Source organism: Strix aluco, chromosome 3 (genome assembly GCF_031877795.1).
Source record: "Strix aluco isolate bStrAlu1 chromosome 3, bStrAlu1.hap1, whole genome shotgun sequence".
Lineage (NCBI taxonomy): Eukaryota > Metazoa > Chordata > Aves > Strigiformes > Strigidae > Strix > Strix aluco.
This window is the reverse complement of record NC_133933.1, coordinates 43011116-44107791: the sequence shown is the minus strand read 5'-3', so window position 1 is coordinate 44107791 and position 1096676 is coordinate 43011116. Positions and strand designations below refer to the sequence as shown.

Here is a 1096676-nt window from a genome sequence, read left to right as displayed (position 1 = left end):
GGAACAACCAAAGCCACTATGTTAAAAACATTATTTTAGACACTGTATACACATCTCATATAAGCAGATTGATTTAAATTGTGTAAAATAGTTTTATTCAATAGCAACCTTTTTAATGATAATTTAAAGTAATATGTAATTTATTATTTTTGTAGAACAGAACCACTCTCCATAAGTGAAAGCCAGGTAAATTTAAGTTTGAATGTGTTCATTGGCCTTATGTCTTATTTTAGCTCTTCTCCATTTTTTTTTTCTCATTTTTAGGGAAAGCAATTTTGACACAAATTCAGGCTGATTGATGGCAGATGTTGGCAGACCAACCTATTATTCATTTCTTTGAATTTATGTACTTGTTTGAGATTTTTAAAATGTGTGTGGCATACAATGAATCTGATTAAACATTCCATTGGTAAACTAATATCATCTTGTTTAGAAAATTCCTTATTTCATAGCATCTGTGAAATTTAATATAAAGAGATGATAACATAAATTATTTCCTACCTCACCCCCTCTTTGACTGTGACAGATTGTGATCATTTGGGGAAATATGAAAACTTTAAATAATAAAAAAGTGTCCTTGCTAACAAACTGAATTCATAAGTAGTTTGCAGTCTGCTAAAAATGACTGAACTTCACAGCTGTGGAAGCAAGCCTCTATTCTCCCTGTGCAAGTTCTCCTACTCAGCCACCTCTGAGCAAGCAGCTGTATGATTACTCAGCTTGCCCTATTCTAAGGACGGATTGCAAGACTTGTCATTTTGATGTGAGTAGATGAATAGGAAACTGCAGGATGCGAACTGTAGGATGTAAACTTGCAGCATGTCAGCTGTTTTATGATAACTGCCTCTCTGAACATCCTTACACCGCTATACTTTGTGGTAAAGGTGGTGAGTCTGCCTCACTGAATGATTATTCCCCTTGCCTGTACCATGAGAGGGAAATACCAGGTGTTTGCCTTCTTCCTGACTGAAAGAGCAGCGTGTCAGCGATGTGCCAGTCATGGAAGCATACATGATGCACATTTAAATAACACCTTTGTAACATTTCCTTGACAAGAAACAAGTTCTGTTTTGTTTCTGCGGTGAGTAACTACTCTTCCTTTGCTGCAGCAGAACAGGCTGTATATAGCTGCGTAGCCCACAGGAACGGAGGAGGCTCCATTCAGAAGGCTGAGGAAGGGCTTCTGAGGGAAGTATGATGGCATCAGAGGACACAAAATTCTTCTGCATAAATTCTTACTCTTTCCCCCTTTATTTCTGAGAAAGGAGGTGCTGCTTCCCTCAATTGTCCGTTCACATCAAAAAGAGAGTACAAGACTAGCTTGTAGCATATGTGTTTCCTAAGTTAATATTGTTACGTTATCTTATGTGTTGTCACAAGAAGAAATACTATCACAGTGATAGAATATCAGTTTGTTAAAAAACTATCAACTTGTGTCTCTTTTTAACTTGCTAGAAGTTAATTCTGTAGATCTATGATGCTGAAAGTGCAGATGCTTTCGAACTGAACCACACTGCAATTATTCCACCACAAGTACATTTAAATTGTGTCACTTAAGAAAAAAGTTAAAATGCATGTCTTGCGAAAATTTACCATTTGAAAGTGAAAATTGAAATATACTGCCTGCCTACATCTTTATTTCCTTTTACTGTGTTAGGAAAAATAATATTGCAAGGTTTTCTCTTCTGTTAATGCTGCAGCAGTAACATGGGTATAGTGAGTAAGGTGAAAGCTACTGTCCATTTCATAGAGATAGAATAATTAGCAAGTTTTAGTGATTCAGTCAAATTTTAGTCTTTGTGAAAATTATATTCAGAAATTGTAACTGGCAGTAACGTGTGACAGTTAAACAGAAGTCTCTTTTCAGATATCCTCATGCACCTTCATAGCAAACTGCTGGAAGAAGATTAAAGCAAAAGCATTGTGGAAGTCATAATCTGTGATAAACAGGGATGTCAATTTATTGGTTTAATTTAGACCTAAAATGTGACAACCTATTGAACAAGCTGATCTACACAGATAGATCTCTGGACTGAATGGAGGTTCATTTAAGAAATTATCCCACATAGATTGGTGGTAGGGATTAATATGTACAATAAATTTTGTTAGGAATGGGTTTCTGACCTAAACAAATGGCAGAAATTAATAAGTCTTTGGTATAGTGTCCAACACAGGGTATGCATACATGCATGGCACCCCAATTTAATTTAGGGTTTTTTTATTATTATTTTAAGTTGCCATCATTATATCTTTTTTTTTAACATTTGTTACTATCTTCAAAATTAAAATGAAACAGAAGAAAAAGTTAGCAATCTTAATTGTATTGTGAAGGCATTTTTGTTGTTAGATAACTAGATGTTAGGAAAGTGGTTTTGGTTTGTGTCTGCTGCTATGGAAAGAATGCAGAGAAAACTGAACTTGGCTCTGAGTGTTGTGTATTCTGAAATGAATAGATTGAATAAATACGATTTTGATGGTATGTCATTGTTTGAAAATTTATTTTATAATATCAAAGCTTATTCCAACTTCAAAATTTCAAAAGGGAAGTGTTGTAATAACAGCCTTATACTAGCTGGACAAAAATATAATTAATAACAACTTTTATTTTACCTAAACAGAGTTCTCAGATGCTCTGCAGGCTGTTTTGGAATTTGGCACAGGAACCTGTTGTTCATACCTGTTTGAAAAAAGAAAAGTACTATTCTCAGGAGCATCCAAAATTAGGGTATAAGGTTGTTTGGTTTGGTTTGATACGGTTTTTTTGTGGAATGCTATTTAAAATTTTTACACTTGCAGCTCTGCAAACAGCTGTTGATGAGTAGGCCCATGGTGAGAGTTGATGTCTGGGCCTGGTTTTTCTACTTTGAGGTAACTGTGCTTCAGTAATAATTTTGCCATTTTTCCTTTTCTTTGAAGACAGCTTGTCATCTACAAGTTTAGCTGCCCTTTGTTTCATTCACTATAGTACTTAAACTTACATAGGCCTTTTTCTCAGTCCTAAAAAACTCACTGCATGTAATTGTTCTACTTCATATGTATAGAAGCTCATGGAGTAGAAAGCGAGATAAAAAAATCACCTAAAATTTTTACTGTAATGAATGGTCTTTGAGTCTTGCTTGTCAAGTTGTAGGTATCAGCTCAAAGTTCAACATATCCCCCCATTCAGGTATGCCATTCATGGAAGTTCAGGACATGTGTGAGGTGTTGTGTCAAACACCTCAACATTTAGAAAAAAATCTTGAACAGATACTCTTTGTCACCCTTCTCTAGACTTCTAAGTGGGGGATTGATTGCACATTTATTTTTTATGTGCTGATAATTCAGGCACAATTTCAAAAAGGAAGTAAGGTAGCTCAGGCAGAATATCATTCGGGTGCAATTAAACTGCTTCCAGTGTCTCAGTTAGCTTGTTTAGGATAAAGTTCAGGTATTTGTGCAAAGTACCACATCTTAGACATTTTCTTTTACCAGTTGCTGAAGGATTCAGCATTTTCTGTGAATCAACAGTTAAGTATACCCTTGATGAGCAGTAGTAGAGCAATGGCAGTAGTAATACAGTTCTAAACATATGTGGTAAAATAATACCGAAAGCATTAATCCTTCTTATAATGCTTGCTTATATTACAGTCATGCTTTGACTGGGGGTTTGCATGTTCTGTATAGGAAATAGGATAGCAAGGAAATGGTTGGAAGGTGAGGGAAAAGTGAAAGATCCCAGAGCCTCCTTGTTCTATAGCATCCACCATCAGGTGACGTTTGTAGGAGGTTTTTTTCTTAGAAACATCATAGGATTCCAAAGGATAAATGAGTTTCTTTTTTTCACAAGCAAAGATTGTAAATTTTCTAAGAAATAAAGGGATTGTGATAAGATTTTGGTGAGTCTGGACAGTCACAAAAAGCCAATTCATGTATCCAGACAAACCTGGAGCTCTTCCCTAGGCAGTGCCATCTCCTTCAATTCCTATTTCTTCTGTGCTTGGAGGCCCTGGCTCTTCTGCACTGTAATTTCTAGTATTTTGGACCAAAAATACTAGAAATAATATAAGGACTCTCATACTGTCAGTTGCTCTACTTTTATCACTGCTTACTGCATTTTAGGGCAATTACTTCCTTTCCTCTCTCAGTATGTAGTATTCACCATATTTTGCAGCGTGCCGTGAAAACACAACAGGTCATCAGCAACAAAAACTCACAGTTTTATTTGATTGTGAGTTCATGAGAAAACAGAACAAACCAGTAAATAATAGTGATGTGAACATACCAGGAGTTATGTGTGGAAAAGGTATTTGTCACAAGTTTTGTGATCTGTAAAATTTTATCCTATGTAGGCCTTCAGTGAAGCTAATCCAAATACTTCAGAGCTAAATTTTGTCATGGGGTAGTGAGAATGACACTGGGTTTACCTTTTACAAGGGCTTCTCAACTGCAGATGTTTCCTGCAGCATATTTGCCATCTGACCCCTACCCATTTTACACGCTCTCCTAATACAAATTATAAGAAGTTCACTACTATTTTGTGACTTTACCTTTTTCTTTAAAGAGTTTACTCTCAGCATGTAATTAATGATATGTATTATACTACAAGAAACGAGTATGAGTGTTAATGGGATAGGTAGTACTGTTTATGTAGGTTTGGTTTGCCCTCCCTTGGTCGTTATCTATTGTACCTTTCTATTTTATCACTAGATGGCAACATAGCAACACTCCATATCAAAAGTTGCTATAACCAGGGATGGGCTTTTTCTATCGCATTTTTCACAGCAGAGCTTAAATAATTTGCTCCACCCCCCGAAATGGGAACATAGGCGTTCTGGCAGTTTCAGTAAATTGTTTCTTAATGGTGTGAGTTCTGGTATTACTTTTTTCTATCTTATTAATTGCTGCTTTTTTAGACAACTGAAGTGCAGAATAAAGTAACAGAAAATAAAATTGCTTTATAAATAAACAGTCTTTTTTTTTTCCAAATAAGGAAGAGGGTCTATTGATTCATCTGAATCATCTCACGTATGCTTTGTTATTTTGTGGAAACACCTTTTATTGAAGCCAGTGGCACTTATGTTCACATCTACGAGAACAGAATTTGCATAATTTTTGCCTTTCCAAATATTTCATTTACTGAGGTAAGTCTGGAAGTTAATACATCTGTTGATAGAAAAACACTGAAGTAAGTTTGGGGTGAAGCAACTTGTGTCCAATAATTCTAGTCAGACTAGGACAGAATGATTATCTCTAGACAAGGTATAAAAACTGAAATTTCAAACTCAGTTTCTCAGGAGACATATTTTCCAGTGAAATGAGATAAAGAGAACCAAGACCAATCTTAACTTATCTACCAGCTTCTTTTGCTTTCGGAACCTTGGACAGACTCAACAGTTTTGTACAGTATTTGTTAAACAGTCAGTGAGAGGCTCTTAGGCTTCCTAAGTCTCCTCTGAAACTCAGCAGCAGCTTCTCAGGAAACTCAAAACAGTCTTGTAAGAACAGGAACAGGTTTTGTCCTGCATCACATTTTCTCCAGAAGCCAAAGCTCAAAAGTGTATACTCGTCACAGGTCTGCTTTATACTGAGCTGAATTTTTCAATTTTTAAGTTTTTGTCAGCCCTGCTGTATCCCAATGTAGTGAAACAGAACTGTTTGGTCCTTGATATTTGAACAAGTCATTTTCTTCAGAGGTGCTGGCCTTTTGCACCCTGTCAGATCCATTATTATCCTGTGTGTTTAATGAACAAGTTGTATTATGCCAATGGAAGTTAAGGAAGGAATACTGGAAAACTGTGCAGCTACTATTAAAGTAACAAAAATAATTTGTCTGTCTTGATTAATTTGCATTATCCACACACTCTGTTTCCTGGGAATGTTCATCAAGGAAACCTCTTAAGTTTCAAACTCACTCCAGACTTGATGTATTGGAGCTACTAGAGCTGTGTTCATATCAATGTATATCTTAACGAAGTGACAGTATGCTATGTACCTCTAACTGAAAGGACCACACAGAGTGTTGATCTCTATAAGGAACCCATCAATGAATGGATTAGTAGAATTCATTAATAAATCTATGGAATACACTGAGGATGGGCAAGTGAAGCATATAAGCATAAGGATATCGAATTACATCATGTGATTTGTTATTTTTTATAGGATTCTCTAAGTTACTTGGTTACCAGGCATACTAACATTTTCTGCTTTCAGCGCTTAGAATATCTGCATTAGGGATGCATGTGTAACGTCAGTGTGATGCGCACACACACACACACACACACACACACACACACTGAGTGTGTAAGAAACTAAGAATTCTTCTCCTGGAAGACTTAGAAATTCCCAAGATTCATGACTATTTCTGTTGTCAGGTTTGCTAGTCTGCATGATTTACAATAAGCCTATTCCTACATGTAGGTTATCTCTTTTAAGCCCCATTTTCTCTTATGGTTTATCAGCACAACTCTTGCTGAATTATCAGTGGCCCTGACCATCAATCTGCAACATGGCTTGGTATTGGTTCTTGTTAATCTGTTTTCTTCTACACACTCCAAGTAGCTCAAAGGAGGTTGTGGGAAAGGTAGGGAGAAGGTGTCCTCAGTAATAGTAAAAGCTGAATTATTCCATGGAGTTGTAATGTGAAACCCACTAATTTTTAACTCCAGATATTATCTTCTCAGCCAGATCTTTCAGTCATGTACAGTTCTTGGAGAGCACTGAGATAGGAATATGCCTGGTTTGGTAAGTTTAGAAGTTAAAGTCCAACAGCAGGCAAATTTTGATCTTTTTCTCCCTGATTTTTCTTCATCATCTATCTTCTGGAATTAGAACACAATTTGGAAATAATTTTGTAGCACTGAAAGTACAGTTTTTCTAAGAATGTGACATTAATCATGTAGCTGAATTTCTTTCAGTCAGTTCAGCTGACTGAAGTTTTCATCTTTCAAGCTTCTCTGTTGTTTCTTCCATTTCCAAATTATGGACAGTCAATGTACCTGCAATACCAGATCACATTCTAGCAAAAATGCATAGAAAACCAACAGTATTTCAGGAATGTTTTGTTCTAGATACTCCTTTTATAATTCCAAGGCCCAAACAATCATTTCCTGGCAAGAAAGATTGCATCTCACTCTGTTCCCCACAAAATAGTGACCTCTCCATTAAATCGCCTACATGTTTTACATCAACAGCAGTTTTATTATCAAATTTTGGAACTTTCTATACAAATGATGGATTCCAAACTTAGATAGAAAAAGAAGTTTCCTCAGATGCTTTGACCCAAGGCCTAAATAACAATATAACTGATGTGGCTCTAATAGATTATGGAATAATATATTTAATAAATTGTACTTTTTATAAATGAAAAACTAATATTTTTTTAAATCTTGGAGTGGAACATAAGCTTCCTGAAAGTGAAATAACTGGAACACATTCAAGATGTGTTCATGTGTCCATCCAGTGCAGGTAGGTTATCTGTAATGCTCATTTGACATTTAAGATATGGATGGTCTTCATTAAATGTCTGGATGAATCTATTTTAGATCTACTTTTCATTGATGTAATGCTAGGTTTGGAATTAGAATTGACCACACAGCAACAAGTTTATTTAAAGAACATTTTGAAATAAAGTCTGCACACTGTCTGTGGCTCTCACTGCATGAGCTCATGCAGCCATATGAAATCATTTTTAGGATAGCAACTTAAATTTGTAAATGCATTTCCATGAAGCTCTCCTAATTACATTAGCTGAAAATTTATCCCAAAACATCTTGATTTCTTAATGTACATCCCTGATATAAAGTTTAAGAGAAGTTACTATTTACCTAATCACCGTGTCATTTTTTTTAACAGAGTGGAAAACAATTAAGTACTTTCAGCAGTATGGACATCCTCTGAGGTTTATCTTGGATATAATGAAACATTTAATAAAATAGGAAATACAGAAAACTTAGTGAAGTTCTTAAATTTTTCAAATGTTGATTTTTTATCTGTAGAGGCTGTTAGCTATGACTCTGTCCCATCTGAAATTATGTTGTTGCTGATCTGCAGTGGCTGCAGCTCCTCCAGGCTTTTTTTTCTGGCAGGTTATAATGAAGACAGACACTTTTGAGGCTTAAGAGATTTTTATTGTCCTGTTCCTCGTAGCTCTGTTATGAGGATGATATACATAAATGCAGCGTTATCATCTGGGCTGCTGCAGGATGATGTGAGCATTTACTACACTTACAAAAACAACACAGCTAATGGATGTTTTCAAGTATCTGGATCAAAACTTTCTCTATTAGAAATGTCTTATGGGACCACTATTCACTAGATTATTCTTGGTTAAGTAGATTAAAGTACTTATTCAGTTTTTTTAATTAAGTGGTAAAGTAAAAAAAAATTCAAGAGATTATTGAAGCTACCTTTTTGTAAATAACACTAGTAGAATAGTACTATTCATTTCATTGGTCTGTTAAGACTGAAAAATATTATTTTTAGATGGACAGACATACCAAGAAGAGACTTAGCAAACTAGAGTTATTTATTCTTCAGGTATTGTTAACTTGCATCCGTATGTGTATGATTCTAACCTACACCCCCTATTCAGTATGATTCTAATAAGAAAACTCTGGCTTTCAGCCTTAGCATGTTACAGGAAGATAACTTGATTATTTTTGTCCAGTTCTGCTTGACTAGAAGTTTAATGGCATGATAGCTCTGATTTTTCTCAAGAGAAGGTGACTGAAATGGCATGACAACTTTTTCAGTATGTCAAAAAGAGATTTGTTGCAATTTTCTGACTTTTTAAGGCATTCACTTTCAGATTATAATCACAGCATCATATTGAAAATACCTGGAATTCCCAAGTAGAGCACAACTGTTATTAAGAAAAATTCTTTTATTCATTATTCCAGCCTCAGGAAGCCCCATCAAGTCATTTCCCAAAGTAGTTGCTCATCTTCAGTTGGCTGTTAAAGGAAAATTGAACTAAGCAGCTGCCATTCACTCTACAGACAATGATATGTCATCTTGACTACTTGAGTCACCTGGTAACTGTACAAAAGTCCAATCTGAGTCCCTCTCTATGAAGTTCAGAGTTCGGTGAAGCAGTGCTGGACACTACCGCAGCCATGTCCTACAAAATTGTTCATGAAACTTGAGAGATCTTATTCTACGTTTTTGAGCTGTTGTTCCAATCAAAAACCTTTCTGAGAGTGCAGGATCATAAGGAAAAGCTCTCTCAGGCAAAATTAGCCAGCTCCAAAGGCCACAATGAACATTAATTGGGATGAGGCTTGCAAGATGAAGCTATCAGGCTTACTGGACCCTCAGTCTTACCTACTGATGCATATGTGACATAGAGGATGGATCCTAACAAGATAGCTTGAGAGCCAAGCTTATCATTGCAAATACAGCAGCAGCTAAGAGTCTACTTACAAAGAACAAGAAGCAGCTAGGCAGAGTATGGCAGAACTGCCAGCCCAAATACTGCACAGTGCAGGCAGCCAGGCCAAGGGTACTCGCAAGAACATTTCTAAATAGGACTTGATAAATATTTCTGCTAAAAATAATAACCTCAAGATACCATAAAAAAGCATACTGACAGTGCCATGAGAGGAGATCAAGTGACAGTACTGAAGCCGTTTTCTTGGTGGTCCTTTTGAAAGAGAAGTCAGGCTCATGAAGGCTCACAGAAGACTATACCCGAGTACCATTTCCATACTCACTCAGCAAGGAGAAGCACTAGAAGGAAACCCATTAATTTATCTTCTAGTGCTCTTTGTTGAGAGAGAGTTTCTGCTTCATAGTCACTGCAACTTCCCTAGCCTGGCTAGAGCTGATCCACAAAAGTCTTGCGTTACTACTCCGACATAGACAAGAGACAACTCTGTCCAAATAGGAAGACAGGGTGAGCCTCTGGCCTTTTTCTCTTGGGGGACTGTAGGATGTTGTGAGAGACTGAAATCTGTCTCATATGACTGTCTCAAAGCTTGCTTGTGTCTGTGCAAACCTCCAAGAGAAGCTGCTGCGGCCTGTGAATTGGTCTGGGGGATGTCGCCCAGAGAAGCGGGAGTGTATTGAAGGATGCACCCCCCCACTTCCTTGCGGTTGCATTCTCTGGACTCTTAGACAAGCCTCAGAGGGGCAGAGGTGTGCTGAGCTGGCCCCATCCTGTAGCCATTTGTGGCTCTATTGTGTAGGCCAGACCCCATGCATGCATTGCTAATGAACTGACAGAGGCAAGCGTTCCTGCCCTGAAGCCAGATGCAACAAAACCTGTGGGACCAGAGAAAAAAAACCTAAAGGTGGACAGATATGCTAATCAGCAGATACGATGAACTTAAAAAGGCAGCAGAAAATTTTGCTCAGTGTGCATCCACCCTCGAAGCCAGATCCGTGTGCACCCACCACCAAAGAACTGAAGACTGAGGACCAAGGGGACGCCCTTGGATCCATGGTGGTGACTATTCTTGCAGTCCTATCCCTCATCCTTGCTTTATTTCTGTCTTTTCCTTCCATTCTGTCCTATCACTACCCCTCTTCACTTTTTTAATAATAAAACCCTGTTTTGGGTATACGGCATTTGACCTCGTTTGTGTCTTAATCTTGCTTTTGGGATCATATTGAAACCTCCCCCGACGCTGGATCGGGACAGATGTTTACTATAGTAGCTTACTTTAATGTACTGTAGTTATAAACAGATCTGCATGACTCAAAGTCAGGCTCAGCAACATATCCTATGTGAGATAATGATTGAGCTCAAATGGTAAACCAAAGTGTATAGGAGATGGAAGCAGAGACAAGCTACCAAGGACATGCAGGGAACTGGGAAAACACCAGTTTGGCTGGAATTGAAACTAGCAAGGGATATGAAGGGTGGCAAGAAAGGCTTCTGTAGGTGCATCAACAACATAAGGAAGAAAAAGGTGGGCCCACTGCTGCATCAGGCTGGAGATCTACTAAAGGTAAAGAGAAGGCTGAAGTATTCAGTGTCTACCTCTTTCTGACTTTATTGACAAATTCTGTTTTCAGTCTTACCAGGTCGCCATTCACATTAGTAAATTTTGTGGGAGTGAGTTACTACATCGATACTCAGTATCAGTGGATCTAATTAGGGACTACTTAGATAAGCTGAACATGCACAGTCCACAGGGTCAGACAGGATACCTTTAAGACTGCTGAGAAAGGTGGCAGATGTCATTGCAAGGCCACTCTTCATCATCTTTGAATAGTTGTGGTGATCAGGGGGAAAAGGCAAATATCTCAGCTATCTGAAGAAGGAGAGAAGGACGACAAGGGAGAACTATGGGCCAATTAGCCTAAACTCAGTCCTTAGGAGTATTATTGATCAAATCATCCTGGAAGGCATTTCCAGTACGGAAAGAATGAGGAAGTGATTGGAAACAGTCAGCATGGTTTTACCAAGAAAAAATCATGCTTGACCAACCTGATAATTTTCAGTGAGAAGATGACTGACTCGGTGGACAAGGGCATTAACAGTAGATGTCATTTACCTTGACCTTAGCAAAGCATTTGATATAAAATGAATGACTGGTGTGCAAGGTGGGTGGCAGACCCTGAGGGTCAACAGTTCAAAGTTTAACTGGCAGAGGAGCGCTGATGTTTAACATCTCCATCAGTGAGAAGAAATGCACCCTCAGCAAATTCATGAATTATACAAAACTGGGGGCAGCAGCTGATAACGTGGAGAAGTGGAGATACTTCCCCATGAATTTGAAACAAGCTAGTCTATTTTCACCATCCCTTTCAGATTATACCAGATTAAGAGACCACAGCTAATTTTCAGAAAGGAATAGACCATAACATAAAAAACAGTACCCAATATAGGGCCTGGAAAATGCATATATATCTGTGCTAGAAACATAATCAATGAAAATAAATACACCATTAGTGGATTTGAATAGTGTTTGAGCCATGTGGTTAGGGACAAGAAGATAAAAGGTGAGTGAGGCTGTATTCAACCATGAATCAAAATAATAGTAACAACAGATCGTCACTATTTATTATTTTCTGCTACAATTCCTATTTTGTTTGCTCAGTCATTGGCCTTCACCAGAGGTGTCCTGCCAAGAAAAGATGAGCTGAGAAACCCTCAACAGATTTTTGGAGTATTCAAGGAAGTACATAGCAAACATCTGATTCTTGTGAGGAATTGATACTAGAAACTGTTGCCTCCACGATAAAAATTGGAGCAGTATTGTCTCAAGAGGCTGACTGACAGAAGGGCAGTCTTCAATACCTGAGTCAGAGAAGGCTTACTCAACTTCATGGCTCTGATGTTCATTCAGAGTTGGGGTAAGAGCTTCCCTCTGTCAGAAGAGACCGTTCTCCAATAGGAGTTACACTTGCTGCTCACAACTTTGGTAAACTGGACATTTGAGCTTCTGGTGATTTGGTTTGCTCATTTACCTCTGTATAAAGGTGGTCATCTGCACCAGGGTGAAAAAATAAAGATCAAGGCACTAATGGTTGCTTTTGTTCCATGTGGACTGGTCTGAAACTCACTCAAACTTTCAATCATATCTGAATTTCATTAGAATAAGGAAATTAATTAATCTATGCTCTTTCCTAAACTCTCTGTAGTTTCAGGGCTGAGTTGGACAGCAGACAGATCTTTATCTGAATAGAACCAAATTATTTAGACAAACTCCTCTTTCATTCTTTCTGTAGCCAGAGGAATGAAAAGCACAACAAACTCCTTACAAAGCCTGTTCATCTGAATAGCTCCTCTAAGTGAAAGTGCTTTCAGAGATCAAGGTATACAAATCAGAACTGAAAAATGTCAGACATCCACAAGCAGCCACTTGGAGTTCCACCTACAGTGCCATTGTAAAAGCATCTATGAATGATAGTGTTTCTTAGAGAATCTTTTTCTTAACATATGCTAACTCCATATTAGCTTTGGATGTGAAGGGGATGCTTCTGGTTATCACCATTACTATGGTGGTTTATGCATACAGTCAAAGAAAAATTAAAGGATTACTTACCATTAATGAAAGTTCTTTGACATGTGTACACCACATGACTATTCATTTTCTATCTCTGGAAGAGGTCATCATAGAGCTGTTTAGATCTAGAATTATGCAGTTGAGAGAACTACAGAATATATGGTGAGGTGTCCTTTATGTCCCTATGTGCAAAAAGGTGAAGCATGTGCATGCTTCATGAATACTGCTCAAGCCGTATGGCTTCAAGTACTAACAGCACATGCATCCAGAGTGGCAGTGTGCCTATGGGGAGTATATCTTCAAAAACTCCAGCTTGTGCTGAGTAGTTTCCTATTTTCTCAGAAACAGTCCCGTACCTGAAATGTATATAATTACCACTAGGCATTTCATTATTACATAAAACAGTGTGAAGTATGTAAGTATTTTAGAGTAGTTGATCACTCGGCAAACTAGTTTGTTCAGTCACTGTTTTATTAAAGACACTGGTATCCCCCTTCCTCATATGAGATTGCACACTAGAGTCAATGGATTGAAATTTATACAGTCATTAAAAGCCAATTAAGGAGTTTGCCTTCCTTCTTCAAAATATGCTCCGTATATCTTATACAAAGGCCCATCTTCTATCCCCATGACATCCAGATTCTTAAGCAAAAGAATTCTGATTGACAAGGAAATGATCCTGAAAGACCCGCGTTTTTTTCTTTTTTTTTTTTTTTTTTTTTTAAAGTGGGAGTGAGATTGAGAGGGCAAAAGATATGTCTGTCAGTGTTTGAGCGGTTTGAGCCCAGAGGGCAACAGAGCACCACGCAGCAGTTCACTCACCCCGTCCCCCCCAGCGCTGGGAAGGAGAGAAATGAATCAAAAGGCTCAGGAATTAAGATAAGGACAGAGAGGGGTCACTCAGCCATTTAATAGTCACAGGCAAAAGACAGGCTCATTAGGAGAAGAAAACTTTAATTCAAACACTAACAAAACCAACACTTAAACAGAATAGGACTGTGAGAAGCATTGCCACATCTTAAAAACACCTCCCCCCACCCCTTCCTTCTGCCCAGGCTCAGTTTTGTTCCCAATATCTCTACCTCCTTCCCCAGCAGCACAGGGGCAGGGGATAGGGGGTGCAGTCAGTCCGCTGCTTCCTCCTCCAAGTTGGAGGGGAAACGCTCTTTTGCATTCCTCTCCTGCTCCACATGGCGTCCCTCTCACAGGACACAGTCCTCCACAAACTTTCTCTGCCATGAGTCCTTCCCACAGGATATATTCTTCTTGAGATGCTCTGGCGTGGGTCACCCCCATGTGTTGCAGTCCTCCCAGCACCGAACTACAACAGCGGGGGCCTCTTCTTCCCACAGAGTCCTGGGGGTCCTCCATGGGCTGCAGGTGAATCTCTGCTCCTCCCGTGACCTCCATGGGGGGCAGGGGGGCTGCCTTGCTGTCTCACCATGGGATAGAGGGGGGCTCTCTGCTCTGGTGCACCTCACCCCTTCCTCCACCTTCCTTCCACTGACCTCAGTGTTCGCATAGGTGTCCTTCTGGTAACTCCTCCTCAAAGTTCCCACCGCCTCTCAGGTTCCCCTTCTTAAATATGTTATCGCAGAGGTACAGCCACCATCACTAATTGGCTTGGCCTTGGCCAGAGGGGGGTCTGAGTTGGAGCCGGGGGAGCTTTTGAGAAACTTCTCATAGGGGGCCACCACTGTAGCCCCCTCCCCTGCTACCAAAAACCCCGCCACTTAAACCCAGCCACTAGACATAGCTTGTCAAAAGATTTCTCTTTAACTTGGGGATGTATATGAATGAAGTACTTGTAGATATCATATGAGAAAGATAACAACTATAAGAAAAATTAATTTGAAATAAATACAGCCATCATCTTTTGTAAATTTAAATTACACAAATGTATATTCTTTCTGCTTTTCTTCTTACAGACTACTTTGGGAATTGATAAAAATGAAAAATAACATCTTATTTGCTGGGAGAACTGCCTTAAGAGAATTCATATAGCTTCTTGTGTGAATAAGTGAAAAGAAAAACATTGTCCTTTATTGAATCCAGCTGCTAATGTATACATGTTATTAATTGATGGTTCTAGAATATACTGCCAGACCTATCCTTTGGAAATTGAAATATTTAGTTCTACATTTAGCTCTGAGGATTCTTGCTCAATTGTAGCTTTTCAACACAGCATGGATTTGAATGTCTACTATGTGGACATGGGAGATGAAGTGACATTTTGGTCTCTGATAGCTTTTGAGGAGAAGGTGGCTGTAAGTACATCTCTGGAAGTCTACAGACCAGACCTACTGCAACTAGAAAAAAGCAGCAGTTATGAAGTTGCTCATAGAATCTGTGTTAAAAATGAGATAAGGCTGTGGGGTTTGTTTTAAGTTTCTTTCAAATATATGGTTTTTTCTCCTATATTTTGCTATAGAGTTTTATTTTCTGCTGTATTTGGCCAATATTTGGGATAGTCCTTATGTGTATGTAGAAGGAGCAGAGAAAGGCTTCTTTCCACATGCATTCACTGTCATTAAGACTGCGGTGGAGTTTACGTTCACACAGGTCCATGCAGATTAACTTTCTACCGATATAGTTATTATTTCGGTGTATTTCTTCAAAACTCTAAATTAAAATAGCGTATTAACTAAGGTCAGCACTGTAAATTTGTAAATTAACTACAAAATTCTGCGATATTAAGAAGGCAGATTTCTTAAGAAACATGAACCGTAAGTCACATAAGCTGGAGATCGTCTACAAAAATTTAGGCATATGGAACACACTTAAATATCTCTTAAGTGTTTGTCTGCATTTCATCTTGTTTATTTGCCCCCTTCCATTCTGCTGCTATGTTTCATTTGGATGTCTAATGATCCATACATATAAAAAGTGTCTCTCTTGTGCTTGAAAAACCAGCTAATTTAGATGCCTACACCATAATCATAAAATGTTGTGAAGCAACTGCTGTTTTGTAGAAGTTTTAAGTCCTGTTGCTCTCTACAAGCTCACCCCGTCCTAAATATCTCAGAAACAAGGCTCCTTTATCAAGCCCGTAAATGAGGCACAACCACTAGTATAAAAACACTGACCTAAGCACAATTGTTTTGGCAAGGCTTAGGACAAGTCCTGGACTAAAGAGCTAGGAAATACCAAAAGTAGATGGTGTAGAGGACAGGTTATATGGCACACACCTCATCCTCCTCCTGGATGAGACAGAGTGGGTAGAGTGTTTCCAGGTCTATCTCAATGCCACAATGTATCTTTGCAACCTTCTTTGAGACAGATTAATTTCCAGTCATGTCACAGACATCAATGTTTTCCTCTAATATATGTGAGCATGCCTGGTCATGGAGTGCAGAATGTGTTCTTATTGTGTGTGGGAATGTTGATGAAGGAAAATTCTTGTGGTGGTTTTAGGTGCTATTTTGTTCCTTGTGCCTATGAAGAAGAGAGAGTTGAGGATTTAGATAGCTATATAATTCTGCTGTCCAGTGACCCTGGCTCTTTGATCTTCTTTTTCTCTCCTTTGTCTTCCTCCTTCTCCAGCTCCCACCCTCTCTCAGGGAATTCTAATCCTCCTCTCTGTGCTTCTTCCCCATGGAAGGCTTCAAATGGGGAACTGACCATGGTGACTGAGTGTGGGAGTGTTTGAAAGAGTGACTGATCAGAAAAAAAGGATTTCTTTTTTCTTCTGAAGCTGTCTGGGATGGGATTGGCATTCTGGCAGAGGTGACCAAGCAGCTACCATGCATATGGTCACACCCCCTTAAAGACACCAAGTTGTTTCACTACAGCAGCGTCTGCAGTAGAAGCTAGTCACTTCTCTTCTGTGACATGAAGATCTTCGAAGGAAAGTGGAATGTGTGATTCCAAAATGAAATTATGCCAAATCACTGAGTGTGTCTGTGTGAAGCAAAGAAAAGACAGGGGCTAGGAACAAGGCTGCTGAATTGTGCAGTCATTGCAAGCACACTGCAAGCATGACAGTGCTTTTATTTTCGAATGTTTCAAGAAGGAGCTGCGTTGCTTAGGATGAGAGTAGATCTCTCGGGTGCCTTTTCCACAGGAATCTGAAGAGTGTAAAACTGCTGAGAGGTACAAAGAGCACAGGCTTGGTCTTTTGTGCCAGGGCATTTGTCTCAATTAAATGAAGGTTCTTGGTTTATGGGATATATCGATGTATAGTTCAGATATCTAATGTAGGGCAGATGAATCCCAGAACCACTGTTTGGGCAACCTAGAACCAGATGAGTAGAGAAAATATTCAGCCTCTCACTTAACATAGGCACTGTGGAAGACCCATACAAAGTAAGTTCCAGAAGTAGAATTGGACTTTTTTTTCCAGTTCCCCAGACATGATGAAGATATCCTTTATCTCACTAAAAGCATCACTGTGGTTTAAAGATTTTTATTCATTATTGTTATTTTTTATTCTCTTTTAGACATTTACATTTCACCACCAAACTGACTATAATTTAGAAGTCAATTATACAAAGGCATTGTGATTAACAGAAAATTTATACAGTAGATGTTGAGCTGATAATGTAGTTTTGATAAATAGGAATTAAAAGTTTCATCAGTACTACACTAACTACCTTGACAGTTATTACATAGATTAAATAATATTGTTAGTATTTTTAAAGGGAAAATACTGCTTGTTGCTGTAATACCTCAAGAAGGGCTATATGCAGCCCACAGTGGACATGAGTCACATCAGGAAAAGCAAATAAAAAATTTATAAAATATAAAATAGATAATCCTGTTACAAGGGATTTATAAGGGTCCTATTGACAGAAAAACCATGCACATTTTACCTAATACATAGATTAATTCCAAAGTTTGTTTTCACTCTACATTCCAGCTCACAGGCTTTTCAGCATTTATACTTTCCTGAGTGAAGATACAGCTGCTGAACAAACCTACATCCCAAGGTTATATGCACTGATGACAATCCGGGGTTGGAGATAAATCCTAACTCTCTTATCCTCACTTTTGTTTCAGATTTGCATACAGGTTTATTTAAATCTTCTCTCTACCTCTGAAGGTGTTATTGATACTTAGGTTACTCAGGAGACAGTTCTGACCTTTGTCCATACTATTAACCACCTTTTCTCAGAAATGCAGATGTCCCTTTGACAAGCAAGATGCTGGTGTCTTTTGTGGAAGAGTGAATTAATAATGAATTGATAGCCTGATGCAGGCTAGAAAATTGTCTTCTCTCATTTGGTGAGCCTTTTTGCAAATATCATCGTAGAGCCTTTGGAGAATCTGAACCTTATATTCTGTATATAAACTAAGAACTAGTCTTCCTAGAAAGATATACAGGAGATTACTATGTGTGGCACATGACTGCGCCACCTCATTCTTTGAAGGAGATGTCTTCAGCTACTGTTAAAATAAGCACCTCAACATGTAGCCTTAGTACAGTGCTCTGGCAAAGGACCAAATGGGGTTTTTGTACATATAAGAGCTAAGAAGATCAGTTTGCTTTGCTGTGTAGTGTTGATAGAGCTGAGACTTATATATTTGTTTCCAGTTCTAATATCCCTTGTTCAAAAGGAATGTAAAAATAACCGAGAAGGCTTTAAGATCACAAAAATGATCTGGTTAAGTGAAGGAAGTTCTGAAGTGTGATGCCTAAGAAATCAATTTGTTTCATGTTTCATAAAAGAAAGCAGCCATCGTCTTGAACATTTTCATGATGCTTTTAACTCTGCACGACAGAATGAATGTAATTTAATGTCAGGCTTAAGTGTTCCATCAGGTATGCTGTAGGAATTAGAAAGGTATGGTTTTCCCAGTACACAATGGCCAAATTACTCTCAGTGAGGTGAAGGTGTGTTTGTTTTCACATCAGTTTGAGCACAGATGAATATGATATCAGATAGACTAGTTGGGAGAGTGTTATGCCACAGATGCATGGGTTGTTGGCCTCATTCTTATGTTTAAAATTAACTACAATTCCCTATTATTTCAGAGGCTTCAAACCTTGTGACCAAAGTAGTCACCTAAGAACTGAAATGCTTTAGTTAACTAAATTTACTGTGCTTTATTCAAAAGAGTCTGGATGTAATTAAAATGTCCTGAGATACTCAGAAAGCAAAAGTAGATGCCTAACAGTCCTAACTGCTGTGATTTGTAAGCTTTACTATCAGCTTTCCTTTATTTGTTCCCATAATTACACTCATATTTTATAAGTTATTTTACCAGTCTCATGTGTCCCCTTAAATTGGTCTGACAACTGGTAATGAGCTCAGGCTCTGTGTTGTGTTTTGGTTTGAATAGCTTCTTTTGCTTTCCATCCAGGACAAGATTTTTACATTTTCAGTTAGGTGAAGTAGCTGGCCAAAGATCTTGGCAAATAATCCATGAAGAAGGAAACACCCCAAATGGCTGTTCTTCTTTGACTTCATCTTTGAATCAGCAGCACTGCAACCCACGTTAAAATCACTGGCACTGGAGCCAGGATTCATTCCTTTCTTTTCATCCAGATATTCACAGAATCACAGAATCATCTAGCTTGGAAAAGACCTTGAAGATCATCTAGTTCAACAATTAACCTAACATTGACAGTTCTCAACTACACCATATCCCTAAGCACTAAGTCAACTTTACTCTTAAACACCTCCAGGGATGGGGACTCCACCACCTCCCTGGGCAGCCCATTCCAATGCTTAACGACCTGTTCTGAAAAGAAATGATTCCTAATATCCAGTCTAAACCTTCCCTGATGCAACTTGAGGCCATTACCTCTTGTCCTATCGCTTGTTACTTGGTTAAAGAGACTCATCCCCAGCTCTCTGCAACCTCCTTTCAGGTAGTTGTAGAGGGCGATGAGGTCTCCCCTCAGCCTCCTCTTCTCCAGACTAAACAACCCCAGTTCCCTCAGCCGCTCCTCGTACGACATGTGCTCCAGACCCTTCACCAGCTTCGTGGCCCTTCTTTGGACACGCTCGAGTAATTCAATGTCCTTTTTGTAGTGAGGGGCCCAAAACTGAACACAGTCATCGAGGTGCAGCCTCACCAGTGCTGAGTACAGGGGTAAGATCACTTCCCTGTCCCTGCTGGCCACGCTATTTCTGATACAGGCCAGGATACTACTGGCCTTCTTGGCCACCTGGGCACACTGCTGGCTCATGTTCAGCCGGCTGTCAATCAACACCCCCAGGTCCCTCTCTGACTGGCAGCTCTCCAGCCACTCCTCCCCAAGCCTGTAGCGCTGCTGGGGGTTGTTGTGGCCCAAGTGCAGCACCCGGCATTTGGCCTTATTGAAACTCCTACAGTTGGCCTTAGCCCATCGCTCCAGCCTGTCCAGGTCTCTCTGCAGAGCCTCCCTACCCTCGAGCAGATCAACACTCCCACCCAACTTGGTGTCATCTGCAAACTTACTGAGGGTGCACTCGATCCCCTCGTCTATGTCATCAATAAAGATGTTAAACAGGAGTGGCCCCAAAACCGAGCCCTGGGGGACACCACTTGTGACCAGCCACCAACTGGATTTAACTCCGTTCACCACAACTCTTTGGGCCCGGCCATCCAGCCAGTTTTTTACCCAGCAAAGCGTGTGCCCATCCAAGTGTCGAGCAGCCAGTTTTGCCAGGAGAATGCTGTGGGAAACAGTGTCAAAGGCCTTACTAAAGTCAAGGTAGACAACATCCACAGTCTCTCCCTCATCCAATAAGCAGGTTGCCCTGTCGTAGAAGGAGATCAGGTTTGTCAAGCAGGACCTGCCTTTCCTAAACCCATGCTGACTGGGCCTGATCATCTGGTTGTCCCGCATGTGTTGTGTGATGGTACTCAGGATGAGCTGCTCCATCAGCTTCCCAGGCACCGAAGTCAAGCTGACAGGCCTGTGATTTCCCAGATCATCTTTCCGACTCTTCTTATATATGGGCATCACACTGGCCAATTTCCAATCTGTCGGGACCTCCCCGGTCAGCCAGGACTGCTGGTAAATGATGGAAAGTGGCTTGGCGAGCACCCCAGCCAGCTCCTTCAGCACCCTTGGGTGTATCCCATCCGGTCCCATAGACTTGTGTGTGTCTATGTGATGCAGTAGGTCACTGACTATCTCCTCCTGGAATACAGGGGGGTTGTTCTCCCAGTCTCTGTCCTGTGGCTGAGGAGGCTGGATTCCCTCAATAAAACTGGTCTTGTTATTAAAGACTGAGGCAAAGAAGGCATTAAGCACTTCAGCCTTTTCCTCATCACTCGTTACCATGTTTCCTCCTGCATCTAGCAGGGGATGGAGGCTCTCTCTGGTCTTTCTTTTGCTGTTGATGTACCTATAGACACATTTCTTGTTGTCCTTGATTGCTGAAGCCAGATTAATTTCCAGCTGGGCTTTAGACCTCCTGATTTCCGCCCTGCATAGCCTCACAGCTGCTTTGTAATCACTGTGAGTGGCAAGCCCCTTCTTCCAAAGGCCGTAAACTCTCCTTTTCTCCCTGAGTTGCAGCCAAAGCTCCCTGTTCAGCCAGGGTGGTCTTCTCTGTCACCGGCTTCTCTTACAGCACCTGGGGACAGCCTGCCTCTGTGCCATTAAGTCTTCCTTCTTAAAGAGTGCCCAGCCTTCCTGGACCCCTATACCCTTCAGGATCATCTCCCAAGGGATTCTGTCAAGCAGGTGCCTAAACAAGTCAGTCAGCCCTTTGGAAGTCCAGGATGTCAGTTCTGCTGCACCCTCTGTTGGCCTCTCTAAGAATAGAGAACTCTATTATTTCATGATCGCTGTGCCCTAGTCGGCCTCCAACCACCACATCATCCACCAGTCCTTCTCTGTTCACAAAGAGGAGGTCCAGCAGGGCACCTTCTCTGGCTGGTTCACTCACCAGCGGTGTCAGGAAGTTATCTCCCACACATTCCAGGAATCTCCGGGACTGGTCCTGCTCTGCTGTGTTGTATTTCCAGCAGATGTCTGGGAATTTAATTCATTCCTTTACCAGGAACCATCAGACATTGGTAATGCCTCCTTCATTTTATTGAGGAACCCACCATTGTTTTAGGATATGAGATGATTTTAAAACCTTCTTCAACAATTAGCACAGACTTTATACTTTGGTAATCTGTCCTGTAGTCTTCTGGATTCTTCTACCAACTATCACCCAGGAGGATCTCTGCTAATGAATGAAACAATCTTAAATCTATCAGTAAATCTATCACTGGCAGGGCCCTACATCTTGCACTCCCATCTCCAAACAAACCAAGGCTTATCAGAGAATACCATATTCCTCTTTAGCTACAATGGTAACCACCTATGCCATAGTAGTAGCAGTGATGCATAAAAAAGCAAACACATATTTTCAGTTTGCTCTGTGCACTTGGGGAGAAGGACTGTAAGGGACTGGATGCCCAGAATTAGTACAAGTATTCCTCTACCTCCTTTTAACTCAGATTAGCAAATTTATCAAGCCTACTTTATGAGCAGAAATTACTTGTGGTTTCTGAGAATTCTGCTTGTGTTTTGCTCAAGCACCCCCATGCAGTCAAATCTGGTTGTTTTCAGGCAGGTAACTTCCCTAGTCACTTCTGTGATATGAATCCATCTTTGACCCCTTCATGTGTGATTATTTCAGACTTCCTCATCCCTGCTCCCTTCCCTCTGCATGCTGTTCAGTTTTTCTTTCCATATCAGCTCATACCTGTAATGGTGGCAGGATCCTCAAAATGTCTGTGTGGATATGCCATTTCACCCTTTTTTCCCTCCATCCAAATCAGTCAAAATGGATTGCTTCTTGGCAAGTTACAGAATTCATGCAGCTGATTTTAGCCCAGGATTCCAGGACAAAGGTCTTTATGTTAATATACTGAAGTACAGAGCCATAAAAACCCCTATGCACTTCTGATGATATCATCACTATGCTCTGCATCAAAGGACAAAGTTGCCTGATTATTCTTTTGTCAGAAATGGTTGATTTTTAAAAGTTTTGAATCAAGCTTCCAATTCAACTCTAATATTCTCCTTCAAGGAGTGCTAAAAATGCTAGTGAACAAACCTTGCCATTTCAGAATGTTAGATCACAGATGGGAAATACAATCAGCTGTCTTCAGTACTGTTTCCAAGGACCAATGATTTTGTGACATTGATTTCTTTATGGAAAACTACAATAGGAGCAACCAGCTAAGTATTCTGTTTTAGGGCTGCCTGAATCAACAGTCTCTGACTGATAGATTTCACCTTCAGTGCAACAGTAAGTTGTCTTATGCCTTTCATCTTATCTCAACACAAGCCAGAGTTCTGCAAAAAGTTAATTCAGAGAGGATGTCAGTAATTTCGCTTATTCCTATCTTCCTAAATCCAGATTCTAGTGCACCTGTTAATGGGCTCAATAATAAGCCCAAATCTCCCACAACAGTGATCAGCCTCCCACCCAAATTTGACTTTTCTGCATTCCACAATGTGGTTTGTCTGCAAACTAAAAAAAAATCTTTAATCTATTCACATTTTCTAAGCTGTCTTCACTATCTCGCTTTAATTGGACTCATGTTTATCTATAAAGACCCATTTCACAGCAATCATTAATCCATCCTCCGAAAGCAAAATTTATTCTAACATTCCAAGAGAACTAGTCCTGAAACTAACATTGAAAAATATAGTCTGTCCTTGGATAGCTTCTGCATTATTAAAACAGGAACCAGGAAATCTAATAAAGTCGAACTTGTTTCTCTGGAATCAGTAATCATTTAAAAATCAGACTGACAGGACTGACTCTCATAGTCCCTCAAACATCCACCTGTAGTACCACAATTCCTGTATTAGTACAGTAGAAGTAAAATGGGACACTGACATTGTAGGTGATGTAATAATAAAATAAGAAATAATAAGTAATAATATAGGTGCCTCTTGCCTCCAAATGAAATGACCTTGATATTGCTGCATTTCATTTATTTGGTGTTACTGATTTATTTCAAAATAAATTCTAACACAAATTCTTGTTTTGGGTTGGGGATTCTTTTGTAGAGAATTAACCAGCAGTGTTATGTCAGCTGAACTGCAACCTAGCATCTTTGAAAATGCATGTAAATTACAGCATCAGGTAGGCACTGTAGCTTGATAAGGTAATTTGAAAAAAAAAATACAGTAACAATGCTTCTCAAACTCTTCTGAGCAAATCCTGACCCACTGCCAGGAGGATTTCACTCCAATTCATATCCTTGCAATTAACTAACATCATCTAAAATAACATAAACACTGTGTAACTATAAATGCAGAAGAGAGGAAGTTCACAGTAGAAGCTTGATGAAAAAGTGTCCAAGATGAGTAGGACATGAAACAGTTTGTGGACAAGAAGGGAGCCATAGTACTGAAACAGCATGCAGAATTGGTGCAATAGCCATTATTCCCATTAGTAGTGACCAGAGTCCTCAAAGCACATGTACGAGATTAATTTCTGGAAGATTTCCTGGGTAAACTAAAGTCTGTGTTTTTTTCAAGTATCTTACTTTTATGTTGACTGCTCTCCAGGAAGGCATTTTGTTGTTGACAGGGTGGAATAAAGTTCATATGACAATACTGCATTGGTCTAACCATAAAATGATCTAAACGGATCACTTTCTGCTGAAAATACATTATCAGCATTGTTAGTTATTATATTGCAAGAAAGACAAAGGCATCACTTAGTACTCAGTAATGCATTCTTTGTGGTCAACAACAGGAATAATTGAAACTCTTATAATATAGAAGAGTGGAACACAAAGAAGAGTGCTAGACAGGAAGCCAGAGTGGGATTATAAAAATTCCTCAAATGCAAACACACACCAGGAAGCTGTCAGAAGAAGAGTGGGTTCAAGCCAGTGTAAACAGAATAAGCAACAAAAGTTGTGTTCATCCTTCCTAAAAAATAAAGGCAAAGAATGAGTTATTTCTTGCACAGAAGGCTGGAGTATCTGGCTTGAAATTCCTGCAAAATCACTGTGTTGTTCAGAGAGACAGAAATTTGTCTGAAATGCTCTCCACATCAAATCCAGAGAGAGTTTTGTTACCAATGACTGTTTGGAAAGGATTCCATTTGGATATCCTGTTTATCAGTAGTTTCCTTGGCATTTAGGTCAACTTCATAGCATTTACCTCCCATCTAAACAAAATTGTTTCACTGAACCCCAAATTTGGGCTTTTGCTCAAAGGGGCAATAATATCATTACAATTGAGTAAGCATTTTTCGTAGTCTATCTGTGGTCTTGATACTAGAAACATAGCTATAGTTAAATTTAGGGTGAAATCTATTTCATCATTACAGTTACATCTGTCTGTTTAAAATACTTCTACCATTAGAATATACTTCTAATAAAACCAATGCTGCTTTGATGTATCAATTCATATTTAAGAAGCCTGACCTATTTGTACCCTTCTTGTTGCTAGAATCTAATCTTATTCACAAATACAACTTTGGATAAATTTAAATATCTCTGTAAAACAGTTTTAAATTGTAAAATCATAGATCAGTCTAGGTTGGAAGGAACCTTGAAACATCATCTCATCCAACCTGGGAAAGGCAGCCTAGATGAGATTATCTAGTACCGTGTCCAGTCACACCTTGAAAACCTCCAGTAATGGGGACTCAACCACGTCCCTGGGGAGGTTGTTCCAGTGGATGATTGTTCTCACTGTAAAACAGTTCTTTCTTAGATCGAGATGAAACCTCTCCCGGTGCAACTTGTAGCCATTGCCCATTGTCTTCTCCACGTGGCTCCTCGTGAAGAGAGCTCTTTTTGCTCAGTATTGCTCTTTTTGCTTTATGTATCAATAATATTATTGATATTATGCTCTAAGGGAGGGTTGGCTTTCAGGTCAGCATCAGACTCACTCCCGATCATATGGTTAGAAGAGCTGATGTACACATTTCCCACAGTTTCCTGCCTTTCATAGGAGATTGTCTAGGTAAGGTAGGATGAAGACCAAGTGGGTTTGCTGGCTTTCAGCAGTCTAACTTCCCCTCAGCAACTTTGGCTTCAGGATCTTCTGAGACTTTCAGTCCAGAACACCAGGACATTATTATTATACCAACTTGTAATATATTTTTCCACTTAAATCCTTTTCATCTAACTGTTTGGATGTGGATGCTAGTGGGGTTAATATAACCTTGCTCTTACCAGTGAGGAACATTCTTGTAAACAGGAGAAAGGAATCCAGAAGATCTATTGAGACAGGCAAGTTGAAAAGGCTTTCATCTCACTATTCATGAAGATCATATTCTCTATTATAAGCTCTTCTCCAAGCAGCAATTCTTTACTATCTATTCAAATTGAAGAATTTTGGTCTCTCTGTTAGCTCTGCTAGAGCTCTGATAGCTCTGACAGCTCATTTCATGCCATGTTTTAGCCTTGCACAATTAGGTTAAAGATTATTCTATGTGAAGATTAATCTGCTTTTCCCACCCTCTTGATGGTAGACTTCTGAAGAAGCAAAGCAGACTCAAGACTCCCGCTAGCACACTGTTCTCTTAATGGAACCTTAATTAAATTTCTGCAGCTTTTAATGAGAAAATCCTTTGAGTAAGGGACTACAAACCTCTTTTAAACTTGTCCACTAAGATAACCTCTTCAATCACCATTACCTTGGCCTATTAGAGTAGGTGAGAGTCTCACGGCTGACCCTTTTTCTAGTTTTCTATGAAGATAACATGACTTTTAGAACACACATCAAACTCTTACCCAAGACTTTTTTAACTTTTATTTAGTCAAGGAAATGCCTGCATGCATCTTTTTTTCCTAAAATGTATTCTTTGGCAGAAGCAACCCTTCACTTCTTATGTTAGTGTTCCTTCTCTTTATATTAACAGGCCAATTTTCTGACTAACAGAGCTTACACACACATACTGATGGTACAAATGTAGACATGTATATACAGACAATACATCTTGAGAAACACACAGGAAGTAACCTCTTTTTATTTTTGCTGTTTGATTTATCAGATTCCCATTGGAAGCCATACCAGGAACCCACAAGTGTTATGAGGTTCAAAGAATGGGAAGAGAACGTATGAACCATGACATCTAAGGTTTTTACCTTCAAGCAGCCAAGCTGGCTGGGAAAAAACAGAATATGTTCTGTAATATCCACAGAACTAATGCTTTGTCTTGTCCAGGACTTCCTTGTCCAGGACTTCTTTGTCCAGGACTTTAGCCGTAATTATGAAGCATCTTCATGCCCCTTTCGGATTGAGGAAAATATTTCCTGAAGATTTTCAGAAATAAATTCTGAAGCATCTTCCAAGTTATCCATCTATTTTATATCCTGTCTCTTCTGTTTAGTAGTAGCCTTGAGATCTGTACAATAGAGACTGAATATGATAAGCTGAATATGGACTGACTTAAAGCTGTAAGATCAGAGAGTTCTCTAAGATGATGTCTTTAGAAGAAATACAGTTACTGTAAGGACTGATAAATGTGTTTGGTAAATTATTGGCAGTTTCTTAATAGCTCTGTTAAGGGACTGAATTATATAATTTATGTTCTGTGGACATTTAATTTATGCTCAATTGAACATTACGTAGCAGAATCTATTAATAATTTTCAGACACTATTTGCACATAAAAAACCCACCACACCAAATCTGTGTTTGTGTTTAGTTGCTTTTCAAAGCTAGTTCAAAAATAAGTAACTCTCTTGTTGTTTCTGTTCAGAATCACACATCCTGTTTGTGTTTCATCAGAACAGTGCAAATGAAGGACTGCATGAGCAATATCAGATTTTAAACAGCACTTCAAACAATTAGATTGTTTGGGCTACTAGTCATAGTGCCATTTATGTGTTCAGAGTGAGGATAATAGATCAAAACTAGAGGTTATTGTCCTTTTTTAATGTGATAAATGTAATGATGTGGGGTGAGAATGGGTATGATGCCTGCCACTGATATTTTTTAAGTATTTTTGCTCAGGATTTCCTTTGGCTTTGGGTGCTACCAATATTTTCATTTCTGCCTGGCTCTAGAGGGTGTAATTTCTCAGAGTCCTTGACTTTTCAATTTTTCTGACTAATCCACAGCATATATACTGAGTACATAATCTGAAAGCAATGAGGCATTTACAAACAAAGAACCATACTATTTGTGAATAAACTTAGGTTATCTGATCTTTGAAAATGTCCTACCTTATGTTTTACAGGAATTTAGGAGAGTATCGCTTCTATTCAAGAACACTTGTCTTCCCTTTACTTCAGATTAACAATTTCATATTGCAACTTTTTCATCCACTCCAAATTTTTGAAAATAAACTGATCTGTATAATATTCAGCATACTACCCCACATCCCATATATTTTGGGAACATAGATAAATTCCAATAAGAAGTCAACAAAATAAACTGGTATGTTAACATTTCCTGGTGGCTTACTTCTAGCCAACCTTACACTTGAAGCCAACAACTGTAAGGATTCACAACCTGAAGAAAGGTCCTGGCACAGAAGGGAGTTCTGACTTCTCCCCTTCTTTCAAGTATGCTTGCTTGAACCACCAGCACAGATATCAGATGGAAAACAGTGAGAACTGGTTCATGCACTGCAGTTTCTGCAATGTTCCCTGCTTATACTAAGCCTACATTAAAGAGAACAGTTTTCAAACTTTTTCTAACCCATCTCAAAGCCATAAATGTTCCCTCATATCCTGATCTTTGCAGAGACACGTTACCTCCTGTTTAAACCTCCACAAGCCCTGCTGATACTGCTGGGATGGCTCTTGCAGAAAGTGATTTTTCCAAGGCAAAGGACACGTAGAAACGTGTCTCTGCATGCCTGAATGCTCACAAAAGTTGACTTTACTGCAGAAAAAATAATCGTAACTGCAAATAAATTAAAAATTGACTACATACTTCATTTTGAGTGTTACTTATAACTTTAGCAGGTTTTGAATAATGTTACTAATTTAATAATTCTAATCTGCTTATCAAGAACTTAAATATTTCATGAAATGTATAAGGCTGGATGATCCTAGGCACTGGGCAACTTATTTGACGAGGTGAAAAGTGTTTAGAGATATTACTCAGATCCCAACCTGCAGGCCTCAGCCTCGTAAACCAGTGGTTACTACCTGCTTCTCACTCCAACTTCTGTGGTATTTTATTTTCTGTGTTCTGTACAAAAGATACCTGGAGTAGCAAAGCTTTTTAAATCAAATGAACTTCTAAGGACCCCAGTACAGTCACCTCTTACTAGGAAAAGGCTTTATTCTTGCTCCCTAATGAAAGGAATTGCCATTGACTGAAAAAGCAAATTTTTTAGGTATTCCTATTGGATTCTGAATTGTTATGACCATATAGATTAAAAGAAATCCCTAATAATTAACCAAATAAATAGTCATGAGTTACTGTACCAAGTGAATGTACTGCTAGTATGAAATCCAATATATTCCTGACCAATTAAGGCAGGAATCTAAAAAGTAATGGTATTTTAATCCTATTTTGTTTGCATTTCAGGTCAGATGCACCTGGAATTATGCTATATTCAGTCATCACGCTCTTCATCTTTTTGGTCGTCCTCATCATCAGCTACAAATACACTACTACAAACATTACACAGTTTTCAAGAGAACTAGAGCAAGACTTAAAGACCAGTATCTTACTATCTGTCATACTAACAACAACCCATAAAATAAGTTGTCAAAATATGGTGTTATTTTTGACAGCTAAAATACTGTTTATTAATGCTTTTACAAGCACTTTTTGTATCTCTATAATATCATTTAATGTATTTAGTTTCAAATATAAAGGACATGCTATTGAATACACCTTTAATTGATTTGTGAGTACAGGTCAGTGGTGGTTAATAGCTTTTAACAGATGCCTTTCAAGCCGAACTAAGTTAAGCTACAGTTGTGAGCCTCAGGCTTGGGTTAGCCTCACCTTCTTACTGCTTTCGCTGACTTACCTAAGCTATTAGCATATCTTTTCAGTGTGAAATCTGACAGAAAAATGCATACAAAGTTTCCACTCTATCCAAGGGGCAGCAGCCAGTTCAGTTCCCATAAGAAGCAGCACAGTCCATGCAGGGAATATTGTATGTTGTTCAAGGTGTTTTTTGATACTATATATTTTACTTCTTGTTTACCAGATGCTAATTCTATCTTTAAAGTACATATTTGGATTATATATCCTCTCAAGCTTATTCTCTTACATAAATAAATGTAAGGGTTACAATACTTGTTGTAATAGTTAATTTGAATCTATTTTTGCACTTCTAGCTAGAATTTTCTTATTGGCAAGTTAAGATACCCTGTAAAGCTTGTACTGTTAATGGCAATTGTTCAGTTTGTCCTAAAATAAATTTAATAAAACTTCATAGGTAAATAAATGGTTGAACTTCTCATAATCACTTTATTTGATATTCACAAATTTATGAACATTCTCACACAGATTATAAAGGTTGTAGAAATCTAGCAAAGAATCCATGACCATTTTTAATAATTTGTTACTGATTCATTTTGCATGATTCATAGCCCATCTATTTCAGTACAGTTTGTACCAAGACAGAATCAGAAAAAAATCAGAGATCAACTTTGAAATTTCACCTCCAGTGAAAACAGTCTGTTCCTACTGAACATTAAGTCAGTCCTCCCTTAAGAGAGGATGGTCCCATGGGCTGAAGCATAGGTGAAAGCCCTCCGGCTCCTTCTGGAGCATCTGCACATCTGTGTTCCACCTTAGCTGCACATATGCCAAATGCAGGAGACACACAGGAGGTGTGCAGCAACATCTGCACGGGGTGCTCTGCATCTCTCTGTGAATCTAAGGTGCCTTAGTCTTCTCTCAGTTCTCTTTTATGGCTGAAAATGGATGCTCCTCTAATCTTGACTATTCCTACACCTTTGAAAACTAAACAGACAATGGCATGTTCCACAGAGGCAAGAAACAAGACTGCTCTTCAAGTGTATCTCTCCCACACAAGGATAGGAATATGTGGCTGGGGGTAACGAATGCCTCTGTAGAGATAAGAGTTTTTAGCACTGTGTCAGTAACGTTTTTTTTCTAGACCAGAATTTGTGAGCAGTTTTGGTATGACTGCAACTTGACAGAAATAAAGGAATTGCTCCAGCTTGATTTGCAGTCCTATGAGCTCACCTTCCCTCCCTTCTGGGTAATCTTTCTGTGACACCTACAGCATAAAGTAAATGTAGTACAGATTGGTAGGCAATGATTTTGGTTTGTGTTCTTCTCTGAGGAGATTTTCTGTGTTCCTGTGAAGCGCTCAAGCAGCTTGGCTTTCAGTTTTACAAGGCAGAAGTCCCTGGGTTCTCACATTATACTTCTTTTGTGGTAACAGTGCCCACTACTGATCTATGCCCCGTTACCAAATTGCCAAACTGATCTTAGTGAGTATCTTGGAGTATCACCGTGCCATACCTTTTCACTCTTCAAACTACTCAGATAAACGTAAACTGGTATAAAACATACCATGTAAGGCACAAATTTCTGCTGTATTCATGCATGCTTAACATTGCTTCTGACACCTAGCTAATCAGTGTCTTCTTGCTCAAAAGGATTTTCCTGTCTTTTGCAGATAACTGCATGAAAGGATAAACTGCATCACTGAGGAAGTCAGAGCTGTAGTACTGTGTTACTACTCTATGTAGTAAGTCTAATATTTAAATGCCAAAATTCAATTTTTAAGTGAAATAAATGACACTTGTAGGCTTTATTCTTCAGCTTTATTCATATAATATGAATTTTATATCTCTCTCCTGTCACTACAGGCTAGGAATTACATTTTCCTCTCCTTTTTCTTCACAGTGCATGTTGTAGACAGGCAATGAACAGGAGAGAAAGAAAACTAAGTGATTCACTAGAAGTCATTTCAGCACTCTGTATTTCTCTCTTCTAGTTAATGCATACATAGTTGGAAATGGAGTCCCTGCCTTTTCAGATAAGGTTTTTTACCACTGCAATTTCTAAGATACAATCACATTTTCCTCAGAATACCCTGATATAGAAGCAGCTTTTCTCCCACAAAACTTTTTGGTTTAATAACTACCAGCTTGTTTCCCAGCTGCCAGACAAAGAAGCAGATGAAGAATGCAACCCAAGGCAGTTACAGACATCCTGTCCACAGGTTTACTCTTCCACTGGCCAAGTTAAGGCATTACTGCCAACAGTCCTCACATGGCTAAGGTGAACCACAGGTTCGTACACCAGTCTGTCAGGCGTTTGAATTTCATATTCTGACAACCAGTAGCTAAACCTCTGGTAGTTTTTGCAATTGGCCTAGTTTCCTCTAACCAAAGATCACTCCCCAAAGTAGGAAATAAATTGATGCTTTTTCAACTGTCTGCATCAGTTGTACAGTAGTACTGGAGGGACAGAGCTGTTCTGCACGCAAAGTGGAGCCCAGGGTGCAGAGCTCAGCAGCTAAGAGGAGTTTTAGCTGAGAAAGAGGGGCTGAACATCTAACAGCTAAACATCTGCTGCCAGGAGTGACAGTGGAAGCCAGAATAGCCCTGGGGTTATACATCCTCTTTCTTGCAGCACCTTCATCTCAAGGGCGTATCCAGAGTCTGTTGTGAACTGCCTTTCTTAAAGTACTATAAAGGGGCAATAGCTGTCTTTATAAAATTGAATCTGCTGGAAGAGAAAAAGCATCTTTTCTCCTGCTGATGCTTTTACTATCTGGGATTTTGTTTTGCTGTTCCTTGATAGGGTTATATGTAAGGTTAGCTTACCATGTTACACGGTAAGGTTACTATCGAAGGCATTTGCAGCCTTAGAAGTGGCCACGCATTAACCAGTATCCACATGTGGGTTGTCTGCGGATCCAAAGGGCTCAAACGCTGCCCTGTAAAGGTAGCTCGAATTCCTATTCTTCACTGAACAGAACCTTAAAATGGCGGTGCTGGAGGATGCTCCCCACACGGCCCGAACACTGATCTTCCCGCCACCGGAAACTAAGCGCCTTAACCTACGTGTGTGTTACGTTCGACATGAAACAGGGCAGCCTGCCGGAGCCCAGCAGGAGGGAAAGCGCGGCGGTGTCCGCTCCGCCGCGGGTCTGCCGGGCCTGCGTTGAGGGTCCGGGCCCAGCCCCGCGAGGGGTGCACAGCGCCCGCCCAAGGGGCCCGGCCGCCGGATGGGCAGCTCCCACCGGGCCCCTCCGGCCCCCTCTCCCGCCCCTGGCACCTCCGCGGGCCGGAGTCGGTGAAAGGCCCTGCCAGGCAGCGCGGGGGGCACGCCCGCCCCGCCCCCTTCCGCGCCGTGGCCCCGCCCTCCGCTGGGCATGCCGGGAGCTGTAGTCTTCCGCGCCGCGGCGCGCGCCGGGAGCTGTAGTTCCCGCCGGCCCGCGCCTCGCGGGCGGTGGGGGCGGGCTCGAGCGGCTCCATTTTGCGCCCATTGGCGGGGCTGCCCGGCCGGCCCGCGGCCCCGCCGCCTGCGCCAGGCTCCGCGCGAGCCGCTGCCCGCGCCTCGCCCCCGCCCGCGCCCCCACCGCCGCGCCTTCCTCCCTCCTCCCCCTCTCTCCCTCTCCTCTCCCCTCCCCTCCCGCCGCCACCGGCACCGCCATTGCCACCGGGGTGGGGCCCGCGCCCGCTCCCCCCCGCGCCGCCCGGCCCCCGCCGCCGGCCGCGGGCTGAGCGCGTCTGCCGGGGGCGAGGCCCCGTCCCTCCGCGGCGGCGGCTCCATGGTGCCCGCCGCCCCCCCCCGCCCCGCAGCAACAGGCAGGACGAGAAGGAAGCGGCCCCCGGGGGTCCCCACCGCCCCGCCGCCGGCCTGAGCAGCGCCGCCGCAGCGGGAGCGACCGAGCGGGCGGGGGGCGCCCGCGGGCCGCCGGCGATGGCGAACCAGCTGGTGATCCTCAACGTCTACGACATGGTGAGCGCCCGGCCCGGCGCCGGGGGCCCGTCGCGGCGGCCAGGCCCGGCCCGCGGCCGGTGGAGGCAGCGCGGCCCCGCGGCGGTGGGCGCGGGCGGGGGTCTCGGACCCCTCCCGCGAGGGCCGCGGGGCCTGCGGAGCGGAGCATGCGGGGGGCGAGGGCAGCGGGGAAACTTTTCCTGCCCTTCCCCTGCCGGTCCCCGCGGGAGTTGGCTCCGTGGGCTCCCGCCCGTGGGGGCGGTGGAGCAGGGGCAATAACGAACCGGGGCGGGGGGGGGGGGGGGGATAATTTAGGAGCTTCGTCAGTTTCCGCAGATATTCTGTGACCTGCGACAGAAGTTTGCGGTGGCGCCGGGCCGGATCTGCCCGTGGCAGGTAGATCCGCTCCCTGTGGTCGGGGAAACTCTTCCCCTGTCCCGGCTGTGAGTGAGTAGAGAAAAGTGAACGTCCCCAAGATGTTCTTCCTCCTCTGTTATTGCCCCTGGGATCAGCAGGGGGGAGGCCCTGCCTTTCCTGCTCCTGGAAACCATAAAAGCGGCAGATTTTCCAGCAGGATAGTGGTTGGGGGTAACGACTGCCTCTGTAGAGATGAGTTTTTAGCGCTGTGTCTGTAACGTTTTTTTTCTAGACCAGAATTTGTGAGCAGTTTTGGTATGACTGCAACTTGACAGAAATAAAGGAATTGCTCCAGCTTGATTTGCAGTCCTATGAGCTCACCTTCCCTCCCTTCTGGGTAATCTTTCTGTGACACCTACAGCAACTGTTTTCTTATGTTCAGCTGGAAGCTGCTCAAATGCCATGGTAACAAATGAGGTGTAAGTACCTGCATAGAACAGGAGGTGCGGATAAGTAACATTAAGAAAATATTATCCGTTAATGCGTTTCAATCGCTGGAAATTAGAACAGGTAGCACTGGTTCTCTGACCATGTTTTGAGTCTACTGATAGAGGGACAGTAAGATTCGCAAGTAGCTTCAGATAACTGTGTTTGCGTTACTTAGCTTATTTTGGATAGGCTTTCCTACCACCACCATTTTAGAGGGAACTTTTGGTGTCCTGAAAGGGTGAAGGTGTGTAGCGTAGAGTCACTGACTGCTGGCAGAGAGAAAAATGCAACTTGTTTGCTTGGGAATACTCAGGCTCAAATGCTAGAATATTTAATAGCAATCAATAGGGATTTATCTCTCTTAAAATTATATGAGATTAAATGAGCTAGGCCGATCCTTGTCATTATTTTCTTTCACCCCAATACTTGTCATCGAAATCAATGTCCCTGTCAAAGGATTTCTTTTTTTTTTTTTTTTCCCCCCTTTCCCCCCTCTTGTGTCAGAGTTCTGTCTCCAGCAAATATAACCTGTTACTTCTACTTTGTTTTTCCTTCGTTGTAGAGAATGAGGGGAGACTGGAGATGGGAGTAGTCTATTCACTGATTTTTCTGAGAGAGGGTAAAAAAAAAAATGGGGTCTTTGCTCACTTGGTTGAGCTCATATGTGATGCTGATATGACAAAAAGTCTGTGCTGTATTTCTGCTAGACTTGAGGGAAGGATGCTCTGTCGCGTGCATGCGTGTGACTTCTCTGGACTACAGTTCAAAAATATACAGTGGAGAAGCTCTTTTAACATGAAAAGAGATGGGTTTACATATATTAAGTACAAATATTCGTACAGAGAAAGAAGTAGGACTTCAGTTTCAGGACTCTTACACAGATAGTATCTTTGAAGTCAAGGCTCGATGCACTTCTGACTCACTAAGATGAAAGACCCAGTGTTCTCACGAAGACTTGCTTAGCTGTGCAAAGTGTCGCCGGGGCCGAGTTCACAGGCAGGCTGTGAAAACTTAACAGAATGGACTGTCTCCTGTGTAAGTGCCTGCCTGGAAAGTAATGCCATGGCCTCTGTGAGAAACTCCGTTCTTGCTGTGATGATAGCATTGGTGGGGTGTGCCTTCAGCATGCCTTCTCTCTTTCTTTTGTGATAGTCTACTCTTTCATTCACATAGTTCTCCTTCATCTCTTACTTCTTAGATTTCTTTGCTGCAACCCATATCCTCCTTTCTCTTTCCTCCAGAGTTGAATTGCTGTGTCCAGTTTTACTCCAGCCTTCCTAGGAAGGCTGACAGTTGACAGGAGGGAGGGTGAAAGAAAGGCAACAGGAAGGTTGTGCTCATAAAAGCTAGTGTCATGCTCTTCCTTAGGACATGTTGGCGACTGATGGTTGTCCTGTTGTGATTAGTGGGACCCTGCCTACATTGGGAAGTAGCATAGACTAAAGCCACTATCTGTGGAAGGAACTTATTCTCCAGAAGAAGAAAGCGAGCACGTTTATTTGCAGATGTTTGATCATGTGTAGGGGTGGCTTTTTGTGCATTGGTCTGCAGTTGTATTTGTTGAAGCTGTACATCACCACAAATTATATAGAGAGTAGGCTGAGACTACTAAGCAGCATATTTCTATATACTACTTCAACTGTGTTTGTTGTTTTATAACGATGTCTGTTATTTGACCATCAGAGACACAGATTTCCTTTAAACTGGAAAGAAAAACTGAGGTTCCCACGGTGTCTGAAAGACTGTACATCCTGCCTTGAACTCTTTTGCTAAACGATGTCTCAGTCTGCTTTAAAAGTGTTCGAAGCAGGAGCTTAAACTAAAGCCTTGCTTTCATGTTGTATAGCAGGTACGATGCTGCATGTAGACAGCCTGCTGAAATCAATGATACTGCGGGGGGGGGGGTGAAGAGTCTTTCCTAATAGCTATTTGGAAGTTCTGTTTATTCATCAAATCCTGCCAAGTGTGTATTGAAGCACTAGCAGGTTTACTGTTTGCTTCTCACATTTTGTGTCCCTTGAAGGTGAGTTTGGGATTTTTTTTAGTTTGGATTTGGGTTTTTCTTGTTTCTCTTTTGGAACAAGAGACCACTGTCAGTCACCTGGTTGACAGAATTGACACTGCTATAATTGCAACAGTCCTATGAACAGCTTTATTTTAACCTGAGTGCTAGCTGTAGCTTCATTTCCCTGACAGCTGCTGAGGTATGCAGGGGAATACGAGGTGACCTTGCTACTGTTGAAACTCCTTCCAGGACTGCGTCGGCTGGTTTTGGAGCATATACCCTTCCATTGTCCTTAGTGCTTGAAAAAGCAAGAATCTTTGATGAAACCAAAGGGCGAGGAGGGGTGCATGTGTTGTACAAGAAAGTGGACTTTCAAGTACTGGTAACTTTACGGAGGGAAAGAAGCTTAAGGGCATATTTACGTGCTGCAGTTCATGCCTTTGAAAATCTTTTATGATCATTAAAGAGTAGGGTGAAGACGTTGATACACTGTGTTTTGAGAACCGGAGTACTTTATAGTTTCATTTTAACTGCTATTTTTAGGAGTCTAGCTTTTTTGCGCCCAAAGTAGCATCGTATTTTTCCCTTGTCAAATAAGGCTATAACAATCTAAAGTATTAACATAAATGAAAGCTCTGAAGAAGGTAATTAAGATATATTTTTTAAGCATGGGGTTAGTGTTTTTCTTTCATATCAGTGGCACGACTTTATTGTGCTCATAGAAAAATAATTCTCTAATATTTTCATTCTGATAGTTGCATTAAGCATGAATTCCTGTTTTACAAGACTAACTTATTGCAAAATACTGAGGATATGGGATTCTGCTGCTTCTATACATTCTACTATGGCAAAATTCATATCAAGACTAAATTAAGGGAATCCAGTTTGTGTAATGGAAGCAAGGATGGAGCGTTTGGGATTCCAGAATTTACAGCACATTACTGAACCAGCAAGCTATATAAATGTAATTGAATTTACAATCTTTGTTTTGTAAGTCGTATATAATCTTTTCAGCAGCAGCCAAATTCAGCATACTTTAAGTTGCATTTGTCCTGCATTTCTTTCTTCAGGGAGGTAACGCATTTTGTTCAATGAGAAAATGTGACCAACCTTCCAATAGCTGATCCAGATTAAGTAATAATTAGATATAATTACTGTTCCTAGGGGGAAAGTAATTCTGCCTTATTGAAATTCTTTTATCTTCAATTAACCTACTCTGTTCTTACTGAAAGTATTAAGTGAAGTGCCACCTTGCTCTAGGCACTTCTTCCAAATCTGCTAACATTTATTTAATTTGCCACCACTGCTCAGTTTTTGCAGTCTAGTGAGCCCCGTGTGTGTAGGTGGCACCAGTAAGGAGGAGTGCGTACTTGAATAGCACTGGACTTGCTGAACACCTTGTTAGAGCAACCTTCCATCCTGTTCATCTGCTTCTGTACGGATCGATGAGGGGGGTTGGTGACACACTTTTCTGTCCTCTCCCTATATCTTGCATTAGATTTCACAGGGTTGTGGGAGAGGAGGAGTGTTAATAATTTCTTTCTCTTTTTCTGCCTAGTAACGAACTAGGTTTTATTACTTCTGCTGCTTATGGGATCTCTTGTGTAACTTTTGTTCCATTTTCAGAGAGCAATGATAACCTTGCTTGGCATTAACAGATCCGATGCATATGTGATGTGCAGATTATTTGGAATTCAGAGGTCAGACCCAGAGTTTACTGGCAGAATAGGTGTCCAGCAGAGGAAAGACTAGAGCACGAGGGACCCTGTCTAGCCCAGTTCTAGATTAGGTTTGTTTGGATACACCTTCTCATTAGGCAAACATACTTCTTCCTGTGCTGGCAAACTGTATGTTGAATGTGCCTACAGTTTTGACTACAAGTATAAACCTAAAACTATTTTGAAATGGTCAGCTGGTAAAGTGTGGGATAGAACTGGCTTCAGAACTGAAACAGGTTTATGTTGAAGTAGTTCTTCCATTTTTCTGGGGACTCTGATTTCATTTCAGTGAACAGAATCTGATTTTTTATGCTTACAAACCCATTAAGTTAGTTGGGTAGTCAACATCATTCTCCTTCCTTCCCCTCTTCCTGTTTTCTCCTTGTTCTGTATTATTCTGTACAGAGTAAATCTAACCCAGTATATTTCTGGATGTAGCTTGATCATACAGGCTAGCACTCTGCTGTCTTCTGGGGGGAGGAAGCGAAGAACTGTTAAGCCCTTTAAATAGACTAAGGTGATAATTTAGTATAGTCATCCATACCCTGCTAGCTAACATAGCAATGCATTGACAAAGCCAAAAATTAAAGCAAAGGGTAAAGTTTAGTCTTAAGCCAAATTTATCCACAGATCTCAATGAGCCTTAACCTTAAGTAAATATAAGGAGCAAAATCTGTCTTCTGTTAATTCATGTTGACAAAATTTCCCACAACTGGCTTGTCTGTAGAAGAGAACATCAAATCCTCAGCATCTTATTATCCAGATAGTCATTTGTGTCCTGTGCCTGCTAGCACAATTGTGAATTTTAGGCTGGAAAAATCATGTGCAGATGTTTGGCAACTGCTGGTAACTGAATTTGGGGGACCATTTATTTTAGGTTTGATGATACTTAGAATAAGGATGACTGTAAAAGCCAAATGCATCCATATCTTAGGCCTGAAAATTTGTAACTTTTGGCCTGACTTGTTCTTTTTGCCATTTAGCTTGTCTTGATTTTCATTAGTAGCTTCTCAGTCCGAAGTTTAGTGTGTCATTTTTATTGAGAGAAAACTAGCTTTCAGAAATGCATGTTATACGCCCCGTAAATTAAGCACTAACTCCAGCTAGCACATCTTAACAAAGTGTGACACTGGCAACCTTTTACATTTTTATCATCAGTTGTGCTGTTTTAATAGTGACTTCACATCAGAAAGTGCTTACTATGTCAACAGGTTGTTTAAGGAAGATAGCTTCTTTTTCCTCCTATTTGCTGTAATACCTCAGTCTGTATCTTGCCTGCCAGCTGACTTTTTGAAGTCTGCATTGTAGAAGTTCACAGTGGTGCCCTTTGGGACCAGATGACCTGGGAGGAAATAGCCCACTACTGGGGTAATTGACAAAGTAATATTTTCCTTGTATTTTTGAGAGGTTTTTTTGCTAGCCAATTTCAGTTTTAAGGACACAACTGAGGCTTTTTTTTTTTTTAGACCTTTTTTGAGGTTCCTTTTTAAATTACGTGTCACTTGAAAATTTTTATTGCTTGGACACTGATATTTTGAGTGTGGTGATGTAGCCAAGGAAAGAAATAATTTTGAGGTTTTCCCTTTCCAGAACTCTGTCCATCTTTAAGGTCTTGAGGGTAATAGTTAGCTCCTGATAGGCGCTCGCTGCTGCTGCTTTTGAAAACAAAAAGAGAAAGCACTAAGGGAAGGTTTTTTCTTCTTTCCCCCTTTTTTTTTTTTAATTATCACTTCCTGGTTTTCTTTTGAAATGCAGCTATTATCTGTTGGCTACAATAGAAGTGATATATTGGAAACAGATGTTAGACCTATGCAAAAGACTTAAACCTGATGCATGGACACACATCCATCAGGAGCCTGGAGAGAGCTTAGTCTCTTGTATGGTGACCACCAATTGAGTATTCAAAGACAAAATATACTAAGGTAATTTCAGTCCATCTTACATCTCTTGAGTGTGTCTGATACTCATCTGCTCATAATAAGCAAAAGCGTGGTCATTCCTATAAATGACAGTTGGCATGTTTATATTACAGTCCTATGTTCTGATATTATTTTTTTAAAAAGTGCTCCTGCAAAATTACTGCAGTTGATTCTAGAATGTATTCCACCTAATGGAAGACTTTACAACCTGTAACTTGTTGACGAATCGAAAGTTGACCTGAATTTCTCCCAGGTGCCGTCTCCTTGGTTGACAGACATTGACAGCACTAAAACATTGGAGTAGAACCTAATGGAATTAATTCACTGTGTACAGTTGGGGAATTTTAACAGCTTGTTCTGTTCCCATAAAATGGGTTGTGCAGTTTCGCTCTGTGATAGTGTTTTATGCTTTTAATGTGGGAGACAAATACATGTCAGTCTGCTATCAGAAGACAAATCTGTATTGGAAACTAACTAGAGTCTTTTTGTTCTTTCCTTTTAGTACTGGATGAATGAATATACTTCTTCCCTTGGAATTGGAGTGTTCCATTCAGGTATAGAGGTGTATGGCCGAGGTATGTACAAGAAAAACATAACTTGCTCTTTGTTCCATTAATGCTGTTATTTAAAAATCATTTTCTAGGTAGTGGAGGAAGTCTGGCTCTTGAAACCTGTTCATCAGTTTTCTCTTAAAGTTCTCATCTCTTCTGCCTCTGGAAATTATTATTCTTGGATACAGATAATCTGGTAGTCATCTTACATTCTTGTATAAAGCTATGCAACTATGAAAAAGGGTGCAATTTATTCAGCTAGGCATAGAAATCTTTATTTTAGGTTTTGAAATACCTATTGTTAAAACAAATGTATCCTTCATGTAAGCATGGTTGAGTCATGTTGTATTCTACCAGCACTTAGTGCAGGGAGTTAATTTTTAACTGCAGAAACAATAGTCTGTTGCAGGTGGGCACTTAAAAGTGCAGGATGCTCAGGAAAAACTGTCTATTCAGTATTGGCAGGTTGGTTTCTTTTAGAGAGACAGTTTCTTTAAAAGACATCTCCTACATACTGTTTACAAAACATACACTTGTGAGAAATACAGCAATACAGTACAATTTTGCTGAATAGGTTGTACTTTGGGGATGCAGCTTCCTGATCTGCTCAGGCCACTCTGAATCCCCACTGCAGCCAGAAGGTGTTCCTGAGCAGGCTGCAGCGCAGGCTCACATCTGAGGTGTTCCTGCCCACCAGTATAACGATGCTCTGAGATGACGGTGTTCCTAAAAGTAGTCCGTTTAAATAAGAAAAATTTCTTTTTTTGGAACGTGTTTGGAGGTGAGGCGAAGCAGCAAAAGGTGTGGCATGCGATCCAAAGACCGCATTGCACAAAGTTATCTTAAACTATAAATGTTTTAGCTACTATAACAGTCACATTGTAACTGAGTTTGCAAGTGTTATCAAAGCAACAAATTGACAAAATACAATGCTTATTGTTAAAACTTTTTTGGATTTCTTTTAGTTCAAACCAGAAAGACCTGACTCTTGATAGTGCTGTGCCTGAAACCTAGTTCTTGAGCTGTGCCAAATACATGTGCCTCCCTTCCTGTTCAGATTATAACAGCTTTCTCGTATAGCAGGTCATACCCCTGCTAGAACAATGATTTGCATTTTTCAAAGTACATCAAACTTTATTTATTAACCTGTTGTAAAAAAGATTATCCACAAAACTGAATGCTAGACTTGGATAATATGTTATGAGTTTTGAGGAAAGGAAGCGTGAAGTCATGCCTAAAGCTTTTTATTGCACTCTGGGTGTGGCATGCTGTGTTATCTTACAGACACAGAAGGAAGCTGAAGCACACCATGATATTTTCATGTACTGTAAATGCTTATGCCAGCAGATGCTACGTGCAGACTTCAGATACATGCACTGGTTTACTTTCTTGTTATAGTAAAGAACTCAGAACAGTTGAACTCTTGCAAATCAAGAAATTAAAAAAGCCTACTAGGCCAGTACTCGCTGCCACACTTTTAGCTGTAGTGCACACTGAATAGAAGCGAGATCAGACCTTTGAGGATGCAGTACTTTGAATTCCTAACCTGTAAACATGTAAGTGGACCTTTAAAGACAAGTGTGTATAAAGAGCATTGGTAGTTAAATTGTAAATCCTCACTTACACACCAAAAACAATATATGCTTACTGTAAAGTTATTCAAGTTAAACCTGTACACTGCTGTAGGAAATTTCCTGTTAGTTTTTACTTAGGTTGACTAGTAACTAACAAAGCCATTCATTCCCAGCTCCTTGCATTTGTTACCCATGTAAAAAAGATGTCTGGTTTCTAGCTTTAGATCCTTGTGAAGTGATCTTCCAGTCAGAGGTCTGCTGGTTTTTACTGTCATTGCATGCCGTTTTTGTTAAATCTGAGCTTTCTCTTTCAGAATTTGCCTATGGTGGTCATCCGTACCCTTTTTCTGGAATATTTGAAATTTCACCAGGAAATGCTTCTGAGCTAGGAGAAACATTTAAATTTAAGTAAGAAAGATACCTATTTTCTTGCTTTTGAGAAGGCATATTAAAAAGACAACTTGTTGCATTTATTTTTGAGGATAGATGTGTTGAATGATACTACAGGATTTCTGACTTTCTGAGAAATTAGTGTGTTTACTGAGAAATGAAAGATGAACAGAGGTGATGAGACAGTGAAGTGTCTACAGCAAAGAACATTATTTTTAGCATACATTAAATTCCTCAAGCATGTACAAATTATGTGGACTTGTGGCTAGCTTTTGTTATTCATTCGGTATATCCAATGGGGTAACTTTTTCAAGGTAGTGAAATTTTTATTCAAGAGGAAAAGCTGAAAACTGTTCTTCTTTAATGTTTCCCCATGTGTGTCTCCCACTTTCTCAGTGTGATTGCCTTGACCCTTCCCTGCATTACAAGCTCTTGCCTGTTCTCAGCTGTCTCTTAGAAACAATATCCTTTGGTGAGGGGGGAAAACTGCATCCAGTGTTTGTCAGAGTTAAGTTGCAAAGAACTTAAGTGAAGTACACGTGAAAAATTGGCAAGGAATAATCTCTCATGATAAAGATGAAAGTGGTGCTGTAGAAAGAATCCATGTTATTCTAGGAGGGCAGAAGGATCTCGCCACCCACAGCGGAGTGATTTTTGAGCAATGTATGAACAATAACCCACCTATATCATGGAAGCCTGATCACCTTCTACTCTCTGTTTCTCTTCTAGAGAGGCTGTGGTTCTAGGCAGTACTGACTTTATGGAAGATGACGTAGAAAAAATAGTAGAAGAGCTTGGAAAAGAATTCAAAGGAAATGCTTATCACCTAATGCACAAAAACTGCAATCACTTTTCTTCAGCTTTATCTGAGGTAAACAAACATGAAGGTCTATAGAAAGGGTCTTCCCAGGTGGCTACAGAGCATCATCTCCTTCCCGTCCTTTGGAATGTTTGGCCTAGTTTCCAGCTTCCTATCTGTGTTACCTTGGGCAAATGTCACCATTTTTCAGGTTTATTTGTGCTTATGTCCAAAGCACAAGATTTTGCTCCAAAAATGCTAAATATTGTTGTCATACATAGTTTGTGTTTGAGCAGGGGTGCGTTCCTAACTGAGACCTAGTAAATAAAGCATTAACAGGATTTCAAAATCATTTCAGGTGCTTCAGAGATCACTACTGAAGATAGAAGCATGTGTTATTTTTATCAGTATTTCCCCACAGAGCCATCACACTGAAAATAATTTCTAAAGTTATGACCTACTGTTAAAGAATAACAAAGGCATTAAAGTTTCACAGACAGCATTAATCTTCTGCTTGAGAGGCTTTTGTCAAGTTACTGCTCTGCCTGCACCTGCATCCTAGTCGTCTAGATACCTGAGTGGTCGTGCAAAGTAGCTGACTGGAGTTGAATGGGCTTTGCTTTTTCCCCTCAGCTTTATTTTAACATGGTTGGTTTGCCAATATGATTGAATGCCTTACCACTCGCATGTGTATCAACACAAGGGAAAGGGTCAGGAACAGGGTCAGGAACCCAGGACAAAGAGGGGAATGGCAGTTGTGATTTTTATCGGTAGTTGGGAATCTGTGCTTCTCAGAATTTTTTCTAACGTTTCGTTGAAGCACTCCAAAAAAAGGGATGGCTATTTTTTCCATGGTGAACTTCCATAAAATTTAATTGTTCTTTTTTTTAAAAAAAGTAGTTAATGGCACACTTACTGTATAGCTTGTGTTTTCTGTAAACTGTTTGATCTTCCAGTGGTATTGGAAAATTTTATTGAGGTGATTCATGTGCAGTGGTGGTACAAGTAGGGTAAGACACTGACAATGTTGCAGTTGGCATGAAATCTGGCCTGTATGGCCAGGTATTTGCCATACTCTTCAACCGCATGGTCGTGTTGTTTCTATTTTATGTCTTGTCCTATTTAGTGTTCAAATCGACTATAGAAACAGAGATCTAATTACAAGTTAAATGCTGCTCAGTTACAGCAGAGTAATGCTCCCACTAGCTATGATTTTCTCCAGATTTGCACCGGAGTAAGGAAGTGAACATGGAGGTAGTTAAGTAAAATAGCTCACCCCTTGAATAGTGACAGCAAAACCATTTAATGACTGATGTACAGTAAAAACAAGTATTTAATGCAGCTTTATATATTTTTGAGGAGTTGAACCCAGCTTTGCATTGAATAGCTTCTCTTGTTCCAGTGACTCTAAGTGTGTGTGTGCTTGGCCTGTGTGCTGTAAGATCGTGATGTCCTGTGCAAAGTCATCAGAGACCATCACAGTGAATAGCCTCAGCTGTATGCATAACTCCACACAACTGCAGTATTGACACTGTCTTTTCAACCACTTGATTTCAGGATGCTTTTTTGTAATAGTAAGATTTCTCCTGCAATTTCTGTTTCTGAGTAATCAGGGGTAAATAGAAATCATACCTTAACTCATTTCTGTGCCTTTTATAGAAGTTGTTAAAAAAGAGTGAGGTGGTTATGCTTTTCAGGACTTCTAAAAAAAGTGTAGAACCATGTGTCAAACTCTCACAGTGGAAACAAGTCTCCTTGTGTGACTTAGGATGCTGCTTTTACTGATGGAGAATGTTGTCTTAGTGCAGCTAACTTGAGTGCTTCTTGACTGCCACCTGTGATACGTAAATCATAAGGCTGCTGCAGCCTTTGCTTTTTATTTACAGTACTGTAGTTTTGTTACTGCTGAATCCAGAAGACAAATTAATCCTTTCTTTTTGCTTCCCCCTTAGATTCTGTGTGGAAAAGAGATTCCACGATGGGTGAATCGCCTTGCCTACTTCAGCTCTTGTATACCATTTCTCCAGAGCTGTCTGCCAAAGGAGTGGCTAACTCCTGCAGCCCTCCAGTCTAGTGTTAGCCAGGAGCTACACGATGAGCTGGAGGAAGCTGAGGATGCAGCAGCATCAGCTTCCTTGGCAAGCTCAGCATCTGGGTCTAGAACTGGACGCCACACCAAATTATAAGTCCTCCTCCAAAGTAACAAATGGTTTGAAATACTTCAGTTTAATCTCTCCAGCAGTTGACTTCCTGACAGAACACGAGAGCTGACTCTAGAACATTGTTTTTATATGCAAAAAAGGCTCTCATCAACCCCTGTTTCAGCTCAGGATTATTTATGTAGTGAAAAGAATTGCTGGGAGAAAAGGGAAGGAATTTGTGTGAAGCCACCCTTTTCATTTTCACCTGTTTGGTAGACCTGGGTTAACTTAACATCTTGTATAAAGCAGAATTTAAATTATTTGTTTACAGTATTGTGTACTGCTGTTTACAAGTCCTGTAAGGACTCCTGCCACCATGGAAGAAGAGAGAATTTTGAGTTTGATTTAACTGTTGGTATAACTCAAAAGCAATGCTATCATGCCCTGGATGAACTCTCCCCTTTTTGTTTTCAAGATTTAAGGCAGGTGAACATTAAATTTCTGAGAAATGCCAGAAACTGCTGAATACTATAGATGTGAACAGGGTACTGTGCGCTTGAAGTGGCTGATGTAAGCAGGTAGATTCCAGGATGTAGGGAGACTGGTTTTGTCTAAGATCTGTTACTAGAAGTATGACCTCTACATTAATGAAACTGTGGATTTTTGCACATATGAAGGGAAATTTCTATCTCATTACAATGCACATTGATCCCTTTTTTTAACTCAGCCATGTAGTTTGCATCCTATCTTCTGTCTGTATTTACAGTCTACTTCAACCAGGATTTAGACATGTGAATATCATCTGTTAGAAGCATCAACGAATTTTTCACTGTTTGCTTTACTTGATTTCAAACTTGTGTATACAAGTTAGTACTTGTATTCTATTTTTTTGTTTCATATAGTTTGGAATAGTGTAATACGAGCCATTTATGGTTGAGGAATGGCCTTGCTTTCTGCTGCCGATTTTGCTTCATTTGAGTTTGTAAACATTTGTGTCCTCTTTTTTTAGCTATAAATTACTGCCCAGTTGTGCATATCCGCACAAATTATAGAGAAATCCTAATTTATTTTCCCACAGTCTCTGTCTGTGGCACTAACTTTCTTGTCAGATGTAATGAAGAAAAACCTGAAAATTGCTTATGCACCTGCGTGTTTACACAGCAGAACCCACTAATCTGCACACATAATTATATCTGAAGGTAAGAGATATTATTTTCGAAAACACAGAAGTATGTTTGCTGGTAGATTATAATTAGAGCTAAATTATAATTAGTGATCAGAATATATAATGGAATGCCTTATTCTTGTTCACTTACCAAGAGAATTAATGGTTCTTCCAGTCATTAGTGTAAATTAGTGAGGTTCTATTGTGCACATAAGGATACAGTAGCACAAACATGAGGGAGGTGAGCTTGTGTATTTTGTAAGACTTGCTGCCTTAAACTAACAAAACCCATACCATCCGTGAACTGATCAGCTCACAAAGTGTGCATTACTAGAAGTATAAATGATTCTTACAAGCTTTATTTTCAGTCTGTTGCTGGGTTTGGTTTTTCCATTAAGTGAAATACTGACTCTACAGTTTCTGCTGTTTAAAAGGAAAAAGTCCTCTTGGGAGGCAGGAATGCTTCATGTTATGAATGCTCCTAGCCATGGGTAGTCGGTGCCATTGAACCCTACAGGAAGGTGCAGTAGGTTGTATCGTAGTAAGAATTCTTATGATCACTAACTCCGACTCATGTTGGAAACGAGCGGAAGTTTTTGTGCTAGCAGTTGGGTTGAATCCTTTGTCAGACAGTCTTTAATTTTTTTACTCATCTTCTGGGATGCAGTATAGGTACAGAGAGACACTCAGTTCTGGGGAAAAAAAATCAAGTGAGACTCTTTCTAGAAAGAGTGAGTTAATAGTAGAAGTCTCTTTGACTGTAGTTTGGTATGTGTTTTAATCATTTCTTCTACCAAGTGGGAAATTCTTAAGACTGACAAGTCTACCACTAACTACGTTCTCTGTTTAGTCTCCAGAAGCTGGACATACTGACTCCCTGTTGAGTGCTTTTTCTCTTGAATCACTGAGTTTGAGTTCTCCTTTCTTTTTTTTCCTGTAGTGAAAATGAATATGGTGGTCTTCAGTCAACTCTCAAGCATTACAGAACTGAATCTCACACTACTTACAGCTAAGACAAGGCTGGAGACAGGTTATTTTGTCTCTGCTGTGCAGCTGTGTGGTAGTCATGTGACTTAAGTCTCTTGGCCGAGGCAGGTCCTTTATTTCAGCTCAGGGTTGAGGCCACTGATCTAGCAATGTACTGTAGCTTTTCCTAGGTTTTAGGAAAAATAAATAGAATGAATTTTCATTGCTACCTAACTTTTATGTACCAAAATCAGCTTTTTAGGCTTCTGATACATCCAGAGCGCTAGGTCACAAATCTCTACACCTTCATTAATACACACAATTACAGCATGTACAATGCAAGAACGTGACAGATCACAGCACAGTTTTTATTTAGAAGTAAAACTAAGACTATTTTTTATAAAGCAGACTGAAAAGTTTGTAACAAAAACATTCATTTTATTGGTAGCTGTACAGGTGAAAATACTGTCTTACGCTCCTTTTTTGTTTTGTTTCAAAATCATCAATTTGTAAATCCTGTGAGGAAACTGACACCCGAACCCTGAAAGCTGTTGAGTATTGTATGAAAGCAAGTGGTACTGTAACTTCAGTTGCATGCTGTCAACTCAGCCTCCACTGGATGCCTCCAAGAAGTTGCCCTGCCAGTGGTTACTCCGATTTGTTAGCAATAGAGCAAGTTACCTTTCACCAGCATCACTGCCAAGCAGGGATTACTTTAGCCTACTAATGACCACACTGTGCTAGGACTAGAACACTCCCAAAATGCTGTGAGGAAGCTGGACACCTGTGGAGTCTTTTCCATCAAAACGGGTAGAAAAATATCACTACTTCAGGGTTCTGCTCTGTTTACTTTCTCATTCTTGTTTAATTTTCTGTAAGATAGTACTTTTGATACATATTATATTCTTTAACTCGAAGTCATTTTATTTAAATGCCATTTTCTGTTCAGCAAGCCAAAAAAATCCAATGTACTGTCAGTGTGCACCAGTAACTTCAGAGTGGCTTGGTAAAAACATAGTTGCATTACTTCTAAAATTTGCAATGCAATTCTGATCACTATTGATACATGGTAATTTTCACTGTTGGAAGTTGGTTACAAGCTGAATATTCACTGATGCATTTTTTGTAAACTTGTATTCAAGTTTACTGTACTACATAGTATTTGTATAAAATTCAAAGAATTTTGACTTTTGTTACCTGTACATGGCAACAAGTTGTCTAGCATCTGAAACTTAAATCCATCAGTTTATTAAAAATACTTTTATAAAAAAAGACAGTTGGCTGTGTATGTTATTACCCTGGTACCTATAGCTTGTTTTGTCAGCATCACCCAAGATGATCTTTGGTTTTGAAAGATACTTTCAAAGGATAGTAAAACTATCCAAGGGTTTCCTGCAGTTAAACTATAGGCTATATTCTGACATGGGCATCAGGAGCTGCAGTTTGGTTTGTCTGAGGCCTTATTAAGAGCCATTAGTTTTTAATAGACTAAATTCAAAGTGTGTTCAGATTTGGTGAGCTGACTACAGCTATTGGGGCATAAAACACTTAGGATATGCCTGGGATACGTTCAGACATGTGCCATATTCTACAAATTAGCTCGAAAGCCCAGATCTGTAGTCTGGATGTGCTCTAGACTAAGCAGCCACAAGGCACACGGGGTCCGCAGTGCCTGTGCCTTGCCAATTCCTTTGAGCAGAGCGCAAGGACCCAGATTACGGTAATGTGCCCGCTCCTGCAGCAGCAGTGCTGCTGACTCAGACTGGAGAAACTCCCCTGGCTCTCCAATTAAAAAGCTGCCAACCTATTTCCTGGAGAGGGCAGCTCAGCACCCCTGCACAGTTCTGTGGGGCAGTAGCACCTCTGCTTGAAGCTGTGGTTGCTGTGGGCAGCAGAGCTGGCTGCTCCTCACAGCCCCCCTGGCTGTGGGGTGCTGTGGGGCAGCTGCACGGTGAGCCAGCTGGCAAAGCGAGTTCCCCAGACATCCCCGAGCTCGGGCACAGAGCTGGCAGCAGTCCCTGAGGATGGGCTCTGCCAGCACCCAGTGGTTGGTTGCTCTGGACTTTGCAAAACACAGATGAGTGCATGTGTTTTAACAGGACAGATACTTCTCTGCACATTCAGGGCAGGGATAAATTGGAGCACTCTACTGCGGCTGTCAGAGCTGTTGCTGCCCTGCCCTTCTTGCCCCACGGCCAGGAAGGGGATGTGTTTTGCCCTGCTTTGTGTGCCGACCGGGGCATCTCTGTGCACTGCTAATTAAGACTGGCTAGCATGTGACTTGCCGGAGAAGCTGCCAAGGCAGAGGTGTGTTCCCTTTTCTACGGGACCCTCATCACTAGCAAAGCTGCAAGAGAGTTTGAGGAACTCATCCCATTGGAAGGAAACTTGACAACTTTGACAGAGGTCATCAGTTAAAACTCTGAATTCCAGATAAATTCACTTGTGGTATCCGATGGCCAAGAGTGCCTATCTGCTTCTAGGAAGGCAATCAATACACAAAAAATATATATTGCATTCTTTGTTAATGGGTGAGTAGCTGAGTTTAACTGAACTGTTCTTGAAGAAAATAAAAATGTTTCAAATGAAATTTCTAAAACAGTTTCTTCAGGCTTCAGGGTTTATGTTGCGAATTTGTCATCAGAACAGCTTCTCAATAGGCAAAGCTTTTTTATGGCTAAAGGCACCTTAGTCATATCACTCCCCCTAAATAAATATTTTCTTTCACAGTGCTTCATATAATGCAATGAAAATGGCTATTGGACAGTTCCTGACTTTCTCTGATACCCTTGGTTTGATCGAAATCAGATCATAAAAAACAACAAACTTTTCAATCTAACAACTTGTCAGGGAAGCCCATGGCATTGCTTTGGGAAAGTAGCTGTGCTCCACCAGTAACTGATTCCTAGAATAGGAATCCTGTGTTTCTCACATGATCTGGTCCACTAAAATTAGCATATCTCAAACTAAACCAGGTTCTAGCCATGAAGAAATGCAAAATTCCTGCACTTGGTGCAGTTCTAGCTTGTTTTGGGGATGGTCGAGGGCTATGTGTATTTCCAGGCCTCCTTAGAGAGGGATGTTACACAAGACCAGCTCTCCATCTCTGAGCAGCAGCCCAGGACAAGCAGAGCTAAGGTAACACTGCTCCTCCCTCGGGTGGAAGATGGGTGGCCAGCGGTTCTTGTATTCTTTCCGAAGTGGAGTGTCACTCCTGCAATCTTCAAAGCAGAAAACCTGCTGCACTTGGTGATTACCTGCTGTGCTGCTTCTAGCCCTGTGGTTGTGTGAAAGGAGAGAAATCACTGTTGGGGTCTTCTGAATGAAGCCAACGAAGCTGAGAGGGGCTTCACATGTGCCCCATGGGGGCTGCTCAAACTAAGATGGTTTTCAACTCAAGATCTCCTTTTAGGAAGCCTTTTTTTCTCTATCCCCTTTCACCTTTATAGAGCCTTAAAACAAGGCACCCAAATACTGGACTTCAAGAAGCCATGACTGTGTTGCTGAACCGTTCCTGCTGGGGCTCACCATAGCTTGGTGGGAGGGTTAGGAAGGGGTTCAAGCCATCTCAGACAAGAAAAGCCTTTCCCACAGCCATCATGCAGGCCTTGTCTTCTGCCCCAGGCAACTGTGGGGCAGCAGTGTGGGGTTTTCAAACGCACCTTTTGTGAGGTTCAGGTCTCGTCCCAGCATAGCTGATGGTCGATACGAGTCTTCCTTTACAGTGAGATAAATGACATGAATCGGACACCCCCTGCCAAACAGGGCACAGGCAGGTTTTTATCAGGCTCCAGCAAAATGTGGCCAACCTCCAGTACCAGGAAGGAACGGGGAGAGGAGGAGACCCTCTGTTCCCAGTGAGCACTTGAGTGACACAGCGAATGCAGTTTCGGCTGGCTCCCTCACGTTTCCCAGGTCTGAACGGTCATTACTGTTAGCTCAAGCAAAGCCAGGGCTTCCCTCCCAGAATAAGAATAAAGCCCCATTAAACCCACCTAATGACAACACAAATCATGTTGAACAGAAAATGGCTTGTGTTCCCTACTCGGGCTTCTGAGGCTTGTGGGTTTTGTTCTGGTTTTCCCATTCCTAATTTGCCTGTGGGAAACGCTGCCTCCCCCCAGCCCTCTTAACACAGGCACACAATAGCTGCTTGTTTTTCGCCTGGAAGGAATTGCTGAGCCTTTAAATAGCTGGAATTGAATTTATTTTTCTTCTGTATTTCAGCTCATTCATTACTCCAGTCATAGCATCCTAAAAGTGAAGATTTCCAAGAGCATTGAAATTTCCCTTCTTTTTTTCCAAAAGAATGCTCTGCACCTTAAATTTCATGCACCAGCCCCATGTTAGAGTCACTAACTGATCCTGCAGCAAAGTGTCATCTTCCAACAAATTAATTCACAGGCCATTAAGCAAATACCATCAGAGTAGTGAGGACTAGCAAGAGCTGATGGCAATGTAGCCAGCTCAAATGCAACTGTAAAGTTCAATTCTTTTTTATGTCGGAGAGACTCGTAAAGTTTAGTAAAAGCACTGAACGAGTCAGGGTGACCAGCTGGGCAGAGACTGCTCAGGCTGGCTCTTACCCCCAGCACTCTGGAGTCGAGGGCAGAGAACGCCTCAGGGAGTTCCCCAGCTTTTGAGGATGGTCTCACCTCTTCAATTGTTTTCTTTAAGCTGCTTTGCCCTTCCAGGAGCCTTACAGCGTCTGTGTGAGTTAAGAGGTTTAAAGGAAGGACAGTCTCTGTGGCCCAGACTGCTCCCTGCACAAACGCTCCTCCAGTGAAACGGCCACACCACGGCACGCACACAGGGATGCCACGCTCATCTCATGCTTTTGGAGTCAATACCTGGTTGTCTTGGGCAAGCAACAAAGAAATAAGTAGCCTGGCTTTTATACTTTGTGAGGAAAGTAAGGGATTTACTAATGCAGTATTTTCTTCAACGCAATATTCCCATTTAAACAAGAAGCCAGGGTTCTGCTTGTCTCACCACAATTACATGAGGTTTGGAACAAGAGTAAAGGTGGAAGCTGCTTCTTCTGTGGTAAACTGGCTGTGGGGATGGGACAGCTCAACAGTCATCATGGGGCTGAAGAACAGACTGGAGTCACTCCTCCCTCCTGTGGGCACAGGGATTGGGCTCAGGAGAATGCAGGCATGCTGAGGCACATTTAGTTCTGGTAGCCAGGCAAAGGGCAGACAGGCTGAGACAGTGGGGGTGGCTGCTCTGCCCTGAGGCACAGGGAGGGCCCAGCCACCAAGGCCAGCCAAAATGGTCGCTGCTCTTTGCTGACTGGCAGAGCTTACCTTCAAGGATAGTTAAGTCCAAAAAAATACCCAGATAAAGAGCATCTCATCAACACCTGGTTGCTGAGTTCAAGGAAGTCCACAAGCCAATTAAAAAAATATTGCCCGGTGCTAGGTGCTAATTCTCCTGATACAAGTCATAGTCTTGATTATGGAAATGCTTCAAGTCATCCCATGGCTGGACCCAAGCAAGCATCCACCCAGCACCACCACGTTTCATGCCAGAGTAACAGTGCCAGGACACCTCAGGCATCACCCCCACGAGACAACAGCTCTCTGCTCCCTCTTCTTGCCGATCCCTTCACAGTCTGTGGCTGGAAAGAGCACCTTCCAGACAGGACAATTCAGTGAGGACATAGCACAGGCATAGACTGATGCTAACACTGCTTGTACAGCTTTGCTCATCAAAGTTGGCCTCAAAAGGCACAACAGTGTGTTTGCACCTAATGCCCTTCAGCCATTTAAAGGAAAGTAGGTAACATAACCTTAACCACAAATCCTCCCGTCTCTGCTGGGGCCTGGGAATGCTACAGTGGTGGGAGGGGGACAAAGACATCTTGAGACCCTTCCTCCCTCTGGCCTTCTCTCCTGGCTGCAGACAAGCTGCCCAGAGGCAGGATGAGGGGAGATGAGGAGGACGGATGGGAGCTGGGAGAGGCACTGGACTCAGGCTGCTGCTGGTGGAACAAGCTGAAGCCTTTGAGCCTGGGCTTGTCCACCTCACAGCAATGAGCAATGCCTGTGCTTGTGCAAGTGGAGGGATGCCCAGCGGCACAGGCAGGGGAAGGACAAGCAGGTCAGCGGTCTTCTTTTCTGTACTTGCTGTGAGTCATTTCTTGGTTTCCATGGAAACCAGCTGCTGCAGAAATGATGCTATGAAAAAGACTTCCAAGATTAAAGCTAACAGATTTGCTTTGCTCTAACAAGAGTAGCAGGACTTGTCACTTTATTGCCCTGCATGTGGCATAAAAAACATTTCCGAGAAGTTGTGGGTACTGTTCATGTGGCAAGATCTCCAAGTGGCTGCAAGGAGACTATCCTGCAGCACATGGAGTGGAACAGGAAAAGGCAGCAATGGCAGGTTAGAGACAAGTGCAGATATTGCAAGGCTGTCTGTTCCTCCTACACAAATATTGAACTGGGGACAGCTTTATTCAGTGTCTGCTTTGATATCTAACAAGGCCATCAAGCGGTCAAAAATCAGTCTTGTATGAAGACAAAGTTTGGGCAGGCCAACTCACATGCAAGTTGTTCTCAGAAAGGTATTCTTGAATTCTCATGCCTCTCAGAGAAGCTCCGTAGCAACAAAGTGAGCTGGTCTGTGATAGAATAATTGACAGGAAAACATGCAAAACTTAAAAAGCTTAACTCCCCCTACGTCTTATTAATTAATTACTGGATCAAGTTTCATTTGGAAAGAGTCCATGAAAATACAAAGAGGCTTTTAGCCTAAGAAGAGAAGTGCCACAGCCCAGGTTAGGTAGCATGGCACAGGCCTGTGGTGAGTGCTCAGAACCAGTGGTGTGAAGCCAAGCTGTGCTCACCATGACAGCAGCGACATGCATCTCCTCTGAAAGGCAGCAGAACGGCCAGGGGGACTGCACCCTGCGCGTGTTCAACTTAACGCAGTGCTAGCACCTGCAGGTAATCACTTCAGTGGAAAAACAGCCTTCCCAGTGGATAATAATCAGGCAAATCAGAAAAAACATCCGGAAACAGATGTTAGCAGGGTGGAATTCATTTTTAGCGTGAGTTCTGGTATGTTTCTAGAAGTTGCTCCCACATTTAGTCAAGAATACAGAAATGCTGAAGACAGCCGAATCAGACATCAAATATTTTTGTTCAAGTCCTGCAAATGACAGCTGATCATGGCACTAACAAACAAGTGTTCATTACTGAAAAGTCCCTGTGTTCCTCGGTGCAGTGAAAGCTACATGATCTTGGAAGCTTCCCGTGAATATTTTTCTGCATCTCTGCTGTGAAATCCACTCAGAATGACTATACCGGATTATCCATGACCCCATTTCTGGAGAGACTCCCACAGCAAGGCTCTACAAAACTTGAGGATGTAAAATTAGAAATCCTAGGAGCTCAATTCGTGCTCTGTTGTGGAGTGTTTCATCTCCTTATGCAGTGTTAAAGTGCTGCTATGCAGGCCTTGGGAATATAAACACTAATTACTGTAGCCATGTAACTGAAGTGATAAAGAACTTTTACAGTACGACTAATAAGCAATTAGATGCTAAATTAAGAAGCAGAACGTGATGGTCTATAGTCCATCAAAGGAGGAACAAAGCCCCTCAGAAGACAGATATGGTATTTTATGGAAGAAACGTGCAGCTCAGAAGTCTGTGGTATTTGAAGATACACAGTTTTGAACAGACACATGGTGCTGCCAATGACTTGACATTACATGTATGCTTAGCCTATCAGTGAAGTGATTAATTAGCCAAAAAGAACATGATGGTCACTCCATAGATGAGGACAGCAAAAGAAGAATGCATTCTACAACATATAAAGCAGTGATTAAATATACAGAGAGGGGAGCTGTGGCTCATCAGCCTCAAGCTGCCAGACAGTCAGGGCATGACTCAGTTGCCTACACGCTGCCACTGGGTCCCTCTTGGTTTAGCCACCCAAACACAAGCTACTTTTCCAGCTGATTTAGTATCGTCATGGGAGTAATGAAACTCACACATACTTGAAAGGAACTTTTTTGGCATGGACAGGATTTGCAGGATTGCCTAAGCTCTCTATTGTGTAGCCTTTCCCAGATTTCCTTCTGAATCTTCCTCCCAGCTCACATCAGAAGAGGCTAAGCAGCTCTTTGGAGCCTTGCCAGGGAAAGTAGAGGCTGATGTAAGGGAATCAGCTTTCCAGCCCACTACCTTTCTTCCTGGATAAGCAATTTGTCTCAAAGTACTCCACCTCCTCTGAAACCCTCTCACCCACATGGGTGGCTTTCCCTGAGGGGACAGCTCAGTCACTCTGCTGATGAGCTTGAAAAGTGCACGGCTTTGTGCTCCAGCAGGTCCAGCCATGGCCTAGCACTTAGGAGCTTCAAGGAGGTACACAGTGCCGGGGTGTTGTCTAAATGGTTAGGCCCAGAACAGAGCCAGGAGATGGGTCCCATAGTAAGTAAAGGTCTTGGACAGCAATCAGAGAAGCCAGGTTTTGCATCAAACCAAGGATTTAGGGAGGAAGCTTGGTTGGAAGTTAAGCTGATGTTGAGAAGACAAAGCAGGAGCCTGGACAGATGAGAGGGACTCAAGGAAACGGCAGAGGAAAGGTTATCTGCCTTGTAAGGACCCACTAAGTAAAGGATAGATTTGTTTTCAAAATCTTTATTCTGTCTTACAATGTAGTTTAGAGACTTGTGTTGTCAGACTTAATCTCTTTTCTATTCTAATAAAACAGCCTTGGACAGCTATGTGAGGAAAAGTGGAGAATAGCAGCATATGGTCAGCTCAGCACAGTGGGTGACCCGTCCCAGCAGAGGCAGCAATACTGGCTGCTCAGGGATGCGAGTCCTTACATTCCCCTTTGTTGTCAGAGCTTCTATTTGCTCCTGAGACAGTCAAACCCTCAGATCAGGATATGAACGCTCATGTCTGACTCCCAGTTTGTTCAGCTGGTCTTTCTAACCTCTGTTCAGCCAAACACATCAACTTCCAAAACAATTTTCAGTCTAGAATTTGCTTGACCCACAGTTTCTATGGGAGTGGAGACAGTGAGTTTCAGAATTGGTTCCCAGTGTTTCTTTCCAATAGCAGCACACAAGGTACAGGAAAATCACCCATCAGCCTTGTAAAGAGCATCTTGTGCAACTTGTTAACTGATAATTGCCTGAGACATTGACAAATCCAATTTGATCATGATAACTGAACTCTATCCTGAATCACAATAAGAGGACCTTCTGATAGTGTCACCGAACATCTTCTCTGTAGCTTTCTCTTGCAACACCAAGGTGTTCTTTCAGTTCACTGATGCTGCTGTGTAGCTGCTGTCCTGTAGCAGTAAGACTAGGGTATCCTCAGCAATGTGAGAAGAAACTGGGGCTGGCAGATATACACCCAGAATTGCTGCAGGCGAGTTGAGCAAATGACACATATAAAAACCATGGATCCTGATGAGTGATACAACAATAGAGGCTTTTGTTTAAAAAAAAATCTGACTCATGCATTCACTTCCTCCATCTGAGGGCAACATGTAGGTGAGAACAACTTCACTTCCAGTAACTGGAATAATTTTCCCCCCAGATGGAACTTCCTTGGTCAGTAACTGCTGGCACGCAGTCTGAGGAATTTCTAATACAGTTTTAAAATAAGTTCTGAAGCAGGAAGGGACCTTCAAAAAGGCAGTGAAATTGAATATTTCTGAACTGATCAACTAAGCCTGGACTAAGTGTGTTACCTTCTAACCATGGAAGAGCAATTATGAGATTTGTAGGAGGGGCTCAGCACTGCTGGGATGCAGTGAGAACGGTATGGTGTTACCAAGAAGTCTTCATGGTGTTTGGACACTTTTGCTGACTCACTTCTGTAACTACATGTCTGATCTTTGCCTAGAGCTGCACACTTTCCTAGTATTTCTATTCTCTGGCGGACCTAGAAGGGGGCAGAGAACATGGTCCAAGGGTTGCTGATGGCCTCCCCTGACCCTGGATGAATAGCTCTCCAAAACCTTTCTGTGGAAGACAGAGGTGAAGATATCTGCACACCTCAATGCTTCTTCCTGCAGGAGGCAAAGTTTCTGAGCCAAAAGAGGTCTGCCCCTCAGGACCCTACTGGGGAGGGAGCATGGGCATGTATGGTCATGAAGCTGACAGTGGAAGGATAGGTGATCTCTTCTGAGAGGTGAAATGGGGCAAAGAGAAAAAGTTTTTGATCATTGAGTGGGAAGAGGAAGTTTCCTTGCTGAGAAGGTTCTTTCAAACCACCCAGGGCAGGAGCCACCAGCTCCACCTCTGACCTCTCCAACCTTTATCAAGTTTCCCATCTGTGGCTGTTGCTTGCAGAGGCTTTATCCAGTTTCCCTCCAACCACCCCGTTTTCCACCAACTCCTTTTAAAGGAGTAAGCAAACCATGGACCAGTTCCTTCCCCTTTCCTGTCAGCTCTTCACAAAGCAGCATAAAAGCAGTCTTCCACCACTGCTTTCTACAGTGTGGAATACACAAGTCATCATGGCTATGAAACGAAGAAATTCACTCAACAGTCAGAATCCAATATAACTGCTAAGCAGGTATTCTTTATTAGCAGTGCTGGGGTTGCCCTGGGGATTCTCCAACATAAGGGCTCCCACCAACTAGCAAGGGACATCAGTTTACATACACACAAACCATACATATTCATTAGATTTCCTGGAAAGGGGTGTGTTATGATAATGAGTTCCTGGAATTCATTTACATAGTCCCAGCACGCGTAGTAAAAATAGAGTGAGGGTCTTCGGTGGTTGAGGGAAGAAGTACATGGTGGTCTTCTTCACCGTGACCGCTGTCTGCTCTTTCCAGAGCATGCCTGTGAGGTAAAGTCCAGGTGTCTTCTTCCTAAGTCGGCGAGATCACCCTCCCTAGATGGTATCTCTGTGTCCTTTTGTTCGAGTTCCCCTTATCTTAGTTTGCCCAAGTGCCCATTGAAGGCTTTGAGTCTGCTATCAGTGAGTTATATAGGGAGCATTTTACTTTTGTCTAGACAGACAAAGAGGCCTAGGGAAAACACTTGAGGAGTCATTGGGAAACAAACACAAGCAAAACTTTCATGCATCACAGTTTAGTCTTAATCAGAAATTCATTGGTTTGAGCCCTTTCAGCTACCTCCAACAGGCAGTTGCCTCTAACAGGCTAGCAACTCAAGACTAGTGAGGGCAGGTGAGAGCTCTGGAGAAACATGGGATGCTTCCTCAGGGTTCTCAAGATGGTTGTCAAAGCCCCCAGCCAGGTGGTGATGCAAAAAGTCAAAAAGCACGGAGACAGCCAGTGAGAATGGGACAGTGGGTCGCAAGGCCAACTGGACAAGTGTCTTGCTTCCTTACCAAGGTCGTGCAGGGCACAGCAATCACTGGCAATTCAGAGGCTGTCAGGAAGACTGGCACCCTGCTTGTTGTCCAGGGTCCACCCTTTTGTAGGGACACAGCTAAATACATGTTCAGCTTCCACACTGCATGTGGTAAGGCCAGAGGTAAATGCAGTGTAGGCAGCCACAGCTCCTCTAGCACAGCACAATGATCCCCCAGGAATAAGCAAAACTGTAACAAACACTGGGCTTGGAAGGTGGAGGGGAGACCAACAAAGCAGCCAGAAGCAGCTCCCCTGAGAGAAGGGAACACAGTTACAGCTGCTCTTCTGTGTATCTAAAAACCAAAAGAGACCTCACTTCCTGGGGCTCCTCCAGCTACCCTGCTTGGGCTGCTCAGGTTCCCGCTCCATGTGGGCAGCCCTGACCAGCCTGACTCTCAACAGAAGACGTACAAGGTATGGTACCTGTCTCTCCAAATCACAGCTTTCCCAGATGTCTGATTTACTCCGATCAGACGTATTAGCTGGACATAAAAGCAGACTGCACCAACAGGATAATATATTGGTACTAAAAATTAAATAAATGAAAATTAATGTTTCCTTCACACCAGTATTTTGTGGAAGCATTCATCTGTAATGATGGCCTGAAGGTGTACAAACGCAAGGGGGGTGCTAGAGGCAGAAAGGATTTGTATGGGGTTTTTGTCTAGTCCATACTTCCTACACAATTTTGGAAAAAATGACTTCTTGGGATCCCTTCCAGTCCTATTCTGAGTTTACAGTGCCATTAAATATGGTAACTTAGTTGTTATTGGGATAGAGGCCCAATAACAATTTTGTATCTTTCTGGACAAGAAAACAGGTTTTATTGTTTTATTTAATGATGTTATTCTTCACTGATTACATGATGTTTGAGCACTTGTCAAAATTCAGCATCTGTACTCTGACCTTTATTTTTTCCCAAAAAAATCATACTAATAACCTCGATAAATTTGAAGTTATCAGTAAGCTTTAAGGATTTGGGGAGCTTAGTCTTTTGGTAAAATATCAGTGTATGTGTGTTAAAATGGATTCTAGAAACTGTCCAGAAACTGAGATGTATTAATTATGAAAAAATTAGGTTTAACCAGCATTTATATAAATTTGCAGATTCTGGACAGTTTGTAGCTCATACACCTTTACAAATGAGCTAAAATCAGCCCGTATGTCATTCTTCATAACTGTAGATTGAAATTGTATAAGAACGTGAAATTAACTGAAAAAGCAGCACTCTTGTGGATAATGATAATATCAAAAATTAGCACTTTTCTCACTGAAGTCTGCATGATTTCATTAATTACCTATCTTAGCTTTGGATCTGAAATCACAGTCGCTTAAAAGCCGGGTGACAGGTGACAGACTGTTGTTAGCAGACTCACCCCTAGTAACTAAGGAGCTGATGGTTACTGAGATTTAAATAAAATCAAAATGCTTAAATTCTACTCCTCCCTTTTTACAAGGAGTCACATGGAAAAGACAAGGGGTACTGGGTATAAGTTACTCCTGAGGAGATTCCGACTAGACACAGGAGGTAAATTTTTCACAATGAGATCAATCAGCCATTGGAATGATCTCCCCAGAGAAGTGGTGGATTCCCCAATACTGGATGCTTTTAAGATTCAGTTGGACAGGGTGCTGGGCCATCTTGTCTGGACCGTGCTTCTGCCAAGGAAGGTTGGACCCTGAGGTCCCTTCCAACCTGGTGTTCTATGATTCTGTGATTCCTCTGAGTGCGTAGCAGCTCTGCATTGTTTTGGAGAAAGACCTAATAAATGAAATGGTGAGGGTTTGGGGACTGTTCCATGATTGGACTGAAAAATAACAGTGTAATGCCTAAAGTTCTTCTCAGGGTCTTTCACCACAACTCGTCTGAGCAGATAACTATGCCAGTTATACATAAGATTTTAAAGAGACTTCTAGTATTTTCCAAATAAATCTGAGGCTTGCTTGTAGTTAGGTTGGGGAAAAAAAAAAAAAAACAAACAGAACTTTGAACAGCATTAGTTTTTTAATACTCATTACAAGTATTTGAAAAAGATGGGGGATTTAAGACAAACTGCTGTATTGCAATGATCATCTTGATCGACGAGTTTAAAGTACCCTCACAGGAAGTAAACAAATATAAAAAGGAAACCATAAAATACAGGAACATATGTATCACTCCCAAGCGTGAGGACAAGGTGGGAATCAGAGGGAACCAACACCATTCTTGAGAATTATACTATTGCAAGCCCAAGTTAGAACTCTGAAGGACCATTCATCAAAATAAACACTGCTTTCCCTCCCTCACCCTAGAAATGATCTCTCTGTGAAGCACCGGGTTTGGTGAAGCTTGTTGTTGAAGATTTCTGCCAACACAGACTTCCTCAGGGCTGGGAGAATAACTCACCAGCTACCTCTGGCTGGTGTTAGGCTATTTTAGCTTTAGCAGACCAGAAAAACTAATCTATTAGACATTGATTATACCCAGCTCTCTAAGAATTTTAAACAGTTTGTAAGTGAGGTAATTAAGCACATGTAAAGTTTTTGCTCTTGTTCCTACAGAGGTACTGAGAAGGTACAAGTCTGACATGCTGGGAAAATAAAACTACCAGCGTAAATAAAGAAATGTTTCTGCATAGATCAGTGGCCACTGAATAGATGCCAATGCTTAGGAGGTCTGAATATGAATTTAGGGAGCAGCTAGCCATCTCACTGGTGAGGGTAACAGCACTGGGCCCTACACTAAGGGAGACTCCTGAAGACTTCCCCAGCAGTACCACTGTGCCATGGAGGGGGACCACAACGAACAGTTCAGTGCAGAGGGTGCACAGAAATCCCCCTGATCCACCTGGCAACAATTCTGCCAGCAACCCAGAGAGCTCCAGGTGCCCTACTGTTCTCCAGAACCTCAGAACACAGCTTCTGCCCCCAACCAAATTCTGCTGGCTGTCTTGCATCAGGTGCTCTGTAGAGTTAATTAGTAGATCTAAGTGACTTTAGCCCAACACCAGATGCTTTAGGCAGGAAACTAGGATCCTCCAAAATCAAAATCCGACAGAAGGTTGTAGCCCTCGGTAGCCAGTCACCAACAGACTGACCTGGCCTTCAGGCCAGATCACAGTGTGGCATCAGGAAAAGAGCAAAAAATACTGGATCCAAACCCACTAGCAACAAGATACGAAGTATTTTTAATCTCTGATCCTTCTCAGAAAGCAGCAGAAACCACACCAGGTACAGAAATATTTATATGCTAAATTAACACTCTCAGTGTGCAAGACATGAAGTCATTCCTGTTACAAATGAGAAAAACCTTGAATTCTTGCCAGGGAATCTGGACACCATAGCGGGACACCTGAGGTGCCTGCAAATCTGGAACAACTGTTTGAAAATAATATGCTGTGTTTGACTTTGATCTGTCAAATCTCGGCCTTGCAGACTGGCTGTTTCTCATAAGATCCTTCTGAAGTCATGAGCTTTCTTTCCTTTGCCCCTTGCCAAAGGTGTGTTATTTTGTACAGGAGACCCTGCCCTAGCATACTGAAACCAGCCTTTGCGACATGATGAAAAAACATACTCTGACTTCTCTGAATCTTTCCATGTATTTTGGATGGCAGCTGCCTTAGGAGTATACTGTTGCTTCCAGTGGAATGAAACACCTTGCATCTGGCAGGGTACTAGCGGACAGTCATGTCTCCAGACAAGGTGGGGTGGGGTCAAGTCAGTGCAACCTACTCTAAAATGCTTGGTACTTGATTGCAAAATTAAAATAAAAAACCCAAACCCCTTACATTCCCCCCCCCCCCCCCCCGAAAAAAAAAGAAAAAAAGAAAAAAAAAACCAAACAAACAAAAAAAACAAGATATGATGAGATCTACCTGATACACCTTTTTTTTTTTTTTTTTTTCTAGTTGATACATGGCATCATTTCTAAACATCTTCTCCAGTTGTCTGATTTGAGTGTCTACTTTGGCATGCTCTGCTCCTTGAATGTGACTCCTCTTTCCCCGTATGCTGCTAATTATACATCTACTTTAACGGCACATTGCATGCAAAACACATCATCAAAGTGGCTCCCGCCACACCACTTCTCTCCTCTCCTACCCTTCAGTTCAGTGACACCATTATATTATATCAGTGTCTGTGTTAAAAATGAACCAGTTGTCCAGACTATAGTACATTAAAGCAATAAGAAGGTTCTTTCCCTTCCCTGGGCTTTAGCCTTATCTTGGCAAAAATGCAAGAGCCACAGTGAGTAATGCAAAAAGTTAATTTAGCTAGTGTTGGATATATAGGGAAAAGTGTAAGGACAGGAGAAGCACACCATGACACTTCCTCAGAATACCCCTGCAGCTTCCAGTGACTTGTGATGAGGGAATTCTTATGCCTGAGAGGGTGCCTGAGCATTTAATAGCTTTCAACAGATGATTCCCCGCCATGAATTTTCTAGTTCTGTTGTGCTGTTTAAACAGCTTATTTCTAAACAAATTTCTTACTGGCACAACCCTCTTCAGTTTGTTATGAATTCTCAGAAACCACATCCCAAAAGAAACAATTACCATACAAATATCTTATTAGTTCTAGTCTCCAGTTTTCCCTCAGGAATTAATGAAGATTAAGCCTGACACATTCATATGACAGTCGCGGAACATGAGGCTCAGTTCATAATAACCCCCCTCCACTGTTCCTGATAGAAACCTCAGGACAGCTACTGCGTTTTGAAAAATTACGATGTGAAATGGAAGTCGAAGTTTTAAAAGAAAGTTCGATAAACTTGTTAAGAATTAAAGAGGCCTACGTAAAGTAGCTCCGAGGCAAGAGTTCCCTTCCACACTCCTGTTTCTACAACCCTATGATTACTAAGTCATTATTATTCAGATTTGTTCCGGAAATAGCCTGTATCTCCTAACATCTTCAGTTTCAGAAAACAAGTTCTGCACCTTACAAAGTTGCAACTTAAAAAAATGGACCAAAAAATGGCAGAAATAAATACCACCATCATCTGCTTGAAATGGATTACAATGATGTACAAGAAAGCTTAGCGTCTGTCAGTATTTGCCACTAATATGTTTAAGACCTGCTTTATGAAAAACTTTGGTTAACTAAGAAAAACTCTGTTCTGTTTTTAGTCAGAAGCATCCTTAAGTTCAATTGCTACTAGTAAGTCAGGGAATTCTAAATGTAGCTCTAAATCTAACACTACAGCTGCAATTATAACCGTTATGTTTTATGTAAGCCTTGTTTTTTAATATTAACTCCTGTTTCTTTTTGAAACAAGAGCCTCAATAAGATAAACAGATTAAAAGATCCGGCAGAAGAAATAAAGCCATTAGAAGCTTGCCTTTGTTTCCTTGGCTTTTAGAGGAGTACGTTGAATTAACATCTCTTACGTGTTGCAGCTGAAAAAAATCATGTGTACAGGCAGTTGGGAATAAGTTAGGCAAAGTCAACCTACAGAAACCATCCGTGAAGCCAATCCAGAATAAAACTGTCTTGCAGTTGAAATTTAATTTGCATTAGCATTAATGCGTGGGGGAAAAAAGTATTTTTTTAATTCAGTTGTGCAAGCGTGGTTGCTGGCTGCCTTGACAACAGCAGCCTGCACACACTCTTTGTGCCTGCCCTGTCCCCACAAGGGTGGTTACTCTGACATAACCTACTGCACAGGATCTCTACAGCCATCATAACCATTTACCACCAAAACTATCAAAATACATAACTCCTACACACTTGTATCCAGTAACGTAGTGTCCTCCTCCTGAAGGACCAACACCCTCATGACAACTGAGGACATGGGTAGAATGACCATCCTCTTCCTGACTTCTGGCAATTCTGAGTACCCCTTGCTTTCATGGCTTAAGAAAAGGTGCACGGTCACCACAAGCAATTGCTTGACTGCTATTTAAGCAGCTTCAGGCTGACCATAAAACAGATTAAAAAGTCCCACTGGACATCTCCAAAATTTGTCTTGAGGCATGCCTCAACTACTAGCCCAGGAACCTGACGACCTGCTACCTACCAAACAACATCTGCAACAGAGCAACTTCTTGAGGCACTTGATCTGAATCTGCACTGCTCTCAAAAGATCAGCATGTTTCTCCCCTTACAATGGCCTGGCCAGGAAACAGCTTTTTGTGTAGTGTTAATTTTCAGCTGCATCAGGTGGCAGAGCTGGTGGTACAAAGAAGGCAGGATTGCACAGAAAGGAGGAATGCCTGGACCACGTCTGGTGTCAGCAGCCCACCCTGGAACAGTTTAATCTACATGTGGAGCTGAAAGGCAAAGCTGAGAGTGGTTTGATACCAACTGACAGAGCAGCCCCCACTCGCCAGTAACAACTGCTACAGACAGACCAGGGGGAGAGCCTTCACAGACTACCTGGACCTGTGCAAACTACCTGGGCAGAGCATGCAGCCCTTCTGGAGATGCTGAATTCATCTCACTGAAGGTTAGTTATCTGAAAGGTCTATAGTAGCCATCAACCTAAAATTACCATCCATACCGCCTAATAAGGGTATTTCTTAGGACAGGCTGTCACATCTTTTGCAGGTGCTTGCTCCCCAAAAGGCTACATAAACAGCTTATAGTACAGGAATAACTTAAACGACCAAGAGGTGCTAAAGTTGGAAGTTCCACATTTGTGTGATGGCTTCCTCCTTCTAGGGAGCACAGCCCAAACTGTTTCAGAAGTGACAAGATCCTCCTATGTAGGGTCAGACCCCTCAAGAAAGTGCTCTGTGTGATGAAGGAAATAAGCACTGGAGAAGTCAGTGAGCCAGGTTCCTGCGTGCACTGTTGTGATATGAGAACCTTTTGTTCACTGCCCCACATCCTGTACATGGTGGTCTCTTTCCCACTGCTGGACTGACAAGAGTTTTGCCTGGCCTGACCTTTAAACACAGAGGTGAAGGGTGACAGGACAGAACAAGGATTGCTGCCAAAACCCAATTCAAACCATTCCCAAACTGGCAATTTCAGGATGGAGTGAACAGGCATGCAGCTTCACAGCAAAGGATGCTACACAAATAAAAATAAGGACTGCATCAATATAGGAAAAGTTCAAACTGCTGAGAGTGAGTGTCAGTCAGCATGCTATGAGGGATAAAATTGAGCATGCACATGCAGCTTCTGCCAAGGGTCTCCAGCTCCAGATAATGTCATTAAGGAAAGAAGTATCTTTCTGTATCAGTCATGATACAGAAAACCACGATACAGAAAACTTTCTGACTTTAGGGTCAGAAAACCAAGGCAGCAACTCCAAACGTATATACAAGGTGTCTGGCTTCATAAATGGCGCAGTGTCTCTGTCAATGGAGGAAGGCATGTAGGCCAGGCCTCTTGCTCAAGCACCCTCCCTGTAGGACACTCTGGCAGGATACAACGAGAGATACTCTGGGATGTGCCTCTGCTGGGCCAGCTGTACCACAGGTTTAATCAAAGGTTGGTCCAGCCCTTGCAGAAAATCACATGGCAAGGCAGCGGGCACATTTCAGCAGCTCTCACATTCCCTGTACTATCACCTTCATAAACGTAACAGCACTGCATGCCTGCACAGCCTCATCCTGCTTTATCAACTAACAGGCTAAAACCTGCGTTTTAGCTAGCTAGAGCTAGATTTCCGCATTTCTATTTGAATCCAGGATGTGAAAAAGAACATCCTACTTTCAGAGCCTTCAAAACACATCAGGACAAAAGCAGCAGAAGTACGAGGCGTGTGCCTCAAGAGCTAGAGGACATCACCCTGTGCCCCATACACCCCGTCTTGGGTCCCTCCGGGACACGAGGGAAAGCCAGCTGCATGCTTCAGGCTGTCCCACAGTGCTGTGCCAGCGGCCCCTCTGCTTTTAAGCTGAGGATGCTCCAGCCCCAGTGTCTTCACTGATCCCGAGCACTGCCAAGCAGCCCTCTGTGTACTTCTAATTCCACAAAGGGCAATAGTCATTAATTTTTAAGCAACTTCTAAAACAGATGAAGCAGTAAAGCAGATGAATGACTGAGTACCAAAGAGAGGGGAAAAAAATTAGAATGTTATGTTCACTGCCAATGCATATTTCAGTGTAATTTGTGTGACTTGGGTACTTGGAAAAGGGATAAATGCCATGTAGGGAAATGCATGTGCTTCTCCTTAGCCTGTTCTTGACTATCAGACAGAAGATGCTCCACTTGTGTACACTGCTCTCCAGCGCCTTCATTCTAAAACCAATTTCCTGTTTCAAAGCAGAAAAGGTCCTTCCATTCTTCCCCTCCAAAATAGGAACTTCTGCAAGCCAGGCCACCTCATAAGCAGTAAAAGCAGTGTCTCTTTTTCACCACTGTGGCCTTGTTAATCTCCAACATATTAGCATGCTTTTGGGATTTCTTACTATATTCCTCAACGTTTGTCATTGCTCAATAAAATGCAATTACATTTTTTAAACCAACTAAGATAAAAACAGACATTACAAACTTTTCCAAGGAGAGATTATGCCAATAATTTTGTTTTTCACATATTATAGCTAATGTCCGATGTTTGCAGCAGTACATACATAACATACATTAGCTTTAAACAGGCTAAACTACTCACAATTCAAGAAATGTTTACTGATCTTTTTAAAACGGGTAATAAATGTATTGAATTGGTGTGTTGCATGAATTCGGAGCATTGCCTGCAAAGTCTACAAAGATGAAAAAATAGTGATAGATTTGGACTGTTGGGAAGGATTGAGACTTGTTTCTAATCCATCAGAGTTTTAAAATAGCTTATGCCAACGTACAGTAGCACTTTTCAACTAGTGATACGTGAAAATTGATTATGTGTAAAAGTACAGTTTCCAAAATCCTCAAAACACATAACAGAAAACTCAAATTGGCTTAAATTTCAGTGTGTGAAAAACTGTATTTAGCATAAGATTAAAAAAACACATACAAAAATATTTAACAAGGTCTGAAGATATCTCATTCCTCCTAGGAAAGTAATGTGTTTCAAGACACGCTATTTTTTAAATCAAAGAGCAATACTACACATCTCTCATCCTTATTATACTTCATTGCTAACATGGAAAATTGAACCTACCCTGTAATTCACTACTTAGCAAGTAGAGACTTGTTTTCTTGCAGCAAAGTATGTTTTTACAGTATCTTGCAGAACTATAACTCTGTCCTCCGTCACTTAGCACGATTTACCTGTTCAGATATTACTACAGGTACAATTTTGTATCTAAGGGACCATTTCCAGTATGTCCACTTGATTTAGCACAGGACTTAAACCTACTGAACCCACTAGTGTTTTGTCTAATTTAGTTGTAAATGTCCCACACTAGATCATTTTCAAGAGCACTTCCTTTGAAACAATTCTTCCTAAAAGAAACTGTTCTTCCTCCACCTCCTTCCCCCTGTCACCAGGGTACCCTTCTACCAGTTGCACATCATCTTTTCCTCAGCCCATTCCAGCACTCTGGGCCGTATCCTGTGGACACCGAAAATAACCTCTCCTCCTATCCATGGGGTCTGTATTGTTCGGGCCATCTACACCCCGTGAAAGCTCCCATAACCTCCTTCTCCCACTAGGTGCTACTCAGCCTCTTTATGTTTCCTAGTCCTGTTATTACTCTTTCTAGCTTTCCGTAACTCAGCTCAGACCAGCTGGGGCCTACGCCGTCAGGCCGCCAGACTGAGGCAGGGCCTCTCTTCGAGGATTTATGGTAGGGCAGTGAGCAGGGAGCCGGCTTCAAACCGTGCTCAACACCTCCTTCTGCGGCAAGGGGCAAAAAGCGACAGGGAGGCCTGCGGAGGGCTCCTGTCGCTCTCCCCACACACGAAGGGCCGAGGACACGAGCGACACAGCACCGGCCTGTGCGGGTGCCCGAGCCGCCTCTCTCAAACCGGCAAACCCAACGCCCCGGCGGCGGGCGGCACAGCCGGGGAGGGGCCGGCCCGCCCTGGCCCACCGCCCGCGTTCCGCCGGGCCCTCGGGGCGCCGCCGACAGCCGCTGCGTACGGCGGCGGGCCCCGGGCGGCCGCCGCGGCCGGGCCACGCGCGGAGCGCGGGGGGGGGTGCGGGCCAGACACCGGCGAGGGGCCGCCGCGCGCCACAACTGCCGCCGCCCGCGCCCGGCGGAGGCGCGCGCCCGGAGCGGGAGAGGGGGTGGGGCGGACTGAGCGCCAGCGCCGCGCGCGCGCGCCCGCTCCCTCCCCCCCCCGCCCCGCGTGCGTGCGTGCGCGCGCCCTGCGCCGTGACCCATTTCACTGAACAAAGGATTTTGCTGGAATCTCAGCGCTAGACCTAAAATGGCGCCGGCGCGCTCGCCCGCCCCCGCCCCCCCGCGGGCACCATAGAGATGGGGCGGGCCGGGGAGGATAGAGCGGCCCCTCTTCGTGCCTTCTCTACGCGGCCGTAGTCCGGCCTCGCTGGTGCGCGGCGGGGGAGGGGGCGCGGGCCGGGGATAGGCGCTGTCACGTCATGGCGGACGAGGGCGACTCTGAGCCGAGGAAGGTAATGGAGGATGGGCATGGGGAGGGGGAGGGCGGACGGCGGCCAGGGCCCTTCCCGCCCTGCACGCGGCCGTAGCCCTCCCCCCTCACCGGAGCGCGCGGGGCGCTGCCTCCCCTCTCCGCCCCGCGGCCTGGCTTGAGGCGGGCGGCGGAGGGAGCCGAACCCGCACGGTCCCGCCTCGCCTGGGCGGCGGAGGGGCGTCCCCGGTGCGTGGCAGGGCCGGGCCGGGCCCGTGATCCGCACAGACAGAGGAGGCCGGCGGTGCGCGGAGCCTTTCACGCGTTTTAAGGTTTCCCCGCCCGCCTCCCTGAAGCACAGCCGGGCGCTGAGAGGAGGAGGAGGAGGAGGAGGAGGAGCCGGAGCTGTGCGGCCACCCGGTTCCCCGCGCCCACGCGCGTCAGGGCCCGCGAAAGCGGAGGGGGAGCCCTGCGCTGGGAACAGGAGAGGTTGCGCAGACCAGTTGTGAACCCCCGCTGGTTTTGCTGCAGGGGAAGTAATTAGGGAACAATACACGGAAACCCCTGGAAGAACTGAGGCTCTGTAGGGCCGAGTGGCGTGGGGGTTTTGTGTTTGTTTTTCCACGGGTCCCTCTACGGGGCTTTCTCTCTTGGGTGAAACACTGTGATGACACTTGAGCCTTTGTAATGCCAGCAGTTAGCCGTGGTTAGAGTCATAACAAGTGATTTTAAGTAGAGCAACAGGTGAAATACTATTTTTAAAGGATGCATCATGCTGCATGGATGTAGCAGGAATACCTTCTTAGCCAACAACAGCAACGTATCAAGTGACTTCTTCCATATGAGAGTACTTGAAATTACTCATTAGGAGATTAGACCAACATAGACCAAATCCTTTTTGTCTCACTTGTACACAGGGATTATGTGGAAACAGCTGATGGTTGTCTGTAGGGAGCAGAGAGAAAATTATTGATGGGGATTTCCATACTTGCATACAAATCCAGCTGTTGTCAGATGTTTGCCATCCCTGTTACCACAGTCAGACGTGTTTCACAATGACTTCACAGAGTTGTCAGCCCTCCACAAATAGTTGACTGTAGTACTCCGTCTTCAAAATCTACTTCGTCCAAGTAGAATAGCTTTACAAAAAAATAAAATCATTTAAAAATCATCTTTTGAGATTTTAGTTGATACAACTGCGCGTGTGGTCTAAGGATTTGAACACAATAGAATTCTCACACCATCCCTAACAAAAGAATTAATTGCAGAAAGATGTGCAGATGTTACAACAGCCAGCAACCTTAACCCTGACCTATGTCATCTTGAGGCCTTTTTGTAGGTAGTTTCTCACTCCTTGTGCTGACGTGCGTTTGCAAGGATGTTTGTCAGGTGGGAAATAAGGGTTGTATTCAAGTTAGACTTGGATTATGCAGAAGCCAGTGTACGTAGGCAACTCTGAAATGAAAAACATATTTGTCAGTTCACAGTTGGTTTTATGAATGCCATGAGTAATTACCATTTGAAAATGAAATAGAAAACTGATAGATATAAGCTAGGGTAGGTTATAGGTGTGAGACGGGGTATGAAATAGTTTGAATATTTTTTACTAGTAGGTTAATTTAAAAATTTATGTGTTGTATATAGGAGAATTTCTGTGAGCAGCCCCTGGCTATACATAGGGTTAATTTAAACAAAGGATTAGGTGTATATAAGTTTTATTCAGTGTTCAGTATAAGGTTCTTTACTACATGTGCATTCTTCGGTAATTTCACTTTTTAAGAACATTTGCCTTTTCGGATATTAAAATTACGTGGCATAACTAACTGCGTAATTCATTGTGACCTTACCTGTTGGTTGTGATGTATGGTTTTTTTGAACAAAGATGCTGGATTCTTAAGGGTTTTCTCCCCTCCTTTTCTGGGGAATGTAAAGGAAAAAATGAAGCAGTTCTTTTATAATGTTCAGTAGAAAGGATGGATCAACAGGTTTGTGCAAAATGATGTTGCCTAAATCAATAGTTAACTCTTCTGAAACCATTCCTGATACAGCTGTGCATGTTCGCTTTTGCTCAGATATAACCCTGGAAGTAGGAAATCCTCAAGTGGTTATTTTTGACTGCTGAGATAACAAGTCAGTTTTACGATGGAGTTGGCATCATAGACTTCTACAAAGATAATTTTTTAAATTAATGGTGTGGGTTTTCTTCTTACAGTCCTTTAAACTCCTAGGATTTCTTGATGTTAAAAGTGTCCCATGTGCACGAGAATCAGTGCTGTATGGCTCCGTGGGATCTTTAGTTGTGGGTCTTGGACATTTTCTAGCAACTAGTAAGTACTTATTCCTTCTGTTTTTTATATACTTATTTGCAAGGAAAAAAAAATTCCTATTTGCCATTAGGTTTTATTAATAACAGGAAGTCATCCAGGGTTTTTTCTCTTAACTTTTTGGAGGATTTTTGGTTTTCTTTCAGGTAGAGTTAGAAGATCTTGTGACTTTGCAGTTGGTGGCTTTATTTGCACAATGTTAGGATACTGGTATGTAAAACGCTTCTTGAATTTTGACAAACCTAAGTTGGCTGCTTTATACAACATGATCCCCATGTGACCTTTCACACTGTTTGTGAAACTCCATAAAAAACTTGCCTAGCAAAGCGTCCTCTTCCTTCTCCCCAAAATATTTATTTTTTAAAGGAAAAGAGTTCAGTGCCTTTGAATTTTTATGTTAATATTTTTTTTGAAACTTGCAATTGTTCCTTGAATCCTAAGAGGTCAAACCACCCAGTTATTTCCATCTTTAATTCTTTCTTTTTCCCATTACATATACCATCGTTCTGTCCTAATTATAAAGGCAGCATACTAAATGGTCATTAAATTAAAATCCAAATTACAGAAATTAGCATTTTTCATTGGACTTGTATGTCAGACTCCTCGGTGGCTGCATAATGTTTGCCTCAAAGAAATAGCAGTTGCCCTAGTATTTTCATTATGCATCATTTCATAATGACTTTTACTGGCATTATTATACGTGGTTTCAACTTTTCAACTGGATGAATAACTCTGATTTGATACTGTCGCTCATGTAAAGCAGGGAATCGTGTTTTCTTTTCATCCCCTCCTCTAGGTTTTACTGCAGGTACAATTTGGCCCAACAGAGGATCCGGCAAAGAATGCTTAAAGAAGGAATGAGAAACAGAATTTTATTTGAAGGCAGTTCTCTTGATCCAGAAAGAAAACTGACTGGCAATGAAAGAAGCGATTCATAGTCTGCTGTAGAGGAATCTGTGGTCTAATACAGCTTTGGGAGAAGGTGGTCCAAGAGTGGCAGTCTTCCCTGCCAATGTGTGAGGTGTCTGAAACTGATAAATCACGCTGTTTTTCCTAGCAAATCCAAGCAAGAAATTCATAGCGAATCCGTTAAGTCAGTATACAAGCCTTTCTTTGTTTCATGTATGTATGTACACGACTATGTACACAGATAGGAATGACCTCTTGTTAAACATCTAGGAACTGATGTGTCCTGTTACAGGGTCTCAGAGGATTAATGACGGGTTTTGGGAATGCTTTAACTTCCATTATAAACAGAATGGTTCATTTTAGCAAAGTTGTAATTACCTCTCATTTAAATGCAGGAAAATATTTTCACCAGCTGTTCTCTTGAGTAAATGTATCCTTCAGTGCTACTGTTAATTGTGCTGTTTGTAAAACAGGAATATTTAAACAGCAGGTGAACGCTTTGCTTGTGCAAGATGGGTGATACCAGTAGCCTTTGTAAGATTTCAGCTGCAGAATAACTTCAGATAATTTATATACACTGTGAAGTTGAAGGATTTCCATTTTTGTTCTGTCTGTGCGAAACTAGGAATAAAATCACACTTCAAAAGCAGTCTAAGCTATGTAAGTAATCTTTTTACTTGATTAAAAATGTTGCTCTTCTGATTAAGGCATTTCCTTACAACTGATGGAATAATAATTTACATTATTTGAAAGTAGCAGTGGTCAGTAGGTTTTTTTTTTTTTAAAAAAGGCATGTTTTACTTGTGTATTTCACTATACATTTTCAGTTACAAGAAATATTTCTATGTAATTTCAAGGAAACCATCTTACTTGGAAATACAGTGTTAGGTCTAATTGCATATTGGTAAAAAGATGAGTGATGGTATAATATTCCTTGCTTGCTTCCGTCTGCACCAATGACACAATGTATTTATTTTTTTCACAAAATGATTTATAGTGTATTATGCTATAAGCACTTTTTGGTCTAAAGGCATTGGCTGAGCAAAAATAGTCCTTTCCCCCCACCCTATAGTTAGTCTGAGAGAGTTTGCCATCTGTTGTTAACTCAGGTTGGTGTGGGGAGGTTTGGGAATCCAGATGTAAACAGCAGCATTGCTCTACTTATTTAGTTTGAAAATATACTTGAGAGCACTAAGCAAACATGCTATTTACACTAAGATAATTAAACTTTTACCCTCTGTGGATTAGCTTCTTAGAAGAAGAAAACAAACCTGTGTACTCTTGTTTCCTTTTTTTCCTCTGTTACTCCTGTTTCTTCTGGAGGAAACACTAAAGATAAATTTTTTTAATAAATTATTTTATAAATTTTATAAAGTTTTATATAAAAAGTCTCCAGAAAACTTGAGTTAATGCAATGAAACATTTTCTGTCCTCACTGCAAAATCTAAACTCAGAAGTTAACTGGTAGCTAACTAATTCAGAAAAGAAAAAAACGTTTCCCCTGGTTCTGTGCTCCTTCCCTTTAGATGGGGTAGGAGGTGTTGCCTCGGAAAGCCCTTGGAGCAGCAGTGGGAAACTGAGCGAGCCATAAACCAGGAATTAGCCAACTCCTATTTTAACACATGGTTGAGTTCTTTCCTATCTGACCTAAGAAAAGGAACTGCAACCTAAGCAGGGGGCCTTTTGACTGCGAGGTCATAGTTCAGCTGGGGAGTTTAGGAAACAAAAGCACACAGATGAAAATTTACTCTTTGGCAAAGAGCAGTTGTAGACAAATGTGGTGGGTTGACCCTGGCTGGGCTCCAGGTGCCCACCAGAGCTTATCTATCACTCCTCTCCTCAGCTGGACAGGGGAGAGGGAATATAGCAAAAGGCTCGTGGGTGGAGATAAGGAAAGGGGAAAGGTCACTCACCAATTACCTTCAGGGGCAAAACAGACTCAATGTGGGAAAAAACAATTTATTGCAAACCAAGTCGGAGTAGGGTAATGAGAAATAAAAACCACCTTCCCCCTCACCCCTCCCTTCTGGGAAAAGCTGCAGCATTAGATCTTCTCCAGTGTTAATTAGTGTTGATTTAAGCTACTGCATTTAAGGATATTAGCTCAATAGCAACTACAGTATTAACAGTTCTGGCCAAATTCTGACCATAAAATTCTAGATGTCTCTGCATGGTGTAAATAACTGATGTAATACTTCTGCCTCACTGTGCAAAATGTAAAATGAGTATGCCAGATGTTAACAGAGAAATGGGGAAAGAGGCAACACACAGGCAGTCTGGCTGACACGTTTGAGCTTCGTTATCTAGTAAAACTTGAGGTGGAGTTGATCTAACCAAAAGGCAGAGTCTTTGCTGAATGGGGCCGGGGTGGGTAAGACAAGGAAGCTGGGAGCAGGACTGGGCTGGTGTGAAAGGGGAGGGCCTGCAATAGCAGAGGGAAGAATGCTCATGGTTAAACATACAGGGGAGAAAGTCTGGCATAATTCCTCGAGGCGCCAGCTACAGCTGCTTCTGCGCCAGCTATGGAGAGTGGATTGAAAGTGACTAATGGGTTACAAACCCCTGTTGAAAGGGTGAGGGACAGGACAGAACCCAAAAATCCCAAAGCTATTAGTTGTCATAAATTGGGGTACGTTCACAAGAAAATAAAACTTGTAGTAACTCAACAGAAGTAATTTTAACATTTGAAAACAATTTCCTAACTATTTTTTAAATTAGTGAGCCATATCTCTGTTAGCGCTTATTTTTTTAATCTAAGTCATTGGTGGAAACACAGACCGTGCATCTGTGTTTTGTTAGCGAACTTGATATCTTTTAAGTATTGCTGCTAGTGACAGATGTGATAGTTCTTGCTTCACTGAGGTTCAAAATATTCCTCAAAACTTAGGGGTAGTTACTGGAAAGGAAGAGAAATAGTAATTGTGAAGATTGTTGGTTTTCAACCCTCTGAATGAGCCTTACAAAGGAGAGAACGAAGTATAGCAACTTTAAGCTATAAAGTTGCTAAAATGCTGTTTAGTGTACTGACAGGTGCATTACTTGGTCACTGAACAGTGACTGACAAGCACTTAGTTTTTATCCCTGAAGTTAATAAAATCCTCCCTTAAAGCAATCTAAAACACCACCAAAATAAATAGACAGGTTTATGGCCCCCTCTGCTCCTCCAGACCTTGCTCTTCCCGCTCCCCACAGTAGCGATGCTTTTGGGAAAAGGTGTTGCCAGCACACACGGGGCTCCCAACAGACCAGAGCGCAGCGCGCAAGGATGCGCGTCCTCCAGGCCTTCCAGGAAGGAAAGCCACTGTCAAGGCCACAGGCTGAAACGCTGCAATCTGAGGTTAATGTCAACACCGTTATTAGAGGTGCGTGTGATCAGATGGCCTCTGCTCTGCAGTGCCTTTCGCTAAAGCAAACGTAATGCTTCAGCCATTGACAATTACAACAGGCTCAAAGCCCAGGAAGTTTTTTGAAGTTGACAGCAGAGGCAGTTACAACCATTGTCCCAAACTCACCCACCCCAAGTCCTTGAGTGCTGCAAAGGAAGGGTCACCTCCTGTCGTAACAGTGAGTCTGGCTTTCGGTAGGATGATTTTTTAGGCGGAGGGGGAAGTATGTTTGTTGTTTCTGGTGCAAGCAACCCAGGTAACAATGAAGTACTTGTGTGAACTCAGTTGTAATGAGCTCCCAAGTGAAAGATTTTCCACAGTTTAGTAGATTAATTCTCATACTTCTCTCATTCCCATATCCAGGCATTTAGCTCAAGAGCTCGGTGGTTACCAGTGAAAGTTGTTTGGGTTGCTCCTTTTAAAGTTTGAAACAAATAGGTTGTTATTGCCTTGGAAGACTGATCAAAACAACAAAGGTTTTACAGTATGTTCAGATGATCAGGATAATGATCCTTTGATGATTTTTTTATTTTAAATTGAAAAACCAAGAATTAATTAAATGTCAGAAGTGGAGATGAGTTTTAGTTAACGTGACTCAAGGCCTTGGAACGTATATCCTTCTTACGCTTGGAATGAAAATATTACATTAAGCAAGCGTGACTGCTAAACCTTCAGATGGGGGCAGGGGAGCGGGCAGATGAAGAGAAGGTAGAGCCTTGGATGAGACAATTTGAGGAAAAGGCAGACTTTTATTCATGGCTAGCAGCACCCTAAGACTGATAGTAGGCCCCCACATTTTTACATGCTCTCTATTTTTTTCTGCACAGGCTGATAGTTTGCCTGAGGGCCATCCAGCAGCAGGTCTGCCTGTTCCTGTGGGAATAGGTCACAGCGTCCCTGTATCTGCTTGTTTTAAAGATTAAGAGCAGTTCAGTTCTGAGGAGGAGATTTTAATCCTTCCAGTTTCTGTCATCATCTGTCATGAGCAAGACTGCATCAGAGCCCTCAACTTCCCCGAACATGCCAGGAGCCCACTGGCAGCACCTAAAATGTGCTGTGGGAGCAGACAGTTACCACTGCAGGGCTCTTTCTCTTTGGACTGGTCACAGCTCCAAAAATACCCAGCCTGTACATTGTGGTGATGTATTTAACAGAACCAAAGATTCCCCCTCTCTGTCTTCATGCTCTGAAGAGAATGAAACACATGCTTTGCTTATTTTTTAAACTCCTTGTTTATTTTGTCAAATGTTGTCACAAAGAGCAGCAGATGCACTCTCAGCCAACTTTGCTTCTCTCCCTGGACAACAGATCCTCATCTCTCCTATTGATGGCAAATGGCTTGTGATTAACTCTGGTGACCACAGTGTGCATTTATCCATGAGATGTCGTGGCCTTCAAGCCTGCATATACCTGCGTGACAGGATTTTGGAGTTCACCTACAAGCTTTACAACTCTGGCTGATAGCCATGCTTTCCATCATCTAGGTCAAGAGTTCTTACCACCTTTACCTTTGCCAGGTGGCCAGACCAAGTGAGACAGATCTTTCTCTACCACCTACCTCATCACTCTGACACTGCACAGATGCTGTGGAAACGGGATAAGAGATCCACCCAGCCCATTTTGCCCATGGCTTGTTCTTCTGAGCACATTCGCAGTGAGGGTGCCCACGATCCCCTCCCGACAGAACATTCAGGATATGTTACTTAAGTGATTAACGGGAAGCTGACATCCCCTTTCCTGTCAAGAAACATTCAGGCTCTGAGGTAATAGCAACATCGGTGAAGATGAAAAGCCAGTAACTGATTTATTATTGGGCAGATACATTATCACAAAAGGCTGTTGCAGGAGTCCTTCATAAAGCAAATACAGAGCAAAAAAATTTCCAACGGCTTGTTCCTCAAAATAGAGGGGATGATACTCTGTTCAGGCCCCCCAAAGAAATCTGGAACTACCAGTAATTATCACGTGCTGTGCTTATAATGCTTTCATCCAACATCTAAAGCCCTCGAGGGTCACCCTGAGGCAGCACTGGGAGACTGTGACAGAACTTGTTTGACTGGGTGTCTTGGCTCTCATAGTATTCACGTGCCACATTCTTCAGTAACTGCCTACTCAGACTCCCAGATGGATAAAAAGAGCTCAGGCCTTTCTTCCTAAACCTCACAAAGTCCCCTTGAACCACCACGGCAGAGGGATTCTTACCCCCACTAACAAGCACGACGGTCCTCTGCATCCCAAAAGCCAGTCACCATTCATTTCTACTCACCATTTTCTGTATCCCCATTCATCCTTCCACTGGGGACACCATACCTCAGTTTGTAACTCAGTTTGTAACCCACATCTGCACTCTCAAGATCATCTAAGAGATGCATCCTGAGAGCATCTAAGTGGGTCACAGAGTGACAACCCACCACCCAGCCAGCAAGCTGCTCCCTCACAATAAGGCTCAGTTCAAGCAGAGCGAAGGATGCCCCCGCACGCGCATCCCCATGCTCCCCACACTTCAGGAGTGCTCTGAGAACCGCAAGGCTGTGACCCACCACAAACCACAGCCCTGTATTAAATCGCATACTCCTGATAAAATTCAGAGGAGTTCAGCAACACCATCCATCTACTGGTGACCTCCAGTGGGATCCACACCAATTGGAACACTTCCACCATTCAAGGAGGAGCTCATGCACTCCCTCCCTTCCCCCACCAGTCATTCAGTTGCTTGCAGCAGTGTAATTTTCACTGGTTTGTTCCGGAACTAGAGAAGGATACTTATACTTGGTACTTGCTGGATAATACACCTTTCAAGGCAGTAGGTATCTACAAAAGCAAGATCATTCCTGAAAACTTCTCTCTTAATTTTCTGTGCTAGGATCTGCTGAAAGAAGCCATTTGAGTCTCTCGTTTCCCTTCCGTGGGTGTTTCCTTAAAGGAAAAAATAAAAAAGGACTGGCTGGCTGCCAAGCTGTGGAGGCACATAAATATCCCAGGGCTGTGCCAACGCGGCTGCCGAAGCAGTAGCAGCAGCCCCCTCCTGAGAATGTCCAGGAGCCACCAGGGAGATGTTGGTTTTTTGGAAGTGCCTCCCAGCTTCCACCTTCCTTCTCCACCGCTGAGCAGACTGCAGAGTTTCCTCACCACTGAGCAGGGCTGGGCTCAGCATGCTGCCCTGCGGACCGGGGCGCTGGATCACAGCGATTCCTTCCACCTCCTCCTTTCTTTCAGAGAAAGCAGCTCCTACTGCAGCCGCGTATGGGAGCCAGCCCCTTGGCTTGACCACCGGCAGCTGGCATGGCACTCGGTGGCCCCTGCGCCATGCAGAAGGTACTTCTCTTTGTAAAAAAGGGGCAGGCAAGTTCATACAAAAGGTGCGACTGAAGGAACGTCCTAGGTCTGGAAACCAAATGCGTTTTGTGACATTTAAGTGTTGCGTTCTCTGATAATGTAAGTACTGAAATAGTTCTTATTGCACTATCAATCACAGCTGTTGTCTCCGAGGTCTCTCAGAGCAAACAGGGAGAGTACACAAGACATCTAGTTTGCACAAGTAATTTACATCTGATGTTTCATTTTGCTGTGCTTGGCTTACTATTTAACAATTTAATAAATTATCTTTTAAAAATAATTATTATTATTACAGGGTAGCTGCTTGCATAATAGAGCGTACACTAGAGGCTGGGAAGCAGCTAGCTGCATAGCCACCCTGCTGAAAAGCATAGGACTTACAGTGGACGCCAAGTTGAACATGAGCCAAGAGAGTGTTCTCATTGCAAATAAGGCAAACCACAATCTGGGCTCCATCAGGAAGTATGTGGCCAACAAATCAAGGGACACACTTATGCCCTGGTATGTGATGCTGCTGAGGCAGCACGTCCAGTATTGCTGTCCAGCTCTGAGCCTCTCAGTCCACAAGGATGTTGAAAAACTGTAGAGGCTCTAGTGAAGGGCTCCGAAGGTGTTCGGGGAGCTCAGGTGCATGACCTCTGGAAAAATGGTGGAAGAAGTTGGACTTAGTCTGAGGAGGAGCAGGCTGTGGGGTGACCTAATAACCACCTCATATTATCTGCAGGACAGTTACAAAGATGGAGCCAAACGCATCTTGATAGCTGCAGGTGATGTGGCAGGGGCAATGGCCACAAACTCTAGCTTGGGAGCTTCAGGCCAGGCAGCAGGACAGACTGCTTCACTGCGAGGGCAACACAGTGCTGGAATGGGTTGCCTGGAGAAGTTAAATGTAATTTCCACCCTTGCAGGTTTTCAAGCTTCAGCTAGAGAAAGACCCGCTGACCAGAGTACTAGCACCAGTCCTGCTGCAAGCGGGAGGAGGGACTGCATCTCCAGAGGGCCTTGCAAACAGCATTTCTGCGAGTCTGCGAACTACTGAGGGATGGAGAATCTGCAAAACCCAAGGCAGAAAAAGCTCCATGCGGTGCAGAGGGCCGCCCACACAATGTCCTGTTTTGCTTTCAGGAATTCGTTCCCTCTGACGCAGTGCTGCCAGGCTGGGCTGGGGGCCCCCCAGCACCCCAGGTGCTCCGACAGCAGCAGGGAGCCATGAAGCAAAGAAGACAAAGTGTGCACAGTGTGGTGACAGGTTTTGGGTACTGTCCTGGTTTCAGCTGGGATCGAGCTAATTTTTTCTTCTTAGTAGCCAGAATAGTGCTGTGTTTTGGATTCAATATGGGATTTGGTATGAGAACGTTGATAACGCACCAATGTTTTCAGTTGTTGCTAAGAAATCAAGGACTCTTCAGCTTCCCATGTCCTGCTAGTGCGCAGGTACACAAGAAACTGGGAGGGAGCATGGCCAGAGCAACGGACCCAAACTGGCCAATGGAATATTCCATATTCTGCAACTCAGTGTATAGATGAGGGTTGACCGGGAAGCTCGTTTTCGCTTCCGGGATCACTAGCTGGGAATGGGTTGGGCATCAGTCAGTGGGTGGTCAGCAATCACATTGTGCATTACTCATTTGTATTTTCTACTATTACTATGATCATTATTAATTTTATTTTACTTCAATTATGAAATTTTTTTTTCCTCAACCTATGAGTCTCCTTACCTTTACCCCTCCAGTTCTCTCCCCCATTCCCCAGATGGGGGAGGGTGAGCGAGCAGCTGCGTGGTGTTTGGCTGCCAGACGGGTTTAAACCACAACAGGTACACAGCTCTGCTGCTCACAACCTGTACGCGATGCTGCCTGTGGATTTGCCTCTGCTAGCTCAGCTATTTCCAAATCTTGTTTCTCAGCATGATGTGAGCAAACCCCAAGTGTCATTTCTTTCAGAAAAAAAAAAAAATTACAGTAAATCCTTCCAACAAGGCTTACTCATTTCCTCTGCCCCATCTCTTACTACTTTCTTACTACAAAGACAAAAGTCCTTTTATAGTGCAAGGGCTTATCTTACCTACTTGCTCAACAGCCCCACGGAGTTGCAAGTTCATCAGTGACTAAAAAAAAAAAGAATTGAGCCTTTCCTATGTCTCTTACCTTGTAAACAATCACTGGTATTTTAAGCATGCACTTATGGCCAGGGAGATCTTCAGTACTATTCTGGGCCTTTTTATTTCACAAGTCTCATGGGCATCAGCACCATTTCAGCACTCCATTCAAAAGTGTTCCATCAGTGCTCCTTGCCAGCACAGATCTCTCCATTTTTAAGGCAAACAAGTGTTTATTAGAACTTGGGGAAAAAGCTCCAGAGCAGAGTGGCAAAAGAGTTAACGTAGGGCTAATGTGATATAAACAAAGGCCACACTCAGACCAGAAACCACATACTTGCATTTTTATGCCACATTAGTTATCAGAGGTGTCCTAGTAAGCAGCCATCTGATCCTAGCTAAGGGAGAATTAACATTGAAACAAGTCCCCTTTCAATCCTGGTGTGCTAACCAGGCAGCAGATCCCCGAATCATTAGTGTAAATTGCATCTGCCCTTGACTGCCAAGTCATAAAAATTTTTTTGAACGTGAAAAAGTTTGAAGGAAAAATCGGCTGAGCTGTCTTACCCATAGTTTTGATTTCAGTAACTTCTAGGATCAAAATTATTCTGCAGATCAAAGATTGTCTACTAAACCAGAAAAGAGAACAAAAAACTTGCTCTGAAGTAACACTTGCATATCAAGTCACCCACGTGAATAATTATGTTACTGGGTTTTTTTACATTTGCCTTTGTTTCTTCTCTTTTGATGTTGACAATGTGTTACGCATTTAGCATCTTTAAGCCACAGCTGAGTTTACGTAGCAACTGATTCATTGCTGCATTGCTGAATCTTCCTGCCGCTCCCAGTACTGGCAGAAAGACAGGCTAAGGCAGCAGCCTCATCCAGATTAACTACTGGCCAAGTCGGGGTTTCAGCCGATTCCCGGCAATGACTAGCTCTAGAGAGGCCTGCTGCACTGCAGGAGAGAGTGCGTGCCTCCGTCACCAGGCCAGGGGAGAAAAGCTGCACAAAACTAATCGCTAATCTGATATTAAAATAAAGAGAGGCCTCCTTGCCCCCGCCACCTACACGGGGTGGCTTTGTGTAGGATGAACTGTGCACGACAGAGAGAGGCGCTGCCCTAGCTTCACCACAGCCGTTTGTTAACACTGGAGTTACAAAGCCGGTCTCTGAATTTCCGCTTTCCTCTCAGTGGCTTTTTCTGACATCCTGAAGCTCTCCCCACCCTCCACGGTGCTTCAGGCTGAGACGGCTCCAGCTGTACTTACTCCTACCTCACTAGTTCACAACTACAGTATATGCACACTTCTTCACTTGGGAGAGTCCAACCCCTGACAGTTAAATATCTACAGAAGTATTAAAGTACCTCACATCTCTCTAACTCAGTTTTATTTCTTGTGGCTTAGCCTGAGGTTGCACTGAGAAAGCACTGGCCTAGTGTTCCAAAAGGTCATGAACGAGGAAACCTCTGAATCTTAAAAGACATCATCATATTTCTATTAAAAACATTGGTCAAGAGTGTTGCAAGAGATTAAAAAAAAAAACAAACTAGGGGTTTACACCATGAAGATGACTTTTTTTTTTTTTTTTTTTTTGATGCAGGTGGCATGGACTGATATATGGCATTGCCACAACGCTGGTTTAATTCATTCTGCTATCAGAAATATCGGGCAGAATTTCTAAAAACTTCTTTGCCAATCAAGAATTATTCTGCAATAGGCACAGAAAGGAACTTGTGTACAGGTGCCACTTAAACTGCTCCTACACACAAATGGCAGCATTGCTGAGTACTTTCCATGCAGGGCAGGAGCAGCGCAGCACGCCAGGAGGGCCAGCTCCTGCCAGCAAAGCTGGGGTCTGGGCAGGGGTCTCGTAAGGCACCCCAGAACAAAAGCCAGGCCCTGGTGTCCCAAGGTAAGAGCACTCGGGACACAGCCCCTTGCCAATACCACGGTGTGTCAGGGAAGCACCTCCATTTACACTGTGTGTATCCTAGCTATTCCTAGCAAAGGCAGAAATACAGCTGAGTACTTTTTTGTTTTTAAATAGGAACTTCCTCCTGAGCTACCCAGCACAGACCCGCCTTCAGCCTGTAGCTAAGCACACGTGGCCCCATCATGCAATGCAGGGTGGCTGCAACCTGTTGTAAGTGGAGAGGTGTCAGCAGCTCCAGCAGACAGGGCTGCAAGGAGAGTCCCACCAGCAGCAGCTACTGTTACTACTGCTAATAGCAGCACGAACATCACAGGCCTCCTTCCTACTGCTACTGAACCAGCCCAAGGCTCTCCAGGTCCGTACTCCATCAGAAAACCCGACAAACATGCCCCCCAGCCCCGCATTGTAGGGCCCTGGTGCCCGCACCGCCCTGGCCAGCAGCGGGGCTGCCACAGTACGGGTGCTTCTCCCCATGTAAACAAGTCCTTATAAGCTGCGGTAAGTTACTCAACGTGACAGATGGCTCACCCCTCGCCTGTTGGTAACATACAGCTGCGCCCTCCTCGCCTTTCTGTAGCCATCAGCAAAATCAGCAGAGCCAAGATCAATGGTGCGAGTCTCTCTCCTTCGTGGGGGGCCCCGGGCTGCACCAACATCCAGCCTGACCCGGGACCGTCTGGGCTCTGCTGGGGCAGCAAGCAGGGAGGCGGTGAGCCCCTCCTACCCCCTTTCTGCTCTACACCTGCCTCTGTGGTGCTCAGGGTGAAGCTTTTTTGAACTCTGTACCTCAGAACACAGGCAGCACACGGATTGGTTGCTGAACTGATCAAACCAGCTTTTTTCATATAGGAGTATTTTTTGTAGAAACAGATACTCCTCTTTCACATGTAAGATAGTTGTGTGGCTTTTTTTTTGTTTTAAAACACCATACAGTGAAGAATTGAGAACAAAACATCCCAGACTCTTGAATTAAAATACAAGCTTTACAACCACGTAGTAAGTGTAGGCTCTTATATTTCAGTTTAAGACTATATAATTTTATAGAGTACCAAAATAAGCAAAGGATCAGCACTCCATACAAAGTGTTAGTTCCTGTGAGGAGGGTAATAGGGAGATTACACTGAACTTTTTTTGCAAGACTAAAGAAAATTCCATTGCAGCAAAACAGAATTGGGTTGATTCCCCACATTTCTGGTTCATCGACTAGTGTTTCTTTAAAGACAATTTACATTTTTCTCATTCAAAGTAAAGGGATGATTTAAAGCAATATTAACAAGGAGGTGGTGCTGTTAATGTTTAATGTCAGTATGCAATGTCATCTGCTATAAAGGCTAGAAGAGCAACACAACTTTACCTTTACTTCTGAAGACTATTAGAGATCAACTAACACTTGAGAAGTTTCAAGCACGCTAGGCCGACTCTAGGTCGAGGCTGCTGCTGGTTAAGCCTCTGCTAGTCTGTGCACTGCCGTGAGGAAGGCAGGAGGCAACTCCCAACACCCCGATGCTGGCAGGGACATGTGTTCCCACATATGTACCACCACCAGTAGACTTAAGACGGTTATGTCTCTCCCCTGTCTTACAGCACTAAAATGCAAGGAAATTAGCTGCTAACATAGCCACTACAATTTTACAAAAGCGTAAATCTGAACAAAATAGCAGTTAAAACAAATCGAAGCTCTCCATCAACTCCAGGATTCATTCTCCATGACAAGCCTCCTTCTGTCCTACTCCCTGTCCAGTTTCTTCCCCCACTCCTTCCCTAACGTCTATTTTACAATAAATAGGTTAAGTGGATTTACATGATGCAAGCACAACTCAGACTTCTGCCCTGTACACAGAACCAGGTTAAAATTGTGAGATTATACATGTGATATATCTCTAACAGAGCAACCACCAGTTTAGATTTTTAAAGAAACACAAGTATTTCAGCATGTACACAGTAATGAGTTTAAAACTGTCCAACATCATTGCTTTCATACATTCTCTTCCTCTTTATAGCCTTAAAGGGATTTTAGACCTTGATGGCGACAATCCCAAAACAAGAGTAAAATGAATTTATTTTATTGCAAACAAACGTCTAGAGTTAAATTTCTCCACCCACTTTCTTTAGAGAGAAGGAATCAGCAGGCTAAGGAGATACACCCATTTGAGAATTGACATGATTAAAAATTAGATATAAAATGGGTGACTCACAGTTTCATTAGCTTACAAAATGGTGGAGTAACTACTACAAGCACACTAGGTATACAGTATTTTGTGGGGAAAGAGTTATACAGACACACAGCTAACTTCATATAGATCCCATTAGACAACTGGATTTACAACAAGTTTTGTTTAATAAGAAATGGGCAAAGCCAGCTTCTTTTCAGAATCAAAATGCAGAACAAATGGAAAAGAAATTATGGTGTTGTACCTTCACAAGTTTGAGCCTCCACAAATAATGCAACCAAGTTTTACAGCTTTAAGAGCTTCTACATACACTCCACCTTCACTATTTAGCCCCAGGCTTCCTCTTTGCCCCCAATGTCTTATTGAGTTCCAAATGTTACAAAAAAGTCCTAGTTATTGCCAGAAACTTTTACCTCTCCCTCCTCCCCTCCCCACCCAGAAGCTTCATAGAGAGGATGGAGTGTAATATGGAGCTTTACATAGTCTCATGGTATTCATGAGGGCTACCAAGGAGCCTCCGTACGAATCTGGTTGCTAACATTTCTATCGTATTGTGACATGACTCACGACTGTTTCTTAGAAATTGGGGGATGGGGAAAAAGGAGAAAATTCTTTAATAAAAAGACACCAGGTACAAAGCAACGTTTTACTTTTGTTGTGGTAAAAAAAAAGTCACATTTTACAGATAAAATGTAGAACCCTGAAATACTGACACATTCTCTTATCGTGCACAATGCTGAGGTTCTCTTACGAATCACTTTAAAACTGCAATTAAAAATGTACAAAAAAAGAAAAGAAAAAAATCAACCCACAAAGCTTCTAAAAAAGGAACCCGCAGGCACTTCCTCTTGTGGAATGTTTAAAAAGTTAGCCTACTAAAGAAAACAGTCGACTTCTTGTGAAGGTTTTGGAGAAATATGTATCAGTTCATTTATTTGGGTATTCAATAATATCCTTGGTGATAATGCTGACTCCATGGCTTCTGACCCCAGAATTGCTGCAATAAATGGATAAATAGTTAATTTTAACCTGTCATCACATAATGGTTACATTTCTTACAGAAGAGAAGTGTTTAACAAACATCTAGTTCTTCTGGAACTCGAGAAGATTAAAGTCCTCTCAAATAGCAGCAAGTTCCTAAACAACCGAAGGCAGTTGAGAGTTCACTTCACAGTAGTAATGTGAAGCCAAATACTACATACCATTAAGACCGATAAGCCATAGCTGATATTTGATATACCAAGACCATTAAGTTTTGCACAGAAAACTATTTATAGTCCTATTACCTAGCATGAAAAGATTTTGCTATCCAGTTTTGATTGCACAAATAATTATTTCAGACAGCATTTTGAAATAGTCAAGTTAACAATCAGTGAAAAGGTAGTTATGACTACTTACACCCTGCTGCCACTGGTTGTAGCCCTGAGATTGGTTTTTGTAGCCACGATTATTTCCCCTTCCTCTGAAGTTCTGCAAGAGGACAACAGTTTTTAACTACTTCATTTACACAGATTTTTCAGAAGCGTACTATTACCACCAAAGCATCACATACCATATAGAATCTTTATGAGGCACCAAGGCCTATGTCAAAAAAAATAAACCACGCCAAAAACCTTCCTGAAAACCACTAGAATACCAAAAGCTGCTCCCCCCTCCCCCGGAACTGCTTCTTAAACATGAGGCAAGGACCTCAGAATTAATAAGCCAGCTCAAACTGGTGGTGGTGGTGGTCTGGAAAGCTGGCTAATCCAGTTTTGACTCACCCTATTTCCAGCTGCTAAAGTGCACCAGGACAACTAAAAATACAAGAGCTTGCCTATTTTTAGTTAGGAAAGGCTGTAGTTGCTGCAAGGATGTGTTATCTGATCGGACAAAAGGATATGGATCATACAACTGAAAATAGAAGAGCTAGTCCACAAAACTTCAAATAAAAGTTACGGTATTAAAAAGGGACATTGATACGACTAGGTTAAATATTGCATTTCCCCTGTTTGTCAGTGTTAGACAAACCTGAGCCATGTTTACTAGCTTGGGCTCCATCTGCTGGTTTTTCCGTAATCCAAATTATGTTTTCACATACTTCCAATGATATTCCATTAGTTAAGACCTAGGTTAGTATGTCTCTACTAGTTGCATTTGATACCGGACACCAAAACAAAGACTTTCTCCAGAGTTATTTCCAGAAAGTTCCCCAAATCCTGGATAAAGATACACCTTGACCTTAAGGCCAAACAACGGTTACTTACTATTTGGAGACAAAATAAAGATAAAAAACCCCAAAACACAAGCCTTCACACACAAGCCCTAAAAATTCTCATCTTGAAGAGGACAGAGATACAGTCTTAATATGGAACCCTCGCAGCAGCATCAGAACTTCTCAGGCAACATTGAGAGCTCCGGGCACATACACTAAACTGGAAACCCAGGCCTTTTAGTGTGGGATTAGTGTAGTACCACAACCAAGCCTGTGGTTATTCACAGCCACGAAACCTTCCAAACAACATTACCCAGAGTACTGTAGTTCAACTAATAAACCCCTCCCAAAGCATCACCTGGTTGTAGTTTCCCCTGTTGGGCATTCCACCTCTGTTATAGTTTCCTCTGTTTGAGTAGCCACCTCTGCTTGGAAAGACAGGGCCACGAGGATATGGGTAGCCAATTGCACCGCTGCTGCCACCGCCACCACCGCCACCTCCACCACCTCGCTGAGGCATGTTGCCTCCCCTCCTGTTGTATCCACCACGATTGCCGGGGACTGCAGGGAGAGAGTTACTTCAGTCAAGTAACTGTTAGGTCTTAAGTATTTCTTACGTGAAGATTATTGTTCAAAATAATGATGGTACAGAAATCAGATGTCCACATCCAGTGCAAAAATTTTGGTGCAAAGGTTAAGTCATCTGGTCATAGTGAAAAATGGTAATTTAACCATGCACTGCCCTGCCCAATACAGTCTGGTGTACAAGCGAACACCAAGCCCAACATAAAACCTCCAAGCTGTGACTCAAACCACAGGAACAGTGTAATCCAGGATTTTGACAATCCTCACTTTTAAAGTTGGACAATTAACTTTGTACTAATACATTAAACTTCATTAAGTTGAAATCGAGGTTCCCACTACATAATTATCACAACGCAAGTACTACAACCTTTTTCCCCCACAGCAGCAGCAACCTCCAAGGTTTACAGGCTTATTTCTAGGCTCACCTCCTCCTCTGAAGTTGCCCCGCATGTTGAATCCTCCACGTCCTCTCTGACCCCTATTAAATTGATTTTTATTGCTCTTCTTGTTCTTCTTTGAGCCAGTGTTCTGCTTCTTTTCTGGCGGAAGAGATTTCTTACTTTCTTCTTTATATTGTTCCAAAAGCTTCTGAGCTTCTTCTTTTTGCAACTCTACATAGATTATTTCATCAAAACATTCTGCTACCTCTGGCAGTGTGAAGTTCCCTATAATTGCAAAAACACTGAGTATTCAGCATCTACATTCAGCTACAATCAAAGCTGTAATTTAACCACCTTTCTCCCATTCTTCCTCCCACCCCCTGCATTCCCTCAGCATAGGGACAAAATTACATAATTTGAGCATTTAATAAGTGTAACAGTGACAAAGGAAATAAACAGGTCTTCATGGAGTTGCCAGTACTGTTCCAAACCTTGAAAACATTCTGCCTATATCTTTTTTTTCTTTTATAAGCCTCCATTCAGAATACCAGTTTCTGCCAAATATGTCACTTATATAGGGCACTTTATGCCAAGACAGCTTTGTGCATCTGCATGAAGCATATCAGCATAACTGAGTAGTGTTAAGGACTGCAGCAGAGGGAACACAATATAGTGTTGTCCTACAAGTTACAATAGTCTTCCAGTTTTGTTTAAAGTACAACTGTTTAAGATAAAGTGATTTTTTAGACTTCACGTTTACTTAATCCTTTAAACAGATACTCAGCATCCTAAAACACAGTATAGGATTATGTTCCATGCCTTTCATTTTGAGAACTGCATGCTCTGGAAGATCTTTTCCCTCCACCTCTGCCTTCTTTTGTGTTCTTTGCTTGTAGTCTTCATCTTTTGGGCAAACAACAACTGCTTTGCGCTGGAAGCCTGCAAACAGGCACATTTTTCTCCTCTGCGCAGCTGCAGACACATTTGTCTGAAAAAAATGCAGTAACTTACTACACGTAGCTGTCATTGTAAGAGTTAAGGAAGTCAACTTATGGTGTATAGACTTCACCTCTACAAGAGCTTGCAATGAAGTTTACAAATAACTGGACATAAAGATGCTGCATAATGCAAAGTTACGAGCTCATATCCACGTGTTAACACACTATTCCTCCCACATCCCATAAATCCAGAGAAGTTCAGACAAGCATTTGTAGTAATATCTCAACTTTGTGTCCCCTGAATGAGTAGTAAGTCAGTAAGTGAAACATTACAACATAACTTTAATCCCATTTAATTACTGCACTATAGCCTATAACAAATTTCCTTAACCATTTTTCACTGAAGCTTCTACCTGATCTAAAATGAAATTCCGCTTCTTACGAGCTGCAATCTCAATGAACTTCCCAAGACACTGTGGAGCTCTCTGCAACAGTGTGTTAAGTTTTCCAGTGTCTGCCATCTGTCGCTTAAAACCTGCAACCTACAGAGAGATTTCAGAGTTAGAGCAGCCCTCATACATGCGGCTGACATTTTCCTTTGCTAAATACTTTTCATGTCGCTTCAAGGATTGTTCAATTCAAGGCCATGGCTACAAACTCATGCCTGGAGTTCCCAAAGCCTCCATAAGACATAAAGCTTTTATAATCAAAGTATCTATGTGAATCAATACAGCTCAATCTAAGGTATATTCATCACATTACTAATTCAAAGCTAAATGTTCTATTCTGATGGCAGTGCTATACAGAGGAACAGTAATACTTGGTCAACAACAGTTGACTATCTCTTATATAGTACCCCAAAAAGCTTCAGAATCCTGACGTGCCATATAGGAGCTGCAGCTCAGCAAGACAATAATCTTTAACGGTCACTAGCTAACCAGTAGCCAGTTCCTTAAATCTGATACAAAAGTACCCCGTGGCAGCCACAGACCTTGGATTTACAGCAAGTCTTTAACTTATCAACAAATGTTGTATTATCACTTACCATCATTTTGTCCATAATAGTATTTGTTCCAAGAATGTTGTATTTCCCAGGATTTGCTGCTGCATGTTTGGTAACCCATGTAGTCTTGCCAGCTCCAGGCAAGCCAATCATCATCACCACCTATGACAACAGGTTCTATACTTGAGATACGAGTTCGAAGATTTCCTTTAATATGCAGCTTAGACGAGCAAGGCTAATGGAAACTGCGTGGGGGGTGTGGGGGCAGGGGTTGAAGCGTCACGGGATACCAAGTATTAAAGCCCCCAAACAAAAAGGTCAGAGAATTGTATGATCGTCCACTTAAACTACACTACTTCTGTTCATTTATCTCATTAACTTTGATATTATCAACAAGAAACTTACCTCACAATCTTTCTTTTGCTCAGGTCCCTTTGGTCCTCGGACCCTATCCTCCAGGGGGACCTTCTGGATGAAGGTATACTCTTCAGGTACAGGAAAGTAAGGTTCTTCCTTCTGACCAAAGTTGAACTCAACTGCACAGTTATGGCAGAGAACATGTGGGAAGAGTGGCCGCCCATCAAGAACTTCCTTACTTATTTTGAATGCAACACCAAGCTCTTGTCCGTTCTTGGAATATGAGAGTTCCACTTCATCACCATCAAAATTCTGGTTTTCAGACAAAGCATTAGTTTGGATAAAATTACTCATCTCATTCTATAAAGTTATATTAGTCATTTCACTATATTGGCTATATTCACTCAGCTTCTGTAACACTTATATCGTAAAGGAACTACTTAAAAGTTTTCTCTTAAAATGAACTACTGTCAATGACCATCTCATTTAAGATCAGATTTTTTTCAAAAGGCTTTAAGGACATTTGTCTGTGAATAAAATCTTAACATGTTAACAGCAGTCACTTGATAATACCTGCTATTTCTACCTCCTCCCTGTGTTAAACAACTTGCCTTGCTCCAAGTTTTTCTGTATTTGGTTTACTGCTTCTCACATCAAAGCAGTCTAAAAATTCAAGGATATTTTTCCTCAAAAGAAAATATAAGTGAAAACTTACAGCAAAACATCCAATCACATCATTTTCATCAAACTTCTCACCAAAGTCTTCAGTCTCACAATTGCATGTCTTTATTCCTTTTAGGGAATACCCGTAAGAAAATTCTTCTTCACCTGAAGAAATAATTTAAACTTATTAAAAAATAAGCATTTTCACCTAATCTTTTAGAAATACAATCACTTTACAGCTACTTAAGTAAGCTGCTTTCAGAATGTTTTTATTAATGTCAAGACAAACTACGACCCCCAAACAGCTACAGCTTGTTCTTGTATTCAAGAATACTCTGACTTGAGATGGAACAGCAGTGTCTCCCCCATCCCAGTTTTAAAAGACTTATGCTGCTGGTTCCAGATTCATGTTGACATAAAGACGTGAGCAAGTATTTTTAAATACTGAAGACCTGATTATGCACCGGTATACCTGTAATGTAGTTAGTCAGAAAGGCTTTCTGAATTTAGTCTCCAGTAGCACTTACCCCTCCCCATTTTAAAGGGAGTTTAGCAGACATTCAGCCTATGCGACAGCTGAGGATGAAGCTGCAAGGAACAAGCTAACAGGAAGCGTCAAACACAAGGACTCAGGTGGAACTTAAGTACTTAACTAGAAAGCTGCTGCTGATGCTAGAACATACCGATTCCTATACATTTCCCACAAAGATGCATCTCAGCAGCAGGTAATAGTTATAAATACCATTAAGATTGGTTCCCATATATCTAATGAAGCTGTACTTCTTTCTTCCTAGCTACTCTCAGAAATGAGCATTCTCCCCCCAAGCCAAAAGAATGATAGTTATCCAGAAATTTTTCTTCACTGGTTATATCATATACCACACTCCAAAACAAACAAAGTAACAACAGGGCAAAAAAACCCCTTCTTATTTATGACACTACACAAAAAGGAGAACTCCTTAATCTTGTCAGGTCTTTAAGAATGTTCTCCACAACCCATACATGATGACTGAAAGAACTAACTCTCAAATCACGTACTCCTTACAGGCCTGAATACTTAACAACTTTATTTGGTCCCAATAATAAACTTTCTCGCACCATGTCCAGTGAATGATTCAGGTTAGGAGCACTTTTCAGAATACACGTGGACTACAGTCACTAAGCTCTTCCCATCTGCTTAAGAAAAGATGACTTAAAACTTCAACCACGTACACAACAAATAATACAGAAGTAATCAAATGCTTAAATCTTACCAAGCAACATTCCACTTGTGTTGAGGGACCAGCCAACTCGCACTTCATGTATGTCAATGTCTTTTGTGTACAGGTGTTTAACAGGAATCTTTTCCGTAACCTATTTTTAAATTACTCATTAAAAGGTATGCAGTATTTATTAAACACAAACAAGATGGAAACACAAAGGTAACATCTGGAACCTTTACTCTTTGGTCAAATCTTTGCTAAGTCTGAGTAATCACCTTCTGCAAAAATAAAACATGCTTAAGTATGTGAAACCACAAGCCAATGACTAAACAGTTACATCTCCCGACTGAGCAATGAAGATGCAAGATACCATGTACCTTCAAAGCACTTAGTCACAGCAGTTCCTCTCAGTGGCCAAAAGCCTTAATCCTTTTGATACTGTATTCAAATCACAGACAAGATGTATAGGTATTTTTAAAAAAATAAATCGCCATGAAGTTAGGATTAAATTACTTTACCAATAAAGTGTGGTAATGGATAAAAAAAATTGCTTCACATAGACTGGGGAAAATATTACACTCATCCCTTTCCACAGTAAGCAGACTTCCTGGGCAAGTTGCCAGCTTCCAAACAACATAACCAGATTCAAAAAAACCCACCTAACAGCACTAGAATCTGTAGGCAACCAGCTATTTTTTAACTGCCTTTACAAACTTCACCAAACTAAAGTGAGAAACTGATCAACATCCCACCAGTTTACACAACTATTGGAGTCAGGTGACAGAGGTGAAACTGATTTGAAAGTGAACAGGGCAATAAGTATGACATCAATTTCGCTTCATTGGGCTTCGAAAGTTACAGCTACCAACAGACACAGAAAGCACTCCGTGCAAGAGCATGGAGAATGGGATTGCTGCCCACCCCTCATGGTAGTAGTTAGATTTGAAAGTACTAGAAGAGAAAAGGGTAAGCATTTATATACACAGGCACATCATGTACAAAGAAGCCTTTAAGTCCAGAAAAAAGAATAAAACTCAGGCTTTGTGCCTCCTGTTATTCTTTCATCAACCAGTTGGAGAAATCCGTTTATTATTACAAGGCTGATTGCTCTTTGCCATTCTTAGCCTTTAGGAGAACTCTTGCTCTCAAAATTCAAGTACCAGCTACGCACTCACATCCACTGTGTACACAGGTCAGAATTATTGAGGTTGGAAGGGACCCTGGAGGTCATCTAGCCCAAATCCCTGCTTAGAGCAGGTCAAATTCAAAGAGTAAGTAGGAAAAGAAAAAAGGACTGCTGGGATAATTTATATCCCTTTTTTTAAAAAAAAGCCAAGCTTCCTGTAATCTTCACAAAGTACAAGGAAACTTCTGACTAGTGAGTATCAAAATTCTTCAAGTGTGGGTGCATGAGGTGCCAAATAAAACTATTCGTTCAAAAATAAGACCAGAATTTTACACATTCAGGGCAAATGGAAGCGGATTTTTTTTTTGTTAAATTGAAGTTATTATAAAAGAAGAAGCAGTTTTGCAAATTGAGCCATTTTTTATCAAGAACCATTTCATGGGCTCCTAAGAGAAGGCCTTCTGAAAGCCCTGTTCACCTGAATTAGTTTCAACTAAGTCAAAAAACTGACAAGTATGAACAATATTATATTTAAGCATGCAAAACAACCTCCCATAAAACATCAGTTTAACTCACCTTCATCTCAAAGCAGACTTTGCCTTTAGAAACTCCATAGGATGCTCTCCCTCCAGCCCAAAGGAAAGCAAAGCTTTCCATGGTCAGAGAGGAAGCGCTAAACCGGTCTCTTGAGATTTTAAAATGCAGGTCACAGTTATCTGTTAACATAAAAATAATTCTGCTTACTCTTATTATTACAAAATAAAGTACAGCTGTTCAATTTTATGCATTAAAGGCGATTTCAGCTTTCAAAGGTGATTTTTGAGACAAACTGCCACCAAGTGCTCAGTATCTCTCAGGAGACCAACTGAACACATGCCTAGATGGAGCTGCAGGCTGAAGCTCAGCCAAAAATCTTAGTAAAAGCCAGCTGACAAGAATAATTTTCAAGGTGCCACCTTCACTTCTGTCACCAAATTCCCTGTTTTTTCCATCTGCTTAAAAACCAAAATTTCGTCTCATCTATTTGAAGCTTTTCTGTCAGTTACCTGAGGTATTTCCATCAACACAGAGCAAAGGAAACTGCATCGTGCTCTTTGCGTTATTTGCTAGACACCTTTTTTTTTTTTTTTTAAGTCTTCTTACCCCTCATGCCCAAACCTAAGGGCAGCTGATAAGTAAATAGGAACACAAGTATTTTTGTTTAAGTACTGAAAGCAGTACTGTCTTTGGTTAATATAGTCATTTAGCAAGTCCAATTAGATTAAGCCAATTAAAATAAAGTCAGTTAAGTCAAGTGCAGATAGGTTAAGCACGCAGCATGTGGTAAGAGAACCTACTTCACCTAAGAAACACAATCTGCACTATGAATTCACCTACCACTCTAAGAACTTAAGTGAAACTTTTGTTTTACAGACATCTTCAGAGCTGCACACTATGAAATTTCAAATTAATCCTCCAGTAGGCTTCAAAAAGACAATGCAAAATGGTAACATGAGGTGCAGGATACAGCACTTGAATTCCCCAGAGCAAGGAATCCATAGAAGAAACTCCAAACTAAAATGCAGTCTTCCCTGTATTACTGGTAACTCCCATGCATGAGATCTTGTTTTGTTTGCATACAGCCATCCCACAGTTGCAACTACAGTATCTGTGATCCAAGTGTTCTCATTACTACTTTGATTTGTTGCATGAAAACCAGACAAAAAACATACAGACCAAACCCACCTGTGTAGGCTACTTTTAGAACAGATAAGAACAGAATTTCAAGTTACAGCTTCCATTTAAGACATAGGTAATAAAAAGCACTTAAGAGTGCTAAACCTCTTATATGTCTGGATCATTATGGTCCAGAAAAGACAGTGCCAGGTTGTTACACAATTCAGTCTTAAAGCTATGTTTGATGCTGATCTCCATGCAGTCTGTCAACACTTTAAATCAAACCACAAACTTTTTCCAGTAACAAGACTTTTTACTATAATAATAATAATAATAATGAAAACTGGCTACTACTCAGTTATTGGGAAAAATCAGAAGCTCCCACAAAGGTGGCCACTCACCAGGTTAGTAGCTAGAAACTTGACATTTAGTTATCAAAATGTCAAGAATGGCATTTTCAGCAATTTACATGGCTGTAAACTCATACCTCCTTCCATTTCAGAACATTTATTGGGGAAAAAAACACTTGGGACTACTAGCAAATATGCCAGATAATGCCAAAATTTAAGCTTTCCTTCCATGGCACTTCAACAGTAACATTTATAATCTGCCTCAAAACACCCCCACTGTTTGTAGGTACTTGTCAATTTCTGTGCCTTTCCCTCAAAGTGTCTGTGCCATCCCATTTACACAAATCACCCCCCCACCTCTTAAAATTCCCAGGTTGCATGAATGGGTCACTTTTCAGGAGGCCTTACCTGATTTTTTGGTGAAGTTTAATCAGAAAACATGAAAAAATACTTCAGTGGTTGGTATGTAAGTAGGGCCTCAGCAAGCTATGCAGGAAGCTCACTTCACGTATTTTACTACTGTAACCACCTACACTATAGATGACTCTCGGAACTTTCTGAAGTGAAAAACTTGTGTGCTATATAATTAGTTTCTCAAGCTGTTTCCAGGGTGCTCTATGCTCACTTTACACTTGACCAAATTAGTTTCCATACTAGATTAGTGTTTTGGCTAAAATTTCTTCAGCAAACTGTGTATCACAGACTTCATGGGAAAACCAAGCTCATTACTGCTAATGTAAAGATCCATTTTTATATATCTTTTGTATATTGAAAATGGGCGGAAACATTTCTAATTGTTTTTTTTTTTTAAAATTACTTGGTAATGATGGTCAAGGAATGTGTTCACCCCACACTTCAGAAAGTGTGGTTTTAAGATTAAAAGCATAACATCACATCTTTCCAGAGTAAAGGAAAGCATGTTTACTCACAAGTATCAAGACAAACCACTGTGTCATCAAAGTGTTCATCTTCTTCTTCAACAGGTGGTTGAGGGGACTTTGCCCTGAACAAAACAAAAACAAACAAAATAAAGCTACATGTATTTTCAGGCTGTTAAAATAAGCATTTCTGTAGTTTTCTCCTCAGTCACAAAACGCTGCCCAGCATCAAGTTTATTTACCTGCTGTACTTATTTTCCTCAATGTATTCAAAATATCCACGGCCATGGTCTTCACGTGGCCTCTTCACTCCCCTCTTTTTCTCACCAGGTTTTTGTTCCGTTTTAGCATCTCCTGCAATAGAATGAATTATATATTTTAATTACACAAAGCAACTCTTTCGTTGGGAATAAAAGCCGGTTCCAACTTTGGAAACTGTAAGAACCTACAGCATGAGAAAAGCTATAGTATCCTAAAGAAGAATTTTGTTTTGTACCGAGAGATAAATACGAATCTCGAATTTTCTCAGAGAACTCAAAACCTGTCTGCTAAATAATTTCTGATCCACGACAGAAATGGCCCGTACACCACGCAGCAGCTGGCAGTCCTCGCTGCTAAGATCCCCACAGAAAAGCCAGACCGCTCCCAAGCAGGGGGGGGGGGGGGGGGGGAGAAAAGAAAAAAAAAAAAAAAAGAAATCGGACAAAAAAACCCTCCCCCCGCCCCCCTCCGCCGCAGGACATTCCCGGCCGCCCGCAAGGACACCGAGCGATCCGCACGACGGCGCCTCCTCCCGGCAGCGCGGGCGCGGCGGCCCGGGCGGGAGCCCCGCGCGGGGCCGCCCGGCTGCCTGCAGGGAAGGGATTCCGCCTCCTCCCGCCTCCATTGTACCCGGCCTTCCCAACGCCATCCCGTGCGGCGCCCAGGCCGGAAGTGACGTCACGCCGCCCAGCGCTCCTCAGCACAATACAGCGCGCCCCAGCGGCCCCTCCGCCGCCACCTCTTCCCCCCCCACCCCCCGGCGGCCCCTTCCCCGCACCTCCTCCCTCCCCCCCGGCCCCTCCTCCTCCGGCCCCGCGAAACGGCCCCTCACGGGACCCCCGCCCCCCGCGCGGGGCCCGGCGCAGCGCCTAGATGGGACCACGCGGTGCCGCGCGGGGGGCGGCGGAACACCCCAACCCCCCCTCACCCCCCCGCGGGGGAGGCGCCGCCGTCGCGCCCGCTCTCGCGCCGGCCGCGAACACCACCCCGCGCGCGCCCCGGAAACCGCCCTCCTGGTTGTTGCCCCCCCCACCCCCACCCCCCCCCCCCCCGAGGGGTTGCCGGCGGGGGGGGATTAACGGCCTCCCGCCCCCCCTTCCCGCCGCGCATACTCACCCCCGGTGGCCTGAGCCCCGGGGCGGCCGCCGCCACCGCCACCTTCCGCTTTCTTCTGCTGCTGCTGCTGCTGCTTGGCGGGGCCCGCCTGGCCGGAGGGGGCCGCCGCCGCCGGGGCCCCCGAGGCGCCGCCAGCGCTTTTACCGGGGGCTTCCTTGGCGGCGCCGCGCGGCTGGAGGAGCGGCGGGGGCTGCTGCTGCTGCTGCTGGGGCTGGGGCTGCGGCGGCTGCTGCTCCCCGTGCCCGTTGGCGTCCCCGGCCGCGGCCTCCTCCTCGTCGGCGAGCTCGTCCTCCCCCTCTTGGAAACCCTGGTCGTCTCCGTTCTCGTCCTCCTCCTCCTCCTCTTCCTCCTCCTCGCCGCCCGCCTCCTCTTCCATGGGGCCGCCCCCGGCCCCCGCCCGCTCGCCGTTCTCCTCGCCCAGCTCCATGGCGTCGCCATCGGCGGCCTCCAGCCCTTCCTCGTCGTCGTCCTCCGCGGTGGAGGCCGCGGCCTGGTCGGGGCCTCCTCCTTGGTGGAGCTGCGAGGCGCCCCCGCCGCTCTCGGCTGCCTCCCCCTCCATGCTGCCGTTGCCAGGCTCAACTGCGCTGCTGGCGGGGCCTCCCCCGCCGGCCTCCTCCTGGTCTAGCGCGGCCTGGAGCCGCTCCATGAGCTCGGCCTTGAGGCCCTTGTCGGAGAGGCGCCGCTTTTTCAGCTCCTCCTTCAGCTCCGACACCTTCAGCTTCTTCACGTTCACGGGCGAGCAGCTCATGGCGGCGGCGGCTCGATCCCTGGGCGGTGCGCGGGCGACTCGGGGCTGGGGCGGACGGCGGCGGCGGCTCTGGGTCGAGGCCCCGGCGGGAGGCGGTGGGTGGGTGGCGCGGCTGGTTCGTGCGGCTGCGGCAGCTGCAGAGCGGACCCGCCTGGCGCCAAATCCTTTCACCGAGCTCGCGAGGGAGACGCGCCTCGCGGGGCCGAGCACGCAGCACTGCCCGCCCCGCCCCCGCGCACGTCGTCCCTCCCCCCCTGCGCCCCCCTCCCCCGCCCCGCTACCGTAACGGCGCCCGCGCGCGCCCGGACCGTAAATACCCGCCCGAGCGCAGCGGCTCCGCGCGCGGACCCCGCGCCGCCCTCACGCGCGGGGGTGCCGGGCGCGGGGCTCCCGCCGGGCCGTGGGGCGAGGGGGACGGGGCAGCCCTCCCCGCCGGAACGCCTCGCTCCGCGCCCGCGGCGGGACCTGCGCCATGTTGGGCAGGCGGCCGCGGGCACCGCTGTGTCCCCTCTCTGATACACCCCTTCGGCAAAATAATCCACTCGGGACTGGAAATCAGTCACCGTGTCACCCGAGCGGGCCTCCGGCCGGCCTCCTGGCGTGGATTAAACCCGAATAAGGCTCCAGCCCAACTCCACAGCCCGCCCCGGCCCTGTTTTCAGGCCACAGCCTCGCAGGCAGGGCAGCTCCCCTCCCTCCCCTCGCTCCCGGGCGCCCGTCTCGGGCCTAGTCCGCGCAGTTTATTGCATAAAGGGTTTGAAAACGAACGCTGCTACTCAAAATAGTTACCCTGATAGTACCTTGTTAACACAGTTACATAAGGACAAAAGTAGAGCTATATACCCGTTTCTTCACCGGCTGCAGCACTGAGGCATGCACAGACCTGATCTTTTAACTAGACCAGGCTGGGGCTAACAAAGCCACAGGGCTAACAAAGGTTTTTTCAAGTGCATTAGCTCCACCGGCCAAGAAGTACTAGTCTGGAGCTCTGCACAGAGCTGATCAGCTAACCAGAACTGCTCCATTTCTCCTCTTTTTCCCCTCTGCACAGTGTTAATTTGGGGGTCCCCTCAGCCACTGAGTTGTACAATGGTTGAATTTTTCCAGTTTGGTCAAAAGTTACTTGAAAACAAACAGCAGAGAGGGTTGCACGTGAACAGAAAGGCACCTCTGATCTGCAAGTCTGCTTCCTTAGAGAGCCTGGATAAAAAGCTAATTTTCACTTGCAGAAAAAGAAGAGCAAGTCAAACAACTAGAAAACCAGTACGAAGTGCAAAAGTGGGGAAGGTGTGTTTGGCATGAAGTTGCCTTGTGTTGGTACAGGTCACATGGCCTTCTCAACCAGAACAAATTATGTTTACCTGCACCAAGAGGAAGGGAAGAGAGACAAGGAAGTCACTGCACAAGGAAGGGGCTCTTCCAGGCACACACACACTGCTCTGTTCTCTGTCAGGCTGAAAATTTGAAGGAAACGAGTCAATCGGCAAGGTTAGCTCAACCTATCACTACACAGTGGTTTGTTGGAAGAGAGACAGACAGAGCTCCCTCATGCAGTATGTACAGAAGAGAAAAAGGTTGCCAGAACCTTTGCCTTACTATAAATGCAAGTTAGTAGATTTTATCTCAGTCTAGTAGGTCAGAGTCATCTCAGTAGAGGAAGAAAAGGATAAGAGTGCATCAGTGCTAGGGAGAGGTCAGTGCGTGATCAAGCTGCACCGATATAATTCATTACCTTTGTCCATTGCTTCATGAAAGAGCTAGCTTAGCTAGTCTGATGTACTCTTGATATATACTGTTCTGCCAAGGTGGGAACAAAAGTAAACAGGGTTCACCTAGTTAATATTGCAAGACTACTGACCAGTTTACAGATAACTCTGCATTAATTCAGATGTCATCTGCCTGCAGTGTTCTTTTTTTGAATGTAAAAAAAATTGAAACAGAAGATGCATCATTAAGTCTTTATAACTTGTTCTATATCTGAACCTCAGACAGAGCCCTACATTTAGACCCTGATCTGGCACAGGCCTCTTCACATGTTGAGCCATGTTTCTGGAAGATCTTCATCAACCTGATGTCTGATAATCCCTCCCACCACTGCAAACTTTTAGGCCAGTTTTGAATCCCTAAGCCTTGCCTTAAATTAGCACATCTGCACACATTCACAGCACCTCTGTGTTAGAAAATGCCCTCATTCAGAATCACCCTAGAGCTGCAGTCCTCACATGTAATCCCATTCCTAAACAATGTCATGTCTGCCTACTTCAGTAACATGCTCATACTGCTTTATACTCCTGTTACCATGGAGAAACAAAACAGCTAACAGCTTTGAAGCACATCAAGAGCTTACTTACCCTAAAGCATTCAAGCCTGTATATAAAGGCACAAGTATATAAAGAATCATATCTTTCCCCCCCAGAAATTTAACACCTCCAACCTGAGAATTTTTTTTTTTAAAGTTACTAAGGCTATCTCTTTATTAAACCACTTAAAAAAAAAAGTTCAGCCTTCTTTTTAAGGAGATTAATTCATACCATAGTAGTAAGGGTACTCACTATCTAACCACAAAATTACCCTACCAAACAAATGTAGTAGGACTGTGTTTTCAGACTACAGTTGTTACCTATTATTAGAGAAGTGAGAAATCCCAGTTGATTTCAGATGTCAGGTGATCCAATTGTGGCAAGAACAGCATTTCTTATAAAGCTAAGTACATAAAATACACACATAACTGAAATAGACATGTAACCTTAATGACTGCCTCCCAGTGTAAAAAAAATAAATTAATTTTTTTGATGTTTAAGTTAAATACATATTTCTTACACATTTGCCTCTGGGAAAAACTCTCTAACATAGCTCCACTGTCCTCTTCAAGTCCTGCATTTCAGGAGTTTGCCTCTTCCCTATTCATACTTTGAAGGGGAAAAATAAGTTAAGGGGATCTGCTCTCCTCATTGCTGTACCCTCTCAATTCAGATGGTAGATCCTTCAACTCAGCTTTTCCTAGATCATGCAGATACATACCAGCTGTATCATAAAAATGAGTGTTTGGTAATGCGAACTTCTGAAAGAAGAAAGTGCTAGAGGAAAGCACTTTGGCTTTAATTTGCAGAGCTGCTACTTGTATAATAATGATGGTCATATGAAAAACAAACCATCATTGCTGATAACAAGTACTCCTCCACTAAAATTGCCTTTTATTTGGTCTCAAAAAAAAAATCTTCCTTTCCATGTAAATAGAAAGTGACATCTACCCATACTTAACATGCAATTCTAGGTCCTTTATTTATCCATCATATAACATTCTCCTCCTAACTTTGTTACTTTCTAGCTAAAGAGAATGTTTTTCTCTCCAAACCAGTCTGCCCTCTCAAAAGTAATTTGGGATCCTCCCTCTGGGACTTGGCCCTTTGACAGATCAGTTACTCCAGTTTCCCTCATTTCTGCTTGTGCTCTTTAGACTTTAATTACTTGCTTTCTTCACCCCTAATGTTCTTTCATTATTTACCCTTAGTCCTTCCAAATCCCTCTTCTCCTCCTTTTTACCAAAAGCAGTGACAAAGGGGTGACAAAAAAAAGAGCAGGCTTTCAGGAAGGGACTGGATAATCTCAGGAGTACCATCTCACCTGGGCTTTGAATGGTTTTTGAACCTTTCTGTACACCTTCAGTGATGCAGGAAGACCCAGGCATTTATCTTTTCCTAGTTCTGCTCTTACAGCCTTGTCCGTCCTTCTCATGCTTTACCCTACATTTGACCATCACAATATGCTCCTGGTCTCTTCTGTATGTCCTTAACCCATCTACCCTCAATTAATATTGCCTTCAGAGTTCCACATTCAACACACCATTACTTTAAAAAAGAATATCATTCTTGAAATACTCTGCTGCCTTTTATGATAGCAGGCAGCATGTGGAGCGAGTCTCTTTCTTTCCCCCTTTTCATCTCGCCTCATGAAATCCTCATTAATCATTATTAGAGCCAGTCAGAAATTTTCAGACATTTTTAAAGTGCTAATTTGTCACAAATGAGGTTACATGACAAAGGGTCAGTTCTGATGATTTCTTAGCCCAAAGAACCCCCTATCGATATCTATATAACTCTATAGGTAGGCTCTACCTGTAGAGACTCTGCCAGGAGGCTGAGAGTTTGTTTGGGAGAAATACCACTACTCTTGCCCTGTGCTCCTCTCTTTCCCTGACATGAACTACCAGAGCTGGGATGCTGAACTAGATTGACCTTGCCTTGTACTATCTATAATCTCTCCATGATATTTTAATATCAAATGACGTCTAATTCATCTCAGAAACGAGGCAGTCACTTGCCATAATAAGGCCCATTATTTGCACAGGAACTAGATCTGTTAGGTCCTAAGGATGGTTTCAGACCTAAGGATTACAAGTAGAGCTAACAGTATTCAAGGGACTGAAATCCAGGTTTCTGGCACTGGCTTGGCTAGCCTCAGTAGCATCTTTCTCTTATTACAGTTCTGCATAGCATTCCCCTTTCCCCTTTCTGCCATAGTACCCTTTGTGCCTCCAGGTGGGTTGTCAGTCAAGGGTCAGTACACAAGTCCTTTTTAAGAACCTAATGCTATTTTGCTTTTCCTGTGTTCGATAAAGATTAGGTACTTCAGCAAACCCACCAAGCAGAAGGAAGAGCTGCAAAGCTACACTGACATCACAAATCAGCCATAACGCATGTTTGTCACCATTTAAAGGGCAAGCACCCACTGACCTTGTAGTGACAAGAATCTCCCTTTCCCCATTTTCAAGAAGTAGCTTTTCTTGCTTAAAAACGCCAAAAAACAAAACCATGAGTTTCTGAGAAACAGTTTCTTATTTCAGAGCATTCAAAGACTCACACAGCTTCCAAGCCTGGCCTTGGAAAAAAGGCTGCATCCTCCAGCATTAAAACCAGGATTCAGTTTGGCTTTATTCAGAGTCACTCAGAAGTCTACTGACCCCACACTTATCAAGTGTTACATGTGAACTTGTTAATGAGAAGATACACTGTTCTGGAAATTAGATATCTGCAGTTTCTTGAGATTTTTCTTGTAACCTGTCACATATATGCTTTAACTAGAATGGAACTGTGAACTCAGGAGAATTAGACTAAACCCCTCTGAACAGCAGTCAGTCTGTGAAAGAGGAGGTGGCATTGTAAGTCAACTTCCAAAAAATGTTGTTTTCCTGCAAGAAGACATTGTGAAACAGCCATTTCAAGAGAGTATCAATTAATCTCTCTAAGGGACTATTAAGACAGTCATAAGTAGGTTTTAAAGTTGAGCGTCTGCTCCAGTGTACCTTCCTGCTCAAACACCAGAAGAAACATACCGGTCAATATATGTAACTAAAACCAACTGATCTCAGAAGACAAATGCAAGAAGTGTGGGTGGCAAGACAATTCACAACTGGCAGCCAACAGATCAGCTCTTGCCTAATGCAACTCTTCTGTTCAACCTGACTTTAAAAAAACCAACCCCAAAACCCAAACAAAAAACCCGAAGAAAAACACCACCTCCCCCCCACTCTTAATGTCCAGATAACCACCTTCTTGGGTTGTATTTCCCTCCTGTTCTGATGCTCTGCACTCTCTACAGTACACACTGTACACTCCTGTCATCGTTTTACTCTTTGAGCCTCTTTAATACAACTTTCTTCTTCCCCTCTTGAGATGCTTTGGTCAGAAAAGGGAAGCAGCCACATACCTTTTGTGGCACCAGAGTGCTGCCAGCTCTTAGGCTATCTCCTCTGTCCCCTCTCCTCAGTTCACAAAGAACGGCTTCTAGAGATTGGGAAAGCCTTGCGAAACAAAACCACATAAACACCCTAAAATTTAAGAGAATACTGTGTGCTAACAAAAGATACTACCATGGTCCAACCGCATACCTTAGATCTGTGATGGGCAAAGCTGAGTAAGCAAACTATTTTTGAATAGTCATTAATCCATGTTAGCATGCTTTCAAGATGGCCATTTTTGTAACAAGAGCATGTCACACAGCTGAAGCCCAGAGCATTCAGAAATATACATATCCCAGCAATAGGATGCTTATTTTTTCATTCCTGAAGCTGTCGGCTTATTTAAGTTCTACAGCCTCAGGAGAGTTACATGAAGACAGAGGCAGTACCTCAAACTTCTCCCCAGCACTACTTTCCACATAGGAAACATGTCCAGTAAATTAAAAAGAAAGGGGGGGGGCGGGGGGGAAAGCGCCAGATAGCTTTCCCTGTCTAGGCATTGCTCTGGCAATCCTACAAGGCTGTTGGTACAAAATCCTGAAGTCTGCTAAGGTAGCTCAAGGCGACACCAAAGCATCAGAAATCAACTTAGTGCAAAACTGCTTTCCATCCCCCCCCCAGTCTTGGTCTCAGATCTCTTCACTCTTACCTTTGTATGCAGCAGCCCAAAGTCTAGCTACTTTTCCTGTTAGGTCCCAGAGTAAGTCAGCACAGAAAAGGAAAACCCCTCCACATAGTCGGTGAGAGAATGAAACTGCCTTTTCCTTTCTGCCCTCTTGCCTCCCATCACACATACATGGGCTCAAAAAGCTACAGAAAAAATACGTGCTAGCAAACCACGCACAAGCAACACAATGCTAAGACTATACACTACACCATCTTTAAATCAAAAAATACAGAAAGACTAGGTAAAGAAACGAGGTCAGAGGTTTGTTAAGTTGGTGTGTTCAGGAAACTGCATTTTTTCCAATTAAGCTTACCTCACTGTAGAATGCTCCCAGGAAAGAAAGCCATCTTATCATAGACTGCTCTTTAACCCACTCTGCCAGAGCAAAGCTGCCCAGTCTTTCTTTATTTTCAAGATGAGGAAAACGAGCATAATTTTGTATTACAGATTTAGCAGCAACAGAAACTCTTCTGGCAACACAATAAAGTAACTGCTAGCAAATGTTTACAGGTGATTTTCTAGGGAAACATCCAAAAACTCAGTAAGCCACCTACTAACTCTCTGAGAACAATTATTTGACAAAAAGTATCAGAAGAAAACCACTGTCACTTAACCTTGCTGCTCCACATCCATAGTCTGAGGACACTCCCAGGAGCACACTCTTGCCAGAAGGTAGGCAGCCCTTCCACCAGGTATTATAAACCACCTCCAGCTATCCCATCAGGTCACGCTGCTTTAAAGGAACAGTGCCAGCAGAACCCGCAGTGAGGGGGGGCAAAAGTTTTCTAGGGGTGGGTTGTTGTAAGAGAGTTAATCCAAGAGTTAACAAGCTCCTGAGCTATCCAGCTAAAATTTTCTGATAGCTAACATAAAGCAAACTATCCTTTTAAGTAATGTCAGGCCAACATGTTTTGTGCAGCACACTGAATTACCAGTATTTACAATCCAAGGCTCTCTATCCTATAGCTTTTCCTGTGTCCTGAGACCCCTGTGACACTGCTGAGTTCATCACAGGGTCAGGGCCTCAGTGAGATACTGGATTTTATGAGTTCTTTTTCATACAAAGGAAAACAGAACTGGCTGGTAGTTCCTCTATGAGATGAGGCATCTGCACTTGTTTCTCCTGCTGCCTCCCACACCAGTAAGGTAAGAGATCCCCAACAGCAAAAATGAACACAAGTAAGAAGCAAGGTGAGCACAGCATGCTTGTCATAAGAAGGAACTGTTTTAACAATCCCATTATTGTATACAGGACAGTGTTTCTGAAATAAAAGCTGGTCACTAAGTGACAATAGTGGTTTGTCTATAGTTTACAAACTCAAGAACTTAAAACCAAAAGTATTGTTAAAAAGGAGTGAAAAAAGACATGCACTCCAAGCACAAATCTCACACCTTCAGAACAGAGAAGAATCAGATTGTCCACAATATCTAGAAAAAGGTTTTTTTTCACCAGCATATTTTACATGGGGAAGGCTCAGATACTTTAGTTATGGATAGCACTGTGAAATTCTAATATACTGACACACAAAAGGCAATTAAACGTAAAAACAACCCCATAAAACACTTGAAAAAGAAGCAATTATGTGAGAAAATAATGTTATAACTGATCAGCTTTAAAGGAAATGAATGCAGAGCATTCAGATGGCAAATCTTTAAATGAATGCTTAAAACCAGCTTTTTTCCTCTATCCTCTATTTCTTCACTGAAGCTGGTCTCATCACAAAAGGCAACAGTTTTTTTTAACTCTGTAGTAACTAACTCTAGCACTCCTTGTCCAAGTTCTTAGGCTTGACAATATGAGAGTCTGTACCTAATGCCATGCTTTAGCAACCAGTGATAAATCAGAAACAAGCTTTAGGTCCACTGTTTATTTGAAGCACCCTTATTATGAGGAAATATTTCTGGTAATATTTCCTTTTGTTCCTTTGTACTTCTCACTTATTGGTTTATAGCTTTCCCTGTATTGTCTCCCCCATTTGTATGTATTTCAAATGCTTTCACATACTTGAAATACTTCATCATAATGATGCAGAACTTCACTTTGCTGGAACATTGAAATGTCTGGCTTGAACCTGACCTACACTGGCAGTGGATCGCAGCTTGCAGCAGCCCACATGAAATGAGTTGAAGATCTCCGTCTGCTTCCAAGTGAACAAGGGCTGCTTTGGAGCACGCTACCCCAGATAACCCCCAAACTGACAGCCTGGGAGGGAAGTGAATGAACATGGGTGCTGAGTCACTTTTCACTTTCACTGCTGTGAACAGGTAACAAATCCACAGAAGCCAATTTGGATACTCAGCAGTGAAACTTGTATAAGGGTGAAAATACTCCTCCTTCTCTCATGCCTTCCTCCTTCCCCCCCATGCAAACTGTTACTGGTGTGATGGGGACCACACTGGAAACTTGCACTTGCGGAGTCATGGACAGAGCACTTCCCTTTGCAAGACAGGTAACTGAAACCCTTCAGGAGCTGAGGGCTGGTACGCACTCATCACCCATAGCTAGCAGTGCCTTGGGCCCAATCTGCTGGGGAACAAGCACCTGAAGGCCAAAGATAGCTCTGAGTCAAAGTTGGAAAAAGTCTGCAGCCTGGTGCAAGAGGAAAGAATTTGGTTGGGACAAGTGCTATGGCCTTACAGGGGGGCTGTGGCTTGCAGGCAGAAGGCAGGAAAAAAGAACGTGAAGCTCAAGAGATGGAGCAGCCCACCCTGCGCGGGCTGAAGCAGAAAGGCTGGTGGAGCAGCGAGGAGCCTTGCCTGCCTGAACAAGGGTGGGCTGTCAGCAGCCTCATGCTGCGATGCTACAGGGTGCTTTCTTGGGTGATATCCAGAACTGGTTTGAATAAAGCAAAATTTAAAAAAACATGGAATAAATACCAGTGGTAAACACTGCGCTCTTCCAGAGTGTGTTCTGGATTTTAAGCAGTTTTGTTGAAATGTGAAGTTTACTTTGCTTCTTTGTTCAAGTTTATTAAACTAATTTATTACTGCTTCTCTTGGAATCACTTTGAAGATTCTGTTAATTCAAGAGAATATCAAAAATGAGAAAACTCCTTATAATTAAGAAGAGGAAATTTATGAAACACAGTATTTTAATTAGCAATAAAGTTGCTTGTTGCAGGGCACCAAGATCTCTTAAAATCCTAACAGCCTATATTTTAAAATAAAAGCATTTAAAACTGGGCAACAGTATGTTAATTTTCCCCTCTCTGCCCTTTAGGTATATTTGGAACTGCATTTGTAAGGATAAAGGAGAAGTATTTTCTTTCAGTATTTTTAACAGTCTGATGTTTTATCTGAATTGGAAATTGCATTTGATTTCTGTCTTCTTTTTTTTCCAGTCTTTACTGTGGCTGCATCTGCTGAAACTGGGGGTGTAGGAGAGGGAGAAGTGTGATTTACACTGATGGAGCTTACTGCTGAACTCACTGGTGTTACTTGTGTGAGGTAAAGCTAAGCATACATATATGCCTCATGATTAGGATAGAGTATGAGTATATGCCTCAAGACTGGGATTTTCCATTAGCCATTTAGATCTGCTGATATTTTGGATCACTAGATCCTCCTCTCTTTCAATTTTTTTTCAAAACTTAAAGATCTTTTATATGTCATTCTGACAAATGCAACTGTTCTATCTAATTATCTATAGCCAGTTTTTCTTTCATTCTTTTGTTTTCTGATGCTTCTGTTTCAAGAATTTGACTGTGTTTTCTCACTTCTGTTCTTAATTTTTGTTCTATTTTGAAATCCTCTCATTTAGGTTTCATTCTAATTCTTCTTCCAACACTAATACCTCACAGATCTCTTCTCTCCTCAGTGCATATTATCTGTCTTTCTCAGTAGATAACACATATGCTCTCTCTCCAGCTTCCAGATATTAGGACTTTTATTTTTGATTTCCAAGTGGCAATTGTAAGTGATTAATTCCATACAATTATTTGTGGTCACAAAATTGACAAAGAAGAGCTCTTACAAGCTAGGTTTGTCTGTGAAACCTTATGCTTAATATAAAATCAACTTTTATTTGCTGCAATCCACCAGGCTATTGAAGGATGTTGGGAGGATGGACAAAAGAATTTGGTGATGGCTCTCTTAAAAGCAGAAGACATCTTCCCAACATCAACCATTCTGTTGCTGCTAATGGCACTGGCTCCTTCATAACCAGCCACACCTTATGCAGATCCAAATGCCAGGCCTGGAGCTTTGAGTGGTCTGTGAATTTATGGAACCTTTTTTTCCCCCTCCTTTGTAAGTCTGATATTACTGAAGATTGTCCCTACTGAGAAAAAGAGATGGGTATTTACTTCTTTCAAAGTCTCAAATCAGAGATTCTCCTCTGTGTTTCTCATTTCTCAAATCTATAGGGAAGCCAATAGCTCTAGGCTGATAACTTTATGCATTCATATTTTATGGCAATGAATATAGGTTGGAAAGTGCTAAAAACAGAGCTCTAAAAATCAGTTTCTTCCTTCTACTATTGAATCAAATTAACCCCACAAAGACAGAAAACCTCTTTTAGTCCTTTCTGGGACTGTGTCATATTTACCAAGGAGGTCTTCAGTCACTCTGGAAACCGGACTTCCGAAAATATGCTGAAAATTTTGGCTGCTAGAGTTGTTTAGGAGAACAAGAGATTCTCAGACTTCTGAAATTTTAGATCAGAAGAATCATGTGTATCTCCATGGCTACCAGATCAGTTTGTGAGCATACTGGCAGATTTCTGGTAGCCATTTTGGAAGGTTTCATAGATAAACTGCTTAGTGAAAAGACTACTGAGCCATGCAAGCTTGTTGGTGAGACCAAGTCTCTATATATTTGACCACCAGTCAGAAGGGAGGACATATTACTGCACCACCTTGCTATTTGACCTTGTTAAACTTGCTGGTGTCAGGGCTACAGATCAACAAAGTGGCCCATTTAGTGTCTTGGGATCTGGCGATCATGGGCCTGTCTACATCTCTCTGAAATCTGGACTTCTAGCATGCAATTATTTCGCTATGGGAAGAGGAGAAGTGGTGGTGCCACTGACGGGAAGGCTTCAAGGATGTGTCTGCTTCCAGGAGCACCTTTGGATGTTTATAGAGACACCCAGGACACAAAAGGAGGACCTTTTCAAAAGGCTCAGCACTTGGATATGCCATCTACCCTAGGTCCCACATTCTTTGCACATGCCTCCCATCTTGCTATGTGCTCTACCTTTTCTTATTCTACATTTTCTTATTTCTACATATTAACCTCATCTTTACCTCTTTAATACTAAATTTTAGTTCTCTCTTCAATTACATATCTTCAATGCGTCTTGGATGCTCCACACTACACCTAAGAGGCAAACTACTTGCAAAGAAATACTTTCTTAAAGATATTCTATCCTATCTTAAAGATATCCTAAAATATACAACACTAACACTCAGCCCACATGCAGTAGATATATGATAAAGCATCACTTTTCAGGTAAGGCATTCTGAGCTTTTGGAGGTTTGTTCTTAATCCTGTAAATAACTACAGATGGAAAATCGCTTACATGTGTTAGTGTTTGAAAAATGGGGGTTAAAAGACTTATCCAGGGTCATAGCTGAGGTCTGGTAACAGAGAAACAACACTTAATTTCAATGGCAGATTCTGTCTTGTTTAGGTACAGTGGTTTAAGATCTTACTGTCCCAACAGCTGTACTGCTTAAGAAGTGACAAAATAGGATGTGTGATCACTCTCTGGGCCACAGCTTTGTTTATCAATTTAAAGTATTAAATACGCTGTGCTGTGTTGAACAGCCAGGGTGAGGTGAAAGGAGGTGGAAGGAGATGTACTGGGGCATCCACACCCATTGCCATCTGATTTTTCTGTTACAGAGAGGAAGATGCCAGCTGGCAGTGGAAGGTAAGGTCACCAAGAGACAACAGTATTGCCTCAAATCACTGCAGCAAGGTTTTGTCTTCAGGCTTCCAGATCTTGCGGTTTAGTTAAAAACTACCCTCCTTCTTGGACTCTGTGTTTGGTTGAGTTAATGTAAACTGGCAGTAACTATAACTCTCAAGGTGACGACGATGTATATAGCAATGTCAATAAATACTGCTGTATCATGAAAGTATATATAAAACAGACAAAAGATGTGTTCTGTTTTAATGATATACTTCAATAAGCAGTTATAAGAAAATAAGTATCTCACAGTGTAAGTCATACCACTTTTAGGTTTATTTACACAGCTATCCAATTACTGATGGTAAATCATGGTGCCAGTGACACAGAACTGGGAAGAGGTTACTTATCTAGGGTTTACTAATCTTCAGTTTCAGATGAATTATTAAACTTGTATTTCCACTTTGTAAAGTTCTGTTAGCAGCTCAAAATTTATGCATATATTAAGCAGTCCATTTTCACTGTTCTGCATAATCTTAGCCATAACTTCCTTAAGTGAACAGGTAATTGATCACAGCATTCCTTATGCTGCAAATCTTTACATGTTGGAGTAATCTTACACAATGATCTGTGTGTGATCGGTGTGTCTGATCAGCAACTGTCTGATCAGCAACCGTGGCTTAAGCAGTTGTCACTCCCTACATTATGCTGTGCAAGTATTTATGTGGCTATTCAGCAAATGAGGACTCATCTCATGGAGAAATAACCTATTAGTACTTTGTTGCCTATTTGGTTTTCCTGTGTTATTTTTCAGGTCGTTTGTCATTTCCCTGGTGTGGTTCATTGCACAGCTTCATGAACGCTTAAGTGGTACAGCTTTGAATGTCCAACCCTAAGACAATTTAAACGGCTTTATCAGGATATTTAAGTGCCTCTTCCTGTTAGGTCTCCTTTATCTATTAGAATCAGTTTAGCATGTTGCAGTTTTCCCCACTCCTTTGTTTGCAGTTTGCAGTTTGATAACTGCTTTGTCTTTCTGTCCTACAAGGCTAATGCCCTTATCATGTCTTCCTTTGCCAAACATTCACCTCTACCTTGGAGGTACCAATTAGCCATTTTACTCCAATAGTCTGAATGATGTAACATAATAAAGCTAAATTAGTTTGACAACGATGGCCACTGTACTCTGTTGAACGGATGGAACTTCTATTTCAGAGCTGAAAAAGGGATCGTATGTCCAAAACTGATCTTTTTCTTTTTTTTTTTTTTTCTTCTTTTTTCCCCAGCTCTGTCAGCTAGTCTAATAAATTATGATGCTTCTCTTTTCAAGCCCTGCTTTTGCTTCCTCGGTGAGCCTCCATGTGAACAGAGCATGAGTGGAAGCTAGTTCAGGATGATGGCAGGCTGTACCTCAGATGGTACAGAGTTGGGAGAAGGCAAGCCAGCGGTGGACCAAAAGTCCCTTCCACCCACTGATGGAGGACTGTGCTCAAGTCTCAGGCTGCTGCTTGGTGGCCCGTCTGTGTTTCCTCGGCTCCAGCCAGCTGTTCTTACACTGTCCTTTCTGCTGCTAGCCCAGCTCACAACCTGGTAATCACAACAACAAAAGAGTATTTTTTAGCTGAATCAGTTTCCTACTCAGATCCTTTCATGGCTGTGCCCTGGGGCATGGCAGAGAAGGTGATACAAAAGCAGGTGATGTTGCTGCTTGCCCTGGCACAGTGCCACTGAAAACTCTACCAATCCAAAGTATTTGTTTCTTCTCTTAGTTTGAGTTACTGTGTCTAAATGGCTCAGCAGACAAACGCTTCCTATTTCTAGATTTATGACATATCTAAATAGTTACACTGGCAAAATTTACAAGTGGAGGAGCAGTTTTGATGGCTTATTTTTCCTGTTCCCTACAGTGAAGAATACAGCAAAATGTCAACTCTTGCTGGTAAAATTGGCTGAACTTCAGCTTTTGACAGTGTAACAGTCTATTGTGGTATGAGTATTTTACATTCATAGCCAACATGCAAAGTCTCTGAGCACAGATTAGATTTTCATTAATACAGTTATCTCTCCTCTGGCCACAGTGCATCAAAGTCCCCTATCCCTCATGAGGGAATCAAACAGGAGTTCAATTTCTTTCTTATTCTAAAGGTAAAGAAAATATTCCTGGGACGTGTCTTAGTTCTGTTCCTTTTTCCCCCTCTTAAAGTAACAAAACATATTTTTATTTCAAAGCAACTTTCATTTTACAATAGTAAATCTATATAGGAAAATTTATGAAACATACTCTGTACAGTATCTCAAGTTAGATCAGAGTTAACATTTAAATATGGAAATTAATTTAATCTCTGCAAAGTTAAAGCTTATATGTAAGTAATAAGAAAATGTCTCGAACCTGGAAAAACAAGCTAGCCATGCAATTAGCCCTTGGAATAAAAAAACACTGAGGTGAATGAGAATTGAGGTGATGCTTATGCTATAACACTAGTCTTAATCCTGTGCCATTTGTGTCAGTGAAGTTGAATAAATTGTGAATCAAATTAAGATTAGTCCCACAGACCTTAACCTTATTCCCATGGAAATTGTGAAGTTAACATGAGCAGGTAGTGGGGTCAGACTTGTAAAGTGAAATCCTGAACACATTAAGTTAATGGGACTTGTTATAGAATATGATTTTCTCCCTTACTGTCCTACTGTAGATTTAAAAGGATAATGCTACATAAATTCTCCAAACATTATCTTCATAAGCAGATGGTCTAGATTTTTTTTTTAATAAATGAAAACTTGCATTTTGAAGAAAACAGAAAAATCTTAAGTGCTTAAATTGATGGGTTTTCTTATACCCAGGTTCATTTTGGTTTTGATTATCATTAACCTAGCGAGTACAGCAACATCTCCATGCCCAAACAATCTTGACAGATGATTTAAACGAAAGTAGTTTTGCTACTCATGAGCTAGGATGATTTTCCTAAGTATTAAAAAGTACTATATCATTCCTAATGTAAACTGATTAAGTGCCATATATGATCATTCAGATGTGTAACCTTAGTTCCTTCTCTCATTCCAAAGCTAACTACTCCTGTGTTGCATCTGACAGCTTTGTAAAATGTACTGTGGGCCAATTCACCTACACTATGGCCTTTATACCTTTAAATTGCATGTTATCATATAACAAAAATGAAATAAGAGCTTTTTAAAAGGCTACCTTCACAATATTGGTAACATAAACATAATTCCAGTGTTCAACATTCCCATTCAATTGTGATTGCTCAAATGTCAGTCCGAAATCTATGATTCTGTGTTTTTCTCATATATCTCTATTTTTACACAGTTTCTAGATAGCTCCATTATTAGAGGGCCTCCCTTAAATATTAAGCAATGATCAAAGAGTCCTTCACTTTTTTAAGAACACCAAACTGAGCTTCCTGGGTTTGAGTATCCTTTCTTCTAGTGAGGCCTAAAGCAGGTGCTCAGTGGAGAACCGGGCAAATGGATATCTTGAATACTATCTCTCTCAGCCTCCTACAAATGATTTGTGATTCGAGGACTTCCTGAGCTAGGGGCATTAAAGAGTATTTCCATGTATTCCATACCATTCAAAGGTCTTTCTTCTTTTCTTCCTAAATGCATAAATTCAGTGATTTGATAATATGTTATTTGGGGATTTTTTGGTATGGTATTGAAACATGTGCAAATAACTTTTTCAAAAGAAACAGAGAAGGGAAGAATGGAGTTTGCATTCATGTTGCCAATGCAATTGCTCTTGTCTCTTGCAAGAGCAGTTCCACTGACAACATCTTGCTGCTCCAGGAGTCCCTCACTCCTGAATTCAGGCTGCTGGCTGTTGCCTTCTAGGCTCCAGAGGAATACAGGTGTCTTGGATATGGAAACCAAGGTCTTCATTCGAGGAAGCAGGCTTTCTTTACCAGTATGGGGCCCCTGAACTTGGCTCGGTGTTCAGTGGCGAGCCCCCGCTGCCTGTGGAGCACTGGGAGAAGTACTCATGGCAACCCGTGTTGCTAGGCAGATGGATGATTGTGTTTTGTTCCTGCCACCGTGTTCTCGGGGATCCTGGCTTCACTTCTAGATATAATTAATGGTAATAAAGTCTGAAGGTTAAAATATGTGGATCTCTAGGGCCATTTCTATGCCTGGGTGGGATGGGGAACAGCATCCTGGCACTTACATATAAAAGCCTGAGCTTTTTTCTCCTGTAGCTTTTTAGGCATAGTCCCAGAGGCTGAGCACTGCCAGTAGCTCCTTGACATTGAGGAATATTGCTGAGGGAAAGAAATGCTTCCTTTTTCCTAGTAACTCATTTTTAATGCACATTCAGTTACTTTTCCTCAAATGCAGCTTTGTTGAGGCTCGACAGGAGCAGCTAAAGATCCATAGGGTTATAGCTGTGTATGAGCAGCGAGAGATATTTGCCAGGACAGTTCCAAAGCCATCCTGTGGACTGAGAAGGATTTGAGATGCTGCTATTATAAGCGGCCTTCAAACTTATTTTTTCCCCTTCCTTCTTTCTGAGTTTTACTTGCAGACTCAGCCAACCACTGAGCCTTCTCCCTCTAAAAGAACATCTTACCCTTTCTGCCTTCCTCCCTGTTTCTCCCTCACGTCTAATTGCATGGTCCAACTTCCTGGCTGTGCTGATTCAGATGCTTGTCAGACCCTTTACCAAATTTCTTCATATGGCAGAAAACTATTCACTTTGTGATGGATTTTTATTTTACTGCTTCAGTGACTCATACCTGCTCTCAATGAATGGCAGAGCCAGCACAAGGTAGGAGGGTGTGCAGCCAGCAGTAGAAAGGAAGGGCAAGACTTGAAGAAAGAGTTGGATCCTCCTCTTTTAGCGTCGGTGAACTCCACATGTCTCAAGGAATCATACCCTGACATTTTATTTAGGATAGCGGACTTCGGGCTTCTAGATTTATTACCTGTATGAACAATAAAGGAACTCCCTTGCCAATTTATGTGCTTTTTGCTGTTCTGTAGGTCAGAGCAGGAAGACTCATTTTTCAAAAAGAAAACAAAATGATGACAGATAAGGTTAATATGAAAATACCAGCAGCCTGAAAGAGGTCAATGGTAGAGCAAATAATGGTGGGCATGTCTATTTGTCTGTCTCTACCCACTCTGTTAGGCTTCTCTTTAGCTGGTCTGAGCATAGGATCAAAGCCTGCGGTAACAGAACAAGCCAGAAGAGAAGCTCTCTTCCCTCCCACACATCAAAGAACGAGATAGCTGCTCTCAGTGTAATTTACCCAAAATCTGAAGGGAAAGATACAGCATAGACAAGGAATGATAGAGTCTTTTTCTCATTTTTATCTGGTTGCTGTGTATCATTTGGGTGAAAAGATAATCTTTAGATAATACTCTGTTTTGAAGAAGCTGTTTCAGAGTCACTCAGATCAGCTGCTGATCCCAGAGGAAGAGTGGACTGAAGATGCCAAATGCACTTGGGTCATTTGTGTTATATTGGTGAACAAGGGTACTGCAACATAGAAACACCTCTCGAGTGGTAGGGCTCTACCCATTTAGCTGCAGAGGGGTTATAGGTAGACTCCTGTCACAGAACCGTAGCTATTCATTTTCTTTCTCCGTGAAGGACAAATGTGCCTTCAGTTATATGGTTCCCAAGGACTCACAGAGGGAGTTCTATAGTGAAGGTCTTCAGCAAGTGTTTGGAGCAAAGATGTGTCCAAACGCTGCAACCCTGAAGCCATGGTGGGACGCTGCTTTGTAGGACATCATTATACCTCCTTGAACTGCTTTATCTTTTACATCACTTCTCCCATTTTAGAGCTGGTTTTTACTGCTGAACAAAATTTCTGAACATATGCATGAAAAATAGACAAAATGTGTTATAGGACCCTGATAGCTGAGAGGAATATATGTGATGAAATTAGGTGCAGAGGCAAGGGTACCTTACATCTATTAGACTTCAGTGGATTCAGGCTTTATATCAACAATGCTGGTTTCTTCCATATTTTCGCTGAGATATTTTCTGACATTTTTTAAATGAAAAATTACAAGTTTAAAAGGGTATGTTCTCTTCAGAGGAGCTCTTTAAAGATCTTGCATGCAGCAGCTGATATTTCAAGCTGTTGAATTAGTAGTTCTGGGTTTCCTTTTGTACTTGTCTGTGCCAAAATGCGATTAGTTGTTTCAGCCCACTCATACCCTTGGTTTGAGATGTCTGTGCATTAAGTTAGAAGGGAAACAGTCATGTGGTTCAGGTCCAATATTTGATCTGCATTATAATTGTTAACATTTTTTTCCTACATAGATTTTTCAAGATATGTTGCCAGGAAATTTTAAAGCAGCGAGTTCTCGTGTTGAAGTGCTTTCTCATTCCATATTTTGTTCTGCTCCTGGAGACAGGCAAGACACCAAAGCCCTGTGTGTCAGGAATTGGGGAAAGAAGGGGAGACAGGTGCTGGCACTTGGCTGCAAGCTACTGAAAGCAAAAGGAAACTCCAGGCTGGAGAAAACGATGCAAATGAAGCACTTCGATTTACAGTAATTGTCCTGAGTGGAACCTCAACAACATGGGCAGGACAGTACAAAATACTGTTTGCTGAAATTAGTATTAGCTGTAAGTCACAGAATATTCTGCAGCTAGGCTAAAGGTATCAAACTTAACAAGTACAAACAACTAGGATTTGACCAATCCTTTTATATACTCAGAAAAATGTTCTCCTCAAGGAACTATTGTAGCAGCTCCTGAGGGCCGGAGTCAGCTGCTACAATGGGACATAGACATTGTGGCATACACAATGTGTCATAGATGTTGTGTACTTCATGATTTCCCCTTTCTTGATCGGCTTTTACTCACTGCTTTTGTTACCATCCCTCTTGGAGGAAACAAAGACAAGTGTGTATCTAATAGGAAAGGGTGGTGAGGAAAGCCAAGTGCAAGCCCTGGTGAAATTGGTGGGAAGGTGTTAAAGGTAGTGGCCTGAGTGGAGTTACTCTCTTATCATGTCACATTTGCAGTGACTCATTTCAGTTCAAAGGCTACCACAAGAATCTCAATAAATTTGCACAATAGGCAATATTTGTATCTATTTTAAAGCTGAATGTTGTTCATGTTTTGAGTATGGATTTGGCATGAAAACCTGAGGGTTTTTTAAAGCTTTTATTAGGGAAATGTGGTAAACACTGTGAGTTAGTGTCACATTTGTAGAAGAGCTGTAAATGTCCTATGATTAATCAGGTAATCTGGAAAATGACGTAGGAAATCTAATGCTGGGCACAATATTCAAGAACATGAAATTCCACATTTGGGGTAGGGGAGGGAAGAAAAAAGAAAGCTCTGTCATTGCCAAAACAATGTATTTTGCACTTTTCTTCAGTTTCAAACATGTGACTGATCCACCATCATAGATCTACAACCAGGAAAGACAAAAGGTTTTCTGTGTGGAGGGGCTGAGGGAATAAGAAACAGGAGCCCTGTAAGACTGAAAGATAAGGGCCTTTCCTGCTGCTGCTGCTCCATCCTCTAACTTTGTCTGCCATGCTCTTCTCACCACAACTTCTGTTATCAGTTTGAGAGGAAACAAACCTGTGCTACTACTGTAGTCAATCAGGTAATTTGAAATATTTAGTTACTTTAATAAACTGTTCAAGTCTGTAGAAAACCTTTCAGAGGGATCAGCTTTGTTAGCATAATCAGACGTTTTCCCAACAGAGTAAAGGATGTATTCTCCTGGGTATCTATTATACCATCCCTACTTTGAGCCACATTCAATAAAAACACAGAAATAAGTGGCTGGAAGGCAAACAGCAAATGTTAAAACATTATGAAAAAGCGATTCTTTTATAGGGTTCAGTGTGTTTTTTGAATTTCAGGCTTCCATGAATACTGAGCACATCGTAACTGTTTGAGAGGTGGAGATGAGCGTGTGAGGACGAGTCATCCACACGGGCTTTGCAAAAATTTAACATCTGACAAACAAGCACCTGCTGTGGTGAGGACAAGGTTTTAGTTCTAGGAATTTCATAAATATTTATTTTCTATGAATACATGGTTGCATCTTGCCAGAATATTAATATTTATATTTTCTCTACTTTCACAGTTGTTTTAGAGTCAGAAGAACCAAGCATCGCAAGCGAGTCTGCTAAAACACACGGCTAAATTTAAACTGCAGTGTTTTATTTAATATCGCTAAGACAGAATATTTTAGCTGTTTCGGTGTGGTGATATTTAGAATAAAATGTTCTTTCACTTTCTAAAGCTCAGATACACGGAAATCTCTGCAATTGCTGGGAAAACTCTATTTTTAGGAGAAACGGAGTACGGCGAAGCGGCCGGTGGAAGGGGCCGCCGGGGCCCTGGCTGCAGGCGGGCAGTGTGGGCGCCATGCCGTGCCGGCCCCACCTCACAGGCCAGAGGCGCGTTTGGGTCACCTAAAAATGGGCATCTCAGCAGCACGACGGGGAGCGATGCCCACACCCCCGGCGTGGAGTGGCGCGGGGCCCCGGGGCCCGGACCTCCGCGCTGGGATCCAAATTTGGGGCTTGATCGGCGTTTCGGGGGGACGGCGGCCGTGGCTCCCTGCCGGGCGCAGTACTGGCGGCCGGCACGCAGGGCCTCCCGCGGCCTGCTGCCATCCTCCATCCTCTTGCACTGGCGTGGCATGTTAGCAGCCTGCGAGGGCCGCAAGCGAAGAGCTCTCCGGGGCGAAGGGAAGGTGGCTGCGTCTGCCGGCTCGGCCCGGCCCGCTGGGCAGACCGCCGGCAGCCGGCCTCGCCGCGCCCGGCCGCGGGGCCCCGCGGGGCTGCCAGGAGCGGCGGCGGCGGCGGGAGGAGAGCGAGGGCCCGGCGGGGCCCGCGTCGCCATGGTGACGGCGCGGGGCTGCTGCCATGGCGGAGAAGGAGGGGAACGGCGAGGGTAAGGCCGGGCCGCGGCCGGGGCCGGGCCGGGGCCTCTCGCCTGGCGGGGTGTGCGGGAGGGCTGGCGGTGGGGGCCGGGCCGCGGCCTGGGGCGGCGGGAGAGGCGGCGGCGGCGGCGGCGGCGGCGGGGCCTGCCCTGCCTGGGGCTGGTGCCAGGAGGGCTGGCGGACACACCGAGGGCACGGACGTACTTATATGTGTGTGCGTGTGCATGTACGTATGTGTGTATGACTGCAGGCACAGGTACGTATTTACACACACCCCCCGCCCCCCCATCCCGTTCAAGGTGGCCACACCACTGCCTCCACCTCAGGCCTGCCCCAGCACCCCCTGTCACCGGGGATGCCACCAGCCCCCGCTGCAATGCCACCCGCGGGCCACGGCCACGGGTGCTGCCAGCCTTAGGGTTGCGTTACCGCCACGCAGGGCGCACCCGGAGTGGATGGCAGCGGTGGCGACCGGCTCGTCACGGCGTGGGGTGGCTTCCAGGGCAGCCGGGACCGCGGCACCGGCTGCTGGAGCCGGTTGGTCATGGCCCCTTGCAATCGTTTCTGGATGCGTCGGGCGCTCTCTGCCAGGAAAAAGTGATCTGTGCTGCTGATAGCATCGGGGCTTATTTTTAGAGGCAAGCGTGTGCTACTTTAGGGAGTGTTGCCAGAAATTATATTCTACAGGCTAAAGGTAATGCCTCCTGCAAGGATGTTCAAGTATTGTTTCAAGGGAAACGTTCTTTCTTAAAACTCACAATGTTGTGACTTCTAAAATCTGGCCTTTTCCATAAGTAAACCTCTATGTGTTGTAATAGTTTGCAAATTCTGAACATTGTATTTAAAATAATCTAAATAATGGATTATTTTGTATTATTTAGAAAAAACCCTAACATATTCCACAGAAAAGTCCTGTATAAATAATTGCTGTGGATAGTGCTGAATGAGTAATTTGGTTTCGGTAGAAGTATTTCTAGCATGCACTTTGAAGTATAGAGATCTTGTAAAAATTAAAAAAATAAGACTGATGTAGTTTCAGTGAGGACTGTTCTAAAAGTGTTTTCTATTTTATATTGTTTTTCACTTTTGTTTAGTCTTGTGAAAGCACGATTTTTTGCATCTTTCCAGTTTCGCAGATGAAACTGAGGCACAGTGCTGGCAGAGGTGGATAGAAATCATAGGATAACAGCCTAGAAGTCTGCTGAACCATCTGAGAAGAGGGGATCTGGTGTTCTGGCAGGATAACAGTAATATTGGGAAGTTCTGGCCTCATATACTTTGGGTACCCATATGTATGATATTGAGATTTTGCCCCATTTTGTCAATCTACACGCAGAAACTCTTGGAGAAGGAAGGTCATAGGTTTTCGATTGCTTGATTAATGGCTTTTAATGCTGGTTTTGTAGTTTCAAAGTAAGAATACTTTGTAAGAAGTTTAATTACTGTATTACTGAAGGCAGACTCTTGGTTTGGTTTTTTTTTTTTTTACACTTCATGTTTTTTAACATCCTGTAAAACACCATTCCCAGTAGAGTATCAAATGTCATCTTCTAGAAGAAAATTGTGCTGTCATCTTAAATGACCTTGACCCATAAAGTCCATTCCTGGCCCTACCAGACTGATAGATCCTGGAAAGTGACATACTGGGCTTTGGTTTCCTATCTGTAGAATGAGGACAATAAGCTGTATCACATGGACAAGGCATCGACTTAACCTGCTGTCACTCATGAGACTCATAGTCTGTTATTAGGCACACCAGTTGCTTATTGCCCTATAAAGATGTCTCATTATTATAAACACGGTTGAGGTAAGCTAACAGTCAGTGTCTCATTAAACTGCAGAAGCAATCCCGTAAGAATATGTCGCTTACACCCATTTCAGAGTTGCTATTAGACTTCTTGCAGATAGTAGCTACAGGGATAATTACAATTCTCCGATTCTGGATTCATGCATCGATCACGCTTTCAGCATTCCACCTCTACGCAAACTGCAACTTTTACTTTCTTATGCTTCAAACAGAACAGTAACATTAGTTGTATTGTCAAATAATTAGTCTTTGGGGTATTCCTCTTGGTTCTTTGTGGAACTGCAGTTCCACCAGCTTTCATGGTAAAGGTTTCCCTTAGGTCCTATTATTTTCAGGTTTTGTGTTCTTCAAAGTTAAAATGCCTGCTTAAATGTTTTACAGATGTACACGATGTACACAAGGAAAAATGGTGAAAGGCCAAATCCTGCAACCTCTGGTACATCATGTTACTCACATGAGTATTACCCTCTAACTTAAGCAATTCTTGTGAATAAAATCTTGTATGTGCATGTGTTAATGGGATCATGCCCATACTATCTGTAGGTACATGTTTTATGTATGAATTTATATCCCTACATTTGTGCTTTCAACATTGTTCAGTGTTTTTTCTTCATACCCATCTGATTACGCTAGACTGTTTTCTTAATCGTTCTCTTCTGCATATTTGTCTGTATCTTCCTATCATCCTGTTTCTTTCCCTTTTTCTGCTACTTAATTCAGTCTGTTCTTCCATTTGCTCTCAGATATTTCTTTGTAATTTGACATAACGTGTCAGATTTTCTAAGTTTTAATATCTCTGATCTCAATACTGATGTTACTAGAACCTGAAAGCAAAATGTCAGACCAGTCGTGCCTGAAGTAGAACTAGACAGAAAACAAGACATATTTTTCTCCAGCTGGGATTTAAGAAATCACATGAAAGTACATAAAGGAGAGAACGCTCAGTGTGCCTATATCATTATGGTAATGTTATGTAATTGAACAGTATTAGAGTTCTTCTAAGACCATATTCTTTGTGCCAGTTAGCGCATATTTAAAATGCAGCTAATAAGTCATGAATTTTAATCCAAAAGGAAGTATATTAAATAGTCTGAGCTCCTGTTTCACCCACTTACGCCCATATGAAACTGAATAACTAGTTCTGGATAACAGATGTCCTCCAGAAAGATACCTGATTCTGATGAGAAGACCTACGGAGATGGAGCGTAACCATTCTGTGATGATGATTTTCTCTGGTAAATAATTGGTAGTTGTTTAGATAGTTAGAGTTACAGCTGCAATATGTAATCAGGCCTCACAGATCCTCTTCCCCACTTGTGAAACAGTCATGTGGAGGTTGTTAGTGGAGATGGGAAAGAGTTTTCACCCCAATTTTAGTGCTTTATGTAAATACAGTAACAGTGTGTTCAATCATACTTACATATCTGCTCTTTAACTGCCCCGGTTTGCTGCCTGACATGCTGGTGAAATCAGAGATTTACTGGAGTTTACATTTGATAAGAAGTAGCTACATATCCCATTCAACTACTACCTTCTTGCAAAGAAGCAGAATTGCCCCTACTTTACCTGCCCTGTCAAATCCTCCCACGTTCCTTCTCCGTATCACCTGTCTCTGCCTGGATTCTGTATCACTAGAGATACTGAAAATGTGCTATCGCTGCTCATTCTGTTTTAATAAAGTTGCAAGTCCAAGCTTAGAGAGCCTAGTAGCTGCCATGAGCGCTGTAGGCAGTCATAACTATTAATTCTTCTCGGAGCACACTTAATTAACATGAGAGTTTCAAACCTGACACAGAAAAGCGCGTAAGCTGTATATGGCTTTGGGGAATCCCGCTGAATGGGATAATAAGATGCACATGATGCTTAAGCACATGAGTACATTTAAGGTCTTGGTATATTGAGGATTTTAAAACATATTTTTGAGGGTTTCACAAATAAGCATCAGCATTTGAAAGGTACAAAAGCTGTGGATTAAACACTCGTACTAAACCTTCAGGCTAAAGTAGTCCATCAGACAAATTATCTCTAATTTAAAAAGTGGCAGTGTTTCATTTATGGCAAAAATACAAAATTAGTGTGAGTTGTTAAAAATAAGTAGCTTTCATAGGCTCAAGCAAGCAGTATTTCAGCTCTAGAAGAAAATCTGAATATATGAGATCACTTAGGGTGTCAGTGTGCAGTTTTATCGCAGTGGAATTTACAGATGAACACTATGAATTTTTTTAGGTCCTCTTGTTGACATTGCTGTGAGAAATTACATGAAGAGAAGAGTTTATAGCTTTTATTAGACTGTAATGCAGTTTAACATGCACCTTGACATCAATCTGAGTTATGTTTTAATATCTGTACTTATCAGAGAATGAAACAAAAAATAAATTATGTCCATCTCCCCTGGACAAACACAGGCAGTATATCCGATCCTCTCGGCTATACTCCTGCAGTAAAATTTGATCTCAAATGGATGTAGAATAGGTAATTGTAGATTGACAGGTTTCTTGTTTCCATGGTGCATAAAATGGCAGAAGTTTTTCAGTTTGGCTCTACTTCTAGCTGACTTATTGAATTAAAAAATTGGCTGGTGTGCAGAAAGGCTTCAAAGTTTTTTGTCTTTTAAACAATGCCAACCAGCAGATACGCAGTGCTGACAGGGAGCTCAAGAACTCCCACAAATTATCTTTCCAACAATAGTTAACATGTTATTAAGAATTTCCATGTCTACATACTAATTATTCTGAGATCTGAGGGGTTGGGTGGGTTTTTTGCAATTTAGGAGTACCTTTATTTTGTGTGAACGGATACCGCTTCATTGCTGTTGGCACAGGTTATGGAAGGGAAATGGTCTTTCGGGTGATGAAGGTCCAACATGAACCTGTTGCCGAACATGCTCAACATTTAGCCCCCCAGGTGGGAGGTGGCCATGTAGACAGGGCTGCTGGTCACACCACTGCTCTGCCCTGGCCAAATCCTGCCATGGGGTCCGGCTGCCACTGCTGCTGTTTCTGTCATGGGGGTACGGTTGAGGTGGGGAGCAGAAGCTGAAAATAGCTTCCACAAATCCTGCAAGGTACCGGCAGTGGTGTCCCGGCCCAGCCTGTGTGGAGGAGGGCCTTGTGCCCAGTGCGACAGCAACATTGGGAAGGGCATGGGAGAGTCAGAGATGGGGCTAGGGGTGCTGCAGGAGGTGGCCGGAGAAGTGGGGAGCTCCCTGCAGGGAGCTTGCAGGTACCTGGTGCGGGGGTAAAAGCGGTTGGCATGGTAAGGAGCAGGAGGTCCCAAAACCTGCCTCTGGCCCCCACAGGTTTTGAGGATTACGTGCTACCTGACAGGTCTAGGGAGATATTTTTATAAACAGTCTCTTAATTGTAAATGTCCATCTGTAAGAAAATACAGACTCCCAACTTTTTTGAAATGTGACATCCTTACTGTTTAGTGTTATATAGGTGTAGGTAGTATGTGAAAGCCGCATGAACATAAGATTGGAAGGGATTTCCTTGAGTCCAGCCTGGGGTTGTATACAGCCATAACTTTCAAAAGCTTACCAAGCTTCATCTTAAAAATGGTAAGGATTATTGTGTCACTGGTGTAAGGTCACAGGAGGTTCTGGCCTGTTACTGCCGATGGTCAGCTTGAAAATTAGACATGAATTCTGAAATTTATCCATGAACAGCTTGTATCCTTTTTTCACCTGTTTGCCAACTTTCTGCTTTAGTTTAACCTGCCTCAAATAGTTAGAGAAATGTCTTATTCCCCATTGATGATAAATGTAAATGTCGTAAATCTGTCACCTGAAACACTGTTCAAATTCAGGATATTACTCTTAGGCAAACAAAACTGGACATTAGGAAAAAATTTTTCACAGAAAGAGTGGTCAGACAGTGGAATAGGCTGCCCAGGGAGGTGGTGGAGTCACCATCCCTGGATGTGTTTAAGGGTCATTTAGATGAGATGCTGGGGGATGTGGTGTAGGGGAGAACTTTGTAGAGTAGGGCTGATGGTTGGACTCGATGATCCCAAGGGTCTTTTCCAACCTGAATGATTCTATGATTCTATGAAAAAGAAAATTGGAGGTTCGTATTCATTCACGTTATGTAAAGAAAGCGATTAAGCAATACTTTCAACACAGCTCCCTTAAAAAATGAGCAGCTGCTGCAAACCCCTGTAATCCCTTGCCACTTTGTTTCACTGTGAAGGTCTTCCTTTAGCTTGGTCAAAGCCCTCATGCCAGAGTAGTGCAGATAGAATTGCAACCAGTCTTGAAACTATTTTTTTTAACCCATTTGAGACCCTGTCAGGTAAATTGAAAGGCTTGTGGTATGTTACATAATAACAGCATGTATTAAAAGTCATACTTAAAAACCATCATTCGCCCATTATATTGTAGACAATTACAGTTCCTTCAAAAGAAGAAAGTTTACAAACTGCTGTATTCTAGCAGTACTACTGTGGTGCTGTAGTTAAACTTTATAATGGCTTATGTTTAAAATAAATTAATTCTCAGGGCACAAATGTCCCCTTGATTCTGGTCCCTGACCACTTGAGCAATCAGTGTGCAGAGGCAGCTTCGTAGGCATATTCAATTTAGGAGCTGTTAGGTGCTGCCACACATGCAGTCAGATGTGTGGGCACGCTGGTGGTGACAGGTTATGCAGTGCCCTGTTGGGGCTGCCCCACGTCATTGGCAGAGTGAGCTGCTGTTGTGGGGCGCACAGCAGCGTGTGCATTACTGCATTTTGGTGGAGCTTGGTGTGGTGCATGTGTGTTGTGGGCTGTGGGTGTCGGAGCTGTCCTTTGTTGCTCTGCCATACGCTTCTGGGGCCAGCACTGTGGAGAGTCCAGGAAAAATGGAGACAAATGCCTTCTGTGACCACACAGCATAGCAGCACGGGTTGTGTTCTGCTGGTGTCGCAGCCGATACAAGCTCTTCCTTTTCAGCAGCAGCTGGAGGTGTAGCGAGACTCTCAGCATCACCAGGAGAGCTATATATCCTTGCAGGGCAGTTTGCTGTTGGTGATGAAAGAGAATATAAGTATGGGCTAGACATAACTCTCATTATATCCCAGGTGTGGCTGAGATGAAAGATACGGAACAAATTGCAACAGTGGAGATTACTGTTTTTGCCAGCTCTGAGCTGCAACAGGAGTGCTGACTGGTACAACTGCCAGAGTTGGGTTTTCAGGGATGTGCAAGACATCCCTAATGGAGATTTATGCTCAGTTTATCTCTGCTTTATGAAAAGGGAGACTGCATGCAGCCGGTATTGACTTTAAAAAAAGTGTCACAATTATTTTTTTGCAGGCTAACAAACATCAAGCGCTGGCATTTCTTTTTCACTTCACTTCACTTCACTTCACTGTAGGAAGGATAACATCATGACTTTCCTCAAGAAAAGTGTAAGATATTAACTGTATATTATATGTGAATCACAGACATACAGGAGGCAATCCAGATCTATGCATAGATCCTTTCTTTGGATGACTGGAGGCATATCTCCACATCCTCTGCTCAGAAGAGAAGATCTTTATATCAAAAGGAAAGGATTTTCCCCCATCATTCTGCAAGTTAGTGTGACAAAGCATGTTGTTTCACTGCCTTCAGTGTCGGTTGCATGCAACGGCAAGTATTTGGCAGCTTATCTGTGGACACCAGCTAGCAGAAGGAGAGCTTTGCTGTCAGAGCTGGACCTCTGCAAATGATTAAGGTGAGTGATACTACTCAGAGCTTGCTGCTTTGGCTCATGAAGTGCCAGGCTTTGTGAAGTCAGATTCAGCCACCACTTGAGTAGCTGCAAAATGATGATGTGCTTGTCTGGCTGAAATCTAGGTCATAATTGAGAACTGTTAGGTCCAATTTGGATACATATTTCCTCCTGAGAGTCCTTATTGAATGCTGCCTCCAAAGTAACAATCTGCAACAGTTGTAAGGCCTGTGGAACTAGAGCAGCATGGCTATGGCCAGCTGCTTGCGAAGACAGGCAGGACCAAATCCTGAGAGCTGTAGTTGAACATTTCATGCTGTCCTGATTGTTGCTAAAAATGTTACAGCTACTCCTGATATAAAATGTTTGATAGCTTATTAAATGAAAAAATGCATTGCTATGATCCAGGACTCAATAGCTTTTTTTGTCTTGTAAGGCCACTGTAACTGTCCCATCCCAGAGTCTCGAGGCCTGTCTCATCCAACTCTTCCCTCCAAGAAGTGCAAAAAGGCAAAATGGATTTGAGGAAAAAAAAAAGTTTCAACACATGACCAAATATTAGGAAAAAAAAAAGAAACTTTTTTTGCAAGGACTCAGCAACAACAAATTCACAAAGTGTGGGCAAACAGACTTGTGTGAAGTCTGTTTGTATTTTGAAAAATGTTTTTTTGAAAAGTGCTGTTGTATTTTGAAAAAAGCTCAGGAGGACTGCCAAGAGTTTCTGCTGTAAGTAACAATAACTCCAGATTCTTTCAAGCTCTTAGAGATTATCCCTACTTTTTATCTGAGCTTTGGGCATACACAGGGCACACCATGCATGCATTCCTTCTGTTTCCCAGTACTATGTATTCTCCAGAGGATATAGGCAATAAGCTGTATGTTACTGTTCACAGGATGACCCTGCACTATTTAATACGGGCATGACAGTGGGTTAGGATACAAGGAGTAACACTCTTAAGAAGGTCGAGTCAGGGCATTAGCTCTCACTATTGACTGTTTCAGAGCTCAGAGAGACTTTGTACTCAGGGTGAAAAGAATCTGTAAGCTGTAGCTATAGGGAAAGGTGCAAGACAGAGCTATGAACTTGTGCAGCAAGGTGCTTGTCACTGGGTGCTAACGGAGTACCCCCAGCAGCCAGGGGCACAGTGGGAGCTGGCAGGAGGAGCTCAGGGCTGTGGCTAGCTGGAGCTGCATGCAGTCCTTCCAGCAGCAGCAGCAGAGAAGTAAGTTGGAGCTGGAGGAGGGCTGGGTGCCAAGTTATCTGCTTGTGCACTTCCCTGCTACTTACAGGTAGTAATCCTCCTGCACAGTATCATCCTGGCTGGTCAAAACAGAGAGAAAACCTGCCTGTGCTGCTGTGTGTCTGGAAATCCAACTTGCATTGCCATTTCCTGATGGAAGGACTTCTGCCTACTACTGCCAGTGAAGCAGTGGATGACGGCCTCCACTGGACCGTGCAGATGTAAAAGGAATGCTGTAGCATGGCTTACAAATTACTCAATAGAAAATGTGTCAGAATGTCTTGCAATTTTAACCTGAATTAGGCCAACTTCTAGTTTTCTTTTCTGACATTTTTTTTCTGGGCATGCTGCTAGGTCCAGAACGCTTAACCAGCAGGAGGAACTAGTGCTGTAGCCAAGTCCTGGCCCTAGCCTGCACACTTCCATTTCCAAAGCCTGGACTAGCATGTCTCAGCTAGGTGCTGCTATGGGCCACTGCCTGGGCTTGTGGCAGCTCAGGAATCCCTGCCAGAGTCTGTCTCATCTTAATTGCTTTGACCTGGAACATAGTGCCTTCTACATCCCAGGTGCATGGTCATACCAACCAGCCAGCCACTGCGCCTCCATTTCCCCTCTTTGGCAGACCAAATCACAAATTCATTCTGTGCAGTGAAAGTAGGAAGGAGTCCTTCCATACCATCCCACCAAAAAAAAAAAAGAAAAATTGATCACTCCTCAAACCTCAGATAGTGCTTCAGGTTTGAGAAAATTGTACTCTAGCAGAGTATAGCTAGCTAGGTAGTATTCCTTGACCATTTTCCAGGATTTCAGGTTTCTCTGCTGATGCTGATGAAGACTGGTGCTTCAGTATATATATATATATATTTGTAGATGTAGCATATCTACATGGATTGTGTACAGTAAAAACATCAGGGCATATTTTGTTGCGTTTTTCCTGAGATGCATGAAGTGCTGTCACTGACATGAATTGATATGTACTTGCGTTGCATCACTCAGACTAACTGCCTATGAGGGAATGGATTTTTCCCTAGCAAACCATATGATTGTAACATCCTTCCCCAGTATGTCCCAGGATTGTTTAGGCTGAGCTTGCCCTCACCAACAGGGTGCTCAGGAACTCTTTGAGCAGCAGGAAGGAAGGGTTTTCTTGCCTGTAGGGCAGGGGAGAGACTAATCACACACAGCCCATGAAGAGATGCGAAGTTGATGATGACAGAAGCACAGAGCTGGGAAACGACGTTCAGCAGAGCAAATGGGTGCTATTCCGGAGGGAACAGAACAGTGCTGCAGGGCAAAGCAAGCAGAGTGGACCGGTGGTGTCAGCCACCTCTGCCTGTGGGCATTTTTGTGTAAGGCGCTCAGCCAGGCAATAGGAAGTGCAGAGTCGTATCCCTTACCACATCTTCAGCACGTGCTGCTGCTTTTTTTTGTCAATGGCACTAAACTTGCAGTCTTCCATATGCCTTCCTCATGAGAAAATCTGCCACATGTCCAGCCCTGAAGAGCATTTAGCGGAGTTTTACGAACTGTAAGAAGTACTGTATGACATTAGCAGGATTCCTGCTGGGACGCAGTCCTGCTCAGCCACTCTAACATTTAACGTTCTCTGCCCCTCTTCCCTTCGCTTGCAAGTTCTGCTTGGTTATAAACAGTTTCAGTAAGTTTAGAGTAAGTTTGGTTTGCATTTTGTGTGTAGGAAGTCCTTACACCTTTTATTTCTTTGACAAACAAATTGCAATCCTCCATTCTGGGGACCTCCAGAAAGAATTGGGGTGGCACCAGGGAAATTAATGCTGCTGTTCAGAAGCCTGGGCACAGGGAGGCTGTCAGGGTTGTAGTATAGGAAGTGATGCAGAAAATAGTGGTTTATTGGTCCCCTCCAACATATGGACAATTTTGTGTTACAGGAAGCATCTGTCAAGGAATTTGCAGAGGTAGCAAGGGTATCCCTCGTAATTTGCCCTTCTCCATTCCCATAGGCAAATGCATTATCTGCAGCAAGCTCAGGCAGTGGTTGTAGTTCCACTGGGGCTTCATGCTGACATACTTTGCCATCTGCATCCCCTGGCTTTAAGAAATGCAGTGCAAGCTCTGGACAGAGCAAGCAAACAGGATCCTGGTAAGGACGTGGGAGTCAGGTTTAATACAGCAGCTGTTCAAGCTGTTATATCATTATGACTCAGGACAGATAGGTATGAGTTATCAAGTACTGAGGATACAGAGTGATCTCTGTGGACTGCTGTGGGGGCTGTTTGCCCAGCACAGACCAGGCAAAACAATGGCATCTTGCAAGAGCAACCAGAAGTGACAGCATTAAAATGGGTTTGATGACCTACAAGGATGTGTACCCCAAGGGGAAGAAATATTTTTTCCATTGATGATAGACAAGATTGACCATAACTCCAGCACCTCTGGGGAGACATAACTGGGACAAGAACTTTGTGAATGGTGGATATTCCCTTTCATCAATGACGCTCTAATATGAACTGTGTTTTGGAGGCGGTGTGAACTGTCGATTTAACACCTTTGGACATACTAGGTGATGAAAGGCATTGACTATTTATGGCTTCTTTTCCAGCTTGACGTGGCATCCTCCATGGCCTGTTTTGTTTTATGTTATAGTATCAGATTGAGAATTTTATAAGCAACTAGAAGCTTGACTGCTTATCAAGGCAGCAGTGGTTTCTGTACTTACTTTGTTTCTCAACAGTTGAATTAGTTTGTTAATTGCCCCATTAGTTTTGTTAGTTTTGGTTCCCACATGTATTAAAACGTCTGAATCTATGGTAAATTAGAATGCCATGGCATTTAAAATACCGTCTGCTAAACAATCAAAACCTAGGATAATATTCAGCATATCTTGTTTCATCAGGTAAAGTTACTGGCAGCCTGTAGCTCCATTTAGTTGCCACCAACTGACTATCACAAACTGGATATATTTTGCATATTGGTATATTACTGCATTTTTCAACTTTGAGATTGAAATGCCCAGTCATTATATATTTTTTTAAAGTCTTTAATGAATTTGTCAACCTCTAATTGAAATAACCAAAATATTACCATTGTGATTGATCTGAACTCTGTTTACTTTTTTATTACTAGCATAATTCTATGAAATAATCTCATTTCCATAGCCAAAGCTGGAGTCAAGATAGTGCTTCATTTTTTACATCACTTTATTATTTATTTTGCCCATGTTACAATTGTCTTATGTAAAGAAGACAAAAAGAAAAATTGTGTTTAATATTTTTTGTCAGAATTTGAAGTAGCTTTTGCAGTTAACTTTGCCACAGCCTTCATCAAACTGACAGCCTGTGTTTTATTATCAGACATCAAATTAATTACCTGATTTTTCTAAAACTCTATTTGTTGCTGGAGGTTTTGTTCTCATGGTTATTCACACCACATGCCATGGGGCTGTGCAAAGATTGTTCTGATTGCTCCACTCTGAGAGCTCCATTCTATGTATCTATTTTTAAATATAGTCCCTTTATTTTTATTCTCTATTAGTTTTCCATAAAGCAGTTACTGTGATGAAAACAACCAGGTAGTTTTTCAGCTCTCACATGTACTACCATTAGGAAAAGAGATATGACAATAGGCTGAGGTTAAGCTCTTAGTCCAAGGTTGCTCACTTACATGATGATGAGTGTAGCGTTTTGGTTTTGTTGACTCACGCTGATGATGGGGTTTGCTTGTTTGTCTAGATACCAAATGGTGTAGGTTGCTACAAACATAAGCAATAAGGAGCAATAATGTGGCTAGTTCCCAACAAATCTGAAAAACATGAAAGAAAAAGCTTTTGCTGTTCTTGAGACTTCATTTTTGCTTCTTTGAGAATGCTTGAAAATGACCTCTGCAGAAACCAGTTAAGCTTTTTTATTCTTCTGCAGGAAACAAACTAAGGTTCAGATTGCCTAAGTATCATCTGTGATAACATGGGATGCTTCTTACCCAGGAGAGAAAGCATTATCCTTTCCTGAGGCTGCAGGCCATAGCTTGGATCCCCAAATTGGAATAGGTACGACGTCAGTGAAGAACTTAGCCTGGTCATTTGTTGGGAACTGGCGTATACCAAATTTCATGAAGCTGCATCTTTTATCTCCTTCATTCAATCTGAATGGCTAAACTCAGGTGACATATTTCCCAGTGATGCCATCAATATTTTGTGTCAAGCTGTTCTCTTCAGATTGCAGTTCAGGAATGGGTATATCCCTTCTTGGGAGGAATCAAGCTGCTTTATAAGCCTCTTGTTTTTCTTCAAAATCTGCTTGATTTGTCTTTCCAGAATGAAGACTCTTTGATGAGCATGTATCTTAAATTATTTCATTATGTATCACAAGACACAAAGAAAGAACATTGCATATTCAGCCAGCTTACAGCTTAATCATATTGTTCCTTTCTTTTCTGGTATCTAATGTATAAATATCATACATGCTATAGGAGGTACAGAGTACAGAAGAAAATATTTCTCTTGCCTCAATATTTTTAGAACACAGCATACAATTACTGTTTCAGCATATTAGGCTGACTGTACATTAAGTTTCCCCTGGAATTAGGAAGGTCACTAGAAAAAATCAAATGTATGCCTTTTCTTCTATGGAGAAGAAAGTTCTTGCCAATAAGTCAGATTCAAATGGCCTCAAGATTGTTTTCTCCCTGTGTTCCTTTTACTGAGTAAGTTTCTTAAAATAGAATTAGTTAAATGCTGTAAGGTTTTCTTCTTTGGGGTGGGGCAAGGTTTCTGAATTATTTTTAAGTCATTCAAACTCCCCACACTTAACATGAAGGCAACACAAACATTTGTGGCAGAATAATTTAGGGAGTTGTATACATCGCTTTGGAGTTAGGAAAGAGCAGCAGCAGCATGGGAACACCTTGTGCTGATGTCATCACTAAGAATTCATCTTATGACACCGCACTGGCTTTCCCTTTTTGTTCTGGAAGCACAATGTCTTCATAAAACTGATGAGCTTATTTGAGAGTGTTTGAGAGTTCACCTGTGCTGGTGATGCTGAGTATTGTGACCGCTTTTTGATATCTTGACCTACGTGATGGTCCAATTAAAACTGGCTTAAAAGCCTGATTAGATTTCATAAGAGCTGATTGATAACCTCCTCAGAGTTGCAATTGTGAAGTCTTTTATTGTTTTTTTGCTTCATATGTAAGCAAATATACATTGTGAATTTCTTCTCATTAGAACTACAGACAGATTTGGAGTTTTTTCCCCAATTCTGATGCTTTTATTTCCATTTGTGATTTTGTGAAGGATTTTGGAAGAAGTCAGATGAAACAGTGGCTGCAAACATCAAAGACAAATCTCTTTTGCTTTTTAGTTCATCTCTTTCATCCATTTGCCCTGTATACCTAGATAATAAATTTGGAATCGCCCTTAAAGGAAACATAGTATTCTTCAGGACTAGCACTAGTCTCCCTCCTTACTGGGGAACTGTTCCTGCATCTTGACACACTTATAGGATTTTAACTCCATATTAAAGCTGTAAGGAGTAAGATCTGTTTAGCTATTTCTGCTTGTTGGTCACACCTTTTTTTTTGACCGTGCAGTAGGTTCACTTTTTAAGAAGGGACTTCACACTTACTTTTTTGTACATTTTCCACCTCTGGCTGGCTCAGATATTCCCCATAGCTCAACCACCTTCTCACCTTGCGTTTTTGATTGGCATTGTACGGCAAGACAGAGTGTTACCTGTGATTTTGGACATGGTGAGAAGAGCTAAAGTTTGCAAAGGGTGATCACAGGGACCTTATTGAAGAGTGTTGGAGCAGTGTGGAGAGGGTGGTTAAATACTATAGCTTGGATCCGTGAACAGAAAGATAAAGTTCACTGAAGTCAAGTGGAGATTGCAGGGGGCTTTAAGACTCACATTTTCTCATGTGTCTGCCTCCACAGTCGTGTCCCCTGTCATGTCCATTGCCTTCTTAAAAATGTTCCTTTTTCTTCATGGCAGTCTTTGCAACCCATTCCCAGTTTTCCAACTGACAGGACCAAGCATGCTGCCTGCTTTTTTGGTTGAAATAATAGCTAGTGGGAAAGAGAAGAAATGGTGCTGGGGTATGTAGGCGCTGGTACAGTTCTGTACTTCCTGCTGGTAAGCCCTGGTTAATGGATGGGGAAATCTACAAAAGAGCTATTGATAACACCACTTTTAAATAAAAACCGAACAACAACATTTAAATGACTCTAAAACTGTCTGTCACTGAGTTGGGGTTACCCAGTTGTGTCCCTTGTCATTTCAAACTGACTAGTTCAGCAAGGCAGCCCCATGTAAGAAAGGGTTCCTGTCACCAGAGACCTCAGGGGTTTCCTCACACCTGCTTGTAACCATAACATAGTATCGTGAAGAGAGGATGGAGTAATTAATGAGGTATCCACATGCATATAGGAGTTTAAACATAGAATTGACTGTATTTATTAAAATATACCTAGATTGATGTTTATAAAGATTAATGTTTCAGGTGTGTTGAGCAGTAACACGAACTAATAAAATCAAATCCACTGGTGTTTCTACAAATCAGCCCTTAATTTGACTCGTTACATAGCACAAAAAGAGTTTCAGAGTGTCACATTGTGTAAATAGGTTCATGAAGCTGCATTGGGACTAAATCTTTTCCTGTGAGCAGCTGACAGATGCTGCTCCCCAGCATTTTAGGTGCTTGTTTAATGTTGGCCTACCTGTTCTTTTGATACCTCTTTTTTCTGCACATAATTTCTCTTCAGTGAAAGGAAGGGTTGGCTTTTTGAACCATCAGAGCAACTGGCCTTGAGGAAGAAAAGAAAGCAAGCTCGTACAGTTAAACGAATGGTAGAATCTAGCAAATTGTATCAACTAGAAACCATTTTTTAAAATGCTCATTACTCAAGAGTCTGGCAGAGCCACATCTATTTAATTGCTTCTGTTCCCTACAAAGACTGAAGCTGTGGTCTTTGAAGAAGAAATGTCACAACTGAGGCAGGTGTGCTGCTTGGGGGCTGGCTTCAAATAGGCCTCAGAGTGCCGGGGAACAGTCTGGACAATCTGAAGAGGAACAATTCAGTCTGAAAGAACCAGCAGAATTAATTTGGGACTCCCAGCTCCCTGCCAGTCTTACTTAACTGGCAGCGTCTAGAGCTTTATCTAGTTCAAACTAAACAAACTGGGAAAATAGCAAAGGATAGTACAGGAAAGGAAACTGATAATGAATACATTTTTTAGTTAATGTATCTGAGGAATGGATTTTAAGACATTTTGTCTTCTTATTGCTTATGTGTTAGGAAAATAAATGAGAATGAGAAAATGAGAAAAAAACGACAAGTATCTGAAGCATTTTAACAGCATAAAAATGGAAATCATCCTTACAGGAAGCGTTTGAGGGAATAAGTAGTTATAGGTATTGACATGATATGTTTCAATATTTATTTATTTCAGCCATTAGAAGTAATCAAATAATTTTATCTTTGATATTATGTATTGTTTTTCTAGTTAGTAGAATAAGTGAGTGAAATCTTTTATTCAATCAGAGTGTAGGTATTTCTGTTCTGAAAACTGCTAAAAAATTGCTCCACAGGGCAACATGAAGCTTTCATTGATCTACCCATGGAGCCGAGTATCCTTGTGCAGAAAGATTTCAGTACATTAGAGCATCACATCTGCTGAGTTAACTGCATGTCTGATCTTTTGATGCCCTTATTGAAGGGATCATTTTAAGCCTTTATCCATTACTTATCCTAGAGCTGGAATCCATCTTTTTCTCCCTCCCAAAGAAAGGTTTAGAGTGAATCATAGCAGTCTTCACATAACTAGCTTTGCCGTTCTGAACTATGTTGAACATCTTGGCTTTCATCCTTAGAGAGATAAGAGATTTAGGCAATAGATTATTAGGTGTTCGTTCATCTCACAGAGAGTCTTTCAGAGGACTACAGTATATTATTTTTTCTTCCATGGATATGGTTCTTAATTGCAACTTCCTCTCTGTTCTTGGAAGAAATATAGATTATCTGGTACCTAGATTGAACCAAGTTCATTTCATTTCAGGATCTTTGCCAGGCCTCTTGAAACAGGTAAGATTAATGTATACTATTTTAATGGAAGGCAAAGCTTGAAAAGGCTGGATGGCTACATTAGTTCCAGTACTGGAATGTTTCCCTGCCTTCCCCTGGTTAAATTTTTTTCTACAGAAGGCTCACTCTTCAAGCCAAGAATATACAGCTATAAATATTCATTCAGCATTTCTCTGTTGGAAGACATAGTACAACTGAAGTGCCTGATCTCAAGAACTAAACAACAGTCTACACTGGAGGCTGGGTCCAGAACTCTGAAGTTGCTGAAGAAACTCCCATCAAATGTAGTACTTTGAGAGTAAGTCTTTAGGGCATCTTCTACAAGGAATCAGGTCCACTTAGATTTAACGATGCTTTTTGGAAAGGAATTAAATGTGGTTTGTATCGCTTAGGCACATAAAAGGCAGGGATTATCGTTAAACTACGAAAAAAACCACAGCTTGTCCTATATGTGGGGACTCAGCAGGGCTCTTCCTCAGTGAGCTCCAGTCTCCAATCCATTGTGCACCTTTACCTTTATAAGGGGGTGCATCTCTCTTCTATATGAAAAAGAGCTTCCTTATACCTGGGTCAATCCACGACTGTATTAGAGTGCTTGCAGCCTGTGCTGGGTTGACCTTGGGCAGCTGCCAGGCACCTACCCAGCCACTCTCTGCCTTTCTCAGCAGCACAAGGGGAGAAAGTACGATGAAAAGTCTCATGGGTCAAGATAGAAACGGGGACCTCACAAGGCCAATGTATCTTTTGGCTAAGTTCAATTCTGATACCCTTTGCCAGGAAACAGACATTTCTGTCATGTGAGGAAGAGGGCAAATGGCAAAAATGGTTGTAGACTGCAGCCCTGGAGATTCTAAAAATACTGGGATTGTAGGAAACTAGGTATGGATTTATAATGACAGTGGAAACAGTGCCCAGTGGTTTAGTGCTGGTCAGAGCTGCTCAACAACACTTTTAACACCAGATGAGCTTAAAGAAGAAAATAAATCTTTTCTGATAGAAAAGAGTTAGGTTTTCATCATTATGTTGAGAATGCAGTAGAGACAATCATGTTCTGGCTGTCACTCAGATGTTCCCTTTGGAGGCCTGTGTGAAGGCTGTGGGGCTAGCTCACAAAATGCTACCTCCTGAGTTTGCCAGCTGAAGTTTGGGGCTGTGTTTAGCAACAGGAACCAAAAGGTCAACTCCATATCACTTTGCTTTCTATGTTCTGTCTTTTTGAATTCAAACTATGACACTAATAAATGATCTAGCCAGTTCACTCTGTTTACCCTGGTTGCCTTGCCAGGGTGCTTTTTTTTGAGTCGGACTCTTTCCTCTCTTTACATTTTTCTCTTCAGAATTTATTTCCTGGTACTTCCCTTACCCCAAGAATGCAATTTTTGGCTTTAGACGAGATATAACTGTGATAATGTGTAGTTCTTCTTTCCCCATTCTTTGAGATTGAGATACAAAAAGCAAATGCAGCGAATTGCTCCTTCCCCTTCCCTGAGATTGTCTTCCTTTCCAAACTGTTACAATAAATTATTTACCATGAGACATATTCACTCTGCATGTATCTTAACTGTCTCTTTATTCCTGGTTCTCAGCTTCTCATACACGATGGCTACCTTAGTGGACATGAGAGCACTTTTGATTCCTTGGGTGCAGGAACCTGGATGAACCCGGAGCAAGCCTGGGACCAGGTTTGCCTTGCTCCTTCCCCTGGCACCATGGCGTCCAGGAAGGGCTCAGGCCCATGGTCCAGGAGGAGCTGTGGCACACTCTGAGCAGGGTCCACACCCGGACATGGTGATCATGCAGCTGAGACGCAACATTACCACCAGACTTGATGTAGCTGCAGAGCCATTGCAAAGCCATATTACTGATATAAATGACATTCTGCATTTAGAGTGGGGTTTTTTTCAGAATAATTTCTGCTTTTTCAAAATACCTTTTCTGTCTGCCCCTTTATCAGTTTTGGTGCTTTTGCTGTCACATTTCTCAAACTGGAAATAAATTAGTTGCAACAGCTCAGTGAATCTTTCTTTTTCTTTTCTTATGTTTCTTTTTGCAGATGGCGCAGTAGCTGAAATTGAGAAAAAGATTATAGAGGCTTTTGAGGTGTTTGACCATGAATGCAATAAAACTGTGGATGTCAGGTTTGTAAATACCTTCACACAGAAATATTACAGGATTTATTATAGAGATAAATAACTCCCTAAACCTGCATCTCCTTTTTCAGAAAATGTAATTGAAAGAGTTCTTTTGGCCCTGATTGGACAATTATGTCTTTGCTTGTTTAATACACATTTTGTGGAGTTCAGTGGTTGAGACTGAAACTGGCTTGATAGAGGGATGCTGGAACTGGTGGAATAAAGAGGCAAGAGGAAACTGCAGCTAGACAAGAAGTCTGAGGCTACAATTATTACTAGGAAATCTCTGCTCTGATAGCTCACTTGGCACTACAGGTCCTACATCCCATATGGATCCCCTTGTTTTCAGGATAGTCCCAGCATGTCAAGAGGTGTCCCTGCCGGTGTGTGTCATGGTTACCTGCTCTCAGTAGGTGTCTCCAACTGCAACGTCCCTCTTCCTTTGGGGTAATGTGGGAAGTGGATATCAGTCTGACAGTGAGATGTTTTTAGGAGACTCGGAAGAAGCTTGTATATAGTTTGATTATGTAACTTTAATACTACTACTGCTACTACTACTACTACTAACATCATAATGAACATAAAGTTGATCATACTTGATTGCACCAAAAGTCCATTTAGCCCAGTACCCTCATCTGAGCTACTAGTAGTTACTTGGGGGAGGAATATAAGGAATTGAGCAAATATGCAGTATTTCTTGGTTTTTGTACATCTGCAACATTATGATTTGTCGTGCCTTTTTGGGTTTTTTGTGTGTCTTATGATAAATAGCAAACAAATGTTCTCTATTAAATCTTCTTGACACTATTAATGATTTCATAGCTGTCTGTCACATCTGTCCTTCATCACAGTAGTCTAAAGCTGAAGAGTCTGGATGTGTTTAATCTCTTAGGAGATGCTGTTCCATAGCTCTGGCCATTCTTTTTTGTGCTCCTTCTTGTTCAGCTTTCTCATTTTTGAAATGGAATGACCAGAGCTGGGAGGCATGGAATGCACAAATGGGAGTCAGGAGGGAGAACATGCGCTATACCTTTAACATGCAATGTTATGGAAATACAAACAAAATATCTGTCTGAGGGAGTAAGAAAAAGTTCAGTGGAAGATAAAAACATGGACTGTTAGACTGATCAGGGCATAACTAGCTGCAAGATACAGAACTAAAGGAATTAAAATTTAAATTTTCCTAAATAACCTTAATTCTGGTATTTTTAAAGTTTGAATATTTGACAGTGCAACTTTAACTTCATTTTAACATAAATATCCATACACATAACAATATGGCTTTTGTTATAAAATACATAAAACACATGTTCATGTCTCACTGATCAGGTTCTGAAGTTGTTATGAGCTGTTGTCATTAAAGTTTACTGAAGTAATTTTTCATAAGTCCAATTTCTATTTTCATAAGAATATCACCAGAGCTTTTAATTATAAATCAATTATTGAGTATCAACACTACAAAGGGGTGTGAGAACTGGTGAAATTGTTGTCATTATACATTCTTCACAAAGTCAGATTAGAAGACATCTTTAAATGTTGCAAACATCTTTTCTACATTATGAAACAGAGGTGGGGGAGGTGGAAAACATTTATGTGATGGTTTTAGCAATGCATGCTTACGAGTGTCTCTAAATTTAAGAAATTATGGGTGCTTCATAGAAGTGAAATGACTTTTCAGTTACACTAGATGAGGAGAGTTTCAAGGTACATCTCCGCACTCAGTACAATTGCTGTTCCCTCACCCATAGGGCTCTCTGGAAGAGTGCTCACTTGAATCTCTTGGCCCGTCCCCAGGGAGGTGCCGGATTCCCGGGGCTGGGGCTGCCCCGGTGCCCCCTGGCTGCCCCTCTCCTGGCTGGGTGGTGGGGCGGGCCCTGGCTGCCCCCCCCGCCCTGCCCCCCCCCAAAGGGGAGCCCTGCCACTACCCCAGCCCTGGTGAGCCCCTAGCCCTCACTGCACCATGATATTAATTGCTTATTTATGTGTCATTTACATCTGCAGTCCTGGTAAATAGCTGTAAAATTTGCTACATTCCTCCCTCCATTATAGAATGGATACAGAGCTTGAGAAAATGTTACAACAATGAAATTATACAAATAGTCTTTTTAAAAAATTTATTCATTCAGCCAGTAAATCACAACGTGAGAGGGGACATTCAAAAGTCTATTTAACATAGTAAATGCACAATTTCACATTAATTTTTATCATAGTACAGTTACTGACAAAGAACAACAATTTATTGTCTCATTATTCCTAGGTTCATATTGCAGGGCTGTATCACAATAATGGGATTATTAATGGCTGATTATCTTGTATCAGAAGGTGGCAGTACAGCACAATTCTTAACCACAATTGTAGAAATATGAATGTTATTGCCTGAAATATCAGATTCCTGTGAAGAATATGGAAAATTACTCTGGCTTGACAGGCCAGCATTGGTATTGCATGACTCCTAATGCAAATACAAGTTAGTAAGAAAATAAGCATGAGGAAGATGGTGTTGTTTCACGCTGCTTACAACACACCCTGAGTCAAGGGCTTTCATAATTTTGCAAATCTTGTCACTGAAATTGTTACATGTAGGATGAAAACTATGGCCCAAAATTTTATTGCGTCTGTATTATAAAACCTGTATGAACACAAACTCATTTTAACCATCTTTTTTGTATGCTAGAAACTACACAGCAGAAACTGCAGCTGCTGAACTAAGTGAGAGGAAGTGGCTGGGAATAAAATACAATTTGCTATCTATCTGGGTCCTTTAAATACCATGTTATTACCAAATGTGACATGACTTTTTTGACCACAGACACTTCAAACAACATCCTCAAGTTGGCACATGCATAGACTGTCAGAAACAGCAGCCAGCAGTGCCAGAATTTGCAAATTCTTTCAGGGCCTGGCTTACCTTAGTCACATTGCAGTTTTGCTGAGTGTGAGGTGAGGCAGGAGATGATGGCAACCTTCCCATCTCTGGCAGTCTGTAAGAGTAGAAATAGTGTGCGATATCAGGGAGGCATGATTTGGGTTGGATGTTTCTCTGGGGGAGGCAGAGAATATTTACAAGTATCTTTTAGCTGGAAAAGATGAGGGAGTGCAGGAGTGAGAGCATCAAATACAGTATATCCATACTAGAAATAGGATGCATGGGACAAGGATTATAAAAAATAGGACTAAATGTCTGACCTCATTGAGGCCAATGACCAAACTTCCATTCATGTCCATGGGGCACAAGGTTTCACTGAGTCATTTGAGCAGATGGCTTCATTTCATAACAACTGTATGTGTGGGACTGGGTTTTGTTTTGTAGCTATTTTTGTGCAGCCAGCCTTCTCCTCTCTTTTGTCTATTGTAGTGCTTCTCACATGTTTTCAATTAGAATGGGAGCTCCTCAGGACCTGTCTGAGGAGGCCAGAGACTGACCTGTCTAATTTTATGTATACTTGGTGTGCCACATTTGGGGCCTTACTGTTGTAAGATAATTTTGCAAAGGTCATTGCTTCTTATATCTGCCATTTTTATTAGGCAATCTAATTTTTCTACCAGATGGACTGGTGAAGATGAAGAAACCACAGAGGTTTGAATCATGGGAACCACCAGCACTGTGGATACTTATTCAAATGTGCTTGAATTTCTGTGTTGTAGAATCAGACTGAAAATCACAAGCAATATTGATGCTTCTGTTGTTTTGTTTTCAGTCATACCGTAAGTCTCATTAGTACTTTTTTACAGCTTTACAGTACTTCTGTTTCTAGTCTGTGATGTTGTTCATCTTAAATTTTTTTGAGGCATTGCCAGTTTGGTCAGGATTTTATTTAGAGCCTCAGAACAACTGCATCAGGTTCAGCAGTAAATTCAAGCTATGAAGATAATTTGCAGCATAAACAGGGTGGTGATAAGCCACTCTGTTGGTCTGTTTGACTCTTTTAGAGCACATCAGGGGCATAGCAGGGCTGCCTCCTTCCTGACCTTTTGTAATTGTTCCTTACTGCAGTTAGAATTTGTCTTTATAGCATTTAATGTAAACATATATTTTATTTGTTACCTTTCATCTCAGTAGGTTTCCAAGTGTTTTATTAACTATGTAAATGTAGAATTCACTGAAATTAAGCTTAACAATTAGAGGACAGCAGTTGAAAAGTAACCTGCACACAGTTCACTGTAACACAGTAGTAAAGAAGAATTTTTGAGGAAAGTCACAAGAACAGTTATACTCTTCCAAAAAGCTCCAGAATATTTAATGTCTGTAAAAATAGACATTGCTTACTAAGATATCATCTTAGAAGTCCACATACATACGCTTGTGTGTGTTTGCATGCTTGTACATGCACACTCCTGTACTCCCAGCTTCTTGTGTACCTGAGCACTAGCAGGACATGGGAAGTTGAAAAGTCCTTGATTTCTTAGCAACAACTAAAGCCATCAGTGCATCATCAACATTCTTCTCATACCAAATCCCATACTGAATTCAAACCACAGCACTATTCTAGCTACTAAGAAGAAAAAATTGGCTCTGTCACAGCCAAAACCAGGACAGTGTCCATCTCTGAACTGATTTAGACTGCACTGGAAAAGAGTGAAGCTCTGGAATGCTTGCAGTACATTGATGATGTCATTGTATGGGGCAACAGAGCAGAAGAAGTTTTTGAGAAAAGGAAAAAAATAATCCCGATCCTTCTGAAAGCCAGTTTTGCTGTAAAACAAAGTAAGGTTAAGGGACCTGCACAGGAGAACCAGTTTTTAGGAATAAAATAGCAAATTGGACATCATCAGATCCCAATGGATGTGATCAACAAAATAGCAGCTATGTCTCCTCCAACTAGCAAAAAGGAAACACAGACTTTCTTAGGCATTGTGGGTTTTTGGAGAATGCGTATCCCAAATTACAGTTTGATTGTAAGCCCTCTCTATCAAGTGACCTGGAAGAAGAATGATTTTAAATGGGGCCCTGAGCAACAAGTATTTGAGTAGATTAAATGGGAAATTGTTCATGCAGTAGCCCTTGGGCCGGTCCGGCAAGGACAAGATGTTAGAAATGTACTTTACACTGCAGCCGGGGAGAATGGCCTTACCTGGAGTCTCTGGCAAAAAGCATCAAGGGACACTCAAGGTCAACCCCTGGGGTTTTGGAGTCAGGAATATGGAAGATCTGAAGCCCGCTATACTCCAACTGAAAAAGAGATATTGGCAGCATATGAAGGAGTTCGAGCTGCTTCAGAAGTGGTTGGTATGGAAGCACAGCTCCTCCTGGCACCTCGGCTGCTGGTGCTGTGCTGGATGTTCAAAGGCAGGGTCCCCTCCACACACCACGCAACTGATGCCACGTGGAGCTGTGGTGATTTAGGCCCTGCTGGGGTTCGAGACCACGCGGCCGCTGCCCCTCCCCCACAAAGGGAGTGAAATACAAAGCCCTGGGGCTGAGATAAGGAGAGGTTTAATACAGCAGTGCAACAGCAACACAACAAACAACAGCAATAATAATAACAGTAATAACAATGAACAGAGCAAGATATCTACCGATACAGCAGTGAGAGCAGAGAGGTCGCATAACACACGCGTTCACCAATTCTCCCACGCTCCTGCGCTTCGGTGCACGGAGGTGACGTCAGCATGGTATGGAATAACCCGGCTAGAGCTTCCCCCCACTGCTGAGGAAACTTAGCCCTATCCTAGCTAAACCAGGACAGGAGTAAATGGGTCACACTGATCACACAACAGGCTCGCCTAGGAAACCCCAGTCACCCAGGAAAATTGGAAGTAATCACAAATTGGCCAGAAGGCAAAGATGTTGGAATGTCACCAGAGGAAGAGGTGGCGCATGCTGAAGAGGCTCCACTGTATAATAAACTATCAGATAATGAGAATCAATGTGCCCTGTTTACTGATGAGTCCTGTCGTACTGTAGGAAAACATCGAAGGTGGAAGGCAGCTGTGTGGAGCCCCACATGATGAGTCACAGAAGCTGTTGAAGGAGAAGGTGAATGGAATCAGTTTGCAGAGATGAAAGCCGTCCAGCTGGCCTTAGATATCGCTGAGTGAGAAAGGTGGCCAGTGTTCTACCTCTATACTGACTCATGGATGGTGGCAGATGCGCTGTGGGGGTGGTTACAGCAGTGGAAATGGAGCAACTGGCAGCACAGAGGAAAACCATCTGGGCTGCTGAATTATGGCAAGATATTGCTGTTCAGGTAGAGAACCTGGCTGTGAAAGTACGCCATGTAGATGCTCATGTACCCAAGAGTCGGGCCATGGAAGGACATCAAAACAACCAACAGGTAGATCAAGCTGCTAAGATTGAAGTGGCTCAAGTGGATCTGGACTGGCAACATAAGGGTGAACAATTTATGGCTCACTGGGCCCATGACTCCTCAGGCCATCAAGGAAAGGATGCAACATATAGATGGGCTTGTGATCGAGGGGTGGAGTTAACCATGGATGTTATTGCACAGGTAATCCATGAATGTGAAACATGCACTGCGATCAGGCAAGCCAAACATTTAAAACCTCTTTGGTATGGAAGACAATGGTTAATATATAGATATAGGGAGGCCTGACAGATCGATTATATCACACTCCCACAAACCAGGCATGGCAAACACTATGTACGTGCTCACAGTGGTGGAAGCAACCACCGGATGGCTGGAAACATATCCTGTGCCCCATGCCACCACCTGGAACACTGTTCTGGGCCTTGAAAAGCAAGTGTCGTGGCAACATGGCATTGAGTGGATATATCACATCCCCTGTCATGCACCAGCCTCTGGGAAAATGGAGCGGCACAATGGGTTGTTAAAAACTACACTGAGAGCAATGTGTGGTGGAACTTTCAAACATTGGGATACACATTTAGAGAAAGTCACCTGGTTAGTCAACACTAGGGGATCTGCCAATCAAACTGTCCCTGCCCAAACCTTCTGTGTACTGTAGATGGGGATAAAGTCCCTATAACGCACATTAAAAATATGCTGGGGATGGGTTATTCCTGCCTTGGGTAAAGGCAAAACCATTTGTGGGATTACTTTTGCCCAAGGACCCGTTGTATGCCTCAAGGGGATTTGATTTTGGGTGAAAATAGCCAGTGAATTGTATTGCATGATGTTAATTGCTAAATAACCCTGTCATTGCATATCATCATTGCTATGATTGATATATATTATACTAATGGCATCATATTAGTAATCACCCAGGTTAATGAAAAAGGAACTTTGATGAAGTCAGGACTAGTTTCAGCAACTGGCACCCAGCAACTTCCCCAAGATTGACATCTTCAACACGCAGACCATGAACATGGACTGTGCCAGATACACCAGCTACAAGCTCCAAATGTAGCATACAGCAGAGACTACACACCATCCTCTTGCTGCGTCCAGTGACACCCACTCCACCAACTGAACGAACTCCACCTCATCCCTCCTGCTTTGAAAGACTGTCATGACAGATGGAACCCAAAGTTACAGACTAAATGAACTCACTACACATTTTGGAGGGATGGCCCATAGACGAAGAGAGTGATATGTGTGTTTATATCAAAAAACAGGACAAGTGATGGTGATCAATTAGAATGTATTGGAAAACATGGATCCTCAGCATAACGTAAATGGTATGGAATAAGGGGTGGATACTGTCCTGGTTTCAGCTGTGATAGAGCCAATTTTTTCTTCTTAGTAGCCAGAATAGTGCTGTGGTTTGGATTCAGTATAGGATTTGGTATGAGAAGAATGTTGATAGTGCACTGATGTTTGTAGTTGTTGCTAAGAAATCAAGGACTTTTCAACTTCCCATGTCCTGCTAGTGCGCAGGTACACAAGAAGCTGGGAGGGAGCATGACCAGAGCAACAGACCCAAACTGGCCAATGGAATATTCCATATTATACAACATCATGTTCAGTATATAGATGAGGGTTGACTGGGAAATGCACTCTCGCTTCCAGGATTGTGGGTTTTGGGATTCTCTCTTCTTTGGGATTGCTAGCCAGGAATGGGCTGGGCATTGGTCAGTGGGTGGTGAGCAATCGCATTGTGCATTACGCGTTTGTAGTTTCTATAATTACTATTATCATCATTATTATTATTTTAATTTTATTTTACTTAAATTGTTTTTTTCTCAACCTATGAATCTCCTTACCTTTACCCCTCCAGTTCTCTCCCCCATTCCCTGGGGTGGGGGAGGGTGAGCAAGCAACTGCATGGTTTTTGGCTGCCGGCCGGGTTTAAACCACAACAGCAAGCTCTGTATTGGTATCTGGATTCTCCAGAGACACTCTTGAGTTGCAGGTTTACTGACAAAGATCTTTTTCTTTTCAGAGAGATTGGTTCAATTGTCAGGTCACTGGGTTGCTTCCCAACCGAGGCAGAACTACATGAACTGCTTGCAAAGGTAAATGTTTAGATCTTTTGTATCTTTTTCAGTCTTAAACTTGCACAAGTTTGGCCCTTCTGCCTTGCTGTGTGGGAAACCTAAGCTCTTTCCCCAGAGTTTGGAAGTGTCATGGAAGTGATTCAGCAGGAAGGTAGTCTCTTGGGTTGCCCTGAAGCAACTTTAGACTGATGAAGTAACAACATTGATGGGTTAAAATAAGGAGCCTTTGGCTCTCTTTTACCCCAGAAGGTCACTGTAACACTGTGCCAAGGTGGAGAGGCATTTATGGAAAATGGAGGAAAAATTGATTTTCACTGATGAAAAAGAATGTCCTAAACCTCAGTTGGGTTAGGATATCCAAACTCTAACCATTTTGCTCTTCTGGACATGCCAGGGACACACACTGGATAATTAGGTAATAAAAATCAGTTCCTGACCAGGTGTTAAAATTGTGCATCAAATTCCAAAAATACACAGAGGGAACACATAGTTTTTTCACTGGGTCCTGTTATTCCTATCTCATAGCCAGACTTCTCAACTTTCTGTCCTTCATGAGGTCTTTCCCAGCCTTGAGATTTCTCACTTCTAGGTAAGTAATCTTTTCCTACTTGATTACTTAAGCCTGTGAGTCAGAATTCAGATATAAAACCTCGCATGACCTAGCAGTCCTCCCGTTCTCCCAGTGATATGCAGGGGTAAGAAACTTTGATGACATTTCTTCACAGTTTTTTCCTACACTAATTTTTGTCTCCTTACCTCATGCTTGTAATAGAAAGGTTGGTGTGCTGGTGCCTTGGCAGGGTATGGTTAATAAGTGGGACAAAGAAGTGGGAAAAGGATTTCACATTCTTTTTGCAAACTGGTATGCTGCCTTAAGGAATGGAAGTTGCTGGGGCTGAGAGGTAGGTGAAAGATTTTTCTCTTTTGCATGTATAGGTCATTATGCTGGGAATTGATCTCTCTTTTCTTCCTGTCCCCAACAAAAATTCGGATGGTTGCAGTAGCAATCTTTCCTCAGTAAGCTTGTCTGGTCTCTTGTAGATCAGAACTTAGTGTGAGAAATCTTGTGCTAAGTCTTGTGAAAATGACGCAGCTGCTTCAGACAAGGAAGCGCAAAGAACCATCAGAGGAGAAGGATCTTTTAACATGATACTGCAATCTGTCTGCTCTGGTTCTGTACTCTCAGTACCAGATTGTCCCAGCTCCCGCTGACAAACAAGACAAAATGGAAAGAGAAATTATGGTGCTTAATATAGATGATATTTTTAGTGGCCCACAGAGATTTTTGTCTGCAGCAAATGAACAGTGCATCTGACTCAAGATACAGAACAGAAAAGGAAGGGAATGCTTTGACCTCCCCCTGCCTCCAAGTCCAGGGGAACCAGGAGAGTTTAAGGCCTGCCTACCCCTCCCAAAGAGATTGGACTTCCTATTGTCTGGATTTTTTTTCAATTTTCAGCATTACAGAAAATTTGAGATAAGTAATACATAACAAAGTACAATGCAATGCACCTATGAGACGGAAGACTCTTGAGATACAACAATATAACATATATACAGTAGCTGATTAGAAGGATGAAATTAAAGTACAAAAATTAAAGTACAAATACTGCAGGAAGAAAGAATACATTCAAGAGTAATGGTTAACTTTAAAGAACACTGAACTGGAAGTCCAATCTCAAAGAAGGTTTCATGGTGTCTGTAAATGAAACATAACATATATTGGCATAGGTTTAGTACCAGAAGAACACCGTCATCTTGTATAACCTTTAATATATTATGTTAATCACAAATATATCTTAATTTATATAAGACAGCATTAAAATTGTCTAGATAAAGTGAAAATTGTCTCTGTTGGCCAGTTTGTAACCAGGCTATTTCTCCAGTATTTTTGCCCATTGTAAGCTGCAGTTCATTTCTGTTTCTCACTACTTGTGTCTCTCAGTCATTTCATCTTCCTGTTAGCCTTGTTGTAGCTAAACTGGCATATGTTGCCTTCAAGTTATTCATATCTGCCAAATCAGCATTCATGTAGTTATTTTATCTCTAAAAATTATCATATATGTTTTCCTATATTGCCTTATGCTAAATGCTATAGTTAATATCATATATTTAGGCCTACTTACAAAGTTAAGATTAATGATAAGCCTAGAGATGGTGAAAGCTAATCCGAGGCTTACTACAATGCCTGGAGTTTGAAAGCCCAGGTACTGTGCACTGCTTCACCACAGATCTCCCGGATAACTCTGGAAGATGGTTTATTTCTTTGTGACTCAAGTCCCCAAATGTTATGTGGACAATAATAGTATGGCTGTGAGAATAGAGGTATAAAACAGAATGGGTGCTACAATACAGTTCTTATGGGAGCTGTGGATGTACCCAAAGGAAAGAAATAGAGCAAAACTCACAGAGTTTGAACAAGCAAATACTGTTATTGTCACAGTCACTGCATGAAGGGGAGGAATTGTGGAAAAAGGAAAATGTCAATGGGAAATGAGGTGTAGAACAGAAGTGAGTGTGAGGAAGAGTAAGACAATACATATACCTGCAAATCTGCATACTTACTGACTTAGGTGAGGTTAATATATTCAATTTATTCTCTCATCTATCCAGTGTTAGAAATAGGATTAATTTTAACAGTTCAAGATACTGCTGGGCCTGTAGAGTCACTGAAATGGAAGCTGTTCCATCACCTCCCAGGACTAGGTCCATTGTCAGGAAGGACATGTTTCTTCCACAGATTGCTTTCTGAAGGCAAAATACAAATAGCACACCAACAAAGGGAGACAAATCTGTGTGATATTTGTCAGTGAGGGCGGACACTTTCACAGGTATTTGTTACGTTGAGCTCTGAAGTGGTCATTGCTGGTGAGTTCTCGTATGAAATTTAGGATGACCTTCAACTGTTTGGATGAGCAGTTCTAAAGTTTCTTGACTCTTAGACACCATTTATATAACTTACCATCTTCATGGATGTTTTGTTTGGGTCCTTGCTTTTGGTTGTTCTGCTTAATATAAGACACATCTATCTTATGTCCAATAAATAGCAACCATATTTCTTTTCCCATCTCTGTGGCCTTCTGACCTAATACTAGTTGAAGTACAGATGTTCCCTAAAACATGCTGTGTACTTCTACATCTCAATATTTGTGATGCATGGAATAGTTCAGTGTATTGGCTAACTGTTATGTCACTGGAAAGAAGTTAAGTTTTGCCAGGTATTTTGTTACATCTTTTCAGTCAATCAGTAAAACAAATGATTCTGTAATGGTAAAAGGTACCATTTGATTTAGCATGAAGCATGCAACAGCTTCATTTCCTTGCTAAAGATCCCTTCTGCTAGGTTCACCAAACAGAAAAGTGCTTTCTCAAGCCAATTTCGACTCTAAAGCAGCAAGAGGTGATGGCTGCCTGCTTTTAGCAACCAAAGCCCTTCAACAGCACTGGAAAAGAGCATGCAGCAGCAGTTGCAACTCTCTATTTAAGCAACTGGATCTATCAGGCATCACCACTAGCTCTGACCCAGCCCTCAAGAGGAAGATTTCTTACTTCATCTTTTCCTGTCTCAGTTAGGAGTTTTCAAATCAGTGCCTATTTGAGCTTTCTTTCAATCTGAGCTGTGTCTGTGGAGAGCCTAGCAAGGTATCGCTGCGGCCATGTGAGACCACAAAGCATGCATCTAGTTTCAACACAGATAGGAGCAGGCTAACTCTGTTAAGAGGGCTCCTTTTGGGAGTAAAACTTGAAATTTTCAGGGAAGGGACACACTGGTATGATAGGGAGCATTTTTTACCACGTTGCTCATCCCCTGTGGAAGTATAGGGAATGCAGTGAGAATGTTGCTAGAAGTCACGGATGTTTTGGGACTAATCTGTTAATTTATCTGGGAAGCAAAGGAAAGCTTTTCTTTGTGTGGTGTTTTATAGGCTGCCTTATGACTGTTTCAGACTGCCCTGACTGTCTGCCCACCTTTCTGGTCCTTCCCCTGACGACTCTCTCTGGCTACAAAACATGTGGAGGCAACAAATTCCATCCTTGAGATGTACTAGACCGGGGCTATGTCCAAACTAGCATATTAAATATGCCCAGAAACATCCTTGGGTGTTGAAGCCAGCTGGCACAGAGCAGCTCATGTCTACTCTGGTAAATGTTTTACGTGGAGTGGCTGCACAAAGCAGCCTGCTGGGGAAAAGTCCCTAAGGTCCTAGCCAGGCCTGGTGACTGCTGGGGTGAGTGTTAGGTGGCCCAGGCCAAAATCATGCCAGGGAACGTGCTAATGGTTTTCTGTTATGGGTGGTCACATTACACCGCTTGGGAATGTTCCAGGTTCTGCTAGACTTTACTAGTATGAATGCAGTCTGAATGTTTAAACCTCTGCTGCGTTATTGTGGGAGATAAGATCAGTTACTAGGCATTCAGTTCCTTTGCGTGAATGGTTTATAAGCACAAGAGGGCAATATTGAGTTGTTGAAAGTGTCTGTAATTTCAGGCCTGTATTTTGGCTGGGCTATTATTTCTTCCTCGAATTTCTTTCTATTTGATCACAAGCATTTCACTCAGATGTTATGGTGCCATGTGATATTAAAAACCTGATATAAATATTCAAAGTCTAACTGTAATTTTAATGCAGGAACCACCCCAATTTTCTGGTTTTTGTATTAGTTTGCTAATGAGTCATATAACCTGCCATACTTAAGTTTTATTTTTAGGTAGAAGAAGAAGAACCGACTGGATACATTAATCTGGAAAAATTTCTTCCAGTGATGACAAAAGTACTACTCGACAGAAGGTAATGGAAAGTGGATTTTCTGTGTCTCTAGTTTATTCCAGATTGACAGGGTTGATTCTGAATAAATGTATCTACAGTAATTTTATGTAACTGGAAGGAGTACAGATTTTTTTTTTTGTGTGTTATTTAAACTCAGTTTACATTACTTTGATAGATTTTGTTTCAAAATTACTTTGTCTACATAAAATTATGTTGTATGGATGATATAAATAATACCAGTTTATAATCATGAATTGTGATAATGGGTAGCTTTTGTATTTTTAATGTGAATCAGAATTAACTTGCTATTCAACATGTTTTGTGCATCTCTGAAATATTTTGTATGCAAATTAAGGTCATAACCATTACTTTCTCTGAACATGAGTTACAGTTACTGAGAAGTACAGTCTGTTACAGTGTATTTTTAATAAGCTGTATAAATCAGCTTCATATTCATGTCTCAACGTGACTGCCAGGTACAGTTGAATGTACACAACTAGCACTGTAAAAGACTGTCAATCTAAAAGTCTAGAACAAAACCACTGTTCATTATAAAAGGGTACATAGAAATCTTTGCATATACACAGGAACTTGTGCTATTTTGATATTTTGCACTAAAAGCAAGATTACTTATAGGGAATTTATCCTTCTTTTTAAAGATGGTAGCCAAAGGTTTTGAGATACTCAGTCTTGTCCAATACTGAGAAGTTATTTTACACACAGAGGGACTTTGGTCGTAGGGTGTTCTACACATGAAATAGCTATAGGTTTTCCCAAAACTGTATCACAGCATCAAGAGGCAGCAGGGTCCATCTTGGGGCTGTGTTTGAGAGTCTTTGTGCCTGTTCCTGGACATGGACCAGCCAGCTGTGTTTGGGTCCCGTTGTGCCAGCACAGGGGCATTGCTTTCCCAGGTTCCTGTGCCTTTGCCTTCTCTGGCCTTCGTGGCACATTTCTGGCTCCACAGTGATGTCCACCGTTTCACAGAATGGTACCTTGCTGCTCTGGGCTCTCTTCTCCTTCACACCCCCTCCACACAAACATACACGCACACAAAAAAACCCCCACACACTTTCCCCAGGCTAGTACAGGCTTGTCAGGACCCATTTCATCTTTTGGGGCACTATGTCCATAGTTCACTTACCCAAGGGCACATGAGATTTGGATCACAAAAAACAAGGCCTCTTCTTAGTGCATTTGATTTTTAGATAGTAAAAGAGCGAGGTGGGTCTGGATGAAACAATCAAGCAGTTAGAATCTCCCTGGCTTCAACACCTTCTCTGTAGTATTCTTGGGGGTTGGTGAGAGTCTGCTGGGGTATGGAAGGTCTCCATTGCTGCACAGGGCTTCCTTTCCATCTCTGAAATCAGGCACACATACGCACGCACACACGTGCCCAGTTCTCCTGTCTCTCTGAAATAGTTAGTGACAGACCTTTTCTTTTATAGCTACCAGCCTCCTTTGCTCATCATCAGCTCATTAGACTGTCAAAATCCCACTAGGTGATCTGTTGCCTAGCTACCAGCTTACCTGGACAAAAGTTTATTTTCGTGGTTTGGCCATCTTCTGTTCAGTGCATTGACTACATGGAATGATTCAACTATTATTGATTCCTACTAACCCACTCAGCCAGCCCAGACATGCAGAAGCCGTTCATCTGGCTCCTTAGCACAAGGAAAATTAAACAGGAGTTAAATGTTTGATAGGCAAATTTAGTAAATTCTCAAAGAAAATAAGTTTTCCGTTTCCTTTAGTACTCACATTGTATTCTTTCAGAATAGTACAGCAGCCTGGTAAACAGTGACTTAACTTTTCTGATTCAATGGTTTCAGCTACCAGCCTATTCCAGAAGATGTTCTTCTACATGCATTTGAGGTCTGTAACTAAATATTCAAGTACCTAATTGCTGGAAAGAAGTTGCTGATTCTTGATTCAATATGTTTAAAACCACAAGTTTCATTCTTCTTCTTTAAAGGCTTTGGATGAGAATAAATGTGGATATATTACTAAAGAGGAGCTGGTCAAATATTTGACTGAAGAAGGTAACATGACTTTTGTAATATCGGTGTTTAAGTAAATAAACATTACATGTGTATATGGCACCTTGAGGTCCTCATTCTGCATGCCAAAACTTGCAGGAGTAGGTACATTGTCTTCAAACAATACTGTTGCTATGATGAGTGGCTGCAGACTAGAACATTTCACTGGTGAATAATGCAGGGAAAGAATATTTATCTGCTTGCTTGCAGACATTATAAGATAGAGATTATCATTATTAAGAGTCATAATTCAATCTTGTGTGGATATTTTATGATTCTGTGCACGTCTGTGCTTCTTAAGGATGTGACTCTTTCTGTCCTCCTGTAAAATTGTAGTTTAGATTTCCAGATGTTTCAGGTAGTTTCAGTGCTCATTCATTCCTGCATTATCTTGATCCTAATTCTAGTGCCGCATGCAAAGAAAGAGATTCAAAGACCAGATTTAAGTTGTATATCATGTAATCCTCAATATCCCTTGAAGAGCCTGCTTTTCTTGCATGGCTGACTCATGCCTGCGGGCCTCAAGTACAAAATGATGTGCAGGCTTTGCGCAAGACCTATCCTCAGATGGGAACCTTGTTCTCAGAGAGGGATGAAGTAGGCCATCAGCAGCTTTGAAGCTCCTAAAAGAGAAAAACCAGAAGCCTTTCATGATGTAAATACAAGTGCAAGGATAGCCAAATGAGAGATAATAATTCTAATGTACACATTAGAAGAATTCATTCTGACAAAAATGGTTGTTTCGAAATCCCTGTGGCAGAGAGGAACAGGCTGTTTTGGAGTCTGTGAGCTAGAAGGAGATCAGAAGATCCAGGCCTTCTGTCTCCTTTCCATTAGACCAACTTGCTTGGTGTGCAGGACTTACATTGACAAAAGTGAAGAAATCAGATCCTTAGTATTGCTCCTTTTCTCCTCTGTGTGAGGACCAAGAGAAGATCCTTGCAAGAGAAAAGTGGTGTAATTTGAGAGCCCTGAAAAGAATATTTATCAAGACAAAGTGTCTCTGCTGTCTTTCAGGTGAGCCCTTTACTCAGGAAGAAATGGAAGACATGCTCTCCACTGCTCTAGATCCAGAAACCAATACTGTTCGCTACAGAGACTACATTTCAATGATGATAGTAGATGAAACTTAAGATCTTCCCCTTTAGTGTTTGAGATCCCTTTTGGTAACAGCAGTGTAGCTTGGCAGTTAGTTGAAGTATGTATTTTAAAGTATAACAAAGCTCAGCTTGTGACTTTGTGCTTATAATTAAAATAAAATCTGTGTAGTTATATTTTCTTGGGTTCTGTATACATATTGAAATGTATTCACACCTGGAAAAAAGAGCTCTTGACAGAAATACTGTATAAGGTCTGGAAAAGAAATCATGGAATTTGGTTTGGAAATAACAGGAAAAATAATGTTAATGGAATCAAGAAATGACTTTACAATTGCTTCTGAAAAACTAATGGAAAATGAGACCTGTGAAAGTGGGTAATAAGTAGGTGAGTACCTTAAAAGGACTAAAATTGTGAAGGCATGCTACTAAGATAAAGCTTTTATATTTAAATGTAATCCCTGTTTGTGTTTAACTAATAAGGCATCAGGTAGGTTACTCCTTCTGAAATAATATAATAGATCAAATAAACTCTCTACATTTTCTAGTTTTTGTGAAATATTTGTGTTTTGTTTACCATAGGCAGTTAAACCGGACCAGTTAGTTCCATTTTATGTTACTGATCCACTGGCACGTGGTATTTTGCTTCCATTTTAAACATGCAGGTGGCATTCAAACCATTGCTATAGTCAAATTTACAAAGTAATCCTTGACAACATTTCTGTTTCTATAGGTAATAAACAGTTCCCCTTTCATAACCAATTTGAAAGTCAGGACCTTAAACTATTCAAAACTTAGGATCATAGGACTGGAATTTGATTTTCATAAACTGATGAAGCACCATTTTTTGTAAGATGTTAGTGTAGAATATGTGTCTCAACTATCCTTGCTAGAAGACCACCACAGACCTCACTGCTCTTCTCATTTCTAGCTTAATCATTTTCTTGACTGTTACTGTACTGTTGTCCTTTAACTTGAGTTGAAATTCTTTGCCCTCGAGTTCTTGCCTTGTACATCATCTTCTAAAAAGTGACCAGCAGTTCTCAACTGATGAGGTCTCAGCTTGTAGGAAAAGATTCTGTGGTCTGGTCCTCAAGGGAACCATCTTGCACTTTGTGCTCCACACCTTCCACCCCATTTCTGTTTTTCTACTCTCTATCAAGTTTGGTTTCCTCCTGTACAGTGCCCTACCACTCCTCTGTCTTAACTGCGTATCCCAGCTCTGTGTCATCAACAGACTTCATCAGGTGATGAAATCTGGGGAAGAGTGACACACAGAGGCATTGAATGCCTTACCCCCCTGTCATGCCCTTGTAGTGGCAGAGCTGAGAACAGAGTGCAGGGCTTCTTATGTCAGGTCTTTTGCTCTACCCGTTTGTTTCACTTGAGCTGAAAGCTCAGAGGAGCTGTTTTTATACATAGCTGCAAGGGAGCTGCTATGCTTCACAGAGAAGAGATTAGCACAATCTAAATGTGCTGATGGAAGCAATCTGAAAGAGACCATTTTTTAAATTCTCTTTTTACTTCTCTAACCCAAGTTGTCTTTCACTGATACTTTCTTAAACAGTAAGGCAACAAAGAGTTAATTCAGGTAAACAACATTGCTTAATTCTAAGCTAGGTTTCCATCTGGGAACCACTGTTGCATTGGTCCTAAGACTCTGCAATGCACTCTTGTTAACACATTTACCATGTATTTGGATTTCTTTGTCAATAAGAATGAAAACCCAAGGTAATCATTAGTGTTATGTGCGAAGGTACAGGTTTCTGAAGATTAAAGCAAGAGCAATAAAGGCCCATTAAGAAAATATATTTTTATTAGTCTTCTTCAGTCTCTCTTTGGAAGCTGAACTTATTTTCCCTAGATGAATCCTTCTTCTGTTTGATATGCAGTGTGTTGTACTGGATTTCTAGCCCAGCTAGCATGAATATAAGTTTCATTTATATTCTGCAGTCTTGGAGCCACTGTCAGCCTCATCTTGGATGTCAGCAGGAAGATGCTTATTTCAGGAAATCATTTCATAGCTCACAGTGCTCCAGAGAGAGCACAATTTGTTTCTAGTGGTGCTACCCTAGAGGCCACCTCAACTACTGCTGTGTCAAATCAGGATGCACATGTACAACATGGTTACAATTCATAGTGCAGATAGGATCTTAACATATATCCTTTGATGATGTATATCATTTTTTGTTCTATAGTCCTCAAATGCAAGGAAAGAGGATATTCTGGCAAGTAAAAAGCAGGATTGTGTCTGAATTTAAAACACAGGAACTCCTCCATCCCCATCTTCTTATACCTGTCCCCAAGAAAGATATGTGCAAATAGAACAGATAAAAACCAAGTTGCAGTCTTCACTTCGGGCATAAGCAACAAAATGCCTGGAGAGTTTCCAAATTGGGGGTGCAGGAAGTGTCAAGAACCAATCTCAGACTCTGTAGGATCCTAAAGACTGAGTGCCTCCTGCCAGCTAGGATCACATAGCAGTGATCTGACCAGCTTGTGAAGGAGCTGCCCCATGGGTCGCCCCAGAAGCGGCTGAGCAGTGCTGCACATGACTGTTCACTTGACCTTGTCTTTCATGACTTGCCAGCCCATGCCGTGCTCGCCCATCTCCCCATGGTGGTGGTGGTGGGCTGCCTAAGGGGACTCTTTGATGCAACCTGGGATGGGCTCTCTGAGTGCCTTGCATCTCTGTGCTCCCTGGGGATGAGCAGAGTCCGATACCCTAGGGGGAGGAGAGGAGGCTTAGGGAACCATTTTGCTGTAACTAAAAAACCCTCTTTCTTCCTAAATTTGAAGGGAAAAATACATTACTTTGTCCTCATCTTTGAGATGGACAAACTGAACTGCTGAGTGGTCTTGAGCTGTCTCTTGCTACATGCCTCTCCTTGCTGGCTGTTTTGCCTCTTCCCTCAAGATCAGGAACCAAGATAAGGGGGTGGATTGCATGGGAAGCCTCTAGGGAGGAACTAGCCTAGCACCTGGACTAAATCCACACAGGGAAGCAGAGCCAAGGCTTTGAAGAAACTGGGAAAGTCAGGGGGGTTTTGACCTAGTTGAAGGAGGGAGAGGGAAGGGAACTCATTACCCAGATGTAAAAAAGAAAACGAGAAGAAAAAGAAGAAATCAAAGAAACAAACCTTGGAAACTATCTACAAATACAACTGAATCAGCAGGCTGTTTACATCACTGCTGCAAGTCGTAGGCAGGACAAGACTTTACTTGTTTTAAAATTTAAGTAGGTTCAGCTGTGTCAGGGCATATCTGGTATATGGTGGAGACCTTCTCCCCAGTCTTACTGATACTGTGGAGAAATTCTTCCAGCTGCTGAACTTGTGTTTGGGAATCCCAGTGCTCGTATTCCAGGTAAAACATTGCTTTTTATGTTTTCCTCATCAGCTTTGGAGTTGCTTCTCCAAAACACTTTTCTATCGGCCAGTGACAGTCCCATTTATATTCACACCTGAAGGTTTCAACATTTTCCCATTGCAGTGCATACCAACACGGTATTTACAGTTCTTTTAGACTCTCTGCTGACTGTGGGCAGAAACAGAAGTTGCAGGACTTACTCCACCAAAACACCTAAGGGCCAGCATCAGACCTGGGACTTCAGGGAAGGAACTGGGCTGTTCACCTGTGCACGCGTTTTCACAGAGGTAAGAGCCTGCAAAATGTTCAGGCAACAAGAATTTGCAGTATTTTTCCTTATTTCTCTTGTTTTAGTCTATCTTTTCCCTTGGTTCTCTTATACCTCATTTCATTAATTTAGTTGCATGATAACCTGTGAGGGTTGAAAATGCAAGAGAGTGTTGCTGTGCCCCACACTGCTGATGCCCTTCTGCTTGCTCTGACAGCTGCCTGTATCAGGGTGTCATTTATCACCAGATCTAGACTTGCTGCCACTGCAATCAGCACTGGCAGGACTCCCATCACAGGTAACGGGAAGAACCTAGGCCTTCGGTTTCGGGGGGGAAAGTGGCTGGGGATGCTGGAGTTCAGCCAAGGCTGGGATGGGGACAGGAAACTATGATTTTTTAAGTCCTGTAATATACCGTTATCATTGTGTAAAAGGGGGAGCGTAGTCTCGACAGTAAGGCACCAGGTTGGCAGCCAGGTTTCATTCTAGACTTTGTGAGAGGTATTGGGTAAGTCACATAATCTCTCCCTGGCTGAACTTTCCATCTATAAAGTCAGAGTAATTACAAGGAATAGGAGACAGGGAGTATCTGTCTTGCCTACCCGGACTGTCGACTTTTTGTATTGCTAACTCTGATGTTTCCACAGTGTCTGGTACTATGATGTTCTGATCAAAATCAGTGCCTACAGACCTCCCTGTCACATAATTAATAAAGTTCTCAGCCTTCAAGTCTTTTGTTCCAGACTGTACGTTCAGGTCGCAACTTCTAAACAAGTCAGCCTACAGCAAGCATGTTTGCTTTTCATTGAACACAACTCTTGTTTCATAGTGTCTCGTGCCATGATAGGTGTGACTGTAAAACTGACTATTGAGACATCTGGTCTTATTGTTGGAGGGTTTTTTCAGCCAGGTCACTACTAGGCATGGGGACTACACTGATTTAAAAGCTAAATAAAGATGTAGTTTGAAACAAAGCAGATTCTCCTGTTTAACCCATTTTGAATCCCTGAGGCTAGTATTTGGCTTAGTATAGTTCTGGAAGCCAAGAAAATGTTATTCATTATGCTCAAAAGATTGATCACAGCATTTATATCCTGAGGCCCAAATCCTGAAGTCCTCATTCAGACAGAACTCCCATTGACTTCAAAGGCAGTTCTGTCTGCAGAGGAGCTTCAGAAATAGTGATGTACTGGCTCACAAGGCACTGTAAAAACCTTTTAGTCTCTTTAAATGAAGCCTCATCTGTGCAAGGTCTAACAGAGATGTACAGCCAGCATGCAAGTTGTGTCATTGAAATGACCAAAACCGTAAAACCATGGGAGTAGGTAGTTAATTCTTGTCTACAATAATGCAAGCAAGCAAGATTCAGCAAGAGTCAGCAGACAGAACTTTTCCATATTGTTCAGAGTACAAAAAATAAAATCTAGGGATGCTACTGCACGGAGGCTTAAAATTACCTCTTCCTGCTGTTATCCTGGAAACACTGAAGCCTTAAAGACACACACATGTTGCTTCTGTGATTTCATATACTGAAACAATTCCTTTTATCCTGGACTCTAACCATTCCTTTTAGAAGCCCTTTTAGAACAGGCTTCCCTGTTGCAAATACCTGCCTAAATGATAGCGTAAAAGGAAACAGTTTGAAATAAGATGCTTCACGTAGAAGAAAGCCTTTGCATATTTGCTGCCAAAAGTAATCTCTTTCCTGCCAAAGATAACAGCATCCTTCAGTGCAGAACAGGTCCTAACCTTTGCTTTATGGTATGCAGCCATGTCTTCCCCTAGACACCAGCCTAGTGATTAAAATGACCAGAGTGGAATTCTCAGGTTTCCTAGAGATGTGATTTTGGAGCTGATAATGCAAGAATGTGAAGCTATCTGAGGTCTTCCACAGGTGCAAGTTATCCAGGTTTTATGTATTACAATAGTTTGGGTTTTGCAGTGATGGAGAACTAAAGATGTGGTATGGTCCAGATGGAAACTGATAGCAAAGACTGAAATTTAGCTTCATTTTAATTTATAGTAACACAGCCAAGAAAAACTCAGTAGTTCAACTTTAAAGACAACTTTGTTGAAATACCCATTTTCATGGTGAAGCTGCACTCAATATTGCAGGGACAAAACTAAAAAAACCCCCACTGTAGCCACTTTTCATATGGTGTTAAGTTGTTGCCTTGAGAAGCAATGCCATTCTTCAGAGCTCCCCCAAACGCAGCGGTGCATTCAAATTCAACTCAAATTTGATGGAAAACTCAGAACCTGTCTCTAGTTCTTTGGGCTTCATCAAAGTTGCAGAAATAGGTTGTTAAGCTAAATATAACATTTTACCATCAACTGTTGGGATCAGTAGGGGAGAACTTCCTGAAGAAGTCACTTCCCACTAGGAGTGGGAAGACCATTCTAAATACAGGCCCCTTGACTCAACCCAGTCTTAGAAAGAAAGAAATAAAGAGAAAAAGAAAGAAGAGCTCCATTGCTCCACCAGAGCCACAGTTTGTTGACCTTCAGGATATGTTATAAGACATGTCTGTTTGCTCAAGGTAGCTATTATTCAGTTTACAGTGGCTGGCCTGAGTCTGAGGTTCAGCTGTTTTGAATGTGGTTTGTTTTCATTGGTAGTTTTCTCTGGTGCCTCCTCATCTGGAGGCACAATGCAGTGCTGCTGTGTCATTCACCTTTTTATTACAGTAGCTCTACGAAGCTCAAATTTGGAATAGTTTGTGTTCTAAAAAAACCCAAGTGTCTAACCTAAGAGCATCTATGATGAAATGCAGGGGGCACACACAATAAAACCAGTTACGTACTCTTTTAATAGTTATTTTATTTAATTACAGTGTTTTACAATTTATATAAACAAGCTATGAGTTTCCTCTGTTGCTCCTTTGCCAAGACAGGTTTCTTTTTGATGTCACACCAAAGTACATATCCTGAAAGCATCTGTAAAAATGCACTGGAAACAGAGGTAAAAGGAACTGTTGAAAGCATGTAAGCACTGGTTTTACACTGATGTGAAGAAAGAGGTTTTTCCTCTTCATTTCCTATTGGCAATGTGCTGTTGGGCTTTCAAGAAGGTGTTCTCACAGAAATCTCGTGGCTCCATGGGGTAGAACTGAGTCACCATGAAGAAAGGGGGCATGTGGAAATATGTCCTTTAGATTTTCTCATATAAACGACGAAACTTTTTTTTTCTCCACAAAGGGATGCAATGTCTTTTGGCAAAGTAGTATAATACAAGATGTACTTGTTGGTGAAGTCTGTTTTCCTCTTCAAAAATGTGCCACCTCTCCAGCATAAAACAGTGGATTAGTTGGGGTAGGGGGATCTTTCCCAGGAATTTGCTCTTTAAAACAGGTAAATGAACACCAGGGACAGTAGCAGACACTGCAGAGCTAAAAAAAAAAAGTAAGAGACAAATCTTTTCATATGGATATTTCTAATTGCCAAGGGCATGTTCTCCCTGGCAGAGATCATTTAGCAATACCCATTGAGAGGATGAGCTCCAGCAGGCAGAGGGGAGTAATGATAACTCTTCTCTTGGATGAGATGGCAGGATTTTAACAAGGGATTCCCGCAAGCCCCATAAGCTCTCTCTGTAGCATCCTTTTTTCTGAACCTGACCACTTGTTATTGAGGGGAAAGGACCATTTAGGTGTTCTGAGAATGGTCTATACCCACAGACATTAGTCCCTAACTGTGCAAGAACATAGCCACTCTGTGAGACATGCTAGCTAGCCTTTGATAGCCAGAAACCATTGCTCCCATAGGAGGCAATGTCAGCTGGAAGCATAAAACTGTAAAATGAAGAGAAAGATTGTTCTTCTGTTTTCTCAGGATAACACAGAAGTTGAACATCATTGCTCACTCCCTGCCCATTCTCACTGGTGAAGCAAAGGCTTTACAGCGATACAGTCACAAGAGGAAATGATGAATGATAAACTGCAGACATTTGGGACAAACATAGAATTAGAAAAATTGACCTACAAGTAGACATGTTGAACCCATACACCTTTTACGTGCAAAGTTCACACCCAAGATGGCTAATGTCAATCCTGCTCTGTACTATGATACGCTTACCAAAAAAGTAAGCTCAGGAAAAACATTTAATTTCAGAGAAGAAATTCTTCATACAGATATCAAGATGGGAAGTTAAGTCCAATTCAGTGACCAGGACTTGCCAAATAGGGTCTCTACAAAATGGGAAGAACCAACACCTGCATTCAGAGACTGGGACACACAGAAAAACAGTGGCTGCCTGGGCTAATATGACAACTTCAAGAGATCAATAACTGTGGAAACCTCAGTAAAAGGAATGCATCTTCAAGGAAATTCAGAGGAGAGGAAGAAATGATAACTGGAGAACCCTTTAGAGGCAAAAATACATGTATTCCCCTCCAGAGTTGCTTGTAGTATGAACAGGTTTTATTTTTAAACAAAATATGTTCTCACTGGCATCTGTGAGAAACTATTCGGTGCAAAGGGTTTGCAATATCTCTTTTATAGAGTTGTCACATTTCTGCATTTGTGAAGGCCTTGGTTGTAGAACCTTATGGTCAAACTCACAGTTTTCATTTAAAGAAGAAATAGGAAAGTCTGCCTTGCTCTGCCTTCTGGCAATCACTTCAAAAATAATAACAATCTGAAAGTAAGTAGCTCTGGAAGACTACAGCATGCCTCTCTAACTTGTATTTAATGTGTGTTGTACTGTCCTTTGTTGGAAGCCAAATTCTGATTAATGCTGTTCAAATATGATTCTTATTTCTATAATCAGTGAGGTCTATGAGATACACTGTCAGAAACTACAGGTAAATAATGGTGTGAAAAGGACAAGAACATTCTTACACACACACAGAAAACTTGCCAGGCCTTTCAAACAGCTGGCTGAGAACCAGATCTCTGCATCAGCTAATGAATGTATCTCACGGAGCAAGAGAAGAAACAATGCATTCATCACTGCTAAAATTTAACTTTGTAACTTACCTTTCGGCAATGAAAATTCATAACAAGGATAAAAAAATGGCAACAGAGGAACATTCTTCCCCTTTCTCTATTAGAATTACCTGCTGTTTGTCCAGCACTCATGTGCACCCAGCTGAGACCAGCAAGTTCACTTTCTTTTTGTTATGCTCTGAACCGGAGATAAACTGCAAGGTAAAACTCTTTGCACTAAACTTCTGCTCTACTGATGAAATCTTTAAGCCTTACAATATTTGTTTAAGAACAGCAGATAAGATTCTGTTTGCAGGGCATTTTTCAGATAGTAGGTGTATTAAATGAATTGGTTCAGAAATGGCCATCTTCAGCCCCTGCTAATCAGTGAGTGTTCCTCTGAACAGTGGTGTTTACAGACCATCTCTGTTCCCCACCTGGGGAGAAAGCCTTGCTCTGTCCCCCTTACAGCCCCACTACAGCTGCCCCAGCAGACTCCCACTGGTGAAAGCAGCCCCAAACTTTCATACTGCCCCTGCTGCTTCACTGATGATGGAAACATGAACTATGTCAAAGAAATGATCAAATTAATGACAGGCCAGGTTGAGGAAAGTCACACTCCTCTCACTCAGGATTGTAAAAATAATATAAACTCTCCATATTCATTACTACCTTCATGTTATCAATAACATCATTAATCTACTACAACACTCCATATGGGCCCAGCTTTACTGTCCATTGTGTCCATCTCACAGGGACAGTACAGTGCTTTTCATCATCCTTTACCCTCACACTGAGGGTATGTGCCTCATACAGATGTACAGAGGTACCTCTGGAGATGCCAGGGAGGGGTCTCAAAATTTCCATCTCATAGGTCTTTGTCAGAGGGGCTGACAAGTAACACAATTATATTCAGCAAGCTCTGTGTCTTCTGTGTTCCCATCATAGATTATATTTTCATATAAATCTGAAGTCAACTGTTTATGTCCTCATATGGTGGCCTACTCAGCAATCATGTTGAGAAGAAATTGGTCTCTTTGAAAACTGTGTATAGCTGAGCTACATGTACAGACTATGATTTGTACAAGTAAGTACTTTCTGGCCCATTCAATACCAGTAGTGTTGAATGCAGAATTCAGCTGTTGCTGAAGGGACCTGTACGTTATGGAATAGAGGAAGAGTACCTATACCATTTTGGTGGTTGTATCTCTAACCAACACTAATGTGCACGAGTGCAAATTACAGGAATCACAAGAAACTTAGTTTGGAGCCTAATCTAATGGGTTGCTATAAAGTCTGTGCCCTGCTAGAACAGTTTACTGGAGACAAAAGCTGTACCAGAGGCAAACTAGGGGAACATGGTTAACCTACCCAATTTCATGGTATTGTGTAGATCTCTCTCTCATTGCTCTAAAAACTGCAGCCCTTAGTTCTTCCTTTAAGTTCTCTTTGACTATCTTGATACCTGGAATGTGCCAGACACATGCTGTTAGGGAACCAACAGTGCCAAACTGTTCTCTCATCTTCCTCTACCTGTCCTCACACTGATGCATCCAAAGGACATCATTATTTCCTACAATGAAAGTTCAGGGTGCAAGCTGTGTCTTCTTCAGCAGTACTTGGGTGGTCAAAAGTTCATATGCAAGAGCATACTCTGCCTGCCATCTTCCTCCTCCTGGAGAGAATGCCTCATTCTGCAGGGGTTCTGGTGGCGTCAACAGCATATTTTGGATGCCTGCTAATGACAGAAATCTGTAGATCGGCCACGCACTGCTACACTCACAGATTAGAAATGGTTTCCATTTTTGCAGATCAGTCCTTCAATTACTCATTAATTGGGGCTCCATGTTCCACTTTCCTGCATGGTCTGTGCTCGCCAATCTAGTTCATGGGTCAAAGGAAGTTATTTCCTTGTAGGCAGAGTTTGTTAAGACACATTCTTCATATTTATTCCCCTTACTGACATCTTCATGACCTTAAAAAGAAGTTGGGATTGCGAAGGAAGAGAGGTAGTCTGGGCCCTTTCTTGCAAGAGATATGATGTCAAAGTGCACCAGCAAACAAGTCTCATTAAGACTTGCACCGACTGCTTGCCAGGTATCATGAATGAGAAAATGCAAACCCTGTTTAAAAGTAAGGAACTTCTTACCTGCTTGAAGAAGGCATGCAGAAGAATTTCAGGATTAGTCTTGTGTTCCACGAAAAAAAAGAAAAAAGTTTGTGGTCGTGATATATGCAAGTTATCCTCATTTATCAAGACAAGAGCTTTAAGATTCTTGAGTTTTAAGGATTGCTGTTATCAGTATTCCATGTGGCTAAAGTTTGGAGAGCCATCTTGAATATACAGGATGTTGTGTTTAGTTAGGAAACTAACTTTATTTATGTAATCCATTAAAAAACACGTCCTTGACCTGTTTGCTCAAAGGAATGTGAATTGACCATTATTCAAGGCTGGTTTACAGAACAATTACTGGTAATGCTTATGAGACATGTAAAATAACTATCTATAGATAAGTATCTATAATGATTTCTTGTTTCACTTCTTAAAGTTTTAATATCTCCTTAGGAAGTCTGAATACAACTCTGATGCCTAATTAACCCCAGTTTCGTTTCATTAGTATGCTATAAACAAAAAGAGCAACAGGTGTCTAGGAAGGTAGGTAGCCTTTATAGTAAACAGTCTTAGGGGAGACATACGTGTTTTTCTTTCAGCACAGAAAATGGTAAAGACAGAGCCACACAAAGAAACACACCTAGCCTTTGCTAGCCTCCTGAGTGTCATTAGGACTGTCTCCTGACAAAACCTACAAGCTTGTAGCCTTCATTTTATTGTTACTTGTATGGCAATTTAGTAATTATGAAGTTGCCATGTGGCCCTAGCTAGCTGCCCATTCTTTTTCCAGATTGACTTATATGTAGCAATTTTTCTTCCTAGTTTGTCAGACCAATTCAACAAAGCCTCTGCAACTCACATGCCCCCCCCCCCCCCCCCCCCCCCCGATTACTTAGCATCTGATTAGCTTCCTGAAACACTTCCTTAAAAGGTTACAACCTTCTTTTTGAAGTCTAAGAAAATTTGTTTCAGTCAGCATGTGAAAGAATGTGAAGAACTGGACAAACCTGACATGCACAGGAGAAAAAGATAAGTCAATCACCTGTATTTGTCAGCCAAAGATGTTTGCTTTCCAGGTGATTCTGAGAACAACCTTCTTGAGACATCAACCTTTGCAAGTGGGAACAGGGTGGCTGTCTGACAGGAGAGGCTGTATCTCCATACAGGTTTTCGGAATGCAACTTCACAGCTGTGTGTCATGCAATAGGACAGTTTCAACTTTAGAAATTTTGGTAATACTCTTCCCAGTCTCTCTGGAGCTTTCTCCATACATTTTAGCAATGAAAATACTTTCTCTGTGATAAATACATCAGCTTGAAGCCCAAATAAGATGAAGATTCTCTGAATGATACAAACTTACATGCGTTCATCTTTAGAAGGTGATCCTTATATCAACTCTCATCACCACCCTGAGGCAGACTGCAGCTTTTCCTAGAAAAAAAAAAAGTCAGAATCACTACACTCTTCTGTTTTAAGCAGGCCTAGCATGCTACAGAAACACTCCATTTCTCTCGAGATCTTCCACTCAGTGGTACTGGTTTGTTTATTTATTTGTATGCAAACAACCTTAAAAGAACACGCCTCCCAGGCTTGCAGTATCTCCTCCACCTAGTGAAGACACCATCGTCATACAGACTAAAGTGTAAATAACATGGGAGCAAACGCCAACCTCCCACACCAACACGAACACAGATCATCCAAAAGGCATCCTGTCCTCAGGCTGCCTCCCCAGCCCCACTCTGTTCCTGTTAGTGAATAATGAAGCCCGGCTGCTCCCAGCAGTGTGGGATGGCATCCTCTACACATTCACAAACACAGAGATTTGCCAGCTCCAGGGCACTGATTCCCACTCTTTTGAACCACAGGCCTGTTTCAGTTTGCAGTCTCATTAGAGTAGTAACTGTGTGAACATACCGGCACTCAAGGCTTCCCAGTAAACATTAAAATTATTAACAAGTGCCCTCACCTAGCAATGTTCATCCCAGAATATCGATCCATACTTTCAGATGGGACCAGCCTCAGCTGTCACTGCAGCACACCCCATTTTCATGGTGAATACCTGACTGTTGTCCAAAACTCCTTGGTCACAGAGTGGCGGTATGACTCCCCTACAGCAGCAGCCACTTTTCAGACTCTCACCCTGCCTGTGCTAGGAGATTTAGACCAAATTAATTATTATAAATTGATGTCATTGCATCATTGCAGATCAGACATCGTGCAATGAATACAGTGGTGAGGCTAGCACTGGTTAAAATGCTCAATAAGGCTAATTGCATGGGTGAACATTTCTTTAATATGAACAAGGCTGAACAACCAAATTAAAATGTAGGCAATTATAAATACTCTGAAGCCCTGTCTATGCATAAAGAGACATCCTGATGGGTCTGAAGAGAGGGAAACCTCTGGGAAAGAGGCAGTGAGGAGCAGTGGGGCAGATTAAGAGTGCTAACCTCCTCCTCCACCAGCACAGTTGTTTGCAAAGTATTCATCTTTCTACAGTGCAGTTATGGCTGTGTGCTGGATTTGGCTGGGGTAGAGTTAATTTTCTTCACTATGGGGCTATGTGTTGGATTTGTGCTGGAAACAGTGTTGATAATTCAGGGATGTTTTCATTATTGCTGAGCAGTGCTTACACAGAGTCAAGGCCTTTTCTGCTCCTCCCTGCCAGTGAGGAGGCTGGGGGTGCACAAGAAGTTGAGAGGGAACACAGCCGGGACAGCTGACCCCAGCTGACCAAAGGGATATTCCATACCGTATGACATCATGCTCAGCAATAAAACTAGAGGGAAGGTTGGCGGGGGGTGCCACTGCTCGGGGACTGGCTGAGCATCAGTCGGTTGGTGGTGAGCAATTGTTTTCATTTGCATCACTTGTCTTTCTTGGGTTTTATTTCTCTTTGTTATTTTCCTTTCATTGCTATTATTATTAATTTCAATTATTATTATTATTTCAATTATTGAACTGTTCCTATCTCAACCGATGAATTTTCTCACTTTTACCCTTCCAATTCTCTTCCCCCATCTCACTGGAAGGGAAGTGCGCAAGCAGCTGTGAGTGCTTAGTTGTCGGCTGGGGTTAAACCACAACAGGCTGTTATGTCAAATTGGCTTTGCCAAACGAATGCAGCTTTATGTCTGAACATTGCTATCAGCTGAAAGCTGGCTCTCTCTGGTCCAACTTGCACCTGCTCACATGGGTACAAGATAAATGGGTGTAACCAGTAAAAGAAGCTTTAAATCCAAACAACCATCCAAGAAGGTCAGGAGAATTTCATAAAGGCAATTTCAACTTCCATTTATATTAAACTGGTAAAACTTTCACAAGCAGACAAGCCCTCTCTAAAGAATAGAAGAACCCAGTTCTGCTGAACTTGGTAACGTGGGGTAATGCATTCCACTCTGCCAAAGCTCTCCAGCAGTAGGAAGAAATGCCCATCAGTTGCTGCCAGCCCACCTCTGAAACTGTGCTTGTGTTGCTAGCTGCCAAGGTATGGGATTGTTTTCTCTCTGTCACGACGTTTGACAGAATAGTTATGGTTCAGAAAAGAGCTACATCATTAAGGCAGTGGGTGGGGACATGCTGCTGAGCACAGCTGCCCCTTGCTTGTGTTGCTTCCAGGGACAGAGCACAGCTTGAGGGGACAGACGGAGACTTTCCTAAAGCTGTGAGTATGCCTGCTCTGAAACCATGCAGCAGTACTTTACCCAAGCCTGCCTGGGCACACAGACAGGCTGTTTGAGTCATCTCCCCCACGCTGACTTCTGTGCTCAGTGACAAGACTGCTCATTTATTTAAACCTGAAAGAAGCTCTCGTGCACAGCAGATGCTCACCCGGAGCACTGGCCTCACGGTGTCCCTCTGAGAACAGGTATGCCTTACTCATCCCCTGCTCTGAGCACTCCAGAGCTGTGCTGCCAAGTCTGAATGTCCCTTGATGGGCAGACACGAAAACTGCAGTCAGCTGGGTCTAGTCATGAATCCTCCTGGACTCCCCTGATGGGGTTATTCAGTTAGTCAGAGCAGGAGAGCATGAATAAGCAAGAGGAAAACTCATTGTGGTAGACAGGGAAGGGCAAAGAGAGCAGCTCTATACCTTCCCTGGCCACTGACCTGCATCCACAGGAGGTGCCGTGTCTAGCCATGGCTCTGCCTCCCCAGCTGCCAGCGAGTTGATGAAGAGAGGGATATAGGGACCAGACTGTGTCTTTCAAGGCAATGACAAACTAGAGGCAGATAACAAAGAGGTGTGAGGGAAACGGCAGGCAGATAAGCCACTCATCAGCCCTCTGCAGTTGCTTCATAAAGAATATAATTAGCATGGAATGATGTACAGCACAGAGAAAAATGGCACATTATAATCTTGGAAATCTGCATGCCGTAAGGTTCACTTTTAACCCTAAACTTTGTGATAAAAGAAACGTATGAAATGTTTGAAAAGGAGTTGAAAAAGGGTTTCAGATGAAGCAGATGCTCATAGAACTGGAGTGCCTACTGTTACAAAAATCTCAGGAACATACTGGGGTGAGACCTCTGACATAGCTTATCATGAATGTAATTCTCTGTTGTTTGAGCACTGAGTTGAATTAGTTCACCCCAGGTGAGCTGAGGGGCAGAAAAGAAATGCCTGCTGCCTTTTATATAGTGTTTCATTTAGGGCATTTACACATTCAAGACTATGATAGACGAGTGCCTGTGATGCCAGCTCTGTTGTTGATCTGTACTGCTATAAATTACTCCTGCAACAAGAAAGGATGCAGCATAAAAATGTGATGATATAAACGCTTCACTGTTTGTTTCTCAGGGCTGCCTGTTCACTTCACTCTGTTATCTCCACTTACCCCCTTCCATGCCATCTGCACTGCTTGCCTGAGTCCCTGGTTCCTAGGGTGAAGCCGACATGCACACTGGCTTTGAGCTTGCTACCCTCCAGCAGCCACTTTGCCTGTTTTCTAACTTTGGCACAAGCTGGCCTATATTCCTCCTGTTAATGCTGTTATTTGTTAATACCATTAATACCACCTTCTCCCCTCTTTAACCCAAAGGAGATTATGAGAATAATTATTTTGGAAGACACGTTTTTCCTTGGCCCCTGAGGTAGTTAGAAGAGTCTTTGAACATTGTTTAAAAGGAGCCCTTTGCCCTCTAATATCTCCAGCTGGTGTCCCTGCGCTTGGGGATAATCGCTAGCAGCGTGCCAGAGCGAGGTCCTAGCAGCTCAGGCTGACCATGGGCCCCCTCAGTGTGGCTCCACTGGCCGAGGCAGCCAGCAGATGCTTTCACTGGGGCTTCCGTTACAACCCCGCAGATGCCGAGTGCTGCTGCAGCATTACTCTGGATGTGGCTCCACCAAGCTCGGCCCAGCAAGCAGTCGATGGCTTTTCCACGTGCCCACAGAGGCAAGCAGCGTTTCTAGACAAGAAGAATCTCACATCTTTCTCCTTTAGAGACTGTGACTGGCTGTTGTTACTCCAATAGTTTCTTGCTCTGTTGGTGTTCTGTGTAAGACCTGCATTGCTAGAGCTTGGTGCTTTGGGATTCACAGGTGATCCCCTGTTGTTCCATTTTTCAGGCTTGTCTTTAGTTCTGGAGTTGCAGTGAAAGCTTATTGTGCCTGAGTAACAGAAAATGGGATTCTGTCAAATTTCAGTATTTGAATTTATGAACTTAACCAAAATTGGCTGCAGACTTGTCATTGCAATGCATCCCACTGCATAAAATGATTGTAAACTTCTCCATGAACCCTGCTCTGTGAATATATGTGTTGCATGACACCGCATCCTTTATTACTTATGAAGCACATATCAATATTGTATTAATAAGTAGGCATTGATTTTTACTGAGGACATAAAGATTTATGAAAGTAGGCAGTGCTGTGTGGCAGAAACTATGAAAGCATTTTCTAGAAAATCTATGAAACATTTTACATTTGAGATATAGAAAAATTTTCCGTTCAAAATAAATCCAAATAGACATCCCTTCATGGAAAATAGATTGCTTTTGGTATTGGGCAAGGGCAAGATTTAAAGGCAACTGGTTTGCAACAGAATGAGACTCTGTCCAAATTTGAACACACAAATGGCTTCCGTTTATATTACGGAGAGATTCAAGGAGGCTCTCAGTGGAGCAAGGAAAGTACAGGCTAAACACCCGCACAATGGCCCCGAGGCAAAAGGACCATGCTAAGCAAACAGGGAGACATACCCCTGTCAGCTGACAGTAAAACTTCACTGTTGCTTGGAGCAGGAAAAAGTATATTTAAAGTGTACCGATGCAGATCTGCTGGTAAGAGCAGGAAGTAGAAGCTGTAGTAAGGACCACTTTAGAGAGTTCCCTGTCCATGTCACAACACCAAGAACTAGGGATTGTAGCCGTGCGTGAGAAGTACGCATTTTCCAGTGTCAGTCTTTATGCCAACACACAAGGTAAATCTTGGACTGATTTAGAAACTGTGCTACAGCAAACACTGCAGCAGCCAGCTCATACAGAGGAAATGCCCAGTCTTAATTCTCTATGATATCATACTCAACAATCGTCAAGAGCAAGTAGAAAAACACACTCCAGAAGTATAGTATTGTCCTGGTTTAGCTAGGATAGGGTTAAGTTTCCCCAGCAGTGGGGGGGAACCTCTAGCCTGGTTATTCAACACCATGCTGACGTCACCTCCGGGTGCCCGAGCGGGAGTAGCGGGAGCGCGGGACAGTCGGTTATCGCGTGTGTTATGCCATCTCTCTGTTCTCACTGCTGTATCGGTAGATATCTTGCTCTGTTCATTGTTATTACTGTTACTGTTATTGTTGTTGTTTGTTGTGTTGCTGTTGCACTGTTGTATTAAACCTCTCCTTATCTCAGCCCCGGGGCTTTGTATTTCACTCCCTTTGTGGGGGAGGGGCAGCGGCCGCGTGGTCTCAGACCCTGGCAGAGCCTAAACCACCACAACTTTATGCCAAATAGTAGAGAAGGAGCATTACTTACATCAGAAGTACAAATGCCGTCTATACAGCTGATTTCCTCCTGTACTGCATGAATTCCTAAATCCTGCAGAACACTCGGGCTGTGGATATGTGTGTTTCTGCCGATGTGTGTGCTTTACAAAGGGGTAAGGGACTTAATGCGCTAGAGCTTTTTGCTGAAATGATCCTATACTTTGTCAAGGGGATGAGAACAAGAAGTGGAATGGTTTTAAAGAAATATATCAAACTGGGAAAGTTCCGGTGGTTTTATTTGTAGGCCTTTATAATTAGCTCTTTCTATCTTTACAATTAATTCTTTGTCACTATTACTACAAATGCCTTCAATTTCCTCCCTGTCCCCCAACGGACTCCAGCTTATTAATATGCAGCTTTAAGCAAGTATCGGAGCTGTCATGCATTTCAAATCTCCCCAAGGAAGCTTTTTAAAATTGTAAGTAAGACCCGATACTGAGACTTATTAGCACCAAACTTGGAAACAAAGCTTCTGTGCAGGCAGTGATGACTCTTCAAGTTACAGTTGCTGTCACCTTTTTTATCCTGAGATTTATTATAAATGTGAATACCTCAAAGGATTTCTTTGATGCAACCAACATTTCCAGCTCTCATAAACTGCTGTTTATTGATAGAACTGGGCTTGTGCCAGCATCTCGGATTTGAGTGATGAAGCTGAACTTCTAGGTCAGATTTAATTGCACCCACACAGAGATATATACTCAGAAGAAATCCACTGAAAGCAGCAGGGTGGTAGTACACCACCGCAAACGCACTGCTGTGTGATGGAGAAACTGGAAGTTCGGATACTAGCTAAAAGACAGGTCACAACAATCCATAGAGGTGCAACATCTAGATTGAGATCAAAGTCCATCCTCAATGCTTTGAGGCCAGCTTTTGCTCGAACCTCTGATACTTCAGCCTGAATCCAAGGCTTTGGCTCCTGTCCTCTTACTTACAAATGTCTGAACAGCCCCCTTTTTTTCAGCTTTGTCTGGAATTAAGAACAGCAATTATTCTAACTTCTGAACTGCTAGCACAAATTATTTGCTAAGACTAAGGTTAAGATAGATTCCCATGACTGCCAGTTACAATAACAGAAGAAATGTGTAAACCTGAAATCAAGAGGTAGCTGTGGAGCTGTCAGTCATTGGTATGTTGGTGATTCTGCTAACCAATCATCTTTACTTAGTGACACACGGAGCAAGAGGGGTGTAAGTGGAAACCTTATCAACTTCCACACAAGGGAGCCTAAAGAGAGGAAGAAAGCTACACCTCAGTGCTTCTCAGAGAGAAAGGAGTTAACCCAGAGAAAGGGTTCCCAGCTGAGCTTCTTGCTGGAGTGATACCATAGTGTCCTATACTTTGGCCAGCACAAAATAGCAAGAACTGGAAAGACTTTAGCAGCAAAATACCTCAAACCGGAGAATTTGGAATATCTCAGCTTCCAAAAAAAATTTTCACAGTTCAATAAAGCTTTTCTTGAATGACCCAAAATGTCAGTGAATACTGGCACCTGTCAGGTGGGAGAGCTGATCCAAAGCAACACAGCCATTGCCCAGCCTTGGCCGATGAAGTCATGCAAGACTGCAAGCTACAAGGGGAACTCTGTCAATGCCGCCTTCTTAACAGTTCCCCCAAACTCGAGAGGTGAGACAATGAAAATTTGTTACTGAGACTCTTCAAGCTCAAACAGCAATTTCACCGTGTCCCGAGTTCCCAGCTTCCAGCCTGGAGGTGTCCTTCCTCCTCACATGTCATGACCCTACTTCACCTCGAACCCAACCTGGCCATCAGCTGGGGACTGAGAAAGCCGCGGACACCCTCCTCAAGATCCTGCCACGCGGAACGGATCCGATTTTTTTCCGCGGGGCTACTCCAGCTGCTCCGGTGTCCCCCGCCGCCGCGCTGCCGGCAGGCACCCGGGCTGCCGCTGCCCCCCGAAGCCCCGGGCAGGAACCCCGCCGGCGCGGGCTGCCGCCGGAGCGCCCCCGGTCGGGCAGCGGCGGGGCCGCGGGGCAGCGCTGCCAGGGGGGCGGGGGCTGGCTGCGGGCGGGAGCCCCCGCGCTCGGGGCGGGCCCGGCACAGCCCGGCACGCCGCGGGGACCTGCCCCCGCGGGAGCAGTGGGGCGGAGGAGCCGCGTTACCGCGCCCTGCCAGGGAGGCGAGATCTGTCCTAAAACCCGAGGAGAAGGTCAACCCTGGAAAAGGGCACGCTGCCACCGCCCTCGGCTGCCGCCCCGCAGGAGCCCCATCCCCCGGCCCCGGGCACGGCGGGCATTTCCCTGAAGGGGGGCGGGCGGGCGGGGGGACACAGCGCTGCTCGCCGCCGGCGCCCAGTTACGGGTCCCGTGCCCCGGCGAGCGGGGCCGGGGGAGCGGTGGCCGCCCCCTTCTTCCCCGCTCCCCCCGCCCGCCGCCGCCGCCCAATCGCCGGCAGAGGGCGCTCGCCGCCCGCCAACGCCGCCGGGCTGCGGGCCCCGCCCCGCCCCGCCCGGCCGCGCCCACCGCCGCCCCTCAGCACGGCCCTGACCCCCCTCCCGCCCAGGTTGTCCGGTAAATTGGCGGGCTAGCGGCCAGCCCCGCTGCTCGCCCCACGGCGGGGACCGGCTGTGGCGCGGCGGTGGCGGCACGCCTTGGGGACTCGGCGGGCGGCACCGGCCGCGGGAGCCGGGGAGGAGCGCGGTCACGCACCCAGCCCGCCTCGCCTCCCGCGGGCCGGTTCCTGCCCTCCGCTCCCCCCCGTCAGGCTGCCGGGAACCGCGCAGCCCTCACACGCCGGTTTGTTCCTCGTCCTCCGCCAGCCCGCTGTAAGGCGCTGCCGCCCTGGCCCTGCCCGCGCCCTCGGGGGCTCCGCGCACCGCCCCGGGCCGGCGGAGGACGGGGGGCCGGCGGGGGCCGGGGGGCCGGCGGAGGGCGGCCTCCCGGTCCCAACCGGGCCCCGGCCCGCGGTCGGGAGGTTGCCAGCCCGCTCCCTATCTGCTGCCCCTCGCCCACGGGCTAGCCCTCGCCTCCTGAGGCCGGCGTGCGGAGCAGATGTGGTTGGGCCGGCGTAGCTGGCAGCTTGGTAGTTAAAGGGCTGCTGAAAAACAAAGCAAATCTGCCGGTTCGCCACCAGAATCGCTGAGCCCAGAAAACGCGCAGTGACAAAACGAGCAGTGAGTGACACACCGTGGTGCATCGGCACGTGGCCGGTTACAGCCGGTGTCCCGGGGCCTATGGGGCGATCATGCCCTGGGCGGCTGGCCGCTTGCCCCGCGTTCCCCGGCCTTCCCTCGCCGTCCCTGCGACATCTGGTACCCACCCGGCATCTCCCCGCGCGGGTTTATGTGAAACCCATTCAGAGGCGGTGGGAGCTGGGGCACGCACCGCCTTTGTTTGCCCCTTTGGTCAGCTTTTTGGGGGCACCTATGTGAATGTGTAAGGCAACTACTGATGCAGCCTGGCCACCCTGGGCGGTGTGGCTCGTGTCAGCTTTAGGCTAAAGCTTTCTTAACCAGTGGCTGTTCCTCTCTAAGGGTGATAACCTGGTGAAGTTAAAACACGGCAGAGCGTTTTACACATCTTTACTACCGGCAGAGTATCCGTGCAAACCAGAAAAGCACTGGGAGATTCCTTGCTCAGTGATGCAGTGGGCTGGTTTTGTTTCCTCGCGGCTGCTGCAGCCCAGGTACATTAGGGATGCTGGAAGGATGCATTTCTATGGAAGTAACAATAGGAGGTTGGAAAGGTGGATGCAAGTCCCCTGGGTGTTCTGCCCTCTCAATTGCATCAACCCATCCATGTTATGACCCTATCAGGGGATCTGGCATTTAGCTCTTTATGGCATCCATTTCTGAGAAAATCAGCAACTTGTTTGGGAGAGGAAGATTTACTAGAGATGATTGTGCTATCTGCAGGATTTGAAAGAAAAAAGGGTATGTAACCAGATACACATGACCCGCAAAAAGAAATCATAATTAGAAGGCAAAGATTAATAGGGACACAAGTCTGTAGAATTTCATTGTGAAGAGATCAATTTATTACGTCCCTGACTGCAAGTTAAATTAATACACGTAAAATTACAACACGGAAAAGAGATGCCAGTGACTGTCATAAATCCAGCTTGCCTTTATTTCCTAGTTATTTAGGGAGGATCGGGAACACTCGTGAAATAATGCTCATTAAAGCCCTGAAAAGAGGCAACTCACCAATAGCTGCGGAGGAAGCAACAAGGTTCCCCCCCCCGCCCCCTTTTCAAGAAGAGGGGGGAAAATCACAGACGTCAATCAGGAAATACTGCAAAATAAAATGGACCCTCCTGGCAGGCGAGGCACGGCGCAGACCCGCGGCGGGGCTCCGGCAGCCCCCTCGCCGGCTCCGGCCCTGCGGCTCCAGCGCTGAGCGGGGCGCGCACCGGGCGCTGCAGCCCGCGGCTCCCCTCCCGTCCCTGCCTTCCCTCCCTTCCCTTACAAAACTGTCAGGCCCAAATGGGCAGGAGGATATTGGCCGCAAGGAACGCGGAGGCTCCTCCCAGAGCCTGGATCCCGATATTTTTGGAGGATTTCTTTCAACTCAGTTACAAACCTCGGTGAAAGAAACAAGTTGCGGCTGTAGCGGAGGCAGGAGGCGGCTCTGCGCGGGCGAGCGCGGCTCCCGCTCCCCCTTTCACCTTCCTAAAGCTCCCTTGGATGCTTCGCCTCACTTGCGGGGAGAGCCGTGCTGCCTGCCGGGGGGAACGCTCCTACTCTGGATGTTGCCGTTCGTGTGAAAACAAGGGTTGTAAGGGAACGAGAGGGAAGACAATGCGGAAAAACCGACCGGGAGCAAACCCCAGCCCCAAGCGTTTTCCCGAGAACTGACGGCGCTTCGGGGCTGAGCGATCCCGGCGGAGGGAGCAGCCTGCCCGCCCCGCGGCGGACTTCCCGGGACCGGCTATTCCCTTCGGATGCGGACTGGGAACCCTGTCGGAAATTCTCCCGCCTCGCTGCGAAGCCACCATGAATTCAGTGGCTGGAAATAAGGAGAGGATCGCGGTCACAGCGCGGAGCAGAAAATACGGGGTAAGTTGGCGGCGGAGGGGCGGCTCGGAGCGGTGACCGCCGCCGTGCCGGGGCTCCCGTGCCCCTCGCCCCGTGGTTACCGGCGCCGCCGGCTGTCGCCCGACCCCGCTCAACTTCCGCGGCGAGGGGTGGCGGCGGCGGCGGCTGCGGGCGCCGCGGGGGGGCGGGCAAGGCGCGGGGGCCGCCGCGGGCGCGGAGCGTCCGAGCGAAACTTGCCGGCGCCGCCGGGCCTCCCTGCCTGACCCGCTGCTCCTTCTCCCGCTCCAGGTGACCGACCCCTGCTCCCCCACCAAGCCCGCCGCCCCCTTCTCCCCCGAGAGCTGGTACCGGAAGGCGTACGAGGAGTCCCGGGCGGGGAGTCGCCCGGCGCCGGAGGGAGCTGGCTCTGCCCTGGGCTCCTCCGGCACCCCGTCCCCCGGCTCCGGCACCTCCTCGCCGGGCTCCTTCACCGGCTCGCCGGGACCCGCCTCGCCCGGCATCGGCACCAGCTCGCCCGGCTCGCTGGGCGGCTCGCCTGGCTTCGGCACCGGCTCGCCGGGCTCCGGCAGCGGCGGCGGCTCCTCGCCGGGCTCCGACCGCGGCGTGTGGTGCGAGCACTGCAACGCCCGCCTGGCGGAGCTGAAGAGGCAGGCGCTGAAGCTCCTCATCCCCGGGCCCGTCAGCAGCAAGGTGAGCGAGGGGCCGGGGCGGGGAGGGCGGAGCGGAGCGGGGGCACCCCCGTGCCGATGGGGCTGCCGGCCGACCCCCCGTTGGGGCGTCCGACCCCGCGCTGGGGCCGCCGGCCACCTCGGCTCCCCTCTGCCGGTGTCACGGCTGAGGGTTTTGGCGTTTATTTGGGTTCCCACCTTCTTGATCTTGTTCCCTTTTCCCATCCCTTCCTCCTGTTTCATGGGGAGCGGGGTGCCTCTGTCTCCGGAGGGCTGCCGGGCTTCGGGGGGCATCAGTGACAGTCAGATGGGTCATTGGTCCCTTCCCCGTTCGCTGTCTCTGATCCCCACAGGATGGAGTTACAAAATATCCTGAGACTTGGCAGCCAGCTTAGTGGTAAGGTGCGTAAGGTCTGGTGCCCGTGGGTTGTACTTCCATTGCGGGGCCAGGTGTAGAAAAGACCCTCCTGTAGCTCCAAGTTCAGGCGAGGCAGTAGAATGCTGTGTGAGCCCAAAGGTCACCCAGGGAGGCTGTGGCAGACCATGGCATCGAACCCAGCTCTCCTGGGTGTCATTAACATAAGGACGACTTGGTGATGCTTCTCTCTTACAGAGAAGTGCCAGATTTTTAAATTTTTTTTTTAATAAGAAGACGTAAAAATACTTGAAGCTGCTGGACCCTGAGTGTTAGGTTGAATAATCCTGTGCCTGAAGAGCACACAAGCATCTCTGAAACCTGGCCTCAGGTTTTAAGAGCTGACTGATCATGGGTAGAGTTGGAAGTCTGCTTTCTGACTCTGTTGGGGAATCTGGTACCTCCAAAGGCATTCTGGAATTCCTTGGTTTTGTTTTCTTTGGTGTTGTTTTTTACTTTCCTTGTTTGCTGTACATATAAAGGTTAAGGCTAACAGCCCTTGGCTGACCTCGTGCTACCAAAATAGTAAGTGTTGGGTTCCTCCATAGCAACCAGTGAGCATTGTATTGTGAATGGGTCTACAGCTCCCAGGATGTCATACAATGCAATTTTGTTTGCCCTGTTGGGTCCAGGTACTATCAAATGATAATATTTACTCTTCCACTTCAAAGAGTTTTCATTAGTGGCTACGATAAAGAGGTATCATGGAAAAGACCTGACTGCTGAGAAAGGGTCCCTGGTATTGCTGTTGTGTTGTACTCTCCATTAGTTATTTATGTGCCTTTGAGAGGGAGTTGGTGCTCTCTTGAACAAAAGACTCAAGGGCTGGTTGTTACCTTGTCTCAACAGCTGGCTTAACTGAATTATTCATGGAAAGGGAAAGGTGGAACCACCAAAATTAATAGTCAGTTTAACCATATTAATACATGGTTGATTCCCTGGAAAGTGGCCCTGTAGCAAAATCTTCACAAACTTCAGGCAGTGTGGTTTGGTAGCGATTACCAGCTGTGAGCATAGGTGGGAAATTACTGGTACAGATATGGGAGCCATCAGAATAACTGAGATTGGGGGTGGAGGGAGGATAAACCGTAAGAGTCAAGGCTTTGTATCCCTCACAGAGTGTTAAATAGAAATTGACAGATTTTACGGTCATGTAAAGATTTGTGCAGGCTTCTCTTATGGTAATAGTGGTGGTCATTGCCCACCCTAGCCTTCCTGAGATGTTACCCTCATGTTACTATGGCTGTTTGTTCTTTTCTGTTGTTCACATGGTTTAGCTGATGGTGTTTTACAGACCAACCTTTATTCATGTCAGTAGTAAGCCTTACTTCTCTGTTTTTAGCCCCCTTACCTTTGTTCTTTCTTCTTACACCTGCTTTCCAAACCTTCCAGTTCTGTGGGAGTGCCACTTACAAAACCGTTGCTATCCCATGTGTGCATTTTGGGGGGAGGAGGGAGGCACAAGTAAGGTGGTCTTTGCGGGCTAAGGTGACCCTCTGCTTTATTTGCTAAGCTTAATAGTCCCTGCAGACTCAATCCTGTCGAGGTACTCCAGCCTTTTGCACACCGTTCCCTTCTGCGGGTGGGTGCTACCTGGCTGTGACTATTTGCAGAAGCATCCCTTTCTCTCATCCTTTCTGGTTTATTTACCCCCATTAAGAACTTCCTGGGCTTGCGATTTCTGCCTTCACAAACACTGCCCAGCATAGTGAGGCTTTGGTCTAGGCAATACAGGATACAAGTATCATGGCTACTGCCATTGACTTCTTCGAACCGGGTATGCTCTGCCGGTCTTGCAAATTTGTTTTTGCTGGCATCCATGGGCTAGCCCTATCAGTGTCTGCTCAGGGGAAAACAAGGCATTGGCGTGGGCTCTGCCAGCTCAGCCAGGGCCTGTGAGCTACCCTTGCAGGTGTGTGCCACAGTACCGCGCTGGGGGTGCCCTCTGAGGGCAGGATCTTGATGTACAAGATCTCTTGCAAGAATGTGGAAACCTCTCATGTGTCTGGGGAAAACTTACGTTGGTTTGGGTTGAGGCTGGAGTCTACCATGCCATGTTAACGTAGCCAGCATTCTTCTGGGTCCTCTGAGGTCTGCTCTTGACTGCTGCTGTGGGAATAGGTTTTTTTGGGGGTAGAATTGATCCTGTCACTGAGTTCAGTGGAATAAGGAACAGATCACATTCCTGGTTCTGGGTATTCCCTTCAGACCTTGCAAAGCATCTTATAACTCAAGACTGCCCAGTAGGACACAGCTAATTGGCGACATGCCTTTATTAGAACAATTAAATGGAGCGTTTAAAATGTATCCATCATCTTCTAGTCAGCCAGATCTAGCTGACTTGCACAATTTTTGTTGGTGCTGTTGAAGACAGGCTAGAGATTTCATTAGCATTATAAATATAGTCTGTGGCACCTGTTTCACATTTATACTGTATTTAGAAATGCATATAACCTGAGGTATTGTGTTGCAGAACAAGCAGAATATGAGGGTATCTGTGTTTTGACACGTATCTAGTAGCAGATAGTGGAATCTGCAGTAACCTATCCAAATGTGAACCTATATTGATGTTTTCTACAGTGTGCAATCATGTAAAGGTTTGTGTATATCTGCAAAGTGTAATAGTATACTTAATTGTTGCATAAACAGACGAGGCTTTATGCACGAAACTATGTACTGAAGCTTTTCATTTGATACAGAAAAAGCCACACTTAACCTAGAGCAAACTGCTTCTGACTAGCTCATTGTTAGTGTTGAGGTGTTGAGCTTTCAGTTTTAAATAGAAGCATTCTCTCCTAATATGTCAACAGGGTGAAAACTTGGAATTTTTTTTTTTTTTTGAGGCTCAAGCGTGAGGAATATATAATTATACTTGCGCTACTTTGTATTAACCATTTAAAATGCCAAAGTTCCCTGCCAATTACAAAAAGAAAAATGCTAAAAGCTTGTTGTTTCTCTTTCCCCCTCTTGTGATACAGATGTGACTTAATGGCATACAGCAATTATGTGCATACAAGGGGTTATATTTTATGAGAATTAAATCTTATTGTAACCCCCACGCGAAGCACGCCTGTGGGAAATGATTAGCACAGGTGGTTGTTATAGTTGCACATTGCAGTTTGTAACTGAGAGGATCTTAGAGCATTTGGTTGGCAATTGTTTGTGGAGTTTTTGTTATAGCATCAGACACTTGCATGATGATAAGGATTGTCTCAAAAATCACTAATATTGACTTTTTTTTTTTTAACTTTAAGCTTTTTCTTAGGCTGTATTTTCAGAAGGGCATCAGACAAAGTTCTAGCGTAGAAGTTTATGGCATCATACTCCCTCCCTGTTTATCAGAATTTGTGTGAAATCTGGCTGCCTTGAGTTCAAGACTGTGGTATCTTCTGGCTTCAATGGGACACTAACCTCGCAGATATCTGACAAAAAACGATCGTTAAGTTTAATTGAAGAGTTGCTATATTTATGAGTATCAATTTATATTGTGTGTGAATAATCAACTGAATGCTAATAGCTATAGTCTCAAGCTGGCGATTATAGATTTGTTAGTATGGGATTTCAAAAATTCTGAATAGAGCCTTTAAACCAAGAGGTAATTTGAATGTGTAGACATGAATAGCTGCTTGGGCATGTTGTGAATGGGTCAGGAAGTAAGGATACTATTTTAAATGCTGGAGATGGATAGCACTGATGTTGTTAGGTGGTTTATATTCTGGACTGTCCCCTAGCTAAAAAGTCTGTGCTTCTGAGTATAAGGAATTGATAAATTCTGGTTTAGCACAGTGTGTTTATGAAGAGGGAAGGAAAGGACTTGCATTCAGAGTACAGTTTTGTTTTCTTTTTTCCCCACAAATTTCCTGAGACTCTATGTCATTTTTTGCTTGCATAATGTTGAATTAGCCTTTTTTATTTCCGAGGTATTCAGTAGTCAAAGACTTGACTAATAATTATTAATAATGAAGAAAGCCCTGAAACTGGTCTAGTGAAAACTAGGTTCCTGTTAGCTTGTAGCTACTTTAGAAACATTCCCAGTAGAGACAGGACAGTAATGAACCCTTCCTCAAAGCTTAGCAAGTGGCAGAATAATGGAATTTCATTTCCGTCCAGACCTTTAATTTGTGAACAAGCACGGCCAGTCTGTATGGTGACTTAATTCACTGTGCAAAAAATCTCAGGCACCTAATCATTTCATCCCAACTCATTGTAATGCAGATAGGATTATTGCATTAGAAATGTGATTTTAAATGGCCTGAGGCAGTAATTTGTCAGCATTTGGAAGGATTAACTCCATTAAAGTTTAGGCAACAACAACCATTCTTTTGTGTTGCATCACAGGTCACAATACCAAACATTTAGCATAACTCATTCTTACAATTGTATGTTTCCTGGCAAATTGGGAAACCACAAGCTACTTCGCTTGCCCTGGAATTACAGCTGCTTACAGAGGTCCAGAGGAGACAAATGGATATGCCTTCACCTCTGACGAATTAATGTAAACCCTTTTTTAGAAGCAGCTGGAAGTCTTGCTCTCTTGCTGCTGCAATCCACAGTGTCAACATGTGAACTGATATAAATATTTCTTTCAAGCTTGCAAATGTCTTCGAGGTAAGGATGAAGATACTGTATACTAAAGACTGCTTTTTAGGAGGCTGTCAAAACTGTTAGCTCTGTAGCTTTCTCCATGGATTAAAAGGCTCGCCATTACTGAGTGCCCTGGAAATTAGGAACAGGCCTATGATTATACTTAGTGAATTGAGACTGTGGTGTTTTTCCTATCAGAAAAGAAAATACTTTTAGACTGTAGCCAGAGCTGTTGGGGTGGGGTGGGGTGGGGTGTGGGAGGGGGAAGTACTGACATTTTATCTGAAGTAAATCTCTAGGGAGGAGCAAAATTTTGATCAAATTGTTTGGTGGTTCTTTTTGTGTGTTTGTTTGTTTTTTTTTGTTTGTTTGTTTTTTTGACAGAGACTTGGCTGTTCATTCAGAAATACACAGTCAATGCTTAGTCTGTAGCTGGCCTTTTCATGCCAGGCTATTAAGTGACAAAGTCCCTTCAAGGTGCTTTATATGGGCCATGCCATTAATGCTGCACCGATCTCTAAAACCACCTCATATCTTTAGATAGTCTTATTATTTTTTTAGTAGTAAATGTTGCAACATCCGTAGCAATCTTGTATAACAAGCTTAGGATTCTGGCGTATAATTTTGGAAGGGGAGGAGGATGAAAGGTAGTCCATGCTGAATTTCCCAGACAGTGTTAGAAAATATGTCCCATGTTACCAGTATGGGCCATCGGCATGTAATGGGATTCACGCCTGCATCAGCAGATTATTAGAACGTTGCAGTGCTGTGTACGTAGGGTTGAAAGACACTGCAGTTTTGCCACATCAGCAGCACATAGCCTTTGACATCATATAATTGGGGTGCTTCCAAGCACTGAACTTGCAGCCCGCCACCGCAATAAACTTGACTGTCATGCTCTACATAATGATGTAGTAGGAACTGCAGTGTTTTGTGACATGTGGTCTGCATGTCAAAAGTGTGAGAGATGTTCTAAGTTAAATTGCTTAAATTGCTAGCTTAGATCTTAGGAAAGTGTCATGTTGTAGCTTGAAAGGCATGTATATTAATAAAATGTGAGGAATACAAGCATATGGGCTTTCCCCTGCCACTGGATAAATAATTCCTAGTCCACATTATTTGTTGCTGAAGCTGCAATTCAAGAACTTTGCAGAAAAGGAGATTGCCCATTTACTTTGAATTAAGCAAGCTGTAGTATGTAATAACACCCTGATAAAGTAGTATCCTAAGAGTGGAAAGTTCTAGAAGTATCTTTCACAGCCTTTCCCATTATTGGACCAAATTTTAGTTGCATTGTGAACCTGATGGAAGTCACAACAATTAAGGTATTGCTCTTCTAGAAAGCAGTGCTAAAGTAATAACTGCAAGCAGTCTGCTGCAGTCGCACATTGAAATGCTGCTTTTCTTTGGAAGCTTCAGCTTGCACGTTTGAAAGACATGACAATGTTTCATTGAACAGCTTCTGTTAACATGGGGTGGTAATTGGAGCAACGTTCTTTTAGATGATCACACTGTGGCTGCATCCGTATTCGTAGGTTTACGGAACTCAAATCCCCAATGACTTATGTTGTCCAAATTTATTTTCAATTGTCTTCTGTGCAACCTTCCTCCATTAATCCAGGGTTTAAAAAAAAATAAATAATGAAGCTACTGAGAACTGTGTTTAGATCTCTGGTTTTGAAATCTGAAATATATAATCGGACACCTTCTTGGTACAGTTGTAATATCTTGTAGCAACTACAACCAGAATATGCAAATACTTATGCTTCTTTTCTCTCCACTCCCCTCTTCAGATGATATTACAGTATAGCTTATCATGTTTTGATGAGAATGTTTCTGAGGTTTCTCCAAGTAGAAGCATAGACCAACACAAGATACTTAATAGGGCAGGGGAATGTTAACTGGACCGTTCTGAGTTTGGGATGGAGGCTGTTGAAAAGATCCTGCAAGAAATGTCAAATACTGAAAACTCCTTTCCTTGTATAACATGAACTGTTGCTGGTTACTTATGAAAACAGCAAAGAAGTCAGGAGGGGGAGAGAGAAGAGTCCGGACCTGAACGTTCTCAGTCTGAGAACACGAAATTGGCCCTAGTGAGGGGATTCTGACTTCAGTGAAAGCATCAGGATTTCATCTGGGCCACAGCTCTACCTATCATAGATCTCTAACCAGGGAATACTTGCATGCATTTAAAGCAGCAGTTAGACATGCTGTTCGGGCTGAGCAGGGCTAAGACATCCTGGCCCCTTGAAGGTCGTAAGTGAGCATCCCTGCAGGTCTCCGCTGTGAATACATGGTGGTTGCTCCCTGCCTTAGTTCTTATCAAAATGATAGATAGTTCAAACACTTTCAATTGTGCTGCTTTCTAAACTCAGATCCTTTTGATTGAAAGGTCAGGGAGTGACGAGATGTGCTATTACAACAGCAGATGCGAGGAGCCAGTGATCTCTGATGAGAAAGGTACTGATGAGAGCAGCACAATGCATCCAACCGTAACCTCAGCTGTAACTAGTACAGAATATAGGGATTACTTTTTAATTACTTTATGAAAGAGAAAGTAAAGGAAAATACGATACCAGCTATACAAAAGAATCAGTTTTAAGAAATTGGTATGTTCAATTACAGCTCAGATTTATTGTTATGGTATCAGAATTCAATATATTTTATTTGAAATAATACAGTGCAGTAGAGCTGTTAAAATCTACTTGCCATTCCAGCATTGGTGTGCTGCTTAAAATTTATTTTCATCTTCAACTATATTCAGTTTTAGTTGTCACTAAGACCTGCTATTCTGTTCAATCTGTACTATTAAATCATATAGTCTATGGTTGCATTTCTTATATATTGTAAAATATTCTGTTTTCTGGGAGGGAAGAAAGAAGATTTCAGTCTGAAGAAACCTTCAGACTGGTTTCCTTTTCTCAGCTTTCCTCTGAAACTGTATTTGGCAGTAGTCTTTGTGCAAAAAAAAAAAAAAAAATTAAAAAAAAGATTGCCAAGGAATTTCTGTTTGAGAGACCTGAGGGAACTGATGGGGTATTAAGTTGGACTTGGTCTACAATTCATGATGAACACTAAAGAATTCCCTCTCCTCTGAAGGAACTGGACACTTCTAGATTCACGTAAGTAAATCCTGTGTTGGTATAAGATTTTTGTATTGCATATTTAAACTTGTCCTGCCTTCCCATTAAAAAAAGTAGAGCTGAGTCCGCTCACTTTGTTGCCCTACGAGTAGGAGAACTTAACTTGCAGGCCGTATGGTGTCTGCTTTGTTAGTGGCTGGTTAATGATCTTATTCAATGGATTTGGTGATTCAGGAAAAGAGCATCAAATGCCTTTTAAAAATTATTTTATTCTAGTAAAAAAATACTGCAAGCCAATGTGAGTGTGGCTCTGGAAAACATTTTAAATTTCTTGCTGGTGGTGTGTGTCAGAGGAACTGTGTATGCTGGAGATAGGGTATCTGTATCCAGTGCAATTTGACTGTAAAGCATCCATCCAGCTCTAGTGTCTGAGGAAAATCTTAAATTGGGAATACAGTCTAAGTGTTTTGGCTTCCAAATAACCTTCAAATGGAACTTGCTTTATATGTATTTGTTTTTCACAAATGTGTTTTGACCTGCAGATTTTCTGTGATCAATTAATAACAAACCTCTACTCTAACATATTTCACCATGCCCCCTAAATCATAAATACTTTGATGTGATTGTTTATTTGCACCTGAGTATTCATAACAGCTTCTCTATTCCATGGACTTGCATGGGAACAAAATTCTACTCACATGAATGTTTGGGGAAAAGCAAATGAAAAGAGACTTTGACATCCACCACAGTAAATATTTTCTTTTTCTGAAGAAAAAGTGAAAAGTCAGTAGTTTGGGGGTTTCAACTTTGTTCAAAACTGTCTGAGCAGACCCACCTCAGCAGTGGAATTAATTTTCCCCAAGTTGTGTGTATTTCATTCACTCTTTCTCTCCCACCCTCATAATTAACTTAAGATAAATGAGTATTCAGGAATACAGTCCCTCAATTTCTGTGGGCCGCTCTGTGGTTCTGTTGGGAATTGCCCATTCCTTTTGTCATAGGCGTACTTGAAGATATGAAAGAGATTCCTACAGTGCTGAAGAAGATGGTTGCTCTGGAGTCCTTTGCTAAAAGTGGGGCAGAACTTGGCCTTGGCATGTTTCTCTTCTGGCTTCTGTAAGTGTCACTTGGGCAATCTCCTGTTTTACCAAAGCCAAACTTGGACTTGATTATGCTGAAGTTATTCAGGAGAGTGGGCTTCTGCCTTCTAACCGATAGCCTGAATGATTGTATGCTACTAATTCGATTGGACAGTTTTATTTTTCTGTGCCTCTTAGCTAAATAAACCTCTGACCTGCTGAAAGAATTACCCGTTTACTCCATCCACCTGATGGACTCCAGCAGAAAGCCTAGTGGGCAATAAGGTAGGCTTGGCTTTAAGCAGGCGCTGAACAGCAAGAATAGAAGTCATTACTCTTCATTTCTCTATTAGTTTCACTGCTCATTTAATAGTGCCAGGCAAAGAAAAACATTAATATCCTATTCAGCAGCCAAATGCACCAAATTGGGAGTTGTGACTCGTGTGTTTTCCTCTCTTCTAATGGTATCATTAAAATTTAACAAGTCCTCTAAATCATGTTAGTATTCCCAGGGTTAATATTGCTGAAATTGCTGGCAGTGTTCCCACAGGAAGAGTTAACAGTGGCTGAGGCTGTGCGGCTGGCATTTGTTGCTCGGAGGGAGGTGTGGGGACTGGAGAAGCCCTGGCACCAGCAAGGCACAATGAAGTCTTTGGTGACAGGGGGCATTTGCAATACACATACATATTCTTCCCTATTCACCTCTCCCTTTTCACTCCCTCCCCCCTTTTTGCTCCCCACTAGTCCTAAAACTGTCATTTCAGCTCATACTCGTTAGAGTTCTAATGGAAATTCTTGACAATAAGCCTGCATACATGTGAAACTAGCAGGAAGGCATACAAGTGTGCTAGTGTGCTAGTCGGTGCGAGTGTCAGATTTAAAAGATTGTTAGACTGTAGATGGCTTTTACTGGAGGTCGAGAAGGCTAACAAAGTGGGAGATGCAATTAAAATGGTATTTGTAAGAAAGGAATAGCTAGCTGTCTGGGCAGACTGAACGTGGGGAAATGATGGGTAGCTGGAAGGCCATTAGTGATGGCTTTGTAAGCAGTTCTGCAGCATGGGTGGTAAGCCTAAATCCAGAGCTGCTCTTTTAGCATGCCTAATAAGACTTCCTTTTTTACTCTGTGTCAAATCCATTTTTGAATAATGGATTTGACAAAAATTCTGTGGATTTTGGTATAGATTTAGAGGTGGCAGAAGTTGTGGTGGGTGGTGTGGGTCAGAGAAGAAACTGGCTTAAAGGAGCTTTTGGGTACACTATCCCATCACCATGAAAACAAGGCTCTGCAAGATTTTGCAGAGTTAGTTTTTGTAAAGTCATTGATTCAGTGTTCCTGCAAAGAGGCTGTTTGAAGAATATGAGATGGGGCAGGCAGTTCATTGAAATGCGTTCACATTTTAAATGAACAGATGGGATCTGGTTCTTGTAAGTTCTTGATGAGAGTTCTGATATTAAAAAATAAATAAATCTTTTCAGAATTGCCTTCCCCACTGCAATCATCTTTAATTGTTAGAGGTATTTGATCACATCTCTCACTTATCCTTTTCTTGGCCGGTGAACTCTTGGGTGTTTGCCTTCAACATCACCGTTAACAATTTTTAAAGTTGCAAGGGCTGAGGGTAGGCACTTACAGCAGATTGGCCAGTACATTTTGGTGTCCAAAAAGACATAAGCTGCTGTGAAAATAGGAAAGACCTACTACAAGGAGAAGTACAGGGCTTTGAGAGGAAGACAGACAATGGAGACAGAAATGAAGTGGGGGATGAAGTGTGCTTTGGCTGGTCCAGGCAGCAAAGGAACAGTGCTTCTATGGGAAAGGTGGCACACTGGGGAAACAGGGAGAAGAAGCGCGTGATAAACCAGAGTCCTTTAAAAGGCTGAGCTCGCTGCTGATGTCTTTAAAGCTTTACAGAAATAATTTATATGAAGGCTGTGTTTTGTTTTGGGTTGGTTTTTTTGTTGTTCTTTTTAAAAAACCATCCCTATAATTTTTTATCTGTCGATCTCTCTCAAAACAGAAACCAGCAAGCAGCTGGAAGAGTAGAAGGCAGTGAAAGCAAAATTGCCTTTGGTTTAATGCACCTCAGCATTTATCATTCTGAAATGAGGTTTTCCGAAGACTAAGGTACTGGTGCACCCTGCGATCTAAGGGTGTAACTAGATTTTCTTTCTTACATCCAATTTGTTTCTCTTTTGTTTACCAGTCACAAAGACCTGTATGTTCCATACTTGAGACTTGGTGTAAAATAGGGACTCAACACATTGCACTAACAGTTTCAGCCAACATAGCAAATACATGACATACATTTTAGTGCTTCAGCAATAGTTATGAATTCAGCTTGGCTTCTCCTTTCCCTGTGCCTGTCTGTGAAGGAAAAAAATGTTTGATTTCCAGATTATTTTGAATTCTTATAGTGTTGAGCTTACTAATTCTGTAGTATTATAATACTGGACACTCTAAGGGTGTGCTATTAAATAGTAGTACTTGTTCCTAATACTTTAAAAAGAGAATAGAAAAGACTTAAGGTGTGAGAGGAGAGCTAAAGGTGGAGGGGTATATATGAAGGCTGAATGTACTGGCACTGATGGCTCTAAATGAAGCACTTCACAGATTGAAGTACTTTAAATTGCCAACCTTCTTTGTCAGTCCTAGTTACTTAGTTCTTTCTAGCTTGGTCTGCCACTGTCTTGCCTGTTTAATATTCCACTTAAGTATAACAAGAGATGAAACATCCAAGATGCCCGTATCCTCCAGGAATCAGCTCTGCTGATGTTAATACTTGTGTTAGCTGTTTATAAGCAATGAGCTAAACAGGCGTATAAAGAGGAGGGGGAGAAGAGGAAGGAAAACTGTTGTGACTTCTCTTAATTTGCTGTTCTTCTCAGCAGCAAAGGAAATAAATTTGGTCCCTTTCCTACTCCAAATGCGTGCACTTTAGATAATAGGAATCGTTTCAATAAGCACACACTGCTAAGGCCCAGATAAGGGCTATTTCTGTGCCTGAAATATCAAGGACCAGGGTGTGCTATGTGGGAAGCTGGTGTGGAATCATGCTGCTGAGGAAGCAGTGTGTAGTAATGCGCATGGGTGACACTGATAAATGGCTTCTCTAAGCAAGCATCTGCAGCAAATTGTCAGACTGAGACTTCCCAGCGTACCCTAGACCTCTGCATGAATGAAATCTCTGTTGTGCCATTATTTACCCACCTCCATATGAAATGAGAGGATAGGATTCATTGCTTCAGTGCAGCTTTTATATGAATTTGCCCTCTTTGTGTACACATATATGTGTATGTGTGTATATACTTCTTTTTCTGCACTGCTTTCTGCAGCAATGGCTGCAGAACTCCCAGTGTCCTCTCACTGATTAGCCATACAGCTTTTTGAAATTGGACAAAATGGCTTTCAGGGTAAAGGACAGGTCTTTTACTTCTGGAAGCCTAAAACGAAATGTGTTCTATGTATTCTGTTCTTTGGCCAGACACATGTATAATTAGGGTAAGTAATCAGCATGGTTTGGTTTTAGTTGTTTTATTTTGTTGTGGTGGTTTTAGTAAAGGTTGTGGTGGCTGGGAAAGAAAAGGGAAAGGTCTTGGATTCTTTCTTTTCCTTTTTGAAGAATCATGATTACTGTCTTCAAAAGGCAGCGAGACAGCCTGAAAATCTATTTTGCACTGAAGTAAAGCCTCTCATCTTTTCCTTGTTACCACTGGACATCACTGATTCATGGAATGAATTGGATTTGCTCTTTGCCTTTCTTCAATATGTATTTTTTTGACTACTTTGAGGCGATGTTCATTGAAACTGAAACTCTGGTAACTTAAGCTTTGATGGAAAGGTCTCTTGAGATCAGGGTAGAATTTCTGGCCAACCTCAAAAAAACCCAATGTTTGGTAGTTAGCGTATACTCCCAGTACATAAAGATCTGGATAAATTCCCTACTCTTCTTAATTCCAGCCAATACATTAGACTTCAGGGCTCTGAGAAATGAACTTCTGTGGGTTTAGCTGCAAGGCTATAAAGTGGTAACCTATGACAGAGTAGCAGAATGGTAACACTGTGTATCAGGGCAGAAGGATTTACCATGCACGCATAATTTAGCTACCAGATTACACTAACAAGCACCCTAGCTGAAGTTTGCCTTCACTGGCAATGTAAATAAATCCGATAGGGAGTTTGGGTGCAGCTGAGGTGAGGATATATGTCCTGTTGCACCACCCTGCTGTGGTGTTGATGGCTGTGCACAGCTGTCTGCTCCACCCTGCTGCTGCACCTCTCTTGAATTGTTCCTTGACTACTGGAGCACTGGTCTTCTTGCTATTTTACCCTTTGCCCTCAGGCTATTTCTGTCTGTCTTGCTGGCTTTTTGTAAAAAGCTTTAATATTTGCTTGTGATGTGGAATGGGACTTTCCCCACAGAAGTTTCCATAGGAAAAGACCTTTTTTAATCACTCAGTGGAAGAGGACAGATGCTCCTAGAGGTAGAATCGAGTGGTTTGTAACACTTAGATGCCGCTTCAAGTCACAGGACTTCACACAGTTGCAAATATTCACATTAATGTGCCCATTACTGGAGTACATGCATGGATCTCATCTCAGTAAAATGTCTGCTGCTTCTGCTTTTACAGCTGAGGAGAGGAGATACAGGATAACTTGGTGAACTAATTAGTTGCATAAAATGGAGTCCAAGTTTCTTACGTGCTTGTGCTCTTGACTAATGGGCTTTTCCCTTTCTTGCTAATGTTGCCCATCTCATTCTGCAGCAGCTTTTATATGCTGGCTCAGCACTGGCTCTTCTGACTCTGTGCAGAGAGGAAGAAGGGAGTTGTGGTTTGCATTTCAAAGCTGTCGGCCTTAAAGGGATTGGAATATGGCAGTTGAATATACGGTAACTAATTACCCAGTTATGACAAAAAGTCTTTTAGAAAGACCTTGACTTCTGATTCTCTGATTGGTACCAGAAGCTGGCTGTTAGTTTAACCAAAAAAGAAAGAAAAAAAAAAAAAGCTGATGGGGTTGGGTGTTTTTTGTAATTTTCTTTCAAGAGAGTGTTTATTAATTCTCTTTCTTTTCTCCTCCTACCTTGGACAGTTCATATCTATGAATAATTTAATTGTCCTTGGCTGTCTGCTGTTGTGAATGGCATGCTGTTAGGCATTCTGGATTCATGTGGTATTTGTTAATGTTTGTTTTGTATTCTGTCTGCCTTTCCAGAGATCAAATGGATGATGCAAGGCCTGACAACATATAAATGCTATTAAACTGTATCTGAAAGAACAGAAAGGGGGCCTTCGTCATTTCATTAGTTAGAACATTAATTGCAATAGATTGTTCAGTGTTTTTCTTGCCTGAGGAGAATAAATGTTTATGTGAAAGCATTTTTCTACTTTTTGAAAAGTTTGTCTTGAAAATATGTCTAGAATTTATAAGTAACAATTTGTACTGGCTTACACGATATCTTAAATGTGTTCCCTCTCTTTCCTATCCCCAGACATTCTTTGTTACTGTGATTATTCACAAGGTTTAAACTGCAGAAATACCAGTTTTCAGATTTTAATTGTCTTCCTCTTCATTAAGGATTGTATTGCTTTCACTGCTGTTGTCATGATGCTTGTCAAGCAAAGAAAATAACTTTTTTCTGTTTACATTCTTTCTGATCCAAACATAAGCATCATTATTAGTATTTACAAACACCTATTTAGAATCCTGTCTGTAATCCTCATGAGGTTGAGACCCAGAGAACAGTAGGCAGAAAGTGCACCCCAAGCTAGTCTGTTGTCTGCAGTTTTACCAGGTGAATGGGAAACCAGGCTAATGCTTCACTGCAGTTCCATAGAGTGATCTCAGGGGTGAAAGTCCTTTCTGAGAAAACTTCATCTTTCAGAAAAACCATGCTAAGAACAAGAAATAATAACATTTGCTATCATGGATAAATCACTTAATGCCTGCTTTCCTGCCGGCTGTTACATTAATAGTAACTTTTTAAGGTAACATTGAAATTTTTCAGCATCCACAATTTGAGTATATGCTACTGCTCTAACAGCCTCCACTTCTGTAGATATTTTGGCCAAGTTCCTCAAAGCTATTTGTCTTCTTGTGTTTCTTGTGATGCCTACCAGAGTCCCGTACATGTTGCTAGGCTTCATAAAAAGTGTTGCATAGCTCTGTAGGTACCAGAGGGCCTCTTGAAGTGCTTCTGATGCTGGGTGCACCTAATGCAGAGGAGTAACTTTCTGTAAGGGTGTCCCCACTGTTGCTGGATTGCAGGTATGTGCTTGCTTTGCTTGGCCAATGCCTTGAGAGTCCAGTCCTTTAGCTCTTGTTCCTGGATGTCAGCCAAGTGGCTGTGGATTCTGAGAGTGGGCATCAGTGCTGCAATGTCTCTTGAGGCAGGCATGTTTGGAGACACTGTTCTCATTTTGGGCAGTGCTGGATGTGCTGCCTCTTTGTCTGTGGAATGACTTGTTAGTCTGCCTTTAATTTGAACCATCTGTGGTAACCTGCATGCCCTGTTATAATACTGTTTTTATGTCAGACCTCCAGCAGCATGCTGTGAGTGAGCTGGAGGCCAGCATGAGAATTAAGGTAGAAAATCCACTGGAAACATATTGCAGTGCATGTACAATTAACTGCAAAATAATTATGTTCACTATAAACTGTACATCCTGCACCAGATTCCATTCTTGTTTTTATTCTGGCAACTGTAGTGACTCCAGTGAAATTACAGGGTGTAAAACAAGGGTGCAATGTATCTGTAGGTGTTCCAGTATTTGTTAGAGGCCTCCCCTGTGTTGGGTGAAGCAATATTGGAGTTTGTGCTTCCCTTCATCATTGCCTGTTGAAGGATCCTGTCAGGCAGTCTGAGGCTTGTTAGCGCGACCAAAACATGGAGTTGCTAATTGGCTACAGCCCTATGCTTGCTTTATATATTGCTGTTTCTCTTCCTGTAACCAGCAAACGCACTGTACACCTCTTTCCCTTAAAAAACTTCTATGCTGTTTTAACCTCTCTACCCCATTTTCTGCTCTCCTTTGATAATTTTCTTTTCCCTAACTAATGACTCACCTGGATAGGATTGCCGCTGGCTCTGTGATTATAGCAATTAACTCTAACCCTAAGGAAGCTCTGTTGCCTGGTAGCCAGGGTCTACAGGAGCTGGTAAACCAGAACGGATCAGACTTTTCTTTTCCTTCATTTTAATCTTGTTATTGATTAGGAAGGAGAGAAAACTTACTGTGAAGGATCATGTCAATTTTCAGGTTGGCTAAGTTATTCCAAATTCTGTTGACTTGATTTTTCAGAGTTGCTGTGAATTCCTTACAACTTATAGCAAACCGCAAAGGCTTTGGTGGTTCTGTAAACAGGGCTTCTTAAGCCTGGCCTAAAGGAGCTGAGAACTACAACTGGAATCACTGTCATAAGAAATTTTAATTCCACATGCTAGACCTGATTTTTTTTATAGTGGTGTTTAGCCAAGCCTCGGTATTGTCTTTCATTTGGTGGTAGAGAATCATGAAAATACAGTTTTAAGTGAAGTTAGGGCCTTTGGAATACATTATTGTCTTTAGCAAGCTTGCTCGCACATTAATGACTAAAAGCAGATGTGTAAGCAAGAGTTTTGAATATTGAACAAAATGGGAGTGAGCAGTGTGTATGCAGGTATCTCAAAGCAGGCCTCACTCTGGGTGCCAGGTGTTATCAAAGAGCACCTCTCAACCAACATCGGAGGTGATAATGTGAACAAGCCGTCTGAATTGGAGTGACATTGCACAATTAAATCTTTATAAGGCTAACCACAGCCTGCTGAATTGACTGCATGAAAGTAAATGTAGATCTACCTACAAATAAACACAGGGCTAATAAAGCTACAATTTGTTTTTGTACCCTCATCACCCCTTTTAATCATCCTTTTACCAAATGTCATCACAGATGGAAAATTCAAACTGAGTTCACCAATCCAATTCTGTGGAAGTGGAAAGGTGCATGATATGCCAGTGTAGCTCCCCTGAGCTGGAGTGCTGCCAGGCTTGGTGGTAGATGTTTTAGGTTGGAAGGAACTCCTGGAAGTTACCTAGTCCAGCCTCCTCTTCAAATCTGGGTGGACTTCAGTGTTGGCCCAGCTTGTTCTGGGGCTCGTGCAATGAGCACCTCCAAGGCCAGAGGTTCTACAGCCTCTCTGGGCCCCTGTTGCCTTGCTTCTGCAGTCCTACCCTCTCAAGTGCACATTCTTGCCCTGTCTCTTGTGCCAGCACTTACTTTCCTGACCTTGTGTTGAGCTTGTTAGGGAGCTAACCTGGCAAAACCAACCCCTCTCCCAAACCCCTGGTACTAGCAATGCCTGAAATGTTACTCAGTAAATCAGACCTTGTTTCACCTGTGTTCTTCAGTCTGGAGTTATTTGTGTTTTCTAGAGCCAAATATCTACACCCAGCTGAGTAATTAAGACATGAACTGCTCATCTGACATCAGAATATTTGTAAACATTATGACTACGTATAGCCACAGGCAAATGACTTTTTCCCCCCACAGTTCATGACTGCATGATGAAAAAATGTACTTGTAACTAGAGGGGAAAAAGCCAGCCTTTTCATATACTGCAGTCTTAGTTATTACACTTCTGTTAGCATTCCTCATATTTTTTTTGGTAGGTGACAGAAAAATGGGCAGAGATGCCAATTTATTTAAGAGAATGCCTACCCTTAGAACTAGTCTGAGGGCAGTGAATTTAGTATGACAATGCAAGCAGAGAGACAAGTACAGTATTGACAGTAGTAACAGTCTAAATGTAGTGTTTCATGCTCTGCTTATGTGTGGCCATGAGTGACCACTTGCAGTGAAAAATAGTGGATTAAATACCATCTAATTGAAGAAGGTTGGTAACAACAGGAAAGGTGCTTGAAAACCGTAAATGCATCTTACAGACACATTTGTGTTCCCCCTGCACAGACTGAAAAGATATGATTTAACCCTGCTGAGACTGAGGTGTTTGTACTGGGCTGCCCTGCTGTCTGTCTCCTTAACGCTCAGTCCAATGTGGAAGGTTTCTGCAGCTGTACAACATGGAGAACTTCTACCTTGAGCTGTTTTTAAGTGACGAAACATATACTGCAGGGCTCTCTGCATTTGGAGGGAGTGTGGCAGCAAGGGCATGGGGCTCTTCTTGGCCCTGTATTTCTGGTCAGCACAGGCCATGAGCTGTTAAGCTCCTCTGAGACATGTGCCTTAGGTGTTCAGTATTCTCCTTCACCCCTGCCATGCTGCCTATGAGCAGAGAGGAATATCTACTTAATGAATCAAACACTGTATCTGCATTGCAACATAACAAATTTATATTTGACTGAGCGCTTGCAATTATAACAGAAATTCAGCATCAATTCTTAATCTGCAGTCACTGAAAGTTTCTGCCGTATCCCTTTGGTGTTCAGCAAGGCTGAAAACTGTGAGGTCTGGATTGCTAACTGGAAAGTTTCAGTGGCTCAGCAATTTATGTTCAAAATATGGATGGACATGTATTGTGAAAGATGGGGACTTTTGCTAAAGCAAGATGGAATTTAACTCATCTGCATTTTAATTATAAGGAGGTTACTGAAAAAACAACTTATTAGCCACAAAATAACACATCCTGGTAATACCAGTTTCTCCCTAGTTTGTGAGTTTATTGTGGGATACCACTGTACTTCTCAAAATTATATCCTGGGCACTTTACTGTGCTTCAAACCTTAATTTTGTTATAGCTGTCCAGTAGCCACAGACCTTAAAGCCAATCTTGTGGTCCTGTAGGCTAAGATTTCTCTACTGAAGCTCATGGTGTGGGAGCAGATAGGAAGAGAAACTGGATTTCCGTCCTTTTGTGGCTGTTGTGCTGTTAATTCACTTTTTTTCCACCACAGCTGAATGAAGAGAAAGAACTCATTGCAGGTTCCCTGGCTGTGACTACTGATCATACTTCGGGGTTTAATACAAATACAGGGCTGATTCTACCTGTTACAGGTATTTCAACAAGTTCAAGGAATCCTAGGAGTAGAGTAAACATTGCTTGATTTCTCTTGCGTCATCCACTGCCCTTTTGTTAATACTTCTGCCCCATATACCCAGTGTCTCTGTCTCATGTCTCAGTCCTTTTTGGAATTGTAGCTATTTTGACAAGCTTACAAAAAACCCCACAAGTTCCTTTGCAGAAGCTTCTTGGTAAAAATAAATCTATACCTCTAATTGTCAAATTTTAAAGAGATGGTGGGACTAATCTCAGACCCAGGTGCCAGACCCCAAGCAAGTGTGCTTTTGAATTCACGTGGTTCTGAGCTTGCTCTACCCTCTCCATTCCAAGGAGCAAATCTGAGAGCTCACTTATTGTAACTATCTCTTGGGTCAAAATAGTAACTATGGACTGACAAGGGAGAAATGAACCCAAACAATGTCTTTTCCTCTCTAATTGGAGATGGATGTGCCTGCAGTGGTGGGAGCACTGATGTGGTAGAGGAATATGGGTGCTAGATACCTGTTTTCTACCTGGGCATATCCTCTAGAGGCTGGTTGCCTGGGTTTGCTGGCAGAATTGACTAGTGGTGTGCTGGTTCCACAGGTAGCTGCTGTCCTGCACTGTGGGAGCTTGTCAAGCTTGAGGGATGGGAAGAGAAAAGGCCAGGGAAGAGGGGAGGGGGGAAAAAACCACACAATTTTTTTTCATTGCTGTCAGTTTCTAACGTCCTCTGAGCTGCCTACTTGTACCGATGAGAATCATACTCAATAGGAACCTTCCCATGTTCAGACAGTTTAACTATTCAAATTGCATTAAGACTTTTTTTAAATATCTGGACTTAGTTCTAGTAATAAATAATTAGTTCAGTTTTAAAATTGCACTCAATTCACAAATATTAATGAATTATCCTCCAGCTTTTTGTCTGCCCTGGGGGATATATGACTGGAGATCAAAGGTACAGAGGAGTGAAATGACTTGTTGCAGTCACAGGGAGCCTAATGGTTCGATTCCCAGGACCTGTGTTTTAATGACAGAAAGCAATGTGGCACAGTGAATAGTTGCTAACTTTCTATGTAGAAGCTGTAACTCTCTTTCAGTAGCATAGACAAATCATATGGCCTTAAACAAACTGTGCTACCTACAAGTTATTTTTACCATTGTTTATTTGCCTTCTTTGCTCTGACTCCTTTCTCTCTCTACTAAGACTGTAAATTCTCATTGGGAAAAAGATGTCTGTCTTTGTACAGTGCATGGCATAAGGGAACTTGATTTTTTTTTTTAGTTGTTTTTTTAGCTGTTGCCTCAAAGTACTACCAGCCTGTGAAACATAAAACAATAAATGCAGAAACAGATTTTCTATGTGTTACATTCTTTCAGGTTTTACTTTCTTTAATGCATTTTTGCATTTCTACTTTAGCTCCGTGGATGTCCGTAGTGCCCTAGACTGCCATAAAACTTTATATTCTACATACCTGCATACAAAATTACTTTCTCCAGTTTAGTTGCTGCTGTTTTACAAATGAAATGCTCAAACAGCAGCCTCTTCCACCCTCTCTTGCTTACCTTCCTCATATTTTGGATTACAGAACAAGGTAGATTCTGTTTTGCTAGTCATGGTCTGTGTTTGTTTCTTTTCTTTTTATATACTGCATGTAAATACATGGCAAATTTGAATTAACCTCAACTGTAATTTACTGTTGGACCAGGACTGACTTCATCCTACTGTATCTTTTAAGAAAGAAGTATGTGTTAATGTCACAGACACATCTTCCCTCTAAAGGCTCTGTAGTTTTAAGCAGCCTGGTTGCCTGTGTAATGCTTGCTGACACTCAGAACTCTGTCTTCTAATTGTAGCAGGGGAAAATATAACCCCTGTCAGAGTCAGTGGTGGGTCAATGGAGAACAAAGGCAGTAATCAATCCAAGGCCTAATTAAAGGCAGTGGTGCCAGGAAATGATAGGGAATTCAACAGCCTGACACTCAAACTTCCCTAATTGGGCTAGCATTCGTTATAACTGCCCTGTGCCCCACTCCATATTGCCCCATCTATAATAGCAGTATCTCACTCTGTTTAGTGTTTTGTTTTGCTCTCGAGTTCAAGGCAGAGATGGATAGAGGGATCCATTAGCAGTGATTGGTGTAGCTTTATACTCCTTCACTTTTATTTTTTTTGTAAAAGCTCAGTTGCTGCATGATGTTTATAAGCAAGTTGATACTCTCATAAAAATAGATGGTATGGCTAAGAGAGGAACACGCTGAGGCTGCTGCTGTTCTCATGTTCTTCAAAGGACAGAGCAAATAAGGGAAATAGTACTTTTGGATAGAGAGGATGACTTTGGTTCATTAACAATTTCATTTGAAGTGTTGGGGTTTCTACTTCTTCATGAGATTAAAAGGAACTCCCTCTGAAGAACTTCAGGGCAGAAGAGGCGCTTAAACAGCAAGTTGTGACCAAGAAACAAAACTGTTGTAACTGTATGATAAAGTGTAGCAGTTGCCACAGCAATCTGAGAAAAATCCTACAAAGCAGTTAAGAGTTCTCTATAAGTGTAAATACAATAAATATCTGTTAGCTTAAGCTGTGCAATACATTCTAGTTAAATAACATTTAACTAAAGTTCTGTCACTTCTGCAGGAAAGGATTCTGCAGAGTATCTTAAGCGTAGAAAAGAAATCCTGATGGATTCTTCAGTAGCTTTGCAGAGAAATGTGTTTTGAGCATCAGAATAATTTGTTGTACTTCTGTGGAAACTTCCCCTCCCACACTTGATATTTTCCTGTCTATTGGAGATTTCTGTACAATAGTGGGAAATAGTTAATTCTTTCTGAATTTGATGATGAGAAAAAACTGCTTGGGAATGAAGTGGAATGGGTGTCTGGAAAAAGAATGGCAAGATCTAACCTTTTTCTCTTGTTTTTTGGACATGAAGATCTACAGCTGGGGACAAGGAGAAGAGAAAATTGTGGGTGCTGAACTGCAGCATGACAATGAGCTGATGTACAGTTGATAGCACCATGCAGGATTTGATTCTGAAATTTTGCAACTGTATCACTTTTGTCATTCTGTCCTCAGCTATATAATAAGATGTCATAGTACAAGCTAGTCAACAATAATTAATTGCATGGACTTCAATGGAATGTTGCCCATGTAACATATACCAACATATTTTTGAAGGGCTGGGCCGTAGGCTGGTCTGTGGCATTAGTGTGTGCCTGGTAGCAGGGTGGCGAGACATCAGCCTCCCTGTGTGCCAGCTGCCCATCAGTATCAGTGAAACATATGCCTGTTCAGGTTGCTTAGTAATGTTGAATGCCATGTATAGTGGAGACAGATATGTTTCCCTGTAAACATAATGAGTTGAGATATTTTTGTTTTCTTTTCAGAGAAATTGCAGGAATATAACCACATCTATCTAGTTAGTCACTGACATAGTTGAGTGAGCTACCCTATGACTCTTATTCCCAGGTATTTTTTAATTGAGAGTTGGATGTCACTAACTAAAGGGATTCTTCACTGTGAAGTGGAAAGACCATTATAAAACAGTATTTAAAATACAGAGAAATGCAAGCTACACTATTTGTGTTAATAGCACTTTTAAAATCTCAGAGCCATATAAATGTTTCAAGAAGAATTTAATTTTGTATGTAGGTGAAACATATCTGAGAGAACTAGATAGTCTCTGGACACAAATGAAGTCAGGTCTCTATAGTCTTTTTGCCATGTCCACTGCACCTGGCTGCAGAATGAACTCTGTAGATGAAAGAGTATTGAAGGAAGCACTGAATAACTTTTTTTGTTTTGTGGTAGCAACTAGCGTTGATGACACTTCTAAACACTTTTAAATTATGCAAATCTTAAAGCAACAGAGCAATTCTCACCTTTACCAACAAATTTGAGCAGAGTTGTTCTCTAGTACCTAATCACAATAATGAAAATTAATCCAAGTTTGAACTTCAAACCATTTGAATAATAACCAATAAACACAAATAATGAGCGAGCTTTCTGTATATATTGGAAACAGTGTTTCTTTGTATGTTACTTTAAAAACTTGGAAATGTGTCTGTTGCCTGTTATAAGAGGTGTGGAAAATTCTCCACAGACTTGCCTGTCTCCTAAGCTGCCCAGCCTTCTGCAAATTATGTACCTTGCAAAGAAGCATTATTAATTCCAGTGGGCTAGCCTGTGGCACAGTTCAAATCTGTTTATAATCTTTCAGCACTCTGATATTGCCTACACCCCTAACAAGAAGGATCAGAGGCATGCAGACAGGGAGAGATAGACCCACATTTCAGTGTGATAAGTATTTTGAAAAAAGAACAGCAACTGCTTCCTGTTGAACTTCTGTTGTTTAACTCAGTCTAGTGGTATAGGAGTTCTATAATTTTTCACAAGTAAAAAAATGTGAATAAACAGATCTACCCAACCAGCCAGTTCTTAAGAGATGGGATTGCAGGTGTTTTTGAATCTACAGGATATTCTGATTCACTAAGTTCTTCGTCAGATCCTTTTCACTAAAGAAGAGTAAAGAATTTTTTAGGGGGGAACCAACCCCAAAATGTAGTGAAATCATATAAGTTGTATCCCAGGCTGTCAAAGGCTGGTACATCGGTGTTTATCTTAGACTGATGAGTTCATTAGTATCTTTTTGTGTACTCTAATAGGTTGCCATGTATTAGGACTAAATAGTGTATTTGTGCTGCCAACAAGATATTTAACCACAGATCTAGCTGAGTAGCAAGTTTCTTTGAGCAGAAGGACCAGCTAAATTCAGGACTCTTTCTAGCTGGCAGGTCAATAATACAGCTCTGCTTCTATCTGGCAAGATAAGTTCTCCCAGCCTCATTCCATTTTTCCTTAGTGCAGTGTGTAGCGATGGATTTGAATCACAAGGCTGGCTGATGTACCATATAGAATGCAGCACAAGATACCTGTCTGTTTAAATTCTCCTAAAGTTGGTGCAGAGAATAGCGCTGACTGGAGGAAAACAGGATGAGTAGTTCTTGGATAGACTTTAGAGGGCTTGTCAATGGCAAATGGAGAATTTTCTCTGGCTTTTGAGTGGATAGAGTACTTCTTCAATTGCAGCTGAGTTTCTCCAATGCAGTGGTTCAAAGGCATCCATATTATGATTAGTGCTTGTTATGATTTACAATCTCTACATGTGAATTAAATCAGAAAGCATTCTGATGGAGTGTGGCATTAAGAAGACCTGCTGTTGCAAAGAGACCATGTTGCTTTCTGCTGTTGCAAAGTCACCAATTGCACTTCAAATCGCACTTTAAGTATTTATGTGAATGGCTTGGGTCGTAACTGAATTTTCCATGGGCTAGTGGCTGTTTACCCCCCTTCTGCCCTGAGCGAAAGTGGTCAAGTGAGAAGCTTTCAGTGGCAGAATGTGTCAAGTGAAGCTCAGCACAGGACTGAGGCCTTTGCATGCCAGGACTTGACCTCATGCTGGACTTACATGTTGGAATGACATTCACACAGGGCTATTAACTTATGCCTACCTTCTTCTGAAATGTTCTTTTTGAGCTGGCATAACTGACAAAATTGGTATCTTCTTTCTCATGTGTATTCAGATTTTCACTACATGCCTCCTAACACATAGCCATCACTGAGCTTTCAAGCTCAGCTGATCTGATTCCAATAATATTTTTTTCCTTTCATTTGTTTGCCATTAAAAATCAGTATTTGCTGACACCTAACCAACATTCAAAGCTGAATTTCGCTGGTGTGAGCTATGCAGACTTGCTGCCTGTCAGACACAGTAGGCATTAATTAAAGGGAAATGACAGACTCCTTAACAATGTTGTTATATTTTCAAGGCCAAGCTTAATGTTATCTAGCGTGTTACATCAGATTATGTCATATTCATAATAGGTCAGGTTAGGAATAGAAAAAATACAGCTCATTGAAATTGTTTACAGAAGTTTGTACACAATGTCATGTTCTTTCTTGCTTCATTAGTACTAGTTGAGTTGTATCCTGCTTTCTTTTACCTTTTCATGCCTCTCAGACAGACTCCATCATGTTAGCTGTTGGATTTCATTATTTGCATCTCACACTAAATGCTAAATATCTGCAGAAAACAGAGTCCTATTATGGTGTACACCATGCACACACAAAAGAAAGGACCACTCTCTGCTCTTAAACAATAACAACATTTAAACAAAGCAGAAAGTCTGAGGGTGTCGCTCTGAGTATTTATTCTCTTGCTTGTGACATGGGAATACTGATTAACCATGTTACATCAGTAGTCATTCACCTAGAGAGCTTTCTGTTCTGGAAGATTAGGATTATAGTTCTAACACTTCTAAATGCTGCATAGCCCTAGAAAAGGGGTTACCAAACCCAGGACATGGTGTCTCCCTATGTTTCCAGAGCATACAAGAAGACCTGTAGAAGGATTTTAGGACTGAGGCCATGAGATAGAGATGGAAGTTTCACAGACTTGCCATGTAACTCTCTGCAAATTCCAATGCCTGAGTTTCACTGTCTGAAATACTACAAGCAAAGGACCCATTATACAAGGGTCACAAGAAACTTTAGCAGTTTTATGTTTTCTACAGAAATCTTAAGGTGAAAGGTGTTGTAAAACTTCAATGGGCTGTGGTTAAACAGTATTATTACTCTAATTTATCACCACAATTGTAACAACGTAAATGGATTTGATGATAAGTCACTGTGAATAATATGACATGGTAATAAAAAAACCCCTCTAAGTGGCAAACTGTAAACACAGCTGTTTATTCTACTCTTATTGTGGAAGCAAATGAGACAGAAAATGCCATTATTTTGATACAAACTTTCCTCCAAGTCTCTGACTTTCAATGGGGTAAGGTATTGGAGGGAAAGCAAATGTTTCCTCAAACATCTCCACTCCTTTTTCTCTTCCTCTAGGCAGCTGTTTTTATGACCATAGGGAAATTTTACCCTGCAAGGGTTATTCAACACCTGGGTCATTATAGCACTGACTTTTAGGATGTTTCTACCCAAAGGCAAAAGGAGGTAACTTTGGTAAATGACCTATAATTCTAGGTCTTGCATCTTTGCTCTGTGCTTAGTGCTCTCCTCTGTAGACATGAGTAGGAAGAAGCCCTTAGACTCAGAAATCAAAAGTGGTGAAATGCTCTCACAGGTTGTTACCTTGTTTTCAGATTGAAGTGGCAACACAATCAAACCCTTGTGTTTATATTGTGACAACCTTTTTTGGAGGCTTGTTCTTCAGTAAATAGTGTATATGGCTATAGCTCTGATCCTGCAAGCGACTGAACTGGCAGCTCTTGCCAATGTGTCTGTAAAGGTCAGTAGTAGTTTCTGGGTGTAGGTAAGTGGTTCTCATGCTGCAAGTGTGACTGGCAGCTTGACATGCCAGCAAGTGTTTTATCTGGCCTTCCCTCTTCCTTGCTGCAGTGCCTGGAGCTTACACAAGCGCAGTGTGCTTCTCTTGTCTTGCTGGCTCTGGGTCAGCTGTAATGTACGGGCTTCCCCATGAAGCACTGGGGGACTAGTTGCATCTGTTTTGTTGTTTGGTACCTCAGTAAGCTACATGGTGTATGGGATATTCATATGACACTAATGCACAAGCCCCCTCTGCTGCTTCTTGCTTTTGTGTGAACCAGTACATGGCATTTCAGCTAAATTCTGTGGTCATAGGAGCATGACTCTCTTCAAGAGTCATTTAAAATCCATGGTAGGATGACTGCTTGAGGAAACCCTGGATTTGTGAATAAGAACAGTTTGTTCTTACACAGGCACAGCTTGGTTCTTAATTCTCTGTGGTCACTTGACCTAGAGCAAAATAAGTGCAAAAGGGTGGAAATCATTATTCCATGTTTTGTTTGACACAGCCTGGTCCTAGTGAAAATCTGTAATGTGCAAGGCAACAGGGAGCACAGGATGCTCTCACCTTAACCTGATTCTGTCATCAGTGGTGTCGTGTAATTACGTCAGATTTTAATATTCAGACCTGCTGGATTTTCCATGTTATTTTCTGTCAAATATCTACAAAACAGGTGGGTTTTTTTGCCTGAAATCAGCACTGTCCTGAGCTTAATGCCTAGACTGCTGTTCAAATATGTTCACATGATATTTGAAAAAATTCTTAGGGCTTCAAAATAAGCTTTGCTTGGATGAGTATATCAGCATTTATTCTGGTGGATATACCTACAAAAGAAATAATTTGGAGGAAAGGACATGTGAGAAGGGGATGAGTTGCCTTTGCCTGTGCTGTTTAAAAGACTTTCAGATGAAATACGTTATCTATGTTGAAAACAGCATTAAGTGCTTTATTGCTGTTATGGTGTAGGCAGTAGTAGAAAGAAATCACACAGACTGGTAGAAGTGAGTTTTGACTTGACTTGCTGTGAATCACTAATCAGCTCTTTAGTGTGGACTAAATATTAACACCTTTCAGGACACTAAGCATTTATAAACTCTGCCTTAAATTCTTGTAAAAGGTACTTGGCATGGAGAAGGCAGAAGCAATCTGTTATCAGGGTAAGCATGCCTTTGAAAGGGTTTGTTGGTTTGAGAGGCAATTCCTAGTCAGACCCAATGGTGAGCTAAATTTCTAGTTCAAATGCAACTGTATGTCAGTAATACTGAACAAATGCTGTTTTCTGGATGTTTGAAAGGAGTAGGTGATCAAATTGAACATGCCCCCCGTTTCTAATCTTCCCTGACCAGAACTGCCACCTAGCAAGCCCCTCAGTGGTGGGCTGACCCCAGCTGGAAGGTAAGCCCCCAACCACTTGCTTGCCCCCCTCCAGCAGAGTGGGGATGAGAATTGAAGGGCAAAAGCAAGGGGAAAACCCTCATGAGTTGATATAAAGACAGTTTAAGTGAAGAAAAAATGACCCCTCCCCCTCACCTCCACCCTGAAAACCAAGTGATACAAAAACACTCACCCACCACCAGCAGACCAATGCCCAACCAATCTCTAAGCAACAGCTACTTTAGAAAACCTCCCTCCCCCAGTTTTACTGCTGAGCATGATGTTATATGATCTGGAACATCCCTTTGGTCAGTTGGGGTCAGCTGTCCTGGGGCTGTGTCCCTTCCCAACTTCTTGTCCACCCCCAGCCTGCTCACTGGGATGGCAGAGTGAGAAACAGACAAAAGCCCTGGTGCTGCACAGCAATAGCTAAAATGTTGGTGAGTTATCAACACTGTTTTGGTCAGCCATCTAAAACACCTACAGGCTGCTGTGAACAAAATTTTATCCACCCCAGCTAAATCCAATACACCCTTCCAGTCAACAGGTTGAACACTGGGTTTCAGAGTGCAGCAACCTAATGGCTTAGCTGAAACCTATCTTGGGAAGAAGAAAAAAACTTTAACAGTCAAGATTGCCAGCCTGTCTAAAGCAATGCACTATTAAGAACCCAATTCCCCCTTTTCTGTTTGTATGACTGTTTGTTTCACTTAAATTAGCAAAACAGAGGAAATTATGTACCAAATGCCTAAACAGATGTAGGAGATGGAGAGGAAAGAACACAAGGCTCTATGTTGTATGTTTGGTTTTTTTTTTTTTCCCTTGTGGTGTGTTTTATTTGAGGTTGCTTGTGGGTACAGATTGTAAAGTACCTGGTTTGTACAGAAAGTAAAGGCAGAAAGCACATCTCCCATCTCTTTCTCATCTCCCCTTTCAAATATTAGTTTGTGATTTAGCCTTTACTTCTTCCTTAAGTTTTGTAATTCAAGTAGCTCCCATCATGCTTCTAACCCTCACTGTTGAATGGCAACTGAAGAACTTGGCGCAGACAGGTATCTCGATTTGTCCATCTGCTCAGTTACCACTACTTGTGGGAAAAATAAGGCATATGAACACCTATGTTTGGAGGCACAATTTTATTTTATTGCTAAAACTATGTGAACAAGTAGAAGTGAAAAAACAAGGTCGATGTCCACACCCAGTTAACCTACTTATTCCAAGCTGCTTAAAGCATCTCTTTTTGGTGATGTTCTAGACCCACTCTCACTTTAGTCCTAAGTTTGAAAAATGTGTGAATAACAAAACTGTAATTGCCATTCTTCCTGATAAGAGAACTAGCTGCAATTGCACAGAAAATACTGAGTGTGCTTGTGGGCTTTCTCAACATGCAAAATAATCCTAAACTATAGTCTGCCTTTAAAAACATCAAATGCTGCTACTGGAGAGCCTATATTCTTTAGAATAAGCAAGAGGGCATAGGAAAGGAAGAAAAGGGTCAAATTGCCTACAGCAAGTCTTGTGCTTTAGGTAGTGATGGACTGGCAGGTTGTCAAAACACAGACAGACGCTTCTGTAATGTATGAACAACATGGCATCAGAATGAATGAACAGTGTTCTGCTGCTCCAGCCTCCTTCCACCCCCGTTGTGTTATTAGCTGCATTGCATAATTTGTGTGTGTGAAACATTTTATAAAGTCAGTATGGTGCTTGTCAAACTACCTGTCATTATCCCCCTTGTAAGGCAGTTATTCTGTCTGCTCCTGCTTTGGTCTGTTCTCTTCCCCTAGGGAGATACATCACAGCTAACTTGGATTTCAGTTTCAACTGCTGCCTAAGATTGTCCCTTCTGAAAAGCATTGATTGACTTTTCGTGGGAGCATCACTTGTAAAGCTGGAGGTAGATCTACTGATAAGCAAAACTTAGGTGCTTTTGGACCTGTGACAGAATGCTGGTCACATTTTCTTCTTCATCTGAATGAGTCTAACTTCTTTGAGTTAGAGTGGTGACAGGAGAGATGAATCCCTCCCTTGATTTCATATGTCCCCTTTAATTTTGTTGTTTATTTTTATATCTTTAATTTTTTTCAGTTATAAAAGTACTACACATTTTTGTTTAAAAACATGTACTTTTAGGTTTTTGGTCTTCTTATTAGGAAATCCTGTTGAATGTGTTTGGTTTGCTTGAAAGTAATTAAACTCATAGGAAAATTTGTTAGCAAAGACAAATTTTCATCACTCTTAAAATTTATAAGACCATATTTTAGTCTCGCAAAATTAGCAAGTGGCAGTTGAGGAAAACTCCCCACATTCTTTCATGTGTCAGGCTATGTGGAGGGAATGGATGGCAAAGGCTGGGAAGTTTTACTGCTGATGAAAGAGTGAGATGCAGAAGGTGAGTTTTCAGGTAATGTTTTCTGAGTGTTCTAGGACCTCACTTAAAAACTTGAGGGCGTTCAGTTGCAAATGTATTTCATGCATCTATTTCCCTATAAATTACACGTATCATCTAAAAAGCAAAATATTTTTACTTTCCCCTGAAAGTAACATGGAGCTGTTTAATTCAGGGTGGCCTGAAGCTGCAGTTCTGAACTGCACAGAGATGGGCAGATTGTACTGTGAAGAATAAAAGATACAGCAAGACACACACACACAAATTGTAGGCAAAATTAGGTCCCAAATAAACGTTCATCAAATTTGCCAGGCCTAGTTACCTCCATCTTTCCATTCTGACACGTTTCAGGTGGCCCACATTGTCGCAAGCACTCTAGAGTAGCTTCTGTCAGTGATGTGGGCAAGCCTCTCCGTGTGTCCATGCATGTGCAGGAGGTGAAGAAGTAGCCAGCTGTTCTCATTTCAGTTAATGCTTATTTCTACTGTTGCTATTTCTGCCTAGGTGGGCATGACTCCCTGCAAAAAAAGGGTTGGAAGTGTTTTCCAACTGAGGAGATTCTGACATTGCAGTGTATTAAAATCACAGCAATAACTGGGCTGTCACTAACTCTTGTGCCTGTAAGACAGATGCGTGCCAGCAACAGGCAAGGAGGAGGTGGGATGTGAGGTTGTGTGTAAGGCCAAGGGGAAAGATAGCCTATGAGAATTTTCAGGGAGGCTGAAGGGACTGATGGGGTTATGCTGCAGGTTGCCTAGAAGCGTGAAGTGAAGCATATGGCTAGGGCTTGTGTGGAAAAACATAGGGTTTGGATGCAGGGTATGGGGAGAGGAGATGGGGACATCCAAGAGCTATAGGGAATTTTAACCTGCAGGTTTGATATGCTGGCTTCTGCCCAGATTTTTTGTCCCAGGCTAAGCTTTGGCTCTGTTTGCTGTAGGTAAAAATAGACAAGCACTACCTGTGGCACAGTCTCCATAGTAATCAAGGAAATAGTGTTTGATTTTGTTGGGTAACTAGGTGTACTATGTTGCAGGAGACCTGATTGTTGCTTATGTCCCTCCAAACATGCTGTTACAGGGACTGAGCAGTTGGGGCTAGTTATTCCCTCATGCTGTGGCAGAACTAGTGTTTTACTCACCTGTTGCAGAGTAGCTTGTCAAAGTAATTCACAAATGGGTGTGCAGTGCTCAGTATTATGAACCAAACTGGAAGATTGAAGTTTTGGTACAGGTGTTCTTGAGAGTAAAACCCAGCTACAATAAACCTCTCAAGTGAAAACAAGGCTGGAAGATGCTTTTCTAGACCTGCTAAAATCAGTTTATGAAAGTGGCCTGTTGCTCTGTTTATAAATTCTTCCCCTGGTCTTTCAAGAACGTTTACTAGCCTTCTCTAGCAGCAAGTTAAATTCCGAACTATCATTTTCTTTTGCTAGTGTGTGACATTTCTGTGTTAGTGTGGTACAGTTCCAATTCTCTCCTATAGACAGGATGATTTTCTTGGCAATCTGTGATACAATTATATGTTGAAGCATGCAGTGAGGGACTATTTTTGGCCAGTGATAAAATGACAATGATTGCACATAATTGCTGAAAACAATTTTGAATTTTATTAATGAGATACTCCAAACAACATCTTGTAGACTATTGTCTCACTTAACAGCCAATTCGTAAGAGTTAAGTGTTGTGTAATTTGCATTTATTTCCCCTATTTATATTGAAATGACACTTGCTGTCCATAATTACCCATCCTCCAGATACAAGTTGTTGCTTTTTATTTGCTGTTTCCCTTAAAAGAAGTGGAAATAAACACACAATTTAGAGTTGTATTGATTAGCCTCATTCAGGGTATAAGTAGAGTTTTTACTATGCATCTGTTTCTCTACATTTTGGGAAGACTAGCTGCAGGCACTGAGAACAATTCTAATAAAGATTTAAAAAGTGCTGAGGCTGATCACAGGGAAGTGGTTTTTAAATAGCATTAAATGGTGGTAGGGAACTCTCTGGTCCTGATCCAGCAAAGATTTACATATTTAACGTTCTATATTATGCTATCATTGGGACTATTTAGAGTAAAGAAAAATGAGTAAAGAATGTGTAGTAAAGAAAATGAAAGGAACAAATCTTAGCAGAGGAAAATTCTAAATTGTCATGTCGATTTAGAGTGTGGTTTGACTCATGGGAAGGACAAGCATGTGTGAGTGACTGTTACAATTAGGGTGTTGTGGGAGTTTTTAATCTGGTTGCTTGTATAGGTAAAGTCAAGAACATCTAACTCTCACAAAGCTGTCAAGGAATAAAAATTTTAATTGCATGTCCTGCATATAATGAATCATTTCTCCCCAAACTTGTAATGACCTTACTGTTTACTTTCAGGGTGTGGCAGAGGGGTAACTGCAGCTGATTCTTTGCATGTGTCCTGATTTCAGGTGGGCGGTGCTGATAAGCCCTACTACCCCTCTCCCCCCACCCCCTTCTGCCTTCCTTGCAGTGAAGGTATGGTTGTACTCTCGTTAGGGTGGCTTTGTCCAAACTGGTATGAGAAATTTTCTGCAGCGATAAGGAAATCAGCTCAGCTGAGTGTACTCCTATCATCTGGCCCTGCTTTGGGAAGGAGGTTGGATCTGGGACTTCCTGAGGTCCCTTTCAGTCTGAGGGGTTCTGTGATCCTATTCTGTGATTAATGCATGCTTTACCCCCATGTTCTAGTGATGGTAAATCTGATCTGAGGGACAGAAATTACTCTGCCAGGTTGTATGTAATGCTTTCCTTTTTATGTAGCATTGCTTTAGGAAGTTTACTTTAGGTTGAAGTTCTAGTAGTCATCAGGGATCAAAACACTAGGAAAAACAGTTCTCCTCCAGCAGATCAATAGAGGAGGCTTCTGTGTGCATAATTTCGTTCCATAAATATTTCAAAATATTAGACGTGTGAGGAAACATAGTGTATTGCAGAAAAATGGAAGGAAGATGAACATTTCCATTCTTTTTTGTTTTGTTCATCAATACTCTTTGTTTCAGGAGAGAGAAAACACTGAGGTAAATTTACCATTTTGGGCTAACCCCCTGCCCAGTTGTTACAGATTTAATAGAAATGCATATAACTGAGAGATTTCTAGTTTGGTTTTGTCCCTCTTCTCATCAAATTGCTTATCTACTTGGGGAGGTATTACTGCCAGTTTCCTGTAGGTGGTGTTAAGTGTTGTATAATGACTTACCTGACTGCAGGGGAGAATGAAGAGAAATTTCAATTAAGCAATTAATTTTTTCTGTTGTGAAATCCTAATGCTAACACATACCTATCCAGTGCTAAAGGAACTCCATCCTCAGCCTTGATATCACCCTCTACAGGGAAAGAGCATGCAGGAAACTTCTGGCACAGATCAGTCTCAATTACTGGGCTTTCTTCAGATTTCTGTGTCTCTTGGTAACTGAAGTTTGTGTGCACTTCTACAAATCATATGTGTCTAAATAGTACCATAAGGAGTAGTTTATGGAATAATCCAACTATTTACTTAATCAAATAAGTGACGATATTCAAAGATTTTTTTTTTTTTTTTTTTTTTTTCCAGAGGAAATGCTGTAATCTTCTGATAACCCTAAACTTTGCAGGAGGAGCTGATACCTTAGCTGCTGTGGAATTCATAAACTGGGCAGTATAGGCTGAGGAAAAAGAAATGAAGACAGTCTTTCTCACTTTCTTCAATGAGGTGCAAATAGGATGTGTCACTGTGCAGTTCTGGTGAACAGCTATGTAGACAGTTGAATTTCTTGCTTATCTGATGAATTACAGGAATGTTTCCACAGATGCTACCCAGTGCAATTAGATATGGAAGGTACATATCTCTCTCCCCTTTCTTTCCACTCTTCATTTGCTGTTGCTAGCTTTGCCTTTGTGCTGACCTGCTCAGGAGGAGCAGAAATATGGGATTCAGAAAGACATTGCTCAAAATAAGTGTTCCATGTAGTTGTTACATCTTTGAAGCTGATGATAAAAGATTTGTTGTGAATTTTTTTTGTTTGTGAATGTATGAATAAATTTGTTGATGAATTTCTTGTTTGTGATGTCTCCCAACAGTGAGTTTAACAGCTCTTGGCCCTTCCCCTCTCCTTTAAACCAGGACCTCAAGAGCAAGAAGATCTTGAATGAGCAAAAATGTAGCTTGTGTAGGAGGCTGAACTGGTGGAAAGAATGGACACAAAAAGCTTGCAACTTTGACAATAGGGATCAGTTGATCAAACGTTGAATTTACTAATTTAAACATAGTTTCAGCTTTTCCAGAAGGCTGTAGTAATCATAAAAATGAAGGATTTCTTTCAACTTTGCAGGTAGCAACACTGGAAACACTTTAGTTTGTTGGGTCAGCTTTGAAGAAACAATGCTATTAAACAGGCCTGTAATCAAACAGACCTGCAAATAGTAATCACTGGGTAAGAAATTATGGTCTCTTGCAGGCACAGGGAATATCTAATTAATCCCTGAAGCTATGGGTGGGCTAGAACACACCTGCCGTGATGTCTGGAAGATGACACCTTAGGTGTAAAGGGGCACTTAAAAAAAACTAAAACAAAAGAAACCCCAAACAAAATACAAGCCAAAGTATTTATTTTTTCTCCAAGTTTACTGTTGAATTCTCATTCATTTTTCTTTTGTAAAGGTCTCTCTGTAAAGGTCTGCTTCTGTCAGTTGTTGAGGAGACAATCGGACCTAGGTGTTAACATTCACAGCATAAATATCTGTCTATTGAGCAGGCCTTGGATTATTTTTATTAATAGATGTTAAAGGCTATACATAGTAAGCACACAGTTATTGGTACTTGCATTTATCTTAGTGTGAAGTGTGGGTTGGAGGCTTTTAATCTGTGGACTAGTTTCGACTCCTAAACAGACCAACATGCGTATGCTTGCCTTTTTTTTTTTTTTTCTTCTTTTTTACCCCAAGTCTTTGTTATGAGTATCCTCAGGAGGTCTGCAGGTACCAAAACGGCTTGTGTCAAACAGGAGTTAACTAATGTGTAAAATGTGAGTCTGCCTTTTCATAGAAAACCTTACTTTTTCTGTTTCCAAGCGTAACACTCTTGGTCATCTGTTGTAATGTCTTCTTAAAGTTGAAAAGTATTTCACTATTAAAGACAGAACTATCTTCTTATTTGCAAGACGATTTCAGCTGTACTTGTGGTTGGATGTGAATGCAAGAAATCAGAAATACGGAGGAATTTAATTCCTTTTGGGCAGGTAGGCCCTATTTGTTCTGTGCTACACACTTTTTTTGTGTCTGTAGTGTTTAAAACAGTTCCTCGGATGCTTGGGTTTTTAAGTTAAGCCATTACCAGACATGACATGAATTTGGAGTGAAGTAGGAAAGTGATTAGGGGAACTGGGGTTCAGGGGAGTATATTCTACTTAGTCTTTGTACTGTCTCACACATACACTTTTGAAAAGCAAGATTTTTCTCCCAGGTAATCCCCTGTACTGTTTTGTTTGGGAGAAAATTGATGGCTTGTTTACAAGTATTAGTGGGCTGATATTTCTTTTAATTTTGCAATAGTTACATGCTCTATAAAGTTTAAAAAGGTTGGCACTGACTAGGAGGTACAGCATCTGAAAACAAAGCAACAGCCCTGGATAGAAGCCCTTTGTAAGTCTGCTATTCAAAAAACGGACTGGTCCCAAGAACCACAGAAGTTGTAGGATGAGTGATAAGACATCTACTGTGCCATCTTTGGCCTGCTGCTGCAGGTTACCATATCTGAGCAGTATAAAATAATAGAGTTTAATTTCAAAAGCTTTAGTCACACTTTTTTTGCAATGTCTATGTTTTTTTCCTTATTTTATAGATTAAACTACTGTCGTCTTGTGTGTGGTTTTTCTCAAACTGCAGGTTTTGCAAAGGCTTGGATTACTATCATGAAGTAAGTGTCCCCTAAAATCTTGAATCACAAATCTTCAAGAGCCTAAATCTTTAGTGGAATTGACAGTTTTTAAATCGGTTTTCTCTTCACTTACTGAAATAGTATTACCTATTTGTTCTTGTAGCCATGAGGTTGCATACAGAATATGTTTTGCTCCCTTCTTCCTCTGCTTTATTTGCTGCCCCAAGGGAGACATGGTATCTTGAAAAAGAGGATTTGATTGCATGAGTGAAGGACAACCTGACCTTCAGATGTTACTTCATAACCGGGGGAGGGGAGATAATGGTTTAAGCATATACTTGTTGGAAGAGAGATGTGCAAATCTTGCTTAGGGAGGCAAAACTCTTGTGCTCAATTACCGTTTTACCTGAAAGAACCTTGATGGTTTTGTCCCTGCTGTTTCATTTCAGGAACAGTAACTGATGTGGCAGACAGAGTAATAGAAAAGAAATCCTTACAAAAGCTTTCCAGAAGCCGACATTTCATTCTGGGCTTTTTTTGTCTGGTAGCAACTGATTGCCAGCTTGCAATCTTGAGCTCTGGGTGTTGCAGGAACCTTCTTCTTTCCGAAACCCATCCTTTTATTCTACCTCATCTCTAGCCAGTGATGTGTTTCTTGAGGTACAGCGGTGCTTACAGTTGCTGCTAATGGCTGAGAAGTGAGACGTTTCCTGGCTGCTAACTGTTATCTAGACACAGTTGATGCTTGAAATGAAACTTTGTGACGTCAGCCCCAAGTGGTCATTAATCTCTATGAGGTAATCTTCTTTGCCCCAGGTCACCACTGTTTATGTGAAAATGAGCACATGAAAGATGGTTTTGCAAGTGTACTTTTATGTGCCTTTCAGAGCTGTTTTGATGTCAGTTTCAACCACTTCATGACACTTGATGTCCAGATGTCTCTGGAGGCTTGAAACCCTCATGGTTTCAAAAGTGTGATGGAACTATTTGAGTATTTCTGTTCAGCCTCCTAGCAGCTCTCTTAACATGTGTTTGGGCCTAGGCAGGTGATCTATTTGTCATTACAAGGATCAGCTATTATTAACTTTCTGAAATTTATATGCTCAAACTTTTATAATAAACCGTGACTCAGTACTTAGGTTATTGTTACTGTTGTCTGACAGAATGATTTCTGAACTTGAGCCAATCAAACATCCTGCTTCTCAGAGACAGCAGCTTGAACAGCATCAAACCAGACGGATGAGAGTGCTAGAAAGTGTTAAACTCTTTCTTCTCTAAATACTGCAAGGCTACTGCTCAAGCATTTGTACCTCTCTTGAACGTGAGGGTTTTCTTCTTGCATTTACTGGATCAATCACTTTTAGTTGAAGAAATAATGAAATGTCTTTTTTTTGGAAATGGAGAAATGGGTGTTGCATGTTAGCCTTGTCATTTAAGGTGCCTGTAATCCTTCTCCTGGACTGGTAAGTTCCACAAAATCTGCAAGTGCGCTCAGTCTTTCATCACTGTTAAAAAATATTGCATAGTACTGGACCCTGAGTAAACCCTTGTAGGGCCATGCTCTACACTTTCCTAGCTTGATAGTGAATTACTAAGAACGATTGATCAAGAATGTATTTTCAGCCAGCTGTGCTTCTTTAGCTGTAATTTGATTATATAAACCATACTTCCTTAGTCTATTAATGAAGTATCGTGGTATAGCTCAATTATATTCAGGCAGTTAAGTTGCACATTACTACTTTTCTGCCACCTTTTAAGTTATATATTGACTTGATGTTATTTGATCTCTGACTCTTGTTATTACCTATGTGATTCTAAGACAAGTTTTCTTTTTTCATTTCAGTATTTTTATGGGTATCAAAGCTATACTGACCATGCCTTCTCATTGTTTCCTTTCTACAGCTAGTAATTTGGTTTGTCCTTTTGGGATTCTACCTATCCTGTATGAATTCTTAACAACTACTTTATTCTTTAAGTGTTCTTGGTACATCTCATTAAACCATGCCAGCCTAAATATATTCTGTATACCTGTCTATATTATTTTATCTTTTTTTTTTTTCTATTTTTTTCCAATTTTACAATTCCTAGTTCTTAATTCTGATTAAAAATAATGTGAAGCTAAGGTAAAAGTAATTCAGTCTGTGCTGTACCATTGGGTATTTCTCTACATTCTCTGTTGGTTAACAAAAGACTTTCCTACAGTAATGGATCTGTCTATTCTGCATCCTTTCACTTCTAGTTATTAATCTAACTTCCTTATTGTCATTTTTTATTTCCCTTGGTAGTTGTGACTCATAGTGTGCCTGTGCCTTAGCCTTTCTGACTTTTGTCTCTCTCTGCTTGTACAAGTCTCTTTATACTCACCCTTATCAATGTATCTTTGTTTGCATTTTTGTACCACTCCTTTTTTGACTTTTAAGATCCTGAAAGAGCTCTTGATGAAACCGTATTGAGCTCCTGTTATATATCTTGACTTTCATCCCCAGAAAAACATTTTGCTGTTGGGCCTTTTAAAGCTACCCTCCTATAGAAAAGAGCAGCTTTTCATTTTTCCCTTCTGAGTTGCTTCCTATGGGATCACAAACTCCCTTGCCTCCTTTTTTGCCTCCTTTTCGTACTCATTGTTACAGGATCACTTCCATCTAAAATGCCTTTTATGCTTAGAGTCTGGTAACTAGAGGCATTTGTTGCAAAGGTGATCACTAATTTTGATATAATTGACAAACTAGGATGACTAGCGACTGAAGGAAACTTGAGCCCGGAAGGGCTCATGTTACTCAAAATCAGATTAAATATCTAGAAGGGGAGAAACTCTCATGCATCAGGGCACAAACGAACCCCTAAATGAGTGTGTATAGAAGAGATGGATGGACCATTACTGTGATCAGATACAGCTATTTCTGTGCTTTGCTGATAACCTGAGGGGTGGCAGATTGGTACATGGTCTGTTGGAAGGAGGGGAGAAAACTGCTTCATCCACTGTCTGTCAATATGTGTGTATTTTGGGGATAGGATTAAATAATCATAATAAACATTAGTGTTGCTCCTGGCCGTTGTAGGGAATTATTTCATTTGGGTATGTGTGAGCTGCATATGGAATCAGAATCCAGTATCTCTAATGGTGGTGATTTCTGTTTGATTTCCTTACTGATTAACAAAATGGTTTTCCTGTTTTTTAAGGACATTGCTGTGGATGGAGTGTTACGCTTCTTAAGCATGGTCTACTGTGAGGCAGATAGACCACCCATTTTCAAAATGTTCCAGAGAACAAAAGATGCTCATACTGACAGATCATATGTTCTGTCATTGTAACACCTAACTATTATGTAAAACTGTCCATCCCTCAAGGCAAAGCATTTCATTTATTTTCTTTGAATAACTTGTTTATTAAGATGTACTAAGTGGCTAAATCCAGATTGTTGCAGGCAAGGAAAATTGATTTATCACAGCTCTTTGGTATTGGATGTTTTATGTTTAGTGAAATTATCTTTAGTTTTAGATTAAGGAGAATATTTTGATAGGAGCAGTTGGATGAAGTACCAAGTCCTGGTCTAGAATATACAATGTGTTGTTTTTAAACTTTTACTCAAGAAGTTGTGGTGGTGACTGATGAGAGATTCCAACAATGGATGCTTGCAGGAGTCAGCAAGGCACATGAGCAGCATGTGCATACCTGTCCTCATCAGAGCTCTTACACCAAGTAAGGAAAAAACTTGGAGTTCTTACACAGACGCTGGATCTTCTTTTGGGGAATGAAGACAGATGTGGTCATGCTGAACTCTGCTTTATGTACGCTCAGTAGGGGTCATCTGGTCAACATGGACTGTCACTAGAAGACATGACATTACTTTTCTTGGACTGATATTAGTTGTTTCACTGAGAGGTCAGAAGAGAGCGGGGGGGAAGGGTGAACTGAAGAAGGGAAGGAAAGGAAGTCTGCATAAGGCATGGAAATGTTTGAGAAATTATGTGCTTGTGAGTGATTGTGGAGGTGGGAGGCAAAAATGTTCTCTGTGTCTGCATTTATGTCTGTCCATGGGATCTTGATCTGGCAGAAGAAGGGACTTGAAGCTCAGGGAGACAGTGGGCACACAAGAATTAGTGGTAACAGTTAAAAATCAAAAGAAAGTAAAAACCTAGCACCAGATGGTCTAACCTTGTGCAGTGTTACTCAGTCATCTCATGGGGACACATGGTGCTGATTAAGCTTAAAACTGCAAATAATGATATAAATTAGCTGGCTAGTGGTAGACTGTTTATGATCCCTAGCTTTGCAAGATTTTGTTACCTCATCTGAAAAACATCAACTCAGACAATCATGTCTAAAGCTTTCGGGAAAGGGTTTAAGGAAAGCCAGCAGTAACATTGCTAATGATGATTTGTCCTCCCCACCCCCAGACCCTTTATCTCTTTCCTTTAATTCTCCTCTGTTACTCACTTTTAAATGTACTGTAGCTCTTGACACACTGGAACTGCTCTTGGGTTTTCATTCCATCTGTGGACTCGGGCTCTGTCCCCTAGAATTCTTAAGTTTGGTTTGAGCATGTCTTTGAGCTGTGTCACTGAGATTCAGCAGTAAAACCTTCTCTGACAGGCTGTGAAGCTGAGAAAGCCAGTGATGCTCAACCTCATTTTCTCCATCTGTGAAAAGCTGAAAAAAAAGGGTGGAATGAAGTATTACCTGTCTTATTTCACATGGATTGCAAGCTGCCCAAGGAAGGGGTAGTCTTCAGCTGAGCACTTGAACAGCACGTAGCACATGTGTCTCTGATTTTAGCTGATTTCTCCAAATCATGATGCCACTGTTGATAATAGTTTGCATCCCTTGATTCTAGTATAGCAACAAGGATTATCTAGGGAGGGATGAGATTTAGAAGTCCCTATTTTCAGACAGCTAATACAGCCACCTCAACTGTTGTAAGCTCTTTCAAAAACTTGGACCAAAGTTGACGCCCTAGTTGTGCTGCATGCTATATATTGGAGCCTGTTACTTCTGACCTGTATGTGCTGGGTATCTTGCTATGTCTTTCCCCCAGATACTTGAGCAAACAGAGATAAATGCCGAATCATCTGACTAACAAGGAATATGTCCACAGCAATTGTGTAGAGATCAGGAACACACTCATTAGTGAATACTAGTAGGCTACAGCTTAGCTTCACATTCAAGACATTTCTCATGTAGCCCACATGTATTTTATCTTTCTCATTTGTTCCTTTGGTGGAGGAGAGGAAAGCGATAAGCTACAGAGCCTTCTGAATCCTTTTTTTTCTTCTCTTCCCCTTTTGAAAGTCTTATTCCCCCAGTTGATGCAGACACAGCCGTGTGGTCTAACTACAGAATAGATTGCAGTAAATTCTGCCATCTGCTGATGATCTCTTCTGGCTGCTTGCCAGTATGCTTGTAACATGTGGCTAAATCCAAATCAGTTGAAGACATTAGTAGGATTTGGCCCATGCTATAGGTAAAGAGAGGCAAATGTGGCCTGGCTTTTGGTAAAGCAGTTGTTTTTGTGCTACTAAATTCTTCTTCCTGTTCTAAATCAGGATTCACAGGCAAGAACTGTGTGTGTTCCTGTTACAGCTTTATTAATTAGGTTATATTAATCCCTTAATTACTGATGTTTGCAAAAAATGGAAACTGGCTAGTGTTTTGAATCAGAATGTCCTATGTTGCTAAGGAATACAGGCAGTAAGAGAGGATTTAATTTGTAAGGGAGTTAAACCTTGCCTGTATTGGTCTTAGGACATACCAAACTCGCTTCTATTGCAGTTTATGTACAGCTAAAATTTTAGCAATGTGTTATTTGTGTGCAGATGATTTGGTGACAGGGTCTTCCAGAAACAGGGGATCTTGCAGTATTTTTGTGGGGAAAAAGTAAAGAATAGAGTGGAACTGTATCTAGCTGTTGATTTGTATCTGCATTCCTAGTCCTTGCCTTGCCCTGGATCCACAGTGCTTTTCTGAATGTATCCCAGCACCAAAAGCTACCTCTTGGGCCAATCTCCCAAACCATTGAACCATGAAGGAGACAAAAATCAGAGGAAACCTACAATGAGCCTGCAGTAGATGACTTATGGAACATGCTGTAAAGATAAAATACTGAAACAATCTTTGAAGATACACCTCCTTTTTTTCTAGTTTTGATATTCATTTTTCATATAAAAGAAACTGTTACTATGGCTGCAGTAGTCAGGATGGAAATGTTGTCAGATCAGCTATGGGATGTCAGTAATTTTTTAGGACTGGCTGGTCACTAGAGGAGGAAGGAGGGGAAAAAGTGACTTCTGGTATATTGTGCATCAGGCTGTATTTTAAGGGTTCTGCATCTTAGTCGAGAAGGGTCAGCTGGTTAGGGCAGAAGTTCTAGCAGGGCCATGTTTCTGGTGTAGCATTTCTTACATTTCTAATGCTATATTTTATCTCCTTTTCAGTGGCTGAATGTGCGTAGAACATAGAGTAAACAAAGGAATGTCCACTGGAGTATTTAAAACATATGCATGCTGGTGAGTAGGGTGTGAGAAGGATTTCAAAGAAATGGGGAGTACAGTGATATTTTAATAAAAAACTATACTCAAGCAACATGCTTATTGAGGATTCTATCCATGAGATCTGCTTAGAAAGTGATATCTTTTAGTCTTGAATTCCTATATCTTGTCTTTCTTGCTGCCGTGTTATTCTTTAAAGTACCACCAATAACTGCAGGTAACTCCTGCCTTTGGAGAGTTGAGGCTAAGATTAGAGGTGCTCCTTGATGCTTTTTCTGTCCTTCTTACACACTGCAGTTTTCCAGCAGAGGCACCTGGAAACTCAACAGGCCTGGCAGATTTTTTTTCCTCTGGATACCTCTGAGTTGTACTGTGACTAGGCTTCAATTTCTACCAAGCATGCCTTAGGTAAAGCTACCAAAGGTTAGTGTAAAAGTAGAAGGAAGGCTAGAGAAAGATCTGAGTAGGCATCAGATAATGACAAAATAATTAGAAATTTTAGGCTCCAATTCTGGAAGTACTTAAGCATGTGCTTTATTTTATGCACCATGACTAACTGTAAGAAAAGCAGCGGTACTCCAGAGACCCTGATGCAGTGCAAGGGAGAGATATTACACAGCTTCGATCTGCAATATGATTTTGATCTGTTAAATGGCACAACTTTGCAAGAAGGTTTTCCACCTTCTTGCATCACACTATGCTGATCCCTCTGTGTTTTAACTGAAATTTAAAGAGAACCTGGAATTTGAGGAAGTACAAAGAGCGAGAGTGTTTCTCCCAAACTGTGGCTTTCCAAGTACACTTTGTGCTTACTGTTTTCTAGATCTAGATACTTCCCCTCTTCCCCCTTCTTGACTGGAGAAGCAGAAAGTTACTAATTTATTAACAACAGTTCACATTCCTAATGAAAAGACCAGCTATAAGTTGGGATGAGGGAAGAGAGGGAAGACAGTGAGTGGGTATGAACTGAAGAGGTTCTTGGGCTCTGCGCTAATTCAAGCTGTCTTGGATTACTGCCAGCCATTGGGGGTTACAGTACTGTGGGAGGAGAAAAGGGGTAGGTATACAGATTTATTTAGCTGTTAATTCAAGTGGTTTGTAAGCTTTTGAATGGTGAGCAATCAGCCCAGTAGGGGAGCTCTTCCACTGTGTCTTGTGATGCAAGCTTTCTATTAAGTGTTTATAACAGAACGAAAACATGTTGTGTTAAAACACTGTGTACTTAACAAGCAGCATGCCTCTTAGATTAGCTAACAGACATCCTGTGTTTGGTCAGAGAAGTATAAGAGGTCAGCATGATGATTTTTCTTTTAATAATGTTGTTTAAATTTTTGTTGACCTCCATCCTCTTATGAAATAACTGAAAAGTTAAACCCACAAATTCAGCAGCTTTTCTTAAAGCCTTAAGTGGTTCACCAACACAGACACCGAGAAAGAGGGCATCAGTGTCTCCTTACCATGCCTGAACACCAGCTAGTATGCATAGCTTTTTATTTGAACAAACTTCTCAACTTGCACCTTTTCATTATTATTTATTTATAAGTTTGCCCTATTTTCTTCAGTGTCCGTACTCTTGGGTTGTGTCAGGAATATCAGGCTTATGAGCTGTCTTATCAAAGCCAAGCTTGGGAGTGTATGATCTGGGGTGGCAACAGGACATATTAACTGAAGGTATTAAATCTTAACCAAAGATGCATTATCTAAAATTTTAGTTGTACAGTTTTGTTAAATGAATGTAAATAAAATAGAATGTCTTCTAAAGTAGTCTGACCTGAAACATCTTTCTTTCTTGACAGATGTCTATGACTGTCAGGATAGGTGGTGGCAAGAAGCGTATTTTGGATACAGGAGAGATGCAGAGTGTGTTATGAAGTATTTTAGTGGCAAAGTGAGTAGGTGAGGTGCTATATAATAGTACATCCCTAAAGTTGGTTGATTATAAGTTCAGAGACACAGGGTAACAACAAGAGTCTTCTAACTAAGAACTTAAAAGGTACAGCACTAGATGTGATTAAAGAGGTAGAAATAGTAATTGGATTTTTGCTGGTTTGTCTGTTTTGTCCTGATACACCTTGTGGGCTCCTTCTTGCTATAAGCAAGCTGTACAATGGAAAGAATAGTGGTCAGCCCACACTTTACATCTCCTGTGCTCAGATGGGGAGTTTCAAACTATTTTTCTAGCCTTTCTTTCTGTTGGCTGCAGGTACAAAGCAATTCTTTAGCTATAAGAGCTAAAGGGGCTGAGTTTCTGGGAAAAGGAGAGACCTGTTTCTGCAGAGGAATTGTCCCAGTGGAAGCTGGTCTTCAGCTGTACAGCTGCCAGGACTTGCGTGTGTTTTGAGGGAGGAAAGAGAGGCTGACTTCTCCTGACTCAGGATAGCTGGTTTGTGCTTTGATGTGGCAGCTGGCTGGCAGGTCCCGAAAAAGTGCAAGTCTGTGCCCAGAGGGGCACTCTCATTTCTGGCACCATGGCTGCAGCAGAGTCTCTGTCACCTGGTGCAGTTAAGAATTATATTTGACCCAGATCTTTGGAAAGCACTACTCTTACTTCAGTGTGAAATCTGCTTTGCTTTAGATCAGATATACAAGAGAAAGGCTTTTCTCTTGGAATCCTTCATTTTGTTCCCCATGCAGCAAATATTATGTTCCTACTAAATGCTAACAGCTATTGATAATACAGGTATCAAGGCTTCCACAGGTTCCCGTGTAATGTGAAGGTATGTTCAATGCTGCCACACCAAGTACCAACCATATAGTAAAATATTTACTCCTTCCAGCTGTGTTTTTTTAAAGAAGTATCTACTTTTGCCTTCAGAATCTCTGTTTCCATCATCCTGAATTGAATGTTTCATAGAATTAAAAAAAAAAAAAAAAAAAGAAAAAGCTGTTTCAATACAGCTTTCCAAACAGTAGGTACCAAGCCCACTCCTCGTTCTTTTATCCGTACTACTGAAATACCTTCTACAAGTCATTGGTGCCAGTCATGTCTTTGCACTCTTTAACCTCTGGAGAGGTTATTATTAACAGTCTTTTCAGTAGACATGGCAGCAGCTGTTAAAGTATGTTTTTCTTACAGGTAAATGAATGTTTACCTGCAAGAAAGTCAGCCCAGCATTTCTGAGCCAGAAGAGTCTTGGGTGTTAATAGCAAGTTGTGAAATATGCACCCAATCTCTGAAATAATTCCAGATCAAGGCTGAACATATTGAACACTGTATGTAAACAACAGTATTTGTGTTGGAACTGGATCAAAGCCCTCTTTTTCTTCTTTTTTAAATGGCTAAAGAATGAACAGGTTAGTGACTAGAGATTAACATTCATTTCGGTCATTTCAGGTCTGCTTGATTAGCAGTGGGTCTCTTTCCAGGCCTCACCTGTTTCATACGGGGCTACCAAACTGGAGGGCCTGCAGGTTCTGCAACTGAGTTTTCAGGATAGCAAAAGACAGTCTCCAGCAAATATGATTCTAGGGATTCACTTGCAGGAAAATATACTTTAAAATAAGCCAACATACCTCTTCAAATCTTACAGCTGATCTTTTTCCGCACTGAAGGACTGATGGCTCCTTTTCTGCTTGCTTTTTGTCTCTTGGCTCATTGGTGATCCAAGATATTTTACTACTTACTGATTTAGTTTCCTTAATAGCCTTTACTAGGAAACTTTCCTGACAGTGTTTTTAGCAATAGAAATAAATGAGGAATTGCTTGCTATTCATTCACTATTTACACGCTGAAGAACTTGAATAGATGACAATAATAGGCCTTGCATGGTCTGTATTGTCTAGCGTGTTATGCTGCGTGGCTTTTCTTGTAGTCTTCCCCCTGCTACAGAATAAATGCTAATGGCATACACTTGAGTCCAGCAAACCAGTGAGAAGGGCTTTGCTACGTGAGTGGAGACCTGCACATTTGATGCTGCTAGCAGAACGTATTCTCATGTTTGTTATCTGCCTTGATCGGAAGTATTTATGCAGAGCAGATGTGCAGTGCACTCTCCTATTGCTGAGGCTCAGGATGAGCCTGTTGGTAGAATGGAAGCTGTGAAAGTCACGTAGAATCTATGGCACACTTGTGGATAATGCCATGCGGAGTTAGGATGAAAACCAGGACTAGAACCAAGGGTAAAGTTTGAAATCTGCAGTGGTCCCCGAGGTAGAGCTTTGTGCACTGACTTTTGTTTCCCTGAATGGAAATAGGATGTGATAGATTAAACTGCACACAGTAACTCCATTGTAGAGTTCCTTCTAGACTAGATATTGGCTTTATCTGGGCTTTCTACTTCCTAAATCATTCTGGCATTGGCTCCCTCTTCAGAGAGAGATTGCTCTCCTTCAGTCAAACCCTGGAACCACCATAGCACCAATTCACAGATCTGGTGGGGTTTTTTTGTTTTTTTGTTTTTTTCCTTTATTAAAGTTATAAAAGGAGAAAACCAAACTATGCTAAACAACAACAAAAAATTAAAGCAAACCACAGTTGGGTTTGCTGGTCCTTTTTCTGAAGCAAATGTGGCATGCCTTCTACCTTTGAGAAATCTACATGTCATGCAGAAGTCTAGGTTATAGATTTTTTTTTTTTTTTTAAATCAGCAAGATTTGCTGTGGTATTGTAACCTGTTGGTGCTAAATATAGATCCTAATGATCAGTTGATCATTGATTATATAAGAAAAGATTTAGTCCCTCCTGCATTAGGAACACTGGTATTGACTACTAAGCAGAAATATTATTTTGTGATGATTTTATTTAAAAAAAAAACCTGAACCAAGCCAGTCTCTGTCCTTAAGCCATCCTCTGTTACTAGATATAGCACTGGGGAGCATCAGGAACTAGTTAGTATCCCAAGGACTTGACTGCTGGCATTTCAAAAAGCAAACCACTCTGCAGTTGTTATCATACATCTAGATCCCCTTTTTCTAAAGTAAGAAAGATGGTTTGGCTTTCATTAGCAGATATAGAGAAAGGTCATAATGGAAGTGATAAAGTCACGGTTTTTAGTGGGGTTTCTTTCACCGATATGGTTCTACACAGGTTTTTAGAAAAGAGAGAAGAGGAATGCTGTAAGTCAGCTGTAACTACCAGCTTGTATTTCGGTGGGAAATGCCACTGATGGATCTTTTTCCTTACACACATACTCTATACTTGGAACAAATCCCAAAGATAAATTTGGCTTCCTGAAGGGAAGTGTAAAGATCCGAGGGCCGATTTACAGGGCAGCCATAAAACACTTGAGCTTGTGGGATTTTAAGTTGTTCAGAGATATCTACCAGGTGGTGGCAATGTCTTACATGGAAAACAACTAGCCAATTAAAAATGTGACTTGTGGCAGTCCATAAGATATTCATATTTGTTTAGAAGAGTTGCTGTTCATAAGCTTTCAAAGAAGAGATCAGGAGAAGGTAGTAAAAGAAAATATGTTGAAGGTCTGATGTTTCATCTAAGTTGTGCCTGTGAGTTTTATGTATATTTTTAAAATCAGAGAGCACACTGAAGGTATTATGTTGTTTACAGACAATATAAATGCCCACTTGCATGGAGCTTTCCGTTAGATCTGTTTGATAATTAGGTACAGTTTTGCACTTGTCAGTACTGACTCTTCTCAACGTAACTGCTGGGATGTGAGAAACAGGATAATGAAAAGTTGTTTTGAAGTTGGTATGTTTCCTTTCATAAGGCTCAAGAGTTTAGAGCATTCTTGAGATAAGTTTAATACAAGTAAGATACACTGTACATAAATGTGCTGTTATAATGCTGTACCAATTATTGTAAGTAACGAGCTGGATCAGAAGAAGAGATAGCAAGTAGCACGGAAAACATCCTTTATGTATTCAAAGGAAATTTATGAGAAGTTCTGGTCACAAGGTGTAAAAGGATGTATTTCTACTGGATGTTTCTTTCAAGATACTATTCATTTGTAGCACTTACTTTCACCTCTACAGAAGAGGCATCTTTTTCCTCATAGAAAGAGAGGGATTCTGATGGAGCATGTTGTCTCCACCAAGGGAGAAACTCTTATGTAATGAATGGAGCGTGTGCAAGGGTCTCCTCTAGTTGAAATGCTAAGTCTGCTCAAGCTTGTTATAATAGATTCAGAAAGGTATTTAGGCATATAACTCTCTGAAAACTGGTGGATCTCGGGTGTCAGTATGCTGGTAGTTTTAACAAGGAATCTGTATTGGAGGATTGAGCAGAGTTTGGGTTTGAAACCCACCCTTGTGGCTTGTTCTCTTCTCATTGGAGGTAACCAGCAAGGAACTGCCAGCACCAACATGGTGAGAAGGGGTGGTGTAGGTTCTCTAAAGATCATGTACAAGAAAGGACATCTTTTAGTAATTTTTTATCACTCAGCTGTTCTGGATCTTTGCTTTTAACTCTGGATACCATCTCTTACTATAGTAAAACCTTCATTTGAGGAGAAGAAGTAGAAACCTCCAGACTAGTAAGATGTTTTCTGCTTAGAAATAAGATTTCTTCTACATTATGGTTTGATTGATCACACAATAGGTCATGTGAACACTTTGTGCAGGAGAAAACTATACCCTACATGAAACCTCAATTTTATGAGTTAAGATTCCTTGCTTTTTCTTGTAGAAAGCCTTCAGTCCTTTCAGTTCCATATCTTAATACTAGTAACCCCAGTCACCAAAGTCTTTGGCACATTAGTAAGTTACAACATGTGCAAAATCACTACAGAGCAGGTGACATGTTCTTACCAATGCGTTGGTCTTGTGAGAAGTGCAGGTAGGGGATGAGTTAAACCCGGTACTGTGAGATGATCACAGTACTCCCATGAAGAGAGACTGCAGAAGAGCTGCTTTGTGGTCACTTTAGGCCTACTCTGTAGCAGCTTTCCCTCCTTCTCCAGTAATTTGTGATAATATGTCATCTTGTGTGGGGCTAGAAATAACGAAGCATTAAATCTGACAAAAAGTTACTTAACTGGTGGTTTTAGGGTCTCTTTGGGAGTTTTTTAATCATAGATGGAAAAGTTTGGCAACATTGTGTCTCTCATTCCTCCTTTAGTGGCTCAAAGTCTTTGAACTGTTTATTGGTGTTTTCTTCTCCCAAACAGGATGGTCCAAAAGTGACTATTGCAGGGACCCACAGTGTTCTCTGGCTTGTGCCTTCCCAGGTTGCTGTGACTTCTGCTTCCAAGCTCTGAATCCCTGTTTTGTGTGTACCAGGCGAGTTCCATTTTGAGCTTTTGTTTGAATCTTAACCTTTCACTCAACATTCATGTGGGCAGCTTGACTGGGTCTCCAAACTGATTTTTGGGAGTGGAGTTCCATAGGAAATAGGTTGGACCGACTAGGATGTGTTTGAAGTCTCCTGGTTGGGATAGCAAGCCTGGCGGAGGGCACCCTACCATGAGAATCCAGCCAAAATCATTCTTAGCAGAAGGACCCTGTAGACACGCTCTGTGTGCATGGTAGAAAAAAATACTAAAACTTCAGCAAAGGATTCTACTGAGTTGTTATTATAATGGCTTTGGTAGATTTAACCTTGAAATTTTGTGTCTGAGAATGTAAGGCTAATTTGTAGGATTGAGAGAGACTTCAATGACCCCTATCTTAACTCAGCTGTCAAAAAGACAAATTAACCCCTTTCCAAAATCTTTCTTATCATTCATCACTTCTGGTTCAGTCTGAGAGCTGAGCTACTCACTTTCAGTTGCCTACAAACACACTGCCTGTGTATGATAAAGAGGCATTTGCTAAATAATTTTAGGAAATGAATGCTAGAGAGATGTTAATTTTGGTAACCTTTTGGTTAGTTTTACAACCAAGAGTCTTTTTTTATTCCCAAAATTACAAGTTGCTTACAATACACTGGTTTACTTAAAAAGTTACTGTAGTTCTTAATGTGAATGAAATATATGTCAAACTAAATTAAATTTACTTCTTGGATATTGCAAGTCCATACCTATTCCTTCAGAGCCTAAGTCTAGTGATAGCTCTAGGAGTAGAAATAACTTTTAAAGTTCCGTAGCTGGTTGAGCATCAAGCATTGGTCACTACAGGCTCTTGTTGATTAGTTGTTTGTGTCTGAAGTGGGGAAAAATAATTCCATTGTGTGTAACTTTTTCCACTTCCTCTGTTTCTCCCTTATTGGGAATGAGCTGCCTTCAAGAACAGTTACATACCGCTTAGGTTTCTCATGGAGCAGAAGCAGGTGGAGGTGGGTGTTTTGGGTTTTTTGGGGTTTTTGTTCAGTTTTTGTTTTTTTCTGATTTTTTTTTTTAACTATGAGACATTTTTTAGTACTGCATAAATTTACTTTTTCAGATTAATTTCTAGCAGAGTATTAGATGTTAGTTTAGATCTCCCTGTTACTACGGGCTGCTGCTTAGTCTTTTTGCATTTTAATAGTGTATATGAAGGTATAGTTCTACTTCCTTGCTCCTCTCGTAAGAAGGCAAGCTGGGAGTTGCTTTGTTATTTGCTGTAGTCTTTGGCTATTTCTGAGCTAATAGACAAGGAGGCTGGAAGCAACAAAGTTTTAAGTATGTGGAGGGTTTTATCACATTAAAACCAGCATAAGAAGACAAAGTCTCAGAAGCTTAGCATGTGAGTATATTTGTTTCTAACTTGAGTGATAAGAGTGTGGCTTGCGCAAATTACTTTCTATGATCATGCATTGCTCTTTTGAGGCATCGGAACAGAAGCTCAGGAAGACAGTTTAGGAGAAAAGTCAGATTATTCAAGTTTGAAAAGAAAGGTGGTGTCAGGAAAAATTATTCTAAGAGCAGTTCAAGGAAAAAAATTACTAAAGAATGGAATATTACAGAATTATATTGCTGTAGTTTTTTAACCAACTGCCACAGACTGCATTTCAGTCTTTGTGCATAGATTTTAGTGCAGCACTCTGCATAGCATTTATGCAGACAACTTTTCCGCCACCCAAGTTGATTTCATTATCATGGGATAACATTCTCGGTTTATTCCATTCACTCTCAAATACTCCTTTTCAAAGTTCCACTTAGCCTTACAGGTAAACACCAAACTGTATGTTTCATGATATCTCTTGCATGCTTCACGCTACGCTGATTTTATTGAACCTGGTTGCACAGATAAGTACTTGGCTGTTCAGGAGCTGCTGTAGGTAAGCCCAGAGCATTCAGCACTTCAGACCTCAGACTTCCTCTGACGTACTTATTTGGACATGAAATGAAGTTTTGAAGTCAATAAGCATTTTGGATGTGGTTTAAAAAAAACCCAAACCAAAACCAGTGAAGACTCCTGCTCTTAAGTTTGAGAACATTTTAGAAAAAACCCTGAGCTGCCCTATTTTAGAGGGCATGATGTGTTCTAAGAGACTATTGGCACAGTAAAGATGCAAAGCTCAAACTCCTGTCTTCAGAGATAGACAGGAGCCAATGTCTGAAAATGGACAACCAACAGTCTGCATGGGACAAAACTTCTTTTCTGACTCTGTTATTGAAGGTCATAGGTTGTTGTTTGATCACTTTTGCACAGTGTCGTACCTTGTAACATGAATGAGAGAACAAATAATGTCACGAGCTGCTGCACTGTTGACTTATTTCCTTCTCCATAGTTCCAAACGGTTGGTTTTGGGTTTGTTTCTATTTTTCATTGTTTCCCTTCTTTAGTATTTGAATACATGAGCTTGTTCTGTTTATAAACTCTTGAATTTGGAAAATATCCTATGACATAATTCAGAGTCCCTAACTTGTAGCTGACAGGAATTTAAGAGTAGAGGAGAAATAATTTCTTTGGTTTTGCAATAAGATAAATATTCTGGGCTATTACTGATGAAGGCTTATCTCAGGAAATTGTTACTGGAAGAAGTTTTAAAGTAGACAAAATCTTTCCACAGTTTGATGTCATGAAGACAAGTACAAAAGCCGCCAAATCCTCAAAAATCAAAAGGCTGACACCATGAATACCTACATCCATAATATGACACTTTAATTTTTAAAAATATCTTTTCAATTTTGCTGTTTATCAGTGTCTGTGTGAGAAAGGGAGCTGGGGATAGTGTTTAGCTCTTCTAGAAGTTTGGTACAGTGAGTCTGAAATAGCTCTTAGCACCTCCTCCTAGTGTCACCACGTTAGCCCCACAGAAGCGCTAACAAATGCTGTTCTCCACTGCAGCCTCCCTGCTGCCTTCCCAGAGCTTGCTTGAACAGTGAGATGATTCATTAATAGGTAGGTAGGTTAGAGAGTCAGAAAGCTACTAGGGAAATGGGCAAGGACCTGAAGAATACCAAGACAAGTCTTTGCTTATTAACATCAGGTGAGAGAAAGAGAAATCAGTTTATGAAACAGCAGTTCCTTGTCAGGTACTAGGTTTGGTTTTGCCTCTTACTCACTGGAGATTATAATTGACCCAGTCTTAAAAGGACAGAAGTCATCAGATCTAGCAGGCAGATGGGTTTCATATGAGTGTGGACACTTCGTTCTAGGTGGATGGGTCAGAATCTCTCTCCTGGGAACTAGTGGAAATCTCTATTGCATGGTTGGGCCATCTCCCCTGTTGCCCCATGGTTTCTTTAGTGCCTGAATAAATCTGGCGCTTTAGGGTGTTGCAAGACAATTGAACATCAGTAGTCTGTTCAGAGTCCAGCCCACACAGAGAATTTGAAGGAACAAGAGAAATCAAAATAACCACACTTCCCTTGGGATATAAATTCTGAACCTTAATTTCTCACTAGCTCCTAAGCATTGGTGTGGTATGTGTACATACTGTGTGTCTTTGTGTATATGTGTGTTTATAAAATTATCAAATGGATAAGCACAACAAGAATAATATACTTTTAGTCTGAGCAGAGTTACCTACAAATGGAAGATCTGGGGATTTTTTTCCTTTTTGTTTGCCATTAATGGGTGTTTTCAAGAAAATACTGTGTTCTACTGAAAACCTAGCAGTTGTTTTTTCATATGCATACACATAATCCACTCAAGCTATTCCCTATTCACCTCATCTGACTCTGTTCCCTCCTTCCATTTAGGAAATTCAGTGTTCTCTAAAGCCCAGATAGGGGTTATCAATCATGTTCAATATTAGGTTACTTGCAGAAGAGAGTCATTACCTTTAATGTGTAATAACTGCGCCATGAAGATAATACAATAAAATCCAAGAAATGTAATTTAGAAAGGCTTCCTGCTCAAGTTTAAAAAAAAACAATGTTATAATCTCATCCTTAGGGTCACAGAAAATCTTGTTTATTTTATTCCTTCTACTTTGTTTGTGCCTTTTGGGGCTTCTTGCAGAGTAATACATCATCTGCCTGGGATGGTTCTCAGTGTGGGTCTGCTGCATTCAGCTATTTCTGTAGAAACACCCAAGAACAGTTTCTGTTGTAGTATAGCTGCTGTGCTAAGGGCTGCTGCAGCACAGAGAGCAACTATTGTGTTGGATTGCGATTGAAATGGTCCTGCTAAAAATCTTATGATTTGATGAATTACTGGGAATAGGACTACACTGTACTTTTGACATAGGTGTGAATGGTGCCCAAATGGACATACTGGAAACTTGGAAAAATAATAAAACTTTTTGTGTTCAGATGTGTCCTCAGGGGAGCAAATGGCTGGTTTTTTGAGTGACTTCAGTGGGAGGGAAGGTCAGGGTGTGGAGCTGCTGTTACTGCATTTGTATCTTTTCCTTTGGCTTTGTTCTCCAGTACTGACACACTGTGTGCCTGCCTGTCCCACCAGAAGGAAGCAAGATGGTGTCAGCTTTAGAAGGTGGAAGAGTAATAAGGAGATATGTAGCGAAGGAGATGTCTCTATCTTAGGAAGGGCAGTGTAGCCCAGTCACTTCAACTAGTCTTTTTTGAGAGATTCCCAGCTCTGACTGGATTTCTCAGGAACAGTTTAATGCAGTGGTTAATTCTTTTTTTTTTTTTTTTTTTTAAATAAAGCAACAGTGGCAATGGCAGATCCTAGCTCTGTGGTTTTAGACTTTTAACAGTGTTTCTCACTCCTACAGATATGGCTGGTAGGTTTCCTTGACTGAGGGGATTATTCCTTTTTTTCCTTAGTGTCTTGGAAATAATATTATGACTCAGCTGCCAGAATTCTTCTCCCTTCATTTACTTGGCAAATGTTTACCTTTTCAAAATGTTTGATAAATAGTTCATTTTAATTTCATTAATTTTATTTCACTATTTCTCCCTCATTTGGGTACCTCCCCACTAGGCTATATGCCGTTCTAATTACTATAATCCAAATTTGAGCAATTTGATAAATTCAGTTTTCCATGGGGGCGTTTTCAATAGGGATAGGGCTTCCATGAACTATTCTGTCTAGAATTAAAGACTGTAGTCTCCAATTAGTGTGAGTGTCTTTGCTGTGGTGTATTTTGATGTTAAGCTTTTAATGAGGATCCTACTCTTCTGTTGGAATAGGTTTCCTCCTGCTGTTGTCTCCGGTTGTACGTATCTTGGAGAGCAAAGCAGCCTTGTTAGGTGAAGGACCTTCTTTGGACTTATTCCTTCATTCCCTTTAGGTGCATACTTATATGTAAGTGAGCAGCCATGTAAAGTAATAAAATCAGTCAACTGAAGTCAAGTCCTTTTAAATCTAAAATTATCACTAAACAGTCAATGAAGTTTACAGTATTGGTCCTCTGTATTACTATCAGAGAATGGTCAAAGTTTGAGAGGGAAATCTAAAAAAGAACTGGAGTACTACTGGGAAAACTTCATTGAGGATTTTACTCCAGAGGAGGACAACAGAGAAAGCATGACAGCTAACCAAGCTTCTGATTCATTCCTACACGAAGGTTTTAGTCAGTTTGTGTGGTATCAAGAGGCCTGAGGTAGGTCTCACTGGGAAGGAGTAGACTGGTGGTAAAGCTTCTAACAGTGTTTTGCCACTTCAGCTCACTTTATATTTGACCCTGAAACTTGACGTTTCAGCCGACAATATTAGGAATTCTGCTTCTTTAACAGTCTTACTTCAGCACAGTGGTATGAGTTTGTAGTTTCACTGGATACTTCTTTATGTAAATAGTTTGAAAGAAAACTGAAAGAATTTGGATTTTTTCTCTCTGGGAAATGTCTCTTTCCCCCAGAGCTCTGAAAAAATAGATATCAGTTAAAAAGAGAGGCAGATGAATATACAGAAATCTGCCTTCTTCCTTAGTTGTATTTCTTCTCACATGTGCAGCCAAAACTTGAAATGAACTTGCTCTTGACTACTGTCATGATATTGATGTTGTATTGTCTCGGGACACTGAAATAATCCAGTAAATGTGCTCTCTGCTTTAGTGCAATTTTAATTTGAAAATCACATCCATAGCAGTTCTCAGAAATCCTATTTCAAATTACTAAGCATGATTGCTCATGCTGGAAATGCTTTAAAAATCAGTCCAGACAGACACCAGAAGCTATTTCAAGTGACTTTTCTAGTCAATCTTTGTTACCCAGCACGGGTCAGAATTAGAGTCTCTCTGCACATCAAATATAATCACAGTGTGTTGACTATTCTGTGGAGTAAGAATCCTGACAAAGCACTGTGGAATAAATTCTAAAAGAAAATAATAGGTGATATACCCTAGAAAAATGTGAAGTAGATTTATCAGATTATAGCTGTTGTGAATAGTTGTCTTGGCTTGAATTAAGAGAAGAAATTTATCTAGAGACTATTATCTGGATGAAATTTGTTGATGCAATGTCATATTTGATCTATAAATATCTCTTTGCTAATACTGCACCTATTGCTAGTCAGCACTAGTTAGAAGTTTCTTATTTTTCTAGGCTAAAAAAAATTTCTCTGAAACTACAAGGTCCAAACTTTGCTTCTCACTGTAATAAAATAAATGTTGCATAAATGAGAGAGAGTAAATCTGCTGCCTATGTATACCAGAGTGGTTGGCTATCAGGTTTTGCTTAACTGGAAACTGCATCTGAGTAAGATAACTAGTGTTTGGAAAGATGTTGCTGTGTGGTGAATCCTGATCCAGTACTAGGAGACGGAAGTGTGTGTGTGTGTACAGACAAATCAAGATAGTTCTATTTTGCAGCAAACTGAACAGGTCTGTGACGAAGTCTGTATTTGCTTTAGATATTCTGAAACTTGTCTTAACTGCTTGTTTATATCCACTGCTCGCTCTTGCCATGAAACCAAGTCACCATAGCCACAAATAATTTTTTTGTCTTGGGCTTTGCCTGTATGCAAGTCAGAGAAGGAGCCATCCAGTGTACCCTGTAGGTGTTTGGACTAGCATTGATTTAGCAGCTGTTTTCATGCCCCATCTTTAAGATTTCTTATCTTTCATATTAAGTTGTCAACCAGCTGAGATAGCTCATCTGTCTCAGAATAAGTCTCTGCTGAACTGGTTGGGAGATCCCAGTATTTAGATGGGTGGCTGGTACTCAGGCCCCCAACAGTCAGCTTGAATGGGAAGCAAAAAGCCTTCAGCGAAGCTACAAGTTGTTAGGAGGTGATGTGAAAAAGTTTGAGTAAATCATGCAGCCAAGTATGTAACTTTCTGCATCTTGATTTCTGACTCATAGCATCTTTCTCTGGAAGTATTCTATAAGCTGTGAGTTCTCCAAGGGAACTGAACATAATCACAGACACCAAATGATTATTACCACTGTAATTTAGGAGTAACGTCTCTCACTTCAGTACTCCTCTTTTGAGAGAATGAAGTTCTAAAGTGAGATACGCTGTCAGAATACCCTTGAATTGTAGTGGTAACTGGAGATCCTTGCTCTACTGACACCCGTTTTAGCTCTGACTTTAATTAGGGCTAGGAAAGACAATGGATGTAACCAGTTTAAATCTTAAATCGTTAATAAGAAAAATGAGATTAGCTGTACTTTGTTAAAGAATGTCAGTCTGGAGGCTTGTCATTTTATGTGTTGGAGAATTTGCTCACTCTAGTTTGAAAATTAGTTTGCTGTGTTTTTCATTTTTAAAATTAAAATAGCTTGATACAAAAATAATTTTTAAGGCAAACCTTGTAAATAATTTTCCTTAGAAGACTATGTCTCTTGTTTCCTTTAGGTTGCTGCCTAGCACTTTAAAACTGCATAGTAGTGGATAATGTGCCTTTCAGTTTATTTTTTGTGGGATTTTACCTACTGTGTATAAATCCACAGAACAAAACTAAGACATGTAAAACTAGATACTCCTTGTGTTCATCTATGTGTGTCTATGAGGTTTTGTGGTTTCCTCTGAAATGGAAACTGGATGTGGAAGTGTATGCTCTACTTCTGTAACTTTGGCAGCAGGGTGTCAGGCAGGAGAGCCTGTGAAACTGGGAAATAAAATTCTTCACTGAAGGAAGAGTAGCTCTAGGGTTCCTGCTTAGTTGTTTTAATAGCATTCTGCTTTTGTTTTGCTTTAAGAAAATGATTCTGTGGTCTGTTTACTGTGGCCAGAATTTCAAGCAAGGAGAAATGGAGGACTGATAAAATGTCCACTTTGTGATAAAAGTAAAATGACACTAAAACTCTAACTCTTAAAAGTACACTTACTCAAAGAGGATGGCGTTTACTTTGGACTCTTACTGGAACTGCAATGGCTTGAGCAAAACTGGTTTAGTTCCATACTTTAATCTTGTCTCTACACCTTACAGTTTCTTTTAGCTTTGGGTTTTGTTGCAATAGTTTTGCAGAGTACTGGTTAAGATCTGCACTGGGGATAATGGGAATGGAGGTATCATTGTCAGGAGATGTGGGCACAACATGATCTAAGATAGCCACAGAAATGTTAAACTGAGCTGGTTGCCTGATTCTTATGTTGTTAGATATCTGTGGCTAGACTTCTGTCAAATATATACACACACAAAGTGGTTCTGCTAAGCTGAGTTTATTATTTTTATGCAGGTCTATGTAATGTATTAGTTCACTGTCTTAAGATTACAGGAGATCTTAAACATATGGAGCGTTCTTAGTATGACAGGGTAGTGTTAACAAATTCTTCTTTTCTTTTGCTTTTGTTAGGTTTAAATTTGACAGTTGTTCCTGAGCTGTGGCTCACAGCATACTTGTTAGTGGTTAGAGTGGTGTGGTACAGTTCTGTGGCACTGACTATCTCCAGCTGCCATTCACATTAAGAGAAAGCAACACACATGATGTGCTTGCCTAACATCAATCTGTGGTCTCATCATCTCCGGGCTGTTTCAGAATTATGGCTTGGAGAGATATAGACTTTGTGTAATAGGAACTGGTAGGGAATACGTCTTCAGGATCCTTCTGGTAAGCGATGGACTGTCCAGTGAAAGCCTTTTGGAAGCCTTGAACTGCTGCATTTTATGTTTCTTATGATACGGAATTTAAAAAAAAAAAAAAAAAAATCCTGTGAGTTTCACCACAAGATTTATTTGAGCCGTTAACTGCTGTGATGAAGGTGATCCCTGAAGTCTTCAGCACAGGCTTTGTAACAGATGACTTTGTCAGGACGGTATATTGGATCTGTTATAAGCAAATGATATATGACTTGAACAGATCAGGTTTGTCTTGGATTTTTGTTCTCTTGTAGTGGAAATTTTGTTGCACAGTCCTTCACCTGATTATTTAATGAGAACAGATACACTGGAAGTGTGTGCAAGACATCCATTAGCATGCAACAAACATTAAAGGCTTAAATTTTTATAATTTAAATCTAGATTTTCATTTAAATGACAGAGGAGTCTTGACTGGGAGACAGAAAAAGACTTGTCGTGCAGTTGATACTGCTTTTAGTAAAGCCCTGTGGTCCCATTGGGCCAATTGATTCATTTCTTTCAAAGAATAGGACATGAAATAGGCCTGGGCTCCTTCCTTTCTATTTCTCAGTGGTGTCTGTCTTGTATTTCTCATTGAAGGGAGCTGGGGTGTTGGAGGGGGAACTGCTTTGGCTCTTTGTTACGTTAAAAAGTATGGTAAAACAAGAAAGAAATAACAAATTTGTATTCCTCTTAGAAAAGTGTTTTCTTTGTTCGTGTGGATAGTCTAAGGGAAAACATCAGGACAGTGTTTGTAAGCCAGGCAAATAGGATTTGTTCTTTGAATTTGTAACAGAAATACTTATAGCTTGAGCAAAACCAATTAAAGTATCTGATCTGCTCATGGATTCATCTTTTTTTTTTTTTTCTCTCCTTACTTGATGAAGTTTGCTTGGAGCAAACAGATGTAAGGTATCATGGGAACTGGAATGAATATAGCTTTTGGTAGGAACCAAAATGTGATTTGACCTAGTAGCCTTTCTTTTCTATTATTTTAATTTTCAGTACTGCATTCAGGGAACAAAATGAGTCTTCCTGTGGGTTATTCATCACCTGTAATTTTCCATAAGTGCTTCTCAAAGTCTCCTGGAGTAACTGTTTTTGTTTCACATATCAAAGGAAGTGAGATCAAATCCTGTTATGGTGTTCTTTTCCATCAGGTTGGCTGAGTTTTCTCATTTTAGAATAAACTTGGGGGGGATGGGTAAAAAAATAAAGTAATATCCAATCAGCAATTGTCCGCATCTTAAATATTCAAAATATAATTGCATCTTGCTAAGATGGAAGAAGAGAAATCTTAGAGAAGATTAGATATGAAAGACGTCCCACAAATATTATGTGTGAATAAATGTGCTCCAGGGGAACTTTGCCAGTAGTGGGCTCAAGCAAAGAACCATGCCTGTGCAATATTGTGTAGGTCCTCACTCTAGCCCTTAAATTGTCTATTATAGAAGAAACTATTGTTTCTGTAGCCATGAGAGATCAAACTGCTCATGCACAACCTGTCTGGGCCCTGACTGCCTGGGGACTGCTGATTTCCTTCCCCCCATCCTCGTACAGTCAGAAGTGTCAAGTGATTTTTTTTTTTTTTTTTTTTTTTGCGCAAACTTTTTGTGAGATACTGCCACTGTCAGAGCAAACTTGCTGTGAGAAGTGTTTGTCCAGCCCCCATAGGGAAGATGTTTTCCTGGAGTCTGAGGTGCAACATCTGAGGAAAATGAGAGGAGATCCTAGAGAATGAAACATGTTGTCAGGGTATTCAGGTAAGTATGTTCATAACAAACATAGGTTCAAGACCTAGTCTGAGCATGGCAGAGTGCCCTCCACCAGTCTTAGGAGAAAGTTTGCTGTTTTAGAGCCATTTTGTATGAGGAGATAAAACTTTTCCTTTCCCTGAGCAAGTGAGCAACGGTGTGTATTGCTTGGTGGTTCAGACAGTGGTACTTTGCACTAAGAGTATGATGGTAGGAAACAGCATCTCTGTTACTTATGCCTTATACAAGCACCCAGACTATTGGGACTGGGGGACATAGACAGAGAAGCTGAAAGTTGTCTTTCATATGTCACTTAAAGAAAATAATCTAACATTCTTTTCAAATTCTGCAGAGATATTCTAATTTCATCCAATTAGCAGTGGCACAAAGGCATTCTCTAGACTAGCAGGCCAGAGTTTAGTGTCTGAAACTTTGTAGTGTTGGCAATAACATTCACTGTAGAACCTGCTGCTCTGTAACTGGGGTTGCAAGCTCTGCTCTTCTGCATTTGTCCTCCAAGTGCATGCCTTGCATGGAAAAATGTTGGGTAGGCTTTTTTGCTGGATGCCTTATAGATATTGATTGTAGAAGCTCACTATCAGCAGGAAGCCATGGAAGAAGAGATTTCAGAAAGGGTGTGTATTGCATCAGAAGACAAGTAAGGTGAGAATTTCACTGCTGACTGAACCCTTTGGTCGTTGGCATCAATGTGAATTTTATTGCTGTCTTGGATTTGCTGTGTCCTCTTGGAAGTCCCATTCTTAAGGGAGAAGCACAGCAGCCTAGATTTGTCTCTGGCTCTGGTCACTTTTGTACTGTTCTTGTGACACATAGCTATGAGCCCAGTTTTAACTGACTGGTAAAACTGAGTTTACAGCTGTATTCTTGAGTGGGTGATGTGCTAGCAAGAATGCCTAAAATATAGTCAAACTCACTCCTTTTCTTCTACAGTCTGTTCAGAGACTCAGTGTTTGAGAAATATTTGGTGAAGAACTGGAGGGCACATGACAAAGCAGTGTTGTACCTGTTTCCTTCAAAGCTCCTCCTTTTTCCCCCTTGACTCTGATCTGTCCTAGTATTTTGTGCAACAAAAGGAAGGCATTTCTTTGTGAATCAGAATTTTGCTTCTCATGAGATTTTTCTCTTTAAATTTTAATCTGATGAGTGCATCCTAAGAAAAACCAGTCTGATACCCAGTTGAATTCTGGCCTGCACATCATAAGCTGGCTGTTACAGTTCTACATTGGGGCAACAGTGACTCCCAGATACTTATGGTTTTGAGAGAAGTCAAAGGGCCAGACCAGAACATGCGAAATAGAAATGTAGGCACAATTTTAAAGGAGCTATGACTGAATACTGAGATATATGCAGAATGGTGCTGGTGGGGATGAAATCGCAGCTTAACTAACTTTGGGAATCTTGTTGACTTTTTCCAATGATTTGACAGCTGCCTGTTGTCTCAGACCTGGGCCAACATCCCCTGCCTCCTGAGGCCGAGGCACATTCACAGGTGGCTGGCCTGTGTTCTGCATGTGGTAGAAAACAGATTCTGTGAACTATTGGTGCTGCTTGCAAAGTACCTACTTACCTCAAAGTTGACGGTTATTCCCCACTGTTTCTTAAAGTGGAAGTATTTTGCCAGTTAAGTTTACAAGAAGAAACCTTGGAGACTGGCTTTCAGTTAAATCCCCCACAAACCCCCACCATTTTACAGCTAATCTTCCTGTTTGAGGGGCATGTTTCTGTACCCATTCTTTCTCCCACTTGAGAGACAGTCAGTAGCTGCCAGATGCTAATAAAATTGTAAGGGATGGAGATGCTGAAATGGCTTCCCGTTGGTACAACTAGCGCATTCCAGGGGCAGCCATAAACGCTATCTATCAGAGGCAGGGAGCCATTTCACACTAGCACAGATGGTTTAGTGTAGCTGTAAGAGAGGGGGGAGAATAAACCCCACCTGAGGGCTGACAGGGGAATTGTGCACATTGCAGCCTTGCAGTTGTGATATAGGATAGGGCAACATCAGAGAGATGTGACCTGCCAAAAATAATGCAGCTAGACTTTAGGTGGGATTTACAGCTCTGTATTTGTCTGCCTGGGTATATGATGTTCAATGTAAATAGTAACACATTGTCTCCTGCAGTTCAATAAGCTGTTTGGCTGTGCTGCTTGCTCAGTTTTCATAGAAAAAGAAAAAAAAACCCAACCAACTCAAAAAACCTACCACCACCACCAAGAAACTCCTCTTTTTGACCATGTGTCACGCATAACAACCAGGCATGAAAGCAGCTTGGGACCAAGGACTGAGGGTTTTTAGTCCCCCCTCAACCTGTGCATTTTGAGGTTTCTTACTATAATGTCTTTTATACTCTGTAAGATAATTACTATGCTAACTTTGTTAAGAATGAAACAAAACAAAAAAGGGAAATTGACACAGTGACTCCTTTTAACAGGATTATAAGGAGCAAGAACAATTGTGCCTGAAAACACTCTTTACTGCCTGAAAACACTTTTTTTTTCAGCCTGCTTCTCTGCCCAAACTAAAGAACATCTTTACCAGGCTCCTTGCACCCTTCCCAGATCTAATTCCTGACACCTCTCTGGTGACCTCCTGTGAAGCCCTTCCCTGCTGAGAGGGAGACTGATTGCTCTTCAGAAATTGCTTTGTGCTTCCAAAGTCAGGTGCTAAGTCTCCACCACTGCGGGAGAAGCCAACATAGAAACAAATGAATTTTTAGTGATTCATGATAGAGACCAGGCTGATGGGTTTCCATTTTTATCCCTACTTCCCTCTCACCTTTTTCCCAAATTTTTGCTGTTGTTATTGCCACATCAAGCTGGAATTTGAAAAATTTTACTTACTCTCAGCCCACTGTGGTAGGTATTGCTGAAGCCAAGAGGAATGACTTAAGAAGAGGTGCAATAAGAGGAGAGGTTGGTTTGCGTAGAGGTATTTGTCCAGCGGGAACTATTTCTCCTCTGCTTCTTTCTTGTGCTCTCTTCCATACTTCTTATTTTTGGCACCTATATGTCTTTAAAGCCACATACAAACATGGACAGCCACTCTACTCCAGTAGCAATTCATCAAAACTCTCTTCATAGTGCTTTTTACAATTCTGTAGATAAACCTTCTCAATTAATTTTCCATTTCCATTTCAGAATTTCAATTGAGCTGCAGCTGGGTACAGAAGTAGAGGCCTACTTCTCAACACTTTTCCTTCATCCTCTTATATAACAGAGCCAGTCTATCTTCATTTAATTTTTGCCATGTTTTATTTAGACTGCAACCTAACCCTGCAAATCTCATAAAACAGGCATATCTTCTTATCCTTGTGTATTTCAGCTAGTGATAACTATGTGGTAAAAAAAAGGGCAGTGGAACAACTTGATGAGAGTATTGGGTAAGTTCACAGACAGGATGGACACATGGGTTGGTTGAAAGAGTATATTCTTATTATTTAATTTTAACTTTTTATAAGTGTGTGGGGCTGTGTATCAAGTACTCAACTAGCAAAGCTACCATTATGGCCAAACTCAACTAACTTCTCAAGCTAAGAGCTGGAAGGTTCATTGTATTCAGCTGTAGAAGTGCTGTGCCTCCTGACCACCATCCTCTGCTTTTTGGGGTAGCTGAACTCTTCTGGGGAAAGGCCCAGGGTTGCAGGTGTCGTGCTGCTCAGTAATAGAGGGGAGCTCTGCAAGTAAGCATGGGGGATGTGAGACCTTGAGCTGCTGAGCTGACAGTAAAACTGTCCCTTAGGAATGTGGTGCAGGTTGCTTCTTTCTGACTCGTAGTACCTCTTCTTTACCCTTCTCAGCACCATTCAGGTTTCCCTGGTGCCACATCTGAAGAAACGTGGGGGGATAGCACTTTTAACTTCTTGCCTTTTCTGACCATGTCACCTGTCCATAAAGACCTGAAGTTGAGAGGAAGCTTGATTCTTAATGTTGCTATGGGTTATCCTTCTTCTCCTTAATGCTGCTCTTCCTGCTCTAGTGTGGCAAAGATGATAGGCTTAGGTTGTAACATGTCTGAGTGTGCAGTGCTAATCTCCCTATAGCTAAATATGCCATTGCACACAGACAGTTTCAGTTTTAATTTGTGTTAAATCAGGTGTTCAGTGGTGGCCCAATATTCAGTAGCATGTGTGGTTGTATGGTGTTTTTTTTTTTTTTTTTTTCCCAGTATACCTTGGTTTCCCAGGTTATTTCCCATCCAAGTATCAGCTAGGCCTGCTCTGTTTCTAAAATCAGATAAGTTGGTGTAACTTGCCCAGCTGTAGGCAGCACTGGGTTGTAAGCTCTACATAAAGTTGCTTATTAAATGCCATTTTTACCATTTCCAAATGTATTCCACTGTGAAGTTGAATTATTGAAGAGCTGCATATAGTCTGAGAAATTACACCAAAATGGTAGAAACAAAATATATACGAGATGTAGGCCAGACTTCAGTAGTACAGCATTTTTAATATGAGGATATTGTGTTACTGTAAAAAGACTGAGTGGCTATTCCTTTCAGTTAATATCAGCCTCATATTAGGAGATTGTTACTGGTGTAATGCTGTCTGTTCTTCAGAAGGTGTCTAGTCAGAAATGTATTAGCTGGGAGCTCTACATGCTGATTGAAAGAATCTGACTTGGTCCTGCAGAACGCACATGCATGTTTTCATAATGGAGGGCTGAGTGGGTCCTCAGAATTGCTTTGGAATATGGGAAAGCTGGTTTGCTTTACATCTCTGTGGGGCAGGTCAATTAAAACTGAGTTTTAATTGAAGCTGTACCAGCTTACCCAGGCAGGACCTTCCCCTGCTGCCCCATACTTACAATAAAAATGGTGTTTGACTGTTTTACGTCATGTGCAATTACCAGTATCTATATCAGATTTGCACCAAAGGATGGCAGTGTTTCTAAATTGGAGTAGGAACATGGTAAATCTGCTTTGTTTGTCAGTACAAAGGTTCAGAGAGACAGTAAAAAGCCTAATGTCATCCAAAAAGTGTTTTATGTATTCAGAAGCTGATAAAGATGATGTCATAAATGGACACCTACTGAGCAGAAACTGGGAAATGCCAGTGTCAGCCAAAAATGTGGTGCCAGACAGGAGCATGGATGAGTTTTTAGACCTAGTTATTTACCTCTCTTCTCTCATTCCCTTGATGTTAAATTGAGGCTTGGTCTTAGCCTGATCTCTCCTGTCATGTGGATTCCTACTCTGGCATCCTGTATTTTGAGAGTGGGCGGAGGCCAATTGTATGAGATTCAATAAGGCCAAGTGCCGGGTCCTGCACTTGGGTCACAGCACCCTCATGCAACGCTACAGGCTTGGGGAACAGTGGCTGGAAAACGTCCTGGCAGAAAAGGACCTGGGGGTGTTGGTCAAGGGCCGGCTGAATATGAGGTGACAGTGTGCCCAGGTGGCCAAGAAGCTCAAGAGCATCCTGGCTTGTATCAGAAATAACGTGGCCAGCAGGGACAGGGAAGTGATCTCACCCCTGTACTTGGCACTGGTGAGGCCGCACCTCGATTACTGTGTTCAGTTTTGGGCCCCTCACTACAAAAAGGACATTGAATTACTCCAGCGTGTCCAGAGAAGGGCAACGAAGCTGGTGAAGGCTCTGGAGAGCAAGTCTTGTGAGGAGCAGCTGAGGGAACGGGGGTTGTTCAGCCTGGAGAAAAGGAGGCTGAGGGGGGACCTTATCACTCTCTACAACTACCTGAAAGGAGGCTCTAGTGAGCTGGGGGTCGTTCTCTTCTCCCAGATGACAAGTGCTAGGATGAGAACAAATGGCCTAAAGTTGTGTCAGAGGAGGTTTAGATTGGATATTAGGAAAAATTTCTTCACCAAAAGGGTTGTCAAGGATTGGAACAGGCTGCCCAGGGAAGCGGTTGAATCACCATCCCTGGAGTTATTTAAAAGAAGTGTAGATGTGGTGCTTAGGCCCATGGTTTAGTGGTGTACTTGGCAGTGTTAGGTTAACGTTGGACTCGATCTTAAAGGTCTTTTCCAACCTAAATGATTCTATGATTCTAAACTTTCCTCTAATCTGTATCAGCATTGTAGCTGTCAGAAACGTGTGGATGCCTATCTTTTAGAAAGCTTTTGAGATTAGGATCCAAGCTTCTGGTCTGAAGCACATCAGCACTTAGCGGTATCTCTGCTGCACAGGGACAGGAGTGCTGGCATCTGCCTGTGTGATTCATGGACAATGTGGCTCCCAGCCACACTTGTAGGTTCAGTGACCACACAGAGCAGGGAGTGATGTGCAGTAACACAGAGAGGGACAGGCTGGCTGCACCTTCAGCTTTTTTCTCTGCCTCTGGGTATTACTTAAACTTCAACAAGGGACAAAATGTATTAGGCTAAGCTAAGTCTGTGGCTGTACAGTGGAAAAAAGTGTAGCTGTATCAGAAATGGTGTACCTGCATTGGCTTTGAGCTAGCTAGTCTGGAAAATGGTAACCAAGACGTAATAATGAGGACTTCAGAGAAAACTGCCCAAAGATGTGGGGGATCCCAGTACATGCTTAGCCTCATAACCCTGATTAAACACTGCAGGTCTATTAATCATGTTAATTTGAGGTCCATAACTGAATTCTGTGCCTGCATTAGTACAGTCTTTTTACTGGCTTTATACAGTCAGTAAGGAAGAGCATGTCTGTTGAATAACTGAGTTTAGTGACTTAAATCTCCTGAAAATGATTCAGAAGACCTCACACCACTGTGGGCAGTATTTGACAGGATGAACTTTAACTGAAGTTTGTGCTGCTCCATCTTGTCACAGTGAAGGCCAGTGCTGTTAGCATCGGGGCAACAAATACCTCATCTTCGTTGCTATAAGTCACTGTGAATTGCAAGTGGGATATATATGTTATGAAACAGAGCTGCCTACGTTCTTACCAAGTGTTTTATGAGCGCCTTCACTTTTTATAACTGGGACAGGAAATTAGAGGTAGCTGCTGAATTTGTGTTTGCAGGTTTGGTGAGGACAAGCAGGTGATTAGTGAATTTCAGTTCACTCTTTTTTTCTGTAAATTGCTGCTGAAGTCCCAACATATGTAAGGGCCCATCCTGTGAAGGATGCTAAAGCTGAAGCCATTTCATTGTGCTGAAGAACCATGACAAATTGTTAATCCACTGCTCTTGAGGACAGGAGCAAAAGAGAGACCCATTCAGGAAGACATATTGCTTTCAAGGATAAGCCCAAAGAAAATCAATCCACAGCCAGCAGAAAAGACCACTTCCATGTTGGTTGGAACTGTGTTTATCCTGGAAGCTTTAGTCACACTGATCTGTAAATTGCTGTAAGTTTTTCAGTTTTACGGTGACATTTTTTTATACACTACTGCTGTTGGCTTTACTGTTTTTTATTATTGTGAGGGTTTTTGTTCTATGGGAGTGTGTGTGAGGGGTGTGTGTATTTTGTGGGGTTTTTTTTGTTTGCCTTTTTTTTTTCTTCTTCTTCTATGCTCCTGTGTTACATCTATGTTACTTGGTATTGCACTTCCACATCCCAGGGAACCATCAACACTTCACCTATCAGATTTGCTGTGAGACCTGTTAATTTCAGAATTCAGAAATCTATAGTTTTAAGGTATTTACTGTTTTTGCAGTAATTACTTCCTTTTAGTAAATTAAATGGTGTTAATGTTAATGAACAACAAATTAAGAGAGGACAAAGAACAGAAACACTCAATTTACTGGTGGTTCACTATTAACAGAATAATCTTGAAGACATCCTCCTAGATTGGCTGAAGACAATTAATGACCTTTTATAGGATTTGGAATATATGGATTTGATTCCTGACTCTGCACAGGCTTAGTCTGTCTGTGATCTCTAGATGTTTCTTGGATATAAGTAAGGCTGCCACAGCAGTGATGGGTTCATCCTCTCATGACAGAGCCTGTGTTCCTGCTCCTGTACCTGTCGCTACTTATTTGGACCAGAGGAGCAGGGATGCCTGACTGTACTTCATTTTCTAATCTTTTACCAATGGGAAGTCCAAGGTTGATATTCAATCTGTCTCCTGTGAGAGGGGACCCATGCTGGAGCAGGGAAAGAATTCAAGGAGTTCCCCCCCACCCGCAGGAAGGAAGAAGAGGTAGAACTGACTGCACCCCCCCATCCCTTGTCCCCTGCATCACTGCAGGGGAGGAGGTAGTGAAATTGGGAGCAAAGTTGAATGTGGGAAGAAGGGAGGAGTGGGGGGAGGTGTTTTTAATAGGTGGTAATGCTTCTCATGGTCCTACTCTCTCTGTTAAGTGGTGGTGTTGTTAGTGTCTGAATTAAATTTATGTTCTTTATTCTTCCCATAGAGTCTGTCTTTTGCCCATGACCATAATGGGTGAGCCATCCCTTTCTGTCCTTATCTCAATTCCTGAGCCTTTTGCTTTATTTTCTGCTTCCCAGTCCTGAGGGGGAAGGGGGGAGTGAGTGGCTGAGTGGTACTCAGTTGCCCTCTGAGCTTAAACCACAATAGTGGAGTTGTACTTTAATGCCTAAGCTGATTGAAAGGATGAGAGCTAATAGATAGAAATCATATTTCTTTTGTACATGAGCTAAGAGTAAGTTGCCTCTGTGATTTGCATTTCACAGTACTGTATGATTCTTCAGAACATAAACATGTGTTTAGTGTAGTGATCTCAAGAGCCCCTTTATCTTGGTAATGTTTTTCAAAGTGAAAAAATGGTCTGAGAATTGCAAGGTAAGAGTCTGAACTGAAATAAATTGGCATAGTCTATAGACTTTCTTGTGCTAGACTGATACAAAGTTTTATCCATGCTCTTTTTAAAATCACATGTGGAAGAAAAGGGTATGCTGTTTCTTCTATACTGTATTGTTTTGTGAAGTTTTCTCCTGTGAAATAAAGTAAGTGCATTTTTTCTTTTTCCTTGTATTATCTTTAACCTTGCCTCTGCATTGGTGCCCTAGGAAGTCATATGGAGTGTCCCTACTTCTGGGAAAATGTAAGCAGAGCTGGTCAAGTCAAGGTCTTTGTCTTTCCTTTCCTTGTGCTTAAGGAATTCCAGGCTGGGGGTTTGCATTAGGAATTCATGCAAATAAACCACCAGCAACAATTTTCCTTTTATGTGGAGAAAATTACTTAGAATATTTTTCAGTATTTTCACCATATTATGCAGAAATTTACTTGCAGTATTATGTTCATTCAAACCATTTAGGATGGTTTTAGGGTATTTTTATAGTTACTGGAGAAAGGCACAGTCCTCCAAAGGTGACTTTATAAACTCAGACGCTCTTAAAAGTGACCTTTCTCCTCTGACTGTAATTGTGGGCTTAGGCTCAGTTAGAGTATCCCCTTTTCTTATGGCTTTGCACAGCACCATAGATATGAACTGAATTAAAAGCTTTTGAGTCATATTGGCTCTTTGAATGCAAATTGTACAAATTCTTGGTTATGCTGCTGTGTCACCGAGGAACCTCTAATACTATTAGTTGTGTCTTTTTTGAGGATATATGTAGTTGTCAGCCTTTCATGAGAGGTGAAAACTGTGGTAATGGAACTATGAAAGTCACAAAATCAATTCAACTTGACTTGTGACTGTGCCCCAAAGCCTGCTAACGTGTGGACGGCTCTGATTTAAAGATACAGTTCTCAGCCTTGGTGTTGATTCCTTAGATGAAAAGTGTGTTTGCGGCAGTAGAAACCAGTCCCAGGTATTTATCTTTTAGTAGCACTAATAAAATCATATCTACAAAGTAGATGGACTTGTCATTGAGGGATCCCTAAATGAAGGAGCTTATCACAGGTTTCAGGTCAGGAAGGCTAATGCTTTCTATGTTGAACTTTTTATGTAACGAATGAGCTTTCCTTGGTCAATAAAGTTTCACCTTGCTGACTGTTTTAATTTTCTTTTCCATTTACTTCAACTTCCTGCATCAATTCCATTCACACTCGCTTATTGTTTTCCCCTCACCATGTTGAGTTTCTGGTCTTATATTAACAGCTTGCTTCATAAGAGTATAAATCTTACTTTGGATGAAGAAAAGTGGATATCTCATCAGTTCACTGAGGGAGTCTTGGCAGGGGAAAAAAAATGTACTCACTCCACACACATAAGTGCTAGTTGATTTGCCAGCTGGGCAAGATCTGGCTTTCAAGTGAGATATAATTGCTTCTACCTTCTAGTTTCGTGTTTAGTATGGTCTCCCTCTGTTTCCTGGTGTCTGGGCGTTGGTCACTTGTCAAACGCAGTGATGATCTGTATGGTAACAGGAGAAAGAAGAACTTGCACAGTACCCTTGCTAGTCTGGGGGTTTGTGAGACACAACTTTGTGAGATCAAAGCAGAGAACTAAAACTTTTTTTTTTTTAATGATGCATACTAATCCAGTAGAGGAAATAGCAGAATTTGAGGGGTGTCTGTTAGCTAGTCTGTACTTGGGAGGCATAAATTTGTATCTTCCAGCTTTTATATACATCTTAAAGACTTAAGCTAGGCTTAATTTTCTTCAGATTAAAAGGTGAAATGGATATGCATAGTAAAGTGCACAATGCACAAAGCCTTCAGTGTGATGTATTTCTACTATTGCAGAAGCATTTCTGCTACTGCTGAAGCATAGCTCCTTGGCAGTGCAACATGTCCTCCCTCTCTGCAATAACTTCTGATGAAATACAGTGTCAAACCTGGAATGCTCAGTTCATGGGTTTAGAATAACTAAAATGTTAATTAAAACTCTGGAATAAAAACTGAAGATCCAAGACTACTTTTCAGAGTAAAATGACAAAAAGTGCTTATTTTTGATGCAGATATAGCCCTCATTCATCCAACTTGAGGATGTCTCAGTAAAATTCATTACGAGTCTCCCTGCAGCCTGTTCCACAAACAAAGTAATTTCTTTGACTTGGTTTTCTCTAATGAGTATATTGTGATTTGTGTGGTTGACATCTGTTGGTATAAATACCTGGTATAACAATAGAAGTGTTCATACTCTATTTCATGTGCTTCTCCATCTGGAGAGATGATGAAAGCTAACAGTTTAATTTACAGCTGAAAGATGCTTGCATAATGCTCTGGTGAGTGTGGTAGAACTTAGGCGGAACAAAATGTCCAAATATCTACTTTCATAATGTCTGTTCACTAGTGTTTGTGTTTCACTTAGATCAAACACCTTTCATCGATTAATGCCTCTATAATGTTTCTATGACATCTATAATATTTCTGTGACATACCTAAAAAGATAATTATCTGCTAAAATCATTATGCACACAGCTGAGCTGGCAGGATGTTGGTTAGAAGCTCTGTTGGTAAAAATTAAAATCTTGAGCAGCAGCGCTTCCAAAGTTATGGAGCTTTTCAAACTATGCCCCAGTTAAGGGGTTGATATTCATGAGCTGTTTTGAAGAAGTGGACGCTGAGGAAACAAATAACTAACAAGATGGTATTAATTTGCTCAGATATTTGATCAAAGGTTGCTTATGTAAGAACAACCTGGTAAAAGAGAGGGTCCCAGGAATTTGCTTTTCTGTTTGTTCCTTTTGGAAGGGGAAAATAAAACGCGCCAAGAACCTAACTTTTCCTAATTTAAACTTCTCTAATTTTAAATGAGAACATTATTTTCTTAATTTTACAGAGAAAGTGGAAAAGGGAGTTAATTCTCAGCATGCAGCGATCTTCTAGCATTTCCTTAGTGGTAACTGTTGTGTGCTACATTCAGTGATAATAGTTTGAAGTGCGACATACAAAGCAATCCGATGTTTCATGGGAGGTTTTTCTTTAATTCACAAAAGGCTAGACAAAAGTAAAGTTGTTGCATATTTGTGCAGTACTTACAGAAGATTGGAGGAGTAAAGAAAAACTTGGGAACTTTGTAAGGGGAAAAATGGGAAGAGATACAGTCCAGGAATTTGGTCCTAAAGGAATTAGTGTGAGCAAGACCAGGCCCTGAACACTTAAAAGGATATAGAGCACTTTAAAGACCTAAAGACCTGCTCTTGTTGTCTGACTGCAATGCAAGTTGTTTATAGTTAGAGGCAAAAAATTGGATTCTTTTTTACTCTTGCAAGATTTAGTTTATTTCGGTTAGTATTTTACATTAAAAAAGCCTAATGTGTTTCAAATTAGGGTAATTTGAGGTTTTGGATAGGAGCTCTCTAATAAACATAATCAAGAAAAGATGTTCCATGGAGTAAGTGGCATAATAACTGCATTTGTTACTGTACTTTTCTTCCCTGTCTCCCCCATCCAACCAATATGAGAATAGTCTACAGTTATTTTTAGCTTTATAGGGTTTCTATTTTATTTTAATTTTTTTAGCCACTTACATATTGCAGTGGTATCTTGACTTCTGAAAAGGTTCTGGTAGCTGGAAACCCTGGGGAGCTCGGAGGGGCAGTGAAGCTGGGGAGTGGCTCAGCACCCACAGCTGTTTGTCCACATGGTGCCTCTGTGCTCTCTGAGAGCAGAATTGAGAGAATGGCGTATCAAATATCTTTTGAAAACTGAGTTTTGTACTGGTGTCAAGGCTCAGTGGTCCAAGTCAGGGAGCTCCACAGCTGTGAACAGGATGCCGTGGGTCTGCAGTGTGGGTACTCAGGCACCATGTTTGTTGGCCAAGCCTTTCTACAGATCAGTGGTAGGTATATAACAACCATTTCCCTTCCATGGGATTTTCCGTATGCAGGACTGCTGTGACACCACTTAAAATTATCATTTTAGCAGTTTCTTATACTGTGTACTTCTGTTTCCACAGACTTGTTTTAATATGAAAGGAATAGGCCTTTGCAGAAGACAAAGGGACAAAATTTCTGTAGGTTACTGCACATTATGAGCAATGAGAGCTAAAATATGTCCCTCCCTGTGGAAGTGCTTTACAGCCTTGTATGGCTACGTGAGGAATCACTGGATTGTGCAGACTACTTGCTTTACCCTAAAAAATCCTCTGTTTTAGACATTGCATGTAATGGCCTAGGCAACTTGTTTCTTGGATATATCTCACCAATGATGTGCTAAAAGCTGCAAATGAAACATGATATAAGAATTACTTTCTGGAGATGAGACCTGAAAGGCATTTTAATGCATTGAATCAAGAATAGGCTTAACACTTAAGGCAGTGTCCCAAATCCAGTGGGATCTGTCAGCAGGATGATGGCTGCTTCCCATCCAGGAAGAGTATTTGCCAAATGGCTGCACTGCACTAGTTTGCACATTTGCTCCTATTTTGGAGTGTGCCACAATGTATTGACAGTAGACATAACTATATGTTTTCTGAGCCCAGTTTGTACATGTACAGTGGGTAATCTTTGCTCTGTCACTGTAAAGGAAGCCCGAGGATTTCCTCTTCTGGGGAAGTAAGGGAGAATGACTTTTTGTAGTGGTGGCTGCTGTGATGAGTCTTTACATTGTCCTCCCAGGTGCCAGCACAGTGTGTATGCCTAAAGATGGAGAATTTTTAGGAATTGTGTCCCAAATGGTGGTTGGAACTCTGGATGGGTTTTGTACCTTGCTCAGTTTCCTGTATTTGTTCTGCCAGGTACCATAGCCCGCACAGAGATCTGAATTGCTCCAAAAGAAATGTGAAAAAGTGTTAGGGGCTTCCAACTGAACATCAGTAAACACTTACACTGTGCAGGTGACTTAGCACTAGCACAGGTTGCCCAGAGAGGTTGTGAAGTCTCCTGCTTTGGAGGTACTCAGAAGCCGTCTGGTCATGGTCCTGGGCAGACTGCTCTAGGTGACCCTGCTTGAGCAGGGGGTTGGACAAGATGACTTCCAGAGGTCCCTGCCAACCTCGACTGTTCTGCAATTCTGTTGCTTTGCTTCCTTCACTCAAATTCTACCACGCACTCTTGGCTCATCCAGAACTGGAGACTTGGGCAAGGAGAGTATAGGAAGTCCATGTTTTTGCGTTTTCTGTTTGGGGCTGATGTCAGAAAGGAATAAAAATTATTTATTCATTGAACTGCAAATTCCCTTCTTGAAGTTAAAACACTTCTAAATGTGATTAAGAGGAATAACTTGTACAGTCTTCAAACCTTTGCAATTTGCTTTTGTATTGTCCTCTGAAACCTGACTTTATATGTTATTAAGTATCAAAGGAGAGGTTCTGTGTCATTTTTTTAAATCCTAATATGAACACAAGGAAACTAACCATAACAGAGTTCAGGACAGAGGCATTTCAGTGCTTATTTGTGTGTAAGAGTGCTGGGAACCCTACGCATCTGACATGGCTGATGTTGCTGCCAAGAATAAATGTGAAAACAACTGTGTACAAAGCCTGGCTGGGAATAGGGGCAGGAGGTGGGGTGGGGAATCAGACATTCACATCTGTTATGGAAGATGGTGTAAAATGTTCTAGCTGTGCAGGTATAACTCTCCCGAGAAATAAAATGACCTTAATATGCAGTAGTGTATTCAATGTTTAAATAAAAGAAGACACAAAAACTCTGAACGTATATACACACATCAAACTTTGTTACAGTTTTATTTGCACTGGATACCAAGTGATGTCTCTGTAATCCTTCTCTTTCCGTGTCCCTTAAGTTTCACATGATAAATTCACAAAATGCTATAGAAGTGGATGCCAAAAAAGGTCTCTGGTGGAATTTTGTGAGCATGCCAGAAAACATTCTGTGGATGGTAGCATGGGAGAGTGAGTTAAATTACAATTCTAAATACAGGATTTAGTTGAGAACACCAAAAGCATTTAAAACTGGGGGAGAAGGGAGGGGAGGGGGAGTTGGACTTCTCAGTGACTCCAACCTGCCAGTCCCTATGGTAATCAGTGGAGTACTCAATGCAGTCCTCTGTAAACATTAATAAAACAAAAAGATCCCAGTGTTCTAGTATTGCTTCTGGAAAAGCCTTGAAGACCTTATATGTAGCTTGTATACTGTTGATAAAATATGTGAAATTTCAGAGACACTGGGCTAGAGCCACAGTTCTGGTTATTAATATCAAACTATACAAATGGTTTCAAAAATAGCTAAAATGCTTGTAATTAAAACTATATCGAGCAATTTGATTGTGCAACTATATTTCCACCTGTAATCTTGAAGTATGGGTAACAAAAAATCTCTCCACTTTAAACATACTAAGTGGGGCCACTGTATGCTTCTAAAATGCTCTGTTGGCATATAGGAATTGGGTCCTTACATACAGCTCCCAGTTTGCAACTGCATTTTGTTTTTCCCATGGGACATACCTAGTATTCTCACTAGTTTGATTAGTTCAGTGTCTTAGGGCTCTTGTGCCTGTGTTACTCTGCTCATAAGAAAAAGTAAATGCAAAGTAATCAGTGGATTATTGTAGGGAAGTCTTTATCCTTTGCCCAGGCCCTGAGCAGAAGGGCTGACAGTGAAGACTTCTGTTCAATTTTTTTAGTATTTTGATTACTTGGTGGCAGCTTTTCTTTCTTTCTTTCTTTCTTTCTTTCTTTCTTTCTTTCTTTCTTTCTTTCTTTCTTTCTTTCTTTCTTTCTTTCTTTCTTTCTTTCTTTCTTTCTTTCTTTCTTTCTTTCTTTCTTTCTTTCTTTCTTTCTTTCTTTCTTTCTTTCTTTCTTTCTTTCTTTCTTTCTCTTTTTTAAATCTTCTGTCTTTTTTCTTTTTTTTTTCCACCCCCTCTGTTTTTTTCTCTCTGCAATGTAATAAAGCCCATGTGATCTGTGAGGAGAATTTGTCTCTTCTAACTTAACACATGGAATATCTAAAGCTAGGCCTCAAGTTCAGAGGTAGTGGCAGTGAATTTCAAGAAGCTGTTGTTGTGGTTTGACCTTGGCTAAATGCCAGGTACCCACCAAGTCGCTCTATCACTTCCCCCCCCCCTTCCCCTTTTTTTCTCAACAGGGCAAAGAGGGGAAAGAAAATAAGATAGGAAAAAAACCAACCCTTGTGGGTAAAACAAAAACAGGTTTAATACAAGCAAAGCGAAGCAAAGGTCCGTGCGCAGAAACAAAAGAAAAGAAAACAGATTGATTCTCTACTTCCCATGAACAGGCGATGTCGGGCCTTCTCAGGAAGCAGGGCTCCAATACACGTAGTGGTTGCCTCGGAGGACCAAGGGTGACCCCACCCCCTTCCTCCTTTCTCCCAGCTTTATACTGAGCAGACGTCATAGGGTATGGAATATCCCTTTGGTCAGTTCGGGTCAGCTGTCCTGGTTGTGTCCCCTCCCAAGATCTTGCCTACCCCGTCCCACTGTGGGGAGGGAAATGTCAGAAAGAGCCTTGGTGCTGTGTAAGCACTACTCAGCAGTAGCCACAACACCAGTGTGCTATCAACACCCTGCCAGCTCCCAACATAAAACACAGCACCATGAGGGCTGCTACAGGGGAAAACCAATTCTGGCTCAGCCAGACCCAGTACAGCTGTATAAGGTGGTGATCTCTGATTTGTAAGTCTGGTCTTGAATGTATTAAATTAGGTCAGTTGAATTTGGGGGACTTGTCTTTGGTTGTGTTGATGCCCTATGATGATTGTTCATTGCCCATGCAAGATTAGTCGTATTCAGAGGTGCATGGCAAGAGCCAAGGAAATGACACTCCTGTGCCAAAAGGAGGACTTGTCCTTCTGACTAGTGGTGCTGCTGTACTAAGCAGCCTTGGCATAAAACAGCCTATACATGATGGTGTCCAGCAAGGTCTGGAGAACCTCATGTTCCCTGCTCAGACCACTGCCCTCAGCAATTAAGATGAGTTTCAACCAGACAAGTGGATTAAGGGCACAACATCAAGGCATGAAGAGGGTGATTTCTCTCACCAGCTCCAAGCTCAGCATCCTTCCCCCACCTTTTCTGTTGCAGCCTCCATACTTCTCTTGCTCCTTGGGAGCTGCCTAACCTCAGCTGCGTGGAGAAGGAAAGGTGGTGGCAGTACTGACTTCACCTGACCCAAAACTCCTCCATGCCCACATCTGCTTGTGGTGAGCTGGACTTTGGGCCCACAAGTAACACAGTGATGGCCGCTCAACAGTGCACCTTCTGCAAGAAGAATAGATAGTATGACTTGTCTTGCCATGCCTGAAGGTAGACAGTGCAGCTCTTGAGGAGATGGAGGCTTTAAACCCCAGAGGGCTGCTCTACCAAGTGCTATTGGCTTAAAGGGGTGCAGCCTTACTGCTGTGTGGAGAGGTACAGCTGCCTTAGCAGTTAGGGAGGATCCAATGAGTAAATCCTGGTAGAACACAGCTCTGGGGGTTTATAATCACAAGATACAACCTCATGTTTGGCAGCTTTTCTTTGCAGGGTTATGTGGGTCCCCTGCCAGGTGTCACTGCTCAAGTGTCCATGTTGCTCCTTATGGCTTATCTAAGGGCTGTAGGCACCAAGGTCCATGTTCCAGACACTGCTATGGGAGCTGGCTGCAAAGGACAAGCACAATGCTTCATACTGCCATGCTTTGTGAATCTAGTGGAAAGCCACAGTGGCACCTTTAATCACTGTTCATCTGCTCAGACACCTTCTGTCCTCCCACTCTCACTCTGTGCTCCTTAGCCCATGCCCCATCTGCTTCAGAGAACAAAGCAACCTCTGAAGGAGCGGTCCAGATCTGTGTGAATCAGGAGGAGTAGAGAGATACATGAGAGGTAAATAGAGACTAATACTAAATTTAAGTTAATGACACCCAGACTCTGGAAATGAAACTACGGAAATAAGGAAAGGCAGTGGTAGGAGAGCTTTCTATCTCACAACTAAAGTTGGATTTCTTCACTCTTTTCTTTCTGGATATGTAGCTTTCAGCTATTCAGACAAAAATAAATTTAAGCCAGTACAATAGCAACTCCTTCCCTGCACTGTTTTCCTTGAAGCATCTTTGCAGGATGATTATGACACAATTCTCTTTTTAAAATCTAAATCCAGATGTCAGCTTGTCTGTCAATAAATAATAAAAAGTAGATTTTTTTTTTCAGATTGCATGAATTATGCAGGTATGTAGATTTTATAATATTTACTTTAACCAGTGGTTGCCGAAATTCTTACAAGGTGTTTTAAGAGGCCACTGATGATAAATAATTCTTGTTTGAGGAGGTATGTCTAAGTTTTCTTAAACTGGGTTTGATTTCTGAATCTATAGAACTGAATCAGTAGCAGAGAACCTGGAGCCTGAGTTTACAGGGGTTTGCTCTCTAGATTAATTGCAGGAGGTGCCCTTTAGTATAGGGAGAGGGTGGGTAGCCTTATGCGGTGTCTTTCAAAAGCAGTGCCATAGTGGTAGTGGCTACCTGTAGAACCAATAGCTTCATCCTTTCAGATGTCTATTGATCCCTATTGATTATGCTGTGACTGGGTACACAAGAAGCCCTGTATTAGGCTGAGGTCATAATCAGTGTCTTTAATCTTTATGAAGGTTGGAAATCCATTCTCCTCCCTACTGGTTAGGGAGCTTTTCAGCTGACACTGTAACCTGAGGAACATTGTATTTTGGTTTGAGGCTGACTAATGTTACCAGGCTCTACTGGAAGCTTTTTCTTCCCCCTCCTTCTTTTCTTTTCTTTTCCTCTTTTTTTTTTTTTTTTTTTTCGCATGGCTCACTTGGGGACTATTTGGAAAAAGATTTGTAATCTTAGCCTTCATCAGACCACACAAGTCAAGAGGCTGATCCCCTCTTGGGCTTGTCAGCCATCAGCTTATTCAGGACAGAACGTGAGCTGTGGTGAGAGTGGGGGAGGCGTGTTTTTAGCCCACACTTGTAGATCGGTGTCATGGGGGGCTGGTAACATGGTGCTGTTTGGCAGCGAGGGCTCATTATGTGCCTGTCCCCTGTGGTCCCACAGCAAGGGCTTGAGGCTTCTGTTTGCGGTGAATGGATGTGGGGAGGGGAGTGCTTGGCCTCCTTCAGCTCTGAATGCTTTCATTGAGACCTCAGTGAGAATGCATTCTAACTGAGCCCTGTCGCATCCTCCACCATTTGAATTGCTTGGGATTTTGTGAGGGTGTGGAGGATGGGATACAGGCTGCAGAGGCAGTGACAGCCTGGGGTTGCACAGTGTGAGTACTTTTGAACAAACCCAATAGTTCTGAACAGAAACCATGCCTACTTTCTGAGTTTGGGATGTTCCTTTTTTAATAGGTGACAACAAAAGAGGCTATTAGCTGTACTCCAAAGCTCCCCTAATGTCACAAACCCCCGCCACTCACTCAAACCAGGACAGTATTGAAATGGAGCGTTTACCAGCTTGGACAAGTGCAGTGGTAAATTGTTAGACCATGTTGCTTGCTCCTGGCTGTAAGTGTTCAGAAGTAGCAGTGTTCACAGGGGGCTGACCAAGGCCCACAGAATTGTATGGTGCTCTATACCAACTTCTGTTGGTTTCAGATCCATGAAGATTTCTGCTATACCTACATCACCAGGTGACTGGCAGCCAAGTGACCCATCAGCCTCTGGACCCAAGCCAGTACCTTCCCTCAGAGCAGCCTTGCATCATGCAGCTGTGTCAGCTTGAGTCAGTGCTGGTATGGTAGGTGCCTTCTGGATCACCTTGCGAGGAAGCAGACAAAAGCAGGTCCTTTGGCATCTGCATAAACCACAGTGAGTGGAGTTGGAGCTCTCTTCTTCTCATGTAAAGCCACGCTTAGCAGCCTGACAGCTTCCATACCGACCACAGGTTCTTATCTTCCCCACGCATCTTTCTGCACTCACCAGCCCCTCAAACTCAGTCTCTGTCACCTACCCTTGGCACAAAACACCAAATCCCGTGCAATCCCTGCCTCAGCAGATGCAGACAGAGTCTGCTGAATTGGAGCTGAAGCATATGCTGAAGTATACAGGTTAGTTTATAGTTTGTGTAGAAAGTCACACACAGCTACAGTTTAATGAACTTTAGCAGGTACGTTTGCAGCAGACTCAAGAGAAAAAGGCTGTGTGTAATGGGCTTCTCATAACACACATTCTACCGCTTGAGCTGTGTTGGCATAGTTAAACAGTGCAACTGCCCCAAGGCTGGAGAACAGAGCTTTGCTTGGTGAAAAAGTGTCCCGTGCACTGCAGTTTATCCTCGTACTGTATGTGAGACAGTTGTGACAGTGTAATTCTGTTCCCACTGAGAGCTGACAGATTCTTGTTACTTTCATTATTTTTTTGGGGATCTTGTTTTCTCTTCTTCCTTCCCTTGGCATACCCCAAATATTTATACCGTGCTAACCAAACATAAGTAGATCTTGCAACTGGAGTGGAAACCTGCAAACAACTTTGCTCTTGAAATTATTCCCAGCTGAAAAGCGGAGGTATGCTCCTGCTTCCTGCCCTGTATACTAGATGGAATAAATGTTCTTTCATGGCTGTTCTAATGCTCTTAAGATTTTGACTGCATGGAGGCAGGGGCACTCAGCACCCTTTAAGATAAAGATTTTAACTTTTGTCGTGCATTTTTGTTTGTTTTGAGATGTCTGTAATATTTTTGTACAAGCACAAAAATGGTATCAATATATCTAAACTATTGTACATGAGAAATGTGTAGAATATGGGGGCATCAGAAGTGATAAAATTCTTGAGAGAAGTATATTTATGTATACAGATTTCACTTCCAAAGAAAAGATTTTGATATGTTACATCTCATTTTAGGGGTTCCAGGGATCACAGGCAATAATTACAAGTGATTCCATCTGCACAAAAGAAATTTAAGCAAAACCATAATTAGACAATTTGATAATTAAATCACTAACAAGCTGTTAATATAACTGTGTTAATGGAAAGAGCTATAAATACAAAACTATATCTGGTTACCGTCTGTATTACATCAAGGCTGAGGAGCTTTCACAAGCGAACATAACCCACCCTGAGATAATGTAAAACTGTTAGAATAAAATTTCAATGGGTTGCACTGGGATTTTTCTTTTCTCAGTTCATATTATTAATAAAAACAAACCCAAGTGCTAATACAAATAATGAATAATGTCATGTGCATCCAGAGTGGTAAGTATGGCATCAATTAACCTGAAGCTGGGATTAGTGCACAGGGTGAGGTGGGGCGTCACGGCTAAGGGGCAGGAGAAGGGTCAAAGGGTATTTGCTGGGTTTGGGATCTGTGCACCTGATAAGCCTGCTGAGCCTGAGGCTGGACTGCAAAAGGCTGCGCGGAGGAAGGCAGGGAGCATGGGCATTGTATTGCAGGTAGGAAAGGAACAGAATGGTGGTGCTTTTCCCTCTCTGAGGGGAAAAAAAGGGGATTTCCAAGAGCCTGAGTCACTGAAAAGCAGTTTGATCTTGGACATGATGGGAGTTTGAAGAATCCTGAGGCAGGAGCAAGCAGAGCAGCCCTTTCGTGGGTGAATGGCTTGGAGTGAGAAGGAGGTGGTAAAAGATAACAGGCCAAATGTTACTGAGGGGGAAAGATTTAGGAGATCAAAGTGAGACTGAGAGCCTGTATGGCTAGACAGCAGGGGACATTAGCTGCCTGTGGAGCAAGTGGCTGTCAGTACCTGGTATGTGGCTACTATTTAAAGCAGCAGCCCGCTGTAGGCCTGGTATGTGTCAAGGAGGATGTTTCAGACAGGTGCTGTCAAACTTCAGAGCTGCTCACAGGATGCTCTTATGCAACTTCAGTCCACTGAAAACACAGAATAAAGTCTTTTGAGAAATCAGGGTGGTATACTACATATTAATAGAGATGTTATCATCTTCCTTCTAGGTCAGCCATTCTGTATCTTTGCTGACCCCGTAGGTAGACCTTCAAATTACCTGTATCAGAAATTAGTTGGAAAAAAAAAAATTCATTCATAGATCATTGCCTTGATTTCTTCTCTTCCTTGCCTTTGTTCCACACCCCCCCCCCCCCCTTCATATCATCAGCTTCAAGTAGGTATCTTATATCCCCCTGCAACCTCAAGGGTTGCACAGTGATCTGGGACTGTTCTCTACTGTGTTAAGTAACAATTAAGTAATGATGTGAAATGGAAACACAGAGAAGAGGCAAATACATTTCAATTTTTCATGTGCCTCTGACTGTGAATGTGCATGAGAGAGAGCCACTGTGAAGTGGCTGCTGTCTTTGTGGTATGCTTTCACAGTGGCTAGGAGCAAAATTCATACTCTGTTTCCTAGATGGCATTCAGATAAGCTCCATCTGATCTGAATAAAGTGGTCAGGATTTTACTTGTAGTTTTGCTAAGATTAAGATTACTTGGGTTGCCTGGTGTTTTCATATTCAAGAACATGAAAGTAAGTCAAAGTGTGAATTTCAAATGGCTTTGTTAAACTGCAGTAGAAGTCTTCAGTTTTTAACTGACCATAATTAGTGCTGTACTAAGGCTTGCAATACTCTAACTCTATCCTCTCAATCCATATCCTTGACCTTCCCTACTCCTCTCCAGTTGAGAAGGGTGGAAATCTGGCAGAAAAGAAACTAGAGAAGAGACCCAGAATGAGTGTTGCCTGAGGAGAGCATATCCAAGATGAACGGAAGGTAGCTCTGCTGAACCAGGTTGGAACCTCAGTGTGAAGCTGAGAAATTGATAAAATTGTTTCCAAAAGCTGAGTGAATTAAAACCCCCAAATAACCAAAAGGAAGAACAGACATGCCAAGAAAAGCTCTTTACCCATTGAAAAAGGCACCAATAACCTGTATCAATCTATTGATTTTTTTTCCCTTTTTTTCCCCTCTAAACCAGCAATCTTGCATGCAATTTAAAGATACTGATGTTTCTTAGAGTGGAGAGAAAAGCGTAAGTGTGCGCATGCAGACATACGTTTAAAGAAAGGATACAAAACCAAGCTGAATAGGACAGAAGATTTTTGATTCTCTGATGCACGTCAGTGTTAGGTTAATGGTTGGACCAGATGATCTTTGAGGTCTTTTCCAACCTTGATGATTCTGTCATTCTGTAATTGTAGATGTGCTGAAACTGAACAGATTTGATAAAAATGTTATATACTGAATAGCTCTTTTGAGGATGCTAAGTTATGAAATTAAAGACATAATAATTTCTCTAATGATTGTTTGCCTAAAATAAAAGGGGTATGATTCTCATGTTTGAAAAGCAGTTGCAAGAGATTTCAGCTTGCTACAAACCCCTTTAAGTCAGGAGAACAGAAGTATATAGGTGTCACAAATACCGTCCTGACCTTCACACTTGTGATGTTTAGTTACCATTCTTCAGGTATGACAGCTGTTTGAGAAACCACTGGTTACAGTGTCAGTAGTATCTCAGTGCTGGCATTCATCAAAGAACTGTAATGCTCTTCTCACAGGAAAAGTAAGCTAAACTTTGAAAATGTAGAGGTGTGTCAGAACAGTAATTGCTACTGTAGCCTGGTTATTCAAAGAGGTTCAAGTGATCTGTTGATCTGATGTTTATCAAAGCTTGGAATAATGGGGAAGTTTGAAAGGATCAAAGAAAAACTAATGTTATTCCAGTATTTTAACAGGTCTGGCCCGTGTAATCATAGGTCAGTCGTGCTTCATTCTTATCCCAGATGGATTTGAAAGGGTGGGTAGCAGGATATCAACAATAAAGAGCAATGTCTTTGTGAATGACAATCAGAAGGATTTTATGAAAAAAGGTATCCCATTTGCCACTATGGTGAGGAATGAGACTAAACATTTGGTTGATAAAGCTAACAGTTCATAAACTCTTGAAAGCATCTAATTCTAACAATAGCTAGGTCAAATTTGTAGCCAGCCCCCAGTTGAGTGAAGAGGCAGCAATAGCAACTGCGTTCTGTGGGGTGACTGGAAACCTGAGCAAAAATGGATCTGTGATATATCTGGGTTGCGTGCATGACACAAGACTGCTTATAGCAATAATGCAGAAAAGTAGTAGGGGGTCAAGGTGAATAATCAGTTGAACACAAGCTCATAGTGTGCTCTGGTGGCTAAGAAAGCAAATGCAATCCGTCAACATTCAGGCAGGAAAACACAAAGCAAGGAGGAGAGAATGGAGCTGCTGCTTTTTCCAGCACAAGTGACGAAGCTTCTGCAATTCTGAGTTTGTTTCTATTCTTTGTGCTATAAAAAGGGTCCTGACACATTCTGCCCCTTCGGCAACAGCTGAGTTTGTCTGCCACGTATCTGTAGAAGAAGCTTCCCTCCAGGATACCCTGTGCATGCTGTGGCCACAGATTCAGTCTGGGCTGCAGAGCTCTAGACAACTGCGTAGCAGAGCTCATTGGGCAAGGCTTGGATTTGCACCACTGAATGTATATTTAGATTTTCCTGCTGCTATTTCATCTCTTCTTCCCAACCCAATTAAAAATCTGGCTGCTGTCTAGCTATCAAATGCTAACACAAACACCTGTGTGCCAGATGTGTACAGCTGTAAGTCCGTCAGTACTGATCCATCATCGGAGCCATAAGCCGGTTCATGGAGCAATTAGAAAACACTTTGTTTTTCCCCTTCTGTCCCTCCTCCAGATTTTTAATCCTCCTCTTTTTCCAGTGTTTTTTCTCTTCTGCTGCAAGTTTGTAAGGTGAGCCTTGCTCAGACTTTCTGTCTCTTTCAGATAAGAAAACAGAGAGCCTAAACCAAAGAAGCACATTTTTCTGGCTGCAGAGTGGCTAGTTTATACTGACAAATGTTAAGTTATAAAAGTCCAAATGTCAGTAGTATGTGCTAGCTCAAGAAAACCACCTTGAAAATAGTAATGTTGTGAGGGCTACACCAGACAGGATTAAGAACAGGATTAAGATTTGATTGCACGCTCCCCCCGCCCCAAACATCCCCCAGATGTGTTCTGGAGATACTGACTGTAGGACAGGGAGCATGCTCATGGCCTTTTTGAAAGTGAAGGCTCAAGTCAGCAGCAGAAAGCAGTTCTTCAAGTTTGAGAAATGAAAATCATACTAGTTTAAAAAGGTGGGATATGATAACAGTGCAGAGGTTCTTACTGCAGTTGGTAAGACAGTCTTTTTACAAGGGCTTGCTGGAAACAGACTAATGTAAGAAGCCTCTTTCTTATTCCACTGTGCTTTCCTCATGACCTCTGTCTTTCCTTTTGCCCAAGTTCCCTACTTACAGCTTTCTAGGATTGCCTCTTCTCTCCTTTCCCCAACATGTGCTTATGGGGGGATGTTCATTCTGGGGAAAGGAGACAGTTTCAGAAGGACAAGAGGGAAATGCATTTTCCTTTTCTAGCAAAGGAGATGAGATGGTTTCATTTGCTCAGCTGGGAGTGGTAATGTATGGCTTATATGAAGAAAACACGGTGAGCATGAGGGAAGTCTTCTGTGACAGGTAAGGAAGGCAGTGTGGTCACACTCAGAGAAGGTGTTGGTTGCCATGTACAGAGCAATAGAAAAATGGAGGCCACCTCACTGTCCCCTTGGTCTTGCTCATCTGCTACTTCAGCTTTTACTTATCAAAACACTGCTTGTGCTAGCCGACATCCTGCCACCTTAGTTGATTCAGTCTTTACTTAGCAAAGCTAACTGACTCTTATCCAGGGCTTCCTAGCTCAGTTTGATGGTACAGTGCTACTAATTTATAGTCATAACGTGTATCCCGTCATGCTTTTTTGAGGAATAACTCCCATTGACTTCAGTTTATTTGAACATACCTTTGCTTTAACAGAAGTGGTGCCATTGTAAGAGTGAAGAGCTCTCTTTCAACTGTTGGGGCTCTGGAATGCTGAAAACAACAACTCTCAGAAATGTGGCCTAGAAGATGATAGGATATGTTTAAGTTAGAGTGCAGAGTCACTTGGAAAATAGCCCAAGTGCCTCTGGAAAGTAAATTTACAAGTATAATCTCTTTATTGGTCTGGAAAGTACACTCTCAAGAGAGAAAGGAGAACAGAGGAGATTTTTTTGGTTTTTTTTTTTTCCTAAATAGAGACCAACCATGGACTAACAGGGTTCTGTTTAGAGCAGAGATGTTTGCACAGTCATGGAAAAACATGTGTTTTTTATCAGGGTTAAGGCTTCCCTCCTACTAATGTTTCTTAATTAGTTCTTTTACTTCCCGCCTGTGGAGAGTGAGAGTCTGGAAAACACACTTCTTCCTGGGCAGAACTTTTGATCATTGCTTTCCTCTACTTCTCCCCTCACCTTGGATGATGGATTACATACCAGCAGTCATTGTTGCATGGACACTTTCAGAAAAACAAGAACTCCATGAGTCTTCTGTAAGAATCTTCAAGTGGAAGCTGACCTCTGTGATTTAGTTAGTATTGACCACTTTATTTTTCCCTGAAGAGCAATGAATAATATTGGTGTTGAAAAACACAATTTGATAAGAAGGGCTTGAGATCCATTTTATAGTTGAGTTTTCTCAGGTGGAGTAATGACATAGGGTTACAACATCTAACTTGCTTAGGCTATAGTTGACCAAATCAAATACAGTTGTGCACAAGATCTTAGAGAGTGTGTCCAATATTAGTGACTACCTGTTATATGTTTGTAAGAAAGTATTATGCATATGAATTATTTGTACATGAATCTATGATCAGCTAGGTTCCATGTGATATGTAAAAGTGCAAATTGCTCATCCTCTTTCTTGCCATCCTCTCTGTCTACTTTCATCATGTCTCCTTGTGAGTTTTGTGTAAATGTATGTGTGAAACAGACTGTGCTTCATGCTGGAAGTGTGGTCTGCTTCCTCTGTTGAGGAAGATGGGCACCAAGCTGGGTAGCAGGAAGGAAAGGATTATTCTCTTTGTGCTCTGCTTTCTTAGTGATGCAGTTAAAATGTCATGAAAACTATACAGCAAGATACAGATTTATGAAGGGAGACGAAAGAGAGGAGGATGCTTCTGCATTATCTTACATGATCATATAGTAGTGCCATTCTTCCTCCTCCATGAGGTCAGGACTGCATTTACAGTCTGTTTCTATACTTCAGGATTTCTTAACTACTGTCAGTTCACTGGGTACATTTTCACTGGGTAAAGCCAAAATTCCTCAGCATACCTATCTATGATGAATCTCCAAAAAGCCAAATTTCCTTCCCTCTTCTGTCTTTCCCATGTGGGTTTTTAGTTCAGGACCAAAGATGAGGGATTAATTACTAGCTGGTTACAGTGGAGAAGATGAACAACTAAACATGGCTGGAATTGGTGTTTACTTGAGCTTGAAAACTCAAAGGTAATGTGAAAAGGCTCCTTACCACAAAGCTCAGTGTGCGCTCTGTTTAGTTCACTGCTTGCCTTGTGCATTTATGCTATGGTCTGTGTTGTGACTGATCTCCTGAGGCTTTCAGACCTCTTACACGCCTTCATTTGTTTATTATAGGAATAGGAGTTTATAGTAATGCTGTTTATACTAAAGATGGTGAACCATTACAGCAATAAGAGAAACCATCATGAACCTTTGCCCTCAACTCAAACCAAACTCCTTTGTGATTTTTAAAGTTCTGTTTCAGTTTTCAGTGTCACTGTACTTTGTTCTGTCAGGATTGAAAATGAGTGCCAAAATATAAATGGTATTTCCAGTGTCAACCTCAGATTTCACAAGCAAATCTGCTCTCATGCCAGGGAGTGTGGAGTTTCTTAGACCTCACAAGTTTCAGTAGTGAGTATAACCTTTCCAACTCCTGCTTAGTGCAGCTAGCTCAAAGTGCTTATCCAGTGAGGCTTACCCATCACTCTTTCATATGGGACATGATACTGTTGTATGCCTATGGGCCAAGATGCTGTTTATTAAACTAATAAGCATTCCTAGGGGAATGTGTGAAGACAATTGCTTGCAGATGAAATACTGAAACAAAGTGCCATGTAGCTGCATTTCCCTGCTGTTCATGCAAGGGTGTAGTGACTGTCCAGGCTTTGGCCTATTTCCTGCTAAATGTGTCATGAGCCTGTCAGCCGATTCTTCTGTGAAATTATAGTGGAGTTGTCCAGTGAAGAATAAGAAAGTAAACTCTCTTTTAAGCTCTATCAGTTTTGTTTTGAGAATAAAATGTGACTAATGTGTTTCTGGAACCTGAGTTTCTCCAAATTTATTTGCTGTCCTGTAGGCTTTTCTGTTTCATGTTCCAGACTTGCATCCAGTGTTGAGCTATCCATCTAGTAGAGTCTGATAGATTAGCAGGGCCAGTCTTGGGAGTAATCAATTTAGGTTGTGCCTGTTTTCCTCCTTTCTGGTCCTGAGGAGGGAACAGTCATTCTTCTTCCCTCCCTCTCTTTCTCTGTTTATTGTTGTATCAGAGAATGATCTGATGTTTGTTTTAACACTGAGATGAAGCTGAATTCACTGCTGTCCAGCACTCTTTAAAGTTGGTGTGCTACTTGAATATTTATATCATGCTGACATTTGCTTACTTTAGAGAAGGCTTTATTTCCTTAGAATATTTATCATAGTATCCAGGAATTTCCATGTTGAACTGCTGCTGGATCTGAATGTTGTATATAATTACCTGGGTTCAAGCCCAGTTGCCTAAGGGAACTTCCAAAGAACAACAACTAGCTCTGTGGCACTAGTTAGCTGAAGGAAGAGCTGGCAAGGATTTTTCCTGGACAGTTGTGGAGGAGCCTGGAAAGAAGGCTCACACCTCACTTCAGCTGTGTAGGTAGCTTTGTCTAGCCCATTATAGGAAAAGTAGAGAGTCCTTTCCTTGCATACCTGGCATCATGGACAGGGTGCCTATATCTGATGTGATCTGTTGACCTAGTTATGGTCTGGGATGGAAAATAAGATTTGACGTCTTTTGCATCCTGTTTCCCCCTGATTTCCACCAGTCCCCTTCCCGAAGATAAAGGGGGGAGGGTTGGTGCAGAATCCAGTTCCTGCCTTCCTGACACACTTTGATGCTCTGACCCCCTTTGTGCATAGAATAAAAATGACCAGCTTGAGGCTTGATCAGATCTCAGCCTCCTGTTGTTTCCCATCAGCTTATATGACTCTCTTGGGCTTCTGGGGCTAGAACTGCTCTTTTGCTGCTGTGCATAAGGAGGCACCATGATTTATGAATCAATTAATCACTGCATGCTGAGGAGCTGTTCACGGTAGTTAAACAGTGAAAATAAAACGCTTGAGTATATAATAAAGACGGATCATAATGAATATGACCCTCTACCAATGAACTCTCTTCCTCCCTATATTATACCCCCTACCCATTCTTTCCCAGCACAACCAAGCTATCCAGACATGAAATTTGTCTATCTTGGATAGCATGGGGTTCATCAAATTACTTGATAAGTATTTCTGTGATTCCACCCCCCCCGCCCCCCCCCCTCCCCGTGCAGTCTTCCAGTCTGATTTCAGTTTGCTGATAAAGCCACAAAGGTGCAGAGGAAAAAAAAGAGGTTCTGATACTACTGATTATATATCTTTTTGAGTAGTCATAAGAAAATCTACCAATAAGTCTCTAGAACTTAAGGTAAGGAGGGGAAGGTGAAGTCTGCCTTGCCTGGTCTGTAAAACCACAAAAATGTGGTGTGAAATTTCCAAGAAATACTTCCATCACATAACTGCACAAGAAATGCTTCCATCACATAACTGTCATTGTTTGCTCTGCGTAACACACACATTATTGCTGTGTATTTCTAAAACTGCACGATGCTGTAAGAACTGGACAAGTTTAGTGATAAGCCCCTGCTGAGACTGCTGTTTGGCTCCACACCTTACAGAAGCACTTTGCAATTTAAGCCAGCATTCAGTGGCTGTAGTCAGATCAGGGTGGCATATTGCTCTGGAGAGCACCACTGACATTCAAAGATCTAGCCGTGAGGTGAGGATATGAGGCAAGAGGTTTTAAACCCGATCACATGGTTTTGCACCAAAACTGTGCTTTCCAAGAATAAAATTATTCTTTACAAATTATTGACCCTATACATGTTCAAGAAAATTACTGTTTTATTTTATATTATATTATCAGCAGATACCCAAAATAGTGGTAGAACATTTAATTAACGAAAAAGTTGTGGGGTTTTTTTTCCTGGCTGAAAAGTGTATTCTTGGTAAATGAAATGCTGAAAAGCTCTTAAACTTTATCAAATATCCATCTGTTTTGAATTCTGAAAAGGATTTTGGGAGAGTGATGATACTTCTGTTTTTTTCATTTTTTCTTTACAGGTAGGCTTTGAAATTTTACATTTTCGTGGCAGAATATCTTCTGGATTTTCTGAGTACCAAAAGCTGACATTGATGGGTAGCTGGATTTGTGAACCTTGCTACGAGCCCACTGGTTTTAGTGGAGTTGCTCTTGATCTCACCTGTCTGACTAAGAGTAGATAGATTTCATTCAAGCCAGAAATTAGGTGCAGTGATGTGAAGCGGGTTAATTCATTCTCTCTGCCATGCATTGAAGCTTGCAGTGGAATTATAATATTTGCCACTTATCAGTAAAAGTAAAAGAATTTTTTTCTTTCCAACACAATCTAGTTTCTCATTTTTGTTCAGCTCTGCTGCTGGCATATGTTGACTGTATCTAATGGCCTTTGTTTGCATTCTAAGCTTATCTCATAAATTGGCTTTTGAAATGCACAATCAGCAGTAATAATGTTTCACTGTGGTGACCATGGTTAAACATTTCTCTCCTGTCCCCCCGCTCCCTTCTCTGTTTGATTTTTTTTTAGGACCCAGGTTTTTCTTCTGTGATTCATGACAAGCTCCAAGTTCCTAATACCATTCGTAAGGCATGGAATGAGAAGGACAACAGATGTGATGTTTGTGCCACACACCTGAACCAGTTGAAGCAAGAGGCCATTCAGATGGTGCTGACCTTAGAGCAAGCTGCCAACTCAGAACATTACGATGCCTCACCAGGCTCTCCCCCACCTCTCTCCAATATCCCCACATTAGTGAGTCCCCGGCACATGGGCAGCCTGCAGCCCAGGGACTGGGCATACATGCCTGCTCCTTATGCTACATCTAATTATACAGGCTTTGTTGCCAACAAACACAGTGGAAAACCCAACAGTCTAGGAATTGTCAATGGGGTGGAGAAGAAAAATGGCTCTCCTGGACACCAAGCCAAGGTCAGCTTTCAAATGGCCACCAGCCCCAGCAATGGTAACGTTCTCAACTCTGTGGCTATTCAGGCTCATCAGTACCTTGACGGTACCTGGTCTTTGTCAAGAACGAATGGTGTCACTCTGTATCCCTACCAAGTAAGTATTTTAACATAACAAACTTGTTTGTTTTCTTGCCATTGAAGCTTGCATGGGCATGCTAGCACTGTCTGCTCCTGTGGGGTAGAAGTAGAGCCATTCATATAGTGAGCACCAGAACAAGAAGTGCTATAAATTCCCATTTACCCGATAGGGGATTGAGTTGGAGGAGACACAGATCACAACCAGTATTATTTAGAACACCTTTTGATAATTCAGCTGTTATTAATAATAGAACTAAGCTGTTGTTTTTAATAGCAGATAACTATTCATACAGTATATGCAATTATTCCCTCACACAGTTCTCACTCTCACTCATAATACTTGGTCGGAGCAACAGCTGTGAGCCAACCACAGTTGTTTACTCACAAGTGGAAAGTGGCACTAGTGCATCAGTGACTTCTGGGTTGGTATTCAGGAAGTACCCAGAAGGTCTTTTGGTTCATCACGTATGCATATGATCAAATAGTCTTTGTCTACATATAGCAGGCACTACCTTCGTTGATGTGTTCTAAGTTACATACGTTCTTATTGATGCTAGTGTGTGCTGGTGGCCTTCTGCAGATTCAACTGATTCTTGGTGTTTTGATTTTTATGAGTTCTCATGTATTCAACATCTCCATCAGTCTCTAGAGCTTAGCAGTTCTGGGGAGATTTTAATGTACTTCTCAGCATGGTCTTTTCCTTCTCTTTGACTTGCTGTTTTCTGGTACACCACACTCATAAGTACCTGTAGAACCGATCCACACTAGCTGGCACAGAAGGGGCTTTTATGACAGGAAGTAGGCTTTCTGATGCACTTAGCTGAAGTGGTGGGATTTTCAGAGTGCCCACGCACTTGCAGATTGCAACATAAGCCTATTCTTTGTGTTCCTCTGGCCATCCCTGTTGGCTTCCTTAGGCACATAAATATCTTTGGAAGTTAGTCTTTCTACTAAGTTAAGAACAGATTGCAAGACAGATCCCTAAATTAATATTTAACTTTTATCAGTATGAGTGATATTGCAGCCAGAAAAAAGTGATGGTATTCATAAACATTAAGATACTGTCATGCACCAAAGAAGACTTGGTAAAACCAGAAGTGAACTACAGTTATTTTATCTGGAAAATACGTGACTTTATAGTTTTGTGGATTTATGCTCTAGTGAACCTGAATCACATTTGGTCAGGTCAATATGTGATTGTAGTTTGTTCTGAGAAAAAAAAAATCTGATCTAAGTTTGATCTAAGAAAAAAACCTGAACAAAGAATGCACATTAAGAAAACTGAATAATTAGGAAAATCAGTTCAGTCTTATTGCATTCACAATCTTTTAGATTCATGTTCTACGAAAACATGGGTTTTGTTTACTTTTTAATAATGTTTATGGTTCCTAGATAGTTCATTTTGTCTTAAAAATATTTACTGAGGAGAATCTAATATTCAAAACTTTACAGACTGATCCTGTAGTTTGGCTACAGTTGGATTAAGGACTGCTCCCTACCATTTCCCTTTCCTTTCAATAACCTTGAAATAGAAAAAACACCCTACCCCCCCCCCCCCCCCCAATAAACAAAAAAACAAATCAAAAAACCCAGACAAACTGGAAAAAACCCAAACAAACATAGCAATGTTGGTCTGTAATGCACTGTGTTGATAGTAAGTTTTATATTCTCTTTAAGATTCCACCTTCAAATGTTAAAATTCTCACTAGTGTCACAATTAATTGTTCGGTCATGGAATAATAATGATAGCTTTTGTCTTTAAACACATTGAAAGGATTTTAGTGTTTGATTATGTAGTATCTGTATCAGACTGGGAATTAGCCAAGTAAGAAGAAAAACTTTGAAAAGTAATTTATTTGTCATTTGAAGTAGTAGGAAGATGCAAGCTTTGCTTTTTCTGCTTTTGTTAGCTACCCATTTTCAGAACGTTTTAGATCTCTCTCCCATATAAATATATTTTTTGTTATGCAGTTACAGTTACAAAACTGCTGGGGAAGAGCGCTGGGAAGATGAATCTCTTATCTTGATTTGAAGGTGAATTAAAAGAGGCACTAGCTACTTACTTGCTAATGTCTATATATTAATTAAATGTTCTTGTTTTCCCTTAAGAATAGTGATTAGAAAAACCTCACTGTGCATTATCTAAAAGGAATAGCAAATAATTTCTTGTAATAAAAGGCCTTACACTTCACACAGAGAGCTACAGTGCCCTTCTATATCATAATCTTGTTAAATTGATGTCCAGGGAGAAGTCAGTCTCATGGCTCTAGACTTAATGGCGCCTGTTGTAGACACCTCCCATTGTAAATTAGCTTTTGTTAGACAGTCTAGATAACTTGACAGAAATTGTTGAGTACCTTGAAAATTGACCATGTTTTTTTCCTTGAAGTATCACCAAAAAGAGAAAACATTAGTTTGGAAGTGATATTCTCTGGTTCAGAATTGACTCATGGCAATTTTAGGCATCAAAAGGTATTCCCACTGTTGTAAGTTCTAGGATGTTACTCCCTTCTTAGGATCTTCCCCTTCAGACTGCCTAAAATAAGAACCTTGTTATGGGGAATAAATTACAACTTTTGTTTGAGTTCAGGTAGGAAAAAAACAATGTAAAAAAAAATGGAGTGTTGTGATATTGTAGGGCTCAGCTGCTGCAGTAGTGTAGGGCAAGTCTTAAATGACATGCCACTATTCAATTACTTTTGCAGAAAGAGTAATTGCTATCAGGAGTAAGTAAAGCAAATGTGAAATTACACACTGACAGATTTAATATTGTATTATATGCTTAAAGTCTGAAAAATAGAAGAAGTAATACTGTCTTTAACTGGAGATGCATGTCAGATGTAAAAGAAACTTTCTAATAATTTCATGGAGGCATTATGGGAACTCATCAATGGAGTCTCCTAAGAATAAGTCAGAGAAATAGCTGTTAAGAATTGTTTAGGCAAAACTGGTCCCACCTGGAGATTAGGAGATGGTTTAGATGACCCCATCAGTCCCCACCTGCCCTGTTTTATGTGATTCCATATTTAGCCACCCCTTGACTAGACAGAAATGAAGATTTGGTTCCAAAAACCTGTGATGTCCCCTAGGCCTGGCTCACAAATGAACAGGTGATGCTGTTTTCTGTAAGGGGCTAAATGAAATTTTGCTGGTAAGCGGTCCTCTTATAAAACAGGGAATCGGAGGCAGGGAAAGGGAACTGACAAAAAGCATGGCCTGTTAAAACCCTTTTACGAACACAGGAATGCTGAAATGGTTACCTAGTCAGGGTAAAAGTGACCCCTTTCTGTTGAATACATGTAGGAAAATATCAGTCAAAATTGAATAGAATTTGATCCAGAGTCTGAAAAACTTGCTCTTTCAGTCATTAGCTGGTAACATTTGTATACCCTGGCGATCAGACTGTTTTAACACTTGTAAAGGCTTCTGTTGATCTCCCTATCACGCAAAGGGATTTAGGTCCTTCCATGCTCAGAGAAAACTAATTTAAACTGGTGAAGTTTTACCTGAGAAGGGCTGTAACTATTTGTGCAGCTGCTAATGTTAATTACAGGATACCACAGTGTTAAGTACATTTCTGCTGTTTACCAGTTATTACATAACATTTCTTAAGAAAAAGAAACCTTTGGGCCTGGGGTACTAGTGTAGGAGCCAAAAGTCCAAATACCTTGCTAAAATGATTGCTTCTAGTAATTTTTAGAGAATGTGATTCTAAATTGGATGCATAACATTTTTATTACTTAGCTGCTAAAGTAGCTAAAACAAAACCACCACATTAAAGAATAAGATAGATTTGGGTCCTTAGTAGTTCAGACTGATTTAGTGTTTGCTTTCAAAGGGAAGGGAGTTGAAAACAGTGACTAGATTAAGCTGGTTACACTAAAACACTTTTTCTGGAGTAAAACTGCTCCATTATTTAGAAGTAGTTGTTGTCCTTTAGAATGGGCACCCTTTTTAAACCTAAATTAACTTCATGGTTCGTGCATGTTGGTGTGCCTCTAAACCAGAAGCATAGCATTAGCTGCATTGTGGTGTGAGCTGCAGAACATAAAATGGTAGGCATTTCATTGGTGCTCTAGTTACCTTCTTGGATCTGCATAAGAATCTTTGTATGTCTTTTAAGTAGATTATTTTAAAAGGCAAACCAAAAAAAAAAAAAAAAAAAATTAGCACCATGTGTTTGGTTGATTTGGATGACAGGAAGGTAAGAAAAAACCAGTGAACTGGAAAAGGCCAACTGTTCCAGGAACAATGTGGGCCATGAAAGGGAAGGATGGGTAACAACTGTGGCTGTTGATGTGGGTAAGCATCTCCTGCTCCAGACCTTGAGGTTGGGAAGTTTGATTTTGGTAAGGAAAAAGGTAGTGCGTGTAAGAATTTGACTAGGGGTACTGTGAACATAATGATATCCAAGGAAAAAGTGGGTTTTTTTCTCCACTGCACTTAAAAAGACCCTTTTGACCAAAAGTTTGGAAAATGAGATCTTAAACTACTGAGAGCCTCTTGGCCCCAGGCGTAATGATCTCAAGCCTATTCAGAGAGTTATCAAAGGCTTTGTTTGTGTACAATTGATGAAAGCCTACAGTATGTGCTTTCTGTTTCCTCTTTATGTATAATGTGTGTTTAGAAGAACACTGTGCTCTGAGAAAGTACCAGCTTGTTCTGGAAGTTTTGCAGTGATGAATGATTTGTTTGGAGTTTACTTAGGTCATGGCTGTCTCATAACACATCAGTTCTTTCAGGCACAGGCTTTTAAAAAGAAACTGGTAATGATTAGAGTTGGGCACAAGATGGAGAGTTCAGATACAGAGCCAATGCCTGTGTGTGGGGTATTCCCATCCAGGATTTTGATTCCACGATTTTTTTCCAAGTCTCTGCTGCTTCTGTCACTTCTTAGTGTTCAGCAGGATAAAGCTGAAATGTTAATGATTGCTACAGCAGTGCCAGGGAAATTTAAGGAGTTTCTAAACCATATAATGCAAGGTACAGAAATCAAGTTACTTGCTCCATCTGTAGACTAACAGGTGTCTTCTATAATCATTCCATGCTTCCTAGAGCCAGACCTATTTTGCCAAAGCATCTTAGCAACAAAAGAAGAGGAAATTTTTATACTGGCTCTTATAGTACCGTGTTTTTATGTGACTCCACAATTCAGTATGAGATACCTAACACAGGAGGTATTTTGCCTTTGTGCAGTTAGGTTTTGGTCCAGAATTTTTTAGATGGCTTATGTTTCAATAGCAGTTCAGTCACTGAACATATGAGATCCACATTTGAGTGTGATGGCTCCCTGAACATAGTAGAAAACTTTGTTTCTATTACTGCAAGCTCATGAATGACGTTGCTGAACAAATGTGTGCAAACTCTTGCACTGATTTTTTTTTTGATTCTGTGACCTGGACTGTAACGACAAAGTAACTATGTAGTGAGACTGTGGACTAAAAGTGCAGGAAATTTATATTGAAAGATTGTTTGACTGGGCCAAGAAACAGATTGTCAAACGAATTCATTGGCACTGAAATTATATCCCTGCTTAATTATCTCTGTTCCCCCATGCATTAGTTGTTATCTCTGAAGTAGCTTTCCTCTGACTAAAAGCCTTTTTAAACCACATCACTAATAATTAGCTATGACCCTACTAGAGTCAGTGTATGTCATCAGCTGACATTTTGCCATGATTGTTTGATCATTCAATTTGTGTATTACAGGAGTTGGCTATTTGTATTTCATTTCTCTTGTCCACTCCTCAACTAGCAGCCCAGTTGTATACTGGTTCTTCAGTATCATCAAGAGCGGAAACTGAAGTCTATGTGAACTGTAGGAGGCGTTTCTTTTTTGCATTACTCTGGTGTGATTTGATCTCTTATGGCATTTTTATGCATGGCTTAACAACCTTAGAATCATTACTTTTCCCCTTCATGATACTGGGGTGACCAAGGGAAGAAAGAGGTAAAGGGTATCCCATGGACTGAAAAGAGCTAAGTAGGCTTATCCTATGAGTATGAAAACCCCATGACTCAACTGTGATGCGAGTAAGAAATCGGTGGACTATTAGAGGAGTGAGTTAATCCTGTAAATTGGCAAAAGCCAGAGATCACAATTAGTGAGGATTTGGAGTCTTGGTTTCCTCCCCTGCTCTGTAGTTTAAGGATTTTGTCCACATGTGAGACTAGTTTCTTTTCTGAAATAATAGCTGTGCTGATTGCTTGTATCATTGAACAAAAGTATAAACTGAGAGGAGGGGAGGTGTTTTAACAGTGAGAAAAATGGTGTAGAGATGGGATGGAGAGAGGGAGAAGATAAACTGATACATCAACACAAAATGTCCCTTTGTTTCCCATGCTGTAAATAAGGTGGTACAAAATCAGAGAGAAAAATGGTTAGCTTCTGCTTTATTTCATAGTTCAAGAACAGAGAGTTAAAAGACAGCCAATTTGGAAGTGAGAAGAGGAAATATGCTTTTCATGCAATGTACAGTTCTGTGGAACTTACTGCCGTGGAAATAGTATTGAGGCCAAGAGCTTAGGAAAATTCATAAAAGGATTATGTGTTTATGTGGGCAATAAAAAAATCCATTCTTTCTGATATTAGGATAAAAAAAAGTAAGAGATACGTTTCCATATAGCATGAGGCAATTGGTACCTTATATTCTATGGAGAAGGCTTCCTTTAAATAGTTCAATATATAGCTAAGGACTAGAATTCCTGAAACTACCACTGAAGCTTTCCAGCACAGGTGTAACTGGGCTGACTGGGAGAAGGATACTGATGTACTTAGTCATCTTTTAGACTCTTTGTCTGTCTGTTCTGAAAGTGGCCCTTGAGTGGCAGCTGGAGAGGGAGCTTAAATTAGAGCCTGAACCTGGTGAAGGATAAACACCAGATGACTGGTGCTGTGTTTTGGATGGAGGCCTGTGATAAACAGATTAGTGAAGAGTGCATTTCCAACAGTTTCAACAACATTGCCAGAGTTCAAGGTAAGTGTTGTACATTTCAGAAATCTCTATTTTTTATTTTTTTTTTTTTTTAAATTTCTTACTCAAGTGTGTGAAGATTCATGGCTTCTAAAAACTCTCTTGGGTCAAATCATTCATATGAGCAACATGTTGGTTTTTAATGCTGCATAAAGTTTCAATCCTGTGGCTGATATTTCTCCTGTACTTGCTGTTCCAACATCTGTTGCAAGAAGAGAGAAAATAGAAATATATAAAACCAAAGGTAGCTCACTCTGAGATGGGAAGGAGAAGATGACAAAAGAATTAGAAAGGAAATTTTTAGGAGTTTCCCTTTAGATTGCCAAGGGATACCACTCAAGACACAAATCAACGTATTGTCTCCTTGACCAAGACATTTGTTTCTCATGTTGTTTTACATAAATGGGACATAGAGATAAGATTAGATTTAGGAACATCATCATAAATATTTCTTTTGTTTGTTTGTTTGTTTTGCTTGTTGTAAAATCCTGTTCTAACCTTTGGTTTTGCTTACAAAAAGATTTGGGCTTTTAAATGTGAAGAATTGTATTACTGTGCAAAAAATAACTTGACAAAGCCTTTTTCTTTGCTATGTTGTGCTTTTGGGAAGTAAGGAATAAATAGCTAGAGGCTGATGTAACTCTGAAATGTAATTCCACACAGCTATCATGTAAAACCATTGTTTTCTCTAAAGTGTTTCTGAAATGGTGTCAGAAATGGAACATCGAATTCTCTGGTGGGACAGCTCTCTTTAATTCAGTGGACTTGAGTTAAAGTGGTTGGTTGTTCCCTTATATTCCAGAGCACTGCAAACTTGAGAGGTGGGTGTTGTCAGATAAAATACATTCAGGGCCAGACTCTCTTTTGTCTCACTCCAGGATAATTGCTTTGCAGTTGACATGGCTACATCAGTGTAATACAGATAAGAATGAGATCAATGTCAACCTTATAAGATCTCATCAGCCAGACTGTGAGGACAGCTGTGGTGATGGGAGTGAATATGGTGTCTTGCACTCTAAGTGGGCTCAACTTCCCTTTGGGCTGGTGGACAGGAAAGTTTTCTTTTTCCATATACCTCTGGTGTGACCGAACGCTGAAGAGTCTGTTGGAACTACTTCTCGTGACAAATGAAAGCAGAAGGCGGATTGTCCAGCAGCTTTTGAACCTTGAATGTGCCTAGCTGTATTTTATGAAGAATAAGGAAGGATTACATCTGTACAGGGGTGAGAAAAAGCCCCTCTCAGCTAATGAAACCATCTTTTAAATCTACAAAACCGCTCTGAGGAGAATGAAATTGCACTTCATCTTTCACTCCCACCTAACCTCTCTAGTTGAATTCAGAACTGCTCCAAGGCTGAAGGGGAAACGAAGATAATGAGCTCTCATCTTCCAAGGGGTTGCTTGGTGCTCATTGTCCTTAATGTCACTAGCACATCTCAGCAGGAGCATCTGTAGCTCTTCCTTGTATGCACAAGAGTCACCATCACTCATGTCATCTGAGGACTTTGGTTTTATAAACCAAGAGTCTTAGGTCTGACTGGTAGATGTGAACGTCAAGCGATTAAGCTGCAACCAGTGCAAGGTAATAGTTGTATGGATGGAAGTGCAAGTGAAGTGTTTCTGTTGTGACAGCTCTTTGAATCAAATACATTCATCTGTCATGCTTTACTTCAAATGGTTTGATTTTATTTGAATTTGTGAAAGTGGCATATATATGTGTTTAATAAATAGCTGGCTAAATTTGTACACAGGGTTTTGGCTAATGGGAAAAGCAGAAAAAGAATTAAAGGTTGGAACTACACTTGATAAAATCACTTCTGCTTCCCTAACTTCATTGTGACTGCACTGATCTACAATGAGTGCAGCTTGATGTCACTGATTAATTATAAAACACACCTGTAATACGAATTCTGCAATTTCTTTACACCTTTTACTCTATATATTACTCTGCAAGAAAGTCAAGGCTATTACTAAAAGCAGAGTTTAGGCCTAGTTTTGAAAAAGATTCCTATTTTAAAGCATATAGAGTGATATTTTCTTTCCTGTAAGAGACAGATAGCTGATAGGATTTATTATTCCTTTTCTTCCTGACAGGTTTTAGGCTGATGGTGCTAGGCGGTGTTGCTGGATTTAAACACAGATCATAAGCACAATCTTCTCTGTGTTTTATTCCTGTATATTTTCTCAGTTACTGCAGTGCAACATAGAAGATGGAAAATTAACTCAAGTATTATTAAAGAAATTATACAGAACACATCAGAAGAAAATGTATAGTAATGAGATATCATCAGTTCTTAATTGATCAGTCTCTCTGATCCCTGAAGATTTTGTGTGAAGTTCATTGCCAATGTGCAGGAGGTAAAAATGGATGTGACACGATTCTCAATTGTACCATACAGGTATATCATGGCAGTGATCACAGACAGGACTGACAGGGAAAATGCGCTCAGAAAGCTTTGTCTGCATTTGGACCAGCTTCTATGAAAGTCATCATGAAGAGTTTTGCAATGTTAGGTAGGTTTAACTGAGGCTTAGTCTGCAAGCTTGTGGAAGGTTTTTGATTTTTTTGCTTTGAAATAATGTAAACCAAAACTATAATTGTTTGTCTTGTTCAGCAAATAATACAACCAGCTACTATTCAGGTGACTTAGGAGAACAGGTCAGGGAGCCCTGGTGGCCTGAAACAAATTACAAGAGCATCAGAGGGTGTCCTAAAGCTTATCTATTTTATTTTATATTTAGGTGTAAATGCTAAATAAATGATCAAGTTGTTTTCATGTAAATAAGTGCTTTGGAGGGAAAAAACTGCTTCTTATGTTACCAGCTTTTTATTATTCTCTGCCCTAGACAGTCAGCACAAGGGTCTTTGCCTCCATAATACTAAATGCCTGGAAGTGCCATTTGCAGCCAGGATTTAGTAATGTCGCTGATTATCTCCTGAGTGTTGTCTTGCACTTCAGAGCCTTTGTAAAGATCCTTTTAAACATGGCCAGAGACCAGCTTATCAAGATTTATTCCTATTTATATAAAAGTAGGTGAAATGCAGACACTTGGCCTGATGATAGCTAGGGCTAGATCAAGATTTCTGGAAAGGGTCTTGAGACAGGGGTTATGTATGTGCAGGTTATGAGATTTTTTCCAAGCTCTGTGATGTGGATTTCTTTGCTTCCTTTTCCATTAACTGCTCAATGACTTTAATCGTATATTGTGAGTATTTGCCTCTTCTGCCTGCCCCCTCAATGCTTTGTCTCTGAGGCAGAGACAGTCAGCACTGGTGCAAGGGGCCGTTAGTTCTGGGGCCTCTAGGCATTTTGTGATATAATGAATAATAGAGCACCTTATTCCTCGTATGTTCTCCAGTGAAGGTGGTTTCAAGTGTGGCAGTGGAGGCTTATTATGGCTTGGTTTCCTTTTGAATGTGAGAGTATGGGAGGGCGTCTATTAGTTACAAATGCTTAACAGACATACTGGAAAACAACTGATTGCTCCTGGACAATTTTATATCATTAGTGAGAAAAAAAAGAATTTCGTTAATGCTATTGCTGCTAATATTCTTGTGTCCAGTTTGAATACACTGAGTAGAAATGCCTCTTCATAATTTCTTGGAGAATCCATGGATGGTACCACATAAAGCCAAAGGGACCTGTCAGTAGCCACCACTCTACTAGAACAAGAGAATGGTTTGTGCTTAAGTGATTAGAGAATTTGCTCCCAAGACTTTTAAATGTTGCACGGAAGGAAAAATTAAATTCTACCAGGAAACATTTAATGTAAACTCAGCTGAAAGAGAACTGAAGTGTTAACTGTATAATATTTTGCAGACTTTAAAGTCCATTCCTGTAAAAGGACCCAAAATACTTTGAACATCAAGATTAAACCTTGGCAATACATTTGAAGGAAACAAACTTTATTGTCCCACTCTTTATGTGTTAAGAAGCAGATGTACAGGAAAGTGGAAGGATATGCTTGACATGGGTGCTACATCTTTTGCAAAGAGTTGTGAAAATAACCTTTTCTTCTGTTACACTCAGGACAAAAAGGGGCATCTTGTCATTTCATATGTGGAAGTTAGATTTTTCTGTGCCTGCCTGGAGGAATCAATAGCAGAGTGGATTATGAAACAGAGAAATTACAAGGGTTCACAGCAGTTTGGAAAAACTTTGGAAACAAGAGACTGACTAAAAATATCTTGCTGGTTGATTGTTTTTTATCTTCAAATATGGCTTGAACTGGGATTTTTGTCAGTTGGGCAGAGTTCATACACTTTACCATTTGCAACAAGCTCCTACTGTGCTTTCTGAAAAGAAAAAACTTGAAAACAAGGGCTTTGCTTTAAATGGATTCACTTGAAAGCATGCCCTTGGGAAAGAACAAGGCTATAGAAGTTTTCAATTGACCTCTGAAGTTTTTCAGGTTTTAGAATCATTGGAACATATTCTTTAAAAAAGCTTGAGTCCAGGATATATTTTCCTTGTTTACTCTGCCTTAATTCCTAATAAAAGTAGTTCCAGCAAATACTAAGACCCTGTCATCCTCTTACAATGCTATGTTTCCTCCTAGGGAACCTTCCGTAATGCTATTCAGCTGGAAAATTGAACTTTGAAACTGTAAACTTTTTTTCTTGAACCTTCATAATCATGTATTTCTCCTGGATAGGACTGAACCCTGTGTCTGTAGGGGACACTATTCAGGATTGGGTATTTTGAAGTTCTAGTCCTCTGGGTTCGTCACAGGGCTAATCTGCACCTGTTTTACATGGCTTCTGTCACTGCGGCCATTGTGAGCAGAGGACCGTAGTGGTGGGAAGTATTTGGAGAATTATCCCTGAATTTTTTGGTTTAGTGCATAAACAGTATGGAGAATGTAATGTTTTGATGCATAAATATATTCATTCCACTTCTAATTTTTTGGGGCATCCTTGGTCTGTTTTCTTTACTTGTACATGCATGTATTTATGTATATACACACACAAATATACCTTTTTCTTCCACTTCATTTTCTCTAGGAAAGACTCTTGTGCTGCTTTTCCAAAAGAAATTGCTGATAAACTTCAGGATATATTGTGATCTGAACTCAAGTTCACTCCACTGGTGACAGAGCATCATCATGTTTTTTCCTTTTAGTAACTGTATGCCATTCTGCTGATATTCAGAAAATCAGAGAATCAGAGTATACCCAGTTCTGAAAGTTAATGTTGTAGAAGGGGAAGTGTTTCAGCCCCTCTTAAGAATACACACTAAGCAGCAGTTCTAGAACTGTGTCAGACTTGGTTCTTTATTATCCTACATACGGAATAGTGCTTTATATTTTGGAGCTAGTTCGTGCTCATCTTGTATTCCCTTTGTCCTAGTGTAAGTGACAGTGCAAGATGACTTAGTAAATGCCTAAAGTTTACCTTGTGAAGAGACATGTGAAACCTTTTTCTTCCGTTACACATATTACAACACTGCGCTTCCACTGACCTGCAGTCAGTGATCCTTCTTTTGGCATGCCACTGTGGAACAGAAAATCAGCCCATGATGCTTACTAAAAATTAATTAAAATAGAATAAATGCTTCCTTTGATTTAAAAATAACTTCTGAAACTTTTACGTTACAAACTCATAAGCAAGTTGAAGGGGAGAAATCCAAAACATTTCATGTACAAATAAAAATTCTCTGTGGAGTGCTGAAAGCCAAAATGAAAACTGAAGATAACCATGAGACATTTATTACAGTTCAGAATGGTTTACTAGAGTTTAGGCATCATTTCAGATGATGAGCTTGTTTGTTGTTTTTATATTTGGACTTCATTAAATGCATTTAATTAAATCTATTGTAAATCTGTTTTATTCCCAAGGGGCTGGTTAATGTAATCTTCCTGTTTGCTTATAAAAAATATCAACCAATAGTTCCTGCACTAGTTTTAATCACTGTTTATTTTTAGCCCTAGTAAAGTGCATTTTGTCCGTTTAGTTTATTGTGCAAACTCCTTAGGGCGATGGTTCTTCGTCTTTGTGTCCTATGTAGAAGAAACTGTATATTCATTATTGCTGTGTTTTTTTTAAATTTAAAAAAAAAAAAAAGCTGCTTGAAGGTTAGTTAGGCTGACCTTCATGAGGAAGAAATAAATGTAGCTGTAAGACTTGACTGTATACTTTCAGATGATTTTCTTACAGTGATATTCTCTCTTAACCTTCTGACTTTTGACTGTTAAGATCTTTTAAGTTTTCCAAGTAGTTTGTTTTTTTGATCTCTCCTGTCTCTTAGGCTACCAATGGTAAAAGTGATCAGGGTATGTAAAGGAACGAGGATAAAAATTTGCAACTGTTAGTGGTAAAAATTAGGAAATTATAAGCCTACAAGGAGGCAGAAATTAAGAAAATGACAAGGGCCTTAGATGATTAAAAAATATAAGTCTACCTGAGATTAATGTTTTGCAGAGATAGGCAGTAATTTATAACAAAAACTGGAAGAACATGCTGTGTATGTACTGTGAACGAATTTTGCTGTGAAAGTATACACAAAGTGTACCTATAAGTAAAGACTAAATAATTGGCAGTATTTACTGTGCACACTGCATTCCAAAGTTAAACACATTAGGTAGTAAGATGCATAAGACTTTGCATGCGAATGTCATTTATTTGTCTTTTACAGCCCTTCTAGACAAGAAATGGCTGATATGAGATCATTAAAGCTGTATGGAGTCTACCCTAGGTTTGATCCGAGTTGTGTTTTACTGGAAAATAATCCTTGATGAATCAAGTAGTTATCTGTCCACCCAAAATTCTCATGATAGGTTGTACTGATAGAATTTGAAAGAATATTGCCTTTTGGGGAATGGTTCCTGTTTGTTAGTGCTGCAGGTTAAGGATGTTCGATTGTTCCCTCTCCTGCCTTTTCAGAAAGGGCTGTAGAGCACAGACTAGAGCCAGTGCCCCTTCCTCTTTACTGTTCACTTTTCAGAACTGTGCAATTTTGAAAATATGCATGTCTGTAGTTCATATCTTCCAAACTGATCATTGATTTTTTTTTTTTAATGCCATCTGAGAAAAGTAAAGGAGTTGTGTCTCAGCATTGTCTAAAAAGAAGAATCATCTAAAATCAGTGGGGATTAGAAAATATTGTTCATCATCTGACCTTATTTAGCTGTTCAGTGGACATGGGGATTGGTACTAATTACTCAGTCTGCAAGTGTATGTGCACTAAATTGCAGCTGAGAATAGGCAGTCAGCATGCTTAAAGTTCTTAGTGTACAAGGGCCCTAAGGGGAAACGTGGGAATGTGATCTTCATACTGTAAAGCTGTCATAGCGAAGAAGGATTAGGATGGTTCCTGCAGACCAAAATGCAGATTACAGGTACTGGGGAAAGATCATTGTGATGCTAGGTCAGCTTCAGCTAGTGTAATGTTGAGCCAGAGCCTGGAAAAGTGTGTTCAGCTTGACTTACAAATTAAAAATGGCCAACTGAAACAATTTTGATGGAAAACATGATAGAAGTTGCAGCAAATAAGAGAAGGCAAAAACACGATTAGTTTGGAAAGTAGAAGTAGACTAGGATTATATGTAAAAAGCTGAGAATATTTGGTGCTGTGTAAGAAAGATGCATCCCATTCAGCAGAGTACCACAATGAGTGCGTAGCCTCATGCTAACAAGTTGACCTCTGTGCCATGGAAAGGAGACCAGAACAGAGAGAGGCCCAGTTTCTAATGATTTACAGTATGAACCAACAGAGCTCAATTTAATGTTCAGTTGAGGATGTGCTGCTCCTCTTTTTTGCTTTCATTAGCTATGAGGACAGTAAATCTAGAGCAAACAGAAGACAACACAGCATAGCTTGGCACTTAGTCAACCTATAGAATTCACCCCAGGAAGCAGCCTCCAAGTCAAATGCTTACAGCTAAGTGATTTTTATGACTACTAATAACAGTTGTAGCTATGCAAACTAAGTTAATAAGGCAACCAAATCTATACCTTAAGGCATTCACCTTCAGGGTCAGGAAGGAACTGTTTCTGTCCAGCTACTGGTCTCATTTGAAGACTGTTCTGGCACCTTAAGAATTCTTTTCATGTATTCCTGATAAAAAATGATGGTTGTTGCTGTCATAAAATAATTTTAAAACCTCAGCAGGACATTTTTATTATTAACATGAAAGTAAGACAGGTGTTCATGTATTGTGACAGAGGTTAGAAAGACCAACCTTGTTAAATTTATAGAGAGGTCACTCCTGCTGATGCATAGCTTATGCAGAGCTGCCTGGGATTGTTTTTTCCTTTAAAAACTGCATACTGACTCCTCTGGAAATGAGACAATTTCATGGCAGCTCCCATTAGCACTGATAAGTGTCAAATTAGCTATAGCCCCATCTCCATGTTGTTACCACGAAAAAGGAACACCTGCAAGGGGCTATTAATAGTAGGGACAGAAAAGGGGAAGGCAGCTACACAAAGCCAAAGGGCAATGCAATTCAGCATGACTGTTACATTGTGAGATGGTGGATTAGGCCATGGTTTTTGCAATTCACTGCCAAGGTGGAAGTTTTCAGTATGGAAGTTGAGGCTAAATGCTGTTTAGCTGTGGGAAAAGAGGAACATGATATTGTTATGCTTTTTGACTTGAGATGTTGACTGGTGCCAAGGTCTTGCAAGGTACTTGCATTGAAAGGATATGCTGTTGACTTCTGAAGAATGTATCAACATCTCTGCTTGTGGGAATGAAATAAGAGCGTTTCCTAGGCAGGTGCAAAGCTTGCAGTTCTGAGCCTTTTCCAGATGAAATTCAGCCCCCTAAAAGTGCTTTTCTTGCAACAACACTCTGTTGGTACTTCTCTTGTTTTCACTTCTGTACATCTTTAGTACATTTTTGTACTAAGTAATAACCAATCGCGTTTACATTTAGCCCCACTGAACCCTTCTGAGCATACAGTGTAACTTTTGAGCAGCTCTGCATTCAACCTCACGTAATGGCTCCTATTCTGGCTTTCCTAGCCTAATCTAAGTCTTAGGACTCAGATACGTGATCAGCTTGATAACTTTTTAGCAAGCTTACTAATACATGGTAACTATGAATGCATGTTCATAGTTTACAGCAAATTCAAGATAATTTAATTTGGTTTCTTTGACTTAGTTCTAGAAAAGTGATTGTAAGATAAATCGCGATTACTTTGCATTTGCCACAGGTTAAGTGTGTGGATGTGGACAGCTGTTATGACTCCACACAGCAATTTCTTTCTGTGCTTGAGCCCTTATAACCTCATACAATGTCAGTCAGAATTCAGAAAGAAAACTGGCTCCTAGACAGCATTCCAAATGATGAGTTGAATGCTTCACCTGAGTATGTGCAACTTCAATGATTTTTAATTTCACTGTGAGCATTTAAGCTGATAACAACATTTTAAGAACAAAATTTCATGCAGAAGACTGGGTACTTTGCAGTCCTAAATGCTTCCAGTGGAATCGAGCCCAAACAGAGAAAGCAGAAAAGATGCTTTTTTCTTCAGGCATGAGACAAATTGCTGTTTTGAAGATGAGAGGTCTTACTAGAATGCAGGTAATACACTGGAAGATGTGTTGTAGCACTGGTTAAGCTAAACTGAAATGGTGGGAAGGAATGCATCATTTTAATGACTAGACACTGAGGTCTAAACACAGTATTTTTTTTTCAAAGCTTTCTTTGCTGCCTGCAGGATTCAGTGGATTTTCAGAAGAGCTGAGAGTACTTGGAGCCTTAGACCTGTCGAGAGATGCAAATTTAACAAAGCATTCAAATGCACACCTTAAGTTTTATTCCGCTAAGGATGGATCAGGATATACAAGAGTCTCCTCAGAGTCTTTTCAGATGATGAGTTTTTAATATTTCATGGAGACAGCAAAAGAGAAAGCTGTGTAAGAAATATTAACAATCATTGGTGTCAGAGGTTAACTTGATTAATCAGTTTTTAAAAATGTAGTTCTATGTGAAGGTGATTTAGGAAAGCATATGGAAAAGGATACTACAGAATAAATCTTCAAACTTAGAATATTTGATGAGTTGAGAAAGATTTCTCAGTCATTCTCAAATTTCCCAGGCTTTTGTGTTACTTGGTCCAAAATGTGACTGTGAAAATGTGCCTGGCTTCTAAAAGAGTTGACTCTACTCTCCAAGCAGCTCTTCTGTATTTGTTCAAAAGTTCATGCCTCATGCAAGATTCAAGTCCTCTGGTTCCTTCCTTTATAAGGTACATTACTGACAGTCTTATGACCCAACACACAGAGAAAACAATTTGTATTGTGGTATCTGCCAGCACTAATATGATTAAACTTTTGACAGCAGTTTATAGAAGAGCTGATATTCATAATTTCTTTCTGTTGGGGGAACCACTGGAATAGTACCCCTTTCTAAATAGATTCAAGGCATTTGTTAGATCCCTGGGGATCAACCTCATGCACCTTTCCATGAGCAGCCAGGTAAGAGACCCGTCAGATGTGTACTGATCTTACGCCCCAAAAAGGTCAGATCTTGAGGTGATTACATGTGTGGGCTGAATTTGCGTTATGCCATGTTCTTATGCATAATCATTGCAGGAATCTCTAAGCCTGTCAGATTTTTTTCATACTGGAAATGAAGTAGTTCTCTCTCCTCATGTTTTCATGGTGAAACCCGATCATATGTCTTTTTAAATAAAGGCTAATGATCCGGTTCATACACCTATGTGTGGAAAAACTAATGGTGTTTTTTATTGCTTAGTCTCTTGCTAGCTGTAGAAGGAGGTTGCTTTCTGGGTCAATAATGCCATTTAAGTTAAGCCCACATGCTGACACACTCTGGTAGCTTCTAGAGCTCTTCTTGTCAACTGACAAGTGAAAGGTCAATGGCTTACAGATTGCTGTTTGTGATAGGGAAACAGCTACAGTAAGATTTGAACTTCTTATGATGTCTTGACGTTGCTGGCAGGTTAGTAACTGATCAGAGAAATGAAAGTTTGTTTTCATAACAAATATATTACTCCTGCACACAGTGAACTAGAGAGAATTGTGCCTCAGCTTCAAAAGTGCAGTCATTCATTTAGCTGCTGCCCTGCTCATCTTTCATAGTCTGCACACACTCTTCATTGCGGTACTAGTTATTTTAGCACAATTAGCCTGGCTGCTGAGGCCTTGAAAGGTAGCTGATGCAACAAGGGATTACAGTGTGGTAGCTGAATCTGGATGTATGAAATCAACTGGTACTGAGCCACACAAAAGAAAGGCCTTTTCTCTTGCAAAATGGTACTAATCTGATAGCAAAAAAAAGTTACAGTAGAAAAAGATCCAATTAATTTCCATCTGCGCAGCTTTATAATGCAGCAGCAAAATATACAGGTAATTAAGAGAATTAACAACTTTGTAAGAGTAGATTTTAAAAAAACTTCTGAAAGCTAGAGGCAGCCTTAGCTTTTCCAGATTGCCATGTTATTGTCGTCTTCACAAGAAAGGAAGCAGTTTTATTGTGTTGCTGCACAGTATCTTTTTGCATTGATGAAATGCCTGGAGACACAAAATTGAGACCAGAACCCTCTTTGCTAGCTGCTGTTCCTATTTTTCATTTGCAGAGCAAGTATGGGAATATACTGACCGGGAAACCTTACATTGCTCTTTTCTCTGCAGAGACTTGGCTTGTGGAGCTTCATGAATGAGAGACGTATTTGGGTCTAGCTGATGGTGCTTTGCTGCTTTACTCACAAAGAGTAGCTCACAGCCTTGTAGGAGTCTGCCCATGGAGAGTCTGTTTCACTGAGGGAGGGTGGGATATGGAAGGGTGAGCAGATTTATGTTCCAGGATGGCTATCCTGCATGTGGCTTCCTTGAGGAGGAATAGGAGAGGCTGGCATGATCCTGAATGGACATCAGAAAACATTGAGGGTGTTGGGGAAGGCGAATTATGATATCTGTTGTGTTTTTGTAACAAGGTAGAGGCATTATCTTTCAGAAAATAGTTTGATAATGAAGTAGTAGCTAATGAATAACACTTGCAGACTATGTCACTCAGACTAAAGGAGACTTCAGACTAGAACCTGCAACTTCTCTACAGGGTTCACTTGAGGTAGGCATTTGCTGTGCTGAATGCTTCAGATCGTGTAATTTCCCTCCCTCTAAAACTTTTTTCCTCTGCTTAATAAACATATAGGTACATAGTGAGCGAGCAAGAAGCAGGCTTGGTCAATACTATTTCAGACTCAATATAATGATTCCTTTTGATGTAGATAGAGTACTAACTATTCTTTCCATGGATTACTTCAGGAGGGAACCGGCAAACAGAAAAGTGAATTTATTGCTAAGCCAGATCAAAATGAGTCTATAACCCTTACATCTCAGTGGTGGAGGTTGCTTGGGAATGTGCATCAACTTATATTTACCAAGTTATGGTCTGTATGGGAATTTGCTGATCTGGCGAATGACCATTGTCATAGGCTTAATAGAGCAGATTTCCTGTTTTATAATAAAGCTTTCATTGTTGCCAATGCAATTCTTGTTTGATATTGTCTTTGAGGAGAGCGCACTCAAGAAGTAACTCACAGAATTTCAGGCAGTCCTGTTGCACTATGGTCTTGGTTTTGTTTGTTTTGCTTTGGTTTTCAGATCAAAAGCTAGGGCAAGAATGTGTGCTGAGTGAGTGAAAGCAAGAGGGAAAATACTGGATGTCTGTGAAAATATTGTCATTATTTACAATGGAAAATAAAGCATAAATAAAAAAATTCAAAAATACTCTTTTGTAAGGCAGAACTCTTAAGAGGAAGAATCAGAGGAAAACATCTTACAGTAGAGAAATCATCATTATTTGGATGTTTAAGTAGCTGATCTTAAGACATTGTACTGGGTCTGGCTGAGCCGGAATTGGTTTTCCCCTGTAGCAGCCCTCACGGTGCTGTGTTTTATGTTGGGAGCTGGCAGGGTGTTGATAGCACACTGGTGTTGTGGCTACTGCTGAGTAGTGCTTACACAGCACCAAGGCTCTTTCTGACATTTCCCCCCCACAGTGGGACGGAGTGGGCAAGATCTTGGGAGGGGACACAACCAGGACAGCTGACCCGAACTGACCAAAGGGATATTCCATACCCTATGACGTCTGCTCAGTATAAAGCTGGGAGAAAGGAGGAAGGGGGTGGGGTCACCCTTGGTCCTCCGAGGCAACCACTACGCGTATCGGAGCCCTGCTTCCTGAGAAGGCCCGACATCGCCTGTTCATGGGAAGTAGAGAATAAATCTGTTTTCTTTTTTTTTGTTTCTGCGCACGGACCTTTGCTTCGCTTTGCTTGTATTAAACCTGCTTTTGTTTTACCCACAAGGGTTGGGGTTTTTTTCTATCTTATTTTCTTTCCCCTCTTTGCCCTGTTGAGAAAAAAAAGGGGAAGGGGAGGGAAGTGATAGAGCGACTTGGTGGGTACCTGGCATTTAGCCAAGGTCAAACCACCACAGTCTTTTTTGGCGCCCAACGTGGGGTGGGACAACGGCAGTTTTATATTAATTGTGCTATAGCTATAGCAGTTATTAAGCGACAAGCTCTTGTGCTGGTCACGGGTTTGTTTATTGCTCTGCTTATCTTTATTTTGCTAAGCTCAGGAACATGCTGGAAGAAATTGGGAACATCATGAGCGGTTTTATTCTGCAGGCTCCCGAAGTACTTATTAATCCTTATGTTAGCTCTTTGATACTGTTCATTAATGCTATTCGCCTATTGTGGGCTGTGTGGAGCTTGGTAGGTTTTTGGTGTAAGAGAAGGCAAATCTGGGGTGAGAGAATACCAAAATGTGCCCTGAGGCGGCCTGTCCCTGGGTGGCAGTGGGAGTGGAAGGATTTGGGCAGATTCCTAGGGCGGTTATCACCTCCTGTAGCCTGGGATCTTACCTCTGAACAGGCAAGCAACCCCGCAAAATTGACACAACAGCTGATAGAAGGGTGCCTTGCCTATCCCAATGAAAATCAGCAACTCCTAGCGCTGTACTGGGGCCTGGCCTGTGCTTATCAAGCTGCAGTTCAGTGCTCTCAAAGGACTGTGGTGGAGATGGGAACTCAAACAAAAACAACAACAGCAGAGATTGCCCCAGTAGTAAAAAAGAAACAGTGGACAAGGAGAACAACAGGCCCATACCCTCGATTAATAAGGGAGGAGAAAGAAGAGGAAGAAGCTGGTCCTTCAGCAAAGGTGTCAGAAGAGGGAATAACAGAACTCAAACAGGAGGCAGAAACTACCCGGTCCCTGACATCATCAGAACTGCGAGATCTGCGGAAAGACTATAGCCGCCAGCCAGGTGAGCGGATTGCTGCCTGGCTGCTTCGATGCTGGGATAATGGGGCTGATGCTCAACAGCTGGAAGGTAAGGAAGCCCAACAGCTAGGTTCCCTTGCTAGAGATCGAGGAATTGAAAGGGGAATTGGAAAAGAAACAGGAATTTGCAGTCTGTGGAGACAGCTCCTTTCAAGTGTTAAAACAAGATATCCTTTCAAGGAAGATCTTATGGACAACTCCCCAGGGAAGTGGACTACTGCAGATGAAGGTGTCCAGTACCTGAGAGAATTAGCAGTGCTGGAAGTCATCTATAGTGATCCAGATAATGATGAAGCCCCTAAAAATCCAGAGGATGTCCTGTGCACACGGGCCATGTGGAGGAAGCTGATTAAAGGTGCACCATCCTCCTATTCTGCCGGCTTGGCTGCGATGTACTATCCAGAAATGGATGTGGGAGAAGGACCAAGATGTACACCAACTGTGGAGGCAGTCTCTTCCTGGCTTCAGAACTTTGAAGAGAGTCTTGGTACCTCCTCATCTCTACGGGCGAGTGCCTTAGATGTCAGGAGCACCCCAAGAAATCAGTTCTCTTCCACCCCAGTCAGAAGGAAAGGGAAACCTAGGCGCATGACACGTGGCGAACTTTGGTTCTTCCTGGGTGACCAGGGGGAGGACATGAGGAAGTGGGATGGTCAACCCACCTTCAAGTTGGAAGCTCGTGTACATGAATTGCGAGGAAAGACCCCTGCCAAGAAGAAGACATCCAAGAAGGTTGTTAATGTAGCTGGTGTGAAACCACAAGAAAGTAATCAGCGATCTCCCAGATACAGGAAGGCTGAGATCACCTCCCTTGGCCCTGATGAAGGAGTCTTCGGCCTGGCACGGCAAGGGTCAGACAGTGAATACTCTGACCAAGAACAGGAATAGAGGGCCCCTGCCTCCAGCCAGGAGGAGGAAAGGGATGATTGGGTGTATTGGACAGTGTGGATTTGATGGCCTGGCACATCAAATCCGCAGAAGTACCAGGCTTTAATCGACACCGGGGTACAGTGTACATTAATGCCATCAAGTTATAGAGGGGCAGAACCTATCTGGATCTCAGGAGTGACAGGGGGATGTCAAGAACTGTCAGTACTGGAGGCCGAGGTTAGCTTGACCGGGGACAAGTGGGAAAAACATCCCATTGTAACTGGCCCAGAAGCCCCTTGTATCTTGGGCATTGACTACCTCAAGAGGGGGTATTTCAAAGACCCAAAAGGATACCGATGGGCTTTTGGTGTGGCCAGTGTGAACACAGAGAAGGTCAAGCAGTTGTCTAATCTGCCTGGCCTCTCGGAAGATCCTTTTGTTGTAGGCCTGTTGCGAGTTGAAGAACAACAGGTGCCAATTGCTACGAGGACCGTGCACCGACAGCAGTATCGCACAAACCGAGACTCTCTGGCTCCCATCCAAGAACTGATTCGTCAACTGGAGAGCCAAGGTGTCATCAGTAAGACACATTCGCCTTTTAATAGCCCAATATGGCCAGTGCGAAAGTCTGACAGAAGGTGGAGATTAACAGTAGACTATTGTGGCCTGAACGAAGTGACTCCACCACTGACTGCTGCTGTACTAGATATGTTAGAGCTCCAATATGAACTGAGTCAAAGGCAGCCAAGTGGTATGCCACAATCGACATTGCCAATGCATTTTTTTCAGTTCCTTTGGCAGAAGAGTGCAGGCCACAGTTTGCTTTCATGTGGAGGGGTGTTCAGTATACCTGGAATTGACTGCCCCAGGGGTGGAAGCACAGCCCCACTATTTGTCATGGACTAATTCAAACTGCACTGGAAAAGGGTGATGCCCCTGAACATCTACAGTACATCGATGACATCATTGTGTGGGGCAACAAGGCAGAAGTAGTGTTCAAGAAGGGACAAAAAGTAATTGAGATTCTTCTGAAAGCTGGGTTTGCCATAAAGAAAAGCAAGGTCAAGGGACCAGCACAGGAGATTCAGTTCTTGGGAATAAAATGGCAAGATGGATGCCGTCATGTGCCTATGGATGTTGTCAACAAGATAGCAACTATGTCTCCACCGACCAACAAGAAGGAAACGCAAGCTTTCTTAGGACTTGTGGGATTTTGGAGGATGCATATTCCAGGTTACAGTCAGCTGGTGAGCCCTCTCTATCAAGTAACCTGAAAGAAGAACAATTTTGAGTGGGGTCTTGAGCAACAACAAGCCTTTGAGCACATCAAACAGGAGATAGCTCGGGCGGTAGCTCTTGGGCCTGTTTGGACAGGACCAGCTGTGCAAAATGTACTTTACACTTCAACTGGGGAGCATGGCCTCACATGGAGCCTCTGGCAGAAGATACCAGGTGAAACTCGGGGTCGACCATTGGGATTTTGGAGCCAGGGATATTGAGGATCAGAAGCCCAGTACACTCCGACTGAAAAGGAGATACTAGCAGCATATGAGGGGATTCAAGCCGCTTGAGAAGTTGTTGGTACAGAAGCACAGCTCCTCTTGGCACCGCGATTGCCTGTATTACATTGGATGTTCAAAGCAACCAGTGCTACTTGGAGTAAATGGGTAGCGTTAATCACGCAACGAGCTCGACTGGGAAAACCCAACCGTCCAGGAATTCTGGAAGAGATCATGGACTGGCCAGAAGGTAGAGATTTTGGAGCACTGCCTGAGGAGGTGGCTCGTGCCCAAGAGGCACCGCCATATAACGAGTTACCAGAAGATGAAAGGCGGTATGCTCTGTTTACTGATGGATCATGTCGTGTGGTAGGAAACCATCGAAAGTGGAAAGCTGCTGTGTGGAGTCCCACAAGACAAGTCATTGAGGCCACTGAAGGAGAGGGCGAGTCAAGTCAGTTTGCAGAAGTAAAAGTGATCCAACTAGCCCTAAAGATTGCTGAACGAGAAAAGTGGCCAGTACTGTATCTCTACACTGACTCCTGGATGGTGGCTAACACCCTGTGGGGGTGGCTACAGGAGTGGAAGAAGACCAATTGGCAGTGCAGAGGTAAACCCATCTGAGCTGCTGCACTGTGGCAGGACATCGCTGCCCGAGTGGAAAACGTGGCTCTAAAGGTACGTCATGTAGATGCTCATGTGCCCAAAAGCCGTGCCACCGAAGAACATCAAAACAATGAGCAAGTAGACAAGGCTGCCAAAATTGAAGTAGCTTGGCTGGACCTGGACTAGGAGTGCAAGGGTGAGCTATTTGTAGCTCGATGGGCCCATGAAACATCCGTGCACCTCGGGAGAGATGCAACGTACAGATGGGCTTGTGATCGAGGGGTGGACCTGACCATGGAGGCCATCTCACAGGTCACTCACGAATGTGAAACATGTGCTGCAATCAAGCGAGCCACACGAGTAAAGTCTCCCTGGAACAGAGGGCGATGGCTGAGTTTTCAATATGGTGAGGCCTGGCAAATTGACTATATTGGACCATTGCCACGAACACGCCAAGGCAAGCGCTATATACTCAGCATGGTGGAAGCAACTAGTGGTTGGCTTGAGACGTACCCTGTAAATCATGCCACTGCCCGAAATACCATCTTAGGTCTTGAAAGGCAAATTTTATGGCGACATGGTACTCCTGAAAGAATCAAATCAGACAATGGGACCCATTTTCGAAATAATCTTATAAACTCCTGGGCAAAGAAACACGGCATTGAGTGGGTTTATCACATCCCTTATTACCCACAAGTGTCTGGAAAGACTGAAAGATACAATGAACTGTTCAAGACTATGTCGAGAGCACTGGACAATGGGGGATGGAAGCACTGGGATATAAATTTAGCAGAAGCCACTTGGCTAATTAACACCAGAGGATCTGTTAACCGTCCTGGTCCTGCCCAAACAAAACCCCTTCATATGGTGGGAGGAGATAGGGTCCCTGTAGTACACACAGGGAAATGGCTGGGGAAGGCAGTGTGGATTGCTCCTCCTTTGGGAAAAGGCAAGCCCACTCGTGGGATTGTTTTTGCTCAGGGACCTGGATGTACTTGGTGGATAATGCGGGAGGATGGGGCTACTCAGTGTGTGCCTCAAGGAGATTTAACCTTGGGGGGAAAATAATCTGTGGGCTGAGTTGTATGTTGCAGGAAGTGATGGAGGAAGTAGGAACGACGAAGAGTGAAAGGGATATTCCATACCATATGACGTCTGCTCAGTATAAAGCTGGGAGAAAGGAGGAAGGGGGCGGGGTCACCCTTGGTCCTCCGAGGCAACCACTACGCGTATCAGAGCCCTGCTTCCTGAGAAGGCCCGACATCGCCTGTTCATGGGAAGTAGAGAATCAATCTGTTTTCTTTTTTTTGCTTCCACGCACGGACCTTTGCTTCGCTTTGCTTGTATTAAACCTGCTTTTGTTTTACCCACAAGGGTTGTTTTTTTTCCTATCTTATTTTCTTTCCCCTCTTTGCCCTGTTGAGAAAAAAAAGGGGAAGGGGAGGGAAGTGATAGAGCGACTTGGTGGGTACCTGGCATTTAGCCAAGGTCAAACCACCACAGACATTCAGTGATTTGTAAAATATTTCATTTAATGTTATAGTCTCTTTTATACACTTCTATACACTAAAGAAAGTGGAAGAATTCTGTTAGTTTTCAAAATTAATTTGTAAGTTAGAGTTCTTGCCTCAACCTGTAAGAATTGATAAGAGTAGGTCAAGCTCAGGAAAAATGAGGTTGCTTATTTCCTGGGAAAGATTTGGTATTCTATACATGTGTCAGAAGACACACACATGTGAATGATGGACTGTGAGAGTGTGAGATGGAACTAACTGTATCATATCAGTTTTGATGGGAGGATGTGCGCATGTCTACAAATTGGGATTTCATCTGTGCTGAGGACTGCACTGGATCTGTATTAAATAGCTGTCTTGTTTATGGAGGAACAGGGGAGGTGGCTGCATCAGTCAAAGGTCATCTTTCTTTTGGACACTGGGAAGCTGGAGGTTACAATTAAGCTCTAGGTGCTGTCATGGTAACTAAGTAATGTTTAAGTAAAAGTAGTTTATGCTAAATACAGTCTGGCTCTTCCTTGTTAAATGCAAAGCATAATCAGCATTCCTGCCATCCTAGTGATTCCCCCTTTGAAAAACCTCACTCTAAGGTTCACTGTTTTGTGTTTAGACACAAAATCTGTGCCATTATGGTAGCCCCTTTTGCTAGATCTATATTTCAGATTTTGTGTGCAAATCCGAATAAAGCAGGAGCAAAGCATGCCCCAGGACCTTTCCTAAAGTTTCAGTATTCACAGTGAATAGTGAATTGCCTTTGCTAAGCAGTATTAGGTAAATCTACATCTAAGAAAAGAGACTGAATGCAGCAGACTTACATGTCCTTTTTCTGCCTGTTCCTCATAGAACACATTCTTTTGACAGGAAAGGACTATCAGGAATTGCTGTCTTGCTCTTGGCTCACAAAGTGTCTGTATCAGGGGTTGCAGTGATCTTGAGCTATAACAGCTTAGTACTCTGCTATGAGAGAAAAAGGTCATAATCAAATGGCAAGATGTTGTAAGACTATACCAGTGCCCTTAGCTACAGGAACTTGCTACTGTTTCAAAATTATTTTTTCTAAAGGTGGATTTTGTCCTGAATAATTCCTTAAATGTCACCTCTGTTGTAGTGAGTGATTTGTGACAGATGCAGAGTACGTCCTTGGTACTCCGTGGTATATTAAAGATGACTGACTTAGCAAATCCCCACCACTTTCAAGTTGCTCTGATTGAATAGTGTAATTGTTCCTTTTTGCCCTATGAAGGATGTGTTAAAATTTATTTGATAGTTGTGTGGGCAGCACAAGATTCCTCTTTCCCTCTACCCCTCTGCTCTTAAAACCCCACTTCAGTTTACTTGTAGTTCAGTAAACCCTCCACCAGATTTACTTCAAAACATTTGAAGCTGTACTTAATGATATTTGAAACTGACTCTTAAGTGTTTCCCTTTCCTAATTTCACATGATAATGTCTCCTAACAACACTTTAAAATTATGAAAATGAAATATAGTAAATGTCAAATTATCCACTTTTTTTTGGGGAGGGGGGGGGGGCATTGAGCCTAGTGGATCCCAGCTGTCACCTTGTCCTTTGAATGCAACCATACAGAAATTTATGCTGCACTTTTTTATTACTGCACAGGACTTAATGCGGGACTTCCGTGTTAGGCAAAAAGGATGAAGTCAGTACTTCCAGAGGGGCTCAGATAAAATAGCCAAATTGTAGGAAGAGGGCCTACAATTTACTGATACATTCCATTGTTGAGAGATGCCTCTTCTGCATGAAGTAGAACTCTAATATTTCCTTCGTTAACCTCCCTTCTGCTGAAGAGACTGAAGAAGTGTCAGGTCTTGCTCCATTTGTTTTCTGATGCTGCTTTCTATAGGGAAGTTACTGTAATTCCACTGAAATCTGTAGTGGCTGCGAAGCTGGTGGCTTACTGTAGACTTAAGATTTTTATCTTGTTCCGCAATCCACCACACTGTCACATCAGACAATGAACTTTCATACTCTAAAGAAAGTGGAAGAATTCTGTTCGTTTTCAACATTAATTTGTAAGTTAGAGTTCTTGCCTCAATCTGTAAGAATTGATAGGAGTAGGTTAAGCTCAGAAAAAATGAGGTTGCTTATTTCCTGGGAAAGATTTGGTATTCTATACATGTGTCAGAAGAAAGACACATGTGAATGATGGACTGTGAGATGCCTCTCCCAGTGTTTGTTTCATCACTCCCATAGACCAGAAACCAGGCTCCTTGAGCCAAACAGGAAGAATAACTTTATCTTGTTATGACTGAGAATAAACTGTGATGAGCCAAAAGGAGTTGGACAGAAGGTAAAGATTAATATTTTAGAAGACCTGGAACACCTGATTGTGCATAATGGAAAACTTGAAATTAAGCTGCTAAGCTTGTGTTCCACGCGGGTTTATAAGAATTTATGATGTTATTAGTGCGTTAAAGCTTTGAGAGAGGTATCCTTTAGAGCTTCCCTCAACTCATCTTTTAAAGATCATCTTTTTAAGAAGAACCTTTTCATTGGTTAATGTAGACATTTATTGTCTAAAATAAGTCAGGAAGTAATTTCATCAGTATTTATTGGGTGGAAAATTCAGTGCTGCTCTGAATCAAGAGTGGATTGCCAAAGAAGTAATTCATGAGTGTGTGTGTGTTTATGAAACAGAGCTTTCTATGTTCAGTTTCTTTTTGCTAGTGAGCTTCTCTCCTGAGATTAGGATTTCTGGACACTGAGGACTGCTTTATAGTGAATTTGAACCCAGATTTGTATCTTGAATTTGGCTTCAGTCATGGATACGTTTCTGTGCATCCAGTTCATTTGTCAGTCATTGACGTTAACTAGATTTTGGGGATGCTCCTGAATGCTTCACTACCTCCAGAGCAAAGGATGTTTCACATCTTTCATAAATGCTAACTTCCATTTGTACAGTTATTTCAGTTAGGAGTCCTCAGTTACAAGCTTTAGAAACATCAGTGAGCTTGGCTGTAAAAAGCCCTTATGTAAATATAACCTTGTACTCTATGGTGGCAAGTCTTATGCACAGAGTGACTCTTAACTGGAACAGGAAAAGAATCTAACCTGGCTGACACCTGTGGTTTAGTTGCAGAGCATCTTTTTCCTATGAAGTAGAGAACTGAAATCATGACTTATCTCCAGCTCTTGCTGTATACTGTCAGAAAACAGTGAAAGAGGAGGTTAATGGATGCCTTGCTTTTATGAGACAGGAGAAAAAAATGGGGCCTTGGGAGGGACATCTGTCTTGTTCTATGTGCACTTAAAAGGTTTTTATTGAGGCATGAAGGGTTGCGTTGTTCCATGCTTTGTCTTTCTGTTGCTTATCCAGGCAGTGATGTGCTGCCAACAATTCAGTGAAGGAATTTCTTGAAATATATCCTATTAACCAATCTTAAACCTCATGTATGTGCTATGTGGGTACTCACAGAAGAGAACAGAAAGGGAATTGAGGAACCCATTCTTCTTTTCCCCCTTAAATCCAGAAACAATATCTAATGAGAGAGACAGTGACACCGAAGATACAGATTTACATGAACTGTACTTGTCAGGCATATGTTATTGGGGAGAAAAAAAAAGGCATAAAAAAAAGAACCTGAGTTTGTTAATGTTCAAAGTGTAATTTTGCCTGTGTCTTTTGAACTGGGATGGGGGAAAAAAAATATATTCTCTAAGAGCTTTAGAAATTTCTGTGCTATGAGTATTTTTCCTTAAATTCTTGCTATATCCTGGGTGCATTTACTCAAGTTTGTGTATGAATGGACTTCAGCGAGCAATGTCAGAGGAGAAAGGGATAATTTGATACTGTGACTGGAGGACAGAATAAATGAGATGGTAAGATTACCTCCAAAGCCCACTCTTCAGTTTGGTATAATAGTTTAAATTATTTCTATACTCTCCAATCTATGAGGCAAAAGAAAGAAATGCAATAGAACTGTCTCTAAGTCAGTAATCTCTGGATATATGAATTATCTGAACTTCTTTCTGCCCACTACTTTATGTATATGTATTGAACTCTGGGAATAAATGAGGATTTATTAGTCAAATATTGTGGGCATGTGTCTAGTGAGGTACTCAGCCTGTGGATTAACCCAGATGTACAAATCTGTGCAGTATAAACAATACTTTGATAAGTACTGGGCACAAAAGGGGTTCTCAGCCTGGCCCAGAATTTGGCATAGCACTGTCTTTGCACTTCATCTCCACTGGCTGCATGACCAAAGGGATAATTGCATAATTAAATCTCAAGTTCCACTTTGTTATCTGGTTCTTGCTTTGATGTAAGGAAAAGATAGCAACAGAGTGACTTGTGGAACTTGTTCAAGCAAAATTTGATGTTCTGCTTGAGGTTGTAAGTGTTGCAGCATCACAAGGTACTTTTGTGGGCTTTTACCTGTATAATATCAAGTGGTGTTGCAGGCTTCCCAGAAAAGTATTGTAGAATGTTTGAAATTCAGGGAAATATTTCAGCTTTCATTGCTTCTGGAGACATTTCACTGTTGAAAAGTCCCACACTGGCAAAGTAAGCAAGTGTTAAAACTGGAAACCATTCCTAGATTAGGAGATCCTGGACTGCGTCTTAAGCCAGTTCTTATTTTGTCTTAGTTTGTCTGTCTTGTGTTAGGTAAAATAAGGTATGTTCCCATTTTGGTATCCTTGTAATGCACTGTCAAATAAGAAGTGTCCCTGCTGAGGCAAGCAGTAAATCAATGGAGCGCAAGGACAGGCAGTATGAGAGAGTTCCCACAGAGAAACGGATTTTTGTCCAGGAAGTGTGCCAGCATAGGTAAGGAAACCAGGTGGTGGTGCTGGACCCTCAGTATCAAGAGGGTGCTTAACAAGCCCAACATGCCCCATTGTGAGTGTCCATCCAGGGCAACTGGGAGGGCTTTCCAACATGGCTGCTTACACTGGAATGCTGCTTTTCACAAATAATACATGAATATCAATGTCAACAGTAACCTCCTGTTTCCTGCAACAAAGCAAGCTGTGTGAATGAAGAGGAAGCAGAGCTGCTGCCTCTCCAGTCGGCTCTGGTGGTCAGTACCATACAGATGTTTCGCAGCTTGCAGTATGAGCAGCTGACCATCCCTGTAGTAATTGGACTGTTGTGTAGGACACGCGGCAAAATAGCAATACTACTGAAAAGCCTACATTTATACAGAAACAACCCCATTCTGGATCTGTCCATAGGATATGCAGTTCCTAAAATGAGTATTATTTATCTCTCCTCTCTCTGTACTACGGATAGTGTGGTACTCCACAAATGCAGACTTTGTAAATATATTTGATTTCCAGCTTCTTCTTCAGTTCCTTTGCATTTTATTGTAAGAAAATGTGACCTAAATACAGGCTTTATAAGATCTTCATCCCCATTTATTAAAAAGCATTAACATTCCATTTGCTGACTAATACCTATTTCTCTCTGTGTGCATAGGTGAGGGGGAATGGTTTATACTTATATCTTTCTAAAAGAATCTCATGTTTCTTTGGGAAGTGACTATTTGATTATTTTGGAGTGCTTTTATTTAAGAACTAGTTACTCAAAAACTCATGAACCAAGCATCTAATCGGCATTTGAGGAAGCTTGAGAGTAATACCTTTCAGGCAATGTCCACAATCAGTTTGAGGCATTTTATTGCTCTGTTTGCTCTCTGCTGTTCACATTAACGGGACTTGTGGATATGGACATGGATCACCTGAAAGTCTCTATAATCACAGAAACCATTTAGTTACTATGTTTATACCCATGTCATGATGGATGATTTCTGGGTGTCCCAAACACCAACACACACAAATCCTTTCCTCTTTTGCAGTTGGCTGAAATGCCTCTCTCAAGCTTTCACCATCTTGTAACTTCGGGGAATCTTCTGACACAATAGAAATGTGCTGCACTGGCCATGGAAATTCATATTTGGAGCTGCGAATCTTTATTTGGCAGAAGATGGGGAGATTATGATTGCAATTGAGATTACAGTTGAGATAGGTCAACTCATCAACTTCTTAACTGCTGTCAGGTTGTCATGGAAGTGAGTGGCACTTCCTGGAGACACTGTCAGAAACAACAATGGATTAATGATGATCCATCCCTGATTTCCATATATGAATTGGATCGACTAAGATGAGGTTAGGTTTATATTGTGTACTCTGCTCTGAAGGGAGAGCTTTTTAAATCTGTCTGTTTAGCAGTTCCCTACATGGTGGATGATGAAACTGTTTTCAGAATAATTTGAGGGGATAGGGCAGAATCTTGTGCTAGTACATTGCAAATATAAATAGCTTAGCAAAAATTACGGAAAATTTGGGGATTTATTTTTTAGTGAATTCAAATGTATTGGATGCCCCAAGTGGACATACATAGGTTAGCAGAACACTGAAGAACAAATGTCTGTTTGCCTGCATGCTGGAAATAGAGGGAGGTATCCTGGCAGCCAGCCTAAATTCCTGTGTTTTAACAGTAGTCTGAGATGATTTAAGTCCAGGATTTCAGCTATAGCCTTCTGAGAGCACTGCTCATTCAGTGTAGTGAATCAGTAAATTAGAACGGCTTGGTGTGTGACTAATATGATAGGGGCTCTTTCAGCAATTTTACTGGTTCCTCATAAAATAGTGGCAAGTTTAGCATTCCTGTTCTTGAAGTATTACAGTTGATTGGCCTAAAAATATGTAAAATAAGATAAACTCTTAGATTATCTTCTTAACCATAGTAGAATGGGTAAAAATTCTCTATAAAAGAAACAGAGGTGGCTTGATAGTTGGTCTAAAAAATGCTGCCATACCACATGTCTTTTCCCCTCCCAAGTACAAATCACAGTTCTTCAACTTTGCCTTTAACTGAAGCGTTTAACGGCTGAAATAAAACAAACCTAAGCGAGAAAGAACTACAGGACGATCTCAAGTACTTTTCTTGATGTGGCTCAGAAAGGTGTTCTGTTGTTATTGTGGTGATAACAATAGGCATGAGAACTGAAAGTGAACAGGTGAGAGACTGGTTCTTGCAGACTTTCTGCAGGGAGAAGGAAGCTGTGCCTTGGACGATTGCTAGCAGTAATTTGGGAGGGTTCTTTTTAGGCATATGTTGCGATTTTGTGACATGCATTGGTGAACAAAAGCTATTTGTGGTTGAAATGAAGGAAGGAGCAAAAGGAAGCTGTTAGGAATTGCATGTAGTACAATAGATGACATCACACCATGGTAAATTCATGCAGAAGTAATAGTCAAGAAACTGAAATCAAAGTTTTGAGGAGGTGCTTCAATAGGGCTGACCCAGCTTTCTCTGAAGTCAATACAGATCTTGCAGTTAATTTGAGGAGAGCTGGGTCACATCTGGTTGAACTCTGTTTCTTTTCCCAGACAATGAAAGGCTGAGATGTGGCTTCCTAACAGGAGAAAAAATGTTAAATGGACCATCAGAAGAATTAAATCACGGGATGTTTAAAACCTTTTAAGAAAGCCAGTGAAAATGATTGGTAATGATCCCAGTTTTCCAGAGAGATGATAAATAGTCTAAGATCCCAAGGGACTCCTTTGTATGCTGTGTGCTGGCTTTTCTAGAGAAAGGTCAACAAAAATACTGAATGCACTAGTGCTGTGTTATTTTACAAAGGCAAACAAGTGTATATTTTTTTTTCCCCTGAAGTAAAATATAAATATCTTACACATATCTAAGGTGTGTGTCTTGTACCCTGAGGGAAAACAGAGCAAGGATTATGGTTTACTCTTTCTTTTCCATATGGATGGAAAGTCATAGACATTATTGACATTTCTAGTGATGGGATGAATTTATCCCATTAGTTTTAATGCAGACAGGGTTAGAGATGAGCCAAGGTACTGTGGATTAGCATGACAGAAGCAATAAACTTGTTCATGGAGCAGCAAAGATGTAGTGAATGAAATGCCTCTCTTACTCCATCTGCAACCCAGAGGCACTTCTGGATGAGGAGGGGTCAGCTAGTGAGCTTTAGCTGATGACACTTTTGTTTTTTTCTGTCTTCAGATATCTCAGCTTATGACAGAGACTAGTCGAGAGGCCCTGACTGAAGCAGCATTGAACCGCTACAATGCAGATAAACCCTCCTTGTACAGCTTCCCTGCTTCCCAGAGCACGTATGTTGCCAGTGAAGTATCCACAGGCACCTCGGTGGCAGCATCATTTTTTGCCAGGTAAGAGAGATTTCTCAGATTTTCCTTCTCTGGAAACATAATTTCTTTCAAAGGAGATGATGATTCTGTAGTGAAGAAGTGAGGTTGACAGGCTACAGCACACATGTCAAAACATGGCTATAGATACAGATTCTATTACAAACTTGGGGGAATTACCATGAAAATGTTATTTAATCCGCCTGTATGCAGTTGTCTGTAAGATGGGGATGGTACTTCTACATTCTTCTGTAAAATATCTCTTTAATTCTTGATTTGGTTTAAAATGTGATTGCGCTACTTGTTTTGGTGACGTTTTTAGAGGGGTGTATCCCTGAATGAGAAGGGCCTATCCAAGTAATTTTCTGAGATAGGCAATTAATTATAGAGCTAACTGGAGATGGATATTTCTGTTTGGTGGGTAACCTTCAGGCTTCGTTATTGAATTTTACTTCCATCTAGGGAAATTATCAAGATTTCCACTTTCAGACTGAAAAGTCAAGGTTTCTGATTTCAGTTTCTGTCCCTGTCATGCTGTTGAATTGACCTGAGGGTTAAACTCAGCCTCAGTACACCCTTTCTGTTGAATATTCAGCCAATGTTCCAAAAAATCTCAATGAGAGAAAGTTTAATTAAAAAATCTCATAGCTATCTTAATTAATTTGTTAATAAAAATGGTTTGTTAAAAGGGCGTAGCAGCTAATAAGTGAAATGTCCGCTATCAACAACAGAAATATTTTTCTGTGCAGAAATATGCTCTTTGCAGAACATAATCTTTTTAGCCCAGTTGAATCCTTATGTAACTGAAGAAATTGAAATAATCCTTGTCTTTTAATGCTTTTCAATAATTAGAAGATTGACTTGGGAAGAGTTGTGGAAGTAATGAAATAACAAGAGAATAAACTATTTTTACAGCACTTCCAATCCAATCTAGTGAGAGATCTGAATTTCAAAACATGGAGTGAACTTTTGAGTGAATGCCTCAGGCATATTCAAATTAATTTACTACCCTTTAGAGAGCCAACTATTAGTAATTCCACATGATTCTATTTTATTCTAAAGGTAAATGGAAAACTTACAAAGTCATTGGACTTTGTAAATCTGGAAAGAAGATTTTCCTCTCCTATCTTTCCTCACAAACATGAGGACTGCATATGTTCAATCAGTGTCACACAACAAGCGAATCATGTAAAAGGATTAAGAGTAGCATTTTAGAAGACCCAGTGAACATTGTTTGGGGCAGCTCTGCCATTTTTTCTTTACAGCAAATTTTCTTTATAGCAAATGTGAATGATGCCAGTGCTCTCGATTTGCTGCCCTTTTCTGTTTAACTGCAGGAAGTTTAAATTAAAATTGCTGAATGTACTTGTAAGGTAATATCTAACTGGAGTACAGATTAGGATTAGCACATATTTTAGCCTGAACTGATTTATGAAGATGGCTTAACTCATTTGTTCTTCATTGTTTCACTGTTTTATGCTGGGAGAATTCATTTGCTCTTAATATACTCTGCTGAAATGTAGGAAACTATTAAATTTACTCAAAACTCCTAGTGTAAATTAAATTTACTCAAAACTCCTAGTGTAAATCACAGCATTTTAAGTATAACTGTTAGTTTCTAGCTGGTGGTGTGAATTCTGGGTACGCTTGGACCAGCAGAGGTCTCATGTTTAGACTCTTTATTTTTAAAATAGACTTAGCAAGACAGAAATGCCTAGTTTAGTTTGGGGTATTGCATAATTAGATTAATATCACTTATATAAATCAGTTTTGTTCTGGACTTCAAGTTATATCATCTGCTGACAGTTCAAGCAGTTTGTTGCTGCTTGACCTTCTAACAAGAAAATCCACAACTTGTTTTCAAAATGTAGATCTCATTAATTTCTGTTTTGCACCTTACGTGTCTATTTGCATTTTTGTAAAGTTGGGGTAAGAAGCGTAAATAATTGTGTATTATAAAATATGAAGTAGAAAGCAGTGGTTGTCAAACTCATTAACATGGTGCACTGTTTACAATATGAAACAGCCATTCATACAAGGCATGTGAATTCTAAACTTTTGCCTTTTCTGATTGTAAGTGGCACATGGAGTAGTGACTACCAACCATGCCTAGGTTTTTTTGAATGTACGTCCCGTACGATGTTTTCGTGGTCAGTAAGTAAGAAATTATTACCCAGACAGGGAATTTTGCTAATGTGAAGCTGAAGCAAAAAAGCAAAAAATATTATTTTGAAATTTGAATAATATCCCACAGTACTTCACTCTTAAGTTCCCTAACAAGCAAAGCAAACCTCATATGGTGCTCAGATATAAAAGCCATCCATCATCAGGAAAAAAACTCAATTAACTAAAATGCTATAGTATGGAGGAAATGTCAAGGCATCAGCGGGAACTTTTGGTTGTAATTACTTGAGAAATATCAGGAGTGGAATACTGGGAGCTCATAATTTTTCTATTCTCAGACACTACTATTCCAACAATGATACTCACTTGACTGGCCTACAGCTGGCACTGAGTCATGGAGAAGTGTCTGAAGGCCACAGTGACTTTCTTTTGAAAAGCCAGGACACTTATCAGTTGTCTCAATAATGGACTCTTCTGTTTTGTGATCTATAGCTGACAGGTTTCCAAGCCAGCTAAAAGGGCTGCAACTTCTGTGAACTGTAATTTATCGGGATATCACTGCAAGAGAACTTATGGTATGTCAGGATTCCCACGGGACAGTATGTGAATGTTTTAAAGGAACAAACATTGAAAACTGTCCAAAGTGCTCTGCTGGTAGGCTTATGAATATTAGGTGATACAGGTATGAATAATGAATTTCTAGTGGTGATTCTGACACAGAAACTGAATTCAATCGATTGCACTTTTAATGACAAGCACCAAATTTGCCTTTCTGTTGTTCAGGGCTATCACTCATTTTTGTCTCAGATATCCTCCAATCCATGCTAATTTAGCATCATCTTGCTTCTTACTAGTACACATCTGTGATGAAAATAATTCATTTAGTGAATGTGAAATAGTGGTAGGATTCTTTACGCAAAAAGAATCAATCGCAGAGCATTTTAGTATTTTTACAAGTTAACTTTTGCCTCCAGTTTGGATCTTTGTCATAAGAAGCACTGCATTTTTGGGCCATTGCAGTCTAGAGGTGTACTAGCCTCCTGCTTTGTGTCCTCCAAGCACAATGTAGGAGTCTGCCACCTCCAGTTAAGGGAGAAGTATATGCTGGTGCTGATGCTGCCAAAGAACTGAGCGAAGGACTTTCTGTCACTTGTGTCCCTGGTGTCTCTGTGATGCTCTAGCAGGTCAAGAGGCATTGTACTGAACTTTGTTCCTATCTATGCTGGTTTCTACATGGAGAAAATTTCTGTGACTGTGTCTTCAGCTTTGGTCTGAATACTGTGTAAATAAACCTGCCCTTCTGAGTAAAACTTCTCTGTTGTGACTAGGCTGTAGAGTTTCAATAGTCTCTCAAAGGGTGCTGGCATGGTTCAGGAACTAAAAGTCAAAACTGGACCAGAGCCCTTGAGTTGTCCTTACAGTACCTAGAGGTTCTTGAGATCTCGGTACTGTTCCTTGTTTGCCCTTTCACAGTAAGCTTGCTTTCTTGGAGAGGAAAATTTTATTGTATCAGGCTAATGGAGAAACATAAAAGACCATTTCATTTTGGACCTCAAAAAAGGTAAAAATTTTTGAGAAGGAGATATTTTTTGGTAGTCTTAAAGTTGTTTCCTGTTGCTGGTCAGGAAGTGCAACAGTGTGTCTTGAATAAAAGCCCACCTCAGTCTGAAATCTGATATAGTCATATTTGAATTAATTGAGCCTAATGGGAATGTAGATAATCTTGAAAGTAGCCTGAAAAGTCTGTTCTAGGGATCATTTTCCATGTCTCTATACAGGTTAAACACTAAGCAAAGCCACACAATGCTACTGTTGTAGATGTAGCAAGGCATGTTTTTCAAACAAAATGCAGAAATGTCTGGATTTTTAAAAAACTTCGTAATCTGAGACAAAATGAGAATAGAAAACCTTAGCTTCATGTATAACTGACATGCAGCTACTCATCATGGGATAAACTGTAGTTACAGTTACCTCCATTCTTGGAAAAACTTCTGGTGACCCCTTCCACACTCATTCCCTGTCCCTGTGTGGTTTGGCAGCTGGGGGAGGAGGAAGTGAGGCAGTGCCTTGCTGCTGAGGGGTATTGTGAATGTTGTGGTCAAAATGCTGCTGAATGCTCCACAGATTTCCCTTCCACTCCTGAGAATCCTTTTTGAGTCTTTTTAAAAATTCTGGTACATACTGCATGAACTACAAAGCTTATATGAGGACACTACTTGTGGGACCCTCTTGTTAAAGCTGCTGTGCTGTTTTGATGACTTATTGTTCCAGAGACCCTAGAATCTCATGTCTTGCTGTTTTTTGCACACACATGATAAACTATCAGCTTATCACATAACTTTTGATGTTTGCTGTTTTTCATTATAGGTGCAATGTTATGTGACTTTTGTTGAAACTTAAAGTAAGGAGCAAGTCTGTGCAATCTTTCTGCTTATAGGGAAAATTTTTAAAGCCCAAAGGCTTAGAATCCAGGAACACCAGGACTTTTCCTTAAAGACTGTGTATTGTTTTAAATTAATCATACTATTTTAATGTCCTGGCTTGATTTTTTCAGAGGTCTGGGGGAAGTTCACAAAAATGAACTTTTTCTGGCATTGCAGCAGAGGGTTTGTCAGAACATATACAGCAAACCAGGTAGGAAACAGAGATAGCAGCTAGTAGAGAAGGAAATGGGCTGGAGTGGGTATTCCTGTACTGCAGAGCCCAGCTTTGGCTTGGAATCTCCACAGGAGAAACATTTGATTTGTGTCAGTAGTCCGGTTGTAACTGGTGTAGCTGAAGTGTTGTGCTAGCAGATGTGGAGCCGAGTCAGGAATCTCCTCTTGATACTCGTGTAACTTGTGCAGGTACACAGCTGGCTATGCAGGCATACCCAGGGCATTGGTGCTGCCAAGGCCTGAGACACCTCTCAGGAAGAAGCCCATGAATATTGTCAGGGGGCAAAAACTGCTTGTGCCATGCTCTGTGCCTTTCTGAAAGAAGTTCGGTTGAAGTTTTGAATGTTTTTAAATGGTCTGAAGTACAGATGACTCAGATGACAGTTTCTTCATGCTGAAGAGTGGTGGACCCAACTGTTCTTGCAAGCCGTGCACTGGTTCCCTGGTTTAGGCACTGCTTGAGAAGTCCTCAATGTCAAATAATGGTGACCTCAACATCCCTAAGAGAAAATTATTTTCTGAGACTTAGGTGAAAACATATTTTGATTTCTTGCTGTCTAAACTATGCTGAACCTAACGGGATTTTCTTTCATTAGCTGAACAAACTAAATTTAATGGTTAAATTGTGGTCAGTCTCTCAGACATTTTGAATAACTGTTTATTAACAACTCTGATCAGAATTTCTACTCTTTTCCCTCATCCTCATCATATACTGCATAAGAAATATGTAAAAAGAAGAATGTTAAGATAAAAGATCCATAGACTGTCTTTCAGTAGGAATGCTGGCAGCAATTTTTAAAACATCTGTAAATCATTTTCACAAATAATTCTACCTTCAAAGCCTGTCTTGGGGCCGACTAGTAGGGGGAATTTCAATCACAATGATCTCAGCTTGAAAGACCATGAAACAAGTATTTAAAAGTGGCACCTAGGTTTGAATGTACAACTTCAGGGGCTGATTTTTCATACTTGCTCGACATTCATCAGAAATGTAGAAGATTTATGTTCATAGTCGCTGCTTTTCTGTGCTCCCCATTGCTGTGAGAGCCCTAACTAGCAAGCTGTTTCTACTTCCTGTTATTGGTGTTATTTCATGTCTATAAAGTAAATGCCAATCAAAAGGGAATCTTGACTACCCTGAAGCCCAAGGCGGCTGGCAGTTGGGACATAAAGAATACTCTTTTTGTATGGTTCAAAAGAAAAAATGTCCTGGCAGGAAAGACTGTGTGAACTACATGCAAGAATAGCCAGTGCCTAGTAGTGGAGGCAATGATCTGAAACACCCTAAAAAAATAAGGATTTAAGTGACACATCTGGAAGAGGGAAAGCAAAGGTATTTGAATGATCTTTAATTTTGCATGGTAGTTCTATCTTGGGTCCCAAACAATTTCTAGTGGTGGCTTTTTTTCAAAGCTGACACATTTCTTATGGCACTTTTGTTTGGATCAGTTCATATCTTTTGACTGAAAAAAAAAAAAGATTATCAACAAGACTCCAGACTAGGTCCATTTCTAACAGGATGTTTGTAGGGTAAATGTCTGAAACCATCGTGCCTGAATCTTCTGATACTTGCATGCTACTGTTATTTAAACAAAAACTTAAGAAAATGTATGCACTTTTAGACCTGGGTTGGAAATCTAGTTGTGGTATGTTTAATTTGGCATTGGGCTGTAAACAGAAATAATTTGAACCTTCATGCCAGTTAGATCCACTATATCTTGGCTGCAGATTAGTAGCTTTCATTCACAGCTTAAAATACAGATAATGGACCTTGATTTTTTTTTAAACAGAATTTTGGGAGTGATCCATGGAGCTATAAAAAGAAATAAGCTAAAATTACCCTTAGATTATCATAGAATACTATACTTGCAGGGGCGTGCCATCTGCTTAGCCTCAAAGCACATAAATGATAAAAAGGATGTAAATCCTCCTCATGTTCCTAATATCAAAGTAATCCACTTCAGATGTATGGGGCATTTACCTTAACAAATACATTTTCTGGACTAAGCATGTTTAAAAAATTATTATTTAGAACAATCTAAAGTAAAAGATTAGTATCCAGGAACAATTTACTGACCATTGAGCAGAGAAATTAAAATTCCAATCTACAAAAGGTATGTTACTTTGATGTTATGTCTATATTGAACTATGTTACACCTGCTTCTGCGCACTGCACAAGGTGTTTCCTGATCTGCACTTGCCCCACATACGGTATGTTTTGTATTGATGGTAATGGTAATCATTGAATAATGTTGTTATTGAAAGACATTAAGATTTGGAGTTTGTTGTGTAACTAGTCTTTCACAGTCTTGAGAAATCTTGATAATTTTCTAAGTAAAGCTCCCCTTTCCTCCCTTTTTCTTTGGAAAGTTTTGAGCTATTATGATGTTTCTCTGTGATGCAATCCCCAATTCCATTTTATGAATATCTGGTTCTGTAAAGCAAAGGACACATAGTATGAAAGTTTTTCTGCTGAAGATGTTATTTTAAAATGGATGTCTTGTCTCCCAAGTATAATTCATTATATTAATTGTTTCTAATATATATTGCCTGAAAATAAGAATCTTAGAATTTTTCAATTCCTGTAACAATCTGTGGTGTTTGGTTACAACTTTTTGTTTCTGTAATTATGTGACTGCTTTGCATAATTTTCAGTTTAACTTTTTTTGTACATACAGGTTTGTGAACTTGCATCTAGAATTCATTTGTCCTATTAATTTTTATATGATCAACTTTTAAGTTGAAAAAAGTAATCTGGGAATACAATACATTTATATGTGCTTTTCTCTTCTTTTTTCTGTCTGCTTATTTTCTCATGTACAACTCCATGAAAATTTATGGTAACCAGGGACTCCATTAGCTAGTAGGCAAACACTGTCCATCTCTCTCAGATCCTAGAGTCAATAACTGGTTATATTACAATGAAAAGGGCCAGTAATGCAAACACCTACTTAATCTACTTCATGCAATGTAAATGCTTTGTAGAAGCTCTGTGTTACGTAGCCTCTGTCGAGGCAGAAGGAGGTAACCAAGACACTTCCTGTCTTCAGTAGTTAGCAGTGGCCTTTGGCTGATGTTTCTGAGATGTTACCTTAACTTAAAGTTTGCTTTCTCTATTTGTACCTCACTGATTGCTGCTGTTACAGATAAGAAGCTTTAGACCTGTAAATGACTGTGCTGGCCCCATTCTTGCTGGCATTCTCATGTGTTAGATGTTGTGTACTGATAAATGCTTTGCATTGCTGGGAAGAATATTGGATGCTGATGATATAGCACTGAAACACTGATTATTTTAGTGGTTTGCTAAGGAAGGAGGCAACTTTTCATGGATTTGTTTTCCTAATTCTTCTAGATGATTTCAAGCATTCAGTACAAAAGTACTTAGTTGTATGGAAGCTGAACTCCTGCTGCTCTCCATACACTATGCTAAAACAGAGGTAACTTCTTTTCTACTTCTTGCCACATCCTGTGATTTCCTGCTGATTTCAATAGATCACAAAGGGGGAGGCTAAGGATAGGTTTGGCCTTCTAATTTCTAAGAGGGATTTTTGGGGTGCCAGAGTACTTGCTACATGAACGCCTGCTCCCTGCTGATTTAGGAAAACTTAAAAGTAACTGAGGCTATTTCTTTCCCTTGGCACTGCATTTCCCTGCATCTGACATGTACATTGAGAAAAATTGCTAGCAGCATATGCAGTAATCCCTCAGCACCTGCTACCAGAGACTCCTGGTGTTTAATCTTGCCTTTTACTCTTAGGGCAGTGGAAATAAAAATGGTCAGCATTAATCTTCTGACTTCTAGTATAGTTGTGACTGTCAAGTATAGTATAGGCAACCTCATGTTGATTTACTGTTTTGCATATTTCTTGCTTCCCTTAAACCTTGACATAAGAGTTCTGATTTATAGTGTCTTTATCTTGGCTTGTGGAGAGAGAAAGATGAATTGATGTAGTTGCACCGTCTATAGCAGGAAATTATATGCACCACCAGTTGTTTTTTCCCTCTAACACCATCAAACTAACCCTTCACTGAAAGAGATAATAAATCCATAGTAACAAGACTTTTTCCTAAACACCTGGAAGTTCTGTGGCAAACTTTTTATTCTGATTACTACTTTCCTGTTATAAGAAGTACTGTTACAGTGCTGCACCAGCGGTCTTGAAATTCCAGCTGTGATTTACCCTGTCTGTAGAGTTGTCCACTGCCAGTCAGTGTTTTCTTAACCTTGAGAGCAATCTACTCAGCCACTGAATGGCTTTTCCTTACAGTTACTGGTGAATACAGACCATTTTAGTTTTCCTTGCTCATAGAATAAAAACTCCAAGAAGAAAACAGGTTGAAATGTTGAAGTATTTGTTTCTTGCCAAATAATTTAACATTTGGTAGACAACTGCCAGTTGGGCTTGTATATATGCGTCCCTGTGATGTGGCTATAAAATATGGTAAGACCACAGTACATCTATATACATGACTAGGTGGATTGTAGCAAACAGAGACTTTGAACCTCACATCTTTGCTCAGCTGTAGATTGAACATAATGTCCCTCTTACAGTTGCTGTCCATTGCCATGTTTCAGTCAAACTATTGGGTTAGTGTCTTCTGAGTAACTCAAGTTCAGATTACATGCATGCATTGCACGCAGGATGGGCCCCAGAGCTTTCTACCATGCATCTTGATTTTACACTACTAGTTGCCTTTCAAGAGACAGACCTGTTAAAGGATAAAACAAGAAATTAATGTGCATGTTTAGGAAATAAGTAATTACAGGAACATTACAGCTAACAGAGACAATTTTACTTGTGAATACATTTCTTGAGATTTCATGACTTTGGGGTACAGCTTTAGAGGTTTTCTTATGATTGGGGAATTCTAGGGGCTTTTTCCTCAAGTGTATTTTCTGCTGTTTAATAAAGAATTGGCAGCAATTTCTTCAGTCAAATTGTTGACAGGGTTTGCCTCTTCTATTCAGCTATCTATTTCCAGGAAATAGAGACAATTTCTTTAACATCTCTATTCTTCTGGTTAAAATTGGTCAATGGATTCAAATGTCCTTTTAGGGTATTGTCAGAGAGATTCACGTAGATTGTGTATTAGTCATCCTAATTTCTTTGAATAATCAAGCTAAAACTGATGATAACTAGTGAGGCAATCTTGGGTTTTATTATCCCAAGTCATGAGAGAAAGAAACCAAGCTAGTTACTCTGTTGTGAGAATTACGGCAATAATCTATTTGAATCTAAGAAAGAATGCTGAATAAGTGAAAACTGTGGAAATGTAGGCAAAGACAAAAAAGACAGTATTAGCAGAAATTATTTCACAGAATGGTTTGGGTTGGAAGGGACCTTAAAGATCATCTAGTTCCAACCCCACTGCCATGAGCAGGGACACCTTCCACTAGACCAGGTTGCTCAAAGCCCCATCCAACCCGGCCTTGAACACTTCCAGGGAGGGGGCAGCCACAGCTTCTCTGGGCAACCTGTTCCAGTGTCTCACCACCCTCACAGTAAAGAATTTCTTCCTTATATCTAATCTAAATCTACCCTCTTTCAGTTTAAAACCATTACCCCTCATCCTATCACTATCACTCCCTGATAAAGAGTCCCTTCCCACCTTTCCTGTAGCCCCCTTTAAGTACTGGGAGGCTGCTATAAGGTCTCCCTGGAGCCTTCTCTTCTCCAGGCTGAACAACCCCAACTCTCTCAGCCTGTCTTCACAGGGGAGGTGCTCCAGCCCTCTGATCATCTCTGTGGCCTCCTCTGGACGTGCTCGAGCAGGTCCATGTCCTTCTTACGTTGAGGGCCCCAGAACTGGACACAGCACTGCAGGTGGGGTCTCACAAGGACAGAGTAGAGGGGAGAATCACCTCCCTTGACCTGCTGCCTACACTTCTCTTGATGCAGCTCAGGATACAGCTGGCTTTCTGGGCTGTGAGTGCACATTGCTGGCTCATAGTCAGTTTTCCATCCACTACTACTCCGAAGTTCTTCTCCACAAGGCTGCTCTCAATCCACTCTCTGCTATTTCTGTTTCTTTTCTGAATACCTCTTTGTATGCAAATACAGGGAGAAATCAGTCAGCCTTTCATTAGAAAGGAAAAAATACATAGGAATTGGACAGCACTATGCCTCTTGTTCAAGCCATCTGTAAGCAAGCTGAGTCACGAACCTGTCTGGGATAGACCATATTAACACTGTGTGAAAGTTCAAAGGTGCCTATTTCTGCTTTTGTTTTTTATCTCTTTTTCTTACTGAAAGAGAAACAAATTAATGTGAATCTAAACTTTCTCATTGCAATAGCTATTTCTTTTCCAGCTCTATTCTTCCACCATGTTTGTCCTCTCCCACAGCATTATCAACCTTTTATTAAGACAGAACTACTTAATTCAGTTATGTGATGTTGTGGAAATATCTGACTAGTTGTGTAAGGTGAAAGACAACTGAGTTATGTCCAACTATGTATTTCTAAAATGTGCAAGATGGCACTGTTCAGAGATTTCCAAGGGCCCCATGGCCTTCAGTTCAGGTCAGTTAATTAGCCTTAACTTCCTTTTTGAACCTTACTTATTCTGATTTATTTTGGCTCTCTCTGTAGGACACCACACAATAGGGTGCGTGCTCCAAAGCTGGCATTTCTTTCAGCCCCAGCTATTACCTGTCATGAGTGAGACACAAACTATCATGAGATAAAGCAAAAGACAATGAAGATAATTTCTTGGATCTTTGAGTTGTAAGAGTCTTTAGGTTTCACATATTCAGGTTCTTGGTTCTTTTTTTTGTGGTGTTGTTTTTGGTTTTTTTCCTCTCTGCATGCATGAAGGTCAGAAGTGGACTTGCATAATGAAAACTGAGAAAAATAATCCTACAATTCCACAAGTTGAAGAGAAAGATTTTGTATTGCAGAACTCATGAAATAATGTTGACAACCAATAGGAATGAGGAATACATCTGAATCACGCTATGCATGGGAATGGGACTAGAAGGAAGGAAAACAAAATAAAACTCTGAAAAGGAAGTAGTAGTATTTCACTAAATCCTGAAATTCTGGGAGCACCAGTGAGTTAATATGCCACTATTTAAGGGTTTAGTGGAACAATCCAGGTCTCCAGGAAGAATACTAGACATGACATAGATTCAGAGCAAACAGGAAAATACCTGCGATGGGATACAATTTTTTTTTTTTTTTTTTTTTAAAAGACACTAAAATATTGCCAGTGGTTTAGGATTATGGAAAACAGCTGTTGGTCATACTGGCTTGAAATGTTTTTCCTGAGGTGATTACGTGTTTAGTTAATAAAGTACAACTGATACAGCACAATCTATGTGGATTTCATTGAACTATTTGTGTTAACACCCTGTGAATTCTTGATTAATACTTTACAGCAACATGAAACAAATTGGGAACATATTAAAGAGACTAAACTAGGTGAAATTATGTGTTATGTCAAATGACTCTACTGTTGGGAATCTGTAGAGATACAGAATGCCATAGGGAACTAACTGGAAAAATATTGTTAAACCTTTCAGATGGTGTTGGGAAGGTTGTTAGCAACAGATTGCTTAGTCATCTGGGCCAACAATAGGTGTTACATTGATGTCAAATGTAATATCAGAAATCCAGTAGTAAAGAATGTAGACCATGCTTGCAGAATAGGGGCCTACGTACTGAGAAGTGCTTCCTGGAAAGAATCTGTGTGTCATGGTTAATTAGTTGTATATGAGCACACAGGGGGATACAGTGGCCAGGAGGGCTAATGTAACTCTTGAATATCTGTAAGAATAAGAACATATGAAGAGAGAAGGGGAAGTTACTTTAACTCTGCATTAGGAATAGATATAGCCACTGCTGGAATACTGTCTGGTTCTGATGTCCACAGTCAAGAAGGATGGTGAAAAAATGGACAAACCTCAGAGAAGAGACACTAAGATGATTAAAACATGCCTTCCAACAGCTTGACTTTAGTTTATCAAACAGATTTAGAGAGAGATGTGTTGACAGTGTGCAGGGAACAGAAACGTGATACTAGAGGACTCCAGTCTAGCAGACAAAAGCACGTCAAGATGTAATGGCAGGAAGCTGAATCTAGACAAACTCAGAATTGTAATGAAATGTGCATGTTCAGGAAAGGGCAATGATCTGCTGAAATGAACAAGAGTAGCAGAGAGTTCTCTTTTAGTGGCTGGTTTTTAAATTAAAATTGATATTTGAACAAAAAAGTCTGTAGTTAACCACAGTTTGGGGGACTTTAAGAGTTTTAATGTAGGGAAGATCCATTGCTTTTGCTATGCGGGAAGTTACATTAGAGAGTCATAATAGTCTAATTTAACAATCTGGGAAGACATACTCGTGTGTAAAGGTGCAGCAGCAAGGAATAGTATTTCTGCTCCTCTGTCAGACAGCAATGCTGTAACAAAGCACAAGAAAAAATTGCCATAAAGGAAAGGAGTAAACTCTTTATTTTCTTAATTGAGTTAGGAGTGATTTAACATGTAAGTCTTTTAATTGATGTGATTTTTTTGTAGATGAATTTCAGAGGTGTGTTTTGGGTTTTGGGTGGTTTGTTTGTTAAACTGCCAGTATCTAGAATTTTCATTTTTGCCTTTTTATGCAACTAGATGTGGGAATCTTTGTGTTTTTCATAGCTTCTCTGGGCACACATCTGCTTTACTGGTGCATTGTTTTCCTGTTCTTTTGAAATTCCATCCATTTCTTGTCTATTTCAGAAAGTACATCAGTATAGATCATTTAAAAAGGAAAAGCCTTCCTAAAGTTATAAGTGCTTTACTTCTTCCTTTGCCTCCTGGGTTGAGTATGTCAGTCAGCAAAGGTGATGGGCGTTCATTGCTGACACAAGTAGATCATTAAAAATCATATCAGTTGGAAAAGAACATCCTAATATTTTGACATATAAATTAAGACAAGAATTTAGCAGCAAAAGCTGAAATAAAAAACATATTCTGTCTGAAGGCAAAGGCTTTGGGGCAAATGTCTGTGCTTTAAAATTACTGAATTGATGAAACCAATGCAAAAAAAAAAGTCAAACCCCCAAAATCCCAGCTGTTCCACTTGATGGCTCATAAAGTCTGAATAAAGTCCTTCAAGGGCTTTTTTATAGGGAGAGACTATTTTTTGTATGCATAGTTATGGTAGCATCTGGTTCCCATCTCTGGGAATTCAGAGAATCCACAGGCACCAACATGCTGTCTGCTGCAGAGAAGCTCTACAACACAGATAAATGCTTCAGACAAGTGTGCAATACATAATGTAATTGTCTGCAAGCTGGAAAGATGTCAGGGTTTGCTGGGATGAGGCAAAATCTGTATCAGTAAAGTTTGATTAACATAAGCAATAGAAGCAGCCCTTGCATACAATTTCCTTTGTTCACTTGTGAAGAGTGGACTGATAAGCTAGCAACACCTGAGTCAATAGGATTAATCAGTCAGAGAAGGTAAGCAAGGCATACCTAAGGCAAGAGCAATCGGTGGGTTTTCACAGAGGCTATGTCCTTCACGGAGCGTTCAAACAATGGGATCGGTAAACTAATTGTCAGCAAAATTGAGCAGGAAATATAAAGGGCCTTTTATGAATAATCACACTAGATTTAGTAACTGTGAATAAGAAAGGAAAGCAAAATTTGTCTCAGTTATTTCTGGCTCACCACATTTGTCATTCTAATGCCTTATCCTGTCTATAAACAGGATTTGTGTGTAAGAAGTTATTGTTATCTTATGTGAAATTATATTACATCATGTAAGAGTTTGTTACACATTATTGACATCTGGTATCACAGAAAACAAAATCTTCAGGATGCCTTGAACGTGGGCACAGACACAGTGCTGATTTTTTGGATTATATTATGCTCAGCACATTGTTTTTGCTTAACAAGTAGTATGATATAGCAAATAGAGAGGACGTGTAAAATTTTACTTCTCTTATGGTGGGGTATGGGCTCAACCACATAAGAGTCAAAACCGAAATGCATTTACGTCTGTGCTTGAATGAAGCTTACCTTCATGCCAGGACGCCTGCTTATGCACATATATATACAGAAGAGGTGATAGCAGATATCCTTTGTGCCTCAGGGAACCACCATTGTACTGTGTGAATATGCCTGACTTTTGTATAGTAACCTAGAGGTTAGTCCATTTCTCCAGGAAACTGGAGAACTGGGTTCTAGGCATCCCTGAATGCAAAAGGAACATGCAACCCGAAGGAATGTCTTTAAATAATACATGAGGGTAAAATAGATCCTCACTCCAATAATGTCAGCTGAGAATGCTCCACTGTGCAGGGAGGAGTGTGGGATCCACAGGGCCACTGGCAGCAAGTGAGAGTGAGCAAGCCCTTCCCTAGACCTGGAAAGCAGGGCTGGGGAGGTGCTGTAGCCGTTATTGTCTTCCTTCAGCAGCCACATCTCAAATAAAAAAGAGAGGCCAGCTACTATGTGTGACTTTGTGACTACACCCAGAAAGAAATTGCTACGAAAGTGCTGTGGTCTAGGAAAGAGATGTTATTTCAGAAATGTCTGTCTTCAGCACTTCCTATGGGTCAGCTTATATATTTGCAGCATGCCAAGCTGGGGTGATGTTGAGCCAACTGTCTCAATCTTCCTATACTCTGTGTATAGAAATTAGGTACCTAACCTGAGGTTTTGACTTTCCCATTAATAGGGTTGCTAAGAAATTGCCATGCGTAAGGATGGCATGGATCTAGGCTGAAGTTTACACCTGAATCTGAAGAGTATGCTCAGACGAAAAGTTTCAGGTTTCATTTGCATAAAAATAACAAGTATGTTGTGAAGACAAGAACCATATATTCCTAGAATAAAAAATTCAAAATTGCTGAAGACATCAGGTTTCCAAGAGCACTGAGATGGGAATGGTTCAGGAGCCTAGGTCCTATTTTCAAAAAATATTGAAGTGCTTATGAGCTTAAATAACAGTGACTACTACTGGAATCTACGCACATCTAGGTAACTTCTGAAATTGTACCTGTGAAGTGATTACAACTTTTTCAGTGCTTCCAGGAGGCAGATTTTATAGCTGTGTTCTGATTCAGATTTATCTCTGGTTCTGCCAAAAAGGACTATTCTTGAATTTTGAAAATTATGTTTATATTTAATTCCTAACAAATAACTACACTTAAACCCCAAACACATTATACAATATGTTAGCTCCAAGGGACAATATCCTACATGAAAACAGATCCTTTTCTTTTTCTTCATGCCAGTTCTTTGTTTAGCAGTGTGGCAATTGCACACACATATCCCAGATGTTCATGGAAACAAAATTCCTCTTTAATTTATAGCAGAATCCGGTTTTACCCCTTGCTGGTTTTGTATTTGTCAAACACACAAATGTTTAAAGCCTTATACTCAAATATGCTACAGGAGTATTTTGCATGCCTCTTAAAAGCTAATGTTTGTAAAATCACAGAATAATTCAGATTGGAAGAAACACCTGGAGGTCATCTAGTCCAACTTTCTGCTCAGAGCAGATCCAGTTACATCAGGTTGCTCAGAGCTGTGTCTCATGGAGCTTTGAATATCTTTGGATGGAGCATCTGTAACTTCTGAGTCCTGGTTCCAGTGGTTGGCCATGTTCATGGTGGGAAAAAAAATTATTTATAATTTGAATTTCCCACGTTGCAGTTTCTGTCTTTTGCCTCTTCTTCTGTCCCTATGCATCTCCAAGAGTGAGTCTGGCCCCATCTTCTCTAAACCCTCTCGTCAGTTGTAGACAGCACTAAGCGGTCCCCTTCACCTACTCAAGGCTATGTAAATCCAGTTGTCTCAGCATCTCCTCATACCTTACATGCTCCAACCCCTGACCAACCTGGGTGTTCATCTCAGTGGAGAAAGAGGTCATTGTCTCATCGGCGAGAAGATCATGGAGATATGCCTTTGGTGAGATACTGTTCTAGAAATATAAACTGCTTGTATAGGAAATCTGACTATTGTGAAATCCAGCTTTTGCTGGGACTGGTCCTAAGTACACGCTCAAAATCTGAACTTTAAGATTCAGATTTTAATCTCTGATGATGACTGTATTTTCTATTGCTTTTACCTATTGCAATACATAGTCGGGAGGGACTGAGCTGATTATATATTTGATAAGAAGATGTGTGTTTCCAGATTTTAGATGTAGTAGTTCCTGTAGCTAATGGTTTTTCTGCTCTTCTCGTAGTGAATATAAGTAATACTGTGGAACACCCATGATAGTTCATTCATATTTGTTTTGCAAAGTCTTTGGCTGGGAGTCAAACAGTATTGACAGCCCAAGCCTCTGTTTCACATGCTCAGGAACTATTAAATATTGATGTTTCATGGAAAAAGCCATCATCGCAGATTGTGCCAGTTTGGGCACCAGATGATTGTGTAGGACGCAAAAGGATTTCTCCTTGGAGAAGTTTTTCATATGGGCTGCTGCTGTGGACAAAGGGGGATGAAGGCTCAGCCAATGCCAAGGTCTTGTCAGGTGCTGCAGGGCTGGGGGGCTCCCCATGGTGGGGGGGCAGGGAAGGGGCAGGCAGACAGGGCCTGTCCCACCACCCAGCCAGCGGTACCAAGGCAGCCCTGTGTATTGGTCTCCTCCCTGGGAACAGGCTGAGGCCAAGCTGGGATGTGGTCCCAGCTCAGCGGGGCCCGTGGCAGGACAGGGCTGTGGAGAGCTGGAGACTGGCCCTGCTGTGGCACCACTGGGGCAAGGACTGGTGTCCCCGGGAGCTGATGTGGGCTCCTGGGCCGGCGGCAGGTGGGGGAACTCCAAGGACCTCTAAGGCCTGTGGGTGCCCTCAGAGCCCTGACAGATCTAGAGTTGGGGCTGGGATTAGAAGGGCAAAGCCTGGACCTGCAGTGGGTGTGAGGCCGGAAAAAGGGGTGCAAAATAACAGTGCAAGCCGTGAAAAAGTTTCTCCCCTGTGAACTTGCTCATCTGGGCTACAGCACTGGGGGAGCTAAAGCTTAGCCAAGGCATAGGATTAGGGTCAGAAGGTGAAAGCCCAGAGCTGCGTCTGGCATGGAGCTGAAAAGGGGCTGCAAAATCACAGAGCAGCCTGCAAAGTGATTTCTCCCTCAGTGATTTGCAGAGAAATTTGGCTGAGGCTCTGATTAATGCAGGGGAGGAATTGCTGCATTGCATGCAAAAATTACCTGACTGTTAGCATCTATCAGATTCTCAGAGCACATCCCAATCCTGTGTCAGTAGCATATGAGAAGCAGGCCAATAATTAGACCTGCCTGCACTGTACTTTTGGACTGCCCAGTTTGTTCAGCATTCTTTATTTTTACAGTGGAACTGGTACAATGTCAAACTACTTTGACTTCCACTATGGAGGGTCAGAAGAAATGAATACAGGAGTGACATTCATGTCCATAAACTTTACTGCACTGGCAACTAACTAGTACCGCCCTAGTTTTCTTATTTCTTCAGCTACTAGTGAAAGGGGGAATACAGAAGAGTCAGGAAATTCAGCCCAGGCACAATTCATTTTGCATACAAGCCACAGAAAAACAGCAGCAAGTGCTAATTATGGTTTTTAAGTTGAGCATTTCCTCTTTATGTGTCTGTTTGCAAACAGCAAATTCCCTCCACACCCACATAGTTGAAGACATGAAGATGATGCTGGAGCATGCAAACACATACTTGTCTATAAACTGACTTCAGACTTTCCTCCTTAGTATGGGTATCAGAATAGGAGATTATGTAATTTGCTCAGCGAGTCTCTCTTGGCTAGCTGGATCTGCCTAGTTTTACCCCACATCATCTGGCCTGGCAAGCACAGAAAAATAAATGCAAAGTGGTACAGTGCTCACAGAGCATCCCTGTTCACCCTCAATTATCCTCTTCCCTACTTTGGGGAGGCTGCTGACTTCTGGCACTTGCATTTACATCTTTAGGCAGTGCCCCACCTTGAGCTGGAATTTTATTCTGGACAACAGTGGGGATAATGTTATTTAGAATTTCTCTGTGAAGAGAAGAATTCCTTTTCTCTTTCTTCAGTCTGTTGCTTCAAAGTCGATGTTGCAGCACCTGGTAAATCATACTTGTGCCCATGAGACCTGGCTGGTACCATCTCCTTCCTATGCCCTGGTTTCTCAGGAAGAAGTGAAGGAACACAGAGTGCTCCTGCCAGGCCCCTGGTCTGGATGCCAGCACAAAGGGCTGAGACAGCTGGAGAGGTGAACTGCTGGGTTAGGGAGAACTACCTGGCTTGGTGGTCAGGTGAATCAGCAGAGGAGCTGTGTGAGGACTAGAGTCCGGTATCCTGTAATGCATAGATTCTCTGAAAAGGAGCAGGGGATGTTCTTATTCCACCAGGAAGGATACAGCTCCTGAGAAATTGTAGTCTTCTGGCCAGGTATTCCCTGTATTATACTGAAAAGTCTGATAGAAGTATAAAGCATGGTCAAGTAAAGGAGAGCTTTAAAAATCCTTAGGAGCAAACAGAGAATGTGGTATTTTGTGTTCCTCTATATGAGCTTGGTCTTGTGGACTCAAGGGCAGAAGAACCCTTTAGTCTCCATCTCCTTCCTCTGTGCTTTGATAGACAGAGAATGATTTTTTTCCTTGGTGCTTCAGCACCACTTTCAGTACATTGACTTGAAGTTCATAGTGATATGGCCAATGGTATTTCATTACAGCCCAATACAGATGTCTGTTTGATCTTTTCTGATTCATATGATACTCACATTACGTAAATCTTCCTCCTCTGAGAGGATTTCCTACCTCTGAAGATTTCCTATGGCCTGTGGGGATTCTTCAACCTTTTGTGGCTCCCCAGTCATCTCCCCCAACTCATCTTACTGTTTGCTCCTGCTCTCCTGTTACCACTCCTTGCCTCCTTCTCCTTCAAATTGGCATTTGCTTCCATATGGCTCTTAGTTCATTAACTTTAGGACATTGAGAATAAATTTTTGTTGTGTAGTCAAGTTAAGAAATTCCTATCCCTCATCTTCCCCAGATGCTTACTCTTGCCCTGGTTTGGCTCTACACCTTCCCTTTGAATGTGTTGATGAAACCATGGGCCGGCCCAGCATGTCACACTATTGAATGATGAACTTTAAGAATAGCCCTCCAGCAACGTTAAGATTTTTTTTTAACCTGAATCATCCAGGGATTTTGTTTACACCACTATACTACAAATGGTTGTTTCAGCACAGCTGAAAGGGGCAAGAGGTTGTGGTGGGGGCTAAAATGAGAACCTTGTAGGACACAACAAGGGGTGTTATCTCTAACTTCATTCTGAGTTATACTGTTACATCTACTAAAGCATGAAGATGGAGAGGTACTACATGCCAAAGCATATATTATTTCATGAAAGCAACAAAAACATTTGGGTGGGTATTTGTATGTCTCTAAACATAAATGCTACTTGTTTAGGTACTAAAATGTAACAAAAAAAACTATTTGGTTGTTAAATTGTTGATGCAGGCTGCAGCAGAAAGGGTGTTAGCCAATTGTCAACCTCCATTTTAAGATTTGGGTTTGTCTAGATCATGAAGTAGCTGAGATTTGAATCCCACAATACCTGCTAATTTATATATCTGTACAGAAAGGCTGTCTTGGCTCTGTTTGTTCAAAAGAATTTGTAAACCATTGTAAACAATAAAAGCTTGAGAACTGGTGCTTTCAGTCATATGTAAATCCTCGTAGGCTTGTTAAAATTTATGGTTTCTAAATATGTGCAAATTATGATTAGCAAACAAGTCTCTAAATGATGGCTGGTGAGAGAGAAAAGTGAGCTAGTACTTTCATATAAACGTTCATAGAGCTTATTGAATTTGTCATTATAACTTGTATACATGTCAAATGTTGAGTTTTCTAATTCATCAGTAAAGACAGTGTAACCCTGATTGTTGCTTAAAAAGCAGTATTTTAAATGATTCCTGTGATATGCCTAGGTAGCCACAGGAGGTGTTCAGAATGGCACCGAGTGTTCTGTGGGATCAATTTTCCTATCATTTAGCACCAGAAATTAGTCTTTGTTTCTGTTTTGTTTTTGTTTTGGGTTTTTGTTTGTTTGTTTGTTTGTTGTTGTTTTTTTCCCCCTCCTCCTCCAATTCAGTGAGGTACTACTTAACAATAGTGAAGCCTGCTAAAAAGGTGGGGATGACCATGTATATGTCAATGGAGTCCTTCAGGTCAAATTGTGCATGTGCTCAGTATTCTGATGAAGTTTCTTCTGCAGGGATGTGACTCTGGGTCCTCAGGGACATCAGTTTACTTCAGGCATTCTGCAGGCTGGTGGCGATTCTCCCCCTTGCTTTGGTGAGGGACACTTGCCTGTTCCTCATGTGCCATGAGGCTTCTCACTCCTGTTTTGTATCTTTCCCCCAGCAGCCATTTCTGCAAGAAGCTCTCTACTCTGCCAGGTGGGTTTGAGTTGCTTTGTCAGGACTGAACTGAGCTTAAAGGTGGATGATGTTTGGTTTTGACCTGCAGCGTCTACAATGCAGTTCTTTGCTGTTTTCTTTCAAACTTCTCTACCATTTTGAAAGAACACTGTTGCTCATGGAGATCCAGTTATACACCCTGTAAAAGAGCAGCATATTGAAATTAATAAAGATTAATTAATAAAGAATTAAAAGAAGGCAATATAATTAATGCCAATCAACATGAATTTATGGAAAATAGCTCTTGTCAAAATAACTTGTAATCTCATCAGAAAGAAATATCAAATAGAGTTGATTATATTTAATTACATTGATGTGAAATTTGGTAGTTGAGCACTCTTAAGTCTACTAGGTGTGTAAAGAGAGGCAATGGCTAGGAAATAAAGGAAGGCTCAGAGTTGAAATTAGGTCTTTACTATGAGGACAGTTAACCATTGCAGATTGAAGACTGGTAAAAGCTTATTAATGGTGATTTCTATAAGTGTGCAATGCAGATCTGTGGCCTGGTTTTTGTAAGAGAGCAACTGCAGGGATCACGATACTCTCTTCTGGGTGTATAAACCAGCAGATCTCAAAATGGGAAGGTGCTGAATGTAGGCTGGGGGAGGGTCAGAGCATGGTGGGCGTGTCTTGCAGAAGCAGCAAGGAAGTTGTAGCTGTGAGTCAGGGATAGCACCAGGAGAAAGAGCTGAGCTGAGAAGCCGTGCACTCTGAGGAACAGTAGAGCAGTGTACGTGCTTTTCAGTGAATAGGCATTTATGTTAAAATTTATGAAATATTCAGTTTGCAAAAATGTTTTTCTAAATGCTTCTTAATTGCACAGATTCTCAGTTGTAACATTATGGATCTCACTCTTCTACCTATTGTCGTGATGCACAGTGCTTGATATTTGATCATTTGACTTTTCTTTTTGAGTGATACTATTTGTATAGAAAGTTTCTGCTGAACATGAACAAAGGACATACCAGTTGCATTAAAAATAGAAAAAATCATATATCTAAATATTTGGTTACTGTTGCTTTCTGTTTACATTAAATAGTACCTTCTACTACCAGTGCACCATTTAAGTCTGGAAAGATGTTGGTCTGAGTAAGACATGGTATTCAAGCTTCATCACTTTGAGAACAGCTACAAGAAGTGTTTTGCCTTAGGATAAACTTGAGTGAAATTGAGCTTGGGAGAGCTATGGAGATTCCTTTAGGGTACAATTCCTTCCTTTCCACTCCCTTATTCTAGGTCATATTTAGAAGCTTGTAATTTACTTCTGACTAACATCCAACATCATGTTTTAATATCCCTTAAGCATTTCAGTTGCACCGACTAACACAAAGGGGATAAGTAGCCATGGAAATAATCCCTTTCTTCCACCTTCGTATCTAGTCCTTGCCTACCTGCTCTGGTGCAAAAGGGTGCGTTCTGATGAAAATAATTTCTTTTAAAAAAACTTTCACACAGAAGTCATCTCCTGTACTGAATCCTGACTTTGTAACAGTGTGAAGCTAGTTAGATGACTGGGAACTATACAAATTGCAGACTGTCTTAGAGTGGCAAGAGGGATCTGAAACACAAACTGTAGTGTTTACAAATGCAAATTGATAGGCTTGCTGCATTGTTTTGCTCCATGTGATTGCCTTTTATTAAAAGGTTCTGAGGAAGAGGAGTCAGACAGGTGTGCTCTCTGCTATGCACTCCATTTTTTAGCAAGCTCAGCACCTCAGTGCCACACCACTCAGGGTGGTGAAGGGATATTTTTTGTTTGTGTTTTTTTTTCCCCACTGTGATGATAAATATGGCTCTTACTCATCTGTATATGAGCAACCTCCTTCAAAGGTTCAGAAAGAAAAAATATATTTACTTGTGAAACAGTTTAAGTCAGTTTCAAACCTAGAAATGGTGCAAAGCCTTTCTTCATTTCAATTTTTAATAAATCTAATGGACTGAAGCACCTCAGAAGTATCAAGCCTATCTTTAGCAAGGCTCTTATGCTCCTCTCATGTTTCCAAATGTCTCCCACTTTGCCTCCCTCTGGTCCCTGCCTGCATTACCCAGTTGGTAGAGTGCCTTCCACAAGGACCTTGGCAGAAGTGCAAGAGGGTATTACTGGGCCTGTGTGAGAACATCAGAGCTATCCTCATTTCCTACTGTGTGTAGTATGTGGAGTAGAGGGCAATGGAGATGTCAATTATAAATTATTAGTAACAATAATTAGCAGATAAAATCTTACCCTATTTTGATATTGATGGGAGTTTTGCCATCAGCTTCACTGGTCAAGTTTTAGCCTAACAAGAGCGCAAACCTGTTTGCCTGTTGTTTCTTAATCCATAAACAGCAATACCAATGGTTACAAAGGGTACTGTGGCCAAACAAGGTGTCTAATGCCGCTGGCATCTAGTAGTGAAAAGGCGATGTAAAATGCAGTTTATCACTGTGGCTCATTCACCATGCTGTGGGCTCTGCCACTGGTATCAATGAGGAGTCAATGAAGCGATTAAGTCCTTTATACTGGTCTTGTGTTATTGCCATCATTGTCCTCCTATTAATAGTTCATGATTCAGAAGACCTCCTAAAGACAGGTTTTCTGACTTAAAAGGGTGTGGAACATGCAAGTTAGTCAAACCAGTTCTGAGACGTTTTCGATTATTTTGCCAGCTCCCCAGTTGCCTATATAATATCTGTCCCTTCTTTTGCAACTGAATGAATTAAAAATAATCAGTAATCAGCTCAAAATTAATCTTTTTTTAGTCATCATAAATCTTCATTCTTGGTGTTTCCCAAGTAAAATCAAGAAAACTAATACTTGTGGTAAAAGGCTTTTTTCTTTCAAATATAGCCGTGGACAAAATTGTACTTATGGAATAAATGTACAGTTTGTCCAGTGGTATTCCATACTTGTCTCCAAAAGAAAGGAGCAGAAATGTTCCATCTGGGCTCTGCATTTCGAGTTGTAATAAAAATCTGTATTAGTCTAACCTCAACCTGAGAAAGTAAATATGCCATGTAGCCATTCTAAAGCTATTTCTTTTAATCTCTTGGTAGCAGACGCATATAGAGATATTCCTGACAGCTGTATCAGGTGCACTCCTTCAAAAAATATGAAAATACTGAGTTTTTTTAAAAAAAATGCACATTGTCGTTAATTTTCATAAATAACTGTTTAGTATGGGAATGTTTTCTTTATAGGAAAAAAGATATTACTGAATTTACTATTTCCGTTTGATTATTTTGGGGGTTTTTTGAAGGTTTTTGAACCATTTCAAGAATGTGGCTCTAGACATCTGATATCAGGATAATTAAAAAACTAGGACAAAATTGAACCAAATTTCATTTCTCTCTACATGGTATACTGGTGCAAGCACAGACATTATTAGATATGAATTATCATAAGGATGAAGAGACTGATTCAGCCATCTTTGAAACTCACAGTTTGTAAATGGCAGAATATCCTATAGTGTGGCAGCCCACCCAGTGTGTTTCAGGCATTACTTCTGGTACTTGACCTGGATAACACCACCTCAGAAGTACCTTTTACATGAAACTTTCAGCAATAAAATATGCTTGGGTTTACATATTGGTATATGTGCTTATGCTGGGGGTGTGGGTGTGAACTGGAAAGTGAGTAAATGTTGGTTTACTTATTAGAGTAAATCCAGAACTTTTAATTAAACAAATACCACAGATTATTTTTGGCAGTACATGGACAAGTATTACAAAGGGATCCAGTTCCCACTGAAACGAATAGAAGTCTTTAATATGGTGGAAGCTCGGTCAAGTTCTTTGTAAGGTGTCTGATAGCTGTTAGGTGATATTTATCACTTTTAAAGTAACATCAACAGATATTGCACTGCTTTGGATAAGGTAACCTCTTAGCTCAGGGCTTCATCTTCTTTCTGTTTTAACGTACGTGGAATAAGTCTGTATTTACTTGCAGAGAAAGAAGGCTTTAACTTTACAGAAACTTTGTAAAAGAAACATCTCTGTTGAGACTATAGCTGATAATTAACTGGATACCAGACAAGGTAGTTCAGATGATAACATAAGAAGAATTCATACTCAGTAACTCCATATTCCTATTAAAATCAAATTTATTTTCTCTCCCTCTTTCTTTTTGACACTTGGATTATAAATTATACACAATGTCATGGGCCACTGGACAGTCATCTGAGTGCAACTTCCTCTGAGTAAATGATGCTGAACAGCATTAGGCAAACCTCGTTCCTTTACAGAGATAATTTTAATTAAATTTCAATTGACCTAAAAAAGGAAAGAAACTAATTAAAATTATTAAGAGGTATTTCAGTTGACGTAATCTGTCAGTAAGAAAGAAAGCAAATCAATCTGCCATAGAGTTTTCTGGCACCATTTGTACTCAAAGCCTTTTCGTTATGATCTTTATTGACAACTGGAGGGGAAAGAGTTACCTAATCAGTAGTATCAAATCAATACTTTTGCACGCAAAGCAGTTCTGTATTAGCGGAGTGCTTTTCTCTGTTAAATAAATGTTAGCTCAGTGTTTTCTTAATGCATGATTTTCATCACGTATATTTAATGCTGTTGACACAGTTCTCTTTACTGTTCTGCTCCTCCTAAATGTCCCTAAACCAGTGGCCATGGTAACCCTCACTCACTGTACGTTAGGTTACCTCCAATGCTGCCTTACTAGGGCTGGTTGTTAATGAGCATCATTTGCTGGTTCACTTGTACAAGGTTATTCTTAAATTCCTTCTGGCTTTATTATCAGCTCAGCATTGAAGAATCTCAGCCCTAATATCCCTAGGGTGGTTTTTTTTGTCTGGGAAAAAAAAAGGAATATGTATGTATTTAAATATAAATAGTACTTTGTTTAACATTTTGCTGATGTATCATCAGTTTGCTATTTATTTATTCATCTTTTTATTTCTGAAATATGAAAATTTACCAATTCATGGCTCTGCACTGCATGTCTGCGTCTCCCTGTATACATTCTAGTCCTGCAGATAAGATCTGAAAAATGCTATGAATTTATTGCTGTCTGTCTGTGGGCTAGTGTATTGTAAATGGAGTGCTATTTGCATATGATTATATAGTTCTGCCCTTATTAATACGTTAAATGTGCATCATCGTTCTACTAACTGACAGACCCCTAGCTGACATCTACAACTCTTTCTGCAGGCTGATCTAGGCAGTATGTACCTGTATCAGCATGGATTTCAGCAGAGCCTCCCTTGCAGCTGGGAGGTGATTTACTGAGCAGCAAGAAACCATGGCCAGAACTGCTGAATAGTTGGACATTGTTTGCTTTTCAAAAATGTAGTATCTTGGAACTAAGACTAAAACTATTAACAGTATTCTGCTGCACTGGCAACTCAATTTCAGTTTTGTAGGCAAGGCTCTTGCTGTTTAGTCAGCTGAAATGGAAATTACTGTAAAGCATGATAATTTGGGCAAAGACCTTGTTACTTTAAGGGTTGTTTTTCTTCCTACAATCAACAGATTTGCAAGTCGCCAAACAAGGGATCACCGTAGAAAAAGCCTGTTTGGCTCTTTTCTATCAGTTTACAAATGTACAATATTTTTTTGTACTTGTGGAGCCTGCAGTTTTTGATGGTCTTAAAAGATTGTAACTTACACCAAATGACAAATTTCAGATTTGCTCAGCAATTGTGACAGAGGGTACTATTGTTTGCCATATGCGATAGTCACTTATTTTTGAAGTCATGATCAATGTATTTATCATGTTAAGTAACAAGAGGCTGATTTGCTATCCCACACAAATAAAGTAGACTGTGTTTTACATTAACAAAATCTATTATTGCTGAACTTCACATCCTTCTCTTTATTGGTGTTTGCTCTTTGTGCGTATTCCAAATTAGAGCCATTAGCTGTAAAAGAAGAAATATATTTCTACAACTTTTAAGTCCCATTAGCATTGCAGAACCCATAAAGCCATGGGAGAGAGAGTTTCTTTGGCCCCCACACTCCTGTTTCCCTTCAGGAAGCAGAGCTGTGTGTGCATCCTTTATATGAAGGCAGGAGGCACAAAGCGGCTCACCTACACCAGAACTCCCCTTGGCACTGAACAAGTGAGACAGAAAGGACCCAGTTTTCTTTCAGTTTGAGAATTTTGGGTGGCAAAAAGAGAATAAAAATCTCGTGAATTTGAAAGCAGAGTTAATTTGCTCAGGATAATTGAAAGACAGTGAAAAAGGAACCTCATGCTGCCTCTTTTAGCAATGTTTCAGAGTAGAAACAGCTGGAGGATTCAGGGCTTACGGGTCTGAATGATACGCAAAGAAATTAAATGGTGCTTGAAACACCTTGGGTAGCTTGTCCTTTTGTTGTACAGGATATTTGTTTGGAGGTTATTTACTGGGCTTCCTTCTCCAGCCATTTCAGTCCCAACTCCAAAATTACTTATGTAACCATTTCTTAAAGGGAATAAGAAATCACTTTTGGAAATTAAATTCCTAAACAGTGTTGCAAATAGTTGGGTGAGACTTACCAAGTCCTTTAGTTTTGACTGGGTCATGAAACTAATTAATACTTCTGTTGCAAATGACATGTCAGCTAGAGAAAACAGCTAGAGAAGCTAGTTACAGGTTAAATATTTCTTATCCCTAAACATCATGGCAAACCTGCAGTAACATGAAGTAATCAGGCTGGGTTGTCACTAGTTTGTGAGAAATAGAAATGTGGTTTCTGGAGCGAAGAAGAGAAAGACAGACAAAGGGTAATGTTTAGACCTGTTTTTATTGCATCTGAGAAAGCTGCAATTATACCTTAAAAAGTCAAAATTTTCGCTTTAATTAACAGCAGAAACTGATTCATGCTTCTTTGCATGTCCCGTGGTGGTGTGTATACCATGTGCAGTCATGATAGTTTTTAGTCAGTGACCTTTGATCTTTAAAACTAAAATGACTAAGTACAAGATAGTGAAACCTGACTGGTTTGTGAAGTCACTTTGCAGAAAAGTGGCTAATTCTCTTGACAAAGAAAGGTACATGTTTCAGTGTATATATAATGTCTTCTAAAAAAAAAAAAAAAAAGAGAGACTGAAAAACATGTCATATTTGTAAGGATGAACAGTGTCTGGAATGGAATGCCTGAAGTAGTGATCCAAGTTTTTAAAGAATAGGCATGGAAAAAATGGAAAAAAAAATTCCAGCATGCTGCTCCTTTGTGCTGTTTTCTATCCATAGATGGTGATGGAATACTTCCACAACATACCAGTGTTGGCACAGCAGCGTATACCTCCCCATTTCAACCACCATCAAAATAAGCATTTGATTCGGTGTCAAATGATGGTTTGGAAAGAATCTTCTCTGTGTCCAGAGGGTGTCCAAAAACTAGTTTTAAATGCCTGCAGAAAACCCACAAATTTATGAAGGGACAAGCCATAAATAATAAAAACTGTATTTGTTTCAGGGTAATGAGTCTTTTAAAGACAGAAGGAAATCACAGAATAGTTGCTTGGAAGTAAGTACAAAGTGCTGTGTTCATTCCTCTTTGTAATGACTTTGTAATGACTTAGCATTGAGCTGCATTAGCAGAAAATTACTGATTCGGTTAAGTTAGGTCTGCTGGTGAGTGTGAGTTGAACAATCACCAAAGTCAGTGCTAGAGAAGAGGAGGAACTGCAGAGCTGAGTCAGGGGAAGGAAGAAGGGAAATGGGTCAAGGCAGTCCCGTGCACAAATACAGGTTGGGCAAAGAGCGAATTGAGAGCAGGCCTGCAGAGAAGGTCTTGGGAGTAGTAGGGGGTGGAAAACTGACTATGAGCCAGCAATGTGCACTCACAGCCCAGAAAGCCAACTGTATCCTGAGCTGCATCAAGAGAAGTGTGGGCAGCAGGTCAAGGGAGGTGATTCTCCCCTCTACTCTGTCCTTGTGAGACCCCACCTGCAGTGCTGTGTCCAGTTCTGGGGCCCTCAACATAAGAAGGACATGGACCTGCTCGAGCGCGTCCAGAGGAGGCCACAGAGATGATCAGGGGGCTGGAGCACCTCCCCTGTGAAGACAGGCTGAGAGAGTTGGGGTTGTTCAGCCTGGAGAAGAGAAGGCTCCAGGGAGACCTCCCAGTACTTAAAGGGGGCTACAGGAAAGGTGGGAAGGGACTCTTTATCAGGGAGTGATAGTGATAGGATGAGGGGTAATGGTTTTAAACTGAAAGAGGGTAGATTTAGATTAGATATAAGGAAGAAATTCTTTACTGTGAGGGTGGTGAGACACTGGAACAGTTTGCCCAGAGAAGTTGTGGCTGCCCTCTCCCTGGAAGTGTTCAAGGCCAGGTTGGATGGGGCTTTGAGCAACCTGGTCTAGTGGAAGGTGTCCCTGCTCATGGCAGTGGGGTTGGAACTAGATGATCTTTAAGGTCCTTTCTAACCCAAACCATTCTATGATTCTATGAAGAAAATAATACTTAAAATCTCCAGTGAGAGGTGCTGAAGGTAGTTGTCTGTCATGAAATCCTCAGTGTCAGGTGATTTGTAAGCATGGTGACAAACATGGCATCATTAACCTGTGTCCAGATGGGATCCTATGGTTCAACCCTGCCTAGGGGTGCTCCTTAGATTGAGGCCTAGCTGTTGCTGCCTGTGATAGAGGGACATCTTGATTGTATTAGACACCAGAGAAGCACATCTGGGAGCATAGGTTGCCTGTGACCCAAAATATCCATTAAAAACAAATAGATTGTTCATTCACTCAGAGATAAATACCAAGAAAGGAGATAAAACAGCAAAAGACTTCTGTGTTCTTACTGAGATCTTTTCCTTTCCTTTCCTTTCCTTGCAAATCTTTTAAAGTTAGCAGCTTATCCTCATACTCATAAGACACAGTCCAAGCTGCTGCACTGTTCACGTGATGGTACTAGGATCTTGCTCAGGCAGCTGCTGCCATTTGTCTCTAGCTCTCTCTGTAGCCCTCTCTCTAGTTTGAGGGCTTTCATGCATTGGCCTCCCCTGCATCCTACATTCTGGGTTTGCTGAGGAAAAGAACCTGCATCTGAGGAGACAGACATTTCTTCAGTAGTTAGCTCCTCTTTTCTCTTGTTCTACTGAAGACCCTGATGTTCTTTCTGATAGCACCTTACCTCTGTTTTGTTTCCCGCTTCTTGTGTCTTACAGCTTCCCCTGATTTAATTCTGTAGGGTCAGACAAATTGCTGTCTTGACCTACCTTCAGTTTAAAACTGATATGCGTAAAATTAATAGTGATCTGATCACCCTTGTTCTCTGCAAGACAGCTGTGAAGAGAAATGTTTCCTATAATAACACACTCTGTACAAAACAGAATGTGGCTTTAGAGACTGCCCCAAGTATTATGAACAGAGGGGTCTCGATAGCTGAAGTTTGAACTCTTGTGTTGCCCTACTGGGTTCTTTAACCAGATAACTAATTTTAATGTAGTTTTTTTAAAAACGAAATATGCTGTACTGTATATTTGCTACCTCTCTCAATGACAGCTGTCAGATTCCCAAGACAATTCAACAGAGACGATAAATCGTTCTTGAACGTGGTGCCTTTGGATCTGTGTGTGTTGCTGGAATTATACTTGAACTTCTGTCTGTGTGAGCTCATGTTTTTAGTTTCCACTCAACAGATGAAACCAGGGGTATGTACTGCCTCTCCAGTTGTTTTATCTTCGCTCTGTAACAGTATCTGTGTTCCTGGTGTTTCCGTTCTCTACTTAACATAAGCATCTATGAGAGGTAGAGGAATAAAAGCCAGTTGCTTTTATAGTATTTTCTTAGTGAAGCAGACTCTGCAGGACTCAGTAAGGCACTAATTTTTTATACCTCAGGCTACTAAGGCATGGACTTACATTAAGCACTTGTTGGAGTTCATAGTTGGACTTCAAAATGTTGAGCATGTATCAGTGATTTCTGAACTGGGATCTTTCAATATCAAAAGTGTTTTTTTCAGGGGGGAGCACCAAGTGAAAAAGCAGCAGGCAATGGTTTCACAAATTGGTAAGTTTGTTTAAAGGCCACTCAGAACCAGATGAAAACCACCAGATAAGTGGTGCACATCAGTGAAATGACATCAAGCCATGCTGCCATTCCATGTTTGCTTAAGGTATGTGAAGGGCTAATTTGCCCTCGTAGCTGTTTTCAACTAGATTGAGTATAATCTGTCCTCCCAGCATTTGCAGAAATGCCAGCATGAACACTCTATCTAGTGATTTAGCTAGGTCAAGAGAAATACAATTGTATGCTTTTCTTCCAGCTAGATCAAATTGTACTGCTGGGTAAACTGGGAATATGCAAACATGATATTAATGGTTGTAGAACCATGGCTACAATCTTTGAAGATTAGAGTAAGAAAATATGGAGGTTCAATTATGATGTATGTTGTAGAAAAAAAAATAACTTGATGAACTGACTCAAACTTCTGTGTTGTTCACCCATTCCCAGTTGGGACTGCATGCTGTCCTGGTGGTACACACCTACACAAGATGCTGGATTTGTATCAAAGCCTGGGCTAATAAATCTGCTGGGCTTATTAGCATAGGCTCTACAGTGGTGCCACAGGAGGCAGCAGGAGGGATGCAGGGGTAAAAGGATGCTGATGAATCAGCAACATGACTCTTGTGGGATGAAGAAACATCTGTGAAGCTTTTCTGAAAAAAAGGTGAGAAAACCAATACCGTCATGGATATTTGCTGACATTATGAACTTTCACACACCATTTTGTTTTTTCTTTGGTGTGGGTCATGGTCTGCTGCTATCACAGTAGGGGTGTTTAAGAAGTCCTAGTAAAAGAACTGTGCTTGTGGAAGCTGCTGTGCAGATTTGATAGGACGTTAGGATGGAGAGGCAGAACAATCAATATGCTCTGACATACCGTTAGGCAAAAACAAAGTGAAGATAAATATATTTTTTCTCTTTGATACAGAGTGAACCCTTGTACTGAGGAGCTCAGCTGTTAAATGGCTTGCATTTTACTTCCAGGATAATGTTTACTTTTGACCATGATGGTTTCAGAACAATCTCTCTAATACACTGTAAGACACAGTGGCTGCAAAGGCAGTGCAAAGGAATTGGTAATCCTCTCTGAATTGCAGTCCTACTGTGTTAGTGGTTAGCACAGTGCTCTTGCTTTAATTTTTTTCCTTTGTAATATATGCTTCACTGGAGTTTTAAAAATGCAGCAAAAGCTTTAAAGATGGGCAACACAATTCCTTTTTCACAACACCACAAGCCTGCATTGTGAATGCAAGAGGCAATGAAGTATTCAAGCAGGAAGCATGTTTAATGGATAAATGGGCAAGAGATCTGTTCAAATGTATTTCTAAGAATTGTCTAGAAGAAGGAGGATGATAATGTCATAGTACTGAGATTTTTATTGCTGTCAGACCCTATTCTATGGGGTCCTCTACTTCTGGTTGTTCACAGTGGCTGTTTGACTCGGCAGCCTCATGATAGGCCAAATTACTTCTGAATTAGACTATGAGAAAGTGCCTGTACTGCCACATAGATTTTTCTGATACTCAGCCTTGTGAGTTCAGCATAGACAGCTTGTGTGGGCTAGGCCAGAACCTCACAGAGAGGCTGCTGAAGGTTGGGTTTGCAGTTTCAAATGCCAGAACCAAAACTGTCAGATGCGATTTTTTCTAGTACTGTCAAATGCAATTTCTTCTATTACAAGGCTATAGTAATGTTATTCACAGTTTATTTTAAACATAACTTAAAGACTGCAGTTTGATTTCCAAAGTCAGAGACTAAAATGAGAATGCTTGATCATTTTGTCAATTTACATGAACACGTCAATTATTAATATACATGAAACAGAGATGTAGACATAGAAAAATATACTTGTACACTAACTGAGTTATTCCCTTCTGAGTTCTCTTTGGTGGAAAATTATACAAGATGTAATGAATTCTTGGAGTGGAAATCAAAGAAATATCACCCTGTATGATTTGGTGTAATGGCACCAAGGGAGCCTGAAAGTATTGTCTCAATTTGTCATTTCCAAGACAAGTGCCTTCCATTTTTAAATGAAGCAAGAAAGGCTTCACAATTGTTCTTTCAAACAGCTCCACTTCGGCATTTCTTATTTTCATAGAATATTGGAATTCTTGGCTTTTAAAATATCCTTTTGGTTGCACTGACTCACTGCTGGTCAATCATATTTTTCCAGCTAAAAAAGGAAACTAGAAATTCCCTTCCTTGTTCCCTTCTACTCTCCACCAAATAAAAACCGCTGAACAAAAATGTTGATTCTTCCTTAAGAGTTTTGTCTGATTGTGACTCATAGAAAAGGGTCAGCATGAATGCCTCTTTTTTTGCCAGCTCAGTATTTTCTTATGCTAATATGCCTCATATCTCATGGTGTCCCCCTTTTCACTGGTAGTTTTCCATCCTGTGGTCCATTATAATATTTTAAATTATTCACTGATTTACTTTGTAGTTCATAATTTCCAATCAGCTACTAAGGTGAAAAAAGTGAGTTTTCATGAGTGTCTTTTCCCCTGCTTCCATCCTGCCTTGACTTGCACTGTTCTTTATAAAAACCTACTAAAATATGAAACTAAAATGAGTTATTTTTCTGAAAACTTTCCACTGCTCTTGTGCACATTCTCCTCTTAAATTGCTCCTGGGGAGAGGTGAGGTATTTGTTTCACTGATTTAAAAAGTCCTGTAGAATTTGGTGGAGGGCTATCCCCTATTCATAGACTTCTTTAAGCAGCCTGTGGGATTTAAAAGGGTAATGCGTCTCTGCTATAGAATTCACTTAGTTACATAAATATTGTTTTGAACTCTCCTATGACCCATATGTTGTTTAGACTAATTTCTATAGAGTTTGTTTAATTTCTTTCAAAGTTTTATTGGTTTCATCCTTATTGTATTTGATGGGAATTTCCCATGAGAAGAGGATAAAAAAACCCAATGAAGTATGACTTGAAAAAAATACCCTCTAGTTGTATACATTCCTTGTAGAAGAAATGTAGAACTGTGTCCTTAATTGGTAACATAATAAATTGATGTATCTGCCTGCACCCTCTTAGGCTTATACTGTATTTGGGAAAAAATGTGAAATCACAAATGTTTTTCAAATTATAGAAACCTTACCAAAAGATTGAGTAAAAACTTTTCTTAAACCAAAAAATCCATAATGTAACACTGAGGTGCCTGCACTATTTTTCTCTACTTCCTGAGCTTCAGATTTACATCATGATATTAAATATGCTACAGTATAATACGATAAAGCATTGCATCAAAGCAAAAGGCAGGATAACAATACAGACTGTAGCACTGTATCATTAATATCACTTATTGTTTCCTATATGCTTCAATATAAATAGAAAGTATATATATATACACACTTCTGAAAGTAGTGAATTTTGTTGTCTGTTGCACTTCTCTCTGAAATTCTGAAAGCATGGCATACAGTGTCCTATCCAGTTTGAAGCTATTACTGGATTTTTAAATTTAGTGAGAGCTTTGGATTGCAGATGGGAGCACAAAGGAAATCTTTATCTGATTTCCTTTCCTGATACAAATACACTCTGTCTTCTGTACTGGTAGCTTATATTGCGCCTTTGTTGTACATTCAAGCAATAGATGACCAAGCTACATCTCTGGAGCTGGAAGTGCAGTGTTTTCTGTTAAAATATTTCATATATATTTGTGCATTCCAGCCAGTGATCTCTGTAATGCAATAGTTAGGCTTTTTGTTGATCTAGGATATGATATAATGTTTTAGATACTATTAATATAAAAGCATAATTTGTTTGGCTTTGCTTTCTTTTTACAAGAACTAATTTAGGGTTGCTGTAACTTTCTTTGCATCTTGGACATTGTGCAAAGCCAGCCACCTGACCTTGCACGTGGACTGAAGTAGAGTTCAGTATGCGCATAGTGACTGGTTTGAACCATAAGTACAGCTTTCGTGCATCAGGTTTAGAATTTCCAAGGCAAACCTGAGTACTGAGGTCCAACGACTCAAGACTCAGAGTCTTTTTATACAACTCATAGGTGGTGTTTTCACATAATTTACAGTCCCTTCAAGTAATAAGGTTGTACTTCATGGCCAATTAATCTGGGAGGGAAATGAAGAGATTTACAGAATATTTAATATGATAAAACTTTACAAAATCTACAAGTGTAGTAGAACATTAAGATTTAAGAACATATAAGGTACTAATTCAATAAAAATATAGAGGACAGTTTTCTATACACCCTATATGGAACAACCAAGCACAGAAAGATCAGCAATTCAATTGACCCACCTTCTCTAATGGAAAAGAAAGCCTTGGAGCAAAGAGTGGATTGCAAGCCTACCAATACTTTATCATGGGTCAAATGGAAGGCTAAAATGAAAATCTGCCTCTCTCTGCTGCTTGAAGTTCTTTCGTCTTGGGCTTTCTGCTTTGACAGGATTTATTTTTTCAGCCACCTACAGCTTACTCTCAGTACTGCAGTACCGCTGAAGATGTGTGTCGTATTGCACCACGTCCATTTTCAATGTCATTATTCTTGTGTGATTGAAGAAGCTAGAAATTGAATTGGAAACCTGAAGGGCCTCTAAAGTGAAAAGTCATGCAGAGATGCTAAGGTTATCACCATCAGCTCTGTATGCTTAATTAGAAGTTCAGTAGTAGATTATCATTTACTTTGCCAGTGTCAAAACCCTCATTAGAAATGAAACTGTGATGGAGAGGAGCGTGTGCTAAACAGAGTCTGTGAACCATAACTAAGGCCTGTTTATCTGGGGGAACCATTGGAGAGAATGAGAGGAGTGAAATGCTAGGGCTGGCATTACACTGCATGAATGAAATAATGAATTTAAGTTGGTACTTCTGTGGAGCTGTTGAAATGAGCCTTTTAGGGGGTAAGGGTAGGGACGAGGGAATGGTTTTCAAGACATTATGCTTTTCAGTTGCTGCCATTTCCTTTTTCATTAAACCAAAGAATTTTAAGCAATCCAATGTAGAGCCAGTGCCCTGATACAAACAGTGGGATCAAGGTGAAGAATGTTCCATATCTGTGGACTGTGGATGGAATTGGGTGATTTTCCTCACTACAGGGATGCTATGTCACTTTGGAGCCTTTGTTTTAAAACCCAGCTTCCCAGACCTCCAACACCATATCTGTAGCTGGCAGCTAGTGAGCTCCATCTTACCTGTTCAGATATGTCCATATTACCCTAAAAAAACCCCATCCTGAGCTTTAATTGTGAGAATGAAGGAGTAGAGTGAGTTGGGGCTGGACGTGACAGAGCCTTCCCAAGCCTCAGTGAGCAAACATCCCAATGTACATGCAAAGGCTTGCAGACAGGCTGGCTCTGTTAGCTCTGATAACCACAGCATTTGCATTTTCACCCTCAACTGCTGATTTACTCCAGTGCTTTTACATCAGATAACTTATTTAAATAATGCTAACAGACAGGTGAGGAGCAGTCACTAAGAAAGCTGTAACGGTTTAGGTGGGCAGAGGGAGATTTGTGGGTAAAGATATTTAAGGAAAGCAGATTTCAGTTAAAATAGTTAACCACTGGATGCAAAAGAGGTGTACTGCCAGACAGTTTTCATTGTGATTTTTAGTGTCTCTTCTATCTATGTTAGGTCTCTGGTATATGTTAGCAACAGCAGGAGATTCCCATTTTCCCTTAGCATAGACTGCTACATAGTGAAGCAATTCTGAACAACAGGAAATGCCTTTTCAAAATCGTGAGTGGCAAGAATTGGGTATGTGCTCTGGATTTCAATTCTGCTCCTAATGCTAACACTGCTACGAGCTTTAGCAGGAGCATTTTAATATAGACCAAAATAGAGGAGATGTTTCTTCATCCGAATGGAGCAGTGCAGGTGGACGAAAGTCTTGTGGCAGTGTTCTGTAAGCAGATGTTGTGTAATTACATTAGGCAGTGTGAATGTGTGATGGCCTTACTCCTTCTCATTGCTGCTTGTTCTCAAAAATCAGCCTTTCACCTGAGTACTACCAAGGTTACTATTAAGAAATGTTGCCCCAAATAAGCAAGTGTGTGTTATCCAGCCCTGTTTGGGGATTGCTTTTAGTTATCCCCAAGGTGAAGTGAATTATCCTTGGAGCTGTGGAGATCTAAACTTACTATTTTTTTCCCACTAATTGATTTAAGCAAGCAAATTTACTAGATTAATTAAGTCCTTCTCTGTATGCTTCTGTTCCCAAAGAAGGCTTTGGCTGCAAACGTATCAAGAATATTAGATGAATCCTGTTGACTTGGAGAGAGATTTGCGTGTTCCTTTTGCTTGTACCAGAATGAGGAAGTCTGAGAAGAGCAGACTATGATATCCAAGGAGGCAAAAGCCTGTATCCAAAAGCTATCGTGTCTTGATGGTGCCTGGATAGCAGTGCTGCTAATTCTTTTTTGCAGGTACCTGTGGCTGGATGTGTAGTGTCTCCCCTCACATGACTGAACATATTTCCAACCCAAGATCAGCCTGTAGGTTGCAACCTGTGTCTTATTCATGTAATGAATGTGCACCAGGCCATGTGACAGGGAGAGGCAGCAGAGCCCTTGGGGAAGAGAGTGGCCAGGAGTTGGCTGATGATGCCAGAACAATTCATCTTCCTACAGCCCACTCCCTGCCCCTGGCTGAAGGCCCTGCAAGAAAACAAGGGTGTCAGGAAATCATCTGTAGGCGGATGAATTGTCTTGACAGCTTGGCCCTTGCCTGCGGTCTGTAGGTGTGGTATATGCTGATCCCCTGGGGATCGCTCCTTTCTTAGGCTTTTTGAACTTTCTGGATCGGTGGCAGTGGTGTGATGATGACAATGCTGATGATGCCAGTGAGGGGAAGAGTATTTTTTGCTGTCCTCCTAAGAGTATCAAAGATGAGTCCAACAGAAGTAATATGAATAACATCTGGTCTACTACCTGTTAACATATTGAATGCCTAGAGCATGTTGGCAGTGCTTTTGGTATTATTGCCAGCAGCTTGTCAAAACTGACCTGATTTTCTTTTAGAACCCTCAGAAAAATATCAAGGAGTACCTTGTGGCTTATGTCATCCTCAAACTCCGTCACAGTAGAGACAGGCTCCTGCCCAGCTCAGGGATAATGCTGAATTAGAAAAGCTAAGTTACATTCTCAAGCATCTGTGAGCTCATGAAGGTGTATTAAGATGCTCTAGCCCCAAGTGATAGAGTAGATAATTGCTTCATGCTTTATAAGTGTGTCGAGTGGATGCCAAGGATGTCAGCATTGCTGGCATGCCTCTTCCTTCCTTTGTTTGTTTGTTTATTAATTTTTTTGTTGCTGCATGCTGTATAATGTGTACACAGCTGGGACTACTAGCCATTTTCCTTAGTCTTAGCTGTGAAAGCAAGCTCTTTAATGAAACTTTAAATTAAATTCTTCCCTTTCCATTGGCAAGTTTTTCAATTTTTCCATTTAATGAAAAGGGATCCCATATGTGGAGAGAAAAGCATTCTCCACACAAATGTGTTCAGTATGTTTTGCTATGGACCATAACAAAATTTTTTTTGGACATACTTTGTTGTTAAAATTATGAATTTTTATCATAAAATATCTTAGGCAAGTATTTGAACATCTTTAAATGCATGTATAGTGCATTTTATGGTTCATGCCCAGTAAAATTGGGTTTTGCAGTCATCTTCTGTATTGCATTAGATAGTACTTGTGCTTGTTGTGTCATATGTGACTGATTTGGGTTTCATGCATATTAATTAGCTCCCTGGTAACATATGTATTCCATCAATCCCATCATGAGGCTTAGAGCTGTCAGCCTCTAAGACGAGAAGAGTCTTCTGCAGTGGATGATTTTTTTTTTCCTCTAATGTATTTAAACAATACATGATATCTCAACAGAAGGCGTGGGCTCATATGAATACTCGCTGAGTGAGTTTGTGGCCTGTGTTATACAGTAGGTCAGACAGGATTACAGAATGATGCTTTTGACTTTAATACCAAAAAATCTCTTCTATAATATAGCTTCTTCATAAATGTACTCAAGTCTTCCCTTCTCTTTTGCAGAATTTCACAAATTAGGCTTGTATTATTGCATCCCGCTGTTTTCATACAAGCTTTAAAAAGGCAGATTCAAGCACAGACTGTGCTTTGAAAGGAGTGTTTGCATGCTTTTTATACATTTGGCAGTTGCCATGGTTAGTTATTGTCAGTATAACTCAGTTTACAATATAATGAGCTATTCTTGAGAAAATTCATTTGCTGCAGAGCATGAATAGGTGCATATGAGTTTGTGCACACACATGCACGCTAGCATATGCTGGCATACAGCCATTTACACCCGTATGTGCTCCTGTCTGAAACATCCAGTTTTAATGATAAATTCAGTGAACCGGCCTGTTACTTTATGCATATATGTTTTGAAAGGAATGACATTGCTTGCTGTATTTGGAAACTGTCTCTATCTTATAGCAAGAGGTATTATGTGGCTCATGACTGCTTCTACCAGCATTTAATATAATTCTGTGTTATAGTTGTTTCTCCATTACACAAGGTAAGAGGGGAACTGAAACACCTTGAAAAATCCGGATAATGCAGTACTAAGGGGAGACAGCTGAGTGACCATTATGCACAGTTGACTCATCCACAATTTGGATAGCTTTGTGCTGGAGCTACTTATCCAATTCTGACTTCTGCGGAGCAGTTAAGAAGTCAGGGTTATTTGCTCAGCCAGAGCATCCATCCATGCTGATCTTCACTCCAGCTAAGATGATTTCCAAGAATCTAGAGATCTAGGAAGCATTGCCTGAGTGGCTCATGTGGAGGCATGTCAGCTTGGGGCTGGCTCATCTTGTTAGCTCCAGGTATCCTTCTGCAACTGGGTCCAGCAGGAGCTAATATCTTGTACTGTTCTTCGAGGGCATTCATGGTTGGTATTATGTGTTTAATGGAGCACTGGGGCTTGTAGCCCAGATGGGCCTGGGATGGCAGGGCAGAAAGTCACTTTGGGAGTCTCTGCATCTGTGCTACTGTTGATCTGAGATGGTTAAATTGTCCTGAAACATTGCAAGATTAACTGAACTTAGAGTGGTGACTAAGCACTAGCAGTTTTGAACTCAGAAAGCCCGTTTTGTTACTTGAGCTAAAGGAATTAGTCCATTACAGAATCACAGAATCATTCAGGTTAGAAAAGACCCTTGGGATCATCGGGTCCAACCATCAGCCCTACTCTACATAAAGTTCTTCCCTACACCATATCCCCCAACATCTCATCTAAATGACCCTTAAACACATCCAGGGATGGTGACTCCACCACCTCCCTGGGCAGCCTATTCCACTGTCTGACCACTCTTTCTGTGAAAAATTTTTTCCTAATGTCCAGTCTGAACCTCCCCTGTTGGAGTTTAAAGCCATTCCCTCTTGTTCTGTCACTAGTTACCTCTGAGAAGAGACCAGCACCAACCTCTCTACAATGTCCTTTCAGGTAGTTGTAGAGAGTGATGAGGTCTCCCCTCAGCCTTCTCTTCCTCAAACTGAACAGTCCCAGCTCCTTCAATCACTCCTCATAGGATTTGTTCTCCAGGCCCTTCACCAGCTTCGTTGCCCTCCTCTGCACTTGCTCCAGCACCTCGATATCTCTCTTGTATTGAGGTGCCCAAAACTGGACACAGTACTCCAGGTGTGGCCTCACCAGTGCAGAGTACAGGCGGACTATCACCTCCCTACTTCTGCTGGTCACACTATTTCTAATAGAAGCCAGGATGCTGTCGGCTTTCTTGGCCACCTGGGCACACTGCTGGGTCATGTTCAGTTGCTTGTCAGTTAGAACCCCCAGATCCTTCTCTTCCAGACATCTCTCCAGCCACACCTCCCCAAGCCTGTAGCGATGCATGGGGTGGTTGTGGCCCAAGTGCAGGACCTGGCACTTGGCCTTGTTGAAGCTCATCCCGTGAACGTTGGCCTACCGATCCAATCTATCCAAGTCTCTCTGTAGAGCCTCCCTATCCTCATGCAGATCGACACTCCCACTTACCTTGGTGTCATCTGCGAATTTACTGATGATACACTCTATGTCCTTATCAAGATCATCAATAAAGATGTTGAACAGAAATGGTCCCAACACCGAGCCCTGAGGAACACCACTTGTGACCGGCCGCCATCTGGATTTAGCTCCATTGACCACCACTCTCTGGGACCGTCCATCCAGCCAGTGCTTGATCCAGCAGACCGTTCGCTCATCTAGGCCATGGGCAGCCAGTTTTTCTATGAGAATTCTATGGGGAACTGTGTCGAATGCTTTGCGAAAATCCAGGTAGACAATATCCACAGCTTTTCCCTTGTCCAATAGTTGGGTCATTTTGTCATAGAAGGAGATCAGGTTTGTCAGGCAGGACCAGCCTTTCAAAAACCCATGTTGACTAGGCCTGATCCCCTGGTTGTCCATTATATGACTTTTAATGGCACTCGAGATGACCTGCTCCATGACCTTCCCTGGCACTGAGGTCAGACTGACAGGTCTATAGTTTCCTGGATTCTCCTTTCTGCCTTTCTTGTAGATGGGTGTCACATCTGCCACCCTCCAGTCCAGTGGGACCTCCCCAGTTAGCCATGACTTCAGGTAGATCATGGAAAGCAGCTTGATGAGCACATCTGCCAACTCTTTCAGCACCCTTGGGTATAACCCATCCGGTCCCACAGACTTGTGTGCATCCAAGTGGTGTAGCAGGTCTCTGACCACTTCCTCTTTAATTGTACTGACCTCATTCTGCTTCCCCTCCCTATCTCCCAGGTCATGAGACTGGGTGTCCAGGGAACAGCCAGTTCCACTGCTAAAGACTGAGGCAAAGTAGGCGTTGAACACCTCAGCCTTTTCCTCATCCTTAGTTACTATGTTTCCCTCTGCATCCAATAAAGGAGGGAGATTTTCCCTAATCCTCCTTTTGTTGTTAATGAATTTATAGAAACATTTTTTATTATCTTTAACAGCTGTAGCCAGGTTGAGCTCTAGCTGTGCTTTGGCTCTCCTAATGTTCTCCCTACATAGCTTCACTACATCTTTATAGTCTTCATGAGAGACCTGCCCCCTCTTCCAAAGGTCATAGATTCTCCTTTTGTTCTTGAGATCCAGCCAAAGGTCCCTGTTTAGCCAGACCGGTCTCCTTTCCCGTCTGCTTGTTTTTTGGCACATGGGAACAGCCTGCTCCTGTGCCGTTAAGACTTCTCTCTTATGTCCAGCCTTCCTGGACTCCCCTATCCTCCAAGGCAGCCTCCCAAGGGATTTTGTTAATCAGTCTTTTGAACAGGTCAAAGTTAGCCCTCCGGAAGTCTAAGGTGGCAGCTTTACTAACCCCTCTCTTTGTTTCTCCTAGGATCAAAAACTCAATCATCTCATGATCACTGCACCCTAGATGGCCTCCAACCTTTACTTCCCCCACAAGCTCTTCCCTGTTCACAAGAAGCAGGTCCAGGAGGGCACCTTCCCTGGTTGGCTCACTCACCAGCTGTGTGAGGAAGTTATCCTCCACACATTCCAGGAACCTCCTGGATTGTTCCCTCTCTGCTGTGTTGTGATCCCAGCAGATACCCGGGAGGTTAAAGTCCCCCACAAGAACAACGGCAAGTGACCGCGAGATTACTCCCAACTGTATATAGAAAGCTTCATCCACCTCACTGCTTTGGTCAGGAGGTCTATAGCAGACTCCCACAGCAAGATCTGCTTTATTGGCCCTTAACCTAATCCAAACACTCTCAACCCTGTTATCACTATATTTGATTTCTGAGCTCTCATAGCATTCTCTAACATACAGGGCCACTCCACCACCTCTCCTTCCCTGTCTGTCCCTCCTGAAGAGCTTGTAGCTATCGATTGCAGCACTCCAGTTGTGTGAGGCATCCCACCATGTTTCTGTTATAGCTACTATGTCATAGTTCTCGTGCTGCATCATGGCTTCAAGCTCCCCCTGTTTGTTGCTCATACTGCGTGCATTGGTGTAGATGCACTTGAGATGAGCTAATGAATCCAACACCTTTTTGTGGGTGTGGGCCCCATTCCCTACAAGACCCTTCTCAGGTGCTTCCATGGTTTCTAAACATCTATCCCTTCTCTCAAATGAAATGGCAGAGGGAGACCCCTCACCAGTACTCCATCCTTCAAGCCTTGGCATGCTTCCCTTGAGCTTATTCCTAACAGGCCCAGTTATTTCCCCCTAACTGTGTATAAGTAGTAGGTTTTAATACTTTTTAAATTTCGCCACTGGAAGGAGAGATGTGATCTTGTGCATTAAAGCAAGTATAGTACATAAGAGATTGTACTTTGGACTTTTTGTAGCATGCCTTTATTTCCAGAGCAGCTGTGAACTGGGCTTCTCTGAAAAACAATGTGTGTAGATGTTTTTGATGAAAATGTAGGACATTTTATTGCTGTCTAAATTTTATATTAGATTTTATATTTAGTTTTTTTAAAGAAGAAGTAACCTTTAAAAAAAAAAGATTAGGGTCAAAAAATTGATGCTGGAAACGAATTGGAACTTTAGTTGCCTTATCAGAATTGTGATTTCTTCCTTAATCTTTTATGTGGGCTAAGTTCTCTACCTGGACTAGGTATTATTGATGGTACAATGCTGTCTGTGCCTTCTGTTAAGGGAAGATGTCCAGTAAAAGACCCCAAACATTTACATTTCCTTAAAATAAAATTTTGTGTTAGATCTTTTCCACGAGAATTGTTTTTGACCAGCCATGCTTATAAAAGACATGGAAAAAAATTTAGGTCCTCCCAGGAAGAATTTCTCAGGTATTTCCTGACTGCAAGGAAAGCTGAAGGCATTGTACCAAATAGTGCACAACTGCAGGAAAGGGGTAAAAAGCCCTATTTTTAGGCTCTCTCAAGCACTTCAGAGGCTTGTAGGTGTTACGTCCTTGACAGTCCTCGACCCTTTAGATATTCCCGGCACACACAGGCTCTTCTGGAGAGCACCCACTCAGTGATAACTTCTGAGGAGCCTAGAAGTATTGTTCAGTGCAACAAGGTTACAATTTGATCTGAAATGAAATTTAAGGTAATTTCTCCATATGCATGTTATGGATCATTCTACTGTATTGGTTAATTGTGGTCTAGTGATGTAACTGGAATTCTGGAAATATAAATTAGTGTCATCCTCAAAAAGAACCAGAGCAAAGTGACATGTTTTATTGGTTATTCCATTTAGATGTAATGTAATTTCAGATACTTGTAGGATTATAACATTGAGGCTTAGTATGATAGATTCTCTAAGTGGCTAGATTGGGTGCTTGATAAAAATTAATACTGAGGCAGGCCTTTCTTATTATTTTGATCTGAGGCAGGAAAGATCCTCTCAGACTTATGTGTGAAGATTCCCCAAAATACTGGTATTACTACTTCACCAATCATTTAAACACAAATCAAACAGTATTTTAAAATTTGAAAAATTGAAAGAGTAATATAAACAGCTTAATTAAATGTGCATTTAGCCTGTGAGCTCTTTATGTCCACTGGAACAGACACCTATGTAGTTAACATAAGAAATAGAAGCTGTCAATCCTGCTTCAGATTCCAACTCAAGTTAAAAAAACATAATTATTTAAAGAAAATTATATAAGAGAAGTGAACAAGTAGATGATGTGCATCCCTCCAATTAGTTTGTTTAGTTCACTTTCGAAAGTACTTTTGATTGCACTGTCCATCAAGCATGATATGAGAAGAATAATTGGAAACAAGAGAAGAGGAGACCTGGGAGCACTGCATGTGAAGGTGATTGGGACAGCCAAGGTCAGGGAAGTGAGTTCAGTATTTTCTTTGTGTGGTTTCTGTCAAGCGGAGTTCTGCTTAGCACGCTGCCATGCTCCTGACAGCTCCCAGGATTCTGCTCATTCTCATCCTAAATTGGTTTCTGCAGTTACAAATCCAAGAGGAAAAGTAAAGCTACTAATTGAATGTAAAGGCTTTCTGACTTGGCTTACAACTTACTCCAGGGCTGCTGAGTGTCTACTTGCAGACTATAAGTAGGAATGAGCTTTCTGTTTACAAACAGTGCTTTTGGCTTGGCTGAGATTGCCCATTTAAAAAAAAAAAAAAAAGTTGAAAAGGTAGTGTCATGACTTATTCAAAATGTTAAATGGTATGTAACCTATGAAGGCAACACTGAGATTTTACCACAGAATATTATGCTGCAGTCTAAACTCACCATGCTTGCTTCATAGGCACATTATCAAGGGAAAAGATGCAGCACTGTTTTTAATCGTAAGAACAGCAACTGTTTTCTGCTTCTAAGATTTACTGTCTTGAAGCCCTGAACAGTGCAGGTAGTATTTCCAGAGTTAAAACAGCTGGCTTGAAAGAATAAGATGACACTCCAGAAGTGGGAGTAAGAAGGGAAACAAAGAAAAAAAATAACAATGAAAAAATGAGGCATCATTTTGCTTAGTTTCACACAAAGTATAAGGTCTGATTATAGGTTTTAAGACTCCCTCTTCCCTTCATTGAAGCTCCTCTGGCAGTCAGTTGCTGAGCCCTGTGTCCTTCTGCAGGGACAGGGGACTGGTGGGTGCTGGTGGTGAGTGACTTTGTAGGGCAGCTGCCCCTGCCCCCTTCTTCCCTGTCCTTTCCTAACCCTTCTAGTAGAAGCCACTTTCTTCCTGCTTTTTGGGCAAAAAGAGGTGGTGTTCAGTGCTGAGGCATGTGTTCCCTATCTGCCAGGTTGAATTATCTCTCTGGACAACCAGCTGGGGTCACGCTGAATTGATCTGAATGGAAAAAAGGGATATTTTCACATGCTTACAAACTTTTTCCTTCTTTCTATTTTCAGGCATACATTACCAAATTCTTAAAAACTCCTGTCACCCCCATCTCCCACATTCTCCTGTTTCCTTATGGACCTCCTGACTGTAGCATGGATAGGCACAGGCCTGAGCAGTGACACACAATTCCTTGTGCTGTTTACATGGGTTTTGGCACTCTCTGAGAAGGCCTCGGCATAGTTCACAGGTTAGCATAGACCAGAGATCATCCCCAGTGGCTGTTTTTAGATACAGGCACCCTGTTTTAAGGGCTGAGAGCATTTAGCTGATTGCTGTACCTTCTGATCTTGAGGCCAAAATACAATTCCTTGCCCATTTTATGTACAAGTGTAGGCACAGCAGTGGGTTTCGGTTACCTAAGTGGCAGGTGACACTCTAAGACTGCGGTGATGCACCTTATGCTGCAGGAGAGGACTTTTGCTCTGGTCCTGGCCTGATTTGGCTCTGACTGAAGTCTCTGGTGAAATTCCCTTTATCTTTGTTGAGGAAGCAAAGTTGTACCACAACCAAAAGCTTAAAACAAAATAGCACCCTCATCTGCTGTGTTTGTTACTAGGACATAGGTTGTTTTGTCTTTTTTTTTTTTTTTTTTTTTTAAATTTCAAAGGATTGTCAGGGTGTTCTTCAAATGTGGGATAAGCATGCTGAGTGGTAGTGAATGCTGATGCTCAGCAAAACATCTGAAACTTTCTTTTGTCTGAAAGAATCCTTCACTTAAAAGATAAGGACTGGGTTTATAAAGGTTTGGTTTTAAGTACTTAAAGCAGCAGATTAAAAGGGCATACAACTGTGTCTTAAGCACTTTTGAAAAAAACTCACCACTTCCATATTTAATGCCAACCACTTTTTACCTCTTGTGAATCTGAAGATGAGGGCTGTGTTTTCTTTCTGTGTGTTTACAGTGAAGTGGGGTCCACAATAGGTCAATAGAAAAAAATCAGTAGTTACAACCAAACATTTGGCTAAGGTGAGAGCTGTCATGTGTCTGGCCTCTTTGCTTCCAGCAAGAGGTGGACAAATTGGGAAGAGGACAGAGGAGAGTGGTGAGAAAGATCATGTCTAGAAAATAAAATCTCCAAGAATACACTGAAAGAAACGGCTATTTAAAGAGGAGGAATTCAATAATGGTCTAAAAAAGTAGAAGGTAATATTTCCATCATGTTTGTGATGAATGGCACAATGGCACAAATTTAGCAAGGATGTTTCAGATTGGACGTTTAGAAAACTTCCTATATAGTAAGGATAATGGAGCACTGGGGTAGATGGCCTAGGAAAGTTGTGGAGTTGCCATCATAGGATGTCTTTAAGAGTTGAGTGAGCAAGCTCTGTCAAAAATGGCATAGGTACAGTCAACTGTGGTTGGAAAACTTGGATCTGGAAGATTATAACTTTTTGAGCCAGGTTTTCACAATGTGAAACAAATAAATAGGTTCTATCCACTGAAACTGTTACTCATGTAAAGAAGTGACTGGAATATGAAGATATAAGTGAGGGTAACTTGTGCTTAAAAATAATGTTATTGCAGTTTTTATTTGGCTTTGAATGGTTTTACACTGTGGTTGTCTACAAAGAATGATTTAGATGATGCAGATAATTGCAAATGGAATTTTCTGCAAACTTTTGGCAAATGTGTTCATTGACCATGAGTGTATTTTGCTGCTGAAAGGTTTTTCCATGTGCAAAAGGAGTTTATGATGACAGATTTCTGTGTGAAGGAGTTTCTGCAGAGGGGCTGCTCTGTTTTTCTGTTTTGGGAAAGCTCTGCACAGAAAGTGTCTTCTGACAGTGAATTGACTGTGGATGCAATATGCATTAGAATTTCAGCAGATAAATCATTCTGGATCAGGCAGGTAATGTCAGCTCCAGTGGAGAGCAGGGTCCTCAATGACGAATTGCATTTTGACACACTTTCAGTGCTCCTTCATGATTTCTTTTTCAGTCAGTTGCCTCTATTTACCTCTACTGTGATTTATAATTCACATCACTACGCTTGTTACCCGTATTCTCTTCCCATGTTGTTGTCGTCTCCTTGCTTTTGTTCCTTTCCCATGTCCCCAGGCTCTGTGTCACTGGTGTACCAGATGCCATGATGTCCCCCTCTCCCTACATTTCCTCTGAATACTCCTTGATTCCAGAGCTAGCACCTGTAATCCAAACCTCAACAGGACTGGACCAGGCTGTGGAAAACCATGTACTAGGTGAAGAAGACCTCTATAGTTAGTTCTGATGTTTTGAAGTTATAGAGGGCTGACTTGAAAGTTCGTTGGTTAGCTGTCAGTGGCTCAGGAATGGAAGTACTAACTAGGATAAAAATCAGTGATTATATATGTTCCTGTTCCTGGTGGGTGTGCTTATGAATAAATGTTTGTCTAATCGTGAAAACTAAATATTTTACTTCTTGAGATGTGGGCATACATTTGATTAAGGAGCCAATATGAAAGAAAAAATTCATTTTGAGTCAGAAAAAGAAAACAGATTTCTTGGAAGACATGTTTTGGAAAAATGATTATAAAGGGCAGCAAATACTTAGAGGTGCTTCTGAAGTTGAAGATGTGGAGAAAACCTGCATGTGCAACTAAGAACAGAAGTGACAACCTTGTGATTTTCTACAAGTCTCTGGAGGAGGCCATATCAGTTGTATATTGTAGTATTAGACTAATTTGTATGTAATGAAGGACATTCTTGCAGAACAAGCTGCTGAAATTCTCAGTCTATGGAGAAGTTGAACTCCATGGAGAAGCGTAACTCCTACAGGCATCAGCTTAGAGTAGGAACCCAATGTAGATGCTCTTGATATCTTTTAGAAGACTCTATCTCTCCACAGACTGTATAGAAGCTACAGATACTATTAGTCTGGACAGCTAAATCAGTTTAATGTCGCTCAACATTATGTATATATCTAATTGTTTTCTGTGCACTTCCCCTCACTGGAGGTGACATAAATGTGAATTTATGGGTAGATCTGGGTGGAGAAAAGAAAGTTACTGATTCAGCATTTGGCACTGTAATTATTTATTGTTGCTGTCAGAACTACACCTCTAAAGGGAGCCTAATTGTGACTTTTGCTCTTGGGCTTCTTTCTGGGTTAGAACATGTCTATGCTGCCTGAGGGATGCCTCAGACCCCTCCTCTAGTTATTTATAAAGCCTTTGCCCAAACAGCACTTTTACCCTTTTAAACTCAGACAGTATAGTGAATTGTGTGGGTCTGGTGAATTCACTAATAGACCAAACAACATACAAGTTAGACCCAACCTAGTCATACAGTGTAGCTGCTGTTTCAAACCTGAGGCATTCCCAAATGAAAATGTTATCAATTTTAATGAAAACTCTTAAATAATGTTCTCCACAGATTGTAGTTAGAAAAGTTGCCTCTAAACAGTGTCTCCACTGATTGCTGCTATGTTACTCATTGTAAGATTACTTTCTTTTCCTACATTCTTTTCAGAATGCAAATTAATTTAGAATATTATAATCATTTGCCTCAGATCCTGCCAATTTAAAAAAGAAGAAAGTTGGAATAGAAGTATTGTTTTGCAAGTGACAATTAGATATCTTGCACTGCCTTAGGTTGCATTTCTGTTTGTTTTCCTAATTTCCTTTGAATACAGTTTCATGTTTCTCTTTCTTTTCACCTCTTTTATCTTTCAGGGGGATTGTCAGCAGAAAATTCTAATCTAATTATTCGTGGATCATGTTCTTCCCATGGAATGCCTTTCTTGCCACAAAGCCCTTTGATAGGCTCCCCGTGGTATTTCTGACTGGCATCTTCCTAGCCCGGGAGTTTTCCTATCCACATCCTGGTCATGTTATTGAGGAGAAAGTGTAAAACAATCTCTTTCACTAAAAGACCTTCAAGATCCATACATGTTAGCTTTTATGTGACTTGCATATATGCATGCAATACAAAATGTCATAGGTCTGCTATGGACTGCGGCTTAGAACAGCATGTCTGAGTAGCCAGATGGTGGTCACACTGTTACAGTGCTGTCATGACTTACTAGGTATTGCTGTGGTCATTTCTGTCAAATCAGAGCAGTGCTCTTATGAAGCAAAAACTGCATCAGCTAATGAAGCAAAGGATGCATCACTGCAGTAGGCAGAGCCAAAGTAGTATCAAATGTTAAGAGTTCCTGCAGAACAGGATGTATGCCAGCATGTCACCAAATGGTGGTGAGTTGGTGTGTTAAGCAGCAGTTGATGCAGAACAGAAATAACTTCTGGATCAAGTTCACACTTGTTTAGTCCTCTGTCCTCTATAATGAGCTGCTTGCCACTTCTGAGGAAATGCAAGAAATTCTCTGGGGGCCCAGCATAAACACATCTTCTGGCTGCTAGTACAGCACTGTGTGCTTCATTTGATCTAGGACTATTGAGTAAGTAGCAATCTGCATCATCAGCTTGGCCAGTCAAGTGGTTCACAGTGTCTTCCTGACTGAGACTAGTGGCTGCACACTGTGACTGTTCCCTAATGGACCAGGGCAAGGAAAGAAATACCCTGCAGAAATGAAGGAAACATTGTGCAGGCAGGTCCTCAGCTAGGTTGGAATGGCCTTTCTTCAACAGGCTGGATTTAGTGCCAAGGTTTGTCATTTTAGTAACTCAACTGTAGAGATCACGGTAAGCCATCAACAGCACTTAACTGCCTTTCTAGTTGTTTCTTAAGGTTTAACCTTCATTATTTAATATTGTAGTTCACAATAGATCTTCCACAAACAAATTACTCAAAATTTTGATAGAAATGTTCAAAAAAAGGTTGTAAATATTAGATGGAAAAAAAAAATCTTAATTTTGGAAAGAAACTTTTTTTTTTTTAAACAACAACAAAGCCCAGATCCCTTTGTCAAAAGGACTTCTGCAACTTAGCCAGCTGCAATAGAACAATTGCTGGAATATATCAACATTATATGTTACAGTTTGCCACCTCATACTTGCAGACAACTCCAGTCAAATTGGAGAAAAATTTTCTATACCTGGAAGGTAGGATCTAAAAAAACCTTAGGGGATTTTTTTTTTTTTTTTTTTACAGAGAATAGCATGTGAAAGATAAAATGTGGCATGTATCTGCGGGTAAGTCAGAGGTTAGTGACAGTGAGCACAGGATATGTCGCTAACATTTGGACTTCATAATATAAATGGCCAGAACAGTCAGGTTTCTGCTAGAGAAATAAATGTTATGCCAGCAGAAGAGAATATTTGGTTGATCTTTTGAGCCACTGTTAAATAGTGATTAAAAAGTTCAGGGTGTCAGTGGAAAACAGTCCTTCAGCGATGGAGTAGTCAAGGCTCCTCTAAACTTTATCATCTTTCTGGCATACTCTGATGTTGTAGCACCTGGGACAGAATCTGTTGACCTGTCAGTTAAATTTGGATCCAATAAATTTATCCTTAGGTAGTGCTTCATCATTTAATCCTTGTCAGAGACTGTTATTTTAGTAGCTATGGACACCTGTGGACAAGATACAGCTCCCGTACTGTCAGCCAGAGCTGCTTTGTAAGAGTGGGGGTTGTTTTTCTGATAAATGTTTTCCATTAACCACAAGGGCTGCTCAGCAGATGAGTATTTATGCCACTATCTCTTGTCTTGCCAGGCTTGTGATTTTCCTTCTCTTGCCACTTATGTTGCAGAGGTCTCTGCCTAAGCTTTATTTATGTAGGTGTGCACTGAGGCTGTGGGAGGAATGGGACAGGATGCTCCTTTGCCTTCACACACTGGAAGGAGAGAAGTCAATTCACATTGCCTGCTCCTTCTTTACCTCTTCAAGGTTACAAAGCATCCCAATGGGTGGAGAAAAGGCTATGTTCTTCACTCACTCTCTCAACATATGCTGTAGTCACTGAGAAGGATTGATTCTGTGGGAGGTAAGATGTACCCCATAAATATGTGCTCCCCAGTCCTTGCCTCTATACCCATCTCCTGAGCCAGTGTGATTCAGAGCCACCTCCTTAGCATTTCAGAGTTTTAATGGTATGAGCCAGAGCCACTGATACCAGCAGTGAATCCTTGTTGTTTCAGTGAGTCACTGAATACTCAAAATGAGTATTTTATTAAATACTAGCTGATTATTAAGAGCATTAGTTGCAGCAGGGCACTGCTGTTATTTTATAAAAGTCAGGGTTTTTTTACAGCCAACACTTACAGAAAGCACCCATGGTGACAGAACTGTTGCATTTCTAAAAATAAAGTAGGGCAGTAGTGAGACATAATTATGCCTACCTTGTTATTGGAACTAAAGTATACAGCACTGAAAACACCATACTTGGAAAGAAAATTGATTCCTAAATATCAGCCTCTGCATTGTCTCAAACGTATTGGCTTGAGCACAATGTATTGTTCATAGTATTTAAGCCAGATTTTGGGTATTTAGATGCTTAACATTCACTAGCTTTAGCTACTACTGAAACCATGTAGAAGCCACTCAAAATTGGACCATTTTATTACTGTGAAAGTGAACATTGTACTAAACCTTGAAGGAGAGAGAGATGAATTAAAAAAAAAGAGACTAAGAGAAATGAACACAGTTTCAGATGGAAGAGAAAGCCAGCTCTTAATCCTGTTTGTGGGCTTTGCTCCAGTTGGGCTAGCCATGTGGGTAAGGAAAGCAGGATTTGGCACTGGGAAGCAATAACGCCAAAGAAGACATAGGGACAGACAGATGCAGTATGCAACAGCTAAACTATATTCTATATTTCCAGAAACACTGGGATGCAGAAAGGAGAGTTCCTCTCTCCAGTGTTATGATGCAGGAACATGGGGAATACTGGATGCAGTGTTGTGAGAGAGATTGAGAAATCGGGGAGTTCAGAAGAGGGGATTAAGAATAATTATCGAGTGCTAACAAAAAGTACTAAATGTGCATAGTTTGGCTAAATGGTGACTAATGGGGCCCGAGGGATAAAACAGACCACAAATATTTGAGGGAAGTAACTCCCCCCAAAGAGGGAGAAAAGAGTAATTACTGAGCATAAAGGATGAGTTGTAGCTATAAGTAAATGGAGGAAACTAAACAAAGAAAAACTTAATCTGAATATTGGGAACAATTTCCTGAATGAGAGTTCAGTTATTACCCCCTGGAATAATCATCCCAATGTAGTGTGGGAGCTTGACTTTTCCCTGTATTAAACACTTGACTGGAAAAATACCACACACACACAACTGGAGCGATCTTAATCTTAGTGTGAGAGAAGAGAGGAGGTCTAGGGGTCCACCACCCCTAGGGTCTCTGAAGGAATAATGTATTCCTGGACCTCTTTTTCTTTCCTGATGTTGGGTTTTTTGGTTTTGTTTTTTTATTTTGGTTGTTTGGTTGTTTTTTTTTTTTTTTTCTCTGAGAAATCAGTTCAAATTTCACAGTATATCAGCAGATACACCTGTATAGATGTAACTGCCCTGGTCAGGATGAAGCCCTTGTGTCACAGCAGGCCAGGCCCTGGCTTCCTGGGGAGCAGCTCTGCAGTAGAGGACTTGGAGTCCTGCTGGGCAGCAAGCAGGCATGGCCAGCAGTGTGTCCTGGCAGCGAGGGAGGGCACCAGCATCCAGGGCTGTACTGAAAGGAGTGGAGCTGCAGGGCAAGGGAAGTGATTATCCTTCTTGGCTCAGCACTCATTAGACTGTGTCTAGGCACTGTGTCCAGCTTGGGGCCTCCCAGTGCAAGAGAGCTGAACAAGCTGGAATGAGCTCAGTGGGGAACACCAAGACCCTGGTTTGAGCAGGGGGATGGGCTAGAGACCACCCTTCCAACCTGAATTATCCTGTGATCCTATGCAGTATCAGTCTGGTTTTGCTAGAGACAGTGATGCGTATCAGACAAATCTTAGAAGTTTACTCTTAGAAGAGTCTTTTAGTCTTACAAGAACACTTTATTCTGGTTTGTTTTACAGGAAAGTATGAGATGATTCTACAAGCTTAGGAAAAGGATGATGTATGTTTTGTGTTTGTGGGTTTTTTTTAAAAAATGTGTCACCAGCATCTTGCACACCTAATAATAGGTATGGTAATAATGTCTTTTTTTTCTGTTGATTAGGTCTTCACATTTTTACTTTGAACAAAACCTGTGCTATTGGGCTACACTGATATATTTTTTCCTGGGAAAGAAGGGAACCTCAGAGAAATTGTAAACAGCACCGAATCCTTGAGACAGTTCTGCCTGTCTAAACCACAGTTGTGTCTGAGGAGTGTGTGGCTTCCCTACTGTCCTGGTGCTCCCTTAGTGATATATTCCAGATTCTGCTTTCAGTCGCATCCCCTTTGTGCTGGTGATGCCACTGGCAATGCCTTTCTTCTGAGCGTTCTGTGGTGTGTTCACTGTACACACTGTATGCAATGTGATGCTACTGGGAGCTTATGCAAATGCCATCACTCGAGGTTCTTGCAGCTGTAGGGAGTTGCTCAGTCTTTCTTTGTCGCTAGAAGGGTATACTTTGCTTGCTCTGACATTCTGCCTCTTGTGCAAACACTTATACCTAGGCCAACTGAGTTTAAAATGCTTTAACATCTGAATTTTATGCAGGTGTAAACAATTAATGAGTTTGCAAAGTAGTGAAAAATCAGGCCTCAGGTCCTCAAGCCTGCATGGTATATCATCAACCCTGAGCAGGCTTCATCGTTATGTGGATAAGGAGACATTCAACAGTAATTCTAAAATCTCAGGAGAGTTTTTGCAAACATGCTTAAATCAAACTAGTTAGAGAAATGAAACTGAAAGTCTCATTATGACAACAGCTGGGAGAACATTAGTGGGGGCTGGGGGGAAGATAAAACAAAAGGACCATGGTGGCACAAAAAAGAGAGGGGACATGGAATCACTCCTCATCACACCCCTGGCTACACCTTGATTTCATGCCACAGTATGCTGACTCCTCTTCCCCTTCCTTTCCCTTGTGCCAACATAACTCTTTGTGGATCTGTGTTGTAAATTAGATCACTGGTAGTCTTGAAAAGGCAGCTCTTCAGGGGTGTGCTTGCTCTCCCGACATGACAAGCTATGACCAGCAGGGCAGCAGAGGTAAATGCAGTTGATCTTGGCTGTTACATGTGAGCCTTGGCTTTTGCACTGCAGTAATTGGACTTGCCCTTTCCATCAGCCATTCCAACAGCCAAGGTTTGCATGTACATAAGAGAAATATGTGCTACAGCTATTTATGTTTATGTACATGTTGCTATGTAAATTATATTTAGCTTATTTCATTACAGAGGTAAAAATTACATTCTGTGCATGTGTGTATAGAAAACCAGTGTACATTTTAAAGGCTTAACCTCTTCAGCTCTCTGCAAGAGAAAGCTTGAGTTACAGGTTAAATGGAGTCCCAACAGGTGTTTGAATCCCTCTCTGCCTCTCCTAGTTACACACATGCTGTGCATCTCACTCTTTCACAGATGCATTCGCATGTTGGATAGCATGGAAGAGAGAAATGGATGCAGTTTCTTTCAGAAAGCTGCAGGGAGACGTTTGTAACATGCTATTGAAAACCTCCTATAAACAAGAAACATATTGGTAGAGCAGGTACTGTGTGGGGTGGGAAGTTACCGTGAAATTCAGTTGAGACACCTTCTCAGATGAAATCTGTTTGGCAGTGATAGTGTGTGCCCAGAGAGTTGTGACTCTTCCATTCCTTCCGGCTTCTCACTGTCCCTTTGGATTTGGGGATCTTGATGGCTCTTTCTTCACCTCCATACTGTTGCACTTCCATGAGGGAAGCTGCAGCTCTAACCAGGAACATCTGAGCAAAACCTTTTATTATCAGACATGAAGAAAAGTTTCTTGCATTTGATTATCTAGCCATAATGTAGTAATGATAATGATGAATTGGAAGGCAATGTAAGTAATGTGATTATAGTTATTTGGATGGTGAATCGGAGGAGTTTTATTACCTTCTTTGCTTCTTTTAGAACTTTCAATATGCCCATTTTAAAAGTATAATCAAAACAATATGTTTCCTTGGTTTATAGATTAGTCACTATGAAAAGTTCCTAGTATTGAGATTTGCAGATGTTTTTTCACGAAGGGAGAGCTTAATATTACATGTGAAAGACGTGCCTAAATGAGTCTTTCTCTTTTTGAATCAGCATATCAAGAACTAAATGGATAAAAATCAGTAAAGCATTACATTAAGCTTTAGTAATATTCAGTTATTGTAATTTGCTATATTTATTTATATTTTTATTTCATCCTTTCATGTTTTTTCTCCTATTTTAAGAGTCATTTATGGATTAGGAGGCTTTTAGTTTTGTATCTAATTGGGATAAAGAGTGGGACAAATTTCAAGCTCTCTATTGAACCAGCTGCTATGAAATCATACAAAAGTATGTGGAATGACACTAACTTTGACTTCCTGAAAATTTGCCCCAGATTTATTATGCACAGTTATATGTTAGTGCCTAAATTATGGGTTTTTTTCCTTGAGGTTTGCAAAGTTTCTCTGTGGCATTGCATTTTTGGATATGTACTACTTCTGATCTATACACCTGAGCAACCTTGGGAGAAACAGGCAGTGGTTGGTTGGGGTAAAGCTCCACAAACCTGGGTAGTGTCCATGCAACTCCTCCTTTCCCATTGGGTTAGTAACTAAAGCTGTATGAACAATTGTTTTTTGGTTTGGCATCGGAAATGAAAGCAACAAAATTCTGGTTTGAGTTAGACACAACATTCTTTTTAATCTGATACAGACAATTTTATTTCTCTTTCCATGTATGCTAAAGCTTAAAAAAATTATGCACATGTGGTTTTAAGGCACTGACATCTTTCACTAGTCTTTTCAAAATTCTAGTACATCCATTTATCCTAAACACTGTTTGTGACTGAAGCTATTAGCCAAATTCTAACCCCATGAAACCTAAGAAACCTAAGAAACTGAGGACTGCATCCTGCTCTGTGTTACATGTCTGTGCTAGTAGAGAGAAATGGTAGCGTGAGCGTGTTGGCGCTCTGCACCAGCAGCTCTGGGCGGTACTGTAGCACTTGCAGGCTAAGCTGGGGTAGTGGCTAATGAGCCAGCTGGTATACCACAACCTCGAGGGACCCTTCTAGGATTCCAGCTAAATTGTACATAGATAGCTGATGCTTCACTCGTTAGCTTTTAGACAGAAAAGTGCTCCTTTGCCAAGGAGCAGCCACATATTCCCTGCTTCCCTGAAAATGTATATTCCTGCCCTGAAGAATTCAGACCAATGTTAGTGGCTAGTGCCTGTAAATACCACACACTGACTGTCGCCCTCATCTCTGAGCTTGCCATTTGCAGGGAAAGACCTATTTTCCCCTTAGTTTTTGAATTACTTAGACGTTATGTAGTCTTAATCTCCACGGCACTTTCTTCCTCTAACTCAACCTGAAAGGATTTATGTAACCAACATTATACAGACTAATTAAAACTAACAGTCCTCAAATGCTCACACATACTTCTTTATACTTCCTTTGCTTGTGGCGATGTGACAGACGGTGTTCAAGCATCCAGAATAACTCTGCTTGCTTCCTGTTATATAAGATGATTCCTTAAAATAGACTCTTGAGATACATTTTTTGTGTTCCTGCTTTACAATATCACAGCACTGTCCTCATATAAACCAGTGTGACTGCCCGTCTGCTTCTGATGTAATCTTATTTAATCTTGGTGGAAAAAATTGTGAGAATAAGCTTTGTTTTTGTCATTCCACTTTTTCCTGTGGCATCAGATAGAGAAGGGGAGATGGCATGGTCACATGCCCTATATTTATACTCATTTAATTACCAAATGTATTGTTCTTGAAGTTCTCGTGATAGTGAGTTTATCTGCAGTAATGGCAGCCAGCTTCTCTGTGCTTGTGAGCCATTTTTACTCCCAGCCAGGTGTTCAAGGGCTGATGCAATTCAATCATGCTTGAAAAAATTCTGCATCTCGCTTGGTAAATAATGATGGTGTAATCATGTCTTGCCCTCCTAACACACACCGTGGTAACCCCAGTTTGGCTGATTGCCCACCAGCCCACTTTCCTGAGAGCCTCCTAACAGCCGTATTGACAAGCTCTGTTCACAAGCTGTTGTCTTCTGTTCTAACATTAGGGCTTCCTGTAATCTCCTCATTCAAGAGAATGAGTATTTTCTGCTTCTGCTTCCTTCAGCAGCAATACATCATGGTGTGGGATCAGGTCCACAGACAGGAATCCCTTTAATAACTTGGAAAATGCCTGTTCCTGAAATTTCCAGCCCCTTAAGGTCCCATTAGTTTCAGTAGGAGCTAAAGGCATGCAGCACATATCACAGGAAGTGCTTAGGTCCTTGTAAAACTGAACTTGCACAGCAAATTTATCATATGTTCAGAAACAAGTGACTAAGATTGGCCTCCATGAGCTTCACAGCACAATTTTATCTCCTGAGATTCATTGAAACGGCCCCTAACATTGATTTGCATTTAATGTGATCAGAGTGTGTCTCCGTGCAGTGTTAGAGATGTGAAATATAACCATGCAAAAAAGACCCTGCAGATACACTTTCTCCTGGTACAAAATGCTAATTCTGTGTCATGTAGTCCATGGGTCTTCTTTTCATATCTTAATTTTCAGCAGTAGATACCTAGAACAGAAAATAAATCCAAAGGGGAGTATTAATGAGCTCTAGCCCAGGAAACAGAATGGCAAATGAAAGTCTTAACAACACAGTGGGCAGGAGCTAATAATAGAGTAAGGACTGTAACATCACCCCTGAATGGGCATCAGCGTGTTAGTGATGAGCTGAGTGCATTTCATCCGCCTGCTGTGTTGCCAATATTATTTGATTAAACAAATCGATGGGGCAGTAACCAGGCAAAGCAAAAAATAGGTAACATGACATATATGTAAAATAACTACAAGAGCACATAACGAAATGAAAGAAAAAAGAAGTCAGTGGTATTGATGACTGAAGAAGAGATATCTGTGGGCCAGTAGCTTTGTCTGGCGCAGAGTTGTGCTGTCCCAGCTCGGGTGTGAAGCAGTGTCATGACGTTTGCCCAAGCTAACAAAGCCCTGAACTGACTCCCTGTCCTGTGCTCCACAGCGCAGGTGTTCTTTGGTTTGTGAATGCAGGGCTAGTGTGAGTGTTGAATTGTACAGGGGAAAGTGAACTGGCTATATTGCATGTGTGTGTTCACATATATATAAAGCAGCCATATTTATTGTGGGGCATATTTCTTCTTGCCAAAATAATTATATCAGTACAGATGTTCTTGTGTAATTGCAATTTTATCATTAGGTGGTACTTTACATTATATTCCCTTATTCCCCTTGCTGTTTGGAAATAAGCTGTACCAGGATAAATACCTGCACACTAAGAAGGTTATTTGCTATAACTATACTGCTGAAATTACAGTGGGATAACTTATGTTTAGACAGGGACAAAAAAATATGTATTTATATGGCATAAGATAAGGCTTGTCTGTATCAGCTTTACAATGTTTTTGCAATGTGGACACACAGTGTACATCTATTGTTTACCCACTGAAGCACCATATCAGGGAGAATAATAAAATTTTAATTTAGGGATTTAATGAAATATTTCTTGTGATGTAAAAAGGTTGTGTTATCAGCTACTTTAAGCTAAAGTACTCCTTCTGAGTTATAACATTCATTTTTGAGTGAGGCTACTTCAGTGATGCCCACAGTTTACAGTGATGCTGCAAGTGAACAAAACAGAAGATTCACTAAAAATAACCTCAGTTCTGAGAGCATGGGAGGCCGTGAGGCTGTGTGCCAAGCTGTGCGGAGGAGTCCCCGGATAGAGCAGCCACTCTATCAGCCTCACTCTTCACTGTGAGTCTGATGGGTCCTGTTAAAGCCAAAGGATTGGTTTTAAACTGTGTGACTCAGAGAGAGGGTGCAGGGTTGTTTTGGTTATGAGAAAGGAAAGTGCTATGATATGCTGTGATCTGCAAGCAGCCTTTAGAGAGAGCTGATTGTAATCTACTTTTGCTGGGTATTAGGACACAGAAGAGTCAGGGTGGGAGGATGAAGGGAGAGACTGCCTGAGGCTCCTCAGAGTACTGCACAGTTTTGTTTTGAGCCCAGGAGGCCTGAACTGATAAACCTAGACAGCTTAAATAAGTCTCAAATGGATCAATACCTTACAGATAGAATGAAGTTTTCATTTTGATCTGAAGCTTCAACAGGAGAACGTTTTACTCTGGAGGAGCTGGAGAATTCTTTAATACAAGGAGGTGTCCCCAGACGTGCCAGATCAGTTGGGCAACTTCATTTTAGCTACACTACCCACTCAGTAAGGTTTCCATCCTCTCTTGTTTAAATCGGGTAAAAGCATTTCAAGTGAGAGCAGAGTCCTGTGACACTGAAAACTAAATTCCAGCTTTTATTTTCTGGCTAGCCATTGCGTTAAGGGGTTTATTGTTATTTTAAATGCCCAATATATTGGATGTGGCAGGACAATCACATTTTCAGAATGGAAAACAAGGGCTTCTCTTGCTGCAAACACAGGGTGAGGGATCACTTGCACTGCTTGTGCTTTGCTGCAGGTAGCTGTAGTAGGCCAAAAGGAACAAATTAATCTCTGTTATCTTCTGGTCTGGAAAGCGGAGTATACTCAATTTTTTCTGTATGCAGGATGTGCTTTTCCACATAACCAATGACCCAGACTACAGGGCATCAACATACACAAGTGTTTTTCTCAAAAAAAAAAAAGTGAAAAGCTGCACTGCTTTAATTCTCATATCAGCTGATAGGTTTTGGGGTCCTTCCCCAAGGCTAAACTGATTCCCTGTAGTACTCTAGGCAGTATATACTCTAGGTTTTCTTCTGTAAAGCCCTTATTCTGAAAAAATGTCCCAAAAGTGTGAGCCAGCATTCTTGAGAGGAACCACAGTGAAAGAAATTTGACTATAAAGCTCTATCCCTGGAAATATGAGGCAACCTGAGCTTAGAAGATGGACAATTCTGGAAGAAGATTGCATCCATCTGCTCCTTGCAAGTAGAAAGAAAGAGAATGCTTCTGTTTTAAAGGTCAACAGTAACATAAATTATGCACAACTGGATTGATTTTTTGAGATAGCTGTATAAAACCATTTAAGATATTTGAACCATAACCTCTTTGGTGGTGGGTTTCTCAAGAATATGTTGCAACATCATCCACCCTATAATGGGATGCATAAAAAGTCTTTGATTAGTAAACAGCTTCTTCATCCAACTCCATAAAAAGTTGGATGTATAATCCTCTGTGATATGGAAGCACAGTAAGTGATAGGGTGACTTTCCCTTGGATACCATCTACGGTCCATAGGAACTGCTGTGATGCATAAACTATTTGCTGACCTCCTCTTACGTTTCTCTAATCTGAGGTAGTCCATATTGTTCCTGGTATCACCAAGGTTTTGCTTTGAATGTGTTGCAGTAGTGCACAAAGACATTTGTGAAATTTGGAGTTGTGTGTCATTCTATTACACAGCACTTGATAAGTGTCAAGTCAAGTTACAGTATTTGATCAAGGGCCTTTAATGGGGTGCCTAGCCAATGTCTAGCTGTGTGCTCATTAAGAGAAGAAGCCACAGCACGTGATTAATTTCCAGAAACTCAGCTCAAGTGTTTTAATCTTTGATACTACAGAGATACTGTTTTCTGCACCTTTATAAGTGATCTCTCTCTCTTTCCACTTTTCCTGCCTGTGCATTTTCATCTTCAGTTTCAGGAGCTGACTTCTACAAAATGCATTGTTGTAGAGGGCATTCATTGCAGAGGACTTGATTTACCAGCCCTGAATTTCAGGCTTCTGTTGATGTATTCCTTTCAAAGCAGTAGAGATTTACCATCCAAAACTAGAGTATTGCAGTGCTGAGTTTGTCCCGGGTCCTGTCTTTCTCCAGTTCTCCTATCCTCTGTCTGGTATAAAAGAAATGTAGTAAGAAATACAATTTTTGTCTTTTTCTTAGGGTGCTATATGACAGGGGCTAAATTGCAGCTGTTTGTTACAGAGAAGAGAGATGGTAGGATCTGGCTGCAGGCAGTCCTGAATCTTCCTGTGTTCGTAAGCTTTTTCTGTATAGCAAATGGGAGAGCAGGATAAAATGTATCATAGAACCATTCAGGTGTACTTTGGCAACTATAGGAATTTCTGAGGTAGGTGTGTAGAGAAAGAAGTACTGGAAATGTTTTCCAAGTCCAACAGAAAACTGTCCATAAGATTCCTAGCTTGATGTTCTGATTTCCTGACTGTGGGATATTGATTATAAAGGAGGTAGATGAACCAATTTTCCAGACCTTGTCATCCAAGAAAGAACTTCACAGAGAAGTGATTCTGCTCTCATGAAGGCAATGCAGTGCCCTGATCTTTTGTGTCAGGGAGCTGACATCTCTGGGAAAGCTTCAGGTATTTATTGAGCGTGATTTGTCTTATGAAAGACAAGGAACAGAAAGTTTATCATGCTCCTAACCATTGACTAGAGAATGGTGAAGAAAGACAATAGGATGGCAAGAGGAGAGCTCAGAGTTATGGCTGAATCTCCCTGTTTGGGAAATGAGCTTTCATTCTGACTGGACCAAGTGAAATATTCATGCCTAGCTCTCATTAAACAGCAATATTCTGGCCTGAAGATGATAAAAATATATCACAACAGCAAGGTCTGTATCCAAACAGGAGGGTTAGTTTTCTATACATTTTAAGAGGGGATTTTTTTTTTTTTTTTTTTTCTGGCTAATATTGCTGCTTGTATTTGTCATACCTAACACGGGCCCATGAGACTGAGAGACTGCAGTCCCTTTGGTGATCTGGAAGAGCAGACAAGACCCTTGCTAATTCCTCTGATTTCCTTCCCTGCACACACCCATCAGTCTCAGCTGTATTTTATCAATATTGAACATGAGTTACTGGCACTTTATTCAGGTGGAACAGAGGTGCAAATATAGGTATTATCAACAAATCACAGAAGAAGTTGAGATCCAAGTGAAGTGAAACAGCAAATACATTTCTCTGTCTTCTTTATATGTGACAGGATGCATTTAGAGAAATGCTTTTGGCATAAAATTTTGAACCATTGTAAATTCCTTATTTTTTCATTTTTAGAGGTATTTTCAAAAATTTAGTTTTGCTAAGAAACAAAAATACATGTGAAATACTTGTTCAGTTTAGCAGTAAGCCCAACTGAGAAGTGCCCTCAGAACTGAAAATTAATTGGCTTTCACTGAAATTTGTACAGGTAATAAGCAAAAAGCTGCAGATTAAAGGCTTTACATCTCTTATAAATTCTGCTTGTTGGTGCCTGTGTCACACATCTGTACAGTTCACTTCTTTCTGGCAATGTCTTACTACTTTGTGTGGTGTATTTAATTTCATGCTGTTTTTTTATTTCACTTTACTGGAAATAGAAAAACAAGAACAAAAAGTTTGTTTAAAAAATAACAGTAATTGCCAACAGTAATAGTGTTTTCCAGTTTCATAATTTTTTGTAATAATTCATTCTGCAGCATGATTAAAGTAGGTTAAATATTAAGGTCAGCTCCCAAAGGAGGTGGGGTCTGAGCTAGCAGAATGCTGAGCATTCCTGCAAGAGGCTGGGTGCACAGGACTTCCCCTGCAAATGGTAGGACATGAGGACAATCAGTGTTGTGTATAATTATTTCCCGAATCTTCAGTAGATAGAGATAGAAGGTCTTATAACAAAACATTGAGGGTGACTTGGGTGAAATTTTTGTTAATTTTTTTCCCCCAGCAAGAAATCTGGATTTCATTTGAATTAAATTACTTCATCAGCTTCTGCTGATTTAGCTTAAATCCTCCCAGAAAGTGAACATGAATCAAGAAATTTTTTAGCGTGTTTTGGTTACACCCTTGCAAAAAGTAGTTGTTATTAACTTTTTCAGTTTGAAATAGAAATTTGACATTTGCTTCAATTATATTTAAATTAATATTCTAAAAATGAAAACTTTAATTTTGGATTGAATAAATTGCTGACACTGATGCTAAGTGATTTTGTTGAAACTTTTCAGAGAAAAGATTTTGAAAGAAAAAATAAAGTCTAATATTCTATTGCTTTCAGAATTGTAGTAACATTTCTTTCATAGCATCACTGGATCAGAGAGGCTGGAAGGGACCTCAGAATGTTTCTAATCCAACCCCCTGCTCAAAGCAGGCTCAGCTCTGAGGTCAGACACGTTGCCCAGGACTTTATCCATTTGGGTCTTAAACCTCCCCAAGGACAAGACTGAACAGTCTGACTTGCCTGTTCACAGGGTGAAAAGCTTTTCCTTATACCCTGTCCAAACTCTCTAGTTTCAACATATGCCCATTAGCTGTTGTTCTCCTCCCATGCCCTGGTTTGAAGAGCCTGACTGCATCATCTTGGTACCTTCCTCATAGGTACTGGGGGGAAGCTTTTAGGCACCTCCAAAACCACTGTAACTATTTGTGTGAATCTGCTGAGGAGATCTGGATTAAATTACTATTTTCTACCGTTTGTGAATTTCTTTTTGCTTCAGCATATCTCCATGAAGGTGGGATCACAAAATTTCTTTCTTTTGTTTTGTCTGTTTTGCTTATAAGCTGTTGGGCCTGGACTAATTTTAGCATGTGTGCAGTCTGTTAAGAGGAGGACCTCAGTCTTGGACCTTAGCATATGATACATAGTAATGGTGATAGTTTCCAGTAGTTGAAAACAACTTGTCTCAAAGAATTATCACTATCTCATGGTGGTGACTTAAATAAGTACAAGACAAGACTAACAGGAACTCTTAGAGGAAATATTTTTTACTAGGACAGGAGATTACTTGTCAGAGCTGGTTTTAAGTGCATTGAATTTCAGTGCATCTGTGTTGTCAGAATAGTTTACCATTTGTATGCTGGTGTTATTTTAAATGTGCTGGCCTCCAAAATATTGATGAGGCAAAAAACCCTGTAAAGCTTACCTGCCTTTTGGCCTTTTTCTGTGTCTGTTTAATTGTTCTGCCAGCCGGAAAGTTAAACAATGACAAAATGGACTGTGAATCTGTGTGCTGACTGCTTTTCCTCCTGGTGTTATGAGAGGTTTTTGCTGAATGGGACAGAGATGAAGCAAAATAGCATTCCACACAGTGTGTGGTCAGGTTTTAGCATCCAAGGTAATAGAATAACTGTAATTGTATAAGCTCCATAAAACTTACAGTTAAAGAAATTGCTTTATGTGATTTTAAGGACTGTTATTAAATGGCCAGCGGTTTGTGGGCCTCTCATTGCAAAGCTTCTGTTAGTCATGCCTTTGAGTTGTCATTACTGTCATTACTTCTTGCTCATGAGCAGAGTCAACTAGGGGCTGGCTAAGCAGGAGTCCTGTCCCATGGTTTGAAGTTTGCTAGGTTGCTCAGACACGGGGAAAAACTGTGTGCCAGCCTTCCCTGCTTGTACTTTCAGGAGAAGATAGTGTAACTGTACATCTATACCCCTAATATTTTTCAGCTAATACTTGAAGATTGACAGATCTGCATATATTTCTTGTTTTCCACAATAACAGTACAAATATAAAACAGTGCACATCTCCTTTCTTATTACTTAGTAGCAATGCCAGCACCTTATGATCTAAATATTTAGGCAATACTTCTTAATGCCCAAAGTTGAGCTGGACAGAGCTTGTTTCTGACCTTTCCTTGAAAGATGCTAGTGCTCTTGCCCTCAGCTCTATGCGACTGAAATTAAAGCTACTCTGGTCTGTGGTTGTCAGTCTCCTGCCTATGCAGTTTTCCCATGTGACTTGAAGATGCATTGCCAAGTAACCATGGCAGTAATTGGTAAGTGCTTACATTTGTATTAATTTGAGTTATAGTAAACGTAGCTGGTTTTCTTCCCATATTAAACTAGTGCTAAACATCTGATTTTATTTTATCCAAGTATAATGGTTCAGCTTGCTTCATGCATTAAGCATGCAGTGACACATATCCAACTCATCCTCAGAGCTTTCCAGGAACGGAATAATGCTGTGAGCACTGTCATCTGTCTGACTACTATTTTTTATAAAAGCATTTTTCTGAGAGAAAAATAAGCTAAATTAATAACAAAAACAACCTCTACCCACTCTAAAAAAATTGACTAGTGATTTGTCTTCTGCATTTGAGTGTTGAACATGGAAAGAAAGGAAAGAAAGCAGAAATGATCTTTCTCTAGCTAAATGTGTCAAGCTATTAAGTCAAGGTGTAGTTTTCTTGATGGGTACTATTGGACAAGGGTATGATTTCTTGTAGAAATTCCAAATGTCATAGTTCATTTGATTTGTTACTTTTTTGGTCAACATTGCCTCTATGCATGAGAGCTATTTAATGATGGTGTTGCCAAAGACAGAAGGACATCTGTCACTAAATCAGGGGGTTTTGAGAACTTTTAGGTTAGGTAAAAAGATCTTTACTGGAATACAGTGATACCTGGTGAAGAGAATCTTATTGATCAAACAGTAATGACATGAGAAATGGTTTGTTTCATATCTTGTCGTACCCTTCCCTAAAACTGAGAGCTTCACCCAAATAACAGCTGTGTAGAATATGAGTCCTCTGTCCTGCAATATGTACTTGTGTAGGACTTAGAGCTTCTCCTTAAGCCATTGGTCTTCAAGCATATTCATCATCTTTATTTTGGTGTAACCTAGGAGCAGCTCTGTTGCCAGTGAATTTACACAAATTTTAACTTCATGTAAGATCAGGTCTGAGCTGTTAATTTCACTAAGATTGCCTGTGTGCAACAAGCCTCAGATTTTTTAAGACTTGTCCTGGATAAAGTTTGAAGCCCTATTTGGACTCTGTTAGAATTAAATAAGTTAAAAATTATGATTTTCTGGACAGTTACTATATAGTTCCAGGGGAGAGCACAGTCACTAAGGCACTGTGGCCAAAACATCTGAATTAACCACCCAAGAAGCGAAAGATTGCAGCCTGGGACAGCTTTATTGTTGCTATGAAATTGAATGCATGCATAAAATAAAGAGAACAATAAGGGGCAAGTGTTTACTGGGCATTAGAGGGATGTTTATTATACCTTCTACAGCACAAGCAGAAAGCTCAAATTATCTCCAGATTTTAAAGGCATTGTAAAATAATTAAACACAAATACTAAGAATCTTACTGGAACTACAAATCCAGGAAATGTTCCTCTGAGGATTCTTATTTCATTCTTTACATGTCTTACTAGGCTGTAACACCACAGCCCTGGGTAAGGCCACACAGAGAATTAAAGTGGAGTAAAGTTGCCTTGATTCTTGTTCGTAGCTCATAAGTCCTGTTGGAAGGCAGGGAAGGGATATGGCAAGCCAACTGCAAGATTTGTTGCTCTGTCCTTTTGCTTTCAGTCTGGGTGAAGAAAAGCTGTTCCATGTAGAGATACGAGAAAAAGCCCTTGGAGGTTGTTCTCGCTCTGCCATGGAACATGCTTCTCAGGTGGTATCGCCGATTTGCAGCAGCTGGTGGAGAGGCAACCTGGCCCCTTGCAGCAGAGCACAGCTGTTCGCTTGTTGGTTAAACATCCTGTAAAGCAGCTCTGTTCTCTTTGCTTTAGAAGATGCAAAGGAAGGCATGGCACAAAGGAAGCCATGGCTCCTGGCCAAATCATTTCCCTCCAGACAGGCAGATGAGATTTTGCACGAGACCACATTTAGTACCATGTGCCTCAGATTTTAAGGTCGGGGAAGTGCTTGACATGGTAATTCAGGCATATTAGCCATGTCAAATAAGTATGATTTAGCACACTTTTTGGCACAAGCCAGTTCAGGAGGTTAAAGCAGTAGCAGCCAAGCCAAAGTAAATTTGAGGAAAAAAGCAAGGGAGGGTATGGAGCCTCCGCTTTTGGTGAGAGTACTCAGGTCAACTTGGCTGTAATGTCACCTTAGTGAGCCCGCATCACCTATACAGGTTATTGGGAGAAACAGAATCACTTCTGGTGATGATTCATAGATGCTAGGTTAGATCCCTATAATTAGAAAATGTGAACATCCCATTCAGTGCCTTGTGTCCAGTTTGTATAGGCAACATACTGACATAATTCAGTAACTAAAGATCCTGGAGAATAAGCAACTGTTTAGTGACCCTGTGTAACCGAAAATCAAGAGTGGCTTTTCTCATAGAAAAAAAGCCTGCATGGTTGTAATTTTGCTGTACATGAAGACCTATAAGATATGATGACTCACTTTATATAACCATATTTACCCAAAACGGAAAATACACCATGAACCCATGTTTGCAAACATTTGAGTTGGAAATAATCAAAACTAATGGCAGGCTTCCAGTATATTTTTGTTTGACTTTCCATCAGTTAACTAAAATACTACGCAGACTACATTTTACTTAGTAGGTGACGGTCAAGAATTTCTAATTTTTCTATAGGAAGAATTATGGCTGGGGTTTAAAAAAATAAATTAAATTGGTAGGGCTTTTGTTTTGAAGGTGAGTCTGGGTAATGGTGTCTTTCACTTTTAGGTGCCCAACCTGAGACAAAGGATATGAGTGTTTCATGATGGATAACCAACACTGTTGGTCATAAGTGTAGATGTATTTTATAACTAGTGATGTATCTGCACAAATATGCTTAGACAGTTTGTTCAGGAGACTGATCTACAAACTAAACTTCCATCTGTTTTCTAACCCAGCAGGTAAGGCAGTTTTGGATAAGTAAAGATAGTGTTTTAATTACTAAGGAAGATCATTAATCTCCCTTGGGCTTGTCAAACTAGCACATCTTCTGGTAAGCCATCCCTTGCATGTATAAAATTCATACCTTACTCCTTGGAAAATGCACCTAGGGGAGAGTATTTGTTTTATAAAATACTCGGACAATGCACCTAGGGGAGAGTATTTGTTTTATAAAATGAATAATCCCTCCAAACAAAGAAGAAAAATGGATTTTTGGTTTTAATGATAATTGCAAATGTTTGCATTAAAGTTTGCTTGTACATGACTGTTTTGCATCTATTGACTTGAGAGCCATTTTCTCTTTTGAAAATATGATATGAAAGTGAGCATATTTTCAATTTTTATTTTGACACAAACTGATATGCTAACTCACTGGCCCCTATGATCTGGAATTCTGTTTCCAAGGGTGATAAGTACTGGATGCATCATAGTGTAATATGAAACTCCAGTAATGAATAATTATACAGAGAGATGCACCTAAGGAAATTTCCTCAGGTGTCAGTGGTGAAGGGGCATGTCAGATACCGAAGTGTGAGAGTCAGTGTTACTTATCAATGACGATCTTTGCTGGCACAAGTGTGAATAATATTTTAAATATCACTTAAATGTCTAATCTCCTTCTGAATCTAATGCACCTGCTGACCTTACTGACCTCTACTTTGACAGTGAGTCCTAAAGTTTTAATTTTGCCTTGGGTGATGTTGGTGAAAAAATAATTTCTTTTATTAAGCTAAATAAGTATCCCTTGGATTTTATTAGCAGTGTCTGTTTTCTTACTTAAATGAGAGGAAGCAAATATGCCATGAGTTGGCATAGCCAGGCTGACTGAAGTTCATGACCTTACATGAATTTATGCCAAAAGAGATCCCAGTCCACTCTGAGCTGGAGGCATGCGAGCATTATGTACTGCAGGGAGACTTTATTTATTGTTCTTTTCTTTAAGTGCTGTATCATATTGTTTTGTTTTGTGTTTTTTTCTCCCTGACTGTTGCTTAATAACAAGTGGATGTATGGATTTGAGGTTTTTGAGTTTGCTTTTTGTGAGCAGCCAAAGTTAATTTAGAAACCATGAATTTTCAAACTGTTCCTTATGTATGTTATACTGTAACCATCACCCAGTGACTTCTCTAAGCAAGGTATTTACAGAGCTTTCCATAATACCTTTTATTTTGTCTAAGGAGTTTCATTAACTTCATTCTTGTATTGCTTATAAGTAGTGTGAATAAATTTCTTAGCAGAGATCTTTGCATCACCCCTAGCAGTGCCTTTGTTCTGTGTTAAAAATGGATTATTTAATCCATTTCTGGTCATTCATCTCTCTAGAAATATTTCCAAAGAGCATACTTTGCCCCCTCACATCTCAGAATTACCTCTAAGCTGATTTACTCCCATTTCTTCAATTAATCCCACAGAGGATCTTCAGCTTTCAGAAAGTTCGTGTCAGTCATGAATTGGCTTCCAGTGTAGGGGAGTTAACTCTACAATGAATGTGTTTGAAAATCCCAGCCTGCCCATGGAGTTTTAAGGGAAAAAATATACCACCGTTTCTGCATAGGTGGGAGGTGAAAAGTGTTCTTACTGCCCAAAGATATACCTTATTAAACTTGTATTTTAAAAACCAGAAAGCAGAGAATGTTCTTTCAAGAAATTACTTCAGTCTTTGCTATGGATTGGGTGGGCATTTAAGGCAGTTCCCCTTTCCTGCCAGCAATCCATCAGTTTTATTTGGATTGAACTTTAATCAGCTTTCTAATGCCCCTCCTGCAATGTCAAATCTTGATCTTGTGATTGTTTCCTCTGCCACAAATCTTGTAAGCTTTCAATAAGTCTTCAGCCGCTTGTTTACATAAGAACTCTCAGGAAAAAACAATCCAAATTAACCAAAGGTGTGAATCCAAATACATTAGCTAAACTGGATTAAATCTTCATTATGTTTTGGAAGCTAATTCATTAAAATGATATTAAAGACAGCTCTGTTGTGAATGAGTGTGTCCACACAGTGGCCTAATACAGTTTAAATTATGCACTTTGAAAATTTAATTTGGATCAAGTTCCTTCTCTAATTCTGTGGACACAATCCCTACCACAGCCATGCCGTGCACAGTGGGGAAGTGGTTTGCGTTGCACTGGAGCCCACTGTGCACCCCTGCGTAGTTCATATCCGATATCACTTGGCTCAAGTGGGATTCAATGTAACTTGGAGTATGAGCAGCTTATTGTCAATATGTAAAACCATGCTGCCATCATTGTCATTACCATTACTGCAGTAGTATGCATAGTCTCAAGGGGAAATCAGAGTCCTATTATGCTAGATAGTAAATGAAAATAAATTAGCTGGCTCCTGTACAAAGAGCAGAGTCTAAACACCTGCTGGCTGCGCTGGGCAAGCTGTGAGCTGCAGCGGCATCAGATCTCCCAAGGTCCAGCCTGGTGCTTTGTGTGAGAAGTCTGGTGGTTGAGAGAGTCTCTGTGGGAGAGCCATGCCTCTGACTTGCCTTGAAAAGTAAAACGTGAAAATTTCTAACCTCCTGTGCTAGATCACAGGGCCAAATCACCATCAGCTGGCATGACCAACTGTGTTCAGAGCAATGCTAACCACCCAAGCTGAATGATTTTACTCATGTAAATGCGCTCACAAGAAAGCCACACTGTACATGTTTGTGCCATATTGCAGCCTACATCTGGTTAAAATATCCTTCTCTTCCCAGTTAAATGCTCTGTGAACTACCTGAGGCTTATTGCCTTTTTGATCCCCTTCAAAATTCAGTCAAATCTGATAGGGCTTGTAAATGATTTTCTAGCCTGCCATGCATTGTTTTTTTCTCTCCTTGGGGAAAAACAGAGAACCCCATGAAGTTGTGAGAAATAATTCATTGCTTTTTCATGCATTTTACCAGTTGCAGGTCAAAAATATAAAGGAAAATGCAGGTTCTTCCATTTGAATGAAATCTCAAAGGTTGTAACTGTCAAACTAGAATATAGTTTCAAGGTTTTGAAAAGGCCAGGTACCTCCAACTATGTTTTTTCTTTAAGAAAATGCCAGCTATGGGCTTGGTTGGGTCAAGAAGTAGTTTGTATTACACTGTCAGCTTTGTAAAAGGAACAGAAAATGCTGGAGAAGCATTTAATGGCAAGAGGGATAATGGCTCTGTCATTCAACTTAGAAAATGGTTTTTAAGAAATGTATTTTCACCTGAGGTGAGTCAATGAGACCAAATGTATGACCAGAGTGGGTGGAGCCACTGCCTGTATTTAAGATTGGACTACTGAGCTTGACCACAGGAGTAAATTTTTCAGTGTGTTTGGCCAATATTTGTATTTTCAATTGTTGCACGTAGTACAGGATTTTGCTTAAAATAATTTTATAGTGATGCTAAGATGTACAGAAAAATCTTGATTCAGCACGGACAACTTCATAAAAGCATTAGTGATGGACAGCATGGCAGCTGAAATCATTGAATCCTCTCTAACCATTGAAATGTCGCTGGAAAAGAAAAAAATCGTGCTTTTTGCTTTCATTTTGACCAACACATTTTGATTATGTTTCCTATGAAAAAGAAAGCAGACTCTTAAAAGGGCCAGCTTACGAACTGCAGTCTTTAGTTCAGAAGGAAGGACAAGGACAAGGAGATGGTGCAGAAACTTCTGAGTTGTAATTCTGTGTCAGGTCAATGAAAATCTCCTAATGTTTTTCTTTTATTAAAAACTAATCTATCTGGAACTGCTTTGCACTTGCCATAGGCTGAAAGAATACATGCTGGCAGTGCACACAGTGTGCACATGATCAGCTGACATATGGCAACTGCATGCCCAGCAGTAATTTGTTCATGTGTCTGAGATAGCCAATACAAACACAAGGTACTTGCATACTGAAATGAGTGTGTGTGTGTATATATATGTTCAATCTCTTTTCTCTGACTCCTTGGGATAAAATAATGTAACTGCTTTTGTAAGTTCAGTGTTAGATAGTATATACTGATACCAGTGTAATGGAGCTAAAGCTTCTTAAAATTTAGGAGGATTTAGAATTCTTGGTCTTGACTGTCACACTTCAGCAAAGTAAGAAGAGGTACTGTCAGCACAAACTACTTGTATACCTATCTTAAGTCACAATTTGTCTGTCAAAGTGAACAACATGGAAGTAGCCTCATGAATTGTTATATCCATCTCTCCTTTGAGATAGTGCTCCATTTGACCTGGTCTGTTTAAAGTGCTCGTTTTACAAAAAGGAAACTGTTGAACAGCATGGTTAGTATTAACATTGTCCCTGGGCAGTGCAGAACACACATGTGTTGGAACAAAACAGCTGCAACAAAAGCTGAATGTTGAATTGTCTCTCAAAATAAAACATTTTGCAAAACAAAAGTACTGAATATTTCTGTTCCAGCAAAACTTAGCTTTTTAATCAAAGTCTATACAAACTTCAGCATTCTTACCTAATAATACCACAGTTTTAAAAACAGTCTTCACTGTTTTCCCTGCTTGCTGGTTAATACAGCTGTAGTTGGTATGAACATCTCCATCTCATTGCAAACAACAATATTTTCATTGGACACTGTTTGTTCATTTTTTAGACTGGCTTATGTTTTAAGAGGTGATAAAAATTTAAAACAGCTAGTGCAAGGCTTCTTACACCTCAGCAAATTCACCTGAGCATTTAATACTAATTAACAGTGGCTGCTTACATCCAAACATTGCACAAGTATTCATTTTCTAATCAGAGGCTTATGAATGAGATACAATTCTGTGTGAACCATTTGGTGACTGAATTTAATTTTAGAATAGAAATTGCCATATAGCTCATTGATTTAATTAGAGGTTTTGGAGCTTTCTTGCAAGCTGAATTGTTTCAACAGATGACCTAGTGACAGAGGCCTGATTGTGACCCTACTTAATGCAGACTGTAAATTTGGAGCAACTTTGTGAAGTTAGTAGCATTCAACTAGTAATAATGAGTGAAGAACAAGAATTATAAAACCGTTGGGATCAGTGAGGTAAAAACTGAGATCCTAGATAAATAGTAACCTGATATTTATTCTTGGCTGCTGTGTTGATGAGTTTGGGGTTGTTTTAGCTTACTCTTGTCATTTTTCCCACAGAGCCGCTCAGAAATTGAACCTGTCTTCCAAAAAGAAGAAGCACAGGCCTTCTGCATCATCTGTTCCTGAATCTCCTCTTTTCTCTACCAGCTTCAGCAGTATCCTTCAGACTTCCCCACCCCCTGCACCACCATGTTTGTTGAGGGCAGTCAGCAAAGTGAAAGACACCCCTGGTTTGGGCAAGGTAGGCCTTGCGAGTATCACTAAAATACTTGTTTTCTTTGGGAGAAGGATATATCCTCATGCAAAATATTAAGGGAATTGGAAGATCATGTCCTTTCTTGGTTGGCTTTACTGCAATTGGTCCCTGAACACGTGTACAAAGGCCTAACAATTTAAGTTACTTGATGCAAGTGAACTTCTAATGAAGTTAACATGAACACAACCAGACCTAATTGTGCAGCATTAATACATTTCAAGGCCCAGCTGCACTAAAAGCACCTGCATTGGGACCACAGTGCTACTTGGTGGTGATAATGTCCATTCTTCTAGGGTTTCTGGAGCAGCTGGCTTCTGTGGCTGTGTTTAAACTGCATAGCAGTTGCTTGCTGTGGCATGTTCTGGGTTCCTGATCCTCTTACTGTCCAGACTGGTGTCTTGCCTGGACACACTGTTATTTGCTTCTGGCTCATGTTTCCTGGCTTTCTTCCAGTACAGTCAGGACAAGGCTGGGCCATGTACCTGAACAAAGCCTATGCTGATAATGATGAATTGCTCCTTTTTCCTTCTGTCGTGTTATTTCCTCCCATTCTCCATAATCATGCTCTCTTAAAATGCTGTTTAGGTACATACTTATAATGGAAAATGGTTGAGGCAATGGAGGAGGTGGCTATATAGTTTGCTGTTGCTTGGTTTGTCTGAGTGGCCCTTCCTTTTTTTCCTGTCACAAATGGAGAGCCTGGCATATTACATCTGGGAATACATGTGTGCAGTTGCCGAGGACAGCAGTTTGCTTTGATCAAGGTAGTTTATTATGCAAGCATCTGTGTGCATGGATTTTCCATAATCATTGAATACTAAGCAGTAACAATGAATTTGGTGAAAACCTTTATGTTTAGAAGAGAAATTGTAATGTATGATCTAGAAATGATGAGCATAGGATGGGCTTCAGAATTTTCATTACTGATTTTGGAGACTCACTTTTTTATATTGTGCAGTTCCAGGTTTTTTTTCCCAAAGAACAGTGGTATTACTTTCATGGGTAGTTTAAGGCCTGTTTGAAAAGGGATTCATTACACATAGGGCTCCCTTCCTTTCCTCTGGCCTGGTAGGTGGGAAGAAATGTACAAATCTGTCATGATCTCGTAAAAGTTAGTAGTGATGCATACTCTGACTTTAGTGGGAGGAGTAAACTTGAACCTGTTCATTGTTGTAAGAAGCTGCTATGGCAAATATTTACAATAGAAGCCATCCTCTCAGGATTCTTACTCTTCTGTGCTTAGGACAGGTTATATCTGAATAAAAATAAAAATTCCATTGAGGAATAATTAAGGGTATGTTCATGAAAACAAGGGACTAATCTCCCTTCTTGAACTGTGAGAGCACTTTTGCTGACTATTGGTTTTCATCCTTCCCAAGAAAAGGGTCTGCACCCACAGAGACACAAACATAGCTCTGTCAAAACACTACAAGCTTGATCCAAACCTTTCTTGCTCCTCTAATCATTGGTTTCCAGTGAATAGGGCTTGGGAAACAGTTCTGCAGTATGCCCAAACAGACCTATGATTTGCTTTTTCAACACCATGTACGAGAATGGGCTCCAGGCTTCCCAAATGTGTAAGTAAAACTGAAATTTTGCAGTCCAGCTGATGGAGAATATTTCTTTTCAGTTTAGACTTACCATCCTGTAGCTATCAGAGTATGTGAGAAATAGTTAAGAGGTTTTAAAAAATGTTTTAATACATGTTTGTCCTAAGTAGTAAACTAAATTAGATTAATTCATATAATCATAATAGAGAAAATTATTTTCTTTCCACATTTCTGTTAGCAAAAACATGTCTAACCCGCAGTTTCTGGAATTCAGTTTCATTTTTCACCTCTTTGGTTTCTTCTAGGAGTCATCCTATAATTATGACCTGAAGCTTGTATAATTCCATCAAAGTTTCCAATCAGTTTAACTCTGTAGCATGATTTTCATTTTAATATGTCAGAAATAGGTGCGAGGCATATAAGTAAATAACTGCAGGATAACAGTGTAATTTATCTGCCAGACTGGGAGAACTTCAAATGAGGTAATGGAATTTCCAGCTTGTTTGCTTTTAGTTTTACTGTTGTTATTGACACATGTTCTGTTCAGTTTGGTTGGCATATGTTTTGATAGGAGCATGCAAAAAACTGTGTTACTTCTCTCAGCATTTTTTCTAGTATAGTGTTTTCTGTAAGGGTATAAATTTATAAAATGTGTACCCATGTGGAGAAAGCGGGTTCAAGGAAGCTAAACATTATTTTCAGTCGTGTAAGGTTTTTTCTGGTTTGTGTGTAAATAGCATTTTATCAGCAACCCCAGTGTGATAAAACTGTTTCACTTTGGGTTTGAGTGGGCTGGGCAATTTCTAACATGACAGTTTGTTACTGGAAAGTCTGGTTGGCCAGAACTGGAAGGCTGGCCGTTGCCAGCAATTCTGGTTTCTGAAACTGGCCCAGGACAGGCTTCCTGGAAGGCAGGCTGTTTGCTGTAGGGCTGGGAGCCCCGGCACAGACACTGGGTTTTGCTGGCTTGGTGTCAGCTTGAGACCTGTCAGTTTGCCAGGGTAGGTGGGTATCTGAGACGCTGCAGGATAGGAAGTCAGGTACTTCAGAGCTAAGACTTTGAGGTTAAATTTCATGTCATGGTTTTCTAAAGTGAACTTGCCACCAAACAGTTGCCATTTTTTATTTTCACTTCCACCAGAAATTTCAATGATTCTACTTTGCAAAATTGGTGGACAATGATTTATTTTAAATTGTAGTTTCTCAGCTGTCATGTGCAGGCATATAATTTTTGTGAGTTAACCTAGGAAGATTTTCTTACCAGCAACATATTTAAAACTTACTTAGCAGCTCAGTTAGTAGAGATATGGGTACAACTGAAGAGCCTAAACCAAGGAAGAGAATTAGAGAGTATCTATTGAGGTTGCATGCTTCACACCTCTTCTTACAAAAGACCTTGCAAATCAACCATACCAGTCTGGAATTTGGAAGTATTATTTGAAAGCTAAATTTCAGCTTCACAGAAGGAGGAAGATGATATTAATAATGAAATGTTGGGACTGCATAATCACCATTTTACTTCAATGTTAGATAACGCCATTGAGCCTAGCAGAAATACAGCAGTGTCAAAATGTAATAAAGGGGTAGAGGAGCAGATTCTTTGTTGCACTAATTTCCAAAAAGCTCTCCCTGAAGTCAAATAAAAGGTTTATGACCATGTTGTAAATATATTAACAGTGGTGCTCGTATGGGTCCTAACACACACATGTGCTTTGGGTTTGCATTTGCTGGCAGAGGGAGCTGATCCTGGGTGGTAGTGTGGTATCCCCACAGTTGTTTCCTGAGAGGAGAGAGTTTTGTTTTGGGCTGAGCGACAGTCCTGCTCCATAAACTGCCACAGCTTGAGCATCACTTCTCCTTCTCTCTCTGCTGTCTTTGAATCATCATATTCTGAGAGTGATGGATTGCTTTCGCAGGGTTTACACACAGTGAGTGTGCCACTGTCCTGGATGACTGTATGTGCAGTTTCTCCAAGTCCCAACATTTTCTGGAGGATAAAGTCTGTTCTGTCCTTTCTGACAATGAGCCAAGAAACAGAGCAAAAAGACTTTCCATGCAGAAATAATGAATTATTCCATGCTTGCACTCAGTTTAACTACTGTAAGGGCATTCTAACAAGGTTTTCTTAGACTTGCTCCCCTATCTGATTCCTTCCTTCTTACCTCTACCCCTCCCCTTCCATTTTCTGTCAAACAAAATCAAAACTAAACCAATACTTTTGCTGAAAATCTGAAATGTTCTTTCTGTGAAAGATGTTGTTTTGCTGAATCCCACATTATGCTTGAAAACCAGCTTGAATGAAAAATTTTCTGCCAGCCTTAATAAATAGGTTGTTTTCAGGTGGTGCAGGGTGAATGGATGTGGTCTCTGTGTTTTCCTTCATTTATTATTTTTCTGTGTGTAGTCTTATAAAACTCTGTCACTGAGAGGCATTTGTTATGTTTGGGCAGAGATTAGTTTACTTTTCCTTATATATTATTTTTGGTGTGAATTGTTGTTTGTTGGTACTTGTTAGTCTCAAAATAAAATAGCAAAGACATTACATTGTACATTAAAATAATCCCTGTGTAAAAGGTTTCTACCAGGAAGAACCAAAAAATCATTGTTGAACCTTTTTTGAGTAATCATTTCAACCTGTTAGGAAAATGGACTGTAATTTGTGATACTGTGTTTACTTTTTATTTTTCTGTTTCCAGAGCCTATCCCCATTTTGCTAAATTTTTTATAAATTAAGATTAAAAAAATCTGTTTCTGTCCCAGAGCACTTATGATCTCAGTGTAGTGAGGAAGACCAGACAGACAGACGGGAAGCAAAAAGAAACAATGAAGTATTATCGGTCATCTTGATAGCGGTGTCCTCAACCCATCAGCAGTCTAATATTAGATACCCCTTGTCAAGAATTGGTAGGTGTTGTAGAAGAGGAGATTATTAAAATCTTTGAAGGGGGAATAATAGGTTACACTGCAGATTCTCCTGAGGAGCCCTTTCCAAGTGTGTAGGGCAGGGTAGGAAGCAGCACAGAGAGGGGTTTCTGAGAGTCTAGTAAGTGAGTAAGAGATGTAGGAGCTGGTCTTCTGACAGGGGCTGAGTGCAGAGCCTGGCTGGGAAGGGCCATGAATGGGAGTCAAGCCATGGCCAAATGCCAGGAATGCCCACAAAGTGCTGGTAGGAGATTTGCGCTGTGATAGACACCCCTGAGTCATACACCTTTCTCCTAAAGATCTGTGTCATATACTAAAGAAGGTTCAGTTAAAAATAATTTTTCAGTGCCTAGCTATAAGAATTTAATTTTCCATTAAAGCACAATATTTCACTGAAATAAGCCTAAAACCTACTATTCATTTTACATTAGTCTGCAGCTTACCTGTTCCTCACATTGATTTGCATAAAACTCTATCGGGAAACTTCAGAAAGATTTTGTCTGACCTGAAAGTGTCTCCACCAAAATAGCAGAGGATTTTTCAGAGGCTCTCAGCTGTGTCTTTCCTTTAACTTTTTCTGAATGTCACTGGGAGCTGGTATCCACTTCCCTGAGCCCCACCTAAGGTTCCCATCATAAAGACTATCTGGTGAGAATTTGGTTTGGTGTAGGGAGAAATGTGATACCCCTTGTCACTTTGGAGGCAGGAGGTCCACAAAGGCAGAATACCACTGATGATTAATGGGGCAGAGTCTTATGTCTTTGGCCTAAAAAAGGCAGTAGTAGTATCATTGTTAAAAATCAAAAGATGGTCTTATACCATCCCACTTTGTATATTGATCATATAACATGATATACACATAACTTTATATCCAAGTGGCTAGTCAAGATGCACTGCTTTGCAGGTTTTTTTACAGATAGGGAAAAACATTACGAATGGAATGAATCAGGTATGTTAGTGCAATTCAGTTCCTCTACAAGGAAATACAAAATCTGGAATGCCAACAGAGAGAAGCAGCTAAAGGCAATTTTCCTTCTTACTACACCAGGTCCTTTCAGCTAGAACTTCAGTGTCTCATTCCTTCCTCAGTTTAAGGGCATTTCTTTGTCCTACAGTGCCAATGTTTGTTCACGTTTTTCTTCTCCCTGTTCTTTCTGTCCCTGCTTCTCCACTTGTGCTGTTTCTTGTTTTTATGTACCCCTGCCAAAAATAACAATGAAGAAAACCCTACTGCCCAAGCAGTTCAGGTTTCTGAAAATAGATTCAGGACTGTCTTTTTGTGAGGAGAGAAGTATATGCCAATGCTTTGGGTTACCAAAATGCTGGTATTTCAGATATCCACTGCTTTAAAATAGTTTCTTGGACTTCTCACTAATTAGGGCAACAATTATTGCACTGGCCTTGACATGCTTTAATCCAAGCTATAACAGTGCAATACGTGTGTTAACAATGAATAAGTATTCTGTTGGCTATAGTCATGATTTGAATAGTCTTTGTCAAAAGGTGTTTTCAGTAGCTGCGTCAACTCTTTGTATCAGTGCAGTGGAAAGTAAAGACACATTCTTAGACTTGCATGATTTGCAAAGTTGATTTGAAGGGAACAGAATTGATGCATATCTTGATTAAATCCAAAACCTATAGGAAACCTCCTTTTCTACTATCAGTGTTTGCGTTTTGACTGGCTGATTTGTGGATGTGAGGATTTTTTTAGGCAACATGATGGTATACATTAAGCAGGTGTTTATGAAAACCTGTGTTAAAGCAGCAAAAGCACAACTTGCAAAATATGTTCTGTATTTCACTTCACTGCCATCCATCTTGAAGGTTTTTCAGAGACAATCATCAGAGGTTCTCTTTCCTTTGTAAAGCAGAGGTTCTCTCTCCTTCATCACTCAGGTGTATAGGGGGAAAAAGTTAATGGTTAGATGACAAATGCAATTTTAAACCCTTTATCACAGAAAACAATTTCTGAGGTGAAAGCTGGTTTTGCCCAAAGTTACCATGGTTACTGAAATGGGGGAAAAAAAAAAGGAACAGTCCCTTGAGGCATTTAAAGGAGGCATATGTGTTCATCTTTGTTGTCAACATGATTGTTGTACAAATTAAATGCTTAGTTCCACTTGGAATGAAATCCAGGTGGCCTTTTGCCCTCCAGACAGAGTTGCTCAGAACTGAGATTTTCCTCACCAAATGTACTGTTTGGACCGGGCAGAGGCTTTCATGCTCTTTGGCTAGATTCCTACTAGGTGGGATTTTCTGAGAGGAGTTTTAATACCTCAAGCTGCTTTAAGAAAAAAGTAAAATTAATAGTAGTTGGAAGAATTACTATAAACAATAATCTCTTACTTCCCTCACTCATATTTTCTATGCACGCACAGTTTGTCTTTCTCTAAATTAAAACTTATCCTGGATGCCAGCAATTTGTCAGGTTGCATTTTGGTAGCTGTGAGGTTTAAAGAAAGATGTATTTTAAAGAAAATTCTATGCAGTCATGTTTCAACAATTTAGAGAACAGCCATAATTGCTGTTCCTTCCCCAGAGAGAGGAGCTCGTGGCAACTGAATGCTAGTGTAATAGTTTCCTGGAGCATTGCAGATGCAGGCAGGTAAATGCACGTGGACACCAAGGAATAGGCTTAAATCTGAAATGGGAAGATTGAAGGCAGAATAACGTTGCTGTCCTTACATCTGACTCAAAAAAATGGAGCAGTTCTGTTGTATGGCGTTAGGAGTGACCCACTGATCTGGGCACCATGTAGTCAAGTGTGATATTAAGGTACCTTTCTCTTCTGTTAATTCCTTTGCCTCTGCTGATTTTCCATAAAATAAAGCCATCTCTCAAACTAGTAGACATCTCCCTTTTCACTGGGGGCAGAGGGAGGGGTGTGTGTGTGTGAGAACAGCAACACAGAAAGTGAGGTTTTCCTAGAGTAACTTACAGTCCTTAAATGATACTCCTGGCTTAGGGAAAAAAATATCTCTTTCCATATGTAATAGAGGAAGACTTGTACCTAATCTGAGCACCAATTATTGGTGAGAGCAAATATAGATAAGAAACTGCTGTTCAGTAAATTTCTTTTTTGCCTCAAAGAATACCAAAAATGGTGTTCCTTCCCTTAGTGATGTCTTCCTATGTGTATTCAGAAACTGTACTAATGAGCGAGCTTGTAAGCATGAGAGGTGGGATGGAGGGGTTTTCCATGTGGAATTGAACTGGACAGAAAAAATATGAAAAAGGCTGTACCTCACTTTGATAACATTTCTTATTTCTGTGTTAGAAGAATCAATCCTTTCTGTGACATTTATAGTACATTTCACCCAGGGAAAGAGCTGTAAAGCCTAGTTTTGTATTGTTTACCTTGATCTGTTTTGATGAATTTTCCTGTAAAAATTGGAGATCAAAAGAAAATTAGCTTGCTCAAATTGTTTCAGGCTGGTGCTACTAGGTTTTGTACATTCCTAAGTGACTTTTTTTATCCAGCGCCCTCTGCATTGTCAAAGCCATGTGATTTTATGCCCAGCAATCTATAACTTTTAGGTTAGTTGACTTTTTTCTTGATTGAAGTCATTTATTGGCATGAATAACCATAATTTGTAGACATCTAGTTGGCTATGACTCTTATATACAATAACCACATGGGTCAATTAATTTGACTGTTTCAATGTTGTCAACCTAATGAAGCTACAGAAATCTTTAATATTGGTCACCTAGTAAGTATGCTTTAAATATATTCTTGTGTTGAAATAGTATGACAGTACAGTGGCCACATTTTAAAATCTCTTAAATATTGAAGGTTATGCTATTTCAGTGAAAATTACTGGATTCTTCTACAACATAAAAACTCATTGTTTTTAACACTTTGATTTCGTCAAAGTTTTTCTGACCTATTGTATTTTTATCTCCTTTGCTTTTCTAAGTTGTACTGTTGGTTGATATATTGGGGCATTATGATAGTTCTAGTTAATCACTTCCACTTCGTTTCTAAGACTTTCAGTAGTACTTTTTGAAATGTCCCTTTCTTCCCTGCCCTCCCCACACCTCTCATCCTATTAAATTAATTTTTAAATCCATGAAGAAGAGGTTAATATAAATCAGGAAAGTCAAGATGAAACAGAAAATTACAAGGCTGTTTCTCACACAATGGTGAGGGAGGAATTTAAATGCTGAATAGTTTGCTAAACCTGGGATCATGGTAAGTTATCTGACATCTTATGCAAATTACAGGCACTGTACTTTAAGCACTCAGCTGTAGGCCTTATTACAATTTTTTTTCTTTAAAACTTCCTAAAGATCTTCTCCTCCCAGCCTTTTCCTTTTGTGCTTGACTCCTCTCAGCATGTGTCCAAGAGCAGTGCTCAGTGGTGCAGGAGATGGTGACACTGCAGGAGGCTCCACTATAGCACTGCTGTAACATCATGGGCTAATGATTCGTCTGAGCCTTCTGATCCAGCTGCAAGGTTATTCTGCTTTCCATTATCCTAAAGGTCTGGGCTTTACCTCATTTCTCTGGTACAATATTGACTTAAATAGATAACCAGCTCAGCTGAGGAAGAGCCTAGCGTGAACTGTATTTTAATACTGAGAATACCATTAGATATATCTCTTCTCATTCACCGTCTCCCCCTTTTTTCCCTTTTCCTTTAGGAATCAAACCCATTTTGGGGAATATCTCTCCGGAGACATTTATCTCTTATTTGTGCTTTTATGAGAAGCCTTGTATCCCTGTGCTCCAAGTCATTATCTCCCTATCTTTTTCCTCACTCTTTAGTGAGTGCGTTATTGCACTCCGTTAGTCTGCAATTCATGTTGCTAGCTTAAGTGAATGATCACTATCCTTCTGATCTAGGCTGGTCATACAAATTCCTCCCATGAAGGAATGAAGTGCTACCTATATTAGGATGGGCTGACTTGCCTACCAGATGTTCCTTTCTTTTTCAGCTGATTACAGAGGCAACCTAGACAGCTGCCTTAAAATGAGATATCTGTGTTTTGCCTAGCTCAAGTAAGGTGAAATGAATCTCTCCCTGAGCAGGAACACAATCTCTTCTTGTGTTCTTCTCTGAACCTTTAACTTCAATAGAAAACCAGCTACTGGGAGATATAGTAACAAGATGCTTGCAGAAAGTTCTAGATACTTGTCCATCCTCCAGATGGATGTCTGCTGCTTTTCAGTCTAAGAAACATCAGAGGCTCACTATACGGCACCCAGGTCTGGTTGAGTAGGCCCGAATGCAACTGAACAGATTGCATAAAGCAGCCAGACCTTCAAGCAAAAGGACCAAGGAGGCTTTTGCACATCTGACCTTATACAAACCAAAGGAAAGCTGAACAGATTTTTATTGATTTTAAGGACTGGAGATGCTCAGCTGTACTTCTGAATGGATCTGTAAATCTGGTCACAATGTGCACACCCATTAGATTCGAGCCTCTGGCCCTCAGATGCCCAGATTCTCATTGCTCTGCAATGTGACCTGTAAATTGCTTCCAGTGAGGACTCCTTCCCAGAAGGGTAGGCAGTATGTCTTGGGGTTTGGAAACATTTGATTAGTGGATCTGGATTCCTGATACCCAAATGCTGTTTCATTTTTCAAATGTAAATAGACTTTTTCTTCAGTATTGTTGCTAAAGTGATTAGTAGTTAAAAGATCTTTCATTGGATAGTGAGATATGAAGTGCCATGTATGAAAAGCAATACTTTAATGATCCCATTTTTCTTTATGAAAGAATCTTTCTATATAGTAAAGGTAAAAGCAAAGTTTGAAGTCATTGACCTGTTTGATCTTAAAAAATCAGGAGGTAGGTTAATATATTTTTAAGGCCCGTGACCCTCAAAACCTCTCCTGTAGCACTCAGAAGTGAGAAATGCAGTGTGTGCACCGGCAGTGGGTGGATGGGTAGGTATATGTGTAATTCATGCCATACATATGGTGTGTACATTTGTATCTAGAAAGTTATACAGGTGCATATATATGTGTATAAATGTATTTGTTTCCACCTCTCCACCAGTACAGTGGGAATATATAGGAAAAAGTGTTATATGGAGTTTCCGAGCAAGTTATCTGAAAAAAACTGGGAGGCTAACTAGCTATAAACTTGCTTTTATTTATAAACTAGCAGACTTTTTTTTTTTTTTTAGGAGAGAGAACTCAACATTCCCTTAAGACATTCTCAGTAACCTCTCATGGATTTTAATCAAGAATAATATCCTTCTTCTTGCTTAGCTCAGTCTCCCTAGATATTGCATGATCTTTTTTCTCTTATGAGGTGATTGAAAATGCTCATACAAATAGCAACATTTTATATTAAATCCTCTAGATATCTGTAAGACTCTATTGCATTTCTGTAGATCCCAGTTGCTCTCATCCATATTAATTGCTGCTACATTTTTCCACAGATCTGCTCAGTTTACAATGTTTGTACTGAAGGGGAGATGCTTAGTTAGAAAAAGATGTGGTGTCAAAATATGGTGTGTATCAAAATGCTAGGAGGAAGGGTGTACGGTAACCTTTACAGCATCACATACTCCATTACAGAAACAGATGTGGGAAAACTTAAAAACTGTTGATCCTTTCTTCCCTGCCTCCTTTTCTCACAGAAAATATGACATGTATTTGAAACTGAAGAGTGTGAGCATAATTATCTTTGCTTTAATGGCTTGCCCCCTTCATTCCACCATTCGGTATTGCTGGAGGTTTATCCAAATACAAATCTTGATTTGCAATAGAAATCTGTTCTTGACTTGCTCTGTTGTATCACCTGATCCCAGATTCTGGAAGCAGTGTGGCTAGAAAAGCTGCTCTCCCTTCCCCACCTGCCCCCAAGAAAATACCTTAAACATTGCTTTTTTGTCAGCTATGAGGAGCAGTGCTAAGGTATGTGCTGGCATGAGATCTGACAGAGGCACCAGGGATGTGTATCTCCTGGTCACACAGAAGGAGAAGGCATGCACCCTGATTGATAACAGCGTGTGCAGATGTGATAAACACAAGGAGGCCCAGGCTGCTTTTGGGAAATGGAATAGCAATGCAGAGGAGGAAGCGGGATTCCCCCAGGGCCTTGTACTCTGTGAGTGGTGAGAATCATGAATCTCCTCAGATGGGAGGGAGTTATTCATCATAAAGGCTATTATGCTGAAACAGAACACCACCAAGCTATTTCCTATCTTATCAGGGTGTATTAATAATGCAGCACTAATAATAGAAGTACAAATTAAAAAAATAACTGGATGGTCAGATAAGCAGAGTTCTTGAGATTAAGGGGATCGGGAATTGCTTCAAAAAGTTAATTGCAGAGCAGCACATAGGAGGAAATTTGCCTTTGCTGTTTTGCCTTTATTATTTTCTTATTCTTCATCTTATTTCTGTAAGCATTATTTCTAGGGCTTTTACATAGACACTAATAGGCACAATATTTCCTCAAGATCTCAAACTGTTCTTTTTTATCTCCAGAGACATGAAGTATCTTTTGCTGATCCATCTAATTCAGTAGGGACTAATAATGCTGAATAAGAAGAGTATTCTGATTATTAGCCTTCCTCTACATAAACCTCTTATCATTTTCCCCTCCCACTCCTAGCCCACAACATAAAGGCAGACAAGACATTACAAGTGTCAAATATTTAGACTTCAGGATGAATTGATGCAGACTGTTCTCTGGAGGTTTGTAAGCGCCTTATGGATTGCAGTGGCATGAAATCCCCAGAGTCCCTGAGTCTCTTGATGTGTAATAGCTGGACTGGGCAAAGCGAAATGTGAGTATCTGGTTCTGTGGCACCGGGTCATTGTGCTCCCTCCAGTGCCTTCTTGCACAGCCTATGTCTGTCAGTCACTGACCTGGCAGAGCTTTACCTGATTTGGGGCCTCTGCATGGTTCCTTTCAACAGAATTAAAATAATGACTCAGAACTACTCTTTGGTCCCCTGCTGAGTACCAAAATGTGCCTTACTTAGGGCATAAGACTGCTGTCACTTTGATTTCAAGTCGTATTTGCTAAGCAATTTTCAGGACACTCAAATTCTGCTCTCAATGAAATAGGTATTGGAGCTAGTGCAATGTGCAGCCATTTCACACAGCTCCGTTCAAGCAACACTGGCCCACTGAGAGATAAGGCTATCAAGGAAGGCCCATTTGATTGAATGCCTGATACACTGATGGAGCAGAAGCTTAACAAAGAACTGCAGCACGACTATTACTCCACTGTTTTTCTGGAAAGAAACATCATTTGTGAAACTAGCAATATGGGAGCTCAGTGTCAAAGACTGTAAATCATATGTCATCCTGCTTTTAACATGGTTTTAGTAGTCCAAAAGCTTCTCCATGTAATATTGTTATTACTGAAGAATTCAATCTACTGTACAGAATAGTTCATCACAGTTAGTTGCCACAGGAATATCCTCCATGATTTGTCAGATTAAATGGGTGGAGAAAACTTTTACTTAAATATTGGTTTCTTCAGTAACAGAAGAAGAAAGCCCTTTGGAGGGGAGAGGATGAGAAAGAACTTGGAGGGAGGGAGGGTCAAGGACAAACCATCTGCACACTGATCCTGAACTTTCTGTGCATGCCAGTAGTATTTTAAGCGTTCAGTACAGTATGATGGTTAACTTCTGAAACAGTGGTACACTGTTGACTGGTCACTCTTCATTCAGGTTGTACCTTCACTAGTGTAAATGGTGTAAATTAGAGCATCAGGGATAAACATAGTAGTAGGTGAATTCACCAGCTTTGTGCTCAAGGTGAAGCAGTGAAAGTAGGTAAACTACTCTGGCCAAATGAGAAGTGGGCGGACTCCATTTACCTGTGCTTACTCTTGACAAAAGCAGCGTGTGGAACTTTTTCATCTTGTGAACTAGATGACTGAAACACTCTGAGTACATGAATCCATGTGGATGGTGAAACTTTCAGGTTTCATAGGCTTTTTTACAGAACTTGCCAACAAGTTGAGTATCCACGAGACTGATTACTCATGATAATAACTGCTGTCGTGCTATTAAGCCTGTCAGTCCAAATCCAGATTCTCTTCCTTTTCTTTCTTCCTGAGAAATGATTTACAAATGTTTTCCATTTACCATCTATCCATGTCTCTAATGTGCATCTTATTGTCCCTAACTGCCACTGATGTCTCTTGTTTATCTCAGTTTTGCTGTTGCACCTCCATTAGCTGGGATGCTCTTGTCATCATCACTGCACCCTCAGGTCACCTCTGTCCTGAACTGCGATCCTTCTAACTGTGCCTGTTCCAGTCTGAGCACTGCATCTTAAATGTCAAAATTTCTTCCTGTTCAATAAGGCTTTTTTTTTTTTTCCCCCTGATGTAATTTACATATGCATCAGTAAATGGTTTGCTTTATGTTGCATCTAAAGGGAGATAAAGGGGAAAAAGGAAAGACATGCAATTGGTTACCAAAAACTAGAAAATTGAAACTGCCTTTTCTCATATGTTTGGGTCTCCACTAAATTCTCAGGCAGTAATCACAAAAGAACGATTAATGAGCCAATCCTTGTTTCAAGGCATTGTTGGAATCCACTGTCTCTCAGGACTAGACTGTGGAGATTTAGTCAGGGAACTAAACAGATCTGGAAAGAATACCACAGAAGCAGGCTATTAATATTTTCTTACAGATTTCTCAGTTACTGTCTAGACAGAAAATACACAAGGCTTGCCCTGCATTTATTTTTTTTCCCCTCACTTTTTCAAGGAAGGTTTGTAAGAGCTGAAGACACCAACTAGGCTTTACGAGTTTTCATAAGAAGCCTTTTGCATCTCAGCAGGTTTTTTGTGATTTTTCTGGATTTGGCTTTTTGTGTGTGTGTGTTACGCAATGATTTGTATCAACCAGTCTCTCCTACAGAGTAGTCCTAGAGCATATGGAAACATGGATAGAAAGGATATGTTCTAGCTGGCAAGTGAGTCTAAAATACCAGCCTCTGGACAAAGCCCAGCTTTCCTTTCTCTGCAAGTTACACTTATCTTTACCTCTATCAACCACCCTTCCACTTCTGTTTAACTTGCTCCCTCATAGACCAATTCTTTTTTTCCTTTATTTTTGGGTTCTTTCACTACTGTGAGATAGAAGAGTATTCACCAAATTCTCTGGAATTCTTGGAAATCTTAAAAATACAGTGCTAAGTAAACATGTCCATTACTTAGTCCAGAATCAAATGACCTGACAAGACAGATAAAGCAAAGCTGTGGCAACATGCTCTCTCCCTCCCTTGTTGCCAACACCTTAATCCTACAGCACTGCCTCCCACCCATACCCCTTGATCGTCTCCTTGGAGGAGTGTTAGCATCTTCCTCCTAACTGGCAGGGACAAAATGCACACAGCCTTACATTGCAACATGCATACTCATTTTGAAGTAAACGATTCAAGTCTAAATTTGTAATGATTGTTCAAAGTCCAGCTGATAAGAAACTCAACCTGTGAATAGTTAAAGGCTGATAATTGATTTTGATACTTTCTGGAGACTGACCTTTCATACCTCATACTGACTTATGTTTTAGCAAATTGTGGAAATACAAAAATAACAAAGATCTGAATCAGAAGCTGGATTGAGTATTTGTCATGTGAATGTTACCATCTGAAGTGAATTTCTTTAGAACTAGGTATCAAAACAGGCTTCTGAATGGAAGGCAAAAGGTTGTAAGCTCTGTAAGAATGACTGCTTTCTGAAACAATATGAACCAAATTCAGCTACGACTCTTACAAGCAGAAGGCAAATACTGAATTAAAATGATTATTTCATAAACACAGTTTCCTGCTGCTGGGATTTTAAGAATGGAAAGATAAATTGTACCTTGCTTTTGCCTGGCTGTGCAAGCCTAGGGGGAGGTTTGCAGATCTGCTGCTCTTGTACCCACCCAGTAACACCACACATAACAGCAACATGTGCGGTAACTGGAGTTCAAGGATTATTTAGGACAGCAGTCACCCCACAGTGGGCAGGGGGCCCTCCAGCAACTGCCTTTTCCTGTGTGGAGATGTGCAGGACTTCTGTTCTTTGGATTCTCATGAAGGTGTTATGTTGAAGAAATAAATTTTTCAAGGACACCATAGGATCCTGTTTCATTTTAATAGTTTGTATTATATCCCAAAATTGAAGTGGAATGGAGAGATACTTTCCTAAAAGGAGAGTTTTAGGACCTGATATTTTCAAAATCCAGACAGCTAGAGATTCAGATCCATGGAGGGAAAGCTGTTGGTGGTGAATAGACAAATAGATCAGGAAAACCAGTATGTGAATTAGCAGTCCTGACTGAGAGCCCAAGATTAAACAGGCGCAGACACTAAACAATCCTCTTGCCCCTTGACGTGGCGCTAGTCAAATAGAGCTGTGGTATGTTAATAAGTAAACTGATCTGGATAGCATTTGTGCAGTACCTGGTCTGTTTAGTGAACAAAATTGTCAACATGACATCTTCTGTAGTTTTTAATTCACTTCATTAAAAAAAAAAATTACAAAAATCTTGATTTATGCATGGTGGGCAGGCTGTCCCAGCAATCATGCCTTCAGTTCACATCCTAGCCTGTGCACGCGGAAGTCAAACAAAATGACCTCTGTCGTGCAGTGGTTCCTTTTAATTTACACAAACCAAATAGCTGCCAGAGACCATATCAAGTCTAAGAGTACAGGGGAGGAGGAGGAAGGATGAGGAGGATTATAGATAGCAAGAAGAGGATCGTATTAAGTGAGATGTTAATTTGCATTTGCTGATACTTAGCTGAGCATGAAAGTAAACGCTGTTGCAACCCCATAGTATAAAAATACTTTTGCTTGTGCTTTTTTCCTCCATTGAGAAGGCAATTTGTCTGTGTTTGACTGATCTTGGAGATAAGACAGATAAGGAAAGAAGTGAACCTTCCTTTCAATTCAGACTGAAAAAAACCCCAGTGTTACTCCTAGCTCCATCTAGACATGCCTTTGTCATCATGGTGCAGATCTGGTTCCTTTGAAGAATTTCTTTTGAGTAGATGCTAAAAATGTCACAAAAGAATGAAGGAAGGAAAATAAGAATGAACTGGAAATTCTTAGACCTTGCCTGGCTCAGAACTTTGCCTTCACAGAAAGCACACAAGGTGGTAGATAAATCATTATCTCAGATTAAGCAGTAATTTTTATGTTGTTGTGTAAATTGCTTTATTTTATCAGTTATGCTCATCCGACCCTTATACTTGTAGATCTGTAAGAATGTCACTTGCAATTCATGGGTTTTCTTTCCTTTGAATTACCAGGGAGTACAAGCAGATCAGACAATACTAAAAAACTTAGGTGATAATAGAAGGTAGTGTAGTTTAGTATAAATCAGATACAGAATACAGTTCAGAGATTAAAGCAGTGTATGGTGATTATGAAGAGTACCTTGGAAATAATTCTTCCTTTTCTTTTGACCATGTGGGTTTTTTTCCTCTTTAAAAACAATTGCAGTTAATACAGCTGATGACGTGCAGAGGGAATACAGGGTAAATGAGGGAGACTGACAGGAGTGGTATCAAAAATATAAATGGAGGTGCACGAGGACCAGTGTGCTGTGCTCATCTTCTTTCTTTTGTTGTTGTTTTCAGCTACTCTGTATCACAAATACCCTTTTTTTTTTTTTTTTTTGGTCATAAAGAGGTTACAAGGATGCTTCTGATGTATTTGCATTGATTCTGCTTTAAGCCACTGAATATTGTTCTCAGAGGACATTCATTTCTATGTGCTTCTGACAGACAAAGAGAAATAATTTCCAACTGAGAAATTAGGTGCTTCTGAGGACTAGCCTTTTAGAATAGTGTCTGCAGTCAGAAAGGCTAATCGTCCAAATGATAGACATGCATGGTTGACTTTCCTCTTTATGCAGCCTTGATTGAGACACTATGAACATGCTGCTGGCCTTTGCAGTGGATAATTTTGTTAGAACAATGTCCTCCGGGAAAGGCTTTTATACAGCAAGGATGACAAGTGTGGCAAATTGCTTACAAACCCCAGACCTAAAGTCTTCTCTTTCTGAAAGCTGCCAGCCCACAGTACAGCAGCGCTGCAAAGCTGGAATTCAATAGCTGTTTCTGCTGCTGTAAAAAGTGTCACTTTTTTCCTAAACCCTGCTTATTTTCTCAGAAGGCTTGTTTTCACAGGACCAACAGGTTTGGGAGGCTCAGAATATATGAAAACAGAACAGAACCAAATGTTCACAGTGTGGACTACTTGTTATAGCAATAAGAAGAGAAGCGATCACCTTCTGATGAAGTGAAGTAGGGAAATATCTTCCTTCCATTCTATTTCTGATAAAGAAATTTTGTCTGTGGCAACTGCAGCCTCTTGCCCTCTAGTTTTCTTACTATTTATCTTTCCTATTTCTGTTGTTAACTGACAGCAGCTGCCAAAAACATTGCATTTCTTACATACTTTTTAGTATCAGCACCACAAGCATATAGTTTGTGATGTGCTGGTCTGCTCTGTGTATCTTCTGATATATTTCATGGTGGTGAGGGCTCTTGTTCTAATTGCTTACAGTCCCATAAGCAGAAATAGTCTCTGCAGTGAAATGAAGAGCCAGGGCATCATTACCACAATGGGTGACAGATCCAAAAGGATTTATAATCTAATTTCAGTTCATTAATGACTGTGATATTTAACTCTTCCAGCCTGCCCTTTTACTAGCTGTGGCTAGTTTTCTGGATTGCAATGCCACTCTTACTCTGCAGAATACAGCCCCTGACTACAGCTTGCCCCTCGTTGCCTTATGTCCTTGCTTCCAGGAGTATGGTCCATCCACATTGTCTTCCTTAGTGCCACTTTTTCATCCTCCCATGTTCATCTCAGGGCTGCCTTCTGTGTTGTCTCCCTTTTTTGGAATCTGTCTTTTCCTCTTACACCAGTCTGTGTCTTCACTCCCATCCAGCTTCCCCCAGCTGTCCTGCTGACCTTACTCTGTTATAAAAGGGGAGGAAGATGCCTGAGCTGCAGCAGAAGACAAATGATTGAGAGGATCAGGGCAGAGCTTTGTGAGAGCAGTTCTGCTGATTGGTGCTTATTTACATCTGCTAAAGATCTGGTGCCTAAAATCTTAGGAACTTTCACCTAACTCATCATATCCTATTTTCTTTATAGATAGAAGTAGTAGACAAGTACTTGGTTTCACTCTGGTTATGTGAAAAGAGGCGTACAAAAGAACTGTAATTGGTCCAGATGCCATTACTGCAATATCAAATGTCTGTATTAGCTGATATTTGAGATATTACGTGCTAGAAACAGCATTTTAACAGACTTACCAGAGACAGAAGCTTCACATTCTCTTCCCTCCTGCCCAGCTAATGCTGCTGCTCACTCTGTGTGGGCCAGAGTGGGGCTACCAGCTCCCCCTTACCCTCCCTTCCTGACCTCTCTCTGTTGCCTTCTAACATGAGGATCTGCTACTATTTTTCCCATAATGCTTTTTATTTCTGCTGATGCCATGAGCTTTATTGTACCTTTAGGAAGTATTTATATGTTACGAATTATATTTTACTCCCACACTGGTTTCTCTTTTCATAAACAAGCCTTACAAAAATCTCTGAGTTTGGCAGTTACATATAAATTTGATCCTTTTGTTTTGTTCACAGAGAGGATAAGGTAAATGATGGATTGCATTAATAAAAAAAATGTGTATTGCTGTATGTAAACTGGTCCCTTATGGTATAATATACCTCTCTTCAGCCTGTATCAACAATGTGTTGAATAAGGCATTCATTTAGAAACGGGGAAAAATATCACCTAGCCTGAAAGTTCAAGCATAGAGTTAGTACAACGTGAGGGTTAGCAAAGCATACAGACACTTCTTTGTCTAAACAGTGTGCCAAGGAGAAAAAGGCCAGAAATGACCCACCTGGAATGTGGAAACTCTGGGACCATAAATGAAGAACCCCATTTTCACTTTAACAAAGAGTGTGTTTGGAGGTATGCTCATTATTTATTAGTATGTTCACCCAGAAAGCAACACAAAAGCTGAATAGGCTGGTTCTGGCTTATGCACACAGTGGAACATGACAGAGTTCTCATGCTTTTCTGTTGAACATAACTGTAGATGTTGTGTCAGAATGCATGCTAGTAATCCTAGAGAATAATCCAGGCAAATCCTGGCCTCTCCCAGACCACCCCTTCGTCAAGAGAACTGTTGTCATGTGGAATTAAAGTACCCCTGAAATGATTTACCATGGCTGTTACATCATGTTCCTATTTGCAACTCTCTGGAGGTTATCAGCACAGTTTATTCATGTGTCATGATATTCTTGAAGTTAACATCACAAATCAAAGATATTTATAATATTGGTTTAGAAGTCAGGTAGTTAGAAATGTGTACATATTAAAAAAAGAAAAACCTCATCATTCAGCCAAAAAAGTAACACTGGATTTTCTGTCATTAAACTGACAGGATGTTATAGCTGCTGTAAACAATAGCTGCTGCTAAAATCTTTTGGCCTCCCCAGTGTACAAATCAACCAAACATGGATTAACTAGTTTCCTCTGATGTGGTTTGCCCTAATCCAATATCCTCTGCTGACAGGAGGCGGCCTTTAATTAGAACATTTTGGTTTCTCTTCTGTGTATGCTGTGGCTTCTCAGAAAACACCCTTTAGCTTTATGAAGCTCAAAGTCAAGTAAACTTTAAAAATCTGTTACCTGAATGATGCCTGGGGACATCTGTGCAAGGCTTTTGCTGGGACACTGAGGCTGGATGCACGTGCCTTGTGGCTTGGATGAGAAGTAGTTTGGACATTACCAGAAACAAGATGGACAGATTGCTCCTTCCCTTTCCTTAGACTGGAAAGTCTGCAGATGAGTGGTACTGTGCCACATTCTCAGTCTCCCATGCGCTTCGCTTCATGCACGAAAGATGTGAGGGATAACAGAAGCTCTAGGTGGCTCCTGACCTTCCTTGTGTGTTTGCATTATCTTTTGTTCTCAGTTACAAGAGCTGCTCTTGTACGCTTTCAGTGGCCCTGCCGGCAGTCATTGCTTTTGCCTGAGAGTTTTTTGGAATGGTGCATGCTCCTGCAGCGTTTCCTTTGCTCATGGCATGCCTTTGTCACACTGATCCAGTGGGAATGCAGATTTCCCAGATATGCTGCTCTACCTTGGGAGTCCCTTACGTTGTAGGTTTTGCATGAATATTGGATTCGCAGCTCAGTGCCTTTGTCATGCCACTGCAGAGGAATACAGAAACCAAATTGCTCTCCGAGGCTGACAGGCAGACAGAGCGGCAGCAGCCATCTGAATTGAATGGTTTCATTTTCATGTTTTAACAAAAAACAAGATGAAAGTTATTAAAGGTGACAGTAGTAGAAGACAGGTTCTTTATCAGTCTCTGCACTTTCACCCTTCCCTAGATGTCATTATGTTCTTCAACCAGTAACCACTTTACTTTCTGGTAAAGTCATCTTTGCTCTCTTCTGCCCCTTTTGGTCATCAAATTTATAGCAAAATGATTAGGGTTGGAGGGAAAGAGATGGGAAGAGAGAGGAGAGGCTGAACAAGAGAAGCTGTATTAAATTACCAGAATACAGGCAGGCTGGTGGCTGAATAGCTTCACTGAAATTTGATTGTAACAAAGCAGAAAACTGCCCATCAATATGGATGCCTGAAATATCTCTGAGTTCTTATTGAGGATGGGGAAATATTTAGCATCTAATAGCTAATATATTCTCAAGAACCTCAGAAGATGACTCTTATGTAGCTTGTGTTTGGGTTTGTTAGGATTTTCAGTGTGTGTGATTAGCCAAACCCTTCAAAGGTTGGTGTTCTTCCCAGAAAACCAGGCTTGCTCCTATTTAGCAATTCTGTAGACTTTGCCCGCTTTGGGCTAATCAACAGCATGTCAAGGAGTATCTTAACATGGTTGCAGTGGCAGAGATATACCAAACAGTTTTAATGGGGTTTAAGATTTAAGCAAGTCTCATGTGATGCATATGAGACTGACTGCAGCTGAACCTCATCTCAAACTCCCCTATGGCCAAGACTGCATCTCCTAGTTTTGAAGTCTGGTGAAGCCTCCTTCCCGCTTTCTGACCTGCTGACTGATTGCTAACTAGCTGTGCCTGGTGTGTTGGGCCAAGGAGTTGGAGAGGTGTGGCTGGAGCAATACATGTTTTGCAGACTAACTCTAGGGCTCTTGCACCATGTGAGTGGGCGTGCAGCTGTCCCATGCATACAATGTGCTGGTATGTGTCTCGGCACATGGAGTTTCATGCACTGGAAGAGGAGAATGTTGAATCTAACTGGACATCTGTTTTTGACTCCCTCAACAGACATTTTACACCCTCAAAAGGTATATTATACCCATGTGGGTTTACTCTTGACTACCTCAGCATGCACTTACAGTCCTTCACCGCATAAACCAGTCTTCCACGTCAGTTGTGAATTTGGCTCTGTTGAACAGAAATGATTTGAGCAGCTGGAAATCAGAGAAATGAGGAAGGGTGAGGAGAGAAAAGGAAGCTACATCCCTGTCCTAATGAACACGGACATTTTTAAAGACTTTACTGGGAAGAAAAATATTTATTCGATACACAGTAATTTTGCAGTGTAAATGATCATCCCAGATGAACTCATCCTAAAAAATAACCTCTCCATTTCTTCCTTTTTTCTTCTTCTTCTTTAAATATATTTGGAACCTTTTGAGACGGCTGTGTACAAAAGTACTGAAACTCGCAGCTTGAGGGAGAGAACATTGATTTTATCAGTTTGTGTAGACACATACATGCACAGACAGAAGCCAAGTCACTGAAATAGTCTGTAACAAATGGATCTGATCCAGAAAAGTCTATGTAATTAGATTAACCTTTGACCTGGCAAACACTTCATAAAGTTCCGTTAATACAATGTGAGAGAGCTAGTAAAATAAAGAGGAATTTATCATGGGCTGAAATTGAAAAAAACCCCAACCCTATTCTTTTTTAATTTCATGGCAATGAATCCACTGGATAAATACATTTATCGGTTGGTCACAATAAGGGTGTTAAACTAGGAATGCTCAACCAACTATCTCCATATTTTTTAGAGCAGTATTTTAAAAATCTTTACAGATCTAAATAAGACAGATTTCCCTTCCATCATGCACTGAAAAAATGATCTTTAGTGGCAGTTATTGTTGTTGTTTTTATCTTTGCCATCAGTTTGGTCAGTGTTGTTTCAATGATATTCTCTTCTAAATCAGACTGGAAAAACAGATGACATATAGGACCAGGTTATGGACCAGGTCCAAATGACTGGAGGGAAACAGTCTGAGCTATGGCATAACACATGGGTGAGAAAGCAGAAGCTTTGGCAGAGCACAGCAAGAGCCCACCTCTGTTCCTATTCCTCTAAAGGCAACAGGAATTTTATCACTGGCTTCGGTGGCAGCCTAATTAGGTCTCTGAAGGCTTTTGAAAAATCCCCATTGACATCTGATGGCTGTTCCCTGTGGTGTCAGTGGAAAAGTATGCATCTTCTGTCAGCGCAAAGGATGGCTCCACATGCAACTTTTTTTTTTTTTTACTACAAATTAATATTATAGCACTTCTTTTGTCACCATGTGGCTGAAGACAAGTGCAGCCTTGTCCATGAAATAGAGCATGCATTTGTTATGAATGCAGACAAATGGCACGGTAGGTTAATGCAATAGTCTATCTCTAGACATCTGGGTTCACACCCTTGCTCAGACCTTGTGTAAAAATGAGTTTGCAGTCCCAGAGGACTCTTTAGCACACCTCATTCACAGTACTCCTACATGTTTTGGCAGGTTTCCATCTCTGACCAGAAGAGGCTTAGGACTGGAATAGCAGTAGAACTTTTCCAGGTGAGAAATGAAGAGTGCTGATAGAGAACTGCAAGGAAATTGTTCAGACTGTGTCTATGGTGGATGAATAGAAATACCACCAATCATATGCAGCATTTTTGGTGCTTGTTTGGACACTTAACACAGTGCCATTTGTTCCAGGCATTTACAGTTCTGTGCCTTTATGCCTTCCCTGTGTGCCTGAATGATACTATAAGGAAGGTGAGATCCTGCAAGTTTTGCGACTACTTAACACTTAGTCTCTCAGTACTTTAAGGAGTAATTCTGAAATTTGAGGCTATGTTGAGCAATGCCTTACTTTTAAAAAATTCATTCCATAGAATTTATCAGGAGAGAGTAGTATTTACCCTGATTAATTGTTGGATTCATCGACTGTCAGATGCTGAGGGCAAAGAGATGATCTTTTCTCCTCAAGATACTACAGTATCTTGCAAAGTAATAGTATATACCTAGGGAGTCACAATAGTAAGGCCCAGAGAATTGAGTTGTATATGAATGTATAACGGAATCAAGGGAAGCAGGAGGGATCCTGCTCTTGAAGGCATTGAGCATAGGTGGTGATGCAAGGATGACAAATAAATCCATACAAGCTCATGAACATGCCTACAAGTATTTGGCAAAGATTAGGTCATTGGTCTATGCAGTCCAATCTCCTGCTGCCTCTATCAAAGGGCATTCCCTGGTGATTTAAAGGACATCTTAAACTAACTTGCAAACTGCAGCAACATTGACTGGGGAAAATAAGAGGAAGATTCTTTCCTAACACCTGTGGACAATTAGGTGACACGGTGTGGTAGGAGGTATGACTATTCAAAGCATCCCTTTGGAACTATAACTGCAGAAAAAAATCCTCTTAAGGTCACACCATCATCCAGACACCAAAAAAAAAAAAAAAAAAAATCCAGTTACAGTGTTTACTTTAATAGCCTTATGTAGTATTGAGGACTGCATATTGAAGTGAAATGCTTAGTAATCATTCCTACAGTTACTTTCCCTGCTTGAGAATTCAAAGTGAATTTTTTATTTAAGCATTTAGAAGGGGATGTTAAAACTGGAAAAGCCAGCTTCATCTTCCTGTTACTTATAAACCTTTCCCTTCTATATATACTTATAACCTTTCCCTCCTACTATAGTCCCCAGTATTTCAACTGCAAAGTTCCCAACGTACAGAGGGTAGCTGAACCTCAACATGAGGACGATTTGGGGAAATTATATTACTGGCTGTACAGATGCAGAAAATGTTTCAAGTGTTTGGCTGTGCACAGGCTTGCTTTATTCTCTTCACCAAGGACATCAGCAGGTTAAAGTAATTGGCTGTGTTCAAGCCCTAGGGGAGATACTCAGCCCTTGGGGCAATGGTGGTCTCCAGCCAGACCTTCTCTTTCTCTTCTGAGGAAAAAGGTGGTGGATGAGGTGGAGGAGACTTGAAGGCTAAGTCCAGGCTCCGATCCCCAGCCTCAGACACTCTCCTGTTTCCAAAGAGTTTGACTATTGTTCTTAATAGTTTCCTCTGTTGTGAGGGACCCGCTTTTTGGGGTTACTCTGACCATGATCTCCCTTTCTTTCTTTTGTTCATTCCTTCTAGTGAAACCTTTTCCTTCCAGCCTGAAAAGATCCTGTTCATCTTCAAGAGTTGAATTGACTTAAAGAAGTTGAGGTCCTATGATTAGCTAATCTGTCTGAAAGATAGTTTGTGGATAAAGTCAGTGGGCCAGGATTTCATCTTGTATATTTTGGCTTGTCTGTGCATAATATTCACAAATATTTTAAAAACATGTTAAATATCTACCCATTATTTTTCTTTAGAGCATTTCTGTACACTCTTCCTCTACATTTTTATTCTTCTGCAGGAACTATTTGCAAAGGGTTTATGATACAGATTTCTACATGTTTTTCTAGGTTTATGCATGAAAATCATTCCTGCTTTTCCTTTGCAGACTCTCTGGAAAATGTAGATTCAGGATAGTATGCCATGTATGCCTACGGAAACTTCAAAGTTTTCTGCACAAAAAAGTGTTGGCTTTCAGGCTAGATTTTGGGGATATCCTTTTTTTTAAACTCATTTCATATTAATATAATTAATTGTTTTTATTAATGGGAAAATGTGGTGAATACATGTAGACTTTGCTCTGAGTGTGCATCTCTAGAGAGGGTAATGAACTGTAGATTAGCTCTACAAAATACATGTTACACTAATTCAAAAAGATAATTGTGTGATTAGAACTTTATAGATATCAATTTGTTCAGTCTTATTTTCCTCAACTTTATGGAGTCTAATGTAAAGGTTTTAAAAAATATTTTTTCTTTCTACTGGGATTTTCTTAACTCTTTCAGTACTTAAGTGTTTAACACATGCCCAGGTAGTAGATCTAGTTCTACTAAAGTAACAATTAATTATCTAATGTCATTTTTTGCATTAGTAGCTATATCTTAGGATAACTGCTCCCTATCAAGTCATGCTAGATCCCAATATTCATCTAATCAGATCATTTAAAAATTGATGGAATTGATTGAAAGTTGAACTAGCAGCTGAGCTAAAGATAGCTGAAAACTTTTCAATCGGTTTTTGTGTGGTTAGTTTTTTGTTTGTTTTGGTTTTTGTTTATGTGTAGGGTTTTTTCCTCAAAAATCAAATTTGGGTTGACATTACTCCATAGGTATTTCATAATTACTTTTTCATAATTTTCATAATTACTTTTTGTTTATATAATGCATTATATAAACTACATTTTAAAAGTATTTTCAAAGTCAGAGGAAAACGCTTTCTTCTACCAACACAGACTTTTAAAATTAGTCCAAAATAATTTCAGCATTTCTCAGAAAATTTCAGTCTTGCAGATTTTTATTTCTATTCAGAAGAAAAATCATATTTTGAAATATCAAAGTTTCTGTCCTGACGAAATAGAAATGGTGAGTGTTGGATCTTTAAAGTTGTTAAGTTAGAATGTATTTGTGATTTCTTGTAACCAAAAGAGCTTCAACTGTATATGTTGCAACAAGATACCAATTTTCAATTTAGATACGTGTGAGAGTCCTTCTCTTACCAAGGGAAAAAGAAGGTATTTTGCAAAATATGCTGGCTGATCTGAGTTTGGAATTTTAACTTCAAGGAAATAAATGCTGTGTTGAAGACGTTCAGCAAAACAGGCTTTGAGTTCATCCCTGCCCTTTGGAGGAGAGGGGACTACATTTTAATGACTTTTGTAGATATTTGCAACATTGAGTGTCAATTGCCAGAACTGAGTGGCTTGATCCAGTTGCATGTGTATTGTCTATAGGGGCTGAGCTCCACAGGATCCAGAATGACTTCTTCACATATAGTGTCTAAGATTTCTTATCTGATAAGCTGAGGTTTGCTCCAGTCTTCAGAGGTAATACAAGGTGATTAAAATATATCCAGATAAGAAGTTTTGGGTTCAAGTGGCTTTTTGAGGCTCATGTTAATATACCCATCTAGATGTAATCTGATAGGTATTAGAAATCTCTCCTGTGTTAGGGCTATGGAGAATAATGGCATCCTGAAACAGCAAATAAACCACCTTTTTTAATGGAAATCGCTGGAGAGGCAAGGTAGCTGATGCATAAAGTAGATTCCATGTAACATATTCAGGTGTTGGTGTACCTTCTTAATGGTAGAACATTTTCTGCCAGGTGACCTAGTAGGAGGGATTCTGAGTTACTCTTATCTGGAAGTCATTATAGATTAATGACATTTTCTTCCTCATCCCTTTGTCCGTCTGGTCACTTGCAATTATTTGAAAATACATTTCAGAGGATGCTGCAGTCTGTGGATGTTCATGCAGTAAGAGACATAGTAAATTAGACTTACTGTGCATGTCAGTGAGCTATACAGAAAAGATCTGAACCATAGACCAGAATAGTTTGGAAAGAGTTATTATGATCTGTCAAGTCAATAATTCACATTTTAGAAAAGCCCTCGGTTCTAAATTTACAGTTTGGATTCATTTTACAACCTATCAAGCCATTAATCAGGGCTTTGTAAGGTCCCGTAATGCACTTTTATATAATCTGTATTTTTATGTTTTGACATGATGGACTGTAACATCTTAATTAAAATAATATTAAGAGGTTTACTGAATCCCACACTATCCAAGGACATCCAGAGATAGTCACTCCATTGAAAATGTACCCTGTTCTATCTTGTTATTACACAGAGAATGGGATATGTCCTGAAGCATCTTGACAGAGGCCACATTTCTTGCAACATCTATGCAAATTGGTAGAAATTAATGACAGAATTAATTTCCTTTACTTTGGCAAGTTCATATGCAATATTTACCTTACCAAAACTTGTATTGAATATTAGCTAATGTGCATTCACATGCAGTCAGGTAAGATGTGCAGCATTGAACAGAAATACAGTAAGAACAGTGGTGTAGACAAAGTTGTATGTGAACCATGACATATTACCACTTATTAAACTTTACATTATTGAATAATCTGAACCAAAATCCAGAGGTAAATATACCCAAAATTGACATGCACACTGTCCAAAGATCTGTATCCCAATATTTTCTTTGTATAGCAAAAATACTATGTAAGAATGAAAGATACTTGGCTATTAAAGAGGTAAGCACAGAGCTGCATGGTTTGCAGCACTCACAGATGAGTGTTGCTGTGAAGACAGTGAAGAATGAAGGGCTAATGTACAGCTGTAGTACTGGACAACAAGTGATAAAGGCAGTTTTAGAAGTGCAATTAAAAACCTGCATTTTTATTTTTCACCATAATACTTGTCATAATGCCTGTGACTGTACCTGAGGCTTCTCAGCCAGACAGATTTGTGGTCCATTATGTTTAAACATGGTACTGTCAATTCCAGGAACTATTTGGAAGGATTTTATACATTGAAAGAACTGAGGAAAAACCAAGTTGATCCAAGTTAGGGCTTTGGCTCCACCAGTGAAAATCTGAATATTGTTGTGGTTGGCATGACTCTCATTTGGATTCTGGCCCAGCCCTGGCCACACTCACTTTCTGTGCTTCTCACATTTCATACTGATGCATATGATCAGTCTGTACTCAAGCAGTCCCACTTACTTCAAGACATACCTTTTTCAGGTTTTGTGGTATAAAACCATCCTTCACCAGACAGACAGGCAGTAGATCTGTCTGCTTCCCTACCACACAGTGCTGATTTAGGCTCACATTTAGATTTGAAGTTTGAATATTTCATCAAGCTTCATTCTGTGCTGCACATTAAAAATGACTCTGTAAGTGTTATTTGTTGTGGTGTCTTCTCCCTTTTATCATTCTGATATATTTTACCTTGCTTATTTGTTCTGCCTGTGCTCTAATCTGCTGTGGGAAGATGCTTCTTAAAAAAAACAACTCACACCCTCTTTTCTTTTTCTTCATTAATCTCTCTGTTTTGTGATGAGTGACAAGACGTTACAAGGCATCAAAGATCATTTCTTCCCTGATACTAAGCTACAGCAGTGACAAGCATGGGGGATGAATTATCTTAAAATGAAAGATCCCTTTATTGCTTAAGAGAAGGCTAGTTGCTTAAATCATTTGTGAAACCTGTACACTGCCTGCTACTTTCACAGCCATTGTCTGGCATGCAGTGCCACCAATGATAAATAGCAGTGTTACCACAGAAATTTTCATAGTAGGTGGAAAAACACTGTTTAAAGAGATGGATTTAAAAACAGATTCATTGGTGTAATACCTAGGATATCTCCAGTAGTGTCAACAGAGATGCAGTGTCTCTGCAGGAATTGTTACCCACCAAAGGCACCAAGGCATTTTGAGAATGGTGCATCTCATTGTTGACTCATGGTGACATCATTGCGACCAAAATGGAAATCATAGGATTTTAGAGGAGATGAAGCAACTAGCTCTGTCACCTACCTCTGAGAGAGACAAGATGAAGCTGCAGAATTGTTGCCTGCCCAGCCTCATCAAGGTCCTCCACTTGTTCTTATCCACCATGAGATCACTCTTTCTGCCTGCATCAGAAAAGAGAGAAATCAAATTGTCAGCATAGTTCAGGCTAGCTAAAGGTAAAGCCTTCTTGAGCAGCTCCTAAGTGATCAAGAGCTTGATCTTTAGAAAGTAAGCTTACATGGCTGATGCAGTCCCCATCCCGGTGGCAGGTGCAATGGAAGGAGCCTTGCTTGGATATGTAGAGTCCCAAATGAGATTATTCTTAGCTATTTAAATAACATGCCTAGAAAACTGATCACACTAGACTTAGGATTTGACAAGGAGGGGTCACTTTGGCACTTACAATGAAGCTTTTTAAGCCATGAGGGACTAAAGCAAACTTCATTAAACCTCTGTTTTCATCATCTTGCTCATATTTGTCAATGGTGATTATAGCCCTTAATTATTGCTACTCTGTTTACCACTGGATGCAAATTATCAGCAAATGAGCTTGAGTTGCCCTGTGCTTCTCTGTTAGATCATTTATTAAGAAACATAAAAGCTTTCCAAAACAGTTAAAACGACTTGCTCCTTTGATATATGCTTCACCTAGATATCAGGAAAAGGTAAAGTGCTTACCATTGTCTTGGTTTGTAATGTTTGTCCATTTGCCTTGTTGAGCTGAGGTTTTGAAACCCAAACACAAATGCATTTTTGCATCTGTATTAAGCAGCTCAGCCTGTCTAGAGTTACAATGAGTATTGTTTTAAAGGTGCACCTGGAAACCAAGATAAAATAATCCTGTATAACCAGCAGTTTAGGGACAAAGTACTATTACGGCAAAGTTTTACTTTAAAAAAGCTTTGGTAATGACCATTGCATTCATACTCAATAAGTCCTTATTTTGTGTTTTGGTCATGGAAAAATCTAATTATACTCAATACAAAAAAACATATTTGCAGGATTCAGCAAAGTTCATTTTTATAGTTCTTGTGGACAACAGCTGCAGGCTATCAGCCTGGACCCTTGATAAATGGTTTTGACATTTCCTACAGACACCCCTCATGAAAAAGGCTTTTTATTTATTCTCAAATGTTGAATTCTGCATTATTGATCAGGTGCCATTCATTAAAGGCTGCTACTTGCTAGAGGAATTACACAGTCCCTAAGCTACACACAACATAATGAATTATTCCATTGACGAATAGCAACGTTAAAGGAATGTTAAGGTTGGATGGTTAAGCGCTCAAAAGTCAGGAAAATGGCAGTTGAGGTTGAAGATTATGGGAATTTTGCCTGAATTAAGATTGCAGAATTACAGCTAAGGGCATGTACAAAGACTACTGACAAGCACTGGATATTTGTTCTAGGGTAAGTGGTCTATTCACAAACATTGCCATTATTTATTGAAGCGTTTAACAAGGTAGCAAACAGTGGATGAAATCATTAGTGGTAGGGGTCACTAGGCAGATGGGCATTTTGTTGGCTGTTTCTCATTGTTATAGAGTTGCATTAGTCAAGGAAGTAGGAATGTTATGCTGTATACTGCAGCTGAGGGTAAAAGAAGTTAGCGGCTCCCTGTGACACAAAAGGCAAGTTTCATTTGGCAAAGTACTGTTTCCATTTAGTTCTCACCTGGGGGCTCCTGTTTACTTTTCTTTCTGTCGTTTTTGTCTGACTGTTTCTCTGATTTGGTATAACTTTTCTTCTGTTATTTAGCTAGTTTTGTTCAATACAAAAAACACAGGAAAGAATTACAGTCCTAGTATCTTGGTTCTGTGATCAGACAGACCAGGATCAGTGCTAAGCATACCGTACCACCCCCCTTGCTTGCATACCTGGATTTCTTCCCATGGGAACACAGGATGCAGTGGAGATGAGCTGCACTGTACCTGGAGTCAGATGCTGCCCAGGAACAAACACCAAAGAGAACAACACGCAGATCATTTGCACTAGCAGCACACACTTAGCTAATATGTCTTTGGATTTTTTCAAGTAAGAGCATCCTTGTAGCACCAGGGGCTGTGTTTGCTGATCCCCAGCTTTTAGGAACAAATTTGCTCAGACACAAGACTTCCTTGGATTTACTTTCTTTCAGGGGTAAGATTCACGTTGTAGTGCCTCCTAGAGGCTGCTGAAAATCCCAACACAACATTCACTACTGGTCAGAAAGCAATTGAATGTTAGGACTGAGAAAAGCATTAAAAAAACCCAAACCAAACCAACCCCCCAAAAATCGGAGTAAGGACAAGCAACCAGAGCCTCAGCGACAGGTTCTGGAAGAGCTGAAAGAGGCAGCTTCATGTACTGTATATATCCAGGGGAGATCTTTCTGGGGCACTCCTTTCCCCACCCCCAAAAGGAGGGACAACATCCCACAAATGACACTATGAACATGCCCAAGCCCAGTAATGTCCCCAGTGGGCTGTAGATTTGATTGAGACTACAACCTAGCTCATCATCAACCTGTGGCTCTCTCCTGATAGTGTAAGTTCCCTGCAGTTTGTGTCTTGGTAGGATGCAAGTGGCACATGAACCATGCAGGTATTGGCAAAGCACAGCTCAGGGGGGACCAGTGGGATGCCAGTGCAAACCACTGCAGTGGGAGGCTCACAGGGCAGACTGTTGGGTCACTGTTGGAAATGGGATATTATAGACTTATGTGAACCTTTAGATGCATCTTGTATGGTCTTGTCTTCTCTTGTCCCAGGTACAATAAATAATCCTGTTTGTTTCAGAGGCATACGGAATCAGGCCCACCATAAAAATCTGTCCACGGATTTCTGTTAAGGCTCAACAAATGCATTTTTAGTTAGATATATTATATAGCATTACAAATGGATCTCACTAATTTTAAGTGACTGGCTGCTTGGGCTCTGTAGTTATTGTGTCTCCTTGTACCACTGCCAAAGATAGAAGCATGCAGGTAGTATTAAATACTATACAACATGAAAGAAAAAGTAAATTTAATATCATGTTTATGCCCTTGTAAACATTATAGCCTGCAGTTATGAGATAAGAAAAGAAAGAACTAGCGTTCGGGTAGTGTGTTTAGGTAAAGCAAGTCTTTCCTGGCATCTTAGGTGTGATTCATTCTTATGCTTTATTTCTGCAGTTGAAAAATGAGCATAACTGTAAATATATGTCTTAATCCTGTCAGAAACATTTGCAAAACCCTGTAGGATCTTCAGGTGAAAGGTTCACTAACAATATCAATCATATAATTACTTAGATTCATGTTTTATCGTTTCCTCCTTTTTTCAGTTTCATTTTATTGATGGTTGTTCCTAACTAAAGTAAAATTCTCATCTCATATACTTGCAGGTAAATAAGGAATTATTGCTGAATTCAATGGCATTATAATGTATTAAATTTATCACTAAGGCATCTAGCTCTAATCCTTGAAGTTTCTGGTGATTGTTTCATGCAACATATGGCACCGGAGGCTGGTTATACTCCCCTTCTGGAGACTGGATTTCTCCTCTGAATAGTGAAGCATTTATTAGATATCTCACCTATATTGCCTAATATGATAATTGTACCTCCTTCCATTTATATAGCCTCTCTTTAGCAATGCAGCCCCTTGCTTTCTTTGGGATTCTTTTCCTCCCCATGAATTCCCAAATCTTTTTCTTAGTCAGTAGCATGAACCTTCCTTTTTATTTACTGGCTGTCATTACCAACTGCCACTCCAAAGCTTTACACCTTTTTTTTTTTGTGTGTTTTTTTCCACACTTATCTGCATTAAACTGCAATTTGTCACTTATTCTGGCTTGGCTTAAATAATGTAAATCCTTCTTATCTGATTGCATCGCTACTCATTATTTATGGTGGTATGCCATAGACTGTTATATGCAGACTGGGGAATCTTCTTTCGTATGTAGTCATGGGGATCATCTTTATAAATAATGGAGAAGCTTACAATTGTGATTATACATCTTCTGTGCAATACCTATATATCCTTTGTTTCTCTAGCACTGAAAAGACATCTAAAAGACGTGCATAAGGGAAACTTTGTATTTTATCTGCATTCTTTCCATAGAAATTCTTGTTTCCTTAGACAAAAAACCAGAGAGCCTTGTTCATCTGGGAATTCCTGTTCTCCTGAGAATGTATAATGCAAAGCCCTCAGTGCCATCCTTTCCCTAATTAGGGATGAGATGACCTGCCTGCTTAAACTTAGCAAGACACATCCTATGCACCTTTCTCACAACTTCACAAAAAGGGAAACTGGGACTTTTTGAAATAATATAGAAGACATAATTATCAATGTACATGCTTGAGATATTGCTACTGTTGATATTGCTACTGCTTCTATCAACATCAGTCCTTGTGGCAGCTGAAGCAGTACAGTCATGTTTTGCTGGAAGGGCAGATTTTTAAGAGGAAACTTTAATGAGTGAAGCAAAGCTCTCTTCAGTGTTTCTTCACTGCAGCAGAATATGAGCATGGCCTATGAGAAAGAGCCAAGAGACTCCCCACTGCTGGCTCCCTCCTCCCCTGGGGGCTGATGGCAACCCCATGTAGGCAACAAGAATGACAGGAGCTTTGTCATCAATCATGAGAGCAGAGAAGTTCCTTGCCTCACTGGTGCTGTGAATGTGTTTGATGGGTTTGGCTGATCTGTCTGTAGGATCTGTAGCTATCAAGCCAGGTCAGAATAGAACAGAGCAACATATGGCACATCACACGCTTGGGAGGCCACTACTGCACCACCTGAGTTTCTTGTATTTAACTTAAAGGATGGAAAACATGGATAAGCTGTGCAATGTTCTGTGGCTGGGACTATGTTGTGGTTTAACCCTGGTAGGCAGCTCAGCCCCACAGAGCCACTCGCTCACTCCCTCTCAGTGCGATGTGCAAGAGAATCGGAAGGGTAAAAGTGAAAACTTGTGGATTGAGATAAAGCCAGTTTACTAGAAAGAGCAAAAGCTGCATGCACAAGCAAGCAAAACGATGAATTCATTCACTACTTCCCACCAGCAGGCAGGTGTTCAGCCATCTCCAGGAAAGCAGGGCTCCATCATGTGTAACAGTTACTTGGGAAGACAAACGCCATCGCTTTATGTCCCCCCCTCTTCCTCCTTCTTTTCCCAGCTTTTATTGCTGAGCATAATGTCATATGGTATGGAATATCCCTTTAGTCAGCTGGGGCCAACTGTCCCAGCTATGTCCCCTCACAGTTTCTTGTGCACCCCTAGCCTGCTCGCTGGCAGGGTGGGGTGAGAAGCAGAAAAGGCCTTGATGCTCTGTAAGCACTGCTCAGCATCCCTATGTCATCAACACTGTTTTCATTACAAATCCAAAACATAGCACTATAGAAACTATGAAGAAAATTAACTGTCCCAGCAAAACCCAGTACAGACTATAAAGTAAATTAAACAGGAGCAGGAAATGTTTCTGGGCACTAGCCCTCAATCATCCATACTCCTGCATTATTAACAAGGTCCCTGGCATGGTGTTGGGCCACTAGACTGCTCTCCCAAACAAATCCAGGCATGCTTTTTAAATTAGCATGGGCAAGGAACCAGCTTGGCAGACCATTGGATATGGCCACACCATAGTAGAAGATGAGAATTACAGGAAAGGATGCTGGCCATTTTGTGCCAGGGAACAGTTTTTGCCTTGTTTAATTTACTTTCTATCTAAAGACCCTTTTGAAAAAATTGTATTCGGAAGAAAAAAGGAAGGGAGGAAACCCTGTGCTCTAAAAGGTCACTGAAATGAAGCAAGATATCTGCTTGATTTTGAAAGGTAGAGATCTGACACCAAGGAAATGAGGAGATCTTGAAATTCATGGCAGTCAACTGTAGTTGCTACTCAGCATAGGGAAATAAATCTCACTTATCAGAGTGAGAGAACCAGAGCAAATTTTTGCAGTAGTGTGCTAGAGGCTTAAGTAAGGCATCTGCTGACTGTACCAGTAGGTGCATGCTTACATGTCCGCAGATCCACTGCAGGGAAGACAAGATTTGCCTGCTGATTCCACGTTGTTCATGCTGGGATTGTTGAAGGCTGTTTTGGTTTGTTCAGTTCTTATGAAAATGCCACTAACAGTGATGTTTAAAGATATTCCCCAAAAAAAGAGCTGAAATTTCATCCGCACACATGAGTTGAGTTAGGCTGTTGTTGACCCCATCGTAGATGCAGGTAAACCTCTGTGGATCCATGTGTAGGTATATGGAGAGTGTCAGAAGCTTGGAAAAAAATCCTCCTCCTGCTTGAGACAACATGCAAACTGCTCCAGCTATGCAGGTCTGAAATGCAGACTTCACTCAAAGCGATCAGAAGGAAGCAAAAGGAGACCCAGGAACACACAGTCTGTTTGCTGCATGTGGGGAAGCTTAGGGAAAGATTGTTTCCATGACAGGATGATCCTCATACTTTTGTTTTTTATATTTTTAAAGAGCAGAAGAAAGTTGCAGTGCTCTGTGTTAATCTAGTAAATGCTGAAGTAGCAATGTGACAGCTGAGTGGCTGGGCTGATGTACATGCTGGTTTCAGACAGTGTTGGTGCTCAGCACTGTCTTTCAACTGTACGAAACTACAGTGACAGAACTCAAAGCCACTGCTGACACAAACAAGCCAAGAGGTCACTGAGCCATGCCCTGTGACCTGAGCATATTTCACACCAGATTTTACTGAATTTATTAATAAAGTTACATCATCCAACTGAAAAAGGTTACAGTCCTGATAAGGGCAAGTGTCTCAAAGCATATGATTGGTGTTTGTGGGTACAGCACACTCATGCTACTTCCCATTATTGCTACAAGCACAAATTAGTTTAACTGCTGTACAGGATGGGGTTGATAAGCCAGTAAAGTTTTAGCAATTACACAAGAAAGAAACAGAGGGACAGTCATAAAAAAGAGGAGACCTGCAAGCCCTAATGACATTGCTTTTCCAATTGTTTTCACTGCTTTTCCAAAACAGCAGGAGCAGTAACAACCATTTCCACAAAGAACAAGAGTGATCAGGCCCTGAGTATTTTCTAATTTGTGCTAAAGTGAAGCACTGAAGCCTATAAGAGATACCTTTGTGAAAATAGAGAAGACAATGAGGCCTGTTTATTCATGCTTCCTGACCAGTTTACACTGGCATAACTTACCCAGTTTGTCTTTTCTTTTTTTTTTTTTTTTTTTTTCCCTAGATGTGACCAGGAGACTTCCATTAAAGCAGTGTCCACTCATGCAATTCTGTATTTGTCTCATTCTAGCTCAGTCTGTTTATCTTGACCTCCTAGATTTCATGTTAGCATGATCAGTTAATTGTCTCATGATCTGTAAGAAAAATCCTTTAAAATGTTTAACAGACTGTTTCCATATTCTCTGGGCACTATAGAAAGGCTTCTAGCTTTATATGCATTGTGCAAAAGCAAGTATGTGCATAAGCATTTGGGATGTCATAGATTTTCTTGTGCTGTAGTATTTTGTGGCTGGCTACAGCAAAAATGCATGCCTGCCATCATTATTTACAACTGTAACAGTGAGAAATTACAAAACCCACTCTTCATTAACCTCCAATAAGGCTGTTCCTGCAGCCAGTGATTGCCATTACATTGATGGAGTGCTAATACAGCTCAGTAGCCCCGGCTGGCCCGTCTCGCCTATGACTGCACCGCAGCTCCTGCCTCCCACCACTACCCACCACACGTCCATCAGAAGCTGCTCAAATGATTGATGAGAAAAGCAGCTCATAAAGGCAAGCACAGTGCCCAAAGCAACAGCTGTCTAGCCCTGTCCCTGCAGTAATTAGATAAATGAACCCCAAATGAAATCTTACAGGCAAGAGTAGAAGGAAGTGATAATATGCCCAATGTCAATCTCTGATTGCTTGTGTTGCCTCATTCCAGCCTCTGTTTGTAGTTATTTGTGTTTGATACAGATTTGACACAGTTCACCTCTCCCAACTTCCATGCTCATTTCACTGCCAGTCCTCCAGACAGACCCCTGTGGGCACAGGAGACATAGGAGTGTCAATGGCTGGGGCTGGACTCTCTTTTCTTTTTTTTCTCTATGGCACCAGTTCTACCTTCAGAGTGTGCTCAACCTTTGTCCCTCTCCACAGAGTAAGAATGTAACAAAAAGTCCATGGTGGGTCACAAATTGAGTTTAGCTGCGGAAAATCCTGCAATTAGCAAATTCCCTCTTCAAGAAATAGTTGATGTGTATATATAGATAAAAAAGGAGAAGGCAAAGGAACGTGGGTCAGGCAGCTGAAATTGTAATAGAGCTCATTAAAAGGTCTGTGCTTATTTTTACAGTACAGAAGCATAGTGATATTACAGCAATTCCCCTGTATCTTCTTCCCATGATGCTACTGAATGGTACCCATGAAAGAACTCTTCAGTGCCAATAATTACCATTTAGAGATAAATCTATAAAAAAATGTATATATAAGTTTTTTATATATATTCAGAAAATATATATGCTTTTTTAAAAAAGTAGTGTATACAATTTAAATACACACATATGTGTAAAATAAATATATATACAAAAAACCCGAAGAAACCATGTTGAGGGAACCTAAACAGTAGAGTTCTGATTCTGCTTTCATTTGTGGCATTGCACATTGGGAGTAATGTTGTGGAATGCAATGACTGTAGAATGTGTTCAAGCACAGAACAAATCTTTGTAGGCAGGAAGTGAAATCCAGAGAAGTAAACACCGGTCCTGTTGGATTTAATAGTTGTCAAATGAAATCCTGTGAACTCAGGAGAAAACGCATTAAAAAATGTTTCTAGCTTGAGCAGAATTACGAGGTGAAGTTATATCCTAGAAAAAGGCACAATAATGATGCAGAGCAAGTGACCTTTTCTTTTATTCTCTCTCTCCACTCTTAAACTAGAGTAGTTCTTGCTGAGTTCAGCCAGATTTGCATGAGTGTAAAATTAGATCAAAATTAGGCCCAGGTTGTTTGTTTTACCGATAGCTCATGTCTCAAGAGACTGCTTTCATGTTTCCCTGTAGAAACAGTCAGAGGTGCGTCTAAGGCTGGGCGCTGCCAAGACCTGATCACTGGGATTCAAATAAGAATTTCTGGCAGACTGAGTGGTCCCATTAATCGCAAGTGGTATCTCTTAAACCCTTCAATTACAAGAGATTAGTGGGAAACTGTAGCGTTGGACTAAAGGAGTAATGACACATAGGAAGTGAAGCAGAAAACCCGCTTTCTTCTTTTTAAGGAGAAGTTCAATTTACAGTTTATTTAAATATAAATTGCAAGCATAAAGTGTTAGAGTTCTTAAACTTCACTGTTCAGTTAGTTTCAAATTAACTGTACTATATTTCTGCCTTCCCCAGAGCAGCACTGTGATCTTCAGCCTGTCTGTTCCTTAAATTGAACTGAAGTCTTTTAAGTCCATTAAGTTCCTGTGCTATCCCCATAGCTGGGTGAGTTACGTTCGCTTGTCCTCGTGCTGCCTCCCCCATGGCGTAGATTGCTGGGGCCAGCACAGACTCTGAGCCCCTCCACACTACCCCCAGCTATAAACTGCATGAAGGACTGAAATGGCAGAGCATGAGGTTGTGGTCTCCCATCGTTTCTACTGCTGTAGCTTAGTTGATTTACTCTTGTCATAACCACTATTGGGAAATGCTTTGCATGAATCCTTGGGTTTAGGTTACATGCATAATAATGTTTAATAATGGAGTGCCTACCTAATGGCAGCCGCCAGTCCTTTGAGGCCCGGTAATGAGTGAGTGTATCAGTATGACTTGCAGTGAAATAAGCTGTGCCTCAGCCCGTTGTACAGGTGGAGAGTGTGAAACAGAGATTGCATCACTAGCTCACAATCATACTGCATCTGAGGCACAGCTGTTAGGAGGTGTCCTAGCTCCCCAATCTCAGCCTGATTCGCAGACCACAAGCCTGCCTGTCTTCTAAGAAGATACATCAGATGTTTCAAAATCTGTTTTGGTCTGCCTAGCTTACTGTGTTGCAGTTATGTATGCAGTTCTGAATCGCAATATGTGTTTCTCAGGACTGAAGTTTGCCTGTATCTTGTCTGCTTGTTGGTTTTTTGCTGTAGTCACAGCTTCCATGGCATATAGTGGACATGTGTTTTGCACAGCCAGGATCTAATTGTCTTGTCAATGTAATGTAAGTCAGGAGTAATTTGAAAGAGTTACACTGGTATGAAACTGGCTTGGAAGAATACTCTAGGATCTACAAATTACCAGATGAGTTCAGATAATCTAGTGCTGCTACTTGTGTTCAGTGTCCATCATACTCATGTGCCCATCTTTATTTTTGCTAGCATGTGATTTTTGCTGAAGACTGTCACACAGAGTTGTGTGTCCTACTGTATTTAGGCCAGGGACTATGCTGCCCAGGATAAGCATTTTTATGCTTACAGCAAAAAGAATAACTTTAGACAGCCTACAAGTTAGGCACCTACATCTCAGGTAACTATTTAAGATGCCTGTGGTGGTATAGAGAAAGCAAGAAGCATTTGTGGAGTGCAACTCATCTTATCTGGAAAGCAGGTCTGTAACACAGACCACATGAATTAAGTGCTAGAAGTGCCTGTTTCTCTCTGTTGTCTACAAAGGGGTCAGACAACCGGCTTGGATGGAAACAGCTCCTGCAGGCTGGTCTAAATGGAGGTGAGAGAAATTACCCATGATAAGCTGTGCCAAGGTGCACAGACATCCTCATGCTAGCTGCAAACAAACTAGCTTCAGAGTAAGAAGTGGTCCAGCTATCCAGATACCTACATGTAATCAATATGATATTCCTCTGCCCTAACACACATGAACATGGTCTTTTCCAACCTAAATGATTCTATGATTCTGTGTAGGTGTGACACTTAGGGACACGGTTTAGTGGTGGACTTGGCAATATCAGGTTAACAGTTGGACTCAATGATCTTATGGGTCTTTTCTAACCTAAGTGATTCTATGATTCTGTGAACCATTAAATCTCAAAACAAAAATCCCCAATGCACAGGAAATACAAAGGTTCATGGCAATAGCAGTATTTTTCTTGCAAAACGTCTATATTTGCCAGAGTTAAGGAGCCAAATGGTCAGAAACTGTATGCTGTTAGGCAACTCCTGGGACTTCTGAGTTGAGCTCTTTTTTATATAGAATCATATAATACCAGATTGGAAGGGACCTCAAGGATCATCTGGTCCAACCTTCCTTGGCAAAAGTACAGTCTAGACCAAATGGCCCAGCACCCTGTCCAGCTGAATCCTAAAAGTGTCCTATGTTGGGAAATCCACCACTTCCCTGGTGAGATTATTCCAGTGGCTGATTGTTCTCATTGTGAAAAACTTTCCTCCTTTTATAGTGGTTCATTCAGTTTATCTGATGCTAGTAAATTTTTTGGATTTCAGTTAAATTAGTGTTTTACTCCAGGGAAAGAGACACCTGATCCCTCAGTTTCACTCAGCATCACTGTAGCTGTTGGAAGTTAGGAGGATTTGCAGTATTACTTCAGTAAGAAGTGACAGGAATTAATCTGATTTTTTGTGAACAGGTTTAGATCAGGACCCAAGCCAGTGATATACTGTCACTAAACTGGTGTAGCTGAAGTTAAAACTGAGTGCCCATAGAGTTTGAGGCCAGAAAGAACTCTTAGACTGCCTGTATGTGAAGGGTTGTTAAATTTCATGCAGTATTCATTCTCCAAAAGCCAAAGAAACTTAGCCCCAGGGTATTTGGTTAACTCTCCTTTACACACAGGGATCAAGATCTGGAGGACATGGATTCATAGCAGCCAGAAATACACATAAACTTATAGGGAAATAGTTTTCTAAAGCACAGCAAGTGTTTTATTTAAAGTAGTTGAAGAATAGCATTTATTTTGGTTTCCAGCAGATCAGTCTAATGCTCTTGATACTGGCATCTATTTAAAAATGTGGGACACAGTACAAAAAGCCAAAGGCATCCAAAGTTGAAAATAGGAAAACAGATCAAGACTGATACCGCTCTTTGTTTTCTTGCTCCTCTAGATTCACAGTGTTGTACTCCGTCCCTTCCCTGCTAACTTCACTAGTGCCTCCCTTCTGAGCTGCCAGAGACCCAGGGCTGGAATAAACATTCAGGCCTTGTCCAGTTCATGTGGACTGACCGGGGGTGTTGGCTGTCTTTGTCTCAGTAGAAATCAGCTCTGCTTAGGGTTGGGTTTAGAAGAATGCCTTTGGCAAAATATTGGAAATGGCTTTTTTCAGTTAGAGGTTAGGTTTCATAAGCAGCTCAGCTGAGCAGTTGAGAAGAGAACCCATTCACACCCAAGTAGTATTTTTCTTCTTTCCCTCAACTAATTATGTAAAACTGAAATCATGTGCACAGATTTGTGACCATTTCACCATCTAATGACAATTTGTATTCCCAGGTTAAAATACAGGGAGTCAAATTACCACTTTGACTCACAGACATATAGAGAACACATCAGAAAAATACTGAATAATCCCAATTAATTGCTGATCTCATTCCATTGTATTCAAAGGAGTTGTGTCAAAAATGAATTTGCCCAGATTTTACCTCTCAAAGCAGCTGATTTACTTCCATGTGGTATCAGTTTAGGCCAGCATGATATGAGATCTACGTACAAAGAGCACTAGTCTCAGTTAAGGCCAACAGGAGCTGCAGCCTTGTCTAACTTTTAGGACTACAGCCTCCTCCCAGGGTACTTCTGCCATTTCAACAACAGATGTGCTCCCACCCTGCGCTGAGGTGACCCTTTGTGGTCACTGCATGCCAAGCGTTAGGTGGGTTTGATGCAAGTGGCATACAATTAAAGAGCATTAAGGTAAAAGTTCTGTCTGGTTGGTGTGAAAGTCAGTCTGCTCTAGGACAAAGTGCATGCAGGTGTGGCTAGAGCTGGCAGAAAGGTGATGTTTGCCCTATAAAGTTCAGGAACTTATGTGTCTGCAGGTGGTGAATTTATGGGGAGAACCAAAGCCAGACCGATTGTCATCAGTTTTACTTACATCTAAATTCCTTACCAACTGGTAAGGATGCAGTATAACCTCATTAAATCCATGAAGATGTATTTTTGTCTTAGGAATAATGTCTTATTATGTAGCCATTTAATGACTTGTGAGCTAACATGTTTTAACAAATCTTTTATCGCTTATTACATTCCACTCCCTTGACGATAATTTCAAAATCTGACCATTAAAACAGGGCTCTTTTCACAACTCTTTGATGATGACACTTAGAACTGAGCACTTCATCTTTTTGCATTTGGTTCAGAATCGGAAAGGTGTAAATTACAGATCTGGCTTTTATGTGCTTTTATTGATCAGACCGCTTCGTAGAAACCACAGCAGTTCTGATAGTTTAACAGTCTAGATTACCTTTCAACTTTCTTAATTGGGGCACTGGGGTACAGTTAATTTTCAATTTATATTGAGAGTAAGACAAGGTGATGTAATACCTCATCATTGTACTTGAGTAACATCGACACTAAAATACCAAGATGTACCTCGTAATTCTAAATACACAAGTTGCTTGTTGAAGGAAATGGAGATGAGTTCTGGCTTTATTCACTGAGTATTTTAGGCCAAATTCTGCCTATAATAATTCCTGTGTCTTTACTGACTTCCACCGAGACACTAGCTACAGCAAGCAAGTATGATTTGGTCGAGTGTAATTGGAAAGTTGATTCAACATACCAGTCTAGAGCATCCAACAGACTAATCACATGAGGTCATCTTTTTGTGTGTTTGCTGACAGGTCAAAGTCATGGTGCGCATTTCTTCCACGCTTGCCAGAGACACGTCTGAGTCCAGCTCTTTCTTAAAAGTTGACCCTCGTAAGAAGCAAATCACGTTGTATGATCCATTGGCCTGTGGAGGTCAGAATGCTTTCCAGAAAAGGGGCAACCAGGTTCCACCCAAGATGTTTGCTTTCGATGCAGTTTTCCCCCAAGATGCATCACAGGTAGGCAATGTATGATCAGAATAATCTAAACAATAGCTTGCACCAGAGCCAAATTTGTTTCTGCTGCAACAGTGGTACTTTCAGCAGAGTTAGGCTGGGGCTGAATTTGGTCCACCAGTGTCATCAATAATGAAATCAGTTTATTAAATTGTATCTTGATAATTGAGTGCTTTATTTTTTATTGTAAATAGTTGCTCCTAAAATTATACATGGTGCCTAGTAGGCAAATCCTCAATATCAACAAGTTATTGCATATTATAAAATCTTATTATTTGGTGTTGTGGTGGTTTGACCTTGGCTAAATGCCAGGTACCCACCAAGTCGCTCTATCACTTCCCTCCCCTTCCCCTTTTTTTTCTCAACAGGGCAAAGAGGGGAAAGAAAATAAGATAGGAAAAAAAACAACCCTTGTGGGTAAAACAAAAGCAGGTTTAATATAAGCAAAGCGAAGCAAAGGTCCACATGCGGAAGCAAAAAAAACCCCCAGATTGATTCTCTACTTCCCATGAACAGGCGATGTTGGGCCTTCTCAGGAAGCAGGGCTCCAATACGCATAGTGGTTGCCTCGGAGGACCAAGGGTGTCCCCACCCCCTTCCTCCTTTTTCCCAGCTTTATACTTGAGCAGACGTCATATGGTATGGAATATCCCTTTGGTCAGTTCGGGTCAGCTGTCCTGGTTGTGTCCCCTCCCAAGATCTTGCCCACCCCGTCCCACTGGAGGGCGGGCGGGGGGGGAGGGGGGGGAATGTCAGAAAGAGCCTTGGTGCTGTGTAAGCACTACTCAGTAGTAGCCACAACACCAGTGTGCTATCAACACCCTGCCAGCTCCCAACATAAAACACAGCACCATGAGGGCTGCTATAGGGGAAAACCAATTCCAGCTCAGCCAGACCCAGTACAGTCTCCACCCCTTATTCCATACCATTTACGTCATGCCCAGGTCCCACGTAACACTCATTTATCCATTCCATAAGCTTTCTTCACTCCTCCAGATGTTCAGTGACTTTGCTCCCATCTGTCAAGATGGATGTTCAGGACAGGAGCAGTATGTTTGACTGTTGGACTCCAGCAGCAGCTAGATTTGGGTCATCATTGCACGTATCTGGTTCACTCTTCGTCGTTCCTACTTCCTCCATCACTTCCTGCAACATACAACTCACCCCACAGATTATTTTCCCCCCAAGGTTAAATGTCCTTGAAACACGGCATTGAGTGGGTGTATCACATCCCTTATTACCCACAAGCATCTGGAAAGATTGAAAGATACAGTGGACTGATGAAGACTATGTTGAGAGCATTGGACAATGGGAGATGGAAGCACTGGAATATAAATTTAACAGAAGCCACTTGGCTAATTAACACCAGAGGATCTGTTAACCGTCCTGGTCCTGCCCAAACAAAACTCCTTCATACTGTGGGAGGCGATAAGGTCCCTGTAGTACACACAGGGAAATGGCTGGGGAAGGCAGTGTGGATTGCTCCTCCCTTGGGAAAAGGCAAGCCCACTCGTGGGATTGTTTTTGCTCAGGGACCTGGATGTACTTGGTAGGTAATGCGGGAGGATGGGGCTACTCAGTGTGTATACAGCTATCTGATCAGAACTGCAGTTCTCTAATGCAGTTCTCTTCATTAAGAAGTCAAGGATTATTTATACAGAGTTCTATTGTATAGTTTACAATAGGAGGATGGAGATTTTAGCCCACAAAGCTTTATTCATATGTATATATTCAGATTTCTTATTTTTATTAGACTTCTTTGGTTTGATGAACATGTTACCCAAATGTCATGAGGAGCATAGTAGAAGAGTAAAGTAACACTGCAACGTATAATTAGAAAATAGTACTCTAAGGCTGTTTACTCATAAACTAAACAGATCTAGGACACAGGGCCAGCTAAAGTACTGTCATATGATGGTATCATTAGGTCAATCCCTGACCTAGTTCTGGTTCATGCAGCTAGCACCTCCTAGACTAATGCCAGGATGCAGTTCAAGGGTTGGTCTGTGAAAAGGCCCTTTCTTGGCCTCTTACTATTATAGCAATTGACTAGAAATACCCATGAACTGGGTGAATTTACATTATTTACTATCAAATGCAAAGTGCTTCACATAAAAGCCTGAACGGTGAATTCTGATTTAGTTTCGCCCGCTATTGATAGACAGTTCTTGCAGCAGTGCTGTAGACCATTCAGCCTGCTTGAACCTTAAATCTAAGAATGCCCAGGGTAAATCTGTGTGTTGTACTTCTTAAAAGTACTACTTCAGTCTTCAGGATGGAAACTACTTCTGCTAAAAGCTAAGAAGCTATTGTAGAGAAAAATTAAGAAATGTCATCTAGCTAATACCAAAGAGGCTGTTTGCTCCCCTTACATTCCTACCCACCTGCTAGTGGAACTGAACTCGGTCCATAATTAGGCAAATAATAGAGTCTGTAAAAATTCCTTAGTATTTGATTGGTTTTTATTCAAAAATGTATTTTTAAACTCCCCTCAATAGGCAGTTCTAACAAACCAACCACATCCCTTTTACGGTATGTGTATTTTGTTTAACTTTGTTTAACCCCACAAAGGATATTGATGCTTCAGCAAATGAAACTTACTTGACACAGAGAAAAATTCCTGCTTCATGTGCTTACACAAGTAATGTCATTCCCATCAACAGCATAGGTCACGTGAATGAGACAAGCAGGATCAGACTTTTTGATGCTTCAACATGCTATGTGGAGCACTGATGACATCATGGCCATTTTTCAGTGAAAATACTCTATTGATTTTCCTTATTATTGTTAATGGTTTTCTTTTTTTTCTTTTTTTCTTTTTTTTTAAATACCTGTGACAGGCTGAAGTATGTGCTGGGACTGTGGCTGAGGTGATCCAGTCTGTGGTCAATGGGGCAGATGGCTGCGTGTTCTGCTTTGGCCATGCCAAGCTTGGTTGGTATTGTTAGATTTCCCTACTCAAGCAGCAAAGTGAATATTTTTAACCCATGATTGCTAGTACATTAGATTGGGGAAAACAAACTTTCATTTGTCTGTGCATAGTAATTGTATTTGAAAGTGGTACACTGTGCATGACCTTGTACTACACCTTCACCTCTCGCTTACACATCTATTCACTTAGCAAACTGTCTAAATGTTGAACAACATGCTCTTTGAAACAGAAGTTATCTCTGAGTTGTTGCTTCATTCTGTCCCCTGAGTACTATAGCAATTTTTAGCACTGTCTTCAATTGTTAATGAATGATCCAACAGTGAATTGTTAATGATGATCCACCAGGGATCTGCAGTTTTACAAATGTGCTTGGTATTGGAGACTGTTTGCCAAAATACTGCTTTTATCAAGCTGTGTAAAGGCTGTGAGTATCCACTCAAGTACTTGGTGTTTGTGATGGTGCTATTCAAGTGCTGTGGCTGGGCACTCAAATAGTTTGATTTATACTGTGTTCCCTGATTAAACATTTCCCTCGTTACTAACCTCTTCCTGTTCTGTCTCCAACAAATCCTATTCTAATAGTTATCTGAATGTTACCAATGGATCAAAACTTGCTCCTTGCAAACGCATCAACAGCATTTCAAGTATTCATGGAAAGACAGTAAAAAGGAGAATCATCATCATTAACACACTATTCCTTCGCAATAACTGGATTTCAAGAGTAATCATACATTTTGGTCATGCTTATCTAGTAGTATTTTGAAAATACCATCTCTTTAATGAAGAGGGTTGTATTGTATCTATGCAATGATCTTCATTCTTTACTGTCTCAAAGAAACACAGATGTACATGTAAAACTTAAAAAGATAGTTCAGTTTTTCAAGCGATAAAGAAGATCAAGCTGTATCAGGCCATGATTATCTCAAATTATAGGCAACAAAAACTGGAGAATACTAAATGCTGTAATGCCACCAGCTCTGGTACAATGAATGGAACAGAGCCACTGGTCCAACTATCCACAAGGCCCCTCTTGGCCAGGCAGGAGACATGTGCATAGAAATATTTTCTTCACTGATCATTTTCCACATAGATTCAATGTAACAAATGAAACAAGGTAAAGAAGCCACAAGACCTTGCCTGAAAAAATGTATACCTTTATCATTTGGCTTATAAATTTAGGAGCTTTAGGAGACTTGTCTAAAAGCATTATATGTAGTGACACCTAAGATAGTACTCTGTGTCTGTTCTTAATCTGCAAACTTCTATAGCAGAGACAAGCCAGAGCTATAATTGCAGAGTCAAATAATAGCTAACCAGGAGAAGATTTTGACCCAGATAAAGTATTTCTTGTTGTGGACACACTTATGCACCAAATTACCACGTGTACCTGTGTTGATTTTTTTTCTGTCTGAAGTTACATCTTGGTCCTGGGACCAGATTTATGTCAATCCCAACCCCAATGTATAAAGCATAATATAGTAAACTTTGAAGAAAAATGGTATTCAAGGAATACCAGTCACAGTATCTAAAGCAGGGATTTTTAGAGACCATGGCACTCCTGCTCTGCTCATTTCTTCCCACTGTTCACCCACATCAGAGGCTGCAGTGTTGAGTAGTAGAGACCTGCAGCACCCTGCCTGGGGGATGTTAGGAGAATGCATGAGGTAATGATTTTTGAAAGCAGCTCAAGATTTCATCTGTCGGTTTTAAATGCTCCCTATTTTCCATGTATTATTTGTCTGCCTACCTATCTTTCTCCCTTGCTGACTGTCCTTATTGTAGCGAAGAAATTGTTTTCATGAGGCTGTGCAGGATAATTTCTCTTGGCAGAAGGCTGTGAAGGTCCTGGGAATGATGTTATCTTTTCTCCATCCCCCCATTCCTGACAGGGAAGTCATACACCATGATCGGGAAGGATGATTCCATGCAAAACCTTGGTATAATCCCTTGTGCCATCTCCTGGCTCTTCAAGTTGATTAATGAACGCAAAGAGAAGACAGGAGCCCGCTTCTCAGTCCGAATTTCTGCAGTGGAAGTGTGGGGAAAAGAAGAAAATCTGAGAGACCTGTTGTCAGAAGTGGCTACAGGCAGCCTGCAAGATGGCCAGTCCCCAGGTGTCTACCTTTGTGAAGACCCCATTTGTGGCATGCAGGTGAATCCAAGGTTCATTTTACACTGAAGCAAGCAATGTGCCCTTTTTTTTTTTTTAGCTATTGAGATGGTTCAAATTCAGGAACTACCCAGAGCATAAAGTTTAGAGACTTGAAAGTGTTTACTTTAAAACATGCAAGAACTTTATGACCTGCAGCTGCAGGGCCATCTGCTCTCCTGGCCTAAATATTTGTACCTCTGATATAACTGATGTTGAGCAGGACTTGTGTTTGCAATAAAATGTGAAAACATTCAGTGCAAACAAAAATGCACCAATTCTTAAAAAAAAAAAAAGTGTGATTTCTCTTCTGTAAAACAGCAAGCTAAAATATTTACAGTACTGCACAAATAGCTGGAGTCCATTAATATGGCTGTTTATCTCTTTATAAACTACATTATTTATAGCACTTGCATTAGCAATGTTGCAGGAAGCATTAATCGCTACTTATTAATTGCTGCCAAGAAATAAATTCCTGAGCTGGGCAAGCCAAGAATAACTCAAAGTCTTCTCAGGTTTGGAGGTTTAGCAAGAATAAGTAACTGGCTCATGTATTTCCTGGGTAACCACTGTAAAGTCTCAGCAGCCCTATTTTTCTTTCCCCTCTTGGTTTAAGGGGAAAAAAGGCCTGTTCTTTCATTTTGCTGTCTGTAAGAGAGTAAATCTGATTTTTGTGTGAGTAGATGAAGAGGGAACAAACCAGCATGATGGAGTTTGAATACATTCTTTCAACCTTAAAGGCAAAGGCTGCTTCCATCGAGAACCTGCAGTGCACTGCCTATCCAAGGATGGGGAATGGAGAGAGGAGGGAACAGATGTACAGGGTCATGTACCCTATTTACAGCTTTAAGCATCTAGAAATCATGATTCACATCCACAAAAGTCATGAATCATGAGATTTTAAAGAACAAGTAATAAATTTTGTGGTTTATCTCTTTGTGGTTTAAGCCTTTTAGAAATACTTATATATTCCATTCTTTTCCATTCTAACCAAGGACTGCAAAATTGTGTCTTAATTTTAAATAACAAAATAACAATCTCATTCTCACTTGACTCCTGGCTTTAGTGCTTTATGAAATATTTAGAGTATCACAAGAGGTCTCACTCTCTGGTATCCAGTAATGGGTGCAGTCTGGTAAATATAAGATGGGAGACTTGAGTCTTCACATTTCCCAGTTAGGGTGGTAGATGAGTCAGTTAAGATCTGAATTAGCATACATATGTTACACAACTGTGTAACAACTAGTCTCTCCTTAGAGCTTAATTCTTTACTAAGTTATCTAAGCACATAAGCGATAATAGTAAATATCCCATTATTGTTGCTTATTTTCATACAGATACAGACAGAACAGCTATATACAAAACTATTTTAGATCAGTGAAGAAAAGGTAGCTCCATGTGACACCTATGTATCTCTGCAGTGTAAAATATTGAATTAAATTGCAAGAAAAAAAGCCTTTTTATGTGTGTTTACAAGCCATAGTGACATTGTGGAGTCATGTGTCCTATACCTGAATTCTCAAAATCCTCAGATGAAGGGAGGATATTATACTATAGCCATACAGATATGCAAAATCAGCAGTGTGTATAGCAAATGAGTAATCAGCATATGTCACACTGTCTGTCATTGGGCCTTTCCAAGTATGCACATTTTCTTGTTGCTTACATTAGTGAGATCAGCCCACAGACTGGTCTGCCTTCTGCTTGCCTTGTTAACTCCTTCCTGCCCCCCTCCCTATTTCTAGAGAGAGCTTAGCCTTCAACTGTGTCACCCCATCCCATACACTGCCTCGGCTTTATCCCTTCTCAGGCTGATTAATGGTCACAAAGAGAAGACAGGAGTACTGTCTTCTTTAGGAGAACATAACCTCTAGCTGTATTACATGGCAGGGGAACAAACCCTGAGAACGGGAGTTCCTCGCTGGTTTTATGCCAAACAAAACAAGTCTATCCTATGGGCTGTGAGCCAGCTCTGCGTACTGCCAAAACTAATGCCATCAGATTGCACAGTCACATGTCCCTTCCTCAGACAAACTAATCTTAGGTGACATGAAGCATGCATGCATTCGTAATGTTGTGGGGGGTTAATAATATCTGCCCTCCTACGCTGTCTATAACTTTGGAGAGATAAGAGCAGGCTGGTGACTGAGATTGAGGTTCAGCAAATGTGAATGTATGTACATTACCTGCCTTGTTCCATTTAATGGATTGCCCTGGCTCGTGAGCAGGTGCATAAGCTTCTGGTATGAAGGGTCAAGAAAAACACTGCTCTTCTGTGCTGTCCCCCACATGCTATGGGTCTGAACACAAGCTCCATCCTGTTATTTCCCAGATTTACCAGTGGACTGCTCCCTTCTAACACTTTCTGAAGGGTAACACGTAGTCCTGCCCCTACTAGTCTCCACCAACTATTGAGTTTGGGATCAACAATTTGTTTTCCACAGTTTTTGTTTCTACTTCCAACCATCAGAAGGATGCAGTGATTGCCAGAGCTAGCAATGCAGAGAAAAAAAGGCAGTAAAAATAGTGAATAATTAATAAGCATAAATAGTTTAAAATTCTGGGAAAGTGAAGGATCAAATTTATGCATCTGTCCAGCCCATAGGACAGCTTCCAGTTGCTGGGGTTTATGTATAACAACTGCCGCCAGAGGTACCCCAAGTGAGAACCATCAAAAGCCTGGATTCAGTTGTGGGGCTCCTGAAGGGCACGGTATTGCCACTGCCAGTGTCAGGAGAGTCTCATTCCATCGGGCACCTCCTCCTTTTCTCTGCTGTCAGAAGCCAGTATGTCCACAGTGTGTGTTAACTGTGGGAAGTTGTCTGGCAGTGTTGACTTCTGTGGAAGTTTCTAGGTCATTTCTCCCTTGTGTTAACTGCAGCTTCAGAATCAGAGTGAGCTCCGCGCCCCTACGGCAGAGAAGGCTGCCTTCTTCCTTGATGCCGCCATTGCCTCACGTCGCAGCAGCCAGCGGGACTGCGACGAGGAGGATCACCGGAACTCCCACATGCTCTTCACTCTGCACATCTACCAGTACCGCATGGAGAAGAGCGGCAAAGGCGGAAGTAAGCTGTCCTCTTGCTCCCTTCTGTCTCCTTCAAGCCTGCCTGGAAACTGGCTTTAAACAGGCCTTTAAACAATATTCTTTAGTGGTGAAAATCAGCAAAATTCTCCATTCAGCATGAGGTGGGGCCATTCATACCAGCAGTCTGTTCACTTGCCTGGTAAAGACCCACCCAAGGCCATTAAAGGCCACTGGGGATTATTACCATCACTTGTCAGTTTAGTTGCCATTGTGGAGACACTGACAGTCCTCAGCACTGTGCAGGCCTCTGTATCTAAAAAAAGAGTGCTTTTCAAATTGACTTTAATATTGTGGTGATGGGAATTCCTTGCCAGCCTTAAGTTAGCTGTTCCTCTTCAGCACCCAAATAAGACGGTGTGTGTAAGCTGATGTTGGCAATCCATAAACTGTACCTTTTCTTGGAGATACATGATATTTTAGTTGCTGGCCCAACTACATGTGCACAAAGGACACTTGGGGTTCTTTGTAAAGGCTCTGGGCTTTTCAGATTGGCTTCCTTCCTCTCTTTGCCATAGATGCTTTCACTGTCTGTGTCTTTACTTCCGTCTCCCGCTTCTAAATGAGGAAAAGATGCTTCCATGTCTATTTTTAAGTTTCTGTAATGTTCAAAGGTTTCATTTGACTTGCACCATTTATATTTATTTATTATATTTATCTCCTGTTTCAAGTCTCTCAAACTGTTTGTAACTGGAGATACACAGAGGGTTTTTTTTTTAGTAAGTTCCAGTGATAAAAAATTTGTATGATATAAGAAGCACCCCCACCAAAAAAGAAAACTTTCACATTAAAATTATTTTTTTTAAATAAACAGTTTTTACAGGGAAAAATATTTGTTTGAAAGACACCAGAGACTTCTGCTTCTTTAAATTTGTGGACTTAAGCAATTCTGCAGAAATAGCATATTTCAGCTCCTGGCTCTGCATAGGTTAGTTGTAATAAGGAAGAGATTGCAAGCTATGATGTGTGGTGGGTGAACACCACTGTAGTATTAATGTTTAATGTTTGAATGCAGAAAATTTACATTGACTGTACTTATAAGAGAGAAAAACAGAAAGTTGCTCTAAATGGAGATGCAGTTTGCATGTGTTTAAGTAATAAACCCTGTGGAACTGGCAGGCAGAAATCTCAATTAACTAAAAGTTTATTAATTAACCACCCTGCGGTGAAAAGGAAGACTCTGAATGTTCAAATGGACTGGTTCATAGGAATAAAGATATCTGATTTTGAGGGAATTATTATCACAATTATTTAATTCTCCATGCTTTTTACTGCACGCAAGTACATGTGCACACAGTCCTTTTCTACTATTTTCAACTGCAATAATAAAAGGGGAAAAAATTATTTTCCTGTGGCTATAATGACTCATTTTCAAAAAAGAAGACATGATCCTGTTGGATTATAATGTGGCATGCTTTGCCCACTGCCTTTAGTTATATCTTTGTCTTGTGGCCATACCACCTCCTGTCTTCAAGTTCCCATATTTGAGTGGCCTCACAAGCCAGGCAGGGTCAGATCTCACTGATAATTGAACGAGGGGGGAATTCCAGCTGCTCAGAAAGGGCGCCTAGTGATTATCACTGTCTTCTGCTGTAATGAAGGACTTTTCTGAAAAAAACACGAAGATAGTAGAGATATATAGATTCCAGTAACAGGATTAAAAAAGGATAGGAAAAAGGAAAAAAAAAAAAAAAAAAGAAACCCAGCTTCTAAAGAATAAGAGATTAAAGGGCTGGCTAACGTATGATTTTGGTAAAAAATGACTGTTAGAATAATGCTTTGGTACTGTACTTACCTCCTTGTTAGATTCCTTACCAGGAATGTCATGAAGCAGGCTTAGCACCATTGAAATAAATGGCATTGGGGCAGAACTGGCACAGTCATTTTTCAGCTGTCAGCTCTGAAAAGCCTCTGTGGCCATAGACAAAAACAAGTGTTAGGATGTTCCACTTCTTTTCTTTGTAGTTGTCAGGCACATTAGTGGAGAACTTGCCTAAAAAATAACTTCATTTTCAGATCAAGCAAGTGGATCTGCCATCCTAAAAATGTCTTACTTTGACTTTTAAATTACATAAGAAGGAAAGGTTGGTAATTTCTCTTATTCTGGGTTTCTTCAGCCTGTGCAGTAGTAGTATGTGTGGAAAAAACATGACTGAAATTTTGAAGGGTAGTGATTTCTTTCATTTCCTTTTGTTTCCCCAATGTCCAGTAATCTTATCAACAGAAATATTTATTATATGTAATTCAGTAAAGTCACCTGCAGTCATTTTCAGTAGCAACTAAACATATTTCTTTGTTTTTCTAAGGAAATCATTGGGAGATACTCCAAAAAGGTGATTTCAGCCTTCTGAGGGTAGCAGTCTTAGGGGTCTCAGGGACTTAGACTAGAAGTCTAAGAGTTTTAAGGACTCTTAGAGGGGAGGCAAAGGTCCATGAGCAGTTCAGAAGAGGTAAAGGTGCAGCTACCTGGAGGGTTCCCCAGGGAAGCCTGAATTTCCACAGTGAGTGCAGGAGCCCATAGTGCGTGTGGACACTTACCCATGAGAAGTATCCCACCACTGAGAGCACAGTGGTGAAACTTCCACGGACAGATTTAATGGGTTGTCATATAATCTAGGGACTTACAACATTTTGAATGTCTAGCCACAAACATTGGGTTTAATCTTTTCTTCTCTTTGGTGATACTCAGCATGACTTAACCAATATTGCAGTATAACTTAATACATGGAAGTCCTGTGTTGCCTAATACCTGATGTAGCTGAAGCACTAACAGGATTTAAAAGAAGCAGAAGTTACTGTATTTTAACGATTTTTGACATAGATGCTGGCTACATTTTTGGAATATTATTCTCAAGTTCCATAGCGTAAACAACTTTCACATAAAAAGTCTTCCCTCATCTTTCTTCTTCTCTCTTTCTTGTTTCTCCCTTCTTTTTTCTCTCTGTTTTTCTTTTCTTTTTGTATCTTCTCTTCTTCTTTCTTTTATTCATGTTTCTTTTTCTTTTATCTTAAAAATCTACTTGTAGTTTTAGTGTTGTTCATTTTAATTAGCTAGCACCTACAACTGAAACAGAATTATAGAATTATATATGTTACATTCTACAGACGTGTTTTCTATTTTTATAGAAAATTTTGTGTCATGCAAGATACCAGGTAGTAGCAATAAGCAGTGAGCCCTCTGTTTTGCAGTGCTTGCAAAATGAAATATCTCTCATTTTTTCAGTGTAGGTTAACATGTTTTAAGTTAGAGCTAATAGTTTTATATACCTTTAGTAGCTGTATGTTTTCTATATTTATACACAATTTTCATAGTAGACATCTGCAAAATTATATGATCGTGTATCACCTTTTTGTCAATAGGTAGAAGTTTTACAAGTGTCTTCTTCACATATCTATGTAAACTTATTTCCTTCTACCTCCTATGGTACCTACATGCCTGTATGTCCCACAGGTCCCACAGCTACTGAATGCAGGGTCATTGAAAAACCGTGCTTGTGGTTGATAAGACATTTCAAAAGCTATGAAATGTATCTGGAAGCTTCTTTTCTAAGGTCCCTATCATGTAGTTCCTCCCTTCGCCATCTTTGTGAACTGGTCTCGCTCACTGCTAACACTTTTTTTTACCAGATGCGTAAGTTGAGGTGCTGTGTCAAAATGGCTGTGAATTTATTTGCATAGAGGTAAACTCAGATATGAAAGTATTTCCACTCCTGTTTAAGTTATGTTTGTGTCCTTAAATAGTGTTCTTAACTTTTCAGTTAAGATCCTAGAAATAAAACTGCCTTTTCCTACAGATTGCTTCTAAATTAACTCTTGAGAATAGGGAGGAGTGGTCAAAGATCAGATGCAAAAAAATACAGCTAGGAAATTGTCTTGAGATAAACGAGAATTAGAAACACTTCTGTAAAGTCTACATAGTCTTCATCCTGGGTTCCTAAGGAACCGAATGTTTTTAAAGAGAGAAAATGTCTTTTAATCTTGGTGTTTCAATGATAGCATCTTTTCACTTTAAATGCAGTGTGTTGATAGAGTAAACAAGAAAAAAACCCATAGGGATCCACCACCAGTTTTACAGAAACCATTTTCAGAACAGAGCAGCTTGTCCACTATCCATTACCCATGGCATCGCAAAACTTCTCTTAGCCCAAATGATAATGTAAAAATATATAGACTTAAAGGAAAGTTGAATGTCCCAGAGATGCCACAGGTTCTTCTGAAGATCCAGGATTCAATATAAGAAAGATAAGAGAAGCTACCACAGGATGACTGCTCACCAAGCAGCAATTCCCAGCCTGTAGTTTTCTGGACAGAGGATCTGTAATGACAGAGACAAAACCAGAGCCAACTCAGGTACAGACAAATAGAGATGTAGTTAAAAAAAACCCCAAACCACAATGGTGACTCCCACAGAGTTAAACCTGCAGGAGTGGGTGAGTACTGAAAGCCTTGGCAATTTTTAAGCAAGTCCAGAGTGGACAGCAATGTACAGCAATAAAGGCCGACAGTGAGTTAACAGGACCCGTACAGTCTGTTGCTGCTAACATGAATCAGGAAAGGTTTCTGGATTGTTTCCTCTTCGCAAGTTGTGGTGAGACTTTTGCTTTCCTGGGAGGTTGCTTTTGGAGGCATATGCTAACTGTTTGCTTGCTTTGTTTTTGGCAGTGTCTGGAGGTCGCAGCCGCTTGCACCTTATTGACCTGGGTAGCTGCGTGAAAGTGCTCAGCAAAAACCGGGAGGGAAGTTCTGGCCTCTGTCTCTCATTGTCAGCACTGGGCAATGTCATCCTCGCCCTCGTCAATGGAAGCAAACACATCCCATACAAGTAAGTGGTATCCTATGTTACACGTAATGAGAGGATGCTTGCAGGCAGTTTGCTTGTCTGGGCCTGAGGCAGACATGGGGTGAGCAGCGAGAGTCTGCTGAGGTCAGTGCAGCCCTCCTGAGGTACAGCAAAACCTGCCTAAGGTTCAGTGACACCTGATCTAACCTTACATCTGGTAGCTACGCTGTATTTAACATTCAGGTTTGAAAGGAAGAAGCCTGCTGAAATAGGACCCAGGTGTCTTAAAGATCTTAAGGCTTGAATTTCAGCACATTAGGATTTTGTTTTCTAGTATTGTTCAAAGATTTTTTTTAATATTTCAAAGCATCTGAGAGCCAGTTTCATATTTACTTCACAGAGACAAATGTTGCTGCTGTAATGTGGCACTACAGAGAAAATTATTTTGCTGTCCATTGTGTGGAATTTAGTTTCCTGAAAATTTATGTCACAATGAGCATGCATTTTTGTCATGAGATTCTTTCTGGGATCCAAGGTTACTTTGCATTTTATTTTTGTATGGTTTGAATCTCAGTGTCAGCCTTTCACTTGCAAAAAAGAAGTAGGCCCTATTTGTCACACTAGACAAGTGGCCTTTGCTACTGCAGGTAGCTTCCAGGAAATTAGAGGAATTTCTCACCTAGTGGGTATGTTTTGTACTCATTTCACTTCAATGTTTCTCACCCCATTTGTCATGTGTGCAGGTCTGAAAGCAAATTTGGATTCATTAACCAACCCAGACAGTTTTACAGCCTTCCTGTTGAGAAGTTTCTTATTTTGTCGACAGTATTGCTTTTCTCTAGCCTAAAGCCTAGGGAGTAGCAACTAGCATCACAGGAACGGCTTACTGTAGCATCTTGTAATTGAAGTGCTAATGAATGCCACTATTCATGAAGGACATGTATATGAGATCTGGAGTTAGGAACAACAGGATGACATGAAAATTGAACCAAGTCATTCACAGAACATTTTTCAGTCCATACGTTTTACCCTTTTAATCATGTTAAAGGCTACAAACATGATTATTTTTTCATGTTCATTCAAGATTGCAAGGTATTGACAAGTTTTACTTCTTTGGTTTTGTCTTCATTTTAGAAAATAAAGATGAATTCAGTTATAATTTTAGTTTTCTTCTAACATTTATTTTCCAAAATTATTTGGCAGTCCAGGCTTAAAACATGATATCTGGAAAGTTTCCTGTTCCTGGAATTCAGTCAGACTGGAATTCAGTTAAGGGCCAATTAAATGTGTACATATAAACATTCAGGAAATGTTTTATGGATCAAGTACCTAGTTGTAGTGTGAAAATAGCTTGAACTCTGCACTTCATAAAGTGTAGCTCAAACTATGCTTATCAAAAGCCTGTCTTCCTTCCTGTTAGTTTTTATGGACTGAAGGGAAGGCAAACTGTAGGAATAGAAAAATGATGTTGGTGATGCTCCCTAGGCTAGAACTAAACATACAAGGAATAGTTACCAAATACAACAGCTGTCTTTCCTGGCAATGCCTGACTGGGAGAAAAACATGATCAAACATGTCTTCTACTTGCTGAGCTACCAGTCCTTCTTCTGTGATTCCCTGCTGTCGCACTTCTGAGTTTACACAGCCAGAGGTGCCAGTGCACTTGCTCATCAATGATTCTGTATTGCTGAAAGAAGATAAAAGCTCTCTTCAGGCCAGCACCTCCTCCTGAATTCACTTCTATAAGAGCAGATAGTATAGACAAGTGGTTGGTCATCTGTAGATCACAGGCAATGTCTCTGTTTCTAAGGAGGACTTTTAAAATGTAATTTGAAAAACATATTGGCATATTTTGGAGCAAATTTTGTCTACTTTTTGCTGAGAGGAGTGCAGAAAATCTATGAGTCCTAGTGGCTGGGTGAGCGCAAACACTATTTGCTCAGTCATCCGGCAGTACAGGTGTGTGCTGCTCCTTGTGGAGAAGAGAGGAAGGAGGGGAGGGTGTGTGTGCTGCATTGTAGAGGAGGCCGAGCATCCCATAGACTGATGTGATATGTGTTCAGCAGTGCCTCTTGTTTAGAGCAGTGGCTAGCCTATATAGCTGAGATAATTTCCTTTTCTTTAGGGGTGTTCTCTTTCATTGTTAAGGATGAAATTAAAATTTTGTTAACTGCCTTTTTTGAGTGGGACCAAAGGAAAACAACAGAAGTGTTTTCTTATGTGACATCACTGCACATTGCGTGTGTGGTCTCAGCAAATTTCCATAGAGAAGCAGACAAAATGGAGCATCTTTTCTTTATCTGAGCTATTAAACAGCCATTAAGTATTTTATGGCAGCCTGTCAGTAGGCACTGCATGTCTTCCTGGAAGCCTGGAAACTCACAATTTCATAAACATCAGGTTTTCTCTTACTGCAGAAATTTAGTTCTCTAAACTCTGAGAGGCTGCAGGCTCTTAAATTCCCTTCAGTGCTGTATCCAGCTTTATCTCCGCAGGTAGTAGTTGTAGGGAAAGGCTTGTTCAGATTCATGGCTGGTATAAGCAGATGCTACTGCATTGCCTTCAGTGGACTGTATGTTTATGCCAGGGATGAATTTGCCTCTCTGCCTGCAGTCTCTATGAAAAACACATGCTGCAGTTCAGCACATTGTGCATATTGTTTTTTTTTTTTTTTTTTCTTATCCATAAGGCTAAGCCTTGGAAGCCATTACATTGGAATCTTTCTCCCTTAGGAACATCCCCCCACCCCCCCACATTTTGGAAATGGTAACACAGATTGACACTAGTTTTAGGAGGAACTTGTCTCCTAAAGTTGTAAGAAAGTAATGTAGAAATTCTCTGACATCAAACAATACAGGTTGATATGGTTTGGGATCTTTTCCTGCATTCAAGTTAAATTCCACATGGGTCTGAAGAATGGGAAAGAATCCCTATAATGGACAACTACATGCAGCTAATGAGTGAACAGGCTGTGATTTCTGGGAGTTTGTATCTTTCATATATGTACTTATAATCTCTCTCTGATATCTCAGTGGGTTATCTCTTTGTCACTGCTAATGTCCAGACCTATTTTGAACCTTACTAAGCACATCATTCTCTCATGGTATGAACCATTGGGTTCTTCCAGATCGGTATGATATATAAAAATAGAATTTTTAATCTGATTTAAATACATTGCCATTTAATGTCACCAGTTTCTTTTGCTCTTGAGTTACGAGCAAATCCCTCAAGAGACTGGGCAAGAATTATTTTCTCTGCAGGAATGTCAAACATCATCATAAAAATTAGAAAAGGATACTTGCAAGCCCAAGAAAGAGCAAGGGAGTCAGCTCCTGCCCTGACCAAGTTTGTCAGGGCTCAGATCTGCTACAGGAGGAGGGTTTTGCTAAGCTGCAGTAATTGTTAGTGCCATTTTATTTTTTTAAGAGCATTTCAGCTTTACATTAGTGCTATATTATCTGCCTCTGATTTTCAAGATGAATGTGTTTTAAATCCTCAAATGAATACCCATTTGCACAAACTCCAGATACTGGTTTATATAGCTCACTATTCAAAAATTACTCCAGTTGCTAGGCAACAGGGGTGGTGATAATTCATGGTAATGCTGTTTTGGAAATAATCATTTTTATACATTTTAATGACTATGAGAATGTAAGAAAACTGTTTAGAAAAGTGCAAGGCTGTATGAATTTCTCTTTCAGAATTTGTTGCTTGTTTTATTTAATAGGCTTTTCTCTTAATGTGCTATCCCAATGTGTTAGTGTTTCTGGAGGCATCCTATATTTTGAACTACATGCTTATGCTTATCCAAGGAGGGAATCTTGTCTGTAAAATAGATGGGCGTGAGTTAAAAGCATGAATTTTATTCTTGGCACTTCTGCTTCTCTGTCATATGGTTGCAATTCCTCCCAGATCTTACATGCTAGTATTATTTTTTTTTTTTAATCCAATCTGTAGAAAATAAAATTATGTTAAGTGACTGGTGCAAGGTTGTACAAGATGCTTAGTGGCAGAGCCACCATGTTTTAAAATCTAATCTGATGCTTAAACCATGAGCTAATCCATTCTTCCTTTCTGTGTGACCTTTGGAAAATAATTTATTTATGTATTTGTTTATTTATTCCCATTTATAAAACCGAGCTAGAAGAAATTCAAGTAGGACTTTGTAAAGGGCATTCAGACTTGGCAAAAAGCACTGCTTATATTTTAACTGTTGCTAGGTCTCTGTTACCTTATTTTTTCACTTTTTTTAGAGTTAAGGACTCACATAGATGGTCCTAATGGGATGCAAAACCTGTTTTTTTTCGGCCAAGGGTAGACTATTATTGCTTTTAAGTGAAAAGGAGAAAAGCAAGAGTTGGATTATAGTATTGTGGTATAAAAGATGAGCCTAAAGAATATGCTCTATATCAGATATTTTCTTTAAATTGTTAGTTAATTATTGGTGTAAAAATGAAAATGAGGTTTGGATGGATCCACTAATTCAGATTCTTTTCTTGGTTAAATGGTGTATTTATCTGCAGTTGTTTATCTGTGTAAAAAAAATGTGTATGAAGAGAACTGGGATCCCAGGTATCTTTTGTTTATACTTCTTGCCCTGAGTTAGATTCTTTTTCTCAGAAGAAATGTCAGTGAAAACTTTTCAGGAAGAGATAAGGAAAGCTAAAACCCAGTTCTTGTACAATAACTAGTATTACTATTGGAGATTTTATCCTTATTTATGAGCTTGTACTAAGCCTTAGATTTTTGGGATTCACACAGTCATGTCTGCTAACTAGGCCCAAGAATTTAGTGCTGAAATTGAACTATATGCCCAATGAGCAACCTGTTTAATTGTTACTTCATCAGCACCTAAACAAAACTAATTTGTTTTAATTGAGAGATTTCAGTCGCTTTTGCTTTCCACTGCTACATCTACTAGTCTTCTGTTCCTTGCTTTTGCTTCTCCTCAATGAGAACATGGTACAAAGACCACAGAAACTCTCATAAAAAAATCTGGTGCTGCCTCTGGAATCTACAATCTTTCTGTGTTAATTTAGTATTGAATATATTAGAAGTGGATGAAGAACTGTTTTGCTGTTTTACTTGTGGAAATGTGAAAGCAGAAGGGGAAATAAAGAATGAAAATAAGGACACGAGTGACAGCTGAAACAGAATCACAGGACTGGGAAATGACCCAGAATGAATGGGAGAGCTCTGAGAGACACTGAGATAACATGTAGAGGAGACAACAATTCACAGAGAAGAACTGGAAAGCAAAAGAGAAAAACAAATGAGCCCATTCAAAATGAGAAATAAGCCTAAGAAATATCCCTGAATGATCCAATTGTAGGCAAGCGGTCAATAGAGATTTTGTTGAATGTGAAATAGTTTCTAATTAGCTATCAAAAACACGAGCTGCTCAGGAACAAAGGAATTTCTCCATGATGTTGGCAGCCAGGTCGTATGGATCAGAGCCTTGGCTAACAGACACTGAAGCAATGCCATACTATACCAGCTGAGGACCTGGCCTTAGGTGCATGCTCTTTGACACTAGCCAGAGTGCTTTGGCAACATGGAAGAGCAATGCAGTTGCCAGCAAGAGGTAAGCACTGAAACACTGGCAGTGCGGATGTAATGAGGACTTGAAGCATCTGGCAATTACTTTCACCTTTGGGGTTTTTCTGTAGCTGACCATTTTACTAGGTTGATTTCTGACAATTTTCTTCTTTATTCCTGAGAACTACATAAAATAGATGGAATCGGAGATGCACAGTCTGTGAATGTAGGAAAATTTCTTGCATTTTATTAGAGTAATTTAATCTGCAACTCAGGAGCATGAGGATAACAGATTTTGCATGCTCCAGCAATCGCTGTTGTAGTGTTCATCAACAATGCACTTTATTGTAGGACAGTTTGTACATCTGATAGTGCAGATTTGAGCTTTATCTGCATATGTCTTACAGTACTGTGTTTCATCATCAAGTTAATGAGAGATAGTAGACAAAATCCTCAAGGAAAGCTTCAGCGGAGCTGCCATTCCCCCCAGCTTTGGCTTTTCAAGTCAGTCCTGCTAGACTGGCAATGTGATAATTATTGGAGCAGAGGTGTCTGCATGCATGTGTAGTGGATGTAAGCTGGTGTGCTGCATTCACTGAGCCTGATCCTGTTACACCAGTTTTAGAAAACACCTCAAGTTGAAATGGCTAGATTCTGCACAGGTGTTCAAGTGGGAAGAATCAGGCCTGATGAGCTATCTCTTTCAATATACTCTTTGAACCACTCGATGAATTACCACTTTACAAATACTGTAACAAGCAAATAATGATGGACTTCAAAATGAAATGAGAAGGGAAGTGCTTGTGGTTTATAGTCAGATTTAATAGCAATTACTAATTGCATTTAAATAGCCATTCCTATCAGCAGCAGATAGCTGCATCATGGAAGGACACTACTTTGGTCATGGGCCAGCACAGACATGACTGGTAATGAACAATCAATCCAGAAGCGTGCAGTTTTGCCTGAAATATAACTTGAGTGGGACCCAAATAGGCTGTTGTGGTGATTTCATATACAAAGGAATCTGTATTTAATTCATTAAAATGCCATTTTGAACCTTCAGTCAGGGTATCCAGCAGTTTATTCTCACCTGTTCCACCACTGGTTCAGGCTCATTTGAACATTAATACATTTTCTCTTGTGGAAATGTGGTGATAATTCATTTCATGTGTAACTGAACAATTTTTAAATAGTCATATTCTTGGAATAACTAGCTCTTGTGCAATGCAGCAAATGTTCAAAAAGCATGTAGTAATATTTATTAACCTTACTTCATGTTTTTGATTATCTCCAATTTCTTGAGTAGTTGAATATGGATATGATCTGTGAAATTAACTTTCATTTCCCTACTGATCCTTCTTTCCCTGCACAAAGCCGGTGTGACTCAGGGCAAGAGAGCAGAGACATCCCACTGCAGATGACCAAAGAAAATAGCTTTTCTTTGTATAGTGCCAGTATGTGGCCCCTTGTGGGTAGTTGGGCATCTCATTGCTAAGAAGAGGTTACAGTCTGGAGAAAATTTAAAAGAGAAGCAAGAAGAATTATGACTGCTCTGAGATGAAAGGGTTACTCACCTGGAAGAACACTGAACAGAAATAAAGCTTCATAGCTGGCAGGGAAAAGGAGACCTCTGAGAAGGGAGATGACAGCTGCTCTGTAGTATTTCAAGGATGTGAATACATATAGGAGGAGAGAATTGTGGCAGAATGTTTTCTTATCCTTAAGTAGTGAGACAGAGGAATACGAACTTGAAAGCATGCTAACAGTGATTCCTGTTAGTCAATGGAATAACTTCCCAAGAGCTGAAGTGAACACTTCATTGGTAGGATGATTTAAAAGCAAAATAAACATGTAACTAACAATATTAATTAAGAGTTATATAATAAACAGTTCCAGATTGCTTAGGGGTTAGGCTTATGTCATTTCAGTGCAGAGTCCTGGAGTCAAATTTTTAACCATTTTGAACAGCTGTACTTCCATTTTGATAATTTATCTTCATCCTTGTTTGGAAGGTGTTTGCACATAGCAGGCAGTTATACAAATAAACAATAAAACATGTTCTAGTGTGTCTGCTAGACTCTTCTCTGCTTTTAGGAGTCTGAAAACTAGCAGCCAGCTGGATTGTTACACTTCCATGGCATCAAAGAAATCCAGAAAGTCTCAGTGCTGTCTTTATCGAGACTCTACCCTTGCAGGGATATGGGATGTCCAGTCCATTTCTGTGCCAGATGATTTAACTCAGTTAATTGCTTTTCTTCCTTCTTCATTTAGTTACACTTTTTTTTTAGGGTCTCTTTCTCTTTGAATTACAAAATCAAGTTCTCCCAGTGCTTGATCCAAAACTCGGTATAAGTCAATGAAATCTTTTTATTGGGCTTTGGCTTAAACCCACAGATTAGAAAACATGCTTATATCTAATTAGATGAGATAATCCTCAAATCCTTGCTAAGGGATATTGTATACCATAGTTCATGTTCAGTATTTGATGATTAACAGCTTATTTGTTGAAAGAGGTAGTTATGTTAAGTGTTACCTAGTGTTGAGTTTGGGATTGCAAGGGACGTGATTGATGGAATTGGTGAATGTGAAAACTGGAAATGTACAGTCATCTATTGACTGGTTGCAAATGGGTCTGTAACCATGAATTTGGAGCTCAGGAAGGTTATACAGAAACTTGCCACATAAATAGGGGTTTGTGACTACTGAAGTGGCACAAGCAGGACTATTTGATTTTCCTCTTCAATTTATACAAATAGTATGTGCAACCTTAATTTAAAAATAAACAAAAACTTGGTTTACATTTTCTGAGCAGATACTTGAACAATTTTTCTTAATACTCTTTATTTTCCTGGCCTCTATTTAACACCACCCCTTCAATGGAGCGACAGGCCCTAGAAGTTTGTAAGAGAATTGCATAGTTGTAAATGGAGAATATTTCAGCCAGTTTGTCTTATTGCTTCAAGAGCATTTGAATAGCATTGTAACTGCAAGATGTTTTTTTCCATACAAACTTTTACTGAAGTTCTTATTTTCATGACATGTTTGAGAGGAAAGCAATGAAGACAATCCTCTTGTGCTCTTCAGATACCAGCTAGCTTCTGCTGAATGATCAAAGTTTTCTGGCTAGTGGTTGCCTCCAGGCCTATACACAAAGAACAGATGTGAAGTAATTTTTTTAAAATATGCATTGACTCTTTAGAGTTTAGCAGGCTGATTAGAACTGTCTTCTGGAATATTAAAATTAGAGCTCTCTCCTGCTGCAGAACAAACTTGTTAGATTATTTTAATTTTTAAAATTTTGTTTCTTTATAAATATCATCAGGTGACATGTTTTCTAGCAATATATGACAAGATTCAGTAAAATTAATTTCAGACAACAGGTTTAACTGTTTTGGCTGTATTTTGTCTCATCACCCCATCAGCAAAACTGTCCTACTTGCCATATTTAAAATTATTTTCCAATGGGTTATTTTTGAGGGATAGGGGAGTTACTAAATTGTTTCTCTCACTGTTCCTTAGTTTGTGTTCTTGGGCAAAAATAAAGCTTCATTCATTTTGAAAATCAATGACAAAACATATGTCCATATTGTCAGAAATATCAGCCCTTCTGGCTCCCTTTGGTATGGCTGGTGCTGAAGAGCAGAGAGCTGGGTAGCATAATGATGGCGGTGGCTTTTTTGAGTGCTGTTACAAACCTGGGAGCTATGGAGATACAGTCTTCAGTCTCTATAAATAGAAAAAAAGGAGAAAGTTGGGAGCTGTCATAGACGTGAAGGGATTTTGGGGCTTGGAAAAGGGCGCACAATGCATTCCACTCTTTGCAGGAGTGGGTGCTCTCACTGATTGAAGTCTCTCTCGTACTGCCCTCGCCGTAGGCAGCTTGCACAGCCTGCAGCGGGAGCTCCAGAGGACAGGGGTCTTGCATAGCTCCCGTGTCCTGTGTGCCAGTCCCTTCGGGCAGCTCAGACTGCACTAGGCACCTGCACCACTCGCCTCGGAGACAGCCGGAGAACAAATGAGGGGAGCCACTGACAAGGTGAGCTGTTAAAAGCACCTCATCATCTTTGTGCAAGTGGGACCTGAATCTTCTTGGAGCACTTTTGAGGATTGAACACAATTTTCATGTCTCCCTCAAGCTATAAACAGAGTAGAAGAATCTTTTGTGCTCCTGGACTGCGTTTCCTCTCTCTTGCAAAGAACTGTTTTCACAGGCTCCATGTGATGTTCTTTGAAGTTACACACCCATGCAAGAGAACGGGAATTAGATGCGGTATCCAGATCTGCTACCTAGTTGGCATGTACTGCATAACAAAAAAAGTATGTTTCCAAAGGTATGGTGTTAGAGAAATAGCTGCTCTTTTTCATAGGGGGAGAGAATATTATAGGAGCTCTATGTACTCAGTCAGAACATGCCGACATGTGCCTCCTGAATCCTGCTCATCTCTCTCATGTGCGGATGTTGCTCAAGTAATGGAGGGATAGTTCTTCTCACGTCAAAGGAAACTGAGGACACCTGCTGTAGTTGCAATAGTTTACACCGATGTGAAAGAAGGGCTGATGGAGGACCAAAGCTGAGTAAGATTTGACTCTGAAAATACATGTCTGTGAAAGAGAACCAGTTGTCACCCTACCACATTGTGCTCCAGTGAGATTTGTGAAATGTCCTATGTTTTTTTCAGCCAAGGGTTGAGGCTGCTTACTGAGGAGTGTGTTTTACAGAAAAAGTGAGGGTGCTCTTTGGTAACCTTTAGGATCTTTGCATCATACAGAATAAAAAATAAGCCTGTTAAGCTGGTAACAGATTTTCTTTTCTCTTGTTAGGTGACTACTGCCATTTTGAATGGTGATGTGCTGTGTAATGGCATTATAATCAGTGGCTTTTGTTGGTTTTGAGCTATGCTTGATTGCAGTCCTCTGTGTGCTCTTTTGCCTGGAATAATTTATGTGTGTGTCAGACATAAACATCAAGTAGGTTACACAACTGGCGAAGTTGTGTGCATGCAGCTGCCATGTCCATTCCCCTCACGCTCATCTCAGCCCAGCGAGCCCCATGGCCGTGAGGGTGTTGTGTGGGGGAAGGTTCTGGCTGCTGTGAATCTGAATGTACATGCTCCCAGGGGCTGTCACCTGTCTTCCCAGCAGGGTCAGGGCTTGTCCAGGCAGGGACATGCTGCTTCTGTGTCATTGTAGCAGAACTCCCCTGGTCTCTACTGGCATCACAATCCGATCTGTTAGGTGTACTCTGAAAACTGAAATGGGTTTTTTCATCTTCCCAAGAAAATTCATAGTTTTGCTTAAACTTTTCTACCAAACATTTTTTTTTCAAGGAGCGATAAGGCAATGAAAGCAAATACAAGCAAGTCAGTACGTATATTTGACAATAAACAGGCTATTGGAAACAGATACCACAATAAGGTTTTCTTTACAAATGGGCTCATTTGATTAGAGAAGAATTTACGTTGTTTAATACGTAAGATCTAAAATTTTCTCTGATAACGCTATTATATCACACCCATCCAAAAGATAGTATAACCCTTAAGAATACATTTTTAATTCTATTGGCCAGGTTCCATCCATGGTGGTTCTCTGTGGAGCAATACCTGATTCTTTTAAGGAATCTCAGCTTCACACTACTGTTCAGATGCCTAATCAGAGAGCAAACTCTGCTGTTGCTGAAGGTATCCCTCTCGCTGAAGATCAGAGAACAATAGGTAACTGAGTAGAGTAACAACAAAACACCACATCTTTTCAACAGGGAACATCTAGTTGTGGGCTACGAATAAAGAATGTTGCAGGCTGTGTATGAAATTATAGAAAGGTAGTATTCAACTCTAGGAATAATAGTGTGGGTATATGAGGGTCATTTTGACTAGCAATTACACATCTATTTTATGCATTAAACAGCTATGTTATCTATTGAAATTAACCTTAAGTTCAGAACACAAATAACTTTTTATATTATGTTCATATCCATAAAGATGTAAAATCAATGCTTCATGATAAATATTACCAGTGTGTTGCTTCACCTTAATTAATCTCCCAGAAATATAAAAATCCAAATGTTTCCTACTAATATCTAATCTGTAATCCATATTAAACCTAATTAATTCTGTATTCTTCTCTGTGTATTATCCATTAATTGTGTCAGTAACTGGAGCTTTATGTAAGTTCATTTTTAAGACTGCACAATTTGGAAGTACAATGCTATTGTGCTAGAAGCCAACTAATAAAATTTACAATGATTATTGTCTTAAATACAAAGGAACAGAATTAAGTGTTCTATACTGACATTAAAAATTATATGCTGCCTATATGACCTTTCACTGCATTTTGCAGTACCTGAATGCAGGAGAAAGTTCTCCTTGGTTAATCTTATAATATGCAATAGGAATACGTACGGTGCTTTTTCCTTCTGGCTCCTTTCTCATAGTAAATTAACATCTCCCAGCCCTATGGTCTGATTACGTTCATATTGAAACATTTCTGGCAGTTAAATCTGCAAACCTTTGCATATTTAAGTAGAGAACATTCTTTTGGGAGATGTAGAAAGATGAGCAGAGGGCAGCAAATCTTCACTCCTGTTGCTCTGCAGGTTTCAAGAATGGGAGTCCTGAGGGATTCTCGCTTCTTTCGTCCATCATAGGAAGAAAAATTCTCTACCACCATATTTAGGAAAAAGGCCAGCTTCTTTCAGATCAAAGGCCATGCACTTAGTTTTAAGGTCAGGGCTGGATGAGTGTTGAGAACTAGCTCAGCATACTGTGCTCTGCCATTATCCAAGTTTTGAATTGCACAGCCAGCAATGGATGTGTTTGAGTGCTTGATTTAGAAACACAATTTGTTTTTTGAGGCATTAATGTGCATTTTGACAATCTCTGTTTTTGACTCATTCAGAGTAGGAACCAGTAAACACAGGGCGCAATAGTGGTATTGTTGGGTGAATCTTGTAGTCTTCAGAAAAGCAACTCCAGCACCGTTAGATTGTAGGAAATGAGATGGACCCTAAATGTGATCTTGTGCTGTTTCTCAAACATTTCTGTCATTGCTCTCAATCTGTTTATATTAATTATTAAATGTAGGACTTCTATATCCCATTTATAGCCCTTAATTTACACAAGCTTTACAGAATGTGGATCAGATACATTTTTCTACCTGTTCCTACCTACATCTTACCACCATCTTTAATCCTTTGCACTCATTAAAAAGTGGTGACATTATGAAACATCCTGTTCTTTTCCTTTTTTGTCCCCAATATATTTCAGAAGTAATTTTTATTTATCATATAGTTCTGACAAATAACTGTGAAGCACTCATTGTCACTGCTGCAGTATCTTTAGTCCATGGTTATTCAGAATCTGAATTCTGGATGCAGTTTCTCAAATGCTTTCATAGTCTTGGGCAGCTAGGGGAGAAGGAGGCAGACAAAACTGGAAGCCACATTTCTGATTCTGCGGCATTCCAGGGACCCAGCGCCCCATGTTAAGCCTTCTGGAGGCTTAACTGGCAGCAGGGCCACCTTGCTGCCTGATGTCTCCACAGGACACAGTGTACAATGCTGTGGCCCTGTCTCTGACACATCCCCTCTATTAGCAGCAGTCACATCCCTGTCAATTCCCTATGGTAGACTTGTAGGAGTCCCACAGGAAATAGTGTCTTTGCTGTCGCAGTAACTGTGCTCCTAAACATTCTCTGATACTATATATGATGCTCTTTTACGTGGTGGAGAAGGTCTAGATCCTTTTCTGTTTTCTTTTATATTTGCCAGGTCTGAAATGGAATGATATATTCTGCTGTGCTAATTGATTAAATGGCATCTATCATGACATAAAGAGATCAAACAGAATTATTTTTTCTCCCATGTTACCATTTAAAGCTCTCAATTCTGCTCAGATCATTAGCGTATAATTTTCAGATGAGCTAGCCAGAAGGTCCCTAAATAAAAATTAGTAGAAAAGATTAGCTAGGAAAGCTAGACTGGTAATGAGCTGTTGCACTATGGTAATGTGCTAGGTTTATAGTTCATATCTAGCCCTAATCAGTGATAAGTGCAAGTTGTCAGCATTTGATAGCTAATTGGTGTTTCTTGGAATTACACTGTAACAGAAATACTGAAATGAAAATAAAGCTTTTCTTTATATCTGACAAGTTATGAGTTAATTATAAATGCTTGGGTCAAAAACACCTCTTAGCTACACTATATGCAGATCTGCTGCACTGAGGGAAGATTCATGGGTTGTCAAAACTTCTTTGGTCCCTCTTGGGTCATTATGACTTTTTTTGAAACTGGTATAGTAGTAGCTTTGAAAACAAAACAGGACCTTTAAACCATTTGCTATGTATTTAATATGTCATACATCACAGAAAAAATAACTAAACCTGAACTACTGGAAAATATTAACAATGCAATAATGACTTGAACTCTTATAACAGCCCATTTGTTATTGATTGTATTTACTCTGTGTTCATTTAAGAAGTGCTGTCCTCCCACAGAATTAATTGGACATAAAATCATGACATGGATCTGAAAATTATAAAACAGGAATAATCTAAACCACAGGACATGAAAGACTTAAAAGCCTGGCTAACTTGACATCTGTGAGCTGAGATTTTTGTCATTGTACAGCTATAATTAGGTGGCTCTAATCACTTTCATAATGCTAATATGGGAAATGTCCTGTGTATCTTCAGTAGCTGATGGTGGGAATGACTGCTATGCACAATGTTGTGCTTCAAAGCTGTGAAGCCTGACAAGCTCTGCAAGCAGGACTGGCACTGACATGCATGCTCCAAGAGATTTTTAGCCACCTCCTGAGAGGCTGAAGCATACATGATCACACAATCTCATTGCTCATCATCTGAATACATTTTTTAATTGGACGTTTAATTGACCATTTCCAATTGGATTTAAGGCAGGGACAAGCCTTCAGATATCTGAAGTCTGTGCAAGACTCCTGGGACTGGGAGAGGAACGGGGCAGAAGCAGGCTGGGCCTCGGAGGTGTGAAGCCAGCAGCTACCAGCTCCATCGTCTGCTGGCTCACCAGCTAGCTGAGCCCAATGCCAGCCAGCCAGCACATACAAGCCAACAAGGAGAGAGGGAGGAGCTGCAGCTGGAGGAGATGAGTTAGGTGGGATGTGGCAAGGTGAGGTCATAGGGACTATGCAGTAGACAGGACAGCAGAAGTGTAGGAAATGGAGGAACACAGGACAGAAACCCACAGGAAACTAGTCTTCATTAATTCCTCTATTCATAGAACAGCTCGTTCATTTATTCAGATCCTCACCATTTGAAATGCAATTAGATGAATGTATTTTCCTGCTGAGTAAAATTCATACAGTCAGCAGACAAACACCTCTCTTAAATGATTTGTTCATCAGCGTGTATGGAGGAGGAGGGAGAGATGGAGAGAAGAGAAGAGCTTGAATGAGTTCACTGCCAGTTTGTGTGAATTAAGTGATCAATTTTTGTTACTGCAATAGCTGCAAAAGTTAACATGGAGACGTTAAGAAAGTCCCACTACAATAAAAATTCAGTATTAACATTCAGATGTGAGAGGAACAAAATCTGAAGGCCTGAGTTAAAACTCACTTCAGAGTAAATCCAGGCAACAGGTATTGTTTTCTCAGAGGGTGAGCCTTGAACTATTTTAGCTGTTCCCAAGACAGGGAGTCTGGAACAGCTGTGTGTTTAAATTGAACACTCCTCTCAAACTGGGGATACATTTGGATACAATGCTCTGCATACAACCCTCATGCAGACATGATACCTAAGGTCTGAATTTCTAGATGAAAGACCAGTGGAAAATATAATCTGTCTAGACCCAAGTAAATAACTAAATTGGTGTCACCAGAGAAATTATCAGTTCAACTGAAGAAGACAAAGAACTGTAAGATGCATCAGGTAGTGAAGACTGATGAGACAGCAGTAGCTAGCATTGAAGTGGGAGCCGAGTAGAGGGAAAGCCACCAGGGAAATTCTTCAAGGACCAGTTTTGGGAGAGATTTTATTTAGTGTTATTATCAGCAGCCTTGGCACGCAAAGCAGGTGCACACTAATCATAGTGGCTGGTTACACAAAGCTGACAGCCATTACCTGTACAAAGGAAGATCAGAACATCAGATGGGAGCAGCTGTGGGGCCTCGACGGCTACAGTACTAGAAATGACACTAATGCAAGGGCTTGCCCTGATAGACTGCTAAAAATTTCTACTGAAATCTGGGAGCTCATCAGCTAGAAAGGGGTCGAGGTGTGTGTGCTGATTTAGGCATATTGGTTAATGATCACAGGTGTCCACAGCTGATGTAACAGTGAGAAGGTAGTGAAGTCTGAGGAGGCATTAGGAATGATAGCAGAAAAATAGCAATACCCTTATGCAAGGGGCTAGCAATTCCTCTCCTGGATGCAGTTCTGGTCACCCATATAGATGGAGGATGAATTCAGACTGAGGCAAGTACAAGAAAGACTGGCAAGGAGAGCAGGATAGCTTTTCATGTGAGAGAATATGAAATCGATTTGGCTTGCATACCCAAATAGAGTTAGGGAATACAGAGAGCATGAGAAGGAGTATAAGTGGTGTCTGCACATGCAGCAGGAGCATTCCCATCACCAGGGAGTGAAAGCAATGGAAACCAAAGAGCATGGGCAAATAGGGGAGTAGATGGCTTCCAGCATGCCAGTCTGTGATGGAAGTGTGTGCAGGCAATGCTAGGAAGCCCTAATGTTTTTAAGGATGGGTTTTCTAAATGCTTAATGAAGATTATATGATTCTCTGAACTGGGTAGGGGCAGGAGCTAATAATTCAGTTTCTTCTCACCCCAAGCATTCCCTTTGCTTTGGTGAAGTACCACAGGGATCAGGCTCACAGGACCAACACTTTTTCCTATTAGGAGATAAAAGCAGGCATGCAGAGGAGATGCAGGAAGGAGGCTGCAGAGACTTGCTGTAAACCACTATAACCTAACACTAAGAATGTAAGAATCATAGAATGTTGGGTTGGAAGTGACCTTAAAGATCATCTAGTTCCAACCCCCCTGCCACGGGCAGGGACACCTTCCACTAGACCAGGTTGCTCAAAGCCCCGTCCAACCTGGCCTAGAACACTTCCAGGGAGGGGGCAGCCACAACCTCTCTGGGAAACCTGTTCCAGTGCCTCACCACCCTCACAGTGAGGAACTTACGGCCATACTGATTCAGGACAAATGTCCTTCTAGTATCCTGTCTCTCTCTAAATTCAACAGCAGATGCTAAGGAGAGAAAGACTAGAATGAGCACTTTGCCAAAATATTCTTGCAGTCTCAACTATTTTCAGCTCCAGGAATTCCTGAGTTTCAGCAGTGGCTTCATAAACAGAAATGGGACCTTCCAGGCACATTGTAAATGAGTCCAGTTTGATGCTTTTTGAAGACAGTTGAAGGTTGAAGGGTGCTTTTTATGAAAGACTGGCTCAGCTTGTCTTTGAAATTTCATTTTAGTCCTTCTGAGATTTTGAACAGCTAAGTCTTTAATAGATATCTTTTTGTCATTTAAAACTAAGTACATACAAACATTAGTAGTTGTATATTGCTTTCTGGCACTCACAACTGTTCTGACTACCCATCTTGTGGAGAGGCAGCTATTAACATGGAAATACGCAAATTTACATTTGATTTTCTGCGCATAATAGATACCTATCGCACTTTAAAGCATGTTCTGGTTACCTCAGGTAAAACTGTAAGCTATGTAACAATTACTAAATGGCAAGTTTAAAAGAGTTCCTTTCCTTTGCTGTCACAGGCTATTAGGAGATCTCTGAAGTGTTGGAGATAAAAGAGCCTACTGAGGAGCTTGTGTAATTAATGGTATTAGTGGGCAAAATAAATAGAAGAATCCATTTAAAGGGGGAGTGAAACTTCAGATAACATGAAAAATGCATGTGCATCATTAATATTTTAAATTGCTGCATAGATGAAGATAAATGTATTTGATACAGCCTATCTCCAAGTGGTTTAAATAGCAAATATATATACATTAAAAATCTTTATATATTGATTTGGCCACTTTTACTTACAATACACAGTTCTTGCATGGAGACTGGGGTCCCTCGGGTTTTATTTGGAGTCCTTTGTGAATAAAGTATGATGGAGTGTGAGAGGGCTAAAAGAACAAAACATTTAGTTTTCTTGTGCCTGTGTTTATAGATGACAAAATTCCCGGTGCCCTGCAGCAGCTGCTAGATTTGGCCTTACGCTGCCAAAAATGTCCTCATAAAACTGCCTGTGGTTGCACAGTTTAACTTCAATGCCATGTATTTGACTTCAGAAGGGACTATTTTATTCATTATCTCATGTACCCCATCACTAAATCTGTAAAAACCCAATTCAGACCCTGCTGAAGCTTATGGGAGCCTTTCTGTAGATGTGAGTGACAGCTGGGTTTGGACCACAGTGCCACAGTTTTCAGTTAATAAAATCTCAATTTTGGGGCTTGTTTTCAGACATCACCGAAACCAGGCACAGGTAGAGAATGCTTCAGCTATGATCTTTAATTGCCATGCGAGATCAACATCATCACTGTTGTTGCTCAGTCTGTCTCATCACATCTCTTAAATCAGCCCATTGTGTGAGTAGCTCAGCTCAACTGTGGATGAAGGCTGTTGCTGTCTGATGGCCATTCATTTTTATGTGAAAGAAGTTCTTGGTCTCTCTCCAGTTCCCAGCAAGCTCACCCCGTCCCTATTGACTGTTGGCAGTACAAATATAGAGGCCAAGGACTTGCAAGCCAGAGAATGTTGTGTTCATCAGATTCTGAAAACATCATTGCAGGTGTCTAAGAAACTTATTTTTACCCTGACACTATATATTGAATAGTAAAGCAAATGGAATCTGTGAAGTGAAACCAGCTTTCTAGTCCATTTTGCTTTTTAAAGAAGATAGGTGTAAAGGAGAAGCTCAGCATTCTTAGTCTTCTCAAAAGAGAAAGCATGTGTAAAGTTAGACGGCTAAGTCTGTACTTAGCCACCTTATTACTTACCCAGATTTTTGGAAGCAGATGGGCATGCACATTGTCTAGGATCTGTACATATTCCCTGTACATGCCAGTATAGCATTCCTAAATAACAGTCATGTTTTCTTAATTCCGGGATGGTTTGGAGGCGAGAAACTGAGGCTACTGTGTCCCCAGCTGGTAAATGAGAGATGACACATAAAAAATTCCCCTATTTTGTAACTTGCTTCACTTGCTTGATTCCCATCCTGGGTTAGCAGATCACTTGGCTGCTGCAAAGTCCATCTTCCTTGCCAACGGATAGGCATAGCTTCTTTTAGCAGCCTTTAGCACTTTCATAATTCCTTGTGAAGCAGAGTTTGGAGCTGTATGTGAAGAGGAACTTTAAAAGGTAATAAATTGATTACCAGAGATGGAAACATGACTTGAGGCTTCTGACTGTTTATTTTGCTTTAATGCTGTTAGTTTAATATTTTCACTGCTTTACTCGGTGTTTTGACAGCTCATAGTCAGGACCCACTTTCATATGAGTGCATATTTTTTCATCTGTTGATCTAAATGAATACTTCTGAGAGCACCAGCATTGAGAAAATAATATTTCTAACAATTTGTCTCTTAATTTTGACATCCAAAATGGTGTAAATACTGGCTGAAAGTTCCCCTGTGGTTGGGAATTTCTCTTGTCTGTGTGATTTCTCTGGTGTGTCCAGGAGTGGAGTTTAAGGAGTTTCAGTTTTGTTTCTGTGGGAGCACAAATGAGTTTTCTCTCCATCCACCCAGCCATCAGTTCTCGCAGCATTTACAGAGACAATATCTTTGAGGCTTTTATACTATTTTCTCACAGTTTTCAAATTGGTCAACAGGCTACAAGTTCATTGTTGGAGGTGATGAGGCAAGCTTGCATGCAGGTGCATAGGCAGGATGAACTCTTAAGCCTAACTTTCTTTGGGAGTACTTCTAGTGAGTGGCATAGATGAATTGTGTAATTTTCATAGGAGTAATAACAGCCAAAGTCTGCCTTCTTTTTTCTTTTCCTTTCTTTCTGCCCAGGAGTGTGTGCCCTTTCACTGCCCTCCGCTATAATGCTGTGGGCTGAAGGCTCTAGGAGGTCGGCATATAAAATCTTACTTATCAAAATGCCAAGTATTTTGCTGAGTGACCTTCCCAGTTTCCTGGAGATGTCAGTCATCTGTTTACGCTAGTGGCAGTGCCAAGTGGAGTGGTTTCTAAAACTGAACAGCAGTGAATTTATTTTCAGGTACCACTCCATTTGGGATTGCAATTAGGATAACTAGAGCTGCTCTCCAGCACAGGAAACTGGGAAGGTCACGCTGCCAAATTGTTGGCATCTTGATGAAGGAGTGTAAACTACTGCTGTCACTACTGCAGATCAAATGAGCCTAACCAGAATGGAGTAATTATGAAATCCTCCCAAAAGATCATGAATATTCATGGATCAATTACAAGCATTTGAAGTTAATATTCGTTTGAGGAAATAACCCTGGTATTCTACTCTTGGTACATATGAATCATAGCACTCCTTGCAAGCAAAGGGCAAAGAGCTGTTGCTTGCTGCGTGGGCTCACGGGTAGCGCTGTGTGCGTAGCAGCGGCTGCCTCCAGCCAGGCAGTGTGGGAGTGCTCGACGCGGCAGCGAGAAGCCTTTCAGTGCCCCCTCCAAGTTGCCACGGTATATTCACTGAGGCAGCAGCCAAAATGGTCACCTCGCTGCCTGGGTGTGTGGGTATTGCAAGAGTTGCACCAGTCTGGTAGGCAGGTGCTTGTCTGTGCTGAGAGTGGAGTTGAGGTGGCCGCTGCCCTGCCCTCTCTGCAGGGGCTGTCACTGATGGTGGCTCTTCAGCACGTGTGACCCCAGCCGATGACACTGGCAGCAGCTGAGCTGCAGGGATCTGAGGTCTTCTGAAGAGCAACCCCTCTGCTTAGCCTCTTGAATGCAGAGTGAAGAGTCTTGCTCTAATCGCCCTACTGCTTGACCCCGTGAAGGCGGTGGGAGCTGGGGGCAGCAGCGTTGTAAGCAAAGGTGCTGAGCAACAGGTGGGGGTCCTGCTCTTCATGCTGACAGAGGGGTATTGGAAATGCCCTCGCTGGGGCTCTCTTTGCTGTGCTCCTGCCAATATTAGCTGTCAGAGGGGCTGGTGTGAAGGTTGTTTCTAGGTCCTCAGCAGATTGTCAGGGGATGTTTCCTCATGCTTCTTTCTTGCTATGTGTTTTACCCTGTCGCTGCCCTATAGGCACGGGCGCTGGCCAGCCACTCTCCACCGCTTCCCTTCCCAGTCCTTCCGCTGTGCTGCCAGGGCACAGGCAGCCCCTGGGAAGAGGCAGGCAGGCTCCAAGGCAGCTCCAGTTGCTATTCAGCAGCAGACACGACTGTTGCCTTCTCATATAAAGCAACCAAATGGCTTCATAGAGATAAACTGAGCCAAACATGTGGTTGCCGTAATGCTACCAAGTAAGGGAGTCAAACAAGGAGGGAATGGGGTGTGGGAAGGCTTTTTCCTTCCCTTTCTCAGTGTATCTTGGTAGAAGTTAGCACAGAGCCTGGCCACATGCAGAGTCCTTAAATTATTTAAAATCTGGATCATTATTGATTTTAAGTGGGAGGATTTTTTTTTCTCCTGTAAATCATAGTCTATTTACTGCTCAGGTTTTCTTAACCAGTGGCATTGCTGATTTTGGGGAACCTGGCTTTAACTCCAACATATAGTTGCTGAGCCTAATTAGCTCCCTGGATTAATTGAGCTTCTGTTTTTCAGCTAGAATTTATTAGGAGCTGGCACTGTAATGAGACAGACCACTGAGATCCTTTTCCTTTTTGATTATCTTTGAGCTTTGTTTGTGTATTTTTAATGGTTGCTTGTGAATGATGTTTGGCTGTGTGCTGGGAGTTGGAGTACAGAGAGGGGAGTGATCATTTTGTTCCTTTTCAGTGCAGTTCTCTCTGAAACCATCATTGGTCTCCAGCAGAGCTGCCTTCCCACCCCTACCAACCACCTCCTCCCTCCCACCCCAAAACTTGCTCTTGCTGTGACTTCAAAGTACATCTGGATCTCTGAGCTCTCACTTGCATAACACGTTGACCTACAAATAATGGTTTATGTCTTAATTTTGATATCTCATATTGCAAAGTGCACCTGAACCAAACCATGTAAATTCATGTAGCTGGGACAAAGACTGCAAAGAGCTTTTTTCTCTCCTTGGTTGAATTATTTAAAGGAAGCCCATGCTGCTTTAGCTCCACTGGTGGCACAAGGTGGAAATTAGAAGATGGAAGGGTCATCTTTCTCTGTGCTTCCCCAGGACTAGCGTTGTGTAGCTCAGATGTGGACTGGCAATGTCAGAAACCATGCGCTCTTTAATACATACGTAAAAGTGGAGCTGGGGTGTGATAGGGGCTGCTTTATTGTGAGATAGTTCTACTATGGATAAGCTTGAATTAGTAAGATTGGTCAGTGGGACCTCCAAAGAGTGGAGCATTTTATGTCAGTTTTAAATAACATACTCCTTGGCTGTTTTGTAGACTATTTAAGTTTCATCAGCTTTGGGAGCCACTTTTATACAAAAGCTACAGCTCTTGACTCAGCCCCTTCTATGGTGAGAGGGACAGTCTGTTTCAAGGAGTCAGAGTAGCTGGAGCTGTTGGGACTCTGTCCTTCTGTCATTAAATTTCTTTTCTGTCTTTAGTGAAAAGAAACAGAAGATGCTATTTTGTGCCTCTGCCACATGCTCATGTGTTGTCACAGGCACAAGGATTGTTCTGCAATATGAAATTTGCATAGTTAGGTCTTAAAAGACAAGAATTATAGGGGGGAATTGCCTACATTTTATATACATTTCATAATACTAGAATTCAAGTATAAGTCCATGTTATCCCATACTTGGCTGCAACTTTCTCCTGCTTGACTGCTTCAGTGTCACATCCCTTCCAGATGTGGTTGTGATTTTCCTAGTATATGAACCCGAGCACAGCATCCCCTCAGTGTAGTCCTTTCAGCTGGCTCCCCCTTTCCTTGTGCAGTGAGCACAGCTTTCTGGGTTCTGCTAGTGTACCTCATACAAGATAACTAACTGCAGTGGCAGTGGAGATCTCCACTTTGCTTAATTTTTCCTTTAAGGCTAGTCAGCTTCCACCTGGAACAAGTTCATTATTTCCCCAATGCCTCATTTCACCAGGTGAAGGATTCCCCAGGTTAAAGGTCCAACACGTTACCCATCTTTCTTCAACTGCCTTGCTTCATTCTGCTAACAAAGCCAGGCTTACATGGCTGAACCACCAAGGGCTTTATCACTCCACCTGGCCTCATTTTGCCTGTGCCTACACACATTGCTCCCATTTCCTCTCTCCCTCTAGCAAAATTATTAACAGAAAGGAAAGACATAGCTAAACAAACTATACTGATTCATCATGAACTCAGCTGTTACACACCTGTAACATCCGCTATTGAGTTTGTGCTTTTAAAGCTATAAACTGCCCTCTGTAGAGATTATTTCAGTGCAATAAGAGCCAAAACCAAATAGAGTACTTATGTGGTTCCTTTGTTATGCAAGCATTTATTACTATGAATAAAACAGTGCATCAGCACAAGGGAGCAGAGTTAAGACTTCATGATCAAAAATAACTGCCATAGTTACTGAGATTTTTCCTTTGACATACCTCTATAAATAATTAGATTACAAGACACCTGAGGGCATACATCATCTGATCCTGTAACAATAACACCTTGAGGGAGTTGACAACTTTCTCCTTTTGGCCAAGTGCCTAGGAAGGCACAAAGGTATATGATTAATAGAGAGCACAAACACATACCCTTGCACGTCCTAAAGCTTGGTTATAATACTGTATTGTATCCCTCGTGGACTGTTCTATTCCTGATGGTGCTGCTGTTGTCACTGAATAGCCAAAATCCTCATAGCAGTGGGGTGAGAGGAAAGGGAAGACAAAGAAAATATTTATTATTTAGATGGCGGAAAAAACCTCAAAACAAAGCACATAATAGAATTGGTTAAATAATTTCACAGAAAAATAATTATTCCAAGACTTTAGCTGGATCTTCCTCTCCAATATTCCCTCCTTTTGTGGAACAGTCCTGTGTTTGCCTCTCCCATATAAAGAATGAGATGCTGGGTAATGAAAACTCCTGCAAATTTCCTGAGCATAATATTGACTCTTTTTGCTTCATTTTCTATTCATGAATTCTATTTTGCAGCCCTAAACAAAAGCAATTACCATTTGCCTCTTTTCTGTGTAGCTCACTTCAAACACATTGCTTGCACGGATAAAGCTGAAGGACCTGACACAGGAAGATCCAGGAAGGTGTTGCCCATGCTGTGCCCCTTCGCCCTGGCCTGTGCCTCACCTGGCCAGCATGATGCACTCAGCCATGCCAAATTATGGCAGGGTTATGGGGTTCCTCTTCTGGGTATCAGTGAGCAGTTGGGGGGACTCGAGCGGGGAGAGGACGTGACAAGCTCTGATGGACTGTTTAGGTGAGAAGCTGGAGGCGCAGATCATGGTATGGGAATGAGAACAAGTAAGAAGGTTGGATGAGGAAAGCCCAGGATGGACACTGATAGAAGAGAACAGGATTATCTGATGAGAGAAGAGCAGGGCAGAAAGCATGTGAACACAGGAGAGCACAGAACCCCTACAGCACAGCAAAGGATTGTGATGTTCCTGAGTCTCACTCTTTTTCTACAGGAAGCAAATACTAGCAAAACCTCATGGTAAATTGTGAGTCATGTCCTCTTTTTCTACTGCTTGTCTGTACAAAAGGTGGCAGCCAGCTGCTGCTGCCAGCTAGTCGGCTAGTTCAGCATCTGAGGCTTTTTAATACATAGGAAGGTTCCAGGCTTACTGATGTCTCAATGAAGTGTAAACACAATAACAGATTAAGTTACATAAAATATATATAATAAGAGCATTCAGATTGTGAAATCAATCACTACAGGGGCAGGAAATGTCAAAATTAAGTTTGTGCTGGCAAACTTATTTTGGCCTCATAGGCTGTATATTGTGTTGTCTTTCCAGGATTCTCCCCCCACTGCAGTTATCGTCTTTTTCAAGGCAGATAAAGGACGTGCTTTAGAGATGAATCAGGACTGTACAGTGATGTGGTCATTGTCAATAAATTGCTTTCCCTATATATAACAGAATTTGGAAGGCATATGGAAAATGGTACCGAGGGCTGTGGAGGAGAAGGGAGAGATTCTGAGGGGAGCTGGTACCATTTTCAGAACTGGCTCTGCGAATACATTCCTAAAATTTTTAGATGGGTACCCAAATTGAGATGCAACTGCCCCATATTCTTTGAAAGAGAAGTCAAAGTTAGCTGTACTTTGAATATAAAAGACTAATGCTCAGCACTCTGATAGATCAGTGCTTCACACCAAACACCTGTACTTACTGAAATCTTCAATGCTGCAGGTATTATCAGAGGATTATATACCTCACCTCAGAGGCAGTCATCAGATACTGCATTGATAAGCTCTACAGAAGGAAAAAAACCCACAAACCTTTGAAGAAATCAGTCATTCTGGATTCAGAGCTGAATTCGTATAGTCCTAACAGTAGATAAGGCTCAAGTCCGCACATTAAAAGGCAAGGATTAAATGAAAGACTGAATAACTTCTTGTTCAGTGAGCACTGTTTATCCTGTGTGGTAATTGAGGCAGGGGTCTAGTGGAAAAATAGTATCCAGTCATGAAATTAAAGACTTTGACTTAATGCATGTAGGCAAGTGGGATTTATGCAATATCCAAGGAAATGCATCATGATCTTGAGTACTTCATTTTCAGTGTAAGATTCTGTATTGTTTGCATCTCAGTATAATTCATGAGGAGGAAAATACAGATATGTATGAGGAGCATGAAGATGTACATTTTTCCTTCTTACTGAACAAGGGAAAGGACTCACTTACACTGATCCCAGTTTGCATGGTGAAGTCCCAGAAGAGAAGAAATAGAGAAAACTGTGCTCACTGCAGCACTGCCACATCTCTCTTTTGGGGAGGTTTAATACCTGCTAGGGTTCCTTATGGTAGCTATTGAGGGATTCAGAAAATAGTACTGTAAGTCCTCCAGTAGCTGCTGTAATGTGAGAGGGTGGAAATATGGAGGAGGTAAGGGAGCAGCAGGAAGAAGAGAGAGCTCCTCTCCACATGGAGGGCGGCTATTCCGTGGAGTGAACTGGAACTTTCTGACTGGCAATCTGCACAGTTCTTCCTTTCTGGATCCTCTGTACTGTACCTGCTGACATACTTCCTAGAGACATCTGAGTTTGGTTTCCTGCACCCAGGGCTCCTGCCTCTGGACTTTTCCAGAGATAGAGCTTTGCATACTTTATTTTGGGGTTTTACCTCTGTGGGATGTATGAATAGTATTTAGTAGTATTTTGCTGTAGCCATGATGATCTAATGAGTTAGGCAAGAAAAGGTTTACAAGTAAGGGTAATATGTTTTATTAGATCAAGTGATGCACTTAGAAAAATGAGATAACTTTTAAGTACTGAAAAGGCTGCAGAACTGATTACTGATATACAGGTTTGGAGTCTGAAGTGTGGTATCCTGACCCCACCTTCATTGTTCTCTGTGTATTATATCCCCATATTCATGATGTCCAAAACTATAAAAACATTAGCTGATGGGATAGAAATACATTTAAGATGAAGGCAGGTATATAAAATGGGGTCATTGTGCTACTCTGGCATTTTATTTTATTGCTTTTGGAGCAGAATAGGAATGTACCATTAGCATTCCTGAAGATGTCCCATTTGGTATAAGGACATTGTTGCCTTTCACTATACTGGTATGAGAAATCTGGGACCTTCTGCAAGCCAGCCTCTGCTTAATACAGTGAGCAACATGCACCCAGGAGCAGCAGCCCTTCTGTGAGCTTCTTCAAAATTTACTGTGTCTTAGTTTAGTCTGCACAGTCAGAAGATCAACAAAGGTCTTCCTTCTCAAAGCCCTTCCAGTGCAGAAGTGCCGACCTTCTCTTTGTAAAAATTCTGCTTTCAAAGGAAATTTTGCTTTTGCAAACACCAGCTCATGAACCACCTAATGAAACAATTCAGAGCCTTTCTTTTTTTACAGGCAGAAATGCCATGTCAGCATTCAGAAGAACAAAGCATCTACTTTGTGTCTCACTGTCTGTCAAGCAAATTTCAGTAAGATATCCAAAATATTTTACCAATATTTTACTTGATGAGGATAGGGTGAGTTAAAAATTAAGCCACACATTTTTGTGTTATGTTCTCTTTGATTTTCTTTCTTTCCTTTAGGAGTTAGTAGGTGCTATTGTGAGAGATCAGTCAACCTTGAACAGGTGAACTTGTCTTATGACAATATCCAGAACTGATAAAAATCTGCGTTTAGCAAAATTCTTCCTCTTTATTTTATTTTTCAGAGTATAATAGTGACATGAGGCTGGTTATTTTGTCTGGGTGTAAAGTGAAGTTGATAGTCAAGATGCAGACTGTGCTGCATGAGCAAACTCTGAAATTAGAAATCAGTGTTGGCTGGGCTTTTTTGCTGCTAGGTTTCAGGCTTTAATCCTAATCAAATCTGCCCTTTAGTTCCTGTCTCATATATGTCAGAAGATCATTTGAATTATAGAATAGGTATTTCCTCTGTATCGTCATTCTTCTTGCAAGTGTCTATTTCAGTACAAGGCAGATGGCACAATTATTTTATATTCATAATGCATATACCTCTAGGAGAGCTACACCGCAGTGTGCTGATGCTGGCTGCATGGGTTATGTATTCTCAGGAGACCAACATGTTCAGACTGTAGTCTTTTGCCCTTTCCCCTGTCGTCTCATGTTTTGCTATGATAGAAGCACTAACAAATGAAAGGCTTGTTATTGATTTCTGTGCAGATGTTAATAATTTCTGTGTAACTCTGCATTGGAGTGGCAGTAACTGATGTACAAAATTTGACATCTTAATTATTCCTTGATGGAAACGAGGGCCACTAACCTGAGATACAGCAGCCTATTAACTCTGGATCTGTGGATTCAAAGCAGCCTTAGGTCACAAGTGAAATGAGTGAGGCTGTCTTAGTATAGTCTTTATGGATGTTTGTTTGCTTCTCAGAAACACCAGACTGTCTTCAGTGTGTCTGGAGCAGATGGAAGCAGAAATCCTGAAACAAAAAATGTTTTACTTCCAGTATTGCTAGCCTAACTGAAATCACAAGAACTGGAAATCTCAGGAGAAACACAATTTATGAGCTCCACAGACTTATTGCTAGATGCATCAAAATATGCATCCCAAATGCTGTTGTTTACTCAGTCAAAAAGAGAGGTTCAAGAATTTCAATGTTTGTCAGTCCCATCCAGTAAGCATAGCTTCAGTTCCCAGCAGTTGCAGCTTTATGCAGAATTCCCGTGAGCTGGAAATGTTAAGCAGATGACCAAGGGCACACATGCACCACAGGTCATTAGTAGATATTGGAGCGTGAGCCCCCAAAAATCTGATCCCCAGCCAGTGAAGGTATTGCTATCATTACAACAGTGAAAGCAATTCCTTTAGCAATAGGTAAATATCAGGCTGTTGTTGTCTTTGCTTTCAGCCATAGGTAGCTATCATCCACAACTTTTAGTGTAGGAGAGGCTCTCTTCAAGAGGATGCCATTTCCCAACTATTATCCTGTTGACCTGTATACCTTGTAGCTAAAGCTCTCTTAAAAAATTATATAATGCATTTCTGACTACAGGATTAGATGACCACCACAGAAGCATTACATATGCATCATTGTGCTGTTAAAATCCATATTCTTAGTCCAGTCACAGACAGCCCCACAATAAGGCATCAGTGTTTCAAAAGCTATCCTATGCTGAACAATAGAGTAAATGGCAAGAACAGAAAATTTGATTTCTGCCTCAGTGGAAGAAAAGATCTAATATGAAAGAACAATTGTGCAAAGTCTTAAGGCTTGATTGTTTTGTATTTCACCAGCATCATCCAAAATTAATTTCGGTGATTTAACTATTATTATTATTGAGTTACACAGTGCCCTAGAAGGCAAGAAAAAATTTGAGTTCTCTAATCTAATCCACTACCCTCTTGTCCTCCAGACCTGGGCCAGAGTTTGTTTGCCCACTGTGCGCTGGAAAGGGCAGCAGTTTGGTGTTTGCTGCAGCAGCTCCTTAACAGAGTCGCCAATGCTGGTCTGCATCTCTGAATTGGCAGTGGTAACACTGCAGAAGGACTGAGGCCAGAAGAAGACAGAAAGGGGGAACTGGGAAGGGGAAAGAAGTTTAAATTGTAGTCCAGGGTCTTTCAGCCTGCTCAGCTGCAGACACAACATAGTGCAAACCTGAAGAAGGAAACTAATTAGGATTCCATTAAAAAGAGGAGAAAAAATCTTCCTGAGACCCAAGACACATCACGATGGTCAAAGTGAAACCTTGCTCGCTAATGTAGCCTTAATTCATTTTATTTTGCAGAGACAGCAAGCTCACCATGTTGCTTCGGGAATCCTTGGGGAATATGAACTGCCGCACCACAATGATAGCTCACATTTCAGCCGCTGCGGGGAACTACGCAGAGACACTGTCCACTATCCAGATTGCATCTAGGGTCCTCAGGATGAAGAAAAAGAAAACTAAGGTAAGACAATATGTAACTTCCTTCTGGTAATGGTGGAGGAGGGAGGAAGAAGGACGCTGAAGGATCCTTAATAGGGTAGAGCAGCACGTAACAAAATCAGTAATCAATTCCAAAGTGCGTGGGTTGTGTGTGCCCTGTCCTAGGCAAGTGGCTTAGAGTACGTGAGCAGAGGCTAGGGGGGTTAACGCTTCAGCTTCAGATACAGAAGAGTAAGTTCAGACATATCTCCTATAGCAGGGTTGTAAGCTGGACTCATTTAATGACATAGCTGTCAGACAGCATTTATTTTCAGTTATGCTCTTAGTGCTAATGATATAATAAGGAATGAAACTGCTGTAGAGTTAAAGAAAATTGGGATTAATGAAGAATTAGATCCTTGGTGCTTCCCAGACAGAGCAGGAGCAAAACAAATGCAAAGCAGTGTGCCCATTGCCAGCATTGATGCCCCTTTTATTCCCACTGCTTCTAAATATGGGTGACAGATTTTCCAAGAAGTAGAGTGAAGATGGGCTGTAACAACTTCCATGTTTTAGAGTCCTGGTTCCTTCTGTACAACTTATGGTGTGAACTGGGAACAATGAGTGAATTTTGTGCATTTCATTTAAATTGACAGCCTGTGGATTGACAAAACGTTTTTTGTCAATGGATTGAAGAGAGGCAAGTGAAGGGATTCAGTTCACACACCATCACAGCAGTGTGTCTCCAGAGAACTCTGAGTGCCCGTTATACAATTCCACACACTGGTAGTATGACCAAATGGGGATTGTCTTTATTTTCTGTGTGTTATTTGTGTAATGAGTTTTCATGTTCTCTTCACATACATGCACACACACACAAACACACACACAGAAAATCAGCAAAGCCTTTGCCAAATATCTGATTTCTTTGTCCAGGCTCAATTAAGAGAGGGATCCTAATCCATTTGTTCTGTAATTTTTTTTTGAAGTCTCATGATTTTGAGCGGGACACAGAGTTGGGGCATTGGGTTCTCCATTGAACACTGTTGTGTCTTTGCTGTAGGACTGTGGATAAGAAGCTTCAGAGCTCTGTGCCTTAGTTTAGAGATTTCCCAGTTTAGATGTGACTGTGACCTTTTTGTGTATGCGCTTTGTGCAAGGAGCTGTTTGCGATGTTGAAATGTCATGATCTCTCTCTCTCTCTCATATTGCAGTACACATCGAGTTCTTCTGGAGGAGAGAGCTCTTGTGAGGAGGGCAGGATGCGGAGGCCAACCCAGCTGAGGCCTTTCCATTCTAGAAACACAGTGGACCCAGACTTCCCTATTTTGCATTTATCAAGTGATCCTGATTATTCGTCCAGCAGTGAGCAGTCATGTGACACAGTGATTTACGTTGGCCCCAATGGCACTGCCCTTTCTGATAAGGAACTGACAGATAATGAGGGTCCCCCTGACTTTGTTCCCATAGTTCCTGCTCTGCAAAAGACCAAAACCGAGGGCAGGTTGGAGGAAGTTAGTGAATCGGGGCCCAGCACATCTGAAAGAGACTGCCTGAAGTGCAACACCTTTGCAGAGCTCCAGGAGAGGCTGGATTGCATAGATGGCAGTGAAGAGACCGACAAATTTCCCTTTGAAGAGATGCCTGCTCAGTTTAGCTCAGACCAGATGTCTAAGTGCTCTGTCTCAAGCCAGCTGGCAGAGCTTAGCCACTTATCAGAGTCAGATAAGGAAGATATGATGCCAGAATGTCAGCATCCTGATAGAGAAGCCAAGGAAAATATAAATGCAACACCCAGCAAAACTAAGAGAAATCACTCCCCTGTTCCATCTGGAGCTCTTACTAATGTTTCAACTCCTTCTTCTCCCAGGAGTGTAACAGGCAGCTCTAGTAAAGAGCTTAGCTCTTGTCAGTTAGCACACAGCACGAGCTTGCAGAGCAGCAGAGAAGGTCTCAACACCTGCGGATTTGTGGAAGGCAAACCTCGGCCAATGGGTTCTCCCCGGCTTGGCATTGCGAGCCTCTCGAAGACATCTGAATACAAGCCACCAACTTCTCCTTCCCAGAGGTGCAAGGTCTATACACAGAAAGGAGTCCTGCCCAGCTCCGCTCCCCCACCAGCTCCCCTGAGTAAGGATACTGGAATGACATCTAGTGAATCTTTATTGCAGCCAGAAATCCGGACCCCACCTGTAGGCATGAGCCCTCAGATCATGAAGAAGTCTACGTCCTCCAGGAATGGGGATTTTGAAGAGACTATTCTTGATGAAGATCGGCAACAAAGCATTTCTCCAGAATCCAAGAAGGAGATTCTGAGCACCACCATGGTGACTGTGCAGCAGCCGTTAGAGCTGAATGGAGAGGACGAGCTCGTGTTCACCCTTGTAGAAGAGCTAACCATTAGCGGGGTCCTTGACAATGGGCGCCCAACCAGTATTATCAGTTTTAACAGTGACTGCTCTGTGCAGGCTTTGGCCTCTGGATCTAGGCCAGTCAGTATTATCAGCAGCATATCTGAAGATCTTGAATGTTACTCCAGTGCAGCTCCTGTGTCTGAAGTCAGCATCACACAATTCCTTCCACTTCCAAAGTTGGGCCTGGATGACAAATCCCAGGATGATGACAGCAGGCGCTCATCCATCAGTTCTTGGTTGAGTGAAATGAGCACAGGGAGTGATGGTGAACAGTCGTGCCACAGTTTCATAGCCCAGGCATGCTACGGGCATGGGGAAGCAATGGCAGAACCCCCTGTCTCAGAGTTTGCAAGCACCATACAAAGTGCCAGCATGATCTGTGTAAGTGACAAACAGAAGCCAGTGACTGACAACATGCTTATACTGTCGGAAATGGGGGAGGAAACTTTCGGCAAAGTGCCACCCATCAAAGGCTGTAAAATATCAGCTCTAGGGAAAACTACTGTCACAATCAAAAACACTGCAAGCCTCAGCAGCTGTGAAGGCTACATCCCAATGAAGACAAACATTACAGTGTATCCATGTATTGCCGTTAATCCCTTCAAAGCACAAGACACTGATGATGCTGTACCAACAGTAGCTGCAGACACAAAGGTTGCTCATCCCCATGACGAGAAGGAATCCAGTGCTAAGAAGGACATCAAATTTGAAGACCCTTGGCTGAAGAGAGAAGAAGATGGAAAAAAGGACAACTCTGGAAGCAGTGATGTGCCAAGGCCTGACATGACCACAGTTTCAGCCAAGCCTGAGCACAGCACAAAGCAGTCCTCAGCAGACAGGTTTAGCAGCAGTAGCAGCAGTGGGGACACCTCTATCTCCCCAGGATCTGACAGTCTAAAGAGGATTGTGGATGGGTGTGAAGTGGCAGCGTCCAGCTGTGCAACCCAAAGCCCTGTTCATTCCAGTGATGGCTTGAAGAATGGCAGCCTCCCTCGAGGGCTCCCGAAGGCAAGCAAGCCGGAAGAGCCTGACAGTCACCTCCATCCTACTGCCACTGACAGCGCTGGAGTCGGGTCTCCTGCACTACCCCAGTTTTCTAAGGCTAGCCTTGACAAGAAAATGGCCTCTCCCAAACACTGTGTCCTCACTCGTCCCAAAGGGACACCTCCTCTGCCACCAGTGAGAAAATCAAGCTTGGATCAGAAGAACAGAGCCAGCCCCCAGCACAGTGCAGCCAGCAGCACCACAAGCAGTCCCTCCAGCCAGCCTGGGTCCTTCCTGGCCAGCTTTCCTGAGGAGCTGAATGCCAAACAGAAGGGCCCTGGCATCGACAGCAGCAGCAACAACAACAGCAGCAGCAAGCTCTTCAGTGCCAAACTGGAGCAGCTCGCCAGCAGGACCAACTCCCTCGGGAGGTCCACGGGAAGCCACTATGAGTGTTTGTCACTGGAAAGAGCAGAAAGCCTGTCCTCTGTGAGCTCCAAAATGAGCCCTGGCAAAGACACCACCATGCCTAGGGCTGGAAGGAGCCTCAGTCGCAGTGTCATGTCCTCACCCACTAACTCAGGCCTCTCCCAGTCGGCAGGTGCCTCCCCGAAAGCCAGCCAGTCGAAGATCTCTGCAGTCAGCAAGCTCCTGCTGGCAAGTCCCAAGGCCCGCAGCCTGTCTGCCTCTGCCACCAAAACGCTTAGCTTCTCGACCAAGTCTCTGCCTCAGTCTGTAGGCCAGAGCTCCAGTTTGCCTCCAAGTGGGAAGAACATGTCCTGGTCAACGCAGTCACTCAGCAGAAACCGAGGCTCCAGCCTTGCTTCTAAATTGCCCCTTCGGGCTGTCAATGGGCGGATTTCGGAGCTGCTCCAAGGGAGCACCAGTGCCAGAGGCTTACAGCTGCGGGGAAGCTCAGAGGCAGACGAGCGTGGGGGCCTTCCCGGAGATGAGAAGCCAGCTGTTCACATACTGCCTTCACCTTACAGCAAGATCACACCTCCTCGGAAACCTCACCGCTGCAGCAGTGGTCACGGGAGCGACAACAGCAGTGTCCTGAGCGGGGAGCTGCCCCCCGCCATGGGGAAAACAGCCCTCTTCTACCACAGTGGGGGGAGCAGCGGCTACGAGAGCATGATGAGAGACAGCGAGGCAACAGGGAGCGCCTCTTCAGCACAAGACTCCATGAGCGAGAACAGCAGCTCTGCGAGCGGCAGGTGCCGAAGTCTCAAAAATCCAAAGAAACGATCAAATGCAGGTAAGCTTGCAGTAGAGTGAAGGAGGGATGCAGATCAAAGCAGATAACTAGTACATGGTGGGCAGGCTAGCCCTAAAGGTTAGCTAAATCAGTACCAGCTGTATCTCTTGGCAGAAAAGTGAGGCCAGGGTCTGAGTTTCTTCATTTTGCAACATGCACAAATCCTTTGTGTGGTTGCATTGCCTTTGCAGTGGAGTCTCTCCCACACCCTTTTCACTTAGGTTTAGTTCACATGAACAGAAGGACATTTATCCCCAAAACTGGTTAGTATTGCCAAGGACAACCACATTCAGGTATTTATTTATACAAATATTCTTCTAATTTGATTCCAGAAAGATGCCTTTGTGAGGTGGTGAAATGGAAGTGTTATTCTTAAGCACTTTGGGCACAGACTTCCCTCTTGGTATGCACATGTTTCAGCAGCACAAGACCACTAAGTTCCTTCTTCCCACCTAGAGGATGGAACAAAGTTGTGCCCATGCCACTTGAAGGGTCTTATCCTGCCTCTGAGACTTGTTTTTTAACTTTTGAGTCCTTTTTTTCCCAGTAATTTATTGATAACAAATAATACATTATGTTAATAATAATATATGGAAAACTGCACTGAAGCACTTGCAAATCTGAAACCTTTTTAGCAATCATAGAAAGGATCAGAAATAATTCATCTTTGTTCAAATATAATCCCCAGTAGCTTTCACACTACATTGGGACTTTTTAATTAGACAACAAGACCCTTCTGGGTCATACCAAGAGTCTCTGCAGTTGCAACTGGTACATCTTCCCACCAGAACGAGTTTCAGAAAATTGCAGGACAGCAATGAGGAGTATCCATCAGCTAGTCACCTCACCTTTTTCCTGGGTACTGTCTTCCCAACCTGAAGTGCGAACCCTGCCTAACCTACTTTTGAAAAAAATGCACATTGGCTTTGGAACTGGTGTGCACAGGTATGTGAAATACCAGTGACTACTTATCCTACAGTAGTGCTGGCTGTCCAAAATGTGTTATTCTCATAGAGTTCCTAATTCACCAGTCATTCCACTTGCTGTGATACTCACCTCTGGGATTTATTTGCAGTGAACAAACTGAGTAATGCATAACTCTCCCTTTCTTTATGCTCTTGACTGTGGTAGCAGGAAGAACATGTGCAGCACAGATGTGAATACAATAGATACTGCTATTAAAACCATATCCATGGCTGATTGTACTTGTTCAGAGGATGCATCTGAAAGTGATCACTCTACACAGTGCAAGCACAGACCGAGTGACGAAATAATCTTTCTGAAGTTAACTTTGCATTCTGTAAGAAAGCCTCTTTCCTATCCCTTCAGTTTACATGGTAATAAATTGATTTTCCTCTTTCTGAGGAGCTGTTCCTCTAATAGCTCCTTTCAAATATAAACTTTTTACTAGTAACTTGCAAAAAAAAGATTTGTGTGTTGTGAAAAGGAAGACAAAGCTGTCCACAGAGATGGCATTTGTGAAAACTGGATTGTGTCTTGTGGAGAAGATGCCTATATAATATGGACTTTTTCCATGGGACATTTAGATCCAAAAATTTATCAAGTTCTGTGAAAACAGGAAGCTGTGCAGATGAGGGAACAGAGAGAAAATGGCAATGTAGATTTATCCTTATTAGACACTAGAAAGCATCCCCACTTTCCTAGGGGAGATACTTTAAAAAAATACTAGGAGAAAATCTTCAGGCAGAGCCTGCATATTCTTTAGACTCCAGAGTTCATCCCAAACCTAAATCAGTAGAAGACCAGGATTTGTTTACTCTGATACTCATAAAGCTAGTTGTTTCATTTCACTTCTCTCTGCTGTGATAGCACATTGGAGGCTGGACAAGGCTGGAGATATGAGTGAGAAAAATGTCTTTGTGCTGTAATGACAAAAGAGCTTCAGATCTGTGTGCTGTAATTTATACTAGGGTTATATTTTGACTCACAACTCTGGCTTTCAATAGCCCCTGTGCCGGACTGAACATTGTGTCAGTGGCCATGAAAAGGGAGTTATGAAGAGAGAACTGTTTGAGACTCAGGTTTCAGGTTGCTCTTGTAGCAGTCTAGAAGACACACCTGAAGAGAAGAGACTTTTCCATGGTCTAGCCTGCCTTGAGCCTACCTGGCAGAGTAGTGACACTGGTTTGTCATGCTGTGCAGGTATGCAAAGGCTAAAAAGGTATGCAAAAGTGAGGGGGTGAGCAGGAACCTTTCCTTCATGGGGAACATGGGGAGTCTAAGCTTTGCTGCCATCTTACTGCTGTGTAACATCTGACCTTTTTCACCAAATACACCTTTTTTGGCTGGTCAACATTAATCTCTTTGTTCTAATCTCTTGTGTGGGTTAGTTCCTCTCTCCTTGGTCAGCAATGTTGCAGATATATACCTGTTGCTGGACTTGAATCTCTGGGGTGGAGGGTTTTCAGTGGAGGGCCTGTGTCCCCGGAAGTTGCCTGACCCATTGGGCTTGGCATAGGCCAGCACATTGACCTGCCTCAGAGTAATTTACAAAGCTTGTCTCTTAATTCAGCCTGTCACCTGATGTGGAGAGATTCTGAGTGTATCATCTCTAATACTTTACTTTTGAGAGTGATTCCCTATATCAGCAAGTAATTCCTGTATTGTTTTGAATGACTTGTATTTGTGTATAAATACAACCAGGAGTTTTATGCAAATTAAAAAAAATTAAAAATCTTTACTACCTTCCATATCTCTAGCAGCAAGCCACTGGCCAGAAATTAATAAAGCTTCACTATCTTATAACCCAGCTCCTGTTTGCATTTGGTCCTGCAGGAGTGAAATCATAATTCTGTTTTGATGTGTTTGATAATAGTATAATTTTTCACATGTCAGCAGATTTATGATGGCATAAAACCAGGATTATGACTTCAGTGCAGGAGAACATGAAGGAGGAGCTGAGATATAAGGGAGAATAGAGCTGTTCACAAATATATTTTTCTTATATAATAAACAAACAAAAAAAAAAAGTAAAGGTTTGCAATCTTTCATCCTCTGTAATATCTCCTTTCTATAGGTCTGTTCTAGTGTGAATGTTCTCTCTTAAGGAACACTTTCTAATGAAAAAAATAGCAAACAAAGGTTCTGAGCTCTTAAAAGACAGATATTATTTTAATACATAGTGTCAAGAGCATTGGACCTTTCCTGATTTGCGGTCACAGATCCACTGTGCTGTAATGGATATGGCACTATAGATATGCTCATTTCAGGTCAGGCAACCTTGTCTACTTTATTTATGATTATTATTAACAGAAATGCTAGCTGCCAGACACAATCAACATGAATCAGCCCAAGGCCCCTGTAAGAGGAGCTATAAAGAGTCTTTAAGAGAATCACCAGCAGCCCTGTCAGATCTCACAATTACTTTTGAAGTTCTGACACATTGGAGAGACACCATTTTTTTCTTGAGATTAAGATCTTGTCTTTCAATGCTCTTAAGTGCGTTATATGTATGTGTAGGTGCTTCTGCCCTGGATGTCATACATGAAGCATCAGACCTACACTGACAGCTTTTGAAAGATAAAGCTAGCTCATATCCTTCAATGTTACCCTCAGGTTAAATTTTGGGCTCTGCCTGGGTACCTGTACAGTTCACAGACAGACCAATATGGTGTGTACAAAATTAAAAGAAAATTAAAAAAAAAAAAAATGCCTCTTGCATTCTGCTACCTATTGAAAAATCATGTGTTTACATCATGAAGCTCATAAGCCTTTCCCCTGAAGCTAACCTATCCATTTAATAAACATTCCCATCTTTCTAGCGTTTAATATTGGTCCTATAACATCATGTCAGCATATATTGCCCCAAAGTGACTGCTTATGGCAGAAACAGAGCTATTTAGCCCTGATCTATGGCTGTGCATTTCAAAGCTTTGTACAGCTGCTCTTTAATCCACCCTGTGGTGTAAGCATTATTCCAGACCCCATTTTACAGATGGAGAAATGAAGGCAGAGAACTTTGCTGACTTGCCCGATGCCTACAACTAAGTGAGAGCCAGATCCAGGGTTAAATTACAGGCACCCTTGACTCCTAACCTCAACCCCAAGTGACTTGGCTGCACATCCTCCCCCACCCTTGCTGAGCAGAGGAGAGGAGGGTTTCATTTGTTACTTTCTTTTTGCATCAGGCCCTTCCTCCTTCTCCGCCCACAAGCATCTCTGCAACTGTGTTTTCTCGGATTTCTTCACTCACTTCATTAGCCTTTCCCCTGTAAGAAACAATTGACATCTCAGCCATATTTTTGGCTCAGACTCTAGTCTCCTCTCTCTTGGGTAGGCAGTGCTGTCTTGAGCAGGGCACTGAAGTGTTAGGGCATGGTTTGTACAGTCATCGCTAACACCAATTATATACTGTTTTTTAAAACCTCCAAAACATCAAGTGCTATGTCCAGTGCTGCTCCATGGAAAGGCAATGATAAGGGTGCTTTTATAGTACATACTCCTGTATGTGATCAGGAAATGCATTCCAGCTGAATTTTGTTTTACCAGAGCCATATCTGTATCCTGGGAACACAGCAGGTATGAGAGGGATGCAGGTGGGGTGGCAGATTAGGACTTCCAAGATCTATGTTGTATTCTCTGGTGTGCTGCTGGTTTGCTGTATTGCCTTGGGCAACTTGTGTAATTTCTGTGTTCTCTGGTCACCAGCTCATAAAGCTAGATAATGGTGTTGTGGAAAAAGTAACAGTAGGGTCCTTAGATCAGAAGTGTTACCTCCCTGCTTTTTGCTCTTCTTTGGTTTTTAGCATCTTTTCCCTAGTTTAGTTTGGATGTACGTGGGCATTACTTTAAAGTAATTCTCAATGCAAAACATCACTGGATGATTTCAGAGATACAGCTTTGGTGTTATCTCCAGGTCCTGCCCACTGTGAGCTAACAGCAAAGCAAGAAAGAGCCCAGGCTCTAATGAGGTTTACACAGTAAAGCCAGGTCCTGTTTGCATGCTCATGTAATGTGCACGAATGCCTTGTTTCTGCCTTTTACCACCCTTTCCTACTGATGTTATTTACCAGTTCCTGTCCCCTACAGTGTTTCACATCTGCCCTGGGGACAGCAGAACAGGAGGGGCTCTGAGACGTTTCATCATAGACGAGGCTTTTCATGGAGACCACAGAGATCTTCCTGAGGCTGTTTTCTTTCCTGTTCCCTTTGGGAATAGGGTTGGGTGCCTTAAGAGAGTCCCCATCCCATGTGACATTGTTAGACCTAAGGGTTGCAGTCTATCACTGCTTGCAGCGCTCTGCTGAGATGAGACACACCTCTGCCAAGGAGTGTGTCTCCTTTGATTTCTCTAGTTGAGGTTTTTTGGAGCTGAGTCTGAGCCTGGAGCTTTACTGGTGCTGGGGCTGGTGCCAGCAGGGTGAAACTCTCAGGGCTGCACTTAGTGGCCCAGGCAGGCTTTGGGGAGCAGCAAGTGTGCAGCATTCGTAAGGCACTGGTGGGGCCCGCTGCCTGTTGGCTGGTATGCAAAGACCCACTCACAGGGGCAGAGACCCAGGACTCGGGCATAAGAGGAGGATGTGGGAAGGAAGGAGACAGTTGAAGAGGTGAGGCATAGGAGAGAAAGTCCTTACCTGTAAAGTGCTTTCAAGTTGGGTCAGTCTGGGCCAGTTCAGCCTTCCTGAATGTTGAGTAACAGTGAGAATCAGAAAACAAAAATCTACAGGATGCTATTGAAAGTAAGGCCAAGTAGAAATGAGATTGGGGGAAAACTAAGGTTTCCAAATGCTGAATTCCTGAAGTTTAAACCTGTGCCCTGAGTTGGAGTTGTGTGTATCAGCATTTGCAGGATCCTGCTCTTGTCAGTCCAGGATAGGATTGGCATGCGTGTATGTGTGTGTGTGTGTGTTTGTGCACATGCTTTAATCTTCTTTGCACGGGGAACCTGTCAGACTACAGATAATTAAAGATTCCAGCAACAGCATTTTATGGGTTTTGCAGTAAAGTTTCATGACTCCTTACGGCTCTTTCTCAGTACTAAGTTTCACCACCAAAGCAGAGCAAATTGCTACATGATTTTAAACACTTTAATAAAAAGACAGACTGCTAAAACATGACAATAATTATCTATAATTAGAATCCGTTTTTCTCTTACTTGTGTGCTCTGGCTTTCACTGGTGGGATGGTTTTAAAGATGGAGATTTAGAGGTTCTTGGAAAGCCCTGAAAACTCTATATTCGAACATAGTCACTCTCTGGAAGCACTTAGCCCTGCCTACAAAAGCAACAGAAAAAGCCAGCGGCTGAATCCGCAGGCTGTAAATTATGAAAGTCCATCTCCAACCAATATTGCAAAGCATCACATTTTGAAACGTGGCCAAAATGATAATGGTGAAACAAAACACCAACAAAAAGAGTCTGAGCTTTTCTTGTTGAATCCAAGTGAAAAGGAATTTGGTTCATGTTTAGATTGCCTAAGGCACAGTGTGGGGAGCTGAAAATTGCCCTTTGTATCACAAAGCCGTAGGGCATCTCCAGCATTTCTACTTTAACTTGCTTACAAGTGATGGTAGCTAATTGATACCCTGCATTATACCTTTACTATAACAAAGGATGTTTAGAATTATACAGGCAAAAGCTGTTTGCATACAGGTGACCACTTTGTGCATGTGACTGCTGGCTGGACAGCCCTGGGGGGGAGCAGAGGGAGGAGAAGTGCAGGCTTCAGCTCCAATTTTTTTTTGTTCATTAAAACAACAGCATTGATTTTCCCAGGTCAAAGCCAGGCCATTTCATGCAGCAAATCTGTGTTGAAAGGGATCAGAGTAATCATTTTTTACACGCTTGACTACTGCATGCCAGCACTGAGCTTTCAGCCACATGAACATAGGAATGATTTAATAGAGGAAATGGCAGCAGGCTATTGTGAACGGTGAAGGCTCCATGTAACATGCATGACTGAGTCGCACACCATTAGGCTGAGTGTAAATAAAACCTGCTCCTGACACTGCCACAGAATTAGCTCACTGGAATGCCTCTGCCACTGTCCTGTTGCGAGCTAATGCTCTGGCTGCAGAGCCCCTTCCCCCTCCAGCCTCTGCCTTTGCTGCCCAAGCGACTGGGCAGCTATTTAGTGTGATACTGTAGTGATACTGTAGTATTTAACCAGTTCCTTAAATAGTAGCACAATGCTGACAAATACCTGTGAAACCAAAATCCAGTTCGAAGTGAGATAAATATTTAGAAGAGACTGGGGTTTTTTTGCTAGGGATTGTGGGTGCTGAAAAGTCGCCCTCCTCCCCCCCCCACCCCGTGATGGGCATCTGCATCTTCCCTGGAGTGTCTCCCAGATTACTTGTCACAGCAACCCAAGGAGGGTGCTTCCTGATCTGATTTCAGCAGTGCTCATTCACCAGCTCTAAACTGCCCTGAAAAGCTCCTTTTAAAATGAGACAGTAAATCAGGAAGCAAAGTTAAGAAATGATCTGGGCAGGTAGAAAAAATAGGAGTAGGCTCTACGTCAGCATGTTCTTTATACCAGTACAGAAGCAACATATCTAACATAGGTATGGATGGAAGATTATAAACAAGGCTTGCTTTATTCCCATGTACAGAAAGCAGTGATTTCTAGCCTTAAGTGTCCTTGTACTTCAACAGCAGGACTGCACATAAGTCAACACAGAATATGGCCTGAATTATTTCAGAGTGAGGTGGACATAGATGATTTTCTTCTGAATGATGGATCCGGTCGGTGTTTCCTATTCCAGGTGTTCAGGTGCAACATGGTCCTTCCTATGTAATCTGAGATGCTAGGATGAGTGAATGCTGTTTGGATTTTCTGGCAATAAATGCCTGAATTCTTTCGTGTTTGTAGTACTGACCTGAAGATGGGCACCCTAAACACTTCTGGTGAAGTCTCCACACCATCAGAGGGGCCTTCCACTTGAAAGCATTGGCAATGTCTTCATTAATCGTGAGGGGAAATGTGCAAAATGTATGAAAAGCCAAGGACTGAATAGTTACGTGCTTTGCACTGGGGAAAGTGCACTATAAAATAAACTAGGAGAAAGGAGGTCAAAGGAATGGGGAGGAGTTGGTTCTGTCATGGACAATTGCCCATGAGGGCAGATCCCATTAGGAAATGGGAGTGAGAGAAGAAATCAGCAATGCATTTGCAACTCAAACAAAGCAGGAGCCCTGTTGTCAGACAGTGAGGAGCAGCAGGGAGAATAGGACAGATAATCTTTGCTAGTAAGCAAACAGTTGGATGCTACATTTGAGGTTAATTCTATTGCTACTGGAAGCACGATATTTCTTGGAAATGAAGCCACAGAAGGAACGGTGAGAGATTAGGGGCACTGCTTTACTTAGCCAGGATGGTTTTTTGTAATCACCTTGAGTTTGGATGGACTGTCTAGTGAGAAAAAAACCAAAATACTGAACAAAAGGTTCTGTGCAGAAAGGTAATTTTACCTCTCATAACGTTAAGTGCAGTGGGAAATAGCTTTGACTCCACATCCTGCCTTTGAGCACACACTATAAACTTCTGAAATTATGATATATCAAGTTACAGTTTCATTTTCTGTTTGAAACACCTTGAAATTTCATAGAATCATGGAATGGTTTGGGTTGGAAGGTACCTTAAAGATCATCTAGTTCCAACCCCCCTGCCATGGGCAGGGACACCTTCCACTAGACCAGGTTTCTAGGACTGCAGTTGTTTTGCATCCCATTCAGATGTATCCTGCTTTGAAGAGATATGCATCAGGCTTCTTTTCATGAAGATTTTGCATTTATACTTTTTGCCTTTACCTTTTTCACAGAAAAGATGCTCAGTCTGGAATGTGTGCTTGGAAAGCAATCTAAGGGGAACACTCCAAAATATACAGTACTTAAGCAAAACCAGACCTCTTAGAGTTTCTGCCCTGGTCAACACATACGTTTATGAGCACACATCCTTCTGCAGTTGGTCAATTTTGCTGAGATCAGTGAGTCTTCTTATCCTTAAAGTTACCCTTAGGTACCTAGCTGTCTTGGTCTGTGTTTCTCTGGGCTTATCCTTGCTGAAGTATGTTGTAGCTTCAGTGCCACTCTTCCGTCAGATCTGCTTTCACTCTGCACACCTTCACTGCTGTGTTACTTCCTTTATCTTAATTTTAACCTGGCCAAACGTTAACCTGTATCTCAAGGTAGAGCAACAGATCTGTTGCGAAAGCAAATATTGTATTCTGTGCACTTTCAGGGCTATGTCATAGTCTGATTGTTCATACTCCAGGTGGGCTCAAGAGGCATTATTCTGGGTGTGGATAAATTCAAACTAAGTGAAAAACATATCCTCCAAGACATTGTTTTACATGCTGTGTGGTCATAAATGAAAGTGTCATTATGCTGTCCTGGGTTCAGTTTACAGAGTTTCTTTCAGATCAATTTTTGGTATAAATTTCTTTTTTTAATGGAAGGATTAATCCCATTTCTGTGGTGGGAGGGCCAGCTGGTTTGCTGAGCTGCTGGGCAGGTCCCAGCCAGTGGGTCAGACGTGGGAGGGACCTGCCAAGAGCTGCTCCTGCTGAGCTCCTGGGCTGATCGCTGCCTTCATGCAGGGGAGTAGAGGAGTGATGTGTTGTGATTCCTACAAAGCATTTTATTTATTATACAGTCAAGATTTATGAGATCCTAACCCCATCAAGTGATCCCAATAAATTTGGGACTTCAAATGGGTATTTTCTATGTAAATGGAAAACTGTATTCATTTTAACAATTTAACTGTTGTGTCTGCATATGGATACGGATGAGCAAGCTGTCAGCTGCTTTGTGACACTCACCCTGAAGCTCTGCTTTGGCTGTATCTCCTTACTGATCCCAATTAAAGTGAAATCAGAAAAAACAGAGGCTAAATGGAGAGGTCAGTGGCAGGAGTCTCCTGTCAAAAGACACCATTATTTTCTGTATCTGGGCTAATAAGCAGCCTATTAATCAGTGCATGTTTAGAATAAAAAGGATTCAGTTTTGCCTCACTGCAGAGATGCAGATCTTTCATTTCATTTCTCCCCAAAGCCCTCTAAACCTCACATAAATCATCCTGAGTCAGCATTCAAGGCTCAGATAATAAGACATCCCTCTTTCTCTTTCTTCTCTGCCTCACATGTGGACATACGCCCCATGATGGAGCAGGGACACCTGCGCGGGCAGCCTCTGCATCCCGAAGGAGCCCTTGGGTGGGCGGCAGCAGCGAGTCACCAGGCCTCAGGCAGCTTTGCCCTGCCCCATGGCCCCAGCGTGCAGAGAGCTGGCAGCCTCACTTTGTTGTGATAGCCCACAGGCTGTCCAGGCACTTCTCTGGCTAGAAAACACTAATGAGCTCATGTTAGCATACCTCCTGCTACTACTGTAGTCTCTGCTGCCTCTTCTCCGAGGGATAAGCCCTATTAGCCAGAGCATCAGGTTGGAGCCCTCCTTCTAGAGCACAGGTTTCTGTTTCTCATTGAGCCAAATGGATATGAACGGGAACTAAATGTAAAAACATTTATCATCATCCCTGCTATTCATGCCCCCATGACATCTGTTTTGATTTGCTCCAAATAAGAGCCTCATGCTGTTCTCATGGCAAGGTGAATCGGAGGCATCCCCCTTCATTCCCAGAGTGTCTCAGACCTGGGCTTTGGCTCTGGTCAGAGAGGCAGTTCTTCCAGCAGGGATGGTTTAAAAGTGTCCCACTGCACAAGAAGGTAGTGTTAACAGCCACAGTGGGGAAAAAAGAAAGAGGGAAGAAAAAAGGAAGAAGATCAAACATCCCAGAAGAAGGCACTACCTTAGTCACAGTGCAGCCATGCGTGGGAGAGCTGGACAGAGGAATTTCCAGTCTGCTCAGTGGCTTCCTTGAAATGCTAGAGCTAGTCCATAGGCATGGCATGAAAGGAGATGTGATCACCAATGTGGGGCACAAAGTAAAAAGAATTAGCAGCACTTGGCTGCATTACAGAGGAGGTCAGATCTGATGCTTATAAATGTTGGCTCTGAAAGTTGATGAGCAGCAAAGATAGGAAACAGATTACTTTTACACTCAGACAAAATTTGAAAGACTGCTCCTGTGAGACACCATGGCCAAAAGCCTAAAAAGTATTTAAAAAAATATTTAATGCTTAAACCCTTTGGTCTTGAGTGACACGAGGGATTACTCAGTGCCCTTCACATCTAAGCAAGTGGAGGGCTCATTTCCCATGAGGGGCTGAGCCCATTGCAGGGTCTCTCCCTGCATGTAACAACATTTAATAGTCCACCACCCTGTCTCACCTCCCTTCAAGTATGCAGCTGCCTTTCTCTAGCATTGCTCACAAGAGTCACCCTTAGCATTGCAGTTCGTTGGGGTCTTCCCAAACTGTGTCTCTTGCTGTTGTCACTTTTTAGCTATGGTAATGGGTCAGGTCTTGCTTTTCCTTTTATCAACATCTGATTCTTCTCTTGATCGGGCAGTTTAATCTAGAGATTAGCTGAAATGCATTCAAGGTACGTGAATGCTGACATTGACTTCCAGTGACTGGTACCACAGCTCTAAAATAACTCCTTCTTGCTGGTATTTGTAAGGCTTCATTTGTTCTGGAATGGGCTTTTTTGCTGGGCTGCCGTTTGAGTAGTAAACACAACTGTGATGGGTGTCACAGGATGGGCTGTCCAGATCTCAGACTATTTGGTATACAGGGGCCTCGTAGAGCTCCCCGTCTATTCACCTCGGCTGTGCTCTCCTTTTCTTGCATAGAGTGGTCTCAGATGTATTCAAATAAAAGCTCTGTAACTAGGCTTTCCAGATAGACAGCAAGATAGGCTGTTCTCATCCATTTTAGAGCTAGCATTTACAGGTTAATTACTGGTTACTAACTGCTGGTTTCTAGCACAGACTGCTGCACTCAGAAATCAATGGGATAAGATGTGATAGTTTGCAAAGTCAGCAGAGAAACAGGCTCCCATGAATGAAACTAAACGATGCTTTGTTACTTGCAAATCCAAAAACTAGGCAATCAACAGATATTTTTGGCTTTGGGGGGGTTTTTTGGCTTTCATTGAAGCACCAAGTTGGCAGACATGTTGAAGCTATTTACATTCAAGTTTCAATAAACGTAGTGCTGGAGATTCCTCTAAATGATTTTATCTTGTTTTTAAAATAAAATCTGCATGATCATTCTGCATCCCTTCCCTGCTGGCATCAGTTTTGTTCTTGCAGCCAAAAGAGTCAGTTAATAGTTTAATTCAAACTTGCTGGCTCTGGCTTTTGTTTTTTGTTTCTCCCATTCCTTCTATCCCTGCTGTCTCCTAGGGGAGACACTGCAGGAGTTGTCAGATCCAGAACTTTTTTTTTGGAAAAAAACAGCCATTGCTCTGATTGTACTAAACAAAGCAAGGAAATGTAACCAGTTGTTTTTCTTTTTTGTGTGTGTCTGTTCTTTCTCCCAACAAACCAGATGCTCAACTTCCTTATGGCTGCCATCAGGCCAGTGACATACTTTTTCTCCCTTGTCTTACCTTAGTCCTTGGCTCACATGGCAGATGCTTTCCATATAGCATAGGCTTTATCAACCATATTACATTTTCAGCTATTGCAGTGCTCCCATCCACTGTGCTGGTGTTATAAAGCAGGGTGGGTGTGCATGAGTGCTGGTATTGAAGCAGACACAGTGACTAACCCTTCTGCCAGACCATCGTTCTTGAGGCTTTCTTGCCCATCACCAGTGCTGCAGTAAGTCCATAAATGGGAAATGTTTTAGAAGAATATTCTACTGAGCAGAGACAAGGCTAATGCAACTCTGATGGCAACCACCAAGCTCGGGTGTACTTGCTGCAGGCTTTTTGTCCTCTCTAGTGTTTTTACTGCTCTAGCAGCCAGTCTACAGTGGTGTTATGCAAAGGACTAGGTGGTGGTATACTGGCACTCAGCTCCAGCATAGTAAAAGAACTTGGGTATCAAAGTGCTTTTTGTGCTCTCATTAAAAAAACCCAAGCACACCTTCCCTGGAGATGGTCTGTGTAGAGGCTGTCTGAAGCTTGTCCTTAGGCTGTAAGAGCCAGTACCAGTAAAGAGATAGGAAAGCAAAGCTAGACCAGTTCTAACCTGCTGCTCTGGTCCTTCACTGACATACCTATACACACCGAGACCTGAGCAAAGGAAAGCAGGCACAAGCTCTGGAAGGTACATATGCCCTCTGAGGATCAAATCCTGGAGTCAGGCACCAAGGAACAGGCGAGGATCTGACTTGTGGTGAGTGGGTACAGCACATCACAGCTACAGCTCACCCCAGCTTCCATGGCCTCCCTGGATTTTTGCTCCATTTTCTTCTGTGTGTAAGAAGGCTGAATATGTATAGTTTGCAGACATCTCTGCAGATGGAGCAGAAAGGAGAGACAATAACCGTGCTAACATGAAGTGGCACTTTTTGCACTTGCAGGTTCACAGAGACGGAGGCTTATTCCAGCTTTGTCACTTGACACCGCTTCCCCAGCCAGGAAGCCTGCTAACAGCCCCGGGGTGCGCTGGGTGGATGGGCCCCTGCGAAGCGGGCAGCGGGGGCTGGGGGAGCCCTTTGAAATCAAAGTCTATGAGATAGATGATGTGGAGAGGCTCCAGCGGCGACGAGGTGGGGAAAGCAAGGTGAGTGCAATCCATGTAATTTGTCTCCAGCCTCCTGAAGGGTGTAAGAGGGGGAATTCAGATTATGCAGTCAGAAATGTGTAGTATCATATATGGTTAATTCAACTGGCAGCAAAACCTCTTATCATATTTAAGAGCAGTTGTGACTCAATTTATGCCTTCTGTAGCAGCTAACAGACATTGGTACCTTTCATTTTTGCCCCTTGCTTATAGTTTTGGTGGTTCCTGTGCTCCAGCATCTTGTCACACCTGTCTTTCAAGGCAGCAGTGGTACCTCAACTGCTTTGATGGTATTGTTTTCAGGATAGCTAATGTCTTCTCTCTAACAAAGTTGTTCCTGCCAACCTCAGACCTCCAAATTTACAAAAAGATCAGAGAATTGTAAAGGTCAGCTCTTGAGATGTATGACTGGGAAGACTATCTGCAGTTAGTGGAATAACACCAATTTTAGAGTAACTGTGGATATAGACTATTATTTTAAGGCTCTTTTTCTTCCTAGTCCCTGTCACTTGGTTAGGCTGTTTGTGATGTTGTTTGATACGATTTTGTATGGAGAAAAACATCACTTGTTGGGGTGGTATTTCCACTGCACTTCACCCACACAGCAGATTTATCTACAGAGTAGATGGCAGAATAGGGTTGAGACCTTCACACAGGCTTGGAGGAGGATAGTTCTGGTATTGGGAATGCTCCCATGCTAGCAAGGGTAGCACAGCCCTCACCATGGGGGCACTTACTGCATTTCTTGATGGCTGCCACCCCGCAGAAGTCATGCCAGGCCAGGCTGGGTGCCTCCAGACAGCACTGCACCCTGTGCTGTTATCGTGCCCCATATCTTTACAGAAAATATATCTTCTTTATTAATGATTGTGAATTGCTAGAGCTTTTCATAACATATTCCCTTTGTTTAAGGATGTTTTAAATTTGGTATTGCTACCAGTTCTCTTATTTTATGACTACTGCATTTCTTTTGCACCAAGCACAGAGATGTATTTAGGATTTTAATATAGCAAGCAGTGGATTTCCTTCTCCCAAGAGCTTAGATTTTCTTAGCCAAACTTGTGGTGACAAAAACCAGAAATGTTTTGCTACAGTTAATCCGATTTCAAGATGCTGCCTGTTATTAATTATTATGGTTTATTATTAACTATCATTGCAAAGTCTCCAAAGCTCACTGATGGAAAACATCAAAACCAAACAAAAGCAATAAAAATAAAACAGATGATGGATGATTTCATGCAGTGATTCATACACTTCTACAGTAAATGGCTCATTGTCAGTATTATTGATTGGAAGATCATTTAACTGAATGGATCTGGGTATTTCTTCTCTTCTCCACCTATTCCTTCCCTGCTCCTTTTTCCTGGTTGGCAGGAGGTGATATGTTTCAATGCCAAGCTGAAAATCCTGGAGCATCGCCAGCAGAGAATTGCTGAGGTCAAGGCCAAGTACGAGTGGTTAATGAGAGAACTGGAGGTGACCAAACAGTACCTGATGCTGGATCCTAATAAATGGCTCAGTGAATGTAAGGACGTTATTTTATTGCCTAGACTCATAGGTGTCCTTTGGTTTATTTAACGGTGGGGACAGAGGGGAGCGGAAGTGTTTGCTAAGAGTGAGATGTGGGCTACTGTGTTTGTAAACTAAAATGAACCAACATATGGCCTAAGGGCAAGTTTTAGATTGGCTGTATTTCTAGAACTAGTCCCTATAATTCTTATTAAATGTTGACAGTAGAACTGAACAATCCTTTTTGCCTGAGAGCTGAATGTTGAAATGGTACAGCATTGTAGTGGTGAATATTGCCATTGGTAGATTAACGTTCACGCGTTTCAGTCCGCAGCTCCTGAAAATGAGATTTTTTTTTTGGCCTCAGATCACTCAGACATATGAGCAATACTATAAATCTGTTCTTCTACCACAAAATAACACTGTGGAGCAAACCTGTCCCTTGGCACCAGTGGGCTTACATGAAAAATGAATTTGGCCCATTTTTTATAACTATAGATGTGTAAAGTTCAGAGAGCTTAAAGGGCATTCACATTCAAATGAAGAAGGATGTCAACACCTCAAAGCAAAAAAGATAAAGACTACTGCAGTAATTGTACAACAATTTTTAATATTAGCAAGCAGACAAGTTCATATCAAAGATTTCTAGAAAAAAAACCCTCCATTTATTTAGAATAATTGCAGATGGCAAAAGGAGGTTGGCTGGTGTGTTCTCTTAAAGCATCCTAACTCTTCCTTTCACAGCTGCCATAAGTTAACACTAGATTGGTACATCCTGCAAACAACCACAGTATATGTTTCAGGAACACTATTAAAGAAGAGAGATAAAAAGGACAGATTTAAAGGGAGCAGAGAATTTGCCATACATTGCAGTCTGCTTACTTTTTGATGTCTTTGCTTTCAATTCCAGTGTGATAAATGCAGAAGGCCTCAAGGATGGCACAGACCTCAGGGACCAGATAAGATGGGAAGTGCTGGCTCAGACAACGTGTGTCACACTCGGCTTCCATGGAAGCCACTGCCAGCAGGTCTCTGGCAGCATACAGGCACCTATGTTGGAGTGATTGATGATTGCCTTCCCTTGCCACTCTTGAGTGGTCTAGTGAGAATCACATGTAATAGGGAGAGATGTGAGAAGCAAGGAGGTTGGTTTCTAACTCTGACTTCTCAATTCAGCAAAGGACTTGTCCTCCCAGGGCAGAGCACCTATTTAAGTCTCTTTCTGGTCAGCAGAATGTGTGAGAGAGTCAGTACATGCTTAGCACTCAACATTTGCTTAAGGGTGTTGGAGTGCAACAAAAGGCACCTGCAGTTCCAAAGAGGATGGCAGAGAGTATTGTTTAAGAAAGCATCCAGTGCAATTTTACCAGTATTTTTCACTATCAGCAAGCCGCTGTACCATTTCAATAGCCATTAAACAGAAAAGGCAAGTTTTAATGACAGTGGCAAGCCAGAGATAATGTATACAGAACTGATGGGTTTGAAGACTTGAATTAGCTGTCTCTCGCACCAACCAGCACTGGGTTTTGTCTGCTTTTCCTATCTGTGTATTTTCTTTCCCATAGTTGATCTGGAGCAGGTATTTGAGCTGGATTCTCTGGAATACCTGGAGGCCCTGGAATGTGTGACTGAGCGTTTGGAAAACCGTGTCAACTTCTGCAAGGCCCATCTCATGATGATCACCTGTTTTGACATCACCTCTAGACGCCGATAAAGTATGAACCTCAAGAGAATTTCAATGTGCATCTCTGCCATCCTCCTTTTCCCTTCTGAATAGCATCCCAAAGACAACAGAATGAGGATGAAGGTTGGAGTCAAGTCTCAACTGTGTGTATGAGAGATTTGCTATACTATACAGAAGAGTAGTATTAAAAAAAACAGGACAAGCATGAAAAATGGAGATATAAGGTTGTTGATTCTCTTAGCCTAAAAGAGCACTTTGAGGAACCTTTAAGGACATGTCTGTAAATAAGAACTGCTGGCAGAAGACACTTCTTTCCCCGCATTAGCTGAGGGAGGAGGAAAGGTGGTTGTAGGACTTCCATTGAGAGGTTCATTAAAAGAAAACCTATCCAGAAAAACTGTTTAAGTGCCTTGCAAATCTTTATTATCCAAACATTTATGTTCATACTTTATTGTGTACAGATGGTGCTAGTCAAGAAAAGAAAAAGGAAAAAAACACACTTTTGAAATGTATTTACAGCTTGTTTTTCTCTTGGTGTTTTCTCCTATTTCAGACTTGCTGTTTCTAAGTAACTTGTGTTTGTAGAGATATTTCCTAATCAGTACAACATATGAATAAATGTTAACTGTCTTTTCTTGTTACCAGAGTAAGGCCACTCAAAGAGAAATTCAACTTTGCCAGATGACACAAAAAATATTTCTAGCAGTGAGTAAGGTTTGCCTATATGTTCTTCTGTACTATCTTATATACTGGAGGATACACTAATTTTCCCAGTCTGTAGGTTCTGCAGTGTATGAGAAAGGAGAGGTGACATTATCATAAAGTAAATATCTTTTCCATTTGATCCAACCCCCATCATTTGTTTTCTTTTTAATGTATCTTTAGCTTTATACTGGCTGTTATGGATGAGTTATGGATGAGGAGGCACTTTTATCCTAACCCCTTTTTCTGGTGCTAATAACTTGCTGGAAAATTACTCTTCAGGCTGAGGGCTCCCATGTTTATCAGTCAAAAAAATGAGTGATTTATTCTGTCTTTCTTAAGACTATAACTGATAAAATTTAGCTTCTCTTCTTCTCGACATATAACACTGCAAAACATGTTTTGGCAGCTTTTGGTCTCTGGCCCAGTCTGTCCATAGTCACAGATGTACCTGAGAAGTGCAGGCTCTGCTCAGCTCAGTGCGTCTGGAAATAAATGGAGTTGTGAATCAGTGGATATAGCATTTCAGGCATGTTGGCTATGGCATTTTCCTTATCAACCCTCCAGTACCAAAGCCATGGCAAAATTCACATTGACATCAAAAGGACAAGGGTCTGTGCCTCAATGCACATTCAAAGGAACATCATTTGTGTTTCTTAAAGAAATGTGAAAAATCTGCATTTTAATTACATATGAGCATGAAGAATTATTTTGTTGAATTAGGTTTCTTCTTCTTCTATATTGAAATAAGTGCATTCACAAAAAATCCTCTCTCATATACACTTGTGCTACCCTCCTGTTGCCTATGAGAAAATAAGAGCATCATTTAACATATACTCAACATGCATCAATTTACTGCTGTACTTAAATGTAACTCTTCTTTTACCTGCACCATAATATTAATGCCATCTTACAACATCCCAAGCAGCAAGTCCCAATGGAAAAATAACCCTACAAAAATACTGATAGCTTTTCTAGTGGATAGCTGAAATAAAATCTTTAAAAAAATAAACAACATAGAAATGACATTTATATAGTTTTCTTTTAATACTCTACAATTTGTAATAGCAAATCTTATTCATTCTGTTAGCCTTGTCACTGGATTTTGTAGCAGATCCTTCTTACATTCTATAGGATTATTTGGAGGTAAAAAAGGTCCTATATGAAAGTCACTTTCTAGTCTGTTCTAGAGCATTTTCCTATCATGAAACTCATATTCCAAGTAAGTATTAAAGACATAGGTCTGATCCTGCTCCCCTTCTCTCTCAAGGCAAAAAAAACTCTGGGAAAAAAAAAAATCCAGACAATGTGATTTATCTAGCTTTGTTTCTCTTTGTAATGATTTCAGTAGCACTTGTTATGTGTTGGTTCTGTTGAGGCCATCTCTTCTTCGCAGAGCCACGTGAACTCAGTGCAGCTCCACAGAGCCATGGGAATTGCCCCTGCAGTTTTGTGCTGGAAGAAGACCTAGCACCCTTGGGGTATGGAATGCATCTCTCTTTATGGGCTTAGTCCTGCAGAGCCCCAGCTACATGGTGCCAGGTCACATACACACAGGAGAGCTCCCATCTCTCACTCACCTGCGTCCCCAGGTAGGCCTGCACTGCTCTCACCTGTGACACCACTCAGCCTGTCTCTCAGGCCATGCCCCCACATTCAAGAAAGAACCCCCACACACCCCCCAAGTTGTGCATATGAAATTGAATGGTGCCTTCTTTAAGCTTAAGCATTTCTGAAAATGTGTTTGCTGGAAGGTGGTCATTGGGAAATTGGGACTCATTGTCCTTCCTCTGCTGAAAACAAACAGCCCAAAATGGGCATGCTGGGCACTCTGGGGACCTGCAGTGAGATGGTAAATGGCAAGTGGTACAGTAAAAGTAAACACACACTTGACAGAAAGAAAGTGAAATCCTAGCAAATGGTGCATGCACAGAATGCATTATTAACAAGAGATGCCCTCTCACATAGTCTGGGACTTAGACAGAAGTGATGATGTTTCTATAAATCAAGTGGACACATTTCAGAGCTACTGTAAAATATCTATTACGTGTAATATTCCTCAGCATCATTAACTCAATTATTCATTGTCTCTAGATTTGTACCTCTGTAGATTAGGAAGCATAGCAAAAAGCGCTTCTATCTAGCCATTCTTTTAAACAGTAAGAGTATATGTTTGCTCTGTTTATCACGATGGACCAAAATTGATTCCTGAAATCAAACAGACTATGCCAAGGATTAATTTGGCATACTGAAAATTGTGTGCTAACTGAGCAGAATCACAGTCCTTACAAATATGTTATTTCTGAGGATTTAATTAGAGTAGCCATTAACACTGCCATCATTTACTAGTATTCATATCCTAAAATCCGCACTTATCTTTTCTTTTTTGACTTTCTGTTAGTGCATTTCAGAATTTGCCACTATATTTTGAGGAATTTTGGTGGCTTAATGGATAAAATGGAATGGAAATTTGTGGAGATTTGACATCTATGAAATGTTTTCTTGTTGAGAATAGCTTTTTACTTCAGAATTTATATCATTATACTTCAAATATCTGCAAAACAGGTAATTAAAAGCATCAGGACCTTATTATGAAATTGATCTTAGTCTACAGCAGCCAGCATTTTGCAGAAGACCCATATACTTCTGTACGTCATCCAGGAAATCCCATTCTTTAAGCAATTGCTAGCGTAATGCTGGTTTTATGCTGACTTTTTAAAAGGCATCAAATTGCTCAAAATAAACAAGAACAATGTGATTGTAATGCTTAATCGTCTGCATGTTCAGAAATCAATCTTATTTCCCTGGGACAGCTTTAGTAGGAAACAGCAATGTTAACATAATTAGGTTTGAAGGTTAATTCTTTGTTCGCATGTGTAACAGGAGATCACAGTTCTTCATTGTGGGGTTGTGTAATGGCTGCAGAACACCAGCGCAGCTCCACGTCCCCACCGCTGTGCTCGGGCGTGGACAGCTGGGGGCAGTTTGGGCCTCCTTCTGAGAACTGCTTGTAAGGGACAGAACTTGCTTTATGGCCACAGATTCAAGTGAAACCATAGACTGGAGAGTTTGGCTGTGATCTGGATTCAGACATCCTGCTAGTCTGTGTGAGCCCTCGCAGCAGGCAGAAAGCCATGGGTCGCACACCCACCAACTCACTTCGTATCCTAGAGGGTGTGAGAGATCCCTAATTCCTGATGCATTTGTCATAACAAAACGCTCTTTTCTCTTGCCATACATGCCTTGTATTTGCCTCAAAAGGATTCCTTGTCAATTCATTCAGATCTAAGCAATAAGAAGTATTTTTTCACAGAAAGGCAAGGAAGCAGACTGATATTCACGGTTTTCTTTTCTTAGGTCTTTACTGGGCCTGTTCTCATCTCGCCTGTGGTGGTATAACTGAGGCACAATTGCGTTAAGTCAGGAGAGTTGTAGCAGTGTAAACCCACTTGTGAGGAAAATGAAAATTCATCCACCTGCCATTTCTTTGGGTATTTACTGTGCTGCTAGTTATATAGTTGAAGACTATGCTCCTCTTACCTATTTGATACTCCCTCATTTTGCATGAGGGCCATGCACAGAGCTATCACTGAACATATGCTGGCTTCAATCCAGTCTTGGAAGACTCCTGCTGCCATACAATGTAACTTCTGAAACTTGCAGCTACATAAAAGAGTAACCAGTAAAGGGCAATGGCATGATCCTCTGACACGAAGCAAGCTAAGTGAGAGCTGCAGATAATGTACAGAAAAGGATGAAAGATATACACTGGTATTTTTTTCTTTCATGTCTGAACATGGCAATTATAGAGGCAAAAACCTGGGAGTGATGCTGGGAGTATGCACATCAAGGCCCAAGCTTGCTCACAGAATAGACTCAGTCCATCTTGAAGTGATTTTTTTTTCTTTTATTCATTTATCTCGATAATATGGTTTGTCTTAAAATAGCAACTATTACCTGTGGTATGGAATTCAAATTTTATGACAGTTTAAGGATGTAGACTCTTTTACAAACATTGCCTTTTACAGATGTTTGTGATTTTGTTGCATCTTTTATTCTGAGATAAAAATAATCATAAAAATAAGCATACAGACATACAGATAAATGTATATGTACACAGCCCGAGACAGACAGTCCCTTCACACATTATTGTGGGGAGGTGGCATGACTGTTCACAAATGGCAACAGCGATCACTCCCTCTTCCTTCTCCAAGGAGTACCTATAAAACTTTTCTCCTTGCACTCACCAGGATGAAGCTGATTTATCCCACACTATAGGGAAAACTTATGCTTGAAATGATTTTGAATGCTTCTTTTAAAGGTCCTTTCTTCCCCATGTTCTTCAGCCTACAAAGCCAAGTTGCTGCAGTTCTCATGTAGAGGCTGTCATTGAAACGTTAAAGCCTACTCTGTGTTTCAGGGTGTCATGAATTTAAGGCAAGATATTTTGCGATCACAGCTGTTAAATACAACAATTTCTGCATATGCATGAGGCATACAGCATAGTTACATCAATTGAAAGCCTGGGCTCTCAGCTGTCTATAAGATAAAGCTTTCTGTCTAGTCCTAATTGCTTTAAAATTCTAACTTGAAGCTTCTGCATTGCAGAAGCAAATACAATTCTCATAAACCGGAGGTTGAGTGACCCTTTGATACCAGTTCATATGGGAGGGGTGGTTGCTCAGCCTCAGGGATGCAGCATCTCACTGCAGAGATCAAAGCATTTGTATCACTGAATACTGATAGGAGTGGATGACAACCATACAGAGAGGTGCTATTTCTCAAATCCACTGATGGGTGACATACCTTGCTTAACCCTGATGTCCTCACGGTTGTTTTGCTTAACCCTGATGTCCTCACAGTTGTTTTGTTACTCCATACAGGCTTTTGCATTGGCGACACCCAGCAGTTTTTGGAGACACAAGTCTGGCTGTTGCCAGCTATCGCACGATTTGAAACAGGTGTCCAAATAACTATGGCAAACAAAACTGTGAATGATTTGTCAGTGCAAAGTTAATAATCTCTATCTCTTGCATTTATTGTGCGCTCATCCCAGGGTTATCTGAGCTTCCATACCTGCTCTTGGAAATAATAAACCATTTTATTATTGTCTTTATCTTTTCTTCTTTCTCATTCTCAAGCAAGCTTTCAAAAAACAAAAAAGAAAAATCAGTTTCCCTTGAAAATGTAGCACCCTTATCCTAACTCCATTGAAGTCAATACAGATTTTGCCACCAGCTTCACAGACAACAGACTTGTGCTCACTTATGCAACATTTTGAAGCTCACAAAGGGCATGATGATTTTGCAAAGAATGGAGGTGCTGAAAGTGAAATAGTAGCATTCATCTATAATATTTCAAACCACCTTCAAAACCTTCCTGGACGGGAAATAAAACACAACCCAACCCATCTTACTTTGAGTGGTCCTACTTAAATATTGAGCAAACTTTATAATAATGGTAATAAATTGGTGCTTGAGGCAGTTTCAGCTATATTACATATTCTCTATATACTCTAGATATGGATGTATTCACCCTCTATATTGTATATGTATGTGTGTGAGTATTTACATATAACACACATACATATATGTTTTATGTATGCATATATACTAACTTTTCTAAGTTTTCCTTCTTTCCCTCCCATAGCTGAAACTGCTGGTTACTAACATCCACATCATATTCTATGTATGAAGGATATAATTTATTTGTAAACTCAGGATGTTCTTGTTTTATAGAGTTGCTTGTATTTTATAATTTATTTACACATCATGGTTGGAAATGCTTATCTAAGTGCTATGCATTGAAGTGTATGTTTGCTAAATCCATTTCACTCTGTCCGTGGCTATGTTCTTTCTCATTATAACAGTGGTATAAAATAGGGCTAAGGAGGAGACAAACTGATGGATATAGAACTTATGCTGGTCCCACCGGTGGGTAATTCCAAAAGAGGATGTATCAGTACTAGATATATATATTTTATCAACTAAATTTTATGGGGAAAAAAAAAAAGAAAAAGAAAGAACAGCATGAGGACAAGTTCAAAATGTGGAAAGTCACAGCCATTTCCAAGTTGGTCAACAAATGCATCGAGCCTTTTGCCATTAAAATTGTAAAGTTTATTGTTTGCTGGCTAAAAAATATCCCTTTTGTGGTATCTGAGGTGTGAAACATTGTCAAAAATATGATGTCTGGAAAAAAAAATCAAACTATAGTGGCATTAAATGTTTACTTTTATCTTACCAATATATCTGCCTCCTCCTCCTCCTGACTATTTCACTTTGGATGAGAGCATTTATGAAATGGCAGAGAAGAAGGTGCTTTTGACGCACAAGAGGATGTGTTACTATAATAGTGAGAGTGAGCAAGATCAAGCCTGAAAATAAAACATCTGAAGGGGTTCTACCAAGCAAGTATCTCTGAGAAGGAAATTTGCCAGAAAACAATAAGGAATTGCAGGGTTTGAGAGCAATGACAGAAATGTTACAACCAAGCACAGCACCATTAACTTCTCCCCTACTGTTGTCCAGAAACAGAAATAAAACACAGTAATGGGGCCTGAACTGGTCAGGCTTTTACATAAGCTGGTTATGCATACATGCCTCCCTGTATTAGCAGGGATTGCTCCATCTGCATCTGTGAGCAAGGGAAAAATCTTGAGGCCAAACAAATGATAAAAATGTGTTCATAGGTATAATTTTTTGTCATCTGTAACAATAGTGTCAGATTTCCCTTGGCCACCATGCAGGTATATGACACAATGTAAGAGTAATAAAAAGGGTTTGTATCCATTACTCAAAACATGCTTCTCTCTCCGAGGGGCACTGGTGGCAGGTTCAGCTGACCCCTGAGCTTCTCCTGAGGTGTGTGCAATAGCTGCTTGCCTTTTGCTCACATTTGTGGTGTTCCCTGTTGATAATTAAAAGAGCACCTTGCTTGCAGGGCAAAATGTGAATCAGCTCTCTGGGCAAATCTCAAATGCCCCTTGACACTTGGGGAAGCCTCAATAAGGATACTGTGCCTTTCCCATTGGGGAAGGGGAAAAAGGAAACGATTTAAAAATCTCCTTTAAGACATGTCATGTGCTGGCAGATTATTCCCTCATATGGCCTACTTTAGGAGGGACACATTAGTGTGCTAGGTGTCTAAATATTTGATTGAGTTTAGTGTGCATTTAAAATAGTCCTTTCTTTTTCCTTGTTATTATACCAGCTCGGTCGCAGATCTCGCAATCACAGTGGCAGGGGATGCAGTCATCTACCATGCCCAGCTCTTCCAAACGAAAAATATCAAGGTGGCTATAGAGGCAAAGGCTGGCACATAATGAGATGGTGTGGCAGAGGGGAGGAGGGAGTTTCTCCTCATTTATCCTCATCCAGCAGCAAGCCCTACCTTAGCTGTTGCCCCTGGGCCAGTGAATTTGCATGCTGGTGCCTCTCCACAGTAGCTGTAAATGAAGATAAATGGCCATTTATTTCGTCTGTGGGCTGTTCAGAATAGCTCTGATTTTCTCTAAAGAGCTAAAAGGCTTATTGCCTATTTTTCAAGTAATTTATCTTCATTGCTGTTATCATGCAGCCACATCAGTATTAAAGAGCCTGAAGTGCCTTACAGTGACAAAAACAGAGAAAAATGGGTTAGCACAAGTCCTAGACTTTGTCTAAGGCAGAACTGATGGTGAGGAGCTCTATATGAGCTGAAAACAAAATCAATTCACTCTTTGTCAGTTCCAAAGCCTTACAGACCTTCAATACTACACACCTCCAGTTTGGGGCAAGACTTCCAGGAAAGATTTCGGGCACAGAGCAAGAGCAGGGGCTCACACCTAGCAAAAAGCTGGTGTCCTTATGAGGCCTGCTTCAAATTGCTGGCACCTCTAATGCCCTAGCCATGACCAAGTCTTAACTTGTCTTTAAAACCAATAACTTGCCAGACTAAAAATCAAGGGAAGGTATAGTGTGGAAACCTGACAGGTCCCATCTCCTTACAGGGTCCTGAACAAGCTCCCCAACTACTGGCAAACCAAGAGAAGGGAAAGTAGTTGCTAAAGCTGGTTCCTCTCCCACATCTGCCTGCAAAACACTGGGGCTCCCAGGACCTCATCTTCATTTTGGCTGGCAGGACTAGCTGCCTGGAAGCTGCTGAGGAGGGAACAAGAAAATTCAGCTCCCAGTCTCTCAGATGAACACAAAATTAATGTTTAGTTCCTCTAGAAAAAAGCCATCTGTGAGTGGATTTTACATTTTAGGATATCTGTTAGTATTCTTGATAGCTGCCAATCTGGCAGATTTGGAGGCTGACATCTGCTATTTAACCACCGAGCAACGCTATATTGGCTGTGACCACACAAATGCTCTATATTGCTCTAAGACCACTTTCATAATCTCCAAAAACAACTAGGTGGCTTGGAGGTCCTATCCACTCTTCCTTCAAGAACAACCCTGGCAAGTGCTGACCTGGTAAAAACTCTAAGACAGCCAAAAATGGTCCATTCCCAATGGATGCTTGTCTAGGGAAAAGACTTGCATCAACTTTCATACAAGTTTATGTGTGTCTCTTCCATGGGTGCTTATTGCACAGGTTTGTCTGCCATGCTTTGCATCAGGTTGCCAATCAACTGGCAGCCAAATGTATGCAGCTGTGTGTTTGGTGCACATCCGTATTTCCATTTCTATCTCCTGCATCAAGTGGACTCACCCAAGTGCAGCCGGATGCATGGGTCCGGTGTGCGGGACTTGGGGCTTGCTGTGGAGAGGAAGTCTCACACTTCCAGCAACAGAGGACCTTTGTCACTCACTTCAAAAGGAGTAAGGACTGTCCTTGTCCCTGTGTCATCCCTGCTCAGCTTCATTCTCTGAATGATGAGAAACCAGGGAGATGGAAGAAAACTTGACATTTTCTTATATTTAGTTTGTCAAAAGATGAATTGTTCATGTAGTTACAATAAAGCAGAGGAGGGGAACACACAAGCTACCCTGGCCACTGGGCTGTGCTCTGCTGCTCAGCATGAGCCCTTGCAAACTGCCCCGTGGAGCTTGCAAGGAGTAGCCCGATGGTGCTGAAGGAGTAGCAGTGCTTTTACGCACCTTGTCTTTCAGTGCCCGTCCGTGCATAGTGACCCAGTTCACTCCCAGCTCTGTGCTGTAGCTGGATGCCCAGGGACACAACTTTGAAGAGAGGCATGGCAGCTGTGGGAAGATACATAACCCTGCTTTTATTAAAGAGCAAGCTGTCTGCTCCTAAACCATATTTGATGAAAACCTCACAATGCCCAGCAAGCAACACCACAGGAGCCAAGCAAGACACTGTAAACATAATTTTCTCTTAATTTCCAAGGACAATGGAAGGCATGGCAATTACACGAATAATGAGAAAGATAACAGTTTGGCTCCTTGCCCTGCGGCTGGTGACTTGCTCTGCCCCTGGGGGCTGGCATAGCTGGGACTCATGCCTGCCCTGAGTTTCCAGAGGCTCAAAGAACATTTCTGAAGGTTATATGTAAAGCCATGAAGATGCTGTGAAATCCACAGAAAGGGTTCTGGACAGCTTCTAAGCCTTGGCATTGTAGATCTTACATCCCTCAGACTCTATTCTTTCTGCTGGCAAGGCTGGAACAATGGGAGCACCAATCTTAGTCTGCTTGACAATTAGGATTGCAGTGGCCTGAAGTGGTCTGCAGAGCGGGTCAGTCACAGGAACAAACACTATATGCATGCTAAATAAACCCCTAGCCTAGCAAGAGAGCTTCTCACCTGAAATCTTTGATGGGAATGCAGTTAGTGTGAGTGTACTGGGGCACTGAAATAATTCAACAGTGAAAAAATTGTTCTGGGATGATTTCTCCACCCAGTAACATCACCTCAGCACTCATGACTCATTCTATGAAATATTTATTTATTGCCCCTCTGAACAATTCCTGGCTTGCTTTTATGTCCTGTTAATAGTGTGCTTTCCAAATTTTTCCATATGTTTGCAACACACACTGTCCCAAAAGGCAGGTTTCCCAGGTCTCTGTGGCAGGTTAGTGTAGACATCAAAGTCAAGGCATGTGAGCCTCCCTAGGAGGTCATTGCAAAGCTATCCCTAGTTTCTTACGCTTTTATGCTGGCCACTTTCACCACTGTATATCACACAGACACTAGGACAGTGATGTTGCCTGTGCACAGCCTCCATGACGTGTCCCGGTGCAATGTGGTTACAGCCTTGTTCTCCAGTCTGTAACTGAGGTCAGTGCTAATGGAGCGGGGACAAGGCAGCACTACGCCGCAGAGAGGTAGGGCCGAGGGGAGACAAAGGGGATGGCAGAACCAGTCCAGGTTCATGAGGGCAGGTGGACATTCATAGACTTGTCAGCAATTTGAGAACAGATCTATACCAGGTGAGTTACAGAGAGGATGAACTTCATGGTGCCTCACTCGCCCCTACAAAGCCAGAGGACACACAGTGGCACCACCTGGCCAGAGGCCTGCGACAGACACACCGTCTTGTTTTGGGACTCATTTCATTGTCACACTGGAAGCAGAAAACCCACTGGGCCTAGAGGAAAAAAACCAAACAACCCAAACCCCTATAGTCTAATAGTTATGTCAAAGCTAGCTATGAAGATGGATGTTTCTTGCTATTCCTCAAACAGGAACTTTGAGTAAAATCAACCCTCATGCTAAGCCATTTTGACTTCTTTATAAGCTAGCACCATAAAGTGTGGAGGCTGTTATACTGCCTTATCTTACTGAGATTGTAAACCTTTGAGCTTTAAATTCCCTCTATGACCCTAGAAATTCTTCCCATGCAAGACAGAGTAGAACTTTTTTTTTTTTTTTTAAAGCACACAGTGACGTAACTTGTAATTAAATCCAAAATAATCAGTGTTTCAGATGGGAAAGCTGTAAACCCATTTCACTAAGAAATCATACACCTGACCACATCCTAGAAGCTTTGCTTGGTTGCAAGGCCACGCTGGCTGGCCAGGAGCTGGCCCACTCGTCAGCTGCTTCATGCAGTGAGATTTTGCTGCGAGAAAGTTCATACGGCACCTGAGGTGTATGGCTGGGCTGGGTGAAGGCTAGCACAGAGGCACTGGTGCCAAACCTGGGCTTCTCTGCATGGGACCATCTGCTGGCCTGAGGCAATTCAGGGGTTCCACCATTTTCATCTGGCAGACTGCATAAGCTTTTTCATAGGAGTTGCAGATGGTAGAGGGAATTCAAGCCTATTGACAACTCAATTCACTTTCCTCAGGTGTCTTGCAAACCCCCCCTCTGTGGGGGGTGTCCCCAGGCTCCACAAAATGTCAGTGACAGCTGAGCCCAGCTGACTGCAACCCCCACTGCAGGGCTTTCAGGGAAGGCAGATGGCACCAGAGCTGGCCTGGCTCAGCCTGTACTGGGGGGACGCGGGCACAAAAAACTTGCCATGATCCAAAGCCAACACAGTAGTTGAGGACTTGGCCCTGCTTAACTGTTGTTCTCTGACACTCACTAAGAGTGGAGCAGCAAGCTAAACATTTCCATGCCACTTCAGAAATTATTATATTGGGGGGGGCAGGGTTGTAGAGCTTTTTGCTCTCTGTTCCCTCCCTCCTCCCCCCCTCAATGGAAGCTGGACACTTGACAACTTTTTACAAGGGTAAAACCTCACCAGCCTCAAGAGCAATGGTCCCTGGTGAGAGGCTGCATCACCAGCAGAGCAGGACATAAAGGGGACAGTGAGGAAGGCACCAGTTTTCCTGTGGTGCAGAGTGGGGAAGCAGGAAGCTCCCTGCAGGTCACGAAACGCTCACTGCAGCATGAAGTGGAGGGCCTCAAAAAGTGCCCCAAGGCACCTTTGTCACGTACTGTGAAAAATGCAATATGCTCAAGAGTTGGCTTTGGCATACCGATGCATTCCCCACACATAAAGTAAAGGTGTTTGCTGAAGGCATCACATCAGGCAGGAACAAAATCCTTGCCTTTGCCTCGGTTCTTCATTTGCCTCTGGTCTGAATTGAGATGCCTGACTGGCTAAGTGACTGTTTGACAGGGCTCAGTCAAGAGTAAAGAGGCCCACGTTAAAGCCTGTCTGGGTCATGGTCTAGATTTGAGTAAGTCTGTAGGTCTGCAGAGCTCTAAACCTATGTCACTTCTTCAGCTCTGCAAACACCAACCAGGGGCTTGTCAGCAAACAGGCCTTTTTCCACCTCACAAGCAGCACCAGCTCCTCATTCCCATCACCCAATAACCACCCTTTCTTGTGACTTAGCAGCAGATTTTGAAGGGCTGTTACACAGCAGAAAAGATGTTGGTCTCTTCATGAACTTCTTCATCGCCTTGGAAGGACATGTTTTGCCAAGACTTTAGATTTGAATGGTAAAATGAACAGCTTTGTGGCCTGGATGTATCACAGTCACATTACATGGATTGGAGAAAGAACTTTGGGGCTCTGATGAAATGAACTTGGACAATGCCCATATGAAGGATTTTTATCCATCTTCCCATCTGCCAGCCATAAAGCAAGGCCTGGTGGCTGGCGGATTGCCCCATCCCAGACTTGGGATAGCATTCCTCTGGTCTTTGCAGAAAACATAAAATCATGGTTTGTCTATTTTTCACAAATTATCGAACAGTCCCCACAGAAAACATTTGATAAAGGTGAAAAATAATGTCTTTGTATATGCTCATTACATTGACCTTTTAAAACACTGTTATATAGTGGTACCTTCAGCCACAGATGTTCAGAAATTAATGTTCCCAACTTGTGATAAATTGCCCTCATCCAGCATTCCTGTTAGCATGGTGGGCAACATCACTCCCTAGTAATGGTATTTTGATCACAGCTGTATATAGGGTATAAACTGGGTACAAGATGTTAATGACATTAAAGAGAACAGAAATCCAGACATTGCCAGTACCTCACCGAAGACTTTCTCCCCAGAGCATGACATGACTTTGAAAAGGAGACTGAAGTACAACAAAGGCCCTTGCATCCAAATGGGAGAATGGGATTGCCCAGGAGAAGCAGAAGAAAATCCCCAGCAGCAACTGCTCCCTTTCATGAAGTCCCCATCATCTCTGCCACTCCAGTTCCCAGACTACCAGCTGCCTCTCAGCTGTATGGCTACTGCTATAGGTATGGAGACTTATTCCTCCCTGCAGTGGTGTGAAGCCTGTGATGCTCTCCAAAGACCACAACAGCCTTTCCATCCTTCACTGTGGGCTCCTGCAGCGTTCATGACTTTGCAACACATCACTTGGGTGTCCCCAGTTTGCAACGGATAGCAGAAGAAGGGTCAGGCCAAACCTCTCCTCTACCTGTTTCATCACAGGGTGCTCAGCACCACAGCTGGTGCCTACCACAACAGGAAGGCAACATTAAAAAGGCTTCATTAAAAGGAGTTTCATTAAAAGTAAACAGGCAAGTACAGCACGGGGCCTGGGGGAGGGGAAGAGTGGAGTTTGCTAATTTTCTCATCAGACGCCCTTCTCTATTACTGTCTCCTGGCTCCTGCTCTGAAAGTCAAGTGGAATTGTCAAGAGGAATCACCTGTGATTTAAAGTGCAGTTTTCCTCCAAGAGGTATAAAAAATTGCCACCTTCCTATCTGGAGCCTCTGGGGACTGGGAATCAGAGTTGCTGAATTGGAGGGGCGGAGGGAGAAAACATTTTGCTCTTTCCTTCAGTCTCCTCAGCCCCACTAGACCAGCACTTAGCTGAAACAGAGACAGGGGGAGCAGGCTCCTTAGCTCCAGGTAAGGAGACCAGCAAGTTCTGCCTGCCCAAGCCCAGGAGATGGAGGGGAACTTCAAGCAAAGAAGAGGCTGCGTGATTATCCCCTTCCTCCTGTCCTGAGGGCAAAGAAATCAGAAGAGATTGTGCTCTGTCCTGATTTGGTCATCTTTGGAGTTAAAAGGGACTCAGGCAGGATGCTTCAGCCCTGCTCGCTTGCTGTGAGCCCCATCAGAATATGGTTAACAACGAGCTGGAGCATTTGAGACTACTGAAAAGCTTGTGTGTGTGTTCGTTTCTGTGCATGCCTGTCTCTGTAGCTATATAGAGATATATTTAAAAGAAGGTTAATTGGTCTCCTGGGAACTATAAAGAACTTGTTAGATTCCTCTGTGTGAGCAGTGACTATATGAAGCCTAATTACTAAGTCTGAGTTATTCTCTCTTTTTTGGGGGGAAGGAATCTCTAAGGTCCTTATTAAAACCTACAAAAAGTCTAAAGAATGATGGAATTAGAATTGATTTGTCCATGTTGATCACAAGTGCAGAGCAAATAAAAACATTGAACTTTCCCCATGAAATACTAATGGGGGTCATATAGGCATGGCTTACACATCACTATTGTGGGGATAAACAGAAACGACTGTGCTGAATGGCAAGAATAGCAGACTGCAGACTTTCAGGTAAGGTGCACTCATTATGCTTAGGACAGGAAAAATACACACCGAGATGTTCTCATAGGGAGCATTTTACAAAACAGTTATCATCTCAAATGTATTTTCAGGCTGATTAACTTTGTAAAATCAGAAATGAAAAAGGAAAGAACTTTGTATGGGAAAATGTACATTGATAGGAAAAATAGCCATTTAAAAACAAGAAAAAAAAAGAAAAGAGGAACTGTAACATGACTTTGGTCTGAAATGCCCAAAAGCATTTGTTTGGGATTTTTTGACTGTACTTTAGACTTTGCTGAAGTGCCGTGGATGGCAACCAAAGCTTTGTCTACGTGGAGGAGGCACAACTTAGGCAGGGCCAGCTCATAGCACTCTTCCCATGTGTGGCAACTAAGCTGTGGAGAAACTCTCAGGCAACACCTGCAATTACGACATGAAAGTACGATGATACCATTCCATCCTGTGCATCCCCACAACCAGTGATGGCAGGACTGGACAGGAGACACTGCATGTAGCTACAGATCTGTCACCAGTCAGGACATGTTCATGTGGGACATGATTAATGTCTGTAAATTAACATGGCAACCAGCTGTTTGCTGCTCTTCCCCAAAAGCTAGGCTAGCCAAATATTTCTCCCCTATAATTAGTAGCTTCTGTAACTGTTATTTTGTTCAGTGAGGGACCTCTCTGCAACACTGTCACTGAGTTTGCTGCTCACATTAACACCTTTTTCTATGGGAGAAGCCACTGCCCCACACCCTGCTGATACCAGCTGGTGCTCTGGGGCTGTTTGCAGTTCTGCCCTTGTGTGAACTTGAGCATGTTGAGTCACTTTATGAGCCTCTTCTTCCTCAACTGTGAAATAATAATTAGCTTCCTCTTAAAGTACTCAGAGGTATTTAGAAAACTACGTTTTCTGTGCATAGGTCTCTTGCTGTCCTACAAATAAGGCACACAGATTCTTTAAGTCTTTATAGCAGGAAAGTAGAGAGGCAGATGTATGGAGAGTGTCATATCTAGTTTGTTTTTGTTTCTTTTCTTTTTTTTTTTTTTTCTTTTTTTTTACAGTGAGGAGAAATTTCCCAAAGATCAACAATGACAAAATTCAGCTATGGACATCAATCTAACCCTGGCTGATTTGCCCAAGGTCAGTTTCTGGTACAGCAGCGAAGCCAAGCTAGAACTCCACATCCATAACTGTAAGGCATTCCTTCTTCTCCTTGTCTTATGGGAGGTTTAATTCTGAATCAGGAAAAAAAAAAATCCTCATAATTGGCACAACCTCTATGAGAAACAGAACTTTGTTCATTAAGAGCCTTGCAGTGGCCAGGGACTGTTTGGAATATACCGTGCAGGGAAATAGCCTCTGTACTTCATAAATGTGCTATGTAAGAAAAATAACAAGTCTAAAAAAAGCTAGCTTAAAAACCTAGCCATCAGAGAACAGGGTTACAGTGAGAAGCAGAGAAAGGGCTGAGTAGTGGGTGAGCTTTGTTGGCATAAACCCATGCATGATAGACTCCACACAGAGGGTGATAGACTCAAGGAGGTCAAAAAGTTTTAGGAAAAGAAATGGTTCACTGCATTTTTCTTTCACTGCATTTCTTTTACTTTCTACCACCTCTGCTATGCACTGCAAGTTCTGTTTGCTAAGGGCCCAGTCAGTTTTTACTTCCAACATCAGGTCAGCACACCTTGAGGAGTATGGATACAGAGAATTATACCATGCCTAAAGAAACAGCACAGTCTAGAGAACTAATTTTTTTTTTGTTTCTTTGGGGTTTTTTTTGTTTTGTTCAACTGGAATCAATTATTCTTAGCAAAACTGTATAATATCCCATGTTTTTTACCTCTGTGCTGGTACTGCTTTTCTTCCAAACACAAACTGCAATGCAGTTTAACTCCCTCTAAGTGCAATCTAACATTGTTGGTCCTGGACTAGTTTAAGGGATAGTGACAAATCAAAAGTAACTCAAAACATACTCCTGAAACTTGAGGTGAACCCAAATTACCACTGCTTTCCAAAAGGCATTGGAAAAGTCTCTGAGCTGTTGGAAGCAAGCAGCAAGCCTGCCAGCATTACAGATAATGCTGCAGTCTGCCTCTTTCTGACTTTAGCATCTTTATCTTAGCAAGCTGATACCACCTGAAGAATTTGACAGATTTTATCTGTGAAGACCGAAACATGATGTCTGTGCAAAGACAACTCCAGCTACTTTGAGTTCGAGCTGAAAAAATAAGATTACTTGATTTGAAATGAGTGCTTATCTAATGTTCCTTCCTCACTGGCATGCTTGCTTGCTACCGCACTTTCAAATGATTCATTTAGCTAAAACTCTCCACAGTCACTGGCTAGCTTTCTTCACAGAAAATAGGCTGGAGTGGGACCACTGGGAGAGAAAAATCTGCCCACAACAACCTCCCCTGCATCATCATCAGCCCTCCTGGTGGTGTTAGTACATGTGAATCTCCAAGGGAAACTGCTCAGTAAATGATTGAAACCAACCAGAAAACTGGACTCTTTCCTTGACCAAGCTGAAAGAAATGCAAGTTTTGCATCAACAGTAATGAATATAAGGCACAAATTATGCCCCTGTACTTAGGAGTCTCCGCATACCAGCCCAGAGAAGGTGGGCAGGCAACATGGTGGTGCCCCCAGCCAGAAACCTGAGACACAGACCAACCTGAGGCCAATCTGGTTTCTTGCATTGCTCACTGGGCTGTGGATCAATTTCCTAGAGCCCCATACGCAGGGCAGGACACTTGATGTCGTGACGCTCTGCAGCCAGCACAGCACGCTCTTTCTCCATTTCCCAGCAGGCAGTCGTTGAACTGTTTCGCTTGTACATTTTTCCTAAGTATCTGCTATAGACCACAGCTGGGGAGAAAATACCGATGTAGGTAGATCCTTCAGCTTGATGTAATGTGGCCTCTCATCTGACATCAGGTAATTCTGCCCCGCTCCCAGTGCCTACCTTTCCCTGCTATTGTGCTTGGACTGTTGAGGTCTCCTTGTACCAGAAGCCCCAGAAAACAGTGCTGCAGTTCATACATACATACAGATGTGTCTGCGTACACGAGAGCTGGCGGGCCGTCTCCTGGTATATGCTGCATAAACTAATGGATCATCTTAAGTCCCTCCCATTTGCAAATCTTAGTATTAGATATGTAATCATGAGATAACATAAGCATCATATATGTAAAAGCACATAAATTCTAATACGCGTGTGCCCCTTTAAAACCAGGAAATAGCTCTTAAAGACTGGGTACCCTGCACATTTTCTGATTGTCCATCAGTGATGTCATTACTTTGTCAGAAATCCCAATAAATGTAAAGGTCTGACCTTTTCCCCCCAGATAATTTCCTTTTCATAATAGCAAGAAGACCCAACCAAGCAGTGAATTTCTGTGAGGATTATTGCACTTCTTGGGTGGCTGATATGACTTGGCCTCTGGCATCAAGCCATGCTACGTACTCCAGAAATGCACTGCATTTCATAGGTTATTGCTTGCATATTACTGCCGGGCAAGTGAACGCTCCATACGCTGGAACAAATTCAAACGCCTTGAAAGGAGATATCTTCCTCAGCGTTGGCATTCATGTGCTGTGGCTGTAAATTACGCCCAGAGTGTTCATTTTCTTTTTAAATGTGTTCTCATCTCGTAATAATTAATGGTGTCAAGTTACTGGTGTGAAAAAAGCCTGACTTTACAACAACGATGGATTAATGAAATAACAGTCATGGCTGGAGTAACAGCAATAAATTGTTAGACAGGAGTGACACACCTGAGGTGATACTTTCAAAGGCCTTAAATTATTTAGGTTTCAGTGTTTTTCACAAATATTTGGCTTTTGTTAACATTTGTTTCCGTGTTAAAAATGGAAGTCAGCAGCTCTGGCAAGAACAACTCTCGCTGATGAGCGTGTGGAAATGGGGCACCTGTGCTTTCCAAGACATCCTTCTCTCCCCCAGGGATGACCTCCTACTTCAGGAGTCATCAGAGCTTTGCTATTTGGGGAAGTGAAATCCAAACCCCACAGGCTCAGAAGGGTCTAGAAACCACACCACTGAGCTCACAGGTCCAAATCTCTCCCTTTTTAAAACCAGTGTGAAGTGAGAAACTCTTGAAGCAGTCAAAATGGGGAGAAAACAGAGTAAGCAATTTCCACATAGATACACTTTTGATTAATTTTTTTATTCAATCCATTTTAATATTCAATATTATAACATATGAAATGCAAGAAGAAGAGGGACAGAGCCCTGTGGATATATTAGGAGGGAGGAAAATCTAATTTAGAACACTAGGAAACTTATTTGATGTCACAAAGCACTGGATCAGGCTTTCGGAAACTACACCTAAGGGCAAGGCAGAGGGAAAAAATATATTCTCTCTACTTATAATGTGTCTGACGTGAGATCCTTAATTGCTGGCATAAACTGGTATGAAAAATGGACTGCTGATATCAACAGTATTATATCACTTTTAACTGATGAAGGTTCTCTATGCATTTCCCAATACATATTATCAATTACATTGGGTGTTGTAAATTGATATTTAGGTATTATCAATTAGACTGTGTGGTAGGAAAGAAAAATCCTCTGAAAATTGCAGATATTCCTCCAAACATCAACTCAATTCAGATCATACAGCAAAACTAATAAATACTAAACATTTTTGTAAAGCAAGTAGGACCTAATGAAAAGACACCAAAATCATCAAGAAGCTTCCCAATGCAACAGAAAGCATTTGATTTCCTTTCTCCTTGAATATTTTGTTTTCCAGGCTAGAGGTTATCTTCACTGTATTCTCATGATGGCCTCACACTGTTCCTTCATCTCCATCAAGGCTTGCATCAGGCTGTGATCTGTCCCATGGGTCACCTTCATAATATTATAGGCCTTGAGGAGTGAACAGAAAGGGACACGTTAGTCATTGTGCAGACCATGCAAAGGGGTTGGTCCCTGCAGTGGGGCAGGGATATAAGTACTGGTCCTCAAGCAGTTGGCAGCAGGGGGCTTGAATGCATGGCATAGTAGAAATAGGAGTGAATCATTCCAAAGTGTATAATGATTTGTCCCTGACAAAGGAGGAGGCGCTGACACATTATTCTTAGGTGTTAAAGGTCATGAATATGTTTCACAGATGGATGTTTGGAATAGTAGAGGAAGATACTTTTGCACTGAGGCATGAAGGCCATTTTAAGATTGGTCAACTACAGCACCCAAGGTTTTGATACATTATTTAAAAGACAACTGTGACATTCATGACGTTAGTAGCCTCAAAGTCCTGTAAATAGAAATGGATTAATGTTTAACCAATGGAATAAAGTGCCTTAACTGCATCAGGAGAAACTATGCATAACATCAAACAAATGAGTACATTAATAGTTTCACTCTAAAAAGGCATGCAGGGGAATGGGTCTTTGCTGCATCTCCCAAGGATTATTTTCTCTGTGTGTTTGTCATCTTCTATTGCTAGGCCAATTTATGCTTGCTGATATTGCCTGTAGTGTTGCTGATTCCCTGCCACAAATATGTCTGAAATGCTCTTTGCCCAGCTCATGTTTAGATCATCACTTTTCATATGACATTTCTTCTTCTTCCTTCTATTAAATTCCTTCTGCAAGGAGAGAAGTACCAGATGGAAATGGACTCAGCACTTCTGAAGAAAGAACAAGGGAACTAGAAGTGTACTGGTAGGAGAAAAGACATCAGAGATTTTTCCTCATCCCAAACTGAGGAATTGTCAAAACCTAAATGCAGCCTGTGTTTCAATGGGTTCCTGATCCAGTCAGCTGACAAAATTCAGCTAAATCAGCTTTGGATTGCAGAAAAAGGATCTGTTTGGAAACAAATATTGATAAAAGGGCCTCATTTAAATTGGAAAGATAAAAATATATTATTTGGTGGAATGAGTGAAAGCCTACTTCCAAATTCTAGAGACTGGCAAGCATATGAAAATTCTAGTACAGTTTACTTTTGCTTCAAATTAGCTAATTCTTAAAAGAAGGAGGCAGCAAAAGATTGAAAGAACAAGTTGAAATAGCAGTCAAAGCAAATCAAAGTGTGCAAGGAGCTCTAAAAAGTCAGATATGTTCTGAGCTACCACAATGCCCTACTACTAAATGATAAAATACGCAGTTACACAGAACAATGGAAATGCTTTCATCACCATTAAAAATGCCTAAGAAATGTGAAATAAAATCAGAAATCCTCAATTTTTGCGTATTTCTATTTTAGCAGAAATAGAAAGCTCGTCATGTTTTTGCAAAATGTTTGCAAGTAAGTCATAATTATACTCCCCGAAAAGACTACTTAAATTGTTCTTAGTGTTCTGTTTTTCCTAATTTAACATATTAGGGAAATATTGTAAAGAATATATCATAGAAGTATTTCAACATAGTGGAATGTGAAATATCAAGCTGTACAAGACCTTTTTTAAAAAAAAATAAATAATTGAAAGATTAGTGTAAAAAGCAAGAATAAGAGCCAGTCCTTCCCTGGCAGAGACAGTGGGATGAAGACAGGTGACCGCTTGCATGGTATAGGAATCCCTGGATGCTGCAGAGCAGGATAGCTGCAGGTGGGATCCCATGTGTGTTGCAGTGCAGCAACACGTAGATGCACCCAGGCTAACTAGGAAGGGACAGAATCATCCTAGAGCAAAGTGGCCAGGTGAATTGGCCATGGATCCAGACACACTTGGTGCGCAGTGTTTGCATGCCCTGGTCACGAAAGCCGATGGATTTCTCGTGAATGACCTGTGCAAAGAGCTGTGCATTTGGATACATCTGAGTCGCAGTCCTGGGGCAGCTGACATTGATCTTCAGCCCACCTACGGGACAGAGGTCAGGCTAGTAGTGATGGACCTGGACACCCTGATGCACAGCCAGAGATGTCCATACGAATATACCTCTGTTAATAGGCAAAAATCCTTAATATCAAACCTAATCTTGAGATTATGCTACTACTGCTGACTTCTCTCTCATCTCCAACCTTTCCTTTCCATTTCCTTTCTTTCCTCAGTATGGCAGATAAATGCACCCAGTCTTTATCCTTTTGTTTCCTCAGGGAGAAAATAATTTTCATGCAATGTACTGTCTCACACACTGCAGTACGAGTCAGAACCAGCTGCATTGAAGTTAGAATAGCAATGACTTCTGTAATTCCCCAAATTAAACTAGTATTAAATTATGTAGCTGTTTTTGCAAAGGTCAGTGTGAAATGGCATAATTTCACCTCCAAAGCAAGAAATTGCTTTACTGGGTAGAAACAGGAACATGCAGGCTCTCTGAACACTCCCCCACTCTCCTAAATCACACAGCTAACCAGCAGAGTCGAGGCTGAGCAGAGTCATGAGGTCTGTGTGGCCTTCCTCTCAGCTAAAAGAACAAATCTAATTAAGAAAAACTATAGTAGTCACAAGACAGCAACACAGGCCACAGTGTCATCAACCACACACTGTCTCCCTGAAGAATATAAAACCCATTAGATTACTGGTATGGCTGTTGCTCCATGAATGCAAATGAAATGCAGCACAGTCATTTGCGCCTGATTTGCATGGGGATGGGACGGGATGCTCATCACCACAGCTGCGGGGAACTATGTGCAGATGCAGGACGGCACCGCTCCATCACAGGGAAAGCAGGAAAGCAAATGGCCATGTGCCAAAATGGCATGAAGCGAAGGCTAGCATTTCAGAGGGAGTATCTGTGTTTTTCCAGGCATAGGAAAACCAAAAGCTGTCACAGTTACTATCAACCACAACTGGTAAACTATTCAGCGTTTGAAGCAAACACCTAGAGAAAGGAGATTTCTTCAGTGTTGCTGTGAAACCTGGGAGGAATTTTACCTCAATTCGTGTGCTTTTTGCCTCCACACCAGGGATTACAGTAAGGGAAACGATATTGTACCTACTACAGGCCTTCATGAGACAAGACAGTCATGCCCATCAGCTCATGGGAGGACAAAGGTGCTCCTGCCACCCTTCCAGCCAAGTGCAGCATCTAGGGGGAAACTGGCCGGTCAGTGTCAGACATGTGTGCATCCTCCTGCCTGCCAGCCCTGTCCCCACCAGCCATCACTCAGTGGCTGTGACAACTGCCCTGCTCAGGGAAGTGCATGGGCACAGGCAGACACTGACACCACCGCAGCCCGGAGGATGGAGCAGCAGCCAAGACAACGCGATGCAGCACTTAGCTTTTCGCCTCAAGGAGATGATGCTCACAAATGAAGTCATCTCCTTGAGTCTAAGCCTTCTGCCCTGCACCCTGCCTGTCCTCCCAAACCAAGCCCAGCTCCACTCAGGTTATGGGCAACCAAACAGGTGAGCTTACAGTGCTTTGAAGGTAACAAATGACACCTAACAAACATTTATGCTAATGACTGCACCTCAGGACAAATCTATACACTTGCTAGGGGCTCCCGTGAGCTCCAGAGATGCAGACCCATCCTGGGCTCCTGCAGGAGTGCTGCTTCCCTGTCAAGAAGCTTTTCTCTTCACAAGACATCTTGTTCCAACTTTTGTTATTGCTGCTTTTTACAGTCATTCCAGGCTCTTTAAATTAGGTTTGTCAGACTGGGCTCCAGCTACGGTCTTTTGCTGACAAAGGTTTTCCAGATCTATAATTCCATTTGTCCTCCCACCATTACATCTTTCATATATATATGTATATAAATTTAAAAATAATACCTTGGTTGTACAATAACCAAGGGCTACCTTCAGGTTTTATTCCAGAAGTGGAGTATTGCCTCTCTATAACACTTCTGTTTCCAAAACCTGGCAAATTAGATTCTGCAGGGTCTAATATACTTTTAGGGGATGATTTCATTTTAACAGGTAACGTAAAGCTCTCCACATTATTTAAGCTTTCTTTGGGGGCGCAGGGCAGAGAGCTAAACCCAAAAGGCGCTAAGAGTAAGGTGATTATGACAGTGATTCATTTTCAGGTGGCACGGAGAGCAGCAGTATAAGGGCTGGGCTGCAGAGCTGTGTATGAATACCTACTGGTCTTAACAACGCATCTGATGCAGAGAGGCTGTCAATCCCCAGCAGCTCTGAGGCTGTGCCTGATTAAACAGGATTTATATGAGTGAGGTGAATTTCACTCAGATCTCAATTCCTCTGCACCTTCCACATCCTTCTCCTTAATGCCACACTGAAATTAGTCTGACGAGGGTTCCAACAGGGTGCTATTCAGTGTCAGAGTGTATTAAGAAGAGTAATGAAGCAGAGAAGGTAATTGAGTTTCTGCTCTGAGCATGTGGCATGCTCTGTTGACACATCTAATCACAAAGGGCCGAACTGTGTTCTCATAAAACTCTAGGACATTATCTGAGTTATACTAGGAATCACATCCTTTACTCACAACAAACTGGGAATTATATCCTGTTCTAATTTGTTCCAGCATAGACAGAAATGAAGGGAATCAGTTTCAGATCTCATTCAAGGAAGCGTTGTGGCCTATGCTTACAAGTTGCATGGGGAAAGAGGATGCCAAGAAGCTTTTCCTCTTCTCAGCTCTGCTCCCAGAGAGTAGGAGTTCAGTCTCTCCCTGTCTCACACGTGGGGGAAAAAGGGGAGGCTGAACAGGGAATAGGCAAAACCACAACAGGATTAGTTTGTAAATGGTTCTGCATCTCAGCTGTAAAGCACTTACTGTGTCCTTGTGGACCACTAATGGCTTGGAGACCACAGTTAGAGATGCACTGAGATATGGCATAGAATGGTAAGCAGCACCTTATTCTTCCTTTTCAGGGAAAGAGGAGATCGCAGCTTGAAAAAAAAGTTTCTGTGTTAGGCATGCTCAGTATTCACAGGATAATACAGTAGCAATCTGGCTTGCAATAGGCAACTTCTTTACTAAAAACATAAAAAGCCCCATCACAACTTCCAGCTTCACTGATGAGCAGAATTCAGATGTCTCTAGGGGAATTCACTCCAGTTTAATTTAATGCAGTATCATATTAGAAATGCAATTAGAAGAATGCCTGTTGATATATTGCAGCAGTATCAATGAAAATAGAAGCTCCTCTGACTGGGGTCTCAGTCCACCTGCTAAAAAGTAAAGTCTGAATGTTTGGAAATTATAAATATTATGGGGGAAATAGCAGAGCAGATTACCTGGCACATGACAGATATATGACTTACTTCTGAATAATGCATGGAAAATAGAATTGATTACTCTTCCATCTGCTTTTTAAGGACCAGAATTGGCCATAATTTAAATTAAATTTATCAAGTGAAGATTTAAGTTACCAAGACTTAGTAAGACTGGCATTGTATTAAATACTAATTTATTATTTCAACATGTGGAAATTATCAGTTATTCAGCTTGCATAATTAATCAGATGTTAAAACCAAATAGATACAGGGTTTGAAAAATGTAAGTACAAACCACTAAGTTATCTAGAGAGTCATGACTGATATTAACTTTAAGGGGGATCCAGGCAGGAGCAAAAACCACTTCTCCACCCACCCCCAGTGCAGACACACCCATCCCCTTCTATCCCAGTCAGCTGCCCTAACTCCTTGCCACAAGACTAGCTCTTCACATAGCAGGGGTGTTAAACAAGGGGAACATACAGCCAACTTCTGCACTTCTTTCCAACACTGGTGCCAGCACTGGGGCCTGCTTCTGCCCAGCAGCAACATGCAGGTAGCTGGACCAGGTGGCTTTCTGCAGCACCCAGCAAAGGCAACGAGGAGGCTGTGTCAGGCACTGGAGGTGGGCCGAGCGATGAGAAGGGGAACCACACAGAGCATGTACTGTCTTCAGGGCAAGCTGACCACAGGACAGTCGAGGGGAACTGGAGGCAGCACATCTTCCAGGGGAAGAAAAACACCCTAGCAGTGATTGAGGGCTTGAGACTGGAAGCAAGCGAGAGCCTAAGTCCTGAGGATATGTTGCACATGGAAGGGGAATCTTCAATATATTTAAGATGATACTAACAGCAATGTAACGGCAGAACAAATAAGAGCCCGGGGTAGGAGGAGATTAATATAAAAGTCAGCTCAGGTACAAGAGGGATGGCCTAAAGCTGAAATGTAACTAGCAAAGCACCAGCTGCAAAACCTGATCAAAGAAGAGAAAAATGATGAATGATATAGAAATAGGAGGGATCAAGAAGCATGCCTGTTGATTTGAGTGTGGCTCACAATAAAACACAGGCACGGAAGGCAAAGTTCTCCAATCTGAAATCACAGATCCCTGATAGGGAATAAGGAGAGTAGAAACTGCAGTTCTGCTCCTGTTCTTTCAGTGTTCCCAGATTCACTTTGCTACGGTAAGAAGGAGAGTATGAGGCACTGAGATATTTTTATCTCTTCAGATCTAATAGTAATTTTTCATCCAGGCACCTCTGAGTTATTGAACTGTAATTAGCAGTGACTGATACTGGAGGAAGTAAGTGCCTGAAACACTGAGCAACAGCGACCTATCACCACACTCAGCTGCAGCCTAGGGAAACACCACTGATGGAAAAAGTGGTGACGAGAATCCAAAGGCACAAGGTATAGTCAGAGCAGAAGAAAGGGAACACGACAGGTTTGGGGGAAGTGAGGGTGGGGGACAGAGAAGAAACAATTCACAACACTGACCTGTTTCAAGATCTCCAGCGCTTGAGGAAACATGCCTTGACTGTACTGCAGTTTGCCCACTCGCATCAGCTGGACAGCCCTCAGCGGATGGAAACCAGGATAATACAATCTGCAGAGAAAAAGGAGGAAAATGTGTCACTGTCAGCTCTCACCTTCACAGTCACTGCCTCTGCAGAGAGCTATTAGGGTGGGACTGCAAAGTCATTGTGAATGTTAATAAGGTACTCAGAGAAAATTAGCTGCACTACTGAGAAGCATGAAATACTGAGGGGAATTAGCAAATTATTACTCTCCATCTCAGAGGAATGCCTTTAACATTATCCTGTTAGAAAGTGACGGGAGTTGGATTATTTAATTCGCTACTGTTGGATAATACAATAGCATTTACTGTACTTAGTGTTGCAAACAGAGGTTGTTCACAATCTCAGGTCTCTGGAGAGCTATAATTTTAAAAGGAAGCTTCAGCAGGGGGAAGCCAGTCCTGGATCCTCCAAGATGAAGTGGAGGGACTGGAAGGAAAGCAGGTATGTAACACTGAGGGCACCATTTCTGAGGGTTTGCTTGCTGCTCTCTGTTGCAGAAAGAACTGGTGCTGCACGTTCAAGAAAACACCTCAGACTTGGCTTGTGCATCTAGACAAGCTATTTGATAGTGTGAGGATACAATCCTGTTCTTAATTAATTTCACAGAAGCAGAGGTTTTCCATCAACCTCACTGGAGTTAGTAAAAACAGAACTATGCTCTCTTTTTTCCTAGGAAGTAGATGGAGAGCAATGTCATCATTAATTCGCCTCGAGATGCTCTTGAGATGTCCATGTTTCCATGGTGGCCACTCCATATTTCCAAATCCTGCCAGTCCTACGTCCTGGATGTGGAGAGCACGATATCTCAGAAGAGCAAGCTGGGGGCTGCAGAAAGCCATAGACATGACTTGACTAGAACTGGCCAGCAGGAAACACAAGGTGAAGGGGCACACCTGGAAGTTAAGTAAGTCTTAGATATTTTTTGACTAACTACACAAATGAAAGAATAAAAGCCTTAAGCATGACTCACCAAAGACAAACGTTCTATTTGATCAAAAAGCATTTTATTTCCTCAAGTACACCAGTGGTGTGCTTGAGGAGTGTCTAAAAAATACAATTTGTCAGATAAGCTTCGCCAAACCTATGATCATCAGACTTCAGTGAAATTGCTAATAAATGATACCACTGCAGTCAGAAAGAAACTTAAATCTGCATGAATATGATTAAATGCATGCTAAGACATTAAATGATGTAAAGTTGTACAATGCATAGGAATCTTCTGTTAAGTCTGCATGCAAATGAATGAGTTATCTTTCTCCATTATTTTTCACTAATGAAAATGCAAACACGATTAATGCAAACAAGTAATTGTTTAAAGGGCTGTGTATCTGACTGTCCTTACAAATCTCAAATGAAGAAGTGCAAACATCATGGAAATGTTTTCACACCCAAACCCCCTTTTTCTGCTGATCCCACACGGTTTCAGTGAAGACATACAGAAGCACATGGGAAGCATGTCTGTCAGGATCTCAGGAGCAACAGCTCTTGATCTACCAAAGCCTCTCACAAACCAGCAGAAACCAGCTCCTCAATGAGAATAATCCACCCTGAATTGCCACAAGCACCACCTGTTCAGACCCCTTGCGGGTTGCAGTTCAAAAAGATTGGAAAGCCAGCAGACGAGAGAGAAGAAAAATTATAGCACTTATCTCAGTCCAAACTGACCACTCAAGAACTTCAGGGATCTGGTTAAAGAAAAACTGGAAAACTAACAGTAAGTTTATTTTTAAATTTTGGGTTTGGTTATTATATCAATTAACATGATGATATCTGCTACTAGTTAAATAGGGAGAAAACACAACTAAGTCAGATATTTTGGTGTGAATTAGTGAAGAGTAAGAGAAATTGCAGTGCTAACATGGCACAAATGGGAGTAGTGAGTACATGCACAACTTTGTAAAAATTGCAAAAAAAGATGCCTATATGATTGTGTACTTCCCTGCTGTAAAGGAAGGAGTAAAAAGGTCATTCTGTCTCCTCTGGGCCACCAAAATGCCCGGAAGCCTGGGACAAGGATCACAGCCACAGCAGAAGGAGCTAGGGAGGCAAAGACTTTTTGCACAAGGTGACAACTCAGCTTTGCAGTCCCCACTAGACTCTCTCTGCTGTATCCTGACAGCTCTGATTCTCTTCCCACTGCTCCTCACAGTCTCTTCACATCTCCTTCATTCTACACCTTTACACTTCATCCTTTCAACCATCTTTTTTAATGACTCTCCTTTTCCTTCCCCTCTTGAATAACCAGCCCCATCCAAAATACCAACACAAACAGGGAACTTGGGTCCTGCCTCTCCTGAAGCCACCACAGGGATGGCAGCTCACATAGACAAATCCAAGCTATGCTTTAGTTCAGCAATGTGGTGCCTGCTAAACTTCACGCAGGTTCATCAGAATTCAGAATCTGCCCCTCCATGCAAACGGGTTTGTTTCTATAGATCATACATTCACCTGCAGTCAATAAAGATTTAGGATTGTGGTATATGCAGTAGTAGAGAAAACAGGCAGCAATCTAGCAATGTCAGATACCCAGCCCAGACTACTAACCATAAACTAAAGCAAGTGAAAATTTAAGATGAGGACACAGAAGGAGAAAGTGTGAAACAAAGAACCCTGTGCTCATAAATATTTACAAAGCTGTTCTACTGAGCTGATTTATGCTCTGATCTTATGCATGTACATAGTTATATTTTGCAAGCCTTAAAATTGACATTTGAAACAACTGTTTATTACCATATTCTGGAATAAATCTATTAAACTATTGGAACACCTTTTGTGGAAGCACATCCATTGAGTGAGTTTACTAAAGAAATCCAGACAGCTTGCAGCTCTTCTGGGAGACATGTAAGTGGGAAAAATGCTGCTGACTTCTTCCAGACATCCCTAGGACTCAGTATTATGAAGAACTGGCATGGCAGAAAGAACTAAGAAGCAGTGTCAGGTACTTGTGAGCCAATTTATTATACCCACGCATTTCTCTGAACAAAACAAAGTGCATAAATTTAAGAATAAGGAACACATTTACCAGTCAAGGAACTGGTACCTAAAGACTGTCAACAAGAGACTAAGACAACTATAGAGAAATACATGCTGTAAAACATGTTACAGCTTGGGAAGAGCAGGATTTCAATCTGTAAAGGATTTTATGAGATTTACCAGGGCCTGAGGGACAGCAAGGGGAACAGTAACATACTGAAAGCTGAAATAAAGATATTTCTGTGGAGTGATGTTTCCTGGCCCTTGGCACTGGTCAATGCCCAGTAGTTCACTTGCAAAAAGAGATTAAAGAGAACACAACAACTAACAAGTAAAGCTGTGCTGTAAAAAAGAGAACTGTAAGAGGCTGAGAAAGATCTGTACATTTTGTATCACACCCTCTGTTTATATAAGGCAGCACAGCTTTGCTCACATCTATAACCAACAGTATCCATGCTGGCCTGTCCCTCCAGCACGCCCTCCTGCCTATCAACTGGTCCCCCCAGTTTGGTGTCATCTGCAAACCCCACAGAAGTGCCTTCTGTTGCCTTCTCCAGGTCATTGATAAAGATGTTAAACAGGATGAGTCCCAGGACAGGCATCCAAACAGGGTACAATCCAACAGCCATGTCTTCTCCTCCCCACCTCCCTGCCCATTCCCTTCAATCAATTTTTCACCTATCTAGCTCTCTATTCACCTGGACTATAACATCAGAAATAGCGTGGCCAGCAGGGACAGGGAAGTGATCTTACCCCTGTACTCAGCACTGGTGAGGCCGCACCTCGATTACTGTGTCCAGTTTTGGGCCCCTCACTACAAAAAGGACATTGAATTACTCGAGCGTGTCCAGAGAAGGGCAACAAAGCTGGTGAAGGGTCTGGAGCACATGTCGTACGAGGAGCGGCTGAGGGAACTGGGGTTGTTTAGTCTGGAGAAGAGGAGGCTGAGGGGAGACCTCATCGCCCTCTACAGCTACCTGAAAGGAGGTTGCAGAGAGCTGGGGATGAGTCTCTTGAACCAAGGAACAAGCGATAGGACAAGAGGCAATGACCTCGTTGCACCAGGGAAGGTTTAGACTGGATATTAGGAAGCATTTCTTTACAGAACAGGTTGTTAGGCGTTGGAATGGGCTGCCCAGGGCAGTGGTGGAGTCCCCATCCCTGGAGGTGTTAAAGATTCAGGTTGACATAGCGCTGAGGGATACAGTGTAGCTGAGAACGGTCAGTGTTAGGTTAATGGTTGGACTAGATGATCTTTAAGGTCTTTTCCAACCTAGATGATTCTGTGATCCTAACTTGGATGCTCACTTCCTGATCTTCTTGACCTTGCAGAGATAACAGTGAGCAAGCTGGCCAGCTCTCCCAGCGCCTTTGCTGGAGGTAGCCATTGGGTCTGATGGGTTTGTAGGGGTCACGCTCTCTCAGGTAATCCCTGTCTTAACCCTTATTCTGGGATGTGCCTGGGAGACTTCATAGGCAAACAGTGAGGCAAAGAAGGTACTGGTTAGCTTACTACTCAAAACCTCAAATGAAAGCTACTTCCTAGTCTCCAGGTAGCTTGCACCAGTGTTTCACTGTTCCAGGCACCAGGAGTTCCTGCATTTCATTCACAAAATACAAGGATACCAATTTTCACTAGGCAAAGATATGCCCCACACTTTGTAAAGCAATAGCTGCTTCTAATACACTGTGAAATCAATAGTTCCTGTTTGCAATTCAGTCACAAGGTTTGCCTTGATTAACCCCCAGAGCAGTCACTGAACATATACTTTATAAAGAAAAAAATATTTTTCTTCATTCTATATATTAACTCTGAATCTCTCGAAGCAATCCCTTGTGTCCTCATGTAAAGAACAATGTAAAAAAGACAACCCTTGACAAATTTTAGCCAGTTCCTTCTACTCCTTAATACTGTAGTTCCATAATTCTACTCAACTTATCTCCCATTACAAGGTAAATAATCAGAGCTTTCGTGTTGTCTTGTCAATTAAAGTCTAGTATTAAAAAAAGAGACTGCAAAATCACTGACTTTTCTGATGTCTCATATTTTAAAACAGATGCCTACCATTCCTTGTAAATCAGTCTGTGTGGTTAACATTGACACTGTTGTCTTCAGCCTGATGTAATTAGAAGCAGGCAGGATTTATAAAACCTGAAATAAGGGTTTAAAATGGAAATGTTACAAGGCTTTTTAATACGGTGACATGTAAAAAGTGATGCTATACATAACTGTAAATTGTTTTGCAGTACCTTTTAGTGCAAGTAAATATGACAGCATAAAAGACATAAAGCAGTTTTAGGAGCCGCAGCATCAGAGAAGGAATTAAGAAGAGGCTCCTGGGCTTCAGCAAAGGTGGTGAGCAGAATGTAAAGAGGACAGCGTCAGCCTCATGACAGAAACATATACAGCTGGTGGAAATGTTCACCACAAATATACACCCAATAAGTTCAACCTCCTCTTCTTTCTCTGACTCATTCTTGATTTCTGAACTGCTCATTAGTTGACTACATTCATTAAAGCTGTTCACTGAACTGCAGCCTTGGAATTATTTTTACGTGGTCTAGTTATTTGTTTTTTCATTATTCAGTGATGTGAGACTGGTCATCTAATTCGCATGATATTATTTCTACTCCTTGGCTAGCCTGAACAAGGGGTTCTAAGTATGAGAAATATGAGAAAGATTTTTAGGACCAATTTAAGGACAAATTATTAGTTATGCTAAATAGTATGAAACATCCGTTACCTATCAACATTTCCAAGGAAGGAACCAGTTATTTCATGAATAGTCAAAGAAATCATATGCCTTGGGAAGATGAGACAGGTAAACTAACCATGACAGATCTTAAATGCCAAAGATGCCGCAGCTATTCAGTCTGATCTCCTACACAGAATTTCACCTGGCAATTTCTGCTCCAAAACCAGCAATTTGAGGCTGAAATAGTGCTTAACAAGCAATGCTTTATTTACAGAAAATAATCTTAAGCAGCTTTATACATAATTTGCTCAATATTAATATATTTTTAATAAGCATGAGCCCTATGCAGGAGTTTTGCCTGGGATGGAGCAAAGTTACAGGGTTATTTTGGAGGAAGTGGGAAAGTGTTATCGATACTGGACTAAGTGACTCTGTTTTGCATGCCAAGTATTAGAAGTCTAGTTGAAATAGCTATATTAACCTGTGTATAATCTTTAGGGGTCCCTGTGAAAGCCTTCCAAGAGAATACTGTCCTGGCTTTCATGTTAATAATGTGTTTTTTCTTGGAATAATAAAGGTGTTTATCTGTTATTCTTTCTGGCTTCTCTTTCTCTCTCTTTCTCCCTTTCTTTTATTCTCTTAACAACTTCCTATTTATCATGGATGACCAGGTAAGTTTAAATCAGCTCAGTACCTTACAACTCCCCTTATACCTTCTGCAGCAGCCATGTCATTTTTGGAGTAGCAGACTAAATCCTTCACCTGTGGCAGACCTGATATACTCCAGCTGCCCTGAAATGTTTATTGTCCATTTTATCTCCCCATCACAGTGTCTCGTGGAGACGATCAAAACATCAGTGAACAGTTTAATGCTGGCATCACTATTTTCTATTTTCTTCCAGATTTGACCTCTCTCACTTGGATTTTGGGATTGGCTCCTCAACACTAGCAGGGAGGTTTTCCTGGAGATAACCACTAGAGCCCATCCCTAAAGCGTTACAAAAACCTTTGCCAGTGTTGAGAAGACATTATTAGTAGAAGCTTTATGCTGGAAAATCTCTTACAAACTAAAGCAGGAAAAGTTATTTTCTGTTACTATTATGTAAAACTATTAATTACACCTAAAAGACTTTTCTTCTGGTTTAACTAAATAACAGCAGAAAGTCAGCATCATTTTCTGAGCCAGTGGTTCTCATATCAGTAGAGATGTGTAGACCTAACACCTCTGATCAGAGTTGACTTGGAAGTCTCCATACTCTTATAATATATCCTGGCTGTACATTTTTGCAGACTAATTTACATGTGCTCTCGATCTGTATTATTGCTGTATTGGCAAAACTCTAAGTATCCCCACTATTGAAATTTTCACCAACAACCACAACTCATGTATGAGTCTCATCATACTAAGCACTAAAGAGCACGGCATGACAGCCTTTGTGGTTGTCCAATGTTACAAGAGAAAATCTCTGGGAAAGCTAAGAGTTGAACATAGATCTCATTGTAACTTTAGGATGTTTTTTGGTTCAGGCAGAGCCGAGTTCTTGTGTCTATGCTGTCTTGTCTATCTGTCTGGCTCTGTCAATCCAAATAAAAGTAAATGTAGTTTTATAGGCTTGACAGGCTTGCTGTATTTTGCAAATGAAATGTAGAGACAGTAACCTTAATTTAGAAACTTTTGTGCCAGACTGCCAATTTATTTTTCTTTTATTTTTAAATTCTGTCTTCACTCAAGAAATGCCCTGTTATTTCAGTGAAATAACTGCTTCTGGAAACAGTTCAGGATTTAGATAAATGAAATTATGGCTCAAAATATTTTTCATCACATCTGCATCTCATACTGTTCCATTACTATTTGTTTCAGTGATTTAACTGATGTGATCAAATAAGCAATCACACTTCTTAATAGACTGAATTCTCAAGAAATGTTAGCTATCCATCTCGGAAATAATTTCTCTCTGGCTGCTGATCATTCTGCTGTATTCCTTATGGTGATAATTTATGTCACATTAAAATGGATATTGTTCCAGATGTTGGCTCTGCCAAGATTTGAATGATAACTTCAACAAATGACGAAGTGGTATAAACTGCAATTTTCATATTGGCTCTTGATCTGACTAACTCACCCACTTAAAGTGCTGACATTGTCTGTTTGAACTGTCCACTTCAAATGTTCTGTCTTCTTCTGGTGTTAAGAGATGCTAAGGAAAGAAAGAGTGCTCAATCTGGGATGGAAGTAGGAAAAGATGTTATATAGATTGTCCCTGTGTCCTGGATGATCTTCAAAACATCTTGCAGCTCGTGGGTTTTTTTGTCATGAGTTCACCATCTTTACAGCTAAAGATGGTTAGGAAGGACTGTTGCTGCAGGTAGGAACATACTGTCTCAGTCCTTGCAGAACTAGAAGAGTAAGAGATTAAGGTCAATAGTTTAGTTCAAAGTATTTATAAAAAGATTTTAAAAGCCATATAGGGTATGTTGGAAGAATGCTAGAAAACAGAAGTGTAGGAAAGACAGGAAAGGAAGAATGGGAAAGCTAGTTAAAGAAAACATGCATGGAAAGAGAAGTAAAATACAGAAGGAAAATGTACACTAGAGACATTGTAATTTGTGACAAAGGCCTTGATGTCACCTCCCCTTCATCAGTGAACCTATGACTGGCTGTCGATGCTAAGAAAAATGGCCCACCTTCTGCATCTCATACAGCTGAGAATACAACTACAAGACTGGCTGCAGATACAAGCAATGTAAGTTTAGACTCCAGATTTCTCAGAGCAGATCACAGATTTACAGGTTTGCATGATCTTTATTCTTCAGCCACAGAACCAGAGAGTGACAGGAAAATGAAAAGCACCTCTGGATCCCTTAAGCGAGTTGCATAGAACTTTCCTCTAATTGATTCCCTCTGCTATGATACAACTGCCCCCAGTGTCAGAGACACACACATCTAATTGATACTAGTGCCAGTAAACTTCAGAGAGGTCGTGCGAGTGTGTGTGTGTGTGTGCAAGCACAAACTGTGCAAGGAAGGATGCAGCTGGTAGTATTGACATCACATCTTCAGTGCAAAATGTCTTCTCTCCACTCACCAGTATCTCAGATCACCTCAGAAGTCTGTTGTAATGCAGAAGACAGATAACATGTGACTTAGATCACTGGTTTATGCAATAGTATCAAACTTCCTTGTTTCCTTTTCTATTGGATCTCCAGATAATTCTCCAGAGAAACTGTCAGGTGCAGTGCAATGACACTTTCTCTTTAGAGAGATGATTACAAATACCAATTTCAGACAGGATGGCTGAAATCTGGAGACATAGTCATTTTTCTCATGACAGCTGTGGGTCAGGAAAGAATCAAAGCAGCATGTTCTTTGGCTGGATTTGTCATTTTCCACTTCTGGGGACTAGAGAGTTATCATTATTTTTATTTTTTTTTTTTTGTACACATAGGTCAGTGTTTTAGCAAGCATTTATATATACAGTGATGGGTTCTGAGGTAAGCTGTATAATTTGGGAAGTAGATCTTGGAGTTATAATGGATATTTCTGTGAAAACATTAGCTCTGTGAACATTATGGTCAAAAAAGCAAAACAAATCTTAGGATATTTTTAGGAAAAGAAAACAGAGAAGTGCTGTAAAAATACATCATGCCACTACATCTTGGGTATTGCATGTAATTCTGATCCTGTCTTCTCAAAAAAGTTCAGCAGAAAGGTATAGACAGGGGTGATGAGGACAGTTAGAGGGAGTACAATGAAGGAGGAAATAAATAGAATAGGACAAGCCTGCAAAAGAAAGGATTGTGGAAGGACTTGATGATCTACAAAATCACAAAAAGCATGGAAAAGGCAAATGAGGAATGATCACTGTTTCTCATAATACCCTGAATATATCAGACAAAACCAACAACTGGCAGGTTCAGAACAAATAAAAAGGTGTTCCATCTCACTCAGACACTAGTTGAACTATCAACCCAGTACCTCAAGGCGCAGCTAATTTTTGATCAAAAAGTAAATGGATAACCAAGTCCAGGTTCATATTTTCTTCTTCCATGACTACATCAATTGGCATGTTACAGTCACCCTATGATCACCAAATCTTCTTTCCTGCCTGCTATTTCCAAATGATAAGCTTCCAGTTTAGAACAGGTGGAAGACTGTGAAAGGACTCATAGTTATCTTCCTTATTTTTTGGTATCTCCCTGAACCTGCCTCTTTCTTATCCAGTTTCTTATCCATCTTATCTTTTTTGTGCAAATGACCAACCAGAATGACAGTAACTCTGTAATACTCCATTACATTCTTCATTGAAGCTTAGCTCTGTGGTATTTTCCTTCATTTAGATTATATTGTCTTATCAAAAACAGTCTTGCATGATCCATTTTTAGCAAATCTACACTGATTTTTTTACAGCATTTTCATTCTTTTAACTTTTTTTTCCCTTGACAATCTGCCCTAAATATGTAAAGTGATGGCCCTCTAGTTCCCCCTTCTAAAGTACCATGGGTACTTCAATTGTTTAGTGTCAGCTCTGATGTGAGGGTGCTCTCTGAGCACCACTTTTATTTTGGAAGTGCAGCGTACCCTGTCCATAGCTAACAGTGAAACTAAGTTAATACAGAAAGGAATTTACTTTGCATCCAGTTAGCAAGATGGTCCTTTTTGCTTTGTGATATCTTGTGCCATTTTTGCTCCCCAAGTAAACACCTTCATATCTTCACTAACTTCCACAGTGGCATTGTGTTACCAACAGTTTCATGTTAATAGTAATATGGGGGTTATGGAAAAAAGTGAGACCAGGCATCTCTCCTTTGCCCCACAGTCTTCCTATCAGCAAGATGCTGGTTCACTGTCATCCCAACAGCAGACATCTGATGCACCTCAATGTCTACAGACTTCTGATTTGGTTGGGTAGCTGTTGAACCTAATGATACTAATCTCACTGTTCTGCCAATGTCTAAATGGCTCATCCCCTCGTTTTTGGCCACACAGCTGCCTTCCAGAGTCACCTCATTTACAACTTTTTTGCTTTCACCCATAGTGTTGTCACCTTTCAAAATTTGTCAGGCCTGTCCTTTACCAGCTTTCATTTCAGTTTTTCTTGCTTCTTGGATACTTACTGTCAATAATAATAGCAACAATAACAGCTTAATTAGCATTTGCAAAATTTAGTGAGATTCTTGCGCATAACTTGTTAGGAGCGTGTCTGAACAGGAACTCCATTGCCTGATGTCAGATATCTCATTTAGACATCTAGCCTTACCTCTCATGTCTCTGCTTTTCCATCTTTAAGATGAGAATACTGATCTATTCAGTGGAGCTGCTATGAGGGCTAAATTCAGTCATGTTTGTGAAGAGTTTCGAGACTTCAATAGGAAGATTCTGCAGAAGTTCAAAATATTAGCACTAGTTCGGAAGAAAACTACAAAACCTTGGTAAGCTACATGGTTAAAATACGACAGCTAAACAAGACCATCTGTCTGAACTGGAGAATGCTTAACTTCCATCCAGTTGCTCAGCTGGCTAGAAAATTTCTTGCATGACCCAAAAGGCATGTAAATTGCTCCAGAGTTTCCTAGGAAAGAAAACAATCTGGAAGAAAGGGGAGGGGGGAAATAGCATTCTTTACAGAAAAAAGGAGACCTGCTATGAACTTTATGAACAACAATCACGAGCAATAATCTCTCCCAGTCTCTAAAGTGCTGCCTGAAATGCTGGCTGAATATAAAGGAGAGAGTTTTTCATGTAACACCACTATGCCTCTTCACGGCATGGAAAATGGTGTGCAATACTTCAAAAGACCAAGGCATGCTTGAACTCTCTGTTTGTAATTGAAAGTAGCATGTTCACTGAGCAAGCATTTTTCAAGCAAAGCCATGTTTGCTGTATACCTTGATTAATGAGTACTTTTGTACCTTGGCAGAACAGGCAGGGGGTAAAAAATTTTTAAGAGAAGATTGCTTGAAGAGGAAATAGATCCATGAAATTAATATCTCAGTTCATATAAAGGAAAGCAGTTCTCAAGATTTCATGCTTTACATGGTAACTCATATCATAGCTAGTTTAGTTTGTGAGCTACTGTCTCGAATGGTTAAATCCAACATGTATGTTGCAGATAGCAGAACATCTCAGGACACTTTCCACTGATGTAAACCAGTACAATGCCACCCATTTTAATACTTGATGCATAGACTGCCACAGTTATATGGCCTTTTGCTAGCACAGGGAACACCATGCTTCTAAGAGCTATAAAACAATGTTAATGTCAGCATCACAGAATCAAAACCAAGTTTCCAGAACATCTCTCAGAATGCACAGTAGTTTGTAATAAAGATTTTTGGCTCACTTTTTGTTCAAATGTTGCTTTCTTCCTACAGTACTCTCTGTGACAGAAAGCAAAGTTTTATTCCCAGATTTTGGTTCAAAATTATTTGTAATCTTAAGCCACCATTTTGTAATCATATGTTGTCCTAAAAGATTCTGAGGTTTTGCAAAATTATACCTAGCTATAGTTATGGGGCCCAGCCACTCAGAGCTTGTTTAGAGATGTGTTGAGACAGGAGCGTAAAAGATACTCTCCAATAGGCATTTTGCATCGAATTTCCTCAGTATGAGGTTTTGGATTGCGTTTCTAGATTAAGTCATTAGATGTTTGTGTCTTGACATGACAAGGATATATTTCTATAGGCAAGATAAGAGATGAACAATTCATTTAAGCTAAAGTGCAATGCATTCAGGGACCTACTGAATAAAACTCCTGAGTAAAAACAGAAACAAAGGGTTCCCAGACTGAAAATATAGGGCATGATACACAGCAACCCAGTTCCCAAAGAATTATCTGGTTTTTTTCTCCCACTTAGTGGCTACTACATAAAAATAGATGATGGGTCTGTTGGAAGGATAATGTTTTCTCCAACCATGGGAACGCCAGCCCTTGTGAGGAGAGCCATGGAAGGGTGGCCGCCTCTTCAGACCAGACCACAAGTGTAGTGGCTGAACATGACACTGAAGAATATGGCCATGAGCCCACCAGAAGTAGAAAAAAAGAGAAAAAATCCACAAAACCCCCTGGAATCTGCACAGGAAATCCTGTGGAGTTACTTGACAGAGACCTGATCAGTCCAGCCCTCACAATGGTACTTGCTCAGGCACCAGTGGAGGCATAGACATTTTGTGTCCAACCTCCTTTCCTTAGAGGCTGCAGGTAGATATCCCATTGGTGCAGTACACTTCTGACAGGAATCCTCTGAAGCGATGTGATGTTTATCTTGCACCCCGTTCACTGAGGGCAGCAGGCACAAAGGAAGAGCTACAACTGCACTATCATGCCTAAAGCACATGAATAAATGGCTTGTAGCAGACTAAAATTACGAAACAGTGAGCCACCACATTTCTCTCTCAGTCAGCTGTGTGGAGACAATTAGCACATTGATTTATGGATGAGTGGAGGAGGGGAAATGAGCAAAAGAAACACATGTGGACTCTATCAAGTACTATTTTTTCTATTAAATGTTAGTTGTGTCCCACTGAGCTAAAGAAAGACTCTGTAATACTTGGCCCACAGTTTCCAGTAGACGATTTCTGCACAGTGAGACAAGGTTCACAGTTCTAGCTCAGAAATAATAGCCAGCACATTGGGAAGAGCTCCAGCGAGCTGTTGTGCAAGTGCAGCAGAGCTGCCACGGTAACCAATCTATGGGTCCTGGACTACTATATCTTCCTGTGTCCCAGGTTATACTCCTTTGTTTGGCATAATTTTTACTATTGGTTTCCCATTATACGCACCAGCTGATTCTGAGGCAGAACCTCCAGTCTCTCTCACAAGTCATTATTTTGAGAAGAAATACCCTTTTCTCCCTCTTCCCAGATACTTGTCTCCTGTTTTCTTCGCCATTTTCCTCTTCTAGTTTTTGTACATTTCTTTCCTAATTTCTCTATCCTTACCCTTAATTTTCTTCCGCTATTCTCTACCCCACCAAGTTGCCTTTTTCCCCTCTAAACTCTTCTCACCATCTTCTTATTGATAATTTTATATTTTTTCCATTCCTGGGTTCTACCTACCTACATATAACCAAAGTTGTATGTCCTGTGGAGGCTGATTGCTCATTTGGATGGGCTACATACAAGATATATATCTCTGAAGCAACTGTTAGACCACTAACAGCTGCTTCAAAGTAAACTCCCTATACACACTGAAAATTACATGTTAAGACATGCAGTGGTATACTGTGTATAAAGCCTCAGGAAACTACCCATTGATCTATGACATGTCCATTAATCTCTGCAGCCTAAAGGGCATCTTTCTAAATTGGTACAGGAGGCAGCCATGAAAAGAAATCTGTCAATACTCTTTTGAGAGGCACAGGAAAACCACACACTGAGTCTTTGCTATTAAATATGAATCCATGGCATGAGGCAGGCATCAAAATCTAAAATGGCATTTACTTGCCTTGAGCAAAAACAAAATGTCATGGCTCCATCTGATTTTACAGAGTAGCACAATGGGACTTCACCATTTGATTGTCAATTTGTGATTTCTCTGAAATATGACTTAGATATCTCTTGGCTTTCACAGCATCCATTATGAGGATTTTTGTACCACATCCAGTTTGCATTTTGTGCTGGACCAGATGTATCTCAATAGAGTGCAGAAAAAGGTCTCTGCTAGGTGACAGCTTCTCTCCCAGAAAAATGGAGATTTTTCATGTAGTCACCTTGCAGATGCACATCACAGCACTGCAAGCTTTTGTAATAAAAAGTACTTCATACTCTTTCTTGGAGCTGTATCTTCTTTCTTCCTCTGCTCATGGTGGCACATCAAGTAATGTTCTTGGTCCACCTTCCTCCCTTTTTTCATAAGACTCTGTCAAGGGACCAGCAACTCTGAATCACATGAAACACCAGTTCTTAGAAAGGGCTCTGCTAATTGCCTACTGGCTTTCTCCAGACTTTTTTGCGTAAAAGCTATGACATACCTTATCAAATATTTAAGGCAGTGCTTTACATTGTCCCTTATCAGATGACCAGCTGATGAGAATTGTACCTTCATATAAGGAGGTACATGGCTCAGTTCTAGCTCTTACTTGGTTGGTGCTACCATCAACTGCCATCCTTAGCCTTGAATCGTCAGAGCTGCTCTCACCCATATCTGTTATGGAGAGGCAAGAGGGTGGACATGTTGATGGCTGAGCTCCTGCTTTGACTTTTCTGAGCAGCTTTGCCACGTGTGCATTTTACCTCTCCCAGGCATGTTCTAGATTCCATCCTAAAGCTGAATGACCACTGCTTTAGTGTTTAGGCCATGGTTTTGAGATCTAACATCCCTCTCCCTCAGAAAGCACCTGGATTACTATTGCAATTTTTTGTATAAATTTTATTTTAAGCTAAAAGATAATAATTACATGAAAAGGAAACCCAAAGTTATGCATTTCTAGATGCTATCAGACTTTTTAACAATGCACTTCCAGAATAGAGGTCAGAATGAAGCCCACTTCTGAACACAGAGTTATTTAGCTACAACACAGCAGAAGGTCTAGATAGTTTACCCATGTAAATGATGATTTTTATATGTTGCTATACAGTACAAAAAATGCTAACCACGCAAGTAAGTTTTGCAAACTATGTATCTTTTTTCATTGCTGGTTTGAGGCATGATACAGTAGAATCTTTAAAACTGCAGAGTATTAACTTCTCCATGACATTTGTTTATGAATAGAGATGAGCCAAGAGGGAAATTTTGCTGTGCATGGAAGTACACTGACAGCATGAACACTACTGTGTAGTAAAAGTATTTCCACCTTGACACAAGTAGATTTAAAATGAATGCATGCAGATATGCAGATTGCCTTCACATTTAAAAATATGAGCCCAGACAGATTAAATATAACCATACCACAATTTTTTGATTCTTACATGATAGAATATAGATCAAGTAATTTCATACAGTATGTCATACAATATTATACAACACACAAGTCATAACTTCTGAAGCCTGTTTCATGTGGAGTAATATTTATATCAGAAAACAACCACTGAAAAAGGCTACCTTCCCCTCAACAGAGAAGGAATAAATGGAGAGATTACTGGGTTACAGAGCACAGAATGCCTTGTTTTGTCTCCACTTTGGAGCACATACACTCTTTTTTTTTCTCTCTTCTTTTGGCAGCCCTGTCTTGTTTTGGGAACAGCCAAGCCTCTTCTGAACTCTCCACCACCAAGTCTCCTTTAGCTTTTAACATGGTTTGCCCATGCCCAAGGCTCCTTCACCGAACATCTTTCCTGTGTCTTTGCCCGCAAAGGGCTCCTGACAAGATTGCTAACCTCCACAGTCATCAGACTTCTTAATTGCATCACAAGCCTCATGTATAGAATAGGGTATCAAACCTAAGCTTGGTACACTGTACTGAACTACTTCCATCACATACTCCCATTACCAGTGGTTTTGTAGCATGACTCTACAAACAAAATCTTTATTTTTGAAAGCAACAAATGACAATTTACGTGAAGAATAGATTCCATAAATCAGAATAGCGAACAAACTGATGTCAGTTTGGGCATATAATACCTGTAGAGCAGCTCACCCAGTGTGTCCTTGTCACCCAGTAACCATCCCACAACATTGCTATTGATTACCTCACTGTATGTGTATTATTGTGTCACATTTAATTTTAACACTTTATTTAAATTCCATGAACTCCAACATATCTCTCTACCTTACAGATAAGGTCAACAACTCAAAACAGATTAAAGACAAATTACACATACTTTAAAGAAAGGGTGTTTGGTCAAACCTCAGTTCTATATTTGCCAGTGTACATGGGACTATCCCAATGAATGCTGAGCTGACTTGATTAAAAATTATGACTGCAATATGAAACACTTTTTGGATTACAATTTCAAATTTTCATAATTTATACTATGTGGGCAAGCACACTGATTTTCAGGAGGAGTTTGGAAATAACTGCAGTTCTTGGGTAGACATAATTCTTCTGCATAATACCAGAGTTAGACAGCTTGTCTACCTATAGACTTTCAAATTTAATTTGAATTCATTAATGGTGTGAATTTAAAGCAATCACTTCAGTCATGTTGGAGATACTGTCATTGAAAACTAATGCAGAGTTATTTCATGTTTAGCTTGATTCATTTCCAAAGTACATTGAGCCATACTGCATTAAATTGAGAAAAACACAAGGTATTTGAAAAGACTAATTAAAGCACTTTAAAATCTATTTAGGTTATTTACCCTTGAGGTAGAAGCATTGGTCAAACAAAAATGGTATGCTTAAAAAACCAAAAGCCCATGTTTCTTCAGAACATTGGTCCAAAATGTATGTAAAGATAAAATCCTGTTATGAAGACTGTGTAACTAACCTCTCTTCAGAATAACATTTGATGTTTTCTATATGATTTGCTCTAAGTGGACAGGAGGTAGCTAGAAAATTGGCTAACGTGGAAAAAAAAAGATTTATCCTTTCAGATACTAGGCAAAGTGGGGCAAGGTGCAAACTAGATACAAGAGTATATTTTGTATTATTAGGTTAATAAGCTGGTTGTGCTACATTTTGATCCAAAATTGATGGCACAATAAATACAAATTATGAAGTATTAATCAGAAATGCTGTATTGTGCTTAATGTACCAGCAAATACTAAACTACCAACAAACATAATCAGTTGCTATAGTAATTCTAGTCTCCATCTATTTCTTAAGTATTGTTAAGCAATGTGATGAATTTTGTCCTTTACAAAATGTGTGCTTTCCCATAATCATGTTTAGTGGATTTTCTGCACAATCCCCATGTGCATACTGCACAGATCACACAAAGTCTAATCAGATCCAAATATCTGATTTGAATTTTTATTGAACGCTGACCTTTCCAGTATACATTTCATTTGTGTTTCTATCTAATATATATATCACGATCTCAAATATTTCACTCTGCTTGTGTTTAAATAGAAGGCAGCATGAAAGCAGTTCACTAGGAAAAATGGAAGCAGATCAAAAAGAGTAAAAGATTTTAAAAGCAAAGTACAATAGTTAATTATTGCAAGCCTAAAAACTGGGAGCAATTCTCCCATGTGTATAAGGGCCAGTACAGGTCCTGTACATCAATTAGACCCACTTAAAGCACATTTTAAAGGCTTAGACAGGATTTATGTGGTGCATAAGCCTGGGGCTGTCTGTCTGCATGTGAATTTCATCCTCTATGAATATACCTGTCAAGATAGCTGAAACCTGAACATTAAGGAGGTTGTTAGCAAATCAAAATTGAAATTCTCAGACATCGTCACCTCAATTGTATTTGTCACTCTTGCCTTTCACGTAACAAAACAAAGTGGTTACATGCACAAAGCAAGTGCAAGCAACTGCGGCCACAGCACTAAATTTTCTCATTTAAGCTGCCATAAAGAGGAAGATAGATGGTATTCTCTGAAGAAAAAGATTGTTTCTCTCTCTTGCTCTCTTTAAAGGAAGAGGTTTTAGTGGTACTCAATAAAATTCATTTCTATGTCAGGAAATGCAGGGCAGGACAAATACTGTACTAAGCTCCCAAGATACACAAGCCTTTGATTACCTGTTTTGTTCACATAAATATAAAACTTTAAATGCATGATTAAATTGCATTATATAAGGAGCTGGAATTTGATCCCTGATGAGCAATTATTTAGGATTCACAGATTCTTAGTAATTACAGGTTTCTCCTTTCCTTTATACTTCTGCACTAGTCATCATTTCTAAAGATGGCAGAATCCTGAAATCTAGAACCTCTACTTATCCCCAGAATTCAACAAAAACCAATTTTTTTAATTTGAGATATGAAACATTTTGACAAGTATCCAATTACTTGGATCCATGCTAAATGATGAAATAAAGGACAATCTACTGGAATTGTTTTCCTCGTAATTCCCGGAGAAAAGCCTTTGGGTGGGGAATTTGCACTGAAAGCTCTACAGAATTCAGGCTTTGCATTCTACTGGACTTTTTCCTATCAGATCCTATCATCTGATGTATTAATGATACCAGATCTGAGAAAACTTTTTCTTCAGTTTCATTTCTGGGCATTTTTCTCTGTATCTCCTTATGTTTCCTCTCACACCAAATAGCCAAAATATCACCATTGCCTCATTTAAATCCCTCTTAGGAAATTACATATTCTGCAGTGCCTGAAGAAAGCAGAATTTGAACCTTTTCCCAGCCTAAGAATCCTCTAGTAACTCCTGCCACTGGATTTTTTTGGGAAGCATTGTCTTCTGTCCATCTATCTTCCAGTTTGTGCTCTGAGGCCATTTCATGTCTTTGTAGTGTACACTGCACTGCACGTTCTAAGCATTTGAGCACTAATTCCATCTCTATTCAGGAAAGCGTTTAAAGTAAGTGATAAAGCATCTGCTTAGTTGACTTCTGTGGGCACATATCTAAATCCTTTCCAGAGCTACCTGCAGTTGGTTCTAAATAGTTAACAAATAATCAGCTCTGCTACTACACTTGAACATGACTTTAGAAAACTCTTACATGACAGTAAGAGTGGGATTTATCCCAACAGTATGTTCACACTGTTAGCTCACAGGCATCTAACTTTAGATGCCTGGTCAAGAAGTTTAATCTTCCCAGGTTCCCAGCACAGGCAGTGCAGAGTCAAGGGCTCCTTGAGAAAGTAATTCAGAATACCCAACTCACTCTGCTGATATTTGCCACCATTATTAATTCAAGATCACCTTATGAGCTCAGTTTTCTGTCATGCTGACTCAGACTCCTAACCGTGGGGCAATTTGAGCCACATTTTGATTCTCCAAATTGAAATGGCAATACTGAATGATTGATTTTGCTTGTAATTTACTAATCTTTGACACATATGGGAAGCTTCAGGACAGTGCATTTCTATAGGAACAACACACTTCCAAAAAGAGAAGCCACCTAACTGCAAACCTCCTCCTATAAGTATGTTGGATATGCAAACTTCATCAGTGATCACATTTAATAAACACTGTAGCAGTAAATGTCTAGAGACTAAAAGCACAATTCTCAAAGGGCCCCAGTTTCTAATTTCTTTGGAAAACAGACGCAATCTACACCATGAAAAATTTAATTGCACCTTAATTACTAGTCAGCTGAATAGCATGAGATATGTATGCCTTCATTTTTAATAGCTTCTGCCACTTCCAGCAAATTGTGGAAAAAAATAATGGATGCCTTGAGTATTCTTTCTGTCTGCTTCTACCAAAATAAAAAAAAAAGTAAAAAATTCAAAATGAAGATTCAAATTCTTCTGGATCAGTCATAATCCAGGAGGAACACTAGCAATAATGAATATGGATACACAAATGCAGCTGCAGTGTTCACATCAGTGGCAAGGTAATACAAAAATTTGCCCCTTTGATCAAGTTATGCTACATTAAACTGATAAAAAGCCCTTGGATGGCTGACTCAAGGTTGCTTCTTTGTTTTATAAGGTCAGAGCTTTAACATTTGAAAAGTATTTTATATATTGCAATATTTACCTCATTTCCTTCTACAGAGATGTTGTAATCATTCAGGAATAGCACAGAATATTGCATATATAGAGAAACACTTATGAATAAAAACATACCAGCATTTTGAAGGATTTTATTCAACGGGTGTATAGCCAATGAAAAATGTTAGGGTGGATACAGCACAGTTTAGCTTGGCTTTTATACCACACCCCACATACAGTGGCATCTGAATAGCATACAAAATGACGATATGCTGACAAGTCTCTGCAGTGCTTAAATCTTCTCATAACTGAAAACAAACTTATATTGAAAAAGGGTTTGTGTTTAGAGGGAAACAGGCAAACCAGTATGTCTTCATTTTGGCCTCCATGTCTTTTTGTTCATGCTGACCTCAAGCACAGGACAGTTTCCTAAGTATAAAAGTATGGCTGAATTATTTAATTCAATACATACTATTGTATTCAATACAAACCATTGAGGAATTAGCAAGAACAGGAAGCATGTGATAGGCAGAAATTATTTGTCTATCCATGCTCATAGAAAAAGGTTGGAAGGGAAATGTACCTGTGAAGCTTTGTGCTCCTTACCACAACAGATTTGTTTGACCACAGGACACATGCATTAGCTACAAATGAACATTAGTTATGAATGTAAATATCCCTGGGGATGATGAAATTTTATCTTTGGTAAATTTGTATCAGGCACAGTAACATGGACTGGTTTATTATTATTATTACTACTACTATTACTACTATTATTATGTTTTCTATTTTTTAAGGGAGGAGTTAAATAGCGATATGAATTATCTGGAGAACTAGTGCTGCTCACTGTGATAAATCCTCACTGCTGCTTTGCTGAAAAGATACATCACACAAGAAAACACTTGGCCTCTAAAGATACAGTACTGTCAAAACTGAAATATCCAAATGCTCCCATTTTGTTATCACATCAGGAACCAATATTATACTGAAAGTGTAAATGAGGCAGAACCAGGTATTTTCATCAGCAAATTAGAGGAGAGTAAAAATCTTGAAAGGAACACCATATTTTCTTCATATTCCTTATGCCATATGATCCTAATGTACCATATTAAATGTCCTGTTATGATGAAGAATAATAATGAAAACCAGGAAAAAAGCATATGGTTAACTATGGATAAAGCACCTATTAAAGTACAGTTATCCAACTTGACAATTCAGTAGATAAGGAACATTCACTGAAAGCAAGTAATTTTGAGCTTCATCTTGCATGTTTATATATGTTTAATGTTCTCAGGTTTCTGCTGCAATTATTATCATGGAGACAGAGTACAAAATAAAAGAAATCTGCTATGATATCTTTTTTTCTGACAGGTGTGAAATGTGGGCTTCTTAATATCAGAATATTATTTTTGAAAATAAGAACCTGGAAAGCCTTGATGTTTCAGTGGCATTTTAGTCTGACTAGAGGTTACAGGGAGGTTAATATTAGTCATCGTTTTCTTAGTGTTGCATTCCTTTATTCCCACAGGTTTTCCATAAACAGCATGAATTTGCATAGGCAATACAGCATTGAAGGAAGAGATTAGAGCAGGGATAGCTGAAGAACTGTTACATGAAAAGTCAGAAACATTAGCTGGTGTAGCACAAGTGTTTCTTAGAGGATTTGCATTGAAGAATAATATTCTTCCTAAGCGCTTGCTCTATTTCCCCAGTCTGGGATGACTAATCACAAAAGCACTGGCATTAAATCAGTTAGCAGAGCTGAAACCCAGCGAAATGTGTCAAAAGTAGATGAATTTAACCTTGCAGTATTCAAGGAATGGAAACTATAACCTGGGGCACATTAGAGAAGTACATGGATAGTAATTATCTAAAAGGAGATAACCAGCGTGGATTTAAAAAGGCAAGAGCCTCTCTAACTAATCTACTTGACCTTTATCATGAGGCTAAAGACAAGGCTGATAATGGGCTCTGCAAATAAAAGAGTGTGTTTGTATTTTCAGGAGGTCATGTGGGCATACACAACAAATGGATGAAAGGGGTGAAAAAAAAATAGCTCTATAAAAACCTGAAAACTCATAAGAAAGCACGTACTGCAAGGGAATGCATTTAACCCTCCATCACCCACTGAAGCACACACACAATTGCTGTGACTCAACAGCAACACTGTGGGAGTATTTGTTGCATCATCCACATGGTAAATTTGAACAGTAATGTAAATGGTAACCAGGGAGTGTAGTTCCATGGGAGCCGATGGTCCATTTAAATGTAAGTAAAGGGGAAAATTATATATAATCTACAGGGATCTCAGTATAGGTCAAAATTGGAATTAACAGACTAAGCAGCTGTAGTACATGAAATCCCTTTCTACACTCAGATTTTATTTTTTAATTTTCTTTTTCTTTTTGTCAAGACAGCAGATGAAGCTGGGGAGTGCAATGCCAGAGAAAAGTAAAAAAGGTAAAGCTACTCTCAAAAAAATGTCTTTCTTGAAACTGCTCTTCTAGCTTATGACAGTCTGAAGATGTGTTAGGTGGGGAATGCTTGGGCCATAGTGAAAGTCTACCTTCTGACAACCACATCCAAAGCCCACAGAAATTAATGAGGTTTAGATGATGTCCTCACAGTTTCACTTCCCTCTAACCAGGTGCCAAGGTGCTTATCTGTCCATTTAGAATGGAGCTGCCAGGCTCTAGTGAGCTGATAATTTTCCTTGTTCCTGTACTGCCTGAGCAGGGGAGGTGGCTTCCCCTGCTCTTCTTGGAAGATGGAAAAGATCCTCTCCTACCTTGGTAGGAGAAATGACCGTTTATGAAAGGAGGACTTTGTGTGACAGGAACAACCTCTTCCTTGGAGAAAAGAGAAGTCAAGTTATAGGGTCTTCATCCTTTTTCCACAGGAGCTACTGGAAGGAGGTACTGTTTTTTTGTCTCCTGTAGTAAAAGGAGACGCCACCAATGACAATACACATTTGTACTCTCAAGTTGCTGAGTTAATGGGGGATAAAGGAGAATAAATTACAGAAATACACACACCCCCACACAGCACACAGCCCAACTCATTCACCAAGGAACAGAGAGAGGAATCAAAGAAACGAAGATAAAGAAGTTGAAGTCAAAGAAGTGGTAAGGAGTGTAAGAATAATCTGGGAGAGGAAGGAACCTGATCCAAAACACCTCCTGAGGTTAGCTACTGAGATAAAGAGAAGAATGACCTCATCTGAGGTATCCTAGAAGATCCATACTGCCTCTAACATTAAGTGTTCACAAATCTTTAAACCGCAGAATGAAAATGCATCATGCAATCTTGCATGGTAGTGGGTGCAAGTGGTAAATCAACACAACTCTATCATGTCTAATACCAGGCTATGCAGCCTCTAGAGGAGGCTCATTTACTGTCCTGACCTGACCCACAAGTTAACTAAGAAATTTTGAACAGCTGAGTTTTGACTTTAATCACCGTTGCTAGTGGTACTGCCGGAGCCAGCACAAACACATCACACTGCTATCATCTTGTCTTTGTTTCAGAATGAATTGCTTAGATGGAGTATTTTAGGTAGCTCAGGGAAGTCAGGAACCACTCGGAAAGTGTGAAGTACCAGGGCTGGGAACACAGAAGCGAGGTAAACTAGATCTGTAAACGAGACCATACAGAAAGCTAGACCATATGGGTAAAAAAAAAAAAACTTCCACAGATAGCAGTCATTTGTTGATGCAAAAAAAATAATTTTGCAAACATTTAAAGTATTTGACCGTCTAAACTGCATCTGGAAACGTACACATTGCTTCTTTTTTCTCCTCATTTCAAAGTGTGCTAGAAGCAGCACAAAATATTCTGTTCTCTGCTATGAAGTGGAACATACTTGCCTGCATTTTAACTGAATTTATCAGTTCCCTAATTTTGTTTCATGGTCAATGACAACTTGAATTCTACTGAAATAAATATTCATAGCATGCATGTTCCAGTCATATGTGTGAATTTTAAAGTCAAAGCTTGGTTCCCATAATTAAAGCCATTAGTAAGGATTCCAAGATGGCTTTGTGCTTGTGCAGAAACTTGCAGAAGAATTATCTCCATTTTTTTTTTAACGCCAGCACTTGGCTGTAAGTGCCTTAATGTTCAGCTAGTATGGAAGTAAGCATTTCTACCTGAGGGATAAAAACTGAGCTTTGGGTTTTAAAGATTCACAATACAGTCACAAAGTAAAATATTCTAAAATATTCTAAAATACATTCATTTAAAGAACTCCACTAAAGATAAATCTGAGAAAACTGCAAATATGCCTATGGCTGTTCTGAAGGCAAAGGAGAAATGAATTTTGGGAAACAAATTAGTTGTTATTCATTGCTTTCTCAGCTCTAGTTGTAATTTGCTCTGTTCAGGCCCAATTCTAATTTCAGTGATGAAGGCCTGTAACCTCTGGCTGAGTTGAGTCATATTGTGTGGGATTGGCACATGTTCAACTGCTGAAAAACCATTACCAGGAACTACAAAATGTAAGATGGTAATGTATCCTAATGTAGCAATTCCCAGGATGTGGTCCCTTGAGGATTGCTTTGGGTTATGCAAGGGTCTCCCCTTGAATCAAATATCTCAATTTTAAATATTGGGAAAGCATCCAAAGGTGAATATTGTCTGCAGCAGGGGCACCATCTGGGTAATGGAAGTGGATTTGTGGGCAAACACAGAGGCAGGAAGGAAAATCCCATGCTGTTGCTTGTCATTTGTAGCTTGTCTTCTAAGAGAAAAAGGTTGGCATTCGGAAAAGAGAATAGATGCCTGTAGATGAGTGAGCAGGGGTGGGAAGGTGTCCTGAGATGGGTAGGAATGTGGGGAAATAGGAAGATAGTGTTTGGTGTTACGTGAGATAAGGAAATGAGAGTCCAATGCCAGGTGGGAAAGAGAGTAACTCCGGGAAATCTGGCAGCTGCCAAAACTGTCTTTGCAGAAAGAAGTTGATGCTCCACTGCAATCAGTAAAACTGATTAGCTAAAGCTATCTAATCAGTGCTAGGGTACCTAACAAACTGAGATGTTAAATTGTCATTGCTTAGTTACACTAATAGGAGAAACATGCCCCGCCAAAGTTTAAACTTTCCATTTTTTCCTGCTATACTTTCTCTCAAGCTGTCTTTCACACCTGGAAGCAGCTTTCTATAAGCTTCCATAAAACTACTTCATTAGCTTTCAGCAAATCCCTCATTAAAACTCCTCCTTGTCACAGTTTCTGGGTAATGTCTAGATTATGTGGGAACTGGTAACATGTCACTCATGCCCTGCAGTACTCAGACTGTCTAAAACTGGAAAGGACTGATGTCCTGATCATACTCTATCTTATTGTTAGCCTGTCCTTCTCTGACCTGCTGGCTTTATCTTCTTCTGTGACAGCTCGGGAAAATAATCCCTTTTTCAGCCTGATAACAAGATTTATGGAGCCATCATCTGTCTGCCAGTTCTTCTCTAGTAACTTCTGAATCCATTGGCCAATTTTAGCTAAATCTGGCAGTGAAGTAGAAATCTCAAAGATGTTTTAGTACTCTAAAAAACCAAGATAACAGAAGATAAAGATACTAATACTACGTTCCCCAAGGTAAAGAACACAGTGTGAGCTTGTCTCAAGATAGATATGATGGAACGCATGCAGAAAAAATGTTATAAATTCTCCACTCATGGGAAATTCTGGTTTATGCACTATAAAACCCATTATGCTGTCTCTTGTGAATTTTCTGATGTGTAATAATTAGTATATGAACACTGCAGCATAGCTATCATTCAGTCAATCAGCATAAAAACTCAGAGACAAAAATCTAATGGAAGAATACCTCCCTTAGTTCTGGAGACCAGTGAACAACTTGCTTGTTGAGTGTTGGCATGGTGGTGTTTCTCCTTTAGAGCTGACATGCCACTGCCTCAAGCTTCTTACAGCCAGAAGTTGTCCTGGTGTTGCTCCCAGCTATCATGAAGGACTTGTGTGTTAACAAGCAGTGAAAGACTCCAAGGAACATACAGAGCTAGGCTCTGAAATCCTGTGATTCGAGGAATCCACAGACTGCAAGTTTCCAATATGTTCAATGCACATGTCTGCAGCCAACTTTTCCATATGCTTGTACAGTTATGGATAGCACTTCAGGGAAATCTGTGGCTTACAAAAGGCAAACATTTAAATGTAAAGAAGGAAAACAGATCTCCTGAGTGAGTGACTGTTGTGAGCAAGCTGTCTTCAGGATGAGAATAAACCAGACAACATTCTATAAAGGATGTCTATTTAATAATATTTTTTTCTGAAATAACGTAGTCTTCTTATTTGACACAGAGGGCTGAATATATCTTACATAAACACCACTTGACTCTGGTCAGTGGTATGATTTGTATCAGCAGGAAGTTAGAGGTCAGTAATAGCATGGTCAAAGGGCACACATAAGTTGGTGTCAGGAATGAAACACGGCAACATGCAGTGACACAGAAGGCAGATCATGTACAAAATTGGAGATATTTTCACACTGGAGAAGGAACAATGGTGGCAGCTATTAAAAACAATGCAGTTCTTAAATCAGTACTTGCTCCTTCAAAATGTGATGAGTCATTCCCAACACTTTCAGTACCAACTATATTGCCAGTGTCAGCCAGAGGCTGGATTTATTCTATTTAGATTTACACTTACACTACATACTGACTTCATTTTTCTATCACCTCGAGTCAGATAGTATAGTTACCTCTCATACCTCTGATTCACCAACCTCTCTTTGTCTTTTAAAAAATATTTTGAAATCAAAAGTCACTGTACTGAAGTCACTGAAAAACCAAAAGCTGTGAAAGAGTAAAGAAGAGGGCAACACTCATGTCATGCAAGTACCAATCTTCACAAAATTGGATATGCAATCTTACGATGTTTTTGGCCCCACATAATCTCCATATAAAAAAAGTTTCTGAGAAATGTTAAGTAAAATATCAGCTTATTCAGGACTGCCATTCAAAAAAAGACCATAATTTATGACAAACTCCTATACTGCACAGTGTACACTTTAAGAAGAGGGAATAACATAGTCAGACAGTTTCAAAATTATTAATTATAAGTTTCCTTTTCATGTCCATGAACTCTCACTCAGCAGTCTTCTTCACTGATGTTAAGTTAAAGAGTGGTAACTGAAAAAAAAGACTTGATAATGGTTTTTCTTTGCATTATCCAAACCCCTTTTGCTTAGCAGAAGAGGGTGCGTTATACAGTGAAAAGCATTCTATTGATGTCTCACAAAATCTTCTTTGCTTTGTAAATTACTGCTTTGTCTGGGCTACACGATAAAATAATTTGTAATCTCCATCAGACTGTGAAAAGCAGGTATCTTTAACTATTAAGAATAAAGTAGAATTGTAAAACGTGGCTACACTAAAATTAAAGAGCAGACAATGCTTCATTGAACTCAGGAATTAGAAACATCTGTCAACATATCGTAACAAAAACTCCTACAGTGAACAAAAGTCAGAAGTGCAAGCTCTCTTACTTCCAGAGAAGTTTGCTAATTTAAAAATTATGTACATGAAAGAGAATCAGGTCTTGAATTTATGAAAGCGTCCTTACCCACAAAGAACTGAGGAAGAGAAACACTCTACAGGATCCACACACAAGATCCACGCATTAGATGATGAGTGTATAAGCATGTGACTATCTGCACTTCCAGGCACATGAGAGAGGAGGACCTGTCACTGCATTGCTCCTGGATAATGAATCATCTAGCAATAAATTATTCCAGTTGACTTTTCCCAGGGATCCTCATTGTCAGATGTGACAGACATGGACATGGAGACAAGCAACAGCCACTGCGCTGGGGGTGTGGAGTATGAGGGAGAGGTCAGAAGAGTAAGTCTCCTACCCAGTATGTGAGACTTGACAGCTCTGAAGATACTGGGGACACTTCCATATGACTCATTCACAAGCCGTCTACAGCTGACCGATCTACAACCAGCACAACAGATGAAACTGTAGCCCTAATGAAGCCAAGAGAATTTTGCCAACAACTACAACAGTGCCAAGTATTCCACCTGATGGCTTTGAATTTTTTCCAAACACATTAACCAAAGACTGTGTTTACTTTGATATATAAAAGAATGCAGACTTGACAAACCCTCTCAACTTTGTCCAGGCAGTGGTAATAACTGCTGTGTATGCAATGACTTTTTTTTTTCCACATAATGTTCAAGTAACATTGAAGTTGCAGACAGGATTCAAGATTTTTCTTGTTTTTAAAGTTTTTGCCCCATTTTTACCATGGTGATTTTTTTTCTCCATACATTAAAAATAAAACAAAATGATTAAAACAAACCAAATCAACAATTCTGTAGCATAAAAAGCAGTGGAAACGTTTCCACTGATACCATGCAAATTCTCTTAATCTAAAGCATTTATTGAGATGTAACATCACAGTGTACTATGCCTGTAAAATACAGATATTGAACTCTGATGACATAATTTCTAAGAGAAATATGAGCCTCAGAATAAATAAATATATTGGTTGCTATTTATGGCTCTCTTTCACCTTCTTTGTACCTTCTCCCTTTCCTTGATGGGGATGAGAAAGGACTTAGCTTCTGCCCATAGCTGTGCCACTGAGGTGAGCAGCAGAATGACAGAGTTCAACTAGTTGAGGGAGCACCAAAATTTACCAAACTCCTTGTGCCTCGAGATTGTTTTACACTACCATAGTAAGGTAGGTGTGAAGCTTTTTCCCTGCTACCAGGACATTAAAAACTGCTTTTTGCTATGTGGACATTTTGATGTCTATTAATACATTTGAACATGAGCTTAAACTTCTCTCTTTATTGGCACTCTATATGTGGCCTCTTATTTTCTACAAACTTATAGAAACTTCATATGCTTGGCATCTCTGTCTTTATGCAAGTTGCTAGGTAGCACTAACAAGCAAACGGACAGACAATACAATCATAGAAGCCTCACTGACACCAAAATGTCTTTAATTTCTTAGCAGTTGCTGCAAGCCCAAGCACTTACTGGGACAATGTATGGCATTCTTTCGGCATGTCTCTGACCCTTGCCGTTCCACTCTCCTGTACTCTGGGCAGAAAGAATGTGCATGATACACTATTGCTGGAAAAAATGGAGGGGTTTGGTCTGGGTTTTTTTTTGCAGCTAAACAGGTTTTGCCATACTTTGCGTAGTCAAGATTCACTTATGTTTGAAGAGGCATGACCTTTATTGAGCCTTTCAAAAGCATGCTAAGGATATGTCCTCCTACCAACAGCACACACAAACTAGCTCAATAGAATATTATATACTATACCCTGAAGAACATATAAAAAGTAGTTTTAAAGTTAACTGGAGACTGCAGCATACATAATTCACAAGAGTAGAATTATATTTCAAGAGACACATTTTTAATATTATTTCTTACTCTGCTCACCCCAGGCAAATTTCTCACAATCAGCTGAAACAAGATCTGTGCCACAGGTACAGAAATTCTGCACTACACAGAAAGCAAGATGTTAGAAATCCACATCCTCTTTTTTTATTTTGGGAGACACATTGATTTGATTGCTTTCAAAAAATTAAAAAAACCCAAGCTTTTGAATTAAGCTGATTTAGTTCAGTGACAACAACAAGATAAATGGCAGTGTAGGCTTTCTGCAAATTCCATCCGAAGGTTCAACTTGGTGCAAATTTTGGAACACAAAAACTAAATTGTCACCACCACAGTGGCACACAACTCAAAATCCATAAAGTAGTGACTGTGGTGGTGAAGCTTTGCACAAATATAAGGGTTTTCCAGATCTTGATACAGGGTCTATTATTCCTTCAGATTAGTAAGTGGTGGAGCTCAGGAAGTCACCATTAAGGATACAAATGTAATGTCTCCTTTACATACATACCCTAGTGGAATTCAACTTGCAACTATATCCATTGTCTGCAGTTTTACAATATGCTTCAACAGATCTGTAGGATGCTTAACATTTTTCTATTAAATGTTACAGGTTTGCATCTAATTTCCATCCAACCCTACCTCATTTTTATAGATACTATTGATTTATACTAAGACATGCCTGCTATGGACTTAATTTTCCATTGAACTGTAAAGAGACTCCAGCATCTTATTCTTTACATTCTTGTAGAATCCTTAATCTTTCTTTCAGCTCCTTAGGATATATCCACAATGATAGTGTACTTTTTACCCATCTCATTATTTTAGAAGAGAAGCACACCTTTTAAGTAAAAGTCCCTTCCTGATGAATTTCTGTGTACCTATTAATGTTGAGTTCCCCACCTGCAGCTACTGGCACCTTACTGAAAAATCAAGCTTATGTGGCCCGTGTTTATTTAGGTTAAAACAAGGAAGCATCCAACAAATCTGATAGAAGCTGTGCACTCTTTCATGAATCAGTCTATTTTACAGGTTCCATCTGCTCTTAAGTGCTTCCCAGAGAACAAACACTGTGTCACTGTACCACATATTTCCATTGCACTATCCCAAACACTTAAGCTGCTGACAGATTAATGCTTAGTTCACTTGTGGCATACATTCTTGGGTTCTTACACATGTTCTTATAAGGAAATGGAACTCACTAAGCACTTAATCACAAGTTGGGGTAGTGTTATTGCATTGAATACAACACGCTAACTTTGTTTCAGGAACAGGCTAAGGTATCTCTATATAAGCCACTGCTGTCACTAGCACTGTCAAAGACCCTGGAAATCAAATCACTTTTGCCAACCTCAGTTAAACAAAAGCAAGCAGAAATTTGCTAAAGGGTAGCCCTGGGGGATAGAGATGAGCCACCTGAGGAGTGTGAAGAAATGGCCAAAGGATTGTGCTGTTTACTGGAATGCAACATGTGGCTTAAGCATGTATATATTTTCTTGAAGCCATTACAAATAGATCTTGATAAAATGACTGCAAAGACAGGGAATAATAGGCAGATATAAAAACCAATAGCAACAAAATTGAAGTAAAATACAACCAAACTTGTTAAAGGCATCAGCAATCCTGTTAATTGTGAATTTACCTAGCTAGGAATCAGTAACAGCAAGAGACTGGTACGAGCAAAATGTGAATAGACACCATGAATATCTGCATTTGTGCCTGAGAGGAAGGTAGAGATTCATGGAGAATCCTTTACATCCTTACCTGATGTAAACCAAGTTCGATTAGTTCAGAGCAGCCAAGAACCTCACCTTGTCTTATGTTTAAATATAAGGTACAAAAAGGAAGGGATAGCTTTTTAGTGTGAATATCAGAAAAATTGTAAGTAAATTTTCTTCCACATTCAACCTAGTAAATATTTGTCTGGTTCTGACCTTTGAAATAGATTTTATAGAAGAAGACTTACTGCTTGACTCCCTAAGCAGACTGACTCCACAGTTATACACACCACACCATTATCACCAACAGTGAAGGCCTTTTGCCACTAATCTGTGTGTTGCTGAGACTTTCAGTGAAATTAGGATCCACAAACCACCACTGATTTCTATGGAGCTGTGTCCTTTTCATTTATCAGCAAACTTGTTGTCACTTTTCCCTTGCTTAACTTAGCAGGGTCTGAGTACAATTCACTATGGGTTTTTATGAGCATCACCGGACACAGTAAATGCTCTATCCCTGGTGTTTTTCAAATGCAAAGATCAGGCACACTGACAGTCCTCACCACTACAAGTGGGAGGGAAAAAGCCACGTCCCACTGCAATATCTGGAGTTGGTTGTTCATCAATGGACACAGTTTAACACATCAGAGGTGTATAACTACTGTCCTTTCTTGTGCTCCTCAAGGTGTCAGAAGACAGGAGTACATCCCTGGGACAATGCTGCTCTCAGAGCAAGGCAGGGGACTGAAAGCATGGAGTACCTAATAAAATTAACAATTTTATTGAAAGTCAATGTACTTTCACTTGTGTCACAGATTAATGTTTATGCTCTGTTACATGAAAAAGACTTTTTTTCCCCCTCCCTCTCTTTCTTTCTCTCTACTGACACAAGCAACCTTGCACAATTTGATAGCATCTCTTGATAAATATCCAGCATTGATAGAGCTCACCTGCACTGCACACATGCCAGCAAGACAATACACAGATGAACTGCATCCAGATGGGTAGCAACAGATAAAGCTTGAGTATGCGTCCAGGATGTTATCTTACTGCAAGCATGTAAACCTGCTTTTCATCTCAAAATTATGAGATGTTGAATTGCTAGACGTAATATTACCCAACTTGGTTACACATTTTGAAATCCCTTGAAAAATAAAAGTCCTTATGCTGGTGCAGTACTGAGACAAATATCTAAGATAACTTATCTCTAGCTATTGTCATGAGAGCAAGCAACTAACTAGTAGAACATTTCCCTGGTCATAAGTTACTTTGTGTGACTTTTTGTAAGATTTGATAAGTTACTCTGTGTTTCACAGGACACAAGGTCTGTGTTTCGGAACACCTCAAAGAGTACAACATGCAGCAACTTCCCATTCTTTCCAAGTAAGATCTCCAGACACAATTACATAAACATTTTTAAAACATGTATCTTGTACCACTGTCTAAAGCAAAGTTTTCCACAAAATGCTGTGGTAAATCTTGCAAATCCCCTCTATGACAAGAAAATTAAACTCCTAAATGTTTTTCCTTTTTATGAGTGTATATACTGAGCCTTTTGTTTTGTGGCAATGTAGGATCTAATTCCATTTTTCAAAGTCTGCCAAGCACACAACTGCTTGAAAAGATTTTCTTTTCTTTTTCTCTTTTCTATTTCATCAACACTGAATTGAGTAGAAAGACTTGGTTTAAGATGCTTCTACTAGTTGGCTGTCACTTTTGCCAGTTTTCAGAAGACTTCTGAAATGCTGGCCAGCCTTAAAAGTACATTAAATCCTTGGTGTGCATCATTCAACATACCTGAATTAATATGGAAATGTATTCATGATGTGGCTGTAATGAACACACTTTGATTCCAGAACTTTATCTTCACTTCTGGCAGCCCATCAAGCATATCTTCCAAGAGCATACTGCACGGCTAAAGAAAGCTGATTTTCCTCTTAGGAAAGTGCTTGCAACTATGGCAGTATCCATTTTCTTTGCCCTCTCTCTTTTTTATCTTTTCTGATAATGGGGAGAAGTTAAAAGAAAGGCTTTGCCTCCCTAATTTTGATATTTCTGGGGTTCTTGTGATTGTTCTTTGGTTGCCAATACTCTTCCCTCTCTCCCTTTACTGGTCATGTGTGCACTGCATTCCTCAGTTTTCCTCCAAGATGACTTTATCTTGTTTGTAAAATGCATATTTTTAATTATTTGTTAGTAGACTGGTATCACTTTCTGAAGGTGATTTTTTTTTCTCTGATATATTTATCTTGCTCTCATTTTTGTCAGCTTTCATGGCTCTTTGGGCAGCCTACTACCAGTTTCTCAGAGCCTTTTTCCTTAGCAGTGCTTTAGCCTGTCTTTTGTTAGCCTTCCAACATTTGTAATCAGTTATCGTCTTTGTTCAGCTCTCTACCCACAGTCATTTGCTTTTTGTTTCTTCCTTCTTACTTTCATCTTCAAAGTCACATTACTAAAGGTGATTCAGGCTTCTGTGTCTTGCCTGATTATGAAATGACAAACTGAATCTGAGAAAAGAGGTTCCAGTATACTCAAGGGAAGAGAAGGGCATCTAGGAGAGGTAAGGGGGTGAGAGAGGAGAAGCACTGAATCACCTGCTTAACCATGGAACTGGATTATCTGGAGCTCGGCAGACATCTCAGGGTTAGATGCCAGCAGACAGTGTTTGGGGTTCTGGCCTAAAGCAGATAGATTTTCTAGTGGAAAACCAGAGTGGAAAGGAAGGAAGAAGCACCCTTGTTGGCAGACAAGGGAATACATGCAGGAGGGTTCTGCAGGTGAGTATAAGGTCACATCACACCGTTGCATAATCCAACATTTAGATGTTGTACAGAGAAGTAAGGAGAAGATTAGCCATTGACTATAAATTTCTGAAGGCCAGGAACTGTCGTATTTATGAGGTAATGCAACTAGTGCTTGTGTAGCAGTCAATATCTCAGCATTTCCTTGAGTAGTTCCCTATGGAACAATTCTACTGCTAATTATAGGAGGCAGAGTGCTATCCTAATGTGGCTGTGCTGGTTTTTATACCAGGATTAGATAATTTAGAACTAGTTCTGATACCTCCAAATGTTCCCTGTATAGAAGGACTCGATTTTCTGGGTTTATGGGGTTAAGGTAAACTGACTAACAGACCTTGACCAGGTCAAGAGAAATATAGCTCAGAGAGATTTGATGTAGTGGACAGGACTATACATCAACCTGTTAACCAAGGTAGCATTATACACAAGCTTAGTAAACACAGGACCTTAAAATAAGGATATTTCTGGTTTTCAGGGACATCTGAGTAATGCATTGCTAATAAGATCTTCCATAATATTTTAGCCTTTTTACTCAGTAACTGGTAGATTCAAGAGCCAGTGAACTTGTAGTCTACCATCACAGTGTCTACCAACTGTGTGGTCTCTAGGATTTGCTCCCTGCAGTAATTTACGTTTTCCTCTCACCTGCATGTTCAGTTTTTTCTCTTCCTTTCCTGTCAACATCAGTCTGGGAAAATTCTGCTTTACTCAGCATCACCTATTTTGCTGCAGAACCTCACTGACCTTCATGCTCTGGTTTCCTTGCTGGATGGATCATCTCAGTAGGAATTTGGGCACTCATTGGCATGGTTCTTGTTTGACAATACTTCCTTCAATTTTCTGGTTCTGCACACCTCTCTTTAAAGTACCATCTTTCCATCACTCTCTCCTTGGCCAATCTCATTGATTCACCCTTTAAACAGATTCTACATTCTTTAATTTCTTTACTCTCCTTGTCTGCTGCTCCTTTCTTCTTCCCTCCCTCACAACTGTGTTTTTCCTTTCAGTAACTTTTCCACTTTTTCAATAGAAAAAATGATTGCTTTTTCATCTTTTTCAGCCTTTATCTTTAAAGTTGCTTAGACTGTTTACTTGCTTAAATACCACAATTTTCCTTTTTCACCACTGGTCACATGTCCACCACTAGGAACTCTTAATTGATTTCCTCCTTAGAAGTACTGCCAAGTCTCCACTCTGTCTCCTCAACATAAATTGATGATTTATTCAAACAAAGAAATATATATTTTCTGACTAAAATCAAACTCTTACTAATTCTCCCCCGAGAATGCATTGTTCCTTACAGCTTTTCTGCTATTTTCTGCATGTCCTCTCTCCTTTTTTGTCTTTTTCATCAGAGATATTATTGTAAGTTTATCTTTCTTTTTTAATGATTCTCCTCCCCTTTGCCTCCCTTTTCACCACTTTTGCCTCTAAAATAGCTTTTTCAAACTAATGTCAAAGGAATCCAAAACTCCACATATGCTTCATACATATCTATTATTAACTGTTAATTGTTCCCTTAATATCACGTCCCAATCCCATTTTAGCTCAGGTTCTAACCAAACCTTTGTTTAGAATCCATATGCTATCAACTCCCCCCCTTTCTTCTTAGTAAAATTCACACAGACACTGTGGATTCCCAAAAACCATTCTCAAAATCATTCCAGCTGAAAAACTGTGCTGCATTTTTCTCACAGCACACAGGTATTTGCAATGTCTACTTATGCATTTGTAGGTTAGTATATGAAAGCTTTATATTTGTTTAGTACATGTTTAATACTTCTATTTTGTTCATGTGTGTCCTTTAATGGGTGTGTAATAGCAAGCAGACTAATGAAAAGAGCTCAGGTAAGGGCTGCATAAATTCTTACTTTGTAAATTACAAGTACGCATGTACAAAAAAAAAAAAAAAAAAGACCCCCTGACTACAAGACAAAGATATCAGCTATTACTGCTTAAGTAAAAAAAACAAAACCAAACTGAAGCTTTCTGTTCTGGTAGGCAGGTAGACTAGGACTGAAATCCTTATCTAGACAAAGCCTGAAGCCCTGAATGGTCTAACATCTTAATCTGAAAGAGATTCTAAGTGCAAAAAAAATAAATCTCTACAGATGAAGTTATCATTGACAGAGAACACAGCTCTTTCAAGAAGTGTCTTAAAACACCTTGGAAATGCTATGTGAGAGATGGAGAAATCAAGCCTTCTAGTTTTGTCAGAGAAAAATGAAACTCTGGGAAACTTGGTAATTTAGTTCACTAACATCACAATGAGATCACTATCTATAAAATTCAGATTCAAATAGCTCTTGGTGTAAGTGAAAGATGAAACTAGAAACTAAAACTAGAAAGCTAAAAGTGAAGGTAGAAAGCATCAGTATACAAATATAGAGCTACTGGATGAACACTGTCAGAAAAACCTTGCAGCAATGAAGCTATTTAAGAAGTCTTAGCTTACCTAAGAAATGTGGTATATACTGAATGAGGTACTGCAAATTAACACCGGTGTTGCTGAACTTCTACTCACGTGTGATAGAATACATTGGACAACCTAGAGACATCAAAATTATGCCTGAAAAACAGTGAGCATGACTGGAGAGAATAGTAAGAAATTTTATCCATATGCACAATATGGGAAAATAAGGAAAGGTAGGTGGTAGAGGACTCATGGGAGTGTGAGTTTACAGAAGTCACTGAGGATTATACAGCTCAATATCACTTTTGGGGACAACACGTGGTTGTAATGGAAGGATACAAGAAAAACAACTAGAAAAGAACCAGAGAATTGAAGGCACTGGTGCTATGAAGACGTATGTAGCAAGCAAGCAGCACACTAGAAAATCCATTTCCTGTGTGGAAAACTGATTGATCAGGACACAGATAACTTAGGCACCAGACTTCAGACATAAAACATTTCTTTTTCTTTTTTGGAAAAGGCTGTTGGGATTGGAGGGTTCTGGAGGGGAGGACGTAGGAAGGAATGGAATATAGGAGTGGACTGCTAAAGTGCTTTAGAGATTCCTAAAGATATCAGGCCAGGGACAAGCATGCTCACTGTTTATCTAGAAAATATGTACACTGAAGCCAGAAATTGTGCAAATATTGCTACGTACATCTGTCTACCTACAATGAACCAGAGACAACACACTCTCCAATTTATACTGGGTTTTTGTACCCAGAGGGCCAACAAAAAAAAGAACCATCTAGAGTTTACAGTTTTCATGGTTTTGTGATGTATATTTTTGTCCTTTCAGATATGCCCAAGAGATACCCAAACTTCTCCAGAACACAAATCCTCTTTAGGTTTCTGATTAAAATAACAAATATGCAACAAAAAAAATCTACTGTGAGGCCTGTGTTATCTCATATAAAGGATATGTGAGATAAAGTGGGGATAAAGTAGGAACAAATAAAATTATCATACAAATGATACAAATGTTCATATATATCCTAATTTTTTGAAAAGCTGTATAACATGACAATATACAGAGTACAGTGCATGAGAAGGTCTGACTTACACTAGGAGACACATGTTCAAGTGAAGAATGTTTCTGTTATACTACAAATACAACATCAACAGTCTCTCATGAGGATTTCTAACTGCTTCATGAGCTGTGGTGGTTTGTGAAGACGGTCTGGCCTCCACTGATTTATGCTAATAGTGCCAGCTAATTTCATATAACTCACTAAACACAAGCAATGAAGAGTGATCTGCTATCGATAACCTGGGACGAAAGTGGAGAGAGAGGTGATCTTGGTGCTGTTCACTGTTTCTACCTGCTTTAGCAGTTTGTCACTATCAAGCTCTCGTCCCTTTGTTGATTTCCTTACATTGAATGTGCACCAAGGCTGCTTAGTGCTCCTCACTTGGTTTATAGCAGCAGCTCCCCGAGGTTCCAGTAAGCTGTGACGCCTTCAGCCTTGCACATCTGCACAGACACAACCTACTCTTTTAGCAAATGTACCTTGCTCTCCCTTTCACAAACAGCTGATGTTTACTTGGGACTACTATCTTACCATGTGTAGATGAAAAATCAGTGGAACCACTCATGAAGCAAAATCCAATTCCTAAATCTTAATTCACACCTTTTTGTTTAGACATCAGAAAGAAAGGATACCCGTTATTCAGATTTTCCCATGAGCTGTAATTTTTTTAATCTCTTACAGTTGTTTGGTAAGATATTTTTTCTTTTCTTTCCACACATTTTGCTCTAAACATTAGAGATAAATTCCCATGGCCATTTTCTAAAACCCCAGAAAAGTAAGCAAGGTAGATTTTATTCTTTCTGTTCTTTGTTTCATTCTTCCGTTGAATTGCTTTCTCCACCTTCATATTTTTGTCTCCCTCTCAGGTGATCCCAGAGGTAAGATTTATGGTTACCACTGATGTTTTATGATTAAGACACTGAACTTTGGTCACTGAATTACTACTATCTGTAGGTTCAGAAATCTGCCCGTCAAGCACAGGTCCCCAGGGGACCTCCCACAACCAGGGTGCCGATTGGCGCTGCATCCAGACTTTAACCCTTAAGCACTAGCATCCCCCAGTGGTCCTATTTATCACTGCAGTTCACTTTTTTTTTTTTTTTTTTTTGAGCTTTCTAGGTACTCTTAACTTTCAATGTAAATGTAAATTCAAGCCAAGTGCCTCAGAACTAGACAGTATTCAGGAGTCTGCCGAACTCAGTAAAGAACCATATATATTTCATCATAGGTAAAGATGAAAAATTTTGATTTATTTTCAGTCATTGCACATATCATGTATATTCCAAAACACATACCAGTAAGAGCAGGATTTTTTGTAAAACATTTGAAAAGGGGGGGAAATCAGACCAAAATAAAATCACACTATTTATTGGAGAGACTTTTTGAAGAAGAGAAAATAGGTTCAGAGTCTCTTCCAAGAATACTAGGTTCTACAGCTATTTTTGGATTTTTTACAAGATCATGACTCATGGAAAAGATACTGTAGCAACCACTAATTTTTAATCTGCCTTTGGATTGAAGTTCACATACTTATAAACTACAGTTCATCATATCTATTGAATTGGAATTCTAAATCAAAATTCCTGGCTGACATTTTGTTCACACAATGAAAATTCAACAATGTTCTCAAGAAAATACTCAATGAGAAGCACATCCCAGACACTGCTCCTTAAACCCAGCCCTTTGCAAAACAACCTGAAATTGTGTTGACTGGAATTGTTTTCCCTGTTTCCTAAAAGATCTCTGTCACCAAGGAAAGGTGAAGTAATGGGCTACTGCAAAATGTCACTGGAAGGGATAGCAAATAGGAGTGAGAAGAACAGACAAATGATGCACATCTACCTCAAATATGGGATGCTCGTACCTACCCAGCTCCCTCTCACTCCAGAAGCAGAACAGCTACATCAGCACAAGCCCCGTATTGGTGCTGACTCAGCAGAGGGAGGACGGAGGGGGAAGGATGTGCAAGGCTGCCCTGGGAAGAGAGAGAACAACACTTCTGCACAACACTTCTGTAGGGGATGAAAAGAAGGGATTTCCTCTTGTCAATGTTGGAGCCCTCCAGTAATTCCTAATGCTGAAGCAGTGGAGATGAAGGGTTGTTAATTAAAACAGCCCGTCTGAAGATCAGTGGGACTTATACATTAGCTTTAGTTACAGCAGGAGATGATGAGCAGTACAGAACAGAAACAGACGAACATGTTTGTCCTCTCTGTATCAGAATCTCACCAGACCTCATGTCACAAGAGCGCAGAGGTGGCATGGCTTTACCCAGTCCCTTCCGCTTCCTAAATCCAGTAGGCCCATGGTGTCACTTAGTTACTACTTGTCCTCCTATTACTGTTGTCACAATTGCAGAGGACATCTAGCAGAGTTTTGTAACAGACGCATACTTCCACTCTTTGTCAGCAGTGTAAGCACTGAATACGTGAGACAAGGCAAAAAACAACTCCAAACCCAATCCCCAGAACATACATGCCTTCTCTGTAATCCAAGAGCTAAATGCTAGGGTCCTTTCTCAGAGGTAGCCTAAGGGAACTCTGCCTTACTCAGTATCTCTGAATCCAATCCTTCATGAGCGTGCTGAGACATCACAAACCCATGTAACACCTCTTGCTGATATTCTTTTATTCTGTGGTTAAGGCTCATGAGGATTTTTGAAAGGAAGTTTATTTTTGCAAGCTGCTGAGTGCTGACTATGATGAGGGGCAGCTTTCACTTAGGCAAATGTCTTAACTTTTGTTAAGACTCTTGGACAGGCAGACTATTACTGTAACATTTAATAGAAAAGCTGTGTGGATACATTTAGCTTAGGCTACTCAGTGAAAGTACATGTTGTAGGTCTTAACAAATAATGGACAGTTATGGTCCAGCACAAAAAGAGAAGGCAGCTTTTCATCTTGACAGCTGTCATCTCTCTCCTCCTTTTTGGAAGTTCTAAAAATATTTGAGAGGTCCTAAACAATGTTCCTCATAGGTTATCGTTACTACCAAAAACATAGAGGTTGGTATTCAGTATGACAAATCAGTTTTATGTAGTTTAACCATCTGTCTCTGGTGGATGATTCTGAAGAAGTCAGCAACCCTATATACATTATGATACAATGTGTCACACAGCACTGAAAATTAATCCTGCTGCTAAAGAAATGGAAAATGCACAATAAACACATTACCTGAAATTAGAATTGTTTTTGACCAACTCTCCAGAGCCTTTAAAGTTGTAACAATGATTTCCTATTTATATGGACTGCTCGAATTCTCAGGTGATTCCCTGTGGAGACCTGCATGAATACTTTTTCAAGAGGTGAAGAAAGGAAAATAGATAGCTATAACGGAACCGCAGGAGCAGCCAAGCAGTAGATTGATTCAACAGGAGAAATTCAATGCATCCCAAAAGATTTCCTAGGATTTGCTCTCCTGCTGCTTAGGACACAATTTCTTATAATGAGAAACTGAGGATCTTATTTCAGGTGTGTCAAAGCTTGTAGTGATGACTTGAAGGCATAAAGAAAAAACAACTGAAAATCTCTCTTAAATAATGCTCTAGGATGAGGAGAGAACAAGGACAAGCTCTTCAAGGTACAAAAAAGGTCAAATACCTCATGTAAATAGCATTCCTTAAGAGATACTAATTGAATCCACAGTCTAACCCTTTCCTTCATCTCCAAACTTGTGCATTAAACAGCTTGAAAACTACAGTATACTTCAGTAAGCAAAATGGAGAAAGCTTTATTAAATTATCTGGCAAGATTGCACTTGGTCTCACTGTAACACCTACTCTTGGAAATGTCTGTAGAAAAATCTTCAGTTTTCAGTTGTGAAGAACTGAGTTAACAAGTTATAAAATAAAAAAAACACAAGTGAGGTGGTTTTTTTTCAATTATTTAATAAGGGAACATTTAAACAGGCAGACTACTCTGTTCATCTGGAGCGTGCCACATGGTAGAAGGCTGGCAGAAAGCATGTACTGCTGCAGTACTACATAAGCCCTGCTTGAAAGGTTAAGTGGGACATGCATGACATGAATTTCACCCTGAAGAAATGTGAGAATTTGTAGGCACTTATGCCCTCCTCTATGAGAAGTACTAGTCCTTAGGAACATTGAGCTTCTCTACTGCTCTGGTGTACTACAGCCTGTGCAGATTTGTTGCTAATTACTTTATAGTGAAAGCTCTGAAATGCTGTGTTGTTTCTCAAGTAAAGCCCAGAGTTTTATTATTCAGAAATGGGCTGCCAAATGAAATTTCCTCAGGCAAAATGCTGAATGCTGATGGCATCCTGGTTTGATTAGGGAAGACATGTAAAATCTGAGATGTTCATACTCACAGCAGCACATATTGTTCAGCACTAGCACACGCCTCACACTTCTCAACATCACACTATGTACTGGAACATCATGTGGTGTAGAAGAACCAATAGAGAAGAAATGGATGCTCTAAAAAATACCTTACCAAGAACGAACATTCATGCATGAATGATATTATATCTGGACATTCAGCAAAAGATTACATTTATTTACAATGCAAATTTCCGGAACCCAAAGATTTAAGTCTTAGAGCTCTTAGAACACAGATCAAAGCAGATGGCACCTGCCCTTTCGCTACTACATGACCGAAGTTGCATTACAGCTCCAGGCTCCAATCAATTTCAAGACCTACCACATGAAGCAGGATCTCCTAGAGCATCCTTCCTTACCAATAAAAGGCCATCAGACTCAGAAACTCTCCCAGCACATAGCATAGGAGCAAGTACTGACTAGGAGAGAACAGCAAGTGCTTCACCACCTCAGCCCCTTCCCAAAACAGGGACCAGGTGCTTTTTCATTTCCAGTTGAAACTGCATTTTGCAAGATTTTTTTTATTCTTTCTGTAAACTCTGTGTATGGGGTATACAGAGAATATACATTATTTCAGCCAGCTATCTATCCCCCGAACTTGACCTAACTCAGCACAAAACACTGATACCCTCATGGCAATGGATGCTGAACCAGAAAGTCAGCTTCTGATCAGGGATGGGGCAGCATCTCAACACATGAAACAGTGAGGAGCTAATAATCAGCTATTATCATAGTTCCTATTAGTATTTTATTTGCTCTCAGCCTGACCATGGAAGCAGAATGGGACCTCTGCTTCATTCATTAACCTGGAAAGCAAGGCAAGATATATATCAAGAAATAAAACCAGTAAGAAGCATCTAGATGAAACACAATCTTTGCTTTTAATGAGACAGCCCCCTCTCCCCCCATCTCTGGAAACAGTTGAACCAATAACATCTCTTACCTGTATGGTTCCAGAGTCCTGCTGCCATAATACAAAGCTTCTTCCCAGGATTCAAGGTTAATACAGGCGTCCATGGCACAGTCAAGTATTTTCAGCTGATAGATATTTGTGTCTGGAAGATGACCCATACTGCCACTCAGGAGATTCTGGCATCTTGCCAGAACCTGCTCCCACTCTGTTATTAGCCTTAGTTAAAGAAGTATCTTTACTCAAACAAAAATATGAGTTCTAAATGTTGTTAGCAAGGAGTAAGAGCTACAGGGCATTAAGATAAAAAAGCTGTCATCATTCCAGACTCTGCTTCAATTCTTGAAAACATACTTGAACTTAGAAGTGGTAGCTTAGGTAACCATGCTTTGTTTACATTTAGCAAAACAATTTCTAAAGGTGGCAGTATTTCAGCAATAAAAGGTAAAAGATGACAAAATGAAAGATATTTTAATACATAACAAACTATAATTCAAATACTTTTTATTTAGCTGCTGAAACATTATTATTTACTTAAGATACTCCTCCAAATCTTACACCCAAGGGCAAGAACCCATGGAAATGTGTCTTAACAAATCTCTCAGCAGCTAAAAAAAACCACTTTTTTTTTTTTTATATATATTAAAATAGTGACACATACTTCTATGCTGCCCAAGATTTGGTTTAGAATTCTCATGAAATTAGAACCTTTTATTGCAGTTAATTAATTTTATTTCTCCTTGAAACAGTTATAAAGAGCATTGGGGTTTTTTTGTGTACAGCTGTGTGTTTCATGCATGAGAAGGAAAAGCATCACAGTTCTGATGTCTGACTGTAGTTCAGGATTAAGGACCTTGGCAGTAAAGATTTTTACCTCCAGTGCTACAGAATACTTTTTGTGTGTTTCGAAGAGAGGAAAAGTAAGCTGGGGTTTGCATTCACTTTAGTTGGATATTCCTTACCATTTATTTTCATTACATTCTACACTGGTTTGACTTCTCCATGGACCAGATTTTTCTGTCTCTGAACACACCTAAGCTGAATACCAGTACACCCATATTTTAAATGAGTACTGTCATCTGGGACTTTATGGGAGTCCCAGAATGCAAGCAGTCTAAACACCAAAAAGATACCATATACACCAGTAAGAACAAATAAAATAAAAAAAAATTAGACTTAGAGTAAGAGAAGTAATAACATTGTTTGTACCACAGTCCTTTCCATACAATCAATTCAAGGAAGTTCAGCAGTTATCTTCACGACATTGCTGAAAATCCTATTTCACCCCAATCCAGCAATGGATTTAAGTGTACAGTGATAATCCTGTGATGAGGTAACTAGTTCTTCCTGAACATGGGAATATTTACATACTCAAATTTAAGAATGTGACACTATGTGGCTGGGCCAGGATTTATAGCATGGTTGTTACAAGGCTAAACTAATTATTTGTGAATTGCTCTCCTGCCCTTGGATTGAAAGAACCATATAAGGGAAGGAATGTGTTATTATAAAATTGCACCTTAACCTTTATATCTCTGGCAAACATCCATGTATTCTTTACAACTGATTAAGGACAGACAAACAGAAGAATGAGGGATATTATTTCCACTTGATACAATTTTTGTAGAAAGTACAAAGCACTGACATTCTTGAAAGATTACCATTTTAGCTGATGCATAGTATTAGTCTGTCTGCTTTTACTTCTCATTATACTGCTTTGTTCACTCACTAGCATCTAATAGCAGATGTGCTATATTGCAAAACCTGTTGGGACCAAATTGTCAGGTACATAAACTGCAAACTAGAAAACCCACTATCAGCTGCAACAGGACAAAAGAGAACCTGGCTCTCCTGTATCTGCTCAAGACTAGAGGAGCAGCCCTCAAGCAGCTCTGCTACTGTTGTGTGGCCTGAGATGCAGAGGAATCTTCTTCTCTACAATAATTCCCTTGCACTGGGCTTTGGCATCTCAATTTGTATGCTTAAACTGGAGTTTGGGTCTGAAACAGTTCACTCACACATATTGTTTGAGGTTCTCTAACTGCAGATTTAGCATTGCAACACTGTATCAGTTGTAATCAGTAGTTCAGGTTTTGGAAGTCACTAACTTTCTCAGCTGTAAGAACTGTTGGTTAATTTGCTAAAAACTTAATTTGCATAAACTAATGACTATGTGTCTTAGTCAGCAAGGAAGGTTTTCTATTCATTCTTGGCAACTGGACAAATGTCAAGCCCCCTCTTCAGGTACTGCACTCACCACTGCATGCCAATTAGCACTGGTATTGTGGTGCAATGGAAGGAAAGATGACACATTTCAACGAGCCCATGTCTGAGAATAGAAGCTGAACAAACAACAAGTAAGTATTTTTTCAACCAGTCCTGATACCTTTTACAATGTGTTTGATTCATTTTAAAATATCAGTTAAATCTTAAAGACCCTAGCAAAATTCAGTAGGCGCAATTTCTCCTGCAGTTAAATATAGGACCATTAAATAGGACTGGTATTATGGCTTCATACTTTCAGTACAAAAATGATTGCAACTGCATGTTGCATATCCATAATTCAGCTTTCAGGCTAAAACATGGGCCCTGAAGCATAACTGAATGCCTGAAGGTCTATTTTAGTATTGTCCATCTCAATCCTGTGACTACAGAGGAATTTAAGACAGACTAGAAACTATATGAAAATTAAAGTTAGATTAGATGAGCGTTTCCCTTTTGCTAACAAATGAATCTCTCTGGATTAGAAAGAAATAAACTCGTGGGGTTTTTTGTAACAATAAAAATTGTGATCACTTGTTTCCAGCCTGGACTATCGGTATGAAAACTTGGGTTTTATGCTGCTGAAAAGGGGTACTGGAAGATTTAATTCTCTCTAGCTTCAGAGAAAGCTCATGTTTCTGAAAATGGTAATGCATCTTGCTACAATAAGCCAAATTCACAGTCAGTGAAATAGACTAAGATGAAAGAGGGATCAATATACTCATAATCTTCTGGTAAAAATGTCCACCCCTCTTCTGCTCATCTTTTCTTGGTTGTTGCTGTTCACTAATTTTTTTAATTGGATTGAATATCTACATGATGGCCATTAGCCTCTAATTCTGTTTATTAGTACAAGATCATCTCACTCAATTTGCTTAATTATCAATTATTATTATATGTTATTATTATAACTTATTATAATGATCCTACAATGTTTGCAGTGAACCTGACTGCGATTATGACCTTGTTATTGTCATTGTTGTGCAAAGAATGAGAACCTGGAAATGTTCACAATGGGAGTAATGGGACAAAGAATTTAACAGTGTTTCAGATTAAGCTTTATTTCATTTAGAAGTGGATTTATATGAAGTGGTGGGCTGTGATGGCAGAAGTCTAAACCAGAGCCAAAATATCCCTTCACATCCTAAGTACCTACTGTTCCTGCCACGAAGCAGTTCCAGCCCAAGTAGTCAGAGACTCTATTATTATTAATACAATTAAGAATATTACAATTAAGAATATTACACAGTTTAAACATCAAATGAGTTAAAAATACATTTTAAAACAACATAAACATGTAAGCCTTTAGGAAATAAATCTCAAAAGATGAACTGTGTACTAAGAGGTTCTTTGAATTGTTTTCACAACTGAATGACAGACTGTAGCCTGTCACTGAAAGGATACCTTCTTTTGATTTTGGATATCTCACTTCATTTACAGCATCTTTGACTTCTTTCCAGGCACACTCTTCACCGGCCAATTTCTCAGCATCCTGGTTATTGAAAACAAAAGCATTTGATGAGAAAACCAGTAAACTGAGAATATGCAATAATGATGAAAAACAGGGTAAAAAGATTACACTGACAAAAGCTACTTGTGGGGATTGTATCACTATTTTTTGTAAATACACAAAAAATCATTTCACGTGGCATTCAACTCATCCTGTGTTTGCAAGTAAATGAGATGATATGAAGAAAACTGAATGCAAACTTGGAAACATTAAACACTCAAACCAGATACTAGGTTTACAACAAGAACTATGACCAACCACAAAAGAGAAATAATAGTATGTGATTTTTACTATCAAAATGTAATGAGCAGATCAAATTCTCTCAAAGACCTGCTGCTTAATACTTCACAGACCCTCACCCGCACTGTAGAAAGGATTTAGCAAGTAATTTTGATTAACCACATGGTGATTATAGAAACAAGCAGTGGGAGGCTATCTTCATCCATTACAGTTATAAGCATGATCTTACAAAAGTCTACTTCTCAGAAAAAGCTGAACTTCCATTTTCTTTTATAACTCATTGCTATTTCTTCCCTATTCCATCAGGTTCTATAAACAGCTATATTTTCCCATTGCTTTGTCACAAAGAAAGCAAAAATGATTAATAGCTACAGCAGTAAGAGAAAGTTTCCCTTTTCAACTCTCTAGCAGTGACTAAGTGCACCTTAGGCAAACCACTTGGAACAAATTTATTAAAGCATCTACAGACACAGTTAAGCATCTTGAGGGATTTCCAAAAGCATCTAGATATTCAACTTCTATCGCTATAAGCACTTAAATACCTTTAAAAATCTGGCCTTTAAGACATTGCAGTTCATTATATCTCTCTCCTTATAAAAGGCCCTGCTACTTGCAAAAGAGTTTTGCAGGAATATTTTAAATACAGTTCTAAAAAAATCAGCCTTCAGCAGGGGTGGAGGCCTGGACAAAGAGAAGGTGCATGAAAACCTGACCAAGCACTTTGTAGCCAACAGATGCTCACTGGGCATCAAAGGAGTACCTCTACTAAAGAGCCTGTAATCTGTAGCTGTCTAGGACTGCATAATTTTCTTATTCCACTGCTTCTTATTTACCATAAATTCAGAACAAAAAATATTTATAGTGAGAATCGGCACGCACTTTCATATTTAATTTGCAGTTTTGTCTTTCTATCTGCTCCATGAAACAGCAGACCTCTGTGTATTCCTGGTATGATTAAATCAAGATTGGTCTCAGCTGCCCCACCATTCTGCAGGGACTCACAAGGAGGGCAGCCTAATCCCATTTTGCACAGGTACTTCCCCTACAATCAGTTCTCTGATCTAAAAGATCACCTGGAAATACTTCTGTGCATAGCTGAATCTGCTACCAGAAGGCATAAGGTAAATGTTAGGACAAACAAGCTCATACAGTAGAAATTTTATCAGCACAGTTAATGTACACACCCAGCCCTCTTACAGCTTTGCAATAGACTTACGCTGAATCTGTTAGCTTCAATGTAACCTCTACTAGTTTTTATGGGACTACATCAATTTCTGAACTCGGCCTGTTAACCTGTAACAACGTATGTCTAAAACATCTTTGTAGATCAAGTGGTGCTCACCGACTGATCTAAAAAACAAATCTTGCCTGTAAGATACTAATAATGATGTATGTGAAATTTTAGGTTTAAGGAACTACTGAAAAAGAAAAATTCTTTTAAGCTATCTTCCCCACTAGCCCAAGTATAATTCTCAGTATTTCTCTAACATGCTGTAAGCCTTACAACTAAAACCTCAGAAACATGGGAATGGGACAAATTTACAAGTGAAAGAAAAAAACCAACTATTCACCAAGTTACAGGCCAATGACTGATGCATCATTAGGGCTCACTTTGCACACAATGTGACTGATGGATGAATCAGGATGAATCAGACACAGGACTGTGTCTCTCCTGCAGCCTTTTGAGTTGCTGTCCATTGTCTTCTAGCATCTCATTAACAACACAAGGCAGTGCAAGGTTGGGGTTTCCTCTAACCTTTACACTAGTGCACAGGGCTAAGCCAACACTGGCTTCATATCCAGGTAGAGAATAGGGAGTGTCTGTTGGACTAATAATCTCCCAGCCCTCTCTGGATTCATGGTCTTTATCCCTTTTGTAGGAGAGTTTAGGATGGAGGGAGCTGGGCAGGATGCCCAGCTCTGGGAAGGATTTAAGTCACATGTTTCAGGTTTCAATGAGATGTTTTCTCTGTTCTTAAAATGAGGCATTTTGGGGATTGGCTGACGTAAGAACAACCAAACACCTGGCTAGCCAGACCCTTTACACCTCTACTGCTCTTCATCAGATTTTCATACACCAAAGAAGTCTTGTTCTTTCCTAAACACTCTAGTTCAAGATACAGGGGCTGCTTCCAAACAGGCAGCCAAGCTGCAGAACCACCAGAAGGGCTTGTCAACTGAGAACACTTCTGCCTTCCAGTCTAGTAAGATTTTTCCAAGTTGTTTCTCTCCCTTGGACAATGCCTTGAAAGTCAGGACCACGTGATATGACTAAGCCAGCTAAAAATACAAAGCTGCCTTGGAGTTGGAATTATGGAAATAATTGAAGTGATTAATAGTTATGCTGAACTGTTTAATTTAATCTAAAAGCATGGCAGTAACAGCTATGGGAGATTTAGCTTTCCACAGAGTAACACCCATTCAAAACATCTCTTTTCAGAACATGTTCCCAGTCAAACCTCCAGGTGTGCAGAGCTGCCAACAATAAAGGAAGACAGGCTTTTTTCATCTGTAGACAAGGAGAAACCTAGCTGAAGAAAAGGAAGCAGCTTTTGAAAAAAAAGGGTTAGCAACTTGTGCTTATTTCTTTTCCTTATTTCTAACATTGACACTAAACATAAGAGTTTGTTCTTCAGAACAACAAAATATTTGTGTCTTGGTCTAAAAAATAATTAGACCAGATAATCTAGTCACAAAAATGCATGACAACTTTATGATGGCTGAAACTAGCATACTTTGCAATTGAGCTTTCACACATAGAGGCATGCTGGAGAAAACTGAGAGTGGAAGTGCTGAAGGCTCATGGGGAGAGCAGGAAAGACAGCTGCAACACATGCTTTTCCATGGCAAGAACACAACCTAGCAATACTCTTAATAACAGGGGTACAATCCATTGGAGGCGGAAGCGTCACTGGATGTGCTAGCTGAACTCACAATCTAGGGCACAAGGAAAGACAAAATTGATCCTGTGACTTATTTTGAGTAATTATTCCAGATGGAAGACGGTTCTAGCACCTGCTTTCCACGTACTCCAAGCATGTGCAGGGGAAACTTGTTCATTAAAAGGTGAGTTAAGATGCGACAGCAACATTTCAATTCCAACTCTCCATTCTTCCAATACCATGGCAGGTGCTGCTACAGCTTTCTTGACAAAAATACACCTGGGGATTTGCCGTTTTGTCAGTGAAGCTTTTTGTAAATCCCCATGAACTACTTATCCGTTGGACTATCTATCCCTAATGGCTTAGACCTGTGCATCTAATCTTTTAGAAGGAACAATTTCAAGTTATTTTTGGTTCTTCTAGTAAAACAAGCTATTAACTAAACTCTTCACACCTGATACCTCTCAAAAGAAGGGCATGTGTACCTTCATATCTTTCTGAATTTACTTAGGGTACATAAAACACAAAGGCTCACCTAAATAATTCAACCAGACAAAATTCTACCCTTGACATCTATTTGGCTCTTCAAAGTGGGCAAATGCAAAATATTCTGTAAAGCAAAATTTTGCTGTCATAAAGAACCATAAAGATCCTCCCCTAAATTTCACAATAATTTTGCTGTATAAAGGATCCAAGAACAAGATAATTTTTTAAAATATTTGCTTGAGCATCATAATTTCTATAGCTTGTAATTCAGAGCAAGATTAGGTGTTGTTTTTCTTTCAGAATACTTCCAGCTTTTATATCCAATGACTCTCCAGAGTTTTAAATTTGTAGATACTCATTGCAACCTGTTTCAGGAGCCTGAGAAGAAACGTGACCAGCTCTACCCAGTGCATCCTGTAAATGCTCATAAAAATAGTTTGTGGTATACAATACACCACTAAATGTCAATATTTGATTTAAATATTACAGTTTTCCACAGTTTAGGCTCCATTAGTGACACTTGTAAAAATGAAATTATAATCACTTATAACAAAGCTGTTACAAAAGAGAAAGAAATAACAAAACCAGAGGATATCTGATGAGGATTATAACCTGTTTGCATAGTGATCAAACATAAAATGTTCTGCAGTTCTGGCTTTAAGTGATAAAAAGATTTATTTTAAAAGCACTGTTCCTGAAACAATTACAGACATCAGCCACCCCAGAAATAAGCATTTGAAAATGTTCACCTGTTCCATTCTCTGCTATTCATTTGCTCCTACATTGTTTTTAAGAATTAGTTCTCTGCCTATCTCTTCTGCTATTCTAGTGTCCTGAACACATCACATCCTTAACTGAACTCTCCTTAGAAAGGAGTATAATCTTCAAAGTGCAGATACATGTTTCTCTTTCCTTCCTGTTGCTTTACAGCACTCTTCTTGCCCGAACTGTTATTCTGTTTCTTATACTTCCTAAAAGTGTTTCCTACCTACTGATTTCAAGAACCACTGCTTTTACACACAATGTTAGCAGTCACTGTTCTTTGCTATCCCAACATCTAAAAAAGATTCCCATATGGACAGCATGTCCTCTGAGAGAAGAGATCTCTCTTACCAAAACAAGCATATGCCAGTCAGTCAGTGTCATTGCCCCTCTGCCCAAATGCACTCCCACAGCCTCAACATTGCTCATCTGTAATGCACTGCACCTCCAAAAATCTCCTGAGCATTGAAAAGGTTGATTAAAGGCTAGTCTTCCTCTCATACTTAGGCTACATGATAGAAATAGGACATGGATTTTCTGTCCTCTCTACAAAGTTCATCTTTGTCCTTCTCTCAGATGGAAGTAGAGAAATAAGCCAGAGATTTGCCATGGAGAGGAACCGTGAAGTATTCCCCACCTCCCTCCACAGAAGGGAGAAGTAGGGAAAGGAAACTCCAAATAATAAGTAACTTCTACACCTCTTTTTCTCCTTCCCAGCCTTTGTCCTATAAGAAGTAGGTCAAAGGGCATCTTCATTATGTGTCTATTTCCAGTGTTCGGGTATCCAGTCCTACAGAGGCAGAAACGAGCAAAGCTTTGTAGAGGGTCTTGGAGTGGCAGGCTGCCCTGAGAGTAGTAAAAAACTATCTTCTCTTCTAAATACACAAATGGAATACAAGAGTGTAATGTAAGCACAAGCAAATGTCAGTTTTACAATGGTAAAAGTCTATAAACCATAGTTCAAACAAATTAGGGATTTAATATGAAATATTATTGAGTATGATATTTTTGCAAGACAGAAGAATCACATGAGTAATCATAATAGTTCCTTCTGGACACAAAGTCTATGACTATATAATGATAATCCTGTGAGACAGCAGCATGTTATTCTGTTCTTTTTGTGAAAGCTTTAAGAATAAAAGCTATGGATACCTCAAATATTTGAACATTTAATATAAATTGTTGATCATATCTTATAATTTGCTTAATTTCTAAAAATTTAAGTGGCAACTACAGATGTGCATCTGACAGAACAATTCTGACCAACTCGATGGGTTCAAATCAAAAGAGGTTTCCTTAGGTTTTGTTCGAAGGTGTCAGAAGAGCTCAGACATTTAAATTAGGACATGACATTTTAAAACAGATCTCTGATACACATTATGCTCTGAAAGCATAAATAACAATTTTCTGTTTCTATTTAAAAGTGTGGCAACTACTGAATGTATGTCTTTAGTAAACTCAGTAACCCGTTTTATATTTGGCAGCAAAAGGAAAGTATTAAACAAGTAGAAGATATTGCAGATCTTCTGAAGCTTCACTTTCAGTAAGATGAAGAAAAATGTTGGTGAGAAAATGTGATATGGGAGCTGCTATGCTGTGGCTAAACTGAATTTGTGACTTCAGTGCTTCAGAGCAAACAGCGTATGAGGGCCTGCTGTCAGAGGTCCATGCAGCTACAGGCACAGCAAGAGAAACGACACTTGAGCGATTTCCCAAAATATTCTTCAGCTTCAGTTGATGATTTCACTCACCTTCACTCTTGCAAATGTACTTTGTTAAGAACTATGAGTACGTGACATGATCAGTGCCCAGAGCCCTGTCATGATTCAAGATTTACTGAAGTTTTGAAAGCTCCCTTGTCCTGCCCCATGAAAAATAATGCCAGCTCCATAAATGCCAGTTCAACTATCCTTTCCAAACCACATAAGGTTGTCTTCCCCAGAAGCTGAGATGTCAGAAGAGAAGACCTTGTATTTTCTGTCATATGGCTCTGAAGAGGGTGGATGGGACACATGGCAATTCCAAAGCTACTCTGTTTGCAGACAAAAACAACGTTGTGTTCCCTGTGAGGCTGTTGGGAGGGGGTCAACCTGACTTCTCAACAAATTGAATTTGTACTTTTTATTTTTGAATTCTGAAAGTAAAATGAGACACATTGCAGTTGGATGTCATATTGCAGCTGTGCAGTACATTGCTCAGTATTAGGCAGGCTGCATTACTGCACATAATCGATATGAGCTCTTCATGGATTACTGACTCTGGTGTCTAGTAGCGCATAAGAACTGCACAGGCTAGTAATACTCTAAACTGTATAGGTACTGGAAAATTTAACAGTTGTTCACACCATTCCTGTTTAAGTGCTCTACATAGGCATTCAAATCAAGATGAAGGTTTCCCCAGACCCTGCGTACAATTAGTACAAAAAACCAAGCACCTTCACACGGTAGTATGAATAACCTTCCTTTAACTTAGTCAGAACTTTGTTACAACATTACAATATTTACTTGGAAATTTAAAAGAGGTATCAAAAACAACCGTGGGAAATTTATTAAAAAGAGTTGTTTTTAATAAAAAGAAAATAAAGATCAACAATTCCATTTTAAGAAGTGAGTTAATTTAATTAAATCTTAAAGGATAAGGTAAGAGAGGAGCAAACAGACCAACAGTTCTCAAACTCTCCAGCTGCAAGTCCAATATCTGTCAGGCTCACAATTCTGTACACCAAAAATAGCAATTGCATTTCTGTCACATTTATACTCCACTCTTATCCACTGCAATCCCACTTCAGCTAGTCATTTCTGTGGTTTTTTTTTTTTAGACACACACATTTTTAAACAGCCTTTTCAAAGACCACTGCATCTGTATAGTTATTGTATGTTATAGAGGCAATCTCATACATGTTTTATAGTGAAGCAAATTGACATCCCTCTTCCTACTGACTCCCCTGCTTATAGATTCAACAGTCACATTAGCTTTCATTGCCAGAAGAGAGCACAATGTTTTCCATTTCTGTTCAGATACCCATGCTGACATTCAACTGACCAAATGTAGACATTTGGACTAACCTTCTACTTGACAGAAAAAGAGGCGTTCTCAGGGTGTAATTTGTATTATCCTAAGCAGGCTTCTAAAATACATCAGATGAATAACAGTCAAAGTGTGTCCATTTTTCACCATTTAATTCATAAAGGAAGTCTAGAGTAACTAGCTCAGATGCTGACATTTACACTGTAGCTGTCTGAGATTTGGTGAAATAAATCATAGCACTAGATCTCCATTTCAGATGTGGAACATGTGTTCTACCTTTGTAGTGGTGGCACATTTTATTTCAATAGGTCTAATTTACCAAGCAATTCCAGTTACTCTGTATTATTTACCTGTCCTCATAAATGTTTATTATTCTCTCAGTCTTTGTCATCCACGAATTTTACTGGCAATAATTTTGCAACTACTTCCAATTCATTCATTAAATGTTGTGTAGAAACAGGGCTATTATGGCCACACTCTGAAACTATTTGGTAAGCATTATTTATAACTGATGATTATGGTGATTTAATGTTTAAGCATGTTTTCAGAACAATGTTTAGAGTGCATATATATTTAGAGTATATATGTATAAATTCTGGTAGTAAGAGAAAAGACACCAAAAAAGCTCAAAGCTTTAATTAGTCTTGAACATCACCGCTCAGCTGAACTTTTTAAAGACCAATAATGCTCACAGATCAAGTGTCATTATTAAAGCTTTTCTGTTTTACATGCACTCTTTGTGAGAAAAACCTAAGCAAATAACATCACAGACAGTATTTCCTCTCTCAAAAAGGAGCATACAAGGACGGTAGCGTACTTAGCAAGACAGCAAGATAGTAACTAAAGAGATCTGTCAAAATATAAACAATACACAGGGTTAAGCAGCTAAAATTCACCATAGCATCTTGCCTGGACCTGAAGACTCTTCAAATGAAAGGCACATGTGTTTATCATATTTTGAAGTCATTTCAGTTAAGTGTTGGTCATTCTGCTTGCTGACTTAAACATTTCCCACATTTATTTTTAAACTAGGTGTCTTAAATACTACTGCTGCTTTTGGTGAAAAAAAGGAGTCATAATTACACAAAGGCTATCCTAGTTCTTTTCATTGCTCCTTCTCCATACCATTTTAGAAAATCTTTGTGCTGCACACAGCTTGGGCCCCTAGGGATGATTGATCAGAATGATGCAGGCTGAAGGCCCCAACACCTACTCCCAAAGACAATGGAAGATGTATTTTATTCCATGAGCAACAGGACCAAGTTTTGTGTCTGTGACAGCACTGCCTTTATAAACCTCCTAATTTCAGGAGCTTAGAGCTGACTGCAAAATTCCCATACAAGCTGCTTAGGTTACAAGCTGAAATAAAATTTGATTGGACCATGGGAAGAGCAATAAATAGAAGTTCACTATTTATCAACTCATAAAAGCCAGAGGATGGGAGGAAGGGAGGAAAAGCAAAGTACTTACAGCATAGCATCAGAGAAATAAGGCCTTATGCCAGACCACCCAAAAATTCTTGGCACATTTGTAATTCCATTGTAATTTCCAGCATCAGTCAAAAAAAACCCTGTGGGTAATTTGGTTACCTGAGGAAGGACACTGTTCAGCATAATCCCTAGCAACTGTGAGACTGATATTTCAAGACTTGGACATTACACATTTGTTAAGGCAATCTCTAGGTCTATTTTACCAAACAAACTGACAGCTATAAGGCAAATCTGCTTTATTTCTTAATTCTACAACCTGTGGAGACACAGAGTGCCACTGACTACATTTAGTGGCTCAAAAGAGATACGTAGGTCAAAAATCCACAGAATATTTAGGTATTCACAATGCATAATTCAATCCACATTCATCAGTGCATTGAAATATGTACTTAAATTTAAATGCATGCATAAATTCCATTAAAGTTAATATTTATGCAAATGACTAAACACTTCACTAAGTAGAGGTGTAGTTATTTGTGTATCAAAGTTCAATTTATGCTTCAGTGATTTAAGAATTTGTGCCCACTGAATTATTGGTTCTAACTGAAGATATACTGACATGAAGTTAGATATTTATTTTGAATGCTTATATCAAAACAATTTTGTATCTTAATGCATGATATATCACATGATAAAATGGTAGCTATAGTAATTACATTTTTTAATGTATACTGCAATGTAAAATAACAATATTTACTGCAGCATATGTTTTCTGAATGAATGGGTATGAAATACAGGCAGTTGATGGTTTAGAAAAGCACAGGCAACATAGTTAAGAACATACACAGTTGATTAACCTACTCTATAACTTAAAATATTTGACAGATCTCAAAAGTGGAAGTGGCAATTCCTAGAGAGCTGATAAAAATTGACTGCCTAACCCACTGTCACGTTGCTTGAATATTCAGTGTCAAATTCGCACTGACCAGTCTCTTGAGTTTTTTAAAGTCATGAATAAAAAAAGGTTGAATTAATTTTGTACAACTGTAGATCTTAAGAAAGCACAGTATCTGTAGTTTCCTCCTCTAGAATTTTGCCAACAAATTTGATCGTCCCCTAGCTGCATATTAGTTCCATATAATCAAACGAGAGGTATGCAAATACCTTTAAAAGATCTTGTACAGTGTTTTAGTCATTTCAAGAACTTCTACTTTGGAGAATTATTATTGACTATCCTCTAACTAACACCAATTTAAACCAGTAGAGGTTCTTCCAGTCTTTAAGGGAAACAGCTAGTAATACTCCATAAGGCAAATGAGTTCTTGAAACTGTTTCCAGTACCTTTCTAGTACTCTATTATTCCAATTCAATAACACAGACATTTTAGTCATTGTCACAAAAAAACCCAGGAAAACAGCCACATCCCAGGGTGAAAAGGACATTCTCTAAAATGTCACAATGTCATGGAAACTATTGTAAGACCCTTGAATATTTCTCAGGGCCTTTATTCACTGTTTGAATAGCTATCATGGAGCTGGTTCTTGTCGACTGCCACTGTTAGAAGTTTTTATGTGCCTCAGCAATCAATGGTGATCAGCCAAGGTGATTCAAAGCAAGGAGAGGTAGCCCAGACCACGAAACATATACTCAGAGTTAGACATCTTGACTCACATGGAAGAAATTGTTCATGGGACCTGCTGGAACAACATAAATTGGTGATACATAATCTATATTGGATTTCCAATTTTCCAAAACAGCTCACAGGTACTAGTAATCTATTTCTCTGTCTCCTGATAACTACTCTCTACTAAGTACTTCACTTGTTGCTTAAAAACAGACATACAGTTCTCCTAAAACATTTTTTCCAGTCAGACAGGTGAGTGTCACTGCTTTGAGAAGCATGTTATCGCAACCCCCCCTTTTTAAAAATTCTTTTGCAGGTGAGGGTTTGGGGCAGGGAGAAGAAGTTCACTTTGCATGTACCCCCACCTTCATTAACCAAATGCAATGTACTAGGAGCTGAACTTCATAGTATCTCTCCCCTATACCAAATTTCTATAGATTTGAACTACTGTATTATTAGGCAGTAGTTGGAATTAAATCAAAAGCTTTCAAAGCTCAGAAGGACATCTTTTGTGCATGGGAATGATGCAAACTTAATGTGAAGTTGTACACTAGAAATATTTTGAGAGTAAATATTCAGTTGCCTAGATATTGTCAAAGGAAGTGCAGAAACTTCAGTTTATATCCAACACTTGTCAGCACTGACTAAGACAAAGATTCATGCCTTATCTTTTCTAAAACACTCTGATGCAGCAACATATTTTTCTTGATTGAGGTCAAATAAATCTTGGGCAGAGTTGTGATACACTGTTTCACCATGCTCCCCAATTCAAATCACTGTTTACAGTGTAATCAACGGCTTTCATACAATTCAGTGAGCAATCTTGTGGAAAGTAACAGGACATCCTGCGACGGGTCAACAAATTACATAGTACTCTGCTGTAACTCACAGGCTGGAGTAAATTCAGCCTTTTCAAGTCTGCTGTCTTTTACACAACAAAAATTCCTATTCATGTCTGGAAATAAAGGTCACAAATGCAACATTTTTAACTACAGCTTTAGTTACTGCACTGCTGTGATATTAATTAAATTACTGGCAAGAAATTGATATGGCATATTGCTTACCATGGCAGTTTTTCAATCCAAAGCATTCAGTCTGCAGTTTCACAGTTTCAAAAGTTAGAGACTTCCTATTCAGATGAGCTCATTCTTGCTTTAAAAGACCTCAGAGGATATTAGTTAAGAACTGGAATTGATTTAGGCACTGAAGAGCCTGATTTTGCCTTTCTCAATTCATGGTGCTTCCTACAAATTCAGTCAAAGACCTAAAGTTTGAAGAATTACACTATCAAAAATAAATTAGAATGAAGTCATGACACCTGATGATCTTGCCACAGGGTCCTAAATCAATCAATCAATCAATCTTTGAAAAATAAAATTAAAAATAAAATTTGGTCTGCAAAGAATGTATAAAAGTTTAGATGGAGCCGACAGGAAAGCCATCTTTCTTCATTTAAATAAGAAGGCTAGAGTGAAAGATGCACTTCCACAATGTGGCATGTGAAATAATAGCAATGTGAGTCTTTGTAGTAAGATTCAAATTGAGATATTCTAAAGAATAATTCCATCTTTTTAATATTACTTGTATAGTGCTTTTTAATGTTACTTGTATAGTGGGCATTTCTATATCTATTTTATGGAGAGAGATACGAAACAGGGATGTACATTAGTTAGCAAAGATCACAAAACAAATAGCAGCAAAAGACAATGACAACCACCAGGTCCTGTATGTGTAATATATTGCTCCCTAAAAGGTGTATCTTTAAAATTTTCCCCTGTGTTCCATGCACATACCTATTTTTGCTTTTCCCATTAAGATCTGGTTTTGTCCAGTGTAGATATGTGTCTGCTTCACCACAAAAAGTAATTGCAGTGACATGGATCACAGTATACACAGTTCCTCCTAGCAATTAGACAGGCTAATGAGATTGTTTAGTTCACAGATTTAATGACAGGGCAGATTACCAGATTAAACTCTGGACTACTAGATTAAATTTTTTTTCCAGACTTTTTTTAATCCATTCTTGACCCATATAAAGTAAAACCATGATCTTACTTCGGTGCCCACTGTGCACAAGTCTGCTTTACAAAACCACTCAATTCCAAACAAAGGAGAGGAATAATATCAGAAGACTATGACAACAGACATAGCAATGAAGCTAGTATTTTTTTTGTTTGTTTTACCAAGCATTTACACCTACTGTGTGTACACCTTCTGGTGATTTCCAGGCATTGTATGGATAGTAATTGATCTCAGAAAAAAATTACTGTAAGAAAGGTAAGATCTATTAGCACAATTTTTGAGCTAAGGAAAATAAAACAAAAAGACAACAAACTGCCCAACATCATAAAGAAAGTATATAGTATACAATCAGGATGGCATTAGGAGCCAGCAATTTGGAGTATGAAGGAAGTATATTCAGAATCTGAAGAGAAAGACACAGGATGCACTGATATGAAGGAGCATCATAGAAACCACAGGTGAAAAATGTTGTTTTTCCAGAACAAAAGAGGTTCCTTTGGACTAGTTCTGGGTTATGTCTTCAAGAAGGAATGAGTTTGGAGATTACAAAAGCTTTTGCTGAAATTACTTAAAGATGGTCTATTGCAAAGAATTTCAGTGAGCCAATAAAATTGTGTTCTATTTCAAGTTACTCACAAATTTGCTGATAAAAAGAAGTCCTTTTCCATCTTGCTTTCTTCCTCCATCTTGGTGTGACTCAGAATGTATGTAGACTTTACCGTTGCTATTATTTATAAATCTGGCAGTATCAGAACCAAAGCTACACTGTTTTGCAGGTTTTAGACTGTATAGAGTAAAAAGAGTACTCACCCCAAAGAACTGAGAGTCTAGCAGAAGAGAAAACAGTGAAATGGAGGGAGCAAAATATACAGCATGCCAGAAAAGGCTAAAACTATAATCAGCCCATGCATTGTTGATCTCCTGGTTTGAGCCTTTAAAGGTAAATGGCAAAAATAATTTCTTGTCAGAAAGAGACTTAGCTTACATCCACAAAACTGATGAGGAAAAGTTATTTCCACTCACTTTCTTTACCTTTTTCTTTAAAATGCATAGCCCATTAGTTACAGTAGACACTTGGGAAGACAAAGATCCAAGCTCCTACTTCTACTTGATTGGAGCAGGAATCTAGAAAAAAGATACAGTGAACTCTCTGTATCCTGGACTCACCTAAACCTCACACATTGCATGAAGCACTGACAGAATTGTGGGCTCCCCTTGCCCCATAGGGAGTGCTCTGACACTGAGGATAAAATGTCATTCTTGGTCTGATGCAGATATTATTTTGTCCAACATGGAAGACCTTCACCAGGAAAGATTTTTGAACCCAGAAAATTGAATCCCAGTCAGTCCAGAAAACTGCAGTTTAAAGTTGTGACATCTTTTTTTTTCTGTCTGAAATGGGATATGAATTAAAATCTATCATATTTCAAGTAAATTACCAAATTCATAGGATATAAAAGACTGAACATAGAATCATAGAATCATCCAGGTTAGAAAAGACCCTTGGGATCATCGAGTCCAACCATCAGCCCTACTCTACAAAGTTCTCCCCTACACCACATCCCCCAGCATCTCATCTAAACGACCCTTAAGCACATCCAGGGATGGTGACTCCACCACCTTCCTGTGCAGCCTATTCCACTGTCTGACCACTCTTTCTGTGAAAAATTTTTTCCTAATGTCCAGTCTAAACCTCCCCTGTTCGAGTTTAAAGCCGTTCCCCCTCATTCTGTCACTAATCATCTGTGAGAAGAGACCAGCACCAACCTCTCTACAATGTCCTTTCAGGTAGTTGTAGAGAGTGATGAGGTCTCCCCTCAGCCTTCTCTTCCTCAAACTGAACAGTCCCAGCTCCTCACAGGATCTGTTCTCCAGGCCCTTCATCAGCTTCGTTGCCCTCCTCTGCACTTGCTCCAGCACCTCGATATCCCTCTTGTATTGAGGTGCCCAAAACTGGACACAATACTCCAGGTGTGGCCTCACCAGTGCAGAGTACAGAGGGACTATCACCTCCCTACTTCTGCTGGTCACACTATTTCTAATACAAGCCAGGATGCCGTTGGCTTTCTTGGCCACCCGGGCACACTGCTGGCTCATGTCCAGCTGTTTGTCAATTAGAACCCCCAGATCCTTCTCTTCCAGACAGCTCTCCAGCCACACCTCCCCAAGCCTGTAGCGATGCATGGGGTGGTTGTGGCCCAAGTGCAGGACCTGGCACTTGGCCTTGTTGAAGCTCATCCTGTTAACATTGGCCCACTGATCCAATCTATCCAAGTCTCTCTCTGTAGAGCCTCCCTATCCTCATACAGATTGACACTCCCGCTTAACTTGGTGTCATCTGCAAATTTACTGATGATACACTCTATGTCCTTATCAAGATCATCAATAAAGATGTTGAACAGAAATGGTCCCAACGCCAAGCCCTGAGGAACACCACTTGTGACCGGCCGCCATCTGGATTTAGCTCCATTGACCACCACTCTCTGGGACCATCCAGCCAGCCAGTGCTTGACCCAGCAGACCATTCGCTCATCCAGCCTATGAGCAGCCAGTTTTTCTATGAGAATTCTATGGGGAACTGTGTCGAATGCTTTTCGAAAATCCAGGTAGACAATATCCACAGCTTTTCCCTTGTCCAGTAGGGAACAACATCCTGCAGAGTAGATGAAAGTGACTGATAAACAGATCAAGAAAAGGCATCCAAAATCAAGATTATTTCCTTAGGTACTACTGATATTAGAAACCATCTTGACAGGCTGAAACACACAAGAACTTATAGTAACCTCTGTGAAAGAGAATTCAGAGATTCAAGATCAGATAAAGCAATGACTGGCTTCAATATATCTTTAACAAAAAATTCTGAACTAGTCTTCCCAAAATCACTGCAGGAAAAGGTGTTTGGAAAATTATTTGTCTGATCTAGTTTTATGCTTTAAATTACTGCTGTTTTTCTCAGCATATTCTATCTTCTGTATGTGTATTTTAGATTGCTAACCCAGAGCAAAACTTATTTTATTTCTATTTATCATTCAGCAGAGACCAAATAGTGACTGCTATAGGAATTACACCATCCGAAAAAAAGAAATCATAACAGTAATAACTAGTTCTAATGACACTCCCACAGAAAGTGGACATCCAGAAAGGGAGAACACTGCTAGCCAGGCACTTAAATGTAACCACTACAGCCTGGAACAGCGATGACAGCAGACTCCCCTTGGCAAAAAAAAAACCCACAACGTTTCTACTTAAAACATCTGTCAGATTTACATTGCCTCTTAGATGGCTGGGTCTGAAAAGAATGAGATTCTGCTCCTTTCAGATGAGCAGAAAGCCAGACTCCCAGGAGAGTGCCACACTCCAACTCCTATGTTGGCTCCAAATATGAACTTGTTAGACCAAATTGATACAGGTTTCCCTATTAAGGATCCCCTGAACAAGCACGGAGTCTGCATAGAGCTCTGAACTCATGTCTATTTATAAGAACAGCAGTATCTTTTCTGTGACCTTCAACAACCCAAGTAAGCTCCAGCTGACTGCTGCCCAGTTGTGACCAGAGCACACTGAGGCAGTGCTGAAGCAACTGGGAGAGGTAAGTTGTCATGGAAAAATGATCACAGTCCACTTGTCACTGTCAGTGGGACTGCCCTTTGATGGGAAAAAATTACAATACTGAAAGATGGAAGAAGCCTCAGAAGTCAGGTAAGAAATGCTAAGAAGCTGAAGAGATGATGCCTTTGATAATGAACAAGAGAGCCCAGAAATTAGAAGTGGTTGCCTTGCTTTTTAGTGTCATTTTTGGCACTAGAAAAAAACAAAAGCCTTCTGTCTTTGGCTGTTTGGAAATATATCCCAAGAGGGGAACAGAAGAATCAGACTGACTATTGGATTTCAGGAACCAATCCAGGGTTTATGTCACTACCAAATATCTTGCCAGAAGGAAGGAACTGTTAATGAGCCAACCACCTATGGAAAGAATCAGCATTGTGCCCCAGCGGGCTGCTAATGACTGTCACTGGCTTTTGTAGGTACTGGTTATACTAACATTGGGCTGAAAGGATAGGCGGGTGAAATATGACTGAGCTCTGGCTTGTTTCAAAGGCATTTCTAGTGGCAAAACAGTAAAAAAAAGATGAGGAATGAACAGACAATTTCTAAAATACATTATTGCAAACTCTATCTTTTGATAGGAAAGGGATTAAATCAGTATTTTGTTGGAACAAAGGCCTGATAATTTTTTTTTAAACACACCCTTAGTACCTTAGTACTTAGCAAGTACCTTAGAATCATGACTAGAGATACAGATGCTCCTCCTTTATTCTTTGCTTTGATCAAGGGGTTTTATGTTCAGTTAGCTGTATGAATAGACTTGTTTTCATCAATCCTATTTAATCCTTGCTTCCCAGGGTTCATTTTTTGAATTAATTTGGAGAGCTCATCTTTCACATTGTACTTTGAAAACTTGAAAATAAATAAATATTGGGGAAACTGGGACACAAATTTCTGGAACTTGACAATTCAGCAATTTAAAAAGGCACTTCTTAACATCTAATTTTGTATTTCCTGTGCCCTAAATGTATGTTCCCTGAAGGAGGGGTGTTATTTTTGTACTAACACCAGCACAGTGATCTTACGTGAAGCCTTTACATGTTAATTGAAAACAACAGTCAATAATATTTTTCATATAGCAATGCCTCTGTGATTTAAGCATATGTTCCTCAATGGTATTGCTGACACCAGACATGACAATCAAAGGTGAAAATGTTGTGTAAATTCTATCCTTGGCCATATTCAAGTATCTCTCAGAAACCTTGGTGAGGCAAATCAACCATGGACATATGCTATAGCAACAAATTTGATCAACTTACACAAAGGACCATTCACATTTGGTGATATTCCTAAACTACTGTAGTGTTGTTTCCTAGGATAGGAAAAGAATGTCAAAACTTCTAGTATGTTCAGGAACTTACTCAGTGTTTCTTTATAAAAGAGCTGGTGTATGTATGGAAGTGCAATAGCCACTAAAGAATTGCAGGTGACATTTTTATGTAGATGTAGATGGCTTGGCTCCTGTTCAGGTGACCTAATTTTGAAAGTCCTTGAGTTGTAAACTGGACTTGTGATGTTCTCTAACAAAACTCAAGATACAATAAAAGAACTAAGCAAAGCAATACACTGATTAAAGGAATAACGTACTTACTGGCATCAGGTTATTATTAGCTTTGGCAACTATCAAATACTGGCCAAATATAAAAATTACTCAGCTTCAAACCCATTGCTTTTGACCTTGTAATAAATAAAAGCCTTCCAAAAACCAAGCTAGACTAAAATATTAAATCCTGGCTCCAAAGGAGAAAGACAACTCATAACGAAGTGATTCTATAAGCACAAATCTCCCTGAAATCCTTGGCTGAAAATGTAGAACATGAACAATACTCTGGCTCTTGACTGTGGAAAAAACTGCTCTCCATTTAAAATGTTTGTCATCAACGTAATCCTATCTTTAATTATAATTAATGTAAGGGGCTTTTATGTGCTGGAATGGTAATACGTTGCCAAGAGTTCAGCTTTTAGGAAGGCACACATTTCCGAATTACAGTGGAGATTGATCTTAAAATGGAGCAAATAATAATGTATAAAGCTGTCAGAGATTCAATGAACTGAAGACATTACAGTAGCAATAACTTAAAGTACTGACAGTCAGGAAATATTCTGAGTGACTTTTAGAAACACATGGGTTTTTTTCCCCCTCTTTTAGTTACTGATTTTTTTTTTTTCAACTTGGGCCAAAATCAATTAAAAGTATTGTTTAGATTTGTAGCTAGTGCCATTTAATTTAGTAGTAACTGTACTGCCAAAAGGTTCACCTTAATCTTATTTTAAACAGTTTACACTGATGTGTTAGCACTTGCTACTCTTCCCTTGTCAAATCAGCAGCCAGGTTGCTTGACCAGTTGCTAAAAGAGTCTGGCCAGCATTATGGTATCACCTCTTAGAATCAAAATGCATCTGACACTGAGGCCCAGGAAGCAAAAATTATTTGAGATCCACAGATCCAGCTACTTGCAACTGTTTGCCTCCAGATTTTCTCATCCTTGATGACAGCTATGCACCCAGATTATTTCATCATTGTGCTAACTGTTGAAAAGGCAGATAAAAAACTACTACGGTATAGCAAGCAGAGATTCACTCTGAAGTCCTTTCATGAGCAGTGACCAGTGAGGAACGTTTGCTCTCACAATGCAATTGTGACTGCACAGCCATGGACCTCTCCGTTTGGTCTAGGGCTGTGTCTGCTCACACTGAGTGTGCTAGTGTGCAGCAGCTGAAGTTGGTGCTCAACTTCAACAACTTCAACAGGGTCCCTGTGGTTGGACTGCAGTCCGTTTCAGTATACTTGAAAATGCAGCCTTTGCCATATTACAGTCTCAGATCTAGACAACTGTGCAAGTGAACTGTGTATACTTAGGCAGTGTTTAGAGAAAATTCTTATGCTGTATGAAGTTGCCATATCTAGCTAAAAAGACCAAGTGACTGTGAATTTTAAAGCCATTGTTGATGTTGGAGTGAATTTTGCTGTTTTATATAGCTATGACATGAAATATTACAGTAAATGAGAAATACTATTTCTTCATAGATAAGTTGCCTCTTAAATCATAGTTCACCAGAGACCTGAAATATCAGAAGAAGTACTTGCAGAATCACGTAACCTAGAATGGCAAAAGAGCACTTTGACACACTACTCTTGTTTGTATGCATAGCTAAACTGTGTGATTGTAGTATGATGTAACCACTATCCAAGTTTAATCAATTTTAGCAAAATAACAGTGATGAAGCAGTGGAACTGGCTGTAAGAAACATTTGTCTACAGTAGCAGCCAGAGACAAATCCTTGAAGTGATCTGCATAAAATTTTACCAACAACCTGGATGTCAGTGTGCTGAAACCTACATTGTTGTAACTGTACTCTGCTATCCATGTCAGCTAGCACAGAAATGTAATCATGTGATTCTTGATTTTGTGTCTGTATATGCTTCATGGAGCAGCATAATTTATCTCACCCAACTTTATCTGTCTAAAGTGTGTGTATCTACCTGAAGGCATTCCTTTAAACTCTTATAACCACTCCAGTTTTCATAGATTTTTACTGCAAGACAGTATGAATGAGCTGCTTGCCTTTTATTTGGGTATGGAGGGAGGCTAAAAACTGGCTTGGATTAGATGCCCAACTAAAGTTAGGAGAAATTAGTAGCATTTTGTAGGCTAAATCTGTTATTTGCTCATATAGATTCTTTATTATCCTTTGAACATCAGAATACTCAGGAGAAGTACGAATTGCCATCTTCATGCTGCATTTGGGGAAACTGAGCAAAACAAAGCTTCACAGAATATTCCCAAAAATGGTCCCTGATTTAGACAGACTGATCTGGCTTCTAGTCAAAAATCTGTTCAGCTCCAATTAAAACAGTAGCTTCTCATCAACTATGAAAAATAAGGGCAGGGTCTTAGAAAACACAAAGATTTCTTTTGAATAAAATTATTTACTCAAGGTCATTTACGAAGTAACTAACTGACTTGAGAACAGAAACTTGATATTTCTTCACTTGGGTATATAAGACTAAATGAACAAGTCTTTTGAAAATATAGCAGGAGACATGAATTTCATTGATAAGAAACCTGCAAAGTATTTTCATAAATATGAATAAATAAGCATACATGTAACTCAGTACTAATACGTATAAGGTTTATATGCCCTTCATATAAACTTTAATGTGTATTTCCCACAGGACTCTCAGGATCACTTTTAAAACATTACAAAAAATGTAGAATAAAAATTACAGTGGAAATGACTTGACTTATAGTTTTACTGTAGATTGATGTGTACATCTCAAGAGTGATTTGTCTACTTGCACTGGTCCCTAGTATGTGCTCAGGAGCTGGCAGGCACACTCAGCAAGACTGGAATTCGTGAGTAACAAGAAGCTATGATCTTTATTTGCTAGAAAAAGCATTCTAGGTTTTTTCTTGAGATGACAACTGAAAAAAATCCTCAACACCCAAGAACTTACTTGAAGGCATAAATCATTTCTTTGCCAAACTGGAATTTGCATTTTCACCTATAACAAAGATTTATGAGATGTACTGCTATTGACTAAACCATTGTATTTGCAAAACAATGTTGTAATATGGGAATTTACTGTTAGCTGATTATATTTATTGAATCACAATGCTGAATCTGCCACCCTTGATGACCTGAAGTTGCAGCTGTTACCTATTCTGTTGACAAAGACTTTCCTTTAAAAATTTTCCAAGATGTCTTGGAAATTTGTCTCAGTAGCAGGGATATTTCAGCAGAGATATTGCTGAATAATTTTGCCAACTCATGACTTTTAAGCATCTAAATCCAGCCATTCTGTAATTTAAAAATGCAGAATTTTCAAAGATAATATCTCCTACTGTAGCTGCAGTGTTACATGCCTCTCAGCTTACCAACAGTGACTGAGATCAATGGGAAAAAAAAAAAAATCTGTTTCCAAGTTAGTCATGTAAACAGTTGTATTTATAAAATCTGTCACAGAGAAACGAAAAGCAGTACTATAAGGACTGCTGCAGATTATATCTAATCATCCTAGACTGAAGCTAAGGATAAAAATGTCGTCTTCATAGACAGCAACAGACAAAGCTGACATGAGGTTCCTAGACCTTCACAGACATCTTTACATGGTGACAATGAGGAAACTACAGAATTTCAGAATGCAGTCACAAAGAACTTTCCAAACATTTTGCAATATCATCCCCACAGGGAATTTTGCCAATGGGCAAAAAAGATCTATAGAATATGAACTCAAACCACAGTTAAAAATTTCAGAGAAAAAATAATTAATTTTAACTTATGTATGAGACTCTTGTTTTCAGCAATATATGCACATATAATTTCACTACAGTATTTTTTGATGTTGTATGTTGACTCTTACAGTAAAGTGTACTCCAGCCTGTGGATCTTGTTTCTTAGAACATTTCACATACTGAATGGTCTTTACACTACTTGTCTACTCTTTCACACACTGTTAAGCGATCCTTAAAGACTCTTTAGCCTGCTTATTTTTCTCACTGCCATTCCCCAAAACTAATCTAAGATTTCACGGCACTTGAGTGAATATCTTTAAAAAAAAGACAAAAAGAGATCTTCACTTCCTTTCACTTCTTCTGAGTAGCACTGCAGCAATCTTTATCAGGCACAGAATGCCAACAACTTTTGCACATGGACAGGAAGTAATTTAGCATTATGTCATAAGCCTGAAACTTTACTGTGTTCTCTTTTTTGAACTGCTTACTGATGAAACAAAGGATACATTATGTGTTCAATGGGTCTACTTTGGCTTGGACAAATCTACACACATACAACTGTTCTACCCAACGGAGAGCTTAAACTTTGGGCTTTTTTAAATTTTTTGCTGTACAACAATTATTTAATGAATCATATCATGCTCCTTGGAATCACTTTTTCATCAATACCTTTCTTACCATTTCTAATCTACTGGGAACACATTTAGCTATGGCGCGTGACTCACCCAAAACAGGCATTTGTGAAAATAAGAACAAGTTTACATATAACTAGCGAGATAAAGTGCAAAAACTGCTATGAAGCCATTATCATTTTGCATATTCCATTTGATCTCTCATCAGGCTTGGAGCCAAAATTATTTTGGCCAGGCTATTCAAATACGAAGCAACACGGAATATAATTAAATCAAGCTAGGCTGAACCCTAGTAAAAGATCACGCTGAACAAAATTTTATCTACTACAACTACTGACCTGCTACTCCAAGAACTTGTGAAAGAGAGCATAAAACTACAGTCATCCAAGGAGGTTCACCATTCTCTCTAACAACTGCTGAATATGTCTGGTAGTTCTTGAAAATTATTGATGCAGATGTTTCTCAGAATTAATTTAACATTATTACGAGGATAAGCACAGCTTTCCTGTAGCATCAGACAAGTGGCTTCAGTTAAAGTTCCAAGATTATTCTTTTGAATAGAAAAAAAAAATCCTTTCCTTTCAGTTTAAAGTTATGTTAACTCTCATGTTCAAAGGTCCCTGAATCTCAAAATTATCTGAACCACATCTTGAAACTGAAAGTGGCCCTAGCTTTATGAACAATGCATGTTTTAGCAAGAAATTCTTCTTATCATGTTGTCAACATTTCCTGCTTTTCTTTCCTTCACGGTTGTCTTTCACAGCAACATAAACAGCACTGAGGGCAGAGGTCATTTTCTTCTCTATTCTGGCTATTCAATTGGTAGCAAAAGATAATCATTATGTAAAGGAAGGGAAGCTGCTGACAGGCCTTGGAAAATTCAGTTTCATCGGCAAGGAATTTCTTCACTCAACCTACCTTTTCTTGATTCTGGCAGAGAAGACAGTCACATTCAAAGCAGTACTGGCGCATCAGTTGCTTCTGGCGTTCACTGGTGGGCATCAGTGATTCAATATAGCTGATGGTGAGCTGTGTGCAGTAACATACAAAACCAGAGTTAGTATATTTTACAAAAATTCCATATTCAGTGTATGTATAGCTAAGGTAACATTTTTGGATACTACATTTTTCCAGCATAAAATAAAATTTTATCTTAACAGATAATTTCCTAGAAGAAATTGACTGCTTTTATAAAGGGCGAAAAAAGAAAGCCAAAAATAATTTCCATGGAGGAACACTTTTTCACATTTCCAGATCAATATTGTTTGAAATTATTAAACTCCCACAAAATATCACTATTTCAACTTTTCATTCTCATTTGGAAGAAAAAGAAAAAAGAAAGGAGAGAGAGAAGAGAGATCAAGAGAGAGAAAAGAGACAGAAGAGAGAGTGAAAAAAAGCTCAGTATCTGAATTCCCTGTGCATGAAATCTCATCTTCTGTCTAGTTTAAAGCTTAAGTGCATATTTAGCACTGGTGTTATACAACATCCAACTGTCTCCAAAAATGCAATCTCAGGGAAGCCCCTGCTTTCTTGCAAATATATGTTTGAGCCTGAGGAAAGCTCCTCTTCTATCATACCCATCTTCAGTATGTCTGTGATGTTTCCTTTGTAAACAGGGAAGTGCAAAAGCACTGCAGTCAAAGTTGTTGAAACTATTGACAAGAAAATTTATTAAAATGATAAAAGAAAATGCTGAAATTTGTGCCATTTTCAACTCATGCTGTACAGAGTGAATTCCAATGAACTACAGAGAAGTCTGTAGTTTGTTCACTTTGACGCCTGCCAGAAGAAATTTTACAGGGCTAACCATTCATAGAGTTCTTCAAATGTTTAAAGTGCTGCACAGGTACAAACTAATGATAAGGGAAAGAATATAACAAAATAACAGCCCAGCTCAAACCAGCATTGAGTCGTACATGCTATTGAGTGATTACACTATCCGCCCAACACACTTTGAAACACTCCAGAGAGGTCAGAGCTAAAAAAATCAGGTCACATTATTTCATCCCGAGCCTAGACACTTCAACTAATTGGGAGAATTTTCACATGGTTCTCAGTTAAATCATGAGAGTCCACTCAAAGAAATTACAGGAAAACCTGACCAATTTGTAGTAATGACTATGAAATCCATTGTCAGAACCTGTATTTTGCAAGTCAGTTAGCATTCTAATTAAACAAGCAATTAACAAGCATATAAAACAATGCCTGATTTTTTTCATTTATTATTACAGTATAATTTGATTATATATTGAAGGAGGACTGTATTAAAAGAAGACTATTGAGATGGCAAAGTCAAGCATTTAAAATGATCATAAGCAGAAAGTCTGAGGAAAAAAATAAATATGGTCTCATAATTGAAGATAAATAGTATAATTAATGAAAGAGATAAATTAATGTTCTACAGATAATAAAAAATTAGAAAGTGTGAGAACTTTGCCAGGTTTTGCATTCTATATAATGTTGTTCTGTCCCAGCTTGTGCATGTCTGAGCAGAGAAGGGATTAGCTTCACCACTGTTGGTTTACAGCAGAACAGTCTGTACTAACCGTTTACACAAGGAGCTGTAGGCTTCCCTCTGAGCTTTCTGCAGTGAATGGATGGAAATTATTTTGCCTATTTCTCTTCCACTCTTTTCTCTCAAGATCGGTCTCTTTTGCCACATTCTCTCCAATCTGTCCCTCTTCTCATTTTCTATCTTCTCCAACCCTGGACATGAGCATCATTTTACGGTCTTATTCTCCACACCTGGTTATCTGAACCTTATTTCCAGCCCTCAGTTCTAACTTCTTACATAGCCATTCTTGGTACAATAGGCTGATTTCTGCTCTTCTGCCTCCCTTGCATGCCTCATCTTACATCTTTTCCCCACATTTCATCACCAACACTCTTACTCTCCCAAGTTAACAGACCTTGTTGCCCTAATCTATTTTCTTAATCATCTTCAGTGACCCCACCACCTTTTTCTTTGTTTCTTTCCCCAGCTGGTCCTACTCTGCATCCTCTCTGGTGTGGTAAGGAAGATCTGTCTCCCTTCCTTCCCATAAAGCAGTTTCCAGTCAAGCTATAGTCCTAACCTCATTCTTCAGGCATTCCAAGCCCACCTTCCCTCTCCCATCACAAGTCTCTGATCTTCATGTCTCCTTGTAACTCACAAGTGTTTTCTGTCAAAATCATTCCACACAATGGCTTGTTCCCTGCCTCTTATTCTCTGCATAAACATCACTGCTTTGACTCATGTCCTGCTGGGCCTTAGGTTCAGGTGGCACTCAGCAATAAAAGGGATTTAATCAAGATCAGGCACAGTATAAGACAGTAGGAATCTTCTAGGAAAAATCATTCATGTGAGATTAGTCTATGCCAAAATACTTAAGACAATGGTTTAAATCTTATCATTATTGTTGGACCCATCATTAGGCAGGGTTCAGTTCAAATACTGCAAAACAAAGAGATAGCCAACATTGAACATGCTTTATCTATCTTCAGCCTACAGGCTTCATCCCTTTTCCTCTTTTTTTTTTTTTTTTTTCATTTTTAGCATTTTTTTTTCATTCATGTTGCAGAAACCTTAGAAGTAGGAACAAGTTTGAAACCAGTAATTTCTTTTTCAGAGGTTACCAAGCAGTTACGGATATGAACAGTCACATACCAACCTGCTCTGGATTAGAGCATATGATGGGGCAGAAGGAGAAGGACAAGAGGCTTCATCACATTGAAACCTCCTTTTAGTGTTTTAACAACTTAGGGTTTCTCTTGCTGTCAGAGGCCCAAGTTCAAATTCCCAGTCCTGCCAGCAAAAATCCATAACTGAAAAAGTGTTTGTAGCTGGCAGACTGAGTGGGAAAATGTAATTAGAATATTTAGAAACATGACCAACCTAATGGTGACTAAGTCTATACTAATCATTTAATCGTTTAAACATAAAAATTCTGTATTCAAGTCTCTCTCCTACACTTGTTCTAATTTTGGATCCCTTCATTAGAAGCAAGGCTCATTTAACTTGTACATATGTAGGAAATATGCCCATTTATCAAAGGTTGTCTTAATGGTATTTGCATGAGGGATGTATGGTATTAATTAAAACATTATTTCAGCTGACCAAAGCTTGCCTCTTTATTGCATCGCTTATAAAGAATGCAGTAAATCTTTTCCCCCGAACTGGAGAATATATATTAAATAACATTTATGAAGGCAGGGAATTATTAACAGCCATGAGACTTATTGACTCTCAAGACTTTCTCCTTAGAAATGCAGCACTGTCTGAGCCCTGCTTCTCACTCTGACACAGAAGTTCTTTAACCATGGGTATGGTGGTTAGTTTCTCATGTTCATCTGCCAAGTGAGGGGGATATACAATTTTCCAGTACTGCCATGCAGCACTGGACTTTATATCTGGTTTTTTGTAACAGACTATAAGCTACAAAATTTCTAGAGAGAGGATTCTGTAGAAATTTAAAATCAATTATTTTAATGCAAACAGCAGGGAAAATAAGTGAGCACTCTTGTTTTTGCAATCATGGGTCTCAGGATCTTAGGGAGGGTGTGTATAGAAATCTGTTCCTGACACAGAGTTTGGGCATATATGATCTAAATGCCTTCTAATTCAAGAAAAAATCTGGTTTCAAAAAATGTGATGTGACAAAATGTAATGTGTCAAACATACACAGATATAAAACTTCTTCTCATAGAATTACAATAACAGAAATATTACATATCTTGGTTGGAATCTATGATTTGTATTTAGAATTGATTTTAAAAGTCAGTTGCTCAGTAAGAGTGTGGTCTGTTATGTGACTTTTTGCAGAAAGATAGAAATTTTCATTAACTGAACTCTGAAGCTGATGAGAAGCCATGCACCCATTTTGGAGCTCAGCTAATACACCCTGTCTCTCAGCAGGACTAATTGAGTTGAGCCATACACTGAACTCACCATAGCTACACAACTTCTGATTATAAAATAGGCAAAATGAGCTCATGTCTGCCTGCAAAACACCCGGTAGACACAGTAATTAACAAAAAGTCAATTGAAATTACAGCACACATCTTGATGCTGTTTAAAGTGGTTATTTAAGGGTAGGGAAATGATGAAGACCTCTTCAGAGCAGGCTGCCTGTCTTTTTGAGAAAGTAAATTAGCTGATATGCTGTCACTGAAGGAGCCCCAGTGATCTCTAGGTGAATAATTTTTGCTTTCTTATAATCCTTCCCCATATCTTACCTTTCTTTGCAATACTTAATTTTTGCAAAGAAGAAAGTGTAAGAAAAGGTAATCTTTATATACTGTCAAAGTAACATCACCTAAAGTTATAAAAGCTGTGATAGTCAGCACTACAACTAACATTATCTTGAGGAGCAAAAAGGTGTTATAATTAGTTTTGAGCTGCTGGAAGGAAGTTTTAGAAAATTGTCTAGTCTTTTAAATAGGGACATGTACAATAATATCCCCATAAAAATCTATTATTTCTTTCTTCCTGCTATTAGATTCAATTATGCTCAAAAACCTGGTACAGAGTAGAGTCTACAGAGTGTTAGGAGACCCTTTCTAGCCACCTCGACACCCAGTCTATGCGTGGAGATCACCAGTTGCTCCCAAGCCTTGTCCTCCTTTCACTTCTTTTGTCCTCTCCTCTGCCTCCTATGTGTTTCATTTCCTTTATGCCAGTTGCAGGACAGAAAACACTTAAATTTAGTGGTGAACACTACCAGCTGGTCAAGCACTAGAATTTGGGGTATTTGCATAGACCCATACCACCTTAAATGAATTATAACAGAGTCAGAGCAAGGATGGGGAAGAAAAAAAGCTACCAAGCTTGAAGGAAGTTTCCTATCAGAGCCAAATTTTCACTTTAAAAATTCTACATTTAATGAGGATTATAAATGTAATTTAAACAGACTAAGTTATATAATGATAGAAATTAACTATGTTACTTTGAACATCAACTAAAGCATTCATTGGCAAAAGCCAATGGGAATGTGGTGTGGTTTTGTTTAAAATAGTAACTTTCTGCCCTCAAAGAGCATGCAATTCCACAGAACCACATTAGTATAAAACCCAAATAATATACCTGAGGATAAATGCTAGTTACCGAAGCAAAATTTAAGGATCAGACACTTCTCCATCTTGCCAACTCTCAGTATTTATTATGATTGTTTTCTTAAAGTTTCAACTTGGGAAACCATGCAATTATACATGAATCCCTTCTTTCAATGCCTACAAAAAAAGTAACATTCATGACTCATGATTTCTTAGTGTTTCAGGACTGGCAACACTGCCTTTGCCACAAAAAAGACCTAGATGGCTACAATTTTTGCATATGATTTTAGGAGTGATTAGTTTTCCAAATATACAGCACCATCAAATTTAGCACTTTCATTCTATAAGGATTCAGGCAAACATTTTCTGCCTCAGGAGTCCTGATTTTCTACTGCCTGAGATACCTTGTAGCCTTAGGATTTGAACAAATTTCAAAGCCCAAAACCAAAATTCAGTTAAAAACCACTAAATGCCACATGCCTTCCTGTCAAAACCATGCAAAGCCAACAAAATCTGCCTAGACATGAGACTAAAGCTGAACTAAAACAACTTCTGTTAGGGCATAAAAACTTTTTGAGATTCTCAGAGTCTTGCATGCTTTTTATCACTGACTTGATAAACACAGTTAGTATAGCATAAGCACTCTAAAGTGTGGTTGGAGCATAAATGTTATACCCAAATAAATCTGCATCACACTGCAGAGGCTACATCCAATGTAATAATCTCTCTTCTTCTGGTTTACAATCAAAATCAGGTCTACTGGTGCCTCCCCCTTTACATAATTGTGAGAAGACCACAGTGGCCAGTCACCTCAGTCCCCTGTGTCTCTGTTTCCCCTGTGATTATAGGTGGTCAACAACTCCTTAACATGAGTCAATTGTAGTGTCCTCTGATAGAAAGCACTACAAAAGTGCAAAAATACTTTTACTTCTCACTGGCCTAGTGAACACACTGCAGTGGTTGATACTTTCCTGGCAAGTGTCCAGAAGCCCTATCAAGTTTGTTCCTGTACGGATAGTAAAGCCATAGTCCTCTTCTACTTACCTGAGCTTGACTTGCTACTTAGCTTCTCGTTTCTAACAAGCCTTCGTGCTTTTTTACTTTCTATTAATTATTACATAGCGGATCTCATTCTGTCTAAATCTAGTGTAAGTTTGAACAGCATAAGGCAAGTTTTCTACTGCTTATAATTATTTAAGTTTTTTTGTTGCCTCATGACTGGAAACAATGTTCATCTTACACTTGAGAGCACTCTATTCAGAAAACCCAATCAGATTCCTCCCTAACATGTATTTTCTCTCCCATTAGCTCAGATCATGACCTCAGTAATATAAGTAAAAACTTGGCTCCTAACAGGTAATGTAGTTTCATGCACATAAGTGTGTAAATTCAGTACATGGCTATTAAAAAAACTGAGCTGACCCTGCTGCAGGCAAGCAGTAAGGCAGTGTGGAAAGAAGTTCTACCAAAGCTACCATGCAGAACACAAAATGAAAAGCAGTAGCAGTTGTGTAAGAGCGAAAGTAATTGGGTGTTGAAAATTAATATTAAACTGATGACTTGTGCATACTCTCATAATAATTTTCTTTTCCTTCCTCTTCCCATAACAGATCTAAACTAATGTTCACTTGTATCTTTACTTTCTCACTTTTGCCCATTTTCGTCCTTATTCAAAGGAGCAAGTACCTCAGAGTGAGAGTTTTATTTCCAGGTAAGTCAAGAGGGCACCTGGTTTAACACAGTATATATATATAAAACCTTACATGTTCCTTAAGGCAAGTTTTCCATTCAGTACCAAAACTAGAAGCAGTAGCTGCAACAGAGACACCAGAACCTGAGCTCTTTGGAAATTTCTGTCTTTATTTTACTGCCTCATTGGAGGCAAAGTTTTTTAGAAAATATAATATGCCCACATAAGGTGCAGTCATTTTAACACCTGTATTCATACAACTGCCAATGTCACTGCAAACAAACTGGTCTTACATGTCCTGCTTTGTAACACATATTTATTTCCTGATTGCCTTACAAGTGACTTGTAATTTACACCATATCTGTTTCATCACTGATATTAACCTAGAGACTTCTGTGGGTTACAGACCACTAACACTAAGTCTAAAATTTGGGTCATACCTTCACAATTGTAGCACAGTCTGCACAGTGGTCATACCCACAAGGGAATTCTACCTCACTTCTCACTCCAGAACTACCCAGGGCCACCTGAGGGCCTCTTCCACTCTGTAAAAGCTGCTTGTTACAAAGAATTGCTTTATGAAATTTACCTAGAAAAATACATCCACATACATAAAAATAAGATAGCTTCAGAATTTAGAACTCTAATTATTAACCCAAATGCATCCTAGGAAAACATAAAATCTACTGTACTTTTAAATAAACACCCCATCTTGGTGAACTGGGAAGCCAAGAGGAAAGTTGATGGCCTACTATCTTAGAGAAAGGATACATTAAAAAAGAATACACTTCATAGGGAGGAAAAGAGATACTACTTCTAAATTAGAATATGTATGCCCTTGATCTTCCCAGTGTTTGAAGCACGGACATGAACCGTATTTACATTAGGTCATGATTTTGAAATGACCAACAGCTAGGACTGCATAGGTTATTGGTGCATGCAAAGTTACATATATACACACGTCTTCGCAGGCCTTACTAAGCAAATTCAATATTGTATTGCTGCAAAAGATGTTTACTTTGACATGCTTACCTAGCCACAACTTACTGTCTTCAAAGTAATACAAATACTGTCATAAAAACAAAGCCGAGAATACCTTAGATCAAATCAGAAATCTCTTGAAAGGGGTGTTTTGAAGTATTTTCTAGTGAAATGTACAAGAAAACAAACTTTGTCTTGCTACTTCCACTGTCAATGAAAGTTTTACTACAACAGTATGGTTGCAGCCTGACAAATGCTTATTGCTGCAATGACTTAGTGAACACTGCATTCCACCCAGAAGTATTGTAAGTGCTTCCATCAGGGTAAAGACGTTCAAATACAAACAAAATGAAGTGCCTAGAGGAGGACAGGATGAACAAGAATTTATCAAGACTGCTAGTGATTTATGAGAAGTAATGATTATGGGGCCCAGGCAGTGTGAAGAGATGATTCTATTTATCATTTTCCCTCTGATAGCTATGTGCTAGAAAGTGGCATCAATATATCATCAAAATATTAAGCTGGTGGCCCTGCAGTCTGGAATTTATTTAGGGAGATGTCATCGTTGCAGGTGTCTGTGATGGAAGGGAGGACAAGTTAATTACCTCTTCACCAATCTGGATCTCTCGGACAGAGCGAAGTAAAAGCTGGTATCCTTCAAAAACAATCACGCAGTTTGGGTCACAGCTGTGGTTCAGTAAAGACATGCTGTGAGGGGTGGTGGAGGGGGAGAAAGAGAGAAAGAACTTTACAGAGGAGCCTCCACTGCCATTCCCATTTAATCATTTAAAAGTAGCTAACATGATTACATCTGAAGTATCAAGCAATTAAGTTACGAAACAAATAAAATCCCTGGTAAATCAGCTGCTCTTGGTCAGGAGAGGAAAATTAATGCTTAGAAGATTTATATTCATTGCTAATAGGAGCCATGCCTGGATCTTTTCACGTGTTTCTGCCTCTGTACTCGGGGCAGGAGGGAGACAATGGCCTCCCCCTGACTCCCAAGAGAGGCCTGACTCAGGGGAAAGGACAAGGCAGGCAAGCAGGGAACAAGGCAACCTGGACAGTTCAGAGCAAAAGGTTAGTACCTTGGGACTGTGTTTTATTTCTGCTGCTTCAGCTCGGTTTCAGGGCACTAACCTTGTCAGTCACCCTGACCGTCAGTGGAATCGCAGCTCAAAGGAGCAGCAATCAACCTGTATTTCGTCTCAAGCAGAAAATGGAGTATACTATGTCCCAAAACCAAAGTACTTGGTGTACAGAGTTGAAAGAAGAGATACAGCCATTGACTCTGTTTTACACATATTTTGGTTCAGCCTCTGTTCTTGTGGCATGTGACAGCTGAAGCAGCAGAGCTCATTGGGGAGCTGCTGCCACCCCCCAGAGACACACACTGGTGGATCTCCTGACACAGACGTGCCTTTCCGCCTTTTTTGAAGGAGACTGTTACTGTTAAGAACAACATCAACACCATCCGCTATGTACTTTTGAGGCCCATGTTTCATTAGCTGAGAAACAACCGACTTTGCCAGGCCAATATCAGTCCCATAGCAGAAGTGGGGCTGATGGTTCTTCCCCTATGGGAATGACCCATTGAAAGAACAATTCTGGCATCATCAAGCTGGAAGGAGAATTTCTGGCTTACCCAGCTCCTGGTGGCCTCTTTGCTTTCCTTGTCTGCCTGATTCAGCAACTCAAAATCCCAACTGTCCTTGGCAAAATAGAGTATGTTGCCGAGGGTTAAAGCCCTGCATCAAACCATGTTTATTCAGTTCTTGACTCTTAAAGGAGCTGTCAACAAGAACCTGACTCTTTTGATATCCTTTCTGGTCTATATAAGAAGATATCTGTGGTTAATCTCCACATGAACCCAGTAATGTACACTAGGAGAGAGTATCCATTTCACTTATTGTGAGATCACTGGGCATACTCCCAAAGCTGCTGGCAAGGTGGTGCAGAGGAGGACCACAGGTTTTTATCTATTTTAAAATATATTGGGATGTGAAAAATATCAAGCCATGCAATAATATACAACCTCTTAATGAGACTAAACAAAGCACTTTTAATCAAATTTCATCTTGTGGAAACACTAGTGGGTTTGATGACAATTTAATCTGGAAGCATATGAATTAATCTGGAAGGACATTTACCTAGGCTTTTGGGAACCACAGATATAAGTTCACAATTTTCCCAGCTCAGAGTGATTTGCTACGGCAAAACTCAAACTGCTCTGAACTGACTTGGGAATGAGTCTCTTGCATCCCTTGGCAGTGCATTATCACAGAACATAGATAGCCACTTTCTTCGCAGTCAGGGGCTTTTTCTACCAAAATAAAATATTTTTCTAATAATAATGCTCCAAAATAATGTTCCATTTTTCCCAAGTATGTGAAAGGATTTGTTTCCATTCCACTATGAAATCAAATGGCTGTTCTGTACTTTTCATAATACTAATTCCCATGTCCTCCTAACCACCTTTCCCTTATACCACAATGCAGGTCTCAAGATAATAAGTGTCCTTAGTCAAATCTTACACTTGACATTAGTAGAAAAAAGAAACAACAGTGACAGGCCCACTGAAATATTGACAACATAGTTCAGTCGTACATTAACAAAAAATTGAGATGGTAAAATATGATTTTGAACTATACATACTAATTTTCCACATTATAATTACAGGTAAGTAATTCTATGAAGGCAAAATGTTCTCTGGTACGTACTTCTTACCTAATACAAATAAGAAATTCAAATAGTAAGATCCATCTCTCAAGGGGCTTATCTTTTCACCTTACTGGTTTCTTAGTTATGTCAATTTACTAATAAATGTGTTCAATCTTTTTCTTTTAATTGCCCTTTCAGAAGTCTCCTGGCTGCTAATATCTGTATTCTAAAGCAATGTTGAACTGGTTTCCTTCTGCTAGTCCCAGTCACACATTCTTTTATGTCAGGATTTATTCTTACTTAGAAAAGACTACCATCTCCATAAAAATAAAATATAAATACGTATCTTATTTAAACTGTTTTAACTCTCTAATCAGGACTATTAAGAATGCTTTCAACTCAATCACATTTTTATTCTTGTTTAATTTATTTGCATTTCCCAGTTTCTCATTTAGACATGTTACCTGCTGCTTTGATGGCCCTTACAGCTACCTAGGAGAAAAGGAAAAAAACTAACATAGATTTTGCCTGTGAATGAAACAGTGTCCACAGTACCTGGGATACAGGCCAACACCAACATCCTGCATCTCTCCATTACTGATGGTGAAACAGTTACAGGTCACCTGTAAAAACAAGGGAAAAAATCCAGGATTACCAGAATCATTTGGAAACCCCACACTCAAGTGAAAAAAAACTTTCAAAATAAAATGAAGGGGCAATTGGTAATTGGATGAGAAACATTCAAGCCCAACACTGGTGCTCTTTCATTTTACAGCAATCACATCTGGGACACACTCTCCTATAAAACAGCAGTCAATTAAAAGCAGAAATATTAGTATTCTGCAAAAATGTGGGGTTAAACACATGCAGAGGCCCTACTTTCTTGTCGAGGGGGGGTAAAAAAAAGCCACTCTACACAGAGACTGAGAAGCTCAGCCCAGAGACACCATAGCAGATGACAGTGACTGCTGATGAAAAGAGTGGTTATTTCCATGCAGGGACTCTGCTGAAGCCGGGCTGTCACAGCACTTTTTAATGAGTACTAGTGGAGCCCAAAGAATAGATATGGGACAGTTTTGAAGTAAATAGCAGCCTTGACTGTGGCAACCTTAAATGGGCATAAAGAAATATGAAGACTGTGCAACAGCATAACTTTCACATTGCGCATATTTTGGTTTGGATGTAAAAGATCCTACAAAAAAGCACGTTCAAATTACCATTCAAGAGAAATATAACCTTTCATTTAATCTCAGATATTCAGCTTGATAGTGTATTTCTCCCTCATACAATCAATACAAAGCTAAAGTGATTTTAGAAAAGAGTAGAGAAGAATGGAAGTTGCTTGCAGGTAGATATAGCCATGCCCCAAACTATCAGACTGAAGTTTCTTCATGTTCAACTCAATGATAGATCAGCACTTTGTAAATGATTAGCAAATATCATTTTCATGGGCTTAAACAAGGACCAGAACTGATTTCTAATGCATTTTTTAAATATCTGAATTTTTTTGGAATATGTGGATTTGTATTTTTTTTTTTAGATAATGTTAGTTAGTTATCAATGAGATACTAATAAAATACTTTATGTAGAAAAACACTGCATGATACTGCATATACATGAAAAGTCCCCAGACTCTTCTGCATAACATTAGATTATTAATATCATTAATTCTCATTAGAACAGAAAATGAGTTAGAGTAGGATTTGGCAGACATGAAAATGAGATCTGAAATTTGCAGTTTTATCCATAGAGTAATTGCCCAGAACAGTAAATGTACACCTCTGTTTTAAAGAGGTGCACTGAACAATTTAATAGGATACCTTATCCTATAAATTCACAAATTATTATTTATGAGAGCATTAACCATAAGGTGAAAATGAAATCCTCTTTCAAAATTTCTCATAAATTCTGGCAGCAATGTTAATTTGAATAAATGTACATGCAGTAGGGCACGTGTTTTTTTAAATGGTTAGACAATACTTTGATTAGTCTATTATTTATGTAACCCATTCAAATGTTGCTGATCAATTACCAAAAGCATACATCTTAATTATTTCTTTCCTGCTGACATTGGATATAAGTGTCAGACAACTTCTGAGCAAAGATTAGTCCATTTAAAGTGGCAATTATCCTGGTTCTAAAAATATTGACTTTATTTTTGTATTTATTGAAAAAATAATGCCTTCCAGGTAAAAGAGAAAGAAAGCCAGATTATGTGGACCTTAGCTCTAATGGATTATGAAGTAGCAGAGGTCAAACATCTCTGAAATAAATGAATCCCTCTTCCTTGCAAATCTCCTATTATTACCATAAAACTGTTTATATTAACAATATTGAATTTTGATCACTGTAGAGTTATAGAGAGTGTTTCATCATTTTCTATTAAAGGTTTCTATTTTATTCTGTGAAGTTTTACACACAGAAGTCACAATAATTTTATTTTTTCCTTTTCATAATCATGCATTACCTTTTTGTACCAGGACATATGTGAAGAAAAATGTGAGATGAATGGATGCTCTGAGAGTCAGACATCAATAGCTTCTTTCAAGAGTAGTTCACTGTGAGGCACTTTTTAACCTCTCCATTTTAGATATTTTCACAGTATGCAGTTGCATCACAATATCCTAGTGAGGTAGTGAAATACCATCTAATTTCTAATTATTTGCAGCTTCAAATATGAGACTGAGAATCTGAAGTACACGGGGCCAGATCTAAAAAGGTATTTAAGTATGTAAACACAGGCAGAAGTCTAACTGGTCCCATGAATTTTGAGCTACATGATTTTGCACACAATCCTACCAAAGGCATAAGAAGTTTCAGGTGCTCTGAGGTTTGATTAACCACCTAGAAGACAATCTTCCCCCTTTTAAACTCAGCTATGAAAAAGAACAGTGATACACATATAAAGTGTACTACAGATAGTAACCTTTGTTATGGCTGTTTTCTGTCCTCAGCAAGTGAAGAGGGAGGAATTGAGATGGTGGTGGTGGGAGGAAGAACTCGTCATTTACAGTGTCAGAAATTCTGATAAAATTACAATCTTTCACAGACAGGTAGCAGCTGGTAACAGGTGTCAAATATGAAATCTCCATAGTCTATCAACTGAGGATGGGATTGTTTGTTTTCTTTTAGATTTATTATAAAGTCTCTAAAACATACTGAATCTCCTCTACATTTCTATTTATGTAAACTTTTAAGAGGTTTTAAATCTCAGAGTTAAAGATCAGTCCTACCAAGGGGATTTCTGAGATTTCAATCCTAAAGTCCACAAGAGAGTTGATGTTGTAGACCACACCTCCCAACAAACAAAAGGCAGAAGGCATTTCTTTTACAGAACATGTGAATAAAAATCCATTTTCCTAGCTCCCCAGGATTCACAGATGTAGCTCAAATAACAGCTAAATCTGGAGTATCTAATACTGCTGCAGGAAAGCACAGGTAAACAGCTTGTTCCTGAGGCAATAATTTATGGATCAAAACCTACTGGGACTGGAAGTGAACTAACTTCATTTTTAGGGAAAAAAAACCCAAGGCAAAACAAACAACGTCTTTCTCATGCATTACAGTATTTCTCTGAGGTTTCACAGTCACCTTGTATTGTCTTTTTTTCTGTCTTAAGTGACCCACCTTATTCCTTATACTACAATCAGGTTCTGATTCTGTGTGATCCCAGATTTTAAAAATAAGAAAGAATAAACAATTCTCAGTAATCTGGCACTTCAAGAAATGGGTTCTTCCTCACAAAGATATGGCCCTTGTCATCTTAACTCCTGCAGAATCATTTATTTCAGTTATTTAATTTGTGCTGTTGTTCAGCTTGTCCCTTCTGATTCCTCTAAAAATTCCTCTCTATCCAGCTACGCAGCACTAAAACTGCATAGCCAGAGACAGAACAGAGACAGAACAGAGTACTCACAGGGTTTGTTATGCCCACAAATAAGGAAAAATGCCCACATATTTCAGAACTTCAAAGTTGGGAAGTCGAATTCCTTGCGATTTCTAAAATTTCTGAAATAACACATCTCCCAGCATGAGAACCTAGGGAAAATTCTCAGGGGAGAGCCACAGGCTTTTCAAACCTCTGCAATGGAAAACTTACTTAGGAGTATCCTAGAGCTCTCAAGGCTTATCATCATAGCCTGACTGACCATACATTTCACTAACAATTTAAAGAATCAATTCTCAGTGTTTGAGTTGGCTCCATGGCAATAAATCCTGCAAGTTTATTTAAAAGGAACTGCTATTTCAAACAACAAACAATATTATATAAGATGATTGAATTAGAAAGATTTGTTCTTTTGAGAAACTGCACATGCTTTAGAGAGGTATCCTGTACTCAGTAAGATAACCCAAGAAGAAGACATAATCTATCCCAGCCTAGTAAACACACAGAGAGCAAACCAACTTTACTGACTGACCATTATTCTCAGGCATACTTTATCAGCAAACCAAAATTACTGCAATCTGTTAAATTTTATTTCCTCTCTGAGTGACATATGAAAACTCTGCAAATTTACTCCGTAAGGAGGTTTCTGTTCTCAAGATGTCTAGAGCTACTGTCTGAGCAATCTCTGTCTGTGCCAGACCCCCAGTCTAGTGGACAGCCCTGAAGATTTATTTCGGTGTTTGCATGTGACAGGGTATGAAGGCTTGAATTTGGCAACATACTGATTTGAATTTGTTTTCCTTTTCAGACCTCATTCATATTGTTTTATACTATGGATTTGCATGGTTAGATAAAGCAGACTCAGACTTGATAGCAGGACATTGCAGATTTGGGATTTTGGACACTAAGACAATGAAAAATGTCAATAAGTGAGTAAGAGAAAGAAAATAAATCATTATTGGCTAACACTTGCTGCACAGATCAAATTACAAACACTAGGACTAATAATCGATCATTGTGTCTCGATGTGTTCCTGTACGTTACTGCAGCACAGTGAGACAGCTCTTACAACATAAGAAACCCTCACAAGAAGGATTACCAAAGGGTATAATTGCACTGGTAGGGTCAATATCATTTTCAGCTTTGATATACAATGACTCCAGCCATCTCTGTAAATGGTGTGTCACAGCTGGTGTATTCTAACCCACCACCAGGAAGAAAACCATAACTAACACTTTTTTCCCTAATTTATGAACCCAACGTAATGTAAATTAAAGATATTAAAAAACCCTTCATGGATTATTAAGTTTCTCATTCACACCAAAGCTGGCTGGGTATTCCTGGTCATTGGCAAATATTTAACAAAACATGCTGTAACCAGTTCTCATGTTAACAGGCTTCTCAAGAGACTCAAACATTATTCAGGAGGAAGGGGTGGGCAGTAAATGCTATGTGAGTGGCATACTAATTCAAATGACCAAGACATTCCCCAGAGACCTTCTAGCACCACTACACCCCACTACAACTCTGTACCGATAGCTCTTTCCCACTGGAGGATGAACAGATACCAGGCACAGATGGTTGACAGATCTCAAGTCTGCTAATGACTTCATTTGGCACATGGAGCGCTACAGAAACAGTGCTAAACATGGCAACAGTGCTTAACTGTAAATGCACAGTATGCCATGGCAGTGACAGACCTGTCAAGCCCCTGTTTTGAGTGTATTCCACTTGCTGTTCATGGCCACAGTCCAGGACACCCAGGCTTCCCATGCAGGCAGAGCTTCTTGCTCTGAAACCTCAGCTCTGTCCACTGGACAGGGTATTGGAGAGGGAGAGAGGAAAGGGGATGAGGTGGGAAGACATCTGCTACCAGAATGGTGTGCTGAAAGGAGACCTGTTACAAGGCAGATTTGCAAACTAGATCTTTGTGGCTTATATATACACCCTTGTATGTTTTACTAAATCAGGAAATTTGAATCCAATTCTACGTTGCATTGTGCTCAGGACCTACCTACTGGCTTCCACAGAAGCCACAGAACCAAAACTAGATGAAAGAGACACCAAAAGGATCAAAATAAACTGAGAAAAAAAAAAGATTCTTGGGTGTTTTGTTCCATCAAAACATATTAGAATGGCTTTGGGAAAGCTTTATCTTATTGAAATTTTCAGACTAAGGAATGGGGACAAGTAGTTAATTGTTTGTGATAGTTCCTCAGAAGCCAAATTTCACTGCAATACCATGAAATTTGGAGAAGTTACATTTCTTTCACACCATGAGTGAATATGCAAATATTTCAGTTTACTTCAATAATAATTCATCCTATTAATCTCTTGGGCCAAAAATGACAATGTTTTGGCTGAATTAGAGACTACCAATACTTCAGAGCTAGCTACAGCAAAGATGTGTATTTCCAACTGTTTTCTTAGTTCTTCATCTTATGTCTTTGGAGATCTCTCTTCATAACTATCAATTTTTCAGGCCTTTTTTGCTATCCTAGCACATAAAAGTTTCCGATGAGTATGCAGAACACAGGTATCCCTTGCAGAGAGCTGTCACCACCTAGAAGGCAGCAAAGCAGAAATTTGGCCTGACATTAACAGATGATTTAATGCAAGTGTGCTTCAGGCATCCCTTTTTAGTACTCAGCTAAGTGGTGCAATTTTGATTGGAATGGAATGAAAATAGGTCATGGCAAATTAGCTCCTCTCTTCTTAACCCCACACATACTTCTCCAATCTTTCAAACAAAAATATTTAGCTATGGAGCAAACATATTTGATTACTAAGAATGTCAAAGCCATCATTACTAGGACAAATGTTATGTTTGCTATGGGCACTTTTTTTTAAAGTCTGCGCAAGATGTAGTTACAAACCTGAGACCTGAAAAGGTAAAGCCCGAAACATGCAAAAATATTGCATTCTTTGGGTAAAACAAAATATCTTGAAGTTTTGTAGAACTCCCATTAAAAGTTTTGTGCAACCTGTCCTAACCTTTTCACAAATTTCTCCTCTGAAAACAGTCAGCAAATCTCATGTTCCCTTTGGTGAAATTCTAGCTTTTACTCAGCTCTGCAAATGTTATTATTATTACTGCTTTTTGGAACAGAACTGAAATGCATCTATTTCTGGTGCAGAACTGGAGAGAGGGAGCTGCAAAGCTGCTAATGGATCATATTACAGTATGCTTGCAGCATTTGGCATTATTAATTGGAGTGGGGCAGAGGCATGACATCCTTCTCTTCATCCTCATTTTCCTACTGGTAACTCCACTCCTGTGAAATGGGGCAGAGTTATTAACTTGATTTCAATAGCCACTGCATACCTGCCTATTGAAAATAAACTGCTTGTTTATTGAATGAGATCAAACTTCATGGGCATCCAGGAGTGGTTAACTGACTTTGTATTTATCTTGGCTATTTTGTTACAGACGGTTGTTTATCTGCTTTGCAATGGTAGATTAAAAAAAAAAAAAAAAAAAAAAAAAAAAAAAAAAAAAAGGTTGGACTTAATATGAAAAATTAGGCTGAGATTCAGCTATGGTTGCTGGTATGAAAATTACATAGGCAAAACCAAAACATTAATGAATTAAAGTTGTATAACTTCAGCTAGTAATACAGGTGGAATAAATTACTATCTGTCATCTCCTTCCATTACCCAGATGATTTCCTCATACCAGACTCATAACTGCTAAGCAGCCTAAATTAGGTGAGATGAAACCTAGCCTAAATGTTTCAGGGTTTGCCCATTTTATTATCACAGATGCAATATAACTGTTGTTCCTTCTGGAGGTGCTTGTTGAGCTAGACCTTCAAGTATATTTACCTCTTGAAGTTCATCAACCATAAGTCTTTGGATTTGGTCTGCTGGGCTTAGTGGATTTTTGCCTTTCTTTCCTGTTCTCTTTTTCATTCTTTAACTATTGCCCACAAATATCTTCTCTACTGGGGGAGGGAGGGATGGGGGAAGTGAGGGGAAGATGAAAACTTTTTTCATACCATTTCTTTAAAACTGTTTCCACCAGGAAATTTCTGAAAGCACAAAAGCTGAGAATGTTTGAAGAGGAGGAAATTTCAAAAAGAGTAGAGCAAAAAAGAGAAATGTCTCTTCAAAAACATGGTGGCATGAGTATTTTTAGATCTTAAAAACTTAAACAAACATAAATAAAAGGTTTGATTTTGAAAATTCTTCTGAAAAGAGCAATAAAAAACCTGATCTTGCTTAATTTAGAAAAGTAGAAAGCATTTTTTTGAGAAAAAACCCACATTTTTTCTAATAATTTTTTCATAAGTAGCATGTGGTTTTTGAACCAGCTCTAGTCTCACTTTGCTACTTGAGTTACAACTTAAACCAGAGATGACTGGGGAGTTTTAGAACGGAACCTAAGACCTTTTTTTTCTTAGTATGGTAGAAAAAATACAGAAACCACTCACGCCGGCATACAACACTGTAAACCTGTATGTATCCATGATCACTGCAAAGCAAGGCTAACTACAACCTGCTTTGTCTTGTATTAACCAGACAAAATCTCAGGCTCTTGTAATGTTTGCACATCAAGGCCCCAAAGAATAATGATATCACTGCCAGTTCCTTCCATTTTTCTTATGCCCTTTCCCTATAGAAAAACTACTTTTTCTTTTGACATACAGTTTTATAAAAAGGAATAAGTATTGGTTTTTTATCAAATCATTTCAGAAAAAAAAATTTAAAAGTATTTATTTAGATACAATTTATTTTTCAACTACTCCTATCATTCAAACTGGGTGACATTACTACTTCTAAAAATCAGTGGGTCAGACATACCCTTTTGTAAATCCATCACTGTCAGTGGTCTAAACCCCTCTCTCCCCATTAAAGGCCTTTGGAAATCAGTAAGGCAATTGGAAATATCCACTATGTTCTTGCAGGTAGCTGGCAGATCAAACATCTGCTGAGAGCAGGTCATTTAAATTAGAGGCAAAAGTATAATTTCAAAATTATTCAAGCTTTTCACAAAATTCCAGTGTAGAATTTCATAAATAAAATACTGTCCTTTTAAAGATTTTTAGCACTTGATGAGCATATGCCTGCAAAATGCTTTTGAACTCACCCTTTCTCCTTCCTTCCACAGACAGCATCTGAACAGTGCGGTCAGGTACGATGATGGACACTGCTGTACCACAGGAAGTGTTCTGCATGAAACAGGCTAGAGCTGCCTGTGGCCAGTGAAAAGGAGTGGACTAGCAGCTGATATTCACCAAATATATTAAGTCCAGGTGGCAATTTGAAGTTTAATAGGACAAAGTAAAACTGTGAAACAAAAAGCCCACTATGTATTTAATCCTGAAACACTGAAATACCCAGCTGATTGCTGTAATGAAAGGTCTTTTGGGAAAAAAAGGGTAGCTGCCTATTAAAGGCACTGAAGCAATGGTTAAATCCAGACCACAGTTCTAGACCCCTTTCTGACTGAAAGGGAAAACTGATTGCATCATAAGCGGGTGTGCTGGCACAGGTGGGTGAATATGACCATAGCAGAAAATAGTAGGATACGGTAAGGCAGAAAATCTAAGTCAAACTCCACTTCCTTCTGAAGGCAAAATAGAACAGTGTTACATTTAAGATAAAGATGTGATGCAATGCACAGAAAAAAATTAAAGCTAAAGCAGTAATTTGAAGGCCTGTATAACTCAAGTACTCAGTATTCAAGGAGTTCTTGGATTTCCATAGGATTTGTGCATTCTTAGTATCTCTGAAAAATCAACTTCCCAAGGGTTTCCAGCCAGTAATTTCTTTTTCTACACCTCCATTTATTTGGGCTATTTCAAACATTGCTCTGATCAGGGAACACTTGAAATAATTTAATTTTTGGAATTCCATAACATTGGACATGTTTAGTCTCAATACAGTACATACAATTTTAGTTACTGTGAGGCATAGCTTTCATGCTGTTGCCATTCATTTTCTCATTCCCATAATGCTAGTCACATTTTTGGATGATCCTGCTTGATGATAAACCACAGTCAGTCAACGACATCTAACAATACCAAAGACAATTTGCTAGCATTGTGCACTATATTTGACTGTATTGGGAAGTGACAAGGAGTTAAGTTAGAAAAAAAAAAAAAATCCTGCTCTACTCCTTTGGATCCACAGGCCGCATTTGGCACCCAGGATCTAAACCAGAGCATCTCAATGCTGCATTTCCCATTGGTAGGCCAGGATGGGGATTTTGCTTGAAGAGGCTCTGGATGTTACAACCTGCTGCATTCAGAAATGCCTGGATAGTTGGTACCAAGTTAAGAGGAACATGCCTTTCACATTTTGTTTGGATTCCTTTGTGACTTTTGAAAGTACTAGCAGAAAATAACTCTTTTGTTTCCCCAAGAGAAGGAACCATGGACCTATTTTGGGTGGTTACATGGTAACAAGGCTTACGGCACCCACAATGCCTGTACCCCAGAAACTAGTAGAGAGAAGGCCACCATCCCATCCACCAGGATTCCTTAGCAGAAGTGCCATTACTTCAACAGAACAGATAATAATTCCCAGTACTTTGTTCTACCTACAGCTGAATAGATTTTCCCTTGAAATAGCATTTTTCTTTATCATAGCAGATTAGTAGTAGCCATTATACAGATTTTCTGTATCATTACTATTACTAGTTAGGAAAAAACCCACAATACTTGAAGGTAGCATTAAACTACACTTTCATTTGTAAGAGCTACAGAGTAAATAAAATATAATTATTTACTCCAAAATAAACTCAGAAATTAAGCCTTCTAGGCTTAACTCCTGGTCAATGTGACATCAAACAAGGAGTTGACAAAAGCACGTAAAATAGCTACATATAGAGTAGCTTTTAATGGCACAGCTAGAATCATAGCTTGCAGAAAAAGTTGGGAAAAAGCTGAACTCCTATGTATGCTTCCTGCTTAACAAACTCTCTTGTGGTATACAGACTGTAAATTGGTGAGAAAATGGTCAAATAATTGCATTATTTGATTTTTCACTCGTAAAGAAAAAAAGAAGCATTTCATTTTGAAAAGTCTCTACCAGATATCTTGAAAATATAGAAATAAAAGAAGGTTAGACAAACACTATGTTGAGCTCACAGTTCAAATGCTTGTGGGTAGTTAACTAAAGTTCACAGACCTGTATGTAATTGCTGTCTACAGGAAATACTTGAGTTAGTGAAAGAATTTTTCTCCTCACTCCTTCACCTTTGCCCTCCCACAAACTCACCAGGAAATAAACCTCCTAAGAGCATTTCTGTGATGAACAGGACTTTCCCCACCTCTACGAGATGAACTAAATCAAACAGCCAGGAACAAAATCTGTCAACTTCTCAGAAACATGATTTTAGCAAGTATTAATTGATAAAGGATATACTTTCATACAAATAAGCTTGAAACAAAATGATCCACTCCCTGTTCATTTGTCCTTGTTTAGACTCCATGTTTTTTTGAACCTTGTAACACAAATAAGAGCACAAAATTTGCACTTGTATTAATGCAAATTCAGTGACATCAGATGAGTTACACAAAACAACAATTAGGTAAGAAGAAAGTTCACAAGTTGAACTAGAATTAAAATTTCTGTGAGCACTGAAATTGGGTGACCTAACTCCATGTGGTTAAAATTCTGTACATTTTAGACAAAACAAATCCGTGCCATTAAACATCTGCAAACTTTGGGCTGCTTAATTCCTGACCTAAGCTCTTTACCACAAATGCCTCAAGATCACATTAAATACTAAAATAAAAATACAAAAGTTTTTTAAAAAAGGACAGTAGATGTGATATCATCAAACAGCCTGAGTAGCCAAACTTGAAAGCTGAGCAAACATTTTAAAAAATAACATGTAATTTAGTTTCACTTTTTTTTTTCCCCTAGCTTGAAAGGCACTGAAACTTTGCATTTATCAAAAATGTCTGTGTTTTCCCAGCATTCAAATGATATACTACCATTTACAAAGTGACTGCCATAACCATATATTCTTTCATGTGAAAGTGACGCTTTTGCCTACCAACAAGTATCAAAATTTTTTTATAGGAAAAGTTGTATCATCCTCCCTCATATATGCAAGACCAGGAAATAAATACCAGTAGTACACCCTGGAAAGCTGATGCATACCAATATGCTTTAATTTAATTTTCTTTATCTTACAATTTTTAAGCCAATTCAACCATTTTCATAACCCAGATGCATGACTTCAGAAACTTTAAGAACAGACTTGATCTCTGCATTTCAAAGTCCCAACATTCACTACGGTCTGAGAAAATGACAATGGTGTTGTGTTATATATTTCAAGCAAGAAAGATGTCTGAGATGGTTGTGCTGGCTTTAGAAAACTAACTACAGATTTACAAAATGCCCCTTTGACTCGCAACACTCTCCTAGTGTTTCATGCTATTTTTTGTCTGATATACAGATTCACTCTCAGCAAATCTTTATCTATACTTTTCATACTCCTCACTTGGAGCTTTTTTTTTTCATTTTGTGCAAACCAGATCTTTACATATACCCAATCAAATCATACAGATAAACAGTGATTTCAGCAAGCAACAAGGAGCAGCTGACATTTCTATTACACCTGACAAAACCCAGGGTGACAGGAAAAGAACATATAATTTTTGGTCACAACAATACTAGCGGTCCCAAGCAAATTCCTCACCTGCACCTCCAATGAAAACTCTTAAGTTTATATCTCAAAGCTCTCTTAAAAACATCACAGAACTAAAGAAAGTGCAAAATGTGATCAGAAATATGAACCACGAGGTAAAAGGTTATACAAATCTACTGTTGCATTTCTCCTCGCAGTTTGCATTTTGACACTGACTCGCCTCCTCATGTTCATACTGGTTTTAACCAAGCATAGTGCCAAAAACTACATGCCAAAATATATTTTTCCTTGATGAATTAAGACCTTTAAAATTTAGTATTCTGGCTATGACTATTTAAGATCACATTTACCTTTCATCTAGGACTTGTCTCTCATCTGATTTGACTACCTATGAAAATTTTACCTTTAAATTATTACATTTTCACGCGTAGAATGAGGTAAAACTATAAAGTAATACCTAAAACCAAGACGCTTCACCCTAAGGATTCATTCATGTTACAATAAGAATGTAAAACAAAAATTACAAAATCACACGAGGTAAGGTTTCATTGTTAGCTCTTGTTATGAGAGCCATATGAGAACAAAGTAAACTCATACCTTTTTTCACCAACAAATGTGAAAATAATTCTTTTTTACATGTTATGACAGAAAAGAGTAATTTGTTCCATTGATTCCTGTTTAAGGCACAATTAAAATATATTTTTAAGTATTTTATATGCTGTGCTACTCTTGGCCATTCATCTCAAATATAAATCAGCTGTGTGAAATTATAAAATTGTAACCTTTAGGTCATGTAACAAGAATTTCAAATATCAAGCTTTCAAATACAAAATACTTCCACTTTTTCTTTTTTTTTTCTTAATATTGAGCTCATTGTAATGAAAATGCAAAACATTTTAAAAGTTTGAATCATGATCTAGCCTTTGTGACCAGTCTTTCCAGACTGAGTCCAAGTGTTTTTCCATCGACAGTCAGTAACATCTCCTCCTCAGCGAAGCTGAAACAGGTTCCCCTTTTCATTGGCAAGGCTCTTCCTAGCCATGAATGAAGCACCTACTTCTCGCAAACTTCATTGTTACTACTTTTTTGACATTTTATACTGACTGTGATAGAACTGCATCAAACAGTCTATTGAGTTATTACCACTTGATGGATCATTCAGTTTGTGTAAGATATTAAAACAAAATATGTGAATATTATCCCTCAGGACAAAATTTAGACTTCTAAATCTGTTTCTTCAAACTCCATTGGCAAACTGTAACTGGAGAGTTACATATCCATGATTTTTAACAAAGAAGATAAGAAGCAGGAGAAGGAAAAGTAACAAAAACTATAAAATGACTGAATTAAGTAAAGAGAAATAGAACAGAAGCCAGAAGTACAGGAGAAAATGTATTCAATAAACAAGTTCAGACAAATAACTTGCTTCTTAATGAGCACTTATTAACTGTTTGGTTGTGGAAAGAGTATAGAGGAGAGGACCTGGCAAAATACCAGTCAAGGCCAATGGTGCTTAATTTCCACCACCTGTTGCTCAAAGGTGTTACAATACAAGGATACAAGGCTCCAATAGAATATAGGTAAAGACAGAGTTTTGATTTCAAAATTATTACACTCCTAATTTGCTCAGCAGTTCTGAGCAGCAATCCAGCTCTGACACAGTACTTGCCCATAAGTGCCTGCTGGCATGCTCTCAAAGATGCCAGTGTGGCAAACGACTGACAGCAGCAGTTTTTGCCTCTGCATGCAAATGCAGGGCTGTATTCAGCCCCACAAAGCTGAAGCTTCACCTGCCTGTGGATCTCAAGGTTCCCTGACTCCAAGCCACACTCACCAATTCACAAAACCTGCCTCTTAATTAACTGAGGATGCCTTTATCTGCAGGACAACTGAGGCTACATAAATCATATGCCTTGCCTTGCAAAGGGGGCTGCATAAATACTGGGGTCCATCCATTGACAGCTTCTCACGCGGTCAGCACCTACACATGGAGACTGCACTTTCAACTCTCATATTGTAGGAATGACTGAATGAATGACTATTGATACGTTGACTGAATAATGATTCTGTTCTACTGCTTTAAGAGTAAAAAGTTCAAGATTGCCACCTAACTTTGTACAACCTAGTCCGACATTTGAAGATGGAGAAATAAACCTTCTTGCTTTGCTCTTGTTTGAGAAAAAGGCCCTGCTTATGTAAGCACTTATAGAGAACTTTTGTTTTCAGCTGTGATTTCTCACTAACCTCAGAAGGGTGGCTCACAGGTAACTGCTGCCATTTCTTACCTGCTTCAGTAAGCCACCCTGCAACCCACACCCCACAAATGATTCATCCATTCCCTTGAGTACTGCTATTCTAGTCATAACTAGTTGTGTTCTGCTGTGTCTAAAGACCCTGCAATATGGCTACTGTAAAAAAGGTAATTTTAATGCTAAACTTATTTTTTATTGAATAGACATGTGATTTTCGTGCAGAATCTGGCCATTGGGAGGATTCCCAAAGCAGAAGTGTCAGCGACAGCCCCAGGACCTGTGCATGAGATGGGAACATGACAGTAACAATTGTGCGGGGCGGCTTTTTACATGTTGCTTATTGGTAAATGTGTCACTGAGTAATACTTGACAATATTTAATGACATGAATACAGAAGTCTTTTACCAGAAGAAACATGTTAAAGTGGGAAACCAAGTGAGGCACACTCAGTCTTGATAACTAAAGGACGATCTGTTTGTAGCACAATAGTTCTATGAGAGGAGAACTGCATTAGTACTGGCATGTGGGGAAATAGAAGCAGGGATGTTTTTGTCAAAACAAAACTAATGATTGAACTTCTACATAAAAGTTGTTATTTAAAAACCCCTATTTATACAAATCTGACAAATCTGCTCCAAGACATACGGTGGAGGACTGCAAAATAAAGCTCGCTGGTATTTACTCAGACTTCTCTCTGCCAGTGCACGACTACGAACATACTCTAATACCACTTCATGTGTTTGTCTGAAAAACAGACATGTTATTTAACAATACGGTCTTTGGCAGAAATTTTGTCATAAAACTACAGATTTTGCAAGCCAAGTCTCCATAGTAACTAACTACACAATAATTGAAACTTTCAAAATTATTCACAAACAAAAATGCTATATATTTGAAATAATAAACATCTGAGCCTGTACATTCTCTTCATTTCCATGCAAAAAAATGTTTATCCTAATTAGAGCTGAGTAAATAATTTTCAACAAATCATTTACCCTCCAACAACAGTTTCTGTCTTTACTTTTGGAATCCCTAAAAGTAGATAATAAATCTGTCAAAATTAATTCAAAATCGGCTCAAATCTTTCTTTCTTGTTGCTATTTTTGAAATCAGTGAACCAACCACGAACTAGGTAGTAAAAATTCATGCTCAAATACTGTGACAGTTGTTCAGTCTGCAGACACATTGGCTGACTTAAAAACTGAAAATACTGTAGCTTATTGTGCATGTATTGCAGCATAGATGCTAAATGTAAATCACAATCCCAAAGAGAAGCTGGAAGAAGCCCTGCCCTAGAATAGTAGCAATTAATGTAACAATGAATCTCGGAAAATATTAATTCGTTATTTTTCAGCCCACCCAGAAATTGTCACCCAGACCATCCTGAGATGATTTTGGGGAGAAATTTTTCTTTTCTTCTCCTATTATCATCTCGTCATTGGAATAACAACTACTTAAATGCTTTCTGAAAAGAACTGGGATAAAAAATAATAATGCTTCAAACTCAGGAAGTAAAATAATCAAACATTTAATTAGCCGGGAGGAAAAAACAATAATGCTTTTGGAGATCTTTTCCTCACTGCAGCTTCTCACAGAGCTTCCTTCCCGCTTCTCACTTTGGCAATTCAGTTTTGCGACTACAGGTTGAAACCAGAGTTCAGCAGGCCTGAAATACTATTATTTGTGTGTGTATCTGTAGCTTTATATTTCTATTTGCTCAAGGACATGAAACAATGTATAGATATTAATTAGTTAAGCGCTGTAACAGCCCTGTGAAAAATGGAAATGCAGAGCTGAATCATAGAGAGGTTGAATGTAACACCAAGGCCACGGAGCACATCAGCAGCAGTTTGGCATACAAAGGAATTTTTTTTAGCATCTGTATCCAAAAGGTTTACAGTTAAAAAGAAAAAAACCCTTAATGTTCTTTGGAAAATAACAGAAACATAAAATCAGCAATTGAAATGGGATTTCTAGCTTTACACTTCCCTGTGGCACACATTGATGGTGCCGTGCTGCAGTACAGCTGCAGGCACAGCGTTGGTCATGTTATGCCAGTTAAGGGGCCGTGTATTATTTCATGTCTTCTGTCTTGGCGGTGTGATGCTGTGAAATTGGCTGGTAGTTCCAATGCACTTCTCTGGCACATTATCAGCCTGCATTTGCCTTTCTCCATTTATGCAGATTACTGCATGCCCATTAACTGCCATTACAGAGAAAACTCATCATATAGAAAACCGAAAAGGGACCAAGACAAAGAGAAGGGAAAGAAATCTCCTCAGCAGCCAAAACCTATAAAGCACCAGAGCACTTTTAAAAGCTCAACCATGAATCAGGAAGGGAAACCCCTGAAGAACTGGAGGCAAGGGCAACCAAACTAGCACAGAGAGGCTGTGCAGTCCACCTCATCCACTTGCTGTAGGGCATTCGCTATCCCAACACTGCAGCCTGCCTTGGCAGGGGTGGTTTTGCCTCTTGACACCTGCAATGCTGACAGTGAAGGGGTGTCCACTGCGCAGAGCAGCTTGCCTGGGCCCCGACGGGTAAGGGGGGGAAGCGGCGGCAGAGGGGGGCTGCGATGTCTACACCCTCAAACGCAGGTAACTGTCAGGCCAGGAAGGCACCTAGGAAGGTACCCAGCACTAAACTGGCCAGGCCCAAAATTTAATACTAAAACCAATGCAGCTGCGGTGCTTTTTGTGTGCCCTGATAGGGTTCATGTTCTCAAAACACTTGTGCGGTGAGCTGAAAAGCTCCGAGTCGGCTCCTGCCTCCCAGCGAGCTGAGAAAGGCACCTTGTCCCACGATGTGGAGGCTTCCAGGGAAGGGCCCTCGCCGTGACAGTCACCAGGAAGCCCTGAGCCTGTCACAGGTCTCCCTGGAGCAGTCAGAGCATAAATGTGGTAGAGGTTCCTCTCAGGGCCCTGAGGGCACCAGCGGGCCGCTCCCAGGGCCTCCCCCCACAGGCCCACGGCTCAGGAAACCCACTTCAGCTCCTCCCCGGCCCCGAGGCCGTCAGTCCCCGTCGCAGCAACACGGCAGCAGGCGGCTGGCCAGCTCCCCACAGCCCTGCCCGCCGTCGGCCCGCCGAGCCGGGCCCACCCACGGGCACACGTCCCGGCCTCGCCTCAGCCTGACCCCGTCCCCAGGGAGGTGCCGGATTCCCGGGGCTGGGGCTGCCCCGGTGCCCCCCGGCTGCCCCGCTCCTGGCTGGGCGGTGGGACGGGCCCTCGCTGCCCCCCCCACCCCCCTCAAGGGGAGCCCACCGTGGCTGGCCCCTGCTGTGCCAGTTTACATCACTTGCTTTCTTCTCTAAATCAGGTCATACTGCTATGAAAAGATTACAGTACTTAAGACTATCACAACAGAAACATAATTATGCCAGCCTGACAGCAAATACTTTCTGTTCCTCCTCCCCACCCTCCGTGACGGAGGAATACTCCCAACAAAATACTGCAGAAAGCAGATTTAGTAGAAAAATAGTGTGTAAACAGATGTCTGCAAAACAGGTGTCACAAGAAAACCACAGTGATTCTGGAAGAATTTAAATGATTTTTTTTTTCACTGAAAGAAGAAAATGTGACAAGATCTAAAAGGCAGTCTTCCCCCTTCTCCTTCTTCCATGAGGAAATAACCCTCAATAGTCAAACTTTTGCTGTGGCAGAAGAAAAACAACTCGTCATCAACTGTGTATTTTCCAAAATTATACTCTTCTCTGTATATTGAAAACATGTGCAGTTTCTGGCTCCTATACAAGTTATTTATAATGAATTTTAGAAAAAAATAAAGCATTTTTTAGTCTGGAAAGTGAGAGAACTAATATATGTACGGCATATATAAATGTATGTAGGAAAACAATGCATGTGGGAAAACAATGTATGTAGGAAAACATTCACTGCTATTCATTTTCAGTGGACAAATAATATGAGCTATTTTTCTTGGAGTCATTGAAAGTGCACAATGAAAACTGTGTTATTTGCCACTTTAGGAGGAGCAGGTTGGGATGAATGGTAACTTATTTCCATGGGTTGTTTTCACAGCAAGACCCCAAAGAGAGATTCTTAATTCAAATCCACATGCAACTTTTAAAAACAAAAACAAAAACAAAAACAAAACCATGAGAAAAATATGTGGTCTATTTTGGTTTTAGATCATAATATCTCAAAAATTATTTCAGCAAATTTCTGGTGCTCTGAAACATTCATAGATGCTTTTACAGGTATGCATACTGCTTTCAAAGCATGCTATATAGCCTTCTGTGAATAATACCAAAAGCACAAGGTCTTTTCAGGAAAATAAGGCAATTCTTGTGCAGTTACAGAATCACAGAATCATCAAGGCTGGAAAAGACCTTGAAGATCATCCAGTCCAACCATTAACCGAACACTGACAGTTCTCAGCTACACCATATCCCTCAGCGCTATGTCAACCCGACAAACACCTCCAGGGACGGGGACTCCACCACCTCCCTGGGCAGCCCATTCCAACGCCTAACAACCCGTTCTGTAAAGAAATACTTCCTAATACCCAGTCTAAACCTTCCCTGGCACAACTTGAGGCCATTCCCTCTTGTCCTATCACTTGTTACTTCGTTAAAGAGACTCATCCCCAGCTCTCTGCAACCTCCTTTCAGGTAGTTGTAGAGGGCGATGAGGTCTCCCCTCAGCCTTCTCTTCTCTAGATTGCAGTTGCATTGTGCTTCACACAAATCACAGTCTCACTGGAAATACAAGTTTTCCCTTCTAGGTATGGTCCATAAGCCTCAATAACAACACCAAGTAAAAGAAAACCACAAATTCTTGCATGGTTCATGCTGCTTTCAGGAACTCTCCCTCAGTCTTCATGCAAGCCATAGCTGAAAACTCTGTAGATGCCATGAATTTAAAAGAGTGCAGAAGCATTTACATTAGCAGACCAGAAATTCCCTTCTCAAGCAAGTAAGATTTTAACAAAAGTACGGTGGATTGAGTTAGATGGCACAGGGTACCTGACCATACGTTTTACCCAGACTCTCTTCTGGAGATTATAATCGAAAGCATCTGTGGTTTAGACAAGTCAGAGGAGAATATCCTGCATGGGAAGGAGAAAATGTGTTTGACATGGAGCACTTTAAGGATCATCTGTAAACTAGATTCAACTGATGGTTTGTCAGAAAATGCCATGTTACCGAATCCAAGTATTTTACAGAAATGTCAGTCTCATACAATTGTTGCTGTGATACTGGAGAGCACATTTAACTTGAGCAATAACCTGTTTGTTTGGGGAGTTTTCTGAATTTTTTTCCAGGAATTTCCTATTTGTAAGAAAATTTTTAGAATGAAGTCTCATTCTAAATTGGCATGAGTCAGGCACTTGGAGCTCAACTAGCTACATCACTACAAAGCACATCCAACATCACAAATAAAGACATTATCATAAAACTACAATAAATGGTTCTAACAGTGTTTCTAAACAGAGTGCATATCATACTAATGGACTAATTTGATTTCTTGGTTGCACTAATAACCAGATGACACCTGCACTAATGTAGCCATGCTTGTAATGATTAGGCCCATTCAACTTTTGAGGCCCAGTAGGTGCTTGCAGTACTGGATCAGTTCTTCAGCTATGCATATTAGCACAGTTCAAGCAGATTTCACATGGTACTGTTACAATTTATAACAGTGAAGCATCCATCAGATAGTGACAAAAATGTAACATAATTAGGGAGGAAGTTGGTTGCTTTCTTTGTAATGTTAAATATTCTACCTAGGCCCAACTCATTTGCTGAATTCTTTTTGTCTGAGATTCATTTCTTTCTGACAGGAACCTCTGTTAAGGTTAGAATGAATTAAACATTATCACAGGAAAGAAAATGGCAATAAGAACATTAATTGGTAATGACAGCAGTTTCATGATAGCATCCTTTTTTAATGTATAGCAGTACATTTTTCAAAATGTGAATTCTCTGCTCTGAGAACATTAAAACATAAACCGAACCAACTCTTATACGGACTTTAAGAAACATCATCAAATTGATCAAATAAAAATGTACAAGATTTATTACAGAAGCCCTTGACCTCCAAGACAGCTTTTCAAACCAGTTAACTTTCCATCTTGAAGTAGAACAATTTTCTTATGCTTATCTCAGACTGTGTGGGTGGATGAATGAAATCAAGTGTCTGTGAATCTCTCACAAAGCTACAATGTCTCTGTTCTCAGGCTCTAACAGCATCTCTTGTTTTTTTTAAACCAACATGCCTGATGAATGATACAGTTTTCACCATCATTTTAAATATTCAAAAGAATGTGCATAATTATTTTCTAAAAATACGCCAGATACAATCTCTGTCTAGGTTTTTAAACTGTCTAGATGGAGCCCTACTTTGGCAGCACTCACTGTAGGATCTGAGCCGTTCCTGACTATCGGCCTGCACTCTGTGTTCTGGAAGCCTGTCTTATCCCAAAAGCTCTCCCAACAGCACGTGCCTGTTTATTGGTCCCATTGTGAAAATATGTTTCTTCTAAGGGTAACTCTGTGGCTATTCAGAGCTTCACTCATATCCAAGAAAACACCATGCTTGTGTCAATCTATGTGTCCTACATTGGATAAGGGAATCTTAAGTAAGCATTCTGGCTCATGCCTTGCCCTTCCTCCTAAAATGTGCCAAAATTATGTGTACATAGAGCCATTTGGTAGGGAATAGCAACACTTCTAAGACTTCCAAGAAAATTCCCCTGTCCTTTGGTTGCTTCCCCATTTATTTTATGATGTTAGTTACTGAATATAAAGATGTCAACATCTAACACTTCAGTAACCACAGAAAACTCAAAGGTAGTAGAGAGAGTACAGAGGCCACACTGTCAAGTGTGTGACCTTATATTGACACTGTCAGATGAATCAGAGCTTTAGACAGCTTGTAAGCAACTTCAGACCTCATTGTTAAAAGATAAAATTACCTAGGTATTTAAAATAATAGATTGTAAGGCATGGTCAGACAATCATGCACTGCATAGTGACTTAAATTAGCATTAAATTAGCCAGAGTTTAACCTGTCATGAAATAGAAGCATGCAACAATCAGTTACTGCATCTCAGCTCAAGGGTGGTAACTTCTTAAGACATGCTAACTTAATCATTTACAATCATCTACTCACAATTCTAATTTACATGACATTGCTTCAGCAAATAGATTACGCAGGTTGCAAATGACCTGCAGGGATATTATTGTATTAGTTAAAATTTTAACAATGCAAATTAGGACAGGCCCTTGGCTATACACTCAGTCACAAATTATTATTCTAGTGGTGCAGAAAGTAGAATACATAACTTACAAATCGGGCTTCCAGAAACTGTGGCACATCAGTAAAAATATAACAGCTACTGTCTTCCTGAATTTTTTTTTTGCAGTGTCACATAAGAAAATAAAACACAAAGGTAGCAAATAGAGAGAGTGATAAAGACAATGAGTGAGAGAAAAGACATGGTGTTGTTTGGCTGCCATGCTCACTAGTTCTTGCAGTAATGGAAGAGCAACTGGGAATCTGAGCACCAATTTTCAAACCTTTTGACTTCCAACATACTTCCGCTGTGCCTTTGGGCAAATCACTTACCCTCTCTGTGACCCAGAGCTCTGCATTTAATAGAAATAGTCTGATCCAACTCTACAGCTCTGTACCCCAGTTTTCTTTGTTCTCCCTGTCCTGTGAGGATTACTATACCATTTCATAAGAATGTGATGCAACAACAACAAAAAGCTCAGGCCCTTTGTTCATGTTTCCTACAACTTGCCCTAATGTCACACCCTCTTTTCTGCAGTAAACAAGCCTAGAATCAAGCTACAGCCAAACCTCTTGGAATGTAAAATCTGTTCATCTGACATAAACCCAAACAAGCTAAACATCAGTGTTTCAAACATATCTGAACTGTAACCAGAACTACCTGACTTTGATTAGACTGTCTCATATGGCTGACATGCCAATTTCTCAAACACTGTTTTGTAAAAATGTACTTCTGTGTGAAAAAGATATCCAGAGGTCTGTCTTCAACTATTTTGGATAATTCTATCTTCTGTTTTTCATTTGTAAGAACAGTGACCTTCTGTGATGTTGCTTAACCAACTGTGATTTCCAATTATTCTAGGGAAGAAAACAGCAGGTTTTCTTGAATGTAGCTTTACAACATAGCAGCATCTTGAGTGACAGATAAAATTACTACAGTTATGCTTACTGTAAATGAAGTATTCATCAGTGAAAGATTGTTTTAACTCAGTTATACTTCCATCCAAGAGGAAAAAAAAGTATAAACATCAAACATTAGGTGCTTAAAGAAACTCTCAGTGGTTTACGGGAAGAATGGTATGAGAGAAAGTTCTCTTGAAAGAGGCCCTGAATACTTGCTGCAATTATACTTTCTTGAAACCAACTGAAATGAGGAGTTCCCTTGCCCTTAATAAGATCACAGAAATGTAATCATGAAACAATGCCATCACTGAGCAAACAGATCTAAATTTTTTTAGTGCATATGGTAATGTGTGGGTAAGAAGTGACAAAGTTGTATTCCTTCAAGAAATTGCTCACTAATGTGTCTCAAATGTCCCCCAACAAAGCTAGTTCTTGTATTGAGAATTAAATTCTGCCTTTAAGGATCCTTTTGTTCTTGGTCTTTAATGCCACCAGAAGAAGTTAGAAAGAGGATAGTAACACCTGCTATCATAGGCAGATGCCCAGTACTGCCATGTCTTTAGCATCTGGGCTATAATATTCAAAACCATTATGAAGGAGATGATTAGGCATGAGAAGGACAAACATTATGCTTGGTCTCTGCACAGGCTGAAATGAGTCACCAAAACCTGTTAGTTTGCTCATCAGCACAGAACTACATAAAACCTATCGGCCGTCCTGCAACATGCGATGCAGAAAACCAGCACTACGTCTCCGTTTTCAGCATTAGAACAGTGGAGAAACACTTACCCATGTCCAGGACGTTAGCACAAGTTATAAGACACAATCATCTGCTACAAAGCTCATGACACTCAGTGGAAAAACTCCCACTGACTTCAAAGTGGTTTGATCCAGTGTTTTCATATACAAGCCTGAGAGTTGATGATTTGCAGAAAATGAAGAAAGAGAACACATTTTCATAATATTATTTAGTCAGTTCTTTGGCAGAATAACATGTGCTCTCTAAAAAAGATTTTTTCTCCCTCCCATTCCTAAGGACTTTTCCTCTAATTTTGTTTATAATAATTATATTTTAATAGTAATCACCTTTGTAAAAAATAGATTATAATTTGTGAAATATTTGCTATGTTATTAAACAGCATTTCCACTACTGCTGGCAGAAGACTGTTTTCTTAACAAACTTTCATATATACACCAAAAATCACTGGAAAAACTAAAATTTTCTGGGTTAAAATCACCTTCAGCAGTACTCTAGGGCAATATTAAAATTGTCTACTGAGCTAAGCAAAAAAAATATTCAGTTGCCTGCATATTCATCGTTAGCACCCTTATTGTAGACCATTTTATTCTAGTCCAGAAAGTCACTTAAAGGTATTAATCACTACAAGAAAGCAGCACTAGGATGATCATCAGTTTTTCCAAGACAACTGTCTATGTTTTGATAGGAGAGGTATAAGGCCCATCTCTGCCATCACTTTCCACTCACTACAGTACCAACTACTGAGAATAGCACAAACATACATCGTACCTTTGCTCTTCATAAAAGTTGCAAGCAGAATGGTGCCAGGTGGTGTTACCTGTTCAGCATCACAGGAAAATATTAGTTTTAGAAATGTTCATGACTGATGAAGTTCAAACCTACTTTTCTTTATTACAGCGTTGATTTCAAGTTTTAGATTCTTTTTAATGGACTGCGCATGGCAAGACAGTCACCATGGAAAGACAAGAAAACTCAATCAATAAAAGAAAGTTTACAAATTGCAAACTGGAGATGAAATCACACTGGTCTTCTGAATATGCTGCAACGTTTTCTCAGTCTTGCTCTATTTGCCATCTGATTTTTAACTGATCAGCTATTGCGCTAGGACTCCCCAGCCTCATCCCTACACCAGAAATACTCCTTCCAGCTTGTAGACTGGCCTTCCAAGCCTTCCAGCCTTCCAGCTTGTAGACTTGACCCCTTCCAGGCTTGTAGACTTCACCAGTCACCTCAGCTAACTGGCTGTGGCACAAAGTGCCCTTGCTCTTCCTCCTCTACCTCAGGGCACAAGTTTATGACCATTTCCTCCTGTGAAATAGTTCCTCAAAGACTAAATTGCACTTTATGGTGGCATGGGTACACTGAGAGAAATAATGTGAGGGATAGGCATTCAGTTGTGGCATCATCTTGACAGGAAATTCTAAGTGCTGCAAGCAGTTAAAATGGAAGGATGTACTTATTTATTGAATGCTTATGGAATCAGTCTATCTGATAAAAGCACCTGTTCTAGAAAAACTTCTGTCTGAGTTTCATTCAACTCCTGTATTCAAGAATACAGGATGTTAACTGGATGGCTCACCTGTGCAAATGCATATCCTGAAGCATTAGGCACTGACATTTAACTGCATGGTAATTTTCCTGGTGTTCTCGCTGACTGAAAATGGCCCTCAGTGACTCAGTTTAAGGATACGTAACTGCCAAATGGCTCTACGCTTATTAAGGAAATCAGATCACAGGCATCAGAGACCACAGAACCATATAGTCTGTTAATCTGTGCCGTAAAGGCCATGCGGTGGGTTGACCCTGGCCAGCAGTGAAACACCCAACCAGCATGTACCACCACCACCTCAGTGGAATGAGGAAGAGACTAGGAAGAGCAAAAGCAAGAAAATTTGTGGGTTGTGACAAAGACAGTTTAGTAACTGAAGGGAACAGAAAAAAACCCCAACTGATGCAAAGGCAATCACTCACCACCTCACACAAGCAAACCAATGCCCAGCCAGGCTCCAAGCAACCTTGGAAGGCACACCACACCCTCACCCCTACCTCCACCTCAGTTGGTTTTTTTGTTGTTGTTGAGAAAGATGTTATATGGCATGGAATATCCTTTTGGCTGATTCAGGTCAGCTGTCCCAGCTGTGTCCCCTCCCCAGTCTGCTCACTAGGAGAGGGCAGAGTGTGAAAAAGAGAAAGCCTTGGGGCTGTGCAAGAGCTGTTCAGCAACAGCCAAAACATTGGTGTGTTATCAATACTGTTTTAGTCAAAAATCCAAAACACTGCACCGTATGGACTGCTACGAAGAAAGTTAATCCCACCTCAGCCAAACTCGGTACGGTCCAGTAAATCTGTAACTCTTCTCTGGGCTGACAAACTAAAAAACTTCTCTCCTCTATGCTCCCTAGTGCTCACTGCTCTTCTCTTCCACAGTTACTTTAGTCAGACTAAAATGTATCACAGCTAAACTCTACAAACCGGACATCTCTGTTGCTCTCCAATGCCATTCCTGACTGATCAGTAAAGCAAAGACATACCATTGCCATAATTACTTTCCTTTCCCATATGAGCTGCAGCTCACACCCACAGTGCTACAAATGATCCTCCATGTCTGTGGGAGCCAAAATACACTAATGGTATATGATCGAAGCAAATGAAGCTTTTAATTTTTGCACCGCTGCTAAAGTAACAACCATATCATATAATGCACAGACAGCTTATTCCTTGGAGCTTGATAGCTTCTTTAAATGTAACAACTTCAAGAGACTCATACTGGAGTCATTGACTGATTTGTTTCTAACTGGTTATATCCAACCACACACATTTATCAAATATCTATTTTTGCACATACAGATACTTAAAACCAAAATAATTTTATTTAATTTTTGTTTTTATAAAGTGAGTTTTAGCAGAAGAATATATTGACAAAATCAATCCTGGATATAGTTTCAGTGCAATCAGAAGAGTTATAGAAGGCAAGTTTGGCCCAATATATTATATTAAGGGTTAAATCAAGGGAATGGATGATTACTACTTTCTCGTGTATTCTCTGCATAGCATTAGCTATTTTGTTCTGTTATTGCCTGTTTCTTTTATAGAATATGAAAGACTTTCTCTTTTCCCCTCACTGTGTCTGCCTCCCACCCCAAACAAAACCTTTGCTGTTTCCTCTTTCCTTCTGGCAGGATTGAAGACATATTGTAAACTTTCAAAATCCAAAGCAAATTTTCAAGATTTTTTTGGTTTTGTTATATTTTTCTGTCATTCTTCCCAACTGTCAGGGACCACATGATCATTTCCTACTTCAATTGCCTCATTGACACATTTCTTCCTCAAAGCTTTCAATGATGATCTGCTTATTCTTATTTCTTAGAACTTTTAATCTGTTAGCTATGGTTAAATCTAAGGTCTCAAATTAATTTTGTTAGGAAATTGAAGGTGAATCCCCCTGACTCTCATTCACTCAGCAAGCAAATATGACATTCAGCTGAGCTGTGAAAGCTTCAGATTTCAGATCCTTTATTCTGTCCATAAAAGGCCAAAAACTCATACGATAACATTTTCCGGTTAACATTTCATGCATTAGAAAGCACCAAAATTAACAGAAGTCCAGCCAGTGATCTGTGTCAAGCTACAGTACACACAGCATGCTTGAAATCCAACATCTTCAGATATTTCTGTCTCCCATTTAGTTAGCATTGCATGAAGATCTGGGCTGCTCAAGGCATGTGTAGCACAGCAAGGCTAACATCTGGAGTATACAAGTATATCAGTTAGAGTTTAGAGCTGGAATTGCAATTGCGGATTGAAGCTATTAAAAATCATTGTGCTAAAAATTCTAGCCACATGAAGAACAGAAAGTTTAAAGTAATTGGTCACAATCTATTTCATCAAAAACCTTTTGGTTTTGGGCACCTCTCAACCTTCGGGGAAAAGATGCAGACAGACCTACTGATTGGATGGTCAAAATAGCAGAGGCACTTTTGGAAAAGTTTTGAGGGACATGCATAAATTCTCCTGCATTTGCACTCTTAGATCTAGAGCACGTATCTTTCCAAAGATAATGTTTTAATTCAGCCTTAAATCATTGGTCTGAATGAAAGAACTGGAATTGAAATGTTGCAGTCTGTGTTTCACAAAAAAGAAAGACTGGAGTATCACACTGAGTATTCTGATTTTCAGAATTATAAAAAGAAAACCTTAACCTCTTTTCCAGCTTTGGCAATTGCCTCAAAATTAAATCTATAAACTTCAGTTTAAACCTTTAGCTTCATGCCACTGTACAGTACAATTCTAGACACTTCACTGCAGTCTCTGCACATCAGAGACCTGTGCTTATAATAATCACAACCTGGAAAGTCTGCTGGGTTAAACTCTGCTATACATTCATCAAAGCTTCTTTCTTTCTTTCACCTTTGTCACATATAATGTCTCAAGTATCAATATAAAAAAGTGCACATTTGACATAAGAATATATGTCCTCTACACTTAGAAAGATAAATATAACAACAAAGGTTTGCAGAAAAAAAATAGTATCTTTCAAAAGTGATTGATATTAGAGGAAAAAACAGATAAGCTTTTGATCATTTTTCCAATTATATCAGATGGTCTAACAAAAGACTACCTCAGCCTACAGGCTTCAATTCTTTCTTTTGACATGCATGGCTACAACACAGTTTCTAAACCCAGGATCTCTCGTAGCTCTGTAGGGAAATCACAGCTGTCCTGGTTTCAGTTAAACCATGACAACGCTCAACACTGCGGTGATGGTCTCATATCCTCCCACTGATAATGAGATATATATACAACTCATATTGAGTTGCAGAAGTATGATGAGCCAAGTTCTGCTCTTGCTTAGGACACACACAGCTTTTAATCACTTCATTATGATTTGTGCAATATTATTATAGAGTGGAAAGGCACCTCACATTTTGAATGTATTTCTGGACATTTTATGTAAGTAATGTATTTATCAACTTACATAATCACAGATCAAATTTACTTTCAAAAGGATTCCACCATTCTGAGACATAATTTAGTTTTCTGATCTGCTAGCTCATACATAAAGACTTAGAGACTTTATGAGGACCTCTACATAATCTTGATATATCATTTAAGAAGTGTAAAACCATCTACCATTTGTACATAGTCTTCCATCCAAAAGTATTTTAAAATTCATTGCACAAGGTACTTCACCTGTCCATTGCTTGATGCTGAAATTTGTTAAATGAGAATTTATTGGAGCAGCACATCAACTAATGTTGCACAGGCCCCTTTATCGCAAAGAACTGACACTGCACATCTGCCCTCGAGGGGAAAGCATTGTCCAATTCCTATTCCTTCCTTCCATCTCTCCACTATACTATTATTTGCAGACTTTTAATGGGTTACATCATAACCCCTCTCCTCTTCCTCATGAGAAGCAACATGAGCCAAATTCTGACTTCAAGAAGCAATGTCCTCACACTGCCACTTACTCCTCTTTGCAAAATGATTAGTTTCGTTTTCAATATAGTTAATTTGTACATCTTTTCACCTGATACATCTGGGCATTACTCTCTTTCCTGGAAATACCCACTCAGGTATGACAACACCCCCAAACACAGCAAAAAGGAAGGCCATTTAGGAAGTCACTTTCAGTACTAAATTACTATTTGCATTATTAATATGTAATACAGAATTTATACTCAAAGCTCCCAGTGAACTAGAATTGATGAGTCTAGTAACATGCATATTTACAATGAGTACTTCTCATGAAGTGTATGATTTATAGAGCTGAGTAGCAATTGTGGAGATGCTGTAAACAGGAAAGAGCCAGCCAAGCTAGAAGGAATGTGCTAATTAAAGAATACAAGTGAAATGCAAGTTAAAAGCAGCCAGATAAGAAGGGAAAATCCTGGCCCCAAACAGGAAGGAAGGAGGGAGCGTACCCCCTTGTTAGATTTGCATATCATATCCCAGGGCCCAGCCACAGCTAGTAGGGGAGGGAAACACTGATCCTTTGCATCTCTATTTAGTGCAGGTCCCCAGGCAGCCTTTCTATTGAAAAAGATCTAGGAAGGAAGTTGAAAAGAAGGATGGCAAAAGGAACAAAAGAGAAAGCGAGGGAGAGGAGCTCAGAGCAGAAGCTGCTCCAAGGGCGGTTTCTCGGCAGCTCACTCTGCAGATACAATCCAAGGACAGACAAAGTCATTCCATCCAAAACTAAGACACGGTGACACGGTGACTAAGTTCAGAGGCCAAGTAGTGGCATCACTGTATTCCCGATGGGTTAAGCATTTAAGCAAGGCAAAGTTTGTAAGTAAAGCTAATGTCTTTCATCAGAACAACTGATACAGTGTGGAAGGGAAAATAAAGACAAGTTTTTGCCTATACAAGCCCTTCTTCAGGTGAGGTGCTGAGGTGTGATGCTTTGGGGCAGTGTGTAAGGAAGAACAGTGCCCTTAGCTCGGGCACCTTAGTGAGATGTCCCAAAAAAGACAAAATTAAATCACAGGTATACCTGACCACATGTGTTGGGTTTTTTTTTTCTCCTTTGTGTAACATTTTTTCTCATTCTGTAATTCAATACCTAACCTAAACTTGACTCATTATTTTCTTTGACTTTTGCTAGCAATATGAGTAACTTCCAAATAACCTTACAGATAGGGAACTCTCTGTTCCTGAGGAAACAACCATCTTGCCTACCCTAATTGCAAATACACTCTTATTTTAAACACCTATTTTATGGATGTGAGGATGTGAAGTGTGACCTTCCCTCAAGCTGTAAATGGCACCACAAGGAATGGCAAGGAAATGTGTGGGTATGGAATAAGGCTCTGGCAAAAATTCACGTACCTTCCACATCAGCAGGTTCTGGAAAGATGGCCTCTATTCATAACAATATCCATAGATGTGAGAACAGGTCTAGAGTTTGGTGATGTAGTCCAAAATCTGTGGTGAACCTGCTGACTTAGGGGAGTTTGAATCAGGTCCTTAAATCAGATCCCAGACAAATCCATGAAGCAAAACAGACTGACATTACTTACACTTTAGATCTGAAATAACTCTGCTAATTTCTCTGGTTTTAACTTGCAAGTATTCCTTGATATTCAGATCACTGTCTTTTCTCAAATCCAGTCTGACAATAGTGAAAATGAAGCCTAAAGAGGAAGCACTTGAAATAATTAATAATCATTATGGGCTGCGTTTAATTTATCATGGTCTTAAACATTATCTGTGGTTTTGGAATATTTCTCTGTGGTTTACTGGAAATTTATGAACCATGAGAAAAAGACATATTGTTAATGGAAGGAACAGACAAAAGCAAGAGTGTTTTAAAACTGCAGAATATTAAGGAGTTTTTTGGTCTTGTTTTATTTCAAAAAACCTAAATCAGAGTTTTTTCTTAATTTGTTCAAACTCTGAAGCCTAAACAGAATAACAGACAGGAAAAATATAAATAAATAATGCTTTTGGGTTCTTTTATATATCTCTGTGTATATATATATATATATATCTGTAATTATCTAAATTACTGAAGGTCTTAAAAGCCAGTGCTTCAATCAAGGGAGTAAACAAATTAAATAACCATTCTGCAATTCCCTGATGATATCTGTATTGTTAAATGGTCTTTAAATGACATAAAAGAGAAAATTTTAAACTACTGACGATCAGAAGAGTTTTTCAGTTTCACTTTAATTAGCTTAAAGATAAGAATATGTCCCATAAACTAATACGAAGCTCTTAGTCAATCTTTTCACATTTTTGCCATTCATTATTTCTGTAATGTCAGTGGAAAAACAAAGATACAGGCCCTAATAAGTTCTCCCAAGTGTTGTTAATGAATTCTGAGGGGACCAAACAGCCATAATTGTTTCACAACTGGAAACCTTCCTTCTAAAGTGGTTCTTTGTCTGCATATCACATCTTTGTATAGCTTAAAGTTGCTTTTATGACTTCATTGCTTTTGTTACTTTTTCACGTGGGAAATGTTTTGATTAGATAGAATATACCTTCAGAGAATCTTCCTTATCTTTGACGATAACTATTTCTGCATTTACAGCAATAATGCAATCCCCATAATCCTGAATTTGTAGAATTTGCTTATTCTTTTATCATACTACCTTTGCTAACAGTTATCATCCTCTAAATACACAACCAGCTTAGCAATTGTAGTGACTGTATTATTACCATCTAAGAGTGAGTTGTAAAGTTTGTGCTTAAAACAGAAAACTTAATCAGAATCTGTTTTAATTAAAGAATGCATTGTGGCAACACTAAGGACACTCTTTAGTGACCTTCAGTATTTCATCTGGATCTGTGACTACCATGGTGTTTCTGGACCAAGATTTTCATTTTAATGTTTCCCAAGAATGCTGAAAGCAAGCAAGGAGGCAGACTCTTTCTAGCAGTTGCCTAACATAGTGCCCTTCAGGTTCTTTCACAGTTTATCTACAAAGCAATTGGACTGCAACTCACACAGGCACATCTAAGCAAGTCAGATTAATTTCAACAATTAATATTCAATTCAATCCCAATAGCAGCCAAAGCAGCTGAACTGTGATAGCAGCCAGCTGGCTGTGTGCAGGTGAGCTTGTACAGTCTGTACTGGGGTACATGCTATGACAATTACACTGCATGAGTCCACTTGGGCAACTTTACAGGTACAATGCACGTGTCTCAGCTAAGTGTAAATACATTATAAAGACAACTTTATGTTATACATGCACAGGGTGGGTCAAGGATGCTTACTCAACAACCTCAGATGACAGAAAAGGGCATGTGGAATTCTCTCAAGGCAGGAGAACTCCCAGACAGAATATAAATGTGATCTGGTAAAACGCTTATGTTTCTCTTTCCTGAAAAGAAGTACCTTCCTAGCATATATTGTAGCTGTCAGCTGGATCTAAACACCTGTGCAGATCTGTCCGTCACATAAAAACATTCTTTTGCTTGCACACTAGTTCCCAAATGACATATTATACTTGCTCTTTGCCAGACTGGGTGTGAATGAATTACATTGCTTTGACGTTCCACCAATGCAGCCCTCTGCTAAGAATGCTACAGACAACAGACATCATGCTGAATTCAGTCCCATTTGTGTCATATGAGGCATTTTTACAAATACAAACATTATCTGTAAGTTTACTGAGAAATGATGTAGAATAAATATAGGTCGAAATATAAAGTAACTGAACTCTAGTAGAGGAAATGAATTTCGGAGAAGATCAAGCAAGTGATCCAAAATATTCCAGGACAGGGCTAAACAGCTTAGTTTCTTCTTGTACATGCCAAATTGTAATCACTAATCTGCTCCTCAGCATAGTCCAGAAAATTTATAGCATACCATGCAGTTCTTAAGCTTTCAATTTAAATTGAAAGAGAAAGCAAATGAGCACATACATAAAGATCTGTTTTGATATCTTGGGATGAAATTGTGGCTCCATTTAATTCAGTGGAAGATTTGTCATTGACTTATGTACTCAATAATGTCAGCAGGCACTTCTTTCACATAAAAGACTAAACTTTCAGAATAAGGGTGAAGGGACTGTCTTTGAAACTAAATTCAGGATTTCTCATTACTTTCGTTCCTCTCCCTCCAAAAGAAAAGAGAAGTCAATATTGGTTAATACAATGTTTATATTTCTGTCATCCTGTTTTAAATCTAAAATGAAAGGAGTTGTTTTAACATTGCAAATGCTTCTCTCCATAGAACTGTAGATCAAGGTTTGACATAAGAAAAGCATAACTCTATAGGGAAACTGAAAAATATTGAAAGTATTTTTTCATCATCTTTGAACACATGGGGATCATTGCATAGATTCAGTACTATTAATTCATGATGTATGCAGTCACACATCTTTTACTTTTGTGTCCCGTTCCTTCTTATTGCATCTGTGCCAACCTCCTCCTAGTGAACTCCACCTCACATCAACTGTCTAGTTAATCAACATGTGCATCAGTCCAAAAGGTAGGGCAATGATGAGGACTGCAGGAAACACTGTTTACTAGGTCTAACTGGCTTTCATACAGTTAATGATATGTTCTTCTGCTGGATAACATCCTTTGTTGAGACGATTCATTGAGTCCACTGCCAAGAGATGTTTCTTGGGAGTGGTCTGAGGAATGAGCCCTTGGAAAGGAGGCAGGCGTGACCTTGTTTTGCCTGCACACAGTATTCCCTGAATAAACCCTCAAAACTCCCCACCTGTTCCTGGGAAGAATGAAGAAGACTGAATTGAGACTAATCCTAAAGAGGACATTGAAAAAGAAGTGGAAGTGACAATAGTTTCTTTTCCTCTTCTTTCGGTTTTAATGCTTTCTCTAAGTTTCTTTGTGCAAATGCAGGAGCATCCAAGTACTGAATTTATGCACTGCAGAAATAATATCAGGCAATATAACAGAAAGTAGGCAATATGACCAGAGAGGATTTTTGAACACATACATCAAAAAAGAGGTACAATTTACACTTAAATAAATTAAACCCAAAACTAACATACACCAAAGTTTGAATTAAATTACAGGATAAGTCATGCATAGAAGAAAATACCAGGTTTGTTCTTCCAGTGGCAGCTGTGCACAGCTATGGCCTTACTTTTTTATTTAATCTTCTTTTTATTTTCAAATTTATTTTTTAAATTAATTCTATTTTAAAAGTTATTAATGTATCCCCTGGAGCCACTGGGATTATATTATTGATAATTACCACTAATACACATAGTAAGTAATACCTGCATGCATATAAGCTTCCTTTTTCTAACGTGCACTTTCGCCCAGCTTGTCTGCTGGTATAATGCAAGTGCATAGCTCTACTGATTCAGTAAACCAAGTCTGATTTATACCAGCTGGGGATTTAGCCTTTCCTGCTTCCATGAAGTCAAACAGTATCTCATAGAGCTGTACAGATCTCTTATACAGGTATGTAATAGAAAATGTAGAAAGCTCTAAGATGGCTGAACATTTCCTCAGAGTGCTGACACTTCCTTCCTGCTCATTTCACTTGTAAGACAGAAGTAACTCTCTAATGACCTGACCTCTTCAAAAAGAAAAACTTTTCTGTACTGAGATCTGCTAATCAGGTCAAACTGCAGAAGCAAATTTATTGTTATGATCCTCTGAAAACTGATAATGATGAATAATTCCTTACCCAAAGGCCTGAGGATAAATTCTGAAACAAACACTCCCTGTTTTACATCAGAAAATCACTTTACCCATTTGATTTAATGTTGCTGGACACACATCACTGTCTAGTGAAGAACTAGTATGTGGCTCCTTATGTTACACCTACAAATTGTACACCATTTGTTAGGATATAAATCATCAGTCTTTATAGTGTTTCTGACGATGGTATGTCTAGGCTCCAGGTCATCTGTAAGACCACAAAAATAAGTATGTAAAAACAGTCAGCATTTAACAAACTTATATAAAATCAATTTCTTGCTAAATAAGATTAGACATTGCATGGACATGCAGGTGTACAGAGTCCTGATGAGACAATGTCAATGCTTCAGGCATGTTGCCAATTATTATTCAAACACCATCCCTGAAATGGATTTTCTTGCAAAAGAACAATAGAGTGTTCCCAGAAATGAAGCAAAGTGCACAGTGCTGTCTTGGTTGGGCAGCAGGAAGAAAATATGAAATTATCTTATTCTGTCCATTAAGAAAGAAAACCTCTAACATAAAAAGATACTTTGCAAGGTGGAGCAGACCATGTCATCTTTGAACACTGACTCTTGCAGAGGCCTCAGCTATGACAGGTGGAGAGTTTTGCTCCTTGAAATGTGATTTATAAGAAATGCTGGGTTTGGCAGGCTCTTACAACATGTCATGGTGCTACTAAATGCAAGTCAGAAGTTCTGTATAATTCATTAGCATTCTTTCTTGATTGGAAAATACACAGCCACTTGTCCTTGCATTTATTTTAAAAAAAAAAGAAGACAAGGTAGTCATTCAAAAAATACTGGATTGACAAACATTTGGTGGGGATGAATACCAGTGTATCAAAAGACAAGTACAGAACAAGAGCAATGAAACTGCCGATGGTTTTGTGGTCAAACTACTGATGTGAACTGCTGGGACTTATGCAAGCCTCATGTCTGCATCTAATCACCAGTGACTTGTATCTCTCAGGCACTTGTTTCTGGGACACTCAGTTGTGCAGCAATCCTGCACAAGCAAAACTGTTGCTGCACCAGTTGTTACAACTCTCACAGAAATTACATAAATACAAGAGCTATCAGAGAAAAATCTTTAGTGTTAAAAGGAAATTTCTACCTAGAGTAACATATAATTTGCATATTTCACACTTCACATCACTGGATGCAGTATTAGCTTGCAAGGATTCATCTTCTACATTTCTCAGTCTCAATTCTATCAAAAAATACAAGCAGTCTGACTTTATCAATAATACATTGCACCAAACATCCATTTCTAACACCAAGTAACAAAGAACAAAAATTGCTTTTTTATAGAGACATCTGCATGAAGTTGATGAAGATATAATCACTTATTTCTTTCCTGTCTCACTTCATGCTGTAGATAGGCTGAATGTGACCATTTCCCCCTTTTTCATTTCTTTACTTTTAAAACTATATATCTAAACACTGAAATGCAGATTCTATACAAAGTGTTAGAATACCAATGTTTGTTTAAGACTGGACATTTTTCATAGACAACAAAGTGACAAAGATTATCATTGTGATCACTGACATTTCACATATTTATCCAAGTCCAAAGACAGGTTGTGATAGTCAGATTAGACCATTTGCTATATCATGTCCTTCAGACATATAAAAAACATATGTATCCCTAAAAGTGTGGCTAGCTTAGCTGTAATATAGTTTTCCTTCAAGTAACGTAAAACTTTAGAGATACAGAACCAATATTTACTTCCAGTACGCTCAGTTACTAGCCCATAAAGAGACCTGTTTTCACTGAGCTGCTTATATGCTTAAAATGTGAAGCTTTTAAAAGGTGGATTTGTTGTTGATAGAAAGTCAGTCAGTAACAGTGAGCAAAGGGAAGTATTGCAAAGCTGTTTTCTAATGTACATTATGCCATGCGTGTGGCAGGCCAGTTTTCTATGCAGAATTTGTACAAGCTGCCAAAAAAATGTGAGAGAACCACGCTCTGGAGTTCTTCCGTTTTAAAAACCAGTAACTAAGCTTTCAAAATCTGTACACATCCTTTTAAGCTTTAAAATTATTATACACCAAGTTCACAGCAATAGCTTCTTTTTTTTCCTGAAAAATTAGCACAGGAAGAATAAAACTTCTAGTAGACTCTTAGCTGAAACTTGAACTATCAATCACGTCTATAACATCTATAAAGAGTTTACCTGAAATTCATTCCCCCTAACACTTGCATAAAACACTCATACTGTGCTTACTTGTACACATGTAATATATGAACACATACCTTTAAGAGATTAACTTATTAGTTACAATTTCAAAGTTCACAGTTGTTTCTCAATCTCTTTATAGAGGGTTGGTAAAAAAGAGACTGAAAAGCATTTTACATGAGTAAAGCAAAAAGGAAATACCAGTGAATGGAGCCTCCTGTTATTACAGAGGAGACCAGATAAACTGGAGGATAGCTAGGATTGCAGTTTTCTAGCCTGCAAAAAGCCCAGCACCATCATTATGTATACAACTCTTTCAATCTTCAAGGAATGATTTAATGGCCTTCACCAGGAGGCTTAGACTAGATAGTAGGAAGCATTTCTTTACTGAGAGGGTGGTCAAACACTGGAACAGGCTTCCTGGAGAGGTGGTTGATGCCCCAAGCTTGTCTGTGTTTAAGAGGTATTTGGACAATGCTCTTAGTAACACACTTTAGCTTTTGATCAGCCCTGAATTGCTCAGGCAGTTGGACTAGATGATCGTTGCAGGTCCCTTCCAACTGAAATACTTCTACTCTATTCCATTCTGTTCTATTCTATTCCTCTTTTTCATAATTTACTCCTGCTAAAATCTTTTGAGGGGGTCACAACTGAGGAAATTCTGCCAGTATCACACTAAAAACTTCAGGATTCACAGTATGAAGCCTGGGGCAGTGGGAATCCTCTGAAAATAAGTATTTACAAAGAGTGTTGAATGAAAGTTTCAGTGTTCTCTCTTTCATCAGTAGTTATGCAGATCACCTTCTGCTGTACCACAAATATTGATTTATATTAATCATGGAAACTTCATGGCTTGCAGGCATGAAAGAAAATCAATGCAGTAATGTTCTTGTTGGTTTTCTGCTAGCCAGCACATTTGCGTGACGGAAGAGGGCACACAATGAAGCCCTTTGGTGAGTCTGTAGGCAAACAGAAATGTGAGAGAAAAAATGCTGGTAGTGAATGGTAAGTAAATCTTTTAACAGCCCTAACACAAATATGCTTTGAATGCTGATTTTATTCTTCCATCTCGGAAGACTATATTTAGCATGCAGTATAAGAGAACAGCTCCAGAAACCACATTTCTACTAGGCATTTTGTACACTTCAGGATTATTATTCAGATGTACAGAAAGACAGATCTTCTCATATTCTCCATACATAAAAATTGCCCTAGCAAAGCTTACTTATTCAATACTAACAGTGCATTTCATTCATACATGCTTCTCTGTAAAATAATAGATGCCATACTGTTGTGTGACTTCATGAATAATGTAACAGTGCAGTCTCAGAAATAAATCCCTCCATGACCACATACATACCTGTGTCAGAAAAGTCAGGATATTGGATGAACTGGTACTTATGTGTCACTGGAACTGATACAGTAGCATCTGTAGCATGAAAACCAAAGCACAGATGCAAGCTGAACAATATATCTAATCTAATGAGACTAAAAGGAAAGTATACATTCATTTGTGCTCTGTGAGGTACTGACTGCTTAGACTGTTGTCTACCGAAATGCACAATGCCAGTGGAGTCAACGGAGATACTCTTATTCATGTTTGCAATGAATTTTCATGCAGAAGTTTTTGTACTGAATTGTGGTTCACTGCTCTACAAGCTGAACCTATTTCTGCCTAAAACCAGTATTATTATTCTGTGTAATTCTGTAATGGAGTGTGTAATAAAGAAGATTATAAAAAACCACTGAATTCACTCTCTTAGAGTAGCCCAAAATTCCCTTTGCATTTAAGAAATGTTTTGGGAAGTCAGATTTCTTTTTGTATTGCACCAGGAAGGCAAAATGAGATGTCGCAACTTAACTGGAGTTTTATACACTAGGAAATGAACTACATGGTCAGTAGTTTGCATTTGTAATAAATGAAAGCAGAATCTAATTCTTACTACCAGAAGAGAACATAACAAAAGTAATAGTAGACATTAGTAGTATTTCAAGACATCATAATATGGCTGATGTTTTTAAAAACTAACTTCCAATATTAATGAATGCACATGAATTTCGGCCATAACTGTTTATATTCAGTTTTCAAGGTTGACAGATTATCTTTAAACACAACAATCCAAAAGATGAACCTAAATTAACCCTCACATAATGAATACCTGTTCAAATCTTTCTCTGCTGTTGAACCTACTCCATAAATGAACTATTTTCAATAGCGCATTCCTCTCAATAAAATTATAAGATTTGCAAGGAAAGGAACAGTTACAATTTTCTAGTTCTCTTCTAGAAACCCAGGAAAGAATTGTTATATTGTGTTTGCCCTGTCTTAATGAAGCTGGAGTAACTCTCTAGAGCATATGAGCCTTATAAAAACCGTGAGTTTGGGGATATGTTGTCCTTGACAGGTTCATTGATGTTCTTTCTATTGAGGTCTGGTTTTCTCCTGTGAAGTTACTGACTGCACTGCAGGTGAATAACAATCAACCAGAAACATAGCAAAAGTGTAACTGATTACTGTATCAATTATTTCTGTGATTTCACTTTAAATCATCCTTTTCTATTAGTTTCTGCTATCTATCTAAAGGCTGAACTTTTTCAAAATTTTATTTGGATATAAACAACTGGTAAAACTCCTAAAGTAGTAAGGCTAATACAGGCTTTAGAAGGGGAAAAAAGCAACAAGAAGGACGGTTTAACAAAATATTTGGAAATTAAAAAAAATTAATTTAAGCTACTCTGTAAGGTCAAAGAAGGTGGATATGTGTTTTATGGAATTCACTTACGTGGCAAAATTTATCTGCTAACATTATTTCTCCTGCGCATACAGAAACCCATGCAGGAATCACTGAAAAATATTTTACCATGTAAAAACAAGACCAATGTAACATCATGCACCCTAAGGAAAAATTGCCCTTTTTTAAAAAAATCAAAATGCTTTACAGAATTAAATGTTCTGAATTTTTTTACTTGAAAATTTGTAGGTTTTCTTTACTCTCAATCCACACAAAAGTGTTTTGATATTAAAGCCTCAAAACATTTAATGTCAGTGCTGGAATACACTTCCCTGAGTCCCTGTGTAATGTTGTTTTTCAAGAAGAATAATTCAAATTCAGTGTAAAACACGCCATCCACAAGCATTGGAGCCTGATGAGAGCTGTAGTTCAAGTGATTTTCACCTCACCTTCTCCTGTCACCTTCAAAGTCTGCAGTCAAACCTGCACTGCCTTGACAAATTCAGAACTAACTGTGCACCGGGAGAACAGGGGAGCAGGCAGCACGGGAGGAGAGAAGGATGAGGGAACAAAACACCTACACGCAGCTCCCACGAGGCACCAGGGCGGCACACGCCAGCCACACAGACCTCAGACTCACCTGAAATCAGACTCTGCAATTCAGCAAACTGAAATGTTTTCATTGTGTTTGATTCAAACCAAGACAGAAGGTTTCCTGTCGATTTCCATGGCAGAATATTTGCATCTGAAGGCACCGAGAGGCAGCTGAGGTTAATTGCACTTAATGACCAGAGGGTGCATGAAACCAGGCTTTCCATACTGCATCTCAGGAAATTTACCAGTTGTGTGTTTCCTACCAGGCAGGGCCAATCCTGCAAGAACTTCAGCTCCACACAGCAGCAATAAATCCTTCTTCACAACTAAATTCTATGCCTATGTAATTCGATCCAGTTCTACTGAAGTTAATAAAGTTGCAGAAATTTACAGCAGCAGATAATTTGGCCCAGAAAGAATGAACTGCTAATTACGAAGAGCAAGGGTTGGCATGACAATCTCAGCCAGCTTCAACCTTAGTATTAAGTACAGAATATCTCAATTTATCTCATTTGTTCCTGTCATAAACATATTTAGGAGAGTTCTACCTGACACATAAGAATTTCTTTCCTCAAATTACTACATCGTGCATTAGAGTAATTTCAACACTTATTTCCTTTCAACAATTCAGATAATTATGTTTAAGAACTTAGAACAAGCTTACATAAAGTTGCTTTACTCTATTTATTATGTGACAGATACTGTATTACTCATGAGTAACCAGAGCCTGTCACTTTGGAAAAATTTCATGAATAATATGTCATATATTATCCATGCATGTATAGTTCAGCATAGTCAAATATAACCAAACAATTAATAAAACAAATGAAGAATGCATAATTGAAGTGCTAAATCTGAGAACTCAAAACTGAATTGACTAGCAGAGAATTATTCATCTGCCAGAAAAATACCCATTGTAATCTGAGGGCACTCAACCAACCTACAGCCTTTTTAAAAAATTAAGTATTGCTATTAGAAATTGATTATACTTTTTAATAGCAATAAATCCCCATGAAATTGTTATTGCTTACCATAGCTATAGAATTAACCTTTTGAAGCAAACTTAGCAAATTGCTAGCTAATGCTAATGACCAATTTTGAAAGGGATTACTCCTTAATTAAATTATATCATATACAGTAGTAGTCATAAGATAGGATCATTTTGATGCCACCTGCATCTTAACATGAACAGTCTGTATTGGAATGCACCACAGTAATCCAAAATCAGTAGTTAGTGTAATTAGGAGGAGCATGAGGACTACTTAGATGTGTTATTTTTGAATGACCAGGAAAAAAACCTTTGGTTTACATTAAAAAGATTATGCTCTCTTAAAAAAAATGTGAAACCATGAACGATTCCTCCCAAGTACCTATTTATTGTCAGACTTCTGCAGTGTGTTTGTTCAATTGTCTACTTTAGGTGACCGCAATGACATAAGGGAGCATAGGACAGTCTTCTTTTCAAGACAGATGTTTGCTATTTAGGAGTCTCTCTGAGTTACTCACTGAGTTTTTACAAATGGCCACTAGCTTGTTTTGTTACAAAAACTACAACAATGCAAATCATATCTTCAAAATCTGTCCATTTATATAATATGTCATGAATATAGTATAGTAACTATAGTATTAAATGCAAATTTCAGAGTCTGATCAACACATGCAAAATTATTTAAATAGATCAGTGATGGTTTTATTTGTGGTTCAAATGGAATGAAATAAAAAGTGATTGACACAATTCCATTCTCCCTCATTCCAAAGGAGCTGCTGGACATGCTTTGGACCCCAATTCAGGCAGAACTCCAGCATGCAGAGGAACTGCCTTTTAGGATTTCAGGTAGTGAAGCTCTAGCAAAAGTGGATCTCTTACAAGAAGCAGGGTCTCTCTAGCACCTCCAAGAACTAAGCGGCTCCTGCCACAACAGAAATGCAAGAGAAAAGGGAGAAGGCTATAGGCAGCTGCCACACCAACTCCAGCAACCAAAGCCATTCCCTCAAGTTCAAATAAATTAAGCCGTCTCCAGCATCTCCTGCATACTCTACCTCATGCAATTAGGTCAGGAAGATGAGCACAGGATGTCTATGTTTCTGCTTACAGCAGCAGAGTCCCCAGAAATGGGGTAGAAATCAGATCTTGCAGGCAGAAAGGAAGGCTGGTTAGCAAAAGGCAGTGGTGCCCTACAACATGCTGCATCTCAACACAGCCATTTCAGCCCACAGCAGGACCCACAGTTTGGCAGCACTGACCAGTGGCTGCCACACCACTGCCAGCACAGTGGCTCCCAGGCAGTCTCTTCTTCCTTAGTAGGGTTGAAGAGTTGGTTTTAGAGTAAGACAGGAGCTCACTCCCTCCTGCAGATAACCAGGTGCTCCCTAAAGCACAAGATCTAATGTGGAGGCACAAATGGCATTTACTCCAAACCTGATTTCAGGATCATTTGAGATTGAAACGCAACACAAATGACAAACTATTTGTCATATATAATTTTAAAAAAATAAATAAATAAAAAACCCCACAACAAAATCTTGTGTAATCCCCTGGCTAATCAAAACTGCTAAAGAGCTTAAAGCATTACAGCTGCAACTTGAAACTCATCTTTGTTCACATTTCTTACTTATTTTTGTGCATGGTTAAAGTGAGTAAAATCTCAAACCAGAGGGCTAACTATTCCCAAACATGCAGAAGTTTGGATCCAGATCTGAACTCTGTGGCTGGCGTTGCCTCCCTACTGGCTGGAGCCCAAGCCTCCATTACCAAGCACCCCAAACTGTGATACGGATGAGAACACGTGTGGGAAACATTGCTCTTACGCACATATAACTCCGCAGTTGTCATCGCTTCCCTCTTCACAGTATTGGCTGCACATTTGAACGAAGCCCAGTGGTGCCACAGTCCCTCCCTCCCCCCTCTTTATATTTGTCTCTTTCTCCCCATTTTGAAATATTTTTGCATATAATGCCAACTGAAAGCCCTCAAAGCTGGAATGCTTACTGTCACTTAGACTATGCAAGGGAGGCAGACTTTTATTGGAAACATTCCCTCCCTTCCTTTTCATTTTTGCTGCTCCCACGCTGTTGTTGGCAGCTTTAGATCGTATCAGAAGGAAAGCATGTAAAATGTATGCAGTTAGGCAGTGGTCCTGTAAGGCACTTCATGTGCACAAATATTTGCAGCTGTGCACTGCTTCTGATCTGTAGGAGACTACATATGGGCTGACATCAGAACACATCAGATCCCTGTTATTAAATGCATGTGTCTTTAAAGCAATGAGTCTTAATTCCTGTTAAGAGACTCCAATAATAATAAGAAAAATAAATTATATTCGCCCCCAGCAGAAGGGAAATTATGATTTCATTCTCTCTGTTCAGGTCATACCAGCACAGAAATGCAAAACCAGAAAAGACTAGTAAGGCCTATACAAGATGTCTTAAAAATACTGAAGCACAATTAGTATTCAAATCATATTTACAGTTTTTTCCTCTCTATAGCCAAAGTTCTTTTATGGCTTCACACTCTTGGTAGGCAGCAAGAACTGGCAGCTAGAAGCCAAAACCAGGTGCATTCAGATTCCTACACAATGTACGTTTTTAACAGAAAAGATGAGGAGCTCAGAATAAATTATCAGGTAGGTTTTTAATCTCCAAGCACATTCATATTGAGTTTAGCTGTCTTACTGAAAGCAATTCTTGTAAACTAAGAAGCACAATAAAGGAGAAACTAAGTGATAATTAAGGAATTGCTATACACAAGGGAGACTAGCTGATGCAAAGGTCCACTTTGGCTTCATGCCCTGAAATTTTATGTTGTAAATGAAGTAAAAATAAGAAGTAGATCTATGGAAAAGCCAATAGAAAGCAACACTTTCTTGCAATTATTATTTTTCTTTCTCATATATGAATTGAGACAGAACTCCCTGCTGACCTTTGAAATAGATGCCTAAAGAGTACAGCATTTTGCCATGAATTTAGGAAATGTAATGTAAGACAAGAGACTCAGGAAGGCTTATACTAATAATTCACAGGAAATACTGTGTTTCAGTCAAGAAATTTTACAACGAACATAAATTCTTAAGGGTACATACTTCAGCTGGCTTATGCAGAACTACCATCAGTACAAATCCCCACAGAATGAAGCAGTGATACACCTCAAAAGGTATAGACATTAGTAGAACCATATCTTGCAGTCCTTGCTCATGCAGAAATCCCTACTGACATATGGAGAATTTTACTAGTACAAATATTTTAGGAAATAAAAAAAGCTGGCAATATGCTGAACAAAGGCCAGTTCCTTTTTTTGAATTCTGCTTAGCAGGATACTGATACAACCAAGTCTTTATATGCGTTTGTGGTTTTGTCCTGCTTTGATTTTCAGATTTGCATTATATGTGCAAATTTAGTACATTAGGTCATTTATCCACAGTCGTACATAAGGTGTTTCAGGACATCTCTCCAGCCCAGGCACCACCCCTAGAGGAGCCAGTTGTGCTTATGGGTGTTGCGACCTACACAAGACTCACAGCTATCATCTGCAAGGAATATTCAGTGACATGCACGGAATAGCTTGGTGAGCCCTACCTTGGCTGGTCCCTGTGCTTCTGGTGAATATATAGATCCAACAGAAGACATATCCTGGCACAAGTCTGTATATCTGTAATTTTACTTACAGAAGGAACAAATCTTAGCTGCAACATTTAGCAGGGAAATAAAAGAATAGCTGCTTTTAAATTAGTTTTTAAATACTTAATTCTACATATATAATATGCAATTGATTAGACTGGGCAACAGTTAGTTTGAAAAGGCTGGAGATTTTTCTGGTGTCTTTTTGTTTTATTTAATTGCACTGTGTGGTAAATTTTTAAATTACAGATATGGGTATCTGATATAACGTTATGCCAAGCCCAACACTTCACACTTTCATCTATATGTTTCCAATCAGCCACTTACTGGGTGCAAACTTAAGCTTTTGCACTGGGTGTATAAGAGCTGACCTTAAAACCTTTACCTATGGAGTAGGGTGGACTTGGCACCCTTCAGTTACTTTCCTGCAATATGAGTCTACCACTGAAATTTCCGTTTTCTCTTCCATGCTATGAAATACTGAATCTTGGTGAGTTTGTATCAACAATACTGCAATTCCCCTATGAGCCTGATGAGAATTTCAGCTGATGATATATCAAAAAGTTCTCCACACAAGGAAGTCTCCAACCAATTCACAGGTGACATAATACAAATGTCTTTCCCAAGGCTGATGTCAGGAATATTTTGTCACCTGAAGTGAGGCAGAGACAGGCTTCAAAATCACATTGATCACCCCACCCCCCCCCCCAAAAAAAAAAAACAAACAGTGACATTTTAATTCCTATATCCCTCTGGTGTGCAACTGATAGGCCTGGGCAATTCATCTCTGCTTTCCTGCATTTCCAATCTGCTGTTACCAGCTGTTCTTACACTGAAAACCAACTCTTGTTTGCAACTAGTCATGTAAAATATGACTTAAAAATCTGTATCAGTAATAGTGAAGACGGTAATATGAAAATGTTAAATGCCAGACTGTTGTTGATTTTGGTATTTCATGTGTGGTGAACCAACTAGAATTCCCAAATTGAGGAAGTGGTAATTAGCATGCTGGCTACCTCCAATACACATCCATCCCTGTTAACAGGTTGGTCTTACTATCTGGTAAGAGGTAGTAATAGACTGCTTTCTTCATCCTTATAACATGTGAAGCCATATTGTGGAGATAAAACACGTGCAACTTGTGACAGATCTGCAAACCTCAAAGTTCTCTTGGTGAGAAGAGCACATCAAATGGACATTTATTTTTCTTAAATTCAGAAATCAGATGATGACCCACCAAGTGATAGCAAAGCTATCTGCAGGCAATAAGAGTGGTGAATGGAACAGAAGCTTGGGGGTTGTCTTGAAAATGCCACAACAAACAATGTGGAACCACTTCTGTTTGGCATATATGGCTATATTTTCTAGTACATAGTGAATGATAATGCCATATCCCCTCAGCAGCTCTATCAAGGAATAAAAATATGAAATCATATTTAGAAATCTCTTGTGTTGCTCCTCTATCTTCTCGTAAAGCATGAATACTCTGCTTTTACCTCCATGTTTAACAATCAGTGATGTTACAGTAATATTCACTATATTTTTACTTTATATAAGTAAAAATAACTTCACTGAGGAATTACAACATCAACTTTAATGTCTAAATTGAGGATTTGATTTCAGTTTCAAACAAACTTTTTTGGGACCTGTTTATTCGGTCATTATATTTACAAAAAAACAACCCAAAACCTGTTAATCTTTCTGGACCTTTACAGTTCCTCCCAATCTTTACTAAAATGTTTTTTTGATCAGTAGAGACAGTAGACTGAAGGAATTCTGCATTTGGATGTCATGATGATTTTGCCTGGGCAGTAAAGATCAGACTATGCTCACATACATCTTTTAATATGAATTTCCCAATCTTTAAAAAAGGACTAGGGAAAAGGGAAATAAAATTTATACAAGAAAGAAATGTAAGAAAAATTATAAAACAAAGGATTTATGTATGTCACACAGTTCTTATTTAAGGCATATTTCTGATCATTTTCTGATGCACCTTTGTATACAAAACCCACCATCATACATTCCTTTTCCCTACTTTTGCTGAAACAATTGAAAAAAAACCATTGTGCCTGCCTTGTCTGAGAAAGCCACTGCACATTAAAAGAAAACGTATGGGTCACTGAAAATGGACTTTTATAATAGAATACATTATTATACAAAGTACATTAAAATAAAAAGAAGCAAAACTTGCTAAAAGCAAATTTCATAATTTCATACTCTGGCGCATCTGTATAAAACAGAAGCCAGAACAACTTTGCAGGCTTTATAACCTTCCTATTAGTGGTTCTCAACATGCTGACTTACTGGCAATACATGTGCACAAACAGAAACTGCCATATCATTATCAGACAGGCAAGCGAATGCATTATCTTCTCACTTTTCTCCTATGCCTGGCTAATGTCTCATCATAATAACCTCATCAGCTATTACTGATAATCTGCCCTACTTCTTGCCTTCATCTCAAACTCAACCTCAATAATTACTATAAGGAAATAACCATGGCCAGCGTGGCTGTGAGCTGAAGGCAGACAGGAAAACTGGCAAAAGTGGTATGTGCAAATGGCTGACCTTCAAAACAGCAGTTTGTGAAACATATGTGCTGCCACAAAATAATATGAAATAACCTTTCCAGTGCTGCCACTCTTAGATTCACACTGGGGCTAATCAGTATTGCCCTGCAGCACTGGAGAGACATTCCCACATCCTCATGAAGGTTCCTGGTTTAATTTAATTCAGCATAATAATATCACCAGCTTCAAAACAGATCAGTGTACCCCATGGAGGTGGCAAAAAAGCAAAGCCAAACCCAGCCAGACACCCCAGCGTGTCCCCCAGCAGGTGACCCCACTGGCTGCAGAAACCCTTGAAGGCAGAAGCACTTTCAGGGTCGATGAGCTAGACCATAGGAAATGAAGTTGACAAAGTCAGCGAATCTGCTACTTTTGTGAAATGAGTCTTCCTTCAATCCAGCCTATAGCTTTGTGGGGAAAAGCTTTTATTTTATAAATAAGGTTTAGTCAATGCCCATGAGGCATTGTGGGGCTCATGGTAACTGCCCTGGTGCTGAGGGGTTCTTTTCTTAACATATACCTGGAAATGAGACTGCAGCATCCTGCACTCCTCAGACTGCAGAAAAACCTCTGCAATATTACCAGGACCAAAGAGGCCTGGGTAACCAGCACAGCTCCAGCCACAGTCTTATTTCCTTCAGCCCCAATGACTGAAGCTCAGAGCATTAAGTGTACACAATAAAGAGCTCTTCCACACTGCTCCTTAGCTCTCTCTGGTGGTGCTCAGGCCTTGCAGCTCCCCAGCTCATGTCAAGAACTTCAGTCCAGTGTGTTAGGGCAGACACACTCCAGCTGTTAAGGCAGGTCCTATAATGGACCGGCAGTCTCATTTGTAAACTCCCTCCAGAATTATAAAAATTAAAAACTCGGCTGATTTGGCATGCATGTGATATACTTCTTCCTTACAAAAGCCCATCTGCAAATATATGTATTTTAAATGTTCCTTTTTCCATTACTTAATCCCTCCATAATTTGTGCTTATACTTTGTGAAGCACAGAAAGATCTGTTGTTCATTTAAGAGCTTAAAATCCATACCAGTTTCTCATAACTAAAAGCAACACACTGCTGTACTCAAGCGAGATCTACTGCACAAAACACAATTGACTACACATCAATAGGACAGCACATAATTAGGCAACAGTGGGGAATCCTAATGATCCCCTGTGAGAATTGGGGTAGTGCAAGCCTCTCGTTTTCTGCTCCATGACGTGTAGATGAAAAGTACACTGGAAAGAATACAAAATGAATGGCAGTATTTCTGTGTACATCCTAACTTCATTTTCACAGGAATGTGGAAATCTAACAGAAGAGCTAGACTATGATTAGCAGATGGAAGACAAAAAAAAAAACGATTGTACTGTCTACTTAAGAGCACAATGACCTGCCCACTTCTTTAGCCCTGATATTTTCAAAGGACTGATATTTTCACAGTGGCTGTTAGACACACAGACTCACTCCCCAAGAATTTGGGGGTTCACCAACATCTACAGGCAGGCAGCAGATAGGCTGTGCCACAGCTCTAGGCTCATTTGACCTGACTCTGCATGGAGGCTTACTCTACTGTTCCTCTCACAAGGCACTACAGCCAAATTAATACAGTCCTCCCAGGACCAGACATTGTGCCACAGCACACTGCAAGGATGTTGACCAATTTTTATTTGTGTTTATTCCATTCCCCATCACCTGAGTAGTGGAGAGTTCAAACCATGCATAGAGTTTTTTTAATCTTCTGAAGAAGAAAATTATTTTAAAACGAGCTATAAGCCATGCTTACATACTCTATTCAGTTCAGCCAAGGACATACTAACATCTCAAGAGAGATCTGAATGTTACCGGAGGCTGTCAAATTAACAGAAATACATTGACAAAGAGAGTTTGTTCAGGGAATGTTAGTGGAGCAATAATGGTGCTAAGTGAAGGCAAAGCATCATTTTGCTTGCAGCAAAATTTCATTTTTGTCTGTTCATGAAAATAAATGCAATTTCTGTCACCTGATTTTTGTCCTTGCTTAATTTGTTTGGCATATTTTAAAGGGATTCTGTGACTTTCTCTTTCATGTTCTTTTCTGGCAGTTTCTAAGAATCAGTACTTTACAATCTGTGACACTTAGAAACTCCCCAACAGAGCTGATCAGATTGCTTTGCGGTTTTAGGAAATTTAGTGATGTATACACCATAATACAAATCCAGGTGTTAAACAGGGAAATTAGGAAAGTCCTTTGTCAAGCACATGTTATTTTAGTGAATATCTGCTACCTGGTTGTGAAATACTTTTCAATAATCAGATTTTTTGACTGCTGCGGGTGGCTTGTGTCACACACTAAAGTAAACAGAGATGTGCTTCCCTTGTTCCCTGGGCAGCCAATTTTTGGGGAACATACCAACATTATCAATGGGATTTTCCATACTAGATTAACCTCATAGTTCACCTTGTCCAATACCAAGTGACTAATGTTATCTGTATGGTATTTTCAAATACTACTTATTTTGCCAGTCTCAATACAACTTAGTTTGGTTTCCTTTCTTGGCAATAGATGTGCATTGAACAGGAGTATCTCAACTTAGTGAGCGAGAGTTCTCTAAAACATATCTTAGTTTTCTCTTGTGAACTTCATCTTCTCCCAAAGCTTTGCTATCCATCTCACTGTTCAACTGCTATGCAATTAGTAAGCTCCCTTCTTTCCTTAGTTTTTTCTATCAATACAATTCAGCAGAAATTAGTATGTTTTGAAGACTCTTTGAAGGAATTAAATGGTTGACTTAGCCTGAAACTAATTTAATGCCATGTCTGGTGATGATACACACCAAAGCAGTTACAGTAAGGCACTTTTTACACTGTTCTAAGCTACAATCAGTGAAGGACTGAGAGGGAAAAGACTGGGACGTTTCTACCTTCCTTGCATGTGTGAACATCTACTGTTGTTGCAAGCATCTGAGACCCACAGGTCTGTCTCAAAGCAATCTTTCCTTCTATTGCTCTGATTTTGTGGTGAAAAAGCTCAGAAAATCAGAAGGATCTGACAGCATATATATCTTTCTAGCGTTTGCACTCACCAATGTAGTACTTGAGCAGTTAATAATAACGAGTGGTGTACCAAAACCAATGTGCTTTTTCAAACATCACTTAGGACACTTCTGTTGCAAGGTTTACACATGTAAAGAGAATATTTCACTTTGAGGAAGTAATGAAGCCTTTGGATCACAGACATTAAAACTACTCAAATATTGAGATATTTACAAGCTGAAATACAAAGGGCTCTATCCCATATTTTAGATGACCTTCTCAACCCTAAAGTGCCCATGTCTATGTGATGTTGTTTGCTCCCTGTCCCAAGTCATTGTCCCTGTAAATTCAATTAGCAAAAATAATTGCTTCACAATAAACTGACTAAAAATGCCAAGACCCATTTAGAGACAACAGCAATCATTAAACAAAACCCATTTGCAGGAGAGCTGAAGGCATTTCCAATACTCATATGAGATTTAAAAATAGAAGACACTTCAGAGTGCTTAAACTGCAGACAAAACCTTGTTTAATTTCAAAGGTGGCAGGGTTACTAATGCATCAGCTACTTCAAAGATGACAAAATAAATTGCTTTTTTAAAACATTGGCAGTTCCATACAACATGATGGGAAATACATAAGATTTACCAAACATGAAATTCAGTGTGCACAGGTTGTTCAAAAGTTGCCTCAATTTGCATGGGTGAGCATAGCAAAAGGCATAACTTATCATCACAGTTAGGCTCAGCTTTGGAAATTGCTGTTCAATCATGAACCTCAAATAGTGAGCCCACAAGGCCACCTCTCCCTGTTTTACTCCATAATGCTGGAAAAATAAAGTGTTGTTTATATAGCTGGAAGGCTTTGCTTTATTATAAAACACAACAGGAGAGTAATTTATTTAATATCATCATTTAGTATGTGCATGACCATAGATAAATAGCAATCCACTCAAGAATTTAAGCCCTCCCCTGAAATATTTTTACAATCCTCTCAAAACCAATGAACTTTTGACTCAAGACTGAGCTTTCTTTCCAATAATTATTTTTCCTAAATCTATTAGCAAGCTCTGATTACCTTCACATTAAATGCAATTAAAAACCCAATACCATGCACATAGGAAGGGCAAATGCCTGGTTACTGTGATCCTCATTCTCAGGCTGAACTGGCAAGAGCTGTTCCTCCACATTGAGTTTTAGTGGCTCCATACAGCAATTCAATGAAGTCCCCAAATAAAAACTTCAAAATTATATTTCGTTTATGTTTGAAAAAGCTTCCCTTGCATTTAGGAACTCATATAAACACAGCACTGCATGGTTAACCCAGACTGAGTCCCTAGACATCTAAGATGTGTTGTGCTGAGTCCTTTGGAAAGATGTCTTGATGAGAAAGTGGTCACCTGGAAAGACTGAAGCCCACCCATTTTTATGTAACTATATTTTAGTCTAATAGCAAAATGAGAAAGGGAACAGGCGAGCCTTTAAGATGCTTTTGGAAGAGAAGTATAAGGAAATATATCACGAAAACATCCAACATTACCATCAAAAACCTGAAGCCTGGGTTAAAAAAAAGAAAATGAGAAAAATCACTACTAGGAGAGAAGAAACTGGAGGCTAACGGCACAGTCCTTTGCAAATAGCGGCTGTGTAAATAAATTCAGGAGCAGGAGTAGGTACACTGTGTGAAAAGGGGACTAGTTTCCCGCCAAGTCTGAATTTTCATCAGGGCATGCAGATGTCCATCTGATACAGACAGCCAAAACTAAAGCTCAAGCTCCACAACCACTTTAAAAATGGGACAAACTGTTACCAGGAACTGAGCAATAGGGCAAACCTTGTAAAAGAATGATTCTTAATGCTTCATGCTGAATATATGACGGCTTATATATAATCTTATTCCACTTATTGAATGTCTTCATCCACTTATTGAATGTCTTTTGCAGGGAATTGAAATATTTCGGAAAAAAACCTGACAATATTTCGGAACAAATGGAAAATTTACAGCCTTTTTCTACCACTTCCACGTGTGTGTGTGTGTGTGTGTGTGTGTGTATGTGTGTAAGGTATAATACTTAGATCAGTGTCTCCAGCTTTTGTCAAACAAAAGAAATGTCAAAGTAGTAATATCATCTTTTTCCTATTAATAAAACAAGAGGGTGCTATCAACTTTCAGGAGAGGGAAGGCCTCATCATGTTCCCCCTTCCTCTCCAAACTCACTGAACAGTAAATATTTCAAAGGTTTCAAGCTTGCTCATTCACTCTCTTTTCCCAGCTTTGCATAGCTGCTTTGAAGCAGCTGTCCTCAAAGGATCAGATACTGAGATTTCTAATCCTGTTTCAACTTCTCAGCAAGACTTCTGAGTTCTGTTAAAGATTAGGCAACATTTTTTCTGTGCTGTGGCCTTCTAGGCATTCGAACAAGGAATGAGCCTCCAAATATACTAAACGAAGGTGACACTGCTGTTGGCCATGAAACCCCTTAAAGGAGATAATTTCCATTAACAAGAAAATGACAAAAAAATACATGATTTAAACCAGCCCTTATTACCCCATCTGAATCAAAAAACATATGTACTTAAATTTCTACAGCAGAGTAAATAGGAAACAACTGGGATTTTAGGAATTGTGCTGTATATAAAAAGGGTCAAAGTATGTCGTGTGATGGAAAACCAAATGTCCTGCACATTCCTTCCCTAAAACACTGTTATGTTTAGCAAAGGTTGCAAACAGCCCACTCGCAGGTAGGAAGTATGGGGAATGAATACTACCATAGCAGTCTTGCAGGCAAGTATTTGCTGTATATATGTACTATGCCAGGCAATTTAAAGTACGTGTGTACAGAGCGGGGTGTGGGTGTGTGCACATGCATGCGCAGGCACAGGCACAAATACGAGAGCAAGATCACAATGTTATGAAACACTGCATCTCACAGGTTCAGTGTCTGAAATTTCAGCTGGGATGACAGTGCTTGTTAGTTAAATCATTCTTTACCCATTTCTGTGAAATATTTGGTGATACACAAGATTGAGATTTTACTTTCTGAAATTAAATAGAATGAATCATAGGTAGCTGTTTGGATTATTAATATCATCCATATATGTCCAATTTCTCCTCTAAACACCCGCCCCCCAACTGCTACTGTGGTTAAGGGATTTTACAAGGGAACTGACAACTCGGACTGTGGGTTCATATCCACACAAAGGCTTCTGCCCAGAAGGGATCAGAATGGTACTGTAAAATTAAAGCCAAGTGCCAGGGTAAAAAGACATGCTGCTGACCTTTAACTGTGCCTTTGAGATGTGATGCCATATGTAACTCACAGGCGGGGTATGTGCTAGTACCTGGAGAATGTCTCTATTCTAAGCAGCAGATGCAGAGGGCATGCTGCAAGCTGCTCTCCCTTCACACAGTGAGAAAGGGGGCAGAGACGGGTCCTTTCTCTCAGCCAGAGGTGAGATCAAACTCTTCAACAGGGGAACTGTAACAGGAGAAAAGGTTGCAATCGTACACACTAATGGCACATTACAAAGTTGAAGAGATACAAGTGGGCATCCCACCCTTCTCCTTTGAATGCCTGTACGTACAGTCATTTTGTGAATAGCTCCAGCCAGGACACTGTGACTACAGCCAGGGGGCCATGGTGTGAACAAAAGCCATGATGTGATCAAAAACTGAAGTACGGTGCCTGCCAAATGCAGCAGCACTCCTAAAACACAGAGAATGAGACACATGGCAAAGCTGTGGCTGGCACCCCAGGCAGCTGCCCTGCCAACTACTCAGACATTGTGCAATGAAGAAACCTTGAGTCTTGTTTGCTGGCCTTCAGGGAAGTGGGGAATCCCAGTCTGTGATTTGAGAATGTTCCTTTACATGCTGAGAAATTCACTGTTGTGGATTTTTTTGAGGAGAATAGAGGCCTGATTGACATTTCTGTTGCAGACACACAAAGGTGAGTGGTCCTCTGAAGGGTTTTGTTCTACCAACACTGAAACACACACCAGCAGTTCTGGTGGTGACAATTTTCTCCTGAAGACCCATTTTCTCTGGTTTTGGAGCCTAGCTGACAAGAGCACAACTTCTTGCATGCCAAAGAACATGTGCCAGAGAGCAGCCCTGGAACCAAGGGTGTTTTTAATTAGGGTTATTTTTCTTTATAGCTGAATCTAGGAGTGCTGGAGAGGGGAAATGTGCAATTCTTTGTACACAAACCTATCAAATGGCTGGGGATACCCCTCTTCATTTCTTTTTAGCTCTGGCTTTAAGTGCCATGCAGGATATTTAATTGTGATGTTTTCTTCTTCCAGGCAGGAAATACAACTGGGTAGGCCCATTAAAGACCAAAAATTCTCTGCCACAGTCCTTGATACCAGGAGAGATCATAACCACACACTTTCTGGACCAAAGCCAGAAGCTACAGTAAGATTAAAGAAAGAGATGGGGAACCCAGGACCAAAGTTATAAAGTAAAAGAATAAAATAGCGTAAGTCCTCAAATGTGTTAAAAGAACCTAAAGGAAATGAAAATTAAAATTTTAAAGGGTTGTGATACATTTAAACAGTGGGAAAAAATGGAAAGTACAACACAGACAATAAATGGGAGGAAACTGAAGTAGGAATGAGCTTCAGTGCTCTTACTGTCATGTGAACCACATAGTGTGGAGAGTCCATGTTATGTGCTATAGGTACTACTGAGGTGAAAAAAAATTCTCTGAACAGCAACCCTTGAATGTATATGCCCAAGGTGCAAACACATATATGAATCATCTGGATCAGTGATTCAATCACTGGAAGGAAAACCAGAACTTCTAAAAATTGGCTGTTTGCACTTCTCATTGCCTGTTTGCAACCTACAGACCATGGAACTGCCAAAAAATGTAACATTAGAAATTTCATAGATGAGATGGGTTTATAGTATTTACAGTCTGGTTATGAGACACAAGGAGATCAAAGCTAGAGTTACAGATCAAAGATGCAAGAAAACCCCTAACCGGGGCTTTTTTCATCAGAAAGTCACACACTCACACAGAATTAGCATGAGTAATTAATAATCCAGGCTAGGATTAGTTAAGCCGATTCTAGACATACATCCCAGAGAGCTGTCCAGCCTCCCTTTAGAATCACTAGAGATAAATAGCCTTTTCTAGACCATGAGTCATCTCATTTTAAAGTTGCTGCATGGTTTACATTTGATGATTTTCATCCCAGCTTACTTTTGAACTTCTGACTGCAAAGAGAGACCAAACAACCTGCTTTGAAATAGATATCAATCTTTTAAATGTCTAAAATGACACAGGAGAGATTCTACCCCCAAGGCAAGGTCCATTATGGTGAGCAAGAGAAGTTTATTCTAAATGTTGAGCAGTGCCATCAGCACATTTGGCAGCTTTTGCTATTTGCCTACCGTTGTTTCCTAACAGCAGTGGTGCCTCACCATAGCTCATAGTTCATCCTAGTCTTTGGTAGATTTTCATGAAGTTTCTTTTAATCTAGAGAAGCTCAGTTCTGGAAACAAGCTCTGTAACAGTTATACAGCAGTGCCTCTGACTTTACTCCTTGAAAAATAAGGCCTGTGACAGTCATAAACATATGATGCTCTTCTCTTAGTCTTTTCTTCTCTAATAGGGTTTGAGCATTGTGGCACAGCTTAGCCCTATACAGGCAGATCTACCACACCTTATGTCAAACCCATTATACACCCCCAATGATTTGAGGTGGTAGAATTTATGATATACACTGTGGGTAAATATTTTCCATTCTAACTTCTCATTACTTATTCTCTTTTAGCAGAGAGGAGTATCCCAGTATGTCCTCATTTTGGAAGTTTATCTTTTTTAAAACTGCAGTTGTACACTTCTCATCATAGATAATGTCCAGAAAGATCTGACTGAAACATCTGAAATGTTTCTTCCTATGAAAGAAACATTTGACTACATATCTAAACAATATATTTGGACCCTAAGGTTTATTCAATTACTGGTTCTAAAGTGAAGAGATTTGAAGTAGTATCTGTGTAGTATGCCTACAGATATAACCTGCAATGCCAATAATAAGGAAACTCAACTTCAGAATGTGAAAATATTACACCAAATTCTTCACCCTGTCCTTCCTGTAAAAGTCACATTTAGTGCATGGAACTGCATACTTGCTACATATGTAGTACTCCCAGCACCCTCAAAACCTCTCTCTAATTCTGTAATTTAAGAGCTCTTTGGGTGGACAAATGGGATTAACTTCCAACTGACATGACAGTAGATCTTCTGTGACTTCAGTGTGAATATGTCACTGCAAGTCTGCAGTCTCAGACCATGTACCATAATTAAGACAAGGTTTCAGAAAGGAAAAATTGGAGGAAGATATGCCATAAACACTGCTCAAAAGGCATTGATCACGTACTTCATCTTGTATGTAACAGAGATTTAATGTTCCTGGAAGAGGACACCACCTTGTGACCAGGTGGTGTTCAAGATTCTGCCTAGCTCTTTGGAAGAGTCAAAGGAGGAACTGAGTTCTGAAACCGCTGATTCCTGATCTATCCAGCCTGCTCCCTTTTCCCAGTTGAAGCTATGAGAAGAGAAGATTGATTTGGAGCAAATCCAACTGATCCATTTTAAAGAGCAATAACTTACATGCCAAAATATCACAATAGTATGAGAAACAAACCTGAGATCCGAGGTGGAAAAGCAAGTGTTATTACAAATAGCACAACATACTGGAAACAAAAGATTTCTTCCAAACTCTAAGTTGCCAGAGAAGAGCACAGGAATCCAAATTCAGAGAGATTAGACAAATATTTCAAATAAATATGAATAACATCTCAAGTAAGCTTGGGTAAATACAGTGCCAGGTACCTGAAAACAGTCTAGCACTTGATCCGTTATAAGCCCCTCTTTTCCAGTACTAAAGGTCAGGACTTAGAAACCTTTATCTAACTTTAGTAGTGCATGCTATTGCATTATTGTGGGAGGTGCAAGGAGAGACGAGGAAGAAGGGAGGGGCCAGCAGGGGAATTCCACACCCGTACTCTACTGTGAAAACATACTGTAAGAGAAGACCCTATACAACTTTGCTTGACAGATAACAGCGCAGCTGGCTTTATTTGTTTAAATAAAAAGTTTCACTAATGTTGCATCTGATCTAGAATTTATAAAGATTGTCCAGTACTATGCTTTTATTCTGCTGAATGTTTTGATAAGCAAAAAGAGGAACTACTTCAAATAATTTATTCACTGTCCACTCAATTTTTTCAAAAAGGAAGATCTAAAAGTGTATCTGGCTGCCTGTTTCTGCACAGGAACACTCATGTACTTGTCATCTGGCATCAGCAAGCAAATAATGTGGAGTCCCTTCTACTTTTCATTCCTTCAAAGGATTAAGTTCAGAGATTAACCATAACATCTTTCAACTACAGGCTCACTTATTCATAAATAACAAAAAAAAAAAAAATTAAATCAGTACTTAACATGTAATTTTATGCTGCATTTTCAAGAGCAGCATGCTAGCAACTATAATAGTACAGAGACAGGAGTCATTCTATAAGCTGATTCTCAAATACTGCAGGCATAGTTTTGCAGTTTTTTAAGAGTTCTATTATTTAGGTATGGGAAAATAAGGTTAGAGACGGTTGAAGGTCATTATTTCAAAAGATAACTATGCAGGCAATTTCAATCTTTTTCATAGTAAGTCATATACTACAAAGGTATGTTAAGACAAATATTTCAAATATTTGTAATTGCAAGAAGCAATATAAAATCATTTGAAAATAAGGTATTAAACAAATATTATTTAGGTATATTGGTATTATAGATGTGTGCTGGAATCCTACTTACGCTCAGCTTTGATTGGTATCCAAGACTGATGACTTGTGAGCACCCAGGAATAGGCTTTGACTAGATGATGGAGTACAGTAGAAGAGAAAATGAGCCTTGCTACAGTCCTACCTTCTCAGTGCAGAGTTCAGGAGCCAGACCCACTCAGTGTGAGTCCACCACCCTCTATGACCCAATTACTTACCTCCGTGTCCTGGAAGACTTTTACAACGTACAAGTCACCTTGCATCCCAGAGGCTCACACTGGCTGCAACAAGACGTTCTGTGATATAGAGTGTACAATTATCTTGGTCTGGCAAAGTGGGCACGGATCATCATTCAGGTCATGATTCATTTTTTAACCTTTTCTTGCACATGTTTCAGGGAACTGATAAATGCAGCTTTGTGAGCCTCATGATTGTCCATAGCCACACTGTAATCTGACTTCTAACAGTGACAGTAGGGGCCACAGTGCTGGGTCTTCAGTGACATCTAATAATAAGCAGAACTATCTAAATGTCTAAGAAATACAGATTTAAGGGGTTGTTTTAGCCAATATTAAAGAAGCCAAATAACAGAAGTATTAAACTCTTAGGAAAAATAGCCTAATAATTCATGTTCTGGACTCATTTATATGAACCTTATTGAAAAACTCTGTTAAAGACTAGAAATCTTTCTTTCCTGAAATTGAGAAGAGTACATAAAGAATAAAATTGGTGCTACATATGCAGTTAAATTTTTAAGCTTTATTCATCTAACCTAAGTGCAAATATTATACATATATCTCTGCAAATAATCTAGGAAATGCAACATGCATTTGAATGTTTAAGCTGATATTCATCACTGCAAGCACTGGCATGTGAAAACTGAGCTATTCTAAACACTTATAAAATATTCTGAAATATTTCTTTTTCAATCTTTGGTTTTGTTCTTAAGCAATTAAGACAAATTGGAGATCTAAACATTGTTTTTCACAGATTCATGTTTAGTAATAGCAACATTTTCATTTCAACTTTTAATTTCATCTATCTGCTATAAAACCAGTAATTTTATTTTTACATTACATAAATTACAATACAAAAGTCAAAAAGAAATGTTTTCAGTAGCAGAAAAAATGAAATACACACATTCCTATTAACATTCTGATTCTGAAGAATATGTGTATCTCAATGTAATGTGTGCTGATGGAAAGAAAAGCAGACCTGGTTTTGAATGAGAACTATTGAAAGTAGGGCATGGGCAACATACATTCCTTCAAATCATTCATCCAATTATATCAAACCAAAGTGAGATAAATGAAAACTAGAAACTTTGCAGATAATATTCACATGGAAAATAAAAGGAATAAGTGAACTTATTCCTTTTGTGATGCACTGGATGTGGATGAAAAAAGTCAATGGTCTGATTGGTAAGAACTTATATATACTCAAGACAAGATCCTCATATACTCAATAAGTGTACAAAAACTACATATACTCAATACAAGAAGACACAATATCTATTGACTTCAAATACTTATGTAGTTGTAGAATTTCAGGAAATTTAACCAAAATTTGTTGCACTGACTGTAATAATGCTTTTTATATGCAGCTGTCTCTGTCATATCCTTGCCTCCTCAGCCAGAAGACAGAGACTGGGAGAAAGATCCCCCTGCAATCCAGGAGGAGATAGTCAGTGACCTACTGCATCACATACACAAGTCTATGGGACCAGATGGGATACACCCGAGGGTGCTGAAGGAGCTGGCTGGGGTGCTCGCCAAGCCGCTTTCCATCATCTACCAGCAGTCCTGATTGACCGAGGAGGTCCTGACAGATTGGAAATTGGCCAATGTGACGCCCATCTATAAGAAGGGTCGGAAGGATGATCCAGGAAATTACAGGCCTGTCAGCTTGACTTCGGTGCCCGGGAAGCTGATGGATCAGCTCATCCAGAGTACCATCACACAACATATGCGGGACAACCAGATGATCAGGCCCAGTCAGCATGGGTTTATGAAAGGCAGGTCCTGCCTGACAAACCTGATCTCCTTCTACGACAGGGCGACCTGCTTATTGGATGAGGGAAAGGCTGTGGATGTACCTTACCTTGACTTTAGTAAGGCCTTTGACACCGTTTCCCACAGCATTCTCCTGGTGAAACTGGCTGCTTGCGGCTTGGATGGGCACACGCTTTGCTGGGTAAAAAACTGGCTGGATGGCCGGGCCCAAAGAGTTGTGGTGAATGGAGTTAAATCTGGTTGGTGGCCGGTCACGAGTGGTGACCCCAGAGCTCAGTTTTGGGGCCACTCCTGTTTAACATCTTTATTGATGATCTAGACGAGGGGATCGAGTGCACCCTCAGTAAGCTGCAGATGACACCAAGTTGGGTGGGAGTGTTGATCTGCTCGAGGGTAGGGAGGCTCTGCAGAGATCTGGACAGGCTGGAGCGATGGGCTAAGGCCAACTGCATGAGTTTCAATAAGGCCAAATGCCGGGTGCTGCACTTGGGCCACAACAACCCCCAGCAGCGCTACAGGCTTGGGGAGGAGTGGCTGGAGACCTGTCCTTGGGCCCCTCACTACAAAAAAGGACACTGAATTACTCGAGCGAGTCCAAAGAAGGGCAACGAAGCTGGTGAAGGGTCTATAGCACAGATCTTATGAGGAGCGTCTGAGGGAACTGGGATTGTTTAGTCTGGAGAAGAGGAGGCTGAGGGGAGACCTCATCGCCCTCTACAGCTACCTGAAAGGAGGTTGCAGAGAGATGGGCTGAGTCTCTTTAACCACGTAGTAAGCAATAGGACAAGAGGTAATGGCCTCAAGTTGTGCCAGGGAAGGTTTAGACTAGATAATAGGAAACATTTCTTTACAGAACAGGTTGTTAGGCATTGGAATGGGCTGCCCAGGGAGGTGGAGGAGTCCCCATCCCTGGAGGTGTTTAAGAGTAGGGTTGACATAGCACTTAGGGGTATGGTGTAGTTGAAAACTGTCAATGTTAGGTTAATGGTTGGACTAGATGATCATCAAGGTCTTTTCCAAACTAGATGATTCTGTGATTCTAATATATATTTAGGTAATACATATTTGAGCAAATTATCATGGGCTACACTGAAATGTTAGCACCTCAGCTGAACTACTGTTCCTGTCTTAAGTTTTGAATTGCCCACAGTGAAGCCATCAAATTATTTTAAACCTTTTCTACACTTAGACCCTAAGTTCTGCATTTTAGTTTGAACCAACTTCAAAATTCTTATAATTATATTCCCAGAAGAAATAGCAGGAATGAGAGTGGATGCAGTATGGTGATAAGACTGAGCATTGAATCACAGTTATAAAACCTGGATTGACTTCCCAGCATTACCTCTGTTCTTGGTTTACTTCAAGCAAGTTTCTTCACCTTCCTACAGCTCTCTCTTTTTTTATTCCATTATTTGCCTTGGCTGTTTCCATTGTATCTTCCAGGCAGAGACCATCTCACATAATCTGTTTGGGCAGTTCTAGCACAGGGTGGCACTACTCCAAATTCAAGGTCTTTAGATGATACTGTAGAATTAATTAGAATGTAAAAATAAAAGCTTAAACTGTTTTCTGAGTGTCACTGTTTCCATCCTGAAGTGTCTGGTACTCTGACTACCACTGTTTCTAGGACTAAATACTATTAATCCCTTAAAATATTTTTTCAATTTATTAACATGAAATTTACACAGAAAGCAATTTTAATATCTCTAAATATTTCCTTGATTACTTACTATGATCTTATGAACTATTATGAGAAATGAATGGTGTGGGTTGAACTGATATTAAAAAAAGTTTTAAAGACATTTCTGCTTTCTTTAAGCTTTTTAAAAAAAAGTCTTCATCAGCATCAGTGACTTTTTTGAGGAAAGGGGGAGAGAATGGCATTTGCTTAGGCAAATCTGCTGATATAGTTACCCCCTCTGAATCACTTGTCTTGGTATAATATTATAAACAAGAAAGCAGTCCTTTCTTAAACAAGAAACATTCTCCTCAAAGTGAGAGCTGAGATCTGTGTCTCTCATCTTATTTCCTGTCTTTCTGATTTTTAACCAAAATATATGAAGTCATTGCTTAGAAAGGGTATTCAATCATGTGAATATTGTGTAACTGGGAGAATATAGATGTTTAGCAGCAGAAGAGAGGCATAACAGAGGTTAAATCCCACTGATCTCATTCCTTATCAGAGTCAATGGATCAGATTCACGTGATCTTCACGGGATCTCACATAAAGACCATGAGCTACATGTAGCCCCCTATACCATTCCCAGCAGTATGTACTGGCTATCCTATTGTATAAAAAATAACCTTTATATAATACTCCCAGACATCTAAAAAATAAGTCTTTATTCTGCAAAGTGTTGAATGCTCTTGCTATAATTTCAGCAAAAACTCAAGCACATATTTCACGGCTCAACTGAAACAGCATTAGAGTGCATTGCACCTGCCTGATCAAGTCTTAGGGCCAATGAATTGAAAAAATCCTGCTATACATGCATACATACATACACACAGAAAGAGCAGGAGAGGTATTTCCCTCTTTTAATTAAACATATTTCTGATGTTTTTGTATTATACAATCTCCAAAGCACTTTTAAATAACAAGTAACAAGTGCTTAATGTGAGCACTCCTAATTAAAACCAGGTAATTGCAACTCCCAAAGTGATAACAGTTAATATTTATTTCTTTAACTGATCTGAAATATTTTACCTCAAGTCGGTTTTAATGTTCCCTGTTATCCTGCCTCTTTAAGGATAGGAAAGAAATATGATGCTCATGAGGTAGACACACTTTTACCTGTTGTAGGAGACAACCTGGCACAATAGCACTCCCAGGGAAGACTGGCAGTGCCTTTCAGCCTGTCTTCCTTTCACAAGCTCTCATGTTTGCTAATTGTGGTGGGTTGACCCTGGCTGGACACCAGGTGCCCACCAAAGCTTCTCTATCATTCCCCTCTGAAGCTGGACAGGGGAGAGAAAATACAGTGAAAGACTCGTGGGTTGAGATGAGGACAGGGAGAGATCATTCACCAATTACTGTAACAGGCAAAACAGACTCAACTTGGGGAAATTAGTTTAATTTATTACCAATCAAATGGATTGGTAAAAAATTAAATAATTGCAATAAATATTGTAATAAATATTACAAATCAAAAAGGATAATGAGAAATAAAATCTAAATCTTAAAACACCTTCCCTCCATCTCTCATTTCTTCCTGGGCTCAACCTCACTCCAGATTTTCTCTACCTTCTCCCACACAGCAGCATGGAGGGGTGGGGAATGGCAGTTGTGGTCAGTTCATCACACATTGTCTCTGCCACTCCTTCCTCCTCAGGGGGAGGACTCCTCACACTCTTCCCCTGCTCCAGCATGGGGTCCCTCCCATGGGATATAGTCCTCCATGAACTTCTCCAATGTGAGTTCTTCCCATGGGCTACAGTTCTCACAAACTGCTCCAGTGTGGGTCCCTTTCCACAGGCTGCAGTCCTTCAGGAACAGACTGCTCCAGTGTGGGTCCCCCGTGGGGTCACAAGTCCTGCCAGCAAACCTGCTCCAGCATGGGCTCCTCTCTTCATGGGTCCACAGGTCCTGCCAGGAGCCTGCTCCAGCGCAGGCTTCCCACAGAGTCATAGCCTCCTTTGGGCATCCACCTGCTGCAGCGTGGGGTCCTCCACAGGCTGCAGGTGGAGATCTGCTCCACCATTAACCTCCATAGGTTGAAGGGGGACAGCCTGCCTCACCATGGTCTTCATCACAGGCTGCAGGGGCATCTCTGTTCCAGTGCCTGGAGCACCTCATCCCTCTCCTTCTGCACTGACCTTGGTGTCTGCAGAGTTGTTTCTCTCCCATATTCTCACTCCTCTCTCCAGCTGAAGTTGATGTTTGTTTTTTTCTTCCCCTTCTTAAATATGTTCTCACAGAGGTGCTACCACCATTGCTGACGGGCTTGGGCTTGGGCTTGGCCAGCAGTGGGTCCGTCTTGGAGCCAGCTGGCATTGGCTCTGTTGGACAAAGGGGAAGCTTCTAGCAGCTTCTCACAGAAGTCACCCCTGTAGCTCCCCCACTATCAAAACCTTGTCACGAAAACCCAGTACACTAGTTTACATATTATATTAAAGTTACAAGAGTTGAAACAATCTTCCCATTAACTACTACCTGAGAATACTTGCATGAATATCAAACTGCTCTTTCCCATTGTGAGGCACTAGCTTTACAGCAGTGACAGTTTGAGAACATAGCATTCTAATTTTTCCAAAAGAGATGGGTTTCCTAACAAGACTACACATTTCCTACATCAGAGGACCTCCAGGGAACCCCCTAGGCATGAGGTTCCCATAACACCCTCGCAAGGGTATGCCACGTTGCATTACAGAAGTTGTTCTCTACCAGACAGAATGTCATAACACCATATCAAGCAAGAGAACACAACTTGAGTTTTTTTAAACCAATATGAAACAGATTATTTTGAATATTTCTCATTTTCAGATAAAACTTCACATAAAGAAACTATAGATATAAATACTTCTGCACGGAACCATCTGCTCAGATGATAAGAGAAAACATGCCTTTATTTAGTAATATAATATGTAAACATAAACATCACCAGCAGTACTGAATGATGTAATTAACATATAATATGTATATTATGAATGAGTTTGTATTGAATTTCCAGTTTGTTTTTCTACTTGCAAACATAACATTGCATGAGTCCAACTTTTTGTATTTAATATTCCCTTAGCACCCAGCTCTCTAGCTCTGGTTATTTCCTACAAACTCTCTTGTAATCCACAAGGCTATGCAAGGTCAATACTTTCAAATATTGGGCTGCTGCCACCTGAAGATTTTCCAGCTGTGAGGATTAGATACTTTTTCTACCACGAACATCTTCAGTTATCAGATTGCTTTTGCCACCTTTCTATTTTCACTCAGTAAATGAAAATTATATGCACATCTATTTTAATGAGAAAAAAATACAAATTGGAGATCTTGTGTCAGAAATCCAGTGGTTCCAGTAAGACTGTTTTCCTTCCATCTTTCTACTCTCTTAATACTTATTTCTCTTTTTCCCTGTGTTCATTCGACTGTCCTGTCTATAGTAATATTGATCAAAGTCCACTCTGAAATACACAACCCTAATGCAAAATGATCTACAAAGAACTTCATAATGCTCCTTAATTTGCCCATCTTTAGGGTAAATTGTCCAAGATACAGAGATACCATTTGCATATCAGCTTTCCTAATGACTGGAACTCAATTCTTAGATTAGCCCATCAGAAAGAATACTCATCAAGGTTAATTTAATTGCATGTGGCTAATGTGTCTAAACAGCCTCCAGTCAATGGAGAGAAAAACATTCACCAGTGAAGCCTAATCCAACTGTTATGAGTCCCCCTCTGGAGGAGAAACACCCTCTCCTTCACCGAGTACAGATGGAGCTGATGGAGATCAACCTTACTGAGCTAATGTCAGCACTGACAAAGAGCTCGTTCAAGTTTATCTGCTCATCTCTATTTTCTTTTTTTCAGGCTAGACTGTCAAGAGGACAAAACTGCTGCCAAAACTCACACTCCAGAGATCTTAAGAAATCTTTAAACAGTCTCCAAACCTCCAAAATATATACATTTAGCCTGTACTATCTGAAACTGAGAATCATGTGTAGAATATTCCAGACATCAAAATCTCACTGCAGTGGAGTAGCCCAGGAGATCAAAATAAAACTATAATAAAAAGCTCAGATATAAACACAGAATTTACAAAGTAAACTAAAATCTGAGTATCTGGGAAAAAATCTTCATATGCAGATTTTTTGCTGTGCAGGTGACAAGCACAGAACTTTATGGTCTGTGCTGTTGGACATTTATGTGTTCGTATGCCAGTAAAAATTAAGACACATGTGCATGTGTTGACACACATTCACACATGCAAGTGAGCTCAAAAACACATTCAATGACATGAGAACAGTGTCAGTGTATATGTATTTTTGACTATAAGGTGGATTCCTACATTTTATAAATTTCTGAAGCAATCAAAGAGCTGAGAAAGGAAGATGATGCTGTGACATTGGTTATAGAGCTGTGTCTGCACTGTGCGGGAAGAGGCAGGCCCCGGATAACAAGCAGCAGTGTCACTTCTTTCCAGCACACAATCCTTGGGAGCAGCAGGCATAGAGAACATATCAAGAAGACAGGCAAGACGCATACAGAGAGAAAACTAAAATACATGTAGGGAATCACAAGGAATGGACACCAACTTTCATATAATAAAAGATTACTGATTACTCTTCTTACTTCCTTGGTTGATGTTACTCTGATATCTGAGGACACCACAGCCTTGCAAAGCACTGACCTTCACAGCAGCTCCATGTGGGTGCGAAGTACTCCACTTCTTACGTAGGTGGAAGAGAAAGTATGAGTGGAAAAGAATAAAGGAGGAGGGGGTCTGATGCAGTCTGAGAGACAGCACTGAGAAGCTTGGCCAGCTGACCAACCTGAGATGAGAACCGAGGAGCCAGAGCATGTCTCTTCATTCAGACCCTGAAGAGAGAACGAGGGACTCACTCAAGTAAGACAAGGAGAAAGGCCCAAACCTTTATTTGCCTTGTGAAGGCAGAACATGAGGTATAGGAAATACAGGACGATTTTAATCCCACTTAGATCTTCAAAATAGGATGAAAGCACTGCCTGCACCTGTCTGATCCTCCACAAACAGGCAACGGCCTTGTTATACCACAGGCGTAGGAGTTGGACTCTGCTTTTCCACAGACAAAGGTACAAGAGAGGTCCCGTCTGTTTCTAGACAAAGTCTCTGGTTAAAAGCACAGATACTTTCATGAGTGTTTTGGATACTTTCTGGCCACCCCTGCATTGCTTCTATATTCACTGAGGTGATACAGTGCCATGGAGATGAAGAGAGGTGACCTGCCTGCTCTAAACATGATAATATCCTTTAGGTGGAAAGAGGTTAAAGGCCTGGGAGGACAGAGGGAAAGGACTGCAGATCACTCTAAATCCTATGTGAATCACAACCTGATTTTATGAATATTTATTTTCACAGAGATAATAATCAACTGAACTAGATTTTCCTATAGCACAGGGAGAGGGAATTCTCCACAATTAGGAAGAATACACAAAATTTAGTTTCCTTATTTGAAAGTATATAACATCTAGTTTCCTTATTGCAATTTATCATAAAACTATGTTCAGAACCACTAAAATAGAAAAACATACTGGCCATAAACTGTTCTTTTCAAAACATATCACCAGCCAAAACACTGGTATTAAAGTTAACTTTAACGTAATCTGAAATAGGATCAGAATAAGGATCACATTTACCATGTTGTGTCTATTTTCAGCTTTAAAACTTTCAAAACTGTTTACTTTTTCCTAAATTTAAAAGCAGCATGCATGGAAAATTACATTCTGGCCAATACTGCTTATCAATCAAACATTTCAGGGTTTTCCTGGACATACAGAGCTCTCACTGCAATGACTCAGAGCTGAATATAAATTTTTACCCTGAATCAGAGGACTTAATACTACCTAGTGAAGGATTACTTTCAAATTCTTCTTTTAACTCACTCCTCATTTTCAGTCATGTTTTCTCTGAGCTTTAAGAATGAATATAGGCTATTCAGTTTCAGTGAAACCACCTGGATAAATCAACTGCATCACACATTTTGTACCAGACCTAATATTGATCCATGAAGAACTATTTTTTAAGGTTAATAGAAATGGCAAACGGTCACGTGTTCTTTTTTGTAGGTCATTCACGTATTCCTATACAAACAAATTTATGATTTGTACAATTTGGTTTATACTTAATCTGGAAAATTATTCAGAAGAAGCACACAAAAATTGCCATGCATTTAGGAATTTTAAAATGTAAATCTGCACTTACACTTTTAAACTACAAATACACAATTCAATACTTACCGATAAAACAATATACTATTTTATTAGTGTTTTTTATACTATATCTATTTTATTTAAAGTGTTTTGTTTATACTATTTTATTTATTATATGCACACAGTATGAGCAACATTATATGCATGCAGTATGAGCAACAAACAGGGGGAGTTTGAGGCCATGATGCAGCACAAGAACTATGACATGGTAGCTATAACAGAAACATGGTGGGATGCCTCACACAACTGGAGTGCTGCAATCGATGGCTACAAGCTCTTCAGGAGGGACAGACAGGGAAGGAGAGGTGGTGGAGTGGCCCTATATCTAAGAGAATGCTATGACAGCTCAGAAATCAAGTATAGTGATAATGGGGTTGAGAGTGTTTGGATTAGGTTAAGGGCCAATAAAGCAGATCTTGCTGTGGGAGTCTGCTATAGACCTCCTGACCAAAGCAGTGAGGTGGATGAAGCTTTCTATAAACAGCTGGGAGAAATCTCGTGGTCACTTGCCATTGTTCTTGTGGGAGACTTTAACCTCCCAGATATCTGCTGGGAATACAACACAGCAGAGAGGGAACAATCCAGGAGGTTCCCGGAATGTGTGGAGGATAACTTCCTCACACAGCTGGTGAGTGAGCCAACCAGGGAAGGTGCCCTCCTGGACCTGCTTCTTGTGAACAGGGAAGAGCTTGTGGGGGAAGTAAAGGTTGGAGGCCATCTAGGGTCCAGTGATCATGAGATGATCGAATTTTCGACCCTTCAAGAAACAGAGGTGTTAGTAAAACTGCCACCTTAGGCTTCCGGAGGGCTAACTTTGACCTGTTCAAAAGACTGACTAACAAAATCCCTTGGGAGGCTGCCTTGAAGGATATGGGAGTCCAGGAAGGCACAGGAGCAGGCTGTTCCCATGTGCCGAAAAACAAGCAGGCGGGGAAGGAGACCGGTCTGGCTAAACAGGGACCTTTGGCTGGATCTCAAGAACAAAAGGAGAATCTATCGCCTTTGGAAGAGGGGGCAGGTCTCTCATGTAGATTATAAAGATGTAGTGAAGTTATGCAGGGAGAGCATTAGGAGAGCCAAAGCACAGCTAGAGCTCAACTTGGCTACAGCTGTTAAGGATAACAAAAAAGGTTTCTATAAATTTGTTAACAGCAAAAGGAGGATTAGGGAAAATCTCCCTCCTTTATTGGATGTGGAGGGAAACATGGTAACTAAGGATGAGGAAAAGGCTGAGGTGCTCAACGCCTACTTTGCCTCAGTCTTTAGCAGTGGAACTGGCTGTTCCCTGGACACCCAGCCTCATGAGCTGGGAGATGGGGAGGGGAAGCAGAATGAGGTCAGCACAGTTGAGGAGGAGGTGGTCAGAGACCTTCTACACCACTTGGATGCACACAAGTCTGTGGGACCAGATGGGTTACACCCAAGGGTGCTGAAAGAGTTGGCAGATGTGCTCACCAAGCCACTTTCCATCATTTACCAGAAATCATGGCTAACTGGGGAGCTCCCATTGGACTGGAGGGTGGCATATGTGACACCCATCTACAAGAAAGGCAGAAAGGAGAATCCAGGAAACTATAGACCTGTCAATCTGACCTTGGTGCCAGGGAAGGTCATGGAGCAGGTCATCTCAGGTGCCATTAAAAGTCATATAATGGACAACCAGGGGATCAGGCCTAGTCAGCATGGGTTTATGAAAGGCAGGTCCTGCTTGACAAACCTGATCTCCTTCTATGACAGGGCGACCTGCTTATTGGATGAGGGAAAGGCTGTGGATGTAGTTTACCTTGACTTTAGCAAGGCCTTTGACACTGTTTCCCACAGCATTCTCCTGGCGAAACTGACTGCTTGCGGCTTGGATGGGCACACGATTCGCTGGGTAAAAAACTGGCTGGATGGCCGGGCCCAAAGAGTTGTGGTGAATGGAGTTAAATCTGGTTGGCGGCCAGTCACGAGTGGTGACCCCAGGGCTCGGTTTTGGGGCCACTCCTGTTTAACATCTTTATTGATGATCTAGACGAGGGGATCGAATGCACCTTCAGTAAGTTTGCAGATGACACCAAGTTGGGTGGGAGTGTTGATCTGCTCGAGGGTAGGGAGGCTCTGCAGAGAGATCTGGACAGGCTGGAGCGATGGACTAAGGCCAACTGCATGAGTTTCAATAAGGCCAAATGCCGGGTGCTGCACTTGGGCCACAACAACCCCCAGCAGCGCTACAGGCTTGGGGAGGAGTGGCTGGAGAGCTGCCAGTCAGAGAGGGACCTGGGGGTGTTGATTGACAGCCGGCTGAACATGAGCCAGCAGTGTGCCCAGGTGGCCAAGAAGGCCAATGGTATCCTGGCTTGTATCAGAAATAGCGTGGCCAGCAGGGACAGGGAAGTGATCTTACCCCTGTACTCGGCACTGGTGAGGCCGCACCTCGATTACTGTGTTCAGTTTTGGGCCTCTCACTCCAAAAAGGACATTGAATTACTCGAGCGTGTCCAAAGAAGGGCAACGAAGCTGGTGAAGGGTCTATAGCACAGGTTGTACGAGGAGCGGCTGAGGGAACTGGGGTTGTTTAGTCTGGAGAAGAGGAGGCTGAGGGGAGACCTCATCGCCCTCTACAGCTACCTGAAAGCAGGTTGCAGAGAGCTGGGGATGAGTCTCTTTAACCACATAGTAAGCGATAGGACAAGAGGTAATGGCCTCAAATTGCACCAGGGAAGGTTTAGACTGGATATCAGGAAGCATTTCTTTACAGAACGGGTTGTTAGATGTTGGAACGGGCTGCCCAGGGAGGTGGAGGAGTCCCCATCCCTGGAGGTGTTTAAGAGTTGGGTTGACATAGCGCTTAGGGATATGTTGTAGTTGGGAACTGTCAATGTTAGGTTAGTGGTTGGACTGGATGATCTTCAAGGTCTTTTCCAACCTAGACGATTCTGTGATTCTGTGATTAATTATATCTAACTTGTTTTTCAGAGAAACCAAAGTAAAAAATTCAAAAATTTGGGAATAACAATCCCACCACATATTTAAGGACCTGATCTTCCAAGAAAATCCAGACTCATCTGAAAACATGATCTTTAATGCCCATTTCCAATTTCAAGGGGAATTAAAAGCACACCAAACTTCTTACAGGATTCCTCATCACATTGTGAACTCTGCTGTGCTTTGTGAGAACTCTAAAATTAAAAATTTTCAGCTTAGAAAGACATGACATTGTCTACCTGAACTGGAAGCCATCTTCTTTGTATATCATTTAAACACGTTCAAAAGGGTGTAACCCAGAATTTAGATTCTGGCCTGGCAGCATTTCTCAGCTGCTAAAAATTAGACAGAATGTAAACCACTAAAGAACATCAAAAGATGCTTCTGAGATAAAAATGGTTATATCAAAATCTTGTTGGACATTTGGATGGGAGTGGGCACCATCCCTTGTTTTGTTCCTCTGAGAAAAATAGGCCCATCAGCAATATGTGTTCATTTTCATTAATCTGGGAAGAAAAGCTGTTGCTTTTTTTTTAAAATGAAGAACTGATTCTGCAAAAATCCTTTACCCCTCTCCTCTTCCCAAAATAAACAATTTGTCTTGGGAAACACCATGGTCTTCAACAGAGACTCCATGCTCATTCACTGTCAACACAAGAACAGAGTTTGTGCAAATCTAAGACAGAGTTTGTTTTTTGTTTAAGAACTGATGCTTTGTCGATGCTTTTAAACATGAGTGGTTTACATAGTGCAGTCTGTATATTAAATTACCAGTTTAGCTTTCAAGCAAAGTCCACTGTCACAAGACTGTTCTTCCTCCCATATGTTGCAAATTTCAAAGATTTTTCAAATCTGTTTTGGTCCCAATGCTATTCTATTGAGAACAGACACAAACAGAATTTCTGGAACACAAAGGTAATGAAATTACAGGATCTGTCACTTTGATCTGGTTTTGTGCCACACAAACCAGACACAGAAAGGCAAATCTGAAGATAAACAGCTTGTACACTGTTGAAGCACTGCACATTTTCAGCATTTCCCTTGCTGAGACCCAGCCTCAAATGGACTATGTAGAGAAATGACCATGAAGAGCACAGAACTGCTTGCGAGATACTGAACACTGCCTGTGGGATAAACATTCATACAAATCAAGACTCCACTGAGTACATGTAAATTAAATATATCATCTGGAAATAAAATAAACAAAAATGTTTCACACAGAGCTGATTTGAGCAAGTGCAGATCAAGTAGAGTACAATCTTCTTAAGTTACAGAATTTATTGACACTGCAGCAGTATCTGCAGACACCTGATTTCACCAGATGTGCCCCAGCTTCACTACACATTGTACAGGAAAATCAGGATACCACTCAGTGAACTTAATTGGATGAAAATATAGATGAAGGTACAGGCCAATGCTGATTTTCGCTGAAGTGGTTTCCAGTGACAGTCTATCTGGGTGAACTAACACTGAAGAGCCACTTCTTCCCTTCCACACAACTGGCAGCAGGGAAGTGATACAGCCCTAAAGCACAAGTACACTAACCCAAAGAGAGGCACTTGGGCCACTAAAAGGACATGCAAGATAAAGGGACAGCTACTTGTCCTCCCTCAAGCTAACTGGTTAGTGAGAGGGAACATCATTCACTCCCAACATTTGTACCCTTTGTGTTAGCTTCATCAGATTGTTTTCTCTTCTTCCTCATGACAGTATAGATTAAACAAATTTACCAGCGATTCCATGATACACATGAAAGATGATTGAGATCGAATCACTGTGACCCCCAAATCAGTTACACTCCAAAAGTTCAAAAGCAGAGTACTCTTTCAAAGATCCGAAAATCTGACTGTGACTTATTGCCCTTTCAATATGAACAGGACTGATAAATTGGCAGTATTTTTTCAAACAACAAACGGAAATCTAAAAATCTCTTTCCTTATATCAAGATCAAGGCCAAACCAAAACTGCCTGCACTGCTTCTCATTCACAGATCAAATCTAATATCCCTAAAGGTGATGTCAAGAGCCATCTCTCAAAGTTAAGTACATTAGATAATGACTATAAACAAGTAGACAACAATAGCTAAATAACCATTTCCTTTTTGCCACATGTTCTCACTGATATTGGTAGATCTGCTTATGGGAGCAAGTGCAACTCGCTAGGATGTGAATTAGGACAGCAGAGGGTGCATCATCCATCTTGCTTTAGAAATACACAACAGTGAAGGAATAGGATTCACCTTGCATGAGGGAAAATTACAGTTGCTGCAGAAAGAGCATAGCTGTTGTCAGCCCTGACTTGGAGAAAGCCTAGTAGGCGACTTCTCCAGAATGAATTCTTCTTCCTAGATTGAGATGGATATGAGGACTAAGCACATAGATGTCAAAAGTCATGTTTTTACCTTTTATGCTCAGCTGCACTGTCACAGCACAGACTATGAGCACAGTCAGTAAAATCTGGATGAGCACTGCAAAAGGAATTAGATCAGCTAGGAAACCGAAAAAAAAAAAAAAAATCACACAGGAGGTCCACAAGGAGCAATATAAACTTTGATCAACATCCAGGGAGAAACTTTTCACATCTCTTTCAGTCTCACACTTTCATAGTGGCAAAAGACTGAGTCCTGCAGTATGACCTGATAGCTCCAGCACCAGAAAATCCAGAGGAAAATTGTTGTTTTGGGAAGCTCCTTTCCTCTTTACAGATCTTGGGCACCATTAAATAACACTTGCATCCTTGGAAATGTCTAACAAAATGGGACTCAAGTTATATATATTTTCCAGTGACCATCAGGCAAGCACTGACTTACACGCCAGCAAGGTGTGTATCTTCCCCACAGCAAGTTTCAGTGATCTTAATCCAACTATTCATGTTGGAAGCATCTACTTCAGTCTATTTATGATAAGGACGCAATTAGTGTATAGTCTCAGTGTGGAAGAGGTTCTTTGCTTTTTCCTCAGACAAATTCATAACAATTCATATCAGTGGAAACTGAAGCTAACCAAATTCAGGCTAGAAGTTTAATCATTGCAACACCACACTGAAATGCAGAGGCTTTTTTCATTTTATCTTCAATGTGTCAGAAGAAAAGGTAAAATTAATCAGTCTGGATGTCAACTTAAGACACCAGCCTAAACAAATAACAAGGGCTAAAAAGATACAAACTCTCTTCATTTTAAGAGATTTTTGCTATGATAGTTTTACAATGTGAGTGGTGTTTTTTTTAAGAGGAGAATGACTCACTTGTTATAATCCAATTGCATTATTAATAAGCAAATAATTCAAATAAAACAAGTGATTGGATTCATTACTAGAGAGTGGTTGTCTTGCCTGTTTACCACAAGCTGGGAAGAACCTGGCTTGTTTGGGAAGGAAGGGTGGGAAGTAACCATCAAAATGCTTTTAAAATTATTCCAGCTATGTCACAGAGGGTGTGTCCTTTTGGATAGCTCAGTTCACAAGATGTGAATAGAAAGCAAAGAGAACTTTTTCCTCAAAAACTTCTAATATAAACTAATAAGCATAAGTGAAATTGATGTAAATGGATGATAAATTAGATAAAATATCATTATAACAAACTCTCCATAGAATTGAGGAATGTGAAATTAATAGCTAGCTGGCCATAGGCAGTAACAATTTCTGTTTTCTTTCTGTAACTATTTCTGACATAATTCTATGACAATAGACTGAAATGAAGGTCTATTTTTAAGGGATAGGGCCTGGCCAAAATACCTTTGAAAATACTTAGAATACTTCACAAATGCTTTCTAGTTTGATTATCGTTTGCAAATTCTCTTTGGTTTTATATTAAGGGTAAGATTGTGGCAACTATAAAAGTAAGAATTGTATAAGAGCATTTGTGGAAGGAAAGGAGTGTCAAGAGCCCTTGAACCCTCTCTGTCCCAGCTTTCCTCTTACAATCAGCACCTGAAAAAAAAAAAAATAAAAAATTGGTGCTTTCATGTTCTTCTAATATTACTTTTCTCCTCTACGACATTTGCTGGTAGCAGATCTTCCAAATTCCAGTTTCTGCAACAGTTTATTTGGAAATGACTTTCTGAAATTATCCTACTTAAACAAAAACCAGCCACCTGCTCAGGGCTAGAAACCATTGGATACACAGATACACAATGCTAAAAGCAAATAACAATTGAATAAAGTTTGTGAGCAATCCAGCAGGCAAGGCATTCAACAAAACCACAAGAAAAGAGCCACAAGGAATGTGGCTAAGTGAAAGCCTCAGAAATGAGCATATGAAGAGGACAAAGTACACTTCTCCAAGTACTGTCCTATCCTCCGAACATTTACAGGCAGAGCTTTTCTTAAGCCAAGCATGCTTTCATGCATTTATTAATTCTCAAGAGAATACTCTCAAGAATTTGTGTAACCTTTTAAAATTCACAAGACATTATTTCCAGTGATTAACAAGATATCATGCAGAGAACTGGCTTCCTTGTTTTGCTTTGAATTTATCACCTGTAAATTTCATCATGTATCCTTTACCAACATTCAATAGCTATAACACTCTTAAGAAGGACAAATACTGCTGAAGTATCACTTCCTCCTCTTTCTTCAAATAGTTTTAGCTGAATTAGATAACTAAGGGCAAAACGATCCAAACAAACCACTCATCCCAAGTTTGCTTCCTGCAGGATTCCTAAAGCACCATCCCCTTGACCAGGGTTTCCCACCCTCCCCCAGAACAGATCTCATGAGCTCCACCAGCAGGACTCAGACAGCTATTTCAGGGACACTTCTGACATCTATCAAGGCCATGGCACCCCTTCTGTCACAACCACAATCTCTTTCCCAGAGCCAAATTCAGAGATTGAGTGCTGGGAATAGCTTGCCTTGCTCTAATACAACAGCTGCACCATAAGTACATAAAGGGTGGTGGCCACCTTTACTCCACTCTCACATCGATCAGGAAGGCAAAATCTGCTCCCACTGACAGGCCCTGCTTTGGCTTTTGACAAGTTTGAATGCTGTGCTGTTACTTATTTAACTTTGGTACTTGCAATGTACACAGATAGACCATTCTGGTTACAGATATCTTTCATTGGCTTAGAGAAAATTAGAAACAAATGGTAGCAATACTAATTGTACCTGTAAAAAACAAGCGTCCTCTGTTCTAAGGGTCTGGTTCAGAGCTATCTGAAATCAAGAGAGGAGCTTTCGCCAGCCTGAACGGGTACCGCACCATGCTGTGAGCTCTTGGTGAGCGTTCAAAGTGGCAGGCCACGGATGAATGGCCTGGTCCTCCCTGCAGCACACACAGCAAGCACGCCCCTGGGAGATGCACCCTGTGCCCTTGTCACTAATAGGAGGCAGGAAGAGAGGGGGCACATCCATACCTGCGCCTCTCGCCCTGACATCTCAGCTGGTTTCGTCCCTCAGGAGGGAGCTTGCTGATGAGTTGAGCAAGTGCAAACTATAAACAGGACTCTTCACCCTGCACAGAAATCAGCATCACGTCAGGTTTGGAGCTGGATAACAATTCTGCAGACACAGTGAGAAGAAAGCACGAGAGCTGGCTCCCTACCTCTAAGTGCTACTGACAAACTTCCACAGCTACACAGCCCAAAATAAACAGACTTCAGTCATTATCCCGGTAACACTTCAGCAGAAGTGTCCATAAGGTTTGTAATGATCCCACTAACAAAAATCATTTTGGCAGCGTTTCTCCGTTCCCCAGTTATACACAACTGCTCGCTTTCCATAAGCAAAGAAGTGAGACGGACCTTTACAAAACAGAGATATTCAAAGTGCCACATTTGCATCCATCAGAAATCAAAATCACAGATAAGGTATGAGTCCCACTAAACCAAAACCTACAATTAAAGAAACTGTTGTCTGCACTCCATAGTCAAGTTGTGTTTATACAGCAATTTTACCCATCCTGTCATCTCATCAGCTTTCAGACCTTCATATCTTTCAGTGAATTCATAGCACAGCTACATTATGTTGTCTCCTCAATTATTTCCATTAGATATCATTAATAGTTCATATTATAAAGATCTCATTGCTTTAGAATTGTTTTTCTGGCTAACGACTAAATAAAAATTCTTTACCTGAACCAACATTTTAATGTTTTAAAACATTTCAATTGAATCTAGAAAGATTCCAGAAATTAATTTGGAAACAATTCTCTGAGTTGCATACTGCCTTTATGATTTTGCTAGAATTTACAATCAATTTGAATCAGCATTTACACTTAAAATAAAATGTGTCATAATCCAGTCTCATTCTCTTAAAAAACATTAAAATTATTGAGAGAACACAAGCTTTTTTTTTTTCACTTATCTAGGTGGGGTTTTTTCTGTTCACTAGTAGTATAGATACATACAGTGTCCATTCAAAGACGTGAAAATTGATGGAAAGTAATTAACAGCGCAAATTAAGCTTTGCTATCACCCTGAAACGAAATGACTATCACAAGATGTTAATTAGCTGGCAAAGTATCAGGAAAGAGTGTCTGGCAAGGGCATTTAGAAAAAAAGAAAAGTACCAAGTTTTATTTATTACAATCATCCAATTTTTATGTGCTGCATGCTTCTGGCTTCCCTATTCAAGATCTCTGTTTAAGGATGGAATGGCTGTTTCTTTCCTCCTCAGCAAAAGATAAAGAAGGGCCAAAGAGTACATGAAACGTCAATCACATTTCTAAGTCAAATTCAGCCAGCTATGAGCATAATTCACAATATAAAGTAGTGATGATGCTACCACAGAGTCTGGGCTTTGGTTTTTCCTCCCACAGATGTGACCTATACATCAGGCTGAATTCTGGGTATCTTCTCCATATGCTAAATTATGCAAACCATTGCATTTTTTTTTGAGCTTCCTGACACACCTCTATAGAAAAAAATGCTGCCCCCCCCTCTCCGTGCCAAAGGGCAGGCTGTCAGGAGCAGCGCGTCTCATTATTTCTATGCACGATCTATGGCACAGCACCCAGCGTGGCAGGTGGATGTCCTGTGCTCCCCCTACTAGGAAGAGAACGAAAGCAAGGCACTGGTTCGATGGTCTTTGGGACCTTCCTAATCATTATAGGAACTACAGGATTCAACCCTAAAAAAGCAGCCAAGTCCACAGGAAGGGGTAAGAATTGATGTGCTATGTCTTTTGTTTGAATTTGCCACAGCTGCTTTCCAGTACAGGTGGCTGGTCTGGGCAAGTCTATATACATAGTTTCTGCATATAAATGCTAAAAGAGAAAAGAAAGCATTTGCTGTACTTCTGGGCCACTTCTTTCCCCCTATAATTTCCCATATTCCCAAAACTCTGAGGATACAAACGCAGCCAGTGTAGCTGCCAGGACACAACTGAGGGCTAATGGTATCTGCTGGAGTGCAAGAGCAAACACAGGCAAGGCACTCTCAAAATCTCCTACTGACAGTAGGGAAAAAGCCACATTTCCTACAGGGTTCTTCCTTGTTTATGTCTAGGAGTTTGAGACTAAAAACTACTACCTTCCCTGTCACTTTTTAAATGTACTGTGTCTCTCTCTTCTCCCACCCATGTATTTTTTCAATAACTTACATATGTTGGTAACAGAAAACACAAGCTATACAATGTGGATTCCCAAATCCTTAGAGTTAATTAGTACTTCGCTGAAGGGCCATTTAAGAAAAATGGACTTTTATTACTATGACTAATCAGAGCAATGCTGTTTACAGTAAGGGTATACTGTGGATGCCTCTAGACTGCTTTTGCGATATAGAAGAAAAATTGGCAGCAAATGGCATATATTGGCTTGCATCCATGCTGTTCCAGGTTGGTTATATTTACACTGCTCTGTAGAAAGCAGGCCTCAGTGGATATGTGGAAAATATGTCAATATATCTGTGTTCAGCAGCCAAGGCTTCCTCTGAGAGGGAACAAGTTGGTTATGTGCCAAGAGGAGGCCAGAAGACAACTGACACTACAATCAGAGAGCTGGGGCCACAGTGCAAAACAGAGAGTGAGCCAAAATGACAGCATAAACATATCTGTGAGATGTGTGTCACACACATGTAAATCACTTTGAGAGATATTGGAAGGACACCAATAACTTCAAAAATCATTCATAATCTAATCACTGTGTGGGCATTTACCGCTACAGCACACAGTACCCAGGGTCATGGTAAGGGAAGTAGAGAGATATGAAGCTTTTCCTTCTGCTTTCATCTCGCTTACTTTCTATGCCAACAATATTTTCTGCACACTGAGTTTTGCTGTCCTCTCCACATGTGCTCCTGCAGTTCTATGAGTCTTTCATCCAGAAGTAGAAAAGCAAAACAACAGAAATCATTGACACAACGATATACAGTGGAATATGAATGGCATCACATTAGGCAAAGCGATTACTTCTTGTTTGGTTGGTTTTAAATCAGCAGCAATTCACTATGTCTCTTTTAAAATTAATTTTTTCCCTGACAGGCTTTATTTGTTGTGATTTAAATAATTTACTTCTTTGCAATGTTTAAGGTATTTTATACCAACACAAATGTAATGTTAATAATTTTCCTTTCCTTTTTCTCAGTCCCTGAACTCTGTTTAAGTTCGACCAAAGAGTCAGTCTAGCAGTCAACACAACTGCACTTACCAAGAAAACCTGCAAGAGCCTGTTCTCACTGGACCACTATTCAAACTGATGTTTACTTTGGCACCAGTAGTTATGGTATGTCTCTGCTAACATAAACTACTAACTGCGATCAATAAATGGACAAAAAAGTTCTCTCACAGAAGCCATCCATCTGTTACTTGCTGTTGAGGTATTGATTTGTATTCTGCACGTGTAGCCACATTACCACACAATATACATAGTACAACAATGCAATTACTGAAACTAAGAGCTAAATCTTCATTTGTCTCATAGGTTGGGCAAATAAAAATAATGGACTCGTGACATTCATACCCAAGCAATATTATCACTTCTATTTCCCCATTTTGAGGCTAAGGAAAACACATTCACATAAAACATACCTAGCAGTATCTTGAGAACAACAAAAGGTTTCTAAAATTATGGTATTGTAATAACTCTTCTTTCAGAAAGCTGATTAGACAATCTTAATGGGAGGTTCAGAATTTCAACAACAACAAAAAATCCTCTGCCTCGTTTAATGAGATCGCTTAAAGAAGAACGCTCAATTACAGTTTTATGAAGACTTCCTCACGTCCCTTTAATTGCTCTTTCCCATTCTAATTAACCTCTTGAATGCCAATCTAGCTTTCTTTCTGGCATGCCCCTTACTATGCCTTTTAAGTATGATCCAGTTACCCAGAGTAATAGCACAATGTACAGCACACATCCTCCACATCATGCATGATCCATCCGAGGAACATATTGAAAACAGCATGTTGCAGGCACCTTCATGGTACAGCCTGGTGTCTGATGAGCTATCACATGCATATACTACTTTGTGAAGAACTATATGCTTTACTCTCTGGTCTTAGCAGACTTTTTTTTTCTTTAATCAAATTATTAAATGGAAAGGTGTCCAATTCATCATTTTAATTAATATATTTAACAGATCAGCTAGTAATAGGAAGATCCACCAAAGATAATACATTTTCCCCTCTCACACAATAAACTGAAAGTCCTCTCTGACTGACTGAATGCAGATAAATTCTGCAGCATCTTGTCACTACAAAGACGACCCTTATTCCAAGCTGCCTTTCAGGGCAAGATTTTGGCTAGTATTTCTGAGGAAGTAGTGTAAGTGATTCCATAAAAAGGAGACAAGATGTCTTTTGCAAAGAAGCCAAATATTTTATTCTAGTTAGGATGCAACTTGTAATATTGAGATAGATGTCAGCAAATCTAGATCACTTACAAAATAATGTTAAGAATAAAGCTTTTCTTAATCTTTGCTTTCCTCTTTTCAAGATAAACTACTAAAAGATTAAATGACTACGCCAAGACACTGAGTTTCTCTGCAATGTAACAGGAAAACATTGCAGGCAGACATAAAAAGTGTATATAGTGTATCTGTTCCCTTAGTTCCCACCTGAGGCAGGGCAAAGATTACACAGAGGTAAGAAAATAATCTGGTAGGGGAAACTTGTCTTACAGCACATGGAGACTAAAACATTTGCCCTATAAAGAGACAGTAAATTGCCATAAGCAATCCTGGATTAGGCTACATAAAAATCAAGAAGAAGAATAAAGACTGAAAATTCAGAGATTTCTGCACAAGCAGAGGAGAAAAGTAATCACAGAGATATAAACAATCTTGCCATATGTTAGGTTCTTTACATGCCTTTTCTGGTTCTTGTCAAATCCCCCATAGCAGGAAGATCTCTGTGCTCATAAATACACCCCTGACCATGTCTTATCTTGTTTTTATTCAGACTTCCTTGAACTCAGAGTTAAATTTCTCTAGAAGAAAGTTTGCAGGCAACTATATCTCCTTCACATTATCTACCATTGGCAGACAGCTATTGTTTGTAAGAGCATATTAGTAGATTACAAAAACAGAGTGTAAAAAGTATGGCTGCAAAACAGTAACTTCCTGAAATTTCATTAAAAACTCAGTATGCTTTAAACAGAAGCTACAAAATAGCATGAAATCTTAGCTATAAGTCAACCAGGTACAAGCATCACACCTCAGGCCCATGTGTCAGTCGTCCCTGGAAAGAACAGCTGTCTCAAATATTGTTTTGGGCCCAAGACAGTTTTACTGCATTTAGAGTATTAATTGCCATAGTAATCAGTAAACCAGTTTTCTGGAACATCATCAGCCTGGCTACTTATTTTGTTATGTTCTTGTTTTCCCCTAATGTAGACATTTTTCAAATGGGAAGCCTCACTGAGCACCTTGTGTGTTTTGAAAGTCAGCCACCATCGAATAATATCCTTGCAGCTCTTATGGCTAAGTGAAGATGTCAGCAGTGTCTGTGTCCAATGTCCACCTCCATTATCTTCTTATAAATAAACCATTTTCAGACCACACCTCTGACAGTCACTAACACTTCCAAGCACAGCTATCAGTGAAGGTGGTGCTGACCAGCAATGCACCAAAGACAAGAATTGTGGGCTGGAACAAATGGTGGCTTTTTGACACCCCTCAGGCATCTGGATGGTTTGAGGGTCAGAGCCAGGCAAAAAGCAGCCCTAAGAGCGTCAAAGAGGCTACAGGGAACTGGAATACATGTACAACAAAAGGTAAAGGCAGAGCAAATGAACCGTACAAAGACAGTACCTGTTTGAATATATCTGCATCTCTTAGACTTTGAAGTTTAAAGGAAAAGTACATCTCAAACACTTGCTGCTCCTAAGACTGAGAGGAACTGCATATCAGAGAGCTTGGGAGCCCTCAGCAACATGATCAGTCTCTTCCGACTGAATTGAAGTCCACCAGGACAAGATAAGTTATGAAGAACAGTACTCCCTCTCCTCCCAACTTTTATTTTTTAAGGCACACTGAATGCTACAGACAAACACAATCAAATTAAAAGTCCAGAAATGTTTTCCAAGTCTAGACTTTACAGAAGAAGTTTTTACTTTTCTTCCCACAAAATAGAAACTACCAGTATATGGGCATTTTGTAATATAGGAAATAATGTGACAGACCTAAAAATGGACTAACTGCATAGGTTACACACAAACAAACTATAGTTGCTATCTGAAAGCAGGTATGTTGTGTAGGTGTAGAAAATTTCTAATCTCATAATATTTTCAGTATAATGTATAGAATATTTCAGTGTTTCCGCTATAAAATGGTCTCATTTAAGTCCCAACCAAACCACTATTTATGAGAACAAGTCCCTCTTTCCCATGACTCCTAGTATTTCAAACAGTACATGATTTGCTTCTTTAAATATCTTTGGTTTTAAAGTTTTATTCATTTCATAGAATCACTGTATATCATATAATATCAAATAACTGACTTCTGTGGCATATATTTACCCCTGGGTGATGAATCAAGGCTTTCTCCCCTTTAAGAAGAGATGGCTTAGGTCAATCATAGGTTTATTGTAACAGGTTATTATTCTAATGCTTTTGATACTCTGAGATTCTTAATAATAGATGCAAGCTACAGCAGAGTTTTGCTTTATTTCTTCTACTGTCATTACAGAACCCTATATAGAAACATGATTTATTTTTCCTACACAGAAATAAACAAGCTGACCACAATACATTAAAAAATAATCTGCAAGGCTGTGATTAAAGAGTTGATATGTCATGACTACCTTTTAAGAAACTTACTGTCACTTGAGTAAGATACAAACCATGATCATTCTAAACAGACAAAAGAAATACAGCTTTTGCAGCCTGTTTTTAAAGTGCAGAAGCTATCTATATATTCACACATACATTCATGAATACAAAATCAAGTATTTTCAGAGACTTCAGAGAAAGCTTCTACTTTGTTTTTTCATGCAAAGTTAGGATAGAAAAACCTGAATCTTGTCCAAAGTTTGATATTGTATATGCTTAACTTCAGTTCAGGTACAGCTCCACATAAATACAGCACTTGATTTTAAGTGTGCAGTTTTATAGCACTGCAAGATTGCTTTGCTCTTAGTGGTGACAGTGGAAAGCAATGGATAAGCTGTCACACTGTACCAAAACTTTCAGGTTTAATTTTTAAGATAACACTCTGCCAACTTCTAAATTATTTAGCAACAATCCACAGAGGGATTTGAAGAAGGAAATTAGGAAAACCAGAATGAAACTGGGCGAATAGCACATGGTCATGCCAAACCATTAAGATAATGAACTTCTGGTATCTCTTCTGTACTGCAGAGGTAGACTGGAATAAAAAAATATTACCAACTTCTATGAAGTTGAGAGTATGTTTCTAAAAATGTAGCCAAAACCCAATCTATGTGGAAGATCACAATTTACACATGTATTTCCTTCCGGGGGAATTATTGCTATTACACAAAAAGAAAAAAACCACCTTCAAAAGGACTCTTATGGCAACAAAGTTTCTTTCTGCACTTTTTAGATTTTAAGCACTACTCACAAACCCTGAAATCTGAATAAATTATACAGCTGAGTGCAAATGAATGTTCATGCATATACTATATTTCACAATCATGAATTTGGGTACAGGACATGGGAAAAATTAGGAAGTTTCAGTAGAACCTTGAAAAGTGTCCTTCAAGGCTTTGTATAACCCCTTCCAGTAGTAACTCAGATGTCTGTGACCAGCTGTCCCAGTGTAAAAAACTCACCGGAAGGCATGCAAATCTCACTGGGTGCTCAGTCCCAGTATCCTTCTAAGACCAGAAGGAAGTCTCACTGAAAGCTGGTTTGCTCCATTTTTTTCTCCAATCCTAAAAATGTCAGCAGAGTTTCTGAAGGAAACATTACTTAATAAAGGAAGACTTGCTTCTTTTCAAATACTTATGGAAATGAGATTGCAAAACGTATTTAGCATCCAACCATGAACAATGAGTTCAAAGTCAAAAAATAATAGCCCATGGCACGATTTACACTTACAAAGCCTTCAAGTTCTTCCAGACCAACTGCATTGCAGGAAAGATCCTAATCTGATACAGTTACTGTAATTTCAGAAACTAATCCAAGTTCTGAAAACAATTCACTGGTGTTTGGATACAATCTGAGTTACTTTGGTGTAAACTTCCACCGGCTCAGTGAAGCCCTAGTGAAAGGACTGACGGTGGGACAGCAGTTTCCCAGGACACGCAGGTAGCTGTGCCCTCTGCAGAAAGGATACTAGCAAACACCACCACCACCACCACCTTCAGCAACCTCCTGTTGTCCTTAGGTCTCTCTCAAAATTACAGGACTTCTATGATAGACACAGCAGAGACTCAAGCAAGGATGATGCTGCTTTTCTCCCCTCAAGACTCTGCTCCGTTCCCAGGAAAGACAGTTTACACTGTGCTCAGATGTGGGCTGAGCTTCTGACTGAGCTGAAGTTCCTGTTTCCAGGCAGATCAACATTCTCTAAGTGCATCTGCAAAAACTTTGATGTGACTGGGATGCATCAAACCTATACCACTCACCCCCTTAAAAGATGCTGCTAACAAACTGAGATGTTTGCTTTTAAAGTGACCTGACTGAAATTGAAGTATTTTGTTTAGATTTTCCCAAAGTAAATGAAAATATTTCAGAAAAAGTGGATGGGTTCCCATGTGAAAATTTGACTTTAATGGAATTTTCCTTCTCATTGTAGATACACTGGTAGAAGGTTCCCAATAAAATATAAACTTCACAATGACTGGAAGTGAAAAAGCTGTCTGGATAATCCACTTTGCTAATCTTATTTTAAGAAACCATACTGTGAAATGGGAACCCAAGTCTAAAAATTAACAATGCATGTAAGAAAACAACAAAAATGCTGCTCTTTTCACTAATGAAAACATGAAATAACAAATACACATGACTAAAAGGAATAAAAACTGCTACCTCAGTGACACGTGTTGCATATGGGAGGGAGGGCTCAGCTTAAGCTTGGTTCCAAAAGTCTGGTCTATCCTGGCCCCACATGAGGACCAAAAGTAAGATATCAATGGGCAAAAACACTTTTCCTAACTCACCCACAAGAAGCAGAGAAGTGGGGTGGAAACCCCGACCCTAATCTTTCCAAGATATATCCAAAGGGCTCTTGGGGTAGTTGAGGGTTTCCCTGATCCTCTCAAGAAAAAAAAAAAAAAACAAACCAAAAACCACGAATAAGCAGTGGTATGGCTAGCATCTATTCAAGAGTTAGTCATCTTCAAGCCTGCAACAGAGGCACTGATATTTTGTATAAAGGCTGTATATTAGTACCCTGGCCGCCCTCTGGCATATCCTCTTTTTCACTATTGTTTACTGTCTGAAGTAAATCCCATTTAACCTTGTCACAGATATTAACAGTAATTTTAAGCAAAACATTTAATTGTTTTTTTGATAGCAGTAGTTTCCAGAGGCTTTTCTTTGGGACATGAATTTTTTTTGAGGCACCTGTTGGCAGAGGGGAAAGCAAATGGCAAGCACACCTGCAGGCACTTCATGCAGGATGCCAGCAGGCATTCTGCTACCCACCCAGTCGACTACAATAACGCCTAAAACTAGATGCATCTTCTGCAATACTTGCTTGTAATTTTGTTCCCCTGCCAACTTGTTTAAAAACATCCAGAGCTAATCAAACTTTTTTGTTTGTTTTTGGCTGCTTCCTTATCAAAACATTACAAAACTTTAATTTCAGCCTCATGAGCCCTGCAGCTGTAAATTAATTGAATAAAATTTACAAACATTATGCACTGATAAAGCACTTTCAAGGCTTTTCCCTATTCAGTTGACTTAGCTGCTTGGCATGACAGTTTTGCTTGACATGAGTTCAGAGCCTCTGGAAACCTTCCTAATCCCACTCTCCAGGCCTTGTGCCTATTCATGGAACCATGTTAACCCAAATCCAGAAAATTAATAAATCTCAAATGGTTTTAAGTCCTCAGAGACATCCCTTGGTACATATTCCACCTCTTTATATTGCAGGCATCTTGTTGCACAGACTAACTCTTACTTGAAAGACCTAAGTAGAAACCAATGTAGTCCCCAAAGTTATTAACGTTTAATAAAATATCTCATTTAGGATTATTGTGGGTTGAAGTATAATTGAGTTTACTGCAGTCATTCTGAAGTTATCTGTTTACGTTTCAGTGCAATATTTCCATGTCAGTGTTCAAACTAAATCTTTTCAACAGAATCCCTGGATGACTTGTTTTATACTAAAGAGTAAAAAATCCCTTCTGCCCATATACTAATCCATGAAACCCCTGATCCTGACCATTTCTGCTAATATTTCTGATTAGAGCAGGAAGCACTACTTCTCTGAGACACATCACGCTGGTAGCAATCTAAAGATTATTTTTTACATTCTGTGCTGAAGTGGGAGTACAAACTATATATAATTCATTAAATATTTAACTGCATGGTAAAGGAGTTTTCTTATACCTTTTATCTGTTTAATTTTTTGAAAACAACCGTTAAGGAACAATCTTTAGGGACTATTCGTACAATAATCTTCATGGATTACTCTTAAAATGAAATCCAAGCAACATCTCTGACCCATTAGAGCTCACGGGAGAAGCACATGGAAGTAAATATCCAAGCTGTAAAGAAATGTAGGTATGAATTAAAATTAAGGGCTATATTGACCTATAATACACATGTATACACGTCAATGAAGTTTCAACAGGGACGAGTTAATCCCAAGAACTTTATCTCACCCCAAGCTTCCTGTCATTGCTGTTTGTGTGGGCAACTAACTACAAGTGACATGATGCTAAAATGATGTCAAACAACAGGAATACTATCCTTTTAAATGACCAAAAAGTCTTCCAAATGTATCAGGTGCTTAATGAAGGGAGGACCAGCTGTTCCCAATAGTGATATACCAGAAGAAAGTTTCATAAAACTTTCATGCATGCAACAAAAGAACATAATTCAAAACAAAGTCCATAACATAAATAAAATACTGGAATGCATTTAGGCATATAGCAGATGGAGAGAATACAAAACGTTGTTAATGTTTTGGCAGACTTAATAATTTCAACAGATCAGATCATCATTTGCATCAGACCTCTAAATCTACAGATGTGATGATGTCAGGAAACTCCAAGAAGAATATGTAAATATATTTCAAAAATCAGATCAGAGCTATTGAATGACACAAAGAAACATAAAAGAACAATGTTTTTTTAGCTCATCCTTTTCATAATTCAATCAAGGACTATAACTGTCAAATATTTCATGGGTGATATTTATGCAATCAAAACCAAAATAAATTTGGGACCTAAAGGAAAAGCATTTTCAAAGGCACAGAGTCCTTTAAGTGCCCTATTCCCACAGCAGGACAGAATTTGGGCACATTACTATAATTTTTGCTTTGAAAAGCTCCCACATGAATCAGCTGTGCCCTTGAGACCAAGCATTTGAAACGCCTTAGATTAATTTAGAAAGGAAAAAAAAATTATATAAAATTAGAGCAACTGGTACAATAACACCCTTGGTGGGACTGACCACATGGGACACACAATGTCACTGAACAATGGACACCAGTGCCGGAGGTTCCGTGGGGAATATTGCACCAATGTTACTCAGCCAATCCCTGGTAAAATAAAGCAAGCCTCACCAAACAAGGAGAAAAATACAAGAAAAAGATAACTGAACATACAGTTAGTTTCAAAATCCAGTATTATTTAATTCAATTTGACGTACAAACCCCAACTTTGTAGCTGTTCCTTCTACTTAGTATACACTGCCTTGATGATTCCTGGAAAAATATTAATCATGTGCCTAGTATTTAATTTATACAGTTCTGATCTTTATCTATCATGACACGGTCAAGTAGCTAAATCCATCCTAGCCAACACTTATTGCACTAAGGAAGCTGAAATACAAGTTTCTTCCTCTTGATAGTCATGGGGGAAAATGTTAGGAAATGCCAGAAATTTTTACCTTTAATATTAGCCATTTAATATTGTTGCCACTTCTAGCAGTATAACTCTGAGTGGGTCTGGTATTTTATACAAGGACTGTCTGTATTATAGGCATGACACTGATGGAGGCCAAGGTAGCCTAGGTAACGACAATTCCTAAAACCTTTATATGAATTATGTCTGAAAAAGAATGTGGAGTTACAAGGATTAAAAAAGCCTCTTCATGCAAGCAGCAAAGCATGTTTTTAAAAACTAATGGTTCTGAGCTTGTTTTTAGCTTTGACCCAATTGTTTAACAAGGTTACGCTCCATTGCGTACAATCTCAGCATCATTTGAAGAGCAATCCTTTTCACTCTTTCATCACACAGGCACCCAATCTTAATTCCTCATGCCAATATTTTGATAGCAAGAAGGTAGGTAAGTTTATAAAACACCTGAACTGAAGAGCAGGAACTCTGTTGTCACTTCCATGTGAGTACTGGGGAAAATACTGAGGCAGGCTACAAATTTTGTGTATCATCTGCTTACAAGTCACTTGATTTATACTCAAAAATCCTGCCAAACCACCTTTTTACACCTAACATCACAGTCTGCATACCATGTTCTATTAGCTGGTTGGCAGGTTCTGCTGTTCATTTATCAATATATTTAGGAAATAAAGGCTGAATTTCTTTCTGCTCTTCTACTAGTGATGCTGGTAAGCTCTGAGGATGCTGGAAGAATGGAGCTCCAAACAAGATAATTGCATATATATATATCTCAATTATATGGTCACTTCAATACACATAGAGCGAAAAAGAGTGCAAGCCTAAGAATTCATAAAGTCTGTCAGAGATCCAGAAGACCTCTGCTAAGTACAATTAACAGCCAATAATGTTTATGGGGTTTTTTTGAAATGGAGACTGGTTTTTAAATATAATGGTGTCACTGAATAACAATCTAACATGGAACTCAGGGCAACACTAAAGTTCACAAGATAGATATGTGTTACAAGCAGCAGAGATATCCCTTCATCTGAATAAATTAACATTTAACGAAATGTGATTAAGAAAATGGAACAGAAATTATAAAGTACATGGTTTTGCACTCTATGAAAACTCTCAGACCTTTACAGTTGTATTTTTTCAATATGTTGTTCTTATCTAAGTTTTCTCAGCTGTTTTATCATTACTGTTTGTTATTCACAACATATGGTTGCCTCTGCAAAAGAATAGTGATTTGGAGGTATTGGCCATAGGTGACAAGCTTTTCTGGAAAAGAAGATACTCCTTATTTTCTCCTAGTTTATTTTTATTCACAACATGTGCACAAACTGAAATAATTTAAAGAGGATGATGCAAACAGTTGCCAAACTACACAGGGACAATTCCAATAGCAGAAAGCCCAGATGAAATCACTGTCCAAGGAGGTGGTCAGAAACCACTCTTTCAGCTTGTGATCTCTCTTTCTGACCTCACCAAAGTGCCTTCCTGCACCATTTACACTGCTTTCACGTGACCTGGTGTCAAAGAAATATCCCAGTGGGTACAAATGTTAACCTGAAACACAGCAGTCATTTTCCTTTCTCCCTGTTCCATTTTGGCTCCCTTGTTCTAAGGACAGAACGCATAATATAGTGGTAAAACGGCACATTGTAAAAATATTTCAGAAGATAATGATGCAGATGTAAAGCTGTGACCTTGCTCTCCGAGTACAGTCTTAAATGTGATAAGCCAAATGAGTTAGAAAGATAATCACCCTACACTGCATTGCTCTGAGGGAAGACTAAGAAGGGAGCTGGTGAGCCAAGAGCAGGCAGCACACGTAGACCTGGGGATGCTGCTAGAAATTGAGCACTGATGACCACATAACTCATGGGTGAGAGTCTGAAGGCTTTTCAGATGATCAGAAAGTGAGCCACTGCACTGATAAGCATGCACAAATTTCATCTAATGATGGATAGTTTTGCTCTAGATTATTCAGAGCACAATGCACTGAAATTGTTATATTTAAATGAATGCCTTTGGAGGCTTTTCCCACATGAAATACAGACATAAAGCATTTAACTCACACGAGTATCAAAGAAGAGGTAAAATTACACTAAAACTGAAGACCAAGTAAAAAAAAGATGAAAGAAAATATATTAGGATGGCTTATTTTTCTATCTATCTGAAGGAAAGAACAAATAAAAGAGAAAACAGGTAAATGTACTCAGAGGAGCACTGTAAGCCCTGAGCAATTCCAGCCATGCAACATAATCTGTGCTCTGACCTTCAGAAGATGAGCATCAATTCCCCAGCTTCACCACTGCACCTTTAGAAATTATGCTGTAAATACCTAATACGTGTTTTATTCACCATCTTTTGGCCACCCAAGCATCACCAAGAGAACTGGCCTTCAAACAGCAAAAAATAACATTAATTTCAGATTTTAAAATTACATTAGTGAAATAAAAACTCTAAGAGTTTCAAATAACTAAAACAGAAATGAAATCTGTCTTTGCAATGACCAGGGAGCAAGAGGACAGATTGCCTATATCCACCCCGAAGTGTCTTCATCCATTCCATGACAGACCATTTGTGAAGATAATATGAGCAACAGCATCTAATATTCAGTTAAAAATCAAGTAAGAAAGGCAATATACTATTATATAACTGCAAATCCTGCCAGAGGGATTGCATATTTAAGGATCAAGGTCTTTTGCAATTCTGCTGACAGATTATCACCTATTTAATTATTGAGGTCTGTACAAATTATGGAAAGACATGCAAATGTAATTAGGAAGGCTAGCCTTTTAATGAACTAACAAGAAGTGCTATAGGTAGTTAGACACTTACTCATTGCTACCAGCAACACTAGAAGCTTTCTCATTAAAAAGTTAGTTTGTGAAGACAATCTTTTTCAGGTGATGAAAAATGCATGTAGAAACCTAATACAAGTTCAGTTATGATCTCTGCTCATTTTAAGCCCTCTCTTTATGCCAGAAAAATAGTTAAGCAGTGCTCTGCTTTGCTAGTCCATTGAATGTGAAGGTAGTGTAAAGTCTTGGCTCCACATCTACATACCAGGAACAGGGAGAGTAGAGTACAACGTGTTAACTCAATGAGCCAGGCAAAACATCACACTAAGGTCCATTAAAAAAGAAAAAAAAAGCCCACATGTGATGAGACCACTGTCCAGCAACCAAAGTTCAGGCTGTAGCCAAACAGATGGGAATTTTACTTTCCACATAGCCCAATCATGAACTGGAATATCCACAGTGTTAAACCTATCTTGAGCAGATAAAATTAAACTAATTGGACTGTAGAGGTACTGTCCCAATTCTTTGGGACTCTATGCACTCAAGGCTGCACACACATGTTCACTTCAGAGTCTTAGAAAGGATGCCCCAATTCCTCTCCTGGGTTCCTGAATAACAAAAAAGTCTGGGAGAAAGCTTTCTTGAGAGTAAGGGTTTAATGGCAGCTGTGGTAGAAACTAATATGCTTCCATCAAACCACAGCAGAAGTTAACTAGAACCAAGAAACCAAGGAGTGTGTTACAGGCTGTATAATTACACTAGTTTTATGTAACTCTTTGAGCAATGCTTCTGGTACATTTTTCTTTTCTTAGTTTTTAGACAGATGTGTTTGAATCATCAAATTATTCTGTAATGATGTTATTGAAGGAAACCGGAGTTTGCCACAGCACATTAATGGGTTCAAATAAACAAAGCTGAATGATATTTCCAAAACATAACTAACACAAATGTGGAATCTCCATTGTTGAAGATATCTCACCTGGGCAAGTCCCTGGACAACTTGATCTCCCTTGTCCTGCTTTGAAAGGGGATAGGACCAGATGACCTCTGATCCAGAGGTCCCCTTCAATCCTGAAGTACCGCACAATTTTCCGATTAAGTCTGTCAAATGTATGTATAAATTCAATGCTTTTCACAGTAATAGCAGCACAACACACTCTGCCGTATATAATATTCCTTTACACAAAATGAAACGCATAATACAGCTTGCATTATTATAATAGAGGAACTAAACAGAAGAATGTTCAATGGAATAATTTTTGTTACAAGGTTTAACATGGTACAGACCTTCTATGAATGACATTTTCATAAAGGTTCTTGAGTTTATAAATTTTGAATGTCTTCTGTAACATTTTGACCTCAACATGTATAAAGAATACCAAGGTTGAATTCTGCAAGAAGACGATGTTCCCTTCTCCAGTTAGATCCAGGTAAGAGTTACAAGCGATATTGACTTTTGTTTTTCAGTACCAGCAGTGGCTGATAATACCAGCATCTTTTCACAGCAGGATCAATTCTAATTCTGTAAAGTGACAAATTAAAACACAAACTGATGCATGGAAATGAAAATGGAAAAAATAATACTCTGCTATCTGAATTTGAATTAATTATAAAGGGCAAATAAGCGATTGATTCAGTTCCATAACACTAAGAACTTGCCAGAGCTACCAGTGACGCAGAGACATAAGCATAAATGTTAACAATAGAAGCAAATCAGTAATTAGCCTCCTGATTTCCTAGTAAACTTTAGGTTTTATTTTGATGTTACAAATTTTATGCTGTGAAGATAGCTATGCATTTGCACAATATGTTATGTGCAATTTAGCTCAGCATCTCTAAAACCCATTCCACTCCCCACCTACCCTGTTTTTTAATTATTATTTTTAGTAGCCACCTAGTAGTATTCACTGTACAAGTCCTGGACCTGACAAACCAGTGAAGGCAGATAAACTTTTGCTCTGCTCTGATGTAAAGGATGTCTCAGTACACAGCGGCAATCGTTGCTGGATAAGTAAAGCTTTTCTACCTCAAGAACTCCAACAGCAACACTCAGAACATTCAGAATGAGCATCTGAATAGGAAAAATGCATTAAATCTGGAATCTCTAGTAATCTCTTGGCCTTCACTGAGCCAATGTAAAACATGATCTTGAACAGCTTAAGGCTGGAGGATTACAGTCATATTCACACTCCCAACCTCTCAGTCACACCGCATAGTCTTCAGGAACAGCAAAGAGTCTGAGCTCATACACAAAGTCTTCCAACAGGGTCACCCCTGTGACCCTCACCTGACTGAAGTTGATGAGGACACTTCTACAGGTGCAGATTACTCACAAAAGAAAGGGTTGCAAGTTTATTTCAGCTATTGGCAATTTCCAATCATTTATCTTAAAATGTGTAGGGTCAAATCTTAAAACCTGCCAGTTTTCATCTCAAAGACTTATCTAGAAATACAAAACCAGTATTTCTAGTGAGTCTTCAACTTGGCTAATTCTATAGAACATGGGCTGACAGACCATTTCTGTGATGAATGGCATTCAGATGGAGGAAGACAAAACAATTCAAGATCTATATACATTGACATTTGCTGATAACTTATCTCTCCCTTCTTCATCTGTGCCCTAAAATTTTCTTGCAGAATGATTCACAAAAAGCAGCAACAAACCACTGCTTTTATGTCAAGCAGGATGAACCATCAAGAAGCAGAAACTGCGAAATTCCCCTGCTCCTGCTCTCACCAACACACGCAATGTTGTTCCCAGATATAAATAACCAACCATGTCTGCAAGTGGGAATCAGTTCAGTAATTTAAGAACATCATCACTTATGTCCTTGCAAAATCTGATGAACGTAATGTTTGCTAATCATTTGGAGTCACTCAATTAGGATAATCTCAATAGTAGGAATTAAATAGGAAATGTTTTGGGGATCTGATCATTTAATTGCCATTTGTAGCTCAGTGTATTGATTTGTTATTTGTACAGTTTGCTAGGTCATGGATGAACGAAAGGCTACTACTGTGAATGCTGATGATGTTAAAATCCAGCATACTGCAGAAAGAAAGGTTGTTTGAATTTAGACTTCTTACAGCCTTCTAGAGGAACTTAGTTTAATCTCCTAATTTCTGAAATAAAAAAAACCAACCCACCTATATTATTTGTATTCTCAGAAAAATCATATTGGAACTAAAATTTGATCCTCAGATGAAACAAAAGAGAGAAAAGACAGCTCTTAAAATAGTAAACAGAAAACCATAAAAATCCTTTTTTTGCTAAAAATCCTTTTTCTACTTTCTCTAGGCTAAATAACCATAACTCTCTCAGCCTCTCCTCATAGGGGAAGTGCTCCAGCCTCCTAATCACCTTTGTGGCCTCCTCTGCACTCACTTCAACAGGTATATGTCCTTCTTGTGGTGGGGGCCCCAGTGCTGGACACACCACCTGGAGAATTGGGGTTGTTCAGCCTGGAGAAGAGAAGGCTCCAGGGAGACCTTATAGTGACCTTCCAGTACTTAAAGGGGGCCTACAGGGAAGGTGGGGAGGGACTCTTTATCAGGGAGTGTAGTGATAGGATGAGGGGTAATAGTTTTAAAATGAAAGAGGGTAGATTTAGATTAGATATAAGGAAGAAATTCTTTACTGTGAGGGTGGTAAGACTGGAACAGGTTGCCCAGAGAGTTTATGGATGTCCCCTCCCTGGAAGTGTTCAAGGCCAGGTTGGATGGAGCTTTGAGCAACCTGGTCTAGTGGAAGGTGTCCCTGCCCGTGGCAGGGGGGTTGGAACTAGATGGTCTTTAAGGTCCCTTCCAACCCAAACCATTCTATGATTTTATGAATTTATAATGTTGTATATACATTATAACAACTCCTTGTAGATGATGAAAGGTATTAAAAATTAATTTTAAAACTACATCATGTCTAACAGAATTTGAAATTCCCAAGTTGTTAAATCAAGTCATTTTATTTACTAGCAATCCATAAATTAACTATGACTAATAAAAGTCTGCTTTGAGTAATCACAAGTAGGTACTAATGAAAATCCCTAAACATTACATAATTTTCAATAAAAATCCTGCATTATCATGAACTTATTAACCTACTCCAAAATAAATAAGTAAATCCTAGCATTATTCAAGTCAATGGGAAAATATCTATTGAATTTAATAGCATCAAGGTTTGAGCCATCATTCTTCTAGATCTAGAAATGATGAACATAAAATAAATTCTGAGAGTCTGGAGAACTTGAAAACAGTAAAAGTCAGTTTTCAATGACAAATTCAAGTGACAGTATCTTAGGAAAACTAAAGAGAAAGAAGAAAAGAGCACACCTTTGCCTTTTCTTAATATAATTAAAACCTATAAAATACAGTGAATTGAAAATGAGAGCAGAAAATTAAGGCAATGATTAAATATTCACCACGTGTAGACAGCAGCCCTTTTAATAAAGTTTTTATAGACCAGCTGAGCTGATTTCCTCCACTAATTTATGTTGCTATTTGGAAATGGTTCTGGCAAGAGCCAGATAGATGCAAGAAAATAAAGTAACTTCACCAAATTAAAAAATAATTTAAAAATAAATTTAAATTGGTAATTAATATAACTCCACAGGAAGAAAAATAGTTGAAAAAAATCCTAGTATAGCTGTGAAGAAGTTTGAAACCACAATATACTGAACTTCCCACACTGACACACAGATCCAATTACTATACCTACATACTACATTATTCTTAAGTATTATACATAGCAGCAGCCACCAGATCACGTCTCTGGCAAAGTAAGACAAATGTAACCTGAGCAAAGAGATTCCAGTTTGAGCCTGGGACAATGTAATCATCCACAGAGAATCCAAAGGGCGACTGTACCTTGGAAGTTGTGTAAATTACACCAGACACAGGAGTAAACCTAAACCAGACACAAGCTACCTTTCCACCAGGGACCTTCACACTGCAATGAGGACACAGGAAACTTGCCTACGTGCCTCTAAGAAAGATGCCAGGTTTCTAGCTTCTTAGTCAATTGTAATACTTTTCTTTCGCAGACCTAAGAAGCATTCCCTTGAACTATTTCCATTACTGAGCAGTAACTGATGTCCAGTGAATACATTAGATGCCTGTAATCAACTGATGCAATTGTTATGTCTATTCTACTAATGCTGCCTCAGATCAAACTCTCATAGCACCCCAGAAAGATAAGGAAAGAAAAGGGAAGTTGTTGCCAGGAAACACAGGATTAATTCAGGGTGGCTTGAACATACACAGCAGTACTGACTGCGTTAGCATTCACATAAGGAAAAAGAGGAGGTTCAAACTGAAAATGTCCTTTGGAAGAGGAATCAGAACAATTGCCCTATAAAAAAGACTTCAACATACACAGGGATAAAACTGGATTAACTTCCCTATAATAATTACAGTAATATATATATATACCCCTTGCTAGTATTCTACATAATTTAAAAAAACAAATCGCTTCCATTTCCAAGGGGGAAATGGAAGTACTTTGAATCTCTCTTGATAAAGAGATATAGAAATACTACCTCAGAATCAAGCAGAAAGATTTCTTCCAGTTGTATAAAGAAGCAACTTGAGCAACCATTATCATGAAGATTGCTTTTTATTGTTCGTTTCCAAGCAGTAAAATCTGTGGCTAATGCAGCTGCTATGCAACAGCTGCTAATACTCGCGAGAGACTCTGCCATTCCGATTTGCAGCTCTGCATCGCAATACTGAGGGAAGCACAGATAAAAGCAGGACATCACCAGGCAAACATACTTACCTGCGAAACTCTTATAAACTATCCAGTGCAGGCACGCATTAAGGATATTTACTTTTGAGGTAAATAAAACTTGTCTTATAGGACACTACAGTCAGTAAAGCAAATGACTACCAATGACATTAGGAATGGACTGCCTTTTGTACCTACTAATACTTTCTACAGCTTTGTCTAGGAACAGTGATGCATGACATAAAGTCCTAAGATTTTAATATACCTGGAAAGTGCCTTTTAATAGTCTTTATAACCAGTCCTGTGTCAGCAGGAAAGATGCAAACTGTAAAGGGCACACAGTGTCAGGCATGTGCATTCATAAACGTCTTTTACCACATTTTGTCTTCTTCAGTTTCTCAAGATTTGAAAAACTCAAGAGCTGGATTCAGAATCGAAAACAGTGTACCTTCATAACATTAGGAAGTTTAATAGCTGTCCCTTAATATCCCCTTACCTTGCCAGAGCCACAAGGAGGTTGGGAAGGTACGAAGCAAAAGAGGTTGCAGAAGAAGCATCACAAAGAAGCACAGAGGTGCTCTGATAATGTTGCAAGTAGGCTAAGACAAGCTTTGGATCTAAAAGTCTCTACATATAGGGGCAGAAAAGCAGGGCAAATTTTTTCCATGCCTCAAATCCATTATGCTGCTATTGTGCCCCTTAAGTAATCACTGAAACAAGCTCTGAATCTTTAGGTCTTTAAACCTTTCCTCACAGGTCAGACCCACCAGTGTCCTCAGAGGCAGAGCTGCCCTGACAAAAGCTTCTTCTCTCCCATCAAGGGGTTAGTCTGGGTCTTGGTGCCTGGTGATATGTTCAAACCAACGAGGTGACGTAGCAGGTGATAACTGGTCAGTTCTAACGTTTTCTGGTGAACACACCCTCTTTGGGGCCGCACTGATGATTTTAGACCACACACTACTGCTGGGTCACCAGCTTGTGCTCCCTGTCCGTGTGCAGGCTTGGCCCAGATGGAGTGGGCAGGTGCTGCAGCTGCCACGGTGATTTCGCAGCACTGTGACAGCAGTGCTGGCTGTGACAAGGATCACTACTGCGGCTGCGACAAGGATCCCTGTGGCTGTGACAAAGATGACTGTGGTGTCGTGCTGCAGGGATGCTGGCAGAATCCACAGCAGAGCTCAACAACACTTGCTCTGTAATCCCTAAAATGGACACACTTACCCAGAAGGAGTTTTTCTAGCAAATCTAGAAATTTCAGAGGATCAGGTGTGTCCCCTTGTGGTCTTGCAGCTAACACCCCTAAATCAGGTTACAGCTCCATCATGCTTGGACTGCCAAGGTAAATGCACAGCAATACATCAAGAAAAATATTAATGAGGTCAAAGTTATACTGATGGAAGAAAAGAAGGGCAGCAGGATTTATTTTTTAATTTCAGGAGGACTTGTTTCCATCAGCTCAAGATGGCTCTAGGGCTATTGCCATTGACCAAGCTCACCAACAGACAAATTTTCCAGTGGTTCTTCTAGCATTTCAACTTTAAACAATTTCAATGTCCTAAAAAAAGCAGTCAATACAGAGGCAGGTGTTTCTCAGTCACAGTGAGAACTGTGTGATATATACAGATAGAGGCTGGTACAACAGATGTCATCCTCAGAGAAGGAATCACTCCAAGCAAAATGGATGACTTGGTCCTGACCAGCATTATGAAGGATGGAGTCATCTGCTGCCAATGACCCCACCGACCTGTGGAGAGTGAAACAGCCCCCAGACACAGAAGTTCACTGCAAAGGTTTGACTACTTCCTCTGCATAAATGTCAGGAAAATCTGCACATGTTTCTACAACACAGTGACTATCAGCTCCTGCTCAGAACTATGTGTGCAGCCTTTTTCCATAATGAGAGACAATGGAAAGGAGTAATCTACAACCTCCAGGCCAAAGGTGTTACTTGAAGAGACCAGAAATACACAGTTTATATATTATGCTTTTCAAACTTATGTCCTTCTCCATATATACTTGAGAACAACATAGGCAGCCTATCACCAAATAAAAGATTTTTGAGAGAGTAAAGGAAGACTTTTTAATTTGGGGGGGAAGGCCCAGAACTGCCCAATGAAAAAAAAGCCTTTTATTTCTCCCCCCTCCTCAATACAACGGTATACATTTTTCTAGTGTTGCCTATGAGACTACACAGGTGTAACCGAGAATAAAATTAAACTAATTTATGCTATGGGTTGTTATGAAAGGGCACTTTAAAGGGAAGCTTCATTCTGCTGTGTTTGGAAACAATATTGTCAATGTTGTTCTGGGTTCAGTGGGATGGAAAAACCTGAGGATAGGATTTGACCTTATGAAAGGACATGTATGTATTTATCCAAAAGAAACGGCTCACTCTAAGGTACCTCAAAATTTTCCATGAGGTATCAAGCTTGTCTTTTTTAAGGCCAATGTCTTGTTCCCCTTATACTGGTATAAAGCTAAACTAGTCACTGATATTTTCTGGAGAGTCTGTAACAGACCACAGATCTGCTTTTTACTTAAAAATGTGGCTTCCACTATCAACATCTATTTTCAGAGGCTTATCATAAGTGGCTAGTGTTTGAAAATACTGGTATTTGGAACACAAGAGATGAATATGCAAAAGAAGCTGGTTTGTTTTGCATTTTTGGTTCATAGGGAATCAACAAACTGTTAGCTGAAGGTAGTTTGCCTGTGTTAAGTTAAAAATGCATAAAGCAAAATAGAAGTTACCAAACTCAAATGGTATATTAACGTCATGTAACTATACATAGTTTCAATTTAAGAGTATCAATCTAACTAGCAAATCCTCAAAGTAAGTCCTTTCAGCATCCTAAAATAAAAAGAAAATCCTGTGGTGCTGCCAGCAGTGTCACAAGGCTGTGAGCATGAAAACAGCCCATCACGGACTGCCAGCAAGTAGCCAGCAGCCAACATGCTGTCTTCACGGTCAGGAGTACCTTTGGCTGCCTGCGCAAGCAAAGGGATGCCCCCTGTACTTTCACCTTAGCACTCAAGGCACCAGCTGTGACCACAAAGACTTTCAAGTGAAGGAGCACTGAGCTCCAGCCATCTATCTGTTGTCCATGCAAGGTTAACAGAGCACATATTTTCCTTTTATTACAGCTCTTCCTACTTGGCCCCTTCTCTTTGTTTGAAGCTTTGCTGTCGAGAACCTCTTATCGTCAGGGCCCATTTGCCATTGTTTTCTCAATGGTTTTGTGTAGCTCTAAGAAGCTGTAGGAAAAGGAATTGCTGCGAGAAATTGTCTTAACCAAATGTTGCTTTCTTGAACAAATAATGGTCCATTCTACTTCCTCCTCTAAAGCAAGGGTGGGAGGTTACATTTTCTGGAAAAAAAAAAAAAAAAACCAAACTAAAAACCAATGTATAATCTAAGCTAACACAATAATGGTTGTTTCTGTTGATTTCAGTAGCCAGGCAAGACACAGTATGGCCTTTGGGTTTTACAACTCTGCCGTGTATGATGAAACCAGACTCTGAAGGATAATTACTGCCATCTGGTTCAACTTGCAGTCTTCCACCACAATGAAATTCTCACATTAGTTTTTCTTTAACTAAGCACACAAACAAAATGCATAAAGTACTGGACAGCAACCACACTGAGTATTTAAATCATATAGGTCTAAAGTATAATCCAGTTTCTAATGTGGTCCTGTAGGACTGGTCATGAATTTGTAGTTCTGGGAGGTAAACTGCATTGTGATTTACTTCATTTTCTTTAAAATTATTGTAGAGCCTTATACATGGTCTCCATTATTGTGGTTTGATATACTGGCAGCAAACAAGTGCTTACACAGTATGCTGTATTTCTCAGAGAGTCTTTTATAAATGTATTCCTTGATCAGCCTTGTATTCATGGTAATTTGCATGTTGAACATGTGAGGAAATCTAGACGAATTTAAGGGTGAAGTGAACCAGATTTGTTCATTCTTCTGATGAGGTTAATGGAAGACTGTGACCTTTAACTGAAATAAAAGTAGACTCACATCACAAAATCCACCCCCACACAGAAGCTTTTCTGCAGCTAAGTTTACTGGACTCAAGCGATAGCCTGAGTCATACACGTCTTCCACACAAGACCAAAAAAGCCTCCTTAAATGTCCAGGTGGACCCAGTGATCACCAGGGAGAGTGAACATGGGGCCATCACTGGGCTCAGTTCCACAAGCTCCTCCAGAAAATCTTGATAGTCCTCCTCTGAATTTCTGTAGACCTTAGGTTCCATTAACATGCTCATAATGTACAACCATCTTTCAGTTACAAAGGACCGGTTCTTAACTTGTAAAAAATAACACTTTATTTCAGAATAATAGCTATAATACTGCAGCATCCATCATCTAGCTGATGGAACCACTTGGTCATTTAGTTAATGGGTTCAAATAATGAGAGTTAAACAACAAAAAACACACCAAAACAACAAATACATTAGATCAAAGCAGCTTTTCATGTTTTGCCAGAGTTTTCTTCCCTGACTTAAATTAAAATTTGCAAATATTAAGAGTTTAATCAATGTATTTCTGGCTTGGGGCTAGCATGCAAGACAATATCTCAAAAAAAAAAAAAAAATTGAAGACGCATTCCTTTGCCCTAGTACAAAATCCTACTATACCACATTTTTAACATGGTACAGAAATTCAGCCAGTATCAAATAGTACCTGAAGTAATACAGATTCACACAAGTATGTGGAAAACAGTTAAGATGGCTGATAAAGATTTTAGCAGAACAAATGTGATGCTGGCATTTCTCCCCTTGAAGAGACTAAGAGTCTAACCTGAAAACACTTTCTTAATATTGCTCTGTCACAAACCAAACACTTCTTATTCAAAACCACAATAAATTATATCTAAATCTAGAGACAGTAGAGTGTTCATATTAGCCAGTGAAATAGAGAACAGAAAATGTTGTGCTTAGAAGACAAAAAAAGGATTATAAAATTTCATACATTAACCTAAATATATCTACATCAAATCTACATAAGAAATAAAACACCAACTTCTGCTTTACTACTAACTGAGTCTTTCCTTCTCTTTAGAAAAGTATGAGTATAATGTTGTTACCTGTGTAAAACCGTATGTTTGAATAAACGCCTAGGGTTATAGTGACACTATTCACGTTAGAATTAGATATATTGCATTTAAATCCCCTAAGGAGGACACGGAGTCAAGGCTTTATTGTGTGAGCCTGGTTACTTTGTATAAACAATGCAGGCCTTACTAAGGACTATACCTTTGAACAGAAACTAAAAGTGATAAAAAGGGAACATCCTGCCCAGAAGGTGCTGAATGTTGAGTAATTGCCAAAGAAGCAGAAAATCAGCAAAAATCTATGGTAACTGGGGGAAAGGTAAAGGCGGCAGGGGGAAACCACTACCACCAACTCAATTTAAGACCAAGAAGACATGCCCCCCCTCATCCTTTGAATTTGCGCAGAATAATTAAAACACACTGTTACTTTAAATCGAGATGAGACATGTTGGTAACCAGTGAGGGATAAAGTGATAAGAAACTAACCACTGGTCATTCCAGTAAACGTATATTCATGAGTTTGAAGTGTATAAACACATTGAAGTTCTTTTGTGTGGTGTGCTAGCTTTGTGGAATTACAACCTAGCACCCTTCTTTGCATAAACATGAAATAAATAAAATACCTCTGCTCTGTGTGTATATTGGCGTATTGCACACCAGGTAAGTGACCCCGCTTGTGGGACAACAACGTTACATATAATGGAGGTTTTCCCTCCTAAAAGCTATCAAAATAAAAATAAGAAGATGGAATTTATCAGTAGGTTTTTATAGACTGACCTCCACCCAGGAAGTTAACAGACTCAGCAAACTTTCAGGCAGGGCTGAGCTAGGGAGAGTGACTGACATGGTGAATGCCAGAGTCTCCAGAAGGACTTCAATAAATTTGAGGATTGACCAATAAAAATGTTGTGACCTTCAATAGGGAAAAATGCAGAATTCTGCAACTGGAGTGGAATAATCCTGTACATTGATACAGGCTGGGTAATACCTTACCAAGCAACAGCCCTTCAGACTATGCCTGTGATGTTACAGTAGACACCAGGCTGCAACAGTGAGCCCTCACAAACAAAACAAATTGCATGCTGAACTGCATTAGGAGGACCGTGGCAGCAGACCAAGAGAAGCTAGTGCTGAGGCAGTCCAAGTTTAAAAGGGATGCAGAGAAAGTGGAAAAGGTCCAACAAAGGGTCACCAAGGTGCCTAACACACATACTCTATGTAGAGTCTGAAGGAGCTGGGCATGGTACGTTTGGTGAAGAGGAAACCACAGGGTGATTTAATAACTGCTTACAACTATTTGAAGGGCAGTTATTTGGACACCACCACCAAACTCCTCTTGATAGCGCTAGACAGCATAACAAGGCAAACAAGTACACATAGCGGCTTCAGAAGTTAAAGTTGGACGGTTGGAAAAATATTTTCCCTAGCAGCACTGGAATAGGTTGTCAAACAGGTTGAGAGCTTCTGTCCTTAGAAAGGCTCATCCAGAAAAAGCAATGGCTGATCTAGTCCTGTGTTGCAACAGCTATCTTCCAAGCAGTTGTCTGGACTAGGTGACTGCTGGAGAGCCTTCAAAACAACATTTTTATTATTCATCAAAGTAGTAGAGTTCAAAACTATCCCTCCATTCATTCTTAATCTACTACTTTACTGATCAGGTATTGTAAACATTGGGGATTTTTTCTTTATTTCTACTAGATATTTCAACGCAATACACAGAATCCAACATTTCAGTACTACTTTGAGCAGAACCTGTTCTTGAACACAGTTATGTGTCTCTGCGTAAGCTGGAGTTTAGGACCTATGGCACAAAGTTAATTCTTTTATTTCTTGCTTAATTAAGTGGTTTTCTATCCCTGCACAAAGATTTTGATTTTCTAGAAGAGCTATGTTGTTATACATTCACTGGCACTGCAAACTGAACATGAAGCACAACTGAGTGAAATTTGCAAGAGCACTTAAAATGCTATTGCCAGGCAGCATCACCTCCTAAAATAACGTCATAATTTTCATTGTAACCTCTCTACTTGTTCTGAATGCACTGATGAATTTGCACCAAACTGTTACATACAAAAAAGCAGGTATATCATCTGGAAAATATAGGACACTAAACACCACTTTGTTTAATGAAAATCAAATGTTCTCATCACTGAGAAAATTTCTTTCTTAAAAGTTAACTTCTTCTTTAAATCTCTAACCAGGTAATGATGTGTGTCAATATGCAAGAGAGACACAAGTGGCAGCCTTCATCTCTAAAACAGAGCATATGTGCCAATGGGGACCCCCTCAGGAAGAGAAACAAATACTCTGGGGCAAAATGTTGCCAGTGCAGAACAGAGGAAAATGGGGGGCTCACCTTCGCAGCAACCCAGACAGCCCCCAGGGCCCAGGCAGGGGGCAGAAACATGTTAAGCCATTAGTTTCCCAAAATATCAATTTCTTTGCCCATTAAGCTGGAGATGGAAGATTTCTTGGGAGTGCAGAGGGAGCAGATTAGACCAAGGCTTGATTCATTTCCTAGCTGATGCAGATGCACTCATAACTCATCCTGCAAGGATGGAATCATTTCTACGAAACAGGTAGAGAGGTGAGACTGGAATCCTATAAATGCCACCTCAAATTGTCAGCTCAGAAATAGAGAATGAAAGCAGATGCATGAAAGAAGCCTTTCCTAAAGATCAAATCCTGAGCAGCAGCTTGTGAAGAACATGATATATTTTGTTCTCATGTGTAGTACTATAAAACTGCTGTACATGACTGCAGCACTTTCCCCCACTATCTTATGATCACCACAGGAATCAAAATACATTTGGAGGGTTACAGGGAAATGTTGAGGCTCAGGCAAACAAGCAAGCCCAAGCATTATCATAAATGCCTACAATACATAAACACAATTACAGTTTGGAAGTTAAAGAACTCAATTAAGAGTGCTATCTGGCCAGAGAAACCTGATTAAAGACAATGGAGATAGAAAGTGAGATTAGATCCAATTAGTTCTCTAAAAAAGAAGCAACTCCTCCAATTCTAAGGCTGAATCATCATTAAAATTAGAAAAAAATGTTTGCTACTTAAATTCAAACCACTATATTTAAATTAAGTGTAAGTCACTTAGAAGTCAACAGTCATCTTTGGGAAAGGACCATAGATTATTAGGTACAAAAAAGTACCTTACACAGTGTGTGACACAGGTCTTTGCATATATTTTCTCCATCACGCATATCCTGTGTATTTAATAATGAAGTAATTGTCTGGCTTCTCATGGGGTTCATTTCATACAGGCACTATATTTTTGAATGAATGAGAAAATGTCTTAGCACCTCTAAGATAGTCCTTAAATAAAAAAAACTTTATGAAAAATTAGAAAAAAAAATAACCTTACCTTTCTAAAATAAGTTTAAAAATTGATTATCTTCAAAAATCAAATATTTCCTTTTTCGAAAGAAACACACGTAATGGAGGAAGTTAAAATGGGGAATAGTTTTTAAAAATTTTAAAAAGATAGTTTTAAAATTTTTTTTAAAAAATTGAGTTATCTGAAGTATATCTCAGACTTGTGTTAAAATCTGAAGCACTATGGCAAACTACAGCATCTTGAGGGGACAATTTTACATAGGAAGCAAACAACAATATATACACATTTTACAGGGATCATGGGGTACTTCAAAGAGATCAGATGAACGAATCAGGGGCAGCTGGCAAGATTGTCAGGAGAGAGTCCAGAACCAGCATCTCCCAAGCTCCAAGTCAGAGCTGGGTTCCCAAGCTGAGTTATGTACATTTATGCATATTTGGAAATTCAGGCAAATTTACCGCTTAAGTATGCTGAATTCATGTCTCTGAAAACCCAAGACCTTTTTTAACCACAGAATGAGTTTGGGCAAGGAATAGCTCAGAATTCCCCTGAAATTAATTACTGAATTCAGTTACTTTACAGAGTCTACTGGCAGCTGTAGGTAATGCTTCAGAATTAAAAAGTAACAACTATAAATAAAATTATTCAGAAAAGTTCGTATATGATACTTGCAGACCTTGATCCCACAAACACAGTATCAAATATAACCATTGGAAATAACATTAGAAAAGTTTATGAGATTATTTATTTTTTAAAATATAACAGCTAATAGAAATAATTGGGAAGATCCAGTTTCTTCTTGATGTAGACTCATAAATATCTCCATACTATCATAGAAAGACCAGTCAGTAACATTTTCCTCAGTCCAGAATAGCAACTTCAGTGGAGTTAGAAAAAAAATTAATTAAAGAAGCCTTTCCATTTTCAAAAGCAGAATTGCTACAATCATACATTTCTATTGTTTCAAAACTTCCATATTTTTTCTTAATGTTTTACTAAAGATTCTCATTCACCACCAAGCATGATTTCTTACTAAGAAGTCTATTTTTGTCCAACATGCACATCTGAGACATTATTTCAAAGACATTTCTGTAAAAAACACCATGGGAAGTGTTATACAAAAAGAAAACAAATCTATTTTAAATCCAGTGAAACAACTTTCACGTTTTAAAAAAATTCACAAAATCTGTTGCTTGTTTTTTAACGAGCCTAAAGAACATAATTTATAAGGATATTTCTCAGTGACAGTCAATTTAACAGAAGTTGCATCTAGACCAAAAATTAATACCATTACACAAACCTTCACTTTATATCTCTTGTCTAAAGAGACATCTTTATATGCCTTTCAGTGGGTTTCTCTGGCCAGATAGCACTCTTACCAGCTTCAGGTCACTGCTGCCGTAGCTATAGCTGTGTTTGCAGTGAACCACACAGAGAGCCCACCTGTTAAACTTTAACAGGCCCCAGCTCTGCAAGCTGTTTTCTTTTCAAACTTCTTGTTTGAAAATAAAAGTTATTTTCACCTCTTTATGTTCTTGATGATTAGATATTGTATAAATATCACAAGAAGAATTGTGAATATTCATTCATGATTTAAAGACTCATTCAGACCCACATTCTTTTACATAAATAGACTGGAAGATCGATATATGTATACATATATACATAAATATGTACCTAGAGAAACACCTATGCATCTCTCTATATATAACACATATATCCCTGGGTATGTGGCAATCATCTGCACACATACACAATGAATATGCAATGCAAATGTGAAACTGCAAATACACATACTGTTCCTTAATACTCATTCTTCCATCAACTAACTTAGATAGAAATTAATACTAAGTACTTAAAATATTTGATATGTACACTGACAGTCTCTAGGATTAAGCACAAATTTGAACGGAAGATAATAGTCATAACAACTCTCACCAGCAGTAGCCTCTTTCTGTCATTTTTAACATCCAAAGTGTAAGAAAAAACTAATCTGAGCCTGGTTTTCTGTCTGTATTCTACAGATAGTAATCTCTGGCATCAGCAGACTGAGTCTGGGCTTCACATCGATTTTCTTTTTTCCTGATGTATACAGTGAAATTGAAGTCCTATACATTTCTGCTAAATAAGGTTCTGCCTTAGCTAATAGCAAACTATGACAATGGTCTGCAAAGAATTGGGGAAAAGGAAGCAGTCTTTTAAAAAAATTCGCCAGCAGCAGCTGTGAATTTATAACTGTCAATAAAATTGCTGAGGTTTTTATATGCACATTAACAACATGCTTCAGTGTAAAATGGGATTCTTAATTCTTTTCACAGAGCATTAAATCATATTTAAGATTAAAAAAAAAATCCTTGATCAGCTACTGACAGGTCCCCTCCCTATCAAAACCACTCTGTTTCCCATGTTCGTACTTTGTAGACTTCAACAACAAGATAATTGCAAAAGATTCTTCTTGAAGTAAAATATAAAATAATAGGGTATGACTACACAACATATGTTGTTCTTCATTTACTCCAAGCACGACTCCAGGAGACCAGTGTGTTTTCTTGTAACACCAGTGATATGTGTTTCAAAAGGAAGGTAAGCCACAAGTAGAAGATGGTGCAAAACAGGGTTTCAAGTTCCTTCAGCTGCATGGGAAAATGTCTTTCATTTACTGCATACTTATGAGAGGTCACCTTACACCCTGTGAGGATGCAATGATTAACTTGTGAAGCGGTTCCCAATCTTCTGTTAGGACTCACTCAGGAAACCAGCAATACCTGGGCCTCCCAAGAACTGTGCATTGCCGAAGTGTTTCTCAGTTCCCAAATCCCAGTGGGCACCAAGGGTACCTTCTGACCCTTGCTTACATTTCATCCCATCCATCAGAAGTAACATGGAACATATTAGGCAAAATCTGGCCCCCTGCGTTTGTGTCCCTTGAGAGATTAATAAAACTAAGCAACAATCAGAGCATCTCCAATACCTTGTCTACCTATCTTTCTCTCAACTTCACTGTCAGTGCAAACTAGCTAGGACAGTAGGGCAGCACAGGAGCTATAAGTATCTAACCCATGACTATTGCTAAAAAAAAAATTGTTACAGCCAAAACCCTCTGTAATTAGGGCAATATATTACTTGCATGTATTTTATATTATTAATGAAATATTTCTACATAATGGTGGGACTTGCTCTTGGTAAGAATTGACTGTGACCTGCAGTCTCTTTATCAGAAGTCTATAAGTGGCAAGACCACAATAATTTTGTGGCACAGCCAATGCTAGCAGTATGTAAATTCAGTGGTCTAAGTGTCCTGGCCTAAAGACTTCACCTAATTTGGCATCTAGTTACACAATAAGATTAAATAAACATCCCCAAACAGCTCTGGCAGTGGCACTTCCACCTCTGTGTGATTGTGGGGTCACTGGCACATCTACTACTAGATGAAAAACATGAACAGATCATGCACAACACACGAGGATTAGACAGGTGCTGGCAGGACAATCTCACACCAGCCACGGGCAGATGCTCCAGAGGCAGCAGCACCTGCCAGGGACACTATCCCCCACGCTGTCCAAGGGGATGGTCGGGGTCCCAGCAGAAGAGTGAGGGAGCCCAGGCCAGCCTGGCCAAAGGGCTTGCTGGCACCCCGTCTATCAGCTGCCGCATTGCGTGTTTGCCAGCCCACTGCCCTACACCTGTTCCTCCGCCCCTGGGGGCCGAAACAGCATTTGCACCCAGACCAAGGGGGTTTCTGAACCATGACCCCAGGCGCTCAGCTTGCACCACTCTCCTCCTGAGTGCATTGGCACAGCAGACAAGAGATGAAGCAGCATGCATTCAGCTTCCCAACCTTCTCCAGAGAAAATGACAGCTTGAGTGACCCATTATTATTGAACTGTTTTTTAATGAAATGCTAGTACTGTACACCATTACACAAAGAACATATGCGGCTGCAACTGATTAATTACACTCTTGAAGAACCTAATAAGAGACTCTCATATTTAAAATACTTTATGGCAACTATTAATTTTTTTCTCTCTAATTATAAGAGTAGCGATGGAGTAATGCGCCCTTCACCTCAAATTTGCTTATTTTCTTTTTCCTTCCCCCCATCCTATAGCTTTGTTAATGCTAATTGTTATTTCTGTGCAACAACTGATGTTATTTCTCTTTTTAATTCATAAAAGATAAAATACATCAAGGCTGAAATCAAACAAAAAAACTTCAATTTAATCAGAAATAAATATTTCAATCTTATTTTTTTCAGAAATGGCTGCCTTAGGAAATTCACATTGCTTTATTTTCACCACATTTCCAAAGAGGATGAATTTTAGTATTGTGACTATCTCAGGGGTCCATCTTCAGATGCTGAAAATGCTAAGCAGAAATACATCACCTTTGAGAAGTGCTGAGCATCTACCGTTAAGCACTGAAAATCAGCATTAGTGTACATACACAAAAGTACTGAAAATTCAGACCTACATACATACACTAATAACTTCAGGAAGCTACATTCTGATACCATCCAAAATAGAAATACAATTTTTCACCCTCATGACCTGTTTGACAAGTACAGACAGCCCTATGTTTTAAATGGGACTTTACACAGAAATCAATGGAATCAGCATTTAAGAAACATATTTGTTGTGCTGGACTGTGAGCAAGTCTGAAACCAGAGTTATCAACCTCCTGTGGTAGGCTGACCCAAAAACACTGGCCAGCAGCAGAATTTCAGCACCAGCTCCTAACTGCTGAAGGAATACCGTTTGCACTGATGTAAAGTTTTATATTGATCAAAGGGAACAATCCATTTCATCTTTCACTAATTTTAATACACTGCAAAAGACTTAAAGGAACATTGAATCTTGCCATTACCGCAGAACAGACAGAGTTATTGTGTGAAGAAATGAAGAAGGCACAAACACACTGAGCTGACTGTTCTGAACACTCCTTTATGGTCTATCTTAATGCTATTTTCCACAGCCAAACTATTCTCAAACCTCTATTTTATACGGATGAAAAGTGACCAAAGCAGGAACAGAAAAAAACGTTGAGGATACTAATTCCCATGCTCCTAAATTTATTTATACCTTTCTCAAATGAGAGAAAAACAACCACACTCTATAAGTACATACGATTTATATATATATATTATAAAATGTAACCAGTTTCAGGAAAAGGCAATTATTTCAGGCATTCTTAAAACTATTTTCAATTTTAGAGCAGGTCGATGGATCTCTGCTTTTAGATGCTGAAGCACAGTCATGACACGTGGCTTAGCAGACGGTTGTGTATGCATTGCCGAGCTACAGGCACCAGCTTGTCTTGTTAATTCACATGTGAGGGTGCTGCTGGTTGGAAGAGGACAGTCTGCTCAAGAACAATTATTTTGTCTTTTACCACTCCTGTTGCTGGTAGCTGCAGCCAAAGCACTTAAAATGCCATCTATTTGCTGCCATCTACAACTGTATGTCAGGACAAAACTAGATAAGCATGAACACCTATGGCAAATACGCTTGCCTTTGTAAGCCTGATGGGAGGATGCAAACCTCACTGTTGGGGAAAACGAACATGGTGAGTTCTGCTGTTTTGTCCCTCGAAACATAATTCGCATGTGAAATAGTGTGTCCTCAAGAATAAGGAGTGTAATGATGCTTTATTGCTTGAAAAAGCCACATGCCCCCAGAGAATTTGTGTCATCATACGCTGTGAGTAAGGCTGGTGGAACCGGCTTTAGGCTCTAATAAAAGAGGTGGAAAAGAGAAGCTGAAAAAACACCATGACAAAAGATGCTTTTGTTACATGTTGAGATGAATCTGAATCAAAATGTGTTCACAGTTATAATTTCTTCTAGAACTGGGAAAACTGCCAGTAGGAATAGCATGATTTTACTTTCCAGTACCACTATAATTCTTATTCCTATCAAAGGAGGCTGAAAAAAATTACCAAGTTATTTCATTAGGAAATGCAGCTAATTTACAGGCACGGTAATTTTCCCCCTACAAAATTGTATAATGAGCTTTAAACTCACTAAATAAAGGGTCTCTTCTCTGAGTGATTATGCTTAATTTACACAGGAATTAATGGTGACTGGACCTCCTTTCAGAATAGCTTTAAAAGAGCTGCATTACAAAACCAACGTCAACAGCTTTGAAAAAAATTCTAACAGTCAATGGAGTAAAAAATACTTATCTTTATAACAGTGCATACATATAGGTGTCTTCATAAACATCTTTTCCAGGATAAGCACATAACCATTAAATCAGGTATCAGAATCCAGAGAACCTATAATGCTGATTTCATATTAAATTACTTGCTTAGGCATTATGCAGATAGAATGTACAGAAAAGCCTAAATAAACAGATTGACAAAAACGCCAGGGAGTAATACTTTCATCTTTAAAAAATGCTCTCTTTTTTCAATGCTAACTATTTATCTATTTATTAGGTCTATTTTTATTGTGGTTTTTTACTGGTTAGTCTGACTAAAGAATGGAAACTTTGGTTTATAGACAAGCCTTGCCAAATATAGCCCAATTTTCACATAGTTAAGTAGTACCTAGAAAACCCCAGCATTTCCAAAATTCAGGTATTTTTGGATACTTACATAGAAACTACATATTAGAAGCCATTCCCAATAGCAGCTTGTTTATGGTCTCACTAAAGTAGTAGATGTGCTACATAAATAGATAGCATATGTCCCTAGCAAGTTATTAAATGAAATTTAAATGCTTATCCCAGTTAAAAAAATCAGTTGACCCTGAGGTTGTGAAAGCAGGAGAAATGCATTTGGAAGTTTTAGTTCAAAAGAACCTCCCTTTCTTCCTTTGTAGTGTAGGAATTCCTAGTTATCTTTTCAATTTACCGTAAAAGGGAGATTCATAAAATTTCATGTCTGAAAGCGGCCATTAAATCATGTCCTTTATCATAATATTTCATAAGAGGTCTACACATAATACAGAATCAGTGACATCTGGGAAAATGTTTAACAAAATCTAAGCCAAAATATTATGAGTGAGCAATACAGACCAAGACCTTGCTACCACAGCAGATTGAATAATTTACAAGAAATGAAAATAATTACAAATTTTTATTGAAAAGTAAAAGTTAATCTTTGGTATATAATCCTTGGGAACCTAGCACATCCGTCGTGACAGTGGCACCAGTATTTCCTCCGATCAAAATAGGGATGAAGCAGCGTTTTTAACACATCGTTACCATCTACTGGACAAGTGGGAGAATGCAGCTCAGAAACAGGAACGAGGAAATGGACACCCAGAGAGCAAAAGGGGCTGCCAGGTCTATCAGGAAATCCTACAAATCCTTCTTCCTACATCTCCGCTTCATCTTCACACTCCACACACCCATCCTAACACAGTCTGACCTCCCTCTGAAGTTTAGAAGATAACCAGTCCAAAGGTGTGAAAGTGGATCTGGTAACTAATGTATAACCCAGAGCCATGCCATGAATACAGTCCGAGTCTGAAGTCCACCAGGAGTACGGTGAACCAGAGCCTGAGGCTTCTCTGGCAATCAACACACACGCTATCCAGTTTCCAGCAGCTTTGACAGAAGGAAACCCTTGGATCATGTTCCTGATGCAAAGTTTAAAAGGCTTTCTGGAGATGTTTTACCACCTCTCTGCCTGCCTGTAGGTCATTTACACACTTTGGAAATAAATTTAATGCTTAGGGAAGACACAGGAGAGTGACAAGACCAAAGAATTTGACAGTGACAATGGTTTTCTCTGATAGAGAAGTCTCTACTTCATCTTATAGAAATCCATCCATATGTGGGTGGAAACACCTGCTTCTGAAAGTAACTGCACATTCCTGTGATGTATGCGTGTGATTAGATCCAATGGATTCAAAAGGAGCATATGCCTCTTGAATACAAATGTAGTAAAGCACCTGTGAAAGTGCTTTTTAAATCAGAACCAGTATTTACTGAACTAACACAAACCGTTTAAAATAAATTAGATAATAAGCACTATCAAAGAACACAAAATGAACTTACTAATACCTACAAAACGATGAGGGACAACTTACTGACAATATTGTCACTCAACAAAATTTGGACATCACGGTAGCTCATATAAACCACTCAAACTGGAGAGTTAGATTACATATGAACTTTGCGTGACTGCATAAAACTTTCGGTAGCAACTGGATGACACTGGCTACCTCTGGGAGAAGGACAAGGGAGGAGTCCACCCCCAGTCTTCCTCCTCCCTGTCCCAGATCAGATACTATGCAGGCCGAGGCCACCAGAGCAGCTCCCAGAGGCTGGGTGAGCACCCCCACGCAGAGCCCATCCTATGCCACAGAGCCATAAACTGGTGTTTCTTGGTGTATAGATACTGTGCATACTGAGCACTGATCTGAGATTTAGGGAGATCTGGGAACTGCTGCTCAATCTGTTTGGATCTTCTGAGCAACTTCAAACAAGTAATTTCAACCCTCCACCATCTCATTTCCCCGCCCCCCCCCGAAATGGGGTAATACCAGCAACCTCTTTTGTGTAGTAATTTGAGATTGTTATTTGTAAGAGGAAATTATTACTGCTGCAATTAAATCTTTATGAAATTCATCACATATGTGAATAATAATGGCCCAGGAGCAATTTTTTAGCCCATATTCAGGATTATTAATTGAAAAATATCTTTGTTGGCCTTTGTTATTGACTATGAATTTTTTTACAGGGCATTCATGTCCTCCGCTTCTTTACCCTTGCCTTTTCCAGTCAGTTTTTCTCTCTTGTTCACCAAAAGCCTCCCTAACACTGCCACACTGTCTTATACTTGTTGCACTAGCAACTTCATGACATCTTCCCCTCAGCCTTCAGTAACACAGAACTTCATTCAGCAATTTCATGAGCTGAATCATTATGCTGTTACTCAGACATGCTCAGCTGGTATACGGAAAGGTGCTGAAGCTCTGCACAATGCCTGGAACGGGGTATCATCAAAACCCACAAAAACCTATGCTATTCTCCAACTAAGACACAGCAAAAATGACCCAATACAACTAGCTGCTCGGATTTTTCTGGAGATTAATGACCACCTGAAAAAAAGGGGGGGCAAAGGTTTATTTGTCAGCCATTGACCTCAAAGAGTCAGTTTTGCTTTGGAGTCATTCTTTAGGGTACACAAAGGAAGAAATGCTAAATATGCATGAATGCATTTAAAAACTGGGCAGAAGCACCCATTTCATAATTCTCAGCTTTGCCACTCCTCACGTACTAACACTCATCTTCCCAATCTGCAGAATGACACACATTTCTGTGGTATTTTATCAGTCCTAAGCATTACGAAAAGAGTAAGATTTTATGCAGGAACTGTGTTAGTATAAATCATAAAAGTGAACACAGTATCTTTGTCCAAAATGGAGATATTTCAATTCCACGAGGCAGTAAGAACCCAATAGGCATGTGGGAACACTGGCTAGGTATATGTTAGAAAGTATTACAGACAAATAGGAACTGGTCTATAGAACAAAATTTAGTGCTGAGGATGTGTCATCCCTACTGTAAAAATTTCAGATTTTTCTGTTTCTTTGTATAAACTTCAGATTAGCTCTGCTTTGGTGTCTTGTCCTGAAGCTTACTTGCACCTGGACTGTATTCAAGACTCCCTGAGCACATCCTCCAGTTTAGGTTCATCAAAAAAGCATCAAGTTCATGCAAGCCAGGACTGCTGCTCAACCAAAATCAACCAAAGGGGATTGATTGGGAAATCCACTTCAGAAGAGCACTCCTGGTCTGAATTAAAACATGAATATAGATGCACTTGTTGAGACACTCGTTTTTTGTGGTCCATTAAGTTTTGACAAATGAGCATATCTCAGTAATAACCACATGGAGCTCATCACAAGAATAGAACTTGTATTTTTGTTGTAGCTACAAAAGACAGGAACTAAAACTCCCCAGGACTTCAAGCACATATGTGCTGATTTTTTTTCTTCCACAGAAAGCTAAATAATTTTCAGCCTTAGCTTAATCACAGTTAACCATCTCAGCAGGTGCACCTCCACTGCAACTGGCTTATCCCCTCTTTCCAAGATCCTATGATTTTTATTGTCAAAAAGTATGCCAAATTGCACACGTTAGTTACTCATAGGCCTCAAGTACAGGGTATGGGATCCCGGGCATGGCCAGCACACCAGGGATGCCAGCATCCCTAGTCACAACCAGCCCGCGCTGCTTGACTGAAGGATGAGGTTCTGCTTTCGTCCACGTTCTAGGATACTCTGGATGCACAGGAGAGGGGACTGAAGCAGCAGCAGCACCAGGGCCCAGGCAACCCCCTTGCTCTAAGTGGGACGTAGATATCCCATAAGTTCGTTCTAGTGTGTAACTTGACATTTTCAGCTTCAAAGTCAAGTTAGCAAAATAACTGTTGTTTTGAAAGCATTACAAAACACACAGAAAAAATAAAAACTTTTTAAAAAAATTACAACAGGGAACAGAAATTCCTCCATAAACTATTAGTATGACTTCATCCCAACAAACCATTTTGATCACCACTACGATTTAGCAGCACCTGATTGCTCAGTGACATTATCTTGTCAGTATCAGTCCAGTCTGTAGACAAGAAACTGACATCATCAAAGTCACCACTGAAGTTAGCATTAATTTGCAACATTGTGGAAAAGGCCTGCAGACAGGAAAAAGGATGAAAGTCACAAAAACAGGGACATCCTCTCGTACACCCAGATGTGGTCCCTGAGATCTTCCTCCTGAGGCACACTGACAAAACAGCGAAGAGAAATTGCCACTTGTGCAATAAAAATGGTGTATACTCCTCCAACCTCACAATTGGGAACTTTAAACAGTATCAGATTGAGAGCCTTCTACTCTCATGAAACCAATCGACATATCACTGCTTGATGTAAGTTTTAACATTTAAACAAGTCTAAACAGCATTTATTTTAAAGGATGTTAAAGAAAATAGTAGGAAATGACCAAAACAATGTTCATTGTTCAAAACATTTCAACAGCTACTGAACTACAAAATCTTCAATCAACCCCTTGAATTTTTTACAAGAACAAACTCTCAAATAGTTATCCTCTGATATGAAAGTGGGATTTTAAATTTTTGGATGGAAGAAATTAGTGACTTGTCCTCTTGCTATATAAAATATCACCTTACATATTCCAACAAGGCAGCTAGCAAAAAATTTTGAGAAGAACCACAAGACATAAATGTACCAGGGTAACTCAGTGAGAACAGAAAGTCACAGATACATCTCTCTGACAGCCACTGTTTTTATTCTTTCCTTCACTGTCGAAACTAGAGCAATGAAAGAGTTAGAAAATAGTGAATGTGACAGTTGCTTGTTGAAATGGAGTCACACAAAAATGAACTGGTATTTTATTATTATTTTAATAAATACATAATCTAGCTGCCTTACTTAGATAAGACATGAAATAGGATGTGCTGGATCCAGTGTAATTACTTCTATTGACACAACCTGCTTATGGTTTTTGGTGCTATATGAGAGTAAATCCCTGCCATCTAACGCCAACAGGAGATCTAATCTTGACTGCTTATAAAAGGGAGGTACTATACAACTACTGAGACAAAGGAAACAGGACCATTATTTCCATTGATGTTCAGTATTTTTCATAAACTGTTATAATGCCGACGATACTCTTGGCAAAATGTAAAGTCTAATTTCTGACCAGAATTTATATTGCTTCAAAATAAACAGTACAACACCAAAACAGGTACCAAAGCAAAACCCAGCAGATTAACAGTGCATGAAATTTTATGTTGAAAGGACAAGTGATAATGGCTGTTTCTTGCTGCTAGTGGAAATGAGGACAGACTTTCCTTTCCCACACTGTCACCAAGTCAGGAAGCCTGTCTGGGGAAGGTGCATAGCAGTACCCACCCCAATCACAGTCAACAGATTAATAGAGGGTGATCTTTCTGTTATGGCTGTCTTTAATTAATTGGCTCATACAGAATAGGAGGTAAAAAACACTTTTAGAGAGGACAAATCTTCATTAGTTTCTTTGAAGAATTAATTTATTTTCAACTGCATCAGCATAGAAACTCCCAGGTGAAAGAAAAAAAACCCTACAACCTCTAGAAATATTTTACAAACTACATAGGTGTACTCACTAGTCACTTTTTTAGGAACTTTCATGCATGTAAGGCATTGCCTTGGCTGCGATCATTTGCAACAATAACAATAAACTTATTTCAAGAAATTTCTTAAATACAATAAAATTTTAAAACATTCATCTCAGTCTAAACGACCAGTCTGTTGGAAAAACTGCACAAAATTCATTCAGCACCTCAAGAATAAGGGATATCATTTTGAAGAGGTGCATTATATTTTTCGTACATAATCTTGTGATACATTTCAGTCCTTTAACTATAAAACTCATTGTAATTATAGAGGCACAATGGGTAGCTTTTTAATAAGGATGATTCTTTCACCCTTTTTTTTTCCTCCTTATTACACTCAAAGAAGTCTCCCATGCTACTATTTCCAATGTATTCATGGAACAGAACCTTAATTGAACCATTGTCAAGACTCCATATTTCTACAGCTTTTTTGAAAACATCACCTCAGAAACAATATGCAGAACTGCATGCTACAAATTTCTGAAATCATAACATTCTAAGATTTGTTTTTGCAGTATGATCTGCATATATGATATACTCTGTTTCTGCTGGAAGGCAGGAAATATGCTAGGAAATATGCTCAATCTTAGGAAAACATATTGAAAGTCAGTTATGTAAAAAGTATTAAAAAAAGAACCCGAAATAAAATATGTTCTCATCAATTAGCACCAGGGTTAGTTTTTTTTAACCTCTGCTCTTCAGAGGTAACTTTTTCAGCCAAAAAGATTGCTAGTGCTTTGAACTGGGATAGTCAAAGCATGGTCAGCAGGTCCATCCAGATTTTCTTAATTCCAGGCCTACCATGTGACACTAGAGCTAGGAAAACATCTTTGAAACCGTTCCCTGCAGCTGGACCATAAGGTGAGTCTCTTCCAGGAAAAGCTGTTAAGTCCAAGACCCACCTCCCCACCCCTGACCGGACAGAACAATTTTTAAAAAATCAATAAAAATCATCCATTCATCCTTTTTATTTGACCATATCAGCCCTGTAACCTGTCCTCAAAAAAGTAAATTATGGAAACACAGCAATGTAACCAACTTAGCACACAACAGATAAAATGGGGATGCAAAGTGATAATGGTGTCTCAAAGGGCAGAAGGAATTCAGAGTTGACCTCTGCAGAGAATATGTAACTTCACGTCCAGATTTGGTTCTTGACAGTTCTAGAAGACACATCTTATTTCTCTGTCAGCCTGTGTTTAAATGTGACTTCACATCTACCTTACCTTTGTATGTGCATGTACAAATATGTATTAGAAAAATATTTGGGAGGAAAATGATAGTTGACATAGAGCAATAATCCTCTGGCAAAACATTTTACAAAAGATGACAGAAAGCAGGCAGCACAAGTAAACCTCTGGAGAAGATGTCATGGGAAAATGAGAAAACATAGTCAATCAGCTAATTAAGGCACTGGTATAACACATTTGAATGACTAGACTTTAAAATAAACATAGACGAGATCATAAACTTACAGGTGTTGTCAAGGTACGGTAAGGATGAAAGAAAAAGCCTCTGTGACTAAGGACAACTGAGTTGTGTGATCAGTTGAAGAGAGCAATATGAATTCAAAATAAAAATGCTCCAGGACAAAAAATGGGACCTATGAGGAGAAGAAAGGAGAAAATGTTAAAAAAAACCAAACAAAAACAAACAAAAACAAAACCCAAAAAAACAAGGTAAGAATTGTATGTAGTCTAGCAATAAACAAAAAAATTTTCTACAGAGTTAAAACTACAAGGAGGAAAAACACAATGACTTTCTAAGAGGATCAAATGCTCAAACAGCATCTGTGTCAAGTGCTGAGAATCTATCAGTCTTACCACAAGAAAAAATGCACCATGGACACTTATTAAATTCCAAACACTGCAGTGCAGAGCTGTAACACCTTTAACAGTATATTAACAGTATAAAAACTGCCTCTGGAGAGGCTAGGAAGTAAGAAAAGCTGGAAATGAACAATCAGATTTTAAAGTTTGCTTGGACAGCAACTAAGTACCATATTAAGATTTTAAACTAATGAGATAAATGATGCATACTAGAAAAATCAGATTTATTGTAGAGCACCTGTGCACCCAGAGAGGGTGCTGAGCCCTGTCAGAGCCCTGATAGTGACACAGGACACATTTTTTCACCATACTCTGGGAGTATGGTCTCTTCACCATACTCTTTCAGCAGCTATACAATAAGGATGATGACACTGGCATCTTTTAGGAAGCACACTGAGATCTATTAATTAAACAAGATAGATAAGAATTAAGCATTAATAGTATTTTCATCAAGCCAAAGACAGGATAAGCAGAAGAGTCTACGAAATATCCTGTAGCAAAAAAAATTAAAGGGAAAGCAAGGTTTACATACTGCATTTGTGTGTGAGATTTTCATTTAGTTACAAACAACTTCCAAGATTACTACAGCTGAAAGGAGTTGAGAGTAAAAAAGAAGCCCTCATTTGTTTATTTTGTTTAAAGTAAACAGTTTGCTCAACCTCCCTGAAATATTGCCTTGAATATTTATATTTACTTCTTCCTGCAACAGATGAATAATACTTTGAGGAGAAAAATGCTGTAAACCCATAACATCTGCAAAGATTCTGGGCACAGAGTAGCATCTGAAATAAATTCTATTCTATGACTAACTTCCTAGATCATATATTCCCTTTACAGAACAAAACTCAAGTTTAGCTTTGTTTTTGCTAAGTACAAAATATACTTACCGTAAATTGTTGACTAACAGGTGCTAAGTGCTACTTACCTGCAAAGAAACCAAACAAACAGGGAGTTACTTAACAGCACAATAAACTGCACAGAAGAGTGGATATAATTTAGGTGGCTTGGTGGTTAATCGTTCCTGGTTTTAATACCAGAGTTAGATGGAAGAATGGAGTGAAACAAGAATTTAGTAACAAAGAAATACAAATTACAATCTCCAGGTTGAATACTGTAATGGGATGTGCAAAGCTCAGTCTCAGCAAAAACACCTTATGACTTGAACCTCACTGTCCCCAAGGTGATGGTGAGACTGCTGAGACAAAGGTCTCATACAAAGGCCTCTCTGTTCTGACTCCGAGAATCCCTTCTGTCCCACCTGAGATGAGCCTCTGTAACATAGGATACAAGCTCCTTATGAGATAAAATCTCCAACATGTTCCTCTTCCAGACTAAATTCATAGGAATCATGAACCAATATTGTTTATATTACACAGAATTTCACAACTTAAATAAATTTATTAGCAATCTCCACTAAGATGCTGCACATGCTCACTGAGAGTTGGGTAAGAGTACTCCTATTACTGGATCTCACATTGCCATGTCTTAGCCCCATTTTTTTTTCAAAACTTTTCTCCTTCTGAAAACTACAAATGTAGCCTCTGTTATCATCTTTGTTTCTATCAAAGGTGACAAATTTACAAGGTTGTATGTCATTAACAGCAGTGTCTTTAATCAAACAATGATAGAAATGTTGGTTGGAAGGAACCTCTGGATGTCACCTAGTCCAATTTCCTCTACCAAGAGTGCATTTTCATATAATTCGATAAATTCTTGAGTTTAGTGTTCTTTGAAATAGAAATATCAAACAAGGAGTTAAATAAAGGAACAACCCATGTTTCATTGGTGAAATATTATAATTAAACTGTTCTAAATATGTACTACAGTCAGACACCACATCTTTTTCCAGCAGACACTCTATTATTGTGGTACTTAGAGATACAAAGGATTGAGGTTAATGGAGTTAACAGGTTGTTCATTTAAACCCAAAGTTTGCAGAAGATTGTCTGAATAATCTTTGGCATGTAGCATCTTTGGCACTGTTATACCAAATATTGTGTCATATATTCCTTAAATCAAAAATGCATATAAAGATGCCATGAATCTTTTTAATATATCTACAGTCCATGCATGTACCAAATTCACATTTTTACAACAGATACACAATGTCAAAATCCTAAATTCATAAACCCACCGTATATTCATATTGGGTTCCTGGCAGCTTCCACAACAGAGAAGACTGACAAGTGGACCAGAAGATCATTTTGAAATATCATCTATTACAATCCACCACGGCAATGATGTCTTTTGTTTTGAAGATTTAAAATAGAATAAAAATTTGAACACTGAAACTTGTCAAAAACAAAATAAATAAATAAATAAAAACCATTGGGATGAAGACTGAAGCAGTAGTGCAGCCTTAAAAATGGCAAGACATTCCCCCCAATAGCTTTGTCATTGAACATGCCAGAATTCTTATTAAATGCATTTCATCTCAGCTCAAAATTTGAAGCAGGTCTCATGTGCAGTCTAAATAAATCCAGAAAAGGCTCATAGGTATGTTCTTCAAGACAAGTTTGTTAATCAATCATGCTAAAAGTATAGAAGAATGTCAATCTTTAGATTTCCGACTATAAGCCCAACAGTTATTTTTCATATCTAGTGATCAACCCTGGTGATGTAAGGAGATTAATGCAATACACTATTCACAACATTATGACACACTATAATTATCTCTGTGGATGCCAGAAACAATTTTGACCACTGTGATGACTGGGTACTATCAAACTGAGTATTATCAAACATTTTGACTGGGTACTATCCAAAAGAAACAAAACCAGTATAGATTTTAAAATATATGGGTACAAGTGCACTGTACTTTGATTGCACTGACAAGAACCTGAAGGAAGTCAAGGACACCTGGAGCTGGGGAAAGGATGATGCCAATTTAATCCTTAAGATTGACAGCTCTGTTTGGGACAAGGAAAGCTGAGCGGATGTTATTCAGCAAGGGAAAATCACTGTGGAGGAAGAAAAGCTGTAGGAGTAATATATTAAAAATAAATATGGAACTTGAGGGCATGTTTAATGTAAAGCAAGCCAAATGCTTTACTAAAAAATGTGGCCTTTGTACTCTTCTGAAACTATTACATGCTAAAAATGTGGCCTTTGTACTTTTCTGAAACTATTACCATCATTTTTTTTTGTTCCCTCAAGCTAAGTCCCTCAGCAGACATTAAAATAGTTGTAAGAGTTAATTAGTATTCAGAAACACATTTTACCATGAGAAATAGAAACGAATAGAAAGTGCCCTGAAGAGCTCAGCCTCACTGCTCTGGGACAAACTCTGCCCCCAACACCAGCCCTGGGCAAACACCTTCCCAAGGCCTTACGCTGCTGTGGCTCCAGGGGCACAATGTGACACTGGTGCCCACTCCTGCACGAGTGTGCCCCTGGGGAAACCCAAGAAAGATGACAGCAAGTGATGGTGAAGGCTCTGGGTGGCACAGACACACAGGTCTGCAGTCCTTGTCACAGGGAGTGATGAGCACTGCTAAGTCTTCAAGAAACTGAAAAAATTTGAACTTGCAAACCATTTGGAGGGAAGCTAGGAAAAGCTTCTCTAATTACAGTGAACTCTGGAAACAACTGTAATTTCCCAGGAGACACAGCTCTGGTGTTTGCAGAGGGCCATTACTTACATGCTATTTGTAAATAATTCTGCCCCAAGGCGCACCACTTCAAGGAAGAACCAAGACTCTTCGAATTTTATGCGTGTTCTCCAACAGAAAGCTGACTGGCAGTTCTGCATCTGCTCCTACTCAGCATAAGCAATGAAGTAGACTTGATTTGGCTTCACAACCTTCCCAGACCTGCCTTTTCATAGCACCTCATATCCTGTTCTTCCCTCCTGCACACTGGACAAGTTCTGCTTCAAGCTGGCCATGGAAACATGGCCAGGATTTGTCCTCAACAATTTCTTCACCCAAAAATTCCATTTATGCAACAGTTGCTGCCTTCATACAATGACAATAAAAAGGCACCAAGAGTGCAACCTGATGCCATGCCCCTGAGGATCACTTAAATGACTGGCTTGAATTCTGCCATACACATTTCCCTCCAGAAAGCAGAAATATACTCTCAACGATTTATAGAGAGCTGTTGAAAAGCCTTTGCCAACCTCAGGAAATCAGCAAAAGTTATATTTTTACTGGGTTTAGAAAGAGGGAAAAACAACACAGAGACTGTAGGTGTTCTTCTTGGTTTGCTTTTTGAAGTCGTTAATTCATCAAATGGCTAGTTCATCATATAAATATCTGAGATAGCTGAATGAGGCTACAAGATGCAAGAATGTGCTTTCGGTCAACAGGCTATAATTCATTTGTCACCAACAAGAAATGAGAGGGTTTCCCTACATTTTGAACAGGCATGGGAAACCCACATTACTACAGGTTTCTAAATTCACAAAGGAGGGTCTCCAGCTTCCAGGTTTTTATATATACATGTTAATCACATCAACAATGTCAATGTCCACTGAAGTAAAAAGGAAAAGAGATGTTTCTGTTTGCACAATAACATGTATCTGCAGAAAAGCTTTTCCTATAAAGGGAAAGGAGCATCCCTTTAACTCTGCTTCAAAATTCCTACTGTCCTCTACTGTAATCCCAATAGAAATCTGCAATATTTGGGCTTTAACAAAAATCTCTTATTAAAACTAACACCCTCTATTAAGCCCAGAAGAGATCCCATGAGCTGGTTTGTCCCATCTATGCCCAGATAGAAGGATGTATTCCTTTGGACAACAAATATAAATACTTCAAGGTTAAATTCTGTTTTCATATATATTTCTGTAATGTGTATATGTTATTTCTCTGATAGGATATTGTATTTCTGCTTCACAAACACACCTCATATATGATATAACTGATCTTCTTGGCTACATCTAAGTTTAATACACACTAATAAAAGTCACTGCCTAAAAAGTCAGTTTTTGTTCACTTCCGAAACATAGTGTTCCAGCTTTTAAAGGTATTTAAGATGCACCTAACTTCAAAAATGTTACACACTGTGACCTAATCAAAAGCATATTGAAAGCAAACTTTCACTGATTTTTAAATGTCATTTGGATCAAGTTTTTGGTGCTCAAGGAAGGCATTTTTTTTCACCATATTTCATTGCACTCAAAAATATTGAATTTGGTTTTGGAACTCTCTTAAAAGTAATTTTCCAAAAATAATAATAAAAAATGCAGTATTTAGGTGGTCCCTAAAAAATAAACATCAGTGAACTTGCATCTGCTAAGTTAGTGTTTCGGTATGAGTCTGACACCAATCATTTTGTTCTCTCCATCCATAAACTGCGAACAGCAACTGTTATCCAGGTATTGGTAAAAGATAAAAAGGCTTATATCAAACCTAATGACATTCATGATCAACAGGATTAAAAATCAAAAACTGTAAGTTTAACATAGATCTCAGTGTACTCTCATTACACCTGAACACTTACCATAACAATGCACTTCAGTTCTCTTCTAAAAATCCTTCCATTTCTTTATGTTATGGGCAAAAATCCTAGAATTCTTACTCAAACAGATCATGAACTAAGTTTTGCTGGACCAAGGACTGTAGGTTTCAAGCTCAAACTCAGAAGGGAACCTGGACAGGGAAATTCCTCCTGCCAATAGATCTTTAAGTAATACTACAATTTCTATTACAGGTCTGACTTAAGCTGGGTAAATTCTCATGTGCATTGTGACAATTATTGCCAAAGATACAAACTCAGTTGATTTGCTTTAGAAAATCTGCATCTCTTCCCTATAAACAAGTTCTTCTCCTTCATGTTGAAAGTCATCAGTGACAAGATGAAAGCAGGTACATGAAAGCTGCCGATCACCTTCCTTCCTTTCAGCTTTTACCAGTATGGCAGTGCAACAGCTCCAGATTTCATTTTCAAAAACAATCCTTTCTCCAACCATCAAACACTTGTTCATGTTACCAGAACAAAACCTACTTAGAAACAGTTACAATAATATCTGTGACCATATGCACAATTACACTACAAGAAATTGATGAAAGTTTTGTTCCAGAAGTTGGCAAATTTGTATGGATTTATCCAATCTATGCTTTGGATAAAGCCATTCATCCCAACAAATAATTTCAGAGGCTCACTGGTCAGTGGGGTTGAAAGTCTGTGCTTGTGCTAAAAGGTGACATTTGAAATGCAGCAGATATGTCATTATTTTTAGCTTTGCACATTAATAAAAACCCCCAGTGACACAAAATACAATAATGCTGCGCTTTGCTAGGCAAAACCTGTTCTAAACCAAAACAACGGGGGCTCATACAACCCAGTCTGCAGTTTCATTAATTCAGTGTAAATACTCCTATGGATCAATCTAGTTCAAAGATTTTTTTATCTAAAAACTTAGAGACACTGCAGCGACTGTCAATGACTGACCTTGATGCAAACATCAGTTGATTATCTGTCAGATATCCCCTTCTTGAGCAGGCAGCTTCTCTTTCTTTTTTAGCAGCATATGCCATTCCAAACCATTGTTCATTCCATCTCTCACCAGCACTGTTATTTTCTACTGTCTGCTTTTGATTTGTAAATACTGGAAAATAAACTATTCTATTGATAACCTCCTTAATACTTCCCTCTTCAAAAAAAAACCCCTCTTAAATAACCTTTGATATTTCCATGCTTTTCCTTAATTTGAACTCCCATGTCATTCATTGCCTCTCATCTATTTGTTATTGGTATTTCTATATTCTGCCTAAGTCCTCTCATTGTTACTCCTCATACATTTAACACTAATCTGTTATGGTACACTGAAATATCTTTCTGTTTTATCAATGCCCTCACATTGCTTTACCCTATTTATGGTCACAAAATACATAACAGTTTTAAAATTAAATATAAAATACAGAAATGCTTTAACAACTGAGAACTTCAAATCATGACTTCAGAATCACAAATACTAGAACCAGCTCTCAGATGGAATTCACTGTAATTGCTTCAGAACCAGGCTGTCCAAAACAAAACACTTAACTGGATTAACAAACACTAGATGAACTTTCAGTTTCATAATTGTTTAAATTGCTTGTAAGGGCATATAATTATGCCAAATAAAATATACGGTTGAAAAAAATTCAGTCAACATTCTTAGAAAATGGTTATGTTTGTTTAGTCAAGGAAAAATACTGTGATTACTCAAGGATAAGACAGACCTGTGTTTGAAAGCACAGGGACCCAGGGTACACACTGATTACACATCATCCAATCTCTTTCAGAAATGTTTCTTCCTATGGGCTGTCTTATTTTTATCTTGGAGTTCCACAGCAGAAATGCACATGCAAAGCTCATGCCCAGTCAGCTGACACATCAGCGAAGACCCTGGCCTAATGTGGGCTCAATGCACTGAGGGTTTACAGACACACACACACACAGAGTAAACCTGACCTTTCTATGACGTATCAACTCTTACCACATGCTCACAAGGTGCAGGCACCGGGGAGCACCTGGGATTTGCCAAGCACTGCACACACACTGCTCATCCTGTCCATGTGCTCAGGAAATTACAGGGCATGACAGGGGCAACCAAAATGCTACCACGTGTATTGAAATGCCAGGCAAATTCCTCCTAAACACAATGTCTACCCTGAAAAAAACAACATATTCAGCAAATGCTAGCCCCCCCATGTCAAAGTCAGTTTGTTTTTGTTTCTGCTTCATGTATTTCTATGACCACTCTTTCTAAAGGCTGATTCAAGACCTCACTGCTTTCATGTTTAAAACCTTTTTCTAATTAACAGTCTTCACCTATCCCTTCTTATTTATACTATTAGTGCTAATGAACTTACAGAGAGCAGTTAAGATGCCTTCTGAAGTCTTCACTCGATGTGTCTGAACAAATCAAACTCTCTTACTTCTCCCTATTCCCCATAATCAATCATTTTCATAGCCCTGCTTTGTACCTGTTCCATTTTGATTTCATCCATCTCTAACAGGACTTGAATTACATTTAAAAACCACCTCCGGAAATTCCTGAGTCAATAAATTTCAAGAGCGCTTTTGTCTTTTTTTGGTGGCATCTCACTAGTGTTGCTGGTTCATGGTATGGCTAAGCAGTACACACTAGTACATAGTGGTCAGTCATTTCCAGACTGGTGGAAATCACTAGGGCTGGTGACTCCCACTCCATAAACAGTTCTTATTATCTGTCCCCAGCCACTGCAATTCAGGTTTATCTCATTTCCTTTCCTGAGCTACCTGACTGGAAGATACAGAGAAGATGGAGACAGACTCTTGGAGTTGCACAGCAGTAGGACAAGATGCAACAGACACAAGCTGGAAAGTGGTAAATTCCAATTAAATATAAGAATTTTTTTTTTTTTTTCTGACATGTTGGCTAAATACTGAAACAGGTTGCCCAGACCAGTTGTAGATCTCACTCCTTGGAAGTGTTCAAGACTTGACTGGACACAGACATGAGAAACCTGATCCAATTAAACCTGCTTTGAACAGCAGGTTCTAGAAAGCATTGTCCCTTTCAACCTAAAGTATTTTAGGGTTCTTTTATTCTAATTACTTGATCACCCAGTTTCTTCTGACTGATGAACTGTTGTCATTATAGATAAGGGACTCTACACTTATTTTGCAAGATTTAAACTATCATGGCAATTTCATTTTATCCTTGTCTTTCCTGACTGTAACAACAAAGCTGTGTTTTTCATTTGCTGTAGGCTTTTTGTCAACTTCTTAAGATCTGTTTTGGAGAGTTTATTCATCTATGTAGATCTGGAGTCTTTCACCTTTCTTCCCAAGCAAGACAATACGAATTCAGGTTCTTCTACAGGTTTTGCACCTCTGACATAGGGAATTCTAGTCCAGCCCTATATAAAGCTCTTGAGCTCATCATTGTAGCTATCAGCATGAAAGAGACTCCTTAAAGTTTATACTTTCAAAGTTAGAAGATAAAACAAATTACAGACCTACTTTCATCCATCCAATCATTTAATTTAAGTAGCATTACAGGGAGGCTCTTCCCAGACATCATTCTGGCATGCCTAAATCCAGACTAAAAGAGCACGATTCCCTGCTGGCACAGGTGTTATTAAGTAAAGAAATCTCTTATATGCATGAATAATTGGGTTCAATCATAACTCTCCAATATAAGTTTAACAAGTAACATGAGATGGCTGCTGTGCATGTCATTGTGCGGCTGTGAATCAGAGTCATATTCAAGGAATACTGTTGTGGTTTAACCCCAGCTGGCAAATAAGCACCACACAGACTCTCACTCACTCCCCCCACCTAGTGAGACAGGGGAGAGAAGCAGGAAAAAAACTAAAGTAAAACTCATGGGTTGAGGTAAAGACAGTTTAATAAGACAGAAAAGAAAGGAAATAATAATAATGGTGGTAACAGTAATAAAAATTATAATAATAATAATTAAAAAAAGAATTAGAATATACAAAGCAAATGATGCACAATGCAATTGCTCACCATGTGCCAAACGATGCCTAGTCAGTTCCTGAGCAGCAGTCCCCTGCCAGCTTTCCCTCCAGTTTATATACTTGACATGAAGTCATATTGTATGGAATATCCCTTTGGCCAGTTTGGGTCAGCTGTCCTGGCTATGTCCCTTCCCAACTTCTTGTGCCCCCCCAGCCTTCTTGCTGGCAAGGCACAAGAAGCTGAAAATTCCTTGACTTAGGATAAGCACTACTTAGCAACTAAAAACATCAGTGTATTATCAACATCATTCTCATCTTAAATCTAAAACACACTATACCAGCTACAAGGAAGAAAATTAACTCTATTCCAGCCAAAACCAGGACTAATATAAAATTACATATTCATTTTGCAGTATTTATGGTGTGATGTATGAACGCAGGTGCTTGCTGAGCAAAGATGAATGATGAGACCAAAAGCCAGACATCTGCACTGAATTACGTAAATAATTCAACTCCTGTTTGCTCTTAAGAAGCGCTGAGGATCTACACCTTTAAGCTGAAAATGCTTAACTCTATCAGATGTCAGGTGCATGTCTCCTCTCAACAAACTGCAGGATAGAGGCTTGAGTTATTTCTGCTCAATTCAGCACATTTTAGTGAGCATGGAAGTCTGTAGTCCACCAACAGCATAATAAATTTAACACCCACAACACAATTTTCACCTTAACCTTTCAGGCCAAGAAGGTAATCATTCCTGAAGGCAAAGGAGCCTGGTCTTGCCATGGAGCCAATAAACCCTCCGGTTTCACAGGATGCATCCAGTTTGGTTACAAAGGCCATTCCCTGAGTGCAGATGGGTGTCTTAAAGAGATAACCCCAACAAAGATTATTTCAGCTTGTATTCGGTGTTGTGGGAGTCCCAGTTAGCACCAGCTGGTAGGAGGTAAAACATCTGCTGGTATCTTCTCAACTCTCTCCCAGTACACTTTCATCAACTGGGAGAGTTGGCTCTCATATTATGTGTTCTGCTGTAATCCTAAACTGATTCAAGCCCTTCAGTACTTTACTTGACTTCATTCTAGCCTGCTAATTTCACTTGCTCCCAGCTCTTGCAACTCCTGAGAGCACACACTTCTTAATATCAGAAATACAGCTATTTGAAATCGTGGTGCCAAAATAGACGTGCATACTTCTAACTTGAAGCAAAAGGATAACTAACATTTTAAAAGTAAAACAAGCACAAGGCAGGCAGTGTTTTCCTGCTGACAAGTGTGTAAGACCATGTAGCAGACATGCACTTTTGAAATGCAGGTTGGCTTTTATTCCTGGCAGTGCAATGAGAGTGGTAGTTCCAGACGTGGGGAAATCGACCCCCGAAAAAAAGGGATTTGAAGTGATACAGCACAGAGGAAGCCTGGAGCAAACTGGCACCATCTAGAAAGCTGGAAGAGAGCCAGACAAATTATGGCTCAGGGTCTTTGGAGCCCTGTCTGAAATCAAAGCTGCTCCCCCCTTTGATGGGAACTGCATAGGAAAAGGATGAATGGGAGAGGGTGGATGATGGGTATAGCCTTCATTGCACATGCAAAAGGGTACAAATTACAATCCCTTGAGCATACAGAGGCAAAGCAAGGTTCATAATGCCTTATTATATTAAGCCATGTTATGAAAATGACTGTTTACATTGGTTCATTAATGTTTGTACAAGGCTGTGAACATGCAAAGTGGTAAGTATCAGCACAGGCATCAGCATGGTCTCTCAACTTTGACATGTTCATGAGTTTTGTAACAAAAGAAAATACACTTTAACCATAACAATTATTGCCCACGGAAGGTAGTGTTGAGCATATTGTCTCTCTACATCATTTCTGACCATTAAAACTAAGTCAGAAATTGCTATCATCAGTGAATATTGTTATCCTGAGCAATTTATTTCTTCCAAAAGACAAAATATGTGTGATCATCAATAAATTAGCAAATTCAACCCACTAAACTAGCACATTTCGCAATGCAAGACTATGGAGGTGCTGTGTTGTTAAAATACCTTTAATCAGATTTGGTACAATGCCTTACATTGTACTGCCTGGTGAAAGGGAGGTTATTTCTCAGCTTTCTAATTTTTTCTTTTAATTTTTTAATTCTTTTGTAACTGTAGCAGACCTCAAAAAAACAAGGTTTCAGGAGGAAGTGCCAAGATCTATCACCTAAAGCAAGTATCTCAACATCTCAGAAAGTCAGTTTTGTTTGAACAACAGCTAGAGCAGTAAATGCTATAAACAGAAGAAATACATATCCTCAGCTCTTCTGGATGAAAGAGTTAAAGCAATGGGGACTGCAAATCTCAACCTCGGTGCCCTTGCAGGGCAGGTCCTTTTCTCCAGATGGGCTCTCAGCTGAGCAATACCTGCTCATTTCCCAGATCAAAGTAAGTTCTATAAAGTCTTTCTCGAGGCACTTTCATATACTTCTGTCTGCCATCCCGAAAGGTTGGCTGTGTCTCTGCCTCTACTGGCAGCGGTCTGGCCGCAGAGGTAGTGCTCGGTGCTCACTGTGTGCACTTGTCAGCTCTGCTCCACCAGCCTCTCCTCCATGGGCTTCCCCCATGGTGCCCGAGGAAAGGACAGCCTGTCCTGTGCTCCAAAGGCATCCCCGGAAAGGAGAGTGCAGAGGCTGGGGCAGGCTTCCCTCTGCTTCTCTGCTACAGCCTGTTAAAGGAGCATATGGCCTGCAGCAGGAGGGAAACTGTTAAACTTCAGGCAGGTTAATAATGAAAACCCTTGAAGACTGGTGTTGGGACCAATCTCACTTAATACTAGTATTAATGACATTGGCATGAAAATATAAAGGCAAACAAATAAACTTCCTGAGACCTAAATGTCTGGAGGCCTTGTCAATAGACGGAGGATTGTGGGCTCACACAGCAAGAACTGGATTATCTGGAGGGGTAATAGAAATGGGATAAAATTTAATAGCATTGTGCAAGGTCAGAAGCTTTGGAACTAATAACAAGACTTTCCGCTATAAATATGAGGCTGTCAGCTGGAGAAGCTACGTAGAGAGAAGTATATTTGTAGAATATGAGATGTCTGCAAATCATCAGCCATGAAAAAAGTAAACCCATCAGGTGATGTATCCTCAGAAGAGCAAAGGAAGATTAATTCCCAAGGTAAAGGCCTCTCCTCCTCCTTTGAAATGCTATGTATGATGCCAGCCATGTTCCAGAAAGAGTCCTTCCAACCAGAACAGGCCCAGAAATAGGCTTCAAAATTATAGGCAAGACCAGGACAGGAAGGATAGTATTCCTGTCTGGTCATTTACCAGGCAGATCAAACAGTTCAAAGGGGGCTTTAAGCTACAAGACACACAGGTATAAATTTTAGAAGAAAGTAAGAAAAAACATGTCTAGCAGCAAAGTTTTGGAAGTACCTTCCCATCTGAGTCCCATCATCTTAGGTGGGGTTTAATAAGTTCATAGAAAGGTGAAGGTCAGGACAGTAAACTTGATGAAACATGACCGGATTTACAGTAGGAAAACTACTACCTATATGCTACATATTAGCACCACATTGTTGTCCAACATCTGTGTTTCTCTGCAGCAAACATCCACAAAATCTCTTTATTTTTTTAGTATTTCTGAATAGCAGTTTCAAGTTTTTTTCCACTTCTTGCAAAAGTGCCAATAGCTTTTTTTGCTTTTCACACTAACACTGTAATGGTGCATCTCTCAAACACCTGAAGGTATGACTGACAGCTTGTCTCCTGCTGTGCCCCACAGAAGCTCTCCACAACACAGAAAATTAGGATGTACCCCTTCCATCTTGCTCCAGCTGCCTCCTCTCAGCTGACTGTTATTAATTTTGTAATTTCTAAAACAGTATAGTATATTCCTTCAAATCTGTGCTGCCTGTCACAGTTCCCTAGCCTACAAATAGTGCAATGTGCCACCTGGAAGGAATACATCGTTTGCGCTGGTCCCTCCATCTAGGCACCATTGCAGACACATCCCTTCCCACTAAACAAGACCACTTGTAGAGCAACCCTGTTCTTAGCCTTGCACCACAATAATTGCTGAAGGATTATGCCTCACAGTCAGAGAGAAGAAACATCAAATATAAATCAAGCTGTTAAAAAACCTCAGAATTAGTGACAAGAAAAGGAGGCTTGACAAATTGTATAAATAAGGCAGTGGCAAGTTTTTTGAGGAAAGAGTTAAAGCAAATAAAGAAAAAGTAGAGTAGAAGAGAAGAACAGCCTGATCTCAAGTTCTAAAAGCACCAGAGACATAGAGTTCCTCAGAGCTCTACCTGTGCCTAAAAGAGATTTCAGGAAAATAAAAACATCTCATCAGTGGTGCTAAGGAAAGTGGAAATTTATTCCATGATTTCCTTGACAAGACCCACACACTATAGAAACAGCTGCCAACAGCTCAGAGCTCCACTTGTATGGTTAACAGAAAGAGTAGAAAAATAGTTGAATTAAATGGGCAGAAAATGAAGGCCTTCCGTCAGAGAGATGTGTCCTCAGTCCCGAGATAATCAAGTAGTAAAGGCATTTCTCAAGAGAGCTGTTTGCTGCTGAAAATTTTAATTCGATCAGATTAGGTTTGGTAAACATTTATATAGAAAAAAACAAGAGCGTTCTCATTTCTTTGGGCGATACTAATCCTGAAATGTTTCTATGCCCCTAAACCAGAATATTATAGAATGCTAATTTTGCCAGACTTTGCCTCAAACTACAATGACAGAAAATTTCAAAATGTCCAGCTCTCCTGTGGAATGGAAATTCCAGTTTCCAGTCAGTTCTCTCAGCTGCCAGTGACAAAATTAGACTTTGAATTGTCCCCACACCTAAGTTTTCTTTAAGTGGGCTCACAGCATTTCTGTCTTTCACTGAGAAAATTTATGCATTTATTATATAACTAATAGCAGCCACTGACCTCATCTGTTGCACCTTATCAGGACAGCTTTATTTTGCAAGCTGGAAACAAATGGTCCCTTCTTAAATGTTAGATGCCATTTGCTAAGCCTTGAATGTAAATGAACAAAAATAAATTTGATCCACAAGCAGGATCAATTCCTCCTGACACTATATCTATTAGTTAGACTTCCCTTCACTTTTCTAACATCATCAGACTGAAGCCCAGTGCTCAGAGCTGCATCTAGTCTGTAATTAAAACAAGCAAAGGTTTGATTTCACTTGTTCCCTCTGATAAAGCAGCAAAGGTCTTTTTCACCTGCTCTAGGAGAACCACTTAAAAATTCCAAAGGCCTTAAAAATTTCAATATAAACAAGCTTCAAAAAAAGTTCAAGAGAAACAATTTCCTCACTTCTTTAAGGTTTCTGTGTTAAAATCAGTCTTTCACAATGACTGCACATTAGAAAACTGAAATTGTTGCCAACATGAACACTACACTTAGATCACAATATGAATTAATGAGCTTGCTTTTCACCTTCATCTCCCCCTTCTTCAGCATTTTCCTCCCCCTCCCAAATAAATGAGCTGTGTTCCTAATAAAGTGCTTGAAAGGAAGGCTGGGAAATTTAATAATAAAAAGCTCTCTGAAATTAAGTTTCTGGCAGTGCTTTAAAAAAGAAAATGTTATTACTTGGTCCTTTGCTTTTCCCCAAAGCAAATTTCAGTCCTTTGAGGACAGCACAAATATAAAGCAGATAATTTACAAACCTTTTATTCGGCAATTTGCCTGGTCCAAATAAGCAACTATAATAGGAATTGCCAGCTGAGTATTTTAAAAATTCTAGTATAGGAAGAGAAACTGCATATTGCAGAAGAAGAAAGTCTACGTCTAAACTATCAAATACTAGACTTTCAATAGGGAGCAAATTGTTGAACATGTTAATTTTCATAGGAAATAGAAGGGAGCATTAAGAACTGAAAACCCAATGACAATTGCTGGAGTTCTTATCATATAAGTAGTTTCCTAATCTCAGCTCTTTTGCATATGCTGTACTGAAGATGACAAAGGGGAAAATACCAAGAGTTTGCCATAGACTATTCAAGTCCAGAACCATAAATGAGCAGATATTTTGTGAAGTGAACCCAGACTTTTGCCTCTGCTCGTGTCTTATCAAAAAGAGTTATCAAAATACTCTTACCACTTTAGAAAACTAAAAAATGTCAATTAAATTGTGAAAACTTAATCAGGAAAACAAAAGCAAGGCTAATTCTCTAATTTTGCAACAGCTACAGTGTCTTGGGCTGTTTCTTATATAGCTCTCAAAGAAGAGTGTATGAAAATCAGGCTCCATTGAATTCTCTAGGAATTTTCATGTTGCACACATTGGGTCAGGACTGTGCTATAATGCAATACATAATTCTGTAGAATTATTTATCAAGGGTCCTACAGGCTAGATTTTCATGTCCTCTCTCGTAGTTAATAGGGTACCATTTTGCATCATCATAAATGTGTATCATTTTGCAAGATTCACACTTTATTCCTTAATCACTTCTAGTGACTATTTTGGACTAAACACTCACCACCAAAAAGAAAAACAATTTTGTGCTCTGTCCCTCTACATTTCACATGCTTCAGAGAGATGGTTGGTTCCACTAGTCAAGTCAAAAGAAATAAAAGGCTGAAATGTGTGGGAAAGCATCTTCCTATGTAAAAATGGTAGGATTTTTAAGCTGGTTCATTTTGAATACCACTGTAAAATATCTTTGCAGGAAGAAAGTATTTTAATTTAGATTTCCTTGTTATTCAAGGTGCACTGATCACGTGAGACATGTCTACTTGTCTCTCCAGAAACACTGCCATTTGAAGCCGTGTGCATACATTGATTTCAGTATTTGCATTATATTCCATCCTCCTCCTCTCCCTTTATTATAACCATCTTCCTTCTTCTAAAACATAGCATAAGAAAAATATACCAGAAAAGATGTATTCACAAAGCTTAAAAACAAACCCAAACCAAAAAGCCCAGTTGGTGACAGGACCCCCAATTCAGAGATATTCAGAACTGGAGGTTCGGCTCATGACAGCCTACATCGCATGGATCCAGAAAGATTTGAAATATTTGGACACTGCTCTTTAGTGTAAACACGCTCTGGCTTGATGAGTGAAACAGAACTGCCATTAGTCAAAAAGAGTACCTTGCACACACCTGTAGCAATCTTTCTGTTACAGATTCAAGGTCCATAAGCTTTGTTGAACTTGGCTGTTCCTCCCCTTTTAAAAAGGCTCCCCAGTCATCAACCCAATACCTTCAACAAGCAATGAGCTTCTTCCCAACAAGAAGCTGAGAAACAGGATGTCAGCTCAACCATGCACAAGAATGTGCAATCCAGTCAGATAACATGTTCAAACTACAAAGCCTCATTGTGGACCATGCATAAATGGATGTAAGCAGGCGACTGTGTGAGTGGAACACCAAATACAGGACTATCCTTCTTCGTAAAAAATTAATTCGAGAAAACCAATGACTTCTATATCAAAAAGGCAGTAGATGATTCCTCTGAGCTTTTGAAACCCTTTGGGTTTTTCTGTCAGTAGTAGCCTTCCATGAGACTGAAGGATGGTTGTAAGATGTATAAAATGTTAGTGACTCCCTAACTTCTGTCACACTATGAAAGGCTGGATACAGGTTTTGTAATCGTACTATAATTTCCAGCAGGAACACGCAAAAACCATGTAGCACAGCATTCCTTTTCTAACAGAGTTTCATAGTGCAGTCAACAAGTCAATTCTAGCCTCCAAACTTCTATATGTGGTTCCAACAGAATTCATCAACCACAGCGGTCATCAGCAGGACTGGCTGATTGCCTGGGCAGCAGCCAATACAGAGATGGCTTTAGCTGTTGATGGAGCAGGAATGAGCATCCAGGACCCAAAGACACGAGACATCCAGCACCACCTGCCCCAGTCCCTCCCTCTGCTCTGCCCAGCAGCAGGAGGCCACTGCAAGATCTGACAGCCCAGGGCCTAACCAGAAGAAGTGTGCACACCAGTGGATATAAATTCAGGAAAAGAATCAGCCAGCTCTCCTTTCATGACTTGGTAAAAACTGTTTCCCCCTTCTGACCAGTGGACTTAGGGACTGAAAAGACCCTCTCTTCCACATCACCCGGTGGTGGCACGATGCACAGGTCTGCTGCCCTCATATGTAGATCAGAGTTGTGTAATCACAGCTAAAGAGGAAGGTTGGTCCACTGTACTACTGCAAGACTAATTTCATAACACTTCTACTATTAATTAAACAGTTCATGTATACAGTGAATTTAATCAGTCACATAACAGACATTTCTATAACCAAATTAAGCCACAGAATAGTCATAAAGTCATGCAGATACATCCAGAGATTATGTCCACCAGAGCACAGGACTGGTTCAGGAAAATACATTCGACAGTGAATATATGGGGCGACATCTTCAGCTGGAGTAAGTTAGCGTTCCTCACCTAATGCCGGTAGTAAAATCCTTCAGTGAACGGTAACCGAGCATTTGGGCCTCTGGATTTTGCATGGGGTTATGATATTAACATACATATCATGGTTAGCTCTCCTTGTAAAATAAAAATGGGCTGAGAAATTTCAGGTTTGGATTTGGAGTTTCAGGTTGAAAACCCATTAGGTCTTGTGCAAGTTTAAATTAGGACAGATTAAAATTTCAAAATCTATGCTAATGACCCCTTGGTGTTTACAGGCAGGGAGATTGTAAGACTATTCATTTTTGACTGAGAAAAGTTGAGAAGAGGTATACATGTATCAGAACCAGAGACCTGGCTCTGACATCCATTTTGCCATTTGTATGTTGCTTACCCAACAACAGGAAAGCATTCAGACGGATCAAAGGTACAAACTCTGACTATTTTTCACATGTTGAGAAAATTTTATTGGAAACTGTGTTTTTAAAGCATCCGGGATTTTCAAAAGTCTGTGAATAATTTCTAAACAGCTACTTCCAAATTTAGAAGAAGAAATGATGGATGAATAGTTATTCTTCAGCCACTACTTTAAATAAAATTCAAGATTGAGACTATAGAAGTGAAACTTCAAAATAAAGACTTTTAAAAGAAGTTATACATGCCATAATTTAGGATATAAACTCAAGCATCACTTCAAATTTAACTATCAGATCACTTATTTGATGTAATCATTAATGCAAAACAATACCCATTTTATTCTTTTACTTTAACTGCATATCTTTTAATGACATTCTGTAATTGTGAAAAATCACATGAAAGATTTTATCTGTGGAGCCATCTCCAACAGTAATGTTAAATTAAGAAATTTATGAAGGTTTATAGAAACCTCCTTTTCCCCCACAGGAAATGTCAGAGATCTGCCAGATAACCCCTAAGAATAAGATTTTTGCATGTAGATTTCTGATTCAGCTGCAAATAAATTGCTACAACATGTTGCCAGACAACTCCCTATGCTCTGAGAACTAGAGGAGGCTTAGAAACAAAACCTCATCTCCACGCTAAGCATATAAATGTAGAATGGTTAAAAAGCATCATCTTCTCCCTCATGAGAGCAATAAGGACAGGTCCTTCCATGCCAGCACTGCTGGCATATTTAAGGCTGCAGTAGGGCTCGAAGTATCCAGGCCTCACTTGCCCCTACAAATGCCTCTTTCAGCAAGATCTGTTAGCACAGGCTGTTACCCGTCTCCTATCCTGCAAGCAACGTAAAGCATTTTCAAAATCTTGTGCCTCAAACAGAATGGAAGACATACGCTTTTCTGGTTTAGCTTAATTAAAGCAGTTCCCTCTGATAAAAGGCCAGGTTATGCTTTTAAAGGGTTAAATTATGCCACATAATAAAATTAGGTTTTGCCCTAGATAGACACACCTAAAGCTGTTTTGTTTTTTTTTGCTCATGAATGGGAATTGTATGTTTATACCAAGAGCAAAAAGAGCTCAGTGAAAACTGACAAAGTGTGCATAATCCTTGGATGAATTAGAAAAGCCAGAATCCATAAGCAACTCTGTGTAAGAAGGATTCCCAAATGGAGGATCTCATCCTGAGTGATGCTACTTTTAAGAGATGAAAGGGTAGTAGAGAGAGATTATCCCTCTACATCTTATTCATGACTGGCATAAAATAAAGGGGGCTTTTAAAAAAAACAGCAAACCAAAGCATCCAAGTTTATGGATCCACTACTGAGCTGAGAAGAGTGTCCTGAGAAAAGAGCTGCTCTGCTCCTGAGAAGGAATCATTCACAGTTTTTAGCATCAAGGGGAAATACACAGATTTTATGTCATCTTCCTGCGAGGTAATTAACAGGGACCTTCAGTTTTACTCGGCTGATTTTTCTCTCCTTAAAATGTCAGAAAACGGCCTTCTCTAGATTCAGAGTGAATCCTGAAGTCAATAATCAAATACAAATTCAGACATCATACAGCAAACTCCGTATTTCTGAAGCTTGCTTCTGGTGTGCTTCACAGGACTGACAGGGGGGCTTTGGCTGGGGAGGAAGGGCTGGATCTAGCCTTTCATTTACAACTGTGTTTCACCAGAGCAGACATGACATCTGTCTCTTCTACCATACATCACCTGCTTTGACATCAGCAAAGAAGTCTGGGAGAAGTGGTACTTGCTCTTAAAGCATCATTTGAAGAATTGTCAACAGAAGGCAAGCAAGGCAACATACTGAGGGCATGGGAATAGCCACCAGGATACAGCTTTGATGCTGAAGTCTCTGAAGCAGGAGGCACATGGCACAGAAGGCTGTATGTCCCAGTGCCGGGGACGACAGCTGCCTCCTGGGTGTTTGTGTATATTAGTGCCACTGTGTGGGGCGGCTCTCCACAGCTCAGCACCCCTCCAACCACAGCACCCTTCCTTTCGAGTGCTATTGTCTTACAGAATTACATTTAAATTACAGACATCAAACTAATCTTCTGGAGGGTGAGTGTAAATAGGATTACCCACAACTCCCAGTTCTTACCCAGCTGCACCACCATGGCTCCTCTGAACTCTGCAGAGGAACAGAAATCACACAGGCAGAACAACAAAGGGCTTGGGGGTGTTATTTTGCTTTTTCCTTCCAGGAGACAGAGGTGAGAGACACTACTTGTTAATATTTTTATTCTGCCTGTTCACTTCTCTCTCTTCTGGCTTGTGGCATTTTGCTGCTGCTGCTGACTGAGGTCTCCCATATTTCCCCACAAGAAGAGACAGCACATAAGAGCCACTGCGGCAAAGACCACCCTCCCCTTGGACACTTATGCCCCCCACTCAGCTCAGTAGGGCTCTCCTCCCCAGCACCAGTTTTCATCCTCGTCCCCATCCTGCAGTAGGAGCAGTCCAGCCCAAGCCCTTCATCTGTGGTGCAATAAAAATGAGTGCTGCTTATGCTGCTCCTAAGTCACCAGGCAGCTCTACCTGGGAGCTTTCATACCATACTGATTGGAGCTTTCGTTGCCTTCCTGGCCCCTCAGATACCAGCAGCTCAGAGGATTATACTTCTGCTACAGTAGTTCAAGCAATAATGGCAAGTTTCTGGATAAGCAGAACTATAATACTTCAGGGTGAAAGAGGAGATTTTTGAACAGAAAGTGACTTCACGTGACTGCTTTGAGATGGATGGTATAGCCTTATGTTGTCAGTTCCTATACTGATATCTACAGGGAAAAACACATCTTACAGTACTTTGAGAGAGACCTGCAATGACCACTGGAGAATGGCTGAAGTTAAACACTCCTAATTCCACCTTGGTTCTATATTTCAGACTTCAGAAATGTTTGGGCTGGCTAGTTCAAAAGACAGACCTTAATGCAAAGTATCGACCAAGTCCAAGCCCAGAGTAAAGGTACTGAAAACCTCTGGGGTCCTTGGAGTTTAGTGTTCAAAACATCCTAAAACATCCTGGTGTGGTACTGGCACTGACAGACATGTAATCCTCAGAAATTGTGATCTCTTTATTAGAGAGAATCCTACAGCAACTGAAGCTTTTCTCATTTGCATTTCAGTCCATATTTCCTTAAAATCTTTATACCCACATAAAAAGTGGGGCTACTGTTTCAGAACTGCAACTATCTTGTACACTAACCAGCACTAAAGACTTCTGCCCATAGAGTTTTCTTATTACCCCGAATCTCCTGACAATTCTCATATTACACTATATGGCTATATACTTGCCTTTATATATCTCTTGGCTCCTATTGTAAATGTAGGAATTTTCCTGTACCTTCCTGTAAATAATCCTTGTAGATAAAACAAGACAAAGCAAAACAAAGAGACAAAACTAGCAGTAAAAATATTTTCTGTCAATATAAACAGCTTAGGTAACGGGCTAGACTCATTTCTCCCAGGTGATGGGAGATGCCCCTCTGACTAGATTTCAGTGTAGTAGGAAGTAGACAATTAAATGATAAGACAGCATCTCCCACTCTGGGCAGACAATTTGAAATGTTTTAGATGGTTTTTAAACATAGTTTAATGATAAAGAAAATTGTTTTTCAGTTTTTAAAACTATCTACCTACTTTTTAAGTGCAACTGAATTCCCCATTTATTCCAGTGTTTAGAAAACATTTCTTTGTCTTAATACACACAATTGTGTGATAAGCACAATTTCCCATTTACTACTGTTTATTTGTATTTAACACATATTTATTTTAAACTCCTCCCTCCCTCCCTTACATTACTTTATTACATTTATTACATTAAATTACTAATTTTTTTTTGTAATTATGTGATCATCTTCTATATTATGGATCATCTACAAGTTATTTTGTTCTCAAAACATAAATAAGAATAATAACATGCCATAGCATGTATCCCTCTTAAATCCTATATAAACTGTCAAAACTCTGATTCTTTAGATCAGCCAGCTTAAAAAAACTCCAAACAAACAAAAAAACCCCACATTTTTTTTATTCATTCTCTTCTGTACATATAACCCAAGATGGCATTCTGTCAGACAGAGACAGCTGGCAGCAAGGTTGCCTGTCTCTGTTTTGCAGATATTTGTAGTTGCCAGCTATTTGGAACAGTCCCCAATCTTGTCTCACAGCAAGTCAGGTTGTGTACCCAGCTGGCATCAAGCCACAGCCATCATGGCAAATTGTAAAAGACTCTGAAGAAGCAACAGATTTTCACAAAAAGAAAGGAGAAAAAAAAAAAAAAAAAAAGAAGAAGAAGAAGAAACTGGACTGTGAAATGTAAAAAAAAAAAAAAAAGTTTAAGGTACTAGAAATTAAAACCTCTTAAAGAAGTTCCTTCTCTACCCCTGGATTTCAGAATATCATCTGATTTGGAATCATCTGTCCTTTCAGTGCAAGCATTACCAGTCTGCAGCTAGGAAAGCTGTCTAATCTCATCCTCCTGATTACATTAGGAGAATTTATAGCAGGTCCTTGAGCTGTTACCTGATTGTAGACAGATGACTTTTAAATAATAACTTCTTTAGGGCACTCAAAACTGCATAGGATTCTGAAGGAACAAAAATAATTTTTAAGTAATGCACTTTCAAGGGAACAATTTCAATTAATCTTATACTCTGCTGAACTCCTAATTAGCTTTCACTGTGTTAACACACAGTAAGGAGATGCAGAAATTACTATAGGCATATTGATTAATCAGCCTATTTGGCAACAGTTGGGGTAATGAAAATGTAAGTTGATGAAAATTAAGTTCTGCACCACAGAGAGCACGCCCAGCAGTGAGCTCAAAGGGAGCCCTGGCACCACCATGCCACTGAGGGAGGGACTTGGGCGCACCAGGCAGCACCCACCTTACCATTGTCAAGCCAAACTGCAGAGACTCTTCACAGGGATTGCAGAGAAATTCATAGTGGGTCTTCAGCAGTGGCTGCACCAATGTGTGTGCACAGAAACATTCAGTAGGAACAGGAGAAAAAACCCTGTACTAGAGCATCATGGATTTAATAACCACTTTATTAGAGGTAGAGCTACAAACAATTTGAGCAGGCCTTCACCTAAGTGTTATTATCAAAGCAGAGGCAGGAATTATGCAGCCATCAAGGGGAGAGGAGTCATTCAGAAATCACAGGAAACAGAGGACAGAGAGCCATGAGAACTGCAGTGCTGGCAGATAATGAAGAGAGAAACACTGAAAATAAAATTCAAATTCCAGTCCTCATATTTGGCCACGTTTTGAGCAGCAGCTGCTGACACTCTCTTGCAACACAGGGGAAGGTTATTTTTAAACGAGAAACTTTCATGACTATGCAACTGTTCCTAGGTACTTTCACTATTTTGCAATGTATAAATCAGAATTACAGATCAAATTTGCCATTGGTACTCTGGACTGTTGTTTTCATGGGCTGTCAAACTATCTGCATCTGTACCTTTACTTACTGATTCATTTGTCACCTGTCTGAAAAGAAAACAGCTTAAAAACTCTGATCTAATAAAGAGAGTAAAAGGAAACATAAAACAGCACGTTATGAAAATGCCATATAAAGCATCTGTTATAAACCCCTTCTTTCATTTATTGCTTAAGGGATGGCAGCAGGTGTCACATGCTCTGAAGCTGGTGAAGAATCAGTTCTTCACAGCAAAGCTCATCAGCAATGTCAGACTCTGAACATGAATACGGTTCAGTAGTTATTTAGTCAATCTAAAATCCCCAAACTTGAACTTAGTCTAAGAATGAGAGTACAGGGCGGAGACATGACAAAGACATTATCACTCATTTGAGAAAATGCTTTGAACTGGAGGCAGAATCTCAAAGCAGAATCTCAAAGCTAGAACATGACTTTGGTACCTAATAACTGCTCTAATGTTAAAATGCTAGTTGACACGTTTTGTTAGCTAGTTTTGATTGGGGTCTACTTATGTCTTTTTATTGATCCTTTCTTTTCTGCCATTAGATTAGGGTGAGAGAGGTACATAATTTATAAGGGACACTGCTCTTTCCCAACTTTAAGGATGCTGCAGAATGAATATTTCTGGATTCTGAAAGCATCAGCTGTAACTCAGAGTGGCAGAATTAGTGTGGAAGTCCACCTCAGTTTGCTTTTGTAGGTACTTTACTACCCCAACGTCAGCTTTAGTCTGCAGATACTAGCTCCTTTGCTACAGGTAGTAACAGTAAATTTCAACTCTCCTCAATGATCTTTGCAGCCAGCACATTTCCAACATAATTTGTGAAATCCCCCCTATGTTGATGGCCATTTTTGGAAACCATGGGGCAGGAAGCATTTCTTCTAACCACAGAAACCTATTCCATAAATCTCCCTTTGCCCCCTAGTCTCAAAGAGTGCGGCACATCCACCTGGCCTTTCTCTTCTTCCCCATCTCCTCCCCTTGCACCCAACAAAAAGTCCAAACTGCACTATGAGAACTAATCTTGGCTACTGAACTTTTAAGCCATTCGTAGCATAAAAACAGACTATCCAGCATGCCCCACAGAACTTTTCCGAAATAATTTCTTCCACTCCCTCATCCAAACTATAGACGGAGTCTAAGATGGATTGTCAGTATGTTCTTTTTTTACATGAATTACTACTGATGTTTAAATTGCACATCACGTTCTCTCTACCACAGGCAATGTTTTAGCTGCTCTAGTTATTTCCTGGTCATTCTTTTTCAGAACATAATGCCTCTGTGGTACTTCACAAGTGGCTCTGCAGTTTCAGCTGAATTTTGCACATGCATCCTGCAAAGGCAATCGAAGGCAGTGCATACAGGATACCCTGAACAAAACTGTATCACAACACTCCCATATAGCAAGTGAAAAAAGCCAGATATATCTCTAAATTCCAATATGCAACTGAAGTATCCTGTTTAATTTTGAGCTTTTACATCATTTTCACTACACTGTCCATCTTTAAACTTTATGGGATCCTAACACCATTCTGGCTCCAGAAATCTTAAAGGGTTATTAAATGCTGCTGTGGTACTACCTTGCCTAAATTGAAAAGAGCACTGTTTTTCAAGTTTCCTAACTGATCACACTCAGGAAAGATATAATCATAGCTACTAAAAGATATAAAATGACACAAAATGAGTCATTCCTTAGTCCCAGACTGCTTGACATTTACAAAATTGGCCTGATTTAAAAGGAAAAAAAAAAAAAAAAAAAAAACAACCAAAACCCAAACCTTAAAGGTAATTAAGCTCACAGAGCTATTAGCCTGGGGCTCACTGAAGAATAGTAATACACTCAATTCCTAACCTGGAAAAATAGTCAAGGTGCAGAACACAGTCCCAAAATCCTCTGCACCCCATTTCTATTTAAACTGTTTAATGTTTATTAGCTGCCTAACTGCCCAGCCTTCAACACACTGCTTGCTTCAAAACCCAAAAGGGGACTGGGGCATTACACAGCTTCACCTTAACCTGGCCTGACTGGAAGTTGTACTGGGAGCAATCTTGCCACTGCAATTTTTTGACAAATTCCCAGAAAGGCTCCAGGAAACATCCTGGATTTGTTTCGAATAGCAGACAGCATACAGTAGGACTGCCCCAGTGCAGGACTTCTCAGCTGTTTTATGGCTGTGTCTGCACTTTTGACTCAAGATCAGGATCTAATTTGCCTGCTTCCCAAAAGGTTGTGGAGAAACAGCAGTTGCAGTAAAACCATGCTTAAACAATCAAAAAAATCACAGGTTTTCGCCATTTTCCTTGAAAGGGAAACAGGAGAAGAAAGATATAAAAAATTGCAAGGATTTTTCTATGAGTAACAACGTCGAGATTCCTGTTACTTGGCTATTGATTCATAATGGTTCACTTGAACAACATTTTCAATCTGTCCTTGGAATCACAAAGACCAAAAATTTGCATCAAGTAAGAAACATAAGTAAAGTTAGCTGAACTTGCCTGTCAGTGGGCAGGAGGCTATCTTTAGTTCTATATTCTATTACTACTGTGCAGGGATCAGCTACACACATTTCTCTCACAGCTCTTGAGTGCATCCCCCGCATGGCTCACCCAAGACACAGGTCCAAGAAACGGGCACTAAATACCTGACATCTCTCAATAAACGCAGAGTTGGCAAAAATGACACTTTATTGCAGCTGACTGACACTTGTAACCCCAGAGATGGAGGGGTTTCAGCAACTTGCTGAAAACACCAGAGCGGTGAGCAGGGCAGGAAGAAAACATTTTATTTGGCCAGCCTCTGTGGAAGGGCAAAAATAAACCAATAAATGGAAAGATCTCCACTTGATGACAAGTTACCTCCTGGCCCTGAACCAGTCCACAAGCTAGTCTAGCTTTATTGCATAATCACAGAAAACATATCAGATGGGTTGACAAAAGTTTGCCTACTGTGTTTTGGTAAAGTGCTTAAAATGGTGTCAGATCATGTTTTCTTCCCAATATTCATTAATGCTCTACCTGTCTTAAAAACTGAATAGGCAAACATGGTAATGATCCTCAGAGAGATTTCACAGGACTGAAGTGATGGTGCCCTCTCCATCTCAAAATATAAGATTTCAGCTGCTGTAACAAAACATTCACTATGATAGTACAGCGCTTCCCCATTGTAAAAACATGGCTTTCCCTGGGTTATGTTCACTCTGTGTGCACTAAAAACAATGCCCTAAGCCCTATTTAAATACAATACCAGAGTAAAAAACAATTGTTGAAATTCTAAAATAATAAACAAAAATCTTGCGGCAAATGTGCTCCCTGCCCATACACAGTCAGATCTACTGATTGAGGAGCAAACCAAAGCTTTTACTTCCATCAGCAAAGCTGAACCAGCTCTCTTAATCCATTGCTGCAGTTTTTCTGCCACTTTTCATTTTTTTTAACTAAGTGCTAGTTGAGGCCGCTTGCTGTGGTTACGCCAGAAGAGCCACTCTGCTTGCTGTGTCCTGGCAGCGTGGAAGGGACATGGCACAGGGATGTCCACCACCTCTCCTCTCCTGTTGGACACACACCTGGCTGAGCTTGTCCATGTTGCAGGAGCAATGTGCTTTAAGATGTGCAGGATTTCAGCAGTAACAAGCAACCTCATTTACACGCCCAATTTTGTTCTGAATAAGTCACAAATCAACTCTCTGGCAAGCACAGATATTGAAACTTTGTATTGAAATTTTGGCTGGCCTCAAAGCAACAAGCAGGTTAGAATGCCCAAAGTTATTATTTGTGACTTGATACACATTTTAAAGCACTTCTATATTTCAAAAATTTGTTACAGAAACCTTTTGTTCTGACATATTTCAAATATTAGCTTAATAGAGAATCTAAAAAAGCAGAAGGCTGTCTGCTGGTTTAAATAATTCCTAAAAATTACAAGACTGTATTAGGTGTGTCTGTCACAAAATTAATGGATCTGTAGTAGTACTTATAACTGAAATTTAAAAATTCCTTAATTACCCACAGATTTTCCATACATTCAACAGTATGTATTTAAAAAAATAAACTGAATTCAAACTTGCTATTATAGACTTTGTTCAAAAAAGAAAAAAAAAAAAAGAAATTAAGAGATTGACCATGAAATATAATATACTGCAATTGTACATCTTGTGATCAGATATTGCCTGTAGAAATATACCCATTTAAGACAGTGGCACTTTTTCAGCTGTTAAGAATATGCATGCACAAAAGGGAGCACTGAATGTTTCCATGAATTTAATGATTCATCTCTACTCTCAGATAGTGACAATTTCCAAGAGCATCCACCTTGGTTGTTTCCATGCTGTAAGAACAGTAATTAGAGAGGAGCCCAACCTGAACTCTAAATTCACATTTTCTTCATTTGGAAGCAAGTTCCCAGTTACAGCTTTGCTTCTTTTCCATAAAAATTAAAATTTCAACATTAAAAGCTACAGTTTCTTGTGTGCAGAACAGCCTGAAAGCCATTTCCACACTCTGACCCAGGTGTTTTGGCAGACACGCTTACCTACCTGCCATTCAGAGCTACCACACAACTTCCACTGAAATGACAAATCAGAATGATTCAAAATTAGCTCCACGCCATCTTTTTCCAGACTAGGACTATGTCCCCCAAAAGAGTATATGCTCTCATTACAGGAGTCCCATGCCTACAAGATTTTCTGAATGAATTATCACTGATTAAGGTGTGATTTAGCATGCAAACTGCCAGAGGCATCTGAAAAGCCCTGTTGTCACAGGATGGATAATTTCCTTCAATATTCAAAACAAAATTAAACTTAAGTTCAGGTGAGCAGCAAAGATAATTTCTTCAAAAGCAGAAATGTTTTATTACATCTTTTCTTTCTATTGTATTACTGCTTCCTAGAGTAGCTCATAACTCATCTTTCACAAAGCTGTCTGTAATTTGGTAGACCAAGTATACCTAAAGGTTTCCCTCACTCTCCTCCTACCCCTTTCAGTTTCCTCCCCCTGCATTTCCTGAGCATTCATCTTTCAGAGATTATCACAACACCTCGCCTCTACTCTCTTTTCAGCTAAAAATGACTGTTTCACAATTTCTCAGAAATCAGTGCCAGTGCTTCATCTCACATTCCTGACCTGTGTGCACCGTACAGACAGCCCAAAACCACACGACGCTGATACTGTGCAGCTGCAAGGCTGCGTGGTGCATGTGTGTGTGGAGGGAGAGGAATTAAGGCAGTGTATTGCCTTTTTCAGATACTTTGAAAATGAATGACAATATTCTAAAAGTTGATGTGATAATGTGAGCAAATGACAGTCATATATAACTAGCTCACAGAAAAGAGACTAATTTTCTATTAACCACTTGAAATGTTCTCCAGTGGTAGCAGAAGAGAAGACCTCTGCTAGGGCGAAAATAATGTAAACTGCAACTCTACCTCCAACGAATTAGATTGTTACATATTCCCACATAACTATATAGGTTAAGATACAACAGTCCAGAATAGCAAGTAGAGCATGTTGCAGTGCCATGCAAGCAGTGTCTCCCAAATTGCATTTTTGGGATCATATTGGTGCCATGACTGCAGGAAAGCAGCAGGCAATGTTTCACCTGAAGGGACCATGTCATTTTGTCACCCAAGCCATTCAATTTTTGTATTGGAAAAAAAAAAAAAAAATTAATTGTGAATAGGGATTACTGTACGTACTGTGCATGTAAGGATAAAATACATAAAAAACAGCTCAGCAAATAATCTGCCAAATTAGATTACAGAGATAAATTGTCTCTAGATTATTGTCATCAAGATACAGGACAGCTGTAAAATCTTTCTGTAGCAGAAATTCAGGTTACTAAATCCTCCAAAAGCCTATCATTGCTGGCTGTGTATCATACTATAGTGGCTAGCTTTTCGTCATGGCAGACTGGAAACACAGTAGACAACATTCATTTCTAAAAATCCTGTTGTTACAGTAACCTCTTTCTTTTCAAATGTATCAGCATATTGTGATATACAATAATTTCACCTAATTACTCACAGACTCCTGGGCACAGGTTCCGAGAGGGCAGCTGCAGCAAACTCATACCCTTGTGCCCAGCGGTGATGCAGAATTACACACCGAACAGACTACGCCCACCCGCACATTCAACAGCTTCATCATTCAAACTATGGCACAGATGCACCGAGTATGAGAATCAAAGCAGAACTGCAGAGACCCAAAAAAGCTCACTATCAAAATGATCATTTCTTTAAAAGACAGGTCTTTCCAGCAGAACCCTCAATCAAATAATACAGGCTACAAAATGGACAACAGACTTCCAAAGTCAGAGAGAATCTACAGATATGATAATGTATTTTCCCCAGAATTAATGTCCCTGCTTTCTTAATGCATGGAAATGGCAGTCGCTTCCAAACGTTTTCAGTACTGAAATTTCAAGTCAGTATTTCCGGCAATCTTTAATCATTTTTGGCATATTTAAAACATTGCATTAGTGTCCCTATCTGTTTGGTTACAAGAAATAGGGTATAAAGGGTACCAGGATGCAATAGGTCCTTCAGCCAATAAAGTTATTTAATCAGTTGTATGCATCTTGCTTAGCCTTTTATGTCTAAACATGTTTTTCTTCCTAGTATGAATCACACTAAAACAAAGCATTTTGTCTGACCTAATGAGATTAATGAACAGCAAATTCTAATAATTCTTACTAAGTAAGAATTATTAAAGAAAAACCCTTTCTTGAACCAGACATCTCCTTCAGCACTAGGAATTCAAGTTTTCCCTGCTTGTGCAGATGTTCTTTGCCTGAATTTCCATCCTAGCTTAGTAGCAGCCAGCAGCTGGTCTCCTGCCTGGAACATGTTGCTTTGAACGCAGCCACTGGTGAATTACACACCCTAAATCTGACGCAAATAGAGTCTTGAGATATAAGGAGTCATAAAGGAGATTTGATGAGCTTTAACTGCAGCCGAATGCTACACGAGGAACATACTCTGCAATAACATGTACATTGTATGGATCTTATTTGCTTCCTTGTGATAAAGTGGCAACTTAAACTGCGAAAATTACTGTCATCCATCTCACCCCATGCATTCACATGCTTAGGAAGTGTAAGTGAATACGCAGCTACATGTTTCACAAACAAAATATTTCTGCTAAGTTAAAAAAGAGAATACTTTAATGCATTTCACAAGAAATGATCAGACAACACATGGAGGTCCGGCATGAGTCCAACCCATGAAAACCCATCAAATCTGCTTCACAGACACTGAACTCTTCTGCCTTGCAGGCCAGAATCAGATCCATGGCACAAAGGTCCAACACCTCTGAAGTCAAAGGACAGAATTTATTCCTTAACTCAAAATTTTCTTTACTATATGCTACAAAGGCACCTCCTTTTTGCCATTTTTATGTGTGCTGACAGTATTTGTTCTGTTTTCCCACCGGATCTCACTGATCTCACAGTGTGTTTATACAAAGCTTGATGTGTGAGGAGCACATGGGCATATGTTCTATAATACAGATTTATAACTATATATATACTTCATTTAATTGAACTTAAATAAACTTCATTCCCCAAGAAGCAGTGCATACCATGAGAAAATTGTGCATTCTGCAAAACAGTGCTTGTGACTTTTAAAGACTGCTTTGTTAAAATTTTTTTTTATTTCAAAGAATATTTGTTTGAAATATTTCCTTGAAATATGAGATGTATTTGCATCATACATGTTGCATTTCCTTATTCTACATTGCCAGTTCTTTACACACTTCTGTCACATTTCTATTTACATTATACCTCTTTAAATCTAATAGTTTCTTAACCCATTTGTTGTTTTATCTTTAACATTATCAACAGATTTTCATTTTCTACCTTTGGATCCTTTCTTTATCTTCTTTGCCACAGAGAGATCATAATCCCACATTATTAGTTATCTCACAGTGATATTAAAGAACTTATTGCTGCTGATGTAATAGGGAAAAACTAATTGATTTCAATAAAGATATGCTTGAATCCATCAGCTGAAAATTTGGTCTGATTTTTATAGGACATTAACTCAGCAGAACTCTTATAATCCCAATCTCTATGCCTGATTTTAACACAGCAGTGCAACCTCCTCCTGTAAATCTACAAGCAGGAACAGATTCCAAAATGTCACCCTAGTAGCCAAACACTACAGTCTCTGCATACTGCTTTGTAAAACAGAATTGGGCTACTGAGACGTCATATGACTTCAGAGGTCCGGGGACTGGCAGCAATGTTTTCATTTGTCACATGGGACACAAACTTAAAAGATAGCTTTGCCTAGAACAACTGACATTTAAAAAAATTAAATTATTTACAAAATTAAAGAAATAAAAGAAGGCTTCAAGCAAGACACAACTGCTCATTCTAATGGCCCTGCCTGTACTAGCTTTGCTTACAAAATGAAAAGTATGCAGCACAATACCTTTTTAATTAGTATCCGTTGATTATTATAAGAACAATCCCTATAGAAGTTTTCACCAAGGTTTCTCAAACACTAACCATATGATGAAGATTATTATTCCCATTTGACAAATGAGAAGACTGAGGAACTAAGATGGCCCATGATCCCATGTCTCAAGAAAATTCTGACATATTTGTCTGTCGCGTGGGCGCTGCCCAGAGCCCACAGTGTTGACCCGCAGCCACCCCCGGCCCCAGGCCTTGCCTGCACCTGGCCCATTCAGGGGCTGTGGGGCGACAGCACCCCTGACCCAGTGATAAGGGGAAGGCTGGCTCATGTGAATCCTGCAACCACACGCTGACCTTATTTCAGTTAAAAGAAAGAAGCATCTGTTTCATCAATATAGAAACTCCACAAGAAAGTAGCAAAAGTGAATGAATGGAGGGTAAGGAAATGATCCATTTAACATCTAAATGCTCTTTTGGTGGAACTCCTAGAGGAGGGAGAAACCAGAGGGAAACAGTGGAGAAATGTTAAGTCAAGAGTCCAAAGCGTCAGCATGAGCAAGACATGAAGAAGTACACGTAACAGCTTTTAGAAGGTTCAGGGCCTGGGCATAGTACCACAAATTAAAAAATCAAATAAAAGCAGTGAAGGAGAAATTATTTACCACTTTTTTTCCTCTGTGGATGCAGAGACACGTGAAGCAGAGAAACCTACATTAAAACTAAGGCTAAGTGATCTGTGAGAGAAAAAAAAAAAAAGTCAGATTTCAGTACCCTGCCAGCTTATACATTGATATACATAGAAAAAACTTGGTAGACAGAGCTACCATGATTTCCTCAGTGGTCCTGGCAAACCAGCAGGAATATCACCAGCACAGGTTGTCCCTGCCAGCTAGCAGGCATAGTGATTCAGCACAGGCTGTCAATTAAAATCTTTATATCAAATTTTCTGTCATCATATCAGCAGGTCAGAATTGATATCCAACAGTTAAGACCAAAAAAATATTTTTAATTATTCTGAATTAACTGAGAGGTACTATTTATAAAAGATTTATTAAAAGCCTTTAAACAGAAAACTGGGGGGGGGGGGGGGGGGGGGGAGGTAAAGGAGCTGTTCAACTTTAACTTGCCCACTACCTCTTTTGGGGTTGGAAATATATACCATATATTATATGAAAATATTTCAGTGAACTGTTCTTGTATGCAGATACTACATGTAACACATTTTGGAAACTATTTAGTGTCAATAATTAGTAGTAATATTTCTCTTCAAGGATACCAGAAAGTGTCCTCAGATACTGGAGCGGCCAAGACACATTGCACTCTATACTCATCATCCCCCCTCAGACCTCAAAGCCTGCTGTCCAGTTCCCTGGGTACAGAAGCACAAGGGATGTCCCCAAGGAAAAGAAAAGGTAGTTCCTAAAATTAGGAGCCTTGAAGAGGCTGTCTCCCAAAGGCGGCAATATCAGCAAGATCAGGCTCAGCAAGCACAGACAAACCTCCCAAGGCCAAAGCGACAAGGAGCCCCCTCTCCTGGTCCCTGATTATTTGAGCAAGACTGACCCCAAACAGGTAAAGGCAACGTGAAAAGGCATTTTCCGCCCAGGGATGACAGGAAACTTTCAAAACCAGCTTTGGATAATTAAGGGTGGGCTGAACAAGACATTTTGTCCTCACAGAACTCAAGAAGGGTATGAACACTGGTATGATCCTTGAGAATAAGGAAAAAGAGGAGGATGGAAGTGGAAAAGATAAAATCATTGCCAAAAAAATCTCTCCTGACTCCTTATCACCCCAGGGATACATAGCTGTACTGCAGGGTCACAGCATTTATAAGCTTTCCAAAGCTAGAAAATGAACGTTGTTGACATTTACACTTAATAACTGGAGGAAAGAAATGGCAGAGTGACTGTCAGCACTCACTCAGTAGGGCTGAGAAGTTGTTTTAAATTGCTGTTCACTCTCAGTTGAACAGACCTGTGCCAAGACACAAGGAAAAGCTATTAGTATAATAGCATGTTTAGGCACTTCAGAGTGGTAATGGAAGGTATTGCAACAGGGATTGACATTAATATGGAGAAACTCAAAAGAAAGGAAGGAAAAAGCCATGTCAATGGATTCAGAAGACTGAGTGGAAATACAAAGTTCAGGAGAAAATAGTTTTGCAGTAGACAACTGCACAGATTAGCAAGTTAAATGGTACTCAAACAAAATATTAATCATTGAGACTAATGTCCAGGAAAAACATCCCAATGGAAAGATGCAGATTCATTGAAGCATAACACATATTGTAAACAATTAGTAGCAAAGTTACTCTGAGGATACCAAAATGTATCTTCAGACACTGGAGGCATCAAAAGACTTTGAAGTTTTTCCAACTTTTATCTTAGAATTTATGTCTTTTAGACTGCCATGCAACTGCAAAGTTTTCAAGAAACGTAAGTGATAATCCTGAAAGCCACAATAGGATGAATGGAAACGATACAGTAAAAAGGAAGGAACATTTTTCATTCATTTTCTTAACTTCATCTTTACTTTTGACTGACATATCACTCAAGCCTACACTAAGAATCAGAATTTACATATTGAAAAGCACCTAGACTCAAATATCTCAAATTTCAAAGAGCTTGGATTCTAAACCTAATGGTATTTTAACAAACTAGTAGTTTTCAATTGCAACACTCCATCTCTTTTGGGAAGCACAACTCAGTTGAAGAAGGGTTACCTACGTTTTTGTTATTCAAATGACTTCCAGCAGAATAAGAAAACAATAGGAAGAGCTGTAGAAGAATCTGTTCAGAAACTAGTGAAGTCATATGTGAATAAAATTTGTGGAGTTCAAGGACCTGCTCTAACTAGTCCTGAAAAAAAGAACCCAAAAAGCAGCCATTCTTCACTTTAAAAAGTCATAATTTCTGCAAATTTTACCTTCTTGTTGCTTTCTTTATTAATAAAGGAAACAATACCAAGAAAATTAGTTGGGACTTCCCATGTACAACAGACTGAGTTCAGAAGGCAAACTGAATTAAAGCTGTAACAAAAATCCAGACCAGATGAAATGAACTATTCAAAATTTCAGTTTTGCAACTGACACCTCTCTAGCACTAACTTTAAGGCTCTGGAAAGAAAACAGTATCCAACCTTACAAAAGCCACCCAACATACTGCACTAAACATTATATAGAGTATTTAATAGAAATGTTAAATAGAAGCAGGAAGAAGTATGCGTAGAGAGTGTTACAATAACTACCTTAACCCATGGTGAAATAATGTACTGCAACAAGTTATTGATAATCAGTTACAGAAGTGTAATAAATCTAGCTTATTTCTAGTGACACCTCATTATAGCATTACCTTCTAGAAAACTGATGGTACACAATACAGTGTACAAAAAATATAATATAAATATAATATAAAAATATATCCCAGCTGACACACAAAAAAGGATAAAGAAAGACATAGTGCTTAATTTCTTAAGCCCTTAAAATATATTTCTGAATATTTCCAGTCTATTCAAAATTTTATTCAGCTTTTAAACAGACCTTTAACATTCAGGTCTTTGTTAGCATGTATGTTTTTTAGTATGTGTCAGCACCTTTGGTATGTAAAAATCACTCTGCATTATGTTTTACCACGTATTTCACAGTTCTTTGTTCCTTGCACCACAAACAGAACTGTGTTTTTGAAAACTCTCTAGACACATGCTGTACTTTTTGCAATCTATTTTCTGCAAAGAGTTGCACTCAAACTACACAGCACTCTCTCTTGACCACGTAATAAATATGAGAATGTTAGGACACACTCAGAAGTTATTTAGGCCCAATACCTTTTTCTTGTCTGGTAAGTAAATCATTCTTCACCTGAAAGTACATAAAGGCAATTATACTGACTTGTGCTGAAAACAGGAAAACAGCACATAAAATCATAAATAACAGAAAGAGGGTATTTAAATAGGCATGCAAAGTATGGTATACACATTAAAGAACATAGTAAGAGATATATGATCCCATTTTAGCAGAACCTACAGGACGGTAGGACTGCAGTAGTGTGGTCTGCCCAGAGACTTAGAACCTTACATTTGCCAAACAACAAAACAAAATAATGAATTTTGGCTGAAATAATAATTTTTTTAAAATACAGTGAAACAAAGAGATGGCAGTCAAAACAACAACAGAAACTGCATATGAACAACTGCAGCAGTTCTTTAAAGAAGAAAAGGAAGGTGATTAAAGACTAAACACGGAACTATAACCAAACATTGTCCTTCTTTATTAAGCTGACATTATTTCAGATAAACTCTACTGACCACAGTACATTACTCAATAGCGATATTCCAGTTTTAGTACATCATAAATTATTTCTGAATTAGTATTTTAACCATGTAACTTAGAACAGCTGGCTTCTGCAATCAATGGGAAAATCAGACTTGCACAACAAATATTTTCTTCTTCCTGATTTCCAAACTGCCTCTAAATACTTCTTGGGCTGCCCTCCCGCCCCACCAAATGTCAGTGAAATACAAAGAGCAACACCAATTTAATCGCTGTGGGCCCACACCTCTGTGGAACAGTCACCCCTGGGAAAGAGACCAGAAAGGTCTGTGGTCTATGCTACTGGCTCACAACCTCATTTTGAAAAACGAGGAGCCGGCTCAGGACCCGTGATTGATGTTTGTCCTGACCCTCCCCCAGAAGAGTGTAAAATCAGGGTACCCTGAGCAGGGCCTGCCCAGGGCCCCGAGGCTGCCTCCAGGAAAGGAGTCTCTTGGCCGGACTGTGGGGCAGAGCAGACCCAGGCCAGCGAGGCTGCAGGCAGCAGGTTCAAGGCAGGGCCTGGCAGCCCCTGCAGCAAGGCGTCCCGTGCTGCTGGCTGCCCCGCACGGCACTGCTTGCGCTTCGTACCATGCACACGCTTCACGTCACTTTTGCCAAGGACTGACGCTTTGGCTGGCCATGGACAGCTCTGGCATCTTTTCGTGAATGCAGCACTTACATGTCAGCCCCTCTTTCACCATTGTTAAGATTTCCTGGAAATAATTTTCTCTTTTTCTACCTATACTGTTTTGCTCCTGGAATGAATATTAGGAAGCAAGCACAGAATAGTATTTGATAGACAGTCTGTCAGGCCGACCTACACCACTTCTTTCAATAACACATAGAAACTCAGGTTTATAATGGGAGTACTAAGACAATTATAACTACACCAGCTCAGACTATGATGCTGTAATGTAAAGGTAACTGTGCCATTACAGCAATTTAAAAGATACCAAGAGAGGAAAGAAGTGGGGTGAGGGGGAGGGAAAGCTTTCAGGATTTATTAGATGTTGGCACTGTAATGCCCTTTCTTTGAAAAAAATAGCACGCAGTACCATTCCCTGCTGACTCTAAAGCACAGTGGCTGCGAGCACGGCTCACAATTATGGCAAACTCTGAAACCTGTCAGTCAAGGAACAGAGCTGCTAATGCCAAACAAAACAGCAGATTTACACCTGGGAAAAGAAGCTATAATGTAAGAAATACATTTTCTTTGCTCTCATTTATAACGGTAGTGGGGGAATTAACTACAGGGGGTGCTTAGCATATTTACAAGACACTACAGGAGGCTTTTAGCATATTTACAAGCAACAATGGCATAATTTTACATGCAGAAGTTTAAATATTGTAAAGGCTGCTCTGACTTTAGCTTCTGTGATTTAAGGCATCTGTATCTACACCTCAAGTTGAAACTTTCAAATCAAATAATTTCTACAGTGAAAACTCCATGCTCTACTAACTTGTCATGCTCACAGAGATCTCGCTATGAATTCTCTAAAAGCAATAGGGCATTTTGGTTTGGAGTTTCTTTTTATTTTATTTTATGCTTTATTTAAAAAGGAGAAACAAAAAAGCCTTGTTAATGCTTCAAAATAATGTGGGATGTTATTTATTTGCTGACACTACAGATGCATGCAGTATCTTCAGACAGTTGAGTCCTGGTTAAGCACTACTAAACACTGTCATCCTGGGCCTTACCTTTTTTACAGTTAAGAATAAAAAATCAGTATATTTTCTATTCTGCTCTTTGGTCTTGGGAAAAGATACCTGGAGGTCGATAGACAAAACAGGGTATATGCCAGAAATGGTCTGTGTCTGGTACAAACTAGGCTGGGTGCAAAAACCAAACTGGGCCTGACCCAAATGGGAATTGGTTTTATTTCCATTCTCCAGCACGGGGAAGCCCAGGGCATGGGCTTACTGGAAACCACAACACTCTGTGCCATTTGCTTTGCAGCTGAAGAGAGGTGGGGCTGAGGGGTGCTCAGGTGGCAAGACCAGCCAAAGCTGCCTCTCCAGCCACGTTCATCTTGTATTTCAGTATTTGAAAAATAAAACCTAGATTACATAAATATAGATCACACCACTCCTGATCTTGTGTTTGATTTAAGAAATCTAAGGATCGTGTGCTTGATCTAGGGAAGGGGCATTGTATAATGTGTGAGCACAGTGCCATACAGAAGACATCTTTTAGACAGACTGAAGGACCAAATCTGATACTTTCCCTCATAGGAACAGCACCTACAGGAGCCACGGCAGTCAGCAGCATATGCTCACTGCCATATTGCAGGCTACAGTCTTTTATAACCTTGATCTATGACATGTGACTACAGCCTGTGGATAAAAATCAGTTTCATTCCTCCACTCTCACTGTATTTTAATACATTTACTTGCAGCAAGACTTGCACAAGCATAAAAGGAAAGATGAGACAGAGGTCAGATTCATCTCCACCTGGATTTAGGAATGCAACTGAGGCACTTAATATAGAAATGTCACCCAGAGCTCTCCCTGGACATGTCCCGGGAGTAATTCAGACTCATGTCCTGGGAGTAATTCAGCCCACCCAAAATCAGCTCTAAGAAAATACATAGCCAGAATTACCAACTCTTTGAATTTGACACTAATTAACACTAACTAAAACATAATATTGTAATAGATTTTTTGGTAGACATTATTAGATTTTACTACTTTATATGCATTTACATTTTTTATAAAATTCTGGATCCCAATCTATACATAAAATTTCCCTCAATTTTTTCATTAAGTCTAATAAAAAATCAGTATATATTCATGCAACTCAGGGAAATTCCCCATTTATGTATAGTTGGACACAGACTGCAATTTACAATACTCACAAAATATGTTCATTCAGGGTCTTCAGTAAACACAATGTCAAAAGAAAACCCAAATTCTCCATATTTAGGTTTCTCTCATAAAAGCAATGATTTAATATCTTAGACGCAGTAAGGCACTGCAGAAGATAAAACCAGAAGTAGCTTTGTTATTTTTAGCCTAATTATGGCTCTCCTCTGAAGGAGGGTGATGAAAAAGAAAGGAGAGGTTCAGAGGTTAGAAACACTGGAGCTTAACATAGACCCATTTTCTGGTCTTCTTTGAAAATCAATTTGAACAAGACATTGCTTGTGATAAAACCAAGAGGCAATGCACACCAACCAGACCACCCCCTCACATGAGCTGCAAGCAACCTGCTCACAGCCCTCTAGCTGCCTTCTGCCACACTCCCAGCATCCTTCACGTGAAACCCAACACTCCCCTGAAGGACAGACTTTTGTTAATTCCTACCTTACATTACTCATAACAATACTGTATAAGTAATGGGCCAAACTCTGCCATCACTTAATTCTGATCACACCCATTTCATCAAATTAAGGCAGAATTAAGTCATGACATTGTATGCATAGATTATCTAGCTGTTTGGGTTTTTAGCTATATATAGGAAAGGAGGGTTTTAGCATCTAACATTAAGGCACTAAATTAGATGCCTGGATTACCTGTGACCATATAGTCAATAAAAAGAGGCAAGTACCTAACACAGATGCTCTGATTTCTCTGTGGAAGTCCCAGTTAAAGAACCTAAGCATGGCGTGTGGGACCCTGGCCTAACACACAGATGTACACACATGCACACTTCTACTGTGAGTAATTGTGGTTGCAAAATAGGAGTTTGCCTCTAAAAATCAAGATACTGGCATTTTGTTGTGTCTGATACAATTGCTGCTGTTATTGCATCATGGTGGGGGCTGCACTTCTTCGTGCAGCTATTTCTTTGTCACTGCTCTGTTTTCCTTTCTTCTTCTTATGTATATGACTCTGCACTGATCTATAAACCTCAGTAACTCAGAGCTCATGAAAACTGATCACTTCCAGTGCCTGAATTACCATCATAAATAACTTGGATTTAGACCCTGCTGCAAAGTACAAGTCCGCCAAGTATTTTATAATTATAATTAATTTTATATTATAATTATAATTATAAATATTATTTATAATTATAAATTATAATATTATAATTATATAATTATAATTAATTAGATGAGTTTAAAAGTAGTCATTTTTTGACATAATAAATTGTAACTGGTGGAAACTGAGTCAAAGTCCACCTCTAATAAGTTATATATTATACTGTCATAACTGTAACTGTTCAATACAACTCGAAGTATGACAGTTAAGTATCCCTGAGTGGATAAATTCAACGATCTGGTTTATTTACTACTGTAGTATGTGTCACTTCGGTACTGTCCACATTACCTGCCTTCACTGTGCATACATTTCGTATTCAGTGAAAACACGTATTTACGAAATGATTAAGTGATACAGGATCTTTAAGGCCCCTTACACAGTATAATACTTTGATAGCATATGGTCTGACATATAGTTATTTCACTCTATGATTTATTTGTATGCTATAAACTAAAAATATTTGGAAAGCTGTGTTCTGAATTCTGAATAATGGACTATAAGAATCTGGCTTTATTGCTATTTTATTCAGGAAATTAAGGTTCTACACAGCCTTGTGTCAGACATGTTGCTCCACTTCTATGGCTTTACCATTTTGTATTACTACATATGGGGCAGTTTAGAGTCCAATGAAAAGGGATTAGTTTTGTTCTCTTTCACTTTTTTTTGGTGTATAAAACAGCTCGACTCAACTTCCATTCTTATTGCCATTTTTATAGTGCGAAGTTAGATACCTGCTCTATCAATCCCCCCACAGATAGGTAATTTTTACACGCAATTCTGTGTTGCCTGTATTAGAAAAGCCTGCACAAGATTTACTTGGACAAATAGGGTATGCCAGCCTGAGCCACAGGGGAGGACTTCCTTACTTCAGAAATTTTACAGTTTTGAGAAAACTGCCTATAGAACACCAAACACGGCCATGGGATGCACAGTGCACCAAAGTTCATCATCCCTTTGGAAAACAGAGAAGCTGGCAGAGGTAATGTGGTGAGTTTTCAGAGCCAGCAGTACATTGGAAACCAGCTCAAACTGAAGCTGCCTCCTTGCAGTCCCCAGGAAGTCATTTCTCAATGTATGTTGTAGCACTGGAGACAGTGCATTTACTTGCAAAATTATATCAAGAATTTTATTTGCAACAAGCAAAACTTTAGTTACACTAATATTCTGATACACTGTAAAATGACTTCTGAAAGTCATTTTTTTGAGTTTGCTTTATGACTGTTGAAAGATAACAGCAAACTACTAGCACATACAAAATACTTTCTTAACTTGTTGCAAAATGCCTATTGATACCTTTCCACAAAGAATGCAACCTTTTAAGATTAATTTTAATGTATTCAAATTATATTCAATTTCTGTAGGAGAGAGAACTGAATTCTACTAACAGTTTTCCTGTCCTGGGGGAGTATGTCCAAATATTCTTTATTTTACTGCAGGAAGACAGTATAAATAAAAAAGATAATAGAAAACAATAGACTGAATACTGAATAGGGGCACAGCACATATGCATTATTTACTAGGCAGAAGGTTTAAGTATTACAAAAGTTGAAACCAGCTTCCATATTAAAGAAAAGGATATTTGAGATAAGATATTACATGACTCCAATACTAATCTTTTAGGGTGTTTTGAATGCAAATTCCATTCAGTAAGAAACTCTGTAGATTGTGGTACATTTATGAACAGTAGTCAAAAACATCTCTTCAATTTTATCTTCACTATCGTTGGAATAGGGGAAAAATCCACTTAAATTAACGGGACTGAATAAAAGAGTAAAGGCTTGCAGAACCAAATCCTTTAGTTTCTAAAACTTTATTATCACAGCATGTAACAAAAAATTACCACAAAATTAAAAATATCTTGTGAAAAAGACCATCACTGGTTTAAAACATCTGGACCTGTCACGTTGGTTTCTAAGCCGGCACACTCAAACCCACGTGAATTCTCCAATGGGCAGGAGAGAATTACAGAGAATTCCACTGATTCACCACGTTGTTGCAGTACAAGAGTGTTGCTTTGGTCCCTCAAAATGTTTGACCAACTCTGTCTCTCACAGAAGGGATCCTTGGCACCTCAGGGGATGAGACAAAACCTTTCCTTTATTAAGCTGCTAAAAACAACGTAACATGATATTACTGAAGGGGGAGAGGGGCACTTGGTTTCTATTATGAAGACAATGCAAAGTGCTTTCTCAACTCTTCCTAGCAGCACACCAGGAAAACCAGAGAAACAAACCAAAAATGCTGAGAAGGAAATACAAAACGTCAGATTAGCTTCTCTCCCCTCCGGCTTTGTGAGGCAGCCCAGGTGCCCTCTTCCCTCTGCCGACAAATGTGCCCTTCAAAGCATTCAGCCCACTGCCCACTGGACCTCCTCCTCCAAATTTGACGTAACAAAGCTTTTTCAAAGAAGACCAACACAAATGAATAGTATTTGAATAGCTAACACTGAAACATTTACTCTCTTTTCTGTTGCATTAATTATCATTCTTTGATATGCTTGTTTCAAGCAAGAAATACTTTTCTGTAGGTAGTGGAATAGACAAGTGTCTATTTTCAAACATTGTTATTCCTAAATGCTTATGGTATAAAAGACCCAACATGCAATCTATCCTGGAAAAGCGTCAGAAAACAACCTTTGATATGCTAAAATTTGGTTCATTACTGCATAAACCATCAAATACCAGGTACCTCTGTTTAAAGAAAATAAGTAAAATAAAAATCTATTCCAGCTTCCTAGTCCTCCAAAAGCCTGCTTAACATCACTGTAGTATGCCTCCACAGGAGAGAAGCTACACAGCTTGCTCAAACCCTTATCATCTACTAATACAAAATCATTGTGTCTTTTTCTGCCTCTCCATGCAATGTCCCAGCCTCATGAAGATCAGGTTAAGGAAATCAACAAAAACTGTTGTGCTGGTGGTAATACTATGTGCTATTTACTCATCAAAACCCCCAAATACCACAAAGCTGACACCAAGTAACACACTGCTGACCATCTTCACCAGCAAGTAGAACCTCTGAGGTACCATGGGACAGTACTGGGCAGCAGACTCCTGGAAAGAGTTCAGTGCAAGAGAGTAGCACCAAGACAGAGGCCTCCTTCTCTTCTCCCCCAGGGCCACAGGTAACAACAGGGATTGAAGGATTTTCTATGTGCCTTGAAAGCAACCAGCACTGACTCTAAAGAGCTTTTAGTGATGAAGCTCTTCAGCTAAACACATGCAGGGGCAGGAGCCCCGTTTCCATGCTGGAGCTGGGCACCCCCTGGGAGAGCTCAGGCTGAGCCACGCAGTGCTAACAGCCTCAGCTCTGCAGAGGTTCACATACTGCAACGTTTTCTCTAACACGTGTGGCAACTTCAAAAGAATTTCTGTCTTAGGCAGTGGGCTTTTCGTTTCTGCAACGAATAAAAATAACTTACACCACGGTCTCAAGACAGTAGAAACTACAAAATAAATTGTTACTTTTGGCTGCCATCGTATTGTATTTACAAATATCGTTTTACATCATCTTACCAATTTTTTTAAAACACCATTTCATAATGCATTCCTACCAGTGTGAGAATGACTCCTTCTAAATGAATTTCCAGATTTTGGGGTTTTACTGTTCAAAATGGGGAAAATCCTGCTTGTTCAAAATGAATTTTTTAAAAAATAAATAAAATGAAAAATCAGTTTTCCATATTTAAAAAAAAAAAATCAAAGTTTACATAGTATTATGTTTGGGGTTTTTTTTACAAAGAGCTGATGAAAATCAGTAGATCTACTACTTCATGGACACGTAGAGTTCAAGAAAAAATATGACATTCTTTGCTACATGCACATACAGTAACATACCAGTAGGTGAGATCACTCGTATACAAAGTCCATAAGTGACTAGAGAGAAGTAAAGTCTATTTATATTGTGTTAACATACATGTTGCATAACAGCTAGCAACTTAAATGAAAAACCTTCCAGTCTCTTTTCAGTCCATAGGATTAAGATTTCCCTAATTAGTAAGTAAAATCATAACATTTTTGAGGAAATCTCTGCTGTGCTAATATGGAAATCTTTCATTCCCCAAAGAGGAAAATTTTAACTAGTAAATATATGTATAACTCCTAGTCATATTAATGTAATAAGTGAAAATGCCTGAGATGCAAGGAGACTTGTCCTAGCCATTTGTTTGAAGACTGTAAAGCATTTTATCCTTCCCTCCCCTCTTAATGCATACTGTACAGTGTAAGTATTGCTCCTTATGAAACAGCTAGTAGTTTGGGGTTGTTGGGGGTTTTTAAAATCAAGCTCTTCTGGAAGCTTCTTTTTCTTTCTTTTATCAAAATTCTTCTCAATTTGGGAAAACAAGCAGCTTGATATGATACAAGAACATCTGCAAACTAGAAAAAAACCCCACCAAATCAGACCCTATGACTACCTACTTCTGTGAGCTAACTGCAAATTCCATGTATTTGGTTCACAGATTAAAACATGCAGTGCCCACGTGACCATTTAACATACATGCTTTAACTTCTCAACAGTGTGTAGTGTGACAGATGCGTTGAGATTACACAAAATTAACACTGATTTTGATCCAAATTACAAACTATACTAGATTAAAAAAATTACCAGACACAAAGAAAGTAAGTGTGCTGTGACACTCTTGCTTATGTTCCCACTGCTTTTTCACACATGTGGCAGGAGACAGAAATAGCAGAGATCAAACCAGGATGTTCTTCTGAGATGTTGACCCTATAAGGAGCCAGACCTGGCCCAAAAGCCTAGCAGGGAAGACGGCTCCTTGCGCTGTGGTTTCACAGGTCCTAAGAAAACTCAAGTATACATCTGCATCTAACTTGCTTATCAACCAAAATAAAAAACCAAGTTCTTCAGTGCTGCCCACCACTACTGCACTGCAGTATGAAGTTTTAAGTGTTCTAATACGAAGTATATCTTGGCACATGCTAAGCACACACCATGCACACACATGTATCTGTACAGCCATTGGGGTTTTTTGTGAGGCTTTATGACCATTAAGGTGTGTTTGTTCCTACTGCTTAAAGGTATCAAATGCCAATTTAGATGCCTGCGCTTATGTGACCTGGTGTCTAGCATTCCTGAAGCTACAGCACTACCATCAGGCCTGGATCTCACCAACCCATCTCAAATAATATTAGCTATTAAATTTTGGCAACTCTACGGAGACCTTTATTTTTACATAGTATTTTCACATATTCCCCCTATCATGATTTTTATGTTTTCTATTTCCCCTCCCTCATTTTAGATTTTGCTCTATCATCTCTTCCTGAACCAATGGGCGCATAACTGGGTGTTTTAGTTAATGTTTCATTTGCTTGCAGGTGGCAGGGGAGTGGGGCCAGGAAGAGCATCATTTTTTTCTGTTTAAGACACAGCTGTACCCTTTTCCAGAGCATTTTCCCTTCTTGCTTTCTTTCTTTTCCTTGATTTATCTCTTCTTCAGTGTTTCTTGTATTTGGCAATCTTTTTCAGCGTTTATTTCACTTTTTTTCTACTTCATGTGTTTAAAGAAAACAGAAACAAAAGCCTAGCGGAAGACTTCAGAAGCCTGCTTTTCCCAGTGTCACCTAGCCTGAATTACCCATAGACATCTTGATCTCTTTCCATATGTACACAGCTTTCTGCTTTCTACTTACTTCCATTTTCTCTGTATCATTTCTCTTTCTCTTCTGTCAATTCTCTTTCTTTCTCATCATTCCCTCCTCCCACTACCTCATTTCATTCAATTTAATACTCTATTCAGCATATTAGCAACAATGGAGATAAACAAATAGCCTTTGCCTCTTAAAAAACATGGCACTATTAACGTGCGCTCTAATGGACAATTTAGAGACACTGCGTGAACAATGATTACTGACCTTCCCTTTCTCATGCAACTTCTTAATGAAAACGAGCTGCATGGAGCAACCTTTTCTGGGGTATCAAGACTATTTATGATGATATATGTACAGTGCGTTATGTTTAATTGACACTCCTAGATTTTAAGTTTACTGCAGAATGGCCGGTTTTTCAAAGCGTTCATTATTCATACAGAATACCATACACTGCACCACAGAACCTGAAAATCTAGATTAATTGCCATATTAGAAATACTACTCAGTATGAAGCAAAGGTTGCTGTTCCGGGGGAGCAAAAAGGTGTTCCTCAGGCTTTCAGCACACGTTTTTGGTATTAGAGAATCTCCCTCAGTGGACTATCTTCATTTCCTAGGCTTGTCCTGAAAATCCTGTATTCTTTAGCCAGCGTAGGAACAATGTCAGAAATAATTAAATTTGCTTCCTCAGCATCATGACACTTCACCAGAAACTCCAAGATAACCAACAGATGTCAGCAGTACAAGCTTTAATGGAACCCAGGTACATTGCCATCAGTTTTACGAAAGAGAAAAAAGATTGTAGGCGAACACTTCTCAGACAGACCTACCTCGGCTGACTGTGTTGCACATCAAAGGTAAAAAATGTACAAAAACCTTGTTACCATTTCAGCTAATCAAATTCTGTGGCTTGCTGGGGTGCGTGTGCACACACTGACCTCTACAATGTCATGACTTTCAGGTTACTCACTGATTTCCGGGAATCAAAAATGTGATGCAAATAAGGAATTGCTAGTCAATTAGTTCTTATCACGAGCTCGCAGTCTGTGGCAATGGTATGACACGCAGTTCTGCATAACAATTGGAAACAAGCCTTTTCTAGCCAGGTAGCTGTCCTCAAAGGCAAGATGTGTCCCCTTTCCCAAGAACAGATGTAGTCAGCAACATGATTAATGCCTTTGAGCATGGTACAAGACTGATTTTAACAGCTGTCAGCAATTTCAGATGGTATGGGCAGTCCCTTCCCACTTATCCTATACACGTGGTACCAAGGTAATCATGGTTTCAGTCTGCACACAGAAGGAAAGCTTTTCTTTTTCTCCTTATTATTATTTAATTCCATCACTGCCAGCTAACTGTAATGAAACTATTTGGAGCTTCTTTAAAATGCTTATCATTTACCATATGTTCATTTAATTTTTAAGAGACAGCTATATCATGCAAGTTGCAATTCTTTGCCTACCAATATATGTCATTAAAATGAATATTCATGTGGCACTTCCAGTGGGTTTGCTTAATATCAAACCTACCGGAGTCATTAAAAGGCTTGTCAACATAGCCCACCAGTGCCTCTGGCACTTGTAAATTATGAACTTTAACTCTCTGTCTGCAAGTGCTAATCTCAGCATAAAATAGAAAATATATTACTGGCATCAATTATCAAAGTTTATCATTTCCATGAGTAAATTGGGATTTTTATAGTATCTCCAGCATGCACTTAGCTTTATTAGAAGTCACTAATAAGTTACTCTTGACTGGTCCAGACCAACAAAAAACCACTTTAAATACATTATCATTTCTGTTTCTAGATTTCATGAAATCTCCATTATCAGCAAGCAGATATTCTTACTAATTCCAGAAATACTACCATTTATTATCTGAAACCAGGCAGGGCGCTGCAGAAGAATTTGTGTGAAATAAAGGCTCAGTTACCTTCCCTTCTGTGGAAATCCCCCAGTGCAAAGGCCAAGCAAACCCCAGTTTGTGTGTGGGAAAAGTGAGAATCAATGGCTAATTAAAGGTCTCTTGATCCAGAGCGGTCTCCCACAGGGAGTCCTTACACAGTCAGCATAGAGGGTAGCGTGTCTTAAGATTGTGTGGGATGAAATGCTGCTGCTGCTCCACACCCACCATGTTTGGGGTGTCAGGGCAGCCGGGGAGGGTGACACAGGGAGGGAGGGATGCTGTTTTGCCTGCCTGATGTGAGCATCCATAAAGGCAGCCTGGTTAAAAGGGGAAAATTACTGAACAAAAGAAAATGTCTGCGAAAAAATACTGACAAAGAAAATGCCTGCCAGCCTGGGAGCTGTGAGCCTTGAAAACATGCCTGAAAAGTGCAGCTGGCCTCCTTGGAGTACAGCTGGGTACTCAGAAACTAGAGACATCCTCATGTAACATCGATAGGTTTCCTAAACAGGTTGAATTTTGCTCAAGCTTTCTACAAGCTCTTGGACCCTCACCTGGGATGCACGGCTGACTGCAAACCCTGTGACACAGCACATCTTTCTTAGAATCATATAATAGTTTGGATTGGAAAGGACTTTTAAAAGCCATCTAGTCCAACCCCCCCTGCAATGAGCAGGGACATCTTCAACTAGATCAGGTTGCTCAGAGCCCCATCCAGCCTGACCTTGAATGTTTTCAGGGAGGGGGCATCTACCACCTCTCGGGGCAACCTGTTCCTGTGTTTCACCACCCTCATAGTAAAAAATTTCTTCCTTATATCTCCTCTAAATCTACCCTCTTTTAGTTTCAAACCATTACCCCTTGTCCTATCACAACAGGCCCTACTAAAGAGTCTCTCCTCATCTTTCTTATAAGCCCCCCTTTAAGCACTGAAAGGCTTCTATAAGGTGTCCCTGGAGCCTTCTCTTCTCCAGGCTGAACAATGTCAACTCTCTCAGCCTTTCCTCATAGGAGAGGTATTCCGTCCCTCTGATCATTTTTGTGGCCTCCTCTGGACCCACTCCAACAGGTCCATGTCTTTCCTGTGCTGAAGACTGCAGAGCTGGACACAGCACTCCAGGTGGGGCTTCACGAGAGCAGAGTAGAGGGCAACAATTACCTCCCTCAACCTGCTGGACATAATTCTTTTGACGCAGCCCATAATACTGTTGGCTTTGTGGGCTGCCAGCACACATTGCCGGCTCATGTCCAGCTTTTCATCCACTGATCCCCCAAAGTCCTTCTCATCAGGGCTGCTCCCAATCTGACCCAGACACAGGACCTTTCACTTGGCCTTGTTGAACCTCATGAGGTTTGCATGGGTCCACTTCTCAAGCTTGTCCAGGTTCCTCTGGATGGCATCCCGTCCCTCAGGCATGTCAACCGCACCACTGTTTGGTGTTGTCTGCAAACTTGCTGAGGGTGCACTCGATCGAAGTGAGACTCTTATTTGTCCCCTTCTGGGATCACTTTTGAGGTTGGTTTGGTTTGTCCTCCCCTCTGGGATGGTTTGCCCCCTTCTGAAATATGTCTAAATTTGCTTAAGATCAGTATTATATATCTATATAAGTAACTGATCATAAGTATTTCCACTGTTATATTATTGATAAGTTTGCTTCACTAATGTGAAGTAGTTTGTAGTAACCTGTAATAGTACATACCTACTTGGTTGGTGCTAGAATATAAATTGTTGCTATGCTGTCAATTGATATTATATTACTGACTGCTGATAGTAATTTGTAATAGTTTGAGATATATATATAGATTTGCTTTATTAATCTTAGCTGTACTTGCTAGTGGTGACTTTTTGTAGTATTTGTGCTAATCTGTAATGAAGTAGAGAAATTTAGAGGATAAAGCCTCCAGTATTACAAAATTCTACCCCTGGTTGCCATCTCTATACACCTGGAGACTGGGTAACCCTTTAGGTCATGACGCTGCACTGCTCCAGTGCCTGCATACAGCAGGGAGGATAGAAGTGGGGCAAATGACCATGGAGCCCCCACCTCTGCTCAAAGTCTACCTCTTGCAATAGCACTTCATTAGCACAATCCTACTGAAAAGTGCAGAACAACTGTCCCAGGTCGAACTGAAAACCTATGGACCCAGTCTCCAAAAGGGAGTCATAGGCAGGCACCTGGGCAAGGGTAAGGATTTGGAAGTGCAAGAGTGTTCCCTCCTAACTCCTGAGCAGTTCCTCCTAAAACAATATTTTATGCAGGCTCCCAAGACCTTCTGCTGCCATCCTTTAGCTCAGCATATACAGAAAGCTTCTGGGAAGTTTTTTGAAAAGATGGGGGAACGCCTTCATTAGTGCTGATGACTTCTGATGCTTCTTCTGTACATCTGTCTGAACTGGAAGAGTAGAACAAATAATCCAGTGTCAAAGGCTACCTGGTTTCAACTTAAAGTTGAGGTAACATCATGGTTGTGACTGCCAAATCCTTCATTCCTGGGTGCAGGTCTTAAAAGCACTGCTCAGGAGGCAGAACGAAGATTGAACATGTAAACTTAACTTCAGCATTTGCTGACACTTCAGCAGACATCTGAATGACAGCTTTCTCTTAACCCAGTGTTTTGCATAAAATCTCCTGTTTTTTTAGAGGGGTGCTGGTTTTTCACTGCATATACTTCAAGACGACAATCTTTGCATTTGTCTAAACAATGCAAACAATATATATTTCTTGCCACAGCCTTAAAAACATGGGTCTTGCACTCTTTTTTTTCCATATATGCCAGATTCCTTTCACTCTATGTGTAAGAGTTCACTTTAGGAGGTCTTTGCTCCTGAAAAGACTTAGGCGCTGAGTGCTCACACTTTAAACAAGCAACCATGACAGACGCAGCTATCTGCCACTACCCACCCTGGCCAGCAATTTCCCATGCTCTGCAGACACTGTCAAGAAGAAAATTCTTGCTTTGTTTCATTTTAGGCAGCAAAAGAATTCATTCCAAGCAGCCACGTTTTTAAAAGTATGAGTTCTTGCTGATACTCATTTTTTTTGAAATGTGGCCAAGTGTAACACTTGTGTGAAAGCCAAGGACTTCTGAAAATCTGGCCCTAGTGCATGCAAGTGCCAGATATACAACATGTTTGTGTACATGTGTCTGATGAACGTTCAGCATGTAAAAACCTGGGCATGCAATCTTCCAAAAGGCTGGCAATAACCATCCAGGACAATCATTTATCAGAATAAACAAGGGATCTAACTCAAAATAGGCAGCTAGGAAGTGCTCTGGATTTCCAGCAGTCTATTTTACACAATGCCAGTGCAAATGTCTTTTCTTTTCATGTTGGTCATTGTATCACTGAACAACTAAACAGATGGTACATGAACAGTATGCAAAACATTTAATTCTGCTGGGCAAGGTACTGTAATAACAGCTGTTCTGGCCTGCTGACCTTGGTGCAGTTTAGATAACATTGAAAGAAAGATGTCATTTTACTGTCTTTTTTCCTTCCTCAGTCCTCCTTTGGTCTCACCTCTACAAAATAGAAGCTAAAACCAGGAATTTAGACTGATGTAAATGCAAGAAGCATTCCACACATTTTACCTTGTCCACATATGAATTTAGTACTTAAAGACAGCAAAATAATGCAACCTGTAGAGGTGCTGCCTCCACAGCCTTATTATCCTTCCCAGGTCTATGGTCAAATCTCTGTATAGCACATTAATTCTGACCACAATTTGGATACAGATGATTATGTAAACTGAAGCTACCAATAAATAACAAGTGCTCTTCCTCAGTTGAACTATGGGTGATGGACTGATAGAATAGGGATACCCACCTCACCTTCCTTACGTGCCACCTTTAAAGCCAAGCAAAGGATTGTAGCCCCTGAATAAGGATTGGTAAGATACATGCTTTGCCACCTGTAGGCAACCCTCACTGGAGGCGAGGCCAGGAGCAGACAGAATCCTTGGGCCAGGTTTTCCAGCCAAAAGCACATGGCAGATGAGGATGTACAAATAAAGGGAGGTTAGAAATACTCTACCTCCTGCACCAATATAAGGATCTTGATTTTGTCTTTGTCCCAAAGACATGCATTTTTCCTAATATCTTAACTCCTAGAAAGTAAAACAAATTAGAAGTTAGAAACAACAAAAAGCTCATAAGCTTAACAGCTGATAAGAACAGTACAAAATTACAAAATAAGCCAAAGCTAAAAATTAAATTATCCTAAAATTTGGGGAAAAGTTATTTCAATCTACATTTCTTACACAAGCCTCGTGACTTTTTCATACTTCAGGTTGACTTTGGCATGCACAGCTCACTCCCGCTTCCCTGCATGGGTTGAATTATTTGCATTTTAGATTGACAACTAGCTGCACAGTCTCTAGTTTTATGGTTTGCAAGCTCTCGCAAAACCAACAATCTTAAAAAGTACTTGAGAATTTCAAGTTAGTCAGGAGTTCTTTGCAATGAGCACACACTGCACCACAAAGCTAGATTTAGCAAAGTGTTCTCAGTAAATACATTTATCAAAAATTCTTGCAAGCCCACACAGCCATTACCAGACCATGTTTCTCCCATACTTCTCAAGAAATCTCCAAGTCCTCGGTTTGGTTTTGGTTTTTTTTTTTTTTTTTTTACAGGAACCAACCAAAGGTACTTTTAACATCCCCCTTAGCCCAGGCTCTCCCTCACTGAGCCAATAAACCTTCATTAAGCTATCTGAATTAGTTTTTAAATTAAGAGAGTGGCACACATTCCTGCATATGAGAACAATAAGAGGCTTTTGGCAATGATCCTGCTTGAGTAATTATAATATTTTACAGTTTTACACTTCCTTTCATCTCCCTGAGTGCCAGAGTGCTTCACTAAACAGAGGGTTGTGTCCACAACTGCTGCCTCCCAGTCATGTCACACTTGCTCGCAGGACATGCAAAGTTCGACTGGCTTCACAGGTGTTTGCCTCACACACAAGCAAAAATGCCACTGTTGACAGTATACTGAATTAATTTAATTAACACGGAAAGCACAGCAGTAATAAATTCAGGCCAAGAAAACTTGCCTGATCCAATGAAAACTGATTGAAAGCAGAAAAATGTTTCCACCAGGCAAACATACAGAACCTTAAAAGCAATAGCAGCAGTTGACATACAACTAATATCCTCTTGAAAGCAGGAAAGGGTGAGAATAAATGCAGCACCATGCTCATGTTTAAATAGCAGGAGTAGCTCCTAAACACCATTTTCAAAAGTGTCCAGAAATTATTAGCATATGACTAAAAAAGCTTCAAAAGCAAAACTGCTTTTTAGCAGTGATGTTCCCCGTGTTTACAGTTATAGCACTAAAAATCCTGCCACAAGTGAAGAACATTGAATAGTTTATTACGGTTACATTTGATCATGAAGGTGTTACTCAAAACCAAAGACCACATGCCAGTTCTCCTGATGGTTGTAGGGTCTCCAGTCTCCATAAGCTGATCACACTAAGTGTACCGCTACCACCACGCTGTCTTTTTAAGTGTAAAAACCCGCCCTCCCAACCAGGAAAACCTTGGATAGCCTATGCCTGGGTACCACCTGTTGGGAACATCAGTAAGAAGTGAGCTCAACTACATCAGCTGAAGTAAAAACACTCCCAACAAAAACATCTCTAGCCGAGAAAGCCCCCTCGGCATAACCATGCAGACCTTGGACCATTCCCTGCTGCTCTTCATTTCTGACCGACAAAAGCCAGGAAGACGGAGCGATTCCCACAGTCGAGGTCTCGGCAGAAAAACAGTGCCTGTCCCCCCGGCATTACCCCGGCATCCCAACAGCACACAAATCACAGCTGGGCTCAGCATGGGGCCATTTTCTCCCAGGCTTTTTGCTATTAAACAGAAGGGATTGTTATTTTGTTTTGTGCCAACAACTGCAAAGTGCTTTTCTTTTCCCTGCAAAGCACTGCCATCTCTCAGCCCCTGAGCTTTTCTGTGAGTGCGGAGCAGTACGATCTGTCAGGGAAACCTGTGATTTTGTCCATTGTGCTGGTTGGGCTGTGAGCAGGGCTATAATGGGAGCCCTGATGGCAGAAATTCGTAACAAGCCGCATCACTGCGTTGGTTTGTCCATTGAATAGAAGAAAAGGAAAAATGTCAGCAGTGCTTCAGCAGCTGCTTCAGTTCCTTTTAGACATTCAGTAAGTGAATGTGTACATAATTACATGCTGAAGAGGAAATGGCACTTCAGTGGCAAGGGAGACGCAGTGATTGGTGGGAGGTGGCTCTGGCACCAGCGACGGCCACTCAGGCCACAGGTCCACCAGCACAAGCACATGCTCCTCGCACACCACTTACAGAAACAACAGGACTTCGAGTCTCATCAGAGTTGCACTGGTTTTAACCCCAGCCAAACTTCAAAGTTTTTCTTGATTTACACCCATATGAGATCAAAATAACCCCCACCATCTTCAGCTCATTATAAACAAAAAAACCTCTTGAAAGCCTGGCCCATAATCAAAGTCCCTGAGCCTTTGGGGGGAGGCAATAAATCTGAACCCTTCACAGAATCTTTTTCTTCAAATAATTACTTGTTGGGTTTGCATTTCTCCTTTAGAAGCTTTCCTTCCAAGTAACTACAAGATTAAAAGAAACATGGTAAAAAGTGTGACGAGACAGAGCAAATTTAATTTCTGCAAGTGAAAAGCATGAAACAATTACTGAAAGAGGACTCACACTCTGCTGAGACACCTCACATCCAGTGCTCAATGAACTAACTGGGAAAGAATACATTTTGCATAGTGTTAAATTAGCAGCATAAATGTATGTTAATCATACCCAGCTGCAAGTATCTCATTTCTTCTCATGTGTTTAGTACAAGCCGTGTTGTAAAATACTGAAGATAAACTTGTGTTGCAGAATTTAAAGGCAAATCCAAACTTCCCCAACCTGAAGCTTGTTCTCAGCTTGGGATCTTTATTTGGAGTGTTTCAGGCAGAGCAAGTCCCTGGAATTTCTTTCTGTTTAGCTCTCCCCACACTGACCCACTACCAGTCTACCTCTACAAGGACCTGATGACTCACTGTTCTCAATACATTGGTTTAATCTTGCAGACCTTCCACCAGTTTTTGCTAAACTCCAGATCAAACACAAGTGGCTTTAAAATTGTTTAAAGCCTAAGTTGCCCCTATCAGCCACTGAGTGCAGTTAAGCACAGCAGAGCACTTAACCTGACTGCAGCTGACAGGTCCCATCATAATAAAAAAAAATTAAAATAAGGTTTTCTAAATTAATTTCCACAAAAGACAGGGTTACTCATGACCACAGTTTGGGTTATAGTAAGTCTATATACTATGGGAATATAGAAATATATTAACTGCTGACTAAACCAGATGTTTTCTGTTTAGTTGTTTCACAGGTATTTCAGAAATACTTCTAAATGCAGGTAAACCAGCCATTTTTTATTAATTTTTGCTATTTTGTTGAGGAAAAATAAGATGTCTATAAATCTCTGCATTAGCAAACCCAGATCATTTGCAGAGTTATATACCACTCCAGACCTAGCACGGAGAAAGCAAATCAAACATAAATAAAAGCAGAAGTTGAGATTCAGTCTTTAAGCCAAAAGAATATTACTAAGTAACAGACTCAGCAAAATCTAAGATGCAATTTTAGAGTCTGGTGACAGTAACAAAAATTATAATGACTTTAAGGGAATACTTTATGGTTTTCTATGTCAAATTAAATGAAGATTAAATGCAAAATATTTGAAATTAAGATCTTCGTATGTTTTGTGCACATACGTATAAATATGGAAGAAAGTTTATAAGGAAATGAAGTTTTTTTGGTATGGGTATTGCATGTGTATGCATTGTCTGTTGATACAAACACAAAACAGATTAGGAAAATCAATACTCAATTCTTTTCCTAGATTTTTATCCACTGTAGTACACAAAAGCAATTTAGGTCCTGGCTGCACTGAATCCTTACTTCAGCATTTCTTAGATGAGTATATTTGTCATTCCCTCTGACAAACAATAGATAACAGGTGGCAAATCAAGATTGTTTTATATTTAGTACATTTAAAAAATGTAAGTAAAACAGAGTTAACAGATAACTTTTCTTGAAAAAGATACATTTACTCTGATGCTAAAAAGAGCAAGAGTCAGAAGAGCATCAGCCATTATCAACCATGACCAAACCACCTGTACTTCAGGAGCCCACAGGCTTTCTAAAACCTTGTCACTAGAAATGAGAAAGGTTGGCGACACGATTAGCTGCCTGTTTCATGACCTTGAATAACCACTGCATGTTCTAGATCGCTCTGTATGGAGAACATCATTGCTCCTCTGCCAGTGATGTTGTCTAGTTTATAGACTAAAGCTATAGAAACAAAATACTGAGTTTTATGCTGGTCTACAGAGAAGAAATTAAAATTAGTTTTAACCACAGAGTTCATCAAAAGATTCTGGTCACCTCACAGGGCAAGACAGTTTGGTACTGAATTTTGGCTGCAGTCAAGTATACCATCTAAATTTAAAAAAAAAAAAAAAAAAAAAAAAAAATCAAAATTATACGTTCAGGAGCTAATATACAGACTTACAGTGCTAACGCTGAGGGTACGTGCATCTACTATGTCACTTCACTCTAATCTCTACTTACATGCTTAAACATGACATAACACTTTTTAACTCCCAAAATCATAAAAGCAAGACTTAGCTTCCTGCTCTCAAACTTCTGGACTTTCAGGTGGAGCCTTAAAGCAGTTAACAGCAAGACCCAAATGCAGAGCAATCTGCTGGAAGATCATCGTAATACCAAGCTTAGACATAAAATGTTCAGCTTTCTCCCTTTGGTTGTGGCCAGCAAATACACTCTGCTGGCAGCAGATCCAGGTGGGCATGCAACTGTTTCCAGTCACTCTTTCCTATAATTTTCATTTTTCTTCTCCAGTAATAGTGCCTGCTTAATGTGGGAATGGCAGCCTATCTCAGGCAGGTCTGTCACTGCAAGGAAGATTATCTGATCAGGCCTTAGGCCAACTAAGAGAGAATTTTTTTTAAATATATTTTTTAAACTGTATTCCCATTAAATTGAGTTTCCCTTCTATCTTTTGAATAGTGTCAACTACAGCAATTGTGCATGTTATATTCAAATAACCAAGCACTCACCTTTTGCCTGTATTTCAGACTCCTTGCTTTTTCATCCTTGTCCTGCACAAATGTGTTCCTGTCCTCTGTTTCCAGAAGTCAGTAGGATGTGTATAAAATTCATGTATTACTGCCTGGTTTTCAGAAACAGCGAAATTGCAGCACAACGTAAAGAAAATGAGTCACAGCTCCAGGAGAAGGAATTTCCATTGAACAGCAAGGACAAGCACACAAATTGGCTCATACTGAAAATAAATAGCAGGTTGAAACACATGACTTGAAAGTCAGGGGGATCATCTTTTCCTTGAATAGGAAGGGGAAAAAACAAAAGCAGGTGTACTGAAGCATCTGCCTAGTGAGTTTTCACACAGAGAGACTCAGATGAGAAGAAACAACAAAAGGGAGGACCATGCATCTGAATCAGTGAAAAGTAAAACCCAAAGTCAGTCATATAAGGAGGTGTTTTATAGTCACAAATTCAGAACCCAGGAAAACAGAGACAACAAGGTATTTAGTACAGCATTTAGAAGATATGCAGGTACCTCTAAAGCAATGTTGTCATGTACTTTGTCTTAAGGCACTTGAATGCAGAATACAGTATTTGGAGTTCAGGATCTGATACAAGACAAGGATGGTTCATGCTGCTGAGGACTGACACCCAGCTCCAGCTGGATGCATTATTCCTATCCCTTATCAGCTTTCGGATACTTGATTTACTTGTAGTCAGAGGCAACTTCAGGTCTGCCTTGTTCCCCAATAGTGCAATGGGAAATAACCTATGGGCAAATATCTGGCCAGTATTTCTGAAGTTTTAACAAAACATATGAAAACTACAGCAACTAGCAGATAGGGAACTGAATAAAAGCAATCTGGAGATGACTACAGGTTATTTCAACATAAAATATCACAGACAAGTGAGAATATTTTGTACTAAGAATAAGGCTAATGAAACAAAGTTAACTAACAAAAGTTATGATTTGAACAATGTTCATTCAGCCAAGCAAAAAATGAGCAATTTCAGGGACAGAAATATAGGCACCCACTCCTGTCACGTGAAATAGCATATTGGCACAGTAGGTAATGTCGAAAACTTAAGTACCACTTCCTGCTATTATTATTCCTAAACCATAGTTCCTTCTCCCTGTGCTGTTTTGAACAGGATGATTACAATTGCTGACTCAGCACTTTTTCACTTCAAAATGCATGTGTGTTGCTTACTAGACAAAAGACACGCCTGTTTTAGTAAAATTATGAAACTTCCCTCTCCATACCCATAACCAAGTATATCTTCTGGTCCAAACACAAGAAAAGAGCTGCAACACCATTATTTTTGTAATGCTTGTGGTGTTTTAGAGACATCTATGCACTAGAAACTGAACTGAGACCTCCAACATATTCCATGCAAGCCCTCCAAATAGCTGTCAAATAGCAATGACTTTTACAGACTCGGAAGGATAAGCTTTTGTCTTTTTAATATATTTTCAGATTCTCAACTGAAATATGGTACTGAAAACAGCCAATTTCTCCACAATTCCTTTCCTCTTCTCATGGTTGAAGTCATCTGTATCTTTCAACACACTTGAAACACTAAATAAGAATTCACCTTTGAATTTACTGAATGTCTTTTCAAAATATCCTGACTGTAATCCACATGTGTAATTCTCATTATTATTAAAGTATATGTATGAAGGAAGGGAGACTATACACCTTGAGACCAAGTATTGCACTGCTCCATGAAACTGAAAAGGAAGCTATTGCCATTCATACCAAGCAACTGAAGTATGAACATTTCTTTTTTATCATACCAAGGCTACTTTAAAGCATTCTTCAGAACTACTGGCTTTCTTGAGAGCACTATGCCTGTTCATTTAATGAGGCTTTAATGGTTGGGATGACGAAAACTGAGCTCTGAAAGGTCCTCTTAGACATAATGGAGTTATTCCCTTAAACTTCATGACTGAAATATATTCAATGCCAATTTAAAGAAAAGAGAATTCATCAACATAAATGTGTATTTTTAATTTTATTTTTTTTTTAATACACAGTAATTGCTCTGTCCTACCTCAGAGGCAGTCCTTCTGGGGAGGAAAAGAAAGAAATGTACAACATTTAAAAGTAATGTAAGTCATCTTCATTATAGACAACATTAACTAATTCTTATTGCTGATTAGTATAACACTTAAAGCCCACCTGATGAAGTGCTTAACTGGAAACAAAGAAAAAACAGATATTATGCTACACAACAGAAACAAAAAGAACTCTTGTAAGGGATAAACAATGAGGTCAGGATTGTTATTAACAGAAATACATTGCCAGGCCAGTTTACTAAATATTTGTATATTTATTTTTATAAAACATCTGCACCATTAGTTCTGATGAAAGCATAATAACGACCAGCATGCATTGGCCCTTAAGTGGGTCCTTAGAAAACTACATCTTCTATTTGCAAACCTGCAGCTATACTGAAATCTCATTCTTCCTTAGCACACATATTTCTCTTCTGAGTATATAGATAGTATTATTGTGTAAACTTATTTAAGAGCTCAAATCCATTCCTCTGGAGCTGTGTAAGCTTTAAAAACACCTATAACCAGACAAAATTTCCACTTTGAAATATCTGAATTCCCAGGCAAAGTTGTTTTGTTTATAGCTTGCATTATTACTAACTTAAAAAAAAAACCCCAAACAACCCAACCTGCAAATGCTAGCATCAGAATAAACATAATGAAACTCTAAGCCAGCCATTTTGTACAATGAATCTGGGCATGTGTGTTTGCTGTCTACTGGACTTCAGTCCTGAAAACTCCCCATTACTTTCACCAATGCAGCTGTCCACAGCCCTACAGCTCTCACCGTAAACGTCTAGGTGTTTCTGAGAACACTGATCATCCAGTGGACCCTCAGCTGTATTACACAGAATTCCTCAAATGATAGCAAAGTTGAGAAGAAAGTTTGCCATACACTGATTAATTAGGAAAATGAAACCAGAACATCTGTGGCTAAAACTATTTGGGAATTTCTCCTGCCCCCAGCTCTCCTCCAGCACTCAGGCCTCCTGTTCCCTCCCCAGCTGCAGAAATAGGCACTTCTCAGAGTAACTAAGGATGCTCTGGTGATGTCACTCCTGGGACACCCCAGCTTTCCTACCAGCAACCACAGCCACATGCATGCTATGGTGCAAACTATAAACCCAAACCAGCAGATACAGATTCAGTTCTTCTGAAGAGATCATTATTCCTTTTAAGCTGTGGAGAGAACAGCAGAGGGGAACCCTCTGCCTCCAAACTCTCTCTTTCCCCAAAGGAAAAGGCAGATCCTTCCTCCTCTATCCAGAAATTTTTAAAAAGCGCTTGCTCACATCTATGAAACAAAAAGACAAATTGGAGGCTATCACAAATCTTATTATCTTGTACTCAGCATCAGCTACAGTTATTTGACCTCATATTCTCTAAATTACACATTTAATTATTTGTAGTTTAAAAACTGGTGGGAAGATGAACCCCTTTCATCTTCCACTTCTTTGCCTCATTCACATCCTCATGCCAGAAGCCATCACAACATATGCTACACCACAAAGTAGCAAAACATGTTGTATTATTTTCACCACTCACAGTGGCAAAGATCTGAAACAAGAACTTTTTCATACATTTGGCCTTCTAAGTCTGAGGTCTTCTGGAAGGAAATCACCACACTAACACACTGAACATGAATTTTCAATGTATTTATCCAAACAGACTGCTCTCAGTCTTTGTCTGGAATAAAATGTACTTAATTTTTAATTGTAAAAGTAAATAACATAAATAATAATGCTCTGGGAGTTAAGTATAAATGACAAAAACGTATGTTACACCAGGGGTTATACAGAAGTATAGATCACATTTCTCTAAACAGTCTAGCTATTTTCTTTCTAAGCACTGATACAGTTCTGTGAATAGGAATGATGTTTCCTGTAAAAGAAATGCCACAAAATCATCCTATGTAGGTGGTTGGACTGTAGGACTCTGAGGACCAATACGTCATGCAAATGCTACACAGCCCACTGAGCATGGGACCGAGAAGACCTGGCCTTTGCTTTCAGTCCTGAAAGCACCTATAACAAGCACCTATAGCAGCTTTTCATAGGAAAGTCTAATCTTTTTGTGCCCCATTTCCACATCTGCAGAATGGGGATAATGGCATTTTTCTATACAAAGCACTTTATGCTCAACAGGTGAAAACATACACACAGCTAATACAAGGTTATTTTCTCCAACATGTCAAGCTTTCTCTATGCAAGTTCATTTGTATTATTCATGCCTGAAGGATGCAAGAGAAAGATACTTTAGCACCTCAATGCTAAAATTGTTCTGCTTTGCTATTCCCTGCTGCTGCTGTAGCATATTTTGTTGACAGACTCCAGTACAGCTGGTGTTAAACAAACAGGAATGGTACCTACATCTGCTCAGAGAAGGGTTGCCTAGCAACTGCAATCAAAGGGTGTTTTACCCTCAGCGATCTACTGTAAATTAATAGAAATCCCTCTACAGTATTCTAACACCTTATGTTTTAGTGGCTATATAAATGCTTTATTATTATTGTTATTATTTTGTAGCTAATGTGTTTCATTTCATGATCTGCTTCAGTCGAAAAACGGAGCAGCCAGAAAAGGTCAGATTATGAAGCACAAAAAGGTTCAGAGGCTTGTTTGATGTAGAAATATTCTTTGACAGCTCATTGCATTTATTTACTATACCCTTTTCTTCTGCCATTTCAGAATCTATTTCAGCTGCCCCACGGGAGTCTGAAGCCATTAGCCTGAATTATCATTCTGAATGCAAATTTCACAAGGTAATACCAAATTGTGAGGGTTTCGATTCCTGTAGTTACCGAGATGTTTTTCCCTCAGAGAGGTTACAGGTCTGTTATTTGTTTGCATATTAACAGCAATGATTTTCAGTATGCCTGACATTACAATGTTCATTTATCATACGTGTAATAGCTGAATACCAGAAGACGTACTGCACAGTGCATGTCAACACACAAAACAGAACTTAGTATCTGAGATATTAAACATGCTACACAAGCAAGGGAACAAATCAATCAAACATGGAGTAAAGAAAACTGGTAGAAACTATTCATTAGGTTTTAGCAACATGCATTTCCAACCATATTGAAACAGGAGCAGAATTTTGATTTAAAAGACTTTTACTGAAGATCCCAAACCAAAAAGGCTGGAACTTACTGGTGAATGTTAAAGGTCCCATACTCTCCTCATCACTAAAACAACTATCTTTGGTAGCAGGAAGGATCAAACAACTCGGTAAAACCCAGATGTGCCTATATACTTCCTTTCTTCCACTACTGCCAGACATAATTTTACCAGGTCTTCATCTGAGTCTGAAAACACCCTGGTCTACAGCCAGCCCTCAAAACAACATTTCCTCCATCTGATGCAGCTGCCCTTAGCTCTCCATCTTCCACACCACACACAATGTCCATGTATATTTACAGGGTAAGCAATTTTTTAAAGTTTTTCCATCCACCCCACCCCCCCCCCCCCCCACCCCAACCTTCCATATATTAATTGTTAAAAGGAAAATGTCTTTGCTATCTGCTAGACTCAGGTGTTTCACCAGATAGCCGCTAGTGGAGCAAGATGTTAAACAAATGGTGATGGAATAACAAAACCAAGCATGAAGAAGCAACAGATAGAGGAATATACTTGCACTTAAACAATAGCTTATACATTTTGTTATCTCCCGGCTCTGCCTGGACCATTATGGGAGATTGCTGTTTGTTTTGTCCATAACTATAAAAAGGTGAGGATGTTGAAGTGCTTTGCTTAGCAGAACCCTCCACACCTCCCCTTCTCTCTGTATGTCAGTGCCCTGTGCTACATGCAGTCTAAGATCAAATGCAACTCTAGCAAAAGCAGCTCCTGAAGTTTTCTGCTGTGCTTGTCTCTGCTTTAACAGTGAACTTTAATGTAAACAGCATTTTATCCCAGGTCAGGAATTCACACAAAACCAACAACACTGTAGGATACAAGATGGATTTTTGGTTCTTCCAGAAACTACTGGAGGTTTGAGTCATGCACTGCTTATACAGGTTTTCATCCTCCTACAATATGCACTATATTTGTGCAGCTCCCTCAGCAGAACTAGGGCATATTCTATGAGAATAACAGCTAATAGACATGGCCATAATTAAGAACTACAGATCACAAAAGTCTGTTGTAAGATTGTTTAGTAATTGCACAACTCTTGAAAATTTACTTTGAAATCATATCTAAATTCTTTAGAGCTGGTGGCTTGTTTGTTTGTTTAAAGAGGCACATTAAATTACTGTATTTTCAATCCAGGAGAAGTATCTGTGGTAACTGCTGACAAAACTCAGCTTGAAAATACATTCCTTAACAGTTGACTTTTCCAGCCTGCAGAGTCCTATATTGGTGATTCTCTAGAATGGAAACTGGTCTATAAATTCAATCCTTCTTCTAGGTACCTAATTCAGATCTACCACACCTTTATGAATGGAGAGGGAAGAAGGGTCCAAATGTGAGAGCACCACTGACCTACAAAGTGGCACTGATGTTATCTGCTCTGTTTTCCATCTCTTTTCCAATAATTTCTACTCGTTTTGAGGTTTTGATTCTTTTCCCCTCCCTTGTGCATCATTTAAGATTTCTCTACACTGGATTTGATCCACCATTAATCACCACCAGTATGTAAGCTCTTTCCTGTATCATTTATGAATATGTTGTGCTGCAGGCACCCATATTGGACTTCACTGATGCTCTCTCTCCTTTGACTGAACTGACTAATCCATCTTTTCTTTTTTGTCTTTCAACCAACGGATTATTCTCTTACCTCATGGGAATTTAATTTATCCGAGAGCCTTAATGAGAGACTTCCCTGGTCCACACACTTGCTGAGACCATCAGGGAATTCCACTGATTTCTGAAGCATGACTTCTCTTTACAAATGCTTTGTTGGCTCTTCTTCCATATGGCCTATAAATTCCCATAAATTATGGACCACATGCCCATAACTTTCACTCTTTACTACAGTTCCTATCCACTTCCTCTGAAATACTGGATTGTGATTTACCTTGGAAATTTTTTTTTTTAAACTATTATGTCATTAGCCTCTTGAAGTCACAAGGTAGAAAAGTGGTTTTAAACAAGTGGTTGCACACTAAGTGTCTTGGCTGTTTCTTCATGGTCCTAGCAATGAGGTCCTGCTAATTTTGCCCATCGGATCCACACCTTCATCTACCAGCTGTTTGAATTGAAGCAGGTCTTTCCTGTAAATGAGAATGAGTTGGAGCTAATGCCTTCTAGCATATTGTCCAAAATGCTAAAGAAAATTTTGCATGGAAGAGGCCCACAGCAGCTAAACATATCTTATTTACACAGTTCTTTTACAAAGACATATGCATAAAGATGAATGCCATTAAAGCTCAGAAATGGCAGACAGTCTTCTACTGAGGTAAAAACTAGTTACAAATTTCTTATGGCAAAGACGCAAAGTAGCACTAATATCTTGGAAAGATGCTTTTTGTTCTTTGATCTAATGTGAAAGACTAGCAGAAACACTTCCACGGCATACAAACCAGCTGAAACAGAATTCCACAAGTTATTCATCCCACAAAGTTAGCAAATATTTACTTGTCTCTGTAGCCAGTCCTACCAGTCTCTGTCTCCTCCCCTGAGGCAGGACTGTGACTTGGAGTAAGTCTCTCAGGGATGCAAGGAAGGAGTGAGCAGGCACTGAGGCTTCACCCTGTGAGCAGACAGATAAGGACAGATAGATGCTGGGTTTTAGTCCTCCAAAATCATCAGCCATCACAGCTGGGATGGTCAGAGAGAGATCATAATATGAGACCTGTATATGGGCAGACTACTACACACGTGCACAGCAAGAGAAAATGGGACAAAGTTGTACCTTGGAGAGTGCCTCAGTGGCAAAATGGCTTCCAAAGGCTTTTACCAGTCTAGTAACACTTAGTTGCTGTATGACTCAAAACTGCACTCAGAAACAAAATCTAGCCTTTCCCTTTACAAGAAACATGTTTGGAGACCTAAGTCTGTTTAATGAGTACTAATTTGTTCATGAAGGCGACAGCTGAATTTCCTCTTCAATCTACATTATATTACATATCACTTGTTGGTTTCTGCGGAAAACAGGAAAAAAGCACAGCCCTTGTTTAAAAACAAAAAACAATTCATGATGAGATTGACATGAAAGAAAGTTGTTTCTCAACAGTAATTGCTTCCCCCTGGGCTTGACAATGTTTACAAATGAAAGCTTTTTCTTCATGTATGACTTGACCTATCATGAATTATAGCTGCTGCTACCAATTCCACTCCTCCCTGCACACAGAAAAAAACGCTTGCTATCTCAATTTTGTACTGTAATTAAATATTTTCTGATGGCTTATTATTTATTCTTCCTCATCTGCAGCTCTCCTGGCATTTATACATCTCCAAATATTAGCAGGCAATTAAAGAACTCTTATTAACAATATTAATATCCTAAGAGCTTGTTTGATGTGAGTGAGACACAGGACTGAGCTGCTTGACTACAAGGAACAGATTTTTTTTTATTTTTTTTTTTAATTTTTGCATTATCTAATACCTTGCAGTCTTTGTCCATAATCAAGGCTCTTAAGCAATCCAGGAGAAAAATGAAGAAATGATGAGCCAAATTTATCACTAATCTCATTTGACCACTGTAAAACTACCAAGGAGTGAAGCAAAGTATTAAAAAGAATACGTATAATTTTGTTATTTTACATTTTTATTTATGTTTTGATCTTAAAAAAAAAAAATCCATATAAGATACAGTTTCCCACCCAGACAAACTTCAAAGATAAGTAGGTCCTGTTGCACTAGAGGAAAAGCCAAGATCAAACAAAAGAGAACTCCGTATTTCAGACATTCAAATCTAACTTGTCTGTATGATTCTTTCAAAACTTCTAGGTGTTTTTCTTACTCCTCTTCTCTATATATCATGTATCCTGATTCTACCACAACATAATTCAGTGCAGTCCATGGAAATCAGTGTGTTGGTACCAACCAAGAACTTGACCAAGGAGCTAAAAGAACATATTCACTCACGGACTCAACTCAGTGTGCATTCCTAAAGTACATTGCATTGCTAAAGTTTTTTTTTATCCAACAAGTCACAGGTTTTCTCATTTTGTTAACCCATAAGAAAAAGGAATTGCCTTGGCAAAAGTAACTAACTTGGGGTTGAAATGCATCCGAAAGCCAGAATCTGGAAAACACCTTATTTCTCACAATGTTAATTTAAACCTAATAAATTTGTCTTTAAGGACTTGATCCAGGCCCTCTGATACATGCTGGACTATAAATATATTGAAAATAACAAATTTTGCAAAGGGCATTTTATAGGCATTCCACAGCAGAGCAAATTTAATCAACTTCAGTTAAAAAATATAAATGAGAATATGCATTTTGTGTACATCATTTAAACTAATGTAGTTCATGTAGTGTAATGTAGTTAAGACACTAATTAGTGTTCCTGACAAATGGCAAATTTTCAGCAATTTAAGGTACTGAAAATATTTTCATTTATTCTCTACCCTTACTACTGTTTTTTCCAGAAATAAAGCTACGTACATTTATGTCTATTTTTTTCCCTTCAACAGAAGAAATAAATTAACAGCATCAGGAAAACGGGATTTTACAATGAGTTAGTATTTATCACAGTAAACCACTAAGACTTCTTGCTCAGCTGGAACCGTGTACATTCCCAGATGGTGTATTGGATTATAATTTTGCAAAACGAGTTTCCTCTCTCAACAGTTTCTCTTGCAATTTCCTCTGAAAAGTTATCTAAATACTTCCACAGTCTCTGTTCCTACTCCCTGTGGAGTCTCCCATATCTTTTCTATATGGCATTATTTTACTTTGCTATCGTGGAATAATTATACGTAGAAGTTATGCTACTGAGCTACTTCTATAGGATTTTTATTTTATATTATTTCATTATAATTATATTAATTATAATAAGCTCTTTACAAGTCTTTTTTTATTTTCCTTGTACCTGATACCTTGAATAATCAAACTATGACCTGTCATGTTTTTTCATGGTCCTTTCTGAAGGACAAAGAAAAGTAAAAAATTTTCTGTGTTGACACCTAGGTGATCCAAGATTTAATCAATATTAAGCAAGATATTATATCTCAGGTTACTCAACACCTATAAATACACTAGCTGTGAAGGAGACAAAAACCCTCCCCCACAGGAGAGCTGCACAAAGCCTAGAAAGAAAACTGCATTTCTGCTGTAAGTAGAGAGCAACTTGTTGACCTGCAGCGCAGGGTCAGGTGCTGACCCTGGACCTGTTGGATTTTGGCACTGAGTGCCAGCCCCAAGCTGCAGCCTCTCCTGCAGCAGAGATGGGAGACAGTGGCAGACCCACCTTGCTTTCACCATGGCACATGCTGCCCATGGCCATTCGGTGTGCCAGCAGCCGGGTGCTGAGGAGGAGAGTTGGCCACGCATCTGTCCCTGGAGCAGATGCTCTCACCTCAGACTCATCTGGAGAGAAACAGGGCATTAAAGAAGTTTGCCACTCAGCCCGCTCACTGGTCTGGTACCTGTGACCACCACCTCTAGGTTAGGCAGAGCAACAGTGATGACTGGCATGGGGCAGCAGGGCAGGTGCCCTCCTACCCAAGGTGTTCCTCACCACCTTCAAAGGAGGAAGATAACCTGCCTTCCTGGGCACAGATGGTGTCCCGGGACACTGGTGAGTTAGAGGAATAGTGCTGCGCTTAGAAAGGTGGGCTTTTTTCCCTAGCCATTCCATAGTCTCTTGCGTTTACTTTGTAACTGCACCAGAAAAGCATTTGGAAACTCGTGCAAAGTTTGTGCATTGCCAGCTGTGCTCCCTAGCAGAGGCACAGAAGTGAACACAGGCAACTGCAGTAGCTCATGCTGAGGACATGCTGAAATTGGGCAGCGAAGCACTATTTCTGAAGCTGGAGGAGAGGCCTGGTTCAGGTGATACTCCAGAGGAAGCCAAGGGAGAAACGGTGTTGCAGCCTCCTGGGGCACAGGGGAGCACCACCAGTGCCACGCTAGGGAGCACCCCACCAGCGAACCACACAGTGCCCAAGCCCCAGGCTTACCGCAGCACCTGCGATGCTCCTGGAAGGCAATAACGGTGAGAGGTCAGAGACGGTTCATGCTTACCCCAAACACACAAGAAACCTGGCACTAACCAGATTCATGAAATATGAGCGAGAGGGGCACCCATTAACCTTTCTGAACAGATATTTCTCCTCAGAGGGATCACCTGCAGAAGTCCCCATCTGAAGCTCATGAGGCAGAGAGAAATATGCTGATGTGTATTATTTTAGAAATTAAATGGAACATTTGTTTCCTTACCTTACCTGGACTCAAGATAAATATATCAGAAAAAAAAAAAAAAAACACCAAAACAAACAACAGTTTTATAACGAAATTAGCAGGTTACAATGCTCAGAGCATAGCGCAGTGTTACAAGAGGGCTTTATTTGTCTTTAGGGCTTGTCAGGGACATTATATAATCAAACATCCAAGGACTTCCATGATCCTATCTTTGTTCTAAAATGAAGACTTCTCTCTGATTTATTGATTTTGTTTGAATAAGTGGAAGAAAGCTTGTGGGTACTCTTTGGTGCTGGCACGTTACAGCTCTAATTATGTCATGATCCGGTAAATTGGAATGTGCCTTGTTTTGTTAAACTTTGATATTTTTTGCACATTTAAGAAGTGTAAAAATGGCATTGTTTATTGCATACATACATTCAACGTATCTCAAATAACAGCTGATACAGTTAACGTGATTAACACAGCAGTTAGTGTTGCAGTGACACCTTTGCTACTGTAGACCTCTTAAAATACCCCATTTTTGTGATTTGCATAGATGGTAAAACAAACAACAATTTCTAAGAAACATCGCTCTTCTTTCCAAGAGATAAGTAATGTAGCGAATGCAGCCACATGCTGTCAAAATAATTCTGCTAAGGGAACGCAAGCAAATTTGGTATCAAGCTAAGCCTCTCATGTGGTTATCGTCACTGTGAGGATGCCTACTGCTTCTAGCCACATGTCCTGGTTTAACCAGGATAGGGTTAAGTTTCCCCAGCAGAGGGGGGGAGCTCTAGCCGGGTTATTCAGATACCATGCGGATGTCACATCCTGGCAGGTCACATTTTTCCTGGCGCAGGAGCGCGGTGCACTCGTGGTTTTGTACATCGTGCTTCTCACTGCTGTATTTGGTAGCTATTTTGCTCTGTTCATTGCTATCACTGTTACTGCTATTGTTATTGTTGTTGTTTGTTGTGTTGCTATTGCACTGTTGTATTAAACCTTTCCTTATTTCAGTCTTGGGGCTTTGTATTTTCACTCCCTTTGTGGGGGAGGGGCAGCGGCTGCGTGGTCTCAGACCCTGGCAGGGGCTAAACCACCACACCACATAGGGAATGCCTACGTTGCTCAGTCAAACATCATTACTGGTTAATGACAGAACAACTCATACTTACAAGTTTGCTTGGCTTTTACTGTCAAACTGGTGCAACAGCTCAGATGGTTTAATATACACTACATATTAGACAATAAGAAAAAAAAAAGTTAAGAACCTACAATCTTGACAAAAGTGAACCAGTAACCAATAATTACTGTTCCACTGTAACCTCTGTTGTCCACAACATACCTTCCTGGACATAGAAATGAGAAAATAAGGTAACAATATTTAAATTAATATACTATATACATATTCACTATGTGCTGCTCTTGCAAAATCCTGCACACAGCCAAGCTATTTAAGCTGTCATTGGAATTGACACATTGATCAAAGCACCTGGAATGCAATGATGTTTTGAAGAGGAGCTGGGCTTTCTCTTTTTTTCTGCCTTACCAAAGCTCTGGTGACTCATCTGTAAGACATATACATGCGTTTCTCTGTTACTCTTTTCAACATTTTACTCTGTTTACTTAATGCAACAGGTTAACTTTCATAAGTCTAATGAAGAAAAAAATTAAAAGCTGTTTGAAATTCAGAGATCTGGTGTTTAGTAAAAGTATGCATATTTATGAATCAGTAAACAGATAAAGCTACTTTTTAGTTAGTAAGTGTTGTTCTTAGGGATTTCTGTTTCTCCTCATGTATTTCATGTGTCCTAGATGACAGATCTTGCTAGCAATGGTTCAGCCCATGAAGGCTGCATATTGGAACTAGTATGGTATCTATACATTTATACACCTATTATATACATGTAAGATACATATATATGCCTATACACACATATATATGCACACATTTCCTACATATACACAAATATATGTATATTTATATATACATATAGACGTACACCCCTTCAGAGACGCAAAGGTACTGGAGCATTTAATCAAAGCACAAGAGGAGACGGGATATACATGGCTTTCTAGATATGAAGATCAGTCACTGACCTGGCAAGTAACTTCTTTTTCTTTGGCTGTTTGTGAACATATGCTCTGCTTGGATGTGAGTCATATATGGGACTATATCACAAACACACATGCACAAAGTAATGCATCATTCACAAATTAGAGACATTTCATATGTAAGCATTTCTGGAACACAACTGAATCCAAAACATTAATACTACCAGAAAGTTCATTGGAGAGGCAATTTAGCAGACTAGAAGATATCTTTCCTAATATACTTTCCTAAATTATCCTATGTCATTTGCTAAATGGACAAAACAGTATCATCATGCTCCCAGCAAATTTCCCTTTAAGACCCAGAGGTCAGAAGAGAGAACATTTGGGCTGTGATTACATAGTCACCTTAGACACGGACAGGGATTTACCCCTGAAATTCAAGCCCCACCCTTTCATTTTAGAGATGCATAGCAGAGCTGATTGGGAAAACATCATTTTCAAACCCAGTGGAAACAAGAGAAACCAATTTTGACATAACTGGAATTTCTGGTGCAGCCAAAGGTCTTTGAACTGCCTCAAACTACTCCATAACCTGGAGCTGGGAAATACAGCTGGGGCTTCAAAGACCAAAACATAAAGGCCTGCTCTGTTTAATTCAGTTCTGGGATTTCAGGCCGTATCTTCCAAATAACAATGTTTCTGCTATAACAAGTTGGTTATTAGTGACTCTCTAATAGGGAGAGGTCTGTCTCCTCTCTTTCACTGTATCTGTCTTTTCCCTCCAAAAGCCTTGAAGCTTTATGGGTTGAGCAAACCGTATAGCCTCACATTTAGTACCAACAAAGCCACAGGCAGAGCAGTCAAAAGGGCTAACATAAGGGTCTTGCCAAAAACACAGCTCGTACAAGCACTTTGCAATCCACTCTTGTGAAAAGTCAATCAAGATTGCTTACATGACTGCTGTGAGGTGTTTAGGCTGAGCCACCCAGGCACAGTGAAGCTAATACAGAGAACCCACTCCCTGGATGTGGCTGGTGGTGGTGAGGTGAGAGCAGCAGGCAGGGACATGCAGCCGGTCACACCATACCTGCTGCTCTGTCTTTAACCATGCCAGTTTCTCCAATGACGGTCTTACCGCAGCCCCTGAAGAAACACCAGGTTATAATATTTGGGGGGGGGGGGGGGGGGGGGGGGGGGGGGGGGGGAATAAAATATTAACGGTAAAAGAGCTTTGGTTTCTGTAAGACAGAAGTTCCTGTCTAGTCTACCCACTTCAAGCACAGGTGGATGACGTACAAAGCACTGAGCGCCCCACCAGAGGCAAGTTGGGTCTTTTTTCGGTCCACCCTGAATGGAGTAAACAGGTAACATTCAAACATGCAGCTGCAGAAGAAACCTGCATCAGCATATTGATGTTCATCCAAGTAATGAGTTAAGAGGGTTAAAAGTTCAGAGAAAGCATTTTTTGGTATTATCTTCCCTTAATCACTGATCAGAAACAACAGTTGTTTATCAGAAAGTTGACTCACACAACTTTGGCTGTCCACAGATAGCAAGCACACTTTTTCTCCCACTATTTCTGTCAAATACTACTTTTCCTTTCCCCTTCAGCCCTGCCCTGACACCCAGCCCCCCACCCACCCCCAATTCTGCATTTCTCCCTGTACAGTTCTTTCTGCTAGGAAACATTTGATTACATCTTTAGGAAACATTTGATTACATCTTCCTTTGATGTTCAGAGTTTTCTTTAAATTCTGCTTGGATTTTTTTTGGCTTGTAATTCTTGAATGTGCCATTTCCATGAATCATGAATTCAGAGATGCATGAAAAACCTTACTTGATAGACTGTGTATTATGTTACCTCTCACTTTCCTCTGTTATCTTACATGTTGTCAAATCAGACTTCACATTATGTCACAGCTATTCTTTCTGAATGGTTAATTTTTCACTGAAAGTTACACAGATGGGCAATTATTTTAAGGCTTGAATACCTGCCAACAATTGTAGTGGCATAAAGCTGATCCCCAAAGCCCACACACCCACAGAGAACACCAAAAACAGAAGACAACACTTTTTATGGATGGCAGAGTTAAAATGAAAATTTTTCACACTATTAAAAAAGTCTTCAATCACTACAAGTATATATTTTTGTATATATGAACATGCAAAACTGCACATTTAAAATCCCCAAGGAATAACTAGAGAGAACCAAACCAACTTCAAGAATAAAGGGGGTTTATTTATCTATTTTATAATAAACATACTACTAATGGGAGGAGTAGATTAACCATCCATTAAAGTCCCACATGTATTTATCTATAAAAATGAATAAAATATAAGCACTACTCTTGAAAAAGAAATGTCACCTAGAGAAGTGGGAAGTGGGTCACTTTCCATGTCCTCTAGGTTGACAGCAGAATGGCCAGTGACTAATAATTCCTCTGTTAACTATCTGTTACCCATACTCTGAAACTGGGACAAGAAATATGGAGCATTTCACGTTAAGCCCTGTGGCTGCCTCCTGTTGCTAGCTGTGTTGGGTTCCTGTTGCTGTAAGGGTGCAACGTGGTCCCACCTACAGAATAGCCTCAGGCAGAACAGAGATCAAAAGAAATCACCAAGTTTACATCTACGTCCACAGTCGACAAATATAACAATACATAAACAAGAGCTTACCTAAATATACAAAGTTGTACAGCACCCAGCCGAGCCTAGCACTGGTAAAATTGCCTGCTGCCTTCCCCTCTCTCCCCCTAAGAGCCCCACAAAGTTTTCATCAAATTTTCAAAATTCTTAAGCACACCACCAGAGGTCCTGAAAAATGTACGTCGAGAATTATGACTTATTGGTTTGCACAGGATGAAACAAAACAGCGATAATAAGACAAGACAGCAGTCTAAATCAGGCTTTCAACAGAAAGTATTGCCATAAAGTGGTCCATGCTCCAAGGTCCTCAGGGAGAAGTCTTTGATTTCCTGAAGAATCATTTACAGAGACAGATGAACATTTGGTTCCAAATCCATAAATAAGTAAAGAAGTTAATAATTAAATACATGAGCCAGTCTTGTCTGAAAAGAACATTTAGAAACTGTTGCAAGCACTTCTTCAATGACATTGACTTTCTTAAGCATAATACTGACTTTCCTCCTCTTTTTGTATTCTTTCTCCAAATGGAACAATGAAGAACAGTGAAAAATGGAGCATGTGATGTTCCACAGCAGACCCAGAAAAGGCCATGTGCTGAGCCACGAATTTCTGGGGAGCTGTTCATGCTACCAGGATTTTCATGCATACTCTAGTAGTCAATACCACCAAGTGTCATCTCCATAAAATACATACCAGTAGAATAAAAGGGAAAGAGAGTTCAGGCAACTGTAAGTACTTCTGAACAGAACAGACCCTGCTATTATTTGAATCACACAAAATAAATTAACAGTAGCCAGTGAAGAGATAGGCAGCATGAGAAAAAGCAGTGTACTACAGGGGAAATCAGGCAAGTGACAAAGAGCTAAAAAAAATTCATCAGGAATTAATGGGAACTCTTCTTCTACCGCACCCATTCAGATCAATGCAGAAGGGCTCCCTGAGCAGATTGCCAACAGGATAGCGCCGGCCTTACAGCTAGGTGACTGCTAATTGCTACCTGGACTGAGAAAAATTCTCTATTATTTTAGTACTTGAAAGAGAACTGGGTTAGCAACCTCCATATAATTAGTTTCTTAACAAGAGAAAGGATTTCAGATGTAGGATGCCTGAGGAGGAGGGAGAAAGGAGGGCTCACTGTTTTAATTTTTTTTGTTCATTTGTTTGTTCTCTTTTCTCTCTGGTGACCTCCCCATTATTTTCCTACACTGTAAGAGAGAAATGATCATTAATGGCAATAATGCATGTTATTATTCATTAGCATTGCTTTTCTTATGTTAATCTATCATATCTTCTTGACTTCCACAATTCTGTCAGAGACTCACTACATATAATATACATATGTATATAAATTGCCGTGACAGCTTTCCTGCAAAACAAAACTACTACTACAGCTGACTGAAAAATTTACATTTAAAAAATTTTCACTACAGTATGTCTTTGAAGGCACTGTGCTTTTGATAGATATTATTGACTAATTTAAAATAACAAAGTGTTTTTTCTTAAATCAAAATATTTTATTTCACAGCAACTTCTGTTGTAAAACATATTTTTCTTTGTTCATTTCTGAGTGTGCCAATGTGCATTCATTCAATCACTGATAGTAGACTTCCACTGACAGCCCAGAATTACAATATATCACAGCCACTTGACTGAGTTTTTTAATCAAATATTTAGACTGTACAACAGCATCAAGCATGTCATGAACTGCTATTACTTTCATGACACTAATAATCTAAAAATTAAATGTCAAAATTAACTTGGTGTTGAAGCAAAAATTAAATTTTCTCAAGTTAAATCCTACATATTTTATCTCACATTTGCAGTGGGTTTTGGAAATATTTCAGTTTTGCAAACATGAAATCAGTGCAAAGTGCCTTCTCCCTCTCCTCTCATTATGCTGCTTCAGCTTCTCTCATTCACCAGAGGAGAACCCTCCATGGCTTCACCAGCAGCTCATCCGTCTCCCATACACCTGTCCACACCTACAGAAAAACCAAAGCACCACCTAATCTCTCTCTCAAGACAAGGGCCTACATAAGAGAATTATCCTCTGCACATAGGTACAGACACACAAGGCAAGTGTGGAAGTAACTTCAGTCCTCACTTCCTGGGCTTCTCCAACACAACAACAAAAATATTTTGCCACATACTCTAAATGACTAATGCCACTCAACCATGAAAGTCTGAGAATGCTGGGGATAAGAACAGAGTTTGGGATAAACAGTTATTATCATATCTTATAGCCAATTGTTAATAAACCTCTCTGGTCTACAGGACATTTCAGTGTTTTTCAAACCTTAGAAATCTTCCAAGATTTCTTTTCGTAATCCCTGAAGTATATTCTAGGAGTTGTTACTAGCACTGAAGAATAAAAGAAAAAAAGAATAAAAGAGAGAGAGAGAAGAAAATAAATATTCATAGAAAAAGCAAAATAATAAGAAAAAAAAAATCCATTTCATCCAGATAAATGTTAATATATTACATTGCCAGGCAGCCTGAAATGTCTAAAAGAATCGGAGGACAACGAAACCTGAATGACAAGGGGAAAAACTGCTGGCCTACCAACATTTTGTTGTCCCCTATTTCACCTCCCTGGATGGCAAGAAGATTTTAACCTACTGTGATGCGATCTGAAAATATTTTCTGCCAAATTCCAGCGTCTGTAAAATTAGACAAAACTGCAGAATCAGGATGTAATTCTGTACTATTTGTCAATAGTCTAAGATGCAGATAGCGATAGCATATACTTCTAAGCTCTTTGGTCTGAGAAAGTTACTATTGTAGCATTTCTCCATATGGAGAGTTTACGCAAGTTTCCAGTAAGCTTCGGCAACTTTTTCTTGCATAACATATGTGGGCTCATCTATCACAAAAGAGTTTAGAATTAGTAACACAACAACATTTTATAAGGGAGACAAAATCAATTTCATCTTCCATCTTTCTTGGCAAAAGTTGTCTTTTCTAATTTAAGTTCTTCATTCAGTGATCAGGAACTACATTGCCATTAGCTAAGTTTCACATAAGTGCAGACGGATCAGTGAGGCAGATATCTTTTATCATTATTGTCTGAAGTTCCCACCAAGGCATACTCTTCCCAGACTAGTTAACAATAAAAAACACACCAAAAAGCCATGATTTTTTTTTTCCTATTTTTGTCTCGTAAGAGAAAGTTGCTATAAATCATACTCTCCTGCAATGAATGAAACAGTGAATGCAGAAAGACACTGCAAAGCTAAAGTGCATGTGTGAAAGAAACAGCATTTCTTTTCCTTTCTGAGCACATAACACTTCTAAATACTGTCTAAAAGCGTGGCTTTTAGGCTCCTTGCATTTTTTATAAGAAAAATATTCTGTGAAAATGTAATCCTCTAAGCAGCAATTCTAATTTATATAGCAGAAGGCTTTAAATGCCTATCTGCGTTTGAAGCCGTGTTCATTTAATGGCCAGTCAGCTCACTCCTGCTCTGGCTATCTCTAGAGGAAAAAATGGATTCCCATTAACAATTCTCGGGCTGGGAGAAACCTCTGACCTATGCACAGGGTTTAGCAAGGTCTGCTTTCTCTGCAACAGCTACAGATGGGGGCAATCCTCAAGAGACTTGATCCTGCTGTTCTCTTCTGATGAAGGAACCCTTTGCATCTTCTCTGCTTTTTATCACCCAAAATACAGCTCTCATCAATAACCACAGGAAAGGGACATCTAACTTTTTTAACGTTTGGTTTTCTTCTCCAAACACAAGGCCAGAATGTGAGATTGAATCCAGTAAGGTTTAACAGTGAAGACACCACCATGCAACCCCTCGTGTTAAAAGTTAGCAAGGTAGTAGGAAAAAAGAGCCAAGAAAATTCTTGGGGGGGGAATGGGCTCTTTACACAGACATATTCCATGATCTTTAAAATATAATCTGAAGCATGAAGATAAAAAGAGCCCTTAAATAATATCCATATTCCACATGACCATCATCACCACTTACATGAAGGCTGAACTTTCGTGTACAGTTCTGATCCAGTATCAGCCCAACATAACATTGATGTTAGTGGTGCTCCTTTGACTGCATTTGTATTATGGAAATTAAGGGTGCACATTTTGCCTTAAAGAAGTACTAGATATGGTGTTGTTTCTGTAACATACGGGTTTTGTTTGGGGAATGTCTTTTTTTCCCTTTTTATCTCCTTAAAAGCACAACAATCTTTCCTTCTCATGGGGTAAAATCTGGAAAGTGTTCCTTTTAATAGAAGAGATTGAACTGTCTCCTATAAATATTTTTTACTGCGTCTACATGATCTACAGTAATGGCTATAATAGAAAAGACAATGAAAAATAATGGATGAGCTTATTTTAAATACAGGAGCTTGTGTCTTACTGGTTATAGCCAGAGGATGCCATAAAATAAAATAATCCCTTAAAAATGTCAGTCCACAAAAATAGTCAATAGACATCACAATAAGTACTTGCTAATCAATAGTGACGTGAGTACAGTTTAGCTAACAGATGTTTCTTCAACAACTGCTTTTGTAATACCTTACTCACTAGTATAAACATATCAGACCAATGCTGTACATATGAAAGCTGCTTAGCAGATTACAAGGCAGCAGGATGAAGAAATGGGACAGCACCATACTACCACTTACCACTCATGTCAAATTCTGTTCTATGTTTTGCAGAAGAAATAGCTGCTGTAATGCTGAATCATACGTTATTTTACAAAGGTACAAAAATACAATATTTAGAAAAATCCACTTATTTTGGAATTGTACCTGCTCATTAAAAACAAGCCTTCCCTAACTGGAAAACAAGGGGGGGTGGGGGGGGGTGGGGATGTATAAAATTGAAAATTATAGTTAGTAAAGACAAAACATGAAATGTATACACTCATGAGATTGCTATGATGTACAAAAAAGATTAATTACAGGCAATCATATGGAGTACCTGGAAAACTAGCAGTATATCCTACATGTATTTTGTTGCTCATATTTAACTATTACATGAAATCTTCAAGTTTTATTCAATGTATACTGCAGATAATGAGTACTTCACCTGGACAAGACCTCCCCAGGGACAGTCCTGACCACTAAAGCCTTATTTTTATATGAGGGGGAGGACATGGAGAGCTGACACGCCTTGTCAAAAGCAGCTGAACACTGCAGCACTCTGATGTGCTTTCAGAGAGTGCAGTAGAACGTGAGCTCCTGGAGAAAGGGGACATCTGAGTAACCACAGCTTTGATTTCTCTAACAAAGAGGAAGAGAAAAAATATGAAAGGAAAAATTATTTACCAGACATTTGCTTCAAATACAATGAACTGAAATGGAAACACACTCAGGTTCATCAGCGTTTTAAGCATATTCAAATACTATCAGATCAGAAACCTTATCTGTGTGTGCAGACTGCAGCAACAAAAAACTTTCTTAGGTATAAACTCAGGCTGCAAGAACAAACCATTTCTTTGCCTTTGACAAATGCAGTTGTTCCTTTCTTCTATCCATTCCCACATGTTGCTGTAGAGGATCCTAGCCCCGTCACTCTGGCCATGCCAACCCATCTCTTTAGGCTCACCTTGGTTTCACCTTTCCTCTCCACTCAGACACAGTCTCCTTGGCTGTCAAGATGCTCTCTGGCCTATTCTCATTTCTCTCTAAATCCCTGATGTTTTGTTTCCCAGTGTGCCAATGATAGTGAGGTCCGTTGCCTAGTTGTTAAATTTTCAAATCTGCACTTTCATATGTACCTCAAGGAGCAGCAGTTTGCTTTCTAGGGCTTTGCTAGCACCATGTAACATGCTGACCAGTGCTGTGTCTCACTGGACTCTCCGAAGCACAGGATGGGCCACAAGTATCTTCACCTGTTCCCCTTCTCCCAGGCCCACTTCAATTAATATTTTTATTTATTTCTTGTTTCTTGTATTTTAGGTAGATTCTAAGCTTCTAACACAAGAAATCTTTTTTTAAAGTCTGCTCCCTTTAAAGCATCAAATCAAATTCAAAGTCTTGAGGTCAATTGCAGGCAAGGATTTCAGCTTGTTGCTGCTGTTTTAAGATACTTAGTTCTGTCACAAAACCAGCAAGTTTTTAATACCTGCGTAATTTCACTGCCAAAACAGACAATACCTGTGATTTCTCAGAAACCTAGTAACTTAGGAAGGGGTTTGCTGGAGTGCTCATTTTGAAAAAGTTGATTAGTCACCTATTTTCAACCTGGATATTTGGGGCAATCAAGGGCACAGGTTCTAGGCATGGAAGGTATCACCTGCTCTACAAAATGAAGGGCACAGTCAACCATGGTGACACAGCCAGCACTAACAGAGAAGTCTCTGTGTGCAATACAGCTATGAGGGAGATGCTTCCTTGATAAATTCATGAGCAACATCAGCATTCCTGCCTTCAGTGCATAAGAAACACACAACTTGCCTCCACTCCTAAAGTCACAGCACAAAATAAACATGTGAACCCCCTTCAAATAAAATAAAGCCCCTCACAGCACACCTGCCTCTCTGGAAAAGTTGAAAGAGCAAATCGCATTAGTGAGGGTATTAGTTGCCTGAAGCAAGATTAGTTAACTAAATTAAGAGCCACGTGAGATGCTCTTTGCATCTAAAACAACCTCAGAGGCTGGCGGACATGACACAGACACAGGACCTGACAGAAACCAGCAACTGGGTGGCAGGGTGGGATACTCAAGACCATCTCAAGTGGCAGTGTACACTTAGGCTCACACTGCAGCATCCAGTCCCTAACGTGTTACTCAAAATTTTCAAGTGCTGCAACAAGAGAAAATTAATAACCTCTGAAGTAAAAAAAGGGCTCTGTAATAAGGCTGCCATCCCTCACCTCCTGTGCAGCAGGAAGGCAATGTTTGAAAGAGATCTTAACACGGATGAGCCTTTGCACTTTGTGTCTGGCTGCTCTGGTCACACGAATTCAGGTTTGCTGGATTTTTTTTAATTATTTTTTTTTTAACAGTGTAGCAATGCTTCAGATACTGACTCCACTGTATACCTTTAACAGAACTCCTTAACCATGCAAATACGAACTAACACAACCAAAAGTTATTTTTTCTTTTATTTCATTGTCATGCCCTTCTAGAATTAGACACTGAGGAGCAGAGACCAGGACATGTGACGTCTCCTGGTCTCTCAGTCCTTTTAAGTATGTATATGTTGTGTCCAGTAGCGAGGGAGATTAAGCAATTCTTCAGATGCATTATAAATTAGTCTGGAGTAACAAGGAAAGAATGAAAGTAAATTCCTCCAAAACTTAAACAGATGTGTAAAGATACAATTTATAATATTCTAGTGATATCTTCTGCATTTTAATACTCCCCCAGTTAACTGAGGAGATGACTCTTATCACACAGTTGACAACTGAAGGTGCTTCATGAATTGACAATTTTTAGAAAAAACATGAATTATATCTGAAACACAATATATTCCCAACTCCCAAAAATATTCACTGATTTTTCACTGCTGGCAATTATATTTTTTAGAGAGACTTCTAAAATCAGTTCCTATCATTCCCTATGATAGGAAGGAAAATCAACTGAGAAGTTGATTCTGGTTTGTTTTGTTTGGGGGTGTGTGGGGGGGTGTGTGTCACGCAGTGATGTTGACTGGCTTTTAGTCAATTCAATGTAACTTTACTATGGCAACAGTTGCATTGCTTCATATCATACAGTCTTGCATGAAAAAATAAAACCACCACCTCCTCCTCCTATCCCTGCACTTTGATCTTCTTGGAGGTGGACTTAAAAGCCTCTGCTTCCCAGATTTCCATGCCAGTGAGCCTATGCATATAAGATTTCTACCTGACTGAGAAGATGTTTCCTATTTACAATTAATCTAGTAAAAGCATTTTGCTCTGAAAGCTCCTTTGCTACATGGTACATTCAGTAGTTAGGGGGTTAATGCATGAAATGGATCACTGGGCTGAAAATAAAAATCACTGTTAAAAAAATGTGATACCAGGAGAATTAGGCACAACATAATATTGTAACCACTGAGAATTCTCAACAGTAAAATAAAGCCTTGTACTCCCAGCATTTTCATTAGTTTTCCAGTAGTGCTGGACGCAGTGTGAATTACAATGAGCTAGAAAGCAGTGGTTGCTCTCTTTAAAGAACATGCACTGTATAGTGGGAAGTCATTTCTTCAAGTCATACTGTGCTGGTTATTGGTTTGTATATGCTAGTATGCATTTTAGCACTTAGAAATTATATTTCTCTCCATTACTGAATGCTGCATATAGCCTGCAAAACAGTATGTGTTTAGCAGCTCTCAAAATGAACCTCATTGTAAGGTAAATATTTGTTTAGAAGTATGCACAGTGATACAAATCTGTAGAAAGAGCATTCTGCACCAAATCTTTCACTGGGAGGACATTTTTTAAGTCTAGACAGGAGGTACTGTGTTTTCATTATAACAACTGCAGAAGATAACATTAAGAAGATGATTAAAAGCCAGAACAGGACAAAAATTCAGGTTGATATAAGCTTCCAAGCAGAATGTTGTCCTGACGGTAGTTAGCTATTCATCAGAATTTAAAAAAAAAAAAAAAAACAAAACAAAACAAACAAAAACCCAAACCCCAAAACTAAAACTGATTTGGACAAGTAGAGCATATATCTATTGTGGTTTAATCCCGGCCCAAACCATTACAGTATCATAACACCACTGATCATCTTGGGAAAGAAACAAAGAAGCTTATGTGTACAGAACTACTAATTTCTCTGAAACTTCTACTTATATAGCTCTTTAAGAATTAAGCATATCATCCACATCTGAAGGAAGATTTGAGTCGATCCAGGTCTCGGACTGAACTTCCCAAAGGCTCATTTGGGAAATCTATAGGTATGGGTCAAAAAAAACCCAAGGAGATGTGCTCTCTGACCATTTGCTGAGCACAGACCTTTATCTTCAGCTGTATGACATTATCTGGAAGACCAAGCTCAGACCAATGTGTACAACCACTGGAAAACCTAAGCATCTCATTCTTAAGAAACCCAACCAGCCTAGACAAAATTGTATAGAGCCTGCAATAGGCCACAGGGAGAACTCACATGAATTCAGTGACATGTGTCACATGCAGAACAGTTTGTAGCCAATATACTTTCTCAGGGCCTAACTTGATTCAACCCCCTAGGTCTCAGAAAGCTGAAAAAGTGCTGAAAACCAATTGCTTACCCTCCTAAACAATTACCTATACCATTCTATATGGACATTTTGTCATCTTCCACATACAGCAAACTTCAATGTAATTCACAGAAGCACTGAGGTTGAAAGGACTGCTAGAGATCTTCTAGTCCACCACCCCCCCTGCTCAGTCAGAGTCACCTACAGCAGGTTGCCCAGGACCATCAGGTTTTGAATATCTCCACAGCTGGAGACTTCACAACATCTGCAGGCAATCTCTTCCAGTATATGATTACCCTCAGAGTGAAAAAGTTTTTTCTTGTGTTCAGGTGGAATTTCACAGGCTTTTTACTTATGCACACTGTCTCTTGTACTGTCAGGGGGCACCACTGAAAAGAGCGTAGCTCCCTCTTCTTCATTTCCTCCCACCAGGTATTTATACACATTGATAAGATCTCCCTGAGCCTTCACTTCTCGAGACTTAACACCACCAGCTCTGTCAGTCTCTCCTCCTCTGACTGATGCTCAAGTCCCTTATTTATCTTTGTAGCCCTACACTAGACCTGTTCCAGTAAGTCCATATCCTTCATAGAGAGGGGAGCCCAGATCTGGACAAAGTACTGCAGATGTGGCCTCACCAGTGCTGCACAGGGAGGAAGGATTACCTCCTGCAACCTGCCCGCAACACTCTCCCTAATGACGCCCAGGATGCTGTTGGCCTCCTTTGCCATGAGGGTGCATTGGTGGTTCATGGTCAGTTTGTTGCTGCCAGGATCTCTAGGTCTGCTTCTGCAGGACTGCTTTCCAGGCAGCCAGTCCCCAGCATATAGTGGTGCTTGGAGTTGTTCATCCCCAAGGATCAGACTGTGCATTTGCCTTTGTTGAACTTTATGCAATTCCCGTTGGCCCATTTCTCCAGCCTGTCAAGGTCCCTCTGAATGGCAGCACAACCATCTGATATATCAGCCACTCCTCCCAGTTCTGTATCATCTGCAATCTTGCTCTCTCCACCTTTTCCTTCAATCAGATACACTAAAACAAGTAGCAGAGACTTCTACATAAGCAGTGCCAGTCTGGCTCTGGACGTGCATGCAACACCATGTCTGAGCTGCTCAGCTCTAGGGCACAGCCTCCTGAGCTAATGCCCCTACACAATACTGCACAGCTCACCACGCCGCAGACGTGCATATGCAGCATCTTGACCTGCAACATGAGACTTAAACTACTGACATTTTATTAACATTTTGCCTCACTGTTCATACACTCTCTAGTCAGCTGTACTCTAGTGTAAGTACAGGCACAACATTTTTTTGATTATTATTTTCAGATTTTAACACTACCTCCAACACTGTCTCATTATCCAACATTTGATGTGGCACTGCCTCATTCTCGGTAATAATTTTTGTTTGGGTTTTTTGTTTGGTTGGTCTGGTTTTTACTTTAAAGAAAAGGAAGTAAAACCATATGATATTTTTCCTGCAATGCTTAAAGGGAAAGACTTGTCTTTAACCAGCTAGGCCAAGAACAGAAGACTCTAAAGCATGCAATTAACAAGCATTAAAGTTTTTTCCCTAATAAACGATCTGATATTTTTCTCTTGAGGATTCTTTCTTCTTTTTTTCCCCCAAATGCAAATAGCAAGCTGTTTACAAAGACATTAAGATTAAATATTTACTGAAGAAAAAAAAAGTTTCAACAAGTAATAAACATATTTGGTGCTGGTTTCTGTTTTAGAGCATTAGATACCAAAACTTTGGTGGACATCAGTGGCAATGAAAGGACAAGAATGCAAGGTGTAGAACATGCCCACATTTGCTGTTTTCACAGGGACCACCAAAGTCATGCAGCCCCTCTGATCAAGGGACAGGTGGGGATGGGTGAGGCAGGGAACAGACACTGTACGATCTATTGTGTCTACATCTGCTACAGTTACTCTTGTTTGAGAATAGCAAAGGACAAGACCACCAGTTAAACCACCAGTGGTTTCACATCATGAAATAAAGATCATCACATCATCAATAAAGCTTCATCACATCACGAAATAAAGATCTGCTGCAGTTAAACCCTGTGGTTTAACTTCATTCACTCATGTCAATGAAGCTATTTGCTCATATGCAGACTGGTTGGACTGAACAAGGAGATGATCCAGCCATGAGTTTTGTCTCAGAGGCCAGAAAGCCCAAGGCACTCTCTGGTCAGCTGACAGTACAAGGCCTGTTTCTGAGGCCCTTGCTCACACAGATCCACAGGCATCTCTGGGTTATAGGCAGTCCACACTACAGCCTTTTCCTCCATTGGGCAGTCTCAAACCAAGCCTCTGTCATCCTGCTAAAGTCATTCAGAACTCACTTATGAGTTTAAAACACTCCTGGAGAAGGAGGCAGCAACATGGAGAGATAAAAAAAAGCTTTGTCCTTCTAACAAATCTGGCTAAAATCAGCCAAACAACTACAGCAAAATAAGGACAGAGGGGGGAGCCATAGCTCACATGCTAGTAACAGATTCTCTTTGAGATTACAGAAATCCAGCATACGTAAAAAATCCTGATAAACTAATGATCAGCTATATTTTACTTCAATTGCTCTCCACACCTTAGAGAAATAATTTTAAGACCTTATCCTACAACTCCCTTTGTGGAAGTAATGCAGCGTTACAGTACCACTGAACTCCAGCACAGTGGGCCAAGTGAGGATCTCTTTTTTTCTTGCAACACGTGAGGACTGCAGGGCAGAAACACCACAGTGACACAACTGCCATGTTTCAAATGCAGTTTTAAAAGTTTGGCTACCCTGGAGCAAGGCATGGCAGGAGGGCAGAGCTATACTAGATTTTTCAGGACAGGCAGCCAAACATGCTGCATTCCCATAAAGAATCAGAGCAGGAATTTGTAACTCCAGTACCAGGTGCACGGCATGTCCCCAACAGCAACACAGCAACACCTCTAGACTCCAAGGCGGTCCACAGCATTACTGGTGATCACTAACAGTCAGGAGCTAGGATCTCAATCTTTGTTCCACCTGACAGTCCAATCAGTTCACCACTTGCACATCAAACTCCAGACCAGTCTTAAGTAGCAAAAACCTTATGGATTGACTTTTTTTATGTGTTACCATTGCCTATTATGGAAAAAAGTAATAAGCAATAGACTAATACGTTGCATTTAGTGAATCACTCAAAAGGGTTGGTTCTGTCAGTTACAAAAGATGCAACATTCATTAACTGCATAATACATAGAAAACTTCTCATTTCCAATTAAAAAACATTGTCTAGGACTTCATGAGTTTTTCAACAAATGTTAGGAATAAAAAAAGGGCATATTAAGGTAATCTGTTAAGAGTACTTATTATGCTTTTCCAGGTGTTTAGTGTGATTGGAGTACTACACATTTGCATAACTTTTGGCTTTTCTAGACGTTAAGAGAGAAGCAAACATAAAGAGAAGCCTGTGATTTATCAAGTGGTTTTTCAGGAAGGAAGAGTAATTTTCCTTTACAAGCCATCTGTACAGTTCACCATGTAAATAATTCTCTATTCAAGACAATAGAATCATATTTTACTTGTGGGTTTAACATACATAGCACATTCCCACCTCAATTCTGTTCCACCACCAGAAGACTCATTAAGAACTACCAATTAACACAACAGCTATGCTAGCAGGCAGAATAATGAAAGGACATTTACACCTAAAAAGTTTTTTTCTCTCCTTTAATTTTTATTTAATTTCAGGGGGGAGTGGGCAACATATTAGTATACAGTTTATGGATGTTTCTACCACAAGGCTTCTAGTAAAGACAAATTGTGATCACCTTCCTATGGCACCTTACTAAATCTCCAGAGTCTTTATTTATTTATACAGAATCCATCACTGTGAAGTATAGGAGCACAAAAAGATTAAATACGTTCCCTGCATGCACCCAGGCTGCTGTCATTGACATTGCCCAGGAAAGCAACTGTAGATTCTATTTTCTCTTTTATCCCTTCAAATCTGAGCACAGCAGGGAAACTGTGAACTGAGTTTTCCTTCCTGAGACTAAACCCCACTAGCATCAATCACAGACCAACTGATGGATGCTTGAGCTGTGGAGAACACACCTAAGCTTCAAACCTTTTGTTTTCTTAACACCTTGATATCACAGTGATAGAAAGACAGAAAACCCCCAAAAAAAGCTGCTTGGAAAAGAAAATTTTAGTTAAAAACAGTTTACTGTTTGTAAACTGCAAATATATCCTTTTTTTTTTTACAAATATAAGCATCTGCTTTCTCTTGCAATTTCCTTGGCATGGGTGCCCTCTACCAAAGCACTTGTAATTGATGCATTTCATCTTAATGGCTTGCAACTCAGAGCAGTGCAGTTTCAACACTGTCAACCCAGAATCACTGTGACACAAACAGAGCAGCTCAGGAGATCATGAATCCATGAAATAAAAAAGAAGAAAAGATTACTTTTCATGGAATTCTTCTGCCTAGGGTATGAAATAGTATATTGATAAAGCAGTGGGGTCACAGACTCCTCTCCATCATATTTTTCTGTTACAGGGAAATTTAGTGATATGTCGTTTCAGGTATGATAAATTGTCTTCTGTGGGCATTTATTTTTCACAGATAAACACTAAAAACCTCATCCCTTTCAATAACCAGGCAAGAAATTCCTTGATTATTAGGCAGTGCAATTTATAGTTTAATAGCCTGTGGGATTTAGGGCTTCCACCTTCTCTGAGACTGTCACACCTGTGCCCTTTTAGCATTGCATAGTAGCTTAGTGGTCTCATTAGAGTCCAGAGATTAATATTAATGAGACAGATTCTCACTCAAGGCACGCTAACTTACATGACTTTAATTTAAATTTTTGAGTGCAACTTATACTGAGAATTTACTATTATTATTTTTTTTTAGGAACTTTCTGTTTCTTTCTCATATCAAATGATAGCAGAAATAATTCAACCTCGATTAAAGCCAGGAAAATAGTAATCGGTTCCATACAACAACAGAATTGATACTAAAAGGAGATTTCAGAGTCTGTAATCCTTTTCTCTTTGAGGACAGATGAGTTGGTTTTGACTCATGTAGGCAAGCCTTGAATAAGTAAATCATTTGTAAATACAGGGGTTGAGAAAGCATACTACTTAAGATTATCAGAATTGCTAATTCAGACAGCCTTGTAAAAGGATTGCAATTACACAATAAAAATTCTTTTTCCTGTTATCTACAAAAAGGAGATAGAATCTAGCTTTGCAGAATGGGTTTTCTGACTGTCTCACAAGGAAAGAATTACGATGCAATTCGAGATTTAAAATTTCAGTCACATTTCAGAGATTCTCCAGGAACTCAATACAGCAAAATTTGCTCTGCTGAGAAGAAAAATCCACTGCAGAGTAACAGCGTATTAATGACATAGATACTGTTATGTACAGTAATACTTTGAATGCTGAATCCAAACACAAAGATCAAATCCCCGGGGACATTTGAATATCACCTCTGTAGCAAAATTAAGAGGTTCTTTTCCTTGGGGGTTGGGGTGGTTTTTTAGTCACAGCATAGACCAATGCAGGCTTATACAATCACAGAGCCTATCAGACTTTCTCCAAGTAACTCCCAAATTTTCTGGCCAATTTTAGCTTAATTTGACAACAGAACAGCAGTCTTTAAGGCATCACATTTCAACAAGCTACAGGAAAATTAGAAGCTGGGTAAAACATGAGAAATATAAGAAATTGTCCCCTTGAGGGAACATCAGCAGAATGACCATATTGGTGCTCTGGCTGGACACAGGGCATGCTGCCTCTTAGGTGACCCAGAAGAGACCCAAAATGCAACAGATGAAATATAAAGTAGTTTAGGACTTAATTCTCAAAAAAAAAAAAAAAAAAAAAAAAAAAAATTAACTTTTAAGCTTTTTTTTGCATCTGAAAGTTGAGCTTCCAGACAACAGACCAAATTCATGGGGCAGCTTAATTCTGCAGCTGCACACTGACACTTCTGAAATACAGCAGCTCACTGTCCTATTGAAAGTTGTTCTAAACTGGATTCTTCTCAGAGTCAATACATCACATGGAGCTGCCTGCTTAAAGGAGCTGGCATTTCTCTGCTCCTTCACATGCATTACAATATAGAGGAAAGAGGAAAAAAAAAAACAAAAAACCACTCAGAAAATTGCCTAAGCTGGCTCTGAAAACATTTCTCTTCCTATCTGGTTCACCAAATTAGCTCCTTAATGTAATTAAGACTCCTAGATTTGGGGAAGACGTCAGCTAACTCTAATTTGCATTTTTATTTATTGTTTTATAATGGCCCAAGCTCAATTTTTTCCTCCTGCATAGGCTTCTATACTTTTCAAAAAGTAGAATATGTCAAATATATTTAAAAGCCTACAGTAATTTTGCAAATAGCTTCATTATTGGCCAAAGGTGACAGGATACAGCAACTGACATGGTACCTGCTCTGAATGCAGGTTATTGCACTACCATTGTAGCTATACTGGATTGTTTTGCATTATGCCCCAGTGGAACCACAATGAAAAATTAGCTGTTCCACATTACAAATTACCTTGTTCTCAGCTACAGCAGGTAATGGCATTTCAAGGTGCACTTACAGCATAGGAGGGGAGGGAGAAAAAAAATAGGTGCTTAGTTTGTATGCCTCACAAACTCACTCTTTCTCTAGATTCCATGATAGCGTTTGTAAATAATTCAGATTTGCTCACTTACTTTGCAAAATAATAAAACTACTTAAGACCTAATGAACAGTTTAATTTTAAAATTCTGTTTCCTACATATTTTACCGCACACAGAGAGCAGAGCAGCTAGGGCAGGCTTTCCCGTGGGATGCATGGGAGTGAAAGGAGACACCAGAGCCAGCTGACTGTGAGCTGCCTCCAGTAAGTGGCTTTGAAGAAGAGCCCTCCAAGCCACACAAGAATATGTGCCTGCCCTGGGAAGACCCAGGCCCAAGGGCGCAGGTACCATGCTCCCTTCTTCAGTCTGCCTCCATCTCATGGACAGCAACCTGTAGCTGTCACCAAAGGCTAAATAAGCTCCATTCCCTTAATTCTTTCCTTGTAACCAACTATTACTTGTTGTACATCCCTTTTATTATGACTGCTATTAACTGCATTTCTCTGTCTGCTTTGCTTCAGACCATTTGAGTTTGAAATCCCCTTCACAGGAAGAGGTCAAATAGGGAGGCACAACTCCAGGAGCATCCCTACCCATGCACTCACCACACTCCTCCATCTTGCAAGGCAAATCAACGCAAAATCCTCCCAAAACCAAACTGGTGTGCTTTTATCCCACGTTCATTTTGCTGACATTCACATTCCAGCCATACTCTTTCGTTAAGTCCACTCCTTTTCTTCATAAATACTCTTAGATAGGATTTATACCTACACTAGTGAGTATTTATTCCTGGTTACACAGAGAAGTATAAAATTAACATTAGCCCTCATCTCATTATTTATGCTTTTGTTTATTAATATGACTTCAGGCAGTTTAACATTCAGTCCTTACCTATCTTGCAATACATAGCATATTTGCAAAATTTGCAAAACATATGTGCAAAATTTTTCCCTATTAGAAAACAAATAAATTGTTCCCAGCCATTTCTATTTCATTTTGATTCTGTCAGAGCAAAAGCATTTGGCCACTTGAACATATGACAATTACTTATTCTTCACTCTCATTTACAATTTGATTGTGATGGCTCTAAGGAAACTTGAGAGATGAAATAAAAATACAAAGCTTGTATGCAAGCGTAAGTTAAGGGCTTAGTCTTCCGATTATCAAGAGACAAGCATTTGCACACTCAGGGAGATTATAACTGAGAGTTAGACAAGACAAAAAGTGAATTTAGGATTAAAGGCTTTAAACAAAACAAAAAACCCCAAAATTTAAAAAAAAAAAAGCACCAAAAAAAAACCCCAAAAAAAACCCCACCCAACACCAAAAAACCCCAATATGATTTTGGTACTTCAGTAACTATGAAGTGCATCCTTCTCTTGGGGTTGTTACTCCCAAACTCCTGTAACATCCCCTCACTAAAGATAAGTGGCAGACGGCTATCCTTTTCTCTTGCACACTTGTCACATGCTATGACTAAATTACAACATGTTCAATTTGTCCAAGTTCACTAGACACAGCCACTGTTGAGGGCTTTGCTCGCTCTCCCCCACCTCCCAAAGGCACAGCCACATGGCCAAAGGAGCACAGCACCAACACAGCTCAGCGCAGGAGTGGCACGGTATGAACCCAGCCAGGAAAGCACAGTGCAGTTGTGTGGGATTGGAGCAGGAGCAGGGAGAGAGGGAAGGCAATGGTTGGAATAAAAAGAACAGTCAGCATTATGGAATGACCTTTGACAGGACATGAATGATGGAAAAGAGGAGAGAAACAGAATTGTACAAGCAGAAAAAAATTACCAAGACCCCAAAGGCAGAATTAGGGATCAAAAAATTAGCAGAAGCCTAAAAACAGAGAATGAAAAGGGAAAGAACAAATAGCCTTCAATATTTTAATGTTGCATTTACATGCGAAAAGGGAAATGGACGAGCACAAAAGAGATGAGACATGCAGATGCAGGACAGGGGCAAAGGAGGAAAGAGAAAGCACTGCAGCAGTGAGGAAAAAAACCCAGCTTCTAATGGTCACAGGTAGCAAGATTTAGTGATTTCCTCATTTAAAGAAAATACCCAGACACCAAATCCTCTTTGCTTTGTATGCTGACAGGATTTTAACACCAACATGGTTTAAAACTACCAACTCACAAAATATGCTGCAGTATCATATGGGAAGTTTTCTGTCCTTGAGTTTGATTCTTAAAGACACATGCGTTAACAGGAGCAGGATAAGTCTCACAAATGTTTGTGGCATGCCTGGTAACATTAAAAATGCACAATAAAGCAGATTCAGCAGCTTCCTTCCTGAAGTCAGCAGAAAAAACCTTTCTGTCCAGGTTTCTAAAACCCTGCAGCAGCTCCCTGATCCTGCAGAGCTCCAGCCAGTACCTGGAAGCCAGGAAATACACGTTTCTGTGAGCATGGAGCTAGCACCTCTACAATCAACAAGTCAACTAGAAAAACTAGAGAAACCACTCAGGAGCTGATTTCTATGAGCAGAGGAACTGGCAGGGATGGCAATGTGGCAATCACGCTGTGGCACCAGCAAGCAGCAGCTGATGTTTGTGCTCCAACACCTTGGGCACTATACACTTGTGATGAGCAGAAAGTTGTCACTATTAAATAAAAATAAATTATATGTATTTCACTCTAAAACCTTGATATGGCAAATATTCATGTTCAGAGTTGTAGAAAAGCAGTCCTCTAACTACCTTGGAATTTTTTTTTTTTTTTTTTTTTACATTTTTCCTCTCCTGCACTCTGCCTTTTCCTCACAGAAAGCAGTACCTAATTAATACATAAAATATAAATCAATCTTTTCATTCCAAGAATCTGGCAGCTGGGTAGAAATGAAAGCACTCAATGTTTGAAAGAGGAAAAAGGAATCCGTAGGACTGGCCAAGTATAAATCAGGGAAGGGGAAGCTGGGGTGGGTTGCAATTTTGCTCGGGCATCTCACACTTAGCAGACAGCACGCTAATGTGCAAAGAGTGAACTTTCTTAATGTTGCTAGGCAGATCCGTACTACCTCTGACTCTGCTGTGCATGGGGCCAGGTTAGTACTGCACTAGGACAGTGCAGCGCTAAGCATGATTTCTGCCATTCCAAGACAAATACTTTTAGAATACCTCCTAGTCATTAAACAGACCATAAAGCAGCATGCTTTAAAGTTTTTGGCTTAGTGTTACCATGTGCATTACAATAATAAATAATAATAAACTATGCTACATGTAGAAGCAAAACTTATAAATCAAATCTTAGTGGTAATAACAAATATAAGGAGTTGTAATTATTAAAAGTCCAGGGAATTGCAACTGCTGGAAATTCAGACTTACAGTTAAACTTATTATATTTTAAATATATGTATATGCTTTTTAAGAAACACAGACCTAACTCTGACTGGAAATGAGGCTATAAGGGGACAAAAAAAATTGTGTATAGCATTGTTAAAAAAAGTGACTGTAATTTAACCTACATTCAACAAGCACTAAAATTTACTTTGTCGCAGTTATTTTTTTATTGCATAAAATCCACTGGAAATTAAATTGAAGGTATTCAGATGCTTTATATCTACCTAGTTTTTCTAATTTAATAATTTCTGTAACTGACTCCAAAATTCCTAATTTCCAATTATAATTCTCACTTACAGAACAACTGCACCAGTACCTTTTTTTTGTTCTTGGTTTTTACCCTCAGCTTCAATGACATTCTGAAGTGATTTTTTTCTAGTGGACATTAAAGACTTTATTTCTTTTTAAATAAACAATCCACATAAATAAAGCATCTTCTCTTAAATTTACAAATGAAGAAGTGCTAGGAGCTTAATTTCAATTTAACTTTGTAAAAGAGTAGAGTTCAGGCTCACAAAAGAACTACAGAAGATAGTATCTCTTTGCCATACATGTAGTAAGGGCTAGAAATATAACCCACAATTCAAAAAAGCTGATAAATGCCTCTTGGCGTCACTGAAAATGTTAAGCTTTCTTCACTTCTGACTTGTATTGCCCAGTCATAATTAAGAATGATGTTAACAGAGCTTTATTAAAACATATAGGAGCTCACAAATGCACAGCAGCTGGTGCAGCATAACACTAACTAAATGTAAACAGCAGTCCTGTAATAAAAGAGAAAATAAAAGAGTTACTGAAACATTTGCAACGGTAGCCTCATTTAGGGTTATAGATTACAGAACACGCTGTTCCGTGAGGCTGTGCAGTCTCACCGTCCGTAGAAGGCCTGAGCATCCTGGTCTGACCTCAAAGCAGACCCTGCTTTCAGCACTGAGTTGGGCATAAATTACCCTATGATGCTATTTCATCTTTCCTAATTTATCTGGAATAACAGGTCAACTGATTCTGATGTTTGTCTTCCACTGGTGATGGTCTCAAAAAACCCCACCAGACGAAACCAACAGAAAACCCCCAAGAAAAACCCCAAACCCTACCAACAACACAGCATGACAAAAACTTTCAAAGCTTTAGAAGACTTTTCATCTTTTCTGGATTACATTAGTTGTTAACGAATAAATGAGATTTTCTATTATACAAGCAGACTATCTCTTTAAGCCAACTCTTCAACTACAAAACCAAAAGACTTCTATATAAAGACTTGCATTTGTTTCTGTACAACAGTCCCTGAACGTGAGTAATTGCACAACAGCCTAGAAGTAAAAAACCTTCCCTAAAACAAATCAATAAAAGTAACAAATAAAAATAAAATCATCTACACAGAATGACTGGAGTGTACTGGTATGGATACATTTTCTTCTCCAAGCAAAGAGGGTCCTCACCAATCAACTTAAGACTACATTCCTCTGTCATGGTGCTCATGCCCATGTCACTGCACAGAGAAAGACAAAGCTTTTCAGAAGTTATAGAAATACTGTACTCAGACCTTGACATTTTTAGTAGGATCTGTAGCATACTGAAGTAGCAATCAAATCTCAGTAATCATAAATGCTATCAAGCAGGAGTAGATGACAAAAATCTCAAGTGTCATCATTATGTATTAGCAATGCCACTTTGTCACCAGCCTTGAACAAATAGTCGGTGACGGAGATCTTGTTACAACACAGCAGAGAATAAATAGGATCCTAACAACATACCAGTACAAGGGATTAGGTGAGTATACTCTGGCAGAAAACATGAAAAGTCTTTTTGATTTTCTCTCTCACATGCTGTTCCGGTGCTTGTTCTAAAGTAACCAGGAGTCTTGTGAGAGCCACTCGCCTCCTCCAAACCCTATAGCCTAAGCCCAAAGTCCCAGGTGTGTGATATAAGATCTTGACACTGTTGTACAAGTGCACCCAAAGTTGGACATTGAAGGGAAAGAAGGAAATGAAATACTGTTTCTAACTTAACTGCTCATATTTTATGCAGAGACACAACACCATCAACCAGCTGATAATGAACTTCGGCTGCTGTCGCAGAGTGAGAACGCCACTAAGCTGTGGTGCTGGGAGCCTCTGCTTCTCAAGAAAAATCTCTTATCAGGTCTAAGACAGCTTCTATTGTCTCCTTAGCACCTTCTGAAGTTAAACATGACCTCCATATCTCCTCCACCTATTTTCTATTCTGAACACGCATCCGAAAGCAGAGGAATTGCCATGCATGAGACCTCTTGAACGCACTGAGCACAAAAAACCAGAAGCCTGCGCCCCACCAAGGGAAGAGGCTGCTTTCAAACTGTAGATGGAGTCTTCGTTTCTCTCTAAATCACATCAATTACTGACTCCTACCTCCTGATAACAGATGCAATTTCCCCACGCTAAGGTGGCTGTGAGCCTCAGTCACAGCCCTCCAGGCCAGCCAGACCCATGGTGCTCAGAAGAGCTCTGCACCACCCACAGTTCCTAAAGCCAGGGGGACCTCCTCTACCTGCAAGCCACACAGTATAGTGACATTAATAATAAACACCAAAAAAAAATGAAAAGAGAGGGTGATGCAACACATTACAGCTATTTCCGAGTGCTCCTTTCATACCTGAAAGCAAATCATTCCCTTCATTTCAAAGCCAAACTGTAATTCAGCCTGAAGCTAAACCCCAAACCCATGTTCCTTCAACTCATTTTCTACTCTGAAAAAGTAGCGAAAGCCAGAAAGAGCACCACACAAAAGAAAACACACATGTAGCTTAAAACCCAATGTACACTTAATAAATCTCCTCAAAACGGTTTTTAAGTACTACTAGAACCACCACAGACATACCAAAGCAACGCTCGCCTCTGCAGGCAGAACAGACCATGTGCTTTTGGAGGCTTGCTGCTCCCCACCAAACCTGCGCACTTTTTAATCAGCTAATGTGGTTTCTTGTAACAACTGTTCTAAGTCTAATCAATTACCACCATAGGGTGAGATGATGTATCCAGGGAGTGTTTACCTTTTAGTTGTCAATCACATTTGGTAACTCTCCTAAAAACTGCTCTGTGTTTTATAGCGGGCTGCATGTTGCACAGGTGGTTGGCATACAGCCTGAACTTCAGGCCCCATACAGTACAACAACAACCAGCTTTACAGCATCTAGCTTTGCACAAATACTACACTGTAGCTATGGGAAATCCATCACCACCCTGGGAATCTGAAAGTAAGAAATATTGATCCTTAGCCAACTTAGTGGTCAACTCTTGAATGAGCAACATCCATCAGGAAGGTTTTATTGACAACAAGGCAGACAGTCACCTCACCCACCTTAGCATTTGACCTAGAGATCTTATAGCAACATGATTTTCTGTGGTTTGCCAGATACTGGAGCTCAGCAGAGTATTTTATCGCATTCTTAGAGACTCATAACTTTTTACAACTCTGACACTGAATATTCAGGCTATTGTTACAACAAAACATATAATAAAAGATAAACTATATAATTCACTGGTAACTATCATTTATTAGTCACTGTAGCTTTTAACAATTTATTTTGGTTAGGTGTAAAAAGCATTGTTTATCACTATGCTCTATCACAAACCCATTCCTTTTCCAACCAATCACTCCTTGCGACCACAGCTCATACAAACTATCATTTGACAATACAAGGACTTAGATGGCAATAGCATTTTATGGTCTTTTCACCCTTGCCCCCTGTTCCCAGCCATAGTCTTTGGTCATATGGCACAGGATGTTAATCATTATGAACCAGAAAAGAGAGAGACTCAACTTAAAAATAAGTTAGGGGAGGAGGAATTTTGAACCAGAACACTTTCTTGAACAATTTATAGCACGGCGTGCTGCTTACAGCAACTAAAGTCTGCCCCAGTACAGCAGGTATGGACAGGGGCAAAGAAGCAGAAAGCTTTGTGTTGGTAAAACCACTGTATCACTGAGCTCCAACCACCACAACATTCTGGGAGAAGAGCGACCTGTGGCCAAGGTGTTTCTTATGGTAACATGCTGCTCAGGAAACACATAGCACGTCACTTCTGCTTACTGAGATGACATACACACACGAAACAGCAAGTGCATCAAAGCGACAAATCCAATTTTTGTTTTAACATCAGACAATTGACAAATTAAATGAATGGTGAAAAATATGAAACCAGTTTTTCAAACCAGTTTCAAAGGGCACCTATGAAATGAACACCTCCAAGTTCAACTTCTACGCTATGCAAAATGGTAGAAATAATAAAAAAGAGAACAGAATTAATATAGACAGAGATGAATATGAACAGTCTGTATAGCTCTCTTGGAAGAAATGACACCTCACCAATCTACCAGACTTCTTCAAAGTAATCATCTAACTTACGGAGTGGATGACTGATTTAGCTGACAGCCTACCTGAATTTCCAAGACAGATTTTTAAAGAGTTCTTCACTGAAATCTCTCCTTCCCAGAAGCTGAGACTTCATCAAGTAGGAGGAAAAGCCTTCTCACAAAGTATTAAGTGGTTAAAGGATACAAAATTAATGTAGAAATGGTCAGTTTTCATAATGGGGAAAGGGTGTGTGGAGTCTCACATGCATCCGTGCCAAAACCTACACTGTACAAAAGGAGGCGAGCTGGCAAAGTCTGCTGACAATATAAAACTATTCAGGATAATCAAGTCCTAAACTGACCCTGAAGCCCTGTGGAATTTCTACAATGAGTGACTGGAAAATAAACTAGCAGATAAAATTCAACTTTGATAAACACAAAGTAACACATTTATAAAAAATAACCATGAGAAGACACATTCCATAGTGGGCTTTAGAGTCCAAATTCTGACACCAGTCAGAACAGAGATTTTGTGTCTTTGCTTAAAGTTCTCTGAAAATATCAGTTGAAAGCCAAGCAGCAGTGAAAATGGCAAATTAAATGGTAGATGCTATTAGGAGTGGAACAGAGAACAAAACAGAAAAAGGTCAATGTGACAATGAATAACTTCATAAAGCATCCAGTTCTCTAGCACAGCACACGACTGTGGTCACCCTGTTTCAAAGGGAATGTAAGAGAACTGGAAACGTTACAGAGAAGAGCAACACCATGGATGGAAGTTATAGAGTCATGTCTATATCGAGAGAAGCTCAACAGACTCACCTCAGAAAAAGACATCTTAGATACGAGGCAAAATTACACATGGAAGGGAGATGACAAATACTCATTTTCTCACAGATGAGAAATATGAAACAGAATAGAAATATCAGGCAGAATATTGACAACAAATTAATCTCCATATAAAGTATAATCACATTACAGATTGTATTGCTGTAGGGTGCTGTAGAAAACAAACACAGAAACAAAAAACAATTAATTAAGTGGACAAATCCAGATTCAACTCTACTTGGAAAGGCTCAAATTACAGCATACTGCATCCTGGAAAGCTACACTGGAGGGAAGATAATTTTGTATTTGTCTTCAAGTATTTATTTCCAGTCACTATCAGACAAGGGAGTGGGCTAGGTGGATTTTGGCTTGACCTAGGACAGCCACTCTTATGTTCTGATTGCCCCAGCAAATCCCACCCTGCTGACATCCTCCTTCAGGACACAGAAAGAGAAAGCTCATCAGCTTACTTGTACTGACCTCTACTCCTTCACCTTGCCAGTGGTTTCCAAAAGGGCACAGGGAATCCCTGTGTAAATCACAGAGATGAACCCTAAGGAATAAGGTAAATCCCTGCACTATCATCTGATATGTTTCATATATCAGTATGCTGCTGCTCTCAGTTTCCTTTGTAATACAACTGCTATCACTACTGGCAGTAACTACCACCTTCACTGACAGTTGTAGACAGGCCCCACAATTCATGACCACAAACAGTAATCTCCATGAACAAGTTCAGAAAACTGTGCTCATCTCTCTCCATACGTCAAGAGCCACAACAGACATATGCACATCAGCAACTTAAAATGTCGGAGGATTGATTCTCCCAATGAAAACAGCACTCCTCTTGTCTCATTTTCGTGATTCAGTGTGGTGTAAATAATTTCAAACAGTCAAATAATTGGATACTAACTCCTCTTTGAAAAAAGGTAAAGTAGCCATAAATTGTCAGGACTTTTGAGAATTATGCCAGCCCTGCCATTATCAATGGCATACATAGACAGCATTTCCATTGCAGAACTGGTACACAATCAAAGTAGAAATGTAAAAGAAAGGCTACAAAACACAAGTAGGAGACACTCCACTCATACTTGTCTGCATTTTTTAGAGCTCGTTATGATGTGTTAGGAAAGTAGGTACTTCACAATAACATCTACCAAAGCACAAGCAATGAGCAAAGTGATAGAAGCAGATGAGAGTGGGAAAGCTCTTTTTAGTATCTCATGGTATGCTCTGTCTAGCATGCATGACCAAGTTCTTTGCCTTTTGTTTCTAACCAAGTTTCCCTCTGTGCCACTCTAGACAATGCTGTCATTCTCCTGATTACTCAAATTTGTAATCTGAGCATAACCTCCTTTTAAGAAATCCTTCAGATTACATATCCAAATTGTCACTTATACTGACATAACATTTCAAAGACTTAATTCTCTCATAAATAACAGAAATAAAAAAATTTAAGTCATTTTGTAGTTTCACAGTATCCATGCAAGATTTACATAATAATTTATAAAAACTATACAGGGCATGGCAGTATCAAGGGAAGCCATGCATTTGAATTATCCTTTAGAAAGCAGCTGTCATTCCATACCACAGTGTGATTCACTGTGGTCACTAGGATGGCAGAGAAAAATAGGACTGTAACAAGGGCATCAGGGAAAGCAGTAGGACAAACAGAAGGTTTAAGATAAAGATAAATTTCCCTTAACATCACCAGTAAAATCTCCAGTAGAAACTGTATGAGTGAATAAAACTGGAGTGGGAGAACTTCTATGCTTGAAGATCTTTAGAAAAAGGGTCTTAAGTGATTTACTAATGAAGCTAAAATCAGCCACAAGAAAAAGCAATTATTTGATAACTACTCTGAAATAGCTAACATACAGTCAACAATATCACACTAAAAATAAGCAAAATTCATAACCAATATAATTTCAAAATACTAGATCAATTTGACAGAAGCAGTATTAAATCAATTAATTTTTTAATATTGAATACACTTCAATCTTTGGAGAAAACTGATAATATTTTCATCTGTGTACTGTAGCATTAATGATTTAATTTATAACTGATTCTAAAATGCATGGACTAAAGTAGTAGCTCTAATATAATAAATGTTTAAAACCACATTCTGTTAGTAATCCATCATTTGATCTTGATATGGCCAATAAAGCTACTTAGAGAAAGAGTTTCTATTTTCTCCCATCAAAGCTATATAAACTTCAAAGAAAGACATTCACTAAATTGAGGAAGGTCATCAATCTGCAGGTTTTAATAAATGTGTATCAAACAATCTAGGAAGCAATGAAAATTAGAAAAAAATCATGAAAAATTAGTAATGCTGTAGAGAAGAGATAGTAAAAAAATGAGTTAGTGTCGTATGAGTTGACCTTAGGAAATAAAAATAAGTGATCCCTTTTCCTCTTCACAGGTTATATACCAGTTTTCTTTTCTGGAAACTGCAGCAGAGATTAAATCTATAAAAGAATCTAATTAATGATACAAACAGCAGCAATATTTTTTGCAGCTGTCACTTAAAAGGAAACTTATTGGATGTGGATACCTGCCTCCAATCTAGAAAGTTAACAGGGCAACACACACGTATAGCATAGAGTTATGCTTTGAATCACTGCAAATATACCTGTGCATTTGTGCTTATCTGCTTTGTCCTTGGATGCAGACTGATCTATGATTTGCAAACAATATTTTCTGGGCACACTAAATGGTAGAAAAAGGAGGTGAAACGTGAAAACAAAACTATAAAATGGCTACTGATGCCACCCAGAAAATTTGGAAAAACATCCCATTTTCGGACAGTTGTGCTGAAAGATTTTTCTTATTCTTCCTTTTTTTAACTTCCAGAAATATCAAAGCAAAGCAGGATCTTAACTGCTGCTTCACAGTTCTTCTATCCCTGCAGCTCATTCTTCATCTAAATTCACAACTGTAGTTTGGGATATCATCGTTAATTGCTTCAGAGACTATGAAATGTCAAAAAGTAGGTGGTTTTGAATTGATGCAGGAAATTAAACATGGGAAACAGAGCAATTCCTCAAGTCCAAATTCATTAACTGACATTGTTTAAAGCAATTCTCTCTCTCTCTCCTGTTTTCTGAGCTTTAAAAAGTTATTGTGCAGTATAGTAATTACACATGGGGAATTCTAATCTTTAGGCCAAAATTTTCAATTTTATTTACTTACTTCATGCTTTGGAAGCAGGAAGAAGGAAGCTGGCAGCGAAGGAAACTGACAGTGAATTCTGTCAGTTTTTAAATTTTGACTTGCCATAGGTAATACTATGCCAATATGAAAGAAATACTGGCTGTAGGAAGAGTCACAGGAGTACCTTTTCAGCTAAGATGACACACACTTTAGATCTCCCATCATTAGCATACTTATCTAGATCTAGAACAGGGAAGAAAGTGGAAAAGGATAAAGTAAAAATGGCAGTAATAGTTGCAGATGAGAAAGTCATTACAGTGTGCAGGACCAGAGAATATAATGAAGTACACTTCAGAGCACACTAAATGAACTAGTAAAGCAACAACAAAATATATTCTGTGTTGATGAATGCAAAATAAGGGAGAAAAATTACCATCCAAATTATCAATTCAAGAAATTTGGCACCACAGAGACCAATGGCAGAGAAAAAAAAAAACTCTGCTCATCAGCAGTTGTAGTTTAAAAACCAACAACGATGTGTAAGAAATACTGTGGCAAAGCACGTGGATTAAAATTTGAAGGATATCGTTGAATTAGTGAATAAAAGAGGAGAGTGAAGAAAATCACTCCAAGTCATAAGTATCAAAAACAAATTGTGACTGTTACCTTCGGTAGGAAAACCTAAAAGCACATGACATTGTGAATGCTCTAGAAACCAGTCATGAGCTTCTCAATGTAAAAGCAAAAGAATTCTCAACTGAAGAGAACACTTAAAAGAGAGTAAATTCAAAACAGATAAAACAAATACCATCCCCAAATTATGTGATTAAAACTTACTTCCACCTAAAAGTAAGCAAAAAGAAGAACTTAGAGTTCAAGGCAGGAATGGATACTCAGGCATTTGTCAGTAATATCTGTAGGATTTCAAATTAATTTATAGGAGAGATGATAATCTTCCTTAAATCAATTGCTTGTGAAAATAAGTCCAAATATCTATCTATTAAAATCTCATCCATTCTTCTAACAATGTAGCTAGAGTTGATTACTTTTGGAATTTGGTGACTGCTGTAGATGGCCACCAGATCTAAATTAATTGGCTCTTGCTATGATTCAAATAGACATCCATTTCCATGCTCCCTGCAGGATCTTCAAGAGCTCAGAGGTAGACAAGGAAGGAAAAGATGCCAAAAATCCAACTTCTTACCTTCAGCAGAAGTAACAGAAAATGTTTCTTTAAACTGCCTTCATAAATTTCAGAACAGCAAGGTATTTCATCTGTTTATGCTTTCAAAGCACAAATACTTTTAAAAATGTTTATTAGAGATGGCATTACAAAGATAAGTGATCATAGATGGAGTTGAAAGGGCATCATTTCATACTGGAGAAACCAGTCTGCATACCCTCACGATACAGTTTAGGAATAGGAGCTCATTAACAATGTTTTACCTTGAAGTGCCAGAGAGTATGCTTATGGACAGCTACCGTGGAGCAGTTAACAACATGTACTTTGTTCACACGTCTAAATCCTTACACTCTCACAGCTTGAAATGGCTCAGTGAAGTTTGTTGTTCATTGGTTTTTCTTTTCCTTCCTTTTTAAGATGAAACTCCATTTGATATTTCAACTTCAAAAACATTATGAGAAAATGAAGATAGTTTCATTGCTTGACATACCTCTCTAGTGAATTAAACTGCAATAGAAGATTTGAATCCAGGATACTTTAACTCATCAGCATCCAAATGCAACAGTTTGAAATTATTTGTTAAGCTGAAGAAAAATAATTTGGTTTGAATAAAAGCAGTACAATGTTGTTCATACTGATTGGTATGAATGACCGATTGGTATGGTCATGGTAACCATAAACGAATCTAGATGTGTTCAAGTAAGATTTTTCACTAAACCAATTTTTAGCTAAATTGAACAACTTCTATGCTAGTTCTTTTTCTTATAAAATGACTAGATGGGGAGAAGTTGGCACCTTCAGACTTGTCAGAGTGACAATGACGATCTTACTGTAATAGTTCATTCCTGCTCTGAAAGAATTCAAAAGGAAAAAACCTCAACATTTTCTAGTGCTTACACTTGGAAAACCTGTGAAAAAGCATAAAGTGGAAAGAGATAAGAATGAACTAAAAAGCCTTCAGTTTACTGGATCAATAATGCTTTAGTGTGTTATCCTATTAAACAGCATACAGGCCATTCTTTCTAGCAATCCCTTTGATTTGTCTCTGGTCTGTAAACGCTGCTGCATAGAGAATGCTAGATTACGTTTATATTCATTATTAGTTTGTATCTCTTCTCTCCTCACATATTTGTATAGCTGGGTAAACTATGGACCAAACCAGTGGATTTCTCCTACGAATTTAATCAAATACTGGAAACAACTAATTTATATAATCAACATAGTGACACTGCCCTAAAACAGATTTGGCTTTGCTTTGTTTAGTTTGGTAGAAAATACGGGCTAATGCTGAAAAACACAAGGTCGTCCAAATTATTGAACATAACAAAGCAGTGTCCTATTGATTTTCTTCTGAAGACCTCCTCTCGTGCAGTTTAGAATATTCCTCCAGCACACAGAAATGTCATCTTTTTCCATAAAGCCCATACCTTTTTCACCATCCCACAACACATCTTTTACATACACAGAAAAACTGACAACAGTTTGTTCTTGCCTTAGAAATAAAACTATTATAAAACAAATTGCTTAATGACATTAAGGGCAAAATGAGAAACTAAAGCCAAGAAGAACACATCACATGTACAGCTTCATATTAATGAAGTCTTTCTTCTTACCAGATTAGGGGAAAAAAAAGTAAAATCTACTCTTCAGAAGGCATAAAACCAATTCAAAGCACAGATTTCTAGAAAGGCTTTTTCTTTTAATAAAAAATTTACACCAAAGGTTGTAGAGTCTGTCAGCATCTCTTTTATAACTGCTACACAAGACAGTTTTGGATACTAACATTTCTGTCTTACTTCAAGCTACACTTTTGAAGGATGTGGGCTGGCATGTAGGATGTCTGGATAGTAACTTTAATTTTAAAAAGGCTAAATTTAAATCATTACTTTAGTTATCATCTTAAGCAGAGAGGAAAAACAAGTCTAATCATTTGGCTTGCATATATTTTACTAAGATTTCTTAAAGAGCATCAGAAGTCATAATAAAGGACTGTACTACAGACAATACAGATAGATAGATCTGATTCTGCACAGCAGGGGCCAAAACATGTAACTGCTTAAACCATTAGGTCCAAAAGTGTCTTAAATATAGCGTCAAAAATGCATGCTAAAGGTCTCCAGCCATTAGACAATCTTCCTGAGTAACTATTTTTGCCCACTTTTGGCTTGACCTTAGTGAAGATATCAGCTTTTCTGACTCAGATCACAGCCGAAAATCCTGGGACCTCACTTAATTCCTGGCTCCTCTGAAGACCATACCTGTTCTGAAATGAAGAATGAACTACTCACTGGAAGTTATGTCAAGCACCAATACAGTTAACCAAGATTACTTCTGGATGCTGAAGGTCAATATATGTTGCTTTGTTTTAGAGAAGATGAATTCAAAAGTCAGGATGCTTTCTTATAAAACTTGTCGGTCACAGAGCAGAACAACTGCTGAAAATCCTACCTGAAAGCCACTGTTTGTCAGCACCTATCTTCATTGCTTCTAGATGCTCTCCTATCTTCTGACCCACCTCAGATCATTGCTTACTTGCTTCCCAGCTCCCTATTAAGATAAATTCCCTGGCTATTGGCCCAAATATAACAGATGAAGATTGAGAAACTAAGTTTTAATAGCCACTGAAGTCATACATTGTTACTGCTGCCTTGTAGGTCCTCTGATTTACAAACGCACAGACCAGCTCCTGACTCAGACACTGGAAGATACAGAAATCAGTCACTTGAAATAAGCCATCTCTCAGCTGCAAAGGTGTGAGGGTGTGTACTGGTTGTTGGGGACACAGGACTTTTGCGCTTTTAATGTGCATAGCAGTATCTTCTGTTTTCTTGTGCAACACTTTTACCCAGCAGTATAAATCTGGGGACACTATCACTATCCTAGGTACTTTCATATAGAAATGCTTCCTTTTCAAGGTTTGCACTGAAACACCAAACTCCTGAGAATATTTTGACCTTCAGAGTCCTTTGCAGATTGTTTCTCAGACCACCTACCTTATTAGAACTGATTTCAAAACAAATAGAAAAAGAAGTTCCCACATATCACCTCTCATCCTGTGGGGCATTTTATGCACTGGGGGCTTATATACATTTTAAAGCAACATTTCCACTTACAGACATAACTGTTTCCTGCTCTTTGTTACTATATGTTATTAGCCTCAAAGTATGCAATTATCAAGTGATTGCATCAGAAAACCTGCTGATTATAGCAAATTGCTTCCATATCATTGAGAGTTTTGCCAATTTTGCAACGTATTATCCTCTTGAACAATTTCCCACATCTTGCAGGCACTACACTCTGTGCCCAACATATGTTCTACAAAGAGAGCAGTGCTTGGGGCATCTCAGGTTATGTACCAATTGACGAGACATTGAAGGTAATAGCACGGGTTGGAAACAGGAATTCAAGAGTCTTAGCAGTTTTGGTGCTCTTTCCCAGTTATCCTCTGCAGAAAATATAGCAGTCCTCCTCTAACACCCTAGCACAAAACACTGGTGGAACCTGGTCCATTTTGGGTCTACAAACAGAAGTATAAGAAAAATTTGTCCAGAAGTCTTGTTGCTGGAATTTTTAAAATCAAAGCCATGCTAGTTCAAGACACTCACAATGATCTCTGCTACGTAAAGAGCTGAAATCTAAATACTCTTTACGGGATAAAACTTACCCATTCAAAGAGAGACTAACAGTCAAGAAAAGAAAGGTTTTGTCCTTTACAGAAGATAAAATGGAGAGTCACAAGCAGTTCTGAGCAAGCAACCCTGTTGCTAAGACTTAAACAAAGACAAAGACACAGCATGTGAGGACAGATCTTGAAAGACTGGCTCCCAGTACGCTTAATACACAGCAAGAGCATAACAGAGGAAGCAACGGATGAAATACTCGGGGAGAGGGGAAGTCAGCTCTAATTTTTTGTTCAAGGGTTCAACTGACTAGAAAGAATAACGTTTTAGGTCTTGTGTCCAAGACTTGTAGATCTGTCCCAGGGGAACCAGGTTGGCAAGAAAAGTATTCTTTTGTTTTCTGTCCAGGAAAAAACCCCACAGGTGCCAATGCAGACACGTAAACATGTGGAATGACATGAAGGAGGCAAAGGGCTTTGAATTGTGGCAGCTCAAAAGGGACAAGTGAGAGAGGCAGCAGCTCCCAGCTGTTTTTTGAACTAAGATTTATCCACATACCTACTCTCTAAATTCAGGAAGGAAAGTGGGACTCAACACTTGTAACATACTGCAAGCATTAGCAGTCCTTCAACCAGCAATTTTTTATAAGCTTGCCAAAGATAACTTTATAATGGAAAGTCAGTCAAGAGGCACAGACTTAACAGTATAGTTTTTAAAAAGTAATACAGTTTGTCTCAAAATGGTCACAATTAATTTATTCCATTTTGTATCAAACAAAACTTCACGCAAGATCATTGTAAGGAATATTATATTCTAATGGCAAAATGTTTCCCTTCAAAGTATTTAAAAGGTAGCAGTGAATAAAGCTGTATTCTAATTCATGACCTCTTTCCAGAAAAAGCAGGCCAAGTCCCTAAATCCTGCTATATCTTTTAGAATGTATGTACAGAGATAGCTAATGTCTGTACCTAATGTCCCAAAGTTTGGGGAATCTTGCAGTAGCTTTAGATACCAGACAAGGTCAAAAATCATCACAGCAAACCTCTGAAAAATTATGACAAACAGAAGCAGAATTTAGGTCCTCACCCTGAATTTCTGTGTAATCTAATTAGATATATTTTATTAACGCATGTAATCTTGGCCTCAGTTACATCATTACATTGCATCAATTATGTTATTAAAACTAATATTGGACCTAATTTGAACTATGGTGACTAGGAATCACAATAGAACAAAAAAACAGACAAAAAAAATGAAAGGTCATTATTCCTTTTCAAAATACTTCTGTAAATATAATTTTAACATTCTTATTGTTAATATTACTTAACAGTTATCAACCAATATAGAACAAGTTAAGTTTAGTAACTCTGCTGAGCTCAGATGTCTCACATGACTCTTAATATCTACTCAAGGTTTTAAAAATTCGTGGGGGAAAGAGCCATATATGTACTACTTGTGAAAGAGTGATCAAATGCAAACTAAGAATTTCTACAAGTGTTGCTATTGAACTAAGAAAGTTAAACCTTTCTAAAAGATATATACTGTCATTTACTTTTCCCTGGAATGCAAGAATCTAAAAATCGTAGGTATTCCATACACACAGCATGCATCAGTGGCAATGACTGCAAACAGAAGACAAAGCTAGATACCTGAAGAAAAATAAACTGCATGAAAAACATAAAGCTAACAGGGACTCTCCTTATCAGACACCTGATTATCATTTTTCCCTATTTCATCCTCCTCCTGCCTTCTTTTGTATGTTTTTTGTATGATTTTTGCATGTTAGACATGCTTACCTTAATGAATGACTATGGCCACTCATGATCTCAGGCAAACACTAGAAATTCCAAAGCACACCAGTGGTTCTAATGAATTCAATGCAGATTTCTTTATGGGGGAAAGGGAGGTGGGAGGGATATGCAACTTCAGTTGGTAGGTACCCTCTATACATAAACCAGTACTTTTACCTTTGAAGAAGAACTTGACCTGAATCCTTCCAGGTACCTACATCAGGTTCAAATTTTACGGTTTAAATGTCAGTCATCACAGAAATTAGTCTTTTTACTATCCTATCGTTTTCATGCTTTTTGTAATGAATATGCACTTTTTTTGCAAAGTGTCATATACACCATTCACATACTCTTCAAGGACAAATACTGCAAATATTGTGGGAAATCAGCAAAACTCCAGAAAAGGTTATTTGTTCATTTATTTTTAAGAAAAGGACTCAAACCCGAAATCCAGTAGGAATAGCAGAGATGGTTTTAGTGGCTGTCTACCAAGTTATATACACAGGTTTATTTGTAGTCTGATTATACAAGCTTCACATTCATTCTAGCTCCTCAAGTGTACAATCCTGCTGTTTCAATTTGCATTGGTACTAAACTGACCCCTGCTGGCATGATTTGTAGTTGTTGAAAACATCTGGATTTTTAAAAAGGTTTACAAGGATGGAAACAATTTTTTTAATGGCACCCAAAAGTGTGCTAATCCACCTCCTTGTACAAATCTTTGTAACCCAAGGAACTCACCAAATTAGTTTCTGAAATGACCCAGAAAGGGAGGAAAAATGAAGGCAGACATATAAGATTATGTGGCTATTCAGCAAGTTTGTGCATAAGAGACAGCACGTTCTCCCCAACCTTAAAACCATATAAACTCTTCATAACAAAACAATGTCACTTTTAAAAAATATATATAGTCACACATTTTTGAAGTTGCATTATTTGAGGGCTAAGATACTTGACTTTTTGGGGGGTTAGTATAATGTTAACAGCAAGTGTTGTAACTGATGTTTTTTCTTGGAGATTTTTTCCTCTGTTAAATTGTTTTTTCCCAGAGAATGCTCACATAAGGATGCTGTAGAGTAATAAAATTCCCCCACATGGATCCCATCACAAAATGTTCTCAGAAATATTAACTCGAATGGAAAGCTGATTTTGTGGGCCTGGCCCAAGCTTCTCATGCAAATAAAACTATTCATCAGGAGAAAGGTCATCCGAAAGTTGAGAAAGCACTGTCATATTTTCCTACAGGTCTTGAAAGTGCTTCTTAATAGGTCTGATTGCACTTCTCCCCCCATTTCTTTTTCTGCCAAATTTCCTTTGTTGCTATTCCCCTTCTGCTAAATGGCAGCCTCGGGGATGCACAGAAAAGGCAATCCAAGCTAATGTAAGGTCTCTTCTCATGCACACATGTAAGTAGGTTGGTCCATGCATCCCTTTTTAAAAAAAATCAAAATAAATGGCACCTAATTCTTTCCAAAAGTGCATAATAAACATGTGATAAAACAAACTTGAAGATATGTGTGTGCTTTGTACATGTCTTGACACTGAAAACTATTAGACAAACTGAATCCACAAACAGCAGAACTCACAAAGCCTAGTCTCCTTGGCTTTCATTCACACCTCTCTGCTTCAATTATCCTGTGTCTATTACTATATTGTGGTGGCCATTTCCTGAGTGAAAACACTAAGGGGTCTTTTTCCTTCTCACCTACTTGTATATTTGCATAAACCTTGTAGGAAATAGCTTTGAAATATCTGTCCCTCTAACTCAACGTGGTGGTGATGAGTTGGCAGTTCTAAAAGTTATTAGGGAAAAAAAAAATTATTGTCAGGCAGACAATACAGAGCATGATCAACTAAGTCACATATTTCCTTAAGAAACCAAGCCAGAAAAGGATGTGAACTGAAAATAAAGACAGCAAAAGAAGAAAAATGGAAGTAAGATACAGAAGAGAAAAGCTAGAAAGTAATGTTGGGTGGTTTGTTGGGGCTTTTTTGTTTGCTTTTTTTTTTTTTTTTTACTAGGACTTAGGAATAATTAAAGAGACTGCATGATAGCACAAAACAACTGAAAACATTGAAATAATAGTGTTGGGAAAATAGGGTCAAAAACGACCCCACTTTTCAGAGTACCTGTTTTTTCTACATCCTGTCAAAAATAACTCATTTAGTCATTTTAGTCATACAATATTTGAGTCCTTTCAAACAATTGCAACTAGCGTGCAAAGCTAAATATGCTTGGAAAGAAAATATTGGGAACAGCAAGATGGGTGAAGTTTAATTTAATATACAACACAGACTAACACTCTCCAAAAACACTTTTGGGAAAACTAGAAAAAAAGAAGCCACTTTGTTAAGTAGGATTTTACTCTGCTCTGATTTATCACACCAGGCTCAGGGTAGATTATTATAGACATATGTGCACACATCTCCCCAATAACCTACAGGCAAGCTGTTGTATACACATTTGAGTATCACATGTACATGTGTGCAAAGTATAATTATAAAAAGCTTGAAGAATATATCTGAAACATTTGGATAGCTGGGATTGATGAAGTGTCATTTGTGGACATGCACATATTTTAGATAATGCAAAGCAGGTACTAAGTCCTGATAACCGACAATTTCTCAGGCATTTATAGCACTCCCAGCTACAGGCTACAAGATATGATCACAACCCTGTAAATGAGTTTTAAGAAGACTCTTTAGCCAGGCCTTGTATGTGTGGCTGTTGTTATCTTTAGGTTACCAGATGTGTGTTTGGACATTCTGAAGTATTACCTGCTTTTATTCAGCATTTAAGAATATTAAGGTTGATAACAGAGAATTAATACACACTCACACAAGGAAATGTCAGGATGAAATTAAGATGATCTAAAAATCTTACCATAAATGAGGATTTTTTTTTTTTATTTTTTTTTTTTTTTTTAAGATGGATACAAATACTATCAAGGCTGTGTGTTAGTGCCTACACAGGAAAAACAATCTATGCTCTTTAGTCAGAAGCGAAGCATCTTAAAAAGTGAGAAAAATATTACTTCAGGTATGGAATTGAGGGGCTCCCTATGCCTGTGGGAGATTTGTCCCCCCCAGGTTGGCACCAGTTATGCACATCCATTCCCTCCCTTCCTACAGTACTGAAATAAAAATTTTAAAAAAGCTTCAAATAAACAACCTGTTTTCTGGCTAAACAACTATTCCCAGCCACCATTTGCAAGCTGCCAGCATACAAATTTAAACATAGTTATTTAATTATTTCTTGGCTTCTCCAATCAATAACAAATTTTTGCTGGTTCTTGAAGACTAAAAGTCACTCCTGCAGATCAAAAATGCTTTAACAGAAAAATGAATAGTTTATTAATTTATTATAAAATGCTTCTTTAGGAAAGCATGATTTCAAGCATTCATTTACTTTAAAGATACAGCATTCAGTTTTACATCCACAGTTCAATAATTAACAGATTAACTCAGTTTTATTCACTGAGGCTATCAGCCAGCCAATGATAAATTATACATGCTTCTTAATTCAAGAGACACATTTTCTACTCCACGTTATGAAATCAGTACTATTGGACATACGTATATCCAGTCTCATATACAGTTAGAACAAACATAAACTACAGCAAATCAGAATGTCCTACAGGATTCTGATTTTCCTGGACAAATGCTGAAGTAATTCAGCACATAAAATTTGTCATTTGTTTGCAAAGCATGCAGAAGTACTGAAAAGATCAGAGAGGTTCAGATTTACATTCCATTTTGATGAACTGACGCTACCTGCGAACTGCCCCTTTACTAGACTGGGCTGACTAAAAAATTCTTCCAGAGAATACATAAAGAAGCAAATGCCTTTCATGCATACTCGTGTTTTTTGCAATACCACAATCCAAACTAATGAAGGATAGTGACAAAACCTATGAACCTCCTTAAACTGTATAATACAAGCTTGCTGCTGTCACTTACCAGCTGTAAATTTCCTCCAGCCATATGTCATTTCTATAAGGCAAATATTTTAGATTTCTAAGCATTCAAGTAGAACTGTATATAGTGTGCTACAAGGAAATGAGTTAAGTACACTCTACAGTAAACTACTGCAGCTCAAGAAAAAGGTCAAGGCAGAGAGAATGCATAGTGCAAAATAAACTGTTAAAAAAACCCAAACAAAACAAAACTTAATTCCATGTTAAAATCTTGAACAAGCAAAGAATTAAAGACAGAGTGACCCAGCAAGTAAGAGATGGGTCAGCAAGAATCAGCATTATTGATTTTTCAATATACTCAGCAAACACATTTCTGCCTCAGTTTCTTCATCTGAACAGTATCAGTAAAATATTGAAGGACTCAACAATAAAAAAATTAAACAGGAACATTCTAAAGATGCAAATAACATTTCAAATCATTCCACAGTAAAACCAGAATTTTAATATCTTTTGTCCCTGCTTTGTCATCTTGCATCTTCTATTAATCACACACTAATTAAAAAAAAGTTAAAGACAATAGATACATAAGAACATAGGGGCTCATACAATAGGGCACTGACCTGAATTACAGAAACAGAATAATTCTACTTATGACATGAAATGCTATTTCAGCTAGTTAGTTGAGAAAGCAAGTCCTCTCGCCTATTCACTCAGTTGCGTTAGCACTTAACCACCTTGCTGAAATAGATAAACGTTACTCTTCAAGAGGATGAACCATGTTCTGAAAGCAAATACAAGCTTAGGTTGCCCATACTCCAACTCAGAAGCCAAGGACTCCTTTGAGACTGGGTCCTAGCTAACCAACCCTACTCAGGAAACAGCTCAGGTTCATTTCCACACTAATGGTGCTGGTCACAGAGCCTCCGCTTGACTACTTGAGTGCTTTACAGGAGTACGTTCAAAGCTGCTTGCAAAACACTGTACTAAAATGCTCAAAGTCATCTCTTCAGAAAGGCTAATTTTACTCAGGGTATCAAGCAAACTTGAGTCAATTAAGGTTATTTTAAAAAAAAAAAAAGCGCACACAGATCCAATCTGACAAGTACCACGTCAAATCATTTTGAAAAATTGAAGAATGAGACACATTTAATTGGAGATGTTTGAAGACTGGGTCAGATGCTTCTCAGAAAAAAAAAAAAAAAAATCAGAAGTAGAACTACACTTCCAATGCTTCCTAGCATCCTTGTGCACTAAGCAAGTAGAGCAGTCTTCACTATACATTTGGAATAGCACTATTTGCAAATTACATACCTTAAACAGTTTTTTAATAAACTATGTCTCTTTGTCTCTACTTTTGAATACATATAAAATACAGTTATCATAGAGAATTGGTAACTGAAATTCAGTGGTTTGTTCTGTAAATTGTATTTATATGTTCAGAGAAGTGGTATATATGGCAGAACGTGTAGTGAAAGCCTAACTTGTGATGTGTGTTTAGCCAGAAGTACTAGACCACATGTTTGGAGGTCATTAGGAGTGCAAAAAGCCCACTGCATCTGATTCTCTTTACAATCCAAGTCTTGGTGCTTATTTATATGTGAACTTCAGCTCAGTTTCAGATAAGGTCATTCCCTAAATTAAGATTAATAAATAATGACTCTTAAAAAAAAAAAAAAGCAGCAATCTTCTTTACAGATGATAAGAAAGGTAGATGAGTGCTGAGAAACTTGGAATACTACCACATTAAAAATATGTAAACTTTTTGCTGACAGACTTGTTAAGAGTTGATAAGATAGCTTAGTTAACACAAAATGCCTGTATGTCTAGACCACTGAGTACAACCACAATTTGCACATACAGCATGAGTAATCTATCTTATTCCAAACTGAGCAGACACAAAAACATATTTGACCAGAAATAATTCATCTTACCCACATAAATACGTCACTCTTTAAAAGTCAAAGCAGCTACTCAACTGAGTAAGACTCCAGGATCTGGGTTTTTTATGGATGCCCACAGGTACTGCAGATACTGTTTTAAAAAGTCTTTTTTCAGCTTTCTCAGAATTATAGTTTCCAGCTTTGATCTGGCATGATGACTGCCACATCTCCTTTCAATACCAAAGATTAAGTCTTCAACAGACCAAATCAAATAAGGGGATCAGGTTTTAGTACGGTTCCTTTTGTTTTCTTTCTAATGGAAAAGGCTGATCTGTGAATTCACAGTTGCTGCCTGTGGAGGTTTGTTTAGCTTCTGCAAGTATTTTGTTATTCACAAGACTATCAGCAGAAAGAATGCAAGAGAGACATTAGTATATGTAAATGTGAGGACAACCTTTCAAAATATTCAGTCAACTGGCACATATAAATGGCTAATGCAGATTTTTAAACTGCATGTAATGGATAAATAACTGCTTTCTTGAAGTTCAAACAGCATATCAACAAGATGAGTATCTAAACAATTTTAAGAAACCTGTAGGCTTGCTTTTCTTTTGCTTAATAGCAAAAGAATGGATTTTGTAATGGATAAAGGAAAAAGTTCTTAGCAACTACTGATTTGAGGGCACTGAAGTTATGAGCTGTTCTCAGAGACTCATAATTCTTCCATATCAGTCATCTGTTTGGGCTGAAATTTTCCAAGCAGACTGTCTGATTCAGGCTTTCTTTTCTGGGGAAAGAATGAGGAGATGGGGCGGGGGGGGGGGGGGGGACGGCGGGGGAGGAAGGGAAGTGGTGAAAGATTTAGGCAATAATATCTTAAACATTTCTGAAGCTGATACAAATATTTTCTTCTGCGAATAAAAGAAAAAAAGTCTTATAATTATTTTATTGGGTTACTGTAACACTTCTATACTTTAAAGTAATGATAAAATCTGTTAGAAGCGTCTAAAAATAATTCATCAGAAACAAAATTTGCAAGATTTGGAAAAAATGTCAGCATAAAAAATTTCAGTATCAACTTGTCAGAGCTGAACTATCTTGTAGTTTTGCTCCAAATATGCATTAGCCTCTCAACTCCTATGTGCGACTGAAGATGTATTTGCTAGTTTTGGAGTAAATGGCTTTTCATGTGACCTTCTTTAACTTACCTTGTAGTTTTTGAGAACATATCAGTATGCTGATCAAATTAGTGCAAAAGAGCTATTGCATTTGTTTTGGTAAATTCGTACTGATCATAATGATTGTTAACATTCAAGCAACACCGAAAATGCACAAGAGATCATGTGTTTCAGTTTACATCCCTACTATGCCTCATTACTCAAAAATGGGCAAATCCAATCACAAAGTCTAGGTACTGACTCTGTACTGGTAAAAACTGACTAAAGGAAAACTCTATCTCTTCTTAAAATTCCAAACCCTGCAGATGCAAAAGGTATTTCAAATTCTCCCCTTTTGCAATGTCTTTTCCAAGAATGGGAATATATACAAGGCATCCTTAGCCTAACTAATGTTTCCAACACTGAGTAAAGATATGCTGCAGAAAGCGTAGATAAGCAAACTAACCTCTATTACATTGCCAAAACTGTTTTTTTTACCTTCTGTAAATATACTCTTCAGTTTAACAACTGTAATGAGAATGTTGTTAAGCTTTTTACTTATTTTAATGCCACAGGCTTTTAGTATTAACAAGAAAATACTGTTATAATTTTGCCAAGAGAAATTAGACAAAATATCACCAAAGAGCCCAATAAAGCAGCTGACAGACATAAATGCGAGACACTGTCATTCTGAGAACACTGACAAGATTTAAATATACAGCAGCAGACCCTGGGGTCACAATACCCACTCTACCTGCAAAATTAAAAGATTTCGACCTTGACACCAAGGCAGGATGAAGCCACCAGCCCCAGACGGTTGGATTCCCTGGGCAGCAAAGATAAATTGTGAAACAATCAAGAGGCGCGCCAAAGAGGGGGAGGAGGAAAGGACACAAGGGATCTGAATTCATAAAGGCAAAACAAAGACGAGGCTCAAAGGAAACAGAGACTTTAAAAAGAGCTCTCCTCACAAATTTTACAAGCAAAGTTCATTTTTGCACTCAAAGATGTGCTTTTCAGCTTTAAGCTTTTCCCAGCTTTCAAACAGATCTTTTTAAAGATTTGTAATGGCATTTCTAAATGCATCAAGGCATTTGAGCTTTTATAACTCAAACCATGCTGACAGAATACACCCCACCTAGCATGTAAATTGAGTAAGTGCTTTGGAAAAGGATGCCCTAACACAGAGATCTACTAAGCAATCCTACCACTTCCATATGACACCAGCAAGGAGCATCTCTCCTATTTTTAGCATCACTATTGTTAGAGATACATCATCTGTCTCCTCAGCTCTTACCACCTGCCCAGTTTCATCACTTCATCTAGTATCTCTTTTCTTGTTTTCTGCCTTTATTTGTTATCACTCTCAATCATAACCTGCAACCTGGGTAGCTCTTCTTACTACACATTTCTTGCACCCTAGCTCTGCTTTTTCTTTTCTCCTTAGCTCACTTGCTACTTTGTGTTTCCCCTACAACAGCCACATAACTTTCAAATGGTCTCTTTTCTTCCTGGGAAGCAACCTTTACAAGTACTTACTCAAATCGCACTCTCTTTGGCTGGCTCTCTGTTACTGGCCTCCACTTCAGTGTGATCTCCTCTTGCTTTGCTGCCTGATCTTCCAAAAAAAAAATAAAATCTTGCAGCTGAACACAAAATGTATTACAAATATTGTAGCTCATACAATCTGTTTGAAGACCAATCTGGGATGCAGCACCTTGGCAAACGTGACACTTACAATCTTCCTTTGTACTGAAATTGCTTTGCTGTGCAAATTTACAGTTTCCATTTGCAGTATAAAGCAGCCACTCCTTATTTTCTTCCAAACCCTCTCCTGACACAGAAGCATGGACAGAAGCCCTGTGTCATGCTGAGTGCACAGATTCATTTTCAGCCCCCAACATATGGGTTAGGAAGGAAAAAAAAGAAGAGGTGGGAAGAGGGACCGAGGAAGGTCAGCTAAAGCCCACTGTGGGCAAATTCCTAAAAAAATACCTGAAGAGCAAAAGGCAAGTTAAACAAAAACCCAACTTATTGTTTCACTTCTTTCCCAAATTTAAATTAGTTCACTTCTAAGCCTATGCTACAGTATTTTATACTTGGGTTTGGCAAAATATACAGGGGAGCATGTAGTTCCGTGCCACTTTGGACTCCTTTGAATGAGAAGAAATTACAGTTATGCTGATATAACTAATCTGCATTCCTTTTGTATGATGATAGCTGTGAAATCAAGTTATCAAAAGAGGCCATGTTCCTACTTCTCTTAAAAGCAAAGCTCCTAACCGCTTTCTCTTTCCTACACTTGAGGTAGCTCCTCCTCTTCCTGCTTAATTAGTGAAGAAAGAGGTGATCAAGTGGAATATTACAAGTGGGCATGCAGTAGATGTTAACTGAACCTACAGTGGCAGAGGAAACAGAAGCAGAACTGGCATCACCAAATCTGAAGCTTTCAAATGTGTCTAAACAAATGGACTAGGAATAAAGGATATGCATGGAAGCATGCTCCATTCCACAAAAGTTAGGAGCATAATAACATTCCCATTTGTAGATTCACATGCAGCTTGCACATTGTTGCATGGACGTACATAGACAGCCCTTCTTTAGCTACCCAATTCTTGGTACTTGGAAGGAAATTATTAGGCTTCTTGTTCCACCGTGTTGTATCTATCTTTCTCTTCGCAACATGTTTAATATACAAGATTATGCAAATGTACCAACATATCAGTTTGGATGAGATCCTATGATGGTCTAACTTTAACTATACAGACTTTGCAATCTCTTAAATACACTTTTTACATTGCCCAAAACCCAAGAATGATGAACTGACTGAACCACACTATACCTTCACTTCTTGTAAATGGTTATATGCTGTAAAAAGTGATTGAGGAGTCTGCAATAGTTTCAAGTTAACACAATCCATGGAGAGTACCCATGATTTTCAATACAAAATTATGCTTGAACACAGAATAAAAGAGTTAAATGCAAAAACTCAGAACAATCAGTCAGAAAAGCCTAAAACGGGGTGATGATGAAGAGTAATACATTTTTTGTTGACCTGAGCAGCTTGGAATACTTTCTTTGAGTTGGAAGAGCACATAGCACAATGCAGGGGAAGAAAAGAAGCTATCCAGTTTTACCAGTTCATGACCCATAATCAGTGAAGACATTCATCCTTGGTGCCAAGAACTCAGGCTTAATCTTTGTGACTTGACAAGATCTGACGTTACTGTGGAGTCACCCTAACAAGTTAAAGATAACTGTGCCAGAAGGACTCAGAAAACTAGCCTTTCATATAGTCCTGGTAACTTATTTCAAACAGTCTTGATAATTATCAGTGTCTATTGCTAGTTTCAAGATAATTAATGATTTCTGAGCAATCAGAGTGCAACATTAGAATTTGGAAAAAAAAAAAAAAAAACACAACTTTTTACCATTCATTACAGAAGAGGAAAATATGTAAATGTCATGCCTAAAAAGTTATAGGCTGCAAAACAAATGAGCACCATCCCAATTTTGCTAATCATTATTTCAGTATTCCTGCATCTGAGAAATTCAGGAAGTAAAATTCATTACATCTCAGGATGCCTATATATTGAAATAAGCCATCAGTGTCTCAGACTGCTGGTTCAGTAACTTTATGATAGATACATAAATTGATGTCATTCTAGCAAGACAGAGGTGATGAACGGCAGCTTCATAAAGGATGACCCTTTTCTATCAGACCAATTACAGGAAATGCTGAACCAGTAGCATGACAGTAGCTAAGGTGTTTCAGCCGTGTGAAACAACAGACCCTTTCTCTTTTCTCTGCTGGAGAAGTGCAGCCAAGGCTCATTAACTGTTGATAAACTGAAGATTCATCAAGAAAAAGAATTCTCACTTCATCACAGGCAACTGTTCCTGTTAAAATAGAGTTAACATTATATTGTTCAGCTGGGTCTCAGAAAATGCAAGGCAGTATCATAATGCAAACATTATTTTGTTACATTCTTAATGTATCATTTTGTTTTCAAATGCATGCTTAATGTCTTATCTTTTACAATATGTATGCTTAATACCTTAGCTTTTATGAACACTGGAACATACCACCATTTACAAATATTGTGGCATATAACATTCTACTATGGAAAATCATTGAGGCAGAACTTATCAGAACGAGTCAGTGTAGAAAAAAGCTGGCTTTATCATTATCTTTTCACTGTAAGAGGCAAAGGTTTGCATTGCCTATTTTTTATTTGCCAGCAAATTGACATTTAATACTTTGCTAATTCTTTCTCCATCAGATAAGTTTCTTGGCCAAAAAGTGATACTTTCTCATCTTTAAATGTCAAAATTTTCTTTACTTTTTGGCTTGCAAACAGTGCAGGCCCATAAAACCCAACTGTAGAGGGTTACAGAATCTCACTAGGATTAATTATGCTTTTAATTAAATTAAAAGATTCCTCCTTATGTGACCTCCATATCAGTCCCATATGCACATTATCTCTTCTTAGGCTTGTCTCAGAGGACAACAGACTCCCCATTACAGAACTAGACCATTTTCCCTTTTGTTGCATCTGCCAAGAGACTCTTTGGAATTTAATTGCTGCCCTTATTTATGAATTATAACTGCAGGAACAGTTGTTTGTGTCACAAATATTCTATGAATTTGAATTTTTATTGCAATGGCTATTGTAGGAAAAGAAAAGAAACACAGTAGGTTTTTGGTTTGTACTCTTGTTTTTAAAGACAAATACAACCTGTCTTATAATTAATTTTAAATGTCCAAAACAAACTATGGCATCTGAAAACTAAATACTGTAGATATCTAATTTAAAGTATATACAAACACCTACATATGTATTTTATGTATGTATAGAAACATGCACACACACAGCCTTTTTAAGAGGCTAGATATTCCTAAGAGGTATCAACAAGCCTAAATAGATTTATATTGGGGGAGGGGAAAAAAGGGAAAAAAAAAAAAAGCAGTTATCCAGTGGATACAGAAAGAAGAGACAAACTGCAGTAGCATGCAGCACTGCATACACAGCAGGTAAAAAAAAAAAAAGCCAAACCAACCGACAAATATTGTTCATTAATCATCTTCTCCAGTAGAGGCTGAATAAAATAAACGAATCCCCAAAACTGAATTAGACATGGTCTGATTAAAACTCAAAGCACATAGTGGAAGATAAAAGCTGTAAACAACATAATGGGATCTTTACGTGAAAGCATGTTTGCAGTACAATTCTAGATAACATCCCTTTCCCTTTTTCTTTCTGAGCAGTCACAGCAGCAACATTAGTTTCTTATGAGCCTGTCACAAAACATGAGGGACTGGAAATCAAACAACTGCACACTGATGAAACAGAAGATAGATTCCTGACAAGTAGCAATCTTTCAGACCCTAGCAGTGTTTCTTAAAAGAAAACAAATGGGAATAGGTCAACTCTCTCCCACACACACCACCTTTTCTTAACACAGCTTGATTCACATTTAGTTTTGTCTTGGCACCCTTCGTTTTATCATAGGTGACTGAACAGGAAGGTGGGAAGTGGCACCCATCTCTCACTAAAAACTACAGAGCACATTGTATTAGATCTCTGTAGAGGTCAGCGAGGCACTGGCTCATGAGAAGTTATCTGCTGGGAAGTGTACTAACAATATGAAGAACAAGGAGCGCTCCTCTGGGCCAGCCATCACCTCCCTTTCCCTGGGAGGGCACCCAAATCCACAGGAAACCTGTGGGTCCAGCACCACCAGCAGCACCTATGAAGGCTTCCATCTGGGGTGAATGAGAGTTGGATGGTGCAGCTTCTTCCATGCATAGCAGTGAAGAGGCATGCAACAGAACCCCCAAATTCAATTTTCAAGATTGGGCTCACATTGGTTAAAAATAAGGCTGGTACAAGACACAGGAATGGATGAAATCCCTCACCAGTTTTTAACTTATCCAGGCAACTTCTGTTTATTACAAGAGTGTCAGAGTAGCAGTAAGGTCAAGCAAGTTATTATTAATGAAGCCTCATCGTAGAATGACTGGTCTGAATATCCCTTAATATACTTCTCAGCTGAAAAGTCTGTAGAGCAACGCCTAACTAGAAAGGTCGGGGCGGGGGGGGGGAAGGAAAGGCAGAAAACCCTGACACATGAAACCCAACCCTCTCCAGGCAAGCTCCACCATTCAGGTAGCCACAGGTACTGTCTTGGGCACTGACAAGCTCACATGCACATCAAGAACAAGTAACAGATGGTATAAATAGAACAGACAGTTATCACAAAATTATGTTCTAGACAAAGAACGAACGTACGGAAAACTAACGAGTTTAAGAATATTAATTCTGAAAAACAAAAGATAAACTTAATTTCTTGTACCTAAGATTTCTTCATTTTTAAATTGATTTTAAGATAGGATGTAAAGGACCTCTTCCTGAAGAGAAGATTTTTGGCAATATATTCAATATTCCTCATTTCAAATTCTTACTCAGGACTTTTAACAACCTTCTTCATCCAAGCTGTCAAAGCCCAACAGCTTCCTCTGCAGTGGCTATTCCTGTCCTACCAAGTGACTCATGTTTTAATCTAATGTGCTGAACAGTTGTCTAATGGAGTGGCATTTGCTCCTTATGCCATTAATTACGTCTGCATTTTGACTGAAATGGGGCAAAATCCCATTTGTGTTTTTTTCTACTATGTCTATCACTCCAGGATGCAGATGCCCCCTGCATTATTGAAATCAACTTGACTGAGCAGCAAAAGGCCAAACATCTCCTCCCTCCTCCTAATTGATTTCTTTTACTCTGTGGGAGAGAGCATCTAATCAGGTGTCTTCCAGGAGGACAACACTAACTATTCTGAAATTCTTTTACTAAAAAAGCTTATATCAGTTAGAAATGAGAGCATGAGGTGTCCTAAAAATACTGGGACTTCAGTCATTCTTGAGCTCAATGCCCAAGGCCTTCCCTACTTATTCTGTTACTGTGAGGTGTTCAGGATAGATCCTGCCCATATGTACCATAGCTATCACACAGATAGGCAGAAAGGAAGATAAGACTTCAAGAAATGGGATTTCACCCTGTTACACATTTTTAGTCCAGGATTACTGCCTTAAATCAGATCTTTTCATGGATGAGTACTCAGTGCAAGCTCTGGTGTAACAGACTCTCTTATTAGTTCCATTTTCAAAGCTAATAGGAAGTCAGAAAGTTCTTCTTTAAAAATTACTTTTTCAATTCAAAGGTCATTTCAATACTGAAGCTCCATCTGTTCATGCTGTAATGAAACTTTTTTTTGTCATTACATATTTTAAAATTAATGTCATTATGGGGAAGATAAACACATGAAAGGCACTTGTAAACATGATTTAAAAAACCGAGATAAATTTTCCAAAATAATTTTAAAGAGCTGTTTTACAGAAAAATGTAGCCTATTTTTAAAGTGGATTGAAAACTGGTTTTATTTCAGCTTATGAAAATTCAGAAATTTGACCATTTCTGAATTTAAGGGACAAAGTTCACCTTCCCGTTGTGCCTGAGTTAATCTCAGATTGCAGCAGCACACTGTGGAATGGACAGACATGGATTACTTCAGCAGAACTTTAAGTTAACACATATATGGAGGGATGGAAGGAAGCATACTACTTCTCAACCCAGGAAAAATAACCTCTCTGACTTCTCACATTCCTTTGGATATCTGATAGCAGTAACCGAAACCCAGAGAGCGTAAGATATAGCCTGGCAACCAGAGACAGATGCTTTCAAGGGGGGGGGGGGGGGGGGGCAGGCAGGACAGGACACAGGGATAATATACCTCCTATTCATCCACGTGATTTCCCATCCCAATGGCACCTCCTGAAAATTTTCAAAACCTTTGTCTTTGGACAAAACCTCTGATTTCTGAAAATAATAGCATAATTCTGAAAGCAATATAAAAGCTAGGAAATGGAGAGTTTAAGATTGTTTGTGTATTAGCAGTAGCCAATCCTCTTCCTCCATAAGGCTTCCAGAGGCTCCTTGCTGGACTGCCATTGCCATGCAAATGTCATTTGATTCTGATCTATTTTTGAACAACAATAAAAATACTTTTTTGAAAGTCATTCTAACCTTATCAGAATGCAGTGGTCACATACCACTACACTAGGAGAATTTCTTAAAGCAAAGGAAAGGTCTAAAACCATTGTCAGAAAGAACACTTTCCAGCCCAAATCGGAGTTTTTTTCTTTTGGTGTCAAAAGAACAGCCCTTTTTTACTTTGTACTATCTCAGGCTATAATAAAGTGTCACATTGTAGCTACAAGAGCGCAAATAAACACACCACTTTTTAATATAAGGGAGGCATAAAGACAGCAGCACCAGAAAAAGTAAACATATTAAGGGGTTGTTTTTCTTTCTTTATTCTTTTTTAAGATCTCCCACAGAGTGACTTATTCCAATAACTTGCAATATAAACTTCAACAGTTTCTAATAATTCACCTGTGAATACTTCTCTTAACCTCTTCATTTACAGATTTTCCCTCAAATCTACCTGATAAGGAATGGCAATTCAAAAACACTACAGAAACAAATGGCTGAAGTATGGTGCATACACTTATTCTCATACACTCATACAGCTAGAGTTTGCTGTTCACCCAAGTTTTATTTCTAGGGCAAGTATCACTAGTTTTAAAATTACTTCTGTCTGCTAAGACAGAAGAGACCTGGTCTTACTTTTAAAATGCTCATGAAATTTCACCCGGAAGCAGCACTCAACCATAGCAGAGCCAAATTACTGAAGTTTTCATTACATTCAAGCTGGTGCAGAGTCATGGTTGATATATGAGTCCGTCACTCTCAGCATTGATTTGCAGAGCTCTCTGAATGTCTCTGAGCAGTACAGTCCCCTTAAAGCATTTTCCCCTTCTCTCTGCCATGCATCATAACTCAAATTGTCAAGTCTTATTTAAATTTGTTACATTAAAAATATTCATCGGGTAAATCATTATGTTTTACCTATGCTTTTTCTTTCCCTTTAAAAAAAATTAAATCAAATCATAGCAACAAAAAGAAGAACAGAAAAACAGCTGATGCAGCAATATAAAGCTCTCATGACTGTCATAATGAGGAATGTTAAAGAAAAATATTACAGATATATTTTGCTGAACTGTATTGGTTAAGTAAAGGCTTTCTTGTGCCTCACTGCAGACATTGCTCATATAAGCAGTATAGGGATCAAGATCAATGAATCTTTCACAAAACTCTTCATGCTCTCTACATCTCTTCTGTAAGTAGACTTACACAGAGTACTTGCATCATCTGCAGGTAAAACACACACAAAAAGAATAAGTGTCCTATTTCTTTTAAGATCCAGCATCTTAAAAACCACCACTTTATTGTCTATATTCGTAAACACAACATATTAAACCAGAAAATAATTTTTCAGCAAAAGTACAGCATGCAAATTCACATAAGTAATTAATGATGGTAAAAATTCCTCACTACAAAAACAGCATCAGTTTAATTCTACATAAAACAAGTTGTTAAGAAGCATACTCTTCATGGGGGTAAGGAAACTGCCCACTCAGCATGTTTACCAAACTTGTATGCGCCTGCATTACGTCTTCAGTAGGTAATCAAATACAAATAGGTCTTGTCCAAGGCCAGATGTATTCAGCTGATAAACTGCTCTACTCAAGAAGGAAGGCAAAGTTAGTGTTTTCTTTTTTTTTTTTTTGCCTATGTAATACTGAAATAAGATTTAAAAAATCAGAATAAAGTATCAATATAAATTTTTGCCAGCACTGATTGCTATAGCTGACATATGATAGTGCTCTAGCAACAAAGGCCCTAGGCAAACACAGAAACTAAACTATAGAGTCTCCACATGTATTATTGTTTATAATCATTCCCAGACATGACTTTGTTTACAAGACTTTTTTTTTTCCTTACAATTTTTGGTTACTGTCAAAGAGGGAGGATGGGGAACAGAAAGAGAAGTTTATCTACAATTGTTGCCACTCCATGAGAAGAACTGGCCCAATGGTAACATGAAAGTATCTTATCTAAAGAATATTTACTCCTAATTTTAGTATGAATAAATCTAAATTTAATTTCTCTATATAAGTGGGAGTATCTGCAGTTCAAATTCTCTCTAAAGAAAGTTCAGGATAGGACGGAGGTCTTGCTCAACCAACCTTCTACTTCATCAGTAATAAATCATATCATAAATAGCTCCATGAATATTTCCCTCAATAAAGTACCATAAAGCTTAACATTTTTTTCTTTCAAAAACTCCCTTCACTTTCTCCAGCCAAAAACCATGTCAAATCCTAGTTCCTCTATAGCAAGCATTAGTTTTCTCCTGTCACTTCACAACTGCTGATTAGCATGTTTTATTTAAAGGAATCAGATTTGACAAGAATGATTCTCAACACCTGGGTCACTTACTTCACTCAAATACCAGTATAGTCAACAAGACTTTTACCAAGAGACATTTCAGAATCAGACCTTTAAAACACTTTGCTTTTCATAATGTACAATTCCTGATGAATAATTTTAAAAACAGGAAGAATGCCCTATTATATGAACCAAAGGCAAACATACAAGATCAGTTAACTTACTGAAGGGTCACCTACAAATCAACTACAGCAGAAGGCACTGAAAAATAAACATGCTAAAGACAAAAGCAACAGTAGTTCTGAACCATTAAGATACAGCCATGCCTGAACTTATGATGCCACCTTCATGCCTACTTTTTTATTTATTACTTTCACAGACTGAGACACAGATGAGGCTTGCTTTCTCTGGATTAGATTTAGATGGTTCAGATCCCAAACCATCCTTCTCTTTTTGGTCAGCTGAGTGCCAATGCTGCAGCAAAGAAGATGCAACTACATGGTTAAGGATGGCAAGAAAGGGAAACCACAAGTATCCCCACTTCAGTTTGACTTACACAGTCACGGAGTCATGCTCTCAGGTATAGTTTGCCTCTACAGATAAGCTTTAGCACCAGAAGAGGTGAATGCCTCCAGCAAAATCCTCCAGCCCAGTCTTGGCTGTGTTCCTGCTCTCCCTTTACTCTCTCTAGGATCTCACAGTCCCATAAGTAGAGGATGAAACATTTCCACTGGCTGACAATAGCAACGCCCCACTACTACCACCCCACCCTTTGGAGAATTAGTGTTCCCTATCAGCAATGCTTCACAGCTAGCTCAGTTCAGCGTTAAGATGATAGCACTACCACACTTCTGCTCATTTCTATTTCTGGCTTAGGTAACTGGGGTCCAGTCACATAAAATTCACCAAATAACACCTTCTCTCTCATCAGCCTGGCCCTCCTAAAACTATGACTGAAAAATTCATAGAGTAGTAAGAATTCAGATACAAAGATACTGCACACCTAATTTAGGGTCAGCCATGAAACCTCAACAGCCAGGCCAGATGCTTTCTTTACGCAGCACAAACCCAGTACAAGGCAATGTGGGGGTCCTTAAGAGTCAAGTTTACCAGCAGAATAAAGATTAAGTAGTTTTTCCATGACAGACTTCATCAATCTTTCAGCACTTAATGATTTTACAGTCACCTATAGAAAAAAAAAAAAAAAAAAACCAGACTTAAAAACCAAAGTTTTGAAGTGACACTCACAATGGTGATTTGAGTACAGGCTCATCTAGAAACATACACTGATAATTAATCCCTTGTGAGCAAAAAGTTGTTTTAGTCCTATAACAAGATAATTGAAAACTGTCAATTCCACTCTGATATAATTAAACAACATTAGATCAGTATCCAAAAATAATACTCATCTGGTAGCTGACTGGCACTTTTTATATTTGCCTTCACCTGAAACCTCTTGAGATTCTTTCATTATAGTGAATGCATTAGAAATCTAATTGAAAAATGTGTTTTTCAACAGTTTCACTTCATTGTTTGAGATTTAGAAATAAGATTGTGCGTGCAGACTATAATTTGCTGTCTCTGCTATATCAAAATCATTGATCGTGTTTGCTAGAAACAGACAAATCAATACAGCACATATAGATTGTAATAGAGTAGAAATAGCAAAGTATACTTTTTATCCATAACAGGAAATAAAGCTAACTTGGGTAGCTCAAGAATTTCTATTATTAAAAAAAAAAGTAAGAATGTTAATGGTGGTGGGAACACACTCTCAATTGTCTACCAAGGAGTGATTTCAACAGTCTATTTTCCTCCTATAAATCTCACTTTTTTTTGGTGTTTTTGTATGACAGGCTGCATTGCATTCTTCAGAATATCCAAGTTTGCAAGAACACATTTTCTGAAGCACCAACAAGGAATAAGAATATGGAAAGAAGTAATTTGAAATAAAATAATAAGATCTATGAAGAAGCTGGCATGGGTCCATTCTAGAGCTTCTTATGAAGAATGGACTGAAAATGCTAGAAGATAAGGTGATAAAAAAGGAAGACTGAAGCAACAGCTGGGGGAAGAGTCTTATATTACCTCTTCCTCTTTTTAAGGAGTCAAATGCATTTGAAAGAGGTCTGTGTTCAGAGGGATGAGGTGGTATAAAGATAAGGAAGTTATTTCACCTCTTTGAGTGCGTTTTGAATAGTTTGGAAAATGCACAAAACCTCCAGTTTCTTCTTTTTTAACCAAAAAAGCTCATCCACTCTGATCACAAATATAGTTCCCATAAGAAACCAGTAAGAAATTCAAATACAGTGTCACAGTGTCACTTTCAAATTTCCTTTTCCTTCTCCAACTCTTTAAATATACCACCCAATGAACTCAGAGTTACAGAACCAATTTACAGTGCTGAGGACTCAAAACATCAGGTAAGCTATTACATCATTCTAATTCTGTTTGCTTTACAGAAATCATATGCTGTTTCTCAACTATATCACATTTTTCCCATGTGCTCTCATAAAATGCATTTACATCAAATCATACATTTAAAAAAAAAAATACTTAATTGTTACTAAGTGATGTTGACTGGTAGATAAGGTAGTACTAAAAGTTAGCTCTACATTTTTATTTATGACTAAAATCATTGGATAAAATATTTGATGCAATTTGTGATCTGTGGTTAAATACATAGCACCTTCCTTCATAAACAAATATACGCAGAAGATTTAAGGAATGGAGTTGAAAGTATTTAATCAGACAATGTTTAATGAGAAATACAAACATTATTGGGGGAGAGGTATCTTTGGTTTTTCTATCTTTGAGTACGCTTTTTCCACAGTCACATTTGTACCATTTTCAGATTTTCTAGAGGAGGGGGAAAATTGTTTATACTATGGTAAAAGTTCCCAAAGGTAAGTAATCTTTTCTAGAAAAGTTAAGAAATGTCATTTTATCATTGTGTTCACACCAATTATTTCATTTTGTCTTTTGCTTCCTCTGTTTGTAAGCGTTTGGGAATGGAGGTAGGTATACTATGTATACATACAGTATTTGGACAAAATCCCTGCCTCCTTTACAGGCAGTACCTTTACAGATGTAAAGCAGTCAGGATAAGGTTATGAAGCTATTACCTCATATGCTTTATAATAAAGCTGTTATATAGGACTTTCCTCAAAATTTAAATTAAACATAATACAAAAAGAATAAAATTAAACATTAGCATTCCTGTGTGGCAAGATCAACTAGGCAGAAATATCATGGTTCAGACAAGTTGTCAATCCATAACTGTAATGACTATACTTCCAACAGCTACAATATTATAATTTGGTAAGAATTTTTTCTAATGAAATATCTCCGTATTTCATTAAAGAAGTTCACAGGTTCACTTTATGTGACTATGAATAGCAAACTGTTTACTTGCTTACTTGCTACAGTGTTGAAACTGGTAATACAGGGTAGGAAATAGCTGGAATTGCTATATGTCTGAGATACCTGGGACTACACCCGATGTCTGTCAGTGGCCTACTCTGCATTGACCTAAAGGAATTGTACCACTGAGGAGTAAGGCTAATTCAGTATTTTTCACTTTCAGGCATCAAGTTTCATCTCTATAATCTATAATCAAGCAGTGCATGAAAAAACATTAGTAAGCATGCAATCAACACAGTAGAACCCTGTCATAACTCAAAACTTGAAATACTTGGCCAAATCCCACAGCAAGTATAAACTGGCATATTAAGCCTTTTTGTCCTCTCTGCTCTTTTAGATTTTCTGTGACTTCTCACCACATTTTAAGCATCCACCATTCTTCAACCCCACCTCCTAAAGCATCATTTACTACAGAATTTTTTCACCAGAAAATCTGAGGCGGGGAGGAGTTCTCCTCTGTAGTTTAAGAAGCAAAAAGCAAAACTGTGTTATACGTCACCATAAAATGCACCAAACACACATTCATAATACACACTAAACCTGTCATGTCCTATAGGGATCTAATGAATTTAAGACAGAATAGCAGTACTGGAGCATTTGCAATCACTTGTTCAGTAAATATTAAAGAGAAATCCCAGAAAAAGCCTAAGTTTCAACCAAGTGATACATGTGCACCCAGTTCTTCTGGGAAAGAACTAAACTCCATTTCTTTTCATACAGGATCACACCTAAGGGCTTCATTAATTGTTGAGACACTCCTATTCAAATGGATAGTCATAAATTGTAAGGACTAGATTTTTGCCTCTTCTATTCCTACAAAGAAATCTGTAAGAAAAGACAGTTCCAGTTATGTTCATTGCTACATTTACCCAAGACCGTGACATCAGAAACAGATTACTGTAACATAATCCAGCCAGACCACACAAGGCCAACTAGAAACTGAAGTCAGTGCAGAAAACAGCTGCTTGTTTAATTTTGCTATATGCTGGCAACACAACAGAACTTCTCTGTAGATTGGCCTCTAGCTATATATTGCTTTTCAGATAGCATTACTGTTTAAAGCTCTACACAGGTCACCATTTGTTTACCAACAAATATCCAGCTAACACTCTAGCTAATATCACCCCTCGTTAAAGAAAAAGTGTTAATGATCAGGTGTTTTCCATGAAATATCTTTTGACTCCAGAGCTCACTTCTGAACAGAAGGCAGAGCCTGCCAACTTTTCCAGCACCAAATCTGCATTTTTTCTCCTTACACGGGAGGAAGTGATGGACACAGGGCTTATTATGGAAATTGGTTAAGCATCCTTGTATGAGACTGTCAAGGTTTTCCTCAGGATGTGATCTGAAGATGTATTGTAGACACGTTTTGAAAAATACAATTTTTGCCTGCTGAGATTTTAAAGAAGAATAATCTCAAACATATATTCCTCATTGATGCCCCTTTCTTGCTTCTAAAAGGTATTTCCATTTCAGTCAGGTCAAAAAGCTACTTTAAAATCACCTGCATAACATGACTGTACATAGATTTATGATAACACAGAGAACTTTCCCAATTTGATTATCAAGAAAAACATCAAAAGATTACTTATCTCCAAATATGACCTCAGCATAAATTTAGTCAGCCACAAAAAAGAGGTTTTTTTTTTAACTTACTCTATGTCCCTCTGACAGTCCCAAGTCTACCAATACATTATGCAACTTCTTCATATTTAATCCTTTCTCTGAAGTCAAGATTTGCAAGTTTAGAATAAGCTTTTATATAATTATTAAATATGCTTTTATTAAGCACTTTTGTGACTTCTTAATATAAAAGGGTTACATTTGCACAACTTCATGATTACTTAAATACTTAAACATTTACTTACTTAAATGCTTAAACATTTTGGAGAGTCTTAGCTGGTTTCATTTACTGGAAGTGAACATTTGACTTCATTCCAAATAAAACATTGTAGACAACATCTTTATCTAGTTATGCAAGTAAAGAGCAAGCTAGTCTTATCTGAAGAGTTACAAAGAAATTATTTATGGGAAAAAAATCTTATTATTAAAATGTTAATGTCATTTTAAAAACAATGTCTAGAACCAGACCATCCATAGTATTTCTGACTATAATCCCCACAGAAATGTTGGTTTGCAGTTCTCCACTGTAAAACACGACCATCTCTCTGCTCTGCTCCTAAGTGTACATACCATGATGTGGAAAAAGCTGGACACAAGTACACACACACAGCCCCTGCTTTTCATCAATACCTGCCATTGGTCCTCTCACCAGTACCCAAAATGAAATCTTTAAATCCTAGAGAACAGTTTAAGAGGAAAGTGACCCAGCTACTTCTTCAATGGCACACATGACATTTTGGTAAAGAATCGTCAGAAGAGAGTAACGTTCCTAATTCTTTCTCAAGAAGCTATTAACTTCAGCTTCAGAGTGAGTAGCATACAGCCTCTGACCTCCATGTCCTTGTTAAAACAAAAACATTGACAAACTCAAAGACGGTAGTATGAAAGTTCTTCCAAGCATTACGAAAACATTCAACTGTGATAAGATACAGTACTACGGTAATCTGTTAGATGGAGGGAGAAAAATATTATCTGCCATACCAGCTTTTAAAAGAGAACACAACAATTTCTATGCACTGACTGGTTTAAATAATTCCTTTTGTTACAAAAGTCTTTTGCTTTCTTCAATTTTTTTATTTACAAGAGACTAAAGAAATGGAAACTTTGAAATAAGTGAAAATATATCAGCTTCTGTCTCTCTTTCACCACAGAAATGGGATAATAAAGATTTTAGTCCTTACTCTATAAAACCCCTGTAAAGATTGTCACTTTAAGCCCATAAGCAATTTCTGTTACAGTAAGAATATGTGGGTTTTGGTCAACTGAGTATGCGATTTACTGGGTAACAACATGATGCAATAAACACTGGCTGCATTGAAATAAAAAGTTTGTTTCTACCCACGTTACCAAGCAATACGGGTCATTCCAGATAGCTGACCATTCCCTAGTCTTTAGTCAGAGTTTGCAGACGATGATCACTTTTATTCATTTTTCCAAGCACTGACAAAATTACCAAATAGTACAGGGTCAAGAATCCCTGTGAGCGAGATGTCAAAAAAGGCATGTCTATACAGTGAATGTTCACTCATTTTCAGTGAATGTTGAGACACCTGTAAAATTCTCCAATGTTTGAGCTGGCATGTGGTTTATTTTTCTCTTAATTTAGATGACAAAAAGATTTAAAATTATCTTAATATCCATATCAGTAATAATATCAATATTATCTTTCTCCACACATAAACACGTCAAAAAAACATATAATTAGTTCAACAAGAATCTATTTTTCATAAGGTCACAGAATCATTTAGGTTGGTAAGGACCTTTAAGATCATCGAGTCCAACCGTTAACCTAGCACTGCCAAGTCCACCACTAAACCATGTCCTTAAGCACCACGTCTACACGTCTTTTAAATACCTCCAGGGATGGTGACTCAGCCACTTTCCTGGGCAGCCTGTTCCAATGCTTGACAATCCTCTTGGTGAATAAATTTTTCCTAATATCGAATATAAACCTCCCCTGGTGTGACTTGAGACCATTTCCCCTTACCCAACCACTTGTTACTTGGGAGAAGAGACCGACACCCGCCTTGCTACAACCTCCTTTCAGGTAGTTGTAGAGAGTGATAAAGCATCCCTGAGCCTCCTTTTCTCCAGGCTAAATCAGTCAAGACTGATTTGATAAGATTTCATTTTTATCCATCTTTGAGTGTATTTTATGTTTGAGAATGACATTATCATCAGGACAAACTGGAAAATAACTGACGCATGCCAAATTTTTTCTTTTTAAACATGGATTGAATGTCATCTTTTGTCCAGTTTTTAAAAAATTTATGAGTCAAAGACCTGGCAACCAGCATTAATATTCCTGATACTGTTTTGTCCTGTTAAATTCAAGTTGTCACATGAAATAAAGCAAATACAGAAAATGTGGTTTGTTGGTTTTTTTAAGATCACATACACTAAAAAAAATTTTAAAAGACTGTTTTTATGTAATATTCCCTTATTTATAGATATAACAATGACTGCTAATATTTCAGCCAACAGATCCATATTCTCATCCAGAGACAATAAAATCCACATTTTTAATCAGCTGCCCCCTTACTAGCAACCATTATACTTTGCTTCTGGGAAAAAAAGTGTACAACTGCAATTCCTAATGCAAATTATTACAGCTATCCACTGAAATGAGCAAAACTATCTGAATTTATATCAGTTAAAAATTTTTCACGTGATATGGAGAGAGCATATTAGAGTACAAAAGTGACCAGTGCATGTTATAAGGATAAAGATCTACAGTGATTGCTATAATTTCATCCCTCCATTAAATATCCATCCTGTTTAATAATGTGAGCTATTTAAAAGATTTTTAAAGCATTTGAAATGCATAAAATTTAATTTCACTTTGTCAGGGAGTTTTAATTCTTATTGCTTTGAATGTGAGTTCCAATACAAGTAGGTATATCAGAATTCTCACCTTAAGTTAATTTCCCCCCTAAATCCACTGCCAGAGATTAACCGTTGGAATGCTGTTCACCTTTTTCCAGCACAATAATAAAATGCAACTTCTGGAACAAATTATACCAAAACAATCTTTTAAAATAAAGATTTTTGAAAAACCCTGACATCGAGAATAAGGAGAACTATTGGCTAGTTTTCTTACAAGCATTTTTGTAACGAGACGCAGTACGTCTCAATTCTGATTTCAAATCAAGATAAAAAAATTAAGTACTATATGATATTTAACTTTCTGCACCACTGATGGAAGAGGTGTAAAATGGAGAAAGAAGCAAGCAGCCCAGTGTAGGTGTACCAATGTAGCAAAAAGAGGGTGTTAAGGTTGTGTCTTGTAAGCAAAGCAGGGTTTGGATCAGGAATTGGTAGAACAAAGTAACTATTTCAAGTCAGATCACATTGCTTTGATCACTAATATGGAGAAAATCATTCTTCCCTTCTTGTAAAGGGTGTTTGAAAAGACATGAAGAATTCCAGAGGTAGGCATACAGACCATCAGGTTTCTATTTTGATAGAAGAGGATTAACAGATAATCATTTAAGGATGGCTATTCCAGGTCAAATCAAAGGTCCATGTGCAGCACAGTACCAGGTTTCTGACTAGCCCACACCAGAGTCTTTGTGAAAAGGCATAGTAACAGCAGAGATATAAAGGGATCTTTCCACTGATACATCCATCCCAGCACCCACCAACCTCTGCCTTAGGAATTTCCTAAGCCAAAGGCTGTATTCATCTTAAAAATGACAGTGACTTTTTCAAATCAGCAGATCAGCAGTCACACGAGTCTAAGACATGACAAATCTGATGTTATCATCTTCCCTCAGGCCTTACTTTTTGATCTCCCAGCTTCTTACATGCAACTAACAGCACAACAGCAAGAGAGATGAAACCGCTCCCACAGCACCACCCAACTTACCAAAGACTGATGTAGAGAGATCAAATCAGACCAGCCAGATGGTACCTCTGATGAGGGAAAATACTCCAAAGTCCAAGGTAACTGCTGTCAGGTCAGACCTGCCAGCTCATAACCTGTCTGTAGCTACCCAGCATCTTGGATCCCACGAATATGGACCAAAAATAAATAAATGAAAAATCACCAAATGAAAACGTTTACTCATGCTCTTCTACTTCCTCTCTTTGCCTTTTTCTGTCTCTTTTTTCCACAGCAGAGAAACCAAGGATCAGCGTTCAGACACACAAATGAGTTGCCATACTTCGGCACAGCTCAACCACAGCAGCTCTGTGCAATTCCTCCTCACCCCAAAGGTCAGGTGAAACACAGCTGCTTAATGCTCTTCAGGGCATGCTCGCAGTAGCCACAGAGCATGGCCTCCACCTGGCCAATGACTGGAAACTTGCTCAGGTGCCTGAACTGGATAGCAGAGCTGCCCTTCACCCAACAGGAGCTGCTCAGCAGCCTGAGAGACCTCCAAAACAAACCACATCTCTACCAGTGCAGACTCAAAGTCCATCAAGTTTTATAGCCTGTCTCCAAAAGTGGCCAGCAGGAGTCATCAAGGGAAGAATACATGAACAAGATGAGCTCTACTTTGGGTGAAACTGCATTTACATGCTCTCCAAGCCTTCACCGATTTGCTTCTCAAGGCCATTACAAGCCAGAGGTGGTATCTTTATATTATCAATGGTTTTTTCTTCCACAGTTTTAACCATTGTGTAAATTATCACAGATCTAACAATTCCACTGTTATAGGAACATAGAGACAAGAGACTCAGTTTTGATTCAATTTATTCTGTACTATACAATCCAAAATATTTGTAAGTGAAAATAATTTAAAATATTCTATAGAGTATCAGAATCTCATAAATCTCTTGGTCTGTTTGGTATAACAACCAAGCCAGGGAAGATCTCCACATTCAAAACACTAAACTGCCTAAGGCCAAAATTTTACTCCTTTTTTAAAGCACTTTGTTAAAACCATTGCCGTAAGATCCAAAGCTTGTTTACTGTGAAATACTAGATAAAAGCAACCATGACTGACACTCTGGCCCTTTTCTCATTGATGTGATATTTCTCTACCTAAAGCTAACTGGGGAATATGAAAGGGCCAACTACCCCTTAGTTCTGCCCTTCTTGCTCCTTTTCCCCAAGCATGTCAAATGGTTTCTTGGTTTTCTACTCTCACCTTAAGAATATTTAGCATTTTCCTAACTGAAACAGAAAAAAAGGGTTGGAGTAAAACATACAAGAGTTTATTTTTTCAAGTTCAAGATTCAGGACACACTAATCTTTTACATGATAACAGTATTTAAAAAAAAAGAGTATATCATTGCATTAACATGATTAGATCACAATATACTGACCCAGTTCAGCTTAATTTATATGATGTTAACAGGCCATTAGAGACACCAGAGCTTTGATGTGAACTACTTTTATCCCTTTCAAATTGTTTAGCAACAGCACAAGAACAAATAGAACCTCCCTTAACAAAGCAGTTTCTGGAGGCAGCATTTAAACTTGTTATCTGAAACAATCCAAATTGGCCTGCAAGAAGTTGACATAGTTTCTTTTCAATAGAAACAAATGAGCTTGAAAACTAATCTATCAAAATGGATTGTATTCAATCAAAAAAGGAAAAGTCACTATCAACAACAACAAGCCTTTAAAGAAATCCAAAGAGTCCACCAGCTTTTAAGTCATGCACTGTAATCTACTGCATCCGGATTTCTGAGAGCAACCCCAACCTTATAATTACCCAGTAGTCACAACCAGTTTTCCTGACAAAGCCGAGCCTACACAGAAATACCAATTATAATAAATTTGTATTGAGAGTATTCTTCACTGTGTGGTCTAACGCTAAAACAAGCAAATCTCTGAGAAATACTGAATGCCAAAAGGGATAAAAACATGAATGATTCAGTCCTAGATCATGTCACACATGATCAACAGTTCCTGTTTTCCAGCTCAGCTTCCACTGAAAGTCAATGATACATTTTAAATTATAAGAAAGAAGAGACCCATTAAGTCTTATGTCACTTCTGTGACAACATACTTTTTAAAAGGCAGAAATAACTCCACTGCACCCATAAAATTAATGAGGGATTTTGCTGAAAATTTCTACATCATGTCCTGTCTGGACTGAGCTGCTAACACTGTCTTCACAAAGCAGCTAGCTGATACCAAATCATGGTAAAGATAAACTGATCATATTTTTTACATCTTGTTTTATCTCCATGTACTGGTTTCTTGACACACACAGGGTAGCCTTTACCCAAAGAGTAGAAAGCAGTTACAAATAATGCTAAAATATTGTTTACATAATGGATTCTCTGGTACTCCAGGTAATCCAGTAACACTGCAAGAAGAGAAAATAAATGCTGTAGTGAAAGGTCTTTTTTATTTTATTTTGAACCACATAAAAAGTCGTCTTTTTTAATCATGCTCAAATAACCTTTGGACTGCCTCTTCTGCTCTTTTCAATCCTTTCTCCCCCTTAGGAGATACTCCTGCCTACAGATCTTTTCTGCTTGCAACAATGCTTTCCTGCACCAATTCCCACAGGATGCATTTCTGTAAGTGTGGTATTACCAGGCTCATTCAGACAGACCCAAGGGAAAGTCATTTAGATCCAAAGAGAGAGACAGATCTTTCCTATAAAAGCAGCAATACCACAATGGTCCTCTTTCTCCTCTGTGAAGAAGATGGTGCATTTCAGCTGAAAAAACCCCATTGATTTAAAGTCCTTGGGAATTCTTCTGTAATAAACCCACCACTCAGAGAATATCAGTATCATCATCCCAGCTTTGACTCTACATGTGTATAAGTTGGAACTGTTGGAAAATTATAAAAATTACTTTTAAAAGCTTAATTATTTATTTCACTGCCCTTGACCTATTAAAATTTCAACTCTCCATTTGCCTGGAAATAAGTAAAAAACAATTACTTTTTCTATTTAATTCCAACAATCTTTTCAGCCTAGGCACTGCCAGATCTTTATATTCAAGCGAGTTCCAGAAACCCCAAAAAGCACTCATTTATTAAAAGAATTTTATTCAAAGTTTTTTGCTGTGATCCAAAAGCTATTCAGCTTAGACAGGTAGGCTGTTGGCAACAACTGTTGAAGCTTAAAGTACAAGATATCAGGCAAGGAGCTTGTCTCCAGAAGACATTCTGGATTTTGCTTCTCTTAAGTTACCAATTACTAGAAATACATCTGAAATAATTTTTCATGGTAAAGTCCATTAATACAAGTAACTACATAACCAAATTCTGATTACAGGGCATATTTTATACTATATAATAGTTATAAAAGGGAAAACCCTAGCTCAACTTTTTTGAACAGTGTATTTTCTATCCTTTATGCTTTTGCCTAGAAGTCTTCAAACGTATTTCCCAGTTATTCAGTAACAGAACCACAAAGCACTCAAAAAATGAAACGTGTGAGAGTTAATCTGGGCAGTGTTTCAACCTCAGGATGAAGCAGTAAATGAGCACATTTTCTTCTGCTGCTTTTTCTTTCTCAAAAGAAGCCATCAATGGTAGCTTCTTTGGCAGCAAGACACAAACACATAACATCACCGATTCAAACAGCTAATCAAGGACAGATGTCTCAAAAGAGTATCAGAGCAGTCTTCTGCATTTCCAAGCATGTCTTACTTTTCTACAAATAAAAATATCCCCATCGCTAGGAAATCCAGTGGCATTCTGAAAGTAAAGACATCATTTGTTTTCCAGTGCATCTTTCTATATTTTAATTACAGGTTCCCTCCCAGCTTGAATAAAAGAGCAGAAGCATTTGTCACAGCCATATGGAAGCATCAGAGAGCAAGAGTGTTTCTGTGGGAGATAACTTTTAATGTAGTTTTCATCCTAACTTCCAATGTAGACTAACACTTCTGCAGGATGCTGAGTGCCTTAACTTATAACAAAGACATCAATAATATTTTCAAAGTGATTTCAGAGTGTTCTGGCATAAGATCAAGCTTTGTGACAGTTATAAACATCTTATCTTAGAAATTCAAAGTTCACAGATTCATATATACTCTTCTGTATAACCCACATATACAGAAGTCTTGTGTGATCTACAAGAATCCATTTCCTTTTACCTAGAAAATGCATCCTACATCAAGTAAAACCCCAAGCAATTTTGATTTCACTTACTTTTTGCATAACAACACATCCCAGTTACACGTGTGAAAAAGTGATTATTGAAATCTTTTTATAGCATAAGACTATGGTGTAAGATTAATTAGTAACACCATAATAATAGCAGTGCTAATTAATTCATCCTAACCTATAGCAAAACAGTATGCACAATGCTGCTAGCATTAACAATTATTCCATGGTGTACATCTCACACTGAACATACTTGCATCGTGCTGAATGTAATTCAAATATAACATCTCCCATAACACCGAAGAGCTGAGGCAGATATTCCAGGCCAATGTCAACAGGATGAGCTTCAACAAGGCCAAGTGCCAGGTCCTGCACTTGGGCCACAACAACCCCATGCATCGCTACAGGCTTGGGGAGGTGTGGCTGGAGAGCTGTGTGGAAGAGAAGGATCTGGGGGTTCTAACTGACAAACAGCTGGACATGACCCAGCAGTGTCCCCAGGTGGCCAAGAAAGCCAACAGCATCCTGGCTTCTATTAGAAATAGTGTGACCAGCAGAAGTAGGGAGGTGATAGTCCCCCTCTACTCTGCACTGGTGAGGCCACACCTGGAGTATTGTGTCCAGTTTTGGGCACCTCAATACGAGAGAGATACTGAGGTGCTGGGGCGAGTGCAGAGGAGGGCAACGAAGCTGGTGAAGGGCCTGGAGAACAAATCCTATGAGGAGCGATTGAAGGAGCTGGGACTGTTCAGTTTGAGGAAAAGAAGGCTGAGGGGAGACCTCATCACTCTCTACAACTACCTGAAAGGACATTGCAGAGAGGTTGGTGCTGGTCTCTTCTCACAGTGATTAGTGACAGAATGAGGGGGAACGGCTTTAAATTGCAGCAGGGGAGGTTCAGACTGGACATTAGGAAAAAATTTTTCACAGAAGGAGTGGTCAGACAGTGGAATAGGCTGCCCAGGGAGGTGGTGGAGTCACCATCCCTGGATGTGCTTAAGGGTCGTTTAGATGAGATGCTGGGGGATATGGTGTAGGGGAGAACTTTGTAGAGTAGGGCTGATGGTTGGACTCGATGATCCCAAGGGTCTTTTCCAACCTCAATGATTCTGTGATATGTGGAGGTAGATTGACTTACCAAGGCAGAATGACATGTGAGAGAATGCAGGCAGCTTCTGGCAACAAATCAGTGTGGGAAAAATTCAAGTTTTGTTCCCCATTTCTTTCTAAGCAGCAATGAGTACATTCAGATCTTGTCCCTGATCCCATGAAGTCAACGATGGGACTCACTATGATTGAATCTCAAGTTACTGGAATCTCAACACACAAGGTTCACCATAAGGCCACACAGTGGGAATGGATACCCAAGTCAAGCAGTACATACATGCCTTGGCACATCGGAGCACAGAGCAGGGCAAGGTCCCTGGAGCCCAGATGCAGCTGGAAGTTGTGCCTTTCAACACAACAGCCCTCCAGCTGCACAGCAGCAGCTTCTCCAGGATCCCACACAGAAGACATCAGTGGACTCCCTAACATGTCTGTATCTAGCACAAGAGGTATGAAAAGATGGATATTACCCTGTAAATGCAGGAAATGAAAGAGCGTCAGTGGTGAAGCATAGAGCAGATGACAGAACAGCATGCCCTGGCACATGATATTTGAGGGTCCACCTCAGGGAGGTCAGATTCTGAATCCTATTTTTGGGGGTTCAGAGACCTCCTGAAGATGTACATAGTGCATTACCATTGGTGGTAGCCCCTGTTGCTTCCCTTTTGTCATGAAAAGTTTATGCTCAGCCCTGAGAAGGCCTGTACAGGTATAATCCAGTCTGCCAAGGACAAGCTTATCATAGAATCATAGAATGGTTTGGGTTGGAAGGGACTTTAAAGATCATCTAGTTCCAACCCCCTTGCCATGGGCAGGGATGCCTTCCACTAGACCAGGTTGCTCAAAGCCCTGTCCAACCTGGCCTTGAACACTTCCAGGGAGGGGGCAGGCACAGCCTCTCCGAACAACCTGTTCCAGTGTCTCACCACCCTCACAGTAAAGAATTTCTTCCTTTTATGCAAGCTAAATCTACCCTCTTTCAGTTTAAAACCATTATCCCTCGTCCTATCACTACACTCCTGGTAAAGAGTCCTTCCCCACCTTCCCTGTAGGCCCCCTTTAAGTACTGAGAGGCTGCTATAAGGTCTCCCTGGAGACTTCTCTTCTCCAGGCTGAACAACTTTCTCAGCCTGTCCTCATATGGGAGGTGCTCCAGCCCCCTGCTCATCTTCATGGCCTCTTCTGGACTCACTCCAGCAGGTCCATGTCCTTCTTTTACTGGGATCCCCAGAGCTGAACACAGTAGTGCAGATGGGGTCACACCAGAGCAGAGTAGAGGGGGAGAATCACCTCCCTCAACCTGCTGCCCACACCTCTCTTGTTGCAGCCCAGGATACGGTTGTCTTTCTGGGTTGTGAGTGCACATCGCCGGCTCATAGTCAGTTTTCTATCCACTAATCCTCCCAGGTCCTTCTCCGCAGGGCTGCTCTCAATCCACTCATCGCCCAGACTGTATTTGTGCTTGGGATTGCCCCAACCCATGTGCAGGACCTTGCACTTGGTCTTGCTGAACTTCATGAAGTTTACATGAGCCCACCTCTTAAGCCTGACCAGGTCCCTCTGGATGACATCCCTTCCCTCCAGCATGTCAACTTCACCACACAGCTTGGCATCGTCAGTGAACTTGCTGAGGGTGCACTCAATCCCACTGTTCATGTCGCCAGCAAAGATGTTAAACAGCGCTGCTCCCAACACCAACCCCTGAGGAACGCCACTCATCACTGCTCTCCACTTGGACATCGAGCTGTTGACCACAACTCTGAGTGCGACCATCCCGCCAATTCCTTATCCACTGAGAGGTCCATCCATCAAATCCACATCTCCAATTTAGAGACAAGGATGTCATGCAGGACAGTGTCAAAAGCTTTACACAAATCCAGGTAGATGACACTCTCTATCTTCTAGACCTTTCTAGAATAAAATTTCTGAATGCATGGGCAAAAATAGAAGTTGAAGAAATGACCCCTACCTCTCAAAATTCAGAGAGAGTAAATCAAGTGGAATTGCAAAGTAATCTGCAATCTGGGCCAGAATGCTAGATAAACATCACTACGCAAAATTATCTTTGAGCTTTAAAAATCTTTCAAGGCATTCTGAATATAAAAATATACTGGTTTCCTGATCATTTAGATTTAGTTATAAAATTAGTGTTACTGGGAGAAGAACAAAGTTGACTATTGAAACAAAGCTAGTTACAGCTTTTAAAAAGACCAGATGAACTCTGTAGAATCCCATGGTCATATCTTTTACTGTATCTTGTTTTCTGAGAACTCAGCTTTACTTGGAACAATAAATCAGCGACACTGTGCCTCATTATTCTAAATTCCACTATTTATCATTTAATCAACGTCATTCGCTTGCATGAGCTAGAACAGTCACCTGCCCTCCCTCTTGATTCCCCTCCAAATTCTCTGTGCAACTTTGATTTTAAAGAGTGACAAGAGCATTCATATACTCGGGGCTTCTCATTTGCTGAACGATGAGTACTTTGTTAGTAACATTGTAATGACAGGTTAAGGTGGATGGAGAAAATTTTATTGGTCTAAAAGAGTTGTTCCTTTTTCTGCCGTAAAGAACTAAGACAATTAACATCTCCCCACTGAAATGGCGTGCGATGTACAACAAATACCCACCGAAAAGATCAGACACCAGGAGAAAACTTGCCAAACTGCAGCAACACACCTTATTTCATATTACTACATGAAAATAAATAATTGAGACTCAAGGAGATTCCTAATCACTAGCAATACTAATAACAGCATTATCATTAGACAATCAAGCGTTCCCCACTTAATCCTAGCTGAACTAAATGTCAGTTGCGGCAGAAAGACAAAATACAACACACTCCTACCTTCACACCTTGGAAAGCTGACTGTGAGAACTGTGGAGTTAAACAGTTCAGGAGAAAGCAGTAGATAAATACAAATTATTGTTATTATACGCTTGCTTGATCCAACAAGCTTGGTGCAACAAGCTTCATCTTATTTCTGCCTATGCACCATCTCTCCCCTTCAACCCAGCAATGCAAAAATGTACTCCAGGGAAATCCTCCCCCAACTGCACACTGACAACAGAACTCTAATCAAGTGTGTATCAGCAAGACAGAGTGATTAAAAGCATATTGTGACATACATTCACAACTTCCCACTTCCCCTTATGTATACAGGTTAACAGTAGTAAAATAACTAACACAAATGAGTAGAAAACCCACCAGCCCACTCTCCCCTCATCAGCTCCATTTCTCACACTTAGGTGCATTCACTTAAATTTCTACAAATATCTGTATTCTCATCCCAAACAATCAAGAGATGCTCTGGCAGCAAACAACAGTGCTCAAATGTTATCTCAAAGTTAACTGGAAAACACCATGTTCTCCCCTAATAACTGGGCTTGTTTTTCTCTGCCTTTCATATGAGAAGCCACATTTCCTTCATCCCTCTCATCTAGAAATGGAGTGATCAGAAATTAAATTTGCAAATTTAATTTCTTGTGAATCTAACAACATTTAGATAGTAGTAAAAAGAGTTACCGGAAATCATACAAAAGTGGACCTACTAAACTGGGTTGGTTGGTTTATATCATGGGCAGGTTTGCCAGCATAATTTATATTCATTTTGTTGTTTGTGGTGCAATTCCTTGATTAGCAGATAAAGACTTTCAAAGAAATATACCTCGCATCAACATGCTTGGAAAGCAGATGTGCATATGCTTACTCTTATCCCAAACAGTAGGCTACTTCATGGTCAAAAATCTCTCACTGAAAACATACTGTTCACAGCTCTGGACACTCCCAGCTCTTTCAATTCACTCTCACAGCAGAGCTGTACCAATGGATCACAGTTTCTTTCAGAATACACAAACTACCAGACACATCTCTATTTATTTGGCAGTGTTTCTCTATATTTGCACAATTTGCCTGGTTATGGAGATATGTTATCTCTCTGGTCTTGTACCCACATACAGATTTGCTTTTGTCTTTCTGACAAGAACATGCACTATGAATCATTATCTACTGGTACTACCTGCAGCAGCAGTGGCCATTGTGAGACACCAGCAAATCTACCCAAATTCAGTTGCTTACAAGAAGATGAACGTATTGCAAATAAGAACCATTAATGTTGTACAAGATCCTACTGTTACAGAGTACTTTTTGTTTCCAGGTTCTTTCATTCTCTAATTTTGTGCCATAACAAGATATTACAAGGACACATAAATAAAAGATAGGAAGCTGTCCTGGTTTAACCAGGATAGGGTTAAGTTTCCCCAGCAGAGGGGGGGAGCTCTAGCCGGGTTATTCAGATACCATGCGGACGTCACATCCTGGCAGGTCACATTTTTCCTGGGTGCACTGGTGGTTTTGTACATCGTGCTTCTCACTGCTGTATTTGGTAGCTATTTTGCTCTGTTCATTGCTATCACTATTACTGTTATTGTTATTGTTGTTGTTGGTTGTGTTGCTATTGCACTGTTGTATTAAACCTTTCCTTATTTCAGTCTTGAGGCTTTGCATTTCACTCCCTTTGTGGGGGAGGGGTAGCGGCCGCGTGGTCTCAGACCCCGGCAGGGGCTAAACCACCACAGAAGCATATCCATTAACATCTTCATTCAGTCAATAAGTCTTTCGGTGAACTGTGCAAAGTTAGAATTAACCAGGAAAACATATTTTTCAAAGTTACAGTTAACACAATTACCCCAAATTGCTTCTATTTTTTTATACCTTGTGGTTCATGCATGTTGAAGATGATGGTACAAATCTTGCTGTAATTCTCAGCAGTTCCTGTTAATTCATCTCAAATATATTTGTTTTCCAGGAAATGGTTAAATACACTTAACTAACAGGTACAACAATATTAAGACAAGATGACAGACTCTGGGTCATTCCTTCCATCAATCAGCTGTGGAGTCAGCCTAGTTACATCATTCAGGTAACAGTACAAATTTTAGTCCTGAGTGTCATTGCTGACAAACTGAGAGAATGGGGGCAAACTGGTCAAGTACTGCACTAAGCTTTACCACTGGAGCTTGTTTTCAGAACTGTGGCTTCTTCAGCCAGTACAGACATACTCAAAACAAAAGCTATAGACATACTTCACTTTTTAACACACAAGAAAATACAGTCAACACACGCAGCATTAATTATAAAATCTAGGGAACTGAAATCTCTCATTTAGAGAGATGCTCATTTCAGATTCATGCCATTTAAATGGCATGCCTTTAAAGGCATCATCACCAGGATGATGGATACTGTCTCAAGTTAAAAAAAAAAACCAAACACATAAAGCCATTTTAAAAGTTGGAAGTTTAAAAGCAAAATAAGTGATTCTATGCTGTTACAAGAGTTTCTCACTATCAGCCAGTTTGTGGAATTCTACCTCATACTCTTTAAAGTATAAAAGCAAACATAACTCTTCAAAAGATTAGACAGCAAAAGGGCACAGTTTTAAATACAGATTTTTTTGAGTACAAGCTTACAGGCTGAAATGACTACAGAATGAGAATGAGAACCATCAGCATTACTGAGTCTACATAATTTCTGCATAGCAGAGCAAATTGACATTACAGACACAAATTGTGTACCTCCTTCCCCTCTTTGCTATCTTCCCAGATTAGACGCACAAATAGGTAAAGTATGTTTCACCCACAACACTGAATGAACGTTGACAAACCAGTAGGCTGACACTTTACCATTCCTACCTATACTAGTAGCAACACATAACCACATCCTGTCTATTTACATGATGAGTGTAGACAACTCTGACTTCAGTGATCTTGTGATGCACAGAAGTACCCATCAATGAGCGGGTGTCCAATCCAGCTTCCTCTGAAAGTTGAGTGAAACCTTGGCCTTGATGGTAATGAAAGAAAAAAGAAGATTGATTCTATACTTGTGAGTACAGGCAAAGCACAAGGTTCATTGACAGACTGAAATATGTTCTTGTGGAATGGGAGATGGAAGGGATCTTTAATCCTGCAGTTTTTCTATTTTAAATCAGAAAAATCCACCCAAATTTCCAAAAGCGATTATGAAAGCCTTAATAACAGCCCACAATTACTTTAAATTCAGAAGGGAAATATGTTCAAATCCATCATCTGCAGTATCTATGACATTAGGGACACATCTGAGCACACATATTTAAAATTTCAAAAGGCCCACAACCAGCACAGGAAGTTTCAAAGGATCTGTAAGAAGAAATGCAATTAATTCATGGTTATAGGTATGAAAAATCTAATCAATATTTGCACAATGAAGAGGAAAGAGGTGGATATGGAGAAAAAAAAAAAATAGATCACTAAGGCAAATTAGATGAGCTCCTAAAGGAAATATTCCTGGATCTCACTCTGACAGTCAATCAACATGTAGCTACCTTTGGACAGCATGGGAACTTCCAGGGCAGGTGTGTAGGAATATGCAAGCAAGAAAGCTATGACAAATCATCATGCCTGTCGATCACAGAGTTCTTGGGTCTTGCTCCTCAGTATCTGCTGCCAGCTGCTATTACGGAATATCTATACCCACTGCCATGCCAAGAAACTGTCTAAATTAGACTTTGTCAGATTCAGGTTGCTATGGTAAAAGCAAAGTGATCTCAAGCCAGCTCACAGCATATCACCACTACAACCACTTTGACTGCTGTTCACCCATACTAAAATACAGGATAGTGGATCAATTAGACTGTGATCCTGACACAGTATGACTATTATTTCTTTCTCCATCTTATTTCCACAACAAATTTGGGAGTAGTTTTAATGAAATAGGACACGCCAAAAAATTTTTAACATCACAACCACAGTGTTAATAAAACAAAAACATATAATACTCATATGCAGGGGAATAGGGAGATAACACACTTTAAGGACTAAATTTCATGTAGGTAGGTATAATTTAATTGACACCCACTGAAATGTCTACATGTGACAGGTGTCTCACCTTCTGTTACTTAGACTGCAACAGCTACTTAACTCTATAGGATACTTTAGACAGACAAAGTTACCCTCATTTTCAGAGAGGCTCTGAGGCAGCTGAGATAACAGAGTCAACAGCAACACCACAAATACATGGTTCCCCATCCTATATTCAAAGAGCATGGTATTTTTACAGACTATCAATCTACTCCAATGCCATTCTGGAAGGAAAACAATTTTTAGCCTTTTCATCTATTAAACATGTTAAACAAGTCTCAGAGCTGATTAATAATCCTGCCACACAAAATTCTAGCTCTGCTCACAGCCAAAACAAACAAGCAAAACTGCTTTAAGCAACCCCACTGCAGGTCACCCTAAACACAAGGATAGAACAGTTTGCTGCCAAAAGTATTACAAGCCGTTATCAGGCTTATCCTCCTCAATTAGAGGCTTTTAAAATTGCTGATAGAGGATGTAAGTGTTTTTCATTTACTACTCAGATCTTTACTAAACATCTCTCCATGACCTTGTTTCATGCTGGCTTTTGCTAAACATAGAAGGTGCCTCACCCCACATATTTTTGTGCATGTACTCCAATTGCTACAACCACTAAAGCTTTTTATCATTACTGTTTCCAGTCCACTTCCAAAAGGGTGCCAGAAAAGAGACTGATGTATATCACATCTCAGACACCATTAGCTTTTTAAGCACTGTGTTTTGTGGACATGCTCTGAGCAGCATTATGCAAAGTAATGGTAATTAAGTCCCTGGCCACCTGGATCCTTTTCAGTTCTGCACAGTACTATCACAGCTTTAGACCTAAATCAGAGAGAGAGGGGCTGGGGGAGGGGGGAGAGGTGAGAGTTGCAAGATACACTACCCTGCCATTTATTTCTCCAGACTCTTTCCTGTCTTATTACTTTGCATGACAGAAAAAGTGTCCACTGAACAAAAAGTATACATACTTTTCTCCCCGCTCCCACCCACCTGGGCCCACTCAAGGCAGTAACTTTTCTAGAAGCATATGCTTTTCAGTCAGGGCTGAATTAATCTCCTTAAAAAACAGTCTTTTCTCTTCCTTATCCCCTACCCTCCAAGAGCAAGGCTTTCCTTCCTACTACACACAACCAAATTATTACAAATTCTTCCCAACCACTCCTTGTTTTAGAACTCTTCTACCTTGTTTTCTACACCTGGTGTTTGTTATACTACAGGCAGTTTGTAAAACAGATGGCACACACAACTAAATGATGGGACCTGAATTATACCATAAGCTTAGTTTGAAGAATTGTAGTCTTATGGTCTTACTTTCAATGCACCAAGCTTTGTTAGAAAAGTTTATATTTTAATTGTAATCCCACTGCTCTAACCATCCTATCTGATTTTTAAAGCCTTGTTTCATGGTCTGCTACAATACCCTATTGTTCTTGAAGGTAACTATTGTGACTAAAAATTAATATAATTGCTATGGAAAATTATCTCTCCAAATTATAATTCAATGGGGAAATAACAGGAAATAACTAAACCTCAAAAATCACATAAGACAAAAATAACTTCCTGGAAAGACGCAACTTTCATTTGGTGAAACAGAGAGTGGAGTCTTCTCAGAATGTTTACCACCCTCATTCTAGAGTACTGCTGCAACATTTCTTCCCATTTTATTAGAATTTTTACTATTTTTTCTTTTACTTCTACTTGCACCATTGTCTTCAAAGCTGATGCACAGTGTTGTCATGTCCTCTGCAATCCTGACTTTAAGAGAGCACATAGTTAACCAAACAGTGAAAATCTTAGCAGCGGTATAGAACTATTTCTACAAAATTAAAAAGATACAACCTAAGATGTAGGTTCTTATTCACAACTGTTCCTTTTCCAATTGTCTTTACGCTTACTCATTGCTACATTGTGGCAACAAGCAGCAGAGTGTTACTACTACACTGTGTGGTAGGAGAGGTGTGATTTAGTTCTGATTGCACTATAGACCTCTTACAAAAAGACAGCTGTATGACCGTTCTCTATTAACCTTTATTTTCTTCCTTAGAAATAATATTCGTCTGTCACACAAGAAAACCATAAAGAATCATTGCTACATCTTCTTCAGGTTCTTCTTGAGCCTTATTGGAAGCACTCTGCAAATGAAAAGCATTATTGTCATTTAATAAAGAAGCCAAAACCATAGGCAGAGATAAATGAAAAACAAGGTCAACTTCAGATTTTCTACTTACTCCTACTCTTTCAAAAGTAGCAGAATTGACAGGAGAACAACCCTGTGATCCCAGACCAAGTAAATTAATTGTTAAATAGCCCCGAGACCTTCCCTACCTTTCCTCACTACAAGTCAACCTCCTGACATTTTTCCCCTCACTGTACTTATGCAATATCACCCTTCCTCAAAATCTAAGATGCAGAATGAAAGTTAAGCCAGAAATTAGTCTGCATCACGGACTTTTTCTAGTGCTGTCCTCAACTCCAGGGGTCAAACAGCTCTGCTCATTAGCTGACATTGGCTCATCCAGGCTTCTGTAAGGCTGTCTAACAAACCAAAGGGAGCCCTTTTGGCAGGAAGCATGTGTGAGCACCTGAATCTTTCTAATGTCTGTTACTGGATCATCACAAAAACAGTGAGTTTAAAATGCTGAGGTCAAACTATGTAAACAATAAAATCCAATATTCAAAAAAATATTGGCTGTTTGCTATGCTGCATGAACCAGTGCTTCGTCTTCTCCTAATACATTTAGCTTTTCCCGTTTCCTTTGGTTTTATATACTGCAAAAGCAGAGTCTGACCTTAGCTTATTCCCTTCTTAATAGATAAGGCAGCTCCTCAGAATCAACAATAAATGTTAGGGAAGTGATCATTCATGTCCTCTGAAAACAAATATGAAGGTCTACCAGAATGAGTTCTGTTATGCTCCTGTGAAATACACTGGAAAAAGAGCACAGAAAAATTCTCCTGAAATTATTTAGGCAATAACTGAGCACAATATTTGTGATGATCACAAGTCACTTTTTAACAGTTGTTAAGTGTGAACCTTTCAATGCCTTGAAACTACACACAGACAGAACAGGAGTTAGGACACACCATGTTCATATTCCCACCAAACAAAACTTTATCAACAGAAATACTAAATCAATAGCACTTTAGATAAAAAGATAATCAGAAATCTCATGTAATAGCCTTAAAGATGGCAACAGTCAGAGAAAAAGGTTCTGATATAGTTTGATGAGCAGAAACATAGCCCTCCAACTCTAAAATAAAAATAAAACAGTCAAGATTGACAAACAACCGTATGTTGAGCACCTAGGCTTAACCACCATTGTTTCAGGTATAATGATTTCTAGAAATTACAAGACTTTGGAAATTATAAGAAAAAAGAATGATCAAAATGGAAAGGTTTTTGCTAAATAGTTTCCTGGGCCATGACTAAAAATAAATTTGTCAGTAATGGCCTGGTCTTTAATTTACCATAAACACACAAGTTTGCATGAGACAGGGTAGCAACATACATTAGATTTGAATTACACAAAGAGCAATGATTGATAAACATGCACTTACTTTTGTCATCTCCAGAAAAAGGACTTCATAGCCTCCTAATCATAGGGAAATCAAACAAGTGCATGCAGAGTTAATTAGATTAGCAAAACCTGCATCAGCGAGCAGCCTTCACCTATATGCCTTTAACAACTCTTATCTTGCTCATAACTTTACTCTTAACTTTTTCCCAATATTTATTTTGGATCTCTTGATACAAATCACTTTCATTCCCCTGCTAACATGGATTACTAAGTTAACTAGTGAATCCTAAGAGTAACCTACTGAAAGTGCTGCTAAAGAATATCTTGACCAGGCAGATGTATCTTGTCTTCATAGGTCTTCTCAGAGAACATATGCTACCTGATGCCTATAATATCTGAGGAAGCAATGTGAAGATTAAACATACTTTTTCCAGTCATATCATTAAGTGAGACTGTTTCCTTCAACTTGCACTTAAAGAGTGACCCAAATAAATTTAGTATTCAGACTTTACAAAGGCCAAGGGACACTGCTCAACTCCCAGTTCTCTTCTGCCTATGCAGATACATACCAAAACCCCTTCAAGAAGATGATTTTTTTAAAATGGTACTAATACCCTTTATGTTGAACAGAAACACTTTCAAAGCATTGAGTGGAATAAAAAGTAAGTACTGAAAACTTAGAAGAACAAGTAAAATATTTTTAATCTTCAATAGGAGGAATAAAAGATTTTAAAGAGACCAGGGCACTTTGTCTCTTGAGGGATGTACCTCTGCACTTTACAGTAGCCTCCTTATTTCTTAAGTTAAAAATAAAATCAGTTATACCAACAGCCTAAACAGACAACCAGATGGACTTTCAGTTAAAACTGTCTGTGGGTGCACAAGGACTAGCATACAGCATCAAACTTCTATCTCCTCTTTAATTTCAACTTCACAAACCTCAAAAATATGAGGTAGAAAAAAAAATTAGTCTGACATAGGAAAGATGCACATATGTTTCCAGTGTATATGGATACTGACTTTCTTATTCATTCTACCCTAGACTTCTAGTTCTGCAATCACTTAGACCTGTTTTTACTCCATCATTGATCTGTGTCAATTCTAAACTGACCTGGAAAGGAAAGAGTAGGACAGCACCTGAGAAAAGGGTGGTGAGCAGGACATCACCTGCATAAAGAGGCATATTCAGCTCACATATACAGGTGGGACCTCTCCAGTGAACTGAATGAAAGCAGCACATCTACTTTCAAAGTAGAAAAGTGGCAAGGTTGGAACTGCAGGAAAGATTAAAACTTTCAGAAAGACAAAAATGCTCTCTGATCTCTATCACCCCACATGCAGTTAAGATACTGTCCAGAAAGTGAAATTTTGCACAACAGAAAAATTAGAGATTGCTATTTCAGCAGTAAATTATCATCTCTGCTCTCTGGGGGTGCCAAGAATCTTCAGTCCAGCACCCCTCTCCAAAGAGTTTGTTATCAACAATTTCATCAGAACACCATTTAGAAACCCTTTCTTTTCCAACAAAATTCTGTTTTAAGATTACTAAACTGCTCTAGAACTCTGTCATGTTACAGTTCATTAACTGTCACTGGATTTTACCTTGCTGTTATTTAATGACAAGGTTGCATATTTCTTACTATTTTTATAAATGTGAGGATCTGAAGTTAGGAGATCTTTCAAATGGTTACCATTTTATCTAACATCAGAATCTCTTCTTTTTTCTTGTTAATTGCAAAAAAAAAAAACCAACGTTTTCAGACAATTTCAAAATGCTCAGAAAGTCAATTCTGACATAGTATGAGTAGTTGCAATTCTATCTAAGACACCAAGTTTGTATTTGGTCTAAAAAAAAAAAAAAGTCATCTTGGGCCTGAATCCAGCCAGTGGAGTCACTCACTGTTATACAGTCAACATGGTAGGTACAGATTTCATTCAATGTCTTAAGTAGTTTACATGGTTCTGTCTGCTATTATGAAAAGAACCATAAATGTATACAAAAAATTGTAATTCTTTATCCCGCACCCATTAAATGTCTCACAGGATTCCAGGCCACCTCCTCACACATGCAAGTAAAAGCTGAAGAATAAAAACCAAGGACTGATTTTATCTCAAGGTTATGGAAACATCATTAACCATAAAACCATGGTGTCAAAAATTTATCTTGACATAGAAAACGTCTCAGTGGAGTTAAAGCCTTATCACGTAATTAGCTGCAGATAATTCTGTTTAATACTGAGGATCCAAATTTAAAAACAGTCACAACCTTGATAAATAGCATGTTAAATAAACTGGAGCTTCTGAAGAGTGATCAGATAGCAAGAATGAAAAAAATCCAACTCCAGCTCAAAGAATGGTTGATACAAAAGCAAACTGCATAGTAAGTACAGGGCAACACTGTCAAAAAGGAAGGTACATTACCCTTCTGAAACATCTCCCCATTCAGCATGGCTGGTATTTTCCACAGGTCTTACACAAACTAGAAATATACTGGGGTGAAATTCTGTTCCCTTGGAAAGAAATGGCAAAACTTTCTTTGATTTTTGATGGGAAGTTTCCACAGGTTTGCACTCAAGGGGACTCTCTGCCCATTAACCATGACAAGTAAGTGGAAAAAGCTATAATTAATTTTCACAAAGACAAGAGCAGTGGCCAGCAGAGAAGGAGGACTGTTTAAAAGAGCTTCCGAGAAGCTCTTTAGACCTAAATCAGGTTGGAGATTTTTCCAAGAACTATCTGGAATTTAGTCATCTCGCTGCAGGAACGTTCTTCTCTGGCTGTCTGCTTATTTTCCTTCTTGAGGATCCAGCATCAAACAGAATAAAAAATGACCTTTGACTGGATCTTATTGTGGTATGCAATGAAAGAACTGATCCAAAGAAGTTCAATATTAGAATAAGCACCTACTGAACTTGAAAGGAATTTTGGAAGAGGTTGGGAAAACAAGATTACATCTTGAAGTCATGTATCTGTAGTATTTCTTTATTCTATGACCACACAGAGAAGTCATCACAGCTGGTCTTTTTTAGTTACACTATAGAGAAGAGACCACATAAGTCTTATCAGAGCCTTTACAGTTCCAAAGCCTTAAATTTTACCTGCTGGGAATAAGCATCTCTATTCAGTTTAAGGAAAAAAAACCACAAGTGTTTTTTGCACTGACATTCAGCTTATCATTCTGTGGGAGTGGCAGAAAATGCCTGGTGCTACCTCACTAGGGATGGGGGCATATTAAAATATATTTTAATATAATGCCATATTTCATAACTTACTCATGTGACAACAAAATTGGGAAGGCTATAAACTACCACATGGAAAAACAGAGAGCGACAATAGAGCTTTCAAAAAAGCATTGTGCTTGATGGAACAAGATGCTGATTTTACTCACATGTAAAGCATATGGGTATATTTAGTCAACAGCTCCTTTCTCCCAACCAACTCACCTGTTGAGTCAGATTCCTCTGTCCCTTCTGTCAATTCTTTTTATTAGTGATATGAAGTACCTGTACCCATGATAGGTGTATGTCATTTGCTCTCCATTTTCCTAGGGTAGACTATCACACAGACTCAGCAAAGTGAGCAAAAGAAGGAAACATGACCTACTTTAATGGTCTAGGAGCCTCTAAATTTCCAGAAGAAAAAAAAAAAAAAAAAGGCAACAACTTAAAAACTTGGTACTATGCAGTACATTCAATGGGATAGGGACAAATTCACAGTCAACATAAGGAACCCATTGTTAAAAATATCTTTGCGATAGCAAAGTTATAGTGGGACAGATGTTGTTGTTAACCAGAGCATTCCTAGTTCACCAGTTAACAAGACATGGAACTGGGAAGTCTTGACTTTTAGTCTGCCCTTGATGACCACTTGCATCACCTTGGTAAAATACATGGGAAGGAAGAGGAGATGGACATATGTGCAGATGCTTGTGCATGTGTGTACACAAAAATATTTAAATAGCTTCCTTATTTTCTTTTTTATTGAGCAACCATCACACTGTTCCTGTAAAGCCACCATGGCCAGCCTCCACCTTAAGCTTATTATTACATAGAAGGCAACAACATTTGTAAAGAATTTCTTACAAGCTGTGACTCAGTTCAAACTGGTTAGGCAGTGATCATCATCTGATACTCAGCCTTATCTTCAGCTGTACAAATTCTCTAAGCCAGCTAACACAGCACGCATATTTCATGTGAAATGCATCTGAAAGTTCAGGCCAAACCAGCGTGCCAATACAAGACAGTAAAAGTTTGAGTGGAGACTAGGTAGTGCATAAGGTTTTCATTTATGAGCCCTTTTGACTGGGTGCATTTCAGCCTGCATGGTTTTTCAGGGAAAATGGCAACTTTACATCACAGCAGTCTAATCACCAATTTAAAAATCCAGAAAAAGAACACAGTTGATTATATTACTCCTACTCCTTCTGTCCACATCAAAACAGATTCCACAGTTGTGCTAAGAGATTAAAAAAAAAAACAAAAAAATTGTGTATTGCATTTTTAATTTCTTTACAAGAGGCTCTTCCTTTTGTTTATATCAGAAGAAAAACATCCCGGAGTTTGACTTCATAAGAAAATGCTTATTAAAACAACTAAAACATGCATGAGTTAAGATAAATCTTATTATAGAATTTATCAATCCATTAGAAATCAAAAATTAAATCAAGTTAAAACTATGAGTATTCTCCATATGAAATACTTCTGCTAGCATTGTTCAAATTACATTTCTGAATGAAAAGCAATAAAATATGTACAGCGAAAGGGAACAATAGTTAGTAACACAACAAACATTTTACATACGGTGGAAATTAAAGTACTTTACATGTAGCCTTTTATAATCCACATGGCCCCTGAGAAAGCAGTTTGTGGAATACAGTACTGTCAGGAACACCCATGAGCACATACTACTAACTGACAAAACAGAATGGGAGTATATCTGCAAATATAAGCTACTGCACTTTGCAGAAAAATTCTAGGCTGAAGAGTGATGCTATATGCTTTTCATTACTGTGGGAAAATTACTTAGGTTGACTCAGTTGTTTTTGAACTTGTTTGGTTTTTAATGCAACATTGTGGGGTTTTCCCCCCCAAGAGCTTTAACATGATAATTTAAAAAAGGAAAAGAAAAGTTATCCTCTGGCTGCTGCTTTAATTTTTACATGTTACAATTATGTAATAGCTATACTTCTGCTTAAATACTAACTGAATAGGAAAAATAAAGAGTTTGGTTTCACTTTGTCATATAGCACATTCTGGATGTATCTACAGAATTCCCACTCAAAAATAAATCAAGAACATAAAGAAAGGATAATTTATGAGTTGTCAAGCAATTACATTTTAACACTTACTTTTGTGAAGATCTGAAAAAAGTCAATTACAGGTGGCAAGTGAGATGCATCCTGGATCTCTGTTTTCAAATACAGTTGCAAAGTCTGTGCAAGGTGCCTGAGGCCATCTTTCATTTCTTCGCTTAACTGTTCAATATCTTAAGGGGAAATGGAAAAAAAAAAAAAAACACGTATATCATGTTGTAAACAGAACCTTTTGCCAACATTTTGAAAATGTCAAATGGCAGCCATACAGTCTAGACATTTCCAGACCCAGAATTAATCTTGACAGAGGGCAGTTTTGACAGAGAGTGCACATTTGTCATTTTTTGTGACAGCTACCTATCAACACACAGAAAAGTTTATCAGGTTGCTGCTGCCAAATCATATGAATACAGTGGTGAGTTAAAGATCAAAAGCCAATAAATAAAGCAGATGTGTAAGCAGATATAAGACATTACGTACAAAAATTGGGCATCTGGATTTGTAACATTAAAAATGTGCTTGAAAGTTTATGCAGCAGTACCTTCCTCCTTGCAGCAGTGCATATTTTTATACTGTAATATCCATAGCTGCGTCAGAAACACTTTGTGTTGGCAGATCAAAAGGAAAAGTGTTTTAGAGACAAAGGTTTCGTACACAGCAGCTGGTAAATGGAATGGATATGGAAGAATATTAAGCAAACACCACTTTATTAAATACCAAAACAACATTAATCATGTTTTATGGATAGGAATGCTGAATCAGAAAAAAAACATAGTGCCTTATTTTCTAATGAAGTGATCATGCATGCATCATGTCACTGATAACATGGAAAGTGAAACTCAGCTGCCCTAGTAAGTTGAGTGCCTTTACCTGCTTCACATTTTTCCTGCTGGTTAGCACAAAATGAATAAGGCCTAAATGGAGAATGTGAAAATGAACAGATTCAAGCATCGGTCTATAACAAAAGGCAAAGAGGATTATTATGCACTATGAATCAATTTAATCTCTGCATAATGGTGAATTGTTATTTTATTTTAAACATCTATCCTTAATGGGGATGAAAATAAGCTTTCACCAAGAAAGGTTCTTCCCTGTACTTTAGATGCAAGATTGTTGGCCTCCTAGAAGGACAATTCAAGACCTGTGTTCCTCTTTAAAGCTAATTCCTAGTCACTCACTTAAGAAGGTGCAATTAAAGCAAATGTCACTGGGTTTGGTTAAAGAGCTGTCTAGTGTGGACGATGCTTGGGCTTCTGTGCTCTATCCCACTCAGCACCCCTCTGCTTGAAGGTACAGTCTATTTTGTAGGTTGTAAATTGGCTATCACAGAATTTATATTTCACACACCACCACACAAGTGAGCTGCTTTAATAATCTATGAACTACTTCTGGCAGAGCACTAAATGCTGGCTTACTAAAATGGCCAGCACCCATGGACAGCTATCAGCTAGAAGTCTTCCAGTGGAACCAGCTACAATTTGCTTCTAGTCTGCTATGGGTTTCCTTATTTCCAAACTCTTTGGTTCTGTTTAGACTTCCTCTGGTGCCACTGAGGGCCACCCTGCTTAACCAAATGATGCAACCCTACCAGTACGCCATATTATGGCAAATGTGCCCCTCTTCATCCTACATAGAGAGTTCGAAAAGCATCTGTATTATCTATTGTATATTGTGTTCATTTCAGCATAAAGAAACACTTTCTAAGGTCTGTTCTTATGCCAATGATCAGTTGTTGCTGCTGAAATGCCATCTACAAGCCATGCCTGGGGTGACTCTGCAATGTGCTGAGTAAGCAATGACTCCAGAGGAATCTTAAAGGTGGTCTCTGTCCCTACTAAGGTTAGGAAAGGAGAGACATGCTCTCCCAGAGCAATCAGATTCAGCTCCTCGCAAAGTTCAAACTAGTTAGTATTAGGAATGCTGAGATATGCCCCTCCATACCTGGCACAAAGCCTGTTTAACAAAGTATTTGCCTTTTTATAGCTACCCCCAGCGCTACCCGTGTGCATCTTAACAGCGTGGATATTTGAGGGTGATCTTGCAAACCTGAATGAATGTACATGTTAGAAATCCAGACGTGTGCTCTTCACAATGTATGGAAATCTCTGGTATAGAAAAATATCATATCTATTAGGACTGTCTTCAAGAAAAGCAGCAAACTTTTAGATGACTGGAAAACTCAAGTTTAAAAATTTTTTTTAAAAAATCATAAACATACATTTGCATTTCATAGATAATATTCCTTTGAAACTGAACATGATTTTTTCTTCAAATATAATTTTCAAGACATGATGTCATTCATCTTAAACTACCCGAAGTACACTGCAAAAATGTATTATGACAAAGAGAGGAAGGCATGTTTTGCTTCACTATTAGCAAAAAAACCACCTCTAGAATGGGTAAGAAAAATCATGTAAGCACCACAGTATAAATAGACACTGTAGTTTAGGACAGATGGGAACAATACCAAATCCAACTGGAACTTCAAGGAGAAATGACAGAGGCAGGTGCAGAATGCAGTTATCCACATTGTAATCTGTCCAGGACACCAGAGCTACTGATCCCAGCAAAAAGTCCCACAGGATCTTTAATGGCAAATGATCAAGACCTGGTTTTCACAGCATATCAAGAAGCCAAGGCCAAAAGCAAAGTGTTTTCAAGAAACTGTTCAATTGTGTAAGAACCCTGGTATGGGAGAGAAAATGCTACAAAAGGCCTGTGAAAAGTTTTCTAAATAAGGCATGGTGATTTAATTATGCAGCTGATACTGAGACAAGTAAAGTAGCAATAAGTCTGCCCATAGTACAGCACACAAACTCTTTTCTGCATACTGAATCTTGGTAAGTGAAAGCAAAGTTGATTTATGAATGGTCATAACAGATAGCTATCCTGTAGAACCATGTAAGGAAGTAATTGTCTTATAATAAATGAGAACCAGCAAAAGTAACAACGCACACAGACACCCCTGCTACTTAATCTGAGTTCCAGGTTACACAATGAATTTGAAGGAACTATGGAGCTGGGAATAGAACTTTATAAAGGCCTAGATGCCTCCACGATGGTGTTTTTTTAAATATATGTATTACATATTTTATCGGACAATTATTTGATAAGCATGTAAAACTTTTTATGTACTTATTCAGTTCATATGTCACCCACACTGAAAATCACCCAACCGTGTAAAGCAACTTCAAAAAGTAAGTGTAATGGAGACTGAGACAGCACAGAGACAATAGCAATTTTCAAATATTTTGGACTTCCAGAAAAAAAGAACTAAAAGAAAAAAGAGCATCAATTACAATTCTGTCATATTTCTGACTAGTGTTTCAACACTATGTTCTATTGTAACAGATGCTTCCTGAGAAGTTTTTTGCTTCAGAAGATCACAACCTGTATTTCTAGTTCATATGATTCCTTCCAATGAAATCTTTTCCCCTATATACTTAGGCTTCTAATGAAAACACTTTTCTGGCTTTCCTATGGATTCTAACAAATACTCAAGGAAAGTAAATCTTTATCAACACCATCTGTAAATTGTGCAGTAAATGGGAAAAATGTTATGAAATAACAGTAGCTTTTGAGGCTACAGAGGCAGTAAAAAAGCATCACAGCTACTACAAGTTGTCACACCATCCCAGAACATTGATTTGCACTATTCTAACTGCAAAACCATAGACCGTGCATTCACTCGAGCAAGGAAGATGTGAAAACATCAAAGGAAAGCATTAGCTAAAACCTTTACATAAGATTATGCAAGCATCATAAGCCATTTGTACTGTATTCTGTAAAGTATCAACTTTAATGTCTAGGAGTCCTGAACACCTTGAGCTTTGGAGTCAAGAAGATTACACAGGAATTGTTATTAAAGATCTTCGAGTAAATACAGATGAAACAGTAGATGTGGATTTGCCTCCTCCTAAACTAACTTGCTATGGATCAGCTGTTTCTGTATCAGTGAGAGGACAGTCATCCCACCTGTACCACAAGCCATATCAGCATTTCCTTCAGAATGAGAATTTTAGTAGAAGCTTCTCGCCATTTTACAGATTTTTGTACCATTTATCCATTGCAGCTTAGGCTTGTTCAATACCAAAGGTTCTCTCCAGACAACTTATCACACTATTCTCCTTGGCTCCAGTCAAGTTAAGGGAAGCTGAGATCATCATCTGAGTGTACTGAGAAGCCTCAGTTTGTATGGAATTACCGCTTACACAATAATCTCTGCCTACACTAGAGAAAATTGCTGTACAAGCGATCTGTATCTAATTTTTAAAGGGAAGCTCTTCCCTTCCCTCCAGTTCCTCATGTGCTACTGTTCAACTATTGGTCCAATAGAGCACCACAATGAATTTTTTTTTCCCTGGATCCCAGCAGTGCCATAAAGCATAGAAGTCCATAGTCTTCATCATTTTAACTTCATCTGAAGCATCAGGAAACGCTGTTCTTAATTTAGATACACATCTAATTCCCCATAAACCTCTGTTACATGATTTGAGAATATTCATGGCCAAAAATCCTGATGTTTTAAGTTATTGAAATGTATTCCCTCTATCCCTTTAAACCTGTTGCCTTATTTTTGCCCTTGCATTTTCAAAGAAGGCAGCAGAATGTCAGGATGTACAGAAGTAAAACACAATACTAGTTATTGTAATTTTTTATTTTTTTTTTTTTATTTCTACCTATCTATATCAATAGATCAAGCTGGTTTATAGACAAAGCTCTGAATAATCAACTAAAAAAATGTTGAGATAATCAAAATAGTCACATTACTCTCTAGAAAATCCCATTAATCAAGATGCAAGAATGAACTAAAGATGTATTTCCTCCCTTATAAGTCTTTAACCTTTAAGCTACTGCAAAAACTGGAAAAAATGTTTTCTATTTCAACATTAGCTCTGCTGAGAGATTATAATAAGCATCCTTTCCTACCCAAGCAGTTGAAACTTGTGAAAACACAAAATAACATCTGTGAAATTTTATTTTTTTTCTCCATTGAATAGTCATGTAGAAGAAAGATATACACATCTGCTTTGTAAATTTTAGATTTCTTTCCTATTTTAAAGCTTTATGGAATAGCACATAAATATTAAAATAGTAAAACCTCAGTGTAAAAATACATGTACTTTTGTATATGCATATAAAAATATTGGCAACATATGTAATAAGGCAGGCATCAGGTAAATTAAAAACTGAACAGGCAAGATGTACACCATTAAAATGAGAAAAAATAAAGCCAAAAAATCAGGTACAAGTTTTGCTTGAACAAGACACGCATGTTTTGTCCTTGATATCTGAAAAAATTGTTCTTCCCCACAGAGGTTTTAGCAGTTTTTGTCTTTGATTCTGTTATTCTACAGAGCAGACCTACAGAAGGCAAGCTGCAAGAAAATCAGATGGCCATTCTGTAAAGCAGAACTTGGAAGCATCTCCTGCAATATGGTTGGCAATTACTTACTCGACTGAAGATCGGAAAAAGAGTAGAGTCTCTCAGAAAGGCACACTGATTGTCTAAGCTGTAGAGAAAAACAGATAATTAGCACTTACATGGCATGCTTTATCTTCAAAACACTCTACAAGATTGATTATTCAATGTGATATGCCTGTAAGATAATTAGGTAAGGCTAACAGCATCAACATAAATCTGGTTATTCCATACTTTCTGTAAACTATCATAAAAATACTAAATTCTTCATGGTGTTATAACACTTTCTACTTTTTTTTTTTTTTTTTTTTTTTTACACTTCGGCAGCTTACCCTTAGTAATTTACTTTGGCACTTTATACTATAATTGAAAGCAGTTTATGAGTTTAGCAGTCTCAGATTTCTTGTGACTATAATTAATGCACAGTACAGCTAGGTACATATTTGCCCTTTAAAAATAACCATGCACACACTCTTCCCAACAATGTATAAATTATTAAATCATATTTTATCACCTCAGACCACGACAAATGCACACACTTTTATCCAAGACAAACAGCATCATGGCAGGGTCAGCAAGAAAATGGGCAAATCCTTTTTGATTTACAATACCACATAGTCGTAAGCTACTTAACCTAACAGAAAATTTAGTCCACATATATTAATCAAACTGTGGGAATGTCAAACACCCAGGACTTCCAAGACAGTTTAGAAAGCATGGCATTGTACCCTCTTAAAGGAAGGGCTAGATAACTGTTTCTGTCCTTACCACTCATACAAATAAGGCTGAATGAGGTTCCCAGTGAAGTTAATAGAAAAGCACCAGTAACTTCAGTACTATCAAAGAAAAAACAGTGTTCCTCTGCGCTTTCCTGCCAGGCAGAAATAAGTTTAGAATATACCACATAGTCATAGGAAGAGAGTTGATAAACAGGTCCCTTGAGCTTAATTATGTCCATTTTACTATCTCTTGATCCTTTCAGCATTTCTGCAAATTAATCAGTAATCTTGTAATGCAATATGCAGTCCAATTTTGCTCAGCAATCCCAGTCACTTCAGTTTTCTAGCTCTTCACTCTACATTTTTAATGTAATTAAGAAGTACTTATCTGAATCTGCTACACTGAATAAATCTAAAAGAATGTCACTTACTAGTTTAAAAACAATCCTGCCAGCAAGTCTGACAGAGTCTGGAGGAAAATTAGGCTTGATGCTCTTAAGACACCTGCATTCCTGCTTGTGGTCCAGCCAAGCTTCTTTCTATTAGGATTTTTCAAAAAGGAAGAGAAAGAAAAAAACTGCATGTTATTTTACATAATGTATATCCTTTTTTTTATGTTTATATAGACATATATTTTATATATATAAAATAGCTATTTATATATGCACACAAACATGCTCAGCCTTGCCATGGGCTGGACCTGAAGATCCAGAACCCCAGAACAGCTGCAGAGCCTAAAGTCAGCTCCAAATGACAAGGAAGGGGACCTTCCTTGGGTACTGATGTCCACTGACTCTGGCAGCCTCCAACACAGGCAACCTCAGATGCTGACAGTCAAAGAGACAGCAGCACACATACCTTACCAGCATAGTCTAAGACTGCAGCTATAATATGAGTGTTGTGGAAAGGGACAGGCTGGGCTATCCACTCAAACCAACCCCATCAAGACATTCCCTCCTCTAACATAATTAACTGTGTAACTGATACTATGGACACTGGAGCTACAGCAGTGCAGGTTCAAGACACAGCAGTATCACCATTATGCTACGCCAGAATTTAACTTTACCTTTAAGAAAACCAAAGAGAAATATAAAGTTCCCAGTCCAGTTCCTTGCCAATACAGAGCCTACTTCAGTCTGCTTCATGCTACTGTCTGACAACATAGTTCATACTTTTTCAAACACTGTAACTAACACCTTTAATGCACAAAAGAAACATGTAAAGATAGAATGAAAACAGCACAGAAACCTAGAAGGAACACCTTCATTTTTTGTCCCATGTTCCTGCTATACAAATAATTTTCTTTGCCTTTATGCAACATGCTATAAATAGCATCACCAGCTTAGTTGAAATTGATATCACCATTCCAGCTAGCCAAATTTATTAGATAAATAAATGGGCTCTGATTCTCATTTCATTGTGGCAAAAAGATATGGAGCTGCATATTTCACAAGATTGGAGAGAACTAGAAGGGATGCTAAAATGTCCTCTACTATCTTAATTCCACCAACATACACAACACTCTAGGCAAGAGTTCACTCAGAAATGAGGACCATAGAGGCCTTCAGAGTCTATCCACTTCATCAAAATGCAGCTGCTCTAAAGCAATGATAACGTTTTCCACACTGCAAAAACTGTCCCCAAAGATCCCTGAGCTGATGAGGCATTAATGCCCACAGCTGGGAGGACTGATGATATTTTCACAGTTCAGACCAAGAATGGTCACTGTAACCAAAACATAAGATGGAACCAAAAATATTTTAGTTGCATGTACCACCTGAACCTGCAATTTTTGTTTCACAAGCGACTTTTATTAGAGTAGCAGACAAAGACTAACACTTCCATAGCAGAGAAAAGACAGGATGACAAGGTGAGGGAAAGCTGCTATATATTGAAATGTCATTATTTCTTTTTTTCCCCTTCCTTGTCTCCCTTAAATCAGCATGGAAGAGCAACAAGAATGGGTCTTCAGCAGAAACATGTTGGAAGAGACAGTCAGTTTCTGATCACCTTTTTTTTTTTTGCCTTCTGTCTTTACAAGCTGAAAATTCTGTTTATAATTTACAAAAAATTCCAAGCCCATCTCATAAACATTGTATATATTTACACATTTTATTTACATATTCACAGTATATGTTTGAAACTACCCAGCTGTTTCAAATTCTTTTAAAAAGCAAATGGAAAAACAGGGCACAACAAAAAAATTGCTACAATAACAAGAACTCAGAATAACCAAGGGCTTCTGAAGGTGACGTTTTCTCATAGATATGCAGTAAGGGGGGAAAAAAAACCTAAATCAGAAAAACAGCTTCTGTGAGGTTACTGCCACACAGAAAATGATAAAATGTCTAATATAAAGAAATTACATGTTCAGCAATAAAAAAAAAAAAAGAGGGTATGGGAGTGATATGTGCAAAGTGCACATCACACCTGTAGACGCTGACATGCTAGTTACAAAGATTACAAAGGCTATCACACAATTTTTTCTTAAGCTGCATTTAAGTGTGGGAATTGTTTCAGGTAACTAGGCTTCAGCACCAGTAGCATTTATACTATTGCATATAGGGGTTTTTTTCCCCTTTGGCTTATAATAAATAATAAATAAATTGGACTTTTTATTTCTTTCTGAAACCAATGGATTCCTGGTTTCAGCTGGGATAGAGCTAATTTTCTTCCTAGTAGCTGGTAGGTGCTGTGTTTCACATTTAGTGGCTGGGGTTAAACCATGACAGTGGGACATAAGCGATTTCATTTCCTTTACCCATAACTCTACCAGGGGAAAAAATGACACCAAGAAGGCATTGATCCAAATACAGTTAGTGTCACATGCTGTCTGACAAACAAAAGTTAAGTATCTAGTACTGAATAGAATTATTCTTGTCTAGAAGAAACAAGGTCATGCTTGTAAATGTCTAGACATTATTCTGTGTAATGCCAATATAATTATATTTTTATCCCACTTAAACTAAAATTGTTCTTTGGAGCAAACCTTTATCTGTCAATTTTTTTCCCTACATAAATGTTGCACAGAATTTTAAACATGCTAGAGGTGACATCAAAATGATTAATAGCTTACTCAACCAATAAAGCCCTATTGAGATGAAATATGCAGTAGCACATAGCATCATATGCCACGTTTCTTTGAGATGCATTCCCACGCAAGAACAGTTCAAACACACATCTTCTGCAAAACAGCACTTTGGCCAAAACCAATGCCAGAAAGGAATTAGTCCGACTCCTCCACAGAAGGAGCACTGGGACAGGGACTGCCATTCACTTCTGCCCAGCTGGCCATGGAGAGAGGGAAAAGCTCCAAATGCATTAAGTATAATGAAATTCAACAATATTTCTTCTCACTACCACTACAACAAGGATACAAATTACATAACAATATAAATTCATGAAAATTTGTGACCCCAGATAGACTTAGTTTTAAAATTGGTCTCTAGCAATACTTATTGGTAGGCTTATATTAGTCCCACAGTTCTTCGTGGGAGGTCTTCTTAACTCTGCATATCCTGGCTTTCAGTCAAGGTTTTTATATCCCATATCCAGCATGAATATAAATACTACAGTGCACAGGTACAGTCACCTGGTATGACCCTTCTTCCTCCTTGCCAGGGAAGATCTTCCAATTTTGCAACACACTTTTTTCCTCTCGTTAGAAATGAACACTACCAGAAGGAGGCAAAGAAAAAATGAGTAAACAGTGCAGGGCAGTAACCAGCACTCCTCCTCCAGGCTTCACTACACTTAGTAACTCAGAAAGAATAACCCTCCTTTTATATCTTCCCAAATCACTGTCTCTCATTCCAGCTCAATGTACCCCAAGTGCAATTCCTCAGGGTTCACCCAAGTGAAAAGGGTCAGCACCCACATGGCTTAGGAGACAGTGCAGCAAACAGCTGTTTACTGGTGGCAGATCAGGAGTCTGCCCCCCAAACCAACACCACATAAACACCAATGCATCACTGGGTTTCACTGGACAACCGAGGCCCAGGATCACCTCCTACTGGCTCAGGGCATGGGCAAAGACCCCTCACATCTGCCTGCAAGGTCTTGCATATTTTTAGCCGAGATGCTTTGCCAATATGCATCCCTGTGTCCCAACAGTCCCTAACCCTATGAAAGATCCTAAACCAATGCTTATAAAACAGAGGTTTCCTTTGTCTCCTGTGCAGAATCAAACAAACACTTTCTGCAGATTAACATGTTAATGAAAAGCAATTAAAGACAAAAGCTTGTAAAAAAAAAAAAATTTCAAAGTGGGATATTTTTCCTCCAAAAGCTTTTGATTTCTTAAAGATATTATTTGTAATTTCCAAAGGATCATTCAAATTCTTACAGAATGTCTTTTTTTTTTTTTTAAATTAAGCCATTTCAATAATGTTTGTTAATGGCACATTCTGAATTCCACCTAAAATGACTCTCCCATTTGTTAGGGATTATCATATATATGACTGCTCCCCAATCTATGGGATGTACCAAATTAATAAATATTGCCAGGGAAGATCACAGCAGTGATTACGAGGAGCTGCAGATGTGGTAACTCTACATTTGGAGAGACCCCCAGCCAACATAACACTGTTAGAAGGCAGTTCCAGGAAATCAGGCATCAATAAGGGGGAAAGGGGCTACAGAGAAGTGTCCAAGAGGTGCAAAAATCAATGAGGTCCAACTGAAAAAAAAAATTTAAAAGCAAAAGGTCTACATACACTTGATCCTGAAATCAGAATTCAGTTGAAAATGGTCGGCCCAAAGGATCTCTTGTGATAACTTCCAGTCCCACATTTCTAATAATTTTGAAGTAAATTAAAGTGTCAAAAGTGAAAGCAAACTGTTTCAACTAGCCCGAAAAAAAAATAATGAGAAATTTTAAAATTTGGCACAACACACTTGAAGTTTTCAATATTGACACTGTGGAGCCTTCTACAAACTGGAAATTCTAATTCCCCTATAGTTTTGTTCAGCACTTCTGGTTCTGCCCATATATCTCCTTAAAGGATAACAGTTCTCACAGTAAATTCCAAAAAGGGAAACATCTTTCAAAAGACTATTTCTTCTCCTATAGGTTAGCCCAAATAAAGCTATCTTAACCACCTGATATTTTAAATCAAATTAAGATCTTTACAAGATAGTTGTAAAATGTACAATGGCTCATTTAGGTACATCCTAACACAGAAATCCCCTGCTGCATTTACTTTGAAGTTTCCTTCACAAAGTCCACCTTTATCCTAAACATAGTTCAGCTACCCCAATTAATCTCTTTTTTTTAAATCAGATTTTTAGATTAATTCTGATTTCATTTATTTTAACCAGAAAACTGACAGTTTTTAAGTCTAAACTAAATGTTTTGAGTTATAGGATTCATTTAACACACATCAAAAAATGATCAAATCATTCTGCAACTAAGTGTAAACTGTAAATCCAACTGCACAATTTGCATTTCAAAGTTATCTGTATTTATAAAACTAAAATAGTCCTGTTCTGCCAACATTGACTTTTTTAAATGTGCAAACCGCAATTTCATTCGATATGCTGCTGTTTATTTTGTTCAGCAATTAGTTCAATTAGAAGTGGACATATTAATGAATTGCACTAAAGCTACAGAGGCTAAGTAGAGCACAAAGCCTTTGGCTTGGCCAAGGAGAGCTTTGCTAACAGCTGCTATAAAACCAGAGCTGCACAGTAGTTTAGCTAGCTTATCAAAAGAAATATGGATCACAGCACAGTCCTCAAAAGCAAACAGATCTGACTGGTCTCAGTTTTATCTGAATTATCTGCCCTGAGTCATCAATCCCAATAAATGAACTGTTTTGACTAGAAAATTATATTTTTTCAGTTATTCTCAACTGCTATCTAACATCACAGGATATTATGTAATATTAATTCAATATTAATTTATTAACAGTTAAAGATATTATGTAACAGTAACAATATTATGTAACACAGTATTTTAAGCGCAGATTACTTTTGGCAACAGTAGCCTGTCTCACTGAAATCAGTACCTACAACTGTGGATGGCTTCAAGCACACAAAGTAACAGGCGATAGGACAAGAGGGAATGGCCTCAAGTTGCACCAGGGAAGGTTTAGACTGGATATTAGGAAGCATTTCTTTACAGAACAGGTTGTTAGGCATTGGAATGGGCTGCCCAGGGAGGTGGTGGAGTCCCCATCCCTGGAGGTGTTTAAGAGTCGGGTTGACATAGCGCTGAGGGATATGGTGTAGTTGGGAACTGTCAATGTTAGGTTAATGGTTGGACTAGATGATCTTCAAGGTCTTTTCCAACCTAGACGATTCTGTGAACCCTACAGCTGGAAGCACAAAGCAAAGATACCCAAGATGGCTTCAGGCTATCCACTGTGAATCCTTGAAGCACATTCACATAGTTGTTTTCCCCAAGGAGGAAGCCCCATTTCCTACCTCCATTGCTACTACACCTAAGTTGGAACAGGGTATTACATTACACCTTGCAGATTTGCTTGTGCAAGTCAGTGTCAGCAGAGTCTCATTTCACATTACAGACTTGCCAACAGAAGCTTTACCAATGACTCTCCTGGCAGATACTTGTTTTAAATTTAACTTGCAAATACTCTGGTCTTCTGTACTCTTCACAGTCATATTTTCCTTATGATCTCGCATAATACATCTACCTGTAGCATTATTACTGATGCTACAGTAAGCACCTAATGTACATTGCACACATTTGCCATACAATGAATCAAAACAACATATTTTCCTCCTTTCCCTCTCCATATGTTTTAATCACATAAAGGAGGGGTTTCTGGCATGTTGAGAACACTGCAGATTATAGTAAAGCAGAATTGTTTATAGAAGCACATGACACGTGAAAAGATTATTTGAATGTCAAGGACTTAACTTAAAAATTTAAAGTCATATGCATTTAATAGTGTATCACTACTAGTCTGTTTTGACCATTACTTGGTTTTCTTCATTCTTCTCTATTTCGGAAAAAAACCAAAACAGAAGTCACAATGCAAATCTAAGAGGAATCATTTAAAAATTCAAGGGTTCTGTCAGGTGACCCTCATGGCTCAAATCTCAGGTGCCTGGTCCTTTATCCTGGTGCCAGTCATTTACCCTTGCATGTCCAGACAGTACCAAGTCCTGCCAACTTCTGCCCACATGCTTAAGTGACAATACAAGTCAAATATAAAAGCTAAAGTTTTAGGTTTGAACACCTTTAAGAACTGTTTCACAGGACAGAGTCACAGGATAATTCAGGTTGGAAGGGATCTAGGGAGACCTCTAGTTGCAAAGCAGGGTCAGCTCTGGGGTCAGACCCAGCTCAGCATTTTATCCAGTGGGGTCTTGAAACCCTCAAAGCATGAAGATGACACAAACACCCTGGCCAGCCTGTTCCACCTCTTGGCTGTCCTCAGGGTGAAACAGCTTTTCCTTACATTTCATGTGAACCTCTCTTCTATACAATTTAAGCCTGTTGCCTCTTGTCCTCCTGCCATGCACCACAGTGAAGAGCCTGGCTCCATCTTCTTGAAAACCTCCTCAGAGATGCAGTTTTGCCCAAGGCCTTCTCTTCTCTCTGCACATTCTTGACCCTTATTTCCTCTTAAAAAAATGGAATATATACTTTACCATGATAAAAATTATTCTTGAAATATAAATTGTTTTACTGCAAAATTGACTTAGAGCCTTCAGTCTACAGCCAGCAAAGCTGAAGAATTAATCCTCCCCCTCTAACTAAGCACAGCCAAACACCACAAGTTTCAGCTTAGTTTTGTCTGTTGCACCGATTATAATCTTATGTTTGTAAATATAAAAATACTCAGATAAAACAAGGCAGCATGTTTACACACTCTGTCCATAACTACAAATAAGAAATAGGAGTGTGGAGGTATGACAATGTGCAAAATGCATGGAAATGCATGGAAATAAATTATTCAAATGCCTGTTTTCTTCAACCTTTTATAGCTGTTATTTTTCATCTTACCTGACAAGATGTATCACAGTATTTAGCAACCTTGCACTGAGAGCATCTGTGCAGATGTTCATTCCTGTTTAGAAAAATAAAATTGGTTATAAATACAACTAGAACTATGTATTTACTCTTCTTACATAACTAACAATTTTCAAATATTCCAAGGCAATAAAAGTATCTGAAAAACAAGGGTAGTCTAAAATGCACTCTTACACAAGAAAAAATTGTGCATGGTTATGTTCAAAGCTATATTCACAATCCTTTACTCATGAGTGTTAGCACCTCTGGGGCCACCTTGGATCAAGAGTAAAGATATCAAATATGCTTTTTTTTCCCCATAAAGCTATAACCCTGAGGAGTTTGATTTTGTAGATATCATCATTAGAGCTGTGCAACACAGCTACTTAATCTATTTATTATCTATCTTGAGTCTTGTCTTAAGCAAGCATCACTATCTGTCTTAACCAAGACCTTGCTGTGGACCTGCAGTTGTGCCATCAAATTTTAACTTTATAACAGAGTCTGAGGCTGACATGTCAGCAGAAATTTCTGTTCTAAGAATATACTTCTGCTGGTGGACAATGAGACCAAAATAAAGGGGAGGGGGAGTGAAAATCCAGTGAAAGCTAGAAGCAAATCTTACACCTCAAATACGTAAATTCAAGTGGAGATTTACATAATCACAGAATCATCTAGGTTGGAAAAGACCTTGAAGATCATCTAGTCCAACCATTAAGCTAACACTGACCATTCTCAACTACACCATATCCCTCAGCGCTATGTCAACCCAACTCTTAAACACCTCCAGGGATGGGGACTCTACCACCTCCCTGGGCAGCCCATTCCAACGCCTAACAACCCGTTCTGTAAAGAAATGCTTCCTAATATCTAGTTTAAACCCTCCCTGGCACAACTTGAGGCCATTGCCTCTTGTCCTATCGCTTATTACTTCATTAAACAGACTCATCCCCAGCTCTCTGCAACCTCCTTTCAGGTAGTCGTAGAGGGCAATGAGGTCTCCCCTCAGCCTCCTCTTCTCCAGACTAAACAACCCCAGTTCCCTCAGCCGCTCCTCATACGACATGTGCTCCAGACCCTTCACCAGCTTCGTTGCCCTTCTCTGGACTCGCTCGAGTAATTCAATGTCCTTTTTGTAGTGAGGGGCCCAAAACTGAACACAGTCATCGAGGTGCAGCCTCACCAGTGCCGAGTACAGGGGTAAGATCACTTCCCTGTCCCTGCTGGCCACACTATTTCTGATACAGGCCAGGATACCATTGGCCTTCTTGGCCACCTGGGCACACTGCTGGCTCATGTTCAGCTGGCTGTCAATCAACACCCCCAGGTCCCTCTCTGACTGGCAGCTCTCCAGCCACTCCTCCCCAAGCCTCTAGCACTGCTGGGGGTTGTTGTGGCCCAAGTGCAGCACCCGGCATTTGGCCTTATTGAAACTCATGCAGTTGGCCTTAGCCCATCGCTCCAGCCTGTCCAGATCTCTCTGCAGAGCCTCCCTACCCTCGACCAGATCAACACTCCCACCCAACTTGGTGTCATCTGCAAACTTACTGAGGGTGCACTCGATCCCCTCGTCTAGATCATCAATAAAGATGTTAAACAGGAGTGGCCCCAAAACTGAGCCCTTGGGTCACCACTCGTGACTGGCCGCCAACCAGATTTAACTCCATTCACCACAACTCTTTGGGCCCGGCCATCCAGCCAGTTTTTTACCCAGCAAAGCGTGTGCCCATCCAAGCCACAAGCAGCCAGTTTCACCAGGAGAATGCTGTGGGAAACAGTGTCAAAGGCCTTACTAAAGTCAAGGTAAGCTACATCCACAGCCTTTCCCTCATCCAATAAGCAGGTCACTCTGTCGTAGAAGGAGATCAGGTTTGTCAAGCAGGACCTGCCTTTCCTAAACCCATGCTGACTGGGCCTGATCATCTGGTTGTCCCGCATGTGTTGTGTGATGGTACTCAGGATGAGCTGCTCCATCAGCTTCCCAGGCACCGAAGTCAAGCTGACAGGCCTGTAATTTCCCGGATCATCCTTCCGACCCTTCTTATAGATGGGCATCACATTGGCCAATTTCCAATCTGTCGGGACCTCCCCGGTCAGCCAGGACTGCTGGTAAATGATGGAAAGTGGCTTGGCGAGCACCCCAGCCAGCTCCTTCAGCACCCTCGGGTGTATCCCATCTGGTCCCATAGACTTGTGTGTGTCTATGTGATGCAGTGGGTCACTGACTATCTCCTCCTGGATTGCAGGGGGTGTCGTTCTCCCAGTCTCTGTCTTTTGGCTGAGGAGGCTGGATTCCCTCAGTACAACTGGTCTTGTTATTAAAGACTGAGGCAAAGAAGGCATTAAGCACCTCAGCCTTTTCCTCATCACTTGTTACTATGTTTCCTCCTGCATCTAGCAGGGGATGGAGGCTCTCTCTGGTCTTTCTTTTGCTGTTGATGTACTTATAGAAACATTTCTTGTTATCCTTGACTGCTGAAGCCAGATTAATTTCTAGCTGGGCTTTAGACCTCCTGATTTCCGCCCTGCATAGCCTCACAGCATCTTTGTAATCTACTTCAGATGAGTAGAAACAAGACATGGCTTTTGAGGCTTCCCTCCCCTCTTATTTTCCTGTAGAAAATACTGAACACGTTACATTATTCTGGTAACACTGGGAAGTTTCCACTTTGATTTCTTAACGTCAAAGTTACTTACATGCTTTATAGGCATTCATTAGACTGGAAAACCAGTATATACTTTCTTTGTTGTTGTTAAAGCCGAAGGCAGGAGAGTTACATTACATCACAATAATTAACTAGACTGTATGGATGGCATAATCCTTATTACTTCCCCTCAGACTTCCCCCTGGCCATCTCTCTGACCTTAGCCAAGCACAGTGCCTGACTGACTGCCACTGTCACCTTGTGTTCAGCCATGTGCAGCTCACAGCTCAGTTACACCCAAGAAACTGTGACCATGAGCTACTCCTCAGGATCCCCCTTTCTCCATCCTTCTGCAGAGCAAGGAAGGAGGTATGTGTCAGTCACGCCAACCTCTCCCTCAACAGGCAATTTTAGTGATGCAATCTTTGCATTGCTATAGTGCTTTACATTTATAGCTGCCTTGAATCTTACTATACGGATTAATTCAGCCTTCCAGTTTAATTGGGAGGTAACTAAGTGTCTAACACAGCCCATTTCAAACTGAAAGGGCAAGTTTAAACGATCAGATGAAGGATCTTTCTCTGCAAGATTCCTGGTGTCTGCACATCGGTACCAGGTATGCTCTTTTCACCCGCACTCCCAACTGATGCAACCAAAACAAGGTGTAATTCTCTGTCTCTGCTGACACCGAAAGAAAACTCCTCTGTTGTTGTCAGTAATCTAAAGGCTGCATATCATATACTCAGATTCCCAGTGCACCATTTTATGACATGACCTTTCTTTCTTCTTTTACTTACATCATTCAGTTGTCCCCAAATTTTAGTTTCTATGGGTGACTTCAAAACGGTAGGACACTCTCCGAAGGCCACATCCAAAAAAGACAGTACCAACATGCCCATAAACTTCAACCTAGAACTTCTGGATGATTAATTTAGCCCACTGATTTCAGCTGTGACACCAAAACTATCAGGAGTAGGGGCAGAACACCAGAAATACCATGGAGCATCCTCTAGCACAAACCAACCTCTCCTTTCCTTCAAGTCCCACAAGTGGAAGGTATTTTACTGACATATCAAGGTATTGTTATGTTTGAATTATTAAAAATGACAGCTTATGCACTATCTTAGGACTCATAAGCATTCGGGGAGTTTAGATAGCTGCACTTGTCAGAGATTAAGAGGAGCATTATATACAGATCATTACAATCAAGTAACAATCTTCTGCATAAAAACCACTATTTTCTTGCACAGTATTTTGTAGGCATTCCCACTACCAGGAGAAAAATAAATCAGAAATATTTCAGATATAAGCATATGTTTGCTAGTGCCTTCTTTACCTCATTACCTGCAAAACCAACGCTGAAGACTGAAAAAAATAGCAACTGTTGGATTCCTATAAAGAGAAACTAAATCTTGTACATGCACAACAAGTTTTTGATTTTAAGGTGCAATGCCTAAGGATAATTCAGAGTTAGAAACGAGTGTGAAATCTTCATTTTGCCAGCTGGGGAGAGCTGCTTCTTTTTCAAGGTTGAGCAATGACACAACTTTAACCAGACTATGATAGAAGAGCACATATTTCTTACTCTAGATTACAAGCTCCTGTCAGAGTAATTTTGGGAAGAAATACAGTTCAGTGGAATAATTACTATAGACAAAAAAAAAGGAAAAAGAAATGCTGTTTGGACCTGCTTATTGATTTGGATATCAGCAGCAGTCCAGGTATAAATAAATGATTGTAAACTATGCAAACAAACTCTTTCCCACCAAGACAAGTTTTGATACATCTTTTAATACTAAGTAGCATGTTGTATCAAGGACATAAAATTATCATTTATAAGAAATCTATACCTTCTTTCTAGATATTTCACAATCAACAGGACAGATTAAAACTTTACTGAAGCTAGACCTTTCAAATTACTGAAAGACAACACTACAAGAACTTTAACTTGTTTAGTTACCGCTTTATTACCTTTAGAGTTTGCCAGTGAACCATTCACAACATTGTAGGCAATGTTACCACTAACAATCTGCCTACTGGCCTAGAACAAAAAAAGAAAGCCAAGCACCTAGAACTTTGGTTTGCTGTCCAGCTCCTCACAGACACAGCCGCAGCCCTTGAGACAGTCACTGCAGTCTGTCCCTGTTGTTCTTTACAGGTCTGTTTTACATGGCTGTACAGAATCTACAGGTCACGAAAAGCTTTCAGCCTCTCTGTTTCTAGGTACCTCCTTTGTACTCAATATGTTACACTCATGCTAGCAGCCTCTATCAACCTTCGCTTTGTCATTATATTGTATTATCTGAATGACCCAGTCCTCATGCTACTGCAGAATGACTAAAAAAAACCTTTTTGAAGACAGACATTTTTTGTTCTAAATGTTATTCATCAAAACACAGTAATGAGTTAGGACTCTGGTAACAGAGCATTTGCAACTTTAGTCCCATACACATTAAAGTCCCAAAGAGTCTCAGCAGTGAGTAAAACACAGATTCCCAAAGCAGAGTAATTGTAACTTTCTGGAGCCAGAATTTAAATGAATGAATGCCTGTAACTATCAGAGAAGTCTCTCCTACAGATTTCACATTCTTCCATTAGAAGGCTAGATCCAACAACCTTAACACACTGAAAGCATACCTTGCCTTGGTACACCTCTTGGTATTTTTCCAAGAGATGTCAGGATTTACTGGTATCATTGGTGTTAAGCCACCAACACGTATTCATTCTTTCTTTTGTAAAACAATTAGTGGACCTGTTGCCACAAAGCACCAAACTCCTTCAGCACCCACCGAAGTTTCAATACTTTACAGGATTATTTCCTTTGTATCCTCTGTCCCTAAAGGTTAACCATCCTGCAGTAAGATGCATACACACAGAAATGTAAGGACCATCACTCAAAACCTGGGTTTTTGCTAAACTGACACTAGCGGTCAGAGTATTTGAATAAGGTAACTCCCTGCTGGCACCATATAAAGAATGAACTTTTGGGGGTTTCTTTGAACGACAAGCAGATGTAGAATGCCAGTTACAGAGCTGAATAGCAAAGCTACAGATTACATCATTGCTTTTTCTTGCAATCCTCTCCTCCCACTTGGCCTAAAAAATTTCCTTTAAATTACAGTATCTATGAATCTTGCTACATCACATTTTAAAAGTAAAACAGCACGATCTAAAACACTTAATCTGAATATAAAGAATTTAAGAATAAGATTTGTGTACTCATATATACAGGATTCATGTACTTTAGAACATTTTAAAAACTGAGACAATTTGCCTAGTTTATTCCTGTCCTTTTCAATATTTTATTAATGTTATAGGCTTTATTGAAACGATTTTAAAGTCACTGTCAAATAATCCCATGCATTTCTCATTATCTGTAAACATCATCTGGAGATAGTATCAGGTTACTCACAAGGTATTTACTGCATCTCACCTAATGTGACTAATTTCATGGATGAGAAAATGCACAGAATTTGATCTAATGCATTTAGTAATACTTTAATCTCTCAAAAAGTTTCTGCTGCAATAGAAAAGGAAAGAAAGATGCAGCAACTGAAAATAAAATATTAATTTTCCAATACAGCTTCAACAAGATTTTCCAAATGACTACAACACCTTATGAAACAGCAAGCACAAGTGAGGATCTTAGCCTGTACTAAAAAAATCCACAAGAATAAAGTAAGCAGGGGTTGTCAAGTTGTCCTCTAGCGAGGAATTTGGATATTATTAAGTCTTTCCATCATTATTGTCTACAAACACCACTCATAGAATAAGCACTCCCAATGTGTACTGAGAAGGCAAAAAAATAAACCCAAATATATAGGTGGGAGGAGGAAGTCCCAAGGGATTGATATGGACAGGAGACAGAAGAAAATGTATGAGTCAGGGGAAAAAGCTAGTAAGACAGTTTGACTGGAAGTGGCACACACACCCTCCCAGCAAAAAAACTTTTTTTCTTCTGTTGTTTTTTTTTTTTTTTGTTTTTTTTTTTTTAAAAAGCTCTGTAAGGATGGGCTGACAACAAGAGGTGAGGCAGCAAAGTCTATGGGAAACTGTTTCCCAGTGTAAGTGGCAGCACAGGAGACAGTCTGAAAACACGTGGTTAAAAATCTTAATAAGAATGTGCCAAGTCTGAATCACAGTGAAGAGGTTGACAAGGGTTTGCCCGGACTGTCAGGTCCTATCAGAGCCACACCTGTACTCTTACAATGTACAAAACGTGCCCTTTTAAAAATATCACAAAATACTTCTGTTTGCCAGGAAAGAGCCTAATATAATTTTAAAAACCACAACAAAACCCAACCAAATACAATTAGACTACTTAATTTATAATGAAAATGCATCTACGCTTCTCTGCTGATTGCAGACACTTGACTTTCAGCCCTACTCACAAGATAAGTATCAGATATAACAGAACATTTGATTACCAGACTGCGCTCAGCACTCCTTTCTATGCAGTTTATTCATACTTCTGCTTCTGCCACAGCTTGCAGGACAAAAGGGCAATTTCACATGAATCCCCTACTGCATTTTTGTTGTTGATATTGTTTTTCAGTTAATAATCCAGCCCTATAATACATGTAACAAAACGAGCGGTTCTTTCAGACGCATGTCATGTTGAACTAATTTCCTGAGCAAATTCTTAGACTTTTGCAATTCAGTCGAATACTTCAAGTGCATAAACTCTACTTGGATTTTCTCAAGTGTGCACATTTCAGACCTGTCAGAAAGTGAAAGCAATCAATACCTACAATAAGTAAAGATGTCATTCATCATTTTACTAATATGCCTCTGTCTTCTAACAATAAAAATAAAGATGCAAATAAAAAACAGCCATTTTAAATTTGGTAGATTTAAGAGCAGAGGGTTTATGTTAAATGCAATTACAACTTTCTTTCCTCACCCCTCTCCCAGCAGAATAATGTGGTGTAACAGCACAGTTGGTCCCCAGCTGTTAGCCAGCTGCTGACCCACGTGGGCACCAGGCACTGCAGGTGGGGGACATCTCCAGCATACCAAAAGCCACAGCACAGCTCTGGGGACAAGGACGAAGGGTCCTGGGGATCAGGCGGCAACAACCCCAGGGCATATGCCTCTGCAACATCCCAAATCCAAGCCCTTGGCAAGCAACAACTCTCCCCAGCCAGCAAGCCATGTCCACAGCAGGGGTTCCCAGCCCTTCCGGTGCCCTGGGTGCTGACTTGGGGCAGCTTGGCAGGCTCAGGGCTTCCTCCCCTCTCCCCTGCCAGGGCCCTGGACCTGCTCTGCAGTTGCGGATCAGCTGGAGGAGGAGAAGCCATCCTCCATATGTGACATGACCCACTGCCTCTGAAATAAAGCTGCTGGGGTTTTCTGCCCTAAGGTTATTCTGTACACTGCTCTTGGGTCCTACATAACCTGTTGGGTCTGGGCAAACAAGAGTACAACAGGTGGGAAGCCTTTGAAATGTATGTCCCTAAAAGTCATGCAAAAATCTCCCATGTTCTCTACTTGCACACTTCATTGTATTGAGTAAGTATATGAACTAATCTTTTTCAACCTAATAGCAGCACTGGGGAGAAGTAGCTTTCTGAGAGGTAGCAAGAATGACAAATATTTAGTGTTAAAAAATAGTAACTACAACTAAACATCAGTGATCAGTCAATTATTCAAGCAAGAACTTAGACCTTTTATAAAAAAGAAAAAGCACACCTACTTTAAGTATCACGATCGTCTACTTTATATCTAAACATACTACAGATGTAGTATTGCATTGTCCAAGAAAAAAACAAACAAAAAACCACAAACAAAAAAAGGAGGAAACATGAATATCCAAAGCACCTGGCCTGTGACAAAAGTTTAGTTAAGGACTTTGCACTCCTGAAGCACACCATCTACTAACACAAACAAAAATACAGGTTATTTAGGATGACTTCCCATAACTTCAGTCATGGCTTCTGAAGTTTCATTTGCCACCCTGAATGCCCACATTCACTGCCATTTTCTGTAATTCTTGTTACACCCAGACATATATTTAACACCCTGAAACACTTCTGCATACATTCTGTAAGGAAATAACTTCAAAGAGATGAAGGGAGAGGGAGAGGATCCTTCTGCTTAGAATGGACATCAGTTCTGTTCAGATTTTACAAATACTGTTTATTACATATGTATTATCTTTATTTGGTTTTAAAAATATACAGCGAATAGGTAATGAACATGTTGGGTCATGTGACTTCAGCTGACAGGAGGTTCTGGATGGTATTTTTTGTCTGATTTTGTGTGTTAGATATTATTTCCCATAATTTTTTTCTGCATCTTGATTTTTCTTCTGAAGAATACCTGGTCTGAAAACAGTGAAAAACACTTTCTAAATAAGACCTTGTTATGGTCTACAATCATTTCTTCCTTCCAGTATCATCTCTTCTGACAATTTATGTTGGATTTTAGCTTTTTCTTCTTTTGGGGGCCACAGAAGCCAAAATCAAGGTTGGAAAAACAATAAAAAGGACATCCAAAGGGTAAATTTTCATTTACTCCTATGCAGAAGCTAGTCTTTATGTTCATGCAGTGATAGCAGCATTACTAAATTCTGATAAGAAAATGTTTATTTTTCCAAACATCTTCGCACCGTCTTGAAAAAGACTGGATTTTAAAAAATATCCAACAGAATGGTGCTGAAACTGAAAAATCTAGAGACACAAAGAGATGATTGTCCTTTGGTTAAACTGAAAAAAAAACCCCACACTTTTCTGAAAATGGATCACTAGAAGTGTAGTATTTATTCTGATACAACTAGGAACAGAATTACATACTTCTCCATTAAACTGGTAACTGATAAAAAGCTTCAGATGCAGTGCTTTCCAACAGAATTAGTGAAGGAGCTTATAAGAAGAAATACCTAAAAATGTGGCCCTCAAACAGGCAAGGAATTTAATCTTACCTTTGAGTTCTATTTCTTCATTCAGTATTTACCTCTGATCCTAACCTATACAAAGAAATACAAGAAAATCTCCCTACTGAAAACCAAGAAAAGACTTCAGAAGTAATTGCAGTAGTACGCGGCCCTTTAGCTGAAGAGGTTGTTCAGGAGAAGCACTCAGCATCTCCCAAAACAGTACTTTTGTTCTAGAAGACAGACTAGCTTTAGAATAAAATACATTTTACATTTATATATGTGTATATATGTACACACACATAATGTCTATATATATACACACACACACACTTTATCAACATGTATGATGAATAAAACAAATGCCACAAAAATCACAACAGAAATCAATAGTTGTGTAAAAATACTGTAATTATCCTCCCAGCAAAAGTCACAGCTATCTCCCGCTGAGACCACTGAAGCAGAAACACAGCAAAAGCTGGCTCCAAGAGCACAAGGTAACTACTACAAATTGTCTCCTACACCTACTTGCCCTGCAAGGCTACTTGGACAAAATTCCCCTCAAGTCAAGACCATCCCCAGTGTTTGCCTGCAGTGTGCACACCAACATGCCTCCAGCAATTTCAGACTTAAACAGATTAATTTCCGTCACGCAGTGTGCTCATTTCACCCTGGGATTTAATCAAAGAAGCAAGCCAAATACTGAGGAAGACTAAGATTATATTTCACAATATGAAAAGGTTGGATCTATAACTTCGAAACATGTAAAAGAGCTACATGCAGTATTTTTAAATGCTCATTTCTGGAACGTGGTTACAATCCAATAAAGTCAAGTATAACAAAACATTCCATCTTTCACTTTTCCCTATAAAAATGATAAATGCATTGTTCATTAATCTGCTGTTATGTCCAAGTATTATTTTCTTTGACCTGTAAGTCAACATTCCACAAAAAGAAAGTTGTTCTCCTAAAATATCATACTGCTGTAAATATTTACATCCTGCTAGTATTACCTCCTGGATCATATGGATCTATGATTTTCAGTGAAATATAAACCCCTCTGACCCTCTCAGAGAGGAATATCTTCATCAGCTTTTTTCTTTCTTAGCTCCCTTCCCTTCTTGACCATATCTATATTTTTAGGATACCCTTTTTTTAGAGGTCCTGCAATGCTTATTTATTTGCTTTTCTGCTTCCAAATATGAACAGTTACACCTGTAAGTCCTTCCATTCCCTATGGAACACATTTGAAAAGTGCCAAACAAAAAATAAAATATTCCAGGCAACAAACTTAGACAGACATAGCGGTACAGCTGGGCTCAAAATAAATCGTGGTGCATTGTCTCAGATTTAAAATTGGGTAAGGATGTACATCAAGTTAATCCCTCATTTTCACCTGCTTAGCCCTTATGTTCAGATCACGCCCAAGATACAAATGAAGGTAACTGGAACAGGATAGTCAGTTCTGCTTACTTACAAGCTGAAGAACCCACAAAGCTAGAAAACAGGAGTGAAATGCAGGAAAAAATGTATTTCTATCAGATAGCAGAGAGGGCTGATGACACAGTGTCCTGGTTTAGCCAGGATAGGGTTAAGTTTCCCCAGCAGTGGCGGGGGAGCTCTAGCCGGGTTATTCAGATACCAGGCAGACATCACATCCTGGCACCTGGCACCGAAGCGGGACAGTCGCTTACCACGTGCACTGTGGGATTTGCTCTGTTCTCACTGCTGTATTGGTAGATATTTTGCTCTGTTCATTGTTATTACTGTTATTCTTATTGTTATTATTTGTCCTGTTGCACTGTTGTATTAAACCTCTCCTTATCTCAGCCCCGGGGCTTTGTATTTCACTCCCTTTGTGGAGGAGGGGCAGCAGCCACGTGGTCTCAGACCCCTGCAGGGATTAAACCACCACACACAGAGAAACAGATTCACTCATAGACTGGCACAGAGCCCAGAGAAACAGCTTGTTTCCCCTTTGCTCAGGTGTAATCTGATACTGTGAGGTCTTGCAAGCTATCCAAAGCATACTTGTCATGAACTGGATGCTCATAAAATCCTGCTGAAGACTTTTGCATTAGAAAAACGTGAAAATGTTCTTGACATCAGTAACTCTGCTTCCCGCCTCCAGCCAGCCCTCCAGAGCCGGATGGCTTCCTGCTGTACTTGTTCCTCTTGGGATATACTTCAAATGTATCTAAATTTCCCTTAGACAAAAGCATTTCTGATACTGAGTCTAATCTTCACCTCTTAGAAATACAGACTGTTCCTGACAGTACCACTGTTTACTCTCCTATTCTACACAATCGTGAGGCATTGGAGAAACCTGAAGAAAGATCACTTTTTTCAGATCTACAAACACCTGTAATAAATTTACAAATAGCTGCCTAAACAGCTATTCTCTCTCAGTCTAGTGGGATGGACAGTGTTTTAAACTACCATTAACACACGCCTTCCGACTTTTATTTAAACACATATTTTTCTTCAAATCTTCTATATTTCATCAGTTCTTTTCATGTCATTTCATTATCTCCAGCTTTGCAGGCATTTTGGTTCCCTTGTCACTGTTCATATTTTTTTCCTAATTTTCTCTGTGTTTCAAGAACTTTCCTGTTTGGGAATATCTTTCCCTTTTTCTAGATTACAAAGGCCTTGGTTTTTTGCTCGGAGAAGTTTCACTTTGTTCCCCATCAGCCCCTAAAGGTTTTTAATCTCCCAGTAATTTCTGTCCAAGAACAAAACAAAACATGGCTTGGAAATACATGAAGAGAGTGGACTTTTATTTAAAGCACAGTGCCAAATACCCTTACTGAATGATGATTTTTCATTTTACACTCCTTACAGCAATTTTCATTTCACATGAGGGTGATCATATTCAAGTAATTTGATTTGAGAACATTTTACAAAGTTTCTTCTTATTAGTACTTAAATAATATCTGTCATTTCTCTCTCCAACGGATTCTGGATGTCAATACAGAAGAAATGTCTTCCCTTCTGTCTCCCTCCTTTACGTGTCACCAAAAGGTGGATTTGTGGGTCCCACACAAAAGCTTAATTTTGGAGAAGCTCACCAGCAAGAATGAAGGTATTTCATATTAGCACTGGGACAGCAATGCTACATGGAAATTCAGAAGTGCAGAATATATGTATTTTTTAAATATTTGCTACTGACTTCTATCAGGCAGTTAAAGCCAAATTGTTATTTTCATTATAGGGATGGAAAGCAAGATCTTCAAGCAGGACTAATCATGTAATAGCTAAAAGTTGAACTTAAACCTTAAAACTGCCCTGAAGTCCATTTATAATGCCAGATTGACTGAAAGAAATCATCTTATAAAAAAATGTAGTCACTAATCTTTTCACATCTCAAACCATAAAGCCCTAGAGCTTAAAGATTCATTGGAGCCTCCATCTTGTTCTCAAAGATCTTTATAAGGTTCTTCCATGCTTCAGTTAACCTGTTTGTACTGAAACTGCTGCAAACATCCCCAAATTCAGCCTCAACCACTGTGGGCAGAGTGCCTACGGGAAAGCACAGGCAGTGCACGGTGCTGCCCGAGCAAGCAGTTAAGCACCCAGGCATCTGACAGAGCAAAGATCCACACTGCTGCCTGGCTAACAGAACGCCACCCAAACAGCAGAAAAAATGAGGGTACGCAAGCTAATAAGCACTCCCACAGCTACACGTGCAGTGAAGACAGAAGTTGCTTTCAAGGTCTCTGCTAAATATTCCACTGTAACACGCACTGAAATACCAAGGCTGAACGGTATGGTGTATTTGTTCACTTCTTGCTTCATTCTGTCCCCATTTCATTTAGCATAACGCCCCTACAGAAGCAGGACAAGGTCCCAAACCTGTTTCTTGCTCAATATTCTAAATCTGAGAGAGTCACAGCCATTGTGCAGCTGGCCAAGATGCTGCGACTACTGATCTGAGAAAGCCTCTGCAGGACTGGAGTCTTCCCACTCCAAGATATACAGCCAAAGAAAGCCATAAATCAGTTCCACATCACCTAATACTTTCTGTACTCTGGTGACATCCAATGGCTAAAAGCGTAATAGATGTTTCTTCAATTTCAAAGACTAGACACCTAAGTTTCCCCTTTCCATTTAGTAGTGAAGCAAAAAAAGTCAAAAGTGCCTCTGTAACTATAGAGACGCCTATATATTTTCAGAAAAAAGGTAATTAGAATTTAACAGCTGAGATTAGTTTGCCTCAGTCCACTTCCTATCCATTCTACGTATCAATTAGTAAGCAAAACCTATTCACCTTTCATGGTTTCCAAATTTGTCCATTTCCAAGAAAAAGGTCTTTAAAAAGAAATTGGCCCAATTCAGAAGTGTATTTTAGAACCCTATGTCATCACTAGCTTCAGAACAAGCTTTCCTGATGAAAAATTAACAGTTTGACCAGGAAGACATCTAACCCCGGGAGTAATGCTGAAAATTTCAGTAGCACTAACTGACGTGCTTGAAGATACGCACATGCTTAGGGATGCCTGCAAATGGCAGCCCTCTCTCACAAGCTAGTTCTGTTATTAGTACTGCTATGTTTCTAACTGTAGTCAATACCTTCATAAAAGATACTTATTCCAACTAAGGAAGTGTCTGAAGTATCTCCCAGAAACTACTCCTTATTTTAGAGAGGGAGCACAGATAATACTTGAAAAAATTTTTGAATAAATCTGTTGGAAATGTAAAAACAGAGATAAAACATGGGTAGCTTTCAGAATTCAAATAACTCTTGAACTAATTTTGTTCAATCTTAAATTTTTAATGAAAGTTCCCATGTATTTTTAAATGAGGCCTTCTCCATGTCTAGCTCAGTTTATCATGCAATATAATAATGACACTGCATTAACATGAGAGATAACCAAGTGCTTTTTAAAAATCTGAAACTATTATTTTCATTAATAGAATCAATTTCTTAAGTCATGGGAATTTCAGCATACGTGCTTCATCACACTCATTTTTTCTTACTACAATATTCCATAGCAAATGTCGAAAAAAGGAGGAGCTGCCAAGCCATAATATCTGCATAAAATGAGACTGTCATCTACCTTCCTGCTGACTTGTCCCAATCACAACACATCAGTGCACACATTTCTATTTCAAAAATTGCCACTGGTATTGAAGAAGCTTTAAAGGGGCATAGACACTGCAAGAAGGTTTGAACTAACATGGAGAATCACAAATTGATATGGATTGGCCATGGATTTTGCACAATTATCCAGTTAAAATTGTTTTTTATGTTCCAGAAAATACTACTTTTACACCACTATAAGTCTTCAGTTAAATCTCATTTTCTCCACGGCCAAGAAACGTGGGCCTTTAATCATCATACTGTAGCTTCAGCAATGGGTCATGAGTGAAATCAGATTATTTGTTTCAGTTCAACAACCATGGAATGAGACTTTGCAGAGCACACTACAAGAAAATGAGAAATATGTTATTCCTTATTTGCAAAGGAAGAAAGCGAAGGTTTATTGTGATGGGCAAATGCTGGGAGAGAGGTAGAGTTTTTGTTAATGTATGTCAGTGCTGATATGGCTTATAGATATCAGTAAAAGTTAAATAATCAACAGCAATCTCTGCTTAGCAGAATAAAAGAAATGCCAGCAGTACATGTTTTTCAAACATGAGCCTCTGGTAATTTCTAAAGTCAACCATGCCCTAAATCAATGAACTGAAAAAGCATGTGGGAAGGAATGATCCATCACACTGTTTTGTAAAAACTTCACTTTCATTAAGATTGCAAAATAAAAAGATTTTTTCAAGTGTGTGCATATACCTGTTTATATTTTTATCCATACATACAACCTCTCTTGGCTTTTTTATTTCTATTCTAAATTTTTCATCTCATATTTGCTACTTCCTGCTGTCTCATGAAAATGTTACACACTAATTCATCATCTTTTCTGAATATCCACCACCACCACCCCTGCTGTAACACAATGAGACTCAGAAGAGGTCCCTCACCAGCTTGGGCACCTGCCCCTTCAGCAGCTCTGCTGGCACACACACGGCTTGTGCATATTAGAAAGGCTGGTACAGTATCAGAATGATCTATATAAACCCTACATTTAGCTTATTTTACTGCTTGAATGCTGGTTTCCAGTCAAACTTTACATCCAAATCAGAGACTCTGCCATTATAAATGGGAGGGACAAGTGTTCTACTGCACATCCTTCACTCAAAAACCTTGCAGCATGCCAACAACTTTAAGTAGCTCCTGTTAAGTTCCTGCTGCCATTACATGACTGCAATAGGTACTTAAGTTAAACCTGATTTGCATATTTCTTATGAAAGCATGCATTAGTTGTAAACGAGAGGTGCAGAGAAAGTACTCCTCTGCAGGCCAGCTGCAAGAACAAGCACCTTGCAGACCATGAGGCAAACACCTGACCTCTGTCATTCTGGTTAATTACACTGTGCAGGCAATACTCACTGAGGTAGGTATTTTTTAAGGTATGAAGAGAAAAATCAAAGTTGAATTGCCAGTATAAACAGTAGGAGATGCAGGTTTAGTTTTGGGTTTGGGGATTTTTTTTTTTTTTTTTCCCCCCCATTTTAATCAAGAGGCTGGTTCCCATGTTTGCTTGAATTGGGGTTATTCTCAGCTAGTAAGTGGATTGAAGCATCTGATTAATTTCATGTAGGTCATTAAGACAGCAAAAAGAACTCAAATCACACCTACAATTTAAGCTGAATCTAAGAACTCAACATGAAAAGATTCCACGTCTTTTGGTAGACTCGTCAAAACCTGAATACGCTGCCTGAAAAAGAGATCTGCTACTTCCCAGTGAATGCAGCTAAGGGAACACAGTTCTGTCATCTAAAAAACTACTACTAAAATATTTGTCTGAAGAAAACAAACTTTTTTGCATTTCTAAGTGCTGCTTGTGAAAATCACCTCTGCTAATACAAAATAAAAATGATAAAAACATGCCAACACAGGAAGACCAAAACTAATGACAAAATGGTGAAGAATACCTTTAACCCACCACAATGCAGCTACCTATTACCATGGCAAAATTCAACTTTGGAGCAGACAAGATTTCTTGACAGCCAGTGGCTCCAGACCACGGAAAAAAAATCACATTAGCCAAGAAACCACTCAGATTTCAAATCTGAACTCTAACCTCTAGATGATCCACATGGTTTGGGGTTATTTATTTAACTTAAAAGTAAATTATATTTCAGAAATTACATGTAGTGAATTTTCTACTGGTATGATGGCTTCCATGCTGAACGGGTTATGTTTAAAGAATGTATGTTGGTTCAGAGCTGTCAATTAGAAAAATTACATATTTCAATTAAGCTGCGTCCTTACCTGGAAATAATTCTTGTTTTCTTCTTAAATGCTGATTGAATTGACGATCTGCTATTACATAGGTATTTCAGTTGTTCTGGAACAACCTCACTCAGTGGGCTGAGTAGCGGCATCGCCTCTGCTGTGCACTAGTGTTACTGAAGTCAGGCTAAGTACCTGCTGGTTACATGACAATTAACCAAAATTTGGTTAACTTCACATCAGTAACCCCAGGATTTTGTAGAAATTCTTCATAACAGAGAGAAACTGTCACAAAACCTGAAAAGCTTACACTTACAATATATATATGTGCCAGATATTTCCAAATTAAACCACTTTAAATTGGGAGAGTATACAGAAGACAGACACAGAATAATTTGCTGATTCAAGACCATGTGTTTGCACTTCAGCTATTTTTTCATTCAATTTGATTACAAGTTCCCAGAATGATACTAGGTCATTGTGCTGCTGAAGATGAGGTCTTCTGTAAGAGAGAAAAACCCAAGGCTCCCAAGGCTCTGACCACTGCATTCATCTTAAAAAAAAAAAAAAAATAAATAAATCTACAAGTTCAGTTTTTCGTTTGGTTTTTTTTTGGCCAAAAAACTCAAAAAAAACCCCCTAACATGACAGGCCAAGGACTGATGGATCATTCACCCACACACACACAAACACAATCTTTTAAAATTATTTTTCTGCATTCCTCATCCTAAATTGCAGGGTAGGTGAACAGCAGTAGTGTCTCACCCCATAAAATACATGAGAAATTACTTAACCTACCTGACTGGGAAACTGCAGCGTTCATATTTGTAAAGACTTTTAAAAACCTTGGGTGGAAATCCAGATTAGAGCATGTTTGGTATTAATGGTTCTTGTAAAACTCATGAACCTTGAAAATGTCTGGGAATGTTTTAAGCTAAAATATGGACCGAGTTTCCAAGACTAATTTGTGTTGGCAATGTTCAAGACAGAATTACAAACAGACATTCTAGGTCTGTCTGAAAAACTAAGGGATTTGGGGATAAAAGTCTTCTGTACGATTAATAATCTTGCCAAAATAAATAAATATGCAGTCATCTGCTAAAACTAAGTATATATAAATGCATAACCCCAAACCAAAGTATATATCCTATGAAAATACCAAACAGATTAACATAAACTAGGCAGTGCCAAGACAGTTATTTTAGTACACTAAAAGAACATGCTACAACTCTCTTTTAGAGTGAAAATTTGATATACTTAATAGTACAACCACATATTAAAAAAAAAAAAAAAAACGTGGGGAAAAAAAAGAACCACTGAGACTTGGACTTCGTAAAATACTGAAGAATGAATGACTCTCAAAGTCAGAGCCTTAGCTAAAGACAAAACCAGATAACATATTACCAATTTATTGACACTTTTACATGGCCTTAGAAGGTGCTTTTACTTTCACATGGACACTGACTTTGAAAAGAAAATTAGATTTTAAAGAAATAAAGAGGAAGTGCAAATATTTTAGAATGCTGGCAAGCAAAAATAAGTCCTAAATGCAGTACATCGTTACATTTAATTTGTGAAGTATTAAAATAACATATTCAGTGTACCCTAAACTAACCACAAACAGACAAATTGGCAGGCTAAAATATCCTACTATCCTAGAATGCTTATAATGCTTAACTGGAATTCTTATAAAGACATAAACCAAAAAGTGGCTTAAGTACATTTTTGTACTGGATTTGTGTTTTTTTAGATAGGAATTACTCATTCTTGGATCTCTTCTACTCTTACATTTTACTCATTCTGCTTAATTACTAAGAAATACAACTCTCATAGCTATGACTTCAAGAAAACAATTAAGTTCCCAAATTCTTATTTGATTTACAGTTAAAACTGTTCAGGCACATTTTCTAAGATGACAAAAATTCTGTTTATGAAAGCGTACTTAGGATGTATACATCAAGAACATTCACACACTAGCATCTTCTAGTGGAAAACATATTTGGTGGATGAGCAGGCAGCTGCAGGTAAAAATACTAGGGGAGGGGAGGGGAAGGGGAAGGGGAAGGGGAAGGGGAAGGGGAAGGGGAAGGGGAAGGGGAAGGGGAAGGGGAAGGGGAAGGGGAAGGGGAAGGGGAAGGGGAAGGGGAAGGGGAAGGGGAAGGGGAAGGGGAAGGGGAAGGGGAAGGGGAAGGGGAAGGGGAAGGGGAAGGGGAAGGGGAAGGGGAAGGGAGGAAACCCACAGATTTCTGGGAAGGAGAACTGGTGTTTTCTCCAGTGCTGAATTCCGAATCTAGAAAATAAAACTTACATGGTAGAGTACCATCACCTTGCTTGGTGATAGACCTCACTTGTAGCACTGAAGTCTTTTGCAAAGTTTTCACTGACTACACTAGTGCAGGATGAAGGCAGTACGAGAAAAACAAGTTAGACAGTTGGGTCAGTTTCTTCCAGCAAGGATTGCTCTCCTCTGACTAGGGAAAAAGTAAATTAGCATTGACACCAAAATCATCATGTCTAGGTTTCAGGTCAGACCAGAGTAGATCAACTGTACGCTAATACACTGCAAAAACCACTGTCTGATGACGTTAGTTGGGGCAAATGGAGGGCATTTATGAGCTGTAGCCCCTTGTGCTATGACCCAACTGAAACCAGCAGTCAGCCCAGCAAGTCTAAAGCTTCAGGCAGGCGTGGTACTCTCCAGTAAGTCATTCTGCAGCACAGGCACACATCCAGATATACATTTTCTACCAAAACCAGCCCAAAACCTTAATTTGGGAAAAAAGTACAAAAACTTCAGCACTAATGGAAAGCTATTTTATTGATCAGTATTCATAAATAAACTATCTACATGATGATAGCCAGGAAGTAGTCTGTCCTCCAAATTTAAGACTCACGGACACACTTGTCAATAACTGCTAATGCTAGAAGGCATGTCTTTAATGCAGGGACTGGGAAAACAAAGGAAAAGATAAAAAACAGGTATACACTGGGCCAGCCCAAGAAGCTTTCTGAAGATTTTCCATGCAAATTAACAGACAAATTTTGTGGGGACCATTCTCAAGACCTCATAACTCCAGGGAGAAGACAGGGTGCAGCTGTGGGAAGATGCTTATACCGCAACTCAGCATAGGAAATCACAGAACCATAAAAACAGTTAGGTTGTGCAAAATCTCCGGAAGTCACCACATCCCATCTCCTGCCCAAACAGGGCTCACTTCAGAGGCTGATCAGGTGTAACACAATCAGATGTTCTGCTTAAAGGTGAGCACCACTGAAAATCCCACAATCATCAGCTCCACTGGTGTTGCTATACATCTATATATCCATCCCTCTGTAATGAGTCCAAACCTTTTATTTGCACTGGTGAGCAGCTACCAACATGAGTTGGGTCACCAATTGCTTTTGGTGACATCCAGGAGCCACTGACACTCAAATTGCCATCACTGGGATCCAGCAGCAAGTATAGAAAATCAAAGGTGAGTACAGAGATCCAGCAGACCACACTTGTCAGAGATGCTGAAGAGGTCAATACTTAGCACCAATAAGCATAGGTCATATACATCACCTGAAAATCCAGTTCTTTCAAACCGTGTGAAGACTCAATAAAGGAACACTGTATCAAGTATACACCACACATTTTCATGGTCTCTTTCCACACAACAAAAGAAAGAAGTCTTTTGCTAAAAAAACCCACAACCTACTAAAACCAAAAGAAGCAGCAGACAAAAAGCCCTTTATATATCCACACACTCAAGAATTGTATTGTCAAGAAGGAACAGATAGAAAAAGTGGTAACTAACAGCACATATAGCCTTCGTTATTAAAAAAAAAAAAAAAAAAAAAAAATCAATGAACATATTTACTCAAAAAATAATTCGGTATCTATCTATAGCAGAGATCGCATAATTTTTTGTTATATAGCCGGGAAGCTTATTATGTTTAGAACACAAACCCAAAATGCTTGCAATAACCCACCGGCTGCAAAACTTAATAAATGTTAACAACAGATCCATTACCTAGCATTCAATAACTACACAAATACTGTTAAAAAATAAAGTAGTTCTTCATCTGCTGAAACAATTTAGCAAGTCCATCTGAAAGAGGATGGGATATCCATATATGATAACCTTGTGAGTTTGTGGCAGAGATTCCTCCATCCATCATACCAAAAGGAAAGCAAAGGTTATACAGGTTAATAGATACAGAACATCCGTGATTGACTGCTGTATTTCATGATAGACACAATATCTTCCAGTGATCACTGAGCTGTTGGCAGGTTTGCATGAATCAATGCTTTCTCCATGTTCACAATGTAAAACTATGAAGATGAATTATAATTACACAAATCCTGACTACAGCACATATTGTTAAGACAGTATCTGTTTACAATGACAAGCTGAGGGCAAGCATATCCTTAACTATAGAGGCTCAAGTGTCAGTGATGGCTCAAGTACAAGATGCAACTTCAAAACCCACATTCTCACATTAAGAGTTATATTGTCTGATACTATATTTGCAATTATACAAGACAGCTTTCTGCCCAAATCATCCTCCTCCCCTCACTTGGGGGCGGGGAGGGGGGGCAGAATTCTTTATTTTCTCCCCTGCAGCTGATTGCTTGCTGGTTTGATTCTTCCAGACTCAGGGTTTCCCCACACTGAACAAATGAAACTTGAAACAAACAGGCATAAATGAATTTTACTTCATTTCATTGTTTTGAGTTCTGTGCAACTGCTTATTTTGCACAAGCCTGGAAGAGGCATTGGAGAAGTATCATGAATTCTTGAAAAATTTTAAGTACTGTGGCAATTGGTGTCAATTCTGAACTCACATTAACAGTAGGAGTTGAACTAATTTGTTTGGACAGCACCAAAAAAAAAAAAAAAAAAAAACAGAGAATGAAGTAAGAAACAAGGTAAAAATGCCAAGCAGACTGCAACAAATGAGGCAAAATGGACAGGAAAACCACATAACCTTTGAAAATCCAAGCTCTAAAGAGCCCAGGTGCAGTGACTTAGAGGAAGAGTCACAGCAGTTGGTTGCGTGTCCTGGCAGCAGAACAGCATTCGCAGAGAAAGGAGAGCTAGCCGGCCCTGGAGCAATGGCACCTGCAGCCCTCTGCCTTTCCACCAGTGTTTAGTGTGCAAATACCAGAAGAAATGAACACAGCAGCACATGGGGATGCATGCACCCTGCTTGCAAAGCCATGCTGCCTCTCCTATTTTCACAGGAGCAATTCAGTGCCCCCCAAATTTCTCTTGCAACCACTGCTACTGCAAAATCCTGTTATGTCCCCAAGGTTTCAATGAGCTCAAACACCAACAGTATCACCAAGTCCTGCCAGTGGCACTGGCATTACACAGGAGGCAGCTAGCCTAAATTTCATTCTACACAGGGAATTGCTTTAAAGGAAGACAAATGTAGCTAGCCTGTGAAGATCTGAATCTTAATGGAAGACAAACTCTAGAATAAACACAAGTCACAGTAGTAAAGCAGACCCACAGACAGTCTTTTTAGGCGTTTTATCTCATCTCATTTGTATGTTATCCCATGATGTACCTTAATAAAATTTGGCAAGAAAATCTTCCAGCAAAATAACAGTTGAGCTGTGTTTGCATGCCCCGCAGGAGTCACACAAAGACTGATGCTCTCACTAATGTATATAAATGACTGCCTGAAGGTTGCACAGATGCTCCGCTGTGCATCTGCACTGATGATGTGGTCATTTTGAAAAGCCCTTTCCCAATCTGTTACAGAATACCTGTTTCTAGTTTCCTGACTTGGGGAATAAGCTTTACCATCAAATGGCTTACTGATAATTGCCTCATGTTCAATCTGTTATGAATAAAATTCATGATACTCCTGCCTCACTTTGAGGAACAGTTGGACATAAAGCAGTTGGAGAACTGACAGTAGCATTTAGGTAGATGATAAACACAGCAATTTAATACACTTTAGAGCTTGCACTTCGGTTCTTCTACACAAGTCATGTGGCTTTTAACAGCTGATAAATTTTCCCCTCCAACATGGCTCCAACCATACTGCCTGTAAGCACTAATTATGGAGTAATCAATGTTAGCCCATACTCCTTCCTAAATGGTTTACAAAGAATGAATAATAAAAGCCTACTGCAAATGGAAACAGATCACCTCATTATCATAGATTCTGGGTCTGCATTCAACCATTTGGTATCAAAGATAGCAAGAATTAATTCACAGTAAAATGTCTTTACTCTCTCCAGTCAGAAAGAAGAGAGAACTGGGCATTTACTGCTTATGCATACAGAGTTGAACGCAAAAGTTGTCCAAGATACCCTTGATCTAGCAGCCAGATGACTAATAATCATGAACAATACAAAGGTAATTTAAAATTTAAGATCACAGGGACAGAGAACTGTTGCACATATCACTGCTATTTTCACATTATTCCATTTGTGTACAATGATTTACCATAACCCAGGAGCCAAAAATGTCCACTATAACACACAAAGCTGCAACAACAGACAAGAATATTACAGCAAACCATAGTGCTGACCACCTCCAGGCAAGTATTCAATACTTTGTTTTTTAAAGCATCTTCTTCCTTAGTCTCAAAGTCATAAAAGCTGTTAAAAATACACCAGATGCTATAAGCAGCAGAGGAAACCCTGATACAGTTTTACTGGAAGAACAAGGAAAATTATAATTTTAAAAGCTATTTTAAAAAAACAGTACTTCTGGAAAATACTAGAGGTGTTCTATGGTGTATTCTTAAGATGGGATATAGTATTTATGGTGGCAGAATTCAGTCCTATGACTGCACTCACGTTATTGAATAATCTTTCCTGGTTTGCTTCTCTGCTTTTTTAAAATCTTCATTATAACTCTCCCGGCTTCAGAAACTCCTGAGTGCATGAAAACAAAAATCCATGCACAATGAACCCTTTTCAGAATATGTCATCATTTAATTAATGGTGAATAGGAAAAAAAAAGTTGTTGAAACTTCAATAATTATTGGTTCACTCACCTTGGAAAAGTCAAAATTTTCATGAGTATAATCACTGCAAAAGGAGGAAATGGTACAAAGGATAAAACAACATTACAGTTGCTTCTGGTCATTCTGAAGCTGCCCCTGCTGTACCCCACTAAGTTGTAATGTTGACTGTGAGTACCAAACACAGATCCCACCTTACAGCAGCTAGGCAATTTAAAACATAAGCAGGGCTCCTGAAAGTCAAAAAAAGTATCTAATCAAATATGCCAAATACTGCAGGGAAGCAAAATACCAGGACATGCTTTAACCAGATTTGCCAAAGAAACGGGAGGAGAGTTGCTGTGACAACCAGCACCACAGCCCAGGCTGATTTGCTTTGTTGGCAACTTGGCTGCCACAGGGACATTGTCTTGCCAGGAGAGCCCCAGCACTCGCAGTCCCAGAGCACTGGCTTTGCTCAGCGGGGCAGTGGCTCAGAGATGCAGGACTCCACAGGTTCGGTCCCTTTTACTGCCCCACGTCTCCTTATCACTGCACCTGAAAGGTGACAACTCTTGGGGGTTACTGATAACAATACCCCTTTGTCCTGCACCCTCAGGTCTGGAAGCCTGGACCTCACCCATCTTTGTGCTTCAAGAGCCACAAACCTTAACCCCAACCCAGAAACAGATTTTTAAGCCTCTAAACTAGACAAACTCGTTTTAAAGAAAACCAAGAAAGATTATGCCATGGATTTCACACACTGTTATATTACATCTCGTCATTTAATTTTTCAGATGCTCTGCCATTCTCGTCTTAAAATTGGGAGCGGGGCGGGGGGAGAGAAATAAAGAGTCTCTTCAAACAACCCTGGTAGATACAAATGTGACTTTCACTGCTTCCTACGCTGTTCATTTAAACGTTGTGTTCGTTGCCATGTCTGGCAATACCATTTAGCATTGGGTATCAAACAGCTTTAAGGGAGGTGCCATGAAACAGGCAGGCTCAGAGATGTCCCACAGCAAGTCTGCACAAAGGAGACCGATATGAAGGGGAGCCAGTTTGCACAGAGGTCACAGCTCACAGAAACAGGCATCTCTGTGACGAAGGGGACAGATACACAGAAAAGAAAGAGAAAGAGAGGGGAACAGCACCATCCCAGTGCAGCAAAATACCACCAGCCTTGCTCTGTCCACTCAATGGACAAGCAGAAACTGGTCTCAGGCAGAAGCAGGGATCGTTCAGCTGTCTTAGCTATGAAACAGGTTGTGCTGACAGTCTATTTTTATTCTGCAGAGGTTTGGTTTTGCTTTGATCATCTTTGATTACTTTTTTTTTCTGTACAGTTTCCTTCAAATGTATGCGTAGATTTGGATTTCACAGAAGCTGATGATGAATCAACAACTGCAGATGATAAAGCCCAAATTTCTGTCAGGAAAAAAAGAAAAATTGATAACATGACTATCTTGTAGAGGATAGGAATGATTTGCAACTAAACTAAGCTTTGAATGCAACTAAATTAAGTACCCAGCTGCCGTATAAAGACTGCCTCAGAATAATTACATTCCTACTCCAAAAAGAGAAAATTATTATTTGAACATACATCCAGATGTGGAAGTGACTGAAGTTACTTTGTGTTACTGAATATTTTTTAATATTCAATATTTTAAGGTATACACATACCAGAATCTCTCAAATATTTACCATCCAACCGTTCTTGGCCAGAAATACTTTATATATGTTAAATCTATAAAAACAGTTTAAAAGGCAATCTGTTAGTTTCTGTTGAAAATGGTGCACAATTTCTAGTTCTCCTCCCTATTTACCCATCTAAACGTGAGACAGACAAAATAACATTGTCTCAAAACACAAACACTGAATGAGATAAGACACATTATCATCACACTTGTAAATTTAGAGTGAATGGGTTCAACATGAGTTATACTGTACAGAATAAAAGCTATGTGTTATATTCCATTTTTGTCATAAGGACTGATACTACAGTAGCATTTTAGTCGTTGAAATATTGTAATTTGTAAATATTAATTGCAGGCATAAATAGGTAAGGCTAACAGCCCCAAAATAAATTGGCAATTAATTTTTAACCCTTTAAAAAAGTTTCAAGAAATATTATTTAATGCCGTGCCTGTTGATTATAACCTGAATTTTTTTTTTTCTCTTTATCAAAAATGGGTCAGTCATAGGGTAATTTTGGTTCAAAAATAAACACACCCACCAAGACATGAATATGCGTGTTCTATTTCTTTTCAGAGATTTTTCCTCCTTTTTCTAGGGGCCATGTGGCAGCAGCCTAGCCAACCAATTAAAACAAAGATTTAAAACGGTATTTGGCAAACACCTAACTTTTGTTTTTTATAAAACAGTGACAATATTAAGAACAAACACACTGACTGTGAACTACACCCTAGAAAGCAAAAGTAAAGTTTCTAATAATCAATACCTAACTAGCTTTTTGGAAGAATTACCTGTGAACTTAAAATCACCTTGAAGCTTATAAATGTCTTGTAAGATTGTTTGTACTATCAAACCTATCTAATAAGGGCAAAGTACATGGTGACCATTGTCAAATTAATTGTTCAATCAAGAATCAGTAAGTAAAAGGCATGAGCTGTGTTATGCTCCATTGCATACAGTTACATCTTTGATAACTGCCCCGTGGGAGCTTATGGATCCTACATGACCCCTGTCGAAACCCAATTGACTTTTTCCCTGCAAATTCTATTAGAATTGGTCCCTGCATCACTGCCCACAATAATCAAGAGCAGAGAGCCTGATTTATGTATAAGCATTTTGTTTTAGTCTAGCTCAATAAAATATAAAATAGATGAGTTTATGAGATGGCTGTTTAAAAAAAAAAAAGTCAACTGCATCCCACTCTATACCACAAATTAGAAAAGAAGCTTTATATCTCTAATTTAAAAAACTGGAAAAGCTTCAGGAACAAGGGGGAGGGGAAAGGAAAAAGTTTTTTCTAAATATTGTCCTTTCAGAAAGTACCAGGATCAAAAAAATTCATAAACAGCTAATATAGAGTGCAAATGTAATTGTCCAAATGTTCTGAAGTTTACCTACAGCAAGAAGCTTTACTTTTATAGAATTTAACAGTTCCTAATAGGAGCAAAATTGATGAATTTATTGAGAAAGCATATCCTATTTACTAGCAAGTTTAAAGATCTGGGTTAACCCTTTTTCAGAGACTTGGAAACCCCAAACAAAGAGCCCATAATTCTTTCTTAATTTTCTTAGTTATTGACATCCTCAGCTATAAATATTTAGCACTGTTCAACTATTCACCTCAGCTCATAATCTTAAGACATTAAAACTGACCAACAACCTAAAGTCTTCATAAGACATCTCATAACATAGAGCACTGGTACAACAAAGGCACTACTTGAACTTTAGGTATTTCTCTTCTATTATTATCATTTTACTCTTGAATTTCTACAGTTTAGATCCTCCGGCAAAGAAGGATCCAAGTAGCTTTATGTATAGAAACTACCTTCATAATGATTTGAATAAAATCTGCTGGAAATCATTATCAAATGATGGGCAGTATATGCTTGCAGAAAAGAAGCACATAAACTTGAATAGCTAAATATCATATTTGTGGTACATGGGACAATGAAAGCAAGAAACACATCAGCTATCATTTTTTCATGGAAATAAAAGAATGACTGAAGATAACCTATCACCACACTAAAAGTTTGAGGTTACGATGACGACTGTAGAAGTCAGGATGGGCCCATTCTCAGGAATATTTACGCTTATGGAAAACAGAAGGGTGATATAAAGCGCAAGAGATAAGCAGACTACATCAAAAACATAAAAACAATTAACCTTTGCTAGTTTAAATGCACTTTGGAAACTATTTGAAGACATGCAAAGATACTCAGATTTCAAAAAGTAAGATGTTTTAAACACTTAAGGTACCAACTAGGTACCAACATAGAAGCTCTGGAGGAGTTAAGCAGCCAATGCAGAACCTGAAGGGAACACTTTGAAAAATCCCAATCACAGTAATGATATACCTGCAATGCACAGGTTAGAAAACTTGCAAATACAACTGCACCGGCATTGAGAACAAAGCCTTGCATAGGCTGACTTCACTATCCTGACAGCAGAACCCCTCTGCTGGTTTGTTTTAAATGGACAAATCCTTCCAGTAAATTCATTAGCTACATCCGAATTGTAACCAAAGAGCAACCAATCTCCCCAAGATTACAGAAAAATCCACACAGTTCATTAACCATGCATTATCTTTACTGCCATCATCCCAAGCACTAAAAGTCAAGATGCATCCCTCAACCAGGCTTACTTCACTGTAGTTTTATGAATCCAAAACTCATCTCTCTAAATAAAATACATCTGGAATAAATAAACAAACAAACATACACTGGTTGTCAGAAAGCCACATAGCAAGCTTTTCTTTAAGAAGAAAAGGTTGTGGCCAAAATTTGCAGTACCCATACGAACGTAAGCATACTCATCTAAAGAATTCGACATTTAGCCTTCCCTCAGTGGTGCACAGGTGCTGAACTGCAAAAAAGATCTTAGAAGATCTGACCAGATCAACTAGTTACTGTTCTTTGACCACCTATGCAGAAAGCGCTCTTCTTGAAATATTTTCTTGGACAACAAACTTCTCTTCCCTTGCTCTCTTTCATGATAAGCGATCTGTACAGGCACTCACATCTCACCCATCCAAGCAACACACACCATCCATCACAGCAAAGCTGCAGCATACATGGTCAGTTAGACCATTAGCCATCATGCTGTGCCATCCCACTCAAAGTAAAGCACACACATGCCTTCAGGCAAATTTCTCCATTTAATGCTTCATCTCAGCAATTTCTGACTGTGCATCCTAACAGCTCTGCAGGCCACAGAGGGGCTTAACACACCCCGAGCCTGGCAAAATACACCTTCACATGATATCACTGTATTTCCTTCTGTAAACTTAATTAAAAAAGCAGACATTTGTGTTCCAAAATGCAAGGCATATTCTAAGAAGAAAAATACCTAGGAAAAAAAAAAAAATCTTCCAAAATCTAAATAAAAGTATAAGGGCCTTAAAGTAAGGAAGGATTTATGAAAGCCCCTATGCTGGCATGAATTTCAATCCATGTAAGGTACAGTTACTGAGACCAATTGGGAGTAAGATTAGAACAGGAAAACAAAAAAAAAAAAGCATATTTGGACATCTCCAAATTGCTTTAAGTATCATGGAGAGACCTTTCTTAAAAATACCTGCAACAGACATCTGCCATACATGGAAAACAAAACAACAACAACAACAACAGAATCAGCTTGGGTTTTTAATCTGCCTCGCAGAGAATATTTAATGTGGGCTTATTAATTGCACTTATAAAATACACTGTTACCAAGCCTGTGGCACACAAAATATTTAATATATATGCAAAACTTACTACTGTAATCAAAATTTAAAAATACATCTTCTAAATATAAGCTGAGGTCATATGGCAGAAAAAAAACATATGACCATCATTACAATCTTTAAAAGAATGTAGAAATATTTTAGACTGCCTATGAATCTTGGAATTATATCCATTTACTTGGAAAAGCTTACTCAATGATGGTAGCATTTGCAGGATGCCTAGAAAGAGTCTGTCAAAATTTCTCACTTATAGTCACTACTGTATTTTAAATACTCTTTAGAGTGATTACAAATTTAAACCTGCCTTTTAAGGAAAAAATCCTGCTTCAGTGGAAGAACTCTACATATTTCACATCAATTAGAAAGTCAATCATTATGTTCTCACAACGATAGTTTTCCTAATGAAAGAAATTAAAGGAATACTCAATTTGAATAAATTTATTGCCCAGGACTAAATACATTACCCAAGATTAATACACTTAACTTGAAACAGAATTATCTTTTTTTCCTACTATTATAAGTACACCCTTGAAAATGTCTCCATTTGTAATAACAGATGGCTTTTCATCACAAACCACAGACAAACAGTCTCAAGTCTGATTTTTAAATGCAGAACTGTATTTGAAATAACAGTTGCATAGCAAAAGAAACTCTTAATCTTTGAATAGCAGAAGTTTGCTTTTGCAAACTAAAGTCATCCTTTCTAAACCAAAAAAAACCTCACAGGACTCCAAACCTCATCAGCCATCAGAGGGTGGTATCAGGGTCACAGATGTCCAACCTGTTGATTATCACCATGTGTTAATACCACAGAGGCTGCATCATTGCACAAATACCTGACAAACAGTTTGGCAGCCAAGTGATGAAACTACCACAATTTAACAATTAGAATTGAATCTCCTAACAGCACCAAAAGATTGTGACTTTAAAAGAAATGTTAATCTTCACATAGTACACAATTTCAGTCAGTCCACACTATTTGAAATTTGAGCTTTATTCTATGAAAACTACTTCACCTTTTGTCTTTTGCCCCCTCCTGGAACAAAACCAAATCAGTTTTTGAGTTCAAGATGCATACCTTAGGCAGTAATGTAATACTAATAGGCCTTAAGTTTATTTCCACCAGTTATTCTTATCTTCAGTTTCCAAAACATCCTGAATTTTGAGCAAACTTGAAAACACACACCTGTATTTGTATGCATTTAAAAGTTACGCTTATGCTCAGAAGCAGACTTCTAACATAAATACCTAACTCAAATTTATAAACTAGCGAAGTTTGAAACCTGGTCTTTATCTTTTATTGCATTTATTACATAAACACAATATGAAAAAGTAACTGGAAACCATAGTCCAGCTACTTGTCACTATTCTGCACCCTGCAGAAGCACCTGAGGGCCCAGTTAAGTGCAGTACTGCAGGCACCCGGTGAGCATCAGTATCATCAGTAAGTTCGCAGATGACACCAAGTTAAGCGGGAGTGTCAATCTGCATGAGGATAGGGAGGCTCTACAGAAAGACTTGGATAGATTGGATCGGTGGGCCAATGTTAACAGGATGAGCTTCAACAAGGCCAAGTGCCAGGTCCTGCACTTGGGCCACAACAACCCCATGCATCGCTACAGGCTTGGGGAGGTGTGGCTGGAGAGCTGTCTGGAAGAGAAGGATCTGGGGGTTCTAATTGACAAGCAACTGAACATGACCCAGCAGTGTCCCCAGGTGGCCAAGAAAGCCAACAGCATCCTGGCTTCTATTAGAAATAGTGTGACCAGCAGAAGTAGGGAGGTGATAGTCCCCCTCTACTCTGCACTGGTGAGGCCACACCTGGAGTATTGTGTCCAGTTTTGGGCACCTCAATATGAGAGAGATATTGAGGTGCTGGGGCGAGTGCAGAGGAGGGCAACGAAGCTGGTGAAGGGCCTGGAGAACAAATCCTATGAGGAGAGATTGAAGGAGCTGGGACTGTTCAGTTTGAGGAAAAGAAGGCTGAGGGGAGACCTCATCACTCTCTACAACTACCTGAAAGGACATTGCAGAGAGGTTGGTGCTGGTCTCTTCTCACAGTGATTAGTGACAGAATGAGGGGGAACGGCTTTAGATTGCAACAGAGGAGGTTCAGACTGGACATTAGGAAAAAATTTTTCACAGAAAGAGTGGTCAGACAGTGGAATAGGCTGCACAGGAAGGTGGTGGAGTCACCATCCCTGGATGTGTTTAAGGGTCATTTAGATGAGATGCTGGGGGATGTGGTGTAGGGGAGAACTTTGTAGAGTAGGGCTGATGGTTGGACTCGAGGATCCCAAGGGTCTTTTCCAACCTGAATGATTCTGTGATTCTGTGAATAGTGTGGCCCCACCACTGAACCCTCACCAAAACAATACCCTGCTGGTTTCTCATGAGGAACCACACTTATTCATAACATGAACACAAGAAAGAAAGAGCTCACTCCTCACATGATTTTGAAGAAATCAAAATTGTCTCCTCTAGTGGGACAGTGCCCATAGTTCAGATCAGTAAAATCACTGCATGTGACAGACTATGAATACAGATGACTTGCAGCTATAAACATGTCTGAGAGGGCTCCCCATAATCTTTGAATAAATTTGCATGTATTCTCATTGATTGGGACTGTTCTATAGGAGAGGACAACCATAGCATCATCTTGGATAATAATTCTAGTAGGTTTAAAGTAAGATGCATACAAACTACCACAAAAATTCATATTAAAATACCATAAAAATTCATAACTGATTCTTGGGAAAAAAAGGATCCATGCAACATCAGATACAGCTAAATTGTAAAATAAACACAAATTAACAAACAGACCTAGGACAATTTGCACATCGTGAAGCCTAGATCCAACATCCAACTGAAGTAAACACCAAGGTTTATACCCTAATTAAGAAGAAAAGGCAGGGTTTGATCTGTTTCTTGTTTAGTACTAGCTACATGTAGTTTCTGGATAAAAGGAGAAAGCTTTGGGCTTAGAACTACACTGTATCTGGTGGAAACAGGCAGTAGAACCAGCAGAACAAAGCCATCAATCTCACCCTGCCTTTGGGCCACCAGCTGCTACTGGCCTGCAAAGCTGCAGCCATGAGGCATATCCTGGTTCTTTAGCTCTAGTTAGTTACAGCCCAATCAAGAAAAAAAGGTCTTCTTAGACCTCCCTGCAACCATTTCCTTTGTGTCATTTCTGCATTAATCTACTGCAACACATTTTTTCCCAGTGTTATTCTTAACAGGAAGTTTCAGCTTGCTTTCATTTCAGGATAATGCAGCCGGGCTGCTGAGGGGAACAGGTTGGTAAGCACAGTCTGCCTTCACTTCATGGACTGCTCTGGTTCCCAAACACTTCTGGATGCAATTATAGGCAAATAGGCATCAGTGCAGTGAGCTAAGACAGATGTAATGTTCATGCTGTTCCAACAGGATTAGCCTTCCCCTGTCAGTCACCCAGTCCTGAAATGACACAGCATGGGGGAACACCACATGGTTGCAGTGCATGCTGCAGTCCTGCAAGTTCCAATTAATATATTAGTGGAGTGGGAAGGGGAGGTTTGTGCATCTTTAAAACACACCTTTAAAGGACACAGGAAACAGAAGGATGCATACTAGAGCAGAAGGTCAGTAATGTATTCTGCCTTTTTGGTTTTGGTTGGTTTTTTTTTTTTTAACTAGACTGTGATCTGGGGTGCCACTTGTTTTGCTGATTAGGGATACCAATTAAACTCAGACACCAGAGTGAAAAGAGCAGGTGTATTTTACTAGAAATAACTAAATAATATAACAGAATAATACAAAAAACATACAGTAAGAAAAGACAGAATAGTGCACTCAAGCAAATAGGAAAATACAGGGTAATGCATCAAATCATTACTACCTGAGAGAGAGAATAGTGATTAAGAAAGATACATCACCACTTGCATACGTTACCATCATCCCGATCTGCAGTCACTGGGGAGCCCTGGTTACAGCGAGGATTTGGAGAGCCTTTCCCGGCAAGTGGGAAATCCTACGCGGTGCGTCCACCCGTAGGTGAGGCTTCCAAAGTCGCTGTGAGTGGGCCCAGCCTTATATACTAGAGATCGGCAAGCCAGAACAGCTGGCACCTTTGTTTTGAGCGGAAATACCTGGTTTCAATCTCACATTAGATTCCCTCAGAGCCTAGCCAGGGCTCAAGGGAGAAGCTAAGGGAGTTCCTCTGCTTATCTAACTGGATTATGTGCAAGGTCTCACATCAGGCCACAGTGACAGACAACGGTCTCCACGACCCTGTTATTTTATCCACACAAAGAAAGATAAATACACATTCAAGATAGCTACATCTTCCATACATATTTCACTAATGATTACATACTGAGTTAGCAGCTTCCGCTCAGGGCCTGTTGTTCAGGCTTCAATACTTCCACTTCTTACATCAGAATAGGCGGTTTGTTATAACTTCGTATAATACCTATTAGCACAATGGTTATCAGTTATAAAATATACAGGATTCATCTATAGGTCAACTCTGGCTTGGGCCTGTTGTCCAAGCCTTAGCACTTCACCACTGTGAAGCATGTTAGAGGGGACATTCTGACAGCTCCACATGGGGTAGCATCCTGTTGCTTACTTAAAAAAAAAAAATCAGTCCCTTCTCTTGGTAATCAGAAAATCAGCTCACCTGCCCTCTGTGGAGGCAAACATTGACAGCCATACCCATCACATGGTGCCCTTAGCTCTCAGTTCTTGAGCTCACCCTTCTGTGCACCCCTGCCCCACAAAAAAAAAGTTACCTTAAGAAGCCAGGCACATTCCCTTTTAAAAACGTATTTCATTTTGCTCACAAAATAGATTGACTTTGTATTATTTTAACCTAGTTTCTCCTACACTTACAGAATGCAACTAATAACAGCTGACTGATACTCTCCTCTCTATAATTTCCTAGTTAGAGACACACACCTCTCACCAGAATTGTTAATGAATTTCTGTTGTTTGGTTTTTCAGCAGAATAGGCTGTTTCTTCTTAACACAGAACAGCTGAAGAATACGTGATGTCAAATTGTCTCTTGTTTCATGATGCAAACTACTGTGAGGAAAATGTCACTGCAGGATTAAAAATAGTCCTGAATTGCAAAACTAAAGCTAAATAAAAGCTCTGTCCTCCTCTATGGCATACTAGCTTTTTCTTTTTTTTTTTTTTAATCTGGTATGTATGACAACCATGGAGAAAGAACATCTTTTAACTAGAAGTGACACTGAATTGACTCTGGAAGAAGTTAATACAGAACTCTTGTAAAGTTCAGCTCCCTTAAAATCCACGCACATATAAAAGATATCTGTCAGCAGAAAAAAAAAAACCACACAGCTGGAAAAGTCTTTTTTTATCAAATAAATCTTTTCTCCTGCAAATGTCTGTCACGTGATCAGGTAACTGTTCTACTGTACTCTGTATGCTTTAAATTAATTCAGAGACATCAAAACCATTTCACAGAAGATTCTGTGATCGCAGAAATGATCCCATAGAGACGAATGATGTAAAACATACTCAGTGATTCACAGCAACTGCAGCTGATATATATAGATTTTGTGCACAGCCTGTTACAACTGAATGTGGAAAACTGCAATACCACCTAATATTTTTCCTAATAAAATCCACAATTTAGATTTTTTTTTTCAGGTCAGAGGTACTGGTTATTCATTCCATATAATAACAGCATATGTAAATTTTACATTCTATATCATATATTTAAAATGGAGTTTGTTTTTTTTAAAGCAGTTCCACACAGCTTTTTCAGAGCCTGACTCATTTCAGTTCTTCACAGTCATTTTGTTTCTCATTAGCAATTTCATTTCTCGTCTGGCAGAGAAATCATCAAATGCATCAAGCATCAGTAGCCAGACCAAGCAAATAATTATTTCTTAGACACATACAGAGCTTTAGATTATAGCTAGTGTCTACAGAAGGAGTTTTAAACACTTCAGCAATATAAGTGACTGGTTTCCAATTTAAGACCTAAAATTGAGCATCTTCTAACCACATAGTGGCCCATATTCATTATTCATTGTTCACATTCTGTTAGACAATTCCCAATAAAACAGATCTATCATTTGAAGATAACTTTGCATTTCAATGTTGAATATGCTTCCTTGTCTGCCAGAAAGATAACCACAAGCACTGAGGATATATTTACATCTGGGGGAGAACCTGCAAATTAAAGCCAATGAGTGTCTGAACACAAGGAACCAACCCCACCCTACACAATCAACAAGATTGGACTCCCTCCTCATCTTTCTGTTTTGAAACTTCCGTTTCTTCCCCAGCTGGGTTAGGTTTAAGTAATTCTGCAGAGCTAACCTCCAGAAAAAGTCAGCCATCCAGTGTCATAGGATGGGATCAATCATGAGGAGGGAACAAAGAGACTTAAATACAACTGCATCAACAGTAACAAAGATAACTTATCAAAATCTTCACTTGCTATTAGGGAAAAAAAAAGGGGGGGGGAGAGGGGTGAATCTGAAGATATAAATAGATAATCTCTTTTATTCCTGAAAACCTCTCAGTATTTGGCTATTTAATATACAAACATTCAGAGAAACAGTCTAATGTCTTTTGGCATGAAGAGTGATCCACATCTTGTATCACAAAGTGTTATGCAGAATAGCTTACAAGAACAGGAAAAAAACCCATGTAGACCTTCCTTGTACATACACTGTACATAAAGCAGGCTTTAAAATTAAAACTTGATTTTCTAAGCATTGAAATTCAAATCCAGAGTCCAAGTTTTAACCAGAAGTAACTTCAGCAAATTAATTGTTTAATAATCCTATGGTCCTGAAAAATGCTGCAGGCTTACTGTTTCAGGTCTTCTGCAAATAATAGAGGAAGAATTTACAAGGGAAAAGCAAGTTGTTAAAGGGTCTAAATAAAAATGCAGTACCTAAATATATGGAGATCTAAATGATTTTTTTTTTGAAATGCACATTTCACTGGTGCTGTAACAGATGTTCTGAGTTCTCATGTACTCTTGAAGTATAATTTTCTAATTCACCACAGCATCTTATGAAAATGAAATAGCAAGAGTAAGCATTCATTTCCTGAAGCTTGAGTTCAAATCCTGATTAGGTCACAAATGAAGTGAAACAGCTCAATCCTACAAGATGATGCATCTCCTGTGCCTTATGTCCAATGTCTATTCACTTCAACAGGAGTGGATAGACCTACACACCTCCTAAGGTCAGACCTTGTGTTCACAGGGAAAAGAGAGCTACAGATTTAATGCCCACTGAAAGGTCCATTTGCAACTGCAAAAACATCTCCAAAATAGAGTATAACTTCAAATTTCAGATTAGCTGAGGCATGTGGAAGGCATCAATCAAAATTACAGTTGTAGAGCACCAGCTCCTATTCTGTTGGAAAGAGATACACAACTGCACTCTGGCTGCCTAGAAAACAAAAGCAACAGTATCATCAAGCTGTAGTTAATTTAATTTTGGTGGTTTTCACTTGCTTTTCTTGCTGCTGGCTATTTTGCAAGCAGGTAGACAGACTTCATTTGTTATTTTGCCCTTTTTTTTTTTTTTTTTAAAACTTACCTATCTATATACACACACGGAGAAATTCAACACATGTCAAGAAAGATGGAGTTGTCCAAGTCTTGGGTCCTACAGCCTTAAGTAACAGATCAGTCACCTGTACAACCGAGGGGGGGGTGGAAATCACACAGAACTACTGAAATAATCTTACTTCTTATCTAGAGAAACTGTAATTGAGATAAGAGATTAATATATTTGCAATTAGGGAAACATAAGGCTTTACGTCAAGAGCAGTGCTACCATAACTGTAACAGCTTTTCCTTAAACCCTTATAGTGCCTACAGATCTGCCTGCTAATGGGACAGGTTGCTTTACTATACACACAATATTACTAAGCATATCCAATATGTAGTAATAACAGACTGACACTTGAGGAATGCTTCTCTTCCCAAACACAGTCCATTTGCAGTCTACATTTCTGATGTGATTAAAAACACTCAAATAGTTCAAAACCACAACTCTGAGTACCATATGTAAATATTCAGTCTTCTCCACACAAAATGAAAAGGGTGACTTCTGTATCACTAATTCCTACAGATTAGACTCACGCACACTTCTAAACCAACAAGTAATGCAAAATTAAACCTGGTGGCTTCCATGTGAGTTCAGCAGAAAAATGAGAACTATGTAAGAAAGTGGTTTTGATCAATTCGTCATTCGTATCCTTGAGAGTTAGTTTCTAATTTGTTACACGTTTACAACGTGTTGTCACATCCTACCCAAATACTGTTTCTGTATCTGCATTGATCTTCTCAATGAGCATCTTTTCACTGAAAACTGAGCATGCAATTAAAAAAAAAAATCTGAGGACGCTACTAAGCCTTTTTAGACCCATTAACTTTTTTTAATGTTGAGTATTTAAAGTGAGTTTAGAGGAAAAGTAAGACAAAAGCAACTAAAAATTGTTGCTTAGGGAAAAAAAGGCAAACAGAATAGTGGTTTTGTCTGCCATAGAAAAGTAATTTTTTTTCCTGGATAATTCTTGTGTTAGGCTAATTCTAGAAACAAACCAAACTTATTGTAAGTCAGGCTTTCTCCAGGCATATTTTTTAAGTCTCCAGGCTTTAAAAAAAATAATTGAAAACAAAAATCACACTAACTAGGCATTTTCTTGTTTATATAAGCAATGACACCTTTTATTAATGCTTTTTTTTTAACATTTCAACTTCATATGCAGTTACAAAAACAAACTTTTCCCATTGTTTGAATTTTTCTTAGTCATGTTAAGTTTTTGTTGACGATATTCCTACGTTTAAAAAAAAAAACAAAACAAAAAACAACCTCTCCTCACATATAAAACATTTAAGTGCTGGAAAACAATTCCACAAAAAAAGCCAATCTTGAAATAAAAGCATGAATCCTCCTACCCTCACACCAACATATTTCTGACACTACCATATTTCATGTAGTAAAATTTCTTTTTTCCTTCTACTAATCTAATGCAGTTTCAGATGAGCATATTGTAAAGCAGCACACAAAAGAACATTTTTAATCGTGCCTATCAAAATCATGTCCATTTACTTGCTCTCCAAACTGCACTGATCCTCTTGAATGTTCGTTCCCTGGGCAGCTGCTACCTGTGTTCACCAGGAACACTACAGTAACATGTCCTGGAAAAATTCTTCATCTTATTGGGAAACAGTTTGGTTTACATGACAAACCAGGACACATCAGCCCTCTGTAAGGAAACTCTTTGGCCCTGGAGTGCCCTGAAAAACCAAGCCTCAGAGGGTGAAGCCCAGGCAGCTGTTGCAGGGTGCAAGTGCTGAAAAGAAACCACAGTTCCTGAAGATACTCGGGGCCAGGCTCTGCTTGTAGCATGTAATGCAGAAACAAAGTGTGAAGCACCTGACCTCCACACAGAGCACCGAGAAATACCTACCTTAGCCCTACCTAAATACCACTCTTGGGGTGTTTAAAGCAAACACAAGAAGAGCAGCTGCACCAACAATCCCCTACCCTGTGGCATAATTAAGCAGCTTACAATCTTTCAGCATGAGGAGGAGGGACATTTGCTTTCAAGTAAGTCTACTGCTGAAATAGGCCAGGGAATTAAAGTGCATAATTGGAAAACATCACTCTTCATGGACAGTGCTATAGGAACTACAATCACATCAACATACAATGTTTATGCTTCCGGTAGACTTAAAATGAGTGTCAACTTTCTGTTGACGAGGCTGTGTCAGCACACAGTTGTGCCAAGTAGATGAAAAGCCTAATGTGAAGCAAGAAAAAAAATACTCTAAAAGTTGTAAATTTTTTTCCAGTAAGTGCTATGACATTTCTAAAATAGAATAAAATAGGATTTTTATATGAAGGATTCTTCCAAAAGCCTGATATTGAAGCCATTATCATACGAAGCTTTGCAGTAAATCCCATTAAGTAACAAAATGATTTGGTGGCCTACCACCACCATATTACCTTGTAGTACACAGTGCCAGCAGTAACCTTACTGCTATAATAAAACTTGTTTCCCCAAATGCACACCATATTTATTTGTTAAATATATCCTCAGTAACTATAACAAAAATCAAGAAGGAGGAATTAATGGATTTTTAAAAAAAAATTAATTTGATCTGAAGTTGGTCAGGAAATAACTTCTCAAAAATAAGAACTAAATTATTTAGAGACTGTTAAAACATCATTTTCTATTTCAGCTACAACATAAATTTAGAGAACAAACTTTTCTCCCAATTAAAATTAATCCAGGTTTTTTTATTGCATAAGAAGCATACATATACATAAAACCAAAACACACATGAACAAAAAAAATGCACTTCTGGGAATTACTAATTCTAGGAAGCACTGTTGTCTGAAAAGCAGATTCGTCGCCCGGTGTGCAATAGGTCAATAATCACACACTCAGGAGAGACATTATTTATTTTAGGGTTGCACAAGTTTTGACACTTGGTGGTTTCCCACAAATCAAATACACTAATGGAACTTTTCATGCTATATTTATACACAAAACTTGCAGAGTTAGTAACTTTCCAAGTCCACCCTCTCTACAATGATTGGTTAGTAATTTACATACAATTATAATACTGCTGACACAATACTTCTACTACTAAGGATGCTCAGGTGAAGGGTCTTCACCTGGACAAGGGTCTTCTTGACCTATAGGCATGATTTTTAGTATTATAATGAGGGTAGTTCAGCTAAGGATACATGGACCTTGAGTTTGCTTGCCAAGTTGGCAGTGTATCCTCTTCAGGGTCTAATGGCTCCGGGATGTCCTTGCTCAAAGGCAGCTATCTACTTGTTCTTCTGATTAGGGTTGCCTTTGGCTTTAACATACACAAAGAACAACTTTCTTGACCTAAGCATAATATTGCTACATTATTCTAAAAATTTAACCTTCAACAATATGAGTTTAAAAAATTTTAAAATGTTTTCTCTCTTTATTATAAATTCCGATAGGAGATAAGTGCAGGAATGAGTCCAGCCATTTTGTTTTTCCTGACTGTGAATTCACATCCCCAGCAGCAGTAAAAACAAGACATACACACATCAAGGACAGTCTTTACTTGATAGGTACTAGCCTGGGAAAAACTAGAAGTCATTTATCTTCACCAGTTGGAACAAATACTAAGGACTCATTGCAAGATAAAGCCAAAACACCTGCTCTACTAAAGGCTACTAGAAGTTTGTGGCAAAATTGGAAGCATTTCAAAGCTGGGAAAAATTTCTAACCTTGACTGCTCACAGACTGGGGCAGGATGGCAGGGGAGGAGAAGGTTTCTGTTGCAGAGACCTGATGAAAAGCACAGCCTGGGATGACATTACTAAACCTACAACCACTGATGAAACATTGTCTTAAGGCAAAAATTGTACACAATAAGCTTATGCATGCATTACGGTTTGTAGCTATTATCTGCAATAAACTGATAATCAGTCATTAACTTCTGAGCATAACAGACAACTGGCAAACTATTTCATGCCTCGAAGAATTTACAGCAAAAGGGAGAGGTAAACACACAGTGCAGGTGACTTTGTATCTGGAAAATAAAATTAATATTTAAAAATGCCATTATCTTCCAGCTGTAAAATGGATTGACATCAAGATGTCCCAAGAAATGCAGTTTTTAAAACTGATACTGAATCCTTATGTGCTATCAAGCAGAAAAGCAAGCATAATCTTTCAATTAATAACAAACAGCTATTAGTGAAGTACTTTTTAGTAGAAATGAATTTTATAATTAAAGCCTATATGAACATATCAGAATGAGTACCAAATACATGCTTCACAAACAGCACTAACTACAAGGGTCATAAAAATCTATGTGTACAGACAGTTACAGTTTATAAGACTCCATGGGGGGAGGTTAAAAAGATGATATGAAAATTAAAAATTAATAAGTCTACAGTACAGTTGTTCTGAACAGACGTATTCCCAAAGTCACAACTCCCAAGGCAATCTCTAAGGACGAGGAATTTGACTCCATAATTTATTCTGAAGCACTTCAGAGTCCTGTAAATTACTTCATCTCCCTCAAAGCAGATTAATAAGGGGAGGAACGCTGCAGGAGAAGTGACCAGAGCCCTACACCAGCTTCCCCCAACAGAAAGCCAAACATTACTGTATTCTGTGCACACGAAACACTGACATTGCTGAGAGCTACCAGTTCACAGAGGCAGAATGTGTCCTTTAATAATTCAATTCCTCCTGAGATTCAGGAACAAGGTAAGAGGCTAAAAACAACTTTGAAACAGGATATTCAGAAGTGCAGGTAACGTCCACGTTCATTGGTACGGACTGTGATACCTACATGCTCTTCCACCACCAGGCAGCATAACCACCCTGATGCCACCACGCACACAGCCCCAGGCTCTCCAGCTACATATCTAGCGTTGGTGCTTCCATCCCATAGCTCTCCCAGCCAAATGCAAAGACACAACTTTCTACTGCCCAGCCCAAAATGCAATTCCCTCCACACCAGTTTGCATACAGATTCTTATAGACCTTTTCCATTAAGAAATCCTGTTTATTGAAAATGCTTTTATCCTCTCCTTAAGATGCTTCTCAACTTCAGGAAATTCAAATCTTGTGCAGAAATTTTGAATCTCTTCCCAGACCTGTATTGTTCCATTTTTCCAGACCTGTATTTTCTATTGCCATTTCCCCTTCATGCTTTTAAATGTTCCCATGAGTCACACAGAGGGGCCACAGCCTTGTAACTTTCCAGGGAAAATAAGTACTGTAGGTCTGACCTTTCAAAACTCAGAGATATTTACACACACATGCAAAAATCAGAAAGCATGTTTCACAACCCTTCATACCTTACATACATTGTTACTTTAGATTCCATCTACTAAATTCTCTCTTTGATTTGGTAAGTGATTTATATCACAATATCATCCACAGCAGGCCAGTACTTTAAAAAACTGACATGAACTGTTTATGATCAGTTTTTCCCAGAAATATTTAATAACCCTTCTGCTTAGAGCAGCTCTCTAGGTTATATCTCCTGAGCCCATCTCAGGTAAGCAATTTTTCACACTGATGTTTTCTTTAGTCTGTTGTAATTCAGATTCCACTGGTCCCTTTTCTGTTCTTCTATGGTATCACTTAGGTTGCTTTTTTTCCCCACACATACACTTTTGTGTCCACACAAGGACAAGCAAGTTTCACAGCTTTTGAAGCTGGAAGGAATCATCATATGATCTAGCACCATAATATTCTGATCTGGCAAATTGCATGGACCATAAAGTTTCACACAGCAAAGCTTTCAGCTCTGGCAGAATTAGGACATATTTTAGCAATTTTTAAAAGACATGTTAATTCTAAATATACATATAAACCTATTGCTGTTGGACTTTTTCCTAGTGGTACTATTAAATTTATATCAGATACGCCTTCTGCTGCCCATAATCCCTTTTTAAGATGCTCAAGTGGGCTAAGGTCAAATATTGCCCCTAAGGTGATAGGCAAATATATAATTAAAATATTTTCTACTTTACATGCTATGAACAACTAAGAATATGGGTGAATGCAATAAACTTGAAATCTCTCTCAAATAGGTAAGCAAGAAAAGACTTTATTTGATTTCACAGATTAAGCCAGCAACAAAACAAGGGCTCTAATCTTCCAATTATGTATCTGAATTACAAGGTCATCCTTTATCTGTTGTGTCCCTCATACATGCATTAAAAAATACCCATCAGCTGAGAATATCTTCAGTTTTATACACAAGCAAGGCATATTAAAAAGGAGGCGAGCGCTGCCATTCTTTGCTTTGATTGGCTCCCTATCCCAAGCTGTGTTCTCAGATTGTCTACAAAGGCTTCATCTGATGGCAGAAAGGGAGGAAAATGACAGCCAGCCTTACAAGTGAGAAATCTTACAATAGCCTCTTCAGATAAAAACAGAAGTGACATGCAAAGGGAATTTCTATAAAAGCAGTGAAGAGGAAGAGAAGGGTAAACCTTTCCTGAAACACTGAATAAAACAAACACCATAAAAATAAAACTACTAAGTCTTGATAAATCCAGTAACTTCGTAATCAATGAGAAGTTAGTTGAATACGTACTACAGCACAAACACACACATCACCTTCCACACACTTATTTTTAATCCTAAATCCTACAAGGGACATTAACTCAGCACAAGTGAATCCAGCCTATTTTATATATATATGCAACAGGATTCTCCAGTCAGCACACTTTTCAGTAGAAAGGCGAGTCCAGGAAAACAACCCCACCTCAAGTTTCCACAAAGTCTTTAGAGGGGCCTAATTGTTTTGCATACAATACTCAGCATGTCCACACTCCTTATGGAGTTTAATTAAAAATCTAATTTAAGTAGTTTTGACTTATCAGAACACACAATAAGGCACTAACCGTATAAAATAGTGTAATTCAATCAAAATGACTGCCAAAGTGCCAAAGGCTATTAAGTGGCAGCAAAACCCACATATGAGCAATACACACACTGACTGCATGTCTAAAATCTATTAGAAGGTTATCTATTATTAGCTATCTATTAGAAGCAGCGAGATTAACTTGTTTCAGTAACTGGGTTGCTAACTAATAGTCTTTGTAACTCTCTTGCTATTATTATGCCTGACCTGTCACTCTTTTTAGTGCTCATCAGCACAATTCATCTAGCATCTCTGCCATGGAAAGGAACATTCTTAGATTAAGAGATACTATTTTGTGCTTATTTTGGGGAATAAAACCAAAACTACAGTCTTTACAAAAAAAAATAACATAATTCTGTAATAGCAACGACATGTATTTTATCTTCAATAAAATCTATATCTGTTTTACACCTGATGTCAGATATATATCTTGTGTGGATTACTGCATAGCCTCTTTTTTTTCCTGGGGCAAAAACTTCAGATAAATCTATCATCATATGTTCAGTTTCATACCGTATTTCAAGAATTTGTTTCCACAGCTATTCTATCTGTTGTACAGCAATATCAACTAACAAGATGGTTTTAATATGACTAGTGGGTAAAATTTGTAAATAGCTGAGTAGCCAGTCTCATTTGCTAAAACAACATAGACGCTTATGAACCTAAATCTCTGAAGTTTTCTGTGCCATTTTTTAATCTTTCAGTCTAGTTTTGCTTCTTCAGAAATCTGGACTAAGATACTTTCAACAACTAGAGGACTTGAAGTCAATGCACCACAGAAATCAAAGTGAACTACACAAAGTACAGATCCACATCAATACTCATCCAATGCTTAGAATATCTGGATCCAGAGTTTGATCAAAAAAATCTCATTTTTTTTCAGAGGGAATTAAACTGCAGTGCATTAGCCTGGCACAAACCTTTCTCATCACATACAATATTCAATAAAGATTCCTAGCACAATGATCTGCAAAGCAGTACCTGAGTTTACTCCTCACACATAGACAAGTTGCATAGAAATGGAGAAAGTAAAATTTGTGAGATATACTTGTATGCACAGCAAGTGTTCCTCAGTACACCACCTATCAGAAGGAGCTGCAAGCTCTACTACTGTGATGGAAAATAGCAGCCAGGCCACAGCAAGAAGAAGGGGTGCTATAGTTTCTCTTCTCAGGGAGAAGGGCTTAAAAAAAAAAAGGGGGGGGGGGGGAACAAAAAAAACAACAAGATGGCACTCCAGTTTGAACCTTTATGTTAAAGTAAGCTGCTTTCAAGCTTTGCTTGACAAATAAATAAAAATAAGTTTCTGGCCTTTGAGAAGCATGAAATACACTGAACAAAGATTTTAGATAGGAAACATACACAGTTTATTTCACTCAGCATTTCCTGAGACAAATCTTTCCTGTTTGAGGGCAATGCTTCACCAAACATCTTGTCTCAATTTCTCGCCCCCTATTCTACAATGATCCTTGCCACTACCAGGAATGCCACCACCACAGAAATTGTCTTTTAAGGTCACTAGTACACACTCTTGGCAGTTGAATGACCCATTTGAATAAAATTGTATGAGTGAGCCATATTCATTTGAACTGTAAAAAATAGTTGATAAGAGTATTTTTACTCCCTCTTTTTCCGTGATGATCTTTTGTTCCTTCCCTGCACTTCTACATCACAATCACTCCTAATCACACCCTCCTTAAGATGTCCTTCTCAACACACTTGCTGGCTTTTTTCCTTTGAATCCTAAACCTGATTACACAGGCAGCACACAAACCCTAAATGAATGTCTGGGCAACCCATCCCCAGTGAAGTCAAAAGTTGTATTCCCTGCCTATTGACTGCTGGATCAGGTGCTCTGATACTCAGAGGCCAAGAAGAAAGTTTACTTTAAAAAAATATTCAGTCTTTAATTTCACTTAAGCTTGAGCAACCAAGCTAATAGCAGAACAAGCCCTGAGCTGAAGGCAGCTAAATATTGCGTGAACAGGGGATTACAACCTGAGTTAGCATAGGAATTACTCACTGGTGTTCAACCAATTGTGCCGCTTGGCGTCGACCCTACAGTCATCAGGATGCCTTTGGGAATGATTCAAAACTTTACCTTGGCCTCTAAATAAAACCTCCCATTCAGCTGCAGAGGCACGCTGTGAGAATTACAGCTGCAGGAATTAAGCATAGATCCTGAAATAAGTAAAATCAGTGACAAAAATAAAGTCAGAAAAATCAAGACACTCCTATGTAACCAAGACATCAACCAAAAAGAAAATATTTTCTTTGTGGTAAGAAACAACTGAAAATGTCTGCAGTGTTTCTTCTTACTAAACAGAAGCTAATAGTAGAAAATGCTTCTGGGGAAGCAAAATATGGCCGAAACACGACGGGTAAGGGAATGAAGGTGGGGTCTGATTTCCCAGGAGTGATCAGACTACAGGGCAGAAAGAAATCCACATCCACACTGACAAGCCAGGTGGTCCTGCACTCCTGAAGACACTCATAAGAGCTTGGAAATTTCCCTAGCTGCCCTTTAAGGTTTCATTCTTAGCTATAGCAGACTAAAGGCTAGCTACTACCAGAAGACACAGCCCAGACTGTCCAACCTTGACCCATCCCTTCAACAGCCACTTCAACTTCTCTCTCCCCCCAGCAATAATTTGATTCGAGGGCACTAACAGTTTTTTATATTTTGGAAAAGTATGTTTTCTCCCAGTTTATCTCCACACCAGTATATCATAGGTCAGATAAGCAACAAAGCTGCCAAACAAGAAGCAGAAGGAGCATGCAGGAAGGAGAGCAAGGACTTGGGGGAGCAGCTGCCCTTTCAGCAGCTCCTAGCTGGCACATCGGGTAGGTTGTCACGCAGATCCATACCCCACTTTAGAACATGAATAGGTGGGGTGGAGAGACATGCCAAAAATTCTATAAGCCTCACCTATATTATTTGGAATAATTCAAAACAGCTGTTGTGACTGGTTCTGAAGACAACTGTAGATTCTTCAAGGGGAAACAGCATCATCCCATACACCATATGGCAAATAGCACATAGTGGCTTCTGAGCACAGACACAACGGAAGCAACCACTAACGATGAATTCCAATGCCTATGGACAAGATATCATTAACAGTGCTTGAAGAATTTAAACAATAAATTCCCTAACACAGTGTAAAACTTTCAGCAGCTTACACAAAATGAAAAACTTTCTCGGGAGATATCTGAAACTAATTGTGTCAATACATATTACATTAGCTAGAAGTTGCCCATATTTTAATCACTTATGTTTCCCTCGTAGCGCTAATTTTAATTTTGTACTTGCACAATTACAATTCACTCTAAGAAAATGAATACTAAAGATAATCCAGTTCACAAATTTATTTTCATGGCTTTATCACTTACCACAAGCAAAGAATATTCATGCAGAACATATTAGTATTTTAAAACTTTAATATAAGGGACTGTACTATGCAGAAAAGAATTATAATATCAGCTGTGGATTGCAGATACATAGTAAAGCCTAAATTCAGAAGAATTTACAAGATGACTACAATTTAAATTGTCAGTCACAGCTTGACAAGACAACAATTTTAATATAATACCTTTCAAATTACAGAGCAGTATAAGCATAGAAATTGTAAACACAAAATCACAACAAAGTAAGACATTTAGGGACTTCTAAAGCATGGCTAAACTTACATTTGCCGTAAATAACAGACACGGCAATAAACACTTGACCTGGGAGAATTTATTTTTAGCAATGCCTATCCATCTTCCATTTCTTCTGTTATTAAGAGGGGCGAAGCCAAGTTGGCAGCTGAAGGCATTAACAGTAGCTTTGAGACTGCAAGGCAGGGCAGGAAGGGAAAAAGGATTCACACCTTGCCTAAAGCAAGCCCAGAGCACCCAAAGCAGTAAGGAGGCACAGAGCAAGGACCGAAATACTGCACAATGTAAAGGAGAGGGTTTACAGCAAACAGAACCTGAATTATGTTCCCAAAACAAATCTCCAAGGGGAAGAAACAGTCAGGTGAGGAAAACACCTACCAAGGGATATTCCTAACAGCAACACAGGAAACTCCTGACCACCCTGAAGGCTGTGAGGGAGGCAAACCAAATCAATGGGCAGGCCAGGACAGCTTAGTATGAATGCTATCCTGAATGCCAGAGCTTCCAGGTTGCTCCAACCTTCACTATCGTGGTAGGATGACATGGGGGAGGGACACTATCTTCTTAGGTAAACGCTACTTTTTTTAGGCTGTTAGTCATTCAGCTACAGATAGAAACATTTCTGTTGGTGATGTTTCCCAAGACCTGAGAAATTGCACAGTCTCACACATCTACACAGAACCTGAAATTCTGATTCTTTGTATAGCTCACGTGTCACATACAATTTTGTTTCACATCCTTTGTCCTTACTTCACACAAAATCAGATATATCAAAAGACAAGAGCACAGCAATTGCACTCCTAACTGATTAGTCAGAAATGCTACATCAAGTCATAGCATGTAATTCCCAGGATTATCCTACCTTGGAAGTACAAAAACGTGCCTGCTCCTAATAGTCACACTGTTTCCACACAGTGATTACCACTGATCAGATATAATTTGTTTATAGGCCTCTACTTCTGTTGTTGTTTAACCCCAGCCAGCAACTAAGCACCATGCAGCCACTCACTCCACCCCCCCTCCTAGTGGCACAGGGGGGGAATTGAAAAAAAAAGTAAAACTCACAGGTTGAGATAAGAACAGTTTAGTAACTAAAATAATTTATAAAAATAACAATAATAATAAAATATAATAATAATAGTAATTAAAAGGAATATAATAAAAAAGAGATAGAGAAATAAAACCCAAGAAAAGACAAGTGATGCACAATGCAATTGCTCACCACCCGCTGACCGATGCCCGAGCAGCGATCCACACCTCCTGGCCAACTCCCCCTGAGTTTATATACTGAGCATGACAGCCTGTGGTATGGAATATCCCTTTGTCTCATTCAGGTAAGCTGTCCCGGCCAGGCTCCCTCCCAGCTTCTTACACACCTGCCCACTGGCAGAGCATGAGAAACTGAAAAATCCTTAACTTAGGATAAGCACTACTTAGCAACAATTAAAACATCAGTGTGTTATCAACATTATTCTCATACTAAATCCAAAACACAGCACTGTACCAGCTACAAGGAAGAACATTAACTTGATCCCAGCCAAAATCAGGACAATTTAATATGAGGTTATGCATCTTGAATAGAACTGAAAATCTGCCTGGAACTTTGACTGTCACTGAAGGGACATAAGACACACCATACTTCTCACATCTTAAAAGTGTTATTGCCAACAAACTCCTGGCACCAAGTCATGCTGACCAACTTTAATTCATTTATGTGGTAAGTTTAAGAATTATTTTTTTATACATAAGTTTAAGGAATTTTAAAAACCTTGTTATTTCAGTCTATTAACAATCATGGAAATACAATAGTCTATAAAAGAAAAGAAAAAAAAAGCTTTTTATATAAGCAAACTATAAAAGGGGGATATTGTTTTATATCTGAAAAATATAATCTTAATTTCATGAGAACTGATGGAAAGTTAACAATCAAAGAATGTATCATCAAATATTAGTTTTCCACGTTTCAGTATTCCTGTAGAACAAAAAAGTATACCAGGAACACCGAGAGCAACAAACCAGTATGTTTTCAGGAAGCTAGCATTGTTTTAAAGCTATCTCTGTATTAACCAGCAACAGAAGTATTTTTCAGAGATGAGGAGACAGTGTATATTTTATAGCCTCACACATTACTGGAAGCGTCATATATGTTAAACTTCTATCTGCGTAAAGAGCATCCCTTAGATCACATGTCCTAATCATCCAGCACACCTGGAAGCAGCAGAACTCGGGTGCTGTGCTAATGGACACTCTCTTTGGTGCTTAAGGAAGCATCTTAGGTTTGTTGGTGAGTGACAGCACCTTCGTGAAGGAATCCCCATTGCTACAGAACCAAAATAACAAGCTCCTCTCAATCTCCCAGTTGCGGGGTGAAGGAGGTACACTTGGAGGGTTAAGGGCTAGCTGTCCTCAGGCAGAGCTGTGCTAGTCCATGCCAAGGTCACAGTGGTATAAAGGATCATGCAATCACAACCATCCCCCCTTGTCACTCTCTTTCTGAATCAAATCCTGATTCTCTCTACTTAAAATATTCCACACCGTGGTTATAACTTAATGGTATTTTTGTACCTTCAGGATGCCTTTAACCTAGGCACTCCATACTTCAGCGACGGTATGCCAACTTTCATGATGATAATATTAGTGTTATTATTAATAATACTAATAATATAATAAACAAGCAGCTAATTTAAGAGTGCATCTATGCTGAAGATACAGTACTGAATGCACAGTCCTGAATGTAAATGTGTGTTCATTTGGCTATTTTTAAGCCAGGTGAAGTAGAGCAAGCAGCATACACTTGCTGATCAGTGTTTAGCGCTTCACCCAACTATTTACCAAATTCTTGGTTATATTTCCCATACTGCAGTAGTGTCTGCTGCCATGACTAGCTTACCAACAGTCCTAACTTAGATGTTTTTTCTCTCTGTAGATATACTTACAAAAGTTGCAGTCATACAAAAACACATTCTTCCTTCCCCTTATTCCATGAGTCTGAACCTCTCACCTTACCCAAAACAGAAACACTTATGTCTTATTTCATAGTCTATATATAATGTTGTACATTACCTATTTTCAAATATTCACTTAAGTGTTTCTTTCCTTTAAAGGCTTAAGTGGTACAGCATTTGGAAATAGGCTGGCGTTTCCTCTTTTTTCTACTTTGTCTGAGACACAGATTCTAGAAAGTTTGTTTGCTTGTTCCAAAGCGTCAACCAGGATTCAGTTTCCTTGCAGTGGATTCTTGTAAATACAACTCAAAGAAATATTCTGCAAAAAGCAAACAAACACCAAAGGTGTAATTGACTTTCACCCTCATTTTGAGTCCCATTCTGTAACAGACCAGTATATTTTCAATTCAAAATCTGAAAGACCAGACAGTGCCATCACTACCACGTACTCTGCAGGAAACTCAATCAGCAGGGATTAATGGCCAACAGAACATCGAATATGCAGAGGAAGAGAACTACCAAGCACTGAGATGCCATTTCTGCATTCACTTATCAGACAAACAACATCTTTAAAAGCCATGTAAAGATTTAACAAGCTGAGCAACACCACCAGATAAAACGGACAGCCTGATAAATGAGCATGTGTAAGCAAACTTTGCAATGTTAAATTGTCTGCTTCATTAAAATTCAGTACGGATTTAGGATTATTTTGTTAAATCGAGAGGTAACTGGCTATATCCAGATTTTAATGGAACCTCTATTCTGATCAATTACATAACAGCAAATTTTAATAAACCATAAAATTTAAAAAATATTAAAAATAGTACCAATTAATGGCAGAAAAAGAGGTCAAATAAATTGAGAATATCAGTATTCTCTGATCTGTTCTGATATCATCTATAATCTCATGTAACAGTAACAGCAGAACTCTAAACATATAAGCAACTCAAGTATTCCAGGGTTTGCAGTACTTTACCTTTTTAAGGAAATAAAAAAATTCAGTCATCACACTCACTTGACTATACTAACTGCAAGCCTGGCTTCTGACCCTGGCATAACAATAGAGACTATAATCAAGAATAAGATCACTGATCACCTGCATAAATAAAAGAGCAAGCACAGCTCCTGTGAAAGGACAGCCTACTTTTCTAACTTGTGCAAGTTCTATGAGGGTGTCAACACACATATGAATAAAGGGGATCCACTGAACATAATTGCGGAAAGGCTAAACTAAGCTAAACTGCCAGGGACTGGAAGAAAGGTCATTTGATAGCCTGATAACAGGTAAAGTATAAAGAAGAAGAAAAAATAAGGTGTAATAGTCGCTTTCCAGAACAGAGAAAGGTAATGAAAGCCTCTGGGGATCACTGGCAATTAGCTTTATTCACCATCTTTATCAATATCCAGCAGAATGGAAAATACAGTGAAATCCCCTAAGCTTGTAAATGAAACAGCATTGTTTAACCCCTCAACCCTGCTACATAAACCTGTACTGAGCTGTACTTCCACTGACCCCACGTTAAAGAGGTATTAAAGCATGGAAGAAGACATACAGAAAATGTTTAGTTAATAAGAGAGGAAGAATCTTTTCTCTTGTTTTCCCCAGTAAATTGTTGGAAGAAGATGCTGGCCGTTCAATCTTGTCAGGCTTCCATTAAAGCAAACAGTGCATCTTCAGAAAGGCACTGACCCTAACACTACAGATACTCTTTTGCAAAGAGGGTACCAGCATGCAACACCATGTCATGTGTTCTCTCAAGACACTGCTTCCATAGGAATACACACTATCAACAAACACATTTGTTTGTTATCAAAATTTATATTTCTGAGCAAATCTTTACTATGTATCCTACTTCAGGACAGTATTTTTAATTGCTAATGGAATATAATTCAAAACAGCTACCCTATCATATTAGATCATCCATAGCGGAATATTTTAGACAAGCCTTCTATAAAAAACAACATGAACCTGTTCATTAGAAAGTACAGGATTATCTCTGAAGAAGAAATCAAAAGGGGAGACAGTTATCAAAATCTGCGATCTGGTCTACATACAACGTAGACCTTGTAACACTGACCAAAAAATTTAATTTCACTATACAAATAGTGCTAACAACCCAATAAGGTAAGGAAGGGATGTTAGTTTTTCTACTGGTAGATGCGCTAACTATATATACATATATAAACACTTCGGTATTTTAAATTCACAATAATACTCACTTTAATTGAGATAAGACTAAGCAGAACCACTGCACTAGTTGAGTTTTACTCTCTGAAACAGAGCAGCAAACTCTGCCCCCAACAGCCATCCTTATCCTGCCTGGGTATCTCAGACCCTCGCTGTAAGGACCCAGCCAAGGTCACAGAATAAGTCAGCATTATAGCAAGTCTGTGACCCCAAATCCTGGTAAGACCATGCTGCCTCTCAGCAGGCAGTCCAAAAATGAGATATTCTGCACATCATTACCCATCCTCTGGCTCACCCAGCACTTCTCACACTGCCAAAAGCTGCATCCAACAACATTTATTACTACAAGTTGGGAGACAAAAGTCAGTATAGAGTTACACTTCACAGTATAAAGCCTCAAACATTAATTTTGTATATAATAAGATCGCTAAAATCAGTGTCCAGCACAAAACTTTTTTTTTTTTAATTTGTGTTCCTGTACTGCCATCTAAAGATCAGAGTGAAAACCAGGAACAGTAGCAGACAACGTGTAACTTTTATCTGTAGTCCCGGAAATGAGAGGTAATGGTTTTTCTGATACGTGGCTTTAAACAACGATCACACTGCTTAGTGAGTGAAAAGCAGATTCATGAAACAGTTTGATTCCACATCCTACTTCAGCAGTACTTCACCATTTTTCTACTTTCCATACATTAAAAAAAAAAAAAAAGACCTACATATGGGTATATGTATCACTTACTAATTTAACAAAGTCCATTGAATAAGAAGCCTTCAATTTGATGAATAAGAAAGTCTGCTTGCACAGTCTTGATCTATAACTCTGTCTAGCCACAGTATGTTTTGCAATGGAAGCTAGATTGGTGGAAAATTATTTTTAACTTCCTTATTTAACTTTTAAATTTAACTGATATCACTACTTAGAAAAAAGACAAACCTTCACAAATGCATAACCTTCATGGTGTATCAGTTGGTAATGCCACTATTTTTCCCAACAAACCTTGCCCTGGTTATACTTTTATATCCAAACGCTTAAGATTCATTTTCATTCCACCTGTTGCTGCACTCAGCCTGTCTTGTGAAGCCTGCAGCCTCTCACAACTTGGAAGTTGGAAAGGTACAGGCAGTCACTACCCCAAAGGACTCTGATGTCACGAGTCAGACTTCACAGATGTATTAGCTAAAAATCTTTCTTGTTTTCTTAATGTGTTGAGGTTAGATGCAAGTGTGACCTGGAACACACTGTCAGACTTTTCTCTGGGAAAACGAGGATCACATTATCATTTCTTTAAACAGAAGCTGAGGTGCCCCATAAGGACATGAAACAAAACACTAGGAATGTTTCAATAAAACAAAACATGAAATGCTTTCAAACAGAAGGGAAAAAATTTTAAAAAGGCAAAGGCTAGCGGTATGGAATTGTCTCTCAAGTCCTGGCAGTTATCCATGGTTCTGGATTACCTACCAATACGTTTCAGGTATTAACACACAGATCTCCTACAAACAGGTCTATCACAATCTATCTTGCTGGAAAATTGCTGAAGGGTAGAAGACAGTTATGTTGTTTTGGTTTTTTTTTTTAAACACACACAGAAAGCTGCTGTGGGCTTGTCAGTTTTCACTTGTAAGGATCTGGGGGGTGGCCGGCCTATACTCAACCCGCTCCTCAAACAGGATAAACCTGCGCAGGCGACAGCCGCTCACCCCGTCCACGCTGCCTACTTCAGGAAGGCCGGTGCCTCACGGCTGCCTTCGCCCCTACGCGTGCTCAGGGCAGAGCGTCACGCTGCCGCTCGCACTCGCGGGGTCGCGGCGGAGGAGAGCTTTATCCCCGCCCCAACAGGCAGGCGGGAGCAGTTGCACCGCCATCACCTCAGCCCGCCACGCCGCCGCCGCCCTTCGCCCGACAAGCCACCCAGCAGCGCTTTCCCGCTCCTGCCCTCGCCAGGCTGAGGAGAGCCTCCGGCGGGGGGGTGGGGTGGCGCCTCCAGCCACCGCCAGCCCAGCCCACCGCCACAAGGCCGCCGAGACACGGCTCGGCCCGCGCCCCACAGCAGAGAGGGACCCCCGCCCCGGCCCGGCCCGGCGCCGCGGCGCTGCCCCGCCTCAGCGGAAGGGGCGGCGCAGGCCGGGCGGGGCCGGCGGGCGAGGCGGTTGCGGCGTCCCCCCCGCCAGCCCGGCCGTCGGTACCTGCGCAGGCAGCGGTGGCACACGCCACCCCGCTGCTCCTTGGTGACGACGTAGGCGAAGGGCTCGGCACGGTAGAGCAGCTGCCCGGGCCGCACCCGCCGGCGGGAGCGGAGGCCGCTGCCCTTGCCCGGGCTGGGGAACCGCTCCAGCGCCGCCGGCTCCATCCGTCCGCCCGCCACAGAGAGAGCGCGAGGCCGCCCCGCCCGCCGCCGCGTGACGCGGCACTGCCGCCGCCATCTTAACTGAGGGGCAGGGCCGCCCCCGCGGCGGGCAGTAGCCGGCCGCTTTGCTGCCCGCTAGCTGATGCCTGCGAGCAGTTGGTGCTAATTGCTGTAAGGGGCCTCAGGCAAGAATGCACCCAAGGACGTAATTTTTGCAACTGTGATGGGTACATCCGGGAGAGGGCAGAGAAACTAACAGACACCTGTGATAGTCAAAGATAAGAAAGCTGAGGAGGCCATATATGAAAAAAACCTCAGAGTTCATGGAGAGGACACCAAGACACCTCTTCACCAACCACTAGGGACCACCACAGACCACCAAAAATCCCCATGGAAGCCCCCTCAGAGACACTTCCCCAAATTTTACTACGCTTGTGCAATGTATTATCATATGCATTAAATCCTCTGGAAATAGATGTGTACTTCCCGGGAATTACATTAATATTCATTTCTTTTATTGTATATAATAAGTGTACTTTTGTCTTTCGGCATGCACGTTAGGTGGAGTGATCCCCCCTGCATCCAGTGCTGCAATAAAGAATGCCTGCCTTCCATAAACTTCAAACTAAGTCTTAGAGGGTTCTTTTGAGATCGAATTTACGGTAACAGCTTGAGCGGAGGTTTTGCAGTGCGCGTTTTTCCTGGCCGAGGCCAGAGATCTCGCCTGTACTGAGAGGCGGCAGAGCAGAGGGCTCTGCCTGAAGTGGGGGGTTAGTAACACATTTCTGCTAACAAACACATCACCTTGTGATGCTGAACAAGGTGGTTATCAATGTTTCCACAGCCAATAACAACTAGCCAGGATGTGGGATTTTTTTTCAGTTACTTTGTAACTTTGTGGGTGGGTTGGTTGGTTTTTAAAGGCAACGAGGCAGAGAGAAAATGTCTAACCGTAAATCTTGTTAACCACAAGACTGGGGATCCTTCTGACACACGCACCCTGCAGCACCCTGCAGCAGCCGCAGTCTGGCCTCAGAAGAAACCTGAAGTGATGGGAAGTTTCAGCTGCCACATTAGCCTAGTCCAGCACCATTACTGCTTCATTTCCGTACTGACCCAGTGTCAACGCTGACACAGAAGTGGAAAAAATACATATGAAAATAAAAGTGGCATGAGGACATGTGGAAGTTGCATACCCACAACTTTGTATGTAATTTAGGGAACTTTCCCAGGCCCTCAGCTGTGTAGAGGTGGGTGGTCCTCATCCCAAATCTGGGTTCTTCACTTGGTGTGCAAAGAGCCAATCAACACAGTGAGTTGAGATACTGGTCTTTATTTCTAGTCTGCAGAGTAGGGTACCGGCCATCTAACACCAGCCAGCACCCCAAACACATCTAACGTTCCTTTTTTACAGTAACAAAATGCAGCTGATTGGTATTCTCAAACTTCCTTGTCCACCTCTCACCCACTCTCATCACACATATGCATTTTATCTCATGTAGAAAACATCTGGGGAGGTCCCCTAATTAGCATGTTCATTATTGACAAGTGGGTGTGTATTTTAGTATTATAATTACCTAAGATTACTATAGGATACACTCTCATCTTTTTTTCCAAAATCGTGCACATAAAACTGCAAAGCAGAAATTTACAGCATTCTTATCCCAGGAGTTTCTGTGTTGTCTTTGTTAGAGATTAGGTATGTTCCAAGGTTACAGTGTGGCCAAGGTCGGGTACTCTCCCACAAGCCTACATAGCTGCTGGGTTTGGAATCTCTGTAACTCTTAACCCTGTTCTTTCAACATCATCCTCAGCCCCAGCCCAGGCTGTGTCCTCCAAGGAGTGGCAGGAAACCAGAAAGCCCCACCAGCCAGGCAGCTGATACGTGTGAACGCACCAAGTCCGCTGCATCCTTCAATGTACTGTGAAGGGAAAACCATACTAATTTTGTACTGACACCCAAGGGTTTGCCAGCAGCTTTTCTTCACTGATGCAACATTGAAATCAGAGTAGAGATGTCAGATCTCAGGCAGTGGCTTCATTGTATGTAAACCCATTTGTTGCAGAAGATGATATACCTTTCAGTTCATTATCTTGACCAAAATATTAAACAGTTTGGTTCACAAAGGAATAGATATGATAATGATTCTGTCATACAACATTCCAAAACAGGACATTTTACTTATGAGCTAGCATCTGGACATATTTCTGGATCTCACTGTGATCTGAATACAAAGAAGTATGGCTGGGCTGGGAGCTGCTTGGCACCCGAGCTCTGGCAGTGTGTCTCACTGGGAATGCACCCCACAGACCAGCTGCTTTTTGTCAGAGCCATCAGTTAGAGGCACCAGATAAATGACAGGGGAAAAGCAAAACTCTTTCATGATTAACTAAGAGCACCACTCTGAAACGGTGACCCTCAAACCTCATGAGACGATAAGTGCTTTCCATGTTGGTCTACGTGGCGTTTGTTCATTTATGAGATTAGACACGTGATGCAGGCTACATGGGCTAAACTGCAGATAGACTTAGTCTGGTTTTCCTTATTATGCCTATAGAGGGAGTTAGGGCTTGTGTTTTGGAAAGGAGTGTTGCATCGTCCTGTCAAAGAACGCTGAGAGACAGACCTAACAGTTCTGCAAAACAGCTTTTTGCTTCTAAAATGTACTCAGTTTTGTTCTCAGTGATGATTATTTCAGTCTGCAATTGTTTTCATCCAAGTTGCAACAGGGTAATCAGAAATGGCAATATGCATATCTAAAATACTGCTATTGGGAAGAACCAACGTACATCAAGCCACAGGATTCCCACAGAAAAATATGTTTTGACATTCTCTTAAATGCTGCACTGACATAATTCATTACCAAAAGAACTGACAGCAATCTGGCTGTCAGTTAAACAGCTATGCACATTACTATGCTTATCTTTAGTTCTCCTAGCAAATTTTTTAAAAGCGTTCAATTATAGTGATATTGTGAGATACTCAAGAATTATCCTTAACAGTTATTAAAATATTAAATGACTACCTCTGTATTTGGCTTGTATGCTTTACTCCTACACCTATTTCACCTTCTGTGTTTCCCCATCTATCTTGTTTTATTAAGTTTCTAAACAGGCATTGCCCACAACCTATGACATACACAAACCCAGTAATAACAGTTTATGTCTATCTCTTGGGTGGATAAACTTAAGAGATGAATGGTCAAACAATACACAAAAAGCATGAACTTAAAGTCTTACCCAGGAACCTACCCAGGGAAGAGCTGATATGAATATACAATACCAGATGTAGCTTTCATTATTTTCTCAGTTTTCCAAGTCAGGTTTTCTCACATGTCCCATAACACAAAATCTCACAAGTACAAAAATGTGTCTGAGGGAACGACAGTCTTTTCATACACACACACACACACACACACAAATAAAATCACAACCTCAGAGAGCCCAGCTACTGTAGCAAAACCCCAAGTATGAATGCCTGAAGAAAGGGGCTTTCATCAGCTTGGCATAAGTTGTACATTGCATTTCAATTGATGTGACAACATAATTGTAGTAATAGAGGCTTTTCTAGTATAGATAAGCTTTTAAACGCAACATAAATGTTTTCATTGATGGAGTGTTGGATATTTCAACATCTGTAAGATGAGCCTGGAAAGCTGATCCTGGATATCTGCATCTACGGTTTATAGACCTGACTGCCTAGGAGGGCCATTCAACACAGGCTGAACAATGGTGATCAATTGAACGGCCTACTCAAGTGTTTTTGGAAATGTCAGTCTGAATTTTCAGAAAAGCATAATGATATTATGGCTATATATTCCAGTAAGTGGTCATTTAGCCCCTGACTATATTTAGTTGAATTAATCCCTGTTGGTAGTATGGGGTTTTTATATGACCAAGTCATCCACTGACCTAAACAGGTCAGACTTCCCAACAGCTATTTGAAATGCATGACACATTCTGGACAGAAGCAGTTGTCAAGGCATGTAATGGAGGCACTTTTGTGGGAAATACCACTTAATTGTGGCTGATGCTGCTGAATTAGTCATACTTCCTTATTGGCAGTAGATGAGACACCATAGTGGAAGTTTAGCTCTTCTACCTCAAGACAGCATGTTTTATGACATGAATTTATAGAAAGAATTGCAGTAATGAAATAATCCAAATTCTGCTCTTCACTTATAAACGTGCAATACCCATTCCAATCCATACAGCAAAAAATTGAAATTTTCTGGGAGCAACATCTGGCTCAAAACACAAAATGTTAAATTTTGATTAGTACAAAATCTGTGTCACTAATGGCATAGAATAGCTATCAAATAATTAGTTGAAAGCTTGTAAGCACAGACATATCTTTTATGAAGACACAGGAATCTCTTGAAGAGGTCTCTTCACTTTTAATGTTGGTGTGCTAGTTAAAAAATTATTCTAGAATGTAAAATTTAAAAACTCACTGCAGAAGCATTTTAAGCACAAATTCATAACAAATTTCACTCCATTACATAGATTTTACCTGTTGACTTTTTACTACGAACTTTACAAAAACTTTCTACTTGAGTCTTGCCTGTCTCAAACACATTAATTTCCTTCAGATGGCAGAATCACATGTCTGAAGTTCATCAGCACAATTTCTTAGCTGTTTATTTGGTGTCTTATCAAGAGGATCAATTACATCGAGTGTTAAAGTCTTGCATACATTATGAGTAATCGACCATTCCATGTGGTGTACCTTAACTACCCCTAATTTCCCTTGGGCTTTGTATGCTTGCTGCGTGTTGTGTTCTATCAGCTGGGGACAGCCAGTGTGTCTATTTTTAGCAGTGACATGTTAAACAGCATACACAAGGAAAGGCGCAATAGCTATTGAGCAAGGATACAATGTGAGTGAATAAACATCTCCCACTGACTTGTCTTTTCTGGAAAAATTACTTGTTATTTTCATTTTCTCGGTGTTTACAGAAGGTACAGCTTTGCTAATTAAAGGCTTGCAAAGCTTAGTTTTCAAACTACAGCCCCATAGATTGTGTTTAGCCTGCCAGAACAATCCATTCAACATGTTTCTCAGGAAGCCTCAGGTTCTCCCTATCACACTTACACATCTTAAACTACATGACACAATCTGTTTCTTGAGTTTTATTACCTGCAAGGCTAAGCTAAGCTGTAATTATTAAAATGGCCAGTGCTGAACAAGCCTAGTAGCCAGTACATACACATTCCACCTTAATAACCCTTTATCACATAATTTACTGTGTTAATTAGTACAAGGTCACAAACCCTTCTTCTGGATCAAAAGTGAACTACTAACTATAGAATCCAACTGATCCCCTAATTCCAAACAGCAAAATTTCTCATTACCCAGGCATCTAAGGACCAAGTTTCTTTCTGTTTGTATTTGTGTTTGCTATGATTTTAATATAGTTAAGTAGCAAAACTTTAGGCAATTGCCATCACAGTCATGTGATTTTCTTTTATGGGCAGATGAATGGCACAAATGATGAGGGTCAGTAGAAAAGACTTAGCACATCTGAAGTTAGGATCAATATACATGCTACGATATATTGGTGCTTTAATACAGCATGTCAAAAGCCATTTTCTTGGCAGCTAATAAACGGTATTTGAAGAGTGGGAGCAATACTTAAGAGTTCTACTTGATAGATACCATGTGTGGTTCGTGAATTAAATCGGTCTTGGGAAAAAAAAAAAAAAAAGACACCGCAACCCCAGTCTGGAAATTGAAAGGAATATGCTATACTGTGAACCTTCTATTATGTTATATGCGTGTTGTAACCTTCATCTCATCCAAGATCACAGATTCAAGGACAGGAAAACACAGGAAGAAATAAATCTGCCTGAAAGCTTGCAGCTAATTAATGTAATTTAAAAAATCTATTACTTTATATCTTATAATTAGTATCATAATACAAAACTGTGTATTCAAAGGTTGGTACTAATTTTAAAATACTTTTTATTACTTACTGTATCTGGCACAGTAACTCACTTGCAAATTAATGCACTTTCAGAAATGGGAAACTTTGCTATCCCCCCATGATAGAAAGTAGTTCCCATAAACCTTTTGGTCTCAAAGTTAGCGTGAAGATCTTCTCTTCTGAGAAGGTCTGGCATTTTAAATTTTGAGTGAATTTGCAGTTTTGTCTTCACTTTGAATAGCATTTTTGAGGGTTATTAAACTGTAAATATTAACCTGAATTTATATACTATTTTCCTAGTTGCAAGTTCTGTCTTTGCATTTACATGAATCAAAAATAACTGAAGATATGTTGGCTCAATTTTCCATCAACATGTCAAGGAATATGGCAAAGGCAAAGGAAAGGAACACAAGTAGTACAGGGTTGGTTAAAAATGGTAACAAAAAAGCATGGAAGCCTTTATATACAATTCAAAATTTCAGCAGCAAAAGTTTCCATTCAACGTTCTCCTGCAGAAGCTGTAAACCTCCAACAATAGGAAGTACTGACTGGAGTGCATGAACTAATCAAATCCATGGACCGACTTGAATTTCGCTTGCCCATACCTATTCACATACACCAGTAATTTTCACTTTTTCCCATCTCTTCCATCAATACCAAAACCATTTCTATAATGACAGCCATTGTCCTCTTCATTTCACATTTGTGATCAGGGCTTAACAGCAGAGTTCTGGCTAGCATTAAATCTCCTCATTTCAAGTCCCCAGTTACACAACATTCCCTCTACTTACAGACTCCTGCTGTTAGCTTGGGAGTCTCTGCATTGGCTCAGTAAATACTGTTTTCCAACAGCATGACAAAAAAATCACAGCAAATAACAATTTTCTTTTTTTCAGTTCATGTTTGAAATGTTATCAGCAGCACAGTTAAAGAAGTTCACGTAGACAGTGGTGGACTTACATTGCATACTTCTGGTATGCTGATGTAAGCCATCTTGCTGCAACAAGAGTGAGGTATTTGATTCAAGGAAGGAGGGGGGAAAATCAGCCCAGGAGACACTGCATTCTTGTAGACCAGTAGATAAGACAGTTACCATCTACTGAGACTGAAAAAAGGTGGAATTGCTTCTGTTAAAGCAAGTTTGTCATTCATGGTCAATTTATAATGCAAGTTACTGAAACAGTAAGAGATGTAAACAGTCTCAAATCTTCACAACCTACACCAGTAACGCTCTGAGACAGACTGCAAATTAAACCTCTGCCTTTCCAGTATCCATCATAACATTACAAAGGCTTATCAGCAGCTTAAACAGATAGCTGCAGCCCACCTAGCAGAGTGCACTGAGGCTGCTCAAAGTCCATTTTGCTTCTGCAGCAGGAACTGCAGGAGGAAGACAGAGATGAATGCTTTTTACATCTATACCTCACACTATACTTAAGAAACACAATTCTGTGTTTGCATTGTTTTGGTCAGTGCTGTTTTCTAGAGCATGAAAATAGCTCAGCCTTTACCAAAAAGGCATTTTATTGACTCATGCTCTGCTAAAAAAGCATATTTTTGGCCACAGCTCTTCACAGAGAGGACAGTATGGAACACAGAACCAGTGCAGCCTGCCAGCACTGTTGGACAAAAAGAAGTTATATGGTGAGACAGAAAGAGAAACTAGGAACAAATTGCATTATGGAGTACTATGGGTAAAAAAAAGAGAATTTTAATAGCATATGGGTTTGAAGTAAGTTATTTTGTACATATAATACACATTAAACAAATACACATTGACAAAAGGTTGAAGGTAAGATGATTTTTTTTCCAAACTGTTTATACAGCACTGGATGTTCTTGTGATTTTGTTTTCAGACCTAAAATAAGATAAAGCCTATGTGCACATAGGTGTTCACGTATTGTAAACTAGAACAGACTGCCCAGTGTTCTTTTCAAATTTTCAAAAGAAAGAATTGTTACAACATTTTTCCTCAGAGATATAACAATCTTTAGTTAAAAAAACCCAAACAACTCTCTGTTGATGTTTTATCATGCTGTCATTACCTTGTCTTCTATTAACCCACCATTATTGATTTATTGATATTATGCTGACTTTAGACTGCAAGGTTTTTAGATCAGGACACAATATAACAGATTCAGTGGCTATAAAGACCTATGTATTTTGGGAATCTGTGAAAGGGCAATCAAATCACTGAGCACTAAAATACAAACCACACAAATAATCATATTTGGTCTGTTATTTTTTTCAAATGTTGTAAATATACAGCAGTGTAACAAAAAGTTCCATTTAAGTAATACATCCAAAAGCAGCAGGTCACTAACATGCTCCTGGGAAAGATGCAGTTTGTTCATTCTAGATAGGATTGTGGTCAAATAACTGTGAATCTGTTACTTTCATCCTGTACAGAAGGGCTCTTGTTACTTGCTAAATTTATTTTCCTGCTTGGACAGGAAATCATCTAGCTAACAATATCTTCGATTTTATTTAAATCATTTCTTATCAAAGTAATCTTCCAGAAGCAAAGGTGGTCTTCCAAAAGACAGCAGCTTTAGATTTATAAGTTTATGTTCCTTATACTATCCAACACTTCATCATGGAACCAGGTTTCAGTAAACATATTAGAGTTTTGCAAAGCTTCAAAAAGACGCCTATAATCTTCTGGGTATAAGTTACGTGTTGCAGCATTTTTTGGAATTTCTAGCTCTCTCAGTAATTTGCCATCACTGTCCAAGCTCCATGAACTGAAACAAACAAACAAACAAAATCATAATGGAGCATTTCTTCCTGTGAAAAATTAAAGAGCAAGAAACAGTATCTGAAGGTCCGTTTCACTCTTTCGCAGCTTCTAGAAGCTAACATCTTCCTACAGGACAAGTTATTTTCAATCCGTACTGCAAACAGGAAGAAATCTATACTAATAAGACATATAAATACCAAATAAGGCCCTCAGCACACACAGACAACATCAAACCACGTAAGTCTCCTCGTTGGAGACTGGGTGCCCTCCCTCCCTCTTCTGCCCCAACTGCATAAATCAGTAACAGGCATTACAGCATAAAAAGGGGTTATTCGTCAATGCTTGGGAAATTAAAGCCAAGAAGATGATTCAATATAGCATGAGTTAGTGTGACTTACACCTCCCAGGTATTTTCTTATATAAACAGATGTATCCACTGTGTCACCACCTACATCATTGCTATGAAAACTAGACCTTTTATAAATGTGCATATACACAAACTATTTCCCAGACAAGAAAAGGGTGTATAAATAAGATGCACATTAGAAGCCTTCAAGGTTAGCTCCACTTCCTGGCTGAAGGATTGAGTGGAGATTAGGTACACCACTGAGCTTTAAGAAAGAAATCCATTAAGGCTCTTTGCACTTGTCTTTGCTAAATGAATTACTGGAAGTTATTAGCTTTTTTTTCTTTTCTTTTTTTTTTTTTCTTTTCTGGAAATTAACTTCCATAAATTACTACCAGCAAACGAGAAATACATTAATTATTTTCATTAACAAGTTGAAGTCAATGCTTTCCAGACTGCAAACACTTCCCGTTTATGAAAAATGGAAATCTACTGATCATAAAGCAAAGTGAATAGCTCCAATGTAATACCAAAAAAAGAATAATTAAAGAGAGTTGCGTAATTCGTAAACAGGTCTAAAGCCTAATTTTTTAATTAGATAACCAAAAGCCATTTGAGGACATCCCCACTCCACCCTCAATAACCTTCAACTCTTTTCACTAGTGTTACTTTGATGTCCGTTATAAACAGAAACTCTTTTCCAGCTTTTTATTTCTATACCTGCAAAACTCTTGGTGACTTTATTGTTATGTCTGTAAAGTGAGTGAAAACTTCTGCAGATACATGACCTCACCTCCACTGGAGGTACAGACAATTACAGCACATCTACATTCTAAATACCTGTCGACCTTCTTGTCAAACCTCAAGTTTTTATCATCTGTGAACACAGGCCAGGAATAGTCCCTAAAATATTGTATTGTGGGTTGCAAAACTGAAATCTTCTATTCTACATGTAGACAATTAATTTAACAAAAAAAAAAAAAAAGGCAAGCTGTATTTCAGCTGCAAATAAATACTGCTTTGAGAACATATGTTAATATTTTCCTATATTTCTCTGAAGTATAAAAACTGTAATTCTTTCTTACTTACTTTAATCTATCAGTAACTCTAGACGTGGGTTTACCAAGACACTGTTTCACCATGAAAATAAAGGTAGATGAATTTGTGGGCTTCAAGCCTCCTGCAAATAGATTTTGCCGAGGAGTCAGTCGTACCAAACATAAATGGTCATTTGGCAGCCGCTGCAAGAAAAACAATACAAGTCACTGGAAAGTCATTTTTAAGGCAGTGTCTGTCTTTACCTAAGAGTAAGTGTTCCATCTGTGCCACCAGTAACACTTCTTAAAGAGTTTTAGAAGTCTTAACAAGATGGTTGGAAGCTGAGGCTTTAAAATTTTGTTCTAGAACAAAGATGTTCTACCTTCCCTGCCCCCCAAACAGGAAAGGAAATAGGAAACAAAACAGACATGCTATCACTTCAGTTTTATTTTTATTTTTTAAGACTGAACTTTCTTAGTTGAAATAGACAATACAGGCTTGATATGAGTTTTCAAGAGATTATATGGTCTAAAGTATTCCTATGCTATGCAAGGTCAGACCAGATCACTTCAAGTACCTGCCTTTTGTAAATAAAGACAGAATTATTTGAGTGTAACACTAAGACAATATTTCAACTTGAGAATTTCATGAAACCAAAATAAATGTACTTCTCCATTGCCATCAATGGATATATGGTCCAACAGATCTCACATTTGTACTTCTCCTAAGGCTGTCACAATACATCTTACATAATCCACCTGATATGCCTCTCCACATGGCTCTACAGCAACACACTTCAGAGCGTAAGGCACACCCAGTCACTTGCACTCACTTATATTGTACAGTAACATTTCAAACAATACTCAGTATACTACTGTAGCAGTTTTCTGGGGTGGGTAAAGCCAAATATGAAGTAAACATGCTTTTATATTATTGGTATTAAACAGAAATATTCTTGTATTATACAAAGGAACATCATTATTTCTCTGAAAGAGAACAGTAAAGATCTTTACAGAAGGTATTTAAGCTTTGTGACTCACACTTTTCACCAATTAATCAGCACATGGAATCTACACTGGACATGTGAATAACCATTTTAATCAAAACCACCAGCATACTGATTGTGCTATTAATTGTGGTAACACTTGTTTTGTTTAAGCAGGTAGATGTGACCCTGTCAGTAACCTTTGAAAAAGACTTTACCTGTTCACATCCCTTTATGCTCTTTATTCACTGTAATTTTTCCATCATAGACAAAGATACTAGTTTATTTCAGTTTCTAAGCAATTCTTCACCCCACTTTTGATTGCATCTACATGCTCCCTGTAAGTTCTAATTAGAAAAACAGTTCTTATAAAATACATGTGTAAATGCTGTTATAAAGTTATTTTAACCTTTTAGTTAAAAGTGGTTTAGCTGCATCTCCAAAAGGAGAAAAGTGCACACAATGATCTTACCATGCTTTTTGGTACTGACAGTCCCCTGTTTTTCAAATTAGTTAAAAATGATGACCAAGGTTCCTATGGGAGGGAGCAAATGTAATATATTACAGAATTATAGTGCTTTGTTAGAATACAAATAGAACAGGAATAGAACAGGAATAGAACAGGAATAGAACAGGAATAGAACAGGAATAGAACAGGAATAGAACAGGAATAGAACAGGAATAGAACAGGAATAGAACAGGAATAGAACAGGAATAGAACAGGAATAGAACAGGAATAGAACAGAACAGCGTATTTCCGTTGGAAGGGACCTACAATGATCATCTAGTCCAACTGCCTGAGCAATTCAGGGCTGACCAAAAGTTAAAGCTTGTTGTTAAGGACGTTGTCCCAATGCCTCTTAAACACAGACAGGCTTGGGGCATCGACCACTTGTCTAAGAAGCCTGTTCCAGGGTTTGACCACCCTCTCAGTAAAGAAATGCTTCCTAATGGCCAGACTACACCTCCTCTGGTGCAGCTTTGAACCATTCCCATGCATCCTGTAACTGGATACCAGGGAGAAGACATCAGCGCCTCCCTCTCCCCTTTCACTCAGAAAGCTGCAGAGAACAATGAGGTCACCCCTCAGCCTTCTTTGCTCCAAACTAGAAAGGCCTAAAGTCCTTAGCTGCTCCTCATAGGACATTCATTCCTTACAGCCCTTTCACTGGCTTTGTTGCCCTCCTCAGGACACATTTGAGTACCTTCATATCCTTCTTAAATCGTGGGGCCCAGAACTGCACACAATATTCAAGGTGAGGCCACACCAATGCTGAACACAGTGCATAATTACCACTTTTGCCAGGCTGGCTATTCTGTTTGATGCACCCTGGGATGCAGTTTGCCCTCTTGCTGCCAGGGCACACTGCTGCCGACCAGCACCCCCAGATCCCTTTCTGCAGGGCGGCTCGCCAGCCACTCCTCTCCCTGTTTATACTTGTGCCCAGCATTACTCTATCCCAGGTGCAGAATCTGGCATTTCGACTTATTAAATTTCATCCCACTGATGGTTGCCCAGTGCTCCAATCTATCTAGATGCCTCTGCAAGGCATCTTGTCCCTCAAGAGTCAGCAGCACCTCCCAGTTTGGTATCATCAGCAAACGTGCTAATGGTCCATTCAACTCCTGCACCCAGATCGTTGATAAATACATTGAACAGAACTGGCCCTAGAATTGAACCCTGAGGAACACCGCTGGCCACCGGTCACCAGCCAGATGTAGCCCCATTCACTGCAACCCTTTGAGCTCTGCCCTTCAGCCAGTTCTTCACCCAGCGCACCGTGAACCCACTCATCCCACAGCTGGACAACTTGTCCAGAAGGATGCTGTGAGGGACAGTAGCAAAAGCCTTACTGAAATCCAGAGGAACTACATCTACTGCTTTCCCTTCATGCTCCAGGTGGGTGACTTTAACATAGAAGGGTATCAAATTAGTTAATCGGGACTCTCCTTTGTGAACCCATGCTGACTGTGCCTGACAACTGCTACTTTCAGTAGTACCCAGTATAATCTTTGCCATAATTTTTCCAGGAACTGAGGTTAGACTAACAGGTCTGTAGCTCCCTGGGTCTTCCCTCACGCCCTTCTTGTAAACTGGAATAACGCTGGCCAGGTTCCAGTCAGCAGGGACCTCCCCAAACTCGCAAGACCTTTGGTAGATGATGAGAGGTAACATCCACTAGCTCCTTCAGTACTCTGGGATGAATCCCTCAGGCCCCATGGACTTGTCAACATTCAGCTGATACTGCTGGTCCCTTACAACTTCAGCGTCCACAAGTGGAAAGTCACTGTTCCCACATTCGTGGTCCTCTGACTCAGGGGACCGGGCAGCCCAAGGTCTATCAGTACTATTAAAGACTGAGGCAAAAAACACATTGAATGCCTCTGGTTTTTCTTCATCCCTGATAGTCAGATGACCATCTCCAACAAGCAACATCTTATTCTTCAACTCCTTAATATTAACCTTACTATATACCTCACGGTATAAGGTATTTGGAAGATAACAGATAGTGAAACTTTTAATTTTAGACTAGCAAAACATTAGAACTATGAAGATAGGTTGTGAGAAAAACAGAGCACAAAGATAAATCTAAAAAGCATAAAGTGAAAGTTGATGGCCATATGCTCATGTGGAGGTGGGAGAACAACATAAAAATCTTTTAAAAACTAAACCACAGCATGTTTGACTAGCAAGAGAAGCAGAACCACTTGGAACATAAAGGTACCAAGACTCAAAAAAATACTTCTTCTGCACACAGCTCAGGAAGTAGAAAGCATACATGATGGGAAAATGCAGAGGACATAACAAAGAGCAGACTATGACAGATTGGAAGAGCAGTCTTCTAGTCTCACACAACCCTTAGCAAGGTGTAAAAGACTTATCTGTTGCGCAAACTTCTTTCTTATGTACCAGCTTCTGAGAATAAATGTTTTTGAGTACAGTGATTTATAATGAAAATACTGACATCATAATTAATAATGATGCTGCTTAATTAAAAGAGTTTTACAAAAAACACGACTGTTCCAGGTTTTTACATCCAAAAGTTTTCAATTGTTCTCCAACTAATTTAAACATCAATTTAGCTTCCAATCAGTTTACGCTGGTAAAAAACTATAAACCCTTTTCTAAAAGCATGTCCATAGCATTAGACCATGTCAGCTGGTATGAAAAACTTACCATGTGCAGTAACTGAATTTCACATCCTACTTGCCAAAGTATACTAATCGCTTGGTAAGCCTTCGCATCCCCAGGCTTTGCTGTTAATACCTAATAAAATGGCAAAGGAAGAGCATTTTTGTTGCAAAAACTAAGATTGCTTCTTTATCTAAGCAAAATCCTTATATACGGAACAAGCAGTAAGAAATTCATAGTTAAATCTAAAATTGCAAGGTAAAGTTACATTAGGCCTCAATTACATACTCTGTGCTATTTTAGTACATCTTGTCAGAACACATGATTAGAAGACATTATGGCAGTCTAAGTATTTCTTCGCAGCAGTTATTTGGATAACTGAACTGTGTAGGAACTTCCAGCTTATACTTTATGGTCCCTTTAAAGGCAGAGAAGTTTCACACAGAAAAGAAACAGGGATCATATTCTATATAAAAACCATAACATGGCCAGTAATCAGCTCTCCCAGATGAAATAATATTCCCAATACAACACACACGCAGAGTAAAGCCAAATATCAGGTGACCTCACTGAACATTAAGCAGCTTGCAGAGTCATCATCCTGTTCAATATTACAGATCAGACAACTCTTAGGGCAAAAATAACAAAGAAATGTTACTCTCAAACAGAGCAAAGAAAGTAAATTGTAGCAGGGAGAATTAACTTCTAACAGATTTAGACAGCCTTCTCATATGAACAACCAAAAAAAAAAAAACCACAACCAAAAAGGAACCAACAGCGCCCACTAAAAAAAGGTTCCAATTGCTTTTACTTAGGTACACAACTCTCATTTAACAGGGTTCACAATAAAATCAGAAAACTTAATAAAACACAACAGTGACTGCATTAAATGAATAGGCTGCCCCCTATTTGCTAAAAAAATCTGGCCATTAAAAACATACCATTTAAGTGGATATTTTAGTGGTGTCCAACCTCTCATTTCGCAGAAGAATATACTTAAGATTTACCTTTTCTCAGTAGGGTGTTAGGCACAACAGAGATTGTGTAAGCACACCTGGAAGTCTTTGCTTACTTAGGTAATTAAAGGTGTGTGGCTCTGTATGAACCTCACCATTTCACAGAAAGAAAAGGCACCCTTGAACTGTAAGTACAGTTCTAGAGGTTTAGGACAGCATAAATTAGGAACACATAATCCAGAAAGCTGCTTTGCACCTTAGTGTACAGAACTTTAATAAAAAGGTGTGTAAATCACTCATATTTTGCCTTAGTTTTTTTCAGTACTGCATACAAAAGTGGCCCAAGAGGACAAGTACATCTCACTGAGCATAGTATTTAGTAACTGAGTCCTCTTCGAGGCATTTTGAATTCACTCTTCATTGACCTGCAACTAGTAAACAATTTTGTTGCAAAAGCACGTTACAGAATTTAAGCACCTCACAAGTTTCAATGGAAAGCAGCTAGTCTGCTGAGAAGGACATGCCGCAGCAAGGACCAGTCTTCACATTTGTAAGATGTGTGGTTATGTGACAACAGAATGTGTCTTGACAGTGCTATTACTGCATAAAGAGAACAAGCAGGAAACAGACAAGACTTAAAAAATCTGACAGAAAAAGAAATTCGCTGGCAAAAACATTAGCTATACAATATAAATGTTTTTGTGTTCTGTGAAGCACTACATACTCTTTACCTATAAAATCTCTTACACATACCTTGTACTCTTTTTCACTTACAAAGATGTTGAGTTCTGCTCTTCCATATTTGTATATGGAATTGCATTCATACAGGGCAAAAAGAAGCCTCCAAAGTATGATCCTTTCCTTTTTTTGTGGTATGATTCCAAAAACTCTCACAGGTACATCTGTTTCAATAGTGTGTAAAAGTATGTTCAAAATTTTGCAATTTGTACTAGAAAATCTCATTAATGCTAATGTCTAAACAACAAACAACTAAGAAAAGAAAGTCTGTCAGCTCATGTTTTTCAAGAATTAATACAATTCAAGCTTTAGTTAAAGATAAGCCCAGTTTGCATTAGACTAAACCTTTAATAAAGACAAGCAAACACCTGAGATTTCACATTGCCATGTTTCTTTGAAGCTAGCAAGAACCGAAATAAAGCTGAAATGTACGAAACAGTATCCGTTAATCCAGCATATGTATTAAATAGAACATATACCTCAAGCAAATCCCAAAGACTTAGCCAAACTGCCTATGCACCTTTCAAATGTATTTGTAACATAAGTGATCATATACATATACCTGCACTCCAAGGAACTGCTTCTACACCTATGGTTTCAAAAAGTTTGTCAGAACACATTGCAGGTGGTTTCACCGTTCCAGTCACCAAAGGATCCAGTCTGAAGAAGTCCCCGTAAATTACCTTTAATTGTCCATCCAGGCTATTCTCTAGGGACTAAATAAAATTAGTTTCAGTCAAAGAAATCTGAATGCAATAACCCATCTCGCAAAACACCCAACTCAAACCAAAAAATTGTTCAAGTACTACCTAAAGTTGTTACCCAATCAACAGGAGTCAATCTCAGAGCTGCTTCTTATAGCTTCTTTCACAAAATGTCAAATCAATTGAATATAAAACAGTCTGTTGCTGAACATGCAATGTAAAACCAAACAATACTTACTATTATTAAGTGCCATTTCAGATGTTAGAAGTAACCATCACTGGCTAATTCCTTTTTGATCCAACAGTATTACACAATTGTAATTTCTTATTTTCCCTTTAATTAGGTTTTAGAAATGTAGTACCAAATCAAAAGTGTACCTGCAAGTTTGGAAGAAAAGCTGAATTGTTTTCTAGAGCTACCACTCTAACGCCTGCATTGAGCAGAGTTCGGGTCAAGATTCCAGGACCTGAAGGGGGGAAATAAAAAAAAAAAAAAAAAAGTAAAAACTTTTAAGAAGTGCATTTTTTTCTAAGTGATTTCCTTTAGTGATTTTCCCAACACAACACTTAGGATATGCTACCTTCAATGGGAGATAACCTGTGTTTGTTTAAACACAGTTCAAAACCAGTTAGAAAAAAGATTTACACACAGTTTGACTGAGACTGCCCAGTGAATTACACTAAGCACAGCATTACAATTAGATATTAAGTAACATTAAATATAATGTTTCAACTATTTCTACTACTACTTCTGTCAACTGAAATATACTTTGAAACCTTACACATATTATCTCTACAGGTAAAATACCCTCTGCAAAAATATAAAAAAGATTAAGTAACTGCAGAGGGCTATCTGTGGAACAGCCCACAGTCTTAGGCATGCTTTTACTGACAAAGTTCTCCTACAAAACCAAAAATATTACCCGGACAGAAATTTACATCTCTACTTGCTCCATGGCAAAGTTTTAACACCCCTGACTAAGGTCTCCAGACCGAGCACTCTATCAGCTCTCTATCAGTGGAATCCCTGCCACCCGCCCCAGGCGGGCCGCTACAGTACCCAGACGGCCCTGCCGGTCGCCAAGGGCCGCCCTGGGAAGACACCAGGGCGGCGGCCAGGGGCCGAGGCAGCCCCCAGCATGGATCTCATCCCGTCCCGTCACGCAACGGAGCCACCACTCCCGCCAGAAATCCCGGGAAAGGCAGGGCCCCGGCCCCGTCCCTCAGCACCTCCCCGCGGCCCCGGGAGAGCGGGGCCGGGGGTCCGTTACCGCCGGCGGCAAGGGCGGCAGCTCACGCTGACCCTGCAAGGTCACCGAGGCACGCCGAGCAGCGCCGCGTCCCGGCAGCCCCAGGGACGGCGAAGCCCGGGGGTCGGCGAAGCCGCGGAGGGGCCCACCACCGGAGGGCAGCAGCCGGAACCTCGGGGTGGCTTACCGGGCGCGCACTCGAGCAGGACGGGCTGGGGGCCGGGGCCGGCTCCGCTCTGCAGGCAGCGCTGCACGGTGCGCGCCAGCTGCGGGCAGGCGATGAAGCGGCGGAGTGAAGTGCCGGCCCGCTGTACCCGCTGCGTCTGCTGGACCAGCCGTTCCGCCTCCGCCGCCCCCGGCACCCTCAGGCCCGGGCTCGGCCACTGCCCCGCCGCCCGCCGCGCCGCCTGCCAGCACGGCGGCAGCCCGCACAGCAGCGGCCGCAGCCCCGCCGCCAGAGCCGCTGCCAGGAGGCGGCGGCAGCAGCCCGCAGCGCCCGGCGGTGCCCGGCCGGCAAGCATCGCCACGCCACCGACCCCGCGCTCGCAGGCACCGGGTGCGCGATCGCCGCGGCAACGGGAGCGTCACTTCCGCCTCTCCCCAGCCTCTCTAGCGCGCTTCCGCTCTATCGCCGGAGGTCTCTAGTCCCGCCGCCCTCTCTATGGTGCCAGCCCTGCACCGCCGGGAGCCTGCGGCGGCGCGGCAGGACCATCCCCTTCACCTCCACGCCATGCCGGCTGGCGGGTCCCGGCCGCCCGAGCCGCTGCGGAGCTGAGGTGAGCTGGCAGGGGCTTATCCGCAGGAGAAGGAGGGAAAGGGGAGATGTTCCCCCCGGTGCCGCCGCCGCCTCCGCCTTCCGCTCGTCCTGGCCGCGACCGGGAGCTCCGGGGGGGTGGGGGGGGGTGTGTGAGGGCCGCCGGGCGGGCGGCGGGAAGGTGCCCAAGGCGCCTTAAGGTGAGGCGGCGGGGACGGCACCTTCCCGCCGGCTGCCGCGAAGCTCCGCCGTGAGGGCGAGCGCGCGCGCGCGCGGGCGGCGGGTAGACGGCGGCGGCGCACGGTGGGGGGAGGCCGGTACCGGGAGGTCTGAGCTCGCTGCCCGCCTCAGCCCGGCACGGCAGGTGCCGGCGATGCGGGTCCTTCACCCGGAGCGGTGCCCCTGGAGCAAACCGGAGGGATAAGAGGTGTGGCGGGGGTTGGCCGCTCGGGAGCGGGGAGGCTTGGGCCGGCAAGGAAATGCTCTGCCAGGCGCCGGTGGAGCGGTGTTTGCTCGGTGTGTTGGTGGAAGTCCCAGGAGCTACGTATTTAGTTTGAGGTTTGCCTGGGTGTTCCACGGGAGTCTTTGATCTCCGCGTCTGCAGCTAAATAGTCACTTCGGGACTGGGTTCTTTGTATCGCCCTGCCGCCCTCAGCAGGTGCAGGATCCTGCTCCCGCAGATCTCCGACATCGGTCCTCGCCGGCTTCTTTCAGCCCGATACCGTCTTTTAATTACATTTTAGGTAAAACCAGTAATTCAGTAGCAGCGACGTTGCCCTTTTCAACAGTTTCCCTAATGCCTTAACGAGAAATAACTTTAGGACCATCTCCAAAACGTGTTCACGTTCAGCGAAACTGGAGTTCATCCTTCAGGGATACTGTGCTAAAACCTGTGGGTGGCAGGTGAGTGGCCGCGGTGTGATGGAGTTCTGGGAAAGGGGAGAGAGAATCCTCCCAAACGTGTTTCCCTGCTCCCTGCCTAGTTTGTGCAGCAGGCAAGAGCGATCTGGCAATCACAGAGTAGACTGCTCTTCAATTTAATTTGACTGCTCAGAAGTAGACCTTCTGTATGATTTTGTGCAAATTGCTTCATTTCTTCTATCGCATTTCTCTGTTTGTAAAGTGAGAAATTAACATGTGCCTACTTAATAAACAAAGTCATTCTGTTTGATATATCTCTATTAAGCAGAACCTGGGACAGAAAATTGTGGCTTTGCTATTCTCTGTTTGACAGATCTGCATGTGGCATGAAGAGGGGCTGAATTTAGGAAAGATTGCAAATGCCTTGTCAAATACAGCAGTTCTTCATATCTGCAATTTATTTTTGAATACTCTGCTCTTTTACACTGAGTGCTGTAATAGTCTTCCCTGTGCCTTAAGGGAAATGGACAGACTGTTCAGCTGGATGATGGGATAGACCTCGATCCATTTTTAAACTGGACTTTATGTTTTTAATAGCTTTTTTCCTCTCTTACTAATTAGTCTGATAGTTCAGTAATTCGTAGGACTTTTAGAACATTGAGCAGAACTTGTTTTTCTTGGAGCAAGTGTTTAGTAATGTCCTAATTCAGCATTCGTTATCAAAGTTTATTGATGGCTATGGCCACGGAAAGGTTAGGTAGAGTTACTATATTACCATGTTGTATTTCATATATTTTAAGCATAATTTTGGAATTTTTGTTGCCAGGCAGAGTGTTGAGAGTAATTGAGGTTATTCAGAGGATTGTTTGCTAAGTAAAGCCAAAATGCTCTGACATTCTTCATACACTAGAAATTATACTTTTCTTCATATTTTTATTTACTTTAGCTTAGCACTTGCCTGCACTGAACCATAGATCTCTTTAGGATAAATCTATGATTCTTTATTTTGTTTTGTTTTGTTTTTCCCCTAGAACTGACAGATATCTACTGAATCTTGCATGCATAAAGGACTACCTCTTTCTGACCTGGTCATTATCCTTGAGAAACTATTGATTCCTTAGGAAAATGGTAAGTTTTGTACATTTTTTTGTTTAGAAATTACAATGCAGAGAGTTGTTTAATACATTAAAGTGTATTCCAAGGACATTTGAACAGTTATTTTTAAGTTGATGACTGATTGTGGCACATACTTTTCTAGTTCAATCTAGCTATTGCCACGTGTAAATATTTGAATCTACAGTCTTACCTCATAGAGCCTTATGTCTTTGTAGTTGCAGTGCATTGTTGGGTGCTCTGAAATTATTGTTTCTTCCTAATTATTGTTTTCTGAAATAAATCAGAGAAGGAATCAAAACAGTTACCTGTTTGATTGGATTCCAGCCTATCCTTGAACCAAAAGACCTCATTATTTGTGTGGATCAAAAAGATCAGTAAAGAGATACTTTTCTTCTCAATTATTCTAAATGTCTTTTGCATTTACTTTTATTTGACTCCATTTAAAGTCTATTTTTAAAAGGAATATCAAAGAATTAGTCTTTCAGTATTATTTCGCTATATATTAACTACTTAGCTGTAGTAACTGTTGACAACCGTTTCTAAGTAAGGGGGAAAATTGCAGTAGTACATACATCTTGATCTCAGTTTTTTAACCTCTTATGCCCATACATCATTATAAGTACAAATTCAGTGGAATTCCCATCTTGCACAAAAAAACCCAAGAGGTTATGTGAATGGAGATTTGCAGGATCATAATTTTTCTTGTCCTGGTAGTGACACATCTCATTAGAGTCACCTGTTTGGCTCAGAATACAGATTGAGTTTGTTAGCATATAATTGTTTCAGAACAATTCTATTTTATTCACCATATCCCATTTTATCATTAACTCATTGTAAAATTATGTAAAATTAACTCATTGAAAAATTGAGATTTAATATTGATTGTTCTTCTTTTTTTTTAAATTATGCATATACTGAAAGGCTTACCTGTTACCAAATACAACCTCTAACGTGAATTTTAAAAAAAGCTTACAACAGAACTGATGTTTAGAAAAAGAGCTGAACAAATCACTTAAGCATATTAGCTTCAGTAATGTGAAAATAAAATAACCTGCTACATGCTTGAATTGGCAGAAGCATCTTTGTGCCTCGCTGAGATGCAGGATGTCACAGAATTATTGTTTTCACTTATTTTATTCAGCATACTTCAGTAATCTGATTGTAATACTTTGAATGGTGACCAAGCAAAATAGTAGAAGGAGTGGTAATAGGTTTCTTCAAAAGCGCTGTAAGTGCTGTACACTCAGGAAAATAGTCTGTAGGAAGAATTGGTTTTTTTAACAATCAGTCAGAGTGTAGCCTCATTCTTTTGTCCTGTTCCCTTGTCATCGCTGTCCCCAACTCCAAGCCCATACATGCACAAAGGAAACGTCCCAAGGACTGAAGTAGCATTTAATCTCAATCTGGTTTGAGATCCAGTAAATTTGCAGCCTGTGGGATGTATTTGACATCTTCCTTCTAAGTGAAAATTGGTCTTTATAATGAGGTCAGTGATTTTGTATTTAGAGCCACTATGCTCTATAATTTACTGTTTTTCTACGTGTAATCTGTTGACAAAGAAAAATGTCTGGACACTTGGATTGGGAGGGGGTGGTGGAGTTTTTTTGCTGTTTGGCCAAGCTATTAGTAGTAAGGGAAATAAGAATCCAAGGTTCCTTGGAAGCCTTCCTGCTCCATGTGACAATGTACCTTCCAGCCTAGCACTGGAAACCTTATTAATAGGGAATTACTGTCCATTAAAAGTGAGCTAGATCAATTGTGCAGATCGCGGCAGAGTGAGTGCTCAGGTACCAATTAAGTGAAGCTATCAAGTTAGTTCTCCTTTGAGATAATTTCTGAGCCCTAGGTGTATGGTCATGTATGTTAATGTAAACTTATTCTGTTAAACCTCTCCTTTGGTATTTTTCTGTTGTAATAACATGCTGTTTAATAGGAAAGCATTTTCACACCAGGTGCAGATTGACTTTGCAGCCTTACAAACACTGCCACAAAGTTCACAGCTGACAAAAGAGCCATTCAGCACAAAAATAAACGTTTTAAAATGAGCTCATGCCTTGAATACTGTCCCTACTGATGCTAATAACAGTGTCCATGTCTTATTTTCCCTTATAATGAACACTAAGCAGCAATATTTTTGACATTTTCAGCGGAAAGGCAAAGGGTTCTGTAGTGTGAAGACTGTTGCATAAGCTGTGTATTGTAAGGCATTTTGGCAGGGGTACAAACTTTCTCACTCTGTGCTATATCTGTTCTGTGTATACAGAGAAACTCAGTCCCTAGGGCTATCAATCTGGCATCTTTCATCAGCACTAAATTTACTGCAAATATTTTTTGTGTGCATGCAAAAAAAAAGTGCTATTAAACTTTTGTGGACAGGAGTAAAAACATTCAAATAGGTGCATCTTCTGTTTACTTCTCTCAGAATTCCCCTTCATCGAATTCTGATGAGCACATTCTGCTGACTCTCAAATGCGCTCAGCCCATGTTTGTGTGTATATCTTATCATAAGTCTTTATGTTGAATGATTTGGCGATGTTATCTTGCTCAAGAGCTTGACATACTAAAGATTGTTTTACTCTTTTTTACTTATTTATCTACTTACTGTATAACTGTGATATCTTTGAAAATGCGTTGTTGACCCGTAAAGAAAGTGTAGAGAAATTATGTTAGTGTCAAGTATTTCTGTAGACAAATTTTGGTGTGTTGCACACTTGCTTTTTAGGAACAGAGTTGCTTAGGAGTGTGAAGTTTTTTCTACTCTTGTTCCATGACACTGCTCTGTCTATCCAAACTGAATTGCTAATGTGTGGCCTTATAATGTGAACTTTAACACTGCTTTTCTCTGTCCGTGGGATTCATTTAATTTTCTTGTTTTATTTTGTTTGGAAAAATAATATTACACTGCAGGACAAATTGAGATTGATTCAAGATAACTTTGGGATTTAAAAAAGAAAACTAAACAAAAAACTAATCCTGGTTTTATCTTTAAAATATAAGCATGTTATGAAGATTTTTAGGTTCACTTCATTAATATGTCATTGAAATAATATGACAATTTGTAATGTACATTTTGGAGGTTTTTCTTAATGGTTAAAACTTGGAATTTTTTGTGCTTTTAGCCTCAAAGTAAGGTCATGATGATCTTGCCACTTTAGACCAACATTTCAGCTGGAGCTGCATCACTGTTAAGGTGTTGTTCTTTCTGTTTTTACAGTGTTACAGTTGACTAATGGCAAAATAAACAACCGGGGACACATCTGTCTTGACACTTAAAAGTTTGTAAGCTGTTCAGTAATATTTTGGCATCTTCCTTTATTCATGTGTTTCTAAAATAAAGTGACATTCACAGTGCAGAGCTTACACATTTGATCCCAGGAAGATTTTATGACGGCTGGCATATAAAATTACCCTTTAGCCAATGTTGTTTTGATAGCAGCTTAGTTTCTTATCTGGATTTCTCTTTTTCTCATGGAAGACTATTAATGTGTACTATTTCAGCACTGAAATATGAGACCATTAGTACAAGGAGAAATAGTAATCATTCAATGTCTCTAGTGGCTGTAAATCTCCTGCCTTGGTAGCGTTTAAACTATCTCAGTTTGGGTTTGAAGTGAAATTAGTTTTTACCCTCTTACAGTACTGGTGCTAGGTTTTATTAATGTTTGTGATATTTGGGACTTCCTAATGGAAAGATGCCTTTTTAAAATGGAAACTACTACTTAAAGTGGCCTTGATACTAAGTTTTCTGAAAAACTGATCTAAAACAAAGTAGATCTGTTTACAGGCTGAGGTATCAGAAACATACATTCAAATTCTAATAGAAAACTGATAACTGTGTGCTTCAGAAAACCTCTCCAAGATCTGTTAATCAAAAGTATGTGTAAATTGTTAGAGACAGCTCATATAGCCAACATCTATTTACAGAATTAGAGCTGAAATTAATTACCTTAATAACTTCCTGTTGGAAAGGGGAGAGTTGAAACACACTCAAGGCTAAATTCACCACTGGGTTTAAGTGGTCGCAGCTTCATTAACTTCAATCAGGTTATACCCATGATTCATTTTTGGGGGATTGTGATTCGTTTAGCATAGGCCTCTTCTGGTTTATATGTGATTTGAGTTCTTGGTCATGCATGTAAGGGCAAAAAACTTGACCAAATTTAAATGTCTGTTTTGTACCTCTTTACAGTCCTTGTATGGTCCCCTTTACCAAAATATCACTTTTACAGTCTTTTTAATGTCTTCATCTTTGTTACAGCCCTGTGAAATAAAGCAGTGTTTGGTAGTTAAGAAATGCATTAAAGATGATGTAACAGTTTGACCGACTTCATGGAGAAGGTTCAGAGCAAAGAAAGGATTTGATCTTAGTCATTTGTATCTGACACTGAATAATGTAGAAACTAGACCATCTTTCCCTTCTGAAATATAAAACCAACTGATGCAACATTTTGGTAGAGCTGCCGGATATTCTAATTTTCTAATGATGACAATTATTGAAGCTCTAACAATTAGCTCTGTTCTTAATTAACCTTCCATTTGGACCTGCAGGTTTGATAACAAAGGAACTGCAAGTATGTAATACTTGCAGACAAGAATTGTTCCATAAATTTTATAGACAGATTTCCATTCTATTTGTGGTTGCTTCTGGCCTTGATATGATTTAGGATGTAACTGAATATTTTGACCATGCTAATTTCTTTGTAGTGATGAGGGATATAAAACTTGCTCATCCCTCAGGTGTAAATAATGAAATTCAATCTCACTGAAATTTGACTGTCAGAAAGTCTTGAACACTCTTCAGATGGGCAATTTTTAGATAATTACCTCATTCTTCTTACAGCTCCATTTCAAGGGACTGTATTCTGTCATTTCTGCCTTTTCATTTATGTTTAAAGTTGTTACTTGTGATCACAAGGGAGTTTTTTTTTTTTCATTGTGTGTTTTTTAGCTACCTCTTGTGAGGTGGTAGGATGTATCAGCTTTCTCAGGTCCTGGTAAACTAAAGATTTGGATAAGAGTGAGCTGAGCTGTTTAGTTCTCATAAAATTAGTCTGTACTGATTTGTAGGACTTCTTTTTTTTTTCCATAGGAAAAAAGTACCTATCCTAGAAAAAATGCCTACAGTTGTCTAGTAGGAAGTTTTTAATTTTTGTTATACTTTGTAATCAAACTTGTGCACATGTTCTGAAGTGTAACAACAATCTGGGGGTTGTTCAATTAGAATGAAAATACAAAAATCAAAAAAGGCAAATTACTTCTTATGAGACTTAAAAGGAGATTCATGCATCTCAAGGAAGGACCAGTTACTCAGAGATTATTCCTGACCAATTATTGTCTAGACTGTTTATAAAAATGCTGTAGTGATGGAAGTTCTCCATCCTCCTAAACCAGTCTATTCTACTGTCTTTCTACCCCTGCCTGAGATATGTTCTGGTGTTTTGCTGCAGACAATAACAAAAAAAACACCACATCAAATGGTGAGGTCCCCTTTTATTGTTATACCATTTATTGAAATTTGTCCTAGTGAAGCTTGAACCCCAAAACTTTTCAGACACTTGGGGGACTGATCATTGTGTATTTTGACTTCTGAAAAAGACCTTGTTTCTGCGAAATTTTCACCTAAACTCTGTTGTATGTTCTAATAAAAGATACTCTTTGTTCCCAGACAAGCCTCTTGTATTTGACTGCTGACTGAAACATACTTTAATCGTAATATTAAATGTGGAAGAGTAGATTATGCCTGTCAGTATATGTTTATCATTGTTTATTAAAGCTGTGAGTAAGCAGTATGACTAGGAAGCTTAGAAGTTGAAAATAGCACATGGAACTTCCTCTCAAAACCTCACTATTCCTGCTGTTTATAGATGTAAAGATCATCATGTCTTTAAATGCCACTGCCACTTGAGAAATGTCACTTCAGTGTCAGAAAGTGCCAAACACTGAAGTGTTCATGCTCAGCCATTTTTGTAAATTCAGTTAAATTAGATAAACCATTCCTGTGTCTGAATACTTCTTGGAGGACAGCAGACCTAACACTTTTGCAGAGAGACACCTCCTAAAGCATATATCTGACACAGAAGCAGAAAACACATATAAAGATATTTTTACCCCTAGTTTCAAAGCCGAACATAGGGCAAGCTGAATGGTCAGGAGGATGTTAATGAGATTCTCTCATAGTGAGGCTATCCAGTAATGGGATTGTACGTAAGGCTATCTTGTGAAATGATAAACTGCTAATGAGTCCATGCTATAAGACAGAACAACAGCATGGTAATTTTTTTCTGCAGAGATGTCAGCTTGGATAATGGGAGAATACACATAAATATTTTTATTTCCCTTCTCTAGAAACAGCAGCATTCCAACCATTAAGTGTTGCACATAAAACACAATGCAGAGCAGAATTCTGCTGGCTGGTCTGGCTTTGAGAGATGATTATAGCTAAATGAATTGCCTACCTTCTTTATCTGCTGTCTCTTTCCTTCTGCAGCAAATTGTGTGGTGGTCAAGTACATCGTCAACAACTAGTACTTTTCTCTGTTTTTTTTTTCTTGGCTGTGGTGGGGCAAGGGCACTCTGAAGCAATCTGGTGATAATATTCCAGTTTTCTTTTGGTGTATCTTAGCTTCCACATCAGCAGAAGCAGCAAACAGTTGTAGAGAAATTACACTTGCGCTTTCTCAAAAGAACATATGGGCTTTTTGTTTTTTAGCTTCTGTAATGGCAAAGTAGACACTGTCCTTTTTCTTGCAAGCTAATGAACTTGTAATAGTTTGTTGTATGTAGTTTTTAGATAGTGCCATGTATCTACTCTGTCATCTAGAGATCCCTCTCCATCGCTGCATCTTCATTTTGGTAGCAAATGTAATTGTTCATAAAAGGAGATCAGAATGCAGAAATTGATGTGCAATAACAAGAAATTGCAGTACATGTTTTGATTTTGTATAGCATGTTAGTTTGTATTCATTTGTAGATTATGTGTAGATACGGAATGAGATACATTACAGGGCCACATTTAAATGTATCTTTACACCAGCTATCAGAAAGATCAACAGATTTATTCTTTTTAAGAAATATATGGGTTAGGTTTAGTTTTTTTTTTAATTCCAGTGTTTCTACAGTTTTCCTTTTTTGTTCTAGCGATAGAGGCAGATAATCTGTAATATCTGTGAATATAATGGTTTAAGAAAAATCCTGTTTCCTTTCCACAGAATCAGTGTGAATTTTTTTTCTCTAGGACTTGTGAAGTTGCTTATATTTTTAAAAAATTAAAAAAGAAAATAAAGGACAATACCCCTGCAACAATAAAGAAAATTAAATTCCCTTAATCCTAGGTACTATCTATTTTTAACCTGTCCTTAAACCTGAGACTTGCTTAATTTCTTCTTTAAAAGGGTGGGGATTCCACAACATCTCTAGACAGCCTGTTTGGTTGTTCATACGGCAACTTTTTCTAGGCTGAGTAACTGTTACCACATGTCATGCTGTCCCTCCCTCTCTAAGACTCTTAATTCACTATGATCTAGGTTCTCTTATTTGTGTACATCTTGGTTTGTGTATATTGTGGAGGAAACAAAAATACACGGCTGTGATTGATTAGTGTCTGGTAGGACATAATGAATTCTCTTGTGCCTGTAACACTTGCTGTATTATATCTCAGGAGAGAAAAAACACTTTGACTCACGGTCAGTTTTCTGTTTGGTATATCTTTGAGATGCTTTTCATCAGAACAGAATGCCAGGTTAATCCCTATTTCATATAGATGTGCTTCATTTATTCTAAAAGATACGGTGTGTTCTGTTTGTTTTAGTGAATTTAATTTACTCCTTTTTGAGCACTTATTGTTGCAATTAATTTCGAATTAAACCCTCAAAAATACTTATGATAGCTTCTAACTGCAGTTTTTATATAGCTATTGTGTTTTATCATCAAAGTTAATGAAAAGATTGAGTAGAAACAACACTGGGAACCAATCTGAAATGCTCATTGAATTTCAATAGAGCAATGTAGGTGATATAATGGGCAAACTGACTTTCAAAGAATTAAAATACTTAAATCTCCCTACTGAACGTAGAATAGTTAAGTGGCATGAGAATGAGAGAGGAAAAATAGTGTCTTTGGCAGAGGAGCTATATGAAGGTAGTCAGATGGAATAAAAGAATGATTTGCCATAAACTTTTGAATGTTAGAGCCTTTTTAGCCTTTTGCCGGCAGATACAGTGTTACGATCTTGATCTGTTCTGTAAGATACTTCTGCGATCAGTGAATGAAAGACTATGCTGTATATTCAGCAAACATTCACAAAATTCACCAGCTTTTCCAAGACAGAGGAGCTGTGTTAGTGTGAGGGGGGGTGGGGGGGTGTTGTTTGTTTGTGGGTTTGGTTTGGGGTTTTTTAATGCCTTCTTCAAATTTCAGCTGTGCCAGGTCAGGAAAGATCCTAGTTCTTCCCTTTTTTTCAGAATACAATCCAAACAACTGTATTTAAGGTTGTTTCCTTAGTAAGGATAGATGGAGGAAAATGAGCAACTGAAAAAGTTGTTGAAATTATATGAAGTACATGAAAGAGAACACTGAAGAGCACAGGCTTTTTAAAATTGAAATTGACCTAAAATAGAAGTGAGTACCATGGTATTTCTGTAATGTACATACTGTTTGTCCTAAAGCAAACAAGCATACAGCTAATTTCTTCAATACAGACTTTGTCTTTTAGCCACTTGGCAAGTATTCTTCCATCTTATTTTTAATTTGTGCTATAATCACCATGATTATATATGCCAATTGCATGAATCTGTGTGGCAACTAGAACTGAAGCACTTCCATTCATCGGGACCTTTTAACAGAGGCCAGCACAGTTCCACTCAGTGTTAGCTTTTATTTCAATTTTGGGCAACTAGTGAAGGGAGGAAAGATGTGCCTAGGAAGAAACAAACATTTTTTTTCTTAGCATGTTTGTGCATACAATTAATTTCAATGGCAAAGCAGTAGATACATTAACTGCATGTTACTGGTCTGTTAAATATAGTTCAAATCACTAGTGATTTAAATTCCATTTTTGTTTATAAATAAGTGTTTCTACTTGTGTTTTTAGACAGAGCTAAAGTTCATTCCCACAGGATTTAGCTTCACTTTGGTACCTGCCTGGTGCCTTCATAAAGTCAAAAGGAATAGCAGATAGCAACACTGAAAACCAGGAAGGAAGAAAGTTTCATCAGGGTGGGAAAAAAATCCTTTTAAAAGATCAAGGCCAAGACTGTTCTAAATTCTTTGAACTAGCTCCTTCTGAATTTTCATTCTCTAAGGAGTCATAAGGGTTGTAGAAAGGAATAGATTTTCAGGGCTACTTTTGTTTGGAGAAATACTGAGTTTCAAACAATAAACCAAGAAATGTTCATCTGTGCTAGCTGCAGAAGCTCTCCAGCCTCTCAGCTAGAGAGGGGCTATCGTTTTAGCCACATGTTAAAAGGAAATGAGTTAATATTTTCTATCAAAATGTTCGCTTCCTCTATAGAAAATGTCACTTGTCAAAAGTATCTTTTCCTCATTTTACACAATCTCATAGGAAGCACCTTGTTCAAATACATTCACATTTCTGTTTCTGTGTGACAGATGTTGAAAGGATAAGCTGTTGTCTACTGATATAAGCAGGAGAGTGGTGGTAGGACATCCTGATTTTTAATTATTGCTGTTAAAACTAATTCCTTGTTGTCTTTGGGCAATTTACTTCAACTTCTTTTGTTTGATATATCATTTAGTCTATGAGCTGGCAAGGGTAGCAGTAGTTATTATTTCATATGCTAGGAAGAGGAAGAAAACATTTCAAGTTTAACATGGTGTTTGGGATTATTTTTTCTTTTAATGCTTTAGAACAGTTATCATCAATAAATCAACATAACTATGGTGTGGGTGTCTGTAAAGAATATCTTCTAGTTCTGATTGTTGCTGGTCTGATAAAAGTTCTGTCCTTTTAATCTTTCATTTTGCATTTAACTCTTTCTGAGAGAAAAGGGCTTGATTAAGAAGCATCCTTCTAATGAACAGATGCATTCTCCAGATATATGTCTCCTCTAGAGTTCCCTTCTTTGTCTTTCTGGTACTCAGAGAATGCCAATTCTCTTATTTGGTTGCCAAAGGAAAATACAACTTGCATCTCTAGTGTACAACTCATTGTTCATCTAGAATAGAATAGAATATTTCCATTGGAAGGGACCTACAACGATCATCTAGTCCAACTGCCTGAGCAATTCAGGGCTGATCAAAAGCTAAAGTGTGTTACTAAGAGCATTGTCCAAATGCCTCTTAAACACAGACAGGCTTGGGGCATTGACCACTTCTCTAGGAAGCCTGTTCCAGGGTTTGACCACCCTCTCGGTGAAGAAATGCTTCCTAATGGCCAGTCTAAACCTCCCCTGGTGCAGTTTATATTATAGGATATGCAGTATTTTTTGTTAGACTGGTATGGCTGGAAATGGTTAACAAGTTCTTCAGGTTGGAAGCAGAGATGGAGTTGTCCTAGTTGGTGCTGACTTTGCCTTTGAGTTTCCCAGCTGGTGGTGGCTTGTCACCCTCTGCATGCTTCCCTGGAACTCTTCCCTATTTATCTAGCCTGTACTTTGTATGCTTGTCTGTGAGGACGTTTTTGGAGACAGTGTCAGAAGCCTTACCAAAGTCAAGGTAAACAGCATACATTGTTCTCTCCTCCTTTGCTGAGCCAGTCACCTCTTTGTAGAAGCCTATCGAGTTGGTTAAACACTATTTACCCATCATAAATCCACGCTGACTACTCTTGATGACCTTTCTCCTTCATATGTTTGAAAATGGTTTCTAGGATTACTTGCTGTATCACCTTCCAGGGATTGAGGTGAGGCTGAGCAGCCTGTAGCTCCGGGAATCCTCCTTCTTATCCTTCTCCAAGATAGGAGTGATGTTTTCTTTTTTCTAGTCCTTTTAGCAGCTACAGAGGTTGTGGAGGAATAATTTTGGGAAAATCTTTTTACTTTAACAGAAATATTTTTCTGTGTATGAAGGAAAACCTACTTATCCTCTAAGGCATTTTTTCTGTTTTTCTGCAGTTTGAATTCTTCTAGCAAGTAAAATGAAATGTTATCTTGCATATTTAGCAAGTGTGTATTTCACTTATTTCAGTTGTATATACCAGGACATAAGACTGAAGAAAGCCTGGTGAAGACAGGTTTCCTAAAATGCCTTTTCATTTAAAGGAAAGGATAGGAAGCTGCTGTAGGTGGCTTGTCTAAGCTCTTCTATAATACAAGAGTGCTTGCTGATTTTTGGCTTCACTATTTAAAATATGTGAGCTAAATCTAATGAGATGTACATAATGAAGCTGTATTTCATCTGTATAGTTGATAAGTTAAACCAGCAGTATTGCCATGCTTCTAAAAGCTGAAGATAGGAAGTATAAGTCCTGTATAAGTACCGTGTAACTCTGCTGCTAAGAGTTACCTTTTTTCCTGTGAATATACATCTAATTGCAGCATTGACTAGATAGAGTTGCATGTTCACAAAAAGGGAAAATTGACCCCTGCTGAGAGTAGGTGGGGGATTAGGGTTTTTTGTTAACAAACCATCTGCTTCTGTGTATACTGAAGACATGTTGAATGTTTTCTTGGAAATAAAGTGACAATCTGAGTCAATAGAGAGGTTCTACTTCCATCTAATTCTTGTAACAGTTAATCTATCTGTGCATATTTGATGTGGTACCATCACTGACAGAATTAAAAGTTGTTCTGCCTTTATTCCTCCCTGGTTTATTTTTATTTCAGGCAAACTATGATCTTATGTGACAAGAATGCTTTTGTTTTATCCATGGATTTAAGGGGGCTAGTGGGGGTGGTTTCTGTTTATCTTTTTGTTTTTCTCATTACCTCAGCTGTAACACTGAGCACTGCTGTAAAGATCAGCTGTGCTATTGGTCAGGTAACTGGAACCAATTATAATTGCATAAAGATACAAGTTTATAGATAGGTTTTTGTATGTATATATGCTTTGCTTTAAGATGTACAATGGGGCAGTGGATTACTGTTTGAAAGAATTTCCCCATACTTTTAAACTATCACTTGGCTAATATGATTCTTTATTGGCTGGCATGAAATACAAGTTTATTTATCTATTATAATATACATCATATAAATGCTTTTTCTGATTTTATATTTCAGGTCTAAAAATATTTGGAGGGAGATTAAGTGGTTCAACAAGTAACGCTCTAATGGATGACAGAGAATTTCCACCAAATGATCTCTCAAAGGACAGTCTTCCTGCTGACTATAGGGTGGAAAGTTTGGCATCTCGTTTGGTTTCTTCAGCTGATGAAAATGAAAATCAACTTGACAATGATGGAAACGAGGTTCTGATCAGTAGTAGCATTGATATGGGACAACAAGATAAAGGTGAGCAGGACAGCATCAATAATAATGAGAATATGGACAGTGGAGACTGTACCCCAAGCTGTAAGGAAAGCAACACTGAGAGGAGGTCTGTAGATGTCCATATGGACCCTCAGCTGGAGGAAAAACCTATTACAGAAAAACAGCCAGGTGGAAAAAGAAGTCCAAGAAGCAAAAGAAGCTCCAGTAAAAAATCTAAAGGTACTTTATAAAAAAATGTTTTTTGTTCTGTTTACTTAAAATAAAAACACTGTTGTTCTAATCTGTGAACTATTAAGAAAGATATATTTTAATTGTCATACTAATGATTTTTAAAATTTCACTAAAGGGTTGGGTTTTTTTTCAGAACTGTTATTAGTCCTAAATCAGATTCAACTCTAGATGTTTTCACCTTCTGTATTTAAACGTTGGCTCGTAGCAAATGGAACATATAAAGGAAACATAAGTAGAGGGACGTGCAGTTTCAGTATGGAAATTTGGCTGACTTCCAAATCAGAATAGCCAGAAATTCAGGCAATATGCTTTTGTTCATTTGAACATAGTGCTCGAGTGCAAGATTTTGGTGTCCTGGTGCAATGTCAAGATTTGAAATCTTGTTGTGAGTACCAAATAGCTTGATCTTGGCCTGCTGTTGTCAAAATTTACTTATATTTTTCAAAGCTTAACAGATTGTCATAGGATGTGTATTTTGGGTAATGAACTGTTCAAAAATATGTTTCTACCAATTTTTGATGTTACTTCTCCTTTAGATCTTTCAGATATGAATTGGATAAGGAAAATATAAATGTTTATTACATGTTCTTACTTGAGATGCTTTTTCCCTTTTTGAATGAATAGGATTTGTCCACATCAACATAATGTGTTACTAGGTTTTTGCCATAAATCATAAAGCTTATGTGTCATAGTGCTGCAAATGTATTGATTAAAATCAGTGTGTTTCATCACATTGGTATCTTCGAAAGTTACTTGGAAGAACTGAATCATGCCTGCTTGTTTTTCCATGCTTTTTTATTTAAAGACTGAAAATTTGGGGAATTTGGCTACTTAAATTTTATTTTTAAATTATCTATTTTTCCTGCTAAATGGCAAGTCTTCTATGGCCTAATCTGAAAACTGATGATGATCTTAAAGGATTATAAAATAGGCAAAGAAGGGAAAGGAAGAAAGCCTCGTGTTCCATATCTTGTATGTATAGACAAAATCTGGAAGAGAAAAATTATATTTTCTAGTAGAGATAAGAGGATCCTGAAATCTGTCATTATAGAGAGAATGAGTTCTCATTAAACGATGCAGAAAGTCATTAAATATATATTACAACTGTAGACATAATGTTTAAAAATAGAAGAAAATACTTAATTAAAACAAGATTGGCAGAAGTAATTGAGGACGAGTCATCTGTATGACGGGAATAACAAAAAACATGTTGATGAAATGTGATACAGACGTGTGGGCAGAGGTATCTGAAGCACGACAAGAGGAAGAAAAGGAGAAATTCACCCAAACACTGAAAGTTAATCTTCACTTGTGTTTTCTCTGGGTTAGTTTGTATTCTTGTTGATAAGTGCAATCAACCGATGTAGAAGTACCACAAAATGAGCTGTGCACAGTAGATGGCAGTTTTAAGGCAGAAAGCAGAAATCCGCAGTATAGAAAATTTCATGGAAAAATCTAGAGATGTAAAGTACCACAACAGAGAATGTCCTGCCTGCAAAAAACACAGTTTTGTTGAATTCAACAAGGAGTTGAATTTTTGTTGAATTCAACAGAGTTTTGTTGAATTCCTATGAACGAACTCTTACTACTTTATTAATAAAGAACCTTGACTGTTATAGAAGGAAGATCAAAATATAAAATTACATTATATCTCCCATTGATTACGGGCTAATTTACATTTAGCTTTTTAGAAATTCTCACATGATGGTTCTCCTGTTTTCACACAATGCAGTGACTGTGTCACAATTTCTTAATGTTGCAAACATCTTTAATTTAGTGGGAATCTTCCATTTAAATTTTAACACCAGCTGTTTAAAACAATTCCCGAGTATCCCTCTACATAAAAGAACAAAACTAGCTTTCTTGTCTTTATACCAACTTGGAGGTAAAGGAGAGAATTATCAAACCAGAGTGGAAGATCCCTGAGAGAGTGACAGCAGAGCACCACACAAGCAAGCTGGAATCACAAACTAAATACTTGCATGGCATGTGTTATGGTGATTTTTTTAAATTTATTTTTCACTATTGAGAAATCATGAATGAGTTACTTTGACTCATAGCTAAAGAAGAGATTCATGAATCTTCTTCTCTTTCCCTGTAAGCAAACCTGTTAGGGTCACTGTCAAATGTTGCCATTCTGGAAAAGTTGACATTTGACTTAAAAAGCATGTTGTTCATATTCCTTCTCTTGCTAGTGACTAAAGCAATGAACCTGGAACATGGAAAAGTACATTTTAGTTATTTTTCAGGACTCGCTCAGTAGAAGATTGGTGATCATTAGAGAAGCCAATCTTCTGCTCTGGAGATATGTTTTTACTTTAGAGGAAAGAGTGAGTAAGTACTCGTACTTGCAATGTGTTTGAAACTCTCTAAACATTGCTCACAAAGCATAAACAGTTGTAAGTATTTGATTATTTTGTTTCTGTATATGCTTGGAATGTGTTGGAGCTAGAATTATCCTAGCTTCTACAATCAGTAGACTGGAATGCAAGATTAAGAATCACTATATCTGGTTGAAGATTCACCTAGTTCAATATCCTTCTCATGACAGTGGCCAATAGAGGATGGGTGGGTACGAGTATAAGGACAAGGCAAAGACGTAATGATTTGTTCATGTGTTCTCCTTGCCACCAGCAGTTGTCTATTCAGGACTTCCCCAGGTGGGAATTGATAGATTGTCATAGCTTACAGTGAATTTGCCACCTGACTTGCAGTTGTTTTTTGAGTCCATTTTGGTGTCATGGAGTAAGCAGTTCCAAGATTTCACCTATCCGTTGTTTGAAGAAACACCTCCCTTTAGCTGTCTTGATGCTCCAGTAGGCATATTCGAGTGAATTGACAAGCATATAGCCTCCAGATCCCAAATTTCTCTCACATTCTTTTTGCATACTAATAATAGTTTTGAATAGACTATGATTATATCTGTTTAAGGAGGACACTGGTGATCAAAGAAGTGATGTAAGTTTAAATTGACAAATTTAAACTTTGGTGATTATTCATACTTGGATTCCTTGTAATGAATCGTACTAACTTTAGTGCAGTTGAGATAGTGATTCATGAAGTGTCATCTGCTTCAATGTATTTTTGTAAATGTGGACTTCAAATTATTCCTGTTCTCTGAAAATAATTTCATCTTTTTCCAAAAGATCAGTCCTGGCATAACTAGTAACTTAACATTGTAAAGTCATAGTGTATAATTCCTTAATGTGGCATAGCACGGTAACTTGCACTTAATCATTTTTCCCCAAGTTAAATTCTGAAACATACACTTTTCCTGTAAATTATTCAACTTATTTCTTGAAGCAGCTTGAAGGTGGGGGAAGAAAGTGGAGTAGTTAGGATGGATTTGGTGTTGCAGCAAGTGAAATATATGACTGTAAACTAGTCAAATTAAATGAAAATTCAAGCAATGTTATTTTATTTAAGGTTCTGTGCCACACTAAACAAGATTTTGAGCTTGCTCAGTTAGAGTTATATCTTTACCACCAACGCTCCTGTCCTAAAATCTCTTCTCTTAAAAATGAAATATTTTTTTTAAATACTTACTGGTTGGGGTTTTTTTTTATAGTTCTTCAGTGAATCAGTCTGAACCAGCTTTCTGGTACTGAGTACCAAAGAATGTTTAAAAAAAGAGATTACCATATGTTTTCTGTACAAGAAACTTCTGTTACTGGTGACTTAAGCTAATGCTACTGAATGTGAAAATTAAAATTCAATTAAAAACCAGAGGACAATATACATAATTTTATTTTGTTAGCAAATGCCTCGTACTTCAACCTCTTACTCATTCGCAAGCAGGTGGCAAGAGCATCTTAATTTCATATACTTGCAGTACTGACAAAGCAAAGAAGAGTGAGACATACTGAAAAACGCGTTTGTCACTTTTATTCACAAGGTCTGTCAAAACTATGTCTTTTCGCAAACATGAACTTCTATGAACTCTAAGGGAAATTTTGAGGAAGTTTGCTTCTCCTCATGTCTTAGGAAACATTGGCACACCCAACTGGGCATAGAAGATGTCAGTTGAAACCTCTGTGAGTCTGGCAGGGCAGAAACCTGAACCCAGCTCTCTGCCACATTCCCAGTGAGTGCTCTGGCCGTGGGAGAATTGATATCTTCTGTGTTTTTTCACATTTATTTCTAGTATGGAACCGAATATCAATGTGTGTAGTAAATATCAGTGCTTTGCAAAGTGAAAAAACTTAATCCTTGCTTCTTAAAATATCAGAAATACATGTAAGATACCAGTCTTTAGTGAAAAAAAAAACACCACATCTGCTTTGGACAGACAGTAAGATTGATTGTTTCCAGGAAAAAGTAATGTTGTGTGCCATTTTGAAGAACATGGAGGGGGAAAAAAAATAAATAGGGTGTTACTGCCTCAAGAAAAGTTCTTGGTTATAGTGCCACTAAAGCACAAATGCTGTTTTGTGTTTAAAATAGAACAAGATAGAATTAACCTGAATGGCTGTAAGGCCTTGCTTGAGAATCAGGGGAGTAATTTGAGGGCAGAATTTGATTCCAAGCGAGTTGACAGATCAACTACATGTAGCAATAATAATGCAGTTTATAAACTATGTGTTAGCAACAGTACCACAATAACATTAAAATGAAGATTTTTCATGATAGTTGCTATTGAGCATGATTCAGTCAACATTCGTGTTTTGATATGACAGGTGATTATTAACTGCTTAATAAAGTGCAGTTTGAAGTGGCTTTTTTCTGAGAGGTTTGCCAGAACATGTGGACCCTCTTTTCTGGTTTCATGATTATGTGCTGAGCAGAAAGCTGTATTTTTAAAGACAGCATTAATTCCATCTCTAAAAGTACTTCCTGGTTTGTATCTTGCATCCAGTTATGTCTCTTGTTGCTTTTGGTCCACAGCAAGCCCAGATAAATACTGGAAGAGCAGAGACATGCATTAATATTGAAAAGGCAATTTTAAGATACACCCAAATTTTGTGGCAGTAAGCCCTGTGAAAATAGCCACTCACAGATATTACTAGTACTCCTGACCTGGATAGTTTACTTAATAAAGAGTTTAAAATAACCAAAAAATAGAATGGTGGAGCCTTCAGTGGACAAGCTAATGCCTTTCTTAAACCCTAAATCTTAAACCTGAATCATCACTATAGGGCTTCAGTTGTGATGAACACAAGGGGGTCTGAAATATGCTGAGTGCCCAAGCTGTAGAAATGGCTGAAGTGTGATGGTTACTTGAAACAGTGTCCCCACCTGTCCTGCTTTTAAATGATAACATGATTTTCAGAAAAGGGATGTAGCTGAGAAAGAATAACATATAATAACTTGAGTTTATAAAAGTTTATTGTGCACATTTCAGTGGCCAAATTCCCTTGTTTAAAAAATTATGAGATTATTTTTTTAAAAGTTCAGTCCTATGTAAATGTATCAAAGTCAATGTTGTTTTATCAAAAAAAACTTGTTCGTTAATTGGTGGAATAAGCTGTAGTTTTGTGGTTACTCCTAATACTGTGTGTTATAGGAAGCCATCATTTATTGCTTTTATTCTCTGATCTTCGTGAGAAACTTGTCCAGTCTGTATATGGGTAGTTGATTTGTCCCATTGCTACTGCCTGCTCTACACATTTTCCCTAATCTCATTTAACATTTCCTGAGAACTATCATACTCATGATCAGCAATATACTACAAATACTGCATTTCTAACAATAAATTGTGGGATTTGCACCCAGAAAGTTTTTCCTGTAGTATTTTTATACTGTTATGCTTTACAAATCCTTCATATATGTTGCCAGTCTTCCACGTGCATGTCTGACTTTTTTGACTTCTGTAAAATTTGAGACAGGCAACAGTGGCCTGCCAGAGAATGTACCATGGAGAACCTAGTTTTCTACCTGGCAAGATGTTCTGGAGGCTAAATTCAGTTTACACATCCTTGTGTCATTGTTACCAACATAGATCACCACTGCTGGCTCATCCCCTGGACTCCAGGGGGGTGTCTTCCTTTCCACTCAGCAGAGCAGACCTCCTGGACATCTGTCCCCCACAACAGAATCCCCCACTGTCATCATCTGCTTCTTTCTGTTCTTTAAGATCCTGTTGTCACTGTGAGGAGCCACTGTTATCTGAAGAACAGGTCCATTGTCTCTCCTTCCTTTGTTGCCTGGGACATGTCCCTGTACAAAGTCCTTGGCAGGAGTGAAGAAACAAACCAAGAACCTCATTCACACTCTTCTCACCTACCTTCTTTTTGCCGTTTTTGAGAAAAACTGTTGCAAACAACCCTACTTTCTGTCTCTGATGTGTTACAATTCACTCTTAACATAGAAGTTTGTTCACTTGGATCTAAATATTGATTTTTTTAGCTGAAACTGTAACACCAGTCACAACAGTTTTTATTTTGGGTCATCCTGGTCTCTTACTAATAACTCTGTAGAGCAGTTAGGTGGTTTTTTTTTTTTCCTCAAGTTAAAGTCAGGTCCCAGTTAGAAGTGTACAGAAATACCTGATGTATGTTACTGTCCTTTTTCAGGTAGGTGAGCTGACACTGAGACAGATCTATCGCAACTAATTTTGACAAAACCGGTATTTTATTTACTTGCAGGGATATTATTTAAGATACTAGAGTTTTATTCATAGCTTTTGTAATGAAATTTCCTAAAAAAGCAACTTGATGAAGTTTTGAATCCTAACTTAAGTACTTGTTCTTTTTAAAGGAGTTCCTCCAGTGGGAACCACAACAGTCAAGGAGGAAAATACTCTTGTTACAGATACAGATTCTGTGCATGCTGAAGGTGCTGTTGAAGCAAATGAAAACTTTCACCAAAAAGAACAAAAACAAACGTTGCAGACTCTTTTCTCTTTGCTCCGTGAAGAGGTTGAGCAGATGGATTCAAAGATACTGCCCCTGTGTCTCCATCAGGTACTTCCTATGATTCTGGGGTGTTACACACAATTTTGGTTTTGTTTGAGACCTTTTTTTCATTGGGAAAAAAATGCATTAATTCAACATATGCCAATATTCATATCTGGACAGGGTATTTTGATGTATAACAGGTGGTTAAGGCAAATATCTCCTCTAAGGTCTTCTAATATATGTTATGACTTGAAAGTATATTCTGCAGTTAAAGAAAACTCTTAAGGATGGGTTTTCTAATTCCTCAAATTCCAGTTTGGCAGGAAGATTTAGGAAAATCACTCTTCAACATACTTAAATATGGTTTGTAAGACACCGTATAGATACAAGACAGCTGATATCTAAATTACATTTTAAATCTGAAATTATTTTTACTGTTGCAGACTTCTTTCTAGCATTAATTTCATGCATGAATGCTAAGATTCAAGGTTTCTTTGTGTATACTTTTTTTATAGCCCAGTTGCCACACCTGCAAGACCAAGGGAAATACTGTGTGATTTGAAAAGCAGTTTTTTATGCTAACTGGCCAGTATGTTTCTCTTTCTGGAGATTATGATGCAAGATGAATATGTTGATAGGACTTGACACAGTATTAATTTATAGTTTAGCTGTGTCAGACTAACAGTGGACTAGAAGACTTAGGGTTGACATAGCGCTTAGGGATATGGTGTAGTTGAGAACTGTCAATGTTAGGTTAATGGTTGGACTAGGTGATCTTCAAGGTCTTTTCCAACATAGATGATTCTGTGACTTTTTGTTTGGCTGTAGTGTCTAATGTGGGCTATAAATATATATATATATAGATACTATACAGTATGATTTGACTTAGTTGCATTATCTTTATTGTGGAAAACTGGATGATTGTGATATTTTAAACTTCTGACACTCCTTCATTCTTACTCTCTTTGATATAAATAAGCAATTATATTTGAGAAAGAGGTTTCTCTTTAGTATTGCAAATTATAGATAATTTGACATAGAATTTTAAATTATTTTTTTAATCTGTGTTTGAGTGAAGATATTTGGCTTGTTCCTTAATTTATTTGAAATTTAGCATTAGGGTTAACCATTTGTACTTTTAGCCATGCTGAATTTGGTGGTTAGGGCAAAAACTTCAAAATGCTTTGCAAACATTAAGGCATAACATCGAACAAGATAGAGGTGAAATCTGTTTGCTGCTTTTTAGATGAGGAAGCCAAACCCTAAGGGTAGCAACCTTTTGAAAGTCATACGGGAACTGTGACAGAACTGAGAACAGAATCTGCATTTCCAGATTCAAACATGTAATCAAACACCATCTCTATTTTTCAGAGAAATATCAAGTATTTTGAATAGAGTGTTTTGAAAGAAAGCTAACAGAACTTAGAGGGATCATAACACACTTTTTAATCTGGCTAAAAAATAAAGGATTTTAAAGATAGGATTCATGATTTCATGTAAAGTGAGTCTATTAAGAATTTTTTTTCATTTTCCAGCGAATTAAACTGTCATCTTCAGTCTTTTTTTCAGATTGCTAATACAGCCTGGCAGTAACTTTCTTTTATGCCAAGTCTAGCAAGTACTCTTCTATCACATTCTCTTTTTATTCTGTATGACAAAATTCAATGTAAAATAAAGAGCTATGTCAGATGTTCTGGAGTATTAACAATCCCTATTGTTAGTGGGAAGCCTATATTAAATATGTAAAGGCTGTGGGATATTAGGGGCTGTTCTAAGGGTTCACTTTTAATTAAAATAGGATGTAATTTTTTACCTGTCTTGAATGGGATTCGTATGATTTGTTTAGCATTTGTTACAGAATCTGAGAAGTACTTTTTATACAAAACATAGATACAGAGCTTTGGCAGCTCCAGAAATCCTTAGGAGACTACAGTGGATAGCAGACAGAATGTGCAGATAAAGAACCTTAGAAGTCACTTACCAATTCTCTTTTGGAGGTACTAGACTCAGAATGGTCTAGTGATTAGTAATAAGGCTGAGAGCCAGGAATACACAATTTATAATCTAGACTCCTGTATCAAGTTGCTGTCTATTTTGAGCAATCATCTTTAGACTTTTACAAAAGTGCCCACTTGTTAAGCCCTTCAAAGTACTAGTGCCTAAATTGATATGCCCCAAAGATTTTAAGACTGAGTGTTTGTGTGCTCCCAGAGAAGTCGTTGGAGTATCAGCTATGAGGTGTTTCAACCTGAATGTCCCGGTATCGGCGTACCTGCAATTACTGGACATATTTTGCAAGCGTGGCCCTTGCCACACCATGCATGGCAAATAGGAAGACTGCCACAGTCCTGTTGACTCAAGTTCACACTGGAGTTCCAGCATGTCTAGTACAGCAGCGCAGAAACAGCAGCGATGACCTGGCCATCTGCCAGCCCAGGCGCATCACCATTACTATCAAAACATTCTCAGGCACAGCAGAGTGAGATGGATAAGCAGTACGGCAAGCAGTGAAAGCAAAATCAGCCACTAACAAGCACTAGATACTAATATAGTGAGGCAAGCAAGCCCCACGGCAAGCACAGAAGCCTGCTGATCAATAGCTAAACAGCAATAACAGCTATAAATTTAATCTAGCGCATTCCAATCAAATCTGTCATCTCAAACCTTTTGAGTTCCACATTGGCTGCCAAAAAGGACTGTCGTGGTTTAACCCCAGCTGGCAATTCAGCCCCACACAGCCGCTCGCTCACTCCCCTCCAGTGGGATGGGAGAGGGAATCGGAAGCGTTAAAAGTGAGAAAACTCATGGGTTGAGATAAAGACAGTTTAACAAGCAAAGCAAAACAAGGAATTCATTCACCACTTCCCATCGGCAGACAGGTGTTCAGCCATCTCCAGGAAAGCAGGGCTCAATCATGCGTAACGCTTACTTGGGAAGACAAATGCTGGTCAATCCCAATGTCCCTCCCTTGCTTCTTCCTCCCCCAGCTTTATATGCTGAGCATGATGTCATATGGAATGGAATATCCCTTTGGTCAGTTGGGGCCAGCTGTCCCGGCTGTTTTCCCTCCCAACTTCTTGTGCATGTCCAGCCTCCTCGCTGGTGGGGTGGTGTGAGGAGCAGAAGAGGCCTTGATGCTGTGTAAGCTGCTCAACAATAATGAAAACATCTCTGCATTAGCAACACTGTTTCTGGCAGAAATCCAAAACATAGCCCCATAGCAGCTACTATGAAGAAAATTAACTCTATCTCAGCCAAAACCAGTACAGTATTTTCTTGCATTTACAAACAAAGCCATCAGTATTCCTCAGCTTTCTAGGAAAGCCTGCCTAGTTTTCTAGCAAGCACAAATGTTGTTGTTGCTGCACATCTCAAAGATTAACTGTCAACAGGGAGGAATTGTAAGAAAAATGTTTTGGTTATCACGTTAGCTTTTCTATACAGTGTTACACCTTTTCCTTTCCACATACCAGCTTTATCTTTTCTGTAATACTCCCCACCTCAGAGTGACCACAGAGTCAAAGTGAAATTCTGAATCTGATTAGAAACATGCTCATTTTCTGGTTGTCTTTGGATACTTGCTTTCTATGAGGTGATTGTGTTTGCCCTTTTAGTCCAAGTTTGGGGGGGAAAAAACAAACAAAAAACCCCAAACAAACAAAAAACCTGATAGCTTTACTTGATTAACAGAAAACATGTTTTTCCTAACTGGCATCTCGACTTTTCTTCTGAAAGTTCTGCCACTTCCATGCTTGTAATTTTGGTTTCAAATAGCTGGTTGAAAGCAAAGGCATCACTAGGAAAAGGGTAGTAAATCTATTTCAGTAGTCTGCAATTAAAATATATAACTTTGATATAGCAATAACTTGGTATACTGGAACATAATTTTTTCTTATGTTTGCATGCCCATGTTCTTGGTTTATACACAGCTTCTCAGTGTATAAACCCTTGGTAAGCATATATTTACTGTTCCTTTTTGCACTAATCTGTTAGAGATAGGCGTTATAAAACTACCCAGCCAGGGTGAAGTTGTTTTTTAAGATGTTGCAGCTAGACATCTTGAGTGCTTAGGCAGAGAGATCCCTTGTTCAATTCCTAGCCATTGGCTCAGATAGCAGCTATTACAGCAGCATTTAATGTCAGCTTACACATTTTATTAAGCTAGAAGTGCTGGAGATTGAGTTAGGTGTTCAAGTATTTTATATGTAGTCTGGTTTATGTTTGATTTTCTTGGTCCTCGGCAACTGCTTTGGAATGACTTTTGTTCTCTATATTAAACCTCCTTAGCACTTTGAGTTCTGAATGCAACAGGGAAAGTTTGCTTATTTCTTGTGTCAACTCCCTGGTATTTCTTTGTTTTGACATACCTATATTAACTCAACATCCATCTAAGAGAACAAGTCTTGAAGAACTGTTGTGATATTTAGGGGTTTTTTTCCAATGGTTGTCTTTGGCAGAGCTATCTTGTTACAAATCCAATTTTAATTGTTCTATTATAGAAATGTCATCCTAAGGAGAAAGAGAGACAGATTTGTCCATGTCATAGCAACTACGGTGCAAATCAAGGAACTGCCATCCTGCTTAACTCCATGACTTGCTCTGTTGTTGAAGAGCTTCAGATATCAAGATGTTAGGCTTAGTGAACTGACACATGACATAGAGGATCTTTAAATCTTTTTGACACAGCAGAGCAGCTTCAGGAAAGAAAGTGGCAAAAGGCTGCTGCAATGGTATTGTCTGGCTTCTGGGGGTGGACTAGGAGTAATACAGAAAAAAATGAAGAACTTGCATCCTTTTATGTTTATCTCATTAATTTCAAATATTCATATTGTAAATATTTCAAATTCTATGTATTTGAAATATTTGTTGTAATTATTTATTGTAAATAGGATATAAACAGGTAGGTTGTTGGTGCTGTGATAGGCAATATTTTTAGTGTCTTTTATCCAAAGATTGTTCTTTTCTCATCAGTCAGGAAACCTCCATTTCTCCATTTTACCACACTGCACTGTAATGCTCAGGAAAGCTCAGCAATGTCTTAATTTGGTCAAACATAAGGAAACAATAGTCAGTTACAGAATTCAAACTTTTCAACTCATATCAGCAAACACAGTACTTCTGTTGTAGGTAATTTTAAAACTTTCTAATATGATAATAAAAAAAGTTTCTGAGATAATTTTTTGTTGCTGTAACAAGATAAAACCCAACTAACATTTTGGCAAATCCATTTGTGTGAGAGGACTTAATATTTCTTTGTTGTTTGATATTCTTTTAAAACATCTTTCCTAGAATAAGAATACATGTATTTAGTCTGAATATTTCTATTTTACCCAAACTAAATATGAATCTGCAAAACAGATGTTTAAAACTATGATTAAAAGTACATATTATATCCTTAACACTCTCATGAAAATTATAGAATCCTAATGTTTCTTTTTTTACTTTTGCAGATAGCTGAGACCTATTTTCAAGAGGAGGAATGTATCCTTTTACTTGTAGAAATTGTTACGTGATATTAAAATAATCTGGCATGATAAAACATAAAAAACAAATGCTTTACCGCTGACTCACAGGTTGTGGGTCAGGGTTAGAAAGAAGTAAACAACCATAATTTACCCATGAATGAATATACAGTATGTTAGCAAGTCCTTCTTAATCAGACAGCTGGAATATGAGTTAAGTAATAAATCCACTTCCAAAAGCTGTACTGATGCAGTCAGTAGTTGTGCACAGACAAGGAAGTAAGAAAATATTTTCAAAGAACTTCTGTTTTTATAGGATAAGTTCTGTTCTAAGTATTAGTAACTGGGAATATGTCCAATCTAGATAGGGTATGTATTCTATTATATCAAATAGGGCATTGTTACAGTAAGAACAGCATTAGCACAACAGTGGATTAAAATATGTACTAGAAGTGTCTAGATTAGAATAAAAATACCAAACACACTGAGCTAAGGGAGATCAGCAACCTGCAAACAATAGCAACATGTTGTTTGGCAAATGCTAATTAGTCAAAACCTTATCAAGGAGGTTTGAGAAACTGTCGTAGGAAAATATGGGTAATTGCTTCTGGGAACAGCTAGTTCAATGGTGCAGTTTATTTTGATTTGTTCCTAGATAATACAAATAAGTTTGGTCAAAAAGTTATCATAGTTGAACTGCTGCTAATTACTCTGATATATGTCAGTAATTGTGGGAGTGAATAATCATGTTAAATGTTAAAGTGAAATTATATTTTTAGAAAAGGTGGACTGGGTTTTCCTCTGTTTGCTTTTTAGGGAAAATTATCAGACTACAGAAAGAGACAAGAGTGGTAAGACCTTAAGGTATATATGATTCACTATGATGCATCATAAATTACAGAATCTGTGCATACAGATTATTTCTTTATGATGTAATTTGTTTCAAACAAAATACAGCAAATAGGTAATTGTAATGGTTAAATAACAAAGCATAAGAAACCTGGAAAGGTGTCATTGAAACCTAGCCAAATTATAGTCTGTAGCACAAAACCAATGAGATAACTGTCACAATATTATAAAAACAATATATAAAATAAAATATCCATCACTGTCTTAGAAGACTGTACTTCTGTCTTAGTCATCCTAGTTCAAAAGCATCCATCAGAAAATCCAAAATACACAGCACAAATTAAAGGCATGGAAAAATTCTGTAGTAAATTATGGCTCTTCGTGGGGATATACAGTAAATTTAAAATGTATTCAACAGTATGATAGAAAGACAGTTTCTTTTTCATAGAAGGTGCTTTAATCGAAGGACCCTGTATTTAAAGCTGATCAAAGGAAATATTTTTAATGCAATGTACACCTGATGTGTGGAATTCAACACCACTATATAATACATATTTATGAAGGATATCTCATCTGTACTTGCAACCATCAGTTTCCTGAGGTTAATAAAGAACTTACTTGATCATGTTGCACTGTATTAATTATCCATGACAGGCATTTTAATTCATCCAGTGTAGAACTTCATATTAACAATAATTCAGGGTTTGTTGCTGTGATCCTCTAAGGCTATCTCTCTGATCTGTAATTCTGTTTCTAATAACAGATTTCTTGAAGGCAGGAAATATTCTTTCCACTAATATTGTTGTTCATAAGCAGTGCTATGTGTATGTTGCATGAGGCTAACAAGAAGAACAAGTATTGGTTATGTTTTTGTAATAATTACTCCAGTATTTTAATTAGCATTAATAATGGAAAATATTTTTTCTATATTACTAAGAACCTCATTCACTGTACTTCTATCTTCATTGTACTGTAGAATTCAATTTTAAATAGCTGGCAAAACATGGCTTTAAACAGAACAGCTAACAACTGGGGCTTGATGGAACTAGAATTATCCTGACTATTTCAAAATATATAACTATCAGAATACCTTTGTGAATGTATTGATAACCCTAAGGGAGGGGAAGAGTTCTTCATATAGAAGAGAAGTAAGCAGAATCTTCAGGAAAAAGAAAAAGGTGAAGTCAGCTGTCCAATGGTGTTGTATACAATGGTTGAAAAGAGGGAGGGTATTTTTTGAAAGTTTGAGTTGGGGAAATTTTTTTAATACTGTTTCCAGCTGGTAAATAGAAAGGAGCCATATTTTCAATTAGTTATGGTTATTAGCATCAAACTGTATTTCTTGAGAGCTACATGCTGGTATTCGTATAATTGTTTTGCTTTTCATTCCCCAGAGATTTCATTTTTTGATAAGAGTTGTCAGCATAAAAACATTTTGCTCATTTCTTTTCTGGAAAAACTTTTGTTGGACTTAAGGCATGTGTAGAGGGGTAACTGAGAGAACAGGATTTTCAGTTTTGGAACTTTTCTCAGCTTATTTTACTACTTACTTGCTGTTTTCGTGTAATTTTCTATTTTCTATTATTTACATCCTTGCACAGAAATCTGGATGCTAGCCATTCATTTTGATTCAGTTATGCTGAATTTCAGGTACATAATGATTGCCCTTTCAAATATGGTGCCAAATATAAATAAATCATAACACATCCATGTGTGCATTTTTCTTTAACCTTCCATTCAGATGAGAAGGCAATGAAGTTCATTCAACTTGAACGACTATATCATGAGCAGCTGCTTGCAAATCTTTCTTCCATACAGGAGCAGTGGGGTGAGTACAGGCTAAACTAATATGGCAGAAGAAAGAGTTAATTTGGTTTGTATTTCTAAATAATAGAGTATACATTTTGCCAGCTTAAAAATGTTACATAACAAAACCATCATTTATATTAGAATTTCTCTGAGCTTGTTACAAGAAAAGTATTCCTGCTTTAGATTTCTTCTCACACATTTCATGAAAAAGGTGCAAAGTCACCTTTTTGTCATCCTTTATTCTATTAGTTGAGACTGATTGATCCACCGTTGTTTTGAGCTTATTTTTGGTTTAGGGTTGGTGAATCTGATATGATGAAAATAAGGTGTCTTGTGAAAATATATAATGCTTTTTTGCATAGTCTGAAACAAGATTGTAGAGCAAACACAGAAAAGTCATCAATATTTCTCCATTAATTAGTTTCACATATATGTTTTATGTTAAGCAAATACTACTTTTACAATACTTTGGGTAAAAATGATTTTGATTTAATTTAGAAAGAAAATGGAAAAGAGCAGTTCCTAGTGCAGTTACAACACTGAGGAATTCAGCTAAAGAACTGAGTGGTGAAGAGCTGGAAAAGCTTACTAGAGTTTGCTCTTCACATCAACAGTAAGTATAAGAAAATATTATTACTTTTCCAGTACTAATATGTTAGCACAGCTGTTTTCTGCTTGCCAGCATAGGCGTTTTAAAATAGTCAGTGTCAAAATAAAAGTTGCATCCCATTGACTTCAGTGAATTTGGTTATAAAGTGGTGGTTCTTTTTGATATGTAACTAAAATGTTTCTGTTACCATCAATTTTCACAATGTTTTAATATGGTTTGAGGAATGTATAGGGACCAGATCTGAACTGTTTTCAGCAACTCATTCATTTGCCAGAAAGGAAGTTTTGAGTTTTAGTATTTTCAGCCAAAGTAAAAACTGAGTAGCGTTAATTTAGGAAGATGAAGACTGTAGAACGGATGGTGGTGCTTGTGGCTAATACCTATTGTTTTAATAATTGTTTTTAAATGCAGTTGCCCAGCATCTCAGACTCCAGCACTCACACCTATCCTATAGGATTTTATTCCCAAATTTTCCACATTTTAGGACAATTCCCTAATGCTTTAAGTCATTCTCGTTATCTTCTGTTGATTTCATACAAGTTGCGTAAACATTATGAAGCAGTGATTCTATAGTTCCCTGGTGTGGCAGTATTCTGAAAAGTTTGAAATCTTAGTTCATACCTGTTTTGCCTGATCCATCAGCCTCCTGAATCAGTATATCACAGTAACACAAACTTTTGGACAGTGCCTAAGGTGCTCTTCTGAGTAGTAACACATACGGGATAACCATCAGGAAGGAGATCTGTTATTTCATGGGTGACTGTCCTACCTGCTAGACATTGAGTTTAAAGGACAGATGGAAAAAATTATACCAGCTGCCACTGAAAAATGATCAGCCGATGACAATAAGGAAACTAACCACATGCAAAGGCTGTAAAAAGACCAACCTGTGACAGGGGAGTTGCTCTCAATGAGATGGGGAGAGAGAACTTTTTCAAATACATTTGCATTGGCGTAGCCAGTCGGGATGTAACAAAAGCCAAAATGCTCCTGTTGTTCATAGAGAGTATGATTTGGCTTCCACATTTTTTTCTTCTGGGTGACCATACAGAAGTTTGTAAACACCCAGGCTGACTGCCAGAACCCGGGCAGGGATTGTTTGTTTCTAGTCTGAATGCGTTTGGGAGGGAGCCCCTGGAAAGCGTACTCCTGCATTTCCACAGGAGGAGGAGGCAGCTCTAGCGCCGTAGCTGCATGTTTACACCCACAGCCTGCTGCTACTGAGAGATTGCACTCCGAGTGCCTGCAGGGTTCCTCAGCCTACATTGCCTTGCACATGACCTTGCAAGCCCACAGAAGGATTAAGATTCAAGTTTATTGCGATTTATGTGCTGCAACAGCTGCACCTCCCTATTGTCACCTCAATTGTCACCTTGTTGAGAATAACTTTGCTTTCTCCTTCTCATTCTTCCTTGCAGCCTCACTTCAAAATACAAAATTTCATCATTCCCAGTTCTGAGAAACCCTGCAATTTGACAAAAACTAAGGCTTGTGTTCATTTGCCATGATTAGTTCTCTGTATTACTACTCTTGCAAACTCTCTAGGCAAAAGCCTATTTGCTTTTATTGTTTCCTTCTTTTTTCCTAATCTTTCATCTCAATGTATTTTGTAATTAAAAATATACTTTAATTTTTAATGAATAACATGCTGGTCTCGGAAAATGTGAGCATTTTGCTTTTGTAATTGAAAGTAATGTATTTTTCTGATACTCAAGGGCTACAGCTACACACTGGACATGTTTGTTCTTTAAAGATAGTTTTGAGTGTCCTTTATTTGAAGGTAAAATCTAAAAGTCAATGCAACATTTAAAAGCTTTTGTTAGGGAGTATGAACATCAGTACTTTTCCCTCTTGTCTCTTCTACTTTTATTTTTTTTTCAGTAGCTTTAAACAAAATGCCCAACATTTTATCTTCATTGCTGTATGAAAGGCTGCGAGACAGATTGTGCATGATAAAACACATTGTGCATGAATCTCTACACAGTTTGCAAAGTCTGTTCTGCCTGTTAGCAGTGCTGACTCACCTGCAAATCCCGGTGGAGTGGGAGCTGCTGTATCTTACAGTACCCAGAAAACGTGTCCCAGTGTAAACAGTCTGTGGAGAGGGAAATACATTTTGTTGGGTTTTTTCCATTCCTCAATGTCTGTGACAGTGATCAGTAGTTTTAATACTAGTAGATACTGAATCCTTACATGATTTTGAAAGTTAGTAGAGTTCCTTCTGAGCATAAACTTTTACAGGAATTTAGATCGCTTGATACATTGCAGTAAATTTTCTTTTGACTGCTTTCTCAATTAGGTCGAGCAATGTTTAAGCTAATCGGTCTTCTGATTATATTCACATATGGTACAGATCTGTGCTTCAAAGTATGCTATCATGCTGACACTGTTTCAATTTAAGAAAAGTTCTGTGCTAATACTAGAGCACAGCAAAGGCTTATAAGATTTCAATGACATTTGTTATGAAGAATGTTGCTACTAAGTTGTTTAATTTATTCTTTTTTTCTTTATTGCTGCAGGCCACAGGCATCCAAAAATAAGGTAAGCAGCTGTTTAATTAAATTCTGCTTTGTCAGAGATTGCTAATAAATATATTTTTAGTGTTATTAAATATAATCTTTCCAGTTCAGTAGAAACTGTTTGGATGTCTCAAAAAGTTATAGTGTTCCTGTTTAGTTCAAAAAATTACCAGAAATACTATCATATTTTACAGCTAGTAGCTGCAGAAAATACCTGGGAAAGCGGTTGTTTGCTTCGGTTAATGGAATCAAAAAATTTAAAGGAAAGCGAACCTGCTGCTTTTAAATCAGGTATGTGTGTGTGTATGTACATGTGCATAAGTTTGTTTTAAATGTTATACTGTAATGAGGTATTCCTATAAATACTATGAAGCTATTTCACTTGAAGCTACAGCATTTTTTGGATTCCCACAGATTCATCCATTTGTGCGAATTTTAATTTTTTTCACAACTGCACAATGGACATACTATGTAATTTTAATTAGTCGTTGATATTCAGAATTGTGATTAAAGTAATTCTAGCCTCCATCAAAAAAAGGCTTTTAAATGTGCATGCATTTATAGCAGCCTACATAAGCTACAAAATTGTGTAAAACTAGAGACAAAATACATAAATTTGTATCTTTATAAGATAAACAATCTGATGACAAATATTCTGAGTTGTGACAATTCGATATAGTTAACAGGGTTAGTAATTATTTTAAATTACATGCAGTATACTGATTTTGAGACACATTTTTCTGTAACAGCACAGAAAATTAGGAAGCTTTTGGGGGGTCTGGAAGAGAAAAACACACTTCAGTTAATTTTTTTCAGTACACACTTTTATGTCAGCTTCATTTTCCTCCTCCTGCCTTGGGGCAGTGACTGTTTTGTTTGAGTAATTTGTTAGAAGCATTGGGTTCTTATGAAACATTCACAAATTAATGAATTGTTAAAATGGAGACAGAGGGGTAAAGAGCAGACTACCAGGCTGTGCTTTATCTTTCCTCTCTTTCAGCAAAAAGTTATTTTTTGCACCACATTCCAGTTGCCAAAATTGGCCTAAATTGAGTACCTTTCCTCAAAACCAGCTAGAATTTCTCACAAGATGAGGGTTGGTCTAAGTGACCTCATGCAGTTCAACCTAAACTATTCTACAAGTGTGTATCAGCCAGGGTGTTCAGGAGAATCAGGAATTAATTAAGATACAGTCACAGTTCTCTACATGTGTGGATCCTTCTCATCTTCATCCTCTTTTACCATGACTTCTATACCGCCTTTTCTCTGTCTTTGTTCTTGTAACCTAACTAAGCACAAAACATTGAAAACATGAAACAAACATGTTCTACAGCTCAGAAAGCAGATCAAAAGAACCCAATGCTTTTTATTTTTGGACTGTTGAAAATTCCCATGGAAAAAAACTAGGCACTTACATTTTTTCCATTGTTTTTATTCAAAGTGGGAACAAAAGCTTTCTGGAGAGCAGATTTCTGAACATTTGAAACTTCTGAATTAAGAAGCATTTTGTGTCAATGTTTAAATGCTGTAGTACAACATCTAGACATATTAAACTTAATGTGGAAGTAATTAATGGTGTAAATGTCAAAATGTCATCAAAATCTTTGGGTTCCTGTGAAATGTGTGTAAATTAATAAAGCTATGTCATCTGATAGAAAGCAGTTCTGCTGAGGATTTTCCAGCAGTGCTAAATACTTTTTCAGTACAAAGATATGAATATTTCAAGCCTAACTCAAGTTTAAATGCTTAAGATTTGCAGAAGATGCATTTTAAAAGGTTAGCACATTCTTGAAGAAGCAATGTCTTCTTGCCCTGACAGGTCTCTTAGAATCTGTTAAGGCAATGTGTGGTCAGTTAGCTACTGCTGCCCCTCACTGAGTCAATGCATCAGCAGCATGGGGCTGAATGTTTTTGTTGCAGTTAGAAGGTTTTGGGTGGGGAAGGCATCCGTATGAACTAATACAGAAATTGGACAAAGATGATCCATAACTCTGAATTTGTATACACCGCTCAGTGCTGTGCAAAAAATCTTCAAGCTGTTGACTGAGTGACCCAGCTAAGGACTACAAGCAATATGACCACCTGGGACTGGTTCTGGATTTTGCCTGAATCCCAGCAGAATCCTGTGCTATAATAACTATACAGTTCTTCCAAATATTTAAACTAACCTGTTCAGCATTAGCCTAAATGCATGGGTCTTCTCATTGAAAACTTAGAATGCTTGTTTTCTGCTTTTTGGGTGGGGTTTTTTCCTGACATCATGAAAAATGAGAAGTAAATGTGAAAACTTTTTCTTCTTCTCCTAGAAATGTATCTGCCAATCTGCAGGAAGAACTACATAACTCAATTAGCTGCTAGTAGTAGAAGTCTGACTTACAGTGAGACAGGAGAAGGACATTCTCAAGTGGTTTGAAGACTGTCCTTGATATGAATTCAATATGCCCAAAATAAGAATTTATCTAGCAATTATCAATAAGTATACATAGAGATATATATTACATTGTGGAGCTTACTGCACTGTACTATGGTAGCATCTTTGAAGTAAAATCATACTTCCTTACTAATCTAAAGCAAAAATTACTCCATTGACTTACTGCAGGCATTTGGGAACATAGTTTGAGTCTCTGTAGGCAGTTGATCCTAAAAATTCATGATTCCTATCTCCTGGGGATACAGTGACCAAGAAACAGCTTTATAAGAAGTTGGCTATTCCAGATTCCTGGGAGAGTCACTGAATTAGTTTTCTGCCCTTCTGAGCAAGGATTGCAAATGGTCTGTTCTGTTACATTTTCCTTTCTGGCAAATTTTTTCTTTGAGTCTACCAACAGAGAGAGCTGGGTCCTTAAAACTATGTGTGTATATTAAAAGATGAGGTTTGATATATCCTATATCCATTAATTTCTTCAGTTTCTGACCGAAAGCCTTAATAACCCTAGTGTTAACTAAAGATAATCAAATTCATGTGTTTCATGAAACATTTTCTAATGAAATGATGAATTTAATAAAACCCTTAGCATAAGTTTGCAGCGTGTACCTGTAGACCTGTTTACAAGGTGAGGAGAAACTGCTTATAACCTGTTTTCTTCTAGGTCATATAGGATTTGTTTTTAAATGGGAAGAGGGACAAAGATGGAGAAGTGTGAATCCTCCACTGGTAGAATGCCGTAGGTCAATACTCTCTCTGCTAGGCTGTCTTGGATTAACAGGATAAAAAACTGGTGTCTACAGGTTTCTGTGATGAACAAAGGAAGTGTCAATTTTAAAGTAACTCTGTGTGGGAAAAATAAAAAAATTCTTAAATTACCATAAGTGCTTTTGTTGCTAGAATTTTTTCAGTAGACACTTTGTTGTATCTCTGACAGTGAGATAAAAATTATTGCTGCATTGGTGGGTATATCTTCATTTAACTTAATAGAAAAAACCTTTTTTAAGTAAGTGTTCAAATATTTGTCTTAACTTGCCTTGAGTCTGTAGTGGTCATGGGTTGTCTAAAGCAGGTGTTCTGAAGTAGGTGTAAAGAAAATATTGAAAGCTGCTAAAAATTTGATGTGGAATGTAACAACGATCATTACATCTCAGTTCCTGTACATCTGTAGTTAGATAACAGTGCTAGGATCATTTATTACTCTCTTAGGAACAGAGCCCTGAGTTCAAGAGCCACCTTTCATGATAAAGAATTTGATTTAATTTCTGATTCCATTTAATCTTTGTTGCAGTTGGGTCTGCCAACAAAGGTGCCTGTTGTAATGTGGATGTATCACTAGGAAAAATTGACAGATGGTAACAAAATCTTGTACCAATAATCCAGGCTGTGTTTGAACTCGTGACCTATATGTGAAGGGCTCAGTATCCTGTTACAAATCCCTTGAGTTATCTACTCATCTGTGTCTAATTTTCAAAGAGTCCCTGTCTCATACCCATTTCTTCTTTCAGTGTTTCACAGAAGTTAGGTTTGCTGTACTCTTTCTGTCTGTTAATGTTGTTCTGATTTTTTTTTTTTTCTGCATTTTGAGATCGTCGGATGTTCTCTTTTTCAATTTCCAAGCCTGTTTTTTCTATGCTACCTTGTATTTCATTACCCTTTCAAATGGGGATAGTTTAGAATTTAAGAAAATTGTTCAATACAATTAATTAATACAAACATTTCTTTAAAGACTAATGAATGTGACCCTGTTTCACGTAACAAGTTCAGGAGATTGCTCAGATTTTAAGAGAGGTTTTATCAGGTGAGAAAGGATAAGACTGGCATAGAGATCTTCAGTCATTCTTGTGAGTATGTATACAGTTGATAAGGGCATTGTTTGATCTCTTCATTAACCTATTCATAAGACCTTTCTGCTTTTTGCTATGACCAAAAAATGCAAATTAGTGTTTTCTAGAGGTATTAATTTGTTGCTTGAGGTTATTACTATTACCGTAACAGTAGTCCCACTATAAAATAGTCATAACTTAGTTTTTATTTAAATAAAAGACGGTTTCTGCTTGCTTTGGTATTCTAGTTCTGAACACCCCCTTTCTCTCTTCATAAGCCTGAAAGGGGAGATCTGGCTTTGAGCTTCTCATAATGGCTAATGTCTAATAATTTTATTGACAGCTTGGGCTAACCATCTACTCCTTCATCAACAAATCATGCCAACAGAATGTGAATTCACAGAATTCCCCTTGTTTCACTCCGAAATTTCAGATTAAAAAAATCAGGTTTCATTTGTATTGTAAATGTGAATACAGAAATAAGCTGCATTCAATTGCATTTTTTAATATGTTAAAACTAATTTACGTATCCAGAAAGCAACATCATTTTGTGCAGCCTATTATGTAAAATATTCTGATTGGGTATTTAATTTAGCACTAATGAAAGGAGTTAGTTTCCCACTTAAAATAATTGAATTTAAAATTTATTAGATTAGTATGATTTCACCTTCTTTAACAGAAATCTCCCTGTGTGATACATACACTAGCATCAAAATACAGTTTTCTGTAATTCAGGGCATTTGTCTGAACTTCAGGCCTCCAAGATGCACTCACATAAAATATGCTTTAGAAGGAACGTGGCTGTACAGAAAGATACTTACGTGCATACTGTGCTTGAAGTCTGGGAGTAACTCTTTTCAGGAGGGCACTAAAGCACGTGCTTTGCCTGCAAGGATGTGTGCAAATACTTAGCTGAATCAGAAGTCAGCTTTTCAGACTACTAGCAAAACTTTTAGTCTGACTGCAGCGTAAAATACCTGCCTTTTATGGGAGTGCATTTTAAAGCATTAGGTTACAACGTTATCAAATCACAGTATACTCTTTCCCCCCTGGGCTGATGCTTTGAATCATTTAAAAACACTGGAACTGTTTTTCCTGTTGCACATAGGTACTGAAACTTGTCCTGTCATTGAACCAAAGAAAGAAGAGAAACAGCTGAGCACTAGTTCTCCAGGTGAAAACAAAACTGAGAGACAGACAGAGGCAGCAAGTCTTTGCGTAGCTGCGGGAAAGGACCACATGGAGGAGCAGCACTGCAGTGCTGAATCAACATTGGAGCCACACACCCAGTCCACAGGGAGAGTGGGCAGGCCTTCCTCGGGCTGTTTATCATCTGGGGATGCCGGTAAAGATAACAGTTTGCAGCTGAGAGAAAGGCAGCTCTCTAAGGATGCGGAAAAAATAGGAGGCGCAGCTGAGGACCCTGGAGTGAAACTCCCACTTGAGCCAATGGTAGATGCTTTGGTTTTAACAGATGCTGATTCTATGCCTACTGATTTGGTTCCTACTGATAAAGATGTGCAAGCTGATAGAAATCTGCTCAGATCAAAACATGTTGCTGGTTCTTCAGAAATTGCTAGTGGCCAGCTTGAAGATAGTGGTTTAAAGCAGCAACAGAAACAACCTGATGATGATGAAAAATCTTTGTGGGACAGAACTGCATCACATGTATGCTCTGGGTGTAATAAAGTGTCTGAGCATGAGAGTACTGCCCATCCACAAGTATGCAAGGAAATGCAGAGAACAGCAGGACAGCAGGAGAAGGTAAATAATGAAGAACAAGAAGATTTATTCCTCAGATTTTTAAATGGTAATATAATAGACACTGAAGAATCATTTGCAAACTTAGCAAACCAAGAGGACTTTGACGCTGTTCCAGATATTTCACCAGAACGAGCATCTTACAACTCATTGGAAGCTTTATCACTAGATGACAGCTTTTCTTCTCTTGATGAACTTGCAAGAAGGATAGAGATTGCTGAGGTAAATACTGTGAATCCTATAAAATCTTCCATGTTTATCTCAATTGAAGTATTTTAGATATTGCCAACTTTAAAATGTGTTAAATATTACTTCATATATCATTCTTTTAAATCTGAAATCTACACTTATTTGATTGTTCTGAGTTAATTCAGAAAAAAGTTTATTTTTGCCCGTTTGCCTCCTTGACCAGCAGTGCTATGTGTTCCTAAAAATTAGATTGATTTTTACATATGAGTATGAATACCTTTTTATTCTGACAGAGACTGTTAGGAGATGGCCTGATTCCTGATAAATCACAATTTCATGTCAGAAATCTACATAGTGCCTATGATGTAACATGGTTTGTTTCTATTCATAGAATAAAATTTGCTTTTCTGTGCATATTGTAGGTGAGAACTACATATGTAATCAACTCTGTATATGAATGTATGAACTTAATTTTGCCAAGTTTAGGCAGTTTTGTTGTTCAACCAAAAATAAGAAGGAACTTCTAAGTGTGAATCCACCTTTCTGAAGCACTGTTGATAGGCCACAAGAAAGATGAGTGTTTCATAAGCTAAACTGCTTTTCTGAAAATATAAAAGATTCATTGCTTTGGGACTTTTTGGGGGAGTGTATGATGACATCTTCACTTTATTTGTCTTCTGGGTTTGGTGCATTTGCAACCATGGGACCTTAAAAGCTTTTTCTTTAAATGAAAAAATTAGATTATTGTGAAAGGATGTGATTCCAGATGCTCCAGGGGGACGACTTGTAAAAAGGTATCTTCTTAGTTCATCTCTATTTTTAATGCATTTAACAATACAACATCCCTTGGCAATAAAGTGACAGTACTTCTCTATAGATCAGAAGCTAATGCACAGAGACTGAGAACCCACAATCATTCCAGGACAGCAGCCAAGCAGGGAACTAAATACTGGGGATCCATGCTGATGTTATTACACGTTTGGCAAAATCTCCAGAGCTGGAAACAGAGCATTTTGGTTTTTCTCCCTACCTAAATCACTTCTTGTCTCCTTTCCAGGATCATTCAGCCTGAACTGTCCCTGAAACACCTTGTTTTTCTGTGGCATGTCAGGAAGCATACCACATACCGGGACTGAGGGTCATGTCCACAAAACTGTGCACAAGCTCTTAACACACAGATGTGGAAACCCACATACATGTTCATACATGCAGCTAAAATTTTGCACTAGACCCATTGACTTTAGTTCACTTAGAGAATGGTTTTGAAAAGGAGCATTTTGTTGACAGCCTGTGCTAAGCCCATATACATGTATAACAGAAGAGTAATTTAAATATCATCCCTCAGGATTAGATTTCTTTTGAGCCCACTGAAAGTTCAGCATTTTAAGCTACAGGAGAGAACTGTTCTGTTTCACGTAGAAAAATCCTAAATTAACCCTATGGCAACTATTTTTAAATTGCTGGTTTTGCTATTTGTGTTTTAGAGGATGGGATAGGAAGCAGCATATTGATACTGTTAGAAAAATTATGCCTGTATTGATCAGCCCAGTGACTGATGAGGATGCTTTACAGGGAATCTAGTTTCATTTCTAGGTTGCTATCCCGATGCTAGGACTGCCAGTACTCTGATGGCCAGTTGAGTCTCTGAAGAGGAAAAAGTCTTTCCATAGTACTTTTTCTGGCCATATAAGGCATAATGTTGCCTGGCACTGGTGGGAGTCTTTTTGAATCGTTCTTAGCAAGAGGTCTGAATTGTGTGTGAGGCCGGGGGTTTAAATCGGGGAGAAGAGAAGAAGGGTTAATCTCAATACTGATTAAAATTTGTAATATGCAGCATCTGGGGCTGTTTTGCAATACCTGAAATTTCTGGGTGCAACAGAGTGAGTTAAGGACAGCACAGCAGCTTGTATAGTTTCATTTTACATTTATATTTGTTTTTCCACCTACTGTTACCCTAGTGGTTGTTTTTCAGAAGTGGTGAGCACCTACAGCTTCTCTGGAAAACACCAGGAATTGAGAAAGTTTGGCACCCCTGAGAAAGCAGCACTGATAACTTGCTTTCACTGATTTTGTTTTAGTGTTAAAATATGATTCCATTGATGTTTTGACAAGCAGACTGATCTTTGCACCCAGATGTAACATTTCTTCCTTTCTTATCCTCCTGAAGCCTTTGAAGTTGCGTTGTTCAGGCTGTGGCCATCTAATAAGATAACAATGTTTTCATACAGTAGTTGTGAAAGAAATACCTAGAAAATGCACTCGTAGCCACATGAATGAAATGAATTACATGAAATGTACCAGTGTGGCAGTAAAAAAACCAAAACAAACAAACAAAAAAAAACCACCACAAAATCAACTTGACAGTGATTAAACTTGTCATGGAGTGAGTATTTACAAAATTTCCACAAATAAGTTAGAATGGAAGGTAGAAGTAAAGATTATTTTGAAATAACCTAGGTACAAAAATCATCTGGTAGGACAGAATTTCATTAATATTCTTCAATGGAGGTGTAATATTACTTTATTGAAAATGAGGAAGGGTAAGTACTTGTGCAGGCAGTTACAGTTAGGAAGTTTTCTTTGACCCCATATTGAGATTAAAGAATCATCTCATGTAGTTTCCTAATTTAGATACTTTATGTCACTTGCTTTTAGCCTACCATTTACAATAACTAATTACAAGACTGAAAATCCACTAAATTCTGACTCTGGCTTTAAAAAGCTGCAAAACTAAAATACTACTTTACATATTGTACAGTCCCTTATACTGGCTATTTCTTCACTAGTACAAACGGTGCACAACAATGTGCAAATGATGGGAAATCACTGTCATTTTATAGAAACTAGATGCATACAGCTAACAAAGAGCTTTGAAGCACAGTCAACAGTTGGCAGCAACAGGTATCAGTAGTGTGTAACCTCTTAGATCTCTTTGCTGTCATTTATGTGAGAATGAAATGACACACCAGCAGTCAAACAAATTGTAACCTCAATAATGTAAGTTGCATTTTGCCATATGAAATAAAAGTTCGTAACATGAGCTTTTTATCTGAGTGACAATTAGGGAAACAAGTAAAATCTTAATGTTTTTCCTTATTTGAAAACAATAATTTGAAATTTATTTCAGAAAGCAAAGATAGTGAGACTTTCTCCCGCAACATAAAGTAGTAGCTTTTGGTTGGCATTGCTTGTACACCAAGACTTTTAAAAAGTACTGAGTATGTACTGATTAGTAGCTGATTTGATTGCAGAAATGAAGTCTTCACCTATATGTACTAGGTCTGGAGGCAATGCCTTGTTGAGATCCCCTGTTCTCTTGTATGGCTTGGGTCCTGTAGTTTTGAGTTTACAAGAATTATGCTTCCATATGAAATGCTTACATAGTATCTGAGCTATTTATTGCTTGAATAAAAGAGCCCTGGTACTCGCATGGCAAGTGTATCTGCAGAAAAAAGGTGAGAGTTTGATGCTGTGGTATGAATACTGAATCTGCTAAGCTAGATCCTTTTCAGAGTGAAATTATTCATGTATCTAATGTATTTTATTAGCAAAGGGGTTTGTCTGCTGCTTATAGCTTAACCCAGGATGGTCTTGCTTTTAGTCAGTTTGTCGTACAGTTATGGATTACCACTTTAAAAAAAATCTGGGATCGCTAGAAATAAAACTGTAGACCTTTGCCAAGTAACTGAATAAGGAATACAGCCCACAGAAGAATACACAAACAAAACTCCTCCTTGAGTAGCTCTCTGCATTCAGACCAAAATACTCAATGCAATGAACTTTTCTTCCTAGATCCCAGTTTGCAGTACTTCTGGTTTTGGGGTTTTTATTTACTTCTGTATGCTATGAGTTATTCCAATAGTCAAGCTTAATCAGTTTGCTCTGAGAGCTTGAAGTACAGGACCTTATTTTCATAGCTTTGTCTAATATGTTTATAAAAATATATGCACACATTATATTTGGCAAAAGTATGTATAATGTAAGAATTTTTTTAATATTTTATTAGAAAATGCTGTTTTAAACAGAGAAGAGACAGGTAGTTTAATTAGAGCTTATTTTTTCTTATTTTGCAGCCAGGATATTAAACTTCTTAAAAAAAATTTTGTGAAGCAGAATCACTTTGTATTAATAGTGGTAAAAAGAGAAAAACTAAAATATTTAACAGAGTTTCAATTAACCAACAGTCATTGCTGCATGTCAAAATTTGGTGTCAAAATGCCACCGCATACCTGTATGTCATTTTCAGTTCCTGTACAGTGATTATAAAAGCTCTGGTCAAAAGATTTTGTGAAGGCCAGCAGAGCTGAGTGAGTAAGCTCAGTTACATAGGTGCTCCAAGAGCATCTTTTGTTAATTATCTAACTTAGAATTAAAAAAGTGTTCAATGTTTCAATAGGATCCTTTATGCAGGTCTTTTTTGTGACACAGAACTGTTTGCAGTGCAGCCTGGTGCAAGCCTACATTTTTCCTCCTGTGGTTCAAGTCGAGCAGAGGCTTGACTTGTGGTCAGCTGTATTAGCCACAGTTCCCGCATTAACTTCCAATTTAGATAATGTATTCTGCCTTTTTAAATTCCTCATGCCTCCTAAAAACTGGGATGGAAAACTTCAAGTCTTGCATGGCAGCTAAGCCCCTCTGCTTGGATGTTTAGTTAACGGGAGATGGATCTAATACAAACAGTTTGTATATTGCTTTGAAATCTTTCTAAATGAAATTTATGGTAGAAAAATACGTTTACAGTTGTTTTAATTCAATGAGATTTTATTTGTAGCAAGATGGACCCTATTCTTACATGACAGCCTTACAGTAATGACATTTTTGTGACTGAAAATAAGAAAAATAAAATGTGGTGATGTTTGCATTAAATATTTTTGAGCTGCAGTTGAGAATATGGTAGAAAAGAATGTGTAAATACTGTTTTATGCAGAATTCCATATGTTTGTATTTGCATTTTAACAATAAACTGTATCTTGATTAGGAGGCATAGCTTTGTAGGTCCTTTGCAGAACAAAACAAAAACCTTAATTACGTGACTCGTGAAATTCAGAGGCAGGTGAAATATTCTAAGTATGAATTACATATCGTGTAGAAAGGACATTCTTAAAAATACGGTCTATGGCTTTTGTCATGACAGAAGAGTAACACTAGCCACACTGATTTTATTGTAAAATCAAAAGCCCTTGCTCCCCCTTTTTAAGCAAAAGAAGATGTTGAGAATAGAGAACATCTGTGCTGTGCCATGTCACTTAGTTCTTTGTACATTTAGAAGTAAATCCTGAAACATAGCCACGTAGGCTGGCAGGGAAAGTCATCATTGTAGCAAGATATTCCTCTGCAAACCTTTTATGTAACTGTAATCACTGAAACACATGTAACACACTGAAACAGTAAACACTGTTTCCACATAATCCTGTCAAAGATAGCCCTCGGTTTTAAGGTTGGAGAAGACAGAGCTTGTGACACAGTCATTCAAAAACTACCAAGAGCCAACAGACCAAATGAAGTCTCAGTTTGAAATGACTACTTGCAGAACAGACCCCTACGGACTAATCTTAGGGCAGACTGGTACAAACGCCCCACCGTCCCTGAGTGACATTCCCGCCAAGTGCAGCCCGAGCCACTTGTGAACACACGTGCCAGGCAACAGCTAGCCTGCTGCGTGCGTGGTGCGGGAGGAGCCATTGATCCTCTTTATGAAAGCAGCGCCGTACACAGAAGCTTAAAATAATCTACTCTTTTAAAGGACTTAATTTCATCTCCGCCCTTCCAAAGAAATAAGTCAAATTAATTCACTCCTACATGATCTCCCTTCCTTGTCACAAGGAAGCATAAGTGTTGATTTTCTGACTGGCCTGATAAATTTTCATGGCAATTCTGCAAGGTTAATTTAACATTACTAGTAGAAACTTCACCCCAGTGCACTTGTCTGTTGTGATGAGACGCTTGCGGGCTACTATTTCTGGTTCATTTGTACCAAATAGTGGTCCTCCATATGTTGACTTAAACAATTTCTTTCTACCACCTCCACACTTTCACTACTTTGTAAGTACTTCATTGCATTGTTTCATTAAATAATCCATTCAAGCTCTTGAGCAGATAAGCAAAAGGGAAAGTGAACATCAAAAGGGGAAGTGTGGCAGAGATCACTTTTATCCTCTCAGTTGTGGTTTGGGGAGAAATTGTTACAGTAGGCATATACCCACAGTGACCAATTCTGAGTTGTTCAGGGCAATGTTATTTGGCCAGTTGAGGGCTATACCATACTGCCAGACTGGAGACCTGCAAATGTAATTGCCACATTTACCAGTTAAAAAGTTGCAAACACCAATGCCATAGTTGGGACTGTGCCTATCTGATTGTGCTCTGCGTTTGGCTGTGCTCGATGCACTGTCTCTCCGATTGCAGCATGCATCCATGCATTATATAAGCATGTAGCATGAAGCAAGTTTACAGGCATAAATTAGGAAGTCACTTGTTTTCTGTTTTTCTACGGCTCTTAATATTGCAATGCAAACGAGTTTTTATTCATGGTCTTCTAACTGAGATTATGGGGGGAGTTAGACAGTCAGTTGTCTGCAGCTACAGTGTTACCTGGAAAGTTGCTTTTTCTCCACTTCTGGTTTTTGTGAAAATTACAGGCATTTGGGGTTGTCTCCTACATAGGTGAATTGCAAACTCAGTTGCAAATGTGATCTGTTTTCTTATTTGTAGCACAAATGTATACAGATCACTTTGCAACTTAACAAATGTTATTGCTGATCTACAGAATAAGTTTTAAAAATGCTACTCATTTATGAAGAGATGACTAAGGCTTTTTTGCAGGTAAAGATGATCTCAAGATTAAAAAGGGCATGTCTAAATGTGCTTGCTGTTTTAATTTCTGTTTATTTCTAGCACACCGGGAACTGCTTGCTTAGGAAAGCATTTTTCTCCTGATACTTCCCCTACTTTCGTTTCTTTAATAACTAGGAAATTACAGACTGCTCAGGCTGCTGTAACGTCCTAGTATGGCTTAGCATATACTCTTGCAGCTGAGAAGTTTCCGTTTATTGACTTGTTGACAGTATCACTGTGCAAACTGTCTGGGTGACCAGCCTGTAGGGAAGGATTTTTGAACTACAGCTCTATCCAGCGAGCTTATTACAAAGTGGAGCTGGAATCTATCCAGAGCACTGAAGCTTTCTTTTTCCCGGGTCTTACCTCTTTTTTGGTTTGGTGGCCCTGCTGTAGCTTGTTGTCCACCCTGGGAAACCAATTGCAATGCTGGAAGATTAATCTCACAATAAGTATTTGATAGTCTCTCCCAGATTATATCTTTGGAGAGGCAGAAGTGTGTCATTGACTTCTTACTGCCCTCTGATAATGGTGGTTTTGATGTGAACCCTCCTCACCACTGCCCCAACCCACATGATTTAATAATGTGAGCTTACAAAGAAACTGTTGCAGTGAATACAAAGTATGATCCAAACAGTAAACGTATGTGTATTTAACTCTGATAGCAATTAAGGGCAAGTAGTGTCAGCAGACAGGAGAATGATACTGCAGCTGTCCTACATGTTAAGGAGTTGATGTATTCAAGAAGGAGGTTTCACAAGTGCTGCAATGTTTAAGAAAAGAAGAGTGGAAGCCATTTTTTAACTGTTTATCTCATTTCCTCCTTAAAGTCATTCTACATAGATCTCATGCTTGGATTTCTCACATCTCTTGTGCCACTCACTGTCTTTCCTGATAGATTGCCCCAGCAGAAGGATTGGTGTCTATACTAAAGAAGAGAGATGACAGGGAAGGAAAAACAATTGCTCAAGTCCAGCAAAGGCAAACAAAGAGAAGAGTGAGATTCCAAGAAATGGAAGATACATTGGATCAAGGTAATTTAAAGCTGTTAATTCAGGGGTTGCACTCTTGGATGCAAATGATATTGATCTTTTTATTCACAAGAGTAAAGCAGGAGTTCATTGTACATACTGTCTTGGCTTTTTAAAACTTGATTAAGTAATAAGTGAAGGTGATTGATCAAAGATTATTCTATACTAGGTTTGGGTAACAAGGCTACAGAAGGATACAATAAGTACACTTTTGTTTTAAAGCTTGGTGGAGACTGAAGCCACAGGTTTTTTCCTTTGGCTGAATGATTTGCGAGTGACATCTAATGGACGTCCTTTCATTAACGTTTAGAACTTAGAGATGGGAGGTGCAGGCTTTCTCCCTAAATCTAATCCATGTAGGTAAAGAGGGATGCAAAAGGAACAAGTCTCTTGTGCTTTATCCACAAGTAGCTTTTCAACCCTTTCTAGTAGATCATGGGATTGAAGGGTGTCAGATTTTAACCTTGCTTTATAATCAAACATCCATATACATTTGCTAGCTGTCACTAAATTTGGCTAGACACCTTACTGCCTCTTTGATGGGCTAAATAGCCTCATAAGAAATACAGTATATTATTTTGTGATGCTCTTCTTGGAGTTTAAGATCTCTGTTATTCAAACAAAAGAGATGATAAGAAAAATACTTTGGGTTACTGATGATAGTACTTTCTATATCTACTGTGTGCACCAGCCACTAAATGGTGTTAATGGAGGTCTTTAGAACTTAAAAGTGTATTAAGTGTGTTTCATACACTGAAAAGAAAATCCATTCACTGCCCAAAAGGGAGCTTATCCCATCTTTTTCTTGAAATTATTTTAAACCAATTTATCTTTTAAATCAAATTTCAATTAGAGTTTCTTCTATGACTTTTTTTCCCCAGGGATTTAGTGATTCAAAAGGAAAGTTGTTGGTTTATTATTATTATTACTATTATTTTTTAAATCTTATTTCAAACACACAGAAAAAGTCTTTGAATCTTTCTTCTTCTTTTTTTCTTCTTTTTCCCTGTTTATTCTCCTTGATGCAAAGTGAGGGGAGTTTAGAAATTTTCTTAGAGCCTCTTCAGTCCGACAGAAGACACAGGTATTGTTCATGCATACAAGTTACCAAGGACAAGTGAGGTTGTGAAAATGTAGCAGCACCTCTGCAACCTCTTTATTGCTCTTAGTCTGGAATAAACAATCATGCAAAGAGTTACCACAGAATAACTGAGATGTGAAATAACCCTTCACATTAGCCTACCCTGAAGGTTTTGTCTCTATCCTTACAGTCAAAATGTGAGAGTAAACACAAACAGTTCACGGTGGCACAGTCAATGGCAGTACAAATGATGCAAGAATGTTTCCATTTGTTTTAGTTTCAAAGCTTTCATTTCATTTCAGCTATTTCCATGAAGGAAGACTTTGGTTGTGGGACATTCTCATAGTTAAGTGATATCAGCAAGGACAGGTACATAGGTTGCAGAAATGTAGCTGTATAATTATTTGGGTTTCTGAAAAGAGTAGGTAGAGAAACATACAGTTCCTGGTATGTAGTATGGTCACTTTGACACAGTGAGCATTATTAAGTGTTTTTGCCTCCTGACCCATTCATGGTAAAAAACGTATCTCAGATTTTCTCACACGCATTCACGTTGCTTTGTATATCATCCTTTTTCACCTCTTTTGCTCTTATTTTACAGATGAAGTAGCTGGTGGATCCTGTATTTTGCTGATCCTGCTGTGCATAGCAACTGTTTTCCTTAGCATTGGAGGAACTGCATTGTACTGCACCTTTGGTGACATGGAATCCCCTGTATGTACTGATTTTGCAGCCAACATGGATTTCTATTATACCCAGATATTGCGGCGTATGGAAGAACTTAAACACTGGATAGCCTTCTCATAGTTGAAATGAGCGGAGACAGCACATTGAGAGCTCACCAATGGTTGCTGGAGAGGGTAAAAAAAAACCTGTGATTTGAAGTTCTCTAACACTTGCCACCTGCAGGTGATGTGTATTTGATTATGTACTTACACTTTTACTTAGAAATCAAGAAAATTCTAGTTTAGCAACCAGGGGGCAAAATGTTCACATCTTAAACTGTAGCAGTGTGGTATGGGAGAATATAAAGTTATTCTCTTCACCCTTTTGAGAGTAGGCAAGTAGCTTTTCAACAACTCAAGCAAGTGAAGAAGAAAGAAGAAAATCAACTGTCTTCTGTATGCTCTCCCATTGCCACACGTTGTGTAAGCAATCTCTGGAAGCTTAGTAAAAGGACAGCTTTAATTTACAGCTGTTTGTGCAAAGGTGTTGCCTCCAGCTATCATGCAATAAGTCTGTGTTTTATGGAAATATTATTTTTCTTCTAAGTCTTACTATTTTTCTCCATTTTAATTCTCCTGGTGAGCCATGTAATTGTTTGGGTGGAGTGAGAAGAGTGCAGCGGCATTCACGGAGCCCTCATTTGGTGATTAAAAGGCTGACCCTGTATCTTACAGCTTACAATGAATATCATGAGTGAGATAAATCTGCTGGCAGATTTCACTAAATTTCCTGGAACTTTACTCCCAATATTTTATCGGCTGTTTTAGAAATGGAAGGTTAAAAAGAAATCATTGGTCTCATTAAACACAGAAACAAAAGTAAGATGTTTAGAAAATTGCTCTTGTTAAATAGTAAAGTGGCTTTGGACAATTCTAAAGCACCTGGTAGCAGGTGTGGGGCTAACGGGGTTTTCTGTCCAGCTATGTCACTGACCTGCAGTAATCACTTTGTGCCTCAGTTTCTCCTCCATAAATGGGGAATAATGATCCTTGTCTTTGTCTGTGAATATTTATTGTAATTAGGGCTCATGTCTGATTCATCCCAGATGAGTGCACAGGATCACTGAACTGTGTGGCTGCAGCCTCTCTCTATGAGTGAATGCTTATATAACGTGGGACTGATCCAACAGAAGAAATTCAGAGGCTCACTGCAGATTCGTGGCATGTTAGTAGGCCAGGGCACTCGTTTCAGCAGATAAATCCCATTTGCATCTATTTGCCCTGCAGTTCTGAAACCTGTTTTGTAAAATCGGTTCTTTTTCTATCAGCTATACAAACAAATCTAAATGAGTACAAAGAGTCATTTTAAATGGGTATTTCTATCACTTGGTGCTCAGCCCTCCCTGTGTGGTATGTGAGAGAAACACTGACATGACTGTGAAGGTGAGAATTAGATACACGGGCCTTTGGCCCACACTCTGGTCAAAATGTGGCAACTGTTCTTGCACAGAACATAATGGCCTATCCCTGCCGAAGGTGTTAGTGTGAAACGATTCCTTTACACCTCAGGAAACAGCATTTTTGAGGGGTCCACTTCACTCGGTGATTTCCTGCGTACTAACTGTATGATGCAGTGTGTTCAGGTTTAGAATATTATTTTGTAAAATACTATGAAGTGAAATCTTCAAGATATTGCTCAAAATTATATCACTAAATTATCATGCTTTCTGGCATTTGCAAGCAAATTGTCCCTCTAGTGAGCTTGATTGTTCCTAAGGCACTGTTATACTTAACGGGTTTTTAAAGTGAAAGTTAAGATCACGGGTTTTTTTTCTAGAGTAAATTGCATGTATGATTTCTCTTTTTGTTTTCTCTGCGGAGGCTTAGTTTATTTATACCTTAGGGAGCCTCATGTGCAGCTTCATATTAAACCAGAAAATATTAAATGCCCAAAGTAATGAAAACTTTTGATTTTAGAATGAAAGTTGAGAATGGGAGTTTGGTATATTTTTTGTTTGTTGTCCTCAGAGTATTGTAATGCTGGGCTAATCTAAAGGAGAAAGGGAAAGACACTTTTGTATTTTAAAGTGTTACTGGCTGGTTCAGTTTATTATTTGAAGTCTGGGTTTGTTTATTTATTTAGTTTTTCTTTTAAAGAGAATCTTAATTTTCTTTTTGGTATTTTACTCACAGAGTAATTAAAAAGCATGCGTTCAGTTAAAATATGTATTTATAGTGACTATGTAGTTAAAATATATTTTGGGTTTCTGTAACGTTGCATTGAGTCTTTCAGGATATTAAGTTTATTCCTAAAGAGACAACTGTTGATTTCAGGTTAAAAAAAATCTTTTTAACTTTTTGTGCACTTCATCACCAAAAAGATCAAGAGGTATATATAGAACTATTTATTCAAAAGTATATCAGATATGGAGATCAAAGATCCCCTACTTCTAGGTTCATTTAATTAAAACTATTTTAAAATAATTATTTTATTTAAAACTGTAAAGTTATTTAAAGTCAAAGCAATTTTTAATAAGCAGTTCAGTTTAAAATCAGTGGTCCAAATCCTGGTACGTCCGCTTTGTGCTATGTTCCCAGTGCAAAGACTCACTAGTAGCAGCAGAACTGCCTACAAGACGATCACGAAGAGGTTGGGCACCACTTTACCAACACGTACCCAATGAAAAATGAGCAGCCGAGCATTCTGTGTAGCTCAGCTACCTTACACTTGTGTTGTGATTTGGAGCATCTCTCCAGCCTTCCCAGCCTATGCCAAGGTACCACATCTGCGACGTCTCTCAGGATTTGCGGGAGCAGAAGGGGCACATACGCACAGGCTGCCCGGCTCCTGATCTGAGCTGTTTACTCCTCAGTTGCAACCAAGTGGTTGAATCTGGATATAATTTCTGTTGGCATTCCTTTATAAAAAGCTGATGGTACTAATTCTTGCTTTATATGACAATTCTGTTAGTGCAAATAGTTTGCATGGTCTGTAGTACATTATCAAACTTGCAGCTATCAATATAACAAAACTTGCTTTGTGTTAAACTCCAAAGAGTGTGCAGCTAGGCCTGATGTTGGCCTTCCTATATGCTTTGTTCTCTTTAGACTGCTGGTGACATTGCTTCCACCTGGGTGACCTTAAGGGTTAGGATCTTAGAGTCAGGTAAATCCAAGCTAAAAGAAATAGTTGATTTGAAAATTATTCCTCGTTTGATTATTTTGAGGTAAAATAATACTGAGCAACAGCTAAGATTGTTTTAAGGAGAAAGAAAATAGAGGAAAAAGGCTTTCCCCCCTCACACCCTTTGTGTATTTTAAAGCCCTTTGTGTATAAGTTTTTATTTATTCTGTTTCCTTCCCTGCCACTGTCTTTATGGCTGTTCTGCTTGGCAGTAGGGGCAACATACTATGCCAGCGTAAAACCTTTTGTAGTTGGTAGGAAAATTCAGGGAATGGTTCAGTACTTCACAGTAGTTAAAAGTCGTTTCTTAAAATATGACTGGATTTCAGGCTGATAGTGTACCTCCAAAGAAGTTGTGGCCACTTAATCGCCTGCAGCACCCTACTAGAAACCCCCCCCTTCCAGTTTATTCTTTGAGCATAATTATTTTGAAGAGATTCTCACAATAGAGCAAAACCAACAAGACTTTTGATGTAGATTCAACATACGCTGCCAAAAAGAGCTTTCTGATGACATAATTAACACCCTCACCTCAAATAGCCTCGACTACACCAAGAAAAGCACTCTGCTGTAGCGTAGCCACACTATACTACAGGCTTGTTTTCAAAACAGTGTCAGTAAGGAAGCAGATATTCCACAGCCCAGATATGCCAGCAGAATTTTGTAATCTAGACACAGCCCATGTTTTAAAACTTTTCCAGTATCTTTGCTTTCATAATTGGAAATGTATAGCCCTAGTGACAAGCAGTAGGAAGTAGTCTAAGGAAAAGGGAAACTCTTGTTTAGGGTTTTCAGGAGTGAAGGGCAAGCTTTGAACTATCAAATAAGCAGAGTAGATTGGAAGTCCAGATTCTTGTGTGACTGGGTACTATTCCACTCAATAATTTAAGGGGATGTTACCCTCCTAAGAAAACACGTTTGCCTACTTTGTACTGTAATGTAAAACCAAGACCATCTGAAAGGACTAATAACTATTTGTAACAAATTTAACTTAAGCTTCCTTTAGCAAAAGGAGTAAATAATTGTGTTTGAAACTGTCACTCAAGCTTGTAATTTAAATACTGTAGTAAAAAAATAAAAACTGTCCCAAAGAAAATATATGAACCTTTTTGGGTGCTGTGATTTCTAAATGTATAAAAAGACTGAGAAGATTTTCTGTGAAATTCAAGTAAATGAGCAGTAGCTCTGATAAGAATTTCATGGTCAAACCCAAACCAGGATGGAAAATAAGGGTGAAACACATAAGATTTGGTTTGGGTTTTGGTGTCATGTATTTTTCCTGGGTGGGTTGGTTTCTTCTAATAGCTAAACAAAACCCCAGCTTCTACACAGACCCTGGTTCCTCTAGACAGGTGGGTTTAAAGTACTAAAATGTGGCCTTACTGCATCATTCTGAAAACAAATTGACAGCTGTCAAGTTTCAGAATTCCTAGTAACTGGGTGGGTGACCTGGATAGTGGTCACAGGCCAGTCTGCTCTTTGAGTTCAACTAAATAAATAAAAAAAAAATTCCAACTCAACCCAGCATCCTCTGATTTGAACAGGAACATGCCAACTCAACATTTTGCAACATCGCCCTCCTCCCTTGGCTCTTACCCCAAAAGACAGAATGAGGCCAACCAGAATTTTAGACTGCTAAAAAGATAGTGAAATCCAAAGAGAAAAAGAGGCAGGTTTATACATTTTGTTTTGGTTTTGTTATCTTTGTGTTGTTTTCAAATTGTTCTTCACAGTCAGAAAAAGTGAGAACTACAATGAAAGGGGAGAAAAAATAAGAGATTTTCATACAACTTCACTGAAACTTGTGAGATGACATCTCACAGCAGCAAACTAAATTGTAACATAGTATCTGGCAACCTGGAGGTGCAGCCTAAGAGTGGTCCTTATGTGAAGTAAATTGCTGCTGTAAACAGTTCTTCTGTGAAGACTGACATCTGGGTTCAGGAAGACAAGCAGCTGATGTTCCACTTCCAAGTCTTGATCTGGCTCCTGACTGGAACCATTTGTAATCTTGAGGAACCTGGATGGGCTTCCAGAACTGGTCAGTAAACTCTTTAGCCCAAAGGACAGGCTTTGCCTTAGGCTTCAGCTTTGTAGACACAGCTGTGCTGATTCAGTACTACTACAGACTGAGTTACCTGAATCTGTCAGTCACCCCTTTCATTCCTCGGTTCTTCTCAACAACCTTCTCACGAACAGTCTTCTACCCCCACCTTTATGAGGAGCTGCTGCAGTCTCTAGCCATGTCTTCATCCCAATGAGTCCCTTTTCATTCTGTCTCCCTCCCCCCTTACCATTTCTTTCCCAGGATGAAATAGCATCTGTTCTATCATTCATAGGATCATAAGGTAGCTGAGTTAGGAAGAGACCTCAGAAAGTCTGTAGTCCAACCTTCTACTCAAGGCAGGGTCAACTGAGATCAGACCCAATTCTCAGGGCTTTATCCAGTCTGGTCTTGAAATCCTCCAAGGATGGAGCCTGCACAAACCTCCCTGGGCATATTCCACTGCTTGGCTGCCCTCAGGGTGAAAAAGTTCTTTATATCCAGTCTGAACCTCTGTTTCAGTTTGTTGTCTCTCATTCTCCTGACGTTCACTGCTGTAAAGAGCTTCTTAGTAACCTCATAGTTACTGGAAGGCTGCTACTAGGTCCCCCAAAGCCATCTCCAGGCTAAACACCATTTTCTAGCAGTGTCCTTCTGACCCTTCTTTCTTGTCCACAGCATCCTCCTTCCTGGTAGGGATCCAAAATTCTTCTATTAGAATATGGATCCTGTATGCTTCTCCCTTTCCTCTTCTACCTTACACTCTCAGATTCAATATCAAGGTTTTAAAATCAGTAATGAGGCCACGCACAAATCTGAAATAACAATGACAACTACTATTACATTAAAAACTATTGATGACTCTCACTGATTTATTAGTGTGTAGCAGTGATTTCAAAACTTATGCTGATTCTTGTACTACTCTTAGGCAGCTGGTGTTTGAAGGATCACATGCTGATTTCCATGTGCCTTAATGAAATAAATATTTTTATCTAAAATAGCTACCCAAGGAAGCCCAGAGTACTTAACTATAAAGTCCTTTTTTAAAAAATTAATTTTTAAGACATTGCGTCTTTGAGGCTCCTTTATATTGTTTGTGATTTGTATTACTTTGAATTAAATGTCACAGTAATTCTTCTTCGGCATAACATGAGCCTAGGGTTTACTGCATTCTGTAATGTCCAAAAACTGTGGTCATCTCTTGAAGAAAATGATGATGGGGAGTAGATGTGTGATGGTTTACACAGTTGCTCTGTGGCAGCTAAGATGTTACAGAATCAGTATCTGTGAATTTCAACCAAAAGTCTGATTCTGCACTTGGGTTCATCCTGAACTTGTTTTTAATGGCAAACAAGCCAAAATAAAAAACTAAGAGACAGCACTGAAGCACACCCAAAATTTCAAAGGCGTGTCTAATACAGACCAAAGTTCTCCGTTAATCTAAAATTGTTGAGCTGCCCTTTCTTGAAAACAAGTTTGAATCCAGCTTCACACAACAATAGAACAGTCAGTTCTCTCCTTTTGTTTTTTGCCAAGAAACTGACTGGCAAAGTGTCATCTTTTAGCCAAGATGGGCCCCTGATGTAGGACTCCTTTGTTAGGCTGTTGGGGAAGTTTCCAGTAACACTTCTGTCAAATGACAGTTAATGATTGTGTCCCATTTCATTGCCTGGTATTGAAAATGAGTTTAAGCCCCACCATTGTGCTTTCATAGACTGACAAACTTTAAAGCTATTACCAAAAACAACTTTCAGAGTGATAGCTATAGTTGTTTTTTTTTTCAGAAAGTGCCATGTGCCATGTAGTGTAATGAGAAAACTTCACTGGTTTTCACAGTTTTACCGAAACATGACCAGATTCCACAATTACTGCTTGCAATGCATGAAAGCAGTGCCAAGACAGTGTTTCCTATAGTGCACCCCTTCAGCTGGCCGGTGTTTGTGCTGTTCTCCTGAACTGGCAGCCTTGCATGAGAAGGTGGTTGCATCAGAAATGACAGTAAAAGCATACAGGCACTAGAAGTTGAACAACATGAGGATATTGTTACTTCCACATAAACCTGACACCAAAAAATGTACATTGTTTTTTACTTTCATTTAGGAACCATTCATCAGGTTTTCTTGACATCTTATTATTACAGAGAGACAGCATTAAGCCAATTCCTCCGCTTCTTCTCCAGGAACTGGAATTGATGCTTTCTGCCAGAGATAACATGTATTTTGCCACTCATATGTGATGCTGAGAATCCTCATGCTTGTGCAGTTTAATACTTCTGGCTTTTCTGCCAGAATTTCTGGTGAAATTGGTAGATAGTCTCTGAGGCTATGAGAATAGAAGAATATCTTCACATTACTCTTCCTGACCTAGCTGAATTTCTATAGTGCACTATAGAAAGGACTTGCAGAAAAGTGCGAAAGGTTTGAATCACTAAGGATCTATACAGTCAATTTCAGCAAGACAAAATGTCAGTATCCACCATCATAGAAACTAGCAACTTTGCTCCAAAAAAGGCCCACCATAATTAATAGACAAGAGTATATTTGAAAAGAGTTACAAAGGAAAAAATGACATACTGAGGTTTCTCAGTGACTATTCAAGGATCTGAGACTTTATGTACAAGTTAGTAAGTGAAATAAGGGGAAACAACTTCTCAAGGTTGTACAAATGTGAAGACAGTATATTATGGGCAAAAGGGCTGTAGAAAGAATGTAATAAAGACCTTTGATCAAAGATGATAAATTTTTAGTGGTAAAGGATGAAAAATATTTCTGACAATGTTATCTATCAGTGATGGGGCTTTTTTCCAATCAGATTTTACAGAAACAGAAAAAAAATGCACAATATTGTTATGATATCAGGAAGGAGAAGGACTAATGTTTAAAATATTGCTGAATTCTTTGTAGGACTACTTCGGAGGAATTTAAGTGGTTTGTACAAGGTCACGTAACAGGAAGAAGCAAAGCAGGACCAGAGCTTATAAATCCTATCTTCTGATCTTTGGTCCTGGTTCCCCCTAAGACAACACAGATGATTAGGGAAGATAAGTGAGTACCCTGTTGTTCACATTATCTTTGATTTCTCACAGCTTTGAAGATTTTCTTTAAAGATATTTTTATATTCTCAGAAATTTTGTGGTGATCTTAAGGAATAAAATTGATTCAAGAGATTAATTTCCTTTCTAGTATGCAGCACTAAGTCCAAATGTCATTTTAGCATATTTTTAGTACTTGATATCATCATAGCCATGGTAGCTGGTTGCTATTTACATGTATTAAAGCAAATTGTATCAACAGACCACATGGGAACACATAGTATAATGGCAACTCCTATCATCAGAAAATGAGGCTCAACCTGCCTGTAGTCACTTTGTGTTTGCCATCTAACCCTTACTACTCATGCTCTGTTTACTACCAGGAAAGTAACAATGTTCAGCAGAGCAGGCCCTATTGAGAATCTTGTTTAAAAAATCAAGCCACAATCTTGCAGCTCTGCTGGGCTTCACATAATACCTATCGCTGTGCCAAAAGTGAGGAAACAAAGCGATGCGGAAAAAAGTAGCAGTCACCAGATTCTGCCTCCCAGCAGAAATGAAGTTCTTATGAGACACAGAAATGTACTGACGATAAAGTGGATGTTGTCGTCACTGTCTGCAAATGTGAAAGATGAAAATAATTTCAAATGTTCTTGCCATCCCTCAAAATGCCTTTAATAACCTTTTTTCCCTTTCAATTAAAGCTTTCCTTTAGTTGAAGGCAAAGTTCTTTTTTTTTTTTTAATTTGGCATGTACTGTCTCTTATATTTTTCTATAAATAGGACATTGCTTTTCTGAGCCAATTCACTGCTGGGTAATAGTCCATGGTTTACCTACAAAGGCAAAATAGATGGCCATTAGCAGTAAGTGACTCATGTATTATAAAACAGCCCCATTAAAAAGAACCAGCTCTATCGACTCATGCAGTAGGATGATGAAACAATATTTTCAGGGAACTGGCTGAATTTTGCAATGAGGAGCAAGCCTTGCACAGCCCACCCACACTGCCAGCTCAGTCTGGTACTTTGTTTGTCTTTGTACTGGGACCTCTCACAGCCATGATTTCCTAGTACAGAGCAGCCAGGGAGGCAAGTATTCTTCCCTTTGCTCCTTTGACCACGGAGATGACCAGCAGCTGCAGGTCTCTCAAAACCAAACAGAACAGCCATGCATTGTCTATAAAGACCTCTAGAGTTTCAGTTGTGAAACTCCAAAACAGCCTGTCTTTTCATACGCTCCCCTCAGCTAGAGATGAGGTAGGCTGTAAGGTGCCTGTAATGAGTCCATATCCATGCAAGCCGGGAGGAGATGCTCTTTGCCACGTAATTCCCTCTGTAGGAGAGCAAGCAGCCATGACTGCGAGTCAGATGTTCTGCTAGCAGGAGATCAAGCAGTGTCCTTCAGGACTGAGCCTGAGAGTGTATTGCCTACAGTCCAGCATGGAAGAGACTGCACAGTATGTCCTGTGGTCCTTTCAGAAGTAGTTCCAAGTAATTGTTATCCTGAGCACTCCCAAAAATGTTTTAAGAATCTAAACCTGCTGATTTTTCCTTAAGTAGAAATACGTAGTATGAGGGACTGAAGGCTTTAGAATCCCACAAAAAAGGCATCATGGAAACCATAAAAATACTTGCAGAAAGTTTTGAATGGAAGCAGTGCTGCAAAGACTGCCTCAGGATTTCAAGGTCATTCAACTATGAAGAAGAAAGGCAGGCTTATGGAAAAAAGGCCATGCTCCATGTCACTTACCATCCCAGAGCACTTAGTATCACAATCATGAATTCAAATATGGCTTAACAGGTTACACTAGGACAGAGACAGGGCAAATGTAAAATTAATTTTTTTCTGGCTGTTGTCCTAAACTGCACTGTTAAATAGCAGACCACTTGCTTTTCAGTTCTGTCCTTATATTCTTTTCTATTTTATTTTCCTCAAACCTTCATTCCTGCCTCTGAATGACATCCCTTTTAACCAATTGACTTGGTATTTTTTTGATATGGCCAGAAAAACACAGTGGCTGTGGCTGAAAATGGCTGTGCCATGGTTTGAAGTACTTGGGAGGAAGAGTTGATTAAGTGATAAGAACACAAAACTGGAATTTGGGAGGGTTTGATTTAATTGCCTGCTCTCCCACAAATTTCCTGTTGTGGTCTTAAGAACATCACTTTTCTAATTGCAGTCTTAAGTCAACTTCTAACTGTGGTCTTAAGCACATCACTTAATTCTCCTGTGTTTCAGTACCCCACCTATGTAATGGGGTACTTTCATGCTCCCTGTGGTGATGTAGCAATACACATTCCAATGTTCCTTATAGTAAGTGGGATCATTGTAATCTCAGAAGTAAAACATTTTAAGCAATATCAGCAACTTGCTAGTCACACTTTGTCTGAAATGGTCACCCTGCATGTGATTACCACAAGTAATTGCAATGAACCCTAAATCTGAAAAAAAAGAAGAAAACCCTTGTTTTTCACTTTCTTTTTTGAGTTTTCTATGAATAATAGCTATTTCAGAGGGGCTGTAGGAAAGAAGTATTGAAAAATAGGAAGATACACTTTAGTATTCCTGTCAGTTTTTGTGCTGTGCCATCAGGTGAACAAATTGCATCTGGTTTTATTTTTTGTGAGGTTTTCTAGCATCATAATGACTATACTGTGAGATTTTACAGCTATTATAAACTATCTGTAGAACTATAAACTGCTTTTGCATCTTAGTATTTCCCTATGGGAGTGAGGGGTAAAACCAGTTGCTTGATGGAGTTCAGTATCTGGTATCTGCAGTATATAGGCTTGTTAGTCCCTCCCACCTTATACTCTGCAATGGAGGAGAGCTTTCAATGGTCTTCATATCAGCAGTGGTTACCTAGGGGAGCGAGGCAGGAACAGACCAAAAACCACAACCAGGTTGTTTTTTTAAAGTGTTGATACTAGAAGCTCTGAGAGAGAATCTGAAAGTCTGTCCCCCATAATATTAGCATTTACAGCAATTAAGCTTTTTGCTACTGTGTGACTCAGTGTAGTGACAGGATTAGTGGGGATTTAGTGATTTAGATATATTTAGTGATTTAGATTCTCAGGTTCACTGAGAAATTGTCCAACATAAGCTATTCACTGGAAATGTTGAAAACAATGTGGGGAGGCTGACATAAAGGAAAAAATGAGCCAAATTAAGATTTGGCTTCTGGTCCAAATACAACCTAAGAAATTCGCTAGTGCAGCCACCTCCAGGAGCACCCTTCTGTCATAGATATTAGCTGTGGAAACTGCCCTTAACTGCAGAAAGATTTGGGCGTCTTGCTTGCTGGTTCTGTGTTTTTTCGCTTTTTATAAGTGATTTCCTTGTGTGTTTTTGTGCAGAAGGTAGAGGTTACACCTTTTGCCCATTTCTTTCCAAATATGTACCCAGGTGGTGGCAGAGAAGAGCGAAGCCATCATAATCTCTTACTGAAATAGAAAAAGAATATGGTCACAGCCACTAGTACCCATTTTTGGTGCTATCATTACATTTCTGTGCACCCATTTTTCAGAAACATGCAGGTTCTATTCTTTCCAGTTTATGCCGGGAGTACTAAATACAAGGACGTCACCATTTAATGCTGCCTATCCCTATGTCACATAGGAAAACCAGAAATTAGATGAATAATCTTGTCAGTCCCTATTAAAAATCACTGTTAGATCTTCATGAGCTGAGGTACTTATCTCAGCACATCTCACTGAGGTACTGCTTTTCAGCACATGTCATGATTTCCAAGGCACGTGTGAGTAAACCATAAAAAAAACCCTTTGGTAGGGGGAGGGAAAGGGTAGGTCATGTAATTAGATGAAAATAGGTCGCATGACTGGGATTTTCCTTGTGATGAAATACTCGATGCTGCCAATTTATTCAAATTGGGGAGGGAGAGAGCAGGAAGAGATGTAACTGTATTGTCCTTTCTTCAGGCTATTCCTTATTGTCTCTTGACCTCAAATATCTCATTCTACAAAAAAGTCACAGACTCCTGCTGCTGCTGCTGCTTCTGTTAACTGTGAGAAGCATTGCTTTTTCAAATTACTGATAGACTAGGACTGCATATGATCATTAAGAGAAGCTATTTGCTTCCTTTTGAGTTTTCCTCCTTAGGAAGAATTTTATTTAGGTGTACTGCAAATTTCCAGTGTAAGTACATTTGAATTTCAAAATCATCTCCAAACCAACAAATGGCCCATGCATGATATCTGTACTTGGCCCAACTTGCACTAGTTTAATGTGCCTTGTAGAGCAACCTTCTCTTAAATTATGTAAATTCGTTGGCACAGATCAAGTCTTCTATCTTTTTAGGGCAGTGCCCCAATATTTACAAGAAAGCCTTCAAACACTGTAGTTAAATTAGTGCTAATCCATCACTTCAAGTGAATAGTTTCATAAGCAGAACCTGATGCGGAGGAGGCATTTTAACTAAGACCTGAATCCACTCATTGAGTAAGGAAGGCAAACAGAATACTGAATAGCTTCCCAGTGACTGCATGAACAGGAATCCTTGGAGACAACAGGACATGTTAGTGTAATTAAAGACAACATCATAATACATATGTACCAAAAGCCCACATCACAAAGTACAAGCAGCCTTCTTCCTGGGATCTAAGGCATTGACTTTACAATCTTAATAAATAGTGCTCTTCAGAGAAGCAGCAACAGAGCTGCATTACTTTAAAATATGCAGCTCCATCAAAATCAGAACCCTTTGAGTATTAGGTTATTTTCTTCCAAAACAAAATCATAGCAAAATGGGAAAAAGCCTTTTGATAGTCTTGCAACATCATCTGGCTAGAGAAAGGCCAGATTTTTATATTCTCACAACTGTTCTTGCACAGAAATTCTTGTACAGATTTGTTATTGATCTTCTAAACTTGAAGGTATGCATTTTATTACTATTATAATTAGTGTTTAAAGCACATGAGGTGTCATACTGCTTGGCCATGCACAGATCCTGATATCATATATATGCTTCACTTCTAGTATATGTCTACATCTCTGGAAACCAGAGCCACTGAGTACACAGACAGACCTTGCTCCCCTTTCTTCCACCTCTCAGGTACATTGTACTTATGTACAGGGAATACCAGTGTAAGAGTAGCCCTGCTCCCCCAGCACTGCCCTTCTGACCCATGCTTTGACAGGACATGGCTGGGGCATAAGGGTGCTTAATTTCCTTCCCACCATTGCAGTGTAGCCCTGTACAGGAGTTTCATTTCCAGTAGATTTGACACCTACTTAAACTAGAAAATCCTCTGAAACACTCTTGAATTAAAAAAAAAAAAAAAAAAAACATTAAAAAAAGTGCTAAAAAAGAGAAAAGATCTTACTGTTATGATTTGACACCAACATGAATTAATTTCAAGCTATCTCATATTTTTTCAATAAAAGACATATGAAAGAATTCCATAACTTGCTGCTATAACTTTCCTGTTGCTTCTATATCTCACTATCCTGCTGTAAATTTCATTTCTTTGGTTCTTATAACACTGCAGTTCAGAAACTGGAAAGCAGCATGATACTGCCTAATTCCTTTTCATGACACTGACATCCTGGTATTACTGTTTTTTCCCTTCCAGGTAGGTTAGCAAGAGAGGGTAGAAATCTATTTTAATAGCAGTTTTTAATTTTCCTGCAATTCATCTTTTTCATGCTGGCTGGGTAATTTAATTTGTTGTGACCTAGTTCCAGTTATGAAAGATTAGACTATTTGTTATCACAGAAGTTTCATCCTTTGGCCCTTAAAATAATTAGACTTTTTGAAAAGATATACTATAGATTATTAATAAATGTTACAATATTTTGCTTACTGAGTTCCTTGTTTCATATGAAAACATTTTGTCTGTACACAGCCTTGATGATGATTCTTTTTTAATTGCAAGGTATAATTACCACCAGGAAGGGAGACACTAAAATTTAGCCATGAACTAGTATTTGATCAGCATGGCATGTGATGTTGTTGTCACAGATACCATGGCTTCATTGCATGAATGTCTCCCTCCAGCAATACTGAAGCAGAAGCATCCACTGTAATTAGAGGTTTGAAACCTATGTTGTGTAATTGGTCCTGCTACACTGCACAGGATGAGTGTCCCTTTTAAAAAGTGGAGGAAGACAGAAAACCAGATTATCTGACTGATTCTTGCTAGCTCCCTGCCTGTCCTGCCACCCCCTCTAGATGATTTATTCTTGCTTGTTTCTTCTCACTTTGGCAGTCCTGGGAGGAACAATCAGTTCTCTCAAAGCTTTGTTGCAATTTGTCCAACTCCTAACATGTTTTGGGGAGATGCTGGACCCAAATGACCTCAGACAAGAGGTTGCAGCTGTGAGGGTGATGGCTATGGCTTTTTCGGTTCCACATATAATGGGAATTTGGCCTGGTTCCATCAATGTGTGACTAATTTCCTGGACAGCTGAGCCAGCATAAACCTCTGTTGTAGGTAAGAAAAACTGTATTGTTACTAGTTATAAATTCCAGTGGACTTTAGGCAAGTTCATCTTTTTTTGACTACGCTTGAGATTTGGATGCAGGTCCAAGGTATTGCTGCTTGGCCAGAAGTTTGGTGGAATCTTGGACAAATTCCCAAAGTGCTTCTGGGAGGTTTCTAGGCTGGCAAGATCTGCAGAGCAGCATTCCTGGAGCTGCTCAATGATTACTGATGAAGTCTGTAATAATATGTTCACTATAAATGTTTCTGCTCTTTTCCCTTCTAAGCATGTATTTAGAAACAGTCCATGGAGACCTTTGTGCCATCCATACCGACCAGAGTCCTTTGCCCTTCTGTTTGGCTGCTGCAGGGAACTATGTGAGTGTGGGAAAGAATCAGCTGTATTTAATGGAGAAGCTAGCTCAGCTTGGGAGAAAGCAAAATGTCCTGGGGAAATGAGAGGGAATAAAACTGAAAACACTACAGCTATGGCTTTTGGATTTGAATGAGAGAGAAACTCCTTGTGGGCCTTATTTGTACGGGTCATTTAGGGACATCCTTTTGCAGTACAGGATCCTTATCTGCTGCTAAGCAATTACACAATATGTTAGTTGAGATTTCAGACATTTCATGCAATCAGTTGCTTCTAGGAGACTGATAATCAGAGCTGAAGGCCTCCTGTGGGTGTTGTATTTCCAACTCTTCATGTTGTATCCCAGGTCCAACAGTATTTTTGTAGTCGACTAATGGTTCTTACTAGAGTCTGAATTTTTTAATATAAAAACTTATGTCCCTTGTGGTTATGGAGAAACAAATATTTTAAGAAGCTTGAAGACTCAGAAGCTACAAGTTAAATACAAAAAGCCTCATCTTCACTAGATTTATTTGATTATTTTTACTACCTATTCATTGTATTTGAATATTTCAGGGTTAGTATTTATTGTCCACTAGAGTGTACACAGATATTACTTGTATATATCCATAAAATAGTGTTAAATCAATCACTTAGCCAGCAAGACAGATTTTGCAAAGATTAAGAGGTTATTAAGATGACTTGCATCAAACCCTAACCCCAGTCCTTGGGAGATCTTCCAAGTGTTACCTGAGGAAGATAAATGCTATGCACACAGGAAGACTTTTTAATTACTTGCAAGCAAAAATTTGTGCTTCCAATATTTGAAAGACACTTGTGCAGAATCAAAATGAATTCTCGGTAATACGTTGCCATGTCAAACTGAGATGTCCTCTTCCTCCTTGTCCATAAGTAAAACACAGGTAACCATGTGAGGTTATGTGGTCCATGTTCTGTCTGCAAATGTGGCACTTTCAGGTGCACCAGAGAGAATGCAAAGAGGAAGCAAATTAAAAGAAGACAAAGGTGGAGGACAGAGGCAGAGGGAGTGAGCTCTGAGTACAGCTCAATGGCTTCCAGGAACTGGAGGAAGAACAGAGGGAAAAGCTAGGGACGGTCTTGTTTAAGCAAGAGGCCAGATATAATAGTGCCTTCTCACTGTGTTTAGTCTGGTTGTGTGTACCCCTTCAGTCTTATTTTTGGCAGGAATTATTATTTTCACTTTCATTCCTTCCCTCTTCTCTGCTGTTCCTTCAAGAGAGAGAAAGCAGGGCATGTGTGTGGGCTGATGATTTGTGAGCAGAGAGTATTGAGAACTCCTGCAAAAAGAAAGTGAACGGTAGTCTCTGAGAAGGCTGATAAGCAGACACCTCGAAACCAAACAAGCATCCAGATTTTTATTTCAAAACAAATGTTGACCTCTGTGCAGCAAGTACTTTCCAGACTGCTGCTTCAAAACCAGAACCTTTTGCACACTTTGCCCTTCTTTGGAATTTTCCTATTCCCTCCCTATTTACACCAAAAGAAATAACAACAGCTCTGCAGTCCTGATGCTAGACGGAAAGCTGACCCAAACAGGACGGCGCACACACGCATGGCCCGCACACCAACGTCAGCGGCCCAGCCAAAGGGCAAATGGCCAAAAGCCCACGGTGGCACGGGCGAGCGGTGCCATCTGCCGCTTTGGCGGGAGCCGGGCTCCAATCTTGGGCACCAGGGACCCTCTCCCCAGGGTCATTGCCCGGGGGGACTGCGCGGGCAAGAAGAGGTGTTTTGTTTTCAGTGATGCATGGACTGGGGACTGCAGCTGAAACAAAACTGCTTGAAGTAACAATATTCTTTGTTTCTGTCTACATGTGTTACAAATTGGTCACATTAAAATACAGGAAAAGATCGAAGCGTTAATGAGAGAAAACGAGTCCACGTGGCGTGGCTGTCTGTAATGGCTGGTAACAGCACAAGCCTGTTCCTCAGATCTAAGCAATGCTTAGCGATTTCTCCGCTCCAGCTGATTTCAGTGCACAATCATGTGATCATCAATTTATCTCATTAATGCCTACGTATTTCAGGTTATATGTAAAGTTCTCTGAACCAGACATGCAGGTTTAACATCTGTTTTTAACTGGTAATTCTGACGAGCATCTATGGCCTCTTTTCAGGTGACTTACATGCTTAAATCTTAATGAGTTATTTTTAAGCTAAAATGTCCTAGTTTCAGTTTCAGCTTCACCTGCTGGATCTTGTTATTTATTGGTATAAAGAAGATTGGTCATTTTTCATAAAAAGTCAAACTCCAGTGTGTTGTATAAAAAAATGTAAGGACAAGAAGGACAACCAGAGCTCTTAATATTTACCACGGGTATGGTACCCTTATAAGAGAGTGATCTTTAGAAAGAACCTTTCTTCTGCGGGGGCAGGTATTGCTGTTAGGTATATAATGAAATGTAACGCCACTCTGTCTCCAGGCCCATAAAAGAGCCTTTGGTGGTGCTATATCAGCACTGACTTCTGTCAGTTTTTAACAAGGCCCTGGCATGCTGCCATTAACTTGGGTTTATGCCTCTTTTGTGTTTTCAGAGCTGCAGGCCAGACAATTTCAGCACTATATGCTTCCTCTGATATGGAATCTGACCACTGTGCTCCAAATTACTTGTAACGTACCTTTCATTCCACATGCTATATTTCTTGTTATGTATCACAGTGCATTCAGCATTAGTCATTTCAGATAAAACCAAACCTAGGAACTTGGTTGTAGGCAGCATGTAGAGCTGGTGACTGAGCACAGATGTCAGTGGGGCTGTTACTCTCCTTGGAAGCCTCAGTTACCACTGGATTTGTAGGACAAGATAGAGGAACTGATTTGAAAAATTCCATTCAAATGCTTAGTGCATGATCAAATTGTGAACTAGCCTGGGAGGTGGAGAGACAGTGCAGTGGTTTTTACTACCACAACCTTTGGGTGCTTCCTCTCCTTCTGAGATCTTTTGTAAAAGCAAGTGAACAAACCTCCTTTTGGTAAGCATATGACAAGCCTGATGTGGTGGGCAGGGAAATAACGCTGCTTGGTAATATTAAATGCAAAGCTCCAGTTCTTCATTCTTTTCCTCGTTTGGGTAAACTATCTTCCTCTACAGCTTTTACTCATCCCTGGCTGATGGGATAACAACTTCTCACCGTGCTCTGATTGACTTTATGGCTGCTGTTGTGCCCACTCCTAAACGTGTACCTGGATTTGAGAACTATGGAAATGAGTTCTCAGTGAGGCAGGGCAGTGTGAGGACAGGAACTATGAGGGAACTACTTCTCTGCTGTACCCAGAAGGGATTAGTGCTGTAAAAGGTTGTTAGTGACATGCATCTAGGAGACAGGGAGTTTTTTGGTGGCACAGGAATCTTGAAAAAGGATGAATATATGAACAGAAATGAATTTGTGCTTGTCACTGAACAATGCAATAAAATGCAGTCACATGAGCACAGCAGAAATGATAGCAAGCCAGAGAACAGCAGTAGCATGAAATAGTAATGCTGATGTCCACAGCTTGCTGTAGCAGTAGTGCCCAGCTCTGTATGCTACAGAGACAGGTGAAGTAAACTCACAGCCAATCACCAGTGGAGCTGATCACAAGGTACCTGCGTGTTGTTGTAATAAAAGTATTCCTCTTTTCCTCCCATTGTGGGGAAAGACATAGGTGGATGTGTGTTCCTGTATGAAGGAGCTGGGGAAACACTTTGTGGTCTCTGTAGCTTAAGCTCATTGAATACAAAAAGGTTCCTTCCATTTCTCATTCCATGAGGAAATAACTAAACTGTCAGGCAGAGCAATGCCATCAGGATGAACATATATGTCTCAAGCTGCATGTTCCATGAGAATTTTTTTTATGTCTATTTTAGTTTTTAAAAAAATTGACTTTAAAAATTGAACAATTTTAAACATTTTTTAAAGTTTGCAAAGGGGATGTTATTGGGGGAGGACCCCAAATCCTGACAGTTAAATGAATTGCACAGTCTCCTTTTTAAGCTTACAGTGGCCATGTTTTAGAGTTTATATGTCATGCAAAAAATTGAGCAGTCTGAATTTTAAAAATAGTGATTCGCCCATTTGCTTATTCCATAAGATATCATCAAGTGATCTTATGCCAGCCTTATTTCTGACAGTTGTTTTGCATTCATGATGGCAAAAGCCCTCTACCACACTCCCTTCTATGTTTGAGAAACTATTTGTTACCTGCAGTAGGAAGTTATACAAGCCTGCTGCTTTTGTTTTGCAAGTGCTTTGGAAACAGTCTAGTTTCGATTTGTCTCCAACACAATTAAAACTGCATTTGTTCATTTTTACTTTTCTGGAAACTTCTGAAAATGAGAACTTAGCTATCTGAAGCAGAATTGATGTGAACGGTTACAGGACAGGTACAGATCCTTTGCCTGTTTGTTTTAAAAGTATTTGGGTTTGAATTTAGCTATTAAATCAATAGGTATATGGTAGCTGGTAGTGATCTTTGAGCGTAGAAAACCAACACAACTCACTAGAGGGAGCTCAGACACAGTTTCTGAGCCTAGCAAGGAGCTACTATATCTCACCGTGTTGCTCGTCCTGTGTTTTGTCGGTAAATCTCTCCCGTTGGTTAACTTACAGTTTCTGTACGGGCAACTACATAGCCTGCATTATGAAAAGTACACTGATCTTTCAATCGCAGATAATTTGCAAATCAGTACTGAACTGAGTCAGGGAGGTCTCAAACTCTAATTTGTTTCTCAGCATTGGTAGATATTACCAGAATACTTTTTCCAGAGCATAAGAGGTTTCCAGGTCAGAAGAGGTTTGATTCCCCTCCTGTCTGCCTCTTCCCTCCTAGTGCATTCCTTCCCCTTCATGAGATCCTCAGATCCATGTACTGACATCCTTCTGCTGCACATCCTGCTCCTACAAAACAGTGTATCTACCTCACCGGTGTATTTTCCTGTCTGAGTAATGCACCTCACTCAGGTCCCAACCTTTCGCCTCTGCCCATCTACTGCATGTCCCTGACCTAATCCATTCGCCTGCCCAAAGTACATTAGGTTTCACCAATATCCCCTGCTTTATCTTATTCTTTCCCTTTATCTTTCCTTGCTCCACCATCCTGAGCTGAGAGTGCAGATTCAGGCACCCACCTGGGCTGCTGCTGGACGCATTTTGAGAGGAGCAGTTGAATGCACTATGTACAGCAGTGAGGTTCTGTTGACTGGCTGTAAATTGCTGTTGTGAAAGTGTTTATCTAATGTTCAGGAAGTGATTAATGACTAAAAACCTTTATAAATGTGCTTCCCTTGTGGTCAGGTGGTTATCTGCCATCAGGTAGTCCTCACCACATCACACAGTTGCTGTTCATGTGGAGGTATTTGTTGTTGTTCAGACAAGAGTCAGCACACAGCAGACTTGGAATCCGCTATTGTTGCCACGTAAGCTGATTTTTCCTTTAAAAAACACTTCTAAAAAAGTTTGTGTGCCACACCTTGAGAATCTTTTTGCTGGAGAACACTAAAATACTAGTCAGAAAAATCATCCAAAGCACTTAAGACAGTCTTAGGCACTCTGCTAAAAAGGAAGTGTTACAGGAGGAGGTCAGAGAAGATCAGACTGGGGCCTTTTACCACCCTGCACATGTTCGGTGACATAATGAAAATGGTTAATAAAGTCAATTCATTATTTTGTAGGAGTCGAGCAAGCTTTGGTAGGGACAAATAAGATGGTGTTACTAAAGTAAAGCCTTAAATAACTGATTCTCAGTCCAGGTCACACACCTCAATGCTATCCCAGAAATTCAGACAAGTGGGAGAAAATTGTCTCTCTGCTGATAAGTGAGGCTCTGTCCTGACACAAACCAATGCAGGGTTCTACAGCCTTGCAAAGAGTCACCTGGGGTGGTGGAGGTATGTCAAGAACATGGCAAAATGTGCTGCACTGCAGACATTCCCCATGTAGAACCATTTGATTCTTTAGTATTTCTCAAAGTACGGTTACTGCCCCTGCATGCTGCTGAGCAGGCCAGCTCTATAAAATGAAGGGAATTTGCTGTCTCTGCATTATATTCTGTGTGTTTGTTCTTTCCATCCTCACAGTAAATGCTACATGTGCTGACTGCTCAGCTCTAAACTCAGTCCTGAGGCAAGGCAGTGGTCTGAAAGCTAAACTTCTGCTTTCTACAGAAGGAACAAAAGGATCTAGTTGATCATTCTTGTGGCAATTCTCAGAAAACCGCTTTGATGAGATGTATACATGAGTAGCAGATTTTGGAAAATGTGCCCCATTCCAACATTACAGACAGTAGAGATCTGTAAGGATCTTTCCTATGAAGAAGATGGAAGACATCTTGCCTTTGTCCATAGTACAGGCAGATCTAAATTCAATTGCAGCTATCCTGTGAGAAGCTCTGTTAGGGGCTATTGAATAGTAGCTACATGGGAGACACAGAAGAAGCAGCTTTGAAGTGTTGCTTCTCACCCATATTCCAGCACAATCTGCTCTCACCTCCAAAACTCTGCAGCAATTCTCCTGCACAAAACATCCATACAGAGCAAGAGCAGCTGCACAAATGGTGTGATCTCTTCTCCCATTTTCTTTCACAGGAGCAAGAGAGAGAAAGGCTCCACTGCTGCACGATTTCTTCTCCCCTTACCAGGAATTCGCTTCCCTTCAGCCTCTGATAGCTCATGAGGATCTAGCATTAGTGAGAGAGGGTGGCTTCAAGGGGAGTTATGATGGTGTGAAGGTGTTAAAACTGCTATAGGTTTAGAATGAATAGCTATGTGCTCTGCTTGCAGAATGAGAGAGAGAGAGAGAGAGTTAGTTTTCCACTGAGCCGCTATAGTTTCTGGGATGAAGATCAGAGTTTTGTGAAGGACCATCCTTCCTAACCCTTAATGTAAGGGGAACAGGCGCAGCAGATAGATGGTCTTGCACAGGAGCTGTTCAAGATAGTACTGGGAAAAATAGGTCTTTGGAGGTCAAAAGATGGAATATATTATCAGTTCAAAGACAGCTACAAGGTTTTTGAGAACACTAATACCTGTGTAGTTCAGCTGTGATTTATAAATGTGACAAAAATGAGTGGTCATGGTTTTGCCAACGTGTAAAACTGGACAATCTGAGAGTCCTTCTTTGTGTGTGAACAGACAGTATACAACCTAAAAGAAGAAAAGAACCTGTGGATACTCTGCATGAACACTGACAGAGCATTCAAATGCACTGAACAAAGGCACCTGGGTTGGGGGCCAGGCCTTGACTGGCCCCCAAGAAGTTCTGTAGGCACCTAAAGTTGGTAGAGTACAGGGAATAACATTAAGGAACTGTATATTTTTGCCTGCAAGCGGTTTTAGATAATTAGAGCATATAGATATTTTACCTTTATAATGACCTTGCATAAATAAGATACAAGGAATATTTTAAGAACTGTTAGATTCTGCTGTTATATTCACAATGTAATTGTGGGAAAGGTGGCTAGACAATTTTACAATTCAGTCTAATACTGAAGACTGCAGACAGTAAAGAACAGGTGATCTATCTGGCCATCCAGTTACACTTGCTGCATCATATGGCTTTGTCACAGTTAACATTCTCGTGCTTTGTCCCACCTACTTACACACTGTTTCAGATGTCCTGTCCATTGGGACTCATCAAATCACTGGTCTCATTCCCCTACCAACACCTCCTGTGCTGGTCCCTCTGTCAGTCATGCTTGCTCAGGTGCCCACCTCTTTTTATATTCCAAGTCTTTCACCCTCCATCCCTAGAAGTTACATCTTCACATATTTGCAAAGTGTTATTGTGCCTCTGTAGCTATTTTTAGCTTAATAATATATACCTTGAACTTTGCATTTTTCCTGGAAGGTGTCTCCATTCCTACTCCTGGATAAATCATTATTTCCTCGATGATTTTCTTGGAACTGTCTGCAATTCTTCAGTCTATTCATTGTAGTGAAGGGGCTGAACTGGAATGCAATGTTTTAAATGAGACTTTCAAATGGAGACAGATTTTTATTTCCTTCTATGCAATCTAATGCTTCTACATTGCTAATATCTCCCACATTTGCCATCCACCGGGCAAAGCATTCATCCTCGTTTCATTTAGCATAGCTGCACTCCAGGTTTTAACTTCTCCAGTATAGATTAGTTTGCATTTTCTGAATCCTTTCACTTTTAATTTCTTAGCTGCCTTTATGTTATTTCTCTGCAACTATGGGAGAAAGTTTCAAATCTTTAGTTGTTGTCATCAAAATGACTACTGAGCTGTGAGGTAAGGCAGAGCCCTGCAATACCCACTAAGAGCACTCTGGTGTTTAACACTTTATGTCTTAATTTACTGTGAGGCCACTTTTATTATAGACCATTCTAATGAAACGTTGGTTATTATTTAGTGTCATCAGAAAAATATGCTCTTTCCCTACACTTTCTTGTTTGGTCTCCATCTACTGAAAAAACTGTAAGTCTTCTCATACCTGTGTTTCAAGTTCAGTGTGAGAAGTGACAACAGCAGTAAATATTGAATGAAGAGCCTGAACTCCAGTGGCAATCAAAAACTTTGACCTCTTTTGTACTTCTATGGGTCAATGGTGTCTTCATTTCTTCTTTTAAGAGACTGTTCAGAGTTTTGTATGAATGGGAATGTGTATACAGAATCACAAAATCAGAGAATCATCTAGGTTGGAAAGGACCTTGAAGATCATCTAGTCCAACCGTTAACCTAGCACTGACAGTTTCCAACAGCTTACTAAAAACCAAAATGGTGGGATCTGCAGGTGTCATAGGCTGCCATCTGTTGTGTTGTAATCTCCCAATTTAGAAATAAGCAAAATAGGTGGAAACAACTTCATTTATTATTTTTATTTGGCTGAATATGTATTTGGTTGAATATACATATGTATACAATATACATATTACACATGTGTATGTATACATATGTATTGAGATGGTCCTGCACTTGGGTCACGACAACGCCATGCAATGCTACAGTCTTGGGGAAGAGTGGCTGGAAAGCTGCTCAGTGGAAAAGGACCTGGGAGTGTTGGTCAAGGGCCAGTTAAATGTGAGCCAGCAGTGTGCCCAGGTGGCCAAGGCCAACAGCATCCTGGCTTGTTTCAGAAATAGTGTGGCCAGCAGGTCTAGGGTAGTGATTGTCCCCCTGTACTCGGCACTGGTGAGGCCACACCTCGAATACTGTGTTCAGTTTTGGGCCCCTCACTACAAGAAAGACATTGAGGTGCTGGAGTGTGTCCAAAGAAGGGCAGTGAAGCTAGTGAAGGGTCTAGAGCACAAGTCTTATGAGGAGCGGCTGAGGGAACTGGGGTTGTTTAGTCTGGAGAAGAGGAGGCTGAGGGGAGACCTCATCGCCCTCTACAACTACCTGAAAGGAAGTTGTAGCAAGATGGGTGTTGGCCTGTTCTCCCAAGTAGCAAGCGATAGGACAAGGGGAAATGGCCTCAGATTGTGTCAGGGGAGGTTTAGATTGAATATTAGGAAAAATTTCTTGCCCATAAAGGTTGTCAAGCATTGGAACAGAGTGCCCAGGGAAGTGGCTGAGTCACCATCCCTGGAGGTATTTAAAAGACACGTAGATGTGGTGCTTAGGGACATGGTTTAGTGGTGGATTTGGCAGTGTTAGGCCTACGGTTGGAGTTGAAGATCTTAAGGGTCTTTTCTGACTGAAGTGATTCTATGATTCTATGATTTAATTTTTTTTTAAAAGGTTGGGTGATATTTTAATTTTAAAAGAAAATAAACAAAGCATTACTGAACTGCCACGTGGCAAGCAACTCTGTTGGATTCTCTGCAGTTTTTAATTTCAAGCTCCTCTTTCTTGTCCCAGTCTAAATGGTTTGGTTTATTACAAATTCTTAAGTTCTGTATGGTGTGGAGCCTATTGCCTCTTGTTTATAAAGTAATATTCTGCATAAATCAAGGATAAGATACACCATAGCACTAAGAACTGTGGGCTTTGTTCCAGAAACATTTGTTCTCACGGTCTTACTGTACTGAGTAACTGTAGCAGGTACATAGATGCCTGCCTTTTTTTTTTTTTTTAATCTCATATATATTCACCCACATAATTCGTCATACCCTGCAGTGAATTATCCATGCATTGTTAATCAACGTTGTTTCCCAACCCCTCTGCCTACTCTTATGATCTAATTTTCTTGTGTTCTGTAGTAACATTTGCAATGATGCAAGCCAGTGATCTTATTTCATCCTTTGGGGTACAAGACAATTACCATGTTGTGTTTAAAAAAATTGCCTTCATACAGCATTGTGCAATTGACATCATACTGCACTCTTTCTGCTACCTTATTATTATTCTAATTAAAAAGCAGTCATAGAACAACATCTGCATTTCCACTCTAATAAACAAAAAGTACACTAAAGTCATAAATGAATATAAAAACATTTACCACAAAGATTGGTCTCCAAGAAATATATAAATATTGATAGGAAGGATTTTATTAGAACACCTACTCTACAAAATGAGGAGACATACAAGTGCTCTTATAAATGCTTACACAAATTCCTCAGATCCTGCCAGAGGCTCCAGGTGGAACAGGAGAAACTAGCAAAGGGAGGCATGCCCATTTTTGTTTGAGGAATTTGAAAAAGTATGGCATGTGTGTGTGTGTGTGCGTGCGTGTGCATACACTTGTGTGTTTCTCTGTCCCAAAGACATCTGCAGGATCCTCTAGCAATTGAAGTTGTTTTAGACTGAAGCAGTCTGGCTAAACAAGGCTTTAAATGAAGTAGTGAAATCTTTAGGTATCTGTATGCAGATACACATGGAAAAAAATAAGCACCTTCAAATCCGAAAAACAAGATTTTAAGAGAAACAGCAGTATCTTTTTTTGTGAGCTTCTAAAGCTGATTCAGGTGAGAACCTCCTTTATAGAACTGCACTTGGCAGCAGATCTGGCATTTCTTGTCTTCCTATTGGACAAGGAAAAACTGTAAATCATCCTACTACTTTCCCACAGAGTAATTTTTGCAATCCTGTGTTGGTGACACTAACTAGAGAGACAGGTTAACCTTTGCCTTTAGTCAAGACTGCTGTAAGCCTTCCATTTAAAATTAGATCCTTGACATTACCTTGATGTTTGCTATTTTGAAACCTACCTGTCTACTTGTTAGTTTCACAGTCAAGAATGTAAACTGGCTTAGAAACTTTGATTTTTGTTCTTTTTTTGACGCACTGAGCTGGAGTGAAACTGGAGATGTCTGCAAACAGAATTCTTCCACTTGCCAACCACAGATCTCTCTTGAGAAAAAATGAGTTGGAGCTACTATAATGGTATTTTATGTAACGAAAAAAACAAACCAGGTCTGACTCGTGTTTTGATGCCCCTCTAGTTGATTTTCAGGTGTCCTTCTGCAGCTCTGAAAGCCTGATTTCTTGATTGTGTAAGCTGCAATTTACATGAATTATCTTGCTGCAGCAGGTGTGTTTTAAAGAAATATAGCTGACATTGAAAGAGTAGATGAAATCTTGAGAGTTGTGGATTGATAAACAGGATAAATCTGCCCAGTTTGGTGTCAGGTTTCAGTCACTGAGAGGAAACAAGGTTCTCAGCACTGCATCCTAGCTTGTGCTTGCCAAGCCACTGCCTAACAACACAATGCAGGTCTTATCAAATACATATGGCCTGAGGAAGCTTATGCAGTCCTGATTCTGTACAAATGGTTGAGTCAGAGTCATAGGTTTATAAATTGCCATGTTTTCTGGGAGTGGCAGGGGATTAGATGTGAAAATGGGATAATATGGAAGAGGGAGAGGAGGCAAGAGAGGCAAGCTTCTGGAGCAAAGGGATGAAGAAAGCAGGATGAGGACCCCAGCTATGACAGAATCCCTCTGCAATTTGCAGGCTCCTTACAGTCTCCTGTCACTGAACAATTTCAAATGTTAATGCAATGTCTGAAGAAATAACGATTTTTGTTAACTTCAGATCGGGGGAAAACATATATATTGCTTATTGTTGCAATGTTTTTTCAAAGCTTTTGCAAAGGAGAAAGGAAAACAAAAGACCAAAGACAGTGGTCTTGAAGAAAACAGACTTTACTCTGAGAATTGGTGGCAGAAGAGAAAAAGGGAGCGTAAGAAGAAAGTAGCTCAGAGGAGTTCAACAGTATTATGAGCACAGCTGGAAATTATCCCAGTGTGTAGGAAGGACAGGAAGGTAGTAAGAGACTTGACTAATGAGATGTTCAGTGACCTCAAACACAAGAAACTGATTTTGGAGGGTTGCTCTGTAAATCAGATCAACAAAATAATCTGGATTAAAAAAGAACACAAAAACCGTCTTTGTCCTTCCCTCCCCCACTCTTTGTTTTTTGTTAGACTGAGTTGTTTCACCGATACAGCTGATAGTGTAGGCCTATAAACAACTGCATCAGCACTACTCAAGGAGTTGATGCTGATGCTTAGAGGTGACAACCTCCTGCTGCCTCAGAGAGGAGATGTTTAGAATGTATTCAGAAAGAACATGAATCTTCAGTACAAATCAAGAGTTGGGAAAAGACTGGCTAGGCAGCAGTGATTTGGAAAAGCCCTGAGGTGGAACAGATCATGAGCTGCAGGTGCATCAACAACGTGACACTTGCAAAAAAACGCACAAATGTTTGGGGCATGTAGAAACAGGGGTGAATTCTGGCACATTACATAACCTTCTCAGTCGATTTAGCACTGAAAATGTGAATGTGGGGCCTACCTACTAGTGGACACTAGATTTCAAGAGAAATGTAAATGAGCTGGAGAAAGTTCAGAGGAGAACAGGAAAAATGTATATATGAAGTGGTCTGTGAGGAAAGATCAAAAGAATTAGCGCTTTTTAATCTTGGGAAGACTTAAGATGCATGGAAGTTTCCAGCTTTGCAGCATCTTTTTTATACACTCCTCACATATCAGATCTTTTACCAATGTTCTCTATAAACAGGAGAAATAGTATGGGGCTGAAACTACAGGCTGTGCAGATCTAGCTTCTTGTCTCCAGCCCTTTGTATAACAAAGTGCAGATTTCCTGGGAAACAGTGTGAAAGCATCTATCACCAGAGGTTTTAAAACAGGTTAGACAGGCATCTGTCAGGAACAGTTAAGGTATGGCAGATGCTCCCTGGGAAAAAAGGCCAGCCATCAGGATTCACGAGGTTGCTTCCCGTGTGGCTTGCTGCGAGCCTCTGGAATCCAGGCAAGTGGCCTGGCCACAAAAAGCACGGAAAACATGACTGTACCTCACCGCACCGTGCAGTCGCAAATGCTCCTTCCCATCGTGGCTTTGCAGCGTCACTGCTTCTCCTCACAACGGCAACTTCAAATTTTGTGCTACTCAGCTCTTGTTGTTGAACAAAACAAGTATTTGCTGTAGTGGTGGGGGAAATAGAGCATTTCATTTTACTTCTAGGCAATTAAGGTTTTATTTTTGACTAGTAACAGTCCTCAGTTCATCTCTATTACCTGTGTTGGAAATGCTTATGGCAGTAACCCATCGCAATGCACCGTGCTCAGCAGGAGAGAGAATGCCTGCTGTGGGACCACTGACCACGGCCTCTCTCTACAGACGTTGCTTACCCTGCTCGGCTCCGAAGCCCCTTGGCCGTACCCCGGTGTACTTGTATTTCATCACTTAAGCCAGAACGCCCTGCGCGACGGCACCTGCCTCTCTTCCCCAGCGGAGAGCAAAGGCTGAAGAAGAGCAAAGGTCGTTCCCCCCGCGGCAGGGCGCGCTCACAGCCGGCAGCGGCCGAGGTGCTGCCGTGAGAACGGACTGGGGCGGGGCCGTGGGGCGGGGCCGTGGGGCAGGGCGGGGCGGGGCAGGGCCGTGGGGCAGGGCGGGGCGGGGCCGGTCCGGTCCGGTCCGGTCCGGTGCGCGGAGCGGGGCAGGGCCGCGGCCCCCGCAGGCCCCGCGCGCTGCTCCTCACAGCCAGCGCGAGCCCCGGTCCGCCGTAACGGCCGCCCCGCGGGCGGGCCTCGCGCACCGCCCCCGCCGGGGAGGGGCGGGGCCGCGTGATAGCGGCCTGTGCCCGCAGCTGCCCGGCAGCGCGGCGGCTCCATTCCCTCTCCATGGCGGCTGGCGGCGGCGGGGCCGAGCGGCCCTACGAGCTGGTCGTGTTCGGGGCCTCGGGCTTCACCGGCCAGTTCGTGGTGGAGGAGGTGGCGCGGGCGGCGGCCGGCGGGGAGCTGCGCGGCGCTCCGCGTTGGGCCGTGGCCGGGCGGAGCCGGGAGAAGCTGCGGGCGGTGCTGGAGCGGGCGGCCGAGAGGCTGGGTACGGGCCGCGGCGGGGGGTCGGGCGGCGCCACGGCCCGGGGGCGGCGGGAACCGCGCGGCCGCCACGTCCCGGCCCCGGACGTCGGGAACCACCCGCGGGCGGGTGTGATGGGAAGGGCTGTGGGGCGGGCCGGGGCGAGCCCCTCGGCTGCGGGGCTGCGCCAGGGAGGCGGCGGCCCGGCCCGGCCCAGCCCGGCGCGGGGAGGGATGCGGTGTCGGTGACGGCGGTCTCCGGTGCGCAGGGAAGGCGGCGCTGGGGGCGGAGGTCGGCGTGCTGCTCTGCGATGTGGGCGACGCGGCCTCGCTGGCCGCCATGGCGAGGCAGACCCGGCTGGTGCTCAACTGCGTGGGCCCGGTGAGTGTGGGGACGCGGGCGGTGCTCCCCCGGCACCGGCCGGGCGCGGCTCCAGGCAGAGCTCGGCCCGGCCTCTGTCCCTCCACCGCCGCGCCCGGGCTGCGGGCGGCCGCGCACCTCGGGGCGGGGAGGGCGGCGACGGCCGCCGGAAACTCGTTATCGGTGAGGAAGCTTGTTATGCTGTTTGGTATCAGCTCTGTTATCAGCGATGAAGTTTGTTATGCTGATCCTTCTCCCCGAAAAAATACAAATACTATCACATCTCTGCCTCACTGAGCAAAACCAGGAGCCACCAAGCGTTTACTTTTCTGGTAGATAAATATGTTGGATAAAGCACGCTGGGGGAGTTGTGGTGTGTGGGTTTTATTTTTGTTATGTGTGGTGTTCTTTCTATAGTATAGATTCTTTGGAGAGCCTGTGGTAGCAGCTTGTGTTGAAAATGGTGCCAACTGCATTGACATCAGTGGAGAACCCCAGGTATGTGACAGTAGACAAATGCTACCTGTGACCAAGGATCCGTTAAAGGAGTGTTTCTTTAGTAGATTTCATGTTTCTGCCAGTGGTTTTGAACACAAACAATTCTGCCACCTCCTGATCTACAATTTTAAGAGGCATTAATTATTTTAAAGTATGTTAATGTGTATTAGTTGTATGGTTTTCTTACTTTTAGCCAAGAGCCTCTCAGGTTCTCTCTGGAAGTCCAAAATTTTTGACTTCTGCTTCAAGCCTCGGTTGTGATTCTACACAGGAATTTTGTGTAGATCACATTTCGTTGCACTGCTATGACGCTTTGATACCACAAACCAGGAGTAATATGCATCTGTCTGAAAGATACTTCAAACCACTCAGAAGTATGTAGGGTGCTGTGGTATGGCACTAAAGCGCTGATGGCTTGTATTGGGTGTGGCCAAATAGGGAGTTCTGCTTCAAGTATTTGTTTTGACTGTGTTGTAGTTTCTGGAAGAAATGTACCTGAAATACAATGAAAAAGCTGCGGAAAAGGGAGTATACATCATTGGAAGCTGTGGCTTTGACACTATACCAGCCGATATGGGAGTACTGTACACCAGAGACAAGCTGAAAGGTGACTTATTTAAGTGTGACCTTATGCTGAGAAAGAAATGTAGGTGATGCTTTCACCTGGTTTGCTGTAGCAGCAATGCTTACATAGCAGCTCTTTTCATCTCTCCTTTTGCCTGCCTTTACCACTGAATCTGGTAGATAAAAATTTAAAAGTAAAACCCATTCCTATGAGGTTGGAGAAAACTGGTCATTAGGGAGAGGAGGGATTCAAGGTCATGTTGCTCCCTGAGAGACCAGAGCCTTCCGTTGTCAGTGGCGGGCTGTTCAGCCGGCATGTGGACATCCCTAGGCAAGCCTTGGCACGCTGCCTCTTGCACCGTGAGTGTCTGGAAGGGAAGAGAGAGTGGGGACAGGAAGGCTGCGGGAAAGGGAAGGTAGATTAGTGGGTAACAAGGTTTCCCAAGTTTTCTTCTACCACCAGCACTGAGAAGCTGTTGTACGAGTGTAAGTAGATAGAGAGTGCCATGCAATGCCACCTTCTTCACGAGCAGCCAGACAGTAATGGAAAAGGGATAAATATATTGGAGGAAAGATGTAAGAAGATTTAATTCTATGCAGATAGTGGTTGATCTTAGTCTCAGATGAGGCCAGTTCGTGCATCAGGTCTGACTTTGAATTGGAAGGGCCAATAAGAGTATCCAAATGTTTTGCTTGCATGGACTGTTAAAACTGCTATGAAGTGGCATTGCTTTACACTGGAGTGTATCATCAGCTTTCAGTTTAAGAAAACTCAGTCTGGATCTGATAGGATGGAGACGAGAGGCATGGAAATGAGTATGTGGTTGTTCACAGGGTTCTAATTTGATGTCTGATACCTGATCTCTTATGTCTTCCTATTTTGACTTGATGGTATTACCACCTGCCTATCCAGTTGTTTGCTCTACTGAAATTTGCCTGTACAAGTACAGTTTTACAATCTCAGAAGGACCTGAGCAAAGCAAAACAAAGTAGAATTTGGAGGAGTTTTTTTTGTTTTGCTGTTCATCACAACTAAGTATTCTTTGCAATACACAAGGTGTGCTAAAATTAAGTGTTTTAGGATATCCTGTGTGTTTCAGGTTTTTTACAGGTTTGGGGTTTTGGGGGGTTTATTTTGTAGTTAAGGACTAAAAAAATCTGTGATTCCATCTCGGTTTTCACAGCCTACATCATCCTTTATTTTGAAACTTGGAGGAAAACAGAATATGTCTTTTAATATTCTTTCCCTTTTTTTAAATTGGTTATTTACATCATCTCATTAACTAGATAAGACAAATGAAAGATTTAATGAGTAAAGATAACGTTAGTGACCTTTATTGAAGTACTTCACATAAGAAATTTGATACTTGCTAACAAAAAGAGCTGTGGGACTTAGTTTATTTTCCTTTGAGATAGAGATGTGACTCTGCCTTTTCAACTAATAATGTCAATGGCCTGCTATTTGAGTCTACCAGAGTGTACTGTGGCTTTGGGAATGAAGGACTGTATATGCCAAGTAATGTTTTCTCCTCCCTTAAAGGTACCTTAACTGCTGTTGAAAGTTTCCTGACGGTGAAATCTGGGCCTGAGGTTAGTTGGTTTACCCCTCCTTGGAAACTTGGAGATATTTGTAATAAAGACACCATAGGCCATTAGAATAACTGTTGTTACATTAATTCAGACCAAGGAACAAGCTGGCAGTTCTTTGGTGATGAAGTCTGAGAACTTTATTCTTTAGGAGCTGCTGAAAGTATCCCAAGCAAACAGCCTTTTGTAAGGTTCATTTGCATAGGCTGTCTGCCTAAAGTTTGTTGTGTTGTTAAGCTGTTTCAAGAAATACTTAGTTGGTGCAGAGATGTGGGAAGGTTTCCTACACAAACCGTAACAGATACATAGTGTGCTGCCAGTAATCCTGGTGTTTGGCTGTTTGATTGTTTTGTTGGGAGGGGTTGTTTCAATCTACTTCAGTGCATGTAATCATAATACATATATGTAATAATGTGCAATATATGTGATAATTCTAAGGTCATTATTAAAGCCATGCAACGATGACCCAAAGCAAGCTGGTGTTGGTGCCCAACAGTGGGACACACTGTGTTTCCTGGCCTGAGCACCCATCTTGACAGATGGGGCCTAAGTCGTAGCCTGTTCTTGGGAACATCTGGAGCAGTGGAGGAAGCCATCTGTTAAAGGACAGGGGACAGTAGTTAATGAGAACTTATAAATCTGTATGTTGGCTGTAAAGATGATTTAAGTATGTAGTATGAGTTACAAGTGTTGGTGAGAAGGTATTTTGGTAATGAGAATTAAATACAATGGGAGGGTTAGAAGATGGATATATAGGTATGTCTCAAAGGATGTGGGACCTGAACGTGACGCAAATTGTATGGAATAAGGGGTGGAGATTGTATTGGGTCTGGCTGAGATGGAGTTAATTCTCCTCATTGCAGCTCTCCTAGTGCTGTGCTTTGTGTTGGCAGCTAGAAAGGTGTTGGTAACACAGCAGTGGTTTGGCTGCTGCTGAGCAGCGCTGGCGCAGCATCATGGCTGTCTCTCTGACATTCCCCCCTCACACTGTAGGCTGGGGCTGGGCAGGACCCTGGGAGGGGACACAGCCAGGACAGCTGACCCGAACTGACCAAAGGGGTGTTCTGTGCCGTGTGTCCTCTGCTCAGCATGGCAAGCTGAGAGAAAGGAGGAGGGGTGGGGGGGCATTCATTATTATGACGTTTGTCTTTCGGAGCAACAGCTGTGCATACTGAAGCCCTGCCTCCCAGGAACATCGCTTGCCGGGAGGCAAAGAGAGTAAATCTTTTTGTTTTGCTTTGCTTCTGTGTTGCAGCCTTGGCTTTTGCTGTATTAAACTGCCTTTATCGTGACCCACAAGAATGTTTTTCCATCATATTTTCTCCTCTCCCTGTCCTACTGAGAAGGGGAGTGACAGAGTGACTTGGTGGGCACCTGGCCTTTGACTGAGGTCAACCCCCCACCTTTCAATATACTTTAATGCATGTAATTGTAATACATACATGTAAGAATGGTAATAGTGTGTAGTCTATGTAATAATTCTAAGGTCATTATTCAAATAATAATGAAACCTTTAGATACAGAATTAATTCCTGTTCCTTGATATGTCACCAGGGTTCTTGTGTACATGATGGGACCTGGAAATCAGCTGTTTATGGCCTTGCGGATCAAGACAACCTGAGGAAGCTTCGGAAAAAGATAGGCTATGCCCCTGTGCCAGTAGTTGGTGCAAAACTTAAAAAAAGGTATAAGAAGCGCAAGATGTGAAATGTGCTGTCTTCTAACAGTTCCACTGCTTATCATATGGATTCTTAACATACTACTAAATTCTAAAAAGATGCATTTAGGTCTTCAATATAATATGAACGCACAGATGCTCATCTAGTAGAATGGAAGAAAGTTCAGCTTTACTGATTTGTTCCTATTTTACTGAAAAAAGAATGTGTCCCAGCATTTACTGGGTCTCAAAGTTAGCTTGTTCCAAGAGACTTGTAGTGACATGTCAAACTTTTAGGTTTGATTCCGATCAGTAGAACAGAAAAAAGAATCAAAATAACATTCTCCTCATGCTTATCAAATTCATCCTTGCTATAGTACATGGAATTTTGGGTTGAGCCAGGGATAAATTTGGAATGGTTTACTTTCAGTGAAGAGAGAGAATGTCATAAAAATGCTTGAGAAAAAGCCAGTATTGGTAGGGCCATTTTGATGAGTCTCTTTCAGTTTGTGAGCATCTGAACTTTTTATTTCTGAGGTGACTTTTTTTTTTCCATTTGCAGAGGATTTCTGTTTTACAATCAGGAATTCAAAGAGTACTCCATTCCATTCATGGGAGCTGATGTTTCTGTTGTAAAACGGTCTCAGCGTTATTTGTACACAGAGTTGCAGGAAACGCCTGTAAGTTACTGTTATTAGTATTCTATGTATTTATTACCATTTTCAATGAATCTTTCCATTAGGTCATCACTGTTCTTGGCACAGATCTGTGTAGCAGGGTTTCTGTAATTAGGTGAATAGTAATAAACTGCAATGTGCTTTTGCTCTGTAAAAGAAGGAGGCTTGTTCTGTTGATCACCTTTGGAAGCTGCTTGACCTGATGTGGCCCAGGTTCTGGGTGCACAAGCATGTTTCCTACTACCTGATACTCTACCTGATGAGCTTGCCTATTGCTGCTAGCATAATTGTTATGAGAGTCTTTTGTAGGGCTCTCTGGCTGTCTGACTTCTGGATGTGTATTTGTAGGGAATGGAAGCCTTGAGTCACAGAAGTATTTGAAAAATAGGCTTCATGGTTTTCAGGAATTATGAATACATTAAGTTCTGTTCCTGTGCAGAGGCTTTTTTTTTTCTTCTTTTTTTTTTTTTTTTTGGTATCAGAGCTTCTAAAAGCGTCATAGCTGCAGTCTGTGTAACTGTAGTCAGGTCAGTATAGTGTAGTAAACATTCTGATAAAGAATTCATGTGCTGCTCATTTGTATCTGGAGACTTCTTTGACACTTGGGTCTCTGGTGTGCTGAGTAAAGGCAGTGTGAAGTGGTGGTGGAAAAGACATGTAGTTTTTGTTTTCCATGGTTTCCTGAGAGGAGACCAGCACCAACAATCTATATAACAGCTGTGCAGAATTGCAGGCATCAGTTAAGAGATGAAGGTGAGACAGTGCTCTAAAAATATACTGGGAAACTACTAATTGGGAAAGACTTGCCATTGCTATTCTAGAATTCTAAAGTAAGGCCTCGGTTTCTTTGAAGCTAGAGCACAAAGAGGAGGAAAGGAAGATCTTGGAAAAGAAGCCTGAAATCAGATACCAAAGCATATCTTCCTTTAAAGTTTTCCACTCTTGTTTACCATGCTTGCTCCCTTGCCATTCTGTAGTTACATTGTCTTCTCATAATGAATGATGAAGTGAAGCATTATTCAGAGAGTTGTTTAGAACTAAGACAATTGTTTAAGGCCCTATTTAAACAGATATCTATTGTATCAGACAATTGCTTCCTAATTTGGGGGTGGATTTATTTTTACAAATGAATTGATGCAAAAATTTTAATGTAAGTTATCACTGAAAATATGTTTCTGCCTCAGGTGCAGTATAGTGCTTATGTGAACATAGGTAGTCTTGGCTCTGCTATCAAGCTGATGTTTGCTGGCTTTTTATTTCTTCTTCTTGTGAAGTTTAGCTTTGGAAGAAAACTTCTGACAAAAGTAAGTGTTCAAAACATAAAAGAATTAAATGTTTGGAGAACTTTTTTTTTTCCTCTCTAGTTTACTGTTGGTCTTCTTTTTTTATCTTCCCCCACCGCCCCACCCCTCTTGTTATATAGTACCCAGAATTTTTCTCTGCTGGACGCTTCTCAAAGAAAGGACCAACCCAGAAACAGGTAGCTGACTGTTTTCCATTGCAATCATTGAATGCATTTATTGTGGTAATGGTGGAATAGTAATCTAGAGTCAACTGCTTAGTCTCAGAGAAATAACTTCTAAATGCACATTGTGTGTGCCTGTTCAGATAGCTTTGAATATTTAAATAATCATGCCTCTGCTATTAGACATCAAAGTGCGTGGAACTTGCATGAGGGAAAAATGGACCATGTTGCTGGGTCTGATGTATTTACATGGATGGCTCGCAGCACTCCATCTGTCAAAGGTGATGACGGAGGGAGACTGAGAAGCAAAAACCCAGGACTGAAAGCACCAAGAGAATAGATGAACTTTAGAACAGTAACAGTTCCAGCAAGGTGGAACTGATTAAAAGTTTAGATGAGAATGTACCTTCTAAGCAATAACTCAGAATAACTGCTCTCATGTTTTGATGGATCATAGTACATGGCATAACAGATACTTGGATTTACTACTTGTGCTTTCCTGGTAGAAGTGAGTTACTGTTTTGGTGACCATGCTTGTCTTGCCCGCCACAGATGGATGGAACCTCTTTCACGATGACTTTTTTTGGTGAGGGTTACAGTGAGGGACAAGATCCCCAGAATGGCAAACCAAATGTAAAGATCTGCACTGAAGTGAAAGGACCAGGTACGCATGTTAGTAGCAGGTGACTGCTTTTTCCTCACATTCCCTACTCTCAAATAGGTTTATGATTCCACTGCTATTCCTTTCACCCTCGAGGAGCACTTGCAATATGGGTAAGGTCAGCAGCCTTTACAGAACATTGCCTCGGATACTAGCATCCATTGTGACCCCCTTTTTGAAATAGCCAAGTCATTTGCCACCTTGTCATTCTCCTTCCTTCTGACTTTCCCATTCTGATTTTTATTTTTGCAGAGTAGAGCAGTTACAGGGAGAGTGCTTTAAGGATAGTTTTCAGTTGTTGCGGCCCAGATTTATTACCCTTGTGTATTTCCAGTCTGCTGTGAGTGAACTTAAGCAAATCTGGCATGGTATCATTTCTAGCTGTAACATACCTGTCTTCAGGTGATTCTTTTGAGGGGAGATGACACCTGAAGTAAAGTTTGGAGACAGCAAGAATGTATATTCAGAAAGGATTTAGTGAAGCATAGCTTCTTTAAAGAACTCAAGATGTAGCCCAATGCAGCAGTCGTGCAGCAAAAGTCTGAATTTAAGTTCAGGATGGGGAAAGCTCTTGCTGTAGTGGAGAGCCGTCTGTCACTGTGAGGTGATCACTCATGGTGGTTGTGTGGTTAGAGGCCTGTATTTGAAGCAGTATTTGTCCAGATTAGATCTTGAGGGCTTTGCCAGCTGCTTGGGATGATTACCAGGTAAAAAAGCTGTTCTTAAACAAGGAAGGCTGTTTCATTGCCAAAGAGATTATTCTTCAGCATGCTGTAGGTAAGAGCAACATTATGTTTTACATTTCGACACACCGTACATTGTTTGGTTTTTTTTTTTCTTTTGTCAGAGCCTGGCTATGTTGCTACACCAATTGCGATGGTTCAAGCAGCTGTAGCTCTTCTGGAAGATGCAGCTTGTCTGCCTAAACAGTAAGTACTCTCTTGTGCAGGACAGCATGATCTCCCTTAAAGCTGCTCTGTGTATATGTTTCTCTTTGAAAATACAGATCTCATAACCCTGTGGGTTTCTGTGGTGTTCGTCACTTCACTACAAGCTGCATTAAAGCTACTTACTCTTCATCTGCCTTTCAGTTTGAAAGGATGTGTAGCCATAGGTTTTTTGTAATGCTTTTGCAGCATCTATTGCATCAGTGTCTGTATTTTCAGTTAATGGAATGGTTTCTGTTGAGTTTGCCGGATGATGTGACAGGTGAGCCTGCCCGATGAAAATGGGGCTTCCTGGCCACTGAAAGGTAGCGGCCACTGATTTCCTTTTTCAGTGCCCTTGTTCTCAGGGCTTCATGGTACTTGGGGCCCTCAGCTGATGAGGGCTGATAGTGGCTACTGATCAGATTTGGCTGGGTATAAATGGAGTCTTCTGGGGAACCATTTTGAGCTAGTGCCCCTGGAGTGGTGTGCTGCAGTTGAGGACTGTCCCCTTGGGTCGGGACGCTGCCCAAGGAAACTCGTCGAGGTTCCTATTGGTTGGGACACTGCCTTAAGAAATTCCTCGAGGCTGAGAGCCCTCATTTTTTTTAGGTGAGTGACTGAGCATTTTGGGTTGTCATTAAACCCAAGGAAGTTGTGTGGTGATAGTTTTGTTCTCCTCTCATGGACATTTGAACCTGCCACTTGTATCTTTGCAGAGTGCTAGTTAATTGCATTGAAAATAAATTTTATTTTGGTTCTTATTTGCTTATTTGAGAGCTTCCACAACAGATGCAGAAATGAAGCTGCGACTATAACCAGCTTACCAAATTCCTCATATGCTCTCATGTGGGACAGAGTGGCTTTTTCTTTCTTAGGCAGGGAAGTACACCTTTTACTTCAAAAAAAGGTGTCACTCAGTCACTGTAGCACTTATGTTTTTCTCTTTCAATTTTCATTAACAGGGGTGGTGTATATTCTCCAGGAGCTGCCTTCTCCAAAACAAAACTGATTGATCGCCTCAACAAATGTGGTGTTGAGTTCTCTGTCATTAGCAAGCCTGAAGTCTGAAGTCAAAACATAACTGTGTGAACTAACACCTTTCCTGGGTCTAACTCTAATAAAACTCCTTTGGCTGTAAAAGCCTAATCATAAAATAGTTCCACTGTGCTATTGTTTACAGCAAAAACAAGAAAAATTGAGTTAAAAGTTGTACTACTATTTGTTATAGTGAGCCAAAGCTGTAAAGGACCGTAAAGAGTTTTAATAGACAAGCATATTAAAGTGGTGACTTAGTGGGTACTAGTTCTAGGATTTTGATTGATCTCTTTCATCTGAGTTACTACTTAATGTAACCACTATAGCATCTGCTTCACAATTAACCACAGCCTTCTTGCTTTGCCCCATCCCCCCACAGCTACAGAAAGCAGGCAGGCCCTGGGTAATGGGTGCCTGAGGGGATGAAACTACCAGTGAGGGCTTGTACCTGCTTGGGATGGGTACTGTTACTTGGTGGCATTCTTACTTTCAAAGCCTTAGTGCCCCTAGAGAAATAAAAAGACTAGTTTAAGGAATAGTTTTGTCTTTTTTTTTTTCCCTGGGTTCTAATAAAGGTCAGCTGACTCTACTGGTGTCTTGAGGTATGTTGACTGGCATTCTTACCTGTGCTAAAAACGGTGAGAAGAAAAAGTGCAAAGATGACCTTTTTGTTTTTTTTACATTTCAATGCAGTGTACATTGTTGGTGTTTTTTTGTCAGAGCCTGGCTCTGTTGCTATACCAATTGCAATGGTTTAAGCAGCTGTATTTCTTCTGGAAGAGGCTTTTTTGTTGTATCAGTAGAGCTTTTAAGAGCTCTGAAAATTACTCTGAGATATAAAAAGTTCTCCATCTCAGCTGCATCACATTCACCATCTCCAATATCAGACAAATCACATGCAAACTGTTGCTCTAGAGTCTTGTAGCTGTATTGAAGGCTGCCTGATGGATGTAGTTCACTATACAGTGGTGTTTCAGGTGCTGCTTCTGAGGTTTGTGCATACCCAACTATATGCATACCATACTAACAGCTTAAATTAGGAATCAAGATTTGCAACTGAGTTTGAGAACACTTACATGTTAATAATGGGAGATAAACAACCTGACCAATCTATGACTGTGTTACTAGCTAAAACTGCTTTTAGTTGATTCTTTGAATAAAATCATACCTGGCCTGTGTCACTGTTGGATCCTGCTGAGACAAGCATACTCTTCTCATCCTTTAGGAAACCACTATGAGACCAATAGGCTGGATCAATCGTATGGGTTTTCCCGTGCCCTGGATTCTGAGGGTCACAGATGCTTGTGCTGTTGGTGTTCATAGAAATCACACATTACTTTCCTGCATCCTTCTGTGTATTGAAGTTACAGTTGTAGTATCAAAAGGCAAGCAATCAGTCATTCACTAATCATTCATGTTTTAGTCTGCATTTAAAACAAGTTCAACAGCAAGACATGCCACACCACTGACTGCTGTGGTATAAGCCTGCTCTTGAACCGTGCCAGGTGATACACAGCCAAGGAGGAAGTGACCTGAACAGACAGACACATCAGAAACTGTGTTTTTCCCTCTCCCTCACATACTGGTCATCCACACAGCACAGTGCTTTGGAAAATGCATTTTATTTTAGGAACAGTTTTAATTCAAAAGGAACCACAGTACATTTATCTCCAAGCATATCAAAGAGACTCATTATCTGGACTACTTTGGTGAAAAAAGCATTCCTGGAATGGAAACCTGCAAGTTTTGCACAGAAGACAAAAGTACCAGCAAAATAAGAAACACATGCTACCTTCTTGAAAGTCTACTATTTCATAGTATTTCCAGATTGGCCTAGACTGATAGGCAATGCTTGTAACCTAACAGCTCATGAGAAACTATGGATTGGCTTCTGCCTGCAGCTTGTTTTTTCCCCACCAGAAGTCAACAACTGAGCTATTTATGATTAGTTACATGGGAACCAATGAAATTTATTGCGCTGACAACCCTGAGAGTAGTCTTCCATGAGAGGAAGTTCTGATGGGGGATTAAATTAGTTATCTGCAGCTGTATTTGCACACTGGGTATGTACAAATATTAAGGCAAATAAACTAAGTCAATGTGAATCAGTTAATGCTTTAAGCACCAAGTGGCTATCAAAAGTAAAATAGATTTTACTCTCCTTCACATTATAACCTGGAATGAATACTTTTCATCAGCCTTGGCTTCTAAACAGTTGAAGAAAAAAAAAGTCTTATGAATGTGTCAACTGTCTGAGGTAACTCAGGGAACCATTTCTAATGAAACATTTCTTTCCTTGACAAACCCCCTAACACCAGCCCTTAATCTTACTAATGTTCACTCTCCCTTCACTAATATCTCCTACTCTGTGTTTCCTGGAAATAAAATCTGTCATTACACCTGTTTTTATTCTTTCTGAAAGGTGAGACTCTGCTATCCCAACACAGTCAACCTTTCAGTGGAATGTTCTCTGGAGTTACGGCCCCAAAGGTACAGAGGCACAGTTTAGCTTCAGCTTTTAGCCATCTGACATCAGATCAAAGCAGATGCATCAAAGCACTTGATAAATTCTAGCTTTTCTTTAGGGGGAGAAAACCACACACCCCTCAAGCAATTAAACTTCAGAGTTGCTCTCTTTAGCTCCTTGGAAATTCTCATCTTAATCACAATTGCTGCTCTATGCCCCTACAGTCTTCTGCATTCATCCACCACAATGATACATCACCCCATTTCTTTCACAGGCCCCTCCTGCCCTCCTCTGGCACCATGAATATTATCGTCCTCAGATACACGTGCAAACACCTGCAGTTCTCTGTTGAGACTCCTAGCCTGCTGAGCCACTCAACCCCAAGACATTTTAATCTTTGAAAAGGCAGTCCCCTTCCCAATTCATCCTCACTGTTAAGCACTGTCCCTGCACTAATCTTTTCCACTGTATCCTTCACATACTTGTAGCAAGCCTACACAAAAACCGCCCAAGTAAAATCTATTTTCTCCACTTTGTTATACACCCATCCTTGAGTTGCCATCTTGATTCTGTTAGCTAGTTGCTTTTCCTTTTCTCAGTCTAAATAAAAATTCCTAGCACTTGGTTTTTCTGCCATTTACTTCTACGTCCTTCACCTTTCTGAAATCCCATTCCTTGTTACATGTTATGCTTACACTGCTATTCTTTTCAAACTGCCCCCTCAGGAATATGGTCAGCAACCAAGAACTGTGCACTGAATCTAACTAACTGAAAAAAAATGGAGGAAAACAATTTAACATTTAATTCAATTAAAACTCCTTTAAAGTAAAAAATTACTAGACCATTACAAACCTTTGTTTTGAATCTCATGCCAATTTTCTTGTTATTACTATTGCTATTTTTTCCTCCAAAGCACTGCTAAATGACGATAATTCAGCTGAGCTGGTTATAAAATAGAGGCTAAAAAATTACCACAAATTATTAATAAAACTAGGTAGTAGTATGTTTTCATTTGTTCCAATTGATTTTCATACAAAAAATATACTGTAAATAAAAACGACAGAAACATGTTAAAACCCTATCAAGCAATCTTCACTGGCATTTCATCAGACAATTCTCTTTGATCAGGAATCAAAGCATTTTATACTCTTGTACGCTATGCAAAACCTATGTTCACATCTGACGTGTTTTCTGTTCCAGTTTTGAAAGTTCAATCTTCTACCCCAATTTCTGAGCTATTCACTGCATTTCTGTACAATGTGAATTTAAAAAAAATATTGCTAGAATTCCCTCTCCTTTCCTCTTTGACCATATTTATATTGTAGTTCAAGTACAAATATTCAGAGTAAATAATTACTAACCTGACTGAAAGGTCTCACTCAAACTGCCACTTTCACACTGTCAGCATTTGGCATTTAAGCGTTCATTCAGACATGAATACTCCCAAGGAGAAAAATATCAAAGTGCATGCAACTGCTTCTCTAGAATGATCTGTTCTGAGATAGAAAAATCATAGCTCCAGAAGAAACTTCTTTTACAAGCTTAGTCTGTTATTAATACATTCATCTACTATGTACAAGGTATTAGTTAACCAATAAATTATTTCTTAGAGTAACTGTAGTAGTTTTTACTAATTGAAAAGTTTAATGTCAGATTTAACGATTCTGTAGTCTTCAAAAGTTGCATCCATATATAAATTAACATACATAAAAATAATCCATTGTCTAAAAGACTGCACATCAAAATAGTACTTCCATGTCTGCCTTTAAAAGAATAGTTTTTTGAATTTATTTTTATAAATTGAAGCTTTATAGGGACATTTACTCCATAACCCAAGATTATTAATGACATTATTCAAAAATATGGTTTGTAACTAAGATTTCTGTACATTTTGGTACCTTTTTCAGACTATTATGTTAGTTTTACCATCAGGTTTTCATTCAGTGCTGTGATATGCAGGCTTCAAATATTGCAAAATATGTTTACAGACAGTAATTCTTTCAATTATAGTAGCATTCCTATTAACCTTATGAAAATAATTTTGGCTCAAATTCCAAAGTTATGTGGGTAATATCCCTTTAAATTTGATATGCTGTTGTAAGCATCACACCCTCTATACAATTAATTTTTTGCTGACAAAAATTGTAAAAAATAGTGAAACATCTGAGATGTGATCTAGTTTTATGAACTAAAGAGCAGCTTTCCCAAAATTTAAGACAAATACAAAATATTGCACAGCTTAAAATACAACTGTTTACATTCTGACTTCAATACAGTACAACTTAACCGTGAACGTAAGGAATTGCCAGTTTGCATTGAGAGCCCAATTATCTATGCCAGAAGATCAAACATAACTTATAAAATTTAAACTAGTATGTTTTAAATGTTTACTTGTTATAGGAATTCTAAACAAACTTTTAAAAAGCTTAAAAAAAGCTTTTGGCCTCACTTTTGAGGGTCAGTAACTCTGCAAACCAACATTAAAATTTCTGAACAATACAGGCCATTGAACCCACTATTCCCTCAAAAAGTTATCAGACAGTAAGCATCTTGTGAAGCATACATTTTTATTTAACATTCCTAAAATAAGCTGTATTTACATATTATATAAATGTATGAAGTCTTAATATAAAATAGAAAACTGCATTGACTGAGGAAATCACACTCCATATGGAGTTACTTATTGAAGACCATTTGTTTATGAAATTTTACAATAATTTATATAAATTATCTCTTCCAAATTAGATTTTTTTTTTCTTTTTACTAATCCACACAATTTTGATGACTTTACAAACAGTGGTGTACATTATAAACTTAAAAAACAGTTACAGAATCTTCCGGCGCACAACTGGCTTTGGAAAATTAGACAGTCTTTTTTTGTTCTTTCGTAGAGTCTTCTCTGCCGCGTCTGTGGTTTCTTTCTGTTTGCTTTTTGTTCCATCCACTGGACTTCCAAAAGGAGAGATGAATTTTATTTCCACTGGTGGAGGTGACCAAGAACCTTCTTTTCTTGTGGTTCTGAAAGGAGAGAGAAGTATCCAATTGATGATTTTATTACTAACGGTATTTAGTAGAGGAAAAACACCCCGTGGAATTACAAAATCAATGCCAATTAATTATTTATGGGCTTCTTTGTAGATAGGATCAAGACAGAAAAGGTACATAAATAAGCTTCCTTTTGCTTTCATTCCTTACCAAACCATCCCAAGCATTCTCAGTCACTGTTCATTTGAGCTTTTAGAACCCCCCACTTCAGCTTTTAAGAGGCAAATGTCCTCAGTTTTCCCCAAGGAACCAGAAAACATGTCCAGAAACAAGTTCTCTTGTCCAACCCCCTCTTGCCTTGTATGGGGAACTAAAGACCACAAGAGTGTGGTTTCTTAAGGTAGCATAAGACCGTGTAAGAGCACGCCATGATTGCAAAAAAGTAGTGTCCACCTGCCCTTTTCTATTGCTCCCTTTTCTATTTCCATTAGAAAAGTAAAATGTTAACTGGAGAAAGAGGTGCCTAGTACAGCAGCAAGCTGGACGGGCTATAAAGTCAGAACAGAACTGCACAGCCAAGTGAGGAAGTTACATGGCCACCACAATGTAGGAATGCAAATAATTGTTCAAAACGAATTTCATACTTGCTTGCTTTCTTCATTTTTGGTTTTGCAGTTCTACCCCTCTTCAATTTTTGCTTTCCCACAGACTCTATGGATTTGGTATCCTCTTCCTCTTTAGTTGGAAGCTCCTAGTGTTAAGGCAACAAATATGTTACTCATGCACGAGTTCTTACACTTCTACAGAATACAAATGAATGTTTCTTTCATGAAGAAGTCATGCCAAAGTTATTTCCAAAATCATTACAGTTTCTCTCTGCAAAAACAAACCTTCCATCTCAAATTATTGTACCATCCTAAAAGCTCAGATTCTGAAATTAACAGGTAACACACTAAGTAAGTTTAAAGAAAGCCACTGCGCTTTTTGTTAAAGGCAAAGCATTACTTACTAATTCTTGACTTACATAGATTCAGAATTGATTCTTGTAGCTAGTTTTCATGAAGGAAAAAAAATTGCTTAGATGATTAATTTAAAGCTCTCTTTTTAGATATACTTTCAAGGAAAAAGGCAAGGCATTGCAAAGTATGATTTGAAAAAGTGGTACAGAGCACAAATCGGGAACGTGAGACAACTAGAGCTTTTACTTACCGGTTCTTTCACAATTCGGGAAATGCTAGATACATTTTTTCTCCTTGACCTCAAAAGAGGGGGTGAAAAGACAAATTGAGAAGACAAGTCCGGGTCTAAATCCTTAAGCTGCACAGGATGGTCTGCTTTCCCAGCTAAAATGACAATGCATTGTTAACATGCAATTAACATTATAAAGGATAGTGAAGTTAAATTACAGCTGATAATCAAGAGCACAATAGCTTCCTGAAATAAAAGGTCCAATTAGGTTTATAAACACTCAGTGTAGAGGCAGTTTTCCCCCTATTAACTGCCTCCTGGGATCCATTTTTTTTTAAAGTAAATTGTGAAACAAAAAATAAGCCAGTGTAGTGATTTTACCTGCACTTACATAACCAAATATATAATGCTCAAGAGGCATCGACTGTCCTTACACATCTCAAAATTATTTTTTTTTATCACGTACGCTAATAAAAAGGACCCTATGCACAGTAACTTTCCTAACAAAGTATATGCCCACTAACAACAATCACATAATTAAAGAGCTGTATAGTTTGTAGCTCATTTTAGGTTAAAAACTGAACAGAATTTGGAAGCATGTCTCCTTTATTTCTCCATTGGAGGGAAGGGATGGCAATCATATGAACAGATACCCTTCAAGTTTTCAAAACTGATAGAAAATAACCTCCTAACAAGAATTCAGCTTAAATTTCATTTCATTCTACTCAGATAAGCCTCCTCATCTGTTTCCTCCACAACTAGCCACACAGTCATGTAGAGTTCAAAAAAAAGATGAATTGCCTCTTTCAAACTTTTTATTTTGCATGGTTACATTCTTTACAATACTTTAAGCCACCCTCACAGTCAGTGGTTTACAAAACAGCAATATGCCCTATTTTTATGTAAACATAGTGCACCTACCTTTACATTTCTTTTTCAGCTTTGTGAGAGGAGGAGAGAAAAGGAAGGATTCATTTTCCTCAACAGACAGTTTCTGATGCATGGCAGTTTTGCCGGATCTGGTTCTTGTAATACGATCTGTTAAAGTTCTTGATGTTTGATCACGCCCTGATGGGTTTATGTCTTCAAGCAGCAAAGGGCTGCCATCAGGTCCTTGGGGGAAGGCCTCCTCCCCTATGCCTTCCTCCACTATTGATCGCCTCTTTCTGCCCCGACGGCCTTTCCTTACTGTAGTCCTGGGTGTGGTCGATTCCTCATTTGGCTGTGCAGGTGTTTGCTCATGAGTGTTTTTTTCTGGTTTAGCAGGTGGAACTCTTCTTGTTCTTCTCCTAGGAGTATCAAGGATTTCTACTTTCCCACCTGAACATGTGTCTTCCTGAGTAGAGATAGATTCTGTGTTTGCCAAGAGATTTTGTGCCCCCTTCCTAGCACTTCTTCTAGGAGTGACAGGAAGTTTAAATTCTGTTCGAGGAAGCAATGATCTAGACAGATCAAGGTCAGAATTTTCTGAAGCTTCGGATGAACTCATCTTTCTTCTTCTCCCTCTTTTAGTTGGCACAGGTAAGAGGAGTTGGTCACTGGGCTGCCCCTCTTGATCCTTGACAATATTTTCAGTAAATTGTAAATTAATATGTTTCATTTTTCTTGCGCTTCTGCTGGGACTGACTGCCGTTTTAATCTTCTGACCGGTGGCACTCAGGCCAGTTTCTTGATCTCCTGCTGAACGTTTTCTTCCTCTAGTCCTTTTGGAAGTAGCAGAAGCAATAATGCTACCTTCAGCACGAGAAGTTTCCTCATTAGTCTCTTCCAAGAGTTCCAGTGCAGCTTCCTTTGCTCTCCTTAATCCTCTTCTTGGAGTAACGGCTATGGACTGTGTACTGACAGACAATGTTTGTCCATCAGAATGGCTGCTTTCTACTTTTTCTAAATGAGTCAGTTTCGGTTTCCTACCTCTCCTAGGAGTAACAGGCATCACAGGTATTTGCTCATCTTGAGTACTTCCTTCTGTTTGAAGACCAGAAGCCTCAGACACTTCTTTTGCTCGCCTGGTACTTCTCCTAGGAGACAGTCCAAACAGAACTGGTTTTTCTGTCTGCAGCAGTTGCTGAGTGCCTGCCGATGGAATACTTAGACTTCTACTCAGTTGTCCCCTTGCACGTGTTCTAGGAGTGATGACTTGGTGTACGCTGGTTTCATCTTCCACTCCTTCTGGCACAGTTGTTAAGGGAGCTTTTGCCTTCTGGAATCTAGTGACCTTTTTACCTATGGTTTCAGTAATAGATTGTTCTACAACTTCAGATGTAAATTCTTTACTTCTTGTGTCTTTGATTACATCCAGTAAGTTCTCAGCAATAGCTACCTTAATGGGTTCAGGCACATAGGGGAGAGACTCTGCAATATTTTGAGATTCCTGATCACTAGTTACAGTGGACACCGAGTTTGTAACATGCTCTTGATTTTCAGTATTTCCTAAACTGTTCACAGGTTTTTCCTCTGTTGTTGTGCCAGCCGGTTTAGAAGTATCTACTAATGTAGGGTCTCCCATCTCTGCTTCTCCTTCTTCTCCTTCCAAGACTAAAGTAAAATTACTTTGAGGTATAAAAAGCTCTCCATCTCCCTCAGCTGCATCACATTCGCCATCTTTATTATCAGGCAAATCACATGCAAACTGTTGCTCTAGAGCCTCATAGCTGTATTGAAGACTGCCTGATGGACGTAGTTCACTATACGGTGACATTTCAGTTGCTTCTTCTGAGGTTTGTGCCTTAACTGCACTATCTTCAATAACCTAAAGTTAAAAAATGTCTGTTAGTGCATTATTCATTACCAAACAGACTAACTTCAAGCTGAGCTAGGTGAAACTGAGGACAGTGAAATGCTGCTTTCCCTTTCAGGTCACCACCAAATGTAAAGTGAGAAACATACTATGTACTCTCTACTACAGATCACAGTTTATGTGTTTAAAGGAGCAGAGAACAGAGTATCCTGTCTATGCAATCACATACTCCATTTCTGATACTTCTGCTCCTGACTAATGATTTGCCACCACCCATGAACAAAGCAAGCAGTTTTACAATACAAGCTGTATACACAACTGGCAGTAATCATCACATTGCAGTACTTTCTGGACTGACTACAAACACACACAGAGTGACCGACCCTGCATCGAACAGGGCAAAATACAATTATGTCCCCCAAGTTTAACGTTTCAGTCGTGATAGTTGTGACTGCAACACTTAGTCAAACTGGCCAGGTATCACATCCAACATCTCAACACCACACTTTAAGGAATCACTTGGATGGCATGAAACAACACATACATCCTAAATACCTCCATCTCATGATTTGTAATTCTCTGTACTGAGCCATTATTCTTTCCTTTGAGATCCACATGAGATACTCAGGCTTTCATGTGGAGAACAAAAGTAGTATCTGTTACATATCTCAAGTGACTCAGATGGTCAGGATAATTTAATCAATGTGTAAAGACCTTTACCCAACCCTCTAAGTTGTAGTGCTAGCCAATGATTGCAGAGGAAAGAAGGCACTCAACACGAGTCTACATAGAATCTGCTTTTTTTACAGAATCACAGAATCATCTAGGTTGGAAAAGACCTTAAAGATCATCTAGTCCAACCATTAAGCTAACACTGACCATTCCCAACACCATATCCCTCAGCGCTATGTCGACCCTACTCTTAAACACCTCCAGGGATGGGGACTCCACCACTGCCCTGGGCAGCCCATTCCAACACCTAACAACCCGTTCTGTAAAGAAATGTTTCCTAATATCCAGTCTAAACCTTCCCTGATGCAACTTGAGGCCATTACCTCTTGTCCTATCCCTTGTTACTTGGTTAAAGAGACTCATCCCCAGCTCTCTGCAACCTCCTTTCAGGTAGTTGTAGAGGGCGATGAGGTCTCCCCTCAGCCTCCTCTTCTCCAGACTAAACAACCCCAGTTCCCTCAGCCGCTCCTCCTATGACCTGTGCTCCAGACCCTTCACCAGCTTCGTTGCCCTTCTCTGGACTCGCTCGAGTAATTCAATGTCCTTTTTGTAGTGAGGGGCCCAAAACTGAACACAGTAATCTAGGTGCAGCCTCACCAGTGCCGAGTACAGGGGTGAGATCACTTCCCTGTCCCTGCTGGCCACGCTATTTCTGATACAAGCCAGGATGCCATTGGCCTTCTTGGCCACCTGGGCACACTGCTGGCTCATGTTCAGCCAGCTGTCAATCAACACCCCCAGGTCCCTCTCTGACTGGCAGCTCTCCAGCCACTCCTCCCCAAGCCTGTAGCGCTGGTGGGGGTTGTTGTGGCTCAAGTGCAGCACCCGGCATTTGGCCTTATAGAAACTCATGCACTTGGCCTTAGCCCATCGCTCCAGTCTGTCCAGATCTCTCTGCAGAGCCTCCCTACCCTCAAGCAGATCAACACTCCCACCCAGCTTGGTGTCTTCTGCAAACCTACTGAGGGTGGACTCGATCCCCTTGTCCAGATCATCATCATTACCTTGACTAAAGTCACGGTAAACAACATCCACAGCCCTTCCCTCATCCAATAAGCAGGTCACCCTGTTGTAGATCAGGTTTGTCAAGTCTCCTGCTTTGTCAAAAGTTGATAAAGCATCATATTATAGCAACATCCTGTGCTTCATAACTAAACTCAAGAAATACTAGTCTGCATAAACTTCCCTTTTATGCTTAGAAATCTACGAACAAGAAAGCAGTAAGTAGTTTGTCCTAAACTCGGTGAAGGCAGACAAGCCAAAATGAGATGTTTACATATAAATCAGTAAGAACCAGTTGTAACAAAAGCAGAATAACCATCACTGTACTGCTACTTGAACGACTGCAGAAGCTTTGCACCACCTCATATACCTGCTCCTTTCTTCCCATTACAAATTTTAATCCCATAAGTGATTATGTATTCCCAAATCTATAATTCTCTTTTCTACAGCATTGTCCTAAATCCTGATGAGCTAAATTAGTGACTGCCTATTTAACTTCATCCAAAATTTCTGTTACTTAAGATCAATCTATTTGGGGTAGGCCTACCTTTCAGGTTGTATTTCACTCTAACTATTATTAATTCCTGTGAGTATAATCTTACAGGAAATTGGTACTTAAGAGAGCTTCCACAATGAATCCCAATAACTCATCAGCCCCAGTAGAAGTAAGAACAACAGGGAAAAACCTGGGACAACTGGAGAATCTCTAGTTCTAATTTTCAGTCCACGTGAACAACCTTTACAAATTTGTATTTTACAAAGTTTAGATGTTAAAAAAACGTATTTTTACAGAAAAAAAAAAAAAGGAGTTTTAGGTAGCTGGAAATATGTTGACACTGAAATAACTCATTACTGGGAATTCTGTTTATGTTAATAACAAACAAATAGTACAGGATCTAAGCACCTAAATCATTCTGAAAATGAGTTTGGTTCCCACATCATTTTGTCATGTGGTAAATGGCCTCCAGTATCAGAAAGCTGCACTTCACAACTTTTCTTATTGTCTTTAACATGAGAACTTTTGAATTTTTTAAGTCAAATAACAAAATGTTTAAGTTCTAGTAAGCCAAATGAACACATGGTTGTTTTGAAAAATAGTTTAGGCATTTTTTTTGTACTACTACAGCTCTCAAAGGCCCAAGTCTTGACAGGTTTTATTCCATGCTCTAGGTACAGCAAATGCATAGGAGAAAAATGTATCTGCCCTTACGTAATGAGGTTTTAACTTGTGTTAACCAGCTAAGAAAACCAAGGCAGTTTTGTGTGCCTTTTAACTGTCGGTAAGACAGGACTGTCCTGAATTTGCAAAGTGTTTTCTATTTTGTAGAAAATGGGGAAATAGTTTACTTACATTAATTTCCTCAGTTTTAGGAAGATTGTTAGAAACAGTTATTTCTTCCTGCAGAAAAGGAACATTTTCTTCAACTTCAGCTGCTTCTAGGTTATGTTCTTTAGGTAAATCCACATGCTTCCCCTCAAGGTGATTTTCTGAATGAGTACTGACCACATCCTCACTGTCAAGGATACTTATCACAGCTGGAAGAGATTTATATAATTTTAACTTAACTGCTATATAAATGACACAGGTTTACACAACAGGAACTAACAGAGGGAGCAGGAGCCAAGAATACAGTTCTCCATCCTGCCACATATATTGGTCTTTCTCCAAAAAACAGAAGCCAGAATGAGTTATCTGGTAAAGGAGGCAGTCCCACAATTAAAAAATATTTTTTTTAAAAAAAAGAGGAAGGGGAAAATCAACTGGCAAGTCCACAGAGAAGAAGAACAGAGGTGGCTGGAGAGGCACACTGATAGCTAGTTATTCTTCACAGCCTGAATACTGAGGATGCATCATCTTTTAAAACAGTAACTCAAGGGAATTAGTAGTGGTGTATAACATTAAAATAAATACTGATCTCTCCTAATATTTTAAATTCTACCAGTTTTCTCATTATCTTTATCAAGAACAGGAACATTCACTACGCATTTTCTACACGGGCTTTCTTTGAAGAGGGTATTCTCCCTGCAGTTCAACGCAAGTCAGCAGTAACATGCTACTACTGCTTCAATCTGAGACACCTGTAGTGCTATGGCAAACTACACATTTTACTTCAGGAGTTCAGCTACTTTAACTCACATAACATCTCCAACATACTGTACATACATTCACTGTCTGCCTCCGGCGGTTCAGAAAGCTGTGGATTTGTTGCAACTGGTATGGTGTTTTCTTCTGATGGAGAGGACATTTTGGACTCCTGGTGGCTTGTTTCACTTCACGAACAGAAAGAGAGAAATTAATCATAAAGCTTCAAAACAAACACTGAAGAGCTTTACAAATTACTTTCTCACTGTAAATTCTCCAAGTTTCAAAACAGAAAAAAATCAAAAAGGATTAGAAATTCCTTTACCAACAGAGCTTCATTGAATTCATGACTTATTTTATGCAACAAATCAAGCACTTAACATTCTTCCCAGCTATCTAACACTAGATAATAACATAACAACAGATCTGTATTAAAGAATAATACATTACTTGTCTTCTGTAGAAAAGAGTGCAACTGCTATATTGGAGTTTTAGAACAAACTGAACAGAAGTTTGTGCCAGTGTAAGGTACCACTTGAAATTAAGGGTTATTTCATTGCTAACGTTCTGTCTTTATCACTAAGCGACTGCAGCTTTTAAAGCACCTGGTAAGAAAACTGCTTCCCTTTCCATAAGCAAATAGGTGTTAATTGAGCACACACAGAAAACAGAAATTATGTGTATAAAATACTGCCAGAAAGTGTTCAAGCCCCAAAATAAACTCGCTAAAGTTACAGGAATCTCAGGTGTAATTTTTAGCGACAATTTTCAGACAGAAGCAGGGCTTGTGTTCACAGTATCTGCTTAGTAACTCTCAAACTGTAAAAAGGTTTGTATAGCCAGCTGAATGAAGTCTTTATCACCACACTCTGGGGTCTGCAATGATTTGAGAAAAAAGGCTCAACTTGACAGCTAGTCAATTTGACTTATATTCATGCCAAATTAGTTCCGTTCACAGACAGAAAGGAATAGAAAAGCTGTTATATTTAAGAACACAGGGAAGAACCAATACCAGATCAAAGTCATACTTTTCAAACACAGGAATGCCAGCAGTTACATGCTATGTGAACCCAAAGATCTATCTATTTTATAAACTTACCCTTCACTTGCAGTCCTAAAAGTAGCAGCCTCAGCAGCTTTAAACACCGATTTATCATCCTCAGGAAGGTTAAGCCATTCAGTATTTGACTCTCCCACAAATCCTACAAAAATAGACAGAGGAATGACTTCCCTATTGCACTTATCATTTCTTTTAAAATGCTCATATGATTTTACAGTCAGCCTTTATGCATTTCACCTAGGATACTGATCTAACAAAATAATGCTACCAAGACTTCTAATGCACAGGTCTGAACTCTTCTTTCCAGTAAAACAAGAAGTCTGGCACATAATTTCCATCAAGAAAAAAAAAAGACCATTGATATTTTGTGTACAAACTAAACTTGATGTTACTGACCTAATACATGAAAACTTCAGAAAACATGCTGCCTCCTTAAAATTGAGGAGTAACTTTTTTTATTTCTCTTTGGATATTTATGTCATCCCAAGCAATGCTGCTTTCCTTTCTTGACTCCCTTTCCCCTCTTCTACAAGAATACATCTAAGGTCTTTTCTTGTCCTTTTCTCTAGTGATTGATTGGTGGGGTTGAAACCCAACTGCTTGCTAACCTGTTTTTATCTCAACACGTTCAATTTTAGAAACATCCTCCTTTTCTTCTTTGTTTCTACTGTCTGCTGCCTCCAGATCCAGCAATTCCCTTTGCAGACAGTATGCGGGCCTGGGATAATTTTGCTAGCTCAGACCAAACAAGAGCTGTACTGACTGCCCTCTAATGCTTCCAGAGCACTGAAACTGTACAGAACCGTCTGTACCACAGCTCAGCAATGCCGAAATTTCTTTATAAGGTTACTCTTTAACAATTAGTACCTTGTAATTATTTTTCATGAAAAATATCTTTGCTTTCTCGTCCAAATACAAGACAGCTAAAATAGGACAGGTAAATGTTTTGACCTATCTTACTAGAAACACTTAGATCTGGAGACCCCCTTTTACCCATGTTCACAGAGTCCACATCTGGGCACTCCTGTTATTTAAAAAGAAAAGGAGCTGAGGAACTTGAATAGCAACAATCACTCTCCAGGATCCTCCAGAATCATCTCAGACTTAGGACTGAATCAGGCTGCATATGATGCACCGATACCAGAGTACACACTCACGGCTACAGTTTCAAGACCTCAGACGCAGAATTCTGACACCTGCATACATGTCCCAGGAACAGCAAACATTTTTTATAAAGAGTTGAACAGACTGAGCTCTGTTTATCAAATACTGACTGTAGCTGTTTGCACATCTTCTCCCTGTTCCTGCACTACTTTAATTCCCAGCTCTTCACTTACTGCTCACCAGCTAGTGAGCTACATCTCTTCTAACCTGACAGCAGACCTGCTCATATGAACACATCCTCAGCAGCTGGACTGGCTTGAATGAGTTGAGTTGAGCTGAATTACTGAAAAACAACTGAAACAGGTTTGGAAAAGGCTGCATAAGCTGTTGAGCGAGCAAAACGAGCAAGCATAGCTGTGAGGAGAAGCACATACACAAAGCAGACTCACTTCCAGAAAAAACACTTAAACTGAGCACTAGCGAAGTGGTTAAAAAAAAAAAAGAAAAAAGTCTATCTAGTCAAAGCACACCATACACTAAACCTGCTGTGAAAAACCTGCAGCTTACAGAAGTACCCCTAAAACATAACTAGAAGCCTCAGTTTTCCACTCGTATCCCGCTCAAAACTCCCACAAGTCACTGCTGTCTCTCAGCTGCAATTACACACAAGAAATGCCAGTCAAAAGTGATATACATTCATAACATCCAGGATACCCAAAAAAGGACTCAAAACAGTGGCAATTTTAAAAGCCTAGGACAAGGAAGTGCCTAGGACACTTGTGAGCACTCATTGTTAACTGTTGCACTCATCAGTAATTTAGCCTTGTGAAAACATTTGGAAAAAAATCAGAAACTTAGGTAATCATAGGATGAAACACACCAGCTTCTTTTCTTAGTTCTGATGAATCTGATTGTTCCATCTGGAAAGGTTTATCTTCAACCATTGCCCTGTTGTCTTCCTTCTCCAATTCTTGAAGATCGTCAGTTTCTTCAGTGGAAGAATTAGCTGGTTTAACAGCTATAAAGATGACATCATCTTCAAAATCACCAGGTGATTTTGCATCATGATACTCCAAAGTAGTTTGGTCTGACCCGGCAGAGAAGTTGCTATTTTCTTTGCTGACATCCATTTTCTCCACACCATCTCCAGGTATGCTTTCTGAAGACTCTTCCATTTCAGCACGATCCTCCTCAGGATTGCTCAGAGTAAACAGAGTTGCTTTATCTCTATTTTCAGACCAAGCATCCTCCACCACTCCATGATGATGCTCCGAGGAAGCTCCAGACAGTGCTTTATCATCTTCTGTTACCTTCTTTTTAAAACAAAACAAACAAACAAAAAAATCACAATAAACAACATGCATATGCTTTTTGTCAAAGCAAGAAAAAAAAACCCAAACCCAAATATATACCAGTATTTATAAGTTTTACAAGTGCCAACTTAAGCAAGGTACTACAAAATTAATTCTCATTCTAGCACTACCTTAGCTTTTAAAGCCAAGTGTAAAAATTAAACATGCTTCTGACTGCTTATTGAGTTTCCATGACCTTGGAGAATTAAGATGAAGCGAGTCTTGCATGTGCTTGCTTATACAGTCATCTCAAGACTGTTCACTGGGTTCACTACCGTGTTTTCAAGAGTGAGCTTTGCACACCTAAAATCATAACTCAAGATTTGTCTTCTTTTATGCTTGCCTTGTCAACCTGTATGCACTACTAAAATATTTCACTATTCACTATGCCCGCAGCATGGAACAAGTAAATTAATCTGGCCACACAGCACTATTAGTAAGAATTTCACATAAGAGAGAGCCTCTTATTACACTTGAGTAGCTCTTTATAACAGGCAATAAGAGGTGTAACAAAAACAGATTCTGACAATTTGTTAGTAGGTGTACGGAGAGCTCATACACGTAGATCCTCACACATGTCCCTCTTCTGCCCCTGATTTTGGTATGTTCCTTCAGCAACAGCGTGATGAGCTCAGTCAGGGAATCCAACTGACAGAACAAAAGGAGGAGTAGAAGGGGGCAACTTCTGGGCAGACTGACTTCATTTTACAACTATATGAATGCTACCCCTGGTGCAAGGCAAGAAGCAAACCCAACAACCTTAGGGCTAGAGAACAGACAACAGTACAGCTCGCTTCATCAGGAGTCTATTTTTATCACAATTTAAGTAAACCCAGCCTTGCAAAAAGAGAGACCAAAAGCAAATGCAGCTCATGACTTCCATTGCTTTCAAAGATATTTAATTCACAAAGCTTGACAAACCCAAACAACTGGCCCAATCTGTATTCCTTACCTTCCTGCCATACCACCGTTTGAAGAGGTATAGCAGAAAGCTGAACTAGCGATTTGGAACAATCACAGCTCCTAACAACGCTTGAGTAAAACTGTCATAGTCACCAACATGTATTTTGAATATGTTCCTGCAGGCAGGTGACGTTACGGAAGGTCTAACATAACCTTTTTCTGACCAAATTCAAATCTGCCATTCTGGTTTGCAATTCCAATTCCCAATATAAGGAGTTCTAGCAAACTTAAAAAATTCTAAATCAAATCACAGTCCATAAAGCCTTTAACTACAAAAATCATTAACTATGGTCCAGCTTACCCCAACAGTCCATTTTGCATTTGAGTTCTCTTCCCTGAAAGATATTCTAGGTTCCTTTGCTCGTAGAGGAGGAGTAACTGATCGTCCTGGAGATGCAGAGGGAGTTGCTAGGGGTGTGGTGCGAAGGCTGGATCTGAGAATAGACTGAGGAGTAAACCCAGGAAAACCAGAAGCAGATGTGGCTAAAAATTTAGCTCTCTATGAAAAGAAATAAAAACGTTTAATTTAAAACCAGTTACATTTTCAAAACGGAAGACTTCAGTTGTCAAGAACATTAGTTTAAACTACAAACTGAGGTTGCACCAGCAGAGACGACAAAGTTTAGCCTCTGCCCTGCTCTTTTTCCAGAGGTACAAAAAGCTTAATGATACAACCCCCCATGCTTTTTGTTTCTTTTGGCTTTTTTTCCTCCCAATGCCAACATAGTACCTTATTTTTCAAATTAATTTCCTGATTAAACAGGGATCTTCTTGTCTGCAATGTTCTTCCCTCCCAGTAATTTTTGAAATTTCTACACTGCTCTTCTAAAAGACATGCAACTTCAAATGTTACCCCAGATACAGTGACTGAACACACTGCCATGTGAAATGGCAATCAGCAAAGCAGCAGTGAGAGCTTATTTTTTCACTAATTAATCAATCCACGTGCTAGACTAGATTAAGTGACACTGCTGTAAAAATACCCATGCATCTTCATCTAGAAGCATTCAGGTCTTCTTGCCTCAGCTCAAAAAAGAATTTACAGTACCAAAAGGGTTTAAAAGGAGGATAATGAAACTAGCTTAATGATAGGGATGATATTTAATAAGAAGAAAAAGGTTATAATTCAGAGAGATCACAACTACTTTGTTCAGGTAATCAAAAGCAAAAAGACCAGCACCAGCAAGACAGGTCAAACATTATTATTTCCTTACAAGAGAAGAGATTGACGGCAGTGAATGGAAATACAGCTTAACACAAACAATTAATAAGTAAAATTACTGCAAAAAGCCATCACTGAATCTGACAGAGACTGACATCACTTAGTTGTCATTCACTTAACTGGATTAAGAAACAGAAGCATATACATTCTTGCTGGTAGGTATGCAAGTCAAACTGTACAGAGCTATGGAGCACTTAAAATAACAAGATGGTTAAGCTACAAATTGCATCTTTAAGGATCTAAGTATATTGAAATGTCCAATTTTAACTTACTTTGTTCCATGCAATAAAAACAAGTGTAATTCACAAAGCTATGGGACAACGTGCATACTGCAATTAATGCAGAATTAACCTTTCCCTCTTCAAGACTTGTTCCCAATATCCTGCTTCCAAAAGGACTCTATATACAATAACCACATGCATACTGAAAATATGCCACAATTTGAATCCAGCAGTGTTTGTGTTAAATACTTCGGTGGTTTCATTTTAAACAAAGTTTACAGGCTTTTGATTTGGTCGGTTCTCAAAATACAAACCTTAACCACAAGAGGAGTCTGTAGTAAATCCATCTCAGATGCTCCTGAAGAATTCTTTTGTGAGATGGAACCATGCATATTTGATTTCAATGGGCTGGATGCCATGAATGAAGTAGAAGCTCTGCATGGTGACTGCCAGCTACCACCCTGTGCTGCAGAACATGAAGGGGCAGGACGAACCACCAAATCCAGCAATCTGTTGAGATACCCAATTTAAAATACGAACATCAATAAATAAATGAAAAAAAATCATGCTGCGTTCAAGAAATCTGAGATGATACATAACAAAAACATTCAATGAACAAGAAATACGGGTGAACCCTCACTGTTGGGGTGATGTCTCAGGCCCATGAACAAGTTGCAGGCATTCTTTTTTTTAATTATTTCTTTACATTTCATATTTAATTTCCTAAATCACTGTCTCCGAGGCAAGAGTAATCCAAGTCGCCCAAGGGACGTAATTCTCATGTCAGAAGAAAATTCACCTGCATTTCAATGCTGGGATCACTCACATTCTCCACTGAGTTGTGTCCTGAAGTTGACCTTTTCTTTAACAGATACAAAACTAAACGCAAACAGAACACTTTTGCAAACACAGAAAGTACAGACACACACACACACACATATACATAAACATATATATGAGAAGCTACATCTTTTTGAAACATTCATTCTGTACATCTACTATACCTGGAATATTTTTGTGAAAATTTTGTAACTGGTGTCCCAACAAATGCACTGCGCAACTCTGCATCAGGGAGAGGACGAGGTACGACTGATGGTTCTGTAACTCTAGGACTATAATGAAAAGGAAAATGCAACTGACTTTCATTCCCCTGAAGTTCAAACATACCAGAATTCAAGTTTATTTGACTGTACCACTTGTAAGAAAATGATCTGACAACTACTAGCCTCTTTTCCACTCTTCATAATTCTGCCTGATTTTAAGTAAAAAAGGCAAAAACAAAGCAGAAACTGGGCAACAATTGGTAAAAAAGTACTATTTGATCACACAAGTCTACCAAAATCAGTACACCAATAGCTTGATGGTAATCCTAGTTCTACTTTCAGCTATCTTCAATTCTTGTGAACACATTTACCACAATGTAAGTATACATATTGCCATAAATGAGATTATCGCAGCAGAAAAACTCTCTCTCTCCAAATATTCCTTATGATGAATTGATTCTTAAGTCTTATAGACTGTATGTACAAAAAAAGCCAAACAAAGCTTTACTCAGGTGCACCTTTCTTCCAAAACACTAACATAACTGAAACGGATTTCTCTCTCTCTCTCTCCCCACACATGTAGCTCAAGACTGAACTTTGTTAAAAGGTTGTTTACCTATCATATTGTGAGAAACTGGCTTTCTGATCATTTCCTGCCCATACTTCTCCAATTTTGGACAATACATTACTGATGAAAGTTGCTCTGGTATGCACATTTCCTGCATTAGCTTGTTTTGTTACTGTTGATAATGGCTTTGGTCTTGCAACTGTAAAGCAAGAGGGGAAAAAATATCAGCCTTGTGTAATCAAAGTGAGGGTTAGTTGCCCATTGTATTCTCCCCCCGGCCCCCAACTTACCTTCTCTTAAGGCCGATGAAGGCAAGTGATAAGGCTTGGCTCTCTCTACAGCCAGCTTCCTTTGAACTCTAGGAAGGATCTTGCCGTATTGGTCTAATATAGAATTTCTGGCAACTGCTCTCTCTCTCAAGCGAGGATCGGGATCATTCTGTTGAATCAAAAGCATAAAGCAAAAAGTTAACTAATTATAACAAGTTCATTGCACAGAACTATTTGTGCTATTTCTAATCAATGGATAAATTTTCTCTACAGATATATAGTAAAATACATCCACTGCACAGAACAGCATCAAGTTCTACCCATCAGCACACACCAATTTTACCTGGTAATTTTAGCAAAGTGGAAGGCAGACTAGAACACTAACAGAACCTACAACTTTAAGTTAAAACAATTCTGGCACTCTGCAGAACCTTATTCCGATACACCTGTCACCACCTGCAATTTTCAGACGGCTTGCTTACAAAATAGCTGGATTTCATTCGCTTTTCCTGAAACACCAAGGTCCAAGAGAACTGAATATAAAGGGCAACTGCAAATTACATTGGACAAAATGATGTGAATATTAAAACGAGTAAGAAAAAGCTACCTACACACACCTTCTGGCTGGATGAAAGTTTTCAAATGCAGGACCTAAAACTTCCAAGACCACCTTATAAGTTTGATTCACTGAAAAACTACGGTTCCAGAAAACAGCAAACGCATCACAGATTCATAAGAGAAGTTCACATAGCACAACATTTAATCTGGCTCTTTTGAGAAACAGAAGTTAGGTAAGAATTACCGTCATAAAAAGTGGGAAGATGAAAGTTGTGGAATTGTAGAGCTCACACTATAACTTGAGAAAATAAAACTAAAAAAACCAACCAAACAAAAACCACCATGCAAATTTTACCTGTGGATTGGCATCCAGACTGCTCTCAGCTAGAAGAAGAAAGTTCTGTGCAAGATACGAGAGATGACATACAACACACTCTCCATTCCACAGAAAGGAGGGACACAAACAACTTGCAGTAATCTACACTATGCATAACATATGTATCTGAATAACTGAATGAGAAGACTGGCTGACAGAAAAGGTATGTATTTATTGCTTGGATGCAAACAAACTATCTGAAGATGAGTCAACAATGCTCTGTAACATTTAATTTATGCCTTCACAGAGCAGCTTTGGAGTAGTGAAATATTTTGTTAAACTTTTAGGTTCAGCTGTAACTTAAGGTGTAGAAACTTATTCCTAGTATTTCAAAGAATGGTATAAAAAACAAAGCAGAATTTTTATTGAGTACTATCAAAAATGGTTAGTAACCCCTCACAGAAACTTGTATGCTTGACAGAACTTTTAAGCTTACCATAAGATTAACCTTCATTGACTGATTCAGCTGTAGTGCTGGGATATAGTTGGCACGCTGCAGATGATGGACTAAAAGAAATTCAGGATTCTGAACACCAGCATTGGTCTGTAAAAATTTCTCCAAACACTCCTATAAGAAATAACACATTTCAAGAAATCTATTATGATTCTGCCTCTTCTCTTTTCAAAGAGATGAAGATTTTTTTTTTTTCTTGTCTACACTTACTTGTTCAGTGTCTGTGAAAGGTAGCTTCAGTAAATCTTCCATTAGTCCCATCTCCTGACAGATTTCAAACATGTGTTTTAACAGCTCCTCTATGTTTAACTTAGTGGTATGTTGCTGCAACAGATCCCAAGCCTCCACCATGCACCTGTAATTAATTTTTGTGATGTAAAGTATTATTAATAGGATAACTAAAAAGATGGTCCAAAATTATTGTTTTCAAAGTTTAAAGGAAATTTAGGGGCTCATGACTGGTATTTTTTGTTCTCCACCTTTCACAATATTTGAATGCCAAAATGGTGGGATATATTTCTTTACCTATTGGACAACAACACAGTGAGGAAAAGCCGCACTTCACTACTGTCTGACATTGATGCCTTCATCATCTGCATGTATCTGAGGGCTCGCCTCTGTTCTCCTTGGCACATGAGGGATTGAATAATTCTCGTATGTTGCCATGACACAGTTTTGATCGTAGCTGGATGAAAGAGCAGGGCCAGTGAATTCTGTAGAAGTCAGAGATAAGGTGTATTAAGATATATACATACACACATGCAAGAAAAACATTCAAAAGTGCGTTAAGTAAGGGTGAATGTGTGTTAAATAAACTTAGATGACTAACTAATGAAATACTCGCTACAGGACATGTAAATAAAAATTCTGAAGTATTTGCAGGAAAAAAAATCAGTTAGCCATACAGAGCAAAGTATTTTAAAAGGAGTAATTCACACTTTTCTGGGTTAACCAAAGCTCTGTATACAAACATCACTTTTTATCCATACATTACTAAATAATCAGACAAACAGTTTATATTAACATTGTGACAGGCAAAGAACAACCTTCAGCATCAGAAAGAACGTGAATTAGATTGAAAAGTCGATTTGGCAGTCTTCTGTCTCAAATCTTGCTGTTATGATCATTGTTTTATATTGAAAGTACCTGAAACACTGGTTTTGAGAAAGTGCTCAACTGATCTGCTGAAAACAACCTAAAAGGGTGGCTTTTAAAATTCAGATATCAAGCATTATTAAAGTTGATTTCTTCTTTCTTTTAATTAATTTCCTATCAAAGTAATTAAAACAAAATTTCAAATCACAATTTCTTGTTGAAGATGTTGTAGCAGTATTACAAAAAAGCTTCTAATGTTTTATCACCTGTTATTAGCTAAGCACTGATTTTTTAAAATCATTCTACAGATTACAGCTTGGTACTGTCATGTGTGTCTAACTAAACTGTAACATACTTACTTCATAATCGTTGTGATCTATAAGCCAAAAACCTTGAATAAGCTTGACAAGACCCCAAGGGATAGCGAAAGCAGTTGGGAAGGAGTCAATTGAAGTTTCTGTTTTATTTGGAAAGGAATGTATGATATCTAGCAGCAAGTAAATTGTCTGGTATCAAGTATCTAATTAAGGCTAATAGATTTGTAAGATCAAAAAGTTATCACATTACATTTAGAGAAACATACTGAAATAAGAATATAAAAATGGTAGGAAGAAGAAAATACTAGTGTATTAGTCTTGCCATTTTGAGCTATTCTAACATAAAGATAGCTGGGTCCTAACCACAAAATTGCATTCTGCATAAATAGCCAGAAGGAAATATTCTTTGATTTCTGTAAGGCATTCAAAAATGTTAAGTCTAGATATTTAAACACTTCAGTTAGAAACTCAGGCTCCCTCTTTAGTCAGTGGAGCTACTAGATGGACATTAAAAACATATGAACATCCAATACTTAATGAAAAAAAGCAAACAAATTCTACAGTTGTTTTTCCTCATTTCCAGAGTATACAAAACAAGGTAATGATGATGTCCTTATAATACAACTTAGCTTGTAATGATTAAAACCGGATTCGAAACCGTATGCGGATCATGCATTGGTACTGCCATTTCCTCTTTCTGAGATCCGATTTTAGGGACATATTCTAGTAAGACAGCTCTGGGGTACAACAATTTTTAAACTCCTTATTCTCTAGGCTCCACTCTGAGGTTAGGCAACAAACAACAAAAGCAGTTCTGTATATTTCAGCAGCTTAAAAATTAAGTTTCTGCCCAATGATTTTTCTCTTCTATTTATTACTCTGTGTGCCTGCACTTTCAACAGAACAAAAGCATGCACTGTTCGCTCTCCTGCAAAATCAATGATTTCAGCAAAACTCAGGTACTGGGAAACCACTGTTAGAAATACTTTTGCTCTCAAGTGGCATGTTTTAGTGAATCACTCTAGTATGTAGCCACTTGCTACAGATATGGGTGCTTTAAAAAAATTTAAAACTGTGTCTAAATTTTAAGAAAAACTAAAGGGGCTTTTGATCTTTACCATTTCTTAGTAAAGCTGTTTTCTCATATCAGAAAAGACTTTGCAACAAAACATTTAAAAAACAAGAAATCATAAAAAATCCTCAGTACAAAGAAAAAAAACAATGCTTCTGTCTACAACTTAATTCTAAACTAAATGTTTTCATGTGCATTGTGTTTGAAGCATAAATTTTAAAATGTTATTAAACAAACATTTAAGAACATCTATGTGCATATTCTGAAGGTGTAATAAAAATAACTAGAAAGGATACAATTGCATGTTTGTAGCTTTCTTCAATGCCTTCTAACAAATAGAGATCCAGCAGTGCCTGAAACGAAAAATTAGAAGTTTATTAAAAGCTCCTGTCATTCAAAAATCACTGGGTTTTGGGTAGGGTTTTGGGGGTGCTGTTGTTGTTGCTTTTGTTGTTTTCAGTGAACACTCACATGTAAACTAGCAGGTGGATATTTCCCAGTTCCTCCCTCATCTCTCCTCCACAACTTCTCAACTTGGTCTCCTAACTGGGAAACCATTCCATCAATCATCAAGCAGTCAGAATCCCATTTTCCTCTGGAACAAAAGGTAGCAATGATTTGGACAAAGTAAAACACTACTTCCAGCCTCTCAGTGTAACATATTTCCTCCAGTCAAAACCAAAAAAAGAGATCCCACAGAAAAGAGTCAATGAAAGTAACAAACACACAAAGGCGTGATTATGACTTGAAATGCACCTGAAGAAATTTCCAAGTCAGATGAAACATGTTTATTAGATCATACTGAATTATTAAAGGAGTTCAAAATAGAAATCCTAAAAGTTGTAATGACCTTTTAGTTTTCAGGTTTTTTTGTTGTATTACCTGTAGTAGAAAGGAAGCGTAAACAAAGTTTTTCAAGCACCAAAAATAACTACTCTCATACTAACACAGGAAACCTAACAGTATCAAAATACCAGGACTATTTTTTATCGCAAATCTAATGCCTCAAATTGAAGTGTTCCAAAACACAGCTGTGAGACAACATAATGGCAAGTTCAGATTTTGTTCTCAACATCTCACCTTTGTTACTGAAAAGAAGTTATTTTCAGGAAGCTGAGCATACAGGCAAATTTTACTATCATCTTAAAGCAGCATTTTTGTTTCTATACCCATAGCATACAATCACAGATGGCTGAACCTTTCAAAATTACATTCTTCAAAAGCCCATCACAGTCTTCTGCCGACTGCGATGCCACCCTTTAATTTCCCAATGACAAAAGGAGAAGCAGCACACTAGATGTTGTATGCTTATAAGGAACACATGAGCCTGTATGTAAGTTACTTGAGAAGTAAGCTAAGTAAGATGAACTTCAAGGTCAATACCTAACACACTGCAGCTTCCACCTTAACTCATCTTGTGGCATTTTGTTCACAGTATCATAGCCTAAGCTTCTTCGGGTCTTTATTTAGTTTTCAGTACAATTCCTAGAGAAAAAACGATTGTCATTTAATCCAAGGTATATCACCTATATGCTAGTAAACTAGTCCAGAAAAGAGAGCTTACATGAGGAAGTGATTTTTATCCAATAGCCAGTAGAGTGCTCAGTGCGTCAACTACATATAACTCTGACTACCTTAGGGAATTGCAGAAATGTACTTGAGTAGGAGATTTAGGCTAATACAGTTATTACCATCTATTACTAGCCAATAAAAGAGACTTTTTTTTTTTTTAACATGCTTTCCTCTGTGTCAAAAACAATTGTTCTGTGAACACCATGCTTTGCTGAACTGGAGATGACTCATCCTATCCTCATCATATGATCTTTTTCAGTAGTAACAAATTATACAGATTAGCCAATTAATTAAGTACGCTACAAAAAAATGAGGGTACCAACAAACGGTACTAAGCAGAGCTCTATGGAAACGTGGTAACACAGGAAAGTAACCTCTGTGTTCCACAGAAGACAGGCATCACTGAAGTCAAGAGTACTGTTGGCAAATGCATTAAGCATAGCAAATACAACTGTTGATATACAAGCCATTCACTTCCACTTCTGAATTTGCAGTGGGAGGGTTCCAGAGTTTTCCTGTAAGGCTTACCTTGACAAACGCTCAAGTTTCTGTCGATGGCCAGTATAGTAGCTCTGTATCAGGCGATAATTGTAGAAAGGTCTAGACAAATGCATGTCATCATCTACAGGCAATAAAGTAAAAGGAAGTCAAAGAAGTAACTTCACATTTTTAAACTACAATTTTTGACTAAAAAGACAGAAGATTGTACAAGCTAAACATCAAGAAGCAAAGGCAAGCCTCCAACTTTGAAAGAAGCCAATCCTGTTTCTGCCTTTGCTAAAAGAGATGTAAGACACAAGACTCCATTCCTTCTTGCTTCAACTGACATTTCAAGTTGATGTAGTGTTCAGAACATGTAGCATGAGCTGAAGCTCACTACAAAAAAGGCCAGTTCTCAAAGGGAACGTAAAACATGTCATGTGAGCATTTGTAAGACAATTAAGGCTGACAATAGTATTTATAATCCATCCAAATAAAGGATTATTTGCAAGATGTGTTTTTGTCTCAAGCAATAAATAAAAAGTTCAAAATACGCAGGTAATGCTTTTACTGTAAAAACAAGCTTTCCAGTATTTCTTGTTTAATAGTAACGTGTTTAAAATCCCAAGTACTTCAAGCTGCGGACACAAGCAACTCCTTGAAGTCAGAGACTTACTGCTCTTTCTGAAAAACAGCCAGGAAAGAAACTGCTTGCAATATTCTACACTATGTGTGTGAAAAAACAGTAAAATTTCCATTTCACCAACAGAACTTCAGCACATGCTGTCACTGAACCAACACGACTTGTTACTGATGAAAACATTTATATAAAACGTGGCTAAGCATGTCTTCATAGGAATCCCTCACTGGAGAGTCTCCTTGTTACAAATGTATTACAGTTTATGCTTACCTAAACCCTCTGGAAGGAGGCTGGATCGGCAGAACCAGATGACCACTCGTGCATACAGAGAAATGAGGCTAGTTACCACCTGCTTATTTGTCAAGTCTGTAAAACCTGAAAAAAGGCATAAGATTATTTTTGTTATGCCATTCCTTTCATTTGAACAAAAGAAAGTATAAAAATAACCCAGGAGAAATCTTGTCTTTCCATTTTTCACTCTGTATCGCTTTCTTATTTGAAGAAAAATCCCACAATCACCACCAAAACAAAAAGCAACCCCTACAAAGAACCAGATTCACTAAAGATTAAAATAAAAAAATAAAGCCTGAACTATTAAATACACTCATGAATAAGACATTTGTTTTTCATGTAGCAGAGATTTTACCATAGCAAAGGGATATTCTTTTTTTCCCCTCAATATGCCAAGAACAATGGATAGCATAAGAAGCTACAGAAACTCAAGTCACTTACTTTACAAATTACTCATTTATGCTTCCTTGATATTTTTTTAGCAATTTGCAGTTTCAGTATCTGCATGCAGTTATAAATTGCTAGCTAAGAATTAAAAAGAATAGTTTTCAGCATTACCACATTCAGTTGCTGTAATTTCAACTCAGCTGCTTGCACAGCTTCTTGCTGGATGTCGCCCTCCACTACCCACTTGCATGAACTCCACAGCAAACTGTTTCCCTGAACTCAGTGCATATTAAGTGGTAGTCTCAACTTTGCAGATCTAAGTCCCTTCTTCCAGCTAAATGTGACCGTTTTCCAATCATCAAAACCAACAAAAGCTCACGTTACCACAATTACAACCCAAGCATAATTTCAAATCTTAACAAAACATACCAAAGATTTAGGAATAATATTACAAACCTTTTTCGGTAAGCTCTTGTGCTTCTGTCAGAAAACAGTTTAAGACCGTGCTAAGGTTGCTCAAAAGCAACTGGCAGTGCTGAAGAGACTGTAATGTCTGGGGGTCAATGAAGTTGCAAGAGCCATCAAAGAGTGGAACACCTTTTCAAGAATAAATATTAGATCATTAGCCTACAGAGCAATTTCAGAGTTTCAAAGTACACTTGAAGAACCATGTGCAATATCATATACTGGCAGATTGCTGAACAAGCTCAAGTAGAAAGACTGATTTTATGTTTGCAGAATGGCCACACTAGTACTCACATATTTGGTCCAATTCATCTTTTGCATAGATCACTTTGTTCCATGTCCACTCAAGAACAAACCGTAAATTAGCAGCAGAACTTGGCTGTTCTGTAAAAAAAAGAAAATAAAGAAGAAATGATCAACAATTCCAAGCTAAGAAATAGATAACAAAAGCAACAGAAGTAGTATTACCTTCAGACGTCCAATGTTTAATGCATCCAGTCAGAAGTTCTAGAGAACCTGTCTGGACAGCAGCTGACAATACCGCTTCTAACTGCTCCTCCTAAACACAACAGACAAAATGCGAATCTTACATACTTTTAGTATCTGAACTGAATTGTTTCTAACTGTATACTCATTCGGACATCACAAAGTCAATTAGTACACATGCAGCTAATTCCACATTCTTTTTCTTAATTCTAGCCACAGGCTGGACTGCTTGGTGGTCTGAGGAACACATTAAACTTTTCCTCTGACATTTCAACTTACTGAAGGTGAATTCTCATCTTTATTTGCATGCTTCTGCATCATAGTCTCAGTTGACTGAGTCTCAGTTGACTGTGTTCCAACTGACTATCTTCAGTAACATCCACTACTAAATACCCACTAAGCATCTTGTGCATCTACGTTTGCCATCAAGTATGCATGAAGGTGACAGAACAAATACAACTATGCAATGGTTTTTTTGCACAGAAACAATGAAGCTAAGATCAACCAGCTTTCTAGACTATGAAGACAAGGCGGCGTTCTGACACCCAAAACAGTAAGTTATGATTTTCTAAAAGGACAGAAAAGAAGTGAAACATTTCAATTCTAATAGGCTTAAATTTTCGGCTGTTCAAATACTGTCCCTCAAGGTAGTCCCTGAGAAGGATAATGCGCAGGTATGCACAGACACGCAATATTAAGTAGTAGCTTATTTCACCTGGTGTTCCAACACTCCTTCCAGGTGAAATGATCCTTCATAAAATTTTACTACTTTTTGTTTTTTAAATCCATTCAAAAGTATCTTTCCTTTCTAGGTAAAATCATTACATTCAAAGCGATTGAATGTAATTCTACACATTAGAATACACATATGGTATTTCCCTCTTTTTCTGAAAATGGGTTTCAGACAAGGAAACACACTAAGTACCACTTATGGTGGCAAACAAAACTCCAAACCAAGCTTCTCGACCCTAATTCTGAATTTGGTCTTACTAACATTCAAAAGAAATCCTTGCTCAAATGTATAACAAGTCTCTGAATGATATAGTCACAATTCAGCAAAGGTTATTAAAACATTTCTTGATTTCCCAAGTTATTTCCAAGCTGGAGTTGACATCAGAAAAAATCTAATTTGAATGTAAGAGTCTACACCAGGCATGCAAAATAAGTAGTCTATGGGCTAGGTCAGCTTGCCAAGAAATTTACTGCAGCTAACACACTGTGCAGAGGTGTTCCTTGCACTAACACACTTCCACAAGTCTGGTGAAAGAGTCCAGTAGGCAGGAAGATGAGGGCAGTGGGAAGACTGCCCTCCCCTTCCTACTCATTGCTCCACTGTTTGATGACTAGCTGATCATTTCGCTTGGAACCTGCCTGGATGAAGATGGGCTGCTCATCACAAGGGCTCCATCTCATGAAACTCTTCAGATGAGAGAGAAAGGCTGGTGCACTGCAAATGGAAAAACTACGACAGAGCGAGGTGAAGTCCCTGTGGTGGGATAAAGCAGATAGAAGGTAGCGGGTGTCCTGAGGTAAAGGTAATTAAGGTGTGGCAGCAACAAGAGGGCAGTCTAAGAGGAGTAAATCAGGCTACTGTAGCACAAGGCAAAGGCTACAGAGGTCAAGTCTGCTTTGAGAGGCTACAGAAAAGCCTACTGGTGAAAGGAAAATGAGGGGAAGCAATGATAAAATTGTCAGGTAGAGCTGACAACAGTAATTGTTTACCACAGCCCACTTCCTTGGAGCAAATGATCACGTATTGTGCAGCAAGCTGACGTTTGCAATAGATCGCATCCGAGTGAGACGCCCCCATTGTCAGCTACTGCACTGAACCTGATGCTTTGAGAAACCGACAGGGATGAAGGTTGTCCTGAGGGAAAGATGCTCTGTGTGGCTCATGACCAGCACTGACTGCACACCTCCTTGTGTGTATTCGTGGCACAGAATTAATAGATGGGTCTCTAAAAGACAGATCCATTAGGGCTGTTCCCAGTCAAACTCCGTGGCGTGTATCTAAGAATACTATTGCTTCTGCTAACTAAAGTCAACACCTGCATTTCAGTGCAACCTGCAAACAATATGAACATCAGGTTATCATGTCCTGTAGCCTCTACAGCCCTCCCAGACATGATAAATGTATTTCCCCTTTGATTCCCTGACATGCACTCACCTGACTCAGACTGGATGGCTGGACATCAACTAGCCTTGGAGACAGCAAGCCAGCTACAAGACACCTATTGTAGCTATCATGAATGGCTTCACTTATTGAAGGACCAGATTTCTTCAAAAAATTCAAGGTCTGAAACATCAATCAAAAACTACAGATTAAGACAGCATTATTATTCAACCACTAAGGTTCTGGCTAACCACTGAGAGAAATAAAATAAATGTTCACTGAAACTGTCAGAAAGCTTGCATTAGTAATATGCTTTGGGTTAGCAATTTGAGTAAGCATTACTATGTAGAGTCTTAAACAGGGCAGCCAAACTAACAAAGTTTCTAAAAAAACCCCCCCCCAAAAAAATATCAGCCCTTGAAATGCTTAATTAATTATTTTCTAGTTTTTCTGTCAATACACAGGTCTTCCTTCTTCCCTGAACACTGACACAAAATACATTCTATATAAGCCAAAACTAACACACAACTTCAAATCACACTTTGGATGACCCTTTCTATGCTTGTTTGCGCAGAAGCTGACTTATGTTGGAAACATCTAGTGAGCTGAAGCTTACTTCAAATTATTTGTCAGAAGCTGTGCAGTGGCTCAGAAGTTACAATTTGGCCAAGTCTGGGAGAAAAAAAAAAAATTCACCTCTTCTCAGTTAAACAATTTTTCATTTTCTCCATTCTGTCCTCCTTTTTCAAGTTAGTCAGGGATCAAAACCCTAACTCAAGACTACGCAGGCAGTTCTACTGATGGGTAATAAAAAAAGTAGCAGCTTTCCCTGACTTTCACAACATTTTTGTTCTTGCTCCTAGAGCAGCGTTGTACTCCTTTCTAGACATTCAGTCCCTGTATTCCTTTCTAGACATTCAATTGTGCTTCAACAGGAGACAGTAGTAGTTTTACAGTTCCAAGAGTAGACTGAAAACATTCCCATTTGCATAAAACTGGCAGGATACAACTGCAATTACGCATGTGAATGAGCAGGATGAGCATAAAATGGTCTCTGACACTGAAAGCAGTGAAATAGAAAACTTGGAAAAGGTACATCTCCTGACATTCTCGATAAAGATATAGTAAATTATCACCTCCTTCTGGAAGCCGGTGCAAGTCATATGAACAAGTCCGGAGTTCAGCAAGCACGTACCATCTGCAGAAACAACGAACGTTTGACAACCTTCCATACAGTCACAGTGATGTTATGACCAGTTTACAGTTTTAAAATAGCAGTATCTGGAAAGATAGAACTGAGTGCCCAGTTTTTTCATCAGATCACTTACAAACTTTTTAAAAAAAACAATTACTGCCCGTAGAAATTTCATCTCTAGTGCAATTGCGATGCTGTGCTTTGAGCTTCAGTTCGAAGTCATTTCATTTTATAACCATCACTGCTTCCCAGGCTACGTTACAAAAGCAACAAAACCCCAAACACAGACTGCCAGGTATGTTTCACAAAATTAAATACCATGTTAGTACAATGTAATCAGAGTTGGGTTTGTAGGGGTTTGGGGTTTTTTTGTTCGGTTTTTGAATGACAAACAATGAAAAAGAGAATCAGTAAATGGCATCTGACCTCAATTTAAGCTTATCACTATTAAAAGCAGTGAAATACTTACCAAAATTATAGGTGCTTGGATTAAAAAACTGCTCAGGTGGTGGATAAGAAGGAGGAACTCCCCGACTTAGACTCCGTTCATGTACCAGAATATCCAAAATAAGGTTTGGAGAAGTCACGCTTATTACAGTATCCAGGGACCACAATGCAAAATAAGGGCAATCATGAAGAAATTCTTCTGGCCTTAAAGAAAACAAGTGCATAAGCTAAGTGCCGACTTTCAAATGAATTATTTGTAGGGATATTGAAAAAAACTTAAGAAAAATCTACCTTAGTGAATCTGGCATTTGAGCATGATACCAGCGATTAATGTCAAATACACCCAGATAAGTAGATGGCTTTCCCTCACCATATGTATTCACTTGCCAGCTGAAGATTGATACACTGGTATCAGGAGATATTACTGTAAAAGACAAGACATTATTTCTTACTTGTAGAAAATACAGGATATCTGATATTTTTAAAACACCACTTTCTCTTTTGGCTTAGTTTTGTTATATCACTCATGAAACACAACACTAAGAATATAATAAAAAAAATTTATGGAATAGCAAAATCCGCTTTCAGAACTTGTAGGTGTTGGAACCTACTAGATCTAGAGAGGAAAAAAAGGTCAGGCAGATCACAGAATCATTTCAGTTGGAAAAGACCTTTATGATCACCAACTCCAACCATAGCCTAACGCTGCCAAGTCCACCACTAAACCATGTCCCTAAGTGTCATGTCTACACATCTTTTAAATACCTCCAGGGATGGTGATTCAACCACTCCCCTGGGCAGCCTGTTCCAATGCTTGGCAACCCTTTCAGTGAAGAAATTTTTCCAAATGTTCAAGCTAAACCTTCTCTGGCGCAACTTGAGGCCATTACCTCTTGTCCTGTCGCTTGTTACTTCATTGAAGAGACTCATCCCCAGCTCTCTGCAACCTCCTTTCAGGTAGTTGTAGAGGGCGATGAGGTCTCCCCTCAGCCTCCTCTTCTCCAGACTAAACAACCCCAGTTCCCTCAGCCGCTCCTCCTACGACCTGTGCTCCAGACCCTTCACCAGCTTCGTTGCCCTTCTCTGGACATGCTCAAGTAGTTCAATGTCCTTTTTGTAGTGAGAGGCCCAAAACTGAACACAGTCATCGAGGTGCGGCCTCACCAGTGCCGAGTACAGGGGTAAGATCACTTCCCTGTCCCTGCTGGCCATGCTGTTTCTGATACAAGCCAGGATGCCATTGGCCTTCTTGGCCACCTGGGTACACTGCTGGCTCATGTTCAGCCAGCTGTCAATCAACACCCCCAGGTCCCTCTCTGACTGGCAGCTCTCCAGCCACTCCTCCCCAAGCCTGTAGCGCTGCTGGGGGTTGTTGTGACCCAAGTGCAGCACCCAGCACTTGGCCTTGCTGAATCTCATACAATTGGCCTTAGCCCATCGATCCAGCCTGTCCAGATCCCTCTGTAGAGCCCTCCCACTCTGAGCAGATCAACACTCCTACCCAACTTCGTGTCATCTGCAAACTCACTGAAGGTGCACTTGATCCCCTCCTTCAGATCACTGATAAAGATATTAAACAGAACTGGACCCAGTACTGAGCCCTGGGGAACACCACTTGACTGGCTGCCAACTGGATGCAGATATACACGTAGGTTTGAACAGCGAAAAAAAAGATTCAGGTCACATTCCTAAGCAATGGAGAGAATGATCTTATCATTCCAAGAAGACAGATGGAGGAATAAAATGACTGACAAACATTATACAGATGACCCTACCATACACTGCTATAGCATGTCAGCAAGCATAAAATAAAACCTAATCTTTTCCTTTAAAGAATCCCACATAAATAAGGCACACAATTTTTCTTTATAAGTAACCCTAAAGGCTTCATTGCTTAGCTTGCAAAACTTTTTTTTTTTTTAATAACCAAACATGGACATTAGAACAAACCTTCATTAACGCTATCCTCTCTGTCAACATGGTTGCGAAATTTTTCTATGGTCTGACAGCTGAGTAATTTGGTATTGCTGGTCTGCCCTCTCAAGGGAAAGACTCCACCCGTGAGATCTAAACTGTACCTTTCGTCACAGTATTCCAAACCCTGGGGAAAAAATAAAAGAAGAGAGAAAAGTAATTTTGAGATAAAAACATACATTATACCTAAATATGAGAGAATGTCTATCTCTAATATAATATGCGTATTATATTGTGCATTTCCTATGAGTTTATTTCTGAGAGCAATTAGAAACTACATCTGGCATGGAAGAGAATCAAGTGTCAAATCATAAAGGAGTTAGTTTAGCTGTAAAGGCCAAAATTTAGTATTCCCTAGGTAAAATTTGCTCTGAAGCATGCACAGTTCACTCTATTGTATCAAGTAACTTTGGAAATAACAGGCACATGCAGAATAGAGGAGAAAAACTGAAACCATCTCTTTGAAAAACTAGCATGAAGCCTAAGAAAAGAATCTCATTTTTATTATAGAAGGAATAAACACTAAAACCAATTGATAGTAAAAGATGTTGTCCTGAATGAGAAGGCCACCATTCCAAAAGACGGTTTCATCAGATAAAGTACTAAAACTCCATAAACCCGTCAGAGATTAATGTGAATGGCTAGAAGTTTCCTCTCTTATTCACATATAAAGAGCCAGTCTCCCTCAAAGCTGGGGTAAAGGGGGAAAGGGAAAATAGTATCAAACAATTCCTGCCTAAGACAACTTCTGAAGTAAAGCACTATATTTTAAATTTTCCACACTGGGGCAAGCAAATCCATGTTAAGGAACTCCAATGTACAGAAGATGTTAAGTAATTACTTTATTGACCACTAAAATGCGAAGACAGTTTTCAAATAAGATGCACTGGTCAGACCCTGACACAAAAGTAGAGACTGTATACTCTGTCCATCCGCAAGCACTGTGTAGGACAAAGGCAAAGTTGTGCTTCATGACCGTGACTGGATGCACTAGACTTAGCAACTGCTGAGATGGTATAAAAAAGATCTTTGAAAGCATAACTTCAACATACCATTAGATTAATTACTTGAGCACAGACTTAAACCAGCCTTGAAGGCAGAAGAGACACAAGTTTGATGCTCATTTACAAAAAGACAGTGCCACATGTTCCAAAAGTCCTATTCATGACTTTTTACCACAATACAAAGTCAAAGATGTGCCATTCCATAGCCTCAAGTCTGACTCCTGGAACGTAAAGCACTCCTGTAGTAGACAAGTCTTTCAAGCTTCTATGAACCCTGGTCAATGTAAAAGGGTCAACTCTAGATTCCTCCTTGTTTACTCAAACTTGGCCTGGCAATTGAGAACAACTCTTACATTTTCTGCCACAGAAGAGGGACAAGAAACTTGACTCAGCCAGTCATGTAGGCAGACAGCCATGTAGCACTGTCCAATCTGTGACTATAAGGAAGTATTCTGAGACTAAAAAGTGTCCCCTGTAGAGCACAAATCCTGTCCTAATGCATCTTTGGGGTCTGGGGGGGGGGGCTTAGGATATGTTTTGGGTGGTTTTTTGGCAGTAGGTGTCATCAGGTCTCGGTACGAAGCTACATGTGTAAGTGGTTCATCTGGAAGCTAACTGAAGAACCCGTCTTTTCTCCCCAGAGGATCCAGCTGTTTAGTTCTCTCTTCAACTACCTTGTAAGATTGGGTCCTGTTTCAATCTTCCACAACACTCATCACAGGGAAGCAGAAACAGCAGGGGAGTGAAACATCTCAAATCCAGAGACTGATGCCTGACACCTCTTACAAGCCTGGGAATATACTACTGGCTGCATAGTCTGTAGAGGGTCAAAAGTCTTACATTTACTACACCACAGCTTTCTCAGGTCACAAACACAACGTCTTTTAATCACTTTGTGTGCTTTTTCAAAAAAGTGCCAACCGCAGTTTCTAGTAGACTCATTCTTAAAGGCTGCTGAAACATTTCAATCCAATCAGGGTGCTCTGTTCCTCTAGTGCACTGTATATTTATGTCATAAAAAAACTACACATAAAGAGATGACATCCATATTTAGAACACGCTGAATCCCTTGAAGATATTTCTACTTTGTCACTATGAGAGTTAATGCATTTTAAAGAAACACAACCTCTTCCAAACACCTCATCTTTATCTATTCAAAAGCAACACTTACAAATAAGGAGCTTTCCTATAAGTAACGAAAAAGGTCAAAAATTAAACTCGTTCAAGAAAGCCAAAGCGCACAGTCCCTATAAAAACAGAGTAGCACAATACAAGAATCACCCCTATTTCATTCCATACCTATTGAGAATATGCAAGAGAAAGTATCAAAATAGGAGGAAAGAATTGTTCTGTATTAAGATTACTTTCCCCTTGAAAAGATTGTGGAAGAGTTCCAAGCATACTGATGAATAGAAATATACAGCATTCAGATGCATCTTCTATCTATTAGATATCTGAGATATAATGATACCTCATCCATATTTTAAACATATCATCTCTGGAGCCAGTTCTAAAAATTTACGTACACTCTTTTGACCAAATCATACCATTGTTTGCTGTATTTACGTATCTGTCTGGCTTTAAAAGTAGATTTCGTAGGTAACCCAGCCAAAAAGTAGAGTGAGTTATCTTTACAGCTGCTAAGTTTCAGGATCAACGCTTAAGAGACACTGTACATACACTTCATTTGAAGTCCAGCTGACAGAGTGCAAATGAAAAACAAGAATAGAATACTGAAGATCAGAAGAGAATAAAGTTCTATGGCTGTATTTTAAGAAAGGGAGACAGACAGAAGCTTATTCAAGTATTTTAAGAAAGGGAGACAGACAGAAGCTTATTCAAGTCTGCAGATTGGTTAAACAAAGCTATGCAAAGCCCTATCTTCTCTTCCTATATGCAATTAATTTGGTGTTTCAATTAAGAATAATTTTATTTGTAAAAGCTGCTTCCTCTTCAGGAATTGAATTTATACGGGCTTGCTGCAGATGAATCTAGTTGGAACACACGACGCTGCAGTATAAAAATTGTATGACTTGTTTTCAAAACTATGGACAAAGGCAACACCCAAGAAGACTCAGCAAAAGATTTTTTTTTTTAGTCAGCTCTGAATTCTGATGGTAAATATCAGCCCAGCCAACTTAACTGATGCTCACATAGAAAAAATAACTATTTTCATCCTTTTACATACATGCACGCCTTACCTCATACATGACCTGTCCTGATGTCAAGCGTTTTCTGTCACCAAATGCTAACTGCAACAGATGTAAACTCACAACATCACCTTCACTGGAAAAGGTATAAATTATGAAATTTGATTACAAAGCTGCTTTATGATCCTCATTATCATTTCATTAGATCTAGACTGAAGTTTTCTTAATAGCATGCTCTTGCTGAAAACAAAAACACCACTTCCCAAAACATGGTAACTGGTCACATTTAGCTGCTAAAACACAAAGGAGGAAATGTTGACGCTAACAGCTTCAGGGGCAAATGCTAACCATGCAATCTGAAAGCTTTAATAGGTTGTATGGACTAAAAATTGTTGGAAATAGTCCTTCACAGTGAAGAGTTCTCAGCCAAAACTGCTTCAAAGTCAAACTTAAAAAGATTGCCACTCTATGAACAGCTGAGCTGATTCAGTAGCTTGCTGATGCTAAAACAGAAAAATCCACTTCCCCTTCCCTCACCACCAAAAGTCCTGTCCCTCTCTTGCATACACTGCCCCCTTCCACAGTCTGATTTGATTCATTGGCCCAGCAGGAAACCATCGACTTCTCTGCTGAACAGGGATCATTTTCTGCTAGGTGAGCTGAACTGGCTCATGAAGGCTCCAGAGACTGCTGAAGCTGGCACAAGGTAATCAGCAAAGCTGTCACCTCCCTCCTTTTGGGGCAGCAGGCTGTTGTATCGGCACATTTAGTGTTCCAGATCTGCAGCCTCAACTACTTTCAATGGTATTTTAATACCATGGTGCAAATATCAAACAAATCATGAAGCAGTCATCAAGAAACGAAGAAAATCATTTAAGAATGCAAGCACAAAAATACAGCCACTGTTGCTTTGCCTTCTTTCAGGAGGCAGGCAGGAGCTAGTAGGTCCCTCTTCACGTCTGTTAAATCTTGTAAAAATTGCATTGTAAGCTTAACACCTTCCATAACTGAGTCAATCCCCTGCACAGCTAAATAAACTAAACAAATATACATGTATCAACTGTATGTGAACAAATATTTTTAAAATAAGTGCCATATAGTTTTTATTCACCTTTCTTGTGTAGACTGAACAGCCCACAAGTAACAACAATTGCGAGGATCATTCTCAGGCTCTTGAAAAGTAACAGCATAGACAGGAATCCTTCCTCCTTCAAGCTGAGAGTGGTGCCTACAGGTTTAAAAAAAAAAAAAAAAAAAAAAAAAGGTGAGCCTAGTGGCCCTGTTTGTAGAAGGGCAGAAGCATCTTCTGAGAAAAGAGCACCTTACGTGCTCATCCTCAAAGTACAGAGATCATACTTCCATCTCAAACAAGTGAGTCAAGGAAGTGACTACTTTTTACGCAACAGTCAAGAGATGAGGAAATTACTGTCCATCCAATGGAATAAACTGGGTTCGTGTCCTCCTCTGACTAAGGAGGAGGAACATAAATGATTGCTTCAGCTGCCAGGCAAATGATTGTTCCGACTGCTGTAGCCTACTTCAATACTGAACTTCAAATGCAGCATATCTTCTGAACACATACAAACCAGCACCAAACAGAAGTAGTTTCTCACTTCTTTACTTGGACTATGTAAAGCATTTTTCTTCCAGACTTCTGAACCTTATTTGTACCTTCACAATCCATTCTTGCCACCTAATTATTCCTCCACTGTCTACTTAGGCATCCAACAGTTTCTGGCAAGTCACTGCAGATTTGCTGAAGTGAATCCCTATCTGAATTTGGTCAAATATTTAAAGTGAGATTGCTCTTTGGCAGATTTAAAATAATCTCTTAATTTTTCTATTCCTTCTAAGTTTACATGTCCCTTATTCTCATTTCAAAGTGTTTCATGCAAACTTTCATTCACATGCATTGTTGCCTTGGAATGGGTCACTGCTCTATTTCAGCCAAGGCTGAAACGTAGGAAAGAATATATATTCAGGCACAAATCACCTACTGATTCTTCATGTCTCTCTAGTATCATCTTGGACACTTTAAAAAATATTGTCACCAAAATCATGCTATTAACATACTTAAGCCTTTCAATGTGTATGCCCTCATTGCAGTAACCGGTTCTGAAAAATTATTCCTAAAACCTGTTTCTGCAAAATACTGTTTTCACTGAATACCACTGATAGAAGAAACTGTCTTATAAAAATCAGCTCTATCACATCTTAACTGCTTGACATAATTGCTCAATTCCTCAATTTCCACAGGCACAATGAGAAAAAAAATCCCAGTCCATTGGGGAGAAGGAGGTCCACTTAATCCATGTATGACTTAATAGTTCTGTCAGAAGAGGATTTCTAAACATGCCAAGATTATACTCAAAATTTCAGTCCCTGAAACAGGTCTCTTCAAATTAGCATACTTCCTTCAGCAAAAAATTGAGACCCCTGCACCTCCAGGCATGGCCAAGTGTAAAGGCCTACTTACTCCCTCTTCAAAGTTTTCATGTTCCATAGTGACAGGTAGCCATCTGAAAAACCCACTGCAAGCTGATTGCTTCTGCTTATGGAGCACAGAGTTGATATTGCTGTTCCAGAAGGATTTTGTAATTGAAAACAGAGATGTCTCCCTTCCCTGGTCACAGCTTCTCTTCTTTGTGGAACTTCAGCAGGAATTCTAGTGACAACTTCTAGATCTACACACAAAAAAAACCCATGCAAGGAATGAATGTGTTACGCCATTTAGGTTGCATTTTCAACACTGACATAAGAACACGTATAATCCAATTCTACCATCCCAGGCAAAATACCCATTTATGCAACACTTGTTTTGCTATTTCCATTTTGCACGTATTCAAAGAACGTTAAGAACTCTCTGATGGGACAGGTATTCTCCCTCATATTTCAAAACCAGGAAGAAGTGTAACCTTCAGAGACAAATTCTGCTTGGACTCTCTAAATCAGGAGTTCATCATGAAGCTATCTGAAGTGCCATCAACTCCTGAAGCCACTGTTGTAATAGCTGGAACAGCGTATGCCATCTGAATACATAAACTGGAGATATCATTCGTCCAAATGCATGATTTTGGTAAGTTGGGATTTATTTTAAAAAAACAAGCCTAAAATCTGCCTCAAGTCAATTAACAGAAGCAGAAGAACATTCCCAAGAAATAGGACACCGCCGACACAATTTCCTGTCAGGCAGCTGCACCGACTCAGATGGTAAAACTCCTACACCTCACTGGTAAGAACCACAGGGACATAGGGATTGTGGTGGGAGGAGGGCATTTGTAACATTAGCAGGAGTATTAAGCCACTCCCATTTTTAATCAGTTCAGGAGTATACGATTTCAAACCGCCACCCATAATCAGCAGTCATCAATGTCTGCACACTAGTATCTTCAAAGTGGGATGCACAGTGCTTATTTAAAAGACACAAGGCTTCTTCCTTTCAAATTCAAGTTTAAAAACTGCAAGCTTACCCGACGCTTCTACTTCATTCTGACTGCAAGATAGATCATCCAAACAAAGGTCAACCAGAAGTAGGTGACCAACATCTGTAGCCACTGCTGCCACTCCAAAGAGCCATCGCAGACTCTGATGTAGGTGCCGAGTACTCACACTGGCTCCTCCATGATTAGTTATGGGTTCTATAGCAGTTACCTACAGGAAAACTACAAGTTAATATTTAAGCTGTTTGACAAGCTAAACAGAAATCATTCAAAAGTGAAGCCAGAAGTAGGACATCAGAAACAAGAAAGTAAATACAGAATCATAAGACTTAAAAACAAAGCATTGTTTCCAACTGTATCCAGAAAAAAGAAAAAAAAAAAAAGCCCTGTACAAAAATCTCTTACTGATTTCCATTCACAAGGTCTCCCACAGTTATTTAACTGAATTAACTTCCATGTAAATGGTACATTCCATAATTACAGCTTACCAATTTTCCTTTCCTACTTGGAAATAACTAAGTCTAAGAAAACACATCAAATCAGGTGTAGGCAAGAAACTTCATCATATTTAAAGGACCTAAGGAAAAGAGACAAAACTCAATCTAGTTCTCCCACTGCTCACAGCCCATCAGCACTGGGATACAGTCTATGTCGTCTTTGGCAAACAGGTATTAGGATAAATCATGGCTGTAAGTCACACAAGGCAGCAGTCAAGTTGCATGGTAGACACATTTCCACAGGAATGACACGTGTTTAGAAAGTGCTGAAGGGAGATACTGGCTTAGTAAAATTTACTCTAGTCCTCATTTAGAATAAAGATAACAATGAGATAAAGTAAAAAAAGTTTTACATGCACACTAGCACTTCTACGAATGTTAACAAAAATTTGGAAAGCCAGCCGAAAACAACGGCAAAAAGAACAGCAGCTTGTTAGATAAAAAGCTAACTCCAACTAAGGAAGAAGCGCATGTTGCTCCTTAACATGCGAAGCAGTCTGCATGCAACTTTATTGCAAGGTGAAGACAGACCTTTCAGCACCTGCAACACATCCCAGGACAACACTGACTGCTATAGCAGAGGTACAAGCACACGAAGACTCCTGCACTACAGCTATACAACAGAAGAAGAGAGGCTATCGTTTAGCCTTCTTACAAAATGCAACACAATGAAAACAGGAAGCTTTACAGCAACAACAAAGTTTCACATGAAAATAAAACAAAATGTGAGCATCACAAGGGAGTCCAGTTTTCGAGACATAGTTTTTGACCCCCTGAGGTGGGGAAAAATAACCAAATCCCTAAGCCCCAAAGTTTTCTCCTCTCCCGTATCAAGCACCTTCTATGACTACACTGCCTGGCAACCTACTACAGAATTTACCTTTCATCTTGGTCACAAGAATTCTTATCTCAGAAGTACCTACAGTAATTTAGACAACTCATTTTGTTTCAGATTTCCTCTAAATCAAATTAAACGTCCAATCTTCTTGGCTACTCGAAGGACTATTGAAAGCGTTTTGATTATTTGAATTCTTGCTGCTCCAAGTCTTAATGACTGCTACAAGGAAAGCAGAAATACTGCACATATCTTGCTGCAGAATTAGCCAAAGTTCAAGTGTTGCTTCTAAGTACTTTTCCTTTTTTAAGATTTATTTCATTGTACAACTGGCTCCAAATGAATCCTTTCCATTTTTGCATATACGGTCTTCCAAAAAGGTTTCCCGGTTTTAACACTTCGATTTTCCATGTAGAAGCTCCTGAAACTGCCTATTTTTCCACCATGCTATGCACTGGCTTTTCATATTCCCCTAGACTACTGCCAACTCATTCTGGGAATGAACAAAGAAAACTCTTCTCAGCTCACTGACTCTGAATGCTACCCTTCTGCCTACTACAAACCAGGAAAATTTGTGAAAATACCGTTCAATAGTTCTGAAACAGACAACCAATTAAATATAATTAATATTTTAAATTCAGATTTGCTTTTACAAGAATCCCATTCAAATAATACTTCACTAACACTTTGAGTTTTCTGCTGCGTTTCACATGTATATCCAGAGGGCAGTGAGAGATGCTCCCACACACTAAAAAAATCATGCCAAAATTCCTTCTAAGCCTGTGAGTTTTGGGGTTTTTTTTAACTCATTTCTTTACTCACTGAGTGACTACACATCTATTCTCACACTAAAAGGCAGTCATACAGTCACTATAAATACCCTGTATTAATACACTAATGGCTTCACATGTTGGACCAGACTTACTCTACATTAGTGTTAACCTCTACAATTTAGTTGACCACAGGAGATACACCCACATGGAAAATAGTTCAGAAATTAATGTGCTCATTAAAACCTTAAAACGGGAATGACAAAAACCGTGGAAAGTGATGTTAAGAATAGATCTGCATCTTACTTTTGAAGATAATCAGTGTGAAAATCAGAGAAACATTCAGGCAGATTAAAAATGCGTATTACATAATGTATAACTCGGAAGTACGAGTTACAAAATAAATTCAAAACCTACGGACAGTGGCCAAATACAAGTTTTATCTACTTGGTTTTGTTTCCCCTTACTCCCACTCATAACTTCAAAGTTAACAGTCCAACTAGCAATACCGGTGTCCTGTCTATGTGGAACTAACTCATCTAGTAGCAAAGAGATAGGAAGCAAAATGAAAGCAACAGACTCAATGTGCTTGTAATCCAGAGCATTCAGGGCATAAGAGCAAACACTCAGATAAGCTTTGGCTTTATTCCAAAATCCACAACCTTCATCACACAACAGCCAACTTCTCCCCCCAAGACTTCTTCATATTTCCTCCTGAACCACTGTTTTGTGGTATAGAAAAACTCCCTAATACAACCAAGAACTATGTTCGATTTCAAATCACTTCTGTAGATACAGATTCCATAGGTGACACAGTCATTCTTAACCTTTCCTTTTCCTATTCCCAGCTTACTTATATTTAAGAACTAAAACTTAGCAAAGCTGTGCCATTTTCCACAAACATAACTTACTTATTGATTATACGCTTATGTCAGCACACGGCTTGCCTTTTCATCTAAACTCCAGGATTTCTCAAGATGATAGGCAAACTAACACAGTGGAGCACCAACCCAACTCCTGTCTTTAGAAACTACCACAGTACAAATGCTTACTACTAGTAACCACACTGTAGCATTACAAAGAAAATGCCACCTGTATTCGAGCAAGTCAAACCAAATCACATTATGGAGAGCTGAGTAATAAATACGTATTTATTTGCTGCAGATTCTAAGATGATAAAAATATAGTGCGTCTTGATGTTCTATCAGCTTATGCTGATTCTTGTTTGCATTAAGATAATGAGACTAAGGGGCATCACATCATTTGAGTTTACGGGTTATAGAAGACAGAAAAATCAGTAACATTACACCAGTGTATCCCATCCACACAAACACAATATTCCGTAAGTAGAGATTCAAGGACTGCAGATGGAAAGTCAAGTTTTCAACAGTCCATCAGATAACTCACTAAAGGCTCTTTTGTCCTATCCTAAGTCAACATAAAAATATGTTCTGCTCTAAAGTCACTTGCTTGCTAGTCTGACATTCATGGGAATGGGCCTAAGTCATTTACAGCACAACTACGGACGTTTGAGATATTTTAAAGACAGTATTTCTAACAGAAATAAACCATTTAGGAAATATATGTTCCAGAGACTTTAAAGAGTGGGTTTTTTTTTTTTTTTTCCTTTTCACTCTGGCCAAAAAAAGTTAGTTTTCAATGCCTTTTTGTTTAACTGGAGAATTAGGTAACTATGTGCTCTACAGTAAAACCAGAAAACTTTTACTATCAGTAAACTCAAAAGATAATGGTACCGTTAAGCCCAAGATTTTCCATCAAGGCTCTCTTGACTGTATACTCTAAAGTGACAGTATGCTAATGCAATGCAGAAAAAATACCTCCTACAAAGAGGTGCTCCAAAGCTTTTCCTGAAACAGGATTATGCAGCACCTAACCAACATAAAATCTTTGTTTCTCCAATTAACAAGTACATACCCTTCCTGGAAGAACAACTGCTTTAACCACTCTTGATATTCCAAGGTCGTAGAGACAGAGAACACTTCCCTCTGCTTCTTCCAACCCAACCAGCAGTCCAGTTCTCTTCTGCCAGGAAAACTCCTTTACCACACGAACAGTGGGAGGCTGTTCATTTACTCCACTGAAACGGTATGCAGAGAGCCGCTCTCCTGTCACAGAGCTCACTACCTCAAGTTGAGGACCGCACACCAACCATGCTAGGCCATTTCTCCCTGTAAGAGAAAAGAAAGCTGACTAAAGCAAATTTCCAACAGAAGATTGGGAACAGCTGAAAAATCACTGTCACTGCTCCCTTCCATCAATAAAAGTACCTAACAGAGGAAGACTAACATACCTAGTTCTGGTCAAGTATTGAAAAATCACACACTGAAATCCTCAAGCAATGCGTCTTAAAATTAACAACCTTATTATTTTGCATTTGTACTTGTCATTCCTGCACTGAAAAACTCTGATTGTTTGGAATAAAGATTACAATATATTGATCTATAGTGTTTATACCATATTTGGCTTGTTTTTGCTAGAAATCATCTAAATACATACAGGAATACAAGTCTTAAAGCATACTTCAAATAGAACAAATCTAAGCCAATTCATTTCTAGTTTATTCATTTCACTTGACACATGTCTAATTTGGGCAGAAATTATCTTAAAGTGGGCACTGCATGAGTAAATTTAAACTTTTACATGTGCTGAGCACAGAAAGAATTTAACACCTGTTGTTTCACTGAACTACTTCAAACTCAAAGGAAGTAGTAACCCAACTACTGCACTTACAGTCAGGGAGATAGATTCTACCTGGTCTTAACAGAAGCCTAGACATCCAGATAGGCACCCAGCTCTACTTTCAGATCACCTAAAAAGTCAATGACCTAATCTGCTTAGCCTCTTTCAGCAACTCTCACTGGGTACTCATCTGCATCCTATTAAATACTTTGGAAATATGGCTGCAGTGCTTAACAGTGTTTGCCTCCTCCTCCTGTTTTTATTCAGACTACAAAAGAAAAAGCAGGGAGTTTTGCCTCCGTAACAGTTCTGCATGTGATGTTATAATGGTCATAGAGCTTGAGCTGCTATAAATAAATACGACCCAAAGCAACGCCATTACTTCTTTGAAAACTGCCTCTTATTTAATTAGAAATTGAGGAGGGCTCACTGACTCAGCATGTTTAAGTAAATTATTTTAATAGTACAAGATTGGTGCAGATTGTTGCCATTTCAAAGGTCAACTACACTAATGTTTTAATACCAACATTTTTAATCATTAGAACATCCTTTTTGTTCCTGCAAAACCTGATGCATCTTAACAGCACCAACCTGACACAGCTGATACTACGACTCTATGCTTCAGGTAACCTCTAGACAATAACAACTTTACACCAAGACCAAATTTAAAGGAAAATGCTCACCTCCAGAAAACTTCCCACTCAGCACAGAATCCAGGGATGTCTCATCTTCCCCAAGTGCCTGAACAGTCACCTCTGGAAACTGCAGCAGACTGCTCGTTACCTGAGCTGTTAGGTCTCGCATTCTTCACTGTAAATAAACAAAAAAAATGCAGAAATAGACTCATGTCAGCCATAAATATTTTTGAGATTGCACAAGTTTCATCAGGATGCAGTGAATAATCTCCTATACATCTCCTGTAGCTCTTTTCCTTAAATAAAGTGGCACTCAGGACAGTTTTCGATCTTGCAGCAGAGCAAAAAGAGAATCCTTTTACTTTCCTGATGCTTATGAGATCACAAACAAAAAGTGACACAGATGTATTGGCAAGATAAATAACAGGAAAAAACCAATACACTGAGTTCACATCTACTCACATGGGTTACTAAGATGCGATCTGAGAAAAATCATATTTTAAAAAGCTTCTCAGTAAAAGGTATAAGTTTCCGTTTGTCCTTTCCCTTGATTTGATACTTTGCTATTTTTTGTCAGTTGTCTTTAGTAGATTTCACACATCATTATGTCTTGTTCACCTTTTGCATGTTCATTCTGAACATTAAGGAATCCTAAGTTCTTAACCACCTTCATTCTCAAAGTCTTCCAGAAAACATACTGTTGATATTTTCACATTACAAGCAATACAGGCTTTCATAGCTCAAGTAGAAAGTAGTTTTCCATACACTTATGATGGAAACGTAACACAGCACCTGTGTTTTTTCCTATACTTAAATACTCATATTCTTTAATCCAGCCCTTTCCTTCCTATTGCCTGTCCTTATCACATCTCTGCAATATTTTACAAAAATTTCTAGGCCTTTCAGACAGTTTCCACACTTCTACAGGTGCTCCACAAAAAGTCCACATTTCAGTATGCCAAGATAGACTTTTTGGTGGGAAAACTTAAAAGCTGAAGTGATTTAAAAGATTAAATAGGTGGCTAAAGAAGAGATATTCCATACACATGGAAATACAAACTACTCCAAGTTAACATCTCTTGCAAGTTCTCTGGGTTATTGAAAAAGCTGACGGAAGACAAGACAGATTTAATTATCTTCTTCAAACAGCACTGCTTTCTTCATGAAGTCTCAAAAGATAGTACACATAGTTGACTGCTCCTGGGTGTTCCACAAACTGACCACCTCAGGCATCAAACAGAACCCTCACCCTGTGCTACAAGCCAGTACAGCCAGCCCCTTAAATGTGCACACAAAAGCCTGCTGCATTAACTGTACCATACAGGTTCTCCTGCAAATGAAGTTTTATGATTGTTTCTTCCAGTGTGTACTAATAACCTATGTCCCTTACAGCACAGGAGGTTACAGCTAGTTTTGAACACTAGACTTTGGGAGCAACACAAAGTCATTAAAGGGAAATGTTTACAAATAAACACAATTTATATGAATTGTACTTCCATGTAGAAAGATTATGCTCTAAAGCCTGGGCACTGGAATCTACTATATTTCCAGTCACAAGCACTCTATTTGAGAATATGTTCCAGTATCTTCTGCCAACATGAAACACGTGAAACACAGAAAGTGTAAGTCAGGGGCCCACACTAAGCACAAGTCAACATGTTGGAAAAAATATTGCCAATGGCAAAGCCAGTATTGCAGGACGCTGCTACAGGCAGCCAGCCTGACCACTTTGCCAGCGTTCACAACTAGCACAGTTCAAGTTCCAAGTGGGACAACTTATTTGCAGCAGTTTTGCTGCGTTTGTTTTTTGGTACTTGTTATCATTTCAAAGCGACAGTGGGACGAACTTTTGCACTGCATCCCGGGGCTCCAGAGAGTAAAAAGCCCCACAATTTGATCGGCATTCTGGCCTAGTTTAACTGTAATGATTTATTTAATATGTCTTATGAGTAACCCGTAATACCAAATACTAAGACAGATATACTGGGTTGCTGAATAGCACCTTTTAAATGCATCAGTCTGTGCCCATCACCACTTGCCCTGTCACTGGGCACCACTGGAAGGTGCCTGGCTCCGTCTTCTTTACCCCCTCCCTTCAGGTATTACATGCATTGATGAGATCCCCCTGAGACTTCTCTTACCCAGGCTGAACAGCCCCAGCTCTCCCAGCCTTTCCTCGTAGAAGAGGTGCTCCGATCCCCTCTAACCATCTCTGTGGCCCTTCATTGCGCTCTCTCCAGTACCTCCATCTCCCTCTTGTGACACTGGGGAGCGCAGGCCTGGACCCAGCACTCCAGGTGTGGCCTCACCAGTGCTGAGCAGAGGAAGGATCACCTCCCTCCATCCGCCCGCAAAGCTCCTCCTCATGCAGCCCAGGACACCACCAGCCTTCTTTGCCACAAGGATACGCTGCTGGCTCACGCTCAGCTTGGTGTCCACCAGGACGCCCGGGGTCTTTTCTGCCAAGCTGCTTTCCAGCTGGGCAGCTCCCAACACACACCGGTGCGTGGGGTTGTTCCTCCCCGGGTCCAGGACTTTGCACTTCCCCTTGCCGAACTGCATGAGGTTCCCAGCAGCCCATTTCTCCAGCCTCTTGACGTCCCTATGGATGGCAGCATGACCCACTGGTTTTATCACCTCTCTTCCCAGTTTCCTATCATCAGCCAGCTTGCTGAGGATACACTCTGCCCCAACATCCAGATCACTAATGAAAACATTGAACAATCAAACCCCCACCAAAGTAGCCTATTTTAAAATACTCAGTTGGTCAATCCTCCCCTAAGGGAAAACACTGACTATGACAATGTATATCAAGGAATTTTAGAAAACAGCACAAAATTCCAAAAAGTGCATATATGATTGTAGTGGAAAAAAAAAAATCTCTGAAAACCAAGTCTGTGTGGTAAGCAGTTCATGATTATTAATACAATGTCCCACAGTAATAGCAAGATCATTTTAAGAAAAAGAATGAACAAGTATCTTCCAGTAGGGCAGGTAACAGCATTCAAGAAAACTTCTCAACTGCATGCTCTCCATGAGTCACCTTGCCTTTGCCACTGCCTACCCGAACAGGCCAAGAGCACAGAACTTTGCGTGGCCAAACTGGAAATCAGATTTTAAGATACTCTACTGGGGAGATTTGAGTTGAAAAACAAAACACTCACCACCCCTAACTCCCCACCAGATCAGAAAGAGTTCTTCTCTGGTGGAAAGCTCACACCTTGACACAGTGTAATCCAATCTACACTACACATCAAATGTGCTTATCAGTCCAATACCACGAGTAAGAACCATCAAATAGGTAATGCTCCAACACCTGGACCACTCATGTAGCTTTAAATTTAATCATGCTGCAGTTGTTCAACTGCATCTAAAAGCATGTGAAAATGCCAGAGTATCAGGCATGCCCAGGTTTCTGCTAGTAAGCCAATAGGCATTTTAAACCTTTTTTTTTCTAAATGTCTGGCTTGGCAGTATGGAACTAGGAAGATAAAATCCACAATAAATTATGAACAGTATATATAGTGGTCTGGTTATTAGGATGTTTTACTTGCTTCATTCTGCTCAGCTAAACCAAAGATTAATGGAAAATGAAAACAGTGGGAAAATAGATGGAGCTAGTTTAAAGGCACAGAGCCTCTCCCTTAAGAGATATACCCAACACTAACTGTGCTGCTGCTCTCTTTGAAAACTGCAATCACATCCCAATCTCTGTCTGTTAGAAATCAGATGAGTCTACATGGCCACAGGCTTACTCCATGTTCAGAAGTAAAGCAGAATCCAACCTTTCAGCTGTATCCTATACCAAAGTGGTCCATGTAAAAGTTGGCAAAATTATCATTCTTCTTCACCCTAGGTACTTATGACTCCCAAACATCATGAACTTTTTCCAAAGAAAAGTACATGCCACAAGTCCTAGACCGATGATAGATTTTTGGATTTAAGAGCTCCAGAAACAAAATAATATTTAGATATTACATATTCACACAGAATCACATACAGTGAAGTCCGAGTTCTGGGATGTCAGTTCTGACAGCAGTACATGAAAATCAGTTTCAAAGGCCAACAATGTTCTGGGTTTACTGAAGAAAAAGCTAAAGATACAGTCAGTTGCAGCTGAAAATACGATTTCACAAAACATGTTGACTTCACTGCCACCAGAAGAGAGGCCTTGCTACCGCCTCCCATCTCTCCATCTCCTCCTTTGTTCTACTCCTTTATTCCTGTGGCTTACCTTGCACTGACTTGAACACGTTTTAGAGCACTCTACAAGCCAAGTTAACTCCCTAAGCAGGCAGGAAACTAACCCACAGAAGCAGATAGTTTTCCACCAGGCTAAACTAGCTTGCAGAGAGAACTAGCAAGCATAAAGGTTGGCACAAGGAAGGAGGCAGGACAATGCACTGGGCAGAAGAGGGAATTTGTCCGTCTCCACTTTGTGGCAGTAAGCCGTTATGCTACCTCACGCACGTGTGAAACTACACACTCAGTCTGCAAGGAGAGCTAAAAAACTCTTCACTTTTAGAAACGACACCACCCAAGAAAGAGTCAACTTCTAACTCCCTCTTGCACTTAAGAGACTCGCTGTCTCACTGAGAATGGCTGCAACTGGCAGGCATCAGTCTTTCATTCAGCCAGATGTGGAAGCTAAAGAGGTTTCAAGGAAGCGTTACTTGGTGATCAGAGAATGGACAACATTGGGTGACAGTATTCAGATAACATTTTCTAAGGAAATGGGACAAAGAGTGGGAAAAAGGCAAAGAAGAAATGGAAGAAAAACTAAGTTATATTTGGGAAAAACAGCATCCACTTCGATGACAACTATAGAATTTTTTGGAATTATTATTAATGACTGGTTCAATGACATTTTCCCCAGAAAAACAGGAAGCAACTCAAGCATTGGAGGAGCAGTAGATGGAAAAGATGCTTTCTGCACTTCAGTAGTCAGGTTCAGTGAATCTGCACTTTGCCATATTTTACTCCTGCAGAAAGAGGATGTAGTGAGCAAGTCAGCAGGTGATTTAGTGAGTACCACTGGGTCATGTCTTTCCCACTCAGGCCAAAAACCTCCCCCCAATGTTTTGGGCAAAAATCCCACATTTAATCCAAACTCTAAATTTTAGTCTAAAAAGCCACTAGCATAACAGAGACTGTCTGTCTCAGAATTCTACAATCAGGCTTATTTCACTGGAGTGCAGCCTACAGATTCTCCTGCAGTTTGTGCAGATGCTCCACAACCACAAAGCTACAGCAGAAGGTGAGAAGAAGAAAGAATTTCAGCTCTCTATCTCAACAACCCCCACAGCTAAGATCCTGTAGCTCATGCAGACCATAGCTTTGATTTTCCTTTGAATGAAAAAACAAGCAAAACCAACACAGATCAGAATCTGACACTAGAGCCAGTTTACCCAGCTACCTCCTACGGTTCTTCTCTAACACAACTACATTTTCATTCAAGAGTTGTAGACCCTGTCTAATGTGGCTAAGCTAGCAAAAGTTCTTAAAGTCAGTTCTGAAATTATGCTCTTTTTTACATTGCTTGGTGTACATGGACAGACAGATGTAGGTGCTAAGTGTCTCAGCACTGAACACACACACACCCTTCCTAATAGAGTCAGCGGCAGTCAGCAAGACACCTCAGCGCATACCACACCGGTATGCTGTCTCACCGCTTGCCCCACCCAGCACAAACTCCGGAATCACAGCATTACAATGAAGAGAAAGGCCCTTCCAGAATCTCTCCAGGTCACCTGGTCCAACCCCCTGCTCAAGCAGGGTCCCCTAGAGCAGGCTGCCCAGGACCATGTCCAGACAGCTTTTGAATACCAAATGCTGAAACATACTTTTACAAACAGCAACCTGACAAGCTGAACTGCAAAAACATCTGCAACACATGCAACAGGCCCTGGTGTTTGGTGGCTCTCTCCTACCAATTTAAGTATCCTCTCCACCAGACAAGTAAAACAATACCACACCAGTAAAGCCTTGTCACCACTGTTTCTCTAATACTATACGCAAAAGCTTACTACGCAGAAGATGCAAAATTCATAGAAGCCTGATTAAGTTCATTTCACCGTCTTAAAAAAGCAAACCCCAGACAAATCAATGCAGGAAAAGGAGTCGATGCAGTAAGTGAACGAGGAGCTGTCCTGAGCAGAAAAGGATACAGTGCTGTGTGCCCAAAGGCAGGGGACAGCTGCCAGCCGAGACCCACACAAGCATCCAGAGTGATGGGCTGGAAAAGGTGCTTGAGCTACAACATTTAGCCATAACACCCCAAAGGGGGTTCAGCGCTCCCGATGGAATTAAGTCTAGATTTCCCATCATTTTACCAAACATGATCAGGAAGCCATTATTAGACCTGAAAGACTGACACCAGGCTTCTTTCTATTGGCAGAAGCTCCAGACCCGAAGTCACTGCTTATTATGGAAGAAGAAATCAAGCACTTTTGTTTCAGTCAGCAACTCTGCAGCATGATGCACTCTTCATGCAAAAATCAAGAGACACCCCCCCACCCCAAAACGCGCTGGATTCCGGTAAAGCTGCGCTCTCCCCGTTACACCCGGCCCTCTTGCCGCGATCGCCGCTCTACGCAGAGAGCGAATTTCCCGCCTCCTCCTGGAAAACGACACCGAAAGGGGGGAGGGGGGAAGAAAGGAAAATTAGAAGAAAGCAGATAAAAACCCTCCAAAAGTGACCGAAGGAGCGAGAGGCGGGGACGCGCGCCGGCTGGGCAGGAGGGAAGGCTCCAGGCGGCAGCCACCGCATCTCCCACGCCCCCCAGCCTCTGACGGCCGCCTCCCGGCTGCGGAGCCTCCTCGCACGCCGCCGCCTCTCATGTGCACCGCCCAGGCCGCGCCGCCGGCCGCCCCGGCCTCCCCCGCCGCCGCCGGGCCACGTGTGGCGGGGCACGGCGCCGCAGCCCAGGGGGTCACTTACATAAGGGGCCGGGCGACGGCGGCCAGGCCCGCCCAGGGGCCCCGCGGGCCCGCGCTGCGCCAGCGGCGGCGGCGGCCTAGCCGCCTCAGGAGCGCCCGGTACCCGCTGATACGGGGGAAGGCAGCAGGAAGGCGGGGGTCGGCATGGCCGCCGCCCCCTCCGCCGCCACCTTCCCTCCGCACCGCTCCCCGCCGCCCGCCCACTGCCCACCCCAGCTCGTTTTTTCCCCCCGGACGTGCCGATGAGGGCGGCGGCATCTCCCACAGCGGACGTAACAGCCTCCGCCTGCCGGGCCGGGCCGCGCCGCGCTCGGCTCCTGCGCAACGGCGGAGGCGCCGCGCCGGGCCGGGCCGTGCCGCTCCCCTCCCCCCGCGCGCGGCACCCACCTCGGTCGCTCGCCCGCGGCGCGGGGGCGGGGCGGGGGGCGGGGGTCTCGCGAGAGCCGCCGCGGCCACCGCGGGAATTTTCAAATTCGCAGGGCGCGGCCCTGGGCGGCGGCCGCTCCGGACTACGTGTCCCAGCGTCCCCGCCGCTTCCGGTGCGGGCCGGCTTCGCGCGGGGCACGCCGGGAGCCTGGCCGGCCGCCGCGCCCCTGGGGCTGGCGGGGCGTTGGGCGGGCGCCGACCTTGCCTCGGGTCCCAGCGGCCGTCGCCGCCGCCGGCGAGTGTGAAGGCGGGCGAGCCCAAGAGCGCGCAGGGAGCGCTCCGACCGCACGCCCCGCACAGCCCACCCTTGGCCCGCAGCACCGCACCGTCTGGGGCCGGTCGTGGCCCCTGTCCCGCCAAGAAGGAACGCCATGGCGAGGAGGTGGCCTGCTCGGGCCAGCCCTGCCAACGCGTGTCCCTCTGATCGCAGGTCCTGTCTGTCCTCCTTGGGGCACTCGGTTGCTGCAGAAAATGGGTTTCAGAGGAGCTTGGAGCTCCCCAAGCGTGAGGCCCTGCTGGCAGGGACAGTGTCCCTGACCACAGGGCTCCACTCTGGGCGAGCTTAGCCTGGAAGTTGAACTCCCCACTAGTAGTCTGCAGGCTTAGTTTGTGGTTTTTTACACTTCATTACAGACTCTTGCCGGCACAGCTGTTTCAGCAACAACTGCAATCATGGCAGTGTCGGTGGAAACTCAAGAGAAGATGCAGTCATATTTAAGTGAAGCTTAACCCTGGTTCCAGTGTGTGAGGTGTCTGGAAAGGCAGTGGTTCTGTATTACCGTCCTTCAGTCTGAATGGGGTTTATGCCAGGAGTATTTGCTGGTAAAATATGCTAAATGCCAATGAAAAGAGGACTTCGTACATTTTGTTAATAAACTGGTTTCCAGGCACGCTTGATTCCTGGTCCCTAGTTTATTGCAGTTGTTCCTACTTGACTGCGAATGTCTAAACAACCAGGAAGAAGAAACATAGCTAGACTTTAATGAAATAATACTGACAATTAAAAATACCTGAAATAGTTTAGCTCAAGACATTAGATAAAAATTTTAGACTAAAAAAATACCCATATGGCAGCATAAATAATCATTTCTTTGCAACGAGAAGCCATGACTACCACACACATTCACTACTGATGAGCAGGCAACTGGAGGTACATACCTGTACAAAACTATTCTTTACAACCATCAGGATGATAGCTCTTTGTGTCAATTTGCCAAGCTGAGTTGTGACTTCCTTTCCATTTGCTTTACAACACAAGGTATATGTCACCATCGCCTTGGCAAGATACTCACCCTTTTGGGTTTTGCTTCTTGGAGGTAGAACGTCAGCAACCTTAGGAGAGAGAAGTATCACTGTAATTGTGAATTACTGTTTGTTGAATCCTAGTTCATGACTTTTGATGTTCTGGATGTTGTTTCATTTAGGATGAGATGGTGGTAACAGACTGATGTATTTCTTGTGCAACACTTTATATACAAAGAGTGAGCAAAGTCCCGCTTTCTAGTACTGAGCAAGAATTAGATGACAGGAGATATTTCCAACCCCTTTTCCACCTAACAATCACTGCTAGGACCCCATCTTTTTCTCCAGGTAGCCAAGAACTACGCATTTTGTTCTTTTTTATCACATGTACTCAAATCTCCATTAACGTGCAGAAGCCAGTTCATGATCAATCTGCAAGTGACTGGTCAGAATATGGTACTCCCCTTATTTCAGCTACCAAAAGAGCTCAATTTCTTTTACACTTATCTTAAATAAATCCATTAGCCATCCCAACTTCAACAGAGCATAATGCAGTCACTAGCACACTTAAATGGGAGCCACTTAATTTCTTTTACGTGAGTGTTTTGCTATTGTCACGTGTTAAGTAAAGCTTACTGAACTTACAATAGTGCCTGCAGCATCATTTCTTTTCATCCCTCAGTTTAAAGTAAGGAACTAAGTCTTCTGTTTTCAACTTCAAAAACAAAAGGAGAGAATTTTGGTCTTTGGTATTTTAACAGAATTTTCACTTTCATGCTATTTTTTTCTCCAGCCCACATAGTATACTTCACAAAAAGATTCACTGCACATCACATTCAAGATAATTTTCATTACAATTTACAAATTGTCCAGAAAGTACCAAAGCTATTAAATGTCACTCCAGCAGTTTAATACCTACCTTTTCTCTCACACTCCCACATGTATGTCCTAAAATACCCTACAAACAGTAAAAATGAAAATTAGAATACAAACCAATTCTTGCATTCCAGACTTCTTCAGCACATCCATAATGAGTTTAATTGATTTTGGACCAAATCAGCTAAACTTTGAGAGAAATGTTTAAACCCTCCACACAGTAATACATGCTCAAAAAGGTTTACCAAAAAAACCCAGAACCAGATAATAACACTAAATGACCCTACTGAGATTCTCATATACTCTTTCAGAACAATAGTTTCTTGTAAGTAAGGACTAATCTGTTTCCCATCACAGCAAGGACTCCCTGTTAGACTCAAGAGTTTCTTTAACGACACAAATTCACTAAACACAAAATTCAGAAGAAAAACCGCTCAATATAGTCTATGCAAACTATCTAAGGCATGTGATTCAAAGATAACTAGCAGACACCCACCTCTTTCTTCACCTTCTTTCCCAGGAGAGGAAGCCCCTTGTCTGATAAGTGCTTACCCCCTGCCCCAGTCCCTCTGGATTTTAAAGGGATAGGCTATTTAGCTGCAGTTTTCCTCTTATTTTTAATAAGGAAGCATATGTAAAAGAACAACACAGTTAATATAAAATTAAGGTTACATTGTTAGTCACTGAAAGGAGAGAAATTATAAAGTGAAAAGTGCAAGTCTAATGCTGCCCCTTTGAGGGTATGTATTGTAACATGGCCGAAACACTCTGACTTTAAAACATGCATTTTCAGATATTAATAAACAAACCTGCAATGCTTCTAAGAAGTGGCAGGATCATCAAAGGAGTGACAAATATGTTCAATTTCTCCCAGCA

At 39.9% G+C, this 1096676-nt stretch overlaps 11 protein-coding genes across 32 annotated transcripts; 7 read left to right on the top strand and 4 right to left on the bottom strand.

Moving 5' to 3' along the window:
* Positions 1-6708: 6708 nt before the first annotated feature.
* On the top strand, positions 6709-8312 carry CATSPERE (catsper channel auxiliary subunit epsilon). Its single transcript, XM_074820530.1, is given in 4 exon segments — positions 6709-6720; positions 7831-7854; positions 7856-8191; positions 8193-8312. Coding segments are annotated over 4 exon segments (492 nt in total).
* Positions 8313-33348: 25036 nt separating this feature from the next.
* On the top strand, positions 33349-49037 carry DESI2 (desumoylating isopeptidase 2). Of its 7 annotated transcripts, XM_074818345.1 has the most exons (7): positions 33362-33710; positions 34339-34525; positions 40014-40180; positions 40680-40752; positions 42617-42710; positions 43422-43563; positions 45444-49037. In XM_074818345.1, the coding sequence occupies exons 4-7, from the start codon at positions 40686-40688 to the stop codon at positions 45675-45677; spliced, it is 537 nt and encodes a 178-aa protein (XP_074674446.1). In that variant the 5' UTR covers positions 33362-33710; positions 34339-34525; positions 40014-40180; positions 40680-40685; the 3' UTR covers positions 45678-49037. The 7 variants fall into 7 exon arrangements, 6 of the variants coding, with proteins under 6 accessions (XP_074674443.1, XP_074674446.1, XP_074674448.1 ...); XR_012622472.1 differs by lacking the exons at positions 34339-34525; positions 40014-40180 and having other exon boundaries at positions 33349-33710; positions 45444-46831; positions 47738-49037; XM_074818347.1 differs by lacking the exon at positions 34339-34525.
* A 20294-nt stretch (positions 49038-69331) lies between these two features.
* COX20 (cytochrome c oxidase assembly factor COX20) lies at positions 69332-73468 on the top strand. The gene is made up of 4 exons (XM_074818349.1): positions 69332-69576; positions 71746-71860; positions 72004-72067; positions 72654-73468. The coding sequence occupies exons 1-4, from the start codon at positions 69544-69546 to the stop codon at positions 72793-72795; spliced, it is 354 nt and encodes a 117-aa protein (XP_074674450.1). The 5' UTR covers positions 69332-69543; the 3' UTR covers positions 72796-73468.
* A 12103-nt stretch (positions 73469-85571) lies between these two features.
* HNRNPU (heterogeneous nuclear ribonucleoprotein U) lies at positions 85572-99371 on the bottom strand. The gene is made up of 14 exons (XM_074818341.1): positions 98405-99371; positions 97270-97381; positions 97079-97152; positions 94720-94859; positions 93069-93168; positions 91868-91980; positions 91201-91464; positions 90838-90957; positions 90206-90334; positions 89674-89842; positions 88900-89139; positions 88248-88450; positions 87094-87165; positions 85572-86692 (listed from the first exon to the last, which is right to left on the bottom strand). Exons 1-14 carry the CDS (start codon positions 99150-99152, stop codon positions 86639-86641), a joined length of 2538 nt encoding a protein of 845 aa, XP_074674442.1. The 5' UTR covers positions 99153-99371; the 3' UTR covers positions 85572-86638.
* Positions 99372-120124: 20753 nt separating this feature from the next.
* On the top strand, positions 120125-156039 carry DRC8 (dynein regulatory complex subunit 8). Its single transcript, XM_074818340.1, is given in 8 exon segments — positions 120125-120306; positions 139151-139235; positions 147534-147606; positions 152298-152377; positions 154189-154231; positions 154332-154398; positions 155413-155525; positions 155527-156039. Coding segments are annotated over 8 exon segments (513 nt in total). The 5' UTR covers positions 120125-120278; the 3' UTR covers positions 155551-156039.
* A 21472-nt stretch (positions 156040-177511) lies between these two features.
* On the top strand, positions 177512-491391 carry KIF26B (kinesin family member 26B). The gene is made up of 15 exons (XM_074818335.1): positions 177512-178171; positions 178439-178840; positions 269753-270286; positions 303998-304164; positions 377700-377883; positions 420747-420953; positions 423791-423884; positions 425772-426034; positions 428913-429096; positions 433776-433935; positions 462877-463039; positions 464211-467652; positions 481046-481248; positions 482623-482773; positions 484323-491391. Exons 1-15 carry the CDS (start codon positions 178109-178111, stop codon positions 484469-484471), a joined length of 6366 nt encoding a protein of 2121 aa, XP_074674436.1. The 5' UTR covers positions 177512-178108; the 3' UTR covers positions 484472-491391.
* Positions 491392-503694: 12303 nt separating this feature from the next.
* SMYD3 (SET and MYND domain containing 3) lies at positions 503695-934161 on the bottom strand. Of its 3 annotated transcripts, XM_074818336.1 has the most exons (12): positions 933418-934161; positions 878820-878883; positions 871276-871383; positions 870159-870216; positions 864740-864876; positions 591574-591641; positions 588963-589065; positions 580572-580682; positions 557600-557687; positions 553967-554141; positions 511118-511226; positions 503695-504417 (listed from the first exon to the last, which is right to left on the bottom strand). In XM_074818336.1, exons 1-12 carry the CDS (start codon positions 933579-933581, stop codon positions 504316-504318), a joined length of 1287 nt encoding a protein of 428 aa, XP_074674437.1. In that variant the 5' UTR covers positions 933582-934161; the 3' UTR covers positions 503695-504315. The 3 variants fall into 3 exon arrangements, with proteins under 3 accessions (XP_074674437.1, XP_074674440.1, XP_074674439.1); XM_074818338.1 differs by lacking the exons at positions 503695-504417; positions 511118-511226 and adding an exon at positions 531644-531747; XM_074818339.1 differs by lacking the exons at positions 864740-864876; positions 870159-870216; positions 871276-871383; positions 878820-878883; positions 933418-934161 and adding an exon at positions 825983-826001.
* Positions 934162-941200: 7039 nt separating this feature from the next.
* Positions 941201-952007, bottom strand: TFB2M (transcription factor B2, mitochondrial). Its single transcript, XM_074818334.1, has 8 exons — positions 951583-952007; positions 950524-950612; positions 950004-950157; positions 949457-949605; positions 947793-947882; positions 945087-945149; positions 943681-943832; positions 941201-942249 (listed from the first exon to the last, which is right to left on the bottom strand). Exons 1-8 carry the CDS (start codon positions 951914-951916, stop codon positions 942063-942065), a joined length of 1218 nt encoding a protein of 405 aa, XP_074674435.1. The 5' UTR covers positions 951917-952007; the 3' UTR covers positions 941201-942062.
* An 18-nt stretch (positions 952008-952025) lies between these two features.
* On the top strand, positions 952026-1004919 carry CNST (consortin, connexin sorting protein). 11 transcript variants are annotated; one of them, XM_074818333.1, is made up of 13 exons: positions 952026-952171; positions 952893-953052; positions 954042-954138; positions 966300-966530; positions 973491-973642; positions 979027-979057; positions 981629-981715; positions 982195-982309; positions 984826-984847; positions 985020-985116; positions 990185-991059; positions 998759-998894; positions 1000574-1004919. In XM_074818333.1, the coding sequence occupies exons 4-13, from the start codon at positions 966350-966352 to the stop codon at positions 1000777-1000779; spliced, it is 1902 nt and encodes a 633-aa protein (XP_074674434.1). In that variant the 5' UTR covers positions 952026-952171; positions 952893-953052; positions 954042-954138; positions 966300-966349; the 3' UTR covers positions 1000780-1004919. The 11 variants fall into 11 exon arrangements, with proteins under 11 accessions (XP_074674434.1, XP_074674433.1, XP_074674423.1 ...); XM_074818332.1 differs by having other exon boundaries at positions 966300-966728; XM_074818322.1 differs by having other exon boundaries at positions 966300-966728; positions 973437-973642.
* Positions 1004920-1029632: 24713 nt separating this feature from the next.
* On the top strand, positions 1029633-1039957 carry SCCPDH (saccharopine dehydrogenase (putative)). 2 transcript variants are annotated; one of them, XM_074818320.1, is made up of 12 exons: positions 1029633-1029959; positions 1030204-1030316; positions 1030713-1030793; positions 1031271-1031400; positions 1032898-1032947; positions 1034499-1034629; positions 1035164-1035281; positions 1036463-1036582; positions 1036702-1036758; positions 1037296-1037407; positions 1038252-1038333; positions 1039296-1039957. In XM_074818320.1, the coding sequence occupies exons 1-12, from the start codon at positions 1029758-1029760 to the stop codon at positions 1039399-1039401; spliced, it is 1302 nt and encodes a 433-aa protein (XP_074674421.1). In that variant the 5' UTR covers positions 1029633-1029757; the 3' UTR covers positions 1039402-1039957. The 2 variants fall into 2 exon arrangements, with proteins under 2 accessions (XP_074674421.1, XP_074674422.1); XM_074818321.1 differs by having other exon boundaries at positions 1029674-1029959; positions 1030718-1030793.
* Positions 1039958-1043456: 3499 nt separating this feature from the next.
* AHCTF1 (AT-hook containing transcription factor 1) lies at positions 1043457-1093762 on the bottom strand. 3 transcript variants are annotated; one of them, XM_074818318.1, is made up of 36 exons: positions 1093644-1093762; positions 1086366-1086492; positions 1084918-1085171; positions 1080911-1081091; positions 1079917-1080124; positions 1078552-1078668; positions 1077492-1077576; positions 1074263-1074413; positions 1072604-1072736; positions 1072335-1072516; positions 1071807-1071868; positions 1070725-1070853; positions 1068540-1068630; positions 1068366-1068455; positions 1068063-1068203; positions 1067199-1067303; positions 1066337-1066430; positions 1064708-1064831; positions 1064533-1064589; positions 1063207-1063353; positions 1062278-1062465; positions 1061963-1062107; positions 1061735-1061866; positions 1060386-1060533; positions 1060144-1060294; positions 1059489-1059596; positions 1058799-1058994; positions 1057343-1057540; positions 1055607-1056039; positions 1053662-1053764; positions 1052644-1052750; positions 1051831-1052015; positions 1046930-1048757; positions 1046030-1046163; positions 1045465-1045571; positions 1043457-1044853 (listed from the first exon to the last, which is right to left on the bottom strand). In XM_074818318.1, the coding sequence occupies exons 2-36, from the start codon at positions 1086484-1086486 to the stop codon at positions 1044661-1044663; spliced, it is 6828 nt and encodes a 2275-aa protein (XP_074674419.1). In that variant the 5' UTR covers positions 1086487-1086492; positions 1093644-1093762; the 3' UTR covers positions 1043457-1044660. The 3 variants fall into 3 exon arrangements, with proteins under 3 accessions (XP_074674419.1, XP_074674418.1, XP_074674420.1); XM_074818317.1 differs by lacking the exon at positions 1093644-1093762 and adding an exon at positions 1093497-1093615; XM_074818319.1 differs by lacking the exon at positions 1093644-1093762 and adding an exon at positions 1093497-1093615 and having other exon boundaries at positions 1055607-1056036.
* Positions 1093763-1096676: the final 2914 nt, after the last annotated feature.

Bases quoted from the DNA above. Each gene is read 5' to 3' on its own strand.
- SCCPDH (XM_074818320.1), top strand. From the start codon at position 1,029,758: ATGGCGGCTGGCGGCGGCGGGGCCGAGCGGCCCTACGAGCTGGTCGTG. The intron at 1,030,317-1,030,712 runs GTGAGTGTGGGG...TTCTTTCTATAG, and splicing joins TGCTCAACTGCGTGGGCCCG to TATAGATTCTTTGGAGAGCC. The intron at 1,034,630-1,035,163 runs GTATAAGAAGCG...TTCCATTTGCAG, and splicing joins GGTGCAAAACTTAAAAAAAG to AGGATTTCTGTTTTACAATC.
- CNST (XM_074818322.1), top strand. From the start codon at position 966,350: ATGGATGACAGAGAATTTCCACCAAATGATCTCTCAAAGGACAGTCTT. The intron at 973,643-979,026 runs GTACTTCCTATG...TTACTTTTGCAG, and splicing joins TGCCCCTGTGTCTCCATCAG to ATAGCTGAGACCTATTTTCA. The intron at 982,310-984,825 runs GTAAGTATAAGA...TTATTGCTGCAG, and splicing joins GTTTGCTCTTCACATCAACA to GCCACAGGCATCCAAAAATA.
- AHCTF1 (XM_074818318.1), bottom strand. From the start codon at position 1,086,486: ATGCGAGACCTAACAGCTCAGGTAACGAGCAGTCTGCTGCAGTTTCCA. The intron at 1,077,577-1,078,551 runs GTGAATAAAAAC...TACCTTTTCCAG, and splicing joins GTTCAGTCTACACAAGAAAG to TGAAGGTGATGTTGTGAGTT. The intron at 1,063,354-1,064,532 runs GTATCCTTTCTA...ACTTGATACCAG, and splicing joins AAAGCTACAAACATGCAATT to ACAATTTACTTGCTGCTAGA.
- DESI2 (XM_074818342.1), top strand. From the start codon at position 33,672: ATGGCGAACCAGCTGGTGATCCTCAACGTCTACGACATG. The intron at 33,711-40,679 runs GTGAGCGCCCGG...CTTTCCTTTTAG, and splicing joins TCCTCAACGTCTACGACATG to TACTGGATGAATGAATATAC. The intron at 43,564-45,443 runs GTAAACAAACAT...CTTCCCCCTTAG, and splicing joins TTTCTTCAGCTTTATCTGAG to ATTCTGTGTGGAAAAGAGAT.
- SMYD3 (XM_074818336.1), bottom strand. From the start codon at position 933,581: ATGGAGCCGGCGGCGCTGGAGCGGTTCCCCAGCCCGGGCAAGGGCAGC. The intron at 591,642-864,739 runs GTAAGTGTTAAA...TTGTTTTTACAG, and splicing joins TTTTTCAGATCTTCACAAAA to GTGACCTGTAACTGTTTCAC. The intron at 504,418-511,117 runs GTCAGTGTTGTG...TCACTCCTCAAG, and splicing joins CGCTGGAGATCTTGAAACAG to GCCTATAATATTATGAAGGT.
- HNRNPU (XM_074818341.1), bottom strand. From the start codon at position 99,152: ATGAGCTGCTCGCCCGTGAACGTGAAGAAGCTGAAGGTGTCGGAGCTG. The intron at 93,169-94,719 runs GTGAGTTAAACT...ATTTAAAAATAG, and splicing joins AAGTCTGCTTTGAGATGAAG to GTTACGGAAAAGATTCCTGT. The intron at 89,140-89,673 runs GCATGGAACATA...TTGCAATTATAG, and splicing joins TGCAGTTCTCAAAATGAAAG to GGAACTTCACACTGCCAGAG.
- COX20 (XM_074818349.1), top strand. From the start codon at position 69,544: ATGGCGGACGAGGGCGACTCTGAGCCGAGGAAG. The intron at 69,577-71,745 runs GTAATGGAGGAT...TTCTTCTTACAG, and splicing joins GCGACTCTGAGCCGAGGAAG to TCCTTTAAACTCCTAGGATT. The intron at 71,861-72,003 runs GTAAGTACTTAT...GTTTTCTTTCAG, and splicing joins TGGACATTTTCTAGCAACTA to GTAGAGTTAGAAGATCTTGT.
- TFB2M (XM_074818334.1), bottom strand. From the start codon at position 951,916: ATGCTTGCCGGCCGGGCACCGCCGGGCGCTGCGGGCTGCTGCCGCCGC. The intron at 950,158-950,523 runs GTACACTTTTGA...AATTTTATTTAG, and splicing joins CTTTTCTTCCAAACTTGCAG to TCCCTAGAGAATAGCCTGGA. The intron at 942,250-943,680 runs GTAAGTAAGAAA...TGTTTGTTTCAG, and splicing joins AGAGTTACTGATAGATTAAA to TTCATGGAGCTTGGACAGTG.
- KIF26B (XM_074818335.1), top strand. From the start codon at position 178,109: ATGAATTCAGTGGCTGGAAATAAGGAGAGGATCGCGGTCACAGCGCGG. The intron at 467,653-481,045 runs GTAAGCTTGCAG...TTGCACTTGCAG, and splicing joins AAAGAAACGATCAAATGCAG to GTTCACAGAGACGGAGGCTT. The intron at 481,249-482,622 runs GTGAGTGCAATC...CCTGGTTGGCAG, and splicing joins GACGAGGTGGGGAAAGCAAG to GAGGTGATATGTTTCAATGC.